A 1113480-nucleotide genomic window follows, 5' to 3' on the forward strand; every position below is an offset into this window, starting at 1 on the left:
AGTATTTCTTTTTTTTATTACTTTCAACAAAACAAAAAATAAACAAACAATTAAAATATAATTAATTTATATTTGATATTTTTTTATGTATACTTTTTCAGACAGTTGTAGTTGAATATTACATTATATTTCATTTATGAAATATTTTACTTTTTTTCTTATTATGTGATTAATTTTTCGTTCTTCTAATAATTAAGTTAAATTATTTTTAAAATATTAAAAAAATAATAAACACAAAAATACTAATATGACTAATGGGAATTTGATTTTGTTTTTTGTCAATTTTCTTAATACTTATTTACAATTGATTGGTTGATTATTATTTTTAGTGTAAAAATACAAAAAAGTATAATCTTGGCTATTCTTTTTGTTGTTTATAATATTTTATTTATTTAAAATATCATTTTTTTTCTTATATAAATAAAAAGAAAAAGTTGATACAAAAATTGTTTTACTTTTCTTGTATAAAATAGAAATAAGAAAATTGCGTTGTATATTGTGCTTAAGATAATAAGTTTATCCTTTAGTTTAAGGTTGATTTATGTTATTTAATTTTCTGTTTTTTTCTCTTTTACTTTATTTTACTTTTTATAAAATGCTGAAAAATATTTTACAGGGTACTTCATTCATTGATTCTTTTATTTTTTTATTAATATTTTACTACTACTATTTTGTTTTTATTTAAAATGTTAAATACTATATAGCAAGGTTATGATAGGTAAATCAGTTTTTGTTTTTATATTTTCTTTTTGTTTAAGCTCTGAACGGAAGCGGTTTTATTTTTACTAAAATAACTACAACCATAGAATTAAATAGATTTTAGTTTAATTTAATTGACAGCCGATATAGTTTAGAAAATTCAACTCTTAGTTTTAACTCATAAATGCATATTTTTGATGTTGAGGTCTGAAACGGGGAATAAATACTGACGATCAGTTTAGTTTTTGAAGTTTTGAGTAACATAAATACTCGAGTAGCAATGGCAAAGGATACATCTTATCTCCATGCAAAACTGAGATTGCATTTCTCAGTGGCAGTGGGTTTAGTAGAGGCTTCGAAAAAGCAACGAGGAATGTGCTAAATAGGAAAATGTAGACAAATGAGAAATACAACTCTAGAAACCAACACAATGGAGGTTATGAGTATGCATCATTTATAGCTTTGGAGGAACGCAGGCAATTAAAAGTTCTGATGACAATACTACTATGACTTCACTTGTGTGAAACGAATTCCAAAGCTCTAAACAAGTTTGAAAGCGGTCAAGAAAAAGATGGACCTCAGAGGACTGCTTATTTTGCTGCAGTGAGTCTATAACTGTACCAACAAGCGAGGTTAAGTCCACGGAACTTGACATTTCAATTTCCTTTTATAAATTGTTTTAAGCTACATAGAGTAACTTAAGAATACTTTTGTGGGCTTTCAGCACAAACAGATATAAGCTAGGATAAGGCAGTCGATTTCATCGACCAAACCGTTGATTAGGACGTAAAAGCGACGTCAAAATCTTTCCCAAGGGTGTCAACAAAAAATTCTGTAAACGCATTGACGGATACGATGACGATCGTACTCACTTTTGGGTTTTGACATTGACGTGTGCGTTCAATCACCTATTGGATAGGCTATTTGGGATACCTGTATCTTGAACTTATTTTTTAACAAGACAGATAGCTTTCCAAAGCAGCTACAAAAAAAGAAATATGTACATATGTAAATATTGAAAAGAGAAAATTGTTTCTTTTGAGCAAATAACTTTTTTTTTTACTGTTGCATAGTACTCGCACAATCGGTTTGACAAATCGATTCCAAATTTATTTTATTTTCAAGCTGAATAATCATCAGAAAAGCAATCAAAATAAAAAAAAACGGTTATACTTTTTATGAATACACTAACAGTTTTCACGAAGAAAAAAATGGTTGTGAACCAAGTGCCTACGTTCTGTAATTCTCAAATTAGCTGTGTTCTTTTGGGCTTCAGTATCTAATAAGGACTTCTGGTTGCATTGTACTAGGTTTCTTTTATAGAAAAAAAAAATGTCTTTAAATGCATTCAGAAGAACTAAAAAGTACATACATTGCAGTAGATACTGAATCTCAAAGGAACCAGCTATTGTGAAAAGTGTTCGAGAAACATAAGAACTGGAACGAAATATTTTTTTTATGAATACACTAAGCTTCCGATTTAAAATTTTTCTAGACCATTTTCCTCGATTTCAGAATGTAGATGTAGACACAGACCTATTTCATTTACATCAAAGTGACATGACAATAATTTAGCCAAGCTGCCTTGTCGAATATTAAAATACAGAATTTATATGTTATGTATATTGGAGAAAACCATCTTATTCAATATATATGAACATAGATCGCAGATACAATAACATAAGATAGAAGATATCTGCTTCTGCAGTTAACATCCAATTTTATTATTATTTCAATATTCGAATGTCACTTTCAATAAACAAAGTCAAGAACAACATTCTTATGAAAAACATATAAAAACTTGTGACAGACAAGTTGGATGTTAAATAACAAAAACAACACAAATCTAGAAAATGTACGATGATATGCTTCCAAAATGTGTGTCATTTCTTAAAGACAAAAAAAAAAAAAAAAACACATTTCTATACAATGTCCCATAATGTACGTATGCGTACAACCTTTAAAGTTCATGCTTGTCAAATTGTGTCAACCTTATATATCTTTTCCTTTTATTTTTCTAATAATTTTCCCAGAATTCCAACATCCAAATCGGAATAAAGGGAATAATCAATTAAAAACCAGAGACGACATTAATCTTGGGATTTATATAAATAATCCCCCTAAATGTTATCCTCCTATATTTCAATCAATTCATCTGCAAAGAGGGTGTTTTCCATAGACACACAGACTTTTCTCATTCTCTCCAATTTACTCGAAGAAAATCAAAAAAAAAAAAAATAACTGAAAAATGCATTAAATGCATTCGAAAAATGCTTGACTGAATGAATGATTGAAGGGGCTGAAAATTGTTAATTTTTTTGAATTTTTCGAAAATGGAAGAAAAAAAAAAAAGAAAAAAATTTCTGCACCAAATTTATACTGACAATGATTAGATATCAATTTGAAATAATTATTATTTGTGTGTCAATATGAAAACAAAAGAATTCTTACAGTTGGTATGCGGATGTGATTTTAAAAGTTTTAAAGATGGCTACGTTCGTCACCGTTTTAGACCTCAAATAGAATGTTACTATAATTTGTTTTATTAATTTGTGTTTGTTTTCTTTTTTTTTTTTTTGTGTCTTTTATGTTTTTTTTTCATTCTGGAAGACATAACAATATAAGACAATACAATAAATTAACAGCTTCCGTATCCTGTTTTTTTTTTTCTTCTCATTTTTTTTTTTTTGAATTTTTAGTTATAACTAAAAATAGAAAATGTAGGGGAAGAAAAAAAAGAAATATTTTACTAGACAAGAAAAAAATTAACCTAATGGCACTTTTAAAATTAATTGTATTAACCTCCTTTATGAGTTTATTGTTTATGTATAAATATTTGTTTTATACAAAAATATCTTCTACCATGTGATTAGTTTTTTTATTTGTTGTTGTTTTTGTTTTTAGTTTTAGAAAAAATCCATTGTGCGACTTGATGTGATTGTTCTCTGCGTTACATTTTTTTGTTTGTTTGTTTTTATAAAATCCAAGTATAAAATGTAGAAAATCGTTGTTGTTGTTTTTTGTTTTGTGTTAAAAGACTTCGGTAACTTATTAAATTTAATATTATTCGTCATAGGAATCTGAAATGAAAAGAAAAAAGGGAAGGAACATTAGTTAATGCAATCAAAAGTTTGATTCAGATAAAAAAAATAGAGAAGTTATTAAATTATTTTGGGGACAATAGAAATTGCAAATAACAAAAAACAAGATAAGAAACAAAAAATAAGAAAAATGGCTGAAATACTTTTTTATCACGATTATTAATTTTCATGATAACAAAAGGGGATGTCCCATTTGACACACATGCAATTGTCATAAAATTTATTAAATCCGCATTGATATCTACTATACAACTGAATTCGGCAGTTCCCTAGAACATGAATATAAATTGTGTTTTTCAAATTACTCATAGAATAATTTATCTGATTTGTCATTCATGATACTATTATTATAATAAATTTTATATATTTTTTTATAATTCTATTTTGTGGCAAATAACAATGAAATACATTTAAAGAAAAAAGATAAACACTATTTAGACACACGACGACCAAGCGATCGACAAACGATGGTGGACAGTGACAAGCGTTATCATTGTGTTATTTGTTCAACAAGTGCTGATAAGGAATAGAAGTTGATTTATATTGATTTGGGTTAGAAAATTATTATTTGATATTCAACTATTGGTTGTGTTATCTATGAGGGCAATGGACAAAAATGAAATAAACAATGTAAAGAAAAACGCAGAAAAATAAAGACGTTTTTTTTTAGGTAGGAAATAATAATTTTGAACTTTGTATTTTTAATATACAAAAAAAAACTATTCTTGGTTTAATAGTTTGACATGGTTCAATCGTTTTTTAATTATGTGTAACTCCCACATTATATCTTAGAACTTAGATGTTTGATTTATTCAAATTTTCTCGGAAATCACTTAAAAGATTTAGACCAAACTATAACTAGGTTCAAAGTTTTCCGGATTTTCGGCTCACGTTTGCCTGCACGCTACCGCAAGCAATTTAAATCAAATTGTGTTTTGTTTGAATTGGCATAGTTGAAATACGCTATCGGTGGTCAAAATTTAGATTAAATGCCAAATCCCCAAAGATAGAGTTGATTTTTTTTTAATTTCAACACAAATGATCTGCCATTTTATTTCTGTGTGATCTCTATTTTTGTACAAAAAAAAAAAAGATTTTCCTAATACAAAAATAACTGCTAACTCCACTTAAGCAAATTTTACAGGAGAAAGAAAAAACTTCTTAAAATTGTTCTTGACAATTCAAAAGAAAAATCTAAAATGCCTTTTCCTTTTTATTAGTACTCTTCATTTCTACATATATGTAAGCTGATTCAAAAATATGCGTAGTTTGGTATCTTTTTTGCATTTTTGTGAGTTAGCAGGTTTTCTTCGGTGAGTAATGCAAAAAAATATTGAATTTAGCAGGTTTTCATACAAAAATAAAAATTTTGTTATAAATTGTTTATAGATTTTTTGATTTTCTTGTAAATACAGGTTTATTCAGAAGGAATGAGCCAAGAAAATATTCGTATGGGGCAATTTTTTGAAAAATTGACTTAATTTGGAAAAAAAAATAAAATCAATGGTAACATAGAATAACGTGGTGTTCCTTTTTGTAAATCCAAAAATCTCGTCTATTTTCTTGTTAAAAGCTGTTTTATGAAATAGTTTTTGAAGAATTTATTTTCAAATTCAAAATTTCGATTAAAATTACAAAAAAAAAATCAAATTAGCTATTTTTTTAATTTAATGTTATTAAGTATCTACTTATTTATTTTTCAAAATTCAATGCGTTTTTTAACAAAAACTTGAAACTTGGCGCAAAAATGTTTAGTGGTTTTCTTGAATTAGTTTAGTTTAGGATTCTATGGAGATACAATTAAGTGACACAGAATTGGATTAACCCTGAATTAATACTTTCTTTCATTGTTAACGCCTGAAAACTGACCTGTGAATTTTTCTCACTAGCTATGTCTGGAGCGCTCGCTGCCGAAAGGCTCTAGCTCTAGCTGTTAGGGACTTAGGCAATTAAATCGCAATATTTTTTTAACAGCTTGAAACATTTCTTTTCTTACGTTAATTTTGGTGAAGAATAAAAATCCAGTTTAGCGAAAAATGTTTATTCCCTTTGGGTGAAACTAGGAATAGCTCTTATAATTCCGAAAATACAAAAATATTCCAGGTGGAAAATTGTCCAAATTAGGGCTGATTGACACCGAAAAAGAGTATAAAATAATAATGTGTGGTTCAACACATATCAGTATCAAAAACAGAATGCAACGGACTTATATATATAATGGAGATAGCTGTTTAACTCATCACGCAATTTGGTTTACTTATAAGTGAAATTGAACAAAAATTTTGATGTCAGACGATGCGCCTTCTTTAGACCTTTCAAACTGCATACGTAACTTAAATACGCCCAAAAGTGGAGTTAGCAGGTTTACACTCCAAGCCGACAATATATTAAATAATTAAGTCTTGCAATCCAACAAACTCGAATAGGCAAGAGCCAAGAGCTATATTTACCAGGAATCAAGGAGTTGCTTATTGACTCCCTTAATGGCGACTTAATTTTTAATAAGGTTGTAAAGGACTTTCATAAAGTTAAGGGTCAACTAAAAAGACGAGTAGACTGCAAGATTTAATTTTATTTTGGTTAAACCTTTAAGTCAAATGCAGTTTCCCATTTTATGTATTTTCGAAAATAAGTTGGGCCAAAAAAAATATTTATAAAAAATAAAAAGCAATCTTAGGGTCCATGTCAATAAAAAAGAAGTCTCATCATTTACCAGAGTAAATCAACAATAATTCTCAGAACCGCAGATGAATGTACATAATTCCAGTTCAGATTATCAAGAACAAAGTAATAAGTTTCATAAGAAACTAGTCGACCGAATCTTCTTTCCCCCGTCATAAAATCCGTAATAACAAAACAACTTGATTTATAAATCACATACCGTTAAGTTTCTTTTTTTTTTATTTTAATAAAAATTTCTATTATCTAATAGCACGTACCTATACCTGCCATTATCATTCTAATGTAATAAAATATAATTAACATACTCAATAATTGACACTATTAGATACACCATTCGTTTCCCCAGAGGGAGGCGATGCCATCTTAAAAATATATACGGAAATAGAGGATTGAAGGAGAAGAAAATAAATAACAAAAAAAAAGAACAACAAAATTAAAAATTCTCCAACGTTGTCGAAAACTTGACACAGAATTCGCTTGCTGCAAAACTGGTTGCAAAATATTCTCAGTCTCGCTGATCTCGCGGTCTTGACGACGACAACTACAACAACAATGATGATGACGACGAGGGCGAAACACTTTGGCAAGAACACGTTTCTATTGTCATAGCATTTGTTATTGTATTGTTCGTAAAGTTGGGTGCAATCGTGCAATTACTGCGATTGTTTGGAGCCGTTGAATGTATATTATCTATACAGTATTCACGTAGGTACTATAGATATACGTATTTATATCTTTACATAATGTGTTGTTGCAACGAGATGGTAGCAGTGTAATTAACATTGAGGCAACAAGCAAAACTAAAAAGAAGACAATAGTGGAGACAAAAAAATACTTAACTATCATTTTACCAAGAACCAGTTTATTCACCCTTATTTATCTGTAATCAATAGTTTTTTTTTACAGCTGGTAATTTTAAATATACAGGGTGTCCCAAAAGTAATGGGTTTGGTTTAAATGGCTTTCAGGAAAACAATTTAGACCACTAATTGATTTTTTGGGAATTGCAAGGACGGGCAGACCGCTTAGGATATCATTTTTTTTTTTTTTAATAGGTCAGAATCAGGAACATAGAAATAATTCATCGATTTATTAATGGAACCCGAAAGAAATTGTTTTTGGATTACCTTTAATTAAATATTTAAAGTATTTTATCTATACAGGGTGTCCCAAAAGTAATGGATCAAACGAAATATGCTGATAGGCCAACTTAAGGGCTCTCAGAATTTGGTAACTTGTTCATCCCAAATCTTTACGGTTTTCGATTTAATGCAGTTTTTGTGAAATTTCGATAAATCCCGACTTTGCAACAGTATTTTGCTTCCTCCGCTCATAATTGATTTTTGTTTTTTTACAATTTTTTCACTAAAACATTGCCTAATAATAAGAAATAATTAATTAATCAAAATATTTTTTATTTCATTCGCCATTTTGCTGCAAATGAATTAACAGTTCCATGTTTTATGAAAACTCAATTTCTCACTTTTATTTCAGAGCAACACCCTGAACAAATTTTGTATGGTGTGACCTTGGTTTATTATTTTGAAAACTTGCCGTGTTATTGCAGTTTTCAAAAATTTATAAAAATTTCCAAAGATGAAATTAGAAAGAAAGATATTACAATTTGAATGCAAAAAAACAGACGTTTTCAGAGCAAAATAACAAACAAAAATAGAGGCTTTTGTTCAAAGAGAAATAAACAAACAACAGTTCGAGAAAATGTGTTTATTTTTGTTTGTATTTTTGCTCTGAAAAACCCTGTTTTGTTGAATTAAAATTGTAATATTTTTCGATCTAACTACAACTTTGGAAACTTGAATACCTTTTTGAAAACTGCAATAACGGGATAAGTTTTTTAAGTAATAAACCAGTGTCACACCATACAAATTTTTTTCGGTGTGTTGCTTTGAAATAAATGTAAGAAATTAAATTTTGAGAAAACTTGGAACTGTTAATTAACTTGCAGCAAAATGGCGTATGAAATAAAAAATGTTTTGATTAATTAATTGTTTCTTATTATTGGACAATGTTTTAGTGAAAGAATAATAAAAAACAAAAATCAATTGGGGGCGGAGGAAGCAAAATACTGTTGCAAAGTAGGAATTTTTCGAAATTTCACAAAAAATGCAATAAATCGAAAACCGTAAGGATTTGGGATGAACAAGTTACCAAATTCTGAGAGCCCTTAAGTTGGTCTATCAGCATATTTCGTTTGATCCATTACTTTTGGGACACCCTGTATAGATAAAATACTTTAAATATTTAATTAAAGGTAATCCAAAAACAATTTCTTTCGGGTTCCATTAATAAATCGATGAATTATTTCTATGTTCCTGATTCTGACCTATTAAAAAAAAAAAAAAATGATATCCTAAGCGGTCTGCCCGTCCTTGCAATTCCCAAAAAATCAATTGGTGGTCTAAATTGTTTTCCTGAAAGCCATTTAAACCAAACCTAACCAAACCATACAGGCTTTATCTTTTTCTTCAAAATTGATATCTTAAGCGATTTACATAAGTGGTTACTTCTAAGTCCCCAGTTTGGGTGGGTTGAGTTTTTAATGGTAAAAAATGGTATATCTCGATTTCCGGCAAAACTACAAATCCTATAGAAAAAAGTTGTATACCAAAGTTGTAGGTAATAAAAAGATCTACAACTTTTGTATAAACAATAACAATTTTTTCACATAACCTCAAAATTTAGGTTAAAAATTAAAATAAAACGATTTTTTGGTTTTTTATTTTTATCTTTTTCAAAAAAAAAGTTTTTTTCTACGAAATTTGGTGACAACTAACTTTATTATGTCTCAAATACACTGTAATTTATTTGATTGGGCAGGTTCAAAAACGTTAGGGACTAAATATTTAGGTGATTTCTCGTTCTCTGATTGGTCAACTGTCAAAAAAAAAATCCTTCCAATTTAGGTAATTTTATTGGAAAGCTGACTGGAAAGTTAGGCAAAAAAATTTTCCCTAAACATTTAGGAAAGTTTTTTTTTTTGTCAACATGACAGCTGATTGTTTTGAATTACAGCAAAATTTAATTTATTTGTGTGAAAAGCGAGTAAAAAGTGCATTATCGGTCATAATTAATAATATTTATTTATTAAAGTGTGGTGAAATGAGGTGTCTGCCCCATTCGATTTTTAAAATTCTTAAATAAATTTCGAAATTTGACAATAACATCATATCCAAACTAATTTAGTCAATTTACTCAAATTTCCGTTCAGAAAATGACGTTGCCTAGATACCTAGTCCCTAATATTTCCTGAACGTGCCCATTTAAAATATTTATTTTTTCACCTTATTTTGGATTAATATCAAAAAACCACTCTAATTTTCAATCGAAAATTCACGTGTCAAAATATCAGCTTTTTCAAAAAGTCGGTGGGTATTTTGTTCGTTAAAATATCTATTTTCAGATGGTAAAAGAAAAAATTTACATTAGTACACTATGTAAAAAATGAAAAAATCTTGAATTCGAAATTTTTTTTTTCATCATTATTTAAAATTTTGACCTATTTATTAAAATTTACACTTTAACTACTGAAAAACCTCAAGATTTCATGTTGCATTTAAAAATCGTATGGTTTTTGAGTAATAAAGGTGTAAATTTTAATAAATAGGCCAAAATTTTAAATAATGATAAAAAAAATTTTCGAATTTAAGATTTTTTCATTTTTTGCATTTCCCGAACTCGAGCCGTCTGTAATTTATTTTTTCTTTAATTTTTTTTTTTTTTAGTTTTTAATGTTTTTGAAGGCTTCGGCACTGTTCTATATCACATTGTTGAAATTTTTTTTGATATGTTATTATCAATTTATCATATCAATTTTTCATTTGTTTCTCATTCCAAATTGTTGAAAAATATTAAATAAAAAACTCTTATTGTGTACTAATTTAAAGGCGGTTTGTGTTTTTTCGATGTAAAATGTATAATTTCTGATGTAAAATTTTTTTAGCTATTATAACAGTTTAAAAGTCAGATAACTTGTCAAAGGAATGCCTTTAACATGAGTAGACTAGAATGTTCCGAAAATGCTGGTTTCACGGAGCTAATGTTGGTATATTTGAGAGCAAAGAGTAGGTATATATTTTGTTTAATGAAGAGCTGTTAAAAAAAATTGCGAATCGAAAAGCTCACTTAAAAAAAAAGCTTAGTTACTATCGACTCTCAACCATTCTTGCAACATACCCCAGAAGGCTTTGTTAATATCAATACTTTTGAAAAAAAAAAATCAAGGTGCCCAGAACCGCCACCACCGCCATGACAGTTCTCAATACCCAACGAGGTACTTCTGGAGCATCTTTTATTCACAACTGATAACTTATTTACACAATTGTAAAACCGGCATATTCACAGCAATTTGTGTGTCCATTATGAGTCACCAAAAATATGTTAACGTATGGAAAAGGATTCCCAGGTTCAAACTTATTGTTTGTCTTCTAATATATTGTATTATTGTTTAACATGCTTTGATAAAGAAGTTTATCCAGAAATAATATATTTCCTATAACAAACACCTACATATGTCATCAAAGAATTTTATGTATGTACTAATATCTAATAAATATTGGTGGCGCCCAACGTGAGGCTAGCCAATAAATTTTACTGACATAACAGAACATAGACATTCTTTAACTTTGTTTTTTCCGAACCAAAAAAAAAAACACCTTTCATATTAAATTGAAATATTCATCTGATATAGGTACATTAAAACACACCCTTAAAGAACTCCCCATATGATTTGCTCTTTTTTTTTGTATTGAAAAATACTACAGTCATATGGGCGAATAAATATCCTTTCACATACACATGTGTAAAATGCACGGAGAGACCGGATCGATATATGACTCAGTAAACAAACCAAAGCAATTCAATCCCATTTCCTATAGTCAAATGGGCAAACATGCATATAGAATAAAAAAAAAACAGGAAAAAAAAAGAAGCTTAACTTCCGCTTCATCCCGCGCCAAACCCATTGTTTATAATGGAAATTTCATTCTATCCGAATATTATACAAAAATATGTATATAAAAAAAAATGAAAAATACAAAAAATCAAGGCAACATCGTGGCGTATCAAATGACAAAAAAGCAAAATAAACAGTTTCAATTTTTCATTGTTAGCAATGACGACAGCAATTCACATAGAAAATAATTGCAAACCATAAAACACTAATAGCTTGAAAATTCGCTAAAAAATGACAATGACAGTTTCATGTTCTTATTGTTGTTGTTCTTCATCTATTTCTAGCAGATTTTCAGCCCTTTAGGCAGACTTCAAAATCTCAGCATCTGACAGTTCTATGTATGAGAGAAGAAATCTCTATACGTCAAAGGCATCTCTGTAATTGAAATTGTTTACATAACCAACAATGATAGCACCACTTCCACTTCCAGCTCAACTCTCTTGACTTTTGACAGTTGACGTGTACATATTATACGCGTATCGTATTTATATCTTATACTGTCGCATTTCAATTTTTTCCTTGTTCATGAACTTAATTGATCAAAGATGATAAATTCATTCAATAAAGTCATCGCTTCTGCTGTCAGATTGCCATTTAGAGATGTTTATTTGAGTTCCTCTTTGGCACGATGTCCTGGATCAATGTTTTGCACTTATACATCACGTGAACTGGGTGAACGACGACTAGACGCGACGCCAAACAACGACATTGCCTTTGTCGTCGTTGTAATATGTATTTTATAGCTCCATCATCAGAATAAAACTTTGCAACTCTTCTGATTGAGAGGGAAGTGAAGAATTAACTCAGTTAATAGTTGTATAGTAACACTGCGGATTAGTTGATTGACATTTGACACTAATTCGTGTGTAAAAACCCAAAAGAAACCTTATCGAGTTTATTGCTTATCATAGCTGGTACGCAATTTTCGTATCTCAACATTCATGGACGGTATAACATCCGACAACAGCATTTTAACATTTCTGTGAATCCAAAGATTTAAAAAAAAAGTTTAAAATCTCCTGTCTCTTTAGGCTTTCTCTCTATCCCCATGAAGTGCAAGTGAGAGAGCAACGCTGAAATGTCAAAATGAGTCGGCGGATTTTCACGTCTCTGTTTTGCTTTCTCACTCCAAATTGATGGTGAGAAAGAGATGCTTCACTTCGCTATTACTTTCTTACCATGACGTGCGAGTGAGATAGCAACACAGAGATGTGAAAATGAGGCGGAAGCACCGTCCATGAATGTCCGAGAGTTCTGCTGATCGAAAGAAATTATGCCCTCAGAACTCCAATATTGCGTGCCCGATTCTTAAGAAAGGAGGCTGTCTGAACTGACCAACTACTCAGCTGTCAGTCTGATTAACATCGGTAAATCCTCTCTGTCGGATTATGTGAACGTCGGCAGTCCCTCGTCAACATTCTGAAAAGTCTGTAACAGTGTGGTTATAGATCAGAAAACTCCAATATCGACCAAATATTCACATACCGCAGAAACAAGAAACATCGAATCGACACCCATATCGTATTCATTGATTTGAAGGCCATATACATATGACAGGATCTACAGGAACGGGCAATGTTAAGGCAATGACTTATGTTAACATCACTGACAAGTTCGCCGAACTGTGTCTGTGCAGGATGACGATGGAGAATGCAGGTTAATCCGTCAAGGTCAATTCAGACCTTGCCGATGGTCTCTAGACAATGCAACGCATTTTCATGCGACATCTTTAACATCATTCTTGAAAGAATAATACGTCAACGTCAGGGGCATAATCTTTCTAAAGTCCGTTAAAACGGTTGCATATCGCGCATTTCCGTCATTTTTTATCATAAAAAAGGGCCTGGGGTTATGAGAGTTTTGTACACTTTTTGACAAAAGTTTTTTTTGCAAAAGTTAAGCTTCGTTGAAACATTCAGTAAGTGTGAATGAGATGCAATTATTTTTCTCTTCCGAACTTCGTTAACGTATGGTTGTATTATTTTCCCTTATTTTTCTATTAAATAGAGAAAGCAATAGTCAAAACGTGAGCCTTGATCCGACCCCTGAGTCATGAGTTAAAAAAAAAATCCCCTGATCCGAATTATGTGATTCAGAGTGTTTACACAAAAGCTAATGACGACAACGGTGGCGGCGTCTGACTTATGTACCCCTGTGTTCCATCGTTCTTTCACAGAGCGACAGTGGAGTAGGAGATTGAGGACAAAAATTACCGAGGCATGCCAGAGAAAATTATACTCCAGCAAAAAAGGCGTTGCCATCAGTCGTCAGTGCCATTGCCATTGCCTGTCCCTATTTTACGACACATCATAGGTAACCCAACCGGAGAGTGCATTAATGTTTTGAAAGAAAATGATGTCGGAAGAAATTATTTCCTCCAAACTATGTACATATCTATATTATGAGAAGTATATAAGTAATGACGTAGATAGTACATAATGCATGTTGCAGCAGTGGCAAAAGTTTTCTCTTCTTTAATGTAAATCGATATTCTATTGTTTTCGATCATTTTCATGCTTAACATTAGACTCGTAGGTATGATTTAAGGAAAAATGAAAGATGAATATAATTCGTATGGTCTGGCCGTCTATTGTCATATTGAATTGAATCTAACCACATGACCGTAATCTATTGGGAATGATGATGATGATTGTGGGTATGAAAATAAATGTTTTTATACTTTTTCTCGGGTATAGCTTCTATTGTTAGTAAATTTCTTTTCTTTTTTTTTCTTACTATCAAGATACTATTGTGTATTCGAGTGCGATGTGTAAATAAATGCTGATTTATCAGTTATGATGATGATGAATGGGAAATGGATGGAAGTTGATTTGTTGCTTCATTAAGTGAATTATTATTTTTAATTAATCAAATTTTATGTAAGATACTTTGAAAAGTTTGAAAAGCAAAGCAAATCGTAAACGTTATAGAACTCGTGCAGGGAAATTAAATTTAATCATAGAATTTTTGGGGCAGTTGGTGACACTTAAAACCCGCTAACTCTACTTTTGGGTGTATTTGAGTTAGGTATGCAGTTTGAAAGGTCTAAGGAAGGCGCATCGTCTGATATTGTTCAATTCCACTTATAAGTTAGCCAAACTGCGTGATGAGTAAAACAGCTAACTCCATTATTCCCAAAGAATTCCTGCTAACTCCATCAAAACTTCTTAAATCAACAGTTATTTCATTAACAAATAAGAAATAAGAGTACCTATTTTCATTACATGCAAGAACAACTGCATTCTTGACGGTTGACCTTCAAATTACCTGAAGTTAACATGAAGCTGAGAGAGGTGATGAAAAAAACCTAGTAAGAACCGTATTATGTACCCAGTTCCATGCTGTATTTGACACTGATACGTGTTAAATTGAACTACACATTATTATATTATACTCTTTTTGGTGTCAATCAGCCCTATTGTGGATTTTACATGGACAATTTTTCACACGGAATATTTTTGTTCTTTCGGAATTATAAAAGCTTTTTTATTTTTTTATCAAAATTTTGATTTTGAAAATTAATTTTTATAAAAAAACTTTACTAATTACTTTGTTCACGTTTCTAAGACTTCAAATAATTCCTTCTAATGGAAAATGTTTCTAAGGAATTCTTGTCATGTTTGTATTTAAACATTGAATTTTATTTGAGAGGGTTATGGCTTTCAACTTCAGCTAATCAACAATTCTGTTTTCTCTAACCTCAAAAAACTTATCACGACTTTGTTGATAACAAAAAAACAGCAGCCAATTGAAAGATTACTAAATCGGTAGAAAATGAGTAATACAATTATTTTATTATAGCTTGTCCTTGAAGCACCCATATAAATAATTGTATAATTGCAAACATTTTGCGGAAAAGCAGTATTTTTTTAAAATAAATATATTAAACTTGAATTATTATACATACATATACAGATACATAATACACATGAATGTTTATATATTTGTACATAAATAAATTCACCCAATTCTTATCGAAAGTATGTCAAACAATATTTATGTTCTTTGCAATTTTTGAGATAAGATATTTTAGTGGGACTGGCACAGAGATAAAAAAAAATAGTTCTTTTAACCAAGACATTGACATAAATACAGAGTTTGTGATAGAAAAGTAGCAATATTTGAGCTTTTCGGTGGGATCATTTATTTAACAGAACTTCCTTGTGAGTTTCCCTACAAAAGTTTTTACCGTAAATGATATACGCCTAATGGTTTTCGTTTGGCAAAAAAATCAATTAATTTTTTGATCTAAATCTGTCAAAAACAGATGAACAGATCAAAAATTGTTTTTTGACAGATTTAGATCAAAAAAAAAAATAGATTTTTTTACCAAACGAAAACACCATAACAAAATCTGTTGTGACATTTGCTATACAATTTTTACGAAGTGTTAAGTGTTCAACCCCTTTTGGAGATGGTAGTTTACTCATGAGTAGATAACTTAGTACATTTACCACTAGAACTACGCATGCTCTTCTGTCCGAGTAACTGGGAATCACATTAACTTCGTTCAAAGTGCGATCCATTGAAAATCGGTAGTAAACTACTAGCAGTATTTTACCACCTACCAAAGGGGCTAATGTGTGAATGAAGATGACCAAAACGTAGTATTTGCTAGTTATTTCTTTAAGAGTTTAGTACCCTCAAAGTTGGCAAACCTTTCATGGGTAGATAACAGCCGCATTCCATTAGAGGTGTCAAACTAATCACATCATCATCTAGTTCATTTACTAATAGAAATTCTTTTGCTAATGAAAATAATTCATCATGAAACGAGGCTAATGAAAACCACAATCAATAACAACAATTTTGTCCACTATTTGCGAACTGCGAAAAGTTTAGAATAGAAGTACTTTCTATCTCCAAACGAACTCTGCACGTTTTGCAAATTCTCCAAAAAAAAAAAAAATCAATATAATTTTTTAAAGTGAATTAGGTACTTTTTCAAATTACGCAACTTCCATACCTGCAAAGCATTATATAAACATTTTTCTAGAAAATGTTAATATTTTGATGAACTTAACTTTTTTTTTATAAATTAAGCTTTCGTATTCTTTAACATAAACAACAAAATATTTTTGTTGTTCTTGTTTTTATTATAACTTTTTCTAGGAAATCCCCAACAATTTTTTTGGCACACGCCACAGACAAATGAGTCAGTCAAAAAATTATGAACTAATTTTTGACCAACCAGCCATTCAGTCAGTTAGTGATTTAAGCATTTTAATGTTTTCTCTCTGGGTTGATGGACACATTGCTTTGTTTATTATGTCGCCTCCTCTTTTATACGAAATTATTTAAACTGTCATGACTAAGCGCCACCGCACCATACAAATGGCGAGGGTAAATCATAGAATTTGTCGCCCCGGTGAAAACAACAACAAAAATAAAATAAGTGGCCGCAATCGCCACACATCAGCAAATGGCAAACTGGCCATATGATGACAGTTCGCTTAGTCAGATTCATTATTATTGATCAGTGGAACGTGAATTAAAATAATTTATTAAACAAACACTGGAAACCGCTTGCTGCTGCTTTTTGCTTTGGGTGCGAATGACTCATGTACGTTATGAAACTTTCAATTGAAAATTATTTCACTAAGCTCATTGAGTGCGTATACTCAAGTGTTTTATTTTATTTTTGGTATGTCTGGAATTGAATTGATTACAAAAAATAATTTGAAACGTCAGCGCAAACATGAAACCTTTTGAGGTAAAATGTGTTAAATTGTGTGTGAAAAATAATCAAAAAAGGGGTTAAATCTGACCAAAAATATATAGCAGACAATCCACTAATATGGCTGCATTAAAAGTGACAATATCAAATGAATGATTCAACTGAACACTCAGGTGTATTTAACATTAAATTTTACTGGTAATTCAAAACCACACAAATGGTGCTTAACAAAGGAAAAATATATCGGTAGATGTTAAAAATAAGTCATATCAGTGATAAAAAAATAAGGTCAAATTACTCCGGCTAGATTATGTGAAAAGATCGAAGACATGATATTGCGTTTTTGGGTTCGCAATCATTAAACATCTGTAGTTTCATAGTATATTTAAGTTAAAAAAATGGTTTTGAGACACGAATTTAAAATTTATGAAAAAAACAATGTCGACATTTTTCTGATGAAAATTGGTCAAATATAAGCACTGTTGCATTGGAGGTGGTAATTTACTTTTTGGCGCTTTTTGCAATTTTTTTGGTTCCTTCATCTCTAAAAGAGCTTGAAACGATTTTTAGGTCGGTATTCTTCAACTGCTCTTAACATACGAGTAAGAGCGCTCTTTATTCACCATACTATTCATACAACTCGACTAGTTTAGTTTAGTTTTGTTTATTTGGCATACTAGAGCCATTTAAGTAAATTAATTATACAATATTTTACAATTTTAGTTTTTACATTATTCTTAATAAATAGATTATACAAGGATTTGTTAATTATACAAATGATAGAAATAAGAATTCGAATTACAAATTGAAATTAATATGTCAAAGTTATTTTGTTCAAATAATAACGTCTTTAGCATGAGTTGCAATCATTCTTTTAAATATGTTGATGTTGGTTGCATATTTTATATGTTGCGGAAGTTGGTTGAATGTTTGAAAGCCAGAATAAAATGTTGATTGCTGACCTCTTGTTGTTCTCATTCTTCGCACTACAATATCATCTCGGTTACGCAGGGGGTATATCACATTATTATTAGTTGGTGCACTTAAGTATTCAGGACACATGTTATTTTTAATTTTGTAAATGAACGTCATTGTCAAAATATAAAGTCTTTGGTTTATATTGAACCAGTTTAATGAATCGTGCATTTCTCTTATATGGGCATAGTTATCACGTTTTAGTATAATTCGCATTGCTTTATTTTGCAAAATCTGCATTCGACTTTTTTGGGACATATTAAAGAAGTACAGGACACTTGGACAATACTCGAAATGAGGTTTTATTATTACGTTATAGACTCTTATTGCACTGTTTCTTGATAAGCTATTTCTTATTTTTCGTAGCACTCCTAACTTTTTTGATACTTTTTTGCAAAGGTAGTCTGTATGTTCATTCCACGATAGTTTTTTATCTAATATCACACCAAGATACTTTATATGGGACACGATTTCAAGGGGACAGTTATCAACGTGAATGGACAATTGAGGCGGTAACATAGGGACATTAAGTAACATACACTTTGACTTTTCCATATTTAACAAGAGACGATTCATTTTTAGCCACTTATTTATTGCACCAAGATCTTCATTTAAATTATCCACACATGTTGAGACATCACGACCAGAAATACACAAAAGTCCATCGTCTGCAAAGAGTTTGAGCCAAGAATGCTTCAATACTTTTTCCATGTCATTGATATAAACGAGGAACAGTAAAACTCCAAGCAACGTTCCTTGGGGGATACCAATATTAACTGGTATTGGCGCCGAAGTTACTCCGTTCACTCTAGTTCGCTGAGATCTGCCTTCAAGAAAACTTCGGAACCAATTTAGTTCAGTTCCTCTTACACCAATTTTGGATAACTTTTGGAGCAAGATAGACGTGTTCACAGTTTCGAAGGCACGTTTGAGATCAAGGAACACTGCAATAACTATATTTTTATCGTCTATTTCGGACTTCCATTTGTTTATCACAAAGCTTAAGCTAGTTTCACAGGAATGCTTCTCTCGGAAACCGGACTGGTTTACACTTAAAATATTTTGACAATTGAGATGATCTTGAAATTGCATCATAACAATTTTCTCCAATATTTTTTCATAAATTGGTACCATGTTTATTGGGCGGTAGTCTTTGCAGAATTTAGCGTCAGGAGTTTTCTTAGTAGGAACAATCAATGATTCTTTCCATGTAGCTGGGAAAATTCCAGACGCTAGAGATGCATTGATAATTCGCAGCATTATAGGGCCTATTGTATCTATTGCGTCCTGGAACATTTTAGCCTTCATAAAGTTAAAGTCATTTTTTTGGCTAATTTGTTTTATTGCACTTAATGTTTGTTCAATGTTCACTTCAGAAAACTTAAAGTCTATATTGCACCGATCAACCATACATGAATACACAGGAAATGAGACTGAAGACGATAGACTAACTATACTTTGTACAAAAAATTTGTTTAGTTCTACACTTAATATTGCACTATCGTTTATTTTATTGCCATTTTCTAATTGCACTTCCATTATACTATCAGTCTTATTGTTATGTAAAACATACGTTTTTAATTGTTTCCACATATCTTTTTGAGATCGCGCATGATCTACTTTAGATCTTATAAAGTTTGATTTAGAGTCCGACAATTTAATTTTATATGCGTTTCTAAAACGTTTGTATTCACACCAATCACTATGATTATTTGTCAAAACTGCTCTGCGATACAAGTCTATTTTATGGTTTTTATCTTGTTGAAGTTCATAGTTAAACCACGCAGCATTCACAAATGGCACAGTTTTTTCGACTACTTTTAAATTACCTACGTATGTAATACACAAATCGTTTTCAATCAAATTTTCAACCCCCATTTGGAGTCGGTTTGTTAATCAAGAGCCCAAATGAGATAATTTCTTAAATTATTTCATTTCGAATGTCAAATCGTATAAGAATTTTTTTAAATTTGAAATTGGATTAGACCTAATTTGAGAAATTATCTCATTTAGGCTGAAGTGACAACAGGCTAAAAACTGGAAAAATCTTAGATTTCATGACGGTGTTCACATTGGACTCACTCCACCGAATGATTTTGACAATTCAGTGAGTCGAAAGATTTTAAATGAGTTTAAAATTTCCTGCCTCTTTTGGTCAAACTGGTCGACAATAACAGATTTATTTTATCACGTCCAGGTTTTGAGCTAAGCTCATCACTGTGAAAATTTTAGGTATTTCGTTTTATTAAAGATGTTATAAATTGAAATGTCACTTTCCTGGTCAAAAATTATATCGATGTTTTTTGTTATGTTAGCAATGAAGTTTGGAATTAATTATGTTGGTGGTGATGACCTTTTAGTATATGATATTATGTTATGAAACGGGCAAAGTTGAGCCTTCTGCATCGTCGTTTCAAATCCAGAAGGCCTTAAGCCTGGATTGCAGTGCAGTGAACATTCGGAGGCGACTGTTAGAGACTAATTTGTACGCTTGAAGTCCACGAAAAGTTCCGCGGAACATATTAAAAAGCGTATCCAGTTTGTAAAAACCACATAAACTGGTCAACGAAGTAATGGCGTAACATATTGTTTACTGATGAGAGCAAAGGACAATGGTAATTTTTGTATGGGAGCTGGCCCTGAGACCAATAACGATGAGTCATATGTCATTGGAAAGGTATTTTTGCGTAGATCAATTGTTTATATGGCGCCAAGACTCAATTCGCTGTGGGGAAAAAGTTATAGCCATAAATGTAGAACATAGTAAAAATAGGTAATAGACGGAGAGACGACCGCCGAATTACTGAGATCATACGGATAAGGGATAAAATTGGTGTCAAATGAAAGATAAGTTGATAGAGAAAATGAAAAAAATAGGGTTACCGCTTTTAAAATGGTAACTTCTACAGTTGTGTTCAAAATAATAGTAGTGTCTGCAACAAAATAACATTTTTTATATTTACGGTGCTTCTACGGTTAAAAATTTAATTTCTTTGATGTCAAAGTTTGTAACGGTCAATTACTAATAAATGTATCGTAGTTTTAAAATGAAAAAGAAGGTGCTAAATAATTTTTCATTGACCTTTGGTTGTTCTTTCTAATTTGGCCTGTTCAAAATAATAGTAGTTAAAGTTATTTTTGAAGAATTTAAAAGCGGTTTATGACTTAGAATATTTATTTTTGCTTTAAAAGTAAGTACTCATATAATTTGAACAATTTTTCAACAAAAAACGATTTGTTTCGGTTTTAATCTATTTAAAGTTCGAAGAGCAAAACACTGCAGTTCGGATAACGGAAACTTATACGAAAGCTGCTTGAAGAAGGGAAAACCTACTTGGAAATTCAAGGTTATATTAGGATTTTCCCCTACAATGGTAGCCAATGCAATAAACTCAACAAAAGACCCGAAACGCGCGGTAGAAAAAGATAAAAGACCGTCGTAGATGACAGGCGTATTGTCCAGATGAGCAAAGTTGAGACTTCTGCATCCCCGTTTCAAATCCAGAAGGCCTTAAGCCTGGATTGCAGAGCAGTGAACATTCGGAGGCAACTGTTAGGGACTAATTTGTGCGCTTGAAGTCCACGAAAAGTTCCGCGGAACATATTAAAAAGCGTATCCAGTTTGTAAAAGACCACATAAACTGGCCAACGAAGTAATGGCGTAACATATTGTTTACTGATGAGAGCAAATTTGTCCTCTTTGGTGGTACTGGATCTCCACAATACGTCCGACGTCCACCCAATACGGAATATGTTCCAAAGTATACGACGAAAACAGTTAAACATGGAGGGTCGAAAATTTTAGTATTTTAACATATTTCTTTGTTAACAGCGGAACTTTTCGTGGACTTCAAGCGTACAAATTAGTCTCTAACAGTCGCCTCCGAATGTTCACTGCACTGCAATCCAGGCTTAAGGTCTTCTGGATTTCAAACGGGGATGCAGGAGTCTCAACTTTGCTCATCTGGACAATACGCCTGTCATCTACGACGGTCTTTTATCTTTTTCTACCGCGCGTTTCGCGTCTTTTGTTGAGTTTATTACATTGGCTACCATTGTAGGGGAAAATCCTAATATAACCTTGAATTTCCAAGTAGGTTTTCCCTTCTTCAAGCAGCTTTCGTATAAGTTTCCGTTATCCGAACTGCAGTGTTTTGCTCTTCGAACTTTAAATAGATTAAAACCGAAACAAATCGTTTTTTGTTGAAAAATTGTTCAAATTATATGAGTACTTACTTTTAAAGCAAAAATAAATATTCTAAGTCATAAACCGCTTTTAAATTCTTCAAAAATAACTTTAACTACTATTATTTTGAACAGGCCAAATTAGAAAGAACAACCAAAGGTCAATGAAAAATTATTTAGCACCTTCTTTTTCATTTTAAAACTACGATACATTTATTAGTAATTGACCGTTACAAACTTTGACATCAAAGAAATTAAATTTTTAACCGTAGAAGCACCGTAAATATAAAAAATGTTATTTTGTTGCAGGCACTACTATTATTTTGAACACAGCTGTATGTGGCAACCCTATTTTAAAAGAAATAATGGTATATTACATATCTTTGTAGTATGATCAAATAAGAACATTTTTTAAATGCCAAACGAAAACTTAGATGGTGAAAAAATTAACAAAATAATATAAGAAATGTTGGCCTTCAAATATGGCAACCCTATTAACGTTAAAAAAAAAAAAAAAAAAAAAAACAAATCAAAAAATATTTTTTGAACAACAGATTACAATTTTGTATCCACTGAAAAGCTCAACTCTATACCAATCTTTAGCTGACAAAAAGACGAGCAACCTTACGCAAATGTTAAGAAACACAGAAAAACTATTACAAAAAGTATGGAATTTGAAAGAGTTGAAGGTAAGAAGATAACATATGATATCAAACATTTTGGCTGTAAAGTATTTCTTAGGATTTCCGTAAGGTTCCCGAGTACTTGATCGTCTTTTTGTCAGCTAAAGATTGGTATAGAGTTGAGCCTTTCAGTGGATACAAAATTGTAATCTGTTGTTCAAAAAATATTTTTTGATTTGTTTTTTTTTTTTTTTTTTTGTTTTTTTTTTAACGTTAATAGGGTTGCCATATTTGAAGGCCAACATTTCTTATATTATTTTGTTAATTTTTTCACCATCTAAGTTTTCGTTTGGCATTTAAAAAATGTTCTTATTTCATCATACTACAAAGATATGTAATATACCATTATTTCTTTTAAAATAGGGTTGCCACATAGAAGTTACCATTTTAAAAGCGGTAACCCTATTTTTTTCATTTTCTCTATCAACTTATCTTTCATTTGACACCAATTGTATCCCTTATCCGTATGATCTCAGTAATTCGGCGGTCGTTTCTCCGTCTATTACCTATTTTTACTATGTTCTACATTTATGGCTATAACTTTTTCCCCACAGCGAATTGAGTCTTAGCGCCATATAAACAATTGATCTACGCAAAAATACCTTCCCAATGACATATGACTCATCGTTATTGGTCTCAGGGCCAAAATTACCATTCTCCTTTGTCCTCTTTGGTGGTACTGGATCTCCACAATACGTCCGACGTCCACCCAATACGGAATATGTTCCAAAGTATACGAGGAAAACAGTTAAACATGGAGGGTCGAAAATTTTAGTATTTTAACATATTTCTTAGTTAACAACGGAACTTTTCGTGGACTTCAAGCGTACAAATTTATCTCCAACAGTCGCCTCCGAATGTTTACTGCACTGCAATCCAGGCTTAAAGCCTTCTGGATTTGAAACGACGATGCAGAAGGCTCAACTTTGCTCATCTGGACAATACGCCTGTCATCTACGACGGTCTTTTTTCTTTTTCTACCGCGCGTTTCGGGTCTTTTGTTGAGTTTATTGCATTGGCTACCATTGTAAAGGGACCATCCTAATATAACCTTGAATTTCCAAGTAGGTTTTCCCTTCTTCAAGCAGCTTTCGTATAAGTTTCCGTTATCCGAACTGCAGTGTTTTGCTCTTCGAACTTTAAATAGATTAAAACCGAAACAAATCGTTTTTTGTTGAAAAATTGTTCAAATTATATGAGTACTTACTTTTAAAGCAAAAATAAATATTCTAAGTTATAAACCCCTTTTAAATTCTTCAAAAATAACTTTAACTACTATTATTTTGAACAGGCCAAATTAGAAAGAACAACCAAAGGTCAATGAAAAATTATTTAGCACCTTCTTTTTCGTTTTAAAACTACGATACATTTATTAGTAATTGACCGTTACAAACTTTGACATCAAAGAAATTAAATTTTTAACCGTAGAAGCACCGTAAATATAAAAAATGTTATTTTGTTGCAGGTACATACATGTGCATCCACTGTCATTTTGTTTGACATTTGTCAGAACATTTGTTGCTGTTTTTTTTACAAGGATTTTTTTATATGAACAGATTTCGTACACAATTACAAAAACAAATTTTATCTTCCATTTTTCATCCTCCAATCCCCAATATGGAAGAACAAATGTCACATCCTCAATGTGAAAATAGAAAAAGACAGGTTGTACCTATCGTAATTGTTTGAGCGCCTAATGGGAATACCCTCTCTCTAAAAGCTGAGAAAGATATTTATTTCAACCTAGTTTCTGTTAAGTTCAAACAGAAAACAAATGAAATTGAACTACTCCCGAACTATTGACCCATAACAACTACAATGACCGAAAACCTTAAAAAAAATTATCATAACATTTTCAATGTTAAGAGTTAAGTGACAAAGTTCACTTTTCAATGTGCACTATTATGCAATTTCCTCATTACTTGACCCTGAAATTTTTATTTCTTGTTTATAATTTCAATTAGAGAAAAGAACACTTGTGGTGTGGGGCTGATGAGGTTGAGGAAAATATGTGAACCCAGTTTGTTGTTGTTTTTGATTTGTATATTATATGCCTTCTTCTACTGAAATGTATATTAACATAAAATCAGACCGAAAAAGAAGAAAAGTAAAAAAACAAACTTAAACAGAATTAATAAAAAAAAAATGTTTGAAGGGGAAAGGCAAAAGTCTTCGCAACTCATTCTTTTTATTTTTTTTTTTAATTAACTCGATTACATGATGGGGTTCTTGAGCTGTTGCTTATACAAACAGAGAACTCTTCCAGACTTCAAAATGAATGTAGGCGACTTTAAGCATGGCCGTAGTTTCGAGGGGTGTTTGCAATGTGTTTTGCTCCGAGGTTGATATATGAGATATGAATTTTGGGGTTCTATTCTCTAGCTGTCATGAAAATTAGATCTTAATTTAATAATAGAGATCAGGGATCCAACTAAAGAGTTATGAGTTCTGTGAAATCACATTTACATACAAACAAAATAAATAGTTCATGACTTTTACGTCTAGAGGGCAAAAAATTCAATTTGATTTGACGATATAATATATGTATATTCTATAATCAGCGGACGAGTAAGATGCATTCAACAATACCTCATTTGTCAAATTGCGAGACGTACTTTAGAAGTTTTGATGGAACATATGAGTAGGTATGTATACATACTCGTACATACTGGTCAAACACATATATTTCCTTTGGCTCTGTCGTAGTTGTATTGAACAAGAAGATTGATCTGCTTGCAGATACGAAGAGAGTAAGGTACTATAGCAAAGGCTTGAAAGAGTACTACAATTGTTCCCCTATTTGAATTGCTTACGTGGTGACATCTGTCACAAACATATATTTTGTGGTTTCCAATTCAAATTTAAAACACCCCCTACAGTTTTTTTTTTCTAGTAAACGCTCTTGTCTCTATAAATTCTTGCAGCAGATTAAAATTTTATGATTTTCACTGTAATTTTCCACCTCCTCCGCTTGGTTTTCTACTTTTCTTCATTTATTTTATTTTTTTTTTTTTTGTTTTTTTTTTCATATACACTCTATCTCTCTATCTCTGTTCTTTTTTCTCTCTAAACAAATTAATCACTTTGATGACTTGACTTGCATTGCATGCGATATTAAATTTTCTTTTGCTGTTGCTGTTTTGCCTTTAAATGGAGGGGCTATCCCAAGTGTACGAACAAGTATGTAGTGCACTATACACGAGTAGTGTGTCTCTCTAGCTTTGAATAGTGTGCCTTTTGAATAAAAAAAAAAAATGTTCACCGGCTTTTCATAGCGTGAGCCGTGAGGGTTTGCTTTATACGTTATAGAAATATCAGGACGAGAGTGATGACGACAACGTGTCGCGGGGTAATTTCATTAGATGGATTGTTTTGGTTGTTTTTTTTTTTTGTTTTTGTTTCTGGTTTTATTTTTTTTTTTCATTCTCTGTGTTCACATTTAAAATTATTGCTACCCTGTCATTGACATTTTTGAGTTAGTAAAAATGCTGCTATAGTACAGGCAGTGTATGTCATGGAATAGGATGACCAGACTTACACATTGATAACTGGGACAGAGCAAAATGTTTTGTGTTTGGTGCATCATCGTCACGTATACCTAGTCAATTCGGCAATATTATTGTTCATATTTTAAATAGGCTACCTCGTCTGGATTAATAGTAATAGATTGTACTCTTCGAAGGCATCTTACTTACTTACTTTATTAAGACATTTAAAAACAAAAAAGGAGATCGTCACGTACAGACAATCGAAGTCAACCACAAAATTGTATGGAGGAATTAACGTGTCAGCTAAACTATAAGACTTGTTATGATATGTGAAGAACTATTGTAAGCCTACACTTATGAGTTTAATACAAAAATAATATCGAAAATTTTAATTTCCACATAGCGATGTACAAAAGTATGCATACAGCTCCGTTAAGTCAGAACTAGGACCTCAAAATGTTTGAACCAAACTAGTCTAATTCGTTTGTACACCTTTTGTCCATGTTTTTCCGATCAAAATTTTCCTTTGTCCACCCTTCAACAATTTTAAAGCAAATTCATTTTTTTTCTAAGAAAAATGAAAAAATGCATAAAACGCACCAATTTTTAGATAGACGTATAATACTAATTCCAATCTTTTGTCCACTTCGAGTTCTTTATACGTACCAAAAAATTTTGAGATATTCAAACAAAATTTGCACTGAAAAATTCAAAGTACCCTAAAAAATTTTCAAATTATTGAAACACTCCAAAAATGATCGTGTGACCACCCTCCGTTTAGGAAATATTTAAAAAACATTTTTTTTGTGTCAACTTGCATACAAAATATCATTTTTTTCTAAAATCTCCAAAAAAATTATTTATCAGAGTTCCCTAAAATTCCAAAAAAATACTTTTTTTCAAAAACTCAAAATTGTGTCGTTTGTCCACTTTGAGTTCTTAACATATACCAAAAATCGTCATTTGTCCATCCTACGTTTAGAAGATATTCAAAAAACAAATTTTGTATTCAAAAAATACCAAGTCCTCAAAATTAAAAACAAAAATTTCTAAAAATTTTCCGACTTAAAATTCAGCCATACATTGTAAAAACAATAACACCTCTAAATTTCATGTACACAAAATAGAGACGAAATGATCGAAGCCAATTTTGCATGTTTTTAATTTTAATTTTTATGATTTAAAGTGTTTTTTTTTTGCGTATGAAAATAAAAAAAAACAAATTATGTAGCTCTGTGTAAGACCCACAGTCAATTTATTTAATTTTAATTATATGAATGTAAAAATAAAAATATTGCCGCTAAGATTGTTACATACACAAAAGTTACGCATACTCCACAGTGACTTTCTTTGTTTCCTCTAACTTAATCACAGACTGAATAATTAAACCAACTTTTTGAGAATTAACTAACTGAAAATTATACGGCTGTGGAGCTTACACATCTGGTCACCCTAAAATTTGTGTGCAGACTTTTTCATTGAATGCATTAAACCATGCGTTACAAAATACAAGTATACGAAGACCCTTGTACTTTTTTTTGTTTTTGTTTTGTCATTTGTTTTTTTTTTTTTTTTTTTGTTTCTACACAAAAATTTAATGAACTTATACATTTTATTGTTGTTTAACGCGATTGCGTGAGTCACCATTAACTTTAGAGATTCATTTAAGTCAAATTATAGCATGCAGGCTCTTTACAAATTAAAAAAATAGGTATGAATACGATAGTATTATATTTGTTAGGATACCATGGAAATAAGTACTCAAGTAATTTCAGTTATCAAACAGAAAAAAAAAACGAAAACGAATGAAAAAAAAAACCCACACAATAAGGGCGGGGAATGATAAATATGTCGTGCTGTTTTTTTCTATATGACTACATATGAGACTTTTTTTTATTGTAATTTTAATTTTAGCAAAATTTAATTGAGGCTCTTGTTTAGCCAGTTTAATAAATTTTTATTCACATTAATTTATTCAACATTCTCAGACTATTAAAAAATCTTTAACTTATTGACGTAGTATTGCAAAATTTTAATAACAACAACAAAAATTCAAGGTCATTAAATATTTAATCAACAAACGTTTCACTTTCTACATTTTTCTTTCTTTCGGCGATATTCTATTGTATTCCAATTTAATGCCTAATTCTCGGATTAACGAAAATATACATAGTTTGCATAAGTGAAATTTGAATAGTTTCACTATTTGGGTTGTTATTTAAAATGAATTAGGTATTGTCCATTTATCTACATACAAAAACTCAACAATGGAATATTTCATTTTTAGAAGTCGTAAAAAATAAATCTTTTCATGCCCATCATAGAAACAAGCTGACATAGATTTTTCTGTTGTACTTGTTTTGACCTATATTCACTATGATAAAACTACGAACAAATTATACAACCTTCCCTTCAACACACCTTTGTAAGCAAAGCAAATATCACCACTCCCGAACAAAATTGTCCTTTAAATGAATTTTTAGAAAGTTTCTGCCTTAATCTATGATTTGTTGGCCTAAAGCGTTATTTTTTAGGTAATCTGTGATTTAATAGTGTAATCTGTGACATTCTTGCTTAATTCGTTACTAGCTTATGTTGTCTTAGATTTAAAGGGGTAATGAAAAGGCAAGTGGAATTAATGCACTCGAACCTAGAGCTTTCTTAAGGACATGTGTAAGATATTGATTTCTGAATGAATTTCAGGAATATTCTTATTAGCATGGCCGAGACATTTCTTAGCTATCTGGAGTTTAGAACATTCACAAAAGGAAAAGTTAATGAACCTTATTCCATCTATTCGTCCCGACAAGTTCTGCAAAAGTCGGATGTTCTCACGCTTATTATGGTTGAGTTTTAGTTCGTTAGGATTCAAGTAAAAAGGGACAGTTAGGGGCAGCTTAAGTAAATAGTCTGTTTCATTTTATTAGGAACTGGGTAGGTAAAGGTAAATGTAAATATCGTTTGGATTTTGATACAATTCCGATGAGTACTTTCTTTTCTTGCTCAAGTAATACACGGTTCCTTTTATTGGCATGAGGTTGTCAATGTAGACATTAAGATTTATATTGGCCAATTGAGTAGTCATCATTTAAAAGTTTGGTTTAAACGACTTTTCAAGTTATTGATCCTGAAAAATTTCAAACTACAAACTAGCCGAACGCATGCGCCATCCCAAATTATAGACGCCCTAGCCTAGCCGAAAACCTCATATTCGTTTGCATCGCCTGCCTAATTTCTAAGTTCAGTCGCTTATCTCGCAAGTAGTGTTCCAGCAACTTCAAAACAACGATTGTAAAAAAAAAACTATTGTTAACATGAGCCCTTATTCTATTACTTCGACCAAATCTTTGGATTCAAATGAATTTTCTAAAAGTAGTTTTATAAGTGTTCATTCTTTTACGCGATTAGAGGGAACCACTTTTAGAGTTTAATATTATCAGAACTTCCTAGTTTATTAAAAAAATTCGGAGCTCGTTTTGCACCATCGACCTAGAGTTAAAAGCAAAGTGCGTAAAACATTACAATATTTTGCAATTTTCAGCGATTTTTAACTTATCATTTCACGAATTATCTCGCGATAACTTCCAAGATATGACCATTTATGATTTTATAATGCGGTTTATCTCAACAAGTCTATTGATGAATTAAAAAAAGGTTTCGGCGGTGAAGAAAAAGCAGTTCTGGCTTTTTAAAACCATTTTCAGTCATGTCCGAACTGGTCAAAGTACTTCCACAAAATGTTTTAGGGAATGCACAAGAGCATAGCTTTCAAAAACGAATATTTTGAAAATTATTTAGTCATTTCTGATCATAAATTTTCGTTTTGAATTACAATTTCTCGAAACTATCAAAACAGTCTATAAAATGCATGTTAGCCTACATTGAAAATATTAATGTTTACGAACAGAAAACAACTTAAGTTTTTCCGTGAAATGCACCTACAGCAGAAAACAAATGTTCATATAAATGATTATCTAAATAGGCCTGATATTTCAGCTTCTGTATGCCTTTCAATAATATAAAATAAAGAGTTCCCTCATAAATCTATTTTCTACATAATTTGACACGAAAACACCAACAACAACAAAATTCAATTGCTCATACCTAATGCCTCCCATCTGACTGACAAGACAAAAATCCTTGGTATTTCCGTTTTGCGGTATTACAACTTAATTCCTCAAATCTAAAATCACATAAAAAATAAAACATTCAAAACATACAAAACATACAAAACCCCCAAAGTAAAATAAACAACCAAATCACATACACATCATAGACCAGAGTGCGGAATTAATTATTCTCCAAAGAATCCCATAAAGGTTTTTCGTTCTAAAAACATGCAAAAAAAAAAAAATGTTCGTTTCGTTTTATTTTCTTGGGCTTCGGCTAGACTATGAAATTGTTTGAACAAACTGCTGGTATTAATCCAAGCGAATAACTCGGAGCTAGTGGAATTTTTAATAATAAAAAAAAACATACACACACACACATTTATTATCAATAGAAGTACTTGTATTCTAAGATTTATCGTGGTTTCTTGATATTAGCGATGAAAATAAAATAAAATCAAATATATTTTTTTCCGAGGAGTTTCAGGGATATGCATTTATTTTTAAAACACTCCCCAATCTGGTCATGTTGTGTATTACGAACAAAGACACTTTAATGATGGAAGAGCAGTCTCAACACTCCTCAGTCCTCACCAAACATGCAACTCTGAAGTATTAATGGAAAACAAAAAATGATTCCAGATAAACGAAATGAACCGAACAAAATAATATTTTTGTGGTTGTTGGTTGCTGGCTGGTTGGTTGGGGTTTTGCTGAGTTTTATTTTTATGGCACAACTAAAATATACGGTTTATTTGAAAATTTAATCTTCCAAACAGCCAGCTAGGAAAATAATAATGGAAACGATGAAAATTATCACTTCCTCACTTTTCTCACCCTTCTTCACCATGACGATGATGATGATGCTCACTGGGTGTTTTGTTTTTATATTTATTTTTCTTCTTCCTCTAAAAGACTAGACTATACGCGCGCGAAGCTTACTAAATTGATCTCATTAATTCTTCATTAGCTTGGAATCTCGTTGATGTCGAAGTGCAGCACAGCAGCAGCAAGAGCAACAGAGATACTCTTTTGTAAATTTGCATACACGATTAAAATTTTTAAAATACATGCATGATATCGACAAATGAATGAAGTCGAGAAAAGACGAAACGCATTTTGTAAATAAACAAAATTGAATTGTTATTATTGCAGTCAGTGTGGTCAGCGTTTAAAATTGAAGTTTGGAAAAAATATAGTTTTGATAAGTTGCATTTATCATACGCATTTACTTTAAAGTTACTTGCATCGTTCGTTTGAAAATCAAACTTTAAAAAATAACTTTGAAGACCATCAAATACCCGACAGTTTACATTTGAGCTATACATTAAAAAGAATTGAACATAAATAAATCTTGGCCTTTGAGGTTCTAAACGTAGGTAATTAACGCGCTAAACATCTAAACCTCTTCAGATCACTACTGGCATGCTTCTAGTTAAATGCATGATAAAACCTGTCTAATTGAAACCTGGAACCCTGTTCTAAAGGCGATAGCATACGATGTTACATTCAGTTGACCTTAGACAGGGAAAAATTCAAAACCGGAGGTCTGAAGAAGTTTCCTAAGGTCAATCTGGCAAACCCAACATGTGGAGCCATAGTGTGAAAAAGTAAAGTTGGAGAGTAATGATCCCATCCAAGATCATGATTATCATCGATAATGGAGAAAAAGAATAATGAGAATAGAAGAACACCTTCAACACATCTCTTCTCCAACTAGAAAACAAGATTATTGTCAACCCCAAGAAATGAAACCTTAGTTGAAATCTAAAGAAAAATACCCTACTTTATTTTCACATTATATGAGTCCTTGCTCGATGTGATCCAAAATCCATCATTTGATTATTGCACAGAAAGAAACTTTCCATCTGGTCTTTTAGTAGATTTGCAGTTTTTGGAATTTATTTTGCGGACCCTGCGGCCATCTTTTAAGTATGTAAGATTTAATGAGAGCAATATACACCATTGACCTTGCAATGAAAACACTACTATTTCGGGCATTCAGTTTGATTTTCAACAAACAACAGCTGAAAATTTCAAATTTTCAAAGATAAGCATCACAAATGGGTTTGTTGAGTTAGTTATAAGAAAAACACAAGGGTAAGCCTCTGTGGTTTAATTTTATCCTTCAAAGAATTTGCATGCTCCAATATACTTCGTTTTTAATATCAGGTCCAAAGTATTTGAACTTTTCACGCTTTGTTCCATTAACTAGGTGAAGAAAAAACTGATTCAATTAAAAGTCTGTCACCTTTACTTCAAGCAGAAATTCAAAGACCAAAGTCAAAAAGCATTGCACTCAAAACGCTTCTCTGTTAATTGGTGCACACCAACTTTGATTGAGAATTTTTCGGAGTCTCTTGACATACTTTAATATTCCTATGACAATCCGCACCTAGATTTTCAGGACTCCACTTCACATTAGGGCTATCCATATCAGTTCACGTGAACTTTTAAACTCTTTAACTTGTCTATTCGAATCGAAATGCTTTTCTTGGGGATTTTTCACTGTCACACAAACTTTATCATAATATCAGAAACTTTTTAGCAATTCGACTGTTAGAAACCATAGTGTGGGAAACTGTTCGTTCCAAAAACTTTCAAAATATTGCCGCCAACTAGAGAGATTTAATATGTAGGCATGTCTTCATCTATAAGAAATTGGCAAAAAAATTCCCGATCATTTCTCCTCCTTAAGTGGCAATTAAAAGAATAGTCCATCGTTTGTCGCAGTGGTAGGAGTTTGAAAAAAGAAGATAGACGAAAGAATTCCATCGTGCTACAGACAAGGTTTTTATAATGTAAAGGAACCTATTATGTAAGAAGCTTTAAATTTAGATACATGAAAACCGATATGAAACCACTCTCGTTTGATACTGGTTTGAAACCTAAGTGAAAATAAGTTGCAATTGCAAAAAGAATCGAATCAAATGCTGCGGGCATTGACCGATTTAAAACAAAAAACCTTGAAATTTTAACGAGGTCACCAAACACCTTTCCACCACTTTCTCAATTTCTTCAAAAGTTTAAATTTAAAATCACAACATTCAAATACATACATAGTACAGATTAGATGGTATCAAAAATTAACAAACTGCCTAGAGTCCAGAAATCTCCTCCATTCATATGTAAATTAATATTCACCACGGTGAGCGCCAAAGCAACTTAATCAACTTGTCTGGGTGAAAGTAGTGACCGTAGTTGCCTACTGAATCAAGCTTAGTTATCTAGTTTTTTTTGTTGTTGTTATTTGTGTTTTTACTTTCCTGTTCTTTAATTACTGGCATAATTTTTTCATTTATTTTTTTTTTGTTTTTCATTAAAAAAAAAGTAAAGAAAATTCACTTTTCAACAACAACAAAAAAAATAGTAAATAATTATAAATTGCATTTCCTTTGTTATGTTTTCAGTTTGCGTGCTTCATTAAAATCGCGAACACATTTTTCTTATTTTCTTTCTGAGGTTTCTTGTTCGCCACTGCCAGCGAGCAAGCCAACCATTTCCGGATCTTCTTCTTTGGCGGACTTGCGGACTTCCCAATTTGAACACTCTCAACTGAAACTAAAGGCATTGCTCCTTCATTGATTTATTTCATAAGTTTTTTTTTCAGTGAAGTAATCGCTTGACTTTGCGCGTCTGCGAGCTAGAAATGAAATGCATTTTCACTTTTTTATTTATTTATTTTATTTCGTTTTTTTAATATTCTCGTAAAATTTCTTTCATCTTTCTTCTTAGCCCAATGTCCATCCAATCCGGCAATGCTATGTCCACTTTGCGTGGTTGCTAATTGATATAACGAGCAAAAATAAAGAATTTAGCAAAAAATTATGAGTGTAGCTGGAAGCGGATGACGATGGCGTTGTTTTTTTTTATTTTAAATTAAATAAGTGCTCCAAGAGAGTTTAAAAGGAACGAACAAACATGTCCCGACGTGTTTCATCCTACGATTTGTCGTTGCCGACATTTTTCACTTTTAATTCAATTTACGCTCTTGAATGCACCTAATTATACGTGATAGGCAATGTCTAAACTGAATACGCCTACGTGGTTTCATTAGGGATAACAATTACTTCAACAAAAAAAGGAAGAACAAAAAAAAGAAAATACGGAGAAGAAAAATTGTTGAAAGACAATGACCGTGGTGCTATGCAATAGGAGTTTCGTCATGACGAAATTCATACAACAAAGAATCAAATTCTTTATTGACAGAATGAACCATCCAAGAGCCCACCCTTAAGAAAAATACTCCGAAGCAATTATTTCATTTTTGAAAATCAATTCGGAGGTAGTAAGGAATTTCCAACAAAGTAACATTACAAGTCTACTGCCGTCAAAGACTGGCTGCAGCAGGTAAGTCATTAATAAAAGACTCATCGTTTCTTAATTTAACACACTACTACTGTATCACTATGGTGATCCAATTAACAATGACGAAGGATTTTTTCGATTTTATTTTTTTGTTTATATCTTTTCACCAAGGATTACCACAGATTATAGTGAATGGATTGGATTGGCATTGTTATGAATGAGTTTACGGTGAAATTGAATTTTATTTAACAAACAATTCAAAGAGGAAAATTCTTTTCGAAGGCGTAGACGATGTTCTTTGTTAGAAAATTTTTTAAAAATATGAAAGACATTTTGTCTGACATATATGATGAAGAAAGGAGCAATGCAGAATGCACGTGCAATAAAGAATGGAATAAAAATAGATGAATTTTTATCCTTCAAAGATAATAAAACCCCATAGAATATTGTTTATCTACGTTTTGATCACGTTTCTTTATGTAGGACAGGACAAGACTTTATCTGTAATTCGGATAAGCAATTGCCTTTTTCTGAATTGAATTGAATTAAGACATGTATGTGCAATGTACATGTATGTACATGTGTATTTACATTGAAATTGTTCCGAAATGTTTTGGATTCATACATTTTTAAAACAAATTTCGATTTCCTTAAAAAAAATCGAATGTTTTCAATAAATTATGTTCGGCATATTGTTTTTCACAAAAAAAAATTTAAATTATTAAAATAAAAAAAAAGCGTGTTAAAAGATGTTTTAAAGAAAAATGTCCAAAAAGACCAAAAAACAGAACATTTTGAAAGTGTATATATTATATCCAATTCAAGCCGTATTCAATTTTTGTGACTTTCATGGTAAAAGATAAAATATATTCTTTTCTCCTTTTCAGCTACAATATCTATAAATGCTCAAATTAAAAAAATTAACTACCTATTTAATAAAAACATCAAAAATGGGTTTTTTCTCTTTGTTTGAATAGTTTTTCTTAATTTTTTACAACATTTTAAAATTAAAATATTTAAAAGCATTAATATCAATCGAAAATTTAATTATCTACTAAAAATTTTTAAATTCGGCTTTTAACAAAAAGAGTCAAAAATTTTGAGGGACCTTCAAAATTATTTTGTGTATCTGTTTACCCAAATAAATGCACCGTTATCTTTTTATGAATAAAAACACTCTTGTCCCCCTACTGTTAAAAGTACTTCGCCCTATCGTCAAAAGGCTCAATTGAACAGCAGATACTGATATGCGAGTTTTGTTCTCCTAAAACCAATAGAGGATATCTCCGAAAATACTTATGTTGTATTGAAAAAATTATTAGCCCACATCCAAAAATTTCAAATAAATTGAAATTAATTATTTTCACTTTTTGTCTTTGTTTATGTATGCATATAAAATTAAACTCCGGGATTTAAACTTAAATAATTGATTACAAATATTTAAAATTCCAAAAATGCAATACAAGAAATCCTTAATTAAAACATTTAAAATAAAATAAATGAACAAAATTGTTGGACTTGCAAGACTACAGTCGATTCAAAGACATGTGAAATGATTCAATTTTAAAGCCATTCACACTGCAAGTGTCTATCAAAGGGGACAAATTCTATTTTATAAAAAAAAACTCCACAAGTCTATATAAGCAAATGTATTAAAATATGGTAAAGCTGCATAAACTAATCGAACGTGTCTTGCATTCCTACGTGACAAACATATATTCGTTAAACTTATCCAATTCAAATTGAGTAGCAAACAAGTTGGGTCTCAGGTTGAAGTGTTTAAACTACATACATAATGCACCAAATCAATCAAGAATTTACAAAATTTCAATTAATATTATCTTTTTTATTTTCGGTTCCAAAAACAAAAACGAAAAACAAAAACGAAAAACAAAAAAAAAACAAAAAAAAAAACAATAGAAAACTTTTTCGGCTTCCGTTGTAATACATAAAGGGAAAAAACCCAGTACGTGACTTTGGCTAGAATATTGTATCGTCTTCTCTATGATTTCTTTCCAAATCATTTATTTTTGCAGCAAGTTTTACTTTTTTTTTTCTTCATGTTCACTCCAAGTGTTATGTTAAGGCTTAAGGAGCAGATGTCTTGAGTATTTTAAATTTAAATGAAAGACAGATAGATAAGATCGCTTCTCAGACAGAATGTAACATTGTTTATATAAGCAAGCCAACAAGCAAGAGAATTCAACCAAAGTCAGCAGACCTTATAAATCAAACGTGACTGACCATCATAATTTGTTGTTGGCGAGGGTGTATCATTGTACCAATATAAACATAAACATACACATAAATAAAAATGAAAACTTATTTATATCATGCGGCAATGATTTTCCACTGCACACAATATCTGACCTTGTGCTGGAAATTAACTTGATATTATTATGCACTCAAGAAGCGTAGTTGGGTTTCAAGAGTGACATTGAGTGCCGGTTAATGTACTCGGTGACTATGACGACCAATGAAGACGACAACCACGAAAGACGACGACGACGACGACAAAAAGGAGCCACGAACCAAAAAATAAACGAAAAAAAAAATGTGAAAAACCAAAAGAAACGTGGAGAAAGAAAGTTGATTGACCCCCTGGGATGTTTGTCTGCTTTCCCAATATTCGAAAGTGAGTACTTTTTTTCTGTAATTTAACATTCGACAGATGGAAGTTTTTTTTGTTGTATTTTGAGTGTTCAGTGTACAAAAATAGATAAATAGAAAGACGCTCGTAAAGAAAATGAATTACAGTTGGTTGGGGTGGTTCATTTTATCGATTTTAACTTGGTTTTGATGGTGGAATTCTTGACTGTCCAAAACATGATTTTATCTTAGAGTAACGATATCAGTGTGCCTCTATTGTTGCAATTGGAAATTAATGTTTCGAATTTAAAAGCTAGTTTAGATGAAATCCATTTATCAAGAATTTTGTATAGCTCTATCAATTCATCCGTTCATAAGTAAAAAGATTATATCTATAATCAAATAAAAAAAATTGAGTGCAGACTATTTGAGGTACACAACTACTAAAATTTTATACCTTACGCTTTTAATAAGTGGTAGGGTTTGTTTGGACACTAAGCAACTTTTAAGGTTAATTCTAATAATAAATTGGCCGCAAGTCAATTTTAAGTCAGTTTTCACATACCAACGTTTAAAAAGGGCGATTCGACAGCACTATCTGCTTGCACCTTTTATAATGATTTAGTTAAATGTTAGTTATTAATTCTGTTAGTTATTTTTATTTCGTACTGGTTAAAAAGTGTAAAATCTTCTAACACTAATATCTGATCATATTTAAATAGCAGATGTTTTCTCTAGATCTTCTCTCGAAAAGTTGAATTTTTTGAAATATTTTTATCTTAAACAAAAATAATAAATGTGTCGAAATATTTCTTCGAAATAAAAACAAACACAAATGCATAATTATTTGTTATTGTTAAGTTAGCAATATTAAGTGTTCTCACTCATTTGGAACGCAAAATATAAACTGGTGAGACTACTCATTATTTATTATTCACCTAGTTATTAGATAGAATAAATACATTGAGTACATATTTTGGAATAAACAAATAAACAAAAATATTTAAATGAATTATTCTCTTTTGTGGGATCAAACAATTTTAGGTAATAAACAATAAGTTCAAGAATTTACGAATATATATGTACCTATGTACTTTGAGAATTTAAACCAAACAAATGCATTATTGAATAACACCTTTGTTTTTCTTTGTGGTACTATTTTGCTATAAACATATTTATATAAGAATTTTGGGTAGCTTAAATTTTTTTGATTTATTATCTATAGCAGAGTTTTTTCTTAGTAACTATTACACAAAAACAAATCTAATGAATTCTTGGCTAGATCTAGTCCTAAGCTAGGATTCATGAATGGATGGGCTTCTGTATTAAGTACGCCCAAATGTATATTTAACATTTAACCTTGCCTATCACTCGTACGATGGTTTTCAAGTCCAAACCCAACCAAAAGTAACGAAAGTAACTCTATAGAGTAGGCTTGTAGACTGCAGTTTTTACGATGATTACACTGATACTAATCACTAAGTCAACAAATTCACCCTTCTCGGTGACTAGCAAGAAAGATAAAGGTTAAAAAAAAATTCAGAAGCCAGTTCTCCCATACTTTGACTTTATTGACCTTTATATCTTTTGGTAGTCATTTTAAGGTGGCGAACCTAAGATTTAAAATGACTAACAGAAATTTAAATCACTATATATTTGGAAAATTCACAATAGCAGAGCTGAAAAAAAAAACCGTAAAGATTTGGTAAGACCAAGTTAACAAATATTGAGTGCCCATAAGATTATTTTTTAACATTTTTTAGTTTTAAAATAGAAATGTTGTATCTGCAGGCAAAAGCTCTAAGATAATGATCGGTGGAAATAAAAAAAAAATGCGGTTCAGATCGTAGTAATGAACCGGTAGCAAAAAAGTTAAGAAGGTTCAATGATTATTGTTTTTTATTATACAGTAGACTCTCGCTAACTTGAACATACGATAACTTGAACAATCCAATAACTTGAACATGCTATTTTCTTCAACTTTTGTATTGCTGATTCTATAAGTTGAACAATTAAAATATTTGAAGATCTATAACTTGAACAAATGCAATTTTTTTCAACAGAAATTTGAATTTCCTCAATGTAGTAACTACGTTTGTGATTGCGTTTTGTGTCATTTACATTAATTTATAAAACAAATTGAATTCATACAAAAACGAAGACTTTTTTAAATGTTCCAGTTACTTGAACAATCCAATAACTTGAACAAGCCTGGTTTAGTACGTGTTCAAGTTAGCGAGATTCCACTGTAGTTATAGGAAGTTAACCCTTTGCTTCCTAGTGGTTTCAGCATGAAAGATGAAACCACCTATTAATTACTTTGTTAGTGTTTTTTTACTAAAAAATGGACTTCTCCTTTTGTACTCTCAGCTCAAAACATTCCTTATACAATGTTATTACTAGTACAATCATTGTTTTTTCATTTTAGTGTGTAATTAGAAAATATCAAAACTTTTTTCAAAATATTTGTATTTTTTTTCCGGGAACAAAGGGTTAAGACAAAGGAATCTTTTATATGGTGTCTTGAACAACAAAAATGAAAGGGAGATTAAAACTTGTTCTTTTTTTTAATGTTAAATAACTCAATAAGTGGGCAATTCCATGGTAACTCACGTTACATTCACACAAATTTCCAATACATAAATCATTTGTTTTTTTTTTTTGTCAAATTTTAATATAAATTGATACGAAATTACTATCCATGAATGGAGCATACATAACTATTACTTTCATAATTTACTAAAAAAATTTTCTTTATTTTAGCATTTGCTTGGGAAAAACAAAAGTTTGATGGTAACTCAGGTTACAAAAATCGGACACGAGTTTTAAGAGTCCGACAGTACCTATGAAGTTTTTCTGTGAAATTAAGAATCTTAATTTGTTTTTAATGAAGATTCCATACATAAAAAATTACAAGCTTTTAATATTAGTGACAAAACCAAACATTTGTTCAATATTTCGAGGAAAATTTTTAAAATATTAAGGTAACTCACGCTACATTATTTTGGTAACTCATGCTACCTCCGATTTGTGGTTGCAAGAGTAAAGAAAAGATGCATTTTCACAAAAGTTTTTATTAAATCGAATATTGTGTAACGAGGCTTGCTAAAATGTTAATTTGTTTTAGCAATTACTAGGGGATATTGCCATAGTCACTATTAAAATCATCTTGTTTTCTGTGGGCTTGTTTTTTCGTCATACAAGTGAAATTCTTCTGTAGCGGGCAAGCTTAAGCTTTAAAAAGGCTCTAAGATTATTTATACTCCCTCAGTCGTATTTATTAGATTTTTGTATACTTATACACTACATAACGTTTTTCAAATTGTTGGAAATATGCTTTATTTAATAAAAATAATAATCACATTATTCGCGGTTAAGACAATCTACTCTTTTGTATACGTTTGACAATTATAAGACAACAATAAACAAGGTTTTTGATCACATTTTCCAAATTTAAACAGTTGTATAAAGTTATACAAAGTTTATAAATAAGGGGGCCTGAATTTAATTTCTATCCATAAGGGAATACAACAAAAAAATCTTTTCTTGCAACTTGCATAAAGAGTTGCCGTCCGTCGTGTCCACTTTTTCATGGAATTACCCAAGTACTTAGGCATTATTATTCTTTCTTTTTTTATTTTTTATAATTTTTTGTAAACAACGATTTGCTCTTGCATAAGAAAACTATTTTGTTAATTTTAAATTTTAACTTTTTTCTTGTTTTTTTTTTTTTTTTTTTTTTCATATTTTATAACTGCTTATTTTAGGCAGTTCCAATCGCTAATCTTGTAATGATATTTGTATAGCTAAAAAATGAGTCAAGAAAAAGACCTAAGACCATTTAAAAGCTAAGTGCCCTGAACTAGTGTAATAACTTTCACTTTAAAAAGATTAATTAAGTTAAAAAAAAAAACCATCGACTTTCTTCTATGAGCGCTATATTCAAACTTTAAAATTAAAACTATAAACAAAGCTTCGAATAAGGAAAAGTAAATCCTAGCTTGCAAATATAAAAAGACAACTGTCATATCAAATGATACGATGATAACTTAATATTTTAACTTTAGTTTATTGATTTAATATAGCTTTTTACGGCCTTTAGTCTATACAAAATATTTGGCATTTCATCCCGGTGGAGCTCACTTGAACTCATCAGTTGACTTATCGTGAGACACATTGTCACTCATTTCTTCAAAAAGTTCATTAAAAACTATTCTCCAAGGAACAATTAGGAACTTCTGGTGACAAAATATTAAAACCAAAAAAAGCTACAGTTAAGCCCAAAACAAAAAATATTCAAAATTTAACTCAAAAAGCATTTAAAAAGTAGAAAATAATATTTATATAACTCACCATCGATCCTTTTGCTTCACAGTTCCTTCATTTAAAAGGAAATTGAAAGTGAAAAAAGAAGTATAACAATCATTAAAATCCGTTATGCGTTTTTGTTTTTTCCTTCTATTACATAAATCCATTTTATGTATTTTTAAATTGATATTTCGCCACTCAGCAGCACCCTGTATACAAAATTTGTTTTTTTTTTTTATATTTTTCTTTTCTTTTTTTGATTTTGTTTTGAATCAACTACAACTTAAAAACGAAAATGCACTTATTTTTTATCTCTCTCTATCTCTCTATCATAACTTAACACACCCGTCTCAAAACCTTTTTAGCCGCTTTAATATTTGGCACCAAAGCCCTCGACTCACAACAATCATCTAAAAATGGATGACTCAATAACTCATCAGCTGTCGCTCTCTTATCAACTTCCACCTGCAAACATCGATCAAGGAAATCTTGCAAATTCGGTGTCAATTTATCCCAACTCTTAACATCTGGCCGACCATTGGCAGCAATCAAATATAAAGCTCGCAGAGGTGTCTCATACAAATATGGTGGCTGACCTTCAATCATCTCGATGGCCATTATGCCAATCGACCAAATGTCAACCTTCTTTCCATACTTTTTGCGTGTCACCACCTCCGGAGCCATCCAATAGGGTGTCCCAACCATAGTCTGCCTTTTCTCATCACCCTCGATATTAGCACAGAAACCAAAATCAGTCACTTTGACTGCTCCATCCATTCCCAAGAGCACGTTGTCTGACTTAATATCCCGATGAATGATTCCTTTGGAATGAAGGAAACTAATGGCATGTAAGACCTCCCGACAAACACACGCAATCTGTCGCTCCTTCATCACAGTCTCAGTGACAACATCAGTCAATGGTCCACCATCCATATACTCCATTATCACCCACAACTGGTCTTCTGGCTCAAGCAGGTAGGCATCTAAAAAGTTAACTAAATTCCGATGATTAAAGTCTTTCAAGACACGAATTTCTGTAAGAATCAATTCCTTCGAGGACTGATTCTTCATGTCGATTGTCTTCACAGCCACTTGTTGGTCAGACATATTATCGGCAGCAATAAAAACCACCCCGGAAGCACCCTTGCCCACTTCCAAGGTCGTCTTGTATCGATCCCGTGGATTGTTTAAATTACAAATCAATCTAAGTTCAGCGTAGATCTCAGCGTCATTCTTCTGTTCGCGTTTTTCTTTTGATCGACGTAAAATACTCTCATCTACAGGCGCATCATCCAAATTGGCATTGGCTTCGGCAGCCTTGATAATAATCGTATCAGTGTTAATATGTGAATTGGCCAATCCGGATGAGATCATTCGCAAATCTTCAACTCCTTTTTGGAGTTTTTTATTGCTATGTGTGATTCTGGGCTTTGGCTTTATCTCTGGCTTCAGCGAAGGCAAAGTCATGCTCTTTTTAGCTGGCAACGGAGGTGGAGAGGACGGCGGAGATATTGGCAAACATTTGACTGGCGATTTGACGGGTGACCTCGTCTTAAGCTGTTCATTGAGCATTGAAGCATTGCTGCTTGTATTGCTACTGCCACTTTCTTCACTGCTCGTTTCAAAGGATTCTAGCGAATCACCTAAACTATCTTGTGATTTGTGGGCATTTTTAAAATTGACATAATTCTCGATTTCTTTAGATTCTTCGTGAATAGCTTGTTCGGTTATGAAAGGCTTAAAAACATCGGGTTGTTCTTTTTTCTTTATCGAGTAATTGTAGAATTTGACAGCTTGATAGGCAGCTTCAGGATCTTTCTTTTGTTCGTCCTGTGTGATTTGGTCGTTCATTAAGCGAAGCCATGGCGTTGGTAAGCCTTCCAAATCGCCGGTAAGTTTGTTAAGCGACACATGAACGTGACGTTGGAAATCAGTTGGAGCTCCAATTTGTGATATTTGCTCTTTGTTGGGTTTGAGCCAACGTTTAATGGAATGCATTTTGTTTAGTAGTTTGTGTGTGGACAGACGGAAAAAGTGCGCGAGTCACTTTAAAGGAATTTTTTGTTGTTATTTTGAGAGAAGAATAAATTTTAATTAAACGAGTGAATCATCGCAAAAATTGTATTTTCTCTCTTTCAACTTTGTGCGTTTGTGTGTTCGTTTGTGTGTTCGTTTGAGAAATGTCAAAATTTTAATGTATGTGTTGTGATCTCTTTTGCTCTTGTTTGGGGGAGGATCTTTTTTTACCGTCACTCGTGATTTATTTCATGGGAAATTTTTTTTGGAAATTTCTTGTTTTTTTTGAAATTTTTTTGTAAATTAAATAAAATTTATTTTTTTTTTTCTTAAAATCGAAAATTTCCACTTTCACTTTTTACTTTGACACATAAACTGGGTTTTTTGTATTTTTTTTTTTTGCAAAATTTATATCACAAAGATAAAGAACGGAGAAGAAAAATACACAAGGAGACAGAGAAAAATTTCGCTTGTTGTTTTTTTTTTACTTTTTTTTTATTTTATAGGAGTGGCACTTGATGTTTTTTGTTATCAAAAGAATTTTATGTTTTTTCGTTTTATTTGAAATAATTGATTGATTTTCAAAATGAAAATGCAATAATTATGAGGAAAAATTGTTATGCAAATTATAAATAATAATTTACATTAATACGACACGGATGGAAAACAAAAAAAATGTAATAAATGCGCGACGAGACAACGTCTACGGATAACTTACTCAAGGCGATTAATGGAAATTTAATTTTTTCAGAAATTTATTTGACGACGATATGAGATGGAGTGAATGGGTCAGCAGTATATTGTGAATTATATAGTTGGCCTTTGTTTGCTTGAAGAGTTTCGTTAAATTTTTTGACAAAGGAAATTAAAAATGGCTGCTGGAAATTTTTGTTGAGTTTTTTTTTGCTGGTAAGGTAGTGGGGGAGAGCGTTCGGGAATGTAATATATTTTGTGAAGAAATTGTTTTGGGTTTTCCATTGGGATTTGGGGCATTCCATGCAAAATGGTAACTTTTTATAATTAGGAAAAAGAGTAATAGATGGGATTTATTGCAATGAAAAACTTCTTTAGAGGCAGAAAACTCTTTACCAAGAGTTAACAAGTGTTTGCGAACTTAAATCCTAAATCGATATTCACCCAGCCAAACTTGTCATCAAGTTTTAAGCCTGGTACGCTGCTCGCGCTAAATTTTAGCTTCCATACAAATTATCGAAAATTTTTAGCCGAGATAAAATGGATCCCATACAAGTTATCGATAACTTGTATGGGAATTTTATCTCAGCTAAAATTTAGCGCGAGCAGCGTACCAGGCTTTAAGTTAAAATAAACGCTTAAACGTGGTTGACTTAATGTCGCATACGTTACGCAACGTATGTATCTAATTTCTGGTAACTATATTTGAGGCGATGAGAAACAAAACTCGCTATATCCATTTTTTTCAAAAATGAGATTTTGATGCACATTCATAGAGTACCTATAGGGGTATTCACGATCCGATGCAACTGGTCTTGTATCATTGCAAAAGTGCAAAAGTGTAAAATTTTACAACACTACAACAACAAAAAATTCGGATTAAAATTTTACAACAGTCTTGCACTTTTGCTATACCCTAGACCTATTGCAAAATAAAAATACAATAGAGTAAAATTATTTTTTACAGATGGCAGCTCACCGTCGCGTCGCCCATGATAAACAGTTTGTCTTTTTTATTCTGTTTATGATGGTTGTCGGCTTGTCGGTACTCATGTCCCGTAATTTAGTTTCTTTTGATGTAAAATAATTTGTGAAAATTAATTAACAAAGAATTAAATTATAAAAAATGGAAAAAAAAGAAGAAGCAACCGTGGAGGAACAACCCTGTTAAAAAAAAAACATCATGGATTTCATTCATGCTTCAATATTTACTATAGATAAGAAAAGGGGCGTTCACGATCTATTGTAAAAAAATAAAATTTTACATTTTTACTAGGCCTGTTGCACCAGATCGTGAATACCCCTTATGTATCATTGAAAAGTTTTGCAAACTAGTTTTGTAGAAAAATTATTCAAATCCCTTTCAAAATTCAAGTTAAATATCGGGCTTTACTACTAGCCCCATATAAAACTAGAAATGTTTTTTCGGTTTTTCTCAAAATTAATGATTATGGATATAGCGAGTTTTGTTTCTCATCGCCTCATTTGTTAAACTGCGACTTGTGGACGCTTCATTACATAGAAGGGATAATCTTAATCGATCTAAAAACTGTTACGGCACTTAACATCTATTTCAAACACCAAAAAACATGCAAAAATGTACGTTACAATGGAAAGCTCCATTTGAGGATTAAAAAAAAAAATTTTCGTTCCTAATGGTTTTAAAATGTTTTTTATTCGTGGATGTATTGCAGGGATGAGAATGCTAAGCCCGAAAAGTTGAGCATATTGCCCCAAAAAAAACGAAGTAAAATTAAACAATGTGTACCATATTATTTTTTAATTTGGGCTTTTATGATCTGTGAATTTTAAAAGCAATGAAAAGACTAATGGTGACTTTTCACGAGTCGATTTTAGCCGCACGATATGTCGCAAGGCTTAAGTGGACACGATTTTTCTATGGGGATTGTCACTTTAGCCACTTGCGGCTTACGTTCACACGAGTCGAAAAGCTTCTGAAAAAAACAAAATAAAAGTTAAAACAAAAAAATTGTAATTGTATTTAAGGTCTAGTAAAATTAAAACCCCTGAAGATGTTGGCAAAAATCAAACTTAACGTCGGGAAAATTAATGGATTAAGGTATATAAAAAGTCAAAAAGTGAAAATTTTCAAACCCATTTTGAGACAGATTTTCCGAACACAAAATTAAAAATAATGATGCAAAAAGCTTATTTTTTGGTTTAAAAAACATTTTTTGTTGTTTTTTCCAAGACCAATTAGCGCTAGAAAGAAATAAAAAAATTACTTTTGTAAATTTCCCACTTTTTTACTTTTTAGGTCATTGTAGTTTAAAAACTCACAGATCATAAATAATCCAGTCAAATAAGGGTTTAACCTCGGAATGAATGTTAGTAGAAATTTTTTTTGCTCAATATCTTCCTTTTGCCATTCTATAACATATCTCAAAAGTCTAGAAAAATCTCATGTCCGCTTGTCGCGATTTCAAGGTCAAATCGCGAAATGGAGATTTTCAAAATTAGCAAAAATAGGCTATGGTATTATATACACATATGATACATGATTTCAAGGTATTTTTTAATGCTTATTCCAAATTTAGCATGAAGATTTTAGAATCCATCATTATTAAAAATCAAAACAATCCATTACAAAAATTATATATACCTACGAAATAATGGTATTTTTTGATGGAGCGGCAAATTTTAGGATATGCACTAGAGAAGATTCTTGTTCATCTTAGGAAAAAGTGCTAATAGGCTAATTTTTTCATTTTAATCTTTGTTTGGATATTCTTTAACTACCCTCAAAAATCTAAACAAATCTCATGACCGCAAGTCCTAATTTTCTTGGTTTGAAAATAAGGTGCAGATTTTAAAAAATTAATAAGAAAAGTTTAAATTTTTATATGTATAACAACATAAGCGACATGATTTAAAGGTATTTTTTAACACTTATTCCAATAAAACTCACAAACAAGTCAACCTGACCATCCCTGAAAAGTAATGCACCTTATTCATGTTGATCTGACACAAATATCTGAAGTGTAGTTTTTCAATTTTTTAAAATCTGCACCTTATCTTCAAACCAAGAAAATTAGGACTTGCGGACATGAGATTTTTTTAGATTTTTGAGGGTAGTTAAAGAATATCCAAACAAAGATTAAAGTGAAAAAATTAGCCTATTAGCACTTATTCCTTAGATGAACAAGAATCTTCTTTAGTGCATATCCTAAATTTTGCCCCTCCATCAAAAAATACCATTATTTCGTAGGTATATATATTTTTCGTAATGGATTGTTTTGATTTTTAATAATGATGGATTCTAAAATCTTCATGCAAAATTTGGTTCATCTACCATAACTTTTAAGGGTTTTTCGGCAGTAAGTTTGCAACTGTTATAATAATATGAGTTGACAGATGAAAAACAGGTATAACTTTTTTCAGAGATGTTAGATTGTCTTTATTTTAGATTTTTTGGAATCAGCATTAAAAAATGCCTTGAAATCATGTATCATATGTGTATATAATACCATAGCCTATTTTTGCTAATTTTGAAAATCTCCATTTCGCGATTTGACCTTGAAATCGCGACAAGTGGACATGAGATTTTTCTAGACTTTTGAGATATGTTATAGAATGGCAAAAGGAAGATATTGAGCAAAAAAAATTTCTACTAACATTCATTCCGAGATTTACCCCTTTTTTCTCCTTATTACTGTATTAAAAAGCCCAAATTAAAAATACTCAATATTTATAGTTATTCTAACTTAATTAATAGGTGTGTTTCTTTTTTATCTATATAGATTTTGCACAAAAAAAACGACATCGGGATTTTTGAAATCCATGCAAACATTTGGACCCACTGTACATACAATTTGGCAGCTGTCTGTAAAAAATGTTGTTTTTTTGAAGTGAAAACTTCTTTAGTATCGTAGTGATTTGAAACAAGATAAAACGAAAACGCGACACGACTTCAACTTGTTATAACTTTTTTGTTTTAATAGATAGATGAATGAAATTTGTACTGTAGATAGGTAATTAAATAAATTATAATTGTACAAAATTTCAATTAATTTCATATTGAGACGGAGATAACGGTAAAAAGATGTTCTTTTCCAACACACGTTATATCTTTTGATCTAGTGCACATAGAAATTTGATTTAACTTTAATACGCATGCTGATAACATAACCTTTTATTTGATATATCACACATAACGTTAAGTGCTCTACAAGTTACACAATCTTAAATTGAAAAAATTTAAAAATACCTCAAAACACCTGTGGAGATCTGTTGGCGATGAACAGCTACCAGTGTAGGAAGTACCGTTATCTCAGGCTGGAAATTCGACATGGTTGACTTTAAAAAATTCGAACTTCTGTTGTAGACATCTTTGAAATAAGATTTATGCATTAATACAAGGTGAAACAATAAGCTTTCACATGGTATACATTTTTTATAGGTTGTCAAACAAAAAAATTGATTTAATTGCATGAGAACATAAAAATAAATGTTTTTTTGCTTTTTGGATGAAATTTCATCGAGTTTAAAAAATTCTAGCTCTTTTTGTAGATATCTCATAAACTTGATCGATATATATATTTTGAGCTAAGACAACAAGCTTTCAGTTGATATAAAATTTATATAGGTTGTCATATAAAAAACATGGATTTGGTGATAGAATAAAAATAGGTAGATTTTTTCTATTTTATTTTTTTTTTGCAAGAAAAATGATTTTTTAAGGTTTCACTTCTACCACGTGTTAATTCCACACATGATTTTTTTTAAATTTTAACTCCGTAGTGGTTGGCTACTATACCATGATGGATGCAAACAAATTTTTTCACAAAAAAAAAAAAACAAAAAATATTTGTAGAGCCATGGAATCCATTTTGGATTCAAAACATTTTTTTCACAAAAAAAAAAAAAAAAAAAAATCATATGTACATATATTCTTAGCTATATTTTAAGACCATAACCATTAACATTAGTTGCGTCGTTCTTGTGTTATAAGCGTTTGAAGGTAGCCATATTGATTTTTTTTCGATTTTTTTTAAATCACACGTGGAACTTTTTATTTCCAATTTTTTGACAAAAAAACTTTGGTAATTTTATATATATATTTGTTCGACAATCTTATCAGTATCCATTTAAGACTTTCATCTGAAAAGTGCATTGCGTATATCTCGAAATATTAACATTTCAGTGCAACCATGTCAAACAAATTTTGATCATTGTTTTCTATGAGACCTTTTTTCAAACCTCATTTTCTCCGCTTTTTGTTTGTTAATATTTTTAGATATTTCTGTATAAATTATGGACAACACAACAATTAAACTACCTTGGCACAACTGTTTTTATCGAGAGAAAGTGAAATCTGGATAATTATCTGGATTTTTCAAATATCTATACAGATATCCCGACTAACAATTTTGATTCTGTAAAGCTTTATACATGCTTCTTTTGCTTCTATAAAGCTTTATAGAAGCAAATTTGTTAGTTGGGATAGTTGGTTTGTTTTTAATACGTAAATTGTTTTGATTTCAAATATCTCGATGTCGTTTTTTGTGCAAATTCTATATAGATAAACAAAAAAACACACTTAATATTACAACTAAAAAATTTGTTCTAATTTTATTTTACATTCATATAAGATAATGAAAACATACATTGACTAGATAGGCTACTGACAATCACAGTAGGGGAGACCGGGACAAAAGTAACATTTCTTACTTTTGGGGTTCCTGCTCCTGTGATTGTTGGTAGAGGTGGTAGTTTACTCATGAGTAGATCTAGTACTAGAATTAACACCTGAATCTTCTACTCGAGGAGATAGGAATGTGTACACACAGGGAAAAAAAATAGTTATTTTTTGTAACTATTTTCATAGTCACTTTATAGAATTCAATGAAATTTGGCAAATAACTATTTTTTGACAAAAAAAAAGTTACAAAATAGTTAAAAATGACTTACAATAGTCAAAATCGATGTTTATAGTTAGAAATAACAATTCAAATAGTCACATGCCAAAGCAAAATAGTTAAAAGTAACTATTTTGTATAGTTACAGAAAAATATCTTATCGAAGCGTATCTACCAGTGCGAGTACAAGTTTCAAGTCGTGTGGGAACAAAAATGGAGACTTTTTAAACAAGAGTCTCTATTTTCGAGGAAAACCAGTCTCAAATCCTAATTTTTTTTTCAGAGTGTTGCGTCAAATAAAGATAAGAAATTATTATTATAATTATTTTATTAATTGTTCAAAATTATTATCTAATTTTTCAGTGAAAGAAAAATCAAGGAGAAAAAGCTACAAAATCCGCGAGCCCTTATTTTTGCCGCTCAGCATGTTATTTCATTTGCATCATTAATTTCGGAGCCACGCTGTATAAAAAAACGATTCTAAATAAAAAAAAAAAAAACAATTTAATATTTATTTTTTAATTTTTAGGTTAGGTTTTTTATATAATTTCCCCTCCCGGATAAGCGGGGAAAAAAGTGCATAGTATATAGTCCCATAGCCCCTCCCCCCATCTGACTATTTAAATAGTCACAAATAACTATTTTAAAAGTTAAAATTGAATATTTGATAGTTAGTTTGGAAAATACTTCGATTGACTATTAAAATAGTCAAAAATAACTATTTTTAACTATGAAAATAGTTAAAAAAATAGTTAAAAATAACTATTTTTTCTCTGTGTGTAAAATGTTGACGATTATTGAATAGTCAGCAATAATGAACTGGTGTAATTGTTTAGTCAGCTATAGATTTGTTTTAATTAATTTTTATGTGTCCTAACTGTGGGTCACTGTGGCGTATGTGTAACTTTTTTTTATATTCAAAAATCTTATTGGTTAATACAAATTGTAAAAATTGTAAAATATAGTAAATAATTTTTTTATTTATTAATTACACTTTTTAAGAACCTTTTTCATTTAAAAATACCAACAATAATTTTGATCACCTTTGTGGGTCAAACACCCCTATGTGCTGCGCCCAGTTTGTGGTATTTGTTCGTTTTGAAACAGACGAAAGTCAAAAATAAACAAATAATGAGGTCTTGTAGTATTTACTCAGCACTATCTGATGACATCCTTAATTTTAGAAAGCAAACTTCATATATGTACATTATAAATAATGTAGAACAAAATTTCAAATTGCGTTTTTCTCAGAATGGACTTGTGCTGTTTTCCCATGAAACCTTCATTTAATCTTTTAAGCGCTGCCTGTTTACCCTAATGGCCAGTGTTTGTGTGAAATGTTTTGCTATTTTTTGTAGCGATATGGTGCCAAAGACCGGCAACAAAAGCGGACTCATCCACAAATTCTAGCATACAAAGTACTAGCCTAGCTTCTGACAAAATAATTTGCTTAAAGTTGTCAGTCAGAGTAGTGAACAAATCACACCAGTTCTGGTATTAAGACCTGGGGTCGAATCACGGCACACGATTACGATCATACGTTAACGTTTTAACTATTTCTGTCTTTATTTAATTAGTAGAAAAAGATAGGGACACAAAGCAACCATACCTTAACGAACGTATGTCGTAATTCGACATAATTTCGAATTATTATATTCTGACCTTCCGTGGCTTCTAAAATTATCTTTTTTCCATTTGATCTTGATTAAGAGCTTCCAAGGAAGAAAAGGGTAAAAGAAAACTAATCGATCTAGTTTGAACAGTTAATAACTCCTTTTATGAAATTAATTTTTAAAATGGATTGTTATTTTGCAAATATAGAGGTAAAAAATGTATTCTTTGAAAATAAAAATTTTGTAACAGTTGAAAATATATTTTTTCACCTCAATAGTTACAAAAAGGTATCCTAGGCTAAATATATTTAGTTATTGATTTGCATTAGCATTACTAAATTTAGCGCGTGCACGTTTATTAAATGTGCCCTTAATTATGAAAGTGGACTAAGTCACTCCTAAAAATGGCATCAAATCTAGCCTAAAAATAATTATTATTAAGTTTATTTGAAAGCGAAATTGCAGCAAATAAACTTCTTTCTTGCTCCTCTAGTGATTTCATAAAAGAAATATAATTAAATCGTTATAAGAAAATTATTATGTAAGTTTTTCTTCAAACAATGCAAAAAGTGACTTAGTCCACTTTCATAATCATAGGCACAAATATATATTATTTATTTATTTATTTAAAAGTAAAAGTAAAATGAAGTAAATATTCACAAAGCAATAATGAACTACATCTATCATTGAAATGTTCCTCATAATTAAATCAAATCTAGGGACTTAAGTTTTTAATAAAAGGAAATAATCTCTGCTGCTTCATTAATTTGTTTTATATTTCTGTTCTTGTTCTTGTCTTTGGTGATTCCATACGAAAACAAAAATAATGTTCTTAAAAAGAACATGTGGGGTACAGTTCAGTTCATTGATCATATGTTAAGTATTAATCAGGCATCATAAATCATTTGAAATTTAAAAATAGAATCTCCTCCATAGGCGCTTTCTAATGAGTGCATTATGAGGAACTGGTTACTCTTGAACGTTATAATTGGCTCCAAATCTACCAAAAAGGGAAAATAACGATAAAGAAAGACAAATTGAAGGTTCTTTATAAGAATTCGATCACTTCTTACAGAGACACATTTTATTATTCTTTTGATCAGATCTGAATAAAGAGATTCGACATCACTAATGTTGAAAGGTTAAACAAATTTCATAATAAATTAGCTGATGAGAAATATAGTTACAAATCTGATTTGAATACAAAGCAAATAAGACCTCTTGGCAAAGGATGCCTGGGTCCAATGTTTCACGCAAATCAAATCCGGTCAAGATGTGAAACCCCTAAAGAAAATAGCAAGGGAACGCCCCTGTATTTGTTTATGATCCTTAACCTTCATCTCTTGAAGTAATATTATTTTATAAATTCATCACCCCAAAAATGTTCATAACATATGTAGTTATGTATTTTCAGCAAGCTCCAACTTTAACAACAAACCGCAAAGTACTTAAAGGGGTGAATCTGGCACTTATGATTTTTTTTTTCTTGTGTTATGTTAAGTGATAATTAATATTATGGGATTAATGTGCTTTGTTGAATGCATGGAAGAGATTAATTTCTTAAATTTACTTAGAATTGGTGGAAACCAAAATTTGTATTCTAAATTTCTTTTTTCTTTAAAGATTCATTTCTCATGGCACAATTTTTTTTTTGTTCATACAAAAAATTATCTGCTCTTATTCATGACAATGGGGAGGTTCAGAAGCTTGAGCTACTTAAAAGTAAGTCAAAAGTTCTCTGTAAAACAAATCCTTCCAATTTAGTCAATCTTATAAGAAAAAAATTTTAGTAAAAAAAAATCTCCTTAACTTGTTTTACTCGTTTAACTTAACTCCCGTTTAGAAGATTGTTAGTAGGGATGGGCCTATTGTGATTTCCTTTTTTTTAAAGTTCACGTAGAAATCCTGAGTTTAGAAAACTTAGTATGTTTTTGCGTAAACTAGCAGCGATGTTTTCCGCTTCGAATAATACCCTCCAAGGTATGTCGTCGACGTGTATTGATTAAGCAATTACAGTGACACAGTATGTGTTCTGCTGTTTCTTCGTAACATTCTGCAGGTATCGTCTTGTGTAATGCCCATGGTCTTGAGGTGTGTTTTTTTTACTGAGCAGTGTCCAGTAAGGAAGTCTGGTTATGCGAATCTGACTCCTAGTGAGTGTGAGGAGTTGTTTCGTTCTGGCGTGGGAGATGTTTGGTATAAATTGTTTGGCTTGTCTGTTACCTTCCGTATGCGTCCAGTAATGATAAGCCATATCTCTTAGCCATTTATTTATATAATACTTTTCAGTACTTGTTGGTATGCCACAGAATGGTCTTAGCATCATGAATGGAGATGCGGAACCTTTTCTGGCTAGTGTGTCTGCTATTTCATTTCCTACGTGACCGATTCCCGTTTAGAAAATAATATTGACTAAAAATCAGATCCTTAATAGTTCTTGAAAGTGGCTGTTAACACTCTTTCTCACAAAAATAAGTATCCCTGAAAAAAAGTCAAGGTGGGTATATTAAGGGGATTTTCAAACAGGGGCCTTTTTTTAACTTTTGTTTACATTTTCTTGTATTACCCGTTCAACATGCTGCAGAATGAGTTTAAATATCGCAGAGGTGACTGAGTGATGAATAACAACTACTGAATAATAACCAACGAATGGAGATCACCGGTGATGTGCAAAAAGCCAAGGTATTTAGAAAGAATTTCCAAATTTAAACATAGTTGTCTAAAGTTAGACAACGTTTATAAATGTGTGTTTATGTTCAAAAAATAAAGATGCCAGAATAAATCTTCATTTTTTCTAAACATAAGCGATCACGTAAAGACAACATTCAGTAAATTTTCGGTTAATTTTGATTATTTGTTTGTTTTTGGAAACATCTGGACATTATAAAACGAGCCCCTTTTTTCATCTACCATAGCATTATTTTCTTGAAGAACCGAATTTCAGTTTCATTTTTAAAGTGAACCAACAAAGACCTCAAAACTATTTAATCATTCAAAAACTCAAAGAAAAAAATGACGAGAACAATTTGGTTTCTAATTTTGCTTTCACTACTTGTCAAAGTATTTCCCTTGACTGTACCTGAAACAACAGAAGGTGAACCTTCTTTGGATGCTGAAACTACATTTTCATCACACTATCTCAATAGTTTAGATCATAAAATGGAAAATATGATAAAAACACTATCTGCCGTTGATACATCAATTAAACAACTTCAAGAGAAAGCACATACATGGGCAATATTTCACCATCACATCGATTCATGGAATGATCAAATGAAAACAATCGAACATAAAATCGACTTGATAAAGCGTACACAAGATGAAAATCAAATAATAAATCAAAAATTGGTGTCTCAAGAATTCACCTTAAATCATATTCTTTCAAAGTTAGTGTTTCTGAGTGACAGTTCATACAATCGTGGTGAAAACGAAAACATAATACTTCGAAATGGTGAAAATGGTTTTGGTGAAATTAAGAAACTTATCAACGGTGATCGGAAGATGCGCAATGAAATCGGCACTCGTCTGAGTAATATTCTACGTCATGTGCAAAATATTGAAAGGGATAGTTGCAGAGGTTGTTCAAAATCAAATAGCAACAATGGTAATGAACCAAAAATGGCAAAATTGATACATCCTATCATGACATGTAATGGTTCAAGATCCAATAACAAAGTTGACTTAAAAGACATCGACAAGAAACTTAACCAACTAATTGAAACTATTCCACAAAATGTTATTGCAAAAATAATTGAAAATGATCAGAAAAATACTGACAGGTGGTTGCTGACATCGCAGTATTTTGACAAACTCAATGATCGTTCTATTGAAATGAAAGAGGTGAATGCAGAACATTACTTGAAACTGTCAAATTTGTGTCAATCGATGTCAAATGAAATAACCACATTCACCGGAAGTTCAGATTTGTTATTGAAGAAATTTGAAAAATTAGTTATAGATGTTCAGAAAAAAGTTGATAAACTTGCTGAAAGAGAAGATATTGAGAAAAGAACCGATTCTGTTGGAACTGACACAGTAAAACCCAAAACAGATGAAGAAAATGACAGTAATGGGAGTGAGGAGAACTTCGATATTGATGGTGAAACTCAGAATGGGTCTAAGAAATCCACGGAAGATGTTGAAGAAATTGACAATAATAGCAGAGAATCGGAAGAGCCACAAGAAGAAATAAGTAAAGAGGACATCTTTCTTAATTAACAACTTTGCTTCTATAAAGCTTTACAGAATTATCTGTAAAGCTCTATACAAGCAAATAAAATTTCCTTTTTTTTTATTTTAGATTTTGTACAACCGTTAAAAAATGGCTGCCATGAACTCACCAAACGCGTAGATGGGATATATAAATTTTCAACTTCAAAAACTAACGCCGCCTTGCGGGATATGAACGAACAATATTGTGTTTTCTCAACAGACGGACCAGCATGGACTGTCATTCAGAACCGTGGCCCGTATGCTATTCAGGAAAATTTTAATCGTTCATGGAATGAGTATCGTGATGGATTTGGTAGTTTGGAGAAAGATTTCTGGATGGGAAATGAGTTTCTCCATCAACTTACTTATGCCGATAATTATGAATTGCGTATTGAACTTGAAGATTTTGAAGGCATAAAAGCATGGGTCGAGTATTCGACGTTCCGGATAAATGCAGAGAGATACAACTACAATTTGATTATAGACGGTTATCGGGGTGCAATTCCTGATGCATTGAGCTATCACAATGAGCATGATTTTAGCACATATGATTCGAGAAATGACAAGAGTGTTGATGCATGCTGTGCTTGTGCTACTGGTTATGCCAGTGGTTGGTGGTTTAATAAGTGGGTGTATTTATTTTTTATGTTTGTTTTTTTTTTTTTATGAAAAACGCATTAAATTTTTGTTTATTCTATAGCTGTGCTGAAGCAAACTTAAATGGAGTCTTTCATAATACGCCTCTGGGACATAATTATGTTGGTATAGTTTGGGATCAATGGCATGGCGATTATTCATTGAGAAGTTCTAAAATGATGTTGCGACCTAAAGTTTGGCCAAAGGAAAGAGAAGAAGAAACTTATAATGGGTCATCAGAAGATCCATGAGAAAGAAAACATGCATAGAAGTTGATTAATGTAAAGGAAAATTTAACGTTATTTCATGAGAATTTTATTTTTAACTGAAAACATTTTTCAATATCAAGTTTTTTGCAATAAAATCAAAATAAATTTAATTCGTACCAAAGAAGGCATATTTTCGTGAATTTTATAGTCAAAGTCAAATGGAGATTCCTTTTAACAAATCAACGCGATTTATTTAAATTAATATAGGTAATTCGACTACCTGTAAAGTAATCCGAGTTATGTCAATTTGAATTATCAATGAAAAATTACTGAGAAATTGAAATGGAAACAACAAAATTAGGTCTATCTAATTCATTCTAATTCATTCAAAACACTGTCAACTGCCTTTTTTATAGTCAGTAGTCGATGGGGTGGGACCAGCCTTATGGGGTTTGCCATGGGTAAAGGTATAACTACAGTGGCCACTTTTTGCAAAAAGTCAAAAAGTGAAAACTTTCAAACTCATTTTGTGACAGTTTTTCCGACCACAAAATTAAAAATAATGTTAAAGAAAGCTTATTTCTTTGGTTTAAAAAACAATTTTTGTAGTTTTTCCAAAAAAAAAAAACAGGGGAAATTTGTGATTTGACAAATTCAGATAAAAAAACTTGAATTTTTTACCCGTGGAAAACCCCATTAATTTGGATGTACTAAAAACAATAGGTGCGTCCCACAAAGAGTTATCCCTGAGGGCTCTGAGATTTTTTAAGTGAGAAAAAAAATATCAGATGAGCGGTTTCCTTTTTTTTTGGAGATTTCTGAGTTGAAAATTGTTTGGATTCATTTCTCAGTTGCTTTTTTCTTATTTTTTTTTGACGTTTGACAAAATAGTTGTTCGGTATATATTCAAATTGGTGGTGTGCAGAAATGAAACTGCTTTAAACATGAAACATTCAATGAAAACTTGCTTGCTTCACTAAATAATTAATTTTGAGATAATTTGTTAACAATTGAATGTTTGAAGAAGAGTTGCAGTTGTGTGGTGATATATTGAAGTATTGGACCTGGCCCCACAAAATGGTTTTGCTCTTTTTCAAAATGACATTGATCTCTCAGGGATTTTTTCTTTGTGGGACATGCCTAATCTGTTTCCTTATATTTCTCAAAAGAACAAAAGCAACAAGCAAGAATTTCATGCGGAGAAGCACAGTGTTTACACATAGCCATATTAATGACAACTTTTTATGCCAAATTTTCTCTGCCATTTATAAATAAATAAATATTGCCAGTATTGAAAGCGTTTATACGATGAAAGCCAAATATGGCTTCAATTTTTTGACAGATAAATTGGTATTTTGCCAGTCTTATAAATGAGGCATACGATAAACGATACTCGTCAAAATTTTTGCTTTCCGTCAAATTCCGAGCTCGTTTTCCAGGGCGGTGAACTCACTTTTATTGTTGGTGATGGCAAGGCGATGTAATCATTGACCGCCAATGAACCATGATGGTTTAAACACAATTTTCAGTCTGTTTTTTGTTGAGAAAATAAAAAAGTTTAGGTATAAATTGATTATAATTATGATGAAATTTATTACTTGATGGGAAGACTCTCACCAGACCAAATACATTTTTGTTGGTGTCCCTGGGGTTTACCATCTATCTGCACTCCGGACCTTTACCAATACATGTGCATATGGACACTCCACTAATAGAAAAAAGGCTTCACCAGGGTTCGAACCTCGGTCATGAAATGTTGGAGCAAATTTGAAAAAAAAGTGGAGCAAATGCAAAATTTTCGTAGTAGAATTGAAACAAAACAAAAATCTTTAATTTTCAGGAAATTTTTTTTAATAAAAGCTAATAAAGTCTTAAATTAAAGTCAATTTGATTCATAAAAAAGAATTATTTTAAGATAAATTCACCTTGGACCAATTTAATTGTTTTACAAACCTCATTAATGCAAGAGTGGTGGTTCAAAAATGTGTTTGCAATTCTAAAATAAAAACAATTTTTCTGTGTGGAAAAAGTAGAGTATATCGCTAAAAATCGGAGCGTTGGAGCAGATTGCTTTTGTTGTCTCAAAAGTGGAGCAAATTTTCTCCGATCGGAGCAAGGTTTGAACGCTGGGCTTCACTGATTTAAAATAACACCCATTCCTGTACTTTTTATTCAATGGATGAACTTCAATTTATTTTTATTTTTTTAATTTTTCGTGACTTCACTCACCAACTCTGTAAGTGTGATATACACTTATTCAATGACCAAAAGTCAAGATTTAACCAACATTTTTTATTTGATGTCTTCTCACAGTAAATTAAATATTTTTTGAATCTAAGTTGCTGAACTCTACCATTACGTTATTTTAAATAAACACCTACTCCCAGCAATGACACAAACCATTAAATTCTATTATTCCTAGAATTCACACAGATGTCGCTAAAAATATACACAAATTTCTCGAATACAAATTTTCTTTGAGGCAACTCAGGCAACTCTATGAACTGAAAAAGCGAATCTCTCAAAACAACCGTGTAACCTGACGGAGTAAAGTCTTTTCTACCCATCTTCCTACGGGAACTCCATTTAACCACCCCAATAAACAAAAAAAAAAATTCTTCTCCATTCTAAACATAACAACCGTCTTAACAGGTAATTTAAAAAACAAAACATTTTTATTTATAATTTTAATTGTGCATACAATTTTGCAATAAAATCGCTGCTATTCGTTCACCTAGACCTACTACTGTTCTGTCAACTCAAACTCGCCGTAGAAGGATGTTTTAAGATAGAAAATTTCATTGAATTCTCCTTATTTAGCTAAAAGATTTGAGAATATTTTGATTTGTTAATAAAGATTTGGGAAAAATTATTCTATTTATAGTCATTAATGTTGGTTGCAATTTCAAAGAGGGGCGACATCCAACAATAAATACAAGACTATTAGCACGTACCTTCCATAGGTACGTTGTTATAATGTGGGCTTGAATATCTTTGAATTGCTATCCACATTTGAATGAATCTTCTGAGTGATTTTGATTCAAAATCATATTCACTTCAATTTGGAAGGCATTTTATTCAGAAAATTTTTTTCAATTTTTGGATAAATTCTGACAAAAACACCACCTTCTCTGGTGGGCGCACTGATTTCACGTTCAGTGTCAGTTGCTTTTCGATTCTTTATCTTCTATTTTGACAGAAGTATAGTAACAAATATTTGAAGGAAAGTGTTGGACGCACAAACATTTAATTGAATCATTTTTACTTATTTTTCCAAAGAAAATGGTTAAATTATTTTGATTTTATTAAATAAAAATGAAAAACAAATTCGAGAAAGTAGATCGTTTGCAAGTAGCAAAAGTTATTTCTCAGATAAGAGTGTGCTCGAAGAGGCTATTCTCTTTGGCGTGTTGCACAAAGGTGAGTTGATGATCCTTCAATTCATCATTTTTTTTTTGTTTAATTGTTGTTTGGAATGTAAATACTTTCCTCAATTAACAAAATAAAATAATATTTCCATGTGGAGATGAAAAACTTTCTTGAATTTCAATGAAATTTTGTACTTTCTTGACTTGGTCAACATTTCATGTCAGCACATTAATTCTTTATCTGAAATCTTTTTATTGGTTTCAAATAGATTTAACTATTTGTTTGTAAAAAAAATATCTGCATTGTGTCATTCCATTCATTTAATTGCAATTTTACATAAATTTACAATAAATTTCATTTTCAGATCAACAAAATGCAAAGAAATCTTCTTAAAACTGTCGTTGAAATGTCAAGCAGTTGGTGGAGTCGTTCATACAAAATGGAAGACAACTTATGTTCTCATATCTGGGCAAAGGAGTATTGTATCCTTTAAAAGATTGAGACATTATATTTGGGTAAGCATAATTTTTAATTAATTATTATTTTGTATCATTTTTTTATATATTTAATGTCAATGGAGCTTTGCAATACGAGTGCCTTCGTTAGTTATTTATACTTGTAACACGAATACCTACAACAAGTAGGCTTTTTTTTTTTAGGGAGATCATGATTGGGAAAAAGCTATTTATCATTTTGATGTTTCTCCAATCATTGCTTTAAAAATTAGTCAAAACTTTTTTAATTTTCCTACTCGATTGCTTCTAAGGAAAATAAAAGTTAGTTTGCAAGATTATTTTACATTTCTAAGAATAATTTTACTTTTGTTTCCCAACCTTAGTTAGTGGGCGAATATGAAAGGCTTCTGTTTATTAAACTTATTTGCATCGGATAATATTTATTTGCTTCAATTAGGTATTTATTAGATCCTTGTTTTGAACAATGCTACACTATCAATCGTTTCCATATAAAATCTAATTAAATGCAGAAAGGTTCACATTTTGTTTGAGGAGACACAATCTTTGCGCAGAGGCGATATCGTAAGTTGAACATTTTTACCAATACTCCACCATGAGGACGTGAAATAAAAAAAAAATTATGTGGTTTGACACAAATACAATCCGATCGTCGAGTCATCTGCTTCTATTTTTTGGTAAAATTTAAGTTCTGGAGTGGAATCATCTTAGGTGATTAGTGATAGTTGACAGTCAAATTGCAGTTTTTTTGTGATATAGGGGTTGTAAAGCATATTCAAAAATTACAGGTTTCTTCCATCTATTACAAACCAAGCTAGGATGTATTTATTGGATTTAGATTTTCATGAAATTATTAATGAAAGGGCTACATTTTAAACTGTTCTTTTTGAATTCCTTTATAGGCTCTGAATGAAATGAATTATTCGTCAGTTGCGGGTGCAACAAAAACCGGCCATATATTTATTGCACCCACTGATGACTTATTTGTTTCACTCGAGTTCTTTAAACAAATTCAAAGAAAACAAGTTAAAATATATTCTTTTAAGTAACAATTTTATTTAAATGTTGTGTTGTACCTATTGTGTTTTTATAAATAAACTTCAAAACAGTAGAATTGTGCCAACGCACCTGCAATAATGGAATCGCCCCTTTTTCTATTCAGTCCTGTTACATAATTCGTCGATAAACTCTGAAATAAAAAAAAAATATTTCTAAATTTCAAAACCTTTTCATCTGATAAAAATTGAAATTGAAAACTATTTATTAAGTAAAAAAAAAAATAAGTTATTTAATTGGTTTTAAGATAAAGCAACTTGTTTTTTGGTTCTTGTACCGTTTTTTTAATAAAAATTGAAAAACACTTCATCGTAGTTCGAGTTTAAAGAAGTTTTAGACATTATTGGGATAGCAATACCCTTATACCCCAAACTTAGTCATATTATCGTCAAATCATTGGAAAAATTAAACTAAATTAACTTTATTTCTTCTTCTTCCTTTTACTTGGGTTTGCCAAGATGACCTCAGGAATCGGTGGCAAGCCTTGCGATTTTGTATTTTTCCATTTCTGATGCCAACTGAATGCTGTGTTTTTACATTTGCCTACCTTTCTTTTTACTTTTTATTGGAACGTTGGAACTAGACTAAATTTTATTTAAGCATTTCAATGAATGAAAAATCATTTACAAAAATAATCATCAATAATAATGATAAACAGTGTTGCTAGAGCCGGCTATTTATCGCCAAACAGGCTCCTTGAACTTTTAGTTCGCTCCTTAAGATTTTGATTTTCGATTTATCGGATTCTGGCTCTTTGAATTTTGAACTTGGCGATTTAGAGCTCCTTTAAAATCAAAGCATTTTACAGCAAAAATCCACAAAAAATGTGCATACATTTCTCATTTGATTTTCATTTAAAATTACATTTTACGCTAAATCAGCATGAAAACCAGAATATACATATCAACAAAATGAAAAAAATAATTATGCTTGAAATCTGATAAGCAAAAGTGATTTAAAAATAAAAAAAAAATTAAATTTCATGCCCCAAACATTTTTTGCGTTTTTTTTGGACCATTCTTGAAAGCGGCTATTTTTGGCTCCAAGATTTTTCAAAATCGGCTCCTTGCCTCGAAAATATTCTGGGAACACTGATGATAAATCTAATCTTTCGAAAACCATTAACTACTAAGCCCAAAAGGGCTTGGATTAATTTAAAAAAAAACTTCGACCTGGAGTTTCGTTTTTATTTAAGTTCTTTTTAAAACTTCAGCATCTCGATTTCCAAAAAAAAGTAATTTATTTGCAAGTATTCTATTTTGACAAACATTCAGAGAAACATTTTTTAATCAATTTAAAATAATCCTACCAAAAATTTAAAAAAATCGGATGTTCTCATAGCTTTACACAAGTTGCATTCAATAGTCGAAACATAGGATATTGATTTAGCGGTAACTAGCGGCAACTACCACAAGCCAAAAATCTTAAACAGAATCGACGAGGTTCCTTATTTTTTTTTTTTTTTTTTACAAGGTCAAATTCATAAATATGAAAAACTTCATAAAAAAAAAGTTTTGTGTACTCACTCAGTACACACGATAGAACTTATACTTTCCCAACAACGCACGACCCTAATGTCCTAATGTTTTGAAACACTTTTGGGATAAATACATTTTACTCGTACATGTGTAACTTCCCAAAAGAAACATAATTTAAAAAAAAAACTAAATTTAAGACACGACTGGGTCGCACGACTTTGCTCTTAGAATTCCAGTTGATACATTTTTTAAGACTTTTTATATACAAATTTGTTGAATGAAAATACATAAATGAAAAAAAAAAAAAAATAAAATTACCTAATTGGAAGGATTTTTTTTGACAGTTTACCAATCAGAGAACGAGAAATTACCTAAATATTTAGTCCCTAACGTTTCTGAACCTGCCGAATGTCCCGTTTTCAAAAATTTGATTTTTTTATTCATTCAAAATTTAATTTTTGTTTTATATAAATAATTTTATTTAAAAAAAAAATATCTTTGAAGTTGAATGGTATTTGGGAGAAAATCAGCTTAAAAATTCATTTAAGGAAACAATTTGTCTTGTTTTTGTACTATGTATGTATATCGTTATTTTTGGTCCAAAAAAAATAATTTATAATTACCTCGAAAAACCCATCCGAAGAGTCTACAAAAAAAGCTACACACTAAGCTTGATTTTAATCGGTCTAGCCGTTTGTTCTGTAGACTACTTGTAATTATTACCTGCATCCAGAAGGCTTCTGCAATTTTAAATTATACCAGTTTATTTGGAGAAGTCCACTCTCCACACCTCTCTTTCGAACATTTTTGAGAGAATTTTGTATAGGCTGTATTCAATATTCTATTATGAATGTCCTATTTTTCAATATTCGGCTTAGCTTCGGTTAGACCTTATTCCTAGAAGTAAACATTTTGTCTTATATTATATCTCATAGCCTTACTTAGAATCAGTTTTGAAATATTTAAATGCATCGTAAACCTAACTCGTTTAAAGTTTATCAGTAGGTACTTTTTCTCAAAAAATAAATAGTCTAAAAGACTGTTAAATGTTAACAATTATTACTTCTTTTCCTATAATATATATGAATAAAAACCATAACTTACATGGAATAACTATTAAATTTGATTTTATCTTTATTCCAGGTAGAAGTTCCAAACCTAGACGGAAAAAAATGTTCATTCTCCCGGCCGGGTCGTGAATTCTCGATAAAAAATGTTGCATTCCGTCGGTAACGAAAACTTCTTCGCTCGCGTCGGTAATAGTTCTGCAACATTTCAATAAACAAATCGAACAAACCTTTTTCGAATATAAGAACTTCGAATGATTAACGCCTCAATTAAGTGCGCGTGGTGTATTATGCTCTTGAAATTATTTGAATTTAACAAGAAAAAACCTACAAAAAATATCTTAAATTCCAATATAATTTGAGTTTAATAATTTTCAAAGTGTTGTGCTGTGGAAAAAGTACAGAAATGTGAAGAAAAACGTGGAAGTCTGCTGCCATTAAAACGATACTCGATTCGGTAATCAACTTCGATATTTCACACACCATAAAAAAAAAAAATACTACCTTACCCCCGCGTAGTGTAACCGAGTGAGATGGCTGTATACAGCCAAATAAAAGAGTAAACAGTACAGCTATACTAAACGCTAAAAAAAATCAGCCCAGCAGCCATGTTCCCCAAAAGAGTTCTATGTACAGCGGCCACTAGCCACTACGAAAAAATCCTACTATCTTGTCGGCCGCCATTGTTTTGTGCGTGAATATTGAAAAACGGAGCATTTTTTGTCGATTCTCTGTTCGAGGCGGAGATAATTTTTTCAAATTTTCAACCAATTCGAAAGCATTTATCGACTAGAATATGCATAGTAAATTGCTAAATGTGATTCCACAACCAAATAGTGAAATTATTTACCTGAAAATTTCAAATTAAAATCCAAAAAAAATATTCAAAAAAAAGAATAAAATTGTAACGAAAACAAGAGCAACACTACTCGCAGCGGAGTAGTGTCTAGCAAATTAGAATTTACAAAAATAGCATTTCCGTTTGGGCCAAGTGAAATTATATAAAATATAAACCGAAAAGGAAATCAATTGAAAACTCCATCTCAAAGAAAGTTGGTTAATTAATTGTGAAATAAAATTCTTCAACGAAATTTTAATTTTTTTTTCTTGCGCGATGTGAAGAAAAAGTATGTAATGAATTTTTTTTTATTATTGGAAAATTGTGTGAAAGAAAAAAAATATAACCCGAGAGAAAATTCAGAGCAAAAATTAGTAGAAGAAGGAAGAAGAAGAATAAGTGTAAGAGAAGTAGCAAGAAGAATTTGATGAAACAAGAAAAAGAGTGTCGCGCTAGTGCAGCAAAACAGTAGCAAGCAGTAGCAACGAGTGGAGTAGACATTTATTTGTATTGCGGTTTGATTAAAACATTTGGTGGATAAATTAACCCCGTTACGATTGGATTACAATTTTGGATAATTAAACGTAATTTCAAGTAAGTATTTGTTTTTTTTTTAAGAATTTCCTCAGTGGCAAAACAATTATTATTTTTTTTTTTTCAATATGAACTCGTCGTCCGACATTTGTTTAGTGTCTCGTTCTAGCGTGAATTACTCGCTATATGGGTGTGAAAGAGAAAGACTGCTTTGGGGTTAAGTTTAAAAGAAGCTTTGATGAGTTTTTTTTATTTTCCACAAATTTTCTTTTTTTTTTTCTTTTAATTCTTTTTTTTTTATGGAAAATTTGGGGAATTATTTTTAATTTTATTTTATTTTTGAAATTAAAAGTGAAGTGTTTTGGGGACATCTGAAAATTGTAGTTTTGGGCTATGAAATTTGTGGAATAGTTTTTTAATTGGGAAAAACATGAATTGTCGTGTTCGATTTTTTTAAATGGCGCGTAAAAAGATTTTGGTGGATAGTGTTGCCGTGGTGCAAGGAATGATGTTTGTTTTGTTTTTTTTTTTTTATTTAATTATTATTTATTAATAATTTCCAATAATCTAAATATTTTTGAGTTTTTTTTTTTTTAAATTAGAATGCACATTAATCAATGAAATACATCAGCAGAGATAATATAGATAGGTACTATTGGTACCAAACTGGTAGCGAATTTATTCAGTTAAGGATAAAGCTGGGTGTAAAGACGCAATGTCCAAACCAATATTTTATTTGAATGACAAATTAACCAATTTACACCCTTATCTGCGTAAATTCTAAACTATTGACCTAGAGATAGTCTGTATCATGCGGATTCCCTTTCAAATTCTACTTACAATTATTGTTCAAAAAAATGCATAAATTTTTATAATACATACAGATACAGTGATGGAAAAAATATTAGAAGCAACAATTCATATTTAACCCTCTATCGGCACACGGGTGCGAATTTGGCACGACAAAAATGAAAAAATTCCAATTTTTCAAAAAAGTTGGTGCAAAAAAGTCTCTTTATATTGGTGTAAATACATTTTTTTTTAATTGTGAAAACATTATTCGAATTCCTCGGAAAATTCTACATCAATTTCATATAAGTTTTCTCTATAAAATATGAGACATAAAAAAGTTCTAGCGACATGAAAAAGTAGAAGCCAAATTCGCACCCGAGTGCCTATCACGTCACAAAAAAGAGGTGTGCCTACAGAGGGTTACTGGTTGAACAGAATGCAAATTCGCTTGTAGCAAAGAAAAACGCCGTGGTACAAGATGTCAAATAAAATCGCTCAAAATGTAGAAAAGATGAACAGAATAATGTGGCGTACTAAAATGTCAAGTGCGTTTAAAAAAAAATAATTTTAACTGAGCAACCACATTAGAAATGTCAAAAGTCATTGGGCTTGTAGCTTGAAGTAAAAGTTGACTCGACTTGTACCACAGCGAATTTCCTTGCCACAGACACAGTTACGTATTCTGGCACCAATATACTAATTTCATAATTTTTAACTTTGACAGCGCCACAAGACACAGCCACAGCTACATCATTCTGGTCCACCAGTTAATGAAAACTTAAATAACTCCACTAACATCGGTAAAAAGCAAAGAAAAGTCGGGAGCACGAACTTTGTTACCCCCTGAATACAATGGTGTAGCTGTGACTGTAGCTTGTAGCGCAAGTTGAAGAATTCTCAACTTTTTGCTCAGCTGCCGCCAATTTTTTTAGGGTTTTGCCTCAGTAAAATTTTGACAGCACTACAAGCTACACCCACAGCTACATCATTGTACTCAGCCAGTTAGGTGATTTTAATTGACCTTAGCGTGCTGAATTCAAAACTTTTTATAAATGTATTCCATCACGTCTAGTGTTTTTAGCTATATTTGTCACTATTTTACCTATAAAGTCTCAAAAACTAATTTTCAATATAGTTCTTTTTGATGTTTAGCTTTTCCAAATCAGAGGTCAAAAACTGAAATTTGGTTCAAAAAACCATTATTTTTAAATATCTTTGAGAAAAAAAAATAATTTTGAAAAAAAGTAAATATGTCCTTAAGGACGTTTTAATATGGCGTTCTGAGATCGTATGAGTATTTTTGCAAAAAAAAATTTAACGGTGATGTAATTCGACATCAAACGTACTCAAAAGAACGAGTTTTTGACCTGCTTATGTACATATACTCAAGTAGGTACATATATACAAAAACGTGACGTACCAGTGAAATTTTGACTTCAGATTCGGACTCAGCACACAAAAATCTTAGAAAAGTAGGTTTTGGTTCAAGCTCTATTTTCCTTGCCGACCATTGTAACCTAAGGTTTTAATCGAAGAAGTTTTTATATTTCCAAGCTCTTTAATAGCACAACAAACTGGTAATAGTTAAGTATTTATATTCTGTTAACTTCTCTTGGTTAAATAAAACAATTTCAGGTAAAAGAATTACAGTGGCGACAAAATAAATAGCTCATGTACCCTAAAATCTCTAAAATGAAAGTTTTTCGCACTATTTCAACTTAAAAGAGCTGTTTTATTAATGAAGAAGTAAGAACACAGATATATTTGATTTATTAAAAAAGAAATTAAGTACATTGAATTCTTTAACAAAAAATAACAACAAAATCATTAATACAGCTTAAGTTTTTTAGGACAAAATTAATAGCACACTTCCTAAAAACAAAAACAAATTAACAAAAATTTTAACACAGTTAAAAGAAAATAACTAGTATTTGGTTGGGTAACCCTTATTATCTATCACAGCATAAAACCAGCGGTTAATAGACGTAACAAGACTCCAAAATCGTTCAAAAGGTACTGAGTACCAAGCTCGTCGAAATTCCTCCCAAAGTTTGTCCAAATTTGAGGTATCAGACCTGTTAATCGCTTTTCCCACGTCACTCTACAAGTCCTCAATAGGATTCAGATCTGGGGACTGGCTGGCAATTCCATAACACCGATTTTTTGGACGGATAGCAATTGTTTCACAGACTTAGTCTTATGTTTTGGATCGTTATCCTGTAGAAATGTCCACTTTAAAGGCATTTCCTTCTCAGTAAAAGGTAGAATAGTGTCCCTTAGGATTTCCTTGTACTTATGGTGGTCCATAATACCCTCTATCCGATGAAATGGCCCCACACCATGCCAAGAAAAACATCCTCAAACAAGAATACTAGCCCCACCATCCTTAACAGTCTATATTTTATACTGCGGGTCACATTTCAACTGCCCCACGCGGGGAATTTCCGCCTCTTATGCCCCAAAGGCCAAAGGGGGCATTTCCAAGTGCCCCATACGGAAATTCCCCGCGGTCAGAACTTAACGTCAGGTTTTCGAGATCCTATCTGACATTTTTTGAAAATATCTCAAAAACCTGACTTGATGGGGCAAAACAGACTTCGGATTCGGTTTAAGCGACCCAAAAACTATATGAAAAACCTATTCGCAACCCCAGGTCAGAACTTTAATTTTTTTTTGTGTGGCTGTGTAAGTAACTGTTCATTGAAAATTACGTCAATTGCTATGACAATTTTCTTTGAGACAGGATTCCATAATCGATAACCATTGGGAGTATATTCAACCATAACACACCTTAAAGATTTGGGTCAAGTTTTGTTCGAATATTAACATAAGCTACACTACCAAACACTCGTAAGTTTCTTAGGTTTGGTTGTCTACCGTACCGCAACTCTGACGGGGTAATATTCTTCTCTTCCCTTTTTTGAAAAACACTTGTAAAGCTTCGATTCGACAGGTACACGGACATCATCACAGCATCTCCTTATAAAGATTTATCGGCTTTCGAATGGAAAATTATAGTTCTAGCCTTTTCAGTCTTTCAGATACACCATTTTGCTCGGGTTTATATGGCACTTCAAGTCGAATCCCTTGCTGGATGCAAAACTTCTTAAAATTCTTTAAATTATACCTATTTACCTCCATTGTCGACACTTAAACGAGAAATTTTTCTTTCAAAGTGAGCTGTCACCCAAGCTGTATACTCAACGAATTTATTTAGTATATGTTTGCCTTCCATCAAGTAAGCCACAACGTCACTGTGAATGAGCTCTAACGGTCTTGATGATCTGTTTTCAGGAATACTTTTATATGGTCTTCGATGTTGTTTGCCGGGTTTACAAGATTCGCAAAAGTACTCCTTGTCATCATTTGCTAGAATATCTAAGCCATCTACCGTTCCAGCTCGCTTGAATTTCAGAATGTCGGTAATGTTCGAGTGTCCCATTCGTTGGTGCCATAAACCAATACTTTTTGCAGCACTTATTCCAGCAAACCTTGCTTCATGCATAGTTCATACAGCTTTCCATTGCTTACAGCTTCAGTTAAAAGCCTTCCAGATTTGTGCCTTTCCGTTTTCGAAAACTGTCTTAATGCCTTTTGATTCTAGTTTCCGAATCGAAAGCAAGTTACAAGACAATTCTTTTACGAATAAGACATCTTCAATCATGCCAGCACTTTTCTTCTCGTTTAAGGATAAGTTTCCTGAGATATGTATTTGATGAACATTAAATTACGTGAATCTGAATACATGAACATTAAATTACGTGAATCTGAATACATACAATACATATATATAACTAGCTGACCCGGCGGACTTCGTTCCCCCTTTTCCAAGTTTTATTTCGAATTTTTGATTTTGTAATGTGTTAACCTTTTCCCATTACACATAGGTACATACATACTGTTTAAAATATTAAACAAAGCAAATCATTTGTTTGACAGCTATTACAAATTTTTATCGGAATTTATTCAACCAATAAAGGTTATATAATTCACAAATATACAAAAACTGGCTCTGGTTTCACTTCTTATTTTTTTTTTTGCAAAAAGTGCCTAAATCGATGAATCCCGCCTGCCATTATAGGAAAATATGACTAATTCTCCCTTTCTTTTGTGAAACTGTTAATGATTTGTGTTTTGCACCAGAGGCCTGGAATTCCAACACCAAGAACGATCTTTTTACTTTTTTTTTGTTTAAACAACCTGTTTTCTTATGACGTTATCACGTAAAATTATCGTCCGTAAACCGACTATACAAACAACCATTGTTTTTGTTTTGTTGACTTTCGTTTTAACTTCCAAAATTTTTATTTGCGGAATGTAGCATCCACTTTCAACGCTCATTTTTAATCCACTTTAAAAATAGTATTCTCTCTCTTACATATTTTGGTTTCATTGAAGTTTGTATTTGTTCGTTTCTAAACCGTTACCGTGTGAGTAATGTTGGAGCCAGTAACCGAAACAATAGCAATAGGATAAAATCTTAAAAAAAAAACGATTAAAAATAAAAAGATTTCGTCTTAATTCTATTCATACATACGTCGAAATATTTCTTTAAAAAAAATAAATCATTTGATTTTTATGCGGAAATTGTATTAATGGTAGTTGAAACAACTTAAACAAATTTTAAGATGCAGTCATAAATTTAATTGAGATATACTGATAGTAAACAATTTTCTTTGCGGGACTAACATTTTAAAGAGTTAATTCATGTTTGTTTTTATTACCCTTGAATATGAGCGATTTTGAACCCCAAATATTGAATTTGCTTATAACTTGACAACATACCAGGTCCAACTATAAAACAAAACCTGTCGCGAACGAACCTTATCACACACACACACACAAAATTTCATAAAAATCTATATCTACTGTCATTCGGACTTCAAATATGGAATTTAACTATAACTTGACAACAGCGACACCTACTGGGTCCATACCACACACACAAAATTTCACAAAAATCTCCCCAGTCTGGTCAAAATATGCAATTTTTCTAAAACTCGACAACAGCGCCACCTACCGGGTCCAATTATAAAAAAAAACCTGTCTCGGACGGACCTTATCACATAAACAAAATTTCACAAAAAATCTGTTCAGTCGTTCGTTCAAAATATGAAATTTTTCTATTACTCGACATCAGCGCCACCTACCGGGTCCAATTATGAAACAAAACCTGTCTCGGATGGACCTAATCACATCCACCAAATTTCAGAAAAATCTCTCCAGGGGGCCAATTCTGGTTCTGTGAATAAGTGAAACGAAAAGCTTTTCACTTGTTCACTCATTTTATTCTCGTTCTGTGGAAAAATGAAAACAAACATCAAAAATATTCATATAAATATATATTTTTTTCACTAAATTATTTGTGATATCATAGGATGAGAATCGTTTTTCGTTTCAAATGAATCGAAAAAGTGAAAAGAGTGTTTGAAAGCTAAAATGAAAAAGTATTTTTTTTTATTCACGTTTTCACAGAACCAAATTGGCCCCCAGTCTGGTCAAAATATGAAATTTTCCTAACTCGACAACAGCGCCACCTACCGGGTCCAATTATAAAAAAACCTGTCTCGGACGGACCTTATCACATAAACAAAATTTCACAAAAATCTGTTCAGTCGTTCGTTCAAAATATGAAATTATCCTAAAACTCGACAACAGCGCCACCTACCGGGTCCAATTTTGAAACAAAACCCGTCTCGGATAGACTTTATCACATACACAACATTTCATAAAAATCTGCCCGGTCTTTCGTTCAAAATATGCAATTTTCCTAAAATTCGACAACAGCGCCACCTACCGGGTCCAATTATAAAAAAAAAACTGTCTCGGACGGACCTTATCACATAAACAAAATTTCACAAAAATCTGTTCAGTCGTTCGTTCAAAATATGAAATTATCCTAAAACTCGACAACAACACCACCTACCGGGTACAATTATAAAAAAAAACTTGTCTCGGACGTACCTTATCACATAAACAAAATTTCACAAAAATCTGTCCAGTCGTTCGTTCAAAATATACAATTTTCCTAAAACTCGACAACAGCGCCACCTACCGGGTCCAATTATAAAACAATCCTGTCTCGGATGGACTTTATCACATACACAAAATTTCACAAAAATCTGTCCAGTCGTTCGTTCAGAATATGCAATTTTCCTACAACTCGACAACAGCGCCACCTACCGAGTCCAATTATGAAACAAAACCTGTCTCTGATGGACCTTATCACACCCACCAAATTTCAGAAAAATCTGTCCAGTCGTTTAGAAGGAGTAGGCTCACAAACAAACACACAGGAGAATTATATATATAAGATATGTAGATGTGTAAGATATGTAAGAACATAAAAAAATCGACTTTTGGCTGGCTAAATTGGCGGTTTTGCCGTGTGTGGGACGTACAGATAAATTCTAAGCCTCCCAGACTAACGGACAGAATAACAAATATCACTTTTTTGGATTTCTCCCTCATCGTGATGTTGCAAGCAAATAAAAGAGCAAGCAAAAAATCCAAAATAGTAGAGCAATTAAATTTTTGTCATCTTTAGGTAAGTATATATCAACGGCTAAAAAATAATTTAAACAAAAAAAAATTAAAAACCAGTTTTTGAAAACGTTCATTAAAAATTGTTGTTAATTTTTTTGTTCTATTTTACCCTTTGCAAAACCTGTGTTGTCTGTTGTGTCTTGCCATGTTCAAATGATAAATCCTGAGAACTCCTTCAAAAAGGCAGAAATGGCCGCAGAAATAGAACAATACAAAACTGAGAGGCTTGTTGCCGATTTCTGAGGTCAACCCGGCAAACCCCATAGGCGGATCACTAGTGTGAAGCAGATCCGTCGACATCGAAAAGAGGAAGAAAAAAAAAAGACTAATACTAAGAGTAATGAAATCAGAACAATTTAAAGAGACCCAAGGATTTAGAAAGTTAGAAAACTTGAAACTCCTTAACTCTCTGTGCTCAGAGCTCAGACCATAAGATTATATCCAATGCAGTTTTTTTTATATTCGAAATATTGGTGGTGATGACCTCATATAACATTATATTATAACATAATATTCGAAATATTCTCTATATACATAAGTAAAGCTTAATTAGCTCAAGGCTTCGTAAGACGTTGGTCTAAAGAATTTATTTTGTCCATATGTTACCAAATCTCTTTTGTGACACTCTCGTGGACCGTACTCGAATACGCCTCCGAAGTCTGATCACCATACTATCAAGGCCAAATTGAATACAATACATACATACATTTTTACGATTTGGCCTACGAGCTCCAAAACTTATCTTCCAATACAAAAACTCGCTCGCTAATATCGTTTCCTTTTTTCTTTTTATCCTATCTTGACTGCAACGTAAAGGAAAAAAAATTCAACCCTTTTCACCACCAACATACGACGGATCGTTTGAAGTTATTACTTTATTTTGTATTCTAATCATCTTATCGCTGAACTCCGATTCAAAACTTTAACCGAGAACTTATCTTAAGCTCTCCATTGTTTACAAAATTAGTATTAAAACTAGTACTAAATGATACTGATATAATAATTCTTTTTGTATTTCATTAATTTGCCATAGTACTTTTTTTTATAGTTTTCTTATATAAACTGTCATTGGCAACACTTTAAATGCACAATATTAGTTCATCTCCATTAAATTTCCAGCAATTTATTATTTTTTCCATTTATGTTATCTCAGTCAATGTTGCTGTCGCGGTAGTGTCATGCGGGTTGTATGTTATTGCTTTCCCTATCGCTCCTATGCTAATCATTCTCTATTGTCTGCTACTATAAAATGATTTTAAAGTTTGATGACGATGAGTACGATGATAGAAAAGGTAAAAGAAGTAACACAAAAAAAACCCTTCGTTTGCTCTGAAAAAGGTATGTTCTCTTTTGATATGGTCTATGAAGTAAATCGAAACAATATTTGTTTGATGGTTGAACATTTTTTCGCAAATTGTGCAGCAGCAGGCAGGAAGCCAGGAAGCTTTATTTTCCGCTTCCTTTTGTGTTGTATTTTGTGTTTTCCATCTCTAAACCATGAAGTAGTAGACGATTTAGCTGCCAGTATAGAGGTAGAATCATTTATATTTATTTTGTGCGCAAGTCTCGTAATCATTTCTTGATTTTTTTTTCTCTCATTTTCGTCCCAAACAATGTGCCAAGGCTGTTGGCGCCAACAACACAAAATAATGAAGAAGAAAAAATACTCACAGTCGCAGCAAAGATTACACTAACAAAACAATATGGTATATATGCGTTTCTGGGTGCTTCAGTACTGGTGACGTGTTCGTTCTTGTTTGCATGAATTTCGCATTTCCATGCCGCCCCTTTTTTTTTGTATAGTTAGATTCGGTGTTATATAAACCTAAGAGAAAGATTTTTACTGTTGTGATTTGGTTGACCGAATAAAGGTTTTGGAATTTTCATTATTTGATGTTAGAGCCCCCGCACACTACAAACTTTCTATCGGCCGACAGTTTAGTCGGTCTCTTAATCAGTATGAAAATGTATGAAAGTGCGCACACTACAACGATTATGTATCGGCCGATCAAAAAGTTTGTTTGATCGAAAAAAAGTTTGTTTTGCTACACAATTGCCTTCATACTAAAATATTTCTTACCCAGCCGACTATTTAATCGCCTGTCTGTGCGCACACTAGGAGCCCAACCCGACTAAACTTTCGGCCGATAGAAAGTCTGTAGTGTGCGGGGGCTCTTAAAGTCAGAATTGTTTTTCCGGTATTTATCAACCAACCCAACTGACAGATTTGTTTTTATCTTTTAATCTTTTTTATCTTAAATGTTCATTGTTAAGATCATAAAACGGCAGAGGGATGTTTTGACATCGTACTTTATTTAATGTAATTCGAACACAGTTTAAGGCTCATTTAGAGCCGTCCCAAAAATGCTCGATATAGTTTAAGTCTGAGCTAGGCGCTGGTCAGTTCATCCTTGCAATTCCAACTTCCCTAAGGAATTAAGAAGTTCCCCGCACAGTGTGGCACCAAAAGTTTATCGTGCTTTAGAAAAAAATCTTGTCCAATAAACCGAGCATAAGGAACGAGGGGATCCACCAGAATATCGAAGAAGTAGCGATCCCAAATCAAATGTCCTTTACGATCACGACCATCACCAGATACAAAAATGAGCAAACTAGCATTAAACAAATCGCTCCCCATTTTATCTGTATACTCTGTAACTACACGATCGTTTCGACTCAGATTAATTTTGGAGTCATCCGTGAAATTAACTGGTATCTATTGGTGAACTTCGCAACCGTATTGTGATTAAGCAAACTGAGCACCGAGCTTTCCAGTGCAATGTAATAAATTTTGGCACCGCACCTGGACGTGGAGTAAGCCATATATTTGCTCGCTCGTGTGGTGGCTCTACGTCTTCTGAGTTATGTCAATGAAGACGTTAAAATGCCTAAATGAACTCTAGCACAGTTAGTGTAGAACTAAGGGGATGGAAAATTTAACAAGAAGCTGTACGGTATTCGCAGGGCTTTTTTCTGGACAAAAGCTGAACCGTAAAGAAATTACGTATATCCGTCGAATGCTTAATTCCTGACACAATAAGAGCAGATAGCGGCAATAGGTAGAAAAGGTATTTAATAAACCTACTGTACGTAAAACTGGATAGTCCGCTAGTTTCGTTTGTTTTGTGTTTTCTCTCAAGAAAGTATTAGAATCTTCATCAATTCACATATATGTATGTATATGTGCATATAAGTACGTTTACACTTTGCTGATACGCTATAGTAGTTGTTAAATGTTTAATTTTATTTGCGAATTGCTCGCACTCATAATATGTTCTTTAAACAAAATGCATATACTAGGTGCCCTTCTTTTGTACAAAAATAAATATTAACTTCTTTAGAAACCGTCAAATCATTGTACATACCTATATTTCTTGTATTGAAAAGGTCACGATTGTCATGAGTCTGTATGCATTTGGCATTTTTAAGTCGCGTGTTCATTCGAACCGGATAACTACCGTAGAGAATAACTTTATAGTCATATTTACTTATCAACAATAAATGTCATAAAAGACACAGCTCGCCGACTCACAAAACAAACAAAAAATGCGTCGCAGTACCTACCTACATACACACTTGCTCTTATCTATTTATTTTTAAATGTATAAAGTCCGACACAAAACAAAAATAAAATAGAACACTAAAGAATAAACCTTAAAAAATTATGATTCATTTTTTAATTATTATTAAAATAAGCAAACGTAACATCTTTTTGTATAAGAATTTTGCTTCTAGTATTGTTTTTTGTTTTGTTTTAGTAAAATGAAAATTTGTTTTTTTTTTGTTATTGAATTTCAGCTGTGTTTAGATTTAGTCAGAAAATTGTACTGAAATATTTTCATGTGCTTATCATCACCGTGGGGTGGATTAGAGTAAAAATTCTCATTAACAATTTGTTGTTTTACATGGAAAAAAACGTCAAGCATTAGTTTAGTATGAAGAAAACCTTTTTTATAAATGTAATTTTATGTTTGAGTTAAAAAAAATTTGGGGCATAGATTTTCATGTGTCCCAGGTACACATAACATTAAGATAACATATGGAGGGCTAAGACCTGAAACGAACCAAGTCTTTCATTAGTTTGATCCAAGAGTGTTTCGATGCAAGTTGTCATTTTGTCAAAAAAAAAATGTTCACCATAAGATTCAATGGAAACGTATTTACTTTAACTCGTTATACCTGCGAATTCACTTTTTGTGACTTGGTTCACTTCAGCTCTTAGCCCTCCATATATTGTCTTAATGTTATAATTTTAACGTGTATTTTAAGTGCAAAATATGATGCTCTGTAGTCTGAAGACCTTTATCTTGAATATCAAACCAATAAAACCTAAAATAAAAGCTTTTGAAAACAGCAATTTCGGTTGTATTTTGAGAGTTTTGTTGTTCAATTTTTTGTTACTTTGAATCACAGAAAACTCTCTAACAAAATTTTGAAGTTGCATATTAAAAACTTTTCCTTTGTTATAGTTCTTTAATTTGATACCAATTTTATTAATGGCCGCTTATTATTTTTGTTGTGCTGGTGTTATTTATCAAAACAAATGGATTGTAGAAATTATATGGACTGGCCTTCTACCAAATCTTGCTCAAATTTAAAAGCTGGTCTAGAAGTCAGTATGTGAACAAAAAGTTATTTTTAAATTTTATAGTTTTTTTGGTTCTTTTTAGGATAAAGTCCCAAATCTAAATTCGCCAACTTGATGTTTTAAAAGAAATTTAAATAATTTAAATAAATTTAAATACAATAGAATTGGAAAAATTCGAATTTGGCCACCAAATGTTGAGAAGTGAAAAATGATGGATCACCATCAACCGTAAATAACTCCTGTCTCCAGCATTTTATTTGCTAGCTATTTAGACAAACCAAAGGAAATTTTTTTCCAAATAAATTTCTAGTACGTTTTGATTCAGGCATCAGCGACTTGAAAATGAAATTTCCGGTATTAAATTTAATACTTTTTTTGAAAATACATACCTACTATATTTTTATCATAATAAGAAAATAATTTACAAGCAACAAAACAATTACATGATTGAAAGTCTTCCTTTTTTTGTTTGTTTAGATACAGCCTATGACAACCACAATATTTTGCCATGCTTTGTAATTGAAATTGCCAGACACTGTGACGACAAATAAGACAGTCATGTAAGCAAGTTACGCCTGCCGAAATGTAAAGTGGTGTAGAGCTTAGTATGTGCCAGAAACATTCAATGAGTTTTGATTACATCAATTAAAATCATGACTAAGAACGCTGGTGCATGCAATAAAAATTGATTCTAAGTTGAAGAAGAAAGTCTAGTTAATATACATAAACATACTTATTCTTTCAGAGAAATGTCGACTATGTAGCCGTGAGTTTGCTAAAACAAACAATTCCACAAAATCACATTCGTTAGGGGATTTATTTTAAAGATTCAACGATTCGATTTTTAATTTCATTCTTACTTAAGCTCATTTGATTTAGTTTTTTTTTTATAATATTTCCGATTGCATCTAAGATTTTAATCTACTAAAATGAATTTTATAAAGACTAGCATGATTCATCAAAAATTTAAAATAAAGTACATACATATGTAATTGATTTCAAGTTCTGTGTTATTTTTGTTTTTAAACAACTTTGGAAATATGTATAATGATTTTTTTTTTTTCAAAGTATTTTTATTTGATAAAATAAGTTAAACGGTTAACCATATAGTACCTATCTTTCTAATAAAAATTAATTTTCAAATCACGAACCGGTTAGGCAAAATACCAAATAAAATATAATCTTCCAATTCCATTTGTCACAACCTAGCCATAGCCAACCAGCTAGCACCAACACCTGGCTATAACGAAATAAATGTGTGTTGTAGATACCTTTTTTTAATAAAACTGTTCTTAAGCAAACAAAATAAATCGTCGCACAACGAGAGAAAGAGAACAAACAACGACAAAAATGACGACGAAAATCTACTACATTTCCTTATCACACTTTACTCGTTTATACTTCTTTTTTTTACAAAGACTAAACTGAAATAAATTTATTTTTAATGTAAGAAATATGAATACAAAATAAAATAAAAAGCAATTCAGGCCAGTGTAAAGAGAGACACCTCAGCGCGCTCTGGCTCATGCATGAAAGCAGACTATAACGACAAAAAAAGCCCGGCTATCCTATATTAAATAAATGCTTTTTTTTCTTCTTCCCTGTAAAAGCAAATAGAAAACGTGTTTTTGAAAAACACGCAAATGTCACAGTGGGGCAATATAAGGTGTTGTCAGCGTAAAAAAATTAAATACACAACTAAATTGCGACTTGTGACACAGGAAAAAAGAAACAATTACCGAAGAAGGCAGCCTGACACGTCACTATTAGTCATTTACAGTGGTTACTGGCTGAATACTGTGGTGTAGCTGTGGCTTGTAGTGCTGTCAAAATTTTATTGAGGGAAAACCAAAAAGTTGAAAATACTTCAATACTTATTTTAAATATAAAATATGATGCTCTGTCATTTTTCCTGAGCCTTAAGACATTAATCTTGAATATCCGACCAATAGAACTCATAATTTTCAAGCTAACAACTTCGATATTTAGTTCGAGATTTTTCAAACGATTCGAAGTAACAAAAAATTGAAAAACAAAACCCTTAAAATTGACTCGAAACTATTGTTTTAAAAAGCTTGTAGTTTGGGTTCTATTGGTTGGATATTCATGATAAAGGTCTTCAGGCTCAGGGAAAATGACAGAGCCTCATATTTTGCACTTAAAATACATATTAAAGTTACAACATTGAGACAATCTCCAAAAAGTGTTTAATGAAAAATGCATTTTATCCGTTTCTGAAAAACCTCACAAGAATTAAACTTCTGCTCAACATATTTTAGACTTAATTACATCATAAGATAACAAATTCATTCATGGCCGCGTAACGTCCACGTTCCATACAAATTTGCCCATTCTTCTTTGAACAATTTGACCTTGGAAACCTTTTTTAAAATTAATAATTTTTTTGAGCACTTTGTGTTTGTTGTTTTATTAAATATCACTTCAATTTATTCATATCGCTCTTTGGCTTGCACTTTTTTCAAAGTTTGATCCTCCAATAAAAGTAAAAGAATCTACTCACACTAGAATTTTCTAACCCACACAATTTCGGGACGGTTGCGTTAGTAATTTGTCTTTGCAACAGGTTTGCCGCACCAAGGCATGTGTTCAATACTGACCATGTTTTGAGTCAGATTTGTAAAATCCTGTAGTTGCTTTTAACAAACAAGTATTTTTTTGTTAATTCATTTGCGATTTAGTTTGAATTATTGCTACAACATTATGCACCAAGTTGCACTCACTAGAACTTGTTACGAAATTGCAACTGCGTTTAGCACATCATTTTTCGACATGCTTAAAAGACATACAACCCCACTGTAGAATGGAACGAAAACGAACTAAAAAAGTTAAAAGAAAAGACAGATATGATGTACTCCTTTATACACTCTTTATAATACAGATGCGAAGTGGGCTTCATTGTAGTCAGATTAGAGTGTTTGTGTTGTGATGTTGATGATTAAAACGTTTAAAAACGTAATATAAATATTTTACCGGCACCGAAAATGTTTAAATTAAAAATTTAAAAAAAATTAGTTTAAGAATAAGAATGAGAGACTAAAGATAACACAAAACGAAAATGTATTTTTTTATTTTATTGTTCAATACTTAAACAAAATACGATGTACGTATGTACATATTTGCGATTTCATCAGAATTTCAGAAAATTTCGATTTCAATGCAGGAGCTAGTTACATTACCCCCTTTGAAGGCTTATTATCATTTTTTCGTTCAATGTCATTCGGCGTCCTTGATGATTTGATTAAAATCTATGTATATTGACAAAGTGACGGTGTTGGTCGGTGTTGTTGTTTTGGTGTAAATTAAACAAATGTCCAATTGACTGAAACTTTTTGCCGGTGTTTTGTCTATGGCCGTGCCTCTTTTTATTTTTTTTTTATTTTTTTTCTTATTTTGTTTAAAAAAAGAGACAAAGAGACATTATACTATCTCTACGAATCCACGATGTCTTCTAAAAATAAACCCTTTTAGAATTATTTCGCGCTGAATGTTCCTTTCTTTTTTGTTTGTTAAATTTGATTTTATGGTTTCCTTAGGTCAATGGGATGGGGAAGTTAATTATTAAAGTTTACTATATTTGAAGGTAGATAAGTACGTTGAACTACTTGGTGTACCTTTCAACCTCTTAGGCAGTCATGATGGAAGTACAAATATGCAAAAGGATTGTGAAATTTATGCTGGCCTCTTCGAAAAGTATGATGCAATGTTGGAGTTGAAAGAGAATAGTAGTTCTTATCAGAGGATGCGCCAAAAGTTATGTTGCAAGGGTTGTTGGTTGTTAAATCTGTGGTAGGCAGTATACATTGGTGAAATAGTTTTCGTTCGATGTGGACTTTATTCAGTGGCGTTTCACGTAAAAAAATTAAATTATCCGTTTTTTAAATTAAATATCAGTTAATTTCGAGTGTTTAGTGGATGTAGTGAAGAACATCGTTATAAACCTTATACCTTAGTTTGTTTTAGTTTACTTAATAAAATATGGGCGACCTATTCCGAAATATCTAACAGCCTAATTAAGCCAAACGTTTGAATACGTTAAAATAATATAAAACCCACATTTTACGATCAGACAAAAATTTAAGCATTTTAAAATTACAAAAAATATATTTGTAATAGTTTAAACAGAAAAAAGTGATATAACAAAATTTTACAAACCAAATTAAATGAGTCATTAAAGTGAATTGAAAGTTTTAATCGAATCGTTAAGCAGAATAAGATGGTACATCAATATTTAGAAAATTACACTTTTATCTCAATGATTAAATCAAAGTTTAATTTTTGATCCAAAAGTCGGTTCTCGAATCTCAATGAAAGTTTCAAATTCTTTGAAAAAACATCTTATCTTTATTTATAAGAAATCGGTACTAAATCGAAGCACATAATATAGCAATTGTTTACAGCTGACTTAATTATGTTTGGCGATCACAATCCAGGATGGATCTCGGCCTCAAACAACAAGCCTCTCCTGCTAGGTTGAACTAACTATCTCCAGTTAATTCGTACGACGTACCTGGGCGAAACGCTTTATAAATTTTTGGAGTTGATGTCACTTGAACTTATAAATTGAATTATATTCAATCGCTCCACTTAAAATAAAAATAATTTTAATAATTTTTTAATATTTTTGTTATTTTTTTCTTCGTTATCTCCAGTTATGTATAATAAATTGGTTGAGGTTGTTCACCAACTGAGGGCCCCATCGGGGTTGGATACGAAAACTCGACGGTTTGGTTTTGGCTTTCTGACAAGGTCCATGTCGCTGTGAAGCTCGTACAGCTCGTGGGTGAGTTCATGCACACTGCACCGAACATAACCCGAAAAATATCCATGCCAAGAGCTTTGCAATATTAAAATTGAATTTCGAATCTCTAGTCGCTAAAATCTTCAATTCTAGTTAAGATTGTATATTAAAGTTATCCCGCACGATTTTACGTACAAAATTAAAGAAGGATAGAGCTGACGAAATCGGGCTGGTTTGACTTAGTACAGGTAAAATAGGCATTTATAAAAAAAAAATTGTTCCACTAATGAAACTTGGCAAAAAGTTTGCTTTTGGGATAAAAACCAAGTACAAAAAAAAGTCTACAAAAAAAAGTTGGGTGGAAGGGTGTTTTTTCGCGGACAACAGGGAGGGGGTGAAGGTCAAAAATATACTGAAAAAAATTGTTTGTTGAATATCATCATATGACACATGTTTTCAAGGTATTTTTTGATGCTGAATCTAATGACATAAAAATAAAGTCAATACGATTGCTCTAAGAAAAGTTATTTCCGATTAAAAACCAGGGTGCTTGTTTTTTGACCTCAACAAGTAAAATATAACCGAAACCAATGTGAAAAACATGCTACACTGACAAAATTTGTGATGAAGGTTTAAAATAAAACAGGGACAAAGGATACATAAAGTTTTTTTTAAATATTTTGGGTGAACATTGATTTTGGGATAGAAAGCAAGAATAAAGAGTTTTCATAAAAAAAAACTTTGGTGAAAGGGTGTTTTTTTCGAAGAGACAGCAAAATCTGCAATTGGTCCCAAAAAGCCAATGATTCGCGTAAAACGTGCAAGAACTTATTTATAAATGTTAAGGTAATTTGTCATCAAAACCATAAATAAAATGAATCACAGATTTTACTGTCTCTTCGAAAAAAACACCCTTTCACCAAAATTTTTTGTATGAAAACTCTTTATTCTTGCTTTCTATCCCAAAATCAATGTTTTTACCAAATTTCATTAGGGTGACCCATCATTTTTGTATTCACTCAAAAAAACACCCTTTTTACCATGATAATTTTATAGACACTTTAGATTCTTGTTTCTTATCTTAAAAGTAACATAATTGCTAAATTTCAATAGGGTACCACTAATATTACTCTAGTAATACACACTTTTTCAAATATACCTACCCATATTTTCTTTACTTCTAAAAAAAACACCTTTTCAATAAAAAAAAATGTATAGACTTATTGGGTGGGAAACATGAGTCGCTATGCTGTACAAAAAGGTTCCGCATTGTTGATCATTTGTCCTACACGACGCAGTCATCTCAGTTGTTGCACCTTGATTCGTTTGGCTAAATTGGTATTCTTGTCCAATTCGATGGTGTATCTTCTTTTCCAATATCTAGTCGGAACCAAATCAGCAAGATTTTTTTTTTCAAAAATATCTAAAGATTTCCAGTGAGGATGTTGATGAAAGGGTAAGAAGTTTATTTTTCGGTAAGAAGAATGTTTCAAATGCATACATGGTCAAGCTCAACAGTTGGTTCTCAAGTTTTCCAATATTCATAGGGTCATACTCGATGCTGAGAAGATTGAACCCTCTTAGCTAGCGCAATTTAGGGGTCTCTTTTCTTAATTGTAAATAGTGCTTTGATTTAACGAGGAAGTGCTGAAAACAAAGTTAGAACCACAGATTTGGAATAAACTCCTATTAATTATTTTATTAAAAACCGAACACTACAGAATTTCTTACCAATGTTATCTTTTTTTTTCAGGTAAATTTTCAAACTGGTTGCATAGTTTGAGATTATCAGCATTTAACCAAGCGGTGCGATATAAATTCGCCTCTAAAGTAAATGAATGGGCTTACGGACCACAAACAGAACTCCATTACTATCAATTACTCAGGATAATCTCTGCAGTGATAGTGAATTACCATCAACTTCGTTATCAGCAAGCGAACTTTTGAAATCAACAATATTTCTGCATCCCGATGCAGCAATTTCGGGCAAAATGGCACCAGCTCTCACTGAGCCGTTAAGCCCGACCAATAAATTATCTTCATCGGCGGCATCGGCATCTCCAAGACCAACTGCTGCAGGCAGTCCTCTTCAAACAAATACCAATAGCAACAACAACAACCCAAACAACAACACCAACAACAATAATAACAATACCCAAACAAATAATAACAATGAAAGCGTTGAATCTGTAGATGAGAATTCGAGTATACAAACGAATTCAAATCATAACATTAGTGGCAGTGACAAGGACAAAATTGTGGAAGGTAAATCAGTGCCAGTAATACCAGCAGTAACACCAGCAGCAGTTCAAGTTGCTGCACAACCTACAATCGCTCAGGCTAAAGGAGCTTTTCAGCTGGCATTCGAACAGAGTGTTGGCGTTCGAAAAACACCTACACCTACAGTGGTGAATGGTGGAGACGCTTTGTCTGCTAATTCTTCTCAAATGGGCCCCATGTGTGACTCAAAGTCATCGCAACCGCCGTCATTAGGAGCTAATTCTTCACCTTTGATCAAATCAAAGATAACCCATATAGACGCTGAGACAGCTGCGAAAATAATAACTTCACAATTCGAAGATTTTCCGAGTGACATTGAAGAGGCAATAACTGCAGAAATTTGTCTAAGACAAAAATTAAAGTCCAGTGAAGAACAAGAACAACAAGTAACAAAACCAGAAACCGCTCCACAAAGCGATTTACAATTGGGTGAGAATTTATTGGATGAATCTAAAAAGCCAATGGATGAAGCAATCATCAAAACATGTGATGGAACCCAACAAAAGCCAACTGAAGAGACCCCAAAGCAGCAGATTGCTGTCGAAACAAAAGAATCGAATTCTATAAATCTTGAAGCGAAGAGTGATGGGGCTGTCAAACCTCAAAAAATAAATATAATCTCGGTGCAGGAGCTGCCACCTATTAAAACAGACTCGACGGTAACAGCCTCAGAAGATGATAATATTGAAGGTAAGTTTTCAAAATTGATCATTAAGTCCCATAGTGTATCTACATAATTTTTGTTGACTCATTTCAGAACGCTTAAAACAGTTGGACAGTACAGATGATTGTCCGATGCCCATCAGCCAAGAAAGTGGTGACTTAACAGCTACACCCCCACGCAATTCTTGCGCACAAGCTATGACGTCACAGCTAACGCCGACAAATAGCGCTAACCTCCCGGCCACACCTTCTTTGTCCTCGTTAACACCTTTGAGCACAACATCAACCTTGTGCGGCAGTAGTGGCAATACAAAAGAATTCAAGGACAATAACAGTGAAATGGATCATGATATCGATGATGATTTGCTGCAGGTGTTGAAAGGTTTCGATCCCAATGCTGCTGGTACGGACATCTGCGATTTGGCTGGATTTCTCAGTGAGTATGGAATGAACTATGAAGATGTTAATCCACCAACAGCCAAGGAGAATCCAATCAAAGAAGTTCAGATGGAAATTGAAAAGAATCAACAAACAATGCAGCGAAAAATTGACTTTCTATCGAGGCGTTTGCGAAAATTGCAAGCACGTTATATGAGCAAACAAGCCAGTGAAGAAGTGGCTGGTTTGTTCGAGTGGTCAGCAAGAACCACAAAACGTAAAAATAGTAATGCTGATCACCAGCAATTGACGTATGCTGAAGAAAGGTATCATCCGGTTACAGCGACAACGATGCGGAGTGTTCTCAAGAAAATTGAGAATGCAGCAAGTAGTGCCCAGCAAGTGTCGCCAGGGAAAAAATTACAACAAGCCAATGTTAGTAAAACGGTTGAACCTTCTGTGCCAGTTGCAATGGATGTTGTAGTTCCAACGTTCGATGAAAAGGTAACGGAGGAGATTGCTCATGTGTCGGGACGTTTGCAGGCTGAAATGCGTGAAGTACAGAGTGCGATAGACTCGGATGCTACCGCATCTAGTTCTGGTGGAGAATCGGCAGATGAAATGGTACCCTACAACAATATCTCACAGGAAACAATGCCAATGTAAGATTTGGAATAAATTTAACTCACATTTTGTAACTACAATTGCTTTGTTTTCTATTTTAGAGCAAAACGTGCGGCATGGCGTTATTCACGCGATCGTGCAGCAATAGCATCTCGATGGTCATGGCTGATGTCTCAGATATCCGATTTGGAGTTCAAAATTCGACAGCACACTGAGCTTCATCAGCAACTGCGTCAACGCAAGGGCAAGGTTGTAATGCTAGAGGCATCAGAAGCTGGTAATCTTGCAACAGGGACTGGCGCCGGTCCGAATGGCTATCGTGGTGCGTTGCCAGGCGCAACGACGTCTAAGACATCTGGCGGATTTACCACAGGCGATGAAAACGAGCTTGAAGGAGTTGCCGATGAACCATCCCAAGGCGCTTGTCGAACACGAGCCTTCCAAAGTAATTTGTATCGGAAAAGGAAGCTCTTCCAAACGGCAAATGTACATACGATATCAAAAAGAGCCGCCAGGCCAAGGTTAGTTGTTGATATTTTTTAACAATGATAGGACATTTTTTTAACGTTTCTGATATTATTATTTTCAGCACAATAAAATGTGGTTGTCAGTGGCCACTGCATCCGTGCGCTTTATGCACTGGACGCTCTGACCCTACAGCACCACGAGACCTCCCAGATACCATGATGAAGTCTCAAAGAATTGCGTTACTCGATCCTGGCTTCCATCCAGTTCTCAGCTTTTCCGAAGGTTTGTTTGAATTTTATTTTAACGGTATAAGTCTCAGCATTTAAAATTCAATCGCATTCTTTTAGATATATCAAATTCGATTTTCTTTGAGAAAATAGCTCGGGAACCAGAATGGCAAAATCGTGTTGCACGTAGCACTGCAAAAACTGTTATCAAAGGTGCCCTCGCCGCCCAACGAGCTGCCGAAAAGGAGGAACAACGCGGGGTTCATGCCACAAGTGGACGAATAACACCAAGTACGCCACATAATGCGAATACATCGTCATCGTCAAGCTATGGCGGAACAACTGGCAAAAGAAAGTACACAAAACGAAACCATCAGGATGTCGGCGCAAGTCATTCGACAACGCCACTTGTGGCCAACAGTAAATTATTGTAAACAATAAAAATCTGATAAAAATTTTATTAACATAAAACAAAAACAATTTCGCCATCCTCTCTCTTTCTTTCTCTTTTTTTGCATTATGTGTGTGTGAATCTGGTTTCTTTCTGTGGTGTGCTGCTCCTAGAGGTGGGAAAAAAGTCAAAGAAACATTATCGACAACGGAATCGATCACCGGATTACGTTGCGTATCCACGAAAACCAACAAGCAACAACAACAGCCACAACACCAACAACCATCAGACGCTTTTATCTCACCAGTCTCTTCACCGAAATGCCGAGCAATCCAATCATCACCCAGCACCTTCATCATTGAATTACCAAAACTCAAAAAATAATAAAATACGAAAACTATCGTCAGCATCTCAAGCAGCAACAACAACAACAACACAAGCAACACTTAATCAAAGCGGAAGCCATTTATCCAGTAATAACATTCTAAACTCAAGCTACCAGCAACACCTTAATAATCAGCATCATAGTTATAACAACGAATTGAACTTCCTGCATTGTGACAGTCTTGACGGAGACTCGTCTACGAATGGTCTAATGATGGGCCCAGCAGGACGTAGTAGGACGTCGTCACCAACACACGCCAGTAGTCATCATAAGTATGAAAGGTGAGTTTGTGTTTTTCTTGTCCCCTAGAATTCTGTTGCAAGCTCTAACTTACTTCGATTGTTTGCAGATCTCTTGAAAGAAGGAGTCGTACTTCGTATGACATCGACAATATTGTCATTCCATATAGTGTGGCAGCGGCGACACGTGTTGAATTGCTACCCTACAAAGAAATTCCAACGCCAAAGTAAGAATAAAAATGTCATTAAATTTGAAACCTCTTATAATTCCATTAATTTAAATTAGATGGCGAATATTAGACTATGATGCTGAAGAAAAAGAAGAAGTTAGTAAAAATACAACCAATTCAGAAGGAGAAAAGAAATCTGAAAGAACTGAGCCAACAACTGGCCTAACAACCAGTCTAGATAAGGAGAGAACTTCCAAAGCATCGGAAGAGGTTAACAAAGAAAAAACAAATATATCTGCTGGAAGTTATTTGGATGATGACGAAGAAGGTGACGAAGATATATCTGATGAAGCGATGATATTGCGTCATGAGCGTGCCCTCACCGAAGAGCGTCGAAAATTCCAAACATTCTTGAAATTCCCATACAGTACGAGGTCAAGGGCTAATCGTCGCATTGATAGTCGAGCTGAATCGAGTGGGGCTAATACACCCGATCCAACATCGCCAGCTCCAAATACACCAAGTGTAGGAGGAGATCAAGAGGTAAAATAATGCTTGTTTTGTTATGATATTAGGATTGTTGTATATGTATTAGAAAATGTTGTTTTGTTTTTAGTCGATTCCATCACCGTTTGCCCCTTCAACACCATTGACTCCCCTTGAAAGTATTGCTGAAACCGGAGAAACTTCTAGTAGGTTTTGAAAGACGAATATTTTGTTCGGTTCTTTTTGGGCAGTTATGATAAATTCTTTATTATTATTATTTCTTTCCAAAAGGTAATCCATCGGCCTTAGATAATACTCCTTCGATTATGAGTCTTTTAAATTCCATAAGTAAGAAACAAGAACGTCGCCGAACGGTATCAACTAAAAAGGAAAAAGATGAACATCGTAGGAGCTCTACTCCAGATCTGAGAGATGTGAGTGTTTATAGATAGTTTTTGTTTGAATAACACTTTTTTCCGCGAAACAATAGACTATGAACAGATGCATTTTTTTTTTTTTTAATCACTGAATTTCAAAAATTTATCCAACAATAACACTAACATCTTGGTTTTAATTTTAAATTTGTTTATCCAAAACCCTCTAAATACTGGAGCACATCGCGCATTTTACTTAATATTGGTGCATGCTCTTTGACTAAATTATAAAACATTAGGATAGGTTAGAAAAGGGGAAATACTGTCACTCGAATCCATTGTGTTTTCCAAATCACTCCTGAAAGATGAAGTGATGAGAAAAATCATCTTGATACAAAATATTTATAGTGAACCATTGTGGAAAGAAGTACAGTAAAAATAAAATCGATCTTGGGATAAGTTCATTTAAGTGGTTGAACTTGAGATAAGATTCATTTAAATCTACAACCAAAATAAATGAGCGTGTTATTTTCTAATAAAACATAGACTTTTTTGGTCCGCCTCCGCAGTGTAGAAAGAAACCCTAAAATCGTATCTTCAGTAGTGTGATTTTTAACTTTAACTTAGTTTTGTAATGTAATGAAGATAATGATCCGTTCCTGTAAAGTAAAATTGTAAAATAAACTAGTGTTTAACCATCAATATCTCAGGAACCGCTGATTGCACAAAAAAATTAAGGAGTATTTTGAAATCTTGAATAAATTTCCCAAAAAATCAAGTATCAAGTATTTTTTGCATTAATTTGAAAAGTTAAGAAAAAAGGGGATTTTGGTGGCTTTAGGGATAATCATCGAAAAATTTGTAATATTAATTGTGCATTTTACAGTTGCCTACAAAACCCCTACAAACTTTCGATTCAATCTATTGATCGGTTTTTTTTTCAATCGAATTAAAAAAAAAAATAAAGGACAGCGATTATACCTTTTAATCATCAATATCTTTAAAAATAAAAATGGTTATAATGTATTCCAGCTAAATGCAGCTAATTTTTTTTTTTAACTTTTAGTGTTCGTATGGTTGATAAATATATCTGTTTGTAGAATATATAGAGGTAATTTTTTGTTGTAGTTTTATGATTGTACAATTCAATTGGAATATTTTAAAGCTGAAATTTTCAAACTTAAACATTCTATTAATTTTGATAAGGAAATCTGTTTTTAAACAAGCCCTGTTTGCGTGAGACTACAAAATTCAGTCAGTAAAAATTTTTTACTGAAATACATAAACATTCCAAAAAAAAAGCTTTGTATCAAAAGCTTTCATTACTTAAATTTTCACACAACTGTCGCTTATACGATATCTAATGTCGTTTTTGATTGGTTGTTAGGAATACTTCTGGATGCTTCTAAAAGTAAAAAGAACTGTGTTTGGTTGTTTTTTGTTTGCGTTCGGGATAGGAGAGCTCTTCCGGATTACCAATTGTAAACGACATAATGAAATTGCATTCTTGCTTATTGAATTGGGTTGGGCTGAGAAAATTAAAATGGCGTCTGCTTGAAATAATTAAACACATTGCAATTGGAATTAACAAATAAGAAAACATGTTTTATTTTAGATTAAAAGGAGTAGAAAATGAAGGTGGAGTTGAAACAATATGTATATAATATTGCAAATTTCTTTTTTATTTTTATTGTTTTTTTATCGTTCATAGAGTTTTTTTTTTAACCCCTTACCGCATGATTTTTTTGTTTTGCGTGAAAAAAATATATATGGTAGATTATGTTAGATAAAAAGACACGTGTTTCAGGAATTTTCAATTTTTTGAGTAAAAGTGGGTACATTTTGGGTTTTCCGGTTTGGATCATATTTGGCACATTGAGCAAAAAACGAACAAAAAAAAATTTAAATTAAATTAATTATACGTAAAAACTACGCGCTGGAACTCTATGAGTCTCAATAAAATAGATTAAAAGGCCTTTTAATCTATTTTAAATTAAATTTATACCATTCCGGACGTAAACGTAAAAAAAACGGGTATAGATAATAAGAAAAAAATGATATTAAGGGCCCTTATATTACTTAATTCGAAAAGTATAAACAAAACTAGATTTTTTTTTCAAACTTTAAAGTATTAATGCTTTTTATGGTTTGGCTCATATATAAGCCACTGTGCGGTAAAGGGTTAATTGTAGATAGTTTTGTTGGTGGTTATTTACATAAAAAGTTTCTATAATTTGATAAAATCCACAAAAAAAGGATTCTTTTTGTTAACAATTTTACTCAGGACGATACCTATTTACCTATCATCCAAGTACAATATTTCATGATGATAATCGAGTTACGGAAAGCAAAAAAAAAAACGCTATCGTCTGCGACTATAATGATTATTGATGTTATCGAAATCAAAGCATCGTCGATACGTCGTTTTTAGATGATCGAGTTACGGAATGACCTCCCAGGATGTTTCAAATTTACAAAAATAATAAGAAAAAGAGCATTGTTTTGGATTTAATTTCCAAAAAGCGAAATAGATTTTTCCAATTTTTTTGATATTCTCGAGGGAAATGAAACCGTAATAAAAAATCAAGTGAAATTGTTGCAAAAACTGACAAAAAACTGAATATTTGGCATTTTTTCGATTTTTTTGTGATTTATGCCGTTAAAGAGAAATTTTTGGAATAGACGATGGTCATCGTAAATAGCTTATAAAGTTTTCAATAATCGAGGCCGAAAAGCATCTCTGTTTCCAAGATATTTCTTTTCAAACAACTTCAATTTCTTTGAAATTCAAAATGTTTTAAATACTATTTCAAGTAGTGTAGTAGCCCAGTAATTTTAGGCATTTTTTACCCCAATCTGCGGAAAAATTCCTACTGGGCTCGATTTTGGTATAGACCTTCGTTACGGCGTTGTTATGAAGATGCGAAAAATCGACATTGATATCGCGTCCGCGTTAGAAGTTATAGAGATCAAAAGGTCACGAAAATCAGTTTTTCGCATATATCTCGTGACCTGTTGCTTGGAGGTCAATAGGGATCTATGGAAAATCTGTTCATCATAAAATTATCTACAAATATTGTCTTCTGCATTTTTCTGTAAATCCAACCGATTTCGGACTATATTATAACGTAGTCATTCAAACTACATAAATTTGTTCAAAGTTTCAATATGACTCTTAGAAGTACTCTAAGATTGATTTGGGGTGTTTTGACCCTTAAATGTTTTTACCCTGAGACCAAAATGTCTCAGGGTAGGTAATTTTGACCTGAGAGTCAAAATTAATTGCTAAGATTTTATTAAATAGTTAGTTAGTAGCTAAGTAACTTAGTTAGTTAGTTAGTAAGTTAGTTTGAATATCGATTACAAGTGAAACTTATAAAAACGTATTAATTAAAAGCAAAAGAGATTACACATGTATTTTTCAGTATTCAAATACTGAATTATTCACTCTTAAAAAAACAAACCTATTATTACGTATCATGTATTATGCCTACGCTTGAAACAGCTCTATTCCGAAAACGGTTGGATTTACAGAAAAATGCAGAAGGCAATATTTGTAGATAATTTTATGACGAACAGATTTTCCATAGACCCCTATTGACCTCAAGCAACAGGTTACGAGATATATGCGAAAAACTGATTTTTGTGACCTTTTGACCTCCATAACTTCTAACGCGGACGCGATATCAATGTCGTTTTTTCACATCTTCATAACAACGCCGTAACGAAGGTCTATACCAAAATCGAGCCCAGTAGGAATTTTTCCGCAGATAGAACCTAATATTACTGGACTATAGTTTGTGGGGAATTTTAGCTTAAAAGATGAATTCATAACAAGTTTTAAGAATTTGACGCAGTTGTATCACGATACAATTATAATAATAAATTAAAATAGAGACTCGATTTGAATAACATTTCGATTTCGTATTTTTATTTTAGCTGATTCCGCCCTACGAGCCAATCAAATTTCCTATTCCAAATGATCTCTTCGAATCAATGTTAAAAATGATGCCTGATGAGTATCCTCCACCACAAGAAGACTGCCCTCAATCAATAAAGAAACCATCTGCCACCACAGTAACAACCACAACAACGACAACAAATGGTTTTGGTGATACAAATAATTCCTCCGCCTCCCAGCTACCACCACCGGGTGTTGCTCAAAAAAATGTCTGTGATCAAAAACTAAATAATAACAAAAATATTTCCTTAACACTTAACAACCAAAAAAGCATTGAGCACATTACCGGCGAAGATGATAATGATGAAGAAGATGATGATAATGAAGAAGAAGAAGATGAAGGAGAACACCATCAGCAGTTGCACAATTATTATTCAGGGGCAGTTAATGGTGATGATAGTATTAAAGATCATAAAATGAGAGCTCCTCCACCACCACCTCCACCACCAGGATTTGAATTCCAACCCTCATTTATTTGTCGAAACAATTTACTTGGTTGCAGTGATACGGAATCTTTGGAATCTGAAAATGATGGCGACGATGATCCGAACGATCCCGAATGGAAGGAAGAAGAAAAACACAAATGAAGGATTGATGAGATTATCCACCACCACAGCATGATGGATTAGGATTTTATCTTTTTCTAAGTTTGTTAATTTTTACTTTCATTGAATAAGTAAGACTATAGACATGTTGTCTGTCTGTGTGATGGGTGTAGTGTGTGGTGTGTGAGTGTTACGTGGGTTCAAGATTTTCATTTTTTTTTTTTTAAATATAAACTTGTGACTTGATTTCTTTCCAAACTTAAATTCCACAAATTTTATTACTTCTCTCTTTGATTTATGTTTTATTTTGAATTTTTCAAATTTATTATTCTCTTAATATTTTAATAACTCGCTTAATATCGATGAAAAAATATAATTAAATAAAATGTAAAAAAAATATTTAAACAAAAATATGTACATTTTTGTTTTTCAAAAAAAAAAAAAAACAGAACAGAAGAAACCCAAGAAATGATTATGTGGGTTTGTGTGTGAAATGTTATCAATATTCTAATACAAAATAAGGACAATAACAAATAAATTGAAATATATTTATGCTCGTTATCAAACCATGTGTTAAGAAATCAGCCTTGACACTCTAATGTATTCTGCTTTTCTATTTTTTTTTTTTAATTAATAGAGAAAGAGATAATATAACAACACCTTTCGTCGAAATTAAAATTTTATTTGAAATGACATTTGTCGTCGAAATGATATTTATCGTTGAAACGACATTTTTCGTCGAAAAGACCGATTATATTAATATTTCATAGTATTTGATTCACCACATCGTTTTCATACACATAGTTTTGGTTCCAAATTCCGAAGCTTTGAATGAAGGACTTTTTTCATGCATAATTTTTTTTATTATGATAGCAGAATACTATCTAAAGAAAATATGGCTGTTAGTCGGTGTTTAAGAAAGGCATACAAGGACTCCTTAATAGTTTTTATTAAAAATTCTGTGTAAGGGAATTGCACTCGCAAAATAAATCTGTTAGTAAAGCTTTCTATGTGCTTTCTCAAATTACAATTATTATTACACCGAAAAGTTCTGATTCAAGTATTTATCCATGTTCTCATCAGGGGTTAAAAAAATGTCGGTTAGTACATACTCGTATTTGTTCTCAGTTAACGTTTCCAAACTTAGTCACAATAAACTATGTTTTATTATTAATAATTTTTTAAAAAAATATGCTTGCTGCTTAGTGTTGAAAGATTTTTGTTCGTAGTCATTTTTTATTTAAATCAATAATTTGTCTGTCTTAACAAAATAAAAATAAAAAAACAACAACAGTAAAAATAGAGAGCCTAGCTTTCTTAATTTTTTTTATTTAAAATATTTAATTTCAAGCAAAATAAAAGTTCTTTCGACTTTATTTGTTTATTTTGATTTTTTCTAAGACTAAGGTTTTCATAAAATCTTTAAAAAACAAACAAAAAAAAAAAAAAAAAACGTTAAATGTATAAAATAAAATGTAAAAAAAAAAAATAAAAATATAAACCATTTTAGCCATAAGAAGTTTTTGTAATCATATGTTGGTAGTATTTTTATATAAAAAAAATAATAGTTATTATTCTTACACACACATAGATTATGTGTTTCTTAAAGATTTTTTTTCACCGCAATGTAAATAATTAATATTTTTATTTTAGTTTTTATTTTGCTCAGCAATAAAAAAAGGAATAATTAAAAACAAAAAAATGTTGAAAGGAAATAAAAATCAAATGTAAAACTGAGAACATCGTTGCTCATATTGTTTTTGTTAATTTTTTTCTTTCTTTTAAACTTATGAATGTATAACTTAAAATATAAATATATTAAAAAAAAACAACTAAATGAATTATATTCATAAAAAAAAATAACAAAGAAAATTTTACTTTAAATTTAACAAATAAAACAGAAAAATCTTGTAATATAAATGAATTAGGTCTTAAAATAAAAAAAGAAAAATAATTAAAAATAAATAAAAAACATTTATATTAGATATAAACAAAAAAATACAGTTACAATATGTAATATAAAGTTTTAATGGTTCTGAATAATTAAGAATATAAATTATGGTTAAATGGAGGTCAACATTTAAAATATAAAAAAAAAAATTACAATAAGCTTTCAAAGGAAAAAAATAAAATATTATTAAAAACTGTAACAAATAATTTAAAAAAACATTGGAAAATCAGAATAAAAATATATTTAATTAACATTACGCAAAAAAGATAAAGAATACACTAAATATATAAAATAAAAAATTAAATTGATTTTTTTAACACATTTCTTCTTGCAACATAAAACTCAAGTAAAATGTACATTTACTGTGGACAAAAAAGCTTTTTAAATGCAACTATCAACTTCTGCAATAAGGAATACATACCCGAAGTTATATAAGCGAAACGTGGTGGCGGCCACAAATAAGGAATAATAAGGAATCGCAAATGACTCGTAAAAAATACGAAAAAAAAAAAATTTTAATCGTAATCGCGTTCGGATTTCTATAAAAAGAACCGAATAATTTATTCGTCGTTGGAGAAATTGCGAAAATATTAATCACAAAGACAAGCAAGAAACTGGGTAAGCTTTTTATTTATTAACAAATAATTTGTTTTCTTAAAATTTTAAAATGTGCGTTATGCGTTGGTCTCTAAAGGCTAGGTTGTATGTTCTTTCCCTGCTCTGGAAATTTTCAAAATTAACTGAACATTTAGCACCACTAAAAGGTTTTTGATGATCGCGATGGCCCAAGTGAAATAGCTATAACTCCAGCCTATGAAATTGGTGGTACAACATAAAAGTTGTTGTTGTTCATTCAAAACCTTCAATATAAATTGATTTCACAGGCAGCATCACTGTGCGTATGAAAAATCCATACACAAACCCCTTCTAGAATCAACAAGGTTATACATTTTATTAAAATCGAAAGCTGGTGGAATGTAAAAAAAAGTCGGGATTACGGGTGAAATATAGGTGGAACAAATTGATCCTTGTAGCAATTGAAAAAGGAAAAGAACGTTATTAACTTCGCTCCTGAAGATTGACGAAGGGCCAACAGTAGGAATTGTTTTTAAACACTTTCAATTTTGTTGACAGCAATAACATAATTAAGATACCACAAGCAGCGACAGTACTCCAAGATAGGATGGACAAGTGCACAGTATAAAGTCTTTGTTATATGTGGATCATTTAAATATCTTGTGCAAACCTTTTTATTTAGTAACTGGCAATGACGTCAATATGAGGATAATTTTTGCCGCAGTGCTGCAAAAATTTCAATTAAAAATAAACTATTACAGATACAAATAACTTTTATATGTAGTTTATTCGAAAGATAATAACCTAAAGCTTAATACATATGAAGGAAGAAATTCCGTCATTTAATAGGGTAAATAGAGGTAAAACTAATTTTTTTTTATGGTGAGTTTTTATTATTTTAAAATTTTTCGTAGCTTTCAAAAAATCTCAAACTTATAGAACATGTAGTCTATGACCATGTCCATACATTTGTATTTTAAAATGATTTTTGGATGAATAACGGGAAAAACAAGTTTTTTTACCGGTTTTAACCGTTTTTTATTTTTGTCTTTTTTTCTTCAACATATAAATGAATGAAATTTATACTGTAGATAGATAACAGGATTATATCTGTGCAAAATTTCAATACATTTTGTAGTCACAATTTTGAGATAACGGTAAAATAAAGTTCTATTTTTCCACAGCTTATATCTTTTGATCTAGAGCAGATACAAATTTGTTTTAACTTTATTGAGCATCCTGATGATATTACCTTTCATTTGATATATCACACATAACTGTACATTCGCTTCAAACTACACAATGTTAAATTAAAAAACTACCTCAAAACATCTTTGGAGATCTGTTGATCACGAACAGCCACCAGTGTGGGAAGTACCGTAATCTCAGTTTGGAACTTTGACATGGTTGGCTTTAAAAAATTCTTATTTCTAGGCATCGCAGACATAAGATTGAAACATCATATGAAAGGTGAAATAATGAGCTTTCACATGATATAAAATTTTTATAGGTTGTCATTGAAAAAAATTGATTCAATAGCGTGGGAAGATAAAATTATATGTTTTTTTTTTTTTGCTTTTTTTGATGAAAATTGATCGAGTTCAAAAAATTCTAGCTCTTTTTGTAGATGTCTAATAGACATGATCGATATTTATGTATATATTTTGAGCTGAAGCAATAAGCTCTCAATTTTTGGGTGATGGAAATGATTTTTTCACTTTTTTCATAAGAAACGATTGTTTTCAATAAATTATTTTAATACTTTTTGCGCGTTGTAAAAATTTAAAAATGGTTTTATTCTTAAGAAGAAACATTTGGCTTTTTAATGGTATAATATAATGAGAAAAGAAAAAAAGGTATTTTTTTTAGCTTTTTCTTGTAAATTATGATTGTTTGAAATAAATAAACTCTTCAATTGACTCATTTTAAACAAAAGCACACAACCTGTTTTTTACGACGTTATCACGTAAAATCATCGTTCGTAAACCGGCTTTACAGACAACCTCCTTTTGAGTATAAAATTTTCGTGATAACATTTATGAATAACAAAAACAGAAGGATCCAATATAACTACCTTGGGGAACTCAAGATAATACATTTATACTTTAAGACAAACAGTTTTTAGAATTAACATTTAGCAAGCTGTAATCTGTTTTTCAAATAAGATTTGATCCATTGAAGTAACCATTCCGAAAATCCATATTTTTCTAGTTTGAGAAAAAGTATCGTATGACTCACTCTATCAAAAGCTTTACCTAAAACTCAAGTTTCTTGTTGTCGAATTGTGCCGGAAAAATCCATGTTGCTTACAAATCATTTTTTCAAAAAGTTTCGGTATACATGATAATTTTGAAATTCCTCGATAACTTTCAGTTTTGTTTTTGTTTCCACATTAATGACTTCCACAAATCAGGGAAGACACCATATGACAGGCAACAATTAACTATATGTGTAACAGCAGAACAAATAAAAGACTGACGGAAAATTGTCAGGACCAGGTGAACAATCGGATTTTAAATCGTCAATATATTGAACAACATCTGCTTCAGTCAGTCTCAAAGGAGGTATATCACAGTTTAATCTGTAATAGTCGGAAAAAGTATTTTGACAAAATGAACATTTTTCTAATTGATGCGAATAATCTGTAATGGTTGGCGGTTATTTAATAAGTATATTATGGTGAATCTCATGATGGTCATATAGTTGGTATTATGCTTCGAGGCTGCATTTTTTGTATAAAAAGTGCTAATTTCTGAGGGAAAAAAGTATTTTGACAATCGTTCTTTTTCAACGTTGGTAAGGTAAGGTAATGCATTTTACGTGTTTCAAATACCAACTATATGACTGACATTGACCATCATGAGATTCACCATAATATACTTATTAAATAACCGACAACTTCCTTATTTCATATTTAACCATTACAGATTCGCATCAGTTAGAAAAATGTTCATTTTGTCAAAATACTTTTTCCGACTGTTGTAGTTGAAGTTGAATTATCACCGTAGTTTAGATTGCAAGAATTATATGGTTGTTGAAAAAAAACAGCAAATATGTTACTTATTTGTATAGTATATAACATTATACTATTATAATATTGCACGGTTTATGGAAAATTTTAGAATGGGCACGGAAATATTAGGGACTAGATATTTAGGCAACGTCATTTTCTGAACGGAAATTTAAGTAAATTGACTAAATAAGTTTGGATGTGATGCTATTGTCAAATTTCGAAATTTATTTCAGAATTTTACCGGTCGCATGGGTAAGACACCTAATTTCACTTAACTGTAATGAATAAATAAAATTAATTATAACCGATAATGCACTTTTTAGTTGTTTTTCACACAAATAAATTTAATTTTGCTAAATTAATTCTTTAAATAAAAACAATCTGCTGTCATGTTGACAAAAAAAACTTTCCTAAATTTTTAGGGAAAATTTTCTTGCCTAACTTTCCAGTCAGCTTTCCAATAAAATTACCTAAATTGGAAGGATTTTTTTTTACAGCTGACCAATCAGAGACCGAGAAATTACCTAAATATTTAGTCCCTAACGTTTCTGAACCTGCCCAATTTCTTTTAGAATTTATGAACTGCCAAAACGTCTTCAAAAATATTGAGGCACGACATGTCATACATGCGACACCCCTTAAAGGGGCAATGTCTAGTGACTTAACTCACAACCATTCTTTTGTGCGTGTAATTAACGGTTCAAGAATAAAAGTGACCTTCAGTTTACTGCCGAATTCAAACGGCTAAGCAGAGAGTACTCCTAAAAAAAAAACTAGTTTTCGGTGGTGGAGGTTGAAAATCTTACTCACGACCTCTGGCGCATTAGTCCATCGCGCCACGGAGCACTTTCAAAACATCTTAGGATTTTTTAATATACATATTGCACTCAATTAGATTAAGATAAAATCGGCCTTATCACGTATTCCATCGTATCGGAAAATTTCTACGATTCCCGATTAAAACAATCAAAATCCGATCATGGTGACAATTTGTATGAAATTTTCCATTACGGGCGGATTTCGTGATTATTTTTTCGGAAATCGTAGGAAATTTCCGATACTAATGGAATTCATAATAAGGCCGAATTTTTATAGTTGGTTTTTAGTAAATTATTAAAAAGTTTTCGGTAGAAGAAAGCTGATTATAATAATAGTTGATGACGTGTGATTTTTTCACATTTTAAAATAAACGTTTTTCAAGTTTCCCAACCCTCGTAAGTCCTTACTTAACCAATTTAAGTGAGAAAAGAGCTCTCGATTACTTCGCATACTACTTGAAAGTTCAAAATACGGGGAGTTTTCCGAAGGTGAACAACTTTTCGCCCGAAATTCACAATAAGGGAAACTCACAAGATATCTGCACTTGAAGATTTTCCAATACCTATAAGAGCTTAAAAATACAAAAGACAACAATTTGCAGTTTTTTTTAGCTTTTAATTTAATTTACTTTCTACAATCGATTTTGCTCCTAAACTTGAATCATCGAATTTTAGTATCGTTCTTTTTTTTTTAGATTATTTTTTTGTTTTGCAAAATAAAATCTAATAATGCACTAACTCAACCCTAGCGCTTCCACTCTGACCAGCTGCCTACTTCTTGCTGGAGAAAATCGCTCCTTTGGCACTATCAACTAAATCAGCAAATAGATCTTTCAACTCGGCTACGCTAGTCGGGAAGTTACTGATTGGCTCAACGCCAATCTCGTCTCCAGGCTTAATGCCTTTTACAAAATTATAAGCTATAACATAGCCTTTCCTCGTTTCGATCAACCCTTGTTGGGCGAATTTTTCGGCCTCTTTAGGATAGCACAATGATGCAATGCCACCGGCTCCGATGCCAGTGTAAATAATCTTCTTGAAGAATCCTCCTCGAACGGCCAGAATGAGACCAGCTACACCACCAATAGCAATAGCACCAACTCGTGGCATTGTATTGTCAGGTTCATTGAGGTAATCAATAGTTGCTAAAAGAAATAGGCTACATCAAAAAGAAAAAAAGTATGAGAAAGCTAAATTTTTGTTACATTGGGAATGAGCCACTCCGGTAGCAATTATTCCCTCGACATTCTTCTTCTGTTGGGCAACAGCTTTATAGGCCGATGTGACTTCAACACGAACAGCTCGAACGCCACTTTCTAAAGTTTCACGGACTTTGGAATCTTTTGGTGGATGTGCTGGAGGTTTTGGTCTGTAAGAATAGTTTTCCATTGACTAAAGCTTTTAGGAAATTATTCAAAATGTTACTTGTTCAATGAATGCAATGGAGCATAGACTGGCAACTCGGATGGCTTGCATTTGTAATAGGCCAAATCATTTTCTGTTGACGATGTTGGTTTTGGGGATTCAGCAGATTTGACTGCAACTGCTGCTAGCATTGGTGCTGCTGCTCCGTAGACTAATTTTGTGAACATGATTTGTTTGGAAAATGCAGTTAAACAGATTGTTGATCTAAAGACTACAAAACTGAAATGTATTTTAAGTTAATAGTTTTTAATTAATGTTTCTTTTTATTTAAAGTTTTAAAGAAAAATGTTTAAAGAGAAAAATTACCCTTGCCGATGACTGACATTGCATAACGTGTTGACAGTTTATTTTTTGACAGGTGCAAAACTAATTAAAAATCGTTCAGTGGGTGATTGAAATGAAAGCATTCAGGCAAACTAAATAAGGTGGACCACATACTTTTGGAAGAAAATCGATTAAGGAACCATACACACCAAAGCGGTATAAGCGTTCATGGTGATTCGCTTTGTCTCTTTACGCCATTTTTAGCAATACTAAAGCCTGGTACGCTGCTTGCGCTAAATTTTAGCTCCCATACAAATTATCGATAACTTGTATGGGAATTTTATCTCGGCTAAAATTTAGCGCGAGCAGCGTACCAGGCTTAACTCTTTTTTCAGTTTGTGGATTATAATAAAAAAGCAATTTTACCTATTGTTGTCCCAGAACATATTTTCATTAATTAAGTAAGATTTTAAGTAGAATTTCAAATAACGGTAAGTAATAATGGAAGTTAGTCCTTAAAGCCTGGTACGCTGCTCGCGCTAAATTTTAGCGCAGCTAAAATTCCCATACAAGTTATCGATAATTTGTATGGGAATAATTTTAGCTCAGCTAAAGTTTTTCGATAATTTGTATGGGAGCTAAAAATTAGCGTGATCTGCGTACCAGGTTTTAAGCGGTAGGTAAATAATATAGTTGAACACTCTGATAACGATATGTGACAAGCGGTATTGCTATACAATTTTTACAGGTACTCGTAACTCTGCCGTATAACATTCTGCTGTGTCTGCACCTTTAATGAACTCACAATTTGATGCCGTTATCCGTATACCGTTACCCTTTTCCCTTTTGGTGTGTTAGCTCTTTCAAGGAACTCTCATACCAGTAAGGTATACGGTAGCGGTATAAGAAATGGTAGAAAAGCATTTTTCATAATCCCACTTGATCCATAAATAGATCCTGATAAAAAGCAAAATCTCATGTTGTTGTTTTAATACGTGTTAATTAATGATCTATATGGATCAAGTAGGATAGTAAAAAACGGCTAAAAATTGTATGTATCGGCCACAATTTAGCGGACGATAAATAAGTCGAGAAAAATGGAGAAAAGAAATGTAACTAAAACTTAGCGCCATCTGCGTACTATAGCCTGTTTTCACTACAGCCCAATACAATTTGACATTCGAAATTAAATAATTTGCGAAATTATCTCATTTGGGCTCTAGCGAAAACAGCCTAATAGACTATATCGTCGCCTCAATAAAATAATGTCGTATGTTACATTCGGCTACTTTTGGGAAAACGCAATTAAAGTTCAGATTTTTTTTTCTCGAAAACTGTACGGTGAATTTTTTTAAAAATATCATGACATATACAGAAAATATTTGTCTATTGAATTATGTTAGAATTATTTCAATATTCCAATCCAGAAACAAATAATAGTCAATTTTCTCCAATATGCCGATGTCGTATGTTACGTTTTCACAGAAACTATTTGTTAGCCAAACACATACGACAAATTGATGACACATACGACAAAAATGAGCAAAGTTTTATTCGAAACTTGTTTACGACATACGACAAATAGATGTCAAATTCAATGCGAAAAACAAATAACTAACGTTAATTTATTAACTTTTTAAAATCAGATTGGCTCTTGGTAGTAACCCGAGTTTAGCAAAACTCGATTTTAACAAAAACATCAATGGTAAAATAACATACCTACATCTAACTTCTAAACAATTGGTTTAGATAGAAGCAGTTCACCTATTGGAAGTGAGATGTATGTTTTATTTTTTGTTAAAATCGAGGTTTCGCCTAATTCGGGTAGGTATATTACTATGGGTTATTGACTTCACAACAAAATTCTTTCCTAAAGCCTGGTACGCTGCTCGCGCTAAATTTTAGCTGAGATAAAATTCCCATACAAGTTATCGATAATTTGTATGGGATCCATTTTAGCTCAGATAAAAATTTTCGATAATTTGTATGGGAGCTAAAATTTAGCGCGAGCAGCGTACCAGGCTTAAAGATAAAATCACATAAATAGAAAAAAGAAATTATAGGTACATTATTTTTAAAGCAATTTTAGAATTAATGAGATCACAGTTTACGAAAATTAAGTTATGGGGACTTTTCACGAGTCGATTTTTGCGGTGCGGCGATGCTTTTCGACCCGTGTGAACGTAAGTCGCAGGCGACTAAAGTTACAATCCCCATAGAAAAATCCTAGTCTACCGACACATCGTGCGGCTAAAATCGACTCGTGAAAAGTGGGCATTACTATTCAGGTGAATTAAAATTATTAAAGTATTAAGATAGCACGATAAAAGCTTCATACAAATTTCGTAGGGTCAAGTTTTCATTGTCACTGGATGCGAAACATTGGGGGAACCTAAAGGATCGGCATCAAAGAATTCATCTTCCAATATTTCGTAACGTATGCTTAATTAATAAAATGATAAAACATGCATTTTGTATGCATAAAATAGAGCAAAAAGCTCCTCGGATAAACTTGGCGCAGGTCGACTCGTCCGACCTGCTCGACATCTTGATTGCAAGTTGCAACTGAAATTACACTAGTCAGTGTATTTCCTTATGGGACAAACGACAAACGTTTACTGAAATTCCAGTAAAATATTTTTGTATGTGTTGCAAAAACAGCACCTACGACAATTATTTACCGAACGAAGAAAAACACAGATTTGTATAAAAAAATTGTAGTATGTGGTAATTTTTGTCGTATGTGCACGTTTTCTGTGCACTTACGACAAAAAGCTACCGAAAATGTTTGTAAACCTACACATACGACAAAATGCATAGCGATTATCTCGGAAACGGATACAGATATCGAAAAACGGATTTCACAGAATGAAGGAGAAAAAATCAATTAGCAAAACTGCATTCAAATCTCAAAACCTCAATTTCGCACATACGACAATATTTTATTGAGGCGACGATATACATTATCTAGCAAATTGCATCAAAATCTTATTTTCAAAACAATTGGAGTTATACACTTTGCACGCGCCACCGACGATTTATGTGTATTTAAAGGACAAAAGAGTGAAGCTTTGAACTTGTAAAACCACTCATGGTGCTTTTTTTTGCACTAGCTGTAAATTGTTTGCTTTGGTTTAAGAAAACTTTCCTGGGGCCAAAGTACGGGACACGATTACTATCATACGATAACGTATTGACGATATATTTCTCTATACTTTTTATATTGATAAATTAGAGACAACAAATAGTCAAAACGTTAACGTGATCGTAAACTTAGCCGTATTTCGACCTCTGGTAATTAAAATATAAGGGGTATTCACGATCCGATGCAACTGGTCTTGTATCATTGCAAAAGTGCAAAAGTGTAAAATCTTGCAACACTACAACAACAAAATATATGGATTGAAATTTTACAATGGTCTTGCACTTTTGCTATACCCTAACCCTATTGCAAAATAACAATACAATGGTGTAAAATTTTTTTGACAGATGGCAGCTCGCCGTCGCGTGTCGCCCATGATGAACAGTTTATCTTTTTTATTCTTATTCTTTTTTATTTTGTTTCTTTCGATGCAATTTGTGAAAATAAATTAACCCGAACACAACAAAGAATGAAATTATAAAAAAATTGAAAAAAAGAAGAAGCATCGGTGGAAAGACAACTCCGTAAAAAAAAAGAGTGAAGCTGATATAATTCATATCATGGATTCCATTCAATATTTACTATAGATAAGAAGAGGTGCGTTCACGATCTATTGTAAAAAAATAAAATTTTACACTTTTACTAGACCTGTTGCACCAGATCGTGAATACCCCTATAATTATTAGAACTGTTCCTTTGGGAGGTGGCAAAGTAGTACTACTAGTAGTTTACTAGCGATGTTCAATGAATTTTGTATAAAAAACGTATTTATTGTTAAAGCCTGGTACGCTGCTCGCGCTAAATTTTAGCTGAGATAAAATTCCCATACAAGTTATCGATAACTTGTATGGGATCCATTTTATCTCGGCTAAAAATTTTCGATATTTTGTATGGGAGCTAAAATTTAGCGCGAGCAGCGTACCAGGCTTTAACAATAAATACGTTTTTTATACAAAATTCATTGAACAGGCTTAAGCCTGGCACGCTGCTCGCGCTAAATTTTAGCTCCCATACAAATTATCGAAAAATTTTATCTGAGCTAAAATGGATCCCAAACAAATTATCGATAACTTGTATGAGAATTTTATCTCAGCTAAAATTTAGCGCGAGCAGCGTACCAGGCTTTAGATTCTAAGAACTTGGCAGTAGTAAGGTAGATTATAACCAATCTCTGTAAATTGTTCAATAATTAATTTAAGAGAACTGTAATTTTGCTGCAAAAGCCTGGTACGCTGCTCGCGCTAAATTTTAGCTCCCATACAAATTATCGAAAATTTTTAGCCGAGATAAATTGGATCCCATACAAGTTATCGATAACTTGTATGGGAATTTTATCTCAGCTAAAATTTAGCGCGAGCAGCGTACCAGGCTAAAGAATTAAAAAAACAAAAAAAAGTAATTCAATACAAATCGTATCTACTCGCATGAGAAGTTGATAGTACTGGATTAACCAAAACATCTACTAGTTAGTAAACCTCCAATGGTACAGGGCTATTATAATTAAATTCCATCTTTAAAAAAAGTGTGTAGAACCAGGGATTATTCATTCCAAAATAACCTGAATGCGTTCGTTTGATGACAGCTAAACAAAAAAAAATTTGACAGTGAGTCAACACTTCACCAACGAACAGAACAGACAGATTCCTTGTTCCTTCTCTAATATCGTGTTTATTTTTCGCATTGTCCTAAAAAAGTCCTAATAATTTATTTAAATTAAATACAAAATTATAAATAAAACCAAAAATATCAGAATCAAATATTTACAATGTCTAAAACACATTCAACAAATGATGATAACGCTGCCAGTGATGATGAATTCCAAGATGCCGAATCGAGAACAAATGCAGAAATTGTCGATGAAATTGTATCCAAACAAAGTGAACTTTCGTTGCAGGACAACGACGAAGACAACAAAGACTTCAATCATCTCGATGTAATCGATAATGAGAATAAAAAATCCGCCAATGATATATTCTCCGACTGTCACGATGATCTCATCGACGAGGAGCATCTGAGAGAATTGGAGAAGGACCTTAGCGATGAACAAAAACTCAAGAACAAAGAAGAAGCAGACACACTCAAACAGAAGAGCAATGAACTCTTTAAATGTGAACAATACACCGAGTCGGTGGAGATGTACACGAATGCCCTCAAACTCTGCCCACTCGAATACACCAAAGAACGGTCTGTTTTGTATGCAAATCGGGCAGCAGCCAAGATTAAATTAGATTCCAAAAATGCAGCAATTGATGATTGTAGCAAAGCACTAGAATTGAATCCAGATTATGTTCGTGCTTGTTTAAGGTAAGTATTTATCAATAATCATAGTTGAATGATTATTTAAAATTTTACCTTTCAAGACGAGCGAAGCTGTTTGAAGACACTGGAAAGTTGGATGAATCTTTGGAAGACTATAAAAAAGTAATTGAATTGGATGAAGGGAACAAAGAAGCCAATGAAGCTTTAGTTCGATTACCTCCGCTAATTCAGGAACGCAATGAAAAACTTAAAGAAGAAATGCTTGGCAAACTGAAAGATCTGGGAAATATGATTTTGAAACCTTTCGGTTTGTCAACTAATAATTTTGAAATGAAACAGGATCCTTCTGGATCGTATTCATTTAATTTCAATCAAAATAAGTAGTGAAAATGATGAGAGGGAAGAATTTATCAAAAAATTAAAGTTAAAATTTAAAAGAAACTATACACGAAAAACGAGGTAATTAATTTCTATTTCGATTTCTAGACCATTATGCAGGCTTTAGCGTTATTATTATTATTGTACAATAAACTATAATTAATTTTCTATAACGAAGTTGCAAGGTGTTTTGTTTAATAATTGACTTAATATGGAAACTTTCTGAAGGAAATGAGCTTTTTTCTTGGCAGATTTTATTTCGACCGAAGAAAGAAATTTTTGCTGCTATTTTTCATAAAACACTGTTTATTAAATACACTTTAAATTGTTAACATTTTTATGAACAACGAAAATAAATAATTAATAAACAGTTTGCAAATTTAAGACAGGGAGTAAAAAGACTTTCTGTAATGCGCGGAAGTTCACAGGAAACTATCGTATGTAGGTAAGGTACTTCTCGGGTGTTTTTTTTTTTTTTTTTTTTTCAGAAATATGTATGTCCTTATGTTTCTTATTTTCTGCATACACAAATTACAATTAAGTACATTCAAAATGTATCTATTTTATTTTAATTCCGAGCTATAGAGAAGAGGTTTTCATAGACATTACAAAAAAAAATTTAATGAATCCAGATGTTTTGTGTTATTTGCTGGAATAATGGAAATAATTGAGCGATTCAAGGCTAGCCGAAAGGGAGATATCGAATCTTAAACGATCGACTTGGTATTCCATAATTTGGCCACCGATAGTAAATTTCCCATAGTATCGTTTTAATTTTGTTCCCTTTTCGTTTATGGAAGCTTTTTGATTAGGAGCATTCTACTCCAAAAAAGGAGAATGCCAAAAAAAAACCAGCACTGAGTAAAATGAGAGTAAGATTTATATGGCTCGAAAGGGCATCAATCGTAAATATGAACTTTTTTCTCATAAAATCATCCCCAAATGACGATTCTTAATTTCAAATTATAAAGTTTTTTTTTTCATGCAAAACTATTTTAAAGTGTATTGGTTTTAGTTCCATTAAACTATGAATTATGGACAGCATAAAATTGTATTTTCCCAAAACTAGGAACAAAAAATAAAATATAGCTTTTTTATGTTAATCTAATCAACAGTTGCTCAAGAAAATATTTCCATCAAAATTGACTGCAAAAGTCTTAAAACAAAAGATAATAAAGAATTTTCTGTAAACAAAAACATCTTGAGCATCATGTCGCTTGCGATAATTTGGCACAAAGAGCTCGAAATTCTTGCGGACCATCTATGTTTTAGTCATTAACTTTATCAAATATTATATACTCTGGCTGAAAAAGTAGTTTTTAGTGATTTTTAGCATTTACGTAGGGTTGCCGAGTACTTGTCCCTATTTTATAGGAGGTGTCACATAACATTTTTAAGATAAAAGAGAGTCTCAGCTGAAATATGAGTTATTAGTTACTTGATAATTTTTGCTTTAAAATAGAGTTGCCACATAGAATTTTCCATTTTAGAAGTGGAAATCCTATTTTTTTCATTTTCAATATCAACTTATCTTTCATTTGGCTTTAATTTTAACCTCTTACCTTGTGAGCTAAGTAACTCGATGTTTGTTCGATCTAGTCGTTCAATTTATTTTTCATCGAGCTTAATTTATTGGGCCAAATTAATTATCAAATATCGCAATTCCACCCCTTTTAGCTTACATTAATCGTTTAGGTTAATTTTCTCAAAACAATCAAGGTTTTTTGGTGAACTCTCTTCGAATACGAATAAATGATGTAGCAATAGACCATTACAAACAGGCTGTAATCGCGATAAATGCTCTTTAAACATAGGATAGAAAAACTTACGATAATCACATGATCAACATGCGTTAAATTTAAATCCGCTATAATCGTTTTATAGACGTGCGGTGGGTCACGCATTTATTGTGCTTCAAAATTGAATATGATGAGTTCAGTATATCGAATTAAGATATATAGGCAAAAATCAATTATGCCTTTATAAGAATTCAAATAAAAACTACATTGCGTGATTTTTTATTAAATTTTTTTTTATTTTATTTTATTCAATTTTATTAGAAACGGTGCGCTGGTGGGAACATGTTAATAAAGGTATTAAAATGCTTAATTGGGTGTATTTTTTTATTTTTTCTTAAAATCATAATAAGAAAAATTTAGCAAAAGAATTGGCTACAAAACTCATCCGATTTGATATCTTTCACGCATTTAACTTAGCAAAATTTGAAGTGAAAGAAACATTCGTCACAATTGTATTTGTATTTCCTTCCCTGAAAGCCAATACATTAATTAACAACGTTCTTAAGATTTCATTCTATTTCTAACCTAATTTCTATGCTCGCTTAGTGTATTCACCTATAATCTCTGTCTGTAAGAAGTTCGATTTTCTGTACTTAATTTTTTCTTCACTTATTGATTGATTTTCTATTATACAGCAAAATGAAGCCTTAGAAGTTCTAAGGCTTATTTCCGATGACAAATATGTCTCTACGAAATAGTTTAACTAATATCACAATTTTTAGTTGAGGTCTAGCTATTGAGCAGACCGGTCATTCTTGTTTTTTTTTTTTGTTAACTAATATAGTTTTCCAAATTTATTTAATTTAAGTAGAAAAAGAAAAAAAAAAACCAACGAACTCTATTATAAGGATGTAGACACTTTAAAATGAAATCCAAGCCCAAAAAACTATCTTCATCAAGTGGGTTTGGAAGTAACAAGTCTTCATTGAATGCACCAAACCATAAAAGTTTTTCGAAATCATTTTCGTCCACAAAAAATACCAATCGAAAGGAACCAACAATTAAGGAAAAAGACAAGACTAAACCAATAGTTGAGGACGATGATAAGGATTTAAATTCGGGCTTTGGAGATTATATTCGGTCGCCAGAGGGTGAGTTTTCTTTTAAACAGTTTAAAAAAAAGTAGCGTAAGTGATACAATTATTGACACTGCAAAATTTCAATATAGTTATTGACACCCTCTTCGTAAAGAACGTTTTATAGGAAAAAATCGCAACGAATTATATAAACCGTTTTTTTAATTTCTTCGCTCTTTCTTATTCTCTCACTCTTTGTTTTTTGTTGGGAGGTAGCTACTCAATTTTGTTTTAAATTTTGAAACGTAAACATCACTGTTACGAGAGTGTGTTTTTTTGGTAAAAAAGTGTCTATTTCGTTAAGGAGTCTTAACATGTAAGTCGATAATTATGTTGTACTTAGTAAAAGTATGATCATAAAAGTTTATAATATATGAAATTTAATGTCCTGGAGAAGGATTTAATGTATTTTTTTTGTTTTTTCTTATTGTATATTTAATAAAATGGGGTGTCAACTACTGTCTTAAGATTTTAACATTTTCTATAATTGACACCCCTGTGTCAATAACTGTCTTGTATTGGAGTACAAACGTTGACACTGTGTCTACAGTTGTACTTATAAAGAGTGTCAATAATTAGATAACTCTTTTAAATGACTACTAAGCTGGAAAAATGCCTAAATGTACTAGGAAATACACCAAAACGGACCTCGAAAAACGCTATTGTGTGTGAGGATACAAAAGATGTCCAAAAAGGCTGCAGCCAAACTTTTTAATATTCCTCGATCTACTCAACTAACACAACAGCTTCTGACAATTGAAATCTCGCAGGTACCACTTTTGTCACAGCTTGTATTGAGCTTGCTTCTATAAAGCTTCTATAAAGCTTTACAGGAGCTACATTAACACCTGTTAAGCTTTATAGGAGCAAATTTGTTAGTCGGGTAGTAAGTTGTTTGAATATTCCTAAAGAAACTTAACCGAAGAAAGCTTGTTTTTCGGATAAGCTTGGTTAGTCAATTTATAAACTATCTGTCAAATCTAAAAGCTTCGATAGAGCTTCGGTAAAGCTTCGTTTATAATTCTTTTAGACTTTATAAGTACATTGTTATAAAGGGTCTAACTTGTATACCGTTGCCCTTTTCCATGCCCAACAACCTAACTAAAGTTTAACAAAAGCTGAAATGTATCTTCGGTAATACCTTTATCGAAGCTGAAATGTTATTTGGGAGAGGATGTACTTCATGCCGTCAAGGGTTTTCTTGAAGAAGACAAAAAGGAAAATCCATTTGGGCCACAAAACAGGCGAACGGCTAGTTTAAGGCATTTTTGAGCCGACACCCTTCAAAGGATGCCACGTAAAGGTTTAAGAAAATGACTTAAATCAGCCTCAACAAAAAAATCGTAATTTGTATTTCCAACTGTCTGTTTGAAGATATGTCAATAATTGTATAAATATGTGGTGTCAATAATTGTACAAGTATGTCGATAATTGTATAAATATGTGATGTCAATAGCTGTACAAGATCACGAATCTCTTAACCGATTTTAATACAAATATAATGAAAAACAATTGAGTTAGGTATTTAAAAATGTACTAAGAGTTTCACATATCCATACCAATTATATTTGCCAGCTGTGTGAACTGAAAAATTCCTTATGGGTGTCAATAACTGTATCGCTTACGCTATATTTTATTTTTTCGTTAAACGTTGAACTTTTAAAGTGAATCGAATCATTTATTCAACCCATGTGAATTTATTTTATTTAAAAAAAAAATCATAACTTACATATCTGGAAAGAGTCTTATTATTTTCTTTTGAAAGTAAATTTAAATTAAATATTAGTTTTAACTAATTTAATTTCTTCAATCAAAAGAACACCTAAAATCTAGTACCCATATTCAAGTAAAATGAATATTATAAGAAATCGTAAGCGCATGAAAAAAGTGGATTTTAGCAAGCTTGATTGACCTTGTATTTACTTTCAAAGTGTTTTTGAATTGTTCTAGAATATTAAGATATTAACATTATTTCTTGCTTATTTTTACTTGCGATATAGGTACTATAGGGCAAGTTTAGGATTCGTAAAAAAAATCGAACTCGAGATAACAATTTTACATGACATTACGATGATGGAGAATGCCAAAAAAGTCGGTCCGGCAATTCTGTCTGTCTGTCCGTCTGTCTGTCTGTCTGTCTGTCTGTCTGTCTGTCTGTCTGTATGTACCTCGAGCTACAGCCTAAACTATTCGAGTGATTTTGTTCAAACTTGGTAGTTAACAGTTTTGGGTGATTCCCTAGAGGACAAATTCGAATTTTTTTTTAGGACCAAAACTAACGGTACCTGTCATATAACGGAAATAGAAAAGTTAATTTTTTTCAAAAACGGCTCTAACGATTTTGATTAAAATGTTTGAGTGAAGTATTACACATAAGAGCCAACTTTCGAAATAAAAAAAATATTTTTTTTACCTTTATTAACGGTACCTGTCATAGAACGGTTTTTTTGATTTATGAATATCTCGTTCAAGACCACCCCGATTTCGACAAAAATTTTTATACAAAAGCGTTTAGGTGAAGGTAATATTAAAATTTTAGAAAAATTTCAAAAAACTCATTTTTGGATTTTTAAAAAATATTTCAAAATTTTTTTTTGAAAAATCAATTTTTTGAAAATGGGTTTATGAAAAATTTTGAAATTTCGTTTTTATGCGTAAATAAATTATTTCTTCAAAATGGCATACCAACTTTTTTTTTGAAAAATGTTAGAAAATTTTTATATATAAAAAATTATTTTTTTAAAAAACGGCTCTAACGATTTTCGAAAATTTTTTTCTAAAAATTCCTTTTTATATAAGAAGTAAACATGCATACTTGGTTTTTTGTGAAAGGTCATTTAAAACGGTATTTAATTAATTATAAAAACAGATTTTATTTTTTTTAATTTCTTGAAAATATCAAATTTTTAATTTTCTTAATTTTCTTGAATAAAAAGCTTTAACATTAGAGTAACTTTAAGCATAAGAGCAAGTACGTGCGACCCCAGTCGTGCATTTTATTTAATAAACTTTCATTATTCTATTAAGAAGAATTGCCGGTTATTTCATGAGCACTTATACCTACAAATATAAATAGAAAGTTAAAGGTCCTTGTTCAATTATCTTTAGATAATTTGGAAGAACAAATAAATAGCGACGCTAGGTCACTTTAATCCCTTGCAAACATAACCGTAATTACTCAGAGATTGTGTTTTATGACACACATCTGTGAGCAATATGGCTGTAATAAAGGGATGTATCGTATCTTGCGTCGTTATCTATTTGTACACTTATTTTTAGTTTAGAATCCTAAGAAATCTAGTGATAAGATAATTTAAGTAGATGTAAATGTATTTGTAAAATAGAGATAAGATATAGTTATAGAGTAGAGTAGATTTATTTTGAATAAAGGAGAATACTTTTTACCACCAAGCTGTCCGGTTGTTTTTGCGTTTAATGCAGTTGTCGGTTTTTTCAGTCCTTGAGAGTAGTTGTTGAAATAATACTGTACACGTACACATCTGCGCTACCATTTATGATAAAAAAACTGCATTATACCAAAAAAACTCGGTGACAGTCCTTTTTTACTTGCAGTATAGGTACTATATATCAAGTTATGCATTCGAACAAAAAAAAAAAGTTGAGATAAAATTTTTCCATGACATTATGATGATAGACAATGCCAAAAAAAGTGGGTCCCGGAAGTCCGTCTGTCTTTCTGTCAGTCTGTCAGTCTGTCAGTCTGTCAGTCTGTCAGTCTGTCAGTCTGTCAGTCTGTCAGTCTGTCAGTCTGTCAGTCTGTCAGTCTGTCAGTCTGTCAGTCTGTCAGTCTGTCAGTCTGTCAGTCTGTCAGTCTGTCAGTCTGTCAGTCTGTCAGTCTGTCAGTCTGTCAGTCTGTCAGTCTGTCAGTCTGTCAGTCTGTCAGTCTGTCAGTCTGTCAGTCTGTCAGTCTGTCAGTCTGTCAGTCTGTCAGTCTGTCAGTCTGTCAGTCTGTCAGTCTGTCAGTCTGTCAGTCTGTCAGTCTGTCAGTCTGTCAGTCTGTCAGTCTGTCAGTCTGTCAGTCTGTCAGTCTGTCAGTCTGTCAGTCTGTCAGTCTGTCAGTCTGTCAGTCTGTCAGTCTGTCAGTCTGTCAGTCTGTCAGTCTGTCAGTCTGTCAGTCTGTCAGTCTGTCAGTCTGTTAGTCTGTCAGTCTGTCAGTCTGTCAGTCTGTCTGTCTGTCTGTATAAGGAACTAGAGCCCAAACGGATGGACCGATTGACTCCAAACTTGCTATGTAGCAGTTTTTGGAGACTCACCAGAGGGGTTTTTGGAATTAATTTTTTTGGACCAAAAATAACGGTACCTGTCATACAAAAATTTGGGAAAAGTTTAATTTCACGAAAACGGCTCCAACGATTTTGTTAAAAAAAATTCAAGTGTTAGTTTTTAAACAAGGTCTATCTTTTGAAGAAAAAATTTTTTTCTGAAAATCTATATTAACGGTACCTGCCATAGGATCGCGTTTTTCAAATCGGATTTTCTGCAAAACTACTTATTGTATTTCAACGAAATTTTTTATACAAAAGCATTTATATAATTTTCGAAAACGGAACATTGAATTTTTTTGAAATTTTGTTTTTAGATGTTGATTAGTTATTTCTACAAAATGGCATGACAATTTTATTTTTAAACTTTTTTTTCAAAAAATTATTTATAAAAAATTAGTTATTTAAAAATTTTTTTTGATTTCAGATATTGATTTATTTTTTTGAAAAATGAATTTTTTTGTTTTTTTTTTTTTTTTTTTGTTTTATATACCTACATTTCCCAAATTTCTATATGTATAAAAAGTCTTAAAAATTTAAGCAACTTGAACTCTAAGAGCAAGTTCGTGCGACCCAGTCGTGCATTTTATTTTAATTACAACACAGTTTTTTTTTTTTTTTTTAATTTTGTATCATTTAAGGCAAGAAGGTTAAGTGTATATGAGGACTGAAAAATAAAACAAAAAAATAATCAAAAATTTAACCGATTTCCGAAATTTTTTGAAAATATAACAAAAATGTTTTTGAAATTTTTAAAAAAATATTTAATTTTTTTTTTGAAATAAATTTTTTATAAACAGGTCCACGAACTTTCATGAAATTTTATTTTTAGGTACGTGTGGTCGTGTGGATTAATTTCTTCAGAACGATATTCTATTTTTTTTACTGTTCAAAAATTTGTAAACAAAAAATTATTTTAACAAAATGACTCCAGCGTTTAAACAAAAAATCCAAAAATCTTTTGTTAAATAAGAAATCTAATAAAAAAACTCAAATTATTTTTTAATGAATCTTTACATAAAAAGCCTTAACACTCTTACTGACTTACATATGCCATAACAGTTACTTAGTATTGAATTCTATTTCGCTTGTAATGTTAACTTCAGTGGTCCAAGATGTTTCACAACTTGTTTCATTATTTAGTCAGCAATTTAAAGATTTGAATTAATTTTTTTATCATTTAACTGAGAAGTTCACTGAGGTGTATGTGTAACTTTTTTCATACTTGAACAATCAGCAGTTTTGTTTTAAAATTAATACTACGGAAAAGTGTGAGTAAGAAAAAAATTTTATTGGAACGAGATGGATATGTCAAGCGACGAAATCCTCTCGAAAAATTCGAAATGCTTGTCCTGCAATCTATCTTTTATAGCCTGTTTTCACTATAGCCCAAATAAGAGAATTTGGCAAGTTATCTCATTTTGCATGTCAAATCGTATAGGTAATTTGCTTAATTATCTCATTTAGGCTGTAGTGAAAGGAGGATATTAAATAAGTTTTGAAAATATAGGTACACTTAGGACCAAAAAATGGAATCGACAATTGAGCAGGAAGTAATTGATATACATGAATGTTAATGGTACCATTGAAAAGCTTGAATCAAAAGCTTTAAGTCAATACTAAGAACTTAAAAATCCGTTCTCTTTATAACATAATTGAAGTACATATGTATGTAAGAAAAAAATATTTTATCCATTGCAATTTTTGTTTAATTAATTTGATTGCGTTTTTTTGCTCCTAAGTGAATTTTTATTTTAAATTTCTGAAACATAACAGCTGAAGGAAATACTCTATAATCTTGTTTTGAAAAATAACACAACATCGTTTTATAACCCTATTCCAAATGATTTTCTAATTTCAAAAACGGTTGAAGTGCTATGCTCTGTTTGGAATTCAACTGAAGCATTTTGATTTTTGATGAATAGATGTTACAAAACTTTGCTTTGAATGCATATTAAATTTAGAATATTTTTGCTTCCATAAAGTTTTCCAAACTACGTACCTATGTATATGTTTCTGTCTTATCTTTATGTACCAATTTTATTTTGGTAAAACTAAAACTTCTATTTTCTTATAAGGTACCTACATAAAGTTTTGATTAAAATTAGTTCAAATGGTATTTAAAATATTCAGAAATCAATCTATTCAGAGTTTTGGTGGGTAGTAATTTTGTTTCAAAATTAAAGCCTTGGTATAGGTTAAAAATCCGTCGTTTTAGTTATTTTTTTAAATTTTCATTTTTTACAAATATTATAAATTAAGGCCTAAATATATGCTAAGTTTTGTGTTTTCTCTGATCTTGTACATAATTTGTTTGATTATTTAATTTTTTGTATTTTTCTATAGCTGCCGAAATGATGAAATTGTTTGTTGTTGCCAATTCAGTTGTCATCATTTTAACTATGGCATGGCCAGGAATAAAGGAAATCTATAAAACATTTGAAGAATGGTGGTTCTACAAAAATTTAAATATCTAAATTAAAATAAAAAAAACAACATAAAATCAACATTACCACACAACAACAACGCAATCATGGTTGGACCATTTATGCAAGGTATGCTCCTGTTGGGAGTTATGTATTGGTATTCCAAAGGAATGATAAATATGATCAATGAATACTATCGATCTGAATTTCAAAAGCAATTGGTCGATACATCACCATCAGCTACTAAAAAACCAACTGGAGCTGATGAAATTGAATTATTATTAACGAAACAAGATATGCAAGAATCAATATTTGCAGATGAAGATAAATTTTTCGAATTTTGCAATATTGACCCTGTAACTGATGTGTGTTTAAATGACACAGAATTAGAGCGTTTTCTTAAAATAACCTTGAAGGTTTGTTTTGATAAATCGAATTCTAATTCATTAGGCCGTGTGTCGAAATTTTAAGCACTGGCTATAATTTTGATATTTGATTGTTGCAATACATATTTCTAATAATTTTGAAACTATCAAATGTCAATTAAGCTAAGCGCATATAGGCGGAGATTTCATACATACGTAAGTTCAAAAGTGACTTCTTTAAGTACTAAACCAACTATTACATCACATGAGATTTATTGAATATCTATGTGCACTCCAAAATCGCAAAACAAAGAGTCACAAGAAAATGTAACCACAACTCACCATCACCAAGTAGTTTGTTTTCCATTTAATTTCATCTCATCTGATCATCCTTTTCTTTGTCTCTTTTTTTGAAGCCCACGGCTCATGAGTAGGCTTGAGACAGTTTTAAAGGCGATATGTTTTTTTTGTGGGTCACTTTTGTAAGACGTACGTAAGTCGTAAGTAATTTTCGAATATATTGCCGGTCCCACATTGAATCATGTATTGACACACGGCCATATCAAACAAAAATGATCTTAAATGATTTACGACGTAGATAACATATTATACATACATTTTTATTTCCTTGAAATAATTCCCCGAATTGTGTTTTATCTATTTTTTTTTGGGGTCCTAAAGGTTTGTTCAGTCCCGTGGTTAGCGCCTATCATCAGTTTTCTTAAACAATAGTAGTTAACACTGGATTTGTTGATTAAGAAAACTGCCTCCATGGGAACTGAACTTACTTTGAGTGAAGCTTCTAAGTTTCGTCAACGGGAGTGATTGTGAAAAGGGTGATAGAATCTCTAATATTGGAAGTTATTTCAAGGAACTGACATAAACTAGAAGTAATTTTTTTTAAGGTTGGAAATATAAACATTTAAAAAATATAAAAGTTAGTAGAAATAAATTATTTAATGCATTAAAATACTATAAAGTCATTGAAAGATAATAGAACTATCTATAGACCAACAAATTATATATACATAAACTGCTTTTTAGAAAAAAAAAAAAAAAAATAAAAAACAAAAAAAAATAAAGCTTTAGTTCACACATATTTATGTATATCTCGTGACAAAAATCTTACGAGATAAAAAATTAAAAAAAACAAAAATTATATTATAAAAATTAAAAAAATATATTATACCTATATAAAAAAAAAAAACAATTTACCGCAATATTACGAATACTCAATCTAGGTATTTATATCACTTAATAATACAAAAATTTTAATATTATAAAATTTAATGTAAGAGTTCGATTCAGCAATATCAATTAATTATTATAATTATTATAATCAAAAGAAAAAAAAATATGTATGTTACAGCAAGCAAACTATTTTACACACAATGAAATCAAAAATTATTTTATTTTATATATAAGAAAACAAATTATGTTTATCAAAAGTTGTCTAGTAAACAATAAAATATATCGATGTTGCCCATAGTCCATGAATTGTTTAGAGTTTTTTTCATTTTTTACTTTCGATATAAATTACACTGTGTTACAAAAATGAGGTTTTAAAATATACGCGGGCGAAGACCTATCAGGTTTTGTAGAGCTAGTCGCACTGATTACGAAACGGTATTTAAAAAGCCCCTAACACCCCCAAAATCTGGAGTTAGGGGCAAAAAAACGTTTTTTTTTTACCTTCACCCATTGCAAAAATTCTAGCTTCGTCAAATTTTTTTATAGTTTCTGATAGAAGATACCTTTTCAACAATGTATAAAACATGTAATTCTGTTAAACCACCTTGAATTTATAAGGCGTCAAAGTTCAAAAATTCTATTTTTCGTCATTTGTTCAACTTCGACATCAATTTAAAGTATAAGTTTTCAAAACAACATGATGTTTTAAAAATATATTCTTAAATTATATTTATTTCCAAATGAAACGAGGTATTTTTTATGAAAATCAGTTCAAAACTGGCTTAGAAAAAAAAATTTACGATTTTAACCGAGATACAGAAATTCGAACATTTAAGCACCGAACAAAAATGTTATTTTGGCACGTAGTACGATAACTTGGGGGCCAGTATTTGATAACGGTTATTTGTAGAGGAGTTCAATACAATCATTTTTTACTATGGGAGGGGTGTCTATCTCCCCCCTTTAGGAGGGAGGGGTAATTTTCTAAAAAAATTTTATTAAATTAAAAAAATATTAAAAAACAACGGCAACACTTACAGTTATAAATGATACTATTTCCGAAAGGCAGAATTGTACATTTAATTCTAATTTTTAAATAAATATATTTCAACCAATTGTTTTTAAAATAATCGATTTCAAAGTTAAGGACGAACAAAAATTAAAAAAAAACTCATTAATTACTATTTTTGTCCAGACTGAATTTTAATAAAAAATTGACTCATGAAGAAAAATGTCTCAATTGATTCCTTATCGAATAGTGAAAACTATATGTTTCTATGCCTTCTAGGTTTTGAGAAAATTGAAAACTAATTTCATCAGATTTTTCAAATTTTTTTTTTTAATTTTCTTTCATTTTTCAATTTTTTTTAAAACCTAGAAGGCATAGAAACATATAGTTTTTACCGTTCGATAAGGAATCAATTGAGGCAGTGATTAAAAATTTGACGAAGCTAGAATTTTTTCAATAGGTGAAGGTCCAAAAAACCGTTTTTGCCCCTAACTCCAGATTTTGGGGGTGTTAGGGACTTTTTAAATACCGTTTCGTAAACAGTGCGTAGGTACTAAATAATGCATTCGTACAACAACAAAAAAAAGTTGAGATAATAATCAGATTTGACATTTCGATGATAGAGAATGCCGAAGTCAGTCTGTCTGTATACGGAGCTATAGCCGAAACGGATTGACCGATTATGATCAAACTTGGTAAGTATGTAGCGTTTTTGGCGACTGTCCAGATGGGTTTTAAAATTTTTTTTTTTTTGATAACGGTAGGTAGGTACATTTTATATACCGATTTTGAAAAGTTTTATTTTCTCAAAAACGACTCAAAAGATTTTTTTCGAAAGTCATTAATGTAAACCGTTTTTTAATCAGATTTTCTCCCAAACTAACAATTCGATTTCAACGAAATTTATTATACTAGATTATTATTTATATAATTTTAATATAGTTGCATTAGGGCCAATTTTTAAATAGTCAGTTAAACAATCATTTAGTACTTATTCCTAAGGTTAGAGAAAAAATCAATTTTTCAACAAGCAGATATAGCTTATTCCTTAGAATAAAACTATCTGCTTCTTTCAGAGACGAATAAAAATTATTCTAAGGAATAATCTCAACAAAAATATTGTGTCAGTTGTCAGAGCTGTTTTGAAAGAATTTTGAAAAAAATACAGTGGAACACAAGAAAACAAAAACAATCATGAATAAAAATGACGTTTAATTTTAAATATTTTTGAATTTGACAATTTTTGTTTGTTATTCTGTACAATAAATTATTCTTGATTGAAAAATTCAATGTTTTTATCTGATTGTTTATGAGCCTAATAACTTTATTCGTCGAACAGTTAACTGACTGTTTATTAGAAGATTGAAAAATTGGCTCTAAGTCAAAAATATTTTTTTTTTAATTTGTTTTTGTTTAAATCGAATATGCGAAAACGGGACTTAAAAATTGGGTTTGAGGTAGGTATTTATTATTTAAAAAAAATTTCAGAAAATTATTTATAAAGAGTTAATTAAAAAAAAAAATGATTTTGAACTTTTTTTTTCTAAAAATACATCTTAATAAGAGCCAATTTTTCAATCTTCTAATAAACAGTCAGTTAACTGTTCATAGAATAAAGTTATTAGGCTCATAAACAATCAGATAAAAACATTGAATTTTTCAAACAAGAATAATTTATTGTACAGAATAACAAAAAAAAATTGTCAAATTCAAAAATATTTAAAATTAAACGTCATTTTTATTCATGATTGTTTTTGTTTTCTTGTGTTTTACTGTATTTTTTTCAAAATTCTTTCAAAACAGCTCTGACAACTGACACAATATTTTTGTTGAGATTATTCCTTAGAATAATTTTTATTCGTCTCTGAAAGAAGCAGATAGTTTTATTCTAAGGAATAAGCTATATCTGTTTGTTGAAAAATTGATTTTTTCTCTAACCTTAGGAATAAGTACTAAATGATTGTTTAACTGACTATTGAAAAATTGGCCCTAAAAAAAATTAAAACGACTTACATTAATTGGAAAACTCGCGAATTTTAACCTCCTAAAAACCATATAAGGCTGCGATTTAAAGCTGCCAGACTTTTAAATTCGTTATAAGAACGCATAAGTCTATAAAACTACATACTAACATTTTGGTTATCACTGCACTCCCAAAATTTGCTGTAGGCTCACTATCTATGTTCGGAAAAGCAAAAAACTGAAAAGGGCGACTTTTTGTTTGCTTTTTTCTGGTGTTTGACCTATAGAAACTCATTACTTCGGCAGTTTTGCTCTAATCGACTTAAAATTATATATTCTTGAGATTATGATTGTGATTATGCATTTAGGTATATAAAAATAAAAATAGATAGGTACTGCATTTTTATGTTTTTCAAACTTATGGAATTTTTCAACTCCTGTAATTCCGATACCCAAAATATTTTGTTTCGTTTTTTTTTTCGACTAAGGAAATGTGTCTACCTCTTAAGATGCCATTTGCATCAAAAAGACAATTTTGATAAAAATTCCTTTTATTCTGTTCTGATGATTCAACTGATTTTGCAATAAATTTATATTAATGAACTCGGGGAAATTCAATTACATACGTTGCGTTTTCAAGATAATCCCGTTTGAAAATTCCTTTTCATGGTTGTGTTTCACGTGAGGTAATTTGTTTCAACTCTTGTTTTCAGTAAAAAATTATGTTAGAGAAAAAAATGTTACGTATACGCCACGTAGGCCGTTTAAGATCAAGCTTTCAAAATTGAAACAAAATTTGTTATTGTGATCTAATATCTTGTCGATTAATATGCAGTGTTGATTCAATAAATTTTCTATAGATAAATAATTTACACAAAAATCAAAGTATGTAGCCATATTGCAAAAATTTTTATTAACTTCAACTTCAAACCCATCTTCTAAATATTTGTTAAAGTATTGTCAAAATCGCATTCGGTCTCACTTTGAGATTCTCCTTCTTCGAGAACAACCTCGGCACTTCCTTCTTCCTCCTGCTTTGCTATTATCGATGGCTCCAAACTGTTTCCTTCCAAATCTGAAGAAGACATTTTCACTGAATCTAAATCACAAATTGATACTTCTGAATCATCAATTGGTAAAGGCACTGGATGTTGTGGTAAGAGAGAATAATCAAATGCTGTCATATTTTGAGAGACCCATATAGTTGGTTTAACATCTAGATCAACTTGGGAAATTTCTTCTCCTTCGCCATCTATGACTTTTTCTTCTTCATCATCATTCTCTTCATTATAGATTTCTTGAAGATTATTATCAAGCTTTTTCTCACAAGTTGTTACCTCTTTAGATTTAAACAAAGACTCAGATTTATAGTACCCATGAAGCATATGCTTATCATCAAAACTAAAAACTCCAGGTCCTTGAGGATATTTATAATCCCACCAGCCATGGAACATGAATTTTGGATATTGAACAACACACGGACCAACACGTATACCACCTTTCCATGTGCCTTCAAAATAAACACCCAAATCCTTCCATTTGTATATTCCAACTCCATGACGTTTGCCTTTATACCAAGCTCCAGAATATGTATCTCCATTGGCATAAGTGTAGGTTCCTTGTCCGTGTTTTTGATTTTTATTCCAATTACCTTCGTAGAAAGTACCATCCGGGTAAATGAATTTTCCAAAACCGTGCCTTATTCCTGTAATGTGAATATACTCCAGAATTCTTCGGATTAAACAAAGAGAATAATTGTCTCTTTCTTACCACATCGATAGTTACCAAGATATCGTGCTCCATTTTTGAACACATACAAACCATGTCCGTTTCTAATACCTTTTCGGTATGATCCATCATATTGATCTCCATTTGGAAGAATAGCCCAACCCTTTCCATGACGCTCACCTAGAGCATTACGTTCTCCTAAGTATTCCTAAAAAATATTCTTTTTGGAACTCAAAACTCTCTGAATTGGTTGATATTCAACCTACCCCAACACGTTCCGGTTCTAATTGAGGTTCATCCTCCAAACACTCATCGACATTTTCTTCAAAATCATTCATTCTTTTGCTAGAGAATATTGTTTGAAATTGATAATAAATATTTTATTCAATGACTTTAAACAAAAACGTAGTCTACAAAGCTTTGTTATACATAATGATACAGTACTACGACATATTGAACAAATTTTGGTTTTATCACTAATTTTAAAAGTTTGTAATTTTGTGGAATCTTCATTAAAAATAAATTAACATACTACAATTTACAGAAAACCCCCACAAGCTTTTCTTATTCTTCTTATTACCTCATAAAAAAGTCGGATTTCTTAAGAAAAAAAAATTTATCTCTGTTATTTATGGAATATTCCCAACAATGTTGTACCATTTTGAAAAGAGAATTGAACACACCAACTTTTAAGGCAACTTGCCGAAACATCGTAGTGCATTTTTTTTACACTACGGCTCATTGAATTAGAGTCATGTAAAATTTTTTAGTACTAAGTTGGGTAAAAAAGTAATATTTTCTTTAAAACTGATGCAGCTGAGTTAAAAATTTTGAATGCATTTGATAGCAGGGTTATTCAAGGTTCCGTAAAAAAAAATGAGAAAAATTAAGATTTGAAGTCACGGCACATGAAAAACCGTCACAGGGTGACAATTTTTTCGACTTTTTTTCAAATGCCTATAACTCCCAAAATATATGGCTGCGATTTTTTTTATTATTTTTCTGATAACTGTCACCATCTACCCTATCTACCGTTTTCGTTTCGACGTTAACTTTTGGGACACCCTGTATATTGTATTAACAATCCTATTAATTTGATCCTTTTATCATAAACTGCACAATCATCATAAATGCACATTTTTGATTCTCATAGAATGTGTAAAATGTGGTGACGAAAGTCCAAAAATTTTTAAATTAATTTTTTGGTGGGTTTTGTGTTTTTTGGCCATAACTTTCTTGTTAAGACAAATAAAAAAAAAACTAAAAATATCGCCCCTAGATTTTTATTTAACGGAGCGAATGGCGTTTATTTTATAAAAATGTGTCCATTATTACAGTGGTGACGAAAGTCCAAAAATTTTTAAATTAATTTTTTGGTGTTTTTTGCGTTTTTTTGGCCATAACTTTTTTGTTACGACAAATAAAAAAAAAACTAAAAAATATCGCCCCTAGATTTGTATTTAACGAAGCGAATGGCGTTTATTTTATAAAAATGTGTCCATTATTACAGTGGTGACGAAAGTCCAAAAATTTTTAAATTAATTTTTTGGTGGGTTTTGTGTTTTTTGGCCATAACTTTCTTGTTAAGACAAATAAGAAAAAACTAAAAAATATCGCCCCTAGATTTTTATTTAACGAAGCGAATGGCGTTTATTTTATAAAAATAGGTCCATTATTACAGTGGTGACGAAAGTCCAAAAATTTTTAAATTAATTTGTTGGTGTTTTTTTCGTTTTTTTGCCATAACTTTTTTGTTAAGACAAATAAAAAAAAAAAACTAAAAAATATCGCCCCTAGATTTTTATTTAACGAAGCGAATGCCGTTTAATTTTTCAAAATCAGACCAGTTTTGCGACTTTGGTGGCTGCCCAAACCTCAGCAGACAAATTGTCTGCAAACTTCAGGATCATAAATATTTTGTCTTTAAAGTCTCATGGTCTCATTTTAAAGCTTGAATTTCTTACTTTTAATTGTTGGGGATAATATAAAAATGCATACGATAGTATTAGCGCTATCTTCCAATAAATTGCACTTAATTTTTTTTTTAAAGTTAATTTTCCAGATACCTACTGTCTGTTTCAAATTGCAGTCTTTTTTTCCTTACGATAGTATTAGCGTTATCTGTCAATAAATTGCACTTCATTTTTTTAATGTTAAATTTTCCAGAGGAGGTACACTCTGTTTCAATTTCAGTCTTTTTTCCTAACATGATTCATTTATGTTGATTGGATCTTTATAAAGTGAACAGATTTTTAAGTTCATTTACTTGAAGCTTTTATTTCAAGCTTTTCAATGGTACCATTAACATTCATGTGTGTCAACTACATATCCTGATCAATTACCGTTTTTACAAAACCCAGTTTGATTCCATTTTTTTGCTCCTAAGTGTATGTAGATTTATCCCTTAATGCGCGCATATTTATATTATTAAATGAAGTTATTTAAATGAAGTTCAATTTCAAATTAACGGAGTTTAAACGGATTCCATTAATTTTTATAAGAATTTTTTTTTTTGAATGACTTTGAATGATTTTTTTAATAAAAAATACATATCTTTTAAAATGTCTTATTTTTCTTCGGTAAAATTCTCATACATTCGTTTTAAGACGATTTATGACTAAAATCTTGAAAAGTGTATACCTAGTATAGACATTCTTTCAGAAATGCAATAGGGAATTTAGTGTTTTAAGCATATTTATATTATCCTAGTTTGCATAATCAGAAATAAAACCCGTGAGCTCAATATAGTTCTCTTCTAAAAGGTATACATAGGTACACTAATCAACAGCCTATCATTTCGTGAGATATCAAACAAAATCTCACCCCTATCTCTACATTCACCTTTTGTTCTCCACTGTTTGCATACATCTAACCACCATACAAAACTAATTTAATCTCTCAAAACTGCATACAATATCAATTCTTTTGTAAAATTGCAAAAAAAATTAAATAATAGATTATGACTTCCCTCAAAGATGCACACACCCGTAGAACCGAGTCGAGACCTCCAAAGCATCGCACTTAATTCGATTTACATTCATTATCTACTCTATACATATTATCACAAGACTTTTATAAATCATACTTACTAGACTAGAGCAATAAATAAATAATAATAATATCATGATGATCATCCCCATTCACACTCAACTACAACAAAAACTCATTGAATATTATTATAATTGAAGTCAATCAAAAATCCTACTCAAATCCAAGGTCATTGGACCTCTCTTAAACTTATCGTGTAGTTCTGGGATTTTATTATCTAATGAATTAAAATAAGATTACAAAAGAATTCCTAAGTCTGTACACAATTTGTCATAATATATCGTAGAGGTATTATTGTGAATGAGTCACAAGATTTGTTCAATGAATGTATTGTATCCGTTTCACATACACAATTCATCCACTTCCATCATTGCAATTCACGATGATGATTTTTAAAAAATTCGTTAAAATTTTAAAACTCAAAAAATTATTTGAAATCAAATTTTTATTGAATTTTTATAAGATATGGCTGTGGGAATTATTTAGTCGAAATTAATTCAACACAGACAGGTAAGTAATATAATAATTCGACCCCTGGCAATCAATTTAAATCAATTAAACATTCTCTCTAAATCGACGCACACACCTCTTGTGACACTGCCCACTATCACTATATGTGATGTCGTTGTCGATCTCAATGTTGTATAATTATGCCGGTTATGGGTGAGATTGATAACAGCCCAGCTATGGAATATGCGCTTTTCAATCCAACACGCCAACCAACAATATACCTATATATTCACAGACAGACACCCAATTAGACTTTCCTCAAATGTATCCCCCTTCCCACCCGCCACTATCTATAAGCACTCTCTCTCTCTCTCTCATCGTCATCACCATCATACCAAAAAGAAATTCCATCGGATGATGATTGTTGATTCCCTCATGCCTGACACAACCTAGCCTAGCCATTCTTCATCCACATTATTCCAGCGGTATAACTTCCCTGTTTTTTTTATCCGACTGGTATAAAATCCACCACCCTACGCCATTTGAGGTTCATTCGATTGTCAAACCTCGTGCGGTGAGTGTCGTTTTCTCTTCTAATCATCATCAGAGATATTTATTCGAAGTTTATTCTTCCACTTTTTTTCGTGTGAAAAGCAAATTTTTAATTAAAAAAATTAATATAATGGCCGTCTGGGAAGGAAAGAAATACAAATTGGAAAACAGTGAAAACTTCGACGAATACATGAAGGAACTTGGTAAGTTTGCAATTTAATTTTGTAAATTTCATTTTTCCTCTCTGCAAAAAAAATGTGAATCTATAGCAAGAGAGCAAAAGAAAAAAAAAATCAATGAACCGGTGTGGTGCCGGCTTTTCTGTGAGAGCTTTTTCAATTAAACTTGTGTAAATTCGTTTAAATTTGTGTTAATTGGCGCTCTTTTAATATTAAATCTCTCCATAATGCCAGTATGGGGCTTGGGGCATGTTTTATAATGGTTGCTTTTAAGTACATATTGAATTGTAGAATAACAGTTAAGTGGCTTATTCTCTATTGTTGGATAGTAGATGATTTGAAAAGAAATGATTAAAAACCATCCACCACCCGGTCAACATCAATTATTCTTTAGTCTTTCTTCTCATATAAATTCGTTTTAATAGCGATGCAGTTGTTTGGTTCATTTTCATCTTCCAACAAATTCAAATGGAATGTACCCAACCCATATTACTTTTTTTTTTGCAAACAGGAAACAGCCGATGCCGGCCGGCATCATCTTTCTTAAGTGCACATGCTCCTTGCAAATGTAGTGGTTGTATATATGATTTGGCATATTACCGAAATTAGGTTTTCTGATAGTTAAGGTTAAGTAGGAACCGGTTGAGTCATCGTCATCATCAACATCAGCAGATAAAAAGCTTAAAAGCTTTTTCATATTTTGCTAAATTTTGCACCTTTATGCACAATACTATCACAAGTTCAAAATTTCACCCGAATAAGAGAAAAAAAAAACTAAAAAGTTAAGGTACAGGAACCCATTAAAATGTCCAATTGCCGCTAATAGGCACCATCGCAATTTTCTCTGTTCTTGCAATATTAAAAGATATTCTTGGAAGTAGGTAACTATTTTTAATGAAACGCGCGTTCATTAAAATAAATCCAAGTCCCATTTACCTACTCGGGAAGAAAAATAGTTGTAGATGCTTAAACAAGACTTGGTTTCTTTCTCATATTTTCAATACTTGGCCAACTTAAGCGCCGGAAAAATCCTTATTCTTATTTATTCATTAAAAAATCCCTTAATAAGTTTCCATGTATATCTGTGCGGAAAAATATTTTTAAATTCTGTTCCAAATTTTAAGTAAAAATATTCAAATTGCTGCATCTATATGCTGCGTTCTGTTAAAAAAACGTATTTTCGAAAACGAGTTAAAACTTTCAAAACCACTTTTACCATGTGCCCTTATCACATGTTATATCACTGGTTAAAAAAAGATTAAAAGTAATACCTATTTATATTATTTAAATAATTATTATAATTTATTATTATTATTATTAATCTTTATTTTTTCAAAGAAAAGATACAAACTTATAATTAAATAAAAGATATACAAGCATGGCTTATAAGCCGTCTGCCGGTTATTTCAATAAATAATTATTATAATTTAAGAGTTAAACTCCATTTGAAAGCGAAATCGCAGTAAACAGACTTTTTATTTACATACTACTTAAATTGTTTCAAGAAATAAAAAAATACAATTACATAGTAAAATAAAGTTATTAAATTAGTCCACTTTCATAATTTTGGACACATATAATTACATAAATATCTTTGCGTTTGAATAAAGCTATTCAATAGGGAGTTCGTTATTTAAGAATCAAGTTCCTAAGTGGAAAAACTTTTTCAAAATAATGGGTGCTTTCATAATTGCATGGTTGCTTTGTTTAAATGCGGTCATTTGCGATCAGACTAATGTCAGAAAAACTATTTGCGCATGTATTTTACTTTGAATTTATGAACACTTTTTCTGATTTGCGTCACTTGTCAAAATTTTTAAGTTGCAATTCAGCCTCTTCTCCAAAATTAACAATATATTATCTTAATTCCATTCTTTAAGAAAAAAAACTTTTTTTTAAACATTTCTGTCAATATTTACAAATTTATTATATTCAAGAAATTCGCGGCTATTTTATTTATTTTGACTTGAACTTTGAATTTCCAATTAATATTGTGACAGAATTGAGAAACAAAGAAAAGCTGTATCATCTTTTACTTCATGTTCCTTCTTTCTTTAAGTTTAAATTCATTGCGCATGAGAATTTTTTCATTTGCACATTTGCGCTGCAAATATTTGCGTTTTACATTTATGAACACCTGACATTTGTCATTTGTATTAATGAAAGCTTTGCATTCGTCAGACTTGCGCAACCATGCATTTATGAAAGCGCCCAATAATTTAAAAATCACCAAATTTTTGGCAGATTTTTATTTCAACGGTAAATGGCGCCCCAAGAGGGTCAAAGATTTTTCTCATTTGAAATAGGTATATGTTGACTTATGAGGCTATTTTTTTTAGATATAGGTAATAGCCTTAAAGTGAAAATGTTTGATGATGTTCTTGCCTACATTAAACATCGTTTTTAAAAAGGTATAAACCACATCCACTGCCACAGGTGAAAACTTTGGGTTAATGAGGTAATTCTAGGTCGAAAAACTTACAACGCATTTTTCTCGTTTGCGATTTGTTTTCGAGTTATAACGGTTGTTATGTTTGTCAAACTACAAAATTGTATTTTTATTTAAACACGTATTTTTAACTGCCCAAACTTGATACATAAACCTTTTTCTTTTTGTCTAATGATTCTCCAGAATTTTTTAATCAGGATTTTTTGTTAAAAAAATGATATCTAATATACAAAATACAATACACATTTTTAAACGTTTTAAAATTTAAGTTCAATTTTTGAACTCTTAAAAGTACAGCTACTCACTGGTAGTGTTGTATCTATTTTAAATAAAAAAATTAGTTTTTTGAATTTAACTCAAGATATTCCTTCTTTATAAAAAACAAATTCAAGTTAACGGTCCGCTTATGAAGCACATTCAGTCTATAACGCACTCATTTAATAAGTTCAATTATTGATAGATAATTTCTTTGTTGAACCAAAGATTTTCCACACCCTCTAAAGAAAGTATTTCCTATCTACAAAACGTCTATACACTCTTAGCGAATTTGTCCTTGACAAAATCGATACCTTGGTCTGGCACATGGCATAGCCTACTTATTAGTATGATTCATACCTCTAAATTAAGGGAAATAAATTTGGGTCAACATTTTTTCACCAGATCAGTGGTGGGATTTGCTAATTGGATTTGTGATGTATGACGGTACTAACAATCCTAAGTACAGGGTATTTATACTTAAGTATGCGATACATTATTTTTGTAGAATTATACTTCATTCGAATTAGAATCTTGACTTTGTTTGGAATCGTACTTACTTCCTATTAAATTTTGTCCTCAACGGATTTCAAAACCTAAGAGAGTCCCATCAAACCTCTGTACACTCAAATCATTCCCACAGATCTCTTAATACATTCCTAATAATAAAATAACAAAACTATTAAGTTTCTTCTTTTGTCAGCAATGTTTATTTCTAATTTTTCTATACCTACGAAATAAATATGTGTTTATATTTATTATTAGTGAAAACAGAATAGTCGAACTCAAAAATAAGCTTATTAATTTCATCAAAAATAATATCACGTGGTAAAAATACAAAAAATACAATTTATATGACAATTATGCAATCGTTTATTTTAAAGTTATATAACTAATAATCTTTGTTTCTTTCATTACTTAATCTAGGGCTAGGGATTTAAATAGAGCCCAATCTTCTGAAGATGGGTACTCTTGGCTTAAGCCAGGATGGTATGCAGAAACTCTATTATTATTATTATAATGACACAAACAAGTAAGAAAATAAACAATAAACTATGAATACCTATATTTATGTCTCTTGTTAGTAGTTGAATTCCTGTTTAAATAAACAAAAATAAGGCAAATAATAATTTGATTACCATACGAGTAAAATCTAATCAAATTTCATATAACTCAACTCCTTTCTTCAAGAAAAAAAAGCAATAATTATTTCCTAGGAATCACTTCTACTTCTGACATGATAAAACATTACTCGCATATATGTATATTTTTTTTTGGTTGATTGGTAATTTGTCAATATATCGAAACCATCATCGTTTTATGAGTATCTATTCTCAAAATTAATATTTTTGTCAACTAACGTTTCAATAATCCGATAATGTTCCAAACATGAAGAGGTTAAAGTCTGATTGTATATTAGATAACGTCATTAATGTATTTTATTTATTTTTTTTGCAATAAATTTTACCTATGCGAATTCGCGTTTTGGATAAATGCCAGTTTCAATTATGTGTTGAAAAAAATAAAACAAAAATTTGGAAAACTAAAGAACTTTGACCATTGGACATTCAAAAGTGTTTTTTTGTTTTTGTTTTATTGTTGTGTTTTATTTTCACGTTGTTTACGCTGGAACCGAGTTTTTTTTTTATTTTTAAATTTAATTAAATTATCGCACTAAAAGGATGCATTATAGAACGAATTTTGGTTCTATAAATCAAACAGGATTTGTGGGAGTTTTCTTACTTATACATTGGTGTCACAATGGAGACATAAAATACATTTTATAAAAAGATTTTGCATTCAGGATGTAAGAGCCAACAACAGAATTCAAATTATGGATAAATAGACCTGAATTATTCTAAACGCCTCATTTAAGTCTCTTCATTTGGTGAACTTAAATTGTGAACGTTCCAATATTGGGAAGAGGAAAACAAGATTGTTTTATGGAGAGATCATAATTATGCATTCAAGTAGAGCATTTAAAACAAGTAACCAGTTTCAAAGATAGATCCATAACAAAGTAGGTATGTTTGATTTTTTAAAACAAACAAAAAATAAAACCGACCATTGCACTTAATACATTAAATTTTCCATAAATTACAACAATCAGATGCAATATGAATTTATTTATTCCAAAGTACCTACCTACTTCATATGCAACTTAAAACGTGATACTTTCCAGAGCAAAGTACATATAAAACGGAAATTAAATAAAATTATTATTCAAAGTTTCACTTCGAGTGTTAATGTGCGATGAATGCTAATTAAGTAAAATAAAATTTAAAATGCCCATCTATAGGGTTTTTGTGTGGTTGTCGAAGAGACCTTGAGACAATTGGGATGATTGGGAATATCATTGGTGCGTGATAGTTTTAATCTTTAACAATATTTTTTTTATGATGGATGGATGGACCTTTATTTAATGAATAACTTGATGTCAAACAATATATTGATATGTACTTGCAATGTGACTTGACTAAATTTATATAATAATTCATTGCGTGATGAACCTCTATTTGATGGACCGAAACATTAGGTTCATTATATCTCGAGAAGTCTTGCTTTGTCAATGCTGAATTGAAACATTTAATTTCGCCATCGTTGGTAAAGAGAACAAAGTTCATATTCTTTTAAGTTCATTTCTTTTGTTTTTTTTTTCAAGAAACTTGTTTGAATTTTGAATGTAGGTGAGTTTTCGATTTTTACAAAGTTTTAAATATCGGAAACAATTTGGATCGTAGAGATAGTTTAAGGCCTCAAATCATATAAAATGTTACCAATTACAGAGCCGTTATTAACGTTTTTATCAAGAACTGATTTTCAAGAGCTAAAATGACAAAAAATTTAAATGGTGGAGACGTTAGTAGTGTACTTAGACCTCATGGGTCCCTTCGTTACCACAAGAACTAGGGAGTTGATTACTTTTGGCGGGTCTACCCATTAGGCAGTCTCTAGCTAGCTACCTCCAGTTGCGCACATCAAGTTGGTGGAGGTTGTTCTTTAACTAACCCAGCCACCGAAGACGATTTATTCTTCTGTCGTGTTGCCCAAAGGATATTTTATTGCAGACATATATAACAAAATTTTAAACGTTAGTACAAAATGCTGAAGCCATTTTAGCAAGTTACTTAATTAAAAAAACAGTAACTTGCTAAATTGGCTTTAGCATTTTACTAAACCGTTTAAAATTTTGCGCCAAGTTTTATCGTCTATATTTTTTTAAGAACTTCATAAATCAAAGAATGAAACTCCGTTTGTGGTTTGGGCCTGTCTATATTTGACAGTTTTCGTATTGCCATTGCTCCTGAAATAAAAATCCAATTCATCAACAAATCCGGTTTGTTTTACAAATTTGTTGTCGATTTTTAGCTTTTCAAACTCAAGCCAGTGGGACGATACCAATGCAAAATGTAATTTTGCTTCAATTCAGTTTCCGTGGGCACTTGTAAGTAAATTCAGTCTAATGGTGATGGCTAATGTTTAGTTATCCAGATGTGACGCTATTTTTTGCGAATTATTTTTGTGTGGCTCAGGTGCAGCCTTTTATTAAAGTCTCTTGAGAATCCATAGATCAATGGGGTCTCAGAGAACTGAAATTGTGAAGTTTACCAGTAACCAAACATTTTCCCAATTTGTACTTTAAGTTCAAATTTCACTTGACCCCCACCTAATCATGGTGAACAAATTTCTGGTAGCCAATTGAGGTCAAATCTGAATGCCCTGAGATTTATTTCAGCCAGATACTTCTCTGTGACTTTTTCCCTTCATGATTTTTTTTCATTTTGTTGCTGTTGCTTTGTTCGTCACTTAATTGAATCTCAGCTCTTCTTTATTGTTATATATTCATTTCTTCTTTGATCATAAATTAAATTCAATTAAGCAATGAAACCTTCGCCCTCTATTTCACTCATCTCGACAGAAAAAAATGATATTTTATTTAATATTCAACTACACCGAGGTAGTAGTGGGCATCGTTTTTTTTGTGAGAGAAAAGAAAAAATATTATTTAATTACTTTGGCGACGAGAATTCAAAAAAGAGATGGTGGGTTGAGAGGGGCGCGACAATCGACAATCATCACCCCGGATCTAGTCAATTGTATCTTTACAATTGTATATTGGCTGAGTAGGTGGCCTTTTGATATCGAAAATATTTTTTTCTTCCTTTTCGTTCATCTTACTTCGGAAATTTAATTGGTTTGTGCTGTAGCTCAATCAATTTAATTTAAGTTGGAATTCACAGAGGCATATTCTTCGAGTGTGTCTAATCAACTTAACCGCACTGTATGCAATTGTGTGCGATACTAAACCGGACACTCCCCTTTTCAACTAAATTGCATCAAAAATTATTACAAAAAAGGTAAATTATGATGATTTTCTTGCCCCTTAAAATGAAATGATAACGATGCATGCAATGACAATTTATTTTTGTTGAAAAGAATAATAAGTCTTATCATCGCTTAGCGGCGCGACGAAGGCGAATCAGGCTCAATTTATTATTCTTCATACTTTTTTTTTTGTGCAAGCTTATGCACAAACAATATTATAATCCGCAACACAATGAACTGACCGACGACACCTCATGATAAGTGTTGCTGCAGGCTTATAATTTTTATATCAGTTCTTATTGACTATATTGTAGCTACCATGACTCCTCTCATACAACACAAATAATGTTTTTTTTTACGTTTCATTTTATTCACTTAAGTGAAAATATATGTACAGTACATGTGTAGAAGCACGAACAATGTCCAAATCGATAAAAATAATGTCTTGCTGCGGATAGAATTGTATTAGTTTTTTTTTATTCTATCCAATGATGACTCGACTTGACTATGAGTAAAGCTTGCTGCTGGGTCTTTGGTAATCAATTTAATTGTTTTATAAAGCGGTTTATTGCATTTTCTTATATAAATTTATTGAGGGTTTCGTTTGATTAGATTAGTTCTAATTAAACAAGTAAATTAAGTTTGCGATGAATTGTATTGAAATTTAAGGAAGTTTAATTTGTATGAAATATTGCAATCTTTATGGGGGCTAGTAAAAAAATGTGTATGGCAAGTGTTTTTAAATATTTAATTTAATCTGCAAAGAATCTAATAATTGACATAGGCAAATGTAGTTTGAATTTAATGGCAGTTAATTCTCGGTGGAAATAGTCCTTATTTTTTAGCTAGTTATTTATCTAGGAATTATCAGCATTTAAAATCAGACTTATTAATAACTTTAAAAGCAACAAATTCTCTGTAAAATATCTTGGATAGTGGTGACTACAAGAATTTCAGTATGTGGAATTAAAGCGGGGTCTGAAATTATACATTAACATGTCACTTTGTCACGATATCTAATACAGGTGACCCATATTATCACCACTGCAGCTGAAAACCATATGTTTCTGGGATAATTTGGTGCGTCAAATCAACTATGCGACAGTCTATCTGGGATACCAGTATCTGGAACAGGTACACTTTTGAACGAAGCATATACAAATGAATACCTCCTATGTCGCGTTTTGTAAACTTTACAGGAGACACAAAAAAATCAATATTTCTTCAAGGTGCGAGTATGTTAGAAGGTATTTAAAAATGGCAATAACAGTAGTTTGGCAACTGCTAGAGACATATGCTTTCAGCGATGGTAATTTTTTAACAGAATTGCATTAAAAAGTTATTTCCCCAAAAAAATGCAACATAGGAGGTATTCATTCTTAACCATCGATATTCAGATATACCAAAGAAGCTACAAAATATAAAAAATAATAAAATAAATTGGATTTTAAGTGGGCTTGAGGTCTTTTTTATATTACTTTTTCCTTTTACTCTAACGAAGTTTCGAACGCTTAAAATTCTTTAAACTGAATTCTTAAAATTGAAAAATAAAATAGTCTTTACCTATGACGAAACATCGGAGTAAAAGCTAGAATTAATATAAACAAGGCCTCAAACCCACTTAGAATTGAATTTATTGACTCAAGAAATGTCACGAGGATAGAAATAATTAATTAATATTAGCTTTATCATTTTCTTTTGTGATAAACTATTTTATATAAAATATTACTAAAAATGAATTATTCTAACCAATTTCACGAAATTATTTTTTTTATTTTTTATATTTTTTAGCTGTTTTGGCAAATTAAAAAAAAATTGCAAAAAATCATAGGGCCGTTTCAAAATATTGATTTTCCAAAAAAGCTTAAAAAAAATCCAAACATGTTATGTTAGGTCTGTTCCAGAATTTTTGTGCACTAAATTAGGCAGTCTGTCATATTAATGAGAGTTGGGAGAGAATTCTCTCAGTAGGAAATAAAACTACGAAAGACTGCCAAAAAGTCTGGAACAAGTTGAACACCATTATACAACACAATTTCATATTTTATGCTTAATTCGATAAACATTAACACTTTTTTAATGCAAAAAACACGTAAACGCGATTCAATTTAAAAATCACTACAATTTCATTTGTTTTCTTCTTTTTTTTATTTGTTTGACATACGTCAACTTTTCATTTGACAGAACTCATATTTCTGCCGGAAGAAATTCTTTGGGCTAAGTTTGTCAGGGTGGGGAAATTTTTTACTCTCTCGTGAGCGCTCTCTTCTACACAATTTTTGAAGTTGGGAACAGACTCTCATTGTATATATATTTCTATAGTACTATCAATCCATGAAAATACTTTAGCGACATCTTTTGGTAGATCTGCACTTCAATTTTCTGCATAAGGTTCAAACATAAAATAAACTAGCGATCCCAGCGGTGGCGACGCAAAATAGAAAATTCTACTTCATAAGAGTACTATAAGAATATATATACAATGAGACTCTGACCAAAAATAACCAAATATTACTAAATTCGGCAGTTGCAAACTGAGTGTGGAACGGACCTATTGTAAAAAATATTACATTACATGGAATATTACATTACATTCTATAGGATCTTATCTAAATGTTGATCATGTATCGAAACAGGTTATGGATAAACATCAGTTGACACAAATAAAATAAGAATTTACTGTAATAAATTTAGTCTTGTAGATAAAGTGGTTTACCTGATGTCCAAACACACTAGCTGTGTTTTTTTGGCATTGCTATCCGTATCTGCAGTTGGCGTTTACAAGCATTACAAACCAACACGCAGCTGCCGATAGGAATAGAAGCTAAACCAAGCTTGGCATAGAATTTGACGATGTGTATAAGTTTACGTTTTCCTTTCTCTTGGTTCGTGCATATACATTTTTGTTCAGTGTTGATATTTGGGAAATCCTACTGCGGATAGCTTTGCCAAAAAAACACGCCTACTGCTTCATAATATGTATAATAAAAAAAAATACTATTCAAAATATTAATTAACTATGCATTAAACAAAATTTACTTGCTAACTTAATACCTGTAATTTTTGTTTGGTCATAAAGATATTATGATATTGTCATGGCAATTAACCATTAAGTGACACAAAGGTCCAAAATTTTATTTTAATTATTGTCATTAAAAGTGACAATATTTGTGTTAGAAGTATTAAATTTTTTAATAAAAACAAAACATATTACTTTGCACTACGACAAGGTTTTAGATGTCCTTTTACATTTAATCAACCAGAATAATCTTGTGTAAAGGCAATATATTTGCCGTTACTATATACTAAACCCTTCAAACCACACACTTCCTCAATATATGAATTGGCAGTCGAATTCATTGACTTCTCTTCAAATTACAAAATAAAGAAAGTATAAGAAAATATACATCCAGTATCATCAGTTTATACAAGTAGTTTGCATGATGTATCATAAAAAATACCAAAGACTATATTAAACCAGACAATAATCACACTGAAGTACATTACATGTACATATATGTGTATTGGTACACCAAAGAAGAATAAACAGTTAAACCCGCATATTATCATCTTTAACATTTTTTTGTTGCCACAAAAACTTCGCAATCAGGTACAAGTCTCGGTTTTTTTAAATAATTATAATTAAATATTTTGCAATACTGGTATGTACTACAATTTTTGTGAAAATGGTCTCGGGATCTTAAAAGCATACTAACTCATTTAATAGGAATTTTGTGGTATGTTTTAGTTCGTATTTTCAAATCCTGCTACATCCGGGTTCTACTGTACAAATGAGAAAACTCATGAATCAACAATTGGTTCTTCATCTTTAGTCTTCCTCATTATAATAATATTTTTAGTTTTCTGCCCTTCATGATTCCATCTTCATTTCAGAAAATATACATACACCTACTTGTGTCACCTTACAACCATCTATAGGACCTCTCTGTGCATAAACATTTTTTTGCATCTCATCTTTCTCAACGTCTTATAAGAAAAAAAAATGCATGAGGACTAACATATGTAGATGCATTTAAGTAGAAGCTGTGATCTTGAAGTTCATATCTTAAATTCTTTTAAGAAAAAAAAATAGATATTTTTATTATTACTTAATATGAATATCCGCTCTTGTGCGGAACTTAAAGAATATTTTTTTTTAGTGTAATATATTTAAAGGCAAACGATGCGATAAAAAATAGAGTAAAGTTGAGTGAGACGAAGGAAAAACACATTGATCGAATAGTAACTAGTAGGGTGCTTCTTAAAAATCAATTTTCGAAATTTTAATGGGACACCCTTTCATTTTGTTCTTCCTGCCTTAAATATAGATTGGGTAAAATTTGGTCCAGTTTAAACACGTTCTAGGGGTCGCTACCACAACTCAAAGTTTTGAAAAATACACCAAATTTTGTTTTTTTTTTCTCAGAAAATTTAAAAATTTGTAATCAGAATTAAGTACTTTATATTAAATCTTTAACTGTTTTGAAAGAAATTTTGATAAAAATACAGCGGAATAAAAATGAAGTTTAATTTTGAATATTTTTGAATTTGACATTTTTTTGTGTTATTCTGTAGAATATCTTAATTGAAAAATTCAATGATTTTATCTGATTGTTTATGAGCCTAATATCTTTATTCGACAGACAGTTAACTGACTGTTTATTAGAAGATTGAAAAATCGGGTCTTAAACGTACTTTGTATTGTAACAAAAAAAATTTTGTTGAAATTGATCTTTTTTTTACTTAAATCTTTAGTGAATGGTAGCGACCCCTAAATTTTAATATTAAAATCGGAAAAAAATACCATACACTATGCTTATATGGCAGGGGTGTCCCATTAAAAAATCGAAAAAAAGATTTTTTCGACCATATAAGTAAATAGGTATTCTAATTGTAATTGGAGAGTTATTTAAAAATTATTCCTAAAAATGTATTTAAGCCTGGTACGCTGCTCGCGCTAAATTTTAGCTCCCATACAAATTATCGAAAATTTTTAGCCGAGATAAAATGGATCCCATACAAGTTATCGATAACTTGTATGGGAATTTTATCTCAGCTAAAATTTAGTGCGAACAGCGTACCAGGCTTTAAGTGTTAGTTTTTTAATTTTAATTTTCTCTATACGGTCCAGAAATTACGGCTTTTAAAGTTTGTTGGACGTCAACAACCTCTTATTTAGAAGCATTCGTTTTGGCAAAAAATAATAAAGTGTTTGATGTTTTATGTCGATTAAAATAGTTCTTGATGCGATTTGCGTGTCGTAAAGAATGTGTCGAACATGATTTACTGTACATAAAATCGATTTTTTTTAAGATATTCGACATTAGTCCGTCAAACGTTCTCTTTCAAAAAAACAGCACAATTTTTAGAAGTGAGAACACTGGATTTGAAAAATTCGGAATAGGTATTCAAACCGTGTTTTAACTCAACCTGCCCTATAAAATAATTTGTATTTTCAATTTTTTTTTTCACCTTGATTAACTATGTATAAATTTAGCTTACATTTTAATATTTTTTTTTCTAATTTTAGGTGTTGGCATGGTCTACCGCAAGATGGGTAACAGTGTCTCACCAACCGTTGAATTGAAGAAGGATGGTGATAAATACACCTTCACCACCACCTCAACCTTCAAGACATCATCATTCTCCTTCGCATTGGGTGAAGATTTCGACTACGAAACCCTCGATGGACGCAAAGTAACCAGTGTTGTTACATTGGACGGCAATACTCTTACCCAGGTGGAAAAGGGAGACAAACCAACAACCATTATTCGTGAATTTTCACCAGAAAGTGTGGTTGCAACCATGACCATTGGTGACATCAAGTGCGTTCGAACCTACAAAGCTGTTTAAAATATCAAATTATAATTAAAGACCGTCCATCAAAAACAACAACAACATCAGCTACAGCAAACAATATAAAAATTGGACTAAAAATAAACAAAAATTAGAAAAAAAAAAAAAATAGTTAACACTTTAACTAACATCACTAAGCGTAGATCGTTAATTTCTTTAATTAAATTAATAATTATTATATTATTTACTTTATAAAACAAAAACAAAAAAATATATATTTTCTAAACAAAATGGAAATTGACTGAAAACATTTAAATAAATTATTTAAACACAAAAATACACTAACACACAAAACAACCAACAGAAGAAGAATGTCATGTGTTCAAAAAAATATAAAGAATAAAAAAGTAATTTACTATTTTACAGATTTCCACTTTTGATATTATATTTGCACAATCTTTAAATTCATTTAAAATATTTTGTAAAAATCTAAACATTTTCGTTAGTTTTGTTTTAATTTTTTAATTCAATGGTCAAACTTAAAAAAAAAACTGTTCAATTGCACAAAAAACTAACTTTGGACCTTTGACCAATATGATCTAAACTAAGAAAATGAACACAAAACGAACAAAAACAAATGTTAAAATATGCATTTATAGATAGAGAAAAGAAAATCTAATAAAATAAAGAGAAAAAAAACTCAAATCAAAGTGAAGAAATATTTTTATTATTTTTTAGTTTTTTGCTATGTGAGAAATAGTTTAGTGTAGTGATTGTTTAAAAATTGAATAAAAATGAAAATAAGAAAAAAGTATGTTTCCTTTGTTGGGCACAGTTTTTCAGTTGATTTATGTTTTGTTGGAATAATAGAACATTATGTACTATCAGCATTAGCATTGGAGACAAAAATTACGTATCAGGTTCAGGTATGAGTATATGCTTAAATCATAATATATAAATCTACATACATTATACACTTTAATTGAATTCAATGTTTTTGAAAAACTGGTCCTCAAAATCAGAATTTTGAAAACAACATTCAATACGAAAATTTTACTTGTTTCTACTTTTCAAAATTTTAAATAATGTCGTTTTCGATTGGAATCCCTCATTCTAAAATCCAATAAAACAGTTTGAATCGCTTCCACTCAATTCTGAAATTTTATATCTGTATTGGTGAATAATATAATTTTTTTTTTTGAGTCTTAAATGGATCCTGATAAGATTGTTGAACAGATATGTATATAAAATTACCAAAGTTTTTTCGAAAAATTAGAAATCTTCTTCTTCTCCATTATCGACGATAGTCATGATCTCGGATGGGGTCACAACTCTCCCACTCTACTGCTTCACACTACGGCTCCGCATGTGGGGTTCGCCGGGTTGACCTCAGGAAACGTCGGCAGGCTTCTCGATTTTGAATTGTTCCATGTCTAAGGCCAACTGAATGCAGTTGTCGTTGCATTTGTCTTCTCCATGAGTTCTTAGGCCTGCCTCTTCTTCGCGATTGCGTTGGAACGTCGTATGCGATCGCCTTTTGAACTGGGTTCTCAGCGTTTCTTCTTTGTACATGAGACATGACAGTACCAGCTTAAATGGTCATGCTGTATATTATCCAAGACGGTATTTTTGACGTGAAGTCTTCCTCGGATTTTCTTGCTTCTTATTCGATCAAGCTTTGTTACTCCTGCTGTCATACGAAGCATCTTCATCTCTGCTGCTGTCAGTTTACTCTCATACGTTTTGTACATTGTCCAACATTGTGAACCCTATGTAAGTGCTGGGCGAACAACTGCAGTATAGAGCTTTCCTTTTAGTTTAGAGGGCATTTTTCGGTCACAGAAGATGGCAGAGTTTTCGCGCCACTTCATCCACCCTACACTTATTCGGTGGTTGATGTCGTCATCACAAGAAGCTTGGTTGTTGATCATAGATCCAAGGTATTTGAACTTTTCGCACTTGGGAAGTATTGTGCCATTCAGGTAAATGTCCGGAATAGGGCCGTCTGGGTCAGAAAATGGACAGCAGAGATATTCTGTCTTTTTCGCGCTTATCCGGTACCCACTTCCCTCCAGAACATCCACCCATACATCAAGTGCTCGTGGCAGGGATGTTGGATCTTCACTTATGATGGCACCATCATCAGCAAAGAATAACTGACTCACTTTCGGATCCGTCACTTTTTCTTCAAGCAGAAAGTCGGTGACTCCTGCGGGGCATTTTACCTTCGTTTTTACTTCCTCGTACATGTCCTTGATCATCCGCACGTAGATTTCCGGGACCCCTCGCTGTCTCAGGGACACCCATATCAGATCTCGTGGTTGTCTATAGAATGCCTTTTCGAAATCAACCAGCACAATATGCAAATCCCTCGAGGAATCACGGTGTTTTTCCATTCGGATTCTTAAACTCTGTATGGCATCTGTGGTTGATTTACCCGAGACAAACCCGCACTGGTCATCAGACAGCCGTATTATTTTTCGTAGTCGGCCGTCCAAAATCCGCTCAACGATCTTCATGGTGTGTGACATCAGCTTAATCGATCGGTAGTTATCACAGTTTCGTGTGTCCCCCTTTCCTTTGTAGATTGGGAGAAGGAAACTTTCTCTCCACTGATTTGGCATTTGGTCACCGCTAATGAGTTTGGAGATGAGAATCGTGAGCCATTTACACCCAATGTCTCCCATCTTCTTCCAGAACTCAGAGGGTATTTCGTCTGGACCAATCGCCTTTCCAGGGGCGTACACTCCCTTGGGGCAAGCGGGGCGGTGCCCCGGGGCCCCCGACCGACCCCAGGGCCCCCACTGAAGACAATGCAGAGAAGGAAACTGTTAGCATAAATTGAGTTACGAAGTAACCAGGGAGACAAATTATGTCATTCAGTGTTATGTATAATGCATTGGTAGCCACACAATATATGTATATTGATTTAAAAAAAAGGTTACCCCAGGGGCCCCAAAAAATATAAACTGCTTTTTTAAAAGAAAAATTATAATTTTATCTTAGGGCCCCAAAAAATATTACTTGAAAAATCTTTGCCACCACAAATAATACATTAGGGGCCCCAAAAAAGCAAAAAAATATTATTTGAGGATCCTCAAAAGTAGTTCAAAACAATCAAATGGAAAATTAAATATAAATTCAGGGGCCCCAACATAAATACATCAGGGCCCAAAATAAAAACATTACGTTATTGGTGGCATTCCGAATATTACTTCAGAACAGAGGCCCCAATACCTATTAATTATTGGCTCCAAAAAAATTATATTATATTTTAGGGGCCTCTAAGCACTTAATTTTGAGGCTCTAAAAATAATTTTTCAGAGGCCCCAAAATAAAAAAAATTATGTCTCATAATGGAAAATAAAATATGTATTTATTACTTCAGAACAGAGGCCCCAAGAACTATCAATTCTTAGCTAAAAAATTTTTATTTTAGGGGTCTCTAAATATTTAATTTTGGGGGCCCCTAGTACAAGTGTTTACTACTTTTATGAGAGAAATTTTAAGTAAGTATAGCAAAGTGCATTACGAACATATTAAAACATTAAAATAAACCTAACAATAAGTAAGCCATACAAAAAAAAACGTATGGCGTATACGTAATTTTTTTTTGTAACTAAGGGGCCCCCAAATATCAAAGGGGCCCCAAAATTTAGTCTAACCCCGGGGCCCCGGCGACTCAACGTACGCCACTGCGCCTTTCCTTTCTTGGAGTTTTTCACCGCCACGCTAACTTCTTCGACTGTAAGGTCGGGTACTTCTTCTAAATTAGGTTCGGCTGTTGGAAAGTAAATCCTGGGAAATTGCTCATTTAGGAGTTCGTCACAATACTGTCGCCACCTGTGGAGAATTTTGTCGTCATTCACAAGTAGTAGGCCTTGAGCATCGTTAATGAACTTTGGTGAACGTATTTCCTGAGCATTCCTTCTCCTTTGAGCGGCAATTTTGAAGATAGCTGCACCCTTGTTCATCTCGGCTTTGTTTAATGAACATGGTATTCAACACTGCATATGCTTAGAATTTCTTCGCCAGGAGGGTTTCTAGCTCCGAATCCAAGGCCACCATGGCAGTCCTCATAGTCTTCGTTGCCGTTCCCTACATGTCCATTTAAATCTCCACCCACAAACAAAAGCTCTTCCTTTGGGATGTCTTTAATGAGGTTGTGGAAGTCTAGCCAGAATGCATCTTTTTCCACCTGCTCACATCCAATTTGGGGAGCATATGCACTGACTATATTCCACACCTTTCCTTCCATCACCAGTTTTAGAGACATCAATCGGTCACTGGACTTCGAAATAGCCAAAACGTTTCCAAGAAGCTTTTCCGCAAGGATGACACCGATTCCGTTTCTACCTTGCTCTGTTCCGTAGTAGAACATCTTGTATTGTTTTGTCTTGACGTCTAAGAAACGGGTTCTGTTTCCAGTGTTTCGCCACTTGGTTTCTTGGACGCACAAGATGTCCACTCGCCTCCTCTTCATCATCTCTTCTAATTCACAGCTTCGGCCGTTCATACTACCCACGTTCCAACTCGCGACTCTCAATTTTCTTCTAACCTCGTGCATTACTTTGCTAGCCCCCGGAATCCGTATAGCTCTGATCCGATTATTTCTAATCGGTCCAGGATCAGTACCGTGTGTAGCAGCGGTAATGCCTGGCGGGGTAGTGCTGTTCGTGTTAGCAAGTACTTCCATAATGCTCGAAATTTTTCGGAAAATTTCGCGAAACGTTTTTCGCAAATTGTCGACACTGGCATGCTCCTGTTTTTGTAATGTGATCGTCTTTTACTACGCCGGTGATCTCCAGTCGCCTAACCCAAGGAATTGCATGCACGCTTAATGGAAAGCTCTTAGATGTTGGTGTGTGTCGCTAGGCTCACCTTGATGTTATTTTGCCTAGATGTGATTTGCTCCTTATAGACCTGTGCTCTGAATATGTCGGAGTAGCTCATATAAGGGGTTCACCAAGTAGTTCGGCCTAACTGGAACTGGTGACGCTACCGTTGATTCTGTAAATGAATTCTTCCGCTACCGTCAATTGTTGGGAGTGCCTTGGTGGGAACACTCCTTCCTTTCGAAAAATTAGAAATAAAAATAAAAAAGTTTTCACATTTGATTTTTAAAAAATCGAAAAAAAATTCAATATGGCTACCTTCAAACGCTTATAACACAAGAACGACGCAACTAATGTTAATGGTCATGGTCTTAAAATGTAGCTAAGAATATACAGATAATTTTTGTTTTTTTGTGAAAAAACAATTTTTTTGAATCCAGCATGGATGCCATGGCCATATGAAAATTTTTGTTTGCATCCAACATGGATGTAATGGCCTTCCCACTTCGGAGTTAAAATAAAAAAAAAAACAAAAGCAACATTTTTGACAGACAGCTGCCAAAGTATATGTACAGTGGTGCCAAATGTTTGCATGGATTTCAAAAATCCCGATGTCGTTTTTTTGCACAAAATCTATATAGATAAACAAAAAAACACACCTAATAATGAAAACGAATTATGCTAAAAAAATATATATGTATTTTTTTATTTTCTTCATTTTTTTTAAACTTTTAATACACAAATTGATTAAGAATCATAAGAAATATCTATCTGTAAAGTTTAAATAAGATCGGTCCAGCATTCAACGAAATTACACGTAAATAACCAAAATGTCCATTTTCGAAAAAAGTGGCAACGCAGCTTCATGTATAGATGGACGCATAGACCGACGTACGTCATGAGAAAACCCACTTTTTTTAATTCTCCATCATCGCAATGTTATACCGACACGAGTCGATTTTAGCCGCACGGCTCAAGTCGACTAAAATTTTTCTATCAGGATTTTCACTTTAGTCACCTGCGGCTTACGTTCACACGAGTCGAAAAGCTTTGCCGCACGGCAAAAATCGGCGCGTGAAAAGTCGGCATTAGTTTTGATAAAAACCTCGAAATTTTTTTTGACACGAAGCTAATACTTTCACTTTAGAGCAAGTAAAAAAGGTTCTATTCATTAAAGTTAAAAAATAAAAAAATAATATATTTTAATTTTTTGATAAAAACCGTATTTTAGTATTAAAATATTTGGATTTCTTTAAAACTTTGACCTTCAAACATGTTGCGTAACCCAATTGAATTTAAGGTATTTGTAATTGCCAACGTATTAAAAACAATCGCGAAAATTGCACCTGGGTTCCTTAATTTACTACACTAATATAAAGAAATATATAGAAATATATATAAAGAAATGTTCAAACATTTCAAAAAAAAAAAAAAAAACTGGTATATGTATTTTTTTGAAAATTGTAAAAATGTTTATGTTACGGTTACTTAAACGCTTCTGTATATCAAAATATTCGTTAAAATCAACTTACTCGTTGGTACCGTACTTTCATAACGGCACAAATTACTGGCGCAAAATTTTAAGCGAGTAAGTATACTAAGGCCATTTGAAGTTGAAAAAAAAAAAACAAAAAACTTGCTTAAAAGGATTTACCAATTTACTTAATTTCGCGACATTGTTTTTATTATAATAGTACCTGCGTGCTGCGTACCTACGTCTTTAACAATTAGCTATTTTACAAAAAAAAGTTTTGATCCAAATCGTTGGAGCCGTTTACGAAAACAATAAGCTTCAGCGGTTTAGGCTCTATTTTTTTGCTCGTAACTGTATGTACCTATATCTCGCGTTATTAGAATCTCATCTCAAGTCATCCAAAGACTGCTTGGACTTTCACTTATTGAAAAAAATCTCGACTTTAGTAACGACTAAGAACTTCGCCCTAAAGTTCACATAAACGTAAACCGGAAGCCAGCAAAATATACGATTTGAATTTTTGTAAAATAGAAAATTTTTCAGCTGAGTTGAGAAAATACTTTGCATAACTTTAGGCATTCAATTTACACCCGATACACGATACACCACTAAGTTTTCATGGAAATGGGGTACAAACTTATATGAATAAGTCTATGACAAATGAAAGAAAACAGTAATTTTATCTATTTTTATCGTTAACTGCATGATAGCTATTTAAAAAGTAGAGTTTTATAACTTACACATTTGAATTTATTTAGTTTCCGATATAAAACTTCATCTTCCGGTCAATTGTCTAAACACCATAAAAATGAGTCAAGACAAAAATCAAAACATATCATAGCACATGCGTTGTACAAAAAAGCTCCTTTAAAAAAATCAAAAATCATTTGCATTTTGCCATAGTCACACTCTTCCCCATTGTAAAGTCCAAGTCACTGCAAACAAAAAAATTAGGGTTGAAAAAAATACACGAGGAAAGCCATGAAATTTTAGTCATTATTTTGCCGGTTTCAGTATAAGTTTAGATAGCGTGACTTGGTGTTGTTTTCTGTTTGTATTTTATTGATTAAAAAGGTTCAAAAGCCGGTGATGACTTACTACTTGTTTAGTTGAAAAGTTAAAAAAAGAATCATATTAACCTGGTTTCATTCCTAGAAATATCCGTCTAAAAAACATATTTTTCAAAAGTAGGTACATAGAGTCACAAAGGATAATTCTGTGAGTTCGTGCCGGTGAATCATCAAATCATTACTTGCTTCTAATTGAAGTGCGTGTTAAAGTGAGGACAGGAATATAAAATGCCTCATGTTTTTCAATGATTACAAACACAATCGTTTTCAACACGACTGAAAAAAAAAAAAAAATAATTCAAGCAGAATGAATATTATTAATTAAATGTGCCAAATCAAAGGTGAGTACATAGCACCACTTTACTTGCAGCCTTTCAAGTGCTCATTTATATTCAACAATTCAAAGTACCTACCCGAGAGTATAAATAAATGAAAAATTCATTTTATTGATTTATTTCATCGAAAAGTCCTTACAACGACCGACCGACGGGTTGCCTCAAAAGACAGGAAAGGTGACAAAGGCTTTTTTTAAAAAAAAGTGAAAGTTTTAAACCCTAATGTGGTTTTATTTTTATAGAAAATGGCAACGAACCCTTGTCGCTTATTGTATTCTTCCTGACAAACAATATAAATCTTTTGAAGGCAATCAAAGCACAAAAAGGAGACTTGAGCTGCTGATGTCATTTGAGATGTTTTGTACACAATTTTTTTCTTTCATGCGCTGTGATCAAAAGTGTGGGTGGGGGTGAACTCATGGGGAGAGGATTTACTAAACAAACACATCAGAGAATGGGAGGTTTATTGATTTTATCTGAAAATTACGGAGGTTACGTAAAAGGAAGTGCCATAGGTCATTTTAGAATTGACGGAAATGCAATGATAAAACAGGTGTTTTTTGTGCACTAAAATAACTGTGCAGGTTAGTTTTAACTGATTTTAAGATAGAAATCTACAAATGAATGAATGAAATTGTAAAATTTCATTCAAAAAAATTAAATCGTTATAGCAATAATGTCATATGGTTAGTACATATGTATATAAAAATCGAAAATAAATCTTAAGCGGTTTCTAAACGATTAAGGACGGAATTAATATTTGTTACCAATGTAAATGTTGGGATTTTTATAAAGCTATCTTTAGATATGAATTTGGCTACTTGAGCTACTATCCAAGGAATAAAATTCGATCTCGTTTCTGAGTAATTCCATTTTTATTTTTAAATTTACTAGTACTAGTCCAGCTTACTAGTCCAGCTTGGTACCCGGTCTAGCTAGACCCGGACCCGGTACTAGCACTGGTCCTCGGTCCTAAGGCAAAGTTTGGTTTTTTTCACATAATACATAATATACGGTGACTATATCTCTGGGAGCAAGACGCGGGACAAAAAAAAAGTTTTATAAAATCTTATATTAAACTAATATTAAATTAATAAAAAGAGAGACACAAAAAAAAAAATAGAAAATCTTAGAAGAAAAAAATATTTTGAATTAAATTTCCCCAGAAATTAAATATTCATTGGATTGTTTTGAAAATATTGTTATAAATTTTGATGATGTTTCTAATTTTGATATCGAGGTTTCTTAAACATTTTCGTTGAAATAGTAACTATTAAAAAAACTTTTTTAGGTAATCAAAATCATGAGAGCTGTTTTTTACATTTTCATTTTGAAATTGTGAAATCTTAAAATTTCATTTTACTTTTAACATGTCTTGTAATTTAGCTAATTTATCAAGCTGCATCTGAACGCTGCCTTAATAAAGAATTAAGACTTTGTCACACCGAAGGGTACATGCGGAAGCGGTACGGGTAATGTATGAAAAAAAAATTAGAAACTGGACCAACAAAATTCAGCTGTGGAAATTTTTTCATACAATTACCCGTACCGTTACCGCAAGTACCCTTCGGTGTGGCCAAGCCTTTAATATACTGGTTTAACTGTCATGCTGACGATATTTTAGTTTAGTTATAGTTTTTTTTTTACTACAATGCGACTCGCAATATTTTATTATGACTCAGGCAAGTGCGAGGTAGCGTAGGCTTCTTTTTTTCCAGATAAATGTAACTTCAGCAAATTTAAACCATTTGTACAATTTTTGTTTTGCCTCTTTGGTCGGCAAGAATTTGTTTATAGATTGATTGACGGAAGAACATTAGTGCCGCATTTCATGTGCAAACCTTCACATGACAAATCAAAAGATTACAGAAGAGTCAACAGAGTTGAATTTATCTCCATAATTACTCAGAAATTATAAGAGCTGAGTTCCTTTGGAAATATTTATCTAATGCTTAGTACTTAAAACTACTTTGAATTCCTTTTGCTATACTGAAGCTACATTTATCATTTATCGCAATACGGTGTTTCTATAACAAAACAAAAGTTACACATACGCCACAGTGAGCCTTTTAATATCTAGTATTTAATCGCTTACTAAATAGTGAAACAAGATGACTTTTGTTGACTATTTACTTGATGTAAATAATGTAGCCCTTTTATAAATAATGTACTTATCCTTGACCAAAGATGTCATTTTATTTTCGGGATTTGTTGAAATCCAAGAAAAAAATGAAATAAACAAGATTTTTGTTTCAAAAAGCAGGAATTCTTCATTTAATCCAATATAAGTTCAAGTGACCTCAACTCCAAAAATGTATAAAGCGTTTCGCCCAGGTACGACAGTGGGCTCATCAGTTAGATCTGTCGTACCCTTACTAAGACGCCTTATTTTGGTCGATGTTTACCGACACTATATAAAACTCACAGCATGAATATACTGTGAATTATAATATTCTAAGGGAATTTGTTTAAATTCAGACACTTAGAAAATGTATGCCCGTGGTCAGGCTTATATAATAACGAAGAAAAAAATAACAAAAATAATAAAAAATTATTAAAATTATTTTTATTTTAAGTGGAGTGATTGAATATAATCCAATATAAGTTCAAGTGACCTCAACTCCAAAAATGTATAAAGCGTTTCGCCCAGGTACGACAGTGGGCTCATCAGTTAGATCTGTCGTACCCTTACTAAGACGCCTTATTTTGGTCGAAACGCTTTATACATTTTTGGAGTTGAGGTCACTTGAACTTATATTGGATTATATTCAATCACTCCACTTAAAATAAAAATAATTTTAATAATTTTTTATTATTTTTGTTATTTTTTTCTTCGTTATTATATAAGCCTGACCACGGGCATACATTTTCTAAGTGTCTGAATTTAAACAAATTCCCTTAGAATATTATAATTCACAGTATATTCATGCTGTGAGTTTTATATAGTGTCGGTAAACATCGACCAAAATAAGGCGTCTTAGTAAGGGTACGACAGATCTAACTGATGAGCCCACTGTCGTACCTGGGCGAAACGCTTTATACATTTTTGGAGTTGAGGTCACTTGAACTTATATTGGATTATATTCAATCACTCCACTTAAAATAAAAATAATTTTAATAATTTTTTATTATTTTTGTTATTTTTTTCTTCGTTATTCTTCATTTAATTTAAATTTTTTAAATCAAGTAATTGTTTTTGAAGTTATTGTTTTCCAAGTCAAGATCTGGAAAAAAAATTTTGGAAATAAACATTGAATCCATTTTTTTTAGATAACAAACTTTAATATAAAATTAACTCAAAAACAAATTAATTCCAAAAACAACAACAAAAAAATAATGTGTGGAATCTTGACTATCAACAAAGGTACACTGAAAATAATAAATTTCGTAAAATTACGAAAATCTTTTCATACACTACATTTTCGTTGGCCCAACGAAACTTTCGTTGTCTCAACGAAAATATGTAATTTTTCGTAATATGAAAACCTTCATCAATTAATGAAAAGGTTTCATACACTTTTTCTCCCTTTTTAGTGCCAAAAAAATCCAACTTAATGAAAAGATTCATCACTAAACGAAAAATTTCATACTCATTTAAAGAATAAAAATAAGAATTTTTTTTCCTTACTTTATCAAAATTTTAATTAAGTAACGAAAAAATTCATTAACTTATGAAATTCAACATTAACTAACGAAAATCTTCATCACTTTATGAAAATAAAGAATTGGCCTATGAAAATTCTTCATAGACTAATGAAATATTACATCGGCTTATGAAAAAATACATCTGTTTATGAAAATAAATACTTACCAACGAAAAAAAATGTAGACTAACGAAAAAATGCAAACAGAGCGCGCTTTACTCTCGTTTCTTGTGTGCATTTCTCTGGTAGTCGAAGTCACATTTTAAAATCAAGTGCGAACATCGAAGACTTACCACGCGGAATAAATAAAAAAAAAATTGTGTAAGAAAATAAGAGGTGTTTTTATTAGGAATCGTTCAAAAAGCTCAGCAAGAGAAGTTAAAATAACTTTTTTTTTGAAATTGGGCCATTTACGCGAGCATTTTATAGGTAAGATATGTAAATTGCAAACTGACTCCTAATAGTTATCTTCTTCTTCCTTTTTTTTCTCGGCGCTGTTATGATCTCGATGTCGAGGGGATCATAACCTTCCCACGTTACTGCTTCACACTAGTGATCCGCCTGTGGGGTTCGCCGGGTTGACCTCAGAAATCGGCGGCAAGCCTCCCGGTTTTGTATTGTTCCGTTTCTGAGGCCAACTGAATGCTGGTGTTTTTGCATTTGCTTGTACCAGGAGTTTTTAGGCCTACCTTTCTTTTTATTTCTCCTAATAGTTATGATTCTGTTTTATCTTTTTAAAAATATTAAAAGGTGCACGTCAACGTTCTCAAAACAATGAAAAGCGGCACATTTACCTGCACTTCAACAACCGGAAGCAAAATTATTTTGGAATATGCCGAAAAAATGGAGGAAATCACTTATTGGACTTCAAAAACCAAATATCCTTCTACAGCTATTCAAAGTCCAACCACGAGCGTCACCATGACCAAGCTCTCCAAGAAAAGTGAATGAAGAGTGGATGAACGATGAGATAGAGGAAAGTAAGTACCATTCGATTATTGCTTCCTATGTTTTATAAAAAAAAATATTTTGTTTCTAAAAATATTATAATTTTATTTCTTTGTTTTTCTTTTTTTTCAGATTCCATAGATCTCATCCTAATCCTAATGGATGGGTTCTGTTCCAAACTATAACGGATACGATAAAGTTCACCATATACATATTATTCAAAATTTTCAGTGAATTTAATTTAATTTTTTTTATTCAATGTATTTAAATTTTTTTATTCGATGTTTATAATTTAGAATCCCATGATTAAAAATTCAAATTCAAAACAACAAATGTTTTTTCTTAAATGGTTAAAAATTTTCGCTGTGCTCCACTTTTTTCGAATTTCAGGTTTTCTGTTCCAAAATTTGGAGAAGAAAAATTAACGAAAAAATTCGTAGTCCTACGAAAAATTTCTTAGACTTACGAAAAAATTCATAGGCTTACGAAAATAAAGTAAGTATAATCTACTAAAAGAATAATTAATACAACGAAAAGTTTCGTTAGCTAACGAATATTTTTTCGTAATTTAATTAAAATATTCATAAAATTTACGAAAAAATTCGTTAGCTTACGGAATTTTACGTTAATTGATGAAAAAATTTCGTAAAGTGATGTAAAAATTCATTAATTCTCGATCAAAAATTTGTATGAAAAATTTCATTAAAATACGACAGTTTTCGTTAATTGATGAAGTTCTTCATTAACGTATGAAAGCCATTTCGTTCAGCCAATTAAATTTTTCATCGGCTGAAAATTAATTAAATTTTCGTTGGCTCAACGAATTTTTTCGTTGTATTTACGTAAGGATTTGGTTCAGTGTATACCTAAAATGATTTATATTTACAAAAAATTTAACTAGTTTTTAAATATTTTTTTTGTTGTTATAAATCATTTTTTTTATTGGTCCTTCTTCCTAAACGAGGATCGTTTCTTTTAGGTACTGCAGTAAATTGACAAAATTCACTTATTTTTTAAGTATTTTAATTTACAAAAGCAATAATTGAGTTTAAAACTCTACTCAACTGTTAGTACTAGAATTCTGACTGTACTAATGAAAGCAGTTAAATGGTTAAAATAATTAAAATTTTTATGTATTACAAAATTCTTTAAGAATTTCTTCGCTTTTTAAGTTTCACAAAATAATGATCAACTATCTCACCTTCTCCCTAACTACTACTTCGTTGCTCGGTAACACTTTTTTTCATTGGTCATGGTGTAAGTGTTTTAATATACGCAAAATGGTATAGCTGCTCACTCATTGTTCTCTGGATCTTAGAGCTTTCGCAAAAAAAGTCATGCTACCTACTTACTTATACTTAACAAAAACAAAAGTTCCTAACACATTTGCCCCAAGCACCAACCAAATCGTTAAAGCACTGTTTTGCACTGGACAGCTCAACATCGGTCCACCCGCGTATGTCTTGCACTACTCTATCCAGTAAATGATCGCTTCTGCTGGAGATTGAACCGTCTCTCGTACGTGCTGTTGTGTCGACCGACTCTGTGCTTTCGTTCGATCCCCCCAACAGTTGGAATTATTGGCTCCGCTTTCAATCCGCATTTTATGCTTTTTATTGTTTGAAGGTGTATCGTGGTCGTGGCACACCGGTATCATACGATTTTTTTCTCCTGTAAGCAATTTTTTGTTTTGTGTTTTTGTTTAATTGGAAAAAAAACTCCAATACTTTAAACTTTTGTTTTAAAAAACAAAATCAATGTTAAGTGAATATTTAATTGTTAAGAATTCACCAAGTGTTAAATGACGTCAATACTAAGAGTAGGGTAATGGAGGGGAAACGATACCTTTGTTTGTTTGCATGTTTATGTGCATAAAAGTTCATTTTCTGCTGAAGCAATTAAATTTTTGTTTCAAATCAACCAGCAATAGGCCGGCATTTGATTTGAATTGGTGATGATGGTGATGCATCATCAAGTGTGGGGTGGTGAAGGGCGGACAGCGGACATTGGTGTAGTGGTTTCACGATTTTGTTCGAAGTGGTTTGGTAGAGATTGCGAATCACATCACAACTTTGATGTGGTTCGACAAAATTTAGTGATACGACTCCTATCGCCATTTGCCACAAATTTTATTAATCGAACCACTAAATGGAAAAATATTATTTGTTTCAATTATTTTTTTAAGCTTATGTAATCAATGATTGGTAATGTTTATGTATAGACGCGATTAAGGTTGATAATCGTATTAATTTATTTGAAAATAAGAAGGTATCGCAAGTTTTTATTTCAAAACAAGATTGAAATTTTTGTATGTTTCTATGTCAAATTTAAATGCAAACAAGACGGTGATAATTTTAGTGGGATATATATGTATGTACATATATTGGGTATGGATACATTGTGTTTGACATAGTTTAAACAAAATAGAATAAAATAAACATAAAGCATTATAATGAATTATTGGTACCTACACTGAAAGAAATCTTTTTGATTAATTCTATGAAAGTTATAGATGTTTTATTCATATTAGCCAAAGAAAAAAATTAACACAAATGCATTGATTCAAGTTATAACTTTCATTTTCCAAAGAAGTTTTATCATACCATGCCATTTTCAAAGATTGGATAAAATTTAGATTTTTTGAATGTGCAGGGAATTAATTTTGATATTTTAGTTTCGTTTGTATCTGTGTTTTTTTTGTGCCAAAAAAGTCTATATACAAACGTATAAGATTAAATGAGATTAAATGAAACAAGTCCATTTAAAATTTGCAATTTCTGTATAAAAAAATTAAAAACAAACTATACCTACCTACAAACCATTTGTACTTTGAACGTGTCATACTTATTTGTGATTGATTTGAATATTTGAATTTTACTTTAGAAAAATGTTTGTTTCATTTTTACACAGTTCTATACATTTTCTATGCATTTTTATATGAAGAATATTTAATATTTTATTGAACACATGACAAGGTTATCATGACCCAACAATATGTGAATCTGAATATCCAAAAAACCTTTTTTTTTGCATTTTGGTGGAATATTAAAAAAAAAGTATGCAGTTTTACTATGTTCAACAAACCCTACAAAATCGATTTTGATGGTTTTCACTTAAGACGTCAGTATCTTGATTTGAAGATTTGTAGGTACTACTTGTGACTTTATATAAGTAGTAAAATATTTTAAATTTGAACTGGTCCGAAAAGGTACAGATTTGAATATGATAAGGAATATGATTATGATTAATAAAGCCTTTTTAACTACTTCTTAACCTATACATTTAAATTGAAAAATTTGACTTCATATAGTAGGAACACTTTAGCGTAAACATTAGGGTAACCATATTGCAAGCAATTCTATCTTATTTATTTATCTATAAAATTTTCAAAAATTAATTTATTTTTTTAAAATCAATTTAAATAGAAATAAATTGCACGGCTGGGGTCGCACGTACTTGCTCTTATGCTTAAAGTAACTATAATGTTAAAGCTTTTTATTCAAGAAATTTAAAATTTGATATTTTGAAGGAATTTCATAAGTACACCGAAAAAAAAAATTTGATAATAACAGCTATCAAATTAACATTTTTCAGTGACAAAAGTCGTCCAACAATTAAAATATCAATTTTGATATTTTATCATATCATTTTGACATTTTTTAATTTCAGGTGGGATAGTGAAAATTTCACTTTGACAATTAAAATATCATTTTGACATTTTTTTAAGTTTAAGTGGATAGTGAAAATTTCACTTTGACAATTAAAATATCAATGTTGACTAGATTTTACGTTTTAGTTTATTATAATGAAACCTATTTCTTTCCTTTTCATTTTTATTATTTTTATTATTTTAAGAATTTTCTTTCTTTTTTCAACACATTACTGAAAGGGAATATTTTTTACAAAATAATGGTGATATTATTTTTTCTCTTATAGGTGATATAATTGTTTTGTTATTTTCTCCCAAACTATGTGAAGTAAAATCTTAGTGCCGATCAAATTTTCTCAGTAAATCATACATTTTACTTCGAAAAAACACAAAGCGCCTTTAAATTAGTACACATTAAGAATTTTTTATTTAATACTTTTCAATAATTTGAAATGAGAAATTGATATGAAAAAATGATAATAAAATATCAAAAAAAATTCCAAAATGTGACATTTAAATATCATCCTGATAATAAAAATGTTGTTTTAACATTTTAAATATCATAAAACACATTTTATATAGCATTTTTGGCTGATATTTAAAAAATGTTAATTTGATAATTAAAAAATGTTAAATTGATATTGGTTTTTTTTTTTCGGTGTAGTATAAAAAAATTAAATCTGTTTTTATAATTAATTAAACTCCATTTTAAATTATCTTAAAAAAAAAAATATGCCATTTTATTTCTTGTATAAAAAGGTATTTTTAGAAAAAAAATTTCGAAAATTGTAGGAGCCGTTTTTTAAAAAAATAATTTTTTATGTATAAAAATTTTTTAACATTTTTCAAAAAAAAAGTTGGTATGCCATTTTGAAGAAATAATTAATTTACACATAAAAACTAAATTTCAAAATTTTTCATTGATCCGTTTTCAAAAAATTGATTTTTCAAAAAAAAATTTTGAAATATTTTTTAAAAATCCAAAAATGCGTTTTTTGAAAATTTTCTAAATTCTTAATATTATCTTTACTTACACACGTTTGTATAAAAAATTTCATTTAAATCGGGTTAATGTTGTACAAGATATTCAGAAACGAAAAAAACCGTTCTATGACAGGTACCATTAATAACGGTAAAAAAAATATTTTTTTTATTTTAAAAGTTGGCTCTTATGTGTAGTACTACACACAAAAATTTAAATCAAAATCGTTAGAGCCGTTTTTGAAAAAAATTAACTTTTCTATTTCCGTTATATGGCAAGTACCGTTAGTTTTGGTCATAAAAAAAAAATTTCAATTTCCCCTCTAGGGAATCACCAAAAACTGCTAACTACCAAGTTTGAAGAAAATCACTTCACTCGTTTAGGCTGCAGCTCCAGATAGAGACAGACAGACAGACAGACAGACAGACAGACAGACAGACAGACAGACAGATAGACAGAATTGCCGGACCCACTTTATTGGCATTCTCCATCATCGTAATGTCATGTAAAATTGCTATCTCGAGTTCGATTTTTTTTACGAATATAGTACCTACCTATATTGCAAGTAAAAAACAAGATATTGAATTTTTTGATACATCAATTTTAAATGTGAATCAAATTACTAAAATATGGCTTATGATTATTTTTTTAATACCAACGATTTTTTTTTAAATAATTCAAAAATATTTCAATATTTTCTATATCTTTTGAATGGCATATAAATTTAAACGGCTCTAGCAATTTCTGAAATATTTCTTCTAAAAATTAATTGCTTAACAAAATATTTAATTGCATACTTTGTTTTTAGATTTTAGGTCAAAACTTTTTACATAAAAAAGATGTTTTTATATTTTTAAAATAAAATTTTATAAAATTAAATTAGATATAAAATTACATTAAAGTTAATCTTTTATGAATTAAAAAAAAACAAGCTTTAACATTCTCAAAAACTTTTACCATTAGACCAAATACGTGCATTTTATTCTTAAGGAATTTCAAACAACACGTGAGGCTTGAAAATCACATTCAATCTCAGCTATGATGTTACTCTCTCTGATTAAAGAGTTATAATGCAGAATTTCATTAATCTGACGATAAACAAAATATTTTTTGGTTTATCTTTAAAAAAAATCCCATCGGTTTCACATAAAAATATTTCAATTTTGATCGTGAATTTTTTAGAAACAAATTGTATTCCTCAATATCCCAAATCACGATGAAAGGTATATTAAATAGAAATCCATTAATATTTTTTCCTTATCATCAGCAATTTCTTATCTTATAATTTAATCGAAAAATCGGTACAAATACGTGAACTAAAAATGCAATACTACTTTTTGGTACTATCAGTTAATGTTTGCAATAATATTGACCCAATTATATTTGATAATATGATTTTTGGTAGACGAAAGTCTAAATTCTAAACTCTAAAGTACAAGCAAATATTGTAAAAAATTGTTTGAGATTTATGTTGCCAGCGAGAATATTAATTGAAAAGTGAACAAAAACTATAAAAATTAAAAGTTTTCGATTGAAATTGTAATGATAAGTAATTTTTTTCGAATAAACTTGTCACTTACCTCCTATTATGTAAGATACACAAAAACGTATATGATCAGTCTTTTTATTTAAAGTCTATAGTTTGTTCAAGTTAAAAAAAAAACTAAACAAACAAAAACAACCTTTAAACTGTGAGAGTTTCTTTTTCGTATTTGCCTCAACAAATATTCTATAGGGTTGAAATAAATGAATACATAGACTTATGAATAAAAAAAATTATTTGTATTGTTTTATCTAAATCAAAGAAAACTTTTTATTTCCTTAAAATAATCTCTATAAATCAATTTGCACATCAAGTATTTCCTTTTGGATCTAAGACAAATTTAAACTACTGGCAAATTTTCACACACAGATATAATTAAAAATTCACTTGTAGGAGGCAAACTAGTGAGCAACGTAATATCTCATTGAAGCTATTAACGCAATAAATTGAGGAAAACATCTGTCAGGAGAAAAAAATAAATATAAATTGTGTGCAATAATTGCAATTTGTCTTCTTTTGTTTGCTTACATGTATAATGTTCTCAATAAAAAACAATAAATTTACAACAAATGAACTTTGATGAAAGTAAACAACAACAAGAGAAATTAAAAAGAAAGCTTTTTTTAAAACAAGACACTTTCGTAGCAGTGTAAACAAATATATTAAATAATTTTCTTTTAATATTCAAAGCGCATCCACGTTTTGTTGTTAATATTGACTGGATTATGGCCAAAGAAGAACGAATAAGGAAATTCCGACACTTAGCCCATTTTAAATAAAATGTTTTCTGTTTTGTTTTAATTTTGTATGTTTACACTTTTGCGCACGGAAATAAAATAAAATTCTATGTTTAGTATTGAAAGTAAATTACCTTGACTTAATTTTATGACCAGATTTATTTTAAGCTTACAATACAAAAGCACGGTTCGTCTAGACTCCAGAATATAATAATTGTTTAGACTGTTGCAAGTCTACGACAAATATTTTCCAAATATTCGAGTTCTATACATATACGTCTATGCCGACACATATTGTGTTTATATTTCCTTTTCCCATTTGCAATGCCACTTTATATTTGTATACCTTATTTATTCTCAATAATTGCAGAATGCTAAATTTTGTTAGCAAATCAAACGTCTGAATCAGAAAAATTATTGTTTATATTGGAATTGGTCTAATTTGTTAGTCTTTTATACTGGAGCACTTTAAATTTACCCCATTAACGGTAAAAGGCTCTTAATTCAATATAATTGAAGTTGTTTTAAAGTGCAAGATAATAATGTGATTTATGTTTGCACTATTTTCTATCAAATTTGTTTGTGCACTGTGGCGTATACGTACTTTTTTTTCTGAGTTTATCACTTGTATGCATTGTATTTCCGTTCCGTTCTGTGCTGTTCTGTTCTTATCTGTCCTGATGACAGCAATATTTTTATGAAAGTACGATAAAATAAAATGGGCAACAAACAAAATGAATATCAACTTTTCTTAACAGTTGTGGAACAGAGGAATAAACTGAAGCAAAACAAAAGTTTCCATAAATAAATTGCACGACTGGGGTCGCACGTACTTGCTCTTATGCTTAAAGTAACTATAATGTTAAAGCTTTCTATTCAAGAAATTTTAAATTTGATATTTTGAAGAAATTTCATAAGTAGTATAAAAAAATTAAATCTGTTTTTATAATTAATTAAAAGACCGTTTTAAATGATCTTAAAATAAAAAGAAATATGCCATTTTATTTCTTGTATAAAAAGGTATTTTTAGAAAAAATTTTAGAAAATTGTATTAGCATTTTCCAAAAAAAAAGTTGGTATGCCATTTTGAAGAAATAATTAATTTACACATTAAAACAAAATTTCAAAATTTTTCACTGATCCGTTTTCAAAAAATTGATTTTTCAAAAAAAAATTTTGAAATATTTTTTAAAAAACCAAAAATACGTTTTTTGAAAATTTTCTAAAAGTTTAATATTATCTTTACTTAAACACTTTTGTATAAAAATTTTTCATTTAAATCGGGTTAATGTTGTACGAGATATTCAGAAACGAACAAAACCGTTCTATGACAGGTACCGTTAATAACGGTACTGTAGCGAGAAAGAGATGGAGTGCGACTAAAAAAAACAAGGATGTATCGTTTTGCATCCCGATCAGAGAGTAGTGTTAAGTGTTAAGGTTATCGTAGTCGAGGTAACACAGAGAATAAATAAATATCATTTTTCATAATTAAATAAATATATATTGAGTTTTATTTAAAAAAAAGTTGGATAGAGTTATAGATCAGAAGTGGTATTAAGGATTAAATACGTGCCGTTGAGTTAAGTAAATGAATTGTAATTAATAAGTAATGAGTAGAAAGTAAAAAAAAAAAAGAAAAAAGATGAACAAAAGGCCATTTGTTCTATATGGTTGAATCCTGGCTCTACGATTTTGGTTCACAAAATAGTAGATTTCTTAAAATTTTGATCATCAAAAAAAAAAAAAAAATATATATTATTTGTTAAAAATGTGTATTTGCAAAAATGTAACGGAAAGTCTGTGGACGCTACCAATACTATAACACCTTGTATAAAGAGAAATGCGATTTGTTCGTGTTGCTATGGGAAGATGGATAAATAAAATGGAAAAGAAACAAGAGCTTTGAAGAAAGAGTAAAAAATAGTTGAAACGAAAATAAAAGAGAGGAAAAGCGAGTAAGAATGAAAATGATGAAGAGTTATTACATTTTGGTATACAAAATGTTAACTGATGTTGAAAGCTTTACGATTGAGTAAAGAAGAGGGAAGGAGATAAATACATATATTTAAAGAGCGGGATGAAGAAATTTAGTTGTTACGTTTTCGGTACACGAAAAAGTAACCTGAGTTGAATAAAGAAGATAGAAAGAGATGCGCACATAAAGGTTGAGAGTGGAACAAAAAAAAAAAAAAAAAAAAAGAAAGGGAAGTTTGGTAGCAACACAGCAATTTGAATCCTCGTAGTTATTTTTTTTTAAAAGGTGGCGTCTTAGACTTAAACGTTATTAAATTAAAGTATTGTGTCGACAAGTATTGTTGAGGTATACATTAAATAATGATATTTATGTTGTTTGATATGTAGCTAAGTTGCTTTCAATATTTACGAACAAGATAAATAAAAGAATTGACTTAGTTAAACGAGAAATACTGAATTATTAATATTCCTTACAGATTTAGATGGAAAAACTCAATCTAAAACAACTCCACAGCGAGTTGGCGAATAGGGGGTTGTCACAGAAGGGGACAAAAAGAATCCTAATCAATCGAATTTTGACACATGATAGAGAAAAAGGGGATCAAGAACCATTCAATCAGTCGAGCGAAGTAAATGAGATCCCATCTGAAGTTAGGCGTACTGATGTGGACGAATCCGAAGCTGTTTCACTGTCGGAATCGAGCATAGTGGATGATCGACTTTTAAGAGAAAGGGAATGGGACATCATAAGGCGAGAGAAAAATCTGTTGGAAAACGAGAGAAAACTGTTGAGAAAAGAACGAGAGATTGCTGAAAGCTTGAACCGACTAGAAAGACAGACATCATCAACAACAATACCATCAATTGCAAGGGCAGTCGGACCGAAGATCAACTGCAGCATTAAAGATATTGCTGATGCGCTTCCTATGTTTTCACCAGGGGATATATCATCCGTGTCAGCTGCTAACTGGGTGAATCGTGTAGAGACGCTGTGGAAGATCTATGACTGGGATGAGCGGGCGCTTTTAATGGCAGCATCGTCAAAGATGCAAGGACCCGCACGGTATTGGTGGGATACCACCCAGGAAATATCTGTGTCATGGGCACAATTGTCGGTGGGACTCAAGAAGAACTTCCCTGAGGAAATGAGTGAAATCCAAGTCCACCAACAGATGGCGAAGAAAACAAGACGGTCGAACGAGTCAATTGAAAGTTTCTGCTTTGAAATGAATATGCTGGGGAAAAGAATACAACTCAGCGATAACATGATTATCCAGTATATACTCACCGGTTTAAATAATCCGCAACTGAGCTCCATTTTGGCAGGAAGTGACTTCAATAACATAGCGGAACTCATTGCGAAGATAAAATGGTGCGAGAATATTCGGGACAATGTGCGAGGCAACGCATCTTCGGGCAGTGGACCATCAAGATTCGGAAACATCAACAGGCCACCAACTAGCGGGCTGACAAATTGGCATCATGCGCCAACCAAAAACGAACGACCAGGGTTGCACAGCCGAGTTGCTTTCCCCCAAAGAAATCAACTAATATGTTACAACTGCAACCAGGCCGGACATATTTCTCGAAATTGTTCTCAAAGTAGGAAACGATCGTGGCCAATAAGCAAGGAAAGCAGCAACAAAATTCCAAATAAAATTGAAAAACAAAACGAAAAGAATATTCGTATAAACGTCATCCAATATCAAGCAAAAAATGACTGCTATGATAAAGTAGTAACAGTAGCGGGCAGAGAATATTCAGCGGTACTTGATTCAGGCAGCGAGCAAACTATAGTTTCACAAACCATGGCAAATGACACTGGAATGCGAATTGAACCGTATTGTATAACATTACATGGATTCGGTGGTGGTAAATGTCAAGGATTGGGTCGTATCTCGTGCACCTTGGGTATAGATGATGCGCATTTTCCGATAAAAGCTGTTGTGGTTCCGGATCAAATTATACCCACACCAATTTTGATCGGAAAAGACGTTCTAAGCGATCCTACATGTGTTGTATTCAAAGAAAGAGATATTTTGACAATTAAAAGAAACATCAATAATAAGTATCCAGCAATCGTTGCAGCTGATCTCCACGTAAACGAAGATTTCGATTCCAATGATTTAGTTAAACTATTCAATAAGTTTCGCAAATGCGTTGCAAAGGAACAGAAAGAATTAGGACGAACAAGTTTAATAGAAATGGATATAGAGTTAACTAAGGGCGATCCTATCTCACAACATCCGTATAAAGTACCCTATGCTAAACGTGAGGTACTTTCATCGATGGTGAATACTTTGTTAAGCAGCGATATCATACAAGAATCTAAATCCGATTTTGCTGCACCTGTAGTCCTCGTCAAGAAAAAAAATGGCGATGATAGGATGTGCGTGGACTACCGACGCCTGAATAAGGTCACAAAAAAGGTAAACTTTCCAGCACCATTAATTGATGAAGAACTCAACAATCTGGTTGGGTTCGATTATTTCATCGTTCTCGATCTGGCATCAGGGTACTATCAAATACCCATTCGAAAAGAAGACATACCCTACACTGCATTCATTACACCGGATGGTCTGTTCGAATTTAAAGTAATGCCATTCGGACTCGTGAACGCTCCAGCGTACTTCAAGAAATTAATGAAAGTAATCAAACAAAAAATGTTACCTGATCGTATTGTAAGCTACATGGACGATTTCGTCATACCTGTTAAATCCCTGGATGACGGAATGAGAAAGTTAGAAAAATTTCTGAGTATTTTGGACGAAGCAAATTTGACGTTGAACTTAAAGAAATGCGAATTCTTTAAAAAAGAGATAGAGTTTCTAGGCCACATTGTCAAAGAAGGCCAATTGCGACCTGGGAAAGCCAAAACTCTCGCTGTAGAGGAGTTCGAAAAACCTACCAATGAGCACCAGGTGAGACAATTTATAGGATTAACAAGCTTTTTCAGAAAATTCATCAAAGAATATGCGTTAATTGCTTCACCTCTTACGAACTTGACCAAGAAAAACCAACAATTTGTGTGGGGAGATAAAGAACAGGCAGCCTTTGATCGATTGAAAGAGTTATTAGTAAGCCAACCAGTTCTCGTACTTTACAACCCAAATGCCGAACACGAACTACATACTGATGCTAGCTGCAAGGGCCTCGCTGGTGTTCTCTTGCAAAAAGAGAGTAAAAACCTTCATCCAGTTGCTTATTATAGCAGAAAAACCACTAAGGAAGAAACCATATACCACAGTTATGAGTTAGAGACACTTGCGGTGGTGGAAGCAACAGATCGGTTCCGGCAGTATTTGCTTGGAAAATATTTTGTAATCGTTACTGATTGCCAAGCTTTAAAGACGACGATGAAAAAAAAAGAGATGGTATCCAGAATAGCCCGTTGGTGGTTGCGAATGCAGGAATATTACTGTGATGTAATTCATAGGTCGGGCAAGCAAATGCTCCACGTAGATTCACTGTCCAGAAATCCATATGAACCTTCCCAATCCCCTGAAGTTGCCGATATGAACGTATTGAAAGTGACCATCGAAGAACCAGACTGGATATATTCACTCCAGTTACAAGATAAAGAGGTGTCTGACATTGTCACAATTCTAAAAAGTCCTCCGACCAACGAAACTGGTAAACAAATACACCATGATTACACCCTTCAGTCAGGACGACTCTATCGAAAAGTTGAAGGTGAGATTAGACTATTTATACCAAAAGGGGTGAGGAATAGAGTTTTGCACTACAGTCATGATTTGATGGGTCATTTTGCAGAGAAAAAGACCCTTATACACTTGAAAGCCCGGTACTGGTTCCCGAGGATGACCCAATTCGTTAAAAAATACCTTAAAGCATGCGTGGAATGCGCTTACAACAAGAAGGAAATACAACCTAGAGGGGAATTGTTTCCAATCCATAAGGGCAATGTACCGTACGACACTCTACACATAGATCACCTGGGTCCGTTCCAGAAGTCTACAAAAGGGAACTTATATCTTTTAGTAGTTGTAGATGCATTCACAAAGTTCATAAACTTAAAAGCCGTTCCCAACACCCAGACAAAACCAGTTCTGAACTTTCTTACGGATTTGTTCTTTACGTTTGGAACACCACGCCGAATGATATCGGATAGGGGAACTGCATTCACCTCACATGCATTTGAAGAGTTCATGAAGGGACATTCAATTCAACATGTACTTAATGCCACCAAAACACCTAGGGCAAACGGTCAAGTTGAGAGATACAACCGAACCATCTTAAATGCGCTTTTGGCGACCGTGGAAGAAGAAAACAGATGGGACCAGAAAATAAAACTCGTCCAGTGGGGAGTCAACAATACCTATAATGAAACCACAGGAAAAACTGCTCATCAGTTGTTGATGGGGTACATCCCACGAGATCCAATGAAAGATGCATTAGCTCAAACTGTAGAACTTAACCAAACACTCCCCAGCATTGAAAATCTTCGGAAGGATGCAATGGAATCCACCGAAAAAAAACAGCAATTACAGAAACATAGACACGATCAAAAACACCGTAAAGCAAAAACTTACAAAGAAGGTGACCTAGTGATGTCGGTAAACGACGGAGTTGCGGCTACAGGAACTTCACGAAAACTCGAACCGAGATATAGAGGACCCTACCAAGTAACTGCAGTTCTTCCACATGATCGATACCAAGTAGCTGATATGCCGTATGCTAGTAGAACCCAGAAACCCTACTCTGCGATTTGGTCAGCAGATCGGATGAAGCCGTGGATCGAGCTGGAATTAGACTTCGACGAGGGCGACGAAAATTGTCAGGATGGTCGAATCTGTAGCGAGAAAGAGATGGAGTGCGACTAAAAAAAACAAGGATGTATCGTTTTGCATCCCGATCAGAGAGTAGTGTTAAGTGTTAAGGTTATCGTAGTCGAGGTAACACAGAGAATAAATAAATATCATTTTTCATAATTAAATAAATATATATTGAGTTTTATTTAAAAAAAAGTTGGATAGAGTTATAGTACAAAAAATATTTTTTTTATTTCAAAAGTTGGCTCTTATGTGTAGTACTACACACAAAATTTTAATCAAAATCGTTAGAGCCGTTTTTGAAAAAAATTAACTTTTCTATTTCTGTTATATGGCAGGTACCGTTAGTTTTGGTCATAAAAAAAAATTTCAATTTCCCCTCTAGGGAATCACCAAAAACTGCTAACTACCAAGTTTGAAGAAAATCACTTCACTCGTTTAGGCTGCAGCTCCAGATAGAGACAGACACACAGACAGACAGACAGACAGACAGACAGACAGAATTGCCGGACCCACTTTTTTGGCATTCTCCATCATCGTAATGTCATGTAAAATTGTTATCTCAAGTTCGATTTTTTTTACGAATCCTAAACTTGCCCTATAGTCCCTATATCGCAAGTAAAAATTTATTTTCTAGCACACAAAAAGTGCATGTAATATTGTAAGTCTTCAAAAACGAAGACAAAAATTACGTTTTTATGTTATTTACTTTCTCTCGACTTATTGAGTTGTTCGGATACATATTTTTAGTTCGCATTATTTATTATAGTAATTTTTCCCTAACTCTGAGTTTTATCTATAGCCTCGTAATTTCGATTAATAGCGTAAAATGATTGCTATTTTTGGAAAAGGTTTTACAAGGTGTAGAATTTTTCAAGTCTTCATCGAAAACATTGGATTTGAATTAATTAATTAGGAACTTACATTTTTTTTATTGAAAGGAAACTTATTTTTTACTCGTCCTTCATTTCTAAATCTCACTATGCTAAAGATTGGACCTGTTAACATTTCTGTTTGTCACAAAAAATTTTTAGTACAAATGTTTTAAAACTAAATAATGGTAACTCTCTATATGCAAAATTGATACCCTTTAGCGATGATTTAAGAAAACGCTTACTTTGATGTGCCTTAATTCATGTTAATGTTAGATTTTCCATTAATACTCACAAAAATAAATTTTTAATTCTTACCCATTTTTGACTAGAGCAAAAAAAAAACACAATTTTTAAAGATTTTACCTGGTGCAGGTTTTCCTAAATATCATAAAATCTATGAGTTTTCTGGCAAACTTGTAAATTACTTTTTTGTTCATTATTGTTTTCTTCATAAGTATAAATTAATAAAACACTAAAAAATTATCATGGGTAAGAAAAAAAGAATGCCCATTAAAAATTAATATCTAAGCAATAAAAAAAGATCTTAACATTTTTTAAATGCAGTTAGTTTCTTCTAAAAATCAAGACATTAATGAAGTTTCTATCATAAGTATTAACGGAGAAACTAACATTAAAATGAGTAAAGCCATACCAAAGTAAGCGTTTTCTTAAATCATCGCTAAAGGGTATCAATTTTGCAGATACAGAGTTACTGTAGAATAATTTTGTTCTTATAATATACCCAATTACATATTTTTCAAAATTATCAAGAGAACACCATTCAAGAAATAAGAAAATCACTATAGAAACTCATTTGGCTAGATTTTTTGGTCAGCGTAAGAAATTTGTTTAGGTCTTTTTATATAGCACAAATGTTACGTATACGCCACAGTGACCCATAAAGCATTTGATTTATTGCTTGAATAAACTGTCTATGCAGGTTCCTAAAGACATACCTTAACTTAAAATGCAGTTTATCCAATGCTATTCGAGTTTTTCTTAAAAACAGTTTAAACAGTATTATTAAGACGCACCATTCAATTTAACGTAGGCTATTAATTCCTTTTTTTATTTAATTATTAATTATATACTTTTTTTAATCACTGCAGTAATTTCTTTATGTTTATAAAACCAATCATTGATTAATCTAAATTTAAATCTAATTCTAAACCTGAATCTAGCTAAATATTTCTTTATAGCAGAAAATAACTGTTGAACAGTAAACTTAAACACCCTGAATGCAAACTATATTTATGGTGGTGAATCATCTACCAGAACCATTTTCGCTAGGCTCTGTAGCCCTAAAATATACTCCTTCTTAGTCATTGTATGTTTATGTGATTTATGCAAATATAACTCAGCAGAGCTATATTTACTTTGTTAATCTTGATTAAAGATCAAATATAGTTAAAACAATTTATTCACGTTTTTGAGTTTATACAGCTGACATTTTGATAAACAAATATAATTGCACGTTTATGTTTATTAACTATAATAAATCCTTTTGTTTTACTAAAAAGATTTATAGATATGTATGTATTTGTCGTTCTTATCTATTGGTACGTCAACGAAAGTATCTGTTTGCTGCCAAAAGTATACATTCCAAATCAAATAAGCAAGATAAAAAATTAAGCTTAGTCACGAACTACTGATAAACAAAATACAAAACATAGAACAGAACTTATTAGTTCGAGAACAAAAGTATAACGTTTTAATTTTAATTTAAGATTTAAATCTATATGGAATTAGAATTTAACTGTCAATAAGATTAAAATTAAAAATCTTCAATTTTAAGTTACTTTAATCTAATAATATCTTTATATTTATTTCTTTTCAGACATTCCACTCCATATCAGCTCATATCTTTTCAAACAATCATATTTTTTGTAAATACTTTTGAAAACATTGCTCAACACAAAAATTTAAACAAATAATCGAAATGGATAAACGAAATTTTGTAAGTCCTTTTGGACAACGCCCATGGATGGTGAATTCAGGTGCTGCTGCACCTGCTGGACAAACCAAAGGCTTAAAGGGTATTGTAGCTGGTGGTATTACAGGAGGAATCGAAATTTGTATTACATTCCCAACGGAATATGTGAAAACACAATTGCAATTGGATGAGAAAGGTAAAAAAAAAGCATTTTGGCAATTGAAATATAGGTAATTTAAGATTTGACATGAAAAACGAATCGAATGAAGGATTTTTTTTTTCAGTGGGTTTAAATTCTTTTAGATCATAAAACCTAAATTGGTTAAATGACAACTATCACGGAAATAAGTCCCTGATGGGAACTTATTCCACTTTTAAAGCTTTAGTTCTAACTTAGTACGAACATAATCCACTTCAGTAAAGTGGACTTCTTCGGTCCCATGCATGGTGGGAATTGCTTTGTTGAATTTTCCACGTTTATAAATTATAGGTCATCAAGACCTGTTCAAACGTTCTAGTATTCCATAATAATGCAAATGAGTAAGCTTCTTTTTGGGAAAATGTTGGCTTTGGAGTTTCGTTTTATAAAAACCTCTTATGATTTATTTGGTTTAATGTTGAATAATATAGAAATCAGTCTTTGAAATGAACCTTTTTATCATAACTTTTAGCGTTTTCGCTTGGACTATAAAGAGATTTTAGAGAATAGAAGAAACGATGAATAAAGTAGTGAAAAATACCATACAACTTTAAGACTCCAAGACAAAAAAATTTACAAATATGCCTAAATCCTCTTTTAACTTATTTTTACTTAATTCAGTCATTTTGATCTTTATTTCAAGGTGGAAATAAACGCTACAACGGTATCGCCGATTGTGTTAAAAAGACAGTAAAAGAACGAGGTTTCTTTGGCCTTTACCGCGGGCTAAGTGTTCTTTTATATGGAAGTATACCCAAATCTGCAGCAAGGTAAGAAGTTACTTTTACTTATTTAGAAACAACATCTTATAACACATAAACATTATTTGTTTTTCAGATTTGGAGCTTTTGAATACTTCCGTGGAAACATGGTCGACAGTAGAGGTCAATTAAGTAATTGTGGAAAATTACTATGTGGTTTGGGAGCGGGTATATGCGAAGCTATTCTGGCTGTGACTCCAATGGAGACAATTAAAGTTAAGTTCATCAACGACCAACGAAGTGCCAACCCACAATACAAAGGATTTGCTCATGGTGTCAGAACCATTGTTAAAAATGAAGGTTAACTTTAAAATTTATCAATCTCTCAAATTCTATTTAACAAAATATTTTAATTTTAAGGTATTTCTGGAATCTACAAGGGTCTCACGCCAACCATTCTTAAACAGGGATCCAATCAAGCCATTCGATTCTTTGTCGTCGAAAGTCTCAAGGATCTGTATATGGGCGATGATCGAAGCAAGCCAGTTCCTAAACCAATTGTTGGTCTATTTGGTGCCATTGCTGGTGCTGCATCAGTATTCGGTAATACACCATTGGACGTGGTGAAAACTCGTATGCAAGGTCTCGAAGCATCCAAGTATAAAAACACTGTCGATTGTGCTGTACAAATTTGGAAGAAAGAAGGACCATTTGCATTCTACAAGGGCACAGTGCCCCGGCTGGGACGTGTGTGTCTCGATGTTGGTATTACATTCATGATTTACGACTCGTTTATGGACTTTTTCAACACAATATGGAAGTAAGGAGAGGCATAGGGGGTCATAGTGTGATATTTGGAGTTTGAGCTAAATTATGAGATACTTATAGATAAGTTTAAGGTCCTAGTCGTTGAATATAAATGAAAAACACCAACAAAAAAAGTCTACACACAATTAATCGACGAAAACTTAGCCATGATGCAGCATTTTGTTTATAATTTTTTAAGCAGAAACTAAAATAAAAATCAGAAAAAAAAAAACAATGAAAGCCAATAACTTATTTTTTTGAAACTATTTAAAAAAAACAACACTAAATTGTAAATTTTTAGAAAAAAAAATAATTTTTTTCTAACAGCACCTATAATATAAATTATGCTTTAATGTTGTCAAATCTTTTTAAAAGAACTGTCAAAGAAAAAAATGTTTAATTTTGTAAAAATCTAATACAAAGAATAATTTAATGGAAAATTAATTAAATATCTATACAAAAATAAATGCTTCAATGTTTATATACAAAAGCCAATTCAAATAATTTAATTTACTTAGTTTATTTTTATTAAAAAGGTTTTCTAAAACACGATTGATGATAAGAACATTTTTACATTTACGTTCTTCCACAAAAGCTCTTCAAACTTCTCGGGTTGAACATTTTTAAATTAAATTAACAACCTTCCCTATAAGCATATCCTCTCTCCCTCAACCATATGGTGATCAATTATAATCTTATTGTTACATCCAATTTGATGTTTTCAATTTGATATTTTGTTTTTGACCTGTAGTCCAAAATAATGCGTTTCACCCAAGCACAGGCTCATCAGTAAGATTCTGTTGTACCCTTCTTATACATCTTTCAAAATGTGCAATCGGTTAACCCTTAAACCCTACCCATTGCGGGAGAGACACTATTACTACCCTGGGGTTCAGGAGACCCCAAAAGGTTTTTGATCAAATTTTTTAAAAAAACAATTTGCCAAAAATTTTTATTTACTAATAAAATAGTTATATTAAACTATTTTAAAATATAAAATGTTCTAAAAATTTGAGTTCAGGCACATTTGACACACTGAGTGGCTATGTTCCGAACAGAGTGCACTTCAGGTCCTTTTCTCGTGGACAGATGACAAATCCTTTTTTTTGTGTTTAGAGTAGATGTTTACTGAGCTACTGGCCGCTTCTTTTTTGAAATTTCTCCAATAAGTACCTGGAGATTGGTTGGCAAAGTTGCCCATATAATTCTTGTGTTTTCCAACTAAAATCGAAAATCAAAACGAGAACACAGACATAATAACACTTGCATACAGCAATGATAATAAAAGAAATATTAGATACAGTGAAAAAACTCTTTAAAAGTAATGAAAACTTTAATAACCCATTAAATGAATTCAAAAACAATCCATCGAATTACTAAAATAAACTTTCACAATTACTACCCTGGGGTATACGGGACCCCAGACAGAGCTTAGAGCAAGCTACGATCTACAATCAGAGGCTCATCAAAAGTGCATGTGTTAGTGGTTAGTAAATAACACATGCACAAAAAATATATACTACGATACAATACTAACAATAAACATATATTACATTAAAAATTTCTACAGGCATAAAAAAACAATCACGAAAGTGATGCACTGGTCCGAAAACTTTTTCAATCCCACATTACTTATGTTAAAGTCGATATAAGACGTATTTAAGTTGAAAAGTTTACACATACGATTAAGAGGTTCATGTATGCCATAGTTTGTTCTATAAAAGTCAACGTGTAAAAGTTCAAATCTTCGAAGGTGGTGAGACCCTCCGCGATAATTAATCCCGATACAGGCTAACAAGATTGGAGCATCAATGTGTCCATTAAGAAGTTGATGGAGAAATATAAGATCATTATTTACTCGCCTTTGATATAGAGTTTGAATCTGAAGAAGTTGGATCCTTTGTTAATATGGAGGCAGTTTATAGGGATCAGAATAAATGAAATGAACGGAAATGAATAAATGACTAATTTTTAGATGGCTACTACGTTAATTAGAGAATTCTAAAAGTTTCGGCGGGGTCTATTACTTATTTTTTGTAAAATTCAAAAATATGTATGTTTGCAGTGTCGCTGGACCCCAGGGTAGGGTTTAAGGGTTAACTAGCTAAGTAGAACAAAATTGCAGCAGATAGAATGTTTTTGTTCTCGAATTCAGGTTTTTTTCTTTTAGTGACTACGGTATAGTATAACTGAATCGGCCATATACAAAATTTCATGTAGTGTGTTCGAAGGATATCGACTCAGGGTCAAAAATTTTTTTCTGACTTCGGATTCGAGATCAGCAACCAAAAACCTTCAGAAAAGTATATTTTGGTTCTTGTGCAGAAAAAAAGTTTAATTTTGCTGACCAGTATTATCATTGTAGCCAAACAACATATGGAATTGGTCAGGTTATATTATAACTAAAACAGTTTTGGCCGTGCAAGAAAACTTTAGGTATACTAAATGATGAACCTAAACCGAAAAAAAAATGTAAAACTAAAATTTTACACATCGTCAATAACATTTTATATACAGGGTGTCCCAAAAGTAATGGATCAAACGAAATATGCAGATAGGCCAACTTTAGGGCTCTCAGAATTTGGTAACTTGTTCATCCCAAATCCTTACGGTTTTCAATTTAATGCAGTTTTTGTGAATTATCGAAAAATCTCGACTTTGCAACAGTATTTTGCTTCCTCCGCTCATAATTGATTTTTGTTTTTTACAATTCTTTCACTAAAACATTGCCTAATAATAAGAAATAATTATTTAATCAAAATATTTTTTATTTCATACGCCATTTTGCTGCAAATTATGTAACAGTTCCATGTTTTATAAAAACTCAATTTCTTACTTTTATTTGAGAGGAACATCCCGAAAAAAAATTGTATGGTGTGATACTGGTTTATTATTTTAAAAACTTGCCGTGTTATTGCACTTTTCAAAAATGTATAAAAATTTCCAAAGTTCAAATTAGAACGAAAGATATTACAATTTTAATGCAAAAAAACAGGGGTTTTCCGAGCAAAATAACAAACAAAAATCGAGGCTTTTATTCAAAAAGAAATAAACAAACAACAGTCGAGGAAATGTGTTTATTTTTCTTTGTTATTTTTCTCTGAAAAGGCCTGTTTTGTTGCATTAAAATTGCAATATCTTTTGTTCTAACTTCAAGTTTGGAAACTTTTATACATTTTTGAAAAGTGCAATAACACGGCAAGTTTTTAAAATAATTAACCTGTGTCACACCATACAAATTTTTTGCAGTGTGTTGCTCTGAAAAAAAATTAAGTAATTGAGTTTTTATAAAACATGGAACTGTTAATTAATTTGCAGCAAAATGGCGTATGAAATAAAAAATATTTTGATTAAATAATTATTTATTCTTATTAACCAATGTTTTAGTGAAAGAATTGTAAAAAACAAAAATCAATTATGACCGGAGGAAGCAAAATACTGTTGCAAAGCCGAGATTTTTCGATAATTCACAAAAACTGCATTAAATTGAAAACCGTAAGGATTTGGGATGAACAAGTTACTAAATTCTGAGAGCCCTAAAGTTGGCCTATCTGCATATTTCGTTTGATCCATTACTTTTGGGACACCCTGTAGATACATTACAAAACAAATTATTTTAAAAAAATTAGAGAATACCTACGTTTTTCTACAAAACAAGATAAAAAATCCATTCTACGATAAACAGGAGCCGAGAAAATCACAAAAACGAATTTCTCAACATGGCGGTCAAACAATCCAACTATCGCTGGAATATAAACTCTTATAAGAAAAAAACTATTCAAAAAATAACTTATGGCCAGTGGTATTCCTGACATGCATAATCGATCCTAGAACAACGAAATAAATTTATATTTGATTTATTTGAGGCCGACTACCATAATATAATAATGCATCATTCAAATTGATACAATTTCTAGACCCCTGCAGTCGTTTTGAAGAGATTACCATGAGAAACTTTCGTCAAGCACTACTTTTGTTGTATGGCGGTAAATTGAAGAATACACTTTTTTTTTGCTCTCCCGTTTATGGTTTATCTTTATTAACCGATAAATGAATTTTCAACATAAAACAGAGTTGAGTTTTTATTGATTCGGGCCTCGCAATTTCCCAATTTCAATTCAATTTTGTTTTATTGAACATGCTACAAGTATTTACAATTGACTTTAGCTTAACTTATTTAAGATATGTATACATATCACAAAAAAAAAACATAAATGTAAAAAAATATCCAAATTCTCCTATGCTCAAAATATGCTGGCAGAAAAAGCACTGAGGCATAAAAGTCTCAGCCTTTTGATAGGATACTCAGTAACAGCCTTTTGATAGGATTTTGTTTCTTTTGTATCTTTCTCCAATTTGCCAGGTCCATTTGAGCAGTACACTTTGTCTTACGTCAATATGAGTTAAAGCTGAAACACAATCACGCTTCAGGGCGTCGCTTCGTTGCGTTACGTTGAGAAATCCTCAAAGCGCGCTTCTGTCACTTTGACTTTGAACAGCTGATTGCAACATAAAATCTGCTGTCAAATAAAAAAAAACACACTCACTCACAAAATTATTGGGCCAAGTCTTTATCTTGATTTAATTGTGGAAAAATGAAAAAGGATATTAATGTGTTTAAAAAATGCATAGAAATTTGTTTATTCTTTAATCCTATATTTATAAAAACAAAACCAATCAAAATATATTGTTTTTAACAATAAAACTCAGTCTAAAACATCATTAAATTTTTTTTGTTTTTAATACGTAAATTGTTTTGATTTAAAATATCTCGATGTCGTTTTTTTGTGCAAAATCTATATAGAGAAATTAAAAAACACACATAGCTTTGCAATAATTTTTTTTTTTATTCACATTTGGCGCAATAATAATGTGGGTGACTGTAACTATGTCTGTTAAATGTCAGAAAGCGAGCAAAAGTTCAGTCTGGTTGAACTTTTGCTCGCTTTCTTACGTTTCCTTACGTTTGTCAAAAAAAGCGTATGTAAGAAAAGCGTCATTGTGTGAGGATACACAGATTTCCTATAGTTGAACTTTTCGCAGTTGTCAAAATCGACGGCAAAGCGTGATTGTGTTTCAGCTTTTATTAATGTGCAAAATTTCTAGAAAACCAAGAAAAAGAGTAGATCCGAAAAGAAAGGAGGGAACTGGCAAAAACGTCAGTGGATAGTTTATGGTATGGGGATGTTTGCTTACTTCTGGTGTGGGTAACTTGGTCTTCATTGAGGAAACAATAGAGAATAGAACAACCCGCACTAAAGTGTCCAACAATTAGTCTAAGGCTATTCGCACACATGCGATTTTAGTCGCGCGATTATTCATTCGCAAAAATGGATCACAAGGATTTCACATGCTTCTCGCGATTAAAAATGTCTACAGTCATTGAAATTCTTGTCATCTAATTTGCGACAATCGCGCGATCAAAATCGCATGTGTGCGCCTAGCAGATGGATAGTTTATCTTCCATGCAGGTAACGACCCTAAACACAACTCTGTCTTTTTGAGTGAGTTTTTGCTGAACCGCTTTCAAAACCAGAACCAAATACCTCCCAGTCGCTCGATTTGGATACTTATGAGCACCTAAAGAACTATTCGGTGAGAAAAGTTAGGACGCAATCAAATGATTTGCTGAAATGAGTCTTAAATGAAGAGTGGATAAGATTCGGCCCAAATGTTTCAAAAACCTAGTAAAATAAATACCTTCAAGAAAGTTTGACTTCGCCAAAACTAGGGGGTACAATAAAAAGTATTAATTTCCAAAAAAATTTATTAATTTATACTTTTAACATCGATTTTCATAGTTTTTTTTTTCTTTTTATAATTACTTTTGTGATAAAAATTTTGTAGGTAGTATGTTTTAGTTTTTTGTTTTACATCTAGTAATTGTTAATTTGACTACTTTTTTATTGTAAATATGTAGGCTATGATTAATGAAATAAAAACTGTTAGATTTTTTATAACGGTCTTGGTAAGACAAAATTAGGGGCCTATACTTACTTTTGTGACTGAGTGTACCTATTTCAAATAACTTTAACTCTCGTGGTACGCCATCTAGCGTCCAAATAAAATTTTGCAAACATTTGGGGGTTTTTATTTTATTATTTTTAAATTGTTTTTCCACATGGAACTTGATTCTCAAAAACCCCTGTATAGTAATAGATATGCATCAATTTTTCATTTCACGAGAGGCGAGTTTGGTTAATCAAAATAAATTATTTAATTCAAGTCTAAGACCCGAGGAAATTTTGAAATTTGTTGAATTTGTTCTCCTTATTAAATTATCTTTGGTTGATCAATGGGATTTAAAAAGGAGGTAAATAATGTTGCCTTGGACACCAAGCTCATACATTTCTTAGAATCCTCAAGATTTGCAATGATATAACATTTTTGAGTCGTATGCCGTGCATTTCGATAGTTTTAAGACTATCTTGAGGCAAAGCTCACACCTTTGTTTCATATGCTTATTATTTTACCTTGGTTCATATAGGTGATTTACCTCTACCACTATCTTCCTACACTTTCATTAACTAGAAATAAAATCATTTATTATGCAAATCAACTTCAAAGATACTTTTTTTTTACGTAATCGAAAACATTCAAGCTAGACATAAACAAAAAGCGTGGTAACCATCGAGTACTAAGACATTTCAGTCAGCTTCACTTTTTTAATCTCCAAGCGGTAACGACCTGAAATGGATCTTCATGTGGTTCCCAGACACGGTACCGTGTCTCTTTAACTTGATGCTGAAATGAAGCAGAGAAAAACAAAATTCAATAAAATAAAAATAAACAGGTCTTTGATTTTGGTATACGTAGTGTGAGTGAGTGAGTGACCTTGACATTTTTTACCCGAATTACTTGTTTGAGATGCTAAAATAGTGGTAAGGTATGGAGTGGGGGAATCTTCACTTTTTTTAAAATCAGTACCGACCTGTGGTAAGCAATAAAAATTTTGTGATTTTTTACAAAATCTATATTTTGTTTGTGGCAAAAATAAATATGTATGACTGTAAATTCCATTTAACTTGAGGACAAATAGATAAGAAATGAACTAATAATGCAGGGCTTAGACGTTAAAATGAATTGGAACTACATTCGTGAGTCACATTTGAACCACAAGATCTTATTTCCAGACGGGATCCAAAAATCTCATAAGCTGACATTTAAAACAAAAGAAAAAGTGACATTCCTGTATGGTTACCATTTTTATCGTGTACCCTAACCAGCTTAACAAAACCTCTGAAGATGTTGCTGAAAACTGAAATTATTGCGGCTCCAGTTTTAAATCGACTAAAGGTTCGAGTTAAAATAATGTAGGCACCTGTGTCGCATGAGATTGCTCTAAAATGATAAAAAAAATCGTTGACATCAGTTGGCCTAGAAAACTTGACCAATTTAACCCCTAAACTAATATTTTGCAGTTTTTTATCGATAACAAAAAGTATTCCGTGTTATGCTTTGAAAGATTATGTTTTAACTAACTGCGACACAAGCGATAACGAATTTACCATTTTGCTTGTGTTAATTTAAATGCGACAAGAGAAAATATAAAAAAATGTTAAATAATATTGAAACTGTGAAATTCTAGGAAAAAAATCTAAATAAAAGTTAAACTAATTCAACTGATACTCACAAAATTAATTTAATGTAAGTATTGCATTTGGTTGGATGTACTTGCTTCGAAATATGTTCCCATCTTACAAAAGTATAAAATTTCAAAATATATTTTCCATTTTGTACGTATATTTTTGAAGTGAAAACTTCTTTAGTATCGTAGTGATTTGAAACAAGATGAAACGAAAACGCGACCTGACTTCAACTTGTTATAACTTTTTTTTTTAATAGATAGATGAATGAAATTTGTACTGTAGATAGGTAATTAAATAATTTATAATTGTACAAAATTTAAATTAATTTCATATTCAAAATTCGGAGATAACGGTAAAAAGATGTTCTTTTCCAACACACGTTATATCTTTTGATCTAGTGCACATACAAATTTGATTTAACTTTAATACGCATGCTGATAACATAACCTTTTATTTGATATATCACACTATTACGTGCTCTACAAGTTACACAATCTTAAATTGAAAAAAAAATTTAAAATACCTCAAAACACCTGTGGAGATCTGTTGGCGATGACCTACCAGTTTAGGAAGTACAGTAATCTCAGTCTGGAAATTCGACATGGTTGACTTTCAAAATTCTAACTTCTTTTGTAGGCATCTTTGAAATTTATATAGGTTGTCATATAAAAAACATGGATTTGAAGGTGATAGAATAAAAATAGGTAGATTTTTTCTATTTTTTTTTTTCAAGAAAAATGATTTTTTAAGGTTTCACTTCTACCACGTGTGAATTGCACACATGAGTTTTTTTATTAACACGTAGTGTCTAACTTGTCCTTAAACAATATTTTATAAACTAAACTATAAAGATTGCTAGAAACTATGACGAAAGGTTCCTGGAATACGAACAAACACAAATTTAAAACCAAAGACCAGCGCCACCTTTTAGATACAGATTTTGTAATTTTCTATTGTTAGCTCGCTGTGAAAAATTTGGAATACCTCATGAAAATACAATTTTTTTTAATTTCGTCATAATAAGAAAAAATATAACCTGTCTTTCAAATTTGATGTAATGGGTGTGAAGTTAAACAATGGATTCAGTCTGCTTCGGTGACTTTTAGAAGCCTTATTCTAGAATGAAAAGAAGTGGATATTGAATTCAATATGAAAGGATGTTTTATTTCCATTGAGGCCAAAGACAAAAACGCAAAGACGAGAGATATGTTTGATAAAAATTAGAATTTTATTAGCTTTTTTGACTATTGTGAACCTCAATTCGCTGTCAAGAATACATAACTCCTAAATCAGAGAAGAATTTATTGTAATTATAAGCTATAATAATGTCTTACTCAGTCAAAAACACATAGTTTTATATTTGTCAATATTCAACAAAAATCGGTTTGTATCGCACAATTCCCTAAATCTTTAAGAACCTTCTTGAAGTTATGAGCAGTCATTGAATTAATTAATAGTTTTGAAATTTTGAATATCATCGGAAGTTTAATCCCAGTAAATAATTCCATCTAAAAATGTATATAAGTTTTCTCAATGATATAACTTGAAAGTGTGTTTAAAATGCAAAACATGATGCTCATTTTCCCAGAATCTGAAGGCATTAATCTGTATTATTTGACCGATAGAACTCAAAATTTGAGGTTTTTTAAAATAATAATTGTAAAGTTTTTAATTGAAAAAAAAAATCTCGAAAAGTCTGGGACTTAATGTGTTCTTAAACTTTAATTGGCAATTTGAAATCAAGATGTTGGATTGAAATTATTTTTGTTCACTAATTTTAAACCTGCTTCATCCCATATGCTTTCTTTGTGATGATCAATGGCTTCAATATTATTAAATCAAAAATTAATTTAGGGTTAACTCGCCTGATCAATTACTCAAGAATTGAACAATTTCATACAAATATTTCAACAAAAAAAAGTTACACATACACCACAGTGACCCTTTTTTTGATCGCTAAAATGGTAAATGGTGACTTATGCTCTAAAGTGAGTCTAAATCTTACATGTGGATTTCACATAGCAAAAGACATAGCAAGGTAAATATGGCTAGAGTATGATGTCAGGACTGTTTATCATTTCATAACTGTAAAATTTTCTGAGCTCGCTATATTTTCAATTTTGGAATTTGATTAACATTTCGATTCCACCCCGAAGGAAAAAAAGGCAGCGTAGCCAAGGAATATCAGGACTCAAAAAGGTTTTTTTGAGTGTTAAAACGATAATTTAGCATTTATCTTTTCAGAAAGACTTTAAAGAAAAGTCAAGTTTGTTGGTATGTCATTAAAAAATAATTAATAACCATTAAATCATAACGGGGACCGATAGATTTGTATCCAATAAGTGATCAACTTTTATATAAACATTCATGCCATTAATAGTTTTCTTATTTTTAATGAATCCATAACATGCCCTTAAAGTATTCCTCCAAAACCAGAAAAAAAACACACTCACTGAAATATATTTTATTTTGCTTTAAATCTTGCAAAGATGATACCTAAGCTCAACAGGTGCCTTCAGTCGTAGTTCTGCATTCGTGAGTTTAACACTAACTCAACAACAAAACTAAAAAAAAACTTAATAGTTAGTCTCATTTTGGGTGAATTTTAACAAAACATCCGCCCGTAAAGTGTGAAACTATTTAAAAAGTTTTGAATAAATTTATAATTATAACAACATGACGAGGATTGTACTTAATTTTGGATTGTGTCTGGCACTTTGTGGAGCCTTAGGTTAGTATCTAAATAAGTTTGTTTTTTTGTTAAATAATTTTATTAGGAAAAATTAAACAAAACAAAAAGTTTGAGATGAAATTTTTGAATCTGTGTATAATATAACTTTTGCTCTCAAGTTGACATAACTTCGTTACACCTCTAGGTACATGGATGCAATTTAAGTGGGCATATTTATTATGAAGTGATTTGTTGGATAATGTTATTTGAAAAAAAATCTTAGCTTAACGTTTGATATTAATTAACACTGATTAATTGATGGGATATGGGTGCAGCACAATTTGATGGTGCTGTGATGATGTTGTGTGGCCTTGATGTTATTTTTATTTACATATTTGCGAAATAAGTGTTTATTTTTGCGAAATGTTTTTTTTTCTGCCGACATTTAGTTGTAAAACAAAATAAATTAACTTATGTGTGATGAAATGAACTCTGATTGAAAAAAATAAACTTTTAGTGAATATAATTGCAATGTGCCAAATACCTTTCAAAACTCTTTAAGTGCCACTTAAAAAATTTTATCTCATAATTTGAATAATTTTTATAAAAACATCGCCAAAATGCAAAATATGCATATTTCATGGTGCTAATCGTAATATTTAAATCTTTTAAAATAATACATACATATTTAATATTTGTTTTTTTTTTTTTTTTTTTTTTATTTTTGTCAAAATTAACAAATTTTTGATTTGGCAAAATTTGAAATATAAATATTCAATACTTGGAAGTTCTAATTTTGCCAGATTATTTAGTCTGCACCGATTGCTTTAACTGGAATTATTTTCCCTTCGCGTTAGTACCAAAAAAAAAGAGGCAGGAAATTTGAGCTTCAGCTCCAAGCAAATCAAAAATACATTAAATTATTTTTTTTTTCTAATATAATAAGCGTCCATCTGGAAATTTGTTTGGTTAAATTATTTTTTTATTCTATCTAAAAACACATTAAAAACAAATATTTATAGGCATTGCTTTTCTTATACTATTTCTTAGCCCAACTTCTAACATTGACGCAAAATTTTAAGCGATTTAGTAAAATGCTAAAGTCATTTTATAGTAATTTACTAAGTTAAAAATCAGTCTATTTTGACTTACTAAAATGACTAACATTTACTAAATCGTTTAAAATTTTGAACCATTCTTTCTTTAACTTTTCTTTCAACTACATAAATCATTTTGTCAAAGATAATAAACTGATTGAAGCATAAATAGACTTAACACACTGTTATTGTTAACACCTTATTCATAAATTAATTTATCAACTATTTATAAATATTAATAACAGGTTTTAGTAGAATTAAGTGTTTATATGAAAATCGCCATAAATGCTACACTATTATTTTTGAATTTCTAGTTTATGAATTTTAACTCCACATTTTAACTTCTATTTACCTATCTATAAACTAAAATTCAACTTCTTTGTGACACAAAGTTTTATGGCTTATTTTTTTCTTGGATTCATATCATTGACAAACAACTCCATATATGGTGCCGCCTCCAACCTAAACATTGCGGATACATTCATCTTGGATCATCTAATCTTAATGGCATGAAAGAAAAACATCTTTAAAGGTCGACAACTTTAATAAATAATAATGTTGAGCACGTCTGCTTTAGCGTTGACCTTTGCTTTGTAGTTTATTGTTTGACGTTAATCTTAGATTGACAGATGTAGGCAAGTGTTTTGTATGATATTTATACATGCGAGTTTATAAATTGCACAGATTTATCAATATTTGTGTCCGCAAAACCTGAAGACAGATAAATCGAATTAACTGGAGTTCTATCAGTTTTAAAATTCAAATTTGATCTTTAGATTTCACTGGTGTATCAAAATTATTTGACTATTGAATATTGATATTTTAACCATGCCTAAAATTCAAAAGTGATTGACACTTTTGTGCAGTTTCAGAAACGTTACGAAAGATATATCCTTCATTTCTTTTGTAGCGTTGTCGAATAATGTTTAAAATGATTTACATATTTCTACTGTACCGAACCATTGCAGTGTTGTGCGTTATATTTTATTAGATGATCTTTCTGAAATTTTCCTCAGAATTGATAGAACTTTCAGATTTCAAAAAAATCGAAAATTTTTTCCTAAAAACTGATAAGCTATTTTTGTTTATTACTTGTTTTTTTTGTGTTTGTATAAGTTACTTTTATTCTGTCAAGCTTATTTTGCAAAAACAAATTCCTTTAAAAACCGTGTATTATGCCATGAAGTCCATTATCCGAGAAAAATGATTAAATGCAGCAACTTTTTCCGAAATTAAATGCAATTGTCTATTCATGACGAATCGTCATTGACGATATTTTAGAAAAAAGTTACTTCATCACTTTTATTATTAAATTTCAATAGAAAAAGATACATTTTATGTTTCATCTTGTTGCAAGTTATTGTTGAAGAATTTAAAATTCATTCGAAAAAAGGATTGATCTCGAAGTTATCAGACATAACTTAGATTGCAAACCTATTACATATATAGGTTTGCAATCTAAGTTATGTCTGAATAATTAAAAAACAAAATTGAAACAAGTTTGCAAAAAATTAATATCATTCAAATAATAATGTGTTGTTTTAAAATTTATTTTTATACCTACATTACTGGTTCATGGTTTTTTTTTGTATTATTCATAGTTCTGGTTTAAGGTACCATACAGAGATTAGTACGGTGCCAACATTAAATATAATGATGATGATCAACCAGTCTTGTATAGATTCTTTATTAATAAGGTTAATATTGATTTCATATTAAATCAGATGGTAGAGGAATTGATAAAAAGTTATATGTCTTGCGTATCCGCATTAACTTTGTAGAAAACAGGGTGACACGAAATCCAAATGTTTCTTGCATTTCATTACAACATGTATTTTTCCAATTGATTCTGATTTTGGATTCTACATATTATATTAAATTGGTGCCTTAAATCGTTTCCAATTAGTCGAGAAAATGATAAAGCTAAGAAGCTGCCGGCCGCCAGAATTAAGGGCTATGCAAGCACGTTCAATTAGGTACATTTTCTAGCACTAACTTATGATGACGTTTTGGATTTGTTCCATTTTGGATTAAATAAAACTAATAGCATTCTGTAGTGTGACATTTAATATTAACTTAATAATACAGTCAAAAACCTCGGAATTAATGCTTATAGAAAATTGTTTTGCACAACATCTTTGTTATGCCATTCTATAACTAACCCAAAAGTCTTAATTTTGTTTCTGTACCATAACTTTTAAAGGGTTTTGGGTAGTAAGCTTGCAATCGTTATACGTAATATGGGTTGGCAGAATAAAAAGAAGTATTAACTTTCAGTGACGCCAGATTGGCTTGATTTTAGGTTTATTGGAATCAGCATTATCAAAGTATATTATACCATTGTCTATTATTGCTAATTTTGAAAATTCCTGGGTTTGACCTTGAAAATCGCGACTTTCGGACATGAGATTTTTCTACACTTTTGAAGTAAGTTATAGAATGCCAAAACAAAGATATTGAGAAAAAAATTTCCTAGGTTGAACCCTTATTTTTGACTTCGCTTTAAATAGGTACTTTATGAAAAGTACAATTTATAAAATTAAAATATTATGAACAGACACTCATAGCCCAGGGAATTTAGTAAATCAAATCGCATTTTTCGCGGGACAAATTTTTTTTCATGGAATGTGTTCGGGTGTATGTATGTACCTACATGTCCTCATCACAAAAGGCAATTTGTTGGGATGATAGGACGTCGGGAGCAGCCGCCATCTTGGAAAAGAGGTTGGTTCGGTTTTTATTTAATATTTCCATTTTTACTTAATTTAACCAAAAATGACGAAGGACATACTTATTCACAATTAAATCATGTACAAAATGATATACGAATGAATTTCGTGAGTTAAATTCAATTTTATAGTCGGTCAAAGTCCGGGTTTGCGTCTCAATATCGAATTCAAAGTCTCGCAAGGTTGGGGCAAAATGACATTTTTTCAAATATTTATAGCACTTTTAATCATCTATAAAATGAACACTGATTTTGTAACGTCGACATACACCTGAACACATTCCATAAAAAAAATGTTGTCCCACGAAAAATGCGATTTCATGACCATATTTTGACTAATTTTCCTGGGCTATCATGAAACTTTGCAAAAAGTTTGCTTTTGGAATGAGAACCAAGGATCAAAAAAGTTTATAAAAAAAGTTGGGTGGAAGGGTGTTTTTTCGTGGATAAGAGGGAGGGGGTGAAGGTCAAAAATATAGTGAAAAAATTGTTTGTGGAATAAGGTATTTTTTGATGCTGAAACTAATGAAATAAAAATAAAGTCAATGCTATTGCTTTAAGAAAAGTTATTGCCGATTTAAAACAACGGTGCTTGTTTTTTTTAATTTAACAGGAAAAATATTATCGCTACTGGGAAACACATGTTACACCAATGAAAATTGGTACAAATGTTTCATTTGTAACAGAAACCAAGAATCTAAGCGTTATATTTTATTATATTTTAAGTGAAAGGGTGTTTTTTTTTGGGAAATAAGGAAAATCCGTCCGAAAAAAGGTACTTCACGAAATTTATTTAAAATGTTGTCTTTCCCATGGGCATTACGAAAACAAAAATGATGGTCCACTCTAATGAAATCTGCTAAAAACGTTGAATTTGGGATAGAAAACAAGAATAAAAAGTTTTTTATGAACAAAAATTTAGGTGAAAGGGTATTTCTTCCGAAGACACTGTAATATGAGTAATTGGTCCCAAAAAGCCAATGATTTGCGTAAAACGTCTAAGAACTTAAGTATAAACGTTCAATTTGTCATCAAAACCAAAAATAAAAAAAGTTAAACCTTGCATGTGCAATTAATTCGTGACTCGTTTTGTGAGTTGATATAAACTTTTTGTTATCAATGTGCTAACAGTTCATCATTTTCATTTTGTGACTAACATACAAAAAAAAAAATTCTAGAGCATTTTAGGTAAGATAACCGTAGAGTATCTGTATTAACGTCAATATAATTTCTCTTTTACTTTCAGCTCAAGCCCTTTCTTCCGGCTGCTCTAGCACCAATAAGACCGAACGTTTTGCAGTTCCCGGACAATGCGACGCTTACATCGAATGCGTCCATGGTCAGCAAGTAGAGATGCTTTGCCCAGATGGTTTGCTTTTCAATGAAAAGAGCAGTGGTTATCCTTGCGGCTATCCAATTGATGTTCAATGTGAACAGAGAACTAAAACTCAAAATGCCCAACCAACCGACGATTGCCCACATCAATTTGGTTACTATCGTATTGGTGACAAAAGCAACTGTGGTACCTTTAAGAACTGTGCTTCCGGTGTTGCTCATGTTCTAGAATGCCCTGAAGGTTTGGCATGGAACGCAGAAACATACCAATGCGATTGGCCAGATCTAGTTGCTGATTGTGATGCAGAAGCTTATTTGGGTTTCAAGTGTCCCCAAATTGCCAAGTCAAACTTATTGGGTGACGAAGAATACCGTTTCTATATTTCACCAAGTGATTGCTCCAAATACTTCATCTGTATCAATGGACAACCAAGAATAAACAGCTGTGGAGAGGGTTACGGATTCAATCCCGAAATCAATGCTTGTGATGGTCTTGAGAATATCACTTGCAGTGGATCGGTCAGAAATGCTGTTAAGCCAGAGAAATTCAATGCTGAACCTCAAAGACCCCAAGCAAATAACTATCAATCAGGAAATAGTTATCAACAACCAGCTCAAGCTCAAAGACCTGCCTTCCAACAACAACCCCAGAGAGGCGGTGGTGCTTACAATCAAGGATCATACCAACAAAAACCATTCCAACAGCAATCTTTCCAGAACGCCGGACGTCCAAACAACTATGGATAGACTTTTGATGTCTTGAAGCTTTTTTTGAAGTTTTTGTTTTAAATTAATTTGTTGTTTATTGTAATTTTTAATTTCTGTGTGTGTTTTTATCTGTATCTAGTCTTTGGAAGCCATAATTCAATAAATACTTTTAATTTGCTTCGAATTCTTGTCTTTCTATTCTACCAAACCTCTCTTAAACCTTAAAGTGGAACAAATCTGAAGAAATACCAAGCCACTAATTGAGAACTTGAACACTTTCTTTTCAGCTGCCGCCGCCTTAGATTGCAAGGAAAAGAATGCTAAATACGCTTCGCCAGATCAATGTGACGCCTATATCGAATGTATAGATGGCGTTGCCGAAGAAAAACTCTGTCCCGATGGTTTGATCTTCAACCAACGCACCGAACATGAAGGTGACTGCACATATGCTCCATTCTCATCATGTGTCGAGCCAAGAACCCGACTTCAACCAGCTCAACCCAGTGACGAATGCCCTCGCCAATTCGGATTCTACCGAATCGGCGATGCCTCACAGTGTGGACAGTACAAAAATTGTGCCCATGGAGTTGCCACGGTGACAAAATGTCCCGAAGGATTGGCATTCAACTCTGATACTTATCAATGTGATTGGCCCGATCAGGTTGGAGATTGTGATGCTGAAGCATTTTTAGGCTTCACTTGTCCGGATGTGGTGAGGACTGATGAAGAAGTTGCAGCTGAATTTGAAGAGGTCTTACGTTCATACCGTAAACCAGAAACTTGCAGTCAGTACTTTGTTTGCGTCAAGAATCGTCCACGATTGTATACTTGTGGCAAGTATTTGGCTTTCAATGAAGAAACTGGAATGTGTGACTTCTATACCAAGGTATCGGAATGTTATAAGAATTTGAGAGACATTACAAAGGTTCCACAAGTTCAACAGATTACTAAAGGTCTTTTAGATCAAGCCTTGTAAATGTTGACAATGGATTGGATGTAGTTATAGTCATGATGCCGTTAATTTCAAAGTGTTCCTTGAGTTAAAAAAATAACTGTTTCCTTATTAATTAAAATTTCTTTCTGAAATAAAGTAATTCTTTTATTGAAATTTAAAGATTTTTACTTTCTGGGTTGAATTAAACTTTTTTGACTTCAGGCTTCAGAGTAAGTAAAAAATTTGTCGGGAGCATTTCGCCCTTGGTTTCATGTTGCTGTGGGACATGGCGCTAGAAAACTTGTCGCTAGGTGTCATGTCACTAGGGGATATGTCGCTTGGTGACATGTTGCTACGGAAATTCTGCTAGGGAACATGTCATTGGAGAGCTTTCACTAAGAGTAATGTCGCTGGGTGACATGTTTCAAGAGGACATGTCGCTTTGGAACTTGTACATGTTACTAATGAACATGTTGCTATGTGACTTGTTACTAGGGGAGATAACATAGTATTGTTAGACGTCGGTAGGGGACATGTTCCTAGGGGAAATGTTCCTAGGAACATTTTGCCAGATGACAAGTTGCTTCGGGATATGTAACTGTGAAACATGCTTAGAACTGTACCTATTTTTCTTTCCTCCTTTCCCTTGAGCATAAAATGGAAAGAATTTCAAGAAATACCAAATCAATAACTTACAACATTTCCAAAATTTTCATTTCAGTATGTACTGCTTTAGATTGCAAGGAAAAGGATGGCAAATATGCTTCTCCAGATCAATGTGATGCCTATATTCAATGCATTGATGGCGTTGCCGAAGAAAAACTCTGTCCCGATGGTTTGCTCTTCACTCAACTTTCCGAACACAAAGGTGACTGCACTTACAAGCCATTCTCATCATGTGTTGAGCCAAGAACCCGACTTCAACCAGCTAATGCCAGCGATGAGTGCCCTCGTCAGTTTGGATTTTTCAAGCTAGGTGATGCTGCACATTGTGATACCTACAAAAATTGTGCCCATGGTGTTGCTACATTGTCAAAATGCCAAGAGGGATTGGCATTCAATTCGGACACTTATCAATGCGGTTACCCTGATTTGGTAGATGACTGTGATGCTGAAGCATTTTTGGGCTTCACTTGTCCACCTGTGGAAAAGACTGAGGATGAAATTGAAGCTGGATTAGTAGAATTTGTGCGTTCATATCAAAGTCCAGAAAACTGTCGTAAATATTTTATTTGCACAAATGAAGTTCCAAGATTGTATTCGTGTCACAAGGGTATGGCTTTCAATGAAGAAACTGGATTGTGTGACTTCCGTGACCACGTACCAGGTTGTTAATACAATAATTATTGATTTAGTCATGATCTCGTTGATGATGTGTCTCTTAAAAAAAAAATATATATTATAATACTATTTTCTCATTTATTCAATTTGAAATAAAGCAATTCTTTTGTTGCATAGTGAAGTAGGATGTGTTTTATTATCTGAGGTCTGAGCCGAAAAGAATGTTTTTCGGGAATTTCTGGAGTAGAACATGTCGCTAGGGCAAATTCCGCAAGGGAACATAAAGTTTACAGACATGAAGCATAGTGGAATGTGCCTAGTCAAGTTCCTAAAGTATCTCGCAAGGAAATATGTAGGGAGAAATCGTTAACGGACTTGTCGTCAGAGGGCAAATCACCAGGGGAGGCTTGTTAGCGAACATGTCGTTACGGAGCAGTTTGCCGAAGGAAGTACAGGTAGGGTGCATGTCGCTTGTGAACTTGACACTCGGAAACATGTTGCTAAAGACAAGCATCTAAGGGACTTTTTGCTAAGGGACATGTTCATAGGGAACATGTTGCTAGAGATGAGTCGCTAGGGTACTTGTTGATAGGGAACATGTTGCTAGAAGGGAAGATCAGTGCCCTGCGTCGCGTCGTGCCTTTGATGAATTTGTAGGAAATGTGTCAAGGGGGTTACCTTTTGAATTTTTTTCGAAAATCAATACAAAGTAGTTTTGTAATGAAGGTTTTGAATGAACAACAACAATTTGTGTGTGTTATCAACAAATTTATAGGCCTAAGTTATAGCTATTTCACGGGGACCAACCCGATCATCAGACTGCTTTTTAGTAGTGCTAAATTAATTTTGAAAATTTCCCGAGCCATGCAATAATTGTTGTAATTATTGTACCTAAACGCATATGCATAAGTTCACTGTGAACTTATATTTTCAATTCGAGATATCAGGGGGAAAACAAAGATAACCCACCGCAGAACTCAGTCATTTTCTCAAATAAACATTATTTGTCAACAGCCGGCAGAGAAAGTAAAGTTTCCAATATCCGAACAAGATATCAATAGCTGAAATAGGGAACGCAAAGACCTTGTTCGGAATGTTGTCCAATATTCAGAGTAATAACATTTAACAACTTAATACTGTACATCCATAAGGCTGCGGAGTAGACTATGACGTAGAAAATAGAAGCTTATGTATTGAGTCGGTTTTTATGTAAGTATATGAGAATGTTATGTTCCATTATAACTTCAAAACCTCATATCATAATATGAAATGTGAGATGTCATTAGAATCTTCTTATTTGTCCGTTTGTTATAGGCTATGTAATTTTCTCTCATATGGCGCCATCTAGATAAAATGTATCTTGTTTCAATAAAACTCAAATAAATTTGCGTTTTCATGTGTGTTTATTTAATATATTTATGCATAATTTTAATTTTTTTGTTTTTTTTTTCATCCAAATTTTGTTGTATATAATACATAAATTACATAACGGTAATTTTTTTCTTATTTTTGTCAAATATATGCCAAAGGGTTTATGCCAAAGATTTACAATTGTTTTTTTTTTTTATTCCTTAAATTCTCATTTTTGGGTTTCTAATTTATAATTTTGTTTTAAAGAACTTAAATTTTCAAAATGTCGCAAAAGTTTTTTTTTTGTTGTTTTTGTTTTAAATTTTCAATTTGAATATCAATTTTTTGATGTTGTTGTTGTTATTGATATTCGATAAATATCATTAAATCAACGTGTTGTGTTGGTTTTTTATAATAATTATTTATCAATAATCACTGAATATTCTTTAAGCTCGAATTTTATTAATACAATAATAATAATAATTAATAAATAGATTAAAAATTAAATACTAAAAATACTAATATTCACTTAATATAATTTAAAAAAATATTTTTGGCTATAAAAAATAAGAATTACATTTTTAACTATATTTTTTATTATTTTTTATGATTTTTTTCATTTATTTTTTTTGTTTAATTGTCAGTATTTTTTTTCTTGTCATTACTAAGGCGATGCTTCTTTCCAATTATTTTGTGAAAAAAAGAGGAACATAGGGTTTAAGGTCTCGAATAATGGAAAAAACGGAATAACAGAATAAGAAACGCCCTATATTTTCCATTTTTTTGTTGGTGATTTTTTTTTTTGTTAATTTTTTTTTCTCTGGTATCAGGCAAAAGTGCTTTCCGGTTTCGTATATTTTTTAAAGATTTTTTTTTATTTACAAAGCGTCCCAATTTTTTCAATTTTTATTTAATAAAAATGATTAATAAATTAATATCAGTCTTTTATACTTGAAGTTATTTTTTTTTTTGTTGTGTGTTTTTCTTTTTCATTTTGTTTCAGGTTGAGAATATGAGCGATTTGAGAGAGAGATAGAAATACATCAGTAAATTTTGTTTGAAAATTTATAGCCAAAAATTTTTTGCCAAAAATATCATATACTTAATATGAAATTAATTTTTAGATAAATTTAGAAAATTTTGAAAAGTTTTTTTTTTTGTTTCCTTCTTAAATAAGTTTAATTATTACCATTTTTTTTTGTGTTTTTACAAAATACGAACTGAGTGCTTAAAATTAATTTTGTTTGTTTTTTGATAAACTTAAACATAATTTTGTTGTTTTATTTTTATTCAATTTTAATTTTCTTATACAATAATTGTGGTTTTATTTTTAATTATTTTATTTTTTAATTTTTTGTTTTATTATTATTTTTTTTTTTTTGTTATTAGTAAGTTGTAATGCACCAGTAGGAAAGTAAATGTTGATATTAAGTTTTAATAGTTCTGTTTAATTATTTTTTTTTTGTTTGTTTAATTATTATTATTTTTTTTTTGTATTTTATATTTATATTTAACTTTAAAAAGTTTCATTATGAATAATCATAAATATGACAATTTGAGGCACTAAAACAGTTTGAAAAATTAATTTATTTCCATTTTATTGTTACAGTAACGAAATGTTTTTAATTGTTCATAGAGAAAAGGTTTTTTAATTAGTTGAAGGTTTTATAAATAACAAAACTTAAAAAAAAAGTTTTATATTTAAAATTAAATTAAAACAAAAAAAAATGGAAAATGGAAAAGAAATTTTAAATAGAAAAAAGTTAAATAAAAAAAAATATATTTTCTATTGTTAAGTTTCTCTAAGGTTCACAAAATAATACGACTCTAGACACTCATTATTCAACTGGGTACCCTGTAAGTAATTTTATTTAAAATTTAGTCCAATCTGAATTGTGATTTTCTTCAAAAAGCTTCTTCATCAATTGAAGGGTCCAGGGGAAGAACAGCACAAGTCCATTCCAACTCATTTCGAGAAAAATGCATTTTTAAATTTTGCTGTCCATACATTTTAGTACTTAACGCACACAATTTATTTATTTTTTCAGTAAGGCTTAAATTTGTTTTATATAAGTAAGGATGCCATCAGATAGTGTTCAGTAAATACTACCAGACCCCATCATTAGTTTATTTTTGACAAAAAGTGGACATGTACCGTTTTTCCCCTGGACCCTTCAATTGTAATCGTGAGCAGCTCTTAAGTATTTTTAATTTGCGGTACTCCAACTGGGAAACTCTGCTGATACTCTTCAGATCTCAATCACAAACGAACTGGATAAGTACACATCCATATATTTTTTTTTTTGATTCGCCCGTTGATTTACCCGACCCACACGTGAAATTCTTGGGTTCATCCTTCGATTTATCAGGGTTTTTCCAGATTTTTCTGTAAATTGTACTAGTTACGTTCAGTAATTTCACATGATTGTTCGTTGATTTGTCAGTTTCTTCTGAAGATTTGCCAGGCTTTCAAGTAACATACAGGTTTATTGAATAAAATCTGCTTATTTAAGGGTTCACAGTGTTCACACCTTATTTTCAGTTGGTTTTTCTCAATTATTCTGTTAATTAATTTTCTGAATGGGCTCTTTATATACTGGATTCCTTGAACACATACGAAGATTTTCGGGATCTTTCCGTTTACTTTCCGAGTTCTCTCGTTTACCCCTTGTTTTTTCAGGTCTCCCCGTTTATTTCTCTATGTTCACTTGATGATTTCCAGGGTTTACACGTTAGTTTCCTGGTTGAATGATCTACTTCTTCTGATGACTCGCCAGGTTATCTTTAAATTTTCCAAATTCATTCATTAATTCCTCTAGCCGGCCCTATTTAGCTGAATCTGTCCTAGCGTTATTTGAGTCCGTCCGGTATTTCACGTTTCTGCCCATTGTACACTCAATGATTTCTAGAATCCACAATCAATTTCGGCTAAAATTTGTTGGATTCACCCATTAAGTGATCGGGTTATTGCGCTTGATTTCCTGGGTCTGCAGGTGATCTCCTGTGAAATTTTTTAAAAGCAACTCTTTCCAATAAAAATAAACGGATCAATGCTCAAAAACTCATCGATTTTCGTTACGTTAGTTAAACTTCAACAGCATTTTGCGATTAATTTTCCGTTCATTTCTAGGTTCTACCGGTTGATTTCTTGGGTCCGTCACTAAATTTTAACCTGTTGGTTCCCAGTTTCGTTTATGAATTTTTCGAATCCATCCCAAACGAATTCGGATCCAAATGTTCACGAAATTATAATTGGTTGATTGCTGTTAGCTTGTCTTCTTAGACTACAATGTGATTTTAATAAAGTTTTGCCAAACCTTTTAACCTTTTGTTGTTAAATTTAAATTAAAAAGTAAAAACAAACTACGAAAACATAACAAAAATTCTTTGTTAAAGAATAACTTAATAAAGTAATTAAATAAAACCCTCAACCATTTTTTTCCCTTTCTCCACTTTTTTTAGTATTTGGTCATAAACTTGTATTTTTGTTCTCTTGAAATTATAACTTTATAATCAAATTAAAGTTTAATATTTCATATTTTTTTTTGTTTTTCTTATTTATTATTAACATCCTTCAAACAAGTGCTAATAGAACCAATCGTTTTAAAAAATTGTCCAAAGTGGATTTTGAAAAATCAAGACTTTTTTAACTCAGGCCCTTTGAAGAAATCTGAACATTCTTTTGTGGACGTTTATTTATTTCGGTTTATTTTGTTTAGGAATATTTCATCATTGCAACTGTGTTGTAGAATTAAGTTGTTTTTAGGAGTATTTTTTTTTTCATCTTCTTTTTTTTTGTTAATTCATCTTTTAATTGTTTTTAATTTTTTTTTTAATTAATTTTACTATTCATTTATTTAAATATATAAAAAATACCATTTTTTCCACTGTTCAATGTTTTCTTATTTTGTATTGGGTGGGGCTATATATAATTTTTTTTATATAGATTGTTGTTTAATTAATATAAATCTATTTTTTTGTTTTTGTTTTGTCATCTGTTTTAGTACTGATTTTGTTTTTTTTAAAGAAATATTCGTTCAGTGAAAATTATAATAATTTAATACATTTTTTTGTTTTATTTTACATTTATATGGTAATTAAGGCAACTGTTGTCTTGTTCGGTAATTTAAAAATTAATAACTATTGTGAAGTTTCGTTTGGTTTATTTCCATATATGTGGTTTTGCGAGTTTTTTGTTTCTGGTTACTATTTTTTTGTTGTTTCTCATATAAGTATAACGATTTTTTTTGTGTTTTTTCTTCATTTTTTAAACTTATTTATTTATAATTCTTTATTGCATAATTTTACTCCTAAAAACAACAAAATATTTTTTTTTATTTTCATTTAGTTTTTATTGGTTTTGCTGATATTTGTTTGTTTTTTTTTTTTTTTTGTTTTATTAAAGTATTCAAGGCTTCTTTTTTCATTTTTGTATTTTTTGTGTGATTTGCTATTTTTTGTTTTCTTTATCTATTTGGTTGTGGTAGGAAATTAGAGAGAGAGAGGGGGAAATATATAGACTAAGTTGTATATATTAAAAAAAAAGTTACAAATAAAGATGCAATACAAATTAATTTTTTGTTTCTTAATTTTTAATTACCCAAAATTTGTATTATCAAAAATTTCATTTTTCTTTTTATTACAAACATTTTGTTTTTTGATTTCAAATTTTTTAACTTTGAGAAAGTGAAAACAAAATTTGTCAATTTAGTTTTAATAAATATTTTAAAATGGCCTCAACATTTTTAATTTTTTTTTAAGTTTTTAATTTTTGTTTGTTAATTTTGAGTTAAATTTTTAATTTTGTGGTTTCTTGATTTTTTTTTTTGTTAAATTTTCCTTAAAGAATAGTTTTAGTTCATTAATTTTAGATTTTTTTAATTTCATTTTTGTCTGAAGAATATGTTTTCTATTTTTGTATTTACACTTAAAGTATCAGAATAAGTTTATATAAATAATTAAAATAGGAACTGTAAAAAGTAAAATTAAATATTAAAAATAAAGTTAAGGAACGGTTTATTAACAAAACTTAATGTTAGGAAAAGAAATAATAAAATCAAATATTGGAGGAGCATTTCAAGAGCTGTTTTCACTGCACCTTTTTTTCCGAAACAAATGCATCATTACATCAATATAAATGTCTCTTCTATCCCCATCAATAGTTGAAAGCCAGTTGTTTTTTACGAGACTTTGTTGTGAATATTTTTCATCCGAAACATTTTTTTGTTGTCAATTTTTAGTTGACCTCCATTTGTGTTATAATGTTTGTTGTTTTTAAAAGCTTCATATGCTACGAAACAATCGGCTCTATCATCTTGGTATCCGCTCTGAAGAAATTATACTCCGAATCGTTCGAAAGTAATTACTAGAGATGCCGTGAATATTCGGCCGCTATTTGGTATTCGGAATACAATTAAGTTCAAACTTTTTGGACCACTGTGGCGTATGAGTAATTTTTTGTGTTCTAAGGTTGAATTCACAAGCTCATCAATGCTTTTGCGGCTAAACTCGAGTGATGCTATTTCTAGTGCAAACGTAATGCTTTTTAGGTAAAGTAGTGTTTGCATGCCATGCCATTAATTCTTTAGATACTAGTTGGACTTTATTGCCGTTCAACAATCAGCAGCTCAGAACCCGTTTCATACGAAAACCATTAGAGCACTGTGCTTTTTGAAGAAACTATAGCGATTACCAACTGAATGCTTGGATAACAGCTCCACCAGGAGATGTATGGATCGAGCTAAAATCTACGAACTACATGAAGACGAAGGACAAGTGTAATCACATCGATGCTTTGGGCCAAGAAGCAAAACATGTAGCTAACACGTGCGATAGCAGAACCTTCTAAGCTCAAAACTCTGGTGAAAAATATAGCTCGGATAATGAACAGTTCAATAGGTGAAATGAGCATTTTAACCGAGTTTTCGACAAAAAATGTGCAGCCAATACTTGCTGATCTGCCAGAACCAACAAATTCCCGATTGTTAACTTTGGTTTTGTTTGCTTTGCGGGACGAATTTGAACAAAATTTTTCATCAATTTTTCATTTATTTGTGATAAGCAAATTACTGCGCTAAGCCTGATAGGAAACGGAGAAGTTGTGGCCAACCGTTTTTTAAAACGGAAGAGAGATTATAACATTTTTAAATTGTAATCAAACTTTTTATATGTATGTTTTAACGTTTTCACTTAGATCTGAAAAACTTAGCAAGATACTTTGCTCCAAAAATAAAAAAAAATGGTTTCTAAAAAAAATAAAGAACAAAAAAAAAGAAAACACAAAGGTCTCATTGAACCATAAACCATGTTAAATAAATCAAATTATTTATTACAAAAATAGGAATAATTATAAAATAAGAATTTTTTTTAACATAAAAAATGTTAATAATCAAAATGCAAACTTAAAAATTACTAAAAAAATTCAAATAAACAATTTTTTTACTCAAAAAAAATTTAGAAACAACTAAAATAAACAATTCATTTAATTTTTTTGAGAAATAAAATCCAATGAAGATTAAAAAGAAAATATAAACAAATAAAATTTTTAATCCAAAATCGTTGTAAATGAATTTTTAAAGATATACACACATAACATATTACAAAGTAATATTTTAATATTTTTTTTTGTTTGTCTACATAAATCAACAAAATTTCAAAGAATAAATTAACAAAACATAAATATATGTAAATGTTTATATTGAGAAAAAAAAAATTAAAGCAAATTAGTTAATAATAATATAATTATAAAAAAAAGGATTAAAACAAATCGTTGTTAATTGCGAGAGTAAGGAGAAGAAAAACAAATTAATTTATAACAAAAACAAAATAAAATTATTTTTCTTTAAATATCTATTTGTGTTTCATTCAGACAGTATTTGTTGTTTTTTTTTTTTTCTTTGTGGAACGAACTGTTTTTTTTTTCTATAATTTTGTATTTCACAAACAGTTTAATTTTGTTTTTAATTTTGTTATTTTTTTTTAAATTTTGTTTAAAATTTTGTTTCAAAATTTTTCTTCTAAATTTAAATAATATCCTTTTTTGTTTTATGTTTGTTTCATTTTTTTTTCTTGTTTTTTTGAATATAATCATAAAAGGTATAACCAATTAATATCTTAAGACTAAAATATATATATTTTTGTTGGTTGTTTTTCTTTTGCAAACAAAATATAAACAAACGTTTTTGACAAAATTAATGAAGAGTTAAAAGAAATTTAAAGAAACGAAAAAAAAAATGTTTTTTAAACAATTTTTAATGGAATTTCCTTTTTTTACCACCACGTTTCTTGCCGGCCTTCTTCTTTCTTTTATTACTACCACCACCACTGGCTGATAATTTTGGATCACGACTTATTTCATTTAGAATATCGTCACCAATTGTACCTAAAAGAAATAAAATTGACAAATATTATAAATATTATAAAAAAAAGAACATAATTAATCCATTGGAGCAGTAATCATAGATTTGCATTTATTCAAATAGTAATTATTTCTCTTGAACTGATTTACGCAGTTTTAGGGTACTAAAGGGCTGAAATTTCTTATGCTTTGAATGAAAGGTAAACAAACTCAGAAATATATTTCTAGATACTACACTACTGGAAAAAATTAAGGGATCAAAAAAAAATTCCAAATTTTTGGGCAAATTTCAACAGGCCGTAACTTCGAAAGAAATGGTCGTACAAGAAATCGATAAAGAAGGAAATTGTAGCTCCAAGTGTCTAGTTTTTGGATTAGAACTTTAAAAATTTTTAACCTCTGCGGTTTTTGAGTAATCGTAGAAAAACCAGCAACAAAAAAATTTTCAAAGTTTTCTTAGTTTTTTTTTTTGGTCTACGGGCGAAAAAAAATAGTTTTTCCTAGTTTTTTCCACATTTTTGCTCCAGAAAAAGCTTAAATTTAAAACAAAACAAAATTCCAAAAAAAAAAAAAAATTTTCAAAAAATTAAATTTTTTTTCTCTTAAACTTTTCAGAGAAAAAAATTTAAAAAAATTTTATTTTTTGAAATTTTTTTTTTTTTTTTGGAATTTTGTTTTGTTTTAAATTTAAGCTTTTTCTGGAGCAAAAATGTGGAAAAAGCTAGGAAAAACAATTTTTTTTCTCATTACAAAATGAGAAAAGAAAATTGAGCTTTTCAGAGCAAAAAACGTGATCCTTTAATTTTTTCAAAAATTCGATCGAGTGAAACAAAAAAAACGGCTGGCTGGAATAATTTGATTTTTTGTAGGGTTTTTGTGGACATATTGAACTGTAAAAGGCACATTTAACATTAGTGGTTTCCTCAATATTTTCGATCTAGCCCTCGATTTTCCAAAGAACCACCAAAAGCCCTTTTTTTGTTGCATTTTCAAATTCATGTGAAAATGAGAAAACATTTTTTTTTGGAAAAGCAATGGCTAGCCGTTAAGGAGAATTCATTCAAGTTCTTGAAACCCACCTTTAACTTTCTGTGCGATCATTGGTTGCTGAGATATCGATAATCAAACACAAAGGATCCTTTTTCATTTGAAGACCGATATCTCGGCGAGAAGTGGACGTATCGAGGTGTTCAAAAAACCAAATTAAAGCTAAATGAACAAAGTATCCGATCCTTATAGTGGTTAAGCTAAACAAAATTTTTTCACGCCCGTAGACCAAAAAAAAAAAAACTAAAAAAATTTTGAAAATTTTTTTGTTGCTGGTTTTTCTACGATTACTCAAAAACCGCAGAGGTTAAAAATTTTTAAAGTTCTAATCCAAAAACTAAACACTTGGAGCTACAATTTCCTTCTTTATCGATTCTTGTACGACCATTTCTTTCGAAGTTACGGCCTGTTGAAATTTGCCCAAAAATTTGGAATTTTCTTTTGATCCCTTAATTTTTTCCAGTAGTGTATGTCAGATAATCTTTTAACATATTACGTACGTACTATTCAGTCAGTTCAGTCAGTCAGAAAATCTAGATTTTACAATGGATTTAAATGATTCTGGAATTAATACTATATCAACTTCTACTAATATTAATGAAGCAGTATTCAGTTTTTACAGCATGCTTAACACCTGCGCTGCATTGAAAACACTATCCTTTAACCCTATCAAAATTTCTAGAATATGAAAAAAAAAACAAAAAATATCCGCATCATAGACTTGGTCGGATTAAAACGTGATTATCGATAGGTAGAACTACATATGAATATTTGAACTGTAAGACCCCATGGTCCAATTGATTAGTAGAACTGTCACGCCAGAGGTTCTGGGTTCAAATTCAGTCTCCACCCCCTGACTTTTTTTTAGTGGATCTTCAGCTTGTGAGGAAATGAAAAAATATATCATCTGACTGGCCGCTACAATACCTTAAAAGCTATCTTGCTGATGAGATATAAAAACTCACAGTAAAAATAACTTGAAGAAAGAGCTACAGCCATTTATTAATGCGGTCACGCATTTTTTACAAGACTTTAATCTTCCCGGCACCCCTGTATGGGTCGAAGTCACAAGCATAGACAAGAGCGAATGGATGAAAGTGCTTTCCAGAAAGATTTCTTGAAGAATGCTCAGTGTACATCTCTGGAGAAGATTTGTCTGGTCCAGCTAAGATGTCTGGAGGAGGATGTGGAGCCGATCCTACGAGTCTTCGTGGAGCGCTGATGTGGAGATTAACCTCAACCAAAACCAATTTCATACAAACTGGCTGGAGGGTCTTGTTGCTTAAAAACAAGGTCCACTCGGAACTGTGAGTGTTGTCCATAAAAAAAAGTCTGACAGAGAAAAATCCAATCAACATATTGCAAAATTTGAGACATCGCTCGTATACCCCTCTTTTGTACGAAATACTGAAATCAATTGAGTATAGGGCATGAAACAAAAGACAAGGAAGTATTTAAAAAGTGAATAATAATCAAAAACTCCAACCAAGAGTCCGGAACTTTTTTTCTTTTGCTTCAAAGTAAGGCTCTCTTGCTAGTGAAATAACAGGGACTCCTATGGTTCTAAAAAAACAAGTTTTTGAGCTGAAATTAAAAAAATTCTAGAGAGCTTAAGTACACCACCTAAAATTGACAACAAAAAGACCTTCGACAGTACTGATTTCGAGTTTTTCCCAAAGAGATGTTAAGTGATTTGGTTTATGATGTGTAATTACTTCACATTAAACTTCAACAACTTATACTACTTTCAAGAACAACAAAAAGTAAACTCTTTCATATAATATTTTATACATGCTCCATTGGACTCTAAAAAAATCTTAAGTATAACAACATACCAAGTGTAGTGAGTTTTCTTTGCCGATGTTTTTCGGCTTTTGTTACAGGCAGACGTGTCAGATAAGCCTCTTCGTATTCCTGTTTTTCTTTTTGTGCTGTTGAAATTATTTGCTGGGCTCTAGAGCCGGACGAGATTTCAGTTGGTGCATCAAGGTACTCTTCTTTCAAATCTTGTAGCATTGAGGTTCTATAAAAAAAATAAATAAACAAAATAATTAAAATTGAAATTGTTATTTAAAACAAAAAAAGAAAAAACTTACGTCATAGCCCTTTTTTTAGCACGGTCAATTAATTTCCTATCCCGATCGGCAGGTTTTTCATCTCCATCATAATAGACCGGTTTTATTTTAGGCGGCACGTAAATACCACTTTTCGTCGTCGCTGTTAATGACTTTTTAGGTTTCACTGAAGCTTCATCAGCTTCATCCACTTCGTCATCATCTTCCGAATCTGATTGTGAATTAGACCCAGAATCATCTTCATCATAATTCGTCAGCATATTTTCTGGATTTGGCTAAGAATTTAAACAGAAAAATTTAATTTTTATTAAAAATATCGACATAAATAAAAATCAAAGATGTTTCCAAACAGGGAGGAACATAATGGAATAAAATTAAAGCAGGACGGTGTTTTCGGTAGGAACTGAAAAAAGCTTCTTAGGAAAATGAGGATAGAAAGGAAAATATCCTTAGGATATTCTTAGGATGGAAAAACTGAAAAAGAAGTTCGAGACGATTTGCCGGTATTTCATGTAGGGGAAGTGGGGGCAAGACGGTTTTCGTACTATGTTGTATGGAAAAAAAGTAAAATCGGCAACACTTGCAATAGAAAATAGGTGCCCTTTGGTACGATCGATCACGTCTGTAAGTTTTAGCAATTTCGGTTAAGACCCCGAAGAGTTACGGTAAATTTTGTGATTTTTCATCAAATTGTTATCGTTCATGTGAAAAGTCAATTGTATTTTTGACACTGAAATAATTAAAATTTTTAACTTTTCCTTTTTTTATAATAGAATGTGAATATTAAAAAGTATTTTCTGCGAAAGAAGGAGTCATAAAGGTAAATTAAAAAAAAAATAATAACGAACATCAAATATGATATCACTGGGGCAAGACCGCCCATGGGCGAAATTGGAACCTTTGGTAGCTTAAACAAAGTGAAAAAAGAAGTTCACCGTTAAATCTTCCAAAAAGCGAAGCAACAGGCGCCAAACAATACTGAATTGATGATTCTGATGAAGAGGACTTTGCAAATTGTATTTGTACCAATCCAAATTCTTGATCCAATCCAAAGTATTGTTGGATTAAGTGCAAAATGTGTACCAAATGGTACCAAAAAGCTTGTGCTGGAGTGAGAACTAATGAAAATATAGCAAAGTTGTGTTATTATTACAAATAGGCTGCATTTAAAACAAAAGAAACGGTCTTTGTGGGGGCAAGACGGTTGTTTGTTTGATGGTTTTTCAAAACGTATTATCTTTTGTTCAGTATTTTTTATTTTTTTTTTATAATAATGAGGGTTTCTGCAAAAAACATTAAACTTAAATGAATAAAAACTTTATTCTATTAAAAAGATGTTTTTTATTGGTTTTTAAGACAGTCAAACACTAAGTGGGCGGTCTTGCCCCCACTTCCCCTATAGTGGTCGAGCCCGAAGCAGCCTTTATGCTGACTGCAGGTTTTGAGTTCATGGAACTCTCCTTTTATATTGCTAGTGCCCTGAAGGTGGCTGCACTTACTAATAATATGGCACCTGAGTTGTTTGGCCCAAACGAGTATCCTCAGAAAGTTAACCTGTAGAATAGTCTTTGGGGAATACTCAAGTCCAGTACACTCAACTTTGATTGGTAATGGAGTCAGAGAGTCGGACAGATGAAGTGAATTTATTAACGGAAGTAGAAAGCTGGAGGCACACCGGCAACAAGTTTTCAGACGATGGAAGGTAAATACAACGATTTATGGTAATAGGAAACAGGAAACAGTTAATAAGAGGTCAAGTTAGTTGTTAAGTGAGACTACGACCCATCACCAACGAATCTAAATCCAACTCTTGGATAACTTAAATAGTGAGGCGGCTTAGCATTAAAATAGAGTTCAATCGTGCACTTTGTGATAAAAGCATGAAATTAACATCGTTGGTAGTACTCAATTTAAAAGTTATTTTGAGATATTGGGCCACCTTGTATTCCATTCGGAAGGGTAGATACAAGACTTTTTCTGTGTTGCACTCGATTTGTTGCATATCGTAGTATAGGCAATGAAATATTATATTAATATGATACATGATTTCGAGGTATTTTCTAACGCCCGATCGAATAAAATCAATACCAAAATGTCTCGACCATCATGTAAAAAGTTATTGGACTCTTTATGAATTGTCTTTTACTCAAAGAGCAAGAGTCAAAATATTATCAAGTACTCCTTGAAAAAAAGTGGTAGGTTGATAAAATTTCGTGTGGACGTTTCATATACCATAGAAAAAAATAATAAAATATGTTCATCAAAAAATTTCAGGTCAAAGGGTGTTTTTTTTAGCGAGAAAGAACACTTTTGAAATGGTACCATTGCAGCACATGGAAAATTTTTGCATTTTTTTGAACCGCATATATATTTTATACATCGTATGAGAATCAAAAATAATCAAAAAATGAATTATATTTACCATGGAATGTTGAATTTTCATGCAAAACTTAAATAGCTTGCTTTTATTTTTTATTGAATTTTCATACAAATTAATGTTTTGAAGGAGTGAGGTGCAAAAGTAAAAGTATGAAAAATAATTGTGCAGTTTGTGACAAAGGGATCAAATTAATAGGATTGTTAGTACAATATATAACCCTCATTTAAAGATATTGGGCCACTTAATATTTTACCTTTGAAAATGTTTATAACGATGCACAGAAAGCAATTTAAATGAAGTTTTGTGAAATTTGTGATTATTAGATGGCTTATGTACATCCTCATAGGTGAAATATTAAAAGGCCCAATATCTTAAAATGAGGGTTACATATTGTACTAACAATCCTATTAATTTGATCCTTTTATCACAAACTGCACAATTATTTTTCATACTTTTACTTTTGCACCTCACTCCTTCAAAACATTAATTTGTATGAAAATTCAATAAAAAATAAAAGCAAGCTATTTAAGTTTTGCATGAAAATTCAACATTCCATGGTAAATATAATTCATTTTTTGATTATTATTGATTCTCATACGATGTATAAAATATATTATGCGGTTCAAAAAAATGCAAAAATTTTCCATGTGCTGCAATGGTACCATTTCAAAAGTGTTCTTTCTCGCTAAAAAAAAACACCTTTTGACCTGAAATTTTTTGATGGACATATTTTATTATTTTTTTCTATGGTATTAGAAAAGTCCACACTAAATTTTATCAACCTGCCACTTTTTTTCAAGGAGTACTTGGTAATATTCTGAATCTTGCTGTTTGAGTAAAAGACAATTTATAAAAAGTGCAATAACTTTTTACATGACGGTCCAGGCATATTGCTATTGGTTTTATTCGATCGGGCGTTAAAAATTACCTCGAAATCATGTATTATATTAATAAAAAGGTTTCATCAGCTATACTATCATATGCAACAATGCGGGTGCAACACAGAAAATCTCTTGTATCTACGCTCCTGGATGGAATACAAAGTGGCCCAATATCTCAAAATAACTCTAATATTGAGTAATACCCATGATATAAATTTCATGCTTTTATCACAAACTGCACGATTTAGATGCTAAGCCGCCTCACTAAAACTAATTTTGAAAGGAATAAACTCTTATAAACTGGCTGACAAGGAAAGTTGCATAGTACGGGAAACAAGAACTTGGGGAGAAACAATTCTCAATAAACTTTTACTTTGATTCAAAGGAAGTTCGAATATTGGCGATCAGCCGTTAGACACTACTTGATGGTTGAGGTATGAAGGATCTTTTTTTTTAACATAGACCAATGCTCCTTTCAGGTCTCCCATAGTAGATTTTTCTGTTCAACTTGCTTCCTAGCTTTTATTTGGGTTTCACAAAAAGACGGAGATAGTTAAGCAGCTAGTCTATTATGTAGGACTTTTTAAAAATGGAAGGAAAAAATATCAACCGTCAGGATGTGATGAGTGTTATCTCACAGGAAAGACAAGGTTTGAACTCGCAAAATCAAGTTTCGCCGAGGAAAAACCAACAGAGTTACCATGGGCAGGCAGAACTTTGAGGAAGATAAGGGATGTGTCTACGTTAGTTCCGCTTTAAACTCAAATAATGACATTAGAATAGAAATGACACTAAATAGAAACTAAAATTAGAGCAGAAACTGAACATCGCTTCTAAACCGAATGTAAAGAAAAAGAGTATCGTTTTTGATATTGAACATGGTTGGTTCATGTATCGGGACAATAGAATGTTTGGAGCAACGTTTAAAGTAGCTTTGATTTAAGTATTTTCATTTAGACTTAGTTGTTTCCAAACCGAGGTGTTAGATGTTATCGGGTGAGGAAATTAAAAAAAAATATCTGAAAATTCAATAATATGAGGATTTTAAATAACATAATTCACTATTTCTACTCACTTTGTACAAAATTGGATCCGATGAATCCGAAACACCAGTTACAGCTGTTTTAACTAATTTATCAATTTGATAACGCAATTTATAATCAATCGGGCGGATTTTCTCCAACACTGTTCGAATTTCAATAAGTCTTTCGATGGATGGATTTCCTTCTATTGTTTCTCCTGTAAACGAAATGATGTAAAAAAATGTATTTAAATAATTTACTCAGATATTAATAAAAATCAAATTTATACCTGAACATTTTCTAAGAACAACATAGGTGAGATTAATTAAATAATCCAATAACATATGATATTTAACTTCAAGAAAACTTAAGCCATATTCTGTTGTTAGTTCACCACGTTTCACTCGCTGCAGCATACCCTCAACTAAATCTGTCACTTGCTTAACATTGCTATTCATTTCTCCAAGAAGCTGAATCGCTTGTGGTATGTCCGTTTGAACATCATATTCATCTAAAGCCTGAAAGTAGAAATAACAAAAGTGTTGTTAGTAAAAATAGTTTTTTGGAAACATTTTTAAAATCTAGAAATCAAAAAGTTTGGGTATCAGTTTTCCTAATCTTTTTATATTTTTGTAGGTTGGCTGACATAAAGCTTTTAATTCATATTCTGCAGGTTTTACTTAATAAGTCATTTTAATAACCTTATTATGGTTTCAAAGAAATATTATAAGATTTTTTAATATTTTCTTATCATAAACTCCGTTTTGTTTTAAACCCTAAAACTCAATTTGTTTTAAACCCTAAAATCTCAAGTAAATTATATATTAAAAATGGAGCTCTGAAGGTACTACGGGAATCTTCAGTTTAAATTCGATGTTTCGAAAATTTTAAGTTTAACCAAGCTTTAATATGAAAAGATATGAGAATTCGTTTAAAGTTTTATGAATTAAATTCTAGTCTTTTAAGCTTGACAGAAATTGTAACTTGTCCTTTAAACGATTTAATGAAAATTTTCGGAATTTTTAATCTTAGAAATCTGGTTTTGTCTTTGTTTTGTTAATATTACACTTAAATGCCCTTCAAAGATACAAGTTCGAATTATTGGCGATATTACAAAGAAACCACCGGACACACGAGATATAACAGAAGAAAAAAAACACAATGATAACTTTTAAACCCCTTTTTCAAGAACAGTTTGTCTGATATCTTCATCATCTCTACGTGCCAAAGTGACATACATCATACAATAAAGTAAGTAAACTAATTTTCTACACATCAGGGTCAAATAAAAGTCTCCAAGTCCATTTATCACATTTATGATGATGAGGATGACCAACTTCTCATCTCGTTTAAAACTCTGACTAATTGTTTTGTGTTATAGAAAACCCATAACAAGTTAACCTTTAAATTCTTTCGGAGAGTGCACATTACCTGCTAGAACCCCTAGACCATAGATTAGTTTCATTATCAAATTTCCGAAAGTTAGTCATTGTCCGTCCAGCAATGTTAGTGTAAGGTATGTCTAAGAGAGAGTCGATGCATTTTATACTTGAATTCATGGAATTAACACCTTTTGAAGTTTTTTGAAAAGACCAGCAAAAGCAAAAGAAGAAGACGAGAACTTTCCTTCTCAAAAATATGATCCACAACATATCATAAAAGTGTTAATTGTACAGACATAGATACGATAGTATCTCAGGAAAAACAAATTTCAACACACACTCCTCTTCAACCAGATCCGTTCTGAACCAACCTACTACCGTTATGCATGTCCTTAAGCAATTCCAAGCTTAATTCTTGCAAATACCATATTTGAAGAATATGTGTGTATATATGCTTCACGTCGTCATAGAGTTAGTTGGACAACGTATGGACGAGAAACACTACTACGTCACATCTTCTCGCTCATCTCTTCTCCATCTCTCTGCTGCATCTCTTCATCATCTCTCAGTTGGGCCAGATTACGCCTCAGCGTAACATATCAAAAGAAAACATCCTTTCAACAATCAACACACAGAAGCACACCATCATACAGAAAAGGGGAGCCACAAGGCAGAAGAGATGATGAAGATGGAATATACACTTTTAGGCATGAGGTACTCCTCCTTGTATAGTTGGAAAAATAGGGCCAGGAGCAGGAGTCATCCACCTCTAAGCATAACAACAACATCGACGACTACGCTTAGAAAATATTGTTTAGCAGCAGAAAATAAGCAGCAACACGACAGAATAACCATGAAAAATAGAAAAAAAAAAAAAAAATAGAAAAAAAGGACCAAGAAGAGACAAACGAAAAAAAAAATGGCAGAAAAAATATAAATCCAAGAAGAAGTAAAGGATCCCGTGATACTGGACTTTTTTAAAGCTTAAGCACATTCATGGTTTTTGAAGGAAGAATCGTCGTAGTCGTCGTCGTTGTCGTGTATCCAAATGGATATGGATTGCGAGCTACGAATTGGTACTACCTCAATCATCTGTGCTGTATCCTGATTTTTATCCTTTTTTTTTGTTGTTTCTTTGTTGTTGTTGTGTGTTCCTTCTTATTCATCTATTTTTTTCCATTATTTTTGCTCTGTTTTTCTATCCCGCTTGGGGATGAACATACATATGGGTGTGTGGTGGCGGTCGGATGGTATGGGAATGGGAAGAGTGTGCATGTTTAGCAGCATGGAGTATGGGCATTGAAGGGGATGTCTATTTTCTACCTTCGCAAATATCTCACTGACGGGCGAATGAACGGATGGATGGATGGATGGATGAAATAGAAACCTTTTTTTCCACGGCCGTCGCCACCGCCACCGTTTCAGGAATCTAAAAAAAAGGTAATGGTGAGGTGAGGTGATGGTTAGGAAAGAAAAGAGAGAGAGAGAGATAAAAAAAGAGTGAGGGATAGAAAGAGAGAGAGAATGGACTAGGGGGGATAGGGTTGGTGTGCTTATAGTTGTTATTTGGAATAGGAAGTTCAAGGGGGATTTTGCAGAGCGAGAGAGATATGATGGAAGAGCTAGTAGCAAACGATGTGGTGGCGACGGCGGTGGATCAGAATGATGATGATGATGATGGACACAGTGGGGTTGAAAGATGTACAAGTGGTCGGACTTAATTTTAAATCATTTTTCTACCCTTCTGGTCTTTTGTTGAGTGTGTGTGTATTCTTTTGATTTGACTAGATCAAAGAGTATTGGCACATCAGGATATATGTAAATTTGAAATTAAAGGAGCTTTGTTTTCTGGAAAAAATTTTTTGTGTTGATATGAATTTCCAGAATTATTGATTTACTATCAATGGGAAACATGTAAAATCTTTGACAACTTTTTAGGTAATTTTTTAGATACCAGCCATTTTTTTTTGTTATATCACAGCAATATTTTTGCAGACAACAATAGTTTGATTTCAGAATCTTTTATTGTATATTTTATTTCTAGAAACTTTTCAACTTCTTGATCCTGACCCGATTCCGCTTTTTTTTCTGTCAATATGTCGCTACCAGGAAATTTTGTTGTATGAATATTTAGTTCCAAAAACTTTTCTATCAAAAATTTCAGTTTCGCAAAATTGTAGATATTTTTTTTGACTGAAACATTTTTTCTGGGAGCAAACATTTATTTTAAACAACTCTTTGTTTTGGTATATTTTTTGCTGCCAACAACTTTTGTTTCCATTTCTTCTATTTATAAGAAATCAAGTCAACAAATTTGCAACTTTTGATTTATCAACATTTTTCGTAGGCATGATTCCATTTCTAAAAGAAGTTTCTTGTATTTGCTGCCATGAACTGTTTGGTCCATCACTTTTGTTGCTGAAAATTGTGTATGCGATTTTCGGTTGCTCGCAACATATTGTGAGGAATTTTGAATGGCTTGAAAGTTAATTTCTTATTATTCTATAACTATGCCAAAAAATAGGCAGGTAGCTTTTTCTTTCCCTCAACTTCTTGTTGCAAGAAAAGTTTGTTCTCAGAAACTTTTGCAACTTTTTTATGAAAGCAACTATCATTTGAAAGTAAATAGAACTGTTATTATGACATTACCTGATGGGGAACCTGCTCTGAAGACAAATCTTGAAGAATCTCCAGAATATGCCAGCACTTTTTTGTTTTTCGAAAACAAGTACCTACAATCTAATGTTACAAGAGACTCAAGTATTTGTGCGAGTTGCTTCCAGATGCAATGCACCTGTCACAATAAAAACTTATCCACACAAATGATTCTAACAATTTACTTATTTATGATGTTTAAAAATTTATTTGTTTTTCCAACAATTCCTAGCCTATTGTTTGGCAGGTATACACACCTACTTATATCCACTGCAGAATTCTTGAAAATAATTACATAAGTTCCTTTCTTTCTTCTATACGAGATTTTAATTCTCTGTTTTTTTATTTTTGTGTCGTCGTCCTGTTAAAAGAGTGTACTTCATATAATAAATGCAAATTGCAATACACCTTCTATGCATACGTTTGATGTAACAAAGGAATTATTACCTTTGCAACATTTGACTTGTGAAACAAGTCACGCAACCAGGATATGACTAACATTTTACTTTTTCGTTTTTTTTGTATACCTAACGTACTTTATGGACGGACGGACTTGCACTGCAAAAAAAACGGAAGCCCTGGTGCTGCAGCACGAAGGTCTTCAATCATTCTTTGAAAAGTGATTAAAATTCATTCTGAGGTTAGACTTATGTATATCAGCGTAATACATAAAGAAAAAAAATATAATTTTAAAATGTATTCAAACATGAAAACTTCCAACCAAATTGAAGGCGTAGTCCGTCCTTAAAATATTAAATTAGGGAAAATTAAAAAATCAATACAATAAAATTTTGCAATTATTTTTGGTAAAATTATATTAGTCATGTGAGAAAAAAATGGATCCTTTATAAAACGTTCAAAACAAATACAAGCACCCCAATACTATCTTCAAGACAATTCAAGCTAGCAAATTTTACTTAAATGCCTTCAAAAGCAATAACATTATCGGGAAATAATCATCAGCAACATTATTGAAGCAATACGGAAGAGTTGGCCATTTATACTTTAAACATCCCTTCCATATCGTTTTCAACCAGGTTCAGACTTGAGACATTAGTTGAGTTTTTTTTTTAGATAATTTATCGCCTTAAACAATTTCTTAACAATAAGTACTTCCCCTGAAGTGAAAAAAGCAAATTTACTTGCAAATAACTACTTCTTTTTCGACCGAAAGCTTTGTCTTTACTAAACAACATCAGGGAACTATTGAAAAAAGTGATACCGAGGATGCTTAAGATGTTCAGCAGTGAAAATGTTTGAAGAAAATAATTTTTCATTGTATTAGTGGAAGCATTTATCTAAATTTGAATATGGCGTATCTGGGCAGCATTGAATTTATTTTCGAACACTGTCAAAGGTAAAATTCAGAAAACTTCATGAGGTTGTTTGACTTGACGGAAAGTTGTACCATATTTGAATGTGGAAATGGATGCTTTTAAGACCAACTTTTTTTTGTACAGTATTCGAGTTTTTTTTTTTTTGTCTGTGTGCTGTGTGATTGTACTATTTCAGTATTTTGGCTTTTTTTAATTTTCGACAATGAAACTACATTTTGATGCTAAGTCACAAATTGGGTCGAATGCATTAAAATAGTAAATGCTTTTACTTGAAATATTGTATGAACCGTTTTTATCCACATTTTGTACATATCAAACCTAGTTTATACTTATTAATTTCATATTGCTAGTATTTACTATTTTTTATGCTGTTTCATCGTGAACTGGTGTTTACCCTATTCAAACAGATCGTAGAATATATGTAGGGGAGAGTGGGGCACATTTGAACACCTTTTGCTCTTGAAGCTGCTTGAACGAAATATGTTCGATTTCTTGATCTGTAAAGTTTACTAACATTAAACAGTAACATTAAACTTCGATTTCAAAGAACATTTGGTTAGTTAAACAAATTATTTATATTGAATTTTGATGTTTTAAAAATACAGGCTCTTATGTTCAAAAGTGCCCCATGTATGGGGCAGTTTTTAACATGAAAGGGGCACTTTTGAACAACAGTATTAGTTTCGTTGTAATGAATAAATAATAATTAACTTTTTATTAGTTTTTTAAAAAGAACATACAAAAACTCCAAAATGATTATTATATCATATCCAATTAACCAACAAATAATAAAAAATCAGAAAAAATAACATTAAAATGTATACTATAGTTATCAGTTTATCACATTTATAAGTTCAAAAGAAAAACAAAAACCAAGAAAAATTCATTTAAAATATATCTTAGAAAAATGGTATTCATACCATTTTTGCTTCTCAGAGTAAAATAGATTTATTTTGCGATCTAAATCGCATTTAGATTTAAATATTAAATCTAAATGTTAACAAAGCGGATGTTCTTCATGTACCAGGAGCATTAATTGGTGTAGGTAGCTTGACTTTAATTTCTATTACGCTTAAGCGGTATATAATCGAGTTCTCATCGAGAAAAGTCTAGCAGAACTTGAAGAATTCAGGCATTTTTTTAAATCTTCAATTATGTTGTACATATTCCCATTTTTCCTTTAATTTTGGCCACAAATGCTAGTTTCATTATTTTTTTTATAAGAACATTACGATTTATTAAATAAAACACATTAAAGTGTCCTTAAAATGTCTGATACAAACTGCTCGGGGCGGTTTTGAACATGTTCAGAAGTGCCCCAACATACTTGTTCAAAACTGCCCCAACTGTGTCAACGACATAAAATGTTGAATAAATATTTAACATTAATATATTCATTCAAAAATTCACCGTCAATTAGTTTAAAATTCATTAACCATTAACAAAAATTGTATTGCGTTTTGAAATCACCTACCAATTTTTTTTTAAACTCTTACAACTAATAAACTGAAATAATGCAAAACCACTATAAAAATCACCTTTCACCTATAAATCTGAAAGTCAGCCGAGATAACGATGGAAAGTCATTGACATTTATGGATATCGTGTTGACGGGTTCAAATATCGAAATACTTCTAAAAAAGATTGATATGCTAAAATTTTATATGCACAGTGTTCAAATGTGCCCCGTGTTCAAAAGTGCCCCACTCTCCCCTATAATTGTTGAATTTGAAAAAAAGTATCGTAATTGGAGTTTGTTAAATTTTTCTACGCAAGAGACCAAGGAAACGAAATAAAAAATCAGCAAGTCTTGTCAATTCTACAGTTTTTTCCATGTTAAATAGCTTTTTCAAAAAAAAGATGATAGAGGCCCAATTGACAGCCCTATCAGGGTGAAATTCAATTTTAACAGTGAAATATATTTGCACTGGTTCGACAAGACATTGCATGTTGTTTTTTTTTTTTTCAAAACTCAAGAAACGCCAAAAAAGCAAAAGTGAGTTATTGGTATTAAAGTTTTTGGTATAACCAGGCGCAGCGATATGACACAAAATTAGTGGAAATATTTTAAAAATCTACCATACCTGTCTTAGGCACTTTTCTAACTACCCATATCTTTACTCTGTAGACAAATAAACAAATAAAGAACCGTTGTCAATCTATTTCTAAGATACAAAATATTCACTAAATTAACTTGCGAATGATAGTCGTATCTCGTATGGCACGTTGCAAAAAAAAATTAGATTGATTTATTTGACTTTATGTGGTAAGCCTTTACTATTTTCCAAATTGTCTGCAAGTTCCTTAAAAGACTGAAAGTATTGTTAAACAAAATGAAGGCTTGAATCTAAAAAGCCGATTCTAAGTCTTCTTTGTTTTGGCGGGATTAAAAAAATGTGCCAGTCCTAGTTTCACAAACCATTAAAAATGAATACTTTGCTTCAGAAAAACTAAAGCAAGTGTGTCGAAGTGTATCTGAAGATCACTTTTTAAAAATTTAAGCTACAACTGGTAAATATTTGGCATCTTTCTATAGGTCTGACAGTCAATTGGAACTCTAAAATAAAACTGTTGAAAATCATTCCGATTCTGAGCCTTTGCAAAGGCAATTGATAAGCTTCGGACAAAAACAAATTGAGATAATTGATATTTGAAAGCTTCATTTAGTTTAAAAAATTTATATAAAAACCTTCAAAAAACGGTCTTGAAACACAAATAATTTCGGTACTGCAAGAAATGTCTGACCAAATCTGATTTTATATACAATTTGCAGAAGTACGATAGCATTCCCCTTTTCATATTGTGTATCTATGCAGACATTAAAGGGATTGAAATAAATCTTGATTAAAAATATGAAATAAACAAAAAAATAACATTATAAAAAAAAAAGAATTTAAATCAAAATGGTTGAATTTGTTTGAGTGGTATTGAAAAATCAACCAAAAAGAAACCAAAATCACAGACTAAGGCTGCTTTTTTCCATTTAGATATTCCTCGTACCTATAACATATGATTGATACATAATTTTTTTTTGTTTCTTCCTTTCAATTATTCTCGACTGCATAAAAATAAAATATACCTTTAACTCCTGTCAGAGAAGCGAGCGAACGACCACCGCGCACCGCTAACAATGTTGTCTATTTTTCTCAGAGGCTGCAGTGCAATTCTGCATAACGAAAAACCCCATCATTCATTTTAATTCCACCAAACATGCAACTGCGTCTATTTAACCTATTTTTGTGTCTTTTAAAGGTGTACCTACTGTGCTGCTGGTAGATGCCACTGCCATATAGTCTAAAAAGTCATAGACGACACACGGGGCAATATAAAATACAAAAAAAAAAAACAAAAAACAGAAGAGAACAGAATAACAAAAACAAAACAAGAACTATGTCAAAATAAAAATTCAATTGTTTTGGCCACTTTAGGTTTTTGGGTGTTCCACAGTTGTGTTGTTCTTTAGAGAGCTCCAGCATCAGCATCAGGAGCATAGAGAAGTAGTAGTAGCAGCAGCAGCAAAAGTATTTGTAGCATCATTCGAACCAGGACCAGGACCAGGACGACCGACGACGACTACGACTATGATGGTGGTGATGATGATGATGAGACGGGTGACGTACCAGGTCGGAGGTTGGGTGGTCCTTTTAGATTTAGGTTTAGAGCCGCATGATGACTATGGAATGAATGATCCTGGTATTCAATACGGTCACAGTGTGCGAGTGAGTGTGTGTGTTTGTGTAGTCATAGTCGTAGTATACCGTTAAACAACAACACAATTCCTCATATCTATGCACCACACCACCCATACCTTGATATAGTGTGATGGGGTGCGGTGAGGTGGACTGGTGATGAGTACTTGGGATAGAGGCAGCTCAATGGTTAACTCTGTACGACTACCAGCCTGATGACGGTTGGCTGACTATAATGTGGGGTACAGAGGAGCAACACATTGGCGGCGCTGCTGGCAGCTGAAGCGGCAGCGGGTAGATTCATGGAGTTATGGTGGGGTAGTAAACTTGTCCTTTATTTCTTTTTGATTTCATTTGCTGATTTTTTTTCCACCCTTTTTATCATATTTCTTTTTTTTTTTCGTCGTTGAATCCCAAATCCTCCCTCACACCTTGATGCTCTCACACTATTTTTACCGCCGCTTCTTCTCTTTCTCTTTGGTATACTTCCGCTTTACGTCAGTTGGCAGTTTGATTCTCGTCGTCGACGGTCGTCGTCGTTGTCCTGGTTGTCGTGGATTCATTTTTTTTTTTGGGCTTTTCCATCTATCCATTGGGCGGGAAGGGGCTTAATGGTGGTAGTAGCAGCACATTTTGTGGGTGGATGTGCGGATATATAAATTTTTTTTGAGAACCAAAAAAAAATCTTACCCTACACTCGCCGTTGGATGGTGGGTGAATATGATGGTGATGCTGGGTTATGATATGCTGTTTTTGGAGGGCAGTCAAAATGATGATTGCCCGCCGATACACAATACAGTCAAATCTCTCTTAATTTTTAGTTATTAATGGTGTAGGTGGAATAATTTTATATTTTTAACCTCATTTTTTTTCACGAGAAATAGGTTGCATTTACGTGTTCACTAGGAATGATGTACCATGATTTGGTTTTCGATCCTTTATGAAATGAAAATGAATACGTTCCACAAATTAACCCCCAGGGGGGGGGGGGGATAACCATTCATGGTTGATTTTATGTGAAATGGTGTAAAACCTAATACTCACAATGAAATTTCATACAAATTGAAAGCTAAATCATTTCTCATAAAATTTGAAAGCTAGATCATTGAGTCTTGCATTCCATTTGCAATCTAACCTCTTCACTTGCCTTTATGCTAAAAAAAATTAGAATTTGAATTATATTAAAGAATGAATACATTAAACAATATTCTCAGAGTTTTCTTTTAATATAAGCGGTGATGCTTCCTTTTTTTTGTCGTTCCAGTTAGATTTTTATTTCTTAATTGCTATATGAAAATAAATACGTTCCACATTTTGTTAAAAAATGAGGAGGAGAAGTTTCAAAGTTTTACAAATCTCTCAAGCTATTTTCCATTTGATAGATTTCTTTACAATTGGAAATACATAAAGTGTCTGTTGAAATGTGTGGAACGTGTTCATTTTGGATTCCACGAGTGGGTGCGAGGTTTGGATGAAATTTATGCATTCAACAATATTCACTAGACTTTTTATCAATTTAATTAAGTTTAAAATTGTGTTTTTTTTTTGCACATACACATTTTAAGGTTTAATAGAAAGTTCATACGTTCCACAGGTATATATTTTGTAAATAGAGTTGGTATGTGTTTTGTTAATATTCCACAAGTTTATACTCAAATAAGAAATAAAAGGAATGCGATCCACTATTTTGTACATGCAATTTTGTGAGATTGGTTAAAGAATGTGGATTGTTATTATTTTATTGTTTTTCATTTTTTCTGTTTAACATTTTGTATGATGTTCATTTGCCGTTTCTCTCATGTCAACTACTAGTAATTATTGTCGTTGAAAGTTTCAAATTCGTTTTTTTTTTATTTTTCAGTTAATGTGATTAAAGCTGTATACGTTCCACATTTTTTGACGGGATACTTTTTCACTAGAAATTATGGAGTGAAATCGGGTGAAATAGATAATGGAAACGAATGAAGTAAAATGTAAATGAATGAAGTGAATTGAAAGAAGTGGAAATGAATGGAGTGAAAGAGTTATGATGAAAGTGAAATGGGAATGAATTGAAATAAATGAAGTGAAATGTAAATGAAAAGAATTAAATGGCTATGAATGGAGTGAAACGGAATGAAGGCAGTGAAATGAAACTGAAAGGAGTGAAACGAAAATATATGGAACTGAATTGAATGAAATGGAAATTAATGGAGTGAAATGGAAATGAAAAGAAAAACTAGAAATCTTGCAAAAGTCTTGTTTTTCTGCTTAGAGAAGTTCTACTGTGTGTATATTGTACATGTATCTACTTCCATTATAAAGAGATATTTTTTATTCATCCAAACAAAAAATAAAGTATCCAAAATGAAATCGCAATCGCAAAAACAAAAAAATGATTCGAAATACGAAACCAAAATTTAACAAAAATGAAACAGAAAAATGCCCCAAAAACACATCACGAAAAACGAAATACTGTGCGATATATATTATTTTTGCTTTATTGACAGTTTTCGATTTTTTGTGATTTTTTTGGTTCGTAATTTTGCAAAGCTATATACACCTAGAAAAAGAGAGGTGATGTGGTGTGGCTGAACAGTGAACAGGGACATACAGGATACAGAACGACAACGATGAAAATGACATACCTGTGAACGGCGGCCGGTGCGGCTCGACGGGTATATATGCTGCATCCTTTAGAGCACAGCTCATCTCAGCGCCCAGTGCTTGGCAGTTGTTGTAGGTAGTTGTCAAGGCATCACACAGAGACTTTATAATTTTTTACGAATTGCATACATAAAGGGGTACACCCCTTTATTTTTTATAGTCGCGAATTCGATGTGTTTTTGTGTTTTATAATACATTTTTTTTTTGCAGCTGGGAGGTGGTGGTAGGGGATGTAGGAGGTTTTTCTGTGTACATTTTTATAATATTTTTGTTTTAATGCAACTTATTTTGTTTAATTGGATCGAGTTCGGTTTTTTATTGCGGCGGCGGGAGGCTGGGTCCGATTTTTTCGGGGCCACATACATAATAACACAGAAATAAGAACACAAAACGAGGGGGCAGTTGGTTCCCCTCATTTACTGCCATGCCAAAAATTATAATGGGGGATGTTTCGAAATATATATAAATGGGTATAATTTTTTTTTTTCATTTTGAGTACTCAACCAGGGGGTAGACAATTATTTTTTTATAATTAAGGGTTGTGCTTCGATACGTTGCCAATCAGCGAAAAAAAATTCATGTTGGTCCTTTTTATGGGAAATATAAAAAGGAGGGGGAGCGATCGATGGGGTAGATAAGTTGTATGTATGAATGTTATGGGTTTTTTTTTGTCGACGTCCATTCTGCCACTCTATTGTTGTTATTGCTTTGCTTTATGTGCGTATTTTTTCATCATTTTTCATTTTCATTTTTTGAAATTTTTGTTGAAGATTTTTTTTTTTTGCTTTGCTGTTGAGCTTGTTTGCTTGTCCTTTTAATGCAGCAAACAACCGTTGAACAGTGTTGTAGTTATGTGAAGCGGTGGGGGATTGCAAAATCAAAAGGACGAGAAAAAAAACAGGACAAGTGGAATGAGAGAGAGAGCGAGGCATAAGTATGAGCAATATCCCAGACCCAGTGTGCCAGTAGTGAGTAGGGAGTGTGGCCCGAAAATTTCCACGCGACGGACGGACATGCACGACAGACGGAGGGACGAATGAATGGACAAACGAACGATGAAAGAAGGAATAACTGAAACAACCTGCAGCTTTGCTCTCTATACAGCTGTAGTTGTAGTAAACAGCAGGCGAACGAACGAATGAACGAAATAATAAAAGCAGCAACGAAAATAAAAAAAACACAAAAAGAAGAAGAAAATAAAAAAAAAAACCAAAGCGAAAAAGAAATCGACAAAAAAAATTGTAATCTCCGGTTGTATGTTGAGAATGGCAGTGTCGAATTCAGGACAACGGAAGCAAAACAGAGAAAAAAAAACAGCAACAAAAAAAAAAAAGATGAAAGAACGAAAATAATGGAAAAAAAGAAAATGAATGAAAATAGTTTTGAGTCATAAGAAATCCAACATATAGGTTGGTTGGTTGGTTTGGCGAAATATGGGTGAAACGAGGTGGCTTCAAAAACCATATACTCATCATGTATCCTGAGCCCCGACGAGCTTCCATTCCATGTGGACGGTCAGCGCGAGGACGACCAGAGAGAGAGGGATATGGGGATGTGCTTGTTAAAAGGATTTTTTTCCATAGTCAAAAAAAAGAATTCGAAAAAAAAAAATTAAATATTTTTTCATTCGTTATTTTTTGGAAATCCGTTTAAAAATCGAGAAACTCTGAAACGGGACGATATGTAGGTACGTACACGAGTATGTAGGGAGATATATACAAAACAGGAAAAAATAATCAACATCGCGAAATAATAATGGCGAATATTTTATGTTTATTTTACTGTTTTTTTTTTGTTGATGATTTTTTACAAAAAAGGATATGGCGATTTTTGAGTAGGTAGATGATGGGTTAATATGTTCCCCTCACACAAAAAACAAAAAATGGGTATGTAGGTGGGTGAATGGTGACCAGATGGGTGGTTTTATATACATAAAAGTATGTATCACATTATGTACTGTATTTATATCAGTTGACGAACACCATTCGACATTTCTACCAGGTGGACCACCCAACCCATCCCAATATTTCATCAGGGACGATATTGAAAAAAGAATTTTAAACAGGAATTTTCAATTTAATTTTTTTGGATTAAAATAAAACACAAGGTAATTGAAATATTGCAGCCAATTCTACCTCATTCCAGAAGAAATTCAACGCCTTAAAATTGCATGAACAAGCAGTCACTCGACCGAACCATTTCACGAGATTATACAATTACCAAACTTCTTCATTATTTATTAAATCAAATGTTTAATCAAGTAAAAGGCACCATATTAATGAAACATTATCATTCATGTCAATTCCATTAAAATCTGTCCAAAAATAATCTTCAAACATTACCACAGAAAATTCTATGATTCTTAACATTACCATTATTTTCATCAACCAAAAATGCGACCCAATCACTTTCTCTGCAGGTCCAGATCATAAAACTTTCGGTTCTTCAATGATCAAGAAATTTGAGGTTCATTAATTTGGACTTTTAGTTGTTAAGGCGAATATCTTAACACAAAATTCAATACGTAATAATCTGATATTTTCGGTACAAATTTGAACCCCTGCGTTGTCTCAGTGTCGCAGAAACATGAAAGCCTGAATTATTTTTTTTGGCAACTTCTGGCTTTCTTAATTATTCTACAACTGTCTTGAACCATTTACTATTGTCAAAAACAGATCTTCATCAACTAGAAAAATACATCAATTACGTTAGCGAATCATTTATTCCAACCAACAGAAAACTTCTCGACTCAAAAACTAACACCAGTACTGAAAATTTAGAGGAACTTGTATCCTGGCACACTTGAAAAACGGAAGAAGCTGCTAAAAAGCATTCATCACACGGAGTTTTAAATAGCAATAATAAATGCCATGGGATGCTTAGTAACTTTAAGGCACCAAACTATATGCATCTAAGAAAATTTAAGCTTCGTCAACCACTTTAAAGGCCATTTTGAACCAAATCTAATAATAGACAAAGGATTCTTTAAGGATGGAAAATTTTCAAAATATTCGCTTATGCGAAGAAGGACAAGCACAATGACATCTCTGGATTAAGCCCGACTTCGTTTGCAACATCAGTCAAATTTTGGAAAAACTTTTTCTCCCAAGATTTCTTTAGCGAAAGCACCCCCTTCTAAAATCTTGCTTGATGTGAAGATATTTAGACTACACCAAATCCGGTAGAAGACACCAAATCCGGTAGAGAATTCAATATCGCTACATTCAACTTTATTATCGATTTGTAATTTTAACTAATGCTTTTTCGCATGAAATCAGAAGCGAACAAAGTCATCAAGTAAAGTCTATTCAAAATCGAACTTGGTATAATTTTATAGTAATCAAGAAATTTGTCACTTTTGTAGGCTCGGCAATTGTCATCAGTGCAGAAATCAAGCGCACGATAAGTCTTTCTAATCGCTGTTCCAATTGGCTGAGAATGCAATAAAGAAAGGAAGGAAAATATCTGGCGAAGAAGATACAATTCCGAACTGAACGAGTGAACGTTATTGTTAACGTTCGGAATTGCTGGCAGAAGTAGATCGAACGAGTATTAAAGTTTCACTACATAATGTCGCTTTCTATTAACTTTTGAGATTTTTGTGTGAAAATTTCAGATTTTCCACTTCAAATAGAATATGAAATCTAGTTTTGTAATTGTGTACGAAATCTGTGCGTATAAAAAAATAAAACAACAACAAATGTTCAGACAAATGTCAAACAGAGGAGTGTGTGTGAAAGTGCGTGTGTTTGTATGCGTGAATCTTGCTCAAAATCCAGATTCAGATTCTTGAATCTCAGATTCATTTTTTTGTCATTTTTTTGAATCTCAAGACGCAAATAGATCATTAAATCTAAGATTTGTCCACTATTTCCCCTCTTCACCCCCCTTTCAGCTGTCAGATTCACAAATCTCATTCTGAGGTTCGTCAATAGAAAACGACATAGACACTACGTAATATAATTTCTTAACTTTTATATTTTTGTCTAACTGAATTATATGGACTTTTAATTTCAAATTACTCATATTTGACCACTATATATGGTGGAAAAAGGTGGATTTTTAGGTGCAAGAAAAAAATTTGTTTTTTATCTACAGTGAATCTCTGGACGGGTTTTGTAAAAAAAAATAAAATGCACGACTGGGTCGCACGAACTTGCTCTTAGAGTTCAAGTTGCTTAAATTTTTAAGACTTTTTATATAGAAATTTGGGAAATTTAGGTACTATGTACATATATTGTACAATGTACATAAATGTATGTATGTATATTGTATATTTAGGTGCAAAAAAAAACAACACAAAATTCGTTTAAAAAAAAAATAAAACAAAATCTGAAATCAAATTGGCCTCCAAAACAAGTATGCAGTTTTGATTGATATATTAATAGTACGAGAGCTAGTGGCACATTTGACTAAGGTAGCTCTTGTAAGGCTGAAAATTCGTACAGTGGTAGTTTTTAGCATTCTAAGTAAGAAAATCTTGGTCTGGCAGGCCTCAGCGGTGCACATCATATACAGTCAAACTTCTTTATAACGAACTTCTTTATAACGTAATTCTCTCTATAGTGAATTTCATTTCGTTCCCCTTCCCCTTAAAAAATATCCCATACGAATTAGTTTCTTTATAACGAAGTTCCCTATAACGAAATTCTCTTTATAAGGAACTAATTTTTTTGACCCAAAAGCAAATTTGTTTCTTTATAACGAAATGTCAGTTTTCAAATTTGAAAACAAAGCTCACTTAGATTTTTATTCCGAGTTTTAAAAGGGAACTCCCCGTTTTGGAAAGAATTTTCTTAAAGTTATTGTATGGATGCATGAAAAAGGGTGCATGTGTAGTGTTGTAGGAATTGTACGCATATAGACAGATGAATCGTTCGTTTGAGTTTACATTTTAAGTCCGCGAATCACAAGGCTATTTCGCTATCAGAGAAATTGGCGATTATTATTGATAATGTTAAAAATGGAGAAAAGAAAAAAGAAGTGGCTGGTGTGTCGTTTAGTACACTATCAACAATTTTAAAGAATTAATTTAAAATTTTAAAGTTTTGATTCATCTTTCTAAATTGGAAGATTTTCATTTTAAAACAAAAACCGAAACTGTGCATGTTCAATTTCAAAATCGATATGTTTTTAACTAAAATATTAAAATGAATAAATTTCCTTAAGATGAGTTCGTTTTTGTACCATATTTTTTTAAATATGTATAAAAGAACACTTGCAGTGTTAAAAAAAAATAAATTTTCTGTATAACGAATTTTTTATAAAACTTCTTTATAACGAAGCAATTTTGTGTTCCCTTGAAGGTTCGTTATAAAGAAGTTTGACTGTATATATATGACCTTGAAAGTTTAATTTTCAACTTTTTTTGCCAAAAATTTGACTTTGAAATCCATTATTTCAAAAAGTATTGATTAAAATAACTTGATTTAAAAACTAATATTAAGTGTAATATTCTGCCTTTTGAAAAATGTATCAGTCATACCTGTAGGTGTTGCCGTCGTTTTTAAATAATTTTTTTTTTATTTTGAGTTACTTTTTTAGGAAATTGCCCCTCCCTCCTAAACGGGGGGAGATAGACCCCCCTTTCCATAGTAAAAAATGCTTGTATTTCACTCCTCTACAAGAATCCGTTACTAATTTTCTCCGCCTAAGAAAACCATTTTTGGTTCAGATTTTTATTTTTGAATTTATATTTTTTGAGGAATTTACGATAACTTAGGCGGGGAAAATTAGTAACGGATTCTTGTAGAGGAGTTAAATAGAAGCATTTTTTACTATGGAAAGGGGTGTCTATCTCCCCCCGTTTAGGAGGGAGGGGCAATTTTCTAAAAAAGTAACTCAAAATAAAAAAAAATTATTTAAAAACGACGGCAACACCTACAGGTATGACTGATACATTTTTCAAAAGGCAGAATATTACACTTAATATTAGTTTTTAAATCAAGTTATTTTAATCAATACTTTTTGAAATAATGGATTTCAAAGTCAAATTTTGGACAAAAAAAGTTGAAAATTAAACTTTCAAGGTCATATATATATATGATGTGCACCGCTGAGGCCTGCCAGACCAAGATTTTCTTACTTAGCATGCTAAAAACTACCACTGTACAAATTTTCAGCCTTACAAGAGCTACCTTAGTCAAATGTGCCACTAGCTCTTGGACTATAAGATGCATTTGTAGAAAAAAAAAAATGTTCAAATTAATTTTTTATGAATTATTTTTTGCAAAAAAAGTTTTAAAATAAAATTGGTGTGCCATTTTGTAGAAATCACTAATCAACATCTAAAAACTAAATTTCAAAAACATACAATGTCCCGTTTACGAAAATTTGATTTTCAAAAAAAAAAAAATAACTCAAAATTTGTTTAAAAATCCAAAAATTATTTTTTTCGAAATTTTATTTTTGGCTTATATTTGAGTTATATAAGTTAAAATTGAATAAGCCCTTTTGGAGAATATCTCACTTAAGAAAAAAAAAACGGTTCTATGGCAGGCAGGGTTGATTGATTTAAATCAATTGATTTAAATCATGATTTAAATCATGATTTAAATCAAATGATTTTTTTGAAAAAAATCATGATTTAAATCAAAATTGATTTTTATGAAAAAAATTGAAACAGAATCATTAAAAAGAAAAACTTTGTTAATCGCAACTTTTTATCATCAAATTATTTTATTAGGAACCTTAAGAAATCATACAAAAATGTAAATGCACTCTTCACAGCAAATTAAAATTAAGTATTCATTTTTTGTTCATTGTTATAATATTTAAAAAGAAACACCAATTTTGCTGCCTTTTCGTTTCCCAGCCTGTTTCGTAGCTTAGACTGGACTAAGCCAAAAGTTGAAAATATTCTTTCCACGGACGCAGAGGATGCCACAGCCGTAAACAATTGGTTAAAGATTGGCATAAGTTCGCCATGCTCATCATTTGAACCCAACTGAGACCTCCACCACTGTAGTGGTTTTACATTCCTTAAAACTTCCTCTGAAAATAACACTTTTTTGAATGGATCGGTCTTTGACTTGAATTTAATTATCAGAGGAAGGAGGCCTGTTCCCGCGTATTCGCTTTGGGCATATTCGAGGGCTGTGTTCTCTTCTTCAGATGTCAATGCGAAGCTTGTTTTTGTTGGATCCAGCATATAAGATAAAAAATGAGCAGGAGTTAAGGCCATTTTATATCTTTTTTTCAGCGCTGATATCTGGTTAAGATTGGCATCTTGTTCTTCAAACGTCAACTCCAGCTGCTTGAAGACTTCAACTGCATCTGATAACGAGGCATTCGTTCGTTGTAAGGAATCTAAAGCTACTGCAATTGGTTTGTAGATTTTCAACAGATCTTCGATCGACCTTTTAAGCATCATGTTTGTAACTTTTTGGTAAATGGCACTAGCTATAATATTTCTGTTTTCTTCACATACCTTCAAAATTGTTTGCCATTCAGACAAATATGTTTGAAAACAATCCGCTAGGGTGTTCCACCGTACTTCGTGTGGGATGATTAGGGATCTACCACCCTCTGCTTTATATTTTGCGGCCGCTTCATGGTTGTTGCGAAAATATTTAACGACTTGCACGACATGCTCTCGCACCTCTCTAATGTCCAAATCTTTTGACAGTAAATTTAGAATATGAGCAGCACAACCATATGTTAAAATGCCGTCATTGTCATCGTCAGATCTCAAATCCAATCGCATTCGGGTCATGGCGGAGGCGTTGTCGGTAACAAAACTTGCTACTCTACATTTATACTGCGTCTTGCATTTTAATATGAGATTTTTCGATATTTCCTGAAGATAATCAGCTGTGTGGGGTTTCCCGGACGTGTCGATGCTTTCCAGTAAGTACACCTCTCCAGTCTCAGTCGTTACACATCCGCAAATTATGGGTTCCATATGAACGTTAGACCAACCATCTATCGACAAATTAACCGTCTGGTCCTTCACGGAAGAAAAACATTTTTCCTTTTCTTCGTTATATATTTCTTCAAGCAGTGTGTTTCCCAAATCAAACCTTGACGGTGGCTGATAACCCGGTCGGAGCATTTCAATTGTTCTCTTCACCTGAGGATGCTCGACACATCGGAAACTGCTGTTTGTAGCATACACAGCTCTTGCAATTTGGTGATCTAATTGCTTCTTCAGATCTTCAGATGTTCTTACCAGAAAATTTGTCATCGGTTGTACTCTGCTTTTTTTGGCGATCGGAGGAGATAACAAATGTTCTGTCCCGCTTGCGCTGGTACTGGGTTCTGAAGAACTAGCTGCATGTGGAATCGAAAGATCAGCTGCTTGGTTGCCGGTGGTGGTAGCTGTAAAAAGGATTGAGGAACCAGGACCTAGAATATAAGAAAAGATATTATAGTTATGGAAAAAAATGTTGGTATTATTCTTTAATTAAATATTCAAAAATACTTACTCTGTACATGTGCACAACACGATTTAAAGTGTTCTTTCAATCGCTGCGGAATTCCTTGGATCTCCTTGTTGCATGCTTTGCAAACAGCTCTTGACCCTTTTTTATTCACATCATGAATCTCATTGTAGTGTGTCCAAATTGGATCTTTTTTGCGGCCAGTCATTTTATCAAAATTACAGAATTAAGAATGTTTTGTATTTAAAGTTTTCAGATGCGTTTCAACCAGCGAAAGATAACAAATTATGAATGCGGTGAATCCCAAATAATAAGTAAAAGAAACACCAAATTTTCAAATCCGGGCAAAAAATCATGGCATACTTGATTTGAATTTGAAAATTTAAATATTCGAGAATGCAATGCAGATACATATGTACATATATACATTCATGAAAAGAACAAAATTTCGATCAAATTTTTAAACCTGGGCATTAAATCAAGGCATACTTGATTTGATTTGAAAAGAAAATTGATATTTTTGTTAAAGATTGTTTGTCAAAACAAAAGTCTATCATTATGCTAAACGATATCTTAAGAATACAGAAAAAAAGTCGAAAAAAATCAATAAATCAAAAAAATAATCAAAAAAATCAAAAAAAAATCAAAAAAACCAAAAAAAATCAAAAAAAAATCAAAAAAACCAAAAAAAATCAAAAAAAATCAAAAAAATCATGATTTTTTTAAAAAAATCAAAAAAATCTGTCAGAAACAAAAAAATCATGATTTTTATCAACCCTGATGGCAGGTACCGTTAATAATGATTTTCAAAAAAAAAACTTTTTTATTAGAAGATAGACCTTGTCTTAAAACTAACATTTGAATTTTTTAAACAAAATCGTTGGAGCCGTTTTTGAGCAATTTCAACTTTACTAAAATTGGTATATGACAAGTACCGTTATTTTTGGTAAAAAAAAATAATTCCATAATTTGAAGTCAATCGGTCCATCCGTTTAGGCTGTAGCTCCTTGTACAGACAGACAGACTGACATACTGACAGACTATCAGACTGACATACAGACAGACAGACGGACTTCCGGGACCCATTTTTTTGGCATTCTCTACCATCGTAATATCATGGAAAAATGTTATCTCAACTTTTTTTTTTACGAATGCATTACTTGATATACATATAGATAGGTACTATCGCAAGTAAAAAGAAACACAGCATAACTCAAGCACTTTTAAAAATTTTTAATTCAATTTTTGTACAAATCTTTAAAACACTATTTCGAACTACCCCTGTTCATGATAACTTAATTTTCCAGTATGGGTATAATTTTTAACTCTCACTTAGCTTCCTTTTTGCCAAACTTTTGAACTTTTAGTTTCTGAAATTGTGCAATTGTGAGAGCTAAGTGGAAAGTTTTAAAGTTTTATCTATAAAATAAGTCTCAATTAATAACATTTATAACAGTTGATTACCACTTACGGCCATATTATTCACTAGTTTAAAAATACATCTGGATGTAGAGAATTGCCAAATTTCAAAAATAAATCTAACTCAATAATATTCACTACTTAAATCCAAATTTTTAAATCGTATCTCGTCAAATCCAAATAAATTGTATGTGCTCTCTGGACTTTATAAATCCAGATGTAAAATTCATTTTCACAGTGTTCTGTTGCTTTGTCAAGTATTTTAAGAAGGAAAAATAAAGGTAAATGCAAATTATATCAAAATTTATTGAATAATCACATAATTTTTTTTTTTTTTTTTGAGTGAATAATATGAACAAAAAATTAAATCCTTGGATTTATGAAATTCGGATTTGAGCGATTGGATTTAAAATTAACTTCAATCCAAACTAAATCCAGAGTCAATAATATGGCTGTTAAAGTATGTTGAACACTCTTCTTTTAATTTGACAAAATGAAGCATAAGACCATGTTCTTACTCTAAAACATGAATAATTTAAAAACTCATACAAAATGTTTCATCAACCCAGAGATGCAATTTTGCCGATGTAATTTTTTTGTATAACAGTTTAACAATATAATTATACGTACCTCTTTGTTTATTTCAAACAAAGTGAGATGGCGCTGTGAGCGGTACAGGACAGGCACATAGTCGTTAAGTCCTTAATGGACTCTTACTCTTAGGTCAAGAAATACCTACATATAGACCGGAACTAAAAACCTTTTCAAAATCGAAACTATGGCTTTGAGGAACTCTTACGAGACGACTGTACCAAAATATTTCTGTTATACACACACATTTTTTTATTTTTTTTTCATTATAAGTTGAGGAATATCGTTAGGTAGCCGGTCTCATAGCCATATGTTTTGAAACCCCTTCCTCAATCAACTTTATAAATTGTGATAAATATTTCAAATTTATTTTTTTAAGTTTTTTGTCTGCATTTTGTTATTTAAAAAAAAAATTACAAAAAATATGGTCACCATACTGGTAGGTACAAGTTTTTTTGCGGCATAAAAGCATTTGTATAGAAATTTTATTTTTAGTGCAGCAGAATTCAGGTTTAAGTTATTTTTTTTTGTTTCTATGTATTTGTTTGTTTGTTGTTTATTTGTTTATTATTTTTTGTGTTTTATTATGAAATGATGTGTTTTGGAAAATTTTTAATTTTTATTTCGCAACAAACTCAACCCCTTTTTTTTCTAAAATGATGCAATATTCAAATTTTGTGTTGTTGGTTGACAGTGGTGCTGGTGGTGGTTGTTATAGTGTAGTGTTGTTCTGAGTTCTGATGCGAATGATGATGAGGATGACGATGTGGATGATGGAGGATGATGATGATGATGATGATGGTGGGGGTGGAGGGGTGACATAAAGTGGGAGTGGGTACAGGCATCAGGTCAACAATTTGGAATGAGAATAGGTACCTCGTACCCCTACACCTATATTTTTGTATGTATCTATATATAGAATGAGTAGATGTCATGGGCTGTGGCTATATGGTTATATGCGGCTATGGCAATGAGAATTTCAATGAAAAGGGGGGAGAGAAAGGAAGTTGCATGCAGTAGTAGTATGTAGCATGTAGAGTAGATATAGAGAAACGACCAACAACCGACCGAGCGACCCTACCTGCATGGAAAATCGATAAAATACATTAATCCTCGTGCTGTATTCTCAGTTGGGGGTCGATATATAGGATGATAGAGGATATACCTAGGGATAGAAGTGAATATAGGGATGGATTGTATGTATGTTGTGTTGATATGGATTGGAACAACCAACTCTCTCTCTCTGTATGCTTTTGCTGTGTTGCTGCCCTAAGGGGGGCAGCAGTAGCAGCAGCATATCAGCAAAATGTATGTTGTAGTAGAGCAAAAGTATACATATCGTCGATGATGATTGGCGTTCATTTTTAAGGATAAACAATTTATAAATGCAAACGGAATTAACATTATTAAAATAATTCAAGCGCAAATGTATAAATTGTTATGATCGTCGCTAGCTACCGATGCCATGCGATAATTTTATTCGTTCTCGCAGGTTATTATATTTTTTTTCTATTTTTTGTTTGTTTTTTCTATCAATTTTATTTTATTTTCATTTGTTTGTTTACTTGTAGGAAAGCTAACTAATAAAGCAAATAAATATCTAATTTGAATTAATTTTAAAAATGTAATTTGATGATGAGTTGATATCGATTTGTTTTTCGATAGAAAATTGTATGTTGCTGTGAAGCTTTGAACGTAGAAGGGATATATTATTTTTTTGTGAGAGGAAATTCTGTTGCTTAACAACTTGGATTTTTTTCTTTTTTCAAAAAAGAGTTCTGAAAATTGAAGACTTTATTGTCTTTTTTTACTAAGATGACTTAAATTCTTACCAAGATAAATTTGTTCGTGTGCTAAGGTTGTAAGGTACTTTAAATTGATGTTTTTATTAGCCTTTCATATTTGCAATCAACTTCTTTTTAATTAAAAAAAAGACACAAAAGCAGGGTCAACTTGTTGACGAGAGGTTACAGACTGAAAACTATTGTTCTTTTAATAGTTTTCGAGGCAACTTTGAACCCTAGGTGTTTAGACCTGCATTTATCTCTTTTAGTGAAGCGCCTTGAATTATATTTATTTTTTTTCCAATGTCGATAAACTGTCATAACTGTTATAAATTGAAATATTTTTAGTCATAAACTTGGCAAAAACATTCAAACATTGCCGAAATTTTCTAGACAAGCAGCTTTGTCTTAACATGAAATTTTTCTATAAACTTGGTCGAAAGTGTTGATATTCAAGATAATAGGATCTGCTACGAAGAACACTATAACAAATACCATCGAAAAACTTTGTAACAATTTTCATTTTAATTTTAAGCATGTTTTTTTCTTTGTGGAACACAAAATGCAATCCGAATAGAAGGTCTTTAATTTCATGGGAAAAACATCAATTTCAAATTGTAAGTTCTGGATTAGAAAGTTCAAATGTGGTTGTTTTGGACAAAACCAGCAAAGAACATTAGAAATGTCCAGCAACATATTAAGACTAGGAATATTTACATTTTCGAGTTAAGATTCATGTTGAGAGTGGTTTTAAAATCTATTTTTTTTCACCCACGACGTATTTAGATAACCGGAAATAAATAAAAGGTTCTATAACAATTTAGGGTTATTAAATACAAGGTTTTTGGAATCTAAGCTAGTTTGCGTGGATTTTATTGCTTTGAATTTGATCAAAACTTTTGATTTAAATTCAAAAACCAAAAACATTGTATGTATGTCCTAGGATATTTTTTTTTGCGGAACACTGACCTTTATCAAGAAAATCAGCTTTGATCTAGCTTTCAAGTCGTACCAGAAAAGCTTTCAGCTGTTTTGTTCTTTATTTCGATAAAATCAATAGAAGATTCTACTACTTTACTAAAAGATACCACTACTTCTACTTTCTGATTTCCAGTTTTAGATAACGCAATACGTAATGCAACACCTTTTTAGATAACATTGTGTAGTCATTTAGAATCTACAATTACAATTTTCTAAAATATCATCAAGTATTCATTAATACCTAAAGAAAAGGAAGTATGCCAGGAATTGAAAACTAATAACAGACTCACACGTAAAAATAAAAAAAATTCTTTAAATTCAATTTAATATTTGATAAGTTTATTCCTAAACTCATAAAAAAAACCTATATACTCAAAGCAAAAGGAAGCAAGTATAAAGGAATTCCTTTTACTGCCAAATCATACTCAATCGTCATAAAATAAACCCAGCTGCAGCTGGGTCAAGGGTCTATAATTATAAAGACACTCTTATCTTCAATGATAATAATAATAATTCAAAATTTTCGAAAGAAAAAAAATCTATGTCTACACCTTTTTTTAATAACAATATACTCGTTCCTACGCTCCGACAAAAATTGAATATCAAAAAAATGTGTGTCGGTATCTGATTTCACAACTTTTTAGCATTCTTTTTTTGTTTGTTATCCAATCTACCTATGAAGGGGAACAAATACAAGAAAAAAAACACAACCTCCTTACGTACCGACTCGTTTTTTTTTTCTATTTATTTATTACGTTCCTTCAATTCAATATCTTTTTTTGTAAGTTTTTGCGATAAGAATACAATAAAGGTCAAGTAATGAACTCACAAAAAAATCGATTTTGAGATTTTAGTAAATTAGGAAAATGATGAAAAAATTCACAACTTTGTTCCTTAAGACAAGTATACAACTTGAATTTATTTGAGAGTCTTACTTTTTGTAAATAAATAATTTAATATTTGAGAAGTTTGAAATTTATATTTATAAAAGAAAAAAATAAATTAAATACATATTTTTACCATCTTCCGGTCTGTTGTTACACTATTCAAGGTTTATCTTCAAATTTAACATACCTGGAAAGACAAAAAAAAAAAAACAATATTCATTAGATAAGTGTTAAATATTTTTTTTTTAAATAACATATAAAAGTGTGCTAGTTAATTCCTAAAAAAAATGGCTGCTGTAAACAATTTATATGAGAAAAAACGGCTTGAAATACATCACCAAGACTGCACGAGAATATTGACAAATATAAAAAACTCTTAAAATTCAGGTTGGCCACCAGAATAACCGAAATTTATATAAATCAAAATTTATGTAAACAATTTAAACAAGTTTTTGATTATGAAGAGCAGAGATCCGTAATTTGTTTTGGCCTACTGTACAGTACTGAAATTATTTACTAATGGACATAGTACTAATTTTATTGTTCAGAGTCCATGTCTACACTTTTCTTCCATTGTTAATATGTAACATCGTGGCCGTGTGTTATGTGAAAAGTAAATTAGGATCACAAGATCCTTTTTATAGGCGTTTACCTCCCAAAAAAAAACATATACATCCTGTCTGCCTTTCACCATAATACGTAACTCAAATTGCTAATTCAAGTACTTGATATCTTGTTCTGCGATGGACTGTCACAGGTTCTCTTCCTTTTTGATTATTCTTTCGTTTCCTGTTCTTTATAAGAAATGACACGATCAACAATGAACATTAAATATTCCCCTTTTTAAATATTCTTTATCCTTTTGCAATGCTCTTAAAGGAATACATGTTTTAACGTGCAGAATGATGATATCGTCATCAGTCAGCACGTGTTAAATAGATTTATGAATGAATTTGATCTTACTTTGACGAATTGCGACACAAAAAAAGAACACAAAATCAAAGTCTTAAAAAAAAAAAATAATAAATTGCGTTGGGCGCCATTTGAAATTGTAGTTTTGGGCGCCCTTGAGAAACTAGTCATAAAGGTAATATTAATAGGAACACCATCGAAGAAGAAAGATAGACCTAAAAACACTTGGTACAGGAAAATGCAAAAACACCAATTCTCAATTAACCTCAGAAATGGAACAAGACAAAATAAGGAGGCTAAACTCCATTTTCTGAGGTCAAACCGGTGAACTCCACAGACCAGAGGTGTCACTAGTGTCAACCAGATACGTGTTATAATCTTCTCGATATCGAAATTATAACAGTGCCGAAAAAAAGTAAAAAGAAGCATATTAAAACATAAATAAGCAATTAAGAATCAATATAAAATCTTCACGTTGGGCGCCAGTTAAAAAAAATGTATTCAAATACGAATACAAACCATTCCAAATTTGACTAAAGTGAAAATCTTCGCGTTGGGAACCATTTCCAAAGCATTTCTTTTAAATAAATTTAAACGGTTATTGTTCTAAGTTGAAACAAATATACAAAATTATGTCATTTAAAAAAAAAAATTTGACAAAATCTTAAATTTAATTACCTACCCCGTACAAGTTCTGATTTCCTTAATACAAACATTTTATTACCTCGTTTGCTGAAAAAAAAACTTTAACTTTAACTTCTTCAAAAGAATATTTCGTTAAAAATCCACATTACTTGAAAATTCAGCTTTAAAACACAATCTTAACAAAAATTTCACCCCAACATACCAAAAACCGCTTGTTGGGCGCCACTTAAGAGCAAAAAAAAAAAAAACACTTTAAATACCTAAATCCTTTAAAATAACCCCAAATATAGAAAAATCGAAGAGAACACCCTAAAGCAAGAATATGCGACCCAATTTTGTGCATTTTCTTTCTACAGGTTTTCTTTCCTTCTTGGGAATTATTATTTTTTTATCGTTGCCTCTTTCTTCCTTACAAAACAAAAGACACAACGACAAAGCAGCAGCAGAACATGAATCAACAACGAACCATGAAAACACTGCCATCACTTCAGACTCACCAGAATTTAGTTTCCCCCTTGTTCAATATTCCTTAATCTTTCCATATATATACTTGTACTTGTACGTTGTACCTACAGGAATTACTATACACACCCCAGGAACACGTGCACACAATATCAAGAAGCAAAGAACCAAAGAAGCAAAATGAAGCATTCCAATACACACACTCAAGAGGCAAGAGAAGACATCACATATTGAGTTATGATTTTTTCTTGTTTTCATTAAATTTTTTTAGGGGATGAATATTCTACTACCTTATATGATAAGAGTAGATGGGGTACGACGACGAAGTATTTTGTGAAATAATCTGCCCTACATTGAAGGTCGGGTTAAATGAAGTGAAAAATATTTCCTTCACTCAAGAGATTAATTCAAGGTGATTTCACGTTTGATTTTCAGTTTTTTTTTTGTTTTCAGAGATTTAATACGATTATCCTAAATTATGTTGCATACGTTCTGGGCGTAGTTTATTTAGATTTTTTTTTATTTTAACTGACTAATTTTTGAACGTCGTCGTCATCACGCGGTAAGGTTTTAAAAATGTTAGCTTAAAAAAAATATGTCTAATGTACTTTAAGTTAATTATTGTTGACTGGCCTTGTTGTAAGGAATAACAAACAGTAGCAAGTCTCGGCCATTATTGGAGTCAATTAAGGCTATGGCAATATGTCATTATGTCAGAGCCAATATAAATTACTTAGTCCATCATCATGCGGTGGAATGGTATTTGCTATCAAATGGAATTATGTCGGTTTTCAATTTTTCCCCAAGTTGCTTTTTTGTTTTGTTATTTTTATTAAACAAGATGAAGAATGACTTAAAGAGGGGAAAAAATATAAGACACAACCGAGTCTGGAGTGATGCTTAATTCCATTGTGCTTGTACATGAGATTTTTTCTTTTCGTTGGATTCAATTTTTTGTATATACTTGTTGAACTTTGAGGACATTTTTTTGTTAAATTTTATTAAGTTGATTAGAGTTAAAACCTTATGGGAGTGTATTTGATTCATTAAATTAGTCTCACAGAAAAGATAATTTATCTTAATTATCTTTTTGTATTTTAATCTCTGTCTATCAACACTTCCCAAATCATTATAAAATTAAGTGTCCCTGCATTTTTTTGTAGAAAACTTAATTTTGCATGTCATGCTTTTCATGTTGTTCGAGGGGTAACTAAACCATTTAGAAAATCACAAAACTTGCTTGGTATACATAGCTGACATCTTAAACAAGAAATTAATGCCCTCGTTGTTACGGAATCCATAGAAAGAAGTAATAAGCGTAGCAATCCCATTTAATGGTGTTCCATAGACTGCACAATACAAAAAATTATACACCAACACAACACTTGGAAATAATATGTTTTTACTCATCATCAAAAGTAGGAATCTTTATGGGGACTGCTCCCATACTGACTTCTCACACGAGATTGTGATTTACTGATTTCCCCCTTGTATATATATATTTTTAGCTTTCTAAAGACTACCTACTTCACTTAAGTAACATCGTATTCCCATCATACAAAAAGCAACGGAGCCATATACATTGTTTCGATTACAAGGCTCATCTTCTTCACGGTCTTGAGTTTTAAGTGCATAAACTTTTTCGGTTGGTTGCGTTGCACATTTGCTATCGTGGAAGTTTTGTGACTTGAAAAAAAAAAAAAAAAAAAAAAAAATAATTTTAAAAATAAATCTTCACAATTTTACTTTATTTTGGGGGAAGAAATTCTCATAGAATTTAATTGTATGCGTGATTGCATTATGTGTGGTTATAATCTTCACGCATTTGCTTAATTTACCTTTCCCCATGTCACTTATTCATTCCCATGTTAGAATACTTAATTTGATGTTTTTAATTTTAACTTAGCTACCTACAACGAGTTGCTTCTTATCATCTTTAAACAACTTTGATAGTTATGCAAATAATTCAATACAGTCACATACAATTAGGGTGAAGTAGTATTGAGTAGGTATGAAATTTAGGTGTTGTTCAATTTTCTGAAAAGTTTAGTCTGTTGTGAACAGAGGGGCTGTATTGTTAGTTTTCTGATGACAATGCTTACTTTGGGCGTCATTTAAAAATAATCGAAGTTAAAGTATTTTGAAAGCAAATCAAATAAGATTCAATGTCAATGACTTCAAGGTTTACAGAGATTGGAACAAGAAAATGAAAACAGTCTAATTTTCACATTGTGTGCCATTTTTTTTTGCAATTATGGAATATTGGAAGCGATTGGGATAATAACTAATTGAAAAGAAAATCTTTAAACAAAAACTCAGATAATTCTCACGTTGGGCGCCATTTTTAGAATAGAAATCCAAATAGAAATTAATCAAAACTTCGTGAAGTGAAATAGTCAACGGACTTTGGCTTCAGAGTTCGCGAGTATGAACATTTTTGGGTTGGGCGCCATATTAACAGTTTTCTCAGAAAATTACGAAAAAATTGTAATATTGAGATAAGATCCATTAAGACCTAGCTTTTCGGAATTAAGTTTAATCAAAGCGAATCAAATTCTTTGAATAAAAAGACGAAAAACCTCACGTTGGGCGCCATTTTTGCACTAATTAACTATGAATAATAGGCATCAATTATTAAGAAAAAAAAAAAAAAATAAATAAATATCCCCGATCGGAAGAATCGGTACTTAAGGTTAGTGATGGGAACTATCGAATGATTTAAACTATCGATAGTTAGTAACTAAATGATTTGAACTATCGAATAGTTCAATCATTCATATAGTCATTTGAATAAGAACTATCGAATAAAACTATCGAATAAAAACTATCGAACAAACTATCGTATAAAAAAACTATTCAAATGAAAAAACTATCGTTTAAGAAAACTATTTGAATGAAAAAACTATCGTTTAAGAAAACTATTCAAATGAAAAAACTATCGTTTAAGAAAATTATTTGAATGAAAAAACTATCGTATAAAAAAACTATTCGAATGAAAATAGTAGCTAAACTATCGAATGAAAAAACTATTCGAATGAAAATAGTAACTAAACTATTCGAATGAAAATAGTAACTAAACTATCGAATGAAAATAGTAACTAAATGAATGAATGATTTAAAACTATCGAATGAATGAATATTTTACAACTATCGATAGTTTGATAGTTTTTATTCGATAGTTCCCATCACTACTTAAGGTTATCATAAGAATGAGCTTTTTTGATTTTTTAAATCAAACGTTCAAAAATAAAACATCTTTATTGCCAAAACATTATCTCTAATTATTTAGAAATGAAATAAGAAACTATTTGTGCAGAGTAAATCGAGCGTTAGGCGCCATTTAAGGAAACATTTCATATTTTGATAGTTGTATTGAACTATCAAAATAGCAAAAAAAGATACCTAACTTTTTTAGCAATTAAACTCACTTAAAATAATGAAACATTTTTTTTTTAAATATCATATTGAGCGCCAATTCGTTTTTTTTTTTAATTTTTATATACCTATGCCTGTAGAACCTAAGGCTATTTTAAATGCAATTTGTACTGCATTAGTTAGAAGGTATAGAAAGATGGGGAACTTCGCGTTTGGCGCCATTCTTCCAATGAAAGTTGTGATTGCAGATTATTATTTTATGATTTTTAGCTCAAATACCATCACTGAAAATAAACAAATTCTTGGGGCAACAAATCAAGATTTTACATTGGGCGCCATTTTCAATTTTTAAATAAGATTATATTTTAGAATCCTGTCTCTGAGAATATTTTTTTATCAGTTCATTTATTTTGTCTGCATATCTGATCAACTATTATCCATTATTTTTGAAAAGCATAACATTGCTAAAGAACTTATTTGGACTTGAGAGGTGTTTTGCAGAATCGCATATTTTCTAAATTTTGAAATGTACCACAACAATCTTTTTTAAAGGGTCTTCAAAACAAAAGGAAAATCTTTTTTAAAATAATAAGCCTCCGTTGGGCGCCATGAGATATCTTGAGACATCATCAATCTTTATCCTACGCTATTTATTTATGCTTTTCAATTTTAAGGCAAGTAAATGATGTAGCAATTTGAGAGAGTGAACATTTCAGACACGAACTTCATTAAAATCCTCTGAAAGTCTCGTTGTGTGCCATTTTCCTTACAATTTTATTTTTAATGAAAATGAATGATAAAGCAACTACGATAAGTTGAACGACGCCAGAAGATTTATTACACATCATTTGAACCCCCCAAGCCTGTCTGAAAATTTGAAAGAACTCACATTGAGCGCCATTTTCTTAGTACAGTCTTTTCTAGAAAGTGGTTAATGGTGTAGCAATTGAGGTAGAAGATAATAAATGACATCTCAAGACTATCTTATACACTACATCTCAAACATGTGATCAAAAATCTCACGTTGGGCGCCATTTTCTTATTAAAAAGCGAATGATTTAGCAACTTGCGATAAGATGAACGCTATTTGAAAAATTTCAACACATCATCACCTCTCTATCTATGACATGTTGCATTATGTATAAGTTTCTTAGATTTGTATCATCAAATGGTTCTATGGTATATGCCCCAAACACTGCTCTTCCTTTTCATTAAACACAGTGTGTCTCTCAATTTATTATTCTGTTTGTGTTTTCAAAAAAAAAAAAAAAAAAAAAACAAAAAAAAAATCTTTTCACAGTTTTAAATCACGTGATAGTTTATAACAAAAGAACATTTTGGTTTGCTAATGAGAATCATTTCAGCATGAAAGAACTCTTCACCCTCAGTCTATCCATAGAGAAAGGAAAAATAAAAAAAAAATACATATATGTATGTATAAACATGTCCTTATTGCTCCGCGGCGTTGTGTCGTGTCTTCTTCATCATATTCAAAGGCAAAACCATCATCATCATGATCAAACAAAAGCTAAAATAAAAACGCCATAGTCGTCGTCGTTTCCGTCGTCGCAGTTTTACCGACATCGTCAACGTGCGTCGTCATCATCATCGTCATACTCGTCGTCATCGTCGGAGGTCTTCGTCATCTTCCTCATCAGCCGGTTATAGTGTTCTGCTATTTTTCAATAAATTTTAAAACACAAGCCACAGAATGAAAACAACAACATCAAATACAAAAATAAAAAAAAAAACATAACAAAAAAGCAAACTCTTTAGTATTAAAAGACGATGATGCCTTTCATTCCTGAATCCCTTATTGGATACGGAACACATCAAGAGCTCCAAAAGGGAAAAGCCTGCCTCCTGGTCGTATGTATGTCACATTTTGTATGCAAAAACTCTGGAAAGACTTTTGTATATATACAACACAATACACTCGACTCCTCGGGGCCTACTGTCTCTCCCTATACGACGACGAGGACGAGTATGTGTGGTGCGTCAATGACTGCAATTTTGGTACCTATCATCTATAGACTATATGCAAAATGTTGCATGCTAAAGTCGTTTTAAAGGATTTTTAAAGCCCCACACATATTTGCCTGAGTTCTCTCTCTCCATTCATGACTTGGTTGGTTGTTGGTTGGTCGTCGTCGCCATCATCATCATCGTCGTCGTGTCGTTCTGCAGATGGAAAATGATGTATGGAATAGTGAGTGTTCCTCTAATATAAAGCTCTTTTCTTTTGTGTGTAAATAGGATTTTTTTTTGAGTTTAAATACTTATACCCCAAGCATAAACAATCTAAAAATGAAAAAAAAAAAAAAAATCCTTTGGATTATACCAAGAGCCAAAGAGTAAATAAACCCCCACAAAAACATACCCACACACACGTTAGCTCGCTCGTTCGCATAGCTAGGATAAAGAACTGCATTCATTCATGTGTCAATGATTAGGAAATGCCAAGGGTATAATACACAAATGCAAAAAAAAAATAAAAAAAAAAAAACATACACAAAAAGTATGCAATGCGTACAAATCTTTTGCAACAAAATACCTATGTAAACATTTTTAGCATGCATGGGGAGCTCTGTCTCAAAAACAGTTTTTTTTACTCTTGATGAGCGAGAGAGAGGGAGAGTGTGTGTTTTGTAGGCATACTCGTACTTACTATTTTAAAAGAATTTTTTTATGTTTTTTTTTTGTTATTATGTTTTTTTTTTTTGTTATTATGTTTTTTTTTTGTTATTATGTTTCTTTTTGTTTTAATAATTCTCTTTGCGTATTTTGTTATCAAAAGGAATTCGAAAAAAAAACTAATCCTTATGACAAGTTAAGCAAAAAAAATAAACAAAATCAACAAACATGCGTTCTTTTTTAAAGGAAATCTCAAGCACAACTCCCACTGTCGCATTAGATATACCTTTTTTTTCTTATTTGAAGATCACATTTTTGGATATGAGGCATGTGTTTTCTTATTTTTATTGCTTAAGGGGAGAGAAAAAGTTGCTGCTATAGAGTATTTGCAACAGAAGATGCATGTCAAGTGTTTCAATGCAAACATTATGCATCAAGATTTCCATCTTCATCTCTCTGTGTATATAGCCTGTTGATGTGTGTCAAAATAGAATTTTTTAGAGTTAAGTGGAGATGATGGAATGATGTGGAGATTGAGATCATAAGCAAAATTGAAGTTAAGGCACCTCCTTTATGGAAATGTATCGTAAGAAACTTTCGTTGGGCGCCATTTAAGATATTTTTTTAAAATCTTTTGAATAAAAAACGACTCAATAGCGCCATTTTCATTATAATTCTATACTTTCAAGAGTATTTTACAAAAATTGTGATGCAATAAATGAACTCTATAAATTAAAAGAAATCAACTCTTAGAAATCCAACAAAATACCTTTCGTTGTATACCATTTACTACGAAATTTTCAGGAACTTATTAAAGCGAATGATTGCTTAAGATCAAATACCTACATATACCAACCCGAAATCTGATAAAAACACACATTGGGCGCCATTTTTAGACGAAAAAATGAAGATGCGATAAGAACAAATCGTTTCTCAAAACTTTAGGACACCATCAGGGTATCCTTCTAGAAAAAAAACTCTTCAAAATCTTGTGTTGGACGCCATTTTGAAAATTTTTCTTATTAAGAATAAATGATAAAGATGAATTATGATTTTAGATTAAGAAGACCATATTATGATAGCATTTTTAAAACAAGGGTTAAGCCAGTTCTTAAAAGTTTTTCTTCACTTCTATTACTTAGATGGAAGGCGCACATCTTTGAATGATTGAAAACTAGAAGGATTAAGGATGGAAGGTAGTTTTTCTATAGAGGATTTCATTAGAGGATGTAAATAATGTTTTACTTAAAACAACTGCTAACAGAAAGTATTTGAACGTTCAAACTAAACAGATAATGGCCGCTATTATTTACCTATTATATTTAAAAACACAATAAGAAATCCTGAATCGAAACTTAAGCATTTAAGTTCTACATAAATCCTCATGTGACATATTACGCAGACCAAAAAGTAGGGAATAAGAGTTTACATATGTTTAACATAAATTATTTAAGTTTCGATTCAGCAAATGGCCCTAAATGCGGATCTCATTTTTAACGCTAGTTGTAAATTCAATGAAAAACGTAAATAAACAGATTAAGTTTAATATAAATTGATATTCTATACATTTGAACACCACAATAGAATTTTTTGTTGAGAGCCAGTTTTGGTCCAACGATGTTTAAATTATTGGTTTCTAAGAAAGCACGTTCTGATTTAAACTATAAGAATTACTATAGCAAGAGCATAAGTGGTAAAAATCACACATTACAGAAAGAAATCCTGTCGTGGGCGTCATTTTATTCCGACATTGTTTAATTCTTTTCACTACTTCTATTTCTTTTGTAGATATTATTGAAATAATATCAAAAAAAGAAACTCAAACTACGAAAAAATAAACAGATTACACAAAAAAATGATCTAGTTGGGCGCCATTTTTAAGACTATAATTTTTTGTTCTTTTCACTTGAACTACAGTTTGATGGCTGAAACAAAAAACTTTCTGTTGGGCGCCACTTTTAATATAACAAAGATAGCACCATGACATAGAACATTTTATAGGTAAAGTTAACTTAAGTCTCACGTTGGGCGCCATTTTCTACTTTTTTTTAAATACATACATTTAAATATATGTTGACAGAATAAAGTAATCAGAATCGAATTCATCAGGAAGTTCTCAAATACTCACATTGGGTGCCATTTTATATTTTTTTTAAAGACGATTTTAAAAGAGCCATATACATTTTCCAGTGGTTAAACAAATTTAAAACAACCACTTTAAATGCATGCATTTAAATGCACGTAACGCACTGATTTCATTTTCCCTCAATTCATGAATTACTTTAAAACACACACACACACACATATTGAAAAACATTTAATATTCATATCTTAAATAGCCAAAAATATGGTCCACCATCATCATCATCATCATCTACAGCATCATATGCACACGAAAACTTGACCTTGTACAACAAGAAATAAAAAGTGAAAAACACCACGACAACGATAACCAACAAACTTCGAGGACGAGAACAAGGACACGACAACTTCGAATGTAGACTACAACGAGACGATATGATGATGATGACGACGACTACGACGCCAACGACGACGATGACCATACACAATGTTTTTCTAAGGACTTAAAATTCCACAAAAACTTATATATACACTACACATATAAGTAAGTATATCTTTTCTATATATGCAAAGTATCTACATTTTATAAAACTTAAACTCAACCCATTTCTCACGAGACGATGATGATAATAATGATGATGATAATGATGATGCTGATGTGGGCCAATAACCCCTTTTGTGTGGTGATGGTGGTGCAAAAAAAAAAAGGAGAAGAATTAAAACCAAAAGCCAAACTAGACCAGGACCAGACACGTCTCCGCTTCTACCTTCTACAACACAACTTTTCTACATACAAACAGAGAGCCGTGAAGTCGTTCGTTTATTCACTATTTTCTCAAAAATGTTAAAAAGAAGATAAATACACACAGACACACAAAGATATACACACAAACACATACTCTCATCTACACAAAAGATAAAACGTTAGGATATACCTCCACTATTTTCCACTTAAAAATGGCACATCGCAGATACAAAATTACCCAAAAATTTTGTCGGGGCAAAAATCTCACAGAAAAACCTCTCAGAAAAGTAGGGAGTCCCACCAAGCAGCGGCGGTGGTGGGTAAAAGACCAAAAGCAAAAGTAGTACCAGCAGAAGCAGCAAAAGCAGCATCACATATAATAATAAAGTATGTCCACCATGTGCCTCATTCCATTCCAGAGCCAACAACCATCCAATCTGCATACAGAAAATATAACCAAGCAACGAGAACAAACCCATCAGCCATCACCATCACCTACATCTACTACACCACCACCCACACTCTTGGCGCATCCCAAAAATCTACACTCTCCATTGAGGAAAATCCTTTTCTTCCTTCTTCTTTGCCTTTTTTGCTTTTGCCTTTCATTTCTTCTTTCGTCCTTCGTTTTGTTCTTTCTTTCCTTTATTTTTTTTTTTTGTTCCATTCATTTCTATACTTCCTCCCAAGGAAAGGAAAGGAACTGGTGCAATAGGTTAACCTTGAACAAAGATGCAAGCGAGAACTTGTGAGTTCAGTGAGTTTCAAGGAGGAGGAGGAAGGAGCATGAAAATTTCGTCGAGACATCCTCGAACGTCGTTGCGACGTCGTCGTCGTCCTTATAACATCGTCGTCGTAGTCGTCGTCGTGGTATAGAAGAGAATGGTGTTGGTGGTAATGGTAATGTGGTGGTGGTCTTCCAACTATGCTGTGCAGCAGCAGGGGGATGGATGCTGCTTGCTGATGCTTCTGCTTGTGCTGATTCAGGTTAGGATAAGGATGTTTATGGTGCTTTTTCGGTCTGTCTCTCTCTTTTCTCTTGGTCTGGTCTGAGTATTATAAGGAGCACAAGAAGTTTGGGGGTGGTGGGGTTGGTTGGTTGGCTCGTTGGTTTTTATCATCATCATCATCATCATCATCATCATCTTCATCGTCATCATCATCATAATAAAAGGCGTACAACTCGTTGTGCGGTGTGTATCCTTCGTTTCTGTCTCTCCCCTCGTCCCCCTTCTTCTCTCATTCCTGTTTCAGCTCCTTAGTCCTGCTGATTCGGGGTTAATGTTTTCAAATGGAATATATTTATATAGAAAAGTAGTGGTGGTGGTGGCGGCGACTATGACGACGACGTCGACTTCGACTACGACGACGATGTTGAAGGTGGGTAATGATGGTGGTGGTGGGTTATAATATGGATAAAGTTGTAGTAGGGTGGTGGTTCCGTTTCTGATGATGGCCAGTACTATACACTCTGATGCCAAGCAAAAGCCAGAAGACTAGAAAGTTTCACTTGTTGAAAAGTAAAAGTTTAATTGAAAGTATTTGCCCGGCAAAAGGAGGAGCACTCGAAGGAGGAGCAACATAATCATCATCAACAGCATCATCATCATCAACAGTAAGAGGAGCGGTGTGATAGTTAAGGAAGCAAAACCAGCAGCAGAGTATAGTTTTTCAGAGAGACCATCATCATCTCTGGGGCATCTCCTCTTTATATTTTTCAATGGTAATGACGGTGCGCGGGGGCCAAGGTTTTTGAAAGGATTCCTATTATGATGACGACGATGTCGACGACGGAGACCGAGACCGAGACGATGATGACGACGACAACGGCTATACGAGACTATGACTACGATTACGACGACGACGATGGCCAAGTCGAGGACGAGAACGAAGGATGATGATGATAATGATAATAGAGATGGTGGTTTGGTGGGGGGTGGTTAGAGGGTTGGTTTCCGAGATGCAAAGAATGTACCAGGTCAGTTCGGTGTTATTTAGAAAAAGAAAACTGGGTAAGAGTAGGTGAACGCTCTCTGCAAAGTATTTGTCTGTGTCGACACACAATTCCATATATAAATGTAAAAGAAACAAAAAAACAACAAAAACAAAAAATGTATAAAATAAAAGGAAGAACAAGAAGGAAAAAACCTCCTTGACCTTGTGTGTGGAAATCTCTGAAGGCGATATTTAAATTTCACTGCGCTGCACATACATATACTCGTTATACTTATATCTATGTAAAACGTTTCTGTTCGTTTGGTTTTTTTGAACTTGAGAGTTTGTGTGTATGATGTTCTTTTTTCTGCGCTGGATTTTATAAGTTTGACCAAAGTTATATCGAGTTACACGAGAGATTGGCCGGCATCATCACACGGAAGCGTGTGTTTTTCTCTCATCGTCGTCGTCGTCGTTGAAAGTCCTTTGGGAAAAAGTATCTATATCTATATACATTTGCATACAGCAGACATTTTATTCTAGAGATATGTTTTTTTAACGTATAGAGGTATATACTTTACGTACAGCAGCATACATATGTTATGTTAACAAGCTTCCTTGACCTTGAGTGTATGTGATGTGTGTGATGGTGGTCATTTCCCTCTGTCTGGGTTTTCGCTCTCTCCGAAGGCGATATTTAAATTTTAAAGCAAATAAATTATTTTGTGTGGAGGTTTTATTTTATTTTTCTTTTGTCTTGAATTTTAAAGGAAATGAAATTTTGTTTTTGTGTTAGTGTTTGTGTGAGTATTCATTCATGGTGTGAATTTTTGTATTGAGGGGGGCAAGTGTGTGCCGGGTTAAAAGCATCACGTGGTCATGGACGTGTTTTCTTGACCTTTCGTTAGTTTAATTTTGTATGTCAACAGGATAAGTGAATTAAAGTGAAGTGAAGAAATTTATTGACTTGGGTGGTGTCTGGTCATGGTTTTGACCTGGATTAATGATGTTAAGGGGAGAAAAAAGGGGGATGAAATCAAATTCTTTATGGTCTCGCTTTGATGATGGTACTTTTGGGAATATTTTTGTGAGGTCGTTGAACCTTGAAATAAGATTTGTTTTTAAATGGCGCCAAATACAGGACTTTTTTTGTTTTAAAAAGTTCAGTTTGGATGTTTCAAAAGTTCTATTTGTAGTTGATGTGTAGATTTTACTTAAATTGTACTTAAATACAAACAAAAAAAACCAAATTAAATGTTGTCAGATCAAAAATGGCGCCCAACGGAGGATTTGTTGTGTCATATTTCATTTTTCTGAGTTCGATTTGAACTCAAGTATCTCTTTCATTGTGTGTAGTTATTTGTATTACTGATTTTTTTTTTTGCAAAGTTAAACTTAACTCAATTATTGAAAATAGCGCCCAACAAGGCATTTCTTTCATATTTTTTTTACCAACATCAGTCATTAACGTAAAATTATTTTTTTTTGTATTTTGTTTATTAAAATTAAACAACAAAATACAAACAAGAGGAATGGAATAAAATATTTTTACATTAAGAATGGCGCCCAACTGAAGATTGTATTCAAAGAATCTCATTTTTTCTTGTTAATAATAAAAAATTCGTCTTGCGAAACAGAAACAAAAAAATTTTATTCATTTTTTGGGATTAGGTACTACATATTATTTTCTTTTTTTTTTGTCGAAATTTTATTTTTCTGGAAGAAGCCAAATGCCTTCACATGAAATAAAAATGACAAAGGCAGAATTCTTGGAATGTAATTGTCGACAATTTGTATTGACATAGCAGATACATATTTTGAAATGCAAAAGGGCAAATTCAATATCTTTGCTATTTAGATTTATTATTGTATGTCAATTTACAGATATGTATTTTCATAATTAACAAAAGTTTAAAAAAAAAGTTACACATACACCACAGTGATCGTTGACCATTTTGATCATTTATTCAAAATTTGGTTTTAATATTATAATGAATTCGGTAATCAGTTTTGCGACAATATGAATGAAAAAAATAAGAATAAAAAATATTAACTAAATATTAAAAGTATTAAAAGAATCGTCTCAAGTGTTGTGACAAAAGACTTATGAATAGTGAATGAATAAAGTATTTAACACAATTAGATCACTAAACGTATAGCTAACAAATCTAGGACCTAAACCAAGATGTCGAACAGAAATATAAAACAATTTGGATTTGTCTGAAGGTAACTATAAAAAACTCCATTTAATGAAGTAATAGAAAATTTGAATTTGTTTGAAGAGGAAAGCCGTTTTTTTTTAATAAAAAAAAAACGGCTTGCTAACTATTTTTGTTTGAGATAAAAAGAATTCGAACGATTTTAGTATTTTTGGACCATTTTTTAATTAATTTAATTAAATTAATAAATTAATTTAATTAATAAATAAAAATAAAATAATATTTTTATTTTTATTTATTAATTAAATTAAATTGTTAAATCTTTTTTAAATATTTTTTTTTTTTTCAAAAAAAGTAAAAAAAAAACAAATTCTTCAAATAAAAATAGAATGGGATCTTCACGCGACTTGAAGTTCATTTTATAAACTTTATTAAAATAAAATAAAAAAAAATTCAGAAACTTAATTTTTTCAATTAAAAAATAAATAGTTAATTTGAGTCCCACAAAGATGCGGGATTCTTTAATAATGCGACAATACTTATTCATATTTCATTTCCATTTAATTTAGAACATACACGAGGCATTTAATTGAAGACTGCGCGATCGAATTTCCTGTTATCATTTGTTTTAATTCAAGTGCTCATTCAATTCGTCTTTTGGATCCAACATTCAGGGGTTACAACATTTTAACGACAGCTCTTCTGAAAAAATCTGTGATATTTGAGAAAACTCGTTTGGAAGTTTTGGAAATGATTAAAAAAATCGAAGGTCTTCCTGTATAACTTGATCAAAAAGAAAATTGAACTCCGCTTGACCTTGATTTAAGTCTTTTCTATGACAAACCAAAAATTGAAAATTGATAATCCTGAATTTTTGTATTTAAAATATATTTTTTTTTTTTCGTTTTTTTTTGGAGCAATGTCAGGTCGATGGCTGGTGCAATGTTATGATATTTAGAGCGAAGCGGGGTTATTTTGTGAAGGGACGAGACTATACTATGTTTGTTGAACTACTAAGCGCTCAATTACTTTAAATTGTTTGCTAACTCTGGTCAATTTGGTTTGTTTAACACTGCCCACGCGTCGACGTAGTCATAGTCATAGATGCTCATGATGATGATGGCGATGTCTTCTACATATAGCCTGCAGCATATACGAGGCAAGTATGTAGTACCTAAATGAATGAAGCTGCTGTAGATACTTGGAGAGATACATTTTTTGGAGCAACAGCAACAACGACAACGACACGAGAAGAGTATTTTCAATCCTTTGCATTAAAATTTAATGAACAAGTATTTACACTGTTCTGCTGTTGCTGCTGCTGCTGCTTCTAGTGCTGGTGGTGGTTGATTCTATTGCTGCGGAGTTGGGTTCAGCTGATGTACAAAATTGCCATCGGCAAACGGTGGAGACGACACATATCGTGAACCACTACGACGACGACAACGAAAACGACGATGACTTTGGCTTCCTTTCTGGGGTTTGTTGCATGCATGTTTATGCGAAGCTTGTAATGCACGAGCCAATTGAATTGGAGAGCGACAGCGACGACGACGTCGAGTGTGTGTCGTCGTCGTCGTAGTCGTCTAGATTGTGAAATATTATGCATAGCGTGTGTGTGTCTCTCTGTCTATATATGATGATGGTTATAGAGTTAATGGAGAGAATATATCTGAAGGAGTATCTTTTGTCCAGAGTCACCTCCGCACTCGGATGATGTTACAAATTGGTTAAGGGTTTTAATAAATTAGATTTATTCGCAGTTTCTGCTGGCTAGCTGGCTGGCTGGTTGATGCAATGAAACAAGCGCGGGCTGACTGCACTAGGCTAAGTTTCATTTCTACTTTAGGGCGGGGGGCAAGTTGCTAGCAAGGGTGGTTGATGTTAAAACCAACCGCCTTAATTCCATGCGTCCATCCATTTCTCTGCTTGCTCTGGCTGACCATGTGCGTTGTTTGAATGTTTTAGCAGGGATAAGTGTTGTTGCGGTTTGGGTTTTGTACTCTCGCTATATCTATCTGTATTTCTATCTCTATCATATGGAAGAGATCCACAATGATGATATGACATTTGTATATCTGCGAATAATGGAGTTTTCACTTGGAATTCAATTGACACGACGACGACGAAGTCGTTGACGATGGCGGCAGCGACTACGACAACAACTTAACTCTTGTTTTGTGTTTGTGAATGTTTGGAAAAACACATTTCTACGACGATGATGATGATGGCGATGACGCCATTTAGGAGCGGCATTATGGATCAATAAATTTGTTATTTTATAGTTTTGTTAAAGGAGAGGGTGGAAGTAGGGTTGGATACAAGGGGGGAATGGATGGATTGGTTTAGATATACATTTTGTGAGTAAAGGGCGGTAAAGGGGGATGGTGTTTTTGAAATACTAATGGTTCTGGATAAATAAAGTATACACATTGTAGCAGTTTATTGGGAAAAAGGGTGCGGGGCACACATTCGTGTTTATGTACATGGTATAGAATCGAATCGAACTCAATAAATAAAGGGAGTGGTTCTTATTCTGTTATTTTTCATCCTTTCTTAGCTTCAATTGGGGGTGGCTTTTAACAAGTTTTAATAAATAATAATCATTCACTCAATGTTTTCATTTTTTTTCTTCTTTCTATTTTACATTTTGAGTACCTATAACTGTTAACGACAACAATGCGAGTAGTTTTCTTGGGTATTTTTTTTTTTTATTTTTTGGATTTTAACGAGACAAAAACTGACAAACAAGAGATATTTGGACACTGCATTATTATCTTGTAATCTCTTGCCAAATGTTTTTAAAATGACATATGTAAGTATTAAGAACTTGTAGAGTACATAATGGGATTGATTCTTAGAGCTTCAGCGTTGAAAATCCAAGAAAAAAATCATTTAATTTTCAATTATAATTTGTGCTTAGTTCTTTTAAATTTTTTTTTTCATTTTTCTTCATTCTTTAATTTTTTTTTATTTTCCCTCCATTCTTTTTTTTTTTAAATTTTTTTCCTTTTTTTATTTCTCTTTTTCCTTTTTTTTTGTTTTCTTTTTTTAATTTTTCTTCCCATTTTGTTTTTTTCTTTTCTATTTTTTTTTTCTTAATTTTTCTATCATCTATTTCTTTTTTTTTTATTTTTCATGTATTTTTGTTTTACAAAATTACATGAACTGTTCTTTGAATTTATTAAAATAACGAATTGAAGCTAAATAGATAAACAAGTTATTATTTCTATACAACAATTAAACAGGAAATTGTATTCCACGTGAATAGAAAAAAATCCATAGTTTGTGCGATCTAAATCACTTTTTTTCAATTTAATTTTTTTTTAATTATTTATTTTTTGTAATTTTATTTTAATTTTAGTTTTTACTATACTTCTATGTATTGTGTACACTATTTTATTTTTTTTGTTTAATGTTTTTCATTTTATTTTTTTTTTTTTATATGTTTTTTTATTTCATTTTTTTTTTTTCATTTTATTTTTTTTTTTATCATATACAGTAGTCCCTCGATAATGTGAATTACCGATAATGCGAATTTCTCTAAAATGTGAATTGCAAAAAAATTTCATTGTCATTTCTGTAATGTGAACTTCAAAAATTTTTAGACTCTATAATGTGAATTTTCTTTGCAAAAGCTTGCATGTTTTTCTCGTTCGTGCACGCAATCTTTGTAAAGGTCTGAAAAGTGGATAGCTATTATTTGTCTAGACATTTCTTAAGATATTGAATGCAGCTGCAGGCTGGAGATTTTTGTGCTAACATTTTACATCTGTTTATATGAAGTTTTTTTTACGTTTTTTTTTTTTTGAAGAATTGATTTTAAAGATTCTTATGGTTTTTTTTTTCAGTTTTTGAAATGGAGTGTACTCCTTATTACTTGTATTTTATTTATTTTTTTATTAATTCAATTAAACTGAGCTAGAAATAACTGTGATATTCATTGGTTTTAAGAATGTTTTAATCAGTTAAATGACATTTGGAAAAAGTTCCAGTAATGTGAATCCCTCTAAAATCCGAAAACGCCTTGTTTTAATTGGTTCACATTATCGAGGGACTACTGTATTTATTTTATTTTTTTTTTTATTTTTTTTTTTATTTTATTTTTTTTTTAGTTTTTTTTTTTTTTTTATTTAGGTACCTATATTTTTTCTATTAAGAGTGTACTTAAATCTTATAAATATTTTAGCAAAAAAAAAAAAACAGGTGACATACAAAGCTGAAAATTGGTATCCAGAACACCTAACGTTGCTTGAATTCTACGCTAGTTGAGAAAGGATAATATTCAATATCTGATGTATTTGAAAAGTATTTATTTTTGAGAATACCGAAAATCTTTTAGATCTTGAAAGTTTAAAATTTTTAATTCAATTTCTAAAATCAGCTTGCTTAGGAGTTTCCTATTTTCGTCCAATTCATTCCACTTAAAAAAAATATGACGATAAGATGTCCTTTAAAAAATCTATAAATAGAAAACATCTGCCCTCATACTTCCTTTATGGCACACAGAAGTAACAAACCACTTTAAAATCTAAAAACATTGCATTTGTTTGGTTTTGTATCGATAAGGAAACGAAACAGAAAAAAAAATCTAAAGCAAAAACACGTTTAATTTATCTTTGGAAACCAAATTTGATGAACAACTACTTCAATTTTAAAATAAATATCCATATACACTTACTAGTTAGGTAGGTATACTTTGTATCTTCTTCTTCTTCTTCTATAAATATCTTTAGATACGACAAATGTATGTACCTCAACTCGTAGATGGATAGATTTTAAATGAGAAAATGACACCTGCAGCATTTTAGTTGTCCTGCATCGATTACGTAGGATAACTAATATAATTGTCTTTGGCCTTTGTCGTCTTTTGAAAATTGTCTGCGTGTGTGGTTATGTGTTTGTGTGTGTGGTTTTATTCACGTTTTAAACAAGGTTGTCATCTCCTTCTCTATTATACTCGAATATGCAGAAATACTATACAACAGATTCCAAGAGAGAAGATCCTTCTTCAATACCACTTCTTGCCATCATTACCATTTGTGTCTTAATAGTTCATTCCACTTGTTTTATTATACAAGGAATTATCCTTTCAAAAGAACCAGGATATAGAATTTTACGAGTATAAATACATGTATAAGAGAAGAGATATAAGATACATCATCTTATAAGTACCTACCTTACATGTTAGGTACCATTCAAAAGTTTTTGATATTTATCTAACAATGCAGTAGATGAGCAAAATGTTGTATATAGGTTGGTGTTATGTACATACATATATATACAAAGATACATACATACAAGTTACATAATAGATCTACTTCTCTTTTGGATGGTAACGGTTGGTAGGTACCTACTTATAGTTCAAATTTCTAAATGTTCTGTAATGTTTCCATTTCAAAGCATTTCTATAACAATTGTATATAGAATAATATATTAAAGAAAATGGTGCTGTAGTTATGGATATATTTATTTATCCATAAAGTGCTGTGCTAATGTTTAACGAAAATACAATAATTGTTTATTTGAAAACTAGGATTTAACGTATTGCAAATAATTATTTATAGTATTTTTTTTATACCAAGTTGAAACCAAGCTGACATTCGTGTGGTGCGACTGAAGAAATAATATCTCAAATGTACAAAATATAAGTTTATAATATTCATTTTGTAAATAGATCGAAACATCAACTACGACTTCAAATATTTATAAGACAGATGAAACTTAAAGCACTTTGTTTAATTTTTCTATTTTTTCATATCACTCGTGTTCCTCTGGCTTTTTCTGAAAAATTCGACGAAAAACGGAAAAACTGTTCTTTTGCATTACAAAATAAGAACTTTAGCTTAGTTTTTCCATGTGTCGAATGCTTCTCTTTATATTGCTTTTTTTTTTATTTTGAACAAAATACTATTTTTACAATCTTCTTCTATCATTTCTTTTTCTGCTAATTCTTCTTCATAGTCGACATCAGGAAGATGAATTTTCAGATACAAAATTCTCAAGAGCAGGCATCTAGTTTCGAAGTAAAAAAAATTTTAATTCATTTTATTTTCTTCAGCTAATTGTCGTTTGAAAAACGAAAAAAATGAAGACCGTTTCTATTCTGAGACAGAGTCAAAATTCAAATTATAACTATTCTCCTTACCGAAACAGTCATAAGCCAGAACAATTATATTCACATTTCGTACAATTCAGAGAAATATTAACTTGGAATCCTGTCTGGAAATGTATATCCGAAGAAGTCTTAAAACTCGTAGTAAAAAAAACTCATCTCAGCCTTATTGTGTGCTTTAAATTGAATAATTAATCTTTGCTAAATATCATATTTGGAGCAAGTGTAAAAAATGTTTACTCTTTTTCTTAATAAGTCATTTTTCTTATTTAATTATTTAAAAAAATTATAGTTTTGAAAAGGTTCTTAATAAATAGCATCATCCTCTATAGCTTACAAAAAAAATGTTTTTATTTAAAAGCATTCCAAGAGATATTTTATCAGGGATAAGCCTTATTCCATTAGGGTAATATTTACTGTATTTGATGATTTCTTCAGATTTCCTTTGCAGATAGTAGTGTACACGGAGAAAAAAGTGTCACCTTAAAATAAGATGATGCGCACATTAAATTTCACCACCTTAAAATAAGGTGATTCCACTTAAACTCAGTTACTTAATCTTATTTTAATGTGAATGTTCATCTTAAAAAAACCAACCAAAAATAAAAATTTTAAAATTAAGTCACACTTTAGCTTTACTTGCAGTTTATCATAATCATTTCCAACAGTGAGATAGCACAATGGTAAGATACTGGCCTAGTAACCCAACAGTTGTAGGTTCGATCGCCGGTGGCTGTCAGTTTTTTTTTTTTTTTTAATTTGAGCATTCAAGAAATTAATGTGACTTGTCACCTTAATTTAAAGTGATGTCACCTTAATTTAAGGTGAAAGCCATCTTAGCAAAAAACTATACCTACAGAAATCCGCTTAAATTAAGGTGCGATCCGCTTAAGTCTATGTGGTCTGTTTTCTCCGTGTAGCTCCTGCAAAGCTGTATACAAGCAATTTTGCTTGTATAAAGCTTTACAACTGGTGTTGTAGCTCCTGTAAAGCTATATAGAAGGAATTCTGCTCGAATAAAGTACTTTTCAATGCGAGATGTAAAAAGAATTCAAAACCTTAATATTGGTAACAATTTTATAGAAAAAAAAACTTCCCACAACACTGTTTTCCCTATGTTTGCAAATATTTTTATATTATAATGATTAGCAAACAAAGTGACGATGTTTTGTAATCGAAGGCAACAGTTTCAAATGAATTTTCTTATACAACAATGTGGTACATCCTCGAACTTGTCTTGTGTGTAACTATAAAGGAACATACATATCTATTAACATTCATTTATTATATAATTTTAAGCTGTCCCAATTTTCCAAGAAAACCATCATACACATGAAAATTCATGTAAGGTAGGCTGAGTATTAGATATGTACTCTTCAAACATACATATTTTATATATAGTATAAACTTAAAGTAACGGTGTGGAGCTTTCTTGGGGAAACACCCTTCAAAACATAAAGGATTTGTATAATATTTGTATACATGTAAATATGTATGTAGTTAGCTTTATATATATGTCTGTTGCTGAGTAAAATAAGACAATTCTTCGAATGTTAGAAGATAACAAAGATGATGATTTAGGTGCAAAATTATATAGGCTCCACCCTTTTCAAACAAAAATATGCCTATAAGCATCCTATAAGCATTTATATATTTGTAAGTAAGTACATTTTTGACTTGAATACAAATTCTTGTACCACCTCTTCTTTCAAGTGAGAGAAGATCAACCTACTAACCCTTAAGTGGCATAGCATTTCTGACATAGTAACGAAATATGAAAGAAGAAGATTAGGTTCCACCTTCTTGCGTTTTTGTTGTTTTGCGGCTATGATGGAATATATTTCATCAAACATAACCATAAATGTTTGACTTATATGTGTTTTTGTGTCAATAGGATGGTATTGTTAGAAGTAAGAATTTTTGGACAAGAATCTGCGGCAAACCACTTTAGCAATGGAAACAAATAAAAACGTCTTGTTTTCATGGTCAAGCTACCTTTCACTTATATAGATCAAATCTTCAACGTCACTACGTTGTTGTTTATAACAAGTTGGTCGTACAAATCATATACACCTCCTTCTCCATTACTAGAAGACCTAGCAGCTTTTTCTTTAAACGCCCATATGAGAAAAATGCAAAAACAAAGTTTTGGAAAATGTTCTCCTAGTTTCTTCGATAGAGGTGTTTCTAACCTAGTTTTCAATTACTTTCAAAACATCATCGTCTAGGAAGAATTTTGAAATTTTGTCTTGTTCTTTCTTTAATTACAAAATACGTATTACCATTTTATGCAATTTTAAAATTCATGGCTTGATATTTTACCATCTTTAGTTGGTATTATTTAAGTCCCCATGTAAAGTCAGAGGTTCTGAGTTCAAATCTAGCCTCCACCACTCAAAATATTTTTTCCAGAGGAATTTGACCTTTGCGAGGAGTTGACAAATACCCCAAAAATATCATTGGCATACAAAATTCATCTCTGTCAATAAGTAAGGCGTTTGGACTCGGTACAAAATTGAGTCGTCGGGCGATCATGCCAAAAATATATTTATTTAAATTTTTTTTGCATTTTTGAAAGTTCCAGAACGGAACCTGATAATGAGAGTGTCCGAGAAGGTTAAAACCAGTTTCTTTAAGATTTGAACAATTTACCCACTGTCGTTTATGTACTCCAAGAATGTTTATCGAGAAAAAAGCTGATAAGTTGAACCTTCGAACCGCTGAAGAAAGAAAAATGTTAATACTGTTCCCACCACCTATAGTTTTCTCACAAACTTGATGAGCACTCATCGTCCTGCTGGCGTGACTACCCACTGAGGGATGTCTACTATCTTATTGATTCGATTACAATTAATTGCACCAGCACGCACATTTTGTCCTAATTCATTGTATTTTCATTTTATATATTTTTTTTAAATCCATTTTGTTAATTAAGTATTTCAATTAATTTTCTTTTTCACTGCAATGACAGAAAAAAAAAGTTTTGAAATGGATTCATGATAAGTGCAGCTTCTAAAACCCAAACTTTAAAATACTAAATTTGATACTTGGGTTTAAGTTAATTTTTACAGAAACGTGTACATATGACTAAATGAATCCAATTATTTAAACTTCTGTCTAACAACAAGCTTGGAAAAACTTTTGAGAAGTATTCGCGAATCAGTATTTAACCAGTTTTTTTTATATATTTACGTGAGCATGTTTGTTCTCCCATAACATCTAAACTGCTTGTCGTAATTTGACAAATGAAGTATCGTAAGAACCATCTTGATTGTCCACTGGTTACAGTCTATACGACGTTCCCTAATATGGCACCCTCTAGAAGCAAACTCCATAAATTAAAAAGTTTATTGATAACACAACACCGTCTCCGACTGACAGAAATTTATATGGATATCGACATCGACCTTACAAAGGCTTTTGGGAAGATCAAAATAGTATACATATAGAAAAGGAAAAAGACGAAGCTTTAATTTTGAAAACGCAAAACTATAATGTATAACAACGACAATACTGTTCGGATTGAAGAGAGTGGGGTCTCCTACACAGCGAACTTGCCGCCGAATATACATGGCGGTTGAAGTTTAAGCAGTTTAAAGAAGTAATATGATTGGTCAAAGAAGCCTTCTGATAATTTAAATGAAAAGTCTCGAAGTTGAATTCGTAGCCTCCAAGAAAGCATGTTTCGAGAGCTGGAGAATTTGTTTCCAATGCTCTTGATACTTTTACGACAAAGCACGAATAAGAACGCATTCAACTTAAAAAAAAAGTCACTCAAGAAAGGAGAATTGCTTCTTGTGGAAGACGACGAAATTCTTCACACATGGCGAAAATATTCTGGCGGACTTTTAAATGAACTGTTTTCCCGGCGGGAAACCCTAAGTTTCCCCGGCGATACTTTAAAATAGTTTCACCTTAATAAGGGGAACGGAAGCAGTCAAAGAATTAAGTTAGAAATACGGTCAGAACAAGATGGAAGGCATTTTCAGGTGGCTCATGATTCGTTCTTCCTAAAATTCTAAAAAAGTAGCTACAACTGATTTATCAGGTAATAGATTTGTATGACAGTAAAATTGGCGATAAGAACAATATTCACCACAAAGTAAAACAAATAAAACAATCGTTCAAGTTTATTTACAATAAGTCACAGGTTATAATTTCTTGATTTGTTATATCTTTTTATCTTATCACTTAACTAATTTGTCTCTTTAAATTGACAGCAATTTTTTGCTGTTCTTGTTGTTTTATTTTAGTTTTTATGACAAAACCTAATTCGTTTTAATTTGTTCGAGGTGCATTTTTAAATTTTAACACGTTAGCTGCATTCTAAGCATATTATTACTTGCACGACAGCAAAAATTTTCTTTTTAACTTCACTTAGGACAAAACGAAGCAAATAATAACAAAAAAGAAAAAAAAAGAACATAAAACCATCACCTTATGGCTACTCCTGTCATGACATTCTACAATTTTCTTTCATATTGTCTCTATGTTGACATATATAGGGGACTTCAACTATAGGACAACGGAAGGACATCGAGGGTATATGACGACGAACGACGACAATATGACAATAACGATAACCAACCCTAATGACCCTCTTGGAATTCATTGCGCCTTTTATTCATAAGCAAAGCATATAAAGATTTTTATCAAATTGCTTTTTACAGGTGAAGTTATTTAAAAAGACACAACACGTACATATATGAAAAATCTGATAATATTTGGTGATAATTGAATAAATACGTCTTTTAATATTTTATCATAAATAGATGATCAAAATTACACTTTAAGGTGAACGAGTGGTGTTAGAGTATATTGGAAGACGACAACGACGACGATTGTATAGTATCGAAGGGGTGTAATTACCTGGGGTATAAGGGTTGTTCCAGTATATCACCAGGGTAACGATAATGTTCAAAACGAAGGAGTTCGTTATTTATTCTACAGAAGAATTCTATAAGAACACTTATCATTAATTGTGGCAAAATACAACAAGGTTCTGACAGGCAATCAATCAACTATAACTTTTTTATGGATTAAGAATTTATTCGGGTCGGTTGGGTATGTACACAAAGAAGAAAGGACAACGACGACGCCCGACGAAGACAAAATATCGAAGGAACAACTTTGGATTGTCATTCTCTATTAATAGGGTTTTTATTATTAATCACACATCATTACAAATCGATTTTACTACCACCATAATCATCATCGTCGTCGTTCGTCTTCGTTGTCGTGCACATGATAAAGGAAAATTGCTTTTGGAAAATTGAATGTCTTATACTCAAATGGGACATATAATAATAAGGACTTCATGGGGTTATACACATTCATAGAAAGTTTCGTCGGAAGAAAGATCTGTATTTTATGCAGAGCCATTTTGGGGACCAACTCAGGCCCCAATTAGATTTCTATTTTGCAGGGCCCCTTAGTAACCTTAAAATCATATGAATTTTAAAATTTAGAACTAAATTATTTCTTAAAAACTTTTTTAAATACCTAGTTAAACGTTTTAAAAATAAGAAATATTTAAAAGTAACTAAAGTTGTCTTTTGAATACTAAATTAAATTAGTACTAAATTTATATATGTACATTAGGGTGGTTCATGTAGTTGGTCAGCCGCCATCCCGTTGGAAATGTTGAGAAACAATTTCCTCTCTCGGATTTGACGTACAATTCTCATGTCATACATTTCTTTTGATTTTTATAGGTAATTTTATAAGGGTTATGCCATAACACTTTCGAATTGTACCAGGTTGAAAAAAAAAATCCGTAAGAAATAGAGATTTTTTTTTAGTATTAAGAACTAATTGATGCAGATCCACCGTGAAATTTCGGAAAAACACAATATAAGAACCACCTTAATGTATATATTTATTAGCAATGATAATTATCAATTGTTAAGTAGATTTCTTACAGTACAAATATCGGCAGTGCTTTTAGAACATTTAGAACTTGTAATTCAAAGAATTTGCAACAACTGAAACACTATGTGTAACTAATTATTTAATAGTAATGTACGTTCTTTTGAAACAACAATAGTTATTTTTAGAACCAAATACCTACTTGTTAATATAAATTGATATTAAAAGAATGAAATTCGTTTTCTAAATGGATGGATTTTTAGTACTAAACAGCTATAGTTCTATGTATTCAATTATTAAATATTTATGAATGTTGGTCTCAAACGAAAATAAATAGTTCTAGTACCAAATATGAAAGTAAGATTGAAATCAAAGTTGATAAGAGTTGAGTAAGGCTGTGTTTTCTTAAAGTAACATTCATGTCAACAAGACTATTTTACTAATTGAAGAAAAATTAGTTTGAACAAGATATTTTAGTAAGAAAACATTTTGTATTACAGGAATATTTTTATGGGCTGTCACAATCACACTATTCGGAGTTGGTCTTTGTACTAAAACAATAGTTACTAAGAAGGCTCTTGTGCCGGTGCTGCAGACTTGCTGCAGGATAAAAAAAAATGGAAAAAACGTCTTGAAGAAACTGGTTGCAGCTCCTATCAAGGTAGGAGCCTCTGTAGAAGGCATTGCTTATGCTAAAAAAATGAAGGACATAGAATATTATTTTATAAATTAAAGAGTCTTATCGAGGGAAAGAGACATGTTGTCAGAAATTGATAACGAAGAAACTCTGAAAAACAAAAATGTTTGCAGTTATTTTAGTACTTTTTTTTGAAATGACATTTTCCAACACAATCATAATGAAAAAATTCCGCTCCTGTCTATAGATCAATAAATTTATTTACTCAATATTTAAGTAATAGGGTTGGTTGTTCTTTCTAAGATTCCCGTCGTCATCAGCATCATCATCGTCATCATCATCTTTTCATAAGATTTGAAAGCTCTTTTATATATAATATGGAGGGTTTAATACTCTTCCATATTTTATATTACTCAAACAATGAATATTAATTTAACTTGAATACATTAAAATTAATGTAGATGTCAGGAAGGGATAATTCTTTGGGATTCCAAAATGGGACATCTTGCTTTTATCTCAGAATATCTTATAATATAAGGGACACACTACTAGGATTTGTGTGCTGAGAGTTGAATCAACAATAAAAGCAAAGTAATGAAGATTTAAACTCCTAAGAAGACAAACAACGTCAATTATTTTTGAAGAAACGACAACGACCCAAATAACTAAAGGATAAAATGTATAAAGTATATAATAGTGAAGAGTAGGTTTTATATATAGAAATATGCTTGTGTTTGAGATTTAAATTGAAGGCTTTATATTACAAGATATAATCAAAGATACATCTATTTGTAGGTATATACATTAGCGTTGAAGGTTTTCATTAAGAACATAAAATTAGAGAAAATAACAACTAGCTTGAGGGTAAAGTTCATTCAACCATATACTTCAATACAAAAAGGAGGTTTTCAAACCAGCACGCGAATTATGTATATACAAATATATAATATACATTCCCGTTTGGGACAGCAAATCATTTAAGGCAAGATATATTAGATACACAGGGTGGTTGATGAATATACATATAGTCAGGAAATCATATTTTTCTGCCATTCAAGGCACTATAATTTTGAAGAGGGTGGTGTTTTGGTCCCAGTTTATAACAGTTATAACAGTTTTTTTTTCTGAATCCCTAACGAAAGGCCCTGTAATCTGAAAAGTCACATCCTAAACATAAATTGACAAAATATCAGGTAGTCTGCGGTTTTCTTTTGCACATAAAAAAGCGGTCGTTTGAATATTTGCGATAAAATATCGAACGAGTCTGGTGTGTCTATAAAACTCCACCATTTTATGGATAAAGTTTTCTTCTTGCACACTGAAGCTTTTCCAATCGTTTATAGTCGTTTTGTGATTAAAACTTACTTTGTTACGAACTTGGATTTCGTGACAAAAATAAATATATTAAAGGAATCAGAATTAACGGCTCAATACATTTTCATGTCCTACCTCGAATTGCAAATACAAAACGATAAACTTTTAAACATTCCATACCAATCAGGATACAAGACTGCTGCAGTGAACCTTGGTTAAATTTAAAGTGTGTGGGGCACACTTAAAAAAAAAAAACATGAAAGAAATCTCATACAGTTCAACTATAGGAGTTCAAGCAAGTGCCTTATTCTACCTGTATACACCTTTCTTTACTACACTTCTGGCTAAGCATGACTCAAAGGCTATTAATATACGTCACGTGCTACAAAAACTTCCCGTCACAGCGGAACTTGAAGTTTTTAAGTATATAAAAACTAACTTTTCTACCACAGGTCTTTACGACAACGTCGTGTATTTTTAGTGGTTGATGGTGTTTTTTTTTCTTCGTGTTGTTTTTTTCTAGATGATTATCTTTGAAAAGTTGTTGTTTTTTTTAACCTAACTCTAACGGTGATTTTGTTTATTTCCCCTAAAAAGGATACAAACAAAAAAATAAAACATAGGTTTCGCTGCTTATTACACACCCTTATTTATCCTTAAAATTAATTTTTTTTTTGTTTTGTGTAGGGACAAACTTGAGTCATTATTCGTTTTAAATGTTTGCTTGAAAAATAAAACTAAAAAAACTGATTGTCAAACACTACTACTTACCAATCAAATAAATTGTTTACTTACGAATGAATTAAAAGTGAATATGGGGTTAACTACTTCAAGTTGACATTGCTTACCTGGAAATAAAATTTAAAAAAAACAGAAAAATAATTATCAATTAATTTGAATAAAATATAGTCTTTTGTAGGAGGACAAATTTATCTATTTATTTATGGAAATTTTAAGGTTTTAGATTATTATTGAGGCTATTTGTAGTTGAAAGGCTTTAGGTACATTGGACAAACTCAACCGAATTATTTTGACATAAGGGCAAGTTTTTTTTTTGTTCAGAAGCTTAACGGGTGCGTCCCACGCAATAAGGAATCTCTGAATTTCATGCTCCAACAAATAGCTCAATGGCAAATGAGTAACATACAAATTTTGTCATCGAATCCTCCAGAGCTTAGGAGAGATTTTTCGTCAAACTTACGTATCTGCTTTAGTTTCTCAAATTTGGCTTAAGTCACTAACTTTGGAGAAAATAGGAAAAAATTATGGGATACAAAAACCCATTCGTTTCTTAGCCATCAAGATTGGAAACGCATACATAGTTTTATATGAATATTTCAGGGACATCAAGACCTATTTAAAATACGCAAACAAGGCTGTGATATGTATGTAAGAAACGATGGGAGATACTGAGAACAGCTTACTGTTAGAAAAACAAAAGCTTTGGGGTTCTTGTATTGTAAATTATTTTGCTAAAAACCCACCTATAACCTTTGAACTTATCGGTTCCGATGAAAAAAAAAAAAACTGCTACTTCTACTCTTAAACCTAAACAAGGTCCAATTTTATTCCGTTTTTGCGTTTACAGCTCCTGAAGCAATGTGTGTATTTACAACTTCTACTTAATTAGGTCATACAATTATTGAGCACTATTGCAGTCTTCAGTTATTGTTTTGTATTGTTTCTCTATAGACTCTACCAGCAATTTCCTTTGTGTTTCGTCGATAATGCGTTGTTTCAAAGAATTTGAAATTAGAACTTAATGTTTTTGAGATTAGGAGTTTTAAGTTCAGAAAGCCACAGGATGGCTCACATCAATGCTGTGAATTTTTTGTCTATCTCCTACATTTTTCCATTGCATTTGCACCTTTAAGCATTTGTTCCCAGATGACATCTGTCATTACTAAAAACTAACGAATAAGCTAGATAACTAACGAATGCATTTGAAATTAGAGTTGCCAACTTGGTTGTTTTTTAACAATCAAAAAGAATTTGTTATTCTATTTTCTAACAAAAAAAAACTTATGTTAGAATTAGTTGCAATAAGTTTATAGCAAGCTATTTTTACTCTGGATAGGTTAAAGAATGATTAAACTTGGCCAACGCCCATTCGATAGATTGATGAAAATTATTTCGCTTGAAAGTATACAACTTTTGTCCAATCCTGCAGACTGTACCTCTGCATTTTTTCCACAATCCCGAAATTTCCTTTTATGGGCATACAATTTTTTCAACTCTTTTTTCGTTTTTTTTTTTATTTTAATTATCTGTTAACTTTTATATATTATTTTTTCATTCTGTGTTATTTTTGGTAAATAAATTGTATTTAAAATGCATTTCCTTAAATTTTTTATTTTTATTTTCGTTTCCGAATTTTTTCATTTCCGTGGTGCATATCATCATTTTTTGTTTTCTTTTTTTGGTTTAATTTTAATGCACTCATTGGATTTACGTTTTCTGTCAATTTTTTTACTTTTTAATTTTATAATTAACAAAAAAAAATTTAAAAAAAATACTTTTATCCATAAATTCGCCAATGGCCACAACCGAACATATATGTATATAACATATTAACATGTCATATAAAAGGCTATAACTTTATATATACAAAAATTTTATTGCATATAGGAAATATAAAAATGTTCACTTATGTACTTATTTGTACTTTTTATTTACCTTTATGTACATACATACACCATATAGGGTATTATTACAGTTTTTTTCGATTTTTTTTACTTTAATTCCTCCTTTATATTAATGCAACCCTTTTTTCACTCATCCTGCTTGCCCCAACGCCAATTGCAATTTTCGCAACATGAGCATAATAATGAATCCCCAAAAAAATGTAAAAAAAAATCAACATCGGGACACCACACATACATTCCGCATCATATGAAAAAAATATAAAAAACAAAAAAAAAAGTAAAAACAAAGTGTAAAACACATTTTTAAATTAAGCACCACCCCCCGAAAAAAAAAGGATTTTTTCGGTGTTTGCAGGACACACTTGGTTCATTTTTTTCGTTCTCATTTTTTTGTTTTTTTGAATGAAATTTTGTCTATTTTTTGTTCTGTGTTGGCTGCATGGTGATGGTGAATGCAATTCCAACAACTGAGATGGAGAACTCAGCCCAATGCCACCTTCATCAACCACCATGTGTGATGGCACCACAAGTGCTGCATAATTTTTTTTTTTTTTGTTTAATTTTTTTCAGTTTTAATTTTTATTTGAGTCATCTTATTTTCTTTAATGAAATTCAGCGCACACAAAACAAGCAGATAGATATATTGACAATATCAACCCAGCCCACAATTTCTCGCATGTGTTGCTGCTGCACCATGTGGCAGCAGCAGGGAGCAACCCAACACAGCCCAGTCGACCGACCCGGATCGGATGAAAATTGTTGGGGGTAGAGTGTGGCAGCAAAGTATATCTGTCTCCCCCAAATGCATCAGAAGTCCAATCAACCAAAAAAATAAAAAGTCTCCAAAAAAAGTGGAGAACACAGAAAATCGGTTCGGTAATAAGAGAAAAAATAATTCTTTTTTCAAAAAAAAAAAAAATAAAACATATTAACGATGAGCACCGTCATCCCCATTTCTACCAACACCATCATCACCACCACTATTACCAACCCCATCACTGCGCTGAGTAGCAGCAATCATTTTACGTACCCTATCCCACATTGGAAGAGAGAGGCATCATTTTTTTCGGGACAACCTGAAACGAAAATATCGGGTGGTAGTTTGGGGGATATGGTGGATAATTGAAGGGGAGTTGATGATGATGATGGCGATGGCGCCCGGCGTGAGGTTTGAGGGTGGATGGAAAATTTTGGGTACAAAAGTATCGACCTTCCCAGTTCACAGTTTTTCGAGTCAAGAGGTCCAACCCCTCGTCTCGTTAAAAAAAAACCCCACCGCGAACTCGGCCATCAAAAACGATATAAACAAACAAAAACCAAAAAAAAGGAAAACAAAAAAAATTGCAGAAAAATAAACCGAAACACAGTGATTGAATAAAGCTGGACATTCAGGTATGGTGTGGAGAGATACCAACAAAAATATATATACACACAGACACACCACCACCGCATCGAACCATTGTTATGGCTCGGCTTTTTGGTATACCTACCTACTACCTACTCAATGCAATGGTAATATAAGTGCTGTAGTTATTGAGGTACCTCTCCTGGATGCATACATATATGAACGACATACAAAAATGAATATAAGGCCAGAAGAATTGTTTCATGTCAATTTTTGTTTCGATTTTTTTGTTTTTTTTTTTGGTTATTTTTTATTTTTTGAAAACAGAAATATGGCCCAGGAGGAGTGTGCGGTCTTCAGTCCAGGAGTCCAGGTTAAATGCACGAGGCAGAGAACAGTAGCATCAGCAGTGTATGGAGTGTATCGAGTATCGAACGAACGAAAAAAAAGGGATGGCAGCAGCTGATATGGGGGTTTATGTGTTGTGTATAGGGGGAAATCCACATTCATTGGCTTAATTTGGGCCGAAAAAATAAAATAAACGGAACGAAAAATAAAATTTAACATCAACGCACTGTTTAATTCACCAATGAACCAATTGTCAAGCTCCAATCATATACTTAGAGTTAATGTAACCAACCAACCATCCAATACCAACCAACCAACACCACCGCCCCAAGCTGCAATGTACCTCTGAAAAAAACCCATTTCGATTAATATTTTTTTTTGTATGCAGTCAAAAAAAAACGAAAACAAAATAATCCACAGGCCAATCGACCAATAAACCAGAACTGGGAAAAAAAGATAGGCGGCATGTGGCGGTGGACCGAAAAACTACCAATAAAGAGGTTTTTTTTGTTGTTTTTAAACATCTATGAGGTTTCATTATTAAAAAGCTGCCAGTTTCAGCAAGTCGTTTCATGATAGATTTTTCTATGAAAATTTACTTAATTTGAACAAGCTTTAGGCAAGTTGATCTAAAAGAATGTATCTTTAAATCCAAACATGGAAGCAGAAATAACGAACAAAATGAAATTCAATTCTGACGATAAAATTCAAAAGGAATTATTTTTCTATTCAGAAGCAACCTCTTTGACTTTTATGCTTAATCCATGTTTGGAAACTTACACTTTGTCTACATAAAAGAAGTTTGGGTGAACTTTTGCCTGAAGAAAGCCAAAAACCGAGCGTATGTTCTTTAACAAACGGTAAAAAGACTTCCTACTCTATCAGTTTTGAGACCATGACTGATATGAAAACAGGCATGTTCCTTGATCTCAAGAAATTTTAATTTCATGTGGAGCCTAATTTCAAAGTAAAAATAACTGAAACTATGTATTTCAGTTTTGAGACCCTAGTTGTGATATTAAACCTGCTTAACATGAGAGGGAGATCCTTGGCTGAGTATAAATCTTGGCTGAATATAAACCTAATAGCTGACGATAACAAGAATTCAGACCCTACCAGAATTGAGACGATGATACACATAACAAGCATTCTAAACCATAATTTTAAGACCCTAGTATTGTTTTGACATTAGATCTATTTTTCAAATGCCTGATCTCTGTACAAAAACTTCTATACAAAGATCACATGAAGATCCAAGTCTAAATACAAACTTTAACAGAATTGAGACCCTGGAAGTTATTGTTTTTAATTGAATCTCTTTTTTATATACCCATGTGATCTTCATATAATGACCTCCATTCCATATTATCAAAACCAAGAGATTCAAAACTGAGTAAATAGTTATAATAAAATAAAATAAGTATTCAGACCCCAGGAGTCAATAGTATTTTTAAAGCACTAGTATATCGCTTAACTTCAAGTCTCATTTTCTCAACGAGTTTAAAAGAACTGGATATTCTAAATCAATTGTAATAAGGCTTGGGAAATCAGGAAGATAATACTCACTTCCTGTGTCACTGTCCAGCACGCTGCCGCACTAGAAAAACATTTTTCGGGAACTACTTCTTTAATGAATTAGAAGAACTATCAGAACTGTCAGGCAATAGCCTACTGAACTTTGTCAAGTCAAACCATAGGATTCATAGGATTACACTTTTTTAATGAGGTTATAAATACTTCAGGGTATCACAAGGGATCTACATTGATCTAAGTGTGACGGTAACAACATCAACTGTCAGCCCATTTAACCTAACCTAACCTAAGGCCCATTTGCTGAATCGAAAATTAAATAATTTATGTTGAACATAAACTCTTATTCTTAGGAGCTTGGGACCCCCGGAATGTGTACCCAGATTTTTTAATAGCTTTCGTAGTGTCCTCCCATTGTCAATCGGTCTAACTGGGAAATTTAAGCTTAAATCTATCCTGAATATCTTTCCGCAAATTCAGGCTTATCTAATTTTCAAGTCTTCAAGCAAAACAAAATATGACTTCGAAGTTCGTACACAAGCCAGAAATTCTTTCAAAAATGTCTACTGCAAAAAAATTAAAGGAAGTTACAATGAACATTATAATAACGTCGTCGACTGGTTGGCGGAGACATCGTCGCTGTTGCAGTTCTTGTTATATTTAATTGAAATCTGCTAAAATTACTTTCAAAGAATAAATAATTTGAGATGTAGTCTTCTGGGTTAGGAGAGTTGATTGAAAAATTAGTCACCCGTTGTTTTTGTCGTCATCTTCTTCGTTATCTTCAAAATGATTACTTTAATGGTAATCAAGTGCAAAATTATTGCATACAAACGATGTTCATATAAAATCCACATGCCGTAGAACATTTATCTTAATCTGCGAAGATGCATTTATGCAATTTATATTGAGAAAATGTTGTATGTTGGTTGACCTACATTGAAATAAAAACAAACATGCTATTTGAATAGGGTGCTATTTTGAGCGATTTTGAAAATGTTGTAATAAAAAAATCTACATTTTTTTAAACTACTACAACTTTGTATTAATTCAAGATTAAGTACTCGACATTATACTCATTTTAAAGGAAATTAAAATCTTCTAGAGAATTGTCCAAGCAAGTTATCAAATAGAAAATGACGCAAAAAACAAAAACCTGATATATACTTATGTTCGTATAATAACTTCATATAGATCTATTTCTGTAACCAAACCATGTTTAAAAAAATATTATTAAACATTTTTATTAGATTCAAACATTCTTATTTCATTCAACTTAAAAACAGCTTGAAATAAGTTTAAACTTGTATAACATTAAGCCAGTTAACGATGAAGTAATGAATATGGTACTCATTTTATGTACTGATATTGATGTTCCGCCTATTTTTTACCAAGATTTACTTCTCAAATCAAAAGTAGAGAAAAAACAGACGCAGATAAATAAAAGTTTTAAATAACTGTTGAGTGGTACTTTTTTTATTTTACCAAACTAAACATAATTTATATTAAAAAAAAAAAATCAAATGACAAGTTTCACAAATCAGCTTCAAATTTTGGAAAACTTTCTATAACTATTTGTTCATTGAAGATAAAATATTCAATATGGTATTCTTTTTAAAGGAAATTTAATACTCTAAAAATGTTTCTGTGAGACTCTTGTCCTCAACTAAAAAGCATAGAAGATATGACAAAACAAAGATACATCTTTATCTTCTTACAAATTGCTGACTTGTAAATTGTCTGTCTTTATGGCTCCTTAGTTGTCTCCTACACACTATTAAGTTCATCCTCTTTGTCTTTTGCTGATGCAACTGATACAGGTTCATACTAAGACACCAAAAGCACTTCAATTAAAAAAATATGTCTATTAAGCTTTTCATAAGGATAAGACCCATATTTCTTTTCCAAAAACACAAAAGAATGAAATTTTCCTTGAACTAAAGAAAGCAAAAAATAGAAATCATTTCGTTATTATTATTTTCATGAGTCTTTCGGCAAATATCCTTTTCTTCTTTTTAAAAGAGAGACATACACAAAAACACTGTTTGCATCGAACTTTTTATTGTTCTCGGTTCTCGCTTATCTTTGTTCAAATTGTTGATTATATTTTGAAAGTCGCACAAAATACTGCTTGGTTCGGTTCGGTTCTATTCTATTTTCTATCTAGAAAAATGAATAGAAAAGATAGAAAATAAAACCCATAGAAAACTTAAGGATTTCAATATAAGTTCTTTCTTTTTGTTCAAACTCCCAAATAGACAAATACTTATAAGAGACACAAAAAAAAAAAAAGAAGAAGAGACTTGAATTTAATAAGTTTCGCCGAGGGAACAATATTACATAATACACCCTATAAATTCACTGCACCGCCATCTCTTCGCCATCGTTTCCATTTTATAAGAGAGACACTGCTACCACCACCTACTTTACTTGCTTTTATCCGCATCTTATAAATTGAAAAATTGCTTACAAATGCCGCGCACAAAAGAATAAGTGGATGAAAACTTGTCGCTTTAAGCTGGAAAGCCATCGAAATAATAAAAAAAAACGGAAAAAAAACTTTTATAATAATAAAACTGCTTCATCAGCAATAATTTCAATTGAGTTACGAAAAAAATGAATAAAAAATGTGAAAAAAGTGATAAGGGTCCCTACTATACTAACAGTTGTGTCCTTTTTTTCTTCTTTGTAATTTATATACAAGGACAGATACTTTTCACTTTGAATCAAGCAAACTACAAAAGATACAAGCCCTCTTGGGGACATCCGATGAATATAAAGATTCATCCCTGGAAAGTTCAATTTTATGGTGGAGACAAAAATTATGGAGTATAGTATAGGACGGCTCAAGTGGGAGGACAATCTTGAGAGCTTGACTTGACTGAAGTGGGAAAATATTGGTTTGGAATTTTTTAAGTTATCTTCTATAGAATATTAAATTTGTTTTGAATTTTATTAAAAAGGAGTACCATACCGGAGGCGTAAGGACTGCCAATTTTGTTTATGCTTTTGTAGGTACTTCAGAACATTCATTTATTTCTACAAGTTTATCTGCAAACAACATTTAATTATGTTTTTCGGAGAACTCTCTAAGAGGTGTAGTTTCTTAGTTTTTTAACCTTTAAAAACGTATTCCCTTTTTGATTTTCTCTTAGTCTTTTCCAGTTCTTGAGCATCTTGGAAGTTGTTTTGTAAGTTTAATCTTTAATTTATAATTTCTAGTTATTGGAGTTTTTTTTTAACTTTTTTGTTACTTTGGAGACTCAGTTTAGTAAGTTTATTTTTATTATTTTTAAGATTCAAAATCGTTTTGTGAAGATAATTTTGTGTCATATTACTATTTGGAGACTTTTTTTTAATTAAATTGAACATAAAAAAAAGTTTGACTTAGTTAACTTACTTACTACTAAGAGCTGCTGCTTGCTACTAAACTTCAGCAGGCGGATCATAACTACTCACGCATTGATAAAATTAGTGGGATCTTTATTTGTTACATAAATCGAAAAGCAGAGTTTCCCTAATTCGCAGCTGCAAATCACTCAGTTGGTGTCTCATATTTAAGATACATTTTTATTTTATAAAATTTGTGTTGTTCAGGCCTTCTAAAGGCTTTGGCAGACTTTGAATGCTTTGCTTTAGCTACTTCAGCAAATTGGAGACTTGCTTTGTTTACTTTCTTAAGCATTTTTTACTATTTAAGTCAATTTTTTTTACTGTAAGGAATTTTGGTTTATTATTTTTGTACATTTTGGAGACTTTTCTTCATTAAGTTTAATCTTTATTAATCACGAGCCATATTATGCTAGTTCTACCCGCATTCGAAAGTTGTTAACAGTTGCTTGCTTGCAAAAGTTAAACATGTCTAAAGCCTAGTACATACAAGTCGTGAAGTGAATTCATACAATTTTTTTTTGTTTTCAATTTTTCAAATTAATTTTGTTAAAAAAAAAATATATAGGGGGACTATGTTCACGAGTGAAACACGAAAATAACTTGTTGTCAGAACTTTTTGAAGACATTTTTGGTGATGTCAGAGGCAAAGTTTGATGGGCACGTTGATAGCAACTACTCAACTGACAACCAGAAATATATGAATCGTGCTTATGTTGCGTTACATAACACAGCGGCCTTTTTATATTGATTTTTAAGTTTCTTAACCTTGTTGTATTATTTAAAGATTTTTTGAGAACTTTAAATCTTTCTTCATCATTCAGTAGTGTGGAGACTTTTGAATTTTTTAAAATACCTATGTTTTTTCATTTTTATCTTTTATTGCTACTTTTAAGTCTTTTTTTGCAGTTTAGTTTGATTTTTGGAAATATTAATTATATCTCCTCTCTGTAATATGTTGGAGACTTTGAGTTTTATAATTTTTTGTTCCCATTCTTTAACCTTTTACTTTTTTTTAAATCTTTTAAATTGGAGAGTTTTCATAAGTAGCTATTTTTTTTATTTATTAACTTATTTTTGTTACTCTAATTTTTTGGAGACTTTTCTCCTGTTTACTTTTACTTCGAATAACTTAATGTATTTTTGTTTTTCTTTTTTTTTAACTTTATTATTTTAAATGTCTCCAAAACATTTGTTTCTTTAAAAATTCAAATCAAATAAGATTTCCCTCGACATAAAGAAAACAAATTTGTAAGCAGCTACTGTAGACAGCCAAACTATGTAAAATAAAACCAAAACTTCTTAAGAGTGTGTTTGTGATGCTTTTAAGTTTTCTTTTGTTCCATCATCTTAAGAAAATACATCTTGAAGCTTTTTGTACGTTTGTATGTATAATACTTTCTTTGCGGTTAAAGCTTTGAAAACTTATATATATGTTTTTAAAGCAAAAAGCAAATAGACATATACAAACTATGTTCGATTTTTATAGCTTAGTTGGTTTAAATTAAGTTTTGTACATTTTTCCCTCCGATTTAATAAACATAAAATACAAAACTGTTCCAGGTCACATTGCATGTCAAGTCTCAACGTCAGTAATTTCAGAAAAAACTTTCCCAGCACGACATGAAACCCAAGTTGACAGGGGTTGGTTGTTTTTTTTTTTTGGTAGCTCCTCGCATTATGGTACAGAAATAGCGCGGAGCTTTATATACACTGAGAAAAAAAATGTCTTAGCAAACAGAGGACTGGATCACGTTTTCTAGAAAAAAAAAATGACAAGTGAGATTGCAAAAATTAAGACAGTTGCCAGTTGTCAATTTAAAGTTTTACGATTTTTCTCAAAAACATAAAACTTCAGTCATTTTCTATTAAACAAACTGTCATATTGCAACTGTCAATGTCATTTTGACGCACAGTCTGAGATAGCACGTAACTAGTTGTGTTCAACGAGAATATGTTTAGAGCCGAGCAGAAAAAGAGTTCACAGAACAGCTTTGTGAGATACTTCAAAACAAAAAACACATACACATTTGACAGTTCTCATGAATCTGTTCTAACCTTCTCTCAAAGGCAAAGTCAAGAAAAGAAAATATTATTCCAAAATGTTCCAAACAACGTCATTGGACAGCAAATTAGAACAGTTTGGACAAGAAAAACTCCATTGTACAGTAAAAATCTGTATTTTTCTGTTCGGCACACTACAAAACAACGTCATTGAACACCTTTTCTGACATTTCGAGCGAACTTCATTATAACAAATCGATTTTGACAATACCGACTGACATTTATTCCCTTTTCTGCTTTTAAGGTAGGTTCACATTACGGTTCTGTTATATTTCGTTTTCATGTCAATTATATTGTTACTAGAAATGAATTGATGCCAGACTTCTAGATGAGCATTATTTTTCAGCAAATAGAATTGTGTGCTGTATTTTAAGTATTTTAGTGGATGTTAAATGTAACAGATGATAGCAAATAACATAACTGGACAAATGAAAAGAATTTGTTTTTTTCAGTGCATAAAACGTTTATGCAATGTACATAGCCATAAAATGATTAACTGAGCTGACACGGCGGCAGTAGTAGAAGTAGCAGCAGTATAGCGTTGGTATCAGCATTATAATAGTACCAGTCACCGTAATAGAGGTACGTACCTAAACGTACATGGCACAATTTTTTAAGTTTTTTTTTTCTTTTTTCTTTTTTTTTTTTTAATTTCATCCCATTCCTCACTTAATTAGCTGAAACTTCATAAACTTTTCAAATACCATCATCATCATAGCTCGCCTGCCACTATTCCTATAGTAGCTCAGTTGATGTGACGTCCTTTAATGAAGTTGAACTGACACTTTTGTAGAACTCAAATGAAGAGAAGTGAAAAAAGAAAAATTGAAAAATCTTCAATTTCACTTAAAAAAAAAAACTTGTGTGTGTGTCTGCGTCCTGCGTGCAAGGGCTTGAAAACTTGAAAAAAAAAACAACATCTAGAAACTTCAAAATGAACTTAAAAATACATCTCTTCCTACACCTCCTCCCTCGGTTCTTCTTTTCAATATAATGTTTCCGAAAATGTAGGAGTGCAAAAGACTGTTGCATAAGTTTTGCCTCCTTCTGAAGGCTTCTAACACGGGGCCAACCATCATCATACTCACTTGTATAGTGCCCCTCGACAAATTCGCTTTGACTGAAATTGAACAAAAACTTAATTTACTTTTGCGATAAAAGCAGGTTCAGAACTTCGGGTGGGAGGAGGAGGCGAAGAAGAAGAAGCCGGAATCGGGTCGGTGTTCTTGAAGCCATCAGGCAACAGCCAGCAACAAATCCAAGTTATATCTTCAACAATCGGAACCAAACGAAGAAAACGGAAGTTGGTATAGCTTCTAATAAATCTTGCGGTTGTTGAGTGGGTTTGGTTTGGTTGCGGTAGCTTGTGATGGTTTGCGGGTGAAGGGTTCATGTCAGTTCCTTGTTTCTCACAAAAGGCATTCGAGGCACTCCTTCTGATTGTCTGTGTTAAGTTTTCAAATGAGTTCGAAGGGTGGTCGAGTAGATTGGGGGGCTAAGCAAGGCAAGCCAAGGCAAGGCGTATAGCGAATACTATACAACCTCTGCGTCTTTTCAAAGGTATTATGAAACAGCAAAGCTCTAATGCCAGCATGTACCTACATACCTATCTATAACCTACAACAAACTTTCAAAGAGGGGGCCATCATCAACTTGTATTTCTACGTACATACATATAGTTCAAGAAGGAATATTCTAAGGGTATTTTGTGTAAACTTCAGTATTTCTCTTAAGATGTTTTGAACCCGGATATTATGTGTACATAGCCTCGCATGTATCTGTCATTTTCTTAATGCACAACTTGTACCTACATTTAAGATGGAAATATTCTTCTCTATACAGGGTGTCCCACAGTTACCGCCCCAAATGAAAACCATAGATTCCTGAGGTAATTTTAAGTCGAAAAACTTAAGAGGCAATTTTCTCGTTTTCGTCCCGTTTTCGAGTTACCACGGTTTTTATGATTTTTGCTCTCTTGTCCTTTAACTGGCCTTATCTTTGCCAAACTACGTTTGATTTGAAAGATTTTTTTTACAACCAATCAAGAATTCATTACAGTTTAAGTTTGTCTCATAACTTTTTTTTCTGCGGATAACCGTTTCTCCGCCATTTTGCATCAAACACAATTTTCTTCGTTTTTTAAGTTGTTGTTTACACTTTCATATCAATTAAGTTAAAAAAACACGTTAATAAGCATTAATTTTTTGTGCTTTTTATTAAAGCCCAGTTTATTTCCATAAAAAAAAATAAGTTTCATTTCATAAAAAAGGCTACTGAAAGTAATTAAAAAAAAATAAACAAACTGAGTGAATAAAAAAAAAATAATTTTTAAATAAAAAATTAATTTAAATGAATTAAAAACTTTTTCTGAGCTATTGTGGTTAAGAAAAGAACAAATAGACAAAGCTCAGAAAAAGTTTTAATTCATTTAAATTATTTTTTTATTTAAAAATAATTTTTTTTTATTCACTCAGTTTGTTTATTTTTTTTTTTTATGACTTTCAGTAGCCTTTTTTATGAAATAAAACTTATTTTTTTTATGGAAATAAACTGGGCTTTAATAAAAAGCACAAAAAATTAATACTTATTAACGTGTTTTTTTTACTTAATTGATATGAAAGTGTAAACAACAACTTAAAAAACGAAGAAAATTGTGTTTGGTGCAAAATGGCGGAGAAACGGTTATCCGCAGAAAAAAAAGTTTTGAGACAAACTTAAACTGTTATGAATTCTTGATTGGTTGTAAAAAAAATCTTTCAAATCAAACGTAGTTTGGCAAAGATAAGGCCAGTTAAAGGACAAGAGAGCAAAAATCATAAAAACCGTGGTAACTCGAAAACGGGACGAAAACGAGAAAATTGCCTCTTAAGTTTTTCGACTTAAAATGACCTCAGGAATCTATGGTTTTCATTTGGGGCGGTGACTGTGGGACACCCTGTATACAATCTATATATTTGTATTAAATATACAACATCCCTATATATATATGCTCATATTTTGCAATCAGGGCAAAATGATGGGGCTGTTTCCAGGGGCTGTGGTGTTTTGAGATAGATGTAGCCTATTTGCATGTTTATGCAAATGCGTAATATATATGTATATATGTGTGTATGTACTTTTGTACAGCAATCATCAATAGCAGCAGCTGGTTTATAGTTAGATTAAGTGCCTGCAGAGGGCGAGGAAGTATGAATATAGGGTTAAATGGGCGTATAAGTGGGTTGATGCATACCCCTACGTACATATATGTACGTAGTTTATGGTGGTTAGAGCTGATTGTTGTGTAGGCTCTATAAGGTGGGGCCTAGAAAATTTAATATTCTATGGAGAAATTAAAAAAATACAAATACTAAAATCAATATTTTGCCACTTCAGTCAAGTTCCAAGATCTACGTACTTCCTTCCATCTCGGGAAACAACACAAACAAACAAAAAAATAAGACAAATTTTGAACTTTGAAGATGAAATATCATGTTCCATCTGCTTATAGTTGAAAATATCCCACAAGTCTAGAATAGTTCCGCTTTAAATTTTGTTGGCACCTTCCCTAACTTTTTCATCGGTTTGCCACATGACTTAGTTATTACCACAATTTTTGGTTGTATTTCATAACCATGGTTGAAGGTTTTTTATGGTTCACATATTGAAACTGTGGAGTCATTTTCTTATGTTCACTAAGTTTAATAGTTTTGGATAGATTTGTAATTTTTTTTTTAAGACTTTCTAATTTTTCTTTACTTTTGTTCTTTTTCATTTCAATAAATCTTGTTCTTTTTTTTTAATAATTTTGTATTTTCATTAGATGTCATTTCATTTTTAGGAAGCTTTTGATTTATAGATATGTATCTCCCTGTTTTGGAGACTTAATATTCTTTAAAATTTGTTGTCTGTTGATAAACACAGATACAAAAAATGATAAGAAGCTTTTAGTATTTTAAGGCTATTAATTCTTCTGAGAACTTGAGATATAAATTCCGATTTAGTGTCAAAATCGTTTTTTTTTTTTTTACTTTTGGACACTTATTTGTAGTTTCGAAATCTTAATTTTTATGAGTTTGGAAACTTATGTAAACAATTTCAGAATTTTGAAATCTTTTTTATTATTATAAATTGTTGAGTCTCCTGGAACGGAACAGTTTTTCATTCAGTAATACAAGTTTATTTTAGCTTTTATTGAATCTTTTAATTTTTTGGAGCTGAAATTTTTTTTACGCTGTTTGAGAAATTTCAGTTTCACTTAATTTGCACACACTAAGTATTTTGGAGACTTTCGAAATATTTTCGCATATAAAAGACTTTTCCTTCGTATTACAGGTAACCAATTTTTGTGATATTATTTTTCTGTTTGCAGTTTTTTTTTTTTTTTGTTTTGGAGACGTCTGAAAATTTTTAGAAAGATTTATGAAGATATTGTTTGGAAACCAGTTCCAATTATTTCAGTTTTGAACTTTCTCGACAATATTTAAGGTACATACATATAAATGAATGAATTGTCAATTTTATTTAAAAGGTACTGCATTATTTACCTAACAATGCATTTTTTGGAGACTAATAACTCTTTACAAACTGTTCTGCTTTTAGTATGTGAAAGCTTTTCTTCCTTCTTTTTTTAAACAATTCAAGATTATTTTCATTCACAAATTTGTGAAAAACATTTTGTAGAGAATCCTTTAATTGCCTTGCATTTGATGTCTTTTAATACAATTTAGAAACTTAAGTAAATTTTTGTGTAGTTATGATCATAATCATTATATGTTTTCTCAAGCCCTAAACAATTTGTTTGGAGACTTGAAGATTTTTAAAAATAATTTTTACTATTAAACATTTAACGATAATATTTTGGAGACTCGACATATTTAAAAGCTATTTATATTAGAGTTTAAAAAACCTATATTTGTCATCATTGTACATTCTAATTTTGTGTACGAAGTACATAATTGAGTTTCGCTGTTTTTTTATAAGAATATTTTCAATTTTCTTTAAGAAAACTTTAGATTTTTTGAGACTTGGTAACTTTCAAATCAGATGAAAAACTGATTTTAACCCCATGCTTGTTTAAGTTAATAAACCTCTTTTTTCTGCATATTTTCGTAAGAAAAAAAAACACTTTTTTCGAACAGGGATCTTTTTTTAAAATACTTAAAGTCTCCAATTTGAAAATGAAATAAAATGTTTTGATACACAGTTTATGCATTTACACCTTTAGCAAAAGTAAACAAAACTGCAAGCAACGAGTATAAATTCTCGATATTTCAAAAAGCAAAAAATTCTCCAACGAACTTAACTCTCCAATATAAACAAAGAATTAAAATATAAGATTGTAAAAATCTCATCCTCACCTGCTCTTACACATTTTCCACTTCAATAAATTTTTTTAAATAAAATTCTTCTTTGTAGTTGCATTCGCTTCTATAGCTAATTAACCATAATCCCATTTAAGACGAACCTTAAGCCCACAAACTAATCTAAGCAACACCATTCCTTAAAAACTGATTTTTTTTAAGGTTTTATTTTTTAATCCTATGTGTGTATAGATATACATAATACATAGGCTTTAATAGTAGTTTGCCAAAGTCGACATATGGAGGATAGAAAATCTGTTTTTTTTTTCATCAAATTTTATTTTGCGTCCACGTGACTACGAAGATTAGTTAGGTATCCTATTTTGTAGGTATATAGGGGTGGATGAACAAACTACATATTTTTTTACCGCAAACATTTCACACGCATCCATCTAACGAATCCAGAATATTCCAATGTGGGACGTTTATATAAATGAAAAATGAAAAAAAAAAACAATGAAAGTCGTTACGACCGACCAAAGCAACGCTACGTAACTTGACGCATCAGGATGGAAAAAGTAACACAAAAGCACGTCTCTATCTCTGTCCATTTGAAAAAGGTCCCCTTCTTTAGTGTCCCGTTTGGGAACTAGAATTTTATAAGCAGGTAATTTTTCGTTGTCTGTTAAGGTTTTTATTATCGACTTGCGTACATATGTGAGTGAATAGTGTATTTATAACACCCCATCGAATTGCTTTCTATTTGGACAATTTGCTTTGTTTTTCCCCCTCTTCCCTTCTCACTTTCATTTCGAAACAACACCAAAGGCTATCATTTATACACTTTCTATGCTAAGGGATGAATTAGTTCTGTTTTGCTTGATTTATCCACTGACTTTCGATTCAACTGCAACGCAAAGCAGTGCAAGTTTCAAATTACCAAAAAAAAAACCGTGCATTCGTTTTATAAAAATTAAAAGCCATGTGCAAAACTAACCTTATACATCCTATATAGCTATAAGCAATAAATTTATATATTCTTATGGATGCAATAGGTTAAGGGTAGTGCTAAGACTTTTTTTTGTTTTTGCTTTCTTTTTCTGGGTTAAGAGTGGTAATTGTCTTTTGATTTTTCATTTTTCTACTTGGGTTTCGATTAATTACCAAAGGATTATTGTCTTTCATGGCCAACTGACTTTGTATATATCTTTCCAACAAGCCATGAAAACAGACCTTTTTGTGGTCACTTAAGAAACACACCTGTCTCGTATGTGGAGGAAGAAATGAACCGAAACGAAAGAAAAAAATAAAACTGCCGCTTTGCAAGTGTACATCTTGATAACAAACATAAAATTGATGGGAACAAAGGAAGCACCTGTTGATGTTGTCGTTCTTCTACATAAAAAAAAAAGAAGGAACCTTTTAAGACAAATGGCAATGAGGTTTCCTTTGTGTTTTTTGTTAAGAATAGGAAACCTCCTTTTCTGTTGTTGAATATAAAAAACTTTTTTTTTTAATTTGTTCTATGCAAGGAATTCAGTTTAACCTAAGATTATCAAATAGTCTGCAATTTGAAGAGGGAAACAGGTGATAATGTATTTATCTTTCTTTTTTTTTTGTATTAGGAAATACTTTATTTACATCAACAAAATTAAAGGAAACCAAAGAATTAGATTAACTGCATCTGTTTCACGTCTTTTTATTGAGAAGGTTGAAAGCAGCTTTAACAATGTGCATGGAAATACGTTAACTAAGTAATTTCAAACGTCATACACCTGTTTTGAGAGGAACACGAGCCAAACGGAGGATCATTGGATCGACAGAGTTATAGTATGTAGTTGTGAATATATAACAACAAAAAATTGGACAATGTGTTAATTTTCCTGTCCAAATCCAAAGTGAAGCATTGTGGGTGGATAACTTTATCCGTTTGATACTGAGACATCTCGCAATACATTTAATTTTTCGTATTGAGACAACCCAGTGCTCTTAGTGATTGACAGGTTGTGAACTCAAATTAAATCATTTGGCTTTTAAAAGATGTGACTTGTCAGGCAGCATTCTGGTTGAACAATCTAGAAGATTTAAAATTTCAGTATAAATTTAAGGCAAAGTATGTAAAGATGTTTTTCGAGACAGTTCAACTTAAATCAAATTATCTCAAAACTCACCTCAAATTCCTTGCGAAATAAGAAAAGATTCCTCGAAAGGAGTTGAGTGTCAACCCAACTTAGGACACCTTTTTATTTGGAAACTCATTTTAACTCCGGAGGTTCAGACTCCTTGATTTACGCTGCTCTGAATGGTCTCGGAATTGGCAATCAAGGATTACGTTATGCAATTATTAAAACAAACCCAGGGTTTGCGCTTACTCTCATCACATGTTACCTACTCAATACAAATCGAGGAACAACAATGTGTCTTTATGCTTCCTTTAAACTATATAAAAAGTTTAAAACATTTTTAAAAGTAGATTGTATCAGCTATTTTATATCTGATTCTATTATACTTTTTATTATATAAATCTTTGAGCTAAATTTTTTAAACACAGTTTTTGAAACCTGTTTCTATGCTAATATTCTTTAGTTTTTGGATGTTTAACTAGTATGCCAGCATATAAGCTCATTGCTCACTGGGATATAATCAGTTACATCTTTCGCTTTATTGAAACACTTACAATTCCAATTTCCAAGTTCCCCACTCATTATCTACTCAAGGAATTGAATGTCTATCCGTTTCTCGTTCGTAACATTTTCTTGACCTCTCCTAATACTCGCATAGTCACTTCGAAATAGAATTCGATTATAATGAAACAGATAAGAAGAATGTAAAGAACCTGTAGAAGCATAAACTACTCCCCGTTAGGTTTGTTGATTGGTTTTCACTACTCCCTCAGTTATTCTCGATAAGATAAGACCGATATAAGGGTGCAGTCCTGTTCAATATATTTTTTCAGAAGCCAATTTCTTAAATTGAATTTCATTTATTTATTATTAACTCAGCAACAAAACGATCCAATTTACAAATTGATTTCTTAATCTATTCGCATATTTGATGGGAAAAAATAATAAAAACAAGCAGAAGAAAAAAAACATACAAAAACCAAAGTAACGAGAGTTCATAAAAAAAATAAAAACACAAAAATAAAAATAAAAACTTAAGTACCAACCAGACACACCAGAAGAGAGAGAAGAGCTATATAAAAAAATCATTTGAGTTCATAGATTTTTGTTTTTATATTTCAAAGCTTTTAACATTTAACACCCCGCATATATAAGTCGTGAGCTGCGTTGTAAATAGCGCGAGCTATCATTAAAATAGCAAATAAAAAAAATAATAAACAACCAAGTCTATGGTATGAACAGAAAAAAAAAAAAAAAATAATAAAGGACATTTTATTGCTGCACACTTAATGCACACAAAACAACGCAGTCATTTTTGTAGCTATGAACTTTTCTTGATCTACGAGAGTCGGCGAAAACAATACACCAACACATCATCGCCCCAGTCGGTCGGCAGCACCACCATCACCATGGAGAATTTGTATGAAGGATAAAATATGTTTGCTTGGATATTGTGAGTGTGTAGTCTGTGCACATTTTTTTCCTGTTTGGATTTTCCTTCTTTATTGTTGCTTTATGAGAATTATTAGATTGAGTTGTATGTACACACAATTTTTATTTTTTCTTGTTTATCTTAAACAATATCCACTTCGTCGTTTTGACGAGGGAAGCCATCGAATTCAATTGATTGTCAGGAAGGATGCACATTTTGTGCATTTACATTTTTCTTCCTTTAAATTTGAATAGTATGAAAAAGCCATTTAAAACCCTCTTTAAGTGAATTGTTTCTCCAGCAAAGTTCATTACTTCCGAGGACTACCTAATAGAATTGTTCAGATTATTTGAGATTTAAATCATAACAACTAGTTTCACCATGACCGGATATAACCTTAAAATTTAAGACCCTTGCAAAAAGTGTTTATAATCTATTAACGATCATGCTTCAAAATATTTATGATTAAGCCTTTGATACTTAGTGTGAAAAATATTAGTTTTTTTTTCATACCAAAAAGGGAATAAGTTCACAAAAGCGGAATTTCATATGTCAGGCGACTTATTTATTAGAATAACAAGTTTTGTTCTAGTCTCAAAGAGTCCTACACAAGCTTAAATGGACCATTCTCAAAACATCGATGTCATTCTTGATGGGTTTTGCATTGAGAGCGCATTTCTTGAAGTTTTCTATCCATTCTGATTTGCTCCTGAATTGAGTTTGGAAATTTTTCTTAAAACTGTATCTATGCCTTGATAGACAACCAAAAGATGATGAAATTGATTTCCAGAATAATCCCCAAGTCTAAATCTAAAAATTTCGAATTGTTTGGTTTAAGAAGAAAGTCAGTTGCATTCTATGTGTATTTCTTTGGGCAGTATCTATATTTATACATGAATAGCATAGCACTATGCCCGAAGCCATATTTTAAGTTTTCATTAGTTCTACATTATAGAGACAAAATTACACACAAAAGGGATATTGTACATTATGTTAAAATAAGTGCAGTTGTAAGGTTTCTAGGTTCCATCAATTTTGAACGAAACAATAACAATGAGAGTCCGCTACCACAAAGTTAATATGCTTGAGTTATACTTGCATATAATTGTCACTTACATTCAAGTAGATATCTCCTGACCAAGGTAACAAAAATGTTTGCTACCAAAAACTAATACAAATTATACAAATTTCATTTAGGTATTTACTTGCAGTTGCATTGCAATTCAAAGTGCGTTGAAGACATGAACTTTAATTTTGTAATTTGATCTCTAAATGTATGGTAGATGTCCTAATGTAGTTTCAGGAAATCCAACACGAGCTCGATAATATTTCCGGTACGTATTCCATTGAAATGTGACAACAGAAGAACATATGTACATGAAATTACCAAACAGAGAAAAAAAACAACGCCAACAACAACAACAAAACAAAGTCTTAGCGGTAATACTGGTATTATTTTTTAAAGTAAGTACTCAATTCAGTATGCACTCAATTCTTTATAGAACTACTAAGTCCTTTTGTTAGATATGTTTTTTTTTATAACTGTGCGTATTTTTAGTAGGAATTTACTTGTATTTCAAAAACAACAAGAAGCTGTCGATAAGAATAGAAGCTACATCCAATCGCGGATAGAATACCGGCCAAGTATATTATGGTTCTTTTTTTTTTCTTTATCTTGGTAGGTGGCGATAAATCTGTGTTCAAAGTTGATATTTGGAAACCTAACTGCAGATAGAATAGCTTTACCAAAAAATATTAACTTATTATTAAATCAATGAGATCAATTATTTTGCTTCTATATTTTTTTTATTTCTTAACCTTATTTTAATAGCAATCAGCTAGGTTCCACATTTTATTTTGTTTTTGATGATTGGATATGAATTTGATTTTTGTTTTGCTTTATGAATGAAAACCCTTTAAGACAATCAAGCTAAGGAGGATACCAAATATCTGGAAGTTTAAAATTTTTTTTTATCTGAACTTCAGGTACATTTCTTCCCAGACCCTATATAAACAGTCTTTACAAGACGGAGCTGTTAAGAAAGCTGCAGATCAAAAAGGATGTTAAAATAGAAGCAGTTTCTGAGGACGTATTATATGTATAATAATATGGATGGAATGTGATTTAATAGTATTGAACAATCGACTTACGGGAGGCTTCATCAAAATTTTAGTACTAAGTACTAATTTTTATTTTTTCATAACTCACGTGACAATACATTTTGATTTTTAATATTTCAAATTGCTTAAAATTTTTTTAAATGGATCCGAAAATTGTACGTCATAAATGTTATCACATCTTTTACCCTTTTTTGTCGAATTCTAAATCACCTTCAGTGGCACCAAACAACTACCACCAAACAAATACCTTCTTAAAGTTGAACCTACTTTAATTTTTACTTATCCTTACCCTTTAATTTTAATTATGTTGGTTTTTGTTAATGCTACGGTTAGTTGCTTTTACTGGGAATACCTGGATTCTTCAATTCATTCTTTTGTTTCGTCTGACTGAAGAAGATTATAGTCAAATATAAGGTTATTGTAATATTTTTCCCTTTGTTTTTTCTGTGTTCTGATCACAGTCAAATCTCAGGGAAGCTTCTTAGTTTTGTTGGTCAAAACCGATACGTCTCATAGAAGCGCTAAACCTAACAAAAATCTCAGCATAACTTAGTAAATCTGAGACGAAATTATAACATTTCAGTCGTAACTTGTGCATTTTATTTGAACGTGGTTAATCTCAGGCGAAAACCTTTTAACTATAAATTCCAAATAGTATTAGAAATCTTTTCGGTTGGTAAGGTCAGTTTTATAAATGTTGACATAGGACTTGGGTTTAGATTTCGATGTAAAATTTAAACTGATTCGGTACAAGTAAATGCAAAAAAACTTAAGCATTCAGCTAGCCTCAGAAATGGAACACTGCAAAACCCTGAGGCTTGATCACAGGCGGATCACTAATGTGAAGTAGTAACATGGGAGAATAATGATACCCTCGACTTTATGGTCATAACAGAGCCCAATAAAGCAAGAAGAACATATGGGAATCTGTTTAGCCAAACTGGTCATAGCTTTAAGACCTTAAAAATGCTTAGGGACTTCTTATGTGATGAGGACTGAGACTAAGTTTCGTTATGGGTGCTTGTGTTAACGTAGTGGGAATTCACTGCCTTTTTCGACCTGTCCGCTAAGCAAAATTTCTAAGGTCCACTATAGCCTCTTGGGGAAAAGGTCGTTAGTATGGGATGAAGGGTATTATTTGTTTACAATATTTTTGTTTCAGATCTTTAATCTAACATTCGAGTTTCAATTTAAAAGTTTGAAAATAAATCTAGATTTTCTATCTATTTCTTTCTATTTGGGAAATAACTACAAAATCTGGGGCCTCTAAAATAAGCTGAATAGTTCTGTTAATCGATTTATAAAATAAAAGGGCCAAATTGGGCAAAATGCTGATGAAGGCGTTGGTTTGGTTCATGCTTTAGATTTCGTGATAGCAAATTTAGTTCGATTTATTGGTCACTTTTAAAGCTACAAGTATATGAAATCTGTATTTTTGTTATATCCTTCCATGAAAGATTATCAATAAAAAGATGAAATACATTAAGGCATGTGTTCCATAGTTCTTGAACTCAACTGTCAAGTTACACAAATTACAACGTATTCTCAAGCTTAGTGCATAGAGTTTCTTGGTGTTCCCCAATAAGCAGGTACCAACTATAAGTGATTGACTCATAATGATATCATCGTTCGAAAGCTTTTTGCTACTGGCAAATTTTCTAGACAAGACGCAACGTTTAGAAGGAAATGAATTTTCATTGGCCCGCGAGAATCCCAGCGAACGCGTCTAACTGAAGATGCGGGTGTTTACACAAAAGAAAATTGTAACCTATAGAGTGGGGGATTGATAACCACACCTCTAAGCTAAGTAAGTTTAGTAGCAGTCAAGACTCAAGAGTAATGCATCGCTACCGACAATATCGACTTGCAAGACGAATGTGGAGGTTGTAAACTACCTACGTTCTACGTGCTTGTATACGAATACGAAATCAAAATAAGAAAAACAAACTTCATCTTGTTTTTGTTGTAAATAATGATGATATTCTCTTTTGCTTTTCTTCTTCTTTCAAGACTTTTGTGTCTGTTTTTTCTTGCTATTTCTTGCGTCGAGTTCATACAACTCAAAGTGAATACTAAGATATACACAGTTCCACAAAATAATAACAAAAAAGAGAAGAAAAATTCTAGTTAAGTTATTTCATTTCAGTGGAATCTTTTGCAAGCGAGTTTATATTTCATCAATTTTTTCGAAAGAAAGAAAAAAAAACCGAATAGATGAGACCAATAAAATAGTATGCCAAAAGGCACAAGAATATAGAAAAAAAAAACTTTTTTTTATGACTAAATAATAAAAACAAACAAAACAAATGAAAAATAAATAAAAAACAAATTGACCCTTTACACAAAGTGTAGGTTTCTTGTTTTTTTGTTTTTTTTTTGTATGAAAGAAAGAACGAAAAAAATAGTAAAAAAAAATTATAAATAAAAACACAAACAACAACAATAAAATAAACTTTGGCACAAATTCATTGCGCAGGCAAGCGACTATAATACTTTTTTTTTATATATATATTGTGTTGCTCTCTAAGAACGGGACAGGACCCATGTAAAAATAATAAATAGAAAAAAAAAACATAGTAGTAAGTAGAAATCCCCCTCAATCCTCTCTTTCTGTTTCACCCTAAACTCAACCCACTCGTCCACCCACTCGACAGGAAATTTTTGAAAAAAATACAGAAATTTTTATATATAAGTGACTAAGTGGTTTTCTAGCCAGGGAGAGAACCAACGGTATATAAATTTATATCAAAAAAAAAAATCGTTATAACAACGAGGACATCAAAAAAAAAAAAAAAAAAAAAAACATCCATCCAAACAGCTCTGCAGAGCCAAAGCCAGAAAACTCACAGCACGACGACTATACGACTACGACGACTATGGAGGGTGGTTTTTCTGGGTTCTTTGCCATTTTTTTCGGGCTTGCTGCTGCTGCTCTGGGGGGGACACAACAGCCAAAAAAAAAATTAACAAAAAAAAAAGGATTCGTGCGGGACAGCAAAGCACACAGCAATAGAGAGAAGGAATAGAAGGAAAAAATACAAAAAAAAAAAAAAAGAAAGGAGGAATGGAATAAAAAAATACTAACGAAAACCGTTAGGAGAAGAGTCACACAAAAACAAAGGCCAATAGAGAAACAATATGACAAACACAAAATCGATAATACACACAATTCCTCGTCGTCGTTGTCGTTCTTCTCGTCCTCGCTGCTCATCGTTGTCGAATAGGTATAGTCGTCGGCGCTAGTCGTTGTCGTCATATATATATACCTACTATCTAGCTTGTTTCTATTTTCCACATTTTTCTATTCGCTTCTCTTCCAGGTTTTTGTGTGTTATTCCTCCTCGATATTCAACTTTCTACATTCAACAACGAAAAAACGACACAACCACGTCGTCGTCGATGGCTCAAATAAAGCTAGATAGAGAGAATAGTAGTAGTACCTTCTTTCTACCTTACCTATAGTATCTACCTATGCCACCAAAAAGCACAGGAAACTCTGTAAAATGGGAAATGGAAACGGTTTTCCGCGTAACAGGCCTACTGCCATTGCTACTCCTGCTACCTACTTCCTAACCCAATCCATATAGAAAATATCCCACCAACAGTGCCAGTTCAGTAGTTACCATGGAATGGCAATAGCGAAAAAAAAAGAAAAATATAAAGAAGAACAAGAAGAAGAAGAAAAAAACTGCCATGGTGTATCCTGAATGAGAATATATCATCCCGATTTGGAGAGAGAGCGCGCTACCATCCCACCTATTCCACAATTTCCACCTTCTATTCTATCACATTTTTATGTTTACACACTCTTCGGCAGAGGAGGCAGAAAGGGGCGCTAAGGCATACAGAAACCGAATCGAGAATATCTACCTACCTACTTCTTTTCTGATTTTGTTTCTGCTTTTGGATGCTTGGTTTTCAGCTTTTTTTTCTCCCCCTGCCTCTTTAGCGATGTTACTCGCTTACTACTGCTGCTGCCTGTTCCGCCGCATAGCCCTCTATTGTATCCCACATCGTTTATTTATGAAAAACGCAATAAATCCTAGATAAAAAAAAAAAAACTTACTTATATAGAAGAAGAAAGAAGTAGTACTAAACATTTTATCCCATCAGCGAGCGAGTCGAGCCAAGCAAGCAAGCGAATGGCATATGCTGTGACGGGATGGTGAGAAGAGGGTTAGAGGCAAAGAGACCCAAAACCCAACAATCCAACAACCAAACCAAACCAAAACCGTCCCATAACGAGATGACTGCTACTACCAAACCAACTCTGCTACACAATTGTGTATGAGAAAAAGGTTAAGGGTTGGAAGGGGGCGACCAGGCGGCAGTGAACGTTCAACGGTGATGTAGCAAAGCAGCAGCTAACCTAACTCGCTTTTGAATGATGATGAGGATGGTGGTGGCAATGGTGGTGGCAATGTTGTCGGGTGGGATTGGAATATAGCAAAAGTAAAAGATTTTCACTTTTTGGGACGATTCCGTTCTGGGACAGTGCGAATTAAATAGGAAAATTGCGTACCGTACTGCTGCCGGGGACTGCCGGATCAGAGTAGGGTGAGATAAGGTTTGTCAGCTTCACAAAAAAGGGGTTGTTTGCTTTATCTAACAGCCACTGGGGTTCCTTTTACTTATATTATGTACAAGCCTAGACGCTAACTTTTTTTTGCCTTTTTTTGTATTAAATAGACACAAAAAAATATATAATTTTTTGATTTTAATTATAATTTGGTTTCAGGAAGCGAAAAACATAGAAAAATCTGGAAAAAATCATCAAACTCACCTGCACCATTGTGAGATTGTTTCTATGTTGCGATGCACTTTTTCAAAATAATGAAAAGTCGTTCGTTTGTCTTCGACTCCTTTTTTTTTTGTCTTGTCGATGCAGATCTTGGAGAAAAATATAAAAAAAAACGGTCAACACACACACGTGCGTTATTACCGTCTTTGTAAAATTCTTCAAACTAACAACAAAAGATCCAAAAAATTAATCACAAACATTTATAGATCCAAATCCAAACAAACAATTCGAATCCTTGCTTTCTTGCACTTTGAAGAATCTCGCAACGAAAATATAAAAGAAAATCAAGAAAAACAGAGAAATTCCAATGGATAAACAGCAGCAAACAGTTTAGAAATTAAGAAACAACACAAAACCCGTTTAAGTGTTGCAGCAAGTTGCAAAAAGTGACGACGACGATGATCAAAACGACGACGAGAAAATAAAGAAAAACTATGTTATTTTATTTTCCATCTAAAACAAAAATAAACAAAAAGTCGAAGAAAATAAATTCACACTTGAACTTCTTTTTTTTATATTATATTTATTCACTACACGTGCTTTTTAAAATTTAATTTGAATGATTATGACGAAGAGAGATGATATAAATGATTTCATTGCTTTTTCTTTTCTGCTTATTTTCTTTTGTGTGTGTGTGTTGGTGTGTGATTGAAACTTTTAAAACTTTGTTGTTATATATTTTGAAACGTGGTGTTTTTATTTGAAAACTTTGTCGTTTATAAAATATTTTTTTTTTTATTTTATTTTGTTTAATTCATTTTGTTGATTATATTTATTTTATTAAATATTTTAATAATTTATTTTAAATAGGGTAGCGCGCGAGAGAGAAGTTTTTTATGGTGTTCGCACGACGACGTGCAACCTCGTTTTGACAGCAACAACAAATGACACAAGTGATTTTTAAAAAATTGAGAAAGTCGTCGTCTCTGGTGAAATGATGATGGCTGCCGTTTTTTGCGGTAAATTTGTATATATGTATATGGATGTGGTATTTGTAGTGGTGCTATGTTGAGTAATTATATTCACCACTAGAAAAAAATGTGGGCAAAAAATGTTGTTTTGTAGGGCAGGGATGTTTGTGAGGAAAAAAAGAAAAATTTTATTTTGCAAAAATATTTAAAAAAAATTTACTATTGACCAAATAAAAATGTTGAATTTTAAGTGTCGAGTTAGCAGGATCATAACTTTTTCTAGAGCGACAAGAATATCGAATGGACAGAATCTCGAAAGTGAAAAATAAAAATCACGAATGGAGAAATCTAGAATGGCCAAAATCTCGAACGTACAAAAATCTCAAAAACATCAAATTTCGAAATATTCCATAATATATATATATATTTGCTGCATGAAATTTATATTATGTGTGTTTTTTGTTTGTCTATATGGTGTTTTTGCACAAAAATGTCCAAATGTTTGGCAGCTGTACATTGGCAGCTGGTCTGTCAAAAATGTTGCTATTGATTTTAAAACACTTATATCTGAAAATTGCATCGCGTAGATCTTAAAGTATTAACATTTCAATGAAGCTCAAATGAGATAATTTCACAAATTATCTCATTTCAAACTTCAAGTCGGCCCAGAATAACAAGGTTCTAAGCGCCATTTTTATCGGTTTATCGGGTATCGGTTGAGTCGTATTTTCAAGCGCTATCGAATGAGCGTACTGGCATGTACCATAATTTATCCTATAAAGCCTTAAAAAATTAGGTTCTATCAACCAAAATGTAGATATTTTCAGAATTATAAGGTTCTATGTAGCAAAATTGGCTGATAGAAATTTGTTATTATCTTTTTAAGCCTGGTACAGTGCTAAAGCGAAAAGAAATTTTCCATACATTTCGTTAACGAAATCCTGAACGGAAAATTTCGTTTTGCTTTTCGTTTTTCAGTACGCAGCTCTAACGAAAAATTGGAGAGTTTTCACTCATTTGTCACTTACTTTTTAAAGTCCTGTGCATTTTTCTTGATTCCAAGAGCAGTGTTGCCCTTTTTTCACTTGCGTTTAAAATTATTTACTGCGGTTTTTTTTTCTTGATTTTGAATTCATTTGAGTTTATTTTATTTTGACTTTGACAGAATACTCGATGATATTTTTATTTTCTTGTTAGCATTTTCGCTGTCCAATTTTTAGACTTTCACATTTTTCGCAGCGTACTAGGCTCAAGGGTTCAACTACATTGGCCATTTTTTGCAAATGTACAAAAGTGAAACTAATTTTTTGTTCTCAATAGAGCAGTAACTGCGTTTTATTTTTATGACTAAAGCCATAATTACAATGGCCTAAAAAGTGAAAAAGTGGGAAATTTACATAAGTAATTTTTTTTTTATTTCTTTATAGCGCTTATGAGGCTCGCTTCGGGGCACTTTTGCAATGGGGGCACAGTTCTACGTTGATTTTGGGGAGTTATATATTAACGGCCATATTATTCACTAGTTTAAAAAATACATCTGGATGTAAAATTGTCAAATGTCAAAAATAAATCCAAATCCAAAATAGTTATCCCAATTTTAACTATGAAAATAGTTTAAAAATAGTTAAAAATTGCCATTTTTTTCTCTGTGAGATAGTGAATATTATGGATTTGGATTTATTTTTGACATTTCAATTTCTTTACATCCAGATGTATTTTTTAAACTAGTTAATAATATGGCCGTAAATAAATTATTTAAAAATAAATCGACATCGATTAATTTTGATTTACCTAGATTTAAATGGGCGGATTTTTTGAAATATTTTATGAATTTTTTGTATGTATTTATGTATTCTTTTCGTTATATTGTTTAGTAAATTGTTTAAAACCATAACTTTTTTTTGTAATCAAACATTTTGTCAAAAGTGCCTCATTCCCGGGGAACTTTTGACAAAATGTCTTTTTTTAGAAAACATTTTTTTTTAAATGTTGAATTATGTTTAAAAAAAAAAAAAAATACTGTTAGTACAATCTTGTGTAGTCAATAAATCAAATACAAAACAAAACATTGGAATACATTAACAGTTTTCGAAAATATAGACTTTTAAAAAATAAATGTCAAATGTACCCCCTTCTCCCCTACTTTATCTACATCTACTTGAAATTGGAACTAATTTTTGGTTCAATGAAAATAATCCCGATTGAGAGCATCCAGGACCACGTGTTGTTCTTGTTTTAAGCCTTGTACGCAGCTGACGCGGAACGAAAAATGTTTAAGTCTCCAAAGTCAACAGCGAAAATGTTAACGAAAAAACACCATATTTGTGCTATTTTTGTATAGAAAATTTCTTTTCGATTCAGCTACGTACTAGGCTTTACGTGTGTAAAATTGATCCTGATCCTGATCCACACGAATAAAGGCTTGGCCACACTGGAGGGTATGCGGTAGCGGTACAGGTAGCGGTGAGGGTACTTGTATGAAAAAAATTCCAAACTGACACATCAACGTTCAGGTGTGGAATTTTTTTAGTACAAATATCGTTACCGCTATACCGCATACCCTCCGGTGTGGCCAAGCCTTAATGCTTTCTGCATCATTTTTTTTAAGTTTTCTAGCCTGAAAACTATATAAAAAAAATTTAAAGTTTCCACATATACATTTAAGGCTTGGCCACACCGGAGGGTATGCGGTATAGCGGTAACGATATTTGTACTAAAAAAATTCCACACCTGAACGTTGATGTGTCAGTTTGGAATTTTTTTCATACAAGTACCCTCACCGCTACCCGTACCGCTACCGCATACCCTCCAGTGTGGCCAAGCCTTTATATACTTTTTTATTTTTTGGGCCAGGTTTGGAATTTTTTCCAAAATATAATAATTGTATTTTTGAAAAAATTCCAGGCCCAAAAAAATTAATTATCATTTTTAACGCGATTGGTATACCGCCTTACATCTTCCGTGTCATCCTACCATCACTCACTACAAAGCTACAAAAGAACAAAACTACATAATCTGAAATTCACCACACCAAAAACTCACCAAAATAACACAGTTTGAGAGCTATAGTAAACAAAATAATTTGACATGTGTCATTCTCATTGTGGCTGGAAAAATACAATTTTCACAAAATATTTATTAAATTTTAATAAACGTTTGTAAACAATTTAAAAACAAAAAATATGTCTGGTAACGAGTATGAAGCTTTTGAAATAACCGACTATGATTTATCAAATGAATTCAATCCAAATCGACCGCGAAGAAAGCTGACAAAAAATCAACAAATTTATGGTAAATCAAATGCCAACAAAAATAACTTTAATTTTTGTCTAAAATAAACAAATAAACTTTTTAGGAATATGGGCGGATAGTGACAGTGATGCCGATAGCGATGTTGAATTGAAAGGACGACGCACTGGAAAAACTCGCTCCTCTGGTCCCGTCAATTTTGTCCAAGGCGGCATCCAACAATCCGGCAGTTTCAAGAAAAACGACTCAAACAATGATGACGACAATCAAATCACCGACGAAGGTAATTATCACTCACTCTCTATGAGATTTGTAGCTATGAATATCCTTTCTGTAGATGATGAAGGCCCATCAAACCGTCGAGCAGTTCAGGGCAAAGATCCCCAAGAAAGTGTATCGAATTCATCTTCCGAAGAAGACACAGGTCAATCAACACGCGTGGGTTTCGGAATGAAACAGCGACAACCGGCTTCGAGTTCGAAGCCTGTTGGAGCATGGGAACAGCACACAAAAGGAATCGGAGCTAAATTGTTGCTTCAAATGGGTTACAAACCGGGAATGGGTTTGGGCAAGGATCTGCAGGGTATCGCCCAACCTGTTCAAGCGACTCTGCGCAAAGGACGTGGAGCTATCGGCGCCTATGGCCCCGAAACTCCACAAACTATCGGCGATCCTGGACAAAGCAAACAAATCGATGCTGGGGACGAACCCAGGGAATATAAAGAAAAGAACGACAAGTGGAAGCGAGGTGATGGCGAGGGCAAGAAGGATTCGCGGAAGAATCGCTACCAATACCGCAGCGTCGAGGAAGTCATCGAGAAGGGGAAGAAACAATCGGGCATTCTGCCGGACAAGCTGAGTAAGAAACTCGGCAATGTTCCAGTTATTGACATGACAGGTCCAGAGAAACGAGTCCTAAGTGGCTACCATGCTTTGGGACAGACCAAGATGATCGATGAGGATCTCTACGATCATCAACCCGCGAAGAAGGCAGCCGGATTCGCCCTGCCCGAGTTGATGCACAATCTCAATTTGATTGTGAATCTCTGCGAACAGGATATTATTGCATTGGACACAGGAGCTAGGGAAGCCAGTGATAGATATCAATCACTCGAGCATGAGAAGAAAAATTTGGAGAAAATAGTTCGCTTGGAGGAGGATCATATAGGAACTCTGGAAAGAGCCATGACTTTGGTGGAAGAACTGACCGCAGAGTCAGGAGATTTGACTCTTGCTAGAGCAGAGAAGATCTTCATCGAACTGCAACGGGATTTCGCTGCTGAATACAAGGAATTTGCATTGGGAGATCTGGCAGCTGGCATAATTGCTCCATTGGTCAATAATGAACTAAAGAATTGGAATCCTCTTGAGGATCCGATGAAATTCATTGACACCATCAAGAAATGGCGGACTATTCTTGACATGCATCCGTCAGGACAGAGGAATAATGTTTTCGATCCCTACTCTTCTTTAGTCTGGGCTGGAGTTATTCCAAGTTTCCGAGCATCGGTGAATCAGTGGAATCCCAAAGAGCACCAAAAAATGGCAGCTCTGCTTGACTCTTGGGCACCTCTATTTCCAACTTGGGTGTTGGACAATGTCCTTGAGCAGTTGATTTTGCCGCAATTAGTTGCTGGTGTCAATGAATGGGATCCATTGACAGATACAATTCCAATTCACAGTTGGATTCTTCCCTGGAACTCGATTTTGGGACATAAAATGGAGGAGCACATATTCCCCACTATTCGAGACAAGTTGGCATTTGCTTTGCAGGCTTGGATTCCACAAGATAGATCGGCTCGTGCTATGATCACACCTTGGAAGGGTGCTTTTGAAGAAGGCGAGATGCAGGCGTTTTTGGTGAAGCATATTATTCCGAAGCTGCAGATGTCTCTGAATGATTTGGTTATAAATCCATTGCAACAGGATTTGGGTAAGATTTTGATTCCACTTCCATTTAAAGAAACTAAATTAATATTTTTTAAATTTTTGTAGAACTGTGGAATCAAGTTTGGGAATGGAATGAACTAATACCACCTCTTTTAATGGGACAGATGTTGGATAAATTCTTCTTCCCCAAATGGATGCAAGTTCTTGTACTTTGGCTCAATCAATCACCAGATTTTGATCAAATCTCTCGATGGTACACTGGGTGGAAGTCAGTTCTGGGTGAAGAGTTGTTAAAATTGCCAATGATCAAGGAACATTTGCGACGTGCATTGGAAATGATGCACAGAGCCACAGAAACAATGGCCACACCACAGCCAGTGCCAACTCCAGTGGCACCACCACAATCAACGACTTCATCTTCATCATCGTCGGCAACAGCAAGTTCTGCTTCAAATATCAATCCACCGGCATTGATGGATCTTCAGATAACGCCTCCTGTACAAATGGAATTCAAGGAATTAGTTTCACAGAAATGTGCGGAACGCGGGGTGATTTTTGCTCCAATGCCAGGGCGAAGGGAATTTGGCAAACAGGTTTGTATAGAGTTTTTAGACTTGGATACATTTCTTATGAATTTGTTTCTTTGCAGGTTTATCGTGTTGGAAAATTGTTTTGCTATATTGATCGGAATGTGGTTATGTTGAGTGACGGAAGTTTAAAAAATTGGACTCCAACATCCCTAGGCCTGACAATAGAAAGAGCTTTATCTGGATAAGGATATAGATTTATGGACAATTGCTTGAATTTATTTGTATTTTGTTTAGTTTCAATAAAAATAAAATGTGTATGTGGCTAATGGAAGGTTTTTCATTTTTATGTGAACAAATTCCATTTTAAGTTTTTAAAGATTTGAAGACGTCACTCGAAGACAGCAATTTATTTGATCTCAGCCGTCTATCCTTTATATGAAAATTAAGACCACTTTTTCAGTTCGAGATCACAGCGGATAGCTTTGCGACAAAAACCTGCCTATTAAAATGATTGTTCTAATTCCCATCATATTTTGTTCTAAATTCACTTTTTATTTAAGGAAAGTGCGTACTTGTATAGGAATTTAAGGGTCCAGGACATATGTCCACTTTTTGTCAAAAATAAACTAATGATGAGTTCTTGTAGTATTTACTGAGCACTATCTAATGGGATCCTTACTTTTATAAAACAAATTTACGCCTTGCTGAAAAAATAAATACAATTTGTGCTTTTAGTACTAAGTTGTATGGAGAACAAAATTTTAAAATGCGTTTTTCTCGAAATGAGTTGGAATATTGACTTATGCTGTTTTTCCCCTGGACCCTTCAATTGTTCTGTGTTCAATTTTGGGTTTTTAGTTTTAAAAAATATTTAAAAATAGAATGCACCTACTATACTAATGAGGTAAACTTGTATGGTTTATTCAAGAGAAAAGAACAAACTTTATGAAAAACATAACTTGAATGGCGAACGAGCAGAAAAATGTCGCTTTAAACCAATTTGAAACTTAAAAATCGTCCCATGTAAAATTTGCTTTTTGTGACAATTTAGCTTAACGCCGACGAAATGATAAGAGAATTGGAGAATAAAACTGGTTGGAGTCAAATTTTTTTAAATTTAAATTTAACTTTGCAAAACTGTTTTTTTTTATATAAAAAATAAATAAAAGGTCCTCCTCGCGCGTCGGTTGGGAGGGGAAAGTGGGCGGGGCATAATATAGCGAATAGACAAAAAAGATAAAAACTCAAAGAAAGGAACAAATTGTAACATGCTGATTTTTGGTAGGTATGCAGGTTGATATTGAGGTGTTTCAGAATCTTTGAAGTAGTTTAGACAACAAATATGTTCTACTCTTTGAAGTGTTGTCATTTATAACTTAAATTTCAAAAAAATTCTTCTTCGAAAAATTTTATATTTAAATAATCATTTTTATCAAAAAAACAAAACCGACTTCTATGGATCAAAACTGGGTTTTTTGGTTTTTTCTCATATATAGCCATAACTGGATGAAATTACAATGGGACCACACTGCAGGCACCAACTTTCCAATACAAAAAGAATTATAAAAATTGATTCACTTTTAGTCCAAATTCATGAGGTAACAAACATAAAAAAAAACTTAAAAAAAAATACAGACGAATTGAATACCTCCTCCTTTAAGGAAGTCGGTAAAAATGTATTTCTTCGAAATTTTATTTTTGATTTGTATTAAAGCTATATAAATCGTCGGCTAGATTTGTTCTAAAAGCCATTTTTAACGGAATTGAGTTAGGAATTTAGTCTTCATAATTTTGGGATGCTCTTTCGTTTGGTGCAAACCATTTCATTCTATGTCTTTTAGTTTTCAAGTTACAGATAACATAGGACACTTTTACAACGGTTTTTTTGTCATATTTGTTCAATACATTGTATTACATTGAACAATGGGAATTATATCTCTTAATTTCTATCTTGTCCAAATTCCTCAATCCAAAACGACTTCCTCTTTGATTTTAATTTATAACAAAATCAAAATAGTAGAAACAAAAGTTCTGTTTCATGTTTTAAAAACAAAATTATCAAGGCTTCCAGCAAAAAATCAAAACAAATCAAAAACTTTCTGATATACTTATATATATATAACAAAAATTTTCAATCTGAAATTTAAAAATCAATTTCCCAACATTTTGAAAAATACACATTGAACAAGATAGCATCCAGCTGACAAAATTATTTTGTACCGATCCGTCATTTTCAAATGTTTTAATTTGGTTTTGCCGCTCATTATTGCCACTTAGTCACTCATACGCTCAGCCGCACTCAGGACGTGGCCGTACCATTACACGGTGTTACAAAAATGAGGTTTTAAAATATACGCGGGCGGAGACCTATCACGTTTTGTAGAGCTAGTCGCACTTATTACGAAACGGTATTTAAAAAGTCCCTAACACCCTCAAAATCTGGAGTTAGGGGCAAAAAACGGTTTTTTTGACCTTTACCCATTGAAAAAAATCTAGCTTCGTCAAATTTTTACCCATTTTCGATTTACAGTTTCTAATAGGAGATAAATATATACCTTTTCAACAATGTATAAAACATGTAACTCGGTTAAACCACCTAGAATTTATGAGCTGTCAAAATTCAAAAATTCCATTTTTTTCGTCATTTATCCAACTTCGACATCAAATTAAAGTATATATTTTCACAACAGCATGCTGTTTTTAAAATATATTCTAAAATAATATTTATTTCCAAATCAAACGAGGTATTTTTTATGAAAATCAGTTTAAAATTGGCTTAGAAAAAAAAATTTTTCGATTTCAACCCAGATACAGAAATTCGAACTTTTAGGTATAGAACAACAATGTTGTTTGGATAAATGACGAAAACAATGGAATTTTTGAACTTTGACAGCTTATAAATTCTAGGTGGTTTAACCGAGTTAAATGTTTTATACATTGTTGAAAAGGTATATTTATCTCCTAGAAACTGTAAACAAACTGAAAATGGGTAAAAATTTGACGAAGCTAGATTTTTTTCAATGTGTGAAGGTCAAAAAAACCGTTTTTTGCCCCTAACTCCAGATTTTGGGGGTGTTAGGGACTTTTTAAAAACGGTTCGTAATCAGTGCGACTAGCTCTACAAAACGTGATAGGTCTCCTTTGGGCAAACTTATCATTCATTTTAAACAAAGTTTTTATTTACAGAAAACTAAATTGTAATCTCCAAAATACCAATGACATGCTAAATTGTGTTAAAGTTCGAAGCCATGTATTTTCTCATTAGTGCATGTAAAATATTTTCAAACGTCGCGTCGCCCCTGACTCAGATGATGATTGATGTTTCGTAATTTGCAATGTTTTGTTTTTGTATGTTAATGACGAAAGTTTGATGAAATTAAATTTATCAAATATCCCTTTCATTTGAGGTTAGAGGCGTGTGTCGTTTGTGCTGATGAATTACTAAAATTCAATGCCAAAGTAGTATCGACAAGGTCATGTTAGATCTGTTAATAATTGGCATCTGATGCTTTGACAAATAAAAAACCATATAACATCGAATTGTTTTTTTTTTTTAGGTCTATTACTTATACAAATAGATAAATAGTAGATACAAATTACAGAATGATGGATTTTAATCAACCTTGTTCTAGCTATCAATCTGTCTGATAGCCAAGATTGCATTTATGTATATGTTCTATAAGTTATAAAATCTTCTTATAAACATAAACACAATTCAACAAAATACAGGGTGTTATTGGTTTAACTCAAGTTTACAAAATTAGAAGAAGAAATAAAAACAGTTAATCTTCTTCTTCCTTTTTCTCGGCGCTGTTATGATCTCGATGTCGAGGGGATCATAACTATCCCACGTAACTGCTTCACACTAGTGATCCGCCTGTGGGGTTCGCCGGGTTGACCTCAGAAATCGGCGGCAAGCCTCCCGGTTTTGTATTGTTCCATTTCTAAGGCCAACTGAATGCTGGTGGTTTTGCATTTGCTTGTACCAGGAGTTTTTAGGCCTACCTTTCTTTCTATTTCGTAAAATAATAAAAACAGTTAATAAGCTTTTGAAACAGTTTCACCTCTCATTGAACTTAAATATTGCATGGTTCCATTCGACATCACAGTAATCATCGAATAAGAAAAAAGTAATGATATCCCATGCCATTTTTGACACCTCATTTACCAAATAAAAATTCATTCTAAGTCTGAAACCATAAATTTGAAGACTAGTTTCATACGATCATCTTAACATCGTAGTAATAAGACCAATTTTTGTATCTCTAAAAAGTATTTACATTAAACATGAATCACCCTATATAGTAAAAATCTTAAAACAAAACGAGAAACAATGAAACTTTAATATCTATTAACATTATTTACAGTTAATGCCTTAATAACTGTGTTGAGATATTAAATCGTTGGTCAGCAAACAATTTACGGCAGCATATTCTGCGAGATGTTCATTAATTCCATAATTATTATTATTTTGAAAACAGATACAACTCGATAATGAGGATGAATATGATTCTTTTAGAAAATCATACAGAACATAGTACATCTAATGATTCTACAGCTATATCAATATTATTATAAGCGTTATGAAATTTTTTGTGACATTGAGACGAAAAATTGTAGGTATTCAAAGTCAAGAGAAAAAAAATTCAGACACTATTTTTTTTTTGGTAATGCATGTATTTAATCGTTTTGTATATGAAGTATTAATAATAATCATGGGTCAAGCCCATTTGAAATGTGTGCATTATTTTGAACTTTGAGAAGCTTTTTTCTCAGAAAATAAAAGAACTGTCTGTGCTCTATATCTCCAGAATTTCTTTCTTTCATTCTATTTGATATAAAACAAAACCCTTAATTTTTAATACCTTAAAACATCCAACCTATAGAGAAGTGGACTTGACTCATATGTTAGTAGATTATAACATCTGTCTTTACATAAATTTAAAAAAAATAATAAAATGCACGACTGGACCTTAGGTTAAAACTAAAGGGTAATTCCATGAGAACATATAGGTATAATTTTGTATGTTTTTCGCTCCTATTTATTTAACTATTCACATTATTACATGAATACTTATATATTAGTAAAATTGTTTCATTAGGGCTGTTTAATGAAAAAAATCTAGGACAGAACAGAGCAGCACAAGTTTGTAAATACTGTCAGAACAAGAAAAAAACAGAAAATTTCAACTTTGTATTTAACAAGATTTACAGTTGTCTATATCAGTTGAAAAATTTTAAATTAAAAATTAATTTCTTGAAATTAATTTTTACTAAGAGCCGATTTTTCTTCTAATAAACAGTCAGTTAACTGTTCGACGAATAAAGTTATTAGGCTCATAAACAATCAGATAAAAACATTGAAGTTTTCAATCAAGAATAATTTATTCTACAGAATTACAAAAAAAAAATTGTCAAATTCAAAAATATTTAAAATTAAACGTCATTTTTATTCATGATTGTTTTTGTTTTCTTGTGTTCCACTGTATTTTTTTCAAAATTCTTTCAAAACAGCTTTGATAACTGACACAATATTTTTTTTGAGATTATTCCTTAGAATAATTTTTATTCGTCTCTGAAAGAAGCAGATAGTTTTATTCTTAGGAATAAGCTAGGTATATCTGCCTGTTGAAAAATTGATTTTTTCTCTATCCTTAGGAATAAGTACTAACTGACTTTTTAACTGACTATTGAAAAATTGGCCCTAAAATAAATTATTTCCTAGCATTTTTAATATTCCCGTAATTTTTTTTTTTTTTTTTTTGTTATTAATCAAAAATTCTTAAGAAATTCACTTTTTAAAATCTTATTTTTATCACAATCAAACAAACAGATGAAAATTGACACTTTTCACTCACTTGTTTTACCCCTATTGTGCTGTCTGAGAATATTTTCAAATAAGATGTAACACGTGTGACTTTCTAACGTAACACTAACGGTGCAGGGAACTAAGTCCACGGGAACTAAGTCCACTGAGGGACTTCGTTCTCATTGAGTGGGAACGAAATCCACTTTAGAGAAGTGGTTTTCTTTCCCATTCAAGGTGGGATTGAATTCCACTCTCTAATGGGAACCTAGTACACACTCAAAAAAATCAAAAGAGAATTTATTTTCAACAACGATTTTTTAACGAAAAACGAAAGTAATCAAATAAGCGTGATTTTTCGTAAAAGTACTTTTTAGTAAAAAAATCGAGCAGGGGCATAAGTCCCGATTTTTTTTTTCGGAATTTATGTCCCACTTTACTAGAATCCAATTCGGGTCTTAGGTATGTCCCTCACTACTGAGAAATAAGTCCCAAAAGAAGAATTTCGGAACTCATTTCCCACATGTATTTTTTTTTTATTTTTGCGTATAAATACCTGAAGAGACAAGTTAATATGACCACTGCTGATGCAATAGTAGAACCGGTCTTGATTTATTTTTGTCGGTAGTACCTAGTCCAATGCAAAGCACAATTATAAGATTTTGAAAAACAAAAAAGAAGTTGGCAAACTTAATGGTTAGTCGAAATAGCATTGTGACAAAATAAGATCATGGAAAGTGAAAGTCTTTTCGAAAATATTTTTGATATGTATTCTTTTTAAGTTGATAACACGGTGAATTGGAAAAACTTTTGCTCACATGAGAATCTATTTAATTTGTACAAGCCAAACGCGAAGCGGAAAAAAATTTTGCCCAGGGGAGAATCAATTTTGAGGTGTGAAAATAAAAATTCGCGCGAATTTTTATTTTCACACCTCAAAATTGATTCTCCCCTTGGGCAAAATTAAGTGTTACAGTTATGAACGATACTTTTTTCAAAAGCTAAAATTATACACTTAATTTAAATTTTTAAGTTAAGTTATTTAAACCGACTATTTCGAAATAAACGATTTCAAAGTCAAAATTTTAGAAAAAAAAGTTTAAAAAACACGTTGATTACTATTTTAAGAATGACTTTGGGTTTCAATACGAAGTTTATCCATAAAGTAAACAGCCTCAATTGATTTCTTATCAAAAACTGAAAATCATTATGTTCCTATGCCTTCTTGTTTTCCTTAAAAAATTAAAAAATGCAAAAACTACTTTCTTTACCAGGCTCATTCATTTATTTTGAAAACAATTGATTTAAATAACTTAACTTAAAAATTTAAATTAAGTGTATAATTTTAGCTTTTGAAAAAAGTATCGTTCATAACTGTAAGTGTTACCGTTGTTTTTTAATAAATTTTTTTGATTTTAAGTATTTTTCTTTTTTTTAATAACCCCTTCCGCCTAAACGGGGGAAGATAGACACCCCCTCCCATAGTAAAAAATGATTGTATTTAACCCTTCTACAAAAAACCGCTATCAATTCTTGGTTGCTAAGTTATAGTACTTTCCCCTCAAATTTTTCTTTTTTACTTGAGAAAAACTGAATCTGCGAAAAAAAGATAGGTTCAAATGGCCATATTTTGGTTAATTTTCAATGAAAAAATTTGATGAGACCAGCATTTCAAAGAAAATTTACTCTTCTATGTTTTATTAGAGCAATGTTAATGTCTATCTCAGCCCAAATAAGAGACACAACCAAAAAAGTAAAAAAACGAAAAAAATAGATTTTGTTTGATTTTTTTTTGTTTGTTTTGACTGTTTTGGTAAGGAAATTTTTTTTATAAATTTTAAAAAAACATTATTATTATAGGAAATTTTATTCTCTACAAAATTTATTAAGAACAATATCTCAAAATTATGCTTTGTTTACGAGATATATTGAAAAAACCAAAAAGGGGGCTTTTGCACCCCTATCTCCAGTTCCCACCCTCTCATTTAATAGCACTCCGCGGTTTTATATTTTTTATAACCCATTGAACGATTCCTGCAATAAAACCCGTGAACATCTTACTTCCTTTCTGAAAGACATAATTAATAGCCGTAATTTTGGCGTTGGTGAAAAAATAGAAGGTTTGGTAATTTTCAGTTTTCTCGAAAAGTAAAAGAGATTTTGACTTTTAGTTTTCGGTGTTTGACTCAAAATATATAAGAAAAATTAAAACAAAAAAAAAATAATACTTGATTGGGTAAATTTTATGAAAAAAAAAACTGTTTGAACTTTTTTTGATTTTTTTTTCAAAATTTTGTGTTTGAAATTTTTTGTTTCAAAAACTATTCATCAAAAAACATTTATATAAAAACCAAAAAGTAGTATAACTTTTTACCTTTAAAAAATGGTATCGTTTAGTTTTGTAAGTGTTGCCGTTCTCTTTAAATATTTTTTTTTTGATTTAAGGTCGAGTTCTTAATTTAAAATTTTTTTCACATTCAAGTGCTTGGCAGACCGTTTTTGCCACGTCTCACGAGACTTTTTTTTTTGCAGTAACATGCCTGGGGATGTCCTTAAACATATTTCATAGGGGTGAATACTAAGCAATTACCTGCAAACTTTAGGTCGCTGGCTCTCGGTCTAAAACGTAGTATCCCATTCTTGTATAACAAAGAATTTAAAAAAGAAATTGTTTTTTGTTGTATAGGTACATACATATATTTAAATATATACAAACAAAAAAAAATTTCTTAAATTTCTTAACATATGTACATTTTGGTAAAATTGGTCTTTCTACGAACATCAAAAGTCATCACATTGGTACAAGTCAAGCTCATTTCACTTTCTGCTTTAATCTTAAATAGAAAAAAGAATCTTAAGTGTCTATAAGAATATCATGGTTAAAAGAGTGTTTATCTTTTTTTTTTTTGAGTGAAACAAAATTTGATGGGCCACCCGGATGATATTTGGTAAAAACGTTGCATTTGGGATATAAGCAAAAATAAAGAGTTTTTAATAAACAAATTTTGGTTGAAAGGGTGTTTTTTTTTTCGAAGAGACAGTAAAATCTGTAATTGGTCCAAAAAAAGCCAATGATACCAAACCTTTTGTTAAAGTGCTGAAAACAAAAACAATTTTTAAAATTTGTGAAAAGTTTTGTTCACATTCTTAGACGAGCATTTCAATATAGTGAGAAGTTATAACGTTAGCGTATGTCCAACATGCGGTTATCTCTTTAAAGTCGTTTAAGTTGATAAAAAATTTCTGTGAATTAAGAATTAATCAATATTTACTACAAAAACCGTATACGTATTTTATAGTTTGCTGATACTCAATAAAAGCTGTCTAAATATATCAACACTTGAATAAATGCAGACACAGTTTATACCTGCTTAGTTCTTAACTTTATTATTATTGCTTACTTTTTCTATTACAATGTTAATGCTTGGTGCATTTTTTCTTTGCATTTAATATATAGATAAGAAAACTACTATTGTAGTTTCTCAAAAGATTGATATTGAAGGCGACAGATGTTTTCAAATAATTTTTGAGAAAAATTGAACTTGTGCAAATACAGTGCAGTCTTCTTCGTATTTACTGACATAATATTACTTATAATGCGGAAGAAAGGGACTGCATTTCGTCACTCAGTATTTGAGTAAAGCGTTTGTATTACCTACTCGTCAAAAGTTAGGTTACTCATTTATCTATTCAAATTAACGTGACAAATTTGTTCTTAATACATACAATTTTAGCTACGTATATGTATGCCTGTAAGACCCTTAAGTCCTTTTAATGCAACTGCTAGAAAAAGCACGGCTAAAATAAAATATTCACAGCATACGTTCAAGTAACACCATTACCATTGCGATATGTATAACCTACTCAACCTGTAAATTATTACTGAACAGTTAGACATTCTACTTGAAATTAAATATAGGTAATAACAATTAATAAAAGGAAATATCTTGACCGTGTTATTGATAGAACAATATTTACTATTGTAACTGACCAGTTGAAAATTAAATAAAAAAAAAATTTGCAATTCTTTGAAAAAAATCTTTATCTTTTCACTTTCTAATTCGAACAACTACAAAATTCTTATCTCATTGCGCCATGCACTTCATATTGTGTAAAGGAAACTTAAATTGATTGTTACCACGGTCAGAACTAAACTCAATTGTCAATTTTCTGACTATTTGCTATCCATCTCTTAAAGAAAAACTCTAATAATTCATTTCTGTTTTTTTTTTTTTATCACATCATTTCCGGTATATCGAAAAATGAAGGGAAAAAAAAGAGATTTTCGTTAGTTAATTTGCAAATAAAGTTCAATTCTGTAATGCTCAAATGGAGTGGGGGATTGAAGTTTATGTATACCTATCTTGCTATAAATAAGTTTGTCGGATTAGTATTAAAAAATGTTTATATTGGGTTTTGGGTTACACCCCACAGGAAAAGTCGAAATTTTTGAACGACCAAAATTAACGGAACTCTTGTCTTATGACCACATAGAAAATGATCATGTTATTAAAGGTACCTGCCGTATAACCGTTATACTTTTTCATACACGATTTTATCGATTTCAGCAAATAAAAATGTAAGAAAATGTTAAGTTATTATTAATTTTAAAATTAACCATTTATTTATAACCATTTAATATATTTTTATATTTTATCAGTTTTTTTCAAAACGAGTTCACGAGTTTTCTTGAAATTTTTTTTTTATGTGTACGGATGATTAAATCTTAAGAACCACATATATCATTGCACTGCATTTTGAAAAATGTTTGAAAAATTTGATATACAAAATATTAAAAAAAATTCCTTCAACGATTTAAAAAAATACAAAAATTATTTGTTATACAAAAAGTCTTATGCAACACTTCGTTTGGAGTTCAAAATGATTTTAAAAGGTTTAATTCGTAATTTAAAAAAAAAGAGTGTGTGTACACGCGACTTAAGTTATACTTCTCACTCAGTATATTATATGAATTTCATTTGATATTTTTATTATTTTTGTTTTATATTATATTATTAAAATATTTTCTCTTGAAAACGTTTGGGACGACAGTTAGTACATTTGAAAAAGTAGCCTACTTTGAATTAAGTATACAATTTTGCAGACATTTTTCTAAAATGGCTTAAGTCGACATAAGAACACAAATGGTTCACTCGACCACAAGTTGAAAATAGCTAATGTTGAGCTAAGCGATGAATATATTTGAATTCAAATTGTCATAAAACCTTATGTCACGACTTAAGCTAATTTTTTTTTTAATTAAACGGTCTATACTTTGCTTAGAGAAATGAGACCCAGAATAAAACAAAGCTGAACAAAAAATCTTTATAATTGGAAGTTAAGAATCTTCATACCAATTTCCGGGGCTAAATTGTTGAGAAAAAAAAATTTAATTTTATCTACGATTGATGGTCTTTATATCAATACAAGTTTAGTTTAAGTCTATGTTGTTTTCTTTTCCTTTTATTTTTGCAACTTGCCAAATGCAACTTGCCACATTCAACTTGCCACATGCAACTTGCTATATGAAACTTGCCACATGCAACTTACCACACGCAACTTGCCACATGCAACTTGACACATGCAACTTGCCACATGCAACTTGCCACATGCAACTTCCCACATGCAACTTGCCACATGCAACTTCCCACATAAATTTTTCCACATGCAACTTGCGACATGAAACATGCAACTTGCCACGTGTTGTGTGATTTTTTTACCGTACTGCGGCGTTCTGCATTTTTTAATACTAAAGTACTACCAATACCAACTCTAAAAGTGAAACGACAGCCCTGCTGCCCAATTGTCTCGGAGATGGCGATCACCTCATAATCCCTTTGACATTCTTGTCAAAAAACAAATTTTCATACCCACCGTCCCATAAGAAGTATAACTTCAAAAACAAACCTAAAAAAAATGTATATTATGTACAGTGAAAGCTCTCTAGACGGACAATCCCTTTGAGCGGACAATTTCTCACGACCGTGGATCTTAAATTGAAATTTCATACATTTTATGTTCATTTTATTGACACTCCGTTACACGGACGCGGACAGCCATATCAGCCGCAATTTGGTAAAATGTATTATCTTAGGCGGACAAAAAACTTTTGCACCGCAAGTTTGCAAGTTTAGGATTCGTAAAAAAAATCGAACTCGAGATAACAATTTTACATGACATTACGATGATGGAGAATGCCAAAAAAGTGGGTCCGGCAATTCTGTCTGTCTGCCCGTCTGTCTGTCTGTCTGTCTGTGTGTACCTCGAGCTACCACCTAAACTAATGGAGCGATTTCCTTCAAACTTGGAAGTTAACAGTTTTGGGTGACTCCCTAGAGGACAAATTGAAATTTTTTTTTAGGACCAAAACTAACGGTACCTTTCATATAACGGAAATAGAAAAGTTAATTTTTTTCAAAAACGGCTCTAACGATTTTGACTAAAAGTTTTGTGTGTAGTGTAAGTGTAACACATAAAAGCTTCCTTTGGAAATAAAAAAAATATTTTTTGAACCGTTATTAACGGTACCTGCCATAGAATGGTTTTTTTGATTTATGAATTTCTCGTAAACGACAAAATATATTTCGACCAAAATTTTTGTAAAAAACTTTTAAACTATCGTTATTTAAAAAAATTTAAAATTTTTCAAAAAACACATTTTTGAATTTTTAAAAAATATTTTGAAATTTTTTTTTGAAAAATCAATTTTTTGGAAACGGGTTGGTAAAAAATTTTGAAATTCCGTTTTTATGTGTAAATTATTTATTTCTTCAAAATGGCATACCAACTTTTTTTTTGAAAAATGTTAGACAATTTTTATATATAAAAAATTATTTTTTTAAAAAACGGCTCTAACGGTTTTCGAAAAATTTTTTCTAAAAATTCCTTTTTATACAATAAATAAAATGTCATACTTAGTTTTTTGTAAAAGATCATTTAAAACGGTATTTCATTATTTATAAAAAAAGATTTTATTTTTTTTTTTTTCACTTATGAAATTCCGTGAAAATATCATATACCTTATTTTGTTCAATGAAAAGCTTTAACATTAGAGTAACTTTTACCATAAGAGCAAGTACGTGCGACCCCAGTCGTGCTTAGCTTTCGAAAATACAATTGAATGTTGTCCAATTCAAAATCTAACTTGGTGCTTAGGATTATTTGGCGGGAAGGGGTCGATACGTCTGCAGCTGTGGTCTGTAGTTTATTCGGACAACTCCCTTAGCCGGATAAAAGTGCTGCGACCGTCGCTGTCCGCCTAAGGAGTTTTCACTGTAGAAACAAAAAAAATAAAATTCGTTCTTTCAAAGAACGTTATTATATTTCTTCTATAAAGATTGGTTTTTAGAAAACAAAAATTAACTATCGTTATGGCAATTAATAAATACGTAAAATTTTAATAAAATTTCCAAATAAAAAAAAAACTTTCTATGGGCACGTTCAGGAAATATTAGGGACTAGATATTTAGGCTACGTTATTTTCTGAACGAAAATAAAGGTAAATTGACTAAATTTGTTTTGATGTCAAATATCGAAACTTACCTAAGATTTTTACAGATCGCATGGGGCAGACACCAAATTTCACTATTCTTTAATAAATAAATAATATAAATTATAACCGATAAAGCACTTTTTACTCGTTTTTCAAACAAATACATTTAATTTTGCTAACGTAATTCATTAATTAAAAACAATCATCTGTCATGTTGACAAAAAAAACTTTCCTAAATTTTTAGGAAAAATTTTCTTGCCTAACTTTCCAGTCAGCTTTCCAATAAAATTACCTAAATTGGAAGAATTTTTTTTGACAGTTTACCAATCAGAGAGCGAGAAATTACCTAAATATTTAGGCCCTAACGTTTCTGAACCTGCCCTATGAAAAAAAATTTCATTCAGTTCAGAAAATTACAGATATTTTTTTTTTATCAAATTCATAATGCATAATTTGGCATTTAGTAATTAAAAATAAATTTTTTCGCCATCTATCGCAGCGTCATCAAACTTACAAGCAACACTGTATTGCAAAACCATAGAAGAAAAACTGATATCTCATTTTTATTGTGTGCGCGGTGTTATTGGTTGGTGCCGGTGTGCTCGCCCCCCAAGATCCGTGGTATAAATGTTTACATTTTTTGAGGTCTCGTGCTGGATGATTGTTCACATCAAGCTTCGCAGGGCTTTTTCTGTGGTAACGATTATCAGTATGTACGAAAACACGAGCTGTGCAGTGTGTGACACCTTTGTAATTATTGCACTCCGATCATCACCATCTATCCATAAACAATGCGAAAAAGTAGTAATAATTTAAAAAGTATTTTAGCGATAATATTGTTCCTCTCATTGTTTGGTGTTTTAGTATTAAATTCGGGAAATAACAGCGAACAAAATAATAATAATAATAATTATGTGATCGATGTGACAGAGGATGTATATTTTAATGAAATGTCAAACAAATCTAAGAAACTTAAATTAATTTTAAGATGCATTGATAGGCCATTTAAATTGGAAAAAATTCAAGATGGATCTTTTTGGATTCTCAAGAATTATATTCGAGCTGATCATGCTGAATTGAATTGTGCCGAAAGTATTACCTATACAACACATGGTGATTTAACGTTTTTGGATAATTTAAAAACGTTGATGCCAAGGTTAGTAGTTCCACTAAAGTGTTTGAAATATTAAATTTGTTGTAAGCTCAGAAAAACATAAAAAATGAAAGAAACATGTTTTCAAGTGATTTAATCAAATTTAAAATGTTTTAGTTATCAAATTATTGATCACCTCTTGTCATCGGTTATTTTATACGATTCCTGAAAGGTTTCACAAATCTAAACCAACTTTGAAAATTAATTTTTCCTTAATTTAGCCGCAATTAATGAAGTTCTTGAAGTTTGCACTTTCTTGATAAACAAATTAGTTTGAGTGCTTTAAAAGTTATAACTGATAACATAATAGATTATAATCGTTTTTTAAATAGACACATTATGTTGTATAAGAGCCCCTGCACACTACAAACTTTCTATCGGCCGATAGTTTAGTAGGGTTGGGCTTCTAGTGTGCGCACAGGCAGCCGACTAAACAGTAAATAATTAGTTAAATATATTAGTTTGAAGGCAATTGTGTAGCAAAACAAACTTTTTTTTTCGATCAAACAAACTTTTTGATCGGCCGATACTTAATCGTTGTAGTGTGCGCACTTTCATACATTTTCATACTGATTAAGAGACCGACTAAACTGTCGGCCGATAGAAAGTTCGTAGTGTGCGGGGGCTCTAAGGAATATTTTCTTTTCAGTCTTAAATATTATGTGCATGTTGGATGTCGGAACTTATTTAAAATGATAAACAATAAAAAAAAATCGTAATCAGTTTTTTGTTACCTCTTGAAATCGTCAAACAACATTATCTTTTCTATTTTATTTTTCCAAAATAAATACGAAAGAGAAATTAATTCTCACTAGCAATTTTGAAGTGATTTTGTTTAATCTGAGAAAGAAAACAAAAATTTGAAATTAGAAAAATAATGTATACAAAAATTCACGGTTGTCTAAAAATACATGTTTTTGCTATTTTTTCAATTAAACAGGAAAGTAGTCATTAGTGTTGCCGTTTGTTTATTTTTTTTTTTTTATTATAAAAAAAAAAGTAAAAAAATGTTTATTTTTTGTGTCTTTTTTGTAGTTGCGTCTGATTGACCTAGAAATACAAAGTATGACTTTTAAAATGTGATTCAGTCAAAATATGTAGATATTTACAATCCAGAACCCTTTTCGATTCTTTAAACGTAAAGGAAATCCGTGCATGAGATATCCGCTAGTTTTGTTTTTGGTTGAGTTGTTTTTACTAATGATGTGTATAATAATACCCTATCCTGTCGGCCTCGAGTATAGTATAGTTACTATAGTGTTATTTTCGTATTTCATTGGGTACCAAAAATTTTTTGAAAAAAAAAAATGTATTTGAAATTTGGAAAAAATATAATTTATGCGTCGTTTCTTGTAGGCTGAAGACATTTAGTTCAAAAACCAGTTCAATATATTGCCAAAGGAAGCCAATAGAACAAACATTTTGAATGATTAGAAGCTTAGGTAGGCAAAATTATCACAACCAAAAAAGATATAAAACCTACATCCATATGACCAGGAAATGCAAAATGAACTATAAACAGTACTCTTGAAGTGTTAACTGTGTGTACAATGTACATATTACTTACATACTTTATTTAAATTCTGAATGCTGTTATAAACATGCAAAGGTTTTAATATCATCAAAGATTTTTGACAAAAATGTTTGAATCCAACCATTGAATAATTATATATAGAAGTGACACCGGAAAAAACGTCCGCTATGTTTGAGGGGTGGAGCCACAATCGTTTGAGGGGTGGCGCCACAATCGTTTTAGGATTGTGTATTCGATGGCCGAAAAATCCCTGAAAAGGACTTTTGGTTACTAAGTAACCACATTTACAATATTATTTATATTTGGTGTATTTGTATTAGTTTTGTTTTGTGCTAGTAGTGTGTTTGTTTATTTTTGTTTCTGTAATATTGAAATTGAATTTATTTTAAATTTTTGTATTATTTTGAATTGAATATTTATTTTTGAATGTTTGATTCTTATGTATGTTTGGAAGGATTTTGTTTTTTGTTTTTATTAACGAAAAGAAGAAGATTTTCTTCAGTTATAGAAGTGTTTATTTAATTTTGATTAGGGTGCTTTTTGTAATAATATCTAGGCCAAAGTTGTAGTTCACATTGTTTGAATGTTTTCCACATGCACTGTGGCATATACTTACTATTTTCTTAAACCGCATAATGCAAGAGTAGGTAGGGATCAAGTTCATACAATATGGCCATATTTCACATTATTTTAAAGTATTTTAATACAATACGAAACAACCTCGTTTATTTGCTTAAACTGATTTATGTTTGCGAACAAGGACTCTGGATATACGGCTTTGTTCAAATTTGCAACTGCAAATAAAAATTAAAAGTTTTTATAAAATATTAAATTTTGAAAAAAAAATCTTTTCGTACCATTTTTGTATACTTTTCTTTATTTTTAATTAAAACATTTTTGTTATCTAAAATTTAAACGATATTTATAAATAAAATGTTAAAATAAACTCAAAAGGTAAAAGGGCATATTTTGATCGCAAATGCAAGAAAATGTGGTTTTGGGATAGTTCCAATGATTTTTCTATTTCACCATTTGAAATAAAATACATATTTGGTTCTAAGATTCTAAAACTAGAAGAATGTAGCTTTTACATGCTTTTTATTTTGTCATGATATAGTCAAGCTATGCATTCGTACAAAAAAAAAGTTGAGATAACAATCAGACATGGGATTACTATAGCCCTGTTCCACTGGAGGTGGTAGTCTGCTAATAGTAGATTTTTTGTTTAATCTAGTACTATCATCTACCTACTCATGCTCTTCTTCCCGAGTGGATACGATTTGTATTGAATTCGTTGAAAGTGCGTTCCATTGAAAATCGCTAGTTAACTATTAGTAGTACTTTGCCACCTCCCAAAGGAACAGCTAAATGGATCTACCGAGTAACATCAAACTTGGTATGTAGCATTTTTTTGCAGAATCTCCATAGGGGTTTTTAGAACTAATTTTTTTTATCAAAAATAACGATACCTAACATAAACCAATTTAGGAAATGTTTAATTTTCTCGAAAACGGTACCAGTGATTTTGTTTAAAAAAATTATATAATAGTTTTTGGGCAATCATGGACATTTCTTAAAATTATTATTAACCTACCGTAGAACCGTGCCAAACTACCAATTTAATTTCAACGAATTTTTTATACAAAAGCATTTATATAGTTTAGATATAAAACAGAAAGAAAATTTGGGAAAATAATAGTTTTTGGATTAGTAATTTCTACAAAATTGCATACCAATTTTATTTTTGAGTTTTTTTTTTTTAATTTATAAGGTTCCAACGATTTTGAAATTTTTTTTTTCTAAAAATCTATCTTAGTAGAAAAAATCAAATCGAATTGGTACTTGTTTTGGAGCTATCACGAATTTTCCTTTGTTCCTTAAACTTTTTGGGCTAGTGTATAAAAACAACTCAGGTTAAAAGCTAATGCTCGGTTAAATTTTATGGTTATGAAACTCAAGTATTAAATTTAGCCGAGCTTTAGCCTTTAATCTGAGTATTAAATTGTTTATATTGGTTGAGAGAAATATGTATAATTCAGTTAAATATTTAAGTGAACCTTTAATTTGATTAAACTGGTCTGCAAAATTTAACTATTTTTTTCTCCTTCAAATAACTTTTTGATATTATGAAAGATTAGATTTTCTTAAATCTAAATCTGGTTTCAGAAAAATTCTATCAGGTAGGTACCATTTTTGTAAAAATGATTTTTGAAAAATGTGGGTAGTTTCTAAAAAATCATCCTTTTAGATTCATTTGAACTTGTATAAAATTAAAACTACTTGTCGCATTGAGCTCAAATTTGAAGTACTTATTCCTCATAATATGGCAGGACAAAAATTAAAGAATTACGATTTTTCAAAAAAGTAGTCACAAAAAAGTTTCTTTATAAGGGTGAAAATATTTTTTTTTCGGAAATGTGAATACAATATTCGAATTCCTCGGAATATTCTACATTAATTTCATGCTTGATTCTCTATAAAATATTGTGACCGAAAAAAGTTCTAGCGACATGAAAAAGCATAAACCAAATTGGCACCCGTGTGCCTATCACGTCAAAAAAAAAGAGGTGTGCCTACAGAGGGATATGTAAAGAAAACCATAATAAAATACATTAAACAAAATTTTTACGTGTTTTGTAATTTTATATACTATTTTTCTAATTATAAATATCTTATTCACTAAACCGCCTTGTAATGCTTTTTTTTCTCCTAGAAACAAAAGTATACTTGTCTTATAGTATTTGATGTGATGAGTTAGAATCCGAAGTCAAAAAAAATTCTATCACGTCAGGATTCTGAGATATTCGCATTAAAGTATTTTGAAAATCTCAAAAAAAACTACTATATCTTAAAAATCAGTTGTATAGATCTCGCCAAACTAACTAATTTAAGGTGTGCGTCTAATCATGTGAACCGAAAAAAGCTGCCCTTTTTCTTACATCAAGGACAAGAAGGACTAAAAAGTACCGTTAACTTCCACTCACCCACTAATTCTTTTTGTTTTTCTATTAAGAACTAAATAACCATTCTAATAAATACAATTTTTTTGGTTATTCTTGCACACACACAAAAAAAAATGAAATTTATGTAAACGAAAATTGGTGCGTCTAACCAAGTGAACCGCACTGTACATATAAGCGTGGTCGAATGTTCGGTATTCGACCGAATCATTATTTGCAGCATCTCTAGTTGGTGCCGTTAAAAAATTTCAAATTTCCCTCCTTGGAATCAAAAATAAACAAAAAGTTTGAGCCAAAACGACTTATTGGTTTGAGCTCTTACCTCATTTAAATTATTACATTGAGTTTTTCTTAACGTTTTTCTTTTTTTCTTTAAGGGCCATTAGCTGAAACGAACCTTAAATAATTCATGTTGAACATAAATTTTAAGGCTCTATTTTGACTTCGGCGTAAACTGTCACATAAGGATTTATGTTGTAATTAAATGCTTAAGTTTCGATTCAGCAAAAAAAGACTCTAATTGTTACGCATTTCATAATATTCCAAAACAAAATATAATATAAAAAAAATAGCAATCTCTGTGGGGATACGAACTCAGAAAGCAAAATTAAACAGCAATCACCTTGTCACCTACGCTAATAGGACTATTGAAACAAGGGTAACTTTCATGCCCTATAAGCTATAACGTGCCTAGGATATACAACAATAATATTTAATTTTGTTCAAATTCTCGTCGTTAATACAAAATTTCTTGTTTTTAGTTTCGAGTTACTATGGATACATTTATAATGTCAACTAACTTTTCAATATTTTTGTTTGATATTTGTGTAATTTTGTATGTATGAGTAAAATTTCCTTATTTTATTTTTTCATTTATAGGATGTCGATGTGTCGATACGATTTATTTTTGTTTGATATTTGTTTTATGTTTTATGTGTGAGTAAAATTTCCTTATTTTTTTTTCTACTATAGGATGTCGACGTGTTGATACAATTTATTTTTATTTGATATTTGTTTTGTTACGTTTGTATTTGTGAAATTTCCTTTTTTAAAAACAAATTTTTGGAAAAATAATTTTCTAAGACAAGCCCCATTCTCTCTGGGGATTTTTTAGTACATCTGATTGCCGAAAAAAATAAAATTCTGTAGCGCTAGAAACTATCGGTGTCACTTCTATATATAATTATTCAATGATCCAACATAGAGTGAAACTGAACTATCTTAATTTTTCTTACGTTTGAGTATGTTTTTTTAATGGGATTAAGGAAGGGACCTGATAAATGTAAACGAGGCACAAGGAGAGAAACTCGACATCAACCCAGAAGATTCCATGATCAAGAAATACAGCTTCAAGAAAAATGCAAGAAGTAGTGTGGAAGATGCAATGTAGGCCAAGCTACAAATTAAATTTTCAAAAGCATACAGGTAAAATATTGAAAAAAAAAAACAATACAGTATAAAAAAATTGTTAGCCACATGAAATTTGGCAAATAGATTTCACTTGCAATAGGGATTAAAAGAGTCTAAAAAAATCATTGGGTGGATTCGTGTTTTTTTTTTCGCGGAAGAGATGGAGAACAAACAAATGTTTGAGCATTTTTTTTTATTGGTGAAAAACATAGTTTCGTCTACGTCTAAATAGTGTTTAATAAAAATCGATTTCAAAACCATTGCAATAAAACAAAAATGATATCCTTATTACAATAATTGGAAAAAAAATTGGAAAAAAAAGTAATCTTATTCGATATTAAATGCCTCATAGACATTGATGCTTCCAACAAAACCACTTTGCTTTATGTTAAAAAAAAACAGCCACAAGAAAAAAAGTTCTGACCTGGGGTTGCGACTATGATTTTCATATAGATTTGGGTCGCTGAATCCAGATTCGAAGTCAATTTTCCCCTATCACCAGGTTTCCGAGATATCCTCAAAAAAATGTCAAAACCAAAAAAACAAAAGTTCTTATCTGGGGGTGTGAATATGTTAGTCGTATGTTTTTTGGGTCGCTAAAACCGATTCCAAAGTCTTTTTCGCTTCAGGTTTTTAAAATATTTTCAAAAAATGTCAAAACCAAAAAAAAAACATTTTTTGAGGTCTGACGTGATAGGGCAAAACGGACCTTGGATTCTGGTTCAGCGACCCAAAAACTATATGAAAATCATAGTCGCAACCCCAGGTCAGAACTTTTTTTTTGTGTGGCTGTGAAATTCATATTGCTTTTTCAAATGAAAAATGAATTTTTCCTATGCCAGCTCATGGCACTACTTCTCTCAACCAATCTTTTGCTAGCAGACACATTTATGACCTAAAAATAATCCACTTTTTTTTAAAGAAAACAAGCAGAATTGGAAGTTTGTATCGCAATATTTCTTATGTGAGCAATTTACGCGTCTGAAGAAAAAAAAAATGTAATTAAATTTAAATCAATAAAATAAAAATTTAATTCATTTGAATAAAATAAAAAAAATTGATTATATTTTGAAAGTGTGACTTGCTGTCATATCAAAATCAAGAAGTTTCAACTATCGAGTGTTATAGTATCTACGCGTATATTCCAGGAACAATTAACTTAACAGGCGATCAACTGATAATGCTTTTTTTTTTGGGAAACGAATTGATTTTATGATGAAACAAAAAGATAATACAGTCATTTACTTATCAATTTTGCCACTTTGTTAAGCCACAAGGAAATTAAGCTTTTTTTTAATTTCGTGTCAATGATTTTTAAATCTAATCTTTTATTAGATATAAATTTTATAATATTACAAATTATAAATATCGTTTAATAACCCACATTGAATTTTTCATCAAATTTTTTGCTCTTTTGCTTCTTTATGCCTAAAGCCTTTATTGTTTCAACATAAAATGCAAATAAGGTTCTTATGCCTTTAAGTTCTGAGCACTCTAGTTTTCTGTTAATCCAAGTTTCATTTCAAACTAGATTCAGATACACATATTTAGCTTTTTATTACGTATACGCCCGAGTGTCTTATATGTTTTTGCTCTTTTACTCGTAATATCGTAGATATTAAAATATTTTGGTTTTAATTTGTAATATTGAGGCGTTAGAAGGTGATAAGATATTTTTCTATGTTTATGTTTTGAATATTTTTTTTAGGCGAATTTTGAATTTATTTTGAATTTTGCAAGATTTTGTTTACTTGTAGTTTTTACACATAGGTAGGCTATTGATTATGTAGTTTAGAAAGGAACTAAGACGTTCACGGGTTTTTATTGCAGGAATCGTTCAATGGGTTATAAAAGAAGATAAAACCGCGGAGTGCTATTAAATGAGAGGGTGGAAGCTGAAGATAGGGGTGCAAAAGCCCCCTTCTTGGTTTTTTCAATATACCTCGTAAGCGAAGCAAAATTTTGATATATTTCACATAAAACTTTTTGTAGAGAATTAAATTTCCTATTGGAATAATGTTTTTTAAAAATTGAAAAAAAATATTTTCATACCAAAATAGTCGAAACAATCATAAAAAAAATATCAAAAAAATCGATTTTTTGAGTTTTTTTGCTTTTTTAGTTGTACATTTTTTTTGGGTTGAGATAGACATAAACATTGCTCCAAAGAAAAAAATAAGATTAAATTTCCTTCAAAATGCTGTGTTCACTAAATTTTTTCATTGAAAATTAACCGAAGTATGGCCATTTTAATCTATCTTTTTTTAGCATTTTTAGTTTTACTCAAGTAAAACAAAAACATTTGAGGGGAAAGTACGATAACTTAAGTTTTGATTGATACTTTTTTCAAAAGCTAGAATTATAAAGTTAATATTAATTTTAAAATGAAGTTATTTTAATCAATTGTTTTTGAAATACCCGATTTCAAAGTCAAAACTTGTGAAAAAAAAGTTTAAAAAACACATTGAGTACAACTTTCACAAAGACTGTGGACTTCAATACGAAATTGATCGACAAAGTAAACTGCCTTAATTGATTTCTTATCAAATCATGAAAATCATAATGTTCCTATGCCTTCTACTTTCTGAGAAAATTGAAAAATAGACAAAATACTTTCTTTATCGGAATCACTCGTTTATTTAAAAAACAATTGATTATAATAACTTCATTTTAGAATTAATATGAAGTTTATAATTCTAGCTTTTGAAAAAAGTATCAATCAAAACTGTAAGTGTTGCCGTTGTTTTTTAATAATTTTTTTTTATTTTAAGTATTTTTTTTAGACAATCGCCCCTCCCGCCAAAACGGGGGGTCATTGACCCCTCCTCCTATAGTAAACAATGATTGTATTTAACCCCTCTACAAAATCTCATTATCAGTTCTTGCTGCTTAAGTTATCGTACTTTCCCCTCAAATGTTTCTGTTTTACTTGAGTAAAACTAAAAATGCTAAAAAAAGATAGATTAAAATGGCCATACTTCGGTTAATTTTCAATGAAAAAATTTAGCGAATACAGAATTTTGAAGAAAATTTAATCTTCTTTTTTTCTTTGGAGCAATGTTTATGTCTATCTCAACCCAAAAAAATGTACAACTAAAAAAGCAAAAAAAACTCAAAAAATCGAGTTTTTTGATATTTTTTTTATGATTGTTTCGACTATTTTGGTATGAAAATATTTTTTTTCAATTTAAAAAAAACATTATTCCAATAGGAAATTTAATTCTCTACAAAAAGTTTTATGTGAAATATATCAAAATTTTGCTTCGCTTACGAGGTATATTGGAAAAACCAAGAAGGGGGCTTTCAGTTTCCACCCTCTCATTTAATAGCACTCCGCGGTTTTATCTTCTTTTATAACCCATTGAACGGTTCCTGCAATAAAAACCCATGAACGTCTTAATTCCTTATTACCCTGTTTTTTTTTCGACATAATCAATAGCCTAACACTCGAAATTATAAAGTAAACACAATACGAAATTGTTTGTTTGCTTCAAAAATAAGAACGTGTTTAATTGTTTTTTATCAGCAAATACAAATTATTAACGGAAATACAATAAGAAACAATTAAGTTTTTTTCACTTCAGATTCTTTGATATAGTAAGCTTAAAACAAACTAAGCTATTAATGAATTGATTCTGTACGTGATATCTATCTTTGTTTGACTTATTAAAAGTTATTTAGTTAAATATTTGAAAATAAAAAATAGAAATCAGCATTTTTAATAAAAATGATTTTTTTTTTCCTTGCAGATGGAGTGCCCCAGTGAGTTTCGCACTTTACGCACCAGGAACCGATTTCAATAAAACACTCGAATCTATACAATATGTTCGGAATTGCTTGAAAGAAAGTGACCTCATACAATACTATGTGACATTTCATATATATTTCCCCAAAGAACACATGCCAAAAATTGTCCCTTTGACTGAAACAGATGCTTTAAACTGGCCATACGATTGTAATTTGCCACCACCCTATGAGAATATAAACCGAACTACCATGTACAAACAAAGTCATAATCTTTCCTATCCAATCAATGTGGGTAGAAATATCGCCCGCAAAGCTTCTCTAACACACTTTATATTGGCAAGTGATATTGAGCTTTATCCAAACCCTGGATTTGTAGATTCATTTCTGGAAATGGTTGTGAGGAATTCAAGCGTACTATCTGGTGACAAACCAAGGTATTATCTTGATCTATGTATTAAAAAGATTGAATATAAAGTTTTCTTATTTATTTTTTTGAATAGGGTTTTTCCCTTAGCAACTTTTGAAATTGATAAGAGAGCAATAATGCCTGAAACCAAGACGCAGCTTCAAGAGTTATTACGCAATAAAACCGCTATTCCATTTCATAAGAAAGTTTGCAGTACGTGTCATAATATTCCAAATATGACTGATTGGATGTCAGCCAGTGAAACAGATCAGTTGAATGTTTTCATAGTCGGACAAAGAAGATCAAAGCAAGTTATTTGGGAGCCATTTTACGTGAGCGATAATTACGAGCCGTTCTTTGACGAACGAGTCACATGGGAAGGCCAAAAGAATAAAAGGATACAGGTAAGATTTTTCTATTTCAATAGAGGATTTTTCTATATTATTTACTTTTTAGGGATATGCAATGTGTTTACTGGACTATGAGTATCATGTGCTAAATAATGCTTTTCTAATACATAGCCCGGGCATTAAAGTATTCAAACGGGATTTGGTTCGAGAAAAGCATGTTGCTGTAATGAATGCTCTAATAAGAAAAGAAATTATACCTCAATACAAAATATTGTATGGAAATCGTAAGGGTTGTAATCCATAAATAGCTTTTTGTTAATGATTAAAAAAAGGTGAATGTGATAGATTTTGTTTATGTTTCTCAATAAAATGTGTATTTATTTATTTTTTGTTTAATTATTTATATTTTTGTGAGACTTGTTATTATTTTAAAATTTCCAGGTAAAATTGAGCCATAATTTCCAAATAAAATTGTTCTTGTATTTTATATGGGAAACCGACGAAATTATGAATACCAGAGCTATTAGCAACAAAGCTATGCGCGTCAAAGTTACGAAAAACCGAAGTTATGAAAGACCGAAGTAATGAAAAATTAGAGTTACCATAGCTATGGTTTTTAATAATTTTATTCCAAATTAAGTCAATTTTTTAGAAAATTGCCCCTTTTTTTCTTGTCTTAACTCAGCCTACTGTAGGCTTGAAAAAAATTGTATGGGACGGGAGTGTCTATTCCCTCCCGTTTAGCGGGGAGGGGCAATTTTCTAAAAAAATGACTTAATTTGGAAAAAAAATTATTAAAAATCAACAACAACGACCTGTGTCTTTTGAATATTTTTTTTATTTATTTCCAACCGTATGAGCCCCTGGGAGCTTACAAATTCGAACTTGTTGAAAATTACGACTATCCTAAGCGTACACGCTCTAGCTCTCTCTTAATGATTGCCAACTCATTCAAACCACATTTCTTAGCTTTGGTGTTCATAGCTCTGGTTTTTAATAACTTCGGTTTTTAATATAATTTAGTTTTTCATAACTTAGGTCTTTCATAACTTTGACGCGCATAACTCAGATTTCTATTTCATGTTATATGCACTTAAACTAAATTTCATTATTTTCGTTAAGAATGGCCATGCGAAGGCAACCGGGGCTTCAGCCCTGGGTCTCCGCAAAACAGGGGGCCCCCACAATTCTATCAACAAAATTCTAATTCATACAAGTAAACACCAAACAAAAAAAAAATCTAAACTAAATCGCCTGCATCATTCGTTGAACTATAAATAATAAACAGAGCTACACCACCGTGACGGTCCGAAATAGTTAAACCGAATTTTATACAAAAAAAATTAAACACCATGAAAAATGAATCATTGCATCTTGGAGAGATTTAATGCTTAAGACAAGATGTTGCAACTCGCAAGATCTGAGAGTTATTCTTTAATAAATTGTAGCAAGTTACATGATACTGGTTTGATGAGTTGCCCTTGCCACTTTATTGCTAAGCTATGGTACTATGGAGGTTCTTCAGAGGCTTGATGACAGCGTACTAGGCTAAAAAATAATTACAAAACACAAAATCTAACTAGCCATGCCATCGAAACGGTGTACCACCTCGACGGCGAACACTCAACTTTAAATACATAATATAAAAAAAAATAATAAAAATCAGTAAGAAGTACGATCCAAATGTTCTGTAGGTCAATTCTAAATTCTAATTGGATTACATTTGAATAAATTTAGTATCAAAATTGCTTTACCAAATACACGAACCTCAATTTGATATTTTTCGAAATAAAAGCTACCTCTAAAGTCTAAAGTATTCAACGAAATAAGATTTTACAAAAACATACATTTTTTAAAGCATACTCTCAAGCTGAAATTATTTGAAATTAATTCGAAATTTAGTTTTTTTTATATTGAAATCAAGATATCTAATTTCGAATTCATATTTTACACACACAGACATCCTTTGTACGATTAGTTTGTTTCCAATCCAATCAACTAAAATTTCAATACATAAATACTTTAGGTATTAAAGAAAAAGAAGAAGAAATTAGAAATTAAAACAACATTTTAAAAATTGTTTTCTTAATTTTGTTTTAGATGAATTATTTGAAGTATGAAATTTTTTTTGCGCCACTGATTTGTCCAATTAATGTGATCCAAAGTTTTTTTTGTGACCTTCAATATTACCGAGTGACAACATTGGTTCACGAACACGAACCTCAATTTGATATTTTTCGAAATAAAAGCTACCTCTAAAGTCTAAAGTATTCAACGAAATAAGATTTTACAAAAACATACATTTTTTAAAGCATACTCTCAAGCTGAAATTATTTGAAATTAATTCGAAATTTAGTTTTTTTTATATTGAAATCAAGATATCTAATTTCGAATTCATATTTTACACACACAGACATCCTTTGTACGATTAGTTTGTTTCCAATCCAATCAACTAAAATTTCAATACATAAATACTTTAGGTATTAAAGAAAAAGAAGAAGAAATTAGAAATTAAAACAACATTTTAAAAATTGTTTTCTTAATTTTGTTTTAGATGAATTATTTGAAGTATGAAATTTTTTTTGCGCCACTGATTTGTCCAATTAATGTGATCCAAAGTTTTTTTTGTGACCTTCAATATTACCGAGTGACAACATTGGTTCAGCTTTATTTTCTTAAAGTTGAGGTGCTGGGAGCGTCGAACGCCAGCTGGTATATTGTTTTCAGTTGCAGCGCAGACTTGAATCCATTCGATGCACATCAAATCAAACCACGGTTTTGCACTGCAGAAACATTGGTAGCCGACCCAGCTGTATAGTTTTCATCATGATTCTCACGATCGTTGATAAAAGCTTGGGTGTAAAATCTTTAAGTGTGGATATTTTATCCATTTTTTGACTCAGTCAATGGTTTACCTTTACCGCCACTCATTTTAAATTAATTTGAAAAATTTCCGTTTAATTGATTAAATTAAACAGACTAAACAACCATTAATTGATATATTAACTGCGTTCCTTTGGGGGCATTTATCTACTTCTCAGTACTTTAAGAGCCATTTTCTTCACTATTGCTCAACTTGAAGCAAACTCGAGAGTTGGCGAACTTGAGAGTTGACCTCAACTCAAAGGTTGAAACAAAAGTTGAACATTTGGTTTTCTTCACTTTTAAAATACAGAAGTTGGCCAACTTCCAGTTTAAAAATATCCCTGGGATATTTGTGACAGTTTATACTAATACTGTCAGTTTCAAATTTAAACAGCAATCGAGTATGTCATTTAAATTGAAGTTCTTTATATTTGGTGCAATTTTTTTTGTCAAAATGTCAAATTAATTTTTTAAATGCATTTTGGTTTGTTTTCTTTTTTGTAAAATGAATTTCAAAGGAATCATTTTTTTTGTGTAATAGTGTGTGTGTGCGCGCAGGAGCGATGTTGACGGGATGTAAAAAAAAATCGGTGGAAAATGTTTTTTTTAATGAATTATAATATTCTGCGATTGGAAAATATGTTTCCATAAGTTTAATTTTCAATTTTTCCATGAAAACAGAAATAAAAGAGTTTTTGCCAAGATTGAGCATAAAAAAAAAGAAAAAAATATGACATTTCACAGAAAACTCTCAAGTTTGCTCCCTCAACTTCTGCTATTTTCGGAAGTTGAGCAAACCAGAAGTTGACCAACTGGAGAGTTGAGAATCAAAAGTTGAAACTGTCAACTTTGAGTGAAGAAAAACAAAATCACAAGTTGAGAATAAAAATCCTCAAGTTGACTTCAACTTTTGGTGAAGAAAACGGCTCTAAGTTGCTTTCAACTTGTTGGGGCGTAGGCGTACCTTTTTTTTGTTTCTTCTTTTTCCGTTTTGTTTTTAATAAAAAGAGTTTCGTTTTCTTCTGTTTTTCTTTACTTTAACTTTATTTTGAATTATTTTACGTTGACTATTAATATTTATAAGTTGTTATAATTTTCCTTTAGTTTTAAGTTTTCCCTTTTTTTTTGTTGAAGTATGTAGGCAGTGTTGCCAATAGTGCAGATTTATCTGCATTTTGCAGATTTTCAACACATTCCCAGACTTTTGAGATCCATAAATCTGCAGTGCAGATTTTATCTGCAACTGAAATTTAACGTTTCAATAACAAAAATAGATTTCATTTCAAAAAATCCAGTAAAATGGTATAATTATTTAACTTTAGTTTTCAAATCAGCTGGAATTTGTTCATAACGTTCTATATTTTTCCTTCTTGACTTCTTGATTTCATTTTCTAAAATTCAAATTGTAAAAAAACTCAGTATGACTTTGATTTTATAGAGGAAAAAGCCTAACGATATAATTATTTATAAACACTTCCCGGGTTCCAGGGAAGAAGCTATTGATACAAATTTAACAATTTCAGTGAGAAAAATTGAGGCGCTCAGAACTAAAACGGCCTAACCCATTTGTAACAAATGTTACAAATTTTTATTTATAACAAATGTAGTTTCGGAATAAAAAAAAATATCAGACCTTAGCCCAAAAGTATAGCCAACACTCCTAACTAAAAAAAATTACAAACTAAGAATTAAATAATATTTTTTTATAACTTTTACAAGCCAACAAAAAGAAACCCTGAAAATATGATTTTCTTTAAACTCGTTTTTCTCAAAACGAAATTTTTGGGGTTAGGCCGTTTTGGCGCTGAGCGCCTCAATTATTCTCGAAATTAATTTTAGCTGACACCTGTTCGCAATTTTTTTCAAATCATGTCTCCGTTTTGGCGTTGAGCTAAGAATTAAATAATATTTTTTTATAACTTTTACAAGCCAACGAAAAGAAACCCTGAAAATATGATTTTCTTTAAACTCGTTTTTCTCAAAACGAAATTTTTGGGGTTAGGCCGTTTTGGCGCTGAGCGCCTCAATTATTCTCGAAATTAATTTTAGCTGACACCTGTTCGCAATTTTTTTCAAATCATGTCTCCCAAATTTTAAGAAATCTGCATTGCAGATTTTTTTTCATCGTTTCTGCAGATTTTTCAAAATATTTTAATGGCAACACTGTATGTAGGTACTACTTCGCAAGTTGTGTGGTGTGGTGGTGGCTGGTTGACGTTGAATGAATGAACAATGAATGAATGACAACTTTGAATTGAATAGATGCGAAAATGAATGTGATTGAATGGTTTTTTGTGGTTTAAGGTTGGGTGCAATGTCAATTTTTAATTCGGACCGGGAGGAAACGAAACGTGGGCGTGTTCGAGAATAGGGAGAATTTGCGTTCCGCAATTTTCCGTAAAACGGAGTACGCAATTCTCCCTTAAAACGGAGTACGCTTTTCACGTAATCGTTTGTGGTTCCCCCCGGTAGAAAGTTCTGAATTGAACATTACCGCCCGCCTTGCAACCTTGCAACTATAAAATTAGCTAAAACAAAACACCAACACACCAGAACAAATGATGAAGAGTTAAAATATTTACTTTTATGACTTAATTCAATTTTAATAAAGAAATTAGTAAATTTGGAATGATACAAAGAATTTTATTTTTCAAAATTAAAAGTACGAGATACAAATTTTATCCCTGTGCTTGAAATTTCAGCAGGCAATTATTAAAATTTATAATAAATGTATATATAGATACGAAAATTCAAGCTTCTTACCATACTTTCCCTATATAAACTCTTTTTTTTTTATATGAATGGTAAGCAATTTTCCTTTGTTTTTTACGAATTTGTTTTAATTATACTCAAATTCATCTATATTAAAGAAAAAATCGTTTTTTTTTCACTTTACTTTTGAGGTAGAAGGATGCAAATTTTGGCAATTGAGCGAGTAATTATTCCCTTTTCGGTTCGAATTTCCGCGACGCGAATTTTCTTATCATGTCCGGCGTGCACGTTGATGACTCTCCCAAGGCGCCACTCGTTTGGAGGAAAATTTTCGTTTCGTATAATGACGAGATCGTCAATTTGAACATTTCTTTCTGGATACTTCCATTTATACCGCTTATGGAGTTCCTTTAAATATTCCTCTTTCCACCGAGCGCTTAGTTGATGATGAAGTATTTGCAACTTTCTCCACCGATTTATGATACTTAACGATTGATCTGAATATGACGGTTCGGGCAAACCATTTAACACTCCTCCAGTGAGGAAATGACCAGGGGTCAGTGGGACGATATCTGACACATCTTCAGACATCGGTGACAAGGGTCGCGAGTTCAAAGTGCATTCAATTCGGGTAAGCAAGGTAGTAAATTCTTCGAATGTGAATTTTTCATTACCTGCTACCTTCCTGAAATGCCCTTTGAAACTCTTGACCCCCGCTTCCCACAATCCACCCATGTGGGGTGACCCTGGAGGGATAAAATTTCATTTTAATTTGTGAGCAACTGCACTAGGGCAAGGTAAAAGTGATTTGTGGAAATCAGATAAAAGAACTTTGGGTGCACCCACGAAGTTCGTGCAGTGATCTGAGAACATTTGTTCTGGAGTTCCCCGTCGAGAAATGAAACGAGTAAATGATGCAAGAAATGCTTGAGTCGTTAGCTCACTAACAAGTTCTAAGTGTATGGCACGCGTTGCAAAACATACAAAGATACAAACGTACCCTTTGTCTAAACGACATTTTCGACCATAATACGTCTTAATGAGAAACGGACCCGCAAAATCCACTCCAGTATTCGTAAAAGGGCGACCTAAAACCGTTCTTTCTTTAGGTAACGCACCCATCAATTGGGTTTGAACATGTTTTTTGTACCGAGTACAAACTGTACACTTTATAATACACTTTTTACCAGATTTTTAACCTGCGGAATCCAATATTCCGATCTTATCATGCGCATCATGATTTGAATTTCACCATGTAGTGAAAGCTCGTGAATGTATTGTATATAAAGTTGAACAAAAAGACATTTTACGGGAAGAAGCATGGGGAATTTTTCGTTATACAGTACATAACGCTTATAAGAAACTCAAAAATTGCACAATATTTGATTCTTATAACCGAGTGTTTCTTATATTCTTAGAACGGATATAGGAAACAAGTTTCTTATACAAATCTACCTACCCAGTAGTGCCACCAACTTATCATCGCCTAAATATTCAATCCAATTATATAACTACATATTATGTAGCTATTTTATATTTTTCACATATTTCTTTTCTATTTTTTCCCGATTTAATTTTTTCAAGGATTATGTATCAATTTAGTTTTAAGTGAAATATTATCTGTGTTCCTTTGGCCTGAAGTATCTACTGCTAAGAAGTTCTGGTTGTATTCAACTCCATTTCTTCAATAGAAAAAATGTCTTTGAATGGATTCAGATGTACTAAAAAGTACTTTGTTGAGCAACATTTTTAGCAAAGGTAAGCACAGCAGTGATATAAAGAAAACAAACACGACAAATAACAAATTAAACACTGAACTGAAATTAATTTCAGAGAATTCTCTTCAACTAATGTCAAACTCAAATGACATTTGCACAGGTTGCTTTGAATTTTTCTCTAGGGTTCATGTTTTTTAGTTTCGTAATTTTTTTGAAAGTTTCTTAAATCCAACCAACTTTATGTGTGTGCAAGAAAGTTCGTGGTTTAAAAAATGGTTCTTTTATCAGTGTTTTTCTTATAGTCGTGTTTCTTATAAACACATAATTCAACATTAAAATATATGGTAAAGTACACGGTGCTTTTGTTCGAGTTTCTTTTAAGCGAGGTTTTCTTATAAGCGTGTTTCTTATAAGCGATAAATACTGTACGATAAAGTTGACAAAGCTAATCTCCCATTTGCACGCATGACACCCTTGTCATCAATAAAGGGATTGAACTTTCCTAACCAACTTTTCGACTCTTAATGTTTTCCCTGTATAAAATCACCATATTCTTTTTTGAAATATTTTTGTTGTGTAAATACAATTAACGTTTGTTTGGCTAAATTAAATTCTTGATATGAAAGTTCCGGAGAAGAATATTTTGTACCTCCATTCCTTTTAAAAGAGTGATGAAACCGCTCCATATAAGCAAATACGCACACAGCCTTAGGCCAGTTCGAAAATTTAGCTAAATCTTCCTCCTGTACGACTACGACCTGTTGTTTAAACGACTTTACCTTTTTCACTTCTAGATTTGACTCATCAACTGGTTCAAGCTTGGTTTGTGGCCACATTGATTGAGGTTTCAATAACCAGTGGGGACCATTCCACCACAAAGAGCTTTCTCTTAAATCCACAGGGGATACTCCTCTCGTGGCTAGATCAGCTGGGTTTTCACCCGAAACTACATGCGACCAATCCGTCACCGCCGTATTTTTCAAAATTTCTGCTGTTCGGTTTGCCACAAACGTTTGCCATGAACATGGTTGTTTTTGAAGCCAGGCTAAGACTATAGTAGAATCCGTCCACAACTTAACTAATGAAACATTTTGAATTTGAAGAGCTGTTGACAATAAACTGATCATTTTAGATAGAAGAACTGCCCCTCGCAACTCTAGCCTTGGTAACGAGATAGTATTTACTGGCGCTACCTTTGATTTCGCCCACAAGAGATGGGAGGTAATTTTATCTTGTTGTTGCACTCGTAAATAAATACATGCCGCATAAGCCTTTTCGGACGCGTCACAAAATCCGTGAATCTTTGAAACAGCATGCGGAGTGCATTCCACCCATCGTGGTATACTTACATTTGCAACCTCGGGCAAACTTGCCACAAATACTTTCCAACTCTGTTCGATGGTGGGAAGAAGACAACTATCCCATTCAGTTTTATCCTTCCAAATTTGTTGCATCAGTATTTTTGCTGTGATCACAATAGGGGCCAACCACCCTATAGGATCATACAATTTTGCAATGACGGATAGAAATGAATGTTTTGAGAAAGAGTTAGATTGTGGTATTGATTGTACCGAAAACGAAAATGTATCTAAAGTAGCTTTCCATTTTATGCCAAGCATTTTTACAGAACTTTTATCATCAATAGTTAGGAAATCTTCGTTAAGAAGTGAACCTTTAGGCAGAGGACTCAATAACTCCTTCGCGTTCGATGTCCACTTTCTTAAATTGAAACCGGCAGACTGTAATACCTCAATTAATTCGAATTGAGCTTCTTCCGCAGTGGAAATGTCATGAGCCCCTGAAAGAACGTCATCTACAAACAACTCGCTTAAGAGAATTTTTGATGCTAAAGGATGAGACCGATTTACTTCCTTAGCCAACTGGTGCAAAGAACGAATTGCTAAATATGGGGAGCAGGAAACACCAAATGTTAGTGTTAACATTTCAAAAACGCTTAGATCATCTTTCGGGTTCTCACGAAACAAAATTTTTTGAAAAGGCGTTTGATCGGGATATATTTTTATCTGTCGATACATTTTTTCGACATCACTGTTGAACACGTACTTATAAAGCCGCCAATTTAACATCAAGAGTGTTATATCCGTTTGAAGTGCCGGGCCTGGATACAACAAATCGTTTAAACTCTTCCCGTTTGAAGAGGAACATGATGCGTTGAAAACAACGCGAACTTTTGTTGTTAGGCTTTCCGGTTTAATCACTGCATGATGTGGCATAACATATGATGTGCCGTTTTCGCAAACCTTATCCGCGGAATCACTTGGTTTCATATGCCCTAAATCAATATATTCCGAGAGCACCGAATCGTACTCATTTTTAAATATGGGACTATATAAAAGACGCTTTTCATTTCGTAGAAATTGACGTTTTGCAATTTCATACGAATTTCCTAACCCTGGACTTTGAAAGTAATCGTCTTTAAACGGTAGCCTTACAACAAACCGACCCGTTTTATCTCGGTACGTTGTTTTTTTCGAAAAGATTTTCGCAGAATTGTTCTGCGGCCGTTAAAAATAAGATTTGTGGAAGCTCCTCAAGTTTCCAAAATCTTTGGATTTCTTCATCCATGGTTACCTCATTAAAAAAAGACAGCGATCGAGTATATTCGATATTATTTTGAGAAATGGGTGGTTCCAAAGGACCCATCAATACCCATCCGAAAACTGTGTTCTGAGCCATATTTCTTTGAAAAACATTAAATTTTAATCCATCGCGAATAATTAGTGGGTATAAATCTGCACCGATCAGTAAATCAATCTTTCCACTTTGATTGAAACAAGGGTCCGCTAAAGGAAAGTCAAACAAATTTTGAGTATTTCCAATATCAATTGATATGGAAGGCAAACTGTCCGAAACCGTTTTAAGGACAAGTGCCCGAGCGGAAAGTGAAAATTGTTTATCGAATTTCGATCTGAGAGTGAATGAGCACATTTTGTTTGAAGTTGCCGTTACCGAGGAATTAACGCCTGCAACCGTTGCCATAACCGATTGAACGGGCAATTTTAACTTTCTTTGAACTTCTTCGGAAATAAATGAGATTTCCGAACCCGGATCAATAAGCGCCCTCCACTCAAAATCAGTGTGATGGTGATGAATCCGAATCATCGCAGTAGCTAAAAGAGTTGTGCGTTAGTTTTGGCAAAAAATGCGTTTGCCGAAACATTGGGGCTTTCTTCCGTATTTGAAAGCTTGAAATTTGAACTGTCCCTTGGTACAGTATGTTGTTGGGCATTTTGACTTGCAGCTGAAGCTGAATGAGTGGACTGTATTTGTGGAGTAAAGCTCCCCGAAGTTTTGGAAAGCTATAAGAAATGTATTTGTTCCAGCTTCTAAATAAAAGGACTTATTTGTTTGAAGATTGTAGCAAGAATAAAAAATGAAAATTTTATTTTACAAACATATAAATATTAAGTTGCTTGAACAATATAAATAAACAATAAAGTAGATTCTTTAAACAAGTACAATTTCAACACCCCCACTAGAATCTAATTTATTAGACCCATTAATTTTGAACAATAGGTTGACTTTTCAGTCGGAAGACTCTTTGTCAAACTATCTGCAATCATTTGTGAGGTTTTCAAATATTGAATCTTGACGAGTTGATCGTTGATTACATTTCGGATGAAATGGTGTCTAACATCTATATGCTTAGTCCTAGCATGATAGACCGTAGTCGATGATAGACATATAGCACCCTGATTGTCGCAAAACAGAATTATATTTTGTTTATCATCCGGTAGAAGTTCATTTTGAAGACCATTGAGCCATAATACTTCTTGTATTGCCATACTCATGGCCATATATTCAGCCTCGGTTGTCGATAAGGCTACCGTTGGCTGCTTACGGGAACACCAAGAAATTGCTCCACCTTGCATTTTAAATATATAACCTGTGATCGACTTTCGTTCATCAACATCACCAGCATAATCGGCATCACAGTACCCAGTGATTAAACTTTCGCTTGTTTCTTCTCTTGAATAACACATCTTTAAGTTTGCAGTTCCCTTCAGATAACGCAATACTCTCTTTGCTGCTACCCAATGTGCTTTCCCAGGATTTTGGTTAAAACGGCTTAAATAGTTAACCGCATAACTGATGTCCGGTCGAGAAACTTGTGCGGTGAACAAAAGACTACCTATTAATTCTTGGTATGGTATATTACACATTTCTTGACGTTCGGATTCTGTTTGAGGTGACATCTTCTTCGTTAATTTTTGATTAATGTCCATTGGTGTTGAACATTCGTTGGAATTGCTTAATCCAAACTTATCGATCATTTTCAAAATATATTTTTCTTGATCAATCCAGATTAAACCTTTCTTTTTATCTCTTGTTAACTTTAACCCCAAAAATGAATTCGAAGGTCCAATATCCTTCATATGAAAATTATTCATTAAATTCTCTTTCAATTGATGTTTTAGCTTGGGATGGTTATCCAGAATGAGGAAATCATCAACATAAACAGCAACTATTAAAATTTTCCCATCAACATGTTGAAAATAAATGCATGGATCAAGTTCTGACTGCTTCATTCCAAATTCTTTAAGCACTTTATCCAACTTAAGGTTCCATATTCGAGAAGACTGCTTCAGTCCATAGATTGATTTCTTTAATCGAAGCACTTTCTCTCCCTTCTCGAAACCTTCCGGTTGTTTTATATAAATTTCATCACTTAAGTCGCCTTGTAAGAATGCAGTTATTGCATCCATCTGTTCTATTTCTAAATCTTTTCGAGCTGCCAAAGCAAGTAAGAATCGGATGGACTCATATCTTACAACAGGAGAAAATGTTTCTTCGTAATCTATGCCGTACCGTTGATTACAACCTCTTGCCACAAGTCGAGCTTTGTACCGAATGACTTTCCCATCGACATCTGACTTCGTTTTGAAAACCCATTTGGTACTCAGTATCTTCTTGTCTGGAGGTAAATCAGCTAACTCCCAAGTTTCATTCGCCAATAAAGAAGCATATTCACTATTGATTGCTTCTTTCCAGTTATCTGCTTCTTTGCTTGAAATTGCATCTTTGTAAGTAAGAGGGTCGTTATTACTTTCGTCATTTGCTAGGTATGTAACGCAATCATAAAATTTTGTTGGCTTCCTAACTCTTTCTGATTTTCTAACAGACTTCGACGAAGTTGCAATTTCAGTCAAATCTTCTTGATTAGATTCAAAAACTTCCTCTTCAATTTGGGCAGGTCCGGTTTGTTCTTCCTCTCTATTTTCAGTTTCGGCATTGATATTCAAAAATTCATCGTTGTTGTCGTTTGCTTCTTCTATAGAACTATGATTTTCGCTACCTTCAATAGCCCCCACTGAAGAGTCTTCGAAAGACAAAACAAAATTATTAATATTGTTTTCAGAAATTACCTGTCCAAATGGTTGATCTTCCAAGAAAATAACATCGCAACATTTTATGAGCTTCCTCTTCTTAGGATCATACACCCGATAGGCTTTTGAGTCTTCACAGTAACCAGTCATAATACATTTGATAGATTTGACATCAAGCTTTTTCCTCTTTTCTTTAGGGACATGCACCATAACTGTTGACCCAAATACACGCAAATGAGACACATCTGGTTTTTTGCCTGACCAGATCTCTTCAGGTGTTTTGAAATCTTCAAGGACTCTACTTGGTATTCGGTTTATCAAGTAAGCCGCATACAACAACGCCTCGCCCCAAAACGTTTTTTCGACACCAGCATCAGAAATCATGCACCGAGCTTTTTCAATGAGAGTGCGATTCATTCTTTCGGCTTTGCCATTCTGCTGAGGCGTATAGGCAACTGTTGTTTGATGTCTTATCCCGCATTTGCTTAAAAAACTGTCAAATGCACGATTACAGAACTCGCCTCCATTGTCGGTTCGAAATGTTTTGATCTTCTTGTTGGTTTGGTTTTCAACCAAACTTTTGAACGAAACAAACGTTTCCATGACATCTGACTTAGATTTCAATACATAGATAAAAACTTTGTGTGAAAAATCATCCAAAAATGTCAGAAGATAATAAGCCCCACCAAGTGACTTCTGTTCCATGGGTCCACAGATATCAGAATGAACAAGTTCCAGAACTTCACTTGTTTTCGATTCTGATGAAGGAAAAGATTTTCTCGAGTGCTTACCTTCGATACATTTGACACATTTTTCATTTTTCACATCTATGAAATCTAAGCCATTCACAGATCCCTTCTTCATCTTGTTCATAGTTTCATGACTCACGTGCCCCAGTCTTCGATGCCATAACTCGTAAGAAATTTTCTTCTCAGCAAACATGTTAATCGCATTTTCCACTTGCCTTGGAACATCTAGCCTGAAGAGCTTACCGTTAATTCTATTTCCAGTTGCAACCAGTGTTCTTTTGCTCGAAATTGTGCATTTATCATCTTTAAACTCAACGATCAGACCATTTTTTGTCATTTGGCTGACGGATAAAAGGTTTGCACATAATTTCGGGATATATAGAATATCTTTCACGGTAACTGTCTTCAACTTGCCTTCGACTAAAATTTCTAGATCAACATCTCCTTTTGCTTCTACGTCCAAGTTATAAGCATCCGCAACTGTCACTTCTTCTTTCTTGACTTTGGTTAAATTTCTTAACCAATCTTTTCTATTCGTCATGTGTTCAGAAGCTCCCGAGTCAATAAACCATTCATGACTATTCTCACGACTACCACTTGCCATGAGCGATGTGAAAAGCACCTGTCTTCCGTGGCTTTCTGTAGCCTTACGTTTGTTCGGACAATTTTTAGCATAATGTCCTTTCTGTTTGCATTCAAAACATTTGAATTCAGTCGCTCGACGTTGATTATTCTTGCATGATGATTTCTTTCTTGAATTCTTTCCAAAGAAAGCGATTGGATCATCACTAGATTCGCAAGCATCATCTTTAACGTCTTGTAAGAGTTTTGTTTTAATTGAGTCTCCTGTTATTGGGACCCCAGAACTTTCCAAACCCATAATCATCGGCCTGTACTCGTCACCCAGTCCGGCCAATAACAATGACCCTATCCATTCCTCGGATACTTCCATTCCAAGTGAATTTAATTTGTGGGCTGTTGTGATAACTTTATTCACATACGAATCAACTGAATCACAAGTCTTCAACTTCGTATTCAACAAAGTCCTCAATAAACCAACTCTTCGTGTAAGACCTTTGTCGGCAAAAGCAGCTTCTAAACGATCCCAAACCAGTTTTGCAGTAGTTGCCGTCTTAACATGAACGAAATTTATTGGATCGATCAGTAAAATTATCTTTGTTTTCGCTTTTGAAATTTTCTTAGCATCTTTTTCTGTTCCGAGAACGCTTTCCCACAGATCTTCATGCTCCAGAAAATTCTGTACTGCGAATTTCCAATCTTCGAAATTCTCACGTCCTTTTAATTTTTCAATAGCTGGAATCGACGACATGATTCCTTTGAACAAATTATTTTCTTTTAATATGCAATTATATTGTCCAGCGATCCTGGGCCCATAACCTTTTGGAAAGCTATAAGAAATGTATTTGTTCCAGCTTCTAAATAAAAGGACTTATTTGTTTGAAGATTGTAGCAAGAATAAAAAATGAAAATTTTATTTTACAAACATATAAATATTAAGTTGCTTGAACAATATAAATAAACAATAAAGTAGATTCTTTAAACAAGTACAATTTCAACACGAAGGAGATTTGTCAAAATGAAGCAATGAGTGATGTTTTCCCTTACAGTGAAAACATGTACTTTCAGTCTGGCAGGCGGTTACCAAGTGACTGAATGCTAGACAATTATAGCAATACTTAAATTTTCTAATAGTGTTTTTCCTTTGAGAAACGCTCATTTTCAAAAAATCTGGGCATACACGAAGTGCATGAGTCCCCTTACAAACCTTGCATTGCGAACTAACTTGTGCGTGATGTGTTCGAACACGTGGAAAAGAACTTGAAGATTGCTGTTTCGAACACGAATTTTCCAAAACTTTATTTTCTTTGTTCATGTCTGAAACGTTATCTAGAACCCGGTACCTATTTGTGATAAAAATGTTCATTTTTTCCCATGATTGAATATCCTTTGGATTCGCAAGTGATTCTTCCCAAAGGGATAAAGTCTGTGGTGGAAGACGAGACGCACAAACGTATGTAACCAACGCATCCCACTTTTTCACCTAAATACCATACGACTCTAAAGCTATAATAGCTTCATTAATATTGCTCTGCAATTATTTTAATGCATCTGCCGATTCAACACTTATGCGCACCTGACCAAGCAAAATACTAAGATGATTATTCACTAAAACCCTTGTATTTTCGTAGTGTTCTTTGAGAGCTGCCCAAGCAGCCTCGAAATTATCATCTGTTATCTCAAATTTAGAGACTATGCTTTTAAGGCATGATCTTTAGTCCGAGCACGCAAGTGAAAAAGTTTTTGAACGGGACTTAACCTTGCGTGTCGAATGTAAAGTGCCGTAAACATGTCTCTAAATGCTGGCCATTTAAGAAATTGCCACTAAATATTTCCGTTTCACACGGCGGAAGATGCATATGATGCTTTAATTCGACATTATCACTCTTTTCGTTATTCGATTTTAAACTAACCTCTTGGGGCCGCGTCGCCTCCAAAATATCAATGAGAAATTCAATATATGTGTCCGAAGAGTTTCTATATTTTGCCTTAACCTCAGGGAGTGACGCAATGAGAACGTCATCAGCGGCCGCAGCACTAATATATTCACTGTATGCTTTCTTAACATCAAGCCAAAGTGCTTGAAGTTCAACCCGATAAGCTTCAAAAGCCGATTTTTTTAGCTCTCTAGCAGATTTTCCTTTAAATGACACATGTAAATCAACGAGCTCATCGCATGCCAAAATTAAAGCCTCCAAACTCATTTCAAATGAAAAAGTAAAAACCGCGTGATAATCTACTCAACAAAGCAAAATGCTTACCACCCAAGCGTATCAATTTTACCGCTTCTTACTGTATTTAAAACGTACCAATTTTTACCGTTTGTAATTACCCCACCCAGTATATATAGGTATATATGTATATAACGTACCAATATCCCTTTTACCGTATTAATAAGCGCACTGAATTTTCGCACAAAATACTTTCAATGAAATTTATTTTATAATATAAAAAATCTCAAGCATATGGTAAAATATTGTAAATGTACTTGTACAAACTCAAATGTATGATGGCTGCAACTGATGACTTTGATGAATACTTTGATGACGATTTTGATGAGGACTCTGATGATGACGAAGAAGCTGATGACGACGAAGATGATGATGATGATGACGCAGATGCTGAGGCAGGACGATGAAGAAGAGGCTGATTGAATGGCAATCGGGAGTCAATTTGAGGTGAGACTCGCCCAAAAACGTGCACTCTTGGCTAGTGCACACTGCAAGTGTGAAGAGTCGCCGTGTACATGCACTGCTGATCGAATTAATGGCCACAATTCGATGTGATTTTTTCACAATAATTCGACGGCAAAGTGTAAACCCAAAACCAGGATAATTTTGACCAATATGGCGCTATCCTGTCAATTCTTTGGGTTTGAAGTGTCGAGCACCACACACGAGGTTCGCCTTTAAATATGGCTATCCGGCTCGAAGGACCAAATGTTGGGGCGTAGGCGTACCTTTTTTTGGTTTTTTTTTTTTGTTTCTTCTTTTTCCGTTTTGTTTTTAATAAAAAGAGTTTCGTTTTCTTCTGTTTTTCTTTACTTTAACTTTATTTTGAATTATTTTACGTTGACTATTAATATTTATAAGTTGTTATAATTTTCCTTTAGTTTTAAGTTTTCCCTTTTTTTTGTTGAAGTATGTAGGTACTACTTCGCAAGTTGTGTGGTGTGGTGGTGGCTGGTTGACGTTGAATGAATGAATGAATGACAACTTTGAATTGAATGGATGCGAGAATGAATGTGATTGAATGGTTTTTTGTGGTTTAAGGTTGGCTGCAATGTCAATTTTTAATTCGGACCGGGAGGAAACGAAACGTGGGCGTGTTCGAGAATAGGGAGAATTTGCGTTCCGAAATTTTCCGTAAAACGGAGTACGCAATTCTCCCTTAAAACGGAGTACGCTTTTCACGTAATCGTTTGTGGTTCCCCCCGGTAGAAAGTTCTGAATTGAACACAACTACTATTACTCTATTGAAAAAGTAGCTCAAAACTTGCGGTACTAAGCAGCAGATAAATGTTTCCAAAGGAACGCAGCTAATGTACGTCTCTTGTTGTTGTATATAAATAACTAAAAATATAAATATGTACATATCGCTCATTTACTTGAGCACTGCGGGTGATATGCATACAAAATAGCAAATGCTTTTACTTGAAAAATTGTAAAGAAAGAACTTTTTATCCACTTTTTGGACATATAAAACTTAGTTTATACATATGTATGTATAAATTTCATATTGCTAGAATTTACTATTTTCTACGCATACTGGAATTACTTAAAAAAAAAAAACTGTTTTTTTTTCAGAAAACGAGTTTGTTGTTGTATGTAAAAAAAACTAGTGCTCATTCTCCGTAGGGTTTTAAAGCTAAGAAATGACTTTCAGCAGGATTAAAGATTACTTTATTTCAATATAACTTCTGCATTAATAACTCCAATTCGTGATAAATGAGCGATATGTGCACATATATAGAAGCACTGGTTACTGCGGCGTATACATACTTTTTTTCATTGCTGACTTTCGCGTAAAAATGTTACTTTTCCATGTTACTTGACATGGGAATACCATTAATGATTAATGGAGCAAATAACATTTCAATTGAAAAAATCAATAATTGTCATCTTATTCGTTAAATCGAGCTCTGGATCCGAACCTCTAAAACAAAATTATTAATAATTGTTAAAAATATCTAAAACTCATACTTTTGACAAGGTGTTCAGATGCACTTGTATGAACTGTCAATAATATTCGTATGGATATTAAATCCATATTTTTTTCTACTTGGTTGATTAATTTAAGTATAGTATACACAATTTGTTTTTACAGAAATCTTAGTTTTAAAACGGTTTCTTAGAATTTCAAATGCTTTGTTTTAAATCTAAAAACATTGTTATTGGTAAATCAGCATTCTCTAAGCAACGATCCATTGGCTACTTTTTTTTAGTAAAATTGTAATTTAAATGATAACAAACTAACATTTCTAATCTTAACTCTTAATAAAGATGTTTTCCGTTAATATTCATAAAGAAATAAAAAGACTTCAATATATCAAAAGCTGCCAGCAAACGCTTATCGTAGGTATATTTTCTATATAGCTCCGAGCTCTAATAAAATCTGATAACTCTTTTTTTAAAAGATAAACTTTTATATAAACTCAGCGCAAGCCGCAAACACATTTTAAATGGATAATCATCATCACGACAAAATAAAATCGAAATGTTTTAAAATTATTTTCATCATCAGTTTGGCTTGATCTGTCAACAGAAGCAGGCGTTAAACTCGATCTAAAGTGACTAAGGCAAACGAATAAATTAGATAATTTTCTCAAACTGCTTCCAGGGTTAAATTACTAATTCGTGTGCATTACAATGGAACCCTTAAAAAATGCTATTGGATTATTTATTTGTTTGATATCATTTTCGTTTCCATCGGTTCGGTCGGATCTGTTTCCATTGTCAATCATTCACATAAATGATTTTCATGCAAGGTAAAGTTCTAAAATAAAAAAAAAAATGTTTATCATTTTTTGCATAAGGGTAGTTAAAAAAGGAATACAATTATTCAATTAAATTCTTTCTGTTTTTAGTTTACTATCGAGTTCGCTTAATTATCTGAAAGTGAAATTCGAATAACTGATAACACTCAATCAGATTTTATGTTAGTAAAAAAATTATTTAATGTTTGCATCATAAACGTAAAATATTTGTGAAGTATTACAGTATCCGTCGTTCGCTTTCCGTAAATCTGTGTAAATTTTGCAGACTGAACTTAAAATCTGAAAATTCTTTTCGGCGGATTAAAAGGAAAAAGGATAAGAAATCAACGGAAGCCCTAACCCTAATAAAAATGTCCAGTTATAATAAGGAAAACTATACATACTGAAGATATACTACTAATTTATGTAACTAGTTCTGATTCAGTATCAATCAATAAGTTTCTTCTCTTAATTACTATTTCAGTTAACCGGGATATTAAGTAGTTAAGTTAAGTTAAATTATTTTAAAAGCAAATTATTTCTTTATGACTGTGAAGTTAATCCAAACGTGACAAAAGTGTACCAGTGTGTAAAATTCAGGTATTATTATATATTAATTCTAAAGGGCTAACCATTAAATTGTTGTTGGTTTATAAATACTGAAATTTGTTGTTTCAGAACCTAATTTATGGGTTTACTGGTCAGCTTTTTAATGGAAATTTCAATTACATGTAAATTAATAACCGAAAGAATCATTCTCTATTTTCAAAACTTAAAGTTAATAGGATATCGAAATTAAATTTTTAGTTTGTTTTTTATAGTTTGTTGTGATGAGTTTTATAAATTTTCTATACAATAGGTACCTAGTAATAAAACTTTTGGTCACAAATGATAACTGATTGCTGCCAATAAATCAACATATTATGAATCTTTTAACTCAACGATAAAAAAAAAACATAACACGACACCCAGAAATTTAGGTTGCTCGGTTAAGATATTCTGAATTCATTATTCTTGATGAACTCCCAAAATCGTACTTCTTCGTGATAAGTAGATCAGTCCAATATTCCAACGCATATTAAACACCAGGGAATCTTAATTCAGTATAATAGGTATGCTCAGTTTCTCTTACAGCCTAGTTTAGAGACAAACCCAAAAATTTCATATAAAACCAGCACAACGAAAATTTTCCTTTTCGTTGCACATTACGCAGCCTTACCAACGAAATTCTTACCTGGGTGCCCCGTATTTTGTAATCATTTGTCATTCACATTTAACTGTCCAGGTAATTTTTCTGATTCAAAAGAGTTTTTTAACTTTGGAGACTTAGAACATTTTTTGTTTCGGTTCAGCAGCGTAATAGGCCTAGTGCTTTTGTCAGAAAAATTAAAAAAAATTTTAATTTCCAACCACTGTTTTACTTATTTTTCGTACAAAGTTTTTAAAATTTTGAATAAAAAAAATCAGAAAATGTGCAAAAACGGGACAATCAAGGTACAAATTACAAAATACGGGACACTTATAAGTCCCGGGTTTCTTAAATAAAAACCTGGGACAGTCTGTAGAAATACGGGGCAGTCCCGGGTATACCGGGACGGATGGTCACCGTATCTATAGTGCACAAATTTTAAATGGACTTGACCCATACATATTATTATTATTATAACGTCTCAATTGTTTATTATTTGTTATTATATCCATAAATGAAAAATTGAAAGTAGGTACTATGACGAGAAAACCGTTCCTGGTATGCTGACTCACGTTCAGGCGTACCATGAACATCACTGGCATCATGTCAAATTATCATGAAGTATAGATGTTGAACTGAAAGCTAAATTATAAGGGTAATGTTCAGTAAAATAAAATTGATTTTATGTGAAGATAAACTTATCGATACAGGCAAACTGGTTTAGTACTCATATATTTATATACAAAATAGATTATATATTAAAGAAGTTGATTAAAATATTTTCGAAACATTTTTTTGCGTCATGACACGTGCTCTCTTAAAAGAATTTACCGGTAATATTTAAGAAGTTACCCCAAAACTTGCTATCGCATCGTGACTTTTTGAAGAGTTTACAATAAACATTTGATTGAGTAAGCGATTAAAAAACTGCCATATTTTGGTTCACAAAAAATTTTGTTCGAAAAAACTGGAAATTAGCACTCAAAAAGGTGCTACTCGACTTAACCCTTAATCATATAGATCCAAGATATTTGAACTTTTCGCACTTGGGAAGCACTGTTGAAGTTAATGTTAAATATAGGCCCGCCTGGATCAGAAAATGGCTAGCGAAGATATATACATTTGGTAAAACAAAATGAATTATCAAACCAACACAACACATTTTATTCATCTGAAGACTTTTAAGGTTTAAGTCCTTCATGTATCTTTATTTAACACATTCCACTCATGTTTTGTCGATTTAATGTCCATTTGTAAAAGTACCTACACTTGAAATAATTAAATAAACACGTTGTAAGGGATTAAACATTATTATTGGCCTTATCTACAAAGTAATTAAATTGATTGGCAAGGTCATAAATAATTAAGTTAAAATTTAAAGTACCTCCTGCTAAGATTAGAAACTTATCTAAGTCACTGTTATCAACTTAAAAACATCAACTTTAATTGATACAGAAGTAGAAGTTTTAATTGCTAAATAAATTTCTACTGACGATTATGAGAAAAAGAACAGGTTCAATGTCCAGTAAAGAACATTCTTTTAAAGACTGATTAAAAAGCGTATCAAGACCTTTATATCGCAAAAATAAAATGAACTACCAATTAACATATTTAGTTTTTGAAAAAAAAACCACTGTGCGGAATAATAACAATCGTTCTGAAGAGGCGATTTGAAAATTTATTCGAGCGAGCAGTTAAACAAGTCTTCGTAACGTTTAAAAGTAAGAAAGTAAATAGGTGCACTGATCTACTCTCTGAAACTTTTAATACACTCAACTGTTTCTATTAGTTTACTGCTGGAATTAAATCGTTTTTGAAATGATCGATTCAATTAAATTTAGGTTTTTGATCTTGTTCTGTATTCTGGCAGATTTGAACCCACTGACACATTCGGTGGTACTTGCGATGATGGTGAGGAATGCATCGGTGGCTATGCACGCACTGTTCACACAGTTCGGAGGCTACTCGAGGAACAAAAAGAGTTGAACCCAATTTATTTAAACGCTGGAGATAGCTTCCAAGGAACTCTTTGGTACAATATTGGTCGTTGGAATGTAACTAGCCAGTTTCTAAATATGCTTCCAGCTGATGCTATGGTTTGTAACCATCAATTGAATTTTTCAAAAAAATATATTTACCTAATAAATGTTTTTTTTTTTAAACAGACCATTGGAAACCATGAATTTGATCATAAAATCGAGGGTTTAGTTCCTTTCCTTGAAACCATAAATTCGCCAATGCTAGCAGCAAATATCGATGATTCAGAAGAACCAACAATGCAAGGTTTATATGAAAAATCCATGATAATTGAACGAAATGGAAGAAAAATTGGTATAATTGGAGTTGTATTGGCTACATTTTATGTGAGTTGATGATGAAAATAAAAGAAATGATACACATTTTATTATTTCATTTTCTAAAGGATCTCGCTGATACAGGAAAGCTCAAGTTTCTTAATGAAAGTGATGTCATTATTGAAGAAGCACAGAAGTTGAAGCAACAAGGTGCAAATATTATAATTGCACTAACACACTGTGGCTATGATGTTGATCAAATTATTGCTGAACACGCTGGAGCTGAAATCGATCTAATTGTGGGATCTCATTCACATACATTCCTTTATACTGGCGATGTTATGCCAGGACCCGATACGGCTAGAGGAAATTATCCAACAGAAGTAATTCATAAGGCCAGTGGTCATAGAGTACTGATTGTTCAGGCAGCTGCTTACGCCAAGTATGTGGGGAATATAACACTTTTCTTTGATGACAATGGAGATGTCGTTTCTTACGAGGGAGCTCCAATTTATATGAGCAAGAATGTGAAAGAAGGTAAATTGTTGAATATTTTAATTTTTTGTATGTTCAACATTGAATCGAAAAGTTAAAAAAGTGGCTTCCGATAAATTTTAAAGAATTTTTCACAATTTTGTTACTTATTGTAAGAGCCGGTTGCTTGAAACTTAAGAATTGAGTTGAACATAAGCCCATATGTGAAAGTTAACAAAGACGGAAAAATAAAATGCACAACTGGGTCGCACGAACTTGCTCTTAGAGTTCAAGTTGCTTAAATTTTTAAGACTTTTTATATTGAAATTTGGGGAATGTAGGTACTGTGTATATTGTATATACACACACTCTTTTTCATCAGAATAGGTACACAACTTTTCAAATTTTCAGTATTCGTTTTTTCCTTACAGTATAGGAAAAATAATAATTTTTTGATGTCAAGTCATTGTTTAAGATGTTAGCAGAATCAGCAAAAAAAAAATAATTCAAAACGTGTGGTTATTTTTCTTGTTTCTCTATGGCAATTGGCAAAGCATTTCACATGGAAAAACTGAGTTATTTTTCCAAACATTTTCAACAAGGTTCAGGGTTGTTTTCTATGGCAGATACTGAAGTACTTCCTAAATTTGCACTTCCTCCTAATATTTTACAGAGCATTTTTTGTGGTAGGAGGCGTGGTCCTGTTAAAAAATTCAGTATACTGGTTTACAAGGTTAAGGTTTCTTGAATATTCATTTACAAATAATTGTGACCATTCTTCACGTTTGAAATTTAATATTTGTACTATCGTAGTAGATTACTTTCTTCCATGCCTTAACACTTCTTTTTTAGCAATGAAGTTGGTCTCAAAATGGTTTCTCCTTTCGCAGAATGTTAAACTGATAATTTAACTCACCAAGGACATCAAAGTTAAATGTTCGTTGATCCAAAAATAACAAGAAATACCACTAAACTTTTCATGTGGTAAGGGTTTTCAAAAACCTTAAACGCATAGTTTAGTTCTTAGTTTAGTGATGGTGTCTTTTCAAAATTCAGCCATTTTAAAAGATTGACCATTCTATTTACTGTCCTAAAATTACAAATAACAACTGTTTTTCACTTTTATTCTTGTCGTTAATCCACCAAAACTGGTATAGCACATGTAAAAATTTACTGGTGTAAGAGTGTTTTTTTGCATTTTTTTTTTACCACCATTAATTTTTTTTACCCCCAGAATGTTTGTTTCTGAAGTCTGGATAGAGCATTCGTAACTTTTTTTTAACCATACCAGTACTGGTGGATCCTTCATTGTTTGTTTTATTTCTTAAGGTGCTTTCGCCAAAATTTAACGATTTTAATCCACTAATGTTTTTCAAAATGGGGTTATTATTAAATTACACTTAGGTAAGTCCAGTTATTTGTTTTAATGGTAAATTTGCTCGAAAACCACAAAAACATTAAAGATATAACAAGGGTGTACCTATTCTGATGAAGAAAAAAAATAAGTTAATTTTTCCTCAAAAAATACTTTACAAGAAAAACAATGGGAAAGTTATGGTCCATTTTGAAATAATTTTAGCCGTTGCTTTTCCTATTATCTTAAACTATCAAAAAACAATAAAACCTTGTTAGGTCACGCACCACTATTGGGGACAAACGATTAATGAGCATTTGAAAAGTTGTGTACCTATTCTGATGAAAAGGAGTGTATGTACTATGTACTATATTATACCAAGTTATGCATTCGTAAAAAAAATGTTAAGGTAACAATCAGACATGACATGGCCAGGGCTGCCACCTTACTCCTTTAGCAGTAGATCTACTGCGTTTTAGCAAAAAATAAAAACCTACTGCGCAGCAAAACGAATCTACACCCCTTTTAAAAATTTTAATAGTACCTATTGTTGTCCATTTCAAAATTTTAAATACTGAGCCACGTTAACTCACTCTAAATGTATTCACTGAAAAATTCAAATGCAGCCCTATCGTGAGTTTTACGTGAACAAAACTCCAAACGAAAAATTCAACTTCACTTGTTACTTCTGAGTTGCGGGCGAAAAGTTGTTTATGTTCTGGAACTCTTTTTCAGGTAATTCGAGAAGTTACAGACATCTTTTAGCTCAGTTTTATTTTGGCTACTGGTGAAAAGTGAAACTTGCATTACCTGTTAAGATTTCGGGCGAAAAAAATGATGTGAAATGACGTGGAACCGAAGATAGGCCTGTTTTGTTTTTTTTTTTTACTATTGAGCTAATTGTTTGATATGTGTTGTAGTAAATATATATTTCTGTGATTTGAATGTTGTTTGTATATTTAAAAATCTACTGCGGTATATTGCAATCTACTGCGCTTTTTCATGAAATAACTGCGCTCAATTATCTTTGGGGTGGCAGCGCTGACATGGCTACAACGATTTTGTTAAAAAAAATTCAAAACAAGGTCCATCCTTTACTGAAAAAACTTTTTTTCGAAAATCATTTATTAACGGTATCTGTCATTGAACCTTTTTTTAATTTGATTTCCCCCCCAAACTACTAATTTGAGTTTAACGATTTTTTTATGCAAAAGCATTTTTTATATTATTTTAATATCAATTAAGAATAAAATTTCTAAAAAAAATAATTTTTGGATTTTTAAAAAAAGGTTGAATTTTTTTTTTTTGAAAAATCAAATTTTTGGTAATGGAATATTGAATTTTCTTGAAATTTAAGTTTTAGATGTTGTTTAAAATTGCTACAAAATGGGATTCCAGTTTTAAATAGAACTTTTTTTAAATTGTTTCAAAAAATTAGTTTGAAAAAAAAACCTGTGAACCTACTAAGCTTCAAAAGGAATGTTCGCATGAGTACATACATTTTACACCTCTTCACATAGTCTTACCCTTTAAATGCGGTTTTATTATAATCGATAGATGGAAATAATCTTGAGGTCAACATTGTTTTAATTAAAAAAAAATGCTTGGAAATCAAATTTGAGATTAAATGCAAAAATTAAGTTTTATGTCCATGTTCTTCTTTCTATCAAAGTAAAAAGAATTTAATTCAAAATCATATATTATTTTCATTAAATTTCTGCTTCATTTGCAGATTTAAATGGATTTTATAACAATTCAAAAATGTTTATCGCTAGTTATAAAGTTACAGAACGTTATATACCTACTGAATAAAGTTTCTACTATAAAAATTGATAAAGGAAATTGTGCGAACGTTGATCAGATATCAACTAAGCCCTTTGCATATTACGAAAGCCTCAATTTCATTGCCCTGAAAAGTTAGAGTTTTCATACTTTTTTTTCTGATGGTTTCCCAGTAAGTTTAACCTGAAGAGTAATATAAATAATGTCCACTTAAAGTATTCACTCTATTGTTCTTTGTTCTTTGGTGAATACGTTTATGAGCCTCAAGCATGAGCGCTGGGAGAAGAAGAATAAATTCTTAAACAAGAAGTGATAATTATAGTAACCTTTAAAACAGTATCTAGCTCAACATTATCTATCTGTTTATCACATACTTGTACGTACAGAAAATTCAAGTTTAAGGATATTTTTCTACTCATTTACAATTTACATATATAATCTTTATTTTCAGATCAGGAGGTACTCCAAGCAATAGCTCCATGGAAAGAAATTGTTGACGAAAAAGGAAATGTTATTGTTGGAACATCAAGAGTAGCCTTAGAAAAATGGTCCTGTGAATCCGGAGAGTGCAATCTTGGAAACTTTTTTGCCGATGCAATGGTACATGCCTTTGTCAATGCTTCAACATTTGATCAACCGAACAGATGGACAAATGTATCAATCGCACTTGTTAATGCGGGAGCCTTAAGAGTGCCTCTCAACAAAGGAAGTCAGAAAATTATTGTTGTTTTTTTGTTAATTCTTACTAAGTTGCTGCATTTTATTTCAGACCTTACATACGCGCACGTTGTGACTATGTCTCCTTTTGAAAATGCATTAATAGCATTTAACTTAAAAGGACAACACTTGATAGATACTTTAGAATATAGTGTAAATCTGGTAGAGGCCGAAAATGGAATTTATAGTTCTAGAAATATGCTTCAAGTTTCCGGACTAAGAATAACATATAATTACAAAAATACTCCTGGGAAACGTGTTCAAGATGTACAAGTTAAATGCGCAGACTGTGATATACCTAGGTATCTACCTTTGGATAAAAATAAGGAATACCGAATTGTAACAGCAGATTTCCTTGCAAACGGAGGAGATGGATTTACAATGTTAGCTTCTAATGCAAAGGATCAAGAGTAAGTTAACTCTTTAAATTATGCTTTTAGGTGAACTTGAATAATTTGTATCTTTTTAAAGGAAATTAAAAACGGATATTGAAGCTTTAGTTGATTATATGAATGTAGCTTCACCTATTACTACTGGCCTCGAGGGAAGGATAAAAGTTATTTCTTAGACAATGTTGTTCATTTAAGTATTTTATTTACGTTTAAGTAAATTTTGTTTATTTTATTTATAAAAATGAGTTTTATTTCACAAAGGATTTAATAGATGTACAATATTTCGGATTGTTTTGAACCCTAAAAAAAGTCTAAATGTCTTGATATTTATTTCTCCCGTAGTAAAGCATTTTTGTTTTTCTTATGTTTTTAGATTTAAATGTCTTAAAAGCTCTTGAACCATGGAAACAGCTCATAAACGAAGGTGGGCAAAGGGTTATTGGAGAAACAAGGGTTAGACATGAGAAATTCAAGTGTTCATCGGGCGAATGTAACTTGGGGAATTTTTTTACGGATGCAATGGTTTACGCGGTATGATTTTAAAGAAGCACGATCTTTAACACATAATTTATAATTGGATCAAAAACAAAATTTAAAAATTTAAAAGCTAAATCTCATACAGAAAAACCCCAAATTATACATTTTTTTATTTAATTTTCAATTAAGTTCATCAAAAAAACACCCTATAACTTCACTTTTTGGTCGAATGTAACTATTGCATTGACAACGCAGGGTAATTTCCGAGTGCCTCTTGAAAAAGGAGGTAAGTATGGGAAATGTTTTCATCAAATACGTTTCTACTTTTTAAAGATCTTTTCAGTTCTTACATACTCCCATTTAGTAACTATGTGTCCCTTCGAAAACAATTTTGTTGCTTTAAACTTGTTTGGCAAACACCTTGTGGAAGTTCTTGAAGCTCAAGTCGAATGTTGCAAGTCTCAGGACTAAGTGTTACATATAACATAACACGACCTATTGGTGAAAGAGTAATCGATGTTAAAGTGAAATGTCAGGACTGTGAATTTCCAAAGTTTGAAGAACTTTCAAAAGAAGCCATTTATAGAATTGTTGTTGCTGACTATCTAGCAAAAGGAAGTAATGGATTTGGTGTTATCAGAGATAATGCTTTTGATATGGAGTAAGTTTAAGTACTTTAACTTCTGTTATACATATTTCTGAGATTTTTTACGAAATAACGTCAAATCCTGTTCATTTCTTTGTAAGGTCTGGAAAGGATTTGACCAAAGTTTGTTAGAATTCAGTCTTTCAGAAATGAATACCTCGTCACGAATAATAATTTAATTTTTTTCTGTAGAAAATTCATGCCTTTTCTTTCATTTACTGGCAGGATTGGACCTAATAATTTGGAAGCCCTAATTGAGTTTATTGAAGTAAATAATCCTATTGTAGCAGCTGAAGAGGGGAGGATAAAGGTTTTGATTTAGAATAAATGTTTTTAATGTAAAATAAATTGTAGATGTTTTGATTCTAAAAAAAATTAACACACACACGGTTAAAAATTCTGGAGTATTTTCTAATACATTTTAGGTTACATATAGGTCTACACCAGAAATGTATTAAAATTTAACACATGACAAATATTAAAATAAATTGTTTAGTTAAAACAAAATGTATTAAAATTTATTATAGTTGTATTAAAAAATAATACAGTTTATATTAGAATTTAATACGAAATGTATTAAATTTCAAGTACCTATTGCATATTAAAATTAAATCTTTTTATATTAATACAAAAAAGATTAAAAATAGTTTTAATTTTTTGGTAGTATTAAAATGTAATATATTTTGTATTGAAAATTGCTTTAATACAAGAGCTGTACCTATTAAAAAATAGTCCAAAATTTTTAACCGTGCGGCAGTCTGGGATGTAATTTTGTTTTCTGTTGTAGGTACAACGGCATTTGCGCTGAATTGTTGGAAGCTTTAAAGACCGGCTCAGCTCAATCAAAGAAAATCTTTAAAAACCGTCAAGAAATCTTTTTTTTTGCTAAAGTCTAGCATGCAGATCGAGAAAAATATTAGTTCCTTTACGCATTTTTTTTCCCAAAATTTAGCCATACTAAAATTTATTCAACAAATTCAGCCTACACTCAGGGAAAAAAAATAGTTATTTTGTAACTAATTGCATAGTCACTTTATAGAATTCAATGAAATTTGGCGAATAACTATTTTTTGACAGCAAATAGTTACAAAATAGTTAAAAATGACTATTATAATAGTCACATGCAAAAACAAAATAGTTAAAAATAACTATTAAAATAGTGAAAATTGACTATACCGGAATAATTACGTAACTATTAAAATAGTAATTTTTAACTATTTTGTTTTTAGTTAGAAATAACTATTATGATAGTCAAATGTCAAAGCAAAATAGTTGAAAGTAATTTTTTTGTATAGTTACGGAAAACTATCTTGCCAAAGCTCGCCAGTTCGAGTACAAGTTTCAAGAGATTTTCCATTCTCTAAAAAAAATTTACAAAAAAAGGTAATTTCGTAAATCCAACTCTTATTTCCTAGTGTACACGCGTCTTCAAGAAATCCAATAACGTAATGTCGTTTTCTATTGACTTTTGAGATTTTTGTGTATAATTCTCAGATTTTCAACTGCAAATAGAATATGAAATCTAGTTTTGTAATTGTGTGCGAAATCTGTGCGTATAAAAAAAATAAAACAACAACAAATGTTCAGACAAATGTCAAACAGAGGAGTGTCTGTGAAAGTGCGTGTGTTTGTATGCGTGAATCTTGATAAAAATCCAGAATCAGATTCTTGAATCTCAGATTCATTTTTTTGTCATTTTTTTGAATCTCAAGACGCAAATAGATCATGAAATCTGAGATTTGTCCACTATTTCAGCTCTTCACCCCCCCTTTCAGCTGTCAAATTCACAAATCTCATTAGGGGGGTTCACATTGACCAACTTACCGGACAGACCAATTGTCATTTGGCCTGATGGCTGAATTATATTTTTCGTTCACACTCACCAGACAATTTTCATCAAAACCCATTTTTCATCTTATTTTTAATGTATCTTTCACCTATTCTGCTCTCAAATTCAAGAGAATGGATTATCACTGTCTGCCGGACAGACATGTCGTTCAATTGACTAACATGTCCGTCCGACCACCAAAAAATCAAAATTTTTTGAAAACCATCCGGCAAACCGGACAGGTCGTCGGATGGGTGTTCACACTATCAAAACAGCATCAGATCAGACCAAACGGCGGCTGGTCTGTCCGGTAAGTTAGTCAATGTGAACCCCCCTATTCTGAGATTTGTCAATAGAAAACGACATAAGTATATACACGAACCGTTTGTTGTGTCATTCTACATTACCGACACTATACGATCTAAAAAGCTGACTTTACAAATGTCAAAATTTCATGGCGATTTTTTTTTTGGTTGGAAAAAGAGTGTGAAATAAAATAATTCATAAATATTTTGTTTGCATTTTATCATTTTGTGAATTATTTTGTGTTAAAAAATTATTGACACAAAAGCTTTATTGTATATTTAATTAGTTTGATTCAGAAAATCAAAAGAAACCATGAATTTTCTAAGACAAACATTGAATGTTACGAAACAAATGACATGCCAGGGTAAGTTGCCGCACAAATTCTATTTAATATCATTTTACTTCGGAATAATAATAAAAATTCATTATCAATTCCATTGGACATAAATACAAAAGCATTCTGGAGTCAAATGCGTTTTCCACGCGATGAGACTTCCAAGTGCTTCTGAGACGTCCAAGTGCTCCATCGAAGTTTACTATCAAATAGTTCGGTGTTCTTTTTGCCGCCGCGCCACACCGGTTGTCTATTGGTCAAGTTGGTTGGGTCATATAAAAACAAAAACCACTGCTAAATATTTTAGAATCAATTGAAAAAGTCAACATCCAAATAAAAAACAAAGTTGAAAGAAAGAAAGCCGAAAGATGCTCCAAAAAAGGCTTTTAATTCTATTGAAAGATTGGAGCTCTTCATTGAATTAAAGTTTGCTTTATATCAATTTGATTTATTTCACATCACACAAAAATTAGATTCTCTTTGAAATCAATTGTTTTGTCATTTTCGTTTTGTTGTCTGAAGCTTTCCCCTTTCTGAATGATTCTAATAGTGTTGTTTTGGCACTTTTTAAATCTAGACGAACAGAAAATTGTTTAAGAATTCAAAGCTTAGAGTTGCCAAGCTCAATATGTTCAGTTCTGAGGATAGCTAAATAAGAACGCTAAAAAAAAGTCAAATATTTCATAGCATTAAAATTTTTATATTTCGTCTTTTTATGCATTCTTCGGACCATGTTTGGCAAATAAGTTGGTGCATACTCCCAACCTTCTTCCTTCACTTTGCCCTGGTCGGAGGACTGAAATGTTGGTATTCATCGTCGACATTGAATGGTGTGGTCTGTCTTTGGGCGGAGTTTGTTTCGTCATCGCCATTGTAGAGATTGCAGAAATGATTTCTCTTAATTCTCAGCATTGCTTCTGACTCTACTACAATGGTTCCTTGTTCGTACTTCAAAAACGGATAAAATGCATTTTTGCATTTAAGACTTTTTATTGATTGTCTGAATGTCCTTTTTAAGAAAACAATTACGAGACTCTTCTTTTCTTAAAGTTTGGATTTTCAATTCTTTGCTAGTTTTAATCGCTTGAAAACTCTCGAACAAAATCTAGAAGTTGATGGCTTAAAAAGATTGTACCTATTATGAGTTCTATTGGTCGTATTGGTGGTATTCAAAATGTATATCTTCATGCTCAGTGAAAATAACATAACATCATATTTCATATTCAAAATAAAAATTTAATTCAATATGTCCTTCACACATTGCAAAATGCATTAACAATACTAATATTGCAATATCTTACATTCTCAATACAATGCAGTGAAAAGTTCATAGTAAAACTTTTTCTAAGATATATTTTTTCAATTGATACCAATTTCATTTATAACCGCCAAAGGTCCAACTCAGAATTATCTGTATTTAATATCCATATTTTAATAAGAAAGAACATTTTGAAAGATGCAATTCCACTCGAGTGACCGCGAACAACTGACTGACAGTAAATCATCTAATAAAAGTGAGAAACAACATTTTACTTAGTTCTTTTTTCCAGCGTTGAATGTAAAAACAAATTAATGTCAAGTACTTAATGTGTTTTAGCACTCATTTTCCAAAAAGTCAGAAGAGAAATGTTGTTTTAGCACTTTATGCGTATTTTAAGCTCGATATTTTACATTATTCTAATATCAAATCATGTTGGTTTTGCTCACAACGCTAGTTTTCAAAAACAAGAATTGTTGGTTGTTTTTTTTGTAAAGAATCGAATATTGAAAGTCACTAGAGGTCTGTTGTCTGTAATACGTATAAGGCAACAGGAAACGTCCTCATGAAGACATCCTGAGCATGTGCAAGACATACGGTCATATCACATTTAAAAAAAAAAGAAAAAACTGCCACAAAATACTAATCTTCAAAATAGCTGATGCTATTTAGCTTCATTATGTAAAAAAAATGGTGATTCCTTGCATATCGCGTAGGTTGTTTGATAAAAAAAAAAAAAACATGCGATCAACATTCACGAGATCTGATATGCTGGGGCCCTTGGCCATTAAAGAATTTGGAGCCCTATTGGAAAGTAAAAAAAAGCGAATTAAAATAACATTATTTTTACTAAGTATGACCATTTATTATAAGTAATCAAATACAGTATAGTCCAGTAATTTTAGGTTTTATCTGCGGAAAAATTCCTACTGGACTCGATTTTGGTATAGACCTTCGTTACGACGTTGTTATGAAGATGTTAAAAATGGAAAAAAATGAAAATCTACATAACAACGCCGCAACGAAGGTCTATACCAAAATCGAGCCCAGTAGGAATTTTTCCGCAGATTGGGGTAAAAAATGCCTAAAATTACTGGGCTAGTATGATATAATATAATATGATATTAGAATGGTAATGGGTTTTAGGTTACGATTAGGATAACGGTTCCTTTCGGGATTTCTGTTGAGCAGAATCTTCTATTATATCCTTTAAATTCAATTTTTTGAAAGATACCATCGTTCTTGTAACATTGTTGTTCGCAATTCATTTTATTTTCTTAAGCTGCGAAAATGACCGCTCTCAACTACAATCGGTTGCCATAAGGCAAAGGAAAATTCTTGTAGCATTTTCTATGTTTGGAAAAGTTTTTTTTCCAATAGGTATATCTGATTTTATTAGGTTAAGAAAGGTTAGATATACAGGGTGTCCCAAAAGTTAACGTCGAAACGAAAACGGTAGATAGAGTAGGTGGTGACAGTTATCAGAAAAATAATAAAAAAAATCGCAGCCATATATTTTGGGAGTTATGGGCATTTGAAAAAAAGTTTAAAAAATGGTCACCCTGTGACGGTTTTTCATGTGCCGTGACTACAAATCTTAATTTTTCTCATTTTTTTCTTTTGTTACGGAACCTTGAATAACCCTGCTATCAAATGCATTCAAAAATTTTAACTCAGCTGCATCAGTTTTAAAGAAAATATTACTTTTTTACCCAACTTAGTACTTAAAAATTTTACATGACTCTAATTCAATGAGCCGTAGTGTAAAAAAAATGCACTACCATGTTTCGGCAAGTTGCCTTAAAAGTTGGTGTGTTCAATTCTCTTTTCAAAATGGTATAACATTGTTGGGAATATTTCATAAATAACCGTGATAAATTTTTTTTTCTTAAGAAATCCGACTTTTTTATGAGGTAAATTTTCCATATTATTCAAGTTTTGTACCCTTTCAGAACCTTTCAGAATAAAAAAACTTAAATAATATGGAAAAATTACCTAAAAAAAAGTCGGATTTCTTAAGAAAAAAAATTTTATCTCGGTTATTTATGAAATATTCCCAACAATGTTATACCATTTTGAAAAGAGAATTGAACACACCAACTTTTAAGGCAACTTGATGAAACATCGTAGTGCATTTTTTTTTACACTACGGCTCATTGAATTAGAGTCATGTAAAATTTTTTAGTACTAAGTTGGGTAAAAAAGTAATATTCTCTTTAAAACTGATGCAGCTGAGTTAAAATTTTTGAATGCATTTGATAGCAGGGTTATTCAAGGTTCCGTAACAAAAGAAAAAAATGAGAAAAATTAAGATTTGTAGTCACGGCACATAAAAAACCGTCACAGGGTGACCATTTTTTCGACTTTTTTTCAAATGCCCATAACTCCCAAAATATACATATGGCTGCGATTTTTTTTTATTATTTTTCTGATAACTGTCACCACCTACCCTATCTACCGTTTTCGTTTCGACGTTAACTTTTGGGACACCCTGTATAAATCCGCCTGATTCGATGGTTTGTTAACTGACAAAGAAAACTTAATCGACTATCAATTTCTTGGTATGCTTCCGAACATTTGTTAAATGTGTATTTAATGTGTCAATTATGGGAATGAAAATATCTACACGAAACTTTTTTTGGCTCTCAACTGTGCAGTCTGTGATGATCCCTCAAAAAAAGTGATGCGTGTGCTGCGAAATCTTTTTCTTTCAAATGTATGAATTTTTTTCTTAAGCAGCCGTTTCGTACTGATCAAAATTATTGCGTGTGGTATTGACTTAACTGATCACAGACTCGTAAAGTTTTCTAACATGATCATAGTGCTATTCTGTAACTCCCAGAAGATTATTACTTATTTCCGTTAGAAGAATGGCTTTAGGTTGATCGATGTTACTTTCGATTGAAGACAATGCTTCAGAAATATTTAAATAGGAATTATTATTTAAATTACCATTTTGCAAATTAATAGAATTAATAGCATTGGTGCGTGCAGACAATCTTGTTTCCGAAAGAAACTCAGAGCTCTTTCTGCTATTTTCATGTAGTTAATCAAACAAATATTCAAGAAAAATTAAAATGTAAAAAACTATCAGGTTGTTCTAAAATGGTAAAAGTTTTGAAATGTTTATTCGATTTCGAATTTTAAATCATTTAAAATTACTTAGCTGCTACTCCGCACCTTTTTGACTTTGAGTGTTGATGTTGATCGATTTTTAATATCGACAATACTTCTTACGAGTTTTCAACGAAATAGTCAATGTTAACTCATTGTATATATATTCAATATAAATACAATGGTTAACTGTTAAATGTTATGAGTATAATGTTTACAGTATTATGTTAACAGTTTAATATTAGTAACATACGTTATCGCATTTAAATTAGCTGTGAACAACATCTTTGTATGACAATATAACAAAAACTTGCTGTTTTATTGATACTGTTATACTTTGCTACACTAGGTTGATGTATTTGATATTAAATTTTTATATCTGTTTCAGTAACTAGATGTCGCTGTAAATTTAGCTAAATTTATTTTTTTTTTCTTAAGAATAGGTGTGTTTTTTTGGCATTGCTATCCGTATCCGCAGTTGGCGTTTACATGCACTACAAAAACAACACGCAGCTGCCGATACGAATACAAGCTAAACCAAGCTGCGGATAGAATTTTGAAGAAGTGTATAAGTTTACGTTTTCCTAACCGCATATGAAGTTCACCGAAAGATTTGGAAAGAGTTGGCAATCTTACGTTTTTTTACTATACCATTTCTGGGGCCAACTGAAGCTGCTTTTTTTGAAATTGCTTCTATCAGGAGGAGCCTACTTTTTGCTTAAATTAAAAATGTATGAAAATTAAATTAAAATTTAATTTGAAAATAAAAGAAAAAAACGATAAATTCAAAATTTTAAAATTATTCTAACTGCCTCTTCTATTTATACTTAGGGCCAATCAATAATCAGATAAACTTCAGATAGAGCTTATTCCTAGGAATTAATTTTTTGTTTTTAATATTCTGATAGTCTAACTGACAATTTAAAAATCAGGGCTTAATGTAGAAAATGTAGGTCTAATTTAATATTGGGTATAACTTTCTGGAATTAACAAAAAGATCTTGATGTATAGACGTTATTTGTCTACATTAAGTTCCAAGCCTATGTAGTAACGTCTTAAAGTAGGTAGTCAAAGGGCAGATGTATTTTATCCGAAAGAAAAAAATGTATGTCCTTTCGAAAACTGTTTTATCGGAACCCTTTGACATTTTTAATCCTGCGACCACGTGCTAGTAACCCATTGCCAATGATCATTATCGAAAATTTAAACATTTCATGATATTTTTGACATTTTGCAAAAAAAAAATGTAGGTATTCCAAATTATTCGCTGGCACGCTCAAGGCACGAGAAATGAATTTTATCCGTTTTCGAAGAAATGATCGGTGTTAATCTCTTAATATGACCTGCATAATTCACATACATACACATGATATGGTATATAAAGAAGATCGTTTTTTGTCATTCCTTGATAAGTTTAATTCTTTTTGTTCATAAACTATAACTCCATCGAATTTATAAAGCCATAAGCAAAATTATAAAAGAAAGAACACAAGTGACGTGTTATGACGAATCTATTATCATCTTTTTTGTCTGTCTTATTTGCTTTCTTATTGTAAAGATAAAAAAGAAGACATTACATACTTGTTCGTATAAAAAGAAAATAACAATGCAAAATGTATCCAAAAACATTGTTCTTTGAAGGCAATTATCTATTGTCAAATGTAAAGGTTTTTGTTTTGTATGGTTGCATACAATGGTGAAGGTACAAGGAAAATGCCTTAAACAAGCAAATTATCTCCAACTGACCAAAGGACATTTTGATTGATTGCAAAGATTCTTTTGATGGAATTGAAAAGATTTCGTTGGAAAAAATGTGTTTTAATTCGAATGAAATATGATTTATAACACACAAAGGAAATGGGTTTAGTTTGCAAAAAAATATAGGTATGATCAATTTTGAAGAAGAGTTTAAAAAACATATGCATTCAATATGTTTCAAAATTAGAGTTCTATAAAAATTGTAAGGTATTTTCCTCATAACAAGTGCGACAAAGTTACTTCAGTTTTTGTTCCTGGTTTGTGTACTGTTCACTTATAAAGATATTCATTAGGTTTAACACCTATGTAATGTTATATAGGTATTTAGTTCTTAATATATTTTTTATTAGGTACATTTTGTTAACTTGTCTTTCAACATCACAAAAGTTAGTTAGAAAATCGATTGTGTCTGCTTTGATGACTTTTAGAAGCCATATTGTAACATCAAATTTAAAATATTAAAGCACTATTCACTATTCAATAATCATAAACTGTTATTCCCTTTCATACAAAAATACATTTTTTATAAACGTTTATAAAGTTTCAAATTTCTTTGAGATTCGTTAAAATGCAATTAATACAAAAAATTCAAGAATATTAATTTTTAACACAGTAAATTGGCAATTATAAAGATTATTTCGTTTTCGCTGTCATTATTAGTTTACTGTCTCAGAATTTTCAGATAATGTTTAACGATTTTGAAGATTTATGTAATATCTTCCTTTGACAAACATAAAAAAAAAAACGTCTCTAATACTTTCTTCATTTCCAAAAAATTATATATTCTCTGCTTATTCAAACAAAACACGCCCTTAAAACATCCTCTTTTGCAAGAATTTGTATTTCTCAGGTTCAGATACCAACATATGTACATATGTATGTAGGAAGTATTTGTCTACCTGAGACATTAACAAAAGTCAATTTTATATCTTGACCAGCCTTTTGGTCTTAGCTACCGGATTAACTGCGTATGCAATTTTACAACTTTTAAATTTTTATTAGGTACACCTAAAATATGTCTATTGCATATAAAATATTCTATAGGTTTTTAATAACTTGTCAGAAATTCGCGGACCTGGATTAGTAAGGAAAAACAAATATTGCAGAACCACACAATAGCTAGTTCATAAAAACCAGTTGCTTCGTCTATTTTTATTCTGGGAATTTATGATTTATCTAAGAATAAGTTTTGAATATGTATATGATTTTTTACCTACTTTATGAACAGATTTTTAAAATTGTATGTTTTACTTGCTTCAGGCTCCTAATTACCCAGGTGATTGTGTGTGTTTTGGATAATAAACTTTGTCGTTGAACAATAACAAATATAAACGTAATATTTTACAAACTAGATAAATATGCATACACAAGTCCATGTATGTATGTATGTATTTTAAAAACACTGGAAATTATATATATTTGGGACACATTTTCAGTAACCATGGAAATCAAACAAAACGATTTATTAATATTTTATTTGTAATAGTATAGTAATTTTTAATTATTAGATAGAACCCATTTAAACTTTGGTAAACGGAAGCGATTATTAAGTACTTTTATTATTTTTTTATCTTTGGCTGTGTTCCTTTGGGCTCAGCAAAGCACTTTTTAGTACTTCTGAACCTATTCTATAGAAGAAATGGAGTTGAATACAACCAGAAGTACTTAGCAGTAGATACTTAAGGCCAAAGGAACACAGCTTTTATTTGTAGGTATGTTGATCAATCAAATACTGATTAATATTCCTGCAATTGTGTTAAGGGCCAATCAACAAAATTTTTTCTCTTTGATTCTGAAAGTTCCTTAAGGAGAATTTTGATAAATACATTGTAATGTAATGTATTGTATTCTCGATGACACAAGGGAGAGGGAATTGCCCTTCAGATTTTAACCTCTTGTAGCCTCATGTGACACTTATGTAACAAACCAAAAAAGATCGCAAAAAGCTGTAAAAAAAACATATTTTTATTCTTTTGAAGCTTCTTACATAATCTTTAAGTATTGCTTTATCGAAATAATGCGCCATATTTCTAATTAATAGCACCAATAGTTTTTAATTGGCATTGGCATTTAATGTTGAAAGTTCGATTTTTTTTAAATAAGCAAATTTGTGTAAAAACTACGAAATCCAGAAAAAATATTTTTCCTGGATAAAGTAACGGGGTTATATTTTTGGACTTTTGGAATGTGCCTAAAAATAAATATTAGATAGTTTTTTGTCTGAATTTTTGCATTTGTATTTAAAAATAAATTACTTAAACTTATTTTTTTACTCCCTAAATATAGAAATAACTAAGTAAATAATCAATTTATGGAATTTTTAAAAAATACGTGTTTTATTATAGGTAAAGACCAGTCGATTGACATTATTAATTTTAAAATTTACGATGTTGGGTTACAAGGGGTTAACTGTTACGTCAGAAGGCCTTATACCACACTGCCCTCCTCACCAGGTGTTTTAAAATTGAAATCATCTCTTGCATAACTAACTCCATTGTTATTTATAAGTCCAAACAATTGTGAAAAAGAGTACCACAGAGAAAAATAGATTGAATCTCGAAAGTAAAGTACAACAGCCTAATACTAGTGAAATTATTTCCCACCTTCCACGCGTAATAACTTCGCACAAAAGTGAATTTCTTCCTCACAAAAAAGTGCAATTGGTTCTCACATTCAGTTGAAATAAGCTTCGCCAGAAAAAGTGAAATTATTTTCCACTGTAAGTGTAGTTTTTTCCCACGTTCTTTTTGTAGTAGTGAAAATGCTTAAACACACGTAGGCAGTGCGTTTTCTAAAATTTTCAAAAAGTGGCTTGGTGTACGATGAGCTCGAGCATTAATCCTATAGAACACGGTTGAAGATCTGCTGTGGAAAACATATTAGTAAAAGTATTTTATTCGAAAACTAGAACATGCACTTGCACACCTCCCTTAGATTAAAAAGCTGGCTAACCCATTTTTGGCATGCCAACAAAAATAGTGGCGAAGAAATTTCCCGTATTTTTTTAATGTTTGATTCCAAAATGCTAAGATCAAAAAGGTAGTAATCAGTGGTTAACTTCTTAAACGTAATAAATGTAATACAACACAAATCAATGGGTTTTTTTTTATGTATGTATATGTATCTACTGAATGAGAAGTGATGAGAACAAAAAAAAAGAGCAACGCGATAGAAAAAAAAATCACAGGTGTTTAAATAAACGTTATTATCCCACACTTTACAAAGTATGAGTCATAGGTATTTGCAATGACCAAGTTTCTTTCACCTCACACCCTGTGCAAGTGTTGGCATTTGATTTAAATCCTTGCCACAACGAATCATATAAAAGCATTTTCCTGATCCTGCTGAATGCTCATACCATGGAAAAAGCAAAAACAACAAAAAGCAATTTAAATACGCAAATTGGTCCAGCCCGGAATTCAGAGAACCCATTCAAAAAAAGAGAGGGAGAGTTATTTTTGTTATTATAATATTCGTTTGCTGGACAGAAAGGTCCAAGTTAATCCTTGAAATTGAAAAGATCATATTTGTCTTTTTTTTTGTTACATTTTTGTGACACCTGACAATAATGAATACACTTGGTGGTCATTTTATTGAATCGCGTGAAACTCAAAAGGGATTAAAGGACAGTATCTTTTATATTAAATATGAGCATGATGGGTGGTTTGTATTGTAAATAGAAAGTGATATTTTTTAAGATTAATGTAACTTAAATTTGGAAAATCGCTATTCTTAATATGGAATTATTGACTACATAGATTTTAAGTTCGATTTGCTGCTCGCTGGTCCCTGGTAACTCCTTAATATGTCCTGCAGTCAACCAAAAAACCAAAAAAAAAATCCATCGACTTCCAACTATTTGGATGGAGTTTAATATCCATTTTTCTTATCAAAAGTGCGTACATTCGTTATCGTAGATCCTCTATCCAGTGGATTAGAATTTAGAAACTACCTTTCATACCTGTTAAATGCTGGAGTGCCGTAATGGTAGGGGGAAGTGGTCACCCTTCGTACACGGTCACCCTTTGTACAGTGAGCATAAAACAAAAACTAAACGGTATTCAAACACGTGCTTAATAGTGTACATAGACATAGTAGGCGCCGAGTTGCTAGATAAATTTTGAATCCTAAGTAAAACGGATTCGGTCGCCACAAGACTTTTAGTGTTTTTTAGTGCTCTGAGTAATTTTTTTATGTACATTTGATGTCATGTTGTGTTTAAGTTAAGTATGTTTTTGGCTAAACAGTAATGAAGAATTGTTGATTAAAGTGTTAAATTTGTGTTTTAATTATAAATATTGCAAAATCTCAGTACATTTTTTCAAAAATCGATTTTTCTGCATTATGTACAGCTTGGGGAGCATTCGTACAGTTAAACATGGGGCACATTCGTACGCATACGTATGCCCGCCAGTAAATTTTCTTGAGCAGATAACAATCAAAACACGGAGTTACAGTTTTATTGAAATGAAATTTAAACCTCTATAATAAGTTTTTCGCATTCTATAGTAAATTAAGGTTGGTATTTTTATATATGTAAATAATAATTTGTTTCAGAATCATCGAATCGCGAAAAATTAAGTTTTTTATTTGTTTTTGTTTTTTTCTGAGTCAAGTTCAATTAATTAATAAATTAATAAGTAATTAAATGTTTTAAAACTCATATTTGGCATTTGACAAATCAAAAGATAGTCAAATTAACGTTTTATATATCCTGTACGAATGTACCCCATGTGCTGTACGAAGGTACCCCACGGGTGGGGAGGATTCGTACAAAAATCTAATCCCAGTAAAATGGATATAACTATTTAAGCCTTTGACTTAGAAGTGTCAAATTTTTTTGTAAAGTGTAATAATATACATATTACAAATAAAGTCCATTTTCTCGAAGCTGGAGTGAGTAAATAAATAACTTAAAAAAAAAATAAGTAAAAACTGTACGAAGGGTGACCACTTCCCCCTATGCTTTGTCTCCGACTATCTTTCTCATATTCATTTACGATCTTCTATCTGCAACTTTTTATTTATGCAGGGTGTCCCGGAATAAGATTATGAAAATTTAAGGGGTGACTTGGTTATATTCTAAAAAAAAACAATTGTTCTACAGTAAAGCTCTGTCTGCAAAGTTGATATCATTTAGCGATGATTTAAAATAACTCTTACTTTAGTATGCTTTTACCTATGTTAGTAATAATGGTAGAATCTTGGTAAAGGTATTTATTTTTAGAAGAAACGTCCTTCTTTGAAAATATGTGTAAACATTCTTAATATCTTATTTGGTTGCTCGGATAAGAATTTTTAAAGCTGATAATTTTTCCTAGACACTGTGTAAGAAGCTTCTAAGAAAGACTGGAGTTTATCCTATTCAAATAACATTGGATAAGCCCCAGTCTAATATAAACTGGGGTCTAAAAATGAAAAAGCTATAATAAAAAAAAAGTCATTCACAAGTTTCCCAAAAAAACTCATACATTTTATGATATTTGGGAATCATTCACCAGGTTTAAATTTAAAAAAAATGTGTTTGTTTTTTTTTTTTGCTTTGGTCTTAAAAGAACAAGAATAAAAAACTTATGTTTGTTGTTTAAGTTAATTTTTATTTGAAACATATTTACTACAAATATTTGAAGGATCTTCCTTGATTTTCTATGCATGCAAAATGATTTTCTAGATCCAATCCCAGGATGTTTATACGATTGAATGGCAGTTTTTGTATTATTGGTTTTTTTTTTCACAAGAATCAATTTACAAACCACTAAAGCCCAAGCGGCGAACTTTTAAAATGGGATCACCTATGTGGAAACCATATTAAAAAAAAATATCAAAAATTAATACTGTCATATCGTTGTTTTTTTTGTCATGCCAAACAAAAGCCTATATAGTAAACAAAATTAATAAAATAATATAAGGAATGTAATCCTTTAAATATGGAAACCCTATTCAAATGAAAATAAATAACGCTTCAAAAAATTTTGTTTGAACAAAACAACTGTATATACTCTAAAAGGCTAAAAATACAACAAACTTTGGCTGACACTCTCTGACAAGTACTCGGCAACCCTATGCAAATGCAAGAAATCAATAAAAACTAAAGTCTAGACATCAGATTTTATAGGTTGCTCCCGACATTTTTCACATTGAAGAAAGTCTCAGCTAAAAACTAATGTATGTTTTTTGTCTCTATAATATATTATGTACTTTGGCTAAAAAAGTTGTGTTTCTAGTGATTTTTTGCATTTGCGTAGAATTGTCGAGTACTTGTCTGTATATTAGAGGTGGCACTCGACATTTTTAAGATAGAAGAGAATCTCAGCTAAAGTTTGGTGTATAGTTTAGGCTTTTAGAGCATAAAAAGTTGTACAGTTTCGTTCAATTTTTTTTGCAGTGTTATTTTCATTTGAATAGGGTTGCCATGTTCGTAGGACTACATTCCTTATATTATTATATTAATTATGTCCACTATATAGTCTTGTGTTTGGCATTTCACAAATGTTCTTACCTGACCAAACAACAAAGATATGACAGTATTAGTTGTGTGACAATTTTTCCTTTTAAATAGGGTTTCAACATAGAAGTTCTATTTTCAAAGTGGCAACCCTATTTTTTAATTTTCAGTGTCAACTTATCTTTCATTTGACGCCAATTTTAACTTGTAACCTAATGAGCTATGTAACTCGACTGTCGCCTCTCCTACTATAAGAATATATAACCAAGAATAAACTCTTAAATTTTCCCAATTTTATTCCAGGACACCCTATAAAATTTCTTCGCAAATATCGGCTCCCGCTTCTTTAACGTAATTTTTTTTAAATCTGATCTTGACACCATTGTCCAATGGGGAGCCACAAACCACGTTGAAGACCGAATTATAGAAATACTCTATGCTACTTAATTTTCCTTTAGTTGCGATAACCTTACCAAAACCGATTTGTATTTTTATCTCTTATTTGGTGACTTCTAAACTTGTAAAGGAAAATCTAGGATTTTCTCCAATTTTTCTTGAAATCGTTAAAATATTGGAAAAAATATTACAAAAACACGAATCGGTATTTCCTGAATATAAACTGAAAAATAATTCGAATAGCTCTACTTGACATATACTTGTGTTTTATAACTTCAAGCTGAATTTTACCATAATTTATATTTCGAAAAGAATTATTTTGATCAAAATCTCAAATTCATCTGAATATTTTTTTCTTGCAACTTCTCTATTTTTATTTCCTTCCAACTTAGAGAATTAAAAAGATATTTCATGACGGTAATCATTTTTGCAAATAAAAGATAAACACTCGAAATTATAACTTAAATCCTTTTAATCCTTTTGATATTTTTGAAAATCCAAAAGGTTTTTGTTTCCTTCGAACACAACACAAGAAAACATAAAAAAGGATAAGATATCTTTCAAAGAAGATGATAGTCTTATGATGATATCCTGACCATATGCGGACAAAGAAGGAAATACTATAATTTAGCATAATTTTGTTCCAAGACAAAAAAAAAGATACTTGAAATGTTCATACATCGCCATTTTATCGGAAACTATATTATTTGGGTGAAAAAATACCATTTTCATATTTCCAAGGGTTGAACGAAGCGGACAGATGCCAACCCATTCTCAACCCCAGAAAATGGGCAATACAGAGAAATGTATTGTTTTTTTTTATCCTTTTCTATTGTGGCAATTGTAATCTGTAGAAAATCTTTCTGTTATGGTCAGCCCATACAAATATGGTTTAATAATGTGCGAGGAAATAAGGAAATGACAACGGCCAAACGGGTTGCCTATTATTATTATTATTATTTTTTGTGTGTTGCAAACTCTTGGCCGATGCTTGAAATGATATTCCCATTGACGGAACTGAGGTGATTCATATTTTTTTCCACATTGAATTATTGTGGGAAAGCAAAATCAATTTTGGACAATTCTGGATCCATAGAAAGGATTCATAGATTGAACCTATCAGTAACATGCTATTGTTTGCATATTTTGATGCAAAAAAAATAATGACAAAATAGCCGACATGTGGGAGAAAGTGAAGAGGAATTTCAAAATGCTTTTGAAAATATATGAAACTGTACTTGAAAAAATGATGAAGGTTAATTATAACAATGACATGGTGTAAAAATGTATTATAATTTTTTTTTTTTTTAATAAATTTTATACAAAAACTTTAAGTACTTCTGTTCCATAACTATTATGTATCGAAATGTAGACCAACTGATTAGATGACTATCTGATATTTGATTGACATATTTGAAGAATAACTTGCACCTTTTCGAATTTTATCACAGCTTCATGTTCAAACCTTATGTTTTTATTCTTAGAGGAATTCCTTAAAACCTTTGAAACGCTTCACAAACCTACTTTAATGTGACCTTTTTGTCATTTTTCGCAAGTCGAAGCTCAAATGAAACCTAGTTATTTTATCTGAACTTAAATACTATGAATCTAGGATTTGATTCAGAAGATAAGTAAAACAAAGGACTTTTTCTTACTGAGGTATAAAGATTCAAAGCAGTTAAGTGGAGACCGTTCAGCATTGGTCAGTTAAGTGGGACTATTTTATTTCCAAATGGTAAGTGCAACAGGTAATCACGCCAGAGATTGTGAGTTCAAATCCGGCCTCAACCCCTTAACATTTTGTCATGGCTAAACTGTTTCTTGTGAGGAATCAACAAAGTCTCCAAGAGTATAATTGCAATTAATTTGGGATTTTGTGTTGCCATTAAAAATACATCTGATTAGTAGTTGCAAATTGTTAAGAGCCCTGCCCCCTAGTCACTAGGCCTTGTGCTTAGTCACGAAGTCTTCCTGCAAAAAAATGTTTTTTTTTATTTAGAAACAATATAACAGAAAAAAGACAAACTTTTTAACTTACTTCTTAGAATAAAAAATATTAAACAAAATAATAAAGTTCGCTGCTCAGCTCTTTTGTTTAAAAGAAACCAATCATTCGTGGGCGTGCGTGTCGCCGCACCGGCATTTAATTAACAATTGTTAATAACAATTTTATTAACAATTCTTAGTAAAAATTTGATTAACAATTGTTAATAAATTATTTTTTTTTTTATTTTAATATAATAAATTAATTAAAAATTGTTGATTAAATTATTTGTTTTTATTTTGATATAATAAATTGACCCTGAAGTAGACAGCAACAGTTTTGAGCATTTATTTAATTAACGCGGAAAAAACATGGAACATGGAAAATTGGAAGTGAAAAATCGCAGGAAAACATAAAAAATAAAAAAAAATCCAAATCGATACCTTAATCCTTTTAAACAACTTAACTGTTAAATTGTCTTCTGATATTGTGCAAGAATTATTGGTTGACAACCCTTAAAGGCCATATTTATTTTTGGTGGTAGCTCCGCTGTACCACAGAAAATCACCCGGATCAAATGAGATTTGAATAACTTTTGAAGTAAAATAAGTTTAACGAAAAAACGTTTGAGTCCTTTACGTAGAGCATTAAATTTTCCATGTGAAAATGCTAAAAAAACATGCATGCCCTAGTCCTAAAAAAATAGTTTATACCTTTTTGAAAATGGCGTTTACTTTAAACAGGAACCTCATCAAAAAAATTTAATTTTAGGCTATATATAAAAAAAATAGGTCAACATATACCTATGTATTTCAAATGAGAAAAAACTTTAACCCTTTTGTGGCACCATCTACACAGAGAAAAATAGACCACATAAAATAGAACAAAAACAATAAGATTTCTCTATGGTTTTCATCCAAGAAGGAAACCTTATTAAAACAATCGGGTTTTTCTTATTGTTTTAAAATCTGCAAAAAAATAAAAAAAAACGATGACCAGGCTGGGAATCGAACTGGAGACTTCAAATCATTAGTCGCCCACCTTACCACCTGAACCAACCTGCCATGAAAATATTGATCGCGATTTTTGTTCTAGTGCTAAGTTGCAAAAAAAATCAACTTTTCAGTCAAATTTTAATAAGATTTTCTCTATAAAAATAATAAGAAATCTCCTTAAAAAAACCTTATTAATCGTTGATTTTAATAAGATTTCCTTATGAAATGTATGGACGGTAAAACAATATGGCAATCTGTTAGTTTTTAGCGGGTCATATTTTTCTCTGTGTAGCGTCGAATAAAAATCTGAAAAAATTAGGGGTTTTTTTTATTATTTAGAAACAGTTTTTCACTTAGGGACTTGATTCTCGAAAAAACCTAAATAACGAACCCCTAGTGGGACACCCTGTATACAATAATATAATATACAGGGGCGTACACTCCCTTGGGGCAAGCGGGGCGACGCCCCGGGGCCCCCGACCGACCTCAGGGCCCCCACTGAAGACAATGCAGAGAAGGAAACTGTTAGCATAAATTGAGTTACGAAGTAAATTAAAATGAGTTTGAATCACTTCGGATACAAGGGAGACAAATTATGTCATTCAGTGTAATGTATAATGTAGCCACATAATATATATTGATTTGATAAAAAGGTTACCCCAGGGGCTCCAAAAGGAAATAAACTGCTTTTTTAAAAGAAAAATTATAATTTTATCTTAGGGCCCCAAAAAATATTACTTGAAAAATCTTTGCAAGCACAAATAATACATTAGGGGCCCCAAAAAAGCAAAAAACAACTTCAAGCCAGGGCCCTGCAGGGACCCCAAATGCCTTTACTTCAGTACTTAAAAAAAAATTAAGTTAAAAAACATTGTTTTTTTTTGCCCCAACATAAATACATCAGGGCACAAAACTAAATGCACAAACGGAATGCCACCAAATATTACATCAGATTAGAGGCTTCACCTATTAATTCTTGGCTCCAAAAAAATTATATTATATTAGGGGCCTCTAAGCAAAGGTATAGATCATTTTTCTAGGACCAGGGGTTTAGTCAGGGCATGCATGGCTTTGTTGGATTTTATTTTATTTTTCATGCTACTCATTTGCTTGTTTAAATAAAACATAAAACATACAAAAAAGCCATGCATGCCCTGACTAAACCCCTGGTCCTAGAAAAAGGATATATACCTTTTTGAAAACGTTGTTTAACGTAGACAAGGACCTCATCAAATTGAAGTCTATATCTAAAAAAATACCTATACCATACCTATTTCAAATGTTAAAAAACTTTAACCCTCTTGGGGCGCCATCTAGTGTCAAAATAAAAATCTGAAAAAATTAGAGGATTTTTTTTTTATTTTTTAGAAACAGTTTTTCCACTTAGGAACTTGATTCCCGAAAAAAACCTAAATAACGAACGCCCTAATGTACATATTACTTCAGAACAGAGGCCCCAAGAACTATCAATTCTAAGCTAAAAAAAAATTATTATAGGGGTCTCTAAATCATTTTAGGCAAAGTGCATTACGAACATATTAAAACATTGAAATAAACCTAAAAATGTATAAGCCATACAAAAAAATGTATGGCGTATACGTACTTTTTTTTGTATCAAACGGGCCCCCAAATATGAAAGGGGCCCCAAAATTTAGTCTTGTCCCGGGGCCCCGACGACTCAACGTACGCCACTGATAATATAATTATTTTCATTTTTTAATTATACTTAAAGAGTTTTGAATTTAAATATTTATTTTGTTTTTTTTTTTATAGTGTTTAACACAACTCTTTCAACAATGCGTGAAATGGCATCCCTCAACCAAATGCATCGCCGTGGACCTCACATCAAAACCCGCCCACCACGTCAACCCCTCGATGGCAAACCTTTTGCCAAAGGTGTTATCCTGAAAACGCTCATCAAAAAACCAAAGAAACCTAATTCAGCCAATAGAAAGTGTGTCCTTGTGCGATTGTCAACCGGCAAAGAAATGGTCGCATATATCCCCGGTATTGGACACAATCTACAAGAGCACAATATCGTCCTTTGTCGTGTAGGTCGATTACAAGACGTGCCCGGTGTCAAACTGAAGTGTGTTCGAGGTGTTTACGATCTCCCTCATGTAATCAAAAAACAATAAAAAAAAAGTAACAATAAAGTTTCCCTAAAAATCAGAGGCAATTTGTATCTTCTATTTGTTATATAATTTCTGACAGATTGACAATCTACAAGGAGATTAAAATATCTTCAAATCAGGACATCATCTTAACATCATCTTAAGCCAAAAGAAAAATAGTTTTTGAAACCTGAGGATGCATTCTATGCCTATCGAAATGCAACAAAGAAAAGAATTACGAAATTTTACGGTGTTGCTTCTTCAACTGTGTATTGTTGGATCTTTTTTGGGTAGATCCTGAACGATCACAATACCTTAACTGCACAACGGATTTCTTTACTAAGAAGTCCTTTTTAAGGATCATAAATGAGTTGTAAATATAAGAGAAAAAAATATTTAAATGCAATAATGCGACAACCAAAGAAGTCATTTTGTGGTCATTCCATGTCCATTGTTGTTCTTTCGGGATAATACAGGCAACAAGAATCTCTAACGGGAATATAATGTCCTGGTGTGTTTTCTATGGACCAACGATTAGCATAAACTGATCATTTTTCATTTATTTTCTTCGCAAAATATGAAAATAAATAATTGTTCGGTCAGAAATTAAAGAAAAGGATTGGCGTAGGAAGAGATTCTTTTTTTTTCTTAGCCACAAAAGTAAATAATTTGCCGCTTTTTTTTTAAGATCTTATGTGTTTATGTACATGATTCTTTACTGCTAATGCTTGTAAACGGAAAAGAAATTCGGAGTTTTTGTCAGATGTCATGCAATGCAATGTGGTAAATTATTTTTCAAAAGGTTGCAGCACCCACATTTTCTTGGAACAAGAACAAGAAAAGACAAAAAAATAATCATGTATTCGTGTATTTAGTATCACAACAAAAACATTACTGTTAAAAAAAGAGCCAAGTTCTCCTATGTTGAAATTATCCTGGCACAAAAAGTACTGAAATGTAAAAGTGTACCAAGTTTTAAAGCTTGGCTTTAAATTTGTATAAATGAAATGCTTATTTTTTGCTTGGCAATTTTTCAATTAGCTTTAAAAATCGGTAATATTAAGAAAAATTGTCAAGAGAACAATCAACATATTATTTATACAAATTTAAAGCCAAGCTTTAGAACTTGGTACACTTTACATTTCAGTACTTTTTGTGCCAGCATAATTTCAACATAGGAGAACTTGGCTCTTTTTTTAACAGTAATGTTTTTGTTGTGATTTCACTACTTTTTGCAAGGTATTGTTGTAGAACTTAAAATCTCTATAATTTATGAACAGTCAGAGAAAATGGGCGGTTACCACGCCCCTTGTCTAAAATTCTCAAATTTTAAATTTTTTCTTTTGTTTAAACTACCAGGTCTACCATTCTACTAAATTTTAAGGTTCTACGACAGTTAGAAATGCTTTATAATATTTGATGAAAGTTCAGCAGAAATGGGCACACCCCCTATCCAAAATTCTCAAATTTTAAATTTTGTATTTGGTATAACTTGCTAGCTTTACCATTCTACCAAATTTCAAGATTCTACGATAATCAGAAGTGCTTTATAATATTTGATAAAAATTCAGCGGAAATGGGCGGTTGCCACGCCCCCTGGTTGAAATTCTCAGATTTTAAATTTGTTCCTTTACATAAACTACCAGCTCTAACATTCTACCAAAGGAGAATGGGCAATTTTGTATGGAACTTGGACGTTCCGAGGCCAAGAATGATTTTGTTATTTTTTGATGTAGTTAAGTCTTACATACATTGTGCAGAAGTTTTATCCTTCTAACGTACTTCACAAACGGATAAAATGCATTTTTGCATTAAACAGTTAATGCAGATTGTCTCAATGTTTAAAATTGAACGTGTATTTTAAGTGCAAAATATGATGTTCTGTCATTTTCCCTGAGCCTGAAGACCTTTATCTTGGATATCCAACCAATAGAACCCAAATTATTTGCTTTTTAAAACATCAATTTCGAGTCTATTTTAAGACTTTTTTCTTCAATTTTTGTTTGTATTTCATTTTGAAAATTCAAAAACAAAATCTTGAAGTGGTTGGCTTGAAAAGCTTATATTTCGAGTTTCATTGGTCAGATATTCAAGATTGAGGTTTTCAAACATAGAAAAAATCACAGAAAATCATATTTCATAATTAAATTAAAATAGTAATTCAATCTGTCCTTCGCATATTATTCGATGCATTTACAACACTAATATTGCAATACCTTCCATTCTAAATACAATACAACGAAACGGCCATAGTAAAAATTTTTCCTACGTTATAGTTCTTTCTTTGATACCAATTTCATTACTGGCCGCCAAACGTCCAAAATGCCCATTCTCCTTTCAAGATTGTACGATAGTCAGAAGTGATCTATAATAATTGATTAAAATTCGGCGAAAATGGGCGGTTACCACGCCCCCTAAATTGGAAATCTCAAATTTTCGATTTTTTCCTTTGTATACACCACAAGTCCTATCACCATGTAAAATTTCAAGTTTCTACGATAGCGGGAAGTTCTCCATAATTTTGATGATCTGTCAGTAAGTCAGTTACGGTTTTCGCGATTTTTGAAGTCCTATATCTCAGAAACCACTCTTCTTAAGAAGCTGAAATTTTGTGAGGAATTTGGGTTCGGCCAGCTCAACAAATGTAGCGATATTCTGGCATCTTTGGTGTGAAAGTTAGAGGGGGGTCGAAAATGGCCTGAGTTGTTTCCTGTAAATAAGGGTGTAGTGCCAAAGTTGCTAGAGAACTTGTCTGGGCACTACCGTGCCCCTTGATACACAAATACATAATTTATTCATAAATATTCATATTCAATAGTGAACCGGTTTCAACTTGAATTTGATCTAGATAAATAAATCACAACAAAAAGATAACTATTAAAAAAGAGCCAAGTTCTTATATGTTAAAATTATGCTGGCACAAAAAGTATTGAGATTTTAAAGTGTACCAAGTTCTAAAGTTTGGTTTTAAATTTGTATTAATAAAATTTTGATTTGATTTCACTGTACTTTTAGCAAGGTTTTGCTGTAAAAAAAATCTATATTATTTGGTTATTCTAGCACATTTCCTTAGAAAATCCCAAATTGGGCGGTTAATACGCCCCCTGGCTAAGTTTTCAAATTTTAATTTGGCTCCTTTGTATAAACTACCAGCTCTACCATTCTACCAAGTTTCAAGATTCTGCGATAGTCAGAAGTGCTCTTTAATATTCGATGAAAATTCAGCGAAAATGGGCGTTTATCACGCCCCCTCCCCCACAGCTTAAATTTTAAAGTTACTAGAGAACTAGGCTGGGCACTACCGTGCCCCTTGATTTGGGGAATTGTTTTAACAATTCAAGGGCCAAGCTAATTACGAAGATCGCGACTAATTTAAGCTCCCAGTTTTTATTTGTTGCTCGTTATTAATTTTTTTTGGTAGTTTTTGAATAAATTTAAGTTTGGAAAAATTTTTTAGAGAATTTTGTATGTAAGCTAAAACTTAGCTTAATCTGCATTCTTATCTTCATTTTAACAAAAATATATTCAAAGGCAGTTGGGCAACTTAATACTTGACTTATGTAGTTTGAAAAAGAAAAAAATTCATAATGAACAATTTTTTCGTAAGCCCAATAACTATTTCTTTTTTTTTCAAAAAAAGGTGGTTTTAGGAATAGCTGTTGAAAAAAATGTTTTCAATTTCAAAATTTTTTTTAAATGTTATTTCAAAATTCAATGACCTCGTTAGTTGTTAGTAAAAAACTAAAAACTAGATGCTAATATGTTTTTACATTCTCGAGAATTTAAAAATGAATCAATTTCGGAAATAATTTTTTTTTTCAAAAAGTATTCCGTAAAAAAACTTTATTTGTAAAACAAATTAAAAACAAAAGATATTGGCTTAACAAAAAGGTATAGAACTTCGTCAAGTTTTCAAGAATTTGTTTCAAAATGGCCCACGAGATAAAAAATGGTTTGGTAAATAAACTAGTTTTCCCCAACTTTTAGCCAATGTCTTATTTAAAAAATTGTAAAAAACAAAAATCAATTATGTACAGTAGTAGGCAAATTAGTAAATTAAATCGCTTTTTTTCGTGGGACAACATTTTTTTCATGGAATGATAAAAATGATAAACAAAACAATTCCGTGAGTTGGTTAAATAAAATTTTATAGTTGGTCAAAGTGAGGGTTTGTCTCGCAAGGTTGGGGCAAAATGACATTTTTTCATATATCTGACGAACTTTTGATTTGTTTGGGTAATTCTTCAAGAATGAATTATAGTACCTACTATATTCATCTATAAAATGAGCCCAAAATCGTTTCAAAGCATTATCTACCGAAAATATTGTTGGAAATGACAAAAAAAAAATACTGTAAAAGTTTCAGCCCTTAATATTAACATTAAGTGCCGCCGCATCGCAAATTTCTATTTCCCATATGATTTACATGGGAAAGATTGTGTTTTTGAGTTTGGAATTTTATAACTTTTTAATGGTTTAATGGTTAATGAAACGCTCTACAAAATTGCATTTATAAAATTAATTAAAATAATTTTTAGTTGAACAAATGAATAATTCGAATTTATTGAAGAAATCTAATATGATAGTATTAGGGGTTTGAGAGTTATTATAAAAGGATCTGTGAAACCAAAACACAACATAGAATACAAATATTCGAAAATTTTGCCAAATATTTTGAATAGCAAGTTTTTTGCTATTAGGCCGAACAAATTTTGGGAGTAGAGGTATGTATAACCAAAATATTATAATTAAGCAGTTTTGCAGCCATATACGTCTTAATATCAAATTTAGTGCTTTATACGGTAATTGTGAATGGGTTAAATAATTAATACTTTTTCAAATTATACGGTACGGATTTATACGGTAATTGTGAATGGGTTAAATTAATACTTTTTCAAATTATAAATTTAAAAAAACTAAATCTGAACACCCCAATCTTGAGAATGTGACCAATAGAACTCAAGATATAAGGTGTTTATGCGACTATGTTTTAGAGACTTTTGTGTTTAAAATTTGTGTTTGTTTTTTATTTGAATTGAAAACCGCGATATGGTTAGTTAAAAAAAGCTTATCAGACTTTTATGATAAGGACAACCATCCGAACGCATTACATGAAAAAAATTTGTCCCGCGAAAAATGCGATTTCATGCCCATATTTTGCCTGAGCTACTAGGAAAGCAAAAGACTAAAGAAGGGGTTTTTAGAAATTTAGCAAGAACTGCATTTAACCGAAAACCGTTAAGATTTGGGATGAACAAGTTACCATATTCGTAGAGCCCTTGAGTTGGTTTGGAACATTTCTTTTGCGACACACATATTCTTTTGTGGCACGTGTATGGCTCGCTTTTTTCAATATCGACATTTTCTTTTAAATGGCAGAAAGTTTCAGCTTAAATTGTATGTGAATTTAAGCCAATGATGCAACTTTCTTTTAAGTTTTGGTATACCGGTTAATTTCAACAATGATTAAAAAAAAAACAAGAATAATAATTGTAGATCTGTTCTCTATTATTATTAAGACACAAAAGCAATATGAGAAGGCCCAAATGTTAATTTCTATAGATATAGATAGTTAACAATTGAAGACATTGAAAAATGAACCTAAACATTGGAAATTGTTTACCATTGACAAATTATTCTCTTAATTGATAGATGCAATTCTAGCTCTCAATTCTAAACATTTCATTTTGTTTTAACTTACATATATTTGCATGACCATTAGTAGTGAACTGTCTTGGTCACACATTGCACCACATTATCTTTTTTGGTTAACATATTCAGCGGCCTTCCAAATCAATTAGGACATCTCAATCTTTTTCATTTAAATGCAATGGATGTGGGGTGTGTGTGAGTAAAGATACAATGGTACATTACGCATGCATTTTAAATGACGTTCTCATATGTCCAGAAGTCCAAACAATTAATCACAATTCACAGTGTTGGTTAATTCTTTAGGACCATTCCGAATAAGAAACAATACAAGGATCATAAAACCGGAAAGAAAAATCATTAGGGACTGTTCATATAGTCAAAATCCCTAAGAATAACAACCGCATGTGCCAAAGAAATATAAAAGGATTTTATTTCTTTCTGCCAACTCGTAGTCGTTGTCGTCTACCACCAAGGCAATGAATGTCTCAAGTTGTGGTCAAGGATAGTAACATAACAGCAGCTGTATGTATGTCTAATGAATTTCACATGTGTGAGCCTCAAGTCAAATAAAAAAATAAACAAATATTACATTCAAATTTCGGGGAATTTCAGAAATAAAGTCACAGAAAATAAATATTAAATAATACAGGACCCATACCCATATAAGGAAAGATACAAATCCAAACATTCACAAAAACTCAATATCTCCTGGCATGAGAAAATATAAGACGTTTTTGTTAGTTTTCCATGGAAAATTTAATCAAATGGGCACGTGAACAAAAAATAACACGACCCAGAAGCGAGGATCCTCAATCAAAAACGAAAGGATTCCCTTTCAACAATAATAGAAAGATTGCCCACGAGATTTGAAGAGAGAATGCGCCAAGGTATACCTACTTGAGTTTATTAGGAAAAGGGTTCAACAACAACAAACTAAACATCAACATCAGTTTCATATTTTCGTTTCCAATTTCTATCATTAGAACATTACCATTGAAATGATCTGATATATTTTTGATATTTAAAAGTTTGGTTTAATCTGCTGAAAAATAATTTGTTTGAAATTTTTGTATCTGGCCAATACCTAATTCTTCTGTCAAGATAAAATAAGATCATGATATGTGTGTATATGTGTTAAATTCAATCTACCGTTGAATTTAACTTGTCATAAGAAAAAAAGTACAATTAGTGAAAAAATAGAATTTTATTTACAAATATGTACTACAAAATATAATATAACCCAAATTTCGTTTGAATTGTTCGCAAGTCACGTAAACAAGTAACGCAGTTGTCTTTCACATAAAATATGCTTTCCCAGTGCTATATAGTGTATACTGATATAAAGTATAGACGAAATTTCTAGTATTGTCATTCTTATACATGAGTTTTTATGCTAATAATTTTGACAGTTACCAACATGTTTGCTCTTAATTTTTCAATAGAGCTCATATTGACGATATATGGAATTAGATATTTACAACCACGTTACTTCGTTACCATAAAGAATAATTTAGTAAAACAGTTATTTTAGATCTATTTTTTACCGACTTTCAAAAAGAAGGAGGTATTCAATTCGTCTGTATTTTTTTTAAGTTTGTTACCTCATAACTTTGGAATAAGTGAGCCAATTTTCATAATTCTTTTTGTATTGGAAAGCTGGTGAGTGCACTGTGGTCCCATTTCAATTTCGTCCAGTTATTGCTGTAGAAACTATGAGAAAAAACATAAAACCCAGTTTAGATCCATGGAAGTCGGTTTTGTTTTTTTTTTTTTTGATAAAAATGATTATAGTTATAAAATTTTATATAAAATAATTCAATAATTCTTACTGTAGAATGTTACTATACCTACAACCAACATAAAAACTCATTTAATATGAACAATTGCTTTACATATTTATGTGAAGTCACCTTACTTTATCTTAGTTCGTCTTTGAAATCCAACAAATGATGTGCAATATAGATAAACTAGAGTCAACTCTTTCGGATGAAATACAAAATAATTAATTGATTTTTTTATTGATACATTAAGTTTTGTTAATTTAAGTTTCATTTTTCGAAGGTTGCCCTACTAGCAGTTAGGCTGCTGTTTTCCTAACAAAATAAATAAATAAAATAAAAACAATAAATTAAATATTTAAAAAATGGTTATTTTAATAACTCAGTCTAATTTTATCACACAACTTAGGATTAGGATTCGTAAAAAAAATCGAACTCGAGATAACAATTTTACATGACATTACGATGATGGAGAATGCCAAAAAAGTGGGTCCGGCAATTCTGTCTGTCTGTCTGTCTGTGTGTCTGTCTCTATCTGGAGCTGCAGCCTAAACGAGTGAAGTGATTTTCTTCAAACTTGGTAGTTAGCAGTTTTTGGTGATTCCCTAGAGGGGAAATTGAAATTTTTTTTTTATGACCAAAACTAACGGTACCTGCCATATAACGGAAATAGAAAAGGTAATTTTTTTCAAAAACGGCTCTAACGATTTTGATTAAAATTTTTGTGTGTAGTACTACACAAAAGGGCCAACTTTTTAAATAAAAAAAATATTTTTTGTACCGTTATTAACGGTACCTGTCATAGAACGGTTTTTTTCGTTTCTGAATATCTCGTACAAAATTAACCCGATTTAAATGAAAATTTTTATACAAAAGTGTGTAAGTAAAGATAATATTAAAATTTTAGAAAATTTTCAAAAAACGCATTTTTGGTTTTTTAAAAAATATTTCAAAATTTTTTTTTGAAAAATCAATTTTTTGAAAACGGATCAATGAAAAATTTTGAAATTTAGTTTTTATGTGTAAATTAATTATTTCTTCAAAATGGCATACCAACTTTTTTTTTGAAAAATGTTAAAAAAAATTTTATATATAAAAAATTATTTTTTTAAAAAACGGCTCCTACAATTTTCAAAATTTTTTTTCTAAAAATACATTTTTATACGAGAAATAAAATGGCATATTTGTTTTTTTTTTTTTAAGATATTTTAAAACGGAGTTTTATTAATTATAAAAACAGATTTAATTTTTTTATACTACTTATGAAATTTCTTCAAAATATCAAATTTTAAATTTCTTGAATAAAAAGCTTTAACATTATAGTTACTTTAAGCATAAGAGCAAGTACGTGCGACCCCAGTCGTGCAATTTATTTATAAATATGGCAACGCATTTCGGAATTAACATTACATCTTCGGGCTCTTGAACTGAATTTCAAAATAACCATTTTTTAAATATTTAATTTATTGTTTTTATTTTATTTATTCAAACAACGCAACTGGAGACGAAAACCCAACAATATGTATGCTGTTTTCCGTCAATTCCACTATAATTTTTGCACAACAACAACATCTTGATGCTACCACCAAGTATTTATGGTCAGAGTTACAGTTCTGTTTCACGGATGCCAATCCGATCATCAGACTCCTGACGGAAAAAGATTTTCAAATAAAAATGAAAAATTACTAGAATAAGTACCACATACAAAATAGAATAAAGGAATCTGATGATCGGATTGGCATCCGTGAAACAGCGCTGTAACTCTAGCCATAAACACTTATTGGTAGCACATTCAAGATGTTGTTGTTGTTGTTGTTGAAAGATTATAATATTTAAATTATTTTTGGCTACGAAAAGTTTTTTCCAATCTAGTAGTATCAATCAACTTAGTACACTAGATACTAATTTTTTATAGCAGTTCTGATACTGTCTGAGCTTCTGATTACTTGAAAATGTGTTTAATTTGTAAAAGTAAAGTAACGCAGTTATTTATTTTTTAGATCTCTTATATTATTACATATATTAAAGATTTAACAATTAATATTCAATGTATATCAAATTAGAAAAGTGAAAAAAAAAATCACTGACCTAGTTAGACATCAAAGAATATTTTGACCCATAAGCCAAGAAAGATCTATCTGCTGGCAGCTCTTTTCTTCCTTATTCTAAAAAAAAATGCATTCTTAATGTACTTTATTTTGGAATTACTCCACTTGGGTCGGCGGGAATGTCACATCTTACATAAATACATTCAAATCAAAGTCTTACCCAAGACCCCAATCAATTTATGTCATCACCCATGATGCTCGATCATATGGAAATGGTTTTAAAGTGCAGCTTCATTCAGAACCTCGTTATTTGAAGTTAAAAACGGGTTAAAAAAGATCAATTTGTTGAAGTTATTACTCAATTTTTTTTTTTTTTTTTTGACGGGAGGAAATCTTCAAAAGACACTTGGCAGTATTCGACACCAAGTAGTGTGGGACTCTTAACCACTAAAACCACCTCTTTATCAGGACCAATCTTGAGAGATCGACATCAGATTTTTCTTTCTTAACTTTGTAAAATCACTTTGGGGGAAGTTTAAACTTTTAATACTTTCCCATGTTTTTTTAGACCATAAGCTCATGAGGCTTGGTTCTTCTTAATCTCCGAACATGGTTTCTGGTATTCAAGACGGACACCATTTTAGAATTGGTATGACATTGCAGTCTCTGATTATGGGATACAGCGTATTTTTTAACAACTTCTGTAACCGACAGTCACGATGTAGATCGCTATTTCTTATGTACCAAGGTGAATTAACTATTCCACGAAGGACTTTGTTTTGGAATTTTTGGATGATTTCGGTATTTGTTTTCTTTGTACAGCGTACAGCCCTATAATTAGATACCATAGGTCCAAACAGGCTTTAGTACTTGATTATACAGCATTATTTTGTTTTGGGTTGATACTCAATGATAGAATAACTTGCATTAACCGTTAAGATTTAAAACAAAACAAAAATATTACTCATACACCACAGTGACCGATGCTAAATTAAGAAACAAGTAGACAAATGTTGATTACTGAATGCTAAAATTATAAATTTTTTTAGTCAAAATTTTGCATGAGGTATGTTTTAAGATCTAGGAGCCCAGAAGTAACTAAAGTATCGCATTAAAAATATAGGCGAAAGTGAGCAGAATTTTTTTTTACTAACTTAATTGATTATATAACTTAAAGATTATGCTTAGTTTTCAATTTTGGACTTTGGAAAAAATAATGTTTCTTGTTAGTATGTAATCTCCTCAGCCAGTGTTTCAAAAGCCCTCGTTTTATATGATCAAGAAAAGCTAAGATTAAGGCATGAATTATTTTTTCTCCATGTCAAAGTCTCTAACTTCTCGGTTTACATGATTTTATGTTAAATCTTATATCTTTCCAAATGACCACATGTCCATCAAATTAAGTGGTCAACTCCCTCCCTCACCAGCACAGACACCTTTCCTACGCAAATTCAAAAGAAACAATTCAAGCAACGATTCTCATCCTAAAAATACTAAATTCGTCTCAATATTACAAGACCGCAACAAACATCTGTCATTTACACACTGTCACCGTTATCACTCTCACTTGAGTCACTTCAATTGCTAGACTATTCAATATTTTCCAAACCCTTTGCCGTAAAATAATCAAATATTGAATGGATCCCGTTAGAATCGCAAGTACCTTAAATATACAACCCAACAATATGAAGCAATGCGGAAGGGGTTACGATTTGCGAACTATACGACAACTGACGTCGACGATAAAATTGAGAAGGGTTGTCTTGCTGATCAATTAAGTCACGCACCCCCGCATGATGACTTTGCACATATCCAACAGTTCTGCTATACAGTACCAGGATTTACTCAAACTTCACCAAATGAATGCGGAAGAAAGAAGAAATTCTGATGGTTTTTCCCGCAAAAGAATCGACTTTCATGATAGATGTGCATGATGGGATATGGGAAATGGATTTGATTACTTGCCATCGAACAAAAGGTTAATGTCCGCCATTCAACCCTTCTTTTGTCAAAATCGAGAGTTTGTCAGAAAATCAAATGGGGACACAAAGATTGAGTTTTCCCTGCAATGAATTTATAGGATTATTATATACATTTTGGTAGTGAAAATGACCATAGGGCACATTAATGAAGCTGAGTCCGGAATATTGCATTTTTATTTTGTGAGACAGTAATCTTAGGTACATTTTGCTCACAGCTGGGTGTTTATTTTTTTTTTTTTTTCTATTACATATTCTTGTACTTCATTTAGGGGTGGAAATGTGATGAAGACTGTGATTGGTAGCGATGCAATAGGAAATTATGCCACCATATCGATTTGAAGAATCGAACACAAGGGGGAATTCAAGCAACCCTCGTAATTTGGATGGTTTTGTCTTTAAAATGGCGTATAGAAAAAAAAATGGTAGAAATCGGTAAATTCAAGCATTTCAATTAAATTATTTTGTTTAGTTTTGTACTCTTAGCACTGATTTTTCAATCGTCAGTTAGACTATCAAAAGAATAAATGTCAATATAAAAAAAACTTTTATTCCTAGGAATAAGCTCTATCTGAGGTTTATCTGACTATTGAAAAATTGGCCCTTAGTTATTAAAAAGTACTCTAATTTTTTTTTTTCTATCGGTAATATTTCAAAAACGGGAGCTGATAATTTTTTTGTGAGTTCAGCACACCGAAAACCTTCGGCAACAAAAATGTTTAGTTTTTTAAACCAGTGTAATAAAAAAAAAAAAAACAGAAATAGAGTTCTATTTAGGAAGCCACTCTTTGCGTCTTTAATTTGCATTGGACAAATGTGTGTCTTTACTTAGGGAAAAGGACTGCATATTCAGTTAAAAAAAAACCCGAAAGTTTGTTGAATTTCTTTTCGAAAAATCACTCCTCATTTAGCACCCACAATAAATAAATTCACAAAGCTAAAAATAATTAAAGCTATACCTAAAACCTTCATCATTTTAAAAATCCACAGTTTTGTAACAATCACTGCTTAAAATTCAAAATTGTCTACCACATTTAAATACCGAAATGAGGTTTAGGGAAGTTACAATGCCCCTTATCTAAAGTTGTGACAAGTGGTAACGTGAAATAACGCCTAACGAAATGAGGCCCCATTTGAAATACGGCTTTATTTCAATGAAAAAAAAACTGAAATAACTCACGACGGGTCTTACTTCAATTGCAATATAGAAAAATAAGCCCTCATTCTAGATAGAAATAAGGCCGCATTTTTGAAAGAAGAAACAAAGAGTGGGATTTAGGGAGTACATTTAATTAACTTCACATAATAGGAAATAACTTCACTTAAAGTGGGAAATAATTTCACTTTTTTCTGGTGAAGTTAATTCCCACTGAATGTGAAAACTAAAAACCAGCTTTACTGTTTTTGGAAAGAAAATTCACTTTTTGACGCTGAAAAAAAATTTCTTTTTAATACTGTTATAGGCTGTTGTGATGTATTTTCACATACTTATCTTAAAAAAATTTAGTTGCAATAACGTTCAAAAATCTTTTTTTGAGGAAGTGTCTGGCAAAATGCAAAATCACTGCTCTTCACAAAGTTTTTGCAACCCGTTTTAATATTTTTATTAATTTTTTTTTAAGAAATAAGTAAGAACAAGAATATGTTTTTTAAGTTCAAGATAAATCGAGTTAAGTAATAATATTACTTAACTCGAATTATCTTGATTATCTACATTAGTAGATTCTATTTAATCCCGAAGTTCAAATGCTTAGCGCAAAAAAAAATTTTTCCCACGGTAGAATCAATTTTGAAGTGTTAACATAAAAAATGAGTTAAACTTTTTTCCGCTTTTCATTTGAACTTTGAGAATAAATTTTTTTCCGCTTCGCATTTGAACTTCGGGATTAAATTTTTTTCGGCTGCGCATTTGAGCTTCGGGATTTATTTTCAACCAGGGCCGCATTTAAAGCTGTGGGGGCTCCGGGGCTGCAAAAAAGTGGGGCCCCCCTCTCAGCTAACTTATTTTCAAAATAAAATTAAGATTATTTTTGATAGTTTTAAATTTATAGGGAATAGAAGATAAATACCATAAAATTATATGATTTTGTGACTCAAAGATGGTTTTGTACCAGCACTGTTTTTTTACCTTCAATTCCATTTTACCAATAATTTTACTTAAACATGGAATTTCTTTAAATGTGGAATTGTGCTGGGATGTTTTTCCAATCATTTCTTTGGAAACAGAATTAATATAAAATGACGAAATTCAAAATAGTTTATATTAAGCGATTAAGGGCCAGTTTGTTCACAGTCGATTATCTTTTAATCAAGGATTATTCCATATAAAAATCCTTGATTAAAAGATAATCGAGTGTGAACAAACCGGCCCTAAGTCAGGGATCCAAAAATGCTTTACCTTATTCTTTGGAGAAATTAATTACAAATCTCATATTGACTGGATATCTTACATATTTCGAGTTATACTTTGTGACAAAGTTTGGAGGCTTCCAGTTAAAAAAGGGAATTTCTGAAATATAAATATAGTTTTTTGAATTGCTAATACTTTCAGAATAAACTCTTATACTAGGTTTTTTTCTTTATGTGTTTATGTACGTTGAAGTGAGCTTTCTAAGAAGATTTTAAATTTTTGGATTGGAAATACATTATATAATTTTCGTAATCTGAAATTTATACTATTTGCTTTTTTTTGAAATCTTGGTTTTCGGAATTGATTGAAAATTACAATATTGTAAAGAAAATTTGTTTTTATTCGTGGACTGTTAACTAAAATTTTGCGTATTATAAAAGAGTACCACATCATCTGACTGATGATCCCAACTGTTGTTCAGTGGCGTATTGAGGGGGGGGGGCTCAGGGGGCTCAAGCCCCCCCCCAAGCCTTCCAGATCATGTTATATTTTACCTAATTTCATTGTAATACATATGCTTGACTGAAACTTGTTCGTAAATCTTATAGATTTAGAGGCAGCTCAGATGCTCGAGCCCCCTCCAAATTCTGAAACGGCTAGGAAATAGAAATATTTGATATCTCAAAATCTTAGTGGTCATCATATGTAACTAATGGTTTCTTTCAGCAAATGCCAGTTTGGACTTCGAATTAAAAAAGCAACATATTACGAAAAAATATATATTTCGAATTAAACATCTAAAATAATTTAATGGAAAATTAGTTTCTAGACTTTCACTTTCTGCATTTTTCATTTAGATTTTCTGATCGAATTCAATTCACATTATTTCGATTTGTAAATTTGGTGCCTTTTTCAATGAATCTATAATTTTTGGACAAAATATTATCATAACTCATTTGTGTCTCCTTATTTTTTCTTTTGAATTCTTCTTTTTTTCCATTAAAATTGCCGATAAAATGGCATCCAGCAGTAATAATTTAACTTCAGAAACAAAATTAAAAAGGATGATCCTTCAGCTATGACAGTTCAAAGCAATTTCGAAGTTTTTGAAATTGATCCAAATGAAGAATATGATATTTTATTTCACGTGAAATTTAAAAGTGATTTCAATTCACTTTCGGTCGAATTGCGGAATATGGGCGTTTATATCTAAAATGGTGTTTGTCACACAAGAACTTTGAAATCAGGAGACAGTAGTACGAAGCTGTCGACGTCGAGAGCAGTTAAATGCTACTATACCACTTTCAGTACCGCAGCACAGAGCTTCACTCTCGATCAAAGGTGAATATATTAGAGAGAAAAATTTTTCGTACCCCTCTAAAAAATGTTTTTAAAATTTTCTAGCCCCCTCCAAATTTTTTTCTGGATACGCCACTGCTGTTGTTCCTTAGCGAAGCGCATTATTATGAAGTACAAACCAATAAAATTGAATTTATTTCAAACTGTCCACAAAATAAAAATATATTTTTTTGCAACATTCTTTTTTGGTGGTAAAATTCACTAAAGATGTTGGTTCTTGCCTTTGAAGAACGAGTTTAACATTTTTTCTCATAGTTTTACATTAAACAAATATTTATTAAAACTTTGAGCAACCCAGTCATACATTTTATTTTTTATGACGACAATAGCTGCGTTCCTTTGGGAATATTTATCTACTGCTTGGTACTTAAAGCTGCTTTGAACTACTTTTCAATATAGCAAAAGTAGTTGAAAGTAGTTTTAAGTACTAGGCAGTAGATAAATGCTCCCAAAGGAATGCAGCTAGTGATGCAGGTTCTTTGTTTTTTTTTTGTTTTTTTTTTATTTCGTGGGGGCCCCGCCATAATTAAATTTTAGTTCTTCGAATAATTCGATTGTAGAAGGAAATATCTTGACATACTTTTGGATAATCTAATTTCTCACCTTAAGTACCCACCGATTTCGAGTGGGTGCGAGGTAGCGACTCAATCAAATTCTACGTAAAATTAATTTTCTTTTTATGTATATGGTAATCAGTCGGGATAATTCTTGGCGATGATATGTGAGATGCGATTTTCTTAATGCCCACTTACATTGCTTTGCCCTTTGAGTCCTGTCATGGTCCTTGGCAAAAATAAGGAAAATCATTTTCTTAGACCCAGAAAAAATTAAGCGAAAGTTCTTACAAAAAAAAAGCTGAGATTGTTTGGTGTTAGGAAATAAAAAGTTAAAATTTTGTATCTAGGTCTGTATCAAAAGCAATTACAAATGCAAGTACTCTATAAAATCAGAAATGTCAACCGAAACTATTTGGCCCGATAAATATGGTAGGTTAGTAAAATATTTTAAGTAGCAGAACTTCTAAATTCATGAAGCCTTTAGCAACTAAATAAAATCCACGCATTCTTAACTGTAACAACTTTCCCAAGGAATAATAAGTACCAACAATATTTTTTCAAAAGGTTTTTCAACTACCAATAACCTCCGGGTGTTGATTGTCTTCCATGTAGATTAACTGTTATCTATCAAATCCATCATTATGTTTGTCACACAAAATTCCTTACTGTATTTTGTATGCCTTTTCATCCTCCACATCTCAATTCTCAAAACAATTGAAGATCTCTCCAGATTCCTAGATAGATGTCAATCAGTGAGAGTAAATAAAATAAAATTGACACTTTGCACCTTTCAACGGTTTATCGTCACTCTAATTCTTACAGTTAAGAGCATAATTCAAAACCACACACAAGACACAAATCCCTATATATACCCTTTCAACCCTTACATTATACGGACATCCTTATTTTACGGGACATTGCAGGAAGTTTTTATTCAGAAAGAAAAAAAGGTGTGACAATCTGCAATGAGATGAGCATGCAAAATTTTCTTTTTTTGCACAAATCTCTGGATTAGAACATCTAATCGGGTTTGTGAGAAACGATTGCATTTTTCAAATTCTACAGGAGAGATAAAGAGTAGTTCATTTAGTTTTGAAAAAGTACTTTATCCTACAGGACTATGATCTAGGTGAAGGAGTGTATTGTTTTGACACAAAAAAATGGTAAAATTGTCATAAATCCGGAAGGGTTGATTGTGTGTTCCTAACAGTAAAGAATAAAGGATGAACGAAATGAAGATCTTTTTGTTTTCTTCCTTTGCAATAGAAGAAATTTCTTCATAATTTGTTCTCGCAAATGAAGGTATTACAATCAATTTGTTTTGTAGGGAGGATCGATAAACATTTGCTCAATATTTGCATTTTTAAAGGGGAAAAATCAAATTTGTATAAATACAAAACATTTATTTGTGTAGTTGTTGCAAGATTCAGTTTCGTTTACAAAAATTGCAGACATCATCCTATTTTTTGAGCATTAAAACAAATAAGACAACTCTTTTTCGGCACGAGATGCAACAAAAAACTTAAATTAGAATCCCTATTTGTCGTTGTTAGCATCTCTTTAGTGAGCGGACCATAGCTTACTCATTTTTTTATATGCCAAACGTCCCATAAGACCAAATATTACGAAATAATATTTTTTTATACTCAGAATAAAACACTCTTCGAAATTTCATCCAAATTTAGCTAACGTCCCTTTATTTGAATTCTCATTGATTTTACATTGCTTTTTTGAATAGGTTTTACTGTGATACGAACTAAGTAACTAAATGCGCATGTTTAAGTTATTTTTTTGTGAAAGTGACTTTATAGATTTTGTATGACTTCGGTTTCAAATCTATAGCTTATTAAAATAGTTCAGTAAAGTATACTAATTCAAATAATTTTTTCTTTTTTCCAGGAATTTTTTTTTTACAAGTTGAGGATCGAAAATCAACAATGAAGAGCATTAGAGCTGAAGTTGCCCAAGGATCAAAATTTGGCCCCTTTTCCCAAAACATACTGACGTCAGACCAACATGGTCTGCAAGTGAATACGAGAACCTGCTTTACGCCGACAATTCAATCAGTCGATAACTGCTAGCAAAGTTAGACGAACAGGAGGATGTAACAGTTGTTCGGCTGGAAAGTGTAGGAGCATCACACTGACATGACGCTAGCAGTAGAACTAAATTGACTGCCAAACAAACTGCCAAGTATTTAGGATTGAACTTAAACGAGCTTTTGAGATTCAACCTACACTGTCTTCAAAAAAACAAGCCAAGCTTTCCATGACCGCCCTAATAAAGAGAAGCAACGGATTAAGTCAATCAAGAAAACAACATACTTTTCCGAAATGCCTACAGCTTTCCGGTATGGTGTACCCATTTCTAAGACAGTGTAGTTTGTCAGGTTTCTGCAGAGCAGAAACTTGTTTGAATATTTAATTTTCCGCCGAACCCTTTCTGTCCGACTTTAAATTGTAATGTATTCCAATTTCTGTTAAGCATTTTATGACCTCTCTAACCATTTTTAAAACTGCAATAACTTTCCTGTGTGATGCACGTTATAGTAACGGAGTTATGAATACCAGAGTTATGCCCGACAGAGTTATGCTCGTCATAGGTATGAAAAACCGAAGTTATGAAAAACCATACCTATGAATACCAAAGCTATAAAACGTGGTTTTTGGGTTGGTATCCCATTGAGAGGGGGTACACGATATTCGTGTTGATTCAGGAGGAGTGTACCAAAAAGCTAGAGGGGGTAGGTTGAGGTAGGGGGATCTATTCCCCTCGTTTAGACGGAAGGGGCGATTTTCTAAAAAAAAAAATAGGCTTAATTTGGAAAAAAAATTATTAAAAATCAACGTTTACAACAATAATAACTTGCTGTACCTTTTTGTAACTAACTCTGGTGTTCATAACTGCGTTACTATTTCGGTATGTAAAATAATTGTAAAGTGTGTACATACATCTATCATCTTCCGTTAAAAAATACTTTGAAAAAAAACTTTGTGAAGTCCAATGTCAATATCGTCATGTTGTCCAGTTATTTCTAATATGACAAACAATTAACAAAATTGTCTTTAACAGTCAGGTACATTTCAGGTCACTGTACAAACAAAAGTGACGCCAATGTTCGAATGCGCCTCCACAAAACATCATTATTTATTCTTCTTCCATGCAAAGAAAAGAATCCCTTTTTTATTTGCCGTCTCTTCTGAATAAGTAAGACCTCTCACCAGAACAACATCCTTATAACAACGAACACGCGCCTATCAAAACCAAAACGTTTTTCTCATTCCCTTCATCTCACCGAGCAGGTGTGTTGTGTGGATAAAACATTGTTGTAAAAAGGAAACAAATATATCTACGTACATTAAATGGAGTTCTGAAATAGCAATCTATACCTTCTATCTGTAAATATCATTCTGCCACTGAATTTTGCGTCCTTTTATACATTTTCTGGTTTTATATACATTTTAATAAAAGGACACAAAATATCAAATGATTTTTCTATCTGGGAACCGTTATCTGAAAATCCTTTTCCGCAAAACGGTTCACACGATTTTTGTCGGTCCGTTTAAATATTTGTGTGTGTGGACTTTCAAGGATTTGATTTCGTTTGTATTTTAACAATTGTTGGATAGAATAGGTAAAAATACTATATTGACCGTTATTCAAAGATAAAAATGACAGTCCATCAAAACGAATGAGCCGGCTCGAATTTTTATTTCCTTATGTCTATTTAAAAAAAAATTGCAATTTGCCTTCAGGAAGCAAATTGCATGGATATCAAAAATGAGAAAAAATAATATTTCCTAAGATTGTCAGTAATCTCGAAATTGTTACGACCGGAATCGTTGGATAAAGCTAGGATTTTAAACAATGGCATGCAATAGTATTGAATATACATTTTTGGAACTCACTTTTGGTCTGGTAATGAAAATAGATCAGAATGATCTCGAAGATTCCTTCTTATTTTTCTCAAGTTCAGAGATCCATTACCATCATAACTTTTTTCACTATCACTTAAGAACAACGTTAAATATCCTCGCAACATTTTTAATTATGAGAAACGTCAGTGAATATGCTTTCGTTTTTTTTCTTTCGCACACGCGAACAATTTATTTTCGCCTTTCAAGTTACATGAACCAAATCGTTCGCACAAACGAAAACGTTTGTTCGCATTCGTCATACAGAATGTAGGTATCATGCGCATAATTATTTGCAATTGAAAATTAAAGATAGTGCTGCAAAGCTTCAAATTTTGCCTAACGTAACAATTTTCAACCAGCACTTTAATAAAGTTCAACTTGGTATAGTGAAGTTATCTTAATATAAATGTACAAGCAAAATGCGTAACCACATGACTACAACAGGTAGTTTTCATGTATGAAAATGAAAAGGGAAGCGTGTCGTCGATCTTTTGTTTTAAGAATCACCAGCTTTGACGATTAGCCTATTTTTGTCATAAATTGGTTCTTAACTTCTTTTCCTTAAGAACGTAAATATCATTCTACCTGCGACTAGAGACTTGCATTTATTGCATTCGTTTGCGCAGCAACAAAGAAGAAAAAAATATTTTGCATATTTATTGTTTTGAAAAGAAACTGTCAGCTTCTGTTAACTGACAAATGGGCAAAGGTAAATCTGCGAATTAAGAATTTTATTGCTAAAATGAGCCTATAATGTATAATACATAGAATACTCTACTCAGGTCTATTAAAATTTTGTCCTATTAAAGGATTTTTATGAACAAAACATCGAAAAAAAGGGTAGTGGCTATTTTTGCGAAATTACCTATTTTCACATAAGAATGGGAAAGGATTTGAAAGATTTCTTGCCATTGAATGTGTAACAAAAATATTAATGGGGAACCCTTATTAGTACAACCAAGGTGTTTCTTGAACCTTCTGGGAACTTGTCTTTTTTTGGATTACCTGTGCGTTGAGGACATACACACACATGGATAAATATAGATATTTCTGAAAACTAAGCATACATATGAAGAGAGGCCACGATAAAATACGCTTAAGTCCACTTTTTGTCAAAATTTAAGTAATGGAATGAGATCTATAGTACCTATATAGTACTCCTTTCAGATGGTATTTCTCCTTTTTGAAAATCAATTTAATCCTTTTCTTTAAATAACTTTTGTCTTAAGCTGTTTGAAAACTTGCCAAGTTAAGCAATCAAACTGGAACTGGGAGCTTTTTGTTCCAGACTTAATGCCAACATAGGCGAACTGGGCTCCTTTGTTTAACAGTCATAATTTCGTTCAAATTTAAATACTTATTACAAAGCTTTGCTGCCAAATTTTAAATCCATATATGATGCTTTTAAGTCAAAGTTAACTTTTTGTGGGAAATTAAAAAAAACTATTTCAAAGTAATTAATTTATTTCACTGATATTTTAAATTGACATGATATTAAAAAATGTGCATCTTTTTAATCAAGTTTTAGTTAAGTTTATTTCTTCGATATGCTATACACCTTAAGAATTATAAGATACAATATCTTATTTTTAGTTTTTAAAAAAATATTAGTAACTTCTGATATTTTTTAAAGTTTCAATTATACTTTCTATTTAGATACCTTAAGTCTTAAGATTTGACTGACTGCACACATTCGTTACACTGGACAAAATCTTTATTTACATTTTTCCATATTGAGATATTAGTTCAAAAACATTGCAGGTTTTGGCCCTACTCCAAAAACCTGGAGTCAAGGTCAGATACAGGTTTTGTATCAACATTTTGTATTAGCTATATCGCTTTGAAGATACATATTGCATATTGCATTTAAAACAAGGTTAAATTATCCTAAATATCATTTTTGAACTACAGTAAAACCCGGATAAGTGCCTCTCGCTTAAGTGCCTAACCCGCATAAGTACCTTTGATTTTTAGAACCAAAATTTTAAGGATTTTTTCATATAAAATTCATCTTTTAAGTACCTTTCACTTAACTGCCTTCCCCGCTTAATTGCCTGGCTTTTCAAATACTTATAGTTGAATTTACTTGCAAAAAATTCTTTTAAGTACACATTTGAAACAAGTTTGAACTGTAAGAAAAACTTCGTTTCCTAAACCGCTTTAAATTCAAAAATTCTACTAAAGGTAGAAATTAACTAGTTAGCTATTTTGAACTTTCAAAGTAATTTTGTTTTGTGAAGATTATGTTTTTAGTAATCAAACATATTTTTTTTTTTATTATTTAATAAATATAGAGATAAGTGCCTATGAGCACTTAACCGGGTTCTTGTAAGTACCTTACCCGCTTTAGTGCCTGTCAAAATAGTGCATTTAAGGTGAGGTACTTATCCGGGTTTTACTGTATTACACTGGCTTGCCAAATGAAAGATTCATTTGCTCCTTTAATTTGTTTAGCTGTAGTTTTTTACTAAAAGAATAACGAAGAAAATAAATACCAGCTGGAATTCAACGGGATCTACTTAAAAAGTCTTCCAGAAAATCTTTTTTATTTTATAATTGAATATTTACGTTCTGAAGTTACATTATATTTCTTTGGGGATAATCCCAGTTAATGAAAATGGTTTTCTTAAAGCTGACCCAAAAAACAAATCGAATTTAAACCTTCTTTAATAAATAATTAAGAATATGCCAAAACTAATATTGCAGCTAGATTTCTCATCCCCGCTAGATTTCTATTATGTACGTTTATCAAAAAATCCGAACGCAAGGAGGATACAACGTGTAAGCGGTATCAGGGAAAAGTATTTACAAAATAACTTGGAAAATATCGATCATATAGAAAAAAATTATAAATAATACTTGCAGGAAATATTATTTTCTACAAGTTTTGCCCAATCATTTTTGTCAAAAATCAAAAAGCACCAACAAGTTATTAGGTTAGGTTAGGTTAACGTGGCTTTCAGCAGGAGAGCTGATACACTTAGACCATTATTGGTCCGTTGTGATACCACAATGAATCTTTGAGATTTTTTCTCTTCCTATTCGTTGAACCATTTGGAGCTTCTAATAAAGCGAGCGAGACTACCTATGTCTATATTTGCTAGCCCACTAGGGTTGTTATAGTAGAATTCTCCCAAATGGAATTTACGTCTTTGAGATAACGCAGGACATTCACATAGAAGGTGTGGAATCGATTCCACCTCCTCCTCATCCATGCAGCTTCTGCAGAAATCATTGGAATAGATTCCGAGGCGTGTTGCGTGCTTGGTTATTATACAGTGTCCTGTTATGACACCTATTACGGAGCTGCTTAGAGATATTAAACAATTAGAGCGCTTCAGATCCAGTATTGGCCAGATCTGTTTAGTCGCTATATGTACATGTGGTAATATTATTCCACCTAAGGTTTGTTTAATTTGTAGCATCTTGTTTGAGCATTAGTTTACACGTAGCGATGTGAATACCTATGTTGACCTTATTTGGTAATAAAGGTATCAGTGTTCCACTTTTGGCAAGTTTATCAGCTCTGCAATTTCCTGAAGTATCGGCGGCCAGCAAAGGTGAATGTTAAACTCTGTGCCATCTCCATCAGATATGATCGACAGTTAAAAGCAGTTATTGAATTGGTACAGACAGAATCAAGAGATTTAATGGCTGCCTGGCTGTCCGAGAAGATACGAATATCTTTGTTTGATACAACGTTTTCTTTAAGCCAACACAGGACTTCTTTTATTGCCAAAAGTTCCGCCTGAAACACGCTACAGTGATTAGGAAGACGAAAGGAGAGACTTAAATTTAGTCTATCTGAGTATACACCTCCACCAACTCCATCTTCAGTTTCTGATCCGTCCGTGTAAAAATAGATCGAATCATCTTACAGGAATTCCCTATCCTCCAAGATCTAGAGGGGATGGTTACAACAAGTTATTCACTAAAACTAGTTTTCGTTCAATCCAAGATGGCGCTTTTGGTTTAAGCTCAATTTTCCCGAAAAGCTTCAGTGACCTCTACCGTTCTATGCGAAAAATTTTACGAGTTTTTACATTTCAGATTATTTTTTGTACATACCAACTGGCCTACAAGAACAGTCGAATTATCTTGGTTTTGGTGTCTTTGGAGCATTCATTTTTTCATTTAGAAATATTGACGACTCTTCACTCAACAATGACTTCAATTTACCTGTTTGAACGTTTAGTGGAAATCCGCAACTAACACACTCGTAGTGAATTCCTTTCAGAAGTAGATTTCCCTTGGAAGGCAATAGGATTTACTGAGGTTTATGCAAATATGAAAATAGATTCAATATATTTAATCCCTTTTGCTATTGATCTACATTGGTTTCCTTCATTTAAATAATTTTTAAAGTTCCTGCACTCAATATTGTCTTCAGGTATACCGCCTTATGATTATAATTACTTAAGGATTTGAAAAAATAACATTAATTTTTTAGCCATACCTGTTTCTTTAAGTCCATTCTTTATGTACATATTCTTTTTCCGCTTCCTTTTCGGAAATGGTAATTGAGATCGAATGAAAAATGTTAACGCACGATCGCACATCCTAATACAGTTCCGTAATTTGAATGTTGCACACTTATATTTTTGAGGGATTCAAAAGGAGCTGTCTTATAATTGCTGTGGAATATAAGAGAACAGAATTCATTCATAAAAATCTTGAAAGAAAAAAAGATAAAAACTGATGATATTACGCATGATTACTAGACCGAAAGAAATGTCTAGATAAACATTTACTTTTCGTATCTTTCTTCAAAAGATGGTCAATTAGTGGTCAAAGGAAGTTGATATTTTTCAGTTTTTGAAATAATTGGGTTTTAAAATCCTTTGATTGAGGTTTGTTTTTTCTTCTTCTGAGATTGTTTTGTCAACCAACAGAAAGAAATATCTGTGTCATATCTGTTTTGAAATATTAATTTCTTGGTTTGCAAAGTAGGTAAATATTGTGACTAAATATTGTTGAACCTTAGCCTTTTATGGATTGATGGTCACTTTTAAACCGGATGTTAGAATCTTTCATTAATACACTATTATTTGAGATGAATTATGCAATGGATCCATTTTAATCATAAATTTAACTGTTTACTTATATGACTGAGTATATTGATAGACAAGTTACAAAACGTGGGAAGCGGCAACTGATGATGTTCGAACAAAATATTAATATTAACTTTCTTATCTGTACACATTGAATATGGTCCTATTTTTGATAACTTTGAAGTGATTTTGAATTTCCGACTTATTCCATAATTATCTTCAAAAATGAATTCCCAGCCAAGCAGTCTGGGAATTTATTTGCTGTTATTCATTCGGTTTCAATTGTTAACGTTTAATCATTAAATAAATTTCATTAAATATTGTTCTTTGTATAATAGTTCTGTGTCGTTTCTCGTATCAAAAAGTTGTCGTGGAATCTCTTGTAGAAAATACTTTTTTTTTTTTCATTTTAATAGACGCTATTATTTGTTTTCGACAGCTATACTATTTACGATAAAAAAGCAAAAACAAAAACTTTTTCGACTGCACTAGAGTTCAGCATATTGATAACCCTTTGGAAAAGTATAGTTTTCAGGATACTGAAAATCTTTGGAAAAGTATAGGTGTGTAGTTTAGTCTCGGTTTAATTTTGTAAACCAGTGTTATTTTTAGAGGTGCTAGGATTTTTGTCTTTTTTATGCAATGTTGAAAAAGTTCTAATTTTCCCTCATTCGGTAATGTAGCCTTTTCCATTGTAGCCTTTATGATTAAAGACTTCTTTTACAGTGCAGAATAAACTCAGAGTTAGTTAATCCTGAAAAATGAATTTGGCTCAAGGAAATTTTCAGTGAAATGGAAGATGTAAAACCCTTCAAAACTTAATGAGCAGACCATTAAATACATTTTATTTACATCATCCAGAGTTAAATCGAGAATAAAATTGAGTTAACTCAGGTTTAACTTTAACCTTGCACTGAAAAACAGGGCCTGAGGAAGTTTTTTTTACAAAGAAAAAACGTGATAATAAATATTTATTTCCCCATCTTCTTGGACTATTAAATCCACAGCACTTTAGTATTCATCAATGTTGGGCGCCAGGCAGCGTGGCCACAAAGTGTCCGAAAGTATAATCAAAAGGGTTTTCTTTAAAGTCTAAAAAGTTTGACCAAGTCGCACCAAATTCCCAAAACGATTTTCTTACATTTTACTAAAATGTTGCTCGATTATAATCGATAAAAAGATAATTATCTTAAGAAGATTATAAAATTTAGCAAGTGTTCCAAGAGTTTCAACCTTTTTTTTCGAGAGGTTATCTTTTTAAGTTATGTTCAATCGCTTAGCTGAACTCTATAACAAACTAAGTCCCAGTAGCTACTATTATTTTTTCAATTTATAAAAAAATAAAAATAATTAAAAATAAAAAACACGATCTAAATAGGAAATGGAATGCTAAACGATATTGACACTATTGTTTTAAATTAATACTGGAAGCTTTCACAATAAATAATATCAAGTGCTTATCTATAGCTATTTTACTGTATTTTACAAAGATTGTGTATTTTTATAAATAAACTAGCTAAATAGAAAACACACTTCAACATATAACAAAAACGAATATTTTCACTCCACGTAAATAGCACAAGCATAACGAATTGGCGCCCGCCCTTCCGCATTATAGGAGTACTGTCCCGTCCCTCAACACACACTTTAAAATAGGTATAAATCTAGGCATATGGTCTAGTGTATCTGTATTATCCGGTAACCTTGACACGTTAGAATATTCTCTCATCATAACAACTCTTTCCTTATTAACATCTTTTTGTTTGTTTTACGCCTTTCCTTTCCGTTAGCCGTTAGGTATTTTCAAAATTGCATCCTGGTCAATATTTACTGTCCACTTCTTCAAATTTCCATTTCGCATTCAATGTATATATAAGTAGATGCAAACATAACTGTTTTCCTCATTGACCTTCCTTTTACACAAGATTTCTGCCGAAAACAGTTTCCAAAACAATAAGTACGTTAAATCCTTTTCTGGATGTCCATTGAGAAAGGGAATTTGTTGACATAAATGCTCGAACCTATTGTTTTTTGATATTTTTAATCCCAGTAGAGAGACAGGGTATTCTATCTTTGTCTTAATGCATCAGAGGAACAAGGATATCGAATGCACATTGTCTTCATTTTCGCTTATTACATTTTTCAGTCAATTCCAAAAAAATATTGCAACATTTTTGACAAAGGACAAGAGATACATGAAGGCAACAGAAAACATTGTGCTTGCGAATATTTCTTCTTTTGATTAGGAACGTTCCAAAATTTTCTAAGAACTGAGGTTCTAACAGATTTTTATGATACGCAATAGTTTAAGCCTATCTTTAGCAAAAGGGTTGACTAAAATACAAGGTTTTGACTTAGTCTAACCCTTACTGATAATTTGACTATCAATATGCATAAGCTACATACCTGAATATTAAAAAAAGAAAGCAATTAAGGTGTTATGACATTTTCCAGAGAGTCGGTTCCTTTGAGAATTTTTTTTTAGACTTATACAACCCTTTAAGAATAAAAAACGAAGACACTGTTACATTGAACAAAAAAGAATAAAAAACAGAAAAATTGAGATCTTTTAACCTTTTTGCCCAAATATTTTTTAAAAAACCAAAGGGTTTTTTTTATTACACAATTCCTTCCAAGAATAGCAAGTATTAGGAGTTTATGTTTATATTGAGGTAACACATCCGAAAGTAAAACGAAAAAACTACCTAACCAATACATCATAGTAGCCGCGAAGATACCTCTTAAAAGTGAAAACTTTAATTACGTTAATGGTTTTAGCATTTTTAGATTTTTGTTCAATTAATGAATGACATTTGGAGTTTCTGCTAAGTTAGTATTCATAAGTTTTAAAAATACCATTAAAGAAAGTAAAACCCAATTTAAATAATTTTACATAAGAAATTGTCATCTAGAACTCATTAGAGAATGAAAAACATTCTGCAATTTTTGATTTGCACATTAAGTCGTAATATGTACTTTCTCTTAATGAAGTAAGACCTTTAGTTTGGAATGTCGATTTTGTAATGCGGTTTCCAAAAAATTTACTCACACTTTTCAATAAATCACTGCTTAATAAAAATTGTGTGATATTTTAAACCAAAATGTACCTAAATAAACTCGAGTTATAAAGTTAAGGCACAAGTTAGGTTAGGCATCAGTTGAGCACTTGTTGTTGACATATAATTTGGGGGTAAAAATGGGCTCCAATTGTTGAGAAAAATTTTAAATTTTTACTCTAAAAAAAGTTATGCAGCTTGTTTATTTTTCTGGAATGTTTGCAGTAAAAATGTCCTCATACTACTGAAAACTCTTTCAAGAGGAGGGGTTGAAAATTGTTGTATTTCTTCAGCTCTGAATGCTGAGGCTTTCTATAGAATAATATATTTTTAACAAAAAACAAAACCGATTTCTTTCCTGTGGATGCCAATGTCAGGGCTTCGTCGAATTGAAATGGGACCACACCAGCTTTCAAATAAAAAAGAATCATCAAAATCAAGAACAAAAAAAAAACACAAGAGACATAAAAGAAAACAGTCGAAAACAGTCAAGTATTTTCAGGCCCATATAGAAGTGGAAAGTTCCGGTATAATTGTTTTTGGTAACTACTATTACGGTCTTTTTTGGGTTGCTGAATACGAATTAATTTTGTTCTATTTTACAATTATTTATGATTTCCACTCAATACGTACAAATGAAATTTTTTTAACCATAAAAAAAAAACCATGATTACCTACTGATCGTTTTGGTTATGAGAGACTGTTGGTCTGAACATTCCCTGGTCAGATACTTACGTGATACTGAAGTGTAATGATGTGTTTAATTTCAGGAAGATTGCTTAGTGTTTTGGCTTCCTCTGGTACAGCAGTCTTCCGTGTAACGGTCTATCACACCGACCGACTACCGCTTTTCTAAGCTCCGACTCCCATCCAACAACGCAGAGCCCAAAGCCGAGTTGCTGGAAAAAGTTCCTTTTAATATCGATTAAAGTAATTGGACATATTGCTAGAATCGACTTTGCGTGTAGAATTTTATCCATCGTCTGTGGCAGGCAGCCGTCTACGTGACAGACCGCTATCTTAGGATTCATTTCCAATTCAGCATTCCAGAACCTGAAGGGAGTTCGTTCAGCAGTTGTTTCAAATTAAATTTAAACATGTTTTATCTTAGTTTTTTTTAACATTAAAAATCACCGTTTACCATATTGGGGAATATTCATATTTGTTGTCTAACTTAAAGTGAGCTTTATCGAATGCAATTCAAATGAGATAAACTCGAGTTTTTCTTAAAAGCTCCGTTACATTTAAAGTTGCGCCCTCAGTATACAATACTTCTTTTTGATTTCATGTTTTTGAGCATTTTTCGTTGCAAATAACGACTACGGCCAGAAATGGAGTATTGGACTCCATTTCCGACTTAAACATTTTCAAAAATAGTTTCCGCATAATTTTCATATTTTTGAAAACAGAAATACGAAAACTAAGTTTTGAATATCTGAGAATTGTTCTAGCTGAGGCATTAATTCGGAAAAGCTTCGAAAACTAGAAAACATTTTCTGCAAATTCTTTTGTTCCGAATATTTATTTTAATAAAAAATCAGGAAAACGACTGACACACTTAGACCACTTATTCGTCCGTTGTGATGATTTTTTATGACAAGCTTAACATAAGCGAAATTTATTAAAAGTGAAACTATTAAATAAGCGGTTGAAATTACATTAAAAAACAAAAATAGTTTTTCTTAAATATTAAGGTATAAAACAGACGCTTTGCCTTCGAAAGATAGAGGCGTTTCAAAACCAATTTGATAAGATTATAGTAGTGATTCTTTCGATTCACGTGAATCGAATACCAGAATAGGGTGGTATATTTTAATGATTTTAATGATTTCATGTCTTACATGAAACAAAGAACTTTTTTCAACGCATTATTTACGTTCTGAAAAAATATTTATTTGTTTGTTGTTGTTTCGAGAAGAATTTTTGTTGTTTTTGAGGAAGTTTCATGTTAATTTTAATAACTTTTAAAAGCATTAATATTTGTTATATTCAAATCTCTAGGTAATCTTTAAATCTAATCTTACGTCTTCGGTTTCCATTGGTATATTTTTTTATTTAAACTTTGAATTCAAATTTTTAAACTAGATACTTTTCCGCGCCTTTTTGTAGCCAACAATTTGTTAAAAAGTGTATTACCTACAGATGTTTTAACCTTGATTACCAAAAATATATTTCAAACCCTTTCAAAAACAGTCTCCATAATATAATTTTCCAAGCAAAATACCTCTTTCAAAAACACCGAAAACACGGTCTTTTACATTTTTCATTAGAATACTCCGATTATTCATACCTCTATTCATAACTTCTTTCGTTTTTTAAGAACTCTCATATTACCTAAGAGAGTGTAATAAAAACATTTCTTTTTTGTCTTAACTAAAAACCTAAAAACCCTTTCGTCAAAACACCTATTTTTTTATTCATCATGGTAATAAAACGAAAGAGTTTCTGCAACATTTTTTTAAAGTTCATTTATTGGTTAACCAACCCTTTTTTAAGTTGCATTTTGGTTAAAAATTTTTACAACACCCGCACACCCATCATAAAACAATATTTTTGAATAAAAAGAAAAAATACCAACCATTCTTTCAAAAACTCAAAAACATAATGAAACAATAGCGCGCAATAAAAATATATAGAAAAAGTCTACCTAAAAATTCGGATGCGCGCATGTAACAGCGGAACCACAAAAAGATGCAAAATTTGTTCGGTTGTTTTTTTTTTTTTTGGGAATCTGCAATAATCCGCATTAATGGCCTGTCCTCGAACCAGGAACTGGTGGTAAGTCTAGACAGGTCAAGAAAAATACGCACACACAACCCGAAACCTCCCTCTACAAAATAAAATACAAAAGAAACTCTTTCTGGTTTCTCTACCCTTTCTACTTTGTGTCCAAAAATCAGTTTTTGTCTCGTTTCTTTGCATGGGTTTTCGAGAATAGAGATAAGAATTGCAAAAATACACTCTCATTCACCCTCTGTCACACACTTGTCACACGTATTTGGCTAGGTAACCGTTGTAACTCACCCCTAAGGGTACTATATAAGGTCGGTTGAGAATATATTTCTCGTTAGTTTTGAAACGACAGCGATAGCAATAGCACGAAAACGCATTTAGGAAATACCTACTTCGGCACTTCTTTTCTACTACTCAAACGTTTTTGAGCTGATAAAATTTAAATTTGATAATTTCTTTGAAAGAAATAATAAAAAAAAAACACACATCATGATGCTTCACGATAAAATTGTACCTGGACAGTTCTTGTTGGATATGAAAAACGGTGAGTGTTCTAATCAAGGTTTTTTCAACAAAAAAAGAAATTTTGAAAAAAAGTAGATTTTTGCTTGCGTTTTTGAATATATTGAACCTTAACTAATAATTTTTTTTTTTTTTTTTCAATTCAGATTGTACCAATAACCTTCTTCATGGAAGTCAACCAGGATCCAAATTGGATATCTACAACACCTACAACTACCATCACTATCAACGAGAGCGGTTTACCCCGGATTCCCAAGTATTGGACCTGTCCCGTCGCTGTGATTCAGTCGAGACCCGAAAAACCCCTTCACCGTATAATTCAAGTTTTGGCACAGCATCGCCCAGTACACATTGCGGATCTCCACCAACATCAGTGGCACAACCAGCAACAAATCTTGCACAAAATAAAGTTGTCTTCTCCCAGTCAAGACCGCCTCCATTAGCTCAAGGAATAGCTTCCCTGTATCCATTGTACTATCCACATATTAAGCAAGAAACTGCCTCACCACCTCCAGCAGTGTCGTCAATAACTTCAAATTCGTCACCACTATTCCCACAACATCCAGCAGTAAATATTCAAAAGACAAGAATTCCCAGCATTCCCCAACAAAGTAGCCCAAGACCGGAAATCAATACCAGCCTTCCATCGCTTCCAGCTGATACTGGTATTTTGTTCCCGAGCATTCTTAATGCTGCTACAACTGGAGCTGTTAGTGCTAGCAAATCAACAAGACCTTTTAATGCCTTCCCAAGGGATCCTCTGATGGTGGCTGCCCATTTTGCTGCTTCCGATGTGCTTTTTGATAAAACAACCATGGAACGTTATAGTACGTATCGCAAAAGAGCTCTTGATGATCTTCGAGATTCAAATGGAGGTCATAGAATCGTGACAAATCCTAAAATGCGACGAACAAATCACCGTAGTAACGGCCCAAACAGTGAATGTGATGAAAAAGCAATGGAATCAAGTGATAATGATTCGTCGAATGGAAATGGTTCAAGTGCTGAATACGGATCTCATAAAAACGATGGCAACAACAACGATAGTATTAATTCTAATGGTGATGTGAAAGATGAAGCTTACTATGAGAGAAGACGAAAAAATAATGCAGCAGCTAAGAAATCTCGAGACCGTCGTCGCATTAAAGAAGACGAGATTGCTATTCGAGCAGCTTATCTTGAACGACAAAATATCGAACTCCTTTGCCAAATTGACGCTTTAAAGAAACAACTGGAAGCTTTTACAAAGGTCTAAAGAGTGTAGAACAACATACAAAAAGAGTGAGAGGGAAAGAGTCTTTCAAAGCGTTGAACGTTAAAATTGTAAAGTGTATAAATTATATAAATTCAAAACAAAAAATTATGTATTGTATATAAGGAAATTTTTATTTAATAAATGGGGGGAAATAAATATATCCAGTTTAAAAAAAATAATATTTGAATTCTTTTATTATTTGTTGAAAACATTCTTGTTGCTGTTCTGTAATTCTTGTGAAATTGCACGAAGTTCAGTTTATTCCTTTTTTTTCTTGGTCGTTGAGATTCATTTTCTCAAAAGAAGATTGCATTCATTTTCAATTTTTTATTTTTAACCGGTAACTGACCTATGTAAATATTTTTTTACATTTTTAGAAAAAGTTTTACAAATTTCGAAAAATTTCAATTTTTAATTTTTGTTCACCAAAAAGGAACAAATTTTAGACAAACAACATCTTCAGTCTCAGTCGACAAATTAAAATCGCAAAATTAATGTTGTAAAAAAACCATTGGCCGATATTATCAAATTATTTTTTACAAAAATCAACAATAAAGGACATGGGGCAAATTTATATGGGACTTAGCCCTCAGCCTAATTTTGATGCTTATTATTCATTAATGTACGCTCATGGCCCATCTGCTTTGCACTACTTATTTAGGGAGGTATTTATTTTTCGGAGTTTTTTCGATCATAACTTAAGAGTGCTGGATACCACTCATAAGTTGTATGAATAGTATAGTGAAAATTTGTATGAGCACATAAATACCTAGTTATTGTTTATTCACCACCATGAATAAATGATCATACATTTTACCAACTTCGTGTTGTGGTGTTGGTATTTACTACAATTTTTGAACATAGCTATGTCTTCAATCAAGTTGCATAGTTTTAGGAGTTAATGAAATTGTTTTAAGGGTGCTGAACACAATTCTCATGTCGAACTCCTTTCAACAAAAGAATCGAATTTTTGTCAGCAAAATAATGTTCAGCAAATTGTTTATTACAGCAAAATCGCCTTAAGATCGATTTTATTTCGATATTTTTTTAAAGGAATTCAACACAAAATTTTACCAAAATATATCTAGTTTTTTTTTTTTGTGCAAAAATGTAAAATTTGTTTTACGAAAAAAAGTACAGATTTCAACTAAAACGCCATATTCACAAAAAATGATATATATATGAAAAACTTTAAAGCAGGCTACAGGTCAGTTTTAAAGTTATTCATATATACTATTTAAAGAGGTCACTACAAAATTCCTATAACAACAAATTATCAGCCCTATTCTGCTATTCGATTCACGTGAATCGAAAGATTTCCTTCTTTAATCACGTCAAACTGGCTTTGAAAAACTTCTTACTTTGGAAAGCAAAGCGTTGTTTCCGCCTGATTTAGAAGTTCTAAAGAAAAAAAAAATAGCTTAAGTTTAATTTTAACCCCCATTTAAACGCTTCTTATTTAAGACTTTCACGTGAATCGAATAGCAGAATAGGGCCGTATATCTCTATACTTTTTTGGCAATTTCCCATAGTTGTCGTGAAAAATTTGTCACGCAAAATTCGTGTTCAGCTCCCCCATCATCATCTTTAATAAACAGCAAACAAAGTATGCTCATTAAGTTTTTGACAGTTGTCACTGTCAAATAAACAAAATTAAAAAAATTACCAAAAGAATTTCATTCAGAGCTTCTCATCTGAACTCGAAATCAGAAGCACTCAAGAATTCATACTTTTTAAACGTCAAGTTCGACAATAATGTCATTTTTTGTTTGCTTTTTGATGCGATTGTTTTCCTACAATCATAAACGGTTTGCTATTACTATTACCCTCTTCAAGTAATGAACATGATATTGTTGCACTTAATTTTTTTATTAAGTGAGATTGTGAAAAAAAAATAAATACAAGGAAATGAAACTTCAAACTGAAAAGAACTGTGTTTGGCTCTTTTTTTGACGTTCGGGATCGGAGAGCTCTTCCGGATTACAAATCAAAAACAACATAGGCATACCTTGTTTTTTGTGCTTTATGTAATCTGTTATATGTCACCTGCCATCTGAAACTGTCATATCTCCTTTGTCACCTGCAATATCGGAACAAGCCAAAACCGCGAATCCGCATTCCGCATTTTTTGACATTTTCATCTTATTCACTGCGTCGACCAGGGGGTCTATTACGTAATACGAAACGAGCGGCAAGTCAACGATACTGAAGTAAACGATAGTCACGAAGAAGAGCGATTATGTAAAACGAGAAAGTCGTTTGGCCAAACTAAACAAAAAAAAATATTTTTTTAGGCTCACATGAATTCTACTAGCAAACGTAATAATATTATGACAGCTAAACGAAAAGGAAAGTTAAACGATAGGTAAATGGCAGTCGTCAAGATTAACGAGTATCGTTGAAGTAAAACGATTATCGTAATACGTAGTCGCATTTCAACGAAAACGAAGTAGTTTCAACGATAATCGTTTTACAAAATAGGGCCCCAGTGTCCTCCATCTGTTGCCTAAAAGCCTAAACTATCAATTTCCGTTGCACGAGTTTCCATAAGATTGCATGGGCTTCCAAAACTTTGAAGCCGTTTTTCTCAAAACTACAGTTTTGCAGATTCGTGGTTTTGGCGTTGAGCCCACGATATGTCGCCTGTTACGTTATGTCGCCTGTTTCTGAAAGTCAACAATCAACTAGCAATTAAGACTGCACTCCTGATTAGTTATCCATATCTATCTAGTCTATTCATTTCAAACAATAAGAACAAGTCAAAGCATACATATTTTAATGTTTTTTTTTGTTGTTTTATTATTATTTTTGTTCGTACTCGTTTTTTTCTTATTCTTCGAAAAAAAAAACTTTTTTAAATTTACCATTTTTATATTCTTACATAGAAAAAAAAATAAGAAAAAATTAAAATAAAATGAAAGTTTACAAAATTCTTGCAGTTGATATAAATATTTTCATACAAATATTATTTTTTTTCCTTAAAATTTGGACAGTAAATATAGAATAAATGTTTCATTTTTAAACTTAAGAGCTAAAGAAAAAAATTTTCAACATTAAATTTGATTTTTTTTTTTGTATCTTATATTATTTATTATGTACACCTGTTATTCTTTTTGATAGAAATTAATTGAATTATTATTAAAAGATAAAATTATTATAGATAAACTAAATACAAAGAAAAAATGTCTTTCAATATCTCTTGATTTTGTTGTTTTTTTATTTTTTTAATATTTATTTTTAAAATGAATTACTGAGTAACTTGGTAATCTGTCTAAACTCTAAGAAAACATTTTTTTTTGTTTAAGAATTTGTTTTTTTTTAAATTTTTTTATTATTATTTTTAAGTTTCGTTTAACCACATCATATTATTTATTTTTCTTATGTAAAAAGTGTTCAATCTACATATATTTTGTTTGTTTTTGTTGTTTTCAAAATATTATAAATATTTGTTCACAAATCTTCATACATTATATATCGGTATACATTTAAAACGCTTTCTTTACAATAATTATAATTTTTTTTTTGTTTGCGTGCAATTGCTTTATATCCAAGAGAAATTCAAACACATACTTTGTTATCTTTGTTTTAACTTTTATTTAATTTAATTTAAGTATATATATTTATATATAATATATAAGTTGTATCACAAAATAATAAACTTAGCAGTAAGGACAGACATTTTTTTTTGTTTTCTCTATTCATTTACATACATAGTTTTGTTTTTTTGGAAAATATAAATCAAGAAAAATATGTTTGCCACATATTTGTCATATAATGGTATGATTTTTTTTTTGTTGTTGTTTTCATTCTTTTTTGCTAAATTAATTTCCCCTGGCTTCTTCTTTTAATCATTCATAGCAATAGTATAAAAATTGTTTATAGTAGTATTTGTTTTATATTTTACACAGAAAAAGAAACTTATTATGCTTTAATACCTATGAATATAATAATTTATTTATATATTGTTTTTTTTTTTTTTAATTTTATTTTATTTTAATACAATACGATTCGTATTCTCTAGTAGTTATTTTAATGTATGCTACATAACTTTTTGTTGTTGTTGTTTTTTGTTTAAAAAAATACAACTGCAAAACAAACAGAAACTATCCACTACTTTTGTTTAAGGAAAAGTCGCCAGTACTATCGGTTTTTGTTTTTTTTTTTTTAACTTTAAAGTGGATTTCAAAGTTTACTTTTTATCTATACAAAACAATGAATTTATAAATATATTTATAATTTTTTTTTTAGATTTTTTGTCCGTTTCAACTACGCATTTTGTTATTTAAAAAAATGGAGAGACCCCTGTCGGTGGTTTACTTTATTAAAATGTTCTTCTTCTTGTTATAGTAGTTCAGATCTTCAAAAGTAAAAATTTAATTTTTTTTTGTTTCTGTAGTTTTTCTTTGCCTGGAAAATAGTAAAAAGATTGTGTGTCTGCTTTTGTTTTCTTTTTTTCTTTAAATAATTTATCGCCATTTTCTTATTATTACATAATATTATTTTTTCTCTTTTATATAACAAAAATACAACAATAAATATCTATTTTGAAATAGATAAGTCCATTTAAAAAAACAATTATAATATTTATATAATTATTTATCAGTAAAATAAAATTAATATGTATCTAATAAAGTTTGTGGTTCAATAATTATTGGTATGTGTTAGTTGTGTGTGTTTTTCGCAAATTTAATAAACAATGTGTTGATTTGTTAAGATAGATTAGATTGTGTATGTGTGTGTGTGTTTTTTTTTAAAGAAGTTTATGCATTGTATCGGTTCTAGGAGATATAACTTAAACTAATTAAAGCGACTCTTCAAATGCTGCCATCAAATCACTCTGCATGTTCATATCTATTTGACCCGCCAGCTGAAAATTAAAAAGAATTTTTTTTTAAATTAGCAAATTATTTTATTATAATTATTTAGTTGGGACAGATATTTTTATATAATCGAGGAACTAGCTTAAGATACTTCATAAGGTTATGCGTTTCCACTTACGAGTAGTAAAAAAATAAACATTTCAAAACCACTTTCGCTAACTTCAAACACACTTGGCTTTTTTTCGTGAAAAACTTTCCACTCTGCATCCGGTTCTGAATATTCATCAAGACTTTACCTATGCCTCCAACCAACACAAGTCATCGTCGCATGCTTAATGTTGGGGTGGGGCTTATTTATAACTTCAACATACTAGGCTTCACTTCAGCATTAATATAACATTTTAATTTATTTCTCCCAGAAACTTCTTCGTGCTACTTCAGATCCACAAAGTTAAATTAAAGTTATGTGTTTTAGAGCTGGAGTTGCTCAAGCCTCTAAGCTTTAACAATTTTTCTACAATTAATATCCTGATCTCCGACTAACCGACTGCAATTATATGCGACAACCTGCTCTCTACTTATATCTAACGATATGTGTGCAAAAAATCCAGACCCACAAACTCTTAACCCCCTGAATACAATGGTGTAGCTATGGATGTAGCTTGTAGCGCATGTTGAAGAATTCTCAACTTTTTGCTCAGCTGCCGCCAACTTTTGTTGTTGTTTCCCTCAGTAAAATTTTGACAGTACTACAAGCTTAAGACACAGCTACACCATTGTATTCAGCCAGTAATACTCGCGTTTTTATTGTGACTTTTACGGAGGAGGCAGTCGTACGGCCTGAAACAAAATACCAAATGCAAACTAGCATCAAAGTAATTCATCGGTTCGTGACAAATTGGAACTTCAGGCGCTAAGTTAGCATCATAGAACCTTAAATGATCAATCTCTTTGCGAGAAGCATAGTAATAGAACTTTGATTTTTACTTGCGATATATGTATACAGAGTGTCCCAAAAGTTAACACCGAAACGAAAACGGTAGATAGGGTAGGTGGTGACAGTTATCAGAAAAATTATTAAAAAAATCGCAGCCATATATTTTGTGAGTTATGGGCATTTGAAAAAAAAGTCGAAAAAATGGTCACCCTGTGACGGTTTTTCATGTGCCGTGACTACAAATCTTAATTTTTCTCATTTTTTTCTTTTGTTACGGAACCTTGAATAACCAAATGCATTCAAAATATTTAACTCAGCTAACCGAGATAAAATTTTTTTTCTTAAGAAATCCGTCTTTTTTATTAGGTAATTTTTCCATATTATTAAAGTTTTTGTATTCTGAAGGATTCTGAAAGGGTACAAAACTTAAATAATATGAAAAAATTACCTAATAAAAAAGACGGATTTCTTAAGAAAAAAAATTTTATCTCGGTTATTTGTGGAATATTCTCAACAATGTTATACCATTTTGAAAAGAGAATTGAGCACACCAACTTTTTAGGTAACTTGCCGAAACATCGTAGTGCATTTTTTCTACACTACGGTCCATTGAATTAGAGTCATGTAAAATTTTTTAGTACTTAGTTGGGCAAAAAAGTATTATTTGCTTTAAAACTGATGCAGCTGAGTTAAATATTTTGAATGCATTTGGTAGCAGGGTTATTCAAGGTTACGTAACAAAAGAAAAAAATGAGAAAAATTAAGATTTGTAGTCACGGCACATAAAAACCCGTCACAGGGTGACCATTTTTCCGACTTTTTTTCAAATGCCCATAACTCACAAAATATATGGCTGCGATTTTTATTATAATTTTTCTGATAACTGTCACCACCTACCCTATCTACCGTTTTCGTTTCGACGATAACTTTTGGGACACCCTGTATAGGTAATATATATCAAGTTTTTGTGAAGAAGTACTTATATAACTCAAATATAAGCCAAAAATAAAATTTTGAAAAAAATTATTTTTGGATTTAAAAAAAAAATTTGAATTTTTTTTTGAAAAATAAAATTTTCGAAAACGGGACATTGTATTTTTTTTTTTTTTTTAATTTTGTTTTTAGATGTTGATTAGTGATTTCTACAAAATGGCATACCAAACTTTAAAACTTTTTCCAAAAAATTATTTATAGGTAAAGAATTAGTTTTTTAAAAAACGGCTCTAACGATTTTGAAGTTTTTTTTTTAATGCATCTTAATATATCAATCAACACTGCATACTTGTTTTGGAGGGCAATTTGATTTCAGATTTTGTTTTATTTTTTTGTTTAAACGAATTTTATGTTACATATTATGTACATTAGACTGATTCAAAAAAAAAAATTTTTTGTTCAAAGCATTACAAGTACTTAGGAATCAACTTTAACGAGCTCCTCAGATTCAACAATCACTCCCGTTTGGTCCTCAAAAAAGCCAACTTTGCTCTCCATCGCCTTCACCCTCTGATGAAAAGAAGAACAGGATTGAGTCAACCAACGAAACTCTTGATCTACAAGAAGCTTCTGCGACCAGTCATTGCCTACAGCTTTCCAGTATGGTACACCATCTCCAAGACAGCCATGAAGGAACTACAAATGTTCGAGAGAAAAATACTGAGGATTTGCACTGGACTCATCTTTGACCGACAGCGGCAGAAATACTATAGCAACAAGCGACTCTACGAGGAAGCAAAAATCATACCACTGGACAAGTATCTACTGCAATCGGCGAAGGTACTGGTAGGAAATATCGCCAACCATCCCAATCAACTGATGAGAAGAATGACAGCCCAACAACGACATCCGGAACCTAGGTACCTTTGCGCTTTGGATATACTGGCTGAGAACATCATTTCAATGGACAACAAAGAAGTTAACTTTTACGCCGACACCCAGTCGGCTTACTACCGTGGCTAACGCCAACCAAACCAACCCAACTCAACCAACCCCACAACTGGACATCCGGGTCTGAACACCCCGAGGACAACCTAGTCAGCAGACTTTAAATTAAGTTTATCCATGTATAATATTTATTTATATTTTATAACTTAGTCATTGTATAAGGTTAGGCCCCCTCTGTGCCAGCAAAATTTTGTATCTATCAATGAATCTTAGACATAAGTTAATTTTAAGTCAATTGTAAATAACAAGTTCAATAAAAACAACAATGGAACTATATAATATAAAGACCTATTGTAGGACATGGAAACACATTTATTGATATTTAAATTAAGATCATTCAGGTTACACCATCTACAAAATTCATTTAGGTCATTTTGAAAAAGCAAGCAATCATTGATACTAGAAAAATTATGGCTTCTTTTCCTGTGAATATTTCCATCAAGACAGTATATATTGTATGGTATATCCACTCACGCATTCTGGTCTATTGTCAAGTCTCCCGTCTATATTGGTATACGAGTTAACTTACCTATCAGCATCAGCTCTATTCTGCTATTCGATTCACGTGAATTGGAAGATTTAATTCATTTATCACGTCAAACTAGTTTAGAAAAACCTCCAACTTTTGAAAACAAAGCGTTGTTTTCCGTATGATTTCAAAATTCTAAAGAAAAATCGGGGTTTTTATTCCCGTGAATTTATATGTGGTCGGATGCCCATACTTTTGTCGTATTTAGGACTATCGCTTAGGTCTTAATTAACATCAATTCCCATTCTACAATCCATGCCGAATCAGGGTAATGTAATGAAAAACAGACTTTTGGTAGTATTTTAGAGTATCTAGCATTATTCCATTTTCAAGCTCAAATATCTTTGAAACCGTTAAAGGCAGGGAGCGATCCCATAAAGAATTTTTGTGAGGGTTGTGAACGTCACCATATTAAAATTTAAACAAATTTGGCTTAAACCACTTTATCTCTTTTACAACTATGGGTTCCCTTTGTTTGAAAAAATAAGGTTCCAAAAAATTTGTTTTTTATAGTTTTGACTCCCGCGCTACGATTGGTTGAAAATAAATAAATAAATAAAATATAAAAAAAACTTACCGCTTCTCGCCTTCGCCGATCTTGTTCCATTCTTCTTAGCTCGGCACGACGAATTGCCGCTCTATCCTGTGGTGATTGCTGTGAACCAGGTGACCCACAACCTTGTGGGGATGCTTTTATGTCCTCCAATCGTGCTGCTGGAGGTGGTGGTGGTTGTGGTTCATGTGTACTTTTCCTAAATAATAACAAATAAAACAAAGCTTTGTTTATAAATACTTTAAAAATAAAAATAAATGTTAAACTACCTTCCACTATCCACATCTCCTTTTTGCTTATGCTGTTGTTCCTGCTGTCGCTTTTGTTCCTTTTCAGCAGCTTCCTTCTGACTTCGTTTCAACTCTTGTTGTTCTAGCAATTTTAATCGATCTGCCTTTTCTTTCGCTTTGTTACGGAACTGCTGGAACGAGTCCATGGCGGGTTTCACTTTCGATGTTGGTGTGTTTTGTGGTGAATTTGCCGAAGCCAATGACGACCATGAACTAGCATTCTTTAAATTTTGCTCATGTGCTGATTTGAAAGCTTGCGCAAAGTTTGTACCAGTATTTGGGCCACCACCACCCTTCGAATCAGCAGTTGGTGATTGCTGTGTAGGCTGCTGTTGCTGATTCATTTTTTTCTCTGGCGGACTAGGCATCATCGACTCGATTGGCTTTGGCGTAATCAACATTGCTGGCTTGCCACTATCATCTTTTTTGGTTGTTGCAAGATTGGGATGACTTCCCCCAACTCCTCCACCACCACCGCCACCCATCATCATGGCTGCAGCAGCCGCCGATATACTGCCACCCATATTTGGAGGCAAATCAAAAATCGATCCCATGTTCATGGCTGCAGAAACAGGTGGTGCAGCGGGTGGAGGGTGATGCATTCCACCCATGCCGCCACCACCCATGTGCATTCCATTACCAGCGGCTGAGCTATCCAACATAGTTCCAGTACCTGCGCCTCCATCAGCTACACTCACATAACCATTATTGTGATGCATGCCATGTGCTGCTGCAACTGCTGCCGCTGCTGCCATCGAAAGATGATTGTTGTATTCTAGGCCGAGATGTTGCATCAATGGAAAATGGTTGCCATTCATTCCAGATTCCGTCTTTGCCAGGAGTTCTGACACCATCTCCATATGGTGTTGTTGCTGCTGTTGTGCGGAGTTCATATGATGTTGACCCATCGCTGCCAGCATTGGCTGTTCAAGACAAGCAAGAGACTGTTCAACTGGGTCATCAAACTGTGGGATTTGTTTGAGACCCGCAGAGAGTCCAAGCATTGGTACAGATTGCGTGGTTGGCGGTGGTGGCTGCGGCAATGGACCCAAATGTGGATGATGTGTAAGGTGACCCAGCGAGAGATCACTCACTAAATTGTCACCAACACCACCACCCATTGGAATCGACTGCTGTTGCTGGTGTGGATGCTGTTGATGTTGAAATGTTGATGAGGATGCAGAAGTCTGTTGCGTGTTTGCCATCAAACTGGATTGTTGTGTTAGTTTATGCAGATTGCTCGCAACTCTGATGCCACCACCCCCACCACTGCTCATAATCATATTTGGTTGTTGTTGTTGTTGATGGGTGGAATTTATTTGTGATGTTGATGTAGACATGAAGGAAGATTGGGATTGGGAGGAGGATAATGCCAATGCCGTCGACGAAGATGGTGTCTGCTGCATTTGCTGTTGCACTGAAGTTGTTGATGTCGTTGGAGTCACAGTGACAAGCGACGAAGATGTCGATTTTGTCAAATCATTTGGTCCATTGCTATTACTACTACCACTGCCCCCACTGCTGCTGCTGCTGCTGCTACTACTATTACTATTATTATTGCTTATCATTTGCGAAGATGACCCCACAAACATTTGTTGCATCGGATTGACACCACTATTTAACAATGGTGTAATCGGGGTATTCACCAAATTATTGTTAGTATTTTGGGCTGTTGTCGATGCTGTTGATGTTTTATGCAACGTTGGTGATGGATTTGGTAATGAAATTGTTGTTGTAAGACTACTACTATTGCTATTGTTAGTTGAAAAATTTCCTAATTTATTGTTTATGTTACTATTGTTGTTGTTATTATTGTTGTTGTTTGGATTATTTAAACTGTTCATATTGATATTATTATTTTGAGTTGTTGTTGTAGTGGATGCGGGTGGTAGAATGATTGGTGATATCGTAGAAGTTGTTGTTGTGGCGGACGTTGATGATATTATTGGCGGAAGTACAGGCACTTTGTTTTGTTATTACAACATAAAATAGAAATAATGGAAGAAATATACAAATTTTGTATGTTAATTTGACTCTCGACAAATACAAAATGTGAGTTAAATTTTTTTTATTTACTTTGTGTATTCTGTGATGTCGCTGCTGTTATTATTGTTGGTGTCTGTTGGAGTTGTGAAGCCAGCATTGATGCTGCTGTTGTTGTGGTCGTCGTTGTAGGGGGCATTAGCTACAATAAGATAGAAAAAAAGACAAAACACATAAGAAAACGAATGGAATATGTAGTTTTGGTTGGATAACAAAAATCATGCTTAATTAATAATAATATTGTTGTACATTGTCTTAAGTACTCAAATACATAAACATCATAAACCTCTCAGTTTAAATTTAAAAAAATGATTGACTTCATATTTGGTATAATGCTTTTTAAACAATTCAAACTCAATGTTTGAATAAATTATATTTGCAAGACGAAGTTTTTTTGGTTCGTGGGATATAGCAATTTTACATCTTAACAAAAAACGGAGAACATTTGCTTTTGAATTATGAATAAGGAATAAGTGTAACATATAAAATTAACTAGCTGTGTCAAATGAAAATGAATTTTAAGTATAAGCAATAGTTAACCCTTTCGGACCCAACGTTACTCTCAGTAACCTTTTTTTAAAAATCCGTAAAAAATATTAAATTAAACAATTTTTTAGGTCACGATGGCTTAATTGAAAGATAATAATGCCTAGTTACTGGATTATTACAAAAAGTTAGTCAAATATCATACCTTTAATTTTTTTTTTATCGAGAAAGGGACTGAAATTCACATTTTTTGTTTTTTTTTTTTGCAATAAAAATTTTTTTTATGGTCATAATTTTGAAAAAAAAAAAGATATAAAAAATGTTAATGCAGAAAGTGTTTTGTTTTTTTGCTTTGAAGAAGTAGCATACATTATAGTTTCATAAAAATTTATTTTCTCAGTTCTCCGACTTTTTTTGGTGGTCATAGGCAGTGCATGTTACTTACATATAACATGAGAAAAACACATTAGTTTTGCTACTTATTATTTTGGAAAATAACCTTTTGCTATTCATATTTCTTAGTTGTGATGTTTATGACCCGATAATACCGAAAAAACATTTTTTAATATTGATTTTCATAGCTTGGGTTCGAAAGGGTTAAATTAGCTTGTGAGAAGTCTCGTTAAATTTTATCTTTCTTTTTATAGAGGGAATTAAATTCGAGCTTTTTCCTGTGTCAATTGAATTAAATGGTATTTTTTAAAACAATAATTTCCCATTCGTTTTTATTACTTTTGTTTTGATACAGCTATGGACAAAGAAATAGCACACTTTTGATTTTTCTTACAAAAACTGGATTTATTTGGGACCTTTTAACTTATATATTATAATTTTTACATCAGGGCATGCATTAGCTTATGGGAATTCATAAAATTAATAATTATAAATTATTTTATTTCAATTCAATTTTTAAAAATATAATTTCTAGAGAATACCCTTTTTTCTTGTGGACAAAGAAATAGCCCACATTCCGAAAATCATAAAAATAATCATTTCTAAGCAAAAATTCTTACTAACTAACTAACTTGTTAGTAGACCACAGTTTTTCAAAGTTCTTTCGCACCTCTTTGGTAAACTTTCAACTAACGTCTGGTATCCACTTTGTGGAGTACGGCACCACGCTTCTTTGATTCTGGCCCAAAGATCGTTTGAATTTTTGAATTTCCTTTTCCCACGCTTAACCTTGACATCAATTTATAAGTTTTCTATGGGGTTAAGATTGTGAATTTGAGATGGCTAGGTGCAAACATCGATTTTTTCGTCCGAAAACCTATCTTGTACTATTTCTGATGCATGTTTGGGTGATTGTCATGTATGAATATCTAATTAACTGGCGAGAAATATGGTTCCTCGGTATTCTAATGTAATATTAAGACAAAAGAATTTATCAATTTTGCCATCCACCTAACCAATGGGTCCTTACCATGCCAGGAAAATGCGCCCCAGACCATCAAATCCTATCCTCTTAGTTTCATCGTCTTGAGATAATACTTTGGCTTGTCCTTTTAACATTTTAGGCGATGGACAAATGTTTTGTCATCGGTTCCAATGCGGTTAACCTTTATTTCATCACTCCAAAAGACTCTCATTCAAAACAGCATGTTTTTATTCAGATGTTTTATAGCTAATGTTAGGTGATCTTTCATGTGTCTTTTTATATCATTGGATTTTTCTTGCTTACCTGTCTATACAATTCAGCATCATTAAGTATCCTTCTTAAAAGTCTGCTTGACACTTTTTTCGCCGAATTCTATATTTACTTCGGGCAAAATCGTGCGAGATGACTTAAAAGGCCCACATTTGCGTTTCTTTGTGATCGCTCTATCCACTCGTATGGAAGTTTTGCGGGGAAGAAGTTAACGCAATTTAATTTCAGAGTTTAAATTTCTATTTGCTCTTTCCAAATAAATGGCTTTATCCATCATTTATTCGAAAAATTTAGAGTTTAAGCTAATTAAGAAGGATTTTTCCCTTGACTATGAGGCTCGAAAGTAATTCTCCCTTTTTCGCAGTTTAATGATGTTTTCTGCCTATTTTTTTCAAAAATACTTGTTAATTAAATAGTAGCAATAAAATGAATGCATTTTCGTCTACAACTTTTGAACGCGGAATAAAAACTTAAGGGTTAAACAAATGTGTGCTATTTCTGTGTCCACTAGCGAAAGAGACAGAAAAAGCATTATATTGCTAGTGCAAATAAATATAGAAAATAACGGTACTTTTAAGATATTTTTGTCTCCATCACTTTATTTCGATAATATACCAAAAGAAAAAAATTTATAAAAAGCATTCCTAATATCTAAAATTCGATTCGCATGATTTTTCTCAATAGTGTGCTATTTCTCTGTCCATGGCTGTATATCAAATATACATAATATCATCATATATCATAATACATTAACTCACATAAATATTGGGCCAAATGAAAAAACAAACATTTACAATAATTATACTTCTGTGTTGGTTTAATGGCGCTGACATTTAGGCTTTACATTCACACTTTTTCTGTTATTTTTACATGTAATTTTATTGTACTATAAGGATACAATAAATATTTTTGCACGCAAAACCAGGTTGTATCTTTAATGTCGGCTTCAGGATGTCCTACGGCAAAAAATAAAGCAATTAATTGTTCGTTACAACATTTTCTATCGATTTAGTGCACATTCTTTTTGTTGAAACAAATAAAAAATAAATAATTTTAAGTCGAATTCGTTTTTTTGTTTAGCAAATTCTTGCCTTATTATTTTTCAAACGGTGCAAGTATTGGCTATTAAAATAAAATACTTTTGTAGTCCTTTAAATTGTCTACAATTTAAAAACAAATTAGCATTCTACGACTAACGGAAGCTATAAAATATTGTAGATTTAACCATAATATAAGCTTTTTTCGAAATAAAAACGAAAATGTGTTTTTTGACAACTAGAATTTGACTTTAACTGGCTGCCATTTTGTAGTAACTCACTTTAATACAATGAAATTACATACAACGATAGAAAATATTATAAGGAAGAGAATGTATGTTTTTTTTTTGGTCTACGACAAACTGGAGCAAAGATATTAGCTTAGAAGTAAAATATCCCAAAAAATGAATTTTTGTGATTAACTCCGCTAAAAAGAATGATCAGGTGGTGAGGAATTGGGTTTAAGCATTTTAAATATACCCCTATCGATCAATGAAATAAAAACTGACAGTGCCTCTGTGCGCAAGGTCAAATGACGCTTTGACTGGAGTAATTGAGAAAGTATCAAAATAATTAACATCAATGTCTACATTAGCTGTGTTTTATTTTCCTCGTGATCCGGATCAGATCATTAATTTATTTGCGAAACAATAACAAAACAAAATCCTGCTTTTGTTGTAAAGCTAACAAAAACAATGATCTGATCTGGATCACGAGGAAAATAAAACACAGCTATTTTGTAGAAAATGAAATTCGTCGATTGGAAAACATAAAGAAGTTTGTGTAACTAATTATTAATTTATTGATTTCTTTTTATAACTACTGTCGGGGTAAACAATTTAAATAAAGTTGATGAACACATTTTTTAAGAACTTTTTTTAAATTTGAATATATTTTATCTTTACATATGAAGCATAATAAGGGATCGTTGATAAGTTTTACTTTTGGTATATTTTTCACTATGCTTCTGATCAGTTTTTTTTCAGCCTAATTGACACACACCCTTAGTTTGATCATATTATTTGTAAAATAAAAATATTCAAAAAAAAAAAAAAGAAAAAAATAGCATTTTTGTATCTGGCACAGAATTTTTTTTATTGATGAAGAACACTTTATTCGGTTGTCAATTTGATTTTGGAAAAATTGTTTAAAAGTAAAGAATTTACGAAAATAATGAAAAAAAATAAATCTCGCGGAATATAATATAATAGAAAATATATTCATAATGGTTGCTTTTGTTAATAACAAAAGAACTTCAAAGAAACCCTTTTCGCATTTTCCACTTTTCAAACCAAATTTTAAAATGTCAAACTTCAAATTCATAAGTGTGTGTGCAAATCGGTGTAAATCTGACTAAAAATGTGGAGTAAATCCGCAGTACTCCGTAGTACTAAAATTACTCCGGAGTATTTTTTTTTTTACACTTTTTTTGGCGCGAAGGAACACAAAACCTTCAAAAGTGCAAAAATAAGTACTAAAAGGGTACTCTTATTCGAGTGAAGGAAAACGACATAAGATGACTGAAAATGGTTTAATATAAAAGAGTTATTTGACAAAATACTGAATTATAAGTAAAACTGAAACTTAAGCAATCAAACTCGATTTTTATGTTTTGCCGTAATAATTTAAGATGTGAAATGATGAGATGAAAGAATATATTTTGTTAATTATAACTAACAAATTAATATGCACATTGAATTAATTCTATTTTTTGTTCGGCATTCAAATGAAGACAAAGACCCAATAATTTGTGATTGACTGTACAAAACAATAAAACCATATTGAGTAAAAAAAAAAAAATAGACTGCTGAATAATAAAATGTGTATCTTTCCCTCACTCACTCTTGCATGTTGAAAGCAATTTGTCCATGGGATCAGTAAATTTAAACCACATTTTAATGCAATTGACACATTTTAATGCAACCCACATTTTAATGCAACTGACACAGGATCTATAAGCAACATAATCGTATCAATTTCTTCTACGTTGGTTGGTTAAGCTTGGTACACGAATAAAAACAGAACATTGAAAAAGAATTCTAAGAATATACTAAAAAACAATTAAAAAACAAAAAGAATCAATCAGACAAAATTAAGAAGATATCAATGGTTTTGAATTGTAATTCAAGCAATTTTAAAACTTTGTGATCATTTTAAACCTAACGACAATGAAAGAGTATCGCATCAATTTTCGAAGACTTTTTGCTTTGAAAAATTATGTATTTTAAATTTGAAATCGAGTGCAGCTTCTATGCACAGCAGACACAATCTTCTAACTTAGTATGTAATAGTTTAGATTGTTAGTTGAAAATCATTTATTCGCTCCAGTGGTGTTACTATACATATTCCACCAATATAACAATACTGTTTTTACGAAACACCTTAAATATAGTGTTACCTTTTGACAAATTCGAGATTTTTGATCGTACTAAATGAAAGAGATGTTGATAAAAAAAAGACCCGTTTAGGGTGCTACACGAAATTTCTAGTCACCTTTCTTATTGTTCCTTTAAAATAAAAAATTTGTGAGATAAAATATAAGTTTAGAAAGTAAAAGTTAAACATAGGTATAGGTAATTTAAAGAAGACTCATTGTTTCATTTTACCATAAAATAATCATTTTTATCAAAAAACAAAACCGACTTCCATGGATCCATGGTTTTTTTTAATTATTCCTGAAAGAAATTGGAATGGGACCACATTGCAGCCACAGTGAAAGTGCATTTTGATTGTAAACTGCTAGTCTAGACTGATGCCAGCCCTCAGTTAATTTTATTCTTACTATACAAAAATTAATTTCTCCATGCCTTTTCTCTGCGAATTCTCGGCACAAAACGGGTCCGTGTAAAGTTTTTAAAGTATTTAAAATTTAAATCTATTGAGTGAGTCTAATGTGAACTTTGTTAAAAACTTCTTTAGCGCTCACAACACAAAACTTCCAGAAATTTAACTATAAAAAAACATCAACATCAGAGCAATTTTTTTAAAGTTAGATTTGCTTATAATATTATTGACTTAAGTCATTGTTATTCAAACAAAGTATAGTTGTAAAAATAATTATTTTTTTGTATACATATGTATAACTTCAGTACCACTTAAGCGAATAAATAATCAAATATGTTAATAAAATTACTTTATGTTTCATACTCACAGAGTTTATTGATATTATGGCGTCCTTTGATTTTTTCTTTCTGGGTGGTCGACCGGCTTCACCTGTATTACAAAAAAAAAATATAAATTTTTAATACGAAATATTTGTCAAAGTAACATTTGAATAAAATTAAAAACAAATAAATACCTTTCTAAGTATACAATTTGTTTTATCTTAAACCTGTAAAAGAGAACAATCATGAAGCAATTTAATTTAAACAAACAAACTTCCACAGAAACTTTGTTAGTTTATCAAAAATTAAGAAACCCTTCGAAGGAGCAGCCAAGCCCATTATCATAGATATATTATATTATCTTGAGTATTTTTTTTTTATTCTTTAAATGTAAGTATGTATAATACAAAGCACGTCATCATCATCAAAAAAAAAAATATATAAACGAAGTAAAATTATAACGAAATAACAAAAAAACATTATTTTTGTTTTAATATCTTAAACTTTTATTTTTCCTTTCCATAAATGTTTAGAAGATTTTTCTTGTTGTTTATAGATAAATGTGGGATTTTCTATTTTTTCCACTTGTTTTTTTTTTTTGTATTTTTTATAACTTAAACATATATTTTATATACTTTTAAGTTTTATTATTTTTGTTTTTACTTAAAAGTAAATGTTTTTTTTATATAACATATTTTTACTTTATATGCACTTAAATTTATTTTTTTATATCAGCAAATATTTGTAATAATAAAAACTCATAAAAAAAATATAGAACTTCTTAGCCACTAGAAAACTTAAGAATTATGTGTTTTTTTGTTATTAAATTAAGTTTTATTAATTTTAATAATGATAAAAACCTATTTATACTTTTCGATTTGAATGTATGAATTTTTTTGTTATATTTATAGTTTTCATTGCAATTAAAGTTGTTTGTTTGAAAAAAAAAACGAGGTTTTAGCTTAAATATTTTTTTTTTTATAGGTTTTTATGTATATTTAGCTAATTTTTTTTTGTATCAAACATACATTATTAGTTTTTTTTTTGTTTTCGTCAAGTTTATAAGAAAATTTTATTTTTTTTATTCATTTTTATTCAATTTATTTACCTAGTTATTTATAAGAAATGTTTTTTTTATATATATAATTTATAAACTCATAGTCAAACAAAAAATAATAATAATAATTAATAATCGAGTCCTATGGCTTTCATTTTTGTTGATTTAATTTTTTTTTATAAATTTAATTTTCTTTAAATGGTGTATCACTCATTCGGGATTGACTAATGAAATAAAAATAAATAAAATGCTAAGGCTATGAGGAAAATTGTGCATTTTACTCAGGAAATATGAGTGAAAATGCATTAAAAAAAAATGCTTCGCCATCGTGAAGCTACTATATAAAAAAATGTATTGCAGACCTGGTGGCAGTTAAAAGCGTGCCTATAATGGGGACATAGACGCATTATTGCATTGACAATTAGTTGATTTTTTAAGTGTAGTTTCTATCAATTTACACACCTTAGTTCATTAAGGACAAATAAACCACTGGAGATATAGCACTCTTTTAATTTGTTGGAGCAAAAAGAGGTTGCTATTTTATTGAAGATCTCAAAATGTGCAAAAAATATTAATGTTTTTTGTTTTAATTTTCTGTACTGTGAACTATAAAATGTAGTTCATTATTTTGTAACAAGATAAAATAAAATATTCACTTCTTCCTACACATTTATGTACATACTGTTAGATATTGTATCATATTTTTCAATACTTATAATTTATTATGTATTTTGTTTCTATCCGTGTTTGATGTAAGGAAATAAAACTTTACAAACTATTCATGTTTAATTTTTTTTTATTTCTTATTCTTTTATGTGGAAAAACGTGCAAACAATGTGTAAAGGGGAAAGCCGACAGCCGAGTTACTCTTCTTTTTTTTTATATATAGTTTTTACATTTTTTTTATTATCCGTTTATTGAATTAAAAAAAAATCCGATTGCATTCTGTTTTATTAGTGCTTTATTTATTTATTTTTCATTCATAAATAACTTCATTTTAAATGAGTTTTCTTTAATTTTCTATGTTTGTTTAAATTAATTAGGAAAAGCAACAACAAAAAAGCAAATAAAAATCTCTCTTGAATATTGAAAATAAAAAAAAAAAAAAAAACAAATTATTAATTAAACGACACATCAACTCGTATTACACTTTTAACCTTAAGCTCTTTAAAGTTAAAATTTTAATCTTGCATTTACTTTAGCATTTAACATTTATTATATTTTTTTAAGATGTTTATTTTTCACTTTTTACACATTGTCTGCAAGTGTAGTATTGAATTTAGAGAGTCCTGTCTTTATGAGTTTATTTATCTACTTTTATTTTAAATTTAGGCAATCTACGTTACAAAAATTGTATTCTTATGTATTTTTGTACTTTCTATATTTTTATCATTATGGATAGGGTAATTTTGTAAAAAAAAAAAAATATAACAAAAAAATTAGGGAAAAACGATGAAATTTATTTATTTTTTGTCAAACAAAATCTTTGATGACAAAAATGAAAACTTTTATTAATTTTTTTTTTTATTTTTATTTTTTTTTTATCATTTAATGGCTAAGAAGTTTTTTTTTGTTATGTGCATCTCCCAAATAAAACTTTGAAAGAATTCATTTTTCGTTTACATTGTTTTTGTGCTATTTCAGTATCATTAAAAAGTCAACAATGAAAAAATAAAACGGATTACAAAATTAATTTTAAATGTAAGACAAACTCATGGAAAAAATGCTGTAATACGAACCAATTTCATATTGTTGAATGATAGAATACGGAAATGTACAAAAAAAGAATATCGAAAAAGGAAGAAAATGGGATGTTTATTTTTTTATTTTATGTTCTTTTTCATTTTTCTTCGAAATTATTTTAATTTAACAAAAAAAAATTGATAAGATAATGACGATGTATTTGTTTTTTTTTTTTTAATTTTAATTTGTTTCATTTTTATTAGTTTTTCTTTTAATTTTTCAATTATTTTTTAACTCTGTTTTCTACATTTTATTTAACTATTGGCTGCCCCCAATACACAATTGCTTCACGATTTTTCTCTTCATGATTTGATTTTTTTTTTCTTTCTCTCTTTTTTTCTGTTTTGTATTTATGTCTTTAACATTTTGTTAACACTATTTTTTTTTCTTTAATAACATAATCCCCAATGTCCATCATAAATACTTTACATACAATTTGTATTAAAAAAATTATTTTTCAACCTTTTTTTTTTGTTCAAATCATCCTACCAGTTTTTTTTTTTTTTTGCTATTTTAGGAAAAAAAATTGTCACACAAAACAAAACATATTTTATTTATTTATACAATTTGTGAGTTTTTTTTAAATGTAGTTTAAAAAACAATAAAAAAAAAAATAATAATAATTTTAATAAAAATTGGAAAATGTCAAATTGTTTTACAATAATTGGAGACATTTTTAGGGTGGTATGTGGAAACAAATAATATTACACTCTAGTTAAATTAAATAAGAAAAAAAAACATAACTTTAGAAGGAACAGAAATACTGATTAATTTAGGATGTATGTAGATTAGAAAGAAGAGAACTTATTCTAGTCATGGTGTTTAAGAACATTTATACCTGGGCTACACTTTTAGGTATTAGATGTGGTAAAAGAGCATTTTTGTGAAGGGAAAATGTGTGTTCTGAAAAGCTGTGACATGAATATTGATTTAAATTGTTGCCTGACATTATTTCACTAGCTGTGGTGTTTGAAAAAAAAACATGATAACTCTATGCAAAAAAAACTTCTTTTATGATACTTTTTACCTATTGTCACGTTTTTTTTTTTTCTACCACATAAGCTGTACCAGCATCAGAGGTGAATGTAAGTATGTAATTGTTTTATAACGTTTTTGATTGAAAAACATGAATTTTTGAAAAGTTAACATGTTTTTACCAAACACCCGCCACAGATACATAGGTTAAAGAAATTTGTGAAAACATTTTATTTGTCTAGTTCTAAGTGTTTATAACAATCTTTATTAAAATGAAAAATCTTGAAGTAAGAGTTCCTGGTTAAGAGATGGCAAGTGAGGATTTTCATGAAACACTTGAATATTATTTGGAAACATTTTTTCCAAAAATAAATGAGATTGGCACTTTGGCCAAGTGACAAAAGAAATTTCTTATTTTGGATTATCAAAAAGGAACATATAACGAACAATGATGTAAAAATGAATAACGCAATGGCTAATAATTGTCCACACTTTTCCATCATAAGTACTTAAATTTAGTTGATGTTTCTGTCCAAGTGACGCAAATAAAACAGTGTTATATACGAAGTTATTAGCCATACAGTTCCTATTTTCGGTTTCTGGTTTGTACAATATTGTTTGCAACGGATTCATCTTTTAAAATCTAAAACAAAAGATTTGTTTAGTTGTTTTACCAAAGTGTCAAACGCCTGTATCTTAAGCAAAATATGTGATTCCATTTTAGTGTCGCGCAGTTTATAAAGACACCGAACTCAGAAATGGTTTTATAAAGGTATTTGCAAGGATTTATTAGCTTAAAAAAGACGAACATTTTTTTGTGGATGATAGTAATTCGAGTTATATAAGCTCAGTGTTTATACAAATGGATGATTATATAATTGAGAAGATGAGAAGCAGGACTCTCTATATGTACATATCTATTTTTTCTGGAAATTGATATTTTGATGCAAATTTATTATTGTAGAAAAATTATTCAAATCCCTTAAAAAAATGTAAGTTGCAGATATATAGAGTTTAGATTCTCATTTACTCAATTTCAATTGATTTTTTTTTGTTGTTTGATTTGAGACAAAAGATTGTATGCGTAAACAACTTATTTAATTTTAAAGACGTGACATTGATGTTAACATTAACTTTCATATTTGAATAACTGCAATGACAATTTTCTTTATTTCATAAGGGTTTACCAAAAATCTAATGATTTTCACTTTTATGATTTGTTGTTCGCATTCGGAAAACTCCCCGTGTTTTAAACTTTCTTTTCTGACTTAAATTTTTGTGGCAAGCAGGAAAATAGTTTAGCGGAAAAGAATTAATTGCCTTCGGAGGAAGTTATAATAGGTATTAAAATTTTCCTAGTGATCGCGGAATTTTTACATTTTAATGCATTTACATTTGTAATATTGAAGATCTTTCATGACATTTGACTCTGCCAAGCTTTTTAGTGCCCTTATATTTCATATTAAGTGTCGTTCAAAAGTGGTCGCCAGAGATTTAATTTCAGATTTGCAGTTTGTATTGAACTCATATCAGAACGCAGATCCTTAACATTTTATTACTCAAAGCACTATGTTTTTGTTTCATACGATAAACTTTTTCGTTTATTAGCTGTGTTTTATTTTTCTCGTGATCCAGATCAGATCATTGTTTTTATTAGCTTTACAACAAAAGCAGGATTTTGTTTTGTTATTGTTTCGCAAATAAATACAATGATCTGATCTGGATCACAGGAATAATAAAACACAGCTATTATTAAAAGTATCTGCACAATAAACGAATTTCATTAAACACCGTTTATTAAAGTGTCCTTAGGTTCGCTATCATTATTAATGAAATGAATGTTAAATTGCACTAGCTTTTTCTTTACAAATTTAAGGTCTTCTTAAACTAAATTTTATTTCATAAAACTTCTATTCGGTCTAACATTAAATACCTATCAATGTTGTAAACAAAAGTGTCAACTAATTCTACATTTATTTACTATGCTTCAATTCCATTCCATTTAACGTCTTTTTACTTTATAAAATTGTATTACTTTATTACTTCATAAAGTCTATGAAGTCTTTTTTCTGTTTGATTTTTTTTGAGCCATTTCTTTAATAATTGCCGAATAGACCTTAAATCAGAAAAAAGAAGACTACAAATGCCAAAAAAGAATTTAAGCAGTCAAAGATTTCATAAAGTAAAAAGATTTCCTAAAGTTAGAAGACTTCAATAAAGCAATAAAACAAAAAGACTTCTAACTTCAAGGAATACAAATTAGTTTTAAGATATTTTTCATGGATTGATTTCAATGCAATAAACACTAAACACATTGTGGTTAAGAATGCTTTAAAAAAAAGGACCCGATCCATAGAAACCAATCAAATTGTTCACACAAAGTCAGATAAACTTATTGCCAAGAAAACTCTCAGTGCACAAAACCGCTGAAAATATGTGTGTCTATGTTGTGTTAACACTGAACTGAAGAAAGTTCGATCATATCTGCTTCATAATTGTATTTTAATTTCTTTATATTATGCTCCTACCGCTATATCTGTGCACCATTATTAAATAATTTGCATTATATAACCTATATCCCGATAACGAAAGATCGTTTTTGTCGAAGTCACATTCAACGGTATTTACGACATGTTGTATTCTATCGAAAACGGAGATAACCTTTGACATTTTTAGAGAAAAAAGAACTGCCAAAGAAATTCGATCTCATTTGCGTTGATCGGAGTTGAAGATTGTCAAGACCATAGAGGAAGACATCGCTTTCAACATCTGCACATCAAATGCAACAAAGGGAAGACCACCTTATACCCAGTGCCCAACTTGAGGACCGGACTGAATATAAATGTCTTGGGGTTAACCTTTAAGTCCAAGAGACGATCTTTCTCATTGATCGAGTGATTACTTTTCCGAAAACTGAAATTTTTTCTCGACAGTTTCCCATAGTAGTTTATGTATCGTTTGAATAAATGTGAAATCGTTCACATAATGCGCTCAACACATTGGCAGTGTATTTTAATAAATTTAAACATAAATAATAAATATGCGGTCAATATATTATAGATATAGAGATTTTCCAGAAGAGTAGAATAAAAAACTAAAGCAACTAAAGAAAAACGTCAACAATTAGGTTAAAAAAAATAATAATAAAACGAATGACATACACAAAATCACTTTTTAACAAGCAAAAATGCACAAAATTTAAAGCAATCAACCAAAAAAAAAATAACTATCTAAATATTTTGAAAATTAAAAATGTGAAGAGATAAAAGTTATACGTGTGTGTGTTTATAGCTTTATGTATTCCAGTGATTTCTCAACAAAACTTAATAAAAAAAATATGTATTTATGTGTGTTTTTTTCTTGGGAAATAATATAAAAAAAAAGATTCTTATATTTACTATGTTTTATAGTAGATTAACTGAGCTGTCTACAACTACTACTATGTATTTTAATTACCCAACGTAATTATTTTAAATAAAACAACTTAAACAAAATTAGTAACAATTTGTTGGATAATAATAAAAAATGTTAATAGTAATAATGACTACGTTTAAAAAAATTCACACTTAATTATATGGACAAAATATTTATATAAATTTATATATATATCATAATTCTCTCACTTTCGCTCAGTTCTTATAACAAGAAAATAATACAGGTTGAAAAAAGTATAAAAGTAAATATTGTTTTTTTTTTTTTGTTTTTTTTATGTTTCCTTTGCACTCATTGATTGAACTGTTTTTTTTTTTTTATAATTATTTAAGAAAACGGTTTGACATGAGTAAAATAAGTTTAATTTTTTGTTTTGTGTCACTTTTGAACTTATTGCGAAGAATAAAACTTTACTATACTTTTAGGATTTTTTTTTTCGTCTTAATTTATACAGTTTTATGTATAAAATGTCTTGCTGTTAGATACGTAATATATATTTTTTTGAAATAAACAAATATTTTTTATCATAACTTTACAACCCAACAATAATGGGCATGGAAAATAATCCATTATAAGTTTTGAAAAAAAAAAAAGAACAGTCAATCAATTTGTTCTTTCCTTCTTTTTGTTTAGTTAAAAATGGTTATGTATAGTGAAATAATAAAAATGAACAGCGGCCTAACCTGCTTCGCTATCACTTGAATCGCTAGAACTGCTGTCGCTCGAACTGGACGACGATGAATCACTAGAGCTAGAACTTGATGACAGGCGATTTGGTTGTACAACATCGACTTTATTCGATGATTCGTCTAAAATTAAAAGAATACAAAAATTGTTTTATCAGAAAAATTTAAATTTTAATGTGAATGTTTAATTTTTTCTATTGAATGATTTAAATAATTTCTTGCGCTTAAAATTGTGCGCCAGTGGGGAAAAAGTAATATGTTGTATGTACATTAGGGTGGTTCTTATCCGGGACATGCATTTGAATAGCCGCCCGCCATCCGCTTGGAAATGTTGAGAAACACTTTCCCTAATTTTTGTTTAGACTTTTATTTGACTTCCTCTTTCTCTCCCGGATTTAATGAAAATGTATAAGGTCTGTTCCATACTCGGTCGAAGACAATTTCAGTCATGTACAAAGGCGAGCAAAGTGGGATACCTGTTTGTAATTTCACAAAGACTATCTCCACCGTGTTTTATTGTCTTTTTTACTTTGTGTTTTGAATTTATTTGTAGGAATTCATGTCATTTGGTCAGGCTAAAATATAAGACATATTCTTTCAGCCTGTTGGAAAGGAGAACTTAATGTAAGCTGGAATTATCAACAGTATAATGATTCTAAGCACTAATTGAAATTGATGAGTGCTTTTCTGCCGGATCATCAAATTTCTGTGATTCCTTGTCGCGATTGAGAATTTGTGGGCGGATTTGAAAAAGTATTTGTCCAAAAAGCGAAATGCCATCTCGGTAAGAAGGTTCCCCACACTTGTCGATTTTATACGCGGTATGAAAATCTAATCTGACTATTAAAATAACAACGCTTTAGCTAGGATTATACGGTCAACAAAATCGAAATCGGTCAACGCGTTGGCTATCTGACGTTACCAATAACATTATTATTTATACTGTCATAGCATTGCCAATGTCAAAACCCAAAATTTTAAATATCGTACCCGTTGCAAAAAGAAAAAATGGTGGGAAACACCGCACATAATTGTTTTGGATTGGATTTTTGAGCAACGATGACCCCATCTTTTTGTACATATACATTATTTACAGGATTGAAAAAACTCTTAATGTAAAAAAAAAAAATATATTTTTTCAAAATTTTTAATTTTAAAAGTTATTTTTTCTAATATAATCGTTGTTTGATAATTTTTTGTTCAATTTATAAAATTACGCAAGCCATGTGATGGTATGAGCCTATACGAGGTTGAGTCAATATCAATTTGTTTAAAGGATCTTTTCATATGTACATTAGGGTGTCCGTTATTTCCCAAAGTGATGTTTTCGGAGGAGACACCCCCCAGATCGAAAGTTTGGGGCCTAAATAAGGGGAATTTAGCACAAAAAAAATTGTTGGAGGTCATTAACCCGTGCCTCTAAGGTCATACTTTCCCCATACAAATTTGTATGGGAAATTTTTAACTCATACATAAAATTTTTTTTCTCTCGAGTTAAATCATCTATTTTTAAAATGTTTGTTGATTCTGGTTGGAAAATAGTTCCTTTAAAAGATTACATTCAAAATTTCCCGTTAAAATTTTTTTTTATATTTTCTTTCGGTTTTTGAAATTATTAGCTGTTTTCGTAGTTTTTGCTTTCACCTATCATGTTTAAATGCAGTTTTATTGGTTTTTAATTCTTTTCAAATATTGCATTCAAAAATTTGTGTATAAATCAAAAATTTTAATTTTTTGAAATTTTTTTTTGAAATTTTTGCCGTTTTTATACGTTTAAATTTATTTTTCTCGAACTACAAAAGATATGTTTACAATATTTTTATTGAATTTTGTTTAAAAATTATTCACCTAAAAAATGACATCAAAAAAGTTGCAAATAAGAAAGGGTAAAGTATTTAATAATATTTATTTATTATAAAAACGGCAAAAATTTCAAAATTTCCCCTTATTTAGGCTCTAAACTTTCGATCTGGGGGGTGTCTCCCCCGAAAACATCACTTTGGGAAATAACGGACACCCTAATGTACATATGCATGCGCTAATGCATTGTCTCTTTTCAAATACAAACTAATGCGTAATTAAATAAATTTCATTGATTAATATCAAAACTACTCACCTTTTTTGGCTGCTTTCTTAGCCGTGCCCAGTTGTCCAGTTACATCTTGTAACCTTTTTTCTAATTCTTGTTTTTTCTCTGCCATTTGTTCGTCTTTAGATTTTCCAGAAATTTTCTTGTCTATAAATGATTGAAAAAAAATAATAGAAATTTTTAAATAAATGTTTAATGTACATATTCGCGCACATATTATCTGCGTTAAACATTTTACAACGCAATCAGCTGTATTATACGAAATGGCAAGTTTTTTTTCTAGATGTTAATATATTTACTTAAGTTAAATAATTATTTATGTAATAGTGAGTAACTAAAAGCTTAATGAAATGGAAGAACCACATCCGAATTTAAGAAATAGTTTATAAAATTTATTTAATGTGCACAAAATATACATAGATCGAGTACATAATGTAAGTATAATTATCATAGCTACAGTCACTGTTTAAAAGAATTTCTTTAATAAACAAACATTAAAAAATAGTTTTGTAAAAATTTGTTAGATGGAAAGGCATGCATAATGGTGAGTTAAATGTAAAGATTTGAAAAAAGCACACAATTTTTTTTTTAAAGCGATATTCCGATGAATCTGCAAGTAATGACTTCAGTGTTCGAATTCACCTGTGTTTTGTAAAACAAGGAAAAAAAACAAACAAATCAGTAGTACTCTGCTAGGCGTTCATATTTTAAAACATAATTGAATGTCTTATATCGTCATCGACTTCACAAATCAGTGGGTGCTAACACATAGGTGTTTTGGCTATTCTATGCTGATGTTATATTTTCATTCATGGTTTTTTTTGGTGGAGAGAAAATGCAAAATTTGAGCTTCTGAGGGTTATAGCGATCAGGATGAACCAGGAAAATGTCATATATGTAGATATTTTGTGGTGTTTCAATTTGAAACACAAATCGATTATAAACGACTCCGAGTTTTTATTGATATTTTTTTTTTCAATCGAACTTTTATTTTTTGCTAAGAATCTGTTCTAAATCCATTTTCCTGCCAACTATTTGACAAAATAAAACAAAGCGTTTCCCTGATTTGAGATTTAATCTTGTCCTGTTCTTTGCATTTCTATCACGAAACACAAATAGACTTTTTGTCTTGCCCACTGAAATAATTTTCGTGATCCTCTCAAGGAAAAATAGGTGAAAAAAACTTATTATGGTTCTATGTATGACCACATTTACATCTTTTCTGTTTTAATATGCTGATTAAGTCTAAAAAGATCGATTGCTACTTGTCTATATATGTACATAAAAAGTTAAAAAAGACAATAAAAATTAAATTTTTAAACACTATGCGGCTTTTGTAAAATTAGAGAAAACAAATATGAGTCCGTAGAAAAACAAACGATCAATGCGACATTCGTATTTTAAAACTTCGCAACATTATTATCATCTCATGAAAGTATGGTTTTGGGTAATTTACTCAATCTTCTAAATGGTTTAAATTAATTGAAATGTATTTATTCTGCGGGGAAAATCTTTGATGAATTTTTTTTTAGATAACGATACAAAATGAAAGTGTTTTGATAAATAAATTACTAATAAGAATAAGTACCAACACCAAATTTGAGCTATTAATTTAATTACTAAAAGTATATGTAGACTGAAACAACAAAGAAATGCAAAATATCAATCAAACCAAAAATAATGAGATTAATATTCATTTGTTATAATAAATTAAAACTAAAATCGCAACAACTACCATGCCAAAAAATATGTTGTGCTTAGTTCATCCAATTAACACAGACACTACTATCATCTATGCATGACTCGTTTTAATTTCATTTCGGAAATTTATTTTTCATTTTATTTCTTTAATTATTGTATTTTTTTTTCTATGCCAATGTAATAAAAATAAATATTATATAACATGAACATGATGCTCTTTCACTTCTGCAAGTTGCTTTAAATCAACACTTAATTAAAAATATGATGAAATCTCTTGCTAGTTTATTTAAATCTATTTTTTGGATTTATTTTATTGAAACTTCGATTCAAATTATATTTAACATGAACAACAAAACGCAAACAATTAGTTAAAAGACGGGTTTTTTAGTCACTAGAAAATATTTAAAAAAAAAATTATTAAACTATTTTGAATCTATAAAAAAAAGGAGAAAGTCGGTGTCAAAAAAATATTTTAATTCTTATATCCATTGGATGATTTATTGTATAATTATTGCTCATTAACTCAATTAATTAGCCGTGTTACTTGAAGTTATCAAGTACCAAAACGATATTTGATAATTACGGATAAAATTGAAAAATCTTTATGATAGTCCTTCTTTTAATCATCATATTCTTGACAGAACAAAATATCAAGGTTAAAGGTGATAGAACTTTGATAGTAGTCATCACATACTCACTTTTTAGAGCTTAAATAACCACAAATACCATGCTGATGTTATATCACAACTTATTCTGACTCAAAAGCAAGTACAGAGAATCTTCCTTTTGAATAGTGTCCTGGAACAGCAATATGAATTATTTGCAACATACAATTCCTTATGAAACATCAAAAAGTAGTATTTATTTTCGTTATGTACAACGTCAGTGACCATGAAACTAAAACAACAAGGGTTTTATTTTATTGTCCAAAATAAGAGTGAATGAATTGATTTATCGAAGCATTCAATAAATCTGCGTTGTATAGAACGATCGAATCTAAAAGTTCTGAAAATAGATATCTCTTAATCTTTTTCGATCAATAGTTTTCGATTACAATTTAAAGAAGAGGTTTCAATTAGATGTCCAATATTTTTGACACCGACTTAAAACTGTTTATGTTCAATGTAAAAAATAATGAAAATGCTTAACTGGTAAGGAAATAGTGAAAAGAGCTCTTGAAACAAAATTATAATTAACAAAAAATTTACAATCTTTTCCTTTTCTCTGTTCATTACTTGTGTTCGCGTTTTTAACTTTTTTTGAAAAACATTTGTTCTCGCTAGTAGTGTGTGTTTCATTGGGATAAACTTACAGTAAGGCTTACGAGTTTTTTTACGAAGGCATGATGCCACATAGCTTTCCAGCTCGCGTAGAGTTGATGGCTTAAGGGTTTCGAAATCGATTTCAATTTCATCTGGATTTGAGTCCCTCAGCGATGGTTCTCGGTTCTGAATGATGTGGACTACCCGACCAAGTTTGTCGCCTAAAATTCAAAAAACAAGAAGAAGCAAAAATACCACAATAGAAAAAAATTGTTTCATTTATATTATAATTTTGATTAGTTGGCTTATTTATTCTACCTGGCAACTTATTTATGTCCAGTGATAGCTGTCGTTTCTCATCATAAGACATCGGCTTGGCGGTGTCCTCTTCCTCAGAGTCAAAGTTCATCACTTGGCTTGGTTTCTTTTTGTTGGCGCCTCGCGGAGCTCCTCCTGGAGTTGCATTTGCCTTGCCACGTTTGTTTGGCTGTCCACTGGCACCGGGTCCACCAGCTCCAGCTCCTCCTGCCTTTGGACCACGTTGGCCCTTAACCTTAGCACCTTTAGTGTTGGCCGCACCAGCAGCACCGCCGCCCGTCGCGTTAGCTCCAGCCATGCCAGCGGCTCCAGCCAGCGCCGCATTGAGTGCCCCGGCGGCACCAGGTCCGCTCATTCCACCTTTACCCTGGTTACCGTGAGCAGTCACCAGTGCATGACCATGATGCAATTCACCGGGAACTTTTCCTAGGTCAACACCACCTGGGGCGCCAGCCATACCGCTCGTCATACCTACACCAATGCCACCCACGCCAGAAGGTCCTCCACTGTTGCCTCCACCCTTTTTCTTCTCCTTGATCTTTTTCTTTGCCTTTTTCTTATTCGATGCTTCTTCCATGAGCCGCCGCATCTCTTCTTGAAGTTCAAGCAGCTTTGCTTCGAGCGTTTTCAACTTTGCGTTTCTTTCCTCATCCGAGTTAGACTCGTTTTCGGTGTCGCTCGACTCGTCCGAAGAGGAATCTGTTTCATTTTTAGAGAATCCATGCGTGTGTGCATTCGCAACTGGCTCATCGGGTATATTCGCATATCGCATTTCAAAGACATCTTGCAGTTTGCGACCCATTGCAACGACATCATGATCTGGTGGGTTGTACTTGTAACAGTTGGTGAATATAAGTCGTACATCAGCGGCAAACTCGGGCGCACTCTTGTACTCGCGATTGTCCATTTTTCGCTTCACCGTTCCCAGATCCATTGGCTTTTTGATAATGTCATGATAGTCGTGCAAGCCAAGCAGCTCAGCATCAACCGGCTTATAGAAGGGCCAGGCGTATCCAGAGTGCTTTTTGGAAAAGAGCTCTTTTAAAATTTCATTGCATGACTTTAGAGCATCCGAAAGCTTCTCTTTATTTTTCGGAACCGAACCAGGTGTACCGCTCAGTGGGGACATTGGATACGTTGATGACTGGAACGATGTTAGTTCCTAAATAGAATTGAAAATGTTTGTATAACTTAAAAAAAATTTAAGCAATAGGAAATTGAAAAAAAATACCATGGAGACCGCGGCATTAATAAATTAGGGGTTACAATACCCTACCTACCTTTAGAGTAGGCGGCAATTGAAACAATGTTTAGGGATTGAAGTTTTGACTGGTTGATAAAAAATATCGTTTTAATATTTTGAAAACTATTAAATTCAACATCATTTTAAGGCAAGGCTTTAACATAAAAATAAATCAGTGATTGACAAAGAATTGACCTTGACGTACTTTGCTCACTTAACCCATAAACACTGCCAATTTGCAAATTACCCAATTTTATTTACCTGTCTGGATGATTCGCGACGCGTCGCAATTTTAGCGCTTTTCGAGTCGATCGACGGGTACGGCGATTCGAAAGCATTAGCAGTCGGCGTAGTTGTGTCTGCCTTTCGTTTCACACCTTTCTTCATTTTGGCTGGCTGCTGAGGTGGTATCACTGTATCGAGAGCGCCTGGTTGAGTACTATTTACATGGTAGGCGGCTGCAGCAGCCGCATGTGCAGCTGCTGCTGCGGCAGCCGAGTTCTCCATTAAGTTGGAATTCACCAGACTACTGCCAGTTGATGCCGGTGGTGCTCCAGTTGCTAAGCCACCACCCAGGGAATTGTGCGATGCATTTGCTCCAGAGGCTGCTCCTGCCGGTAATACATTCGAAGCAGCTCCACCAACAGCTGCTGATGTTGCGCCTACCGCCGAAGGTACCGCTCCACTTCCGGCAACACCGGTCGGCAACGTCGAACCTGCAACTCCAGTAACAGTTGAGTTTTTTGTATTCCCAGAGGAATGATGTGGCACCCTACCAACTGGCGGAACACTTGGAACTGTTGTCGCACCCAACGGTGTTACAGCTCCACCAGCAGTCGATGATACAGCCATTCCACCGCCCAAAGCCGACAAGGGTCGTCCTCGTCCAGCGCTACTCGGAGTTGGCAGCAAACCACTGCCTGGAGTCGCGGGTACTTTACCTGGAGCACGAGGTTTTTTCTTAGCACCCTTCGGTGTTACCGGCTCTAACTCAACTTCGGGCTTTTGCATTGCCTCGATTTTAGTGAGAAAAAGCTTCTCTAGCGTCTGAGCCATCACAACGACATCTTCACCCGGCTTATTGTACACATAACAGTTGGTGAACATAGTATTGAAGTCCTGAATGCATTCATTCGACGTCCAATAGTAATTGTTTTCCAGACGCTTCTTAATTGTGCCAAGATCCATGGGCTGTTTAATAATCTTATGATAGTCGGGCAGGTTAAGTTTTTTCGCATCGACTGGTTGTTGGAATGGCCATGAGAATTGGTGTTTCCAAATTGATTTCATCACTGTCTTTATGATGTATTGCAGCTGATTAGTATTGCGACCAGGTCGATCTGGTGGTGGTACCGTTGGAGGTTGTACAATTCCGTTGATTGGATCAACGTACGGTTCATTGCGTGGTGGTGGCTCTTTGCTGCCACAGCCACCACCTGTGCCGCCACCTGTTGCGGCTACGCCGCTACTGCTATTTGTGTCCATGTTCGGGAAGTAATTTTATTTATTCTTATTGTGTTGTCGGGGGAAAAAGTGGATAGACAAATAGACTTTTTATAAGTTTTTGAATTGGAGAGCAAAAAAAAGAATATTTTTTTTTTAATTTCTTCTTTTTTAATTGATTTTTTTTTTTTTAATTGTTATGTCTGCTCGCCTATAGTTGTACTTTTCTGTAAATTATTCTACTTCTTGTTTGGGGAAAGATTTTTGCTTTTTTTTTTTTTGTTGGGTGTTGTTTTTAAATTACCCTTTGATGAGAATTTGTTTTAAAGAAAATTAGAGAATATGGCGCTTTACTCTCTGTGCTGGAGGCAGTTCGTCTTCTCAAAAAATACTGCATTTTAATTTTTTAAGCTGAAAAATTTTAAGTTTTTGCGATGAACAAAACAAAATTAGATTTAAATATTTCATTCCAGTATTTCTTACCAACATAAACTTTACTATGAAAGTTATCAGTCAACTTTTCGGCAACATTGAAGTATGAATCCTTGGGGAATCTGCAAGATTAAAAAAAAACATTAACAATCAACAAAAAAAAGTTAAACAAAATTTATTTTGAAATTTTAATTCAAATTTAAAATTAAACTTTACAAAATTATTTTGGATTGTTCGAAAAGAAAGTCACAAAAATGCCATTCTTTCATGTTTTTCATTAAAAAACATTCTATTTTCAAGAACTCATATCTCGATCAAATAAAAACACCAAACATTAAATGATAAATAACGTTAACTGCTGGTATCCATACTTTGATAAACACAGAGAAAAATATGACCATCTAAAAACTAACAGATTGCCTTATTGTTTTGTTGCCTATATGTTTTATAGGGTAATCTTATTCAAATCAACGACTATGAAGACTTTTTTTAAGGCGATTTCTTATTAATTTTATAGAGAAAATCTTCTTAAAACTTGAGTGAAAAGTTCATTTTTTTTTTCAACTTGGCACTTAAACAAAAATCGCGATCAATATTTGTATAGCAGGTTAGTTCAGGTGGTAAGGTGTGGGACTAAGGATTTAAAGTCTTCAGTTCGATTTCCGACCTGGTCGTCGTTTTTTTTTTTTTCTCGGCAAAACACTACAAGTGCAGACAATAAGGAAAACCTGATTGTTTTAATAATGTTTCCTTCTTGGATGAAAACCATAGAGAAATGTTATTGTTTTAGTTCTATTTTATGTGGTCTTTCATGGCTCGATTGGATTTTGCGAAAACTCACCTAAGGAATAATGTTAAATTTTGGAAAAGAGTTGTATAGACCCGACTCTGCGTATGTGTATGAACCTGACAGAAAAACGTTTGCGCAAAGCTTTAGAGGCCAAACCTACAATTCAAAGTAGGCTTTGGATTGCCAATGAAAATATTGACGTTTCGACTTGTCTGGCGCAAAGTCCAGATCTTAATCTAGCCGATTTTTTTAGATTTTTGACATAAGTTATAGAATATCCAAACAAAGATAGAAACAAAAAAAACTAGCCTATTAGCACTATTTCCAAGATTGTACCAGGATGTTTTTTAGTGCATATCCTAAAATTCCCCCCTTTCCAATACCATTTTTCATAGATATATATGTTTTTTCCATTGCATTGTTTTAATTCTTAATGCTAATGAATATGAATACCTTCATGCAAAATTTGGTTCCTCTACCATAACTTTAAAGGGTTTTTCGGTAGTAAGCTTGCAACTGTTACAATAATATGGTTGACAGATGAAAAATTGAAATCATGTATCATGTGTGTATATAATACCATTGTCTATTATTGATAATTTTGAATATCTCCATTTTGCGCTTTGACCTTGAAAACATGCGGACATGTGATTTTTCTAGACTTTTGAGATGTGTTATAGAATGCCAAAACGAAAATATTGAGCAAACAAAAATTCTATTAGCATTCATTCCGAGGTTAAGCATTTATTTGACTGGGCTAAAAATACACCTGGAATAAAAGCAAGCAAAATAATAGCAGTGCTTTTCGTTTTCTATTAAATTTAAATAAAGCAAAAGCCCAAGGGTTCAATTTAACTGTATTTTATTTTAGAAAAACTATTTAGTATTGAATGCCATGACCATTATTTATAATTACAGCTTTGCAGCGACCTTTCATGAATTCGACAAGTCCGTTATTTTTATATCTGCACAAAGATTTTAGAAAGAATTGAGGTCAGGAGAATAAGCCAAACTTCTCAATGACCTTAATCTTAATGTTTTGAAACCATTGCTTGTATGCTCTACTGATGTGTTTTAGGTAATTATCCTGTTTCAGGGACGTATTGCAGCATAATGTTCTGCCTGATATCAAGGTACGAGTGCTGGTTATTTATAGTTTTGATCCAATATATTGGCCCAACTCCACAGTAGTTTAAGTATCCCCAAACCTTTATACTGGGTCCCCTATATTTTCTAGAATTTTCTCTGGACTGATGAGAGCAAATTTGTTCTTTATGGTGGTAAGGGGTCTCTGTAGTTTGTAAGACGACCACCGAACACTTAATATAACCCTAGTTATGGGATACTTCTTGCTTTACGATGCCATAAAATATAAAAAATATACCTGCGCTACTCCTTTACTTTTAAATTATCCCCTAAGTTCAATGTTTCATGTTTCGGTTATACTTTTGATACAACGGAATTAATTTCGTGGCATTTTTAATCATAACCAAACTAAGGTCAAGATCTACATGTCCACCTTCAGAAGACAAAATAATATCAGAATAACCAAAAGAGTTGAATACCTAAGCTCCTACTTTGTGGTTATTTATTATCTGAAGCGAAATCCATCAACTGATATTTTGTTTGCAGCCAGTAAAGAAAAAAAATCTTAATAGTGCATATAGCAGCATTTTATTTAATATGAATAATTTTGAAAAAGTACCTATCTGCAACGTCATATTGTCTTTTTTTTTTATTAAAATCTATAATAAACTCTATTGTAGGAATTTTTTTTTCTTGATATTATAATATAGGTGTCATGCTTTTCACCAGATACATTATAAAAATGCATCGATTTTGTAACCCATTTCCGAAAAATAGACTTGTTGATAATACCTAATAAGAATCCATTACGCGCAAATTAAAACCTACCAGCTATATAGGTGTCTTCCTAAATCTACATACCTTTATATACTATACACATTTTTGTTTTATTTTTTTCAAATTTGTTTTTATTGCCATCCTTTTTTGTGTGTTTTTGTTTGCACATCCAAATCCAATATCAGGTGCATTGTAAGAACGAATGAGAAAACATTTGTGGGCCTACTTTTCTAGTTATATTTGCTTGGTCTAACAACGTTGTCTTTTGCATATGACTCAGGTTGACTCTCACACAAATGCAATGGGGGAGAATCAGAAGATTATATGTGCGCAGCATCATAAAAGCAGCAAAGCAAAAAAAAGAAAGAAAGAAAGAAAACAGACATCAACGCCAAAGCAGTGTGTGATGAAGCGAGGACGACCTAGAAAAAATATTTATTTTTTTTTTGTAGATACATACACATTTTTTTAAGTCTTCTTTGATACTCTAATTCGTCGTCGGTTTTCTGTATACTAACGAGAACAACGACGAGAATGATGACGAAACCTACGTCATCTGAACGAAATTGTGAAATCAAATGGAGAAGGCGAATGACGAGCATGTGTGCTGGGGATTCCCTGTATTCGGATAGTAAATATGGTGATGTTAAAGAGCGGCAGCAACAAGACACTGATGCAGTATTATTTAGAAAATTTAAATTCATATGTACCTATCTATAATCTTTGGTTGAGTTAAGTTTATACGGCAATTTTATTATGTAAGATGTTAAAAAAATTAACATTTACATAAATAAGTATAAAATTGTTCTTAAAAACAAATCAAATGTAAAAGCATCCTGAAATTCTTTAAAATACAAGCTTTGTCATTTAAAATAGTTTGTCTGTATTTAGTTGTAGGTATTTTTATTAACTCCCATAGGTTAAGGGTCAACTGCGCTGAAAAAACTTGGTACATTGTTTTCTTGTTAAGACATTTTCTTTGCATTTTTGTATGACATACAGTGGTGGTCATATTTTTAAGGACAGTATTAGTTTTTCAGTATCATCGTAGTTTTATGAAAGTGCTTTTTTTCTAGAAATCAGTTTATTTAAATTGGCTCTTAGTTAAGAAAAGTTAAATTAGTTATGGAAAATAAGTAATTTATCTCACAATAAACGTTAATTTTATTTAGAAATCTAGTTACATTGGCCTTAAAATGAGGAAATCATTTTTTTAGGTTGCAGAAGGTCCATTTTTTTTTTTTTATAAAAGATACAATGGCTTCAAAATTTTAAGTCGTGGCATATGACGGAGTATATTGTTGCCGTATGCCAAGAATAATATCCCTTTTAGATGGATTTTACCAAACGCCGGCCTCATAAGGAATCCTAGTAACTCCCAAATTCAAAAGAGAAAGAGTAGAGAAACAACAGAGTAGTTGGGAGTTAAGTGCTGTGCAAAATTTGAATTTAAGTGTACTTAATAGTTTTCGAAATGACTTTAAATTTTCTGGGTTGCTCCGCTGCCATATCTGTTAGAAAATGGCATTCAAAAGTCATTTTCGAAAAAAAGGTGGTGTCGAGGTTTCGTTATGAGGCCGACGAAAAGGATAATGATCCTTACCTTCATGCTTAACTAAAACACCAATTATGTATTTATTTTACAAATCTGTTTTAAAAAAACTGACTTAGACGAAACAGAAATAAACATATTCTTTTAATTGAAGATGAATGAACAACAATATAAATTAATTACACAAGCAGCTGCCCTGCAAGTATGAAAGCTATACACAAACATATTCTTTTAATTTAAATGAGAATTTATCTTTGGCAATTGGACGAATACCCACTTTTATTATGTTTACTACCCAAAGGAGGGTGATTAGTAGTGACTGATTGCTAACTATGTTGCATGGAATCGATGTCGAACCTTGTTGACTTTTTTTCTGTCCCAAAAATGTCAAGGTTGAACTTATGATATAATAGGTAGGTGCTGACCTTATTGCCACTTTTTACACAAATTGGTAATTTTAATTTGTCGCAATTTAGGTGCGGAAAGAACATGCAAGCAATCTATTGACAATAATCCCTTTGGTCAGAGATTTAAAATTTCGCCAGCGCCAAAGTTTTAAATTAAATAGCAGAAATAAAACTAATCAAAACATTAAAACCACTAAAGATAAATCATCAGTATAATTACATGTTTTTTTAAATCAGTTTAATTTTTTTTTTCATTATCTAACTCAAAGATACTTATTCAACTTAATATCATCAAACATTTGAAAGCAATAAAGTTAAACAATTTGACAATCTTTATCGTCTTCCTCAAGGTCTTTTTTTTTTAGATAGATTTATTTCCTTCTTCTAACAGGTTATTCAATTTAGGTAAGAAGGTCGCATCCATAATTTAACCAATTTCAATATCTTTAAAAAAAAATGCGCCTAGATGACTAAGGATCTTTTTCTGTCGGTATAATCTAATACTATATCGTTAGCGTCGTTTATAATTGAAATGTTCGTCCGATATGAGTTTAAATTCAAGACCAGCTCGCAGTGCAAGAAATCTCAAAAGAACACGATACAAATAGCCGGTGTTGATGTTGAATCAACTCCTTATTTAGGGACCTATTTCTTTCTCATCGGACTATGCTCCCTTAACGTCTAGTGTAAATCATTAAGATTGACGTTTTTGTCAAATCTAAGAACATCAATCTTAATTATAGTTGTGTTTCATGAAACTGTAAGTACGCACAGAAAAGATCCTAAAATTTCAGGTTTGTGTGTTCCATGAGGAAAAGCTTTTGACGCAAACTGTTCAGCAATCTGTGATTTTATGTTAAATGAATTTGTCCAGCGCAGCTTAGTTGCGGTTTTTATTCTTCTACTTTTGATAAAGAGTAAACAAGTGATAAGTGTCAAAAACTGCAACTGATTTGTTATATTCAGACAAAACAAATGGACATTTTTCAAGAACCTTGATTAATAGTGAAGAAGAAAAATCTCATAAATGTGTTCAAATAGGTATGCTAATTTACTAACTTATCAAAATGAAAAATCATTCAAAATTATTTTTGTTTTCAGTTTTAAGTTCCAAAACTGATAGGCCCAATAAAATACGTCATTTTTAGTAGATCTTGTTTCTTTTGAAAGTTTTAGCATATGTAGGTATTTTTTCTGTTCTGCTGATTTCTGTTCCCATTTAACAAATCTTATATTATTCAGATTATCTATCCCATATTTGTGTGAATTTTCTCTCAGCTCAAATATTTTGACACTTCATTAAATTAAAGTAGTAATTTGAAACAAATCTTTAAATATAATGAAGGTTGAATAATTGATTCTAAGTTAAATTGGGGTGAATTTATATGGACATATTAATAGTTATAAATTGAGGTATGTTTTTTACTTTTATACAATATCGCATCACCTAAGATGCTGTCAATTAAGAAAACTGTTCTCAAAGGAGTTTGATAAAAAAAAAAATAGTTGGGTAGGTATAAACTATTGAGGACCTTCTATCAAAAGGCCCGCCTTTTAAGCCTAAGCAGTTCCAAAATTTAAAAAAATCACAGTAATTAAGTACCTACTAATATTTTTTGTTCATTTAACCCAAAACTTAATTTAAAAAATGTAAAAACTGCACATTTTTTAAATAGCATGTCATTTTAAGACATTCGTAAGATGCCTAATTAATTTTACATTTTTTTTTTTTTTAATTTCCTTTTTGATGCAATGTCCTCAATTACTTAACATGAAACAAGATCTCATTGAAATAATAGCCGTGTTTGAGTACTGAGTACCAATAAAACACGGCTAATGAAACCTAGCACTTACAAAAAATACATCTGGATGTAAAGAAATTTAAATGTCAAAAATAAATCCATATCCATAACATTCACTATCAAACATAGAATATGTATAGGTAAAGAATATGAAGGAAGTGATTGCATTTATCCTTGATATCATTATTAACAATCCATATATTCAAAATGTATGTTCATTTTTTATCTGAAAACATCAAAAACCTTTGAACTCTCTTACTCAGATTAATAATTGCGCACTAGGTACTAATCCAAAAAATTATGTTTCTTTTTTTAATTATGAACAAACTTTCTCCTCGGAGCGAAGACACAGGTACCAAAAAAACAAACAAAAAAAAGTTGTATAAAGCTGCAACAAACATATACACACTGACTTCAGTAGCACCCACCCAGAAGCCAGAACTCGCCCATCAAAGTCATAATAAAGACAGCGATGCTTTTTTCCACTCATTTTATAAAAGAAAGTTAATAGATTTTAAGTTTCTTTTCATTTATTGTTAATGCAATAAAATCCTAATAATTTATCCCGCCAAAAACAGAAAAAAAGAAATAATAAATGTTTAAACAAAAAAAAATTACAACAAATAAGGTCAGATTGATATTGGCAAAGCCAACAAATACATCTACGACCAAAACTCACTTTCGAAACTCAGAAAATAAAATTTTGCGCGCGAAATTATTCTGCCATAACCGGAATTTTTCATTTTGTGCCACTCAAACTTTTTTTTTTTATTTATTTGTTTCAACTATTTATTTATAATAAGCCGGTGAAAATATTCCTTTTGCAGTTTATTTTATATATTAGGTATACATTTATGTTATTTGCAAAATATCAATGGTACAAGGCAGACACAAAAAAACAGGAAAACTTTTTTTCTTTAATGCGAACACTAAATTATATCTAGTTCTCCACCAACGAACGACAATGCCAAGAAATCAAAAAGAGAAAAAATATATAATCTATGAGGCAGAAAGAGATGAAATGTGTTTTTTTTTTGTATTTAATCACCAAATCAAGGGGCAAGCAAGACAAAAGTGTTTCACCAAATGCGACGTTGACAGTTTTCTTTTCAACACACATTCCATTGATTGGGAGGATAGATATGGAAATGCAAAATACATACAAAAATGTTGTTCTGCAATTAAGGGAGGGGAAGTTAAAAGAAACAATTATTAATTTTTGTTTGAAATTTGACGAAAATTTATTTGAAAAAAAAACTAAAAATGGTACAAATATAAATTAGAAAAAAAACTCGTGCTAATTTAAAACGGAAGAGATACCCACCAGCTGAAAATCATTCTGGAAAAACAAGATGCACAGCGGAGCACCTCCTCGTTCATTCGTTCGTGGTATTCGTCGTCGCGGTCGCAGTCACACACAAAACACTTTTCGCCTCTTTTTAATAAACGGCATAAACCAACACCACTTCACACGTGTATTACCCTTATGCCTTGTTTCCTTGTCATTTGCATTTGATATTGACGTCTCGTCTCTGTCTGGCACACAGCAGTAAACACAAAATGCACATACAAAATCAAGAAATGGTGGAGCGAGTAGAGATTAAAGGATAGAGAGTACAGTAATCAAGAAATGACTGAAGAAAATTTTCATCTTTTCCTCGCACACTTTTTTCCAAAGACTTTTAGCACACAAAACAAAACAAATCTCCCCAATTTCATGCAAAACACTTTCTACAGCGTCTTAAATTTAATTTTTTGCCAAATTGTACACTATTTTTGAGCTAGAAATTGGTTTATTTTTAATTTGAAAATGCGCTAAAGTAAGAGAGATTTTTTGCTTTCCGATCAACTTTGACGATGGATGATTTTTCTTCCCTTTTTCCTTTCGTTCAACAACCCAAATATGGCGGTCAATTTGACGAAACTTTTATGTGAGCCAGAACAGGATGACTACAACAAACTGCTGTAAAATTACAGTAATTACTATATCTGTCTCTGTTGTCTCACCGTAGCCATGGCCATCAACCAACATCAAAAAAATAACGATGGATGGATGACGGTGGTAGAAGGTAGACGAAATTATTGACAAACGCGGCGAGAAAAACAAAAAAGGAAATGCATTCAAAATATAATTGATTTTTCCATTACCTCTAGCCTGGATGTATTTGTGTGTATTCTCGATATCGTCAATAAATCCAAAGTCAAATTAATGCGGCTCTATTTCCACCGGCTTATTTACTCCTTTTTCTTCACCACTTCACGTTTAAAATACAAACAACAGCAAAAGAAACACAATTTTTCATATTTCCCTCTCAACCACACCAATGGATATTGTATGTTTTCGCTCTTTTCAACTTGTCTTTCGCGGCGAAGAAAGCGAGATTTCAACGAAAGGGAACGAGAGTGAACAGCGGCGAAAAAAAAAACGATTGGAAGAGAGGGGCACACAATTTTTTCTTTTCGTTTCCTTTTTCTTTCTGCAAACGATTTTCAATTGTATTTTTCGTGCTTTAATCACACACAAAACTTTTGAACTTTATCAAATTTTCACTCTTCAAACACTTAACTTTAAGTTTTTCATAGATTTATTAATAATTTCGCGTTTTTTACCGAAAAAATTAAGCAAAATCTAGAGGTAACGTGAAGAGACGCGCGTATCCCGTGAACTAGCAAGCCGTCAAATACATCCGCGCACACAATGGCACATCAAATCACACTCATGTCATGAAACCCAGCGCGATAAAATGTATATGAAAATGCGTTAGAGCGACAAGGACAGAGTTAATAGTCGTCGACTCTTTTTTCTTTTTTTTTTTTATTCACACTCAAGTCGCGACCAGTCTGTGTGGAGGTGGTGACAAAATGGCTGATTTTTCAGAAGTTTTCCGATCGAGCAAGGTGTGTGATTTGCCAACAAAATTGCGGATGAAAATTTTCCTAATGGAAAATCCTGCAAAATAATTTTAATCAAATGTTTTCTACTGAAATTCATTTATAAATGAAACAATAAATTGTATCTGTGGTGCTAAAAATTCAAAAAAAAAAAAAGAATTTATTTAGGAAAATGCCAGCATACATTTCAAGGCTTCCACCATATTGGATTGGAATAATGGGACCGATACAATATTTTTCATCTGCGTATACATAGCTTGCTTACTGCTTTTCTCATGAGGTGCACATTTTATTTTTTTCTATTATTTTAGTTTTTCTGTCGAAATTAAATTAAGTTTTCAACTTTCACACGTTGTGTGAGACTTTATTTTTATATTTTAATATTTATTTGGTTTTATTTTGTTTCTCTTGCGTGTTAAATTGTTTTCACCATAATTTTTTTCGAACAGAAAACGTTTACTTTTCCACAAAAAATCTTTTCGCTGGAGTAGTAAATGTATTGGTGGGCACGTAACAGAAAGTGGTGTGGCTGTAGATAGCGACAATGACGGCGAAAAAAGGGGATATGGATGCGATGATACGCGTTGCATAAAAGAAACTTGGGGGAGTGTTCAGAGAATAGGTCGACTTTGAATAGTCATGGGATAAAGTTATCGATAATCGATAGGAAGAGAAAGTTCATACTCACGAACATGTCAAGCATGATTTGAAAAATCTAGCCTAGTTCGCAGATCGGGAAAAATTTTATTTCTCATACAAATTTTTTCTCGGGACAAATTTTGTCTTGAATATTTTTCCAAGCAGTACGCAGTTCACGCGCATATTTTAAATATTTGGAACCGCTGTAAAAAAAAGTCTCCACTTAATTTTGCGCGGACAAATAATGTTCGAAGCCTTAAGCCTGGTACGCTGCTCGCGCTAAATTTTAGCTCCCATACAAATTATCGAAAATTTTTAGCCGAGATAAAATGGATCCCATGCAAGTTATCGATAACTTGTATGGGAATTTTATCTCAGCTAAAATTTAGCGCGAGCAGCGTACCAGGCTTTTTACTTAAAATAGCTGTTAACATACAAAAACTACCAAATCCTTATTTTACTACACATAAAATTAATAATTTACGTTATTGTCTTATTTATTAAGTAAAAAAAAGCGTTTACACATTTTGTTAACAGTCTTTTAAAATACCGACTAAAAATAATTATTATGAATACAAAATAGCTTAAAAAGGATTAGGTATATTATGTAAATATGTGTTATTTTAAAATGAATTCGTATTATTATGAAAATACCAACATAAACATAAAAAATATGATAAAATATAAATATTGTCAACTTAATAATGAAATTAATTTAAAAGAAAATGATGGATTCATAAAAAAAAAAGCAAACAAAATACGATATACCTACTTATACACTAAAATTATTTATCAAAAAATCATAAAGCTATGTACAGCTAAATATGAAAGACAAGTAGCTAAAATTGCAAATTAAAATGTACAATGTACATAAGAGCGACCAACGAATGATCAAATGAACGAACAAATGAAATTGTACATATTTTTAGAACAAATTTCTTAACAAAAAACTGGAGTTTAAATTTTTCAAAAAACCAAAAAAAAATACATTTTATTTTCTTAAATAAGAAACAATTCAGAGAACAAATTGTTTGCAAGACAAATTTTATTTCGAAGCCATGACATTATTTTAAGCTAACCTAGTACGCTGCTGAAGCGAAACGAAAATGTTTCTAAGCCTCCAAAGTCAGCAACGAAAGTCAAAATTAAATAATGTCAATAAATTAAAACTCGAAAATAATTTTGAAGAAATTAAAATTCACAAGGTGCAAAATTCTTTTGGACCAAGGAATTTTACTTGAAGAAACATTAGTGAAACATTATTAAAAACTTTCCAAGTATTCAAGTACAGGGGTCAAATTACGGCTTACGTTCGGTAACGTATGGTCACTATATGTCCCTATCTTTTTTTACTGAATAAATAGAGACAGCAATAGTCAAATCGTTAACGTATGATCGTAATCGTGTACCGTGGTTCGACCCCAGGTAATAATATCGTTTGTCAATCTCGTGTGCTGTGAAACGAAAAACATAACAAAATTTTTCGTTCTGCTGTTTTTTTATACAAATTTCCGTTTCCCTTTAGAAATTGAAATATATATTTTTTTTTTAATTTAAACTTTAGTTAGATTCTTACTTTATTATCCAGATTTTGTTAGAAAATACATAAGCATAAAAAATTACATCAGTTCGTTCATTCGTTGATCTGACAGTGCTTTACTCTTAAAAAAACCTTAAAAATTAATTGTTTTTACTCACTCTTTCTTTATTTTTTTGGTCAATCTGCCTTACGTTATGTATTCAGTAGTTATATTCTTGGTTTAAACTACCCCATGACACTTTAAGCTAGCCAAATAACACCAATCCTCCCCTTTACAGATAGGAAAAAATAAAAAAAATAAATAAAAAAATACTACCTAAAGGGTTAAATTTATAAAGATGGTGCTCTAAAAAACGGGGTCGGATTCGGTCGGATCCAAATGTTTTAAAATATTACACACAAACTATTAAGCTTTCATTCTAGACTACTAAGAGAGCGGGCATATGTAAGCATTTTTTTAAAAGCATTTTCAAAGTTGAAGAGAAATTTTCAAAAAGGGTTATAGAAAAACGTGTTTTAGAATTATTTAGAAATATAATTTAAGGATTTTTTTCTTAAATATATATTTTAGATATCAGTATCTTATCAACAAAATTTATTTCAAGAAGATATCTTAAAAAATGAGCCAGATATAAGAGTATGAAAATGTCTAAGAAAAACATCTTTTTTTTTTCTTGTGAAATAGTCCCCACTTGATACTCTGTATCTTGGAAACCAAAACATTTTGATGAAAATAACTTGTGGATTATGAAAGAAGGGACAATTTTCTATGATTAACAAACAAAAAATATTTACAAGAATGAAAAAAAAAATTTCACCCAATGTCCGGAATTTTGTACTAGACGTTCCACTGTGCGACGCTTCAGTCAATTATATTTCTGGCTCTATGTCGATTTCAGCCGCACGATATGTCGACTAGGATTTTTCTATGAGCACTGTCTAGGGATGCAACATCGTTAAAAAAAACATCTGTGGGACCAGGTTTTCGTCCTTGATGTTTGTGGGTGTGACTACACACTATTGTGTAGTATCAGTTCTCAAATTATCTGTCACAAATCTAGAAATCGCAGCTTTGTTTATTTATTCTGAGGCGTTTGTACTGTCCGAAGACCGCAGTAAAGCCTGGTACGCTGCTCGCGCTAAATTTTAGCGGAGATAAAACTCCCATACAAGTTATCGATAGTTTGTATGGGATCCATTTTAGCTCGGCTAAAAATTTTCGATAATTTGTATGAGAGCTAAAATTTAGCGCGAGCAGCGTACCAGGCTTAAACGTTGAACAGATAAACGAACAAAGGTATTAAACAAAAGAAAATTGAATCAACAACAAATATAAATGAAATGACGTTTTGTTGTATTTTCAAATATATATGATTTTTTGAAATAATTTTAAATCAATGAAATATATGATTAAAAACATAAATTATTTTAAAGTGATTAAACATGAAGTATTAATTTAGAATATTGAACATTGAAATGAGAATTATAGGAATTAACAGTAAATGGGTGTCTTATACATCGATGTTAAAAATACATCGGTTCTATCTTCGATACATCGATATTTTCCCGATGTTTTTGTTGTTGGGCATAAATACGATCTACTGTATTTAAAGCCTGGTACGCTGCTGATGCGAAACGAAAAATTTTCAAGTCTCCAAAGTCGACAACGAAAATGCTAACAAAAAATATCCCATACAAGTTATCGATAATTTGTATGGGATCCATTTTAGCTCAGATAAAATTTTTCGATAATTTGTATGGGAGCTAAAATTTAGCGCGAGCAGCGTACCAGACTTTAAGGGAGCCACAATTTAGCTCGATCTGCGTACTGGGCTTAAGCAAATCACGCAGATTGAGCTAAATTTTAGCTCCCATACAAATTATAGAAAAAAATTAGCCGACCTAAAATTTATCTGACCATCTTATCGATAATTTGTATGGGAGATTAAATTTAGCTCAGATCTGCGTACCAGACTTTTATCTCTGAATTCATCCATCTACTTAGTTCAGTGCCCATAAATTAACATATATGTTCAATGAATTCTGAACGCATTCATTTTCGAAATTCGACTTCGTATTCTGAACTTTTCGCCATTTTCTAGTTTTGTACACGTTCGAAATATATCTAACACACATTTTTCTGTCGAAACTTGCAAATTCTTTTTCTTTTTCGGCTTATTATTTCCAAAATATATGCTTCAATTTCTACAAAAAATCCTCAAAAATAAACTTAAATCAAGAACGCACCCAAAACGCTCACTAAAATAAGCTTTACTCCTCTAACTACCACAAATAAAACAAAATGCCCAAAGGTAAATATGTAAATCACAAAGGACGTAGCCGTCACTTCACCAGTCCCGAAGAACTGCAACGTGCCGAAGAAGAAGGTTCCGAAAAGAGCGAAGAAGAATCTGAAAACGAATCCGGTTCAGGCTCTGAAGAAGAAACCTCTTCCGAAGATGAAAATGCCAAAGGCAAGGGTGTATCCAAGCTTATCGAAATCGAAAATCCAAATCGAGTACGAAAGAAGGCAATTGTCAAGGTCACTACAGTTGAAGAAGCTGCAAAACCCGAATTGACACGTCGCGAGCGTGAAGAGCTTCAAAAGCAAAAAAACCGCGCCCACTACCAGAAAATGCACGAGCAGGGTAAAACAGCTCAGGCCCGTGCCGATCTTGCACGATTAGCAATTATCCGTCAACAGCGTGCCGATGCCGCTGCTAAACGGGGTACTCCACCAAAAAAGGCTGATGACCAAAGCCAGCCGGGCACCAGTAAATCGGACAACTAGTGTCCGATCAACAAGCGAGAGGAGTTCGTGTAGCTATAGAATTGTGTGTGGCTGACGAGGACAAGCGACAGCAACAAACGACGACGACCAAGCAGGATTAAATCAACTGAATTCTGGGATTTCCTCCAGCTTGAAATAAATCTAATTAAACTAATTGTTATAATTGCTAGAGATAATTTTAGTAAGTTTTAATTCTCTCAAGAAATTTTTGTATTTCCTTTGCAATATTGAAGCAAAAATGATTAAAAAAAAAAAGAAATGATCAAGTAAACAAACTCAGTGTGTGACACTTAAGTTTCAAATCATTGATGTTTTATTTCATATTTGCAGATTCAGATTCAAGATCTCGATGGTATAATCTATAAGATACATAAATGCAACTTTAGTTTTGACGCCGCTTACAGTCCGGAGTCAACCACATTATACTTAATTCACTTGTCAGGGTAAACTTAGGTAAGATCTCTCCATTTCTCAGTGCGCCTTCGTGTTCTGATTGACTGCATGTGGCGAAGTTACAGTGCAACCTATAAGGTGCCCTTAATTTGGTTGCACTGTCTCCAAGTTTATACCTTTGAGATATTTGATTATTTGGAGTATTTGCATTATTATTTCGGAAAAGTGTCGATGGTTTAATCTATTAGATAAAAAAATATAACTTTAGTTATGGTCCGGAGTGGACCATTTATACTTCACTTGTAAGGGTTAACTTAGGTAAGATTTCTTCATTTCTCACTGTGCCTTGGGGCAATGAAGTTGAACTGCTGTCTATAAGGTTTTGTAGTTCCAAGTTACGCTTTACTGTGTCCAAGTTTATACCTTTTAGGTATTCCAAGAGATAGTTCTTTTAATAAAACCTGGTGGTGTACCATTTCGTTGATGCATTTGTGCTTCGCAGTTACACAGTGTTCTGGTGTTTCTTCGTGTTTGTTTATTGAGCTTCATTGAGTTCCTTTTAAGTTGAATAGCGCTTTAATTGTCACAAAAAAGATTCATTCCTCTGGAACAATGTAATAACTATTTGGTCTCTAAACGCTTGAGCCATACTAATTTTGTATATCAGCAACCATAGCCATAAATTCAGATTCAGTTGTTGGAAGTACAGCAACTGTCCGTTGTCGCTTTGAAAACCAATAAATTGCAGCTCCTTGCATCATAAAAACTTAACCAATTGTTACCAGCTAACACTGGTCACTTGCCCAGTCGGCATCGCAAAATCCTTGAACTTTTGTAAGTTTGTTTATGGTAGTTAAGATTTTTTTTTTTGTGCCTTTCAAGTACCGAAAAATTCACTTTATATATTGTCCAATATGATTTCCCTGGGTTAGTGTTATACCTGCTTAACAAATAGACAGCATATCTTATGTCTGGTTTGTGTTATTTGAGCTGCGAAAAGCAAGTACAAAACGGTTTCCATGTATGGTGCTTTAGACATCGGTTGCATTCCTTCCAAGAGTGTTTCAATAAATGATAAGCATATTTAAAAAGTTAAAAACCTTGGATATGATAACTCAGGTCCCGCCCAATGCAAAATATAATTTTAAACTTTTTTGCAAAGCAGCATTTTAAAAATATTTAACTTTTTATGAAAATTGTGTAAGCATTGCTACTTTCGTGTTCACAGCTGTATCTTCTGATTCAAATCCAAAGCTGTTGACACGGAAATACAATCAAGCCTTCCAAACCATTTTAATTTAAAGTTTTTCAAATTAAATGAAAAATAACTAGACTAAGCACCACATACAAATTTAATAAAGAAGTCTGATGATCGGATTGGCATCCGTGAAACAGTGCTGTAACTCTAGCCATAAGCACTTGGTGGTAGCACCTTCAAGATGTTGTTGTTGTTCTAAGATTATTAACTCGTTAGAACTTTTTGAATTCCGGATGAACAAAAATATTTCGTGTTGAAAAATTTCATCTTGAAAATCACAATGGGGCTGAATATCTAGCGACAGTCGAAAAGGCTTCTCGATAGTCAATTCCTTGTATTTTAAAAATTTCACTAAACTTATATACTAGCAAAATTGGTACATAGCTTTGTACTCCAGATTATACCTTCTGGTGTTAATTTCTGAACACAAAATACTTTAGGAGAAGCCAGCTAAAATGGGACTCAAACACTTAGATCTGTATTGATAAGGGATTTAAATATAAAATTCCCAGAATATCGTTCCTTTTCCGTTTTAATTTTGTTTCCTCTTTGCAAAAATCAATTTAAGCTTTTGGATTGGAAGCCTTTTCCTCCAACACATATTCCCGAGAATTTTCATATTGGGAATAGGGCTGAAAATCTTAAAAAATCGAAAAAAGTCTTGATTTTTCACATGACTTTGTTTTCTCACCTGCTCTCAGAGTACAATTTTTAAGGCTTATTTATAACAATAAAATAATTTAAACTACATAATTCTTGTTAGACCTTAGGTCTTTCTATAGAATAGAAAGATTGAAACGAATTTTTTGTTGGTACAGTGAATTGAGAATAAAATGATATCTCATATGATCCCATTGGTGGCGTGCAATTGAAGCTGGGCGATAAAAAGAAGAATGCTGCCTAAGGTGGGGCTCGATCCCACACCTCCAGGTTAGCAGTCAAGTACTACATCCGCTCACTAAACTGAAGCTAGTTAAATTGAGCAATAAGGTTTGAAGAACATACTTAGATTGAACAAGTAAACATTGATTTAATTTACTTCTGAAAGTAAATTAGACCTCGCAACACAGAGAGCGTATTTTTTAAACTTTTTGGTATGGTTATTTACCACCGAGTTGTAGCGTTACTCATTGGTATGGATTATTTGTTTAAGCTTTTCAAACCAATGGTTAGTACCTACGTTGTGCCAAGAAAAAAAAAACAAAACAAATAGTATACAAATCTCAACCCGGAGTTATGAACGCTCTCTGTGTGGCGTTGGCTTTCAGTTTTCCTTAAGAAACATACATAGAATAAATGAAAGAAAACATTTCGATAGTTAAAAATTTATTTACAAAACACCCCAAACTTCTTCGAATGCACTGCAGAGCTTTGAACAAGCAATCGCAGCAGATAGAGGATAGTTACTTATAGAAAATAGTCCCTCTGTATAGTCAGACTTCAAACTTCCATGAGCAAATGCTCCAATCACCAAAACAATGGGTTCATCTTCTTCCTTCGGTACCAACTCCTTACACGAACTAACTAATTTCCCAGAAAATGACATTGCCAACTTTTTGCAACCCACTGGCAGATGATCTGTGACTGGATTTTTAATAACTTTCATCAGTTTCACAGATGTGTCATTGGCACGAACAGAGAACTTATGAAGTAGCTGTACCATGAGACCGGCAAAACGTTTAAACGTTCTTGGTATTCTGGTTTGGGGATTTATTTCGATGAGAACATTGCGTTCTGTTTTCATATACACTTGAAGCAGACCTGCACGATTGAGCGGGGAGTCAAAAAGCATAAGTAAACATTGGTGAACAATGTCTGGTCGACAAGAACCCGGATCCCGGTTGTTTTTTCTCATTATTCCTGCATGGTCATCGCAATTAAGTAACTCGAATGCATTTCCCATCTGAAATATAGTTAAGTAAATAAATTAAGATGGTATATAATAAGAAACAACAAGTAATTTAAACTACTTTAACAGTCTCTAGTTGTGCGCCTTCGAGAACGATAATTAAGCGTTTTTCCATCGATCGAATGTGGCTAGTCACCAAATGCTTTTTTGTGAAGTTGAATTCGTTGTCATCATTTGGCTGTGCTTTACGTTTTTGGGCCCTATCTTTACCTTTACCTCCCATGTTTAAATTTAAGTGAATTAATTTAAAATTATTTTATTTCAAAAACGAAGAAGACGAAACCAAAATATCTAATATCACTTTTTGTTTTGATTTGACGTACAGCTTCGAAAAATAAATTCGAAGAAACACACGTGCGACAGATTATTCGAAAAAGTGAGTTCAAACATGCGATTTTAGATAATAACGTTAAGCTGTAAACACAACAAACAAATAATTGGGCCTATTCTGCCAAATCTTTTATTCTGCTATCATAGCCGTATTTAGGGGGGGGGGGGGGGTGTTATGGGGTTTAACCCCCCCCCCCCAAAATTTTTTTTTCAGAAAATCAAAAGACGTATTATAAACAAATACAAGTCTAATATGTGCAGCACTAAATGGTTTGTTTTTGTATTTTAGTGATTTGATTACCTATCTGAAAATCTTCTTTAAAGTCTCTACCAATATTAGCTGCGTTCCTTTGGAAATATTTATCTACTTTTTAGTACTTAAAGCTGCTTTGAACTACTTTTTCAGTATAGCAAAGTAGATCAAAGTAGTTTTAAGTACTAAAAAGTAGATAAATATTTCCAAAGGAACGCAGCTATTGTATCGTTAAAGAAGCTGTCTATGAAGTTTTTATAAATGAAAACAACAATTTTTCAGTCCATTATGACGTTTGGTGAGGGATTTTTCAAAAAACGAGTTTTTGCCTCTTTGACCATTTCCTTAAGCACCGTGTTAACTAACACCTTAAAATGCTCTTTTAAGAACCTTTTAAATACCACAAGTATTTATGCAAGGTTTTTGGTGCCGAGACTAAACTATACTTTTAAAGGGTTTCGGTGTGCCGAACTCGAATCCAAAGACAGACTTATTCGATCAAATCTCGTTTTTGAAATATTACCGTTAAATCTATTTACACCTTTCCGACATCTTTTCCACTGTCCGAGATACCTTCAGTTGCTTGTTACCCACTTTTGTTCTATGTTAAGCTTTAATCCAGTATATAAGCGAAAATAAATGTATCCATTTATTCAGAGAGTGTTGCACCTATGAACAACATTTCGTTATTTTTTTGTTTGAAATTATAAAATTAAACAATTTCAGTTTATTGTTAAATTTAAAAGTCAAACAACTTGGATTATTTAAAATTTTTGCTTTTAAGTATTGCCAATTTCATTTTGAACTCAATAGATAGAATGTATCTATCAATTTTCTGCTACAAAATTTCAGTGCGAGAAAAAGTCCATTTTTCAATGTTTTATAAATTAAATTGTACGAAATAATTTTTTTTGTATAAAGCCTAAGAATGGTTAAAATTTGTTTCTTCAAAAAAAAATTTTCTTGCTCGCTAACGCTCGCAATTTATATCAACCAACTTATCACTCTTTGTGCCATTTTAAACTAGAGATGCCGCTGAATATTCGGCCATTTTTAAATTCTTTTAAGGTAAGCACAGCAGAGCTATTTTAAACTTTTAACTACGAATTCCTCTCCTAAAAAATACTTTAAAAGGATATTGGCAAATTTTTCGCTTCGACACAGTTCTAATGACCATTTGCTTTGCTTTTCAGTTACATAAAGTTGATACAAAGTATTGTGATTCCTAAAAAAAATTTTGGTTGGTCTGTGCTACCAAATTACTTGTTCGTAAATTGTTTAGAATTTGTTTAAAAACATTAAAACTGATGTTTGGAATGACAATTATTATTTTAAATATTTATTTAATAGTTAGTTAAACTTTTTTTTCAAAAACACACAAGAAAACCCAAAAGCGAAAACTCTATATTCCCTGCAAACTAAACCTCAGTAGTTTAGGGGAAAATACAACCACCAACAAAGTCTACTTTGAGGATGTATGTGTTTGCTTATTTACCAAAATCTCTCCCCTGTTTCTCCTGAAAAAATAAACTCTTCTTTGGCAAATGGGAGAAAAAGAGCGCGATGTATGCAATGCACAAAGTTTTGCCTCTTTTGTAATGGCGGCTCGCGTTTGATTTGACTTTTCCTGCATTTTATATATTCTAGTGAAACCAGTTAAACCTTGATAGCCAAAGCAACATATTGGCTCTGTGTTCCTTTGGGCTCAGCAAAGTAATTTTTAGTACTTCTGAATCCATTTAAAGACATTTTTTCTAAAGAAGAAATGGAGTTGAATACAACCAGAAGTACTTAGCAGTAGATACTTAAGCCCAAAGGAACACAGCTATTAAGGCTTGGCCCCACCGAAGGGTACATGCGGTAGCGGTACGGGTAATTGTATTTGAAACTGGAACATCAAAATTCAGCTGTAGAAATTTTTTCATACAATTAAAGGCTTGGCCACACCGGAGGGTATGCGGTAGCGGTATGGGTAGAGGTAACGGTACTTGTATGAAAAAAATTTCAAACTGACATATCAACGTTCAGATGTATAATTGTTTTCATACAAATATCGTTACCGCTACCCGTACCACTACCGCATACCGGTATGCGGTATAGCGGTAACGATATTTGTATGAAAAAAAATCCACATCTGAACGTTGATATGTCAGTTTGGAATTTTTTTCATACAAGTACCGTTACCTCTACCCGTACCGCTACCGCATACCCTCCGGTGTGGCCAAGCCTTTAAAGGCTTGGCCACACCGGAGGGTATGCGGTAGCGGTAAGGGTAGAGGTAACGGTACTTGTATGGAACAAATTTCAAACTGACATATCAACGTTCAGATGTTGAATTTTTTTCATACAAATATCGTTACCTCTACCCGTACCGCTACCGCATACCCTCCGGTGTGGCCAAGCCTTAAGGCTTGGCCACACCGGAGGGTATGCGGTATAGCGGTAACGATATTTGTACTAAAAAAATTCCACACCTGAACGTTGATGTGTCAGTTTGGAATTTTTTTTATACAAGTACCCTCACCGCTACCCGTACCGCTACCGCATACCCTCCAGTGTGGCCAAGCCTTTAAGGCTTGGTAACGATATTTGTATGAAAAAAATTCCACATCTGAACGTTGATATGTCAGTTTGGAATTTTTTTCATACAAGTACCGTACCGCTACCGCTACCGCATACCCTCCGGTGTGGCCAAGCCTTTAAGCAAAAAGAAAATTTCTGTGCTCCATTTGGAGAATAAAAATGAAAAATAAAACAATTTAATTTAAAAAATAAATAATCTTCCCAGTGTTATTTGTAAAAACTATTTTCTCTAAACAATCTACCACACAAATTCTTCGGCACTCCACAAAAGTTGATTGTGGAAATCAACTTTTGTGGTGGACATCAAAATGCGTTGTTAATTATTTTGCTGTTTTCTCGGAAAAGGTTGACACCACTTCACAAATTCAGCCTTGTGCATTTAGAAAAAAAAAAAAAAAAAAAAATCAAAAAAAGATACAAAAACCACCACCAAAGTGCAGAGTATTTTTTTCTTTTTCACTCTTCTTAACTGGCCTGGCCACAGAAGCGCACCCAGGGATTTTTTTAATTTATATATTTTGTTATCAAAAAAAAAAAACTATTTTCTGTTTTTCCAATAAATATAATAGGTGTGTTTTTTTGTTTATCTATATAGATTTTGTGCAAAAAAACGACATCGGGATTTTTGAAATCCATGCAAACACTTGGCACCACTGTACATATACTTTGGCAGTTGTCTGTCAAAAATGTTGCTTTTGTTTTTTTTTTTTATTTTAACTCCGATGTGGGAAGGCCATTACATCCATGTTGGATGCAAACAAAAATTTTCATATGGCCATGGCATCCATGTTGGATTCAAAAAAATTGTTTTTTTCACAAAAAACCAAAAATTATCTGTATATTAGGTGTGTTTTTTATTACCACCGGTCTTAACTGGACGCAGTCGGGGCTAAGCAATTTACATGTTAAATGCAACAACACTTTAGCCCCTTGGGCTTAGTTGTTTAGCCCGAAGAATTCTCTGGGCTTAACTTTTTCAACAGATTTAAATCTGTGCTACCAAATTAATTTGTTCGTAAATTGTTTAGAATTTGTTTAAAAACATCAAAACTGATGTTTGGAATGACAATTATTATTTCAAATATTTATTTAATAGTTAGTTAAACTTTTTATTTTTCCAAAACATACTAGAAAACCCAAAAGCGAAAAATATGACAACTCTATTTTTTTTTTTGTGTCAGCTGATTTCGGAACATTTAATATGCAGTGCTGCCAATTTTTCTCGGTAAGCCCCGAGGCGTTTTTTTTATCCACTTAAGACCAGTGGTAATAAAAAACACACCTATTCTTAGCTACATTTTAAGACCATGACCATTAACATTAGTTGCGTCGTTCTTGTGTTATAAGCGTTGGAAGGTAGTTTTTCGATTTTTAAAAAATCAAATGTGAAAACTTTTTTATTTTTATTTCTGATTTTTCGAAAAAACTTTGGTAATTTTATATACATATCTGTTCAACAATCTTATCAGGATCCATTTAAGACTTTTATCTGAAAAGTGCATTGCGTATATCTCGAGATATTAACATTTCAATGCAACAATGTCAAACAAATTTTTGATTATTTTTTTCTATGAGAGTTTTTTTCAAACCTCGTTTTCTCCGCTTTTTTTTTTGTTAATATTTTTAGATATTTTTGTATGAACACAACAAATAAAGTACCTTGGCACTACTGTTTTTATCGAGAGAAAGTAAAATCTGGATAATTATCTGGATTTTTCAAAAATCTATACAGATAAAGTTTTTGTTGTTTTTAACACGTAAATTGTTTTGATTTCAAAAATCTCGATGTCGTTTTTTTGCACAAAATCTATATAGATAAACAAAAAAAAACACACCTAATGGTTGTTTAAAAGAATTGTTTGTTTGTTTTGAAGATTATTTTCAGATGAGATTAAAATATGAGGGGTATTCACGATTCGATGCAAATGGTCTTGTATCGTTGTAAAAGTGCAAAAGTGTAACATTTTCTTTAAATAAAACAACCAAATATACAGACTACAATTTTTTTACACTTTTACACTTTTGCTATACCCCAACCCTATTGCAAAAATAAAATACAATGGTGCAAAATTTGTCTATTGTAGTTGTAGCAGTAGAAAACAAAATTTTGCATTTTTACACTTTTTTGTTACACCGGATCGTGAATACCCCTATGGATTTTAGCAGTACGGATATAAACCGGTGAAATAGTACCTACTTCATATAAGTACTTTTAAAGAACAATTTTCAGTGGTTTTTCTGTAGTTAAAAAAGTACTGGTAAATATTCATCAAAAGCACTTCCAGATGTGCTTCGCTGATGTACTTTTAAAGAACATTTGTCTGTACTTTTAGGTAATGGAGGGGAAATTTATTTCATCTTGCATGCAAGAAAGAGATAGCTGCTTCACGTATTCTTATATACAGAAAGTATATAACTGAGTTTTTTCCTGAGCTCCTATCTTTTTTCAGTGGAAAAGAAGTACTTCTTTTACGTACGTATTTCCTCGGTTTTTTTTTTTGTAGTTCTACGTTTGCTGGGTTTTTTGTGTCAGCTGATTTCGGAACATTTAATATGCAGTGCTGCCAATTTTTCTCGGTAAGCCCCGAAGCGTTTTTTTTATCCATTTAAGACCGGTGGTAATAAAAAACACACCTAATATTAGTTTATTAATTATAAAAAATTATATCAAATTATAAACAATAGGTGTCTTTTTTTGTTTATCTATATAGATTTTGTGCAAAAAAACGACATCGGGATTTTTGAAATCCATGCAAACATTTGGCACCACTGTACATATACTTTGGCAGCTGTCTGTCAAAAATGTTGCTTTTGTTTTTTTTTTTATTTTAACTCCGAAGTGGGAAGGCCATTACATCCATGTTGGATGCAAACAAAAATTTTCATATGGCCATGGCATCCATGTTGGATTAAAAAAAAATTGTTTTTTCACAAAAAACCAAAAATTATCTGTATATTCTTAGCTACATTTTAAGACCATGACCATTAACATTAGTTGCGTCGTTCTTGTGTTATAAGCGTTTGAAGGTAGCCATATTCAATTTTTTTTCGATTTTTTAAAAATCAAATGTGAAAACTTTTTTATTTTTATTTCTAATTTTTCGAAAAAACTTTGGTAATTTTATATACATATCTGTTCAACAATCTTATCAGGATCCATTTAAGACTTTTATCTGCATTGCGTATATCTCGAGATATTAACATTTTAATTCAACCATGTCAAACAAATTTTTGATTATTTTTTTCTATGAGAGTTTTTTTCAAACCTCGTTTTCTCCGCTTTTTTTTTTGTTAATATTTTCAGATATTTCTGTATGAACACAACAATTAAACTACCTTGGCACTACTGTTTTCTATCGAGAGAAAAGGTGTGTTTTTTTGTTTATCTATATAGATTTTGTGCAAAAAAACGACATCGAGATTTTTTAAATCCGTGCAACCCTTTGGCAGCACTGAACATTAATTAGACAGCTGTCTGTCAAAAAGTTTGCTTTTGCTTTTTTATTTTAAAAATTAAAATTTAATAAAACAAAGAGAAAGAAACAAACAAAAAAATTCGTAGAATTGTTCCTGGTTTGTCGATTGTCATGTTCCTCTAGCTGTGTTAGGTTCCATTCCAAACTACCACCAGGAATTCTACCACATGGTTTGCCCATTGTAAAGGAAGTTGCATCAGCCATAACACCACTTGAACACAAAAAAGAAGGGCTCTACCTGAGAATGTCGACATCTACACAGACTACATTGGAGGTGGTGATAATGAAGAGTCAAACGATGGGAGGACAAATGCTAGGTTGTCGTTGAATCGAGCTTTCTATGAAGACCCATAGTCTAAGAATCGATGCATCACTTCAATGGATTGGTCAACACATTTTCCTGAACTGGTTGTTGCTTCATATCACAAAAATGAGGTTTGCATTTGTATTGTATCGTACGATTCTACCTAAAACCCATTAAATAACTTCCCTAGGAGAGTCCCAATGAACCAGATGGTGTTGTGGTGTTGTAATGGTCTGGAACACAAAATATAAAAAACAAGCACCCGAAGATGTATTCCATTGTCAGAGTGCCGTTATGTCAACATGCTTTACTAAATTCAATTCAATGAAATCTTATACTCGGTGGAACGTATTCCGGTCAGATTGTGCTTTGGGATAATCGAGTGCAAAAGCGCACCCCCATCCAGAGGACACCACAAGATACGAACCCAGTGTACTGTTTGCAAATGGTTGGCACACACAATGTGATATCGATCTCATCCGATGGCAAGCTTTGCTCTTGGAGTTTGGATATGTTGTCGATGCCGCAAGATACACTGGAATTGCAGCAACGGCAATCGAAGCCAATTGCTATCACTTGCATGTTCTTTTCATCGAATGAGATTAACAATCTAGCAATGGCAATGTTTATTCTGGTAAGAGTTTGTTGTGATTTACCATTTGCTTAAAACAAATTGTTGTTTCTAAAAGCTTATCGACATGGAATACGTTCGGGTGTGTCTGAAGTCTATGAGAAGCATTTTGCGTCCAGTGACGGGAATATCAACTCATCTTAATCAATCTACACCAGATTTTGGTGATTTGTTCCTTACATCGTCCATTGATTGGACAATTAAGTTATGGAATCTTAAGGTGAATTATGTTCAGTAAGCTCAAAAATCATATTGGTTAAAATGCAAAGCGCTCCTTTTTATTGTTTTCACAAGGTGAATGAGTGCCAAAGTGGATTTTTGTTACTTTTTTGTATACCAACTATCTAAATACGTAATATTAAACATCCAAAACTTGTTGATTCTTTCCAGAACCAAGCCACTCGAAGTAGGCTTACTTCATCCCACAACAGCTCCCTGGCCCTGTATAAACAAAAACATTTTCCAGTCATCAAGACGTTTATTTAAGATAAGATGGAGGTTTATGTCTATTAATCCATCTACTTCTGCTTTGCTGCATTATGTTTAATTGGATAAAAAAGCTACTATTGAAATCGACAATCTGGAGAATCGAAGTCAAATCAATTCAGGTATCTAAGTCGCGAACTTTTTGTATTTTCGAATGGTTTAAAATGTTTTTTTTTATTATTTAAACTTTCAGGAATGCTGTGATTAATAACCAGGCTAATCATAATTTGCATAATGAAGAACTCTTGTCTAGAGGAGCTATACGCATGTGGCACAATGAGTTGAATGAGATAAAATTTATTAATTTTGTTTTGTTTTTAATTGAACCAATATTGTTTTAACTTTTTGATTGTATATTAAATATTTATGCAAAGTGAAACGAATTTGTTTAACAACAGTTGGAATATAAAGTAAAATTTGTTCAATTGTACTTAATCTATTGAATCATCTCTCATATAGACTCAATTTACTTATTATGTTTTAACAGTAATTTTTTTCAATCAAGCCTTACACCCAAACTTATAATCCCTAAAAAGAATAAAAACTTAAATTACTTAGGCCCATTTGCTCATACTAGTCATAAATTCTAACCTTAGTTAGGTCAAACATATCTCTTATGTTTTACTTAGTTTATTCTACGTTGCTAAAAAATATTTATTTTCAACCTAGCAATGATTTACTTTCATGCGAGAAATCGCTGAGAACTTCAAATAAATTTGTCAAATCGATAAAAACGTCAGTTAGTTTTATTTGTTTTTTGAGAAAATTTATCAAAAATATCGTGAAAAATGCCTTTAAATTAATAGAATATGGTGAAATTAGTGAAAGTCTAATAAAATTGGTGTTAAGTTTAATAAATGGCTTAATTTTAGTGAATGTGTAGGTATGTGTTTTGTGAATGTATGTGTGCGTCAAAACTAAAATTGAGAATAAAACAAAAAAAGGGTTAACATTCCCTTAAAATTTTGTTCAGTGAATTTTTGCATTTGCAGATGGTCACTATTTATAAAAGTAAGTTAACTGATATTATTTTATTTAATTTTTCTCAAGTTTTGTACCATGGCATCATTTATTGAGCTGGATTCTCCCTTTTTTACCAAATAAATATGCTTAAGTAGAACGTAAACTACTTATGTTCTACTATTTCTTCCCCCTAAGTTATGTTAAACTTAGAGGAATTTATGACTCAATTTGAAGTTCGTGCAAACGGCTGTGTAGAACTTAAGAGTTTATGTTTCACATAAATATTTAAGTTTCGTTTCAGCAAATGGGCCTTAGGCCCATTTGCTGAAACGGAACTTAAATCTTTATGTGAAACATAAACCCTAAAGTTCTACATAATCGTTTGCACGAACTTTAACTCGTGTCATAAATTCTTCTAAGTTTAACATAACTTAGGGGCAAGAAATAGTACAACATAAGGGTTTTATGATCTACATAAGAAATTTTTATTGAGCAAAAAGCCATAACATCCCTTAAAAATGATGTTGTCTATAAAATTAACATCAGTAATTGATTAAAGAATGGTCAACTCACTTTTATACGTTAACCATGATACAATTGTTCGCATAAATGTTTACAGAAGTATTTGTCAATTTTTTTTTTCATATATTTGTCAATTTTCTGTCACTTAATTGTGACGCACAAACACATTTGTAAAAAATTTCCATCACATGAATAATTTTTTTTATCAAATCAAACACACATTTTTTATCAGTTTCACTATATTTAATTAATTTTTGCAATAAAAAACCACAAAATAACAAAATTATTAAGAAATTTCAGCTTAATTGCTCAAAAAAAAAATAAAATTAACTGACGTTTGTATCGATTTGACATTCGAATTTGAAGTTCTCAGCGATTTCTCGCATGAAAGTAAAACATTGCTAGGTTAAACATACATTTTTTTTAACAACTTAGAATAAACTAAGTAAAACACAAGGACTATGTTCGACCTAGCTATGAATCAAATTTATGATCCGTATGAGCAAATGGGCCTTAGTGATCACATGAAATGATTTTCTATCTTAATTGTGGCGAATGATAAAAAAAAATTAGCATTAGCTTTTAGTTTCATAAACTGGACGGCGGGAGGTGATTGAGACTTTGGTAGGAGCAGTGGTTGTGGTGGTTGATGTGACTGTGACTGGGATTGTGATGTGGTTACAATTTTATTCTGCTCCGTGTCGCTTTTCTTCTTCTTTCTTGTTGATTTTTCCTCGGCATTAGCTTCATCTAAGGGCGTAGATTTCTTTCCAGATTTAAAGTAGTAGGAAGGCATATCATCCCCTTTCTGCGTTAACCACGTTTATCAGCAAAGCAGTTTTTTTCATCTCTTAAAATGAACCAAACATAAGGAATTAACTAGCGAAACTAGAATTATATTTCAAACATATTAATCAGATATTAATTGAGTCATTTTCAACAAAACACTTTCGTATCTAGTTTTATTGAAAGTTTTCCAGCTCTCTTTAGAAGAACACAAAATATTAAATAAACTTTAACCTATTGCAGAAATTCGTAAAATCTTGTATTCACTCGCCAGAGTGAATATTTGAGTTCTGCTTCAACTTGGAGTTGGTTATGAGACTTTTGTTGTATACCTAGCAAGCAACAAAACAAACAAAAAAGAAACAGTTCTGAGATTATGCAGTGACGCGCGCACAAATTTGTTTATTTAATTTTCATATCGGATTGGAAACTGGTCAAATAAATCTTAATGAGAAAAAGCAAAACGGATTACGTTTCGGGGAAGAAAATATAAAACAAAATCTCCCGCCTTTGTAAGGACTCCCACAGCTGGATCAAGAATGCTAGCTTGCAAATATGTTTTTTTGTTTATCCATGTGTATTGGAATTCAATTTTGGTTTATTGAACTTGCTATTTACAATTGACTTAAAATAACTTATTTCTAAGATACATTGATAGTTACAAAATTTTGTTGGCACAAAGGGAGCCTAACGTTAAATAATGAACAAAGTTATAAAATATAATACATGGATTAACTTAATCTAAAAAGTCGGCTGTATAGGTTGTGCTCGGGGGTGTTCAGACCCATTATGTCCAGTTGTAGGGTTGGTTGAGTTGGGTTGGGAATCCATGTGTATTGCCTTAATTCCTTCCTAGCTGTTAAGGAGGGGAAAGTAATTGCGAAGAAAATTCATGCAGATATCATTTTCTCGGGATCTCGATGGAGGCCTTAGAGCCATTTGTAGAAGACATTTCGTACAGAAACAGGACGACATCAATGCAGGCAGAGTACATCTGAAGAAGGAATAAGGAATATATCGAACCAATAAAGGAGAATAAATAAAAAAATTACCTGTAACCAATTGGGGACCTAAATGATGCCCTCAAACAATTACCATAACGTTCTTTAAAATATTTCTTATACATCAACTTTCAAGATGCCATTGTTTCTACACTTCACTTTACATGCACATGTCGACACCATCATTTGCACAGGCAGTGAAGTGATCTTCTTCTAAGATGGCTTTTCTCATCAACGGGTCTTGGTTCTGATACCATTTACATAAAGTGAGGGAGATTTTAGGGAGTTGAAGGATTTGGGTATTGAATGAGCTGCAATGCAATGTTAGGATTGTCTTGCTTGTTGCTGTCTGCTGTTTGGGATGAAAAGTATTTCCTGAAGGAATATTTTTCGGGAGGTATGTTTGTATTTGCTTTTCTTCGCAGCTTAACTTAAAAAGTTATAAGTTTTTGTGGTGGGCATAATGAGGCGATTGATTAACAAGAGCTTTGTTATCATTTAACCATGTTTATCGTCAAAGAATAGATGTTTTCGCAAACGAGCTGGCATTCCGAGAGCATTTACATTACATTTGGCTGTAAGGTTTGAAGGTACCGACATGTATAAGAAACAAGCGCACAGTACACAGAATTCTTCTTTTGTGAAATAATTCCTAGAAAAAAGATAAATATGCTATCTCATTGTAAGAATAAATTGATATACTTTCCATCTGCTTTTCAGGTTTTTTCTTTGGTTTTGTGGAAGATATCGCACTCTTGCAAATACGTGAATCCTAAAATAATTAAATTAAATTTAAAAAACAAAGTTTATGGTACAATTTTTATCTTTTTCCAAATATATGCTTGTACCTACTTACATTGATTTGTGTTGTTTGTTATTCCTAATTGAATTCAATTTTAAATATTATATTTTTTTGTCATATATCTGTCACCTGCAGCTGTCGTTTAATGGAATCTGACATTTAATAAGTGTAATGCACCTTGGCAGTACTGTTTTCTATCGAGAGAAAGTAAAATCTGGATAATTATCTGGATTTTTCAAAAATCTATACAGATAAAGTTTTTGTTGTTTTTAACACGTAAATTGTTTTGTTTTCAAAAATCTCGATGTCGTTTTTTTGCACAAAATCTATATAGATAAACAAAAAAACACACCTAAAGTAAAATCTGGATAATTATCTGGATTTTTCAAAAATCTATATAGATAAAGTTTTTGTTGTTTTTAACACGTAAATTGTTTCGATTTCAAAAATCTCGATGTCGTTTTTTTGCACAAAATCTATATAGATAAACAAAAAAACACACCTAATATGGAAAACAAAAAAGGTATGTTGTATATATCAAAGTGTTTGTTTAAAGTCATGGTATAAAAAGACAAGGTATGATCATTAGAGCCGCCATCTTACAAAATGAGGTAATAAAGTTTTGACGTTTGGCATTTGCAAAGTCAAAAGCAACAACAATTTCCAAGACAATTTTGTTTACAACAACAATTTCAATGGGCTGGGCTGTCAAAACCTTAAGTAGCCATAAGTTTTGACAGTTCTCGATACTGAGTTTTTTCTAATGATCATACCTTCTCTTTTTATACCATGGTTTAAAGTGATGTTTCTGCTGGTGTTGTAGATGTAATCTCTAATGATGAAGAAAAAGGCAAAAGATGAAACATGCGATTGGGTATCTAAAGAAACCCAACAACAGCAGCAGCAACAAATGAAATAAAACGAAAAAAATGTATTGTATTTATTGTGAAAATTTTGTTTGCAAAATAAAATTAAAAAAAAAAACAATTTCAGCAAAAAAAAAATAGATCGTATTTTTTTTTTGTTGGAAATGCCACTAATTTTCGATCAAAATGCCAAACGTCATTCATTCCGAAATGGAGATTTTCACCACACCAAAACATATGCAATCGGCCCGCGGTGATTATAATTTCCATACTTATTTGAGCAGCCGTGGAACACGTTTCGTAGTCGAGCTCGGACTCACTTCGGAGCCGATTCGGACCGTTGGAAGGTAACCACAAAATGCATTTTGAAAACATCTCATGTAGATGCGATGTTAAAAATTATTATTTAGTTCTGGCATCACTTTTTATTCAAATAAACTCAAACTCTCCATTCTAGATAAAACATCCACAATTCATTCTACAATACATCCCATCACAAATGTCACCGACCACGATTTGAGTTGAAAAAGGAAAAGAAATTTATCCCACAAGTCCAAAAAAATCGACCCATTCAGTGAATTCGCGATTAGTGCGGATTTGCGGATTTCCAATAAGAAAATATAATTATTTTTTGTTTCTATATCCTCAAATCGATTGCGCGTGTGTGCTTAATTAGCCAAAATATATAGATTTACACAAAGAACAAACGAAAATTCTTTGAAAAAAAAAATATATTTCTTCATCTTATAACAAATGCAGTTCATAAAAAGTAAATAAATCACACATAAAAACGTATACCATTTCGATGTAAAATCAAAACGAGAAACACCTCGTTCTGCACAAGGCGGCGACGCAACGAAAAAAAAATTTGACCTTCGAATCGAATCTGGTGTGTTTCTGCTGCACATAGGTCGAATGTTATTCTTTTTCATTTGTGAACAACTTCTAAAACAGCTGCTGGAATCGAGAAATCTTAACTTCTGAAAAGACTCAAAGCTCCTTTGCAGTTTTTTTCAGCGTGTAGACTTCAATTTTAAGAAAATACATATATAAATGCTATTTTAAGTGCTTAATTTGTTTTCCTTTTTTTATAGTGATTTGGTAGAAAAACGTGGCGCTTGACCACCCACGAAATCAGAATCGCTGCAAAAAAACAAGAACATGAAGCCAATTTGAAGAACATTAAGGAAATTACAATTTATTTGTTGTTTTCCCCGATTAGTTGCGCTTTCAATTAAGATTGCTTCAAACTTAGATATATCCACTTCTTGAATAGCTACTTATCATTTTTATTTACTTATTTGTCTTATGTACTCGCTCCCAGCACCACTGTCACAAAAAAATTTATTAAGACGCTGTTCTTATCCAAGGTGGAAGGAATATCGGCCAGCGAGCGTTGTTGATGTTATAAATAGAAATCGTCGTTTGCTCCCTCAATGTTATTATTGTTATTTTCTAGATAGAAAGACAAAAAAGATAGACGAATAGGCAGATTGGCAATAATATCTGTTCATGCATTTATTGTTGTTTTTCATTTTTATATTAAAGAAAGTCAGCAGCAGAACAAGATTATATTTTGTTTAAATTGATTTTTGTTGTTTCTGTTTCGGTTTGAGTTTCAGTTTTTATACTGCTAAAATTATTATCGACAACGAGTGCAGCTCGGTCAATTGTGTGGAAAATTATCAATTTCCTTTTTTTCTTTTTGTTTTGATTAGTTTTTTTTTTTTTTTTTATAGAAAGATAGAATACTAAATTACACTAATTTTTCCGAGAGAAGTGTAACCAAAAAATTCAGAAGGAAATTAATTTTATTCACTTAAAAAAAAATTCATTGCAAAAAGTTGTATTTGCAAAAGAAAAACTAGCCTTCAAAATGCGTGTCGTAGCAATGGTTAGTGGCGGCAAAGATAGCTGCTATAACATGATGCAGTGTGTTGCCGAAGGACATGAAATTGTTGCATTGGCAAATCTTCATCCAAAGGATAGAGGTAAGTGTTAATTATATTATTGAAATTAATTTATTTATTCCTCCATAGCTGCAATCCGACATTTCGTCGGCGTAAAGCAAAATTGTTTTAAATCCACTTTTTACCGAAAATGAGATAATGATGTAGGTAGTTTTACTAATTTGAGGGTGCTCTTTCCGAATTTGAAAAGGGTTTTTGTCCAAAAAATTTCTTTTCAGCAGATAATAGGTACCTATAATTTAATGGGACATAGAACAATAAACACAGTAGCCTTCTGAAAATGAGACCCGAGTATTCTTGATTGTTCTAAGTCCCATCATATTTTTTTCTAAGTCCACTTTTTATTTAAGGAAATTGCGTACTTGTATAGGAATTGTTCTATGTCCAATTTTGGATTTTTAGTTTAAAAAAAAATATTTAAAAATAGTATGCACCTACTAAAAGAACAAACTTTATAAAAAACATAACCTGAATGGCGAACGAGCAGAAAAATGTCGCTTTAAACCAATTTGAAACTTAAAAATCGTCCCCTGTAAAATTTGCTTTTTGTGACTTAGAAAAATTTTGCTTTACGCCGACGATTTGTACATAAATATCTTAAAATTATGTAGCTTTATAGCTTACTAATTTCATTTTGATGAAGCTAATCTACTCGCGCGATAGTTTGGTGCGAAACCTATTCTGCCTTCTAGTTTAATGCGTACATGAATCCTGAAAGACCTTAACATACATACATCCGCTGTATCCTTCCCGTTGTTCTGAAGAGGTGTTCTTCCACGCTGGCAAAACCACTGCGTAAGCTTTTTCATCTGTCCTACTTAAGAACAATATGTCTCTTCCCTTGTGGCATTTGCATTTGCCTAGGCTGTCCCTAATAAGGCAAATATTTTACGCTCTCACCAAACAGTGGAACAAATCTTTACATCGTTTGAAAGAAAGTAAAATTATTGCGCTTGATGTTTCAAAAGCATTTGCATGCATTTAATATGGATAATTAACTTTTTGTTGGATTATAATTTATCTTTGAACCGTTCTATACGTGAATTCAAGTCCGAAATCCATAGTATAAACACTGGCGTACCCCAGGGCTTGGTTTTATATCAGACTCTCTTCCTCATTTTTATTAATGATCTACTTACGGATCCACCTTATTGTTTTGTTGGTAGTAGTAACCTCAGATTTTCATATTCGTTTGAGGAATGACACCAATATTCTTGGGATTTGGAACTGCAATGGTAAAATATGATAAGCTCATTAAATTCTGAGCTCGAATGTAGAATAAAAAACCGCGTAGAATTTCAAGCTTTAAAACACAATGCTGTTAATTATAGTTAAAACAAAAATTCCCCTTTTGCCACTATCCATGAGTGGTACTTATAGCCAGGAAACTGAACGGCTTTTAATTCTAGGTATTTCATTACAAACCACTTTCTGTGGAATGAGCACATATTTGATTTCGCTTTAAACGCTGCGAAATGCTTAGGCTTTCTCCAAAGATGTAAGAAATTTGTCGCCCCCTCTGATTAAGCCGTAATTTATAAGCATATATTCGTCCAAAGCTCGAGTTTAATTTTCATATCGGGTAGGTACTCGAAAGATTCACTTGAGTTATTTACTAATAATCCATCTTTTCAGTATTAAATTTTACTTGAGCATTATACCCAAAGTCTCTTTAGTGCGGACATTAGAAAAAAAAAAGTTATTTGATGTACATTATTACATTATTTACTTACATATTTATCGTAATTAAACCTAATTATTCTTTAATTAGCTAGAAAGATCGCTGTAAATTCGGAGTTAAACCATACTAAACTAAAATTTAATTTCCCTTTAGGTAATACGGTCCTTCTCCCTAACTACCTGCCTCTAACTATATACACCAACAAGAAGCAGCTATTATTTTACAGTGAACCAGCAATCATATTGGCAACACTAATCTTCTAAATAGGATCATATTCTTCCTGTATCCGAGTAGACATATCCTCAAGATTCGTTTGTGAGCACCGTAACACCCCCCCACATGATTGAATAGTTTTCATCTACACTGATGATGGCTCAAAAAGCAGTGAAGTTGTATAAAATGAAATATTTCCAGAATAAAAAACTGGATCGGTCTCTTCTCTTGCCTATCAGACCATTGCCGTGTTATCCATTACGGAAATTTTTATTTTACTTCCTTCCTCTCCCTCCTTAAAGTGTGTAATCGAATCTAGTGCTGGTTAATTGACCGTGATTTTCTGTAGACGAAAAATGTTTACAGAAAATATTGATGAGAGAAAACAGTGGTCCCTTGATATTTTTACCATTCGTCTCTAGTATTAGCTGCGGATAATCAGCAAGAGTTTCCTGGTTAATTTGTATGTACTATTTCCGACCTTCATTTTATGCTTGAAAATGCGTATGTCGACTTTAGGTACAAGCAGGTTGTGATCAGATTCTGTGTTGGCTCTAGAATACTAAAGAAATCCCAGGTGTCAAGTGTCAATAAGATTAATTTGGTTGAGTTTTTCGTTCATATTTTTTCCTCGTTGTACAAAATGAGTTGTAGTATTTTATGTACTTGTTAAATGGTTCAAGTTTGTAAAGCGCCATTGGTTTCTATGGATCGTTATAGTGGAAAACCTTATGCTCATTATCAGAGCGAAATCGATAATTCCAAATCCGATACCTCTAGGCGAATCCAGATTCCGCCCACAACCTGCCAAAATACTTTCTGATGAGATTCTTCAATAAAAGCAGAATTAAACCTTTAGTTAATTAAAACAGAAACGGTTACACAACTCGAACAAAGATTTATTTTAAAAAAATGATGAAAAAATAATAAAATGAAAAATTGAAAAGCAATGAATATTAGATTGATTGTAGAGTTGAAATATACAAGTAATGAAAAGTAAAGTGTTTTAAGTTGTTTCTTCCAACACTTTCCTTTCCCAAGGTCGCTTTGAAGTCCCGACCAATCTCAAAAGCATTCTACCTATACAATTACATTTACTTGTAATTACTTATACTTGGTTTACCTTCATTTTTATAAAATAAACACTGGATTGGCCCAATATCAAATCAAATATTTGTACACTTCTGTCATCTCATCATCAAAGACATAAACAAACTTTCTCAAAAGAATATACAATGACGAGATTCAAATTTACATTTAAGATAATTTTTCACAAAAAAGTTTGCTGATTAAGTATTTGAATTTTTAGTAAATTTAAAATAAGCCTATACAATTTTTTTCTACCCTCAGATGAGCTCGATAGTTTTATGTACCAAACTGTAGGTCACATGGGTATCGAGATACTTGCCAAAGCTATGGGACTACCTCTGTATCGACGCGAAACAAAAGGCAAGAGTACACAAACCGGCAAATACTATGTACCCACCGACGATGATGAGGTTGAAGATCTCTACACTTTATTGGAGGAGACGAAGGTAAGGGGATGATCTTAATTATGAAAATAGTATGCTATGAAACTGAAAAGCAATTTTATTCAGTACGTGGTTGGTTTTTAAAATGAGATTAAAATAAGAACAAATACTGCCAACCGATTTGAACATTAAGCAGAAGCATGAGGTATTATGATTGTGTTGTGTTGTTATTGATCAAACAAATTGTTTTAAATTTTATTGGTTAAATTTTTATTTCCTTATGCATGCGACTTTTTGTTGTGATGAGATAAACTATGATGATAAAAAGTCAATATTCACAAGAGCGATTACTGGCTTCTGAGTTCTTTTTTACCATATACATACATTTTTTATTTTTTTGTTCTATGATCACATAAAACAAAATGAATTACTTTATTATGTCTTTTAAAATGCTGTGATTTGGTGAAAGGATTTTCAATAAAAAAAAAGCAATTATTACAAATATAATTAAAAATATAGACCACTAGGTGCCACGAACTTGATGAAATACAAAATTATAAGCATTTAGTACAATATCTCGTAGAGTTCCATGATACAATATTGTTTGTGCCGTCAGAACCGTGCTGTGTCATATTTCTGCAGCAACCAAGGGGTCAAAGGCTAATGGTACCAATCAATAGAATGTAGATTAAATTCAACACAATCTTAATTTTCACTTATCTGTGTCTCACTTTATGCGTAAGCAGCTGGCCTTTTTTTACAGTATAAATGTATACATAACAGAAGTTCGATCTAAGCCCGCGAATGTTGGCATAATCTATCCTGAATTTAGATACCATTTTAAAAACACAATACACACCATTATGCAAATGCATTTTCGAACTAAACACGTTATATCTACATATATCATAACTTTAAAAAGTATTTTAAAAGCAAAATGTAATGCTCTGATTCTGAAGACCTTATTCTTGAAAATTGAATTAAAAAAATCAACAACTAAGCTTAAACAAAAAAAAATGGACTCTATTTTAAGAATTTTTTTTTATATATTTTATATTAGTTTGAATCATGTTTAAACTATCACACCAAATTTCAAAGGAGAATGCGGTAAAACAATACTGAGATCTTTTTAGGAGATTTCTGTAACATAAACTTTTTCTTTAAATATGACTTTCAAGTTGTATGGGCTTAAATCTATATCTTGTTTATAAATATTTTTCGTTTTTGTAAACTAGTATTATTATGAAAAAAATACTGTATTGGTATTTCACTTTTGCGTAGAGAGGTAACGTGGGATTGGCGTTTCGTAAGAATTCCTTTCTTCTTTCTAAAGTACTACAAATACCTGAAATTAAGCTGTTATATAAATATCTTTTCTCGTCTATAAAGTCAAGTACCTGAAGTTAAGCTGTGATATATGTACATAAATGCCTTTTTTCGATTAGTTTAATAATTTCGTTTTGCTTGTTTTATTTTATATTATATTTGTTAATTATTTTAAATTTGTGTCAGTGAGGAGGATGCAATACGGAGTAGTAACAAATATAGTGTGATTTAGTACAAATAATGAACAAAGAACAAAAATCCCCTGAAGAAGTAAGGAATTCTTTCGAAACGTTGGGTAAAGAATGGAAAAGACCAAAAGAGCCTAAAATAACATAAAAAATAAGAATTTGAAACAACAAAATTTTGTTTTTTGAAATTAAAAAAAAGCGAGCACCTGCTCACGCAATTTAAATAATAATGCATTTCTGTGGTTTTCACTAACAACTTCACTTCACTGACCTAGAAAACTTATGCGAAATAAAAATTACGATAGGCTAGTAGTAGCACGTGGAATAATGGTTTGTACGACGGATTGTCACGTCCTGGGATAAAATTCAGCCTCCACCATCTTGACATTTTTTTTACCATATTGACAAAAACCGAATTATCATGAAAAAACGTATTTTAGCACAAAATTGTATTGTTTTTTTTTTTTTAAATTGTGTTTATATGTCTAACATTAGCTATTTTTTATATTATTATAGAAAGAGCTGAATGTTGAAGCAGTTGCCGTAGGAGCTATTTTATCTGATTACCAACGTGTACGAGTGGAAAATGTATGCAGCCGCTTGAATCTTGTGTCGTTAGCTTATTTGTGGAGGAGAGACCAGACTGAACTTTTACAAGAAATGATTGACTGTCATGTTCATGCAATTATAATAAAGGTTTGTTTACAATTAAGTCTTAAAGTTTTAGATCTATTACATACAATAATCTTTAACCTTTTTGTATTGTTTTTTTAACTGGTATTTCTTTTTTTTTTAATATTTGATGTGTTTCGTGATGACGAAGTGAGAAAGCTCATCATCAACTGTCATTCCCACCGAAACTTATATTTAGTTTCAGTACCGTTTTTCTTTTGTTTTATTTCATTTAAACAAATTCTCAAAATATGTATTGTATCTTTTTTCTATTAGGTAGCAGCATTAGGTTTAGTACCCGATCGTCATTTGGGAAAATCACTACGGGAAATTCAACCTCATTTAATTAAAATGCGGGATAAATACGGACTAAATGTGTGTGGTGAAGGTGGAGAATATGAAACCTTTACTCTGGACTGCCCACTTTTTAAGCAAAAGATTTTTGTGTAAGTTTAAAATTTTGATTTCCCTTGTAATTGATTTGTTTCTATTTTATACCTTTGAAGTGAGGATGTTCAAACGATAATCAGTTCTAATGATCCTGTTTGCCCAGTGGGGTATATTAATTTTACCAAATTGCGACTGCATCCAAAAGAACAAATTCATTCGTGTGATATGCTTGTGAAAAAATCCCTCGACTATATAAGTGACTTAAATGAATCAACTTATAGTGACCTTAGTGATCCAGATTTAAGTGAAACGGAACTCGAATTGATCGAAAAGGAGAACCGTTTGCGTGAATCGCTCAGTCAAAATGAGCTGATATCACGAAGTAATTCATTTGGGCGTAAAATTGCCTCCTCATCACCAATTCCCATTTTGACAAAAAGTGCAAGTGTTGAGGAGCCAACAATTGGTTCAATTACTTTAGCGACTAGTGTCCCAATGACTCAACCACCGAGTCCAATGATCTATGAACGGGAATTCCGTCCTCTTACTAACAGTCCAGTGGTTGCAATAAACCGAAAGGGCTGGATGTGGGTAGCTGGTATTCAGGGATGCGCTCCGACCCTCGAAGAAGGCATGACCAATGCCATGAATCAACTAAGAACAATGGCGACAGAGAACGGCTATGAGATGAGTGACTATTGTTTTGTGACTGTCTATGTTCGATCTATTGCCGAGTACCTGATCCAGAATCGTATATATGCCAATGCAATGCATTTCCAAAATCCCCCAACTCGAGTGTGCGTGGAATGTCCGCTACCGGAAGATTGTCATGTTGTGATGGAGGCCGTTGCTTTTCGACCGGAACAAAACGAGGGTAATTCTTAGCCTAAGTCTAAATTCTATTGCATAAGAACTAATTTAGGTATAGTTATATCTCGGTGATGTCAGTTTTATTTTACAATTTTAAATATTGTTTGTTGTGTTACCGTTTGTTTTATTATGTCCATATAAATATATATGTATGTATGTGTGTTGCGAACAAAAAGCTCTAAACGAGACTTTTAGGACGGCCAAAAGAGAACAACATCAAAGCGAAGAGGCATACAATGCACGTCCAAGGAATCTCACACTGGGCACCGGCCAATATTGGGCCCTACAGTCAATCGACAAAGGTAAATAATTTTTTCATACAATCATTAATCATTCAAATATTCAATAATTTTTATATTTACAAGATCGATGAGATAACGTATATATCTGGCCAAGTGGCCCTAGTACCTGGTAGCATGACAATCATCGATGGAGGTATCCGTCCACAGTGCAAACTTGCCTTAAGACATATTAGTCGGATAGCTAAAGCTATGAATGCTCAGGGACAACTACGCGATGTAGTGCAAGGCATTTGCTTTGTTACCCACCCAGCATTTATTTCAGAAGCTAGAAGGCAATGGGAGCGACGCACAACGAATGCCATTATGGATTACATTGTAGTGCCGGCACTGCCTAGAAATGCTTTGGTTGAATGGCAAGTCTGGGCACACACCCATAATGATAGCTTTGATTGTAAGTTAATCGATCAAAAATATTTTATTTTTTCTTTCTAAATTATTTGAGAAAATATATACTGTAGATGAAGAGACTGGTTGCTCAGTACGAGAATACACTATTTCTATTCGACGGCGCTGGAATTACGAAAATAATTGCGCCGCTATTATTTGTTACGTGTCAACAGGTAAGCAAAAAAAGGCAAGCTGTGTAAAACAGTATTATCTTCCAATTACTCTTTTGTTCTAGGACTTGCTTCTTCTACAACTCAGTTGACACAACTAAGTGATGACATCATTACCAATCACCGTCAAGTCGCACAAAATCTCACAACGGAGAGCTTTGATGAAATACTCACTTATGTTCTTAATCGATTACTGAAGGATTATCCAGCATTGAAACGTCTTGATTCACTCAGTCTTCAACAAACTGAAGAACCCATAACTAACGATGAACCTGCAGCAGCAATCACAACAACAACAACTAACAATCACATGCCAAAGAACGTACATATTCCAGCGATTCACCTTAAAGTCTTCTACCAAGTGACCGCAACACCGTCCGTTGAACTACTCCTAAACACTCTACAAGATTTTAGGAACAAAGTAGCCGACACCGCCAAAATTGCCTACACTGTTCTTCCTGCTTGCAGTTTGCATAATTTTAGTACATTTTTATCGATATGCGGTATACGACACGAGTGAAGAAATTTTGTTTTTGGACCATTTTATAATTATATATACTTAACCCTTTTTCTTTTTGTTAAAAAGTAATTCTAGAGCATAAGACAAAAGAAACAAAATCAGCCGATTGTTATTTGTTTGAAATAACTTTTTGCATTATTAAAATTATTATTATTATTGTTGTACAAGAAAAACCAATGAAAACTGTTTTGGATGCAAAATAAATACAACTATGCAACAAGCGAAAAGTAATGCGAAAGAATTAAAAAAAATATTAAATATTTATCCATTGTTACGGTCACTAAAAATATATTATGTATGCATGTATAAGTTGAACATTTTTTTCGTAAGCTTTTTAATAAACAAAAAATATGTTAAATATTATATTTAAAAAATAAACAAATTTCTTGTTCTTTTTTTCAATTTCACCACCAAATAATAAAATTGGTAGTTGGAAAAACGAGGAAATAACTTCTTTTCAAAAATTCACTTTTCTACGGTTCGAAAATGCCAAAAAAAATTACAGTAAGCCAAGAATATTTACATGTTGGTAATTTAATAATAGTCAACACAGGTTAATTGCTTTCATTATTCATTACATTCAGTGACAGAAAATGTTTAATTAATCGTCACTTTTTTAATAGACAAACATGTTAAACATTCGCCGCAGTGTCCTCAAGCGTTCAAAAATTATGTTAAGTTGTATATCGTTGCCAAATAATGAAACTTGGAATTGGAATGAAAAGGATCGAAATTATATACAAGCATACATATATTCCAGATTTAAAAAATTGTAAGACTTACAAATTCTTACAAAAATTTGAATTATGAAGTTTTGAAGATGTAAAAAACTCAGATATCGAATTAGAAAATCTGGCAACTGCTATTCGGATTACATATAGTTTCAAGGGGGACAAGGAAGTGATTTTTTCCAGTAAATTGAACGAGAATAGATGCACGTTAACTTAATATAATTGTAAGAACTAATATTCTGTTATTTTCTTTGGCTCTGAAGACTTTCGTGTTAAAGAAATCTAGCTTTATAAAAGAACTATATGGTTTTTTTTTTGAAGGGCTTCCACATCAAATAAACAAACTGGAAATAAAATAGAAAAGTCTCCACATTTTGAAGCTTATTGCAGAGATAAGAAATATGTGTCGTTCCATATTCCAAGTAATGTGTGTCGTTCCATACAAAGTTAAAATAAAGAAGTATTAAAGCAAAACGTTCATGGACCCATCCTCGAAATTTATTATCTGTTCATGTAGCGATTATCGTTTTCCTTGGTTATCATTTTTGTTCCTTTGGTTCCGAAACTCGTAATACGGGCACAGAGTTGGTTATCATTTTTGTTCCTTTGGTTCCGAAACTCGTAATACGGGCTCAGAGTTAGGAGAGTTTCTATGATACAAGTGTCAACAGTAGAATATGGGCAAAGCTGCTTACCAAGAATTTATATTCGTACCAATAATAAGAGATGTGTAGGAACTAATTTCTTCACTTTGTATCGCTGAAAGAAGTGGATTTCTATTTGAAACACGGGTTTTTGTATCAGATCCACAGATCTCACTAAGCAAATAGATTTATATTCGTAGATGTGTGTAAGCAATTTTTCCATATAAATACAATTGGTCAAGAAATTACAAAAACAAAATTACAAAATGCTACCAAAATCTGTTTCAAATGGAAATCGACATGAGATATCGGTATTTTTTTTATTTTCGGACGAAAACAAATGATGCAAATAGAAATCCACATAAGGCGTCAAAGTTGATTTGACAATTATTTCTTTTGTACGCTAGAACTACAACGAAACACAAAGGCAAAAAAATAAATTGCACGACTGGGGTCGCACGTACTTGCTCTTATGCTTAAAGTAACTATAATGTTAAAGCTTTTTATTCAAGAAATTTAAAATTTGATATTTTGAAGAAATTTCATAAGTAGTATAAAAAAATTAAATCTGTTTTTATAATTATTAATAAAACTCCGTTTTAAAATAAAAAATTTAAAAAAAAAACAAGTATGCCATTTTATTTCTCGTATAAAAAGGTATTTTTAGAAAAAAAATTTTGAAAATTGTAGGAGCCGTTTTTTAAAAAAATAATTTTTTATATATAAAATTTTTTTAACATTTTTCAAAAAAAAAGTTGGTATGCCATTTTGAAGAAATAATTAATTTACACATAAAAACTAAATTTCAAAATTTTTCATTGATCCGTTTTCAAAAAATTGATTTTTCAAAAAAAAAATTTTGAAATATTTTTTAAAAAACCAAAAATGCGTTTTTTGAAAATTTTCTAAAATTTTAATATTATCTTTACTTACACACTTTTGTATAAAAATTTTCATTTAAATCGGGTTAATTTTGTACGAGATATTCAGAAACGAAAAAAACCGTTCTATGACAGGTACCGTTAATAACGGTACAAAAAATATTTTTTTTATTTAAAAAGTTGGCCCTTATGTGTAGTACTACACACAAAAATTTTAATCAAAATCGTTAGAGCCGTTTTTGAAAAAAATTACCTTTTCTATTTCCGTTATATGGCAGGTACCGTTAGTTTTGGTCATAAAAGATAAAAACTGCTAACTACCAAGTTTGAAGAAAATCACTTCACTCGTTTAGGCTGCAGCTCCAGATAGAGACAGACAGACAGACAGAATTGCCGGACCCACTTTTTTGGCATTCTCCATCATCGTAATGTCATGTAAAATTGTTATCTCGAGTTCGATTTTTTTACGAATCCTAAACTTGCCCTATAGTACCTACATATATCGCAAGTAAAAGTATAAAAAGTAAACAAAGACCGTGGCTACACAGTGTTGTGCCCAATCACGTTCCAATTTACATTTTTTAAGAACAAACGTCAAAAAGGGGAAAATCCTCACCCCTCTTGCCAACAACCTGACTGGTTAGGCGATAGAAAAATCACCGGTAGCCCGGCACAAAAGTACTTTGTACTTTGTGTTTCTATGTACATAGTTCAGGCTTAAACCTTAGGAAATAAAAAACATACGAACGAATTAAAAATAAAAAAAACTTTTTAGGTTTTTGCAAATATTATCCTTTTTATTTTGTTTTTTATTTTATGCTTACATAGTACGATTTATGAGTAATAAAATATAATTGCTCATCGTTCATTATTTCCTCATTATTGCATTTGATTCGATTACTTCTTAATGTATGTTCTTTTTATTTATATAATTTATTATATATTATTTTTATACAAAACCATATAAATTATTTTTCACTAATTCTATTACATACTTAGTTTAAAAAAAAATGTTTAACTAAATTATATTTATTTAAAAAAAAGAATATCTAACTTGTTTACCAAATATCACATTTTAACACAAAAAAAAAGAGAAGAAAAAATATTACACAGCAAATATATATATTAATATTTATATTAATATTTATAGATACAGATTAGAGAAAAATGTGTGTTTGATATTTTATTTATATATTTATTTATAAAATATGAATATATACATAAACATATTTGTTTAACATTTAAAGTGCACTTTTATTAAAATATTACCAAAAGGAATCATTATAATGAGGTATATGCAACACTCTCTTTTTAAAAAAAGAAATAAGTACAAAATTTTAGGAAAATTGCAAAATGTGTTCCGATACCTATCCAAGTATACTATTATTTTAAATTTAAAACTTATTTGAGTAGAAATTAATAAATTGATGGGGAACAAATAATGACTGGAATGTGTTCAAAAATAAGATAGAAAGCAAATATTTTTCATCTTTCACTTAATTTAATCAAAGAATAATAATGTTCACATAACATAACTCCTTACTACTCTAAATAGTTAAATACCTGAAAGGTATAAACCTAGATACCTGCTGTAATAACATATTTATAGCATTATTTATAGACATAATAGACCAGTACAACTTTCCCACATCCATTTTAAACAACTCCCTTGCAGCATTGATAAATAAATATAATAAGGTTTTGGCACAATAAGTACTTTGAAAACCAAGGCCTAGCTGAAACGGACTTTGTCAATCCGTCGTTTCTTTATCATTTATTTCCTCTTATTTCCTTTGCTTTTCTTTTTTCCTTTTATTCTAGAGTAGAGATTTGTTTTTCAAGTCCTGAAATTGTTTCTTCGGCTTGTTTATTAACACTTTCTGCCTCTTGCTGATTTACCTTATATTTGGCTCGTGTTTTGTTAAGGTTTTTTATTTCTTTTTTGATAACATTGAAAGATATAAAACTAATATTCCATATATTTGAGTAAACAATTTATTTTACCATCAAATCGGCGGAAGCGTACCCGCATGAAAAACCTATCAGTATCGAACTTTTACCATAAATAGCGCCTAAACCAAATTTAAAATTAATTAGTGACAATTTATACGAGATATTTTGAAGGTGGACTTTCCTATAATTATTCACGTTAGTATTTGTCATTTGAAAGAGTTTTTTCATGTTTTATCAATATTCTGTAAAATAGAGCTGGTTTTATGCATTTAAAAATGATGTAATATCTTAAGTTAAGTCAGAAATAATAAACTGTTTTTTGTGTATTATTTGTGAGAGTGTGGCACATACAGCATTTTATGTTCCGTGTTTTATATGATATTAGTGCAGTTATCTCCTTAATTTATTACCTAATAATTCTTAATATAGTAAAAAAAATATTAAAAACTCGTACAAAATATTACCTAACTGAAGCTCTTTAGATTGTTCTCTACTTTACTGAACAAAATAATAAAATTAAGAAACATAAGTTTCTTTTTCAACAATTCCTACAGTTCACTTCATTTGAGAAGTTTTATTTACTAAACAAAAAATGCATAATCTTAAGAGAAAAACTTAATTCTACCACTGGTTGAGATTTTATTTTAGTTTGCGCCATGATTATTATCTATACATATACATCGTCTAAAGACTCTTTGCGTCATTTTACACCAACCTGAAACCATACCCTACTCTGCTTCGTGTCGCCCAAGTTTTACGCATTCGGGTAAGTAGGCAGTTTCACCGTTTCAACCTTGTCCACTACTTTGAATGATGGAAACAGACCCATTTGGTTGGTTCGTTTGTTCTTTCCCTTCGAAAAGCCATTCCAATGATTACCAGCAACACCAGCCAGATCCCCTGGTCGCATATGAATTTCATCGTGATTCTTTGGACTGTGCGCAATTACAGCCTCACGGTCATGGGGATTCTGTCCGCCATAGTAATAGATATCATCTAACGACTTAAATCGATGCGCTGCATCAGGATATAAAGTCTGCATAATTTCGTATGCCACTCGGCACACTTGTGAGCTGAACGTGCAGACTAGATAGTCACACAACGATAACATGTGTATATCGAGAATGATTCCATTGAGGGATGAATCGGTGTACCGTGTGGAAACAGCAGCCATTCTTGCAACATCAGGGTCGCCCACAATGTCATAGTTAGGGTATTTCTTTTTTGCCTCTTCAATTACACGAGCATCATCCGATGCAAGGAATATACGTCGATCAACTTTGGTGCCGTTAGTTTCCATGGTCAAATAGTAATCCTCGACATGAGTCATGTACTCTTCTAGGCTATGAAATGCGGCTTCGGTACCTACTTTATCAGTTCGTCGAACATGAACTCTACATTGTTCAAAAACGTCAGTCAAAAGAGAAACTATTTAAGATTTAATGACTTACCCTACGATAGGTTTTTTCCATCCAAGCTTGTCCATACCATTCTCCAACATTTCTTTGATGGAGTGCTTAGGTTTGAGAAGATATTTTAAAAACTGTCCTACCCACCAGACGATAGGATCTCCGTGCAATCTCTTTAATCGAGGAGCTAGATCTTCTGGTATTGAAAGTGGCAAATACGGCGGTCTTGGAATAAGAGAGTCTATTATGGGCAACACAAGTACTTGTGTGTCATGTTGTCCAGGCCAATTGTTAGCATGTACAGCCTCCACGTCTGTACATGTATCAGATATAGGTTGGAAAACTTCTTCCCATCCGCCTTTATGATACCGCCATCCTTTGGATTTTAAAATCATTGTCCGCTCTGTAGCATAGGCAACTATAAAGCAATAGACTACATGATGTAGCTGACATCCATACCCGCAGCCCTATCAAAAGAAAAAAATATACAATTTCCTTGTTTCAATTCAGGAAACAAAATTATAACCATTATGAACTTACTTTGTTTAGCTTGCAAACTAGTTTTCGTGCATTTTTACAGTCTTTTGGATTTTGAAGGTAGTATAGCCGTTTTTGGACTAAGTTACTGAGATTTGTAGCTTCTTGATGGCGCCAACTTTCATATCCATCTACTGATGTCATTCTATCAATGTCATAAATAAGAGATCTTTTGTTCTCAGCGCCCATTTGTAAAATATTTTGTATATCATCAGCAAGATCGGGCATTTCAGTAAGTACACGTTTTCGAATTTTGCCCAACGAATCGCTGAAGTAATTCCAAAGCTCTTGTGTATTGGAACGTATGCGACGATGAAGTTGTTCATACTCCAAACTTGGTTCCAATGTGTGGGCATTTTGAACGCCAACGCCATCAGCGACGCGTTGTAATTTCGATTCCAGATTATCCATGAGTTTCTGAGCGGATTGTTTGTCAACTTGGTCACTGGATACAAGAATTACTTATATTAGTTAAAAAGTTTGATTTTTTTGTAAGATTCTAATGTTAATTGTATAGGTAATTACTACTTAGTAATAATTCTTTTGATAATTTCTACCAAATAGCGAAAAATGGGTCTTTAAAATGTGATATCCAACTAAATTTAGGTTCAAAAAAGGTATGTGAAAAAAGAGTTTTATTGAAACCGATTTCTGAAGAAACAGAAATAAAACTAGGATAGTCTTTTTTATAATCTACATTTCATATGTTTTATCACAGTACGAGCGTTAGGATGACAGAGAAGGGTTTAAAAGGAGATGCCGATGCAGATTGGCTTTGATGTTTTGAACATCAAAACCGGAGGGAAAACTGAGGCACGTAATGCATTCCACATTTTGGTAGTACGACTTAAGGAAGAATTTCATTTGAGCATTTTTTGAAAAAGAAGTTGTATTTGTATTTGACCTAACCAACTATAATTTTAAAAGCTCTATTTTGGATTCTTTCTAAATAGCTCAAGTTGGAAATTAAATTTGCTTACATCTTCTGAGAAAACTCAAGTATTTCGCAGAGTTTTTGGCCACATCGAATATGTGCTCATTTCACGGAGGTTTGTAATGAAAATGCTTAAGATCGAAAGCTGTTCAGTTTCCTTGCTGTAAGTGCCACTCATGGATAGGGAAGGTTTCGTTTTTATGATAGAAAGCAGCATTGTGTTTTGGAAGCATCTAATTCTACGCGGTTTCCTAATCCCTATTGGACAATGCATTCGAAATCAGATTTTAATGAGCTTTGAATTCTCAAGCGAATATATGGAAAACTGAGGGTCAAGGCCAGAGTCGTATACAAAACGGAGACTTCGGGCACATCAACGTTTATCCTATGGATTTCAGATTTGAGTCCAAACAATACGACCTGTATTGAACGGTTCGAAAAGTAAATTCTAATTTAACGAAGAAGAGTATCATCGATACCAAATGCATGCATTATCAATAAGACAGGGTTGATGCCAGACTCTATCAAAAGCCTTTAAAAGCTTCCGTTGTTGAAGATATTTCTTTAACTGGAAATTAATCAGCGTTTCCATGACCTTGAAAAGAAGGGACGGGATCGGATGACATTCAATTTAATTCATCGGTTGTAAAAGAAGATTGGGTATGTGAATCTATGAACTAATCTTTTAAAGAAAACAATATCATATGGTATACAGACGGGTGGAGAACAGCGGTAGGTCTTTGAACCTAGTACCAAACTTTCAACTTTACAAATTGGTCAATTCCCAAGTATATGTATTTCAGGCCGAAGTGAATGCCATTGTAAAAAGCGCAGAAATTATTTCACTTAAACAAAAAGATTCCTATTATGTATGATAGTCAAGCTGCCCTAAAAGCCCTTAAATCCTACGAAATCAACCCCAAGCTAGTATTGGAGTGTATAGGAAAATTTTAGAACTTGGCAAGATAATGGGACTTTAATGGGACCCGAACCACTATCAAAAGCTTTTCAAATCCTGCATAAGTAGGAGCAACCTCAGGATAATCACTGGGTTCTTCAATGGCCACTGTAAAGTAAGAATGCCTTTAATATTTTGTGCCTAGTTAGTAGTGCCATAGATTCAAACACCTGTGTTACTACCAGATGGAAAAGGAACAATTACACTCTTTGAAAATACCCCAATTACACAATTTCCTGAAAGGAATTAATATTAATATATTTTTAATATGGAGAACTAAGTCAGCCAGCTTAAAAGGGGGCAAAATAGATCTTATATGTCTCAGTGCATCTTAAATCCCCAATATCAATCAATCAAAATTCATCGGTTTTTTATTCATCATAACCGACTGTTAGCCTAGTGTTAACAGAAAAATTCGATTGGATGCCGTCAGTCGCCAAGTATTTATCACCTGTTCATCATTTGGTAGCAGGCACCGGATATATGTGAATTGTTTTTGTAATCAGGCAGCAGCGAATAAGCGATGGGTGTCACACAGTTGTAACCCATGCTTTAAAACCAAATTACATACTTCGAAAATGCCCCTCCCATGTTCAAACGGTCGTTCACCTACAAATGGATACATTTCACTTTCAGGCCTTGTCTGTGACTTTTTATATATTATATAAATATATTAGTAAAACATGAACATAAGCATTTTTTCTGAACATATCACAACTTTTTTACATCGTTGTAATAAAAACTAATAATCCTAATCAAAATTCAAATTGCTAGCAAGAGATTCATCCATAATCATAAAAATGATAAGAATTTAATCTATAGCTAAACCGATTCAAAAGAAAGTGACATCTATATTAATTTATATAAATTTGATTACGTAGCACCTAAACATGCCTTTTATAAAATCCTCTTCAAAGTAAACAAAGACAAAATAAGTGGGCGTTTAAGTTTTACAGCAACAAAAAATTAATACTTTTGTTGTAATCATTCATTTAAAGACCAATTTCTACCATAAACCACCCCCTTCTTTATTTAACTCACCTCATAAAGTCGGAAATCATTTGCCTCAATTCATCGTTTCTCTGTTTCGAGTGCTCCAACATCTGTAGTGCTTGATTCATTCTTTTCACAGTGCTATCTTGCTCGACATTTGCTGGCTGCGTGCTCAGCTTCGAGACGAATATGTACACCAAAAATCCCCATGCAACAACGAAAATCATTAATGCACGCACCCATGAGCTAGATCCCAGAAATTGTCTCAAAACCGACATGACGACGACAGGTTAACCAAATCACAAGGGACAAAAATAAGTTGTTATATAGTTAAACCTATCAGGAATTTATTCCTTTGTCGATGATCTTTTATGATTGCACGTTGCACCCGGCTTTTATGTGGCGTGGTGCCCCTTCGTCAACAGGGTGGCATCAAGAGTTAAAAATCTCTTGAGATGGTTATTGTTCTTGAGATTGATTTTTGCTTAGACACAAAATAATGAGTACACACTGATTTATAAAGAGTTTCTATTTTACAATGTGATTGATTTAATTTCGTGGCTGTGGCACCAACACAGCTGCTACGGGTGTGTTGTTGTTATGTAGACTGCTCCGATGTCGTCGCAAAGAACACAATCGCATCCCTTGAGTTGTTTGCTTATTGGCTTTCTAATTTGTGCGTTTGGGTGTTTTTTTTTTGTATTAACATAAAATTATGCTTGATGTGTAGATGAAAATTTATATAAATGGTGAAGCAAAAGTTACTGAATTTATTGCTTTTGCGAAGCAATCAAAAAAAGAACTCCACCCGTCAGCGGATAATCAGAAAAAGTGAAAAATGTGCGGACGAGAAATGGATGAGAAGAAATCTGGGGCTGATTTTTTTTTTACTAGTTTCAATGTCAAAAATTGTATGGAAAATGACAAGTAGAAAAAGTGATGCCAAAACTCATGTGACAATAAAAAAAAGAGAAACAAGTTTTAAAGAGATTTTTGTTACTGAACGGACTTAGGGGTAATAGGGTGGCATAGTAAATATTTTACAATCTATTTGAAAATATTTTTTTAGTAGCCTGTAAAGCCTAGTACGCAGCTGAAGCGAAACAAAAATTCCCATACAAAATTTCGTTAACCAAGAAATTAAATTTGCGTTGTTTTTGCTTTTGAACTTAGTTTATGAAGATTTTATTGATTTTTTTATATACCCGAAGGTATTTTTATGTCAACATGTTCTCTGTTTACTTTGGAGACTTCAAAATTTTTTGTTTTGCTTCAGCAGCGTACTAGGCTTAACCCCTGTAACTTTATCACTGACGATAAACATATTTTAATGTCTAAAAACTTTATTTTCTTCCATAAATAAAGAAAATTTCTTTCAAATCATAAAATCATGAAGGTTTTGAATGAACAACAACAAATTGTGTGTATTACCACCAAGTTCATAAGCTGGGGTTATAGCTATTTCACGGGGACCAACCTGATCATCAGACTCCTTTTAGTGGTGATAAGTCGCTTATGTTCAATTAATTTTGAAGCTTGAACTCACGACCTAGCGGTTGAGAGGCCGACGAATTTCACTTTCCCCTATTGTTAGTTCCGGGCGAAAAGTTGTTCATGTTCGGATATCTCACTTTATTTTCAATTTTTTTTGCGAGTAATTTGCGAGGTCTGTCGAATAGGTACCTCTTCTCACACTTAAATTTTGGTGCCGAACAAGAAACTAGTTTAGCTCAAAATGTAAATTCCCTTCGGGTGAAACTCATGATAGCTTTTAAAAATCCGGGCGAACAAAAATATTCCGGGCTAAAAAAATTCCACGTGAAACTCACAATAGGGCTGAATGAAGATATTGAAATTAAAAAAAAAATACGTGTTTTATTGTAGTCAAAGGCAAGTCGTTTAAAATTATTAATTTTAAAATTTACGATCTTGGGTTACAAGGGGAGAAAATGGATTATATAGTCATTCAAATATTTTATCGCCAGTTATAAAAGATACAGAACACTGGCACTTTTTCGACTAAGAGACTTAGAAAAAAAAAAAAAAATAACGAAGAAAAAATAACAAAAATTATAAAAAATTATTAAAATTATTTTAATTTTAAGTGGAGCGATTGAATATAATTCAATTTTAAAGTTCAAGTGACCTCAACTCCAAAGAAAAAAAAGTTTATTTTACTGCACAATTGCCTTTAGGCAAGTACGTTAGAACCTTAGATTGGTTAAGTAAATAAATAACTAAAGGCCTCTTTTTGCAAAAAGTGGGAAATTTACAAAAGTAAACTTTTTTCTTTCTAGTGCGATTTCTTTTTGAAAAAAAACTACAAAAAATGATTTTTAAACCAAAAAATAAGCTTTCTGCATCAATTGCTTTAATTTTGTGGTCGGAAAAACAAAAAAAACAATAAATTTCGTTCAAGATTTCGTTATGCTATTTTTGTATGCAAAATTTTGTAACGGACTTTTTTTTAATTTTTGCCCACTGGTCAACGCATGAATGAATGATACCCAGTATTCCAACTATGAACTAAATTTAAGTGCCGATATGACAAGCTACCGTAAGTGCCATCATACACGGTGTAAATGGACCCCAGAGTGTGCGGTATCTGGGAGAAAGAGGCGTGGGACAATTTAATTTAAATTCACCTCTATTGTAGATTATGATTGAATTAAATCATTTTTGGTAGGTAATAATGTAAATTAATGTATTTTTGTATTTTATCGCATGTTTTTTTTTTCTATAAACCAGATCCTAGGTCATACAATATATACAAAAAGGTAAAATAAAAATTTCTTTTCCATATACTTTTTTTTTTAATGGAGGATTGGATATTTTTTTTTTTTAATTTTCTATCAGCACATTTACTGCAAATATTTATAATGCGCTCCGGATATATGATTTTTCCAACTCTACTCTACGCACATACTCTTTGTTTATATTACGCACTGTCACTGTATGTTTATGTATTTATTCATTTTTGTTAAGAGCAAAAGCGAAGTGATCTGCTTTTGTGATGTGCACTTGACCGGATAATTATTAAATGGAATGGAAGTGTCTATTCATCAGATTCTGTTTTAATGATAGAAGCGTGCTAGTTTAATAATTACACTTTCCGATATTTAAAAAAAAGCTACAATTTGGAACTTCAGTATCTACTCATTTTTTAAGTAATTTGAAGCGTTTAGAAGATGAAGGTACCAGTCAGACTTTCAAGTTGTTTTCTTCTATATATAAAGTCTATGTAACCAATCAACTTCATGTTAAGATCAAATAGAATCTAATCTAGAATCAACTTAAAAAAAATTTTAAGTTCAAGTGACCTCAACTACAAACCATCTTACTGATGAGCCCTCTGTCGTAACTGGGCGAAACGCTTTGGAGTTAAGGTCAAATCAACTTTAAAATTGAATTATATTCAATCACTCTACTTAAAATTAAAATAATTTTATTTTTTTTGTTTTCGCTACTTATAAAGTTAATGAATTATCACTACTTTACTTTTTAAATATTAGCTGTGTTTTATTTTCCTCGTGATCCAGATCAGATAATTGATATATTTGCGAAACAATAACAAAACAAAATCCTGCTTTTGTTGTAAAGTTAATTAAAACAATGATCTGATCCGGATCTCGTGAAACATAAAACACAGCTATTATTTAGGCTATTTGATTGTATGTAGCTTTAAGTTATGTATGTATAAAGCGGCCCATACACACCACACTTGTGTGCAGACCGGAGCGACAAAATCAAAACTTTTTGATTTTTTTGTGTCGGTGTCATGATCGGTGTGCCGTCTGTGGTGCGGTGTACACACAAATATGCGCACAAGTGTGTACACAAGTGTCTTGTCTATGGGCCGCTTACGAGAATAAATAAAATGAAAGTGAAGAAAAGAAGTTGTAATTGACATAGAGGTTTCGTTTCTGATAAAAAAGTAAAATTTCAAAAAAGTCACATAGGACCAGTTTATTAAATCAACAATTTTAACGGTTTTTTTATATCGAGGTTGTACGAAGATTATGTTGAATTGCTTTACCCCATCCTATAGGTTGGTTGGACCACAGAAAATCACTAACATAGGTGCGACATACAATTCATTAAAATCTCTCTCTCTATTTATAATTAGGAATTTTCTCCCAATAAGGAAAAACAAAATCGAACTAACTTTAATAGTAAACAAAATTGGTAACATTTAACTATTTCGTGGTTCAATCCACCAGAATATAAGCGAATTTTCATATTCAACGACTCTCTCTTCTGTGCATTTGTCGTCAATCTGATCAAGAAAATGAAACTGTCCCGCAGAACTTGCTATTATTGGTCTATTTGGATGAAAGCTAACCCCATTACAAGAGTCACCATGAACTCGGAACTGAAATCAAAATAAAATTAAGATTTTACATTAAAATTCACTCTTAAATATTACCGAACGTTTTTCTTCAATATTGTTTAGATTCCACATCCTTATCAAACCTTCCGAGTCTCCACTAAGCAACCATTCGTTTTGAGGACTCAAATCAAAGTATATCCTTTGGTTGCTCGATACACTCCTACTTAGCACTGCCATAGGTTTAGAAAAATCTCTCATATCCCATAAACAAAGTCCATTGTCTTTTCTAGCGCCACTAAACAATACGTTTCCATCATTTGAATATTTCAGAAATGTTATGCCACCATTATGACCAAACAGAGAATGCAAGCTTCCCATGTTTGGCATTCGTTTGTCGAACAGACTGATTACACCGTTCCACGAACCAGTGGTTATAATGTCTTTAGTTTGTGACGTCAGTGCAAAAGCGGATATGGCTTGCTTGGTCACTAACTTTGTACAACTTCTTCCTGGACTGAAAGATACTTTTAAAATTGTCTGGCTTCGATTATAGATTTCAACTCACATATCGGTGTCGAATATGCGAATACACTTCTTGTATCCTCCGAGCACATGCTCACCATCGGGAGAGAATATCACAGATATGGCGGCTTCTATTTCATCTACGTCGTCATAACCACGGTATGAGGCTCTAAGGTCACCGTTGAAGGCATCCCACATTTGAATAGGTTCGTGTTGTCTCGAAGCCAACCAGCTAATAATGGAAAAAGTATAAAAACCGAATAAACCCAGAGCCCACCGCAAATTTTGGGTGTGGAAGTATAACCAAAATGTGATTATGCAGTTTTATGGCTTATGCGTTCGTATAACGAAAGTAAATCACGGCTTTATATGGTTTTCGGAGAGTTAAACAACGCTAGTTTTCCAATTAATGTGAGAAGGCTAAGTTAATACAAATTCACATTCTGAATATAAAGACTGATGCTCTATCATTTTCCCTAAGTCTGAATATCGCAACTGTAGGGTCGCCTATATTACAATAGAAAACAAAAAAAAAAATATAAAAAAAAAAAAAAAACACTTTGCATCAAAACAACTTAGCTGGTCAATAACGAAAAAATTGAGTAGATCAGAAAACAATATTTGAGTTGTCAAGGCAACAAAAAAATATATTTGAAAATTTCGTTTGAAAATTTTCCATTCGAGTTTGAAATTTTAAACTGAAAAGACTTTTGCTAAAAAAAAAAATAATAATAAATTTTTGGAAAGTTCTAGAGCATTTTGTGATTTTGAAAACGTAAAATAAAAAAAAAAACATTCCTGAAAAATACTTTTAATCCTAATATAATCTACCAAGTCATATTAATGGTGAATCAGATATTGGAGTTAAACAAAAAAGGAATTAAAAAAATATATAAGAGTGAGATTCATTCTATCCAAATAGTGCTGTGCATCTAAGATACATCTTTTAAAGATGCCATTCAATCTCTTATAAAGTTTTGCTAATTGCGACAAAATATAATAATAAGAATCCTATCTCGATTCAGACAGATTTCAATATTTTAAAAAGCAAAAGCCGAAACTATTAAGCTTTGAAAAATTTATCGTTTCTTAATCCAGTGCGAATCCTATCTCGATCCAGACGGATTTCAATATTTTAAAAAGCAAAAGCCGAAACTATTAAGCTTTGAAAAATTATCGTTTCTTAATCCAGTGCGAATCTTAAAGTCAAGAATTGAAATAAGTTTCGAGGAAAAAATATCAATTCAAGAAATTTTCAAGAAATTTTAAAAATTGTGGCGTTACTTTTTTGCTGTTCTTAATAATTTTTTTTTTCATTCATGTTATTTCGATTATTCTAATTGCGTATATATGTTAAATTGTGTTCGTTTTTATATTTTCATTAGTTTTAATCTTTTTTTTTTAAATAAGTTGTTTTATTCTCTGATTCGTGGAAGCTTGTGCAGGGATTTCACTCAAATTTGGGTGATTTTCTTAATTTTCTCAATTTTTCAGGTATTTGAATCCAAACAGCTTGTGCGCACAATCTAAAAGGATACAGGTATGTGATTTTTGTTTTGTTAATTTTTTTTTTATTATTTTTATAATTGTAATTACATTGAGTTTGAGTGAATTTTCTTTTATAATCTCCTTTTTAAATATATATTAGATTTAACTTGATCTATACGATTGGCTAAATTAAAATACATAGCTAGTAATTGAGTAATTAAATTTCATTAATTTTAATTTTCTCTCAATAAACAATCCTATTTTTATGAATAATTATTACATAATTAATAGTAATAAATTAATCTTAATTCTTTTGAAAATGAAATGAGCAAGTTTTCGTTATTTTTATTTTGGTTCAGAAAAAATATTAGTATGAAATACTAAACTTCATGAGGAGCGACTGGTGACGGATGGGACATAAGAGTCCAAAAATTAACTGAGTCTCCGTAGGTGAGGCTTGAGGTCTTATTTTAGGGGCTGTTGCATTTTTTTGTTTATGAGCGCGCGACAGCCAAGGTGTTTAACTCAGTTATGAGTTAAATAAAGGGGAGGGTGCTCAAGGGTACCAATTACACCATGGTGCCCGTGTATTAAAATAACTAGTAGGTTAATTGGAAAGCAGAGATTCTTCGTTTACCTCCGGCATAATTAATGAATTTTTTTTATTTTTCTATAACGTAGCTTAATTTTAATGTCCGTTTTGTCAGTCTGTTCAAGTATAGTTTTTCAGTCCTAGATTATTTTAATTTTGAGATTTTTGGTATTTAGAATGTTAATTATTGATAAACCAGGCATGATAACAATGCGGTAGTCCAGGTAAGCGGGTCAAAAAGAACCCCCCCACATCCGGCGAGCTAAGCAAAGCAAAAAAACATGTCTGACCTGGCTCTGCTTCCTGGACACCCTTCCATCCATAATTTTGTGTAGGATCTGTACCTACAGGATGGAAGGGTTGACTACATTCTCACCTTCATTGGTTTATTTATTTATTTATTTATTTTCATCAATCAGAGATATAAACTCTTACAGACTAATATATACATATTAACAAATATTTTAGTAGGTGGGCTATAAAAAAAAAAATTAATAATGCTATACTTTATTTAACAATTATAACAGTTTTTTGTAACAAGCAAAACAAAAAAGGAACATAGGAATTTATACAAATTAAAATTGAATATACATAAATAACAAAGTAAAACAGGTAAGAAATATAAATAACATTAAATAAGAGATATCACAATTGATTTAAAAGTATCTCTTGTACAAATCATAAAAAAATCTACTCTTGAGCATATAGTATTAGCCTCTCTGATGCAACGGGAAATAGGTTCATTGCGCCCATAGTTCCTGCGATGATACTGTTCATATATTACAAAACGTTCACGTGTTAATCTAGATGGTGCATTTCCTTCAAAAAATAGGTTTTTTAAAGGAGGGCATTGTATATGACCGGTTAAAATATCTCTAACAAACATGACTGAAAAATATTTCCGTCTTATTTCCAGAGTTTTTATTCCAAATAATAAGCATCTGGTTTCGTAAGAAGGTTTAGGAATTCTCCAATTTAACTTAAAAAAAAGCAAACCTCGTAAAATGTCTTTGAACTCTTTCGATTCTTACCGAAGAATTAGAATAATATGGATTCCAAACTGTACAGCAGTACTCAAGCACAGATCTCACTAATGAATTGAATAAAGTTACCAATGTAAAAGTATCATTGAATTCCCTAGTGTTTCTTTTAAGAAAACCTAGCATTTGGTTTGCCTTATTAACCATATAGTCATAATGCGGATTAAATGACAAACTTACATCAAAGATAACTCCTAGATCTTTTTTCTGCATTACTCTTTCTAGCTCAGTGTTATTAACATTATATTCAAAAGTAATTGGACTACGATTTCTGTAACATGATAAAACTTGACATTTGGCCACATTGAGATCAAGGCAATTTGTCTTGCACCACTTGACCAAACATTCCAAGTCAGCTAACAAAAGATTACAATCATCTTTGTTTGAAATTCTACGATAAAGTTTCAGATCATCGGCAAAAAGAAGACACTGCGAACTAAGAAAAAAATTGGGGATATCATTAATGAAAATAAGGAAAAGCAATGGTCCCAAGTGACTTCCTTGTGGAACGCCAGATGGAACATATATATTATCAGATTGGTAATTTAAAATTTTAACAACTTGCACTCGTTCAGTGAGATAAGACTCTAACCACATTAACAAAGATGAGTGAATGCCAAAGCATTTGAGTTTAAACAGAAGAATTTTATGATTTACCCTGTCAAAGGCTTTAGCAAAATCTGTAAAGATAATATCTGTTTGAAAACCTTTTTCCATATTTGTTAATATGGCATTCGTCATAATCGTTAAATTCGTTGCAGTTGATTTGCCCACAACAAAACCATGCTGGTAAACTGATATTTTTTCTTGAATTGTTCCCGATATTCTTTTATAAACTATTTTTTCAAATATTTTTGGTATAGCTGAGATTTTACAAATTGGTCTATAGTTAGTTATGTCTTGCTTAGATCCAGACTTAAAGATCGGAGACAAGAAAGACATTTTCCACGCATCTAAAAAAATTCCTTTTGACAAAGATAAATTGAATATCATTGTTAGTGGTTGAGCTATCGCCACAGCACATTTTTTTAAAAGAATAGGAGGAATGTTATGTTAAGATCTAGACTTAATAAAGCTTCTTCTACTTCATCTTTGCTAAATATAAGTGATCCAATATCAACACATTGACTAACCCTAGGCAAATCTTGATTTGTCAGCGATTCTGAAGAATACACTGATTGAAAATATTTCGCAAACAAATTGCAAATATCCGATACTTCACTAGATGTAGTGCTTAAGTACTTCATACAACTAGGTAATCCATATGATTTTCGTTTAAGATTAATAAAACTCCAGAAACGCTTACTGTTAGTTTTAAGATCACTTTCAACTGAAAGTATATAGTTTTGATACAAAAATTTATTCAAGTAATTAAAATTACGTTGGCAGTTCAAATAAATTGCACGAAGACTTAGATTTTCTTTATTTTTTTTGTAAGCTTTATATGCTTTGTTTTTTTTGGTTCTTCAAATTACTTAACCTTCTATTAAACCAGATAGGATTAGAATTCTTTTTAACATTTTTTTTTTGGAACATATTTTTCAATCGCGGTTTTTAAAATTGATATAAAGATAGCGTAATCATTTTTTAAATCAGAAACGGTTAAAACATTTTGCCATGAAATACATGACAGATAATCTACCATTGCATCAAAGTTAGCATTTTTATAATTATTGTATTCAGTTATATCACTAGTATTTTTGATTTTTAAATATTTATAAAACAATAACTCTCCTTCAATTGCAAAATGATGAACCGAATTATTTACTACAGGAAATTCAGATTTTTCTATACAAAAATGAAATTCTTTATCCACAAATATTAAATCAAGAATGCGACTTAAATCATTTTTTAGAGAGTTAATTTGTATTAAATCGTATTGACTCAAGAAATCAACAATAGATGATTCAATTTCGGTTGTAACATCAAAAGGAATTAAATATTTTTCCTCGGAGTCTAAAATCCATTTAACATTTCCAATATTAAAATCACCAGCGAAAACAATGTGCTGGGAGTTATTTAAATTATCTAAAATTATTTTAGAATTGAGCAAATGTAAATTATAAAACTCTAATGAGCTCTTAGGCGGTATATAGCTTGCTAGAACATAAAGTTCAGATTCATTTAAATTTACACAAATAATTAGTTGATCAATATCTTGGCTAGGAGAAGAGGAATATGATTCTAATTTTATTTCTTTGCATGACAAAGAATTTCGAATCGCAACCAACACTCCTCCCCCCCTTTCCATTCCTGTTTTTATTTTGCATCTATCTTTTCTGAATACAGTATAGTTATTAGAAAATAATTCTGATGTTAAATAATCTTGGGACAACCAAGTCTCAGTAAGAACAATTATATCATAACTGGATTCAGAAAATGAAAGAAATACTTGATCTAGCCTAGTTCTCAACCCACCTACATTTTGATAGTAAAAAGATAAGTTTTTTTTCTCAAAATGTAAAGATGTTGTTTGGTTTGATGAATTTGAGGACGGCATTCGTGAAATATTTAATCGTTTTTTGGAATGTAAACAAAAGGGCGTATTGTAACCCCACTTGGCCAAAATTGTGCATCATAAACAAAGTTTGTGTACTCTATTGGAACGCAGATTTTAAAGTTTATGGACCTTTGCTTATGTTCCTTTTTTTGGTTAATCAAAAAACAAGACAAACCGGAAGGATTTGTATGCATACGTAAATTAGAAGCAATGTAATCAATAATTGCGCCGGCGGCGGTTGTATTTGGATGAAAACCAGATAAATGAAAACATTTTACTTTGCGTATTACCTTGAGGTTTTCGCATTGCCCCTTACTGCCGTAAAGTCCTTGAGGTCTACGTTTTGGTTGTTTTGAATCATGCATTTGTGTTCTAGTGTTTAATGCAGCAAGAGCATCAGCATCTGCAGCATTTGTAGCCGAAGCAGAGACATTAGCAACATCAATTAATTCGGCAACATCTTTAGCAGCAACATCAACATCAGCAACATTACGATCTTTAAGAGCAACATCACCAACATCATCAGCAACAACAAGAGCTCCAGCACCAGCAACATCAACAATGGCAACTCCATCATTAGCAACATTAACAGAATCATCAATAACAATTTCTTTTTCTTCTATATTCTCCCTTACATCAACATCACCCATAATTTTTTTTTCATTCACGTCATCTGAGCTTCGTAAATCGTGTGAGCCAAAAATTAAACTTTCATCAGTTCCATGAGGACCAGCGGACGGATATGATGCGGAATCTTTAGTAGCAGACGATAGATCAACAGCAGCACTTATCCCTTTCGATGTCGAAGCTTTCAAATTGCAAGCAGCATTATTAGCAATATCGTCGCTCTGCTTAGAAGAGCTCGATTTGCTTGTTGTAGTTGCTCCACGCTTTGACGACGAAACCGGTTTTTTTCTGAGATTTATTTGTGCCATTGTTTAGAGCAGGAGATGATGTGGGGGAGTTTCTGGATAGAGGAGAACAAATTTGCCGCACTCGAGGAGAAGATGAGAGAAGAGCTTTCTCTTTAAACAGTTGTAACTGTTTGTTGTTGTTGTTGTTTTTTCTCTCCGTACCCGTTGATGAAACTTTGGAGCGAGTTACTCGAGAGGGCTTTAAAAGATTGAGAACATTGAATGTCCATAGTGAAAAACAATAGCAATTTGTGTATAGACTTTTTGTGATGAGAACAAGACTGTATGTAATGAGAGCAGAACTAACACTGGTGGGAAAAGGTCTAAACCGTTACACAGCCTCGGCGATGCGACAATTAGAGCTCAAGATATACAGTCCTATTCTGCTATTCGATTCACGTGAATCGGAGGATTCCTTTTCTTAATCATGTCAAATTGGTTTTGAAAAACTTCTAACTTTCGATAGCAAAGTGTTGTTCCCGTCTGTTTTAAAAATTCTAAAGAAAAAAAATTGTTTAGATTTAATTTTAACCACCTTTTAAACACTTCTTATTTTAGACTTTCACGTGAATCGAATAGTAGAATAGGGCTGATAAGCTTTCTTAACTAACCATATAGGCTATATTCTTGGAGAGTTTTGAAATCAAATAAAACACAAAAGTCTCCAAAACATAGCGGCGTAATATGCTTATATATTCAGTTATATTAATGGAATCGTCAAGATTAATATCTGCAGGGTTAGGGGAAATGACAAAGGATCAGTTCCTGTATAAAGAATATAAAATAGTGTTAATTTAGCCTACTTATATGATTTGGAAAACTTACGTTTTTTAACCCCCCGAGAACAATTCGTTATTAGAACGCATAAGCCTATAAAACTGCATACTCACAATTTGGTTATACCTTCACTCCCAAAATTTGCTGTGGGTTCTTAGACTATAAGTATTTACACTTACCAACATGTTTCTGGATATTGGCTATTCATAAATGGATACCATGAACAATCGTAGACTGTGCCGCCTTCTTTAACGTGCACAGCGCTCGATAGTTTGGTAATACCTCTGTTGGGAGAAACTTTTCCTTGGTAGAGATCCGACGGCAGTTCAATAAGATGCATTCCTAAATTTAGTTAATAAGCATAGCTATTTATAATACTTCCGATATCACTTACCATCTAAATGAACAGGCACTAAACAACATGTACCATCTGGCGACCAAAGGCACCCTTTAGTATAACACTGTTTTTCGTGATTTGTTTCCCACATGTAACGACCAAGTTCTAATAAATTTTTTTTGAAGAAAAAGTTCTCATCAGATTCTTCAATTGCTGTTGGATTTGTTCCATTTTGACTTGGGTCTTCTAATAGAGCAGTCGATGTGTCCATGGATACACTAACGTCTTCTTCGATTATACTATCGATTTGGCTAGTGTATTGTGTTTTATCGTCGAGTGATGTTTCTTCGGAAACGGCACTCACATCAAATGTAATTGCTATTTGCGATTCTTCGACCGAATGGAAGTTATCCGGTTCCATGGACAGATCTGGTACCTCTACAACGGTGCTGTTCGTTTGGTCAACTTTCGTTTGTTCGATATATGAGGAATTTGATGATGTATCCATGATTAAATGATTTCAATTAAATTCAGTATGAATAAAGTATATTTTTTTCTCTTAAATTAAGTTAGTATTCTTTTTGAAAACTTTCTATTTTAAATAAAAATAACAATTTTAACCTTTAAAAAGCCGGTATGGATAAACGATAAACTAAAAACGGAAAACGTCAAAATTGACTGTCAAAAATGTCAGTTCGATAAATTTTCGGACTCCTAAAAATTATCCGAAAACGTTTTCTTTAAGGTGGAAACAAATTGGTGTCGGATAGTTCCATTTCATGGTCTTGCTGGATCTGCACACAACTCGAATGAAATGTTTGAATAAATTGTATAACTTGTTTTTACCGCAGAACCAAAGAGATAATTTCACACATTATATCCTTTCAAATATCAAATTGGTCTTTTAAGCAATCTGTCTTTGTCTTTTTCCTTTCTATCATAACTGTTTATTAAAGAAGTACAAGAAAAAACCAACCAATCAAATTAAATCAATTCTGAGGAAAACATGCAAATTCTATACACTTTTCCTCAAAATTGAAATGTCAAAAGTTTTTTTTTCTAGTTTTTTTTTTTCTTCGACACTGACGTTTGGCTTAAAAGCCCAATCGTATATAAATATTTCATTTTACATTAGAAGTGAGATACCTAATTTTGCAAAATGATCTCATTTCGAATGTCAAATGAAATAATTTAACATTCGAGATTCAAAATGAAATAATTTGCGAAATTATTTCATTTAGCGCCAATTGTACAAATTTTTGTCCGTCGTACATTAACTTTTATCTTCTGTAATTGGTGATAAAGCTTAGGTGTAGCACTGGTTTAAGGTCCATTATGTTAAAATAGCCAAATCCTTGCTTGAACCAAAGTTGAACCCCAACTAATTCGACCAATATCAGTGAGTTATATTCCTGAACCAAGGCTGAACCACGTTTGTGCAACCTTTCCTAAGGTTTTAATGAGAATTGCCTATAAATCTACGTCCATATTCTGTCGATCAAAATAAGAGATGGAGTATGAATTGGATAATAAATGAATATGAGCGAAAAAGAGATGAATATACAAATCTACATCCATATCTTATTGATCCAGATCGTAATCATGATATATATGGCCCAACTAACATTTCAGCTTCGGTTAAGGTATTACAAAAGCTACATTTCAGCTTCTTTTAAACTTTAGTAAGGTTGTTGGGCATGGGAAAAGGAGAACGTTATACAAGTTTGACTGTATATAAGGATCTTAAACGAAGCTTTACCGAAGCTTTGAGATTTGACAGATAGCTTCGGAAGAGCTTGTATAATTCTTTAATACATGTCTTATCGAAATTAAAAGAATTCTTTTTTAACTGGTTTTAAATCATGAATTTTATCTTTTGAAGCCTGGTACGCTGCTCGCGCTAAATTTTAGCTCCCATACAAATTATCGAAAATTTTTAGCCGAGATAAAATGGATCCCATACAAGTAATCGATAACTTGTATGGGAAAATTATCTCAGCTAAAATTTAGCGCGAGCAGCGTACCAGGCTTGATCTGATAATCTATGTAACATTCCGTTAGTTTTTATTAATAATAATTTTTAAAGTATATAATTTTTTTACCACACCCAGGAATCGAACTTCGTATCTGCTTGGTGGTAGTCCACCACTCTACCCACTCGGCCATCCTAGTATATTCATTAATGAAGTCAAAAACTTAATCAGTTCAAATAGCAACAAAAATGTCCGAGCTAAATTATTCAATGTCAAAACCAAAAAGTGTCCGAGCTAGATTATTTAATATCAAAAAAAAAATCGAACACAAAACTTGGTAATTTCTGTAAAGCTTCTATAAATTCATTAAACAGGCTTATAAGAAAAACAAGCTTCCTTCGTTTAAGTTTCTTTAATAGTATTTAAACAACTTATTAGAAGTTGTTAAACAAGTCCGAACTTCTATAAGCACTTAAATTCTGAAGCAAGCTCAATACAAGCTGTATAAAAAGTAGAACCTGCTAGATTTCAATTTACAGAAGCTGTTGTGCTAGTTGGGGGATCATTGGTCATAATTACACGCAGATAATTTTGGGCCATAGTGGAAAAAAATTAAAAGTTACAAAGATAAGAAAAATAACATCGAAATTCTGCCTACGACTCACAGGGAACAAAAAAAGAATCCCTGCAAACCAAACCTCAGTAGTTTAGGGGAAATTACAACCACCAACAAAGTCTTTACTTTGTAGATGTATGTGTTTCCTTATTTACCAAAACCTCTCCCCTCAAAATATTGTAGTTTTGTTTCTCCTGAAAAAAATAAATTCTTTGGTAAATGGGAGGAAAAGAGTGCGATGTATGCAATGCTCAAGGTTTTCTCTCTTTTGTAATGGCGGCTCGCCATTTTCCTGCATTTCTAGTGAAACCTTGATAGCCACAGCAACATTAGCTAAGCAAAAAAAAACATTTCTGTGCTCCAAAATAAAACAATTTAATTTGAAAAAATAAATATCGTCTTAATCAGTGTTATTTGTGAGAATTATTTTCAATACACAATGTGTAGTAGCACAAATTCTTCGGCACGCCACAAAAATTCCACCACCATTTCTTTCCATCATCAAAATGCACAACCTCAGCCTTGTGCATTCAGAAAAATTAAAATAAAAAAAAATTATACAAAAACCACCACCCATGGATTTGGAAAATATAGGTATGCTTATTTTAAAATAAATAAATTATATAATTGTTGATTTTTCTGTCTTCTAGTGGAGATCAATTCCAGACATCAATGACTGAGTTTACAGTTCGAAATTTTCCTCCACGCCATCCAGAACGAGTGAAACGAATCTTATGTTTAGTAGAGGCTACAATACCTGAGTGTGATCCACAGACTTGTAGTGTAAGTCAAAGAGATTCCCTTCTGCTCTTTATGAAGCTGATGGTACTATTTTTTTTCTCAGGTCTGCACCCTCCGACCACTTGTTGATGTGTTCGCTCTAATCCAAACAACATTCAACAATTCTATGTCGAGTATAAAAATGACGTCAGAGACTCCTTGCCCGCCACACTATTGGATGAAGTCCGTTCGAGTGGCAATCAAGATGTGCAAGTTCGTATTACAAATAAATTGCGAGGAAAGCATTTTGTTCCCCTCAACAGTTGTGTGCATGAAGCGACTCTCCTTCGTTTAGTGACAAAGAATTTCCAAAATTCCTGACGTAGATGTAAGATTTAAGAGAAATTCAACGCCAACATTCCTCATAGAAGTCTGAAGTAAAGTGTCACACAAGACGTTCATGTTTTGATATACAATTCGACTGAATAAATCTAAATCTCTAACCAAAGTTTTAACTTCAGAGTTTATTTGTAATTTCATTTGTAGTTTCAAAAGGTTTAGATTTACTAGGAACAAACTACTTCTTTTATGTACAAATTTCCCCACTTAATTACGTACTTCTAGATATGGAGTTTCAGTGGTTTTTCTGTAGCTAAAAAAGTACTGGAAGATGTACATCAGAAGCACTTCCAGATGTGCTTCGCTGATGTAGTTTTGAAGTACATTTGTCTGTACTTTTAATGGAGGGGAAATTCATTTCATCTTGCATGTAAGAAAGAGATAGATGCTTCACGTATTCTTATATACAGAAAGTATATAACTGAGTTTTTTCCCGAGCTCCTATCTTTTTTCAGTGGAAAAGAAGTACTTCTTTTACGTACATATTTCGCCGGTTTTTTCTGTAGTTCTACGTTTGCTGGGTTATGTACAAATTTCCCCACTTAATTACGTACTTCTAGATATGGAGTTTCAGTGGTTTTTCTGTAGCTAAAAAAGTACTGGAAGATGTACATCAGAAGCACTTCCAGATGTGCTTCGCTGATGTAGTTTTGAAGTACATTTGTCTGTACTTTTAATGGAGGGGAAATTCATTTCATCTTGCATGTAAGAAAGAGATAGATGCTTCACGTATTCTTATATACAGAAAGTATATAACTGAGTTTTTTCCCGAGCTCCTATCTTTTTTCAGTGGAAAAGAAGTACTTCTTTTACGTACATATTTCGCCGGTTTTTTCTGTAGTTCTACGTTTGCTGGGATAATACCCAAGCAAGTTCTCAGCATCAAATGGAAAACGAAAAAAAAACCAATCACAATGAATAGCCTCTTGAACATTTCTGCCCAAAATGAACAACCGAATATGAATATCAAAGTAAAATGTCAAAAATAGTTCATCGCACACACCGGCTGTTTTTTTCTCAAAAATTTTGTCTTGCTAGCAGTCTTGTTCTGGGGGGTTGTCGATTTCCAAAAAAGTATTCTAATTTTTCTTGTCAATTTTCACTAATTCGAAAAAAAAAGATAAGAAAATCTATTCTCAACAATGGTTCTACAAGTTTTGAAGAGCTCATGGACATTACGTTCGGTGCAGCAGTTGAATAGAATCAACTGGGCAACAACGTTTGTTCGGTCGATGGTGAGTTAATAAATTCTTTTACTATTATGTAATTTTGTTCTTCACATTTTTGTTTCGCAATTAATTAAATAATGATTGAGCCATATGAATTATAAAATGTTATGTCTCAATAAAAAGTTTGTGATAAAAAAGCTCCCTTTGTTGCACTGATAGACTTTATTCATTCATTCTTATAAGACCAACTAAATTAGTAAACACGAGTTTCACTAACAACCACGGACTGGTTCTGCGGTCAGTTATGTTCGCGTACTCATACTGCCTGCGTATAGTGAGAGAAGAACCAGTTGTTATGGAGCTAATACTAAACTAATCCATTGATATTAAAAAAGAACTTAGAACAGTGTATCAGTAGACTTGAAAGTCGTAACCTCGTAAGACATGGAAAGTGAAAAAAATACAATAAACGGATCAGAAACGGTATGTGTTTTTATTAAAACAAGTCTATACAACATTTAAAATAAGAATGAAGGGATAAGAAAAAAAAATGTAGGTATGCCTTGAAAAAACTCCTGCATACCTACCTACAGTTTATTCAATAGAAATAGAACAAATGATTAATATTGTTTGCTTTAAATATTTTCGGTAGGAAAAATGCAAAAATACCTGACAATATACACTGGGTTATTTATAGATAATTTAAAAAGCCTTATTGGGGAGAATAGATATAATATTATCCTTATAGACGAGGCATTTTGAAAATTTTGTTGAAATTATCTTGGTCATTATTTTGAAAAAAAAGGTATAAAACATGTTAATCCAGAAAGTGTTTTGTGTTTTGGCTTAGAAGAAGTAGGTAGCAAACATTAATGTTTTATAAAAAGTTATTTTCGCAGTTGTCCGACTTTTTTTTTTGGTGGTCATAGGCAGTGTATGTTACTTACATGTAACATGAGAATAACACATTAGTTTTGCTATTTATTATTTTGGAACATAACTTTTTGCTATTCATATTTCTTAGTTGTGATGTTTTTGACACGATAATACTGAAAAAAACATTTTTTAATATTGACTTTCATAGCTTGGGGTCGAATGGGTTAACTTCATTCTGGGGGTTGATTTTCTAACTTGAAGATTGTCATTGAGGTTTTTACCTTATTTTATTACCTGAACAATATACCACAGGAACAGGCTGTAAAAGTTTGATTTTTTATTAAATTTTCTTAAAAAAAGATCTTTTTTTAAATGTTAAAAAACGACTTATGGATTATTGAGATTTATTTGGGTTTTTTGTAAATTTGGTTCATTAAACATTTTTATGACTAGACATAAAAAACCTAAAAATTGTAGACCAGTGCTCCTGTTCTGTAACTTTTATCACTGGCGATACAATTTTTGACCTTAAAATCCATTTTATTTCATCAAAATAAAAGAAATTTTGTTCAAAATCATGTTTTCTTAACTCATAAATTTTGAATTTGAAAAAAAAATTGCTTTATTTACGAAAGAAAATGGATTTTAGAGACGTTCAAAATTGGTTATCGCTAGTGATAAAGTTACAGAACAGGGGCACTGGACATTTAAAATTCTTCAGCTATTCATAAAACAGCTTGTTTCAAATGGGAAAATTTACTTTGATATCTGGATCTAGATTAAGTATTTCAGCAGGATAAAGAACCTAAGCAAAACAAGTAATCGAATATGAAGCAGACTTGTTGGACTAAAAATCCAAATAAAAATATTTTGCTGCTTATTTTGGCTCTATACATACATGTTGCTTATTACTTATTTTTGTTCTACAAAAGAGATGGGATCAAACTTTTGACCTAAAGTGTACATATTTGAGACACACAGAAATTATCTTATCTCAACATAAAAAAAAACTTAACCCAAATATAATTTGCTTGTAATGTTCATTCTTACTTTTTAAACGGATTTTGTAGAAATTAATTTTTGTTTGGCTTTCTTTCTCATAACCTCAGGCTTAGACATGAGAATATAACTTGTAGTACCTATGTACACATAAATTAATGGCACAAGTTGCTAAACAAAAAATTCTAATAAAAAACAAATATAAATATTTATCATTTATCATTTTGTTGAATGTAATTAATGAATGTTTGAATAGTCACTCATTGTGCATTTTATCGATCAGTATGGTATTTTATGTTATCTGAGCTTGGCAACGATAAAACTTAAATTAATCTAAAAAATAATTGAAACAAAAGTGATCAAATGTTTGCAAAAGAATTGAAATATTGAACCATTGTAAGGCATGAGTCATGCTAAACTGGTTAGGAGCATAATTAATTACAAATAAGACTAAATGGATGTTACTTTTCTGAAATTTAACTTAATGGGCATGTTATACCTTATTAGTCTTTCGTAATGAATTTAGGCTTTGTATTCAATGAAACTTTAATCTGGAATGATCAAGTTAATAAAACCACCATTTTTGGTTGCCTCATTCGTTATAGTTTCATTTCTTACACTGCAAATGCTAGTTATGTTTATTTGCACAAATTATATCGGCTCTAAATATTACTCGTATTTTGATATTTAAATTCAATGCAATAGCTGTTGTAAGCCATATGCAAATTGATTGGGGAGATACTTTATTTCAAAGCATTTTCTGCAAAGAAAATACAAAAAATGTGTGCTCTCATCATCAAAAATATTTTTCTTTTATCATTTACAGAATTTTGAAATCCAGAATTTTTTATTTACAGAATTTTAAAATACAGAATTTTGGAATCCGAATTTTTGCACATACAAAATTTTGACTCCAACCCGTTTTGGAAATTTGGAAATTGTTAAAATGTTATCTTTCTAACATTAATAAATTTATTCTTTAATTTTAAAGCAAAAAAAAAAAAATATTCAGCCAAGGCAAAAATGTATTCCAATTCCCACAGCTAAATGTCACCTATACTTATCAAAAACTTGTACTCGGCTAAATATTTAACCCAATTCACACACTGCTCTGATGCCATCAGTCGCTGAAAATTTATCAGCAGGCCGCAAGTCTGCGGCCCAATTCACACACTGCTCTAATGCCATCAGTCGGTGAAAATTTATCAGCAGGCCGCAAGTCTGCGGCTACTTACAAGTGGTAGTGGCAGATTTGTGTAACCTATGCTTAAAAGGCAAAACTATTTACAAACTAAAACTACTAGCAAAGTTTTTATAAATATACTAGGGGACAAAATTGTGGGATCCAAAAAAAATTGCTTTTCAGGTTTTTTTAAGAGACTGATAAAATTTCAGTGCGACCATTTTTAAGGGAAATAAAGTAACTTGAAAACCCCCAAGAAATTTTTAATATTTCTTTGGTCCCTTATTTTTTTCCGCTAGGTTGGTACAACTATTTCTAATCATCTTGGAGAAATGCATATTTTTGGCCGTCCTTCAAAATATTCAATGCATTGAGCTGTTTGGGGTAGTTCGTAGTTCTGTAAGTTTCACAATTCCAAATTTCTGTATGCCATAATTCTGTATTTTAAAATTCTGTAAATCCAAATTCGGTTTTCCAAATTCTTGATTTAAAAATTCTGTAACTGGAAAAATAATTGTTTTTTTTTTTATAAAAATAATTTTTATTTTCCATTACCATAATGATAAATTTTGAAAAGCAGAAGAATTTTTAAAAGCATGATTATGGATTTTCAGAATTTTGAAATACAGAATTTTGACACGCAGAATTCTAAATTAAAGGAATTTTGAAATTTAGAATAATAGAAAAGCAGAGTAATGGAATATAGATTTATGTTAATGCAGAATTTTTTATGTATACGCATAATTTTGGTCATACAGAATATTGTAATACAGAATAACAGTTTAAATAAAAAAAAAAATAAAAAAAGTTCCTTAGATATAGGATTATGCCATTAATGTTGCATAAATAAAGCTCGAAAAATTTAGTCCATATCAAAATATCAAAAATAAAACTCGAAAAATTTAGTCCGTATCAATCAATATTCTAGTTTCGATATTCACTTTTCCAAATTCGGATTTTTAGAAGAAAATTCTAGTTTTCATTTTTCTTCTTCGTTTCTATTCCATTAAAAAAAAATTTATCTGGAAATCGATATCAGACAGTAAAATAAATCATTTTATTCTGTCTTTTTTTATGTTGCTTCGCAGCCCTATAGTAATGACCATGAAATATCTTTATCATTAAATATTGTAAAAATGATAATAATTAATTTATTATTAATTATAATTAGCCCAGGGAAATTAGTAATTTAAATCGCATTTTTCGCGGGACAAAATTTTTTTCATGGAATGTGTTCGGGTGGTTGTCCTTATCTTAAAAGTCAATTTGTTGGCATAATTGGAGGTTGGGAACAGCCGCCATCTTGGAAAAGAGATTGGTATCGTTTTTATTGAATAGCTCCATTGTTATTAATCTTAACAAAAAATAACAAAGGTAAGACTTATTAACAATAAAAATATCTAAGAAATGATATACAAAACAATTCCGTGAGTTGATTAAATAAAATTTTATAGTTGGTCAAAGTGCGGCTTTGTATCGCAAGGTTGGGACAAAATGACATTTTTTCATATTCTGACGAACTTTCGATTTGTTTGGATAATTCTTCATGAATGAATTGTAGTACTTATAATTACCTATAAAATGAGCCCACAATCGTTATTGTCACCATCGTATTGTAGAAGTAATCTAACTCCGAATCTCTCCATGTACTAGTCAAAAGTAAGAAAAAGCTGTTTTTTTGCTAGTAGGTCGAGAAAATTTTGGGAGTAGAGGTTTATAACCAAAATATAAGTACGCAGTTTTGCAGCCATTTGCGTGTTAATGTCGATTTCAACAACTCTAATTTTGTGCTTTATACGGTTTTTGGGGGGTTAAATAACGTAAGTTTTCCAGTTAATGTGAATGGGCTAAATTTATACTATTTGAAATTATAAATATACAAGCTGATGCTCTATTATTTTTCCTAAATCTGAACATCCCAATCTTGAGGATGTGACCAATAGAACTATATATAAGCCGTTTATACGATTATGTTTTAGAAGCTTTTTTTGTTTAGATTTTTGTTTGTTTATTTGAATTGAAAAGCCTGATATGGTTAGTTAAAAAAGCTTATATCGTGAGTTCTATAAACCCCATAGCCGAGATTGAGGTGTCCAGATTTAGGAAAAATAATAGAGCATCAGCTTGTATATTTATAATTTCAAATAATATACATTTAGCCCATTCACATTAACTGGAAAACTTACGTTATTTAACCCCCCAAAAACCGTATAAAACACAAAATTAGAGTTGTCAGACCTTCGAAATCGACATTAACACGCGTATGGCTGCAAAACTGCGTACTTATATTTTGGTTATACCTCTACTCCCAAAATTTTCTCGGCCTAATTTTATAGGTAATTATAAGTTCTACAATTCATTCTTGAAGAATTATCCAAACAAATCGAAAGTTCTTCAGATATATGAAAAAATGTCATTTTGTCCCAACCTTGCGATACAAAGCCGCACTTTGACCAACTATAAAATTTTATTTAATCAACTCACGGAATTGTTTTGTATATCATTTCTTAGATAATTTTATTGTTAATAAGTCTTACCTTTGTCATTTTTTGTTAAAATGAATAACAATGGAGCTATTCAATAAAAACGATACCAATCTCTTTTCCAAGATGGCGGCTGTTCCCAACCTCCAATTATGCCAACAAATTGACTTTTATGATAAGGACAACCACCCGAACACATTTCATGAAAAAAATTTTGTCCCGCGAAAAATGCGATTTCATGCCCATATTTTGACTAATTTCCCTGAGCTAAATTATCTTTAAACTCTGTTGACCACGAAAATGTAATCGACCGATAAGTGAGAAGATTATTTTCAAAAGTCTTGCAAAACAAAAAAATGGCTTTTAAGCATAATTTTGTAAAAATTATTTCAATACCAAGAGAAAATTGGATCCATCCACAAAAAATCAAAATTAAATTTTAAAAAAATAAAAGAAATCAAATAGCATATTTTCTCTGGAGATCAATTTTGAAAAAAGAATGTTATGCTTCTTTATTTGTTAACATATATTTATGTACGTATGTTTATATGTATATGCATTTACCAACTTTGTAAATAAAAAAATAAAAATTTTAATATCTTGAACTCTAAGAGCAAGTTCGTGCGACCTAGTCGTGTATTTAATTTAAGCTAAATTAACAGTTAATTGTCATTGTGCTTGTTTTACATATTAAATCTGTTGCCAGCTTCTTGTCTCGGGAAGTTCAGGTCCGGTTGTCAAAAGACAAGCGCCTTTATGTCAAATAATCCTGTACCTATAAAAGACATTGGTTCATTTTTTAAACAAGCTTTTTTATGATAAACATAAAGTTTAAAAACAATTAATGTTTGGACTTTAAAATTATAAAGAGTTTGTTTTAATTAATTTACTTTTAAAAAGGATTAATACAATAATTATAGGAAACTGTTATCACAAACGCATTTTGGACTACAGATTATAAAAACATTTTAAATGGAAACTGTTATCATTCTTTATTTATCTTTTTACTTTATAAATATTATTCGTGAAAATGAAGAAAAAGGATACTTTTGAACCCTAGCATTTTCGTTTATGATTAAATTATCATTTGCGGTTTATTCTATTTTATGGTTATAGTCTGGTTTTTCTGATTATAATAGGAAATGAGGTTTTATACATACATTTTCCATTCGTGCAGTGTTTTTACTGCATAATAAACAAATGCCTTAGTTTATGTTTAAATATTAAAAAAAAACAGGAGAGTTCGAGTCAAAATCTAGATTAGATAATTCAAATGATCTTGCATTCAATTTCAATTTGAGTATTAATATAAAATAAAAACCTGATTTGATATATGTACATATCTAGGTCTTGTTTAGCAAAACATTTAGATTCATTAATCAAAATTACGTAACCTTATCAAAAAAAAAAGTAAATAAAACAAAACTTTTTTCCATTTTCTGAATTTAAATAAACCCTCCTTGAATATACAACCTTAGATATTTGTTTCACACACTTGTCTGATTGTGCTAATGATTCTATCAAGAAAAGTGTAATCAAAGCGACAGCGAATATACATCTGTTCAATTCAATTAGCGCCTAATATAAGTGTTTCGAATCAGATAGGCGCTATGTATCTGTGTTGTACTTGTTGCAACAATCTGCGGAAGGTACATTTATAAAGATAAGAAGCATATATTTTATAAACAAAAATAGACAATAAATGAGACTTATCTCCAAGCTCACTTTAATCAGTTTTTTTCGTTAGTTTATCATATGACTGTGACGCTCTGGAAGGAAACGTTTAGTAGCTCTTGATAGTTGTTTTTATTTTCTTATTATTTTGCTACTGAAAACATGGAAAGTTTTTTTTAGATTTGATTCTGTGGAAAGGAATAATATAAATGTTTTTTTTTTTTTTTCTTGACAGGCATCGGATAAGAGCTTCCGAATTGAGTCGGATACATTTGGTGAATTGAAAGTGCCTTCTGACAAGTACTATGGCGCACAGACAATGCGATCGATGATCAATTTTCCAATCGGTGGCAGAACCGAGAGAATGCCAGTAAGTATGTTACACAATGTTCAAAGTCAAATTCAATGTCATAAATATTTTGCAGAAACCCGTTATCCAAGCAATGGGAGTTCTAAAGAAGGCTGCTGCTGAGGTTAACAAGGAATTCGGTTTAAAGCCAGAAATCGCTGATGCTATATCGAAAGCTGCTGATGATGTTATTTCTGGGGAACTTTACGAAGAGCACTTCCCTTTGGTAATTTGGCAAACTGGATCTGGTACTCAGTCAAACATGAATGTCAACGAGGTAAAAAGTGATTAAATGTTCTTAAATGGTCAGAATTCTTGATTGCCCTTTAGGTCATCAGCAATCGTGCCATTAAACTGCTGGGTGGTGAACTTGGATCAAAGAATCCCGTCCACCCCAACGATCATGTCAATAAATCGCAAAGTTCCAACGATACCTTCCCTACTGCCATACACATTTCCATTGCCTTGCAACTTTGTAATAATTTAAAACCAGCACTGCAGATTCTTCATGACGGTTTGCAAGCAAAGTCTAACGAATTCAAAGATATTATCAAAATCGGTCGCACACACACCATGGACGCTGTTCCACTGACTCTGGGTCAAGAATTTAGCGGATACGCCCAGCAAATGAAAAATGCCATTGAAAGGATTGATTCTGTGATGCCACACATTTTGCAGTTGGCTTTGGGTGGTACTGCTGTCGGAACCGGTCTAAATACTCGAATTGGATTTGCTGAAAAGTGCGCCGCAAAAATCTCTCAACTTACTGGCCTTCCTTTTGTGACTGCACCCAATAAATTTGAAGCTCTAGCTGCCCGTGATGCTACTGTTGAAGTGTCAGGAGCTTTGAATACCATTGCTGTGAGTCTGATGAAAATCGGAAATGATATCCGCTTCCTTGGATCAGGGCCACGTTGTGGACTTGGAGAACTTATGTTGCCTGAAAATGAGCCTGGAAGCTCAATTATGCCAGGAAAAGTCAATCCCACCCAATGTGAAGCTCTTACAATGTTGGCTGCTCAGGTGATGGGCAATCATGTTGCCGTGACCATTGGAGGAGCCAATGGCCACTTTGAACTGAACGTGTTTAAGCCTTTGATTGTGTCTAATACTCTTAGGTCCATTAGGCTGTTAGGTGAGTTTCTATATTGAAAATATTAATTCCTTATTTGAATTTTTATTCCCATAGCTGATGGAGCTAGAACGTTTAACTCGAATTGTGTAAGTGGTATTGTGGCCAACCGTGACCGCATTGGCAAGATTATGAATGAGTCTCTTATGCTTGTAACTGCCCTTAACCCACACATTGGCTATGACAAGGCTGCTAAAATTGCCAAGACAGCGCATAAGAACGGAACAACGTTGAAGGAGGAAGCCATTAACCTAGGTTATTTAACTGAAGAGCAATTTGCTGAATGGGTTAAACCAAGTGACATGTTGGGACCTAAGTAAATAAATACAAAACTATTTTAAGATTTTCTATTCGATCGAGGCAACATTCAGTTTAAAAAAGAAGAACACAGAAATAAATATTTAATAATTCGAAAATATTTTTTTACTATAATGTATTTTTTTTTTCAAGTTTTTTCTAAAGACGAATAAATAACCTTGTCATATCCAAACATATCGTTGGGTAAGTATCATGGCTGAATGCAAATGAGAAGTCCTTGTTTTGAAAAAATCGACATGTTTTTTATGTTATCTTACAAGGTTGATAAACTATCCAAGGGTTGCTTTCGCTTTGAAGACTCATAATAGTTAGAAATATAATAAAATAGCTGAATACGTTGCACTTGATTTCTCTTTAAGTTCAAGTTGACTAGATAGTTAGAAAATTTTTTTATTTTCGAAATGTTAATTAGAATTTGAGCTGTAAAAAGAATGCAGCACTTGCATTTATCTATTGCTATAAAATAAAAATTGTTTTGAAATTTTTTTTAGTAGTAGTTATAGATAACTTATATTCTGATGCTTTTCTTGATTTCAAAATAATTTTGAATTTTTTTATGTTTTCGGAGGCGGAAATTTTTCATTTCGCTTCAGCTGTGTACTAGACTTTAAGCCTGCTTACCTAACGCAGCTGAAGCGAAACGAAATTTTCCGTACAAAAATAGGATAAAGGAGTCTTGAACTATAAATTTCGTAATGCTTTTCGTTCTACAGTACGCTGTTCGACACAACCTACTACTCTGCTGAAGCAAAACGAAAATTTTTCAAAGTGTGCAAAGTTAAAAACTCTTGGACCAAGCAAAATGGCTGTTCCCCTGTTCTGTAACTTTATCATTGGCGATAAACCTTTTTGAATGTCTGAAAAATCCATTTACTTCTATTAAAAAAGCAAAATTTTATTAATTAAGAAAATATGATTTGAAACGAAATTTCTTTTGGATATAATAGATATTGGATATAATAGATTTTATAGTCATTCAAAAATTGTACCGCCAGTCATAAAAGTTACAGAACAGGGGCACTGGACAGTGTTATAGCCTATTTTCACTACAGCCCAAATGAGATAATTTTGCAAATTAGGTCAGTTCAAATTCCAAATTAAATTTTTTTCTATACGATTTGACATTCGAAATGAGATAATTTGAGAGATTAGCTCATTTGGGCTATAGTTAAAACAGGCTATTAAATTTGAGAGGCAAATAATTAAAAACTCTTCAGTAAGTGACAAATGAATGAAAACTCTCCCATTTTTACCTAACGCTGCGTACTGAAAAACGAAATTTTTCGTTACAGATTTCGTTGTGCTGTTTTTGTATGGAAAATTTTGTTTTGTTTCAGCTGCGTACTAGATAGGAAAACCCGAACGAAATATACTACTTTATTTATTTGCACGACACCACTGTGTAATCCTCCTGAAAATATGCAACAAACTTATGGCGCTGTCACTTGTTATTTTTGACAGCTAACAAGAAGTGTCAAAACAGCAATAAAAGTTTTGGTGGTTTTTGTGTTTTTTCTCAACTCAAACGTATTTTGTATAAAATTTCTAATAAATAAATAAAATCAAAAACCATGGAAAAATCACAGAAAATGCCCAAAGTAGCAAAGGTATACTATAATAAATTAAACCTTACCAGCTCTTTAAAATATTAATCTTCTTTTCCTAGGTAAAAAACAAAGCGCCAGCCGAAGTACAAATCACCGCAGAACAACTGCTCCGCGAAGCCAAGGAACGTGACTTGGAAATCCTTCCACCTCCACCAAAGCAGAAAATCTCCGATCCAGCTGAATTAGCTGATTATCAACAACGAAAACGAAAAGGCTTCGAAGATGCTCTCCGCAAAAATCGCATGGTTGTCAGTCACTGGATTAAATACGCACAATGGGAGGAATCACAGAAAGAAATCCAAAGAGCTCGTTCGATCTGGGAACGTGCTCTTGACAATGACCACCGTAACATCACCATATGGCTTAAATACGCCGAAATGGAAATGAAGAACAAACAAGTCAACCATGCAAGAAATTTATGGGATCGTGCTGTCGTCATTATGCCAAGGGTCAATCAGTTTTGGTACAAGTACACGTATATGGAAGAAATGTTAGAAAATGTAGCTGGAGCACGTGCAGTCTTCGAACGTTGGATGGAATGGCAGCCAGAAGAGCAGGCCTGGCAAACTTATGTTAACTTTGAATTGCGCTACAAAGAAATCGATAGAGCTCGAACTATTTACGAACGATTCGTCTATGTCCACCCTGATGTGAAGAACTGGATTAAGTTTGCTCGGTTCGAAGAGAACCACGGATACATTCGAGGTGCACGTTCTGTATACGAACGTGGAGTAGAGTTCTTTGGTGACGAGTACATTGACGAGAAGCTTTTCATTGCTTTCGCCAAGTTCGAAGAGAATCAAAAGGAGCACGATAGAGCAAGGGTAATCTATAAGTACGCTCTAGACCATTTGCCGAAAGAACGCACTAAAGAGCTTTACAAGGCGTATACAATTCATGAGAAGAAATACGGTGACCGAGCAGGCATCGAGGATGTCATTGTTTCGAAAAGAAAGTTTCAATACGAACAAGAAGTGGCGGAAAACCCTCAAAACTACGATGCATGGTTCGATTACTTGCGACTGATTGAAGGCGAGGGTGACTTTGCAAATATTCGAGAGACTTATGAACGTGCGATAGCCAATGTGCCGCCGGGAAAGGAAAAGAACTTATGGAGACGATACATCTATCTTTGGATAAATTATGCTTTGTTTGAGGAACTGGAAGCTGATGATGAGACACGGACTCGACAAATTTATCGAACGTGTTTGGAATTGATTCCGCACAAGATCTTCACCTTTAGCAAGGTGTGGTTGCTATATGCACAGTTTGAAATTCGGTGCAAGCAATTGCAGCAAGCCCGAAAAACTTTGGGTATGTCGATTGGAATGTGCCCTCGAGACAAACTCTTTCGGGGATATATTGAGTTGGAAATTCAATTGCGTGAATTCGATCGATGTCGGATTTTGTACGAGAAATTCCTTGAATTCGGTCCAGAGAACTGTGTGACTTGGATGAAATTTGCCGAACTGGAGAATCTTCTTGGTGATACAGACAGGGCTAGGGGTATATTTGAATTAGCGGTGCAACAGCCAAGGTTGGATATGCCAGAATTACTTTGGAAGGCATATATTGATTTTGAAGTGGCTCAGGGAGAGACAGAACTTGCAAGGCAGTTATATGAACGACTTTTGGAGCGAACGCATCATGTCAAAGTGTGGATGTCGTATGCAAAGTTTGAACTGTCGTCGAATGAGGGCAGTGAGGACGGCGATGAGGATATGAATGTGAGACTTGCCAGGCGAGTTTATGAGCGAGCAAACGACACCTTACGACAAACAGGTGATAAGGAGTCAAGAGTTCTATTGTTGGAAGCATGGCGTGACTTTGAAAAAGAAAGCGGTAATGTAGAGACTTTGGATAAGGTGATGGAGAAGATGCCACGAAGAGTTAAGAAGCGCCAGAAGATTGTTTCGGATACAGGTGCCGAGGAAGGCTGGGAAGAGATTTTCGATTATATCTTCCCCGAAGATGAAATGTCCAGACCGAATCTTAAACTTTTGGCAGCAGCGAAAATGTGGAAAAAGCAAAAAGAAGTTCTTCCAGAGGTGCCAGCGAATGAAGAACAAACTGAAAAAAATGATAACACAGGTGCAAATGCAGATGAAGATGAAAAAAGTGACGATGAGAGTGTGTCATCAGTCAGCGATAGTGAAGATGAAGAAATGCGAGATATTTTGGAGGAAAATAAAGGTGAATAAAACAATATATATTTTTTTTTAACTTTTCTTTCAATAAAAAACCAATAAATAATATTAAAAAATGGATTTTATTTAAAATAACAGACAAAAGTAGTGCTTATGACAATTTATTTTACCAGTCTCCGTCGATAATTCTTACAACTGACACTAACTCATTTATGTAAATATATTAAATTATGAAAGTTATTTTAGCATATGTAGTTTTTATAACATTTAGAGCCGTTTGCTGAATCGAAACTTAAGCATTTGTGTTCTACATAAATTCTTATGTGACAGTTAACGCAGAGGAAAAAGTAGAGAATAACAGATTCAGCAAATGACCCTTAGAGTTTGTGAAGGTGTTTTAGGGTTATCAATTTTAACTAGGTACTATTCTTAGCCATTTACTCATTAAAGTCCAGGAAAGATAGGAAATCTTGTAGGTACCGAGAAGGTCAGACAAACTTATTTATGAATTTTTATGATTGAAAAGAGTGTAAAACGAAAGTTAGTCTTAAAAACTCCGAAAAAAACCTACCTACATGATAATGCAAAAACAACATCATACAGTTTGCCTCGGATGTGCAGATACAAATTTTTTTGAATCCAAAAACTTATTTTTTCAATTCCTTTTTTTTCTACCTAATTTTGTGTTGAATGGATAACTTGATATGCATAAAACTAGTACTATCGAAAGTAAATTTTCCCATTTCTTCAATTATCTACAAAATGAATCCTTTAAACTAAACCAATTTTTCAAGTTATTACCTTTCGTTACACATCTCAATATACATAATTTTTGAATTTATTTTTAAAACATGCTTAAAGCATTTCGAAAATTAGTAAATGACGAAAAATATTGATTTTATTTAAATAATTCAGCATATACAGACTAAGCTGTTTTACCAAATCACATGTTTTATACATTTTTATCAAATTGATAAAAATTTGACGAAGCTACTTAAAAAAATGTTCAAATGTTCAAGTCTACTATGTATTGTAATTTATTTCAATATTGCATACATTATGTGCTTAGTTTTTACTATTCATAATTCTTAATTAGCAAAGTTTGTCAATTTCCTTAATTCGGCAAGTGTAATCTAAAAAAGAAGAAAAAAGAATATGTTGAAATATTTTTTCAAAATAACAAAAAGACAAAAATAATAAAAAAAATACATTTCACACTTACACATATTTCATAGAAAAATACAAATCCTTGCTTCTTGCAAAACCAACGAATATTAAGAACATAATTAGGAGAGACATACGAAGAGTTAGTAAATTATACAATTTTAAATAAATATTTTGTTATGTTTGGATATTATTTTGTTTTTCTGATTCTTTAGTTTTTTTAAATGTTAGAAACTCAAGACAACAATTATAGGAAAAAACAACTAAAAATTAAATTCAATATCAGTCAACATCCTCAAGTCGTACTGGATGCGTGAATGGTATGACAGATTTCTTTTCCACGTCTCGCGACAGAGCCTTCCGCATATCTGGAAGATACAAATCATGAAGAGGAATTTCTAGAAGTTAGTGTAATGAAAATTGCCTACCGTAAGCATCTTCGTCTCGATCTCCTGAATAATATTCCAGGACAGTTCGATAAATTATATAGCCCAGATTTGTGTACATATTTATAGCAACTTTGTTGCTCACTCGGACGAATAAATCAACAAAATAAGCACGTTTTCTAGAAGAGATAGGATAAATTTAAATTCCAGTGCCCTTAACTTGTTTGAGATAAACAAAAAACTAACTTCTCAGAAACATCTTCAAGGAAGTTCATCAAAAGAGCAGCTAGACCCAAACGTCGGTAATCAGGGGAGACGGTCAAACAGGTTACATGTCCATGCCAGTTTTCTCTTAGTCCTTCCGTCTTTCCCATTACTATTAAAACGTTTTGATACAAAAGACCGAAATAGTAGAGTATATTGATTTAAACTTACTATAACCCATTATTTCTCCACTTGGTGATTCAGCGACTTGGAAGTATTCTGGCCAGCGGGCCAGATATTGCGTATAGAAAGTTAAACCATAAGTTTCAGTCAATGGATCAAAATTCCTAAAACAAAAAAAGAGGAAGACAATTTCAATAAAAATAGATTTTGTTGAAGAACACCGGCAGGTGTAGTTTATCTTTTTGAAGAGACGTACACGTTGTTGAATTTAAACATGTCGTCACAAGTGAATGGGCGAAGAGTTGTCATTGTTGTTTTAATTCGATTAGATGGATCGATGGAAATTTTTAGTTTTTTTTTAAATTTATCAAATTAATTTGTTCAAGACAAAATCCTGAAAAAAAATTGAAAAGAAAATAGTAATTTTTTCACGAAGGATGAATTTGACACTGACAGATAAGAAGAGTTGCCGTGGTAATGCGACCCAGATCCAAGAACCCAGAACAGCTACGTTCGGTCTGGGTTTACATTAAACGATTTTCAACCAGGGTTGTAAAAATATCCCCTTCAAGCAAGAAAACTGAGTTCAACAAAGAAACTCCGACCTCAGCCCGCGAAAATCGGGCTTGCACTCACACACTTGCAACTTTTTGTGTATGAACACAAAAGTCAAACGAGAATCGTGGTGAAAAAGTGCGAAAAGGAAAATTGACGAAGGAAAGACAAAGGGAACAGAAAAACAAAGCGTCAACTTCATTTTATTTTTTTTCTTGCAGTGTTTGTGGCGTGTCGTGTCTCACCTTGTTTAATATTAAATTATATATATTAAATATATATTATGGGATCATTTTAAGCAAAAAAAAAAAAAGAATTCATCCATAAAATTAATATGGGTGAGTGTGCTCGCGCAGTGATTTTTTAAATAATAAACTAATCATTTTGTGTTTTTCTTAGGAAATGTTCTTCGGCAACCTGACGCCACACCAGCACCCACATACATTCAACATCCACAATTTGTCGAAATACATCGAGTTCTCCTGCCGCTGGCCTTCACCAGAAAATAATAATAAAAATTGTGTTTGTGAAAATAAAATAAAGAAAAGAAAAAAAAAAAGAAAACAGTTTCAGTGAAAAAAAAAAAATCTAGTTCTTTTTTTGGTCGCAAATGCGAAACGTCATCCCTTTTTTATTCCTCTTTCTGGTAGGTTTTCGCTGCTCCGACTCAGGTCCGCCTTCAGCTCCGTTTTCTCGGAATGGAGATTTTCACCACACCAATACATATGCAATCGACTTCGCGGTGATTATAATTTCCATACTAATTTGAGCCGCCTTCGGACCAGTTTCTGATCCGAAGTCGGACTCGGCTCCGCCTCAGGCGGAGCGGATTCGGACCGAGGTCGGACCTGTTTGCTTGAAGGGTCAATTTAAAAAAAAAATATTTATTGGGCCTTACCAATAATGAATCGCTAAACACACGTTTAAGTAACGTCGGGTTAAATTTTACCGTAGCGTTAAATTGGGTGTATACTAATAATCAAAATAAACGCGCGTTTAACTAACTGTGCTTCTATTACCAGATCTATTACATTTGTTGTCAAAATGACATCATTGAAGTGACATTTTTTGCATGTAATGTAATAATGAACAAAAACATAACTACAAAATACCTACATACCTTCATATATTTTTATTTTGGTTGTAAAAGTTAAAAAAAATGGAGCCCAAGCAAGGAGGCCAAAAGTGCATACAAAAAAAGTTCATCTATCGTGAAGTACGACGATGAAAATTTGCAGATCTATTTCTTTTTAAGTTTTCTTTTTCAGCCTTTTCTGAAAGTAATGAATATTTATTAATAAAAATGATAAATATTTATAAGCAAATACATTTTTCCATTTACTTACATATTTAATAATTTGCCGCCAATATTATTAATTTTTCGCAATAACTGGTTGACTTGACAAATGTTTTTTTTTTTTTGCTGTCAAATGACAGTGCAAATCGTGCGTTTTAATTTAACCGTGCGTTTATAGTTCAGTTTTCCAGCTATACAATTAACGTGGCGTTAACCCTTAACCTGCCTATTAAATTGGTTATTGGTATGGAGAAATATTTAAAGCTCAGTTAAATATTTAACTGAGCTTTAAATTTGATTATTAAGCCTTAACTACATTGGCTCAAAAAGTGAAAAAGTACAAAAGTGAAAATTTTCAAACCTATTTTTGTATAGTTTTTCAGGCTGGAAAATTAAAACAAATCATGCAGAAAGCTTATTTTTTGGTCTTAAAAAAAATTTGTATACTCTTTTTCACAAAAAATTTGCGCTAGCTAGAAAAAAAATATTTTCACTTTTGTACTTTTTCAAAAAGTGGTGTATGTAGTTAAGCCTTTAGTAAGGCCCATTGTAAATAAAAATAGTTGTGGTACATTCAAATTTGCGAAAAATAGTTGTGTTTCTTTGGACTTAAGTATCTACTGCTAAGTACTTCTGGTTGTATTTCTAAGTAACAATTTAACTTGCATAAGGTCCATTTTGTTCGATTCGACAAGCTATAGTTTGTATACGTTTAGTTTAAGGCTTACTTACGCAAGTCATCTATTTGGAAAGAAAGGAGGTCTCCTTAAGGCTATCTAGAAGTGTTAAGAAGAAGCCTTGTAAATATTAGTTAAAGAAGACCTTTATAAGACCTGTTTGAACCGAAAGAAGCCTTGTATATTCAAGTGACAGAAGGCTTCTATAAGACCTGTTCCAAGAGGTTCTTGTAAGTATGCAATGTTTTCACCTGTAAGTATGCAAAGTTTTTATCCTGCAGATATGCAATGTTTGTAACGCATTTAAAAAAAAACATTGCATTTCAATGTGAGGCTTCAATTAGCTCCCAATTTTCCACTCATCTTTAATATTCGAGCATGGTCTACTGGTAAGGTGCTGGCTTGGTATGCAGAGGTACACGGAGAAAAAATAAGGTATGAACCACCTTATTTCTGGTAAATTTAACTTTAATGTAAAGTTTAAATAGGGATGACTCCCCAATAAAATGGAATTTACCTTACTTTTCTAGTAAATTTATAGCTTATGATTAACTTTACAGTAAAGCCTTTTTTTGTATGAATTTCTAATAGAAATTACTAGAAAGTTAGGTACTTATTTTACCTTACTATAAGGCTGAAAATACTGATTTTTAAAGTAAATTGAACTTCTCTATGGAAGGTATATAATTTAGTTACAGATTGGATCAAATAAAGTCAATTTCATTTTTATTGATGACATTTTTCTAAATAAAATTGTATGCATTTATCTTACAAAAATTAAAACAAAAAAAGTAATTTTTGTAATTATTGAAAAGCATAACTAGGTAACACGAACTTAATCCTCAAAGCTATTTAGAAGTAAGTAACGTATGACCCTGTTATGTTTTTCAATAATTACATAAATTACCTAGTTTATTATAATTTTTGTAAGATGCAAACAAACAATTTTATTTAGGAAAATATCATCAAAAAAAATGAAATTGACTTTATTTGATCTAATTTTTTTCTAATTCTTCATGAATTAATTGGATTGAATGATGTTAATGCATATGGATACTCCTATATAATTCTAACACAAGAAACAAATTTGCTATCCGTAATTACGGAGCCAATAATAACGTATAAAAGAACACAAAAAGTAATGAAAACATTTCACTTATAAAAGAAAAACACAAATTTGAAAAGAAATTTTTACATTTTATTTCTTTATTAATTATTCCGCACCCGGACACCTAAAAGCTTTGACAAAAAAAAATATCCAAAACAAATGGAAAACAAAATGGCAGACTTTTCAATGACAGCAATTAAGATATGGGGAAAATTCCTAGAATTAGGTAATATTATCCCTTAGTGTAAGATAAAACTTATTCATAGAATAGTTAAATTTGTAAAATATGTTTTACTAGAATCTTAAAGTGAAAAGAGTCGTACACTTTTTTGGATGAAGGTTTATTTTACTCTACGTAAAGAAATTATTGCTACTCGTAAGGTATATACTACTTTATTTTGTTCACCATAATTGTCTTGTAAAAATTACTTTACGGAGCCAAGAAATGTTCAATACGTAAGGTAAATTTTACTTTAAATCTAGGGCTCTTTACTTTAATTTCCTTACTAGTCATATGGAGTATAAAATACTAGAATAATTTTTCTCCGTGTACGTGGGATCAATTCCTGGCCGGGCCATGTGATGAAAATAAAAAAATGTGTTCTTTTTCAATTAAAATAATATTCTCATCATTTCAGAACAACAGAAAAAGCAGTGGAATTTCCAAAAAAGGAAAAGAAACAAAATAGAAAAAAATTAAAATAAATAAAATAATATGTAGAAAATGCAAAACTGAAAAAATCAAAAGAAAATAAAAAAATTAAATAAAATTCAATAAATTATTTTTTTTTTTATGCAGAAATTCAACATTTTCTACAACACCTTCAACAACTTCTATAAGGCCTTATTATAACATCCTATGCAAGTAATCCCTCTGCAGGAAGACCTCCGTAAGGCCATTTTAAGCTGTTTGTCACAAGCTATTAGCTATTACTTTTTGACTTTTTGCAAAAAGTGGCCTTTGTAGTTATACCTTTAGGGCCAGTTGTACAAATATTTAATCCGTGGATCAGCAACTTTTATCTTCTGAAATCAGTGGTAAGGTTCCGGTTTAGCACTGGTGCAATGTCCACATATGTACACGTAGAAAAATGAATCTATAGGTCGTTTCAAATCAAAAGTCCCATGGAAAATTGAGCAAAAATAAAAAAAACTCATTCGCTTACTGGAAGGAAGCATTTATGAGGCAGCTGAACTTTTTCTAAAATTACGATAAAATAATGAAGAACAGTTCTTGATATCCCTATTTTAATTAATTGATCCGACTGTTAGATTCACTGGGTTAGCCTCAGAAAGCGGAGGCAAGTCTCCCGGGCTTGCATCACTCGATATCCGCGGACAATACAAAAAAAACATACAATTATTTAATTATTTATCATTTGAAGGCAGTTGGGATAACATTGCCGAAGATATTATTATAGGACTAGGTGAAGATGGACCAGAAATGTCCATTTTATATAATAGCAATTCATAACTTAAAATTCTATTCACATCTTTTCATTTATATAATTGGGCAGTAAATATCTTATTTTTATTTTTCAATTATTTTGGAGTCGTCACCATAGAAATCATTAATAAACAAATTCAGTTTTTCGTTTGTTTATTTTTTTCTCTCGAATTTCTTTCATTCAAACAAGCATGATTTGTTGTTATTTTTGAGTTGATTTGTCGCAATGAGCCAATAAAATTGAGTTTTTTGTTTATTTGTTCTCAATTTTATTGGAAGGGAGAAAATAAACTCTGAGTCAGGACTTTTGATTTGAAACGACCTATAGTATTTTATACTCCATATGACTAGTAGGGAAATTAAAGTAAAAAGCCCTAGATTTTAAGTAAAATTTACCTTACGTATTGAACATTTCTTGGCTCCGTAAAGTAATTTTTGCAAGACAACTATGGCGAACAAAATAAAGTAGTATGTACCTTACGAGTAGCAATATTTTCTTTACGTAGAGTAAAGTAAACCTTCATCCAAAAAAGTGTATGACTCTTTTCACTTTAAGATTCTAGTAAAACATATTTTACAAATCTAACTATTCTATGAATAAGTTTTACCTTACACTAAGGTAATAATATTACCTAATTCTAGGAATTTGCCCCTATACATAGTAATAACTCTTAATTGCTGTCATGAAAAGTCTGCCATTTTGTCTTCCATGTGTTTTGGAAATTTTTTTTGTCAAAGCTTTTAGGTGTCCGGGTGCGGAATAATTAATAAAAAAATAAAATCTAAAAAATTCTTTTCTCATTTGTGTTTTTCTTTTGGAAGTGAAATGTTTTCATTACTTTTTGTTTTCTTTTATGTGTTGTTATTGGCTCCGTAATTACGGATAGCAAATTTTTTTCTTGTGTTAGAATATATGTATCCATATATGCATTAACATCATTCAATCTAATTAATTCATGAAGAATTAGAAAAAAAATTGGATCAAATAAAGTCAATTCCATTTTTATTGATGATTTTCCTAAATAAAATTGTTTGTTTGCACCTTACAAAAATTATAATAAACTAGGTAATTAACATTGACCTACTATATATGGACTGCTAGTCGTTTGACTTTTCCATACAAAAATTGAAAAAAAATGATTCCACATCTTTCTAGCTCTACTAGCGGTATAACCTTAGACGGCGAAAAGAGGAAACTTTTAGTGAATGACATCCTTTCGCACTTCGTCAAAAATGTTGCACTTATTCTCCGCTTTTTTTTAGGGCGCTAGTATCGCGAAGAAACAAGTGGAACCAACCTGAATATGCTTCTAGCAGTCCATATATATTAAGTCAATGGTAATTAATGTAATTATTAAAAAACATAACAGGGTTATACGTTACGTACTTCTAAATAGCTTTGAGGATTAAGTACGTGTTATATAGTTATGCTTTTCAATAATTACACTTTTTTTATTTTAATTTTTGTAAGATAAATGCATACAATTTTATTTAGAAAAATGTCATCAATAAAAATGAAATTGACTTTATTTGATCCAATCTGTAACTAAATTATATACCTTTCTTAGAGAAGTTCAATTTACTTTAAAAATCAGTATTTTCAGCCTTATATTAAGGTAAAATAGGTACCTAACTTTCTAGTGATTTCTATTAGAAATTCATACAAAAAAAGGCTTTAAAGGCTTGGCCACACCGGAGGGTATGCGGTAGCGGTACGGGTAGAGGTAACGGTACTTGTATGAAAAAAATTCCAAACTGACATATCAACGTTCAGATGTGGAATTTTTTTCATACAAATATCGTTACCGCTACCCGTACCTCTACCGCATACCCTCCGGTGTGGCCAAGCCTTAAGGCTTGGCCACACCGAAGGGTACATACGGTAGCGGTACGGGTAATTGTATGAAAAAAATTCCACATCTGAACGTTGATGTGTCAGTTTTGAATTTTTTTCATACAAGTACCCGTACCGCTACCGCATGTACCCTTCGGTGTGGCCAAGCCTTTACTGTAAAGTTAAGGCTTGGCCACACTGGAGGGTATGCGGTAGCGGTACGGGTAGCGGTGAGGGTACTTGTATGAAAAAAATTCCAAACTGACACATCAACGTTCAGGTGTGGAATTTTTTTAGTACAAATATCGTTACCGCTATACCGCATACCCTCCGGTGTGGCCAAGCCTTTAATCATAAGCTATAAATTTACTAGAAAAGTAAGGTAAATTCCATTTTATTGGGGAGTCATCCCTATTTAAACTTTACATTAAAGTTAAATATACAAGAAATAATTTTTTCTCCGTGTACAAATAGCCACATCCATGCTTGAACCGAAGTTGACCCGCAGCTAATCCGCCGAAATCGGTGGGTTAAATTCTTGATCCGAGGCTGAACCACGTTTGTACAACTGGTCCTTAGGGCCAGTTGTACAAATATTTAATCCGTGGTTCAGCAACTTTTATTTTCTGAAATCGGTGGTAAGGTTCCGGTTTAGCACTGGTGCAAGGTCCATATATATGTAAAGTAGCCACATCCATGCTTGAACCGAAGTTGACCCGCAGATAATCCGCCGAAATCGGTGGGTTAAATTCCTGATCCGAGGCTGAACCACGTTTGTACAACTGGCCCTTAAGCCTGGTACGCTGCTCGCGCTAAATTTTAGCTCCCATACAAATTATCGAAAAATTTTATCTGAGCTAAAATGGATCCTATACAAATTATCGATAACTTGTATGGGAATTTTATCTCGGCTAAAATTTAGCGCGAGCAGCGTACCAGGCTTTAAGGTATAACTACAACGGCCACTTTTAGCAAAAAGTCAAAAAGTGAAAATTTTCAAACTCATTTTGTGATAGTTTTTCTGGACACAAAATTAAAAATAATGATGCAGAAAGCTTATTTTTTGGTTTAAAAAACATTTTTTGTAGTTTTTTCCAAAAACAAATAGCGCTAGAAAGAAATAAAAAATTTTTACTTTTGTAAATTTCCCACTTTTTCACTTTTTAGGTCATTGTAGTTATGGCTTAAAGATAACACCGGCACACAAAAAAAAAAAGTGTCATGTACCAGGAACCAGACCTATCTTTCTATATGTTTTTGGACCCGCTGAATCCGAATTTCAAGTCGGTTTGGCCCTGTCACCCTCCAGTTTTGAGTAATATGCAAAAAACTCAAAAAAAGGAAGTTTTTTTTGACTTTTTTGGGGTCTTTTTTACACTTTTCTCAAAACTGGAGGGTGACCGGGCAAAACGGACTTGAAATTCGGATTCAGCGGTCCCAAAAACATATAGAAAGATAGGTCTGGTTCCTGGTTCATACAACTTTTTTTTTGTGTGCTAGCGCTGTCACGACATGTCGCTGTCATCCCCGGCACACAAAAAAAAAAAGTTTCATGTACCAGGAAGCAGACCTATCTTTCTATATGTTTTTGGGCACGCTGAATTCGAATTTCAAGTCCGTTTTGCCCGGTCACCCTTCAGTTTTGAGAAAAATGCAAAAAACTCCAAAAAAGTCATAAAAATTCAAACAAAATGCACTCACAGCTCAAAACTGGAGGGTGATGGGGCCAAACGGACTTCAAATTCGGATTCAGCGTGCCCAAAAACATATAGAAAGATAGGTCTGGGTCTTGGTACATGACACTTTTTTTTTTTTGTGTGCCGGTGTAATCAGCCATATTTATTAGATTTGCTTAAATTGGCTCTCAAAGGTTGTTTAGTTAAGGTTGCTTAAATATTTAATTCGTCTTTAAGCAACGTTGCTTAAATTTGTATTTATAATCGAATTCCCACAGACGATTTACTAAACGATAGTTGTGTCAAAAAATGGGAAGAAATTAACTAATCTAGTACAAAATACTACTACATATTAGAAACATCACGTGGTTTTTGACATTTTGTAAGTATGTATTTAATATTATATTCTTAAATTTGACTGCAAACAAAAACACTGATTAGGTCGTTGAAGATGATTTTGCTTACGTCGGGTTCCTAATAAAAATGCGCAGATCAAGGCCAGAAGAGGGAGTTGATTTTTACTAACCATTTTAATTTTTTTGTATTAATATTCTTCAATTCTTTAATTTCTATTTAAAATTCAAGCTCCTTTTAGGGAATAATTTCATTTCAAAACAAAATGACGTCTTCACATCAAAACCCTAGATAAATTAATAGCATGATACTGAGCTCACGATCTTAGTAATAATTCATATGTGGTCAAATCATTCTTAAAATGGCTCTAAGCAAGCTCTAAACGTGGTGAACGGCGTTTAAGTTAAGCAATCGTTAAGCAACGTTGCTTAAATGTGTAAATAAAATTCTTTATAAATACACATTTTGTACTTAAGAGCAATTAAGAGGTGGTATAAAGTTAAACAACCTTTAAGATTCTTTTATAAATATGGCTGAATAAGTTTATCGGGAAGTGCGTACTTGGCTTTTAGAACTCTTCAACCTGTGATTTCTACTCAGACTCACTCACCTTTAAATAATAATCTACTACATTTCAAAATCTATTCCCAGTGGCGCTAAGATCGTCAAAGAGTTATCAGCCATCTTCCAAACTAGCCGCTGTACACTATATGCCTACACTATTTATCTCACTCCCTCATTCACAACTTCAAATAGCGCCTACTCACTCAAATTGCTCAATTGCTTTTCAAAAATGGCGTACAAAACAAGCCTTTCGTCCGCCGGGTAGTTTTTTTTTCTTCTGAGTGGAAAAGTTTTCTCTTCAAGTTTTTTTCTTTTTAATTTTTTCAATATGATTCTTCCGTGCAACGTCTAATTAAATGTGAAAAAAACTAAAATTATTTAATACTTTAAGTGACAAATTGTGAATGTTTTAATAATAATCACAGGAAGGAAATTCTTTCAAAGCAACAAAAAAAACATTACGAATTGAAAAAAAGTAAAGAAAAATTCCCCACGAATTCAAATTTTTTTTTATTATTTCATTTGTGTCGTTCGTTCTCCTTCTCGTTCGCTGTGTGGTGGCTCGCTCAAAGTGGGGCACAGCAGCAGTACAAGCTTCTCACCAGCGCGAACTTAAAATAGAAAACGTCACACTCAATTTTATGAGGTTCATTTTTTTGAATATAATAAAAAAAATAAATCAAATTGTATTTATGAAACAGAAATCACAAATCGTGTCGGGAAAATAACAAACTTAATGCTGAATATCGTGTCTTTATTTCCACCAGCAAATACGGCAGCTGGCTGAATTTTTGAGTTTTTGAAAAAGGCTCAACCTGAAGGAACAAAAAGAAATTCCATCCGTTTTGTGGTTAGGTTATTGCATAAAATATTTGTTATCGTTGTTGTGTGAGTGCAGGAAAAGATCCTGGAATATTGTTGCGACAACATTTTGGATCTGAAATCGCGGGTAAGTTTGTGGATAATTTCTCAAGTTTTTTTTTCAACAAATCCGTATTTAAATTGATATACATATCTCCCTCCCCGGATGGCTGGCTGACAATCGCACGAAATCGAGAACATGGTCGTTGGCTCATTCTCGTTGGTTTTTTTTTTTTGATTGTATGTACCTCGCGCAAACAAGGAATTTGCCCGCAACGAGTTTTCTTTCCATTGAAATTCTCGTGTCTGTGCGAGACTCTAAAGGATGAGGATTTTGTTGGGCTTCGAAAAAATGTTGTATTCTTTAGTTTTGAGATTGAAAAATTGTTAGTTTTTGTGGGTATTCTTTAGAGAATTTGCATTTTCTTTTTTATTGCAAATGGCTGATGTTAAAATATACAGACACTTGGAACGACCGACGACAACGGGATAGAAAGAGAAAAACATTGTGTTTGTGTATGGCTTTGTGCCTACTATGATGGAAGACAGAACAAACCCACTACTGAGTCAAATGTGTTATATTTTTTTATTTTAATTTTATGTAGGTACCCACATATATGTAATATTGTACATGCCAGGCAATCATAAAAAAAAAAATAAATATTATATACTTGGTTGAGTTATTATATTTTTATTTTAATCAACACGTAAGACGTAACTAAAAAAAGTGTACATAGTATTGACCAGATGCTAACAGATAAGCAGCAGCAGCTAACAATCTGGTACTCATTTGATATTTCCCGCCTCTTCAGTAATCGTCATGAATTGTGTGAAGTTTGTTCTCACTGCATTTACTTTTACTGGAATCTCTCAACAAACATGAAATTATCTCCCAATCGTTTGCCATCGCTTTGCTCTGTACTCAACTCATCCACTGTTTATCTTCTGAAAATATAAATAAAATGTTTTGAAAAAAGCAAAAAAAAAAAAAAAAAAGTATGTGTAGATATTTACGCGCGCAACGAATTTGTAAAAGAAAATGTTTTTAATCGTATACTGGGCTCGGGCTGGCTGATGAGAGTTTGTCTCCTGCCAGCGAGTTCATTACACATTTGTCTTTGAATACGAATACAACATGACGAGCGCCAGAAGCGACGGCTCTTCTCTTTACACACATGGCACATGCTTCTAAATTCGTCGTCCGTCGTCGGTCGTCTTCGTGTAGGTATACAACATAATATTTTATTTCTCCGGAGCTCTGACTGATTTTTTTGTTGTTATTTCTTTTTGACTGAACTGAATCAATAAATAAAAAAAAGCAATGTGTTGCCTTATAAATGAAATAAAATTGAAAATAACATTATAGGGAATTTAATGTAAAGTGTAATTCTATTTTAGTGCAAACAGAAAAATAAGGTATTGACAAGGTGTATTTTGCTTTTAATTCCACCCGAAAACCTAGCAGTTCACTTTTTTTCCAGGCGATTATTTGTTTCGTTCGAATGAGACCTTTTATATTAATTAATTAATTTAAACATGAAACTAGCAACAATTTTTTTTTTCAAAATCGAGGCGGGCAATACAAACTATTTGCAGTGTAAACTATATTCTGGAATCTCATAATAGGGGTAATTCTGAAAGAACTTCAATCTTTGAAGTTTTTAATCTTAATGATTCGATTAAATAACTCGAGGTATGAATAAATGATTGCCAACTTGATTGAGTCTATCGTTATCATATCTTTAGTTCAAACAATCGTTTTGTCAAAATTTACCAAAATATGTACATAGGTCTCTAGGTTTGGAAGAAATATAAGCATTATCAACATTTAGGGACCCTGAAAACCATGTGAACTGTGAAGTCGCAAATTCGATGTTGGCAATCCAAATTGGGTACATTTTGTTAGAAATGTAAAAGAGCTCTTTTTTCATGAGGCTTATGCTATCGTTTCGGGTGCTGTATTTGTACACATATGTAAATTGCTATTTCTTACTTACATTTAAGTGCTTTTAGTTTAGTTGGTTGTTTTTTATTAAATTATAAGTTTATTTTTTTATCCAATTTATTAAAAAAATATGGAAATGGCTTTTTCCATCTTGAACTAATACGTTATTTTCATTAAAATTAACATAATATTATAGAATTAACAAATCTATGAATTCAAATTTTCAAATTTTAAAGGTAACCCAGCATTTAAAAACAAAATTTCATTGTATTAAAAACATAACATATTAGCTGCGTTCATTTGGGGATATTTGTCTTCTGCTTAGTAGTTAAAGTTGCTTTCAACTAGGTACTATTTCTCTATTGAAAAAGTATTTCAAAGCAGTTTTAAGTACTAAGATGTAGATAAATGCTCCCAAAGGAGCGTAGCTAAAAATAAGTCTCAATAATAAATCTAATAAAACGTAAAAAAGTATTTAATTTTAAATTTCATATGTTTCCATCTTTCAATCTTGTTTCCTGTAATAAAGACAAGTTCTGGTTTTTTTGAAATTACACAATTAACAAAGGCACGGTAAATCCTCTCTGTGCGGAACATAATTTAGGCTCAAAGGTTCTCCTCTCAACCTTATCATCATGGATAATTTCTTGTATACTGTTGTTGTCAGTAAAATAGTTTTTATCTGCAAAATTATGATTTAAACGGATGTTAATAGATCTGAAAATTGACGATTCAGATTCTTGTCTTTATTTTGAGGCATAGAGTTAATTTACATAGAGTTAATTTACATTTACATTCAGCCTATACATCATGCTCTTCCAATTTGCTTTATTTTTAATACTCAAGTCAATTTCCATGCTACACGGCAGAGCCAGATCCAACCATTCTGCTTGCGTACCAACTTGTTGTATCTTGAACATTTTTTAAAACTTCTTCGTCGCTCATTTAGCATGTTCATCACTCTCAACAAGATATAGTCCGCCTTCAATTTTAGAATTCAATGAACAAAGGTGAAAGACCAATTTCCAACATAAGCAAGTAGTTTGCACATTAGAAGCAATGTGAAATATGCGCTTCATATAAAACCTTAGAAGTTCCTCAATCTCCTTGTACTGTTTATGTGCCCATACCTGACTAGCTTAAAACATCAATGACTGCTACTGCATTTCCTTTCTATGTTGCATTGATTGCATTCTTAAGCTTTGCTAATTTTTGTTTAAGATGCTTTTGCAAGTTAAAGCCTTGTGTAAGCAAAACATCTTCCAGTTCTACATTATTATAGTATCACCTATCTTTTCCACTGCGCCTTCCTCCACCTTTCATACATTATTTTGGATTTTGCCGAGTTAACGCTTTTATTCTAGAGATTGTACATTGTAGTCATGAAGTCAGTTAGTCATTAACTGCAAGGATGATGTCGAACTGGACAGCCCGTTGCGTAGTTTCTTTGAGAATTAATGAGAATAAGGCCCATTAAAAGGCGTCAGGAATTATGTCTCACTATTCTCACTTATTTTTGTCACTGGTTCATATTTATTCAACAGTTACTTTTGTTTTATCGGGTTTCCGTTGTCAATTTTTGCCGTTTTTTTTTTTTTGCAAATGGGGCATTTCACGTGAAACCAGCAGCTAAAAATGTGGTGGGTCGTCAAATTTGTTCATATTTGGTATATGTATTCCTTAATCGAATTAAAAAATACATCTGGAAGGATTTTGAATTTTAAGCCTTGATAGCGGAGTTATGGGCTTCTAAAGTTTTGGAAAACTCTGGGAAGAGTTTATTTGAAAAATTTATATAAATTAAACGAAGGGGTAACAAAATTATTTTAATGATGGATTATACGCAAAATTAGACGTGCTTTTCAAATATGAAATCTAAACCGGAAATAGATTTATTTTTTCGACAGAAAACCGGAAGTTGGCACTTCAAATCCAAATTTAAGAAACTTCGACCATTTTGATATTTTTTTAAATAGTCTTAAAATAAAGCTTATACAATTTAGAAACTACATGCCAAGTTTCAGAGTGGGATATCAAGCCGTTTAGAAGATACATAGGTTTTAGTGAGGGGTCTTCGTGCATGTAAAACCGGAAGTACCCAGTTTTCTCTGCTCTGACCCAGCAGTTTGTACCACCCCCAAATTTTTTTTGCCCATTCGATAGAGCATTGGCTGAATATCATTATCCTGATTTTTCGCACTCGCGAAATTCACCTTTCAGCCGCCATCTTGGATTTTAGTTTTTGTTGAATATCTCGATTTCTATTTATCCTACATAAAAGTTGTGTATGCAAGAAACGTAGGAAATTCAATTTCGCGTCTTTATGTTAAGAGAACTTTTTCGATATTCCTAATATTAAAAAAGTTGCAAGCCAAAAAAGAAAAAAAAAAACGAAAAAAATGACAATTTTAAAGTTTTGAGCACTTTTTATCAAAATTATGAAAAAACCTTCCGAGGAAAGATTATTCCTTAAAATTCTCTACAACTCTCCTATACAACTTTTTTTTGTAACGCTATAAACACAAACGTTATTAAACTTTTTTTGTTAAAAAATGCTCTTTTTTGTTTGTGTTTTTATCTTTACTTTTTTCTTATTTTTTTTTTTTAACAAATATTGAATTTTAAATGATTAGTAAGTATTTAAGAGATTTATGTTACAAGAGAAAATTCAGGACCTTTTTTCATAATTTTGATAAAAAGTGCTCAAAACTTTAAAATTGTCATTTTTTTCGTTTTTTTTTTCTTTTTTGGCTTGCAACTTTTTTAATATTAGGAATATCGAAAAAGTTCTCTTAACATAAAGACGCGAAATTGAATTTCCTACGTTTCTTGCATACACAACTTTTATGTAGGATAAATAGAAATCGAGATATTCAACAAAAACTAAAATCCAAGATGGCGGCTGAAAGGTGAATTTCGCGAGTGCGAAAAATCAGGATAATGATATTCAGCCAATGCTCTATCGAATGGGCAAAAAAAATTTGGGGGTGGTACAAACTGCTGGGTCAGAGCAGAGAAAACTGGGTACTTCCGGTTTTACATGCACGAAGACCCCTCACTAAAACCTATGTATCTTCTAAACGGCTTGATATCCCACTCTGAAACTTGGCATGTAGTTTCTAAATTGTATAAGCTTTATTTTAAGACTATTTAAAAAAATATCAAAATGGTCGAAGTTTCTTAAATTTGGATTTGAAGTGCCAACTTCCGGTTTTCTGTCGAAAAAATAAATCTATTTCCGGTTTAGATTTCATATTTGAAAAGCACGTCTAATTTTGCGTATAATCCATCATTAAAATAATTTTGTTACCCCTTCGTTTAATTTATATAAATTTTTCAAATAAACTCTTCCCAGAGTTTTCCAAAACTTTAGAAGCCCATAACTCCGCTATCAAGGCTTAAAATTCAAAATCCTTCCAGATGTATTTTTTAATTCGATTGAGGAATACATATACCAAATATGAACAAATTTGACGACCCACCACATTTTTCGCTGCTGGTTTCACGTGAAATGCCCCAAATGTTGATCACGCAACAAGAAAATTTCATAAGAAAATTTTTTTTGCAGAACATAATTTTTATCTTAACTTTTTTAAAATAAAAAAAAATGTGACCTTTGACCCCTCATGCGGGCCTATCGGACGGAGGAGTGAATTTACATACAATGGTCGGAAAAAGTATTTTGACAAAATGAACATTTTTCTGACTGATGAAAATAATCTGTAACGGTTAAACATAAAATAAGGAAGTTGACGGTTATATATTAAGTATATTATGGTGAATCTCATGATGATCAATGTCAGTCATATAGTTGGTATTATGCTTCGAGGCTGCATTTTTTGTATAATTTTTGAGGGAAAAAAATATTTTGACAAACATTCTTTTTCAACGTTGGTAAGGTAAGGTAATGCATTTTACGTGTTTCAAGCACGTATAAAACTGACAGACTTATTAAAGCCCCGATTTGTAAAAAATTGGGCAAAACGGCGAAACTTAACATTGAAATTAGTGCATCTTCTGTTGCAAGTCATAATTTCGGTGTGTCTGTTGAAAAATCTGTGGAGAACTGAATTAATCACGGGAAACTAAAAATTACCAAATATGAAAACACAAAAATATAATTATACAATTATTATACTATTCAAAATTTACCATAAACGGACAAACGGACAAAAAATCAAAAAAATGCACTAAAAAAATAGACGCATTTTGAAGAATTCACTTTAACTGTTGTATCTTAAATAGACCCAATACCAACCTGTATACAATTTTTTTATTTATTTAATTTTTTTTTATCTATTCTTACGGCCATATTATTTACTAGTTTAAAAAATACATCTGGATGTAAAGGAATTGAAATGTCAAAAATTAATCCAAATCCATAATATTCACTATCACACAGAGAACTATTTTTTAACTATTTTCATAGTTAAAATCGGGATAACTAATTTGGATTTGGATTTATCTTTGACATTTGACAATTTTGCATCCAGATGTATTTTTTAAACTAGTGAACAGTATGGCCGTTAGAAGGTTAAAGTTTAAATTTGCACAATTCAATGCCGTCGATGAAGCAAGTCACTTCAAAACTTAGGTACAATCAAACTACTGGAGCTGACTGAAGCGGAGTATGCATGAATTCATCTGCCGAATATGGTTGGCAGAATGGAACCCCAGCATTGTCTGTTCGATCCTTCAGAAAGAAGACCCTCTGAACTGCGCCATTAGATACAAGTAAACTGCACAGTTCCCCATATATGTAGCTCCGAAAATAATTGTCTGGTTTTGAGAGTAAGTAGTATAGTTTTCTCCAAGTATAGACATGATAACTCCATTAAAAAAACTTCTTTAATATACTTTTTGCCTATATTTTCATTTGTTTTGCATGGAAATTTGAAAGCTTAAAATGAAAATACCCATTTTAGAAATTATCGTGCTTACACCAAGCGCCAGATATATGTTTTTCCTCCAAAGCCAAAATTTGAAACAATAAATAAAATCTTTGATGAATAGTTGCTCCTATGTGCAAGCAAGTCGTATGAGGCAGCCCACCCAATATGTTTCCCAAACTATTAGGTTTGAGACGACAAGAGAGGGTTCAAAGTCCAAGCTATAGCGGAAAGTTTAAAATTTTCTGTGTAGAAAGCTCCGTTTACAAATTGTTTCAAATGTTTAAAACCAATCCAGTTTTGTTACGTCCTTAAAAAGTAATTTTTCTAATTTTAAATTTTATTTAACCTCTGACTACAAGCGACTCATACAAGCAATTTTGTTAAATAGCGATTTGCGCGCGAGACAGAACTTGTGCAGCACCACTGCTGTTGTTCCTATTTGCGCTCCGCCAATGTGGTTGATAACGGAGTTGGTGCTGGTGGTAGTTTCCGTTGTATTCCTTGTTTTTACTTATGTACAACAGTGTAGATTCTTCTGAAAACAGAACGTAAATAACTACCCTTATTGAGAGAGAGAATTATGTTTTCTTTTGGTGTCGTTATTGTTGTCTGTGAGCATAAAAATACGGGTTTAGTTTGGGGAAGGTTGAATCATTTTTCAATGGCTGCTTGCTACCTTCTATATATGTAGGTGTTTATTTATTTTTGTTAACTGACTGTATTATTGATTTGGTTTTATATTTTTTAGTTGAAATTATTTCAGAATTTATACTAAAGGCAACTGAATTGCAACCGAATTTTAATTGCTACCCTTCTGACTAGAATAGGTACATGCGTTTGACTGATGAGAAAAACTTTTTGTTCTATTGAATTGCGTTTGTTAAAGAACAAACTTAAATCGATACTTTTATGTTTAATTAAGATACAACTTAAAGTAAATACATGTATGTATACAAACAGACGTGTACATGGATGTATTGAAGAAGCAATTAGAGTCCCTATAAAAGGTAATACATACCAATAAATGCTTTCTGAAAATGTTCATCTTTCTTCAATTTAACTTAGTAACAGATGTTAAAACTGCTGCTTTATAGCCGTATATTAATTTCTTTGAATTAAATTTTTTTTCAACACATGCTGTCTTTTCAAAGTTTTTCAATTTTAAACGTTTGTCTATTGGAATGCGAAGTGTTCATAATAAAAAGACATCCATGCTTCAGGGCCTTTAGTGGCACATTTAAAATATTGCTAAATATTCAAAAAAATGTCTAGTTTCGTTTGGCAAAAGGCAATAAGGAAATTTCTTCTTTCCAACCGTAAATTATACAACATAGACTTAAAGCATTGAATAATTACAAATAGAAGTAGACACCCAGGGAAACTTCCGCTGTTTTCTCATAGTCTCTAGTATCGTTTTCAGGTTTGTGCATTCAAAAAATTAAGAAAAGCAAATCCAACAATCCAAAAGCAAACCCAACAATCCAAAAGCAAATCCAGCAACCCAAAATCAAATCCTAAACAGCTTATATAGATAAAAGTTTTCATATTTCATATTTGGAGATAGCCTAGAGGATAAGGTGAATGTCTGTTAAGTTTACCTGCCTAAGTTCGAATCTGAATGGAAATTGAGTTGTTTTTTTTTTTTTTACATTACTAGAATAAAAGTTAATTAAATTTGTCAAAAAAAGTCTCCTAAAAAAAAAAAAACATTTTCAATTTTTACCGGTATTCGAACCTAGGCCGGTAGGAGTAAAAGGCATCGACCTTGTTCGCTAGACTAATATGACTTTTCAATATACGAAAACTTATATCAATATAAGCTCTTTAAAATATATAAAAATAATTATTAATTTTTTATGAAGGTTTAAAAAAATAATTAGTTTAGACGCAACTCGAAAATACATGATAGTTGAGGCGCAGCCCTATGTAGTTCATCTATCTTCCGATACTCCTATAGTTGCATGAGTAATCTGCGGTGTCACTTCTATTTGTAATTATCCAATGCTTAAAGCTTACAGTCCCTGGTGATTTGTAAATTTCGGAACATTCGTTTCATTTAAACACAGTGCACTAGTGAAATAGCAAGATGCATTCCATTCCTAAAAATCGCCTTATATATCGATGTACTCTCAAGCCAAACTTGAGAAAATAAATTTCCGCGATAAAAATCTACAGGCTCACGATACTACAGCGAAAACAACACTTGGCTGCCCCAGAAATGGAACAACTGAGATGCTTGTTGCTGCTTTCTGAGCTCCATAGAATTCCAAACGTAGTTTTATTTGTTATTATTCGAATGACATTTGTTCGTGCTAAAATTGTTAAGTTCATATACGAATTTCAACTACGCCGAGAAACACCAAAACGTTTTTCTCATAAAATTTAGTTATACAAGCAAACTTTTCTCAAAAATTGTTTGACCTATATAAGCTAATTTTGACTTTTTCTAATGGAAATTATAACTTGCTGCGATGAAGCTGTACCAAAATAAAACTGTTTAAGAAAATGTTCTGATGGAAACACTTAACAGCTTTTCAACTAAAATCATAAATAATTCTAATATCTAACGACCATAAAAGACTACCGTGCTCGCGTTGCTTTGCATGTTTTAAAAATTCTTTTAATAACAGTTTATTTATCAAACAAAATATAGGTTCCTTTAACTCCACCAAGCTTACATTAAAGCCGAGTCAGAAGATTCCTTATTAGGAAGTGCCTCGTTAGTGAATTTAGGTGTGACATTATATTTGTAAAATATTAAGATCCAATGAATTTTAAATTATTTTATATATTATTTGAAAAGGCGTGTTAAGCCTTGTAGTTTGACGTAAGGAAAAAGTTGTTTAGTAATTTACTCAAATCACCAAAAGTTGAAGTTTGGTCACCACCACACATTAGATATACAAATTTTTAAAATGTTTTTTTCGAACAAAGTTAGGTAATGTTATGTTTTATGAATTCAGATGGTTATTCTGAAATGAGTCTAAGTTCCTAATTAAAATACAATTAATAAAAAGAACATTCGCTTCAAATGAAAATAAAGCCATATGCACATGTTAACTGAGAATAATTCTTTTTTGTTGTGTGGAAAGTGTTAAATGTGATTTTAAACCAAACCACTTTGAAAATAACCGACTCATTTAAGTCATAAATAATTTAGAAGAACGCAGGCAGCCCATCAATCAATCTGAGTTTAACCTATATTAACCTGGACAAAGCTAATAACTACTACAACAACAAAGGGCTCGTCATGTACTTTTCGTTGCACGTTGGGGTATGTATTCGAAGAAGCTGCTCCTAGCAAATACACTTAAATCGATGTACCTACCTACATATCTACCACCCCTTAATAAAACATTCTTTGTAAGAATATTATTTTCTTTTAAATCTTCAAATACAAAGAGAAATTTACCTTATTCGTCATCTACATGATGGCTATTGTATGCTCCCCATTGTGACCCCAAATTCTTTCTTAATGGTAATGGTATTTATATATTATGTACAACATTGCGCGGTACTCCAGTGCAAGAGCTCTCCAAAGAAGCTACCTGTTTTGCCTTTTTATTACATAGTTACATGTGTATATGATATGATACAAAAAAAAAGAAATGAAAACAAACAAAAAAGAAATGGAAAATCGGGAACAGTTAAAAATTTCATAAATAAAATTTCGTTTATTTTTTTGCTCTTCCTCCCTATAAATTCTTTTTTGACATTTTCGACTCTCGCGCACAGAAACACGATCTCTCTCTACAACACAACGATAACTCGACGTTCTACTGCAACTGAATGAGCAAATTGCTGGCCAACGACAAGTAATGTGGAAAAGCATATCTCAAACAAAACACGTACCTACGATTGAAATTGATTTTGTTTCTTGTCTGTTGCTTTGGCGGAAGACAAGCAAAGAATGCATCTAATGCTTGAAATGCAAATCCATAAGTAACAGTTCTGTAGTTCATTTTGGATTCCCATCAACATGTGATTATTTTTAGAGATCAGAAATAAATTCCCACCTCATATTGGTCCCCGTATTGCGTTTTCTGGTCTTTTTTTTTCTCTACTTCTCTCACCAAAAACTTACCAACACTATTAAATTCAGACCAGCAGAAAGTACATATTAATCACACGGTGTGGTGAGTTTCAATTTTCATATATATGGTTTCGGTGTGGCTGGCACAAGGGGAGCAGTTTTATTATTTCGTCAGTTTTGAGCGTTTGGCCTTGTGTGCGCGGCGCAATGGCTTGTGTTGGTGTGTTGGTGTGTTGTTGTTGTTGTTTGTGTATTTAGATTTCATGAACTAAAATACTCAAAAACGAGCTGCCTGAAACTCATCAGAATTCAGATTTGTGTATTGAATTGAAAAATACACAACACAACAACACGACGACGGTCGACGACTGCCTGTTGGTATTTCATGTTAGCGACTACAAATTTTGTTTAATTTTTGTCTGCTTTTATTGCTGTGAATGGTATTGGTGGGTTTAAATCGAAAATATTTTCATAAATACACTTACGATTGTATAAAACATGACATTGTTTAAACAAAGTTCTCAGAGATTTTACTTTGTATTATTGTAGGTAACTATTATGGGAAACGTATGAGCTGGTTTTCACAATCAAAAATCTGTCGAATCTATAAGTCCCAAAACATAAATCGCTTAATATTAAAAATCAATGAAAGGTATAACTGATTTTGAAGACTCGAAGAACACTCCGAACATTGCAGAAGTGCAGAGCTGCAGGTCATATCTCTTTCAATGATATTGTGCAGTGATAATTTGGTTTACATCTCCACTCGACATTTTATTTTGGATGAACGAAAACAACAAATAATATCAAACCGCATTCGTATGGAAATTGTTTTTATCACCAAAAAATAAAGGAAGACCCGAAGTCTTGAGTATAGATAATACAGGGTGTCCCAAAAGTAATGGATCAAACGAAATATGCTGATAGGCCAACCTTAGGGCTCTCAGAATTTGGTAACTTGTTCATACCAAATCCTTACGGTTTTCGATTTAATGCAGTTTTTGTGAAATTTCGAATAATCCCGACTTTGAAACAGTATTTTGCTTCCTCCGCTCATAATTGATTTTTGTTTTTTACAATTCTTTTACTAAAACATTGCCTAATAATAAGTTATAATTAATTAATCAAAATATTTTTCATTTCATAGGCCATTTTGCTGCAAATTAATTAACAGTTCCATGTTTTATAAAAACTCAATTTCTTTCTTTTATTTCAGAGCAACACCCTGTAAAAAATTTGTATGGTGTGGCACTGGTTTAAGTATAAAAGTTTCCAAAGTTGAAGTTAGAACTGAAGATATTACAATTTAAAAGCAACAAAACAGGGCTTTTCAGAGAAAAATAACAAAGAAAAATAAACACATTTTCTCTACTGTTGTTTGTTTATTTCTTTTTGAACAAAAGCCTCGATTTTTGTTTGTTATTTTGCGCTGAAAACGTCTGTTTTTTTTTGCATTCAATTTGTAATATCTTTCGTTCTAATTTCAACTTTGGAAATTTTTATACATTTTTGAAAACTGCAATAACACGACAAGTTTTCAAAATAATAAACCAGTGTCACACCATACAAATTTTTTTCAGGGTGTTGCTCTGAAATAAAAGAAAGAAATTGAGTTTTTATAAAACATGGAACTGTTAATTAATTTGCAGCAAAATGGCGTATGAAATGAAAAATATTTTGATTAATTAATTATAACTTATTATTAGGCAATGTTTTAGTGAAAGAATTGTAAAAAACAGAAATCAATTATGAGCGGAGGAAGCAAAATACTGTTTCAAAGTCGGGATTTTTCGAAATTTCACAAAAACTGCATTAAATCGAAAACCGTAAGGATTTGGGATGAACAAGTTACCAAATTCTGAAAGCCCTACAGTTGGCCTATCAGCATATTTCGTTTGATCCATTACTTTTGGGACACCCTGTATATGTGTACTTTGTGTTGAGTCTTTAACTCTTATGCATAAATGTTTTCAAAAAATTATAAGGGTGAATGACTGTTTTGTAGTATTATCTCCGACTGAATGCTGTCTATCTCCAAAGGAATGTTCAATGTGTACATATAGTTTTAAGAAGTTTATATTTATCACGGCGCACATGTTACATTATTAAGTTTGTTTAAAGGTTTCAACCTACACCTTTTGGTAAATTTATCAAAAAAAAGTTAAGAATTTTTCATTATTCCGACATTCTTCTTTAAGAAGGATATTAGTTCATATTAAGGTGCAAGTCGACATTCCTATAGAAGGAACACCAACGAAATTCCATTATTCTTAAATTCTTTATCTCTCTTTAAATAGGTATTAGATTTGCTTTGCGCTTAGATTTGCTAACTGCTTTCAAAACTTATTGAATTTTTTTAATTTTTGAAACAAGACGCTTAGAACTTAACATGAAATGTTATTAAATGCAAGATTCATTAAATGAACAACTTACTTTGCTTTTTCTACTTTATTCGATTTTATTCTTTGCATCATTTTTCACTAAAAATAAATTAACGAAATTTAGATAATCTCATTTTTGAAAAAAAAAAAAAAAAAATGGATATAGCGAATTTTCTTATCGCCTCATTTAGATTACAAACTGCTTTTGAACAGTTCGGTCCGTAGGTCATCCGCACCATCAGCTTAATGCGATTTGAGTATTAAGATCGCTGTTTTCACATCTTATAGGTCGAGTGGACGGATATTTTACCAGTCATCATCGTTCAAGGTGAATGCCATTTTTAGCAGTTCACCTGGTCAGCCCTTTGAATGAGGTTCGAAAGATGGTTCCTCATAAGTTGTAAGTTAGAAGGCAGTCTTGATAAAATACCCACAGTTTATTATTCAGTTATTGTTGTGTGGGGGGGCTCCTGGCTCCATAATCATCTTCCAGAAATGGAAATTGGTGATGTCATCGATGGCTTTTTCACAATGAATTGTGGCTCCAAACGCATGAAAGGACACATATATTTTTGCTTTTTGAAATGAAAGATTTTTGTACGGTTAAAATTTTCTTATCAGCAAAATAAATTTATGTGTGACCGAGTAACGATAAAATTTCTAAGCTATGAATGAAACAACTTACCTTATAAAAACTATTAACCCGAACATTAATAAGACAAGTTGTTTGAGAAGTCGTCTTGTCAATTACCTTCATTCCGATTTGACACCTCTTTCTCTTTATAAATTCCTGATAAGGTAATAATAATGTACCCGTTGGATGTCAATATTCAATTAGTAGTAAAACTTCAGTTCTGTAGTTCATAATTCAATTAGTCATTTATGTGTAATGCTTATCACTCATGGTTTCAAAGTTGGCTTAAAGCAATCGCTTATTAGTGTGCCCTATTTGTTGAAAAAATTGTGGTTTTACAAAAACAATTCATCAAAACCTCAAAATGTTGAACAAAAACTACAAAGAAACCGGAACAAAAAGAGGAAAATTTGATTTATTCAAGGTAGAAAAATAATTTTAGATTCTTTTGTTTCGTAAACGAAAATCATTTTTTTTTTAAATATTAATCACATTAACACATTAGTATGAAAAAATAACAAAGTAAATTTAATAAAATTAGACAATTGGTAATTACTTTTCTATATGAAATACTCGTAGGCCTAAAACAATACATACATAATTACTTCGCAATACCCCTATTAACCTGTAAAAAGCTCATTCCAATTCTGCTGTTAAGTCTTCAACTCATTTTTTCCATTTCAACTTTACATGAGTTCTCATGTCATTTTCATCTAAATTTGAAAAAGTCCCCAGCGAGCTCCACCGATTCTGATTCACCACCATTCTGAATTGGTTTTGTGAAGTTTTTTTGTTCTCTACATAGGTAGTCTCTTATACCACAAAAAAAAATAAAGTCACAACTTTACAATAACTCACCATAGGGTCAAAGAAACGTATTATTTGCCAGCTTGCTCCGTTTTTATTAACATTTCTTTTCTTTGCTATTCGTCAGTCATCACTTGACTTAACTTGTTATTATTTTTTATTAATATTAATGCTTTTGTGTTCTCCATTTACACTTTGGCCTGCATTGTGTGTCATGTCGTCATGTGGCTCTCTTTGCAAAGTTTTTCCTACGACTTCAGTCAGTATGTTGAAAGATAGGGGGTTCGGGATTCGGTGGGGGAAGGAGAAAACTTGCAACGCAAGTGTACTTTCAAGTTTCAAGTAAATTTGCTTTTTTGTTTTTTGTTTTTTCGTATCTGCTCCGCTCTGAGTATCATGAGTTTATTTTATGGATTTCTCTCTCTCTCTCTCTGTCTCTGTCTCTCTCTTTATCTGTTATTATTTGGTATCCCCTTTTCTGACAGTCGAGACTAGAAACAACGACAACGGTTGGATACTGGTTTGCTTGACGTCTTAACGACGTCGAACGATAGCGTACGTACTCGTTTCTATAGACTAACAATTCATAATCGCGTGTATTTATATTCTATACATAAATAATTGATAAGTTGAAGCAAAAAATAAAATAGATACCGTATGTGAGCGAAAAAGTGCGTGTAATTTTTCATTAATCGGTGGAGGTCGGTTGGTTGGATATAGAGAAATCTCTGGGCTTGTCGCGGTGACATGAAAGGGGAGTGCAGCCCTGCCAATTTCACTTGCTTCAATCTGTTCCGACCATACGAACAAGGCACTATCAATAAAAAAAAAACACACTTAAATGGTGCAATGAACAACGTAAAATGAAGTAAAGGAACATAACGTGTGGTGAGTTTGTCTCTTAGGTGTCTGCTGAGAGACTGAGAGGAGGCAAGGGGTGGGTTGAAATGACTTTCGGATTTTGCTTTCCGTTCATGAAGTTACACATATTTTTGTCTACCCATACGATTTAAATTTTATTGAAATAAAATTCATTAATTACCCAAAAGGGTTTTACACTCAACTTAAATTTAATGAAAACATTTTACCTATTTGTTTTGATTTGTGAACGATGTGTGGTGAGTTGTAATTTACCATTTTTTTTTTGTGTAAGTGCCATCAAGTGAATAAAAAGTAATTTTCTCCATTCATATCGTTTGCTCGCTGAGCCGAGCTTAGTTTTAGTGGTTTCAGTTTTTTTGTTTATGTAATTAGCCTTCCCGCCTTCTTTCATTTTTTTTTTTAGTTGTTGTTTGCAATTAGAGACTTAATTGAGTTGCATTAATATTTTTTTTTGTAACAATAATTGTTTTTTTTTTTTCTTGTAAAAAACACGAACAAAAGCAAATGCCACCAAGGTCGTTTTTAATAGTCGGGTTAAGTAGAGTTTGCATTTTATTTACTTAGAGTTTGGTAGCTTATTTACCTATCAAGTGTATATAAACTGTGTACTGTACCTACATATATTTTTTTTGGTACCTATGCCATTGTAATGTATTTTCGTAGATATATTGTTTTTTTAATAATCAATTTAAAGTATCTACTACGGCTGAAATAACTATCTTTCGATGTACATTTAAAAGCGTTTTTATATTACAAGTAGTGTACATGTATTGATTTCAAAATCTTTATAAATATCTTTTTTTGTATTTTAAGTGCTTAGAAAATTTAACGCCAAGAGCTTGTTTTTCAAAATGAGATTAGAAACTCAATAGCAGCCGATTCTCAAAAAAAACATTAAAGATTAGTATTTTGGACTACAGGTCAAAAACAAAATATCAAATTGAATTTATTTCATAAAGTCCATAAAACAAAAACAAATTCTTGTTTACGTTTTCTTCTTCTTCTGATTAGTATTTTGTGTAATCGGTTTTGTTTTAAGTGCCTGGGCCAAGCAAAGAAAATTTTTTTCTTAAAAATTGGTTATTAAAATAATAAAAATATATTAAAGGAAGCTTAAGAAAAGATTCCATATAGATAATATGTTTTATGTTTTTTTTTTGAATAAATAAGACATTAGTTGTGTTTTTTGTTGACATACAAAACCGTAGTTTTCGATAAGAATGGAAGCTTAATGCTAAATCTAACTGCAAATTCTTTTATCTTGGTTTTATTTTGTTCAATGTTGATGTTTGGGAAAACCTACTGCAGAAAGCTTTGCTAAAACAAAATTCACAAATTGAGTGCAAAAGTGTTGTCCCTCATTCGATTTTTGCTGGTTTTTCTGCACTATCACTGCACAACTTACAACTTACATCCATATCTTCTTGAATCAATATATTTTACATATTCCACCTACTCTTCTTAATTGTCTTAAAAGGACAATTAACTAACACACTAAGACCCTTATGGGTCCATTGTGATACCACTAAAGACTAGCAAGTTAGGAACTCACCAGTTGAATAATGTAATTCATCAAAAAGTAGAACGATAAAGGTGGAAAATTTATGTTCATGCAATCTGGCCATATGACATATTATTACTTCAAGTAATCTTTGAATGCTGAATAGAATTTGTTCAACAATTTTTTTTTTTAAATAATCAGGCCAATTATAAAATTCGAGTCCTATCGTATAAATACAGTACAGGTGTTTTCTTCAAGAAGAAGGCAGTTTTTTAACTACACATTTGTAAAAACATATCGGGAAATTGGAACATACATAGTATCGAAACACATTGTGAATAAAATCTAAAATTCAATGAAAGTGCTGAATTTGGTTGTGATAACCAAAAACCAAAAGAATTGTTTTACAACTTAAATCTTAAAACTCTGAATATAAATAACACTGGCCAACAATTTTCAACTTTGTAAAATTTTCCAGAAAGATTTATATCAAATTTTATAGATTTGGGTTCAGTTAGCTCAAAAATAATAATTGGTTTCTCATATTTTTCATATTTGGGGAAATATTCATACTAATTTTTAAGTTTTTCTTACTTTGAGCTTTTATTAAAATTTTCCAGAAAATTTATATTAAACTCAATGGGCCTTACTTATAATCAAATTTAAAGCTCTCTTTAATTTTTACCTTAATTCTACATATTTCACAATACCAAAAACCAATTTAATAACTCAAGCCTGGTACGCTGTTCGAGCTAAATTTTAGCGGAGATAAAATTCTCATACAAGTTATCGATAATTTGTATGGGACTCATTTTAGCTCGGCTAAAAATTTTCAATAATTTGTATCGGAGCTCCAGGTTAAATGCTAACTCTAGGTTAAATTTTATAGTTGAGTTTCCCAACTATAAATTTTAATCGAGCATTAGCCTTTAACTTGTCAGTTAACCTAAAAATCACATTAATTTTTTTTGTAGGAGCTTTATTTTTTGAAATATTTTAGTTTTCCACATTTTGGGGGTTAATTCGTACTTATTTTAAAGTTATGCTTATTTTAACTGCTTGTTAACATTGTCCAGAATTTTTCTTATTGAACCTAATGCATTTTGGTTCAATAAGCCTAAAAATCGCATTGGTTGCTTCCTAGAAGCACTATTTTTGTTTAGATATTTTAATTTTTCACATTTGTGGGGTAATTTCATATTATTTTTTTTAGATGTTATTATTACAAGCGTTCTTAAAGTTTTGTTGGAAAAATTTGTTTCTAATGTAATGTTAATGTATTTCGGTTCAATTAGCAAAATAAAAATACAAAAAAAAATTGTAAATAAAAAAAAATTTAACAAAAAGAAAGTTGTATGCATTTCTATGCCTTTTCATGTATGAATAATTTAAAAACTAGAGCTGCTAGAAAAAAAAAAAAAACTAATGATAATTTTGGAATCAGCACTCTAAAGTTAGTAAGAATTGATAAACAACGGTCTGGAAAATTTTTGTGTGTTGGGCAGTGTAATCAAAGAGATGCTTTTGTATTATTCAAAAATACAAAAACTACACTTTAATTATTTAATTATGCACAGCATCGTTTTTAGTGTTTGTGTTTGAAATTCACCTAAAAAATATATTTCTTTCAATCATGTTGCTAAACATACATAAAGGGTTGTATGCAAAAAAAAATGAGCCAAACTCTCTTCTAACTTTTCAGGATAATAATTATTTGAAATCGATCCCAAGAAAATGTACTGAAAAGTGTGGAACAGTTTAAAGAGAGCATAGTCTAAATAGTTCCGCGGGCATATTTTTGGGAACATTCTCGGTAAAAAAAAAATGAACAACCCGTATGAGTTCTGGCGCGCGCTATTATATTGGAGAGTTATTAACACAGTTAAAAAACAAAAACATATACATCTAAAATAATTAGTTTAAATAAAAAATTACAACGTACACAAGGTAAATGTCAAAATATACTATTTAACAACTCCACAAACAAAGATTTACGGAAAAACACACAAAAGTTTCTTCACATAACAAAAATAAAAAAAAAACTATTCTTTCTATTTCTTTTTCATCAATGTTCTTATGTTATTCCAATTCGTACGAAATAATTCAAACCTCGAACTCTTATTCTCAGTAACATTACCTACCCCAAACAAAACAATATCAACCAACCACGAGCGACAAAAGACACAACAGCACACTAAAGATATTTCATCGATGTCATCTATGCCCATGATGACGAAAGCACTGGCCGAACACCCGACCGAACGACCGACGAACGCAACTTTGTAATCAACAAACTCTAGTCGGGGGATTCCTTTCACCGCCTGCCTTAGATGAATGCCAGACTAGTAGCGCAAGCTCACTAATCAGCAGCAGAAGCAATAACGGTGCTGCTAGCTTGATATTGTTAGTGTGTTACCTTCCGCATCAAAGAGCTACTCACAAATGTCGACCGGATTGCCGCTACAGAGTGCGAATGCAGGCGCAGATTAAAATTATTCCAAAATTGAAAAAGGAGAGCCAGCTAGAGTTTGGGCGCGCGAGAGAGACGACCCGGCAACTAAGCGAGTGAGAATGACATATCATTTGTATATTTTGCCTTCGTCTTTGTAAAGTGGAGTGAACGATTTCACCCCCGCTCCCCGTAAATATCTTTACTATATTTAATCTGTTGCACATCTATTGTACTAATAATAGATCGGTCTTTTATCTTTGACCTTGACCTCTGAACATCAATTCCCTGCACTAAGGGAGTTTGACCTTTTCTATTTGGTTTCGTCAAGAATTTTAAGAATTTTTTCTTGTGGAATTCAGATCTAAATTAAAGACCATCAGCTTTCCTGGTTCAGTTGCTATACATAGAGGAGCATAATGTGGCACATGTGTTGGCATTCGATAGTGGACCTCAACTTAAAAGCGGCCGAGTAGCGGTAGACCGGTTTTCATATTTTGCATTTGCATCGATGAATTTTCTGTTTGTCTCGTCTACATTTTTTTTTTCTTTTCTTTTAAGAGAGAAGTAAAAAAGTGTTCTGAAGCAGTATAATGTTGGCGACTGCCAACAGGCGGCAGCACATTTTGTTTTGGTTAGATGTCATTGAACTTTTAGTTTTACTTGCCGTTGCCGGTACTTTTTTGCGGGGTGTGAGCGAACGCCATTGATAGAGGAGAGAGTAGAACCACCCGTGACAAGGAAAAGAGTGTGGTTGATAACAAACAATAGCAGCTGTAGCGGCGGAAATGACAGACTCAAAAAGATTGTGTAGTGTTTGGTACGACGAGTTTGTTTACTGGGTACTGGCAAGGTGATAGATTGGTTTAAGGGTTTTTTTTGTTTAGATGATGATAGGTTTTTGCTTTACTTTCAATTTCCATGTGTCTTTTTTTCATGGAGTTGAAGCTTTCGCTTAATTTTGAGGTAATACGTTTTTTCGTCGTGAATTTGCCTGGTTGGTTTTTAATTGTTTGGTATACATGTTTATTCTATTTTAATAAATACAGAAATTAGAAAGGGGTAGGTTATTTTTCATGTACCAATTCTAATCAATCTCTCCTGCGATATGTTTTAAAGTGTTTTGTTTTAAAAAAATATTAAATAAATATGATTTAATTGGATGTTTTGTTTTTGACCTTTAGTCCACAATAATGCGTTTCGCCCAGGCACAACAGTTGGGCTCATCAGTAAGATGCTGTTGTACCCTTCTTATACGTAAAATTTTTAGTTGATGATTACCAACATTTATATATTTTACAGTGAAAACTCACTGTAAACTATATTATTTTAGGGGAATTTGATTAAATTCGTGCACCTAAAAAGAATATTGCCCGTTGTCTGGCTAATATTAAGAAGAAGAAAAAAAACAAATTCTTGTTTACGTTTTCTTCTTCTTCTTAAATATGATTTAAGTATTGCTGATAAATGGAATTAACAAAAAAAATCTAAAACACCTAACAACATTCAAATGAAAAGTTGAAAACTTTGTATTCAAATTTAAAGTACATATTTCTTTAAGTTTTTTAGCTGATTTTTATAGTTAACTACATAATTGCAAACCAAATAAATATGTCAGATGTACTCACTTTGAAATTAACAATAGCGTATTTAAACAGTTCCTACGTTCAGTACGTCTATTATAATTGGCCATTATTGTTGTTGTTTTTTATCGGTTGACTTTTGTATGGCTTGGCAAGTTTTTAGTTTAGGATAGTTTTAAATATTTGAAAAAACGGACGCGCTGACGAAATTGGAAGATTATTTAAAATATAGGTTCCGTTAATACTTTTTTTTTTTTTAAATTTCACATTTTTAACGAACATTTTTAGAAAAGTTGTGTTTTGTTTTTGTTCTCGAAATGCTGTAATTTTTAAACTGCTTTATATTCTCAGCTTCGAAAACCTTTAAGGAAATAAAGCATAGCGAAAAAAGTTGCAACAAATATGTAAATTTTAAAGCTTACAAGCAGATTCAAAACCACCAGAATTCAGTTGGCCTCAAAAATGGAACTATAGAACCGAAAGGCTTGCCGCCGTTTTCTGAATTTAACCCGGCGAACCCTTATGTAGCTTATGTTACTCCTTCACTAAGGAATAACGGATGTACTTTTGGGTCCGTCATTTAATCTTCAAGCTGGTAATCAAAGACTGTTATACATGTACATCTACTGTGATTTCGAATTCTTTAGTACTCCAGCTGGAAGTTTTATTATAGTAATATCAGATCTCGTAGTTGTCGATGCTTATTCACTTATCTATAGGTATTTCTACAGCAATAACGTGCATGTATTTTTTGTAAACAGCTTCACCATGATTTCGATAGAAATTGTCAGTCAGAGAAAGTAGGAATAATTGAAATAAATAAACTTAATGATTGTTTGTAGTTTCAATACATTAATAGTTTTTCTTTTAATTTTCCTTACAGAAACGATCAAAATGATCTCTGATTACCAATTGTACCCTCACCTGTGAATTCAGATGTGTATACTTGACAAGGTCTAATAAGGAGTGCTGAAATAAGTTATATCCCAAATCAATACCAGTCGTGTTAGTATCGAAGCAAAAACATTCAACAAGAGTTTATACAACAAAGCAATGAATGATAAAAATAACTTAACATTGCATCAACATCAGCAGCTTAATTCACACGATGACAATGAGGAACCATTAGTTTCATCAACATCAAATGATACGACACCCCCATCGACAACGGTTGCCGTAGTAGTTACGTCTCCAACCAGCTCTAGTAATAGCAGTACAAGCAGTAGCAATAATCATCCCGATAAAACGCCACCAACATCATCATCACCAGCCAGAACCTGTGTGACCTCGAGTACGGGAAATAATAGTAATGATTCGCTGATAATAATTTCAACAAATCATAATCCGCCGAATGCTGAGCAGTGTCATCGGAATAATGACAGACTTTTGACAGAAGTATTAAACGATGAACCCAGTTGCAGTAATAAGAGAAGCACTAATACTTACCATGAAGAGGCAGCAACTTCGTCTGCTACATCAGGCAGAAAAGTTCCGGTGCCATCAATAGGATGCAATAAGAGTATTAATAATTTCAATAAGAATAACGTAAATTTAGATAAATCGCCCGTAGAAGAGGCGAGAGGAATGGTTGCTCTACGAAAAGCGACCAGCGAGATGGTCGCAGTTGCTTCAACAAGTGGTAGCAGTGCTATTACAAATGAAGGCAATGAGACAAATTCCACCAAGATTGATGAAGGTGGTGGCAATGGTGGAGACGATGGCGGAGGGGGAGGCAAGAAGTTCACCAATAACAGTGAATCTCAGAAAGAGGAGCGCAAAGTGGAACCACTGAAGATCAACCTTATCCGACATGAAGCGGTAATACCGAAGATAACGATTAAACCTATAATTAAACCAGTTGAATCGGCGGGGTCCTCTCATGATTCCGGAGGCAATGTAGAGGTATGTGCTCGAAATTCTCCAATACCAAAGTTGACCATAAAGTCGATGGTAGTCAATAGTGGAGGATCGGGAACAGGAGATTCCATTCCCAACGAGCCACATATTGTGCCCAAACTGACAATACGTGCTAACGATTCGAATGACTCTTCAGCAACTTCGTCAAGTACCTCATTGCATACGGTTGTTCCAAAGTTGACGATAAAAATGGACAGCGGTGGAATCAATTGTATAAACAACGAAACGAAATCTCACTACATAGAGCTCTCATCTTCGTCATCGTCTTCTTGTTCATCCCCATCGCCGCCGTCTAATGTTGACATACAACCGCCTTTGCCGAAGCTGACAATAAAGACGACGGTAGACGGTAGCAGTGAGGCGACGATATCGAATATCCCGCCATCTCCATCGCAATGTAACTTTGTTGGCTCCACGTCGACGGCTAATTGTTCGTCGTCAACAGTTCCAAAAATTACGATCAAAAGTATTCCAAAACCGGTGGCGGAGCCATTGGATACCGAAGAGGAGGCAAAGGTGCCCAAGTTGACTATAAAAACCAGTCAGGAACATGCCGTGATCATTCAACACCAATCGATTCCAAAGATGACAATTAAGACGAAGTCTTTAGAAATTCACGAATCAGAACCGATAGAGAAAATTCCGAAGATCACAATTAAAACAACAAGCAATAGTAATGATAGCTTCACGATTAAAACTATTCCGGAGAATAATTGTTCGTCGGTGGCTTCAAGTAGTTCTTCGATTCCAAAACTAACAATATCGACTAACGAAACAAGCACCACATGTACGGTTATTGAACAGTCACCGGATCGTGTACCAAAGTTAATGATATCGCGTCAAGAAGACCACTCCATAGTGGATTCTGAAAAAGTGCCTAAACCGGAGAAGATCCCAAAGCTGACTATAAAGTCAATTCCAGCTTCGACAACTGACAGCGAAAAATCACCATCCGAAAAACAAGTTATTCCGAAATTGACTATTAAAACTAATGCCAACACGAGTAGTGTAATTACCGGCGGTGAAGAGGTACAAGAAAAGATTCCAAAATTTACAATACGCGCCTCAGACAACAGTGGGGACAACATGAAACTCACAGTTGTATCTGATCCACTTCCACCAGCTGATCTGCTTACAGAAACCACTGGTGAGGAAATACCCAAAGTCGTCCCCAAGTTGACGATAAAAAACTTATCATCTCCAAAACTAAAAATAAAAGCAATTCCAGCAGCAGCAGTAGCCGACGCAGCTCCCGCCGCTGCCGAAGAAAAACTAAAGGAAAACGAAGTCAGCGAAGATAATAATTCATCATCAGCATCCGTAGTTTTGGAGAAAAAAATAATAAATGAAATGATGAATCAATGCATTGATGACGTGGAGTCTGTACTGCCAAAGGTGATTCTACAGAACCACCACTCAACAGCTACGAATAATATTTGTGCGTCAGTGACGGCATCGGTGACGGAGCCTTCTTCGTCATCAGTGGATGCTGTCGATCTAGAACGTAAAAATTCCTCAGACATGGAAATTGATAAAACCCTAAATCATGATCCACAAACGTTCAACAATGCAAGCTTAAGATTCTCACAAGGCATTCCGGTAATAAAAGTTGTCCAGAGCTTTGACACGGTTGATCTAACGTCATCTCCTTCGCCCGGTTCATCGCCTGTACGAATTTTCGATGAAGTTACGAAGAACGTTAGCAACCATGGATCAGTAAACTTGCTGATGGAAAGACTACAGCGAATAGATGGACTTATAAAAAAGCAACAAGCCTCAAATGCACCAACGTCGGTATTGGTTTCTTCTCCTTCACAACCATACGAGTCAATACCAAATGGACAGCATGAACAAAAAAGTTTACCATCCTCAGAATCACTAATGGAATCGATAGAAATTCTTGATTCTCCCGAAGAAAGTCAATCTTCGATGCACGATTCAAGTGTGAGAATGGGAGTGGTAGTTACGAAACCAGTAACAATGACAATAGACCCTACAACTATTCCAGTCATTACGAAACAGCAACCTTCGCCGAAGGAAAACAATCGCATTATTGTAAATAACATCATAAATCATTCAAGTAAGTCCCACCACTCGCTAAATAATAATAAAGAAGAGCAATTACAAGTGCGCGTAAACAACCTTAAAAGGCACGCACCTATCAGTGAGATATATTCCCCCGATGGTCACAAGATGCCAAAGCTTCTTAGTTATGTAGAAAAGAAAACCTTCCCGCTTCCAACGTTGAACCACATCGATTTGCCTGTAAACAATCACGTTCTTGTGCCTAAGAAGCTTGCTGCTGATCCTCTAGCTTTAGAATTGGATCCCATAACAAATAAGTTGGAGACAGAGGAAACAAAGTCAACGACTACGATGGTGTGTACAGTACCTGAAGTGCCTGTGGCACCTCCTGATAAAAGAAAACGTGGCCGGCCCAGGAAGTCTGAGAAGTTAGTCACAACTCCTGTTGCCGCCCCGACTTCTGTTGTCACTCCAACTATCCAACCGAATGCGAATGAAGAAACAGTTCCAGATGATGTGGCAGTAAAAGCAAAGCGTGTTCTTCTGCTGAAAAAGCGTTTAGCTATTGACTTTGTTGGATCTGAGCCATTAGAAGATGGTTCACTAAATGACAAACGTTCCCAGCGGACACCTTTGCGAAACTCTAGACGCAGTGGTACTCCGGTGCTGGTTAAAACGCCTTCAGAAACAAACTCGGTTAATGATAGATTACAGCCTCCTGCCAAACACAACAAACATTCTTCTTCGTCTTTGTCATCATCACAGTCATCGCAAGATCAACCGATGAATCATAATAGTGTATATCCAATCGGTACTTCATCGTCGTCTTCTTCAATTTCATCTGCTTCAATTTCGGCTCAGCTATTAGAATCACAAACGACCGACTTACTAGAATCACAAACAAACCAAGTAGAAGAAAACAAGATGGATGAAGATAGCGATTTGATGATTGTAGATGGTATGAAGACGCCTCCACCGAAAGAAAGCTCTGCATTTCCAGATGAGTTGTTCATGACTCCCAAGACTGAGGACAGGAGACGAACGGATTCCCTAGACGGATCGAGTGGTAAATCTTAACTGCTTAAAGTTATTTTGTGTTGTATTCGCTAATCTTCATTTAATTTTGTTTTGTAGAAGATATGAATGCCCCTCAAACGCCGTCTCGAGGACGTGGACGAGGACGCGGTAGAGGTCGAGGCCGGGGTCGTGGAGTCGGGCGAGGTAGAGGCAGAGGCCGGGGAACTCCCCGACCTAGGTGTATTGGAGGACTTAAGCACACACCCGATCCAGAGCGACTGAAAGGAGTAAACTTTTTAAGTCCGGTAAGTTAAGCTTGTCTTGGTTTAATTTTATCTCATCATGTTAAAATCTAATTCCAATCTGAAAATCACATATGGAATGATTCTAACAAAGACTGTAACTTTAGAGATTCATTTTTGTCTGTCAAACTTTAGCCAGGGGAAGTAAAAAATGTATTTGAATGATATAATGAGAGGGGTTGCACCACATTTTTTGTAGATAAGTCACTAGAAAGTCTAATGATATCAGTCATTGATTAGTTCGAAAAAAAAAATAAATAATGCGAAATAAGACAGGCACTAGAAAATGTAGGTATTAAACATTCTGACAAGAATGAATGCGAAGACTCATTCAAAGGCTGTTCTTTAAATTTCTAAATATTGGCCTTATTATGCTGCCCGCCCTACGGAATGGTTTAAATAAATGCCAAAGCAAACTAACAAAAAAAAAAACAATAGTATCCCTTCAGTATAAAAAAAGTAGTGGCAGCACTCAACACCCAAAATAAAAGGTGTCTTAAAGGAAATTATAATCGGTTGCTACAATAGTGAAGCCATGAAATATTTACATGACATTTATTCTTCAAAACAGTTAAATTTGTTAAAATATGTATAATTTGCTTCTTTGTTTTGCAAAAAAAAAACGTGTGATATCTTCTTATGTTTATGCGAACTAAACACGTTTAACCATTATCTCCTTACATTTATATGTCAAAAAAAAAATACCAAAAACCAGAGATAATTAAAACAACTTTTCTTCAATAGTGTCTAGTGCCTCTCTTTCTCTTGAGAGAGTATGTAATTGTGCACCCGAACTCACCACGGTGACTGCTTCTTCTTCTGTCCTACATTTAGCTGGCGGCAGTTTTCCCCTCTTTTTACAAACACTACCAACAATTGCTACCACCGACACAAATATCGTAAAAAATCCACTACATAAATGGATTTATATGGCTCCATAACACACACATAAACGTGTCGTTTTCATATAGACTCTTTATTTTCGCTATTCTTCTTTGGTTGCCCTTCCCAATAAAAACAAAATAAAATAAAAACGAACAGAAAAATGGCCCCACGGCCCCAACAAAAGATGACGACGATGATCATCAAACAATGTGTCCTGATTCGTACTCGACTCGTATTATCATTTTGTAATGCAATAGATTCACTTGCTTGGTTGTTGTGTTGAGCATCTGAATTTTGGCATTCACCCTCGTTGGGGTGGCATTCCTACAAATTCTTAATTAAACTTTGTAGCAATATTGTTGCTCATGATGGGGTGAGAAAATGAGAAAAATTCCGTCAACATATACCTATGAGTATTTATCTATACTAAAATGCACATATCGTTGTATCTGAAATAGTGGAGTTAGTTTAGTAGATAGTACAATATGTTTATTTTTTTTATTGCGTAATACATATTAGTTATTTTCGGTTTTGTTTAAAATCTTTTTCTCAATTTGACAATAAGAATTTTTGTTGGTTTTAAATATTTTTTTTATTTACTTGAAGTATTTTATAGTACTTGAAGTGAAGTACAGATTTGGGATAGTCATGTTTTTTCCCCTTGACAAGCCTAGGAGAAGAATTGAATCAAAAATTAGGACAAAAGAGATGACATACACCTGTTGCGAAAAAAAGAATGAGCTTGTGCGTTAGTGGGATAGCAAACCAAAAGTATACACAAATTAACACAGGATTAGATGCAGTTTGATCAGATGATTCAGACTAGGTATCTATTAAAATGTATGGATTTGATAGTATATACTATTAGGAACAATTTGTTGTATCTTCTTCTCTTATCGTCTTATTAGTAAGACCATCAAGAACGGCTAGAAGCGATTTACTGATCTTTGATTTGTTGGATTCGTCTTCCTTTATAATAGAGCAAGATCCCAGGGCCGCCAGACATTACTTATTTTCTCAAGAAAAAAATGTATGGAATTACGTAGTGCTAGGACATACTATTAGTGTATGGATACTGGCTATCTTGTGCCGACGGCCATTTTACCGGTAACAGGTGCTAAAGGTACGAAAAATACGTACTTACTTTTCTTATTTTCTCAAGGCTGATTTTTATATAAGATACTCAGGGAACTAAATCAATAATTTTTGTAAGCTGCCAGACCCATCGGATGGGCTTAACACCTTGCCAGACACGCATAATAGGAATCAGGAAAGTTAGATTTTATTATATGGGGGTCTGGGAAAAAAATTTATAAAATATTTTGACTTCAGGACTCGAAAGAGTATCAAGACACGCGTCGAAAACCACATTTTGCACAATGGCATCTAGAGTCATTTGGCCGCCATTTTGTTTTTTTAATAAAAATTGCAATTTTTCACATAACTCACGTATTTTTGTATCTACAGAAAAAAATGTATTGCAAACTTGAAGGTAATTTAATTTACTACCATATATGTTAAACTACTTTTTTCGATTATACCTTCGGTTTAAGAGTTAGGGTGGTTTTTTTTTGAAACCATATTTTCGTCATATCTCTTTTATTTGAGCTTTTTTGAAAATTAATCTGAAGTAAAAGTTGTAGATCTTTTTATTACCTTCATTTATTACATTAACGGTTTTTCGATTTGACAGACCGTTTTTGATGTGTAGGAAAAAAACTTCAAAAAGGTTGCAATTTTTTAATATAGGAAAAAGGTTCTAGTACAGGGTAATTTGCATCAGATGTAACAAGAACCTAGGCGTGTAGGTTGCACTCAGACAAGAAAAAAATCGTATAACTAACACTGCCAGACCAATTCCGACAGCCATTTTTTTGCCAGACATCTTAAAGCTTTGAAAAAAATAGTTTAACTTTACTTATTTTCTCAAGCTTCATTTTTATACATGATACCCAGGGAATACAGCAATTATTCTTCAGAGGATCTTAATTAGAAATAATATAGGTAAACACATTTACACATGTTATGCAAATTATTAAATATATGAAAATAAAATATGAAAGTTTTGCTGTTCAATTAGCCTTTTGCTGTTCAACTATGTTTTTCTGTTGCAAACTACTATGGTTTGCTATTCCTTATTAGTGAGCAGGTTAGTGAGGATTCGTAAAAATTATGAAACGAGTTCTCAGAAAACTATTCTGTCCCGTCCTGTTATGAATTCGGTATTCCCTCGTTGAACACACTAAAAAAAAAAACTTTTATGTTAAGAGGATGGAGAAAGTTCTAGGATATTCGAAATTGATTGAGGTGCGGACTTCGATGTTAGAAACATCAGTCTAAGCCAATTGTAAAAAGAGAGTCAAAGTTCATGATCGAAGTGACTAAGGTGAAATGACAGGGGACAAAGTACATCGACAGATGCCACTTCTGCGGATAACACATGTATACACCAGTTGATGGCCATTCAGATTCATTGAAAACATTGTGAAGAAAGGGGTATCATAGCACGTTAGAATCCATTTTCAAAGACAATTCTTGATTCATATTTCAGTGATAAATGGTACCCAAATTTCACCCCATTGATGTTTGACAATGTATTTTGTAGGTGAACAAACAGAAGTGGGAAGACATAATAGAAGGAATTCATTGCGTTGATTGCATTAAAAATAAACTATGCAGCAAGAAGGTTGGAATTTGTTGTATTTTTATTACTTTATTTGGTTTACTTTGGTTTCTTTCGCGAAATGTACACAAATTCCGCTGGAGTTTGCTTGGCATATTTATTAGATGTTCTTCATTAAACACACGATTGCATATTTCTGTTACTTGAAGAGCGATTATATTCAGCATACTGTTATCAACAAGCATAGATATGTAACTTAACCAAGAACATTTGTCTTATTTTATGTCCTCAGGAGCGAAAAAAATACCTTGAAGCTTGTGCCAACAGAACACCGTCGGAAGTTCAAATTTACGAAGAAGACACTCTAATGAGTGCCGATTTCGTCGATACACCCCGGTAAGTACATTTTGAATGTACAACTAGTTTCTACTCGAATACTAAACAGAAAATAAACAATTTTGCTTAACTTTCTATACAGCCCAACAGAATACTTTAACAACGATGATACACAAAGTTCCATGATAAGTAATACAAGCATTTTGGATACCAGTGCAGTTGTTCGTAAAGTTAAAAGGAAGAAATTCGAAACTGTTGCAACGGAGAAGTAAGTTTTTTTTTTCATTTCAAATTGTTCTTGTAATATAAAATATTTTTATTTTTGCTTTCTTTCATAATTCTTAGTGCGGAGTATACTGTTGACCTTATTGCTGAATACGATTGGCCACCACCTAAGGGCTGTTGTCCAGCAAAGAATCGTGATACATTTATGATTCAAGAACAAATAGCCTTGTATCTGGGTATTAAGAGTTTCAAACGAAAGTATCCAGATTTGCCGCGACGACAAGTCGATATGGAAGAGCGCAATTGGTTGCAGGAAAAAGGACTAGTTGCAGAGAAGATGTGTGATCTCGGTATAACAGCGGTGTGGGCTTCTGACGTACTGGATATTATGTATACGGATTTTTATGAAAAATACGAAGAATATAAAAATTTTGTACGCCAGAAGCATATACGAGAACTCGAGGCTAAAGCGAAGGTAGGAATGAACTTGAACGTGTCTTTTCGGGGAATGGCAACACGTGATAGAGCATTGCACGCGACTTCAAATTGGAACGCACATTTTAATAAATCGTAGGTTTTCATTTATAGTTATTTTTTTTTTTTATTATTTTATAAAATACCCATGTCTTTATAGTCGTAAAGAGGAACGTAGATCTTGCTTGGACCTCCAAACTTTGGTCGTGAATGTCCCGCTTCCGGCGAAATTAGTCAACCGTCCATCACCGGTTACGGTAAAACCTATGGAACCATCGTGCAGCTATGCAATGGCACTAGTACCAGGGCAGTTTTGTGAGAATTATCGTCATTATACACCCCAGGAACTAAGGTATGAAATTACCCCAAACCATACATTTTTTATATAAACAGGAAAGTGTTTATTTTTTAAAAATGTGTTTTAATTTTCTTAGATCATATCCAATTAACACTGTTCTTGAAGACCCAATGACGTGGAAAAACAGATTCAGTTCAACGAAAACTGAAACTGCTGATGCCTCGGATGTTGAAACATCTTCATCGTGCGAAGAAGACAAAGAGGATGATGATGCTAGCTCGAGTAGCAGTAGTTCATCGGATTCAAGTTCGGATGATTCGGTAAGTTTTTTTTGTTTCGAACTCTTTGAGAAATATGGCAACCTTATATTTTGGTTGGCAACAACTTAGATCTTTTTTTTTTTGGGTTTATTGATGAATAAACAGAGTTTTTTTTTCACCTCATTGCACTAATTCAGACAAATATTGTTTCGCTCGATTGATTCGCTTTCTACATTTTAGAATCCAGAATGTCTTTTTAAATGAATCTTTTAATAAATTATTTTCAGGACTCTGATTCGTGTCAATCATCAGATGAAGAGAAACCTCCGGATGGTCTGCAATGTAGTGTTTGCCACCTGCCACAGAATAAAAATCAAAAAGGACAACCTGAAGTATTTATTCGATGTTATACCTGCCGCAGAAGAAGTACGTACATTTGAATTAACTATCTCAAATGCTTGTACTAATTGTTGTATATTTTTTTTCATTTCAGCACATCCTAGTTGCATAGAAATGCCAAATCGTATGGTAGGCCGAGCTAGAAATTACAATTGGCAGTGCGCCGACTGCAAATGCTGTATTAAGTGCAAAAGAAAACAAGATCCAACAAAGATGTTGTTCTGTGAACAATGTGATCGTGGTTATCATATCTACTGCCTTGGTGTTAAATCTGTACCCGAAGGTAAACCAACAACATAAATATTATTTTAATTTGTAATGTTTTTCATATCTCCTCTTCTCTGTATTAGGTCGATGGCACTGCGAACGTTGCCTTGTATGTATGCGGTGTGGTTCCACTAAGCCAGAGGGTCATGTCCAACCGTTACTATCTCCAACAGATTCACCTGCTATAGTTAAAACTAACAAACACAAAAAAGCGAAATGGGTCAATGAATATCGCATTGATCACATAACCAAATTGCGCGAGCATAGTTCGATGCTGTGCGTTCCTTGTGCAAGACACAAGGCTAATTCTCGTCGTACTTGCAACAACAATAACAACAACAACTCCTCAACGACGGCACCACACAGTGGCAGTGCACATTCCCATAACAATCAGCAAATGTCACCGCCACCACCACCTCCACCAGTTGCGACTATAGTTACACCTGCGCCCCAAAACCTTAACACAGTGCTATCACCGACGGCGGTGCCACAAAGGCCAAAAGCATCTAAAAAATCAACAAAACCATCAACAACGACTCCGTCGGTGTAAGTAAATTATATTTTATTTTTAATAAAAAAGAAAATAAGTAAATCATTGATTTTATTAAACAAAATTAAAACCAATACAAAAAGTATGACTAAAGTTAAATGCGAAAACCGTTATGAGAAGAGACTAATTAAATTAAACACTTATTCACATACACAAACACACAAAACACAAATAATAAACCCCACGCTATACTGCAGTTAACGAACTCTTATTTATAATGTTAATATTTAAAATTACCTTTATTTTGTTAATTTATTAAACAAAGCACCATTGAGATAAATAATTTTTTTTATATAAACGGTTTAGTTTTTGTTTTTAATTTTAAGTTTCTTACTTTCTAAGATGAACAAAAAAATTGTACATACTACATTATAAGCGGTAACAAACTGGCATATTCCTATAATTTAGAATCGCAAACTTGTATTTTTTTTATTTATTGAGTTTATGAAACTGGTTCATTGTTTTTACAATACATGATTTTAAACTTTTAAAAATAAAAAAAACTTAAACACTGTTTCGTGATTTTAAATTGTATGTTTGTGCTAGTAAATAATATAACGATCCATTTTATGTATTCTTGTTTTAAATAATACGGGTTTTTTTTCTGATTTTAACAAAAGTTTACTATGAGAGGTACATGAGTTGAGTTAGGCATTAAATCTCTGAACAAAATTAAAAATAACCCATATTGAATAAAAAATTACCTGCACTTAAAAAAACATTCGCATTCGTAAACTTGTTCTTTATTCCACCAAGAATTACACAATACACATGCACATCTTTTGTTTTCCATCATGTTAAATTTATAAATTCCCCTGCAATTTGTATGGTAAATTTTCTTAAGTGCTCAAAATAAAGTTTTACAGAAAAAGTTAAATTGTATATTAAGAATCTGCAATTAGTATGTGACGTTTCCGAAAAGTAGAAAATTATCATGAAAATGCATAGAAATATTAATTTTCGACAACAAGTTACGCATTTTATTTAACCCAGTATTTCAGTGCATTATCCTGTTTTCATAATTTGTCCCGAATTATCTCCTGCAACATATTTTTATTCTCAAGGTTAATTAAGTGATTATACCCTGTATAAAATGAAGACAAATTCTTGACAACTGGGTCCGCAAAATCTAAGTTCTTAAAACAACATTTATATTTTACATACTTTGGGAGACTAGCTCCTTTTGGCGGCGCTACAATCTATAGTGAATTTGGGTCTCATCTAATATGCTTCTACAGACAGCTCTATACTTAGTCAGTTGCTTCCAGCTCTGCAAGGAAAGTTGATTAAGGGCCCCTTCCATTTGTGCTATTTACACCCGGCATATTATTTCTTGAGCATCTTCTAATAATATAATAAAAACCGAAACAGTATACTTTGTAACTCATCCGTAGACAATTAGAACGTTGTCAAAATAATATTGGAAATAAACAAAAAAAAATATTGCGACCGCTGAAACGTTCAATTTAAATAATAGTTCGTTACTGCTTAAACTTGGTATACAGCTTGTTAACTGTACCACTACCACGCGTACAGGAGAATTATACGTTTTCATTGCAAGTTCGCGTTAAGTACGAATTTCAGAACCTTAATTTTCATAACATTCTTAAATAATTTCTTCACCGTTTGAAATCCTGTATTAAATAGAGCTTTTTGCATTACAAAATAGAAACATCTTTATATTTTGTGTCCCAAATAGGTATTTAATTTAAGGGACGTAAAAAAAATTATATGAACTTTTTAAAATTGTTTATTTTCCTTGGTAACACCTCATCAGTTTGAAAAAAAGAACACTTTGATAACCGTTATTTGAGACGTTAAAAAAACTAGCTTAAGTGTGCATGTCAAGAAAAAATTACGAATGTTATAATCCATGGATTATAACCAATAACCATGGATTCTATGAATTCATCAAATTTACATGTTGCATTACCTTCAAAAATTCGTTTCGCATTCCCTCCTTTTTTCATTTCTTTTTAATTGGTTCATACTTTGATTGTACACTTTCTTTGTATTCCAACTGCCTTTAAAACTAAATTTTTTGCTTGTAGTTTTTCTATCTCTTTTTTTCGATGCTGTTCATATTATTTGTATGAATTTATTCTACAACAAAAAAAAAAAAAGGATTTTATTTTTAAATTAATTTAAGTTAGGAAATAGTAAAAGGTCCTGTTAATAAAAAAATAAACTCAAATCTCATATCTCTCATTATCTTATTCTAATTTTTTATTAAGTTCCAAGATTTTTTTGTTGTGTTTTAATACAAATACATACATGCTATGCAGTGATAGAATTTAAGAATGAAATCAACTTTAGTTTTGAAAAATCACCTAATAACATATAAATATACAATATACATACATATATAAATATATATTTTTTTACGAGACAAAGTATATTTAAAACTCATTTAATAAATAAATAAACTTTTTAAAGCACTTTAAAATAAATGTGTAAATGGCTTCAGTTTAGTTTTAAAGATTCTCGAAATAGAAATAAAAAATAAATAAACAAAAAAAAAAAAAACGTTTAAAATAATTTAAAAAAATCATTTTGTACAGGAAAATAAAAATAAATGAAAGAAAAAACAGAAAAAAAGAACATTTAATTATAGTAAATTAGCTATTAAGACTAACAATAGTTAAAATATTTTGTGTACAACAACATTTGCTATGTGTATATTATTAGAAAAAAAAAGAAACAAAAACAAATCATTGATAATATTAATGAAAATACAAATAAAAAAAAAATATATTTAATTGTTTTAGATTTTCAAAAAAATAAAAAAGAAAAGAAATTAATTGTATGTTTAATTTTTCTCATTTAAGTTTGCCGTAATTATATGTAAAAGTTGTATATTTTTATATTTTAAAAAAACAAATTAAATGGATGAAAGCTATAATATAAAAATTATAAATAGGGATTGAACGAAAAAAATAATGTTTATTCAGTTAAACGAAAAACTTACATACACGATAAAAAATAAAAAAAAAAAAAAACAAATGGAGATGATACTACGACTAAGAGTAAATTCAATAAAAGTAAATATATATTTCAAAAGAAGTTTTTGTGCTAACTTTTAATTTATATGGAGTAGGATTTATCGTTTTATTCCAAGAAAATAAATTGGTTTCTTTTTTCAAACTTACGATGATTGTATTCATCATATCAACAAAATCGATATATTGTGTTTCTTGGGGCTTCTAACAGTTTCGTACTAATTTGAGGTTATTGATTTCGAAACTACGATCAATATAAATCTGCAGCAGCTCGTTTATTTGAGTTTCAAAAATCTCAATCATGTAAAACTCCTGTTTTTTTGTATCATTTACTTTGAAATGAAAATAGGAGTATTCAAAAGAAAAAACAGGTTGGTTGAATTTTTTGAGTTCAGGCCAATACATAAAAAATCAAATTAATAATACAAATACAGGGTGCAGCATGAGTAAAGTTATGATTTTTTTTTGATGATAATCAATTTTCCATCTGATTTTATTTAACCTTCGCATTTATTTAAAATAAGGTTATTGTTTTGAATTATGTATAAAAGGTTAATATCACTTAATTGGTGCTCTTTCAAAAAATTTCAAATCTCAGAGCTCTCAATCCATGTCGGATAAATGACTTAAGATATGGTGGATGGTTGCTGCTTTATTGACAGAAAACTTGATTTTCAGGTAGTCTCAAAGAAAAAAAATCTGGAGCAGTATAGGACGAATGGGTTAGGCAGTTCAAATTAGAAAAATGCAATTTTATGCGATATCCAAACATTTTTTTTTTTTCAGGACAGTGAACCAAATGAATATAATACAGAAAATTGTTTATTTTCCGAAAAGTTCTTTGCAAAGACCTCCTAAACATGTGTATTTCCATCATAAAGTTCCCGTTCGACCCCATCTTGAGTACGCTTCTCAAGTATGGAGTCCTTTTTATGAAGTTCATAAAAACCGAATCGAATCTATTCAACACAATTTTGTACGCTTCGCTCTAAAAGGTCTTCCTTGGACCGACCCTTTCAACTTGCCACCTTATGAACATCGCATTCAACTTCTTCAGATACAAACTTTAGCACAGAGACGTGTAAATAATGATTTAATCTTTCTTCATCAGCTTATTAATTCCCAAATTGACGCCCCTGATCTATTAGCTTGTATTGGTATAAATTATCCGGGTGGATCTCACCTCCTACGAAGATTTGAACCTTTGCATATCGACTTTCATAGAACAAACTATGGTATTAATGAGCCTCTTAGTCGCATGAGTAAACTTTTTAACTTGAACCATTCATCCTTAGACTTTAATTTGACGAAAATGGGTTTAAAAACATTGTTTCGAACCAGTGCTCCACAATCGTGACTGTTAATCAATGTTTTAAATAAATGTTGGATTTTTTGTACTTATAATTTTATAACTTGTAAATTTGTTTGTAATTATTTTGTTTTTATATTGTGCATGTGGGAGGTTGTATTTTTTGTCTACTAACCACTAACATGCACTTATGATGAGCCTCTGATTGTAGTTAAAAGCTTGTTCTAAGCTTACTACATCAAAGAATCTGAAGTGAAAAAAAAAAAGTTTCTTAGTTATTTCTTAAAAAAAAATTTAGTTACAAATCTATATGAAATTCAAAGTGAAATTTAAAAAAAAAAATGGCTGAATGCAATCGGAAGTTCTATTGCTTGCATGCTTCTGTTAGTCATACAACTATCGTTTCTTATTTATTCGGCCCTATCGAGGTATCGGTCTGAGCGCAAATTTGTCCGATTCATACAAATCGTAGAGTTTTTACTTGCCGAAAGCACACAACAAATTATGATTCGTATAAAATCGGAGAATTTTCTGCTGTGACGGATACCTCGATAGGGCCGATTATGTTTGCATTGGTCTTGTTTTTTTTTTTGTTTGAAAAGGAAAAAATACAGCAGAATTCGGTTATAACAACCACTCACGGGTGATAAATTGTCCGTCTTTATAAGCGGATGTCGTTATACCTATGCGAAGTCACTATTAACGAAATCAACTGTATAAAAAAAAGTCATGACAAATTTCAATAGATCCATTGTTTTAATTTATTATCGGTGTATGCCATGTATGACACCATCATAACCAAACGAGTATAGGTCGATTCACTAAGAGGCTAAGTCATGTGAAACGCTCGGAAACAAAGCTACATTGCTGGAGCACGCAAGTAAAAAGAGACTTCCATAAACTTGGCGTGCGAAACAGGACGCAGCTGGATCAGGATTGAGCTGGCTGGAGACCCAAATTCACAATGGATTGTCAACCTAAGTAAGTATCCGTCGACGATAGTATTATTTTTTCGTATTATTGGTTTCGTAATGTTTAATACCATCCAGACACTGTTGAAAATTAATAAAACAAACAAAATACTTTTAACCACTATTGAATATTTATTTTTGTTAAATCACTATAATCTTAATCCTATAATAGCATAAAGAATGATTTTATAAAATAAATAAGATGAACTAAATTGTTGTTGTGGAATACTTTTTCCTTATCACATCCTCGCTTCTTAAAAGGCGATAGAACTTGACATCTTTCCAATTCTAACCCAATGATTTATTTTTGGTGGGTTTTGAAACCGAATCCACATATTTTAAATTTGTATGCATAATAATAATGGCTATATTTTTGGAAATCTAGAAAAAAAAAACACATAAACCGAAATCAAGTTGATTTTTGGGAAAGAGTTCAGAAAACAAGAAGCTATAGTGATTGAAATTTGCCAAAGATGTTTTGAGTCTATAGCTCGTAGGTGTTTTGCAAAATCGCGCTGATATGACTAAATACAAAACACATAGAGTACGTTACAAATATAAACATTATCTTTTCCTTGAAACTCTCCAGAAAGATTTTTGGAATTATTTTTTTTTTTTTTTTTCAGAACAAAAAGTAACGATTCATATCATACCGATTTTGAAAAAAACAAAATTATTTTCATTTAAGTTACTTTGAATGTTTTAAAACCGATGTTAAAAAAATAAATGCTGGTGTGTCCAATTAACTCTAATAGACATTTGGTAACGTAATTTTCTATTGGACCTTTAATTCATTTAATTCATTTATTCATTGAAATTAAATTACAAAAGTTTTTTTGTTTTTGCTTTGAAGAAAGAATTTTATGTTTTTGTTTTTCACTTGTTTCTTCCTTCCCTTTTCTAGTGTGAAGACACAACGTGCAAGATGCCGATTTGCAAGATTTACTTGAGATATAAACGAATATGTTTTTACAGAGTTTTTTTTTTTAAATGGTGACTCCAATGAATGGACCAAATCATTATGTGCTTTAATTTGGTAAGTAAATAATTGTTATTAACTTGTTTTGGTCTTTTTTTATAATAAGCGCGCATTAAACGGAATGGTGAACACAGTACGAGAATTAGGAAAATAGGGAGAGGTTTGAAAGGAGATACTGATGATTTTTTTTAAAGAATAACAAATTTATATCCACGACTTTCATAGGTATACCCTTTTAATATTATACACGCGCATACATATGTAAGAAAATAATTATTTTCGCTTGTTTCACCCAAAGTCTTGCAACGATTATAAAATCAAAACTTTTTAAAATTGGATCTTGCATAAATATACCGTTTTACTATTTTCTGAAATTTGTTTCTTATTGAAAACCAAGAAAAAAAGAAAAAATCAATTAAAGGCCAATGTCAAAATAAACAGGTGCTCATTTCGAATTCGATTCCCATCGAAATGTGAACTGTTTTCATGCATAACTTTTCCAATCTCATTAAAAAATTGTCAAACTTTTCAAAGAACAACGCCTATTTTCGCAATTTACATAACAAAGAGACCTTAAGCGTCGTGTTATAATATAAAAGTCGTGGCAAGTGTTAACACCACTAGCAGAGTAAAAATGGTTTTACCTCAAATACACACTAACGACGCATTCCACTATCATTGGATGGTTTGGAAACTGACTGGTATCAAAGCCCCAAATGGATTTCCGCAACTGCCTTACACGATTTACGCTATTTCAATAAATTTATTCGTGACAATTCTGTTCCCACTTACTCTCATCATGAATCTTTTTTACACCGATGGACTACAAGAGGTCTGTGAGAATCTCACAATAACCATTACAGATACCATAGCGAATTTGAAGTTTCTTAACGTGTTCTTTGTCCGTTCAAAATTGCTGTCCATCAAAGATATTGTGGACAAGCTAGATATTCGAGCACAAAATGAACCTGGTCAACGAAAGGTTCTTCAACAATCGGTGCAAACTGCGCGGGCTACTTTTAAGATGTTTTGGGGTCTTTATAGCTTTGGAACATTCTTAAGTTTGTGCAAAATTGCAATTGCTAACGATAGAAGTCTTCTCTATCCAGCTTGGTTTCCATTAGATTGGAGAAACTCAATGGGACAATATACAATTGTTTTGGGATACCAGCTTTTTGGTCTGATTGTGCAGGCTATTCAAGATGTGGCCAATGACTCGTATCCAGCAGCTTATTTGTGTATCCTCACAGGACATCTTCGTGCCCTTGGTTTGAGAGTAAGAAAGATAGGAAAGAATAGTAACAATTTGGAAGCAAATTATTCAAAATTAATTGCTTGCATTAAAGATCATCAAATTATTTTGGAGTAAGTTCTCTTTAGTGTTTAATTTAAGAATATAGTATTTTTAAGTGTATGTCTTCAGACTCCATGTGATTATTCAAGGAATTATATCTACAGCCTGTTTGGCTCAATTCATTTGCTCTGGATTGGTTCAGTGCACAGTTGGAATCTACGTTCTTTTCATAATGGGAAAGAATGAAATATCAGCATTGATATTATCGGGGATATTTTTTTTGGCAGTTACTTTGGAAAGTTTTTTGATTTGTTATTTTGGCCACAATTTGAAACAGGAAAGTGAAGACCTAACCAATGCTATATACGATTGCAATTGGACGAATCAGTTACCAAAGTTTAAAAGGACTCTTGTGTTTTTTATGATGCGTACTCATCGACATAATGTCATATTGGCTGGGAACTATATCCCTGTGGATTTTCCAACATTTTTATTGGTAAAAGAAGGTTTGTCTTTTGTCGAATTCCTTTCCGAAAAAAACTGACTAATTCTGTTGAAAGCGTGAATGTTTTAAGAAATAAATTTGGTTTGGAAGAAAACCGACTTTTTTTCTGAAGAGAATTGATTTTTATTGGCCGGAAGGAAACCGACATTAAAGTGCATTCAAACATTAGAAACATAATAAACTGATTTTTTTTTTTCAGATTATGAAATATTCTTATTCAGTTTTCACATTGCTTGTTCGATTGAAATAAAAGCCTGAAATTACCGCTGTGTGTTTGACCTTCAGAAGTGTGATACATTTTGTTCTGCTTATACCTACCTTATTATTTATTGTACATAAATAATAGTTTAAATTAAAAAAAAATATATAAATTCTTGATTTTTATTTTTCTTTAATTAAACACGATGTGTGTATCGATAAAATGTAAATTTTCGGTAAGGTAATTTGGTAGGTCTTTGAAAAATGATTATTAGGTTTAGCTTGAATCGATTTTGATAAAATTGAGAAAGTATAAAGCAATTGAGTGAAGTGAGTGAAACATAAAAGATTGCGCAACTGCCACTGGCATAGATTTTCGTGTATGTGCTTATAATTTAAAGGCTGTTATATATTTTTTTTAATGAGATGCAATAGAAAATAAAATGCACGACTGGGTCGTACCTACTTGATCTAATGGTAAAAACAGCTCTTTTCTTTAAAATTATAATAAGCAATGTAAAAAATATATAAAATCTGTTTTTTAAATTAATGAGACACCGTTTTGTGATTTTCATCACAAAATAGAGTAATTCCTGTATGAAAAGGAATTTTTAGAAAAAAATATTTTAAAATCCTTAGAGCCGCTTTTAAAAAATAATTTTTTATAAATAACATTTTTACAAACAAAATTGGTATGCCATTTTATTTTTTGTTGAAATCGGGTTAGTACGAGATAAATATTCAGAAACCAAAAACAGCGTTCTAGTGCAGGTACCGTTCAACACGATTCAAACATTTTTTTAAATTTAAAAGTTGGGCCTTATTTGTGACATTACACACAAAAATTTTAATCAAAATCGTTAGAGCCCTTTATCCAAAATTAAGTTTTCTATTTCCGTTATATGGCGTTAGTTTTGGCTCTAAACAAAATTTCAATGTGCCCACTAGGGAATCACCCAAAACTGATAACTACCAAGTTCGAAGTAATCGCTTGGCTGTAGCTCGAGGTACACAGGGTGATTTAGGAGGAATGTGCTAAAAAGCTAAAGCGTATAGGTTGGATCGAAGAAAGAAAAAAATCATATGAGAGGGGAGGTCTATTTCTCCTAGTTAAGCCGGGAGGGGCAATTTAAAAAAAATGATTTAATTTGGAAAAATAAAATATTAAAAACCGACGGTTACGCCTACGATAACGTTCTTGTAAAGCCTAACCCCCCATTTTATAAATATTCTAAATTAAGTAATTTTTTGCATGGTTTTTGAAAAATCAATTTTCATCAAAATATTGAAAAAAAAATTTCGAACAATTTTTTTTAAATTTATCTACTAATTTTGTTTTAGAATTCGATTCTCTTATTTGTTTTTCAACAAAACTAGAAAACCGTTTCCAAAAATATATTGTTATTTTCGAGAAATTAACAAAACCAAAACTCCTTTTTTCTAAGAAACATCTTTATTTTTTGTTTTTAAGTGGCTGGATTTGTTGATAAATTTATGTATGAAACATTAACCTTTCGTCTATTAGCTTTTAAACATTCAGACTGGAGTGAAGATACAACAAAATGACACAGTATTGGATTAAGCCTGAAACCTGAAATGAGGCTGCGAGAGAGAAAAAATTGACACATTTTTACTGACAAAATCTTTGTGTCAAATAACAACAAAACGAATAATACAAACATACAGCACCACAGCACATATCTGGATCACACTTCCTAACAGTAAAAAAACATTTGTTTTCTCCAGGTTTACATAACAAAGGGTCTAATTTTCAAAAGTTAAATAAACAATAAAGTAAATCCCAGTATTTAATATAAACAATGTTGAACTTCTGATGAGTGTTGCATGCCTTTAAAATCGGTCATAGACCCTTATACTTGCCTTCGGATGGAATTTCTTGTATACGAAATTCTTTAAATTAAGTAGAGTTGTTAACGCTCGCTTCGGGGCAATGCTATAAAAATGAGTCTGGTGTGATGAATAATTAGGAATCTGTTATTCACACTTGATACACCAGAGGGAAACTACTATTAGTGGTGCGGACAGGATCGGATTTATCTCATAACCCATTCATTGCAGTGGTAAAATAAAATTCACTCCATCGGAATTTTTTAATAGGTAATTATGTTTAATTCATTTTCGGTAGATGTTAACTTATAATTTGTGGTAACAAACATGTTGCTCGAGAATTCTGTATTCTTTAAGCGTAAGGTAGTACATATTTAGGTATTTTCTTGCGAAATAAATACATTTTAAAATTTGTTGTATTCATAATGTGCATTAACTACAGTTACAAAAAGTTTACATTCATTAGGAATACTTAAGAAATCCAGAGAGCCTTTTAAATGTATCTATTGTGGTGTGGATACAATGCGCCCCTGAGCAAAGAATGCATTAGCAATAATAATCATACGGTTATATGTATGTGGTAAAACACACTTCATCCAGCATCAGTGAATCAGTTAGAGACTTTACGAAATCAATAAACAAACAAATGTGCGTTAATAAATAGAACCTTATTAATAAGTTTGATATGCGCAATCGATTGTAGATAAATTGAATTCTCATTTAAAGAGTTCATATTAAAAAATTGATACATTTTTTTAAATTAAAGGCCGAACCATAACTATACGAAAACGAACTCTGAACAAATTGCTTTTCGAAATACGGAATGAACTTAAATGATGAGTCTGTGGTTAAAGATTGATTTAAGTTCTACATAAAACCTTATTTGACAGTTTACGCAGAGGGAATACAAGTAGGGAATACAATTTTATATTCTACTTAAATAGTTAAGTTTCCTTTCAGAAAATTGCCCTAAAGAAATAAGTGTATTTTTCAAAACAGACCAAGAGCTGGGAGCATATTTTTTGCGTTAGAGGTAAGCGATTCATATTAATGTCTGCCAGTATGTATTGGCGGCTTTGCACAGAAAAAGTGCATCAAAACCACAATTATTCTTAAAATTGATTTAGTGAGAGTAACCACTTAAAATTAGTTGGATCCTGGCGCCCTCGTCTCCCTGATTATAAAAACATCCATGACAGTTTTCACGTTTTAACCGCGCCCAAACACGCGACAGACGACCCCAAAAACGCGTTGATGATTGCAAAAATACCCATGACAGACATTTTATCCGCGCCCAAATACCCGATAGAAGAGTCCAAAAACGCGATCTTTTTCGGGAAAGCACGGGCTCCCGGGCTTGGGATAACCATTTGAAATTGGTCTCATCCTGTTGTATAGGACCCTGATTGCAAAAATACCCATGATAGTTGTTTTACCTGCACCCAAACACCCAGCAGAGAGTCCTAAATAGCAAAACATTGGGCATTAATAAATGGAAAAAAAGTTCTCTGATTTTACACTAGTTTACAAAAAAAAAAAATTAAAATATGAGCACCAAGTGCTGTCAAATTTTTCGTATTTAAACCCCAAACACTCGAAAATCTTATCTAAAAAAATTTGTATGGGTAGGTTTTTGAGATATGATTTATCAAAGTTTTTTGTATTCGGGATATAGAAACCGTCACATAGACACGTCACGGCCGTGGTAAAAATGTAAGGATATTAAAACTTTTGCTGCTTACTTAGTACAGTGCATTTATATCTAATGTTCATATATGTAGTAGTAGTTTGTACCACCCGCATATTTTTACTGCTCATACGATAGAGAATGGGTGAATATCAAAACCCTGATGTTTCGCACTCGTAAAATTCACCTTTTGGGCGCCATCTTGGATTTTAGTTTTTATTAAATATCTCGACTTCTGTTCACCCTAGGTAAAAGTTTGTTACACAAAAAACCTAGACAATCAAATTTCGCGTCTTATGTTAAGTTTTTCGTTTTAGTTACAAGCCAAAAAAGTAAAAAAAAAAAACGAAAAAAAGACAATTTTAAAATCAGGGTTATGATTATTCACCCAATTCTCTACGAATAAGCAAAAAAAAATTTGGGGGTGTTACAAACTGGTGGGTCTGTTGTAGATATTGGAGGTTGGGAGCATTTTGTTTGGTGTATATAAAATGGAATAGCTCGAATAACTTACTTTTTGGCCGCATACAAAACCAAACATACAAAATCATTTGACATTCATATGACTTCTTTTAAAAAATTCACAAATACCTACTTTTTTTTCCTTGTACCTACTGAAAAATCAGTTCAGTTCAGTTTTGTTGTCTATATGTTTAGTTCAACTCAGTGCCGCAGTGGGGTAAAACGTTCGAAGGTTGGCCGAAGCTATCTCATTTGCGCACTTATTTGTTTCTCCATGATAATATTATGGATCTATAAATATCTATACATATTATGTATTCATAGATTTACCTATTTTATGTTCATTTTAAAATAAAAAAAACCTACTTCAAACGTCTAAACCGTTGCTAATTGGTTTCCCCTCTTTGAAACACCCTTCTTCGTGATTCCATTAAAAATGGGACCGTAACATATCTCATCCCCAACACTCTATTATGATAATCGTTGTTACCATTTCATATTCTATCAACGAACTTAAAATCTCTCACAACCACACCCTCGTTAAGATATTGAAGTCCATCTGACACGCCACTGCCATGATAATAAGATTCAAATTCGATTCCCAATCCATCGCATAAACATAACATGAGTCAGAGTCAGCTCAGTGTTCAGTCAGCGGAATCCACATGAATCTCTTACAAAATATATTTATTATTAATTTGTTTATAACGTCTTGTCTTTCCAGAGTAAAAGAGAATAAAGAAGGCCCGCATTGAATCTCTCTTAATAAACAAAGCATAGTTTTAGCTTCTTGTATCGTCCATGTTCCATGATTCCACTGTTCTGATGTCATTCTATTCGATTCGTTCCGTTTTGTTTCGATCTCGCTGAAAATACTCGGCGGAGCAACCGGCTTCTGCTTCGGAAACACCACGCACCAGTCAATGGCTTTAGTTTTACATGTTTCGTGCGGTCAGATAGAGAACGTAGACGTGGACTTTTAATACGAAACTGCTTGTGGTATTGTCCGCCTTCGGAATACCTAATTGTTTATCTTGGCTACTGAACTAAAATGATCATTGGTCGACAACAAAATCCAATTTATAGGAAATAAAGAAGGAGAAATACTTCAATCCAATACTTCCTGTATCTGTCTAATCTCTTGAAATGAAAGATACAAATAATAGATACTATTTGTTCGATAATATCGCTAAGCATTCGTGATCGTGCGCAAAGTATAATTTCCTCCATCGTCATCGACTTTGACTTGATCGTGCGTTTGTCCGGCAGGCGAGATCGAGACAAGTGCAATTATCCGTGCTAAAATAAAATAAAAAAATAAACAATCTTATGATACAACAAAAATGGAAGCAAACTTTCTTGTTCCTTTTGATGAAAGCTAATTAGAGATGTGTTTGTGAAGAAATTCAAAAGAAGGTAAATAAACAAGAGGTGTGTGTATATCTCTCTTGTTCAAATATACTTACTATCGGGTCGGGTATTACGAATTTGTGTCCAAGTTTTTGATACACTACCTTTTTTCCATAGTCTGCAAAAAGTTCGTTTTTATGATCATCGGTCGTAGATGTTTTGATTTTTGATCTTAAATCTTAAAAAAAATCTATCTGTACATACTTGTGTTGCATAAAAGATATCTTATCTCTTCTTTAAAATGCGTGTGACAAAATTGTAAGATTCTTTTTCTGTTTAGATTGTGTATACTGTGACTAATTTGTGTGTAAAGAAAAATATTGAACAAACTAAGAAAGATTCTACAGGAAGATATTTCAGCTTTACTACCTACACTGTACGAAAGTGGGACACACAGGCAAAACAAAAAGAACAGTGTGCAATTTTGCGATCTTGTCAGCTTGAAATGATTAAAAGTATTTTGGTTAATAAACAAATATTAAATTGGTTTATTCATGGATGGAGTGGAGTAAAACAAGCAAACTTGGTGAAAATGTATAAGATCTATTGTGAACACTTCCAAACAAAATTTGCGCAGTACATCCATAAAAAAATGCAGTAGTTTAAAAAAATTCGCAGTAGATTTTATTTAACAAGCAAAATACCCGTATGTTGAACTAAAAGTCAGAATACTTTTCTTATTACAACCAAACTCATGTACAGAATTTAAATTAAGCATTTGCACTTCCTTTTAGATTTTCTTTTTTTCACAAATCCAGGCTCTATCTGTTGGGCCAAAAACACTTTAACCTATTAACCAAGCTATGAAAATCAATATTAAAAAATGTTTTTTCGGTATTATCGGGTCAAAAACATCACAACTAAGAAATATGAATAGCAAAAAGTTATTTTCCAAAATAAGAAATAGCAAAACTAATGTGTTTTTCTCATGTTACATGTAAGTAACATGCACTGCCTATGACCACCAAAAAAAGTCGGAGAACTGAGAAAATAACTTTTTATGAAACTATAATGTATGCTACTTCTTCTAAGCAAAAAAACAAAACACTTTCTGCATTAACATTTTTTATATCTTTTTTTTCAAAATTATGGCCATATATAAAAAATTTTTTTTTTTGCAAAAAAAAAAAAATGTGAATTTCAGTCCCTTTCTCAATTAAAAACAAATTAAAGGTATGATATTTGACTAACTTTTTGTAATAATCCAGTAACTAGGCATTATTATCTTTCAATTAAGCCATCGTAACCTAAAAAATTGTTTAATTTAATATTTTTTACAATGTTACATACACTTCGCGTCACTTGAATAGAAACAACAATTTTTCTTTAGAAAATACCGATTGGCGCTTCGGTGAGGTAACTTAGTAGGATTTTGGTTTTGCATTTTCAAAGAGGAACTTTTAACAAACAATGTTGTAAAAACAAAAAACTCAAAACAGAAACCGTATGGCTACTAGTTGCGTTTTTTCGCATTACTTCACAAAAAACAGTGTTTTTTTTGCGTCACTTGAATAGAAACAAGCTCTTAAATTAGATAAAAATGATGAAAAATCATGGACAACACTGATTTTAGTAAAGCAGTCTTAAACTTTGACATTATTTGCACATTATAACCAATTATGGGCTACGAGCTACCATTAGGCATCACAGAAAATGCATAAATAGCAGCTAACACTGGAAATGCACTTGCACTATGCAAAATCGCGAAAGATATTGGAAAATTTGCCAAATTTGTATGATAATATTTTTGAAATATCGTAAACTAGTGATTGAATAAAAAAATAAGACAGGTGAGACCCAAATCAAGAGCAGAGAAAAAAATAATTTAAAAACTAGCAGCAATTTCCTTCAATTTGCCGCTAAAATCGGTCAAAAACGTGGTGTTAGTGCGATGGTAATGTGTTGGTTTGTTCCATCATGGAAGTTATAAAAGGTGCACAACATTAAAAAAGCCTCAAAATGCAAAATAACAACATTTTAAGTTCTACCAAGATTACAAAAAAGTTAACTATTTTATAGTTGCATTCGAACTGAAAAGAAGTGAGGTAAAGAGTGGTTTTTTAAAGGAAACATACCAACTCAGATGGACCACGTTAATATTAGTCCTATTTCATTGGTTTATGAAAGAATAACTTTTATCGCATCGCCAATAAAGGGCAATAAAATGTGTTATAGTAATACGCTTTGTTTTTATGATGTGCAATAGGAAAATTGAAGCTTCACGCTTCGAAAAAAGACGCAAACTTTTACAAAGAAATAATGGAAGAAGCTCTTGGGAAGTTTAGGAACGTTTAAAAACAACCCTCTTAGAGATTGCACAAGGAGAGTTCCAGAAAAAAACAACGCAATAGAAACAAAACAGATGCATTGCGGATGAAAACGAAAGTTTATTTCACTTATTCAAACCTTAAATTCTAGAAAATGTCATTTTCTTAATTTGTAAGAAGTTACCAAACACTATAGTCACTTTCTCCAATTAGGTCCACGATTGTGTACAGTACAAGTGCATTTTCAATGTTTAATTCTATTTATGCATTTTCTGTGATGCATAATGGTAGCTCGTAGCCCATAATTGGTTATAATGTGCAAATAATGTCAAAGTTTAAGACTGCTTTACAAAAATTAGTATTGTCCATGATTTTTCATCATTTTTATCTAATTTAAGAGCTTGTTTCTATTCAAGTGACGCAAAAAAAACACTGTTTTTTGTGAAGTAATGCGAAAAAACGCAACTAGTAGCCATACGGTTTCTGTTTTGGGTTTTTTGTTTTTACAACATTGTTTATTAAAAATTCCTCTTTGAAAATGCAAAACCAAAAATCTACTAAGTTACCTCACCGAAGCGCCAATCGGTATTTTCTAAAAAAAAATTGTTGTTTCTATTCAAGTGACGTGAAGTGTATTTTAAAATGTTACATGAGAGTAACGCTGGGTCCGAAAGGGTTAAACAGTATTAATCTTGGTGTTTTGCAGCTTTTTTAGAGCTGGTTTTGAGTTAAGAGCAGATTTTGTACATTTCAATACTATATATTACAAAGGAATTGGTTTATTATTTCCTTAAAACGGTTGCAATTTTATTTGAAGAAGTGCAGTAGATTTGATTAATATCTTAAGATGCAACTATTATTGACAGAAGCTTAGTCAAAATCGAACGAATTGCTTCGTCATGTTTATGAAAAAATGAGGAGTAACCATAATGAATACGTGCGCGCACAACTTTGTGTCATAATTTACATTCTTATTTTCCATTATTCGTGTAAAATAAAAAAACACGTTCGGTTACACAAAAACTTTTCTAAAATAATTTTTCTTTTTTGTCTGTACTAATAACGTAGCAAACTCAGAGAAAAAGCCCTCCTAAAATTAAGAGGATTTTTGCGTGTTTTTTTGCCAAGAAGACTATCGTCTTAAATTAAGCGAAAATAGACTTCACTTAAGATGAAAATCATTATTTTTATGATAATAAGAAGATTTTTCATCTAAAATTAAGTGGATTTTCGCTTAACTTAAGGCGGAAGTTATCGTGCCAAAAAACCATCCAGAGATCCGCTTAATTTTAGGTGGTGTTTTTTTCCGTGTAGGTGGACGAAGATCTTTACTGGTTTTGCCCTCTTGGACCGTTAAACTCATTTTTGGCGTCTAAAGCCATACTGTTAAGGATCTATCAAATTGATGACGATGGGCTTCAAACTTTCACATGATACAACGGAGAAGATCTTATAGGCGATGTAAAGGAGACTGATTTCTTTGTATTTGACGTAGTTAAAATGGTCTCCTTCCGACTATATTCAGCAGATGAGTTGATGCATACTCCTAACTAGATCATCGCCTCTTGCTTTAATAGATCGGCAGTGAGTCCATGAGCTTCAGCAGCTTTATTTGATATAAGCTTGGATATGACTTCCTTAACTTCGCCAAAATTGGGGGGACGGAAATTTTGGCTTTCATCGTCAACTTTGAATGGTGCAATATGCCTTTCGACGGAGTTTGTTTCATTATCGTCATTATAGAGATAGCAGAAGTGATTTCTCCAAATTCTCAGCATCTGTTGCGCCAGCTCTATTCAATTATTTTGATTTTGTTAATTAATAAATACATTTTTTCCCATCTAGATTCATAAAATTGCACACTGTTATACCGTGTAATGTGGATATTTTTACTCTTTACCGGTCTTTATTTTTAAACAAATGCAAACAAATATCCCATACTCATTGCAAGTGAAATTTTAATTATATTTCAGTTTCCGATATTAAAAGCTAATGAACGAAATTGTATAATAAAATGTTTTCCGTTAGTTAAAAGGAAAAAATATTTTGAAAATAATATGCATAACTAAAGTGTATCTTTCTGTTATTCATAAAAAAATTCACTTGAGTGTTTTTTTTACTGTGTCTGCATCCCTATTATAGAAAATGGCATACAATGTGTAAATAACACCATAAAACATCTTAATTCTTCTGTGTTTTCGTTTTTTTTTATACCTTGAATAATATAATCAACTCCAACTGGAAAATATAATAATCGTACTTGAAAAGAAAAGATAGAAATAATTAAAGAGGAAGTACCTACAACAACAATAAAAAAAGAAAACAAAAGATGTAATTGTTTACCCTGCACGTCATAATAATAATAAAAAAAAAAACAAGTTGTATTAAAAAAAGAGGCAATAGTATCTGTAACACGATTCTTGATAATGAGTGATTCTATGAATTAAAAAGGAAAAAAAAAAAAAATATAATAATCATATAAAATCCATTATTTCTTTTTTTTATTTAAATTCATCATACAGTGATAAAAAATGCTAAGGGAAATTTTTATTCAACTTCGTCATTTTTTGTGTTCCAGTTTGCTCAAGGTGAAAATTGTTTTGAAAAAGTGATGACTATTAGCTGATTGTGTTGTTTTGGAATGTTGCCAATATTTTTATTTTGTGCAACAGTAAATGTTTGTAAATAATAAAAAAAAAAATACAATTCAATAAATATTTAGAATTGTAACGTGTGTGTGGGTGGTTTATAGAAAAAGCAAGCGAATAAGTTGGAGAAAGTGAAATAATTTAATAGTTGACAGTGACAACACACCCATCAAAACTAAATTGGATATTAAAGCTATACACAAATTTTTGGTAAGCAATTTAAAACTTTATATTTGTATTGTGTAGATGTAGATAATTCAACTAGATTATGATATTATAAGTACGTATAATGAAAAAAAAAAAAAATGCGTACAAAAAGCTTTTCAGTCTTTATACTTCTTCAAAAATACTTTTTTTTATAAGCAGACTTTCGAACATTTATTTATTAAGTTTTTTTTTCATTTATAATGAGTATGGACCTCAATTTTTGATATGACCTCTATTAAACGGTTTGGAATTAAATCACAAATATTTTTTTAAATAGTCAAGTGAAATCTCATCCTTGGCATCACGGATAGGTTCAATTAGAAATTGCCTACTGCCTTCATAAACTTTTCTAGATTGCTATGACCATACGTTTTCCATTATGCTCAAGTTCGGTGAAAAAGGAATTTTGAAAATTTGTTTTTTTAATATCTCCTAAACGTAGGGTGGACTAACGATGATTTTTGGTTTGTATCCATTTCTCGAGGTGGACAAACGATGATGGCCGTTTAAATATTTGAAAAAAAAAAAAAAAATATTTTTTGGCGATTTTAGAAAAAATTATATTTTGTATGGGAGTTCCTATACAAAAATTCTTTTTGGAATACGTAAAGAACTCTAGGTGGACAAACGACAGCAGTTTGAATTTTTTAAAATTTGTGGGGATTTTAGGGGAATTTCAATTTTTCAGAGCAAAATTTGTTTTTTGAATTACTTCTAAAGTAAAGGAGGGTGGAAAAACGATAATATTTGGTATTTATATAGAACTCGAGGTTTACAAACGATTGCAGTTGGTTTTATACGTCTATCTCAAAATTTGAGCGTTTTAGACGATTTGTCAGGCTTCTTATAAAAAAAAGAATGTGCTCTAAAATTTTTCTTGAAGGCGGGACAAACGAAAATTTTGGGTAGACAAACATGGACATTAGGGTGGGTCAAAAAAATCGAAATTTTTTTTTTTGATTTGGTACTCCGAAAAATCAATTGCTAGACCCCTCTAGAATATACACACCAAATATGAGCTCTTTATATTAATGGGAAGGTCCTCCGCTTTGCAATTTTCCATTTTTACATTAAGCTTCTACTAAAAAAAAAGAATTTTTTTATTAATTGACTTTTTAGCAAATTTCTTTTCATATTCTTGTAGGAAATTGAACGCTCTACAAAAAAGGCCTTATACACTTTTTTCGTTTATCTAACCGTTGAATAGATATTTGAGGGCCAAAAATCGAGAAAATCTTTAAAAATTCGTTTTTTGTTCTTAATTTTGTAACAAATTGAAAAATTATAATGATCAAACACGCAAGACATATTCTTGTTGGAAATTGATTGTTCCACAAAAAAGGTCTTAATAACTTTTTTCATTAATCTAACCATTCTAAAGATATTCGAGGTCAAAGTTAAAAAAAAATATAAAAACATTTTATATTTTTAAAAAATTTCAAATTCACTGAAACTTCATTGTTTTCAAATTAGCAAGATATATTCTTGTAGGGGATTAAACGTTCTACAAAAAATTCCTTGGAATGAAATTGATTGCTTTAACCGTTTAGAAGATATTCGTATCCAAATCGCAATGCATACGGGTCATAAGAAAACTATTGAAATCAGTGAGCATTGGTTTGGATACGAATATCTTCTAAACGGTAAAAGCAATCAATTTCATTCCAAGGAATTTTTTGTAGAACGTTTAATCCCCTACAAGAATATATCTTGCTAATTTGAAAACAATGAAGTTTCAGTGAATTTGAAATTTTTTAAAAATATAAAATGTTTTTATATTTTTTTTTAACTTTGACCTCGAATATCTTTAGAATGGTTAGATTAATGAAAAAAGTTATTAAGACCTTTTTTGTGGAGCAATCAATTTCCAACAAGAATATGTCTTGCGCGTTTGATCATTATAATTTTTCAATTTGTTACAAAATTAAGAACAAAAAACGAATTTTTAAAGATTTTCTCGATTTTTGGCCCTCAAATATCTATTCAACGGTTAGATAAACGAAAAAAGTGTATAAGGCCTTTTTTGTAGAGCGTTCAATTTCCTACAAGAATATGAAAAGAAATTTGCTAAAAAGTCAATTAATAAAAAAATTCTTCTTTTTTAGTAGAAGCTTAATGTAAAAATGGAAAACTGCAAAGCGGAGGACCTTCCCATTAATATAAAGAGCTCATATTTGGTGTGTATATTCTAGAGGGGTCTAGCAATCGATTTTTCGGAGTACCAAATCAAAAAAAAAATTTTCGATTTTTTTGACCCACCCTAATGGACATACGGTGGACAAACGAATTAGACAAGTTTGGTTCAAACATTTTGAGGTCGGATTTCTGGCTTCACGGAGATTGGTGAAAAGGGCGGCCATGGCAAAAGCCTTACGTTCTCTGAAAAAAACCAGCTTTTGACCCATTAATAGTGGATGGAACATTGTTTTGTTGCAAAATCCGAGGCAGAGGTCTAAAAATATTTTTTATCTTTGGAAACTCCAACTCGATTTTGCTATAGTAGATGATAGCTCCCCACACCATGACACCTGATGTACGGCTGTGATGTCTTCCAAAAATTAGTTCCTCTTTTCTTAAATCATGGAAATAAAAGTTGTTACCATCGGGGCCGTCAAGGTTAAACTTTTTTCATCCGAAAAGACGTTTTCATTCACTGCTATAAGCGACACGTTCTGTTGCAAAGTTCATTCGCAGTTCCCTGTGTACAGTCCCTTAGAACAGTTTTTATTTTTTTTTTAGTTTTCTTCTCTGGGGATAGTACCATCTTTTTTATTATCCTTCGGACTGTCGAAATACTAGCTGATACTCAGCTTTTGAATCTTATATTAGTAGCTGGTTGAGTGGAATTTGAAGCAATACGTAAAATTAACTGCTTTTCTCGGGATGTTGTTGCGTGGGCTATGCGTCATTTTTGTTTTTTTTTTTTCCATAGTTTTGAGGATCAGCAAGATAGTTGTCTACAAGTGTCTTACTTCTGTTCAGTCTCCTTGCTTTTTTCTCGCTTGAAAGTCCTTTATCCTTGAAAGCACCTATTTGTCTTCTTTCTGCCATAGTCAACGTTTTTCCGGAACCCATTTGTGATTGAAATTAGTTGAAAAGAGTTATTTATAAAACTTTCGTAAATATTGCAACCAAAATATTGAAAAAAATCGCTGATGTGAACACCTACAACGAAATTTTCACAACGGCCTCATCAAAGTGACGCAGTTTTTGTATATCCTTTTCAAGTAGCTCATTTATTGATGTAGGGAAACTTGCAATTTACCGTTTTCAATATCTCGCAAGATGCATTACTCCTAAAGCAAAAATCTTCTGTGGTGGTCGATGCTGGGATACGAACCCAAGTCTCTGGCTAAAAGAATTGTTCGAATTTTTCTTTTCGTTCTAATCAAAAAATGGTTCGTTGTATGTTATATAAATTAAGTTTGACAACAAAGGGAAGAGTAAGGAAGTAGACCATAAATGCTGTGTGTGCAGAATAAATCAGGGGGTACATTCTATAAAAAACGAAACGAAAACGATCGTTCGTTTTTGAAAAACGAAAGAAAACTTGCGACAGATACAGAACATATTCTTTCGTTTTTCAAGTTGTATGAATCAAACCTTTCGCACACACGAAAACGTTTGTTCGTTTTCGCCATACAGAATCTCACCCCAGAAGCAAATAAAATTATCTGGGGGGTCATTCCGTAATTTTAAAAACGATAATCGAATCGATGATAATCGTTTTACAGTTTGAGAATCTTTAAAGCTATTTTAAGTCAATTCTGATTCAATATTTCCTAAATAGTTTATATAAATAAAAGTTTTCTTATCCTCAGAAGTCGTATTAGTCTAGGTGATTTAGTAGTTGCCTCTTACTCGGGTGTCCAAGGTTCGATTCCAGAAATTGAAATTGTTTTTTTTTTTTTTTTATTTTCTCAATAATCGTCAATAATCGTCAATAAATTAACGATAGCTAAATAGGTCTCGTTTTTGGAGAATTTATTCGTTTTTGGATGCAATATTTGATTTTTTTAAAGTGTTTATTGATTTATTCCAATCACCGATTAATTTGCAAACTCCACAACCAAAAAAAATATTAATCATTAATTTCTACAAATAACCATAATGTTAGAGTAAATTATTTTAATATGTGTAACATATGTATGTAAGTTTTGACTTTTGGGTCATTAAAAAAATTCATATTGATCCAGCTATAGCAAAATTTTTCGACGTTTAAACGAACTAATTTTGGAAAATGAAAATTTTCAAAAATCATATAGGTACGATACGATTAAGAAGGCAACTTAGAGACAAATCAAATCCTTTGTCTCTTCCAACGCATATATAAGTGTACATGACCATTTTGATAATAATTCTCACAGATTTTTTCAAAACTTTCGCCTATCCAAAGAAGCGTTCGTTTTAGTATAAGAAACTTTTAATTTAAACAACGGCCGCCGTTCAACATACATTCCGCCTATATCTTGTATTAAAAAACGAATAGTTTTTCGATGCACATATTAAAATAATTATTTACTCTAACATTATGGTTATTTGTAGAAATTAATGATTAATATTTTTTTTGGTTGTGGAGTTTGCAAATTAATCGGTGATTGGAATAAATCAATAAACACTTTAAAAAAATCAAATATTGCATCCAAAAACGAATAAATTCTCCAAAAACGAGACCTATTTAGCTATCGTTTATTTATTGACGATTATTGAGAAAATAAAAAAATAAAAAACAATTTCAATTTCTGGAATCGAACCTTGGACACCCGAGTAAGAGGCAACTACTAAATCACCTAGACTAATACGACTTCTGAGGATAAGAAAACTTTTATTTATATAAACTATTTAGGAAATATTGAATCAGAATTGACTTAAAATAGCTTTAAAGATTCTCAAACTGTAAAACGATTATCATCGATTCGATTATCGTTTTTAAAATTACGGAATGACCCCCCTGTATTTTCTTTGCTTTTGTTTTCCCATTTCCCATTCTTTTTAAATTTGTATGAGCTTTTTTAACCATTCATATCGGCATTACTTTTGGAGAGTTTTCAATTCAAAAGAAACAAGAAATTAAGCAGAAAGTTCTTCAAAACAAAGCCGGCTTAACAAACAGCTTAAATCTTGAATTCGCATCTTTAACATTGAGGTCCTCAGGCTTAAGCTTCTAAATTCCGAAACAGAGTGAACGTTTTCTTCAAAATGACTGTTGGAAAGCTAGTACATATTTCAGTGCAGCTTTGATGGCTTGCACAGTTTCTAGTAGAGGTAAGCCATATTTATAGGCTCTGGTGGTATCATTGGAGTGCAGTCTTCCAAAGTTGAAATTGTTTACCAAAGTTGTGATGTTTGCATTTAAAGATTTCTTCTGTAGGCGTTTTTTGGGAGTCTATGTTAGCTTGAGTATTCTTTCCTCAGTCTGGATATTGTTGAAAACTTTTGATAACTGCATTTCTCTTTTGAATGTATTTCCTGATTGTTCGACTCAAAAAACTCCTTCAAAAGTTGCTATTGTTTAATTCAATTGGGATAGATTTCCGATTTGTTTTGTGTTTCAGATTATGTACCTATGTAAATAGCAACAAACCGTTGAGTTCTATTTTAAAATTGAATAAAAAACCCATACCAGTCAATGTTGCTATTGTAAAACAATAAATTAAAATTAATTTCCCTTTACTCATGTCGATGAACTAGACGTGGCAACAATGTGTTTCCTTTCTGACACGGCACGCGAGAAACGCTAATCAAAAATCCATTCTGATTAATTTAACTGTATTCGATCGGAGACGGAGATTCCCTTTTTCCCCCATATATGCTATCTATAAGGGGTGTGTAAGATAGTCTTCCTAAAAATTCAAAACCCGCATTAAGCATTTCGTCATCGTTGTCGCATGCATAATAAATAGGTTTCTTCAACTTTAACCCCGAACTGGGGGGGTTGATGATATTTAAAACACCAAATACATCGTCAACGACATGGTATCGACGAGTACAGTGACGACAACGACGACGACGACGTGTGGCGTCTACATCTGCCATCATTGTCTGAAGGCTTCACACTTACAAAAGACCCAAAAACTCAAAGACTAGGCAAATATTCTTAGTGCTGCTTGCTGCATTCCCGTCCCACTGATGGATGGCAATCGAAATCCGTGTTTCGATTTCATTTTTCACTGGAAGCAGCCCGCAAAAATATTTATTAAAAAACGCAACACCCGCTGCATATCAATTTACAGTGAAATGTCTGAACGTCTGAGCTCACATTCAATTCTCCTGGTGTATAATACTGTTCTGATGTTGTGTTTTTATTATGACTACACTACCTTATGTTGTAGGATTATTTTGCCGGCTCGGTGGCGGTAGAATTAGCATTCAATTGATTTCAATTGCGTTGCATGAGGTTGCCGTTTGCCGTTGCTGGTTGGCGAAGCAGAGCGGGGAAAGTGATTGCAGCACAAAAAATGTGTAGTAACATAAATATACCACATGTGACAGAGATACGCACTGTCAACTAATTTCAGTCGTTTCTTGACAAATAAATTACAAAGAAAATAATTAAATTCCAATTAAGTGTGAGATGGACGTGATGTATCATATGAGTTGCATATATCTGAACTGAGACTCTCGGGCTTGTATGGAGCCTTTAACAAGTTGAAAGACATAATTAGACATAATTACGGAAGAGGAGTATTAGTGTGTTTGTCGTATGTTGATTAGATAATGAGAAATTTTCTAGTCTTTTTGCATAAATACAAGTCAATTTTTGAAAGTAGGTTAACTCTTTGACTTTTTTCACACAAGTCCTTGGGAACTTGAGAAAATTGTAAATTCGTTATTAATAGATTTCCTGAGACGATTATCTAGTTAGACAGTGGGTCTAAATAATTTTCAGAAGTTGAAGACTGTTCGAAATAAATACTTACAGTTAGGTAACTTTTAAATTATTAAATATATTATACAGGGTGTCCCAAAAGTTAACGTCGAAACGAAAACGGTAGATAGGGTCATGTAAAATCCGACTTTTTTTTAGGTAATTTTTCCATATTATTTGAGTTTTTGTATTCTGAAAGGTTCTGAAAGGGTACAAAACTTGAATAATATGGAAAAATTACCTCATAAAAAAGTCGGATTTCTTAAGAAAAAAAATTTATCTCGGTTATTTATGGAATATTCCCAACAATGTTGTACCATTTTGAAAAGAGAATTGAACACACCAACTTTTAAGGCAACTTGCCGAAATATCGTAGTGTATTTTGTTTACACTACGGCTCATTGAATTAGAGTCATGTAAAATTTTTTAGTACTTAGTTGGGTAAAAAAGTAATATTTTCTTTAAAACTGATACAGCTGAGTTAAAATTTTTGAATGCATTTGATAGCAGGGTTATTCAAGGTTCCGTAACAAAAGAAAAAAATGAGAAAAATTAAGATTTGTAGTCACGGCGCATGAAAAACCGTCACAGGGTGACCATTTTTTCGACTTTTTTTCAAATGCCCATAACTCCCAAAATATATGGCTGCGATTTTTTTTATTATTTTTCTGATAACTGTCACCACCTACCCTATCTACCGTTTTCGTTTCGACGTTAACTTTTGGGACACCCTGTATAATATGTAGATACTTCATTACGCTTTTTATAATGCAGAGATCATTATCATTGAAAAAAAGCTTATAGTCTAATAGGTTTTGATTGTTTCAGTGTTTGGTATGTTGGTGTTCGGGTTCATCGGATTTCGGAACACCAAAATGTGCTGAAATCTAGTGCAAGGTGACATAATATTTTTCCCCATACAATTCCATAATAGAGGTATTGGTGTACGAGCCATATTCTATTTCTTCAGATTTAGTTCTGTTCATGTATGTGCTTATGGAATCTCATGAGTTCTAATGCTTGCCATACGAGATCCCTCACGCCTCAATTTTTAACCATCTAGCCCATTCTGAAGAGAAAATCATTTGTTCTGAACTTATTATAGGTGGGCCAGATTTTCATGAATGAATGTGAATGTTTTAGTCTTGATATAGAGATTTTTTCGTCCTTTTGTCTTCTTTTACAAAGGGGTGATGATAACGAAGCATTGTCGCCACAAAAGTTTGGCTTGGATGGTGTATTATCAGTTCTTAAAATATCTTGATGAAAGCGGACGAAAGTTTAGACATGTGATTGCGACAAAAGTGGATGTAGTTTTAATATAGATACGGGTTATTTCGTGATTATAACGATTTATTGTTATAAAAATTGAAATAAAAATATAAAAACTTAAAGAAAAATAACAAATGAGTAAAAATAACGAATTTAATGCAATGAAGGAATACTGAATACATACTAACATTAAAATGAATCATATTGCAATCATATTTATGATTCAGACATGATTAAGAAAATAATCATTTAAATGAATAGTAGTAGTAGTAAGTGTGATTTTTATTTACATTTATAAGAAGTAATTACATAGTTTGGTATAAAATTTTTCACAAAAGAGCATTGGCATGTGCCGTCAGCCGAAAAAGAGAGCTTTTAAAATTTCTTAATAAAAAGTATGAATTGGTTTTAAGTAAAGTTTACATTAATAACAAGTAAATAAACTAATACAAAAATAAAAAAAAAGGAATTATATGAATATAAAATTAAAGGCAGGATCAAAAAGCTTCACTTATGATTTGATTTCGATATTTATAGGCAGTTTTGATGTAGCAGTAAAGAAGTGTCTAGTTATCGCCATTTAGTATACCCTGAATTTCATCTCCAGTAAGAGTATTTTTTCTCCAGATTGATCTTCTGATTGAGTTGAAGATAGGACAGATGCCTATGAAATGACATATGTCTTCTCTAGTTCTCATATTGCACAAGGTACATTCCGTATTTTGTTCCCTTATGTAGGGTATGTAGTTTAGTCTGAGGAGTTCGCCTCTCGCTTTAAAGATAGTACTGATAACATCTAGACTATTCTGGTCATTAAAGTAGTTGTTTTCTCCCAGGAAATGGTTTAAAACCTTATAGAAGCTTCTTGTTTGACTTTGTTGACATTGTTCGATGAAAGCATTTCTAGCTGAATTTTCAATTTTACTTAAAAGAATTTGCAGGTTTATTCTTAAATAAACTTCATTTTCTAGCTTGAGTTGTACATCATGCTCGAGGCTCAGTCTACTCCATTCCGAAAAAAATTGTTCATTTCTGTTTTTAAGATGCAAAGCGATTTTATTTGTGAGGCGATGATTAGGGTGATTTAAAGTCTTTATTATGTATGAGAAGTGTAACTCAAGAGTGTACATATACAGTGGTGGTAGACCAGTTTCAAGGTGCAACATGTACGTTGTTTAAATGAATATATAGATCCTTATATACATTAATATAATGTTTGCTGGGTCACGTTATTTACATATACCACCCTACGTTTAGGAAATCTTCAAAAAAGAAATTTTGTACTGAAAATTCAAAAATAAAATTACGCATACACCACAGTGAATGTACTGAAAATTTCAAAATTAGTTTTTTTTTTTTATTAAAAATGACAATCCTTTGCTCACCTCGAGAAATAGATACAAACCAGAAATCATCGTTTGTCCACCCTATGTTTAGGAGATATATTCAAAACCAACAGGTCTGGGGCTTGCAAGCTCTGCTGTAACTGACAGCAAGGTTGGATTTATGTTCACTTCTGAGGCAACCTGGAAAATAAGTACCCTGAGCTAGAGATATTGGCCAGGATTCCTCAGGGTTTTAAATGAAAGAGGGATAATGTTTTGCTTAACCTGGCAGAATCTTATATTGCATCATCTATAAAATAGCAGTATTTCTCGCAGCTTTACTTTTTTGATGATGCTATGGTACATAATTATATAGACTCTTAAGCAGTCTTTATAGTGTTGATAGAATTTTTTCTGTTTGTGGTAGATGTTGAAGATTTTTATAGTCGTTTTCTTCAGATTAGACAAGTCTTCGTTCCACCAAAAGGAAGAAAGGTCTTGCTACTATGTCTTTCCGGGCTAGAGGCTTTAACGACAGTACTATGTCTTCTTATTTAATAGTTATTACTTATATACTACCTATTCAGTATCGAGATTCTTTATTTTTCGTACTGGAATTCTTCTAAAGCATTGTGTTTGTGTTACTAGTTAATAATTGAATTCACTACATTTCCTAAAACCAACAGAATTTCCGAGCAACTTTGGACTTTTTGTTAAAGTACCAAAACTTATTACAAAACTTGCCTTTGCACTACCTACTTTATATTGTTTAAGTATTCCACACATGTGCTTTCAAAGAGATATGAGAATAATAAATCGATTGCAAACCATCAATAAAACCTTACTCAAAATAACCCAACGTTTTAGATGTCAAAATTCTCACCACGTTTTCATAATTTGCTTTGAAATAAAAACTCATATTTAGAAAACGAATTAATTAAGACTGCAAATAAGGAAGGAAAATAAATTCCACAAAAATACTTAACCCGTTAAACGTAAAAGTACAAGACAGGTTTTTCACTTACTCAGGAGCAATATTGCATTTCTGCCCATGCCCAGTGCCAGTCTAATGACACTTCACCATTATGTGCCAATTCAGCTAAATAAGAGAAGAAAAAAAAAAACCAAGTGAGTTACTGACCACTTGAATAGAGGACAGACAAGCAGACATTCAGACGAAACGGATGCGTCCAAGAAACCACTTGCCAAGACAATAATATTTCAGTGTGTCTGTGCTGGATTAGTCGGTCGAATATGTTCCGTTCCGTTTGAGCGTAGGTACTCCATTCGATCGAATACGCACTTTTATTGTTGTTGTTGTCGTTTTATTTTGCACTATTCCTTGTTCTTGCCCCTGGGATGGGGATGGGTTCTTAAAACTCTTTAGGGGGAATTTCTGGACATAATGATAATATCCCACGTATTTAATTTATCTGGCGAATTTGTTTATACATTCTTCTTTTGTTTTATTCACTTGTGACTTGGAAAGGCTTCCCATAGACAAACAAGAGTGAGTTGATGATGATGATAATGATGATGATGGTGGTGGCCAGTGGAGCGACTACTTTGGGTCTTTGGTTTTCCAATCCATGCCTTCGTCGGTCGGTCGGCCGCGGCCTCGTTCGTCGTGCGTTGTTTGGTCGTATATCTACGAATAGGGTGCAATGACTCTAAAGAGTTGACTCAATTGATGGGAAAATGAGTTTATGTAAGCGTTCAAGTTGAAAGTTTGGTTTTTCTTTATTTTTTTTCCTGAGTTTTTAAATTAAATAAAACAAAGATAATTTTGATTTTATTTTGCTTCTATTTATTTTTTTTCTCGATTTCTGTGATTTCAATGGGTTATAACGTTAAAAGGGGAATTAAAATTTATTGCCAAATTTACATTAAAAGAGAATTTCTTAAAGTGAATCATGCTGACACTCAACACAAAGAAGCTTGCTATTTTACTACTTATTTTCGTGTATTAAATCAGACAACATGAATGACAAGGTTGTTGTTTGTCTTTTTGAAAACCAGACACGCGAATATGTTGACATAAAACGAATTAAAAAAAAAACACACAAATAAAAAAATAATGTTTTGAGTTGGAACCTCCGAAAATGCTGTCGAGATATTTTTTTTATCTTTATTAGCTGAGGAAATGGTCAGAGCGGAAGCCGCTGTGAATAACAATAGGTACTTGAAGTAAAGTAAAAAAAAAAAAATACCTTATATAAGACTTTGAATAGCAACAAAGAAATAAAAAAAAAACAAATTAAAAATAGTTGTGTGAAATTAGAAAAACAGTACCTACCTTTGATCTTCTATTACCTAATTAAGAAAGAAGTTAGTTATAATAACTGTTCCACGTGGTTAATTGAAGTAGATCGACATAATTTATGTATTTTCAATTTTAGTAATTCGAATTCTATAATTCTACTGGAATTACTGCGTAATTATTATTTGTACTCCAGCTTTTTTAACGAGGACCTGGTCAGATTTCTGACATTTCAGTCTCAAAACTTACCAGTACTTATTTATTCATTTCGTTTTCCAGCCGAGTCTGTATAAAACCGAAATTTAAGCAGCTTGAAATTTTAATTACATACATACATATGTGGTCATTTCTTTTTTATCAAATAAAAGGGACAAAGAATGGCAATTTAAGTTAGTAGGTTAGTCAGGAGTAACAATAAAGGTAAAAAACATTGTTTAAGAATCAGCTCCGATTTTGAAGATTTTATTTTCTTAAAGGCTTGGCCACATCGGAGGGTATGCGGTAGCGGTACGGGTAGAGGTAACGGTACTTGTATGAAAAAAATTCCAAACTGACATATCAACGTTCAGATGTGGAATTTTTTTCATACAAATATCGTTAACGCTACCCGTACCGCTACCGCATACCCTCCGGTGTAGCCAAGCCTTAATATCAATGAAAAAAAATAAATGATACCAAACATTTTTCATGGTTGACAAAGTAAAAATCTTTAAAGGTAGAAATCTATGTATTTAATGACGTTTTGGTGTGTTAGAATTTACTGACGACAAGAAGATAAAGAGTTTGTTTAATTTTGATTAGGATTTGTTAGCTTAAAGATTAAAGTTTTAATTCAAATTATCCACATTCACTGTGGCGTATACGTGCTCTCTTTTGTATTGCCTTTTTGACGTGATATAGTCTTATAAAACGATGAGCCCCGTGTGTGTAGCAAACGAAAAAGTATAAAAGCAAGTCGAAATTTCAAACTGAGATTACCGTACTTCTAGACTGGTGGCTGGTCATCGGCAACAGATCTTCACAGGTGTTTTGAGGTATTTTTCAAGTTTTTCCATTAAAGGTTATATAACTTGTAGAGCACGTACCATTATGTGTGATCAAAAGATATAACGTGTTTAGAAAAAGAACATCTTTTCACCGTTATCTCAGAATTTTGAATATGAAATTAATTGAAATTGTGCACAGTTATAAGTTACCTATCTACTGTATAAATTTCATTCATCTATCTATTGAAACAATTTTTTATGATCAATTTTCATGTCGCTTTTTCGTTTCATCTTGTTTAAAATCAGTACGATACTAAAGAAGTTTTCACTTCAAAAGTATATATTAAGTAAAGTAGTAATCTTTTAAAACGAAACAAAAAATAAACTTAAATCAATGATCAAAGTAATACTGGGGCGGAATCGGCTAACGCTGTAGTCGATAGTTGATAGCAAAAAAACGATAATTTTGCTCCATAAATCGTTGATTTGACTATCTATTATAGACTTTCGCGTTAGCCGATTTCACCCCTGTTTTCATAATGTAAGTACACTGTCGGCTATATACGAAGCAAAAAACAGTTTTACTTATTTTTGCTCTATTTCTCATGATTTTTTTTTTATTAAACTTAATGAATTTTTTTTTGTTAAATATACATAATTGATTAGGATTTTTAATATGCGGGAATTTAGAAGACGGGATTTAAAAAAAATGTTTTAGAAGACGAGGTTTTAAATTTTTTTCGGGAATTTTATTGATATAATGCAAAAAATACACCTGTTCAAACATTGTAAGGTAAAAAAAAAAAACGCAGCAATATTCAACTTCGACAGAATTGCCATTTTTTTTTTCAAAGTCCCAAAATCAGGTTAAAAAGTGGTTAACTTCTTAAACCACCCACAATTTGATGTTATTTTACGTACATCTAGAATTTTACCTATTTTGCTAAAACGCAGAAAAAAATAACATTTTTAAAATACCTTTCAAATTCAAAATAAAGGATAGTTTCAAGTTTTTTTATATTTTTTGTATACTGCATGAGTCTGGTTCATACAACATATTATGTTTAAGTCTCTTGTTACAAAGTCGAACAAAAAATGAATTCTGAGATATGATGTCAACATCTGCATGACCTCAAGAACAATTTTCATTGTTAATTAAATTTATGAATGTGGGTTTAACATAAAGTAAGTCGAAAGTATGTTTTTTCATTTAAATTTCCAGCTACATTATAAACAATATCTCATTCATTACTTATTTGCATTATTTATGTATGCTACTTCTTATTTCGCAATGTTTTAAACTGATAATAGTTGATGTCTAAGTGAATTAAGACAAATGAACTTATCCTTGTATTGCTTCATGAAAAAAAACACACCCACCCAACAGAAGTGATCCATCGTCTACTCAAGATGAAAAGATACATATGTATTCCTTTCTGATGATGCAGTGAAATGCAATGACAAATGAGCTTAATGAATTAACTGCAATTGCTGCTTTCACTGCTAGCAGAAATATTTCTACTCCCATTCGTCTTGTAAATACATCAAGTAGAATATTATTATTCCAACACAAACATACGCATACGCACCCAATGTCAATTTATACTCTTAATATGATGAGGGTTCATACAAAATAAGAAAAAAAGAAAAAAATGCTGGCATCGAAATTCATAATCGTGACGCACCCTTTTTTGGGAAATCCCCTCTAATTCAAGACAGTCTGAATCGAATTCCTATTTCAACTGATGCTGTGGGAAATTATTTCCTGGATCATCATGAATAAAATTCTATTGAAAAGTGGTTTTAAATACTTTTTGTCATAGTGCTGGATTATCTCTATATTCCTGATGATCAGTTTCAGTTCTATCATGAAGTTGATCAATAGTAACGGAATCACTTTAATAAATGAAATATTCTAGAGACTCATCAGCTTTATTTTTGTGGCAACAAATTTCGGTTTCGGTACAAAATGATAAGTCCGGTCCTGAACGGACATTGCAAAAGATATGATTCACAGTTTTGATCAAGATACAAGTTACAAATTGTATGCATTATTGTTATAGTTCTATTTTTTATTTGTTAAAAATAACGTAAGGCACGTGCAACTTGAAGTAAGAGCCGAGCAAACTTGCCTCTGAAAAGGCGATCTAGATGCATATTCCATATACATCCATACGTGTTGAACGCAAATTTGTGGTTCAGATTAAATTAACCAATTCATTGTATCTTTATACTTTTGTCGGCAAGTTATTTAATTTTAAAAGAAACCACAAAAACATCCATCATTTATTCCGCTTCCAGAAGTGAATAAACTGAATTATAAATAATTTTCTCGTTAATTGGTCTTTTATGATCCAATAAATATATATTTTTTTTGTGGAGACTGGATTATTGGGTATCTTTGTTTGTGAGCGGTTATGGATGCGGTTTTATAAATTGATAATGTATTTCATCTAATCTCTATGTATAGCTGTATTTTTTTATTTGAAATTTTACTTACTGTTAAAGAAACATTCTTGCGGTATAAAAATATATATCTCATGTTTGTGGAATTGTCATGGTATTTTTAGGGTGTGAATTATTGACCAAAGCTTATGCAAATGATCTGAAAATAAAAAAACGAAAATATATTTCTTTAAGCTTTGTTTTTGTTGTCATTTAAATAAATAACAACTTATGTATGTATATTTATTAGTTTTCTAGAAAGCTAAGTGATTTGACTTGACAGTTGTTAAACTATTAAGCTATGATTACACGGTCAACGAAATCGGTCAACGCGTTGACTCTCTGACGTCAAGAAAAAATCCATATTCTCTCTGTCATCTCACCGTCAACGTTCACAGTGTCAATGCATAAAACATTGACTATCACACGATTGACACTATTGCGTCATTGTTGTGCTAATTTACGTTGACCCGCAGGTGTGTCAACGTGACGTTTACTTAGCAGTGTCAATGCGTTGGCTCACAAAACTTTGTTGATCACACGGTTTGACACAAAGCAAAAATTTAAATTTTCCAAAAATATTTTGTAAACAAAAAAAGCGGAGAAAATGAGATTTGAAAAAAGCTTTCATAGAAAAATTCAACGAAAATTTGTTTGACATGGTCGCATTGAAATTGAAATATTTCGAGATATACGCAATGCATTTTTAAGATAAAAGTCTTAAATGAATTCTAATAAGATTGTTGAACAAATATAAATGTAAAATTACCAAAGTTTTGTCTAAAAATTAGAAAAAAAAATAAAAAAGTTTCGACATTTGATTTTAAAAAAATCGAAAAAAAATCAATACGGCCACCTTCAAACGCTTATAGCATAGGAACGCGGCACCCAATATTAATGGTTATGGTCTTAAAATGTAGCTTAGAATATACAAATGGTTTTTGGTTTTTTTTGTAAAAAAAATTTTTTGCATCCAACATGGATGCCATGGACATACGGAAAAGTTTTTTTTGTAAAAAAAAAAAAACAAAAAGGTGAAATGATGACATGAGAACCCCCTCCCTCTAAAACGGTACATCATTCAAAAAATCGCCCTACAAAAAATGTTTCCAATCCAACTTTCATCACATTTCTATACAAAAAAACAATGTCATTCTGAAACGATGACACGGTATTAAATTCTGCCCCGTCAACGCTGGGACAGGGTCATTGCGATTAGTGATGGGAACTATCGAATGATTTGAACTATCGATAGTTAGTAACTGAATGATTTAAACTATCGAATAGTTCATTCATTCATTCATTCATTCATTCATTCGAATAAAAACTATCGAATAAAACTATCGAATAAAAACTATCGAATAAACTATCGAACAAACTATCGACTAAAAACTATCGAATAAACTATTGAATAAAAACTATCGAATAAACTATCGAATAAAAACTATCAAATATTCAGTTATTTTGTACTCACAATTTTTTCATCCGATTTATTTTTTTCCAGTTTTTACTAATATATTGACCTTGTAAAGGAAAAGGACATACTTTATTTCACTGTTTGCAGTTTTTTAACTAGAATTTAAATACTTTTTCTCAACTGAGGTTACATTAAATAATAAATTACAAGTACTGAATCAGAAAGGAAGATGGTTGTTGCTAAATTTTTTCTATGTTGCGAAAAGATAGCTCAATTTTTGCTAAAATATGATATGATTTAAATTAAAACGAATACAGTGGAAAACCCACACTGAGGCAAAACATTTGCGCACAAAAAGAAACAAAATTTTAATATGTCTCGTATAACCAAAAGAACACAAAATTTTCATTTTAATACATAAGAACTGCATATATATATTTAAGGAAAAATAACAAAAATATTAAATAGTAAAAAAGAACAAGAAATTTTTATAAACTTTGGAACTATAAAAACTAAAAAAACAAAAATTAATAAGAAAAAACATATTAATTAAAATGAATATCAATTAATGTATCGAACAAAAAAAACTTTTAGATATCAAAATTGCTATTTAAAAATAATATTTTATCAAGTTTTTCACTTTTTATCCGATTTCATCTTAAAGAAGCATCCATCATACATTGAAGTACATAATATAAAAAACGTAAAAAAAAAAATAGTCGAGAAATGACCACTGGAAAGGATTTGTTTCCTTTTCTTACACATTCTATTTTTGCTCGTCCACATGCAAAATTGCAAGTATCAAAAGTATATACCTACCTACAATAATCCAAACCAACCACACAGTTGCATCATATTGTTGTCTAACCCATTAACAACCCTTTACAAAATCCACTTGTTGACACATATACCTGCTGTTTGTGCGTGCGCGAATGTTTTGCTTCTTCCGGCGCCATGTCTCGTCAAGTGATTGAAAAGATGGGTTTTCCCAATAATTAGGATCATAAACTATACACTGGCTGAACAATGAACATGTTCCGCTTTCCAGGTCAAAGAGTTATTTTTTTCTCTTTTGTCACTTTTTTATGACACCGCACGGACCGACAGATAACTTCTATTCTTTTCATGCACCGTGCTGCCTTTCTTTTTCTTTACCGCCTTTGTTTTGAAAATTTGGGCACTCCAACATAAAACACATAAATTCAGTCCTGAAAAACTTTCAAGATATCATTTGGAAGATCACACAATATGTGTATCATCATTCATCTTCCTTCAGTCCTTTCTTCAAATGCAGATAAAATCATTTACAATTAAATTGTGAAATCAAGAGAAAAAGCAAATAGTAGAAAAATAAAATTATGACTGAATAAAAAAAAAAAAAAAACAATCTAATAGTCTGAAAGAAAACAGTAACTGAATATAAAAAAATTCAAATGAAAAAACTATCGTTTGAAAAAAAACTATTCGAATGAAAAAACTATCGAATAAAAAACTATCGTTTGAAAAAACTATTCGAATGAAAAAACTATCGAATGAAAAAACTATTCGAACGAAAAAACTATCGAATAAAAAACTATCGAACGAAAAAACTATTCGAATGAATGATTTTAAACTATCGAATGAATGAATATTTTACAACTATCGATAGTTTGATAGTTTTTATTCGATAGTTCCCATCACTAATTGCGATGACACCCAGTCCTAAAATCCTGTCAACGCGTCCCAATAGCATTGACAGAGAGATTACACGGTCATCGAAAATAGTCAATGCGATGACCCAAAAATGTGTGTCAACGCGAGAGTCATCGTACCAGTCAACGCAATGACAGGAGTTTGATGACAGATTGTGACGTCATTTTTACGTCAGAGAGTCAACGCGTTGACCGATTTCGTTGACCGTGTAATCATAGCTTTAGAATTTGTGAAAATCTATGTAGTTATTCAATATTATAAAAGTAAAAATCCCTGAGAAGCATCTTAAAATTTCCATAACTTTTTGGTTAATAAGTTTGACTGCGTTGCTAATACACTAAACTAAGGGTGCAGTGCAATAACACCCGCGGCAATAACGCCTGCAGGTGTTATTACCTAAACGAAAGGGAAATATCCCCTGCAGGCTTAATTTCCTTTTAAAAGTGGCAATAACACCTACATCGAAAAGGCATTAAGCCCCACAGTTGTTTTTTTCATTCTGAATGTTAATAATAAGCACTTTCACTTGTCATAAGGCATTTAAAATTTGACGAAGGTATCGGGGGGCATGCTGTCCCCCTGCAACCCCCCTGCAACCCCCCTGCTTGGGCTCACTATAGGATTTGGAGTGGGGACAAGGTTGGGTATGTAAACATTTGTTTTGGGATTCCAAGAAAATTTGCTTACACCCAACCTCGCACCCACCTAAAATCCTATAGTGTGCCCAAGCAGGGGGGCAGCATGCCCCCCATACCTTCCTCAAGGTATATGGCATGTAGCATTGCAATTTTTTTTTTATAAAGTGAGTCAGTTAAAACTGAAGAAAATAAGAAAAGACTATAACACCTACGGGTGTAGTTGCCATATTAAAAAGGAAATAAAGCCTGCAGGGGATATTTCCTTTTCGTTTGGGTAATAACACCTGCAGGCGTTATTGCCACGGGTGTTATTGCACTGCACTAAACTAAGGCCAATGTTGTAATTCACATTATTTACACGTTGTCACGTGCACTGTGGTGTATACGTACTCTATTTAGTTTTTATTTATTTGATTTTTATACTCAAAAATGCATTTTGTTACGTTCCTTTTTTGTATTTGGTCTTTCTTTTAATAAAGGAGAGATGCATAGAGAACAAGCAATACTTATTCTTTATCGTGATCAGTGTGGTTCGTTCATTTATTCAAAATGTTTCTTTTGTTTTTGGGTTTAATGAACTTCTGGTTTTAGTATTGCAATAAACGATATATGCTTGTAATTTATTTTTGTTTTATTATGAGATTCAGTTGAAAATTATGTTCTTATGTTATGTATTTCGTATTGTTTATAATTAAATTTAAATCAAACTATTCATTTTTCTCAAAAGAACACCATTTGAACTGAGTAATTATCCCATTATAAAATGCTTTGGTTCCGAATTCTCTCACTTCTAAAATTTGTTCAGATTAAAAAAAAGATTGGTATGATTGGTATTAGGAAATTTGTATTCGACCACACATAAAAAAAAAATTCATGAACCCAATTTCGAAAAATTTTATTTTTTTAAAATCCAATAATGGGGTTAACGAAAATTTAGAACTCAATATTACTGCTTCTTAATCCCTTAAAATCGGTTAATTCATTTACGAAAAAGAGAGAGCGGTTTTATGACAAGTGCCGTTTATAACTTATAAACCAAATTAAAAAAAAAAACTTTTTTTTACCAGGTACATTTTATAGGGCTTATTGTAAAATGACATAGTTTTTATTTGCAACTTTTGGGTATAAAATAGCCAGGCATTGTAAAAATTCTAGCATCGTGATGCGTCGTCATCCAAATTCAGTGTTTTTATGTGATTAGAAGATATTGATATTGATATAATATGTATACCAACGATGTTCAAAAACGTGGTTTAGATAAAGATAAAATCTATTTCATGAGCTCAAGACTGTCCAAAATGCTGTTTTTTCTATTTTTTCCAATTTGACATCTATTAATACACATAATTGCACTAAAACATGTAACTTCTAAACTTCTTAACAATGATAATTATTTCCAAATCGGTATTGGTATTTATTATGAAAATCGGTTGAGTATCGATTGAGAAAAAATATGTAAATCCACTAAATCGGTTGAAAATTGACGTAGCTAAAATTTTTTCAATGGCCCTTTTATTCAGATTTTGGAGACCTAGTGAAATTTGTACATACTCTATTATTTCTTTCCTTAAAAAAAAAACTTTAGAGAAAAAAATTTAAAAAAAAATTGGAAGTACCAAATATGTACTCCCAAAGGTAAAATTTAAAAATTACACTGGAATAGCTAAGCCTGAAAATTATTTCCATTTGAATAGAAACACGGAATGCTGATTTTCGCCCATCAGAATAACCCAGCAATATAACTTAAGATGATGGTTTTGCTATTGATGCAATTTTTTTTTTAATAAATTTAGAATCACTTAATACTTTGCATCTACTTCTCTGATAATTCTTTTTACATATATTTGATTTTAGTGTCAACAAAAAATTATTTTCAAAAATAGTAATTTAATTTGATTCGTTAGATTTTTTTTTTGTAAAATAAGCAAAAATTTGGTAAATATTTATTAAGTTCAATTAAAATAGTATGGATTCAAATAAAAACCATTTAATTATTTTAAATGCAAAAAAAGTTTAACAAATATTTAAAAGGTAAATAAATAGTTTATTTACATACATATGTACATACATCTCTTTTATTAATGAAACAAAATCATTTGTACGCACATGGCGCATGTAATGTAGGTACATAAATACAGATTAAATGTGTTAAAATGTTATAACAGAATTATTTTATTTAAAACTGATTGTTTATATATATATTTTTTTTTGTTTTGTTTCAGAAGGAGTTTCTATCTTCAATTTTCCTGCAAACCGAGAAAAACAACAAATTTTTCCAAGCCTGAAAGTATGCAACTATAACAATGACATCAGACGAAGTGATTTTGCGGTAAGTCTTTAATTTCCTTCACGAATATTTCGCCAAAAAACAATTTTGTATGGAAATCTCAAAAAACCATTTTCCGTTCAATTGAATTTATTTCGAATCAAAAACAAAAATCAAACAAAAAAAGCAAAACAACATGAACATAGCAAATCCACATATTAATTCCTTCTGTGCGAACGATAAGCTCTCGAATGCATCACTAGTTTCTCATCCAATTCTCTCTTCTTTCGCTTGCCAATGCTGGACACCGTTCCGAGTTGTAATAGAAGTGGATTACTGGCTAGAGCTGCTGCTATACCTAAAACTGCAGCACTTGCTAGTGGGATTAAGAAACTCTTAGCCAGAAGCGCCTTGTCGTAGCCATGTTTTCCATTTGAATGTCCAACGGCAACGTGTCCCCCATCCACTACACCTCCATGATGACCAGGGTTTACTGCATAGGTGGCATACTCACCGGCATGTCCATAGCCTCCGTATCCTCTGTTGTACAATTCTACTGGAATTCCTTCAGATCCTTCGTTAAAGCCATGGCTATTGCCAGTCGGAGCATAATATTCGTATTCAATAGCTTTTGGTGGTCCATAAGGATGTGCACCTGAAGCTCCTCCATAGCCATGATTTGCCCCTTCTCCATAACCCGAATGACCGGTAGCACCCGACCCCGTTCCGTAATGTTCTACAAAAGAAATTACAGTCACAAATTTGGTGTTCTTAAACATGGAGCAACCCCATTTCTTAGCTTACCTACACTAACCCTGTCATGCTGCCCTTTGCGTTCTTGCTGGCCACTACTGGACCAACCCCCACTGCTGCCACCCCTGAATCCATAATTCTCTTGCGGGAATGCAACTGGTCGGGATGAATATTCCGCAACGGCACTGTCTCTGTTGGCATTGTAAGTGGAAGATGGGCTCGAGGATGATGCAGGTCCCCTAAAAAAGTAATCATTGTGGGATTATTTCAAAATTATCCTTATACCGTTCGCTGAGTTTTGATTACAATCGTCAGAAGGAAAAAAAAAAGGGACAGGTACTTCTTGTATTAGGATAAAGGATTATCATTCCCAGAAGAGGATAAAAGAACATAAATTGATAACCCACATGGATTCGCAAATATTTTTACTGCCACCTCATCATTGCTTTGCTCATGAGTCCTGACTCTAGTGAGCACCCATTTTGTATGAGGAAAATTGCATGATTGTGTGTTGCTCATATAATAAAATTTGTTATGTGTTTTTTGTCCTTTTGGATGGTTTTTTTTTGTACTATCATCGTCGTAGTCGTAGCGTTCTTGTGCGTCGTTGTTGTCATCCTACCGTATGTCAGTATGTGTTCTCGGCTCACCACCCAACTTAATGGGTATTAAGGTGAATTTGTTCGTTGGATTAGGACATTTTTTTCTTGTTGTTGATGTCCTTTGGAATGGACATTCCAATGCTAAAAATGGACATTTTTCTTTTGGCCTTTCGTTGTTCAATTTTTTTTTGTTCTTGGGAGACAATTTTTTTGGATTATTTTTCATGCGGAATGGAATGTAAATTGATGTGTGGATAAGTGTGGGTTTTGTGACTTCTATTATTATAGTCCTGCAATAGAATAAAGGCGAATGGGTTTGGTGTCGTGAATTAAGTTTTTGGGTTTGTTTGGGGATTAAGTATTCTGAGCGTATTCTCAAAGTTAGTTCTGGTTGAATTACTTTGACTTTTTAGTCAAGTCTTCTTTGATTTTTATTTACGCTTGGAATTTTTTAAATGTGCTAGGTGACTCTAGGTGCTAGAGAGAATGCATTTTTAGGATTTTTAATATTTGAAAGAAACTTAATTGAAAGAAACTTATGGTGTTTTCGTTTGGTAAAAAAATTAATTTATTTTTTGATCTAAATCTGTCAAAAAACTGTACTTTATTGTAGTTTACTTACAATTTTTTTTAAATTTTGTTTATATAGAGGTTACTTGAAAAAAAAATGAAATAGAATTTAAAACAATTTATTGTTTTGATTTACACGAAAACTTCTAATTCAAAATTATGTTTGTACTCTTAACTTTTTATTTAGTGTATTGTCTATTTATAATTTCTCTTTGAAGTGCATCAGTTATCAGCTTCAGCATATATTCGCTTCTTATTTCGAGTGTTTAAATTGAACTTTATCTTGGAAAATGTATCAAGTGAGAAAATAAACAAATTGTGGGACACTAGGGTGTATAAGTAACATTTGTATCTTCTCTAGCAATTAATCATGGGCCAAACAATTTAAATGATCATTCAAAATTGTACATTTAACACTTTCGGACCCAGCGTTACTCTCATGTAACATTTTTTTAAAAATTCGTAAAAATATTAAATTAAACAATTTTTTAGGTTTCCATGGCTTAATTGAAAGATAATAATGCCTAGTGTGTAAGATCAGAGAGCCAGACTTGAATTAGTGTATTTATTGTTTTGTGAATTGTGTAGAGAATTGTTCTTTTCTACCAAAACTCATTTAAAGTTTGCTATCGTCTTGCAAAAGTCTGCATTAATATTGCATTTTGTTTGTTTAGTTATGCAAAATAAAATTCTTGTAGATGTCATTCCTAACTGTGCTTACATAAAATTTTTTAGGTTTTATTAAAATCGCAGATTTGACATTTTCAAGACTTGTTTAAAGCAGTTTTCCGAAATATAACCGAGTTTTTAAAAATCATCGTAATTTTATTATTTTTATATGAATACATAGAGGATAAATTTGTTTTTCAGAATCGTCATATTAGAAAATCTGAAAAAATTATTTAATTTAATTTTTTGTCTCTCCAAAATGGTAATTTTTGAAAATTAGAAAAATAAAATGTTTTTAGACAAAAAAATAAATATTTTTAGGCAAAAAAAAATATTTTTAGGCAAAAAAAAAATATTTTTAGACAAAAAAAAATCTTTTTCTTTAGTAAATAAAAAATTAAAATATTTGTACAATTTCATGGAGAATTTGGTACAAAATGTTTATGAAATGAGTTTTTTTTATAAAATATTTTAAGCTTGTGTTAAGAGCATATTGAACTTCAAAGAATGATATCGATAGCTTAATTTTTTTTTCCATTTTTCTAGAACGGTAAATATTATTGATAGCTCAGGGCAATTAGTCAAAATATGGGCATGAAATCGCATTTTTCGCGGGACAAAATTTTTTTCATGGAATGTGTTCGGGTGGTTGTCCTTATCATAAAAGTCAATTTGTTGGGAAAATTGGAGGTTGGGAACAGCCGCCATCTTGGAAAAGAGATTGGTAGCGTTTTTATTGAATAGCTCCATTGTTATTCATTTTAACAGAAAATGACAAAGGTAGGACTTATTAACAATAAAATTATCTAAACAATTATATACAAAACAATTCCGTGAGTTGATTAAATAAAATTTTATAGTTAGTCAAAGTGCGGGTTTGTATCGCAAGGTTGGGACAAAATGACATTTTTTCATATATCTGACGAACTTTTGATTTGTTTGGATAATTCTTCAAGAATGAATTATAGTACTTATAATTACCTATAAAATGAGCCCACAATCGTTATTGTAACCATCGTATTGTAGAAGTAATCTAACTCCGAAACTCTCCATGTACTAGTCAAAAGTGAGAAAAAAGCTAGTTTTTTGCTAGTAGGCCGAGAAAATTTTGGGAGTAGAGGTATAACCAAAATATAAGTACGCAGTTTTGCTGCCATACTCGTGTTAATGTCGATTTCAAAGGTCTGACAACTCTAATTTTGGGCTTTATACGGTTTTTGGGGGGTTTAATAACGTAAGTTTTCCAGTTAACGTGAATGGGCTAAATTTATACTATTTGAAATTATAAATATACAAGCTGATTCCCTATTATTTTTCCTAAATCTAGACACCCCAATCTTGAGGATGTGACCAATAGAACTCAAGATATAAGCCGTTTATACGATTATGTTTTAGAGGCTTTTTTGTTTCGATTTTTGTTTGTTTATTTGAATTGAAAAGCCTGATATGGTTAGTTAAAAAAGCTTATATCGTGAGTTCTATTAACCCCATAGCCGAGATTAAGGTGTCCAGATTTAGGAAAAATAATAGAGCATCAGCTTGTATATTTATAATTTCAAATAGTACAAATTTAGCCCATTCACGTTAACTGGAAAATTTAAGTTATTTAACCCCCCAAAAACCGTATAAAGCCCAAAATTAGAGTTGTCAGACCTTTGAAATCGACATTAACACGAGTATGGCAGCAAAACTGCGTACTTATATTTTGGTTATACCTCTACTCCCAAAATTTTCTCGGCCTACTAGCAAAAAACTAGCTTTTTTCTCACTTTTGACTAGTACATGGAGAGTTTCGGAGTTAGATTACTTCTACAATACGATGGTTACAATAACGATTGTGGGCTCATTTTATAGGTAATTATAAGTACTATAATTCATTCTTGAAGAATTATCCAAACAAATCAAAAGTTCGTCAGATATATGAAAAAATGTCATTTTGTCCCAACCTTGCGATACAAACCCGCACTTTGACTAACTATAAAATTTTATTTAATCAACTCACGGAATTGTTTTGTATATCATTGTTTAGATAATTTTATTGTTAATAAGTCCTACCTTTGTCATTTTCTGTTAAAATGAATAACAATGGAGCTATTCAATAAAAACGCTACCAATCTCTTTTCCAAGATGGCGGCTGTTCCCAACCTCCAATTTTCCCAACAAATTGACTTTTATGATAAGGACAACCACCCGAACACATTCCATGAAAAAAATTTTGTCCCGCGAAAAATGCGATTTAAATTACTAATTTCCCTGGGCTATGATAAAAAAACCTTTTTTTATCAATATCGACCCTTTTTCGAAACGCAATGTTTTCTAAGCAAAAGCTTGTATGAACTTCGGAAAACATTTTGTAAAAAAAGAAAGCCAGAACCAAATAAAACCACATTACAAAACTCTCATTTTTCAAAAGCCTTTTTGACTTTTTACCAAGTGTTTTTTTTACACACAAAATGATTTGCTAGCACTCAGAAGTGAATTTCTTTAGAAAAATATTTTGTTATCACTCATTATATTTTAATTTAACCAATAAGAGCCTGTTAAAATATATTAGGAAAGGTGATAAATTACACAAAGCTACGAACAAATTAAACACAACACAAAGTTCGAAACAGCCAAACTTTAAAGTCTTATAAAAGGATATTAGGAATTGGAATAGTCCTTAACTTTTTGTTACTTTCACTTTTTCACATTTAAGCTACCTGTAATACTCCGGTGGAGGATCATAGCTTTTCCTAGACAAATTTTCCACTGATATTCCTCTTTTGGTTAATCCATCTTTGGTTGTATTTTTAGAATATCCTTGTATTGAAATTGAATTCGGTGACACTGTACTAAGCTCTGAGCCTGAGCAAATGCTTAAATAGAAAATCACAATAACTCCCACATATCGAAACATTTTGTCGCGCGTATATGTTTAACGTTTATTCACCGAATTGAAACTGATTTTCCACAAGTTACGTTAGATAGTTTTATTAAAAATGGAAAGTCAAGAAGGAAAAAAAATCATCTCTTCAATGGGTAATTTCACATTTCGATGGTTAGCAATATTTATTTGTGCTCATTTTTTTTTCTTTTAAACTAGATACTAAGTCAAACTTAATACATATGTGTTTTTGCGCCTTCATGTGCCTTCTGCTGCTTCTTTGACTATGATGTTTGTAATGCGAAGTAATTTTAAAATTGTCAATTAGTGTCTTCAACTGAGCATCAGATTTGAAATTCTTGTCTTTGCGTTTCACTTTTTAACTAAAGATAAGTAAATGAATCAAAAGGGTAAGTTAAAAAATCACAGAAAATGAACTCCTGATTTTTGATTTAATTAAAAGACTTTTAGTACTTTAGGTATCTTTTCAAGAATTTTGTTCAAATAAATTTGAAAAGTTGAAAATTTTTATGTTTTTATCTCCTAACTGCAAGTCACCATTTTTTTCTTAATTCTTAAGCCACAATGTTACACAAGACACAACTGACTTTAACAACAGAAACATACGACCCTGTTGGATATTTTATTTTCATCAATTCAAAAAAATAATTTTTTGGAATTTGTATATAATAGAAATAAATTTATTGTCAAATTGGTGTCGATGTTCGCTCTTAATTTATTGGTGACGATGATGACAAATTTCGTAATAACGTAACTACCAAGCGAAACTATTTTATTGTCTTGGAATTGTTAAGTAATACGAATAAAATGATTTAATGGAATTTATGGCTATGATTATGATGTAAGTACATTTTTGAGAAATGATTTTGTTAGCATTAAATAATTGCTTATTTTTTTTTGTTGATGATATCCTCAAATCTCAAAATTATATCAAATTTACCTAAAAACTTAGGACGTTGGGGTTCAATGCCAATCTACATCGGTTATAATTGTATGACCTTCAGGTTAAGGGCCATCAAATAAGTATTTTTTGAGACAGTGAATGTTTTATTTATTAATTTTTATCAAGGGTTTAGAAAAGTGAGATTTCAACGTCTAACCAATTTTAAAAATGGAGATGTTATTATTAAAAAGCACCCCAATCATTTTTAACTATGAAGGCAGGTATTTATCTGTTTGTTTATAAAGTTTTGAGAAAGGAATGTTCACTAGTTTAGGAAACAATCAGGAAACTCGAGGTTTCTTCATTGTCTGTTGCAGTATTTTTTCCGTTCTTAAATCAGTGGAAATGATTCTCGATTTAAGGATCTTACCCGTCTCTAAAGCTTAAAGTTTAAGGTCTGATTTTAGCACTGACCAGGCTTCCAAGGTAACTTACATGACCAAATCGAGGTCGAGTTTCTCGGATGATTGATTTCGGTTTCGTGACATCGGGTTTCAGGTCTCCCAACAGTTCATTGATAAGGATACAAAATCCTAGCAGGTATTCTTAAAAGCTTCCCAGTTTCCCTGTTTTAGATCTCTGATATACAGGATTGAATAAGATAGAGTTGCTGGGCTACACTTATCGCGTCAGTAATGTGAAAACTCTTACATTCGTGGTACTTTTAACAGCACACCGATTGACAAAAAGAAAAAGAAAATACGGATACAACTATCCGAAACCTTTAAAGCGCATAGATGCACCTAGAGGTCTTAAAATTCAAAATCCTTCTAGATATGTGTTTAGAATCTATGGAAGTACCAAATATACCAAATATGAACAAATTTGAAAAACCACGACTTTTTCCATTGTCTTCTTCACGTAACATGCCCTATCAATTGTTTGGACCTATCATTGAAAACATGGAGTTTTTTGTCCTTCCTGTAATGAGACAGGAGAGTCAAGTAAGTCCTCGAAGTATATCGGTACTTTAAAGAGAATAATGCATTTTTAATTACTTAAATTTTATTGAATTAAAAAACAAAAAGGTAAAGTAAAAAGTTATTTATTTACTTTTAGATGTGATAGGGAGGGCTACGAGCTGAAGTGAACCAAGTCACAAAAAGTGGATTCAGAGATATAACGAGCTAAAGTAAATACGGTACCATTGAACCTTATGGGGAAAATTTCTCTTGAGCAAATGACAATTTGAAACAAAACACTTTTTGACCCAACTAATGACAGATCTTAATAGAGTTTTGGTACTAGATTTGAATTTTTCATTTTTTGAGTTCGTCCGTTTCAGCTTTGAGACCTCCATATCATCTTAATTTCATAAAACTCAATATCCTCACAAGCATAGTTCAAAACTAGATTGACTTGATGTTAAATTGCATTTTAAGTAGAAATTTGTATCTCTCCTCTCACGCAAGAAATCTGCTCCAAGGTCTTATTTCAACTTGAGAGCTCAATATCAACATACGAGTACAAACCATTTTAAAAAGTATTTAAAAACAATTTATTTCAGCCGCAGTTATCTTTTTTTTTAAATAATTCAATGAAGTTTTTGATTTTGTTAAATGTTTACATTTTCTCTTGCGCATACATTCATATATTACAAAAATATATTGAACAATGCAAGCTGAACAAAATTAATACCCTAGATACATCAATCTGTCAGCATTATGTCAATGGTGTCCCCTTCGAATCCCATAAAACAGCTGTAATTGAAAACAATCCTTAAGCAACACGCCCATCTACTTACTTGGTTTGAACGCACATTGCTTACCGCATTGTCATCAGCCATACAAATTGCTGCAATTTGCAAATCTTATTTCGTACATCAACGACAAGAATCAAAGTCCTCACATTTCCACCAACAATTTCGAAAAGAAAAGGATACGAAAACTTAAAACTATACAATAAACAGACAAAGGCACACAATAAGATTCCACCGAAACGCAAATGCAAGAATAAATCCTGCAGTCTGGAATCTAGATACTGGTGGAGGATGTGATAGGATGTTGCCCCAAACCAGCAAAACAAAAACATTCGAACATTATGGATCCTTCCTTCCTGTTGGAATTGTTCGTGCGGCTTTGGTGGTAAATTTGCTTCGATTTGTTTCATCGTGATGTGGATACTGAGTAGCAAGGAGCTTGAACTTCACAACGGGGGCAATCAATATAGAATATCGACGGACGATTTAAAAGAACAAAAGAATTCTCTAATACCTATACCAGCAGCACAGGATAAATCCTTTGCTAGGATGTATATGAGCTGAGCATTTATTTGACAAGAGCAACAAAAAAATCAGACCGACACACAACGACGAGAACAAAAAAAAAAACGAAAAAGATAGGAATTGATTAGTTTCTCCCTGCATCCATGGGGTTGGAAAATGAAGATACACGATACATGCGAGATAATCACTCCATTTAGCACTCAGGGTACACAGCAGTTGATGTCCTTCACAGGATCCACCCAGTTCATATGTGTGTGAATGACAATGCGACGCATAGTTTTGTTGAAAGAGAGAATCACTTGCAAATTGCTTGGCAATTATTCAAGGAAATTGAATGAAAACAATTTGGAGGATGTAATCACACATCAAATGATTATAATGATAATGATGATGATGATTGTTGGTTTTATTATTTTGGAGTTGAGTTTCCTGTTAGTTTTTTGTATGGCGAGAGAAATGGGATTATTGACTGTTTTTGTTTTTTTTTTCGGAATGATCCGTGATTTCCCGCTCAATAATAACGGGCTAGTGTTTCACAGACTTGTCTTCCGCTTAAAGTGATGCCCACAACTGAAGCTATTTTTTTAGTCTAAGCTTATAATAGCCAATTTATTGATAAAATGGTGAGATTGCATTCTTAAGAAAGCACGTCCTGGTGACATTCGCCTAGCACAGTTGCCTTGGGTTGCTCTTTTTGGCGTTGTTTGATTTTGCTTCTGCTTTAACCCTTTGGAATTGGTATTTTAGAATTGGCATCCATCAGTAACTAATCATTAGCAATTTAATCTAACTTCTTCTCAGTGTTCTTTCTAAAAAGTTTTATAATTTTTTTTCATATCCTTGAACTTTCTCATTTCGATAACGATGTTTTGCAAATTACCACTTGACAATTAAAAAATACATGTTTAGTTTGTTTAGTTTATACAATCACTTTTTTTCAACTTTAACACAATTTTCTTGCTGACAGTAAACTTATTCAAAAAGTTCCTACTTTAGAAACCTAACCAAAAATATGTTTTATCCGACCCCAAAACTAACATCAAGTTGAACTTATAAGCAAAGATAAAACATGTCCTCGACATGACGTCCACACAAAAACTCTCGACAAAAGTCTTTAATTAACTTTTATTTTGCCAAACTTGCGGTAGCAATAAATCCTTGCTAGTGCCTAAATTCTCATTCTCTATTTCACAATGATGCTCCCGTAGCCAAAAACTATCTCGACAACTGACAACAACTCTAATTCGACCCCAGGAACTCATAAAGAATTTTAACGAGCCAAGCTCTTTATACCTACCCTACATACATTCATATATAGAAACAACAAACATTGTGTATAAAAACAATTTTGCCATTAGGATCTCTTCCTCTCTGAGTATCTTTTATCTCTCGGCCGCCACCAAAAACTCATTATGGTCACATTTATCCTGAACCATCAAAATGTAGTATGGGCAGTAAAATAAAACAACGACAAAATTCCACAAGTGTCCGTTTGTTTTTGGAATGAGATTTGAGATCTAACCTAAATGAAAAAATCCTTGAGAATCAAAGAAAAAAGAAAATAAAGCTCAACCCTCCTTTGATGATGTCCTTTTTCATTTGGCAAATCTTTTTGGTGATTTTTTTCCAAACAAGGCAACAAAAACTAGAACATATTTGCTTTTTTATTTTTTCTTCTTCTACAAACCAAAGATTTTTAAATTAAAAAGGACGAACGAACATCAGCTCTATCGTTGACGTCGTTGTCGTCGTTGTCGACAGTCGTCGAAGAAAATTGAGGGCAACTCGACTTGCGAAATTATGATATACTGCAAGTTTCTTGAACTGGACGTTGCCCGAAGCCTGCAGAACAACAATAAGGACATTCTTTTTCATTGCAATTGTTCTCGTTTTCTTTTTCGTTTTATTTTTATATTTATTTCTGCTGGACTTTTATCCTCATTTCATTTCTGTTTATTGGTTTCCGGATTTCATTCCGTGGGGCATGGTTTCGTATAATGATTAAAATTTGACCGTCTGTGATGATACAGTAGAACAAGTTTATGTCCATAGTATCAATATCCTGAAGAATGATTGGATTTCCGTTTCCGCTTTTTGAAATCGGTTTAAGGACTAATTTTTGTTATTCGTTTTATCTTTACAGTCGCCAGAGGTCAACAGATGAGAATGGCTGTGAAACAATTGAACCACCTCCGCCACCGAGATTGCGTGGTCAGAGCACCTACTTAGCGGTAAGTCTAGACAACAATATTCTTTTGATTTTGTTTTTATTTTTTTTTTTGGTTGAAATTTGTGAAGGGAGGGGTTAAAAGACTATTATACACTTTTTTCCTCACCATTTTATGCGGAGGATAAAAGCAATTTTCAAACAAAGTCATCTCATTTCATGATAGAGGGAGAGGGGTAGTATTTTAGACAATTATGGTCCTTATTACTTCTTAACCTTGTGATTTGCATTGTCTTGAAAGAAACGCGGACGCAAGGAAAACGACTTTATGGTAAATTTTCCGCTTGATGTTAAGTATTCAGCTTTTTTATTGACGAAAAATGGAGGAAAAACACCAAAATTCTATTCGCGTTTAATAAGTATTGTTTCGAGACCATGATGCTTTAAGCAAATTCTATTATCCTGGCAACAATGAAAGGGTTGAATTCACAATAAAATTACAAAAGTATCTCACTTCATAGTTTCCAAATTGAAAAATTTGTTATTATAATAGAGAATTAAAATGTTGGGTTAAGTGATGGTATTTTTAAACGGTTTATAGTATTTAAAACAATTTCAAAAACGAATGGAATTTTTTGCCTCATTTAAATTTAAATCAACTATAAAAATGCAAACGAAGATACGTAGTGGTAATTACACTAATATAATTATTATTTTAAAGAATATTTTTCTTACGAATTAAGGCTTCCTAAAGATTTACAAAAATTACCAATACATCGATTGAGGTTATTTATCGAAAATACATAACATAAAATTAGTTAAAACGAAGCAGCGTTTTGCACAAATTGACATTGATTCTTTTTATAGAAAAAAAGTGAAAAAGGGTGAACTTTTCCATGTATGAATAATGAATATTTCTTTCCGAGTACCTATTCAATTTATTTGGTTTTATGAGAATTTTTTTTTTAATATAGTGTGCGTTGTAGTTTTTAAGGAATTGTATAAGATGGGAATCTTATTTCCGTACCATATTTGCTCAACTAATTTCTTTAAAACTTATTTATTTGTGAATAAAACAGTTTTTAGTGACTTGTGAAAAATTTTGACTGTCTGACTTCTGACATAAAACCTTTTAGTAAAATTACATACTAAAACGCTGTATAAAAATTGTTGAGTATTGAAAAACATATTTTCTTTTAAGTTGTCTGTAATTAAAAATAAACATAAGTTTTGTTCAAAAGTAGAATGCCCAAAAAATATACATAGAGAAAAAACCCAAAAGCAATGAAAATTACATACAGTAAAACCCGGATAAGTGCCTCTCGCTTAAGTGCCTAACCCGCATAAGTGCGGGTTAGGCACTTAAGCTAAAGCGCTTGCTAAAGCGCTTTAAGATTCAAAAATTCTACTTAAAGTAGAAACTAAGTAGTTAGTTATTTTAAACTTTCAAAGTTATTTTGTTTGTGAAGATTCTGTTTTTAATAACACTGGTCGGCAACGAAAATAGAGCAGGAAGCAAACCCTACTTTTCTAAAGGATTTTTGTGTGATGAGTACGAATCTGAAGTCAAAATTTCACTAGCACGTCACGTTTTCGAAATACTTGAATACTAACAGGTCAAAAACGCGTTTTTTGAGTACATTTGACGTCAAATTACATTACCGTTAAGTTATTTTTTTCCAAAACTACTTATGCAATCTCGAAACGCCATATTAAAACGTCCTTAAGTTACTAATTTTTTTTTCAAAATTATTTTTTTTTTCGAAGATATTGAAAAAAGAAATTTATGATAAATATCTCCAAATCTTGCTTGTTTTTTCCAAAGTAATGAATGGTTTTTGAACCAAATTCCAGTTTGCGTCTTCTGTTTTTTACTTAAAAAAAGCAACATATTACGGGAAAATATATATATTTTTGACTAAGCATCAAAAAGAACTAAATTGAAAATTAGTTTTTGGGAGTTTATAGCGATAATAGTGATGAGTGTAGCTCAAAAACTAGACGTGATAGAATAAATCTGTACAGTTTTGAATTCAGCACACTAAAGTTAATTAAAATCAACTTACAAAGTTCTTGCCATGTCGCCATGTCACCTTGTCAACATGTCGCCTTGTCGCCTTGTCGCCATGTCGCCTTGTCGCCATGTCGCCTTGTCGCCTTAACGCCATGTCGCCATGTCACCTTGTCGCCTTGTCGCCATGTCGCCATGTCGCCTTGTCGCAATGTCGCTATGTCGCCTTGTCGCCTTGTCGCCATGTCGCCTTGTCGCCTTGTCGCCATGTCGCCTTGTTGCCTTGTCGCCTTGTTGCCATGTCACCATGTCACCATGTCGCCCTTACGCCATGCCGCCCTGTCGCCTTGTCGCCATGTCGCCATGCCGCCCTGTCGCCTTGTCGCCATGTCGCCTTGTCGCCAAATCGCCTTGTCGCCTTGTCGCCATGTCGCCTTGTCGCCATGTCGCCTTGACGCCCTGTCGCCATGTCGCCATGCCCCCCTGTCGCCATGTCGCCTTGTCGCAAAGATAGAGCCGTTTTTTAAAAAACTAATTTTTTATAAATAATTTTTTGGAAAAAAATTTTTAAAATAAAATTGGTATGCCATTTTGTAGAAATCATTAATCTACATCTAAAAACAAAATTTCAAAAAAATTCAATGTCCCGTTTTCGAAAACTTGATTTTTCAAAAAAAAAATTTTTTTTTAAATCCAAAAATTATTTTTTTTCAAATTTTTTTTTGGTTTATATTTAAATTATACACTCCTGCTCAAAATTAACGCACACTTTTTTCTTCTTTAGTCATACCCCTACATCTTATTTAAAATGGCTTTTAAATTATTTCTTGTATTTTTTTGTGTTTGGTTATTATTAAGCAAGTCAGAAAAATGCTAAACTGCAACAGTATTATCAACCAAAAAAAAGATGAACCAAATTTAGCAATTTAAGGTCTGAAAACTGATATTAAAATAATTTTTGTTTTTTAAGAAAAAAAATTTTTAAAAATGGAAGCACGTGACAGTTCTTTCCACTAATTTTATTCAATACTTGGCATTGTCTCCTCTAGCGCTTATGACAACTTGGAGTCATCTATTCATTCCACGAATTAACATTTGAAGGTTTTATTGTAACTTTTCTTTCACTCCAATTTTCTGTGGATCAAGAATGCTTGGAGGTGGATTTCGGCCGCAAATGCACTTTTTTCAACATTTCCTAGACATGTTCTATTGAATTCAAATCCGAATATCTGTGTGGTCAATTCAAGGGTGGCATATTTTAATCTTGAAGATATTTTCAAACCACTCTAGCATGCATTATCGTGCATCAGACTGAACTGTGGACCAAATCTAGGGGTGATTGGAACCGCATGGTGTTCGAGGATATCAGTCAAGTATTTTTGGGTATTTAAAGTAGGTCTAGGAGAGCTCACTAACTCCGTAGGTGTTGTAAAGCAGAGTTTACTTCATGAAAATTTATGACTCATCTCTAAAAGGTTAGCGGGTTGACAGATAGACTTCAGCATATCTCTCCAAATCTTCCCCACAAACATTTTACTCCATACCTTCAATTTAAGATCACTCCTGTCTTATTTGAGAAAATAACCACGATACTGTGAGACAAAGTAATAGTAGGAATTTTCTGTAAAATAAATATGATGTGCGTTAAATTTGAGCAGGAGTGTATAAGTGCTTCTTCACAAAAAGTTTCGTTGAAATCGAATAAGCAGCTTCCGAAATAATCGGATTTGAAAAAAAAACGGTTCTATGGCAGGTACCGTTAATAATGATTTTCAAAAAAAAAATTTTTTATTGGAAGATAGACCGTAGCTTAAAACTAACATTTGAATTTTTTAAACAAAATCGTTGGAGCCGTTTTTGAGATATTTCAATTTTACTAAAATCGGTATATGACAAGTACCGTTATTTTTTGTCCAAAAAAATTAATTCCAAAAACTCCTCTGGAGAGTCGCCAAATAACGCTACATACCAAGTTTGACATTAATCGGTCCATCCGTTTAGGCTGTAGCTCCTTATACAGACAGACAGACAGACAGACAGACAGACAGACAGACAGACAGACATACAGACAGACAGACAGACAGACAGACAGACAGACAGACAGACAGACTGACAGACTGACAGACTGACAGACTGACAGACTGACAGACTGACAGACTGACAGACTGACAGACTGACAGACTGACAGACTTACAGACTGACAGACTGACAGACTGACAGACTGACAGACTGACAGACTGACAGACAGACAGACTGACAGACTGACAGACTGACAGACTGACAGACTGACAGACTGACAGACTGACAGACTGACAGACTGACAGACTGACAGACTGACAGACTGACAGACTGACAGACTGACAGACTGACAGACTGACAGACTGACAGACTGACAGACTGACAGACTGACAGACTGACAGACTGACAGACTGACAGACTGACAGACTGACAGACTGACAGACTGACAGACTGACAGACTGACAGACTGACAGACTGACAGACTGACAGACTGACAGACTGACAGACTGACAGACTGACAGACTGACAGACTGACAGACGGACTTCCGGGACCCACTTTTTTGGCATTGTCTACCATCGTAATGTCATGGAAAAATGTTATCTCAACTTTTTTTTTTGTACGAATGCATAACTTGATATACAGGGTGTCCCAAAAGTAATAGATCAAACGAAATATGCTGATAGGCCAACTTAAGGGCTCTCAGAATTTGGTAACTTGTTCATCCCAAATCTTTACGGTTTTCGATTTAATGCAGTTTTTGTGAAATTTCGAAAATTCCCGACTTTGCATCAGTATTTTGCTTCCTCCGCTCATAATTGATTTTTTTTTTTTTACAATTCTTCCACTTAAACATTGCCTAATAATAGGAAATAATTAATTAATCAAAATATTTTTTATTTCATACGCCATTTTGCTGCAAATTAATTAACAGTTCCATGTTTTATAAAAAACTCAATTTCTTACTTTTATTTCAGAGCAGCATCCCGAAAAAAATTTGTATGGTGTGATACTGGTTTATTATTTTAAAAACTTGCCGTGTTATTGCAGTTTTCAAAAATGTATAAAAATTTCAAAAGTTGAAATTAGAACGAAAGATATTACAATTTAAATGCAACAAAACAGGGCTTTTCAGAGAAAAATAACAAACAAAAATCGAGACTTTTATTCAAAAAGAATGAAATAAAAAATATTTTGATTAATTAATTATTTCCTATTATTAGGCAATGTTTAAGTGGAAGAATTGTAAAAAAAAAATCAATTATGAGCGGAGGAAGCAAAATACTGATGCAAAGTCGGGAATTTTCGAAATTTCACAAAAACTGCATTAAATCGAAAACCGTAAAGATTTGGGATGAACAAGTTACCAAATTCTGAGAGCCCTTAAGTTGGCCTATCAGCATATTTCGTTTGATCCATTACTTATGGGACACCCTGTATAGTACCTATATCGCAAGTAAAAAAAATTAAAATTTTTTTATTATGTTATTAATTAAGTTAAACATAGCGATTTTATTACACAGTTTTTTAATAATTTTTTTTTATCAATTTCAAATACAAAAAATTAAAATTTATAAAATTAAAATTTAATCAAAAGTATTGAAAACTAGAAATTAAAACAAATTCCTTTGCAAATTGTAAATTATAACTTTATCTGGTAAAGGATTCAAATAAAATACTCGTCTTCTTTTTTTTAATACAAGAACATCAAATTTTAGTCAAACTGTATTAAAAAGGTAATTGAAAATGGAAGCCATTTTAAAAGAGATTAATGGTTATCGCTACCTGAAAAAGTGCCTATATAAAACAATTTGGTTCAGAAAAATGCATTTGTTAAGCTTTTTTCTGATAAGAAATAAAAAAAAAAAAAATATATGAATTTGCACTATTTCCAATTCTAAGACGTTTTATGTTTTTTTCGAAGTAAAATGTATCACTGAAAAAAATTTATAGGCAATAAGATTTCACTTCACATAGTTTGTGACAAAAAAATAAAAAAACTAATAATGGCACCATTATTATTTTTATATTGAGTAGGTAATCAGTTTTAAAAAACTTATTGTTTCATTTTAAAGAAGTAAGAAAGAAAATACTTAAAATAATAAAAATAATAAAAAAGAAAGAAACTGAAAGAAACTGAATCTTTCAATTGCGGAATACGTCCTTGATTTTTAATATAAAAATATTTAAAATTCAGTAAATTTTGTAGGTAGGTATTAGACTCAAAAATGTATGCAATCAAAGTATTAAATTTAAATAAAATTTTGTTGTTGTCTCACATGCAACCAAAATTTTCGTAGAATCTACAACAACATTTTTAACCGTGTATGCAGTCTCCAAATTTTGTTTATAAATTCAACAACCTTTGATTTTCATGATGCTCCATATTGTAGAATAGCATAGGTATAACCTGGGTTATTTCTTAATGTTCATAAGTACATATTTGGTATCAAAAGCATGAATTAAGAGCAATTTTCATACACTTTCTTACTATTTTTACAAACTATGTTATGTACCTACATATGTACATAATTCTTTTTAAATAAAAGTCTTTTCAAATAAAAGTCTGCATTTTTGTACCACACGACTTTAAATTTGTACTCGCACTGGCACACTTCTACAAGATAATTTCAGTATACAAAATACATACTTTTAACTATTTTGCTGTGACATTAGACTACATACATATTTCTAACTATAAGCGCAAAAGTGAAAAATTACTATTTTAATAGTTACGTAATTACTAAGGCATAGTCAATTTTAACTATTTTAATAGTTATTTTCAATTATTTTGTTTTCTCATGTGACTATTATAATAGTCATTTTCAACTATTTTGTAACTATTTTTTGTTCAAAAATAGTTATTCGCAAAATTTCATTGATTTCTATCAAGTGACTATGCAAATACACAGTAACAAAATAAGTATTTTTTTCTGCGAGTGCAGCCTAAACGGTTAGACGTTGGTACTTTGTTCAAATTCGGTTATAGAATTCTGAAAATTGGTTTTTTGATTGTGTTATCCTTTTATTTAACTGTCAAACTCGTGATAATAGGTATTAACTTAGAATTTTCAATAAATTCGAATTATTCATTTTTCCAACTAAAAATTATTTTTATTAATTTTTCGCGTCGGTTTTTTAAAAATTTTATAAGTGCATTTTTGTAGAGCGTTCAATTTTATACAAGAAAACTTTTAACTCCAGCCTTATTTTTTATGAACCATTAAAAACTTATAAGATTCCAAAAACACAATCTTTCTCATGTAAATCATATGGGAAATAGAAATTTGCGATGCGGCAGTACTTAATATTAATATTAAATGCTTAACTTTTACAGTACCTATTTATTTTTTCGTCATTTCCAATAATATTTTCGATATAACTATGAACAAAAAAAAAAAAATTTTTTTTAATCAGTCTAATGTAGAGTCAGTACTCATAATCTACAAGTCAATTAACATAAAAGTGTTTTGAACTGCAAGAGCAAGTACGTGCGACCCAGGCGTGCATTTTAATTTTATTTGGTGTCGTTTCCGACTTATGTATAAAGTACCTTCATATATATTTATTTTTCAATACTAAAATTTTAAGTTAACATATTTTTATTGCTTACAGCCAAAGCCTCTCGGTGATAAGCGCACTTTAGGAGCCTTTAGTTTTCAGATGAACATCTCGCACGTTTAATGGCAAAAAATATATATAAATTTACAATTTGGCACATCTCTAGGCACAATCTTAAGTAAACCTTAACATTTCAACTTTCAAGGTCCTTTTGGTAATATAAAACTTAAATGTTTAAATTTAACATTAACGCTTATGAACATACACATAAGCTTTAATGTTTTCCCTGCTTATAGTCCACATCTTATGATCAACTAAAATCCGTAAACCTTAATGTTGCTTCATTAATTTTGTTTCTAGATTTTTGAATTTAAAGTCTCTTTAGCCAAACACTTTCTTTTAATTCCTCTCTAAAGAATATTATTAAGAAAAAGTATACTGAATGAGGGTCTTATCCTGGGAGTTTTTTTTTTATTTTTTTTCCTTCTCAGTAATTATTTAACAGTCCTGTGTTCACAAGGACGTACATATTACTTTTTGTAGCTATTTTTTCTCTGCTAATATAAGTTCTGGAGGAAAGTAAAAACCCCATCATACTTTTTATGATGTACTACCAGCGCAGGAAGCTCTTAATGCGTTTTCACTTAAAGAATACGTCCAAACCTGTACTCTGGTATTTTTCTAGGGATGGCTTTTATCCACTTTTCTATGAAATTTTTTTTGCTTGTCTTTTTAACAGAAAACATAATAAAACTTTCCCACAGGAGCTTGAATTCAGAACCAAGCGAACACAGGTGGTTCTGATGGGTGATGATGTTTGGTCTTGGCCTCCTGGCCCAGGTGAATGTGGATAGAATTATGGAATGAGTGGAAGCCCAAGTAAATTGCAATCCATTTGATAGGTAGGGTTGTTGTGTCTTAAATACTCTCTGACTGCTACAGCAGACGAAAGTCCATTTCAATGGATTATCATAAACTCAGATGGAGCTGAGTGTTTCATACTTTAACTATGGAGCTATCCTCGCCTCCTATACCAAATACCCATCCCCAAAACGAAAATGCAACATCATTATTGAGATTACGTTGATGTACTTTGATGAGTTCATACTTAATGCGTGTGCCAGACGATTAGTTGCGATTAAGCAGGTGCTTTCAATGATGTTTCCGCAGGATTAGTTGTCCTGGGGTGAGTTTCGAGACACGAAACAAGAGAACATCGCTTTAAAACGATTTCCATGCTTGTTGGGGATGACGCGTTTTATGTCCTTATTACATATAAAATGGCTGTGAATTAAAATTTTAAAAGCTCTAAAAAGGTGAAAGGAGGGTCTTTTTTCTTTAAGTGACATGGTGTCTGTACGAGAAGAAACACGTCTTTATTGTGGAAAGTTTAACAATGCGAGAAGGGAGATGGGAAATTAGCGACGGAGGTTTTAGTTAAGTAATGAAAATGTTAGGAAAACGCTTGGGGTAAAATGGCAGCTTTGTGGAATGGGGAGAATTATGACTAAAGAATTGAAAGATTTTAATATAAAAGGAATCACTCATTATTGTGCAGCAAATTATGTTTCTTTTATGGTGAATGTAGGTACACTTTTACCACTTTTACTTGTTTGTCTTCAAAGAGCATAATGAGATAGAAATTCAGCTTCATTTTGAAGTTTGAGCCTCGTATTCGAGTATGTATGTTCTGAAAGTCGCCTGTTAACATTAAAGCACTTGTTTTTACTGCCACTTTTTTTTAAATTGTTAAAGTTAACTCACAAAACACCTTTTGTCACAGCTTAATAAAGATTCGACAAAAAGTAAATACATCCAATCCGGTTGGTTGGCCATCAGCCATCAGTGCCTATTTTACATACTCTCTAAAGTAGCTGTTGTGAAATGTATCACATTTTTGGATTAGCATACTTTTTTCATAACACTTCACTGACCAAATATTTATAAAATGAAGCCAACATCCTTATTCTCCTGATTCATATAACAATATGCTTTACCAGCACTTAATTTACAAAATTGTTAAACCATAACCTCCCTTGGACATTTGAATTCATCACCGAACCTTAATGAAAAATAAAATTCAAATCTGCTCGAAGTAGTGGAAATCAACAAACGAACGTGGCAAAACTTATTCATCCAATAATTTACTATATAGCAATGAGCGTTCCTTGAATTGTTGGTTGCAGGGGAAGAGTTCAACATTTAAAATTTGCAATAAATTTCCAGTATATTCTTGTAAATAATTTTATTATTTTATCTCAAATTTCTTATTTTTTCAGTTTTTCAAAAATTTTTATTTAGTGAAATCCGAGTCCTTTTCCAAGTGCTCCATCATAACACATCATCAAATACATGACATTTTCCTTTTCTTTTTTTATTCAATTTCATTGGCAATTAGCTTTTATACGGTTGAAAGCCCACGTCTTTTTAAATTATCAGAATTTAGTTTCTAACTAACGGTGTTATACATATATGTGTGAGTTACTCTACATTATATTTTTATAAAAAATCCCTTAAATTGTTGTGCTTGATTAAAAATATTACATGTTTTGAAAAGCATAGAAAACGATTCAAATGTTTACTTCAAATAAATAAATCTTTTTTTGTTTAGTTTTTTTTTCGAATAACAGAAATGGGTTAGTCAGACGATTACGAATTCGCGTATTTTTCGAAATAAAATTTTAATTTTTTTTAAACAAAATTGATCGAAAAGTCGATATTTTTTGTTGAAAAATCGATATTGTTGTTTCCAAATTGATAATTTATCCCTTTTTCTTCAAAGCGGTTAAAAAAATCGATAATTTGAGTTGAGAAAATCGATAAATTCCAACCTAAACAGTTTTCTTTTGCAAGTGTTTGGAATATTCAATATCGTTTCTCTCCAGACCGTTCCTTTGCTGAAAAACATGAGCTGTTAAATCTACCAGTTGCTATTTTAAAACTTTAGTGGATCGAAAAGCTGAAAAAGTGGACATCGGGCGGGCTATAATTTTTGAATTAATGGACGGATTTGAAAGGCATGAATAATAATTACATATTTATGTCTGTCATAGGGTTGCCAACCGTACTCTATTTCACGTATGTGTACTCTATAATCTATAACTCTGATAGAGTACGTCAAAATACTCTTTTTTTTTTACTTAAGGCTGAGTGTACCACCACATAAACATAAGCATCTTAACATTTACAAATTGGTGGATAACTTTCATATTTCTAAAGATAGAATTGAATGAAAAAAAACGAGGCTTAAAATATTCCACCTTATAATTTCCAAATTTGAACAATTGTAATTTAGAGAGTACAAAACACTTTAATTTTATTCGTTGTTTTAATACGACCTATTTGTTTTGAGTTTAGTCAAACTTAAAATTTAATTTTTTTACTAAAATTTTAATTTTTTCACTGAGAGAGTATTTTCGGTCTTGAATATGAAATGGCGAGAGGAGAGGAATAGGGCTTTGATCAAAAATGAGCTCTTAATGTATATGAATTTTGAATTTGAACGTTTAGTGATACACGATACACATATTTTAAAAAACAACAAAAAATTGTTATGTACTGTAAGAACCAAAAAAAATACATTTTCAGGACTTGAAATAAATGGTACTCTTCTTTTTTCAAATGTACTCTTTTTTTCGTCTCTGAAATCAAATATACTCTAGTCTGTCAACAATTTCAACCACTGAAAATGCTGTTGAATCTCTTAATCAAAGTTGCTGCATTCGCATTTCAGTTCAATTATGTAAGAATAAGTCAATAGAAAAAAACCTAAACAGTAGTTTATGTAAAATTTTTATCACTGACCAATTAATCCAACAAATTGATCTTTTGTATACTTTGTTCTGAAAGATTAAAAGATGTTAAATTTTCACACGAAAATTGGTTCGAGTTGGAACTAAATTCGACTTAGAAGAAATTAATATACATAATCTTTTTGCTCAAAACATTTTGAATAAAAATGGTGAAAATGTTCGAGTTAAAGGGAAATTTGACTCAAGCTTAGTAGACTTGAGTGAAATAGGGTGATACTGTAATAATAGTCGTAGGACCATTAGCGGTATTAGCGCTGTGAGGCTCTTTGGAGATATTGGCTGTTAGTTTTCTTTTTTTTTAGTCTTGTGAACTCCAATTTTGATGATTTTTTTTTTTCTAAACTTTTAAAGTTGTTTCATTTTTTGAATATCTTAGGTAGTGTTAGTTTTGTTTTTCTCAAAACTAAACATACAATTTTTTTCATCCAACGTACATGTTGCGCCTTTGACTTTTTCTATCAATACTCTATGCAAAACCTATTCCACACAATCATATGCCTAATGTTCTTCAAGTAAATAATTATTTTTCCACCCTGAAAAGTTTCTGATTTTAATCCTCATCTTTCATTACTTGTTGCTGTCATGATCTCGATGTCGAGGGGATCATGCTTCTGAATTAAATAATCATAAGAATATAATTTTTTTTTCCAAATTGGAGCTGCTTGTGAAGAAGGAAGGAAAAGCATTTATTGAATTTACTAACTCCCCTATGATATTTTGACACCCAAAATTATTGTTTTTAGAAAAGAGTAAGTTCAAAGTAAATTTAAAAAAATACCTACTTTTGAACTTGTTTTAATGTTTACCTCAACGAAATGATGCACGCCACGTTTGTCACGATAATCTTTGAAAAAAAAAACACAACGATTCAATGTACTCAGCTTTGAATAATTATAATTAGATATCATTATCCTTTTAAAGACAATTTGCTGTTGTTTAGAATCTCCGTCGGATATCCATACTGTCACATTGAATTCAATTTTTCGTGGCTTTTTGCAACAAATTTTTAGATTTTTTTTACAATTTAGGAAGATTTTTTTTCTTACCTACTACATACCTCGTATATGGCCTCTTTACGCTTTTCTGGTTTTTTGTTTACTATCAGAATCGTGGTCTTCTTCTCCTTATTTCGTTCACCTAGTTCCAATTGAGGGGTGAAATGCCTCCTTCACTACTTTCTTGAGTACGCATTTGTCATTTCCATTTCCATTAATAGGGTGAACCCAAAAATAAAATTTGAAAAAAAAAATTCAACCAATTTCCACTCGAATCGCATATTCAAATCTACTCCTAAAAATATGCTTTCAAATTTCCACTTCTCTCCACACGTCTTCCTCATCAATTTGGCATGGTATTTTAGGCGATGAACGATTGTACCAGCAAATTATTTACACACCAAAAACTATGCAGAATAATTTGAAAGCACTGCGTTCTTTTTTTGTGTGTTGATTTTCTTTTTTTCGAGAAGGGTGATTTTAGGAGAACAACCAACGCACGGAATTTGTAAAAGTTCTAAAAAGAGGATTAAAAATGGGTAGCCGCCTGGCTAACTACACCCATTTCTTTATTCATGCACAAAAAAATAAAACCGTCAACTTGTGTGTAAAGAAGAGTGTACATGTACATTCACCGGAAGGCGTTAGGAAATGAAAATTCAAACAAATGACGACGAGAACGGGTGGCGATACCATGCCATTGCCTGAATGTCCTGATGTTGGTTTTAGTTCTTAGGTTTGGGATAGAATTGTGGTTCGGCATCAGAAGAGAGACTATATTGCTTTGAATGTCAGGATATGTGATTTTGCGAGTTCCTGGTGGTTTTTACCTTCTTTTTTTTTTTTTTTGTGCTGCTTGAAAGGAACATGTAATCTAAATGCACAATAGACGTTGATTTTAGCTTGGCTACTACTACCACATTTGAGAGTTGTTGTTAAGGGGCGTGCTGTATACTTTTTTGCTGCGTCTTTAGTCGAGAGTAAAAAAGGTTAAAAACCTCAAACCATTCAACCGGAAGTGCAACGGTTCAGACTTTTCAAACTTTTGGTACCTTCACATACCTAGGTATGTGACTTTATGTGTGTTTTTGCATGATTTCTAATTACTGATCACTTCAATGGAAAAGAGGGATGAAACAATAGAAGAACCCTGACAGGAAATTGACCTTTTGTTCTTTAAACAATGAATAATGATGAATGGTGTTAGGGTTAGGTATTGGAAATTAGCAAATGTGCTTTCTTTCTTTCCCTTTTTTTAGAAGATTGCGGTTTTTTAAACGAGTATTGTTGACATGGAGTTTAGAAGAACCCAGACCCAGATTCTGGTTTGTAAATTTTCTTTTGATCGTAGAAGGGAAAAATTAAATCCTCATTACGATTTTGCAGATGAAGGTTACTTACTATCTGAAAAATATATGTATGTATTTATTAATTTATTTTAGAAGGAAAAGTGTTCTATTAATATAAATGTACGACAAGGTACAAAAAACAAGAAAAACAATTGACATCTTAGAAATTATAAAAAATAGCAAATTGGAAATGTGAATCATTTTTGAATCGAAAACCTACTTTTTAGGATACTATTCTAAAACTGTGGGGCTTTTAGGATATGAGTATGGACATTTCTGTAAAATATTTATATCAACAAAAATGTATTTAAATATTTTGTCCGAGTAAATTTCTAACTGCACTAAAACGAAAGGGGATGGGTATCCTTTTTTTATAAATATGTTTTTTACAAAATTGAAATTTTATAGTTAGGAAGGACCAAAACCATACAACCAAAATGAAAATCTTATTTTTCTCAAAATTAAAATAGAACTTTTGAAATGAAAACAGAAAACAAATATTTTTTAACTCTTGTTATCGTCATAGAATCGTTTTATTGATTTCTGACTTACTCGTAAACGAGTAAAATGATTTCATAGAATTTTTGTTTATGATAAAAAGAACGTTTAATCGACCTTAGTGTTAAAACTAAAAAATATAAAAAAAAAAACAAAAAAAAAATGTTTGAAATCGAAAAAACGAGTCTTTTTTTAAACTTTTCTATGTGTCGATGATTATAATCATGAAATAATTATTTTATTTTTGATTGCATCTTCCTATCGAAAAAAGTTAAACACAAAAGTTGTAGATAGTACAAATAATAGTAAATAATTTTTTACTTGCGATATATGTATGTATACATAGGTAGTACATACAAGGCAAGTTTAGGATTCGTAAAAAAAATCGAACTCGAGATAACAATTTTACATGACATTACGATGATGGAGAATGCCATAAAAGTGGATCCGGCAAATTCTGTCTGTCTGTTTACCTGTCTGTCTGTCTGAAAGTACCTCGAGCTACAGCCTAAACTACTGGAGCGATTTGCTTCAAACTTAGTAATAAATAGTTTTTGGTGATTTCCTAGAGGACAAATTGAATTTTGGACCAAAACTAACGGAAGCTGTCATATAACGGAAATAGAAAAGTTAATTTGTTTCAAAAACAGCTCTAACGATTTTGATTAAAATTTAAATGTTAAAACCACATTTTTGGATTTTTCAAAAATATTTTTTTTTTTTTTTGAAAAATCAATTTTTTTAAAACGGGTTAATGAATTTTATTGAAACTTATGCGTTGTATAATATTTTCTTCAAAATGGCTTACGGCTCCGACGGATACCTCGCTAAAACCGTGTCTCTAAAAATAATAAAAACTCCGGCTTTTCTTAACAAGTCAAGACAGAACTTATTAAAGAACTATGATATTTTATATTTTTAAAGGTCTCCTCTTCATTAAATTGTGTGCATGACCGAAAAAATTATACTACTTCCCTTACCCGAAAGTATGTCATCCTCGTAAAATAAAAAAAAAAAAAAAATCTCTGATAGCTTGTAACTAACGATATACGAGTAACTCTATATACGATGCTAATCTTCCATTAAAGTCTCATTTAAATGCAAATTTAATTAAAATTTCCACTCAACTAGCGTGTGATCGCTTACCAGTTTATTCGCACAATAACATTAATCTTCTTCGTGAAATCAAGGTAGATATACTCGGTCAACAGCAGCAGCATGGCGTTTGACCATCAGAGAAAGGATTTCTTGTATGGGTTATAGCTGCAGTATATAATTTAACCCTGAATCTCATGCTGTGATTGGTCGACTTATTTAATTCACAAATAAAATTTAAATAAATTATAAGTAGGTAACTAAATTTTATTGCATCAACTTTATTTAAATAGATCGTACAACTTGATCGCCAACGCAAAGGAAATTCCACTCCAAACACGAGAATAAATTAAGTGTCCGAGTGAGTCGAATGGAATTGTTTTTAGATTTCAGAAAGTTGTCTAAAGGCTTTGAATAAATAAGTACATATAATAAAAAATCTTACTGAAAACTCTAATCTAAGATCCATAAACCATTTGTTTATAAAATTAGGTTAAAGTTAAAACATAAATAAAAATATTTTTCATCTTCCAGAAGATCAAACATTTTTATGAATTTCTTTACTCGGACATAATTTGTTTTAACAAATCCATGACTTACCTTTTACATTTGCGAACTATATCACAAGGAAAAAGTAAAAAAAAATAAAAACCATATCACCGCCGCACAGTGTGGGAATTCGCGAATTTAGCGGAATAAAATTAATAACGCTTGCATTTTAAATTTTGTTGTAGTTTTTTTTGTGATTAGTTCATTGAATATGTGTATACAATCAAATGTAATTCACATTTTGCTGATATTTTATTTAAGTTTTTGTAAAATGAGCTTTGAAGTGACATGTTATTTTCACCAAAAAGTACTTTTTTTTTGAAAATCATAATTTACAAAAAAAACTTTAGAGGAATGATTTATTGTTTAATTTTATGACAAATATGAATAAAATAAAGAAAAAAGTTAATTATTGTCAGAATTGACTAGGTTTTTTGCAAACCGATATGTCAATGACGTTGTTTATGAACTAAAGAAACTATTCTCTAAAATGCTACTAAAACGTACAAGATACTATTTGAAAGGATGTTTTAAATTATGTAGCTTTATTTATGCACAATCAATGTTTTTTTTTTAAATTGGTAAGTGTTCTGTCACGAAATTTTTCTGCCATACATCATCAAGGATATCAATTTAAAAGAACCGTAAACTTCCTGTCGAAAAAAAAAATTTGTTTAACTGGAATAGACAATTTGTTTTTACCAATCGTGTTATTCTTGTAAAATAAAAAGCCAATTTGAATTTATTTAATTGTTTTTACTATATGTTTTGTTTTTAATGTAAACAATTTCACCCTTACTAATTCCTTTTTCCACTTTTTCGCAAACTAATTTCATATGCAGTTGAAATTTCTTCAAAGCTAAATGAGTCTAAGAGGCCTTGTACTTTCTTCTCCTTCATTTTTTCACAGCACTCATTAAATGATTTTCTAGATCTACCCACACTTGCAGAATTCGAAGGGGAAGGAATTTCGTAAAATATTTGCTGTGGTATTACTAAATAGCCACTGAGCCAGGAAGCATTTTTGCATTCAAAGCTTTCACGGTTCCTGTTATTTGACCATAACTGATCTAACTTAAAACAAGTTGTCCTCACAGACGAATTAATGATTTAACTGCTCCTTCAGAAAACGTTATGTTACCAAAAACATTTAAAACAAATGACATAACTGCCTCAAAGCGCTTAATTTTTATTTTTGAGACCCAAACATCAAATATGTCCTTCTTTGTTATTTGGAAAGACATTCTTTAAATTATATAATACTGAAATATTTTGTTAAATTAAAAGGATAGTTTGCTAATTATTCAAATAACATACCACATTATAAAAAGACGAAAATTAATTCTCCACAGTACATATACAGTATACACACAATAACAAAACACAGCACTTATAACAAGTAAAATTAATTTTAATACCGATTTTCAAAGTATCAAATATCAAATTTTGTGAAAATACGCGTTAATTGTTTTTTTTTTTTAATTAATTTATTTTTATTATTATAATTGGAACACCCTTTATCAGATGTAATACTTTTTTTTTTTATTAATTGATAGTTTTCGTTTTTAATTTTTAAAATAACTTAATTCTTATTTTTCTTACTGTTAACATTGAATTTGAACACCCTGTATTTTTATTGGAACTATTTTAAAATCAAATTCACAAATTTTTTGAACACCCTGTGAAATAAAAAAAGTTTCTAATTCTATAACATTCTTCTTCTAACAAAATACTAAAAAGTTATTCGATTTTTACGGTATGCCATCATTTTTTTTTTTTTTTGATGGTCATTTAGAAAAAAAAAAAAATATATATATCATAACAAAATTGGGGTGTCAAATTTTAGTGATTCTTGATAGATAATAAATCAAGCTTTGCATTGAATATTGTCTCTAAGCGGAATAACGCGGAATAACTAAAGTTTTGCTCTAACAAAGGTACAAAAATCGAAAAAAAACACATTTTTTTAACTTCAATCACCAAAACAAAAATGTAAAACACCCTGTGAAATAAAAAATTACTTAAAAAATTATACCTTGATATTTAGAAAATATAAAAAAAATAAAACTTTTATTAAAACGCTCACCAAACGCACGAGAAAAAATTAAGAGCAAAGTAATCTCTTTCACCAAATAAACAGAAAAAAAATCGCCAACTGCAACTTCGAAGCTATTTATTTTTGTTTACATGATTCCCACCTATCAATGCTTTTGTTATCACTTTCTACAATCTATTAGCTTTAAGAAAAACCGGTTTTGGCATCAAACAAGACAAGTCATTTTTCGAATTAAATTCCGCTAAATTCGCGAAATCCCACACTGTGCGCCGCTGTGCAACGAAGGAACGAACAATATTGAGACGCGGACCCACGCCCCAATATCATTTCTATATACCGAAGAAATCTTGTAATCCAAACCTTTCGCTTTTGGCGATTCGGGGCTTTTTTTTTAAGGCAGCCTCTGCTGCAGCTATATTCTCCTCCATTATGCGATCGTTTACCGGACGATCTTCAGCGCGGATGCCTTTTATTATTGTACTGTGACTGTGATCATAGTGATTTTGGGGGATAGTTTGCGATGATTGTTGGGCCAGGGAGTGTAATGGAACGATTTGTTTACTAGATACTCTCAGATGAGGTAATCATTTTGAAATATCACACGCCTTGAGATAGGACTTAGATTTGAGTCTCTTGTACCACTACTATCACCGCTGCCATCGTTCGTCAATAGAGGGAGCAGTCATATCGTTACTAATGGCGTATCTGATGTCTGCTTGAAGCAGCAGATACCATCGATGGAGCCCCCGCGAATAGATTTGTTGATGTGTGCTTCGAATTTTTGTTTTTTTTTCTGTCTTGTCTTGAGTCGATGGGCGATTCTGGTATTTAGATGTCAGAAATGAAATGGTTATTCAAATAGCCTCTGGTAAGGATGTAAATTACTTCAAATTTACATAAGTTAGGAGAGTGAATGGTTTTGCAGCGGAGATGGTCATTTTTAAGTATCTATTATTGTGAATAACTGAGTACCTATCTAGTTCGAACTTCGAAGACGAGTTATTGCAAATTGAATTTTTCATTTAATTTATTTTTATCCCGATTTTGTTTTAAATTGGTTATTGTCTTTGTCTTCAAGAATTAATCATATATTTTATACAGGCCGTAATTTATGAAACCAGAATATTTTTTTTATAATAACTTAATATAGAGCTTAAATTTAAAGTGCGACCCATTCGTGTATTTTATTAAGTACATATCCAAGGCCGAACTTTGTAATCCAATAACTTCTTTCTAAAATTTTTCATCATTGAATCACCAAGTATCGCGTTGCTAGTCATTTTCAGCTCCAAGCTGAAAAGTGAAAATCATTAACTCATTAAATTCGCATCACCATTGATTTACAAAAAGGTAATTTTATTTTTTCCATGTTTATAGATTCATGCGGAAAAAGTAGTTAGTGTACGTGTGGCGGCATAAATAAACACATAACATTATGTTGAGATGGTTTATAAAAGAGTTATTCTACCGATCGTTTGATATATTATATGAATACTAAATAAAATGCAAAGAATTTCGTTAAAAGAATATTAACTTTAACAAGACTAAAAAAAATGAGAATTTTTGTGTGGGCACCAACCTACTAGAAATAATTTATTATTCTTCACTGCATCTTAGACAAGTTATTTTTTTTTTATTTATTTTTCTCGGAGTTCTAATAATAGTGTGTAATCCTTATACAAGTGGAACACATAATTGAATGCAGTTCAGAGTTTCATAACTAGATCAATATGTCAAATAGAACATCAGTACTAATAAGAACGGATTAGGCCGATAAGTTGACTGTTTATACGGGCTTTGTTTAGTTGGCACCCCCAAATGCTATTTTTTTTTTTTGTTCAAACCTGCCTGGTTCGCTGCCCAAGGTTAGCCCAACTTTTTTTTTGTTTATCCCACAATTTTTTTTTCAAAAGCTCAACAAAAAACTTTTTTTCATATCAGAAACCGAAAAAATTGTGATTTTTTTCCTGTGGAAAAATCGTTAGTTTAAAACCGTGGTTTGCTTGCCCAAGGTTAGCCCAGAATAGCCCAACTTTTATTTTAGATATCCTACGCTTAGTTTAAAAATATGTTAGTTTAAAAATATATTAGTTTTTATTCACCTCACAATAAAAAAAAATAGTACACATACACCACAGTGAGCTTTTTAATATATAATTTAGGAAAAGTAAATCCACTGGTGTGGGCATTTCGCCTCAAATGTTATTTATTCAAGAATTTTAACTTGATTGAATGTAGTCCATATAACAATCCTGTTAAAAAGCTTAGGTTGATTTGTTTGATTTCAACTTAAAAACCACAAAATACAAATATTTTTTCTTTGATTTTTTTGGTTTGCCATATAAGCACTAATTGTCCTTTCAACACTTTTTTTCAATTAACCATGGTAATTCCAACAAATAACATCACTTTTTTTTGTAAGCCCACGCTTAGTTAAAAAATTATGACAAAAAAAAAACTTTTTTCCAAATTACCAACATCTTAAAAATCAAAATTTGTTTTTTTTTTTCATTGTAAAAATTGTCCTTTCTACACTTTTTCTCAATTAACCATGGTAATCTGAACAAATTACATCACTTTTTTTCGTTAAAAAATTATGACAAAAAAAAAACTTTTTTCCAAATTACCAACCTCTTAAAAATCAAAATTTGTTTTTTTCAGTGTAAAAAGTTGTCCTTTCTACACTTATTCTCAATTAACCATGGTAATTTGAACAAATTACATCACTTTTTTTCGTTAGCCCACGCTTAGGTATAAAATTATGACAGAAAAAAACTTTTTTTCTTATTACCAACCTCTTAAAAATAAAAATTTGTTTTTTTTTTTCAATGTAAAAATTGTCCTTTTTACACTTTTTCTCTATTAACCATAGAATTTTAATTAAGAAGTATGACGTGAAATCTAGGGTTAACAAAAAGGGTAGTAAATGATGTATAAATAAAGGCTAATCAAACACATTAATGAGAAATTTGGAAAAAATCATATTTTCGGCGGTAGTACACAATGCCCACATACTTTTCATAACCTATAGTCGTCAAAACCCATGTTTCGTTAAAAGAACTTTTTTGAATGGTCATCTTTTAGATTTTATATTTTTTTTTAATTTGACACTTTTTATACCAAGTTAACACAACTTTCTTCAAATATACTCACTTTGTTAAAAAGATATGCAAGCTATTTGACTAGAAATTAAATGTTTCTCGCAACTCTTTTGAGGTGCAATTGAACCAGCTATAGAATTCCCATTAAAAAATATCTAGAAAACTATAATGTTTCTCCTCATTTAAAGTGCAAGATCATTGACACTCTTGTTGTTAACGTCACCATGAGCTTGGTGTTTTTTTATTTATTTTTATTTTATGATCGATCCTCTTGCATCTCAAATCTAAGGCCAACAAATTCAAAGGAATTTGCCTTTTTCGTTGTTTCTCTATGGTACCCATCCCATGTCATAATATTTTCCAAGTCTATTATTATTTTTATTAAATTGCTTGCGATGACGTCACATTTAATGAAGGCCACCACTTCACCACGCACATTGCTTGTTGATTGCAATTGAAGAAAAATGCCTCCGGGAAGATCACGCAATAATTGCAAACGATGCTGAATGAGTGTCCAACTTGCAGATGGCTCTATTTTAGAGTTGCCATCAGTTTATTTATTTTTTGTGGAAAAAACTGGATTAACATTTTTGCAGAAATGAAAATTAACAATTTTATTCTGCCATTCGATTCATGTGAGTTTTTACTTTTGAAAAACTTTTTCTTTCGATGGCAAGGCGTTTTTTGTTTTTTTAAATTTAATTTTTTGTTTTAACTATAAAAAAGCACTGTGCGACCGGATTGGCAATTTAAAATAAATGAAAAACACACAAACATTCAGCATATAAACATTAACATGAGAACCTCCAATGATACGCAAAGTGTCTTCGTTCTTTTGCGTGGACTAGTAGGCCATCACTACGATTTGAATTTATGTAATAGGCAATGGAATTTAAACTGAAAAAGTTCACTTACAGAGGATCTTTGTGGAGCAAGTATAATAGGCCTTTGCTTGTTCTAGATTATTAAATATCAAGGCGTCACTGCGTCGCACACTGGGGATTTTGCGGAAAAAAGTCCAAAATTTAAAGTTCCTCGGAGAATATTTCAATAGTATTTCTAAATTCTAGAATAAAATCTGAATCAAAATCAGAAAGAATTACTAAAATCGGACTTGTAGTTTACTTTTTAGAGCTTTGTAAAGGGACAAGTTATTGAAAGTATAAAAAACGAAGTGAAAATACCCTCAAATTAAAGCTGTGTAATTTTTTTTAGCTTGAGCCGACTCATACACTTTTATTTTTCCGTAAAGAAGCCATCGTTTGTCTATTGTAAATCGAAGAAATTATTAATTTTAAAGATGTTAATTATTTTATATAATTATTTAAAGAAAAGAGAAAAAAATGGCTTGATTTTTTCATATTTTTGTATATATTATTTTAGCTACACTTGCCTACAGTTAGAGACTATTAAAAACTTTTTCCTTATAAAATTCCCTTTCGATGAAGGCCAAATTTGGGTGCCACCAGGTGCCACTGCGTTTTTTATTGGCAATTGAAAACTTCATTTGGTCGCAAAAATCATTTTCTTAAAAATTACTTAAAATAACAAAAAAAATATTAAAAATCAATGGTAACACTTACAGCTATAAATGATACTTTTTTTAAAAGCCAACATATTAGGCTTAATTTAAGCTTTTAAATCAAGATCTTTAAGTGAATTGTTTTTGAAATAATCGATTTCAAAATCAAAATTTTGAAAAAAAAAAATAAAAAAAACATATCCAATACTATTTTTGACAAGGCTGGGGATTTGAATTCAATTTGAATGATAAAGAACACTGCCTTAATTAATTCCTTACCAAACACTGAAAACCATATGTTTCTATGCCTTCTAGTTTTCGAGAAAATTGAAAAGTAAAAAATCTCCTTTTTGTCAGATTTTTGTTTTTTTGGCTGCAAGCTTGAAATTCTTATCCGAAAGACAAATAGAGAAAATAAAATTAATTCGTAACACATTTTTTTAACAAATCTACTACAGTAAAATTACATTTAATTTTTTGAACTTGGCTCAGAAAAATTAATTTTCGTTATATGTAACTGAAATGTATGTATATATTGAAAACTATTCAACTATTCAAAAAACGAGTGAAAAGGGATTATGCGTCTTTTTATTATACATTTTATTAATATTGGAAATTTTAAGCATTTCATGCGAAGATCCAAGCAGAAATTGAAATTATTATTGAAAAATACAGATCATCTGACCCCTTCCTTTATTAAGAAGAATCAGAGTCATTTAATTGAGGAAAAAATGGCTCTCTTAAAAGAATAAACTTTTGAAAAATTTGTATAAAAAATGAAAAAAGTGTTTTTTTTTAAATAATTTTTAACTATAATTTGTTTTTTTTATTTTGCGTGGACGTGGACCTCGACAACAGTACCTACTATGAGTTATTCTTTTCCATTTAATGTATTTAAAATCAGTGAGGTGGTTCCAATAATACAAAAAAATTTAAAAAAAAATGCTATAAGTAGGTACAAGTGAATTGAGAATCGGAATTCTTTATTACTCTCACAAATTTTTTTAAAAGGGAGTGGCAGTGGGCGGAAATGAATAATAATAATTTCTTACGACAAAAACTGTCATCCCTGAAAATTTCATCCAAATCTATTCAGTGGTTCAGTTTTTATTTAATTTTTTCCGCACTCCCATACAAATTTCCCCAGTGTGCGTCGTCGTCGTCAAATTGTCGCATGTTTTCTGTCATCGTAATTTGACACGATAACGGCAAACTCGATTAAATTCTCAATTTCCAATTTTAAATGATAAATTTAAAGTAATTAACAATATGTAAGTTAGTAATATCAGACAACGTGTGAAGTCATAATGCCATTTAATTCAAAATGTCAACGGAGGAGGCTTGAGATTTCAGACCAATAAGCCTTACCTTATTCCTTTTGAGGCAGAACTATATAGTGTCACCCACTACAATGGAAATATTAAAATTACATATAGGTAAGTCTTTCAACGAATTGTGGAGTTAGGTCCCACAGAGGTGGATCTAACAAGTCCATTATGGATTTATATCCTCTGGAGATTTTTCCCTGTATCAACATCGCATATGGTGTGTATGGAAATTTGTTGCAGACATTGAGCCTATTAATCTACAACTCTGAGCTGTTTCTTTGTAGATACATGTGAAATGAAATTATCGATGTGTGTTTTTTGAGTTATCATCGATTCGATTCTAAACTACTATAGGTATCGAGAATCGGTATGTCTTGGACAGCTGAATATACTTCCTATCAGTAGATTGGGATGGTTTTCTAGATTCTGGAGATATATTTCGCCGGATCGAAGAAGATATTTATCAATCGGTAGAATTTTTGGTTCATCTTAAAGCTTCTTTTCATCCGCTTGATCTTTCTCGTAGAAGATTGCCAGCTTTTTCAATCCATTTTTACGCAGTGTTCATAAAAATTGAGGAAGTAAAGGTGATGATGAGTTTTATAAATTGCTTGTTAAATAACATTCATCAGCCTGGGTCCGTTCCTTCTCTCCGCATTAACGGGTGGAATCGTTTTGACTACGCGAAGCTTTGAAAATATCGATTTTAGGTAAACAGGGTTATTTTCAATAGATCCGGATTTTTTTTACAATATAAGTGCGTCATAACCTCAAAATCTAGGCTACGAGGAAGTCGATTTACCGTGAAAATATTTCGTATAGACCATTGCATATAGGACACCATGTATAAAGCTCATGCCAGGTTTTACATTTAGCGAGAACTCAGATAGGTAGGGTACCTTTTTATGACGAAGTCTTCTTAAAAAGGTGACGTTTAATCAAACACTTAGAAGATCTTCAGGGAACACAAATGTATCAAAGCTATTTTTGGCCTCAATATCATATTGAACAGCAAACGTATACATCAGACCTTTCGTCAAATCCGTATCGTATTGCTATCGTTTTTTTTTTTTTTGTAATAATGACCTAAAAAACGTTCTTAGTTTTCGGACACGAGTGTCGAAAGCAACATTGTCAAAAATAAAAAAAATCTAAAAATACCCATATTTATAAGTTTTTGTAGATTTTACTCTTAAGAGTTAAGTTTTGCAAAAATAGTCCGTAATTGGAGTCTAAAATAATTTTTATGGTATTAATGGTTTCCAAAATATTGTACTTTGGTAATTGTACCATAATGGTGGATCGAACACTATATTAATTTAAAAATGCAATTATTTGAAAATTTATTAGCTTTTAGGTTCATTTTATTGCCAAAAATGAACGAAAAATTCGGGTAATTTTTTGATAATTTATTGCATTTTTGACATTGTTGCGTTCGTCACTTAGGACGTTCCACGTTCGTTCGACTAACAGATTTGATGCACGATCTTCTCTTACAAAATCGACAAGGGTACAATGCCAATAAAAATCGTGTTTTATTGGTAACTAAGTACTCAGCTCAGTAGTGTGACGGAAACAATACCAACTGCTTTCTTCCCATAAACATAACCTAATTTATTGAAAATCAAATCTTTCATTTACTGCCGCCAATAAATGTCATTTGGGAAGAAATTAAGTTTAAAGTTCAACGAGTCTTTGTTTTCGAATCACAAAACTGTTTCAACAATTTGTCTTGTATAGTAATTGCGGCTTTTAAAGAATAACAATTTAAATCTGTGACAATTACTTAGCAACATTATCAATCTACTACTTCTTCAGTCTACTTCTATATCCCTTGATTTAATGCACATTTAGGAAAGTCTAAACCCACCTATATGGCTTCTTAGCGAACCCATAAAAGTTAAATACTAATGTTTTGTACTTTTCATTTGGCCACAATGAGTTTGTTTTCTTCTTTTTTTTCAAAGTTAACCAACAGCAGCAATTGTGCTGTGTTGGTGGGGGATATATTTGCATTCGAAACACATTAAAAGAGTCAAAAAATCAAATTCTGAATATTCGTTGGAATCGTGGTTTAATCCCTGCAAATGAACCTCGTAATTAAGCTCAGTTACCGTAGGAAGAAGGCATAAGAACGGTTTTTTTTTTTTTATTTTCACTTTAAGTTGTCACTTTCAGAAAAAAAAGGAGAACACCTACCCAACTACCATCAGACTACCACCCATGCAAGTCCGGGTTTTGGTTTGGGTTATCCCTTTTCGGTGCTTGCAGTCTTCTCTTTGGGATGGCATGAATTGCACATTCAAACAGTCCCAATGGTGGTGGTGTCACATGTTACATGATGTGACACTTTGCCACAAGATCTCCATTTCGGGTGGAGGAACACAGTTGGTCGTCGACACAATCAACCGCAGTAATTAGAGATTTTCAAATTGAATTCTTATCGTTGCGCTTAATCGACGACCTTTCTCTCTTATTACTTCTGTGTGTTTCAGTTGCTGTTTGTTGGAAGGCTTAAATGCGCTAAAGTGCGGTATAGTGCCTTCATTCATTCCAACTCATGGACATGAGAATTTCCAATTTTGAGTTTCTTCAACTTCAATTTGCATAAAACATAATTTTCATATTAACCTCTGAACAACACAACTGGCTGTGGTTGGAGGCGCTGGCTGCTGCTTGGTAAAGGTACACGCGTCCAAACTCCTATTCCGAGAGGCTTGAATGAGTTCTGTGCAGCAATTGCACTTTGCTGATGCTGTTCGAAGTAGTTAAGATTGTAAAGATTGGCGCAATCCATATTGTGGGAAAAATATTTAATGGAGTTTCTCTCTATAGGCTTCCATCACCAGTGTATAGCATTGTTGTACGTACGAAGCCAGAAGGTACAAGTGAACTTTATAGAAGTATCTGTTATTCAATTTGTTGATTCAAGCTATGGCAGAGGTATAGTGCCTACCTGACTATTGAAGAATGTTTTGTTCTTTGTTTGTTTATTTAAAATAGTGACCAAGGTTGGGTGGAGTCGTGGAGTTATGTTGAGTCATTCTCTGGCAATAGGTATGCTTATTATCACACCGAAAAGGTTGGATTGATATCTATTGATTTTGCGAATTTTGAATTCAAAAAGCAAACTTTGTTTCGATTTTTCAAAAATTTGGAAATTTCTTGATTTCTAATTTCGAAAACAAGTCGACAAGGCTCCAGAGACGTGTGGTGGGGAATAAGTACCTATCAGCAGTTTTGACTAAAAATTTTCATCCCTTGATATCAGTTACCTTTAGGCTATACCTACTTTTGAATCCTGGCGCTGACGTGACGAATTGATGTAAATATATTTTAGCCTTTGTAAATTTCTTTGCATGACCCACTATCACAATAATGCTTCTTAATTTTACAACTCAACATGAATACAAAACCATGACAAAGTGGTTAGATCTAATTCACTTCCAGTTTTGTGATGCAAATACGACTTCCCATACCAACGCAATTAAGTACCCTGACATTCTTAATATGACTCCGTTTTGACAAGAAAATCTAGTTTCAAGAGTCGACATCGGAGGCCGGCTTAAACATCATTCTGAATCTTAACTAGAGAGAATCTCGTCAAACCCTCAAAAGAGGTAGGTATAGATAATTTAACTAGGCGATGGCGCTTTCCTGTCAGCCAAGTTGGATCACGCGTTAACCATATAATCTGAGCCATAAATATATGTATGTAAGCACGTATTGTGTGCATATATGCTATATAAGATGAGAACCTAGAGATCATCAAGATTCAGATAGAGTCTGTGTTATGGAAAAAAGATGCGAATACATGATGCATTATGCATCACACCTCTTGTTCGTCTTTTAACCGAGTTTGAAATAAAGCCAGCACTTCAGCCCACGTTTACGCAGAAATCCTCATTTCGTATGCATTTCATTAATCAGCCATCGAACCTTATGCTACGCGCTGGAGCCGTCGTCACTATACCACCACCACCGCCGACATATCGTATTGGCGCGGTGTGGCTGTTGTGCCCATGCGCAGCGCAGCGCACTTATTTTATTCATTTTTGGAAATTACCATCACCAACATCACCGACACAATCAACCAACGTGAATAACACAGTGGAGGCTGCCAAGAATATGAAATCTACAGTTGAATTATAAGGTTCGGGGTATCTAGGCGGATAGGGAAAACCCTTAAGAGCTATGTCAAACAATTAGAAGAAGCTTTTGAAGAGTACAAATTTGAAACCAAGTTGTATTGGCTTTCTGCCCACCTATTTAATAAAAAGCACTAAACTCTTATGGGTCCACGCCCAATGGGGTTTATGTTCCTCACTCCGGCCCTTATATTCCATCGCTAACTTTACAAGACGTTGTTGTCCTTTATTTTCTGTTTGTTGAGGAGGAGATGTTGTATCTATCTTCTTCTTTTTTGTTTTTTTTTTCGACATCTGCAATAAGATTTCTCTATCCGGTTTACCTACGTGTTTTTTTGGGACGCGGCCGCCCGCCCTTTCTGTATCGCTACCACCAAATGCAACTGCATGCATCAGCCTTTCGTTTATCTTGCATCTGCATTGAACTGAGAAAATCAATCTGATTTTCACCTCTTGGCCAAAGATATCTTTGATTTTGATCATCATGACGGGTTTTCTAGCAATTAGGACTTTTTTGCGCTTGTTTGCTGTTAGATTGCTGCCGCTTTGCGCTCCACTGGGTATTTAAGTCAATCTGTAGCTGGCTGCGATCTTGCATACAATGAATTGAGATGACATTTAACGATGTTTTCCTGGAATCGCAAGGATTAATTTATAAATGTTTACGATCAATTAAAGCGTCATAATTGGATTGAGATTATATAGAAAATGGATGCAAAAAAAAAACTAATGTTAAATGAAAAACGGTGTTATAGAAGAGGGAGATGTTATGAGATGCAAAGAGATACCGGAAGATCGTGATTTTGCATAGCCTAATGACTAAATTAAAGTGAGCTTAGTGTGGCAGTCATTAAAAATGCAGCGATCTGATGATTATATCGCTGAGAAAGGATGACGTGTAGGAGATAGGTTTTATTTGACTCGTGAATTGTTTTATGAGGGTAACTATGCATTTATTATTGCATGTTTTGTATCAACTCATAAAATATGTGGTAGGTATGGTAAATACTTTTGTATTTAATGTCTGGGTCAGGATTATTTGAGAAATATTTTTTGACTTGTTGAATTTATCATTTTTCCTCACAAGAACTCAGATGCTTCGTAAAAATTACTGTTTCAACAGACTTTCCTCTGAAATCCCAATTTAGGTATGTTAATTATTGAACTTTTGATACCCTACCTCTTGATTACCGTGATCGACTATCAAAATTTTTGGTAAACTCGGTTTTATAGATGTCATAAATTTTGCTACTTATCAAATTTTCCATCAACTGCAAATTTCTTACCGATAGATTTTTCTCATCATATTTTTTTTTACTTAAAACCCTAAATCAAGACTATTGTGGCCCTAAATCAAGAAAATATTTGTTAACAAATTAAACAAACCTAACTAAACAAATTGCTTACATTTTTTTTGGAATAACGATCCGCAAGTAAAAAAACCAAGGCCAACAACGACGAAATAAATTAATGTGAAATGAAACGTCAAAAAATAATCATTTTTATCGAAAAAAAAAACAAAACCGACTTCCATGGATCAAAACTGGGTTTTATGGTTTTTCTGATAGTTTCATTAACCAGAACTGAACGAAATTGAATTGGGACCACACTGCAAGCACCAGCTTTCCAATATAAAAAGAATTATCAAAATACAATGCAAACGAATTGAATACCTCCTTCTTTTTGGAAGTCGGTAAAAAATAGCACCTATTCACAATTGTTTTTTGGGCACGGTAGTGCCCAGCCAAGTTCTCTAGCAACTTTGGCACTACACCCTTATTTACAGGAAACAACTCAGGCCATTTTCGACCCCCCTCTAACTTCCACACCAAAGATGCTAGAAATTTCAAACTACAAAATTTCGCTACATTTGTTGAGCTGGTCAAAACCAAACACCTCACAAAATTTCAGCCTCCTACGAGGAGCAGTTTCTGAGATATAGGGCTTCAAAAATCGCAAAAACCGTAACTGACTCACTGATTCACTGACTCACCGACAGATCATCAAAATTATGGAGAACTTCCCGATATCGTAGAAACTTGAAATTTTACACGGTGATAGGACTTGTGGTGTATACAAAGGAAAAAATCGAAAATTTGAGATTTTCAATTCAGGGGGCGTGGTAACCGCCCATTTTCGCCGAATTTTCATCAATTATTATAGAGCACTTCTGACTATCGTAGAATCTTGAAATTTGGTAGAATGGTAGAGCTGGTAGGTAATACAAAGAAAAAAAATTTAAAATCTGATAATTTCATCCAGAGGGCGTGGCAACCGCCCATTTCCGCTGAATTTTCATTAAATATTATAGAGCACTTCTGATTATCGTAGAATCTTGAAATTTGGTAGAATGGTAAGGCTGGTAGGTTATACAAAGAAAAAAATTTAAAATCTGATAATTTCATCCAGGGGGCGTGGCAACCGCCCATTTTCACTGAATTTTCATCAAATATAGAGATTTTCAATTCTACAGCCATACCTTGCAAAAAGTATTGAAATCACAACAAAAACATTACTGTTAAAAAAAAGCCAAGTTCTCCTATGTTGAAATTATGCTGGCACAAAAAGTATTGAGATGTAAAAGTGTACCAAGTTCTAAAGTTTGGGTTCAAATTCGTATCAATAAAATTTTGATTGTTTACTTGGCAATTTTTGAAATAACTTTAAAAATCGGTAATTAAAAGAAAAATTGTCAAGAGAACAATCAAAATTTTATTGATACGAATTTGAACCCAAACTTTAGAACTTGGTACACTTTTACATCTCAATACTTTTTGTGCCAGCATAATTTCAACATAGGAGAACTTGGCTCTTTTTTTAACAGTAATTTTTTTGTTGTGATTAAGATTAAACCCAAAGTTCTTAGTTTAAGGTTTTATATTCCACCACATTAAGATGAAGCTTTAAGAAGAAAGGAGATACTTTACAAAAGTCAGTTTTTAAAACCTACACTGAACCAAATCCTTACGTAAATACAACGAAAAAATTCGTTGAGCCAACGAAAATTTAATTAATTTTCAGCCGATGAAAAATTTAATTGGCTCAACGAAATGGCTTTCATACGTTAATGAAGAACTTCATCAATCAACGAAAACTGTAGTATTTTAATGAAATTTTTCATAAAAATTTTTGATCGAGAGTTAATGAATTTTTACATCACTTTACGAAATTTTTCATCGATTAACGTAAAATTTAATTAACCACGGTGATATTTTTCGTTAGTCAATGTATTTTTTGATTAATTTATGAAAGAACTTTCGTTAGCTAACGAATTTTTTCGTAAATTTAATAAACATTTTAATTAAATTACGAAAAAATATTTGTTAGCTAACGAAACTTTTCGTTGTATTAATTGTATTTTTTTATTGGACTTGTTAAATTATTAATTTAATATATAGTCCAAAACCAAAAATTGGCGTTTCGACCCGGTGGAGCTCACTTAAGTCAACTGATGAGCAGGGATGGGACTTTTTGAAAAAAATGTAGAAGTAGATTTGAACAAAAAACGCAGTAGATTCATTTTTATCGCAGTAGATTTTTATATTTTTAGAATTTCATAAAAAATAACAAAAACTAAACATTCATTTCTTTTTAGAAAATATAACAAAAACGGACCAAAACAAAAATTTATGCATTTTTGTATTAATTATACGTAAAAACACACGTTACGTATTAGAATGAGATTGACTGCATTCAGAATAACGATCAAACAAATAAAATAAATAATATGCTGATAGTATTTTTACATGAGATTCACGTGGAAATTTTCCACACGAAACATTTTTGTTCGCATGCAATTTTAATAACGGCAAAACTAGTTTTTTGTTCGCCACTAAATTTTAACCTCGCAGAGTGTTGCCAGAATATTTAAGAAGCAAGGAGTCGATTTTGAAAAATCTTGGAGCCAAAAATAGCCTTTTATATGGCATACAAAACGCATATAGTTTTGTTTTGCTATGAGATTTTTGATTTTTTTTTTAATTTTCAGAAAAATTTTGGATATCAGACCTCAAGTACAATTTTTTTTTCATACCTATTTGATACCTATTTGTATATTCTGGTTTTTATGCTCATTGACGGGCATGAAATTAAATTAGTAGTAGTTAATAATGAAAAGTGTATGCAAATTGGTTATCTCTGTTCACATCTTTAATGGATTTTTGTTGTAAAATGCTTTGATTTCAAAGGAGCCTTAAGTCGCCAAGTTTAAAATTAAAAGGGCCAAATTCCGATAAATCGGAAATAAAAATTTTAAGTAGCGGGTGAAATGTTCAAGGAGCTTGTTTGGCGATAAATAGACGGCTCTGGCAACACTGCCTCGCACATTACCTGAACGAAATACGAGGAGTTTTCTGAACGTCAACAACTTTCCTCATGGAACTCATAATAGAAATAAAAGTAATATTCCATTTTTTCGGGTGAAATCCTGTTCACATGAAACTCATAATAGGCTGATAATTTCTTTTTTGTAAAACAAAAAGTGCAGTAGATTTTATTTAAAGGCAGTAGATTTGTTTCTTGAAGAAAATGCAGTAGATCTACTGCAATTGCAGCAAAGTCCCATCCCTGCTGATGAGTCCGACTTCTCGTGAGACACCTTGTCAATACGCAAATATTTTTTATATTCAGCTCAACTTACATAGATTTTTAAACAAAAACCTAATGTGAACTATATAAAGCAAGATTCAATTTTTAATCATTAAAACAGAAATACACCCAAGTCTACGTTTTGTTTTTGTAAGGCAACGATTTTTTTCGTTAACTGATGTATTTTTTCATAAGCCAATGTAATATTTCATTAGTATATGAAGAATTTTCATAAGCTTATGAAGATTTTCGTTAGTTAATGTTGAATTTCATAAGTTAATGAATTTTTTCGTTACTTAATTAAAACTTTAATAAAGTAAGGAAAAAATTCTTATTTTTATTCTTTAAAATGAGTATGAAATTTTTCGTTATTTGATGAATCTTTTCATTGAATTGGATTTTTTGGCACTAAAAAGGGAGAAAAAGTGTATGAAACGTTTTCATTAATTTATGAAGGTTTTCATATTACGAAAAATTACATATTTTCGTTGAGCCAACGAAAGTTTCGTTGGGCCAACGAAAATGTAGTGTATGAAACGATTTTCGTAATTTTACGAAATTTATTATTTTCAGTGTATTTCGGTGTAATCAATAATAGTAATCATTTGCATTTTGCAATAAGTATCTAAGCTAAATTTTTGTGTCTGTATTTTTGTTTTTCTTTTTAACCTTTTTCCCAAATATCACGACTCTTGTTAATTTGAATCTAACGGAATCTATAGTACCAAGTAACTACCCGATTAGTCAAATTACACGCAATAAATTTTTAACATTGCATTAGCTTGATAATTCAAGTGAACATTATTTTAGCCTTAAAGTCGTGAGTATCTCATTTATAAATAGGTAACCAAAAACCTAACCAATGTTTGTTAATATTTTGTGCAGAAGCTTTTTTAATACAAGAAATTAAGAAATCCGAATAATTTTCAAGACAAATTGAGTATTTAAACCTTTAAACGATTGCTGCTATCATCTTTACATTTTTACCTAGTATAAATTTTAAAACACATTAATTTAAAAATATTTTGCAAAAGGCTTTAACAATCCAACCGTTTTAAATAAAACTGAGTAAGAATTCAAAAGGTTGATGATGTAGGTAGTCTTTATTTTTAGAATTATGAAAATTTTAGTCAGCAAAAATTCCCTTTTTTAAATAATTAAAGCATTAATTATTTCTAAGTGGTTGTGGTTCTTTGATAAAAAACTCTTAGTCAGACAGATGATGCATCCACAAAAAAATAATAATAAAGGAATTAACGAAATACATATATTTACTTCTATCTTTACTTTACATAGGATAATCAACTCAGCCGACACACCGTATGAGTCGTTTTTCGATCCCGAGCATTCCTCTGAATACCAACTATCTCTCAGATGCTACCACCGTAAAAAATATAAAACCTTAGTTTTTTATCTTCAGCAAAAGCACACGTGAATTTAGAAAACAAAATCCTGAATCCACCAAAGTCCGGTAGGTAGAGTTTCATAATTGATTAAAGAGATTTTTTTTCTTGACTTGCATATCCCCAAAATCAAGTGCAAAAGAGTTAGATAGATATTCTAAACCCGTGCGTCCCTTCACGGGACAATAAAAGAATATGTATCAATGAAAGTTATTAAGAAAACAGAAGTCAATCATTTTAAATAAGAGCATTATGTACAAAACCTTTTAAAATGAAGAAGTCTTGTCATTAACCTATTATATTTTAATAGTTTAACTGTCAGAAAACAGTAAAAATATTGCGAGTATCAGTCCAGCTTTTCTATGACTTTTATTGTAGGTTCCTTTTTACTCACAAATGGAAACCCACCTTAAATAAAATAAAATTCTTCATTTAAAGTTCCAACTGTTCATTTTGTACTATTATAGTGCTCAACTTAAAAAAAGTGTTGCAGTTCGCTTGAGAGTCCTCCTCATTTTTAAAAGTTGCATAATTTTAATGGATGTTTGAGCAGTCGTTGGTTGTTGGAGACATGTCTATGTACCAGGTACCTACCTATGTATGTATTTTTTCATATTTTTTTTTTTAGTTAAAAACCAATGTATACTTCCTTTTGTGGTGACACTTTTGCGTTGATAAATTATGAGTAGAAAAAAAAAATGCACACTATGAAGGGTATAAGAGTACGATGACGTTATAGAGGCTTTTACGCTCTTCACACAACTATGACGTTCATGGTGCATTATGGTTGTTAAAATGAGGAATCACGGTAGCAGAGCGTCTGTTGCATCTGTGATATTTTGATGACTGGGTTTGAAGTGTGGGAATGAGATAACTACTTGGTATCAGTTCGTTGCAGATGGAAATGAGTTATTTTATTTCTGCTTTCATTTGTGTGTGATAAATTTTAGAGTTAGAATTTGTAGAATTTTTTACTTCTCAGATTTTCTCTGTTAATAGTAGTTGTTTGTTGGCGAAATGATAAATTTTAGAAATTTGAAATTGTCAAGACAAACTAGCCAAAACTTTTTTATTTCTTAGGCCTTAACAAAGACAGTTGCTTTTTGAACTTCACTACAAAATAAAATCAACTCCCTTTTGAAGGAAAACGAGTGCCAGTTTTGTTTACATCTTTCCAAGCCCTCGTAAAACTTTAAACCTAACCACACCCTGGTAACAAGGTTCTTCCATTATCATAATCTACTTGATTTTATTCCATCATCACTTTTACTGCTTTCTATACCCAACCATATACCCATGCATATAAAAATATATATAGACCTCTCGGTCAAGGCTTACAAGAAAGATTTGTGGTTATCTTAGTTAAGCAGTTGGGGTATTAACATGAAATACTTTACGATCCATTGTAATGTGATCACAATTTATTCAATTTGCAGCCACGCTAATGTGCACACAAATTGTCCAGACCTCCTTCATATCTATAGTTCCAACTCTATCTTCGTTTTACTTATATATGCAGTGAATATTTTCCATAATTATCAGGTGTCTGCTCGGTGATCTTCATAACCAAGCTAATTATCCTGATGTCACGACATTTCATCCGACCACGACAACTTGAAAACTCGAAACAACAACAAAAACGGGAGAATGAATAAAAAGAAGCTAAAAGAAACGTGTTCATATCTATCGCTAGCCACAGCCCATAAGGAGACACAAGAACTATACCATTATTGTCTGGCTCTGGATGGAAATAGGGTGCATCTTTGTGTGTCCAAATGCGGGACATAACGAACGAACGACACAAAAGCACAAGAACACATCTCTTGCGATATGATCTGTGTGCATGCAATGTTCCTGCTTGCACCTTAAAATGTTGCATGTCTTATGATATAGCCCTGCTAGCTGGTTGGATGAAGCTGAAGATGTATAGAGTACCATGTGCTAATTTTCAGCGCAACCATGTTCTTTTATAGTTTTCACCTTCTTTGGAACGGAAAGTAAAAGGCATCCTATTGGTATAAAAAAAATGCTCTTTGTGGATCCTTTTGATCCATCATCAGTCCAATTCGGGTTTTGTTTATTTTAGCGCCGACTTTTGTGCTATACTATACAGCTGACGGTACACAGTGGCATTGCTAAAGCTAGACGTTCTCCACATAAAAAAATACTTACATTACTTTGGCAAATGCAAGGATAGGGTTGCCACATACATATAAATTGACAGTTAAAAACAAGGTTCCAAATTCAATCCCATTGCGTAATATTTAGTTCGATGATCGATGGACCAGGACGATAGAGGTCTGGGTTTGTATCCCAGGTATCACCACATAAAATTATTACAAGGGAGCTGCCTCTTGCGAGTAATTGGCAAAGCCTCCAAAATTATTATTGTCATAAAAAAGTGCATTTCTAATTCGCCATTCGGCCCTTCCATTGTGCAAATTTATTACAGGCACTCAAGAATAGTGGAGAGTTATTAGTCACTGCGACTTACTTCTATGTACTACTTGGGATGTCGTGCCAATTTGTTGAAGAGCACCTTCAAACTGATCGCTCTGTTGGAGACTAGGTCTTCTCTGTCACTGACTTGGCGTTTAAAGCTTACGGGATGGAAAGTCATTGTTTACTCCTTCTACTTGTCTTTTTCACCAATGAGTCGTCATTGAATATCTCGTAGAGTTCGCTGTTTTATTTTCATACGTAGGATCTTTTTTCATCTGCCTGCGAGGGTTGTAGTGCAGGAGTTCTCTACCGACTTTCATCCTAATTTTCGCATTAACATCTCCCAGCCCCTTCGTTCTCATGTCATTCCACTTAAATGAAGACCCTATGGTTTTGTTCCGAAAGAGCATACGATTAAATTTACAACGGTCAAATTACCGAATTTGATCTTGGTGTAAATTCTTGTAATTCTTTAACTGACATTTGCGAACGCTGAAACTTCCAAGGACCACATCCAAAGATCTGAAACTTTCCCATCGAATTGTCACTTTTCCTTATCTTATTGTTCTTCTTCTTAAATACCTACCAACTTGGGGCTTAGTGAAGTCCTTAGTGACCTGCGTAAGGCATGAAAATTAGTCGAGAATATTTTCTCATTTCTCTAACAACTTGGCAACCCTTTTTTGTCGATTTTTTTGTGAATCCTTGTTGCTGCAAAATTTCGCTTTTCTATTCCATTTTTGGGGTGTGCACGACAATAAATGACAGAGTAACCTACGCGACTTGGTTCTCAGAGATTCTTTAGTGAGACTGCCGCAGCCGGGACTACTGTATTCGTTCGTATTTCTTTGTTTTTTTTTTTTTTATTTGCAAAGAAAAGAAGAACCACAGAAGGCCATCATCGTTGCAAACTAGGCAACTATCCAAGCGCGATGCCGCTCTACTGATTAAGGAAACTCCAGACCAAGTAAGAGCAAAAACCAACTCGCCATCATAGAATCTAAACGAAGCAAGGTGAAGGCTATTTATAGAAGCTGTTGCGCGCCTTAACTAGAATCAAGAATCAAGAATCGCACGGATTGTTGCAATCGAGAGTGACAAAGGAGTTTAGCTGCTGCTGTGCTGTAGCTGCTGCTCCAAACTACGACAACGACGACAACAAGAGCGAGTAGAGTAGTGCCCATACCCAGAGATAGATATGAGGTTCAGGTTCATTGGCGATATAAGGAAGGAAGAAGCGATGATGAAGATGGCGGCAGAGATGACGATGCTAGCCGATGGCAGTGTCTCCATTGCATCGTCGTTCTCGTCGTCGTCATCATCGGCATCGGTGGGAGTTTGACAGTTTTAATTGTTGTTGTTTTCCTAAGCATAGGTTCTTTGCAGGCGATCCTCTCTCGCGTGACACAAGACGAGACTATTTTGTGATCGTGTTATTCCAAAGGTGCAGCACTCGCAAATATTATGTCGCGCCATCCAGTTTGCAAAAGCAACAACCAAAAGAAAAAAAAAACTTTCTATTTTTATCCCACAGGAACAGGAACATTATAACACATACAAGAATCGAGCGAGGTGATGTCGCTGATGAGGCGTCACGGAAAAATTACACCGGCTATTAATTTAGCTCGTAATGACAGTTTTTGGCATTATGTGTGCCCGTGCGCAATATTTTGTGTGTGAAGGCAGGTCGGGATCGCGACTGGAAGCTTGATCATCGTTGACTCAGAAACATATCTTCTTGGAAAATAAGGATGATCACCATTAAACAAAATTTATAATGACTGAATGGTGCCCTTTTGAAGGTGTTCGCAAGGTAATGAGACATGAAGTTCACGAAGGCAGAAAAGATTTAATAGGTATATTTTTGTTGCTGTGCCAACACAGTGTGATAGGAATTTTAATTTTCATTTTCGCAAAAAGAGGTATTTGGTATTTTTTGAAAATATTTATAGCGCATGTATTTGACGTATTTCAAAGATGGTGGGATTATTTCTTTGTTCTATGAGCTCTTTAATTAAACGCATTAAGAAAACTGATATATATTTTATTAGTTTTTTTTTTTAAACTGATGCCTGTTTGCAAAGGCGCCTTCATATCAACAAAAGTTGAAATTCTTAAGGCCGTGTGCGAATTGCGTTAAAATGTTGGTTAAAATATGACGTTTGGTTAAAATTTGACACTAGCATGGTGAATAAAATGGGTTAAGAAAATTTTTAAAAAATTTTTGATAAGGTAAATGTACTACAAATTTGTCTCTTTTTTTATTCATCTTTGATCGAGAGAAAAGCGCTGTGCTGCGGTATTGAAAGTCGTATAGTAGCATTTTACTGCTCCCGACAACTTCGTACTACTGTCTCCTCCTTTCACATTCGAAGTAGCTTTTTTTCCAAGTTCTTGTATCCCAAACATTTTACACAAACAGCAATGTGTTTAGTAGTCTTTAAAAAAAAAAAAAACATTTTTTCGTTCGAACTTTTTCATGTGCTGAATTCAAAACTGTTTACAGATTTATTCCTACCACGTCTAGATTTTGAGCTAAACTCATCACTTTTTTCGGTATAAATGCCTATATTTCCGCAATTCGACCGAAAGTAAACTGGCATCACTTTTCAATTTCACGTGAAATTGATCTTCGATCGATTTCGAAAACTTCGAAAATGCTTCGAACTGTCAAAACTAAAGGATTATCCATTTTTATTTTGTTTCTAAAGTTTCTAAAGCTATTTGAAGAATTCTGAATTGGACTATAATCCTAAAAAATCCCAAACCTCAACGTCAACTAAGGCACTTACTCAAACAAACACAAACAACCATTTTAGAATTTGGAGGGGGCTCGATCATTTGAGCTGCATCTAAATCTCTACGATTTACGAAGAAGTTTCAGTTAATCATGTAGATTATGATGAAATCAGCTAAATAGTAACATGATTTTGGAGGCTTGGGGGGGGGGGGGCTTGAGCCCCCTGAGCCCCCCCCTCTCAATACGCCACTGCCACTGTGATAACTAAGGCGCTTAACTGAAAGGGATTATTCATTTGATAACATCTATCAAAATGGCTGCTCTTACTTGTATACTTATTAAAGAGATATGTAAGTTCGCTGGCTCGCTCCGCATTGTTGAATTTCAGTGTTGCAGTTCCATTTGGGGGTGTAATTGTTATGTTTCTATATTTTTTGGCCAAAAATATAGAAACACCACAATTGTTGCAGATCTCGTTCGTTTTGCACGTTCCCTAGCAGTCAATTTGTCTGAGAGCAGGATGTTGTACAGAAATGGTCTATTTTTGAATCTTCAGCAGCTGAATATTTCTGATTGCCATTCAGCAATGCAGTACCCAAAGCCGAGTTCGTCCTTCAGGGGACCCAGTAAACAAGCCTTTTGCTCGAAAGGGTACCTGTGCAAGTTGCTCACTTTTGGCCTTGACATGAATGGACGCTATTGTATACATCATCCAAGGAAGCTGCTTTCTACTTACAACAAAATTTAAAAATTGCATTTTGAATTTTTTTTGTATTAACCATTTTAACAGGGTTTTGGCCAAAAGGGTCAGAAATACGCTTTGGACTAACGTCCAAAATTTTGATTTTCTGTCGGCGCCTGAACGTATTTAAAAAAAGAACGGCTCATTTGTAGATACGGTGTCAGTATCTGTCTAAACTTCAGAGGGTAAATTTTTTGCAAAGTTCAGGGACATAAAAATTGAGTGGGTAGCGCGAGAAGAGGGAATACTCCTATTTGTATCTTTGTATCTTTGTAACTTTGACCTCAACGAACAGTTAAACCTCCCCTTCGAATTTTGGAAACTGGGATAACATATAAATGACAATGATTTGATATGAATTACAACGATAACACCGGCACACAAAAAAAAAAGTGTCATGAACCAGAAACCAGACCTATCTTTCTATATGTTTTTGGACCCGCTGAATCCGAATTTCAAGTCCGTTTGGCCCTGTCACCCTCCAGTTTTGAGTAATATGCAAAAAACTCAAAAAAAGGTAGTTTTTGGGGTCTTTTTTACGCTTTTCTCAAAACTGGAGGGTGACCGGGCAAAACGGACTTGAAATTCGGATTCAGCGGTCCCAAAAACATATAGAAAGATAGGTCTGGTTTCTGGTTCATACAACTTTTTTTTTTGTGTGCTAGCACTGTCGCGACATGTCGCTGTCATACCCGGCACACAAAAAAAAAAGTTTCATGTACCAGGAAGCAGACCTATCTTTCTATATGTTTTTGGGACCGCTGAATCCGATTTTCAAGTCCGTTTTGCCCGGTCACCCTTCAGTTTTGAGAAAAATGCAAAAAACTCCAAAAAAGTCATAAAAATTCAAACAAAATGCACTCACAGCTCAAAACTGGAGGGTGATGGGGCCAAACGGACTTCAAATTCGGATTCAGCGGGTCCAAAAACATATAGAAAGATAGGTCTGGTTTCTGGTTCATGACACTTTTTTTTTTTTGTGTGCCGGTGTAGTTAAGTCTCTGACCATACAGGTGTGACAGTTTTATGAAATTTAAAAAGAGTTATCTTAAACCTTAAACGTCAGGAAATAAGACATTTATATGGAAAGTAATATTTATCCTTACCTATTGAAAGAATTTTTTATATGTATTAATTATAATTATACATCAATGAGCTTGCATACCCGGAAGAAACTGTATCTCACGTACATACCTATATTTTTTTTTCGTATGCGTGTCTCCACTTCAATAATAAATAACAAATAATTTTGCACTCTGTTTAAGGATGTCAAGAAACATAATCGAAAATTACTTTTAAACCACAAACAAGTTATTCGCTCTTGTATTCACTTCAAAATACAATTTCTTTCACCATCATCGTCCATTGCTTCGGTCGTCTTCACATTATACTTCACACGATCACCTTCACACACAAAGCCGATCATGCACATCATTGGAACGAGAACAAGCCATTGACAAATGACCATAGCCTCATTGAAATATTTTAATTCTATGCAACATCTAATGGAAATGGAAACAGTAAGGGCCAAAGCATAGAACCCACAGTGAATCATCTCAAAACAGCGGGAACACGAAAAAAGCAATTCATGTCCAATGTCGGAACACGACGACCATCTGTCAAATGGTGCTAATGCGATCGTTTGTTCCACCTTTTATTTGTGGTTTTTTATCTTCCTCAACCGCAGTGACGACGACGACCAGACAGAGAGACAGAGAGTCACGCAGGAACGTGCACTAGCCTAGAGGCTTGTTTGTCCATATACTCTACTCTGACTGTGCCTGGATCTGTTCACTAAAGGAAGTCATCGCTAAATTGTGATGGAGTGAAGGCATTTGCATTGCTATTTATTAGAACAACCATGTCGCGCTAGTGCTCTGGCTAGTCGAAGCTTCAAGTCATCTGATCTCTTTTGGATCGCGAGCGTGGAGCGAGAGTAGGTACATACGTATTTATTGGTGCTATGACTGGCGATAAGCTTCTTAGCACACAAGTGCAACTGGAAATGGATACTACTTTGAACGGAACAACAAATGGCCATTGGACAAAACGGTGTACAACATGCGTGAGGAGATTATGCAAATTAATTGTTGCAAGGCTGCCAATTTCTGGTTCTGGCATAGATCATGATCTGTGAGAGAGGATCACATGGGGATCACATGAGTTCGAGGATTATCGACTGCCGGCCACATATTGCTGGCAGGCTGATAGTCTTAGTCCTCGCTGCCATCAATCATGGGCTTGTTGTGGTTTTGCTGAATGACATCGCCAGGTGGCGGTAGTGTCGGGTTTAGTGATAGAGAGATCTCGATGGCATGGAACCGCTTAAGGTCACATTTGGCGATAGATTGAACCGAACATACTCGACGACGACGTTGGATGTTGGACGTTGAACGGTGACGACGACTCGACTAGACGCTTCGGTATCGGTAATGCAATGGAAACAGTTTTGAATTATGAAGTTGTTTGTGGCATCGTTCGCTAAGTAGTGGTAGACTGGCACACTTTGCCAGTGTCCGGTGCTAAGCTAGAGAGCGGTATATACGACGACGGTTGATCGGTGTGAATATCATTTGACTGCATCTGTGCACGCTGCTGGGCCCCAGAAAAAGTGGTAATTTATGAAGTATGCAACGGATTTATGGCTCGTGGTGTTTTATTGTTTTCGCAGTTAGTTTGGTTATCGAAATTTTTCGATCACTTCTGACCAGGTTAAGAGTGCTGTGGCCTTAGAAAAATTCGAAAGGAGGAAACCACCAACACCTTGGTCTACGATCCGCATCAATGTACCTATAATAAGCTGGGGCCGCTGCTGCTGCCGACACGTAAAATATACCAACTATATATTAGGTGGGTATATACAGACATTTTGTTGTTGTTGTCTGTGTCGAATTTGGAATATGAGTTCGGCGCGCAGGTGAGAGATGTCGCATAATAAATCAAATAGTGTGTCATATTAGACTCCAGAGTGGTGCTTTAATGGTCTGTTAATGGGATTTCGGTAGTTGTCAGAGTTGTATCGTACATTTATTAGAAGGGGATTAGTCGAATCTATGGAAAAAAAACTTGATACTGGTTTGTAAAATACTAAAACCAAACTGCTTATATTCATGTAAACTTCCAGATAAAACATTCAAATGCGGGTTATTAACTCTTCCAATCCAAACAGAAACTTTTGGGTTTGAGAAATGAAAAATGAAAGATTTTTCTTATTTTTCTTTTAAGATGGCCATTATATCGCAGTGTTTAAAGAAAATACAGTGGTTAGGTTATAAACGAAATTCCAAAGTGATTTTATTTACGTTAACGTTAGGAAATAAGATTTTATGTTGTACTTAAATATTTAAGTTTCGTTTCAGCAAATGGGTCTTAATAAACCGGCACAAGAACAGGATATTAAGTATACTGATGCCTCTGTAGTTGGTGCAGTTTAGAGTGTCTTCTTTATGGATTCTTCATTGCCATTGTACAACTTGCAGAAATACTTTTTCCAAATCATAGTTTTTGAAGTTGTTCAATGTCATCCATGATGGCATCTTGGCTGTGTTACCACTGGTTTTCTATACTCACAGCTGTCGGCGGCGTGGGACTTCTTAATTGATTTGTAAGAGGCATGATCGGAAAGAATATCACTTGCAATTGTAGAAGTTTCTTGCATCAAATCGGTCGCAATATGTTCAATCTGGTTGAAAATAGATTGATCCGGAGATTTCTATGACCTTTTTTGAATTTTGAGATGCGGGAATCGCTTTCTACCTATGAACAAATTTTGTTCCGCAGAAAAAAAGTTTGGTATAAAAATCAACCACGCCAATTTTATAGGTCGTACAGCCAGGAATTTCCTCGCAGGTTTTTTCGAGAACCTCGTAGAAACTGTATTTGGTGTCATGGTTCTTCTCCACCATGGAGGATCGTGGTAAGGCGCTCATTAACGCATAAGAAACTCCGTTTTTTTACATTCTGCCTGACTCTAACGATAAATCTACATCAAAAAATGCTTTTTTGATGGTAGCAGTCGCCGAAGCAGATGTCATGGTTTTTCAGCCTTTTTCCGATCGTACATGGACGGCAATTATGTGCTTTATACCTAACAGTTAAAATGCTCCGCTTGTATTTTGACTTCACGTGGTCTATTTAATAACCTAACTGCCCACATGGATACCCGAAACTAAGTTTACTTATTTCAAAACTTTATCAGCACTATTGTTCTGCATTAATATTCTTTACCGTACGGTACTAACTTATTTTCCGTCATCAATCTTGTTGTATTGATGTTGACATCAATCCTTGTTGTTAAACCTTTTAAATTTTGGAAATCTGCAAGTACATTTACCAATAAAACACAGTTAAAGTTATTCTAAAGCCTTCTCCAATATTTGTCTACTTCAAGTTGGGCGCCACTTTTTCTATTTCATTATTGCAACATCAAGTTTTCTACCCCTTGGACCTTTCCAATAACTGAATCGTAACTACATACATATGTCATAAAACCGGCATTAAGGTTCCCAAATTAAATTCCATAATCTTTTTTTCTTTAACACAAACATAACTTCGTCGATAACTTTTTGAACAATTCTTTCCAACTTTAATCTAAGCCCACATATTAGAATATGCCGCCTGCCAGCCTGCCTACATCTATATGCAAGTGCATGTGCATTGAACCGTAAATAACCCAAAATGAATACAAAAAAAAAAGTCTACCTATAAAGTGCAATTCTGAGCAACACAACCTACCCAGAGTACCACCAGTACCCAGCTATGGAACTCTCCATTTCCATGTCAAATCTGAAATCCACAAGCTGATTGCATGCAGTTGCAGTTTTGCATGCAAAATTTAGTTAAGTATCGTAAAGTAAAGTATCTACTCGCTCTCTATACTCTGTGTAGATGTGTATGCAATAATTCCTATGAATAAAAAGTCTCCACTCTCTAGTCTCTACGACTCCATATAAATTCTAAGCCCACAGAGCCACAGATACAAAAAAATGCACCCAATGTCTGTTGGTATTGGTTTTTAATTTATATGACGAGACGATGATGATAAGAAAAATGAAAAAAAAAAACAGTAAATAGCAAACAAAAAGAAACAAAAAAAAAAAAAAATAAAACAACAAACACCGGCTTTTATTGTTTGCAGATTGTTGTGTGTGGTTGTGGATAGTCATGGAGTCGGAGTGTTGCCTTTGCCTGCTTTATGCCTGGTGCCTTTGCGAGTTCTGCTTTAGTATGACTGCTGCACGCTAGGGTTCGACAACAACCAACGACCAACGAAACGACGACGAAGAGGAACGAGGTTGGTTTTCTCTGTATGACGGTTAAGTTTGCTTTTGCTTGATTGACTCGATCGTAGACAACACAAACAGCAACAACAACAACACCGACCGAGTACGAGAAGTCTACAACTTTAGGCTGCTATTCGTTGGTTCCATGGCGGCCGCGGCAGCATGGCAATGCGTTATTATGAATTTTATATTGCCGCAGTCTTAAAGTTGCTTTTCAACGAATTTGTTGATGTAACCGAATCGCATCGCGCGCAATTTCGCGAAATTCAAATCTGAACCAGAGAGAGGATTGTTCTTTGCAAAATTCAACAACAGTGACCGAATCGACTTTTTGTATCTTCGAAGTTTTTTTTGTTTTTATTATTTTTATTTCGGTTTAATTTTAGTTCCTTTATTTTTTGTTCTGTTGTTTTGCTGCAGATACGCGAATTGAATTTCCTTATTGGTTTGGTTTGGTTGTGCTGCTGTGGCACAGAGTTCTGCAATTCCTCGTGCGTTTTTTTCTCGATTTTTTGTTGAGTGTGCTGTTGTCTTCGGTCGCTGTCGCGGCGATCTTTTGCGGGTTGTATGCTAGTATCGTACACCGTACAGTGTGGTGCGCGCCGCTGTTCTTATGGTTAACTAGCAACGAAGAGAATTCAAATTCTTGGTTTGCCGGTTGTGCTATCCATTTCGATAGTTTGTTTTTGATCAGAGTAAAATTTAAAAAAAAAAAATTATTCTCATCGGAATACAACTAAAACAAATTTTATTGTGAAGTTCAAGGTTTTTGTGTTTCGGTAGAGCAGCAGTGCATTTTCTAAATGAAAAAGTGTCTACCTGTTTAAAGTATCACGGAAATAAGAAGTGTCCATGTCTTTTTAAACAGAGTGATCTCTTCTCTAGACATCACGATCAAAGATTTGTGTGTCTCGATCGATACGCGAGAGTGTTACGTCATAATCACCACTTTTGGATATACCTAGGGTAGATACCTAATACCTTTAGTTTGAACCAGAAGCAGATTGGTCGACGTGTATTAGACAGAAGACAGAGATACAAATGGACAAAGGATTAAGTCACCATCACCGCATGGATACCTATTTATCTAATGGATACATCGATTGTGTTCTTTGTGTAATTTTTTGTTTGTTTCTAAAAACTAAATTTGTGTTTCCTCTTCTTCTTTTTCGGTTTTTGTCTGTGATTATGTTCTTCTTTTTCGTTTTGTTTTAACTGAAGACGACGATTTTTTCGTGTGTTTAGATCATTTTGTATTATATTGACCGTGACCCCTTGCCAATAATACAATTTGATTGACTAATGGTTGTTTAGTATATTTCGGGACATAATTGATTTTATTTTGTATGATTTATGGAATGAATTCTTGAGAATAATTTAAATGGTTATACTTATTAAATGATTTATATTTATTTGAACAAAATAAGTCGTTTACGCAGTTAAGTGTTCTGTAATGACAACTGATCACGGTGTATGGTTTCAATAAATATTGTTGTTAACCATTTTTGGAAGATAAAGGCATTCAATCCACTTGCACTTTGAGAAAAAAGAACTGCTTTATTAGTAGTACATATTTTAGTTACAAATAACTTTGAGATGTTGAAATGGTAGAGTTTGTTTGTATTGTTAATCAATTTTCAATTTAAAGTACACGTTATGAAATATCCTTACACATATTTGGCCATGATTTACAGCTATTTTTTTTCCGATTTTCATTTAAATGTATTGAGTATGTCAAGTTCTAGTATCCGGCCACTCTTTTTGGGCAAAAGATGGCCATGGCCGGTATTTAGAATAAGCAGCACCATAAAATGGCCACTTTAATAACTGTATATGAATTCATAATGCCTCAAGATCCCAAGAATAAGAATCACAAGATCTTTCGTTACACTCCACGATCACGTTCAATCTGCCGTCACGTTCAGACAAAACTGCCTCATTACTGTTAAAATGTTAAACTAAACAGTAATACCTATAGGTTGTATTTATTTCATCTTCGAAAAACGGAAAAAACTTTAGCTCCTTACTAATACTTACTTAAGCGATTTAAACAAAACGTCACGTACGGACAGACAAAACTAATTAGGAATTCGAATGGAAGTTGAAGAGTTAATGTCTATGCAAATCCATCAAACTTGGTGCTATGGTGTCTGGAAAACTAAACTATGGTGTCTGAAGCCTAAACGTATAAAACATTTTCTTAATTACACAAAAAACTTGCGTTTTAAAAAAAAATTAATATATGAGCTTTAAAAAGGTGGCTTCGAAATATAATGTAGGTACCAAGGATTACTTTTCCAGCCAAAGTTAGTAAGGTCCGTCAAGATAGCACCCACACCCCCAAATTTCCAAAATCTGAGTATGCAGTAATTTGTTGCTAATTTGTTGCTAATTAGTTGCTCTAATCTCGAATTTGTTGCTCCACTCCTTCCCCCTCAAAATTGATGGAAAGGGTGTGGGTGCTATCTTGACGTCAAGATCTGCTAAGATAAATGTAAACAAATATCGAAAGTTGAAAATCCCACTTCAGATTATTCATGTAAAAAGTACTTTATCACCTGAAAGCGATGTCAGTTTAATTTAAACTACCTTTTAATGATTTACAGCTTATATTGTAATAAAATTTAACTCTCCTGATTATTTTGACCCCATAATTCTCTTTTAATCTTTAATAAATAAACAAAAAAGATTTCAAAAGTTAAATCCTCCGATTAACCAATGTGTCACTTCCTTTCGGAATTCTTAAGTTTTTTTTTAACAAACATTGCAGCGCCACACTCAATATCACAATATTATTTTATTCTGGGCGTGTCGATTAAAAACTTTGCGCCTCATTAAGATTCCATTCAACCTTGCTGTCAATGTTTTGTTAATCCCTTGTTGCACCGTGTTGTCAGCGCTGCGCTTTCGGTGGTATCGGCAGGCGCAGCGGTGTCGTTGTATGCACCAGTATTTGAGGTTAGTTTTTTTTAATGTCCACTGTCACCGCGAACAAAAGTCATTAAAACAACATTTTTCATTTAATTTATCACCTGAACTTCGTTTCGGTTGGTTCAATTAACTTGCTAAGTAATTTGCAAGGCGATTTATTTTTTGTAGTGAGTTTCCTTAAATCGGGTCAACAGATCTGGTGGTGGTCGTGTGGTCGGTCACACTTTTTATCTGTCTGTTTTAATTGGAAGACAGAGAGAAATTGGGCCTTGATGCAGGAATAAAAGATTAACAAGCAATGATTAACTTGCTCCATGACAGGTGGGAGTGTTTTTGTGGTCAAAAAGAAAGTTCGAGATCTCTATATCAAAAGTATAGTAGATCACCGATAGATCGTTTGGTTTTGACTAATCGATCGATGAAAGGAAAATAAGCCAAATAAATTTGAAGTCGAAAAAAAAACTAAAAGTTAAGTGATCGGCAAACATCAGCGAACTCAATAAAGCAATTCCAAGAAATCCCAGATCACCAGTAACCAAAATAAATATAACCGACCATTCCAGTTTCGACTCTCGATGCTGAAGCTATGATGTATGAACGATCGATCGTTTATGCAAATTTCTTTTGTATTTTCGATTCGATCATTGATTTCGGAAAAAAAGTAAAAGATTATTGTTTCGACGATCATTAGGTTGGGAGACTGTGCGACTTCCATTAAACCGTAGTGTAGGCGTTTATTGCCCTGTCGCTTACTAAACTCCACTCTGAACGGTTTCCTTTTTTTTTATATTTTTGAATAAATTTACACGAATTGTGAGAAATTTGATATGCAACGCTGGTTATGGTGATCGAGTTGTCATTGATCTGCTATCCCAGGGTTTTTAGTTAAACAAAAGTCTGTTTATTTTGGTCTAAAGTACGCCATACAGTTACACATGAAATTCCGTGATTTGTTCCGCCATTCTTTGTATCTTTCTGTCATGACAAGTGTAGTACTGTGTTGTGACATAACCTGATGACTAAAAAAAAAGTTGTTGGCTTTGGTATTGATCATGGATACTTTTTAGAGACTCATATATACTGAAACATACACATGTTTTTTTGTTTGTTTAGTTAAATAAAAAAAAAACATGCAAATCTTGTTTAGTTTAGTTCGGCTTTTGTAGTTTTTTTTTTACTTCTTCCATTTATAGGTCGAATTAACAATATTGTAAAATAGTTGTGGTAAATTGTGGTGTGAATCGGCGCAACAAAAATGGAAATGAAAAGTGTTTGTGTTGAATGTGGTTTTGTTGCCACTACCAATCAGCGTGTTAAATCTAGCATATCTAATGAGAAATGTGTCAGTTAAGATTGTATTTTTATTTAAATTTAAATTGGAGATGTTGTTATTATTTATTATTCAAGAGATAAACGTCATATTGTCGGTAGATTTAATCAGTTTTATGGCATTCAAAACTGGTATAGGGAAATAGAAAGTGTTTTATTGTGCATACCACCCACTAATGTTTTTTTTAAAGTTTTTCTTTTGTTTCGATGATGAGGTTAAAATTTGGAATGAAGTATCAAATAGCTTTTAGTTTACTGATCTAACTGCTGATCTACACTGATAATATGACCTAATTTGAACTAAGTAAGTGGCGTAAATTTTAATGATTGTATATCTGATTAAATATATATTCCGGTAAGGTATTTTCTCTTCACTGGTGGTCCGTTCAGGTTGAAATTTCTAATTAAGGAACTGATACCCGTTTTATAAAAGTTGTATTGTTTGGTTAAAAACGTTAACACATTTCTTGAAATGTCGTCATTCTTTTATTTAAAGGGTTTTTTTGGTGGATTAACGTAGCCTTCAAAATTTTTAAGTTCCTGACTTCACAGCGCTCAGATAGTCAAATTTGTCATAGATCGCTTTTTCTAAAATAAAAATCAAAAATTAACAGCCTATTTATTAGAGTTCACTAAAAAGCTCTAAACGGTCGAATAGTTATACAATGCATAAAGTTTTATGTAATGTAGCCTTTATGCAACGTTACATAAATTTCTATTTATAAAACATTTTCTTAGCCATTATAGTTATGCTAGGTTTGTGTCCAAATAAGTACCAAAAATGGAAAATTAGTATTTTTAATCAGGACAAACAACTCCATCTGTCGATAAAATAAACAACAAAAAAAAAAAACACATTTCATTTGTTTTACTTGATAAAAAATTGATCGGGAAAAAAATCTCCAAATTCTAATTCTTTGTTTTAGTTGATTTTAAATTGTTCACTTATCTGCAAATGTAATCCAAAAAATAAATTCTTCAATGAAAAAAAAAATGCTTTGTTTTCTCTTTCTGAAAACTATGTAATGTTCAAATGACATTTAAGCAAAATTTATTGTTATTCAGGCTTTAAACAACCTAAAAACTCGTTTAGCTTATACAACCTCTATGCAACGTTGCATAAATTTTATAAATAACAATTTTCTGTTTAAAGACATTATAAAGAGTAATGTCCGTCAAGTAAGCATTACCATTTTCGAATTTCGAAAATGTCGTAAATTTATCTTAAATTTGTCGTGAAAGAAAAAAATTTGTCGCGCGCCTTTTTTTTTTAAACAACCCCTGGTAGTGCTAACTTGACATTCAAGTTAACATTACCAGGGGTTACATTTAAAAAAAACGCGCGCGAAAAATTTTTTTCTTTCTCGACAAATTCAGGACAATCAACTGCATCATTAGATTTTCGAAAATGGTAATGCTAACTTGACGGACATTAAAGAGTACATAATGCTATGCACTGTCTATAATAAGTTTATAAATAGGGCTGTAAGTGTTTACCGAGGGTACCTTCAAAGAGTATTTAAAGATACATCTTCAAAAATCAACTCAACTTAACTCAACTTCAAGGATAAACTTAAAAGAAATGTTATTTTAGGTAAAATCACGCTATTTAGCTATTGCTCAATAATTTTTCCTAGCCATAAAGACCTTAATCTTGACTATTCGATTATACTAGAACTCAAGATATTAGCACTTAAAATGGTTGCGTTTCGGATACTTATTTAATTACTTGTTTTTTGTTTTTTATTTAATTGAAATCTCTATTCCCGCCACTCAAAAATTCAATTCACAGTTTCTTTTTCGAGACCGAACGAATCAAGTATCAGATTTGACGCTCCCCTAGTTAGGGGTTTGTTAGGCAGTTATATAAATCTCATCTGTTTAGGGAAATGAAATAGTATTGTGTATGTCTATTATGATGAGTAGGTATGTTAGAAAGTAACAGACGTTTAAATATGTACGGAATGTAGTAAATTTGGTATTAAATTGAGTGTCCAAATTTAATGGTGCGATTTAGATAGCTGCGATCCCATTTCCCCCCAAACTGCATGATTAAAGATTGATTGTCCAAATCACAGATTAAAAAACAAAAATTTTCAGATTAGAATTTCTTTGAAAATATTTTTTTTTTATTTTTTCTGTTATTTTTATCTAGAGCTGGAATAGATGATTATGGTAGGTACCATTCAGTTTAGCATGGAAGAGTATTTAAATGAGTTTGAATTTTTTGTAAAAAAAAATTAAATTCATTTTAGAAATTGGTAGATGCCCTAATTGACATGGTTGAAATCATTTTTGACTTTTAAGACTTTGGTTGCGAAAATAATTTAAGATTTATCGATTCCACCTTTGGAAGGATTTCAATTCAATTAAACAAACAAGAAACTTTATAAACAAGTATCTAAAACGCAGCCGCTAAAAGTGCTTATATCTTATTTTGGATATGAATGAATGAATGAATATTTTTTTCCATACTAGCAACTACGTCCAAGTTCAATTCACTGTTATGGTTAGAATCAAATGGTTAATCGTTTTCACCGCTTTAAAATGTTCTTTTTAGATCTATAACTTATCTCTTATCTTACTTATGAATGCATTATCAAATCTTCAATAAAGTACCAACAGGAAAGAAGGTTTTCATTTTTTAACTGAATACGAACAATATTGGTGTGTTCTATTTTTTTTTTTTTTTTGAATACAAATAAATGCAATTTTCCGAGAAATTGAATTTCAATGAAAGTATTTCATCAACTTCAGCCACCAATAACAATAAACAAAGGAAATTGGAGCTATGCGTTGTCAAATACCAAAAGTAGCTACATTAAGAATTAAATAGAAAATAATTAGTAATCGAAATGTAATATTTTGCTGAGTATGTACACCAATGCACCTATAATCTAGCTTCAACCTTGTGCGACATCAAAAAGTACTACATTATTCATTGTTTTCCATGAATATACTCAACTGATATACCTCTTCACTATAACCTCTCTGATAACATTGTACCTATTGTTATCAGGGTTATTTTTTTGTTCGCTCAATAAACCTACCTCAATTTAAAAAATGTTTACTTTAGTTCCTTCTGATGCACTGATAAGAGGATTCATTCACTTATAAAAATACACATATTTACAATCAAGTCAGCGGGTATAAAACCGCCTTGTAAAATTGAAGACAAAAAAGTTAAAGAAAAACTGAAGTTAAGATGATAAATGTCGGTCTTGAGTAAATATGAGAATGATAAGAAATAATAAGGAGGATTCGTTAATACAAACACAGCACCCGCACCACAGCACATATGTTACTGTACTGGGTATTTGTTGTTAATTTTTTTATTCTTGTTATCACAATCACAAGTTCGGTTTATGGTTGATGGTCGGACGATGACGCATTTATGATGGCCATTGCTGTCGTAAGTGCAATTATTTTACTACTATTTTGCTTCTTAGATTAAACATTTACTTCTGTGCGTGTGTTGGGATTTATTTTGTGATTTTAAGGAATGAAAGAAATAAACCTAAAATCAATATCACCTTAAAGGGTGTCTGTTGTTCAATTTGTAGATAATGAAAGGTTAAATTCAAATTTTGAGCAATAAAGTAGAGAGCGGAAATTTGCGATTTGCGAAGTGTTGAAAAATTCTTTGTGTCTTTGTGATCAATCGATCCAATTCTCTCAAAACTAAATTTTATAATTTTTTGTATATAGCGGAGGGGGGATCAAATTATGGCCATCAATATCTGCCGAAGCGTCTTTCAAGATGAGTTTGGATAGTACCCTGTCTAGTATGGTCGATTCCTTGGCGAACAATCTTATTCAATAACAGTACTTTTGAATGATCTTCACTAACAGAAATCATCTGGTTTTTACAGAACCATTTCTATCAGCATGTAAAGATGGTTGTCCAAGCTCAAGTTTCTTGATGAAATTTATCCCAATAGTCTATTTTCGAGTGAAAAAGAAACTGAATTTTTCAGCATGTCCCTAACGCGATACATGAATGTATGAATGTCTTCTTTAGTATCTTTTCTCAATACTCTCTCCAACTTTTTAAATTATATTTATGAAGAAACAAGCAACTTAACTCCTGTAGAAGGTCTTCCGCATATAAAAACACAACGAAATAAAATATTATAATATTTAAACTCCTGACTTGTACGTCTTCGTGTTTCATAAGAATTTGTAAAAAGTATGATCATTCAAGAACATTTATGTCTCCTTTTCAAATGCAACAGAAATACACCTACCATAAAAGCAAAAATTTACAATCTCCTTCTTCTATAAACTGTCTACTCTCAGCTCATCTAACATTCCATTGTCTAGTTTTTTCAAATAGCTCGTCGAAAATCTAGCTAATTCTAAAAATGTCAAACTTCATTCTCTTGCTTAATCTCAACTCACCTCTATCCGCAACATTGAACCACCATTCTTATTCTATTAAAGAAAAAAAAAACAACTTAAAACTAAAAAAGATTGCCATTTCCTTTCACCAGCTTGGTAGTTGAACAATTCTATTCTCTATCAAGCCAAAGGCAATCTGTAGCCAAGCTATTTTTATCTTTACATTTCAAGAATGGCAGTGCCAGCAAATAAATAAAAGCAAAAATAATTAAAAAAATAAAAAGACAGAATGCGAGTCCTCCTATTCCATGCGTTCGCTTGTCCGTTCGTTCCATAGAAATAGAAGACCAAAAGACGAGACGCAAGAGGTTCTCTTCTCACAAAACCAGTAGCTTTGACGGAAATTTTTTATCAAAAAGTGAAACCCTTTTTATTTCTTTTCGGTTCTTGTGTAGTGTAGCTACGATCGACGACGAGGTCCACCATTGTGTCTGACAAAGTGAAATATAAATAAACCTTTGATGATGATCGTCTTTGCTCCAGCTTTGCGGATCAAAAGAAGAAAAAAAAAGCAATTGATGGTTGTTTGATTAAAACTGGAGAGAGTCAGATGAAGGGGGATAATCATTTCAAAACTTTGCGGCAAATTTAATTAACAAAAAATGATAAGATTATTTCAAGAGGTTGAATAGAGAAAAAAAACAGCACGTTTAAATTTCAATTATCCTTAAACTGTGATGAAGAAAAGGAACTCAATTAAAGAAAGACTCCCTATTTTGAACAGCGCAGATATTAACTTCAATAGAAAACATTGTGATAGAATCGGAGCCCTCTTTAATTCTGAAGGCTATCTGTTCCAATGCCTATTCTATTTTTGTCCTCAAATTCAGCAATTACTAAGTTTTCATAAAAAACATCATTTTATTTTTAATATATTTGCTCTCTATGACAAATTTAAATAAAATATTTTTTGCAAACAAAAACATTTTTATTGCATCTGAAAAATATTTGCATTGAAAAAAAAATTTTTATTACAAATAATTTTTTGCATTGAAAAAAAAATTGTTGCAAAAATAAAATTTTCTGCATTGAAAAAAAAATTCAATGCAAAATGAGTGAATGTGCATTAAATATTGTTTTAATAGTCGTCGAATTTCCTACAAATTTGACTTTTTGACCTTACATTATCTTCAATATTATAGTTGAAGCAAATAGCCAAAATTGTAAGATATTGAATTCTTTTTTTTTTCAATGCAGAAAAATTTTTATTTGCATTGCAAAATATTTTTGTTTGCAATAAATATAATATTTTTTCTTTTCAATGCAAATATTTTTCAGTTGCAATAAAAAATTTTTCAGTTGCAACAAATATTTGTTTTTTCAATGCAATTTTTTTTAATTTCAAATGCATTTTTTTTAAATTGATATTTTTACTTAATACGAGTTAGGAAAAATTGATTTTCATCGATGTTGGCATATAACAAAATTTAGATTTGCTTAATGTAGGTACTCGTGTGAAGAAATATTTTTTTGAAAATGAAGATTCATATCTTCACAGTGAAATTCTTGAAATTCATTATTTTTTACTAATGTTCAATAGCTTCTCAGTAAAATCTTCAAGTTAGCTATGAACCGTAGTCTCAAGATCTTCAGTGTTCAAAATCATGCCAAAGACTGGACCATTCTTCAAATTTAGAATTAGAAAATAATACAAGGAGGCTTGAAACATTAACTGAATGATTAGCATTACAAATAAGAGTGAATGAAACAATATCATTTGACAAGTAAGGTTTTTTTTCTTTTCTGTTTCAAAACAAACGTTAATTCAGTTTTCTATTCATTCGTTTTTTTTTTATTAATCCTTACCAAACCCTTTATGAATTGCATACATTTATTTATATCTGAAGATCGATAGAATCGATGACGACGATTCTGTATTAGCCAAAGCCAATGAGAGTAAATATTTAAATTTTTTAATTTGCATATCGATGACAGGGAAACAACGTCTGACCAGACTGTTAGCACTCATTTTTTTACTTTTGTTTTGCCTTTCGATATAGAGTCCATTGTGCCAGTTATACATTCATAAAAAAAAAATCTTAGACCACATTGTAATTAAATATGACACAAGAATCATGGAAGGAAAAATCTCGAGAAGTTCTTTATATTTCTTAGCAACCACTGAACAGATTTTTTTTCTAGAAGTATTCTCCTTCAATAAGCTTTGTTTCTGCAATATCAAGAACATGCGTCTTCGACGTATACTTTATTTCCTAACTCTATCGACGTTTATGCTTGCAGATCACGACGATGATAGATGACTTTAGGAGCGGGAGACGACAGTCAGACTACAACCGACAACAACTGTCATTTTGTGGAAGAAAATGTTGTAGAATTGCAAAAAAAAAAAATCAACATCAGAGAAGTGATTCCGTGTTGGTGTTGCGCTGATTTATGATGATTTACTTTGTTGATTAAATTAATTTCATTGCTTATCAATTAATCAGCATGTATCAAATTGTGGAATGTGAGGATAAAGGGTTGTTGTAATCAAACAATCATTGTTTTAAAATTAGTTTCTATGAATAATACAATACAAGAGTTGTTGCGTACGACAGACACTTCTGTCATATAAATGTAATGTATTTATCATCAGTCGGAAGGAAACCGACAAAAGTAAAAAAAAAAAAAACTAATTATATTCAAGAAATGTAAAAAATTTGGCATATTTAATAAGATTACCAGTATTTTATTTCTACCTTATTTAATCAATCATGATTTTGTATTTAATCATTAAAATGTTAAGCATGTTCCACCTACATCTTAGCACTTTCCTTTCAAAAGTTGATGTTTCTTCAACTTTCTTGTAGATTTATTTATTTATACCACACTTAGAAGCCTAAGTGCTGATGCCGTTTTATGCTCCTTGTAGAATTTTTCTTTCCTTGATGAATGGTTAAATCTAGCGTCTCGAATAACTTGAAAGTGCCTCAATCTTATATTATAGATTCATTTCCCAGTTTCAATAAAAAAAACATGTTTTTTTTTTTTAAATTATTAATAAAAAGACTGGATTATTCTAAAGCAGAAAATTTCTACTTGAGTTTCTAAGTTTGTTACATAGTCCCGTCAAACAATGGTGATTTTGCTGCTATTTGACGTCAAAAATTCAAAATTTCATGACGAAAAGTAATGAAATTTAGTACACTGGAGAATATTAGTATGCTTTCTTCAAAATGGTGGCTCCAAGATGTCGAATAGAAGAAGCATTTAAATATGTTTTACTTTTTCATATGTACATACATATAATTATTATTTTTTTTAATAGAAAAGAATATTAAGAATTATGTCATTTTGCATTACGTTCCCCTTAGTTTACATTTACTCCTGTAAGGATTTTAAGGTATTAAAGCACGTTTTCTGATTACAGAAGGTTGGTATACCAGTTAAGTTAAGAAGAGATTCTGTGACCCAATAGAGAATCAAAATCCTTCTTTAGAGAGACTAGAACCATTTCTTACCAAGCCGGGAACTGTCCAATCGGCCCGTTTATTCTTTTTCGCACATAAGAATATGTAGCACACGTATAGACGGTTTCCGGCTTCGTGTGAAATGGGCTTTATAATTCATATAGAAATATAATTTCGACACAAGGCCCCACTTGATAAACCTGTTATAGTCTGATAATTTTATTTTGGGAATTCAATAATATGTTCTGGCTTTTCAATATAATATTGTGAAAATACAACAATTTTATGAAATGGGGCCCAGGTAGTCCTCTTTATTCTTAGTGAGCATTTAATAAATCATTAAAAAAAATAAAATTATTTTAAAGAATGAAACTCTTAACTCTCCAAATATTATGACATGAACAAAACATATCATTGACATATTTGTGCATATTTATGTCATTATGCTGTCATCACTTAAAATCTGATTTCTCAAATTTAAAACCCAACCTTTTTGTCTGCCATATGAAATAATAATAAAATGCACATTTTTGTGGATGACCATCACTTTTTTTTTGGTACGGTGTACCCGACTACTCTTCACTTATTCCCACTTATTATGCAGTCCGCATAATTAAATCGCAGACTTCCTTTTGCGTAAAATTTCAGTAATTTTTCGTATGCTAACCCGCCGCGCCGGCCGACAGACTCTCACAACTGCTTCACTCTCAGTCAACATTCTTAATGTTGATTTTGGTCAAAAGTGTGTTTAGATTGAGACCGTATCTCAGTCAATAGAAAAAATACTCCAAGTGATAAGGATAAACGTACTCTAAATAAAATCCTCTTAGCAAACTATTTTCCGCTTTTTTTCACTTAATTTACTTTACCATCATAGTTATCATTACGAGAAATATTTACTTAAGCCACTGTAGATAGCGTTAGCCTCTTTTTTTTTTTCTTTTAAACAATTAAGATTACACGCCGCAACAGCACCGCATGGCAGATTAATCGCGCAGAGGTCCCGAATAAGGGCAACACGAATTAAAATTCATAAAAAAGAAATAAAAAATAAATAAAAGAAAAAAAAAGGAAGAAGTAGGAAGGAAAATAAATACAAAAGGAGCAAATAAAGTTGCGCGATAACGTTGTCAGCCTCAGCACGTAAAAGGTATCTTTTTTTGGTCGCGGCTCAGACTCAAACTCACGGATGGGCTGTCGAAATGTAAACGTCTCCTTAGGATTGTTTGTTGTCTGTCGACAGCTTCGACATCGACGACGACAACGACGTCGTCGTTGTTGTCTTATTGTCCTCTGGCCGTTCGTTGTCTGCCAATACTTTTTTTTTGGGACAAATTTGGCAATCTTGGCACATATTTTTTTCTGTTTTATATTTTTTTGTTTGCTTATATTTGGGGATTTCCTTCCTTGATCGTGAACGCGTGGTCCCGTTCCGTTCGTCGAACTGAACTCACAAATCTCGGATGCACAGCGCAACAACATACGACTGGAATGTTATCTCCATGTACATCGTTGAATGTTAAAGTTTGTTCGACTGTTTCTTGTCGAATTTCAATTAGATACGAAAAACATTGAGGAAAGAAATGCGAATGTCGATAGTTCTTCGACCTAGGCTGGACGGCCATACACCGTTCATGTTGTGGAGGAGGGACAGATGGATTTTGGTGTAAGGGAACCGATCGAAATTCAATCTTTTTGGCCGAATGTCAAGGTGGAAATTTGTGAACAATAAATATTTGGTGGACATTTGAATGGAGAATGCGATCAACTTGGGATATCTTTTTTTGGAGAGCAAACAGAACAAATTTACATAACACAACATTAAGTGACTTTGAAATACGGAAGGCAATTTCTTTGATAAATGTTTTTTTTTCTTTCTTCTTTGGGATGGATTACTTATTTTTTTATAATAAATTAGGGGCATTTCATGCATAAGGATTGCTAACCGAAAATGTAGCAAGTGCAAATGTAAAACTGAAGTAGGGTCTTCCGTGTTTAGATTTATCTCGAAGAAAATTGTGTGTTTTGAGGCCGAAAACTGATCTTAAAGCTTTAGATTTCTTGTTTTTACCTGTGTTTTTTTATGCCAATGGATTTTACAGGAATCATGCACAAATGCGTGGTGATGTTCTTGAAGTGTCGCAGTGATGGTCTTGAAGTGTCGCGGTGCTTGCAAGTCTTTTTTCTTCCTGCGTTACTGCAGCGTCTACGCAAGACCAGTGTTTGACAATAAGACCAGTGTTTGAGAATAAAATGGAGTAAAAAAAACGCATGTGTGCTCCAAGTCTTATAGACAATTTTTCTGGTTTCTCAACTTTGAATAAATAAGAGTAAGCTATTTGGTTCTTACTCGAAGATGATTGATTAATATGCTTTAAAAAGTCCGGTGCGTGTTTTTTTTTTTCAAAAAATGAACTCCGCTGCGTCTTAAGTTTAGCGGAATAACACTTAAATCAAGATGAAAATCTTCCTATTTTTATGATAGTAGAAAAATTGTTTTTGCATGGGTCGAAATTGTTGATAATATTGACGACAAATTTCTAGCTACCATCTGTTAGCTGAATTATTCAATTGAATCTTTTTTGAAGACAGACAAATTACTTCCTTGGACCAAACAATTTATTTAGGAATAACTGACTTGTTAGCGATTTCCTAGTAAAAAGTGAAAATTACTTTTTAAAGATCAATTTTTCAATTTATTCAACCGGAAAAGGCCAAACAATTCCATATTTTAATTTTTAACCTTAAATTGCCACATTTTCAAATCATTATAAGAACTTTAACTATATAAAGAAGCTTTATGGTTTATTAAGCACATTACTTCTCCTTCAAATTCACTTAAATTTATTTTACTTTACTTTCCAAGCTATACAAAACTGCAAAGTGTAAAAAAGCAACACTTTTCAAAACTTCAAAAAATTGTCTCTGTGGATTTCTGCCACTCCGACAATTCCATGGGATGAATGCACTAACAATAGGTATACTTTGCAACCACAATCCGTGGCTGATGAAAAATGGAAAAACAAAAATAAACACAAAATTCTTTGTGATAAAAGTTTTTCCTGCAGTTATTTGTATTATGTGTATATAGGAATGAAGTACGTATACGTGTAGATACAACAGGAAGACAATAAAAGCGGAAATACACTATATTTCTCTTCTTGTTGTATTCTATATAAAAAGGAAAAACAATAATATCTCTTAAGTAATGAATGAGTGCTGCCAGTGGCGTATTGAGGGGGGGGCTCAGGGGGCTCAAGCCCCCCCCAAGCCTTCAAGATCATGTTATTATTTAGCTGATTTCAACATAATGAACATGATTTACTGAAACTTTTTCGTAAATCTTAAAGATTTAGAGGCAGCTCAGATGCTCGAGCGCCCTCCAAAATCTAAAACGGATGTTTTTGTTTGTTTGAGTAAGAGCCTCAGCTGACGTTGAGGGTTGGCGTAATTTTTTTTCGGATTTTAGTTCGATTTGGAATTCTTCAGATAATTTTTTTTTTGGTACTTTGACGTCGAATTACATCACCGTTAAATTTTGCAAAACTTCTTATGCAAAATGCAATCTCAAAACGCCGTCTTTTAAAGATATTAGAAATAGAAATTTTTGATATCTCAAAATCTTAGCGGCCAACATAACTAATGGTTTCTCTTAGCAAATTCCATTTTGCGCTTTTGATTTGGATTAAAAAAGCAACATATTACGAAAAAATAATATGTATTTTGGATTTAACATCAAAAAGAACTTCATTGAAAATTAATATTTGAGACTTTCACATTCTGCATTTAACTTTTGGGGCATTCACTTGCCGAAAGTGAAATTAGGTGTTCTGCATTTTTTCACTCATTCAGATTTTCTCATCGAATTCAGTTTACTTTGAATTTAGTGCCTTTTTCAATGAATTTGCAATTTTGGACAAAATATTATCAAAACTTATATTTTTATTGTTTTGTATAGTTTATTTGTTGTTGATTTAATACAAAATACATAATGCCTCATGGCATGAAATATTATAATTTATCACTGCCTCTGTGTTTGCAGTGCGTAATTCTCAGGTACCCTAGGGAATTGCGCACTCCTTCTGTGTTAGCAACCTCATTCGCTTTACACTAATTCATTTTTGTTTTAAAATTTGCAATAATACTGCCCATGTTTTGCATTTCACTTACATATTTGATTTGTCTCACAAAATGTGTCTTCTTCATTTTTCTTTTAAATTCTGCTTTTTCCATTAAAATTGCGGATAAAATTGCATCCATGTCCAAAGCAGTAGTAATTTCACTTTAGAAACAAAATAAAAATGAATGATCCTTCAGTTTTGACAGTTTGAAGCAATTTTGAAGTTTTCGAAATCGATCGAAATAAAGAATATGATATTTCATTTCACGTGAAATTGAAAAGTGATTTCAATTCACTTTCGGTCAAATTGCGGAACAAGAGCATTTATATCGAAAATAATAATGAGCCTATAGCTAAATAACTATAAACGTGATAGGAATAAATCTGTTAACAGTTTTGAATTCAGTACATGACAAAGTTCGAACGAAATAAAGTGTTTTTTTTATGGATGACTGAACTCCTTGCTCATTGTGTAAAATGTTTGCAGAATAACAACTTTGAAAAAACACTACTTATTATGAAAGGAGGAGACAGAGTACGAAGCTGTCGAGTAGTAGCAGTAAAATGCTAATTTACCACTTTCAGTACCGCACCACAGCTCTTCACTTTCGATCAAAGATGGATAAAAAAGAGAAACAAATTTTTTCGTACATTTTCCCTCTAAAAAAAATTTTGAAAAATTTTCTAGCCCCCCCCAAATTTTTTTCTGGATACGCCACTGAGTGCTGCATATTGTTTTCCTTTTTTGTTTCAGTTCATTGACTGTGTATGAATTCTTTTCCATGCAAAAATACTGTGAAAATCAATTTTGTCCCGATAATTTAAGGCATTTCCATAATATTAATTTGTTTTCTGTTCTTGTAGTGAAAAAAAGTGATATGTTTACGAGTACATAAACAAATTTAGAAAAAAAATCCTAATTTTATAAATCAATGTTAAAAGTGAAAAGAATATTCAAATTAATACTTAAGTAAAATTATTGAAATAAAATTAAAAACAACAACAACAAATGCTGAAACAATATAAACGGATTACAACAAAATGGTCAACGCTGTTATGGATGCCATTGCGGTAAGTTCTTTAATTAAAATTTCAAAAATAAAATTCAATAAGAATTGTTTGTATTGCTTTTATAACTCAAAAACAGGGTATGAAAATATCAATTGAAAAAAAATTCATTTTAAATTAAAAAAAAATATTTGTTGCAAATAAATAAAAAACTGATAATATTTGCATTAAAAAATATTTATTGCAAATAAAAACATTTTGCATTAAAAAAAATTGTTATTGCAATACAAAATATTTGTATTGAAAATGAATTTTTTATTGCAAATAAAAATATTTTCCATTAAAAAAAATTATTGTAATATAAATAAAAAATTTTCTGTATTGAAAAAATAAATCAATGCAAAATGTGTGCATTAATTTTTTTTAATTTTTTTTGTCGAATTTCTACAATTTTGGCTTTTTTATGTATGTTGTAAAAAAGGTAAGAACTCTAAATAGCATATGTACAAAATAGAGACAACATCATCCAAGGTAATTTTGTATATTTATAATTGTTATGATTTAAGGTGCTTTTCCTTTTTTGCGTATGAAAAAGAAATCAAATTATACAACTCTGTGTAACACAGTCAAAATTTTGACTGTACAATCTTGTAATTTTCAGTAAGTAAAAGGTCAAAAAAATTCAGATGGTTTTTACTATTCAGTCAGTGATTAAATTAGAGGAATACAAGAAAGTCACTGTGGTGGAGCGTAACTTTTGTGTATGTTAAAATCTTAACTCAAATATTATTAATTTATTTGGTTGTAATTGTAATTGGGCAAACGATACAATCGTTTTTATACGTCTATCTCCAAATTTCAGCGTTTTAGACTTTCAACAGTTGTAGCTAAATGATTTATCATTTAAACCAAATTCAAAACTTTTTTCAAAATTGAAAATAAAACAAAATTTTAACTGAGCCAAACTTTTAACTTATAAACTGATTTGACAAAAAGAGAATTACATTTTAAAGCTTCATCTCGTGAAAACAATTATAAACATCTAAAGAATGAATTTATATTAAGGCCTTGGTTAATGAATTCCCTTAAGCTTTTGTAACAAAGTTAATTGTTTAACCTCTTCAAAACCCATTAGAAAATCTGATTAATTGTAAAATTTTACTAATTATCAAAAGATTCCAATTAAAATACTCAAACAACATTGACTGCAATCTTCTATGACAACCATGCACAATTCAAAACAAGCTTCATTACAACGCCATTAATTGACTTGTAGCCTCATTCCACACAATCGCCACCACACAAGAGAGGTCAAACATCTAAATAAAAAAAAAAAACGAAATTCCTCCAAGTCACTACATCCGAAATCCATGTAAGCACCTGAACAAGACATTCACGTGGTGGTTGGTGGACGTTGGAGTGTTAATGCATAGTAGCAACAGAAAATACAATAATTTCGTATATTCGCCAGTTGACAAGGCCAAGTCTGGCATCATACGGCACAATCACACCGTCCTAAAGAGGCGACTAAATTGTTTTCAATCTCTTCGGATATTAAAGATTAAGCGTTGGTTTTTGGTATCCGTAACTGATGGCACTACCAAGATGAAGTTTATGTGTGTGCATTAATGCGTTCATTGTCAAATTCACTAGACTCTATCACTCAAGTTCTTCCCTTCATGAAAGAAACGACAATTCCAAGAAGAAAAAGGTGTTTTTAGGTAGGCGTGAACCGAAACTTTGAAACACAACAACTGTCACTTGACAAATGTCAATTAATTCTGAAAACTTTGTCTCCAAAAAGAGTGGGAACTTTTTGTTAAAAAAAAAAACTTTTATGAGTTTTAAAAACCATTAGTCTTCTAGAACCGAACCTATCAGCACTTTCTTTAATGATGGGTTTGTTAGTTATTGAATTTAAACGTCTCTAGGTTTTTAAAATTTTTGTTCATAAAAAAAAACCACCCTTTAAAAAATAAAACACCCTTTTTAAGGATTTATACAGCCAGATTGACAAACTAAGCAGAATACATTTTTGCGGTTGTTTCCATTTGACAAATGAATGAAAAAACATGTCAGTTTAAATGATTGAATAAAATTATATCCCACTTCTGACATTCTTACTGAAAGTTAAATACTTATATTACAAACTACCATAGCCATTCTTTTATAGTTTGTAATATCTCATGGAAATTGCTGTTTGTGAGTAACAAATTTTAAAGTTGTAGAAACAAAAAGTCATTAAGGTCCATTTTCTTCACTCGGAGTTGAACAAAACTTGAGAATTTTTATATTAAAAATTCTCAAGTTATGTTCAACTCCGAGTGAAGAAAATGGACCTTAATGAACAAAACAAAACTAAAAAAACATTGATATCAATGACATTGAAGTGTCAGATGAATTATTACTAGAAATAGGAGACTATTTTATTTCTTGTTGTCATGGTTCGTCCGATTATAATGGCAGTTTTCCCATCATCATGTCTATAAAACTGGAGATATTCATGAATCGATTAATTGTGTGTTTTGTTGTGAGAAATAATAATAATAATAATAATTGCATGCTGCCATGGAAAGTGTTAATAACAGAGAGGTTAGATGTGTGAGTGAACTTTAAGATAAAAGTTTCTTTACATTGAACAACAAGTCACATGGAAAGGAGAAGAAGTCGTGAGATAGAACATACAAATGCATTCATTGAGTTGATTTTTTTGTTAAAGATAACTACATTGGAGTTAGAGCTTAGTTCGTTGGGTTCATATCATGGTGGTGTATTTTAATATTAAGGATTAATTCTTAGTAGTTAGTAAGCTTTTAAAGTCGAAAAAACCTGGATTGTCTTATTATAATTTCGCGGGCTAGCTTAGATAAAGGAAGGAATAAGACAAACTAAACGGGTTTTAAGTATTTTTCAACATTCCATGGACTTTATTATTGGGTACAGACAATTCATAAAGATTTATGGACATTTTGGGTTGTCCTTTATCCTAAAAGTCGGGAAAACAACAAAGCAGATGTGTGCAACCGTTTAAGCTATTTAAATGGGTAAATCCATTACGGATTTTTGGCCTATGGACTTAATTTTCCGTAAATTTGCATTTGTACCTATCTTTTAGATTATTTTTTGTTTTTAATTGGTTCTCTTTAAATTTTACACAAAAACAATTATTTCAAAATATCATAATCTAATTTTAATGTTGAAAAAAAAAAAAATACAAAACAATTTGTAAGGTTTACTTCTTTAAACATATTGTCTAGTAAACGCACCCAATAAATTTTATCAATTATCACGTCAACCCATATCCAAGCCTAGACAAGACTGTCGGGCATGAATTAGTTTTTTTTTCTGCCTAGAGAAACAAAATTAAGGTAACTTCTCAAGTGGCAATCAAATTAAAATTCGGCTACATAAAGTACGATAACACAATGAGACAACTACACAACGTGTATATACAAGTCTTTTGAATTGAATTGATGTTGTATCTTGGATTAACTGAATTGAGCTGAATAAATATTTTATGATAATAATAAAAAAAAACTGAACTATAAATATTTTATAGTAAATTCATGGGAATAATTTGATTTTAAGTGAATGTGGTGTGTTCAAACAAATATTTTATTGGGTGTGTAGAGTGTGTTAAAAAGAATAACAACGTAATCATTAATCAAGATGTAGTGCGGTAAGGTTGTTTGCCAATAACTATATCTACTTACCTAATACAATAAAAGCAATCGTGCATCGTGGTTTGAAATCTTGATATAAAGGTCATACAGTCATTGCCGTATAGAGTGAAAAATACAAATTTATTAAGTTTGAAATCTTTTTTGAAAGCGTGAACTCCAATCAAGCATAATAGATAAATGTATTTTTGGTATTAGGTTGATTGTACATGATAGGTTGAAATTTAAGAAGCTTGTATACCTACCTTGCAAATGACTAATGACTCAATTTTATAGTTTTTGTTCCAAAAATTATTAAGAAATTTATATTTTCGGAGTGGATAACAACGTAAGTCCAAATATTTTGGTACTTCTATAAAAAAATAACTGCATACTTGTTTTGAAAGGCAAGTATGCAGTTTTTTTTATATTTTTTTATATTTATGTACATATTAAGATGTATTTTTAGAAAAAAAAATTTCAAAATCGTTAGAGCCGGCTTTTTATAAAACTAATTTTATATAAATATTTTTTTGGTTTAAAATTAAATTGGTATGCCATTTTTGATTGGCTCTTTGGAAGCGTCTGGAATCATTCAGAAGCCTTCTGAAAGTGTTTTATTCGCTCGAGTTTGACAGGCAGAACGCTTCTCAGAATAAAAATTCTCTTCTTGATTTCAAAACAGAATTCAAATCAGAATTCACTCAAATGTCAAAATAAAAACACTCAATCAGTGTTTTTTTATTTTTCATTCAACAATTTATTGTTTTTTGAAATTTAAATTAATTACAAATCAAAAATGGATACATAAATGGATAAATTCCCATTTTCTTCGAATAATAATTCGTAATTATCCAATCTAACACCATAACTTTGGTTTGCAAGAAAAAAAAATTATGCAAATATTTGACAATTGAAATTTAAGACAAATAAAAAAAATAGAATTGAGTGGAAGCGATTTGACCTGTTCCATTCGATTTCAGAATGAGTCAATTCTTGAGTGAAACCAATCGAAAACGACATAACATCTAAAACCAGAATTTAACAAAAATTCAATGTCGCGTTTTAGAAAATTTGATTTTTCAATTTTTTTTTTAACCCCTTACCGCATGATTTTTTTGTTTTGCGTGAAAAAAATATATATGGTAGATAATGTTAAATAAAAAGACACGTTTTTCAGGAATTTTCAAATTTTTGAGTAAAAGTCGGAAAATTTTGGGTTTTCCGGTTTGGATCATATTTGGCACATTGAGCAGAAAACGAACAAAAAAAAAAAATTTAAATTAAATTAATTATACGTAAAAACTACGCGCTGCAGCTGTATGAGTCTCAATAAAATAGATTAAAAGGCCTTTTAATCTATTTTAAATTAAATTTATACCATTCCGCACGTAAACGTAAAAAAAAAACGGGTATAGATAATAAGAAAAAAAGAAAATTTGTTCCCTTGTTGCATGATGGCTCATATATGGACCAACAGGAGAGGAACATTTCTGCACGGTGGCTCATTTATGATCCATTCACTTAATGCCACTTTCAAATGACTTAAACTTGATAAATGTAAAAAAAAATATATTAGCAATAATAATCACATTATATCCTTTATTGACTTATTTTTTTAAAAGTTCTTACTCATTGTTTTATATTTTTTATTCAATTTTCAATTTTTCAAATATGCTCCGTCCTGCCTATCACCAGTTTGGCCACTTTAGCGGATAATTATGCTCGCCCAAATCATTATAGATGGTGTTTTATAATGATATTTAGGGGCCTTATATTACTTAATTCGAATAGTATAAACAAAACTAGATTTTTTTTTCAAACTTTAAAGTATTAATGTTTTTTATGGTTTGGCTCATATATGAGCCACTGTGCGGTAAAGGGTTAAATCCAATCTTCTAAAAAATTCGCTTGATTTGAAAAAAATGTATTGTTATTAAAATCAATGGTTACTGTTACAATAACATGCTATACTATTTTGTAAAGGCCAATCTAGTCTTTTATGTTATTTTAAAATAAAACTGATTTATGGAAAAGTTTTTGAAGAATTAATTTTCAAAATAAAAAATCCAACTATTTTTTTCAAAATATTATTTATGCAACTAAGAGGAAATTTAGTTTTTAAAATTCAATGCTCTTATTTGTTTTTAAACAAAAGTAGAAAACTGGATGCAAAAATGTAGTGTCGTTTTCGAGAAATAAAAAAAAACTTGTTTTGAACGTGCAGAACCTTAAAACTTGCAAAAAAAAAACATTTTAAAGAGCATATTTAAAGTTTTTAGCAATTTTATAGCTTCCCAAGCAATACAAAATTTTGCGATTATATACAAGTAAGTGTCCTTTCGACTTAAATACATTTTTGGATAGGTATCAAAAAAGAAGCAAATTCTTCACTGAAAACCTGTTTCTTAGTGAATACAAAATTGACCCATAAAAGTTAAAACTCTCTCGATAGATTTGTTGTGTAGATATTAAACTATTGTACCTACCTATTTTATAGGTAAAGGTTAGTACTCCATCAATTGCATACATTTTTGAATCGACAGAAAAAAACCTCATCTCTCATTGGAATATTTTGAAACTTCAAAAAATACATGCAGCAAATATTTTTGAAAACCACACTTATTTTCCGTTGACATTCGCAAATATTCGTATCTATTTCATGAAATCCGATAAATATTTCAAACAAAAGCAAAAACTCTCTATATAGCAATAAAAAAAAACGAGAGAACAAAATAAATGATTTCAAAAAAATATGCAAATGACGGTAAAATTAATTAACCCAAGAATTGCATGTGCAACCCAGCCAGCGGTCTCTACGAAGCTACCGAAGCATGAAATTCGATAACTTGGGAGTTGACTGCAGCAGAAGCGCCTATGACAGCGACCAACATGAGACGATGAAAATGAAATGAAAACGGTTTTTTATTTCTTTCTGCGCCTCTGTATGCTTGTGTTCTATCGCCACTGACTACATTGACTATAGTGAGTTAGTGACTATGGTGTGTCATTAAAATTGTTGCGGTATTATGTTATGCCTAGCGGTAGGCAAATACATGAACTTCAACGTCAAATCTCGCAGCAGCAGCAGCAGCGCCGCCAACGGCAGCGTAACTTTGTGTTGTGTTGTCTCGTGTCAATTTGATGAGGTTTTCAATTGCGCACAGTTGAATTGCATGATGTAGATAGAAGTTGATGACCACAAACGACACAACCACTAACTTTGGTTTGAGTTAAACAAAACAAAAAAAAAAGAAAATCACAGAAAAATAAAATCATTTCACTGTGTATGTTGATTGATTGGAAATCAGGTTCTACCACATAAATGTTTTGACAGATGCGGGTAGGTACTTCTGCATAGTACCTAACTTATATGTCAAAATCAGCGGGTTAACGATGCAAATTGGATTTTGTTGTTTATTTTTTTTTTCATTTCATTTTGTTTGTGGGTAGGTTTTATGGTTTTGATTTGAGTCGTGCCAAATTCAAGTTCGGGGAATGAAAGTGACATTACATAAGATTACTCATGCTGTGCTTCAAAAATATTTGACTGGGACAGACTGACTGTGCGGTGTATTAAACTTAAGTTTAGCATAGCTGAAGGCATTTTTTTTTTTTGAATTTAATCATATAGTATAAGTACGGTGGCCATATTTCTGGAAGCGAAACCCGGGACAGATAAAAAATTCGTTGGATCGTTTTGAAAATATTGATTTTTCAATAAAAAATTAATTTTTATTAAATGAGTTTTCATAATTGTTTAATTATTTTGATATCAAGATTTCCTAAACGATTTTATGGGAGCGTTTTTGTTGAAATCATTTAAGTCGAAATCAGAAATAAAAAAATGGTTTTATAATAATGTCTGTTAATAACTTCTAAGAAAATATTATTTTAACCAAAATCGGGAGAGCTTTTTTTAACATTTTAATTTTATTTTAAATGATTTTGAAATTGTATGATTTTTAACACAACTTTTAACATTTCCTTAAAAGTTTTGAAACTAATCTGGGTTCTTTACTCTTCCATATGTTGTTCTTTATTCGAAAACATTTAACCTGGTGTAGCAACCTGACAAACAGACGCTGGAACTAAATAATTGACGAACACTTAAAAAAAACTAATACCTAGTCTAGAGGCGAAACGAAAATTTTCGTACAAAACCAGCACAACGAAATCGCAAACGAAAATTTTGCTTTTCGTTGCACAATACGCAGCTTAGGTAACGAAATTCTTATCTGTGCTGGAATATATGGAGATTTTTCAATCGTTTGTCACTCCCATTTATTTGTCCAGGCAATTTTTCTTGCAGCAAAAGTTTTTTGACTTTGGAGACTTAGAAAAATTTTCGTTTTGCTTCAGCAGCGTATTTAATTTTAATTTCCAGCCACTGTTTTCTTTTTTCCGTACAAAGTATTTAAAATATTGAATACAAAAATCAGAGAATGTTCAAATACGGGACAATCACGGGACATTTTACAAAATACGGGACACTTATACGTCCCGGGTTTCTTAAATAAAAACCCGGGTCAAGCTGTAGAAATACGGGACAGTCCCGGGTAAACCGGGACGGATGGTCACCGTAAGTATAAGTCAATTAAGTAAAGTTGGTAGAGTTGAGGTGTGGATTCGAGATTTTTTCTATTATACCTTATACGCTACATTCCTCAACTGGACAGTTTTATAAATTAGGTAGATACTTATTTAAAATAACCCACATACACTATTAAATAAATTAATTGAAATATATACGAGTAAGACCTTGAATTTTTTAATTCAACTTGCATTTTGCATAGTTGAAAGTATACAACGTTGAGAAGGGAAAAACCCATACCCTTACACTAAAATATCAGTCCTCAATTAGATCTTCCCTTCCTGTCCGTTATTATTAACTTCGCTAAAACCAGTTAATTTTTTCATTCATAATTTTGAAAGTGCTTAACACAAAAACTGTGTTCTGCCTGATTCAGAATATTGCGGATAAAATTGATACCCAGTTTTCGATGTTTGGCCAAATAATTTCTTTCTTTTCACACATTCTTCTATATCCTGTCAAAAATAACACTGTTCAACAAGGTTTTTGACAAAAGAACAAAAATATAGGGTAGAGTTGCCTATTTTCGGCCGTCTCCAGTTTCCGGCCACCTTTCGGAAAATCGTCATAACTAGGGATTTCATAGGGTTTATTCCAAAATTTTGCTCTTATGCTGTTCTCTTATTTGTTAGAACAGCATACGAGCAAAATTTTGGAATAAACCCTATGAAATCCCTAGTTATAACGAATTTCCCAAAGGTGGCCGGAAACTGGAGACGGTCGAAAATAGGCAATTCTACCCTACTTTTCTATAGGTTTTTGATGTGCTGAACCCGAATCTGAAGTCAGAAAATTTGTATTGGCCTCCGTTTTTGAAATATTACCGTTAGAAAATGCAAAAAACGTCATTTTGGCTGTTTTCAAGGCTATATTTTTATGTGGGGTAATTCTTTATGAATAAATTTGTAACGGTGGGTGCCTTTAAGGCCTAGTTGTATTTTTCTAAAAAATGTTTAAATCTTTCCGATATCTCTTTTACTGCCCGAGATATTTTAAATTTAAGTAACGGTCTTTGACTCAGAAACAGCACTGGCCAACAAAATTAAACTTTTTTTTGCCACGAGAACTAAAATATATGTACCTTTCTAGAGGTTTTTGGGTTGCTGAACTCGAATCCGCAAGCAAAATAAATTTTATAACGCTTATATTTCAAGAACGAAGGCTAATAGAATTTTTCTGATTGCGGATTCGAGTTCAGCAACCTAAAAACCTTTAGAAATTTATATTTTAGTTCTAGTGGCAAAAATTCTGTGACTTAAACTTTAGATTAATTTTAGTTTCCCTTTGGCTTATTAACTGAAACTTAAGACATCTCGAGCAATAAAAAATATGTCTGAAAAATTTAAACAGTTTTTTAAAGAAGAATATCTGTTCTTATAATACCCTTTACAAATTTGTTTATAATGAATTACCCCACATAAGAATAGAACCTCGAAAACAGAGAAAATGACGTTTTTTTAGCATATTATAACGGTAATATTTCAAAAACGGAGGCCAATCAAATTTTTCTGACTTCAGATTCTAGTTCAGCATATCAAAAACCTCTTGAAAAGTTGACCATTTTGTTGACCAGTGTAATCCATTACCCAAAACAAATCGTAAAATTACCGAATGGCTTACAATTTAAATAACTAAGAAAAAAACTCGTCTCGCAATAGGTGTTGTAAATCAGGCATTCATTCGACAATTTAATGAAGGTTCTAAGACCCTAAAAATATGTAGGAAAAAATGGGTCGTCTCCCAACACGTTAAATAACTTAACCCTGTCCATGCTGTCAAGTGCGAACACAATATTGTTTTAATGAGTATTTTTGAAAATTTTGTATCTCTTTGTGAATTGCTATGAGGTTTTAATTAGAACATTCTAATATACATTTTGTAAAGAATTCACATATTTACAAAGCCAAATATTGTATTGTAAATATTGTATGAAAATTTAATGCAATTTTTAGATAAATATTGAAACTAAATCAAGTCCTTTTGAACATAAATTGGCGCTTCTAAATTTTCCTTTGCATCGTCTATATTCCTCTCGCCACGTATTCCTCTCGCCACGTATTCCTCTCGCCACGTATTCCTCTTTTCACGAAAACTTTCTTATTATTTAATTCAATCTTCCCAATCTGAGCATTGTTTTTGGCAGCCCCGTCAAAATAAAATACTTCACCACTTGAAAGAAGTTAATAGCTTGAAATTCAAAAATTACGGCATATGCTGTCATTGATTTAAGCTGTTTTAACGAATGTTACCAGTAAGCAACTGATACTTGTTCTGTATTTAAAGTAGCACGAAAACATCAAGAAAAATATTCATCGAAACTTCTGTCAAATTCAAAACAAAAATTAAATTCAAATGAAAAAAAGAAAACGAAAAACAAATTGTGAAATAATTTCAAAAACAAAAAATATTAAAACAAAAAAAAAAAGCAATCATCAACAAAATTGTTGGTTTTTTGCTCAAGAATAATGGGCCTGAGGCGCTAAATTGAGTAAGATAATTGTGTTGAAACTTCGTAAATTAAATCTTTGTTAATTAGTTCGCAGTATTGTTGTTGTATTGAATGTTTCGACTTGTGGCAGCAACATAGAAGCCTATAAAATATCAATTCAGAAAATTAATGATTAAAGTGTTACAACAGAAGACTGTTATTTAAAATATGGTTACTAATCCAGCGAATTGTGTTAAACTATGATAAACATCTTTCCTGATTCAATAGAATGTACATATGTGGAAAAGTTCCAAATGGTATGGTCATCCCATATACTTCTGATGTTCCAACAAGATCAATAAGTCCTTGCAATCATATAATTGCTCATCAGTTGATGACCAACCTTCTTCAAACATTTCCTCGGACTTCAGAATGACTCAAAGCATACAAACCCAAAAACAACTGAGAAAAACAATCAAATCAGCTGTCACAGAAAACTTCGTTGGCAATTTACAATACGCAGATAAATTTAACTGAAGTGAAAAGACACAGGTAATGCGGGAATTTTATGTAGTTTGGAACCGGTGCGGGGTATTGAATATAAATTTCATTCTGTAATACCTCATATTTCCGTTTATATCCATCCCTTCACTTTGTGCTCCCGTGTACTTCTACAATCCGTGAAAATCTTTATCCTTTTCTTCTTTTCTATTGTTTCACCTCAACGTTTAAACAAATGCATTAAAAAAAAGTTTTCAAAACATTCGCTCTAAGTATTTAAGAGCCTTAGAAAACCTCAAACAAAGATATTTTATTAATAAGAATAGGCTAGATTTAATTTCTTCTTCCTTTACTTAGCAACTACAGTGATGAAGGTTGACAACAAAACTTTCAATAAACTCAAGCCCTTGCCTGCGCTTGCATTTAGTATTAGAATTCAAACATTGCCCCGACAACCAAATGCGTCTCGTTGCTTTTTCTCCCACCATAAATAACCGTATCCTTTTTCGGTCTATCCTTTTATACTGTGTTTTTGTGGAGCGGGTAGCATCTGCCACCGCGAACTACCTATCTCTAGGTACATAGCCCCATACAGTAGAGCATACGCGAAGCAACATCTCATCCAATAAACGCGATCATAACTCACGTAATAATCTTGAATAAATGTTATTGTGGTTTCGGTTGCCGTGGAAAAGGAATTTCAAGTATCCTTTTAGTCCTGCTGCAAAAGCACCAAAGGGGGATGCAAAAAGGGGAAAAAGTCGTCTCTATAATCCCCAAAAGTGTTTTGGAATCCTAGACCACCGCCGCCGCCACATCATTCCTCAAGATGAAACGTTGTTGCTTAGAAACTAACACTCTTTGCCTTGTGTCTTCAAAGTTTTTTTTTCTTCACTTCTTTTCTTTATTTTTTTGTTTTGTATATTATTACTTGAGACATGATTCAAGTTGTATAAGGAGCATGGAGCAACTATACAACCCTTCTCCACAGGGAGTAAGGAATAAGGATATTCCATTTCTTTATATATTCTGGTCCCTTTGGAACCATTTTAGATGGGTACTTTAAAGTGCAGTCAAAGCTGAACATCAATTTCATTATTATTAACAACCCAAAGAAAAAAAAAAAATGAAAAATGAAAAAGAAAGAAAGTTTGCAATTTGGTTATTTATTTCTTCATTTGAATTCGGATTGTTTCTTTTTTTTTTACGTTTTTTAGAATTGAATACGTTTGTCTGAAAAAAGCAGCTAGTGACCTGACAAATGAGAAAAGTTAAATTAAATTTAAAATTTTGATAGCATTCAAAATAAAATGAAAACAAGGTACAAAGAAGACAGTCTCAAGACTTTAGTTTCGCATAAGCAATGATTCCCCAAAATGTACAGTTCTTCAGAATTGTCAAAATCTAACTGCAGAATGAATACGATGTACTTTTGAGAAATGTTTGAATAATATCAAAAAATGTCTGCCCTTGGAATTGCTTCTTACTTAAATTAAGTCTAAGTGGTCCAGTGTCTTCTTCTGCAGTAAACTCTTTAGATAACTTTGCTATCCACTGCCGGGAACCATCCAAGCATTATTAATTACCCCTATCATATTAAAACCGCTTTTAAATCATTTTAAACCAAACTGCATCAACATTACATCATGATGTATAATTATTGCCACATATCCGTTTTACTGAATAAAGAACACCTATACCCTCCATTAAAACACTTTTCCGGTGGTAAGAAAATACATGTTGCCTTAGCCTAATTTAAGTCTAAACTAATTACCATTATTCCTCCCAAATGTAAGATGCAAGACATAAACCTCCTCGAGACATCGTTGTTTAACCTCGTTTAGCTACAAATTTGAAAGAAACAAAATACGCGTTTTGTGTGTTCGAAGACTTAGGTATAGGTAGTTGTTGTAAGCTACTGCACCTGGGAATGCTAACAGCTTCATGCTAAACAAAAAATAAGAAAAATAACACTTTTGTAGGTGGTTCTGTGTGCCACCCACTTTCCTTAATCCTAAAGCAATTAATACAGTGATGTGCAAACAAAATTGTTCATACCAAATTTGTTTAAGAATGAGATTGAGATTGAGAGATGAGCCAAAAGAGCCAAAACAAATTTTCAAACTTAGACAAGACTCTTATAAGGCTACAAATAAATTGGATTCATATGTACAAAGTTCAAAATGAATTGCAAAAAATGCTTATCCAATTCGAGATATTATTATGGGCCAAAATCATGGAGGTGGAAAATTCATTTGTAAAAAGCGTACCTACATCAATTAACCGTCATTCCATGAACGTTTGTTTCGAAATAAATAAAGATTAAAATTTTATATAAAAGATGCCACTACAATATAAAATTAAAAATTCATATTTTCTTTTACACCGTGAGATGAAAATAAAAAAAAAACTACGGCCAAAACGTCTTTTAGGAACGTCTTTTCCGGAATAGTCTTAGGACTCTGACTAAATAATTTAGGATTAAGGACATTATTCTAATTGTTTTTAGGATTTTTAATGAGAATCTTATCCAAGTGTGGCTAGAATTTCAATTTTTATAAAACAAAAATAAATAAAAATCCCTTATGGCATTTATTTTATATAAATTGGTCCTTGGCTATATTGCATCATTGAAACTGATATCAAAGAGAACAGTAATGCATTGCCAAGTTCGCTATTAACTTTGGCGATAATTTTAATGTTTTTTTTTTTTATTGTATCCCAGGTAGAGCACTTCTGATGACACTGGTTGACAACAAAAAATAAGTTGGGGCAACAACTTTTTATGTGATTATAATTGACTTAAGTTTTCTGCATTCAAACCAGATTTATTCAACCACGTCCAATTTTTCTAGCTATAAATTCCCAAAAACTATTTTTCCGTAATGTGTTGCTTTTTTTTAATTCAGAAGTCGTAAATTGGATTTTTTCTCAAAAAACCATTCATTATTTTATATTAGGTACCTACTACTTAAATTTTGAGATATCATAAATTTCTTTTTCCAATATCTTTGAGTGAAATTTTGACATAAAAATCCTTCAGAAAAGTATGATTTCGTGCAAGCTCTATTTTGTTGGTGACCAGTGTTATCGTAGAATTTTAGAAGTTTTTTTTTTGCACTCAGTGGTATAAGCATTTATGGAAGCCATTAAAAATCCTTAAATTCCAAGTTTGAAGCTTATCCCTAGAGGTATTCGGGTTGTAACTCAAGAGATTTTTTAGCATTTTCTAAAAAATAAAAAAAACGTACAAATTCAGGCGTACACAACACTAGTTATTAACCAGACTTTCTAGATTTGAAAAGATCAAAATAAGGTTGGTCGGAGAGTAAAGGTGTGTAGGCAACAATAATACTGCTTTAAACATTTTATGTCTTAAGAGGCTTCCATAAAAGATACAGGTCTATCGTTTGTAAAATTAAGAAGTCGGGCCTAAAACGTTTAAAATTTTAAGCTAAGTATTCCTCACTCTGCGACTCACAAAAATTTAAATCATTTAGAAAAGGGTGAAAAGGGTAATGCCAAGAGACCTTCAATCTATTAAATATTTTAATCGTTACAGCATTGCATTTAAAGTTAAATGTTTGAGTTACATCGTTTGTGCTAAAACTTAAAAAAAAACTCGTGAGGTTCACTGTGGTGTATGAGTAACATTTTTTCTTTTTGAATAATATTGCAAAAAAATAAGTCAACTTAAAAATGGGCTGAACATTTTTTTTTCACGGGTAAAACTCGTGTTTGCTCTCCAAGAAATTTTTCGGTTAAATTTAAAAAAGGCCATAAATTCAATAACTATTACATTATTTGATAAAAAAAATCTTGAACACCTCTGTTGACTTCATATTCACAACTCTTTAACACTTACCAAACCTTTTGCTAGCTTACAAAAAAGCTTTGCAGTTAAACATCAACTCAGCAGCTGTCAGTTAAAGGAGGAGAACTCCCTTAATTAATATTGGAAAGCAATTAACACTTAAAACAGAAAAATTAAAAAATAAAACTGGAGTCATCAACAAATTAATCCAAGCCCTGCGGATAATCTGCGTTTCAGGTCTAGAAGTTTCCACCTGTTTTACTTATTTATTGCTAATCCTAATGTTGATTGGAATGGCGAAATTACCAGCATTTGAGTCGGTCGTTCATATAACTTGTTGCTAAACTCTGGGAAATTGTAAAATTTTATTGAGTCGTTAGTTTTTGCTTTGCCAAGCTCTGATCTTGATTCGCACACCGACCGCGTCGCCATTGGAAAATTATGATTACTCTCGATCTCGAACTGAGGAGTGAAAATCGTGCCTGCGCCCCAGCTGGAGACCCATCAGCAATCGTGACTCTGTCACTGTGACATTAGATGACAGAATCTTGTTTCAATGCACTTTATGTGTATGTGTACTCTTTTCAATGGAGTCAACATAGGTTCATTGTATAGTTGCATGTATGACTCTGATTGTTGGACCCAAATAGACAGGGACTTCATGGCCCCCGACGCGACGCGACGGACTGACTCCCAGTGGTTGGTCATGATTCAGTGCTTCGGCAACAAAATGTGTGCGATAATGCTAATGCTAATCTTTTGTACAAGTAGTATAATAATAGCAAAACGTGGTGGAACATGTAATTTGTTTCGTTTGGTTGTCCGCCACCCGATGCTCCCGCTCCGAAATCAGTTTTAGTGCGACGGAATACTTTTTTATGGAAAAAGTGTATTGGGTGGAAGAGTTCTGCGGAACTGCAAACAGACAGAAACACTTGTTTAACAATGAACTCTGCAGAGAACGATGCCGCAGCCACAATCGACGTCAAATGTGATAGTCCAATGCGGCTTTATCGCTGAAACTAAAAGCTTAGCTGGGCATTGTTGACGGTAGTCATCCTGAGAATCATGATAAAACGAGATAGTTGGAAGAGTATTGTTGCATAGTGGGTTCATATTCATCTGTTATCAGACGGAATTTAAAAAAATGTGTAAATTTGCAACAGTAACTCTCTGACTATTGAAACTATTTGAAATTACACTTCCACCTTTGCCTTTTGTGTTTGTCATTTAAAGATTTTATTTTATTTTTTTCTTTGAAGAAGGAAAAAGTATTGAAAGAGCCTTTGTAAGGCTTGAATGTCCACCATGTTGCTGATGTTGACAGACAATAATGAAGTTTTGTTCTTCTATCCAATTTTAAATCTTTAGTTTTTCAGGGACCCCTGCCTATAATAAAATTGTTACCAGATAAAATATGATAGGTGATTTTTTACATTTAGCTTGAAGATTGATCTTATCCTTTGACAGACAAAACTGTTTAAACTATTTTTATCATTTTTCTGATTTTTTGTTTTCTCTTTTTTTTTTGCAGCTCCTCAGCTCACTGGCCACCGACTTGGATATAATGCTTAATGACCTTCGGTCATCCCCAAGTTCTCGCCTCCTGTCACCAGCATCACGTTCGCCAAACTCATCTTCGCCAGCCACAGTAGGCGGTGGCGGAGGTGGTGGTGGTGTTGGCAGTGATAGCACTGCCAGTTCCGCATACCTCCGAAGCAATCAGTCTGTACAAATAATTCCATCGCAAACGGTGTCGACGACAACAACTGTGGTAACAAGAGTGGCGTCTCCTGTGCCAGAACACCGCTATCACCATTACTACTATCAGCACCAGCAGCAGCAGCAATATTCAACTCACAATTTGCAGCAGCAGTCTCATCGTCTCAATCAAGACTTCTACTACCATCGATTCCAGAACTCAAACCATCATCATCGTTCAAATGGATTGCGGTCAGGTAATGCACATGCAACAGCAGCACAATCATCCTCCTGCCAAAACACTAGCCGAACAGCATTCCAATCAATAGTGACTACCATTGCCACCGCAGCAACCACAGCGGGCTCCAGCTCTAGCTCAAGCAGCTGCTGTCCCAGCTCCCACCAACATCAGACATCAGCAGGAGCAACATCAACAGCGACAACGACGACAACACTACTGGGGTGAGTCTTATGTGTGTCCTTTGTGTAATATTTATGTCTCAGATATATGTATGTTCTTTTTCCTCTCACAAAACCTATACCCACATTCTGACCGTGACCATCGTACAGCTACCTGTGCTGTCGACCCCTTTTGAATCTTTTATATGAGCAACCAGCAATGTTTGTGGTCAGCAATTACTTTTAAGCGAGCTAAGGATGAACCTGAACGAACATCCTTAAACTTCAACTTTTATGGTATTTCTATTGGTTTGAGGCGTGTGCCATTTTATATGTAGTAATGGCGGGTAGGTGAATAAATGGACATGGACTGGACAATGAACATTTTAATTTCGATTCTTGTGCATTATTGATAGCGAATCGACCATATGATAGTTTTTGTCCTTGTTTTATTTTTGAGTAGATAAAAATGCTCTTATAGGGTCCAGCGAGAAAAAAAAAACATGTTAAATCGAGAAGGATAGGTACATACAATACATTTTTTTGTTTGAATTTATTCTTTTGAATTAAGAGTATGAAAGACTTTTTAGAAGAAGTTCAAGTCTGCTTAAATATTCACTTGAGAAAATATGAGGTATAAGCCTAACCCTTGTCATTGCATTTTCTTTAATTCGTTATTTCTTGAATATTTCAAAAAATCCATTTAATTTAATAAGAAAATCAGTTTATTTTTTGTGATGATATTTTATTTAAAGGGGATTTTCTATATAAAATAATTTTAAGGCACCTAAATACAATACGTTTGCTGATTGAATTTACTTAAATCACTTTTGTCGTTTCTTTTTCAGACTCCTGAAAGGTAAATTAAACCGTAGATATTTCGATACAAATGAAAGTGATCATTAAGTTTCAGATATGTTACTTTTATGGCAACATTTCGTCAGTTTTCTTCTTAAGAAGACTATACAAAATGAGGCTTTTTATTATACGACAATTAAGTTTAATTTTTGTATTTTTGCTGAAAGATTTTGGGGGCAAATTCATAGTCAGTTTTAGACCCCAGTTTATCTTAGACTAAGATAAATGTTATTTGAATAAGATAAACTCCAGTCTTTCTTAGAAGTGGCTTAGACAGTGTCTATGAATTGAATAAGGCCCTTTATGTTTCTTAGCCTAAGCCTAAAATATAAAATAATACTACTTTACAAAAAATCAATAAATTTTAAGTTTTTGTTGCATCACTTTCAAAAACTTTCCATCTGGCAAAAAAAAAAAAGGAAAAAATTAAGTTTTAAGAACAGATTATCAAATTAATTTTAAATTATTTAATAGTATAACTTTAGAGACATCAACTTTAGAGACATCAAACGGTCATTGGACTTCGAAATAGCCAAAACGTTTCCATGTAGCTTTTTTTGGAAGGTTGACAACGATTCAGTTTCTACCTTGCTCTGTTCATCTAACTAATTTCAATGCCAAAAACTTCCGTTAATTCAATATCCCTTTTTTTACAGCCTTTATTTAAAAACCTTCCCAAAACTCGATTTAAGAACAAAATTGCATTTCCTGACACTTAAATGTCAAAACAATTAAAACCTGCCAACCTTATCGCTTAAAATGCCAACCACACCCGTCTAAAAAAAAAGTGACTTATGCCACCACAACTACAACTTAAATCCATAAAAAAATGTGTCAAATAAATTAAGAAACCGTTAAATTAACTTTTTTCACTTGCTAGCTTACGCAATGATCCTTCAAAAAGCAATTTGTTTGCAGAGATAACGCTCAATAAAAACAAAAAAAAAATAAAACGTAGACAAGATCACATCAAGCCTCTAGCCATTCAAGTAAAGTAATGTCTTTCCAACAAAAAACCAGTGCTTTCTAGATTATTTAAAAAAAAAAAGGTCAAACAGCCAAACAAATCTCATCTATCTGCGTATCTTTGCCGCACGAATTCGTAAATCACCACTTACACAGCTACGTACAACTAAGTGCCATAACATTTTTTTTTGTTTTTGCTACCAAGTCAAGTGTTATTTCGGGCACACGTCAAAAACACTTGTCAATTACTTCTCGCCCGCTGCTTCTCTGCCAACTCTCCACCCTCACTGCTAGCCAATTAAATTCAAATGAAAACAATTATATGATCCGTGACTGAGCTTAAATCAAATCTGCTTAATAATCGCACATCGAATAGTTGTCAAAAAAAAAAAAAAACAAAAAAAAAAGCGAAAGTGCGCGGTGCTGTAGCTGGAACGAATCATAAGCTGCCCGCGTATAAACCAATTCCAGACCAGGTCGCGCATACTTTGATTGTATCTTGTATCCACGACGACTGCGAGAACTTTACATGGTAATGCTCTAAGTGTTCAAGCTTGTCTCCGACCAGCATACTGGCGGAAAATATAGACATGTACGTCGAGCTCAGACGCGACGGTTGAGCGGGCAGTGTGCGGTAGTTTGGTCGAAACCGCGTCGCTAACGTCGGACGGCCGCGACGACCGGCGACTACTGTCGGCTACTACCTCTATAACGAATGCCAATCTGTCAATTAGTGTCAAATGTGGTAGAAATTTGTTTTCCCCACAGGTAATAGTGGAGTGAGTAACTTAACAGGTATACGAGCATATACTACACCACATAGTAAGTTGTGGCGGCACGGCGACATACTATGTCCGCGACACTACGAGGAACTCACAGCTTATAGGCTCGCTTACAACATATACATTGATAGAGGTCTTCAAAGTGGCGCATGCAACATTTTCGATTACACCTATGGAATCCGATCTTTTTGATTGTTGACTTATGCAAATTAGAGTTTATGAGAAGCTTGTTTTCAACGGTGTTGATCGGTTGTAATTTTAAATTGTTTTTGAGTTTTTATAGATATTATAGGTCGTGTTTTTTTGGTTTGGTATCTCTTGAGAAAGGCAAAGGATTATGTGAAATGATCGAGAGATAAACACATACCAATGAGAAATTTTATTGAATGGGCTTTAAGTCTGTTTTTTTTGTTTTTGCTTTTAATTTAATTGATAGGTCGGATATGAGTAGATATACCGTTGTAGTAAGTGTATCACTTTACGAGATTTGACTACATTACTTCTAGCTGCAATCAAAGAGATATTTTACAATTATTTGAAGTCGAAATGATAGTGAAACAAGAGATTAGAGGCGAGGCCGTTTAATGTATAGCATTAAGGAATTCCATAAATTATTTTTGGTATTTTTTTGGTGAAAAAATGAGGAAATTACACAATGTGTTATCATAAGACCGAAATCTCACTTTTGGACCAGTTATTTTTAACATACCGAAGTGAGATAAGTTTTCATCCCAATTTTTGAAAAGACGTACATGCACTTCTTATAAAAAAAGACATGGATAGAATTAAGATCAAGCAAGACCTTTGGAAACCCCTGTGCTAAAATTATTAGTGCAATGGACTACGTAGATTCTTAGTTCATATCAAATCAGCGATACTGACTAAGTTCAATAAACTTCCCATGTTATTACTGTCTTGCAGAAGATCAGATTAGAAAGAAAAGTGTGGTTCGCTTCATTCTTGCAAACTAGACACAGGAATGGTTGAATGGAGCTCTTCGCGCCAAAAGTCTATTTAGGTATTTGTTGTATGAGTTTTTTTTGGATTTTTTTTTATTAGACAAAGTTGTCTTTTTTTATTTCTGCTGCCCCTGATGTCGTTTCCCGAGTTGTCCCCAGTAAAACAAAGGACTCTGCACAACATGTACAATTTGAGTTCCAAGTTTTCCTGCTTTTCCCGGTCAAGATTGATTTTAGGGTCAAGGTGCGGAAGTGAAGAGTTCTCTTTTCTGTTCGAAGATTCCGTTAAAACCCCTTTCAGTTTTTGAATTTTAACAATGGCATCCTATTAACTGGTAAGCTTTTCAGCTTTTTTTTGTTTAACCAAATAATGAGGGTTTAATAGTTTGGAAACCAAAACAGCGATTCAAAAAGCAGAATTGTTCTAATAATAAGCGTTTTTATATTTTATTACTTAGGCCAGTCATTATATACATTTGGAAATGCAAAATGACCGAGAAAGCTAAATTTTGGATATGTTGTAGAGGATGCTTAAAAAAGCTTAACTTGAAGTTTTCGACCAAGATTTCCTATGAGCTTTTTCCGCCATTTTGAAAAAAAGGATAAAATTGGTTTTTTGACAATAACTCGGCTATCTGACGAGATGCGAACATTTTACAAGAAGCTTTTCTGTAGCTTTTAACGAGTTCTACAATTCACACATACACATTTTTTGTGTATCATGAACCGTTTTCGAGATATCGATTAAAAAAGTCAAAAATTTAGGACATGCCATTTGTTTTTTGACATAATCTATTTTTGGGTGATGAATATCGAAAAAATTATTAAGATATAATTTGTAGACCACGTTCAGACCTACAATGTCGTATTTTTATATTTTTTTTTTGGACAAAAATTACGACTTCCAGCCGGCCGCAAAGTCGTTTAGTCCGCACCCACCGCCAAGCAAGCCGCCCGCCAGTTTGGTTGTAAAAAAAAACAATCATTCATGTTTTTTTTAATGTTTATATTATTATATCAGTAACACATACATACAAATGTATGTACTTATTTAATAAATAATAAGAAGAAGATGGTAATGGTTTTTTTGTAACTCCCAATTTTGTAAATACAGTATACCGGCTTTTTGTGTTGATTGGGCATTTTGTAATTTGCTTCAATCATTATATTATTTAATATAAGTTCAAGTGACCTCAACTCCAAAAATTTATAAAGCGTTTCGCCCAGGTACGACAGTGGGCTCATCAGTTAGATCTGTCGTACCCTTACTAAGACGCCTTATTTTGGAGTTGAGGTCACTTGAACTTATATTGAATTATATTCAATCACTCCACTTAAAATAAAAATAATTTTAATAATTTTTTATTATTTTTGTTATTTTTTTCTTCGTTTTTATATTATTTAGTTCATCAAAATTGCAATTAGATCAGTGACAATAATTTTTCAATGAAAAGCAATTTATTTTTCCGCTTTCATACACCATTTATCCTTAATTTTCCAACCACCAATATGCTGCTAATAATTTTTTTTATTTTCAAAAATTATTGGCACTGATCTAATTGCAATTTTGATGAACTAAATAATATAAAGATTGAAGCAAATTACAAAATGCCCAATCAACACAAAAAGCCGGTATACTGTATTTACAAAATTGGGGGTTACAAAAAAACCATTACCATCTTCTTCTTATTATTTATTAAATAAGTACATACATTTGTATGTATGTGTTACTGATATAATAATATAAACATTAAAAAAAACATGAATGATTGTTTTTTTTACAACCAAACGGGCGGCTTGCTTGGCGGTGGGTGCGGACTAAACGACTTTGCGGCCGGCTAGTAGTCGTAATTTTTGTCCAAAAAAAAATATAAAAATACGACATTGTAGGTCTGAACGTGGTCTACAAATTATATCTTAATAATTTTTTCGATATTCATCACCCAAAAATAGATTATGTCAAAAAACAAATGGCATGTCCTAAATTTTTGACTTTTTTAATCAATATCTCGAAAACGGTTCATGATACACAAAAAATGTGTATGTATGAATTGTAGAACTCGTTAAAAGCTACAAAAAAGCTTCTTGTAAAATTTTCGCATCTCGTCAGATAGCCGAGTTATTGTCAAAAAACCAATTTTATCCTTTTTTTCAAAATGGCGGAAAAAGCTCATAGGAAATCTTGGTCGAAAACTTCAAGTTAAGCTTTTTTAAGCATCCTCTACAACATATCCAAAATTTAGCTTTCTCGGTCATTTTGCATTTCTAAGCCGTTTTTTCCGACATAATGACTGGCCTAACTCTTTTTGCACGCTATTTTACTTCAAACCCTCCATTCTCTCCGTGAAAAAAAAAAAAAAAATAAATCCATCATCAATTAGTCACGTCCGAAGTTATAAAAGTGTTCAAATTCAAACATCAACAAACTCTTTTATCAAGACCGACTAAAAGATTGATTTTTCCTGTTCTTCCAATTTTGTATTCCTCAATCCACAGACCATAAATCTCCCAAATTCAAATTTCCTGTAGAATCTGTTTTATGCGAAATTGAAAAAAAAAAACATTTAAGCAAACATCATCAATTCACATTAAACAATTTACACTTCATTATACCGAAGCGCGAGGAAGAAGGAACCATCATCATCATCAGCATAAGCTGATGGTGTCTGTTTCACTTCTCAAATGATTTCCATAGCAAAACGGAATCACCATCTACGTTATATTACTTGATCCATCATTATTCACTTACAAGTGTTTTTCGGTCGTATAAACGTCAAAGAAAATTATACTTTAAATCGACATTAATTCTGTTGGTCAACCGGATGCCAGTCTTTAATCATGTAGCGCGACTCACCCAGTTATTGAAAGTAGGTTATAAATCGTTAGCGACACTCTCGTTAGTCTCAATAGAATTTTGTTGCATTTCTTGATGGTGACATAGTTGAAGTTGTTTTCTGTCAAAGTTGCATGCATATGTATATTCAAAGTGAGGATGTCAAAATGCATACTGGAATACTGTCATTGATCTTAATCAAATGATTAGCAAAACAGAAATTAATTAATCGAATTCTTAAATCCTGTGCTAGATACGTTAATTATTTTCTTGAGACTGAAACAACCGGAACACATCAATAATTTAATAAGCTTAAAAACTTTATGGCCGGCTATTTAAACCAACAACATAATTATTGATCGTTAAAATAATTGGCATTTAATTTTTATAATTTATGAGCTTTTTTTACACACGCTAGACGCTACTTCATTAAACAATTATTATTATTTGTGTAAAAGGAAGGAATGGTTGGTTGCCAGAAACAAAAGCTTTTAAAAGTTGAAAAAAAAAAACGATTTTCATGAGAGTCTTGAGCGTTTTGATTTACTAATAATATTTAAAAGATTGTCACGAACCAACTATGAATTTTGAAATAAAATACTGAATTCGTCTATGTATATGATATATTTTGCATTAGGTATATCATTTTACTTACCTTCATTTTTCATTATTTACTCAAGGTAAGAAAATTGTCAAACAACCCTTTCTTGATGCTCCCTCTTGATATGTATGTCCCCAACACATAAATACAACAAGTCTCAACCCCAAATAATTTCATCTAATCCAAGATAAGTACCTACAAACATCAAATTATTGAAATAAATATGATCCCTTGAGTGGAACTGTCAAAATCTCAATTAATCCACTCAACCAACATCTAATCACCTTCACATAAAGCTCACCCCACAGCCATATGCTAATGCTGAAGGATGATTTCATTAATTGCCTCACGTAACATTTGTAAATGGGCCAACGAACAGGACGAAAACGACACGACGACGACGACATCAAACATTAGGTACATCTCATAAAGGACTCACTCCATATAGGCAACAAGGAGCGGATTAACACATAAGAAGAAAAAACACATTGCTTCAGGCGCCAAATAAGTTTAGTCGAAATAGCCAACAAAACCTAAGCAAAACTCGCAATTGTTTCAAAATTTTAACACAACAATTTTAGATGAAAATATTTTCTTGTTTCATAATTTTTGAGCGTGGCTTTTGTAGCTGTTGGGTTTAAGTTTTTGATATATACAGATGCAGAATATAGTAATATTCGGAGCTAGTACCGAAACACCCTTTGAATTGCATAAAATATCTTTACTATAAAATTCGGTTAAATTATACCAAGAATGTATCATTGTGTATTTATCGTTCATAAGAAATCGATGTAAAATAAACGATTCTTTCAAGGCAATTACATTTTTTAAATTACGGAAAGGCGAAAAATACGTGTATTCTGGCTCATGTAAAAGTAAAACGTTCTGGTTTTAACGCTTTTATTGTGTATTTTTTTTTTGAGTACGGAACAAAAATCTGAATTTGTCTCCTACAGAAATTTTCACGACGACTTATGAGAAACCACCAAAAAAGTGAAACAAAAATGTATAGTTTTGTGTTATTGGAGTCGTATTTGAAAAAATTTAATCAAACAAATTGTGTTTATAAAAAAAGACAATTACTAAAAATGTATGTTGTATCCATTTTTGATTATACGACTTGGCTTCCTCTCTCAAGGGCGTTAGTTCTTTTTGAACAAAAAACTTAAAGTTCGCCATTTAAAGCAATTGTCGATTGTGATCACGGCTACTGCAAATGGTCATCAGCTTGAAACCTTCAAAATACATACATGTTATAAGCTTAAGTTTTTTATAGTTGCAACACTATCCAAAGCAGAAGGTGTACAAAATTAGTTCAATTGTCACGACAAGGAATTGTTTTATAGACTTGATTTCCTAACGATGCACCTAGGGGTATTCAACTCCAAAACCCGCTCATATAACTTTTTTGCAAAATGGGGGGTTGAGAAGTGATTTTTTGTTTGGCTATTCTTAAATACCCACGGAATAATGTCCCATAATTTTTTTTTTGTTTTTATGCATGCACTTAGCCACAGCATCAGTTGAAAGTCATTGATTGTAATCCTTTAATGTGGTTCAGTTATTTTGTGTGAAAAATAACATCGGCAATAATTAAATTTTTGTTTCTATTGTTTTACATAAAATTTTTGTTTTGGAAGTTTCAGTTGCAGGTGTGTACTTTATTTAAAAAAATATATTTGTTGTACTTGAAGCTTTAATTTATTGTTAAATTAATTTATTTTAAATGTAAGTAAAAAGACAGTTATTTTTTTAATTTCTGCTTTTTCAATGGACCTTTTGTTATATCATTCGGTGTTATTCGGTAACATTTTTGGTATCATATTAAAGAGGAAGATGTCAAAAAGCAAAAACAAAAAAAAAAACGTCTGCCTGCTTTTGCCCATCTAGCTTTTATCGCCTTTTATGTGAACCTAGTTTTGTGAAAACTACTGTTTTAATTTAAAAAAAAAAATTTTTTTGACGAATTGATATTTTATTATCAATTAAACAAATATAACCGTGACATTTTAACTATCGAATATTTATTGATATTGAAAAATATCAGAATTCACTTTTTTTTTTTTCAGTGTATCCAAATTTTTTTTTTATACCTAAATTCATTAGAAAAAAGCTCTATTACTGTTAATTAGTGGTTTTAGTCAAGTACAATTTCATTAAGCAAAAAAATTCTCATGAGCGGTTTTTGAAGGTAAATACCCCTATGTGCGATGTACCGAAAAAAAAACCAATATCAATTTAACATTTTTTAAATATCAAATTAACATTTTTTTAATGATATTTTAAATGTTAAAACAATATTTTTATTATCAGGAGGATATTTAAATGTCACATTTTGGAAATTTTTTTTGATATTTTATTATCATTTTTTCATATCAATTTCTCATTCCAAATTATTGAAAATATTAAATAAAAAATTTTAATGTGTACTAATTTAAAGGAGCTTTGTGTTTTTCGAAGTAAAATGTATGATTTACTGAGAAAATTTGATCGGCAATAAGATTTTACTTCACATAGTTTGGGAGAAAATAACAAAACAACTATATCACCTATAATAGTAAACATTGATATTTTAATTGTCAAAGTTAAATTTTCACTATCCACCTAAAATTAAAAAATGTCAAAATGATATGATAAAATATCAAAATTGATATTTTAATTGTTGGACGACTTTTGTCACTCAAAAATGTTAGTTGATAGCTGTTACACTATCAAATTGCGTTTGATAGCACAATCTTATATAAACAACTTATTTTATTCTCACTAAGAATTCACTACTACCCCGTCGCATGGACTATATTGCTACCGGTCTGTGCTCGAATCCCAGCCTCCATCACCTAAACAACATTAATTTTAGGCGTACTGCCCCTTGCGTGGAATTGACAAAGCCTCTTGAAAGGATGCATCTCTGCTTAGCTGTTTGGATTCGGCGATACATTGTAGGCCCTTCTATTCTTGTGAATTAATTACACGCACACAAGAATAGTCACTAGGACTTGTTCTAAATGTATTAATTTTTCTTAAGAATTTGTGAAGTTGATTTTTTTCGAAAGCGCTTACTTTCAAGCAAAATTGTTTGACTTCAATATATTACAAAATTAATCAGCCCCTTTTGTTCAAATTCACTTTTAGTATTTCAGTACCTACTACTAATCCGTCCCTGGAAATAAACTGCTAGTTAAATCATTCTCCACCCTGTGTCTGTTGTTGGAGTAGTCGCGCATTACAACACACATTTAAAAGTGCTTGTTGACAATGTTTTGTAATTTCCTCCATCACTCCTCCCACCGCACTGTCGCCGCCGGCCAACGCACGACGACGACCGACGCCGCCGCTATTCACCAACACTCCAACTATTTATGCCATCAGGATATTACTTTGCAGATTGTTCGTACGTACTAAAAGTATAATGTAATAAATTTACTACGAGTTGAAAAACCCTTTTTTGGGCAATCGTGCGTCATGCTTTTGTCCTAGCTTCGGGCTTCGTAAAAGGATACAAGAAGTGGAAATTAAACTTCTCTCACACATAAAATAAAAAAACAAAAAAAAATTAGAAACTAAAAGACATCAACCGAAAAACCATGAAAGAAGATGTTTTGGAGCTTTTCTAAACCGTGTGCCTTACAACTTCAAGGACATACTCATTCGATCATTAGAATTACAGCGAATATGGCTGCGAAGCACTTTATGAAAACTTATACTTTTATTTGTCCTGTTTTTGGCATGAACAAACAAAAGGATATGTGGTGTGTGTGTGTGTGTTTTTGAGAAAAAGACATGGGGTTTAAGTTTTTTGGTCTTTGACATGAAATGTCTCTATTGTATATGGGTAACCGTAGAGGAAAATCTTTGAAACTTTATGGATAATTCCCTCGAGGATGTGCTTTTTTTTTTTTTTGTTTACTTGGAAAGTTGGGGAGGAAGGAACATCAAACTTGGTAAATTATCGTATCGTTGTAAGAGGATATTATTAGATTTTAGATATTAGAAAATATTTCAAATGAGCTGGGGATATATCCATGATGAAGCAAGCGAGGTAGGAATATAAAATTGATTCGATTTTCTGATTAGGTTAAAGGGTGCTTTTGCTTATGGTTTTATTGCTCAACATCAAGTTTCATAATTATTAACAAGGGTATAAGAAATAATTGGGTTACAGATATTTTCGAAGATAATAATAGTTTCAATGTTCAGGAATTCAGTGTTTATTTTGTAGAGGAAGACCGTGCTTTAAATCTGGTAGTTCCGATTTTTTTGTACAGTTGCTTATAGTTATTGCCAAATGAACTAGGTTTTCGCTCACGAAAAAAAATGTCGAAAAATCTCCAAATTTTGTCAGTCTTTGTAAATTTTAGGACATATTTCTGGCAAAAATGATTCGTCACTCGTCAAAATCATCTTTGAAGGACCAATGGTTGCCAAGATATTATTTTTCAAAAATGAATGTGCATTTCATCAAATACCTCTCTAAGAGTACAATTTACAACAAAAATATTTTGACATCATTTCAGCACCTATAACCTTTTACCAACCTATACTTCAGTTCTTTATTGTATCTTCGGCCGGGAGTATGAAAATAGTTGAACGAACTTTTGAAAGATTCTGCCCTCTGATCAAGTTGTTCAGACGCTCATATAACTCAGCAGAGAAACTTATATATAATATAATAGCGATAGCTCGACAGAAAGGCTGTCAGCTTTATTGCACTTATGTTGCGATTTGACTTCCTTCATATCATTTCGTCCCAGATCGAGGACGAAATTGTTGGCCTTCAACATCTCAACTGAATGTTAAATATCGTCGTAATCCCTTAGCTATCTTTTGCTTTTTAAACTCCTGGATAACTGTCTGTAGCTTTAATACGTCAATATTTAATTTCTGCAGGCGTGAGGCGTCAGAAGCTGACCTACAAATTGAAGGCCTACACGTTTGGGATGTGATTATGTTAACATCAAATTGTGACCCAAAGTTAATTCCCAAATTAGCGAGAATTCTGTTTAGCCGTGCAGTACCAACTATTTATAGAACATGCAGGAAATGCTATAAAATGCAGACAGTACCTACCTACACCGATATCCATACACGAAATTTGAGTTTTCCATGAAAACTGTTTAAAGGCCCATTTCACACATCGCCGAGAACCGGATAAACGGCCCGGATACACGGTTGCTAGGATACACAATCTTATGGGCGCCTTCACACGTAGAAACCGAAACCGAAACCGTGTACACGGTTCGGCTGCCGAAATGAAACCAAATGCGCTTACTACAACCAGAGACAGAAGAAATATATATTTCTCTTGTCTTTGCTTCAACTTAGCTGCCGTTCTGGTTTCCTTCTCATGTGCTGTAGTCAAGAAAGGGGTTGTTTTGTTTTTTTTTTTATATTTTGATGTCAGTTCGTATTGTGAGGTAAGATAGGGTTGTTTTGTGTTTTTATATTGTGAGGTAAGGAAGGGGTTGTTTTTTTTCTATTTAGGTATATCAACATCAAGTCGAAGTGAAACCTACAAGAAAAATTCTTGTTTCTTCTGCAGCTGCAACCGACCGGCTGCCGGGTGTGTGTGAAAGGATACTCATTTTTTGACAAAACCGTGTATCCGGGCCGGATAGACGGTTCTCGGCGATGTGTGAAATGGGCCTTTCAGATGAAATAATAACAGAAGCTTCACCTTGAAACTCTTGATCTTACACGCAGAAAAATGATCGGTTAAAAACAACGTAAAACTGGTAAAATTAACAGAGAAGATTGTTAATATAGCACCTGCAAACTAACCCCGTTTAAAATTACACTAGTCGAATCGGTTATTCAAAATTGTTTAATCTTACCCACTTTCTCGGTTAAATTTTACTAAAATCTCAAATTTTAACCGAGTTTCTTGATCAATATAAACAAGTTGATCGGTTAAAATAACCTTCTAATTTGATAATTTTAAACAAATTAACTTAACCCGACTCAGTTGATTTTAGCAATGAGATTTAGCAACGAGAACTAAGTAATTTTTATCCAAGACTACGTTATTAATAGATTTGCGTCAGGTTTCAAGTCAACAATTAAAGTTGCAAAAAACTTTGATGCTTCTTTAATTTGCATAACCGTCAGAAAGGTAATACAAAAAAATCAAAATAAGAGCAGAGAGATATGAAAACAAAGCTTAGTCTTACTCGCTTAAAAGGGGCTTCAATGCTTGCACTTAAGAAACACCTACTCGTTCCTACGTATTCAAAGAACTTTCAAAAACCTCTAACATAAATAACAAGTCTTCTTCCGCATAAAAGACTCCCTAGTTCCTGTCACCATATACTCACATATACAACATACTTCATAAACTGAAATAGAACCATGATGATGGTCATCGCATTTACACTTGAGCTTCAGAACGCACTCTACGCCCTTTTCTGTCCAAAATTTAATTTACAGTGATTTGTTAAATTTACCTTGAATTGAAACAACAAATTCCCCTTCAACAATCCACATGGTAAAAAAAAAGGAACAAACAAACCAATAGCTGGTATTCTGCAAACATTAATAGAATAAGGATTTCTAGATGAAAAAAGAACACTGAACAGACTGTATATAGAGAAACCAAAAGAACAAAAAATCAGTTTTGATTTATGGCTAGCAATTAATTTTCAGGACAACAGTAGCGGCATGTGGAGTATCCTTCATTGTTTTTTTTTTTCTTCGTTTTGTCGTTTTGTTTGACAGTCCTGTGGGTGGCAAAACGGTATAATATGGCTTCGATGACAGTTCCATTATGCGTGTTCTGTTGAATGCAGTTTGGGTTTTTTGGTATGCTTTTTATGATTTATATCGGTTTCATTAAATGTTTTTATCAGAAGACCCCACTTTAGGGGTCTACGAGTTTATGTATGAGGAAGGGACTGTATACACAAGGAATGTCTGATATGTGAGAGTGGAGTTTCTGAGGGAATTCAAGGGTTCTGCGCTCCATGGGGAGGCTTATGGCTTCTGAACTGACATTTTAACTATACACTTACCCGTATAGAATGCTGATAGGTCCTTGTGTGGTAAGACACTAAACCATTTGCAAATGCACATAAATTTATAGGTCCAGTGGACATAAAAATAATTAGCAGGGGGTATGGGGGGGTGTGAAAAATATTGTATTCGTATAAGAATGAATGAATTTGTCGTGTGGATGTTTCAAGGATTTTAGGATAAGGTTTGGCGATTAGGATGAGAATAAATGGTATTTTGACAACAATTTAGAATCCACATTAAATTGTAGAAGACCGAATAAGTAGGGATCTAGAATTTATTTTTAAGGTGGTTTAGCATTTTCTGGGAAATTAATTTAAATTTGATTTAGTAAGCAATCCACAAAATTTAACACGACATTTATGTTTTTGAGAAAACAACAAGTTTCTAATATACTGGCATTTCTATTTCCGGTGAAAAGATACTTACTGCGCCATTTTTGATTGCTAAGGGAATATATTATTCATACTTTTTATTTTATTGACGAAAATCACAGTACACATAAAAAGGTAATATATTCCGAACTGAAATTGGTCGCCAGATTGTCAAAACATGACACTTTGGCGACCAATGTCAGCTACCGAATTCTTAATTGTTTAAAATACCGACGAAAAACGCACAAAAACCGATAAACCACGCACACCACTTATTTTTAAACAATTATTTACCATTTTCCGTGATGAAACACGAAGAAAATTTGTTATTTTTCAATTTATAATATTTTTAAATGACATTTTATAAATGGAAACAAAAACAAATTTCCTGTTTACTGCGATTGAAATATAAAAATTAAAGGCCGACCTGACAGATTGGTGCCCATTTTTGACAAACAAATTTTGACAACGTTCGGAATATATAACCTTATTATGTGTACTGTGGACGAAAATAGATTCGATTTAAAGTCTAAATTAAAGTTTTTTGACCTTAGGGGTTGGTTATTATTCTTCGCTTTCTGTTTTAACACTTGAATGCCCGTTTTATTTATTTTTTTAAATTTACCACCAAAAATTGTAAATTTTTTAAATTTTTTTCTAAAAGAAGAGCACTGAAATTATCACCATTCTCACTATTAAATTTTGACAAACAATTTAATACCAACTTTACAATATTCCGGACATATTCTAAACGTCTGCTACTTTCTCAGACATACAGAATATAATTTATCTACATAACTGCCTAACAGATCCAAAACGGGACGACCTACCGTCAAATCTGATGGATGTGGAAAAAATGGTTTTCATTTGAAGGTTTTATTTAGACTCAAACTATCGGGGGATGAATTTCATGGGAAATCTCTTTAGTTTTGTCTCGAAATTAAAATGGATTGTGTCTTGGGTGCTTTCTTAATAAAAGCGCTTGTGTGTAACAGATAGACAACTTGAAGATATAATTGATAGGCAGACCTAAAAAGTTGACATATTTTACAACAAGCTGTCAAATTTGATTAATCAAATAAAGGCTTCAGAAATTGTCAAATAGGTTGACAAATATCACAAATTTTAATTGTTAACCACAGCAAGAACGTGTAAGACCGCGAAATACTGCGGAAATATCGTTAACCACAGCGAAAAAATAGTGGAACTCCGCGAATAATCGCGGAAAACACGATGGACCATTGAACCACCGTGAATAACCACGAAAAAAAACATGGACCAGCTGGAATAACCACGGAAAAAATCTTAGAACGCGAAAATCATGAAAAACACTGTAGATTATCGACAATTACCGTGGAAAAAAACAGTGGACGACCGCGGATTCTTTACATATTTGTGTGGTATAGCCCGGAAAATTCCAGCTAACTTTGGCATTTCAACCTTAATCTTTTGGCTGCATGTTTGTTTCATTTGCTTTTATATATTTTTTTTTTTTGAAAAAAAAAAACAGTTGTTTGTCACGAAGCTTGATAGCCCAGTAATTTTAGGCATTTTTTACCCCAATCTGCGGAAAAATTCCTACTGGGCTCGATTTTGGTATAGACCTTCGTTACGGCGTTGTAATGAAGATGTATAATATAAATGTATAAATGTATATAAATGTATAATGAAAATGGACATTGATATCGCGTCCGCGTTAGAAGTTATAGAGGTCAAAAGGTCACGAAAATCAGAAAAATGCATAAGGCAATATTTGTAGATAATTTTATGACGAACAGATTTTCCATAGACCCCTATTGACCTCCGAGCAACAGGTCACGAGATGATTTTAGTGACTTTTTGACCTCTATAACTTCTAACGCGGACGCGATATCAATGTCGATTTTGCACATCTTCATTACAACGCCGCACAATGGGCCCAAAGGACCATTTGCGTCTCAAAAATGGTTTTTATGAAATTTTAATTTTTGGTAATTTCTTTACGGAAATGAATCAAGGGAAAGTCAATCTGTATGTTTTCATTGAAAATTGATTTTTAAAATGAGTTTCTCTATTACAAAATTGTATCTGAAGTCTTAACTTGAAAATACTTTGTTTGAGTAACAAACTAAATCAAATCTTCACAATACGTTTTCAAAACTATATTTGAATAAATTATATAAGTGTTGTATGTCGTTGGAAAGCTTATTTTAACTGCTATTTATATTGCTGAAATAAAAATTTTTAAAAATATTTTCATTTTCATTTCATTTCATTTATTTTATTAAATCAACTTAATTTTAAGATTTACATCTTATTTATAATTAAGTGCTAATTAAGGAAAATTACAAAAGGCATCTTCAATTAAATTTAAAAAAAAAAATATAAATAAAAGTTAAAAAAAAAAAAATAATAGAGCAGTTTATAATATTTACATCCCCTAAAAATTACATGAATAAAGTTAATAGCAAAAGAAAACAAGTTAACAGAACAGCAGCAACATCAACAGCAATCATTAAACTGGGGCCCCATCTAGGACATAGAGTAATATAAAAATAAGTTTTTCTTAAATTTCCGTACTGTGTCCACATTCCTAACATGTGTTGGAAGGGAATTCCACAAACGAGCTGCATTAACAAGAAACTGTCGCTCGGACGTAAGGCATGAGAAGCGAGGAATAATGATTTGATTTGATCGTCTTGAAAGCGAGAACTGGAATGTATCATAAAGGTATGAAGGCTGGCGCGTACAGATAATTTTAAAGACCGTGACAAGAGTTCGAAATCTAAGTAGGTTGTCAAAGGAAATTCCATATATACTTCTAGAAAACTCGGAGATGTGATCGTAGCGTCTAAGACCAAAAATGTAGCGTGCGATATTATTAAAAATTACATTCATTTTCCTCTGACTGACACTGTCAAGCTTACAAAAAATTTCACAACCGAATGTCAGAATGGGTACGACAAGTGTCTTTGCTATCATTTTTCTAGTGTTCAACGGTATGAAATTTCTTGTTGGCCACAATAATCGAAGAGCTCCATAAGCTTTACCAACAATTTGATTGATGTGGTCGTTCCAACTCAAGGTTCTATTAAAGCAAATGCCAAGATTTTTAGCCGTATCCACAAATTCGATTTTTGAGTCACCCAGTTGAATATCTGGGAAACTACTTAAATCGAGAGGCCTCCTAGAGATTACAAGGCATTTGCTTTTTAGCGGATTTAAGGTAAGCCCACATTTAACTGATCATTGTCTAACTGATGACAGATCCACGTTAATTGCATCCACACAATCGCTGACCATGTCGATATGGCAACTTTTCATTAGCTGGATGTCATCAGCAAAAAGATGTTCTTCGCAGTGGCGTAAGAGTTTAGGTACTTCATTCACATAAATAGAGAAGAGTGATGGACCTAAAATGGAGCCTTGCGGTACTCCACTAGATATTGGTAAGAGATTAGAAGATTTATTCCCCAGAACAACAGCTTGGCGTCTTCCCGAAAGATAGGAAGACACAAGATTAACTGCATCTGGAGAGAAATTGTAGATCTTCAAAAGTTTTTCGCATAGGATGTTGTGATTTATGGTGTCAAATGCCTTGGAATAGTCAAGGAGAACCAAAAAAGAAACCTTTTTAGCATCTAATGCTTTTCTTACCCGTTCTACAACCTCCAAAATAGCTGTTGTACTGCTATGGTCTGGGCGAAAGCCGGATTGTTTTGATGTAAGAAGACCGTTTTGTATGAGAAAGCCGGCAAGTTGCTTCTGCATTATTTTTTCCAAGACTTTGGACAGAAATGGAAGGATAGCTATTGGGCGAAACTCCGTGTTAGCACTATTTTTAGGGATGGGAATTATTTTAGCGTCTTTCCATTTGGAAGGAAAGATACCTTTAGTAAGAATTGTGTTGTAGATATATGTGAGATACGGTAAGATTATTGGTAAAATGGCTTTCAAAAACGTGGGGTGGAGGTTGTCAAGGCCAACAGCATTTGATTTCAAAGAAATAAAGCTTTCAACTACATCTTCATTGCAAATACATGAGAAACCAAATGCTGTTCCAGTAAAGCCCGGCGAGAACTCTTCAGGACGAAATCTTTGCATTGGATTTATAAGTGGCTGAGGGATTGATGTAATAAAAGAGTTATTAATTTCATTACAATCTATCTCATCTGTACTAAAGTTATTTGTTACGGTTGCAATTTCCTTAAGGTTTTTCCAGAGCTTTCGTCCACTTATAATTTATATATGTTTTTAATTAATATTATTTTTTTCACACCATATGCTTTTATTTGCAGTTTTTTAATTTCGATTTGAGTTTTAAATGTTTCCGCTGTCTTCCGCTGTTCTTTGTATTATGTACTAAAAGATACAAAAAGAATTGGCTGCTTTTATCTGCTTTTCTTTGATAGAGAACGATATATCTGTCGAAGGACATAGTACAAAAAAACGTATTTTGGTGCATCCTGACCTGTTTCAATACATATCTTGAGTTCTATTGATCGCACTGTCAAGACTGATGTCTTTAAGCTTTGGGGGAATGACAGAGCATCAGTCCTTATATTCAGAATGTGATTTTGTGTTAATTTAGCCTACTTACATTAATTGGAAAACTCGCGATATTTAACCCCTCGGAAACCATATAAAGCCGCGATTTAAAGCTGCCAGACTTTTGAATTCGTTATTAAAACGCATAAGGCTATAAAACTGCATACTCACATTTTAGTTATACCTCCACTCCCAAAATTTGCTGTGGGCTCTTAGACTTAGTATATGCACTCGAAATTGAAGATATTTGTACTATTAGAAAAAGTCTAAGGTAGCAGAAAAATGATAGAATTTTATATTGTAATTGTTGAAAAAATTTCATCTATGGAAAAAATTACATAGAGATTTTATTTACTGATTTTGATTTTACTCGAAGATTTTCAAAAGAGCCGTTTGAAGGATTTAATTAAGAAGAATTTTCGTGAAAATTGACAACCAGTTTTTTTTTGTCTTTTTTTGCTTTTTTCTCAAAAGCGTAGTTTTTTGACTATTTTAATTTGCCTTACAAACGACTTTATTTAAAATGAGTATAATCAATATTTTTCTTATAATTTTTCAATAAAATAGCTTTAATTTCAAATAACGTAACACAAACAAACTACATTGAAATGTAGTTTTTCTTCATTTTATACTCATAAAAATAATTAAGTAATTTTAAGACACGAAAGGAAGGCCTTTATAAAATTAAGTAACCAGTTTTATCTTATTTTGCAAAATTTGAGAAAATAATCTTTTAAGGTACAAAAGTTACAGATTTTTGAGACGTTCTAGCCTAGTCAAAATCGTATTTTTTTAGCTTTGAATAAACGTTTAATACTTAAATAAAAATACTAGTTAAAAAAAAGTGTGTCAAATAATTTATTAAACATTTCAGGTAATATGTTCCTAATTTGAGTTAATTATTTTCAGACTCGAAGAAATGACAGATTTTTGGAACGCCATAGTCGAGCCAAAATTGTACTTTTTGAACTTTGCCTAACTTTTCAAAGCTCAAAAATAATTTGCATTTAAAAAAAACTACGCTCAATGATTTCTGATACATTAAAGATTATATGTTCCAAATTTGGTTAAATTATTTCAGGAGACAAAAAAGTTACAGACATTTTTAAATACCCAAACCAAGCGAAAATCCTACTTTTTGAACTTTGACTAATTTTTAAAAGCTTAAAAACAATTTTAATTTAAAAAAAAAGTAATTTGAATGATTATATATCAAAGGCATTATATTCCAAATTTGAAGCAATTATCACAAAAGACAACAAAGTTACAGATTTTTGAGACGCCTAAGGCCATATGGGCCCACTGTGCGCCGTAACGAAGGTCTATACAAAAATCGAGCCCAGTAGGAATTTTTCCGCAGATAATACCTAAAATTACTGGACTAGAGATATTTTTGTTTGTCACGAAGCTTGATAGCCCAGTAATTTTATGCATTTTTTACCCCAATCTGCGGAATTTTGGTATAGACCTTCGTTACGGCGTTGTAATGAAGATGTGAAAAATGGACATTGATATCGCGTCCGCGTTAGAAGTTATAGAGGTCAAAAGGTCACGAAAATCAGAAAAATGCATAAGGCAATATTTGTAGATAATTTTATGACGAACAGATTTTCCATAGACCCCTATTGACCTCCGAGCAACAGGTCACGAGATATATGCCTTTTGACCTCTATAACTTCTAACGCGGACGCGATATCAATGTCGATTTTTCACATCTTCATTACAACGCCGTAACGAAGGTCTATACCAAAATCGAGCCCAGTAGGAATTTTTCCGCAGATAAAACCTAAAATTACTGGACTAGAGATATTTTTGTAGTTTTTTTTTTTTTAACAAGAGTTATTATTTAGGATTGATACGAAATTTAAAAACAAACTATGTTGATTTTTCTTAAATTCTTAAATGCTTGCTGAGTAGTAGTAGATTAATTAATTTATTGAATTAGTTATCGAGCTCTTATAAAACTCAGGGATAAGTGTGATATCTAAAAGATTAAATTTGATTTAATTTTTAAGTTTGTTCGGCTCTTTTGAAAAGATCAAGATTATTATGTTAAAAACAAAAAAGATGAAACTTGTCCGAAAAAATATCTTTCTTTCTCTTCTCTAATTTGACCAATTTATATTCTTAATTGATAGATTGAAAGCTATTTGAATTTTTATTTGTTTTATGTGATTAAGATTGGAATTTAATTTTAATTTCATCAAAAGCTGCCGAAAATTCAAAAACCACCTCTTTCACCTAATAAATCAAGATGCAATCTCTTGTTGTCACTTGCGATTTGTCACACTATATCCGCATTCCTTCATTCAACACCATAATTCGTGCATTGACTTCTTTGCACCATTACTCTTCCACATAAAGGTATATGTGATACCCACATTAGATGCTAATCAGCTGCGTTAAATGTCACTTCGGCGGAACCCACCCGGTGCGCGGTACCATATCATTGACGTCAAAGTTGTGCGCATCACAAAACGCTTGACATTCGTCAGAACCAAAGCACATAGTGCGCGTCCCGACAATTACCCACAATCCGTATTCAAATTACGTTCGGGGTTTTGTCCTCTGTTCGTTTCAGCATCATTTAAACATGTGGTGAACAGCACCGCTCGTCGTGTGAATTAGACATTTTTATTAGTCAACCACGTCGTCGGTCGTTGTCGCTCTCGCTATCGTTGTCTGTGCTGTACGATCAACATTAGGCTGTGCTGTGCAGTGTGCAGCCCACTCCAGCGTTGAAACCACACACGCAAATCGGTGCAAGATCTCAACGTGATCTTCATACCAACGAATCAGTCAGTCAGATCCGAATCCGAGTGCAAATCCAAATCTAAATCCGCACCGAAGTCCTCGATAGCCAAAAAGCCAGTTGCCGAGGCAGTTCGACTGTCTGTCTGCTGGTCTGTCGTATCTGTCTATTTGTCCGTCCTGGTTTAATAAACTCGTATCCGCGGGTGTATTATTGCAAACAACCAACTTTCGTGTCAAATTGGGTTCCCATTTGGGAAGAGTGCGCACACACTCTCGGATTCGGAGTAGAGTTCGTGTGGAGTTGTTGCACCTTGTTTGTGCTACCGCCATCGGCCGTCTGCTGCCAGGCAAAGCGTTCATTCATCTGCAACCGGAAACAATCAGTTAAGTCACTTACTTGTGCAATGGGTTGGTCGATGCAATGAAAAATCGGCCCTGGGGGTCAACATCAGCACTCCAGCAGCGCGTTATGCAATTTTGCAGTGAAAAATCCAGCTTCTAGGCTTTTTCGTGTCCCAAAACTAATTTTAGAACTTTCTCTGGGATGAAAGTGACACCTAACAAGGTGCAGCAGGTTTCTTGCAACAAGCGCGTTTGCAGACGTGAATTGCACTTTTAGGCGTGGAAGTATACGAAATCACGTGGGAAATTTGTCAGCTGATATGTCCACACGATAGGGCGAGCAAGATATCAAAACTGGACTCTATACTCGACACATGGGTGGTTGAAATTTTCCAGTGTAGGCCGAAGACAAAAATTGCATATGAATACCGAAAATATGGGACACTTTTGGATTAGCTGCGTTCGTATATTGGAAAAAGATTAAGATTTTCATAAAAGATTTGCTGAAAAAATAAGTGCAAATAATAATTATATACATTCGCTTTTAAGTGGTGAATGCCCAACCCAACTAAGCTGGTTTTGCGTTATGTTGATAAAGATGTGGAGTATATTGATGGAGGGAGATGTTTTTCTATGTGACTTTTATGATAATGCATAATCTGGTGTCAATGACGAGATCACAACCCTCACCTTGTTCTTATCAGTGATCTATCAATCAATTAGTGAGGTTTAATATTTGATGAATTTACAGTATATATTCAAATAGAAATTGATTAAGTTATTAGAAATATATGTGATTCCCTGACAGAAAAGAAAAATTACTTCCGTGTTACCTAGTGAGCTTTTAAGTGACGTTGATTGTATGCTATAAAAATCACTTCCCGAATGCTTTGGAAACGATGTTTGAACTTTTTATTTTATGGAATAAAGAGCTTGTAGTGTAGAGATTCATTAAGGATATCAGAGTCAGATTTGGACATTTTATGTTCATTACAAGCGAAATTAAGTATGTTTCGAACTTATTCAATTTTTAAATACAAAATACCGTCGAGTCCGAGTCGAGGCCGAGATCCACTTTTTCATGACTATGATTAAAATGTTTTTTAATTCGTCGCAATAGGTAGTATATACCCCTGAAAAAAATCTTTTATTTTTGGTAGTGGAGGCTAGGAATCGAACCCAGACCTCGTGAACGATTTGTCTTTGCATCCGATGGCTTGGGTTGCAGTCCTAAGACAGCCCTATATACTTTTTTTATTTTTAAAAAAATATTTTTTTTTTGCTTAAAAATAATTTTTAAATAATTGTTTTGAACGCCGGCCCAAGCGTAGGTTGTGACTTGAAATAATGCCAAGTGAAATAACACCAAATTTCAAATTTGGGCTTATTTCGGTTTTCAAAACGAAATAAGACCAATTTGGCTTTATTTCGATTTAAAAAAGAAATAAGACCAAAAAAATAATGGAAATAACCCCAAATATTTTTGATTTGTGTTGTATGGCATAGTTCAGAGTTAAAAATCGTACTGGAAGGATAAAATACAAATTAAGATTTCAATTTAATAAAAGGTTAAGCTGTACGAAGAAGGTAAAATGATAAAAAAAAAATTGTTTTTTTTTTGCACGAAATTTCATACATGCCAAATCCCATGAAAGAGCAAGGCCTAGTGTAAATAATTTGTAAGAATGGAAAGGAATTACAATTTACCGCCTAGTCCATACAACTAAACAGAGATGCAATTTTTCATGACAATGAAATTTTATAGGATTTGTCAATTCCCCGCAAAAGTACAGATGGTGGGAACTGGGAATCGAACCCAGAACTCTGGCGTCAAACACCCAAGCACTAACCATTGCCCCATGAGGTAGTACCTAGAATAAATAGATATATATGTAAACTAAAACGAAATCCAAGTTGACGATCAGATATGGAGATTCCCCAAATTGACCCCTTCGTAATGCCTTAAAATTTTTGTTCAGTCTCCATATCTGATCGTCAACTTGGATTTCGTTTTAGTTTACATATATCTATTTATTGTACCACCTCATGGGGCAATGGTTAGTACTTGGGACTTTGACGCCAAAGGGTGGGTTCGATTTCCAGTTCCCAACAGGGGCGTACACTCCCTTGGGGCAAGCGGGGCGACGCCCCGGGGCCCCCGACCGACCTCAGGGCCCCCACTGGAGACAATGCAGAGAAGGAAACTGTTAGCATAAATTGAGTTACGAAGTAAATTGAAATGTATTTGAATCACTTCGGATACAAGGGAGACAAATTATGTCGTTCAGTGTAATGTATAATGCATTGGTAGCCACACAATATACATATGTATATTGATCTGATAAAAAATTATAATTTTATCTAAGGGCCCCAAAAAATATTACTTGAAAAATCTTTGCAAACATTAAGGGCCCCAAAAAAGCAAAAAACAACTTCAAGTCAGAGCCCAGCAGGGGCCCCAAATGCTTTTACTTCAGGACTTGAAAAAAAAATTAAATAAAAAAAAATTTTTTTTTAATTAAATTACATTTGTTGATGGATTACTAAATATGACTTTATAAGGCCCCAAAAAGTATGACTTCGGGGATCCAAAAATATTATATGAAAAATAATTTTTCAGGAACCCTTTAGTTGAGAGGCAATCAAATATTAATTTGGGGGCCATAAAATCTTTTAGATACTAAGGAGAACAAAAATATTCATCAAATTTTCTGATGACATCACAAATATTATTTGAGGATCCTCAAAAGCTATTACTTCAGTGGTTCAAAACAACCAAATGGAAAATTAAATATCAATTTAGGGGCCTCTAAGCACTTAATTTTGAGGCGCCAAAAACAATTTCTCAGGGGCCCCAAAAGAAATAAACTATGTTTGATGATGGAAAATCAAATGTGAACACATTACTTCAGAACAGAGGCCCCAAGAACTATCAATTCTAAGCTTCAAAAATTTTTATTTTAGGGGCCGCTAAATATTTAATTTTGGGGGCCCCTAGAACAAGTTTTTACTACTTTTATGATAGAAATTTTAAGTAAGTATAGCAAAGTGCGTTACGAACATATTAATACATTAAAATAAACCTTAAAAATAAATAAGCCATACAAAAAAAATGTATGGCGTATACGTACTTTTTTTGTATCTAAGGGGCCCCCAAATATCAAAGGGGCCCCAAAATTAAGTCTTGTCCCGGGGCCCCCACAACTCAACGTACGCCACTGGTTCCCAACATCTAAAATCGACAACTTGGATTTCGTTTTAGTTTACAAACATCCTATAATTACCGAATTAAGACTCTGAACTACCATGGAACTATTTCATTTTCTAAAACGAAATAAACCCAAATTGAGAATTTGGTCTTATTTCGTTTTAAAAACGAAATAATGCCAATTTTTTGGAATTTGGCTTTTATTGATGCTTCAGTAGGTTTTTAAATTTTTAAAAACAACACCTTACATTTGACATTTTATTTAAGACAACCAAACTCAATTTTAAGGAATACATAAGTGCAAATTTTCAAACATGTAAACCCTACTGTAAATCTACTTTAAAAAAGAGGTCGGATCTAAAAACAAAAATTGAAACGGGAGTCTACTCTTTGATATTTTCAAACGAATTAAGGCATACTTTATCGTTTAACAGGTCGTCTAACTTTAAAAGCAGCAAAACGCTTGTTTATTTTTTTAAAGTATGCTTTTATTTGTTGATGTTTGTCAATAAAAAGCATTAAAAGTAAAGAAAATTGGTTTTAGAAGTGAAAAATATTCTTTTAAATAAATTCTTCTCATATTTGAACACCACATGATTGAACAAAATATTCAATTCAATTAAAATTATGCTTCAGATCAACTTCACATAATTCATCCAATATGCGATTGGTCATTTGAAGCTAAGGCCAGTGTTTTCTTTTTCAAGTACCTAATAATTTTAATTTTGTTTTAGTACCTAATACAAAAAATAAAAATCACTTGAACTTTCTTTTGAATTTTTTTGCAAATTGTTTATTTTGTTTGTTTTTTTTTTTTATAAAGGTTTGTTTGACTTCGTTATCTGTCAATTTTAGACGTGTTCAAATAAAAATTTGCCTATGTTACGTTACGTATCCACTCTAGTTAGAAGAGTTGTTTGAAGTGTTTGAAAATCAGAAAAAGTTAGACGAGCATTTAGAACTAAACGAGTGCTCTTACTAGAGTAGGCTTTAGAGCTTAAACGAGCGCTGACTGACTGCGCTTTAATAATTAAAACTAGCTCATGTAAATATATTTCGGTCCATTTTTCAAATGAAAAAAAAACTTAAATCGATTGTACATATTAAGTATTCCGAAATCTTAAGCTATATGTTTATGTAGGTAAGGTACATAAAGTTCGACTGACAAAACAAATGTTTGGCCCCTCACTTCATGCTTAAATCATTTTAAATTAAATTAAATCCTCTAGCTTCAATGTTCAAACTTTTGTTCGCAAGACCATAAAGCAAAACATTTTGTTAAGTTATAAAATAAAAAAAAATGTAGATACGAGATTACAATATAAAATTCATTGTATCCAACTTGGCCATTAAATTCTTCTTTTGAGCACAAAAATGCTTATGAAAACGTGCACCTCCAAAAGAATATATAAAAATCCACAAAAAAATACCGACCCCCGCATCACACGAAGGTCCTTTCAAGCAACAACCTGCGCGCATGCAAAGACATATTTATGTCCGTTTTGCACATAATTTTGTTCCGTCCTGTGTGCGTGGGTGTATAGCAGGTATATGTACCTCGCACAAAGAATGCTTCCAAAGAGATAACACCTTACTGAAAAGGGCATACCCACCATCATATTATACAAGTGCACCACATACTCTGTTCTTCGTTGTCCTTCTGTCGCCGGATGGCCATTTAAATTAATAGCCAAAATTAATATATGGGCTTCATAAATTATTCCTAATTGCAATTTAGTTTGTCACAGGCATAACACATTCCCGAAGAAGAAGTAGCAAATGCAAAGGCTCGAGAAGGGTGGGCTCGAATAATTCTCCCAACTCCCCAAACCAAAAGTCCATTTTATCACATGTCGCGTCACTATGTATATCTACGTCCGTCCGGTTCGTGCGTCGTAAACAATTACTATCTATATAAACCTACTCTGTGGCCAGAAAATGTAAACGCGCCAAAATAAACTTCAGCAGCCAGATGCAAATTTTATCGATCGATTAATTACAATTTATTTACACAAAAATTACCCATAAAAGTGTCAAGATGAATTGATTCTGAGTCGATTCACGCCTCCGGGATTTCATGTTTCCTCAATAGAGAGCAAGAGAAAGAGACTCGATATTTTGTGTTGCACATACATAGGTACAGTATAGTGTAGAAAATTCACTCATATATCAGTTATTGTGCTTGTTTGATTGTGTGCAGCGATTAATACCATGTGATCGAGCTGTGTGATAAGTTATTTTTGTTGCTGTTGTTGTTTTAGATGTTAATGTTGTTGGCGTGTTGCAGGAGCTGTGGAAACATAGCTCAAGAAAATGAGTGCAAACAACCTGCAGCATTAATGCGGTAGATACATAATCAGGGGTGAGCAATCTTTGATTGAAGCGGCTTATGGCTGGTAGAGATTCAAAAGTTAATTATTTCTTAATTCACATAGAGCGAGAGGCTTGTTTTTTTTTTCTTTAACGAAAGCAATAAAATGAGGGACACTTGTTGAAGAAATAGATTCCAATACGCTCTCAAACCGTTTGTCTGAGATCGAATTAAATAGACACCATTTTGTTACATAGTCGCTTTTTGGGGAGAATTATTATTAATTATTAATTATACGTAAAAATTTTTTACTAAAAACGAAATTTTATGAAAGTTTTTGTTTTTCGATTGCGTGTTAAAAAAACACGTTTTTTATAATTAGTTATTTAATCGTTATTATTCAGTTTTTAAAGATTTTTTTGTTTTCGAGATAAATAAATACTATGGTATTTTTAATGCAGTAAGAATATGAGATGGTAAAGAATTAAGCTACGCATTTCTATTGTGTTCATATCGTGAAATTGTTTTGTGTATAAAATTAAAATAAATCCACTAGAAACTGTGTTTTACTGATCAGGAATAGTGATTTAGGTTACAAAAATAATTTAAGCCATGTTTTGGACACAAAACCAACCACTCGCAACGAATTTGAAGCAAAAAACTGTTAACTTAAGTGTATGTCAGACTTATGTTCATAATACTTAAAATCAAGTCCCTAACTCAAAGAGTAAAAAAGTTACCAAAACCTTTTTTTTCTTAGAAAAGGTTTCAAAACTGCAGACTAATATTCTTTCCTAACCTCTAAACCTCTTGACTAATTTTTCTACAACAAAACCACCAATATCTTTAAGTTTACATTCCTACTCCTGTAATTTTTCTTGTCTCTAAAGTTTTAACAACTCAATGAAATTTGATCCCGTAAATGCAAACGAAATGAGGTTTGCCACCGCTGGTTAGTTTTTTACACAATCATTCTGCAACATTGCCCCCAGTGCGTTCAATCACACTTAATTGAACCTGGCATCGTACACAAAATTCATTGCGCAATGTGCACTCTGGCCACCTTAACCACACCACACATAGTCCAGACCACAGAGATCGACACCAATTTCTATAAACCATAAGAAATTGGTATACGAGTACACTCTGTGAGTCTCAGTAGTATTATAGAGTATAGACCACAACCCGTGCCATATCCTTTGAAGCAAAACATTTCTTTGAGTAGCTGAGCTCGCTGCATATACTTATAGGTCCATGAACAGTAGGAAAATTTATTAAAATGAATTTTATGAGACTGTTATTAGGCCCGAAAGCCGGAAAGTCTATATGTACTCCAACCACTTCGCGGTCGTGTTGGTCGTTACTGCACACACAATCGCTCTGGATTAATCAAATTAAGTGGCAAATACAAATTTTTGATTTCGGGGGAGATTTCGTTCGTCCGGTCAATTTTGCCAATTGGAAGATCGATCGATCGATGGAAGGACTCTTGCAGCGATATTGCAGGTTCCGCATGTTCCGAGCTCTTGTTGGTTTATCCACACTCGTAGTTTTGTTACAACTTATGCTTATAGATATTTGATTTAGTGTCTTGACACGTCGACCAATGGAAATTGATAAATTAGTGTTTATATGAACTGTCGCATGATAACCGTTAATTTATTATCCTTTATCTCGGACACATTGCCTCAAACGATCGTAATTAAGTAATTGAGCGAGAGCCTAGAAGGTGGTGGTGGCATATTTTTGGAAAAAGATCGGTTCATGGACTAACAACACAAACAGAACCAGATTTTCTGCAAGTATACTACTCGAAGTGGTCCATATATTAATGGAGCGATCATATTTCGTAAGACGAGGTGATCAATTTGCCTCGACATCATTTATCTGCGTGAGTAATTTGTTCGACAATGATTGAGAGAGATAAATTCATATTAACGGGTTGTTGAGGCACTTAAATTTTTGGACACTCGCGACTCGATTTAATTCGGGCTGGTGGCAGCAGCCGGCACGGCAGTTCGACACACAGGCACCCAGGGTGAAATAAATTACATAGTTGGCATGACATTGGGTGACAGTTTGACGTATTTTGCGTTTATAGTTGTTTTTAGTTTTCAACATTTCCTCGAATGTGTTTTGTGTGCGTTTGAGTGTTGCATAAGAAAATGTTCACACTTTCCAAATTATTTATATTTATTTGAGGATAAGTTAAAGATGGGAATTTAGTTTAGATGTAATGGATCTTGTTAAAAGAAATTCAATTTACTTACGTTACGTACATTGGCTAAAATGATCATATATCATGTTTCTTAGTGTCACTGCAATTTACTTGCAAAGCTATAGAGCGATGTTAAACCATGCACGCGATTCATAGATTTGAAAATATGAGAACACAATTAACATTTGCGTATTTTATCATTCGTGTAAAAAATCACATTGTACGTACATATGTTACCTATAATAATGCTATATTTTTTTAAACCTGTCTGGTTCCATTGCCCAAAGTTAGCCCAGGAGAGCCCAACTTTTTGCTCTGTATTCCATTATTCTTTCAAAAGATAATTTTTTTCATATCAGAAACCGACAAAAATTGTGATTTTTTTCCTGTGAAAAAATCGTTAGCTTATAACCGTGGGCCAAGGTTAGCCCAGGATAGCCCAACTTTTATTTTTGCTATCCTACACTTAGTTTAAAAATTATAGAAACATAAGGTTTTTATTCACTACATAGAAAAAAAAATAGTACTCATACACCACAGTGACCTTTTTAATTTATAATTAAGAAAAAGTTAATCCACTGATAGATGTGGGCATTGCGCCTCAAATGTTATTTATTTTACTTATAATTCTTACTTGATTGAATGTAGTCCATATAACATTCCTGTTAAGATGCCTAAGTTGATTTGTTTCATTTCACCTTAAAAACTACAACATACAAAAGGTAATTGCAAGAAATTATATCAGTTTTTTTCGTTAGTTACAAAATTATGACAAAAAAAAAATACCAACCTCTTAAAAGTAAAAATTTGTTTTTTTCCAGAGTAAAAAATGCTTGTATTTGACTTCTATACAAGAATTCATTTATAATTTTGACCGCATAATTAATCGTATTATCCTTCTGTCAAATATATTCTAAGCGATTTCTCTTAGGAAAAAAGTGTCATGATTATTTTCTAGGGACTTCAAAAAACTTTTAACGCTCGTTTTGATGACTGCCAGCGCTAAAGAGTTATGTATATTATAGATAACCGATATTTTCTACATTTCACCTTTCATAAAACTTGTCTTAGATAAAAGTCATAAAATTCATGGGGACTTTTCGCAAACCATTTTGAACGATGAATCAAAGATCTGTACCTTTTTTTTTGTCCGGTGCGAATTTGGTCCAGGTTTGCACTTTTTTAGGCTATTTTGACTGGACTGCCATGAAAATTTAGATTGCCTATCGCACATTTTGGACTCTTCACATCGTGTTTGATTGGAAAAAGTGCACGTCCATAAACTTTCCCACATAAATATACACAGTTTTTTTTGGGTGTTCTATTGGTCAATATATCCTAGTCCTTTTTTGATAACTAATTCAAACAAACTCTACCCCATTCGTTTAAGTCTTTTTCTGCTTCTTGATACTTTTACTAAATTGAGTTCATCTCGGCTTAAAATACAAAATTTAATATTCATAAAAATAATCAACTCTTCCAAAATGATTCTCAGGTGCTCTGTTTACCCATTTTCAAGTTTCTCGAAACCATCACTTAAACTCTTCACCTCTAAGAAAATTTATATCCTCCTGGGCGCAGGTGTTCTTTTCCCGCTAAGACGCAGAAATCATAATAAGAGTATCTGTTTTGAAGATATAACTTAGACAAGACTATTTTGTTGTCATTTGGTATACTTTCCAAAGTCAAAGTCTGGTTAAACGCATTTCATATTCATTACTCTTAAAATCTACCAGCAAGAAATTTCTCCCAACAAAAAAAGAAAAAAAAGCAACAAAATTATCAGAAGCGGCCTCCGTTTAATGTCTTTTTATAGAAACAACTCGTCGTAAATTTCCCTCGAGGAGCATAAACTATGAAAACAAAAAGTTTTTTCTTCAAGTTGTTGTTTCTGTTATACTGTTGAACTTTCGACTGGCAAATGGAAAAAGTTTTCCTTACCCCAAAAAAATGGAATGAGATTTCAATTTACTTTAAGTTAATTTTTGAACCTTTTCTCTAGTGCACTACACAAATATCATACTTTAGAACCTTTGTTGTGAAAGAAATTCCCCAAAGGTTACGTTTGGGGATTTGAGACTTGGAGGTTGAATGTCTATTTGCATAAAAATATGTTTGCTTTTGTAAACAAAATCACAAATAAATGGGTAATTTCCTTATATTTTTTTTTTTTTTGAGTTTGTGGTTCTGATTTCGTGACATATTCATACGTTTGTTGAAATATTGCGTTGAAAGCTTGATATTGAGTAACTAAATGAAAGGTGTTCGCTTATTTGAGAAATAAATGCGCTTAGTCAGGACAAGCCATCAGAAATGATCTCATTTTTAATACTTTCATTTTTGCAGAAAATGCGTTCTAAGAATTAATTTGACCACTTCCCACATCTTTATTCTTGCGAAATCATTGGAATCCATGATAAAACTTTCAATAACTAATAAATTAGTGATATTTGAATCTTAAATGACAACTTACTCATCTAGAATTGCCCACATAGTTTTGACTTTCCATTAAAGAAAAAAATAAATAAACCTATCGGATTTAAAATTACTGTGGGTTGTAGTGACGAACCGATGACAAATATCTCAAGAATTACTATAAGACTGTGTATACCTACATTTAGGCGTGAAAAAGATATTCATCATTGAAGTCGAGATGTTTGGCGTCGAAATATCAATAAAACTGTCGGTTGTAATATCTCATCAACTGTTTGTGTAAATAAGAAACAAAGATATTAAAATCTGTGTTTATGTGATTTGTTTATTGGGAGAGCAAATAGAATTTCGCAGATGTGAGTTTAAATGTTAATTTCCTTTGTTGTGTTTTCATACCTATACTTAGTAGAGAAATTCGAAGAATTTCATAAAAAAAAAATCTTAATAAGGGGTTTTATTTTCTTTTTTGAAATGTGTATAAATGTGAGAAAATCTTTAATGCTGTTACAATTAATATTGTTTTTAATTGTATTAAAACATTAAAAGTTTGAGTACGAAGTAAAACTAATGTTTTCGTACTAAAATAATTGATTTATTTTAACACACACAAGATCAAAAATGTAATAAAATGTACCTACACAGGGGCACCCTAATGTAGATATTTGAGATGAACCTAGTTAATTTACTCAAAATGGACATTTATTTTGTTGAAACTAATGTGTCTCATTGCTTTTTCTATCAAAAAATAACAAATCAGAATTGTATCCATTTATTTAGTTTTCACAAAAAAAACATTAAAACTGTTATTTTTTGATAACAGTTACATATGTATTTACTTTGTTACTATTCCAAATAGATATAACTCATAACAAAAACTCAAAAAATAGAAGGAGCTAAATGATAATCGTAGTTTTTTTAATTGGTACACCATGGTGTATACTTACTCTTTTTCCTTTCCTCTTTCTTTTTTTCCAATGCTGTCCCCCAGAAAACTTTGAAATACCTATGGCTTTCGAATTGATCTTTCATCAAGTGATAATTCTTTCATTCGCAGTCCACATCTTTTTTGAACGTAGAACTCGTGTTTTTGCATGTTGACCAGAAAAATATGATGAATAAATGTGCAGCGAGCAAGGATATAAAAATGTGTTTTGGGCCCCATTTTCTATGTGGACATATTTACCTTTCATTGGAATATTTTGAATGTTTTGGATAGTGATCAATATTTCTGTAATATTACAATATTTCTGTAAATATACAAATTGGAGCTGTGAAAACAGCTGGCAATTGTTGATTGCTTGGCAAATGATGATTCGAGAGCCCATTATTGTTATTGTGAATAACCATAATTGGAATTGGTGATTTCTGTTTGTTGTTAATTTCTAATTCAACAGCCGATTGTGGTTGTTGTTGTTGTTAATAGTTAAAGTGCCCATTTGAGTATTTTGACATTTTGCGCCATACAAATTTGACAAAATTTGATATTAATTCAGTTTCCTCCTATTTCACTTATTGAGCTACTGTTGAAAATGCTTACTGAGTATTGCGAGTGCCCCAGATCTTAAATTATTATATCTCCTGGTTAAGCTCTCGTGTCTTTCTGTCGAAATTTGATTATTGAAGTTCTCTCGCATTAACTCCTTGAAAAAGTTTCTTGAAGACAAAATATCAAACTCGTAAAGTATCAAGAAAAAAAACACAAGTTTTGTGGAAGTGGCATTATTAGTGTTTCAATAAATTACAAGTAATCAGTTCTTAGAATTCTTCTAAGTTTGAAGGAAACTGCTTTTTTTCGAATAAAAAGTCTCAGGATTAAAAAAATATTTTGTAACTTAATTAAAAATAAAAGCAAGCCGTATTGAACACTATAAGCCTCCAATAAAACGTTAAACGTTACATAACATAAGAAAAACATTTTTTTTAATCTATTAATCATCCTTAAGTGGTTTGGAGATATTTTAAATATATCAAAATGTGTCTTCCCGAACGTTCCATTTATTATTCTTTGAGCAAGTCTCAAAAGAGTTATCCCTTTTTCTACTTTAAACTATTTGTTTACCAAAATAAAATGTTACTTAGAATACAAACAAACATTTTTATTCTTTATTTTTTATTATTTTAGCTCCACCAACCGAACAGCATCAGCAGCCCACAATGAACGAGACGCTTTCTGGTAAGTCAGACATCCTTTAATATCCCTTACTAAATTATTCACAACACAGACAAACTTAAAAACGTGCATAAGAACATCCTTTTTTTTCAATTTAACTTTCCCACTCCGAACTTGTGTCACATAGGCTACCGGCAGCGTCATTCTTGTAGCCCCCAAAAAGAAAAAAAGTGTCCAAGTATATTACAATTTAATTTTTCACTTCCATTCAATGGCTTTCGTAGATAAAAATCAAGAATTTCCTGTCATTCATTCTAAGCTGTAATCCCACACTTGGTTGATAGTAAATTTACTAAGGTATTGGTCGTGAAGAAAGGATTCAATGAATTAGAACAGGTCGACGACAAAAGGTGTCTGATGTGCACCAGCACTGCTACCTACCACTGTCACCCCAACAACGATTGAACTAAATCAATTTGTACCTAGAACACGGCCTAAATTGATTTTACGGTATAGCACGAAAGAGTGCGACTCCATTGTCCTGGACTAGTTCTTTTATCTCCTTAAAGGATAAGAAAATCCACCTCGTGCTTTGGCAATTTGTTTTTTTTTTCCGGTTCACAAAGTTCGCCTTTTCTTTTCCCATTCATTCCACCCTTCTTTTTTTTTACGGATACTTGTGGATTGTATCTCGACGTAAATTATGGGTTTTCGATAATCCTTTTCATCCTTGCGGACTTCTTGTGGTTGAGGGACACACTCTTACCTGTTGGTTATTGGTTTTGTTGTAAACATGGTTTTTATGTGACTCTCTTGTGGCTCAATAAAAAAATATCGGCCGAGCATGTTTTAGTCGTTAAATTTTATTTTCTAACCTAAAGTTCAAAATTTGTTTCGCTTTAACCATAAAGAACAAAACTCTTATGCGAAAGGATACAACTTAAACACAATTCTTATAAGTGAGCTTCTTTACTTTTAACTTTTATGAGTTGGTGGTTCAAGTGAATAAATTTTATCACTCCACGCGAATTTGTGGATGGTGATGGTGCCAACAACGACACAGCCGAAGACCGCGTCGACGTTAACATCAAAATTTTGAGTCATAAATTATATCCTTTATGTGGCAAAGGACACGGGTTTTGTTGGAAAGTATGATGGAAATTCATAATAATAAGAAGCGAAAGTGCGAAAAAAAAAGAAACCGGAAGAGTAAAATTGCGTGGAAAAAAGCAAAGAAGTAGCAAGCAGCTTTTATTTCTTTCTTTTTTTAAGTTTTTTTTTCTGTCAGGACTTTTTTAGAGTAGTGGCAAAAATATGAATGTGTATAATGTTTGTGTTGTTAATGGTGACGATGATGTTGTTAGACTGTGAGGGGCCAACTCTGAAGTATATAGTAGGTACATTATTATGTAACTTTGATAAAGTTTGGCAAAGCACTTGGGCTTGTAATTTATGTTGGTGTTTATATTGTTGCGTCGAGAAAGACAAACTCATGAAGTGAAATTGAAAGATTTGAAGAACCGACTCATGGCAGTCTAAGATTTTTGGTTTGAAAATGATTTATTTTCCGAAAAATTTTAAAGTCGGTCTTACACGCTTGGTACATTTTTTTTTTAAGAAAATATGATTTTGTTTGCTTATTTATATGGTCTTAAATGTTGAAATAATCTTTAAATAAAATAAAAGTGGCGGCAAGGCTGCCGGTTTTGTTTTGACCACCTATTATAAAAAGCAGATTTTTGCATGTTCTTTTTGCTAAGATGACTTTCGTCTTAAATTTAGCTGGATTCTACTTAATCTAAGATATACATTTTCTTACTATCTTACTATCTTCTTCATCTTGGCAAAAACTTTGCAGAAATCCACTTAATTTTAGGTGATCTTTTTCTCTGTGAACATACTGACAAACAATAAGGTGCGGTCAACCTGTTTCCAAATATACATACAATTGCAACCAAAGTCCGACATAGAATTTTTTAAAGTCGATTCAGTAGATCTTTTCAGTTGGGCCAAAAGCTGACCTGAACCATTTCACAGACAGAAAATAATTATACAGGGTGCCCCAAAAGGGTTGGGGTCGAAATTCTGTATGTTGCAAAATTCTGTATTCAAAATACTGTATGCCAAAATACTGTATGTCAAATTTCTGTATGTGCAAAATGCTGTACGAACAAAATTCTGAAAGTCAAAATTCTGTATAGCATAATTCTGGTTGGTCAAAATACTGTATTTCAAAATTCTGTACATCAAAATTCTGTATATCAATATTCTGTAAATTGCGCGCGCACTTTTTTACATTATCAAAACGATATTTTTTACAGCATTTTTACAGAATTTTGAAATACAGATATATTTAAAAGAGGGTTTACTATGAATTTCTAAGAGATCAACTTAATAAAGAGGCAAGCTTCTAATGCTGATTAATCTAGGTACTTTATTAGGAGCTACGGAAAAAAGAGAGAGAAAACAAAACTACACTTATTTAAAAAAACAATCTGAATTACCACGTTGCATACCTAAAACGGATTGAAAAAAAAATTAAATTTATATTGATTTTGACATTTTTTTTGTAAAATATATTTTGTATGTTTAAGAAAAGTTTGATTTGTGTTCCTAGAATTGATTTACTTTTTTACTTTAATAATTATGTTTGTATAAAATTACAACTTTACTGTCAATAATTATATTTAAAGCTACTGTTTCGTGTTTTTCTTTATCAAAGGAAATTTCCTTAAAAATACTGTATGAAAATACAGTATTTTGCCGTACAGAATTTTGCAAGTCAGTATTTTGTTCATACAGTATTTTGACGTACAGAATTTTGTATTTACAGTATAATGACGTACAGAATTATGGTCTTACAGTATTTTGACCCTACAGAATTTTGACAAGCAGAATTATGACCCACTCCCGTCCCAAAAGTAATGGATCAAACGAAATATGCTGAACTTAAGGGCTCTCAGAATTTGGTAACTTGTTCATCCCAAATCATTAGGGTTTTCGATTTAATGCAATTCTTGTGAAATTTCGAAAAATCCGTACTTTGCAACAGTATTTTTCTTGCTGCACCCATTATTGATTATTGATTTTTATTTTTTTAAATTCTTTTACAAAAACATTGCCAAATAACTACGAACAATTAATTAATCAAAATATTTTTTATTCCTTACGCCATTTCGCTGTTAATTAACAAGAAAACAGGGGTTTTCAGAACAAAAACAACCAAAAATAAACACATTTTCTCGAACTGTTATTTATTTTTCTTTGAACAAAAGCCTCTATATTTGTTTGTATTTTTGCTCTGAAAAACCTTGAAACTGTTAGTTAATTTGCAGCGAAATGGCGTATGGAATACAAAATATTTTGATTAATTATAACTGTTCCTAATTATTTGGCAATGTTTTTGTAAAAGAATTTTAAAAAACAAAAATTAATAATGGGCGCAGGAAGCAAAATACTGTAGCAAAGTACGGATTTTTCGAAATTTCACAAGAATTGAATTAAATCAAAAAACGTAAGGATTTGAGATGAACAAGTTACCAAATTCTGAAAGCCCTTAAGTCCCCCAATCAGCATATTTCGTTTGATCCATTACTTTTGGGACACCCTGTATAAGAGAAATGGTTTAATTTTCTTGAAAAAAGATATACAATTCTTTTCTAGACAATAACAGTATTTGTTTCACGCTCTTATATCTCCCACAGAGATTTTCGTCGAATTAACCCATTCGACATTTCTTCCGGCTTTGGATTGTTCCATGTCCGAAGTCAACTGAATGTAAATTTCGTTGCATTTGTTTTTCTTCCCAGAAGTTTTAAGGGTTGTCTTTTTTTCGAGATTTTGTTGCAGCAATGGTGTTTCCCATATGCTTTGGATTCGAGCTGTCAGGTTTGTAATTGACAGTATCAGCTTTAAACGCAGATCCTTTCTCGATTTTTTGGTTGGTTAATTTTCGCTCGAGTTTTAAGATTCGGTCTTCATCTTGGGTACCGCCATTTAACTCTCAGTTTCTGAATAGAATACCTTGCAACAATTTCCGGTCTTCGAAAAGATATTCAGTTTGTCCACCAGTCAAGCATGGAAGACTCTTTTTCGAGCAATCTGTACCTATTGACAGTTATTATAGTAAAAACAGTTATTTACTCCACAAGAACTTTAAGCTCAACACATTATTTTTTTTAGAACTTATTTCAGAGTACTGGAATAATGTTTCAGCTTTCTAATATAACTTCTTTAATTTCATTAAAACATTATTGTTAGCTCCTCTACAACTTCATAATATTGTAATTTAAGCTAAAACTTCTTTACTTCAAATATAAAACCTATATCAGATCTGATTTGTTTACAAAACATAACCATAAAACAATTCCAAACTTAGTAATTTCTTAACCAATATCCTAACACCTCACACCAATGTAAAATTCTATTAAAGTAAGGTTCCAAATATCTCACCCTTTTCCCCTGTTCCATTACTACCCAATATCCTTTTCCCCAAAAAAATATACTCACATACAGAACTTCTGTTCCCCAAATAAATATCAAAATAGAAACACAACCCATTCCCATATATCTGTCTCTTAGATACTCCATGTAAGACAATATCTTTTCCTCCTCAACTGAATCCAATATCCTAAGTGTCTGTACCCTATTTTTTAGAGAAACAGTTTTTAGTAAATGAAATTTTGAATTTTCCTGTCACGTACTAGCCATGTCCAATCTTAACAATAAATATAAACCCATACTCTATATTTTGTTCTCCTTTTATAAATTTAACATATTTAACACGAATCCGGTTTGTTTCAACAGACTCTGGATGCCATCTGCACCTGAATCCCAGGTAAATTTTGATGTTTCACGCGAACGAAATAAGAAAAATCAATTTTCACTCTTGGAAAAACTGAGAACTTTCCCATTCCACATGGACACGTTTTGGGATATTTTAAATTCGTCGTATCTTATAGCATAGCAACCCTTAGCGGCAGCGGCAATGAATCCCCTCTCATGAATTATTCAAAAATATCCTTCTATCTGCAATAATTCTTTCTTGTTCCTTCTCTTTTTTTTTTTTGCATAAATTTAAGGACGATTACCTAAATCATTTAGCTACCAAAATGGGGAATATTTTGTATGTTTTTTCATTTTTGTTTGAGGTTTGGAAGAGTATTTTATCCACAAATGAATCATTCGACGGCTAAAGTTTAATCCTTACCACAAGAATATGCGCCTAGTGCGTGTTTCCCACCAAAAATACATACTTTGAAATACTTGTTCTTGTAAAACAGCACAAAATTCCGCATTCTCTATAGGAAAACGCACATCCCTAAAGGTCTTGTGTGGTGCACAGTTTAGCAAGCTAAAATAAGGATAATGTAAAATGCGTCCTTTAAAGTTTCAAATAGGATGCGGTTTCGTGGTTGTAGAAGAAATTCCATTTGGGTGAATTTTATAGAGCTCTTTGGTAGCTAAAGTGGCTTGGTAGATTTCTAGGAGGATGTAGTACTATACTCTGGGTAGTGGTGAAAAGGATATTTAATCATTCTCGGAAAGAATTTAACTGTTTCTGTGTCGAAAAAGTTAGAAGAAGATTAAAACAAACTTTGGTGAATAAATGTATCTTTACTACACAGATAGTGTGGATACTCTGGTAGAAAACTCAAGTGTGAAATGTTTGTTAACTAACGTAAATTTTCCAAATAATGTGAGCAAGTTACATTTTTACTATTCATCTTTGGGACTATGTATTTGGCTTTTTGGGACCAATTACAGATTTTACTGTTTCTTCAAAAAAAACACCCTTTTACCTAATTTTTTTTATAAAAACTCTTTATTCTTGCTTTCTATCCCAAATTCAACGTTTTCACCAAATTTCATTAGGGTGATCCATCAGTTTTGTTTTCACTCAAAAAAACACCCTTTTAACCATGAAATTTTTATAGACACTTAAAATTCTTGTTTCTTATCTCAAAAGTAACATAGTTCCTGAATTTCAATAGGCTACCACTTATATTACTCTAGTAATACACATTTTATCAAATATACTCATATTTTCTCTGAACCTAAAAAAACACCCTTTCACATGAAAAAAATTTATTGATTTCTTTTATTCGTAATCTCCATGAAAAAGAGAACATATTTATTGATCGTGAGTTTACCTTTTATACCATTGATTTTATTGGACTTATCTCGAATTTTCCCTATTTTCCCAAAAAAAAAAACACCCTTTAACCTAAAATATTTTATAGACTTTTTGGGTTCTTGGTTTCTGTTGTAAATGAAAGATTTTTGCCAATTTTTATTGGTGTAACAATTTTTTCCCAGTTTTTGTGGTACTAGTTCCGAATTACATCATTTCTTAAAAAAAACACCCTTTCACTCAAAAATTTTTTGTAAATTTTATAGATTCTCAATTCTTATACCAACCAAAACTTTTTCACCAAGTTTTAAAAATAAATAAAATTTAAGTCAGCTGTTATGATACCTTCCTCACACTCAACTTAACCCATCAAAAAAACACCCTTTCACCAGAAATAATTTTAAGAACTTTATGAATCCTTTGTCCCTGCTTTATCTAAAACCTTCATCCTGAATTTTATCAGTGTAGCATGTTTTTCACATGCGTTTCGGTTATATTTTACCTGTTGAAGTCAAAAAACAAACACCCTTGTTTTTAATCGGCAATAACTTTTCTTACAGCAATCGTACTGACTCTATTTTACTGTCATTACATTCAGCATCAAAAAATACCTTGAAAACATGTGTCATATGATGATATTCGACAAACAATTTTTTTCAGTATATTTTTGACCTTCACCCCTCCCTCTTGTCCGCGAAAAAACACCCTTCCACCCAACTTTTTTTTATAGACTTTTTTGTACTTGGTTCCCATCCCAAAAGGAAACTTTTTGCCAAGTTTCATGAGTGTAACAATTTTTTTTTTATTTATTGATTTTATGTATGTACTATTTTACCTGTACTATTATCGCTGCAAAACTGCATGCGTCCATATTCAAAAATTTGGCTCCAGCTAAGAAAAAAAAAATCCAAAAAATACATGGTGTCAAAAAAATATAAAAAAAATATTTTCAAACAAATATAATTCTAACACACTCGTAAATCATAAAATTTTTATCAAAATCTTTAAAATACTAAGAAATTTTAGCAACCAAGGCGTGCTTTTTTAACGGCTTTAACGCATTTAAAAAAATAAGTAACATATAGTTCGTTTTGAGTTCAGACCTTTTAAATGTTTCCTTAAGAATTTTTAAAACTAATTTGATTTACAGCTTATTTTATTTTTCTTTAAAATTATTCTTTGACAATTTTTTTTTAATAAGAACCTATTATTTTTAAAGATGCCTTTTTTCAAAAGGGGTTCCTAAAACTTAAAATTGAGGACGTTCAACTATGATTTTAATAATTTCTTCTTCGACGCAAAAGTATTCCGATAAATAGTTGAATATTTGTTTCAAGTTGTTTTTTTTTCCCGGTTTTTGTCTATTTCTTCAATCAGTGTTTAAATAAAAAATATGGCGGCAAAGTTGTTTTAATAAAACCGAATTTGCGAATTGTTTTAATAAAACCTTGATTTCTTTTGCTTTAATTTTTCAAGATAAAAAAAACGAAAACCTATTTTTCCTTTCTTTTTAAAATTCAAAAAATAGGAAAATATGCAAAAGTTTCCTATCAAAGAAAGAAGATCTTAAAACTAGAAAGCTTAAACTTAAAATTGTTTTTCTTTTTTAAGTCCATTGCCAATATTTTTAAAAGATAAATTGCTAAAAATGGATTTCTTTTGAATCCATTAATAGATAGATAGATAAAATTCTTTATTTCATAAAGTATTCATTTCATAATAAAGTAAAAAAAAATATATTAAAAATATTGGAATAATTATGACAATTGGCTAATGAACAAAATTCAGTAGCATAAAAATAACTTATTAAATAGCGAAAAATTTAACAGTAAGTTGAAAATATTAATGCTATCCAGCAGTAAATAGTTAGTGGAAGTGGTCTCTAGCCAGTCCGCACGTTGTACCTACAATCTCGAGTCGGGAAAAAATTTGCACGATTGTTATGCTACCGACAAAAATATAAAAAGACTTGTGTCACTCGAGGACTGCCGCGGTAAAGCTATTGCATTGCATTTTTTATCGACTTATGCAATTATAATTATTTATTTACCTACACTACACAAAACCAATGATTATGTTTTTTTTATCTACCTATCAATTCATATACAACAACAAGGTCACATTTGAAAACATGCATACACACAATCTCATGTCGTAAACTTCTCCAGACAAAAAAAAAAATAAGAAATCACAAGAATACTTTTTCTCTTCTGATTTAATATCGCAAGCGCAATGCAACGCTTTACTCGTTCACAAATCACAAGAAGTTGAACAAGAAACAGAAGAATGGGAAGAGAAAAGAAAAGAAAATACAGATAATTTTTTTGCTTCTGATTTATTCTGCAGACACAGCATTTATGGTCGTCTTCCTTACTCCTCTCTTTGTTGTCTAACACAATTTATATAATCCTCTCTGGCTGAACCAAAACCATTCACACATCCATGCAAGCTTCGGACAATCGTATCATATGCATATACACACATACCATCATAAATGTACTAATTTTTCGTTACGTTTTTTCTTGGTTAGCTCCCCATGCCAGGCCTGCGATAAAATCTATGCAATAGCTTAAAAAAATAATTGAAAGGTGCTCATGCAAAATAAATAAATTCAAGCGATATTTTGTGAATACGAAATTTCAAATGCTAGTTTTGACATCGCAACTCAACAACTCAATAAATTTGTGACTCATGGATATCAGTTTAAATAGATACATGTAAGTCCAGACGTTAACCCATCTACATGATACATTTAAACCACTTTTTTAACCACAAGTATTTTTTGGACATGTGCCTATAACATATTCCAAAAACAACCACACGCTATCGAGATGAGACCAATATACCACAGTGTTTCAAGTCTGAGCATCTAAATCATCTTTGTCGCTATTCAATCCTTCGTCATGTATTCTTAAACCACATCCATTGTGTGGTTAAAATATTCAAGTCCTGTTTCGACATCATAGAACACAAAATATCACAAACACTCTTACTACTGCCTGCCACGTATAAGCTCACAGGTGCAAGTAACACTCCCCCTTAACAAAACGTTGGCGCGCGGTTAAACCAACTGGAGGGCACACAAAAAAAAAATACAAAATAAAACAACAAACATCCTGATGCTGATCCTAGAAAGTAAATAGGCATCACCTCATCCCCAATTCCATAATGTAAACAATGGGAGCCCCTGCTTAGAAGAGAGTGTGTCATAAATTTTTTCCCTCACGAGCGCAAAGGCCCAAACCAAACATCGCAGTACAATACCCCCAACCCCAAGTACTATATCATTCATTCGTTACTTCAGTCGTAAAAAGACGCACAATCCACCTGAGAAGCATGAGTAACTGTGAAATCCAGTCTTAGTCTGCGACAAGAGTTGGGAAATGGAAACAAGTGAAGAAAAGTTCATTTGTGGTTTGAGGAAGGAGAAGTTAAAAGTTGTCAAGTAAAAAGAAATCTAAAGTGCGCCCAAGAATATGCAAAGTAACAAAGAAAAACACAAAGTTATTCATCGAGCAAAGTGAATATTTTCGTTTTCTATTCGACGGCGACAAGCACGATGACGATGATGATGCCAGCGACGATACGTCACAAAATATTATTATTAATAAAAGATCTCTTGGCAGGTGGCAAAGCTGACAAAAGGGTCGATGTTGCTTTTATTCGGTTCGAGTGGGCTGGCACTTTTACATTTTAATGGTACATTACAGGTGATTGAAGGTGTTAAAGAAGTTGATGACAATGTTGAGAGTATTTTAGGAGTTTTATAAGAAATATGAAAAGAGGTTTCAAAAAAAAAAAATAAAGGTTTCTTGTTATAAGTTCAATGCCTCGTATGAAATATGTAAGTAAACATTGTACATTATATTGCTTTAGGATTTTAAAACAATGGAATATAGATGTAGATTGATTCACACCAAACCAGGCATTTGTTTTCCATTTTAAAAGGGTTTGAGTAAAGTTTTAATCATATGTTATGGCACAATAGATTTTTACCTAAAATTTTCGTTAACGAAAACAGCTCCAAAGCTATTTTACTTAAATATATCAGGTATTGAACTTGTAATTTTCACACATGGATTTAGAAAGAACGGTTAAACAAATATGTATAAAGCTTCAAAACATTGATGTAATTAATATTACATGAAAGAACCTTATTTTTAAACAAACAAAAGACTGACATTGATTAACTCAATAAAAAGTAATACGAGTCACTATGGTGTATGTGTAACTTTTTTTTGAAGGTTTTGAATGAACAACAACAACCTGTGTGTGTTACCACCAAGTTCATAGGGTGGAGTTATAGCTATTTCACGGGTCAACCCGATCATCAGACTCCTTTCAGTGGTGCTAAGTCACTTATGTTCAATTGATTTTGAAAATTGCCCGAGCTGGGCTTGAACTCACGACCTAGCGGTTGGGAGGCCGACGCACTACGCTTCGCACCACCGCTGTCACTTGTGAATTCATAACCCCGAACAGGTTTTCCAATTATCAAGTTCACTTGAACCGACTAGCGTTTTTATTAACTCAGACAAGTCTGTTATTACACAATTACACAATTGTGTAATAACACAAGCAGCTAATAATAATGAATTACAAATTTGACCAGTGGTCAACTTCTTTCCGCTCATCTCCCTCCTTGTATACGAACAACGAATTGTTGTCATACGAATAGAGTTGGAGAAAAAGTGAAAGAAACCGAATGAACAATAACAGACTTGTCTGAGTTAATAAAAATGCTAGTCGGTTCAAGTGAACTTGATAATTGGAAAACCTGTTCGGGGTTATGAATTCACAAGTGGCAGCGGTGGTGCGAAGCGTAGTGCGTCGGCCTCCCAACCGCTAGGTCGTGAGTTCAAGCCCAGCTCGGGCAATTTTCAAAATCAATTGAACATAAGCGACTTAGCACCACTGAAAGGAGTCTGATGATCGGGTTGGTCCCCGTGAAATAGCTATAACTCCAGCCTATGAACTTGGTGGTAACACACACAGGTAGTTGTTGTTCATTCAAAACCTTCAATATAAATTGATTACACAAGCAGCTGCCTGCAAGTATGAAAATACACAAACCTCTTCTAGTAACTTTTTTTATTTGTTTAAAATTAAATTGTTATAAAACTTAAACTTATTGGAATTTCTTGAAAACTTTACTATTATTTTGCTTTGATTTCTTTTATTTGTCAAGTATGAAGCACTCGATTCTTTGAACTCGATAATTTGATCATTATTTCAATGTATCTAATATTTACAACGCCACAGAATGAGCTATGAATAATTCCATATGAAAACGTCCAATTGGAGTTGCGGCCTCATTTTATATTTTGCTCAAACTTTGTGAGCATGTTCTCTTGAACTGTGAAGAAGTAAATACATGGTGATTTAATTTTAAGTTGCGTCGTTTCCCCAAACTTTTTGAAATCGTCATATTTATTTTCTTAAAGTTTTGCTTCTTAAAACTTTTCTATCGATATCGTTTTGTTTGAAACGGCATTTTACAGCTTAAAAATATTAGTATTTGATCAACTCATGGATATACTCCTTATGCAAAAATTTAAATGTAAAAGTCTTGAGTTTTTGAAAAAAAAAACATTTTTATAGTGTGTGAACTCCCACGATTTGACTTAAGATATATAATGAAACTGACAGTGTGTTAAGTTGGCCCTAAGTCCTGAGAATAAAAGTTGTGTTATTTTCATATCTTCTAAGTCTACCGCTTTTTTGAAAAACGATAAAAAGCCAAAATAATCTCTATTTAAGGCTATGTTGGGCTATTTTGTATTAAGTTCTCAGCTATAGATTCTAAAATTTTCGTAACGTTGTTCACATATCTTCTAAATCTTTATCTTGTTTGAAAAATAACTAAAACACGAAAAACCCCGTTTTTGATGATTACATGGATATCAATCAAATGTAGATATTCATAAAAACAATGGCGCAGAATTTTAAACGATTAAGTAAATTGATAAAGCCATTTTAGTAAGTTACTAGGCCAAAAAGCATTCGGGTTTTTAACTTAGCAATTTACTAAATCATTTAAAATTTTGCTTAGTTTGTTTACATTCTGCAACAGTAAAAACTTTATACAGGGTGTCCCAAAATTAATGGATCAAACGAAATATGCTGATAGGCCAACGTTAGGGCTCTCAGAATTTGGTAACTTGTTCATCCCAAATCCTTACGGTTTTCGATTTAATGCAGTTTTTGTGAAATTTCGAAAAATCCCGACTTTGCAACAGTATTTTGCCTCCTCCGCTCATAATTGATTTTTGTTTTTTACAATTCTTTCACTAAAACATTGCCTAATAATAATAAATAATTAATTAATCAAAATATTTTTTTTTTCATATGCCATTTTTCTGCAAATAAATTAACAGTTCCATGTTTTATAAAAACTCAATTTCTTACTTTTATTTCAGAGCAACATCCTGAAAAAAATTTGTATGGTGTGACAATGGTTGATTATTTTGAAAACCAACCGTGTTATTGCAGTTTTCAAAAATGCATAAAAGTTTCCAAAGTTGTAATTAAAACGACAGATATTACAATTTTAATGCAAAAAACAGAGGTTTTCAGAGCAAAATAAGAAACAAAAATCGGGGCTTTTATTCAAAAAGAAATAAACAAACAACAGTCGAGAAAATGTGTTTATTTTTCTTTGTTATTTTTCTCTAAAAAGCCCTGTTTTGTTGCTTTTAAATTGTAATATCTTTAGTTCTAACTTTAACTTTGGAAACTTTTATGCATTTTTGAAAACTGCAATAACACGGCAAGTTTTCAAAATAATAAACCATTGTCACACCATACAAATTTTTTTCAGGATGTTGCTCTGAAATAAAAGTAAGAAATTGAGTTTTTATAAAACATGGAACTGTTAATTTATTTGCAGCAAAACGGCATATGAAATAAAAAATATTTTGATTAATTAATTATTTCTTATTATTAGGCAATGTTTTAGTGAAAGAATTGTAAAAAACAAAAATCAATTATGAGCAAAGGAGGCAAAATACTGTTGCAAAGTCGAGATTTTTCGAAATTTCACAAAAACTGCATTAAATCGAAAACCGTAAGGATTTGGGATGAACAAGTTACCAAACTCTGAGAGCCCTAACGTTGGCCTATCAGCATATTTCGTTTGATCCATTACTTTTGGGACACCCTGTATAAGCTTTTTTTATTATAAATCTGTTTTTTATTCTTGCTCGAGGACAAAAGACAAAACTTAGAATTATGAATAAAATATTTTTTTCTAATGATTTTTTTTTAATATTTATATGAAAAGGTGATATAAAACGTTTATAATAAAAAGAATTTTTTTTTTATCATTATTTACAATTTTGGCTTATTTATTAAAATTTACAATTTAAATTTAAAATAATTTAAGTGTAAATTTTAATAAATAAACCAAAATTGTAAATAATGATAAAAAAAAATTCGAATTTAAGCTTTTTTCATTTTTTTAATTTTCCGAGGACATGTACTATGTCATACTAGTGTAAATTTTTGTTTACACCATTAGAAAGTAGAGATTTCAACGAACAAAATACACACCGAGTTTTTGAAAAAAGCTGATAATTTGATACGTGAATTTTCGATTAAAAAATTATGGTGTTTGTTTGATATTAAGTCAAAATAAGGTGAAAACAAAATAGTTTAAATCAAATAAATTATAAATCGATAAGTATCGACCCTGGGCTATTTTAAATACATATGTAGTTTAAAAAAACTTTTATAAAATTCTATACAAAATGTATTTACTTAAAATATTTTCTTTCACTTTTAGGACACAAAACTATTTTAATGCTTCACTTCAAATTTATTCATACATTTTCCACTCCAATCCTTGAAAAAGCTTAAACAGCTTAACAAACACCATTCATCCTTTCCATTTGCATTTCTGAGATTTGAATCACCATAATCTGTAACAAGAATCAAAATCATATTTCTTTTATGATAAATAAATACAAAAAGATAAAAAAAAATTATGCTAAATGGATTCAATCTCATAAGAACCAAAAGAATGCAATGTTGCGCATAAAAAATAACAACTGCCATTTACTGAAAACAGATCCTTTATACTTTTTTGTCATAGCTATATTGGTCGTTGGGTTTGAGTTAAAAGAAAAACATGAACCCATCAAACGAACACAAATACAAAATACAAACAAAGCTAGGAAAAAAAAGGACGAATTTAATTCAACCAAAGCACTGTCATTATCATTTACATAATATTGCATTCACTCCCACTCATCTCAAACACCAGCTATACAAAAAAAAGTCTCCAAGGGAGAGAAAGAGAATTTTGCTATTTTCAAAAGCCATTGAATCAAAATCACATTGTTGTCGTCGGTTGGCAACCCCTCTACAGACAAAAACATTTTTGTTAATAAGCCCAAAAGTATGCAAAATATTGAGTGTCGAGAGCTGCAATAACTCGCACCCATGAATGACATTGCCATCTTTTGGGAGAATTTTTTTTTGAAATTATTATCCCTCCTTTTTTCAGTTGGCAAAAGATTTCGATTGTCATAACGTCCATTTATATTTTTTCTTCTTAAGAATTTTTTTGGAAAGAAAAAAAAGGAAAATGGTCATCATCTTGGATTATGAATGTTGGCAATTTCTATGAATCGTGTGGAGAGAAAGAAAAAATATCCTGCCAAGTGCGAATCGTTTGACCTGCTAAAACGTTTACCATTCCTCCATTCAACTGTGATCCGTTTAATAAATATTTAAATAACATAGTTTGTCGTCCTTCTATTCTGTTGGAGAATATTGGTGATTCTTGGTAAGTGACGTCGGTTGTCTTCTTCTTGAAAGTTGATTCAACTTAATTAAGTAATTGCTAGACTGGTCATCTTTGCCTATTTGAGAAAATGAATTTCTGTCCTACATCCGGTTTGGAGGTCGAAGTGTGTAGTTGAGGAAACCTGTGAGTCATAAATACAAGTTTAGTTTTTATAGGTGATGTGTTGTGTGCTTTGCAGGCAGACGATGCTGTCAGAAAGCGAATCATGTTAATTGGAAACTTTTCCAATTCCACTTGATTCGATCCAATTAAGGACGAGGAAAAAGTTGGTTTTCGATTTCTTTTTCCATTTTGCCATATGAAACATATACACTACACATACATGTAGGCTCAAGTTTGTGAAGTTTTCCATAAGTTTTGTACTGTTTTATATCCCTATACGTAATATGGATATAAAGATGAGGCATTGCTTCTATTAAAGACTAATGGATCGTATCAATGACTAGCAGAGACTTTTATACTTAAGAACTTAAGGATTCATTGGGGAAAATGAGGCGCATAAACGTTAAATATCTTAAGTTCTTTTTAAAGGTTTAGAAATGAAAAAAGAAATGTGGCTACTACACTGAACAAAGAAAATTGTTTAATTACCCATGAAAGGGTTAAAGGCTTAACTAGAAACAATTCAAATGAAAAAGGAGATTTTTTTTAATTTACAACTGTAAAAATGACTTCAAATGAAATAAAAATAAACTAACCGACTACTGTGAATTGCGTTGTTTTTAGTTCCTGATGAATCAAAAATATTACAAAATTTTGAAGTGGTTCTTGAAAGACTTTTTCTCAAACGAATAAAGTCGACAATATTCGCTATGAGATAATACCAATCTTAAAAAGTTGACATCATTTTTTACTGTGGTTACAAACCAGCTTATGTTTCGGCAATAAATTGTCGCACAAAATTTGTATTTAAAAGACAAGAGAGTTACTCTTCAATGACGTAATGTAAACTTTGATTACAAATTTTTACCCATATTATTATTATTAGGCGTGTTTTTTCTACAACTCAGTAGCTACTCATTTTTTTATTTTATTCGAAAAACAACAAAAACAAATACTTAGGTACTTGTGTAATTTTTATTATTGTTTTGCGAATAAAATGAAAAATGAGTAGCTACTGAGTATTAGAAAAAACACGCCTATTATTTCCTATCCTTTTTTTTGGAATAGATGATATACATACATACCAATAGCTTTCTTAAGTTGGACTTGGCATCATATGACTGGCCTTTCAGATGAAATTGCAATCTATAGCACACTGCTAACAGGGTCAGGTAAAACTTCAGCATATGAGTCATACTTATCGTGCATACAGCCATCGTCATCGATCGAACCGTTTCAACCACTAAATTAACCAAGGCACTACTGATCAAACAGATATAATTTTTCTTAGGTGCTAAAAGCTCTTAGGAACGCACTTGATCAAATATCATACACATATAGTCCAGTAATTTTAGGTTTTATCTGCGGAAAAATTCCTCCTGGGGTCGATTTTGGTATAGACCTTCGTTACGGCCTTGTTATGAAGATGTGACAAATCGACATTGATATCGCGTCCGCGTTAGAAGTTATAGAGGTCAAAAGGTCACGGAAATCAGTTTTTCGCATATATCTCGTGACATGTTGCTCGGAGGTCAATAGGGGTTTATAGAAAATCTGTTCGTCATAAGATTATCTACAAATATTGCCTTATGCATTTTTCTATAAATCCAACCGTTTTCGGAATAGAGCTGTTTCAAGCGTAGGGTAAAGTCGGGGGATATGGAACCCATTTTCGTTTTTCGTTATTACATGAGAAATAAAGAAGATATCTATTTCAAACAAAAGCAGATTTATATTAAAACTATTTCTTAAATACAAAATAGGTACATAAGTGTAATTCGAAGATAATTTCTTGTTATTTTTTGCAAAAATAAAAAACATTAAAAAAAACATGACTGAAAAAATGGAGGGTGATATGGCACCTAATCGAGGGTGATATGGCACCATATATCTTCTTGATATTTTTTTGTGACACTTGTTGCATGTGTTGTTGAAAGACGTACACGAATCATGAGACCCAAAGTGACATTGTGATTACTGCCTTATTCCGCACTTTTCAGCCAATCTGAAAGCTATTTGGCAAACTTTTAGGTTCTGGTCATTTAAGAAGCCTTTTTAATGTAGTAGGTCCTGTTTTTTTTGATCTGGGTTTAAGTCCACTTGGCCTGGTTTGCTGAAGTTTTTTGTAATAACAATTGTCAGTTGAAAAATAAATAGGTTAAAAAGTAGATGCGGGGGAAATGGCACCGGTGCCATAAATCCCGAGGTTTTTGGGTGCCATATCCCCCATTTTACTACACTTTTGTTTTCTTCAAATGACACGAATAATCACGTTTGCTTAGTTATTGCAATGAGCAAACACAAAAATACAATCGTTACCGTTCTTTATGTCTTAATATGAACCCCCGGCGTCAAATACTTTTGGAACCACACGTACAACAATTTTACACAAAAAAACTTTTCGCTCAAATTGAACTCACTTTTTTGTTTGTCTATTTTTTAAATTTAAGTGGCAATGGTTACTGCGGATCCGAATGCATCCACTGAAAGCTTACGTCAGACTGAATTCTATTTTGCTCTTTTTGCTTTGAAAAGAAATCATTAAATGGGAGATATTGAAAGGGTGCCATATCACCCGTGGTGCCATATCACCCGACTTTACCCTATGCAATTATGCATAATACATGATACGTAATAATAGGTTTGTTTTATTTAAGAATGAATAATTCAGTATTTGAATACTGAAAAACACATGTGTAATCTCTTTGGCTTTTAATTATTACGTTTTTATAAGTTTCACTTGTAATCGATATTTAAACTAACTTACTAACTAACTAACTAAGTTACTTAGCTACTAACTAACTATTTAATAAAATCTTAGCAATTAATTTTGACCCTCAGGTCAAAATTACATACCCTGAGACGTTTTGGTCTCAGGGTAAAAACATTTGGGGGTCAAAACACCCCAAATCAATCTAGACCCCTATTGACCTCCGAGCAACATGTCACGAGATATATGCGAAAAACTGATTTCCGTGACCTTTCGACCTCTATAACTTCTAACGCGGACGCTATATCAATGTGGATTTTTCACATCTTCATAACAACGCCGTAACGAAGGTCTATACCAAAATCGAGCTCAGTAGGAATTTTTCCGCAGATTGGGGTAAAAAATGCTTAAAATTACTGGGCTAATATTAAAACAAAACAGATACTGGCGTTAATGGGGTAGTGCATATCTGCTTCAGAGCTCACTACCACAGTATTATTATTAATTTAATAAAGAAGAAGAAGATTGGTTTATAATACAAATTCTATATACTACTGGAATCAGTAAAGTAGAAGAATAAGCACTATATTTAATTGGACTTGTTAAATTATTGATTTAATATAGCTTTTTATGGCCTTTGGTCCAAACAAAAATTTTGGCGTTTCGTCCCGGTGGACGGTGGCTTTATTCACTAGCCAGGCCACGGGCAAAACCTTTGTTCCAGTTTTAATGATTAAAATCTTAATCTTGCTGGATATAGTTCACATTAAGTTTTCGTTAAGAAATCTATGTAAGTTGAACTGAATAAAAACAAAATTTGCGTATTGACAAGGTGTCTCACGATAAGTCAACTGATGAGTCCAAGTGAGCTTCACCGGGACGAAACGCCAAAATTTTTGTTTGGACTAAAGGCCATAAAAAGCTATATTAAATCATTATTAATTTAAGTTTGGAAAAGAAAATTAAGTTCAAAAAAATTTTTTTTCAAACAATTTGATTTTCCAAAAGAAAACAATATTTTTATCAATAACTTTTTTAAGCTTTTGCTTTAAGACCATGTGAAAAAAATGGTCTAGAAATGTTCGCTGAAATAAGATTAGTCATTTAAGTATTTAAGAAAACTGATGGGTCACCTCGCATAGTTTTGCAGAAGCAGTGCTGGTTTATGTGTTAAAAATAACGTAGTCTTGGTTAGAAACTCGTAGTTCTTGTTGCTTACATCAGCGTAGTCGCCTCGGTTGAGTTAAATTGTTTAAAATTACCATTTTAGAAGGTTATTTTAACCAATCAACTTGTTGATATTGATCAAGAAACTCGGCTAAAATTTTAACCGAAAAAGTGGGTAAGATTAAAAAAATTTAAATAACCGCGTGTCGACTCATGCAATTTTAACCGGGTTAGTTTGCAGGTGCTTTATTAACAATCTCCCGCGTGAAGGCTCTCTTTGTCTTTATATCCACTTTTCTTACTTTGTCAAGGGCCCCTCTATATTTACTGTTATTTCTTAGAAGGACAATCTTGGTTCAATTAATTGGACCTCCATTGCTTTAATTTTCTTTTATGATAGATTTTCAAATTTTCCTCCAATGTGTGTTGACTAAAACTAAGGCGCCCATATTTTGGTTCCTATGTGTTTTGGTACTGATTTTTATACATATTTGATAATGGCTGGACCTTGTGCTATTAGTCATGTTTGTAGCCGTTTTTTTTTTTTTTATATAGAAAAGCATTTTCAAAACAGGTTGAAAGAGACAGTTCTATTTTGTCCGAATACAAATACCCATATAGTATTTCAAAAACATTTCTGACAGTGTCCGAAAATGCTAAAATTGGCCTCTTAATTTGGTCGAAAAAATTTGAAAATCATTTTATATTTATCCTACTCATTGGCAACAAAATCAAGCGAAGGTCATTTAACTGCAAAAAAACTGTTCCAAATTAAACAAAAAACGATTTGCTTTACTAAACGTAAATTTTATTCCACATATAGGTATAATCTAATACCAATTTAGGTAATCCTACTTATATAATTCTTCACATTTATTTTTTTTTCTTTCAAAATTTCTTAATTAAGATCTGGCCAGAAAAGTCCCCTATCCTATATATAACAAATTCAACTATTTCAAAAGACCATAAAACACAACCAAAATATCTAAGAATAAGGAATCTTGGAAGAAACTTTATTTTATTTCGTCAATATTTTGCCTTATTTTCATAAAATGTTAAGTTCAGCTCATACTACACACAAACTTCATTTAAAACTTTTCCTCTTCAAAATTATTATTATCATGATGAGGATGACTCATCATGAGCAATGAAAAAGTAAAGCAAACGATTATAATTTCTCTCAAGTGACCTGGAAAAACGTTATTTGCAAAGTGTTGTTTTTGCTTCTTAAAAGAGAAAAAGTTAAACACTCAAAGTAGGTATACGTTAGGTACTTCTAGAATAATTACAAGAAATTCTGTCTAACTAAATGGGTGAAAAATATAAAAAAAAAAAAAGTAAATGAAATGGGTATAAAAACCTTAATGCCAACCTTCTTTCATATCATGTAGTTGTATGTATGTAGATATGTTGGTTTAGTTTATAAAATGTGTACCTATAAGTAAAAAAATATAATTAACTAACTGATAACAGAAAATAACCAAGTAATAGTTTTGGTTATTTTTTTTTAGGGTCGTAGAAAAATTATTAGTTTCAAAAAATAAAATTCAATTAATGCATGCAACTGGATGGAATGCATACATTGGATTTTATTAAATCAAATGGCAACCATTATAAAACTATGTTATGAATGTAAATTGCACATAATAATTGCGAAACTTTTTATTTTAATTTTAAAAAGTTCAAAACAGGATTGTGAGGAAACAAGAAAAAAAAACTGTCTGTCTGTGAGTTTTCAACTCATTTGCAATTCATATATTTTTGTCGTTGAAAGTTTAATTTTTTTTTAACAAAACCAAATCAAATTCTGCTGAAAGAGTTCATATACTCCTCACTATGTAAATATCAGTGGTGCACAAAATATGAATTTTATACATTTTTAGTATAGATGTTAAAAGTTTCAGAACTAAAATAAATAAATAAATACAGACAAAAAATATGTTTGAAATATGAACCGTTATGAATGTATTGTATATTTTGTAATTAAAAACATTTTTCTGTCTGACAGCCATTTAATTTGGTTCATTTTATTCGATTCCCTTAATGATTAACACAATTTAGCAGAAGCAAAAAATCAAAAAAATTTACAAAGAAAAGTATGAATTTGCTTTTAATAGGTCATTAAAAAAAACTTACAAATCACACTGTAAAAATTTAAAATAAAAGAAAGCACCCACATTTTTGAGGACGTTCACTAAAAATTCCGGTTTGGCCCTTAAAGGCTGGATTTGGAAATTAAATTCCGTTAAAATAAAACGCACGAATGGGTCGCACGTACTTGCTCTATTCTGTCCATAATCTCGTAAAGGCTCTAACTACAATTTTCTTACTTCTGAGTTATAGAGGGAAACACTAAATCTAATATCGCAATTTGCATATAAAAATGAAAAAAATCAAAAGTACATTTTGAATTTTCTGACTTATTTGAAGACCTAGGCTAAAAAAATAAATAAGGATAAATCAGAGACAACGCCCTAATACCAATTATGCAAAAAAATCAAAATCGAAAATTTTGTAGTTAGGGCCTTTACGAGATTATGGGCAGTATTGGTAAAAGTTGTTTGGTTACATTTTGTTTAAAAACCTGATCATATTTCAAATCAGGAAGAAATTAATGGAATAATTTGTTACGTTAACTTCTTATGCTGATTAAATAGCAGCTATTAATAGCTGTTTTTTGTATGCTGCTCACTGCTATCACTGCTCTTTTAAAATCGCTCTTTAGCACACCCCTAGTTTAAGGTCCTCTTTCTGGAAAAAATGCTTTTTGTTCAGAATCGGCCATTAAATAATTACGTTGTAAGAGTTGTTGAAATGTATAAGGGTTCTCCAAATACATATTTACACTATTCCCTCTACTTCAGTTCAATTCTGATAATTGTTATTTTCCTACTCTCGATACCGTCCATTTGATTCGCGTATAAATTTTATTAGTTGATTATTCATAAAAATAAATACAAACAACGATGAAACAACCACATTGTCTCATCGTTTATGTATTTATATTTACAAAATGAAAGCAAGAAATCGTAGAGAAATAAAAAAAAGCTATCTGCTCCATTCGAATACAATTTAGCACCCATGTTTGCGTTCTTCTCCGTTGGTCTTCCATGCGAAAAACAGTGCTCTCCTCAATTGAAATCCCAGTTTCAAGTGGTAATGGCGAATTCAGCCCCATAGAGCCCCATATTTGTTTGTGTGAGTTTTAAAGGTCCATGCCCAGAAGGGATGCTGTGCAATAAGTGCTGTGCCATGTACAGACTTCTTCCCCGTTCCACTACGAAATTGTAACGCAACTTAAATACATTTTAATCGGGAACTTGTTGGTGCGAGTGGATGATGGTGGTGTAGTTAATCTAAGATTGATGTGAACGGGCCACATCTGTGTTCAATAATCGAAATGCCCGCTAGCTGTATGCTGAGTACCGATAAAACTCGTCCCTTCACAAGGACCCCGAACGGAACGGACAAAACACAACAGAATGAAAATTGGACAGAAATGAGTATAAGAGCAAATAGAAAAAGAAATTCCATTGGTAGGCGCTGTTGTTGTCGTCCTTTCGCTGCTATACAGCTACAGATTGTGGAAAATTTTAATATTGGAAACCATAAATATCAAGAGAGAAAGGAAAGGATATGCAATATAGCAATTGTCCCAGCTATGCAGACTGCCATGGAATGGGGTCGTCTATATAAATATAAATTTAACAACAACATACTTTGTTTCGAGAGAGAGAAGGACCATAAAGAAGCTTAAGTAGACGAAGGAATCTTAAGCCTGAGGCAGGTTTCTAATTTATATTGAATATTAACCTCAGCATTGGCCTATATAAAAGAAGGACTTTCATGCGGGATTATGAATTCTTGTTTAAATTCTTTAATTAAACTAATCTCATAGATATTTCTGCTCTCAAATGTGCTTTTAGAGTTCACAAAGAATGTTATTTTATCTAATTGAGATGTTTTATGAAATCCTCTACAACTTTCATATGGATCTAAAGCCTGCAATTTCCATTCTTAACTTCTTGTACATTTTTCTTCATATAAACTATTCCAACCTCATCATCCTACCACATCACCTGTCACCTATCAAGCATTGCAACCAACTCAGATCAAATTATCTTAACTCGAGATTAGTTCTAGCTGCAAATTGTACATGCCTCCGAAGCAAGCACGGTAACAAAAGTCCATAGATACACGTTCTACAACACTTCTTAATAATAAACAGCAGCATCAAACTTCAATAACAATGCAAAAACCAAAGCCATATCTGGATCAAATATCAGATCGTAAATCGTCGTCACGTTGAATTAAAATGGAAACATAAAATCTAACGTAACCCACGAATCGATTTGATCCGTTCATCCGTAGAAGCGAGTATCTATCAAAACTCTGAATGCACAGCTTCATTTCTTCACGACTTGTTAAACTGCATTTTACTCGCAGGAAAATGTGAAAATCTCGCATCAGTAATTTTCTCGTGCCAATGCCACAAAGCCACAGAGTGATGGTAGTCTAGTGTAGCTAAACAGTGCAATTCTAGGCTTTACTTTCTAGCTTCTAATAACGAAGCACCCGTTCGTTGGATGGTTGGTTCTTTCGTTCGTTCGTGTGATCTCGTCTCGTTGATCATGTTGACCCAATTCCTGGCTCAGCAGTCCGATAAATCGCTTAACTGGGTTTATAAGGCACACGGCACGTTCTTTTTCTTCCTCATTTGTAAATAATCTTTGTAGTTCAAACGCATCTTTTGTATAAAATGGAAGCTATGTTGATGGATGATTATAAGTCACTGGTTGATGATCATCAACATGCATTCGTGAATGTCTGTACGTTCATCATATCCAAGGTGAAAATTAACACTAATGATCTCCAATTGAATTGTATATTATTTTTTTTTTTTTTTTGTGATGCTGTGCATTTCATTTGGTATTCATGTAAGGATTTTATCAAGCAGTTTGAGGAGAAATTAACAACCCTATAAACAGTAGAGTGCTTCGATTCTAGAGTTAATGTAGAAATTTCTTACAAAAGTGATTGATATACCAAATAATACTGCAAAAAAGTCATGAACAAAGTAATAATTACAGAGTCCACGGAATTATTTTTTTTTTCACCTCAAACATCACAAGAAATATTTTTTTTTATTCAGTGTAAAAATTGTTGGTTATGCACTGTGGTTCCTTTGCCCAACGTTAGCCCAGGATACCCCAATTTTTTTTTTTTTTTTTTTTTTTTTTGTTAGGTACACTATTTTTTCAAAAGATACAACAACAAAACTTTTTTTCATACCAAAAACAAAAAATTGGGATTTTTTTTCCTGTGAAAAAATCGTTAGTTTAAAACCGTGGTTTGTTTGCCCAGGATAGCCCAACTTTTATTTTGGCTATCCTTCTCTTAGTTTAAAATTTTTGGAAGAATTAGTTTTTATCCACCACAAAAAAAGTACGCATACACCACAGTGACCTTTTTAAAAATTTATAATTTAGAAACATTAAATCCACTGGTGTTTGCATTGCGCCTCAAATGTTATTTATTTGACTTAGATTTTTTACTTGATCTAATGTAGTCCATATAACATTCCTGTTAAGAAACTCAAGTTGATTTGTTTCATTTCACCATATAACATTCCTGTTAAGAAACTCAAGTTGATTTGTTTCATTTCACCTTAAAAACCACAACATGCTGATATTTTATTCAAATTTAAGAATCATTAATTTTTTTGGTTTGCCATATAAGCACCTAGAAAAGGTACATGCTAAGTAAAATCTATCCAAACAGTTTTCAAAAGTAACAATAAATATAAAATGGTGTGAGTTGATTTCTTTTTTGTGATTTCTTTTACTACTATGTATGTATTTTGAAATTAGTTTTTAAGTTAATTTTTGAACTAATTATAAACAAAAACAGTAAAGGAATTTTCTTGAAACAACCACTGTAAATTCAAGAAGTGCGTAAAAAGGATAATTTTTACTTTGAATTTTTTTTTATTATTAAGAGGTTGATAATTTGAAAAAATATGTTTGTTATAATTTTTGAACTAAGAGTGGGCAAGCGAAAAACGTGATGTTATATGTTGGAATTAATATTTCACACCATTTAATATTTATTGTTACTTTTGAAAACTTTTTGGATAGATTTTACTTTTCTAGGTATGGCAAACCAAAAAAATTAATGATTCTTACACTTGAAAAAATATTTGTATGTTGTGGTTTTTAAGGTGAAATGAAACAAACCAACTTAAGCTTCTTAACAGGAATGCTATAAGGAATACATTCAATCCAGTAAGAAATCTAAGTCAAATAAATAACATTTGATGCGCAGTGCAAACACCATTGGATTTAATGGGTTGGTGATGAATGACTAAAACCCATAATCCCAAAGAGAAAATCCCCAAAGCCAAAATCCCCAAGACAGACCTGGGTAATAGACAAAATCTCCAGGAAAAAATCTCCAAAAAAAAAATCTCCGAGCGAAAATCCCAAAATTTCAGATGCGCAAATTGTGTATCAAGCAATCAAATCGCGCGCGCGAAAATCCCCAAAGCCAAAATCCCCAAGACAGACCTGGGTATAGACAAAATCTCCAGGAAAAAATCTCCAAAAAAAAAAATCTCCGAGCGAAAATCCCAAAATTTCAAGATACACAACTTGCGCATCTTCATTTTGGAAAGACCTATTTTTACTCATATTAAATTGTAAGCTGTGATAACTTGCCTCAAAAGATTATGCTTAGTTCAACTTGCTGTATCCTTCCAGTATTTTAGAATCATTGTTAAGGCACACGAATGGTAGTTCCAACAACGAAGGTTCAAGTGACGGTTGTTTACATAATTTATTTTTTGTGTTCCGTTTTAAAAGAGGAACCTTTATCATTTTAAAATTGTCGTGTTTAGACCTGATTTTACTTTGCCTTACAGTGTTTTTTTATCATTCTATTACGTTTTTGTTTTTGCTATTTGGAGATTTTTGGGGATTTGGAGAAAATGGGAGAAAAAATTATTTATTGGAGATTTTGTCCATTGGATCCCTTTCCCTATGGAGATTTTGTCCATGGGGTCAAAAATTTTCTGGAGATTTTATCCGATTGAGATTTTTTTTTTTGGAGATAGTGTAGGTTTCCCGGATTTAATTTGTCTTAATTATAAATTTAAAAAAACGGTCACTGTGGTGTATGTGTACATTTTTGTGTGATGAATAAAAAGTTCTAATATTTTTAAATAAAAAAAAAATTTATAAAATTTAACGTAGGATAACCAAAATAAAAGTTGGGCTTTCCTGGGCTAACCTTGGGCAAACAAACCACGGTTGTTTGTTGTATCTTTTGAAAAAATAGTGAAATGAAGAAAAAAAAAGTTAATCTATCCTGGACTAACGTTGGGCAAACAAACCACAGTGCAAAACCAACAATTTTTATACTGAGTTAAAAAAAAAAATATTGTGATTTTTGAGGTGAAAAAAAGAACTCCGTTATAATTTTAGAACTAAGGATGAGCTAACGAAAAAAAGTCTTGGGCTATCCTGGGCTAACCTTGGGCAATCGAACCATTCAGGTTTGAAAAATTGGGGGTGCCAACTTCACATAGCCTATGTCAATTATTGGGTTTATCAGTTTTATTTGATTTCTAGTGATTTTCAACAGTTTGCATGGTTGTTGTCTCTTATTTAACTTGCTTCACTCAGCCATTGCTAATTTTGAGAGAAAATACAATACATTGATACAACATAGAGATTAATAACACAGACAACGCTATTAAACAGCTAAAACTATCGACAACAAACAAAAAATTTGTTCTTTGTTGTGTACTAGGTACCCGCACAGTGCACATATTAAAACATTCCATAGCTCCTTTGAACCTGTTCATGATGATTCATACAAAAAAAATTATTAAACGCAAACTACCATCACCTTCACCTGCCCTTTAGTTTAACATTGAAATTACACCATGCGTCATTCCAACACGCCACCATGTTATAAGATACCAATCACAGCTGGGTCAAATAATTGCCAAATAGCAGCGCAAAAAATAAGGAACTTGATTCTTACTTCTAATTAAAAATTGCACTACTCATCCACTCTTCTGTGTTTATATTCCTCCTACGGAAATTAAATTCCAGTCACATATTGAAATGTCCTTTTTTCTTGCTATTTCTGTAGCCTTCCCTCGTCAAGCTGGCTCTTCAAATATTCGGTTAGGCGATTAATTTTTTCCGGAAGGACATGTTTCCATCCAATCAAACCCCATGCAAAGACTATGACGACGTGCCACGTTCAGAAAAAAAAAAACGACAAAAAAACTCCAACCGAATTCAGAGTAACTCGATGGAACATATGTCAAATAAGACACACCATTAGAATCAACCCAGACGAACACAAATATCCGTTGCTTGTCCGAGTATTAAATCAAGCAAACAGAGTTAAATTCCATTGCAGTATTTAACGAGTAGAGTAGAGACCGAGTAAATGGTACCAACCTACTCTGTGAATGTCCTTTTATTTCTCGAAGGACAAAAATGACAAATCAGGGTCGAGTGGTGCAGACAAAAAGTGTTAAATTTAATTAGATCCATTCTCAAAAAAATAAAAAGGTTTTATTTACCAACCGAATTTTTGCGGTTCATTGGGAGAAAGTGTTGCAAGGATTAGTTGGCAGTTTCACAGACGGAGCAATATGTATAATATACTTTTGGATATTTGTCTTTCAGGCGAATCGGTGTCGGCCTTTTTTGGGGGAAAACAAAATATTTTTAAATTTTAATCTTTCAAAAGGATTTTCCTATTTCGTTTGGAGGTAGAAGTCTTGTGTTATTTACATTACATTACATATTAATCTAATCAGAAGATAAATCTTCCGGACTAGACACACTGCAGCTTCGGAAACTAAGTCCATTTGGCTGATACAGCACAAGACATTAATACAACAAAGAAAGACAAAGAGAGAAAGAACAACAGAAACACATATAACACATAACTACGTGGCACAGAGGGGAGACATCGTTGACAATTGTCTCATGTTATCGCACAGGTGGCCTCAGTTAAGCTGGCGATTTTAGAAAAAACTTCTGAGCCGACCGTTGGGTTCGAACCCACGATGTCTGGCTCTGAAGTCATCTACCCATTCCTCTGTGCCATGGCCACCTGTATTTTTGCTTTGAAAAACCCTGTTTTGTTGAATTCAAATTGTAATATTTTGCGATCTAACTGCAACTTTGGAAACTTTAATGCATTTTTGAAAACTACAATAACAGGGCAACTTTTTAAAATAATAAACCATTCTCACACGGTAGAAATTTTTTTTACAGTGTTGCTTTCAAATAAAAGTTAAAAATTGATTTTTTATAAAACTTGAAACTGTTAGTTAATTTGCAGCGACATGGCGTTTGGACTAAAAAATATTTTGATTAATTAATTGTTCCTAAATATTTGGCAATGTTTAAGTTAAAGAATTGTAAAAAACAAAAATCAATAATGGGCGCAGGAAGCAAAATACTGTTGCAAAGTAGGGATTTTTCGAAATTTCACAAGAATTGCATTAAATCGAAAACCGTAAGGATTTGGGATGAACAAGTTACCAAATTCTGAGAGCCCTTAAGATCCCCTATCTGCATACTTCATTTGATCCATTACTTTTGGGACACCCTGTATATCAAGTTATGCATTCGTACAAAAAAAAAGTTGAGATAACATTTTTCCATGACATTAAGATGGTAGAGAATGCCAAAAAAGTGGGTCCCGGAAGTCCGTCTGTCTGTCAGTCTGTCAGTCTGTCAGTCTGTCAGTCTGTCAGTCTGTCAGTCTGTCAGTCTGTCAGTCTGTCAGTCTGTCAGTCTGTCAGTCTGTCAGTCTGTCAGTCTGTCAGTCTGTCAGTCTGTCAGTCTGTCAGTCTGTCAGTCTGTCAGTCTGTCAGTCTGTCAGTCTGTCAGTCTGTCAGTCTGTCAGTCTGTCAGTCTGTCAGTCTGTCAGTCTGTCAGTCTGTCAGTCTGTCAGTCTGTCAGTCTGTCAGTCTGTCAGTCTGTCAGTCTGTCAGTCTGTCAGTCTGTCAGTCTGTCAGTCTGTCAGTCTGTCAGTCTGTCAGTCTGTCAGTCTGTCAGTCTGTCAGTCTGTCAGTCTGTCAGTCTGTCAGTCTGTCAGTCTGTCAGTCTGTCAGTCTGTCAGTCTGTCAGTCTGTCAGTCTGTCAGTCTGTCAGTCTGTCAGTCTGTCAGTCTGTCAGTCTGTCAGTCTGTCAGTCTGTCAGTCTGTCAGTCTGTCAGTCTGTCAGTCTGTCAGTCTGTCAGTCTGTCAGTCTGTCAGTCTGTCAGTCTGTCAGTCTGTCAGTCTGTCAGTCTGTCAGTCTGTCAGTCTGTCAGTCTGTCAGTCTGTCAGTCTGTCAGTCTGTCAGTCTGTCAGTCTGTCAGTCTGTCAGTCTGTCAGTCTGTCAGTCTGTCAGTCTGTCAGTCTGTCAGTCTGTCAGTCTGTCAGTCTGTCAGTCTGTCAGTCTGTCAGTCTGTCAGTCTGTCAGTCTGACAGTCTGTCAGTCTGTCAGTCTGTTAGTCTGTCAGTCTGTCAGTCTGTCAGTCTGTCAGTCTGTCAGTCTGTCAGTCTGTCAGTCTGTCAGTCTGTCAGTCTGTCAGTCTGTCAGTCTGTCAGTCTGTCAGTCTGTCAGTCAGTCAGTCTGTCAGTCTGACAGACACGAACGCAAGTTCGTGCGACCCAGTCGTGCATTTTGTTTTATTACAAATGTAATCGGTAAGATCGTAACAATTCAGTGAACTTAGGAAAAAACCTAAAAAAGGTCTGACATCAGTATTGGCTAGTTCCTTTTTAGTATAAATTGTTTTGTCTTGTAGAACGTCCTCCATTTAAAAAAAAAAACCTTAAGTCTTAATTTCTCCAAAATAATTTATCTTTCTTTCTCTTGTACATCATTTTCCTATTAGTTGTACTTTTTAAGAATTATAACGTCGCAAAGTTTCGCATTTTTAATCTTACGTCTTACGATTATTAAAAACATTAAAAAGTTCACAATTTGCGGAGTATATATAGATTGTAGATAACTCTGATAGTACAACTTCCACAATAAAATGATGTATCGAAGAAAGAAAAATTACTATTATTCCAGTCAGAATAGTGCTGGCGAATTTGCTGTGCGACAAGACGTTTTCAAGATAATAAGGTTTACCCATTTAGGTACATTTATCTTAAATATTCCTTCTCCGTTTCCAAATAAATTGTTTTTTTTAACAACACATTTTTTTTGTCACAAATTTACACTTAAAGTAGAGATTTTTGTCTTCTTGTACCTATTAGGTGCCCTATTCTAGAATTTAATGTCTTCTTCGCTAAGTGATATACCCGAATAATCGAAGACGATAAAAGTTGCGACTGTCTGTTTATATTCCCCTCTGACACTATTACCATTATGAAGATTTCTACATCAAAACATGTTTGCCATAAGCGCCACAACATGGAAATTTTCTTTAATTAATTATGGCCAAATACAAACAAAAACGTTCATTTAAATGAAATGACATTTTTTTTATTTAGTCCACACTTTTTCGCTCTATGTACAAACCTAAATGGTATAAGAATAACCTAACAAAATAGTAAAACAAAAAGTTCTTCGTTTTGGGATCTCACGTAATTGCTTCAAATTAAAATCCATTATCTCTCTATACACTCTACGCTCTAGGTAAGACAAAGACTCAAGGTTCAAAGAAACTTCTTTATTAAACCTCCCTCATTTTTCTTTTTCGAATCAAAGTCAAGCTTCTTGACTTCTGTCAAAAAAAAAGAAAAACTAACAGAAAGACCTCGAAGAATGTTGCGTTGCTTCCCATTCACCCAAAATTCACTTGGCATATATCCACAAGACTCTTACCCTGCCATCAGTACCAGAGCTTATCTTCCAATTTCGTGGGCTTCACTGCCAATTGGGGGACTCCTTCTCGCGGTCTTCACCACACAGATTCACCACTCGCACTCCAAAGTCCAAATCATTTACCGGCACGATCGTTTTTGTATGGTTGCATTGAGCATTCCATCGTTGCGAAGCGACTTGTCGTGTTCGTGGTGCTCGATCGAAAAAAAGGCTAAATCCGTCAGTCGTTCTTTAACATTCACTGGGAACGCGTCTCGGAATGTGTTTACATATCGTGTATAGCCTGTACTTGTAGGTGAATCACTTGCAAAAATAAAAATTATCATTTGTTCATTTTTTTTTTGCTCTGCCGAACTTGAGATATCGATATCAACTTGTATTGTTGTTGTTGCTTTTTTCATGAATTAGCTCTGTTTCATGCGGTTAGTTTTGCGTCGAAATTGATAAACAACTTGGAAGTGACTTATTTATCTAATCTGGCCCCTTGCTCCCTTGTGTTTGCGACCCGATTATGTGAAGCAGCTGTTTCTCCAATTTCGCTGAGTTTATCTCGAAAGTATTTTCGTATATTTTCTTCCAGCCAGCGTTTTGAGAATAATTGAAAAGTTTTTCGTTTTACAAAATTAAGTCACGCGCCGTATTGGTGCATATTTGGTGCACATTTTCTACCTATATACACCATCGCCATCTCTGATTAAAGATGCATCGAGTGTAATTCGGTTTCCGAAGTGATTCAGTGCGCATTTCTAATGAAAGTGCCGGCGGCCGGCATATGAACGAAAAATATGCCTCTCAACAAAAAATACCTATATCCGGACTAAGTTTGCTAGCTAAGCAAATAATTTTAAATGGTTTCTAGTTATTTTTAGTGAACTCAAATTAAGTTTTTCAGCATTTTGTCCAAGTTTGGAAGAATATTTTTTTTTTTTTTTTGGTGGCGGGTGTTTGGTGCCATATTGCTGCCGTATTTGGTTGAACACTTTATGGATTTTCTGCGCTAACATCTGGTTTGGAAAAACGATGACCACCTCTACCACGTCCAACATAGGACGGAGTCTCTTTGAAAAAATTTTAAATTTGGCAAACTTGAGGTGAGTGTTACTGTTGGATGGTTTCTTTTAATAATGGTTAAATGAAAGTAATAAAAAAACAGTTTCTTTGTTTGGCATAAGGATAAACTGTTATGTTGAGCGTTTGTGCAGTGAGTCATAGCAAGTTCAGTGGACTATGACTTGCGATGGAATTTTTCTCGAGAAATTAAAGAATTGTCATCACATCATGATATTTTGTTGGAAAAGTTCTTAACCCGTTGGTGTGTGGGAAATTCTTTGTTTACGTTGGTTTGGTTGAAATTAATAGACAGACAATAACTGAACTAATTTATCGTTTTGAGTGTTTACTTTTTTTTTTAAATTGTGAGCACTTTGAAAGGGGAACTTAATTTTTATTCACTCTTTGGATTTTCAGAAGTTGTTTATATATGGAATTATAACAAATGATGAATGAAAATTTACTGTAAGCAATTTAAAAGTTAGTACATACATTTTTTATTTTTGTAAATATTTACACTCGGTGTTTTTTGATTAGGTAGGTTTTGCATTACTTTGCAGCTTAGAAGCTTAGATAAAATAGTCCACAAGACAAGGTACTTAATTTGATAAAAAATATTTGCCAATGCAGACGAAATCTGGAAAGTAGTAGGTAGCCTTGAAACAAATATTTTAAATGATGATAACCTGCTAAACCTATGTTCAGATGAGAATGAGGCCACCAACCAACTCAGTGGTTGGCAGGAGAATTTTGCTTCAGTTTTGAACCACGTTTTTGACGAAAATGTACAGCAACACTTGTTGACCTTGCCGGAGCAACAAATTCCGGATTGTGCACCACATGCTACATAAGAGATCGATCATACGTTAACGTATTGCCGCTGTATTTCTCTACATTTTTCTACTGATATGATAGAGACTGCAATCGCCAAAACGTTAACGTATGGTCGTAATCGTAAGCCATAATTGGGCCCCAGATCTGTATCGCGATCTGACGGCATTCCCGCAAAACTGTTTCAAGTAGCGCCAATGACATGCAGGAAATAACCTCCTGGGCCGATTTCGTTAAGCTTAAAAAAAGAAAGACCTGAGGAAGTGTGAAAACTTGAAAGGGACATGATAATATCAAAATATATTCTGGAAAGCATAAGAGAACACCTCGTGTTTTTGTTCGCACTTTGTCAGGTTCTTATTGATACTGAACAAGCAGGATCACTATGACTATTTTAACTGCTGTTCATGGAGTTCGAGAAGTATTTCAGCATTTTACGGTGAAAATTAACAGTAGATAGATACATATGGGTACCGCCTTTGTAACGGGTGTGACACAGTTATTTTTTGTTCCTGGTTTGTGTACTATTCACTAAATTAAATTAATAGATTCACACATAATGTATTAAGTTGTTCATATATTTTTTAAAATAACATTTTGCTAACCTGTTTTTAAACGTCAGAAACTCTTAAGATAATATGTAAGGGGTGTGTAAATTCAAATTTCAAATATTTAAGTGTAGTATAAAGTGTGTCTAAATACTAAATAGGCACTGAAATTTATTTATTAGGGTCAGAATCTGAGTATGCACCAAAATAATAGACTCGAGGTATTTTAATTTTTTTTTTTCCAAGTTTTGAAAAAATGAGTGTCCACCGGCAAAACAGTTTAATCTACCGTTTTTAAATAATGCTTGCTTTGAAAACTTTTAAAGTATTAATATTTCGCCTCTTTTTTTAGGTATATGTATAAACAAAATTAAACTTTTTTTAGGTATATAAACAAAATTAAACTAATATGAAATTATTAAAGTACATTCCCTTCAACTTCAACTTGCATGTAATTATGCATACGCATACTTGCCATGAAAACAAAATGAAAAAATCTTACTTTTCTTAAAAACGGCTCTAACAATTTTGATTAAATTTGTTTGGACCGTTAGGAACGGTACCTGTCAGTGAACTGTTTCGAAGTCAGAGATTCATGCAATCATTAAATTCAACATTAAAAAAAAGTTTATTACTAACCTTCTTTGGGTAAGCATACGCAATGTTTTACGGTCGCTATTTCCGGGCAAAAGACCGAAAATATAGGTTTTTCTACTATTATTACTATTTCCATTAAAATTACTAAACGCAAAAAAAAAAGTTCTTATCTGACATCTTTTGAGAATATCTCAAAAACCTGACGTGATACGGCAAAATAGACTTCGGATTCGGTTTAAGCAACCCAAAAACTATATGAAAACCCTAGTCGCAACACCAGATAAGAAATTTTGTTTTTTTGGTTTTGACATTTTTTTGAAGATATCTCAGAAACCTGATGTGATAGAGCGAAATTGACTTCAAATCTGGACTCAGCGATTTAAAAACTATATGATTAACATATTCGCACATTCAGATCAGAGAAAAAAATATTTTTTTTTCGTGAAATTTTTTGAGGTTATCTCAAAAACCTGACGTGATGGGGCAAAACGGACTCCGGATTCGGCTTCAGCAACCCAAAAACTATATGAAAAACCTAGTCGCAACCCCAGGTCAGAAGTTTTATTTTTTTTTTGTGTGGCTGTGTTATTTTTCTAGTAACTGTCACCACCTACGCTATCTACCGTTTTCGTTTCGACGTTAAATTTTGGGACACGCTGTATAAATGTTCACATAGAATTCTTAACCCTGTACTGTACATAACTGTTACCTACTATTTTGCTTTTGCAATGATTCTACATCAAGTATCTTTTGTTTTTTGACCCATTTTTCTTACAGCCGAAAATAGAAATAAGTTGTTTATTATTTAAACGAAACAAAACAAAGTATTTACTTTTTTGAGTTAAATGCACATTTTTATGGCTTAATAGAAGCCTTAAAATGTACTATTTTGTAAAACCTTCAAATATACAAAAGTAAAAGTGAATATATGAAATAGATGTTAATAGGTACGTTTGAAAGAGTTGAAAACTATTCATTTTTGATTTAAGTGTGGTTTAAATAATAATAAGAAATGCATTAACGTATTACTACATTCAAATTGTATTCGGCTTACATGAGAACAAAAGTGTAAAGTATGTTTTAAATATCTGCTCAATTCTATATTCTCGTATGTCCTTTATTTTTTTATTTATATCTTTGAAAATAATTTTGTTTTTTCATTCTTTTTCAAATCTTAGTTTTTTTGTTTTGTGAGATTGGATATCAAATTGTGTTGGAAGTTGGAACAAAAAAGAAAAATGTTGTAAGTTGAATGCAAGAATCTGTCTTTATTTGTAAGTAATTAAATACCTTTCTTTACAATTCTCAAGTTTCAGCATTTTAAATATTCAAATATTTTGAGCGAGTTGTAAAAAAAATAATCAGGATTAAGAGCCTGATTTTGGTTGAAAAATTATATTTTGTGTGAAGGTAGAACAATAAATTATTCTGGAAATCATTTATGTGTTGAAATTTTATAATTTTATGTTTGTGAAATAATAAAAAAAATTTTTAGACGAAATTAAGTTTTTGACAGTACAAACAAATTTAAGTCATCTAATAAAGTGAGACCCAGAATTTTTTTTATCAAAGTCGTTAAGATTTTTCTTGAATTGTAATATGGGAAGAAACGATTAAATGTGGTTTAACGTTTAACCGGCAGGCGGACATGCCAAGTGATATGTGATATACTTAATACCATTTCGTTTGCATTTTTAATTGTTAAAAGCTTTGATTGTGCTTCTTATTTGAAACAAAGTTCAATCTCAGTAGAGACGTAATTTCTTCTTTCACATTATCAGAAGCTTATCTGAACTATTCCTTTCAGTTGTTTCTTCATATAAAAAAGAGTCTCCATTGTTTCTTTCCTTTGTTGTTTTTTTATTTAATCAATTTACATAATAATTTTATGTCTTCGTAACCATGATCTAAATTCTTTGTGTGCCAAGACTGCCAAGACCCATGTTTCAAGTAAGTCTCCGTCTCTGTATCTCATCTAAGTCGATTAAAACTAATGGAAATTTTTATTCCAATGAGCAACTGGCCTGACATTCCAAATGCCTCTCGATCCCATTTCTCTAAATAATGCTTTGATTCTAGAATCATCATCATCAACAACCAATGCATATAGACTTTGCGTTGCGCTCTTGGCATGTGCTCCTCTCAAATGCATGCGAGATGCAACTAATAGCTCCTTTGTCAACAAAACCCAGCAGCCAGCCCCAAGATCATTTGTATTCCGTATCACTTTGTGTAGATGTATAGTTTTATTTTTTGTTTGCCTCCATAGATGCAACATACAACAAAGAAAAGAAAAAAAAAATGGTACAAAATGCACCACCATTCCAACACAAATGACCGCCATTGTGAAAATTTGAATGCAATCCGCGACTTAAAACTATAATTACGGTTTTTGTTGTATTTTAAGTTTTCCTTTCTCTCTCTCATCTATCGAAGCACTCACTCTTCTTTACTCAACTCATGTTGCATTATGTAGTTGCACATTGTGCCTCCCAGAGTGCATTGTATGTTCGACAATCGTGGAAAATGGGTTGCTGTTAGTTTTGTCTTTTACTTTGAATGAATTGACATAATTACAGAAACACGAAAGTAATTATTGTTGTTTTTTGTTTTCAACACAAGGAAAATTTCCACGACGACCATGCAAACGATTTGTCTGCCACTTCATCGATCACCATTATAGTGGATCAAACAGGCCTGTCGAAATGTCTCAGCAAACAAATAGATAGACAAAGTCCAAGTCAACTTAAAATGCAACACTTTTTGGAAAATGACTTCCTTGAAAAGCAAGAAACACATCCCACAGCGAAGAAAAATAATGATATACAGTGGGACATTTGCTCAAAAAAGCTAAACATAAATAAAATATTAGGTAATGCGATCTATTTATTTAGTTTAGATACTTAAGAGAAAATGATTTCCTCAGGACTTATTTTTTAGGAATCTTCGTTGTCTTCAAAAGACTCCATCCACCAGTTGTGGACCAATGGATCCCAAAAGTTTTTTTTTGTATGCGAGTTCTTGCAAGCAATTTCTATCAAATATCCCTATGTCCGTTCACGACGATCGCGACGCAACGTGGTGGTTGCAGTACAAGAATTCAAAACGCTCGCTATTAATAAGTCAACTTAAAACCTAAGCTCGCCCAAGATTATTTTGCATGATGGAAGGAAGCCAGAAATTCAGTAAAACAAAATGCGTGGATCTTAAAGGAAATTCCAAACGTAGGCTGAGTTGGCAGAATTTCATTTTTCCTGATCTCTGCCAGTGACATAATGAGTAGCTGGCTAGTATCAGCCACCATCCTGTACTTGTTCAGCTCCAAAGTGGATATGTCTGGCCTCTGCTGATGATAATGATGATGATGATGGTTGTGGTGGTGTGCGCAATGCTCTTTTTAGACGTTAAGTGCGTTGACCAGAATATTAGATTGGCACATGTGAATATTAAGAGAACGGCGAACGATCCATCTCCATCCCCGAAGAGGTTTACCGAGTGCAAAATATATAAAACACATACAAGTTGGCTGTGCGCTCTGCCCACCATCAACAGTCAGTCTAGTAAAGTAAGATCGATAGATACTTATCGATCTTTATCTAAATTTTTGCCGACACGCGACAGGTTTTCGCTGACTGCGGGATGACTCAACTCTCTCGTGAAAGAAATTTTGTAGGAAATGTTGGATTTATTTTTGATATTTTTTTTTTGTTTTGAAATATTTGTTGAAATTGTTTTTGGCAGGCGAGGAACAGCAGCGATGAGAGTTTTTTTTAAACTGAGTAATTGGTGGGGTTGTTTTGAAAAAAAAAAAAAAAAACTGTATAGGAGTGGTCAAATTTATTAACGAAATGATGTCTTTGTAAAATTAAATAAATATAATTAATTTTTTTTTTACAAAACGGGTACTTGGCAGCAAGTTAAACACTTAGACTCGTTGACCAGTGAAGAGAAAGTTCAGTCTGAGCTCTAGATAATGGCCTCGTATTTCGAGTTGCACAAATCAAGATGGTAAATGTCCTTCATAGGTTGTGCAAACGATCTTTCGTTATTTTTTCTTTTGATTCTTTGACTAAATGCATTGGCCATTATTGCGAAGAATGGCTTCTAGATACATATTTAAAAATATTTAAAACATTTTCTTTTTTCAGTAATTTAAGAAAAGCTTCGATGAGCTCTAAACAGCTTTCAACGTAACAAATCAGCATTACCAGAAAATATAATACCTATGGAACAGTAAAAGATGGATGACTTCATTTTACTAAATCGGTCATAAGAGCACTTTCACCCCTATTACCATTTAAAGTGAAATTCAGTTTTGTCTTTTTAATGAGTAGCGAACTAATTTTGAGAGCCAGTAGTTGTGGCAATGTCAAGATCAAACTTTTCAATTTTACAAACCAGCTCGAAGCAAAAACACTCTATTTCAAAAAGTCACGTTAAACATATAAAGTTCGAAAATCCTCCCATCCTACCCGTATTTTATGTAGTTGTTGGTTTTAAGTCCCTAAAGCCATTTATCCAACACAAATCATCATAACCATCAGTAGCCTGCCATTACAATAGAATAGAGGGTTGAAAACTTTTATCTCTTTACAGTCTAAAGGCATAAACAAAACTTTTTAATCTACTTTCTCTTTTCAAATGAATATTACTCTCACACCCGCAAAACTCAACCTGCCGGTATACTTTTATAAGATAAAAAACAAGTAGCAAACAAATAATAATTCTATTTATGAGTTTTGAGTAATTTGCAAGAATCACATAAAACTAAGCACCGTCAAGGGTTTTTTTTTATTTCTCTCCTATTTTTAAGGATCTTTTCAGCTGTCGAATATCCTTTACAGAGTAGCGGATAATTAGTAGCGAATACTTTTCTATTCGGGCGTAAAAAAAACCACAGGCGAAAGAAAAAAAAAAAACAAATTCACCTCCTCCATGCTCCAGACTCCCATGATATTTCTCAGCTCGTTAGACCGTTTTGCATGAACAAAAGGTCGACCTGACATGACATGTATAACTGTAAATGAAAGCTAGCGTAATAACCCTGATGTTTTTGGCTTAATGAAATAAATCTCTAGGCGGAGGATAGTGTACTTGCCGGCGAGGTAAAACAACACGATGTAGGTGAATGAGGAGGGATTGAAGGGGAGCCCTTGGGCTTGTTTTGGGAAAACAATCCGAAATAATAAACATTACACAGACGGATAACTGCTTTGTGAGGTCCCATCAGGATGCTGTGTGCCATCTCCTTTCTAAGGAGCGCTTCCGGTTTTGTGTAATTAAATATTTTTTGAAGACAATCGAGTTGAATTAGAGTAACGAGTTTGTTGCTGGGTGTATTGCTGTTGTTGGTTTGAAATTTTGCTCGTCGTCGTCAAGTTGGTTGGTTTCGTAGCTTTTATAGCTCCCGGAGGTAAAATTACTAAATTTATTTGAATTTTCTTTCATTGTTTATTATGTCGTTTTAAACAAAAATGAAGGAAAAAAGTATGAACGATATAGATGGAAACCAACTTTTCAGTTTCAAAAGGATCCAGACATTTCAAATTAATTTAAATTTAATGGCCTTTAATGGCGAAACAGATACCGACACAGTTAAAGAGTGTCATTTATAACTTTCTTCAGAAGTAAGTTTGATTATACACCGAGAGTGTTGATATCACTAACATTTTACAACTCAGTTTTTTGGCTATGTATGTGTTCTAATATCGAATTCAAAATTCGGCCATACTCGTCAAAAAACGTTAGGTATAGTTTTCCCTATTTATATGAGAAGAACAAATACATTATTTTACACTCTTTACGATACTCTGTTATTTACCCTAAGTCTAAGTCTGCGGACCTCATTGAAATTTTTCCAAAAGTAGAGTATTTCCGCTAAATCAAAGTGAAAATCAAAGTGAAGAAAATGACAAATAAATATTGAAGACCACAGGAAAAGCGGGGGAAACCGTTGAAGACCATTAAAAAACAGTGGGAGATCAAGGTAAAAACAACGAAGAATCACGGGCTAACGCTTAAAAAAAAAACGTTCAGAAATTTCATCTATTCACCTATTCTTATTTTTTAAGCCTCAATGAACCCAAAATAAGTATACGGGAAATTTGTGAAGATTGTTGAACAAGATTTGCATAAATTCACGTCATGAAATCGCAAATATAACGAAACTAGAGAATTATGTGTACACTATTCTTTTATGACAGTTTACCATAAACAAATAAGATATTATTTGTTAATACACCGGTTATACATTTTTTCAATATCAAATGCATGGCCTTTACCTCTTAATCTCAAAAGTGTATTTATGGATTGAAATTATGGCGAATGAAAGTTACAAATGCATTTGCACTAAAAATCAAGTTTAAACCATCCAAAAGTGCAAAATGATGTTCTTCACACCAAATCGGAGTCAAATTGGGAACTTGAATAAATTCAAAAATCTTTCTCCAACAAATTCCAGTACACAAACATTGCATTTTCATTAATCACTCGATGTTCATTTTTATGTCTTAACTGCCGGCTGGCATGTTCAATCTTCCATTACTGCCATTAATCATCATTATTATTTTTATTTTTGTTTTTATCTTACAAACTACCTAAATCCATTTAAATTGCTAAAACCAATTAAACTTATACATATAAATTGCGTTCTAGATAAAAAAAAATACGCATCTCTGGTAGATAAAAAAGATAGTTAATTAAAAAATTTCACGCAAACCGCGTTCGACACCTTTGAGCTGGTCTATCTGCGATATGGAAAGCTCGATTCTGATAGATCTAACCGAGAGTATTTTTTTTTTCTTTAATAAAATTCAAACAAAAAATATCAAACTTAATGTCGTCGCACCGCTGTAACCAGAGATAGCTAAGGTTGAGTGAATGATTGACATTAAACTGATTGAATAACGTCAGAATGTGCCTGGACTGGACGGTGTTCGAGCGCGTTCTCTCCATGCTTCAACTAATTGAAACAAATTTGAATCACATTTGATTGGAAAATTAAACGAGACAACTAAATTGTTGCGAATTGCGACAACACATCACTATTTGAAGCTGATATAATATTGGAAGATAATAATTTTCAAGATCAATAGTGTTAGTGTCGATAAATTGATGATGTGTGACCTTTCTGATAAAATAATTTTTCAAGGCAACATTTTGAGAAATATTTTTAAGGTACAGTGGGGTGTCAATTATTTTGTTTAACAATTATTTGAAATTGTAGTACCTATATAACATACTTTGATTAGATTCTTATAAACTGTCAAATTGTTCCTTTAAAAACATAAATATTTATGTTTTCCTGGGAAACTGCTTACCTTACTCCATTTGAAGGTTTTAAATTATTTTTTTTTTACACATCCCGAAAAAAATCATTTCAATTTTTTTTTAACATAAATCAAAAACATTATTTTTTAAAACTAAAAATTTACAAAAAAAAAAAAAAACAAAAATATCAGCAAAAATATCTAGCCTTAATAAATTTCATATTTGACCAACTTATCCACTCCCTAACAGAAATCATTTTATTTAATTTCTGCATTTCTGCATAATAATATATCATTAAACTAAATTTTCTTGCATAGTGCCTACGAATGAATAGCAATTCAATTTAAAATTTCAAAAACTTTCCCAGCAGTCACTTAAAATTCCGTGGCAATATTAATAATTTTGCATTCAGCCATAGGCCCAGACCCGTCCGAACTTACACTCGACTCGTGTGTTATGTAAAATCCATTCTGTCTGCGACTTTGAGTATTCCACACAACTAAGATACAAAAAGAGCCCTTTAATAATGTTGCTGATGGTTAAACACGACACATGCTGGCTAATAAATGAAATTCCTGATATTTTCCCGCCAAATAACAATAAAAAATCCATATGGTATCACCTGCCAATTCTCTACCAACTACAACACTCTGCAATATTGCAATCCTCATAAATGCCCTGTATATACTATATCTTCTGTGGAACTGAATTGACGACAACGAACGACACCAACGAGTCGATGCGACGCGACACGAGGCTTTTGGTGCGATAAAGATCGCAATGTGCATGCAAAGCTAGCTGATGCAACACAGACAGCACCATCTGTTGTCAGCAAATTATACATGTTTTCGAAAAATAGATTCCAGTAAGAGCCAGAGAAAATATTGTAGGTGGAGGATGGGTGGTGTTAGCCTGACCATCAGACCCATTCAACGTCCTAAATATTGAGTGTGTCCCTATCGTGTGATAATTTATTGTCGTCGATTAAAATTCCAATGCAGTTTGCATTCTTAAATAACAATGTATCTGTGTGTTGTTTTATGTAAACTTTTTGCATAGAAGTATTGATAAATTTCTTAAGCATAGAAATATATGCAAGGTGGATCCTTCCACATTTTACTTGTCTATTTCATGTGGGGGTAAAAGATAATGAGTCTAATTTATGCGACTTTAATCATAGTTTTGGTGTAAGTGCGAGTAAAAATGTATGTAACAGATTAATACTGTTCAAAGGTTTTAAGAAAAATACGTTTGTAGTAAAACTAATGCAAAATTCATTTGAGAGTTTACCAAGTATGTTTCGACAGTTTAAATTTAATTCTGTTGAAAATTTGTTCCCAATTTCACGAGATAATATTATATTCACGAATCTAACAGTTCTTCGTTGCCTAAACAATTTAAGAGGAAGATAGTCTTTCGCAGAGAGAGTTGTGAAAGGTTTTTACATGCAATTATCTGCTAACTTTGTTACGAGGTTACACTGCTAAATGCGATTTTTTTTCCAAACCAGCCTGGTTCAATTGCCCAATGTTAGCTCAGGATAGCCCAAGATTTTTTTTTTCGCTAGCCCACCCTTAGTTCTAAAATTATAATGTCACCTAAAAAATCACAAAAAAAAATTTTTTTATTTAGTGTTAGTCCAGGATAGCCCATTTTTTTCTTTATTCCACTATTTTTTTAAAAGATACAACAAAAATTGGTTTTCCTATCAGAAACCGAAAAAATTGTGATTTTTTTTTTCTGTGAAAAAATCGTTACTCTGAAACCGTGGTTTAATTGCTTAATAATAGCCCAATTTTCATTTTCGCTATTCCAAGCTCAGTTTAAAAAATATAGAAGAATTAGTTTTTATTTAACAAAAATTACGTATACACCACAGTGACCTTTTTTTAAATTTATAATCTAGAAACATTAAATCCAATGGTGTTTGCATTGCGCGATTGCGCCTCAAATGTTATTTATTTGACTTAGAATTTTTACTTTATTGAATGTAGTCCATATAACATTCATGTTAAGAAGCCTAAGTTGATTTGTTTCATTTCACCTCAAAAACAACATACAAATATTTTTTCAAGTATAAAAATCATTGATTTTTTGGTTTGCCATATAAGCACCTAGAAAAGCATTATGCTTAGTAAAATCTATCCAAATATTTTTCAAAAGTAACAATAAATATAAAACGGTGTGAAGTGATTTCTTTTTCAGAACTTTTTAGACCTTTCTGAACTAACCTTGGTTATTCCAATTAACCATGCTTATTCCAAAAAATTACATCACTTTTTTTTGTTAGTCCACTCCAGCTTCCACTTGCAGAAAAAAAATCGAAGTAGATTTGAAGAAAAAATGGAAGTAGATTGAAAAAAATCAAAGTAGATTTCAAAATATCCTTTTCTTTATAAAAAATCTATATTAAAAAAATAATTCTATTAAATGTATTTAAGTTAAAAAACTTAATTAGTAAAAACAACTAAAACCAAAAAATTTTATTCTTTCAAACTACATATTTTCGTCATAAATATATTTTTATATGTACATTGTCTTATAACAATTTTTAGTCAAATATTTGGTTTTCTGAAAATAAGAAGTAGATTTGGCTTATATTTTGATAACTTGAAATAGATTGGAACAGAGATTTATAAATGAAGTAGATTTCGATATTTTTGTGATGGTGCGAAGTAGGAAGTAGATTTAATTTTTTTTTTGAAAAAAAGAAGTAGATCTACTTCAATTGAAGTAAAGTGGTACCACTGGTCCACTCTTAGTTCATTTTTTTTTTTTTCAAATAACCAACCTCTTAAAAATCAAAAACCATTGTTACAAACTATTTTTTTATTCTTTAAAAAAATAGAAAGTAGTTTTCTTTGCGTATCTAAAAATGAGTGATAGTTATTTTGTATCCAATACCAATATTGATAGACTTCCGATTTAGTTTGCTCTAAATCTCAGTCAACCTATAAACTTTTACCACATGTGTCCCTGAACAAAATCTTAAGTCAATATTTGTAGAGAGTTATCTTTTTTACGAAATATTTTAAGGATACGTTATGAGTTTCGAAAGAAAATCAATCAACAGTTATTCTTTTACTGCTTATAAAACGTAAAATGATATATCTAATAAAATCACTGATTTAAATAATTTTTAGCACCTAACTAAATTCAATTAACCACAAAGAGTTGTAAGTTCCTGATTTATTCAGTACTCAACATATATTAGAATACATTTTTTGTAAGCAAGTCGCTGCGACTAGGTTGTGTTATTTATTTTATTTGCACATCTTCACCAACAGACAGAAATAAATAAAATAAAACTAAAAAATAAAACAACTTGAAAAATTGTTCAAAGTGATAAATGGTTGTGTGGTTCTCAAGAATTTGTTCAAAAAGCTAAAAGAGAAAAAAAAAACTTAAACACCGGAAGTGATTCAGTTCAACGTACGATGAAGTTTTCCCTACCCCAACCTGATTTCATTCACAGTAAATAGCTTACTTATTTGCGTGTCCAATGGAATTTTATGTGAGCAACCCAATAACCCCACCAGCCTCGATGCGAAAGGTAAATTGACTCCCTTACCATTTACAACTGAGGTACACTTATCTGATAAGGATCAAACAGTTAATTTACAGCTCGGTATTCTAAACGAAGGGAAAGGGCGACACAACACGATAAAATTGTTTCATTTTTATTTTTATTGACTGCTTGTTTGTTTATGTTCTATTTTTTTGCTGGAAAAGTCATTTTAACGACTTGAGGCATGCTGCTTGGTTAATTATCGTTCGATAAGTGTTTCTTGTAATAACAAGTCGTGATAATAATTTTGTCTGTTTTAATATTTAATTATATTGATTTTAAAAATTTATTTGTTAATGATGACAATTTTTTTCTTTTTCTTTCAGGTGAGTGAAATAATTACATACTTTTACTTAATTAAAGTTGTTATATGTTAAGAACTCTCAAAAAGGTGAGTTTTTGTACGAAAGTTCTGTTGGATTGAAACTGTGCGATTTATGCAATAGACTTACCTGCATAGTCCTTTAATCAAGTCTATTTCTGTAAATCAAGCCATAATTAATATTTTTTGGTAAAAAAGGACACAACATAACAAAAATGTTCTTTTCAAATTAAATGTAATCGCTGATTGCTAAAAAGGAGCATTGTCTCGGAATCGTTTTACTGTAGTCCGATTTTGATGATTTTGTATTATACTGCTCCTCGAGTTAAAACATAGTTAAAGGTTATCCAATATTAATTTGACGCTTGTCGTAGTTTTTGACGTGAAGTGAAAAGTGACTAATTTTTAAACGCGACGTTGTAGAAACTTGATTTTTTTTTATCGATTGATAAATTTATTGTTAGGCTGACAATGAATTGAAAAAATTCTAGAAAATTTCAAAACCAAGTTATGAACGGTTTTTTAAACTAAAACACGTGGTAGACCTTTGACAAAGCCTGGCCCCGGCACTTCTTGACTCTGGAATTGTTTTTATTGTAAAACTGAATTATACTTTCATTTATAGTCAATTCTTATCCTCTGTTTGCACACAAATGTAATTGGGTCAACTACATATTGGAATTTGCAAATTACATACCAGAGTTCCTCATCACCCGACACCCCTTAATTTGTTTCCTTCTCCACTTCTTTGTTTCCCGAAAGCAACACCTCCGTCAAAAACTACTTTATGCCAACTCAAGACAGCGGAAATCTACAATCACACGACATAAAGTTAATTGATTCCGTGTCTGTGGGGCATTCTTCTTTTCAGAGCGCTGCGCTCCAAAGAAATCTTCCCCTAAAACAAACAAACATACAAACGAAACAAGCCTTCACAGCTTGTACACAAACATTCCAATAAATAGCTTCTATTGTGTTGTCTTTATTTTTGCGCGTTTAACAATCTCAAGTGAGTCCACAGTTAATTTTAAGCAAATGTTTATTACCTCAAACTGCCTGCTTGCTGTGTCGACCACTACTACACTATAATACGCCAAAGGGTGTTTTCGGGTGTTATGCTCACCGGACATGCCATACGCCGATATAAAATAATTTCCCAAAGTTATCGTAAACTTGCCTGAAGGTCGTTCTACTATTGAAGTGAATAATGCTTACACATGGAAAGCTAACAAAAATGTCACAATATTAGAGCAGAGAGTCCTTATAAGGACATTTTGATTAAAATAAGGATAATTTATTGATTGTTATTATTATTGTTCGGAGCACACAATTCTATTCAATTCGACTTTCACATTCTCATCACAATTCAATGAAATAAATTAATGACAATGATTATGGTATTAATTCGCGGCATACAAAAGGTTCTATGAGAAAAAAAAATCAAAAGTAGGAGGGAGTCATGTGTGACAATAATTTAAGTCTAGAGTTGTGTTTCGTTGTGTTGTAGTTTTAGGCGCATAATTGTGTAGACAGTTTATCATTCTAAATGGAATTAGACTCCACGTATAGCTATAAAGAGAATATTTAGTGCAAAAATTAATTAAATTTGCGGTTGGTTGTGTGGATTATGACGATGCTGATGGCAGGAAGATCGATACATAATGGCTACCGACGACGCTGATGGCAGGCTTCTATTTTATGGGTTTTATAGTGGGTGGGTTTAGGGTGTCCCATTCAAGCTGTGTGATGCATATTTAATCCTAATGTTGACAGAATGTATTTTTGTGTTTTTCCGGAAACAACATTTGGATACCTATATTATTCGTGGTCGTGCGGTAAAATGTGCTTCATTTTTGTTGCAGTAGTTGTGGTTGGTATTTATTTTATCCATTTTGAACATTTTCAATTCAAGGATTATTAAAGTTTTTGATTAAAGTGCAAACAAAACATAAACGCCAACTTTTGTTATGGTTACCAAAATCAGTAATGTCGATATCGCATAAGCTATAAGCACAGATAATATACTCATAATTTATTATCTGTGCTATAAGCAGATTTAAATGTTCCACATAAATAATTTCTGATGACGTAATAGTGCTTTATTGTTCATGAATATTAAATTTACTAACTAAGGTGTTGTCCAAAACCGTAGTTACTTCAAATTGTAATTCCTAAGAAAAATAGAAATACAATGTAAGTACATGTGTACTATAATTCAAAATAAATCATAAAAAAGTGGTCCATTAAAGTTATTTTCTATATAGGTAGAGGTCTTAGACTTTAAGAGATTACTACTCATTGAAAGTGCAACTGGTTTTTGGAACTATTAGTTGTTAAACAAAATTCCTCTAATGCGCATCCCTCTGAGTTGCAGTCCTTTCGCCAGGACCAAAAATGTTGTCCATGGTACACTGAGCCAAAAAACAACGTAAAATCAATCGAAACCACTTTGAATCAATGGAAAATCACTACATTTTTAGCCTAAAGTGGAAAATGATTGAATCAAAGTAGCACACTTTAAATCTAAGTTGTTCACACATTAAAAAAAAATAAAATAAAGTAAAACTGGCATCCGCTGGGGATCGAACCAGCTATACCTGGGTTGACAAGCTTGTGCTTTACCACTGTGCCATCTCACTTATAAAAATTGATGTGACAAACTGTAAGTTAAGCATAGAACGATTTTTAGAAAATTAATGAATATATTTTTCACCATTGATTCAATGTAGAACGGATTAAAAATTACTATGCGTTTTTTCTCTGGGTGTATAAAAAATTTCTCAATCAAATCAATCACCGCGAATAACTCCGGAAAACCGTGGGACCCGCCGAAAAATCCGTGGAAAATCGGGATTTTTCGCGATCCCCCACGGTTTTTCCTGCAGTTATTCACGATGGTCCATTGTTTTTTTCGCGGTTATTCGCGAATTTCCGCGGTCATTGGCGGCTGGCCACAGTTTTTTTTGCAGTGGTCAACGGTATTTCAGCGCTCCCTTCGTTAAGGGTCTGTTAGGCAATTAAATAAATCTCATCTGTTTATTGAAATGAAATTATTGTATTATTTATTTCTGTTATTGTACCAGACGTTTAGAATAATAGCCTGTTTTCACTACAGCAGGGGCGTATACAGGTTTGCTTCTTGGGGGGGGTCATGCCAATTTTTTTTTTATCAAAAGTTTTGATAGCAGGCATAAACCTGAAAATGGGCTTTTTGAATTATTAAACATTAAAATTTGTGCGTCTTGCATTTCGAATCGAAAAGTTCCGAATGTATAGTTCTAAAAATAACCAAACAAAAACGGTATGAGATTCGTTTAAGTTTAGCGTTAAACCTTAAAGCCTAGAACGCTGCTGATGTGAAACGAAATTTTTCGTCGGTCTCCACGAGGACAACGAAATGCTTGCGAAATCTTAACCGAAAAATACTCAAAAATTGCAAAACATAAATGAAAAAAAAGCAAACACGCATCGCAGAAAGACATGCAATGACAAAATGAACAACAAAAACAAACAAAATAAAATGCACGACTGGGGTCGCACGTACTTGCTCTTGTAGTTTAAAACACTTTTATGTTGGTTTACTTGTAGATTTTAAAAGCTGCCTCTATATAAAATTAAAGAAATTTTGTTGACGTTGGGGAAGAGCCGACTTTTAGGGCAAAATTTTGTTAAATGAAAAAAAAAATGTTTTTTTTATTTGACTTTAAAAAAAAAAAAAAAAAAAATAGAGATGCAGTTTTATTGCAATTGCTTTGAATATTACGTTTGCAAAGTTTAATCAAAATCGTTAGAGCCGTTTTCGAGTTATTTGGTACAATTTGAAAAACTTGTGTGGGAGGTACACTTTTTTGACTTTTTTGAGAAAAACTAAAAAAACAGTTTTATTGCAATTGCTTTGAATATTACGTATGCAAAGTTTAATCAAAATCGTTAGAGCCGTTTTCGAGTTATTTGGTTTGAATTGAAAAATTTGTATGGGAGGTACACTTTCTAAGGGAGATACAAAAAAACAAAAAAAAACCAACTTTCAGAATTTCATAAAAATCATCTGTACAAATTTGAAAAAAAACCGTCCACCCGTTTAGGCTGTGGAAATGTGTACAGATGGACGCACAACCGCACGGACGCACAGACGCACAGACGTACAGAAGCACGGACGGAATTGCGAGACCCACTTTTTTGGAATTCTCCATCATCGTAATGTTGGTTTTGATTAAAACCTCAAATTTTTTTTTCGACACGAAACCAATACTTGCCCTATAGAGCAAGTAAAAACTCAAAATGTCATTTTTCCACACACAATGAATGTCCCCGGCAATTGTTTGTGTGCGAAAAAGAAGTTTAGACTTTCAATTTCGTTGTGCCGAACAGCGTACTACAGAACGAAAAGTTGAACGAAATTTTCGGTTTACCATTTCGTTGTTTCATTTTTGTATGGGATTTTTCGTTTCTTATCAGCAGCGCACTAGGCTTTAATTTTGACCAATTGAGGCTATCCTCTCCTAAAAATAAAATGTACTGTACGAGTACTTCGATTGAATAATTTGCCTTAAAACAACTGTTCATTGTTTTCCGCTAGCCCAAAAAGTTAAAATAAAAATCGTTTTTACTTAATAACTTTTGAATTAAGTCTTCCTAACCTCAGGCAAACGAATAGCAAAGTTTTGTAAAAAAAATTTTTTTTAAATTTTGTTTTAAAATTGTATGGGAATTTAAAATACCTATATTAAAATAGTAAAGACAAAAAAAATAATTTTGGCGATATTTTGAAATTCAACCGTTTTCAGGTATTAATCAGCGGCTTACAATATAAAAAACATTCAGTTGTATTTATTAGATTAAGCCCTGCTTTTTCAATCGTCAGATAGACTATCAGAAGAATAAAGGTCACTATAAAAAAAAACTTTTACTCGTAGGAATAAGCTCTAACTTAGGTTTATCTAACTATTCAAAAAATTAGCCCTAAGTGATATTTAATAATAATATTTAAATTGCCTTAGATAAGGTTGCTTACATTGCTTCTATAATTGGCTGGCCATTGATGATTAACAAATCGATAGTTGTTTCAAAAAATGCAACAGATGTAGCAAATTAAGTATGTACAAAATACTGTTATATTCTGTAAGCAAACAAAATTCACCAAATTTTATCAGACGAATGTATTGAACTGGAACATTGCAAAAAACTAAAAAGATTTGAGAAATGATATCCTTCTTTAACATTTTGACGATGACGAATTTTATCAACAGAATTGACCTCCACACAGCAAGGCCACAGAAAGCTTCCCTATTTAAAACATATTTTATTTACTTCATCATATAAAAAAATAGAAGATATGGCTGCTTCTTTTATTTGCTGGTAAGCAGTGTCTTGCCCTTAAGATATTATTTTTGTGTACCTACTAGGTACCTACTAGATTCAATTTCTTTTAAAAAGCTTTGAATATAATACTTATCCGGATTTTGTTTCCATACAAAACTCTACAGCTCAACTAATATTATCGAACGAATCAAAATAATCCTAATCCAGCATAGCGTTCGCTAAAAATATGACCACATCCCCAAAATATGGTAAAATAGTTTGTTTGAATACCAAAGAGATTTCAGTATCACATAACAAATTCTTTTTTAAGTTCTGAGTTCTTGGGGGGGGTCATGACCCCGTGACCCCCCCCCCCCCTTGTATACGCCGTTGCACTACAGCCGAATTGAACTAAATTCACACATTCTCATTTCGAATGTCAAATCGTAGGTAACGTTAGGTGGTATAAGAGTGCGCATTTTAAACAAAACACCAAATAAAACAATAACAAAAAGAATTTAACTACTTTTTTTATATATAGTTTTTAGTTTATAATCAAAGCAACCAAAAAAACTTAAAACTGGCAACAAAAATGTATTAATTCAATAGTTATAAACAAAATACCACATTAGGTCATTTGCGCACTCTTTACTCTTATACACACTATTGTGTAAGAGTGCGCGGCTTAGTTTGTAAGAGTGCGCAGCTGCGTACAGTTGTAAGTTTGCACAAAAGTCGCAAATAAAACTGCCTATCTTTAAATAAACAGAGTATTTTTCAACCCATCACTCCTTGCATGAGGAACAATCAATTTAGTCTTCGATTAATGGTTTCGAGAAAATTTCAATATTTCCTAGTTACTCTCATTCGCTTGTTTTTTGTAAAACTTGTATTTGGTTTCTTTTTGGTTGGAATTGCTTTTTCTAGCTGCTGTTTGGTGGTATATGGACAAATGCCAGTTATTTTGAAGCCTTGGATAGTATTTACTGCTCTTATAACCCGCGGACTCTTATACATCATCATGGTGCGCACTCTTACACTTTCAGACATGTAATCGAGGAATATATAAGTATTTCACAATGCACTTTATGACCAATCGTATGTGTTCCTCAAATGTTTCTTTTTGTCGACTTTTCAATGTTCCATACTATGCTTATTGTTATTTTTTGTTGTTAAGCGGAAAATTTAATTTGTTTGGCAAGAAAAATTGGAAAAAAAGTGCTAAAAAACTTAAACTTATCTAGCACCTCTGTTTACAAGCACATTTGCAAGAAATTTTGACAGCAGATCAAACTCTTAGATCTTTCCAAAATAAGTGCATTCAGTCTTATATTCCCTTTCAAACCGTAGAAAATCGCTTTGCGCACTCTTATCAACCGCGCACTCTTATACCATCCTACCCTATAGAAAAAAAAATTTAATTTGGAATTTGAACTGACCTAATTTGCGAAATTATCTCATTTGGGCTCTAGTTCAAACAGGCTATAAGTCCGGATTATAGTAAATTCGGCATTAAACTGTGTGTCAAAATTTAATGGTGAGATTTAGATAGCTGCGATCTCATTTTTCTGCAAATCTGCATGATTGAAGATTGTTTGTTCAAATCTCAAATTAAAAAATCAAGTTTTTTTAGATTTTAAATTTCTTGAAAATATGTACCTATTTTTTTATGTTTTCCGTCACTATTTTCTTAAGCTTGAGACGAACATATGAATATGGTCCCATGCAGGTTATCTATCTACACAAAAAATTTTTACGTCATTTCTTAATAATGAGTAGGTACGTACTCGTAGGTACTCCCTTTTTAAATGCAGAAAAAAACACTTAAAGCAATCGTTTTATAATTGAAATGTACCTACCTACAAGTAAAATTTCAAATTGAAACCGTTTCCAAATGTTTCATCTCTGCTTTTTCATACTTTTTCGATTCAACATGAACCAAAAAAAAAACGCTCAAGCCAGAGGCGTGCGTTGAGTTGCCGTGGCCCCAAGGCAAAACTAAATTTTGGGTCTCCTTTGATATTTGGGGGTCCCTTTGATATAGAAAAGAGCAAATAAAAAAGTACGTACACCAATACTTTTTTTTGGGTCCCTGATGTATCATTTGTTAGTTGCTAAGATTATTCAAGTAAGATTTTTTGGGGCCCCAAGACAATACATAATTTTTCTTTCAATAAGCCGATTTATTTTATGACAAAATATTTTATTTTTTGAGATGAAATATTATGTGGCTGGCTACCAATTCATTATGCATTACACTGAAGAATATAATTTGTCTCTTTTGTGGCCAAAGTGATTCATGTCAAATATCTAATCTTTTTGCTTCGTTACTTGTAATAAGTTGCATTCTGTGCATTGTCACCCATCGGGGCCCTGACGTGTTGGGGGCCCCGGGGCACCGCCCCTCTTGCCCCAATGGTGTGTACGCCACCAGCGTTACCACCACTTGCAGAAAAAAAGTGGAAGTAGATTTGAAGAAAAAATGGAAGTAGATTGAGAAAAATCGAAGTAGATTTCAAAATATCCTTTTCGTTATAAAAAACCTATATCAAAAAAAAAATTATTCTAATTAATTTACTTAAGTTAAATAATTTAATTACTAAAAACAACTAAAAACTAAAAACAAAAAATTGAATTCTTTCAAACTACATGTTTTCGGTGTAAATGTATTTTTATACATTGTCTTATAACAATTTTTAGTAAAATTTTTGATTTTCTGAAAAAAAGAAATAGATTTGGCTTATATTTTGATAACTTTAAGTAGATTGGAACAGAGATTTTAAAATGAAGTAGATTTCGATATTTTTGTAATGGTGCGAAGTAGGAAGTAGATTTTAACTTTTTTTTTGAAAAAAAGAAGTAATTCTACTTCAATTGAAGTAAAGTGGTACCACTGTACGCCACTGACTCAAGCAACACGTAAATAAAAAAAATGTGTACAAAGCTTTTGAGTAAAATCAAAAAGCTTTTGTGGAACGTATCTTTGTTTTTATTTTGTTTCCAATTTTTTTTTCGCTAAATTTTTGTTTGCATTCCACTCTTTTGTGAATTAATGTGTAACAAGACTCTCCTAAAAAAATAAACCGGCAAAATAAAAACCAAAATAAAGAAAAAGAACAAACAAAAAAAAAAAAAAACAACAGAACTGAATTTAAATTCGAACTGCTTAGCTGGCTGGCTGCTCGTTAAAGTGAATACTGCGAAAAACAGCCTGATGATATTTGATTTTGATTGGAATTTTATATTAGGGCACCGCCGCGCCGGAAGTTTGCTTTGGGTTCTTTTGTTCCTCAATGCCTACCTCAACTTTCATTAGAGCCATGCCATTTTTGAAATGAATAATTTATTAATCTCGGCAGATATTGTATCTATACAAACATTCGATACTCCTACATGGCATTTATCGAATGGGTTTAGTAAGGTACCTACCTTATTTGGTAAATAGATTTTGTTCATCCTGCAGCTGCACAATGACCATCATCTTGTTAATTAACAATTTCGTTGAGATAATTGAGTGTCACACCCACTTCCAATCAACATTTTTAATTGGGAAGGTTTATTCAACATTATAACTTCTCAAAAGTGGAAGGTCACTTAACTTTATAAAGAGTGTAGATATTTTTGTTTGCTGTCAACTCATGTTTGTCTGGGATTAAGTTTCACTTAACTTTAGTGACTAATTGTGACAGTATGACGTATTAATATTTCTGCGAATCTATGACGGATTTATCAGTCAAACGAATACGATTTGTGATGGTTTTTTGTTACACATGTGTTTTTAAAAAAACTGAAGTAATTAGGTGCAAACTCTGGCTGATCTATTAATAGCAAATTTTCGAAGTGCATTAAGTCGTTTGTATATTTTTTTTTCTTTAAATCAAATCTCACATGCTCTACAATTCACGTTCTTCATGCTGTAGACATGATTTTGCCTCTCGTTCATGCTCTTTTTTTTCCTCACAGATACAGAATGATTTTGTAGATACTTTTTATTTTCATAAAAAAAATGTGGATGCAGTGAATGTAGAGATGACGAATGTATTTCATTAACTTGCTGATAAACTTAACGCTACCGACCGGCATAGGCTTGTTTTTGTTGTTATTATTTATGAGAATGAGAAATGAATCTGAGAAAAAACAGAAATGAATTAAGTGTACAAAATAAATTGTAGAAAAAGCTCGTGTGGATGAACTTTTTGTATGATGTTAATGAACATTTATTCCGATTATGGATATTTTTAAGTCTCATGAGAGTTTCTACTTGATTGTATGTATTTTCAAATGAGTTAATTTAAACTTTAATATTAATGTTCACAGCAAGTGTCCTGTTCACCAGGTCCTGAGGGATTTTTTTTGCTGTTGTATTTTTCTATGAGAAAATTATGTCAGTTGCTGTCTAATCTAAGTTTGGTCATTAATGATGCAATTTTTATATTGTTATATTATTCAATGATTTGTCTTGGGATTGGGAGGATACGTTTGGAAAATAAATTAATGAACTAACGAGATATTTTGATGTTTCTGTCCTAACTACTTATAGATAGGGATAATGTATAGGATACTAACGGGTGACCCATGGAGAATTGTTTTTTTTTATCGGAACAAATTTAATTTGTTAGTTTGTTGCCTAGAACAAACTTTTTAGTTCATTTGAAAAGTCAAACTTTAGCTCATCATCCGTTCTTATAGGAAATATGAGTGTGGTTGAGTCAATAATTGGCATATTTTCAGCGGAGAGTGAGAAAACTTAGTTATGTACTACATTTTTGCATGTCTTACAAATATATTGAAAAATTATCGAATTCGGTTAAATGCTTTTCATTTCAACGACGTTTCGACAACCTGTTTCCAAGACGATTTATATTTAGAAAATACACCATAATATGTTTTGAAGCTTTTAACCCTTATTTTTAGCAAAAACTGTGGGGTACTGTGTGCTTTAATTGAAAAATAATGAACGATTTTTTGTTTTTGTTCTGTCATCTTCTTTCTTATTGCAATAAGCGTCACTATGTTCGGGTTCGGGACCCATCGTTTTTTGTTGTTGTTGTTAAAATAATCGCTGGATATTTTCAAACATTTTTATTCCATTTGAGATGGGACAACGTTTATCCAAACCGGGCGGGCACTGTGTTACAAAAAGAAGTTTTCAAAATATACGTGGGCTGAGATCTATCACGTTTTGCAGAGCTAGTCGCACTGATTACGAAACGGTATTTAAAAAGTCCCTAACAGCCGAAAATCTGGAGTTAGGGGCAAAAAACGGTTTTTTGAACCTTCACCCATTGAAAAAATTTAGCTTCGTCAAATTTGAACTCATTTAAATTTCTTTACAGTTTTTACAGTTTAGAAAACATTTAGACATTATATCAACAATGTATAAAACATGTGGTTTGGTTAAACCACCTAGCCTAGAATTTATAAGCTGACAAAGTTCAAAAATTCAATTTTTTTTCGTCATTTGCCCAACTTCTACATCAATTTAAAGTATATGTTTTAAAAACAACATGCTGTTTTAAAAATATATTCTTAAATTATATTTGTTTCCAAATAAAACGAGATATTTTTTATGCAAATCAGTTCAAAATTGGCTTAGAAAAAAAGAAGTTACGATTTAAACCCGTTCAACGTTTAGGCACCGAACAAAAATGTTATTTTGGAACATAGTATGATAACTTGGGCGCCAGGTTTTGATAACGGTTTTTTGTAGAGGAGTTCAATTCAATCATTTTTTACTATGGGAGGGGGTCTATCTCCCCCCCTTTAGGAAGGAGGGGCAATTTACTAAAAAAATTATTAAAAAACAACGGCAACACTTACAGTTATAAGTGATACCATTTCCGAAAGGCAGAATTTTACATTTAATTTAATTTTTAATTCAATATATTTCAACCAATTGTTTTTGAAATAATCGATTTCAAAGTTAAAAATAGGCGAAATTATTACTATTTTAGTCCAGACTGTGCAGTGTGCATTTTAATAAAAATTGACTCATGCAGAAAACTGCCTAATTGATTCCTTATCGAACAGTGAAAACTATATGTTTCTATGCCTTCTAGGTTTTGAGAAAATTGAAAAATAATTTTATCAGAATTTTCTTTTTTCAAATTATTTTTTTTTTCATTTTTCAATTTTCTCAAAACCTAGAAAGCAAAGGTACAGGTTTACCTATCCCTGCCCAGAGCAATATCTATATGTCTATTCAAATTAAGATACTGATGTACAGGGTGGTATAGTGGGTTCGAACCTCGGTCATGGAATTTTGGAGCAAATTTGATAAAAAAGTGGAGCAAATGCAAAATTTCCTGAGTAGATTTGAAACAAAAAAAAAAAATTGTTACTTTTCAGGAAATATTTTTTAATAAAAAATAATTAAGTCTTAAAATCAATTCAATTTATAAAAAAGAATTATTTTGTGATAAATTCACCTTGGACCAATTTATATTGTTTTATAAATCTCATTAATGCAAGTGGTGGTTAAAAAATGTTTTTGCAATTATAAAATAAATATCAATTTGAATTTTAGACATTCCAATCTGGTTAGTTAGATTAGTTTAGGTAAACAATTTTTCTGTGTGGAAAAATTGGAGTAAATCTCAACAATCGGAGATTTGTTTTTTCCCTCAAAAGTGGAGTAAATATCCTCCGATCGGAGCAAGGTTCGAGCCCTGCAGCCAGATGCCATGGTCCTTAACTACACTTGTACTAGAAAGTGGATATCCTTGTGTTCACCAGGATTCACCAGTTATTTAACTTATCTCTTGATTTCCTAGCCAAAACAGTCGAAAAAGCAATGTTTCTGATTTCCAGTCATCACAATATCGCTGAATCTTGATACGCAATGGTCTAAGTTGGACTTCCATTCAGTTAGCGGGTGTACAAACTAAAGAGAAGTTCATAGCTCCCTGTTGAAGAACATTTTTAATATTAAAAACTGTAGTAGAAGTAACATTGCATGTCAAGTGGTTACCTCTTACTAAGTCTGGTTAGCTTTAGATTGAGACCTTCTTACCATATATTTAGGTTTTTTCCATTGGATATCAGACATGAGCTTAAACGCGGGAGGAATGGTCTTATGTCGGAGTACAATATTGCATATACCATCGAAGAATTCATCTAAATAACCAAGGATAAGTGTTTTCGTCACCGAAAAAGATACACGCCTTGGGTCTAATCTCTAATCGAATAACGATTGTTCATTTATTTATTTTGCGTTAGCCATTCTCTACATCTCATATAAATATCCTTCTCGTAGCCAAGTTAATTTCCATTCTTTAATGAAAAACATCTAATTAGCCTTATAAATTAATGTTCTTAACCACCCACAACACCTGCTCCTCAAAAGCTTACCCCTCACTGTTGCCTCATCATCTCTCACTCAACCCCTTTTTTTGTATAGAAAACTTGCCTGAGTGTGCTTTATCCATCTATCATGCAATTTTTCTATCTAGATACCTCTTTATCGTTCATTTATGTCATTCACATTTCATTCGTGGCCGGCGCAACATCCATGTTCACTTTATTCTTCATTCCTCAGTTGAACTTTAGATTCCACAGAGTTTGGTCGTGTTTTTCTCAGAGGTATACGGTTACACGAGAATTGCGTTCAGTTTTTTTCCTTTTTTTCCTCCCTTCCCATATGTGAGTGAGAAGGGATTTCCCAATCAAAACGATTTTTTTCCTCGTGAATTGGAACTCCTTCTGTCTGTCACACAGCAAAAATAATATATCGTGTGTGGTGTGTGTCTTGCATGCATGTGACAGATGGTGCGTATTTTTCGTAACGTGTCGCTTTGAATGCAATAAATTTGGTTCCGGTTAGTTGCATTCAATGTTAAATATTGAAAATTTTTTAATATACTTTGTAGTTTTTCAATTTTTTGATAGTGTATAGGTGTGCGTCGTGTCTGTGTGTGTGTATGTGTGTTTGTCTGGTGAAGGTGGATGGACCACTTTCGATTGTAATTTTTCATTCAAATTGATGCTGCGGTTTTCATTTTCTTTCATCATGTTTACTTGTTTTTCTTGTTTTATTAAATAAAAAAAAAATACAAATAAATATAATTCAAAAAAATAATAACTGAAAGACGGGCAAGTTGATATTTAACTCACAGTGCCAAGTGCTTTCGCGAAAAAATGAAAAAAATTGCAAAAACAAAATAAAAATAAACAAACTGTTTGTGGAAAAAAAACTACTTTTTTTGTTTGTATTCATCTTGTCGAACGTTTCGGTCCAAGTGGTTCTGCCTTTGACTACATCCAGTATCTCTGTATAGATACAAGATACAACTACTGTTTATGCATTAATAAATAGTGTGCTGTCCGTTGGATGTGCTGCAGTAAAGAGATACTTTGATATAGACTGAGCGAGCACTGACCTCACAACACAACCATCTGACTTGACTATGCCAATTGTATCTCTACGTATCTATCTTTTATCTCTCTGCGATTGTCAGTGGATAGACTGGACATAACGTTATTTCATTTTTATTTTTTTATTTCTTTATAAACGAACGCAATGCATGTTGAAGTTTAAATTAAAAAATACATCAAACTGTGTTAATGTGAAAATGAAAATATCATTTAATTGGATACACCACACGAGCCATTTTCTAAAATACATATATAAAAAAAGTCATCATAAAAATTATATTTTGCAGTGTTTATCGAATAATAAAACAAAAAATGTAATAAAAATTAACTTTCAGATTATCTTCTTCGATTTGTGTGCGGTTTTGTGAAAATAGATATTTATTCGAGTTTTTTACAAACTTATTTCGTCGATATTAAAAAAACAACTTTGCAGACTATGAATGCCTACCTATCTACCTTGAAAAATATCGTTTGTATACCATTATGTGGTTTTTTTTTGTATTTTTATTCCTTATTTAAAATTGTTTTGGTCAATATTTAGAATTGAAATGGAAATTGAGTCTGTTAAGTCATAAATAAAGTTTTGTTTATAATTTAAAAATATACCTGCAAGGCTACAACAGTGCCTCAGTGAATACTAAAGATAGGCATAATCAAAAGATTCTGTATGAATGTTGCTATTTTCATCTCATTCAACGAACAAACAATTTTAGCTAATTTCTAATTCAAAAATGTTTTCTCAATTCAAAACAATTGTTTACTCAATTGATTGAGTAGGTACATATTCTGGAATTGGAGTCATTTTTCTTAACTTCAGCTTAACTTAGCCTGTAATTCAAATAGGATAAACTACAACTGTTTTACATAGAAACATCTTTATGTGTCTATGAAACAGATTTTTTTATAAATGAACTTAACTCTTAACCTAAACCAGCAAAACTATTTATCCTAAAAAATAAAGGCTATTGTTAGTTGAAATCAAGTAAAAAAATATTGACATCTTCTACCGTTTTGCGAAAAACTAATTAAACGTAGCTATCCGAATTATTTACAAAAAATTTAGAATAAACCACCCAAAACCGAATAGATTCTCCGAAAACGAGAACTATTTACCTACCGTTTATTTATTGACGATTATTGACTTACAGAAAAAAAAACAATTTCATTTTCGGGAGGAGAACCTCTGCCACTCGATTAAGAGGCAACTTCTAGCTCACCTAGACTAATACGACTTCTAAGGATGTAAAAACTTTTATTTATAGGTAATAAACTGTTTTGAAAATATTGAATCAGGTATGATTTAAAATAGCTTTGATGATTCTCAAACTGTGAAACGATTATCGTCTGTTCGATTATCATTTTCAAAATTACTGAATGACCCATTGTTGCCATTAATTAAAGTCTGTGATAATAGCTCTAAGTTTTTGTTGTAGTGTTTTGTTTAGTTTTTATGTTAATTTATTAAATCCACTAATGTAAAATTTAAAATTCAACAAAAACTCAAAGGAACTCGGAGGAGGTGTCTTAGTAGCGGTTCGAAATAAATTTGTTTCTTCTTCCATATCATTCCCGTTTAAGCTCTCAATTGACTTAATCTGCGTTAAAATTTCTTCAATGACTAAATCAATTTATATTCTAAATGTATATATCCCTCCAAAAAGTACATCATCCTCTTATACAGAGCTTTCGATGGCTTTAGATTACGTACTTGACCTGTCTTGCTCCAATAGCAACATATTACTTTTAGGAGACTTCAATTTACCTCACATTGATTGGGTCCCTTCCGATGATGAAACATATCAAGAAGCTTCACTAACATCTTCACAAAATGAGCTTGCTTTATTAGACAAAATTTTGTATACTGACTTACAGCAGATAAGCTGTATTAAAAACTATAAAAATCGAATTCTCGATTTAGTATTTTCCTCTGACGCTATTAGTACTCTTGTTCTAGAGTCTAGAACTGGTATCACTAATATAGACGGTTACCATCCACCTTTGGATATCTTCTTTGACTGGAGCAATCATATTACTGAAAACAGTAACGATTTTGATTGCTCTTACACTCTTGATTTTAAAAAAGCAAATTTCGAATTGCTTTCTGAAAACATATCTAGTTCAGGGATAGAAAATATACTTACATTATCTAATATTGATGAAGCAGTTACAAATTTTTATAACATCCTTAACAGCTGTCTTGTAAATTCCCTTTCCATGAAAAAATCAAATAATAATAATAATTTTAGTCACCCTTGGTACACAAAAGACCTAAAAATACTTAGAAATAAACGAAATAAAGCATGGAAACTTTTTTTAAGAACCCTTTCACCAGTTGATCACGCTTCTTACGTTGAACTATTTGAAGAATTCAAAACTCATTCAAAAAATTTGTACACCGACTACATGATTGAGAAAGGAAATTCCCTAAGAAAAGATCCAAAGTCATTTTGGAACCTTGTTAACTCAAAGAAAAACTCAGATGGATATCCAGCAAATTTCACTCATGAAGATATTACATTACATCAAACATTTGACATTTGCAATGCTTTCGCCAGTAACTTTCGTAATTCATTTGTTAATAAGACTGTTGATGTTGACGAAGTCTATTTCAAAAATTTACATTCATATTCCGAAACGAGCTGTACGAACATCCCTGTACTGCAAAGTACTGTGTTAGACCTTCTTTCATCCTTAAATGATGATTGTTCTGCTGGCCCAGATGGTGTGCCACCAATAGTATTAAAAAACTGTAGAAACTCCCTAGTTCAGCCTCTAACATTTTTATTCAAACTTTCCATCAAGTCAGGAAAATTTCCCTCCATCTGGAAAAAGTCATTCCTCACTCCTGTTTTCAAGAAGGGTGATAAGACAGATATAAAGAATTATAGGCCTATTTCGAAACTATCCTGCATTCCAAAGGTTTTTGAGCAAGTTGTTTGTGATAGTCTAGCATTTTATAGTAAAAATCTGATAAGTGAAAAGCAACATGGCTTTGTAAGAAAAAGATCTACTACAACTAATCTTCTTAGCTTCTTAAATAAATGTTCAAATGCATTAGAAAAGGGTAATGAAGTTGACTGCGTTTACACTGACTTTTCAAAGGCATTTGATCAACTTAGTCATAAAATAATAATCTTCAAATTAAAAGCTTTTGGTTTTCCACGTATTTTTATTGCCTGGGTTGAATCTTATCTTAACCAAAGATCCTATCAGGTCAAATTTAGAAACTGTCTTTCAGATATTTTCATAGCCAACTCTGGAGTCCCTCAGGGAAGTCACCTAGGCCCATTTTTATTCATTTTAGCTATAAACGACGTAATCTCGTGCATAACTTCAAGTGATATTCTAATATTTGCTGATGATATGAAGATTTTTAAAGAAATTAAGTCTGACAATGATCGTATACTTCTACAAAGCGATATTAACAGTTTTAATGTTTGGTGTGGTAAAAATGGCCTTTCACTTAACCCAGCTAAATGCCAAACAATTACATTCTCGAGAAAACGAGTCATTAATACTTTTGATTACTACATCTTGCAACATAAACTTTGTCGAGTATTTAGTTTCAAAGACTTGGGTGTCCAATTTAGTTCAAATTTAGGATTTACTGAACACATCAATTTTATAGTAAATAAAGCGAGCTCAATGCTTGGTTTTATTAAACGTTGGGCAAAGGAATTTGATGATCCATTTGTTACTCTATCTTTGTACAACTGCTACGTTCGACCCCATCTTGAGTACGCTTCTCAAGTATGGAGTCCTTTTTATGAAGTTCATAAAAACCGAATTGAATCTATTCAACACAATTTTGTACGCTTCGCTCTAAAAGGTCTTCCTTGGACCGATCCTTTCAACTTGCCACCTTATGAACATCGTATTCAACTTCTTCAGATGCAAACTTTAGCACAGAGACGTGTAAATAATGATTTAATCTTTCTTCATCAGCTAATTAATTCCCAAATTGACGCTCCTGATCTATTAGCTTGTATTGGTATAAATTATCCGGGTGGATCTCACCTTTTACGAAGATTTGAACCTTTGCATATCGACTTTCATAGAACAAACTATGGTATTAATGAGCCTCTTAGTCGCATGAGTAAACTTTTTAACTTGAACCATTCATCCTTAGACTTTAATTTGACGAAAATGGGTTTAAAAACATTGTTTCGAACCAGTGCTCCACAATCGTGACTGTTAATCAATGTTTTAAATAAATTATATAATGTTGGATTTTTTGTACTTATAATTGTATAACTTGTAAATTTGTTCGTAATTATTTTGTTTTATATTGTGCATGTGGGAGGTTGTATTTTTTGTTTACTAACCACTAACATGCACTTATGATGAGCCTCTGATCGTAGATAAAAGCTTGTTCTAAGCTTACTACATCAAAGAATCTGAAGTGAAAAAAAAAACCATAAAAAATGTACGTACTAAATTTTCATTTTCACCACTAAATCTAATTTAAAAAAAAACCCCCGAAGAAGCTGGAAAGAAACCGGTGAAACGTAAGGTAACAAAAAGATGAATTAATGTTCCACTCATTGCATCCAAAAATAAAGATCATCAAAGCCCAAATAAAACATAAAACTTTAAAGATTTTGTTTTAGAATACCTCGTTATTCTGCAATGAATTGAAATGTATGAGTTAGTTTATATATTCCTTAAACTAATGCAACAAAAATTGGTTGCTCTCTAGAGAATTGAGGGTCAATTAGTTTTTCACTTTCTTATAGAAAATAGGCCGTACTTTATGCAATTTTTGTATTCTTCAATTAAATTTACTGATGTTATTAGTGTTATTTTAGGTGATCTTAATTAAGGTTTGGGTAGAAATAAAAGAAACTGAGAATAACGTTTTATGTATGGGGCACAAAATTTGAGCAAAATATAGACGACAGGGGGAAGTAGGCAATTAATCAAATTTGTGAGTTTTTGATGAAAAAATATAAATAACAAAAACTAAGTTTGTATTGCATTTTCTTGTAGGAATATTCATTTTAAACAGAAATAATAACAAAAACCACGAAAAATAATAATGGCCAGGTTTTTGAGGAAAATACTCCTTCTATAAACAACAACTAAAAAATTGTGTTGCTCCAGAAAACTTTTTAGGCAGGCAGTTAAAGTAGAGAATAATAAATACAACTCATTTTAAAATTTATTGTAAATGATATTAACCCGTATTGCGATTGTCAACTATCAATTTATAGTTGATAAACACTTAAATTTGGTGTTTTAAAATTTAATTTATGGGAAAAGTGGTCAATTTTGTAATGGAATTTTTCAATTACATTTCAATTATTAATAACGAAGGACATCTTTAGTTATACACTCTTCATTCATTCCAATTAAATTTTTGTTTGAATGCATTTTGTAAAATTTTCCGTTAAACGAATACATATCGAAAAAATAGTTGATTAATTTAAGTCTCTCTGAATTAAGTTCTGAGAGTTTGGAGGATTCTTTTCAGTACGTAGTCGTCTTGTGTAATACTCCCCGTATAACGCAAAGGTTTTTGAAATAGTCTCTGTCACGCCAGAAGTTCTGAGACTATTTTTCAATAATACTGCCTCTTGCGAGAAATTTGTCAAAGTATCCAAAAGTAGCATTATCAAGAATATGTGCATCTCAAGTCTCATTTTATTATTCGTTTGGCCTGGTGGAAAATAGTAGTTTCCCACCACATGCACAAACGAATTTTTGATAGTTGAAATTCACTAGGTATTGCCTATTCATCATGTCACAAATTTGCCTACCAGTACACTGAGGGAAAAACAACTTAGAATCAACGAAAAATTATCTGAAAGATATAAATACTGGAAATAATTACAACTTATGAAAAAAAAAACACCCTTTATAATTCAGATAATGTACATATTTACTTTCAAGATCACGGGTTTTTTAAATGCAAAGCTTCAACTTGAATCCAGTGCAAGCTTCGTTCATATCTTCTCGAATGAAGATCCGCATCAAAAATCGAATTTGTTCAATACCTATGTATACTATTTACTGACAAACATCAATCCCCAGACGAACTTGAATTTATTTTAAACTTAAAAGAAAAACTATAAAGTTATAAATATCGAAATAAGTATTAACTTAATGCATTAATACAATGGAGATGCGAATCAATATCATATTCTTTTCTCCATTGACATTCTCAAGGACAGTTTCAACCACAAGTCAATAGCATAAAAATGATTCTTATTAAAATCTCCCCGTCAGTGAATACCAACACTAAAAGTAAACGTATACCACCTTTATTTTTATGTATACAATATCTCAGGAACTAGTTTGTTGTAAACCTCAATCAAGTCAAAGTATACTTATTTCATATCTATAATATGCAATGGATGGAAACAAAACGCCTTTGCAATCTTTAATGCTCTCGTTTAAAAACCCGTCTAACAAATTGACCACGACCAGCACGATCCGATCATCTCCAGCCTACTCAAAATGTAATATAAATGAATTTCCATAGCTTTTCCTCTCTAGGTATCCCTTCATTTTATTTTATTATAATAAACTTGCAATGTAGGTATAAGGTAAGGTACCCATATTTTGTGTTAGGGCTTGGTATGAGATTGTTAAAAAAAAATTGTTTAAGCAAGCCAAAGTTTATCATGAGATAATGAAAGAACTCAACAGATTCAAATTTTCTTAGTTTTCAAAAAGACAATTTCTTTGAAATTTCTAATTTAACAGAGTTTTTGACCATTATTGCCAGTTTTTGACCTCGATAACTGTCAAAAATCGGAAACAAAATCAAAAAAATTAAAATTTGTTTTCTAAAACCTAGTTTTAACATTATTTCAACCAACCAATATAACCATTTCTCTAAGAGCAATTTCAAGCGACTTAAATATGCATTTTTTTCTGAATGTATGTAGGTATTTTGCATTATAGTATTTTATTGTGGAGGCGCTGTTAACCCGTTTTATTTTATTTATTAAACATTCACTCACGTTTAAATCTACCTAAATTATACTTTTTTTCTATTTTTAATTTTAGATATCTAGATTGATATACCTTTTACCTACCTACATTTTTTTAAACACGATATCGTCGTCAGTGTTACTTAACAAACATGTACAGGTACACCTACTGCATTATTTCGATAACTGAAAATATAACTCGTTTTTAATCAAATCGTTATTTTTGTTGTACATTGACTTCTATAGAGCAATCATAAATGAAATATCAATGTAATCACTTTGTATATTTTGAAAGTTAGAGTTTATAATTGTAGTTTTCCTTTCAATTTCAACAAAATTTTCACAGCTACTGATAAAAATAAAACAAAAATAAAAATGTGCATTTATGTTTTACAATGCAATAAAGATAAAGCGTAGGTTTGTAGTTTTTTTTGTTTGTTTGAGGTTGACATGCCTATGTGGTTCCAAGTTACAAAACTATATAAAAAGAGTGAAATTATAGATATCGATTGTAGATGTTTATGTGAACACTCTATTGTGGTTGATGACAGCTTAAACATGACAAGAGGGCCCAATTTCATGAAACTATGATTCCAATAATTTAGTAGCGAATTTACTAATATTTTCAAGTTTTTAAAAAGAATATTGAGAAAGTATTATTTAATTCGCTAATATGTTATTACTAGACAAATAGTTTTATTAAAAGGGGTCCAGGTAAAGTTATGTCAAAATAATAACAAATAATTGAATTGGCCTTTTGAACTTCTCTTCTAAAGATTTTTGTTAATATTGCCAAATCAAAGATTGAAAGATCAAAATACAGATAAAAGAGGTATAGAAACATTGGCGATTACAATTCATAAAAACATTAAGAGTAACCTTTGTTTTACCATACAATTAAACTATTGTTTAGGAATTTGTTTCAAGTTTTCTGCTTCATCCAACTGTGATAGTCAGCCACAGTCAAACATATTTTTTTTTTGGTAAAACTTCTTAAAACACTTTATAGTCACTTTAAACAATAGTCTAGCGTCTTCTATAAGAAAAATATTTCCGCTGTTTTTAAAGGGGATAAGGGGATAGTATTAAAACTTTTAAGTGTATTCGTTAAAAAATAAAATGCACGACTGGGTCGCATGAACTTGCTCTTAGACTTCAAGTTGAACTTATGCTGGCACAAAAAGTACTGAGATATGAAAGTGTACCAAGTTCTAAAGTTTGGTTTCAAATTTGTATCAATAAATTTTGATTGTTCTCTTGACAATTTTTCTTTTAATTGCCGATTTTAAAAGTTATTTCGTTTTCAAGCAATTTCAACTTTACTAAAATCGGTACATTACAACTCCAAAAAATGATACATACTAAATTTGAAGTCAATCGGTCCATCCGTTTTGGGCTGTAGCTCCTTATACAGACAGACAGACGGACTTCCGGGACCCACTTTTTTGGCATTCTCTATCATCGTAATGTCATGGAAAAATGTTATCTCAACTTTTTTTTTGTACGAATGTATAACTTGATATACCTATATCGCAAGTAAAAACTTCCAAGTAAATTATTTCAGAAAAAACTGAAAAAGTAAGTACCTTACATACAAATAACTTCTTATCGTCTTGATTATTGATTTTTTAGGAGAAGCATCCAGTTACATAAAATAGAATTTAGTCTTATAGTCCGGTCAAATTAGACATTTGAGGTTACATAAATTCCCAGCAAGCTGAAAATTGGTAGGATTGTTGGAAATACCATCATAAATAAAATTTAAAAAGTCCTCATCGATCCGAGTTGTGGAAAAAAATGTACGGGGGGTCAAAGGTCAAAAAAATGGGTTTTTCACGATTTTTAGCAAAACGAAAAGTCTTATCAAAAAATTTTTAATGCGAAAATTGTAGACCAGCTTATTATCTATAAAAAGTGGCATGACACTTTTTTTCCTCAGACCCACCGTTTTTGAGATATAACGATTCAAAAAGTTGAAGTTGAGTTGTAATCGTCATAATCAGGCATATTTTGAATAAAAAACTCCCAACAGAAAAGTTCCTGAAATTTTACTATCTTTTAGCTTGAATTTCGTTCTTCAATGGTTAAGAATATGGAGAAAGCAAAAAAAAAGGAAATTTTCTCCATTTTTCCGATTGAGAGCCATTCTCCCGAAACAATTTCCCTGGGAATTTTTGTTTAGAATAGGTCTGAATATAAACAGGGTGTCCGATAGGGAATGGACAACCCTAAAATGGCTGATAGCTACACTTATGACTGTTCCAAAAACAGATATAAAAAAGTGCTATCGCAACCAGTTCATAAAGTATTGATTTTTTTTCGTTCAGTGTATTTTAAATTTTATCATCTTGTGTTTTCGTTCACTACAACCACAAATGAATGAATTTTATTTATTTCTTTTTTTATAATTTTTTACAATAATTGGCTGAGTACATATTAAGTTTAAAAACTTCATAGCTATTGCACATTTTTCTTAAAAAAAATTTGAAATCTGTTTTTCGAGCAAAATGAAAAAAAGTATTTTATGAAAAATTTTAAACTACTGTGGTACAAAATAAATCAAAGGAACCTAGGTGGCCACCTTTTTTAAAAATACTCTCAACTAAGAGGAATTTCAAAATGGTAAAAGGTTTGTCATACCTAGAGTTATAAGGAAGTTATCGGTACCATGAGTCTGGTCAAATAAGACTCAAAAAAAGGGGTGAGGTTACAAAAATTCCCAGCAAGCTAAAATTTGGTAGGATTGTTGGAAACACCATCATAAATAAAACCTAAAAAGTCCTCATCGATCCGAGACCTGGAAAAAAAATTACTCGGGGTCAAAGGTCAAAAAACGATTTTTTCTCGATTTTCACCATAACGGTAAGTGTTATCAAAAAATTTTCAATGCGAAAATTGTAGACCAGCTTATTATCTATAAAAAGTGTCATGACACTTTTTTTCCTCAGACCCACCGTTTTTGAGATATAACGATTCAAAAATTTTGAGTTGTAATCGTCATAATCAGGTCTATTCTAAACAAGAATCCGGGGGATATGTTTTCTGGAGAAGGGATCCCAACTGAAAACTTCCCGAGATCTCAGTCTCTTTGAGCTTGAATTTTGTTCCCCCATGGTTAAGATTGGGAGCCCTTCTTCCGAAACTATTTCCCCGGGAATTTTTGTTTAGAATAGAAATGTAAATGTAGTTGCATCACGGTTTTACACCACTGAAGATGTAAGAGAAGTAAAAATACACTAAGACCCCACATACGCGATTAGGCTCATACGCGATTAGGCTTATTCGCGATTAGGCTAATTCGCGATTAGGCTTATACGCGATTTAGTTTTTACGAACTTTCCTCCAAAAACAACATCTTTTTCGGGTATATTACCAAGTTTAGGTGTGGCTTGGTTATCAGCTAGACCCAAAAGACTGGGGTTGGAAGTTGGTCAACAATGCACCAGAACCTGTTCCAACATTATTCCCACCTGCACCGGAAAAACTGCTGAACACAATTTTTTGCAACTGTAAAAAGGGATGTAGTGCTAAATGTGGTTGCAAAAAAGTTGGACTGTTTTGTTCTGTAGCATGCACAAATTGTCAAGACCGGTCGTGCTCCAATGTTGAATCACCAACAATTGAGGATTCATTTGACACCAACGAGGAGACAAGCGATGTGTCATTATTAACTTGCATCCAGGACCAAGAACAAGAAGAAGTTGAAGAGGAAGAGAACTATGACACAGATGGATAAATCTACCTATTTTTTTTTTTTGTATGAACCCCAATAAATCCGTGGAATAAGCCTACCGGGGAAACCACATTAAAAAAAAACGCGCTAGGTACACTACCTCAAAGGTGGCGTGGAAACGTGTGCATAATTATGACGATTACAACTCAACTTCAACTTTTTGAATCGTTATATCTCAAAAACGGTGGGTCTGAGGAAAAAAAGTGTCATGACACTTTTTATAGATAATAAGCTGGTCTACAATTTTCGCATTGAAAATTTTTTGATAAGACTTTTCGTTTTGCTAAAAATCGTGAAAAACCCATTTTTTGACCTTTGACCCCCCGTAAATTTTTTTCCACAACTCGGATCGATGAGGACTTTTTAAATTTTATTTATGATGGTATTTCCAACAATCCTACCAATTTTCAGCTTGCTGGGAATTTATGTAACCTCACCCCCTTATTTTAGTCTAATTTGACCGGACTATTAGGACTTCTGTAGCTAAAACACGGGCCCCTGCACGTAACATGATACAATCGATTGTGATCGATACAATCGAGTATCGACAGCATCTAATTTGGTTCAATCGAAGGCTTTTAAAAGAAAATACTCGATCGATCCAAAATAGGTTTTGCCACTGCTCGATTGTTTCGAGTTAACTCGATTTTACAAAGTTGCACCTAGTTTTTTAAGCATGCTGCCCGTAAAAAGATTACTGTACGCATATAACATATAGACAGCTGATAAAAAAAATCTTTACGTTAAGTGCTTTATAAATACTTTCACAATATCATTCAACTTTTTGTAAATACGATATTTTCGCACCTCTTCTTCTTCAAGACATTTTCAAAGTCTAATTGCTAGATCACCATTGAACCACCAACCTTAAACCAAACGAAAATAAAACCACCCAACTATAAGAATACATCACATCTAAACAAAAATGTGGTATTAGTTGTCTATAAATTGACCCAATTCACACTTGGATACAAATTAATAGTAATTTTGTTTATCTATCCATGAAGTAACAGAAAAAAAAAACACACCAAACCAAATAGAAAAGCTCAATGCATCCATTAATTTGAATTGGGGTTGACTGCAATTCATATCCATTTATATGCAGACACGCGGGCCGACTCTTCTTTTTTTTCATTTAAATTTTGTTTAGACTTTCTTGAGTAAGAAAAAAAAAAAGAAATAGAAACAACCGATGGTCTTGTACTAGCCCCAATAGCTTATACAGCAGCCACCAATTGATAGACATGATGTTTATTTTCTTTTATTTCATTAATTTCACTTTTATAGATACATCCGAGACGGAGATGTACTGGGTGGAAAGAAAAACGCGTTTCTATTATTAGTTGCTGCTGCCACACGGAAACTTATTGAAGAAGCTCTGTATTTTCGATTGACCAAAAAATGTGTCAAAAGGAATTTTCGTCTTGTCGCTCGAGACAAGTCGAACTCAAAATTAAAAAAAAAAACACTTCACAAAATAAAAATAAAACTCATCATGTTAAAAGGTTATTCATTCTTCATTCAAAGAAGACAAAACAAAAAATATCTCGAAAAGATGCTGCGTCAGAATTTTCTATACAAATTTGTGCTTGTTGTTGTTTTGTTTTCTATAGTTCTTACTCTGCGACTGACCTTTGTGCGATTTTTTTTTTATTAAAAACAAAAAACGTGTAGGGGTTTTTTTCTTGTTAAGGCTTCTACCTTGATCTAGTTTCTATTTTGAACCAAAGTAGGCATGCTTATGTGTGACTGGTAAAAAAAAACTCCATCCGTCCGTCATCGCCTTTGGTCTAGCTGCGAGAATCAATTTTCAATTGAAAATTAAAATGATTAGTAATCAAATTGAAAATACTTTAACAGACTAAAGAGTTCTTTTAAGATGTCTGTTTCCGTTGAAGTATTTGATCTTAATTAATTACAATTTAGGGTGTGATATTCTTTCGAACAAGTGAAATACATTAAGGGATAGAAGGAAATGAATTAGAGACTTCCATGTGGGGATCTTTTTTCCCCAAAAAAAAGTATCTTTTATCTATGAGTGGCAGATACAAATTAAGTAAACTTCTTATTAGTTTCTGGCGTAGACTGACAAGACTAGAGCAAGCCATTTATAGCTCGCAACCATTTTTGTCTTGAATTGAATCTGTTATAATATTGTTCTATCGAAGTTCGAAATTTGTATTATAAGCTAAATTATATAAAGCTTAAAATGCTAAAATCTATAATACAATTAATCCCTTATTCTGATAAATTAAATACTGAAAACAACATTTGAAAATCAAAGCCACGGTAGGCGCTGACACTTCAGTGAAGTCTTTTATATATCCATCTTTCAACTGATCGATATCTACACTCTTTGTACATACATACAGTGGTGGAAAAATAATAATTAGAAACACGCTCTTTCTTTTCAAAATATTTGTATGTTCTTAATATTAATAAAAAATATTAGAAATATTTTTTAACAGAAGTATTTGAAGAGCTTGATGTTTTACTAAGGATCTCCTCTTTATTGCACCTTCTTTTTCTAAAATATAAGGGGTTGGTGTGTCAGGAATATTGTTAAGGACGTTTTATTATTTTTTTGGAGCATGTATTTTTCGAGGACTGCAACCACATTAACCAACTAATAGAAATTAGTTGGTGATAGTCCTTTTTATTAATTGTACGTTTAATTAATTGACCAAGTTTGGCAAATGTAAATGCTAAAAATCAAAAACAGGATATTTCTTAGTAATTTTTCCTCAGTGTTTCTAATTATATTTCCACACAAAATTGGACTATATTTTAGATTTTTTGCAATATTTTTCTTTTGTTTAATTAATTCTAAAATTTTTTTCTTAAAATGTTACAAGGATTATATCATCACTTGTGTTTGCTAAAAATTTGTTAAATATTTTGTATTTATAGTAAGAAAAAAATAACATTTTGTAAACAAGGAGGATGTTTCTAATTATTTTGCCACCACTGTAGGTGATATTTTAAAAATTTATATTTGTACATTTCAAAAATTCTTTTAGTAAAAAATCGATGTTTGCATTATAATTTAAGAATCTGCTTCTTTTAGACTGTCGAATTTATATTGAAATTCTATATTGCTAGTAACAACGGATCATATTCTGCTTGTTGTCAACTGCAAATTTAGGTAGTGGCTAGACCTAAAAAATTTGCATCCTTGTATTAATCGCCAACCGAAGAAGTAAAACACGATCAACTTTTGGTAGAACATAGGTATCGACTATACCAGCAGACAAAGTTTAAGATGTTGTACTTTTTGACAGCCAACAAAGTTTCTAACAGATGGTAACGTTGATGGCATTATGGGGCTCCCTTTAATTTCCAGATAGCTTTAGAAACCGCCTTGAATGTGATAGAAAGCGAAAAAGCTTTTAAATATGTATAATGGATGTTTACTAGATGATTTATTTTGTTCTAACAGAATCATTTAGTTAGAATAAAAACCCTTATTGTAGACGTAAATATAAATTTTATTAGATGAAATGTTTGAAGATACTTTCTTTGACTGATATGAATAATTCTGATCGATATTTTACATCTTTTTTTTAAGGGTTAATAGACATTCTTTACTGCTTTACTAATAACGCTTCATTATTTTTAAAAAAATCCGCCTCCCTATAGCTTTTTTCTTCTACTTTCTTCTACTCCAGACGAACTCATAAATACTCGTAGCTTCTACTTCCAGATTTTTTTCCTTTCAACTCATTACCCAACTAGATGTCTGTCTCGTTTCATAAAATCCCCGCACAGTATAATGCGATTTAAAGTAGAACCCCATTTAAGGCGTTAAAATATTGCAATAAAATCATTCTCACCGAGTTACTCAACGACCACATCCCTTAAATTCTCAAAAATGACTTCATGTAGCTCGCCATTTTTCTGCTTGTTCCTCCTATGCAATGTTCCTCTGTACAATAAATAGGAATTTTGTTACACCCTATTACATTTTATTAACTAATTTTGAGGTTTTAGTCATAAGACTGTACCACTGTATTACTTTATTAGAAATCTATGAACGTTGAACTTCATGGGGAAATTCAATGCGATACTGATGAAGTCTCTTTTTCGTGATAACCATTAAAGGAGTGTTGATAGGATTTTACTTTTTTTTTGTTTAAAGAAGTCAACTTGGTTTTTATCTGTCATTGGCAATAAAGTCAATCGGATAGAGCCCATAACACGTGCCACGTGACTTGAAATTAGTGTGACAGCGACTTGAAATGATATCGACCCCACATCGAGAGAAGAAGTGTGCCTTGAGATTAGAGATAATTTTATCTTTGGTTGACAAAACGATAAATTTTCGATTTTTAAAGGTTCAACTGATGTCAGAGGAAAATTCTTGGTAACGAATTGTGAAAAAATCGTTTGAATTGAGTGTCAATGGTTTTTTGGTTACTAGAAGATGGTAATAACAACTATCTAATGGGTATGCAAATAGCATTGAAAATTTGATTCCCAAAAATGTTTAATTAAAAACAAAGTTTTTTTTAAGTCGTCTTTTAAAATATAAGAACATATCTACATTATATCTTACAGCAAGAAAAACAAGTGATTCGTCACAACTAAAAACCAGACTCCTTAATAACTTCTTGAATGACCCTGGACGACATATGACCTATTCCTATTTTAGGTATCTACGTTAAATGAATGTGACATTCTTACGACATATTCACTTACATGGATAACTTTTCCATAACCAAATATATAATAATACCCGACCGACCGACACGTCGCGAATTGTTTCGTCGTCATCGTCTTTCTATTTGACGTTTAATGTAAATTTTACACTCAAATGTCAGAACAGCAGCGCCATTTCGACAGCTTGATATGTCCTCGTATGGTGCAACATCATTGTGTGCTTAAATTCTGCCAAACATACTATTACCATCGCAACCCATGTTGTTACTTTATGGATTTGTTTTTCTTTTTTTTTATTGCAAATTTTTGTATTCCTTGAAAAGATTTTTTTGTTTTGTATCTATTCGCATTTAGTTTTAGTTCTTGGGTTGTGTGCTAGGAAAATACTAAACGAATTAAACTTTTTTCTGATGTTTAAAAGGGTGTTTCGTTGTTGAACGGATAAAAAAGAAAAACGCTTACATTTTTTTTGTTTTTTTTTTTTTAATTTTAGTAGATGCTGTTTTTTTAATCCTGAAAGCCACAAGTTTTCGGAATCTTCCTTGTCAATAAACTTTTTGGGAAATTTGATTAGTTCGTTGAATCAAAATTAAAATAAATATATTTTAAGGCTTTAACGCAGCTCTACCTTTAGAATATTTTTTTAAATAGGTTTCTATATTTTAAGGAAATAAATACTTTTTTCTCATAAAGATACTGAGACACCCTGTAAATGTGAATGCAAACATTAAGTTTTTTTAATACCCACATAAGTTTAAGTTGCATAAATTTTCGATTTTCTTGTGGGTCTTTAATAGTTTCCATATGGGTGCTGAATTCAATTATGTAAATAGAAAGAAAAAAAAATAATTTAAAGAAAAACGAAAACACTCAAAAGGCCGGCATTATACTTATACATACCTGACTATAAGGTGGAATAATAAATCGAATAAAAATACAAATTAAGTGGTTTGAAAGTGTTATGAAGAAAAAAAAGATACAAAGCTAAATGCTGACTTGGGAAAAGGCCAAATTTAAATTATTTTGACCCAAAAAATAATAAGCTGACTTTGGTGTTCTGGAAATCGAATGCATTTTTTTCCTTTGTACGACGAGAATGTCTATGTAGTTCTGTGTTTGTGCGTTTTTTTACCGAAACTTGACCTAGCTTTCACTGGGAACAAATAAATACATTTCAACCTGATTGAAATGGCCTGTAAAACTTTGTCTGAGTTAAAAAGTCCCAAAATATTACAATCCAGTAATTAGTAGTTCCAAAGAATCAGTTTCATACACATATGAGCAAAAATAAAATAAAATAAAATAAAATAAAATAAAATAAAATAAAATAAAATAAAATAAAATAAAATAAAATAAAATAAAATAAAATAAAATAAAGTAAAATAAAATAAAATAAAATAAAATAAAATAAAATAAAATAAAATAAAATGAAATGAAATGAAATGAAATGAAATAAAATAAAATAAAATAAAATAAAATAAAATAAAATAAAATAAAATAAAATAAAATAAAATAAAATAAAATAAAATAAAATAAAATAAAATAAAATAAAATAAAATAAAATAAAATAAAATAAAATAAAATAAAATAAAATAAAATAAAATAAAATAAAATAAAATAAAATAAAATAAAATAAAATAAAATATAAGCAAACCACAAAACAACGTCTGTTTCACTTGAAATGTATTCCTTTTTTGATTTTTATCAAAAACTAACAATTCGAATTACGTTAGTTCTTCTTTAAAAACTCATTCGATAAATATTCTTGATTTTGTTAAATTATTGGAGTTCCATCAGATATCATTTGTATATTATATTCCTCCTTAATTTCGGCAAAATAATGACATTCATAGATCATGGATGATTCTGTTTTTTTTTTTTTTTTCTTTATCATTATAAGAATACCTAGTTATTTAAAGGTTTTCATAAGATAAAAACCAATCTATTTGATTGTTTAACATTAGATTGCTTCAATATTGACTGCATCTGCATCAACAAAAAATAAAATCAATTTCATTGACATTCCTGTTATAACAAAAGTAGCTATTTAAGTATCATATCCATATCTATCATGATACACAAATTACATTTTCATGTACCTACAAAGTACTTCAGACTTTGTACATAGCAACGACCGATGACGATACCATAATCAAATAGTTAAGTAAAAATCTCGAGAAATTGATCGTAATACTACAAAAGATCAATGAACAATATGAATATGCCATCTCTGAGAAAAACAGAAACAAACAACAAACCACAATGTTTGGTGAAAGTTGTCGTTGGAAAAACTAATTTTCTTTCATGAATATAATAATAGTATACAAATCTGGTGATACACACACTCACAGAAAAACTTTGATATCTAACATGCATAAAATAAAATTGGACTTGATAGTATCTTTATTTAAAGTTGGAAAGAAAATTAAAAAAAAAATCTTTGAACAGGTGCTCGGTTGTGGTCCATAGCCGCACACACAACACAAAATAAAATGAACAGGTTGGTCGGCATCGTTAGGTATGTAGGTATATTTTAGTTTATAAGTTGTGTGAAATTGTATCTGCACAAACTTTATGGTTTGTGTATCTTTTTCGTGCTCTAAAGCAAATTCTTATTCATTCTACATCACTTTGACATAGCATGTTTCTCTTTTTTCTTACTGAGGCTCCTATAATATAAAGTAGGCCTGCACTCATGGCTAAACGATTTCAAGTGATGGCTTTTTGCTCTACACTGAGAGAAAAGTCGAATGCAAATTTGTGAATTTCATTCAATAATTTTGAAACTTTGTCAAAAAGTCGATGATTTTTATGAATACAAATCTTCCGTGCCCATTTATTCATAATGTTGATTGAACTTTGTAAAAAAATTTCAATCAGTTCGTTATAATGTTTTGATATTTCACTTGCTAAAACCAACTAACTGCAGTACTTTTTAAATAGTTTTAGTTTTCAATGTCACCTCCAGTTTCATTTTTAAGTACCTAAATGAGTCTATTGACTGCAGTAAGTCATGGAACTTATCTACTTTTGATTATAAAATTGCAGTAAAAAGACTTTAAAACATTAAGAACTATTGAGTAATTGACTGCATCTAAAATTTCAAAAGTTTCTGTTAAATAAGACAACAGAAAAACAGATCTTAAGATTAAGATAAGTCAATAAGTTCTTCAGTTATAGCTAAGCTCAAGTTAAGTTGTCAGTTAAAATACCTTTTTTTAGTTAAAACTAACTTCAAACTGTTTTAAAGCCTACTTAACATTTCAAAAGCAGAACTTTATAGCTTTCACATATACCAGACTTTTTTTCTCTAAGTGTATAAAAACTCAGAGAATTGCTCTGCTTCTTTGGTACACAAAGTATACATGACTGGAGCCACCAGATGATATCGGGAATGGAAATGGCTAAATGATTTTCATATCCTTCCATCTCCATCGTCGCGTCTTAGTTTTTTTCTTTTTGTTTTGTTTTTATACTTTATTTTTTTTTTTTCATTTCATATTGTTTGAGTATTGTTATTGCGTTTTATGCCAAAGTGCAGTGTACGGTTACAAAATGTACTATATCCATCAGCATACTGCATATGCTATACCTATGCACTTACAATAGCTCCATCTATTGCATTTTATACCTTGTTGTTGGGATCTCATTTTTTTTTTCTCATCTTGAGTTCGATTGCTCTTACTCTTTATACAAAGTTTATGAAAGGTATGTAATGTAGGTTTATATATGTATTACGTGTAACGTGTATAGTCTAGAACGATGATGGTGGCAGGCGTCGTGTATCTTTTGGTTGAATGTGAAGGCAGTGGAGTAGGTAGTTGCACCATAAAAGTTGCTGGTCGCAGTGTTTATGTTTTTTTTTTCATTTTTTTTGGGGAGAATGCTGTAAGAATTACGTGAAGGCGAAACATGGCTTCAGCGATCATATTAAGCGGAACGAAAAAGTGGAAACAAACGTCCGGTAGCTGTTTGATATTTAGACGAAGAAAGAACAATTATAAACTTTACCGTATAGGTGCTGCTGAAACAAGTGAAGCATTTAATTCGAAAGATTTTTGAATAGAAACAAAATAAGTCGTGAGAGATTTTTTACTTGTAAGCTGCCCTTAGTATAAAAAGGTTATTTTGCAAAATAAATTTTGGTGATGCAATTTTGTTAGCAAATTTATTACTTTACTGAACTCCTTCTGACATAAATATTAGAATATTTCATTTTATTAATAACACGGTGGGACACTCCAAAAAATTACGCGGGCAGACACCTTTCAAGTTTCGTAGAGCTGGTTGCACTGATTAAAAAAAAGTGTGTAAAACTTCTTTTTTTTGAAATTGTTCAGCTTGCACAGTCTAAGATGATTAACAAAATAACAATTAACTACGTTGTTGAAAAGGTATAAATGTCTTCCCAAAACAGTTAACAAAATCTTAAATTTGACGAATTTAGATTTTGTTCAATGGATGAAGGTTCAAAAATACGTTTTTTTGGTCCTAAGTCCGGATTTGGGAATGTTACGGAATTTTTGCATACCGTTTTGTTATCAATGCAATAAGTTCTAGAAAAAATGATAGATCTATGCCTGAGTATATTTTTGTACCCTTTTTTTAACACAGTGACATATCTTATAAATTACATACCAATTTTCTTCATATGTTAGAAATTTGTTAAAAATGTTTTTTTATATTTTTTTTACTAATTCAATGAAGTTTTCTGTTGAGTTCCAATCCAAGAAGCAAACCTACCTACATTTTATTTTAAAGTTATGCAAACAGCATCATGCAAACATAATATTTCTTCTTAAACTACCTATTCAATGAAGCACAACGCCAAAAAACAACATCAATTTTAACGATCGCATGCATAAAAGTAAACCTCATTTACAATACCTTACATTGTTATGAAACTTAATTTACATAAGAGTCACAATTATATTGTTTTATTAAAAATGAAAATGGAAAAAAAAATGCAATTTTAATTATAAAAAAAAAACAAACAATATCGAAACTCCTCTCTAATTTATTTAAAAAGATATATATGTATTCACCTATCTAGATACATTTTGTTCATCTTCAACACACGGCTAGGTTTACACATAGGTATATAGATAGTAACTATAAACAAGAGTAAATCGTGAAAAAGCAAATTACAAAACTTCAATCCTCAATTATTACAAATTTGTTTAAAACAAGTGAAGCATTTTATCAGAAATTTTATTAAATAATTTTGTTTTTATTTTTATATGAAGCCAAATTTCGCATTCAAATATTGCGTAGACAATTTCGTCATTAATATAACGGAAGAAATTAATGAATAATTTACTTTCAAGCTCTTAAATATTTAACAAACTAGAAAAAAAGAAAGAATATAAAAAAAAAAACAATATTTATCAGTAAGTATTGCGGACATTTTGAAACTTGGCCAAGAATTTCAATCACATTCCTTTTTTTTCGTCTTCTTTATGGCTTGTTCACAGTATTATTATTTATTTTGAAAGAAAAAAAACAAATAAACATAAAAATTCGTTGAGCACTCAAATTGTGATTGTGACTTATGAGTCACCCACACGCCACACATATCTCGTGTAGAAATTATTGAGAAATAAACACGATGCCATAGAGGCTGGCTAAATGTTTTATGTTTTTATTTTTTGTTGATTAAATTGTTGCTTGATTCTTTTTCTTTTATTGTTTGTAAGCTGATTAACCAAGTTAACTGTCAGTATTTTATGGATTACATATACAAATCAATGTGACACTAGTTCATTAATGTTTACCTTCAATACACTCTTTACCCACTAATTTGACCTTTTTTGTCTTGCCAAATTCCACTCAAAGTTGTTAATATGAACACAAACCTCTTTGCTATCTCTTTTTAATGTGGTATTCTTAGTAGTTCAGTTGTGTGTCATTGCATGTTGACGTTGAGTGAGCCCGGTTTAAACTTTAACGTTCTCCTTGTGCTGCTGGACTGGGTTTCATTCAGTGACGGACTTAAGTGGAAGAGTTATTTAATATTCATGAGCAAAAAGGCTCCATTTTTACGAATTGCACAACTCATTTGGCTTTGTAATAGATTCTAAAAATAATCCTAAATCTTTTGGTTAATTGTTGCAGGCATGCAAAGTAAGTTTCCATGAAAATTAAGCTAGCTTACTTGTTCAACTTCATCTTGTTAGTGAAGGTGAAATCAAGTCACTGCCATATCCTTCAACTATCATCAACTAGTGACACGTGGATATATTAAACAAGAAAGGTCCTAGCCGCGATCTCTGTGGAACTCCTGTCCTGTTTGTCTTCTTTGCTTCTTCTTCTCTTTATCTTTTCTTAGGAGTAAATTGTCCAAAACTTTGGAAAACCCATGCAATAAGCCACCGTGATTGGCCTGTATCCTTCCATGTTGATTTTTTCATTAAAGTCGGGACCCAAGACATTTAAGTCCGGCATTGGTTAAATTAATCATTTTTCTTAATGTTTTCTTCATCATCAACAACAACTGTTTGGAGCAGTAATGGCTTAAAGGAAAACCGGTATAATTGCGGTGTTTTCTCTTTTTGGTTTTCATTCTTTTTTGTTGTTACTTTTTTATTTTTGTTGCTTTTTTAGTTATCCATTGTTCAGCTTGCGCTTGCCCGATTTATTTATTTTTATTTTTTTTTTTTTTTGTGTTCGAATTCACATCAACAACTGTCACACGGGCCAAGGTGACAAGAGGGAACAATAACAAAGCATATTCATATGGCGGCGAAGCATTAATTTTTCGATATAATAAGCATTCAGCTCATAAAAGTCTCATGTCTAGATATACCTTCATTTCATATAAAACTTAATACAACCGCCATGCCATGTGTTGTTTGTTTGCTTTTTTTTTATTCCTGTGGGGAGAAGGTGTTACTGACCTGATAAACTGAGTTTTTGATTGGTAATCAGTTTATTTTATTTATTAGGTATACCATACCAATATACATATATTTTTGAAGCAAATAAAATTTAATATGTAGATAAATAATGCGCTTTCATTAGTTTTAAACTGATTTGAAGACTATTTGGGGAAAAATATTTATTTAATCCAAAAAAAAAAAAAACTAATCAGGTGAAGTGATTAAAGAATGTTTGGATTTTCGGTTTTTAGGAGGTATTTGGAAGATTTTTTTGGGCATTTTGGAAATGAAAACTGATGAAGATGGATGATATTTTTTTTCTGTTATAAATCTCGGGTCGCCAGCTAGTCGATAAAGAAGAAGTATTTAATAATACAATTTTTGATTGTTGGATTTCATGAACCTCGCTTTGCTGTTGAAAAGTTTACTTTCAAGTCTTACCCAAATTTTAGAATTTATTTTGTTCAAGGAGTTCCATTTCGTTTATAGTGGCATGAAAACTTGCTCAACAAGGATTCCTTTTTTAAAAAGAATCCAACCGCAAATCAAATTATTACCAACAATTTCGACGAAAATTTCGACAGTTGTGATTTCTGCTAAGATTTAATTATTTTTAAAACCTCATTGAGTTCTTTTTGTTCTTTCTGGTAATAAATTAATGCTCCAAGGCCGTCACGTCAAAATAGTCTTAACTCGGTACAAAGAGCGTTCTCTCTTTGGTTTAGCGTATAGCCTTTAATCTCTGTAAATAAGTTTACATTAGACATGTGTGCACTCAAAAGATTGTTTTTTGAGTATGTTTAATTCCTTCCGTTGAAAAATACCCCTTCGCTCAATTCTGGTTCGCAATATTCGATATGCGAATCAGCTGCCATTGACTTTTAAAAACACCCACTTACCATCACTTCAATCCTTGTGTATAAGCCTTTTTTAAGCTCCAAACGCATCACAAATTTCTCTGTCAAAAACTCTAATCTCCTATACAAAATCTAATAGCGGCTGTCAATATTACGCTGGTTCTGCCTCTGTCGAAAACTTGACAGCAAATTTGTTTGTCCCCAGTAAATATATGCCTATGCCTACAGTTTCTATAGATCTCCCTATATTTCCTGTCAAGCAAGTATATTTAATAATCCGATCGGATTTTTTTCTGTCCATAAGTCCTTTTACTTCGGCATCATGTGGCACTTTTCCTTCATCATTATCATATCGAATGTAGAAACATGTTTGGAAATGCGTTGTTTAAAAAAAAGGATACCCAACAACAAAACAATCCACACTCCTCATCGTCATCATCATCATCCCTCGATTTATGGGTTCTTCAACTTTTTTTTTGTCTGAGTTGATGGATTTAAATTCCAAGAACACATCCTGGTGGTAAATCCGGTTAGACGAGAGGGCTGCTGGTAAAAAATTGCCACACGCCAAATGGGAAATGTCGTTGGATAACAAAACAAAAAAAAAGACTTCCAACCCCCCGAAATCGGAATAATGAACACGCGTGTGAGGTCAGTGACTTGAGGCTCAGAGTGGTATATCCTTCCGGCTTTTCAACTTGTGTGATGTCGAGGACAAAAAAAGGGACAAGCCGACCTTGATTTTTGATACTTTTTTTTGGGATAATGAGAGAATATTTTTAGACCAATGAATGTAACATGTGTGATAGAGTATTGGGTATTTTGTGTCCTTTATTTCGATTGGCAATTTGTGGGACCTATTGGTAATCCTGAAGTGGAAAATCAATTACCTAGTATTTCTTTATTTCACAAGCACTTATCGCAAAGAAAAAAATAGAATCCCATTTATATGACAATAATGAATGCAAAGCGATTTTTATTGATTTTTTTCATGTTTCCTTAGCAAGAGGGTTGGTTGGTTGGCTTTGTGTACCGTTCATAACTCAATTTACCTCATTTCTTCGTTTCATTTCATAACCACGAACTCCATGCCAACAAGGAAACCAAATATAGAGTAATAATATAAAATTGTAGAGTTGGTTTGAAAGCAATGATATGGTTATTGATTTTCTACCACCCCTCTCTTTCTCCCTCTGTCGAGTTTGGATAAGACAGGGTTGGAATTGGGATTCGTATATATTTATTCGAGTACGTCCTTCCAAACGACAACACCGACCGACGATGACGTCGACCCACATTCAACCTTCGATAGAGTACACATCTTCACTTTGCATGTCTCATGCGATTTCAACATCCATCGTGCTACTTAAGCGCACTTTCACTTTCATCTTTTTACGATTTGATTTTTTTTTTGTTCCCACTTGAGGGTTGCTTGCAACAACCCTAACGTAGCCCTTTTTTATCAATTTCTTTTATTTTTTTCTCATTGCGAGTTGGAAATTATGATTTCTTCCTTAGAGAGGAGGATCAATGGCATACAATTGCATCTGTGTAATTGAGTTCACAAGGATGATGGGTTTCCCACGTCGTCAAATGCACTTGGCATCATATCGTCGTTTTTCCAAGGGTGGTTGTTATAGGTAAGCTTGTAGTGCTTCTGGTTTCTGCTTTGTAAAAGAGGGTTGCATTTGCATTTTGATGAAAGATGGGAGAAAAAAATATTTTTGTTTCATTAGCAGAATTTGTGTGAATCCACGAGGGAAGTAGCGGTAGTTCTATTTTTGTTGTTTCAAGCCAGATAAGTGTACTTAAATCGATGATTAACGAATGCAGTGTAAGGGTGATTTATCAATAACTTAAATAAAAAGTAAAAAAAAAAGAAAAAGAAAAAAAATATGAGAAGGTACTTTTAAATAAATTGTCATTAAAAGAATTGCCAACGTGTCAACGATAAATTAACGCTAGTTTTAATAGCTTGGTCAAGGTGAACAAATTCAACTGGTACTAATTGATACTTAATCTGATGAAACTAAACAAGCTAAAAAACCGAATTAATTAGAGCCTAATAAAAGGTAATAACGTCTTCTTTCAAAATGCAAAGGCTTAAAGGGTCAAAGTTTCTAGTTTTGTTATCCAACCTATTTAAAGGTTCTAAGTGATAATTATGAGGATTGGTTAGAAGTACATAAGAGATTGATTTTGCTACAAAATAGATAAAACTGGGAGTTTTGGAGGATGCCTTATTTTTATTTTCAAATTCAGTTGGCCTCATACATTCGAATCCCGAAAAAAAATCTTGTCAAATTGTTGTTGAATATTTAAGGTACCTTATCGGTGCCAACTTCCACATCGGAACTAACGTTTTCAAAATGAAAATAGTATTTTATAAGTGAATTCAAATTATTTGTTTTTACTTACTACTCCAAAACTACATTCGTTTCCGAAGAAGTCAACAATATGATTGATGCCTAAAAACATGTCTTAAATAATATGGGTATACTTTTAACCCTTCAATCTCTTAAGTTCATTCAATGTCTAACAAAATTATCGTTCATCAAATTTCGACCTTTGTTCTTTTTTATTAGAAATTTATCAAATAGAAAATGAATAATGCGTAACAACTATTAAAATGACGAATGGTCGCTATATCAAAGCTTTTACAAAAACCTTGAACGTTTCTTCTTAAAAAAAAAACATTATTAAACTTTTTTATCAAGCAAAAACAAAAACTTCTAATATAATTAATTCAGATGATTGGGCCCCATTTTAACAACGCAACATTTTCCTTATCAAATCGCACGGCTTTTTCCTCTGAACTTTTATAGAAACCCCTCGGTCGTTCGTAAAAGTCTACCGATAAAATAAAACAAAAAAAAAACTATTTCCACATAAACTAAACAAAAGCTACGAATACAAAATATGAAATAAATCTTTTTTTTCCTGAAATATGTATTTACAAATAAAATCCCACAAAATGCAACCAATCTACATTTCTCATCAGTTTTATTTTATTTTATTCAATATATTTTTGTTTTTTTTTTTTGTATTTTGTCGAATTCGAAATTTTCGATAGAGATAGAGAATTTTTATTGAAATTTCAATAAAAACGCATCGCATGCCATTCACAAACAAACAAGACAGTGTTCCGCTCCAATGCACACTTAAAATTAGAAAATAGTTTTTCAGAGCCATCTGATAGTTTGTTTTTGTTACCTCTCTGTTCCGACTTTGGGGATATATGGAGAAGTTTTTTTCCGTTCGTACACCAAACATTCTATAACCTATAAATAGCTCCCAAATAGTGGGCATTTGATTTGATTCTGTTGTTTTTGTTTTTTAGGGTTGGGCCCATGGCTAAGCTTAACTATTGTCAATTCAGTTTGTCTGCAGAGTATCAATGAATTCAATTGATTTTTTGTTTTTGTATTAGTTTCAATACATTATTTGTTTTTTTTTTGTGTTTTTTGTGGATGAATGCGAGACTCGGGCATGTGGAACATGCTTCACTGTTTGTCGTTGATTTGCATGATTTTGTTGGTTTTAATGAAGCATTTTTGTAAATTGTTACAACACACTGAAAAAAATGTCTACCAAATTAAAGTCAATAATCCTAAATTCGATTCATTTGGCCTTAAAGGTTTTTTTGCAAGTAAAATCATTTAAACCTAAAATCAACTTCAGTTAAAGCTCCAAGCTCTGGTTTCTCTATTTGTTCTTTATAAGCATCTATCTTATATGTTTCTTTTTTTGCTACATCGTCGGCCTCATAAGGAAACCTCGTAGCTCCACCTTTTTTCGAAAATGACTTTTGAATGCCATATTTTAGAAAATATGTCAGCGGAACAACCCAGAAAATTTGAAGTCATTCCGAAAACTCTTAATAGACTTAAATTCAAATTTTGCACAGCATTTAACTCTCAACTACTCTGTTCTTTCTTCTACTGTTTTCATAACATCCTTTGATTCAGTACCACATTAAATTTCATTTAAATACAGATTTAAAAGTAAAACCAAGAACTCATCATGTTAAATTAAAATGATTACCTTGTCAATTTTAACATTTTTGTTTTTAAGTACATAGGTATCATTTAAAAAATTTGTCAGTGTACTATGTACTTGATACTCTAGGCTCTAGCTGCCTAACTGAACAGAAATGTAAAAAAAAGGAGTGGAGCTCAGTAACATTAAAACTTAATGAACGAAAATTTTGCGTTTTCCTACAAGTTTTTTTTTAGTTTTGAATATAATTAGAAAATCATGATGCTGTCTGTAATTGTTGTAGTTGTATGTGTTACTTTTACATAGAATAAATTCAAATGAAAATTATATCGATCGTTAGGCAGCGGCTGGTCGTAGCTTATCGAAAAATCGAATGAGTTGTTTCGTACTTCATGATTAAATCTACAACCGTATGGGAATTTAATTGCTTCAATTAAAAAATAGTCTGCTATAGCTGTGTGTGTTTTATAGTTCACTAATGAATCTAAGTAATGATCTCTTTTTTGCGGAAATTTATTAATAATTTTTTTATAATGAATAGGTTTGCAGAAAGTGATCAGATATCGTGTTCATATATGATCATGAAACAGGGCGTGAGAAGAAAAAACGTTCCTTTTTTAGATTCTTCGCTGAAATTCAGTGAACTTAATCGTTGTAGTGATCTGTGATCTTATTGAAGGAATAGAAATGCGCAATAAGTGATGAACAGGTAGTTTTTATTTATTATTTATTATTTATTTCTATTTGCTTGAGTTTCTTTGTAAAAGAGGTTTGCATTTGCAGGCGTTGTCTATTTTAGGTATGACATTTGATAGTTACTTTACCCTTTAAGTATAATTCTGTCAGTTCTATTGAGCATAAAGAATTTTTCCATTGCTTTTGTGTGTACCAATGGCAAGTGAAAGATTCGTAAAAAAATATTTTCTTTCAGTAAAAATTAATTTACAAATGTAATCAGTATTATTAATAGTCCAAACAAACAGTAATTTATGACTCAGTTTTCATTTTTCAAACATTTTGTTAATTTATATATTGATCCATGTAATTTGAACCTCTTAAGAAGTTTTCTACAATGTTCTTTGTCAAACAAAGGCCCGAACTGTATATTCGGACTTAAGATCTGGGGTGGAATCACGTCATACGTTCGTTAACGTGTGGTCGCTATGTGTTCCTATCTTATTCTACTGATTAAATAGAGACAGCATTAGTAAAAACGATAACTTATGATCGTAATAGTGTGCCGTAAATCGACCCCTAGATGGTAGATATTTTTATTTATTGTTCTTCATGCTTTCAATTTGCATTTGGAACCTTTAAAAAATTGGATTTTGTAAACTTTCTCGTTTACACAAGAGAGACTTAAAGGCATTATTTTGCATCAAATACCTGAAGGCTCATTTTCACAACGTCTGATAGCGCACGTGTGGTGTTCGCGGAGTATTGAGTTGCCTTTATTATTTTTAGTTGGCTATGAAATGAAGGTGAAGTTGGCATGGTTTCGCCAAGTTTCAGTTCTAAAAACACGTCTCCCACAGATTTTATATTTTGTTTTGTTTATTTAAACAAAGCCTCTTCTTACATCAATTCAACCTATAAAAGAGCAGTCTGATGCAACCTATTCATAAACCTTATATGTATACCTACCTACAAATAAAATAAAAAAGCATCAGTACCCAACATACCATGTTATGTCTCATACAGGTACAACATTATCTTAAGTCCAACTCAAAGTCAATTCGCCCACATAAATTAACATATTAACAAAGTTTCGTCTTGTTAATGCCCGAGAGCTCATACGAACAAATAAATTATATCGTGAGAATGTGTTTTTAAAATTTATTGAATTAACTGGTTTTTGTGTTCATAATTTATGACTGTGACGTAAAAAAATATTGCTGGAGTATAACATTCCTATCATGAGTCATGCTGATTTGTAATTAACTATTCAATAACTGACATTATGATTGACCAGAGATTATAACAACTTGGTATTAAGATTTAATTACATATTCATAATAAAATGGCCGATAAGTGTTTAATGTTTTAATTATTAAAAACCGCAATTTTCTTTGAACAAAAAAAAGTGTTAAGGTAATAGGAAAAATGCAAGAATAGATTTTGTTCTCATGGTATGTAAAAAAATTAATTAATCTTACCTCCTAGTTAACAAATGGTTATTCTCTTCTTTTTCAATAAAAATGCTATGTGTCCCGAACGTGTATTAAATTCTAAATTTTTCAACTTAGAGTAAAAATAAAAAAGTCCTAAAAAATACCTAACTTTCAGTAACAATTTTATCACAATATCCCACTACTATCTACTTTTTATGAGTACTCGTTTATGGTTCATTTTTAAGAGACAGTGTATCTAATAATAATCCCCAATACAATCTCATAGAAACCACATAAAAGCTTTGAAATAAAATAGGTACTTGAGATATTCCATTAAAAAAGAATGTAACCCAATATGACTGAGTTTTCCCAAAATAATAAACAAAAATAAAAAAAAAAAAGATGAAACGACAAATCCAATTTGATAACATTTGCTTCAGATAATACACGTACACGTACAGTTCATTCAATAATAGAAATATAATATCAGGTTTTGTTGTGATTGTCAATATATGTATATCTATTTTTTTATGAACTGTTCACGATTTTTATTAAAATTTTGTATTTTTATGACAGACAGAATAGATCGATGTTATATTTACGATGCATTTTTTTTTTTTTTTTTTTTTTTTTGAAATCAATACCCAAGCTTCAGGGTTGTTTGAAAAATAATATTTGGTATTCTTCAAACAAAAATAAAATCAATTAGATTATTTTCAAAGTGACGTTATTGACATCTGTCACAGTTGAAATTAGAAAGCATAATGCACTTTACACTGTAACAACTGAATGCAATATGGAGTATTTTAAATAGGTATATTAAAATTGAAGGCTTTGGGGAAAAGATTTCTTGATTTCTTCCAAATTTTTTTTTAATTTTACCTGTGAAAAAATTCAAAAATATAACCCGACTTCTCTCAATATTTGTAACCAAAAAGTATTGAAGGAGAAATTATTCTTCTAACAACAAAAAACATCTTTCACCCAAAATCTTCATTTTATTTTTAGTTCCTATGATAAATTAAAAGTATAAACGTTAAAAAGTTTATGCTTAGAATGATTGACTTTTTGCGATTTATTACAGAACTGTGTCCCACTTTAGAAAAAAACACCTTCATCCTAAAGTATCTTATAAAGTTTTTTTATTTTTAGTTTTAATCCCAAATGTAACTACGTTACCAAATTTGATTTGGGTAACCCATCAATTTTTTCTAATAAAAAAACACCTTTTTAACCCCTTGATATTCGCATAGAAACTCTTTAATAAGCTTCTTCTGTAACAAATTCTCCTATTTTTATTTTGATTAGTCCATAACAACTTTGGTTAACATAATTTGTTTGAACTTTTATGTAAAAGAATTGTGAGAATAGCTCAGATACTTCTTTGAATGAAAAACAAATTCAACGAAAATGACATTAGGTGTATTTAATCCATACAAACAGTAAACAAAATGTATAAAAAAATAAAATGAATTGAATTCCGCACCCATTCTCTTCATTTTATTTCAAAAATTAAAGATTTCAATTCTAAATTTCGACCAAAACAAACAATACTATCCCACTTTTCAGAGCGCCAACCAATAAGAGAGACAAAAATAAAAACAATTTTATAAAAATGTCATAAATAAATTATTAAAAACTTAAAAAAAAACCTAACTATTTGTGAAAGTGTTAACAAAAAAAAAGTTCATACAAAAAAAAATCAACAAATATGGAGTCACCGATTGATAACAATCAAAACGACAATACCAAAGTCGAAGTAATTGTTTTATCAACAAAACCCGTAAACACTTTGAAGAACAACATTGATGCCAAAGATGAATCAACACGCAAGCGCACATCACTCATAATCGTTCCACATCGTAACTCAACCATGATGATGAGCACCGGCGAGGAAGAGGAGGAGAACAGCAATTTAGATCAGTTAAACGATAACCATAACGATAACGATGATGATACCGATACTGATGATCTTAAAAAGCAGAAGAACCAGGAAATTTCCGATTTAACACCCGAACAACAATCGGCGATGATTTCTTCGGTCGAAGACAATCTTTCCGACGATGACCTCAAAAATAAAAACAAAATCAGCAATAGTAATCGGAATTCAATAGCTAGCGTTGACAGTTGTGTATCAACTTCACCATCTTCTTCGGCAACAACAACTACAACATCATCGACGTCAGGCGATGATGTTGCAATTATTGCCGATTATCGAGATTTGGAGGAGAATGGCAATATGATCGACGATGATTTGGGTGTGGAAGAAGAGGAGGACGATAGTGTGGAAGTTCGTCGAATGTCAAATTCATCATCGGGAGTCGACGATTATTCGCTACGTGAGAAATTGCAAAATTTCGTTAATGAATCGTCGTCATTAGTTGATGATTGTTGTAGCCGTAGAGGAGGAGGAGGAGGAGGAAATAACGACAACAACGATAATGGTGGAAAGCATTTTCAAGAGGTAACGGATGAAAAGAAACAACAAAGCATAATGGGATGTGATGCTTTATTGAGTCCCCAGGAGGTACCAATGGGAAGACGATATGCTGAAGTGGCTCAGTTCAAGCACCCCAAATGGTAAGTGAAATTTTTGTTCAAAGAAATGAAATTAAGTGTACCTATAATTTAAAGGCGATTTTATTTAATGTGGATTTATTTCTGAGAAGAAAAGATTCAAACTCAGTTTACCATAATCCATGAATAGGTTAAAGTAAGCATAAATAGAAAAAATAAACCAGAAGTATAGACAGCGCCCTGATTGTAATGTCAATCATTGAAATGTCTTTAACGGGGATAATCTTATTCCTTATTGTTACTTGTTAAATTCTAATTTGAAATTATATATTTTTTTCCGTGGATGTGTTGAAAGCTTCAAACTTCAAACTACTGCAAACGCATTCTCATAAAATCTTACCGCACTAAGATCACCTCCTTTTACCGATTTCAACTAAGTTTTTTAAGAACGTATTTAACAAATGTACTTATTAGTTCGTTTTAATAAGCATTTTCTATGTTTTCGCAATGTATTTATTTCTATGTAAACCGTGGAAAATAATAATAACTGCACAGAACGTTTGATCATCCAAAACCGGATAGAAGAATACCAAATGATTCTGAAAGCTCAGGTTCGGTACTGGATAAAACATCTGAGTAGACTAAAAATTGATGCGGGATTTAAAGTCAGAAATAAAACTACTGGATATGCATACACTAAATTTTAAGGTTTTTTTTCCAATTTTTGACTCATATTGCAAAAGCGTTTTTACGTAGAAACCAGTAACAGAGAAAGTGTGATTAGAGTTTGATCAATTGTTTCTTTAAACAAAAATTTGGTCCAACGTTTTTTTTTTCCGCTTGCCGATTTATCCCAAATTATTATACTTGAACCTCAAAAACAATTGATAAAATTAAGGATGTTTTGTCTGCCTTGTCATTTCGTTAGAAATTATTTTGGCAACACAAACTATGTATTACAAAAATATTAATTTGTTTCGCGAATTCCCGCTGACAACGTTATCATTTTACCAAAATGTTTTTGCAATTTTTTGCTTTTCTAAAATTTATTTTATGACTACTACAAGACACTTTGTAAAATAACACTTCTCCAAGTTTTTAAGTTCTATTCTTATAATACATTTTATTCCTTATTTTGCATTGCTTTGCAATAGGAATCTTTAAGATTGTGCATAGTAACTAAGGAGCAAAATACCTTTGTACAAAAAATTCACAAATCTCTAAACTGCGATATGTAAGTTGCCAAGTAATTATTTTTCAAGGCGGTAATATATCAAATAAAAATGAATAAGCAAAACTGCGAAGCAAATTCATGCAAAGCATTCATGAAATAAAATTGCAAAAAAAAATTCCGCCAAATGCCATCTTTTGTTGCCAGATAAAATTAGCTACGTTTAAATTTCTAAAAACACATATTTTTGGTATGAGGAAATAAAATCAATCCATTGCTTTCCTAACAATTGGTATCTCTTTTTTTTCTCATAGAGTGAACAGATCTGTTAGTAATCATACTCTTAATAAATATAAACTTTTCAGAATGGATAATACAGATTATAAATCTATAAAGTACTAACCATTTTAAAAAACGTTTTATCCTCGTATTACTAATTAAAATAAATTATTTTCAAATCCATAACCCGCATATTTTTGGGCGCCATCAGGATTCTTGACATCATCATTACGCCACTTTACAAACATTTTTTTTTTTTTTTAATAAAAAATTTCTCAACCATCAAAATAGCTCTATCAACACAAACACACTAACATTAATTTAAATATTTTACATCAAAAACATTTTGCTAATAATATTTAGGCCACTTCGAGTGATGATGTTTCGTTTGTCACTTGCTGCTCCGCGCTCGTTTTTTGTCTACACCACCATCAGGGAGACATAAAAAAAAAAAAACTTTTTTTATTGCTCTACCCATAATATAATGTTTGGGCTTCTTATAAAATATCACAAGCAACTTGTCTCAAGTCTATCATTATAGTAACGATATAGAGTCGCAATATTGATATAGCAATGAAACCATCGCTCATATACACACCACCATACTATTGAAATAATGGAAGTTATTTTAGATCTCTTCGGAGAATTAAAAAGAATAGTATTTCATTTGAAATCAGAATTAGGAATGAACATTTATTTTTATAAAATCTAAAAACTCAAAACGAAATGAAAGCTATATTAATTTTAACAAAGTAATTTATAACAAGTAAATTTCAACACTCCCACTAAAATTAATGCTTGCCAAGACCTACAGCTTCTAAAAATTTGTTTAAACTGTCTTTAGTGACGGCTTTTGTGAGAGCATCTGCTTTCATTTCTTGTGATGAAACATGAAGTAATTTAATTGATTGGTCTTCAATATGTTGACGAATGAAATGATGTCGAACATCTATGTGCTTGGTTCTAGCATGAAAAGTGTTTGCAGATGCTAGACTGAGAGCACTTTTGTTATCGCAATATAAAATTATAGGGGATAGCACTTTTTCGTCAAGTTCCTCCTTCAGTTGCTTGAACCACAGAGCTTCTTGAGTTCCATTACTAAGCGACATATATTCGGCTTCGGTCGTAGAAAGAGCAACAGTAGGTTGTCTTCTTGTGGCCCAAGTTATAGCACCACTTTGGTCTAAAAACAGATTGCCACTTACTGAACGTCTGTCATTCACATCTGAAGCCCAATCTGCATCGCAAAACCCTTGAATAGTTGATTTTAAATCTTGCTTGTAAATCAGTTTGAAATCCATTGTGCCTTTCAGATATCGAAATATCCGTTTAACTGCTTCCCAATGTGATTTCGTCGGGTTATTGCAAAATAGACTAACATTGTTGATTGCAAAGGATATATCGGGTCTTGAGACTTGTGATATATATAACAAACTGCCTACGGCTTCTCGATAAGGAACGTTTGTCAACTGCTCATCGTTTGTATCACATTTAACAAGCTTCTGACCAGGATCCATAGGAGTAGAGACGGCATTGCAATCCACCATGTTGAATTTTGTAAGCATATCATGGATGTGCTGTTCTTGGTCAAGTGTGACTTTTCCTTTTTCTTGTGTTATACGCATACCTAAGACAAACTTTGCCTTACCAATATCTTTCATGTGAAATTTTTCTAAAAGAGCTGTTCTTAAAGCAGTTTCCAATTTCTTATCATTACTAAAAATGATCAAGTCATCCACATAGATTGCAACGTATATTCTTCTTGATTCATCAATCTTGTAGTATACACATTGATCCACTTCAGATCTCTTTAGTCCAATTTCTTTAAGTCCCTTGTCAAGCTTTTGATTCCATATACGGCTAGCTTGTTTTAGTCCGTATAAAGATTTTTTCAATTTACAAACTTTATTTCCCTTTGCAAAACCTTCTGGTTGGATCATATAAATTTCATCTTTTAAATCGCCTTGCAAAAAAGCTGTAACTGCATCCATCTGTGTTATTTCCAGGTCATATTTTGCTGCCAAACTGAGAAGATATCGTATCGTGCCATACCGCACTACTGGAGAAAAAGTTTCTTCATAATCTATTCCCAGTTTCTGAGAACAGCCTTTTATGACAAGTCGAGCCTTGTAACGTTCAATATCACCTTTGACATTTCTCTTCGACTTAAACACCCACTTGCAATTCAATGCCTTTTTATTATCTGGGAGATCGCATAAGATCCAAGTTTTGTTGTTGATTAGGGCATTATACTCTTCTTTCATTGCTTGTTTCCAAACCTCAGCATCAGATCTTTCTTCAAGTTCACGAACACTATTCGGATCATCGAAAGATTGTGCATCTGCTGACATGTAGGTAACGGGGTTCGGATAAAAAACAGTTTCTTTTCTAACACGTGTAGATCTTCGAACTTCATCTGACGGACCTTCAAAAGAATCGGAGCAATCTTCGAAAGAATCGGAGGTATTTAAGTTCATTTCTTGATCTTCGTTAGTAGAATCGGAGGTATTCAAGTTCATATCTTCATTAGTACTTTCCAGGGGAAATTCGGGAAAACCAAAAAACATTTCACTCCCTGAAGATAACTCTTCAATGTTTTTTTCTGATTCATTACCTTCTTCTGTTGTTAAAACTTCCGGATCTGGGAGCAAAACAATATGTTGGTTAGTTAGATATTTACCTTGACGTTCTTTTCTATTTTCAATAAAGATGACATCTCGAGACTTAACGATCGTTTTGGTGCCCATTCGAAGTAACCTGTAACCCTTCGTATCTTCACAATATCCCACAAAAACTAGTTCTTCACTCTTCGAATCAAACTTCTTTCTTTTTTCTTTTGGAATATGTGTCATTGCTTGAGAACCAAATACTCTAATATGGCTCATATCTGGTTTAGCACCTGACCACAATTCAAAAGGAGTCTTGTTTGGAAGGCTTCGATTGGGAGATCTATTTATCAGATAAACAGATGTTGAAACGGCTTCGGCCCACAATGCTTTTGGCAATGACGCATCGAACAATAAGCACCTAGCACGCTCTACAATTGTTCGATTCATCCGTTCAGCGACGCCATTCTGTTCCGGTGTGTAAGGGGTTGTCGTTTGATGTCTTATCCCTTTGCTTTCCAAACATTTTCTCATTTCTTTGTTGCAAAATTCACGGCCATTGTCTGTTCGCAGAATTTTTATTGTCTTTCCTGTTTGATTCTCCACAAAAGCCATGAAGTTCTTAAATTTTTCGAAAACTTCATCTTTTGACTTGAGGAAATAAACAAAGACATACTTGGACAGGTCATCTACGAACGTGAGGAAATATCTTGCACCTCCGAGAGAGTTTGTTGACATAGGCCCACATAAATCTGAATGGATGATATTCAGGACAGTTGTTGAACGGTTTATAGAAGTTTTAAATGGATGTCTTGATTGTTTGCCCTTGATACACACAATGCATTTTTGTTCCACCTTATCAGAAAATTCTATTCCGCTCGCCAGGTCTCGTAATCTTTTCAGACTGTCTTCGTTTATGTGTCCCATACGACGATGCCACAAGTCAAAACTATTTTCGGTTGATGACATAAAGCTGGCTTCTTCAGGTTGAAGGTTAAGCCGGTACATATTACCTTCTCGGTTTGCTCTTCCTATGACATCACCTCTGTTGTTAAAGATATCACAACCATCGGAACTAAACTTTACTGTGTTGCCGTTTGATATCATCTGACTTACAGACAACAAGTTAGTACAAAGTTCTGGAACAAACAACACGTCTTTGACAACAACTGTTCGAATTTGCTTTCCAATGACCAGGTTCATTGATAAATCGCCCATTGCTTTGACTTCAAGATGAGTGTTATTGGCAATTATAACTTGATTTCTTGACGGAGCCCTAACGTTTTCAAGATCTTCGCCATTTGAAGTCATATGTGACGACGCACCAGAATCGATGTACCACTCATTTCGATTAAAGCTTTTGGCAGCAAATGAAGTGCACAAAACCGAATTTGAATGGCATTTTCCTTTAGGACAATCTCTAGAGTAGTGACCAAATTTGTTGCAAGAAAAACAACGAACGGATTTGGTACTACGCTTCAATTTTGAGTTCTTGTTTTTCGTCCCACCAAACAAAGCTGAATTGGCATCATTCGAAATTTTGTCATATTCAACGTCTTGAAGTAATTTCGTCTTCACAGAATCTCCAGTTATTTCTAAACCAGAACTTTCTAATCCCATTATCATTGGAGTAAACTTTTCTGGTAAGCCTGCCAGTAAAAGAGTTCCAACCCAAAGTTCGGAAATATCCATTCCAATTCCCCGAAGTTTGTGAGCTGTAGAGACTATTTTGTCGACATACTCCTCCACAGATGCAGATTTCTCTAACGTTGTTGTAATTAACGTTCTTAACAGTCCAACCTTTCGACTTAGACCAGAGTCCAAAAATGCTTTTTCCAAAGCATCCCAGACTTCTTTTGCAGTTTTTGCACTCCTGATGTGCACATAATTTATTGGATCCACCAATAAAATAATTTTTGCTTTCGCCTTGTTAAGTTTCTTGGCGTCGGTTTCAGTACCAAGAATGCAATCCCAAAGCTCTTCATGCTCCAGATAAGTTTTAACTGCAAAGCTCCAGTTATCATAATTCTCTCTTCCTCTTAATTTTTCTACCAATGGAATCGGTACTCCGGCGGCCATTTCTTAATAACCGTTGAAAAATTTTTCAAATTCAGAATTTTCAAATAAAACAAAAATCTTTTTTAATTCTTATCCAAAATGCAATTAGGTGGCCTGGGCCCATAACCTATTGAAATAATGGAAGTTATTTTAGATCTCTTCGGAGAATTAAAAAGAATAGTATTTCATTTGAAATCAGAATTAGGAATGAACATTTATTTTTATAAAATCTAAAAACTCAAAACGAAATGAAAGCTATATTAATTTTAACAAAGTAATTTATAACAAGTAAATTTCAACACATACGCACTCTTGTCTTCAGCAGCTGAATCCAGTGCACAATAAACAATTTACATTAATTAACAACTTCTGTTTGACTGTGTGTTCTGTATAAGATACATCAAGGCGCACTGATGCTCATCTGTCTCTGATGGAAGAAGAAGGTCTCTTCGTCTTTGAATGTGTCATCCGACGTCAATTTCGAAACAACCAACGGAATGTTTTGCAATAAATTAGCTGCGCCTCCACCGCGAAGGGATATGAAGATTTTGTTTTTGATTCCGATCCTACATCGGTCAATATTGTTTTAGGTGATTAGGGCGAAATTTTAAAGGGGGCAATATATTTACTAGGTCGTTTTTTCGTCGATTATATAGAGTAATTAAAGAAAGTTGACATTTATGACATTGAAACCTTCAGGTACTGTTGCGTAATGCCAAGACTTTGTCATGCCTACAAAAAATTAAAGGTAATATTGAAGGATAAGAATGTAACTCTATCGATCACCACTTTATATTTCAAACCCGATTCAACCCAATCCGATTCCACTTGGGACAACTCATACCAGAAATTTCAAATCAATTCCACTTCAAGTTAAAGCTTTCTGCCTGGACTCAAAATTTCGAATCGTGGCGTGGAGCATTTGAGATATTGATGGTTGAGTTGTGCTGGGTTAGATAAGTTGTTCGAAGTTCAGTACCCAATTTCTTCAAACTGCCAATTTATTGTCCGTTATGTAGAACGCGATAATTGGATTTTTAAAATAAACTCAGTAAGGCGAAACAACGGACCTGGCAACTAGAGAATTGACAAATCCGCCCCTGATGACAAAGACGAAATGAGAAAGAAGAACAAACTACTTCAGTTTCAGATACATATTTATACGCAAACAAACAAACATTGGGTCTTTTAATAAGCAACCATCTTGTGTTGCTCCACTGAAACTTGTGATGAAGCGAATTATCATGTGGGTGGCATGCGGTAAGCAATCGTAGTGAAAACACAATCTGTTGCATGTGGTCATGTCACGAATATTTGACCCTTTTAACAAATACATAAATACCATTACCAAACTATAATTGTCAGAAAAAAAAAGAATAAAAACCCTATTCAACCTTCTTATAGAATAATGGTAGGAAGAAACTTCTTGAACTATCGACAGGTAGTTGGCCTGAACATAATAAAAATAAAATAAATGAAAACCTCCGTCTCGGCGTCTAAGGTGCGCAGATTTTCTATGTGCACCTCTTCAAGTGACTTTTCAAAAGCAATTAGTTTCTGGAGAACCTAAAGAATCTGACTTTAGTTGCACTCTGCCTGGGTAGAACGAACTTTTACTCAGTCTTCACACAAAAGCTAAAAAAACTGTTGAAAACCTCGGAAAACCATTCAAAAATAAGAAGCAGAAAAAAAACAAAGTCACCCACCTTTCTTATAAAATATTTCTACAACATCTTCTCGAAACTAAGTTCCGCTTCGTTGATCTTGAAATAATGCAGAAATGTATTTCCAAGACTGTGAATATATACAAATATGGCTTCGTGTATGCCTTGGGTGTATCTACTCAACCCACCCTCGCTGTATTGAGTTTTAAATTCTAAAAAAAAAAAATTAAATTTCTTTGTCTGTTCTTTGAAAATGAGAGAAGACAAAAAACGATGTTTTGCATTTTTTTTTTTTTATTCCCCATTCTCGTCTTTTGAAAGTGAAGGACTACAAAACACCTTTTGACAGGGAATATCCTTTTAAATTAATTTTATGAATTTTGAAGGAGTTTTTGTAGATGATAAAGTTTCTCTCTTGACTGGCAGGAATCGAATTTTATTCAATTATCATTTTAAATCGATTTTACAAGGAAAACTCAAGTCCTTATCAATGACGACCGACGTTAAGGATTGTCAGGGAGAGTGGAAGGGAAACTATAACAACAATAATAAACGGATGATTTTGTTGTTGGAGGGAAATATCTTTCTCCTATAAGTTTTGGCAGGCTAATTGAATTGAAAGTCAATGAACGCAAGTGGATATTATGTAGTAAGAAGGGATGTTTTGTTATGATTATTTTTATTTTCGTTATGAAGTTAATGCTTTTTCAAAGAGAAGGAATTGTGCTTTCATTATTAATCAGGGATAAAGACTTTGTAAATTTTCTGAACTTGTTTTGATTAATTTGAAACGAAAAGTTCTGTCTTATAAATGAATTTCGGTTCTTGACAACAAGCTTATAAGTTGAAGTAGGTATAAAAAATAATTATGGATTGTTATAAGACCAGAGAACTTATTTATTATTAAAAAATAAAACAGCAACATGGAAATTCTATAGCAAACAATTTATTGAAATTGACGGAAAATAGCAGCCTAACTGCTAGTATAGAAACATACGAAAAATGGAACTTATTGTTAAAGATGCATAAAAAGAATAAATATTAGCTCAGTTTTCCCTAGAACTCAGTAGCTATTAATTTTTTTTAAAATTTTGATCGCAAAACAAAAATAATCAAGAAATATTTACTTGTTCAGCTCTTCTTTTTGTTTTTAATTTAAATTGTCAAATGTGTAACTTCTGACTTATAAACACGGTTGTTATTATATTTTATAAAAAGTTAGTTTTTGTTACCCGCATCTGTTTTGCAATCCCATTTTAAAACTCATAATTTCTAAACTAATGTTAATCCCTATTTTCCTACTTATGTACATTATGTTCATCATATTAAGTGTAGATAAAGGCCTTGAGTACGTGAATATTGTAAATAGAAATGAATTATGAAAGAAATTTTTGTTTGCAACAAATAACTTTTTTAAACATGTTTACAGTGCAAAAAAACACGTAAATACTCAAAAATTAAATAAATACTAAATTTCGTTTTCATATTAAAACATAAATGTTATATGGCAATTTTTTTTTAGGTGTGAAAGAATCTCTCGGGAATTTATTGACAAAGTAATCTAACTCTTCAATAATTTCCTCCTTATGTAGTCAATATTCTTTAACTTTTTATTCCATTATGTTATACATGTATCAATTTCACGACAAAACATTTTATATTAATTCCTTTCAACGATAAAACCGCATATTTGAATAATTAAATTCCATCGTAAAATATTTCCCTCTGTCATACGCTTCATGTTCTCATTTTTAGAGGAAGAAAATTATTTAATATCACATCAAAAAAAAAAAACTTCCCGTCATTATTCCACGAAATAACATGACGAACAAAAATGAAAAACAACACCGACAATGTTTTTATTTCAAATAAAATAGGTAACTCGAGAGAAAAAATCGTTAAGGAGAAGAATAATTTTCATCCCCTCGAGCCTTTATGCGGGTAAATTGAATTTTTAACATTTTTTTTATTTCCTTTGTCAGTGTTTACCTTAAATTGTTTATCCAGCTTTAAAAAAAATGTCAAGAAAAGAAAAATAAAAACATAAAATCGATTCCACCTGTCTTTATACTAAATACGAGCTCACAATTCAACTTCCTAAGAAATAAATACCCAAAATCCAACCACCACCACAACCACCCTAAATACCTTTTCAAAACAAAAAAGAAACTAAACAAAAAAAAAATAACATCACAAACACGACCCCAACCCTCTGAAAAAAAAATACAGTATTTGAGTTCAAAGTCATTGTGTAGTCTTCTCAATTAATTATTTAGTAAATAAATTTGTACCAATTTCATAGCAAGGACTAAAATGGGGATGAAGATGGGGATGGTGATGGCGACACGGAACACACTTTGAATAGCCTAATTAATGGTTTTTTTCGTGTTCTTAACTTTGGTCTTGAAGTTCATTCATTATGAAAAAATAGTAGGAATGCGAATAGACTGGAATAATGGAAGAGAAAACGCAACAAGTGATTAGGGCTATTTTTTTGAGAGGGCCTCTATTTTGTAACAAAACAATAAATCTAACATCAATTTTCTTAAATCTATTAATTCAAAGATTTGAAATTTTTAAACCAAAAGTGACGTTTTAAGTTATTTTGACAAAATGCTAAGTAAAAGTTCTGCTTCACTAATATAAGTTCAAGAGATCCTTTATAAATGGGGCCCATACAAGATTTAATCAGCAACTGAGAACATAAATTTATAAGAATAATTGAGGTGAACTGTTGAAGGTTGTGACAAATTTACCATTACTTGTCGACGTTTATAGATGATTATTTTAGGGCAACAGTTGTCCATCTGGATGGACCTTAGTAACCCTCATTGATGTAAGAAACAAACAATAACAAAAGTTCATTTCATTTCTTTAACTTGCCAAAACAAAATGTCAAAAGAAAGTTCCAAAAAAAAAGCTTTGCCCTGACATTTTCTCATGCGATACGTGTGTCATAAAGTTTTGACAGATCATATTAAGTGGAATAATTTTTTTTTCGTAGAGTTTCTTCTTTCTCAAAATATAAATTATTATGTAAGAAGGAAGGGAGTTGAAAAACTTATAAAGTACAAACATGATGGATTGGTTCATAGTCTCGAACGTGTGTAAAGAGTGGTAGAAAAAGTTAAGTTAACTGTTTAAGATTTCAGGTGGCGCATGTGAAATTTTTTAGGGTTGAATGAACGATTTAGTTTTTTTTTTTTTTTTTCGGGGGAGTGAAAAGTTTTGACAGCGTTTTGAGGGTTTGTATATTTTTTTGTTTGCTTGTTTTTCGAAGTTTACCGCACTATTTGCTGCAGAACATAATGGATTAGATTTGGATCAGTGCCGATTAGTTTGAGAAAGTTGTATTTTTTTTTGTTCTATACGTTAAAATCGAATGAAGAATTTTACAGGGAATTATGATGGATATACTTTGAGGATTTAATAGCTTAGGGAATACAGACTTAGAAACTAGAAAAGGATCTGATTTATTTTTATCGATACAATTTGAAATATTACTTTATTAGTTAAGATTGATTGATATTTATTTAGTTCAAACAAAATTCAGAGTAGTGTTAGTTATTTTGAAATCAGTATAACGTTTCCGGTGACGGAACAAGACAATAAAAACTGAAACAAATTTTACAAAGTCTTTCTCAGAAAGTTTAAAAAAAGGTTTGGATATTTTTTCTTATTCAAGCCATTAAGAAACTACTAACACGTCGATAACTCTTGCAAAGTGAATACTGTCTAAATGATACGACGAAGCCATGCAACCATGAGATAATTTTTTTATTTTTGAAAAATGTTTAATTCAAATTTTAAATGACTAAAAAAATTTCGATATCATTTTGTCCATGTTTTTTTTTACCAACATGAAACAAATTTAACAAAATCCATCAGGTATCTACAGTTGCTTAATAACACTAGTCTGCAAAAAATAAATAAAAATAGGGAACGTTTATGAGCTGTAGTTTAGTTTACGAGCTGTACTCATCACTATTTGATATAAAGTCTGAAAAACTAGTTTTTTAGTAAAATTCTTTATGATTGATCCAAAAAATATACTTTTCCGATAAAATTTATTCTTTGCATCTAAATCAGAAGTCACAATTTGGTATTTTCTTCAAAAAAAAACATTAGTTACGTTTACCACTAAGATTATCATAAATTTTTATTTCCAATATCTTCCCTATTGTTGAAGGTTGGATATCAGATTTCTCATTCGTAAATCTGGAGTTTTAACTGTCACATCCGTAACGTAACTAAATTTGGTATAAAAGTAGACAAAATATGTTTAACATTTAATCATAAAGAGCGTTATACATTTTGTCTATTACACAAGGTTATTTTTGTTAACATTGAATAAAATGGTCGCGCCCGTAACAATAAAATCACCCATTAGTTACTCTATATAGCACTCAAAAATAGTATGGCGGAGACCCTTCACGTTTTGTACGGCTTTTCACATTGATAACGAAATGGTATTAAACATTTCTTTGCACTTCCAAAGTCTGAATTTTCAAAAACTCAGTTTTTTTTACTAAAACTGTTAACTTTTTGTTATAATTTTCAAACGATATTGATATATGAAGTTTTTGAAGTGAAAACTTCTTTAGTATCGTAGTGATTTGAAACAAGATGAAACGAAAAAGCGGCACAAAGAATCAATTGATTATAACTTTTTTGTTTTAATAGATAGATGAATGGAATTTATACTGTAGATAGGTAATACAATAAACTATAATTGGACAAAATTTCAATCATATTCATATTGAAAATCCTGAGATAACGGTGAAAATATAATCTTTTTCTAAGCACGTTATATCTTTTGTTCAAGAGAACAAACAAATTTGATTTAACGTTAATGCGCATGCCGATAATATTACCTTTTATTTGATATATCACACATAAAGATACGTGGTCTACAAGTTACACAATCTTAAATTAAAAAAATTGAAAAATACCTCAAAACACCTGTGATATATCACACATAACGGTACATGATCTACAAGTTACAAAATCTTTAATTTAAAAACGTGAAAATACCTCAAAACACGTGTGGAGATCTATTGCCGATGACGAGCTATTAGTCAGTGCATGAAGTACCGTAATCTCAATTTTAAATTTCTAGATGGTTGGCTTTAAAAAATTCTTATTTTTTTTGTAGGCATGGTAGAAACATGATAAAAGGTGAAATAAAAAGCTTTCAGATGATTTAAAATTTATTATTATTTAAGTTATTTGGTTGTCAAATTCAATCCTAAGTGGGCTTTAGGTCTGGTTTATAATTTTTTTCTATTTTGTCTCCGACGTTTCGACCGTGTTTACAGTCTTCTTCAGGGCTAATTATTTTTAAAAAATAAAAAAAATTATAATAAATGCTAAAAATCTATTATCTATACTTACAGATTATTCTATCTTCTAATTTTAAGAATTTAATCTTAAAAATTTTTAAAGGTTTTGTTTGTTTTGTTTTTATTTTTAAATATTTTAAAATTCAAAAAATTCGAAGTCTTGAAAAAGACGTTTCAAATCATCGAAATTTCAAAATATAAAAAAATTTAATTATTTGATAAGAAATTCAAACCTTCTTATCAAATCTAGCCTACAGAATCAAGTTGAACATAAATTCAACCTAAAATATTTCTTTGAAGAAACTGACTATAAATATTGCTGAGCCCTTCACAATCTGTTCTTCTATTAACAGTATTGTCTGTATCTAATATATGCAACATTTCTATTAACATTCTTTTACTGTAATGTTTTTCTATCTGTAAAATATCTACGTCAATAAAATCTGGTCTATGCCCCTCATCAATACAATGCAAAGCTAAAGCTGTTTTTTGTGAATGTCCGCTATTTATATCGGACCTATGACCAGCTATACGATTTTTTAGTTTTTGCATCGAAGTTCCTACGTAAACTGAAGGACAATGGTTTGTCCCATCTCCTAAACATTTTATTTTATAGACTATGTTTGATTTCTCAATTTTAGAAAGTTTACCCTTCAAATTCGAAAACAATGAAGTTCTTAATATATTTGCGGACTGAAAAGCAATACGAATATTTTCTTTATTCCTAATAGGAGCATTTAAAATTCTATTTGAAAGATAGGGAATATATATAATGCTTCTATAAGAAACTTGTGTAACATTTGCTACTAAATTTGTCTGAATCAATGGGTTGAAATATTGATTCAATAATGTTATTATTATATTCAAAGGAAAGGAATTTGAAAGTAACGTATCCGTAATTATTTTAATGTTTTTTTGACGAAAGACAATGTCACTGATATCCAATACTCTTTTAATAAAATTTCTTGCTGTATTAGTTATAACATGCTTAGGCTGTTTGGAATTGTAATTAATGAGACGACCAGAAGATGTAGGTTTTTTATACCAATCAAAAATTAATCGATTATTTTTTCTTATTACCAGCACATCTAAGTATGGAAGTTGACCATTATTTTCAAACTCTACTGTAAATTGAATTTTCGGATGAAAAGAATTTAAAGCATTTAGAGTTGAATCAACATGACTAGATTTGAGAATCATAAAAATATCTGACATTATTAGGGTTTTCGGATTAACCGCGTTTTATATACATAAATATAAAGTGAGTTCAATTCAGTACTCACCCCGAACGTTTCGCTTCAAATTACAATGAGCGTGGTCACCGGGAAACTGCCAGCGAGATGTTATATGCGATTTTGGCTACGCAAGTTGTAACGGGGCGTAGGGGGTTCCGTGTTTTGTTGTAGTTGGGAGCAAACAAAGGGAAAAGTCTGCCATATGTGAGCATATACTGGATCATCCAGATGAACACCACTGGATCCATTTCGATCAAGCTAAGGTTCTAGCAAAAGAGGCTCATTATATACCGCGCCTGGTTCGTGAAGCGATCGAAATAAAACGACACCAAAATTTCAACCGTGACGACAGTTTTAAGCTATCTCGTACGTGGGACCCCTTAATAAACTCGTCACGATCTATCCAATTGCCGCTTCACACCAACAGTGATATAGTGAGTACGGTTTGCTCCCAACTACAACAAAACACGGAACCCCCTACGCCCCGTTACAACTTGCGTAGCCAAAATCGCATATAACATCTCGCTGGCAGTTTCCCGGTGACCACGCTCATTGTAATTTGAAGCGAAACGTTCGGGGTGAGTACTGAATTGAACTCACTTTATATTTATGTATATAAAACGCGGTTAATCCGAAAACCCTAATAATGTCATGTATAAACAACCGCGAAAGCCTTAAAAGTTACATAAAAATATCATCAACATACTTTGTAATTATTTTTGGTTTATTTGGACTTTTATCGAAAACATTATCTAATAAAGCTTCCATTACAATGTCTGCTAATAATGGAGAAGCGGGGCTTCCCATAGGAACTCCTTGTTTTTGTTGATAAAATACATTATTATATATATTATATCATTCAAAATCATACAAGAATTCCTAAGTTGAAATTCCTAGAAATATTACGTTTTTGTGTAATAGATAATAATTATTTAGAATATAATAATGTATTTTATCAACAAAAACAAGGAGTTCCTATGGAAAGCCCTGCTTCTCCATTATTAGCAGACATTGTAATGGAAGCTTTATTAGATAATGTTTTCGATAAAAGTCCAAATAAACCAAAAATAATTACAAAGTATGTTGATGATATTTTTATGATTCTCAAATCTAGTCATGTTGATTCAACTCTAAATGCTTTAAATTCTTTTCATCCGAAAATTCAATTTACAGTAGAGTTTGAAAATAATGGTCAACTTCCATACTTAGATGTGCTGGTAATAAGAAAAAATAATCGATTAATTTTTGATTGGTATAAAAAACCTACATCTTCTGGTCGTCTCATTAATTACAATTCCAAACAGCCTAAGCATGTTATAACTAATACAGCAAGAAATTTTATTAAAAGAGTATTGGATATCAGTGACATTGTCTTTCGTCAAAAAAACATTAAAATAATTACGGATACGTTACTTTCAAATTCCTTTCCTTTGAATATAATAATAACATTATTGAATCAATATTTCAACCCATTGATTCAGACAAATTTAGTAGCAAATGTTACACAAGTTTCTTATAGAAGCATTATATATATTCCCTATCTTTCAAATAGAATTTTAAATGCTCCTATTAGGAATAAAGAAAATATTCGTATTGCTTTTCAGTCCGCAAATATATTAAGAACTTCATTGTTTTCGAATTTGAAGGGTAAACTTTCTAAAATTGAGAAATCAAACATAGTCTATAAAATAAAATGTTTAGGAGATGGGACAAACCATTGTCCTTCAGTTTACGTAGGAACTTCGATGCAAAAACTAAAAAATCGTATAGCTGGTCATAGGTCCGATATAAATAGCGGACATTCACAAAAAACAGCTTTAGCTTTGCATTGTATTGATGAGGGGCATAGACCAGATTTTATTGACGTAGATATTTTACAGATAGAAAAACATTACAGTAAAAGAATGTTAATAGAAATGTTGCATATATTAGATACAGACAATACTGTTAATAGAAGAACAGATTGTGAAGGCTTAGCAATATTTATAGTCAGTTTCTTCAAAGAAATATTTTAGGTTGAATTTATGTTCAACTTGATTCTGTAGGCTAGATTTGATAAGAAAGTTTGAATTTCTTATCAAATAATTAAATTTTTTTATATTTTGAAATTTCGATGATTTGAAACGTCTTTTTCAAGACTTCGAATTTTTTGAATTTTAAAATATTTAAAAATAAAAACAAAACAAACAAAACCTTTAAAAATTTTTAAGATTAAATTCTTAAAATTAGAAGATAGAATAATCTGTAAGTATAGATAATAGATTTTTAGCATTTATTATAATTTTTTTTATTTTTTAAAAATAATTAGCCCTGAAGAAGACTGTAAACACGGTCGAAACGTCGGAGACAAAATAGGAAAAAAATTATAAACCAGACCTAAAGCCCACTTAGGATTGAATTTGTTTTCAAAAATAAGGTCACGAAGATAGGAATTATTGTTATTTGGTTGTCATATAAAAGATATGGATTTAAAGATGATGGAATAAAAATAAGTTTAATTTTTTCGATTTTTATTTTTAGCAAGAAAAATAATTTTTAAGGTTTCACTTCTACCACGTGTGAATTGCACACATGATTTTTTTTTCTATAATAATCTTCCAAAATGTTGTTGTTTAAATCTTCAATTCGTTTAATTTTTTTTTTCTAAGTCAATTTTCAAAAATTTAAAGTCGAGGTACCCTCCAGTTTATTATAGTTTCTATGTGTTTTTTGGCTTTAAAAGTTTAAACAAACTAATTCAGGAATGAAACAAAATTTCAAAGCCCATTGCCACTTTACACTTTTTGTATAAAAAAGCAATACTTTTTTAGTCGAATTAAATTTCTCAAGATTAAGTTCCTTCTTAAAGAACACTTTAGTTCTTCATTTGGAAAAATAATTGTGTCTTTGATAATTTGTTAAAAAATTATCAAGCGTATTATTACAACCCCCGTGACACAATCTTTATAATATAAATCTAGGTCAGGATTAACGTATTTTAACCCGCAACATAATTCAAATGAGGTTAAAAAGATTATCTTAAGCACAAGAAATGCCATGTAAGAAGAACTCTCATTTGAACTTAAGCGCACATGTGTGTGCACAAGTGATTATATTCCATTCTTAAAATAGCTTCCCTACGTACAAAATCCCATGAGACTCATTTTCCTTCTTTTTAAAAAAAAGTCTGTGATTTTTTTTTTTTTTTTGAGTAAAGATATAAAACACCCACAATTTTAATGAGTCTTATTGCCAGAACTAAAACTCGACGACGGTGGCGGTAGTGACGATGGTTTACTCTAGCATCAATCAGTGTTTTTTTTTTTTTTCTTTTGAAAAAAAAGAGCACTGGAAGTCATCAAAAGCAAAGTACAAAATTACATGGGCGCCCAACTCTTTTAGCATCAATTCACATGCAATTTAACAGTAGAGGACTGTTAAATCTTTTGGCGGATTATTACAAACGTAAAAAAAAATTAAAACACCACTACCACACGGAGAGAAAATGTATGTATGAACACTGAACACTTATTTCACAACATTTTAAGAAATCAAGATTTAGGCCAAACGAGGCTCGTTAAACGTTCAAATGAATTCTTGTGTAATTGGTGCAGTGGTTTTTCCCTTTTGGTAGATGAAAAGGATGTGCCGTCAATAAATTGCTTTGGATTTCTAAAATAAAAAGAAATGAGTGAAACCATCTGGTGCGAACCAGAAGGGAGAGTGAGTTTTAAACACTTAGTCTTTAAAATCAAATTAATCTTCTGTCGATTGTAAATCATTCGATTTCTTGTGTTTTTTTTTTTTTTTTTGTCGTCCTCAAAAACAAAATGTTTTGAGTTCGTCGATAAATCAACGTGAAATTCCCTTCAATCTTATGAAAGCATGATTGAAGAAAATATCATCGTTAATGCATATAAACTTTTCAGATATTCAACGAAAATACTGCGGAAACAATAACACCTTGGAGGCATGGTGACCATACTTACTTTTTCTTAGATTAAATCAGTTTTCTTTTTTGCACTTCAAAATTCTGGACCACCAATCACAATTAATTCTTGCCTTCACAATTAAACAGTACTTTCGTTAAAAATAGGTTATAGATTCTTTAAGACTTCTTTAAAACTTCTTTCTGAAGCGATTTTTGCATAGAAAATAATTGATTCCTATTTCCGTGACCTTTTGCTTACCTAATGTTTTAAAAAGTTTAACAAATACCTACTTATTGACCGTTATCATTTATGTGCCGTTTTTCACTAATAGTGGTTAACCTTTTTCGTTCCCTTTAGAATTTTAGAAAAGTTTTCCTTTTATAATTTAAAATATTTGTTTCTTTTGAAAACAAATATGGTCACCTTAAAATATCAGTCTTTTTTTCAGTTGAGAAAAAATCAAAGAATAAATCAAACAGTCTTGTGTCATAGTCAAAAAGAAAGAATGAAAAAAAAAACTGAACATCCATAAATTCAATGCAGCAAAGCATTAGCACAACATAATGTCACTTCAGTTAATCTAGATAAAGAATCCCAGCAGTTCCTGGTCCTTTCTTTTTTATGCCCCTAATACATACACATATTTATTTTTTTCTGTCCCAAAATTTATGATGCAGACATCTTTCAATTTCAAGTTGAATGTTTGAGAATTTTATAGTCGCTATATAATGTTTAATATAAAAACTCATGTTAATGCAGCATTTATTGCGGCATCAAAAAAAAAAAGTATGCGTGGGCGAAGAATAAGGCAAGTTCGAGAGAATTGGTTTCCTGACCAAATTTGGGGAGTTCAAGTTTTTTTTTTTTCGTAGAAGTATTAACGCACAATGAAAATATCCATAAAATGTATTTGATTGCAAAATAATTGCTTAAAGAAGACGTGTTTACGAAGATTTTTGATGGCTTAGATGGTTAAAAAAAAGATTTGTAGTTGATAAAAGAGGAAATTCTTTATTTAATAACCATTTTAAAATAAATCAAATTATTTTTAGAAGCTTCCTTCTACTTTCACTTTTTATTTAGGTTTTTCGGAAGAGTAAATTATTTTTTTTTTTCTTAGGTTAGGGTAGTTTTGTTAAGAATACTAATGAATAAGAAAAATAGATTTAGAGGTGAAACATTTTATCTTTTAATTTCATAATGTTTCATTTAAAGTGTCCGATGGCACTGACCGCGGTAAAACCTGCTTTTTGGCAAAGAAGCTTATTAAAATTGTTTTTTTGAATGTTAAAGCTTCTTGAAATGTATAATTAATGATTGATTAAATTTGGGAAATTGAAACTAAGAAAGTCAAAAATTAAAACTCTAGATTTATGGCAGGTATATCATTTCTTTAACTCAATAATTTGTATACAAACTCTAGATCTCCGCTGTGTTAAACTTTACTGATTAGAAAAGTCTCAAGAACAGATTAAGTAACCGTTGATATTCTTCACAAAAAAAAAGTTACACATACGTCACAGTGACCCATACCTTGAAACGCAAACAAATAATACAAAATTTGGCATTAATAATCAAGTAAAATCGAAAATTGAAGTTTATGCTTTCGTCTTATAAAATAACTAATTTTCTATACTCCAAAATGTCAATGTCATCAATGATTTTACTCGCTTCAACTGTCATGTGTTTGCTTTTAAACCCAAATTGATGCACAGGTATTAGACCTTTTACTTCTTTTATTCACCTTTAATGTGATTTGCAACTATCAATTGATAGATAATTAAAGTTTAAATTTCCATATCTTATTTCTAAATCCTCCCACATCTCTTTTCAAAATAAAATAACTTATAATCCCACACCTTCCGCTTTATAAATTTATTTTCAAAACTCGTTAAGAAAATAGAATTAGCAATTAGAAGGCAAAACAAACCCATCTCTGAGGTGCCCTTTGATAGCCGACAAAAAAAAATATAAATAAAAACCCACGCTCCCTAAACTCATAATTTCATTTGATGTTTTTAAACCATTTTTGTTAAAAACTTTCACCTTGAAACTTGAAATATAAATGTGCTTAACTCATAATAGTATATCTCTCTATGGAATAAAGTTTACAAAGCCTACTTCATGGACAAGAAATATGTACTCTACAAACAACCCACCTACACAAACACACAGCCACACACATCATCATCATCATCATCTCTTGCCTCTAGAGTCCCTATTAAGTTCATTTTAGCGAACCTTTTTATTATCTCTCTGGGAAAAAGGGAGGAGGTTCAAGGCCAGAAAAGAATCCCAATGGAAGGAAATGTTGATATGTTTAGGATTATTCGCTTTAAATTTTCATTTTATTCCTTTAGAAAAAAATAGAAGGATTAAAGCATAAAACAACAAAAAGAAGAAAATAAAAAGAAGGAAAAAGTCTACAATGCAAATTGCAACCAGTAGTGCCAGACACTAATGAAACTTCATTGCAAGAGACAGACGGAAATAATTGGATGATGCTTGTGTGCAAAAGAACCAGCATGTTCCTTAAAAATTACTCCTAACTATATCTCAATTTGTTTAGTTTCTGTTTTAGAAGTAAAAAAAGAAGCAAACAAGAAGCAAAAAAAGAGGCATTGTAGCTATTAAATTCACTGTCAGAAGCAGGCATTTATACAATGTTGAATTTTTTGTAGGGGTTTTTTAAGTGCACTTACTTGGTTACTGGTATAGGATTTAAAGAGTCTTTAAAAAGATAATAAAAATTTCAGCAAAACTCAACACTTTTAAAAGCGTAAACTCAAACGGACGAAGAAGATGATCAATATCTTCATTCTAGGTTAGTAACTAAAAATTGCCTCCCTCGAATAGTCTTGACTATTTTTATTCCATTGCCAATATACATTGAATCACTGACCTCTACCACATTCCTACCAACATCTGTATTATCGCCACCACTTTGGAGCCATCACATCAGTGCTGGATAAAAACATCTTCCATGTGGGTTCGGCGCATATCTTCAAAACACTCTATTGCACACCCAGCGAGCTCTTGGTCTGGAATTAATGCCATAAGGCACTTCTGTCTCATCATCGGTATCTCTGGACGTTTTTTTTTTTCTTCCTCTTTTTTTGCAGCCGTTTTTCTTTATTCCCGTGAACGATGGAAATACCTATATAGTGGGGAATCTCGTTCTGTTTATGTTGACTTTGCGGAGATTTTAATCACAATCACGAGAAAAAAAAACAGAGAACCACAAAAGGAGCACAGAAGGCTTTAGGTTTAGATGCTGAGTCACTATGGAAAGATTATGACTTCATCCAGGAAAACAACGATTAACTTCTGCCACACAAAACTGAGATGGAGATTACACGCGGAGTAGAACGTCCTCTTTGAAATACAAAAGTAAACACACATACACAAGCAATCATTTGAGGAACGATAAGGAAAAAGCTTTATTGTGTACTCGGTCTGATGGGTACCGCATGCCGCTGGCTTCTTAGCTGTCGCACGGGGTTAAAGTGTACTGCATTATTATTTACCTTATTATTACGGCTCCACTACTTGGAAGTAATTAGATTTGCTGTGCAAAAGAAAATTGACAGGACTTATAGCTACTTGGCCTTGCTAAACGCACTAACAAGAAACCGGGGTATGTAGAATGATGGAAGCTATAGGTAAAGGTTGTCGTATGGCTTCCTATAGTTTCTCAGTTAGTCTTGAGAAAGATATGCATGCAGAAAGGTAATTAAGGCGATGTGATGATGGGATTTTGTAAGTTTAATAGGCAAAGTTTTTCCATTTCTTGGTTAAGCAATACTGTTTGCAAAAGTAATTAAGTAAAAAAAACATTTGATTTTCTAAACGCAAAGTCTGAAAGTGCTTTTGGTTTTATTTTTTAATTGACGAAAACAACTTAAAGACGAAATTTACTGCGCCATCGTTTACCGTTAAGTATTTGTCTTAATATCAAAATATCAGCTGCTAAATTTCCGAAGTGAGACAAAAAAAAAAAAAAAAAAAGCCTTCATTATCATCAGAAAAAAGAAGAATCAGTTGAAGTTTTGGATTTCAAGTGACGAATAGCCCCATTTTTAAAGTTGTAATCCCATTTGAGATCATCAATGGACGATAAAAAGAAGAAGAAGAAGATTCAAATGACAATCGAAACATTATTTGCTTTTTTTTTACCTAGGTGTCAATATTTTTGTAATACACCGTTCCTTGGCTCTTTAAACTCATCGAGGTATAAATTTTAGGTTCCAGGATTTTTTTAATTCGTAACAACATTTACACAAATAAATGTTTTTTCTCACTTAGCGGTTATAATAGTGTGTTTGCATCTAAAAAAATTTATTTGTTTTTGTTAAAAAAGTCTTCATTTCAATTTCATTAAAAAAAAGCGTTTCTGGAAAAACTTCCAATAACTCAAAACCAGATGATCAAAGGCGTTTCTGTTTCGCATCTGCACAGTTTTTTTCAAGAAATTCTGAAATTCACACCGATTTAAAATAGGTTCACAATGGTCAGCTGGTCTCTTAATTAAAAAAAAAATTCTTCCTAAATAACAAATTGTTTTTCCAAAAAAATGTTCCACATACGCCACAGTGACCGGTTAAGATTAAACTTAATTGATTTTCTGCTGCGCTGTAACAAAAACATAACAAAACATTTTGACTCTGTAGAATACCTATTTATTGACCACCGTGGCTAAATAAACCAAACTAATACCTATTTGAAAGTATACATTTGTATTTCTTGAATGAAGAAAGATTTTGGGGAGTAGAAAAACAGGAATGACTTTTTTCAGCGCAATGTTTGAACTATAACTATGTGACATGCATAATTGATTTTTTTAAATCTCGAAGCTTAAGGTATCATAAGAATAGTTCGATTTAACTGGTACAGTACATGTGTGCATAACCTCTAAATGTTCCTATTTCGTTGCCAACAATTAAATCAACAAAAAAAATTGAAGCTAATTAACTTTCTTTTTTTTTTTAATGTGCTTGAACGAGAAACTGCAATCTCATTTTCATTTCTTAATTCAACGTATAGTAATGTGAATTACTCACTACTAATTGATTACTTGAAATCGAACTTATTTCCCATGTGATTGGTATTTGAAAAAAAAATTTCAAAAGCCAGGCTTTCTGAAAAAAATTATTCTCTTGAAATTTCATTCATCGCAAATCAAAAAACGGAAAACTTTTTCAACCTAATTATGCATTGGGGAATATAAATTCAATTGCTTTTAATAATATTTGCTTTGTATTTTTTCTCTTATTCAATTCATTGTTAAGACATACAATAAAATGAAAAAACCGAATTCAAATAACCTTACCTACTGCATAAAAACTTTCAACAAAAGTCCTTAACAAGGACCTGCGTTCGTTCTCTATTCATAAAAGCGTTGCAAACTATAAAATGAAGACTCTTACTGAGCAGTAGCGGAGCTATAAATGAAGAATGGAAATCTGCATAAGGCCTCAGAACATTAGAAGAACATTTAATGTATTTTTTGGGGCTTTTAGAATTTAGACCTCGCAGGAAATAAGGCTTCAAACGAAAGCCAAGAGAGGTCCTAAAAAATGGTATTTTACCCTTATTTGATTTTATTGTGAAATCAGTGCTAAAAAATATCCTAAATGATTTAATTAACATAGAAATTTGAGGAAAAAATATAGTTTCAATGTCTTTTAAAAATTTCTCCTGTTTTTATGGTCTTAGTATTGTTTCCAAGAGAAATTCTAACAAAGAAAAACTGTTAACTGCCTTCAGACTCTGATACATCTTAGTCTGGCCTTGTCCATATATGAGAAAAACGAACAAAAAAGTATAATTGAATGAACAAAAAGTTTAATTTCACACACAAAAAAAAAAACAACCATGTAATGAAAATAAAATCTTCAACTTTTTAACGAAAAAAAAAATAAATAAAATACATGAGAAAAATTTCTATTAAGCAGCTTTTCAAGAGGTTACCTCGATTTTCAATGAAACTTTCATCAAAAGAGCTTAAATAAAAGCCATATACAGTCAGAGTATAGGTAAGAGGTTGATTCAAACGAAAATATAAAAAAAAATGTATTTTTAATATGAAAAGCGAAGGAGTGCTGCCGCATTCAATTCATGGATCTCGTTCACTTACAACCTCTCTCTCTCTCTTTCCCTTTTTTTTCTCATCTCGGTTCATTGGGTTTTCCATGCATTCATCTACACAAAAGTTAAATTATGTTAAGTTGAAGGCATACCTTGGATTTCCAAGTTGAAATACCTCAATCTCATGCCATGATGTGTGGAACTAATAATAATAAAAGAAGTAGCAGCAGCAGTAGCACCATCACCAGGGCACCAGACCCAGTCAGAGTTTGCTATAATGCTTCTGCTACTTTTACAAGGAAGCTAGACCTGGATTGAATGTTTGTTGGACCGTGAGTATGTAGAGCACACCGGAAAGATTCCATATTTTATTTACTTTATAAACTTTTTTTTATTTTTGGCTATAAGAGGCTTTGAATTGAAGACTCTGGCTGGCTGCTGGCATGCAATTTTGCGATAGAGTGTCTATTCTTATATTTTTTATGGAAAAATTTTAATCCGATTTTGCAGATGATGGAGCGTGCACCACTGGTGAAGGGTGTTGAATTCTTTGTTCAAAATGAGGGGTACGTTTAGAATCACACCAGTTTTGAAGTTTTGTCTGGTACGAAGATTTATAAATAAAAATCTGCAGATATCAAAATTGATGTTTTGTGTGTGTGGAAGTTATGGGATAACAAAGATTTCAAGTTTTTTTTAACATGATATTCTAATTTAAAATGTAAGCTCTTAAATATGAATGAAAACTAGAGAAAGCAAGAAATAAGAAGTTTTATACTTACAAACCAACTTAAAACTCATGTAGGGTCCTATTGGGGTACCTACACTATGCCCCCTGAGTGCGAAACTGTGCATTATTTCTAATTTTCGAAATGTTGCGGCAACTGAAAAGGCTTAATGTGTATATAAAAGAAACAATTAAAGAAAAAGGTAAAGGGCTTTTCCATAAAATCAAACGTGAAAGCCTAATTTATTGTATAAAATCTTTATCATAAGTTCTAGGTAAATGAACATTTGAATTATATGCACATATATTTAAATAGTTTTATTTTTGATTTCAGGTCCTCCGAAACAAATCAAACATCCCATCATCAGAATCAAATTAAATCAAGCCATCGACGTATACCATTTTGTGGATTAGATTCCGTTAAAGGAAATGACAATAATGGTTTACTGAATGGCACCGGTAACAATCTGATAATCAACAACAACAATAATAATAATATCAACAACATCCATAACAACAACAACAACAATAATAATGGTGGCGGTGTTGGAATTGGAAATGGTGCTGGTGCTGGCAACAATATTAATACAAATGGTGGCAGTGGCAATACGAATAATAGTACTTTTGGAAATGGTGGCAGCATTACCAATCCACCGCTATCCGGCTACAATATGAGCTCTAGCGAGCAATTCCATTCACTCGAAGGTAATGATAGCAGTTACTGTGGTGATGGCCAATTCGAGGATGACTTACAGGCGCTCCTGCCGAATTGTCGGCAGCTTTCAAGGGATGAAATCAGTCAGGTGAGTCATTTTAATTTAATGTATGAAATTTTACCCAGGAATGATGTGCTGTGATACACTTTATTAAATAGAAATGAGAAAATCCTTTTTTTGTCAAAGCAGACATAGAAATTTCTTTTGATCCTATTTTTTTTTTTTTTGTGTGTAAAGGGCATTTTCACACTCGCAAATGTATGTCTCCTTATTTAAAATGATATTCAAGAGCTTCTTTTGAATATTTATAGGAAATAATATTTTTTTTTTACAAAAAGGTAAATATTGATACACAAGGACTTTTGAATCACTTATTGTGAATCCCAAATTAATTAAACGGAAGCCACAGAATCTGTCCACAATGATCTCTACGATATGCATACCGGTGAACATCTTCAATTTAACTAAACAAACATCAAACGCAAATAAAACAACCCCAACATCATTAGAATGATATGGTATTTTGTGGATTGTATCCAAAAAAATTTAAAGGGGTTGTCTTTTATCCTAAAAGGATCCATTTCTCATTCTTTCTTATATTTAAACACCAAAATAAGAAGAATAAATAAACAAAAATGAAAACTTCCTTTCAGTTTTCGGGAGGTGAATTCGATTCGCTTTTGTTTCAATTTGTAACCGTGTCTTGTTAAAACTTTTATAGTGGGGTGAAAAAATGTCAGCAAGATAGAAGAAGGGTTATGTGTTTGTTGTTTTTTTTTTTTTAAGTTCATATCTTCCATCATAATTTCTAAAATACTTATCGTAGTTTGACAAATGAGGTATTGTTGAAAGCGTCTTGTTCGTCCGCTTGTTATAAAGTATGTGACGTCACACTCAGTTGACTGTGGTGCTCTCGTAAGGTTAAAGTCATAAACAGTTTTGAAAAGTTGTCGGAAATGGATCAAAATGACTCCACAACATATACTGTTGTTAAAGATGTTACTTAGAAGACGCAAAAATAAAATTTTACAAAGCTAATAGAATAAGCAAAAGCGTGGAAAAGCACGTAATGTTTTCACTTGCAGTCCCAAGGTGACAACGAAAGCTAAAGCTTGACTTGCAAAACACTTTGCACCAGTCTTTTTTATGAAATCACATGTCGTGGGGGAAACTTTAGCATCCTTTGATTTTTCCATTACGATAAGCCCTATGTTCTATTGAATCTTTGCAAACTTCACATCCGTTTATAATAGCCTGAATTAGGATTAATAATGGGAAAAGTGTTTTTCCAAATGATTTTCCACAGCAGTGTTAAGTATAGAAGATTGTCTCAAATAAGGGTGCGCGCCAATACAGACATTCTATGTAAATCCCCTCAAGGGATGCATTTTGTCGAAAATTACCTTGTCGAAAGCACACACTCTGCCGTACTCTTTTATTCTGTGACAAACAAAAACAAAAAAAAAATTTGTATTAAGTAGCTTCTCTTTTATACCGGGCGTTCTTATAAGGAATATTGTCTTTCACCGGGGATGTATATCACAGTGTTATGGAGCGACGAACATGGCTTCAGGGTGCTGCTCTTGACAAAGCAACAAATAAAAATAATGGGATGGAAAATGCAAAATAGATACATCTACATAAATACTACGAAACAGAGATTTTTTAGAGAAAGGATATTCTACGATACTCGTTGCAAAAGCAGTAAATCTCTTCCGAGTTCCGTTCCAACTTTTTTTTTATTTTATTTTTGTTCCTCGATAGACTTAGATTTCCCCAAAAAATTGTAAATACGAAAAAAAAAACAACAACAACAATTGACAGACAGTTGAGACTTTGTTGAGTGTATGTATCTTTTGTATGTCTGTTGGCGATGTGCATAACTTTTTTGGTTCTACTTTTTTTGTCTACTTTCTTAAACTGAAAATGCTAAATAGATGTGATGCATTTTTTGGTAAGTGTGAGAAAGGCAATAAAATAGACGGGTGTTGAGATGCCTAGAGACATCTAAATGTGCAATAAAAATTGGTTGCCGCCGTAATGTGGTCTATTGAGATTCTTTTGTCAGAAGTGTCGTATGGAGAATTTGGTTTGTAATATTGAAAATTTAGAGGAATTTTCAATGGATTGATGATTTTGAATTTCTTTCATAAATAAGAAGGGATTATGCGGCGAAAGTGGTGTTTTTTTTAAATAATTTCAGAAAAATGGTGTATTATTATTGATTCGATCAGGGACACAAGAGCCGTCCCCAACGTATATTGTCCGTGGGCAGCGAACTGACTCGGGGGTTTCACAATACCTCGCGGTACTTATAAGCTGAGTCACCTTTGATAGTTTATTGAAAACTTCAATTGGATTTCCATTTTTACTAACTTTTGCATTTTATGGTCGCACAACAACAAATTAACGAAATTTTTTGTCTTCTAAGTTATCTTTGCCACAGTAGAAAAAGGCACCGTTTTAACAAGGTGATTTAAACGCCGCCAACAAAGCCGCAACATTGCCGAAAGTAAGAAAACAAATCTCTCAAGTGTTGCAAAATCTCTCCACCGTTTATGGAAAGATCCGATTAATTTAGTGCGATTTGTAAGGATGAACGAGACTTGGATCCTTCACTATGCGCCAAAACAACAGTCAAAACAGTGAATAGAATTCTTTGGTTCCACTCCAAAAAGAGCAAATCCGATCGTCCGTCTGCCGGAAAGTTCAGCTATTTTTGGGATGCGAAAAGGATTCTGCTGGTCGTCTGGTCGATTAACTTGAGAACTGTTGTACTACTCCAATTTTCTTAAAAAGCTGGACGCCAAAATTCATGAGGAGAGGCCTGGTTTCAAGAAAAAAATCACTTTGCAACTGTTCACAAAAGTTCTTTGACTTTAGGAAACCTTTGGGATTTAAGAAACGATGAATTTGCCCATTCTTCTAATCTCCCGACTCACCTTCAGACTTTCATCTGAAAGAAAATAGTTCTTAAAGAAACCGATACGATTTATGTTTAAAAAATGTTCGTATTATAAAAGAATAACGTACAAAGTACCAAAAAAATCGTTTTTTTGCATTTTCAAAAGATAATATCTCAAAAACGGGAGCTGACTTCGGATTCGCGTTCAGGACATCGAACATTTTCAGAAAAGTATATTTTTGTTTCGGCAACAAAACATTTTTAAACTTGTGTAATGGTTTTCACGCCAAAAAAAACATCCCTTAAATTGTGTTTTCTGTGTAGGCCAGTCATTATGTCGGAAAAAACGGCTTAGAAATGCAAAATGACCGAGAAAGCTAAATTTTGGATATGTTGTAGAGGATGCTTAAAAAAGCTTAACTTGAAGTTTTCGACCAAGATTTCCTATGAGCTTTTTCCGCCATCTTGAAAAAAAGGATAAAATTGGTTTTTTGACAATAACTCGGCTATCTAACGAGATGCGAAAATTTTACAAGAAGCTTTTTTGTAGCTTTTAACGAGTTCTACAATTCATGCATACACATTTTTTGTGTATCATGAACCGTTTTCGAGATATCGATTAGAAAAGTCAAAAATTTAGGACATGCCATTTGTTTTTTGACATAATCTATTTTTGGGTGATGAATATCGAAAAAATTATTAAAATCAAATTTGTAGACCACATTCAGACCTACAATGTCGTATTTTTATATTTTTTTTTGGACAAAAATTACGACTTCCAGACGGCCGCAAAGTCGTTTAGTCCGCGCCCACCTCCAAGCAAGCCACCCGTTCGGTTGTAAAAAAATCAATCATTCATGTTTTTTTTTAATGTTTATATATTATATCAGTATCACATACATACAAATGTATGTATTTATTTAATAAATAATGAGAAGAAGATGGTAATGGTTTTTTGTAACCCCAATTTTATTAACCCAAATTTTGTAAATACAGTATACCGGCTTTTTGTGTTGATTGTGCATTATGTAATTTGCTTCAATCTCTATATTATTTAGTCCATCAAAATTGCAATTAGATCAGTGCCAATAATTTTTGAAAATAAAAAAATTATTAGCAGCATATGGGTGGTTGGAAAATTTAGTATAAAATGGTATATGAAAGGGGAAAAATAAATTGCCCACAAACTAATTGGTGGAAAAGGGTGGGTAGAATGTAGAACTCGTTAAAAGCTACAAAAAAGCTTCTTGTAAAATTTTCGCATCTCGTTAGATAGCCGAGTTATTGTCAAAAAACCAATTTTATCCTTTTTTTCAAGATGGCGGAAAAAGCTCATAGGAAATCTTGGTCGAAAACTTCAAGTTAAGCTTTTTTAAGCATCCTCTACAACATATCCAAAATTTAGCTTTCTCGGTCATTTTGCATTTCCAAATGTATATAATGACTGGCCTAGTGGCTAAATGGTTTTTTGGACTGATACGTTTTTAAATCGATCTAGGTTTCAATAGAATATACAAACTGTCAAGTGTATCTTAACACAGCTGTTTGGACTTCCCAAAATTTTGTACGTCCCCTCAATTCTTGCAATTTTACAACACGCAAATAGCAATTGTTTAGTGTTGAAGTCCTTTAACCTTGGATTTTTGAAACTGCGTTCAATAGTGCTTACCTATATCACCTAATTTGTTCCAATAAAAATACTCGCTAGCTTTAAGTTGTTTAATCACAAGTGAAAAGAATTCGTCAATCCATGCAGTATCCCAATAAACAATTGGTCTAAATGTATCGATCCGGCACTAACCTACAACCATAACACCTAACCCAAAAGTATTTTTGTCATCATAACAATATCAAAACCAAACTACTCTTAATTTAATTAAATTGACATCCATTGTCATTCAACTTCTTCAAACTTTTTCCTATAGATAAGGTATATCGATTAACCCCTTAGCGTTGGAAGTTTCAAATTTCCTTCTAATTAACTCGAATCCGTTTTAATCGTTAACAAACAGAAGCAATTTATTTGACAAACCCCTTTTTTTCTGGGATCGATAAATCTTTTTCCTATATTTTTCTATTAGGAACTAACCTACACACATTTAAAAAGGCCTCTTTGTGCATTTATCGAAGCATACATCTCTCAGCAATTAATCACTGATGATGGCAACGAGGAATATACATACATCCTAAGGATGTAATGCACCCGTTTACAATTGACAAATCAATTTACCATAATTAGATATTCAAACAAAATGTTGAATTGCAGAGCATTTGCATTGTAAAACCCGGCATTAAGTCGTTTTTGAGGTTCTCTTTCTTCCTTTTGGTAGTAGAGTATCATCGCTTGTCTGACGATGATGGTATATAGACCGTCAGTTGTTGTTGCTGTTGGCTCCCCATTTCGCCAGTTTCTCCTAGAAAATTTGAATACGTAATTTCTGTGTACTGTGCCAGAAGGGTTGAAATCGTGCAGTGATATGGTAATGATGGTTACCATGGCTACGTTATGCCCGAAACATGCCGGCAAAACATTCCAAAAACGTTCCTCGAGGTTAGCCTGTAAATTAAGAAATTATTGGACTCTCTCTATACACACATACACGAATACATGAACATTTTCTCTCGGTTGATTAAGAAGAACTTACAATTTAGAAGACATGAAGAGATGAAGAGTTCACGAAAAGTTCATCAGTAGTTAATTAAAAAAACTGTTTAGGTATTCATTGCGGCATAGCGATAGACAGAGTATATTTTCAATCTTCCAGCTCCAACACAATTTTGTGTGTTTTTCGTTTTGTTCTCAATTCATCGCTGTTTGAAATATGAAACTTGGAAAAACATTGAATTTCATTTAAGCAAAAAGGATCCCTTTTTGACGTTTTTTGGTTCTGACATTTAAATTTCGTGGGTAACCAAAAACCCTGGCTCCCAAATGAATATCAATAGCACCCTCTGTTTCTCTCGTTTAAACAGCAACCCTCCGACTCCAGAAATTTTATTGAAATCGATGTGAGCATCAGCTGGCTTGGTTGGGACGTGGTGGTGGTATTGATTTTCTTTCTTTTTGTCATCCATTGGATCAATGTTTTGCATAGACAATGAGTGATACCTACGCCAACACTCGAGGACTCTTAATTTACATTGTTTTGGGTACATGAACCTCCATATTATACACCACTCCCATCATCCTTCTTCCTTACATGTCTACATGGTTCACTCTTGTCAGGAGTCATCATTTCTCACCCTCTTGTCTCTGTGTGTGCCACAATATTTATGCCATTTTGGGTTGGATAGGATACGATGCTCCATCGGAAACGAAGCAACCACTCATATCTCAAACCCCTTAATATTTTGCAAGGCTGCTCTTTAGCACTTAGTGAAGGCATTCTTATCGCCTATGTCTTCTAAGAGATTGCCTCGATTTCGTTCTATATCACTTGTGACACAAGTGGTGCGGTTTGACGATGCGACAACGTGACGGACAGAAAAGGGTGTGACACTTGGTATAAAAAGTGTCCTGTTGCCATGTCTGGACGTTTGAATTGGTTGTATTGGGAGATGTTTGGTGTTGATTCTGGGACTGTATTCTGTATATGATAGCATCTGGTTGTAGAGAGTGGATGGATGTTCTTTTGGAAGCCATAAAAAGAAGCTGTTTGGTGAAACATAAATGAGGAAAATTGTTGCCAGAGTGAATTAATTTTTGCAAAAAAAAAAATAATAATACTATAAAACATAATGGTTTAATTTGACGGTCAACTAAATTTTTCAGCACGTTGACTCTCATGTACATTCAATTCAATTAGTTTAAATCACAATTTAAGCATGACTCTGGCAGTAACAGTTGGCACCTTTAACATTTCATTCATTTAATACCGCCGAGTTGACTAAGAATGCCCATCATTGATCGATAAGTGACTAGGTGGATAACTTACCTTTTTTAATCTTTTTTTATGGTCTTTTTAGTAATCTTTTTCGATTGGTCGCAACTATAAAGCATTGTTAACTGAGTTACTTTATATAACTAAGCTGAAATCATACAGCAACTCATATCGGTCATTGTAAAGTATTGCGTTGATCTTACAAATAAATTGTTTATTTTAATCTGGCAACACCATTTAGTGAAGAAAAAAAAAGAATTAAAAAAATATCACCCCAAAGCATTCATGACTCACGAGGGAGTTTCGGCGAATTCCGCCATAACACACTCTTCTTCCGCCAACTTTAAAACATACATACCTCACGTAGTGAATAATATACTAGGTACATTGGGGTATCAATTTACCTCCGTGTCGCTTGTTGTTTTAGAGTTTTGCAAAATTTATCGTACACACAACAGAATGGGTGACTGGTTTTGTTTCCGCGTACCGCAAAACACATTGCAGTATGTTCGCCCGCATTGTTCATGGTGTCTCGATGTCTCCTGTTTTCCAATTCTCCGCCGATAATGGTCCACTAAATAATCCAGGCACGACAAGTTTTTCTCCTGTCGGACAAGTTTTTAGGTTTTTCTTTTTTTTAATATTTTTTTTCTCAATTTCATTGTCTATACTCTCACCTTTCGCCTTTGAACTTGACACTTGCGCCAAAAATCCTTCTAGCCCAAGAATAACAAACAACAAATTCTAAAGTCTAGCCACGACCCTGAACTATCGAACCACAAGTTTTGTTCGAAAGAAGGAGGAGGTGTCAAGGTGCTTAGCTCATCCTTATGTGCGAGGTTCCATTTCCCGAGAGTGTACTGATGTTTTCCTGCGGTACAAATATTTACCCGCAGCCGCAGCCAAAAATGTTGTCCCCCACCGGAGATGAGTTTATTTTTGTTTTATCATCACACATGCTCTCCCCATACCAGGATCTGTATATGCTCTTTGGATGTATATCCTGTTTTTTGGATAGAAAAAAATGTTGCGCGTTAATATTTAATGTTGCATGGTATCCGTTTGCCGACATCGTGGTTAGTAAATCATGTCCGTTCTGTTGTATGGTGGAATGTAGAATCGTTTTAAATATTTGATGGTCGTCGTCGTCATTGAACAGGATCGGCAAATAGGTATAGTTCCGTGTGTGTGCTTGTTGTTGTGGTCCAGAATTGTGCATTGGGTAAAGTGTTTTGCGACACTTTTTTTCGGCAATAGTTTTTTTTTCAGTAATAAATTGTCTGTCTTCCTTTCTGCTTCTGATATGAATGGTTCTTTTTTTTTTTTTGTGTCCCGATGACTGCAAGTGAAATTTTGATTGATGGCATGGTGTTGAGTTTATATTTCCTTTTTGTTGGGTTATCCAAAACATTATTTTGCTTTTAGTATTAAAATCGAAACTATGCGGAAAGAAGAAAGGGATGGACTATACAGATACATTTATCTATGATTTTAATGTATGGGATTATTTCGATAAAGCTCTTGTGTGATGTGACAGAGCATTGTTCGTGGTGATTTGATAACTGGATAAAAAAGTAAGCAAATGCCAAGCTTTTATATTTCTAACAGCGGAGAAATACTCTGTAGTATGCAACAAAAATCATGGTAACAAAATAAAATGTATAATTTCAAATAAATAAATAAAAACCATGTAAAAATCTAGGGTAGCGGTTGATATTGGGGACTGGAATTAAATAAGAAAGCATTTTGATAACAATTTTAAAATACCAACTTTTTAGTAATGATGATAGCAATTCGCCGTGTTCACGCAGCGTGCTTGGCTGAAGGAATATAGGTAATGTAACAATTGAAGTATTTACGGGGTGTGGGCTGGAGTTCATTCGCTGTACGCTTCAGCAACATACTGGAACATTCTAGGGCCTTATTCTTGAATTGCTTTCTCAGTCAATAGAAATAGCAACTAACAAAACCTATCATACGCATTATTTCTGCCCTGATGTCATTTAACAAGTTTACACTTTACAGCTGTATTGAAATAGCTACAGGTCGTAATAGTGCATCACTCTATCGCAGTCCGCTGGTCGTTTAAAATGTTTCGGTTGAGTCTCTTCCCAAATTGTTGAAGCAGCGAACGTTCTCCATCGTTATTCTGATAAGACATATCAGTTTGCCAGGGATACTAAAACAAGTATCGCACGATGCCTCTCGACTCACTTTACACTGTCATTGCATCTTTGAAATTAATAAAAAGATGGTGTGTAATTATGTTCAATTCTTAGATTTTATTCAGGTTTTGGACTGAATATCTCTTTAATGGTGTATTTTACAGATTGGAAGCCATACTGCAAATCATCAGTAAACGGCTTGAGACGTTCTCTAAAAAAAAGCCTTATAGTATCTTCTTGCAAGTCATGGACATGATGATGTTTCACAGATGAGTTGATGAACGCTTTGTTAAATGCAAAGTTAGTTTACTGATCCAGGAAAGGATTTTTTTTGCGAAATAAGTCAATCGATTTTGTTGTGTTCAACAGTATCATTGCATCTATTTGTATTAAATGGTAAAAACTCAGTAAATTAATAGTGAAAATGTAAACGAATGCTTGAACAAACAAACTGACATTCATAATATCAAAAAATAACAAAAACACATTCCATTCCAAAGAAATATTCTCTTTTTCTTTTTTTCGAAAAAAAACTCCCTTCCATATGGTGACAAAAAAAAAAAAAAAACTAAACGACTTTGTTGAAATTTCTACGAAAATTGATAACAGATGACGTTAGAAAGTTACATTATTATATTCAACGTGTGTGTAGAACTTTTTAGCTTCTGGTTCTTCAAATGCTTTTACTTTAATCTAATTTCATCTGATAGACCAACCAAACTGGCAAAACTCAGAATTCAGGACAGAAGACACTGAGACTATGGAAGAAAGATGTCCATTCGTATCGTTCATGGAAACACTTGGCAACGACTGCTGATGTAGGTATATGGTATAGAATATATACTTGTATAAAGGATAGAAATGTAAGACAAATTATCATCGCTGTCACAAGTGTGTCCGAAAATGTGTGAGACACCAGTTGGAAGAGATGAATTTTAGACATTTTTTATTTTTTGTTCTGAGAGAAAAAAATGTTGTCTGATACGTAATTTGTTTAATGGAGTCAGTAATATTTGAGTTAAGTTTATGAAAAGATGAGACAAGTAAACAAATTAGACAAGTGACGTTGGTCATATCATAATAAAAAAGACAGTTTAGAAATGAATTTAATTTTCTTTTGTACTAACCTTGGAACTATTACGTTAAGCTTTAAATTCTTTAACATTAAAAATGTTAAGGTGTCAATTGTCCGAACTCTGAATGCCAATTTCTCGCCAAATTCATTTAAAAAAAAAAAAAAAACAGAGTATCCCGGTTTTTTTCAAAAAATGTTTTAATTCGTTAACTTTTTACAACTTTTTCGTGATTTTAATCAAATAAACACTTCAATATTGACTAGAAGGACTTTCCTGAAAAAAGACAGATGAAGGCGAGAACATCCGGCTGTGTCAATTAAACGCGCTTTCACTCGTATTCTATCTCTACACACACAAAAAAGGACATCACTCTGCTTAGACCAAGAAGTATCCAAACGTCCTCAACTGAAGTTTTATTGATTTTTCTCGTCCCAGAAAATATACAGAAATGTCGCTCATAAAATATCAAAAAATACTTTAAAATTTAAAATGAAAAGAAAAAAAAATCAAAGAAAAGTCTCCACTTTTTATAAGCTCCTTTTCAGATTGGGGCGAGAGATTTTTCATTATGAACCCTTAGCGTCTACTCTAAAAAAAAACCCTTAGAAGCATACCATACAAATACTTGGACCATTTAAAAGGGATTCAAATCTTCATGCATTAGGTAGCAGCAGCCGTGCGCGTTGTTAGGAGTAACAGTCTCTCATGATGATTAAAAAAAAAAGAATATTTTCAAAATGGGGTTGAACCTGCTGTTCGAGCCATGAGCTTCCTTCGATTTATCCGCGCGTCTGGTGTTCTGTCTCATCATTGAGGTTTTAGCATCATCCATCCCAGGACAACTCTTGAATAAATAATGATGAGGGGTGTAAGTTATGTGGTAGATGGTACGTTTGTCAGAGAGAGAATGAATATCAAACAAAAGTCAAAAAGCCCACAACCATCGCTCAACTCAACTTCATCAGAAAACCAAGCAAACTGAACAATAAGAGTCTAAACAAGGTTTTGTGTCGTGTTGATTGAAAAAATTATTTAGCATGTTTGTCACATTTGGAGTATTGGACGTTTTTTAGTTGTGCAGAAAAAAAAACGGCAAAAAGGTGAGCTAAAATGATAAAAGCTCAAGCAGTCGTCATCACCTTGTGTCACCGCAGTAAATATTATGACAACTGAAGCGTGAACCGATACACACAACACACACAGAATTGACGGGAGAAGCTGCTTAGTTGCTGGCAACCGGTGACAGGAGCTGGAACAGCATGTTTTGAAATACTCATAGCTAATCTTTCAAAAGACCTGTAAATGCCATTAGGTTGTGGTTTGGGGAGAGAATATCAATATACAAAACGATACAGACATGAATTTAAGACTGGGGATACAATGGGGTGGCTTTAAAAATTTTTTTTTAACAGCGATTGATAGACTGAAAGCCTCAAATGATATGACGGCTCTGGTAACAAAGAGTTTCTATTTCGATTAAAATACTCGTTGTTATGGTTGCTGATGTATTTGTTTTTATGAAAAATAGAGTGTTTTGAAGAAATTTGATATTGAAAAATAAAAAAATTGGTACTGTTAAAAATGAATAATGAATTTCTGCCTTTGAAAGGGTTCTTAAGTGTTCTTCTCTTCTCTGTATTCTACTTACAAAATTCCGTTTCTCTAAGGTGTTAAATTTGTCCCAAAAAACATTTGAAATACCACTTGATTGTATAACTCACATTTGTAATCACACTCCTCTTGGTTGATTTACGCCTCAAAATGCTGCTTATTAATTGTAAGAGAACCTAATCCGTTTGACACTATCCATTGCAAAATTAGTGTTTTTGGTTTTTTTTAGCATTTGAGTTGTCGAGCATGTTGAAATAATGATACCCGAAAGTTTTTTGTTGAATAAACACAACTGTATATTTTTCTAAATTATTCAAAGTGATTCGAATTTCTCATTTTTCATCAATATCCTTTCGGCAGTAAATTTTTATTAACCTTCATATGCCTGCTAATAATTTTAATGTCTTCAACATTTTGTAGTTATAACCCCCACTTAACATTATTGGGCTTCTTTACATCTTATTTCTCTATGATATAGCAGTCTTCAATAAACCAGAAGTGCTCGTAAAAAAATTGCATAATTTCTTCCTGATGTCTCTCTCTCTAGGTACCTATATAAATTTATGTATACATATTTACATATATTCTTTATTGTAAAGCTGGGATTTAGCTACATTAAATTGAAGACTATACAAATCCCTTTGAAAGCTTCCTTTGGATTACCTGTAATGTAGATCTTTGAATATCTCAATGATACCTTTCTGTATCACACTCACAAATCAAAATCAATCGTCCTTGATGTTGGCTCTGTGGGAACACATAAAAACATATACATCCCATAAACAGCGAGCTATAAAAATCCTTTAAAAGGGATTTTTAGCTTTTCATGGTACTCCGATGTACCTTTATTTTCTACTACCTCTCAAAATGGTTGAACTTTACGTACCTTTACCTTTATATAAAAGTATAATGAATTCAGTGAAGGAGGATGACATTTCCAAGGGATTCCTCTCAAGTTTAAGGATTCTACCAACAATAGTCCTAATAATCTCATGTTATTTTGAATATCAAAGGAAAATGGATTCAAACATAACAAACAAGTACAAAAATGTAAAAATAGCTCCGCGGAAAGGTCACAATACCGAAAACCCACAAAAGTCCTCTAAAAAAAAGTACAAAAAGTCCTTCAACTTTGCATGCTGTGCTACTAATTGAGTTATCCTTGCTTCGCTGGTCAAAATTAGGTAGCATCAAGATTGCACCTTGTTGTTATATCAGATACTCACAAAAAAAAAAAAAAAACGTTTTATGGATCTTGGAGGAAAATTAGACCTTTGAGATAATCAAATTGAAAATTATCGCAACCCATCGAAGGAGGCTTTATTTTTATCCTGTAATTTGCATCGCCAACTTCCTTCAGATAAAAATATACCTACCCACCTAAATATATAAATACATCAACAGAAATGTAGGTTTCATTTTAATTGGGGGTTAAAATTTAATTTGACTAAGGAAGTTAGGTATTTTTTTGATAGCAAAGAAAATGTTGTTATGATGAACTTTTTTTTTGTACCCTAGGGTAGAATTATATTCTATAAATAAGAAAATAATTTACGTCACAGGGACAGGGCTTTAAAAATAATTCGACTTTATTTTTTTTTTTGTGGAATACAGACAGCAAAGTTGTATAGGTAGATGGATAGGTAAGATAAATAGAGAAAAAGAGATGGACCAAATTTATATGTTCAAGAATTCTTTTTGATATTTCACTTTCATTTATCATCGTCAGCCATGTGAGAGAAGGCATCACAGGGATGTTTGCCCTTAAGGTAGACTGTCACACTGGATTGAATGGCAAATGACATTTGAATGTACTTAAAGATTAAGTATACACACTTAAGAGTTCTCCCCTTATTCGAGGTAAAATGATTCATTTTATTGTGAAAGTGATGCACAAAAAAGTGGTTGTTTTTAGCTAGAGGCTATGTTAAACGAAATGTGCATTCAAATAATTTTTAAAATTTAAGATAAAATACTTTTGAGAGACAATAAGACACAAACAATGAGGCAAAATTAAAGCCGTTTCGCGGAGATCAACTTTTTGACGACAAATAAAAAAAGAATTCTATTTATAAGTTATTCGTTAATAAAAAAAGAAAATGGTCAAATTAATTCAAATACAAGTTAGTCCCACTGCTCGGTTAGACTAGTTAAGGTTCTTGAAGAACCTTGTTTTTGAAGGGCACTTTTTTGCAAAAAAAATTCACAAAACGATGAACTTGTGCAGAACTCTACAATCATCAATGTAAGTCAGGACCTCGTTAGATAACTCGTCCTGAAGCGACTGCTCTAACCTTAATCCCCTACAAAAGTAATTTTAAAGAAATTCACAGAGACCCGCTTTTGAAAGACTTGCAAGAACTGCTTTAAAGCTCTTTGATGCTAAATTTGAGTGAACTTCTCGCCTGCCAAATTATTATAATGACTATTGATAACTTATTCGCTGGTTAAATCTGCCTGTAGCGGGTTATTGCTAAGACATAACATAAGCCCAGGAAGGAGAACAGTCGAGGCTTATTTTCTGTGACTGCACTGTTCGCACTGACTGCAATGTGTGCGCGGTCAGTCCTATAATTTACCTATCAACCTCAGCGACTCCATTACCACTAGATAATCTACAAAAACAGGGCTCCACTTTTCTTGGCCAGATCCTGAGGTAAATATTCCTTAAACAATTTGGGTCATAAGAGACATGGTATTAAAACCGTGCTCACCAGCGCTAATTGGGCTTCTATTCTACATCAGTGCTTCAAAGCCTCCATTTACATACATAGCTTAGCTGTAAATCATGCACTGAATCCATTGTCACTTAGGTTTTATAAATTTTCCACTGATATCGTAGTACAATGGACTGTCACGACAGAAATTTAGAGGTCCAACCCAGCCTCCATCATCTTTAATTTTTGTTGATAAAAAAAATCATGTACCTAGTTGAAAGTAGCTCTTACACCCAATATCCTTTTTCGAAGTCCTGAATTCCTAAACATACATTGTAATATCTCAAAAAATAAAACATAAAATTCATCGAAAATAATTTTCAAATCAAACGGGAACAGTAAGTTTTAAGGGTGATTTCGTTTGAAAGAAACAAAAAATGCTTATATCATCAAAGTTAAATTATAGTCTTCCGTATATCATCGGTAAATTAAACTTGCATTTGTTCCAACCACTTGATCAGGTAAAAATCCTCTTTCTTACCAACTCACCTCCCCCTCAATATTATTACGAACCCTCATTTTCAAAAGTCACTCAATTGTTGTAAGTTAAACAATTTACACAAAATATTCCAAATGATTTCATATATTACTCATCCTCCAACATACTTATACGAATGATGTCGTCCTCTCAAAAAAAAACCATATGATGATGACAAGGATAAAATTGAAATCAAATTCTCTTAAGGATCACTCCCTTATAACAAATCTTCATTTTGCTGATGTATTTCCTGTTACTTTTCTTATGGAGAGATGGACCTCTAATAGCTTTACAATTCCCATTTCAAATTGATATTTTCCAATGAATGTCGAATTGGAAAACGATTGTCATGGTCCTTGGAGAGAAAAAGCACCAAAAACATGACGCATTCACAAATAGCAAATATAGGTATACTTACACACAAAAAGAAAAAAAAAAACATATTCACTTTAAAAGTTAAGGTCCTTTGTTACATCTTACTCATACAATATTCCTCAAAGATACATTTTCATTTCATTGTATATTTCTTTTCTATTTTTCAGTCACGTGCATCCCTTGTGTCGAGCTCTGATGGTGGTGTCTTGGCCGAAGGTGAGACATCTAGTGAAGCATCAGAAAATTCTGATGGTCCTCCGTGTGATTTGGGATTAGTGGAGCGATTGTTGCGTACTCATCCTGTTTGGTTCTTGCCAGGAATACAGCGTTCTGGAGCAGTGCACTTTTTGCAGGGCAAAGAGGAAGGGGTAAGTTTTCTTATTTCTTTTTTTTCATTTTAGAATCCTATCCTAAAGGTATAGACTAACTTTTTTGTGGAAGAACACAAAACAGGAGGAGTAGCTATACAAAAAAAAATAGAAAAAAACACACTTTATCAATCCTTTTTCCACTTCAAAGGTTTTTGATTTTGTTTGGTTTTCATGTGTTTGATGGCAGTCTGGCATGTGGTATGTTTGAAAAAATCCTTTGACAGAAAGTTATTTTTGAAAAATGTCACCAACAGAAGGACTTTTTTAAATATTTGCTAGTAATTATCAATCAAAAGGCGGAAATTGCTTTTGTTATCCTTGTTGTTTGTAAATTCCTCTTTACCTAAAGTTTACCAGTTTGTGAGTGTGTGGGGCATGCCAGTGTTTTGTTACAGCTTTGGAACATTGTGTTAAACATTCACTTTATTTGCATTCCCTCTCGAGTATAAACCATTAAAGTTCTTTGCACTCCTACTCAAATAAATTTTACATTACAGAGTCCTCTTAGGTCCTTTTATCTTCACACAGGGTGTTTCGTTTCTTTTTAATTTTTTTTCAAACTATGTAAACATTGAATATATGAATTTCAGTCACACTTGCATAGAGAAAATCCATCCTTAAAGCTACTAAAAAATTTTGAAAACATTCTTTTCATTTAAATATTTTGTTTAATTGTCAATAGTCTCTCTCGACTGTATCATATTTCTAAGCATACATTTTTCACTTACTCAAATTTAGAACTGAAAACACCCTATTGTTGACAGGTCCCCGTCCTTCAATAGCTTTCTGCATGGTGTTTGCTGATAAAGTTCTTCTGCCTATATTGTCCAGCTGCCTAAAAAGGATTCACTTGTTTGTATAGTTTTGTTTATTTCTTGTTCTCTGGCTATAGAATGACATCTTTTTGCAATTCAAATTGGTTTTAATTCAAAGGACAATGACTTTAGAGATACATTATGCATTTTGTTTGTATAAAGTTTTATAAGAGAAAATGTAGTGTCCGGTTTAGGGAAATGGGAGTACAGAAGAATATTGTATTTGGGCAACGACGATTTAATGATGTTTAAATAAAAAGTCCTTAAAAATAAAAAAAAAAAAACACAAATATTTACGAAGTTAAATTTTCTTTAGATTAGGAGTTGCATACATTTTTAATAAATAGGAGTAATTTTGTGGAATATTTTTGGTTTTTTTTTTCACAAATAAGCTAAGTACTCAATGATCACATTGACTGAGCCAAAATCATTTTGTGGAACTATTTTTTCAGTTGAATGCTATGTATTTTTATAAAAAATTGTGTGGGAAAATACACCGTACTAATTTTTGTTTTCTTCAAATATTTCATTGTGAATGTTAAAAAAGTGGAAAAGAAACATAATTATAAATTCGTTAAATGAGGTTTATTTTTTAAGTTCTTTTTTCTTTTTTAAAACGTTTTTTTTTTTGAAAATAACTTCTTTTTTCGGTAAAAGTTTATTTTCACAGTTGTGCGTTTTTTTTTTCTTCCATTCCAAATTCCATTTGTTTCAAACATTTGTTCTATATCGAACAAGTTTTAGATTTTTTTTTAAATTGTGCCCCTTTTTTTAATAAAAACATTTTGATATTAAAACAAAATTTCAAGAAAATTCATAAATCCGTTTTAAGAAAGTAAAAGTTATTTAAAAAATGAATTTTGTTTGAAACTTTGTTTTTATGTTGGGTTTTATTTTGTTATCAAATAGATTAGGTACTAAATTATGTACTATTTGTTAAACAGCTAGCGACTCCAACCATTTAAATTTTTTTTTAAAGAATTATTTCTTATCAATTTATTAAATTGCTTTTGCTTATGTACTTTAATAACAAATTTCTATGGTATATTTAGTATTATTGAATTTTACATAAAAAACCGTTAATCATCATATTGCATTTCAAAAACAAAACTCTATTTATGTTTATACAGATTAATAAATTAATTAATGAAATATAGGTACCTCTTATAGCAAATTAGCATGAACAAACATTGCTAGCAAAAATTCGTTTTCCGACTAAAATACAATCTCATTAAAGTGGTGTACCGCAACCGCATTAAATTTTCCACTTTTTTTCCCTGTATCAACCCTAAAGAATCAGCTCTAGCCAATTCTCCAATTGAAATACCACATTTGTCCAATTATACCATCCAAACTGTGTGATTAAATTAAAAATATCATTATTCGAAAATACATACCTACCAAACCATAATTTTGTACAAAAATAAAACTCGAATACCAATTCATAATTAAAAGTAAAATTTTACATTCTTTTATGAATTTTTGCTTAATTAAATGAAATTATATTTTTTTATATATATTTTGTAGGAATATATGCATGTCGAATTTTATTTAATAAAGGATAAAATGTACATTCCAAATAACATGCCAATACACACATGTTTTAATGAATAGGTTCTGTTTCTTTTTTACAAAAATATTTGGCATAATTGTCTTTGTAAAACTGATATCTGATAAGTTCATTTTTGGATATTGACAAAATCATTTTGGGACTGGGACGCAAGAAGATTTCTAGAAAACGTTGAAAAAGACTGTTTATTTTATATGTTACAATTTCGTTTCGTCTGATATTCAAGTGTTAAACTCCGAACTTTTTTTAAAATAATGCGAAAGCATTTTTGAGAATATTGTCAAAACAATGATTTTCCAAGTCTGGAATATAGTAGATAACCAAAAGTATGACCACGTAACTTTGTACTTTTTTATAGTTTGGAGTTCATTAAAAAAAAAAAAACTGTACATATTCAATGAAAGGCGAGTGTATGTACCTATCTTTAGGGAACTTCCCAACTAAGTGTATTTATATACAAATTGCAATCAATTAACATAACAAACAATGGGATCGTTGCGATATCGAATTTTAGGAAGCATCAATGGAATGCGTATACCAACCTTTATGTAGGTATAAATCCTCTCCCTACAGATACACATGTTGGGGGAATTTGTGTATCACTGCAGCATGTGGCATGTGGTGTAGTGTATCCTCTTCAAAAAAATAAATAATCGAAGCTGGAGGAAAATTCCATAATCTACCATCAAAACAGGACTCTCTGGATACATATTCTATATGTATTGGAGTTTGAGGTATGTTTCTATTGTGTTCGTTATTTATTTGCAAAGCTTTACAAAATGATACTTGGATTCAGGGTCGTCATCGTTTTGTATCATCAAAACCTCACACCCATTTGGTTAGGGTATGTATTTGTATTGTTTTTGTCCGATACCAATAATGGATGGTCAGGTGTGAGGGAAAAAATTCCCGATACGGGAGAGAAAAACAAAGTAAAAAAAAATATCCTCTCTGGTAGGATATCAGCAAAATTCCTAATGAATGTTGACGGAACGTAAAAGCCTGGAAATTTGCCGGCACATTTCAGCACTGATCGGTGTTAAATAAACTTTTTATTATTCGGTTTGGAGGAGGGTCACTTCGAAGCATTAATCAATAAGGCAAAACTCTCTTATATCTTCCAATATGGCGGGTGATATGGGGATAAATAAAATGTTAAAACTGCAGAATTAAAAACCAATCACTGCTGGAAAAGTATTTAATTGATTTTTTTTTCTGTGCCGACAAAACTGAAAGCCAGAAGGGCAGCATATGTCTGATGGGTTTTTATCAATCATGTGGGGGCCGCTAACACAATAGGCGATGTAAACGATGATGATGGCTGGCGGAAACAGAAGGTTCGAAATGAAAAAAAAAATCATAGTCGACCAACTTCAATTGAAGTATTCACAATAATTAGCGGCAGATGTGGTCTGGGTGGTCATTAGTGATACATATCATGCTTGCAAGCTTGATAGGGTGATTTTATTTTTATCTTAATAGGTATGTCTGCTCTGTCTAGTCTTTCATACTCTATCCATAAATTTGAGCCATGGTAAAATAATCTTTTTTTCAGGCTTAATTTAAATTATTCCGTTAAAAAGTTTTTTGAAGAGCGAAAAGTTTTTGGTTTTATATTTTTGCATATATTAAATTGTGAAATAAAGATTGTATTTTTAAACAAAAATTTGAAGCAGGTTCAATTTCAAAGTAGTCCATGAAGATAAAGTTGAAAAATTGTTTTCTACAAATTCATTTAACACTGTCAGTTTATAAGCAATTTAACATTCTCAAAAAGGTGATTTTCTAATACCTGGGCTTAGGCATCAAAGGTTTGATTTATATTTTTGAAATGCAGCAGATATCGGCCGATTTTTAATTAAATATATTCTACTTTATTTTTACACATGCTAAATTTTTATTTATTTAATCGATCACTAATTGTAGCAAAATTATTTCAATTTTATTTTTTGGTCCAAGAGTTGCATACCTCGCGAAATTACATATTACCGAATTACAGAATTTTCATAACGTTCACTTGACTATGAATACCTACTTGAATTTAATTCTGACAAAATTGTATATTTTCATCTGTCCTATAAAAAATATTACTACAAGTTGTCGGAAAATTCGTGCGTATTCTCACAAAAAATGACTGACAATTGCTTTAGGATGAATTTTTACAGATTTGTATTTATTTATTTAATTCACCCGTCGTGCTTGCAAATGTGTTTGAAATAAAGTCCTGATGTCACAAATTTCAAATCAAATTCATATTAACAAAATTCTAAAAACGAAATTAGTAAAAACATGGTCTCAATAGAAAGAATGTATCACAACAAAATGAGTAAAATCTTAAGATTTCAATAGAAAAAAAAATGTTTTTTTGTTTGAATTGAAAGTGCCTGATAAAAGCCAAATTTTTAAGCCTTTTTTTTTATAATACCTTTTTGTATTTGTAATATTATTACTATTAATTCCTACAGTAACTCTCCTGTACTGTACTGTAAATTGTTTTGTCTTTAAACAAAAACACACAAATCAAGATGCAAGTTTATTTAACTATGCAAAAAAAGGTATAAGATTTTGTAAAAAGTTGTTAATACACATGTAATACATAAAAGATGCCTGTCAAATGTAGAAGAAATTTGAAACTTTGGTGTACACTGGGAAAAAAAACTTTTTTTTTTTGAAAATCATGGATATACACATAAAAAAACTGGCAATCATTGGGAATCGATCTTAAATTTGTTGGGTTTCTGGTCGAGTACTTTATTATCAGGCCAACTCACTGCTGAAAACTTATATTATGAGCTGCACTTAAGTTGAAATCTGATTACAATAATTACTTAATTATTATTATTTGTCAAATATGTTTAATTTAAGAATGTACTAGAATTATGAAAGGTTTTTACCGACTTCCAAAAAGGAGAAGGTATTCAATTCGTCTGTATTTTTTTTTTTTTTTATGTTTGTTATCGCATAACTTTGGACTGAGTGACTCAATTTTGATAATTCTTTTTGTATTGGATAGCTGGTGGCTGCAGTGTGGTCCCATATCAATTTCGTCCACTTTTTGCCATCGGAACTTTTTTAAAACCATAAAACCCAGTTTTGATCCATGGAAGTCGGTTTTGTTTTTTTGCTAAAAATGATTATTTTATGCAAATATTATATTTCAATCCCTGTGATTTATCCTTTCTAATAGGCCAAAAAACGTGAAAGAGTCGCACATTAGAGAAGGGACATGACATGTTGACTGCGATAAAACTGACTTTTCTAAAACATTTGAGCGACTTAGTCAATATTAATAATTCATTCAAATTTAAAACACTCATTGAAGTTTGGGTAGAGAAATACCTTAAAAATGCTCATATCAGGTCATATAGAGAAACAATCTTCCAAAGTTTCTTATTGGTTATTCAGAAATCTTTCAGAAAAGTCACCTATAATTTCATAATTTATGCATAACTTCAATTTAAATTCTTATATTTGCTGATGATTTTTTTTTTTACAAAATCTGTTTGTTTAAGTGCTTGAAGTGGTAAAAATTGCCTCTTCCCTACTCCAGCTAAAGTAACTAACGAACTTAATTCACAGTATACAAACTTTTGTATGTATACATATGTATATCGAACAAGAAAACTTTTCAGCTTAAACCATCTTTCTCCATTTTTACAACCATTTTATGCTTTCACAACCCTTAAAACGATAAGTTCGTTCTTCAATATTTCCTGAAGCTAATTGCATTTAAATAAATCAACTTATCTGTTTAACAAAAATCTTTTTAAAACCACAAAGGGACTCTAAATACGTCAATTTAACCTAACCACTTTGATTAATGTTCCAAGGGCTTGTTTTCCACACTTGACACCCCATTTCGTGTTTCAATTTTTGAAATAAAGTCTCGCGATATCTCCCACAGGGAACGTTTCTTTTCGCCTCATACTCTTTGATTGGTTCTAGAAATACTCGTTAGTTTTTATATAATCTTCAGACTGTGTCGTCCCTTATATGAAATACCTCCTCACATATAGACACATTTTTAAAGATCCTTTTGGGGGGTGTATCATCTCTGTGTTGTGTGACATAATTAACTTCTCGCATTCGGCCGGCTGAGACCAATTTTCGCACATAATACCTTTCATTTCACAGGTATACGTTTATATATGCAGCCGGTTTTAAGGACACTTTTAGTATTCAGTGTGTCCTTTATTTCTCGTTTTATTACCCTTTTTATGTAAAGAAGCTTATAATAAAACCATAATGCAATACATATTCAATTCACACTCAGTTGTTGCCTCTTTTTTTTCATATGGCAGCATACATAATAATGTACACACTTAAGAGACATCATATAAATACCTACCCTTTCTTAGGGCCATTAAGATTGAAAGCTTTCAATTATTTTTGTGTTAATATTTCATTAGCGAAACATCACATAAAAAGGATGTGAATGGGAGCCTCACATCCTGGATCCTGATTCCTGCTAAATGTATAGAATGTGGAATGGAGTGAATCAATGTTTGTCGTTGTTGTGGTTATTTCCCTTTCCTTAGAAAATGATATGCATGGAAAAAAAGACGTGTGTGTATAGGAAAGAAGGACAAAAAGTCACTTCCCCCCTTAATGATGATATCCAATCGTTAGGAAAAATTGCAATAACCTCTGTCACATAAATCTCTGTAACATAGCGTTCTCTCTTGTTGCTTTCTGGTTGTCTCTTGGTGAGTTTTGTAAATCTGTTGTGTGTATGGCCATATAGTCTAGACCAGGCCAACAGGAACTATTGTCTGTTAGAATTTTTTTGTCAATGGGTGCTATACAGGGGCGGCTTAAAGGATCTACTTCCCTGTCATCAAACTGTTTTTTTTTTTATAAAAAAAAGTTCTGACTTTCAGAAATCAAAATACTGTCCCAGAACCATAGCAACTCCTTTCCTGTTAACTCAAATGTTACTCGATAGAAAAATAGCCCCCAACAAATGGCCATCCTATTGAATACATTGATGAGGTTTATTGATTTTTGTGGCCACCGCTGCTGCTTTCAGTGCTCCAGGATAGATAGATGGGCAAACTCATCGCTCGTCATCCCTCAACTTATTTATGATTTTACTTTTTGTTCCTTGCCATAGCCAAGTTTAGATTATTGCTCCTGGAAACGGTCCCGTAATGAACAACGACCCAGAGTTAGTCAAAAGGACAATAAGTTTGCTGAATATCGGTTCGTCCTGCTGCTGCAGTTCAGGTGATAAGCCCATTATAGGGGAAGTCAAAATTGCATGCTGCAGAGTGAGTCTTTAGCATTGTTCATTTTGGACAATAAGAGTGCGTTTGATTTTTCATTTTCATCTATCCCCAATTTATTAGACTATTTTACTTTTTTTTTTTTCTGTGACTGCTAGGGATTACGATGGTTGTTTGGATTTTTAATTAGAATCTTTTCAATGCGGGCTTGATTTCTTTATTAAAAATGGGGCTTCTGATGCTGTTCATCATCATGATAAAAATATGTAGACCAAATCGGATTTCAATGGGATTTATAGACTCGGTGGTTATTATGATTTTTTTTATCATTCTTTCAATTTTTCCGTATTCAACTGGAATTATTATTTTTCTTTTTCACTGCAATGGTTGATGGTAATTAAAGAGAATTAAAGAAAAAAATGGGAAAAATCAGATAGTCTTCAGTTCTTTTGGATGAGAATTGTATCTGTGCAAATTATAAACTTCCGCTGCTTCTGCATTAATTTAATTAAAAATGTACTCCGCCCATTCAAAAAAGGGGGGTAAAGTATAATAGTCGGGGAAAGACTGCAGGAACTGATTGTTTTTTGTTTTGCTCTCATAAAACTATCGCATGCAATAATATATACTTCATCAGACATATTGACAAGAAGCAAACACAGAGAAGAGGAAAAGATGAAAAATCTCAATTTAGGTCGTAGAGTCAATGAATGGCCCTACAGCTTTGTGAAAAAAGGGGTAGAAATGCAATATACATTTTACTTCTCTCTCCATTGATAGTGGAAAGAATTTTTTTTGTTTTCGATTGCTAGTGCATGGGAAGTGGTTTATGATGGTATGATGCTTTTAGGGCGATTTTTAATATTTTGCGAAGCATAAATTCCTAATTGCACCTTTCAATTCGCAAAGGCAACTTTAGAGCCTATAGTTTTCAAAAAGCGTACAGACTTTTTCAAATTTTAAAAATGTTTCTTTGTAGGGAACTAGGAAGCGAATACGCATTGAGAGTCCAGGATATTTTAAAAAAAGATTGCTGGTGGTGTTTCACACTGTAAAATTCCTATTAGTGCCCGTGCCTTTGAAACTAAAAACCAGGGTTTTTTTTATTAAAAGGCAATTTAAGTTTCCATAGGCTTTATATGGTACAATTGCATTCACCCGAAGTTGTGTTTTTTTTTTTCTGATAAAGTTGGTCCGAAGGCAGACATTTTAACAATTGTTAAAGTTGAAACATAATGTTTTTTTGAGAAAATGGCCAACACCTTAACGATAAGTTTTTTATGTGATGCTTTTAAATGAGCCTAAGGTAGATTTTTCGTGTACAGTGTTGATAACATTCATACACCTATCTATGATCTCTTACCTAAGTACTTGTACAATTTTACGTGTTGAAGACTTTAAAATGTGCACAAAAGAAGAGCGAATATTTCCTAGAACGAGCTGATCATAAAAAGAAACAAGGAAAATCTGAAGTATACTTTACTTTACAAACTATCCCACAGTGTCTTGTCCGCGGTACTTCCGCCTGTCCTTGAAAAAAAAACTTAAGTGGATTACGGAAGGCAGCGACTTAATTAAATAATACACACAATAAATTTAGGTAATAAACTGCGAGGGTTTTTATAAAAAACGGGTTTCAGTGATCATTGTCAATTTTGATTTGTAAGGCTGCCATATTTGACCAAAGTGGACATAATATGTCCATCTTGTTTTTTGCTTTTGAAAAATTAAATGTCGGAAGATAACACCTTTTTATGTGTACTGTGGCTAAAGTCTCCTTCCTTTGGGGTTCATGTCTGATAAGCTCTTGCCTAGCTCTTGCTAGGATACTCTTTGATGAAGTGAAGCCAAGAATTAATAGGTTTGGTAACGCTCCTGTCCCTTACAGAAACTCCTGTCAGTTAAAGACAGGGAAGTGACGGAAATAATCTATTAAGAATCCATCTCGAAAGGTATAGTAGGTCCACGAGAAGCCTCAACTTGGTTGTAGACACACTTTGAAGAAGATGGTCTCCATTCGGTTCTATCTGTACACAATGTACTCAGCAGTGTGCTTCTGATAAGAGAGATAAAATAATCTCTTTTATAACTCGTTCCCACTCCAAGTACTTACCCTTGATTAATGATAAGAAGCAGAAACTTAAACTGCAACAATTTTTCGCTTCCCCATTTATGATGTTTTGTTTGCAAGACTCAAATTCCAATGTTGTTGCAGATTGCAGTTCTGTGCTTTGCTAGTTTTGGTGCACTTTGTACCACTATAAATTGCTGCATACTTTTAGGCATTGGGAAATGAGTTTCAATTTAAATTCAATAATTTGAGCTAAACAATAAAATAAGATAATATTCGTTTAGGCAATTCCATGGTACAAGGCTGAACAAAAAGTTAGCGGAATGAAGGGGTGGGAGAGCCTTTGGATTAAGTTTTTTCCTCATATTATTTGGACATTCATTAGAGAAAACAGAAAACTATACCACGTTTAATTTTTTACCAATGTTAAAAATGGATTAGGCTTAAGAAATTTGCTAGATTTCCTCCTCCTTCTGCGATCACGTTACGTCTGTTGGTTTCTAAAAAGAATTTTGCTTTCCTTAACTCGTAAGCTTTAATAAGACGATCACTTGAAATCATATCTTAAATTTTGTTAAAAAAATTCGTTCGTCGCTAAAGCTAAAAAGCTCTTATTTTTATAACAGCTTATTGGCCTGTCTTGAAGTCACTCAATGACAGTAAATTTTTTGAATAACAGTTTTGTGCCTAGGCTCCGGAATTGCCTGCGGAGGACCACGGTAAATTCTTGAAGTTCAAAAAACAAGTTGAAAAGTCTTTTTATCATACTATAGAACCAACGAGGAAGAAACTAAAGTTTAACCCCCGCAGATAAAAAATAAATTCCTTATAGAAACCCGACATCAAAAAATCCTTCAAACGCCTTCCCAAATCCAAACTAATTATATCCAACGTTTATTGTGATCTCATACACAACACAGAACCGGAAACTTCCCTCCCGACAAAATTTCATTAAAAAGTTATTGTGAATCACACTTTGCTCAAAGCGTATAATATTAAAAAGAAAGAGTCTTTCCTTTTTTTTTCTACTCGCATCTAATGATAGACCATTTAACTGGCAAGTGGGTTTTTCGTTTAATAACATCAATGTACACGACCATTCAAGACCTTACCGACCGACCGACCGACCGACACGGCAAAATCTTAACCTATCATTAAAAATGAAATTACGTTTCAGCTAAAATAGTCAACGGTTGTGTGTGATGCGCGACATCAGAGACCGATATCTATGATGCGACTTTAGCCTTGCGGCAATTTTCATTTCCACTTTAATGCAAAAACCAGTGAAAATAAACTTAGTAGGTACTTGAGTTTTATGGTGACTGTTTGTCTGTCGCCAGGGTAAGTAAACATCATCTATCTATGCAATGTGTGTGATTTTGATTTAAATAAACTCAAGAAAGTATGGTAGTATCGTCTTCATCTTGATTCCAAGCAAGAACTATCAAGTTTGATGTTTACGTATGCATTACATCAACCGAATATATGCAGGGGCACATTACCAACTTAAAGGCATTTATGATTTGGTTCATATTTGGAATTCAAATCTTCTTTTAAATCGACTCAAGTGTATATATGTATTGTAATGTACATATGTTAAAAAGGGATACAAATAGATGGAATTCCAAGGACTCCAAAGAGGAAATGTTAAACTTAAACTTGAAACAGCTTGCGAAAAGGAAACGTTTCTGGTGATTATATGATGGAGTGGCAGTGAATGCCAAGTGTTCGTCCCTTTACGCCTTTGATTGTTGAAATAATGGATACAGTCATTCACATGAGAATAGATACAGCAATAATTTTAGAATGTTACTTTAAAATAATGTACGATTCTGAGCGATAATTCTATCAAATATTCACAATTAACCTGTAAATATAGTTTTGTAATACGATTATACGTAGTTCACAATAGTGCAGAAAAATTGATGTTGAGGAAACTGGAGGACATTTTTACTACTTTCTCGCTCCATTGGTAGAGTTATTAAGCAACATTTTGTGACCTTTTCAGCGCTATACCCTTTTCGTAACACTCTCGATAGCTTTTTAGGGTTGCCAATGACATACAAGTTTCCAATGTTCAAGTAGCAACCCTATTTTCTGAATTTTCAGTATCATTTTGGTTTTGATTTGAAACAAAATTACGCTTAAGGACATAGCAGTCCTCTATTATATTCTTAAATTTGTTTAGAAATCTTATTTCTTTATTTTATTAAAATGTCTCTATTTAAACGACTAAGACTGTAAATCACAAATGCAATGGAACGTCTTTCACAGAACTGAGCAAATGCCCCAAAGGTTGGAATTTCTAGGGGTTGAATCTCGGCAGAAGCCTATATCCATTTACCCTACCCCTCCTGGTTGACTTCCCCACCAAACAAAAAACACATATCCGGCGTGACAGAGCAATACCCAGAACCAAATGCAATTTTGCGGTTTCGCAATGAATTTCCAATTGATTGAACAGAAAACTAAATTTGTACGATTCCGGTCCTGTGGTTTATGTCCCGCAAGAGAGGTGGCAGGACCTTTCCTGGGATTGCTACCCATCATTTGCATATATGTATAGTTTATGTCTCTGTTGTCTACTACATCCAGAGCAGATCAATCAATTTCAATCATTTTCGACGGCGACGGACGGCAAGCTGTGCACGCGCAGGAAGCTCAATTAGTGCATGCCTCACAGACGCAAGTGATGTTTAAAATTTCGAAATGAAAGTCCTTTAAAACAAACATGGAAATATGGAAGAAATACTAGTTTAAAGAGTGAAAGGCATATATTCCCTCGGATAATTTTGTTGTATGGTAAAATTTTTGATAGCTTTTTGTATGTAAACAACTCGTCCTCAGGCCAGCTTATCGTTGCTGAATCCATTTGGATGATAGCCAAGTCGCATATAATTTTGCTTACTTTATCTCTGGATATCCATTGCTTGTCTGTCGCATAATTATTACTCTGTTAACAGCCAACAGTTGGGTGGTCCAATGCAGATTTGCGGGTTCAGGCTTTCATTAATTTTTATGTGACATTTGAAGTTGAGAAAGAGAGAGAGATACAGCGTTTGGGATATTGCCAGAAATTGCGAATAAAGTTCATCTCTTCTTTTTCAAAAGCTAACTTAATTTCGTCAATTTCAAGGCGCCCTTTTCATGATGCACGTACGTACAGTGAAAGTCAATTTCTACGATATGGACATCACTCTTGGAGAGAAATTTTTATCTATAACCTAACACGTTCCGGGTCCATTATCTGCTTTAGTCAGTTTGTGTCCAAAAAGTCACATTCAATATGACAAACCAGGACGTTGTTGGTTGTGGGCGAGATAGAAGTTTTCCATCAGCTCCACTGTTTCGGTGTGAGGATGTGACTTGCTAAATTATGATTATGTTAATTATTATTATTTGCCTTTGTTGTGTGCCGTTCTGGACGCACATGGACAATTGAATAATTCAAAGTGTAATCTTGTTTGAGAATCTCTTCAGTATGGTGTCGTATATTGTATAATGTGGACTGTATGCGAATGGCTATTCCAGAACAATAAGCAAATGTTTCATTATTTGGAGAGCGGTATACGAAACTGGCAGAGTGAATGGTGATGATGTACATTGGCAGTTTAATCGAAGCAATTGTGTCCTGAGAGCGAGGAGTTATGCCAGAATGAATAAATTTAATTTGATGGGGATTTTAATTGGAATTGGATTTTTTATTATATTAACAAGAAATTGTTGCTGCACGGATGAACTGCAGACTAATTATGAGTACAGGTGGTTATTAATTTTGATATTTTTGACATTTATTGAATTTGCTTAACAAATAGATTGGTATGGTTTGTTTGTCAAAGAAGATTTAATGATCCTGATTGCAAATACCTGGATAATCTTGTGCTGTTGTTGAATGTTAAGCAAGAAGCTTATGAGCCATACAACTATTTAAACCTTTGACTTAACTTCTTTTTTTTAGAGTAAAGGTTTTAATTGTGGTTTGTGAAATATTTCATAAATTTATTGATTGTACTACAATCTAATCCACAGATTAGATTTATTTGACCGCTGAACCAAAGCCTTCTGAGGAGGGATCAAAAGATAAATGAGCTATACGACCACCATTTTATTAAAAGGAAGTGGTTTCATTGTTCTGAACATTGTTTTTAAGTTCGATCCAATAAGTCAAATAGAAAAATTTAAAAATGCAATTTGGTTGTCCAACCGCATTCATATTTTACAACAATCGTATTTTAAATTACATATTTCATAAATTTAAAAGGATTTTCTGCCACATTTTTGTCTACATTTTTCCAATTCTAACTTAAGTTTTAAGCATTTTCTCCTTTTTCCCATTGATAGAAAATTAATTAATTACATTTTTCTTTCCAATGTTTGGTAATAAATCTCAATGAGCTATCGCGGCTTTCGGTATTTCCCAATTAATTTTCTCCTTAACGTTATCCTTTCCATGGATGAAAACTAAAGTGCACTTTTCGCTTTTTGTTTTCGATCCAAAATAAAAATGGAAACCTTTTTCTTATCGAATTTATTTCCAGCACAAATTGCATCGCAATCTTCTTATATCCAATGTTGCAAGAAAAAAGGACTTCCTTTTTTCTCTTCAATTTGAGAATTCAATAAAAGAATTTTCAACTCCGTAAACTCGAGACCCGCCCAAGGCAACTCCTAGATTTTTATTCGGGTAATTTTAACACAAAACTTTTTTCTCTTTATTCTTTTTAAAAATGGTTTAACTTAACATGTCCAAGTCCAGTCAGACATGGTAACAGGATATAAGGATCGCTCAAGGGCATAAGTCCAGACCCAAACTACATACATACATATACACTGGACTAGTTATGCCTAAAAATACTTCCAATATCTAACGAAATAATCGACTGTAGTTGTTGCTTTTTTTTTGTCTGGACTGAAGTAAGATATCGAGAGTGAACAAATAAAGTAATATAAGACAGATGAATGGGTAGGGGGGTGTTATTGGCAAAACATAAATTCTACACAGGATCAGGACCAGGGCTATTGTATAAGGAAGTCAAAAAAAAAAGAAAGAACGAAAAAAACAACATATCCTCTGCTAAGGAAGTTTGGTTTTGTTTGGGTATTTTTCAACACAACTTGATTTACAGTGTGTGCAAGGATATAATAGAATTTATTTTTGTGGTCTTCAAAGGCTGAATGAGTCCCAACAACCAACAACAAGGACAACATTTCGGAAGTCGTCGAAGCAAGAATATTATAGCAGCAAGAAGATGAAAGAGAAATCGGTGTCCATTTCAGCTTTAAAGATTAATTTAAACTCGGTTACATTCTGATAATTTTGGGGAAAGAAAATCTTTTTTATTTGTTTATTTTTAAAAGAAGAAAGAATCTTTTTTGTAAAGCATAAAAAGTCGTGTGATGGTAAAGAGACTTTGGTTCAAGATTTCGAAATTCGATTTAACGCTATTTTGAGCAATTTAAGGATAGATAAAAAAAAATACAGAACAGTAAGTGAACGTGTAGTCGTATGAAGAAGTCGTCTTGTAAGAACAAAAAGGGTTTTTTTATTGGAATCGTTGAAATGCATTCGGGGATGAAATATACATTGAGCTGTGAATATGATTTACCTATGTCGAATTAAAATGGAAAGAGAAACCGCATATAAAAAATGAATTCTACACAAATTTATATATTTTTAAGAGATTTTCGATAGAATATGATTCTATATGAAAATAGAGGAAACGATTCTTGCAAAATGTTTGCGTAGTGGTAAAAACGACGAATTTTGAAACTCCTTCTAATATCATAATTCGGTGATTCTCAGCTAAGCTTGAATTAAACTCTATATTCCAACACTTTCTTTTTGAGTTTCCTTTCAGTCCAAAAACCTACAGCATTTCCATGGTAAAACTTCAGTTTTTTTGTAACTGCAGTTTAATGCCATAATTGACTTACTTTCTTAAAAAACTTAAACTACTTTGGTATAACTCCTCAAAAAAAGGTCAATGGTCTAAATATTTATTAACTGCATTAACTTGAGTCTAGTTTAAGTCATTTACTCAGTTTTGACACCAGTGTAGTTTAACTTTTAGTCAGTGAGGATTTTGATTTCAAGAATCCATACAATATTTAAGACAAAAGTCTTAAGTTAACCCAATTTATTATAACAAAAGCCTTTCAACTGATCAGAGCCTCAAACGCAGTCAGAAAGCACTGCAGTAGCTTAAAACTTTCAAAACGTTTTCGAAGAAATAAAATTGATTGAAAGACAGAACGCTTAAATCAATTTAACTCGATTTTTAATTTCGATTTCACTCGACTTCTGGAACATAGCTGCAAATTTTTAAAAAGAACTCCTCAATTCATAGAAGTTCAGCCCTATCGAGGTATTCGTTCGGAGAGAGTTCCGAAACGATAGCCCATTCCGATCGGAACTTACATTTCTTTCAAGCTATCCACTTCTGAACAAAAAAATAAAGTATACAATCGCATTCATTTGACACATGTATCAGCGTGATTTATTCAATAAACAAAAATCCGTGTGATGCTCAAGTTTTCTTAATTTCAACCAACCTCTCTTGCTGAGGCTTTGTCGCTGTTTTTTTATTAATTCACACTAAAAAATCAAAATTATGTTTATGTTTTTATATTTTTTTTTTGTTTCTGTGAAATTCAACAACTACTGAAATTCCACAACTATTTTGTGTCGGAGAATTTCCGATGAAATTCAAAGCACAACTGTCAAAAAGACTTTGCTGAACACACTTCATCGCAATGCGTTGATGGGAGCCATGTTTCATCGGAATATTCTCCGATATGTCAAACGGAACAGATACCTCGATAGAAAATTCTCCGATTTCGAACAAATCGGAAAAAAAATTTCTCCGAACGGACACCTCGATAGGACTGATTTATTCGAAAACTTTATCGAATTTTCGGTCGCAGTTATTATTTCCGTGTGATTAATCATTTCCTTCTGAACGCCACTCTTGGTTGTTTAAAAAAATTGGGAATCTTTTAGCACACATTTTGGGCAAATTCTTAAAAAGGCTTTTTACCCTTAAAAGATCATATTTACTCATGAACTAATGAGGCAAGTGTAATCTTGTTAAACGGCTTGTTAGTTTCTTGCATACAACTTCGCGTCACTTGAATAGAAACAACAATTTTTCTTTAGAAAATACCGATTGGCGCTTCGGTGAGGTAACTTAGTAGATTTTTGGTTTTGCATTTTCAAAGAGGAACTTTTAATAAACAATGTTGTAAAAACAAAAAACCCAAAACAGAAACCGTATGGCTACTAGTTGCGTTTTTTCGCATTACTTCACAAAAAACAGTGTTTTTTTTGCGTCACTTGAATAGAAACAAGTTCTTAAATTAGATAAAAATGATGAAAAATCATGGACAACACTAATTTTAGTAAAGCAGTCTTAAACTTTGACATTATTTGCACATTATAACCAATTATGGGCTACGAGCTACCATTAGGCATCACAGAAAATGCATAAATAGCAGCTAGCATTGCAAATGCACTTGCACTATGCAAAATCGCGAAAGATATTGAAAAAATTGCCAAATTTGTATGAGAATATTTTTGAAAAATCGTAAACTAGTGATTGAATAAAAAAATAAGACAGGTGAGACCCAAATCAAGTGCAGAGAAAAAAAAATTTTAAAAACTAGCGGCAATTTCCTTCACCTTGCCGCTAAAATCGGTCAAAAACGTGGTGTTAGTGCGATGGTAATGTGTTGGTTTGTTCCATCATGGAAGTTATAAAAGGTGCACAACATTTAAAAAGCCTCAAAATGCAAAATAACAACATTTTAAGTTCTACTAAGATTACAAAAAAGTTAACTATTTTATAGTTGCATTCGAACTGAAAAGAAGTGAGGTAAAGAGCAAACTTTTACAAAGAAATAATGGAAGAAGCTCTTGGGAAGTTTAGGAACGTGGAAAAACAACCCTCTTAGAGATTGCACAAGGAGAGTTCCAGAAAAAAACAACGCAATAGAAACAAAACAGATGCATTCCGGATGAAAACGAAAGTTTATTTCACTTATTCAAACCTTAAATTGTAGAAAATGTCATTTTGTTAATTTGTAAGAAGTTACCAAACACTATAGTGACTTTCTCCAATTAGGTCCACGATTGTGTACAGTACAAGTGCATTTTCAATGTTTAATTATATTTATGCATTTTCTCTGATGCCTAATGGTAGCTCGTAGCCCATAATTGGTTATAATGTGCAAATAATGTCAAAGTTTAAGACTGCTTTACTAAAATTAGTGTTGTCCATGATTTTTCATCATTTTTATCTAATTTAAGAACTTGTTTCTATTCAAGTGACGCAAAAAAAAAACACTGTTTTTTGTGAAGTAATGCGAAAAAACGCAACTAGTAGCCATACGGTTTCTGTTTTGGGTTTTTTGTTTTTACAACATTGTTTATTAAAAGTTCCTCTTTGAAAATGCAAAACCAAAAATCTACTAAGTTACCTCACCGAAGCGCCAATCGGTATTTTCTAAAGAAAAATTGTTGTTTCTATTCAAGTGACGCGAAGTGTATGTCGCCAAAAATATAAGCCCTCGTAGTTATCGTATGAACCAATCGTGTACGTAAACCAAACATAAGTTTATAGCGTCCTTCAAATCTCCGAAATAAGTTTAGAAAAATGTGTTCTTCAAATTCTATTAAGCCTTTAAATTATGCAAATCTACTTCAAAATCATTTTTGTGGCCATTTCTTGACGAATTTAATAAGTTTTATAAAAAACTTAAATGCCCTTTATGAACTTTATGAAATAAATAACATCATTTTATATTGCTTTTTATCACTTTCGTGATTGAGCTCATCTTAAGCCTTACTATCTTGAATTAATGTAGCTTAACCATCTTGACCAACTTCTGAATATCATTAGCCTTTTCCCTTTCAAGTTCCAGTTTATAATTTCTCCTATTACAAAGTCAATACAAATTCTTGACACAACTGCAGAATCCATTTGTAAAAACTAATTTTAAACTATTCGTTCCCATTTTCGAATTGCAATAAGTACCTACCTACCTTCTTCTTGCACCAGTTTTTAATGATTCAATGATCACACTTTAATCACACACCTCTTCTTCTACTACCACCCTGTACTTAGTCATAAGCTGTTAGCACCATTTCCCTGTCATTAACACTCATCTCATTACACATTCCAGTAGTGTCGTTGCTTTTTCTGTGTCTCTTCACTGTATGCTTACAAAGCTCAATTTAATTTCCCGGCAATTGCGCTGCTCCCAAAAACAATTCATAATTAAAAATTATTCTCCGTAATTATTTTTCACTCCCATCGCCATCACCAGCTTGAACAAAGAAAAAAGCACTCTTCTGCTCCAGACGACACCCTGTTTCGGCTCATCCCTTAATGATGACAACTTTTCCTTTTTACACAAAACGGTGAACAATACGAAAAAATTATCAACTCCATCCCCCGCGAAAAACGTGACTTATTGCTCACGCATTCATGAATACGTATAGAAAGCCTCTAACGGCAACTCAAAAACGCTGGCAACGACGACGACAACGAGTGAAAGTGATTGTCGTGTTGGAGCTCCTTCTCCATTCACAACAAAAATTACTACAACTGGCCAATTGTTATCAAGAATTGTTTTATCCCTTCGATTTTTCCCCCATAAGAGTGTCCCCCTATTTAAGTCGATTATCTGCTCTGTACTGTCTGCAAAGTTTTGGGTTATTGTATCCTTCAGTTTGCAAACGAAAAAAAAAAATTGGTATTGGAAATCATTTATCATTGTTATGCGATAAAAAGCTGACTTTTAACGGACCATTTAACTCCTCCTATCCTTGTTTTTATTCACAATCTACAACAAAAATTGCTATGACTTCCTTAAACAGCCCAAACTTATTGCTTTCGCATTTTTTTTTTATCTCTTTTGCAGAACTTCATCGTTCGCAGTTCCAGTCAACCGAGCACGATGGCCGTATCGGTGCGGCTTCCTCCCGATACAGGACCATACATTGAACACTACCTGATTCAATCGAATGGCGGCGTGCTTAGTTTGGAAAGCTCACGCTTCAAATTCGATTCTATTCCTGCATTGATTGCTCACTACGCCCAATGTTGCGATGAACTGCCAGTTCAACTTATCTTGCCGCGAGCTCTTCGAGAGGCTAACAATCGCCAACAGTTGTCGTCGCTAGCTCTGTTGGGTCAAGAGTTCTGGAGGTATCCCATGTCAAGCTCCAATCCCAATGAAGCCAAGTCGCCGAACTCACTCACGGACACTTCTGGCATAGGGATGACAGTGTTTAGCTCAGCGTCCAATACACATAATCAGCAACTGAGTACAGCAAAGCTTTTCAGTCCAACAAATCAATTGGCTGGATTGTTTAGTCCATTGGGCACTCCATCTGATACCGCCTCAAGCATGAGCAGCTTTACAACAAGTGGAGGTCAGAATATGCAGCTGATGAGTCCTGAATCTGTGGACAGTGTTATTCTGACGATGTCGCCAGTTGATGCTGGTAACAATCGTGCTTTGGGAGTAGGCGGAGTTTGTGGTGATACGAAATTGTCGACTTTCAAATCAACGTCACAACAAAAACTATCGAGCATGGACAATGGAATCAGGCCACAGCGTCCAACACCACCAAACACGCTAAACTTGGCACCGCGTAAGCCCCCAGCCCCTCCTGTACGATGGTCAAAGCCACTCACTCCCAATAGCCCAGTTCCTCCAATTGATCATTTTGCAGTCACAACACCAACCACCTACTGCGTGGACATCAAGAATCAGCAACAATTCGTTGAGCTCATATCACCCCCTAGCCAAAACAATGCAACTTTTCAAACCTTCTCCAAGCGTCTGTCACCTGAGGGCGAATGTAAGGACACACTTTCTTCTCAGGGCTCATCGAATAACCGCTGGAACTCACAAAGTAGCAAGGACTCAAACCAGAGCCAGAAGAAAATTCTCTCGCCCAGTTCGACGACAGGAAGCAGCAGCAATGGAAAGCAGAGAAAACTCAAGCAACGCAAGGAATCCAAGCATTACCAGGAATGCGATATTTTAGAAAGTCAGCAAATCTATTGTCGCAGTGCGTTGGGTGATAAAATCAGTGATTATGAGGACCTGTGGTCACAGGATCCAAGTGAAAGGGCTGGATTATTGTCAACTTTCCGCCCGCCGGATGGAACGCATGGCAAGAGGCCAGATTTATTAGCTGAAACTCGTAAGTTCAAATGGCATATTCTTTTCAAAAACTTATTCTAATTCATTTCTTTTTGTTTTTGCAGCTACAATTACATCCCTGAATTGCAACATTCTCTCGCCTGCGAACTCAGTAAGCTCTTCAGCTAGCCCGCCCTCAGAACCCCTACAGACTCCCACTGCTTGCCCAACGACGACGATAACAACCACAGTCTCGGAAACGACAACTGATTTGCTTAGTCCGCTCGATGCCAATAAGAATTTTATCCAGGTTCAAGCTGAAACTCATTCACGAAGTAGATCTGGTCTAGCACTTCCACTGACCAATGAAGATGCTCTTAAAGCATCCGAATCGGATACAACACCAACAGCTCAAACGCCTGTTAGCTCCCGCAGCAAACAAGGCAGTCCGTTCTACGCTGAGCCCGCAGATGCGTTGCGAGCAGCTGGATTGACAGCCAGCATCCTTCGTCGTTCACAGCGTGGTGCTCTTTTGCCTGCGAATCATCGGCACTCTGAGCCTCCGAAAGGTGGAATCGCTCGAACACCAGTCTGTCCCGTGCTAGTGCCCTCTGAAATCGAAAAAATTGCAGGAAGCCTCGATGAGCTAAAGAAAAAGCAACAACAGCACCCGTCAAAGCGACCACGTGGACGAAACGATCACTGGCAAATCGACAGCAGCTGGGAGTTCATGGGAAAGAACGATGAAAATGAACCCGAATACGGGGATTACGACTCTGAGGAGCAATGGAGTGGAGTTCCAGTACAGAAAAACCCTAGTCAGTTAAACGGTGAGAACAAAGAGAACAAGGACCGACCCATCACAGTTCATCAGATCATTGCTAAACGTTTGCCAGATTTAAATCTTCCCGAATTGGTTCGATGTTCGACGCCACAACAACAGCAAATTAAAGAAAACAAGATTGACAATCAAAATGGCGGTTTCCGACTTTCGTCGTATGATAATGTAGAAAAGAGTTTTCCATTTTCATACTTCAATGGAATGGATTCTGGACAGTCAGATGATGGGACAGTGTTTTCAGAACCATGGGATAGCACTCAATGGGATTCGTTTCTTCCGCCAGATGGTAAGTGATTGTAGTAAATTGTTTTTAGGGATTTTTTTACGTTTGTTGTTTCTTTTTTTTATTTAATTTTTAAGAATCAATCACCTCGGAATCAATTCATCTATCTAAGTGTCGACCAACGCTTATGTCTGAAGATGAATCTACAATTGTTGAGGATATTAGCACCAAAGATAGTCAAGGCACATTAAAAGCACATAGGCCAAGGTATCAAGCAACTAATCAAAAAGTTGCCACCATATTACGGAATCCCAGTATGAGGGACAGGGAGATTTTGTGTAAGTAATAGATCATTAGACTTAATAGTTAATCGTAGTTTACAATCAAGTAAGCCTTCCCATAAGGAACTTGTTCAAGAAAGTAGGATTTCACTTTCTTCCTAAGTGAATGATGTTGCGTTCGACTTTCAAATCCGAAAATTTAGGATTGTCAAATTTATAAAGAAATATGCCAAAAATCAGAACTACGAGATTTGACGCAATGTCTGGACTATATATTGATTTCGAAATTAAATAAAAAAACAAAATAAAATAAATTCAAAAATAGAACAATAATGTTTTTATTAGCTTTACAACAAAAGCAGAATTTTGTTTTGTTATTGTTTCGCAAATAAATTAATGATCTGATCCGGATCAGGAGGAAAATAAAACACAGCTATTAGTTGTGTTTTTCTTCCTCGTGATCCAGATTAGATAATTGTATTTATTTGCAAAACAATAACAAAAAAAATCCTGCTGTTGTTGTAAAACTAATAAAAACAATTATCTGATCTGGATCAAGAGGAAAATAAAACACAGCTTTTATTGGGATTTTCATTTGTATGTCTTTTGATTCCAGAAACCTAGTTGTTATAATAAGATCAAACAACTTATAAAATTTTGCGACCTGATAGATTTTTTGGGTTGCACCAATGTCTTTCACTTGTTTTTTTAACTAAAATGCTGATTATGAACCATCCCTAAATTTTATCAGCTGATTTTTTAACTGAACGAAAAGTTTCACTCGTGTAAAAGACGACAATATGAGAGATGTTATACTCGAACCCTTATTTTATTTTTGTATTGTGTACCTATACTTTTTATTCGTGTTTTGCCAAAGTACAAAAGTAAGCAATTAAGCTTCATGACGGGGTGGTATCATAAGTTTTTCGGCTCTAAATGAGTACCAAAAACCAAATAGTCCTAAAAGTTCGTCCACTCACTGTTTCGAAACTCTGAATCATCAGATAAGGATGACCAATCTAAAATTCTGTAATATTTTTTTTTTTTTGAAATGGAAATAATTTTTAAAAAATGCATTTTACCGTTCATATTTGTTTTTATTTATTTTCAATCTCCAATTATGTTTCTATTTCATGTCGAATCATTTTTTTAATTGTCACTTTCCAATGTCCCGTCAAAAGTCGTATTTTTATAGTTATTTTCGTTTAGAGTCGCTTTTAAAATTTATCTGGAGGAAAATCGCATTTTAGTTTATTGACTTGTTTATTGGCATTTTAAAACCTTAATTGGTTGGTGCAACCGATAAATGCAATTTTAAAATTTAACCAATCAATAAATATTTAAAAGCGTTTGGTCCAACTGGCCATTAGAATATTTAAAATCACAGTACAGTACCTTGCCATATTATTAGGCCCAAGCGCAAAAAAAAAATACAATTTTTTGCTTCATGTTGCTGAATTTTTAAAGTTTTTTTCGAAATATCTTAAATTTTGTTTTGTCTCATTTACTAACACTTATCATGTAGATACGGATTGACTTAAAAAAAGTTAAATAATTCAAAAATTTTGATAAAAAGTAAAATGCAAAAAGGAATAAGCTCCAAAAGAAGTTTTTTTTTGGAATGCATGACCGGAATATTTCCAGACGGGTCCAATACTTAAATTTTTGTATCGAGGGATAACGTGACATTCTTAGCTTTATGACAAAAGCCCCATCTTGCATAAATTGTGAAGCTCTGATCGTCTGGTTATTACGTAAGGTTCTTAGATTTTTGGCAGTTTTTTTCTTTCGTAGAAGACCAGACGAGCAAAGCTTCACAGTATGTTAGTCGAACTTTTTTTAAGTCAATCCGTATCTACATGATAAGTATAAGTAAATGAGACAAAAAAAAATAAAAATTAAAGAGTGTTTTGTTTTATTTTTTATGATTTGAAGAACTAAATCAAAGTTGACTGGAATGTGACAAAGAACGGATCTTTGAACATTTAGTTCTGAAATTATCGAACATTTGAAACAATAGCAAGAAAAGGTGAGTAGCTATGCATCCGATCTAGCTTTCGGAAGGAAATGGGCCTACGCTACTGATAGTTCTATGATTAGCTATGACCTTGGCTCTTTTAAGAAAAACTCGGGTTTATCTTTTCATAGATAGTTTAGACCCACTTCTAAACCAATTTTCTATGGAAAAGAGATGCTTCTAACCTGTTTTATAACTTTAGACTCCATTCTAAGTTAGACCTGGTTTTAGGAATGACAGGAATCAGCATTTTTTTCAGATGTTGCATTCTGGGTTCAAATCATGAAAAATTGTTTTAAGTATATCTGGCACTTCCGGTAATTTAATGAATTGGGGGTTATATATTCAATATTTACATATAGAAGTGACACCGCAGATTACTTATTCCTTCAAATAATAAACGTTTAATAAAAAATAGACAACTCTTATTTTCTAAATACTAAAGAAATTGCATCATTAGTTCAAAGCCGACCAAAGTTCATTTGATATAGAAAGAATAACAAACAATTCAAGACGTTTCCTATAAAATCTACTTGAACTCAATTTCGTAGAATTAACTTCAAGAGCGGACCAAATTATTTAGAGCCTAAACTAGGTTTGAGGTTTTGGGGGATTCACATTTTTACATAAGGATATATTATTCTAAATCCATTATTTACCATAAACCATTCCTGTCAATGTGCTGAATACCAGAATACATCCCTGGAAATGGCTTAATAGCGACCTCTTATGTTGGAGGGGAATTCTCCTCCTGAAAAGGAAACTACTAGAAATGGAGGGGAATTCTGCTGCTGGAAAGGCAACTGCTAGAAAGCAAAGACAAGAACCTTTTTGAACAATCTTAATGAAGTGTGTAAAAGGGTGTACCGTTCTTTGTAATGAAATAAAAGCATAGTGTTAATTTTATGAGTTCTCATTTTGAATGAGCACGGTTTTTTTAACTACAAGAAAATCAGAGGCCTTGTTAATGAAGACTCTTAATTCTCATAAAAAAACGATACTGAGAAATTTAAATTTTGGATTTCTAAGCTGCCCCCTAGAATAGAAAAGTAAATCAACAATAAAAGAAATTCCCAGCAAATGATATCTGTGATAGACTGGGCGACAAACAAACAAAAAATAGAAATAAAAGTTACGCTGAAACTGATTAGAATGAAAACACTGTACTTTACGTTTTAAAATTGTAGTTAAACAAAATATTCCCAATGCACTTGTATACTTACATAGACACAATGCATAAATATTGGTTTTTGAAATGATTCAAAAAATTAATCAAATGCGTATATTTTCTAATCACCCAGCAGTCTGGACATGGATTGAATTTGATAATATTCCTTACACAGTTATGTCAATATTTAACTATCACATGAGAAGTGTGTTACTGTTGATTAATATTGAATGACGTTCCAGCTTTGAAGATTGATAAAAGGGCTATTAATACTTTTCGGGTGAGGACCAGTATGAGCAGGATTTACTATCTGTTACTGGTTTAATAAGGTCTTATGTTGGCTTATGATTAGAAGAGATTCTTCTTCAATGAATTTTAAAATAGTTTGGATTGAGTTATTTTGTAGGGATGAAATTGTAGTTCATAGTCTCATAGAACCCCTGACAATCTCTAACATATTTTTGCCCTGATACTTCAGCTTCATGATTACTTATGGAGAATGTGCAATTTCAAATCAGACAAACTATCTAACAATACTATGTTAAAGTTTTTTTTTATGAAATCTGATTGTCTGAAAACGATTGAACAACTTTGACGGCTGGAATGCTCTGAACTCTTTTCCGCTTTTTGATAACTTGGCATGGACGGCCAGAAAGCTTTAGTTTCTGTTCTTGTTTTTTTCTTTTAAATAAAAGCAACTCCATCAGTTGGCAGGATTAATTTCAAATCAATTTCCTCTGTCTCACTCTGTGCCTAAAATCTTTACTTATTTAGATTGAAAAATATGTTTGCACCAGTCCACCTTTTCAAAAATCTTTCTTATCTATATTCAAGTCAAATTATTACTTATTAGATATAATTTCAAACTATGTTTCAACTCTTTCAAGGCTATTTCTTCATTTTTGCTATTTACTGTTAAGAGCTAATTTTTTGTTAGAAAGTAATGTCTAGAAGGATTTAAAGATTTTTAAAAGTTTTCAGAATTTTTTTTTAAGCGTGGTAGTTTGTAGAGGTAGTCTTTTGACTTTAAAGTGGAATAGGTACCCATTTTAATGAGGGAGTTGGTAGGTTTCCTCCGGGCAAAGAAAAAATACTGCCATTTGGATACTTTTGTCAATTTTAATCTCTTTTTTAGAATACTTGAAATTATGACCTCAAAAAAGGGAATTGAGCAGCCCTGTTTGTCGAAAGTCTCTAGTAAGTTATTATATTGATAAGCTGGTATGGACCAGAGCCAAAAGAGAGTAAGGGCCCTTCTTATTCACCTATAACCTATGTCAGAAGATAATAGAAGATAGAAGTTGTTAAGTTACCAAAAAAAAACGCATATGTGTCAAAATAATACCCTATGATTTTTTTAAATTTTAAAAATTGCTAATTTGTTGATACTATTTTAGTACTAGTAGTGGTTTAATGATTAAAAAAGGTATTTTTTTAATAGATAAAATATAAAATATTGCATTCAATTCCGTCTCTCTGACAATAACAAGCAATTTTTATAATAACAAGCTAATTTTTGTTATTTATTTATAAATCTGAACAAAACATGTGCGTTAAGGTTATCTATGTACATAATTTATGTTTCACACAAAATTTATTTCTTATTATAAATAATAACTAAAACAGACATTGACCCGGACTTTATACGGATTCTATTTCCAAAAAAAAAACAAAATAGAAAAAAGCTTAATCGCATCAATGGCACATGTCCATTAAATCGAGATGATTCCGGTACCTTTGTTTATGTTTACAATAATTTTTATTACATTCAATCCGTGGAACATAATCTTAATTATTTATAATTAAAAATGATGACACTCAGTCTATTGGAAATAAGTGTGTCAGCTGTTCAGAACTTTGACGAATTACTCAGTCTCAAAGACCTTGACTAGACACAATAGAAAACCACAAACAATGACAAAGACAAGTAAATATTAAGAAAGTATTGTTTTTTAAATGAATTTAATTGATAATAGGCATAAAATATTGTTTGTAAAATTTAATTGATTGCACGATTTTCTCTTATCAATTGAAAATATTGCTCGTGTGGGCAAAGTATACAAATATAATTTTCCGACTTAGATGATGACTTAAAAAGATTGCGTTTATTTTAAGTATTAGGACACTTTTTGCTTGCTTGATAATGTCTCACTCTCCTTGGCCTAATTTTTGCACATTTAATTTTACATAAAAATTTTATTGCATAATTTCAAAAGGAACAATATTATTGAAAAAAACGTTCAAATACGTGCCATACTACCTCATTCGTGATGACATCGAAATATATATGATGCATGAGAATGCAATAAAATAATAACAAAACAATTTTACTAAGAATAACACGATGCACTCGAAACTAATTAGTGTAAATATTTTCAAATTTTCATCACTTATTTTCGTTCGTTCATATTCCTTAATTGATTAATCAGTTTGTTACAAATCGTTACGTTCGGTTATATTTGTGTATTTCTTATAAACAGATTTCGATCAGACTATGAAAACTTTACTAACATGAACTACAGTGGAAATGGCGACAATATTTTGTAGTAACTTCTTTTTCGTGCAAAATTGACAATCCTTTTTTTACTTTAAACTTGGATCTATTTTAACATTTTTATAAATTCGATACAGTAAAAATTACTGTAACTTCTTGTCAAACGCATAGGAATAGCTTATTTTGAAAAATTTCACTCCTCCGATTTCTGCAAAAATTACAACTGAAAACTCGATCAATCTCGAGAATGTCATTTCCATATCATATTTAGTTTCTACCTTTCGCACGCAATCGCAAATGAATTTCAACGGAACGATTCCAAATAAAAGTCTATTAGATAAGAGATTCCAAATTTATTTTAGTTTGTGGTGTTGCATAAAATAATAGTTGTAGATTCGCTTAATTTTTAAAAATTTAATAAAACTTTTTTATTTATTATTTTGTTTTTCAACATAATTACTGTGCTCGTAAACCTGACTTTTTTACTTTGAGTAATAAACAAAAGTCTGAAATAATACCATAATAAATACACATTAAATATTTTTTTTTTTTACAAAAATTGTCCGATATTTTTAATAAAGAATATCGGTGTATTTTTGACATGGTTTGCTATTGCTATCTTAACTAAGTCATCCGAATGGAATCAATTAATTTTTGTGAAAAGTTCATTTTGCGTGACGAAAATCCCAGTAGTAAATACATTATTAATCCTGTCGAAAATTATTAATCCTGTCGAAAATTAATTATTATTAGTAGAGTAGTAATTAAAGCAAATTATTATGAAACCCAACTTCAATTTTCATGATTGTTTTTTAATGTTAGTAATTTAAAATACTTAAAAATCTATAGGTAGGTTAAAAATTGCCGTTCTCAATGTGTTTTCTTTTTTAATTAAATTAAGATTTTTGTGAACAAAAACAAATATTTTTACAAATATTTCTTCAAATTTTGTGAAGTAAATAAAAAAAGATTAACTAGAATTTTAAAAGAAAATAACCGTCCATAAGAAGTGGACAACTGAATCATTTAGGTGGTAGATGCTATTTCCCCAAAAAAAATAGAAAAAAAATTATTGATAAATGTGGCCAAAACATTTTGAAAAATAAATTTATATTTTATTACGAAAAATTTTGAAAAAAGACAGGTTAATTTGTTTTTAATTAAATTATTCTTCCGTTTGAAGTCAATTCAAATGATGGAAAATTGTCCCTTACTCCTATATAGATTTTTTCTTATAAATATCAATAATTTGATAAATTTAAACAAAATTTTTGAAAAAAAAAAAACAATATCGGCACAACATTAAACAAAAGTAGAGTGCCGAAGGTCAGTACCGTGAACATTTGCTCTCTATGGGGGTTAACAAAATTTTGGATATATTCTGTTTATTTCAATATTAACTTTCATACTGAACTTAAAGATTCTTTTGTCACAACAAACGGAACCGGTCATTTTTAACGAATAATTTAAATACGCACGAACTTTATATTAATTCGAAAACGCAATTGCAAATAATTGTGAAATGACTCAACTCTATTATTTAATTGCATCATTCAAATTTGCTTGTTATAATTTTGAACGATATCACAAAAGACGAATGCAATTCGTTTCCCTTCATTATTTCTAATCAAAAACAACAGCAGTAACAGCAGCAAAAAAGTCACTTCAAAACCAAGTTCTAAATCCATTGTCTAATGTTATACATAGTTGATAAAAATCAATCACAACAAATCATGACACATTTATTATTTGTCATTAAAATGGGATATTTTAGCAAACAGAGAAGATGAAATAAAGAAAACTATAACTCTAATGATGCCAAGGATGTTGTTCTTCATGATAAAGCCTTTGGTATGTGTCGTCTGGCTCCGTTCATTGATAAAATTAATGCAGAGACCAATAATATTATTATAGACAATAGTATGTATGACAATAGAAGAAAAAATACGAATATTATCACCGCTTGGCGCCATTCAAAGTTCGCACGCTTCTTATGAAACGCGTGCGGTGCATACCCAGACTTTTATTGTTTTTTTTTTTTTTCTTTTAATGAAAATATTTACACATTTTTCTTGCAAGTACTCATTAAGATTATCCTGCTTATCGGTTGATTTCTTGGAGTATTTTATTTAATATTTGTTAGGTATATTCTTTTTTATTTTGTCTAATCTAAAAGAAGGAAGGAAGTTCTCACGAATTGAACCTTCAGGTTATCAAATAATGTCAATAAATTTGTTAATTTAACAACTTCACTGTCCAATGAATCATTTATGATTCATGAATTGTATTTTTCCCATGTTTCCTACGTTCATGAATCATATATGATTCAACATTATTACTAAAAGAATATTATTCTACGTCCCTATATAAACTTGTAGAAAAACATCTCTACGTTCTTGCTTGGAAAAAAACATCAATATCACGTCCTTTTGAACATAAATTATTTTGTGTACGGCGTTTACAGCGTCCATGAAGCATATGTGATTCATGAACATGTATTTTTAAAAACGGATATATTTGAGAAATAATTTTAATATCCTTTTGTAGGTTTATACAGCCCCTAAATATGACTGCAGTCAAAATTGAAATATATTTAAGAAAACGCATTTTTCCTCAATAAGATTTTTTTGTATATACGAAAATTTCTCTCACACATTAAAGGCTTAACTACATACACCACTTTTTGAGCCAAAAGTGAAAATATTTTTTTTCTGCTTAGCTTAGCGAAATTGTTTTGTGAAAAAGAGTATACAATTTGTTTTTTACACCAAAAAATAAGCTTTCTGCATCATTTGTTTTAATTTTCTAGCCCGAAAAACTATACAAAAATGCGTTTGAAAATTTTCACTTTTGTACTTTTTCACTTTTTGAGCCAATGTAGTTAAGGCTTAATTCTCAAAACATTTTTGTCGGGCAGACCATCTACCAAAAAATTTTAGTTTTTATATGTCAACCAAACAAAGCACATTATCTTCAAACCAGGAAAATTAGGACTTGAGGACATGAGATTTTTTAGATTTTTGACATAAGTTATAGAATATCCAAATAAAGATAGAAACCAAGAAAGTTGCGGACATGAGATTTTTCTAGACTTTTGAGGTATGTTATAGAATGCCAAAACGTAGGTATTGAGCAAACAAAATTTCTATTAGCATTGATTCCTAGGTTAAACCCTTATTTGACTGGATTAATAGACGACCTGATCATTTCAATCTAATCTAAATTGAGTATTTTGATTACATGTTCTTAAAGTGTATAATCATTTTTAATGAGACCAACTATAACAATCATCTTATATCGTTTTTGGTCAATAATCATATTTTATTCATAGGACGTGTTCATATGATATGAACACTAACTACGTCCATGAATCATATGTAAACACAAAGTAAAACTTTTTTTTAACAAAGCAACAAAATTACTAATGGTAAAAAAAAAACATTTTGCCTCATATCTGAGTCAGTCGCAATATTGTCTACCACAAAAAAAGTTTGCACGTAGAGAAGATTTTGAATCAATTTATGTAGGGACGTAGAATATTTTTCATATTTATGATCATATATGATTCATGGACAATGGAAATACGGTGCAGAAAACTTCTATGTATCAAATGTTATTCATGGGACGTAAAGAAAATGCCTGTTTTTCTGATACAAAATTATGAACGTAGCTACTTTATTTTACCAGTTTGTATAGGGACAGTGAAGTTTTTAATATTACAGTTTTATTTCTTCTGTTTTTTTTTTTGTGTTTCTAGAATATAAGTTTAAATTAAAACAGGGAATACGTTCGTTAAAGTATGGTCGCTATATATCCCTATCATTTTCTACTGATTAAATAGAGACAGCAATAGTCAAAAAGTTAACTTATGATCGAAATCGTGTGCCGTGATTCGACCCCAGCTTTTATTTCTTCCCGAAATATAATTTATCTATAGGATTTTAAAACTTAGAAAATAGTTAAATAGTTAAATAGTTAAATAATGTCAAAACTAAAATTTTTTGTAATACAAAATTAGAAAATTTCGCGACGGTCATGGGTAAAATCTGGTTTTTCTGAATTTTAGCATAGTTTTAGTTGGTTAAAACTATGTCCAAAAACATGAGTTTTCGGACACAAATGTCTAACGCAACATTTTCAAAAATAAGAAAAATGCAAAAAAAACCCGAATTTTTCAGTCCTTATTGATGTCAGCTCCTAAGACTAATTTTGATAAGAAACTATGATTCGCAAACAATTATTGGATCCTAAAATCCTCTAGAAAATTACCAATTTTGTCGAAATCGAAAACAACGTTTTAGTTTTTGAAACAGAACTCCTTTAACCATTATTATACTGAATATCTCATACAGGGTGTCCTAAAGAACAATAACCTTTACTGAAAATGGTGAAAACTATTTTGAATTATAACGGTTTTTGATTGAATGTTCACCTTTTTCCTGCATCTTTTGATGTTTTGAAAAAGAGTACCATCCCAGAAGCAACAATTGCATCTGTAAAGCTTTATAGAACCAAAATTGTTTGTCGGGATTTCTAACTTCAAATTAAAATAAATGGTAATTTATTATTTTTACAACATTTTTAAGGTTAAAATTAGATTTTAAGATATAACAATATTATTTAAAGTCAAACAATAGGGTTCTGCAAAACAAAAAATAAAATAAAAATAAAGTGTTTTGCTCAGAATCAAGATAAACAAACAACAAAATATCTGTTAGTTGTTTAATTTTTACTCTACAGACTTCTGCTTCTTTGAATTTTTATTGTAATTATCTTTCTATTTTAAGTTTATTTTGTTTTAATGTGTATACCATTTTGAAAACACAAACAAAATCATGTCGTTCTAAAATATATAAAAATGTATAAATGTAACCAGAAAGAAAAAACGCTAATTTCCAAACCCAACATCTTTTTATCTTAATCACTTCATGTTTCCATTTTTGGACTCCCAATTGTTCAAGCTGTAACCTTTTTTTTCATCAAAGAAATTAAATGTTACTCTGCCGACATTTTCTGAAGGTAATAGATGCAGAACAAAAGCACAATGCGTTGAATGTTTCGGTTCAGTAGAACATATTTGACTAGCCTTTAGATGAAGTAACAATCATACACATAACATACAATACACAGTTTGAAGTAGACAATTAATTATTTCATTCTTCCAGAAGGTCAATGTTTATGGTTTGACACGTGTTGGTGAAAATCGTCTACACATATGTAACTAATATTTTAAGCTGTGAACATGTTTTTCCCAAAAAAAGGTTGCTCTTTTATTTATTAAATTATGGAATTAATTATTTTACAACAACTCCCATAAATAAAGTTGTTTTTTATCTAATAAAATCAAAATCGCTTAAGATTTGCTAAAGATGAATAATAGTTTATAAATTCAATAAACAATGATCTAAACACTTGCGTTACAAGAAATAGTTTAAACCATTTGATAGAAATTCCAAGACGCAATTAAACTGAAAAACAAATCAATATAAACATTTTGGTTAAAGGCATTTTCTTTAAGCAGGTATTTAAATTCAATTATTGAAAAGAATTATCATTCTCTTAAACTATAGGTGTGTCAAATTTTACAATTGAGAATGTTGCTTTAAAATCAAATCGAAATTATTACTACTCAAACATTAAGTGAAATATTACTGAAACATGGCGAGAATATTGCATCAGACATTGGAAATGTGTTTTAAAAAATTTCCAAACTGCAAAATTTTATGGAGTCATAAATGCCGTACCTACCTTTTTCTAAAACAGTTAGAAATATTTGAATATAAAGTACCTAAATACATTCACTGTTTTATTACAGCGCGTGTCCTAGTAAAAGGTGCTGACAAAGATTAACAAAAAAAAAAAATAGAGGATAAAAGGAAATTTAAGGATTATCACGTGGGTAAATCGTGGTGCTGTATATAAGTTTAAAGTTGCGGGTAGACTACCTGAATCTTGTATTTAGATAATCCTTTCTTCTGCTGAAATAAAAATGTTGCAAACAATGGTGTTTAGTCTTTTGTTGTTTACTTAAACCATTCACTTTTAGTGTCCGTCAGGTATTCAAAATTGTACTCTATTGGCTGTATTGGCTGTATAATTCTAATAGTTAAATATCCTTCAGTAAGGACGAATTTTACCAAAATGGCAACCGGACTTGAACTGTGAATCAATGTAAGAAGGTAAAATTTTCAGTTGATACTTAAATTATTTAAAAAGAACAAGTTTCATTGCTTGGATATAAACAAGCAATAATAGACGTGTTATTTTGTTAAAGCTATCCGCAGTAGGATTCCCAGATATTAACATTGAACAAAAATGTATATGCAGGCACCAAGAGAAAGGAAAACGTAAACTTATACACTCCGTCATAATTCTATCCGCATAATACCTACACAATGGGCAGTATAATATTCTAAAAGTCTCTGCTTCCTTTTTCGTCGAAGAAGATGTTTACACTTTAGGTACACATCAATAATTTTTTTCTGCGCAGTATCGATTATAATTAAACACAACCAAAATATCTTAATTTTTCTTAAAATTTTATATCAGCATTCACCTCATGATTCATAAGCATAACGCCAACATAAAATTAAGTAAACAATTATATTATAATAAACTTTCAGTTATCACCCCTTACATACTCGTTCCAGTTTTTATATCAGAGTTATTGCTGGAAAGAACACAAAAACTGCATGTAAATCCCTTAATTAAAGAAATTCCATACATTTTTTTTTCTTAAAAAAAAACAACATTACTGTTGTTTATTATGAAGGGCTATAAATAGAAACTACGACATTATGATTGGGAACGCACACGTTTTTGCACTTATAATTCAAAGTTCAAACTCAAGGTTTTAAGTGGTTTGAATAATTTAAATGAAAATGATTTCAAAAAGTTTTCAAAAGCTATGTGTGTTTTTGTTTATTTTTTTATTTTTAAATTTGCTGATAGTTATTTTAAAATCTATTAACTAGTATCTAAATTTCTATATCGTCTTAAAATGGGAAATTTGTATATGATTTTAAGGGCCTAGACTGAAGTGTAAGAGCTAGATGAAACATTTGAAGAAGGGATCGTATTAAGGGGTTGAGTACAGACAAAGAAAAAAATTATGCGGATAGGAGGATATATTCATGAAATCGGCCATATTTAGAACCACAGATCGGTTTTGGTTAACGAATTTTTTGTTTAACTCTTGTGTTTCGGCTATGTGATTGATGTGTTGTATGGCATCATATTTAATACCTTACATCTAAAATGATTTGAAAATACGTATTAAGAAGCAGTCATACAAAGATACTTGTTAAGTTCATCTAAAAAAATAAAGACAACACCATCAAAAGGCGATACAAAAGAATCCCATAGAATTTCGTTTTTTTATTCCATAATCATAAAATTTAATGTCATACATGATAAAATATATCATGCTTCATTCTTTTCGAGTCCATAGATTTTATTTATTGTGTTTTTTATCTTCTGTTAAAAAAAATGTCAATATTGATCCTATTGAGATATACAGATAAGAAAAGAATTAATGTAATTGACCTGTCTGTCTTTTACGATTAAATCAACAAATGCATACAACTTTTTATCTTAAATTATTTAAAAAGTGAATTTTTTTTTTAACGATAGAATACAACTGGCGAGCTCCATCAAACAATATCATTAAATCGAGTTGTGCATTTCCGCAACCACTGAAGGAAACTACCTAATTGTAGGTACAACATTATGTAGGTATAATTTTTGTTGTACCTACCTATTCCTACATACATACATATGTATATAATGAATATTAGACGTTAGTGTTGTCCATTTTTTGTAGATTGGTCTGTTTACATGTTGTATGTTACATGTATAGCCTGGTGAGTTGTGTTGCAAATTATATGAAGGTATTTTAAATTAAAAAATTTATGACAAAATGCTTCCACTTTCTAATATAAAAAAAGAAAATTTCATTAATAATGCATATACACAAATTAAATAATACATAAACAAATTAAATAATTAATTAAATTAATTAAATTTTTTTCTATACTGGCATTAGAATAACTATAGCTCAAAATGTGACACTGTCCCAGAACCTTGAATTCATTCAATTTTATGAATTTCTTTCAATTTTATAATTTTGTTGCTAACCAGTCTGTATGCATTAGGTATATTCCTCATTTTTTTTTTATAAATTAAACTTTACAAAAAATCCGATCTTCCCTTACTTTTTCTTATCTATTACAATTTCTTCATGCAAAAATGTGAAGTATCACGGCTTTGTGATACTGTGAGAGTTTTTTTTCAGCGTAGATATGTATATACCTACTACACTTTTACTTCCTTTAATCAAAATTAAATTCCGCCTAACGAATTGGTAAAATTTTTAGTTCAAAGAGATTTTGTGTAGCAACCGAAATGGGCCCTTTTCTGTCAATATCATTTTCATTTGGTATAGGTATCGTCAAAAATCATAATTTGCCCCGCTCTCCTCTAATAGATAAAAGGTATAAAAATATATGGTCATGACTTCGAAAAATAATATCAATTCATGTGTTCAATTGTAGGGCCCGAAACAATGGAACTTTCCAAATGGAACCAAAATTCCACCAAAACTCTGCATTTGAAACTTTCGATTGAATGAACTATATCAACTGAAACTGTGACCAAATATTCTAAAGTCTTTCCGAAGTTGTAACTGACAATTATTTAATTGATATAACCTACCCTTAGGTTTCGTCGTTGCATGTTTCCGAAATCGATATCATCAAAAAAAATTTGTTCATAGGTAGCTAAAATAACCTCTATCCTTTGTTGAATTAGGTTGAAAATGCATTAAACTTCATCCCCCCTTTTGCTCATTTTCAGTCACAGCTGTCAAATTTTTATATGCGAGGGCGATTCAGATAGTATATTTGTTCATGCTTGACGAACTGCATATGGTCACTCACTCTTATGGATTTGTGTGTTTTTACTAACACATACTTCACTATTATAGTTTGGAATTAAGGGTGGTAAAAGATCTACACACCTTTTTCTGTCTTAACATAATGTTCAATTTCTTTGTTTTACCTTCTATATTGGTGCATTTTTGAGAAGATAAATTGAGCAAGTTTCTAAACAAGGAAACATAAGTTTGAAAGAATATTAAATTACAAGGTTTTGTTTAAATTTCGAATCACTTCCGATGTAACACATCATTACTGCGAAACATTTTTACCTCCTAGACTATTGTCAGGTACCAAACACTAGCGTTCGTCATTCATAGCATAGACTTGTACGTATATCACTCAACGCTCTGCCTAGAAGAACCTCATGTAGATCATTGTTGTTATCTTCAAAACTAAATATTTACACTATCCCTCTATAAACTATTTTTCTTCGTCTCGCATTGAAGTATACCCTCGCGAGAGAGCTAGCAGCCAGTTCAGAAGTAGATGTGCTCTAGACGCGATAAGTAAAACACGAATTCGATCAGTGTGGTTTTTGTTGCGGAAAACTCACCACAGTCGTCCGTTTGTTCGTTGTCGCTTGTTATTATTTTAATTTTTTTTTTTATGTTATTTTTCATCAACATCCGAACTTTAATATCCGAATGTGTGAAAAAACCCCGCAAAAAGTTCACTGATACTATCGCCCATAGTTATCATAGCAAAGACTCAGCTCTGTGCGCTGCAAGTGCCGATGAGAAACTTTCGATTTCGAACATTTGTGCTATCGGGCAAAAATCGTTTCCATATAAATCATGAGCTGGTTCAGAAAGTTGTCAAAGGCAAAGCGCGCGAACCCAAATAGCCGTTGCAACGATGGATCTTGTGATCGCAAGCATTGTTGTTCGCACAACCAACAGTCGACTGACACTGACCGAGACAGTCCGACAATGTTGGCGTCGTTGTGTACCAGCAAACTCGAACTTGTTGATCCGGAAGATTTTTTCCATGATCCCGATCATGTTCGACACTACAAAGAGGAAGAGTACTTTCTCCAAATGATGTCCGAGTGGGAGATCGTTGAACATCCCCAACGCATCACCGATAATTTCTTTTCGGCAGATTTCGAAGAGGAATTGATTCATTCGAAAACACAACCGTTATTGTGTGCAAATGAAAATGAGGAAAAGAGTGATGATAGAGAGTCTGAGCCGGAGATGACTCAAGATCAGCTGATTGCAGCAGTTGCATTGGAACAACAGTGCGTTCGACGACAGCGGCGATTTAGCGGAATATTTTTTGGAGCGAGAATCGAGACTGGTATTTGCATACCAAAAGTTAATAGTGATTGTAAGCCTACGCGAAGAAAAAAAAAGAAAAAACCCATAGCAGATGGGATATTGAAATCAGGGACTTCGGGTGCCCATCAAAAAGACTGTCAGGTTGCTCGGGCTTTATACAAGACCGAAGCTATCTCCCACTCGATAATGGGTGCATTAGAACAACAATGTGCTAACATAAGTCGTGACATTGAAGTGATAAATGATGAGACGACATCCACTATGATGACAATTGATGCTTATGATATTAAGCAGTTTTTTCGTCTTGACGAATGTGGAAACATCGTTTTGTGTATAAAACATATAGTTGAAGTTCAAGGCTATGAAGTGAAATATAGTAAAAAGTATTGTTCGAAATATGTTGTGGCCGAGTGCGCAGAAGAGGATTACGGGCAACAAAGGAGATGGTTGGTGATCTTGAAGAAGATCTTGCAGTTTCTGTGGAATATAATTTCTGGTAAGAATATAGTCGAGAGGGAATTACATATGCAAATGCAAGTAGATAAGTTATCTTTATCTTTGTTTGTTGTAAGAAAATATTTGCAATTTGAACAGAAAATTTATATTCTTGCGCGATATTTATTTGTTACTGTTTATGTGTGAAGTAACTATGTACTTAATGCATTTAAATATTTGGATTAGAATATTTACAGAAAAGAAATAGAAAACCTTGTTCTATTTATCTTGTTTGATGGAGTTTTCATTATCAATGCAACAATCATTTTATTTGTCTTGTTTATCACGATTCTTTAGACTTTTCCTGAATTGTATTTTTAAGAAATAGCAAGGCCCTAAATTTATTTCAGAACTAGGAACAAACATTCTTAAATGCCATTTAGTTTGAATTTGCCTTAAACAAATAAGCAATAAGAACTACTTTTAAAATGAAGACAATTATTATTATTTGTATGTTTTATTATTACTATTACCTATTATTTTTTTTTTTTTTTGAAAAATGTACACTATAGTTTTCAGTCGAAAGTATCATTAAAAAAAATTTAAATTTGTAATTTTTTTTGTGGTTATTACCTATAATAACATAGTAGGTATTGATATGATTCAAAATCTTTGGATAAGTTATAAATAAATGGTCGTTTCTAAAAAGACAAATACTTTCAACTCTTTTTGTGACTTTTCGACATTTTGTGTAGGTACAACTTGAAAAGCAACCTGAATATGAAAATTTAATTTGAGTAGAACAAAAAGTTATTTAAAATGTGTAAGCAGTCGTTACAAATGATGATAAAAAAGAAAGTGGGCCCTGGTAATAGACCCGAATTTAGTGAAAACTCCATTTTAACAAAAAATAAAACGTACATCTAACTTCCAAATTAAAAAAGTTCTTTAATTTTAAAATCGATTTAGTTATAGGTGAACTGCTTCTAAGCTAATTTTAAGTTTAGAAGTTAGATGTTTAGTTTAGGTATTACTATTTATTTATTTTTTTATCGAGTTTTGCTAAATTATGGTCTTTTTCTGCGTCATTATTTGTTAACTTAAAATGTACCTATCTGATTTTTATAGAGAAGGGTTGTTAAAGGCATAACCAAACATTGTTATAAAAACATCAATTACAAAAATGCATTTGAAATTAAAAAAAAATATATTTATTTATTGCAAATAAAAAAAAAATGATTGCAAGCACAATTTTTTTTTTAAATGTCATAGCAAACGAAAAACATTTGCAGTAAAAATAATTTCTAAATTGAAAACAGAAATCAATGCAAAGTGTGTGCATTTAATACTGTTTTTTTTTAATAATCGTCGAATTTCTTACAATTTTGACTGTTTATAGTTCATGAAATGTATGGTCAAATAGTCAGTACCTATTGTAAGGAATTCAACGAATATAAAAAAAAATCAAATTTAGGTAATGCATATGCATTGAATTCTTTTTTCAATGCAGAATTTTTTTTAATTTGCAATGACATTTTTTTTATGCAAAATATTTTTTTTGCAATAATTATTTATTTTTATGGATTTCTTTTAGTTGCAATAAATTTTTTTTTTTTAATTTGTAATGGAAAACAAATTTATAAAAAAGAAAATGATTTTTTACAACGCTGCGCTGTAGCCAAACATAAATTTTTTGTTACGAATCTTATTTATGTAAAAGCTTCGGATGACATAATAATGTCATAATCCTTTAATTACAGGCGCAGGGACATAAGTCCCGAATTTTTTTTTCGGGACTAATGTCCCACTTTACTGGGTCATAAGTCCCGAATCCAATTCGGGAATTATGTCCCACCCTACTGAGACATTAGTCCCGAAAAAAATTTTCGGGACTTATGTCCCACGTATTTTTTGTTTGCATAAATATATCTAAAGAGACTATTTAAGACTATAGCTGACGAAATAATAGAGCCGATATTGTTCTTAGGATATTTTTTTCGTAGTACCTACTAACTCCAATGTAAGGTACGGTTACAAGCTGTTGGAAAACAAAAGAAAAGTTTGCAAATTTATTGGTTAGATAGTCGAAATTGCATCGTGACAAAATATAAACAAATGTATAAAGTGAAAGTTTAATAATTGAAATTTGTGATATGATAACCGATATGAGTTCTTACCAGGGTGAAGCGGAAAAAAATTTCTCAGATTCGAATCTCTTTAATTTGCACAACCCAAACGCGAATTTTTATTTCCACACCTCAAAATGGATTCTCCCGTGGGCAAAATTTTTTTCCGCTTCGCGTTTGGGTTGTGCAAATTAAAGAGATTCGAATCTGAGAAATTTTTTTCCGCTTCGCGTTTATCGAGTTATAACACAAGCATATCTTTGCAACAAACATTAAACTGGCAAAATATTCTCTTTAAAGTTTGAGTTCTATTTTTTTCCTTATCAAACTGAAGTAAGACAAATAATAAATAAAACTTATTCTTTGAAAAGTTGGAATGATATAAAAATCATATTAGTATTATTTCGCTTTAATAAACCGCAACGAGGCACATTCGTTTTTTTTTCTGAAAATATATTGACGTGAAAAAGAAATAAAGCCAAATGTTGAAAAATGGCTTCATTTCTCTTTTGAAAATTAAAATTATGCAAATTTACGAAAGACTTCCTTATTACATTTGGGCGTCCTATTTCATGGCACCAAAAAATAATCTTATGAATTACTTAGTACCTGTATAAGCATTTATAGTAAAAATATGTATGTAAAATAGTTTTTACTCTATTCGGGACTTATGTCCCATTTTCAACTAAAAAATTCAGGACTTTTGTCTCAGTAGGGTGGGACATAATTCCCGAATTGGATTCGGGACTTATGACCCAGTAAAGTGGGACATTGATCCTGAAAAAAAAATTCGGGACTTGTGTCCCGGGGACTTATGTCCCTGCGCCTTAATTACACTGGTCAACAAGGTTTTTGCCAGAAGAACCAAAATATACTTTTCTATAGGTTTTTGATGTGCTGAACTTGAATCTGAAGTCAGAAAATTTGTATTGGCCTTCGTTTTTGAAATATTACCGTTAGAAAATGCAAAAATACGTCATTTTGGCTGTTTTCGAGGTTATGTTTTTATGTGGGGTAATTCAATTTGAATACATTTGTAACGGTGTCTATAAGAACTGGTTTGATACTTCCAAAAAATGTTTAAATCTTTCCGATGTCTCTTTTACTGCCCGAGATATTAAAAATTTATGTAGCGGTCTTTGACTCAGAAAGAGCACTGGCCTACCAAATTGAACTTTTTTTGCCACAAGAACTAAAATAAACTTTTCTAGAGGTTTTTGGGTTGCTGAACTCGAATCTGCAAAATTCTATTAGCCGCCGTTCTTAAAATATTACCGTTATAAAATGCAAAAAATAGGTTTTTTTTATAACGGTTATATTTCAAGAACGGAGGCTAATAGAATTTTTCTGATTGCAGATTCGAGTTCAGCAACCCAAAAACCTCTAGATAAGTATATTTTGGTTCTTGTGGCAAACATTTTATGACCAGTGACTTAAACTTTAAGTTAAATTTAGTTTCTCCTTGGCTTATTAACTGAAACTTAAGATATCTCGAGCAATAAAAGAGATATCGGGAAAATTTATCTGTTCATATAATCACCGTTACAAATTTGTTTATAGTGAATTACCCCACATAAAAACAGTAGCTCGAAAACAGCCAAAATGACGTTTTTTAGCATTTTATAACGGTAATATCTCAAAAACAGAGGCCAATCAAATTTTTCTGACTTAAGATTCGAGTTCAGCACATCAAAAACCCCTAGAAAAGTATATCTGCGTTCTTGTGGCAAAAAAAAAGTTCAATTTTGTTGACCAGTGTTATCCAAATATCTAAGTTGTTTTTTCACTCGTATGACGAAGGAAATTTTATTTATTTTTATGTTTTAATCATAAATTTAGTTTATAGTTTACACAAATCATTCAAATTTCATTATTATTTGTGAGTTTGACCACACCCAGGTGTTTCAATTGCGGAACGAAAAAGTCATTTAGAATTTTGGCTTACGTGGTGATTTTGGAAACCTACTTCATTAGTTTTTTTTTACATTCATCATTATCTTTGTTGGAGTTGAGGTCACTTGAAATCTAAAATTGTATTATATTCAATCGCTCCACTTAAAATAAAAATTATTTTTATTATTTTTTCATACCTCGAAATATATTGGCAAATTAAAAATAAATGGCGTTTTTATTTGAATATTAAAGGAAGCAATACAACCACAAAATATTAATATTAAGAATCACTTTTATTTGAAAAATATGTATCAAAGTTAACTTGAACTTAACTCCGATACCATTAAGTTTGCTTAAAGGTATACGTATAAGTTGCTTAAAAGAATTCTCATCTTGAAACATCAATAACACTTAAATAATTGTAAGAAACTGACCCTAAAAATAACAAACACGACTCTATTCAAATTTCTTAAAAGAACTAAGAAATAACTATTGGAGCCCATAGAAATGTTGGGGGAGGGTGGAAAATTAAAAAATTGACGTAATATATAAAACTTCGTAAAAACACTATGTATATGATAGTATTGAAAGAACATATTTCTTCAAAGCAATTACATACTTCAGTTTTGTTGTTATATTGCATTTAATTACATTCAGTTTCACTTGAATAGCAACGCGTAGATATTTTAAATTTAAACATATTTTTTAACTTACATACCTATTCGCTAATCTTGGAAAACCATTTTAAATTATGAAAGGGTCCGCTTTTTAGATCCTAATCCATTTCTTTTCTTTTTTATTTTTGCAATCCTTATTACAAGTAGGTACAATTATTTTGCCCAGAATTGCGTTCATCAGCAACCTCAAAAATCAGTATTTGAGTTCAATTGAACCCTAGGAAAGAAATGTTATGGTCTTAATTAAATAGTGTAAATGTTTTAAAAAACGATTCGAAAATTCCAATTGGATATAATAATGATAAAAATTGTTGATATAGCTTGCATAATTGATGAAGTATCCTTTAAAACAGCCGTCTAGTTCGTCCAAGTTTAACTTTATTTCGTCAGAAAATACTTCTCCATCCGATGTGATATTATCTTGACCTAAAGTCTTCTTACCTAACACAAATCATGTGGAACAGAGTGTATTTTCTAGCTAAGTTTATTGTCTTGTAACTAATATTTGTCACCTACACTCGATTAAGCCAAAGACAAACTATCCACTAGAACGTGGCTTCCCAGTGTACTTATGTGGGTACATATTTGGTTCGATATAATCTAATCAGAGCAAAGCTATTAATACTTACATAATGCACATGTTTGATGTTTCATATGATTGAAGCACTCATGCGTGAGAAAGGCACCGAATGGTGTATTATTTTCTATATGAAGCTATCAAATGTTTTATATTCACCATGTTGAAGTCTTGAGCATGGGATTATTGATATACTAAATCGTTTTCAGGGTACAATAGTAGAAATAAAAAAAAATTAAAGAATAGAGTACACTGAACTTGTACTATTGGGAAAAGCCAAATAGAAAACTAAATCGAAAGAGCTGGTTAATTCTGGTGCCTTAAAAGGTTAAGAATTGCGTAAAAATCGTACTTTCAGTCTTGTTTTATACTTGTTTTCCGGATCTTAAACAAAAAAACATTCATATTCTTGTTCAATTAAACAACAAAAGAATAAATGGAAACCAAAATATTCTAACAAATCTTCTAGTAGAGGATTTAAATAAAAAAAAGTCCAACAATGATTAATGATTTTTTCTTTGAATGTAACTTATTATCACAAAAAAAAAAATACCTATCTTTACAAAATTAAAATCTAATCGTTTTTCTATTTCTTTAAAGGTCATCCACGAAACAAAGTCAACCCAGTTGGTGGACCTGGTGATTCGGTCCGTTGCTATACCCTTCAATTAGCCAGTGATAATAAATCAACATTTGCTCAAAACATCGAGAACTTCATCTCATGCACAAAAGAATCTCGCGAGGCAGCTCCACAAGTTGTGATGCGAAATATGCGTCAATTTATGAACGGAATGAAGAACTACCTTGTTAAACATGGCGAGGGTAAATTCCATCAAGAGGTCGAAAGTGCTAGGTCACGTCTCAAGTCCGATGAGTTTCTCAATTTGGACGCCATACTCGAAACTGTGATGCATCAATTGGTTGTGTTGCCATTGCGTGAACACCTCTATGGTATGTTTGTCGATTACTACACACGCACAGAGGATATTCAACTGTTGGCGCAGAATGTTAAATACGCCTGCGGCCGTAGTGCAACTGATTTTGGTATAAGGCAAGCTGTGGCACCACCCACATCATCTGCCTTGCACCAAATCTCAAATCTTTTACTTCGCCTCCAAGAGGCTGAACTGCCACTAGAAAAGTTAGACTTGTTCTTGTGTATTATATCGTCGATTTTCGATGCAACAGGTTGTCCACGGGGACAACAATTGGGAGCCGATGATTTCTTGCCAATTCTAGTATTTGTTGTGGCCAAATGTGGCTTTGTGGGAGCCGAAATCGAAGCGGAATTTATGTGGGGATTACTGCAACCAGCTTTGTTAAATGGAGAAGCCGGATATTATCTGACTGCTTTATGCAGTGCTGTTCATGTTTTGAAGAGTTTTATGGCCTCAGATAACGAGGGAACTGGATCCTTGGACGTAAGTTTAATAAAAGATTAATGTTTGAAATTCGGGTCTTAATTTTGTTTTCTTTTTTTTTTATACAGTGGCGTTCATCATCATTACCAGCTTGTTCGTCAGTCCTCCGTGTGATTATCCCAGATGAATGCAACGGCTCTCTTCAAACACGAACTCTTCCCGTACGACCTCATACAACAACTCGAGAAGTTTGCCGCATTATTGCACACAAAGCCCGCATTACCAATCCCCAAGATTATGCCCTCTTTAAGTTGGTCGACGGTGAGGAGACCCTACTCACTGATGTTGAGTGTCCCCAGGACATTCGTCTAGCTGCCAAGGGAAAACACTGCATGTTGGCATACAAGAGAATTGACGCCAAAATCGCATGGCCTACAGCTGCCCAACCATCGTACGCTTGAAGTTCACAACCAATCCGCAAGGACAAACACTGGCAATCCTTAGAATGTAGTACTTTTATTCATTGTGTATAGTTTTAAGTGTTTTGTTTTATTTTTTTTTTATTTTAAATATATATTTTTCCATTCAATCTATTTTCATCATCGATTTCCATGACTAACATTAAATACTTTTACTTCTTTCTCTTGTAATCACTATCTTCATACTTAACGTAAACCTAAGGATATAAACTTATTCTTAAAGGATATTTTTTCGTACTAATAAATCAGTATTTAAAAAAAATCAACAATACAAACTAAAAGGACATTTAAAAGAATATTTTTTGGAGATTTGCTCGATTATATTAAGTAAATATATACAAGTTACAAAATAAATATATACAAAATATATCCTTAAATTGCATACACACTCATTCATTTAAAACACATACACACAAACTCATAAATATTTAATCATACGTTCTTAATTAATAATATATTATTAAAATATTTATGCATAACGACAGACCAACAACAACAACAAAATAAATGTAAAAAAAAACTTTACTCAAATTTACATGTAAACAAACATAATCTTTAATTAAAATTAAAAACAAAAGAAAATAAAACAATCATCTAACAATAAAGTTTATGATATAAAATTGAAATTTGTATAATCTATAATATAAACTATTAATTCACTTAATAAAGTCTTATTTTAATTGTATTATGTACAAAAACAAAGAAGGTATTGGTGTTGTTTCAATTTTATTGATTTTTTTTGTCTATTAACAAACAAGTTTTTCAAAATGCTCTGTACCGAATTCAATGCTAGTTTGAAATTTTTACAATTGTTTTCTTTGATTGGTCAGCTGCATTTTTGACTGCTGATGTGGCCAATTAGGGATTTTGAAATGGTTGATTAAATGCATTGAATTCGGACAATCAAATTCCCAAAGGGTTTTTGTTATAGTTTTACTTTCTTCTTTTTACCTATTTTGTATTTTGTTTTTCTTCTGTTTTGTAAAATGTGCACCTTGTAATTATTTTTCATTTCATTTATATAAATTCTTATTTTATAATATAATATATATTTTTTATTAAATTCATTTTTAAGTTAAAACTGTTTTAGTATTTTATAAACTGAGTAAATGCAAAAAAAAAACACTTATTACAAACATATACGATTTTTTTATTTATTTTATTTTAATGATAAATCTATTTTAATAACAGTGTAATGTGTAAATAATTTTTAGAAGTCTCAAGTAACAAAGTCTACTGATCAATATCATGTAGAACCGTGGGTCAAAGTAAGTTTCAAATTATGCGGTTTAAGTTGGATCTAAAACTAAAGGCACTGAAATTGCGTATATGAAAACAGAATACACACATCACACATATTATATATAGGTAGTGGATTAAGCTAAAAATAGCTACAATTTTGATAGTCTTTTGTTTCAAAGGTATGTATCTAAAAATACTTTGACCTCTTTGGCCGCTGTTTCTGCTTTGTTTTTTAAAATAAAATTTTTGTGAACAAAAACAATTTTTGTCAAAAATTTTGTTTAAATTTCATAAACTTAATGATATCAAAATATTGCCCTAATTATTTAAAAAACAAATATGAGAGCGAGGTAGAACTTTAAGTGGTAGAAACAATTTTCTCAAAAATTGACTTCATATGTATGTATATTACAGAAAAAATTCGCATGGTTTGACACTGGTTTATTATTATAAAACCTTGCCCTGTTATTGTTGTTAAAAAAAAATATAAACGTTTCCACAGGGTAGAAGAAAAATTGTTGCAAATTGAATGTAAAAGAACGGGTTTTCAGAGAAAAAAAATGTTTATCATCCATAGTTACTTGGCCTCGTTTAAACAAAAGAGCTGAGCAGCGAACTTTATATTAGAAAATAATGAAATTATTTAGAAAACTCACAATAAGTCGCTGTCACTTCAGAGGGTAATACTCGTAGAATCGCCATGGGTTTTAAAAACAAGTATTGATTGAAGTGTTTAGTGAAAAATAAAATAATAAATCAACCTTCGACTTTTGCAACTGTTAAAAATTAATAGTTTCGAATTGTTATTTTTGATTTTGCAACTGTTAAAAATTAATAGTTTCGAATTGTTATTTTTGATTAATTTTACTTCTTTTCAAATGTATATAAGTAGAAACATATTTTTTCAAAAAAAAAATTTTTTTTATTTTTTTCCTCATACATAGTGTCTTTATTTGCGTAATTGGCAGAAGGCACGAGAAATATTAATGCGAAAGGCGATACTGACGCTCTAGGCTCTAGCGAAGCAGTTTATATCAAAAAAAATATTCTTATAAATCCTAGTAATGCAAAAAAAGGCAAAAATATCCAAGCAAAGCAAAAATATAAAAGCAGTCGTCAAATGCGTTTGTGAACTGGAACGCCTTGTCTTGCTGAAATAGATCCACTTTTGTTCACTTTCCTATTTTTTTCAAGTTACGCAAAATTTGTGTGTAATATCGACACCCTATTCTTCGTATGCAATAAAAGTGAGCAAGCTCTTATCCATTTTTCAGTACATTTTCTTGAAATCTATCTTATTTTCTTGAGATAGTCTTAAGTTATCAATAGATATAGAGTTATAACTACAACGGCCGCTTTTTTCATTAAGTGAAAACTCATTTTGTGACAGTTCTTTCTACCGCAATATTTAAAACAAAAGCTTATTTTTTGGTTTGAAAAACAATAATTGTTTTTAGTTTTTTCCAAAAACAAATTGCGCTAGAAAAAGAAAAAACAACTTGCTGGCTTTTGTAAATTTCCCTTTCTTGCAAAAAGTGGCCATTGTAGTTATACCTTAACTCTGTTTTACAAAATTCCCACGCTTTTTTATTTTTGCAGAATTTTGTAAAATCATTCTCGCGAATGATTAAAATATTCATTTTTATTGACATATCCATAAATTTAAAAATATGTACATACATAGGTATTAAGAAAGAGTTAAATATTTTCGAAAAGTAGTTAAAAATGTATTAAAAAAATTATAAATTTATAAAAATTTATTATTTTTTAAATAAAAATTAATATTGAAAAAAAAAATAAATAAGAAAAGGAATGTTTTGAATCACAGAACATCGTTTCTAGTTAGTTGTAAATGACATATAAATGATGTGAGTTGTAAGACAGTTAGTTTATGTATTTTGAAAAAAAAAAAGTTAGGAAAGATGGTGCAACTTGTCCCTTTGACATTTTGGTACCAAAAGTAAATTTTCATTCCCCAACGCCTCAAAAGAAGTAAAACTTAAAAAAAATTGAATAAGCAGAATTTTTTTGTTCAAACATGCTGGCAGAATTTTTGAACATCAGATTTTAAAAAATCAGAATTTTGAAAGACAGAATAGAAAAAACAGTATTTTAAAAACCAGAATTTTGACCCGCTCCCGATTAACAAAAAGAACAAAACTTAAGCTTAACTTAATTGGCCAATTTTTGCAAAACAGCAAAATTGAAAATAATTTTTACTCCCGCGAGCCTAATTTGTTCGCAAAAAAAGTATACAAATTGATTTTGTGACCAAAAAATAAGCTTTCTGAATCATTTGCGTTAATTTTTCAGCCCGAAAAACTATACCTACAAAAATGCGTTTGAATATTTTCACTTTCGTACTTTTTCACTTTCACAAAAATCGCTTAGGTATTTATAAACCTGTTCCTTTAGAAGTTAGCAAAGTACTCCTAGTAGTTTACGAGCTATATTCAATGGAACCCACTTTCAACGAATTCAATACAAATCGTATCTACTCGGCAAGAAGAGCATGAGTAGATGATAGTACTAGACTAACCAAAACATCTACTATTAAGGCTTGGTCACACCGAAGGGCAAATCCGGTAGCGGTACGGTTAATTGTATGAAAAAAACTCCACATCTGAACGTTGATTTGTCAGTTTGGAATTTTGTTCATAGAAGTACCCGTACCGCTACCGCATATACCCTTCGATGTGGCCAAGCCTTTAAGCCAGAACTATAATTGGCGGATGGAGTCGGAAGCTACTGTCAATTGTTGTTGTTTTCTTTGTATTTTCGATAAGTTTTCATCCGTCGAGTGCGGTTGCGAGCGCTGTTCCCCTCCGTTTGCATCCCACGATCCGACAATTATAGTTCTGGCTTTAGTAGACTAATGGAACAGGGCTTATATATAATTTTCATATAGTGAGAAGTATGTCCTCTACCTTAGAATTTAGAATGTGGATACGTACTAAATGTATTTTAGCGACATCTATCAACATTTTATTTAGTCTAGGCTCAAACCTATTATTCTCTAGTTAATCGAGTCTCGTTTCTACTGACAGGTGAAAGTCGATTTTTTGACGTTTTATTTTACTTCTATTTTCCATTTCCTTGTTGTTTTGAAAGTTTTTTTTTAAGCCACAAGTCATGCAGCGAGTAAGCTAGATATTACAGAAAAAATCACCACTTTCTCTTTAAAAAAAAAGTTACGACAACTCACTCACACTGCCACAAAACACATAAAATCCCACCTGAATTGAACTCGCCGAATTGCTGTCAGCCGCTCTCCAACCTAAATAATCCATAAATCTATCACTGAATTTGATTTGTAATTTCTCATATTAGCTATATCGCGGAGAAATGTGTTTTACGGAACCTCTTTTGTAATTAACACTTACTACTTACGATCTCTATTTATTTATATTATCCTCCTCTTTTATCTACTTTGTACATACATATAAACCCTCTTTCTTCTTCCTCCCACCAAATACCAAAACACAACTTTAAGCCAAAGACTAAATCCAAAAAATAAATTACTATTTCACTCTGACACACAAAAACGCACACCATGGTCGTTCAGTGTTTAAGCTGCTGCACGAGACTGAGATTGAGTCGTCGTCTTTTGATCACGTCACCACTCTCCCTCCGTTCTGGTCTCACAACTTCCACAGCAACGACGACGACAACAGCAAGACATTTCAGCAGCACTCTTAACAAATTATTAGGAAACGGACGCACTCGATTTTTCACACTAAAACGACCAACAACACAATCTAGAGATTACATGGCTGTCCGACGGCGAAGAACGGAATTGCCGCAGGAAAAGGACCATTTGGGAGGGACTCGCAGCAAGTCGGACGCGAGTCAACAAAATGCAACAAAAGAAGCCACACCACCGAAAGTTAAACTCAAGAAACGGGACGTAGGTCGCTTGTTTGCTTTAGCAAAGTCTGAAAAGCTTGTCTTAACCGGTGAGTATTTGCTTATATTTTTTACTTGGTCAAAAGAACAAGGAATCCTTACAGCTGCCGTTGGTTGTCTTGTGGTGTCTTCGGCAATCACAATGAGTGTACCTTTTGCCTTGGGCAAGATATTGGACATAATTTTTACACGCGATGAGGCTGGACATCTCGAGACCATGGATCGATTGAGACATTTCTGCTTTATTCTTAGTGGAGTGTTTGTTATTGGTGGATTGGCTAATTTTGGGCGAGTTTACTTATTCAACAGCGCTTGTAAGTTAAGGGGGAATCTCAACGGTTTGTGTGATGAATCATTCTTTTTTTTTTTTTTTCACAATTTAGCTATTCGAATTGTTAAGGAACTACGATCGAAGCTATATCGTACAATGCTCAATCAGGAAACGGGTTGGTTTGATACTAAGGGAACAGGAGAGTTGGTTAATCGATTGTCGACAGACACATTTCTCGTGGGCAATTCCCTCAGTCAGAATATGTCCGATGGCCTTCGGTCAACGGTGATGATAGTTGCTGGAACTTCAATGATGGTAAGACATTTTCCGTTTATCTATGCTACGTGAGGTTTTGGTCGATTGAAAGATAAGAAAATAGAGATTAAACTATCATTAGTTTTGGAGTATTTTTAACAACGACGGAGGGGATTAAGGATAGTAAAATTAATGTTGTAGTTGGTAAATAAAAGTTTAATGAGTATGTTCTGTACTAGATAGAACAGAAAACAATAGGCAAATTCCATGGTAACTCACGTTACATTCAGAAAAATACATAAATAGATGTGTTTTGTCTATTTTAATATAAATTGATACAAAAATACTGTCCATGAATGTAGCATTCCTATTACTTTTATAATAAAGTAAAACAATTTTTTTGTTTTAGCCATTAAGTAAGAAAAAATAAAAGTATGTTTGGTAACACATGTTACATTAATCGGGCACGAGTTTTAAGAGTCCTACAGCATGAAGTTCTTCTGTAAAATTTAGAATCTTAATTTATTTTTAATGACGTTTCGGGGGTGTTTATCCCCTTCTTCAGGGGACTTAACTGTCCCCATAGAACCTTATTATAAAACCTTATACGTCCAGCATTATTCTCATCTCATCGACTCTACGTCCCATGAAGCACATTGGATTCATGTAATTTATTTTTTCTCTGGCCGCTAGAGTCCCATGAATCATATATGATACATACGCATTATTTTCATAAAATAGAATTTACTGTCCCCATACAAACTCCTTCAAAATCATCTCTACGTCCAGTACTTTTTTTTCAAAAATAAGAATTACTATTTACATTATTGTTCCTATCTTCGTGACCTTTTTTTAAGATTAAATAAATTTCTTCTGAGCAGGCTTTAGGTCTTAGTTTGATGATTATATCTATTTTGGTCGACGTTTCGCGTGTGTTTACACGCTTTTTCAAGACTATAATAATTAAATAATTAAAAAATGCTATTAAATAACAACTAAATACTTATCTTAAACTTTTTCAATCTTAAGAGGTTTCTTATGATTCTCAAACTAAGACCTATAGCCTGCTCAGAAGAAATTTATTACTATTTACAAATAATGCAATTAGAATTGGTTTCTTATCTGAGTAATTAGTAAGTATTGTTAAAAAAAGCGTTTAGTTTTGTGCTCATACATATATGACTAATGGACGTATGATATTTGATTTTCTGCAATATATGTCTAACATTTCTCTGTTAAATCAACTGTTTCGGGTTTAGAGCGCAGAGAAGGTTAACTAGATTGCACTCAAATACGAAGAAACACATCTTTTTCGTTTATTTTGCTCAATTTTTGAGGTTTTTATCGAAGCTGCTTTTATTTTTTTGTCTCATTTTCTTATGATTATTACATTACATTACATATTAATCTAATCCGAAGTTAAATCTACGGACTAGACACACTTACAGCTTCGGAAACTTAGTCCATTTGGCTGATACAGCACAAGACATTTATACAACAGAGAGAGACAAAAAATAGAAAGAACAACAGAAACACATATAACACATAACTACGTGGCACAGAGGGGGAGACATCGTTGGCTATTGTCTTATGTTATCGCACAGGTGGTTTCAGTTAAGCTGGCGATTTAGAAAAAACTTCTGAGCCGACCGCTGCGTTTGAACCCACGATGTCTGGCTCTGAAGTCATCTATTCATCTGTGCCATGGCTACCTGCAATCTTATGATTATTATTTTTATACGGTTTGACAAAAAAGAAGTGCAAAAATGTACACATTGAGATAAAAAATAATAAACAAAAGGGAAACAAAATTTGTTTGGAAATTGTGAAAAATGAAAAGAACGTATTATTTGGGTCCCTTATTAAAAAAGTATTCATTCTATAGGAAAATTGTTAATTTAAAAAAGAAAGATAATTATATTTACTGTCAAAAACGTCCTTGCAAAATTTTCTGTAAAATGAGTCGTTTTAGCGTTATTGATCAAAACGTATTTTTCAAAACGGCCGAGGAAAGCCATACAAGACAAAACACATAATGAAGTCGTCTGTGCATTGCACTAATTAACTTTTGAAGGTTTTATTGCAACACTTCTTTCGGGAAGGGTATAGCCCGACTCAGGTCGAGTTCTTACCTGAGTCGAGTTGCGATGAGTCGGGTTATCTTGAGTCGGGCTATGGGTTGAATCGGGCTGTCGTGAGTCGGGATGCACAAAGTCGTGTTGTCCTGAGTTGGGCTCTCTAAACACTCTTCTTTTACTGCAGTTTTCAATTATTGATGAAAACTGTTCGGAAGTGGATTTCGGTCGCGAATGCATCATTTTAATATTTCCTAAACATGTTCTATTGAATTCAAATCCGGATTTCTTTGTGGTCAATCCAAAGCCGGCATATTGAAATCTTGGAGATAATCTCAAAGCACTCTAGCATGCATTATCGTGCATCAGACTAAACTGTGGACCAAATCTAAGGGTGATTGGGACCGGATGCTGTTCGAGGACATCAGTCAAGTATATTTGGGTACTTAACGTAGGTCTATAAAATTAATATTTATTTTGAATTTGTTTGCATATATTTAAAATTTTTTTAAATGTTCAAAATTTCATTATAATCAAATAATATAATAATAGTATAATAATGGCTGTGTTCCTTTGGGCTCAGCAAAGTACTTTTTAGTACTTCTGAATCCATTCAAAGACATTTTTTCTATAGAAGAAATGTAGTTGAATAGAAACAGAAGTACTTAACAGTAGATACTTCAGACCAAAGGCACACCGCTTATAATAACGGAGGGGATTAAGGATAGTAAAATTAATGTTTTAGTTGGTAAATAATAGTTTAATGAGTCTGTAATGTACTGGATAAAACAGAAAAGTACAATAAAATTGACACATTCATCAGATTACCATTCAACTTGAATTTTTAAAAGTTTTTGCGTTTAACTTATCACAATGCCAAAACAGGAAGGCTATTCCAAGTTTATTCTAATTAAAAAAAATGATTATAAGACATTGGGTGTACAAATCAATTTATCAGTCAAATCTATCAAAATTTTGTTTTAGTTTCATGCAATACAAAAATAGGGATGCATAACTTTATTCATTAATTAAATATGTTAAGCTAGGCAATGCATTTTGACGTAAAAACGTCTTTAAGAGCTTTTTTCGCTGTTTCAAAGCATGTCTTTTCCTAACTATAAATCAGAAAGAAGTAATTGAAAAACTATTGTAACGGTAAATGTATATCCTGTTTTGGAATGTTTCTAAAAAAAACGGCCTATTTTAATCGGTCAATAGAATAGGTTCACCCACTTTAAAGTAAGCGGGTTTTTTGGTGGAGTAAAAGTAGGTTTATTTAAATATGTTTTAATGAAAAATCAAACAGGCCTTGGTTTCGAAGAAAAAATAAAAATCAAGTTGTAGATCGAACAAAATTAAGGTGTGTGTGTAAAATCGAGAAAAAAATAAAAATCGTGGAACCTACATAGTTAGCAGTTCTTTAAAAAATAAAGACAACTACAAAAAAACTATAATAAAAATATGATACGAAGGGAAAAGATCCTAAAAATGAAAAGAAAAGCGCACTATCCTTTGGTTGGTATTCGATTCTTCCGTATTTAAATCTTAAATTAAATCTTCCCCTGCAAGTACTCTTAGTCTTCGAACTGTAGAAAGATTGATGAGAATTTAAAGCATTTAAAACAAATAGGAAACTCCATTAAAATCTCAAAGAATCGAAAATAGGTTGAATTTTGAAAAGTGTCACATAAGTAAAAAAAGAGATTTGCAGCGTGTGTGTTCTTTCCGAAGAATTAAATAAAATTTGTGCGTCCTGGAAGGTTTAAATCATTTCTAATTTGATTTAGGAAGCGGCGAACTGCTTTTGCAGCGACATTATAGCCATTGGGTCGAAGTAAGGGTTATAGTCGATATTCCATAAATTTTGATATGAATGGCCTTGATTTTCCGTCGTCTTGTTTCACTGAAAATTCATGCAAGCTTATTCTCAAAATGACTTTTTCAAAATTTAATGATTTGTTCGGACCTTTTATTTATTTATTTATTTATTTAGCTTATTGCAAGCGGATAACTTAAATTCTATTTACAAACTAAATTTTTACAAATTATTATTTTTAAACAAAAACAGAAAAAAAGATAAATACACTGCCGGTCATCTGAATACGTCCACATTTTAGTTCATCTTATTTTTAGCCTGGCTTGGTATTTATTGCAATGGTACATCTTTTTTACATACGTAACGAGAGAACATCTTTATGCGCTTAGCTTAGGAGAAAAAAAATTGTCTTGGGACCTACCGTTCTTCTCACACGGTAGCTAGACAAAATCTATTCATAGAAACAAGTATATTTTTTGACTCATCTGAATAGACTCAAAAGCAAAAATGTTAATAAATGATGAGTTGCATGGGTCGGTTGGACTCAAAATTGTGTCTGACAATAAATCTGATTGTCTATAACCTGTAAGGACGAAAACGGGTCGGAAAAAATCATTAGGCGCGGAAAAAATGGCGAAAATAAAAGAAGTCTTTGAATTAGGCCGAAATCAACGATGCATTGGGACAAAAATTAACACAAGTTAAAATTTAGTATGCAGTTATTCGCGCAATATCCAAGGGTATAGAAACAACATTTACAATCGAAGTTGCTTAGCCACAACATTGGCCGATAGATGTGCAATGATCTGAACAGCATGACTTCGCGCTAAAAATTAAGCTGAAAACCGGTATGAAATGCAGTTTAACGACGGCAAAACGGGTTGTCAGAAGTGGTAAACATTTGAGAAGAACAAATCTTCGCAAAAACTACCACTTTACAAACCACGAAAAGAAACTCGCCTCCAATAGTAAAAAAAACTGTGTTAGAAATTGCAGATCGAAAGTTTTGTAGAAAAAAATAGCTTGCACTTAATGACACTCCCTTCACAGTTATGCAGACAACTTAAAATAATCCTTCTCTCTACGAAGGTCATACAAATAGGAATTTAGACCTAAGGGTCAACTTAATTCATTTTTTTCCTTTGTAAAATCACCGGTTGGAAATTCGACTTTCACGACATGTTTTTTTTTTTACTATTGGAGGCGAGTTTCTTTTCGTGGTTTGTAAAGTAGTAGTTTTTGCGAAGATTTTTTCTTCTCAAACGTTTACCACTTCTGACAACCCGTTTTGCCGTCGTTAAACTGCATTTCATACCGGTTTTCAGCTTAATTTTTAGCGCGAAGTCATGCTGTTCAGATCATTGCACATCTATCGGCCAATGTTGTGGCTAAGCAACTTCGATTGTAAATGTTGTTTCTATACCCTTGGATATTGCGCGAATAACTGCATACTAAATTTTAACTTGTGTTAATTTTTGTCCCAATGCATCGTTGATTTCGGCCTAATTCAAAGACTTCTTTTATTTTCGCCATTTTTTCCGCGCCTAATGATTTTTTCCGACCCGTTTTCGTCCTTACAGGTTATAGACAATCAGATTTATTGTCAGACACAATTTTGAGTCCAACCGACCCATGCAACTCATCATTTATTAACATTTTTGCTTTTGAGTCTATTCAGATGAGTCAAAAAATATACTTGTTTCTATGAATAGATTTTGTCTAGCTACCGTGTGAGAAGAACGGTAGGTCCCAAGACAATTTTTTTTCTCCTAAGCTAAGCGCATAAAGATGTTCTCTCGTTACGTATGTAAAAAAGATGTACCATTGCAATAAATACCAAGCTAGGCTAAAAATAAGATGAACTAAAATGTGGACGTATTCAAGTGACCGGCAGTGTATATAAGAAATATGTACAATGTACATATTTGAATAAGTATATACAAAAAATATACTCGCTAGTTGAAAATTAATTAATTATATAGATTGATGAATGGGAGGTAAATTGTATAGTCTTCTCCTGAGGGAAGGAGAGCTAAGGGAAAATATCTTGTACTGTATTGGCTAGCCGAAGCATTCTGCTCATTGGATTAAAATGGCCGTAGTTGGTGCGGTGAATAGGGAGGCGGAAAAATGGGACAGCTCTAAGGTTTCGTGGGTTGGTATTAATATTAATAAATTCAAGCAACGCCGGAGAATCTATCGCTCCAATGATAAGCTGATATACGAAGATAATGTCAGCGATACGTAGACGTTGAGAAAGTGGGTACAAGCTAATAAGTTGCAAACGGTCTTCATAAGGGCGTAAAGAAAAGGCGTCTTACCAAGGTAAATTACGCAAAGCGAACCTGAGGAATCTCCTCTGCACAGCTTCAATTCTAAGGGATTGAGTGATTTGGAAGGGAGACCAAACCTGGCTAGCGTATTCGAGGATAGGTCTGACGTACGTGGTATAAAGAGATTTGGTAACATGGGTGTTAGAAAATTCTTTAGACCATCGTTTGATAAATCCGAGGTAGGGACAGGTATATTACGGAAGTGATAGATTCGAGGATTAGAAGGTGAGCGTTTACGGGAAAAGGTCATAGATTGGCATTTATTAACATTAAGTTCAAGAAAGTTTTTGCTACACCAGGTAAGAAAAGAATTTAGATCTAGTTGAAGCAGTGAAGAATTATGAGATGATGTGATTACTTTTATAATTTTAATGTCGTCTGCGTAAATAGAAAGATCTGAGAACGAAAAGATTCTACTGACGTCGTTTATGGCCAATACAAATAGAAGTAGACCGAGATGGCTACCCTGGGGAACACCAAATGAGGCGAGGATCGGATTAGACTCTTCGTTTCTGAAAGCAACCTTGGTTCTTTAGGTAAGATTTGATCCACTTGATGAACGATGGTGGAAAACCGTAGGCTTGTAACTTTGTGTAGATAATTTTGTGACTGATCTTGTCGAAGGCTTTACTGAAATCAGTAGTTATAACATCAACATCGTAACCTTTTTCCATTGCCATGAGTGTCGTGGAGACGAACTGAGTAAGATTAGTCGTGGTGGATCTTCCCTTTAAAAAGCCGTGTTGAAGTGGAGAAACAATTGATTCGGAGTGGAAATAAAGGGAGTCATAAACTATACATTCAAAAAACTTTGGGATAGCGGAGAGTTTTGCAATCGGTCTATAATTTGAGATTTGGTTCTTACAACCCTTTTTAAAAATTGGAAAAATAAAGGATTCTTTCCAAAGAAAAGGAAAGACAAACTGAGAAAGCGAGAGTTGAAAAATATTAGTGAGAGGTTCGCAGAGTGCAACAGCGCATTTTTTAAGTAATGTTGATGGAATGCCAGGAGAAAATTCATCATTCAGTGAGTTTAACTTTTCATGGACGGTCAGGGGACAAATGTTAACGGAAGACAGAGACGTGTGAGGACTATCTGAAAGAAATTTTTGAGATAGGTTTGTTAAAGAGATTGGCAAAGAACGGAAAAGTTAGAGGAAGCTTGTTGGTAGTAAAAATAGTTCAAAGGTGTTTGGAATTTTAGGTAAGTTTTCCATAACTTGTTTCTAATATTACGGATATGTCGCAACTCTTTTGTGTACCAGGGAGGGGAAGATATGCAAGATTTTTTAACTGTATGAGGGACACATTGAAAGATACAAGCAAAGATAGCGTTATAAAAAAAAGAAAGCGCTATATCGATCAGTGCAAAAGGAGAGATCAAATTGTCTACCTAAATTGTTACAGACATCGATTATTTGGAAAAGCCACGACTGAAGTAAATTTTCTGTAAAAGGAAATTCTTTTTCTGAAGAGGGATTAGAGGGCACAAAGCACGATTCATCTTCTGATGAAATCCATTTCAGATCAGGTAGATTAAAGTCGCCTATTATAATAAAATCAATATTGGAATCTGCTCCCTCGACTAAGGAACTAAGAGAATCAACAAATTGTTGATAGAAAGAGCTGGATTGAGAGGGACGAATATAACAACAGAGGAGATAGAAACAACGTTTAGAGGCACATAATTTTATACATACAAATTCAAATAGAGGTGACCTGGAAGTATCGATAAGTGATGGGTTAAGAAGATTGTGGACGGCAACAAAACACCACGCCCATTGGATGCAGTGTCATTAGTGAGACCATCCGCACGAAAAACAGAAAAGTCTAATGTAAATAATTCGCTATCGAAAAAATCAGGGCATAGATTTGTTTCTATAAGGCTACGGCCACGTCCTGAGCGGCTGAGCGTCTGAGCGGCTGAGCGTCAATCCTGAGCGACGAGGTGGCCACGTCCTGAGCGGCGATCCTGAGCGGCAATTTCAAAACCCTACAAGTGCAAAACATTCGATGAGTATTCGGCTCGCACGCGGGAGTCCCAGGTTCGATCCCTAGAAGTGCCTATTTTTTTTTTTTTTTTTAATTCTAAATTAAATAAAGTTGGTATGCCATATTGTAGTAAATATAGATCAACACCTAAAACCCAAATTTCAAAAGAATTCAATGACCTGTTTTGGAAAATTTGATTTTTCAAAAAAAAAAAATTCAACATTTTTTAAAAAATCCAAAAATGTATTTCTTTGAAATTTTATTTTTGATTTATACTAAGACTATATAAATGCTTTTGTATAAAAAAATTTTAATAAAATTTAATAAGTCGTTTGAGAGAAATTGAGAGTTTAAAAAAACGGTTCTATGACAGGTACCGTTAATAATGACTTTCGAAAAAATCTTTTTTTGTTAAAAGATAGGTCTTGTCCAAAAACCCACACTCATTTTTTTTTTTTTTTTTTTGTTTTAATCGTTAAAAGAGTATTTGAGAAAATTATACTTTTGTAGAATAGGTGCATCACAGGTATAATTAGATAAAGTTCTAAAAAAATTAATTCCATTGAATTCCTGCACAATCTCCAAAAACTGCTACATACCAAGTTTGAAGAGAATTGATCCATTCGTTTAGGCTATAGCTGCTTAAACAGACAACGATTCGAGTCCCAGGTTCGATTCCTGTCGGAGCCTTTTTATTTTTTTTTTTTTTTATTTTAACGAACAAAATTAATATTTTTTAAGTATTTTTCTTCAAAAGAAACCATAATTTTCACCATTTACTAAAATGTTCGTGGTAATTTAGTATATAATGTAGTTCGTCGATCAGGATAAAAAAAAAAAATAGAACAGAGCTGAGCGACGTCGCTCAGTCGCTCAGGATTGACGCTCGGCCGCTCAGGATTACCGCTCAGGGTGTATGTGGCCACGGTTGGATTTACAGAAAAATGCATAAGGCAATATTTGTAGATAATTTTATGACAAACAAATTTTCCATAGACTCCTATTGACCTCCGAGCAACAGGTCACGACATATATGCCTCTATAACTGACCTTGACGTGACCTTTTGACCTCTATAACTTCTAACGCGGACGCGATATCAATGTCGATTTTTCACATCTTCATAACAACGCCGTAACGAAGGTCTATACCAAAATCGAGCCCAGCAGGAATTTTTCCGCAGATAAAACCTAAAATTACTGGACTATTATGAATTAATTCGTCTAATGGGCACTTAAATTGTTTTTAATTGTTTTGAGCAAAACTCCACAGTTGAATGTGTTGGTGCCATTTAAAATGCACGGGAAAACTACCACATATAAGCACTGTGGAGTTTTTCCTCTCATTGCAGCTTGTAGGGTGGAAGAGAAAAACCAACCGAAGTCGCGTCTCTAGGTATTCCTTTCTCTATGGTTTGATCTGAGATAAAATTTCCCAGATATCGATTTTTAACAAGATTTACACATATTTGCACACGCACTTTCACACACACCACTGTATTTGACAATTTTGTGAACATTTGTTTTTGTAAATTCTTGATTAGGTTTATTTAAATAAAAAAATTGTTCACACACAGCTACAAATAAAATTAAATCAATCAAAAATCTCTGTTTCCAATGGAAATCGACATTATATATACCAGTATTTCCTAGTATTTTTTGGTCTCGGATAACAAATAATTGATCTTTCATGGCTTATGGAAATGCACATGAGATAATCGTTGGTGTGAAAAAAGTATTAAACTCCTGTTTAATTCAGCATTAAAAGGAGAATGGGCATTTTGGACGAAAAAAAATGTACTAGGGGCGTTTTGTTGTATTAAATTTAGAATGGAAGATATTGCAATATTAGTGTTGTTTATGCATCGTGCAATATGCGAAGGCAAAATTGAATTATATTTTTATTTAAAGTATGAAATATGATGCTGTGTCATTTTTTCTAAGTCTGAACACCTCAATCTTGAATATGCGACCAAAAGAGCTCAAAATATTTATCTTTTTAAGCCAACAACTTCGAGGTTTTTTTGACAGTTTTCAAATGATTCAAACTAACAAAAACTTGAAGAAAAAACTATCAAAATAGGCTCGAAATTGTTGTTTTTAAAATTCAATACTTTTTGTTCTATTGTTTGGATATCCAAGATCTTTCATACTCAAGGAAAATGACATAGCTGTTGGAAACTAATAGTTACGTTCAATACATATTACTTTACATTTATTTACTTGTTGTTATACTTTAGATTAATTTACTTATTGATTTATAAATCAAGTTTGTTTTGTTATCATTTTCATTCTAAAATTATTTTTCTCTAAATAAAGCTTGTTAAATATTTGTTCTTTAAAATAAAGATACTTTTATTTTGGTTGTACCTGCGGTACGGAATTAAAGATTTTTCAATAGATTATGAGACTTAATTGTACAACCGGAATAATTTAAAGAATATAATATTTAATTTTGAAATTGAGAAAATATTTTTACGAATCCAAAAATGTCTGATGTCATGAAAACCACCATTATGAAGCTAAATAATTCCAACTATGCTAATTGGAAGTTTAAAATGGAATTACTCTTACGAAAACAAAATTTATGGAAAAGAGTAATTTTGGAATCGAAGCCAAGTCCAATTGTTGCAAACGAAGTGGTTACCAACCAAGAACAAATTGATGTTTGGGAAGCTCTTGATGACGAAGCTAGAGGGACTATTGGTTTAAGCGTTGAAGATGATCAACTTGCTCTTATCAGAACAGAGACGACTGCAAAATCAACATGGAATGCTTTGAGAGCTTACCATGAAAGAAATACTCTAACAAATCAGGTATTTCTAATGAGGTCAATTTGCTCTCTCAAACTAGAAGAAGGTGCTGATGCTAGAGCTCACATTAATAAAATGCAAGACTATTTTACAAAGTTAAGTGATATTGGGGAAGAAAGGCTTTCCGACAAATGGAGTGCTGCAATGTTGCTAAGTAGCTTACCTTTAAGTTACGATACTTTAATTACATCACTCGAATCAAGAAAAGAGGAAGATATAACTTTTGCCTTAGTACAACAAAGAGTTATTGCAGAATACGAACGACGTGTTTCTAAAAATGACAATTCAGCTGATACAGTTTTAAAAACTGTATCTAATGTCGTCGTATGTTATTTCTGTGGGAAGAAAGGCCATTTGAAGAAAAACTGTCTTAAATACAAGGAATGGCTTTCTAAGCAAAATTCAAGAACTGTACATAAAGTTAACACTGTTGAAGAATTCACCGAAACAGAAACCAATAAAGATGATAAAAGTCAAGATTTTTTATTCAATTTGGGTCGAACACAAAAATCTGGATGGATCATAGATTCAGGGGCAACTCGACATGTTGCAAATCATGAAAATTTTTTCACTGAAATAGACAAGACTTACAAGAGTACAGTGGAACTTGCGAATGGTGATTCTACAGAAGTTCAAGGCATTGGGTCAGGATACTTTACACTTTTGAACGAAGATGGTAAAGTTTGTCAAGTAAGAGCGAAAGAAGTTTTATATGCACCTACTCTTACCGGAAACATGTTGTCTGTTAAGCAATTGACAAAAGAAGGCTTACGAGTTGAATTTGACGACAAGATATGCGAAATCAAGTATTCAGGTAAACAAATTGGGGTTGCAGATGCAACTGGTTCTTTATATGTTTTAAGACAACATAATAAAATTTGTGCTGTGCTTGAACACAATGAAAATTGTATTCATCAGTTGCACAGAAGAATGGGTCACAGAAATCATGACGCCATTCGTAAAATGTTTAATAATGGGTCTATTAATGGACTTAGTATTGTTGATTGCAATATAAAAGAAGTATGTGAAGTTTGTTTGAAGGGAAAAATGACTCGCCTTCCATTTCCGAAAGAATCTAAAACCAAATCGGTAAGATGTTTAGATTTAATTCACACAGACGTTTGTGGTCCAATGCAAACGGCCACTCAAGGTGGAAAGCGATACATGGTCACATTCATTGATGATTATTCAGCTTTCACCATTGTTCGTTTGATTAAATATAAAGATGAGGTTGAAGAAACCATCAAACATTTTATCGAATTTTGCAAAACGAAGTTTTCTTATAAACCAAAGGTAATAAGATCTGATCGAGGGGGTGAGTACACTGGAACAAATCTATCCAAGTATTTGAAGTCAGAAGGCATTCAACAACAGTTAACTGCAGCTTACAGTCCAGAACAAAATGGTAAAGCCGAGAGAAAGAACAGGACATTGGTAGAAATGGCACGTTGTATGTTGATTGATGCTGCTTTACCGAATACTTTTTGGGGAGAAGCGATATCAACTGCAAACTATATCCAAAACAGAGTCATAACAAAAACATCTGATAAGACACCATTTGAAATATGGAATGGCATTAAACCAGGTATTGATAGTTTTCAAATTTTTGGTTCTAAATGCTATGTTCATGTACCAGATGTCAAAAGACGAAAATTAGACAATAAAAGTAGCGAAGCGATATTTTTAGGCTATGATGATAGAACGAAAGCTTATAGATGTTATGATAAGGAAACACAAAAAGTTGTTATAAGTCGAGATGTTATATTTTGCTCACCTAAATTTAAACCTAACAACAATGAAGTTTTAATCGATCTTTCAAGATTAAATCCAGACAAGTCCATCAATCAAGAAGATGTTACAATTCAGGAGGAGCTAGATCCTATCGAACAAGACGAACCAGATGAAAATATTGAAACGACAACTAACACTGAAGAAGACAATCAGATTCAAAGACGTATTTCTAGTCGATCAAACAAAGGGGTGAAACCAAAACGTTTAATCGAAGAAATCAACACAACCAAAGAAGTTATTGAACCAAGTACTTACACAGAAGCAATAGAATCCGAAGAAAAAGAACAATGGCTTGCTGCAATGCAAGAAGAATTAGAATCTCATGAAGAAAATGGCACTTGGGAATTAGTTGATTTGCCAACTGGCAAAAAGGCAATTGGTGGAAAATGGGTTTTCAAGCTTAAGACAGGACTTGATGGTAAAATTCAAAGATATAAAGCCAGGTATGTTGCACAAGGGTTTTCACAAAAGTATGGTGAAGACTACGATGAAGTTTTTGCACCTGTCGTAATGCATACAACATTTAGAATTTTACTATCGGTCGCAGCCAAACAAAAATTGATTGTTCACCATCTAGATGCCAAAACTGCCTTTCTCAATGGAAAGTTAGAAGAAACAATCTACATGAGACCACCTCCCGGGTTTGAAAATGGTTCTAAGGTTTGTTTGCTAAGAAGAAGTATTTATGGATTAAAACAAGCAGCTAGATCTTGGAATCATACCTTACATAAAGTACTAGAATATGACAAATTTCAACAAAGCTATAATGATCCATGCTTATACATGAAGAAAATTGATGATCAGCTTTGTTATCTAATTGTATATGTTGACGATCTAATTGTAGCATGTGAATCTATAGAACAAATGAAACAAATCGAAGAAAATTTGCAAAAACATTTCAAAATTCAAAATTTGGGGCCTATTAAACATTACCTAGGAATGGAAATTTCAAAAGACTCAAGTGGAAATTTTTCGTTATGTCAGTCTAATTACATAAAGAAGATAGCTACAGACTTTGGAATGAAAGATGCAAAACCGGCCAGAACACCAATGGATACAAACTATTTCAAAACAGAATCTAATGATACATTTGAAGATAATACTCAATATAGACGTTTAATTGGAAGATTACTATACTTATCAATAAATACCAGACCGGACATATCAGCAAGTATTTGTATTTTGGCTCAGAAAGTTTCAAGTCCAAGAACTCAAGATTGGAATCAACTCAAGCGTGTAGTAAAATACTTGAAAGCGACAAGTGACATGAAATTACTTGTGAGTAAACTCGATGCAGAAAATCAATCGCTTTATGGTTATGCTGATGCGACTTGGGCAGATGACAAAACTGAAAGAAAATCAAATAATGGAAGAATATTTTTCTTAAATGGCGGGACAATAAGCTGGACATGTAATAAACAAAACTTAGTAGCATCTTCCACATGCGAAGCTGAATTTATTGCAATATCAGAAGCTGCAAAAGAAGCGAAATGGATTAGACAACTATTAGAAGAAATGCATGAACCAATTCAAGAACCTACACTGATTTACGAAGATAATCAAAGTTGTATAGAATTAGTTCGAGACCATAAATTTTCATACAGAACTAAACACATAGACACAAAATACAAAACAGTTCGAGATTTAGTTAGAAATAAAATTATTATTTGTGAATATTGTTCAACAGAAGATATGGTAGCAGATCTTTTAACAAAACCCTTGCCAGTAACTAAACACAATTATTTAAGAAACAAATGTAATATTAATTGAACGAGGAGGAGTGTTGGAAACTAATAGTTACGTTCAATACATATTACTTTACATTTATTTACTTGTTGTTATACTTTAGATTAATTTACTTATTGATTTATAAATCAAGTTTGTTTTGTTATCATTTTCATTCTAAAATTATTTTTCTCTAAATAAAGCTTGTTAAATATTTGTTCTTTAAAATAAAGATACTTTTATTTTGGTTGTACCTGCGGTACGGAATTAAAGATTTTTCAATAATAGCATCATATTTTTCACTTAAAATACACTTTAAAGTGTTAAATTGAAAAATGCATGCGTTTGTGAAGTACTTCAGAAGGACAAAACTCCTGCACAATGTATGTAAGACTTAATTGCATCAAAAAATAACAAAATTATTCCTGGCCGCAGAACATCCACATTCCATAAAAATTTGCCCATTCTCCTTTAATTTCAGATTTGTCTGTTATAGATGTTGTTGTTACTGAGTGATATTTGTTACCTAAATCATAACAAAATTGGAACACTCAAATTTTGAAGTCTCAAGTCTAAAACTGTCGAGCTTTTTTTTCCATAGATTTACACGTCTCCTAAATTGGCCCTTATAAGTACCTGTGTGGTTCCTTGCATAGCTGGAGTTGCAGTAATTTATGGAAGATACGTCCGAACTATAACTAAAGGTTACCTTGACAAACATGCTCAGATCTCAAAAGCGTCCGAAGAACGTCTAGGCAACATAAAGACTGTAAAATCTTTTTGCCGGGAAAATGCAGAAGCACAGACATACGATAATCTTCTTACTGACGCAATGAAAATAGCCTATGACGAAGTTATGGCAAAGTCGATGTTCTTTGGGTTTGTAAGTACTTGTATAAATTGAACCATTTTATTTGATAATTATAAACTTTCTTTTTTTTTACACTTATTTCATCAGAGTGGCTTTTCGGGAAATGTTATAATTATTTCGGTTCTCTATTATGGTGGCAGTCTGGTTGTTAGTGACCAATTAACCATTGGTGCTCTTACATCGTTTATTCTATATGCGGCGTATTCGGCAATTTCTATAAATGGCTTAAGTAATTTCTACACCGAACTAAACAAGGGTGTTGGTTCGGGTCAACGTATATGGGAGATTCTGGATAGAAAATATGAAATTGCTCTAGATTCTGGAATCGTTCCAACAGTTAAGCCAAAAGGTCAAGTTGCTTTTTCGAATGTTGTTTTCAGTTTTCCTGCTCGACCTGAGAACCCAGTTTTGAATAATCTTACACTGACACTTTCGCCGGGACAAACTACTGCAATTGTAGGCCGAAGTGGTTCAGGAAAGAGCACAATCGCTTCATTGTTGCTTAGATTGTATGATCCACAGAACGGACAAGTAACTCTTGATGGGATGAATCTAAAAGAATTAAGCCCCTATTGGTTGAGAGAAAACATTGGTGCTGTGAGTCAAGAACCTGTCTTGTTTAGTGGCACAATTAGAGAGAATATTCTCTATGGACTGAACCCAGGAACAAAAGTCACAGAGGATGAGTTCCAAACAATAGTGCAAAATGCTCATATAGATGAATTTTCAAACACCCTACCAGATGGACTAGAAACGATGGTTGGTCAACGTGGAATGATGCTTAGCGGTGGGCAAAAACAACGTGTTGCTATTGCTAGAGCTTTAATAAAGGTAAACTCCCTTCAATTTCTTTTACTCTATGATTTTGGATTTTCACTTTCAATATTTTATATAGAATCCCACTATCTTAATCCTTGATGAGGCTACCAGTGCCCTAGATTCAGCTTCAGAGGAATTAGTACAAAATGCTCTCGAAAAACTCTCGAAGGGGAGGACAGTTTTAACAATTGCCCATCGTCTTAGTACAATTCGCAATGCAGACAAGATTGCTGTACTCGATAACGGTATAGTATCAGAGGAAGGAAGTTATGATGAGCTTATTTCACGCGAAACTGGAATTTTCAAAGATTTGGTCAAGAAGCAGGCATTTCTGATCGATTCTTAAATCATTGTTTCAACGGTGACGGGATATTATTATTACTAAGTTTAAAAAAATGTTATAGAAAAAGTATTTCTGTTCTTAATTTTTTCTTTTTATAAATTAGCTTCAAGCAACGAACAACAAAACGGTTCTCCTGTAGTTTTTAGTCTTTAGTTTTTTTTATTATATAAAATATACATACATCATTTTTAATATTATTTTATATATACATATATTTATACAAAACATTTGTCATGTTTCCGTTCATACATTTTGTAAGAAATAAAGTTTTATCGGAAAAAAACTTCAACCCTATTTGAATGAGTTTTTTATTTAATTTTTTACTTGTGATATATGAAGAGGTGTATGTGCTTTAGGACAAGTTTAGGTTTCGTAAAATCAATCGGGCTCCAGAAAACAATCACACATAGCATAACGATGACAGAGAAAGCCAAAAAAGTCGCTACAGCCTAAACTTGGTAGTTAAAAGTTTTGAGTGATTCCTTTATGGGGATGGTCAAAATCATTTAAAACTGTGTTATGTTTATTTTTTACGTTTCTTATGAAATTCCTTAAATAATCAAATTATAAATATTATTTAATTAATTTTTTTACTTACGATAGGTACTATGTTATGAAGTTATGCATTCGTAAAAAAAATGAGATAACATTTTTCCATGACATTACGATGATATAGAATGCCAAATAAGTGGGTCCCGGAAATCCGTAAATCCGTAAACGGATGGACCGATTTATGTCAAACTTGGTATGTAGCGTTATTTGGCGATGGGTTTTTGTCAGACAACGGTTTTAGTAAAGTTGAAATTTCTCGAAAACGGCTACAACGAGTTTGTTAAAAAAATTCAAATGTAAGTTTTAAAACAAGGTCTATCTATCAGTGAAAAAAATTTTTTGAAAATCATAAAATAACCGAGATAAAATTTTTTTCTTAAGAAATCCGACTTTTTTAGGTAATTTTTCCATATTATTTAAGTTTTTGTATTCTGAAAGGTTCTGAAAGGGTACAAAACTTGAATAATATGGAAAATTTACCTCATAAAAAAGTCGGATTTCTTAAGAAAAAAAAATTTATCTCGGTTATTTATGAAATATTCCCAACAATGTTATACCATTTTGAAAAGAGAATTGAACACACCAACTCTTAAGGCAACTTGCCGAAACATCGTAGTGCATTTTTTTTACACTACGGCTCATTGAATTAGAGTCATGTAAAATTTTTAAGTACTAAGTTGGGTAAAAAAGTAATATTTTCTTTAAAACTGATGCAGCTGAGTTAAAATTGAATGCATTTGATAGCAGGGTTATTCAAGGTTCCGTAACAAAAGAAAAAAATGAGAAAAATTAAGATTTGTAGTCACGGCACATGAAAAACCGTCACAGGGTGAACATTTTTTCGACTTTTTTTCAAATGCCCATAACTCCCAAAATATATGGCTGCGATTTTTTTTATTATTTTTCTGATAACTGTCACCACCTACTCTATCTACCGTTTTCGTTTCGACGTTAACTTTTGGGACACCCTGTATATATTATTATATATTGGTACCTAACCTACAATAATTAGAATTACATTTACTAATTTCCTTATTAAATTTTAGCAGCTTGAACCCTAAGAGCAAGTGAGTGCGACCCAGTCGTGCATTTTATTTATAAAAAGCTTTAACATTAGAGCTGATTGACCCAAAGAACTGGTGCATTTTACTTAACTTGTTTCGGCTTGTCGATAATGATTTTGACATTTTAGTGTCAGCTTTTATAATTTCCTGTAACGCACTACTAGTATGGATGGTATTAGGTTAAACCAAATGTGTGTCAGAAATACCATGATATACTCTGTCCAACAAAAATTGTCAGCCTTATGGGAAAGCTTTTTTCAAATCAGTGGTACGAAACTAGTCCAGTAATTTTAGGTTTTATCTGCGGAAAAATTCCTACTGGGCTCGATTTTGGTATAGACCTTCGTTACGGCGTTGTAATGAAGATGTGAAAAATCGACATTGATATCATGCCGGCGTTAGAAGTTATAGAGGTCAAAAGGTCACGAAAGTCCAAAAACGGTTGATGTTACAGAAAAATGCATAAGGCAATATTTAATTTAGATAATTTAATGATGAACAATTTTTCTACAGGTCTTTATTGACCTCCGAGCAACAGGTCGCGAGATATTTCGTGACCTTTTGACCTCTATAACTTCTAACACCGCACACTGGGGCCTACTATATGAGAGGGATACCCAAAAGTCCATTTCTTAAATTATAACTTTTAAGTTTTTTTTTGGTTTTATTTCATGAGTATACGTTCTTCCCTATCTATTTCTAAGGTTTATATCATCAATTAAGCTTAACAGGTGAAAAAGTGAAGCATGGAAATGCGCAAGGTTCTTTTAAAACTATTGCCTGCTTATAATGCATGGGGATATACTCTTAACATAAAACTAAACTCAAAAGTAAAAGCCCGCTAGGCATTTCCATGAAAATCGATAATTTCTCGAAAAAACCCCTCCTACTTTAACCTCAAATATCTCTGATATTTTAAAATGTATAATTCTAAAAAACACTTCAGTGAACTCTACTTACCTTGGCCCATAGCTGATAATTTTTAGTTATTTTTATTTTCACTTAATACAAAGAAAAAAACTATATCCATGATTAACTACTAAAACTGGATGAAATCAGTGGTATCAAACTTTGCACTTTGATGCTTCACTTTTTCACCTGTTAAGCTTAATTGATGATATAAACCTTAGAAATAGATAGGAAAGAACGTATACTCATGAAATAAAACAAAAAAAAACTTAAAAGTTATAATTTAAGAAATGGACTTTTGGGTATCCCTCCCATATAGTAGGCCCCAGTGTGCGCCGGCGCGATATCAATGTCGATTTTTCACATCTTCATAAGAACGCCGTAACGAAGGTCTATACCAAAATCGAGCCCAGTAGGCATTTTTCCGCAGATTGGGGTAAAAAATGCCTAAAATTACTGGGCTAAACGATTTAAAAAAATTTGCACACTAAAAAATATACACCTGAAATACTTAATAAAACCACAGACGTGCCCTGGTATTGTTGTTTTAATTTCTTTATCAAGCGACGTACATCCATTAAGACATGTGCAATAAAATTTCTTCTTAAACTAGTTTTCCATTTTTTTCAATTTTCTCAATTATTAGACGGCCTGCATAGGAACATATAGTTCTTTTTTTTTTCAAATTTTAACTTTGAAATCAGTTATTTCAAAAACTATTTATTGAAATAACTTGATTTGAGATGTTAATGTTAAAAAAATGTGTAAAATTCTGACATTTGAAAAAGTATCACTCATAACTGTAGTTGTTGCCGTCTTTTTTAAATACTTTTTTTTCTTATTTTGAGTCATTTGTTAGAAAATTGACCCTCCCTCCTAAACGGGTGAGTCTATGCGTTTTTACCACTTTTAATGCAACTCCATTGCACTTTTGTCCAAACTAACCACACACTTTAGTGTTCAGCTGATGTGAACATTTTTCAAAGAAAGTGCATTGAATGCATTTTCACCACTTTCCATGCAACACTATTGCACTTTAGTCCAAAATTAACTACACACTTTGGTTCCGTAACAAAAGAAAAAAATGAGAAAAATTAAGATTTGTAGTCACGGCACATGAAAAACCGTCACAGGGTGAACATTTTTTCGACTTTTTTTCAAATGCCCATAACTCCCAAAATATATGGCTGCGATTTTTTTTATTATTTTTCTGATAACTGTCACCACCTACTCTATCTACCGTTTTCGTTTCGACGTTAACTTTTGGGACACCCTGTATATATTATTATATATTGGTACCTAACCTACAATAATTAGAATTACATTTACTAATTTCCTTATTAAATTTTAGCAGCTTGAACCCTAAGAGCAAGTGAGTGCGACCCAGTCGTGCATTTTATTTATAAAAAGCTTTAACATTAGAGCTGATTGACCCAAAGAACTGGTGCATTTTACTTAACTTGTTTCGGCTTGTCGATAATGATTTTGACATTTTAGTGTCAGCTTTTATAATTTCCTGTAACGCACTACTAGTATGGATGGTATTAGGTTAAACCAAATGTGTGTCAGAAATACCATGATATACTCTGTCCAACAAAAATTGTCAGCCTTATGGGAAAGCTTTTTTCAAATCAGTGGTACGAAACTAGTCCAGTAATTTTAGGTTTTATCTGCGGAAAAATTCCTACTGGGCTCGATTTTGGTATAGACCTTCGTTACGGCGTTGTAATGAAGATGTGAAAAATCGACATTGATATCATGCCGGCGTTAGAAGTTATAGAGGTCAAAAGGTCACGAAAGTCCAAAAACGGTTGATGTTACAGAAAAATGCATAAGGCAATATTTAATTTAGATAATTTAATGATGAACAATTTTTCTACAGGTCTTTATTGACCTCCGAGCAACAGGTCGCGAGATATTTCGTGACCTTTTGACCTCTATAACTTCTAACACCGCACACTGGGGCCTACTATATGAGAGGGATACCCAAAAGTCCATTTCTTAAATTATAACTTTTAAGTTTTTTTTTGGTTTTATTTCATGAGTATACGTTCTTCCCTATCTATTTCTAAGGTTTATATCATCAATTAAGCTTAACAGGTGAAAAAGTGAAGCATGGAAATGCGCAAGGTTCTTTTAAAACTATTGCCTGCTTATAATGCATGGGGATATACTCTTAACATAAAACTAAACTCAAAAGTAAAAGCCCGCTAGGCATTTCCATGAAAATCGATAATTTCTCGAAAAAACCCCTCCTACTTTAACCTCAAATATCTCTGATATTTTAAAATGTATAATTCTAAAAAACACTTCAGTGAACTCTACTTACCTTGGCCCATAGCTGATAATTTTTAGTTATTTTTATTTTCACTTAATACAAAGAAAAAAACTATATCCATGATTAACTACTAAAACTGGATGAAATCAGTGGTATCAAACTTTGCACTTTGATGCTTCACTTTTTCACCTGTTAAGCTTAATTGATGATATAAACCTTAGAAATAGATAGGAAAGAACGTATACTCATGAAATAAAACAAAAAAAAACTTAAAAGTTATAATTTAAGAAATGGACTTTTGGGTATCCCTCCCATATAGTAGGCCCCAGTGTGCGCCGGCGCGATATCAATGTCGATTTTTCACATCTTCATAAGAACGCCGTAACGAAGGTCTATACCAAAATCGAGCCCAGTAGGCATTTTTCCGCAGATTGGGGTAAAAAATGCCTAAAATTACTGGGCTAAACGATTTAAAAAAATTTGCACACTAAAAAATATACACCTGAAATACTTAATAAAACCACAGACGTGCCCTGGTATTGTTGTTTTAATTTCTTTATCAAGCGACGTACATCCATTAAGACATGTGCAATAAAATTTCTTCTTAAACTAGTTTTCCATTTTTTTCAATTTTCTCAATTATTAGACGGCCTGCATAGGAACATATAGTTCTTTTTTTTTTCAAATTTTAACTTTGAAATCAGTTATTTCAAAAACTATTTATTGAAATAACTTGATTTGAGATGTTAATGTTAAAAAAATGTGTAAAATTCTGACATTTGAAAAAGTATCACTCATAACTGTAGTTGTTGCCGTCTTTTTTAAATACTTTTTTTTCTTATTTTGAGTCATTTGTTAGAAAATTGACCCTCCCTCCTAAACGGGTGAGTCTATGCGTTTTTACCACTTTTAATGCAACTCCATTGCACTTTTGTCCAAACTAACCACACACTTTAGTGTTCAGCTGATGTGAACATTTTTCAAAGAAAGTGCATTGAATGCATTTTCACCACTTTCCATGCAACACTATTGCACTTTAGTCCAAAATTAACTACACACTTTGGTGTACAACTGTTTTGCACATTTTTGGAAAAAAAAGTGCATTGTATGCATTTTTACATTATTGCTCTTTTGTTCAACTTAACCAAAGATTTTGGTGTTGAATTTTGACCCCATTAAATGACCTAAGTCAATGCAATTTGGATTAAAAAATTGAACTAGACTTTGGTGATGAAAAAAGTAATCTCGTAGTGCACTTGCTAAATCCTTGGATCAAGTTATAAATGTGATTTCCTTTACAAACCAAACTTCGTTTAAGTTTTACAATTCACAGACACTTATTGCCAAAAGTAGTGCAAAATATTTGTAGGCAAAATTTCATCGTCAGATTGAAATATCTGAAATTAAAAAAAATATTTATCGAGAACAAAATCACAACAAAAACATTACTGTTAAAAAAGGAGCCAAGTTCTCCTATGTTGAAATTATGCTGGCACAAAAAGTACTGAGATGTAAAAGTGTACCAAGTTCTAAAGTTTGGGTTCAAATTCGTATCAATAAAATTTTGATTGTTCTCTTGACAATTTTTCTTAACCATCGATTTTTAAAGTTATTTCAAAAATTGCCAAGTAAACAATCAAAATTTTATTGATACGAATTTGAACCCAAACTTTAGAACTTGGTACACTTTTACATCTCAGTACTTTTTGTGCCAGCATAATTTCAACATAGGATAACTTGGCTCTTTTTTTAACAGTAATGTTTTTGTTGTGATTTCACTACTTTTTGCAAGGTATGGAAAATAAAATCTCTTTATTTGATGAAAATTCAGTGAAAATGGGTGGTTGCCACGCCCCCTGCCTGAAATTCTCAAACTTTAAATTTTTTCCTTTGTGTAAACTACCAGCTCCACCATTCTACCAAATTTCAAGATTCTACGACATACAGAAGTGCTCTATAATATTTGATGAAAATTCAGCGGGAATGGGCGGTTGCCACGCCCCCTGGCTGAAATTCTCAAATTTTAAATTTTTTCCTATGTGTAAACTACCAGCTCCACCATTCTACCAAATTTCAAGATTCTACGACATACAGAAGTGCTCAATTCTCAAATTTTAAATTTTTTCCTTTGTGTTAACTACCAGCACCACCATTCTACCAAATTTCAAGATTCTACGACAATCAGAAGTGCTCTATAATAATTTATGAAAATTCAGCCGAAATGGGCGGTTGCCACGCCCCCTGGCTTAAATTCTCAAGTTTTAAATTTTTTCCTTTGTATAAACTACCAGCTCTACTATTCTACCAAATTTCAAGATTCTACGATAATCAGAAGTGCTCTATAATATATGATGAAAATTCAGCGGAAATGGGCGGATGCCACGCCCCCTGAATTGAAAATCTCAAATTTTCGATTTTTTCCTTTGTATACACCACAAGCCCTATCACCGTGTAAAATTTCAAGTTTCTACGTTAACGGGAAGTTCTCCATAATTTTGATGATCTGTCAGTGAGTGAGTGAGTGAGTCAGTCAGTCAGTCAGTTACGGTTTTTGCGATTTTGGAAGCCCTATGTCTCAGAAACTACTAATCGTAAAAGGCTGAAATTTCGTGAGGAGTTTGGTTTTGACAAGCTCAATAAATGTAGCGAGTTTGAAATAAGCATCTTTGGTGTGGAAGTTAGAGGGGGGTCAAAAATGGCCTGAGTTGTTTCCTGTAAATAAGGGTGTAGTGCCAAAGTTGCTAGAGAACTTGGCTGGGCACTACCGTGCCCCTTGATAGAAGAAATTTGAAGAATGGATAATTTTATGGATAGAAGCTTTTTTAGAAATGTAGGTATGATAAATGTAATGTTTTATTTTACCATAGTTTTACATATTTTTATTTTGTCTTATTGAGTGCTTTGATTATTATTATTTTTTTTTTTTTTAAACTAATATGATTTTACACTGACTACAGTGCAAAATCTGGAGATTAAAGAGAAAAATAAAGAAAAATGTGAATCCCAGTTGCGTGGTTTTTTGTGTGGTTTGTTTTCTAATCGGTTTTGCTTTATAATTTAATAATTTATAATATTTTATCAATTTTATTTTTATTTATTTAACAGGTTTTATTAAATTAAAATTAATTCTTTTTATCTTTATTTAGCACAAAAAATTGTTGTTTCATTTTCCATGGATATTTTGTATGATTTTTTTTTTCAGATTAAGAGATAAAACACAATAACACTGATAGTACATTATATGTATGTGTTTATGCATTAATTAGATTACTTTGTTCCACAATTTATACTCCAGTCAAAGCGTCATTTGACCTTGCGATGAGAGGCACTGTCTGTTTTTATTTCATGGATCGATGGGAATATATTTAAAAGGCTTAAACCCAATTTCTCACCACCTGATCATTCTTTTTAGCGGAGTTATTCACAAAAATGCATTTTTTGGGATATTTTACTTCTAAGCTAATATCTTTGCTCCAGGTTATCGTAGACCAAAAAATAAACATACATTCTCTTTCTTATAATATTTTCTATCGTTGTATGTAATTTCATTGTATTTGAGTGAGTAAATATAAAATGGCAACCATTTAAAGTCAAATTCTTGTTGTTAAAAAACACATTTTTGTCATTATTTCGAAAAAAGCTTATATCATGATTGACATTTTTCCAACCTATTTTGTAGCCCTGTTCATGTCCTGCATTTTACAGAAAAAATCAGCTCTTTATCACCAAAGATGGCCGAGCTATTGATAAATGAACGCATGCAAAACCGGTGCGAAAACACCCAAAAATATCGTTTTTTGGGAATAACTCGACTTCAGAATGTCCTACGGCAAAAAATTAAGCAATGAATTGTTCGTTACAACATTTTCTATCAATTTAGTGCACAATCTTTTTGTTGAAACAAATAAAAAATAAGTAATATTAAGTCAAAGTCGTTTTTTTGTTTAGCAAACTCTTGCCTTATTATTTTGCAAACGGTGAGAGTATTGGCTAAGAAAATAAAATATTATTGTAGTCCTTTAAATTATCTACAATTTAAAAAAAAATTTAGCTTTCTACGACCCACGGGAGCCGAGCTATTATAATTTTAAGAAAGCATTAATCCGTACGAAAATTCAAAAAAATTTCCCTTGTTTATGATTCGAATACTAGTTCTCAGTGAGAGGGGTTGTTTTCATTGTTTCTTGTTATAAGAGAATTTGTCTTATGTTTTTTCGTTGGTCATTTGGACCTTTTTTGAAAAATTAATTACTCGGCTCGTGTGGGTCATAGAGAGCTAATTTTTTTTTTTTAATTGTAGATAATTTAAAGGACTACAATAATATTTTATTTTCTTAGCCAATACTCTCACCGTTTGCAAAATAATAAGGCGAGAGTTTGCTAAACAAAAAAACGACTTTGACTTAATATTACTTATTTTTTATTTGTTTCAACAAAAAGATTGTGCACTAAATTGATAGAAAATGTTGTAATGAACAATTCATTGCTTTATTTTTTGCCGTAGGACATTCTGAAGTCGAGTTATTCCCAAAAAACGATATTTTTGGGTGTTTTCGCACCGGTTTTGCATGCGTTCATTTATCAATAGCTCGGCCATCTTTGGTGATATATGCTTTTTTCGAAATAATGACAAAAATGTGTTTTTTAACAACAAGAATTTGACTTTAAATGGTTGCCATTTTATATTTACTCACTCAAATACAATGAAATTACATACAACGATACAAAATATTATAAGGAAGAGAATGTATGTTTATTTTTTGGTCTACGATAATCTGGAGCAAAGATATTAGCTCAGAAGTAAAATATCCCAAAAAATGCATTTTTGTGAATAACTCCGCTAAAAAGAATGATCAGGTGGTGAGAAATTGGGTTTAAGCCTTTTAAATATACCCCTATCGATCCATGAAATAAAAACTGACAGTGCCTCTCATCGCAAGGTGAGGCCCTTTTTTCCGACGCTTTGACTGGAGTATTATGTTTTTAGCTGATATTAACGCAAACACATTAACACACTTTACATTTTAGTGGAAAATGTATAAGCCGTAGATTTTTTTTACCGAACAACTTCATTTAAAACTGCCAGACTTTTGAATTAGTTTTTAGAACACATAGGGCTATAAAGCTTCATACTTTGATGGGTCTATGATTGACACACTTTCAATCCATATGCCTCATTTTAATAAATACTAAGTTAAGGTTTTCTCCCATAAATTGGCCATTTTCCTTTGTATTCAAAAAAGTAAGCAATTTTAACAGCAAATTCGTACGACCCAGTCGTATATTTTGTTCATATTACCTCCTATGTTTAACCGTATTGGCTTGTGATAAAAAATGTCTTTTTCAAGATTTCTATTATTGAATTTAAAAATACATATTATACAAAAAATTGTATCTTGAAAAAGATACGAAACGTCTTTTACAAGACCTATTATTGAATTTTAAATTATTATACCATAAAAAAGAGACACGCAGTTTAACAATCGTTATTGTTGAGATACTTTAAGAGGTTAAAAAGTTTTTTTTTTTAATGTTAGTCTAGAACTAAGAAATAGAAAATACAAGAAAGACCTATAGCCTAATAGCATATAGCCCACGAAATATTAAAATTCATTTGCTTCTATTTTCACCAACATTTTTTCCTGATTTGTATTGAAAGATCTACCCCAGAAGTTTTGGGCGCTTATCCATCTCGTAATGGCCCAAATAGCGGCATGTAAAAACGTCTAGAAAAATATAAAAGACAAAGAATTGTTGTTTTTTCATCATTTTTAATGTTTGTTCTAAAACTCATATACAGAACATTGATAATAACTACTGTTATATAATTAAATAAAATTGTTTTATTTTACTTTTTGTTTAATAGTATGGTAATTAAAAATAATCATATGTATGCATAATAAGAATAATAATAAAAGTTATACAATAATAATAATAATAATAATAATAATTACATATTTTATTTCTTGAAATGTCGTGTTGTTTCTAAATATTTTTGTTTTTGTTAATTTCAACAGAACTAAGTCTTCCATTATAAATGATACGATGAATAAAAATTAAATTTGTCTTAAGATTACTATCTTCCAGCGTTACTATTAAGTAATTTTTTTTGTTTCATTTTATTTTGTATATTTTTTTACAAGTTTTTTTTTTATTTTCTTTAAAAGGCATTTCTCAATAAGAACTACTTGAGGGTGATTATTTTTTTTTTTGTTTTGTTTTGGTTTGTAATCTCCATAACTTTGCTGTAATGCAATAATTAAATTTATGTATTTTTTAACTGTATTTCTTATAAACTATATTTCTTATATAAAAATATATATATATTTAATATATCTTCTGCGTAATAGGTATGTACTCGTATGTATATATAAATATTTTAACAAAATTTGTTATAGATATATCTAACAATTTTTTAAACATTTTTTTCCTCGAGGATTTAAAATTAAATATTGATTCAAATTGGGAAGAATAAAATATATATTATTTTATTTATTTTTTTTTTTTTAATTCAACAAATTCGTCCAAATATAACAATACAATTATTTCTTTTTGTATTTTTTGTTTAAATATAATTTTTTTGTTTTCTTGTTAGAAAAATCTTCTTTTTTTTTAATTAATTTTTTAATAACTTATAATAAATATATTTTCAATAGTATTTAGGTATGTGTGGTGTGTGTAATATAAAACTGATTAAACAAAAGCTTGAAAGAAAAAAAATCAAAAGTGTAATATAAGTTTAAGATTGTGTAATCATAAATCTATATATTATACATGTATCAAATACATATATTTACGATTTTCTTACTATAATTAAGAAGAATTCTCATTAAGGTACAAATTTTTTTTAAATTGGAAATTTGTTTGGTCAATTATTTACATTAAATGGAAAACGAGTTTCTTGGAGAAAGAGTACACTATGAACTTTTGGAGGATACAAACATAACAAAATATTAAGAACTCGATTACTTGAAGGTAAAATTGTGTATTATTGATTTATATAAAATTCGATTCCATTACTGGCTCAAACGAGATTAGAGCTGGATTTATTCGTAATTCCATTTTTAAGCAACTTAACAAAAACTTGTATTCGTTTTCCCAGACCAGTTTATAACTTTTTTCGAAATTAATTGATATTCGTAAAATCACACTTAGAGTTTCTAGATATTCTATCTGAATACATTTAATTCGGACACATCGAAAATCTCTGACAGAGGAATTCTACGTAAACAAGACCATTCTCCTATAATGTATGAAAAGATTTCGAAAACATTTTAAAAAAAAATCCTATAGTGAGTGAGTACAAAGAGATTTCAAATTTGGAATCAAGAACGTATACAGACCTTTCTGCATTAAACGTCCAGGAAAAGGTTTCTTTTTTCGTTAAAAGGCACCCAAAAAAATTAAGTTTTTGCTTTTCATGGTCAAGGAAAGAAAATCTTACAACTTTCCGATTAGGAGTCCCTTCCCCTTAAACATTAAACCATACGAATCAGTTATACAACTGAATGAAACAAGACCACTGTTGCACTGACTTTATCTTTTGGTAAAAGAGCTTTCGAATTTTTGCATACAAAACTCAATTTCTGTTTTATTTTTCTGATTTTTAAGTGTGTAAAAAATGACTAGGCCAATAAATTCATCAAGTTTGTCCGAACCTGGGAGAAGTTCATATAGGTGATGTGAAATTTTTTCGAAATCGGACAAGTTTCGATCTAGATATCCATTCCTATTCGGAGAAACGCAACCCCCATAACTGCAATGCAAAGTAATAATTTAACTTTTTTTTAAATGTCTTCTCAAATATTTCGACAAGAAAAAGTTGCGGATCTTTTTTACGAAAATGAAAACGATTAAATGCTGATTTTGTTTGTTCTGCAACCGCTAACTTCGCGATTCGAGCACAGATCGAACATAATTTTCGTTTTAGAAAGTTTTTCCGAATGAATTTCTCTACAGACTTCTAGTCCAGTCAAATAGGATTCAACCCCGGAATGGATGCTAATAAATTAAAAGTTTTGTAAAAATTTTTATTTTCAATTGCCACCTGCATAACCTTGCGATTCGGTATAATCTCAACAATAGAAATAGAAAGTGATACTTTATGAAAGTTTATGTCTTTTTTTGATCGTTTTGGAATTTAATTGTTTTGGATTGAAAATGGGTTCAGTATTGAAAATCTCGATACAAAACTGAAATTCTTAATGAGTCTAACAACTGCAGCACATTTGTATCGGTTCGAAATGCGCATGTTGTAATCAACAAAAAGTTTGTAAAACAAATGCGAGCAAGCTACGGTTTAGTTTTAATGTAGAAAGTGCTGGAAAACTGAGTTATGTACATGGCAAGAAAAATTCGAGTTGAAACTAATCTTACAACTCGCCAATCTTCTAAGATTTGATAAGTTTCCTCAGTGTCGAATTGACGAGACTTGAGATGTTTTAATGGTATGATAAAGTTTCGCTTGCAACAGAATATATCTGATGAATTTTGGCAACACTGTTATGTGGGTACTTCTTTCTCCAGAATCGTAAAAAAGATTAAAAATTATTCACCTGTTTTTTTTTCCCACACACTTTTGCTTAGTCCTATTTTCTTTTTTTGTTATTTTGTGTGTATAGGCACTAATAATTAATTTTTTTTTTCAAATTCATTCTTTTGATTTTGTGATACTTCCGCCAGATATATTATGTCCAGTTTGTGGATGTGCTGGCATTAGTTTATGTTGCGGTATAACCGTTAACGATTTCGGTATTTTAGACATCAGGCTATTGTCCAACAATAGCGATTGCTGTTTCATTGCTGTGAATGTTGCTTGTGGTCCCTTCGAGGTTGATGTTGTTGTTGCTGTTGATTTTCCATTAATCAGCATTTGATTTGGGTCGGGGAAGTTGTTCCACAACCAGGAATTTGTAGGAACTCCAGTTAGTGTGGCCGTATTGCTGGGTTTTAAAAGTGGCAGAGCTTGTCCCGTTAAACTTTGATGAAGCGATAAATTAGTTGGTGGAGTGGAGGAGAGTAAACTTATTGGCTTCACACTGACGCCTGTGGGTTTTACAAGCGATTGAGATTGTGTTTGTGATGTGATCGTAGCACTCGCCAATGCGGTTGTTGTGGTTGAAGTTTGTATGGGTTTAGGGGCGATGGGGGCGTAAACTGTTGTCGATTTGCCTAACAGAAGGCGTTGTTTTTTTGCTGCATTTTCAGCTGCAGTCACAGCTTGCATTGTCTTGTTGAACGACATCAAGGCAGGATTTGATTCTGGTTGTTTTCCGATATTGGTATTCGGCGGACAAGTTGCCGGCGGAAAGATGGGTCCCTTGAGTTTGCCTTTACTTCCTTTGAGCATTTGATCACGCATTAGTTTCTCTCTTCGCAAAATGCACATTCGATTGTAGTCATGAATCGAAATTAAGAAAGGTCTTCCGCCAGATTGCACTTGTACGAGGGCAGGCAAACGCCTTCCATCTGCAGTCTGATAAAGCGGACCCTGCTGGTTGTTTATATGATGTGAAGTTGTGACAGGCAAGAGTGTTGGTCGCCAACTTTTGCTTTCGAGTCTCTCCTGAGCTGTAAGAGTCTCTGGTAGAACCACCACATTTGGTGGAAGCGGTTTCATTGGTTTTGGCAGCAGTGGTCGCTTCATTTGTTGTTGTAAGCTGGAAGCAGGAGGTGCAGGTCGCTTATTTAAGCTTATTAACTCTGGTGGAGTTGTGTTAAACGATGGCTTTTTGTGAGTGGGAGAAGCATCACGTTTGTTACTCATTAGTTTGTTGGCAGCTGCCAGAATCTTTTGCTGCTTTGTCAACATAGTTCCTTCGTTCGGTGTGGTTGAGCCCGACCGATTAGGTGATTGAGGTGAATTGGATTGGGAGCTTGGTGTGGAATTCAATGAAACAATCTCAATAGAACTGTTTCCTTTTGGTACACCTAGATTTGCCTTAAGAATACTTCGACTGTTCGGTACAGATGAGGCAGAAACAGTTAAAGGAGCACTGGGGTTTGAATCCTTTTGTTTGGCTATTTCAGGTTCCTTCGGTTGATCCTTTGGGCGGGCAATGATAGTTACCGAGTTCGAGCTAAGTTGCCTTTGAATTTTATCAACTGACAAACTTCGCGGTCGACTTTCATGTTCTTTTGCTGATGATGGAGAACTACTGCGACTATCGAATGAGGTTAGACGATTTCGTACCGTTTGAGTGTATACGGTTGCATTGGAGCTAGCATTTGATGATAAAATCAAATCACCATTGCGATAATATTTCTCCAGAAGAATAAGATGCCGCAAAAAACTTGACTGATTGCCATAGGGTTTTTGCAGATCTTCCCACAGGCGTCGAGTTGGCTCATCGTATTGCAGGAATGTGTTGATACGTGTCCAACCTTCAGGTGTCCTCTGTGAGGATCTTCCCCCAAAGGGTGCTTTGAATTGTAGACCGAGGTCTTCCTCTCCGGGGAACAGTTCTCGCATTGATATGTTTGGATTAGAGCGCAGGGCAGTTGAGATGTCATTTCTGTCTTCCAACGATGTCCCAACGCTTTGCAAAATAGCCTTGAGCTTAGATTGTTGGTCTTTAGCTTGCTTGCTGCTTTTCTGTGGCGAAGGAGATGTCGAATTTGAGGATCCAGTTGAGGATGTATCTGATATCATTGGTACATCATAGTCTACTAAGACATCATTATCCAATACCATTTGATTGCTAGCTGAATTTGATGCCGAAGCAGAAGGTTTTTTTGCTGTTGAACTTTCATCGCCACTAAAAAGACCTCCATCGCTTATCATTTCTACTGATGAACCTGTTGAATGTGTTGGTGATGGAGGCAACTCGATTGTTTCTATTGGTTCCTCTTGATTTACAGCCGTCGAGCAGGTTTTTTGTTTCTTCGCTGATTTCTCTTTATCTGTGTCTTTGTCTTCATCTTGCGAAGTGTCCTTTTTATCGTGAATGTTGTAGAATTGGAGAAGTCTGTAAAAATAATGATGGTTTGAAAATATTTCCGATGGGCGGTTGAAATAATTGCAAATACCTTTTACGATAGTTTTTAACAAACTCGATCTTTTGAACCTTTCCGTGTTCAGGTGGTTTCATTAACAAGTTTGCAAAGTATCGGCATAATTTACAGACAGCTGTACATTGACCCATTGTCACTGGTATTCCCATGTCTGCAAGGGCTTTTTCAAGTCGATCAGTGTCCTTAAATTGAAAAAAAAATTTACGTAACTTAATATTAAGAGCAATAAGAGTTCCTAAAATTTAGAGTTTACTCGTATCACTTCATGACAAGAAAATGTGGAAGAAAGCTTTAAAAAGACACTTACCGTTGTTATGTGATACATATTATTCTTGCCCAGACGACGTTTGCATAACACACATCCAGTGCTTTGCATAACAGCTTCATAGTGCTTATCACATAAGTATAAGTAAGTTCCGGTCGCCGACATATCGAAGTTCAATAAAGATTTTTTTATGCTCTTCCTTATACTCTTACGACGCAGCGAGTGAGCCGCTTTCTTCCCACAATCAGGTACCGCACAAACGTGTGCAGCAGAGCAGTTTGATGGCAGCTGCTGAGCTTTCGCTTGCTCTGGAGGATTGTCTGTCATAGGTGCAGCAGAACTGGTAGTTGTCGCTGCGCTAGTTGTTGATGATGTTGATGGTGTGGTCTCAATGCGTCCTGGTACCGATAGACGCTTCTTATACGAAGGAACATTTGCGCGACGATCTACGTGACGGAAACAAGCGTCGCAAAGGCAGTTGTCCACTGTAAGCTTTTCTTCATCTATTCATCAAAAGGAAAACATACAAGTTCTATGATATTTTTTCTGATTATTTTGAATGATCAAACTACTTACTGGAAAGAATTTTCTGTTGCCGCTCCACCGATTTAATTTGTCCAACATGGCAAGGAGTATCGTAAAGTCCAAACTTGCCACTGCAATAATAGCACTGATCTTGGCACAGCCGCCCTGGATGAAACTTGAAAGAAGAGGCTTTTTCCGGAATGAGAATCTCTTCTTTTTCATCCTTTTTGCTTGTTGTTGGATTTTCTTGGTGGTCGGTTTGTGGCGTTGGATCTACATATACAAAATTAGTGAACAAAATTCATAGATATATCTTCAACCAAACCTCACCAGTTGTATTCAATGTGTTTGACCTATTGTATGACTTCCTTCCTTGATTCGATGTAGCTGGTACAGCAGCTGGGTTTTCATTGGCAGGTGGTGGTGCTGCTGCTGCGGTTGATGTTGTTGCCCCTCCAGCCTTAAATTATACAAAAATTAAAGGATCCTACTTTATGGTTTGGATTCGAATTTATCTTACCTCGTTTTGAATTGTATAATATGACTCCTCTCCGGATGTGTTAGATGGATTTTCTCCACATTTCTCTGTGTTCGCAGGTCGACCACGCCCCTTTTGGAATGTCATTTTTAAAGATTGACGACGATTATTATACCCCGATGTACTAGCCTTATTCGAGTTAGAATCACCATTTTTACCCTTCTTCGGTTCACTGACACTACCATTGCCACCACCTGATTGACGGTTAATTTTAATTATTGTCTTGAGTGTGCCCGTGTACTCTTGAGAGGATTTGTTTTGACCGTTACCTGCCGTCGAGTTGCCTGAGTTGGATGAGGCATTTACTGCATTCTTCCTCGAGCTACTATTGTTGCTTAGATTGTGAAGAAATTTGCGTCGTTTTTGCTTGGCCATAATTGCTTCATCGGCAGCCTTGTGGGTTAATAGACCAAGGGTTTTTAAATGCCGTTCTTTTTGTCGAAGTTTTTCATCATTCTCTGGTGTACGTGGAACACCCGATGATTTGGATGATTGTGGTGATGTAGTCGAAGATGTTGTGGCTTCTCCAGAGGATTCAACTAATTCGGTTTTTGTTGGGGATGAATTTTTTGAAGAATCCGAAGGAGATTCTTCTTGTTCTTCTGGCGAACTTTCGTTTTCAACTACCATTTTGGTTGAATCTTCCTGGCATTCTTCTGGTTTAACAGCTTCACCTAACAACTCCATGTTTTCTTTATTTTCTTCTTGGTAAATTGGAATTTTGGTTTCTTCGTTCTCGTTTAAATCACTTTTAGGTTCATTTACTTCAACATTTTTAAGTTCATCAACTTCAACATTTTTAAGTTCATCAACTTCGACATTTTTAAGTTCCTCAACTTCCATTTTTTCATCAAGTTTTTGCTCCTGCTTTGGAAGTTCTGGTTTACTTTCATCAACTGTTATTTTAACTTCTATCGATTTTTCATCTTTTATTATATCACTCTTATCACATATTTTGGTCTTTTCTTCTTCCACAGCCATACTGCATAGGGGCTCTACTTGAGACTTCGAGATATTTTCAGTTTCAATATCTTTAGTTTCCGTCTCCACACAGTCCATATCCTTAGCTTTACATTCTAAAGTTTTAATGTCCTGAGAACCTGTATCTTCAGCATTTAATACTTCAGGTAACTTGTCCTCGGAAATTATTACCTTAGCTTCGATTTCTGCAGGTGCAATCTCTTCTGAATTTGATTCTTTCATTTTGATTTCTTCAACTTCGGTCTCTTCAATTTTTGATTTTTCAGGTTCTAAAGTTTGTTTATCTTCTTCTTCAGGTAAAACGTCTTCAGACACAGATGTTTCCTCAAAGTTTTCTTCTCCATTAAGAAAAGTTTGTTCTTCATTTTCTTCCTCCTCCTCTTCGACAAGCAGAGGAGAAATAAAACCAGTGCTAACGCTATTTGCATCATCGTCTTCTTCATGATCATTTTTTATCGTTCCAATGCTCTCAACTTCTTCGTCTTCATCTTCGAACACAAGTTCGCCTTCTTTAATGGAATCATTGGATAAACTTCTTTGATCAACGGTTTCGTCCATTCGTTCGGCTACATTTTGAACAATTTCCCCCAACTTTGGGTCATCTTCAATGCCCAGATTATTTTCCAAAAATTCGGGCTTTTTGTAAAACTGTTTTACACTGATTTCGCAGACACCTTCGCTCACCATTTCAGGACTAAGAGAAGCCGATTTGTCAGAGGAATTTGATTGCTCTGAAGTTCCAGCGCCAGTACTTGTGCTAGGTATCTCTTCTTTTTGTGTTTCTGTGGTGTCCACACTAAGTGGAATATCAATTTGTTCTGCAGAGTTTAATAGAGATTGTGAAGCGTTTGATTCAGTGGCGTTATCTTCTGTACCAGTTGATTGTGTTTCTTCCACATTTTGGTCCGAACTAGTGGGTTCATTGCTATCTGTTTGCATTTCTGTAGTTTTAGCATCATCCACCGCGGCAGGTATTTGGTTGGAAGTGTTCAGTAATATATCGGTTAGATTTTCTGTGCCATTTGCTACCGCATCTGTTTTTGAAGAAAGAGAACTTATGTCTCCAATACTACTTGTAGCCTCGGTGGCATCATCTTCGATAGTCGAGGACGCCATAGAATCTTTGCTGTCTTCATCTGGGCGAACCCGACTTTGTCTTTTCTTCCTGGTATCTGTTTTGTCTTTTCGGGTAACTCTGGTTGTTGGGGAATAGCACATGGTAGTTTTTCTCGCCCGAAGCGAGATCCTTGTTGAAGGTTCTGCTGGAAACATGTCCGTAATGTCAGAAGCAACATCCGAAGTCATCTCTTCGCTGCTCTCCAAAAACTCTTGCTTAATAGTTATTGAATCTAAATCAAATTCTGGAACTTCTGTTTTAATTATCTTGGCTTCTGGTTCCTCAGAGTGGTTTTTCGGAGAAATAGAACGCTTTCTCTTGGCAGCCGGCTCAACTTGTTGTTTTTTACTAACGTTCTTTTTTCTGGGAGGTGTTTCTGGTCTTGGTGTTATTCCAGCACTTACTCGTCTGGCCCGAGTTAATCTGGTATTTGCTGCCCAGTCTTTCATCGCTGACTTTCTTGTCAACCTATTTGTTGGGGCTATTGATGGGCTTGACGATTTACTTGGTCGCCCACGTGATGTGATAGGTTTATCTTTTTTTTCCTTCGTTGCTTCATCTGGTTCATTTTTAATGGATTCAGTTGCTGAATCTTGTTCCTGTGAGTCACTGGGGTTCTTTTTGAAGGGCGATGCAGTTTGAACAGTTGGAGAATTACGAGTAACTCTCTTTACTTCATCGACATCTGGTTTTTCTTGTTTAATTACTATTTCTTTCATTTCACATTTTATATCAATTTCTGATTTTCCACCATTTTCTGTGGTAGAAGTTTTTACTTTTGTTTCGGCATCCAAAGGAGTATCTGTAGTTGACTGTTCCTTTTCAGAGGATTCTGTTGTAATAGACGATTCCATCCTTGCCAATGGTTTTCGAGCGGACATTTCCTTAATGCTTACTCACAGGTTGTCGTTGCTTCATGAACAGATTTATTTTTTAAATATCTGTAAACAAAACAAAAATCAAAATTTCAAATTGTGTTATGGTTTAAACATTAAATTATAGAATTAATAATGTTGAAAATAATCGGTAAGACAAAGAATGTTGGCAATTTCTTTTATTTTACACAAACCGTTTTTGTAAAACAAAACCAATTTATCAAGTATTACATCAAAAAGGATGAAAAATATGTTATTTACGATGTCTATAAGAAAGTAAACTTTAAAGTTATGCACTTCACACTCTTATCACAGTTTCTGAGGATCAATATGAAAACGGGACCGACGAATTTTTATATTTGAAGATCAGAGATCTGATCGGTTTTCCCAAAGCGACCAATAGTGGTCAGCAATGGTGAGATGTTTATAAAAAGTGAAACAACCTACAGGTCATGAGGGTTATGATATCGGAACGCAACCCAATTGGGTCGACAAGCTGGGTCGTTCGCGACTCAAGCATCTCAAAGGGATAGTTTTTTTAGTGCTCAAGCTTAGTAATTTCTTCAAATGAATTTGACCCCAGTTTTTCAGTAGAAAATGAAAACATAGATAGATAAATTGATAAAATAGCTTCCTGAAATACAATTTTTGTAAACTATTGGTTGATATTTTTTTTATATATGCAAGGTATATTCGAAATTATCAAAAATATTAGGCAAAATTATTAAAAAGGTGTGCTGCAAACGTCTATAATATTGGAATTGAAGGATCAATGATGTCAATTAAAAACAATAAGGTCTTCTTTCAAAACTTAGAGGTCTGTCCGATTAAAGCTTGGCAATTCGCCCCCAAAGCTTGTAGGAACGTTAGAATTGATGAACGCTCCTTAAAATAGGCATCATGAAAAATTTTCCAATTTTAAACTCGAAAGACTTCTGGTTTTCAAAAGTACACGTTTCATTCCTTCATTTATTTCAAAAAATGATAATACAACTTACAACGGAACATTAAGACAAATTTCTCGGAGAAAACAAACAAATTTAAAAAAAAGACAAGATTAAAATTTTGTAGTTATTGGAAAAAAATGTAAAAAATAATAATACATACATAATTTTCTCTTAAAAGCGATAGGTGCGGTAGTTTTAGTCCTATTTGAGACTGGTCAAAATTCAAATTTTCATTAAATTATCCAGCGCATCTATAATGGACTATACTATGAAGTTTTAAAAGTATCCTGAATGACCTGAATCTCAAGTAATCACCAAAACCCATTCAAAAAAAATGTGTCGTAGATGTGAAACACAAGAGAACCTTGAAACCGAGTTAATAAAACGACAATCGTTCAGAGCAACATTGAGCTTACCTTGCACTCAGAGGAAGATCGCAAAATTCTAGTCCAGAATATATCGTATACCTAAATAATCCTGAACGTGCACATATGTACATTGATGCTCTGACAATTATTTAAAAGTAATGGACATGTTAGAAACGTTTGGGACTAAATATTTAGGTGAATTTCGCGTCTCTGATTGGTTTGCTGTCAAAAAAAATCTTTCCAATTTAGGCAATTTCATTGGAAAGTTGACTGGGAAGTTAGGCAAGAAATATTTTCCTAACTCAATTTACTAGTCTACAAACTTAACTTTTTGCTTTCTTTTTGGCGTTCGGGCTCGGAGAGCTCTTCCGGATTACCAATTGAAAATGACATCTGGCTATCTTCCGTCTTCACTACTCACTCGATAGGCGTGAGCCGTTAACCACGTACTTGGGGACTAAAAGTAAGTAAAGTGTCTGATTGTCAAAAAAATATCTTCCAATTTGTGCAACTTTGTTATAAAGTTTTTTGGATTCATATGCTTAAAACTAGTGAAGCTTTTTTCTTACATTTACAATGACGTGCCTTTGGTAAGGTTAATAGTTTTTTCTCTTCTATTATTTTTAAATAAAGCCATGTGTGCGTGATTCTCGTTTTGATTCTGCCTCAAAATTCGGAATCGATTTTCTCTTCTTTTCAGAATTAGAGCTGTCATTGAGTGCCAAACGAAAAGTTTCAGAATCAGAGGCGTACACACCATTGGGGCAAGCGGGGCGATGCCCCGGGCCCCCCGACACGCCAGGGCCCCGTCTAGAGACAGTGCAGAGAAGGCAACTTTTTATAAAAGTAACAAATCAAAAAGATAGGATATTTGACATGAATCACTTCGGACACAAGAGAGACAAAGTATACTCTTCATTGTAACGCATAATGAATTGGTATTTGGTAGCCAGCCACATCTTAAAAAAACATAGTACACACCTACCTCAGGAGCCCAAAAAAAGAATAAATTGAGAAAAAAAAAAAAAAATATATGTAGGTACCTATATATTATTTTAAGGCCCCAAAAAATGTTACTTGAAAAATCTTAGCGACCAATAAATGGTACATCAGGGGCCCCAAAAACGAAGTAGGGCGTATACTTTCTTTTTTATTTGTTCTTATTTTCTATATGAAAGGGGCCCCAAGTATCAAAGAATCCCCAAACATTTAGACTTGCCCCGGGGCCCCGGCAACTCCGCGTACGCCTCTGTTCAGAATCGTTCGAATGAATTCCGGACAGTCCCATACGATCAAACGAAAACGCTATAAGTTTTTCTTTAAACAATGCAAAAAGTGACTTAGACCACTTTCATAATTATGGGCACAAATGATCCTTTAGGGGAAACTCTGGCTGTCTGATAACATGATGTTGCGGTTTTTGTTCCTCTGTTCAAAAAAATTATTCCAAAACTTTTCATTTATTACGAAATATTTGTCCTTGTTCCTAAACTTGCAGGACTTAAACAAAGTTATTAAGATAAAATAACATTTTCTACAAATTTGACTAGGTTTTATTGAAAAATATAAGCAGGTACTTATAACCTCTAATGTAGCTTTGCATAGTTTAAGAGATAATAAATTTGATTTAACTTTAGAATAAAACTAACTTAGATAAAAATTCTATTTCTATCATTTGAATGCTTCTCAAAAAGGATAAAGAAAAAAAAAAAATATCGCAAACAAATAGTGAAATAGCGCAACAGTCTGACAAAAACGCCATTACGAAAAGTCTCAAAGCAAAAATACATCATAAAAGAAGAAGTGCATAGCATACAAAAAAATTCCTCTTTAACCAGCTGTCTGTATACTCTCATTGTCACATTCTGTTTTCCATCCATCCAAAACAAAACTCAGTAACTCACCAAAAAAGAAAATTGCAAACAAAAAGAAAAGCACTCCCACCCAAAAAAAAAAATTGCCCAAGCCAAATTGTTTTCCAAATACCACCCCAAATAACCAAAATAAAATAATACACCAACTAGGTATATTATAAAGTTGACAGCCCTATCTCAACTTTAACACCCACTCAAAATCAATACGATATCCTTTCCTTTGAAAGAAGCAGAATAGGCTGAAAATAGACAAACAACCACCACCCACCACCTAACACTACATCAACATGCAACTATCATGAAAGCAACAGAAACGTCATTTACTCACCATTTGTTGATTATGTTCATTCCGCAGGATTTTCACCACCTTTGCCATTAAGCAGATCAATCCGAAACCGAATTCATTCAATTCAGACAGATATTTCTTTTTTTATTTTATCAGTAGTTCCTCTTTAGTGATGAAATGTACGAAAGGAAAGAAAAAAGAAAGAAAATCCCACTACAAGAAACAAGAATACGAAAGAGAATGCAAAATCAGTTTAGGAAAACTTTTTCTATATTCCTTTTGCCTTTCTTTCTTCTTGTTCGTTTTTCGTTTTTACTTCGTCTTCATCGCAACCTTTTTTTTATTACAACTTTTCTGTCTGTTTCTCAATACAAAAAGAACAAACAATTTATTATTATAAATAATTATAAATTTGATTCCAAATAAACAAAATACCTCCAAGGATACGCGATGTCCTTTTTGTCTTGTATTAAAGTTTTATTTTTCACTTTGAGATATTAAACAAAATTCTATTTTGTTTTGTTTGTTGCACGAAAAAACTTAAGCAAATCAATTGAATGAATAATAATGGTCGTCGTCGTAGTCGTTTGTGGATGAAGGCAAAGGCACACACCAAAAGAGGAGCAATAACATACAAGCGAATTTAATATCAAAGCAAAAACAACAAAATGGCCATTGAATTTGTGAAAATGTACCACAAATCGTCAATCGAGCCAATAAATTAGTTATTTTATAGTAAATATATAATTTAGCCAAAAGACACGAGATAATCTTTATGGTCGATCGTTAACAGGACCCGCTCCATGAGGGGTAGAAAATAAAACTAAACGCGAGTGCGGAAAAATGTCACCACACACGCAATCCGGTCTGTTTTTTGTCGGCAGATTGTGTTCTCTTTAAATTGCTTTTTCCCCATCTGATGTTCTCTTCTTCACACGTATTTAAATAATTTTATATATTTACGATGTACGAATACAATATCAAAGCAAAAGAGCGAGAGTTGCTTACAGCTGATGCAATGGTGTGTGTTTGAGTGCGGTGGGTTTTTGGTTATTTTTTTGGAAATAAAATGGCCGCGGTAGCAGAGCACAAGTTAGAAAATTAAATCAAAAAGGAATAGAAGATAAGAGATACAGAAGACAAGAAAAATTATTTCTCTTTAAATGTGAAGTAAAGTAATGAAAAAAAAAAAAATAAAAAATATGAAACGAGTCGTAATGGCTTTTCATTTTTTTTTTCTTCAATTTTCGCTTTTTGCACCTTTTCAACTACCTACTCCAGTTTTAGAGGATGTTTTCCTTTTTAGGGGTTTAAGAACATACTAACAGAGATGTTATTTTGTTTTCTGAAATTATTAAATTTAAATGTGGCAACAAATTATTACATCACAACCACATTTTACGTTTCATATCAGCTAGTAAATTTGTAGGTGAAATTCGTAGAAAACAGAAAAGTATAATGAGAGATGGAGAGTAATGTAGGGCGACTTCATACATAACTCCCTTGTGAATAGCACTTTCCATAGACTCAATTAGCTGCCAGTTTTTTCATACGTGCAAGGACTTTTTTAAGTAAGTAGGTATGTATGGGTACCTACTATCTATACATAAATAGCTCTAAAAAAAAGATAGGCAAACGGATATTAGGTAGGTACCTTCCTACTGCAATTAACTAATTTCTAGGCAAATTGGTAGGCAGCAACTTACCTAGGTAGATAGAATTGGTAGGAAAGTTTACAATTTAAGAAGTTCGAGTTTTCATTTTTGGGAGGTAGCTAAGGTACCTACCTAACCTAGTAAGAAGATAGGTATATTTTCAGGATATTCCCTTATTATGGTTACCTAGGTAATTTAAAAGCAGGTAGGTATTTTAATTTTTTCCAACCAAAAAAAAGCATAGGTAGGTACCTATTTCTTTTTTTTAAAGGTTAATTAGGTACTAGGAAGGTGTCTATAACCTATATTGTGTGTAGCTAGGTTAACTAGGTAGGTACAATTCACGGCTAGGTCTTTTGAAGGTATACAATAAAAGGATACAAAAAGCCTGCCTTAGTATACTTTTAATTAATAAAGAAACTTTAACGAATAGTTATATATCGTCGCTTTCAAGGCAAAGTGGCATAAGTCGAATTTTGTCATTTTTGAGTTAAGAGCACAGAACTGATTAAAAAAAACGCAATTGTTCTGTGTAATCAGCGCTTTTCTACTTCTTCTAGTTCCCACGTTATGAAAAAGTGCCGCCGTTAATTTTTATCCCTGTCATTTTCTATACATTAATGGCATTTCTTTATTTATGCCGTTATCGTAGATAGGATTGATTTTGTGTTTTCGAAGAAAACGGCACAACTAAGAAAATGTCACATAAAAAAGAGTAACCCGGTAAGATTTTTGCATCATTTCGACATTTTTGTCGTAGGTATTAAACTGTTCGTTAGTCCGGTTCTGTAACTGAGTTAAAAAGATGAATTTAAATAAGTTTTTGTTTATGTTTTTCGTAGGTATATGCTAGAAAAATCACATTTTTTGTATCTTTTTCAGTAAATAAATAAAATTGACTTTAAATAATATAATATTTTTATATTTTAAGTTTAGTCTTTTAATAACGCGCATAACGGCACTTTTTCCATAGAGTCAGAAAAAAACAATTTCGAAAATAGTTCTATTTGTTCGAAAAACGGCATAACTCTCAACAATTTTTTTTTATAGGTATTGCGTTTTCTATAAAACTTAGTAGGTACATCATCTCATAGTAAAAAAAAAAATGCAATTTTTCAGCGTATACACCTTTTGAGTTTTGTTTTTTATTGACAACGAAAATCATTTTTTAATGATTCAAAAGAATTTGAATGTCTCTCCTGAAAATTAGGAAATTCCCACTTATGCCACTTTGAGTTGAAAGCGACGATATGATTCATGCGGTTTTTCTAAGAATTTTGGGGTTTTGATTTCAAGTCGGAATGGAAGTGAGAAATTAAAACATTTACATACTTATTTTAACTTGTGAATTGTGATACACAAGTAGGTAGATAAATAGGTACATATACAAATACATACATACCTATACATAGAAGATCCCGTCTTTGGAGCTAGGACTATCTACCCTCATGGCTATTTACTAGTTGAGAGTTCTGTTAAGTAAAAGCATTGTACAAATATTCATACATCTATGAAATTTAATTTTTTATTTTTTATTACATCATATAGGTAGGTACACAAGGTTGTAAAAATATCAATCACAAAAAATGCATTTGGAAAAAAAATTATTTTAAATAAAAAAATGTACCTATAGGCATTTTAAATAAAAAAAAATGTCCATTAAAAAATGTTCTGCATTAAAAAAAATCAATGCAAAATGTGTGCATCAAATATTTTATTTAACACTCGTCAACATTACAATTTTTACTATTTGACCTTATGATAGCTTCAATATAGCTAATGTGGGTATGTTCAAATTACCAAAATTGTTACAAATTCGACGAGTGTTAAAAAAAATCTAATTTTGCACTGAATTTTTTTTTCAATGCACAATTTTTACTTGCGATATAGGTACTATAGGGCAAGTTTAGGATTCGTAAAAAAAATCGAACTCGAGATAACAATTTTACATGACATTACGATGATGGAGAATGCCAAAAAAGTGGGTCCGACAATTCTGTCTGTCTGTCTGTCTGTGTGTCTGTCTCTATCTGGAGCTGCAGCCTAAACGAGTGAAGTGATTTTCTTCAAACTTGGTAGTTAGCAGTTTTTGGTGATTCCCTAGAGGGGAAATTGAAATTTTTTTTTTATGACCAAAACTAACGGTACCTGCCATATAACGGAAATAGAAAAGGTAATTTTTTTCAAAAACAGCTCTAACGATTTTGATTAAAATTTTTGTGTGTAGTACTACACATAAGGGCCAACTTTTTAAATAAAAAAAATATTTTTTGCACCGTTATTAACGGTACCTGTCATAGAACGGTTTTTTTCGTTTCTGAATATCTCGTACAAAATTAACCCGTTTTAAATGAAAATTTTTATACAAAAGTGTGTAAGTAAAGATAATATTAAAATTTTAGAAAATTTTCAAAAAACGCATTTTTGGTTTTTTAAAAAATATTTCAAAATTTTTTTTTGAAAAATCAATTTTTTGAAAACGGATCAATGAAAAATTTTGAAATTTAGTTTTTATGTGTAAATTAATTATTTCTTCAAAATGGCGTACCAACTTTTTTTTTGAAAAATGTTAAAAAAATTTTATATATAAAAAATTTTTTTTTAAAAAACGGCTCCTACAATTTTCAAAATTTTTTTTCTAAAAATACCTTTTTATACGAGAAATAAAATGGCATATTTGTTTTTTTTTTTTTAAGATATTTTAAAACGGAGTTTTATTAATTATAAAAACAGATTTAATTTTTTATACTACTTATGAAATTTCTTCAAAATATCAAAGGAGATGGCACATTTTTCTATGGAGCTTGGGCCCAGTGTGTTCACTAACGAAATTGGTATCAAATGAAAGGTGACGGTAAGCACATTACGTGGGTAAAATATTTTCAAATTCGTTAGTGGGGTTTTGGAGATATTTGAGTTTGAAGTTTCGGATTTCACAATCAAGATTTCAGCTAATTTTTCGAACAATTAATCGTAGAATGCGTAATAATGGGTGTACAGAAATAATATTGGTATCAAATAAAAGGTATTTCTCTTGTCTATAAATCTGTATCAAAAGTTTTTTTCTTTGTTAAAAAAAATAATACATATAAGGTATTTACTTCTCAAAATGTGATTTTTTTAAGCGAGGCATTTGGCACATCGAAATATCAAAATATTCAGTGGTGACATGAATTTTTTTTTTGTAATTTTTCGATAGCTTAATGTGTTACCTTTAATTCTATATATAAAATAGTTCTATAAAACATACAAAAACCTTATAATAAGCAAAATACACAAAAACGCGCTGAAATATGCCTATTAAATAATAAGAATAGAAACTATAGTTCAGTCAATGGGGAAAAATCTGGAAAAAGCTATGACGTGAGCTAAGTTTGAATGCAGTATTGAAGAGGGGTTTATCCCAAGTACAAATCTCAGATTGCGTATTGTTTGGTCTTGTGGGGCGACCGCCATTTTGAAAAACGCATTTGTCTCAATATCTCGAGAACGACTGGTCGGACAGAAAACTAGAGAGGACTTTTTAGATTGGAAATTAGTTAATCTTTCTTTTTCTAGTACATCATTTTTCTCTAGGAGTTATAATTTCAGAGTTACACTACCGAAAATTGTGTGTTTTTTGATATTTTAAATATTTTAAACAACCCTTAGAGTTAAGTTCGGAATTACTGAGAATGAGATACTTTGCGGTTCTGTTACTCTGAAAGTATAACTCCTAGAGAAAAATGATGTACTAGAAAAAGAAAGATTAACTAATTTCCAATCTAAAAAGTCCTTTCTACGCATTCTACGATTAATTGATCGCAAAAATAGCTGAAATCTTGATTTTGAAATCCGAAACTTCAAACTCAAATATCTCCAAAACCCCACTAACGAATTTGAAAATATTTTACCCACGTAATGTGCTTACCGTCACCTTTCATTTGATACCCATTTCGTAAGTGAACACACTGGGCCCAAAAATGTGCCATCTCCTTTTAAATTTCTTGAATAAAAAGCTTTAACATTATAGTTACTTTAAGCATAAGAGCAAGTACGTGCGACCCCAGTCGTGCAATTTATTTTGTTTGCAATAAAAATTTTTTTTAATGCAAAATATTTGTATTTGCAATAAAAAATTTACTTTCAATGCAATTTTTTTTAATTTGCAATACAATTTTTTTAATGCAAATATTTTCCAGTTGCAATTAAAATTTTTGTAGGTATACAAATATTTTTCAGTTGCAATAAATATGTTTTGCACATTTTTTTTATTTGCAATGTTTTTGATTAATTTTTAATGGAAAGCAAATGCATTAAGAATACAATGATTTCATACAACCCTGTTTGTACCTAATCCTACCTATGTTTTTGAAGAATTAGGAATGTAGGTAAGTAGGTAACCCCCTGAATACAATAGTGTAGCTGTGGCTGTAGCTTGTAGCGCAAGTTGAAAAATTCTCAACTTTTTGCTCAGCTGCCGCCAACTTTTGTTGTTGTTTCCCTCAGTAAAATTTTGATAGCACTACAAGCTACAGCCACAGCTACACAATTGTATTCAGCCAGTAAAAGTTTAGAAATTTTTTTTCTGTTATACGACAAACGAATACATACATAGCTACTTTTGTTTATTAACAATCGTTTGTGGTTGGTTATATGAATTTGTTAAGTTTTGTAGTTAAAAAATTAACTCAACAATTAACATGACGTTTACTGCCATATTATTCACTAGTTTAAAAAATACATCTGGATGTAAAGAAATTGAAATGTCAAAAATAAATCTAAATCTATGATATTCACTATCACACAGAGAAAAAAATAATCATTTTTAACTATTTTTTAACTATTTTCATAGTTAAAATCGGGTTAACTATTTTGGATTTGGATTTATTTTTGATATTTGACAATTTTACATCTAGATGTATTTTTTAAAGTAATGAATAATATGGCCGTTAGAGTTTTTAGGTACATTTAACTGAAATTTTGCCTGTCGTTTAAATACGTATACATGATGGTGGTCATTATTAAAAAAACATTAATTTGTATGCTCCCAAAGGTTTATACGTTTGGAAATTAATAGAAATAAATATTCCACAAGTTTCAAGTCCCTAACTTAATTCTAACCCGTGCCATATGAAGTTTCATATAGGAAGATAACATTAGAGTTTGGACCTTGTCCGATCGATTTTAAATTTCAGCCAAATCGCATTTTTTCCAAAAATTTGAAACTTTACAGGCTTATATAAAATTAGTTGAAGCTAACATCTACATTTTTTTCAGAATTTAAAGTGTTATAATTTCGGAGATTCTACTTGGTAAAGAAAACGATGTTATTTTTTTTTTTCGTTTATACCTACCTACCTAGTGTGCTGCAATGGCTTATTTTGATGAAAAACCATCAAAATATAAATAAAAAGAAAACTGGTAAACAATAAATAGTTTTGACAATGAAGCTTATACAGAGTGATTCAGGAGGAATGTCCCAAAAACCTAGAGAGACAAGAAACAATTCGTATGGGAGAGAGGGTATATTCCCTTCATGTCAGTAGCGCACACTAGGGATTTTGCGAAAAAAATCAAAAATTCAAAGTTCCTCGGAGAACATTTTCAATAGTATTTCTGAATTCTAGAACAAAATCTGAATCAAAATCAAAAAGGATTACTAAAATTGGGCTTTTAGTTTACTTCTTAGAGCTTTGTGAAGGGACAAGTTGTTGAAAGTATAAAAAACGAAGTGTAAATTTTGTATGCTTGAGCCGACTTATACTTTTTTATTTTACCGTAAAGAAGCCATCTTTTGTCTATTGTATATCGAAGAAATAATTAATTTTAAAGATGTTAATTATTTTATATAATTATTTAAAGAAAAGAGAAAAAAATAGGTTCATTTTTTCATATTTTTGTTTATATAATTTTAGCTACACTTGCCTACAGTTAGAGACTATTAAAAACTATTATGAAATTTCTTTTCGATAGAGGCCAAATTTGGGTGCCACCAGGTGTCACTGCGTTTTTTATTGGCAATTGAAAACTTCATTTGGCCCCTAAATTAATTTTCTTAAAAATTACTAAAAATAAAAAAAAAATTAACAACCAACGGCAACACTTACAGTTATAAGTGATACCTTTTTCAAAAGCTAGAGTTATATGCTCAATTCTAATTTTTTAATTATATTCTTTAAATTAATGGTTTTATAAATAAATGATATCAAAATTTGTGAAAAAAGATTAAAAAACACATATAATACTTCTTTATGTTAAGACCATGGATTTCAATACAAAATTGACAGATAAAGAAGACTGCCTTAAACAATTTCTTATCAAAGAATGAAAACCACATGCCTCTGTGTATTCTAGTTTTTGAGAAATTTGAAAAGAAGAAAAAGTACCTACTTCTTCATCAGATTTTTATTTTTTTGGCTTCAATCTTGAAATCCTTATCCGAAAAACAAATAAAGAAATAAAAATTAATTCGCAACACGTTTTTTACAAATCTACTACGATAAAATTACATTTGGTATTCTGACCTTGGTTCAGAAAAATTAATTTTCGTTATTATGTAGCTCAAATGTAGGTATGTAAGTATGTACGGGAACCCGTCAAAAGTGTGAAAACAAAAAGTATTCACGACTTTTAGTATTAGGTAGGAAAGTATGAAACAATAAATGTATTCAAGGAAAAAAGTATGCGCGACAAAAGTTCGAAAAATGGAAAACTATTATTTTGACCGGGTTTTGAGCTGGCAACAATTACAAAGAGAAAAGAGAATTTGCGAAAACAAAATTGGCGGTGGACAATTCTGATTGGTCAAGAAGGAAGAAATAGACGAATTTATTGTTAGATAGGGCTGGGGTCTCAGAAAAAAAGAGAGTATACAGAAATATTTATTCATAAGAATAGGAGGTCTAAATTTAATTTTCAGTCTCGCAGGTCGCAGCTGCGATGAGCAAGGCAAGAACAAAAGTGTGAATAAATAGACGAATTTATTGTTAGATAGGGCTGGGGTCTCAGAAAAAAAGAGAGTATACCTACAGAAATATTTATTCATAAGGATAGGAGGTCTAAATTTAATTTTCAGTCTCGCAGGTCGCAGCTGCGATGAGCGAGGCAAGAACAAAAGTGTGAATAAATAGATGAATTTATTGTTAGATAGGGCTGGGGTCTCAGAAAAAAAGAGAGTATACCTACAGAAATATTTATTCATAAGGATAGGAGGTCTAAATTTAATTTTCAGTCTCGCAGCTGCGATGAGCGAGGCAAGAACCAAAGTGTGAATAAATAGATGAATTTATTGTTAGATAGGGCTGGGGTCTGAGAAAAAAAGAGAGTATACCTACAGAAATATTTATTCCTAAGGATAGGAGGTATAAATTTAATTTTCAGTCTCGCAGCTGCGATGAGCGAGGCAAGAACAAAAGTGTGAAAACAAAAAGTATTCTGGACTTTTATAAGGTAGGAAAGTATGAACAGATAAAAGTATTCAATTAAAAAAGTATGCGCGACAAAAGTTCGAAAATTGAAAATTATTATTTTGACTGGCAAAAGTTAAAAAGAGAAATGAGAATTTGCGAAAACAAATGTGGCGATGGACAATTCTGATTGGTCAAGAAAGAATAAATAGACGAATTTATTGTTAAATAGGGCTGGGGTCTCAGAAAAAAAGAGAGTATACAAAAATATTTATTCATTTAATTTTCAGTCCCGCAGCTGCGATGAGGGAGGCAAGATTAAGAGTGCGCTCGATTATTTTTTTTTAATTAGGGAGAGTGGAGTTTTTGTATGGAAGGTGGACGTCCCGCGGCCAATATATTGTTATAGGCCAGTCATTATGTCGTAAAAAACGGCTTAGAAATGCAAAATGACCGAGAAAGCTAAATTTTGGATATGTTGTAGTGGATGCTTAAAAAAGCTTAACTTGAAGTTTTCGACCAAGATTTCCTATGAGCTTTTTCCGCCACTTTGAAAAAAAGGATAAAATTGGTTTTTTGACAATAACTCGGCTATCCGACGAGATACGAAAATTTTACAATAAGCTTTTTTGTAGCTTTTACCATGTTCTACAATTCATGGATACATATTTTTTGCGTATCATGAACCGTTTTCGAGATATCGATTAAAAAAGTCAAAAATTTGGGACATGCTATTTGTTTTTTTGACATTATCTATTTTTGTGTGATGAATATCGAAAAAATTATTAACATAAAATTTGTAGACCATACTCAGACCTACAATTTTGTATTTTTAGTTTTTTTTTTGGACAAAAATTACGACTTCCAGCTGGCCGCAAGGTCGTTAAGTCCGCGCCCACCGCCAAGAAAGCCGCTCGTTCGGTTGTAAAAAAAACAATCATTCATGTTTTTTTTAATGTTTATATTATTATATCATTAACACATGCATACATATGTATGTATTTATTTAATAAATAATGAGAAGAAAATAGTAATGGTTTCTTTTAACCCCAATTTTATTAACCCAAATTTTGTAAGTACATATACCGGCTTTTTGTGTTGAGTGTGCATTTTGTAATTTGTTTCAATCTCTATATTATTTAGTTTATCAAAATTGCAATTAGATCAGTGTCAATAACTTTTGAAAATAAAAAAATTATTAGCAGCATATGGCTGGTTGGAAAATTTAGGATAAATGGATAAATGAAAGGGAAAAAATAAATTGCCCACAAACTAGTTGGTAGAAAGGGGTATCTTCGTATCTCGTCAGATAGCCGAGTTATTGTCAAAAAACCAATTTTATCCTTTTTTTCAAAGTGGCGGAAAAAGCTCATAGGAAATCTTGGTCGAAAACTTCAAGTTAAGCTTTTTTAAGCATCCCCTACAACATATCCAAAATTTAGCTTTCTCGGTCATTTTGCATTTATAAGCCGTTTTTTACGACATAATGACTGGCCTATAACAATATATTGGCCGCGGGACGTCCACCTTCCATACAAATACTCCACTCTCCCTAATTAAAAAAAAATAATCGAGCGCACTCTTAATCTTGCCTCCCTCATCGCAGCTGCGGGACTGAAAATTAAATGAATAAATATTTTTGTATACTCTCTTTTTTTCTGAGACCCCAGCCCTATTTAACAATAAATTCGTCTATTTATTCTTTCTTGACCAATCAGAATTGTCCATCGCCACATTTGTTTTCGCAAATTCTCATTTCTCTTTGTAACTTTTGCCAGTCAAAATAATAATTTTCAATTTTCGAACTTTTGTCGCGCATACTTTTTTCCTTGAATACTTTTATCTGTTCATACTTTCCTACCTTATAAAAGTCCAGAATACTTTTTGTTTTCACACTTTTGTTCTTGCCTCGCTCATCGCAGCTGCGACCTGCGAGACTGAAAATTAAATTTATACCTCCTATCCTTATGAATAAATATTTCTGTAGGTATACTCTCTTTTTTTCTGAGACCCCAGCCCTATCTAACAATAAATTCATCTATTTATTCACACTTTGGTTCTTGCCTCGCTCATCGCAGCTGCGAGACTGAAAATTAAATTTAGACCTCCTATCCTTATGAATAAATATTTCTGTAGGTATACTCTCTTTTTTTCTGAGACCCCAGCCCTATCTTACAATAAATTCATCTATTTATTCACACTTTTGTTCTTGCCTCGCTCATCGCAGCTGCGACCTGCGAGACTGAAAATTAAATTTAGACCTCCTATCCTTATGAATAAATATTTCTGTAGGTATACTCTCTTTTTTTCTGAGACCCCAGCCCTATCTAACAATAAATTCGTCTATTTATTCACACTTTTGTTCTTGCCTTGCTCATCGCAGCTGCGACCTGCGAGACTGAAAATTAAATTTAGACCTCCTATCCTTATGAATAAATATTTCTGTATACTCTCTTTTTTTCTGAGACCCCAGCCCTATCTAACAATAAATTCGTCTATTTCTTCCTTCTTGACCAATCAGAATTGTCCACCGCCAATTTTGTTTTCGCAAATTCTCTTTTCTCTTTGTAATTGTTGCCAGCTCAAAACCCGGTCAAAATAATAGTTTTCCATTTTTCGAACTTTTGTCGCGCATACTTTTTTCCTTGAATACATTTATTGTTTCATACTTTCCTACCTAATACTAAAAGTCGTGAATACTTTTTGTTTTCACACTTTTGTTACGGATTCCCTACAATGAGTTATTCTTTCCCATTTATTGTAGTTAAAATCGGTAAGGTGGTTCCAATAATTATAAAAAATTTAAAAAATGCTATAAGTACAAGTAAATTGTAAATCGGAATTCTTTATTACTCTCACAATTTTTTTTTTAAATGGCGTGGCAGTGGGCGGAAAAGAATAATAATTATTTCTTACTACGTAAACTGTCATCCCCGTGATCCAGATCAGATCATTGTTTTTATTAGCTTTACAACAAAAGCCGGTTTTTGTTTTGTTATTGTTTCGCAAATAATTACAATGATCTGATTTGGATTACAAGAACAATAAAACGCAGCTTTTGGTGAAAATTACATATTATATTGTTAATTTCCCATAAGGACTACAAATGTCACCGACAAAGTTCAATACAAAAAATTGCCCTTGAAAAAGTTGGAAAATAATAAACGAAACGTCAGGAAAAATTTTATAAATGGATTAGTTTGTTGTTATTTATTGAATATAAAATAACAGATCAAAAAGCCCAATTAACATACCCACTCTTTTTAGAAATTTTTTAGCAAGGATGTTAGACCCATGAATGCTGACGTCTCTTATGTCAAGGACGACTCAGTCCTTGTTGATAGTTTTTTCATAAAGAAACACAATTAGCCTTACTCTGAGACAATTGCAAAGATAAGAAGACATGATATCACGTGACTATCATCTGTCATACTGATATTAATATTCTAAATAATTTTTAGCAAGTGATGCTCGGATCGAATTTTGTTGTTCTGAATTATTAAAATTTCAACTTTATTTCAAGCTGATTTAAGGCCAAAGTAAAGTGTTTACTTTTTTATGACTGAGGGTCGATTCCCGTTTCAATCAAGAAGTATGTATGTGTGTTGTGATATTGCAGCCTTGTGTATTGTAGATAAAAAAACAAAATATAAAAAATAAATAAATTATAAAACTTGGAAATAGAAAATATACGTAGGTACTTTTATTTGTCACTCACTTGTGTAAAAGATTTGCCAATTTCCAATAATTTTTGCTATCATCTTGTTTCGCTATTAAGTGACAGCTTAGTGGGTCACTGTGGTGTATGTGAAATATTTTTCTTACTAGATTTTGGTGTTGGCGTTTCATTTCATTTCATTTTTTCTCACTTCACTATAAAACAATATTCAACTTTGGACAAGTGATATCGACCATGTATATAAATTTCTATTTTGCGGTTCGTTCATTCATAAAATTAAACGGATTTAAATGTGTATATTCTCTTTACTTGCGATATAATTATGTACACTCAGTCACAAAAGTAAGTATACACCCCTAACTTTGTTTAACCAAGACCTCAAAAAAAAGAATCCAACACATTTTCGAAAAAAATTTAAATGTGGTTTTATTTCATTAATCATTGCCTACATATTTACAAAAAAAAATTTGTCAAATAATCAATTCTAAATGAAAAAGTGACAAAAAATTAAACACAGTACAAAATTTCGCATTACAAAAGTAAGTATGCAGAGAAGAAAAAACTATGAAAATCGATGTTAAAAGTATAAATATCTTAATTTTTTTGGGAATTAATATATTTTAGGCTACCCCCTAGACTTGACGAGGTCAAACTCACTTGAAGGCATTGATTTTACTAGATTTTTTGCAACTTTTGGGCCGAATCTTTTCCACTCTTCCTAAAAGACTCGTTTCAGCTAATCCTTTGAATGCTTCCTTACTTTTCTCACCAAATGATCCAACAGATGCTAAATAGTATCCAAATCGAGTGACTGGGGGACGTTTGGATCTGGTTTTGAAAGTTTTTGATCAAAAATTCACTCAAAAATACCGAGTTTTGCTTAGGGCCGTTACCTTTATTGAAGATAATCAATCCATCTTAGCCTAATTATTCGACACTCTGGTGCAGGTTTGTCTATAAAATATCTAAAAAACAATACCCATCCATTGTTTCCTCAAGGAGACCAAATAACCCACACCAAAAGCTATAAGCAAAAACCCCCATACCATTAACGAATCACTGCCGTTTTTACCAGTACCAGCTTTTTGATGGGATTTTGTTACTTTTGTATCTTTCTCCAAATTTTACCAGGTCCATCTGAGCAGTACACTTCGTCTTACGTGTATATGAGTTATGGATGTGGGAATATTTCTAGAAAACCGATAAAAGAAGTAGATCCGAAAAGAAAGGAAGGTACTGGTAAAAACGGCAGTGATTCGTTAATGGTATGGGGGTTTTTGCTTATAGCTTTTGGTGTGGGTTATTTGGTCTCCTTGAGGAAACAATGGATGGGTATTGTTTTTTAGATATTTTATAGACAAACCTGCACCAGAGTGTCGAATAATTAGGCTAAGATGGATTGATTATCTTCAATAAAGGTAACGGCCCTAAGCAAAACTCGGTATTTTTGAGTGAATTTTTGATCAAAAACTTTCAAAACCAGATCCAAACGTCCCCCAGCAGTGGCGTACGTTGAGTCGTCGGGGCCCCGGGGCAAGACTAAATTTTGGGGTCCCTTTCATATTTGGGGGCCCTTTAGATACAAAAAAAAGTATGTATACGCCATACATTTTTTTTTGTATGGCTTATATATTTTTAGGTTTATTTTAATGTTTTAATATGTTCGTAATGCACTTTGCCTAAAATGATATATTTAGAGACCCCTATAATAATTTTTTTTTAGCTTAGAATTGATAGTTCTTGGGGCCCCTGTTCTGAAGTAATATGTACATGTACATATTTGATTTTCCATCATCAAACATAATTTTTTTTATTGTTGGGCCCCTGAAAAATTCATTTTGGGGCCCTCAAAATTAAATATTTAGCGGCCCCTAATATAAAAATTTTTGAAGCTTAGAATTGATAGTTCTTGGAGCCTCTGTTCTGAAGTAATAAATACATATTTGAGTTTCCATCATCAGACATATTTTTTTTTATTTTGGGGCCCCGGAAAAACTAAAATTAAATATTAAGAGACCCCTAAAATAAAATTTTTTTAGCTTAGAATTGATAGTTCTTGGGGTCTCTGTTCTAAAGTAATGTGTACACATTTGATTTTCCATCATCAAACATAGTTTATTTCTTTTGGGGCCCCTGAAAAATAATTTTTGGGGTCTCAAAATTATCAAAATTAAGTGCTTAGAGGCCCCTAAAATATAATATAATTTTTTTGGAGCCAAGAATTAATAGGTATTGAAGCCTCTGTTCTGATGTAATATTCGGAATGCCACCAATAACGTAATGTTTTTAGTTTGTGCCCTGATGTATTTATGTTGGGGCAAAAAAAACAATTTTTTTTTAACTTAATTTTTTTTAAGTACTGAAGTAAAGGCATTTGGGGTCCCTGCAGGGCCCTGGCTTGAAGTTGTTTTTTGCTTTTTTGGGGCCCCTAATGTATTATTTGTGGTTGCAAAGATTTTTCAAGTAATATTTTTTGGGGCCCTAAGATAAAATTGTAATTTTTCTTTTAAAAAAGCAGTTTATTTCCTTTTGGAGCCCCTGGGGTAACCTTTTTATCAAATCAATATATATTATGTGGCTACATTATACATTACACTGAATGACATAATTTGTCTCCCTTGTATCCGAAGTGATTCAAACTTATTTTAATTTACTTCGTAACTCAATTTATGCTAACAGTTTCCTTCTCTGCATTGTCTTCAGTGGGGGCCCTGAGGTCGGTCGGGGGCCCCGGGGTGTTGCCCCGCTTGTCCCAAGGGAGTGTACGCCCCTGTCCCCCAGTCACTCGATTTGGATACTATTTAGCATCTGTTGGACCATTTGGTGAGAAAAGTAAGGAAGCATTCAAAGGATTACCTGAACGAGTCTTTTAGGAAGAGTGGAAAAGATTCGGCCCAAAAGTTGCAAAAAATCTAGTAAAATCAATGCCTTCAAGTGAGTTTGACCTCGTCAAGTCTAGGGGGTAGCCTAAAATATATTAATTCCCAAAAAAATTAAGATATTTATACTTTTAACATCGATTTTCATAGTTTTTTCTTCTCTGTATACTTACTTTTGTAATGCGAAATTTTGTACTGTGTTTAATTTTTTGTCACTTTTTCATTTAGAATTGATTATTTGACAAATTTTTTTTTGTAAATATGTAGGCAATGATTAATGAAATAAAACCACATTTAAATTTTTTTCGAAAATGTGTTAGATTCTTTTTTTTGAGGTCTTGGTTAAACAAAGTTAGGGGTATACTTACTTTAGTGACTGAGTGTAGGTAAACAACAATGAGAAATGACGATAGCAGAGAATGCAAAACAAAATTATCCCTAAGTTTTGTGTGCCTGTCAGAGTCTGTCTGTCCATATCTATTTTAAAAACATCCTAAGCTATTGAAGCGAATTTTCTCTTGGCAGTTTTATAAGTTTTGAGATTCCCTAGAGGCAAAATTGAATTTTTAAAATAAATATGACCCTGAAATTAGCAGACAAGAGACAAAAAAATCTTTGGCAGCGAATATCTTAGAAACAAGAACAATAAATGGATTTCTTTAAATGGAGATTTGTTGTCATTTTGATTTTGAATATGTGTCAATTGAAAAAAAATGTCGGTAATGTGTCAAATTTTACAGTAAAAATAAAACTTTGGCAAGCTCTCCTGGACATACTTACTTTAAAAAACTCTAAATGTGCTATCTCCTAGTTTTTCGATTTTTTGCTTTGAACTTTTGGCAGCTTTTAACTTCCTCAAAAATGAAAAAAATTATATGTATATAGTATTTTGAATAATCTACATGAGCTATTTCTTAGACTTTTTTAATTTTGTATTGGGTAATTTTAAGAGCCGGTTGCTGAATCGAAACTGAAGCATTTATGTTCAACATAAATCTTTATGTGACAGTTTACGCAGAGGAAAAAGTAGATAATAAGAGTTTATGTTCTGCATTAATTTTTAAGTTTCGATGGCCCTAAAGCCTAGTACGCTGCTGATGCGAAACGAAAAATGTTCAAGTCTCCAAAGTCGACAACGAAAATGCTTATGAAAAAATATCAGTATTCTGTCAAAGTCAAAATAAAAAAATTCAAAATAATTTAAAATCAAGAAAAATGAACAGGAAATAATTTTTAAAGCAAGAAATAAATAAATTAAAGTGAAAAACCGTCAACACTGCCCTTGGAGTCAAGAAATATGCACAGGACAGTAAAAAGTAATTGATAAATGAGTGAAAACTCTCCAACTTTTCGCTAGAGCTGCGTACTGAAAAACGAAAAGCAAAACGAAATTTTTCGTTCAAGATTTCGTTAGCGAAATTTTGTATGGAAAATTTCGTTTCGCTTCAGCTGCGTTCTAGGCTTAAATTTGAAAAAAAAAACTAATTTTGACAATTTTGGCCGCGGATATAAAAGCAGTATTATTTTAAAAAATAAAAAAATATGCATGTATGTATTTGTTTTCTCAAAACCTACATCCTACATGTGTTTTTTTTAGATTTTAAAATTTTGTATTTTATAATTTTAAATGTCAAAAAAACTAATTTTGAAAATTTTGCGCCAGTTTTATTTTAAAAAATTACAAAAATATGCATGTATTTTTTGCTACTTTTCAGATTTTAAAATTTTGTATTTTAGGTATAATTTTAAATTTCAAAAAACTAATTTTAAAAATTTATTTTTTCGGATATACAAAAGTATATGTAAAAGCCTATACCTATATGGCTTAAAAAATTTAAAAAAAAATATGCATAGGTACCTTTGTTTTTTAATCTCCATGTGCTATTTTTGTAATTTTTTTATTTTGTGTTAGCTAATTTTAAATTTCAAAAAACTTATTTTGAAAATATTATTTAAAAAACAATAATATACGAGGGCTGTTTGAAAAGTTCTCGGCCTAACATAGATGGCGTTGTTTAACCAAATTAATTTTAACTACACAAATAGCCTAATATATATTATAATTGTATGTTAAGTTTCATTAAAATTGGACACGTATTTTTATCAGTGCAATTTTTTGCTTGAACTTATCTTTTGCTAACAACGAAAATTAAAAAAAAAAATTATTAATGTCGTTATTAAAATTTGGCCAAAAAGAATATGACGCCAAATTAAATTAAAGAAGACTTCTTGTAGACATTGGGGGAATCTGCCCCTTCATATTCCACGGTCAAAAAGTTGCCAGCCTTATTTAAACATGGCAGACAGAGCGTCAAAGATGACTCCAGAAGCGGAAGGCAAAACTTCCATCTCTTCAGAAAACGTCGATAAAGTCCATAAAATGGTTTTAGACCACCGAAGATTTAAATTGCGAAAAATAAGCAAGACCATGAGGATCTCTTCTGAGCGGGTTTACCAAGTTTTGGCCGAAGAATTGATGTTGAAAAAACATTCCGCAAGGTGGCTGTCGCGTTTGCTTAAAAAAGAACAAAAATTCAATAGAGTTGAAATCTCTAGAGAGAATCTAAACTCCATGAACTTCGATTTGGAGTACTGAACCACCCCCTTATTTAGCTGATTTGGCACCATCAGACTACTAACCCTTTCCAAATAAAAAAAAAATTGACTGGACGCTAATTCTTCACCAACGAGGGGGTGATTGCTGAGTCGGAGCGTTTTCTTGAAGAGTTGGAGGAATCGGCCTATAAAAAGGGAATAGAAGCTACAGAAAACAGATGAAATTAGTGTATTGACATAAGAAGAGAATTTGTAGAAAGGGATTAAAAAAATGCTTTAAAATTTAATTGCGTTTTATTGGTCAGGCCGAGAACTTTTCAAACTGACCTCGTACATGTATTTATTTTTTCAGAATTAGTAAATTTGCATTTCTTAGATCAATTTTTTTTTTTAATTTGGTAATTGTACAAATTAATAAAGTACTAATCGGTCTAATACCTTTCACGAAAAGTCAGAAATTCTTAAAATCATTAAATTCAACAACATTATAGCATAATAGACCTTTACAAAAATCTTTACTACGAGCGTACTTTGGGTACGCGTGGTTTAACGGTTGCCATTTCCGGTCAAAAGACCGAAAAACGTAAGCCTCTCTTAAACCCTCGAGTCTTAGGTATTACCAAAAGTTTCATGAGGGTAACAATTTTTTTAGTTGCAACGGCATTTTGTCTATTCGAAAAGGACACATCTGCTATAGAACACTGAACTTTTCTTTTAATCACACCAATTTTATAAGAGTTGTTTTTTTCGAACATGTCGATTATTAAATCGTTCTTTTTCTTGAAATTGCATACCTATTTAATTTTCAGGTGACGATGTTTATCCTGACTCTATGTTTTCTTACTGCTCAATAGAAATAAACAAAACAGGTACCTACGGAAACCTTAAAATATCCCATCAAATGACTCATGAAAGTTACATGGTACCTATATTCTACATGTTATTTTGAAATTTTTCTTTTTCCCAAACTCCTTTCCTTCGCTATAAGTTTTCGTTCGATATTCGATTGTTTATTTGTTCATGAAACGTGGTCTTCAAATAGAAGCAACCAGAGAATAACAACAAAAGCAAAATAAACAATAATTGCTTGATGAATTCTAATTGTTTAGCCTGCTATGAAAAAAGCTTTCATATTCTTTAGGTAGTTAGGTACCTATGCAATGAAAATTCATGAAACCTACTTAACCTATCAGAAATTTGGATGGATACCTAGTACTAGTACCTACCTATAAAAGAATCATGATTTTGCAATCCTAGCATTTTTCTCCCATAATGAAAAAGCAAGTAGGTTCCCTCTCTCTCCTCTACGAATTCACGCAAATGTCATTGCATCTCTATCACCATCTGCGTCATCAATAACAAAATTTCTATAATCTTCCACTTCTCAACTTCATCTGCTTTTCTACTAAAAACTGTAGTTGTCTTCATCCCTTTCCTCGGCAGTTTTCCCATGCCTTTATTTTTATCAGTTTGAATATTGGCTTTGGGATGAGAAACATGCAATATTATGGATACATGACACGCCAAGCCAATGTCCCAATCCCAGAACAAAAAAGAAGTTATGCCACATAGCATAGGTATTTAGGTAGGTATACTGTACCTTACCTACACGTAAACGTAAATAAGAGGCCAACTTAAACTTAAAGAAGTTATATCAACTTGAGCAGAGCCTCAATCCCAAGTCTCACTTCGCTATAAAACAATATTTAATTTAAAATATGAAACAGAGAAGCAGCAGGCAGACATCTTGGACTTTGGTTTCCCTCATTTTCTCTTTCGTACTTATTTTTCTTCATTTCCTTGTCTTCTACTTCTTCTTGTATATTTATATATTTGGGTTTGTCTTTTTTCTTTTTGTGTATTTTGAACGATTTTATTATTATGACGCAGATTTATTTTATGAAATCGATCGTAGGGGGTGTAAAAATGAACTAATTGCGACGTAGACGATTGAATAAAATTCAATAATTGAAGTATAGGTAAAACGTAAAAGATGAAATTAAATAAATAGGAAAATACCTGTTTCGTATTTCTATGTAGGTATGTACAGAAAATACATACATGCATACCTACATAATTCGTATGTACTCTCGTCATCTATTCTAAGTTTATGTGTGTACTACATAATGTAGATATAATATCTAGATATGTAGTTAGGTAGATTATGAACCTGTTTTATGTTTATTATGATGGTTCTTAGAATTTAAAGGACATGAGTTGCTAAAAAGGATTTCGATGGCTAGTGACAAGCAAAATTAAACAATTTTGGTTTAGGTAGGTAGGTAGGTAGGTGCCATCACTTTAAATAATTAAGAATTCAAGCCCAAATGTATCGTATATCAATTTGGAAAAACCCAGTTATCATAGTGATACCTACCTAGGTATGCAAATTACCTCCAACATCAGATGATTGAAATTCTTAGTTAAGGCTTAAGGCTGGCTTTTACTTTTGGAATTTTAAGCCTTGAGGCTTCGACAAACCAACGATAAAAAAAAATTCAATTTGAAAAAAAAAAAGAAAAACGCAGAAAAATTTTGTCGCGGTTTCAAGTTTAAATCTATTACCTATCGCGATAGAGTTAAATTTTAGTTCCCATAAATTCCCCAAAATTTAACCGTACTCAAAATTAATTTAAAATGTATTCAAACACTTCAGCCAAGTTGTGCGTAGCTAAAAATTTAAATTACATTTTCGTTTCCAAATGTAGGTACCTACATACATATTTAAGTAGTCCAGTTCATTTATAATTTGACCCAGCAGTTTGTACCACCCCCAAATTTTTTTTGCTCATTCTATAGAGCATTGGCTGAATATCATTACCCTGATTTTTCGCACTCGCGAAATTCACCTTTCGGTCGCCATCTTGGATTTTAGTTTTTGTTGAATATCTCGATTTCTATTTATCCTACATAAAAGTTGTGTATATAAAAAACGTAGGAAATTAAATTTCGCGTCTTTTATGTTAAGAACACTTTTTCGATATTCTAAATATTAAAAAAGTTATAAGCCAAAAAAGTAAAAAAAAAACCGAAAAAAATGACAATTTTAAAGTTTTGAGCACTTTTTATCAAAATTGTGAAGGTTAGGTTGAACGGGGTGATAATCCGACAAGTCGAGTTATCCCACTCGGATCTCGATGGATCCATTGTGATCAAAATTGTGAAAAAACCTTCCGAGATAAGATTATCACAACAAAAACATTACTGTTAAAAAAAGAGCCAAGTTCTCTTATATTGAAATTATGCTGGCACAAAAAGTATTGAGATATAAAAGTGTACCAAGTTCTAAAGTTTGGGTTCAAATTCGTATCAATAAAATTTTGATTGTTCTCTTGACAATTTTTCTTAATTATCGATTTTTAAAGTTATTTCAAAAATTGCCAAGTAAACAATCAAAATTTTATTGATACGAATTTGAACCCAAACTTTAGAACTTGGTACACTTTTATATCTCAATACTTTTTGTGCCAGCATAATTTCAATATAAGAGAACTTGGCTCTTTTTTTAACAGTAATGTTTTTGTTGTGATTTCACTACTTTTTGCAAGGTATGGCTGTAGAATATAAAATCTCTATATTTGATGAAAATTCAGTGAAAATGGGTGGTTGCCACGCCCCCTGCCTGAAATTCTCAAACTTTAAATTTTTTCCTTTGTGTAAACTACCAGCTCCACCATTCTACCAAATTTCAAGATTCTACGACAATCAGAAGTGCTCTATAATATTTGATGAAAATTCAGCGGGAATGCCGGTTGCCACGCCCCCTGGCTGAAATTCTCAAATTTAAAATTTTTTCCTTTGTATAAACTACCAGCTCTACCATTCTACCAAATTTCAAGATTCTACGACAATCAGAAGTGCTCTATAATAATTTATGAAAACTCAGCGGAAATGGGCGGTTGCCACGCCCCCTGGCTGAAATTCTCAAGTTTTAAATTTTTTCCTTTGTATGAACTACCAGCTCTACTATTCTACCAAATTTCAAGATTCTACGACAATCAGAAGTGCTCTATAATAATTTATGAAAATTCAGCGGAAATGGGCAGTTGCCACGCCCCCTGGCTGAAATTCTCAAATTTTAAATTTATTCCTTTGTATAAACTACCAGCTCTACTATTCTACCAAATTTCAAGATTCTACGACAATCAGAAGTGCTCTATAATAATTTATGAAAATTCAGCGGAAATGGGCGGTTGCCACGCCCCCTGGCTGAAATTCTCAAATTTTAAATTTTTTCCTTTGTAAAAACTACCAGCTCTACCATTCTACCAAATTTCAAGATTCTACGACAATCAGAAGTGCTCTGTAATAATCTATGAAAATTCAGCGGAAATGGGCGGTTGCCACGCCCCCTGGCTGAAATTCTCAAGTTTTAAATTTTTTCCTTTGTATAAACTACTAGCTCTACTATTCTACCAAATTTCAAGATTCTACGACATTCAGAAGTGCTCTATAATAATTTATGAAAATTCAGCGGAAATGGGCGGTTGCCACGCCCCCTGGCTGAAATTCTCAAGTTTTAAATTTTTTCCTTTGTATTAACTACCAGCTCTACTATTCTACCAAATTTCAAGATTCTACGATAATCAGAAGTGCTCTATAATATATGATGAAAATTCAGCGGAAATGGGCGGATGCCACGCCCCCTGAATTGAAAATCTCAAATTTTCAATTTTTTCCTTTGTATACACCACAAGTCCTATCACCGTGTAAAATTTCAAGTTTCTACGATATCGGGAAGTTCTCCATAATTTTGATGATCCGTCAGTGAGTCAGTGAGTCAGTGAGTCAGTTACGGTTTTTGCGATTTTTGAAGCCCTATATCTCAGAAACTACTCATCGTAGGAGGCTGAAATTTTGTGAGGAGTTTGGTTTTTACGAGCTCAACAAATGTAGTGAGTTTGAAATTTCTAGCATCTTTGGTGTGGAAGTTAGAGGGGGGTCGAAAATGGCCTGAGTTGTTTCCTGTAAATAAGGGTGTAGTGCCAAAGTTGCTAGAGAACTTGGCTGGGCACTACCGTGCCCCTTGATTCCTCTTAAAATTCTCTACAACTCTGCTATACAACTTTTTTTTCTATCGCTAAAAATACAGAAGTTATTAATACTTTTTTTGTTAAAAATGCTCTTTTTTGTTTGTGTTTTTTATCTTTACTTTTTTCTTAAATTTTTTTTTATCAAATCTTGAATTTTAAATGATTAGTGATTTATTTTATAGCCTATATAGATTAGTATTTTATAGCCTTATGTTACAAGCGAAAATTAAGGACCTGCAATTTTTTTATATTTAAGTCTCTTCATTTCGTAAAAAACGGGTATTTTTTAACAAAAAAAGTTTTAATAACTTTATTAATTATAGCGATACAAAAAAAGTTGTATAGCAGAGTTGTAGAGAATTTTAAGGGGAATAATCTTATCTCGGAAGGTTTTTTCACAATTTTGATAAAAAGTGCTCAAAACTTTAAAATTGTCATTTTTTTCGTTTTTTTTTTTACTTTTTTGGCTTATAACTTAGTGTTCTTAACATAAAAGACGCGAAATTTAATTGCCTACGTTTCTGGTATACACAACTTTTATGTAGGATCAATAGAAATCGAGATATTCAACAAAAACTAAAATCCAAGATGGCGGCCGAAAGGTGAATTTCGCGAGTGCGAAAAATTAGGTAATGATATTCAGTCGATGTTCTATCGAATGAGAAAAAAAAATTTGAGGTGGTACAAACTGCTGAGTCGCCCATATATGAACATCATAAATGCACTGGACTTAAGGTAGTGATCTGGAAATGGCGTCAGAAAGAAACAATTACAGTAAGGTACATATAATTGAATATTTTTACTAATGGTCGTTTGTAGGGATCAGGAAGACACACAATCTACCATCTACTCTGACTAAATTAGCGTACAAAATTAAGGGATCAGCAAAATATTCAATTTTTTTTAATGGTCACACTGGAATTTTAAAAAGAGTGTCTTAATGCTCGGACTTTCTAGTTTTGAGAAATAACAATGAAAAATGTTTTCAAGCTACGTGTTCGACTCAATCCTAGTATCCTAACCTATATAAAAAAAAATAAATTAATTAATAAACAAATAAAAAAACTAGTTAGTTAGATTGTTGTCTAAATTTTGACATCTAAGAGCTAGAGCATATTTATCACAGAGCTTGTTCAATCTTGTAGTGATAAGTTCTATGTTGGCTCTGTTGTGAAGCTCGGTTGTTGAGAAATGCCAAGGAAGTTTGAGTATGGGGTTTAAAAGGTTTTTTTTTTTTTTTTTTGAGATTTTTTCCTGGGGATTTTGTCTTGACAAAGGTCTGTTTTGGGGATTTCGTCTTTGGGGATTTTCTTTTTGGGATTATGGGTTTTGGTAAAAAAAAATATATTAAAAATCAACGGTTACACCTACAATTATTTGCTACACCTTTTAGTAAAGCCAAAAAGCTAGTCTCTTACAAAAATTTTAAATTTCAAGGCCATTTTATGGCACAGTTTTTGAAAAATGGATTTTCAAAATCAAAATTTTGAAAAAAAATGGGAAACAAAATTTCAAAATAATTTTTTTCAAAACTGTATGTAATTACCTAAGTAGGTACTAATTAAGTTTTTAAAATTCGATGTCTTATTTGTTTTTAAACAAAAACAGAAAACCGGATCCAAAAATATCTTGTCATTTTCGAGAAATAAACAAAAAACTTAGTGAATACGAAACATAAAAAATAGAAAAGATTGGTTAAGAAATTTAACCAAAATCAAGAAAGAAGAAGTGACAGTTGCGGAAGCTTATAACTAACATATAAATAAAAGGATGTTGATCTAGAAATTTTAGTCGAAGACAAGTAGAAGACTGTAAGCGTGAAGAATATTATATGTAGAATATCGCGAAATTATGTGCAAACCTTTTATTCGTCAGACAAATAACAAAAAATGGTCTGATCGTTGAACTTAAAGATGATAAATGCACGATTTCAAGCAAAAGAACACTGGTTGCAACTGCGCGGAGAAAAAAGACCTTGTAAGCACCTAAAAAAGCTACATGCTTAGGAAAATCCATCCAAACATTTTTCAAACTATAAAATGGTGTGAAGCGATTTCCTTTTCAGTACACGAATAGAACTTTTTGGACCTTTCTGTAATGTTATTTGGACCAAAATACTATTTAATGCCTAAAAAGTTGTCCCTTTGGACAGTAAATTTTGAAAAAAAAAATATGGATATTTTTATCAATAGATTTTCATATATTTTAGTTGACATAGAATGGTTATACTTTAATGTATTATAAAATAACATTAGCACCTACATATGTATATGTTTGGAATGATATTTCTATATTTATGACAGTTTAAACAGAAAGTGATCAAAATCAAACAACTGCGTTGTTTTACTGGAAATTTCAGTTTTATTTGTAATATCATATAATGAAGCTCTCTGATATTCCTATTTGAAAGTATAGGAACAACGTAATTCTGATATGAAGTTAAATCACATAAAAATTAATTTCAATTAAATATTCTTAATAGTTTATTACCAAAAATCAGCTTTAAAACTTTAATACCACTGCGTTGCCAAGATAAACCACAATGTTACCGTGATTTGTAAACAATTCGATCCAAATTTGGGTTTCAAACTTGTAAAAGTAAATAATGTTAATTTTATAACTCAATACCTATAGATTTTCAACTAATTTGTACTTTTTCTTCAAGAAAAATGAAATTCAAAAAAAGGGACATTTTTTTAGGCACTAAATAGTATTTTGGGCCATTTGTTGCAATTACCATGGTTAATTGGTAGATAGTGTAAAAAGGACAATTTATACACTGAAACCAAAAACAAATTTTGATTTAAAAAAAAAAGTTTTTTTTCATAATTTTTGAAATAAGGGTGGGAGTGGACAATTTTTATACTGAATAAAAAAACGAATTTTGATTTTTAAGAGTTTGGTAATTTGAAAAAAAGTTTTTCTGTCATAATTTTCGAACCAAGGGTGGGCTAACGAAAAAAAGTGATGTAATTCGTTGCAATTACCAAGGTTAGTTCAGAAAGGTTCAAAAAGTTCTATTCGTGTACTGAAAAAGACATCACGTCTCACCATTTTCTATATGTTGTTACTTTTGAACAATGTTTTGATAGATTTTACTAAACATGTAGCTTTTCTAGGTGCTTACATGACAAACCAAAAAAACAATGATTTCAACACTTGAAAAAAATATTTGTACATTTAATCAAGTAAAAATTCTAAGTCAAATAAATAACATTTGAGGGGCAATGCCCACACCAGTGTATTTAATTTTTCTAAATTATAAATTAAAAAGGTCACTGTGGTGTATGCGTACTTTTTTATGCGTACTTAAAGTCGTCTTATTCAAGAGAAAAACAAGCGAAAGTTTATTCATAGTACAGGTAAAATAGTCATTTAAAAAATATTGTAACACTCATGAAACTTGGTAAAAAGTTTGCTTTTGGGATAAGAACAAAGGATAAAAAAGTCTATACAAAAGGGTGTATTGCCGCGGGAGGGGGTGAAGGTCAAAAATATACCTAGAGAAAAAAAATTGTGGAATATCATCATATATCATAATGTCATATTATGACACATGGTTTAAAATAAAGTCCAAAACAATTGCTCTAAGAAAAGCTATTGCCGATTGAAAACAAGGGTGCTTGTTTTTTTTACTTTAACAGGCAAAATATAATCGAAACACATAATGAAAAACATGATACACTGATGAAATATAAAAGGTACGTTTACCTAAATTATTAAAAATGTTGTCTTTCCATTGGGAATTACGAATAAAATAAGTCTATAGATTTTTGTATGTAACAGAATGTTTTTTTTAGGTGTAGACAAAATGTGGTTATATTGGAAAGAGTAAGTACTTAATAATAGTGGTACCCTATTTAAATTCAGCAATTTTTTGAGTGAAAACAAAAATGATGGTCCAAATCCAAAAGTAATAAGACAACTTAACTTTGAGGATAAAAGAGACTTGTTGATTGATTTTCCCTCACTGGTTTTACATCTTTGAGTGTGGAACTTAATTCTTAAAAACTTTAAAGTATATTTTTGTGTCAAGTTGGACTTAATCTCCGATTTAGAATCTTCATTAATTATTTATAATTTTCAGCTTTGTTAAAAAATTTATCAATGCATATTTAAAACAAAATCTTACAACTTGGTTCTTTCTAATTAATCTTAACCCTCTGTCGGCACACGGGTGCGAAATTGGCAGGACAAAAATAAAAAATTACGATTTTAAAAAAAAAGTGGTCACAAAAAAGTTCCTTAATAAGAGTGAAAATATTTTTTTTTCCGAATTGTAAATACAATATTCGAATTCCTCGGATAATTATACATCAATTGCGTACCATAAAATACGTGTGCTTACAGAGGGTTAATGTTAATAATAGGTAACATTTTTAAGCTATTTGTTTGTTTAGTTAACTATTTCAGTGGGATTGCAGTCTTTTATTGTGATTATCTATCACTGCTCAGCAATTTGTTCTTAACAATAAGAGCGTTTTTTTTTTTCAATTTTGTAATACTAACTATCAATACTAAATGACGGATAACAAAATTATAGTATCTTAGTGAAATAAAATAATAAAAATTTCGAAATAAAATCGAAATAAAATAATAAACATTTTAGCTCCCGGCTATCCATATATCATAGGATATTAGTTTTGTAGTTGCGAAAAATATTTTTCCGCTTAAAAGTATTTATGTACTGTACTCAATACTCATTTCATAAATCAATTTAAAAGTGTTGGGGCTAAATATATTTCACTGCTATTGTTTTGTATTCATATTATCTGTCACCATTCTTAAATTTAAACAATCAACTTCGAATTTTGAATAAATTTAAATTTCCTTTCAGAATATACATAAAATCTAGGTATGTATGTATGTAAGTTTTGAATAATTTCCGTCAGCGCTCACTGGAAACATTTTTTTAAGTGATGAAAAGTGTTTAAAATATTTTGATTGATCTGTTGGTTACATTGTTGAACTTTAAATAAATATAAATATCCTCGTTAAGTGTTGAGAAAGCAACTTTATTTCAAAACATTCCTCAAACAAAAAAAAAATAGATAATTTTATTACAAGATCAAGCAGTTAATAAGCATCTTAATAGAAACACTCGTCTCATTTCAATGACATAATCAATTTGCGATCGTACCTATATGATATTTTGCTCGAATAAAAATAAGGTTACGTCATTTCAGATTGAAGAAAATAAAAATGTGGCTAAACTGAAATAGTGCTTAGAAAAAATATTATTGTATAAAGTGTGTGAGCGAGAGCAGTGGCGTATCCAGAAAAAAATTTGGAGGGGGCTAGAAAATTTTTCAAACATTTTTTAGAGGGGTACGAATAATATATTCACCTTTGATCGAGAGTGAAGCTCTGTGCTGCGGTACTGAAAGTGGTATAGTAGCATTTAACTGCTCTCGACGTCGACAGCTTCGTACTACTGTCTCCTGTCTCCTGTTTTCAAAGTTCTTGTGTGACAAACACCATTTTCGATATAAACGCCCATGTTCCGCAATTCGACCGAAAGTGAATTGAAATCACTTTTAAACTTCACGTGAAATAAAATATCATATTCTTCATTTGGATCAATTTCAAAAACTTCGAAATTGCTTCGAACTGTCATAGCTGAAGGATCATCCTTTTTAATTTTGTTTCTGAAGTTAAATTATTACTGCTGGATGCCATTTTATCGGCAATTTTAATGGAAAAAAAAGAAGAATTCAAAAGAAAAAATTAGGAGACACAAATAAGTTATGATAATATTTTGTCCAAAAATTATAGATTCATTGAAAAAGACACCAAATTTACAAACCGAAATAATGTGAATTGAATTCGATCAGAAAATTTAAATGAGTGAAAAATGCAGAAAGTGAAAGTCTAGAAACTAATTTTCCATTAAATTATTTATTTATTTATTGAGATTGCATAAGAACTTTTGCAAAACTAAACGGTGATGTTATTCGACGTACGTATTATACTAAAAAGTGATCTGAAGAATTTCGAATTGGACTTAAACCCGAAAAAAAAACCACCCAACCCCCAGCTACAGCTAAGGCTCTTACTCAAACAAACACAAATAGCCGTTTCAGAATTTGGAGGGGGCTCGAGCATCTGAGCTGCCTCTAAATCTATAAGATTTACGAACAAGTTTCAGTCAAGCATATATATATCACTGAAATTAGGTAAAAAATAACATGATCTGGAAGGCTTGGGGGGGGGCTTGAGCCCCCTGAGCCCCCCCCTCAATACGCCACTGAGCGAGAGCTGACTATGAGACGACATGGCTATCACCGGATACACAGTAGGGTGGAGGGTGCAGCGTAAAAGAAAAACAAAGTTATTTTAGTTATCAGATACCAATATCAAGAGAAACATAGTTTAATATTAAATATATTAGGTATAGACTTTTAAAAACAAAATTGCTTTTACAAAGAATAATTTCACATACTTTGAAATAGTTGTATAATCATTTCTGAAATTGGTTACCTATACGTTCATTTAAATAAATAGATAAACATAGAATAGTATAATGCAAGGATTAAGTACCCAATAAAGATCGTCAATTTTATCAATACGGCATATCGTATGTATAATGTATGTATATGACCGTTGAAAAAAAAAATAAATGAACCGAGCCCTTTTCACAAATTAATCGTACCAAAAAGTAGTGAAATGCAAATGTTTAGTTGTAATTTCTCCAATATAGAGAACGAAGGGAAATTTTATCAACAGCTGCTCAAGAAAGAAAGAAGAAAGATGTGTATTTTTTGGAACTCTGAATGTTTTGGATACTTTTTCTAGCCTATTTCTAAACTAAAGAATTGTATTCACAAAACTTTCTAATTCTTTTCGATTCTACGATTTCTAGCCTGGGAGCCATTTTACCTTGGATGGCCATTTAGGCCAATTTCTCCTGTACTTTTTTTTGTGTTTAAATAAACTTATATAATATTTTTTTAACCAATGTAGGAAGAAATATGTATATGTATAACAGGGTGTGTCAAAGTGCTCAACTATAAAATTTTCAAATGTAATACCTTTTAAAAAGTACATTGCTTGTAAAAATTAAATACTTCGTTTACAATTTTCATTTTAATTAATATCTTTGGCTCGCTCAAAATATAAGAAATCAAGAAATTTTGATTTTTAGAGATTTTTGAAACATATGTTGATTTTAATTGCGCCGCGCCGTTTGGATACAAAAAAAATATATTAAATAGTTTTAGGCTTTCACGTGAAAAATAATTCCAAGAAATTTTTGTTAAGCTTATATTTGTTGAAATTGAACACACAGAGTAAAGAAGCTGTAGAATAATAAGCGAAGAAAAAAAAAATATTTTTTCATATAAAATCTTTTTGTTTAACAAAAAAACAAAAACACAAACAAATCCTACAATATCATGAACATGATATTATATCTTTTTGTAAAGTTATTTCATCAACTATTTTTGGAAAAATTAAACTCAAAATTAAAAAAAAAAATTCAAACCAAAACCAAAAGCTGAAAAACAGATGATTTTTGAACTAATACCTTTGAAGATATAAATAAATATCTTTAAAAAAAAATTCAGTTTAAAGGAGAAAAAAGAATTAACTAGCTCTTCTTATCACACTGGTCAACAAAATTAAATTTATTGTGCTACAGAAACCAACGTGTTGAGCGGCATAAACGGTTTTTTAAAACAAAAAATCAGAAATACCTTCGACAAAGTAGTGTTATGGGTAGCAGATTTTTTTTGCCCAATGTTTTTTGACCGTTTTCAAACAGTTTTTGATATCTGTTTTTATTTTGAAAGATTCTTAGTATGCAGTAAATAGATAAAAAGACATTTTTACATTCAGAATTTTAATTCGAAAAATGCGATATCAATCAATGCTAGTGAGTCAAATGTTTTTTTAAATATCTTTATTTGTAAAAACTTGTGACCGCATGTCCTATAGGATGTTTTAAATCGCCTATGATTCATTTTTCAGAGTTCAGTTACTTTTTGTGAAAAATTTGTAAATTGTCCTAGACAAAGTCCTGTAAGTTTCAAACTTGTTATATATTAAAAAAAAAAACAATGAAATACCAAATAAAATTTTTTTTTTTAAATACATAGTACAATTCGCATTAAAAAAAAAGTTCCACGTACACCGTAGTGACCCATTTAATTATTATTATAATTAAAATGATATTTGTAGTGTGTAGATTTTAAGATCACGGAACCCTTTATTATCAATATCGCAAGAAAGAAATCCAACTTTTGTTTTTAGAATTTTTGGAGACAATTTTGATATGAATGTTTTCTTAAACAATTGTAGATTAGATTAACAAAAAAAAAGTTACATCTTTCGTCCTTAGTGTTGGCATATTTTTGCAGGCCATTTTTATTTCAATATCCAAGCAAGAACGTATTTGGCAGCGCTTAACACAATTGCAGCTGTCATGGTTTATAGGCTTACTGCAGTGGACTACTATGCGATTAATTTTGAAGAATGAGTTGGATGACTCTGATGCAGTTTACATAAAATGCTAAATGCTTAAAAATCATTTGATATTTATAAATTCTAGTTATGTCTATTTATGAAATTTTAAATAAAGGTTGGAATACTTACATTAAAAACTGTAGTAAATTTAGAAGAATATGATTTTAAAAAAATAGGTGCAGTTGAAGGTTCCGTTGGTAAAGCCATTGTAAAAGTATATGAAAATATTTTGTATAAAACTGAAGTTTAAAAAAATTTCTTGTCAAATCCCGATCTTAAAAAATGAAGAATCCAATTATATTGACTGAAGTTGAACGGTCCTTTTCCGCGTTCAAAGGTTTTTTCGGGCCTAAACAGGCAGAATTTTATCTTTTGAAAATTTCAAATAATTTATATGTAAGGTTTTTTTTTGTTTTATTCTGAAAGATTTCATGTTTTTTATGTTGTTTTGTTATTTTGTTTTTAACAAAACACTGAACTCTGTTTATTTTTCTTTGTATTTTATATACATTAGACTGGGCCAAAAAAATAAAATATTTTTTTTTTTGAAAGTTACTTCGAAAATCTTGTTCAGGATGATGAAAAAAAAATTTGGTGAAAATTTGAGCCGTTAAAAAAAATTTTAAGAGGTCTATCATCGGTGTTTTTTATTTTTATACATGATATGATGTTTTACAACAGAACTGCTAGACGATCAAAGTAAAAAAAATTTCTGTTCATTTTTTCTTTTATAAAATTAAATTTCCTACAAAAAAGATCCAATTGAAAATTTTCGTCAGACGAGCCGTATTCGAGTAATTAAGCTTTTTAAATCGAAGTGTTTTTTCAATTTGACTGTTTCACTTTGGAATATTGTGATGAGCAAATAAGTGAATAGAAAAATAAAACCACCACAGATTCTTATAGGAAATTTACAAAAAAGCAATTAATTTGCTGCCAAGGAACTTTTTATAGAACGTTTAAGTCCCTACAAGAAAACATCTTGCTAATTTGAAAATATTGAATTTTCAGTGAATTAGAAAATTTTGAAATTGAAAATTGATTTTTTAATTTTTTTCTCGATTTAAATCGTGAATAACTTCTTCAGAACTCAATTTAGGGAAAATTACTAGGAGACCTTTTTTGTAGAGAATTAAATTTCCTATAAGAATCTGTGGTGGTTTTATTTTTCTATTCACTTATTTGCTCATCACAAAATTCCAAAGTGAAACAGTCAAATTGAAAAAACACTTCGATTTAAAAAGCTTAATTACTCGAATACGGCTCGTCTGACGAAAATTTTCAATTGGATCTTTTTTGTAGGAAATTTAATTTTATATAAGAAAAAATGAACAGAAATTTTTTTTACTTTGATCGTCTAGCAGTTCTGTTGTAAAACATCATATCATGTATAAAAATAAAAAACACCGATGATAGACCTCTTAAAATTTTTTTTAACGGCTCAAATTTTCACCAAATTTTTTTTTCATCATCTTGAACAAGATTTTCGAAGTAACTTTCAAAAAAAAAAATATTTTATTTTTTTGGCCCAGTCTATATACATTAGGGTGGGTCAAAAAAATCGAATTTTTTTTTTTTGATTTGGTACTCCGAAAAATCGATTGCTAGACCCCTCTAGAATATACACACCAAATATGAGCTCTTTATATTAATGGGAAGGTCCTCCGCTTTGTAATTTTCCATTTTTACGTTAAGCTTCTACTAAAAAAAAATAATTTTTTTATTAATTGACTTTTTAGCAAATTTCTTTTCATATTCTTGTAGGAAATTGAACGCTCTAAAAAAAAGGTCTTATACACTTTTTTCGTTTATCTAACCGTTGAATAGATATTTGAGGTCCAAAGATCGAGAAAATCTTTAAAAATTCGTTTTTTGTTCTTAATTTTGTAACAAATTGAAAAATTATAAAGATCAAACGCGCAAGACATATTCTTGTTGAAAATTGATTGCTCCACAAAAAAGGTCTTATTAACTTTTTTCATTAATCTAACCATTCTAAAGATATTCGAGGTCAAAGTTAAAAAAAAATATAAAAACATTTTTTATTTTTAAAAAATTTCTAATTCACTGAAACTTCATTATTTTCAAATTAGCAAGATATATTCTTTTAGGGGCTTAAACGTTCTACAAAAAATTCCTTGGAATGAAATTGATTGCTTTAACCGTTTAGAAGATATTCGTATCCAAATCGCAATGCATACGGGTCATAAGAAAACTATTGAAATCAGTGAGCATTGGTTTGGATACGAATATCTTCTAAACGGTTAAAGCAATCAATTTCATTCCAAAGAATTTTTTGTAGAACGTTTAAGCCCCTACAAGAATATATCTTGCTAATTTGAAAATAATGAAGTTTCAGTGAATTAGAAATTTTTTAAAAATAAAAAATGTTTTTATATTTTTTTTTAACTTTGACCTCGAATATCTTTAGAATGGTTAGATTAATGAAAAAAGTTAATAAGACCTTTTTTGTGGAGCAATCAATTTTCAACAAGAATATGTCTTGCGCGTTTGATCTTTATAATTTTTCAATTTGTTACAAAATTAAGAACAAAAAACGAATTTTTAAAGATTTTCTCGATTTTTGGACCTCAAATATCTATTCAACGGTTAGATAAACGAAAAAAGTGTATAAGACCTTTTTTTTAGAGCGTTCAATTTCCTACAAGAATATGAAAAGAAATTTGCTAAAAAGTCAATTAATAAAAAAATTATTTTTTTTTAGTAGAAGCTTAATGTAAAAATGGAAAATTACAAAGCGGAGGACCTTCCCATTAATATAAAGAGCTCATATTTGGTGTGTATATTCTAGAGGGGTCTAGCAATCGATTTTTCGGAGTACCAAATCAAAAAAAAAATTTTCGATTTTTTTGACCCACCCTAATATACATACCTATATATTTATACTTTTTTATACCTAGCTATATTTTAAGCCCATATTTTAAGATTTAAGGAGCATATTTATGCAAATATTTTGGATTTTGAGCGCATAAAAATTATTGCCCTTTTAATGAAATTAGGAGGAGAACCTATTAGGCTTTCGTAAAATATGTCGAAATATGGATTAATGTTTAGTTTCCAAAACCTGAAGGTAATGTGCACAAAATTTTGATAAGCAACTGTAAGATTGATAAGAAACTTATAACTGTCACTAACGATGAACTCTGGGTTGATACTCAAAAAAAGCCAACCACGCCTTCCATCGCCTTCACCCCCTGATGAAAGAAGGAACGGACTAGGCCACCTAACGTTACTCCTGATCTACAAGCAGCTTTCCCGACCTGTCAACGCCTACGGCTCACAGTGATGCCATTGGTCGTTTTTGGCGTCAAAATTCATTTGCACGACCATTTCTGGACGAAAAGTTATGAAATTTGGTGAACTGAATGATAATAGTATGGAGAATAAGAAAAAGCTGCCAAATTTTTTTTTATTCAAAATGGCGGCTCCAAAATGGCGGAAAGAATGGGCTTTAAAATAGAATTTTCATTTTCAAAACAGCAATATTTCCAATTTTCACCACTGTGGGGCTTCCCGGTATGACTATTCGAGAAAGCAAATATAATGACTTTGGACAAGTATGTAGACTAAAAAAATCAACATCTTTTTTACATATTTTAAATATCTAATTAACATTTTTCAAACATCAGCAAAAAAATGCAGGAAAAATGTGTTTTATGATAATTAAAATATCAAAACAATTTTTACTATAAGGATTTATGTAAATATCAAGTTTTTGGAAATTTATTTTTGGTAGGTATATTTTTATCAATTTATAAAATATTCCTTCTCACTTGACCTTTTAAGTAAAATTAATTCTACTAGATTTTGTGGGCTATATAGGTCTTTTCTTAAGTTAGAGCCATTTGCTGAATCGAAACTTAAGCATTTATGTTCAACATAAATCCTTATGTGACAGTTTACGCAGAGGAAATAGTAGTGATTAAGAGTTTATGTTCAACATAAATCATTTAAGTTCCGATTCAGTCTCTGATTAGTAAACTGTCAAAATAAGGTAATTTTCCAATTAAGGTAATTTTATTGGAAAGCTAACTGGAAAGTTAGGCAAGAAATTTTTGCCTAAACATTCAGGAAAGTTTTTTTTTTGTCAACATGACAGCTGATTGTTTTTAATTATAGAATTTCGTTAACAGAATTAAATTTATTTGTGTGAAAAACGAGTAAAATGTGCATTATCGGTTATAACTAATGTTATTTATTTATTAAAATGAAGTGAAATTTGGTGTCTGTCCCATGCGATCTATAAATTGTTTAGTAGATTTCGAAATTTGACAATAGCATCACATCCAAACGAATTTAGGGAATTTACTTAAATTTCCGTTCAGAAAATGACGTTGCCTAAACATCTAGTCCCTAATATTTCCTGAACGTGCCCAATCAAATTAAAAAATTTCTATTTGATAAGAAATTCAAAAAATTGATAAGAAAACAAAAATAAATCCTATCTAAAAATTCAAGTTCAAAATGTAGATAAAATCTAATCTAACATATTTCTTTGGACAAACTGACTATAAATATTGCTGAGTCCCTCACAATCTGATCTTCTATTAACAGTATTATCAGTAGGTATCTAAATTCATATGTAACATTTCTAGCAACATTCTTTTACTATAATAGTGTTTCTCTGTTTGCAAAATGTCTACGTTATTAAAAATCTGGCCTATGGCCTTCATCTACATAATGTAAGGCTACAGCTGTTTTTTGAGAATGTCCACTATGTATATCTGATCTATGACCATTGACCACTGACCAGCAATTCTATACTTAAGTTTCTGCAGTTTTTGACAAACCGCACTTTTAGGAAACCTTAAGAGGTTAAAAAGTTTTTTATATTGTAAGTATAGATATTTTATATTGATATTTAAATTGTCAAAGTGAAATTTTTTATTTCAACCTAGAATAAAAAAATGTCACAATGATATGATAACACTGGTCAACAAGGTTTTTGCCACAACAACCAAATACCAAAATATACTTTTCTAGTACTTTTTGATGTGAAGAACTCGAATCTCAAGTCAGACAATTGTTACTGGCCTCCGCTTTTTAAATATTAGTTAGAAAATGTAAAAAACGTCTTTTTGGCTGCTTTCGAAGTTATGTTTTTATGTGGGGTAATTCATTATGAATAAATTTGTAACGATGCTATAAGAACTGGTTTTATTCTTTCGAAATATATTTAAATCTTTCCGATATCTCTTTTACTGCCCGAGATATTTAAAATTTAAGCAGCGGTCTTTGAATCAGAAACAACACTGACAAACCAAATTAAACTTTTTTTGCCACAAGAACCAAAATATACTTTTCTGAAGGGTTTCGGGTTGCTGAGTTGAAACTTAAGATATCTCGAGCAATAAAAGAGATATCGGGAAAATTTAAACAGTTTTTAAAAGAAGAATATCTGTTCTTATAATCACCGTTACAAATTTGTTTATAATGAATTACTTCACATAAAAACAGAACCTCGAAAACAGCCAAAATGACGTTTTTTAGCATTTTATAACGGTAATATTTTAAAAACGGAGGCCAATCAAATTTTTCTGACTTTAGATTCAGAATCAGCACTTCAAAAACTACTAGAAAAGTATATTTTGGTTCTTGTGGCAAAAAAAAGTTAAATTTTTTGACCAGTGTAATCATACCAAAATTGATATTTTAATTGTTGGACGACTTTTGTCACCCAAAAAAGTTAATTTGATACATAGCTGTTATTATCAATTTTGAATTATCAGTATTGAAAAAGAAACTTGTCAGAAGTATCGCCAACCACCCCAATCAACTGGCGAGAAGGATAATATAATAATCCAATTAGGTACGACATCAAAGTGGTGCCATTCTCCGTTTTTGGCGACAAAATTCATTTGCACGGCCATTCCTGGATGAAAAGTCATGAAATTTGGTACACTGAATGATTATAGTATGGAGAATACGAAAAGGCTGCCAACTTTTTTTTATTCAAAATGGCGGCTCCAAAATGGCGGAAAGAATGAGCGTTAAAATAGAATTCTCATTTTCAAAACAGTATATAAGCAAGAAATTGGGCTAAATTCATGTCAAAAAGGTGTTAGATTTAAGATTTAGGACTCATAGATTAATATTCATTACAAAAAAAATCAAAAAATTTGAAAACAAAGTACAAAAAATGCCAATTTAGTAAAACACGCTTTAAGACCTCTAATTACGCTATTTCATGCATTTTTTTTTAATTTATCACAATTTTGAGATCTCTTCTATTTATGTTTCATAAGAAAATTGAAAATATTGGGGTTATATGGTTGCCAACTATGTTTTTAAGTAAATATAAGAAAACATGATATAATGAAAAGTTTCAATGTTCAATAAAACTGAGAATTTATTTTTTCCGTAAACCAAAATATACTTTTCTAATAGATTTTAGCGTTTTAAATTCAAATCCGTTTTAATTTCATCCAGAAATGGCCGTGCAAATGAATTTTGTCGCCAAAAACGAAGAATGGCACCACTGTGCGACATCCCGAACCTAAGAAGGTACCTACTTTTGCGTTTTGCATATCCTGGATAAGCATATAATTCAAACCGACAACAAGGACGTAGTTTACTCTCACGCCGACACAACTGGACAACCGGGAAGGAAACCCCCGAGGACAACCTAATCAGCAGATCAGATTTCAAAATGAAGCTTATTAATATTTATTTATATTTAATATACCTATTTGTGGTAAGGCCTCATATGTGATTTTGTTACAATCAATTGAGCTTATACAAAATAATTTAAGCTAAAGTCAATTGTAAATAGCACGTTCAATAGAACAAAATTAAACTAAGGTGAATCCACCCTGGATAGAAAAATTGATCAATGAAATAAGATTTTATCATTTTACCAATCAAAAGATAAATTTTTATTCAAAAATACAACATAATCACAAATTACTATTTCTATACAAAAGCACTCAGCACAAATTGAAGTTAAAAGAAGGAATTAGAGCAACTATTGACGGTTCGATTCACACCCATGCCCAAAGGGCATGAACCTGTATTTTTTGTCTGTATTTTAATCTGTATTTTCTTGAGTCTTCTCTGTCTCACCCTCAGAGATTTCTGAATTGAAACTTTCCATTAAATGACTCCTTCGCTAATATTAATAAAAATAATCGCAAAAATATTTTATTTATATAGACGTACATAAGTAAAGTACATTATGAGATAAACAACAATCTATTTGAGTTTTAATTTTTGTTTTTCGTTGTAAAAGGTGAAAGTTTAATAAAAATGAAGTTGGAAAAGAAATCAGCGTTTGTTTTTATGAAATTGGCTAACTTTAGATAGATACATACACACCTACATTATGCATGTAGGTAGTAGGTTTGTATATATATTTTAAAAGAAAATCAACAACAAAACAGAATTAACAAAAAAAATTCAAATGAAAATTAAAATTCATATTTGTTGGTTGAGTTTATTCGTATGAAAGTATGTACCTACTTAGAAATAGTCACAAACAACTAGCTTGTGTAATAGAAAAGTCAACGTGTCGACCGAGTCGGCTGGCGGTGCTGGGTGGTGCTTGCCACTTGGCAGGCAATTGGTACTCAGTATGTAATTTTACCATAAAACTTTATTACTAAAACTAAGAGCCTTAGGTTTCAACGAAAATTTTTTAATGTGGGTTGCATCTTATTTAGAAAATAGAAGTTATGCCGTTATTTTCCGTAGTGAATGTTCCAAACAATTTTATGTTAATTCTGGTGTTCCACAAGGAAGCCACTTAGGTCCCTTATTGTTCACTTTATATATAAACGATGTGACCACAATTATTAAAAATTCTTCTCTTCTTATATATGCAGACGATATAAAAATATTTAAAGAAATATCTTCAGTTAGTGACTGTCTACAACTTCAAGAAGATCTACAAAACTTCAGGGAATGGTGCATTACAAACACCCAGAGAAAAAACGCATAGTAATTTTTAATCCGTTCTACATTGAATCAATGGTGAAAAATATATTCATTAATTTTCTAAAAAGTCGTCCTATGCTTAACTTACAGTTTGTCACATCAATTTTTATAAGTGAGATGGCACAGTGGTAAAGCACAAGCTTGTCAACCCAGGTATAGCAGGTTCGATCCCCAGCGGATGCCAGTTTTACTTTTTTTATTTTTTTAATGTGTGAACAACTTTGATTTAATGTGTGAACAACTTTGATTTAATGTGTGAACAACTTTGATTTAAAGTGTGCTACTTTGATTCAATCATTTTCCACTTTAGGCTAAAAATGTAGTGATTTTCCATTGATTCAAAGTGGTTTAGATTGATTTTACGTTGTTTTTTGGCTCAGTGAACCGCTTATTTTTAAATGTTGACAAGTGTAAAACAATGAGTTTTACACGCAAAAAGAATTTAGTCTTGTATAATTACATGTTTGACTCTTGCCCATTAACTAGACCGTCCGTTTTTTCTGACTTGGGGATTATACTTGACCCAAAACTAACATTCACTTATCACTATGATTATATTATTAATAAGGCTAATCGAATTCTAGGATTCGTCAAACGGTTCTCTCGTGATTTTCATGATCCATACGTTTTAAAACTATTATATGTGTCATTTGTTCGGCCTATACTCGAATATGGATGTGTTGTATGGTCACCATACTATTCAATACGTATTGACAGAATAGAAGGTATTCAGAGAAGATTTATGCGATTTTCTCTCCGTTTTCTACCATGGTCCCCCGAAATCTCACTACCTCACTACAATCAAAGAGTTATGCTACTAAATCTCCCTCTACTCTCAAAGCATAGAGAATACTTACAGCTTTGTTACATCATTAAAATAATAAACGGTTCTATAACATCGCCATCAACTTTGGATCGTTTACATTTCAGTTTTAGCCAAGCTAACATAAGAAGACAAATACCTTTATGTCCATCTTTCAGTAGAGTAAAATATGGATTATATAGTCCTCTTAATCAGTTGATTTCAGTATTCAATAAATATTACTTTATGATCTCTTCTGTTAATGATAATTTTAAAAGTATAAAATTCAAACAAATCTTTTTTAATACGAGAATGTAATGTAAATTTAAAATATACTAGTTTTAAGATATATAATAAGTGTTTAACATTAGTCCTTAACGCATTAAATAAATAAATGTATGCTATTCATTGCTAAAACAACCAGAAAGCACACAGAAGTCCCTTTATGAATTGAATTGCTTGTAAAACAATATTTCTAAATATAATGTTATCATCTATAATATATTGAAAAAAAAAAAAAAATTAATAAAATGGATATTTCTTTTGTAATATTTCTCATTTGACTTAGGGCCAGTTGTACAAATATTTAATCCGTGGTTCAGCAACTTTTATCTTTTTGTTAAAGGTGCACTTAAGCACTGGTTCAAGGTCCATTTATGTTAAAATAGCTAAAGTCATGCTTGAACCAAACTTTATCCACAGCTAATCCGCCGATATCGGAGAGTTAAATTCCTGAACCGAGGCTGACCAACGCTTGTACAACTAGCCCTTATAGAAAGGACAGTTAGCACTCAAAAATCGAGGCGATAGATTATTGAATTACAAAACATTCATATGTTTGGGAAGATTGTGTATGTGTATACTCTTTGGTCTTTTTATAACTAATCATTTATCTAATAAATGCCAATATCAAGGTTTGTTGCAATTAATTGTTAATCATTTCAATTTACAGTGTTGGAAAAAATAATAGAAACATAGGTTTACAAAGCTTTCAATTATCAACTTCACACAAAAACTTTATAACCCAATCTATCTTTAATAATTTCAATGAACCAAATGTTTCTTAAAAATGGTCCAACGATTTGCTGTTATAAATTTTTTGTTTCGACTTTACGGTCAAAAATGCAAAAAAAAAATGATTGTTTGGCCTGGAAAAAATAAAACCAGGTTACTTTGCTTATGATTCTGACGTTGTTTTAGTTTTTTTTTTTTTTCTTTAAAAATAATAGGCATTTGTTAGTTTGTGAAAAGATATAGAGTTTTTAGAAGAAAAAAATTGGACATTAATTCAAAATTTTATAAAAATGAGTCGTGGAGTACATTGTACTTACATATGTTGAACTTAAGAATTTATGGAAAAACAATGTTAGAAATTGCACAGGCTTTAAGGTGTTCAAAAAAGAAAGTCTTCACAGCAATCTATTCAACTTCCAAGACAGGGGAAAACTTCACTGCATTTTGATAAACGTTTTTAGTGCGACTGTATAAAAAAAAACCATTTGCATCATCAAATGATCTTAAATATGAATTGAATGCAACCGTTAGAAGTCGCACAGTACGTAACCGTTTAGAGTAGTAAAGTTGCCCGGAAGAAGTCCTAGAAAGGTTCCATACCTTAGTAAATAAATATTCAAACAAGGATAATTTTTGGATTGGACAGGATTAAAAAAACTTACTTCCAAAATAATCAAAAAAAATGGTCAAGTGCTCAAAATATATACTAAATTTTAGCTAACATACAAAATTCTATCCAAATTCTTAGACCAAATGTATTTTCGAGAGGATTTTGTTTCGGAGCTTAAATTAAGCTAATTTTTGACAATACATTTTTCTAGAAAAAAATTTTCAGCTGTCAAATATTTACCCTGCTCTGGGAGCCGGTCAAACTTTTGTCTTCAGAGTATAAATTGTTTGCAGAAGAATTAATGTATTTTTTTAATTTATTGTCAAAAACTGAAAATAAAGAAAGAAAATTGGGAAAGTAATGTCGAATTTTCACGAGTCGATATTAGCCGCACGATAGCTTACAATATAATCAGGATTTTGTTTTGTTAGTGTTTCGCAAATAAATACAATGATCTGATCTGGTTCAAGAGAAAAATAAAACACAGCTTTTATTGATGATGAAAAAAAATTTAAGTGAATGTACATGAATAAAACGCAAAAATAAAATTCACAGGTCAACGCTTGGTGGAAGTTTGTAAACTGTTAATATTTATAAATGTTTTATAAACCATTAATGTACCTATCCCAATTCTCACAGCTAAATAAAGCCCAAGATAAATTCTTTATTCAATAGTTATAGAAACAAATGTCAAAAACTTATCCTCGGCTAAAAATTTAACCAAATTCACACACAGCCTAAAACTACAATGGTCGGAAAAAGTATTTTGACAAAATGAACGTTTTTCTAACTGATGACAATAATCTGTAACGGTTAAACATAAAATAAGGAAGTTGACGGTTATTTATTAAGTATATTATGGTGAATCTCATTATGGTCAATGCCAGTCATATAGTTGGTATTATGCTTCGAGGCTGCATTTTTTGTATAAAAAGTACTAATTTTTGAGGGAAAAAAATATTTTGACAAACGTTCTCTTTCAACTTTGGTAAGGTAAGGTAATGCATTTTACGTGTTTCAAGCACGTTTAAAACTGACAGACTTGTTAAGGCCCCGATTTGTAAAAAAATGGGCAAAACATTGAAATTAGTGCATCTTCTGTTGCATGTCATAATTTCGGTGTGTCTGTTAAAAAATCTATGGAGAACTGAATTTTTCACGGGAAACTACAAATTACCAAATATGAAAACACAAAAATATAATTATACAATATTATACTATTCAAAATTCATCATTTTGAAGAATTCACTTTAAATCGGGGATTGACTCCAAAAAGTCTGAATTTGGAAATGCCATTTTTTCATCAAAAACTTTGATAGCAAAAGTTCCCTTTGCATTGAGCTCGAAGAAGACGATTTTGCCATATTTTTTGAATTTCTTATCAAATAAAAAAGATTTTATGTTTTGAAATTTCCTTTTCAAGACATTTTTTATTGAATTTTAAAATATTTAAACAACAGCAAAAACAAACATTAGGATAAAGATAAGTATAAAATTTAAATATACATATAAGCAAATTTTAGAACATTTTTTCTTAGAGTCCTGAGGAAGATTGGAAGCACAATCGAAACGTCGACAGAAAAAAAAAAGTAAAATCAAAATACCTCTCGCCAACGAAGAAGATAATATTCATTAAATAAAGAAAGGACACGTAATAAGGAAAAATTTATATTTTTCTTAATATGATATGATTAAAAACCAATATATGTTTTTATTTTTTTCATATCTACAATGTATTCTCTATTCAGCTTAATGCATTTTTAACATTGGTATAGAAAAGTTTATAAATAACATGCCAAATTTTTTTTGTCAAGCTCTTCAAGAAAGGAAGAAATTTCCGATTTCTGCGGTAATTTTTTTTTTCTTTGAAGATCCTTTTTACAGTCTTGGGAATAAAATACGTATAATCAGAAGGGACAATTCCGTGTTTTGAGGTGAGTGAATCGATGTATCGAACCCATATGTCTGTAAGGCAGTCGTCACAAAAGGGTTATTGAGGATTAAAACTTGTCCTGAAAAAACTAGATCCCCTTTTGTCCACTTTTTTCTTCTTTTTTCTTTAATGACCTCTTTTCTTCTTATGCAGAAATGATTGTATAGTGTTCACCGGTTATACATATTCTTTATAATCGATTCCGTATCACATGATTTTTCAGGAGAGAATCATCTTACATTGACTATCTACCTTATTTAAACTGACAATGCTTTTTATACAGACCACCATTGTTAAGGTAAGAATCTGCCAGGTTTTTCCTTGTCTAGTCAAGATCATAATCATATAGCTAGCAAATTAATTTTATCCATTGATTAATTTTATCTCGCCGATTCACTGCTAACTTACGCTAACTTAACGAAAGCTCAATAACAAACTAGTCTTTTTGAACCAAACTTTGTATAATTTTCTTTAATTAATGTCCAAACAATAATATAAGGTACCCAAATTTTCTCCATGGCTTCTCAAACCCCTTCATTGTGCAAAAATCTTTCTAGGACCAGGTGTTCAGTCAGGATATGCAAGTTTCTTTTGGGTTTTATTAAAACAAACTACAAAAGTATGAAACATAAAATAAAACCCAAAAAAGCATGCATTTCGTGACAGAACCTCTGGTCCTAAAAAAATATTCATACCTTTTTGAGAACGGTATCTAATGCAGACAAGAACCTCATCAAACTTGTATCCTTTAAAGCTATATCCAAAAAATAACCTAACTAACAGAATACCTTATTGAACTGTTTAATAAGGATATCATATTGAAATCAACAGATTTTTTATTATTTTTATAGAAGAAATCTTCTTAAAATTTAAGTGAATGCTCAATTTTTTTGTCAACTTAGCACTAGAACAAAAATCGCTATCAATATTTGTATAGGTGGTTGGTTCAGGAGGTAAGTTGTGCGACTAAATCGTCACCTCAGAAGCAAATTGTCATATCTCAAAATCTAGAGTTTGAAATATTTTTATTTTCAAAAAAAAAAATAATTTCTGTGTAGAGTTAATGCGACGTTTTATTCCCTTAAGGGCCAATTTTTCAATAGTCAGTTAAACAGTCAGTTAGTACTTATTCCTAAGGATAGAGAAAATATCAATTTTTCAACAGGCAGATATAGCTTATTCCTAAGAATAAAACTATCTGCTTCTTTCAGAGACGAATAAAAATTATTCTAAAGAATAATCTCAACAAAAATATTGTGTCCGTTGTCAAAGCTGTTTTGAAAGAATTTTGAAAAAAAAAATACAGTGGAACACAAGAAAACAAAAACAATCAAGAATAAAAATGACGTTTAATTTTAAATATTTTTGAATTTGACAATTTTTTTTTTGTTATTCTGTAGAATAAATTATTCTTGATTGAAAAATTCAATGTTTTTATCTGATTGTTTATGAGCTAAATAACTTTATTCGTCGAACAGTTAACTGACTGTTTATTAGAAGATTGAAAAATTGGCTCTAAGAAAGAAGTTTTCTTATTTTTCAATTTTCTCAAAAACTAAAAGGCATTGGAACATATAGTTTTAAGTGTTTGATCAGGAATTTATTGAAGCAATTTACTTCATCGATCCATTACGTATTGAAATCCAAATGTTTTTTTAATCGATTACTTCGAAAACGATTGATAGAAATAACTCGATTTAAAAATTTAAACTAACGGCCATATTATTCACTAGTTTAAAAAATACATCCGGATGTAAACAATGTCAAATGTCAAAAATAAATCCAATTCCATATTATTCACTACGTAAATCCAATCCAATTTAATGGATTGGATTTAAAATTAACTTTAATCCAAACTAAATCCAGAGTGAATAATATGGCCGTAAGCGTTCAGCTTTCGAAAAAGGTATCATTGTTAACTGTAAGTCTTGCCGTTTTTTAATATTTTTTTTGTGATTTTCAGTATTTTTTTTTTTAGAAAATTACCCTCCCGCCTAAACGGGGGAGATAGATCCCCCCTCCCAAAACAAAAAATTGTTATATTAAACGCCTCTACAAAAAAACCGTTATCCAATCTCGGCGCTTAAATTATCGTACCCGTGCCTTGCGTTGATATGAAATGTTCACTAAAAAAAACACGTTTACCTACGGGGATATCTCGAAAAAAAAATCAAATCCGATTTTAGTAATAAAAACGAATTATTATTGCTGACACCTTCAGGAACAAAACCTCATTTTTATTTTTTGTCGTCATTTTAGGCCAACCTTAAATTTGTTCAGGATCACTGTATATGTATGATTTTACTTTAATTTTAAAGTTCAAGTGACCTTAACTCCAAAGCGTTTCGCCCAGGTTATTATATCAGCCTGACCACGGGCACACATTTTGTATTTTTGAATTTGTACATTTTTTACTTGCGATATAGGTACTATATATCAAGTTATGCATTCGTACAAAAAAAAAAAGTTGAGATAACATTTTTCCATGACATTACGATGGTAGACAATGCCAAAAAAGTGGGTCCCGGAAGTCCGTCTGTCTGTCTGTCTGTCTGTCTGTCTGTCTGTCTGTCTGTCAGTCTGTCAGTCTGTCAGTCTGTCTGTCAGTCTGTCTGTCTGTCTGTATAAGGAGCTACAGCCTAAACGGATGGACCGATTAATGTCAAACTTGGTATGTAGCGTTATTCTGCGACTCTCCAGAGTGGTTTTTTGAATTAATTTTTTTGGACCAAAAATAACGGTACTTGTCATATACCGATTTTAGTAAAATTGAAATATCTCAAAAACGGCTCTAACGATTTTGTTTAAAAAATTCAAATGTTAGTTTTAAGCTAAGGTCTATCTTTTAATGAAAAAATTTTTTTTTGAAAATCATTATTAACGGTACCTGCCATAGAACCGTTTTTTTCAAATCCGATTATCTCCGAAACTACTTATTCGATTTCAACGAAACTTTTTGTGGAGAAGCATTTATATAATTTAAATATAAACCAAAAATAAAATTTTGAAAAAAATAATTTTTGGATTTTTAAAAAAATTTTGAAAATTTTTTTTTGAAAAATCAAATTTTCGAAAACGGGACATTGAACTTTTTTGAAATTTTGTTTTTAGATGTTAATTAGTGATTTCTACCAAATGGCATACCAATTTTATTTTAAAACTTTTTTTCCAAAAAAATATTTATAAAAAATTAGTTTTTTAAAAAACGGCTCTAACGATTTTGAAAATTTTTTTTCTAAAAATGCATGTTAATATATCAATCAAAACTGCATACTTGTTTTGGAGGGCAATTTAATTTCAGATTTTATTTTATTTTAAAAAAAAACGAATTTTGTTTTTTTTTTCCAAATTTCTATATAAAAAGTCTTAAAAATTTAAGCAACTTTAACTCTAAGAGCAAGTTCGTGCGACCCAGTCGTGCATTTTATTCTTATATAAAATTAAATTTCCTACAAAAAAGATCTGAGTGAAAATTTTCGTCAGACGAGCCGTATTCGAGTAATTAAGCTTTTTAAATCGAAGTGTTTTTTCAATTTGACTGTTTCAATTTGGAATTTTGTGATGAGCAAATAAGTGAATAGAAAAATAAAACCACCACAGATTCTTATAGAAAATTTAATTCTCTACAAAAAAGGTCTCTTAGTAATTTTCCCTAAATTGAGTTCTGAAGAAGTTATTCACGATTTTTTTTTTACTCAATTTTTATTAACTTTACGGAATATTTATTATTATTTTAACAATATTATGCAAAAATATCAATTTTACCAATATACCTGCATATAAGCTCACTCAATTGATATTTTCTCACAAAAAAAAGTATTTTTACCGTCTCCAAGGAATTTTGTAGTAAAAAATGAGTCAGTTCTACAATTATAAATTATTTAATTGCATTGTTTCATAGATTTACAAATTATTAATTATCATCATTATTTATGATATATTTACAAATTATTAATTACTATTATTAATTATCCAGTAATCGTGTTCTCTCTTTTTTTTTCATAATTGCATTGAAACTGGACTGCACGAAAAAGACCTTGAATATTTATTTTCTATTGCAGTTACGCATTACAGTTTCCCACTTACCGTTCACCTGCTTTTAGAACAAAGCCCTTAGGCTTACTCCTACTCTTCCCACTCTCTACTCATAACTCATTATAAAAATAATAAATAATTTATAATTGTAGAACTGACTCATTTTTTACTACAAAATTCCTTGGAGACGGTAAAAATACTTTTTTTTTTGTTAGAAAATATCAATTGAGTGAGCTTATATGCAGGTATATTGGTAAAATTTGATATTTTTGCATAATATTGTTAAAATAATAATAAATATTCCATAAAGTTAAAAAAAATTGAGTAAAAAAAAAAATGATTTTTTAATTTTTTTCTCGATTTAAATCGTGAATAACTTCTTCAGAACTCAATTTAGGGAAAATTACTACAAGACCTTTTTTGTAGAGAATTAAATTTCCTATAAGAATCTGTCGTGGTTTTATTTTTCTATTTACTTATTTGCTCATCACAAAATTCCAAAGTGAAACAGTCAAATTGAAAAAACACTTCGATTTAAAAAGATTAATTACTCGAATACGGCTCGTCTGACGAAAATTTTCAATCAGATCTTTTTTGTAGGAAATTTAATTTTATATAAGAAAAAATGAACAGAAATTTTTTTTACTTTGATCGTCTAGCAGTTCTGTTGTAACACATAATATCATGTATAAAAATAAAAACACCGATGATAGACCTCTTAAAATTATTTTTAACAGCTCAAATTCTCACCAAATTTTTTTTTTTCATCATCCTGAACAAGATTTTCGAAGTAACTTTAAAAAAAAAAAATATTTTATTTTTTTGGCCCAGTCTAATATTCATGCTGTGAGTTTTTTAAGTTGTCGGTAAACATCGACCAAAATAAGGCGTCTTAGTAAGGGTACCACAGATCTAACTGATGAGCCCACTCCCACTGTCGTACCTTGGCGAAACCATTTGGAGTTGAGGTCACTTGAACTTTAAAATTGAATTATATATTCAATCGCTCCACTTTAATTAATTTTATTATTTTTATTATTTTTTCTTCGTTATGATTTTACTTTACATAGTTTGCGAAACAAATTATATAACCATCATAATATTTACTCGTATGATGAAGAATCACATTCAGTAATGTTTTGTTTCATTTTTAAGAAGTAATAATATAATAATAAAAAAGAAAAAATACTATTACAATAAACTAAAACCAAAAATCATATAACAAGTACCTACTTGTTATAAGAGTTTTGGTAAAACATTACATTAATTATATGAATAAAACAACAAAGTATCTGTTATTCCAGTAAATGTTTCTATTTTTGTTTGGGTTTTTCTCTAAAAAATCATGTTTTGTTGAATTCAAATTATAACATCTTTCGTTCTAATAGCTCAGGGAAATTAGTCAAAATATGGGCATGAAATCGCATTTTTCGCGGGACAAAAGCTGTTTTTTTGCTAGTAGGCCGAGAAAATTTTGGGAGTAGAGGTATAACCAAAATATAAGTACGCAGTTTTGCAGCCATACGCGTGTTAATGTCGATTTTGAAGGTCTGACAACTCTAATTTTGTGCTTTATACGGTTTTTGGGGGGTTAAATAACGTAAGTTTTCCAGTTAATGTGAATATGCTAAATTTATATTATTTGAAATTATAAATATACAAGCTGATGCTCTATTATTTTTCCTAAATCTGGACACCTCAATCTCGGCTATGGGGTTAATAGAACTCACGATATAAGCTTTTTTAACTAACCATATCAGGCTTTTCAATTCAAATAAACAAACAAAAATCTAAACAAAAAAGCTTCTAAAACATAATCGTATAAACGGCTTATATATAGTTCTATTGGTCACATCCTCAAGATTGGGGTGTTCAGATTTAGGAAAAATAATAGTATAAATTTAGCCCATTCACATTAACTGGAAAACTTACGTTATTTAACCCCCCAAAAACCGTATAAAGCACAAAATTAGAGTTGTCAGACCTTCGAAATCGACATTAACACGCGTATGGCTGCAAAACTGCGTACTTATATTTTGGTTATACCTCTACTCCCAAAATTTTCTCGGCCTACTAGCAAAAAAACAGCTTTTTTCTTACTTTTGACTAGTACATGGAGAGTTTCGGAGTTAGATTACTTCTACAATACGATGGTGACAATAACGATTGTGGGCTCATTTTATAGGTAATTATAAGTACTACAATTCATTCTTGAAGAATTATCCAAACAAATCAAAAGTTCGTCAGATATATGAACAAATGTCATTTTGCCCCAACCTTGCGATACAAACACGCACTTTGACCAACTATAAAATTTTATTTAATCAACTCACGGAATTGTTTTGTATATGGTTTTTTAGATAATTTTATTGTTAATAAGTCTTACCTTTGTCAGTTTTTGTTAAAATGAATAACAATGGAGCTATTCAATAAAAACGATACCAATCTCTTTTCCAAGATGGCGGCTGTTCCCAACCTCCAATTATCCCAACAAATTGACTTTTATGATAAGGACAACCACCCGAACACATTCCATGAAAAAAATTTTGTCCCGCGAAAAATGCGATTTAAATTACTAATTTCCCTGGGCTATAAGTACAAGTTTGAAAAATTTTAAAATAATAAAGCAGTGTAATACCATACAAATTTTTTTTGAAGGTGCTGTTGTAAAATAAAAGTTGGAAATTTAGTTAACTTTAAACCTCGAAGCTCGAACCCTCGAACTGTTAATGGCATACGAGATAAAAATAATTTGTTAAATAATTGTACCGAAAATTAGTTAAAGTTAAATCAATTATGAACGAGGGAAGCAAAATAATGGTTTAAAGTATGTATGGGTTTTTAGAAATTTCACAAGAACTACATTAAATCGAAAACCATAAGGATTTTGGATTTAAGAAAATTACCAAATTCTGATTCCTCTAAGATGGTATTTTAGCATATTTCATTTTGAACATTGCTTTTGTTATATCCTGTACTAAACTATGTGGGCACAATTCGAATTTATGTATTGAAAAATTTTATGAATACCTATAGGTATTTAGCTAATGAATTAAATTAATGAGAACCGAGGTAGTATTCAAGATTATGTAAAAACACATAGTTATATGTCATAGTTAGTAATATAAAATTCTATAGAACTTCAATTTATAAATCATTGTATTCCAAAACAAAATATCATCTTTATTTTGAACTTGCATTTTTATCTCTATTCTTAATCATTTTTAATACATTTATGTGCAGTACAAGATAAATTTCTTCATGTCTGTCATTATACCAACCTCCCAAGGAATTCGAATTAAAACGCAAAAAGAACGTCTAGAGGTGAATGTCTCATTGGCAGCGAAGACGATGAAAAACAATTTTGAAGAAAAAGAGCCAAAGAAAATGTAAGTATGTATAAAAATAAAATCAAGAACAAATCAAATGAATATAAAAACATTCGACGATAATAAACTGATAATGATGATATCATCAGAAAGGAGTGTTTTGACAAAATACAACGATCAATTTGTATGAAAAACAATGTGAAATCATTGAAGAATAAATTATGTCAAAGCTGTATAGATTTGCTTTGATTTTTCATGGTTTGAATATAAAACCTTAAAGAAACTGTGCGATGAAACAGCTATGTTGTTTTGACATACCTACAAGTTTTTTTCTGAAACAATATTTAAGTAAATATAAAATTGAGATCAAATCGGCTATTGAAAGAATAATTGGTATAAATATTTTGAAATGAGTTTTAAATTAAAAAAAAATTGTCACCCTTATGAAACTTGGCAAAAAGATTGCTTTTGTAATAAGAACCAAGGATCAAAAAAGTGAGTAGAAGAGGAAGTTACTGTAGATTAAAAACAATAGTGCTTGTTTTTTTACTTCAACAGCCGAAACCCATGTGAAAAATCTGATACACTGATGAAAATCGGAACGAAGGTTTAAGATAAGGAAGGGACAAAGTATAGGTACATAAAGTTCTTAAAAATGTTTTTGGTGCAAAGGTGTTTTTTTTAGGGACGAGTTATGTGTGTGAATGGTATCATTTGTTAATTTTTTAAACTTAGTGAAAGAGTTTTGTTTGTTATAAGAACTATGAATCTACAGAGTCAACAAAATTATCTTGAGGGTGTTTTTTTTAAGGAAATTATGAAATTCGGAATAACAAAACAAAAAAATTGAAACAAAAATGTTACCCCAATGCAAATTGGTACAAATGTTTCATTTTTAAAACAGAAATTGAGAATCTTAGCAGTCCATACAAATATTTTAAGTAAGAGTGTTTTTTTTTTTTTTTGGGAAATACACTGGTCAACAAGGTTTTTGCCACAAGAACCAAAATATACTTTTCTAGTAGTTTTTAGGGTGCTGAATCCGAATCTGAAGTCAGAAAAATTTGATTGGCCTTCGTTTTTGAAATATTACCGTTAGAAAATGTCAAAAAACGTAATTTTGGCTGTTTTCGAGGTTATGTTTTTATGTGGAGTAATTAATTGTGAATAAATTTGTAATGGTGCCTATAAGAGCTAGTTTTATTCTTTCAAAAAATGTTTAAATCTTTCTGATATCTCTTTTATTTCCCGAGATAATTAAAATTTAAGTAGCGGTCTTTGAATCAGAAACAACACTGGCCAACCAAATTACACTTTTTTTGCCACAAGAATCAAAATATACTTTTATGAAGGTTTTTGGGTTGCTGAACTCGAATCCACAATCAGAAAAATTCTATTAGCCTTCGTTCTTAAAATATTACCGTTATAAAATGCAAAAAAAGGTTTTTTTATAACGGTTATATTTCAAGAACGAAGGCTAATAGAATTTTTCTGATTGTGGATTCGAGTTCAGCAACCCAAAAACCTTCAGAAAAGTATATTTTGATTCTTGTGACAAAAATTCTGTGACCAGTGACTTAAACTTTAGATTAAGTTTAGTTTCTCTTTGACTTATTAAATGAAACTTAAGATATCTCGAGCAATAAAAGAGATATCGGGAAAATTTAAAAAGTTTTTGAAAAAAGAATATCTGTTCTTATAATAACCGTTACAAATTAGTTTATAATGAATTACCCCACATAAAAACAGAACCTCGAAAACAGCCAAAATTACGTTTTTTGACATTTTCTAACGGTAATATTTCAAAAACAAAGGCCAATCAAATTTTTCTGACTTCAGATTCGGATTCAGCACCCTAAAAACTACTAGAAAAGTATATTTTGGTTTTTGTGGCAAAAAAAAAGTTAAATTTTGTTGACCAGTAGTATTTTATTAAAAATGTTGTCTTTCCCATTGGAATTACGAATAATAAAATAATTCTATACATTTTTTTTATGTGAAAGGATGTTTTGTGTGTAGGTAGGTATATTGGAAAAACTAAGTACCTACATAATAATAGTGGTACCCTATTGAAATTCAGCAATTATGTTGCTTTTGAGTTTAGAAACAAGTTTCTAAAATGTCTAATAAATTATATAAATATGTATCATGGTAAAAAGGATATTTTTTTTAAGTGAAAACCAAATTCAATTAAGTGATTCAATTATTTTTTTGTTTCGATGACAAATTGAAAGTTACTTCAGGGGGGAAATACCTCTGGAATTTTTTATTTTTGAATTATTTTTTTTTTTGTCTAATAAAATCATTTATCAACCGAAGAAACTATTTTCAGTGGTCTTAGCCTTAAATGAAGCCTCAAAAGTCCCTAGATAGTCCCGAATCCCATGCGCTCCAAACCTACCACAGTACGAAAATGTAAACTTTAAACGCATTTTTTTCGAAACGCGTTTTTTTCCGCGCCGTGCAACGTAACTCAAAAACTAATGAAACTATCGACTTGAAATAAAAGGCAAATTACTCGTTAATTGGCCGTTGCACGAACCTAAAAGTTCAATAAAATAATTACAATAAATATTTTTTTTAACAATTTCTTTATAAAAAAAAACATAGTGTTTTTTCGTTTTTTTGGTCTCTAATTTTTATTTTAGATTTGTTTTTACTAAATTAAGGTTCATGCAATGCGTATAAATATATTTTATTGGAAAAAAATTTCTTTTTTGATCATAAATAGTTTTCTGGACCAAGGCATTGCACGACGCAAACGCGAGGCGTCAACTTCAAAGAGCTGTAGAGCCCCCATTTTGTTTTTTGTTTACTTCAAAAAAATTGTATCAATACTTCATAGTGTCAATAATATCATATACTTTTCCAAATTTCAACAAATGCTTTCGGTTTTCCAAAAAAAAAATTTTTGAAAAAGCTGTCTTCCAGAGGGATTTCCCCCCTTAAATTCTTAGACGTTATATACCTGTTACTGTTACCTGTTGCAGTAAAAAAATAAGCACCCATGTTTTTAATCGACTTATAACAATCTTACTACAATAGTGATTCTGCAACCATCAGTAATAGTTTGCTTTCTTTTTTTCAAACTGTTTATAAGAAACCCCTGACTTGTGATATAAACTTTTTAAAAAACCTGTGATAACTCTTGTGATGGAAACTGTGATAACTGAGATAAAATCGAAACTTATATAAAGACCATAGTAAGTTTTCCCAAATTTGACGTAGCTGAACCAATAGCAGAAAAAAACTTAAGGTATATCGTCGCTGTTTTGGAAAACTGGCATAACTCAAAAATCTTAGTTCTTCAGAAAAGCTGTTTTAAATTTCCAAGTTTGTCAATTTTCTATACTATTTTCGTAAATTGAAGATAGGATGCAAATCCTTTAAATATATGTATACTGAAATTACAAAAATTAAAAATGTATTGTTTCCAGTAAATTGGCATTAATAACTCAAAAATCAGGATTTTTTAGTTATGCCGGTTACCACGCCCGTCGATATGAATAAAGATATAATTATTTAATCTCAATCACACAATCACACTTTTTTTAAATCGGTCACCAATTGTTTGTTATTTTTTTTAATTTACTTAATAAAAGCAGGAACCATTTTACTCCAAAAATCAAACAAAAATTTTTTCATGAAGACGTTACGTTTTGATCATGTGAGTATGTGCGTGCTTCTGTTATCGATTGAGTCTTCCAATCCGATTGCGTTTTCAAAATCAGAAGTCAGTTAAGTTAAATCCAGAATTTACCGGACTTTTCCGGATTTTTCCGGACAATCAAACGAAAACGCTATTTAAAAAGCCTCTAGAATAAAAGCATTATCTACATTTTCTTAAAAAAAAGGAGCCCTTAATAAGTCTTGTACCGAGGCCCCGGCAGCTCAACGTACCCCTCTGGCCCTAATATGTATACCTTACTAATCCAGCCCAAAAGAGATCAAAGCTCAGAACTATGAATGTTGTAACGGGAAAAATTGTATACAGAAAAAGCTTAATTTATCAAAGAAATTTATAGAGATCGGGTAGAGTTGCCTAATTCCGACCGTCACCAGTAGCCAGCCACCTCTCTGAAAAATCGTTATAACTAGTGATTTCGTAAGATGTATTCCAATTTTTTGCTCTTTTAAATGTCTCTCCTAAAGTTACAATATTCTTTTTATTCTTGTTAGTCTTTTTCGAAAAAATAACTTTTTGTGCCGTGATCCAACGGTTACCCGTTATTTCATAATTTTACTGTGGAAACCTACTATCGTTATTAGTGTTTTGTGTAAACAATTTCAAAATTAATGTTTGGAAATGTTTTTCTTTTTAAATATGTATTAATCTTCAATTAAAATAGAAAAAAGATGTAAATTTTGTTTATTTTGAGTGGGCCGGAGATAAAACACCAGAAAAAAGCTTTGAAATTCAAGGGTTTCCTGTCTTCGTCGGTCCCCTTTTGAAAAGTTTAAAAAATGGAAAAAAAAAATAAATGCATTTTTGAATTATTTGATGTTATTACTTATTAATATTCAAAAATTGTTTCTATATTCTTAAATAACAAAAATTTAAATAAAAATTTATTTCAGCTTGACCTAATAAAGTTAGTGGCTGTAGATGGGAAACTAGATGGCCGAAAATAGGAAACAAACAAAGGCCGGATTAAGGAGAATCGGACTTTTTTTTACAAAAAACTTAAATAAATTATTTTTGGGAACAATCATTAACTTTTTTTTAATTTCACCAACAAAAAAAAGATGAAGCACATTTTACTTCAAGAATCATTCGAAAATGTTGATATTTGACGTTTGTGTGCTTCATTTTATGAGAAAAAATACTTAAGGAGCCGGCTACTAGCAACTCTACCTTAGGTAATAAACTGGTTCGTGTTTTCAAAAATTCTGTCATCTCTCTAATTCAGTGTTGCCAGGACCGGCTATTTATAGCCAAAAAGGCTCCTTCAAGTTTTCTCCGGCTCCTTTAAATTCTGATTTATCAAAATTTGGCTCCTTAAGTTTTCAATTTGGCGATTTTTGGCTCCTTCCAAATTAAAAACTTTTATAATAAAAGAACTTGATTATTATGATCACGCCCTAAAAGTCTTCGAAGTAGCACTAAACTTCTTCGAAATAGAATCTGACGTCTTGCTGAAAAGCGTAATTGTGAATGTACCTACTTCCATTTTCATTCATATATGAGGCGTCCAGAATTATAATGGGTCAAGTCCACTTCTCTTTAGGTTGGATGTTTTAAGGTCTTAAAAATTAAGGGTTTCGTTTTATATCAAATAAAATAAAAGAAAGACATTTTGTAGATATAGAACTATCGATCTGTGAAACATTTATTTCAAAAATTCCTTTAGAGAAAAAGCTTCCCGAAGTTCAGAATAATGCACAAATTTCAAATCGACTTGACCCATTGTTATTCTGAACGCCTCATATTTTGTTTCCACTTTTCCACAATGTATATTTTATTTGTTTTGTTATTTATTACTAAAATAAAAATTAAAGAATCTAACTTGAAGTCTGATAAATTTAATACAGAGTATTATTTCTTTTTTATTTTTTTTTAATTTATTGTTTATAGCTGCGTTCCTTTGGGAACATTTATCTACTGCTAAGTACTTAAAACTACTTTGAATTACTTTTGCTGTATTGAAAATGTAGTTCAAAGCAGATTTAAGTACTTAGCAGTAGATAAATATTTCCAAAGGAACGCGGCTTATGTTATCATATATCTAAGTTAATTTGAAGTTGGAAAAAAAAATGATGAAAAAAAAATTAAACAAAAAAATGGTACAAAATACATTATTATGAGTTTTTATGAACAATTTTTGAAATTAGCAACACTGCTCTCTATTACTAGTTTGAACATTTTCGGTTCCTTTAAACAAGTATAGGTACTTGATCAGTTTTGAGCTCAATAGTTGTGCGAATCCGTCGGGACACGGTTGTGTTAAGTTTGGTGTCTAAAACCTAGGTGGGAATTTGTACCAAGATTACCTATATATGTATATAGTGTTTGTTGAATTATTTTTTTATTTTTTTATTTTTTTATTATGTTATATTTTAGTCAAATAAACTTAATAAAATATGAAAAAATATTATTTACTATTGTTTTGAGGGAGCAATAAATAGGACACACAAACAACCACTGTTGCCTTTTTTCGGCCACCCTGCCGGACGGAGATGGGGAACTTTACTATTTTTTTTTTTTTTTTTTTTTTTGGAAAAGGCACAAAATGAATGATTAATAATAATAGCTGTGTTTTATTTTCCTCGTGATCCAGATCAGGTCATTGTTTATATTAGCTTTACAACAAAAGCAGGATTTTGTTTTGTTTTTGTTTCGCAAATAAATACAATGATCTGATCTGGATCACAAGGAAAATAAAACACAGCTAATAACATAAGGCTCTCTGAGCAAACAAAATTGTGTTTTACAGTAAAGTTTCAGTATTCGGCCAGCTGTTTTCAATGTAAAAACAAGGAGGCCCAAATCATCTTAGGAAGGACACAGACAACCTACACTGAAAATGATTTATCTGAAGCTCTTTTTGAGAAACGTGAGATTATTGAGATACGTGAGAATAAGGTAACCTTGTAAGAGGTTTTTGGTACCTTAAAGCACTCTTCAGGATCGTATTCACGGCAAAGCATTGGACACAACCGGAAAGAAATGTCCAGAAATTGTCATTTTATTTGAAGAAGAAAATAAGCTTTCAAACTGGCTTATCACTCTCGCAAAGTGTGGTTTTCCTCAAAGATCGGAGCTCGGAGGATCTTCTTACGACAGTTCGAAAAATTTTAAACGAAGATAAACGAAGATAAACGAAGAACTTCCTTAAAAAAAAAACAAAGCTGGAAGAAAATGGTATTATGCATTTTAAAGACGCCAGCTGCGGTAACCGAGCAGGGAATTAGAAAGTGGTTCCGAGAGCTCGAAGAGTATTTAGAGAAAAAAAAACCGTGAAGATATCCTTCTTGACTCGACTAGAATTTTAAACAGCAATGAAACTTGTTTCATCCTTGCTCCAAAAACTGGAAGCGTCCTGGCCCCAAAGGGGTATAAGAACGTTTGCCAGAATAAATCAGTAAATGAAAAAGAGACGCTGACACTGCTGGCAGTAATGTTGACTTTTTCAGCATGTGGAAAAACGCTACCACCCATGGTTATATTCCCTTATAACAGATGTCCTGCATGGGTAAAAACAAAACCAATTCCGTTTATGGAAAAACTGAGAGTGGTTGGATGCGCCACGAAAAATTTCTCGAATATGTTAAGCAGGGACTCCATAGTTGGTTAGAAAACAACAACAACTAACGCCCAGTAAGTATTATTTTTAGTTGAAGGGCATAAATAACATAATTTCCATGGAACTAAGCGATTTCTGCAGATCCAACTAGATAATACTACCTTAAAGTTTCATGAGCTATAATAGTAGAGAAACCAATAACAAACACTGTTTAACACGAAAAGTTAGCAAAACCCTGTTCGGAACTATTCCAAACAGTTATGAACAGCAAACTAGAAGAGTTAAGAACAGAAAACCCTCATTGTGTTAGAGCTTGTGATTCTGATAATTTATTAACATTTGTACTTGCTGTTTTTAATACTGTGCTAATTTATAACAATCGATTTATTGTTCATTTATATGTTTGTTTGTAAAACAAATTATTTTTATTCCTTAATATATATTCAATCGCATCACATTGGAAAAGCCTTTTTATAAAGTCTTTTAGGTTATTGGCCCAAGACATTTTGAATAAATAACGTTTTTATTCACTTATCTTTGAAAAATGAATGATTCATCTTCATTGATTACAAAAACGGGTATTCCACTTTTCGATGGAACAAATTTTAATAACTGGCGTTTTCGCATCGAAATCGTTCTGGGAATCTACATTGAAGAAAATCTGGAAGAGCTAATTGAGGCTGGAAAGGATGAAGCTGAAAAAACAAGAATTCGACACGAAGAAAAGAGCTGCAAAAGTTGGTATAATTGTGCAAAGCGTTCATAGGCAATGGAAAACATCGAGGGGAAATCTTCAGCAAAAGAGATGGTTGATGGATTGGCAACTACATTCTACGTCTTATCGTGAAGGTGACGATATGAAGGATCATATCTTGTGTTTCGATAGATTGATCCGTGACCTCAAGTGCTCCGGAAAAGAGATGGAAGACATTGATATAGCGATTTCGCTGATGCTAACTTTGCCAAAATCCTACGATATACCTTGCTTGTAGCTACCGAGACCATTGAGCAGGCAAATTTAACATTAGACTTTGTGAAATGTCGATTGTTGGATGAGTATGAGTACAACAAACGCAATTCAGAGTCTTCTGGTGTCACTGTGTCAGATCAACATCAGTTGCAATGAATGCAAATATTCTTTGCTATGGTTGTGGTCAAGCGGCCACATCAAATCACAATGCAACAACAAGACGAAAAAGAAGTTCAAGAAGAATTTCTAGAAAGAAGCACCGAATAAGGGTAGTGCGAATGCAACATCATCAAATGAACCAGTAGTTTCATTTTTGTTTTTTGAATTTAATCAATGTAATAATGTTAATTTCAATTAAGGGGCGGTGTTAGAGTTTGTGATTCTGATCATTTAATAACATTTATACTTGCTGTTTTTACTACTGTGCTAATTTATAATAATCTATTTATTGTTCATTTATATGTTTGTTTGTAAAACAAATTATTTTTATTCCTAAATTCAATCTCATCACATTGGAAAAGCCTTTTTATAAAGTTTTTTTACATTGAACTGCAAAAATCTGTTATTTCTGCTCGTACAGTCCAGAGCATCACCAAAAAGTCTCTAGAGAAGGTAGGTAACCCAGATAGTCTAGCAAAAATCCTGTTGATTAAAACGAAAAATTTAGGCACTTGATTTTCTGCTATGATTGGAAACATGTACATTTTTGCGTAATTTCTACGAAAATTTGGGTTACACAAAAATTTTATTTAAATTTAATACTTTGAATGTACATGTACCTATTCATTTCGAAGTCTAATACAAGGTTTATTGAAATTTAATATATTTTTATTAAAAATCAAGGACGTTTTCCTAAATTTTAAGTTTTAGTTTATTCATCAGGTATATGTTTTATTTATGAACATGTTTTATTACGCTTATGTTTTCAGAAATATGTATGTTGTCAAAGCGAAGCCCAAAAGAACATTGAATTTCTCCAAGGCTGAAGAAAAAAAAACTATTTCCATTTGTACATATTGCAGAAAAAATACATTGTGGAGAAAGGATGCTTAGAAGTCCTACAATTTGAATAAATATTTAATAATTACTTTATGTGGCAGCCAAAGAATTGTTTGTTTTTTGTTTAATAGGAAACTTCATGCTAACGTCAGTTCGTTGTTGTTTTGCGTGTGTGTAAATCAAGTATGAACAAACTTAGACCGAGAGCTGGCAGCAGATTTCTTGCGCGATAGGTAACCGATCTATATTAATAGAGCAAGGAGGTCCATTTTTAGCGATAATAAACATTTAAGTCTGCCGCCTTGTATCGGTGCCGATTCTGAGAAAAAGTGTAATATAGTCCGGTCAATTTAGACATCCGAGGTTACATTATTTCCCAGCAAGCTAAAAATTGGTAGGATTGTTGGAAACACCATCATAAATTAAATCTAAAAAGTCCTTATCGATCCGAGGTCTGGAAAAAAATTTACGGGGGGTCAAAGGTCACAGCAAAACGGTAAGTCTTATCAAAAATTTTCAATGCGAGAATTGTAGACCAGATTATTATATATAGAAAGTGTCATCTGTCATGACACTTTTTTTCCTAAGACCCACCGTTTCTTAGGTATAACGATTCAAAAAGTTGAAGTTGAGTTGTAATCGTCATAATCAGGCCTATTCTGAAAAAAAACTCCTAACTGAAAAGTTCCTGAAATTTCATTATTTTTTAAGCTTGAATTTCGTTCTTCAATGGTTAAGAATATGGGAAAGCAAAAAAAAAATTTTCGCCATTTTTCCGATTGGGGCCCTTTTCCCGAACCCATTTCCCTGGGAATTTTTGTTTAGAATATGTCTGAATGTATACAGGGTGTGCAATAGAGAATGGATAACCCTAAAACGGCTGATAGCTACACTTATGACTGTTCTAAAAACAGATAGAAAAAAGTTCTATCGCAAACAGTTCATAAAATATTGGCTTTTTTTCGTTCAGTGCAGTGCCGGTTTAAGCACTACCGGCGCCCCTGGGCAAAATTGCAAGTGGCGCCTTCTAAAAAAAAATTCATTTAAAAAAAAAATTTTTAAATCACGAAAAAAAGAAAAAAAGCAATAGCAGATTATGTCTTACTTCTCTAATGCATTTATTAACAATGTGCAGTTTATTAGAGTACATAAGGTTAACTTAAAAAAAATTAAATTTTTATGTCATTTAGGCTCAATCAGTGTTGCCGAAAGTACTCCCATAGGAGTATTGTGCTACTTTCAGAACCTCCGTACTCCCGTACTCCTCCTTTCACATTCGTACTCCTATTTTTTTTAATGACATAAAATATTTTACACTTGTAGCAAAGTGTAATGTCAGCCTTAATAAATTTAATTTACTTTAAATTTAATGCAAATTTGGCAAATCAAATCGGATGTGTTAAGCGACGAGTTTCTCTCCAATCCGAATTTTTCTGAAATTTATTTAAAAAATATTAACTCTGTATACGTTGGGGCTAAAGCTGAACTTTTTATTAAAACAAACAAAATTGAAATAAATGAAATAATTGAGTTTAAAGGTGTTTGCCGAGAATATTATAAGACCCTGTGTGCTCAAATTTCACAGCGAATCGATTTTGATGACGAAATTCTGAAACATATTCAAGGCATTGACCCTTTAAATTTAGCAGAAAGTGCAACTTCAATAATTTCTTCCATTCCCGACTTGATTAGCGAAAATGAAATTGAAAACCTCGACATTTAATGGCGAACACTACTTAGCCAAACTATGGTTTCGAATTCATTAGAAATAGAAGAATTTTGGTCAGAAATATTTAAAAAAAAAATGCTCTTAATTAAACACTTTTCCATCTGACAAAGGATTTTGTTAGTGCTTTATTAAGTCTAGCAGCGCAGCGGCAGAACGAGTTTTTTCCCAACTCTTTATCATCAGAGATAAAAAACGAAACAGATTGGAAGTAAATACAATAAATGCAATTATGAGTTGCAAGGAATTGTTAAATAGAATTGATTGCCACAAATGGAATCCTTCAAAACAACTTTTAAAAGCGTATAAAAAATAATATCATTTTATACTTAGGTACCATATAATCAAAATACCTTAATTTTTGCAAAACCACTTCTATTTAATGTATTTAATACATATCTTGTGATTACAATATCTAAGTTCCTAATTTTTATTCTAAAAAAATAATATTAATATAGATTAAGCTATCTACCATAAGACATATATTTTATTACTTTTGTTATTTGAATTAATAATTTATTTATTTATGTTTTGTTTTTTATGTTTAACTTAGCCCTGATTTTTCAATCGTCAGTTAGACTATCAGAAGAATAAATGTCAATATAAAAAAAACTTTTATTCCTAGGAATAAGCTCTAACTGAGGTTTATCTGACTATTGAAAAATTGGCCCTTAATATATTTTATTAAAAATAAAACTAAAAAAAAGTTTCAAGACAAAAAAATGGCTGTACTCCATTTTGTTCAAAATACTCCCCTTTTTTTTCTGCCGTACTACCTTCTAATATTTCTCTCCGGCAACACTGGGCTCAATTGACAAGTTTACCTTTATCTCTGACTTTTTTGTTTAAACACATTTAAAGAGTAGGTACTGTTGGTTTTATTTGAACAATATTTTTTCAAAAACTTTTTCAACTAAGTACATTAATGTCGTTTTCGATTGGAATCACTCAATGATTCACTCATTTTGAAATCCAATACAAAAATTCGATTCGCTTCCACCCAATTCAGAAATTTAATAAATGTATTGGTGAAAAATAAAATAATTTTTTGCTTTTTCACTAGGAGAATAAAAAACTTGCAGCAGGCTTCTGAATGATTCCGGACGCCAATCGAAAACGACACCTTTATAAGTATTAGGTTTGTTCGTTGTGAGCTCTAGGGCACTCTGGGTCGCTCCGAATTCGTTGTCAAGCGTTTTTTGTAGCTCCTTTTTCAACCAAAGTTATTTCCTCTCTGTTCGATGTTCGCTGAAGAAACTAACGCTCTGAGGTGTTCGATGTAAAATGAAAACCCGAGAAACTCTGATTTTTTTGACAGTTAATTGACATGACTTAGAGTGCCCTGGAGGGGGGGACAACGAACAGACCTATTTTTTTATTCTCACACACAAACGTAGTTTTTATAATGGAGAAGTTGTCAATTTTTGACTAGGTTTTAGGTTTTCGGGATTTTGGTTTTTCGGGATTTTGGGGTTTCGGGTTTTCGGAATTTAGGGTTTTTTGGAAATTACCAGCTATGATTTAGTGATTTATATATAGGGGCGCCTTTGCAAAAATTATATTGGTTGGTGGAATATTAGGATTGCTTTAGTCTTTCAAAAGAAATTGGGGCGCCTTGTTCTTCAAAGATGAACGAAGATTTTCTACACCATTGTCCTTCCGGAAGCCAAACAAACTAACCCAAAATTGGGGGGCGCCTTCATTCTTCAAAAAGTTTAGGACAAACAATACGAGCGCCGTTGAAAATGTAAAATAGAAAAAAATTGGGACGCCTTGTGAAAGTAAAAATAAATAAAACATCGATTGGAAAGACTTCGTTAGTTCGGGGCGCCTGCGGCGCCCCCCAATTCTTGCGCCCCTGGGCGAAGGCCCAGGCTGCCCCCCCCCCCCCTAAAACCGGCCCTGGTTCAGTGTATCTTAAATTTTATCATCTTGTGTTTTCGTTCACTACAACCACGAATGAATGATTTTTACTTATTTATTTTTTTTATCATTTTCTACAATAATTGTATGAGTACATAAACGATTTAAAAACTGCATAGCTATTGCACATTTTCTATACAAAATAGAATACAAAACCGGGAGGCTTGCCGCCGATTTCTGAAGTCAACCCGTCGAACCCCACAAGCGGATCACTAGTGTGAAGCAGTAACGTGGGATAGTTATGATCCCCTCGACATCGAGATCATAACAGCGCCGAGAAAAGAAGATAGCTATTGCACATTTTCGTAAAAAAAAATTTGAAATGTGTTTTTTGATGCAAAATGTAAAAAAAGTATTTTATGAAAAATTTTAAACACGTGTGGTATAAAATAAATCTATAGAAACCTAGGTGGCCAACTTTCTTAAAAACATTCCCCTTAGACGAGAATATATATACTATATGTACCTACCTACCCAAGTAACTTTAACAACAGTTTTAAAAGAAAGGCCTTTTAAACTTATTTACTGAAATTAATTGAGTAGGTATTGCATTTAAAGTTATCACACAACAATCCAGACGTTTCTTTTTACCGTTTTAGCCCTGTTCCTTTAGGAGGTGGCAACTGGCAAAGCACTACTAACTACTAGCGATTTTCAATGGAACGCACTATTAACGAATCAATGCAATTCCCATCTACTGGGCAGAAGAGCTTGAGTAGTAAAATGTACCTACTAGATTATCTACTCAAGAGTAAACTACCTACCACCTCCAAAGGAACGGGGCTGTTATTAAAAGAATCTTTTTAAAAGAAAGTACCTACATACCTAGTATGTATAAAGATTCATAACCTAACATTTGCCGCAATTTATTTTAACAAAAGAAACGAAAGATTCATTTTCGACGACACACAAGTTAAAGAAGGAAGGTAGACAATTGGCATCTACATACCTACATAAAAGAAAAAATATACCTATAACAAAAATCATATCAACCCCCTCTAGCCAGATGCCACATTAGTTTGTTCCTTACACCACTTAAAGTTGTATCTACCTACCTACATTTGCACTTACCTATGTATTTACAGAAAACCTGAAAAACTCACATCATTCTTTGTGGTTTCATCTTCATTGCATCTGCTCGACATGGCTTATAGTTATTGTTTAAGCTCCAGGCACTGTTAACAAGAATTAAAAAAGAAAAAAAATTTGTATATGCATATGTACAGGTTCACCTGTATGCAAACGTATCTTCTTATAGGAACCAAGAAACCCAAAAAAAAAAAGCATCGTGATTTTGATTCCCTCCTACATTTTGTAGGTACCTATACCTACCTATACCTATGTACATATATTAACTAGGGACAAATCTACACACTTATGTATCTACATAAATATGTAATTACTAAAGCTCAAACATAGGTAGGTCTAGGTACTTAACTTACCTAAGTTAAGTAGGTAGGTATTAACCAAGGAAAACTTGGAATCATGGATGAATCACCACAGCTAGGCAAAAATCCTTATTAGAAATCTACCCACCCTCTTTTATTAGGTTACTAAAACGTTAATAAATATTCGAAAAATATACCTTAGGTAAATTATAAAAAAAAAAACTTACCTGAAATCCTTGTGTTCAAGGAATAACACGAGCAAAAAAGCGCACAAGGCAAAAAAAAACACTAAAGATACCAACAATAACCTAACCACTCTCACAAGGCAAGCAAGAACCAACTAACTAAACACTGCAAGCTAAAGCGAGAAAGAAATACACTTACTCACGTTTTAACGACGCGTCGTCGTCGTCGCTCGTGTGGAGGAAGATGACGATAAAAATAAATCAAACATATACCTACGACCACGACGACCGACCGACACGGCCTCGTTCCAATTGCCTCTTCTCGTTCGTACCTCAAAGCCGTCCGTCGTCCATCCCCCTATCTAAAACCGAACTGCTTTGCTTGCAGAAATAGCTAGAAAAGGCCAAAATCAGAACCTAATATGGAAATAGATGAAGCAATTGTATGTAGAAAGTTGAACACCATTTTATGATTCTTTGTTTAAAGTTAAATCAACTTATGACCCCTAGAAAATAGGTATACCTACCTAATTCTGAGTGTGCTTTAATCAATTTCACCTTTTTAAACATTCTTCCTACCCTTTAGCAGAACATGAAGGAAATACATACCTACATAATCTACAAATGTACATACAAATTCCAAGTTTATCTACCTATAAATTGATCCCCTAAATGCAAGGTTTTCCTCTCCCATTTCATATTTTTTATTTGCAATGATTTGCAATCTGCGCTTTAAATGCGTTTATGGTGTTGGTGTCCTAAGAAAACAATAATTGCTAGCTGTCCCTGGCAAGCCTACGACAATCCATAAATTATTCAACATAAATTTCCGAGAAATAAAAAATAAACATGGCGGAAGGTTAGATTAAGATATATGTAGGTATGTCGTACGTGACAAAAGTCAGGACGCCAAACACCTTTTTATCTCTTTTAAACTTGATATTAAAGTTTAGGATACATTTTTTGACAAAAAAAATACGATTTCATATTCATTCATCTTTCCTTTATAAAAAACGGAATTATAATTAAAATTTTCCTTTTTTTTCATTCTGAGAATACCTACTTGCCATAGATATAAAATTACGTATTAGATTTGTATTTTTTTTTTTGTTTGTTTCTTTTCACACGCTTCTTCTTAATGTGGTGTTCTCGTCTCGTCTTCGCACACCATCTCACAAATACAACATCCGCAAAATAAACTCTTTAATTATATTTATATTCCGTTAACATTTTCTCTTTCAGAAATACCTATAAATTTTCCAAATTTTTGAATTAAAATTACCCTATGAAATATTTTGTTTGTCTGACGGAATTTTAACAAAACAGACAATTTAAATGTTAGAATTTTGGTTTTTCTAATTTTTTTCTGGTTTTTATGAAGATTTTTCTGAAAGTTTTCTGTATGAAAATTGGCAATTTTGGAAAGTGTTGTATGACGTGTTTTTTTTTCTTGCTTTCCTATGATAAGAGATTGCTCTGAAGAGAAGAGTTCTGTGCATGTGTTTTAATATCTTCTCTTTGTTGAAGGGGAAGAAATATGGATATGAAATGGAAAATTAAGAGATTTTTTTATGTGTGCTGAAGAATCTTCTCAATTTTCAAATGTCAAATCTTTCTCAAAGCTAAACAAAAAACAGCATGGGAAAATAAACTAAATTGGTTGCACCGTGTGGCCATAGTTGTTGAATAGAACACCAAACCGATTTATTGAAATCAATTATGTATGTATGTACATTCTCTTCAAATAAACAAGTTAATAATTGTGCCTTTAATTATTATGAAAGTAAAAAAACGATTAAAACTAGCATAAAACTTATTATATTTTTAAGGTGTAAACTTCATTTAAAAGCGAAATCGCAGTAAATAGACTTATTTATTATTCTTTTAATCGTTTCAAAAAAGAAATACATAGGTACCATTAAATTGTTTAGATAAAATTAAATTAGTTATTCTAGAAACTGTTGTATAAGTGACTAAGTCCATTTTGATAATTGTGGGCAAAATAACATATTGGTTGTAATCTGTTGCCCAAGTTAAACCTCCAACTCTTTTAACTTCTACTTTTGTAAAGGTTTCAGCATTTACATAGATCACTATGTAAAATTCAATTTAAAGAATAGCAGCTTTCTGCTGCTTGCCTTGTATGCCAGCGCTCTTATTTTAAGTACATTAATTCGTCGGTTATAACCAGCTCACCTGGTTAGTGTACCTAACTAGCTGAGGCGTAAGAACACTTAACGCAGATGGTCGTGTGCGACAAATGATTTAAAGTCGCTAGCTGCTAGCTGTCCCTGGAAAGCCTACGACAATCCATAAATTATTCAACATAAATTTCCGAGAAATAAAAAACAAACATGGCGGAAGGTTAGATTAAGGTATACGTAGGTACATCGTACGGGACAAAAGTCAGGACGCCAAGCACCCTTTTAACAATTTAAAATTGATATTAAAGTTTAGGACACATTTTTTGAAAAAAAAAAACCATTTCATATTCATTCATCTTTCCTTAACTGATTTTGTTCGATCCCCGGCATGATCATCTTTTTTTTTTCTTGACAAAACCCTGCAAATGCAGATATTAAAACAATAAGGAAAACCTGATTATTTTAACCCTTTCTTTCGAACCCAAGCTATGAAAATCAATATTAAAAAATATTTTTTCAGCATTATCGTGTCAAAAACATCACAACTAAGAAATATGAATATCAAAAAGCTATTTTCCAAAATAATAAATAGCAAAACTAATGTGTTACTCTCATGTTGCATGTAAGTAACATGCACTTCCTATGATCACCAAAAAAAGTCGGACAACTGCGAAAATAACTTTTTATGAAACTATAATGTATGCTATATCTTCTAAGCCAAAAAAACAAAACACTTTTCACATTAACATTTTTTATATCTATTTTTCAAAATTATGATCATAAACCTATACAAAAAAATTTGAATTTCAGTCCCTTTTTTGATAAAAAAAATTAAAGGTATGATATTTGACTAACTTTTTCTAATAATCCAGTAACTAGGCATTATTATCTTTCAATTAAGCCATCGAAACCTAAAAAAATATTTAATGGAATATTTTTTACGAGTTTTTAAAAATATGTTACATGAGAGTAACGCTGGGTCCGAAAGGGTTATTAAGATTACTTCCTTGTTTTTGTTCTATTTTAAGTGGTTTATTTTTCTCTGAAACTTTTTTTGTATTCTTTAAACTGAAATCCATCTTGTAAGACGTCATGAAGTTTTACTTACAAAAATCTTTTGTAATAGAAAAGATTTTAAACTAGGTATATTTGAAGTGTTACCTAAAAGGCTAGAACTGATTTCATTAAATAATTTTTTTTATAAAAAAACTTTGATTTTAGATTTAATTTTTACTGAATTTATAAGCTTAAAAAGTTACAAAATAATCGGAAATGATACCCAAACCCAAGCATTGAGTTTTTTTTAACTTCCACTTTTTTTTCTATCAAAATAGCCATCCATTCCTATATGTGAATGAAAATTTGAAATCTTTTTTGAGTTTCAAAGTTATCCTATTTATAAAATAAATGCAAAATATCAAATGTTCTTTTTTGTATAACGTTTTTCATTTTTCAAAAAGATTTTATGAATTGACTTGGAATAAATCCCACTTATAAACTTGGAATTAAAATACTTAAGTTATTTAATTATTTAAAACTTCAAAATGGATTTATTTTGTTTTACTAAGAAGTTGCTTGAGTCATTAACAAATTGTCATTAACTTTGCGCGCAAGGCATTACATATGTCTATTTTATGGATCGATAGGGGCTTATGTAAAAAGCTTAAAAACAAATTTGCAGCGCCTGACTGATTTTATTAGCGGGCCTATAAGTATACACAAAAATTCTATTTTCGGGATTTCTTGGTTTTAAGCGGATATTTACATTCTAATGAGTCATACAGCAAAGAATGAAAATGCAATGTCCACAAATCCAATATACATAAGGATATGAATTATTTGTACATTTTCTATCAATTTGGTACAAATTTATTTTGTTGAAACAAATAAAAAATAAATAACAGATAGTCGAATGTAGCTTTTTGTGTAGCAAACTCTCACCTTATTAGTTGGCAAAGCTATACAAAAAAAACGATGGAAGTTCTTTAAATTCTGTACAATTATAATAATAAATAAAATTGCTATTAAATAGGTTCCAGGAAACAATGAAAACCAAATTGATGAAAAATGATTAAATTTTTTAGCAATTTTTTTTTTAATTAATCCTAAAATGATGGCCAAAAAATATACTGGATCAATGAATTTGCTTTTTCTTAACCATACCATATTTCAAGAACAAGATCATACTCGGGAACCCGCGTGTATTATTATTATAAGAAAACAAAAATTGAAATAAGTATATTGCATTTAATGAATAAATATTTACTAAAATGAAATTTTGACGGTTTCACAGACCTCGCGCGGGTATAGGAAGGTTAATATAAATTGAGAGAATTTTCAAAAGTTAATTTTGAATAACAGAATTTTTTTCACACAGATTACTTTGTAGATTTATCAACTTCATAAAAAATTCACCAATTCAATTTTTCATTTTAAGATGCTGCTTTTTCAAGGAATGTAACTGGCTTAAAGTTCAAGTGACCTCAACTCCAAAGCGTATCGCCCAGGTACGAAAGTAGGCTCATCACGGGCATACATTTTCTAAGTGTCTGGATTTAAACAAATTCCCTTAGAATATTAAAATTTACAGTATATTCATGCTGTGAGTTTTATATAGTGTCGGTAAACATCGACCAAAATAAGGAGTCTTAATAAGGGTACGACAGATCTAACTGATGAGCCCACTGTCGAAATGCTTTGGAGTTGAGGTCATATTCAATCGCTCAACTTAAAATTAAAATAGTTTTAATAATTTTTTATTATTTTTATTTTTTCTTCGTTATTGTAACTGGCTTAGAATTATCTTTTCACATTATGCTGAGTTTTGAATCAAATAAGGCCAAAATCAAGACCATATTGAATTTCAAAGTAAACTTTTAATACTTCTAACAATGGTACAGTTATAAAATTGAAACCTGTTGATTCTCGATTCCTGTTACAAATGAAAAATTTTATACAATTCCATATCGGTATTTGGTCTCCTCTTTAATTTTTTCAAAGTTTCGTTATGAAAAAAAAAAACTTATACATCTTCTATTTGCTTTTTTCTTGTAAACGGTAACACTTATAAACCTTCAAAATTGCTGCATTAAAAGAGAAAGATTAATTAATTATTTCTCTTTTATAAATACGTTTCAGAATAAACCAAACCAACACCTAATAATTTCTGTTGCTGGTAGTAGTAAGTTAAATTGGTGTTGGTTAGAGATATTGATCGATTTAAATTCAAAGAGAACGATCGAGTGTGGGTTAAAGCATAGTTCACTTGTCACTTTCTGATATGGCCAGCGAAAACAAGAAAGAGAAGACAAAAGGAATTGCTGAAAAAATGTATCGCTTTTTTGTCAATATGTAATAAATTGTTATCTTGTCCATCCTCACATTCCAATGAATGTTTTGTTGCTATGTTTATGTAAATCCTTTCAAAAAGTGATTCATTTTGTGTCTTAAAGAATCCTAGGTATGGTAGGTACCTAGGTAAGGTACTAACTGATTTTGTTAATCATCTTCATTGCCTATGCTACCTACCTTCTACCTAGCTTACCAACCTAATCCATTTACGCACAGGAATTTCAATGTAAGCACCTAAGAGCTTTATCTTTTGGTATGGGAATGGGTATTGGGTATGCAATGCATATAATGTATTTCTAGTGCTTGGTATAAGAAGATAAATTATAGGTAGATCTAGATATAATGTAGGTAAATAAAAGCATTCCTACTAAATAGATATATAGGTACCTTTGAGCTGTACCTATGTATATACTTACTTATAATTAACATTTTAAATTTTAGTAAATTTATTTTGTTTAACATGGCTATAGGTAGGATTTTCTAAAAATTAACTAAAATTGTAAAACAAAAAATATTAAAAATCAACGGTAACACTAACAGCGATGTGCTATCCCTTTTTGTAGGTACAGTAGCGAGCAAAATAAGGTTTAAAGTGTTTTAAACCAGAACTTAGTTATTTTACATCTTAATACTACCAAATTTGGCATTAAATATTGAAACTGTTTTATTTTCATTAAACAGAGTCGATTTGTGGAATATCTTACTCCAAGACAATTATTTAGTCAAAAGTTTACCTAAATTTATGCGTTTTTAGCCGAGCAAAAAAATGCAATTAGAAACTAATAATGTGTAATGCTTTATTCATATGTTTTGTTTATATTTTTAGTTTTTTGGTTCATATTTTGTTAATTTAAACTTATACTTTGTTGGGAACCCTTTATTAGAAACAACGGCGCGTAATCTTTTTGATATTGAGTCTATTAAAGACTCTGATAAATTCGAATTCCATAACATCGACATTGACATTTCTAAAAAGCTTTTTACTAATCAGCTGGTGTTTTTGGGGTCGTTATCATGTGGAAATAATATGGAAACACAAAGGTGTTTTTTTATAAAGCGGATTTCCTATGTGTTTTTTTTGTTGCCTTTAAATATAAAGGCATTTACTTTATTTAAAACATAATTTTTTTTCAATCAAGTTTCTCTTTTTAATTTTGATCATTTAAGGTGAGAGTTCAAATTGTTTTTAACTAAAGCTAAAAAAAGAAAATGAACAAAGAAGTAATAATAATAGCCCTTGGTGTTGATACCTAAAAACTTAGTGCTACATAATTTTTGGAGTATTTTTTCCAATCAAGTAAGAAAATAAAAAGTTCCGCGAACTTCCACAATTTTGTTTTATGATTTGTTTTCTGCATGGGTTAGTGGTTAAAAAATAGTTAACCCATTTCGGTTATCGGTTAATGGCTTTGAAATCTTAGCATTTTATATGTAAAATTTTGACATTTATTGAACTGGTGTGATTTTTAAGTCAGCTAGAAGTTTGTTTTAATTATTTTGTTTGAGTCCTAACTACGGGTCACTATGGTGTATGTGTAACTTTTTTTATATTGAAAAATCTTATTTTAATACAAATTGTAAAATATGGTAAGTAAATTTTGTATTTATTAATATATATGTATAAATAGCAAAATCCAAGCTTGACCAAAAGTTGAACCACAGCTAAAACTATCACTATGGGCAGATTCATAAAATTTAGGAACTAAATATTTAGTCAGGTCGCGATTTAGAGCTCGTCTTTTGGGTGTTTGGGCGCAGGTAAAACGTCTGTCTTGGATATTTTTGCTATCAAGGAGTCATGGACTCAAGGACAACAGGATGAAACTAATTTCAATTGGTTAACCCAAGCCCTTGCTTTCTGCTTTCACGAAATAGATCGCGATTTAGGACTCGTCTCTTGGGTGTTTGGTTGCGGATAAAACGTGTGTCATGGGATTTTTGCAATCAAGGAGTCAAGGGAAACAGGATCCAATTGCTTTTAGGTGGTTACCCGAATCCCTCAAAACGCGTAAAAATGCCCGTTTTTGGGCTCGTCTGTCGGGTGTTTGGGCACTGTTAAAATGTCTGTCATTGATGTTTTTATAATCAAGGCGACGAGGCCGTCAGGATACAATTGTTTCCAGGTGGTTACCCCAATCCCTAAAAACGCGTAGAAATACGCGTTTTCAGGCTCGTCTGCCGGGTGTTTGGGCGCAGTTAAAACGTCTGTCATGGGTGTTTTTGTAATCAGGAAGATGAGGGTGTCAGGATCCAACAAATTTTAAGTAGTTCACTAAATAAATCTTCAGACAAATTGAACTTTTGACGCACTTTTTCTCTGCAAAGGCTCTCTCTATAAGTATTTATCCCAATTAACAAACCGCCTTAAATTATTCTGTACCATCTTTACTGAATCTACCGCCGAGTTCGAGTTCAGAGATACACTTTTTCCATTACAATGTTACTCTTGGAGACTTTCGGCCATATTCTTCTATTTGATTCACGTGAATCTAAAATAAGAAGCGTTGAAATGGGCGTTAAAATTAAACAACATTTTTTTTTCTTAAAATTTTCTAAAACAACGTTTTGCTTTCGAAATTAAGAGTTTTTCAAAGCCATGTTCACGAGGTAAAGGAAGGAAATCGATTCATGTGAATCGAATAGCAGAATACGGGTGTTTGTCAACTCCTCGCAAGAGGCAGTGCATCTGAACAATTTTTTTTCACGATCGCATAGTAAAATCTGGAGAAAAAATAGTATTATCCTATAGCATATATAGCACTCATTATTTCGAAAGTCTTGGAAAAAAAATTGTTCTGCAACTGTTGCTTAATCTAGTAAATTATAAATATTCCGAAATAAATATTTATTTTTAAAGTAAGTTCCCCGTTGGATGCACCATGCACTCATAACATTCATTTGAAAACTATAAAAGTTGTAAGTCGAAAAGAAAAAACTTACCAAAATATTGTGCCCTTCTCCTTAAAGGTTCATTCTAATTTGTGGACGGTAGCCATTATAATTATCCTTCTAGGTACCTATATCGGTAACTTTAAATTATACGATGTCACCAATGTGGTAGATTAAAATATGACCAAGGCTGGCACATTATATTGGGCGGAACTCTTTATCTTTTAAATAATTTGTCTTGATAATTTTATTTGAATGTTTTGATAACCAAATAATTTAAGTTTTGAATTTTAATTCAGTTTTCTCATTAACTGACTCAAAAAACAGATACATATGTACATAGATGATCATACTAATCATGTTCGTGCTTCCGACCTTTAAAAACACTAAAAATGCAATTGCTTTGAATATTCGTGTGCAAAGTTTAATCAAAATATATGTGAGTTTTTTATCATATGATTGAAGTTTTATAATCTTTATTTTTGGATGAATGAAACACTAACAAAAAGATTTGTTATCTTACGTTTCGTTGGTTTTTTCGCAGCTTCCTTAATTTTATTTTATTTGATTTTAGTGGTGAAAATGAAATGAAAATTTAGTACCTACATTTTTTATTATTTTTGTTGAATTACACTGGTCAACAAGGTTTTTGCCACAAGAACCAAAATATACTTTTCTAGTAGTTTTCGGGGTGCTGAATCCGAATCTGAAGTCAGAAAAATTTGATTGGCCTTCGTTTTTGAAATTTTACCGTTAGAAAATGTCAAAAAACGTAATTTTGGCTGTTTTCGAGGTTATGTTTTTATGTGGAGTAATTAATTTTGAATAAATTTGTAACGGTGCCTATAAGAGCTAGTTTTATTCTTTCAAAAAATGTTTAAATCTTTCCGATATCTCTTTTATTGCCCGAGATATTTAAAATGTAAGCAGCGGTCTTTGAATCAGAAACAACACTGGCCAACCAAATTAAACTTTGTTTGCCACAAGAATCAAAATATACTTTTCTGAAGGTTTTTGGAATCCGCAATCAGAAAAATTCTATTAGCCTTCGTTCTTAAAATATTACCGTTATAAAATGCAAAAAAGGTTTTTTTTTTTTATAACGGTTATATTTCAAGAACGGAGGCTAATAGAATTTTTCCGATTGCGGATTTGAGTTCAGCAACTCGAAAACTTTGAGAAAAGTATGTATTGGTTCTTGTGGCAAAAATTCTGTGACCAGTGACTTAAACTTCAGATTAAGTTTAGTTTCTCTTTGACTTATTAAATGAAACTTAAGATATCTCGAGCAATAAAAGAGATATCGGGAAAATTTAAACAGTTTTTGAAAGAAGAATATCTGTTCTTATAATAACCGTTACAAATTTGTTTATAATGAATTACCCCACATAAAAACAGAACCTCGAAAACAGCCAAAATGACGTTTTTTGGCATTTTATAACGGTAATATTTCAAAAACACAGGCCAATCAAATTTTTCTGACTTCAGATTCGGATTCAGCACCCCAAAAACTACTAGAAAAGTATATTTGGTTCTTGTGGCAAAAAAAAAAAGTTAAATTTTGTTGACCAGTGTTATTAAGTTTAAAATGAGTGTTACAAAACACTATACACTATTTGCTATAACTTGGAAGTTTTGTATGGGAGGTACACTTTCTAAGCTATAAATAAAAAAAAACAGCTTTCAGAATTCCATAAAAATCATCTGTACCAAATTTGATGAAAATCCGTCTACCCGTTTAGGCTGTAGAAATGTGTACACATAAAATGAAAAATTATCTCTTCAAAATTTCTTTATTTAAGGCTGTTTTCCCCACTTTTGGAAAGATTATTTTCTTGTTTTCGCGTAAGGATGCAAAAATGAAATTTTAAATATACCTACAGACTCATCGCCAAAATGTTTTCCATTCCGAAACTTTTCGAAGGTTGATTTATGAATCTGTATATTTCCATTGTAAAGGGCGCAACCCATAGAAGATATGAAAAAGTCAAAACGGGGTAGGTACGGTGCGGCGATCAATTGGCTATAATATTGATATGTAATCTTTAGCGTGTAAGACATGTTGGAAAACCCCCCAAAAACAACCTGGAACTGTAATTTAATGGTAGAAGCAAGGCTTCAGAATATGCGTACTTGGTCAGAGCTAAAACAGCTTGCTGTGCTGTGCTCCAGAGTCCAGATGCAATTGAAGTGCTACTCAAGTAGCCAGAAACCATATACAATATACATATTTTTATAAACAACCCCACCTAAAATCAGAACTGCCGCATTTGATACTCGAAGTGAGTGTTATTTGGTATAAGGTACTCAGTATCAGTATTATGGAAATGTGCTTCATATAGCATTAATAAATTGACGACCTTGCATCAAAAGGGATGTAGCTCCTTTTTTTCATAAATTTAAGCAGATCCAAACCTTAAAAAATCGCAGTACATTTTCTGTATAGTGGCGTTTTTATTCATAAAAAAAAAAAAACAAAACTGTCCAGGAATTGCATTGTTAAATCTCAGAATATCTTTCAAGGATCAGGGTTGTTTTCTATGGCAGATACTGAAGTACATACTTCCTAAATTTGCACTTCCCTTCCTCCCAATATTTTACAGAGCATTTTTTGTGGTAGCAAGCGTGGTCCTGTTGTATTCAGTATACTGCTTCACAAATACTAGAGAATTAAGGAAAAATTTCTTGAATATTCATTTACAAATAATTGTGACCATTCTTCACGTTTGAAATTCATTATTTGTATTATCGTAATAGATTACTTTCTTCCATGCCTTAACACTTCTTTTTTAATGGTCTAAAAATGGTTTCTCCTTTCGCAGAATGTTAAACTGGTAGTTTAACTCACCAAGGACGTCAAAATTAAATGTTCCTTGATCCGAAAATAACAAGAAATACCACTCAACTTTTCATGTGGTAAGGGATTCGTAATTTTTTTAACCATACCAGTACTGGTGGATCCTTCATTGTTTGTATTATTTCTTAAGGTGTTTTGGCCCAAATTTAGCGATTTTAATCCACCCATGTTTTTCAAAATGGTAATATGATTATTAAATACTTACACTTAGGAAAGTCCAGTTATTTATTGTAATGGCAAATTTGCTCGAAATCCACAAAAACATTAAAGATAACAACCCAACTAACATTTCAGCTTCAGTTAAGGTATTACAAAAGCTACATTTTAGCTTCTTTTAAACTTTAGTAAGGTTGTTGGGCATGGAAAAAGGAGAACGTTATACAAGTTTCACCCTCTATAAGAAGTTTAAACGAAGCTTTACCGAAGCTCTACAGAAGCTTTGAGATTTGACAGATAGCTTCGGAAGAGCTTGTATAGCTCTTTAATACATGTCTTATCGAAATAAAAAAAACTACTACAAAAACAAAAAATAATTCTTTTTTAAATGGTTTTTATTTGATTTTAAATCATGAATTTTATATGAAAAAATATAAATTTAAATTTAAAAACAAGATAATTATTATTTTATTTTTAATTTTATTTTTATTTTTAGTTTAAAACTTAATATTTACAACATTTTTTGTTAAATTTTAAATAAATTGCGACGCGTTTCGGATTTAATCCATCATCGGGCAGAGGTGTAGTTGACGTTTGGTGTATTTTGTTTTTTGCCAATTCTATTGTGGGTGTTGTATTGTGTAATATGTGTTTATCTCCTTCTTCCTTCCTCATATTTTATTGCTGTGTCATATAGTGCGTTTTGTTTAATTGTTAATTTGTCATTAAGTATTTTGTCTTGGTTTGTCTTATTAGCTTTGTAGATTTCGTATTCTTCTAAAGCGTCCATCGTTGTCCCTTTTTTACAAAAGTGTAATGGTCTGAGGTTAGTTTCAAAATTTGTGTAATTGTGGTTATTGTCAATTAGATGTTGTGCGAAGTTTGATTTTGTGTTTGGTTTTGGTTTGTGTTCGATGAACCTGTCGTAGAAAGTTCTACCTGTTTGCCCAATGTAATACATTTGGCAATCGTCACAATTGATTTTGTATACTCCGGAACTATTTTTTATTTCGTTTGTTGGTTTTTGTTGTAATATTTTTTGTATGTTATTTTTTGTTTTAAATGATACGTTTATGTTTAGTTTTTTGAATTCATATTTTATTGCTTGTGGTATTATATTAGTGTAGTCTATTGAAATGTATTTGTTGTTTGGTGTGATATGATCAATCGTTAAGTTTTTGTTTTTGTTTTCTAGTTTCTTTTTATTTTTGGTAATTATTTTGTCTATCATATCTGTTTTGTATCCGTTTGTTAATGCTATGTGTTTTATTGTATTTATTTCATCTTCATAATCTTCTTTACTCATAGGTACATTTAAAAGTCTATTGACAAATGCATTATATGCAGATATTTTTTGTGTGAATGGGTGGTGGGAGTTGTTGTTTATTGTGATATCTGTTGTTGTTGGTTTGCGGTATATTTTATATTTTAATTTGTTGTTGTTTTTGGAGATTGTAAGGTCGAGGAAGTTAATCGCGTTGTTATTTTCAGTTTCTGTTTAGGCCAGTCATTATGTCGGAAAAAACGGCTTAGAAATGCAAAATGACCGAGAAAGCTAAATTTTGGATATGTTGTAGAGGATGCTTAAAAAAGCTTAACTTGAAGTTTTCGACCAAGATTTCCTATGAGCTTTTTCCGCCATTTTGAAAAAAAGGATAAAATTGGTTTTTTGACAATAACTCGGCTATCTGACGAGATGCGAAAATTTTACAAGGAGCTTTTTTGTAGCTTTTAACGAGTTCTACAATTCATGCATACACATTTTTTGTGTATCATGAACCGTTTTCGAGATATCGATTAAAAAATTCAAAAATTTCGGACATGCAATTTGTTTTTTGACATAATCTATTTTTGGGTGATGAATATCGAAAAAATTATTAACATAAAAATTGTAGCCCACATTCAGACCTACTATGTCGTATTTTTATATTTTTTTTTTGGACAAAAATTACGACTTCCAGCCGGCCGCAAAGTCGTTTAGTCCGCTCCCACCGCCAAGCAAGCCGCCCGTTCGGTTGTAAAAAAAACAATCATTCATGTTTTTTTTTTAATGTTTATATCATTATATCAGTAACACATACATACAAATGTATGTATTTATTTAATAAATAATGAGTAGAAGATGGTAATGGTTTTTTTGTTACCTCAATTTTATTAACCCAAATTTTGTAAATACAGTATACCGGCTTTTTGTGCATTTTGTAATTTGCTTCAATTTCAATATTATTTAGTTCATCAAAATTGCAATTAGATCAGTGCCAATAATTTTTGAAAATAAAAAAATTATTAGCAGCATTTTGGATAAATGGTATATGAAAGCGGAAAAATAAATTGCCCACAAACTAATTGGTGGAAAGGGGGCGGGTGAATGCCTTGTTCGATTTCACTAGTCAAAAAGTTTTTTTTTATAGAAATCAAAGTATACATAACAAAAATAGTGTTTTGAACGTTCAAAATTCAATATCTCAACAACTTTGCACGTTAGAGCTATTCTAATGCTAGATTGAATTTAAGAAGGTCAAAGGCCATTAGAAATGTATAATTTGGTTTCTATCTTAAATCGATCTTAAAAATCGTTTTTTTTTTCAATTTTTCTCAATATTTTCTAAATCAAAAGTATAGTTTTTCCATACAATCTTAAATAAAAGGTTTTAATATAAGTAACTACATTCCAAGCTTTTCAAAAATCAAAAACTTTTTCGATTGACAAATAGGCTATTTTATCAAATTAAATTCGTCAAAAATCAAAAAATTAACTTTTTGCTCAAAAAACATTTAAAATACATAGAAAACATAACAAAGTAATTTTTAACCAAGATTTGTTACAATCAAACCATTTTTGTAAAAGATAAAAATAAAAAATAAAAAAATCGTATTTTTTGCATTTTTTCAATATTTTTGAGATTATATAAATAAAATGGTTTTAGTAAAAGTTATGACACTTTTATTACCCACAACGTTTGCATTTAACTTTTGTTGATAGGAGGTCTACTTTTGACAGAAATCGTAAAAAACCAAGATTTTCGACACCAACACTTTTTCGCCCACCCACCCTTTTCCACCAATTAGTTTGTGGGCAATTATTTTTCCGCTTTCATATACCATTTATCCTAAATTTTCCAACCACCCATATGCTGCTAATAATTTTTTTATTTTCAAAAATTATTGGCACTGATCTAATTGCAATTTTGATGAACTAAATAATATTGAGATTGAAGCAAATTACAAAATGCACAAAAAGCCGGTATACTGTATTTACAAAATTTGGGTTAATAAAATTGAGGTAACAAAAAAACCATTACCATCTTCTACTCATTATTTATTAAATAAATACATACATTTGTATGTATGTGTTACTGATATAATGATATAAACATTAAAAAAAAAACATGAATGATTGTTTTTTTTACAACCGAACGGGCGGCTTGCTTGGCGGTGGGAGCGGACTAAACGACTTTGCGGCCGGCTGGAAGTCGTAATTTTTGTCCAAAAAAAAATATAAAAATACGACATAGTAGGTCTGAATGTGGGCTACAATTTTTATGTTAATAATTTTTTCGATATTCATCACCCAAAAATAGATTATGTCAAAAAACAAATTGCATGTCCGAAATTTTTGAATTTTTTAATCGATATCTCGAAAACGGTTCATGATACACAAAAAATGTGTATGCATGAATTGTAGAACTCGTTAAAAGCTACAAAAAAGCTCCTTGTAAAATTTTCGCATCTCGTCAGATAGCCGAGTTATTGTCAAAAAACCAATTTTATCCTTTTTTTCAAAATGGCGGAAAAAGCTCATAGGAAATCTTGGTCGAAAACTTCAAGTTAAGCTTTTTTAAGCATCCTCTACAACATATCCAAAATTTAGCTTTCTCGGTCATTTTGCATTTCCAAATGTATATAATGACTGGCCTAGTTGTGAATTTGATTTTATTGTTGATATTGTTGAGGTATTTGCTAAGCATGTCGATTTGTCTATTCGTTCCATCAAATATAATAAATGTGTCATCTACATATCGTGCATAGAATATGATTTTTTGTTGTTGTTTGTTGAGTTGTGATAGTATGTATTTGTTTTCATAGAAATTTAAATATATTTCAGCTAAGAGTCCACTTAATGGGGATCCCATTGCTAGTCCTTCCTCTTGAGTATAAAAAATATTGTTAAAAGTGAAATAATTTTGTTTAATTGTTATTTCAAGTAATGTTATTAGTTCTTCTATTTCTTGGTGGTTTAGTTTTGCGGTGTTTGTTAAGTTATCTTTTAATATGTTTATTGTTTCATCTATTGGTATGTTTGTGTACATGTTGGTTATATCTAGTGATATTAATTTGTATTGTGGTGTTATGTTTATTGTTTTTGTTTTTTCGATGAACTCAGTGTAATTTTTGTTGCTTTTGTTGTTTTGTAAATTTATGTTATTTTTGATGATTTTTTGTAGTTCTTTTGCGACTTTGTATGATGGTGCTGTTTTGTAATTGATTAAAGGTCGTATCGGTGTTCCAGTTTTATGTATTTTAGGTAAACCTGTGAAGTTTGGTGCTTGAGCGTTCGGTTGTTTGAGTTTAAGTTTATTTATGTTGGAAAAGATGTGACTGCATTTGTTTATGGTTTTGTTTATATTTTTAACGTATGATTTTGTTGGGTCATTTTGTAATGTTTTTATATTGTTGTTATTGAAAAAAGTTAAGGTTTTATCAATATATTCTTGTTTATTCATTATGACAGTAGTATTTCCTTTGTCTGCTTTAGTAACTATTGCATTATTGTCTTTTAGTTTTAATTTTATGTTTTTTAGGTTGGATTGATCTTCTTTATATTTGTTCTTGAGTTTATTTTGCGTGTTGTTATTTGTTTTTATGATTTGTTTTAGTTTTTTGTTGATGGTGATTCTTGTTTCGTTTTGTATGTCTTGTGTAGGTATTGTTTTGATTGCTGCTTCTGCGTTTATAATTTCTTGGTTGATGTTGTTTTTGTTGATTTTAGGTATGTTGTATTTTAAACCTTTATTTAGTGTTTCTATTTCTGATTTTGTAAGTTGGATATTTGTATTATTTATAAGTCTGGGGTAAAATGTGTGTTTGGTTTTTGGGATTATTGTGTTTTCTTTATTGCATAATTTTCGTATTTTGATTTGTTGTTTTATAGATATCTCTTTGGCGATTGTTTTAATTTCTTGGTTTATTTTGTGTGTGTAAAGTTCGGCAGCAATAAAATTTAATTCTTTGTATAATTGAAGGTGGATTTTGTAGAGTGTGTAATTTAAGTTAGTTTTTTTGCTGTATAAGTATTTTATTTCTTCTTTTATACGTATTGTTTGTGCTATTTTTTGTGTTTTAATGGCGGCTATTGATGTGGTTTTTATTTTTATTTGTGCGTATTTTGGAACTATATGTTTTTTGAGGCATTGTTTATTAAATTTTAAGTTTAAATTGGCTTTCATCAACTTGGTTTTCGTGTTCATATATTTATAGACGATTTTTGCTTTTTCAGCTTCTAATATAATTTGTGGTGTTGTCTCCATGTTGTATAGTGTATATGAAAAAATATAAATTTAAATTTAAAAACAAGATAATTATTATTTTATTTTTAATTTTATTTTTATTTTTAGTTTAAAACTTAATATTTACAACATTTTTTGTTAAATTTTAAATAAATTGCGACGCGTTTCGGATTTAATCCATCATCGGGCAGAGGTGTAGTTGACGTTTGGTGTATTTTGTTTTTTGCCAATTCTATTGTGGGTGTTGTATTGTGTAATATGTGTTTATCTCCTTCTTCCTTCCTCATATTTTATTGCTGTGTCATATAGTGCGTTTTGTTTAATTGTTAATTTGTCATTAAGTATTTTGTCTTGGTTTGTCTTATTAGCTTTGTAGATTTCGTATTCTTCTACAAAAAAAAATAGAAATAGAAGAACTAATAACATTACTTGAAATAACAATTAAACAAAATTATTTCACTTTTAACAATATTTTTTATACTCAAGAGGAAGGACTAGCAATGGGATCCCCATTAAGTGGACTCTTAGCTGAAATATATTTAAATTTCTATGAAAACAAATACATACTATCACAACTCAACAAACAACAACAAAAAATCATATTCTATGCACGATATGTAGATGACACATTTATTATATTTGATGGAACGAATAGACAAATCGACATGCTTAGCAAATACCTCAACAATATCAACAATAAAATCAAATTCACAACAGAAACTGAAAATAACAACGCGATTAACTTCCTCGACCTTACAATCTCCAAAAACAACAACAAATTAAAATATAAAATATACCGCAAACCAACAACAACAGATATCACAATAAACAACAACTCCCACCACCCATTCACACAAAAAATATCTGCATATAATGCATTTGTCAATAGACTTTTAAATGTACCTATGAGTAAAGAAGATTATGAAGATGAAATAAATACAATAAAACACATAGCATTAACAAACGGATACAAAACAGATATGATAGACAAAATAATTACCAAAAATAAAAAGAAACTAGAAAACAAAAACAAAAACTTAACGATTGATCATATCACACCAAACAACAAATACATTTCAATAGACTACACTAATATAATACCACAAGCAATAAAATATGAATTCAAAAAACTAAACATAAACGTATCATTTAAAACAAAAAATAACATACAAAAAATATTACAACAAAAACCAACAAACGAAATAAAAAATAGTTCCGGAGTATACAAAATCAATTGTGACGATTGCCAAATGTATTACATTGGGCAAACAGGTAGAACTTTCTACGACAGGTTCATCGAACACAAACCAAAACCAAACACAAAATCAAACTTCGCACAACATCTAATTGACAATAACCACAATTACACAAATTTTGAAACTAACCTCAGACCATTACACTTTTGTAAAAAAGGGACAACGATGGACGCTTTAGAAGAATACGAAATCTACAAAGCTAATAAGACAAACCAAGACAAAATACTTAATGACAAATTAACAATTAAACAAAACGCACTATATGACACAGCAATAAAATATGAGGAAGGAAGAAGGAGATAAACACATATTACACAATACAACACCCACAATAGAATTGGCAAAAAACAAAATACACCAAACGTCAACTACACCTCTGCCCGATGATGGATTAAATCCGAAACGCGTCGCAATTTATTTAAAATTTAACAAAAAATGTTGTAAATATTAAGTTTTAAACTAAAAATAAAAATAAAATTAAAAATAAAATAATAATTATCTTGTTTTTAAATTTAAATTTATATTTTTTCATATACACTATACAACATGGAGACAACACCACAAATTATATGAATTTTATCTTTTAATCTGAAATTATAATATTATTATTCCATTAGTTTTTAGTATATCTATTAATAATAATTTTAAAAGTATATAATTTTTTTACCACACCCAGGAATCGAACTTCGTATCTGCTTGGTGGCAGTCCACCACTCTACGCACTCGGCCATCCTCGTATATTAATTAATGAAATCAAAAACTTAATCAGTTCAAATAGCAGAAATGTAAAAAAAAATGTCTGAGCTAAATTATTCAATGTCAAAACCAAAAAGTGTCCCAGCTAGATTATTCAATATCAAAACCAAAAACCAAATACTAAACTTGGTAATTTCTGTAAATCTTCTATAAATTCATTAAGCAGGCTTTTCCGAAAACAAGCTTTTTTCGTTTAAGTTTCTTTAACAATATTTAAACAACTTATTAGAAGTTGTTAAACAAGTTCAAACTTCTATAAGAAATTAAATTCTGAAGCAAGCTCAATACAAGCTGTATAAAAAGTAGATCCTGCGAGATCTCAATTTATAGAGGCTGTTGTGCTAGTTGGGAAGGGTGTACCTATTCTGATGAAGAAAAAAATAAGCTAATTTTTCCTCAAAAAATTCTTTACAAGAAAAACAATGGGAAAGTTATGGTCCATTTTGAAATAATTTTAGCCCTTGCTTTTCCTAACATCTTAAACTATCAAAAAACAATAAAACTTTGTAAGGTCACGCACCACTATTGGGGACAAACGATTAATGAACATTTGAAAAGTTGTGTACCTAGTACCTACCTACCAATTCTGATGAAAAGGAGTGTATCTTCATTTTTACTATTTTTAATAAAAAAAGACTAAAGACAGATTTATTAACAACAAAATTACGTATCTAAATTATATTCAATTTTATAGTTGGTCAAAGTATCGCAAGATTTAAACAAAATGTCAGATCCCATTTTAACAATAATAGCTGTGTTTTTTTGGCACTGCTTTCTGTATCCGCTATCCGCATCCGCAGTTGGAACTTGGAAGTTCCAACTGCGTGTTGAAAACAACACGCAGCTGCTGCCTGCTGATAGGAATAGAAGCTTAATCGATTTGCAGATAGAATTTGGACAAAGAATATACATAACATAACTAGTTTCTTTTTTCTTTTATCTTGGTGCGTGTATATAAAGCTTTGTAGTCCAGTAATTTTAGGTTTTATCTGCGGAAAAATTCCTACTGGGCTGAATTTTGGTATACAGCTTAATGACGGCATTGTTATGAAGATGTGAAAAATCGACATTGATATCGTGTCCGCGTTAAGAGTTATAGGGGTCAAAAGGTCACAAAAACTGGTTTTTCACGATTTTCAGCAAAACGGTAAGTCTTATCAAAAAATTTTCAATGCAAGAATTGTAGACCAGATTATTATATATAAAAAGTGTCATGACACTTTTTTTCCTAAGACCCACCGTTTCTTAGGTATAACGATTCAAAAAGTTGAAGTTTAGTTGTAATCGTCATAATCCTATTCCTGAAAAAAAAACTCCTAACTGAAAAGTTCCTGAAATGTCATTATTTTTTTAGCTTGAATTTCGTTCCTCAACTGTTAAGAATATGGGGAAACCCGATTGGGGCCCTTCTCCCGAAACCATTTCCCTGGAAATTTTGTTTAGAATATGTCTGAAAATATACAGGGTGTGCAATAGAGAATGGACAACCCTAAAACGGCTTATAGCTACACTTATGATTGTTCTAAAAAAAGATAGAAAAAAGTTCTATCGCAACCAGTTCATAAAATATGGACTTTTTTTCGTTCAGTGTATTTTAAATTTTATCATCTTATGTTTTCGTTCACTACAACCACGAATGAATGAATTTTATTTATTTCTTTTTTTTATAATTTTCTACAATAATTGGATGAGTACATAAACACTTTAAAAATTTCATAGCTATTGCACATTTTCGTAAAAAAATGTTGAAATCTGTTTTTTGATGCAAAATGTAAAAAAAAGTATTTTATGAAAAATTTTAAACACCTGTGGTATAAAATAAATCTATAGAAACCTAGGTGGCCATCTTTCTTAAAAATATTCTCCTTATACCAGAATATTTTTAAGAAAAAACGAAAAAAAGTCCATATTTTATGAACTGGTTGCGATAGAACTTTTTTCTATCTGTTTTTAGAACAATCATAAGTGTAGCTATAAGCCGTTTTAGGGTTGTCCATTCTCTATTACACACCCTTGTGACCTTTTGACCCCTATAACTCTTAACGCGGACACGATATCAATGTCGATTTTTCACATCTTCTTAACAAAGCCGTCATTAAGCTGTATACCAAAATTCAGCCCAGTAGGAATTTTTCCGCAGATTGGGCTTAAAAATGACTAAAATGACTGAGCTATTGTTCAATGTTGATATTTGGAAAATCCTACTGTGGATGCGGATAGCTTTGCCTAAAAAAAAACCACAGCTAATTTGTAAAGCTGTCTACCCTGGTTGTTGGATGGTCGCTAGAAGCACTATATCGTCTGCGTTTGCTGTATGTACTTTCAAAAAGAGGGTACAAAACGGAGGTCTGAGAACACATCCTTAATCCTTATCCTTGTTTAACACCTTTATTTATGGTGAAGTATCCGCTGGTATGTACCTACTTTTCTCGTTCCACACACCTGCTTTACAAAAAATCTCCAGGTTAACATCATTTGGACTTAGTGACAGGTGTAAGCTTATAAGCCTAGTATCTCTATTGTTTTGTTTACTTTCCCTAAAATTATTCATTGCTGAGTGCTTAGACACCAAATCTGAAAAGTACCCACCAATCTTTTTTGGAAGTTTTCTTCTCTAGCTACCTAATTGTAGATACAGATTACCTATAAAATGCATATTTCCTTGTGATTGTGTTTTTGCTTTCTGGGGGATGAAAAAACAAAAAAAGACCTAATTCCGAATGAATCGCTGCTCAAGATACATAATTTTACTTCTACCTACATTATGTATGTTTGTACATCTAGGTACTATCTACCTATTCCTACTTACCTACATACATTATAATGTAAACCATTTGGAGAGTTATGTATGTATGTACCTACTTTTTCTTACTAATTTGCCCCCAAATAAGTTTGCGAACGCACACAGGAAATCATAATCCACCACCATTCAATGTTGCTGGATTTGCATCATTTATCTATAAAAATTCAAAATGTCTACATTTTTAAACAACGCATGTTGGCCTCATCTTAAATAAAATGCATTATTCATTAAATAATGCAACAGGGCATTTATCTAAAATATACATTTTCGTTTTTTGTTCTCGATGAAAAAAGAGAACTCTTTTTGTTTTATAGTTGTTTAAGAGAAGAGAATTTGCAGATTGAAAGAAATAGTTGAAATCCGTGTGCCGTGGCTGGTCAGTGTGAGTATGAGTGTAATTTCCCCTCTGGTTTTAACCTACACAATGTGAATGAATCAAAGGAAACGAAGATGGAACCATAATAAAACAACACAAAAATTGACAGCAAGTGTCATATGTTTTTTTGATTGCATCCGAACACCTGCCCAGTGTTGCCATTAAAATATTTTGAAAAATCTGCAGAAACGATGAAAAAAAATCTGCAATGAAGAAAATTGCGAACAGGTGTCAGCTAAAATTAATTTCGAGAATAATCTTTCTCGCTGAAATTGTTAAATTTGTATTATAGCTTCTTCCCTGGAACCCTGGAAGTGTTTATAAATAATTATATCGTTAGGCTTTTTCCTCTAGGTATAAAATCAAAATCGTACTGAGTTTTGTTACAATTTGAATTTTAGAAAATGAAATCAAGAAGGAAAAATATAGAACGTTATGAACAAATTCCAGCTGATTTGAAAACTAAAGTTAATACCATTTTACTAGATTTTTTGAAATGAAATCTATTTTTGTTATTGAAACGTTAAGTTTCAGTTGCAGATAAAATCTGCACTGCAGATTTATGGTTCTCAAAAGTCTGGAAATGTGTTGAAAATCTGCAAAATGCAGATAAATCTGCACTATTGGCAACACTGCACCTGCCATATAAAGGGATGTGTTCGTAAGATTATTTCTTTTGCAGCCATAAACTTCTGTAGTAGGTAGACATTTTTATATTCTGTATCCTGTATGTATTATATTTTAATTTTCTGGGGAAGCAGGGAGTTGAAAATGAGTCATCTGAGAATTTTTGTATTTGAATTTGATATTTCATATAAATTAGTACGGGAAAGTTAGACTTTTTCTGGGATGACACGAGTCGAAAACCACATTTTGCACAATCGCACCTAGTCATTTAGCCGCCAATTTGTTTTTTTTTTTAATAAAAATTTTACTTTTTCACATAACTCGCGTATTTTTGAACCTACGGAAAAATAATGTATCACAAACTTGAATATAATTTAATTTCCTACAATATATGTTAAATAACTTTTTTCAATTATCATTTCGGTTTAAGAGTTAGGGTGGTTTTTTTGAAACACGTCAAAGGGTGATTTTCTTATTTTTGTCATATCTCTTATTTGAGCTTTGTTTGAAAATAAGTTTGTAGTAAAAGTTGTAGATCATTTTATTACCTTCATTTGTTACATTAACGGTTTTTCGATTCGTCAGACCGTTTTCGATCTGTAGGCAAAAAACTTCAAAAAAATGCAATTTGCAATTTTTAAGAAATTTAAGCAAATTGGACTCTAAATATTTGGTAAGAAAATCAGTTTATTTTTTGATCTAATAGCCTGTTTGCACGACAGCCAAAAAAGGGGTAATTTCGTAAATTAGGTCAGTTCAAATTGATATTTGTTCTATATTACGACATTCGAAATGAGATAATTTGTGAAGTTTGCTGTAATAAAAATAATAGGCTCTTTGTACATATTATATAGAACATATAGTACTCTCATTCTCATGTCTCATAGCGACTCGACTCGCTTGGTATTCTTAATAAAATTTTAGCTTGGCTAATTTGTTGAAGTTGTTTTTGCGGCGGGGTTGGAAAATGAAAATTTACTAGGGGTATTCATGAAACCGCGTAAACGTGGTGAATGGTAAATTTACCACATAAGTTGTCAAAATGTTGTATTTAAAAACTTTACCAAAAGTTTGGTAAACTTTCCCGTCCAATTTTGTGTGGTAAAGTTTACCACCTGAACTTTGAATAACTTTGACGATAAAATAAACTAAAACGAATGCAAGAATATTTACAAGAAATATAATAAAATGGAACTAAAATTTAAATACTTTTAGCCGTATTTATTAGATTTGCTTAAATTGGTTCTCAATGGTTGTTTAATTAAGCTTGCTTAAATATTTAATTCGCCTTTAAGCAACGTTGCTTAAATTTGGATTTATAATTGATTTCCCACAGATGATAAACTAAACTATAGTAGTGTCAAAAAATGAGGGGAAATTAACTAATCTAGTACAAAATACTACTACATTTTAGAAACATCACGTGGTTTTTGACATTTTGTAAGTATGTATTTGTAAACAAATACCTATTCGTAAATTTGACTGCAAATAAAAACACTGATTACTTCGTTGACGATGATTTTGCTTACGTCGTCGGATTCCTCAATAAAATACGCAGATCAAAGCCAAAAGAGGGAGTTGATTTTTACTAACCATTTTAATTCTTTTTTATTAATATTTTTCAATTCTTTAATTTCAATTTAAAATACAAGCTCCTTTTAGGGAATAATTTAATTTCAAAACAAAATGTAGTCTTCACATCAAAACCCTAGATAAATTAATAGCATGATACTGAGCTCACGATCTTAATAATAATTCATATGCGGTCAAATCATTCTTAAAATGGCTCTAAGCAAGCTCTAAACGTGGTGAATGGCGTTTAAGTTAAGCAATCGTTAAGCAACGTTGCTTAAATGTGTAAATTCTTTATAAATACACATTTTGTACTTAAGACCTATTTAGAGGTGGTTTAAAGTTAAACAACCTTTAAGATTCTTTTATAAATATGGCTGTTTTTGTTTAAGTTTCTACCACCAAATAGACCACAAATTAATTACCATCAACCACATTTACGCATTTCGATTTTAGGGGTGTTAATGAAACGTGTAGGTATGGTAAAATTTTCCATTTTACGATGTGGTAAAGTTTACACTGTTTCATGAATATCTTTACTTTTTGAAACCGCACTTTTTTTGAATGTCAAAGAAATTAAAAAGAAGCACCAACTAGTGCTCATAATTCTGTGGCAACAAGAAATAACAACATAATTCAACTTATGTCGAAATTGAGATTTTTACAAAATCTGATGCACAATAACGATTCTATCTACCATATTTTTTTCGGCTTAGGCCTAGTACGCAGCTGAAGCGAAACTTAAAATTTTGAGGCCTCCAAAGTCAACAGCGGACGAAAAAAATACCATCGGGTATTATAGCAAAGTAAAAATAATAAAAATACAAATTAAAAAATTCAAGAAAAAACATCAGAAAATAAGTTTTAAAGCAAAGACAAAACAAATTTAATTTCGTTCAAGATTTCGTTAGCGAAATTTTGTATGGAAAATTTCGTTTCGCTTCAGCTGAAAAATGACACTAGCATTGGACTTGTAATGGGAAGCCAAACTTTCAAAATGCTCTCGTTAAAAGTTATAAAAACTGACTTAAGGTAGGTGGAAACATAGTAAATATTGCATTCCAAGACAAAAAAATATATTGTTGAATCCCAAAAAAAAAATCGAAAAGGAAATTCATTTTTTATTTCCTAATACATTTATTACACTTTTTTCTAGATTTATCAAAAATGGGTCGACCAATTTCTTGCAAATTTCGTCAACACGTTTATTTATGTAATATTTAAATAATGTTGCATACCTACTAAAAATTATCATAAGTGTTTTAATTTCCTTGTAACAAAAATCAAAAAACTATATGGGTATTCACGATTCGATGCAAATGGTCTTGCATTGTTGCTAAGGTGCAAAAGTGTAACATTTTCATACAATAAAACAAACAAAGGTCGTAGTTTACTCGTGAGTAGAAATCTAGTACAACAACTACACATTCCTATCTCCACGAGTAGAGATCATGTGTTAATTCTAGTTTCTAGTACTAGATCTACTCATGAGTAAACTACCACCACCAATGGAACAGTTCTAATATCGCTCAGGGTGTATTTTGACCAAACAAACCAACTATACCTTATTAGTTTATCATTCTACTGTGAATTGGCCACATGTAGTAGTTGTCAAAATCGATTACGTCTTTTTGACATTAAAAAAAAAAAATAATCACAACCATGGCTGGTGTAACTTGCAGATTGCCTTCAGTATTTTCCCAATTTATTAGAAATTCACAAATTATTTCAACATCAAAACATGCTAAACATGTAAGTAAACATTTAAACTTAATTTCCAAAAACCATTTGTAAAGAATCAATATAAATCAAACCCAAAAATATATAAAATTATTTCTAACCTAATTCATTTTCTTCCCACCAGTTAATTGCTCCAGCCAGCACAACCCATATCCCTCATCGCAATTCTAGTTTCAGATCATCCAACCCAGTAGCTGATATATCTGAATATCCCGAAGTTGAGGTTATTAAAAACCCTCCAGAGTGGAAATTTGTCGAGAGACTACTTCCAAGTCCAACCGTACCAAAACCTGTCGCCAAGAAAGAATATCCATCCGGATGGAAGCCACCACAACCAATTAATACAAAATGTGATTATTTCGTTGCTCGTTCTAGGAATTTTATGGTTCCCGTCTATTTACATACCAAATACCGTGGACTTCGACGCATAACTGTCGTTCGATACATTCAAGGAAATATCTGGAATCTTGAACGTGAGCTGCATAAACTTGTCGAGGATTCGAAAGGTGGGAAATTGGTTGCAAGTCGTGTCAATGAACTCAGTGGACAAATTCATTTTCATGGCGATTACGTAAAAATTATTACAGATTTTCTTGTTGCAAAGGGATTTTAGAAATCAGAAATAAAAGTCGGTTCTAAGCTGAATTGAAAAACTATCATCATTGCATTTTTATTATCTTAGTTTGCACTATATCGTTTTGTTACTTTTTCTTTAAATTCTCTCTTAAAATCTACTAAAACTGATAGAACAGCCGCTGCGGGTTGATCCTTCTGATAAGAGGCCTTATGATAAGCATTAGGTCACCATCACGTTGATGTGGCGGTTCTTTTAAGTGATTTTCGGATAGCCTTCCAGTCCTCTATTATATCTTCATCTTGAAGCATGTACACAATATATGGGCCAGTGACTGTGACTGCCTTTTTGCGACCCGGACCACGTACTTTACTGGTTCTCTTGTCAGTTCCCCAATCTGCCCATGAAATGTCCACATTGTGTCTGTCTTCCTCGAGTCGGCGTATTTTTTCCATCAATTCTTCGTACATTTGATCCATTGCTAGTTGTTTTTCGCTCTAAAAGAGATTATATTTTAATTTTAGTATTGAATGGTTTGCGATTAGGATTTATACATCAATAGCGCTTAACAAAATATAAAATTCCTTTAGAATTTATAATTCTCCGAAACTTAAGTTCATTTCTTTAAACAAAAGACAATTATACTCCTCTGATATAGACGGGTTGAGTGTTTACGAAGTTGGCAGTTGCAAATACAATTCGTAGACTTTTGCGAAGCTAATTGTTTAGCAATCGGTGCAACAGTTTTCGAACAAAGAAAATATTTCTGGATGTTGGAAGCAATCTCCAACGCCATTGGTGGTAAACTACTTTGAGAATTCGCACAGGCGCTGTGCATGAATCTCGAGGAATGTAATATTTTGATGGCGGCAAGTACCAAGGGAACTGTTACAAAGAAATTCAGTGGACCCTGATATCTAAGGATCGGATTTCCATGCAAGTTCATATTTTTTTTAGGAACACTTTAGAAGCATGGCAACAAATAATGTATACAAATCAGTAGACTTCCTAAAATGCCTTTCAATTGTTAGTGCATATTTTTGCATATTTTACTATTTATGCATATTTTGCATTTTGCAACCTCAATAATTCCAAAAATTTACATCTTTGAACTCGGAAATGGTGTCATATATAAATTTTTTTCAAAGTAACGCAAAATGTTTTTATACATAGTTTTTAAGAAATATTGATATCTTATAAAATTATGTGGTTTTAAATGCAATTTTTAAGTGCATATATATTTTATTTTTTTAAGAGCATATTTTTCATTTTTAAGTGCATGAAATCCTATCCCCACTGATATCCCAGATAAAACATATGCACTACTTGTTTCTGACTCTGATAAAATGTATTACATCGCGAAAGTTTCAAACCTCATAGATGCCTTTACATGTTTAAAAACCACGCAATGTGAAACAAACACAATTCTCGAGAAAATAATAAAGATTTCGTTCGTTAACATCACCAAAAGTTGAAAAAAACGGCGGGGTTGTACAAGGGTATTAAGATAGCGAAACGAGTGTGCGGCGAGTCAGATGGTTTTCGACAATGCACCAGAGTAACAGAACCTTGTTTTAGGAGTTCCATGCAATTCGAAAAGCATGTCAACCAACGTGGAATATGCAACGGTAGGCTGCATTCTACGGTTTTCATATATATATCAGGTATGAGTGTAACTTTACTCGTAAAGGCCTCCAGCACTGTCGGGCCTTGAGAAATGGAAATGCAGAACGTCTATTCACCATCTTTCTTGACTTGGTTTTCACTTTTAGAAAGATCGAACAAAGTCGATATACTTTTTTGGTACTTCTCATCAAGAAGTCTTCTTTTGTCCATTCTTTCCGTTCCAACATTGTACTTGTCATTTCAGGTACTTTTGGTAAATTTTTAAAAATCGTTCAAACCACAAAAAAAGCACTTGTCCAAGCCAAACAACACCCAAGAAATTAATACATTTTGCAGATTTTTCTTTAAAAGATTGAAATCCATTGTTTTTATTCAAGTACTACCGATTTTGAGGTCCTAAATATTATGGAGTCCTAAATAATACTTGGTACCAATTTGACAGTCCTATAGCTTAGTACTTTTGTGAAGAAATCACTTGGTACCGATTTGAGTACTAACGATTGGTATAATAACCGGATACTAGCCGATTTTGAGGAGCTAGCTAGGGCCAAGTAATAACTAGTACTCGGTCCTAAATTGACAGTTTTAGGACCCAGTACTTGGGTGAAGAAATGAGTTGGTAATGATTTGAGTACTAACTTTAGGACTAGGAACGGTATTAGCGCTAGGTAAGCAAATGGAAATTCTAGCGCACTTGGTCTAGACGACTGGAGGCAAGACGCTAGGGATTGTTAGCGAAATTTATTTAGTAAAGTTAGTGTACTAGGCAGGGATCTTTAATGAATCAGAAGAGCGTTTAGTAGGACAGTCTATCAGTTACTTTTATACATATTGTTTACTTTTCGATCACTCTTTTAGACTGTTTTAATGCTAGCAATTCATTGGTTGCAAAGGAATATCTGATATTGAATTGTATTATTAATAGTTTACCTCAAAATTTTGTCGGGCAGCTTGTTCTTCAGAGAGAAACTTGTGCTCTATGTTGTCGATACGGTAGCGTCTCAGAATGTCTGCCACTTCCATTCGATTACGATAGTTTTTATCCAATTGCTTCAAGGGTTGAAGATACTCGTCGGATCGATTATTCCGAACCTCGGAGAGCTGAAATTCAATTTGATTATACCTCTCGCGGTAATATTGTTCCCGCAGAATGGTAAATTGTGTTTCTAGTTGTGCTGTGTGTGTTTAAAATAATTTTTTAGACAGAATCCTTATTACTCATAATTTTGGAATTACTAACCTAAATTTTCGATATATTCACTGCGTCTTCTATCAATTTCAGCCACATCCATTTCAGATGAATCATCGGATTCGATCTCATCAGCTTCTTCTGCACTAGTCTCATGACCCTGGCTGGAATTTGAGTGTTCGGATTCGGCTCCAGAAACATCGCCCTCAGCATCAGTTTCACCATCGTTTTTTACAGGCATTGTGGGAGTGAGGTTGTTTTCTAACTTCAATTTGCAAACACCAATAAATTTGGTGATTAGATTTCTATTATTTTAAGTTTGTTTGAGGAAAGGGAAGCAAATAAATATATTTTTTTATATTTTTAATAACTTTCTACAAACTTTTCACTCCAAAGCCAAATAAACAATAGTTTTTTTTTCGTTAAATGTCAAAAATGACAGGAGTGTATGGATTTGTCTCTTTCTTTGCTTTTGTGTAGTAGATTTTATTCAGCAAAATAAAGAACTGGTACAAAATAAAGGTTGTTGCATGCACTAAACACTACAAACAGCTCACAGATGGAACTAGTTTTGAGTACTAAAAATGTTTTATGATTTAACCCTCTACTGCATGAATTAATATTAGCGGACGAAAAAATTAAAAAATGCTTTACATGGGTTCTTTGGGTTGTTTCAAAACGGTTTTCATTAAAAAATTTTTTTTTAATTAATTTGTTTAAAAAATTTGTTTATAAGCCAAATTTGGCTTCGTATGCATTAAGGGGTAAGAAATTTTACTAATTTTATTTATTCAGATTATGTAAAGAATACATTTAAAAATATCAATAGATAAATATTTATCATTTAAAAACAAAATAATGTAAAATAAATACATTGCATTACAAAAAGTTAAGAATTAATTCAAATTTGGCTCATTTTAAGCCATGGAACCGAGAAAAGCAATTTGTTTTTTCCGTTAAATATATTTTTTTCTGGTTCACATTCTTTCCACTGTCGAAGTAAGTCTTGCTCCAACATTTTCACCCACTCCCAGATCTTACAAAAGCTAAGAAGTAATAAAATTATTGAAAAATATTATAGGTGAGCCCCCCTTTCCCTTAAATTTGTGTGGTTACGCCGCCGGAAATGGGGTTAACATGTGAAAAATGTCTCTAAAAGCGAAGGGACTCCATTTCTGAATAAAACATAGCTTCCAAGCAAAATAACAATGTAAAGGAACAAAATTTTCCAACAAAAAAGTTTTACATATTGTGTAGATTTACAACCCTTGAATGCATACGAAGCCAAATATGGCTTCCCTACTTTTTGCCCTCCCAAGACCAGGCCAATAACTTTTTTTCAATAAAAATTGGTTCATAACATACACAATTAGACAATCGATCCTAAATAAATTTTTAATTCCACTTTACTTTCCAAAGAAACGCAGTAATTAACACTTAAAGTATGAATATATTCTACACTTTCGATTTCAATGTAAACGACTGATCGACTCACCTGTGATCATAAAATACACCTATATTTTGTGTCGGACACACGAAAAAACTATCTCTATGGGTTCTCAGAAACACAAAGAAGAGGATTGTATTGAATCTTTACCATTTTTTTGTGACAGAGAAGAGAAAAGTGCTTTCAAACTGACAAAACCATATTTGGCTTCGTATGCAGTAGAGGGTTAAGTTTTCGCATAGGGTGTTCTTTATTTCATGGCGTTTTCATTAGACTTGGAATTAGGTCGTATGTCAGCTATTACATGAAGCCTCAAGAGGCGCGCCTCTTTTCAAAACTAATGAGTGCAAAAGAGAAAGAAGATAAAACGAAAAATTATCCGACCGGAGAGTCGTGGGCCAAAATTCTGAGACTCTTTTTTGACGTTTCTTTTTCCACTCTTTCTTTTTTCAACATTCCCTTTCATTTCTTTTTGCTTCTTGTGGAATACAACAACAACAATACTTAAATCAAAAGAGAAATGTCAAATTTGAGTCTTTGACTCCAGAGGCATCGTGTAATAGTACGCGCCTCACAGAATGATTATCAAAAGAAAATTCGAAAAAAGAGTCAAGCCTCTTGAGGCTTCATGTAATAGGTGACTATGTGAATTGAGTTTAATATCTGAGACGTTCAGAATAATAATGGGTCAAGTCCACTTCTCTACAAGTTGAGGTCTTAAAAATTTTGGATGAAATTCTTAAATAAATTTTAGGTCGGCTAAATTTTTGAGATCATTTTGTATGGGACTTAAAATTTAGCTCGATCTGCGTACTAGGCTTCAGCTAGAAAATCACGCATTCTTTTTTAAACTATACATTTTTATGGTTGAAATTTAACTTTTATTCACATTTTTTTCTTACCCATAGAAGAAACGATTTTCAATTCAAACGGGAAATCATTTTTTTTCATGTAGGATAAAAACTTAAACATGTCATTTGAAAACGATACCATTACAAATCGAATTGAAAACATATAAAAGGTTAAAAATCGTTATTTTAATAACATCAATTTTTCCTCAAAAATAAGCCTCATATTGATCTTATCATCCATAGATAAATCGTCGCCCTAGTATTGGAGTGCCGTATACACCAAATTGCATTTTTTGAACTAGGTATGCAGTCGTTTGTTTTCGAAGTTGCTCTTTTCAAATCTGCTATCCGTTTTTTTCTATCTTTTTTCGTTGCCGAGATATTCACTATTGTTTTGACAAAAACAAGAAATGTTGGCATTTACGTCATGCAATGCAAGAAAATTTTGAGAATTGTTTTGACGTACGTTATGTTTTTTTTGACGTACGTGTATATGAATAAAAGAAACTTCTGATTTTCATGGCGTATACAGCAAACTCAATTTGAACAAAAATTTAAATATTTGGAAAACTATACGAATTGCAGATGTCCAATAACATGTATATAAAAGACACATTTTAATTATATATCATACTAAAATATCAAAATATACCAGCGGTTAATTCTTTCGCAATTATCTTCCGAACATTTAAATGCGATTTCCCAAAAATGGCGTATACGGTAGGCTTGTGCAGTTCGCGAACGAACTAGTTCAATGAACTAGTTCACTTTGCTGAACTAGTGAACTTAGTTCACCTACTTAGTTCAATTTAGTTCACAAATTTTTGTTCGATAAACTTAACATAAACAGACGAATAATTGAAGTTCACACTCCTGGAACTAGATTCAAATTCTTCAAATAAGAATTTTACATCTTTTCAACCCAACCTTATTTCAACATTGCATATAACATTATGAAGGTAGAGTATCTTTATTTTCTAGGATATGGCATTTGAAACTTCTAACCATTGAAAGTATTTGTTTCGGATCTCTAGTTGTTGATCATTTCGTGTTGTTGTTGACTTTTACCTAAATCAAATAGATTGTTTTTGTTTACCTTTTGAAGTTTGTTTATTACTTCTTTTGTTTAAGTTTTCTATATTTTATAATATATTTTGTTTAAATTCATGCATAAAAAGACAGTGACATAGTTAATAAGTTGAGAAACAGACAGACAATTGTGAAATGTGATTGTAATTAAATTAAAAAATTTTTTTTAGAAATTTTTGAGGGTGATAAAAACAAATAAGCCTAAAAAGTTTAAAAATGCCAAAAGATATAAGAAAACACAGCACAATATGGGATCATTTTTAGAAAATTAATCGAAATGATTTCCAACTGCCCAGGCTACAAATTGCCATATAGAAAAAAACTTACCACAAGCTTAATCCCAGATGAATACCAAAAATTGGTAAGTGACATAAAAATTAAATTACAAATGGCACCAGCCGTGTGTGTAACTACCGATTGCTGGACATCGAGTACGAATATGTCTTACATCGGTGTAACAGCACACTTCATCGATGATTCCACTAACTTGTGTTCAGCCTTGATAGCTTGCAATAGCTATGCAGATAGCCATGATGCTAAAAATTTATGTAAACTACTTGAAAGCATCTTGAATGAATGGGAAATCTCAAATAAAATTACTGCTGTGGTGAGCTACAATGCTGCGAACATCCTAGCAGCTGTAAGATTGGGTGGATGGCAATCAATTGGTTGTTTTGCCCACTCTTTAAACTTGGTGGTTCAAAAATCAACCACCAAAATTGCTAATACTCTCATAAAAGTAAAGGCTATAGTTGAATACTTCAAAAGAAGTGCGCAAGGTCTCCAGAAATTGAAAGCCGTCCAAAAACAGATGAACATGCCCGAGCTAAAACTTAAACAAGACGTTCCAACGCGCTGGAATTCAACTTTTGACATGTTGGAGCGCATTGTTAAAATTAAGGATGCTGTTATTACCGTGATTGCCTTCAACCGGATCGACTTATCTCTAGATAAAGAAGACTGGATGATTATAGAGGAGACTTTGCCACTTCTTAAGCCGTTTTACGAAGTAACTAATGAAATAAGCGCAGAGAAAAATGTCACTTTGTCAAAAATAATAATTTTTAACAACTTGCTTCAAAAGTTTTTATCAACATATAGTTCAAAGCTTAATGAGGTAAGGTACTTAAGAATAATTTTAATCTGAAACTCATTATAACGACCGCCACAAAGGATGTTGCCGCGTGTCGAAAATTATAAATTTCAAAATCATAAATTTCGTTTTTATTATAAAGGCTTGACCACACCGGAAGGTATGCGGTAGCGGTTCGGGTGCTGTACGGGAAATTGTATGAACAAAATTCCACACCTGAATATTGATATTTCAGTTTGGAATTTTTTTTCACACAATTACTCGTACCGCTACCGCATAACTTTCCGGTGTGGTCAAGCCTTAAGGCTTTTCGTTAATGCAAAAAGACCTCCTTCTAGACTTCCCGACGCAATCAGAGAGTTCAACAGGTATATGAACGAGGAGTACTTAAATCGAGAAATGAATCCTCTTAAGTAGTGGCAAGAACGGCGAACGACTTATCCACATGTCTATAATTATGTTTCAATTTTCAATTTAGTTTATTGAACTTGTTATTTACAATTGACTTAAAATTAACTTATTTCTAAGATACATTGGTTAATATAAAATTTTGTTGGCACAGAAGGGGCCTAACCTTAAACAATGACTAAGTTATAAAATATAGATAAATATTATACATGGATAAACTTAATTTAAAAAGTCTGCTGACTAGGTTGTCCTCGGGGTGTTCAGACCCGGATGTCCAGTTGTGGGGTTGGTTGAGTTGGGTTGGTTTGATTGGCGTTTAGCCACGATAGTATGCCGACTGGGTGTCGGCGTAAAAGTTAACTGTTTCTTCGTTGTCCATTGAAATTATGTTCTCGTCCAGTATATCCAAAGCGCAAAGGTACCTAGTTTCCGGATGTCGTTGTTGGGCTATCATTCTTCTCATCAGCTGATTGGGGTGGTTGGCGATATTTCCTACAAGTATCTTCGCCGATCGCAGTAGATACTTGTCCAGTGGTATGATTTTTGCTTCCTCGTAGAGTCGCTTGTTGCTGTAGTATTTTTGTCGCTGTCGATCGAAGTAATCTATAATTATGTTATAAAAATTTTTTGCACTCAAGCTACCTCTGTTCCTTGCGAGCGTATTTTTTCAGCTACTGGGCAAATAATAAATGACAGACGAACATTGCTTAGCCCAGAACATGTCAAAAACTTAGTTTTTCTACATTCAAATTTGTAGGTTATTCAAAGTAATTACATATTCAAATAAGACATAATAACCTTACATTACTATCTGTAAATATGAACTAAAAGTGAACTGATATATTTTTTTATAATAATTATGATATTTGTTTTTATTAGCTATAGTTTTTTTTTTATAGTCTTGTTTATTTTTATAATAATGAAGTATATTGGAACAAAAGAAATGTGAATAGACTGAATAAACTAAGATTTTTTTTAACACATAAAATATTTATTTTATTAACTTATGTTAATATAAAACAAGACCTTATATTACTATCTGTGAATACAAACTACAAAAGTGAACTGATATATATATTTTTTTTAATAATATGGATTTTATTTTTATTAGCTATAATTTTATTTCGTTTATGTTATGAATAATTAATAATATAATAAAATATTAATTTTTTTAACATGATGTTTTTTTTATATGTAGAATTCTTCAATTTGACGTAAATTTGGATACAGTTTGAATTTTTTTTTTTTATTTTGATTAAAATAATTGAACTAAAATGAACTAGTTCTGAACTAGTTCAGTAGCGTAAATTGAACTAAAAAGAGCGCTCACTCAAGTGAACTAAAGTGCCCAACTCTAGTATACGGCACTTCAATACTAGGGTGACGAAATAGCGGTAAGAATTGTAAAATAAAACCTTAGAAGACCAATTTTTATAGCTTTTATTGATCTCTTCACATCTTCACAATCTAAGAAAAAATAGGTTGTCTGTAAAGCCAGTTTACAGACGATGATTTTACGTGATAACGTCGTAAGAAAAGAGGTTGTGTGCTTTTGTTTAAAATGAGTCAATTGAAGCGTTTATTTATTTCAAACAATCATAATTGACAAGAAAAAGCTAAACAAAAATTAACTTTTTTCTTTTCTCATTATATTAATTCTTTTAAAAGCTTAGGTACAAAAAAATTATACTATTAAAAAGCCAAATATTTCTTCTAAAGAATAAAACCATTTTTAAATTTTTACAATGCGCAGCGCAAAAAGTATTAAAATAATTAAAAAAAAAAAATAATTTCTTATTAAAAATGTGAAAAAATCACTCCCATCACCCAAAAATCCATTTTTTGATATAACAACCTATAATAAATTTTATACCACCTGAAAGCTTATTGCTTCAGCTCAAAATATATATACATATCGACCATGTCTACTAGACATCTACAAAAAGAGCTAGAATTTTTCAACTTAAGAACTTAATTTTACCGTTATCTCAAAATTGTGACTACACACAGATATAGCCCTGTCTATTATCTATCTACAATATAAGTTTCATTCATTTATCTGTTGAAAAAAAAAAGATGAAAATAAAAAACGTTTAAAAACGGTCAAAAATCATTTTAAACTACAAATTTGCACATGTATGCGCACGGTTATAGACTACATGTTCTATAAGTTTGAGATTTTTTGAAAGGTACGAAAAATAGGTAGGTGTTTTTCAAGAATTCATATTTCGAAACGCAGAGACTTAAGAAAAATTCGTATTAGAGCCTTAACTTTTTTTTTATTATCTTTCGAATGGCGTTTTTCAAATTGTCAAAAAAATTTTCCCTACCTATAATCACTGCTTCGTCAAAGGTCTACCTCATGTTTTAGTTTTAGAAAACCATTTATTACTTGGTTTTGAAATTAAAAAAAATTTGTTTTCAATACCATTGTCATTGCAATGAATTTATCTAGACTTCCCGACGCAATCAGAGAGTTCAACAGGTATATGAACGAGGAGTACTTAAATCGAGAAATGAATCCTCTTAAGTAGTGGCAAGAACGGAGAACGACTTATCCACATGTCTATAATTATGTTATAAAAATTTTTTGCACTCAAGCTACCTCTGTTCCTTGCGAGCGTATTTTTTCAGCTACTGGGCAAATAATAAATGACAGACGAACATTGCTTAGCCCAGAACATGTCAAAAACTTAGTTTTTCTACATTCAAATTTGTAGGTTATTCAAAGTAATTACATATTCAAATAAGACATAATAACCTTACATTACTATCTGTAAATATGAACTAAAAGTGAACTGATATATTTTTTTATAATAATTATGATATTTGTTTTTATTAGCTATAGTTTTTTTTTTATAGTCTTGTTTATTTTTATAATAATGAAGTATATTGGAACAAAAGAAATGTGAATAGACTGAATAAACTAAGATTTTTTTTAACACATAAAATATTTATTTTATTAACTTATGTTAATATAAAACAAGACCTTATATTACTATCTGTGAATACAAACTACAAAAGTGAACTGATATATATATTTTTTTTAATAATATGGATTTTATTTTTATTAGCTATAATTTTATTTCGTTTATGTTATGAATAATTAATAATATAATAAAATATTAATTTTTTTAACATGATGTTTTTTTTATATGTAGAATTCTTCAATTTGACGTAAATTTGGATACAGTTTGAATTTTTTTTTTTTATTTTGATTAAAATAATTGAACTAAAATGAACTAGTTCTGAACTAGTTCAGTAGCGTAAATTGAACTAAAAAGAGCGCTCACTCAAGTGAACTAAAGTGCCCAACTCTAGTATACGGCACTTCAATACTAGGGTGACGAAATAGCGGTAAGAATTGTAAAATAAAACCTTAGAAGACCAATTTTTATAGCTTTTATTGATCTCTTCACATCTTCACAATCTAAGAAAAAATAGGTTGTCTGTAAAGCCAGTTTACAGACGATGATTTTACGTGATAACGTCGTAAGAAAAGAGGTTGTGTGCTTTTGTTTAAAATGAGTCAATTGAAGCGTTTATTTATTTCAAACAATCATAATTGACAAGAAAAAGCTAAACAAAAATTAACTTTTTTCTTTTCTCATTATATTAATTCTTTTAAAAGCTTAGGTACAAAAAAATTATACTATTAAAAAGCCAAATATTTCTTCTAAAGAATAAAACCATTTTTAAATTTTTACAATGCGCAGCGCAAAAAATATTAAAATAATTAAAAAAAAAAAAAATAATTTCTTATTAAAAATGTGAAAAAATCACTCCCATCACCCAAAAATCCATTTTTTGATATAACAACCTATAATAAATTTTATACCACCTGAAAGCTTATTGCTTCAGCTCAAAATATATATACATATCGACCATGTCTACTAGACATCTACAAAAAGAGCTAGAATTTTTCAACTTAAGAACTTAATTTTACCGTTATCTCAAAATTGTGACTACACACAGATATAGCCCTGTCTATTATCTATCTACAATATAAGTTTCATTCATTTATCTGTTGAAAAAAAAAGATGAAAATAAAAAACGTTTAAAAACGGTCAAAAATCATTTTAAACTACAAATTTGCACATGTATGCGCACGGTTATAGACTACATGTTCTATAAGTTTGAGATTTTTTGAAAGGTACGAAAAATAGGTAGGTGTTTTTCAAGAATTCATATTTCGAAACGCAGAGACTTAAGAAAAATTCGTATTAGAGCCTTAACTTTTTTTTTATTATCTTTCGAATGGCGTTTTTCAAATTGTCAAAAAAATTTTCCCTACCTATAATCACTGCTTCGTCAAAGGTCTACCTCATGTTTTAGTTTTAGAAAACCATTTATTACTTGGTTTTGAAATTAAAAAAAATTTGTTTTCAATACCATTGTCATTGCAATGAATTTATCCATTTATTAAAAAAATTCAACTCTTTACATTGTCGCGTTTAGAAAATAGCCAATTTTTTGCAATTTTGTTTTGCCCCTATTTACCCTATTAAATGACGGAATTTTTAAAAATCCTTCATATGTATTAAGCTTTAAGTTTTTATCTTTCAAATAAGCTATAAAAGATATTTTTGTATCTCTAATAGTTTATTTTTAATTTTTAATTGACATTTTTGCGGCACTGCAAAAAATTTCAAGTGGAACGGGAGAAAATGGCGTCACTTTTTTGTGGTGGCTGCCATGGTTCATCGATTTATAAGAACGTTATCACGTCAAAAAAACAATCTAACAAGTAGACTTTATTTATATTTTCGGACGTACCGTCAAGTATAGAGATTCTTTCTTTAGCCGTACTACAAGAATGTGGAATGCATTACCCGCCTCAGTTTTTCCCTCCCATTTTAATGTTCAGAACGCGCAAATTATAAAAAAAAGATTTCTTTGTTCTATAGAATTAGGTAAATGGAGATTTTGAATGTATCCTTAAAGTTTCTTTTGAGTGATCTTGTATAGGTAAATGATGAACGTTAAGGTCAACAATATGGTTTTTGTTTTGATGACTGATATTGCAAAAAAAAACGGTGGAATAAGCAAACAAAAAGAAATTTGCAACAAAACAACCATTCCGCCTAAATGGTGGAGCTATAAACTGCGAAAGCTAGCAAGTAAAATTTGTGTAAAGACAATTAGATCTAGCTATTCTTTACCTTTCGTCTTATATATAAATTTAGAGATTTATTCTAAATCTACCTACTTAAATCTCGGATTTGGGTTCACCTTCATCTACGCTCAATCCGAGATTTTGAATAAATCTCAAAATTTGTTCTAAATCTACTTAGCTAAATCTCGGATTTAGGGTAGGTGGAAACATAGTATTAATGGTAGGCAGCACCGATAAACTATTAATTAGGTACATATACGAAAATTTGTCGAAGGTTCATCAATTTAATTTACTGGCATCACAAGTAAATTTTTTTTTAGAAAGAGTGTGACTGTTGTTGAAAAAACACGAAACCATCTGAGAACAAATTCTTTTTAATAACCCGAAGTTTATACAAAAAATATTAAATAGTATAGCTGCTTACACATTATGTATGTGTAGATAGAATTTATTAACCAGGCGATTAAGACATAACCCGAATTCTTCTTATAGATTAGCCAATTTGTTTTGTCTAATTGAATAATTTTATATATTTAAGGAAAATCAACACAATGGTGCTAAATGATTGAGCACTTAGTTTTTTTTTTTTTTTTTTGAAAATGTTGAAATGATCACTTTGTTGGTGAAAACAATTGTAAGACCTCACTCTAGCAATACCCACTCAATCAAAGCGTAATAATAGGTTGTGGCTTTTCCCTTTACATCAATTACCTACCGATACATTTTCTTTTCAAATCACATATAAAAGAATCATGCGAGCAAATATGCAACATTTTAAGTTGTTTCTGTAAGCTGAATGTCTTACCGCGTTTTGAATAAAGTGAAAAGTGACCAAAAATGTCGTTTCTTCTAAAACTGATCTTGAAAATTGGTACTTTTGCCTTGCTTGTGGATTATGCGATGGCAGGAGTAAGTACATAGCTAATTTTTAAAAATGTTTTTAAACGGCTAATTCAGTGCAGCAGGTTTCTGAGATCTAAGCAATCTCGGTAACTTAAACAGGACAACATACATAATTCACCATAAACTTGACTTTTAGTTATTAAAAAAAAAATAGTTAAGTGTGAGAATTATTTTTTAATTTTTTGAGAATTTGGGGTCCGATATTTTTGACCTACAAAAGTGACTGTTATTTCGCAGATGAAAGTGATTTCACGATCGTGCGGTATTAAAAAAAAAAAAAACTATTTAGGGACCTTTTTTCTTTCTTTATTTAATCTGAAAGTTCTCATTTTTGATAACCTGGCGCAATGCGCATTATATTACCATGTCTTCACTTATACGTTATACCACGAGTGCGATGTACTATCAAGCCAGAGGTTTTGAGTTCCAATCCAAACTCCACCTACCTGGACAATTTTGTTCAGTGTTACTCTGCCTCTTAAGGAATTGACAAAGCCTCCAAAAGTATCACAGCCATGAAAAAGTGCATCTCTACTTATCCGTTCGGAATCGACAGAAAATAGTACCTAGTTCCCTTCCATCCTTGCAAACTAATGGCAAAATAATTCATAAATAACATTCTGAAGCCCTCATAAAAAAAATAAATCGGTGTAAAATTTCATTCCACCCCAAATTCTGTATTTGGGGGCAATAAAAAGAATCTATTAATTTATATACTATACCTTCGTCAGTTTTCGACCGATTTTAAATTTTAAGATCTTTCCAACAATATATGAAACATGTTGTTAGATATTGTTATTTTTCATTGTTATTTTAAAACTATTTTATTTCAAAATCCAACAAGATATTTTTCAGTAATTCAGAAATTTCATGTAAAATTAAGCAAGTTTCTTTATTTAATTTTGATCATTTAAGGCTTGGCCACACCGGAGGGTACGCGGTAGCGGTACGGGTAGCGGCAACGATATTTGTATTACAAAAATTCCACACCCGAACGTTGATGTGTCAGTTTGGAATTTTTTCCATACAAATACCCGTACCGTTACCTGTACCTCTACCGCGTTCCCTCCGGTGTGGCCAAACCTTTAAGGTGATATTTCAAAGTGTTTTTTTCATGTGTTTTCAGCTCGGCTAAAATTTTCGATAATTTGTAGGGGAGCAAAAATTAAGCGTGAGCTGCGTACCAGGCTTAAGAAAATAAAAAGTTTCGCCAACTCCCGACATTTTGTTTTATGATTTGTTTTCTGTATGAGTTAGTGGATAAAAAATACTTTACCCATTTTCGCTTGTGATACTTACTTAATGGCTCGGAAATCTTTGCATTCCATATGTAAAACTTTAACATTGTTCTAAATTCACTTTTTACCGAAAATGAGATAATGATGCAGTTTTACTAATTTGAGGGTTTTTGTCTAAAAAAATTCTTTTCAGCAGATAATATAATTTAATGGGACATAGAACAATAAACATAGGTAAGTAGCCTTCTGAAAATGAAACCCGAGTATTCTTGATTGTTCTTAGTCCCATCATATTTTGTTCAAGTTCACTTTTTATTTAAGGAAGTACTTATATAGGAATTGTTCTATGTCCAATTTTGGGTTTTTAGTTTAAAAAAATATTTAACCATAGTATCCGCCTACTAATGAGGTAAACTTGTATGGTTTATTCAACAGAAAAGAACAGAATTTATAAAAAACATAACTTGAATGGCGAACGAGCATTTCGTCCCTGTAAAATTTGCTTTTTGTGACTTAGAACAATTTTGCTTTATGCCGACGATTTATTGAATGGTCAACAAAGGTGAACTGATTTAATTGTTTAGTCAGCTATAAATTAGTATCAATTATTTTGTTTGCGTCCTAACTGCGGGTCACTGTGGTGTATGTGTAACTATTTGATATTAAAATATCTTATGGGTTAATACAAAAACGTTCTATCCTTGATCACTCAGACCAGTTTAACTTTGTTGTTGATGGATAACATCACCCTAGTATTGGAGCGACCATATACCATAACAAAAAGTTTCATTTAAATATACCAACAAATAATTTTGATCATCTTTTCGGGTCAAATACAACGTTTGTTTTTTTGTGTATAATTAGGTAATGTTGAATTTTTGTATCACAAACTTTGAAGTGAAAAAGTGATATTTTCGATAATTTTCGTTTTTGAAATAACTGTTGGTAACGTAAGAAGGAATAGTTAACTGAAGGTACATATCTTCTAAAGAATCGTTCGGATGAAAAAAAAATCAAAGCATCTTTCTTAAAAGAATAATTGTACCTATGATCTACGAGCTTATGACGCTATCACCTTTCTCTTATGGGCTTTTGCGTATTTAATTCCTATGGCTAACTTTATAAAGTGATAAATGAAAAAAAAACGCATTTTATCCGTTTGTGAAGTCCATTAGAAGGATAAAACTTCTGCACCAATCAAGACTTAATTATATAAAAAAATAACAAATTCATTCATCGCCTCCCATATAAATTTGCCCATTCTCCTTTGAGTTTTTTTTTTGAAAATTATTTATGTTCTTATCATATTTTTCTAGGCTACAGAAGAACAAATGATGTCAGCTGGAAAGTTGATGAGGGATGTCTGCTTACCAAAGTTTTCTAAGGTTTCGGCAGGTAAAAAAAATCTTTTAGGCACTATAAATTGTGTAAATAACTTCAACTTAAGGGAAAAATAAAAAGTTTTCTTTATGATTTTTGGATTATTACGAATTGGAAACCTATTGATTCGAAAATGTGGTATAAAAATACAATAAAAAAATTTTCTTATCTTACAGAAGTGGCTGACAACATTGGAAAAGGAATAATGCCGGATGAAAAAGATGTCAAATGTTACATCAACTGTATTTTAGAAATGATGCAAACGGTAATATGGCCCTTAGCGCATTTGTTTTAAGAAAAAACGCAACTAAGCTGCCAAAAGTTTAACGATTAGTAATAGTACAACGTACATATTTACCAATAAAATGCTGCTATTGTGGCATGATTTTTATTTTGACGTGATGTATAAGTTTCTTATATTGTTAGAAACATCTAGAAACTTTTACCTTCCTAAAAACTTCTTATTCATCTTCTATTGAGCGTTAATTTTTTTTTCTATTCACAGATAAAAAAGGGAAAATTTTTGTATGAGTCATCTCTAAAACAAGTTGATATTTTAATGCCTGATCATTATAAAGAGGAATATTTTAATGGTCTAGCTAAGTGTAAAGATGCTGGTAATTTTTACAAATTTGTCAATTATTATCTATTTGCTTAAACTCTTTTTCCAATTATTATTACAGCAAATGGTATCAAAAATAACTGCGATTCCGCCTACGCCTTGCTGAAATGTTTGCACGCTGCAATACCTAGATTTATGTTTCCTTAATGGGAAAAGAAATTATTATTTAGTTTACAGAGTGGGAAAGTAAAATAAATTAATTATGTAATTTAAATGGAAATAAACAATTTTAAGCTATTTTTAAAATTATAATAGAACTCCTAACTCATCGATGAAGTAGTTGTCAACTAATTGCATTCGTTGATAGCATAGTTATGAAAGATGTATTTATTTTTTTCTTAATGATACAATCAGATATCGAAGTAAGACACGCCATGCAATTATAGGTAATGAAATGTTTAATAAATTAAAGGGAGTGAAAAAATGCAATGCATGTAAGTATCAATTGATCGTTGATAGTTCATTAAATGGATGAGAGTCGATGTAAAATAATCTTTGCTTCAAAGGTGGTTTAAAATATGTAGAAGAAAACGCCTAACTTACCTTAGAAGCTGCTTACAATACAAAGAGGATCACGATATCAACAGGAAATTCCTATTTAAAAGAGGCTTTTATTGTTTAAATGTCTTTCCAATCCAAAAAATTATCGGTTGGTAAGAATGCTTTTTCATATCTGGTCATTGGACTGATATTAATTGGTCTAATAAACAAAACGTCAGACTACATTGAAGTTATATCTGTTCATCGTGCCCTTTGCCCCGCATTGTATTGGATGTTGGGTCTCTGTTCTTTGGTAAAAGTTCGTGTCACACAAAATATTCCGAAAAAGTGGTTTTTATAAGTTCGTCCGTGCGTCGCACAGTGTGTCGAGCCCATACAAAAGTTTATCATAAATACTTGCAGCTAAGTTTTTGGAGTTTTAATATCTTTTTTTGTGTTTTTATGGCAGGAATAGAAAAAAAATTACAAGTTAACAAATTAAACAACCTATTACTTTTTTTTTTAGTATAATTTATGAAATTATCATTTATTGAAGAAGCCACTTGTGAGCAAAATTAATTTTTTTTTTATATATAAACAAAAATATACTTTTCGTAAGGTTTTTGGTGTGCTGATCTCGAATCCGAACTCAGAAAAATTCTATCATATCACGTTTTTGAAATATTCCCGTTAGAAAATCTGAAATGTCGTTTTTTAACAGTTTTTGGGGTTATGTTCTTGAACGTGGTGATTTATTTTAAATAAATTTGTGACAGTTTCTAAAAGAACTAAATGTTTTCTTTTAAAGCCCGTTTAAATCTTTTCAATATCTTTTTTCTACTTTGAGAAATCTTAAGTTGAAGTCAACTTGTTTTGTTTATCTTCTTTATACAAAAAAAATCGTATGTTTATTTGCGTTTCATAGCAAATCTCGAATAGTTTTTTGTCAATCGCTTTCAAATTTTGAAATAACGTTTTATTAGCATTTTCGTAAATACTTATATCGGCGAGGTTGGTAAATACGCTATAATACACAGTAGAGCGTGGCCGGGTCAAGTAATTATATTAAAAATCTAGTATGCAGAAAAATATAATTTTTTTCTTGTTGAAAACAATATTTAAAATATTTTTAATTACATAAACAGCTTTTTGTTACTTGTGTATGGCTAAAAATTATTAAAAATATCGATTTTTTCATTTTTGTGATCCCCTTGAAGATGTTTCTCAAAAAATGAATTATTTTGAGTACTTGACTCGTAGCACATAAATGTGAATATCTCTGGTAATCGCAAACAGAAGCAGACCAAACTTTGCCAATATTAAGCATAAGCCTATGGCAAAATAATATAAAAAAATTATCGATATGATTTAATAAGTATTTTTTTAAATTAAGTTTAAAAATTAAATTTTTTTTTTTTTGGCCATTTATCAAAGAAATTTTAATAACTCATATATAATTTTATAAATTTAATTTTTTTTTGTTATACGTTTTACAACAACACTCAAATAAACAAAATAACATTAACAAAATTTTTCAAACAATTACCAAACGTGAAATATATACTCTCAAAGATTCCCATAAATTCCTCAAAATATTTTCAATTTCCGAGGTACTCATGTTTCGGAGCTTATTTTGAATACATAACCTGGGTTATTTTGTAAGATAAATATGTTTTCATATGAGTTGACACTTCTAAATTATATTTTAATAGCAAAAATATTAATTTTTAACAAAAAAAAAAGTGATTTATCATAAGGGGACGACACACTGTGCGTCGGTAAGTCTGTGCGTCCATTTCCATAGCCTTACAGCCTGTTTTCACTAGAGCCAAAATAGCCCTATCGAGGTATACGTTCGGAAAATTTTTTTCCGATTTGTTCGAAATCCGAGAATTTTCTATCGAGGTATCCGTTCCGATTGACATATCAGAGAATCTTCCGATGAAACATGGCGCCCATCAACGCATTGCGATGAAGTCTTTTCAGCAAAGACTTTTTGACAGTTGTGCTTTGAATTGGAACAAAATAGTTGCGGAATATTTTCAGAAAAGTTGAATTTCACAGAAAAAAATAAAAAAAAAATGTAGATATAATTTTTATTTTTCAGTGTAGATTAATAAAAACAGAGACAAAGCCTCAGCAAGAGAAGTTGGTTGAAATTAAGAAGACTTGAGCATCACAAGGATATTTATTTATTGAATAAATCACGCTGACACATGTGTCAAATGAATGCGATTGAATACTTTATTTTTTTTTTGTTCAGAAGTGGATACCTTGAAAAAAATGTCCGATGGACGGGCTATCGGAACTTTCTCCGAACGGATACCTCGATAGGGCTGTATATCGCAAATGATCTCATTTTGAATGTCAAATGGTATAGGGAATTATTTCATTTGACATTCAAAATAAGATAATTAACGAAATTGGGCAGGTTCAGAAACGTTAGGGACTAAATATTTAGGTAATTTCTCGGTCTCTGATTGGTCAGCTGTCAAAAAAAATCCTTCCAATTTAGGTAATTTTACTGGAAAGTTAGGCAAGAAAATTTTCCCTAAAAATTTAGGAAATTTTTTTTTGTCAACATGACAGCAGATTGTTTTTAATTAAGGAATTAATTTAGAAAAATTAAATTTAATTGTGTGAAAAACAACTAAAAAGTGCATTATCGGTTATTATTAATTTTATTTATTCATTACAGTTAAGTGAAATTTGGTGTCTTACCCATGCGACCGGTAAAATTCTTAAATAAATTTCGAAATTTGACAATAGCATCACATCCAAACTAATTTAGTCAATTTACTCAAATTTCCGTTCAGAAAATTACGTTGCCTAAATATCTAGTCCCTAATATTTCCTGAACGTGCCCATTGTCTCATTTAAGCAATAGTTTTTCTCAAAAAAGTCAAACAACATATTAAATGGAATTTTCATTAAAAATTGCAAAATCGAATGCAACCATACAACCACCCTGAAAATTTAAAATCCTTTTTATGAAGAAATTAATATATCTTCAATCCAACTTATTGTATGTATGAGATACAAAATGACATGGTACTCGTACAGTTCTATTTTATAATGATGCAAAATGGAAAACAAATCAAAGTTAATCATGAAACTTATTACTTTTTAACACAACACGGAAGTGATCATTTATTGACCAATATAATTAGATATCTTATCGATCTTGTTAAATTTTGATAAAGTAAAAAGAGCATCCACTAAATGTGACATTCAAACTGAGTAAATGCACTTTTCCGAACAAACTTATCAGATTCAACATCAAAACCAGAGTTAGGGGCTTGTTAATTGCATCTGCATGTGACAATAACATGTTTTCATTTTCATCCAAACAAAAATATGACAGAAATTCTAGTTGGTAATTAATTGTTACTGGGGAAATGACGGTTACGGTATGAATTATTATTATGTTTTTATTTAATCTTTTAGGTTTAGATTCATGAAATTGATAATTTCATGAACTAATTTTAAAATGAAGTGAGTATAAATAGAAAGTGGTTCACTGTCAAATGATTAGTTGACAAACAAGACTTTTTGACAGTTGTGCTTTGAATTGGAACAAAATAGTTGCGGAATATTTTCAGAAAAGTTGAATTTCACAGAAAAAAATAAAAAAAAAATGTAGATATAATTTTTATTTTTCAGTGTAGATTAATAAAAACAGAGACAAAGCCTCAGCAAGAGAAGTTGGTTGAAATTAAGAAGACTTGAGCATCACAAGGATATTTATTTATTGAATAAATCACGCTGACACATGTGTCAAATGAATGCGATTGAATACTTTATTTTTTTTTTGTTCAGAAGTGGATACCTTGAAAAAAATGTCCGATGGACGGGCTATCGGAACTTTCTCCGAACGGATACCTCGATAGGGCTGTATATCGCAAATGATCTCATTTTGAATGTCAAATGGTATAGGGAATTATTTCATTTGACATTCAAAATAAGATAATTAACGAAATTGGGCAGGTTCAGAAACGTTAGGGACTAAATATTTAGGTAATTTCTCGGTCTCTGATTGGTCAGCTGTCAAAAAAAATCCTTCCAATTTAGGTAATTTTACTGGAAAGTTAGGCAAGAAAATTTTCCCTAAAAATTTAGGAAATTTTTTTTTGTCAACATGACAGCAGATTGTTTTTAATTAAGGAATTAATTTAGAAAAATTAAATTTAATTGTGTGAAAAACAACTAAAAAGTGCATTATCGGTTATTATTAATTTTATTTATTCATTACAGTTAAGTGAAATTTGGTGTCTTACCCATGCGACCGGTAAAATTCTTAAATAAATTTCGAAATTTGACAATAGCATCACATCCAAACTAATTTAGTCAATTTACTCAAATTTCCGTTCAGAAAATTACGTTGCCTAAATATCTAGTCCCTAATATTTCCTGAACGTGCCCATTGTCTCATTTAAGCAATAGTTTTTCTCAAAAAAGTCAAACAACATATTAAATGGAATTTTCATTAAAAATTGCAAAATCGAATGCAACCATACAACCACCCTGAAAATTTAAAATCCTTTTTATGAAGAAATTAATATATCTTCAATCCAACTTATTGTATGTATGAGATACAAAATGACATGGTACTCGTACAGTTCTATTTTATAATGATGCAAAATGGAAAACAAATCAAAGTTAATCATGAAACTTATTACTTTTTAACACAACACGGAAGTGATCATTTATTGACCAATATAATTAGATATCTTATCGATCTTGTTAAATTTTGATAAAGTAAAAAGAGCATCCACTAAATGTGACATTCAAACTGAGTAAATGCACTTTTCCGAACAAACTTATCAGATTCAACATCAAAACCAGAGTTAGGGGCTTGTTAATTGCATCTGCATGTGACAATAACATGTTTTCATTTTCATCCAAACAAAAATATGACAGAAATTCTAGTTGGTAATTAATTGTTACTGGGGAAATGACGGTTACGGTATGAATTATTATTATGTTTTTATTTAATCTTTTAGGTTTAGATTCATGAAATTGATAATTTCATGAACTAATTTTAAAATGAAGTGAGTATAAATAGAAAGTGGTTCACTGTCAAATGATTAGTTGACAAACAAGTTGGTGTTTAATTATGAAGAATATAGTTTCCTTACTTATTGCTTTAGGTAGCTGGCAATTCATAGAGGTGAGATACATTATTTGGAAATGATAGTCAGTGTGAAATTTAAAATTGAAATGGTTTTAGGCCATGACCGAGTCTGAAGCTATCGGTGCACTGGAGGGTTTTGGTGATAAATGTGAGCCCAAACCGAATGAGGGTAAGTGGCAAAACAATTTTCTATTCACAAACAAAGGAAATTTGCAAGCTTTAAAATTAAATTTTATATAGCTTTTGCAATGCTTGCATAAAAATACCGCACGTTGAGATAATAACCTCACAACTCAAAAATTACAACCTTAGTATGAAATAAGGACAAACTTTTCGACAAAGCTTTTGCCGAATTTTTTTAAATTTAGTAATCTTGTTAATAGTGCCCACAAAAATATTTTATTTTCATTATAACATGTGATATACCGGGTTTCCCAATCCGATAAGCGCTTAAAATTAAGTTCTCGAATCATGTCGGTACCTTTTTTTGAAATCCCAACCAAATCCCAATAAGATGCTCCAGTAGGGAGCACGTACTTTATGGAAAAAGTTGCTTAAAAATTTGGGTATTTTAAAAATTCATAAGAGATAGTTTTAAATTAATTTCATAAGGTACTTAAAAAATAATTACAAAATGGTTTTAAAACTACAAAAGCATATTTTTAAACGAAGTATATTCATGTTGTTGTGCACCGTAAACCGTACACTGGTTTACTATTTTAAACATTTTCTCTGTTATTACAATTTTCAAAAAGACGTCATATGTTTTCAAATTGAGCTTGGGACACCCTGTATATAAATCTTTTTCATAATGACATTACAAACTCCCAATTTGAGTGAAGTAAATCCAAATTTGTTTTATGTGGTGATACAAGAAAAAAAACACTCATACGCCAGAGTGACCCTGTATTCTGTTTTGCTCTACTCTGTATACCGAAAAGGAGAATCCAATGCCTTTTTTACTTCATTTATACCCACATACTTTGGCTATTTGCCAAATATTTTTGGCAACCCAACAACCAAAATCGCAGAATTAAGCGCGATGAGGTTTTTTTAAAAACCGAAACGCGTCGCAAAATAAATAAAATGTTGTGAAAAATTAAATTTTTTAAATTAAGGGCCAATTTTTCAATAGTCAGTTAAACAGTCAGTTAGTACTTATTCCTAAGGATAGAGAAAAAATAAGAAAAAAGAATAAAACTATCTGCTTCTTTCAGAGACGAATAAAAATTATTCTAAGGAATAATCTCAATAAAAATATTGTGTCAGTTGTCAAAGCTGTTTTGAAAGAATTTTGAAAAAAATACAGTGGAACACAAGAAAACAAAAACAATCATGAATAAAAATGACGTTTAATTTTAAATATTTTTGAGTTTGACAATTTTGTTTTGTTATTCTGTAGAATAAATTATTCTTGATTGAAAAATTCAATGTTTTTATCTGATTGTTTATGAGCCTAATAAGTTTATTCGTCGAACAGTTAACTGACTGTTTATTAGAAGATTGAAAAATTGGCTCTAAATAAAATTAAAATATACAAACAATTAAAAATGTTTAATATATTTTTATTTATATTTACATATATACGTTCATACACACAACATGGATACTACACCACAAAGAAATCTCAAACTGAGTTTTGGACGAACCTAATGTTGTTCCTTTCCTTTATTTGTTATTTTGTTACGAAAAAAATGATTAGTGGCCCATAATTGACCCCTTTGGTCGTAATAAAATACTGTATCTATAACTTTTTTTTTCTAGAAATCAATCGCATACTATTATTTAAGTTCAAAATAAATAAAAAGTTGGTCAAGTTCTCTTAATGACATAGAAAATATTAGGTTTTTATTACAATGCATTAAATGATTTAATTAATTTTTTTTGAAGATGATTACAAAAATATTGTAAGAAACACGGAGGATGTTCCACAGTCCACCAAATGCTTCCGTCTCTGTTTAATGGAGCAAATGGATTTGGTAAAGTTTTCCAGCCTTTACAATTTGTATTCACAACTAGCAATTCTATTTTTCTTTCTCAAATTAAATGTTTATCAGATAGTAGATAATTGTAAACTAGATGGTGAAAAACTTACAGACCTTCTAACTATGGCTTTCGATGGAAAAGAAGAAGAAACTGCTGAGATAGCGAATCATTGTAATCTTAAAGTAGGATGCACGGATAAGTAAGTGAATAAACAACTTTTTCAAAACAAATTATTTAACGGAGCCTATTTGAGTTTTAGGTGTGACGCTGCCCATGCTCATTCAATGTGTATTTTGAATCAAATGAAGATAAAAAAATGGCCATTACCTGAGTTGGAGGAAGACAGTAAACAATAAGACGCTATCGATAAAAGAAAGATGGATAAGGAAAATCAACGACATGCATAGCTATTTTCACTGGCCTACTCTTCTGACGACAATTAATTACTGTTTTATTAATTATGTATAATGTTATTTTTTTAAAGCGACCTAAGTGCAAAATAAAAGAATCATCAAGTTCCTCAAAGTGGAAAGAACATTTTTTATTAAAGTTGTAACCTGGGTGACCAGATCATTTTCTCAGTGAGTAGAGGAAGAGCGCACTATAAGAATTTTAAACAGAAGCAAAAAAAGTATTACACGATTATTTTACGTGATAGCGTTATAAGAGAACAGGGGTCGTATAACGAAATACGATAACGATTACGATCATATGTTAACGTTTTGACTATTACTGTCTCTATTTTATCAGTAGAAAAAGAAAGAAACATATAGCGTCAGCAAGTTAAATTGTCGTTTAGGATAGGTCAGAAATCAAAAAAACTATTCTTTTACAACTTTTTATGCGACAAGACAAATATTTTTTTTATCAAAATCGTAAGAGCTTTTGTGAGATAAACAAGCTATTCCATTTGGTCGTATGGCAGGTACCGTTAATTGTGGTGTTAAAAAAATTGTATTTCCCCTCTAGATTCCTACCAAAACACAGTGCCGGATTAACCATGTCATGGGCCCCAAGGCACAGTAATTTGGGCCCTTTTCCGATGGTTTTTCAATATCATAAGCTCTTTTTAAGTTAAGTTAGGAATTTGTGTAGGTAACTTACTAAAGACTAATCGGCTATAATCTGTGTCCTATCAAGTCATTTTATAAACGTAAACTAAAAGTTTTGTAATAACTATAATAAATATTGCAGCGATATTTCAACATTAAAGCAACTTGATGCTTCACAGATAACTTCGATTAACGATAAGTTATTAGAAAATATTAATATGCCGACTTTTCACGAGTCGGTTTTAGCCACATGATACATATGTCTCACGGCTAAAGTCGACTAGGACTCTAGTATGGGGATTATCACTTTAGTCGCGTGCGGCTTACTTTCACACGACTTGACTGACGCCGAAAAGCTTCGCCGCACAGCGAAAATCGACTCGTGATAAGTCGGCATTACGGTTTCATTATAAAACTGGAGCGAGAAATCATACCAAAAAGTTTTAATTTTGATTCAATTATTATAGCCCAGGCAAATTAGTCAAAATATGGGCATGAAATCAGATTTTTTCACGTTACTATATTTTTTTCATGCGAAACACAGGTTGTCCTTATCATAAAAGTTAATTTGTTTGGATGATAGGAGGTCGGGAGCAGCCGCCATCTTGGAAAAGAGATTGGTATCGTTTTTATTGAATAGCTACATTGTTGTTCAAATAAACAAAAAATGACAAAGGTAAGATTTATTAACAATAAAGTTATCTAAAAAATGATATACAAACCAATTCCGTGATTTGATTAAATCTAATATCAATTTGAGTAACTTCTCTGCGTGCACAATCTCACATTTTCTGACGTATCTGATTGCAACATGAAGATCTTGAATGGCACCATCTCGTTACTAAACTGTGGTTCGATGCCGTTGGAATTATATTCGAATACACAAGTAATATTAATATTTTTTTTTTTTAAGAAGAGATTTACAGTTTAAATATTAAGGTTGGAGCACATGGGAAGAAGTATTTTTTTTTAATTTGTTATATAAATATGATGAATTTTGATTTTGTAAAAAGAACTTTTTTATTAAAACGTGATATATTTTGAGCTGACTGTATTCCCATTTTCTGGGTTGATTTTTCCGTTTTCCCTAATCAAAAATCCCGAAAAAAACGGGAAAAAATCCCTCAATCTGGCATCGCTGGGTTGGGCTCTTCAGGATGGGATGGAGTCATAATTCATTATAAACACATGCATACATATATACAATAGCCCTGTTATATTGAAGGTGGTAGTTTACTCGTGAGTAGAAATCTAGTTCAACAACTACACATTCCTATCTCCGCGAGTAGAAGATTGTGTTATTTATAGTAGGTACTAGATCTACTCATGACTAACCACCTCCAATGGAACGGGGCTAATGTTTTTATGATTTGCAAAAGTTTTTTTATTCTTCTTTTTTTTTGTTGTTCTTTTTTCTTATTTTTTTCAAATACAATGTAATGCTGTTTTTTATTGAAGATACTTTTCCAAGAAATTTTGTTTGTTCGTTGTCAGGGTGAGGGGCCCCTAGCTGAAGTGGGGCCCCTAGGCAGCTGCCTAGTTTGCCTTGAGGCTAATCCGGCACTGCCAAAACATATTCCAACCAAGCTTGGACTAAATCCCTTCAATGGTAGTAGATGTAGCTCGATAGAGACACAACCACACGCACACAGACAGACAGAATTGCCAGAGCTACTTTCTTCGCATTCTTTATTATCGTTATGTCTTGTCTGATCTCGAATTTGAGTAAAAATAAAGCTAGAAGGTCAAACATCTTAAGAGTACAAGAAAATTTAAAAAAAACTGTAGAATTATGGATACTGAACCTTGTGACTTACACATAAACAAAAAATACCAAGACTGGAAACTCGGCAGTCAACTGACGTTTGCCTACAAGCTGCGAGGAGTGGTGAATGTCGTGAAAATATCGTTGTGTTCGTGTCCGATGAGTGGTGAATGTCGTGAATCTATAAATGTGTGCGTGTTAACGTCATTTACCAACGTGGTAGCTTTCACATCTATTCACAGACAACACTGTACACAACAGGGTTTTGGGGGGAAAGACGTACGAAAGTTTCCAGTCTTGGTATTTTTTGTTTATGGACTTACACTCTCCAATGCCCAATATTTGTTGTAATGGCTACGAATTTTGGGGAAAACAATACTTTCAAATTGAAAATTAAAAAAAAATGCTCAATTCAGTTCAAAATTACGAGTAAAATAAATGTATTTGATAACAAATAAGAAATAACACCTTACATTTTTTATTTTCTACCATTACTTTGCTGCTGCAACTTTCTTTTCAAACTCTTCACCAGCATACTGTTTTCAATCAACTTCTTTGGCCGCTTTGACTCCGTTTCATCCTCCACAACTGGGTTCTTCTTGTTGTCTCCATGTCCATGCCTTCTCTTCAGTTTTTCATGAATAATTTGTTCCATACCCTTGGTCTTCTTAAAGTGTGAATCTGTAGGGTCGATATTGAAGTGATGCGAAGAGAATATAGCCTTGAAACGATCATCTTCCACATTGACTTCAAAATTATCATCAACTTCCTTCTTGGCCGAGTTAATTTCTCCTTTCGATTTTTTCAGTTGCTTCTTCCTTTTTTTCTTCGATTTAGTTTCGTTTTCGGTTTTGATTATTTTTTCCAAACTAAAGTGTTGTTTGTCATCTTCTTCATCATCATCCATTAGCAGTTGTAATTCCTTTGCTTTTTGTTCTTCTTCTTCATTATCAGATTCGGTTTTCTTGGTTTTTTTCTTATTTTTATCTTTCTTCTTTGATTTAGGTGCTTCAAAGTCTCCATTCGCAAATTCTTCAGCAAAATAAGGATCATTCATATCAATACCATCTGGATAGTCATCCGATTGATCGCTATCAATTGCACCATCATCGTCATCGCTTCCGTTGGCTTGCTTCTTTTTCTTCTTTCGCTCCTCCTTGCGTCTCTTGTTCTTTTCGCTGCGCTTTTGAAGGACCTTTTCAATAGGCGTTAAAGCCGGTTTGGCTTTTTCTTCTGGTTTTTCTGTAGACTTCTCTTCGGCTGCCACATCCCAAGAGTATTCCATTTCGAATTTATTTTTCTTAGCTTTTTCTTCCTTTTCAGTGATTTCTTGAAGAAGAGCTTTATACTTCGAAATTGGGTCTTCTTTCTTTTTCTTTTTTCCTTCGGCTGGTGGAGGTTTAGTTTCATTTGATGATTTTTCTTCCACCTCATCAGCTTGCTCTTTTGTCTTCTTTTCATTCTTATCTCTGGCATTGTTGTCTTCCTTTTCCTCGTCATCTTCCCCTTCATCTTCTTCTTCACTGCTGTAAGCTACAAATTTCCTCAAGTCAGCATCGCTAACCTCATTCATTTTACCCGATAGTAGTTTATCTCCGACTTCCCGTCTTTCTAAACTTGTCTCGTCCCAAGTCAAGTCTACCGTTGCTTGTTGCAAGGCAGTTGTGGTAAAGTTCCGAGGTTTATATTGGCCTACTTCTGGAAGAGTTGTGCAAACATCGCGGGGCTCATCATCATCGAAAGAGGTATCATCAGGAATAAAGCGAAGGTCAATCTTCGTGGCTGAGCTTTCATACTCGATGCCATCGCACTCTTGATAGATCTTATCAGCAGTTTCGACACTATCACAAACAATGACAGCGTAATAGTACTTAAGTCGATTCAATTGGTATTGTCGCAACTTCTCCATGTGATAGTCATCGCCTTCTTCTGCATCACTGTCTTGCTCTTTGACCAGTTCCTCATCAGAATCCGAGTTTTCTTCCTCGTTGTTTTTCTTTACCAGCTCGGGAGGTCCATACTTTTCCTCTTCAGCCATTCGTTGTTTGCCAAACTCAGACGGATAAATCGACACACTGAGGATGCTTCCACCTGGAGGTAAGAATGAACTACATACCACCATTATGTCAGAAGCTCGAATTCTGTCCCAATCCATGTTGCAAACTGCTAGTCGTTTGCTCGATTCTTCGGTGGTTTCGGCATCTCTATCCAGCTCACCCCAAACATGCTCGATGAAGAGTTCTTCATCGTCGTCCTCTGAGGATTCATCGTCAGAGGAACTGTCGGATATGAGACGACCTTCTCCTCGTGCATAGTCGACACTTGGATCTAACAAGCGCTCTTTTAAAGTAGCTGGTACCTCCTCTCCATCACTTTGTAAGACATCGTTTTCGTCAACTTCTGGTTCGTCGTCGTCTTTTACAATTTGTTTCTCTTCTTTTTGCTTTTCCTTTGCTTCTTCTTCCCCGTCGTCTGAGGAACCGATGTCGTAGTATTTCTTCAAGTCCTCTGACGATGTTTTATTAATTTTTCTACCGTATTTATCTACTGTATACTTAACTTTAAACTTTTTATCATTGAACATGGATTCGAAACGTTTGTCGATCTTGACTTTACGTTCGGATTTTGGAAGGTTCTTGAAGCGTGGATCACTAACTAGATGGGAAAATCTAGGATCCGACCAGATTTCGTTTTTTTCTTCCTGTTCGGAAGGGTTTTCTTTAGGTTTAACCATTTTTTAGTAGTTTTTTTAAACAAAAATAAAAAAGAAATAATTTTTGGCTACAATTTGTTTTTTTCAGAGTTTGTTATGTGACAGTTGTGCAGATGACACACGTGCAGAAAATTGAAAAGTAGTAGAGATTTAATTGGTGAACTACTACATTATATATTAGCTGTGTTCAATTTTGGTGAAAGTATCCATAAGAAAATGAAAACGATAAACTAGTTCTAGCCCTGTTCCTTTGGGAGGTGGTAAAGTACTACTAGTAGTTTACTAGCAATTTTTAATGGAACGCACTTTCAACAAATTCAATACAAATCGTGCTTACTCGGGAAGAAGAGCATGAGTAGAGTATAGTACTAGCCCTGTTCCATTGGAGGTGGTAGTTTACTCATGAGTAGATCTAGTACTACAATTAACACATAATCTTCTACTCGAGGAGATACGAATGTGTAGCTGTTGTACTAGATTTCTACTCACGAGTAAACTATAATTTTTAAAATATCGATAATTTGTATGTGATCCATTTTAGCTCAGATAAAATTTTTCGATAATTTGTATGGGAGCTAAAATTTAGCGAGCTGCGTACCAGGCTTATGCTAGTAAAATTGTTACTTGGGCGATTAACTTATCATGAGTAAAATACCACCACTAAAGGAACGGGGCTTTTGGTGACCACATAACAGCAGTGTCCATGTCCATTATTTCTGAAAAAGTTCACAAACAAATGTTTTTATTCGTACTAGTTTCATTGGTGATTTAATAATTTTTTTAATTTTTCAAACAGCTGATATTTGACATTTCTAGTCTGTCATTTGAAAATAAAAAAAAAAATATGTCATAACCTCAAACTTATGATATGAGGCGGAAAACTTTTGGACTTGGACTAAATTTGTAAATAAAATTGCTGAGAATACCTGATTAATCATGAACAACATTCTGCGGCATGGATTTCAACATGTTGCCCTAAAATATTTCAATAATATAAACTCCCATGCTGGAAGTCTAGTTAGGCAGATATCACTTGGAAGTATTCATCGCCAACAACAAAAAGGTACCATGAACTTCGTTACGATGTTTTGTTCAAAATTTCATTTTAAATTACCCCTTTCGAATAGAAAAAATTCATACTTTCGATGAATTTGTAAATGGAAAACGTTGCCAAGCTTCGCGCAGTATTGTTGTTCAGGTTAGTTCAGAAAAATCCTTCCCAGAACTCTATACGTACTGTGCTGACTTTGGTACAATTATCGATGCACAACACTATCGAATGTATCACGAAGAAGTCCATTATATCTTGATAGAGTTCTCCACCGAAGAAGAAGCAATGCATGCTATAGATTCATCGGCGTACAACGAGGATTTGTCAGGCGTTCCGGTGCGTTCGCCATTTCTATGGTTTAAAGCATCCGGAAAGAAAAACAAAACTCAACAATGTAAAAGACCACTTGTAGTTGTGGAAGGCACAAGACAATTTCAAAATGAAGAACTAAGTGATCTACTGCGGGTGGCAGAGAACTTAGACAAGCAAATCGAGATTTTGCATCAATCGACAAAATTAAACGATTTAGGTGTACGTTTGAGGTTTTTAGCAGCATTACAAATTGAATCGTCGATCTCTGGAATGTTTCCGGCTGCAAATGCCCAACCATTTGGATCCACAGTTAATGGGTTTGGAAAGACTGGCTGTGATCTGGATTTGATTTTAAGATTAGATTTCGATGGTAGGCAGGAAAACAAGGATTCCCGACTGGTGTATCATACGAAAGAGAATTTAACTAATGGACGATCGCAAATACAACGGCAAATGGAAAGTATTGGCGATATGATGCATCTGTTTCTACCTGGAGTGTGCCACGTGCGAAAGATTCTACAAGCTAGGGTGCCAATTTTGAAATATCATCATGAACATCTTAACCTGGAAGTGGATTTGTCCATGAATAATTTGTAAGTATGATACTGCTTGTTGTTTATTAATTGATAAATTAAGCTCCGTGAAGCCAGAACCAAACAAGTGTTATTCGTTTTTCCACATTTTTTTCATGTCCACTCAAAATTATTGTTTGTCCACCCTTCAAAAAGATTTTAGAGCAAATTTTTTTTTATAGGAAGTCTGAAAAATCGTCTTTATACTCTCAAATTCTGAGATAGATGTATAAACCAAATACCAAATATTATTTTTTTTTCATTCTCTTTATTCAAATTCAAAAAAAATTTTGCACTGAAAAATTGAAAATCCCCAAAAATTAATTTTGTTTCAAAAATTCAAACTTCTGTCGTTTGTCAACCTTCAGTCCACCGTTTGTATACATTCCGTTTAGGTACCGTAATTTGTACCGGTACCTAAAAGAATTAGTTTTATTCTTTCAAAAAATATTTCCGATATCTCTTTTACTGCCCGAGATATTAAAAATTTATGTAGCGGTCTTTGACTCAGAAACAGCACTGGCCAACCAAATTAAACTTTTTTTTGCGACAAGAACCAAAATATACTTTTCTGAAGGTTTTTGGGTTGTTGAACTCGAATCCGCAATCAGAAAAAATCTATTAGCCTTCGTTCTTGAAATATTACCGTTATTAAATGCAAAAAAAGGCTTTTTTTCAACGGTTATATTTAAAGAACGGAGGCTAATAGAATTTTTCTGATTGCGGATTCGAGTTCAACAACCCCAAAAACCTTCAGAAAAGTATATTTTGGTTCTTGTGGCAAAAATTCTGTGACAAGTGACTTAAACTTTAGATTAAGTTAAGTTTCTCTTTGGCTTTTTAACTGAAACTTAAGGGGTTATATCCAGTTGTAAGTGCGAAAAAACGTTCTTTTTTGCGGATTTTTTGTGAAGAGGCATTTCATTATACAAACATAAAGAATACATGTACATATAGCAAATTTAATGTATAAAAATAATTCGCTGTGTATTTAGAAAAATATTGGGTTCCGTTATTTTTGTAGTAGATCTCCTAAACGACCTCCAAAAAAAGCTGTCTGGCGGTGAGCAAGATATCTCTGATACAAATCACCCAAAATTGAAAAATCCAAAATATTCATTTCCAGGATAGACAAATGCAGGTAATGAACGAAGGAATAGTCAAAATTTTGATTTTTGACAAAATGGCGGCTTCTCAAAGACAAAAATCGTTTTTTTCACGAAAATTTACACTTTAAAATGGCATAAAAAATCCAATTATTGTCAAAAACCTTTTTCCTTCGTTCATTACCTGACAAAAGTATCAAAGAAAATTCAGTAAAAATTTCAAGCCGATCGGTCCAGCCGTTCCGACTCATTCTCCCTTTCTTTTGTGAAACTGTTTATGATTTGTGTTTTGCACCAGAGGCCTGGAATTCCAACACCAAGAACGATCTTTTTACTTTTTTTTTGTTTAAACAACCTGTTTTCTTATGACGTAATCACGTAAAATTATCGTCCGTAAACCGACTATACAAACAACCATTGTTTTTGTTTTGTTGACTTTCGTTTTAACTTCCAAAATATTTATTTGCGGAATGTAGCATCCACTTTCAACGCTCATTTTTAATCCACTTTAAAAGCTGAAACACAATCACGCTTTGCCGTCGATTTTGACAACTGCGAAAAGTTCAACTATAGGAAATCTGTGTATCCTCACACAATGACGCTTTTCTTACGTACGCTTTTTTTGACAAACGTAAGGAAACGTAACAAAGCGAGCAAAAGTTAAACCAGACTGAACTTTTGCTCGCTTTCTGACATTTAACAGACATAGTTACAGTCACCCACATTATTATTGCGCCAAATGTGAATAAAAAAAAATAAATTATTGCAAAACTATGTGTGTTTTTTAATTTCTCTATATAGATTTTGCACAAAAAAAACGACATCGAGATATTTTAAATCAAAACAATTTACGTATTAAAGACAAAAAAAATTTAATGATGTTTTAGACTGAGTTTTATTGTTAAAAACAATATATTTTGATTGGTTTTGTTTTTATAACTATAGGATTAAAGAATAAACAAATTTCTATGCATTTTTTAAACACATTAATATCCTTTTTCATTTTTCCACAATTAAATTAAGATAAAGACTTGGCCCAATAATTTTGTGAGTGACTGTTTTTTTTTATTTGACAGCAGATTTTATGTTGCAATCAGCTGTTCAAAGTCAAAGTGACAGAAGCGCGCTTTGAGGATTTCTCAACGTAACGCAACGAAGCGACGCCCTGAAGCGTGATTGTGTTTCAGCTTTAAAAATAGTATTCTCTCTCTTACATATTCTGCCCTAGCGAGCAGAGATGGCAGAGTAGATTACGTCAGGTAATCTACTCGGTTAACTACGCGTAGTTAATCGAATAAACTACTCGCTTGATTTGTTTCATGTACTACCTACATTTGCTACGTGCAATAACTACATAAAAAACGTTATATTTCAAAAATATTAAAAAATAAATAGCTGTGTTTTCGTGAGAATTTGGTTTCGTAAAGTAAAACCTTTTCAAAGAAACCACCCCAAGTCCATCTGGTTTCAAATATTCTATTCAAATTTACACTATCACAGCTATGTATTTCGATTTGAATAAGACTTTGACAATTTGGTGGTAAAATTGGCATTTCAAACTACATTTTGATCTAGCGCTACGTCTGCTACATTTAATTATGTAACTACATTAAACTACGTTAACTACCTCATTTATGTAGTAGACGTAACAAATGTAGGAAATCAAAAAAAATCCAATTTTTGCCATCTCTGCTAGCGAGGTATTCCGTCGGAGCGGAGATTTTCCGCAACGGAAAAAATATTAGACAAATTCTACTACGCACCGCATCGCAATAATTTAACATGCGTCAGATTCAAGATTTTAATAGTGATGTGCAAAATATACCGATATATCGATAAGTTGGTATATCTTTCGATATTTTTATTTAAAAACACCTAAATACATTTAAATTGTCATATAACTATAAAGAGAGTTTCATTTCATAGTTTCTCATAAGTAAGAATGTCAATGTACGGTAAATTACACCCTTGCGTTAATTTGAAAATGAATCGATATTTCGATATTTCTATTCAACAAAATATCGAATCGAAAAATATTGATAATTTTTTTTGAGAAGGCCATCTCTATAATTATCACAGATGACAGAAAAAAACAACAGATGAAAAAAAAAAAACAATTCAAAGAATAACAAACGAGTTGAAGTTATTTCATTGAAGAAAATTTTAGTGTCCATGGCAAGTGTCGCGTTATTTTTGAAAGCCGAGTCCAAACAAATAAGGGTAAAAAAAAACTCAAGAATAAAAGGAATATTTTAAAAAGTGAATGAAAATTTATTTGTGAAAGACTTTTGCCTGTAAGGCCCCCCGCCCGCCAGTGCCCGCGATTTCTTGTCTGTTTTCGATAGTTTTATTTTATGTTGGACTTATGAATAGTCAAGAACATCCTTTTTTCCAATCACCAATATCCCTTTGACGTGGTCCAATTCAATTCAACTGATTGGGCAGATCTTCCCAATTTATCCACAATTTTTGGTGATCTTTTTGTATATACTTATGTTTTTTCGTTTTGCCTAAACACAAAAATCCTAAATAAATAAAAAAAATTTACTAAAATACTTTGTTTTCTTTATTACTTACATTTTAATTATTTATTCCGCAACAAAAACTTGTCGGAGGGCTTCGGAAAAAAAATGATTTGTATCTGTCAAGAATACAACAATTAGAAGTACTTCATCGCATGCAATGACATGCGTTGAAATTTGTCGGAGAAAATTTCCGATCAGCCGATCGGAGAAATACCTCGAAGCAAAAAGACTCCGATTCGTAGAAAATCGGAAAAAATACGCTCCGACGGAATACCTCGCTAGGGCCGATTTTGGTTTCATTGTAGTTTGTATTTGTTCGTTTCTTAACCGTTACCGTGTGAGTAATGTTGGAGCCAGTAACCGAAACAATAGCAATAGGATAAAATCTTAAAAAGAAAACGATTAAAAATGAAAAGATTTCGTCTTAATTCTATTCATACATACGTCGAAATATTTCTTTAAAAAAAAATAAATCATTTGATTTTTATGCGGAAATTGTATTAATGGTAGTTGAAACAACTTAAACAAATTTTAAGATGCAGTCATAAATTTAATTGAGATATACTGATGGTAAACAATTTTCTTTGCGGGACTAACATTTTAAAGAGTTAATTCATGTTTGTTTTTATTACCCTTGAATATGAGCGATTTTGAACCCCAAATATTGAATTTGCTTATAACTTGACAACATACCAGGTCCAACTATAAAACAAAACCTGTCTCGAACGAACCTTATCACACACACACACAAAATTTCATAAAAATCTATATCTACTGTCATTCGGACTTCAAATATAGAATTTAACTATAACTTGACAGCGACACCTACTGGGTCCATATCACACACACAAAATTTCACAAAAATCTCTCCAGTCTGGTCAAAATATTCAATTTTTCTAAAACTCGATAACAGCGCCACCTACCGGGTCCAATTATAAAAAAAAACCTGTCTCGGACGGACCTTATCACATAAACAAAATTTCACAAAAATCTGTTCAGTCGTTCGTTCAAAATATGAAATTTTTCTATAACTCGACATCAGCGCCAACTACCGGGTCCAATTATGAAACAAAACCTGTCTCGGATGGACCTTATCACATCCACCAAATTTCAGAAAAATCTCTCCAGGGGGCCAATTCTGGTTCTGTGAATAAGTGAAACGAAAAGCTTTTCACTTGTTCACTCATTTTATTCTCGTTCTGTGAAAAAATGAAAACAAACATCAAAAATATATATATAAATATATATTTTTTTCACTAAATTATTTGTGATATCATAGGATGAGAATCGTTTTTCGTTTCAAATGAATCGAAAAAGTGAAAAGAGTGTTTGAAAGCTAAAATGAAAAAGTTTTTTTTTTCGATTCACGTTTTCACAGAACCAGAATTGGCCCCCAGTCTGGTCAAAATATGAAATTTTCCTAACTCGACAACAGCGCCACCTACGGGGTCCAATTATAAAAAAACCTGTCCCGGACGGACCTTATCACATAAACAAATTTTCACAAAAATCTGTTCAATCGTTCGTTCAAAATATGAAATTTTCCTAAAACTAGACAACAGCGCCACCTACCGGGTCCAATTATAAAAAAAACCTGTCTCGGACGGACCTTATCACATAAACAAAATTTCACAAAAATCTGTTCAGTCGTTCGTTCAAAATATGAAATTATCCTAAAACTCGACAACAGCGCCACCTACCGGGTCCAATTATAAAACAATCCTGTCTCGGATGGACTTTATCACATACACAAAATTTCACAAAAATCTGTCCATTCGTTCGTTCAGAATATGCAATTTTCCTACAACTCGACAACAGCGCATGTAAAAGGTTCATTCTTCTTTTTTATTGAATATTTTATTTAAAATGGTGAAATAGAATAATCATATATCATAAGAACTATCTCAAAATTAACATTTTACAATTTTGATAATTCTTTTTGTATTGGAAAGCTGATGCCTACAGTTTGTTCCCATTTCAATTTCGTCCAGTTCTGGCTATAGAATCTACGAAAGTAGATTGTAGAAAGTTTGGGATTTTTTCCATACATACAAAATATAAAAATAAAAAAAAGGTCAGAATTTTTTTCTAACAACTCCTTTTTATACAAGAAATCAAATGGTATACTTCGTTTTGAGGTAAAAATAATTTAAACGCTGTTTAAGTAATTATGAAAGTAAATTTAATATTTTTATGCATTTCTTGTGAAATTCCTTAAATCAAATTAAGTACATATAATTATTTCTATATTTATTTTTTCATAAAAAGCTTCAAAATGAAAGGAACTTTTGCCATAGAATTTTTGCGAATTTTATTAATCACTAATAATTGTGATGTGAAAACAAAAGTTTTAAGGGTTAAGAGGTTTTACAGAAAGGTCATCTCTGAGGGGCGTTTTCTGTTACAGCGTGTTTTATTTTTTCTTTACCATATTGAAGTAAGGTTTCAAAAGAAAAAAAAAAATGTATTAATTTTTTGGAAAAACATAAATTGTTTCTGTTTATGTTGAATCGTGCTTTTTTGGTCACTTCCTTCTATATGCAATAAAAATCTTTATTTCATACTTTTTCTCTACGTTTCGTCGTAATTTCTCGACTTCTTCAGGGGTATTTTATTAAATCTGTTAAATATTACCTATATTGAAAACTTTGTACACTATTACAAAAATTGTTTAAACTTACATACAAATATTATTTTGTTACATTTATTAATTGACAGATGATTAATAATTAAAAACTTTTGAATTTTCTAAAATAAAAATATAAATTATTGACATTTAATAAACAAAAGTTAAATAAAAAATAAAAACATACTGCACAGCACTTTAGAAAAAGTAAAGCCTGAACTACATCAAAACACAAAGTCAAAAAAGTACAAAAAAGTAAAAAAAAGCTCAAAATATAAAAATCACATATATATTTACCTGACATCTATTGGAAAAAAATTAATTAAAAAAGCTCTTTTGTTTTTGAAGTTTTAAATTTCAAATAAAAAAAAAATGAAAAATAAACAAATTACAGTCAACTCCATCTTAGTCGAATCGTCACAGGACACCAAAATTGGTTCGAGTTAGAGGGAAATTCGACTAAGAGGAATCTTTTTAATCTTTCTGCTGCAGTCGGTTTCATTTAAACTTTAAAAAAATTTGAGTTAGAGAAAAATTTGACCTAAAGGAAGTACGACTTATAAGGAATCGACTGTATTTGAAATTTCAATTGTTTGTCAAAAGAGCTTTTTTTCGCAAAATGACAGGAACTATGTGATCGACGAGCTACCTTACGGAAAGGATATAAAATATAGTTTGAGTGTATTTGTTTTTAAAAATTTGTGAAAATTGAAAGCTTGGTCTTGTTCAAGCTTTTTGAATCGAATACTTTTTTAAAATGAAAGGGAGATATACAAACAAGCTACTAGGGGGAACAAGAAAAAACATCGTGTTTACTTTTTTGACTTTGTGTTTTGATGTAGTTCAGGCTTAAATGAAAAACAATTTAAATTTAAATTTGAATTATAACAGAAAATTACACCGCTCTTATGGCGTTTTTAATTGGCAACCCGGAATTGTTCTTCGATTCGGAATCCCAATTGAACAGTTTTTTTTATTCCGAAGAATCTGAATTTTGGTGCGAATGTGTTGGTTGACTTTGAAATGTGTCACATATATGTGTATTGGCGCCAAATTTCATTTGTTTTTGTTTTTTGGTCAAGTGTGACATCTCACATTTAAATCTATGAATGTGTGAGTGATTCTGCTTCTGATTCTGTTTTTAAAACCAGAAGAGAAATTCTCTTTTTTTCAGAATCAGAACTGTCAGTTTTGCCCAATTGAACGTTTTCAGATTGCTTTTTTTTGCTTCCAGATTGCCAATTATAAAACGCCATTAATGCCAAAGAATAACTTGCTATTTTATTGTCTCTATCTTCTTAAGTATTCATTGTTTTCTCTATATTTTGTTGTATACGTAGACTTTCAAGTGTGTATCTATTATTTGTTCTCTTTTCCTTGTCCATTATTGTTGTATTATCGAAGTCTGCAGAGTGGCCAGTTGTTTCATCAACTGCTTTGATTGCCCTTTTGTTTATCTTTTGTAAGTTGAATTAAGAAAAGTAAAGGCTTCCATTTATTTCTACGGGGTTGGAACCTAGAACTTCTGGTGTGACAGGCTATTGCACTGACCACAGGCTATGTGTAAATAAAAAAAACACAACGAAACACTAGAGAAATTTCACTGGGAATAGATTTTCTGTTTCGGGAATCATTCTCCTCATCGGGAATCTCCATCGGGATTTTGTTTTAAAAAGCAAATAGTCATCTTGATTTTTATTCATCAAGTTTTTTTTAAAGGTCAGAAGTCAGATACTACCACGTTTTCTTTGTCGGTTTTCATTTTGCCTTTTTGAGCGCGAAGGCAACCCAAATCTCCGAGAGTTGAAAAAACGTTCTACAGATTGAGCCATTCTATATAACGTCGGTCTCATAAGAAAACCTCGTAACTCCACTTTTTTTCAAAAATGACTTTTGAATGTCATAGTTTAGAAAATATGTCAGCGGAGCAACCCAGAAAATTTGGGGTCATTCCGAAAACTCTAAATAGACTTAAATTGAACAGCGCGTTTCTTTCCAACTACTCTGTTGTTTGTTTACTCTTTCGTCTCTCCTGTAAAATTTTGATTTTGGGAGTTACGAGGTTTTCTCATGAGACCGACGATAAGTTGATTTATTGATTCGTGCAAAAAAGCAAATTTATACTCTCGGAAGTAACATACTTTTTTAAAGGTTTTCCTTTTTAAAAATATGTACCTAGGTATGTTCCTTTTTATATTTTATTTTATTTAATACTTTTAAGCACACGATCCACAGTTTTCCAAAACCTGCTTACTTCATCCTTGCTTTTCTTGCAATCAGTAGCAATTTCTTCATTTTTCTTCATCAAATCAATCAAAGTTTACACTTTTATTTAGTAATATTTTAAACACCACGCAGTGATAGGTTTTGTGGTGCACCTAAAGGATAACATCTTCATGGAACTTAAGATTTATCGTAAAATCTTAAATCTTGAAACTTGGTCGAATAGAAGAACTGGTAGTTTCTAAAAAATAAACAAAATTCAAATCTCTAGAATACAAGCTTCTCCATTAAAGTTATATTTTTGGGATTGAAACCTTTTTAAACACTGCTTACTGACTTGAATCACCCCATTTTCATGCTAAAAGTCATGTAAAAATTTTCAAGATTGCAATCTAATATCGGTCGGAAAAATTTAAATCTTCTAAAAGGTGTCATTGGCACTAAAATGAAAGATAGAACGGTATCCAGAAGAGAAACCAGTATTTCAAAATTTCAAATCAGAATCCACTCAAAAGAACTAATGAAAAAAAAACAAACACAAACATAATACAAAATTTCAGAATTGAGTGGAAGAAATTTAAACATCATTGAATTTCAGGATGAGTGAACCCTAGAGTGAAACCAATCGAAAACGACATATGAGTCAGTGACGCGCGCAAAGTGTGCAATTTAAATTTTTTCAAAAATAAGATTTTGATGCAATCTGTTAAATTTTAGTGAATTCTACAATCGCTCAAACCAGAAATATCCATTATATTCTTCAAATTACCCATGATTAGAATTTGAAAAGAGTAACATGACTTATAGCGTTTTCGTCTACCGTCCGGAACTACCCAATTCGGAATGCCAAACATACACATTTTAATACTTTTTTTGATTCTGAAGTTTCTGAGTCGCTGTATTTGTAATAGAAAAACATTACCACCACCTATCACACTACTGTCCAATTATCTTCTTTTAAATTCCAATTTTACAATTCTCTTATTAAGCAAAAAACAATAGAGACCTATATAAACAGTCCAATTAATGACAAATTCCACCTGGTAATAATGACGCCATATTTTTCATAGAAATAAGAACAGAACTGAGTCATGTTTTAAGATTTTACACAAATATTTTATTGCGGTTCATCTTAAAAAAAATATTTATTTTAATTTACAAAATAGAAAAAAAAAACACTATTCGCTAAAATGCTTTAAAAATGTTACTTATTTATATGTATCTGTATGCACTGTGTATAACTTTATGAAATTTAAGCGTTCTTATCGGAGGAAAAAGTTTCACTGTAGTTGTACGTCTATTTAAAAGAATAAAAATATGGATTAAAATAATGAATGCGATCCACAACTGCTTAGCGACGATATGCTCTGGCTTCGTCCTCTTCTTTCTTTACTGCTTGAATGAGTATCAAACTCATGACTCCACACACCACATTAAGCATTCCCAAAGCCATAGCCAGGCCAACAATCCAAGAAGACTTGCCACCAAGGAACCATGTAAGGGAATCCACACAACCAGAGAAGAATGCATTTCCTGTTACTGTATCCCTGCAAGATGATGGCAGAGGTTGCCTTAGGTCTAAGTAATCCCATGGTCCGTCGGCTCCACAACAGCCAATGTTCTCTTGAATCATTGTTAGCACGTACGACGAATATGAGTATTCCGAGGTCATGACGAATCGCTTAAGGCTAACGCGGAGCAATGGCTGCAAACTAGAATGCATTGTACTGTAAGTTAGCAAGAAAGCTGATCCTAATATTGTCAGCAAGAATCCAAAGATTTGTGTTCCAATGAAAACTGTCAACGCAAGGATGTTTTCCATGAGGGCACTAAGACATCCTAAGAAAGCAACTGCCATCATAATCACACTAAGTGCAATCAACACGTAGATTCCGATGTAAAAACTTTCTGCTTCCAAAATACTGAGCCATTCACTAAATCCAGGTTCTGCCCTTATCCAGATTGTAAGCGCGAACAATGACGTCGCTATTAGCCATGCGACAACATTGAAACAGAAAAGAGTGTACTTCACACATCCTATTTGTTTCTCCAATTGATTCTCCTGTCTACCGTGTCCCATTTTACCTTATTTCAAGGATTTCTCGTTTTCGTAATTCGATTTATTAAAAAAAAATATTTTCCCTCTCGCCAGTTAAACCTTTACTAAAAAGTAAACCACACCTGTCGTAGAATGTCTGAATTTTCATAGCACGAAATTGTTGAAGTTATGATAAGATAAGAAGTGCTGAGCATGATAAAGAGGTATTGTCACCTTAATCATGTTGTTATCTTTGAAATTTTATGTTTGTATTTGGGTGTTTGTATTTTAATTCTTGTAACAGAGGGCGATCCAATGCCTAGCTGTAGATAATGGGTTTCAGTTGTATGGGACAAGTGAATTGCCAAACTGAGTCATAACTATGTGATTCGATAAGGATTCCTAAAGCAAACAAATTAATCTATTTTCACAACTCCAGTTGAGCAAGGTGTTTTCTTGGAAATCGGAAGTGAGTCTCTTTAGGGTAAAGCTTTTGTGAAGTTAACAAATACAAACGAATAGTTGTTAAGCTTTGCAAAAACTTTTTTGATCAAAGCTACAGCCGAACAGTCGAAACCTAGTAAATGCTTTTGGGAATCATAAGAAGTGTTAGTCATAATGACCATTGTTTAGTAGAAATCTTTAAATCAATAAAATAAAATAAAAATGTTGAAGTTTTATAGATTGATTTTTTAATAATTTATAAGCATAAGTAATCCAGTCAAATAAGGGTTTAACCTCGGAATGAATGTTAGTAGAAATTTTCTTTGCTCAATATCTTCCTTTTGCCATTCTATAACATATCTCAAAAGTCTAGAAAAATCTCATGTCCGCTTGTCGCGATTTCAAGGTCAAATCGCGAAATGGAGATTTTCAAAATTAGCAAAAATAGGCTATGGTATATAAACATATGATGATGGAGGGGCAAATTTTAGGATATGCACTAAAGAAGATTCTTGTTCATCTTAGGAATAAGTGCTAATAGGCTAATTTTTTCATTTTAATCTTTGTTTGGATATTCTTTAACTACCCTCAAAAATCTAAAAAAATCTCATGTCCGCAAGTCCTAATTTTCTTGGTTTGAAAATAAGGTGCAGATTTTAAAAAATTAATAAGAAAAGTTTAAATTTTTATATGTATACCAACATAAGCGACATGATTTGAAGGTATTTTTTAACACTTATTCCAACAAAACTCACAAACAAGTCAACCTGACCATCCCTGAAAAGTAATGCACCTTATTCATGTTGATCTAACACAAATATCTGAAGAGTAGTTTTTCAATTTTTTTCAAATCTGCACCTTATATTCAAACCAAGAAAATTAGGACTTGCGGACATGAGATTTTCTTAGATTTTTGAGGGTAGTTAAAGAATATCCAAACAAAGATTAAAATGAAAAAATTAGCCTATTAGCACTTATTCCTAAGATGAACAAGAATCTTTTTTAGTGCATATCCTAAAATTTGCCCCTCCATCAAAAAATACCATTATTTCGTAGGTATATATATTTTTTGTAATGGATTGTTTTGATTTTCAATAATGATGGATTCTAAAATCTTCATTCAAAATTTGGTTCATCTACCATAACTTTTAAGGGTTTTTCGGGAGTAAGTTTGCAACTGTTATAATAATATGAGTTGACAGATGAAAAACAGGTATAACTTTTTCCAGAGACGTCAGATTGTCTTGATTTTAGATTTTTTGGAAACAGCATTAAAAAATACCTTGAAATCATGTATCATATGTGTATATAATACCATAGCCTATTTTTGCTAATTTTGAAAATCTCCATTTCGCGATTTGACCTTGAAATCGCGACAAGCGGACATGAGATTTTTCTAGACTTTTGAGATATGTTATAGAATGGCAAAAGGAAGATATTGAGCAAAAAAAATTTCTACTAACATTCATTCCGAGATTTACCCCTTTTTTCTCCTTATTTGACTGTATTAAAGAGTAAATAACTAAGGTCCATTTTCTTCACTCGGAGTTGAACATAACTTGAGAAGTTTTAATATAAAAATTCTCAAGTTTTGTTCAACTCCGAGTGAAGAAAATGGACCTAATTTGTTCAGACAAATGTTCTGAATAGAGTAGTCAACAATTATAAGCTTTTAAGACCTAGAAAATGATTACTTATTTCTGTTTTACTCCCAAGATCGGGAGAAAAGATACCACCCTCTTAAAGTCATTCAGGACGATTAATTGAACGTCTTTTAGAGAAGCATTTCAAAATTTTGCCGATAACCTCAAAAATTTATTTGCTTTTCCTTTTCATCCTTTTCCTTTTTAGCTTTTGTTTCTATTCTCTATGAAACATTACTTTGGCTCTGTAACATGTATTTAAACTCGTAAATGATTAGATTGGGGTGGTACCGTGTGTGCGCTGTCAACTCACCTTTGATTTATTTTTTGATATTATACAAATTTTTTTTAACAAACTACCAAATAATGGATAAAAATGAGAAAAATTGTTTGACAGTTAGTGAAATCGTAAGTGAATCGCATGGTTTATGTGCTTTCTTTCGATATTGGTAACGATATCGGTACAACGCAAATCGTGTGCGATGATTGTATCGTGTATTCCATGCTTAACTCGTTGTTTTGTTACATGATGCATGCATTGACTTAATATATATGGACTGCTAGAAGCATATTCAGGTAGGTTCCACTTGTTTCTTCGCGATACTAGCGCCCTAAAAAAAAGCGGCGAATAAGTGCAACATTTTTGACGAAGTGCGAAAGGAACAAATATAGAAAAACAGAGAAAGCACTACCTTTTAACGACAGATGTCATTCACTAAAAGTTTCCTCTTTTCGCCGTCTAAGGTTATACCGCTAGTAGAGCTAGAAAGATGTGGAATCAATTTTTTTTTCAATTTTTCTATGGAAAATTCAAACGACTAGCAGTCCATATATAGTAGATCAATGGATGCATGTTTTTGTGACCAAATTACCAAATTTGAGTAAATAATAATTTAAATCCATAAATCTGAATTATTTTGCTTTTTTTTTTTAGAAAAAGTAATTTATATGTACATATATACGAATCAATTTGTTTCCAATTGTGTGTGTATGTGTGTAAGTGTTTTGGAGCACTATAATTTGGAATTATCTGCAGTTGGAAAATATCCAAAAGTTAATAGAAAATGCAAAAATCAGTAATTTGTGTAAACGAAAGTGAAAATGGATTAATATACTAGGTAAAAATTTGTCTTTTGATAGTTGTGAAATCTTCTTTAAAAGACCCATTTTATTCACTATCCTTCAATCCAATTATCTATTAATAAATATTATTCGGAAAATTATGGCTCAGTTTTGGTTTTTTTTTCTCCATAAACAAAACAAAAAACGTGATATTTTCATCCAAAATCTCAAGTTTTTCTTGCTCAACTTCTACAATTTCCGGAAGTTGAGAAAAAGTTTATAAACTCTCGAGTTGAAAAAGTTTTTTTTTTCAGGAAATGGCTTAACCCACTTAGGTGGCATAATACCTGTTTATTAACTCATTCATTTATTTTTACCATCCATTATTTGGATTCAAAGAAAAAAAAAAAACAATTTCTTCATATGGAAAAAATAATTATTTAAAACCTTATCTACAATGATATTAATTAATTTATTCGCTTTTACTCAAACTCACCAGCATACAAAAAAGGTATAACCCGACCCCACCAGATTCAAAGCTATCCGCAGTAGCATTTCCCAAATATTAACACTGAACAAAAAATTTAAATGCAGGCACCAAGAGAAAGGAAAACGTAAATTTATACACTTCGTCAAAATTTTATTCGCAACTCGGCAGCAGCTTGTTGTTTTTGTAATATATATACAGAAAAACTCACTCGTGCCGAATTGGGCCACTGGACGTTTACGGTTCAAACGGACTTCGTATTCATCGAAAAACATAACACTAATTAGGTCTAGTTCGCTATACACCCCACCTTTTTGTTTTGTTTGCCGGTGTTATTTTTCCTTTTACCCCTTGATAATAAATATGTTTGCCATATTCGTATAAAAATTAATTGAATTCTAGAGTAAAAATAATAAATCAATATGTAAAACTTTTTTTCTTTTTTTAGATCCGGTTTCTATATGTCCGAACTGCTATACATGTTTGGTGAAATGGATGATCGAGTTCGCCCGTTAACATTCTGCATTCGAAAATGGGCCCAATCATGTGGTTTAACTAATCCCTCACCGGGACGATGGATATCAAATTTTTCGCTAACCTGTCTGGTAATATTTTTCCTGCAACAAATGAAGAATCCTCTCCTGCCATCCATAAATCTGTTAATGAAATCTGCCAGACCAGAAGATATGCGAATAACAGAAGACGGTATTAACTGCACGTTCCGGCGAGACTGGAGAGAACTGCCGTTCAAGACTAAAAACACATCCCGAACTAGTGAATTACTATTGCAATTCTTTGAATTCTACTCCCAATTCGATTTTGCAAATCGAGGGATCTCTCTAAATGAAGGAAAAGCCGTATCCAAACCAGATCATGCGGCATTGTATATAATTAACCCACTAGAACAGTTACTAAATGTTAGTAAGAATGTGAGCCTTGAAGAGTGTGAGCGAATACGAATAGAGGTTCGTAATGCAGCTTGGGTGCTGGAGTCTGAATTAGAAAATCAAACACTGCCTGAGAATGATCATTTGAAAACAGAATGGGGAGTATTGAATTTGTTTAAAACTCCGGAGCATGCCATAATCCGGCCGAATATGTTCTTCAAACAGCGAATGGTTGAGGTGAGAGAATTGTTTAATGATTCTGAGGCACGGACAGTACCTATGCCAAATATGGAATTCAAAAATAATTCTGTCAAACAACACGTACAAAGTGTGAAGCTCAAGGGCAAAGGTGATATAAAACAAATGCGATTGAATTTCGATAATGAGAGTTCAAAAAGAAGAAGAAGATGAAAATAGTGACAAATTTGTTATTTAAACAAAATGTAAAAACAGTTTTTGAAATAAATTACTTCCTTAAGATAATTGTTTTATTTTTATTATTTATTCGATTCCATCAAATCTATGCAGTTTGAAAAATTAACTTTAGTGCAATTTACAGGAATCCATCACCCACATATGCCTGATTCACAATATTGCGAAACGACGAGACGAGAGCGTTGCGAGAGTAAAATTGATATCTAGTTTTCGATGCTTGGCAAAATAATATTCTTCTTTTTACAAAAATTCTTCTATTTCCTGTAAAACATAGACAATCACCCAAAAAAAACTTTAACATTACCAAATGGCTTACGATTTAAATGACCAAGAAAAAAATCTCGTCTCGCTCTCGCCTCGTCGTCTCGCAATATTGTAAATAAGGCATTAATCCTGGGGTGGAATCGGCTAAGGTGATTGTTGATCATCACAATAAGTACTTTTGTTCCACGTAAGGTGATTATCAAAGTGACGATCACCTTCTTGTTATAGATTGTGGGTGACAGTTATTTATGTGTCACTTTCACTTTCTATTTTTATAGCAATCCTTTACGTCGAACTTCATTATATTAAAAAATAATACGAAAATTTTAGTTCTTCCCCGTGCGAGTCGAATACTCATCGAAATCTCTGCACTTGTAGGATTTTGGTGATCTAATCACTTTACTCAAAGTAAAGATAGGTGATGGTCAAAAGCGGCAATCAAAAAGGTGACAATCAACTATCACCTTAACCGATTCGATCCATGTATCAAAAACCAAGGTTCAGCCTATTTAAATGATTTGACAAGAAATTTTAAAACTATTTTCTAACACGGTGTTTGTGAGGTTGTATTCGAGAAAATAGATTTTAAAATAAAAATGTGTAACCACAGATTTCGAAAGCATGACACTAAAAGATAAAATAGCGGTTTACTTATTTAAAAGAGCTGTTGTAAGCAAGAAAAAAGTGAAAAAAGCTCAATTTGTATAAGCTGTTTGATTAATAAATCAAACAGGTAAACTTCCGTATTTGACATTTGTTTCAGCGTTTTTTGTTTAACAAGGATTTTTCATTATCCTCTTGAGAGCATGAACCAAAAAGCCAGAAAAAATTGTTTAACGATTTTTTTTATAGCTGGGTGTAAATTGAAATTATTTTTATAGTAGGGTGTAAATTGAAATTTTTTTTATTGTTGGACCCAATTTTCGACTACTCGGTCACTAAGCTAATATATTCCAATTCGGATCAAAAACGCAGACTTTTCACAGGAAAGTGACAATCTTTATCGTCGACGAAAAAATATTGCACAATAACTGCAATCAAATATTTATTTTCTGCGGATGAAGTGCTTATACATGAAGCACTTTTATGGACCAATAACGCATATTTTGCTTAAGGACAAATAGTGGATTAACTAATGGCAATATTAGGTAACCCGGCCAAACAGCTCCGATTTTGATAATTATAAATACTTTAACCTCTATAGGTTAAAAATTGCCGCTGTTTCCGTGTTTTTTTTTTTTTTATTTAATTAAAGATTTTTGTAAACAAAAACAGTTTGATTTCGAAAATTTTGCTTAAATTTAAAAAAATCAAATGATATCAAAAGTTTGTCTAGGTAATTTAAGAAACATAAAAATTATGGGAATGATGGATAATCTTCCATGGTTTAAGCGATAGATGCGAAATTCTCACAAAAAAAAAGAAAAGTATTAAACACAGTGGCAACACCTACAATATAAAATTAAATGAGGTGTTTTTGAAAAAAAAAACTGGTCCTCAGACTCAAAATTTCGAAAAAAATGTATTGATACCAAAAATCAAAAATGACCAAGTTATTTACTAAAACTTATTTTTTCTTAAATCCAAGATGGTGGGTATTGAAATTGTTACCAAAAATCAAAAATTGTCGAGTAATTCACTTAAACTTATTTTTCTTTAAATCAAAGATGGCGGCATTGGCTCAAGCTCGATTTTTTCGAAAACTGGTTTTACGCTCCCAGAAACTTCTAGCGGTGTATGAAAAAAATTTCATGATTTAATTTTTTTCCATTTGAAATATTTATTCCGACTGGGCTATTATTGATAACAACACCAAAGGATCAGATACCAAACAAAAAACTTATGTTTTTTTTTTCTCATTTTATTGTTGTTCAATTGTTTCTTGTGTTCATTTTTTGTTTGTTATATTTTACAGAAATTACGCTTACGAATAATGAAATTTTAAAATGTATTACTTGTTAAGGTCACATAAACTAATATTTTTTTTAATTTGTTTTATTTTTTATATTATTTTTGTTTATTTATTTTAGGTTTTTCTCTCTCCTCTCAACCCGAACTTATTATAAAATAACACAAAATTAAGAGAACCAAAATATGAAGATATTTATTATATTTATATATAAAAACGAAATTACTCTATTTGCGTATAAATAAAAATTTTCTTTTTAATATAGTTTATGTATAAATATAATGTATGTGTAGTGTATTCATCATTCAAAAATGATTATGTATAATATAACATTTTTGTTAGTTTTTAATTTGCTTAGATTTGTTTCTCGCATTTTTTTTTTCATTTTTTCTTCTTAAGTTTGTTTGCTTTGCTTTTGTTTTACATAATTTATTAAAAAAATTCAGTTAGAATTAGTAAACAGAAAAGAACAAAAAAGTTTGCTAATGTACAGAAAAATAATAAAACAAGTTCTGGTTTAGATTCACAATCTTCCACAACTTTCGTAGGTATGTATTATAAAACTTTGGTAGAGATATACAGAGACGGAAACTTAAATTATTCAAAATAAAATATAGTTTTTAGAGAAAAGCATATTAATTATATAAGGAGTCCATTTAACAGTATAATTATTTATTTTTATACACAAAAATATTTACGAACATTTTTTTTAATTTTTATTTTTTTGTTCAGTGGCAATTGCATTATTCTCAAGTAAAATTATGTATGTATGTGTTTATGTATTTCAAATATACAATTAATTTGAAGAACAACAAATTTTTTAAGCCGCCCTCCCTCTCTCTCTCTCTGTTGGTTGTTGTTTTTTTTGTTGTTTATAAATATGCATAATAAAACACTTATGAACAAGACCCCATGCAGTATTAAATTTGGTTATTTTTAAAATATTGAAAAAAATAAGCCAAATGGCTTAGATAAAGAAAGCAAAAGCCTGTTTCAATTCTTTTTTTATTTTTTTAACTTAAATATTAAAATCAGAGAGACAAACGCACACGTTACAAAAAAAAAAACCAAGCTAAGAAAGCTTTTTTCGGTACAAAAAAAAGTTATTATTTTTCAAAACACCAATATAATGTCAATTTGAGAGCCTTTGAATAATTTGAACAGCTTTTTTTCCACCCTCATCCTCAGTCGTGCATTGCTGGCTTTTCCTGTTTTTTTTTTTTTTCAAAAATTAAGTTTCCTTGTTCATGTATCTGTTTATTGCTCGTCTAGGATTTTCAATTTAAGTTTTGTTACAATGTTTTGGCCTAAATACAATCTCATCTGAACCAGAGTTTAAGTCGAAGGGCGTCTACACCGTTCAAATAGTATCGAAATAGTCTTTTGTCACGGACAAAACCTAGATTTTCGTAGAGACGCAGTGCGGGTATGTTGCGCATCTCGGTTTCGAGAACAACCTCGTCGGCGTTGTCTGCCAGCATTGCCTAAAATAAGACCATAAACAAAACAAAAATGTGAGAAATATAAGTTTAACTGTAGTTGCAGTTGACAAAATCAAAACTGATCTAAAAGTCTTTGGTAACAAAAAGTAGTTTTTTTCAACTTTTTTTTTCTAATTCTATGTGACCTTAAAATTGAAGAAGGTAGCTACTATACTTAATACAATTCTACTCATTGATTAATTATTATCAACATTGTTTTTGTTTTCTTTAAATGTACAAACATAAACATCGGTCTACAGCGTTGTGGAAGTTGCTAATGTGCCTGAGTTATTAATTATTATCATTTTCATCTTATCGTCTTAAGTGCACCAAAAAACCATTTTCCGATGGTGGTGCCTTGGACTGATTGATACTTAAACATCCTTTAAAAGATTTCCAATGAAAAATCAATATATTATTCATTTAAACTTCTGTGGTAATATTGGACTGATGAAGAGCTTCACAGTAGATTTAGTTAACATTCTGATAACTGTCTGTACCAAACTTCAGTCTAAGCCCTGTTTTTGAATGCCTAAGATTTTGTCAAATGCTTTGGTCAATTTGAAAATTAATATATTTGTTCACCATTTAAATTGAAATAAAAACTACTGTTGCCGATTAACTGTTCAAAATAAAAAAAATAACTTACCTCTATGGCTTTTTGTACGAGTGTTGTACCGATTTTCAATTTTCTATATTCCCGTCGAACCGCCAGCATTGCAATGTAGCCCCTCTTTACATTCATGTGCATGTCCAATTTGCAAACAATAGCTCCAACGTACTCGTTGCCATGAGCGGCCAAGAAGCACAGCTTCGGCCAATTGTAAATGAAGTACCGATAAGTGTAAATCGAGTAAGGCTCCGAGAGTTCAGCCTGTATAAGACGCATTATGTCCTGTATCAGAAAAAAAAAATAGTTAAAGAAGGATTAATTTATGCTTGTTTTAATTAAATTTCTAAATATTGTATTTATTAATGAGAATAATATATTTATCTTCCCAATGCAATAAAATGAATTTCAATTTATTGAATTTGAGTTACATAAAAAAAACCCGATGTTGCCAATTGAATTTGCGCAAAAGTCCCCACCAAAACAGGAAAACTCACTTTGATTCTAAATCTTCTTAGACTTTCGATATGCGACATTCCATTATTTAAATAATAAAACAACACTTGAACCTTGTTGAATGTTTTGGCAGATCTTAAAAACAATGTTGAGAAATGAAAGAAAACTTTATGTTGCGAACTTTTTCATTTATGAACACTCTGCGCCGCCTCAGAGCCAATAGTCCTCGCAGCTAGGCTCTTTACACTATCTACTGGCTATTTACTTTTGAGTACTTGTTAATAGCTGCGTTCCTTTGGAAATATTTATCTACTTTTTAGTACTTAAAGCTGCTTTGAACTACTTTTTCAGTATATCAAAAGTAGTTCAAAGTAGTTTTAAGTACTAAAAAGTAGATAAATATTTGCAAAGGAACGCAGCTAATAAATAAATAATAAATGAAGAAATCATTCAATCAAAAAGTTCTATTTATAATTTAGCCCACGCCCCTTCCTCTTCCTAATATCGGCAACTTCACGACGTTTTTCTATAGATTGCAAGTTTATAAGTTGTAATCATTCTTGGTATAGAGGCAAGTTAAAATTGTCAACGCATTGAATGTATTTAGTGATGAAAGGATCACACTTGGCTAGCGTATTCTGGAAGGAGTCGTACAAACTTTTTATAAAGAGAGTTCGTGAAGTAAGCATCAGAAAATTCCTTAGTTCAGCGTTTGAAAAAAAAAACCCAAAGCCGAATTAGTCCTGGCTCAATGTCGCAAATAATTCACGAATGTTAGTCACTCTGGATACAATTTGTTCATTGATATAATAGTGCCGTGGTGGGGAACGAAATCATAAATAAAAGAATTTGTAAATGCTTTCAATAAGCAATTTCTAAGTAAAGAACTAAGTACAACGTATCTATAAAAAACGGGATTGTTCATTCGGTAATACAACCGCAGATAAAATCGTTCTGTTAAATTGGCAAAGCTTTTTCGCTTTGCTATTGGTTCATAAATGATTCAAATCATTTTCTATGAGTTATGTGTATTAAAATGCGAAAAAGCTTAAACTTTGAACTTTTTCTGAAAAATCAAGTTTTTTGAGACTGTACGTTTTTTAAGTAAACGAGTGAAATAATAATTAAACTTTTTCATGTTATTATAACTATTTTCGATTTCGATTTTGGTAGGGAATATGAAATTGACGTAGAATTTTCCGAAGAATTCGATTATTGACAACTCCTTAAAAATATATTGTCACCATTATAATTTTAAAATTTTTGTCCTGCCAAATTGGCACCCGTGTGCCGACAGAGGGTAAAGTATGAATACAAAAGAGTAGAGTAAAAATATAGTACATAATTTACTTCACGGCTTTTTTTTAAATAAATTTTGCAATACCCAAATGTTTTTTCTTGGAATGCAGCTAATACTGCACACTATCTATCGTTTTAAGTTATACTTTACGATTTAAATTATTTCTTTCTGTAGATTTTATATAGAATCAAATAAACTTGGTTGAGTTCAAATTCGAAGTTTTATTTAAGGTTAAGTGCGCTCTCGCACAATCAAATATTATGTACAATATGTAAAAAACGACTAAACATTAAAGGAAAAAATTTAACGTCATGTTAAAAATAGGATCTATCTCCAGTCAAAGCGTTATTAGACCTTGCGCGCGAAGCACTGACAGTTTTTATTTCATGGATCGACAATAGTATTTTATTTTGATAGCCATTACTTGTACCGCACCGTTTGCAAAATAATAAAGCAAGAGTTTGCTAAACAAAAAAACAATTTCGACTACGTATTATTTATTTTTTATTTGTTTAAATGTTAAGGATAATTAATTTTTTTATTTTTTGCCGTAAGACATCCTGAAGTCGAGAGGGCTACAAAATAGGTTAGAAAAATGTTAATCATAACATAAGCTTTTTTCGAAATAACGAAAATGGTTTTTTTTTCAACTAGAATTTGACTTTAACTGGCTGCCATTTTGTATCTACAACATACTGGAGCTAATCTGCCGTACTAAGCAAAAAGGGCGCATGAGCCAAAAATCCAAAATTAAGTTAAAGGCATATTTGACATCCTGAAACAATGCCTCATTTATATGTAAACTAAAAACAGCGCATTTCCAATTCCAAGTGGCTCAAAATTGTCAATGAAGATGAGCTCAACAATAATACTCCGCTGTATTCCTCAATAGAAAAATGCATTTATTACTAACTTGAACAATACATAATTATTGTGCAAACTAAAAATTATAATTTTCATACTACAAGTTGCTTAAAATCATTTTTGAAATTGAGCGCACTTACAATTCTCAACCTTTTCCCTTGTCAGTAAAATGTATTTATCTCAAAAATGGATTTGCGCCCTTTTTGCTTAGCACGGCAGTAATAGTATTGAGCCCAGTAAGGGATTTCGCGCGTTACTCGAGTGCGTCAGAAAATCATATGGGAGACATTTAAATATAAAGTCATTTTTTCTTCATTCAACAGCCCTTATTGTTGAAAGTTAAATATCAAAAGTTTAAAGTTCTAATTTGCCAAAGTCTTTGAGAAAATCAATTATTTCAATGCAAAAATTCAGTTTTTATCAAAAAAAAAATCCCATGAAACTGAAGTAATTTTTATTTTTTTTTTTAACTGTAATATGTATATTACCTTTTTCTCTTCGGAATTCAACTGAAAATATTTATAGCCAAAAATTAAAAAAAAAAAATAAATTCATATTTTACTACAAAAAAGTTTGAAAAAAAGTAATTTAAAATTTTTTAATTACATTTTTTTTCCAAAATTCTGAGTTGAGGACCATACTTTCAAAAACTCTTGATTAAATTTTGTGGATTTAAATTTTACATCCCTAAATTACCTAGAGAATTTTTTGGTATCATTTATTTTATGAAACTTACGCAAAAAAAAAAAATGGTTTTGTTCAAAAAATTTAATTTTAATTTTAAAAAACAATACGGCAACATCGGCAATGTTTAACCTTTTCTCAACTTCCGGAAATTGTAGAAGTTGAGCAAGAAAAACTTGAGATTTTGGATGAAAATATCACGTTTTTTGTTTTGTTTATGGAGAAAAAAAAAAACCAAAACTGAGCCATAATTTTCCGAATAATATTTATTAATAGATAATTGGATTGAAGGATAGTGAATAAAATGGGTCTTTTAAAGAAGATTTCACAACTATCAAAAGACAAATTTTTACCTAGTATATTAATCCATTTTCACTTTCGTTTACACAAATTACTGATTTTTGCATTTTCTATTAACTTTTGGATATTTTCCAACTGCAGATAATTCCAAATTATAGTGCTCCAAAACACTTACACACATACACACACAATTGGAAACAAATTGATTCGTATATATGTACATATAATTACTTTTTCTAAAAAAAAAAGCAAAATAATTCAGATTTATGGATTTAAATTATTATTTACTCAAATTTGGTAATTTGGTCACAAAAACATGCATCATGTAACAAAACAACGAGTTAAGCATGGAATACACGATACAATCATCGCACACGATTTGCGTTGTACCGATATCGTTACCAATATCGAAAGAAAGCACATAAACCATGCGATTCACTTACGATTTCACTAACTGTCAAACAATTTTTCTCATTTTTATCCATTATTTGGTAGTTTGTTAAAAAAAATTTGTATAATATCAAAAAATAAATCAAAGGTGAGTTGACAGCGCACACACGGTACCACCCCAATCTAATCATTTACGAGTTTAAATACATGTTACAGAGCCAAAGTAATGTTTCATAGAGAATAGAAACAAAAGCTAAAAAGGAAAAGTATGAAAAGGAAAAGCAAATAAATTTTTGAGGTTATCGGCAAAATTTTGAAATGCTTCTCTAAAAGACGTTCAATTAATCGTCCTGAATGACTTTAAGAGGGTGGTATCTTTTCTCCCGATCTTGGGAGTAAAACAGAAAACAACAGACTTTAAAGTATTTTCAATTACCGACGTTTGAAAAAAAAGATCATCAAAATCAGAGCTTTTCGGTCTGGTTCCCTAATAATTAGCTTTATTTACTGCACTATTAATAGAATGATCAGGTGGTGAGAAATTGGGTTTAAGCCTTTTATATATACCCCTATCGATCCATCAAATAGAAACTGACAGTACCTCTGCGAGCAAGATTAGGCCCTTTTTTCCTACGCTTTGACTAAGTTTAACCTTACAAAAATACCTATAAGCAGTGCATTATAAGAGATGTTACACTACCAGCATTTGATCAAAAAAATAATTTGAATTGTTATGCTTTTTTCTTAAACAAAATATTTTTCTTTTTTTTAATAAGTACCTACTTTAGTATACTTACATGCATCTGTAGCTCGGACTCGTATTCTTTATATTCGATTTGGATATTTTCTAAGTTGATGGCAGGTTGTGCGATGACTGGTGATAGTTGTTGTTGTTGGTCATTGTTCTCCTTGGATTCACCATCATCCTGAACAGCTTGTGGCTGTGGTGATGGAGTTCTTCTACTATTAGGATGAATGTTGCCATTGCTCAAACCAGTGGCATTGGCCTGTGCCCCTTCCTCCACCTCTTGTTGCTTTACCACATCATTGTGAGGTTCATTCTGTCCATTACTGTGACAGCTATTGCTTTCCTTAGGATTTCTACTATTTTTACTAATATTGCAATCACCATTCAATCTGGGCTCATCATGGCCATTTTCGGAGGATGGTCCTCCATTGGTTAAGGATTCTGATTCACTCTGCTGCTGGTGGTGGGGGCTATCAGTGCCATTGTGTTGCTCTTTAATGCTGCTCCCTTTTCCAGCAGAGGTGATATGAAGATTTTGCTTTAGTTTATCGGTAAGTGTGTCTGTCTGCTGGGATTCAGATGCATGGCCGTTGCCAGTTCCATTCTCGACGCATCGCTTCCGTTTGTTTTTCGTCTTTTTCTTTGATGGCTTTGTTGAGCAATTTTCTTGAACCGAATTCATGGTTTTTTTTTCTTGGAAAATTTGGATTTTCCGACTATTCACTTGGTCGTCTGAGGGTCGTCACACGAAATTCTCGATGCTGAATGAAAAGTTGGAGGAAAGGAAAAAATCTTTTTTTTCAGCAATATGTCAAAAATTTATGTGCACATACACAAAATTCTGTCTGTCTGTATATTTTCGTCGTACTTTGTGTTTTGGTATGTATGAGTGTATTCAAGGAAATCGCTCTGTCGTAAGAGGGTTTTAAATTTATTCGTATTGGAGATTTTCACTTTTCAAATAGAGAAGGTTGATTTGGATTTTGAAATATTTAGTAAATTCATAAACACTATGAAATAATTTTCTAATTTATTTTAAAAATATAAATGAAAAAGAAATAATTTCCGTCCTCTGTCTTTGCCTCTGTTTCGTTCTAATCTGTTTTTTTTTTTTTTTTTTTTAGCGAGAGCTCGTTTTTTTGGTCACTGTTTAATAATGGACTTTGACAAATGACAGGAGGTTTTTTTTGAAGAGTATTGGCAGCACTGTGAGTATAATGTTATGTTCACATTTAATTTATTAACGGGTGCGTTACAATTGTGCTTTTTTACTTCTTACCAAAAAAGCTTATGTTAATATTAGGTGTGTTTTTTTTATTACCACCGCACAGTGGTACCGGTTTCAAAGAAGGGCGGCCATAGGGGATTATGGTTAGGATAGCAACAAAACATACATGAATTTGTGTGAGAATGTATTTTTTTAGCATAAAAAGAATAATTCAAATGAAAAACAATTGATTTATAAAGAAAATTTGTATATATTTAATAACAAAATGTAAAAAGAAGCCTTGAATCAACATACAAACAAGTGACGAGTTATTTTTTTAAATTATTTATTTGTTTTTTTTTTTTTTTCAATTTCAGTCATAATTTTTACTTGCTCAATTGGTTTCGTGTAAAAAACAAAATTCGAGGTTTTAATCAAAACTAACATTACGATGATGGAGAAGTCCGAAAAAGTGGTTTTCGTCATGACGTCCGTCGGTCTGTGCGTCGGTGCGTCGGTGCGTCGTCACAAAAAGCTGTACATGAAGCTGCAGCCTAAACGGGTTGAGGGATTTTCTTGAAATTTGGTACAGATGATTTTTTTGTAATTTCCAAGGTTGGTTTTTTTTTGTTTTTTAATATCTCGCTTTAAACGTATACCTCCCATACAAAGTTTTGGAGTGATTGCAACTTTCTCGAAAACGGCTCTAACGATTTTGATTAAATTTAATATACGTAATGCTGTTTGCAGTTCTAACATAACTGCGTTTTTAGTTTTTCTCAAAAAATGCGGATAGTGAAAATATGACTTTAACTCTTTTTTAAATCGCGGATGTCGGCTCTTCCCGTACATCTAAATGGAGTTATTGCAATTCTCGTAAATGACTCTAACGATTTCGATTAAATTTTACACAAGTAATATTATACGTAAATCTAACGTAACTGCATTTTTAATTTTTCTCAAAAAATACGGATAATGGAAATATGACTTTACATTTTTTTTTAATCTTTGATATCGGCTCTTCCCGTACACCGTTAATGAGTTATTACAATTTTCTAGACTAAATTTGACATACATAATGCTTTAAGTGATTTTAATATATGTAGCTAATTGCGTTTTTTATTTTTTTCAAAAAAAAAAAACGAGTAACAAAAATATGGCGAAAGAAAAATTAAAAAAAAATAATTTCGTATTTTAGCATTTCTTATGAAATTCCTTAAAAAAATCAAATTTTAACTAATTCAAAATATTTTTTTTTTAAATCTTTGACATAAAAGCTACTTTTATCATAAGAGCAAGTACGTGCGGCCCCAGTCGTGCATTTTATTATATTACATTTTAGATTTAAAGCTTGCTTAATATCATATATTTTTATAAAAATATGTAGGTACAAAAACTTAAAGAAAACATAAAAACAAATTCAATCCTAAGTGGGCTTTAGGTCTGGTTTATAATTTTTTTCTATTTTGTCTCCGACGTTTCGGACGTGTTTACAGTCTTCTTCAGGGCTAATTATTTAAAAAAAATAAAAATTTATAATAAATGCTAAAAATCTATTATCTATACTTACAGAGTATTCTATCTTCTAATTTTAAGAATTCAATCTTAAAAATTTTAAAGGTTTTGTTTGTTTTGGTTTGTTTTTATTTTTAAATATTTTAAAATTCAAAAAAATTCGAAGTCTTGAAAAAGACGTTTCAAATCATCGAAATTTCAAAATATAAAAAATTTTTAATTATTTGATAAGAAATTCAAAATTTCTTATCAAATATAGCCTATAGAATCAAGTTGAACATAAATTACACCTAAAATATTTCTTTGAAGAAATTGATGAGGGGCATAGACCTGATTTTATTGACGTAGATATTTTACAGATAGAAAAACATTACCGTTAAAGAATGTTAATAGAAATGTTGCATATATTAGATACAGACAATACAAGGTGTGTTTTTTATTACCACCGGGCTTAACTGGACAAATAAAACGCAGTCGGGGCTAAGCATTTTACATGTTAAATACAACAACACCTTAGCCCCGTGGGCTTACTTGCTTAGCCCGGAGATTTGTCTGGGCTTAACTTTTTGAACAGTTTTAAATCTGTGCTACCAAACAATTTTTTTCAAAAATTGTTTAGAATTTGTTTAAAAACGTGAAAACTCACTTTTGGAATGACAAAATGTATTTAACTAGTTTTGGTAGCATACATTTTTGTGTCTCTTTGCAAAACATACAAGAAAAATACAAGAAAAACCCGAAAGCGAAAATATGACAACTCTAAATTTTTGTTGCATCTGCTGTTTTCGGAACATTCAATATGCAGTGCTGCCAAGATTTCAGGTTAAGCCCCGAGGCGTTTTTTTTGTCCAGTTAAGACCGGTGGTAATAAAAAACACACCTACTGTTAATAGAAGAACAGATTGTGAAGGGCTCAGCAATATTTATAGTCAGTTTCTTCAAAGAAATATTTTAGGTTGAATTTATGTTCAACTTGATTCTATAGGCTAGATTTGATAAGAATTTGAATTTCTTATCAAATAATTAAATAATTTTAATATTTTGAAATTTCGATGATTTTCAAGACTTCGGATTTTTTGAATTTTAAAATATTTAAAAATAAAAACAAACCAAAACAAACAAAACCTTTAAAAAAAAAATTTAAGATATCTGCAAAAGTTTTAAATATGAGAAATATGAGTAAAATTGAAGCAGTGGGTGTGAAAGAGTCAGTCGTAGCCCGTCGCACTTATTCGCAGACAGATTCAATTGTTTAGGAAACTACATATGCTAGTGAAAATTTATGTATGTAAATCATGTATTTATATTGATGACAACGTAGTTAAAAGTTTCGTTAAAGTGAGAAGAAAAACAAAAGTATGGAATTTGAGCCTGTCCTTTTCTAGTCTGTTTTTTAGTTGCAAATTTTAAATAAAATAGAATTGTAAACTCTTTAAATATAGTAGGTACATACCTTCAACTTTAAGTTCCATAACAAAAAAAAAACTTTGAAAATAATTTTAACCGAAAAATACACTTAAAAGTTTAAGTTGATTCGGGACCAAAAATAAAGCATTGAAACCAGTCTTTTATTCGACAACTTTTCATGGTCGATATGAAAAGTTCCGTTATTTTCTCAAAACGTCTGTTATGCCATCTTAAACAATAGGCTTTTTATAAAAAATATAGCAAAAAATAACGTCATTATATTGACATCGGTACTTCGGCCTATGGCCTACTACGGAACCACTGTGCACCGGTCTTAACTGGACAAACAAAAACACAGTCGGGGCTAAGAAATTTACATGTTAAATACAACAACACTTTAGCCCCTTGGGCTAAGTTGTTAAGCCCAGAGAATTCTCTGGGCTTAACTTTTTCAACAGTTTTAAATCTGTGCTACCAAATCAACTTGTTTGTAATTTTTTTAGAATTTGTTTAAAAACATCAAAACTAATGTTTGGAATGACAATTATTATTTTAAATATTTATTTAATAGTAAGTTAAACTTTTTTTTTCAAAAACACACAAGAAAACCCAAAAAAAGCGAAAAATATAACAACTTTATATTTTTTTTTGTGTCAGCTGATTTCGGAACATTTAATATGCAGTGCTGCCAATTTTTCTCGCTAAGCCCCGAGTCGTTTTTTTTTTCAATAGCTGCGTTCCTTTGGAAATATTTATCTACTTTTTAGTACTTAAAACTACTTTTGCTATATTGAAAAAGTAGTTCAAAGCAGCTTTAAGTACTAAAAAGTAGCTAAATATTTCCAAAGGAACGCAGCTAATATTAAAAGTGTTTGTTTATCTTTAAGCCTAGTACGCAGCTGTCAAAGTCAAAACAAAAAAATTCCAAATTAATATAAAATCAAGAAAAATCAACAGAAAATAATTTTTGAAGCAAGAAATAAATGAATTAAAAGTGAAAAACCGTCAACACTGCTCTTGGAGTCAAGAAAAATGCACAGGACAGTAAAAAGTATATGACAAATGAGTGAAAACTCTCCAATTTTTCAACAGCGAACATGTTAACGAAAAAATGCCATCGGGTATTATAGCAAATTAAAAATAATAAAAATTCAAATCAAAAAATTCAAGAAAATAAGTTTTAAAGCAAAAACAAAACAAATTAATAATACAAATTTATAATAGCTGCGTTCCATTGACTTAATATATATGGACTGCTAGAAGCATATTCAGGTTGGTTCCACTTGTTTCTTCGCGATACTAGCGCCCTAAAAAAAAGCGGAGAATAAGTGCAACATTTTTGACGTATGCGAAAGGAACAAATATAGAAAAACAGAGAAAGCACTACCTTTTAACGACAGATGTCATTAACTAAAAGTTTCCTCTTTTCGCCGTCTAAGGTTATACCGCTAGTAGAGCTAGAAAGATGTGGAATCATTTTTTTTTCAATTTTTGTATGGAAAAGTCAAACGACTAGCAGTCCATATATAGTAGGTCAATGCTGCGTTCCTTTGGAAATATTTATCTACTTTTTAGTACTTAAAACTACTTTGATCTACTTTGTTATACTGAAAAAGTAGTTCAAAGCAGCTTTAAGTACTAAAAAGTAGATAAATATTTCCAAAGGACGCAGCTAATAAAAATTACTTACTTTTATTCGGAGCAACACCCTGAAAAAATAATGATATGATTTGACACTGGCTTTCCTCGAAAATAGAGATTTTTGATTAAAAAGAATTAAGCGAACAACAGGTTTAATTAATAATTTAATTTAATAAAACAAAAGTCTCCATTTTTGTACCACACGACTTGAAACTTGTACTCGCATTGGCACGCAAGATAGTTTTAATCAAAACATCTACTATCAGTAGACTACCATCTCCATGGAACAGGGCTATCTTAAAACGCATAGGTACGCTTATAATGAATACTTATTTTGTGACGAGTTTAAGGGCAATTAACCACCCAACCGACGAGCTACATTGGTACAGCTACAAGCATATCAGCATCGACGATAAGCAAAACAATTCGTCTCGTTACAAAAATGGCTTTTATTTCATGCACGGTTAAAAATTCTGGAGTATTTTTTAATACTTTTTGGGTTACATATAGGTATAGGTATACACCAGAAATGTATTAAAATTTAATACAAGACAAATCGCTGCCTCAAAACTATAATGTTCTATGTTTCAAAAAAATGTTTCGAGAAAATCGACTACAAAATTTGGAGTATCAGAATTTCACCCTTTATTTATGTATTTTTGCATGAAAATAGAAAATTAACTACCGTAGCTGGATAATCTATCAATTCAAATGCTAAAATTTCTTTTTTGATGCTGGAAATCTGTTTAATTAACGTTTTTCTGTTTTGACATAGAACATTAATTTTTTATTTAATAAAAAATGTATTAAAATGTAATTAGTTGTATTAAAAAATATTATATTATATTTAATACCAAATGTATTAAATTTCAATTATTGCATAAAATTTAATCTTTTCATATTAATTTCTAATAAGAATTTTATTAAAAGATAATACAAAAATATTTCAATTCAATACCAAATGTATTTAAAGTTAATAATATGTATTCTTTTCCTAAATTCATTACTGAAAATAGATAATAATCATAAATAACATAATAATGGTGATATTATTGTCAAACACAAAACTGTGGCATGTAAAATCTTATTTTTTCTTATTATTATTACATTTACTTATTATTATTACTTATTATTCTTACAAATTGACAAATATTAATTAATTTTTTTTTAGAAAAGGTACCTCAAACTATGGATTTTTAAAATTTTTTTTTTCCAAACTGACATTGGTCACCAAATTGTCAAAACATGACAATTTGGCGACCAATGTCAGCTACCGTTAATCTTATTTCTTTTATTTACCGACAAAAAACGCACAAAAACCGAAAAACCACGCACACCACTTATTTGTTAACAATTATTCACCATTTTCCGCGAAGAAACACAAGGAAATTTGTTATTTTTTAATTTATAATTTTTTCAAATGACATTTTATAAATTAAAACAAAACCAAATTTCCTGTTTACTGCGATTGAAATTTAATAATTAAAGGCCGACCTGACAGATTGGTGCCCATTTTTGACAAACAAATTTGGACAACGTTCGGATTATATTATTATGTGTACCTACTGTGCCTGCTGACGTTTGATTAAAATTTAATATTCTCGTATAACAATTTAATACTTTTTATATTAGTTTTTAATAAATTTGTATTATATTAAAATGTAATACAGCGGTATTAAAATTCAATAAAAGATTAGAATTTAACCCACGGAGATTATTATCCAATAATTTTTGTATTACAAGTAGTGAACTTAATACTTAAATATTGAAATTTAATACAAAAAAGATTAAAAATAATTTTAATATTTTGGAGGTATTAAAATGTAATATTTTTTGTATTGAAAATTGCTTTAATACAAGAGCTGTATTAAAAATACTTCAAAATTTTTAACCGTGTGGTATTTATTTAAAGCTTAAAGATTAAAGTAAAATTAATCAAAATATGTAATTTAATTTAATCACAACCTTAAAGATAAAGATCATCTTCATTTATAATAAAATACAGAAACAAAATAAACATAAATTAAGTCCACCTTCAGGCATTTAAGATATAAATTAAACAAAAGTTATCACATTCATTATCGAAGTCTTTTATGCTTCGCGGATCCGAATTGAGAAAATTCATATCTTATGGAGCCAAAGACATCAATCTATACATCGAAAGCCAATACAAAATCGCAGGCTTTAGATTATATTTTTCAATATTATTCAAAATTTCAATTATGTTTCATAACATTTTCCATAAAAGGGTCAAATTTAAAACGTTTCAATCGTAATACATAGATATTGATTAGATCTAGATTCAGATGCGGATTTAGGTATGTAATTTTTGCCAGGGGCCATTTTGTAAGCGAAAGTAAGTGAATGTTTCAGAATGCTGTGACCTAAAATTACTAGTTCAATGGCATTGGTACGACATTCAGATAATGAAATGAGTATTAGAATAAGTTGTAAATTATATAATTTTTCTTTCTTAAGCCTGGTAAGCAGCTGAAGCGAAAAGAAATTTTCCATACTAACTAAACGAAAAATTTCGTTTTGCTTTTCGTTTTTCAGTACGCAGCTCTAGTGAAAAATTGGAGAGTTTTCACTCATTTGTCACTTACTTTTCTGTCCTGTGTATTTTTCTTGACTCCAAGAGCAGTGTTGACGGTTTTTTCACTTCTAATTCATTTATTTCTTGATGTTATAATAAATCAAGGTTTGCACGATGATTTATTTTTATTTATGCTAAAGTAAACTAAAGTATACATAGATGTTTTGATAGAATAAGGCTGCAAAATTTTCGGCGATGAGTAAAAAAATCAAGAATTTTATTCACCGCCCACCAGGGGTTGACCTAATAGTGAATTTGTCTAATGTGTAAAAGTGTTTGACAAAAAAATCTTAACCCCAAGCCGGAAGCAAAATTAAGTATAATGAATTTAAAAAAATAATAATTCCAAATATACAAACTCATTCTTGAAGGCTCCTTATAATACATATTAGTAAATTTGATTAAAAAATCCATTTTCAAGGTTTCCTGTGTGACGTGCAGTTTTTTGTGCTTTTACACTATCACAAATATCAACTAGTATTTTTTAGATTCTAATAAATGTTAGAGAGTCTGGTCTAAGACGCCAGATATCTGGGTTTGAATCCCAGCCTTCTTCACCTCGAGGAATTGGAAGGCCAAGAGTTTGATTGTCATGAAAAAGTGCATCCCCTCTTATAGCCGTTTGCACTCAGCGATAAAATGGAGGTCCCTTCCATTCTAGCAATATAATTATACACACAATGGTGGAGAGTTGTTAGTCACTGAAGCCTTGCTCCTTTTCACGGCTTTGCCATGAAATAATAATTATTAATAAATATTGGAATGCCCATTTTTACAATCTTGGGCCTAGGCCAACAATTCTTTTCGTCCAGCTGTTAACTTTTCAACTGATTCCCAGACTTAACGCACTCCCATACAGAAGCTAACGTCATTTCGTGATACTCTAGCATTTTAATAGGTTCATATCTATCACAAACCATCGGCAGCTGTCCGCAGCGTGACCATAGTAACCAATCTTCGTCTTCCGTTTGTTGCTTGCGATTTATGCAATTTCCCCCAAATCTGTTTCGCTTCGTTTTTTGAATCCAGATTCGGAGCAAGAGAGTTTGCTCTTCGGAGTTAGATAACTAAAACACAAGCTCCTCGTATCGTTGTCGCGTCGCGTCAATCGTCTAGATAGATTGCAGGAAGGATCAGCAATCACCGTTGTTTTTTGCAAATTTTATTTACCCAACTAAATCTGAAGCAATAGGTTAGTGGTAGCAATGAAGCATACATTCATCAGCACCAGCAGTATTTGTAGTCCAGAGACTTCCGTCATTCAAGTTATAAAATATTACATCCTTGATGTGCATGTCTCACTATATAAACTCAGATGCGGATAAAAACGATTTAATTATATTGAAATTATCCTACGTTGTACATATTTATCGATAGTGGTAGCTGAAGCCGACCACAACCGCACGCTGCCGCGTCTTTGATTCGTTTGGTTGGTTATCAGCCATTAAATTCAATGTGTGATTTAATCAACCGAATATGTTATTATTGCAACACAACACTTTTAATAACGCTCAGTAGCCACTATACATAAAGGTGTAATCCATTTTAGCTGATAAATACATTAAAACCGTTAGATAACTTATTTATGGATTTTTTCAAAGAAATTATTATTTTCAGGTTTTAACTACTCTGGGTGATTGAGTTAGCTGAGTGGTTTGAAAAGGGTCAATTATAGGGCTTTCATGTTAACCAATTATAGGATTAATAATAATTCAGGTTAAGATTAAGCAAGAAAAACCACTTTCGCTGAAAGTCTTTTGTAGATGAACAACAAAAATCCTACCTTGTCCAGACCTTGAACTCCAACACCAGCTACTTCTTCCTACTATGGACACAAAGCGATGCAATGTAAAAAAAGAAAACATGGCTGAGCAGCATTTAACGCACACAGTACGCAGCCGTTGCGATTCGTGTATTCTTCAACATTTAATTGATGCGAATACATCAACTAAATCGAGGAAAATATGATATAAAATCAGTTTCTTTTTCTTCGTTTTATTTTCAAAGTCAAGTCTTTCAAAACAAGTTAAGCTGTTGTAATAGAAGCAATAATAATTGTGATGGTAATAAAATTTTTGAATTTAGAGGTACATAGTTGTTTGTAGATATACCCAGTTTATGAGTTATGAAGATGAATGTCAGTGAATATGTTGAGTTCATCGTACTGACTTTGGTAGTGTTATGAATGACTTATGAGTAATGAGTATATACACATTATGTAATAGAGAGGTTCTGATGTTGATAGAACTCTTAAGAATTTTTCAAACTATTAATTTAAAATACTGAGCAATAAGATAAAGAAACAGATTCATGGAACTTAAAAAATAAGGAATTTAAATTTTTAAACAAAAAAACTGAGATTTAAGACACTAATTTTTGTTACCTAAATATAATATGTGCCCAAAAGGAAATATTCTCTAAGGGTATTCCAATAGCTAATTCTTGACTCTATAAAATAAAATGCATGCTAGATATCAAAAACATGATTTATTGTTTCAATCTTATAGTGGCAAATGTTTGCTTTTGTTTCACAATTATTGTTTTTTACGCAAGAATTCTGCTACCAGGCATTATTTTGACTATTCACTTCAAAATTCGTACATATTTTAAACCAAAAACATTCGTTTTTATGTGTTTCTAAAAAAATTATTAAAATTTGTTTCTGCTACTCTGTTAATGTCTTTTCTGTAACCCATTTTCTAATCCATGAAAATCATTTTTAAATTGTTGAGTAAACAATTTGAAGGTAAGAATACATTTTGTATAAACAAATAAGAAAACGAGATTTAAGAATCGTCAAAAATGCTTTTTATTTGTACCAACAAATGCATAACTTAAAGAAAATTTTAAACATATATCTACCTCATTTTAAAATATGAAGAACATTGAATACACAACTGGGTTCCACGTACTTTTTTTAAATTTTTTTTTTTTTTTTTTATATTAAAAAGTTTAATTTTTTTCGAAATATCAATTTTTTAGAAAATGAAGTGATGATTTTTATTTTTGAAATTTTGATTTAAGATAATTTTTTTTAAGTTTGAAAATCTTACAATAATCAAAATGGCGTAGGTACCTACTTCGTTTGGAGGTAAAAATTATTTTAATTTTAAAAACAAGTTTTATTATTTTTTTATTTGTTGTTAAATTTCTAATAATAACGAAGGTAAAACAATTTCATGTGAATTTTTACAATAAAGCTTTAATATTTTGAGTTATAAATACAGATTACAGTTAGAAAGACCAAGTCTAGCGTTTTATTTCCGTCAAAATGGCTGGTTAAAATTTTTCTCTATTTTGACATATTTTAGATCGTGACAATGCTGCTGTTGCACAGTAATTTTTTTTTTTCTTTGGGGAATATCATCCGCATCTCAGTAAAAGTCTCAGTTACTGGATTTGACACATGGTCTGTTGTATAAGTTATAAGGGTTATTACGGTTCTGTCGAAAAAAATAAATGCATTTTAAGTCATAGTCATCAAATAAAAAAGAATCAGTTTATGTAAATGAAAAAAAAAATAATTGAAATTTATACTTAACAAAAAAGTACGTATACGCCCTAGTGATCCCCAACAGAGACTTTTTTCTGAAACACCAGCACTTTTATACAGTTAAAGCGATTTCATAGATTAATGTGGGGTTGTATTTGAAGACGAGCATTGTTTATAATTTTCTAATCTTTAACGTTTTATTTGGTTTCTTGGGGAATAAGATGCAATTTTTTCGTTGATTTTTATTTAACAACTGTTCTTCCAAAGATAAAATAACTGGTCTTGGATTTGTTTGCGTTAAAATAATAAGATTACTTAAAAAGATCCTGTATATACTTTAATTGTTTGCGTGAGCTCATTCTGAAGTTATGAACTTTATTATGGAATAATGAAATAATCTTCTACGAAGATTTGAACTTTTGCATATCGACTTTCATAGAACAAACTATGGTATTAATGAGCCTCTTAGTCGCATGAGTAAACTTTTTAACTTGAACCATTCATCCTTAGACTTTAATTTGACGAAAATGGGTTTAAAAACATTGTTTCGAACCAGTGCTCCACAATCGTGACTGTTAATCAATGTTTTAAATAAATTATACATGTTGGATTTTTTGTACTCATAATTTTATAACTTGTAAATTTGTTCGTAATTATTTTGTTTTATATTGTGCATGTGGGAGGTTGTATTTTTTGTCTACTAACCACTAACATGCACTTATGATGAGCCTCTGATTGTAGTTAAAAGCTTGTTCTAAGCTTACTACATCAAAGAATCTGAAGTGAAAAAAAAGACTATAAGGAACAATTATCTCACCACGAACTTCACTAACACTTTTATTTTGATTCACTAATTCTAAAACCAATGTTCGCACCAATTTTTCAGTTAACAGTAATGGGGGGAAAGAAAATTACTGCTTTTTACTATTTGACTATGCATTATTTAAAAAGATCTTTAGATGAATGATACACCAAACGAAAGTTAAAAGTGTTTTTTTAATTTTTTTTCTATGAAAATGAGGAATTTAAAATTTAATAAGTGCGTTATTTTTGTGTCCATTGCATCTAGGTACAAAATTTCGATAATATAGTTGAGTAAAGATATCCTTCTTTTTACGTATTTTAACTAGCTAATGCTTAACCAAACGGAATAATATTAAAACTTGAATTGTTTGGCTTATGTTCAAGCTATCAAAATATACTTTTCACTAATTGGCTAAGAGTTATATATATATAACTGCAACATTATTGGTATATACAAATTAAAATTTGTTTGTCGGAAAAATTGTTCAAGCTTAAATGATAATCTAGATCGAAAACGTGTTATGTGATGCTACACCAATATTAAAAGTATATTGCTATGTCGTACAAACATGCTTTGATTGAGGTTAATAAAAAAAATATTCAAAGAAAACTTTGTGGAATTACAATATTCGATACAAAAATATCAGCAAAGAACTAATACATTATGTTACTCTCATGTTTCTTTTAAAATACTCAGTAGCTATTTTTGTTTTCATTTTAAATGCATAGTTCAGTCGAATTGTCATTTGAGCTTGATGTATGTTATTATTTTTTAAATAAATTGGGCTTTTTTCATTTGAGGACAATATCTTGCTCTTGTTATTATTATTCTTAAAAACTTGGCGCAAAAACTAAAAAAAAAAAATAAAATTCGTCAAAAAAAAATCCGACTCAAAAATCAGGAAAATATGACCATTCCAGAATTTCCACCTACTGTCCCGGCTGAAACTACAGGCCCTGCCAGACTTTTCGGTTTTTTTTAAATGTATATGTTTTGTATACCTACAGTATATTATACTTACCCGAAAATAACGAAGAGAAAAAATAACAAAAATAATAAAATATTATTAAAATTATTTTTATTTTAAGTGGAGCGATTGAATATACATAATTCAATTTTAAAGTTCAAGTGACCTCAACGTACCTGGGCGAAACGCTTTATAAATTTGGAGTTGAGATCACTTGAACTTTAAAATTGTCTTACCCCAAAATGTTTAAATTTCATAAAAAATGATACTATTAGACTCAATTATTTAAAGATTAAATCCAAAAAGGAGTGGGAAACCAACAACTAAAGCCAGAAGAGAAAAGGTTCTATGTATATTAGTTTAAATATTTTTTCATATACCTACATTATATTGATTTTGAGAACCATTTTTCTAAGAATTTCTTTTAATTAACTTGATCTTTAACAATAAAAATAAATAAAAGGTCCTTAGAGCTCTGAGTATTGCCGTTGCGTTGAAATATTTGTTTTAATATTTGAAGTTAATTTACTCAAGAAAATCGCTCCGTACTTTTGTCACATATGTCTGCACTGCTATTTTCAAATATGCAGATCATAAAAAGCTAAAAATATTCCTTTTGGCAAATGAATGTTTTATAAATAAATCAAACCAATACTTACGATGTAGTACAAGTACAAATGTGCTTAAATTTGTAACACACTTGTTTCTTGTATATATTTCTCAATTTGCGAAAAACTATCTAAATCAGAATTTGGCAAACTAACAACCGCTATACTTCGATTGAGACACAAATTATCATATTTCTTCGCCTGTCATAAATATTATGAATTATGTCTCGCCGCAGTGTCAAACGTTTATTGATTAGCTTTAATCGAAGATCTCTTCAACTTCCACTTCCAACAATGGTAACAAAAAAGCTTAGTTTTTTTTATCAATCCATCAAAAGCATCGCAACACTTTTACACCGACTTTCTTCCTTTTGTCTTTGAGAAGATCTCACACACTTAAATGACGACTGCACCATTTCTTGTGTCTGTGCCAAAATGACAGATATAATAGATCAATTCCAGTGCAAAGTCATCACATAATAGCCAAGCTAGACTCAGCTGAATGCGCGTTGCACTTAAAGTCTAAAAGCAACAAAAAGAGGCTTTTCTTTTCACTTGCAAAATTACCTTGTACTTCATCGATATCTCCTTCTATCTCTTGGATATCTGCCGAAAGCCAAACAAGACATCTATGTGTATCTATCTAATGCCTATGCGTTTTTTTTTTCTGTATGTCTTTTTTATTGTTCCACCGGTTTTAAGACTACGTAACCAAAACATCAAGAGAAGCACACACCGTCTCCTATGATGGTCTGACTTTCATAAAAAAATAACTGATACATGGTCTTTACCAGGAGTTACCCGAACAACCTAATAGCAAGCCAAAAGTGGGGTCGGTAGGTATAAATCGAATCTAGTATCCTAATTCAAATACATTCGGTGGCAATTCGTATTCAAGAGTACACGAACCGTAGAGCACAGCTAACCGCCATCGCCATCGTCAGTTAAGAAAACAAAAAAAAAAAAGAGAAATTTCCCGTGACGTCAGTGTAGTATTAATCATGTTTAAATTAATCGTAAGTCAAGGAAGTGGCTCATTAATCAAACTGGATTTTCGTTTAAAAAAAATTTAAATATTTCCATTTGAATGCATTTTTGTTTTTAGCTTCTTTGTTCTGTGATCGGTTTGGCTGTGGGTCTCAAGATTCATGAACACGAATACGAGCCTGAGGAGTACGAACACGCTCATTACAATGAACCATCAATTGAGGAAACTGAACACCATCAAGAGGTCGACCATAAGCACTCAGCTACATCACATCAAAGTGTGAAATTCCATCATTTCCATGCAGTTCCGGTGTACATCAAGAAGGAAGACCAGCATCTGTTGAAGAATCCTATTGAAATCGGAGGCAGCAAGCAGAAGCTGAAGATTCTCCACCCAGAAACGGAAAAGAATCATAATCATGGTTTAGTGTTGGAGAATCACAGCGAATCACATGTGGAAGAACATGGACATGAACATGCGCATTACGAAGAGGAACCACATTTGGAACACTACGAGCATTACCACCATGAGTAAAATTAGGAAAGATGAAAAAGCTAAAGTGTGACAAGGAACCAAATTTTCTTTAAGAATTTAGCATTAAGAGTGTGTTGCCGAGTGCAGTTTTCTCCAACTACTATAGAAATTAAGTGATGATAAATTTTTAAATAAATAATAAAATCGATGGAAATAAAGAATTAAAGGTGATTCTGATAATCAAGATTTCATATACGAGTAATAGGTCAATGACAAACCTATCATTTATTTTAAAGCAAAAAATAAAAATAACGATAAGGACCAGTTGAATATTTTGATGGCTTATGGAAATAGTGTATATAGTTTTGAAAGGGGATTTTAAAAATACACAGCTGAGATCGATTTCAAATTAATATCCGGATGAGTAACAGACTTGAAAAAAAAAACTTTTTCTAAAGCTATTGTATTCTAGACTAGGATTAAATTTTCAAAAATATACTTAATAGTCTAAAATCCATCTACGCTCATTAGTGTGGTCCAAAAGATATTTTTTTCGATTTTCGGTCGGGCCACCCTCTTAATTTGTTTCACTTATCTACAACATTAACGTTGTGAAACTTAAATTCGCTATTTCAACCGCAAGAGGGTGCTAGTAATAGTTCAATTTTTAGGTTTTGTACATAGGGAATCTTGATTTTTTTTCCTCATTTTTTTTTTTGAAAAGAAAATATTTTATTTAAGTTTCAGTTGTCTTTAATATTTGTTTTTCAAAAAAAAAGTGAGAAATAATTAATAATAATAAATAAAAAGCAAAATGTGCAAATAAAAAGTCTGTGTACCACCTGTTGATGAAATTTACTAGGAAGTGGCCCCAAAAATTATTATTTCGATATTTTTTTCAGAATAAGTGTAACAACCACAACTTTTAAGCAATTTTAAACTTAAAATTAAAAAAAAAAAAAATATTTTGTTTTACTTTTTTCCATAAAAATACAAATTTTTAATTTTTTTGTATTATTTATCAGCCCTCTTGTGAGTTTCACGATGACAATTTTTCGCCCCAAATATTTTGTTGGTCTAAATCAGATTCGTGTTCAGCACTCCAAAAGACATGAAGACAACCATTGAGTGAAGATTGGGTTCAGGAAGCCCCTCCCTTTAACAGGTAGGGGCATTTTTCTAAAAACTTCACTTTGCTTTAATAAAAAAAAATATTAAAAATGAACGATTACACCTACAATGATGTACCTACTTTTTTGTTTCTAAATAAAGCTATTTTAAGGAATTGTTTGTTTTTGAAAAACCTATTTTCAATCTCAAAATTTGCAAAAAAAAGTTAAACTACATTTATAATTTTTTTCAAAATTAAATTAGTATACTTAGATACTAGCTTTGTTTTTAAACTTATATGCTTTCATTAGTTTTTAGTCAAAAACAAAATACCAATACCATTTTATCGTATCCTCATTCAACTCTGAATGTTTAAAAATTAAGAGAAGAGTGGTTAATATTTTTAGGCCAGTCATTATGTCGGAAAAAACGGCTTAGAAATGCAAAATGACCGAGAAAGCTAAATTTTGGATATGTTGTAGGGGATGCTTAAAAAAGCTTATCTTAAAGTAATTTTTTCGATATTAATCACCCAAAAATAGATAATGTCAAAAAACAAATGGCATGTCCTAAATTTTTTACTTTTTTAATCAATATCTCAAAAACGGTTCATGTAGGCATGAATTGTAGAACTCTTTAAAAGCTACAAAAAAGCATTTTGTAAAATTTTTGTATCTCATCACATAGCCGAGTTATTGTCAAAAAAAACAATTTTATCCTTTTTTCAAAATGGCGGAAAAAGCTCATAGGAAATCTTGGTCGAAAACTTCAAGATAAGCTTTTTTAAGCATCTCCTATATTATATCCAAAATTAAGCTTTCTCGGCCATTTTGCATTTCCAAATGAATATAATGACTGGCCTATTTTGAATTAATTGAATTGAATTAATTTACCAAGAATAACCACGTAAAAACAAAAAAAAGGTTTCTAAGAAAAAAGTAGTTTTATTTTTTTGAACATTTTTTATTTTGGGTTCCACTCTCAGCTAAAATAAAAAGTTTTTTTTTAAGCTTAAATAAAAAGTTTTTTTTTAGGCTGGCTGTTGCGAGGAATTGTCAAAGCCTCCAAGAGTATCATTGTTTTGAGAAAGTGCATCTCTGATTCGGACCTGGCGGTAAATTGGAGACCTCTTTTATTCTTGCAAATTAATTGCACGCTTTGCATTTGCTCCTTAAAATTTTGAATTTCGATTTATCGGAATTTATGCCTTTTAATTTTAAACTTAATTTTAAACAGATTTCAAGAAGCTTTATTTTAGTATGCTTTTTGTATTTTAAGCTTACTACATTAAAGAATCAAAAGTGAAAAAGAAAAAAAAAATATTTAGAGGAATTATTTTTGACAGAAGGAGTTTTACTTTTTTTAATAAATGTTCAAGAACTGGTAATAAAGAAAGAAAGGAACACAACATTATGAGTATTTTTTAGAGGTAAGTTAATACTTATTTAGATAAAAATAGAGATAAATTTTAT

The 1113480-nt window shown here is 31.9% G+C and overlaps 46 protein-coding genes and 6 long non-coding RNA genes across 80 annotated transcripts; 31 read left to right on the forward strand and 21 right to left on the reverse strand.

Moving 5' to 3' along the window:
• Positions 1–2600: 2600 nt before the first annotated feature.
• Positions 2601–44532, reverse strand: LOC129918425 (serine/threonine-protein kinase PAK 2). Its single transcript, XM_055998947.1, has 2 exons — positions 41822–44532; positions 2601–3779 (listed from the first exon to the last, which is right to left on the reverse strand). The coding sequence occupies exon 1, from the start codon at positions 43772–43774 to the stop codon at positions 42113–42115; it is 1662 nt and encodes a 553-aa protein (XP_055854922.1). The 5' UTR covers positions 43775–44532; the 3' UTR covers positions 2601–3779; positions 41822–42112.
• A 10296-nt stretch (positions 44533–54828) lies between these two features.
• LOC129918422 (angiopoietin-2) lies at positions 54829–57204 on the forward strand. The gene is made up of 3 exons (XM_055998944.1): positions 54829–56169; positions 56278–56815; positions 56890–57204. The coding sequence occupies exons 1-3, from the start codon at positions 54990–54992 to the stop codon at positions 57074–57076; spliced, it is 1905 nt and encodes a 634-aa protein (XP_055854919.1). The 5' UTR covers positions 54829–54989; the 3' UTR covers positions 57077–57204.
• A 2342-nt stretch (positions 57205–59546) lies between these two features.
• Positions 59547–94184, forward strand: LOC129918419 (uncharacterized). Of its 2 annotated transcripts, XM_055998938.1 has the most exons (14): positions 59547–59686; positions 60768–60918; positions 64554–65909; positions 84288–85504; positions 85572–86517; positions 86581–87000; positions 87069–87229; positions 87295–87594; positions 87739–88231; positions 88300–88416; positions 88476–88902; positions 88976–89051; positions 89137–89279; positions 93159–94184. In XM_055998938.1, exons 4-14 carry the CDS (start codon positions 84373–84375, stop codon positions 93765–93767), a joined length of 4824 nt encoding a protein of 1607 aa, XP_055854913.1. In that variant the 5' UTR covers positions 59547–59686; positions 60768–60918; positions 64554–65909; positions 84288–84372; the 3' UTR covers positions 93768–94184. The 2 variants fall into 2 exon arrangements, with proteins under 2 accessions (XP_055854913.1, XP_055854914.1); XM_055998939.1 differs by lacking the exons at positions 88976–89051; positions 89137–89279.
• On the reverse strand, positions 61923–64629 carry LOC129918431 (uncharacterized). The gene is made up of 3 exons (XR_008772953.1): positions 64515–64629; positions 64134–64307; positions 61923–62065 (listed from the first exon to the last, which is right to left on the reverse strand). It is a non-coding gene; the product is annotated as an uncharacterized LOC129918431 (long non-coding RNA).
• Positions 94185–100760: 6576 nt separating the features above from the next.
• On the reverse strand, positions 100761–101941 carry LOC129919625 (MICOS complex subunit MIC27). Of its 2 annotated transcripts, none has more exons than XM_056000571.1 (4): positions 101815–101941; positions 101509–101727; positions 101289–101452; positions 100761–101228 (listed from the first exon to the last, which is right to left on the reverse strand). In XM_056000571.1, the coding sequence occupies exons 2-4, from the start codon at positions 101673–101675 to the stop codon at positions 100855–100857; spliced, it is 705 nt and encodes a 234-aa protein (XP_055856546.1). In that variant the 5' UTR covers positions 101676–101727; positions 101815–101941; the 3' UTR covers positions 100761–100854. The 2 variants fall into 2 exon arrangements, with proteins under 2 accessions (XP_055856546.1, XP_055856547.1); XM_056000572.1 differs by having other exon boundaries at positions 101509–101736; positions 101815–101857.
• Positions 101942–106516: 4575 nt separating this feature from the next.
• On the forward strand, positions 106517–107728 carry LOC129918394 (tetratricopeptide repeat protein 1). The gene is made up of 2 exons (XM_055998890.1): positions 106517–107218; positions 107275–107728. The coding sequence occupies exons 1-2, from the start codon at positions 106680–106682 to the stop codon at positions 107555–107557; spliced, it is 822 nt and encodes a 273-aa protein (XP_055854865.1). The 5' UTR covers positions 106517–106679; the 3' UTR covers positions 107558–107728.
• Positions 107729–110061: 2333 nt separating this feature from the next.
• On the forward strand, positions 110062–117328 carry LOC129919027 (uncharacterized). The gene is made up of 2 exons (XM_055999831.1): positions 110062–110441; positions 117056–117328. Exons 1-2 carry the CDS (start codon positions 110216–110218, stop codon positions 117184–117186), a joined length of 357 nt encoding a protein of 118 aa, XP_055855806.1. The 5' UTR covers positions 110062–110215; the 3' UTR covers positions 117187–117328.
• Positions 117329–122542: 5214 nt separating this feature from the next.
• On the reverse strand, positions 122543–123809 carry LOC129919061 (radial spoke head 1 homolog). The gene is made up of 3 exons (XM_055999881.1): positions 123657–123809; positions 123433–123598; positions 122543–123367 (listed from the first exon to the last, which is right to left on the reverse strand). Exons 1-3 carry the CDS (start codon positions 123726–123728, stop codon positions 122601–122603), a joined length of 1005 nt encoding a protein of 334 aa, XP_055855856.1. The 5' UTR covers positions 123729–123809; the 3' UTR covers positions 122543–122600.
• Positions 123810–127429: 3620 nt separating this feature from the next.
• Positions 127430–140645, forward strand: LOC129918362 (probable fatty acid-binding protein). The gene is made up of 2 exons (XM_055998842.1): positions 127430–127643; positions 140180–140645. The coding sequence occupies exons 1-2, from the start codon at positions 127571–127573 to the stop codon at positions 140500–140502; spliced, it is 396 nt and encodes a 131-aa protein (XP_055854817.1). The 5' UTR covers positions 127430–127570; the 3' UTR covers positions 140503–140645.
• A 7121-nt stretch (positions 140646–147766) lies between these two features.
• On the forward strand, positions 147767–171456 carry LOC129917973 (putative tricarboxylate transport protein, mitochondrial). 2 transcript variants are annotated; one of them, XM_055998242.1, is made up of 5 exons: positions 147767–148165; positions 169145–169436; positions 170083–170209; positions 170277–170500; positions 170561–171456. In XM_055998242.1, the coding sequence occupies exons 2-5, from the start codon at positions 169247–169249 to the stop codon at positions 170962–170964; spliced, it is 945 nt and encodes a 314-aa protein (XP_055854217.1). In that variant the 5' UTR covers positions 147767–148165; positions 169145–169246; the 3' UTR covers positions 170965–171456. The 2 variants fall into 2 exon arrangements, with proteins under 2 accessions (XP_055854217.1, XP_055854216.1); XM_055998241.1 differs by lacking the exon at positions 147767–148165 and adding an exon at positions 154168–154424.
• A 9576-nt stretch (positions 171457–181032) lies between these two features.
• On the forward strand, positions 181033–188183 carry LOC129919525 (protein obstructor-E-like). Of its 2 annotated transcripts, none has more exons than XM_056000432.1 (2): positions 181033–181267; positions 187363–188183. In XM_056000432.1, exons 1-2 carry the CDS (start codon positions 181213–181215, stop codon positions 188049–188051), a joined length of 744 nt encoding a protein of 247 aa, XP_055856407.1. In that variant the 5' UTR covers positions 181033–181212; the 3' UTR covers positions 188052–188183. The 2 variants fall into 2 exon arrangements, with proteins under 2 accessions (XP_055856407.1, XP_055856406.1); XM_056000431.1 differs by lacking the exon at positions 187363–188183 and adding an exon at positions 186279–187320 and having other exon boundaries at positions 181034–181267.
• Positions 188184–188666: 483 nt separating this feature from the next.
• Positions 188667–189344, forward strand: LOC129918211 (protein obstructor-E-like). The gene has a single exon (XM_055998611.1). The coding sequence runs from the start codon at positions 188667–188669 to the stop codon at positions 189342–189344; it is 678 nt and encodes a 225-aa protein (XP_055854586.1).
• Positions 189345–197234: 7890 nt separating this feature from the next.
• Positions 197235–287996, reverse strand: LOC129919957 (neuroguidin). Of its 3 annotated transcripts, none has more exons than XM_056001088.1 (6): positions 287101–287996; positions 205692–205920; positions 205456–205619; positions 201141–201394; positions 200880–201067; positions 197235–198021 (listed from the first exon to the last, which is right to left on the reverse strand). In XM_056001088.1, exons 1-6 carry the CDS (start codon positions 287107–287109, stop codon positions 197891–197893), a joined length of 975 nt encoding a protein of 324 aa, XP_055857063.1. In that variant the 5' UTR covers positions 287110–287996; the 3' UTR covers positions 197235–197890. The 3 variants fall into 3 exon arrangements, with proteins under 3 accessions (XP_055857063.1, XP_055857064.1, XP_055857062.1); XM_056001089.1 differs by lacking the exon at positions 287101–287996 and adding an exon at positions 231288–231307; XM_056001087.1 differs by lacking the exon at positions 287101–287996 and adding an exon at positions 217093–217152.
• Positions 223659–226126, reverse strand: LOC129919956 (uncharacterized). The gene is made up of 2 exons (XM_056001086.1): positions 225538–226126; positions 223659–225457 (listed from the first exon to the last, which is right to left on the reverse strand). Exons 1-2 carry the CDS (start codon positions 225698–225700, stop codon positions 223851–223853), a joined length of 1770 nt encoding a protein of 589 aa, XP_055857061.1. The 5' UTR covers positions 225701–226126; the 3' UTR covers positions 223659–223850.
• Positions 287997–291121: 3125 nt separating the features above from the next.
• On the forward strand, positions 291122–294024 carry LOC129919032 (septin-interacting protein 1). The gene is made up of 5 exons (XM_055999836.1): positions 291122–291320; positions 291385–291561; positions 291616–293211; positions 293274–293761; positions 293818–294024. The coding sequence occupies exons 1-5, from the start codon at positions 291212–291214 to the stop codon at positions 293941–293943; spliced, it is 2496 nt and encodes an 831-aa protein (XP_055855811.1). The 5' UTR covers positions 291122–291211; the 3' UTR covers positions 293944–294024.
• A 13481-nt stretch (positions 294025–307505) lies between these two features.
• Positions 307506–318934, forward strand: LOC129917679 (beta-1,4-glucuronyltransferase 1-like). The gene is made up of 4 exons (XM_055997724.1): positions 307506–308152; positions 317803–318234; positions 318301–318610; positions 318663–318934. Exons 1-4 carry the CDS (start codon positions 307788–307790, stop codon positions 318858–318860), a joined length of 1305 nt encoding a protein of 434 aa, XP_055853699.1. The 5' UTR covers positions 307506–307787; the 3' UTR covers positions 318861–318934.
• Positions 318935–328320: 9386 nt separating this feature from the next.
• Positions 328321–329034, reverse strand: LOC129918213 (uncharacterized). Its single transcript, XM_055998615.1, has one exon. The coding sequence runs from the start codon at positions 328972–328974 to the stop codon at positions 328321–328323; it is 654 nt and encodes a 217-aa protein (XP_055854590.1). The 5' UTR covers positions 328975–329034.
• Positions 329035–337246: 8212 nt separating this feature from the next.
• On the forward strand, positions 337247–345946 carry LOC129917678 (apyrase-like). The gene is made up of 7 exons (XM_055997723.1): positions 337247–337514; positions 340562–340787; positions 340857–341054; positions 341114–341522; positions 345047–345304; positions 345365–345722; positions 345784–345946. The coding sequence occupies exons 1-7, from the start codon at positions 337396–337398 to the stop codon at positions 345878–345880; spliced, it is 1665 nt and encodes a 554-aa protein (XP_055853698.1). The 5' UTR covers positions 337247–337395; the 3' UTR covers positions 345881–345946.
• Positions 345947–346623: 677 nt separating this feature from the next.
• LOC129917681 (apyrase-like) lies at positions 346624–347175 on the forward strand. Its single transcript, XM_055997726.1, has 2 exons — positions 346624–346842; positions 347053–347175. Exons 1-2 carry the CDS (start codon positions 346631–346633, stop codon positions 347147–347149), a joined length of 309 nt encoding a protein of 102 aa, XP_055853701.1. The 5' UTR covers positions 346624–346630; the 3' UTR covers positions 347150–347175.
• A 1927-nt stretch (positions 347176–349102) lies between these two features.
• On the forward strand, positions 349103–367417 carry LOC129917680 (40S ribosomal protein S12, mitochondrial). Its single transcript, XM_055997725.1, has 2 exons — positions 349103–349325; positions 367019–367417. The coding sequence occupies exons 1-2, from the start codon at positions 349274–349276 to the stop codon at positions 367381–367383; spliced, it is 417 nt and encodes a 138-aa protein (XP_055853700.1). The 5' UTR covers positions 349103–349273; the 3' UTR covers positions 367384–367417.
• A 23497-nt stretch (positions 367418–390914) lies between these two features.
• On the reverse strand, positions 390915–391966 carry LOC129917682 (uncharacterized). Its single transcript, XR_008772841.1, has 4 exons — positions 391708–391966; positions 391456–391633; positions 391068–391398; positions 390915–391014 (listed from the first exon to the last, which is right to left on the reverse strand). It is a non-coding gene; the product is annotated as an uncharacterized LOC129917682 (long non-coding RNA).
• A 6214-nt stretch (positions 391967–398180) lies between these two features.
• Positions 398181–399797, forward strand: LOC129920103 (protein giant). The gene is made up of 2 exons (XM_056001301.1): positions 398181–398383; positions 398508–399797. Exons 1-2 carry the CDS (start codon positions 398329–398331, stop codon positions 399614–399616), a joined length of 1164 nt encoding a protein of 387 aa, XP_055857276.1. The 5' UTR covers positions 398181–398328; the 3' UTR covers positions 399617–399797.
• Positions 399798–403729: 3932 nt separating this feature from the next.
• Positions 403730–443196, reverse strand: LOC129920102 (homeotic protein female sterile-like). 5 transcript variants are annotated; one of them, XM_056001296.1, is made up of 13 exons: positions 442876–443196; positions 441948–442749; positions 433437–433507; positions 431772–433364; positions 430268–431429; positions 430000–430170; positions 427014–427133; positions 424895–425020; positions 417052–417113; positions 410763–410871; positions 408666–410649; positions 408421–408595; positions 403730–404483 (listed from the first exon to the last, which is right to left on the reverse strand). In XM_056001296.1, exons 4-13 carry the CDS (start codon positions 432993–432995, stop codon positions 404418–404420), a joined length of 5199 nt encoding a protein of 1732 aa, XP_055857271.1. In that variant the 5' UTR covers positions 432996–433364; positions 433437–433507; positions 441948–442749; positions 442876–443196; the 3' UTR covers positions 403730–404417. The 5 variants fall into 5 exon arrangements, with proteins under 5 accessions (XP_055857271.1, XP_055857274.1, XP_055857275.1 ...); XM_056001299.1 differs by lacking the exon at positions 441948–442749; XM_056001300.1 differs by having other exon boundaries at positions 430012–430170; positions 441948–443196.
• A 3755-nt stretch (positions 443197–446951) lies between these two features.
• LOC129918778 (28 kDa heat- and acid-stable phosphoprotein) lies at positions 446952–447963 on the forward strand. Its single transcript, XM_055999500.1, has one exon. It carries the CDS (start codon positions 447173–447175, stop codon positions 447659–447661), a length of 489 nt encoding a protein of 162 aa, XP_055855475.1. The 5' UTR covers positions 446952–447172; the 3' UTR covers positions 447662–447963.
• A 2658-nt stretch (positions 447964–450621) lies between these two features.
• Positions 450622–451553, reverse strand: LOC129918777 (ribosomal RNA small subunit methyltransferase NEP1). Its single transcript, XM_055999499.1, has 2 exons — positions 451283–451553; positions 450622–451215 (listed from the first exon to the last, which is right to left on the reverse strand). Exons 1-2 carry the CDS (start codon positions 451442–451444, stop codon positions 450643–450645), a joined length of 735 nt encoding a protein of 244 aa, XP_055855474.1. The 5' UTR covers positions 451445–451553; the 3' UTR covers positions 450622–450642.
• A 6633-nt stretch (positions 451554–458186) lies between these two features.
• On the forward strand, positions 458187–458938 carry LOC129919662 (uncharacterized). Its single transcript, XR_008773099.1, has 3 exons — positions 458187–458298; positions 458358–458801; positions 458857–458938. It is a non-coding gene; the product is annotated as an uncharacterized LOC129919662 (long non-coding RNA).
• A 3315-nt stretch (positions 458939–462253) lies between these two features.
• LOC129918850 (uncharacterized) lies at positions 462254–462973 on the reverse strand. The gene is made up of 2 exons (XR_008773010.1): positions 462608–462973; positions 462254–462549 (listed from the first exon to the last, which is right to left on the reverse strand). It is a non-coding gene; the product is annotated as an uncharacterized LOC129918850 (long non-coding RNA).
• Positions 462974–464720: 1747 nt separating this feature from the next.
• Positions 464721–474725, forward strand: LOC129918313 (uncharacterized). Its single transcript, XM_055998783.1, has 10 exons — positions 464721–464993; positions 465964–466215; positions 469439–469623; positions 471591–471770; positions 472023–472192; positions 472253–473010; positions 473202–473308; positions 473372–473699; positions 473767–473868; positions 473931–474725. Exons 2-10 carry the CDS (start codon positions 466101–466103, stop codon positions 474383–474385), a joined length of 2400 nt encoding a protein of 799 aa, XP_055854758.1. The 5' UTR covers positions 464721–464993; positions 465964–466100; the 3' UTR covers positions 474386–474725.
• Positions 474726–479196: 4471 nt separating this feature from the next.
• LOC129918563 (alpha-(1,6)-fucosyltransferase) lies at positions 479197–484324 on the reverse strand. Its single transcript, XM_055999173.1, has 4 exons — positions 483474–484324; positions 480544–480985; positions 480046–480470; positions 479197–479988 (listed from the first exon to the last, which is right to left on the reverse strand). The coding sequence occupies exons 1-4, from the start codon at positions 483701–483703 to the stop codon at positions 479349–479351; spliced, it is 1737 nt and encodes a 578-aa protein (XP_055855148.1). The 5' UTR covers positions 483704–484324; the 3' UTR covers positions 479197–479348.
• A 3041-nt stretch (positions 484325–487365) lies between these two features.
• LOC129918626 (telomerase Cajal body protein 1 homolog) lies at positions 487366–496580 on the reverse strand. The gene is made up of 5 exons (XM_055999250.1): positions 495983–496580; positions 495768–495930; positions 488321–488509; positions 487852–488269; positions 487366–487797 (listed from the first exon to the last, which is right to left on the reverse strand). Exons 1-5 carry the CDS (start codon positions 496431–496433, stop codon positions 487618–487620), a joined length of 1401 nt encoding a protein of 466 aa, XP_055855225.1. The 5' UTR covers positions 496434–496580; the 3' UTR covers positions 487366–487617.
• Positions 496581–498590: 2010 nt separating this feature from the next.
• Positions 498591–499742, forward strand: LOC129918959 (uncharacterized). The gene is made up of 3 exons (XM_055999728.1): positions 498591–499108; positions 499165–499297; positions 499359–499742. Exons 1-3 carry the CDS (start codon positions 498954–498956, stop codon positions 499587–499589), a joined length of 519 nt encoding a protein of 172 aa, XP_055855703.1. The 5' UTR covers positions 498591–498953; the 3' UTR covers positions 499590–499742.
• Positions 499743–500648: 906 nt separating this feature from the next.
• LOC129918603 (fumarate hydratase, mitochondrial-like) lies at positions 500649–509914 on the forward strand. 2 transcript variants are annotated; one of them, XM_055999225.1, is made up of 5 exons: positions 500649–500868; positions 508253–508387; positions 508443–508643; positions 508697–509501; positions 509556–509914. In XM_055999225.1, exons 1-5 carry the CDS (start codon positions 500776–500778, stop codon positions 509816–509818), a joined length of 1497 nt encoding a protein of 498 aa, XP_055855200.1. In that variant the 5' UTR covers positions 500649–500775; the 3' UTR covers positions 509819–509914. The 2 variants fall into 2 exon arrangements, with proteins under 2 accessions (XP_055855200.1, XP_055855201.1); XM_055999226.1 differs by lacking the exon at positions 500649–500868 and adding an exon at positions 501135–501285.
• Positions 509915–511285: 1371 nt separating this feature from the next.
• On the forward strand, positions 511286–513673 carry LOC129918924 (protein crooked neck). Its single transcript, XM_055999693.1, has 2 exons — positions 511286–511423; positions 511483–513673. The coding sequence occupies exons 1-2, from the start codon at positions 511388–511390 to the stop codon at positions 513622–513624; spliced, it is 2178 nt and encodes a 725-aa protein (XP_055855668.1). The 5' UTR covers positions 511286–511387; the 3' UTR covers positions 513625–513673.
• A 910-nt stretch (positions 513674–514583) lies between these two features.
• LOC129918485 (N-alpha-acetyltransferase 20) lies at positions 514584–515979 on the reverse strand. Of its 3 annotated transcripts, XM_055999069.1 has the most exons (7): positions 515962–515979; positions 515764–515901; positions 515556–515671; positions 515367–515496; positions 515163–515299; positions 515041–515102; positions 514584–514703 (listed from the first exon to the last, which is right to left on the reverse strand). In XM_055999069.1, exons 2-7 carry the CDS (start codon positions 515814–515816, stop codon positions 514659–514661), a joined length of 543 nt encoding a protein of 180 aa, XP_055855044.1. In that variant the 5' UTR covers positions 515817–515901; positions 515962–515979; the 3' UTR covers positions 514584–514658. The 3 variants fall into 3 exon arrangements, 2 of the variants coding, with proteins under 2 accessions (XP_055855044.1, XP_055855043.1); XR_008772965.1 differs by lacking the exon at positions 515962–515979 and having other exon boundaries at positions 514793–515102; positions 515764–515955; XM_055999068.1 differs by lacking the exon at positions 515962–515979 and having other exon boundaries at positions 515764–515955.
• Positions 515980–525255: 9276 nt separating this feature from the next.
• LOC129918049 (supporter of activation of yellow protein) lies at positions 525256–564867 on the forward strand. 4 transcript variants are annotated; one of them, XM_055998371.1, is made up of 12 exons: positions 525256–525968; positions 547871–551995; positions 552064–552251; positions 556049–556152; positions 556235–556360; positions 556438–556887; positions 556952–557143; positions 557226–557409; positions 557637–557775; positions 557843–558031; positions 558099–558561; positions 564749–564867. In XM_055998371.1, exons 2-12 carry the CDS (start codon positions 548041–548043, stop codon positions 564792–564794), a joined length of 6036 nt encoding a protein of 2011 aa, XP_055854346.1. In that variant the 5' UTR covers positions 525256–525968; positions 547871–548040; the 3' UTR covers positions 564795–564867. The 4 variants fall into 4 exon arrangements, with proteins under 4 accessions (XP_055854346.1, XP_055854345.1, XP_055854343.1 ...); XM_055998370.1 differs by lacking the exon at positions 564749–564867 and adding an exon at positions 561127–561568; XM_055998368.1 differs by lacking the exon at positions 564749–564867 and adding an exon at positions 560617–561003.
• LOC129918053 (uncharacterized) lies at positions 526503–545383 on the reverse strand. The gene is made up of 3 exons (XR_008772913.1): positions 545097–545383; positions 526895–527176; positions 526503–526825 (listed from the first exon to the last, which is right to left on the reverse strand). It is a non-coding gene; the product is annotated as an uncharacterized LOC129918053 (long non-coding RNA).
• Positions 564868–564908: 41 nt separating the features above from the next.
• On the forward strand, positions 564909–566935 carry LOC129918051 (odorant receptor 2a). Its single transcript, XM_055998378.1, has 3 exons — positions 564909–566188; positions 566247–566613; positions 566822–566935. The coding sequence occupies exons 1-3, from the start codon at positions 565458–565460 to the stop codon at positions 566870–566872; spliced, it is 1149 nt and encodes a 382-aa protein (XP_055854353.1). The 5' UTR covers positions 564909–565457; the 3' UTR covers positions 566873–566935.
• Positions 566936–576478: 9543 nt separating this feature from the next.
• LOC129918052 (uncharacterized) lies at positions 576479–772745 on the forward strand. Of its 3 annotated transcripts, none has more exons than XM_055998379.1 (6): positions 576479–577352; positions 598475–598581; positions 609310–609397; positions 688301–688929; positions 723160–723210; positions 768116–772745. In XM_055998379.1, the coding sequence occupies exons 2-6, from the start codon at positions 598556–598558 to the stop codon at positions 768117–768119; spliced, it is 798 nt and encodes a 265-aa protein (XP_055854354.1). In that variant the 5' UTR covers positions 576479–577352; positions 598475–598555; the 3' UTR covers positions 768120–772745. The 3 variants fall into 3 exon arrangements, with proteins under 3 accessions (XP_055854354.1, XP_055854356.1, XP_055854355.1); XM_055998381.1 differs by lacking the exon at positions 768116–772745 and adding an exon at positions 737840–738709; XM_055998380.1 differs by lacking the exon at positions 768116–772745 and adding an exon at positions 727954–728740.
• Positions 754856–900585, forward strand: LOC129918050 (protein sprint). 5 transcript variants are annotated; one of them, XM_055998374.1, is made up of 8 exons: positions 754856–755017; positions 838892–839360; positions 854649–854849; positions 874455–875748; positions 875813–876814; positions 876889–877089; positions 899236–900056; positions 900125–900585. In XM_055998374.1, exons 1-8 carry the CDS (start codon positions 754947–754949, stop codon positions 900455–900457), a joined length of 4392 nt encoding a protein of 1463 aa, XP_055854349.1. In that variant the 5' UTR covers positions 754856–754946; the 3' UTR covers positions 900458–900585. The 5 variants fall into 5 exon arrangements, with proteins under 5 accessions (XP_055854349.1, XP_055854350.1, XP_055854348.1 ...); XM_055998372.1 differs by lacking the exon at positions 754856–755017 and adding an exon at positions 812630–813540; XM_055998375.1 differs by lacking the exons at positions 754856–755017; positions 899236–900056; positions 900125–900585 and adding exons at positions 812625–813540; positions 877144–881597.
• A 4235-nt stretch (positions 900586–904820) lies between these two features.
• On the forward strand, positions 904821–923018 carry LOC129918055 (ATP-binding cassette sub-family B member 10, mitochondrial). Of its 2 annotated transcripts, XM_055998385.1 has the most exons (7): positions 904821–905085; positions 905283–905673; positions 905728–905937; positions 906007–906209; positions 921293–921574; positions 921650–922393; positions 922458–923018. In XM_055998385.1, the coding sequence occupies exons 2-7, from the start codon at positions 905487–905489 to the stop codon at positions 922725–922727; spliced, it is 1896 nt and encodes a 631-aa protein (XP_055854360.1). In that variant the 5' UTR covers positions 904821–905085; positions 905283–905486; the 3' UTR covers positions 922728–923018. The 2 variants fall into 2 exon arrangements, with proteins under 2 accessions (XP_055854360.1, XP_055854358.1); XM_055998383.1 differs by having other exon boundaries at positions 904821–905673.
• Positions 923019–936069: 13051 nt separating this feature from the next.
• On the reverse strand, positions 936070–978413 carry LOC129920317 (uncharacterized). 3 transcript variants are annotated; one of them, XM_056001655.1, is made up of 8 exons: positions 946752–947127; positions 946359–946674; positions 939851–942907; positions 939661–939790; positions 939382–939603; positions 938848–939308; positions 938556–938722; positions 936070–938494 (listed from the first exon to the last, which is right to left on the reverse strand). In XM_056001655.1, exons 3-8 carry the CDS (start codon positions 942845–942847, stop codon positions 936178–936180), a joined length of 6294 nt encoding a protein of 2097 aa, XP_055857630.1. In that variant the 5' UTR covers positions 942848–942907; positions 946359–946674; positions 946752–947127; the 3' UTR covers positions 936070–936177. The 3 variants fall into 3 exon arrangements, with proteins under 3 accessions (XP_055857630.1, XP_055857631.1, XP_055857632.1); XM_056001656.1 differs by having other exon boundaries at positions 946359–946680; XM_056001657.1 differs by lacking the exons at positions 946359–946674; positions 946752–947127 and adding an exon at positions 978099–978413.
• A 59569-nt stretch (positions 978414–1037982) lies between these two features.
• LOC129919115 (probable 39S ribosomal protein L49, mitochondrial) lies at positions 1037983–1038773 on the forward strand. Its single transcript, XM_055999962.1, has 2 exons — positions 1037983–1038126; positions 1038239–1038773. Exons 1-2 carry the CDS (start codon positions 1038037–1038039, stop codon positions 1038725–1038727), a joined length of 579 nt encoding a protein of 192 aa, XP_055855937.1. The 5' UTR covers positions 1037983–1038036; the 3' UTR covers positions 1038728–1038773.
• On the reverse strand, positions 1038748–1041943 carry LOC129919114 (breast cancer metastasis-suppressor 1-like protein). Of its 2 annotated transcripts, XM_055999961.1 has the most exons (4): positions 1041886–1041943; positions 1041555–1041808; positions 1041245–1041489; positions 1038748–1039185 (listed from the first exon to the last, which is right to left on the reverse strand). In XM_055999961.1, exons 2-4 carry the CDS (start codon positions 1041742–1041744, stop codon positions 1038922–1038924), a joined length of 699 nt encoding a protein of 232 aa, XP_055855936.1. In that variant the 5' UTR covers positions 1041745–1041808; positions 1041886–1041943; the 3' UTR covers positions 1038748–1038921. The 2 variants fall into 2 exon arrangements, with proteins under 2 accessions (XP_055855936.1, XP_055855935.1); XM_055999960.1 differs by having other exon boundaries at positions 1041555–1041925.
• A 3221-nt stretch (positions 1041944–1045164) lies between these two features.
• LOC129918214 (E3 SUMO-protein ligase ZBED1-like) lies at positions 1045165–1049372 on the forward strand. The gene is made up of 2 exons (XM_055998616.1): positions 1045165–1045899; positions 1048926–1049372. The coding sequence occupies exons 1-2, from the start codon at positions 1045168–1045170 to the stop codon at positions 1049109–1049111; spliced, it is 918 nt and encodes a 305-aa protein (XP_055854591.1). The 5' UTR covers positions 1045165–1045167; the 3' UTR covers positions 1049112–1049372.
• Positions 1049373–1052279: 2907 nt separating this feature from the next.
• On the forward strand, positions 1052280–1055896 carry LOC129919862 (general odorant-binding protein 19a). Its single transcript, XM_056000948.1, has 5 exons — positions 1052280–1052416; positions 1054965–1055043; positions 1055205–1055293; positions 1055534–1055645; positions 1055712–1055896. Exons 1-5 carry the CDS (start codon positions 1052345–1052347, stop codon positions 1055795–1055797), a joined length of 438 nt encoding a protein of 145 aa, XP_055856923.1. The 5' UTR covers positions 1052280–1052344; the 3' UTR covers positions 1055798–1055896.
• Positions 1055897–1061185: 5289 nt separating this feature from the next.
• On the forward strand, positions 1061186–1063818 carry LOC129919039 (uncharacterized). Its single transcript, XM_055999846.1, has 5 exons — positions 1061186–1061300; positions 1061361–1061433; positions 1063155–1063243; positions 1063322–1063449; positions 1063510–1063818. Exons 1-5 carry the CDS (start codon positions 1061247–1061249, stop codon positions 1063604–1063606), a joined length of 441 nt encoding a protein of 146 aa, XP_055855821.1. The 5' UTR covers positions 1061186–1061246; the 3' UTR covers positions 1063607–1063818.
• Positions 1063819–1066478: 2660 nt separating this feature from the next.
• LOC129917962 (ESF1 homolog) lies at positions 1066479–1068897 on the reverse strand. Its single transcript, XM_055998226.1, has one exon. The coding sequence runs from the start codon at positions 1068799–1068801 to the stop codon at positions 1066546–1066548; it is 2256 nt and encodes a 751-aa protein (XP_055854201.1). The 5' UTR covers positions 1068802–1068897; the 3' UTR covers positions 1066479–1066545.
• Positions 1068898–1069596: 699 nt separating this feature from the next.
• LOC129917963 (poly(A) RNA polymerase, mitochondrial) lies at positions 1069597–1086239 on the forward strand. 2 transcript variants are annotated; one of them, XM_055998228.1, is made up of 3 exons: positions 1069597–1069843; positions 1069908–1070736; positions 1085318–1086239. In XM_055998228.1, the coding sequence occupies exons 1-3, from the start codon at positions 1069717–1069719 to the stop codon at positions 1086165–1086167; spliced, it is 1806 nt and encodes a 601-aa protein (XP_055854203.1). In that variant the 5' UTR covers positions 1069597–1069716; the 3' UTR covers positions 1086168–1086239. The 2 variants fall into 2 exon arrangements, with proteins under 2 accessions (XP_055854203.1, XP_055854204.1); XM_055998229.1 differs by lacking the exons at positions 1069597–1069843; positions 1069908–1070736 and adding an exon at positions 1078341–1078434.
• Positions 1074061–1075844, reverse strand: LOC129917965 (uncharacterized). The gene is made up of 2 exons (XR_008772903.1): positions 1074399–1075844; positions 1074061–1074331 (listed from the first exon to the last, which is right to left on the reverse strand). It is a non-coding gene; the product is annotated as an uncharacterized LOC129917965 (long non-coding RNA).
• Positions 1080285–1081544, reverse strand: LOC129917964 (tetraspanin-2A). Its single transcript, XM_055998230.1, has one exon. It carries the CDS (start codon positions 1081273–1081275, stop codon positions 1080547–1080549), a length of 729 nt encoding a protein of 242 aa, XP_055854205.1. The 5' UTR covers positions 1081276–1081544; the 3' UTR covers positions 1080285–1080546.
• A 2978-nt stretch (positions 1086240–1089217) lies between the features above and the next one.
• LOC129918573 (N-alpha-acetyltransferase 30A) lies at positions 1089218–1096295 on the reverse strand. Of its 2 annotated transcripts, none has more exons than XM_055999183.1 (4): positions 1096066–1096295; positions 1095247–1095958; positions 1090495–1090740; positions 1089218–1089848 (listed from the first exon to the last, which is right to left on the reverse strand). In XM_055999183.1, exons 2-4 carry the CDS (start codon positions 1095877–1095879, stop codon positions 1089684–1089686), a joined length of 1044 nt encoding a protein of 347 aa, XP_055855158.1. In that variant the 5' UTR covers positions 1095880–1095958; positions 1096066–1096295; the 3' UTR covers positions 1089218–1089683. The 2 variants fall into 2 exon arrangements, with proteins under 2 accessions (XP_055855158.1, XP_055855157.1); XM_055999182.1 differs by having other exon boundaries at positions 1096031–1096295.
• A 14142-nt stretch (positions 1096296–1110437) lies between these two features.
• On the forward strand, positions 1110438–1111068 carry LOC129918215 (histidine-rich glycoprotein). Its single transcript, XM_055998617.1, has 2 exons — positions 1110438–1110452; positions 1110542–1111068. Exons 1-2 carry the CDS (start codon positions 1110438–1110440, stop codon positions 1110956–1110958), a joined length of 432 nt encoding a protein of 143 aa, XP_055854592.1. The 3' UTR covers positions 1110959–1111068.
• Positions 1111069–1113480: the final 2412 nt, after the last annotated feature.

Source organism: Episyrphus balteatus, chromosome 4 (assembly GCF_945859705.1).
Source record: "Episyrphus balteatus chromosome 4, idEpiBalt1.1, whole genome shotgun sequence".
Classification (NCBI taxonomy): domain Eukaryota; kingdom Metazoa; phylum Arthropoda; class Insecta; order Diptera; family Syrphidae; genus Episyrphus; species Episyrphus balteatus.

Bases quoted from the DNA above. Each gene is read 5' to 3' on its own strand.
- LOC129918425 (XM_055998947.1), bottom strand. From the start codon at position 43,774: ATGCATTCCATTAAACGTTGGCTCAAACCCAACAAAGAGCAAATATCA.
- LOC129918422 (XM_055998944.1), top strand. From the start codon at position 54,990: ATGACGAGAACAATTTGGTTTCTAATTTTGCTTTCACTACTTGTCAAA. The intron at 56,170-56,277 runs GTAAAGAGGACA...TTTTTATTTTAG, and splicing joins AGAGCCACAAGAAGAAATAA to ATTTTGTACAACCGTTAAAA. The intron at 56,816-56,889 runs GTGGGTGTATTT...TTTATTCTATAG, and splicing joins AGTGGTTGGTGGTTTAATAA to CTGTGCTGAAGCAAACTTAA.
- LOC129918419 (XM_055998938.1), top strand. From the start codon at position 84,373: ATGGGCTTACGGACCACAAACAGAACTCCATTACTATCAATTACTCAG. The intron at 86,518-86,580 runs GTAAGATTTGGA...TTTCTATTTTAG, and splicing joins TCACAGGAAACAATGCCAAT to AGCAAAACGTGCGGCATGGC. The intron at 89,280-93,158 runs GTGAGTGTTTAT...TTTTTATTTTAG, and splicing joins CTACTCCAGATCTGAGAGAT to CTGATTCCGCCCTACGAGCC.
- LOC129919625 (XM_056000571.1), bottom strand. From the start codon at position 101,675: ATGTTCACAAAATTAGTCTACGGAGCAGCAGCACCAATGCTAGCAGCA. The intron at 101,453-101,508 runs GTAACATTTTGA...CTATTCTTACAG, and splicing joins CCATTGCATTCATTGAACAA to ACCAAAACCTCCAGCACATC. The intron at 101,229-101,288 runs GTAACAAAAATT...TATTTCTTTTAG, and splicing joins CGGAGTGGCTCATTCCCAAT to CAACTATTGATTACCTCAAT.
- LOC129918394 (XM_055998890.1), top strand. From the start codon at position 106,680: ATGTCTAAAACACATTCAACAAATGATGATAACGCTGCCAGTGATGAT. The intron at 107,219-107,274 runs GTAAGTATTTAT...TTACCTTTCAAG, and splicing joins TATGTTCGTGCTTGTTTAAG to ACGAGCGAAGCTGTTTGAAG.
- LOC129919027 (XM_055999831.1), top strand. From the start codon at position 110,216: ATGAAATCCAAGCCCAAAAAACTATCTTCATCAAGTGGGTTTGGAAGT. The intron at 110,442-117,055 runs GTGAGTTTTCTT...ATTTTTCTATAG, and splicing joins TTATATTCGGTCGCCAGAGG to CTGCCGAAATGATGAAATTG.
- LOC129919061 (XM_055999881.1), bottom strand. From the start codon at position 123,728: ATGAATGATTTTGAAGAAAATGTCGATGAGTGTTTGGAGGATGAACCT. The intron at 123,599-123,656 runs GTAGGTTGAATA...AATATTTTTTAG, and splicing joins TAGAACCGGAACGTGTTGGG to GAATACTTAGGAGAACGTAA. The intron at 123,368-123,432 runs GTAAGAAAGAGA...TTCACATTACAG, and splicing joins TCTTGGTAACTATCGATGTG to GAATAAGGCACGGTTTTGGA.
- LOC129918362 (XM_055998842.1), top strand. From the start codon at position 127,571: ATGGCCGTCTGGGAAGGAAAGAAATACAAATTGGAAAACAGTGAAAAC. The intron at 127,644-140,179 runs GTAAGTTTGCAA...TTCTAATTTTAG, and splicing joins CGAATACATGAAGGAACTTG to GTGTTGGCATGGTCTACCGC.
- LOC129917973 (XM_055998242.1), top strand. From the start codon at position 169,247: ATGGATAAACGAAATTTTGTAAGTCCTTTTGGACAACGCCCATGGATG. The intron at 170,210-170,276 runs GTAAGAAGTTAC...TTTGTTTTTCAG, and splicing joins ATACCCAAATCTGCAGCAAG to ATTTGGAGCTTTTGAATACT. The intron at 170,501-170,560 runs GTTAACTTTAAA...TTTAATTTTAAG, and splicing joins AACCATTGTTAAAAATGAAG to GTATTTCTGGAATCTACAAG.
- LOC129919525 (XM_056000431.1), top strand. From the start codon at position 181,213: ATGACGAGGATTGTACTTAATTTTGGATTGTGTCTGGCACTTTGTGGA. The intron at 181,268-186,278 runs GTTAGTATCTAA...TTTTACTTTCAG, and splicing joins GGCACTTTGTGGAGCCTTAG to CTCAAGCCCTTTCTTCCGGC.
- LOC129918211 (XM_055998611.1), top strand. From the start codon at position 188,667: ATGGAAAGAATTTCAAGAAATACCAAATCAATAACTTACAACATTTCC.
- LOC129919957 (XM_056001087.1), bottom strand. From the start codon at position 217,137: ATGCAGCATATATACCCGTCGAGCCGCACCGGCCGCCGTTCACAG. The intron at 205,620-205,691 runs GTATAAATTTGA...TTTCGTTTACAG, and splicing joins TGTTCTTAGAAAATGTTCAG to GAGAAACAATAGAAGGAAAT. The intron at 201,068-201,140 runs GTAAGTTTTTTC...TTTTTTTTATAG, and splicing joins GCTAAAAAAAGGGCTATGAC to AACCTCAATGCTACAAGATT.
- LOC129919956 (XM_056001086.1), bottom strand. From the start codon at position 225,700: ATGACTGGCCGCAAAAAAGATCCAATTTGGACACACTACAATGAGATT. The intron at 225,458-225,537 runs GTAAGTATTTTT...CTTATATTCTAG, and splicing joins GTGTTGTGCACATGTACAGA to GTCCTGGTTCCTCAATCCTT.
- LOC129919032 (XM_055999836.1), top strand. From the start codon at position 291,212: ATGTCTGGTAACGAGTATGAAGCTTTTGAAATAACCGACTATGATTTA. The intron at 291,321-291,384 runs GTAAATCAAATG...TAAACTTTTTAG, and splicing joins AAAAAATCAACAAATTTATG to GAATATGGGCGGATAGTGAC. The intron at 293,212-293,273 runs GTAAGATTTTGA...AAATTTTTGTAG, and splicing joins TCCATTGCAACAGGATTTGG to AACTGTGGAATCAAGTTTGG.
- LOC129917679 (XM_055997724.1), top strand. From the start codon at position 307,788: ATGCGAAAAAGTAGTAATAATTTAAAAAGTATTTTAGCGATAATATTG. The intron at 308,153-317,802 runs GTTAGTAGTTCC...TTTTCCTTGCAG, and splicing joins TTAAAAACGTTGATGCCAAG to ATGGAGTGCCCCAGTGAGTT. The intron at 318,611-318,662 runs GTAAGATTTTTC...TTTACTTTTTAG, and splicing joins AAAAGAATAAAAGGATACAG to GGATATGCAATGTGTTTACT.
- LOC129918213 (XM_055998615.1), bottom strand. From the start codon at position 328,974: ATGATTCGGATTCATCACCATCACACTGATTTTGAGTGGAGGGCGCTT.
- LOC129917678 (XM_055997723.1), top strand. From the start codon at position 337,396: ATGGAACCCTTAAAAAATGCTATTGGATTATTTATTTGTTTGATATCA. The intron at 337,515-340,561 runs GTAAAGTTCTAA...GTATTCTGGCAG, and splicing joins ATAAATGATTTTCATGCAAG to ATTTGAACCCACTGACACAT. The intron at 345,723-345,783 runs GTAAGTTAACTC...ATCTTTTTAAAG, and splicing joins TCTAATGCAAAGGATCAAGA to GAAATTAAAAACGGATATTG.
- LOC129917681 (XM_055997726.1), top strand. From the start codon at position 346,631: ATGTTGCAAGTCTCAGGACTAAGTGTTACATATAACATAACACGACCT. The intron at 346,843-347,052 runs GTAAGTTTAAGT...ATTTACTGGCAG, and splicing joins GATAATGCTTTTGATATGGA to GATTGGACCTAATAATTTGG.
- LOC129917680 (XM_055997725.1), top strand. From the start codon at position 349,274: ATGAATTTTCTAAGACAAACATTGAATGTTACGAAACAAATGACATGC. The intron at 349,326-367,018 runs GTAAGTTGCCGC...TTTTTTTTATAG, and splicing joins GAAACAAATGACATGCCAGG to TGTTTAACACAACTCTTTCA.
- LOC129920103 (XM_056001301.1), top strand. From the start codon at position 398,329: ATGATGCTTCACGATAAAATTGTACCTGGACAGTTCTTGTTGGATATG. The intron at 398,384-398,507 runs GTGAGTGTTCTA...TTTTCAATTCAG, and splicing joins CTTGTTGGATATGAAAAACG to ATTGTACCAATAACCTTCTT.
- LOC129920102 (XM_056001299.1), bottom strand. From the start codon at position 432,995: ATGGACACAAATAGCAGTAGCGGCGTAGCCGCAACAGGTGGCGGCACA. The intron at 427,134-429,999 runs GTAAGTTTATCC...AATCATTTATAG, and splicing joins AAAAACTCGTAAGCCTTACT to ACAAGAAAATTTCTGGAAAA. The intron at 425,021-427,013 runs GTGAGTAGTTTT...TTTTAATTTTAG, and splicing joins TAAGAAAGCAGCCAAAAAAG to ACGAATCATCGAATAAAGTC.
- LOC129918778 (XM_055999500.1), top strand. From the start codon at position 447,173: ATGCCCAAAGGTAAATATGTAAATCACAAAGGACGTAGCCGTCACTTC.
- LOC129918777 (XM_055999499.1), bottom strand. From the start codon at position 451,444: ATGGGAGGTAAAGGTAAAGATAGGGCCCAAAAACGTAAAGCACAGCCA. The intron at 451,216-451,282 runs GTAGTTTAAATT...ACTATATTTCAG, and splicing joins CACAACTAGAGACTGTTAAA to ATGGGAAATGCATTCGAGTT.
- LOC129918313 (XM_055998783.1), top strand. From the start codon at position 466,101: ATGCGTGTCGTAGCAATGGTTAGTGGCGGCAAAGATAGCTGCTATAAC. The intron at 469,624-471,590 runs GTAAGGGGATGA...ATATTATTATAG, and splicing joins CTTTATTGGAGGAGACGAAG to AAAGAGCTGAATGTTGAAGC. The intron at 473,700-473,766 runs GTAAGTTAATCG...TATATACTGTAG, and splicing joins CCATAATGATAGCTTTGATT to ATGAAGAGACTGGTTGCTCA.
- LOC129918563 (XM_055999173.1), bottom strand. From the start codon at position 483,703: ATGTCGGTTTTGAGACAATTTCTGGGATCTAGCTCATGGGTGCGTGCA. The intron at 480,986-483,473 runs GTGAGTTAAATA...TCTTGTATCCAG, and splicing joins ATGATTTCCGACTTTATGAG to TGACCAAGTTGACAAACAAT. The intron at 480,471-480,543 runs GTAAGTTCATAA...TTCTTTTGATAG, and splicing joins TAGTTTGCAAGCTAAACAAA to GGCTGCGGGTATGGATGTCA.
- LOC129918626 (XM_055999250.1), bottom strand. From the start codon at position 496,433: ATGGATACATCATCAAATTCCTCATATATCGAACAAACGAAAGTTGAC. The intron at 495,931-495,982 runs GTAAGTGATATC...AACTAAATTTAG, and splicing joins AGTGCCTGTTCATTTAGATG to GAATGCATCTTATTGAACTG. The intron at 488,510-495,767 runs GTAAGTGTAAAT...TTCCATTATTAG, and splicing joins CAATATCCAGAAACATGTTG to CTGGTTGGCTTCGAGACAAC.
- LOC129918959 (XM_055999728.1), top strand. From the start codon at position 498,954: ATGTGTAGTAGCACAAATTCTTCGGCACGCCACAAAAATTCCACCACC. The intron at 499,109-499,164 runs GTATGCTTATTT...TCTGTCTTCTAG, and splicing joins CATGGATTTGGAAAATATAG to TGGAGATCAATTCCAGACAT. The intron at 499,298-499,358 runs GTAAGTCAAAGA...TTTTTTTCTCAG, and splicing joins GTGATCCACAGACTTGTAGT to GTCTGCACCCTCCGACCACT.
- LOC129918603 (XM_055999225.1), top strand. From the start codon at position 500,776: ATGGTTCTACAAGTTTTGAAGAGCTCATGGACATTACGTTCGGTGCAG. The intron at 500,869-508,252 runs GTGAGTTAATAA...TTTTCTTGACAG, and splicing joins CAACGTTTGTTCGGTCGATG to GCATCGGATAAGAGCTTCCG. The intron at 508,644-508,696 runs GTAAAAAGTGAT...ATTGCCCTTTAG, and splicing joins CAAACATGAATGTCAACGAG to GTCATCAGCAATCGTGCCAT.
- LOC129918924 (XM_055999693.1), top strand. From the start codon at position 511,388: ATGGAAAAATCACAGAAAATGCCCAAAGTAGCAAAG. The intron at 511,424-511,482 runs GTATACTATAAT...TTCTTTTCCTAG, and splicing joins AAATGCCCAAAGTAGCAAAG to GTAAAAAACAAAGCGCCAGC.
- LOC129918485 (XM_055999069.1), bottom strand. From the start codon at position 515,816: ATGACAACTCTTCGCCCATTCACTTGTGACGACATGTTTAAATTCAAC. The intron at 515,672-515,763 runs GTACGTCTCTTC...TTTTTGTTTTAG, and splicing joins ATGTTTAAATTCAACAACGT to GAATTTTGATCCATTGACTG. The intron at 515,103-515,162 runs GTAGGCAATTTT...TGTATCTTCCAG, and splicing joins TCGAGACGAAGATGCTTACG to ATATGCGGAAGGCTCTGTCG.
- LOC129918049 (XM_055998368.1), top strand. From the start codon at position 548,041: ATGAATGATAAAAATAACTTAACATTGCATCAACATCAGCAGCTTAAT. The intron at 551,996-552,063 runs GTAAATCTTAAC...TTTGTTTTGTAG, and splicing joins TTCCCTAGACGGATCGAGTG to AAGATATGAATGCCCCTCAA. The intron at 556,153-556,234 runs GTAAGTACATTT...CTTTCTATACAG, and splicing joins GATTTCGTCGATACACCCCG to CCCAACAGAATACTTTAACA.
- LOC129918051 (XM_055998378.1), top strand. From the start codon at position 565,458: ATGGTTTTACCTCAAATACACACTAACGACGCATTCCACTATCATTGG. The intron at 566,189-566,246 runs GTAAGTTCTCTT...GTATGTCTTCAG, and splicing joins GATCATCAAATTATTTTGGA to ACTCCATGTGATTATTCAAG. The intron at 566,614-566,821 runs GTAAAAGAAGGT...TTTTTTTTTCAG, and splicing joins ATTTTCCAACATTTTTATTG to ATTATGAAATATTCTTATTC.
- LOC129918052 (XM_055998379.1), top strand. From the start codon at position 598,556: ATGACATCAGACGAAGTGATTTTGCG. The intron at 598,582-609,309 runs GTAAGTCTTTAA...TTATCTTTACAG, and splicing joins TCAGACGAAGTGATTTTGCG to TCGCCAGAGGTCAACAGATG. The intron at 609,398-688,300 runs GTAAGTCTAGAC...TTTTTTTTGCAG, and splicing joins GTCAGAGCACCTACTTAGCG to CTCCTCAGCTCACTGGCCAC.
- LOC129918050 (XM_055998372.1), top strand. From the start codon at position 812,672: ATGGAGTCACCGATTGATAACAATCAAAACGACAATACCAAAGTCGAA. The intron at 875,749-875,812 runs GTAAGTTCAAAT...TTGTTTTTGCAG, and splicing joins AGATTTATTAGCTGAAACTC to CTACAATTACATCCCTGAAT. The intron at 877,090-899,235 runs GTAAGTAATAGA...ATTTCTTTAAAG, and splicing joins GAGGGACAGGGAGATTTTGT to GTCATCCACGAAACAAAGTC.
- LOC129918055 (XM_055998383.1), top strand. From the start codon at position 905,271: ATGGTCGTTCAGTGTTTAAGCTGCTGCACGAGACTGAGATTGAGTCGT. The intron at 905,674-905,727 runs GTGAGTATTTGC...GAATCCTTACAG, and splicing joins TGAAAAGCTTGTCTTAACCG to CTGCCGTTGGTTGTCTTGTG. The intron at 905,938-906,006 runs GTAAGTTAAGGG...TTCACAATTTAG, and splicing joins TTACTTATTCAACAGCGCTT to CTATTCGAATTGTTAAGGAA.
- LOC129920317 (XM_056001657.1), bottom strand. From the start codon at position 942,847: ATGTCCGCTCGAAAACCATTGGCAAGGATGGAATCGTCTATTACAACA. The intron at 939,604-939,660 runs GTGAGGTTTGGT...TTGTATATGTAG, and splicing joins AAACACATTGAATACAACTG to ATCCAACGCCACAAACCGAC. The intron at 939,309-939,381 runs GTAAGTAGTTTG...TTTGATGAATAG, and splicing joins GCAACAGAAAATTCTTTCCA to ATGAAGAAAAGCTTACAGTG.
- LOC129919115 (XM_055999962.1), top strand. From the start codon at position 1,038,037: ATGGCTGGTGTAACTTGCAGATTGCCTTCAGTATTTTCCCAATTTATT. The intron at 1,038,127-1,038,238 runs GTAAGTAAACAT...TCTTCCCACCAG, and splicing joins CATCAAAACATGCTAAACAT to TTAATTGCTCCAGCCAGCAC.
- LOC129919114 (XM_055999961.1), bottom strand. From the start codon at position 1,041,744: ATGCCTGTAAAAAACGATGGTGAAACTGATGCTGAGGGCGATGTTTCT. The intron at 1,041,490-1,041,554 runs GTTAGTAATTCC...AAACACACACAG, and splicing joins TGAATATATCGAAAATTTAG to CACAACTAGAAACACAATTT. The intron at 1,039,186-1,041,244 runs GTAAACTATTAA...AATCTCTTTTAG, and splicing joins CTGCCCGACAAAATTTTGAG to AGCGAAAAACAACTAGCAAT.
- LOC129918214 (XM_055998616.1), top strand. From the start codon at position 1,045,168: ATGATTTCCAACTGCCCAGGCTACAAATTGCCATATAGAAAAAAACTT. The intron at 1,045,900-1,048,925 runs GTAACTAATGAA...CCTCTTAAGTAG, and splicing joins TTCTTAAGCCGTTTTACGAA to TGGCAAGAACGGAGAACGAC.
- LOC129919862 (XM_056000948.1), top strand. From the start codon at position 1,052,345: ATGTCGTTTCTTCTAAAACTGATCTTGAAAATTGGTACTTTTGCCTTG. The intron at 1,052,417-1,054,964 runs GTAAGTACATAG...ATATTTTTCTAG, and splicing joins TGGATTATGCGATGGCAGGA to GCTACAGAAGAACAAATGAT. The intron at 1,055,294-1,055,533 runs GTAATATGGCCC...TTCTATTCACAG, and splicing joins TTTTAGAAATGATGCAAACG to ATAAAAAAGGGAAAATTTTT.
- LOC129919039 (XM_055999846.1), top strand. From the start codon at position 1,061,247: ATGAAGAATATAGTTTCCTTACTTATTGCTTTAGGTAGCTGGCAATTC. The intron at 1,061,301-1,061,360 runs GTGAGATACATT...AAATGGTTTTAG, and splicing joins GTAGCTGGCAATTCATAGAG to GCCATGACCGAGTCTGAAGC. The intron at 1,061,434-1,063,154 runs GTAAGTGGCAAA...TTTTTTTTGAAG, and splicing joins TGAGCCCAAACCGAATGAGG to ATGATTACAAAAATATTGTA.
- LOC129917962 (XM_055998226.1), bottom strand. From the start codon at position 1,068,801: ATGGTTAAACCTAAAGAAAACCCTTCCGAACAGGAAGAAAAAAACGAA.
- LOC129917963 (XM_055998228.1), top strand. From the start codon at position 1,069,717: ATGAACAACATTCTGCGGCATGGATTTCAACATGTTGCCCTAAAATAT. The intron at 1,069,844-1,069,907 runs GTACCATGAACT...CCTTTCGAATAG, and splicing joins TCATCGCCAACAACAAAAAG to AAAAAATTCATACTTTCGAT. The intron at 1,070,737-1,085,317 runs GTAAGTATGATA...TTCTTTTTTTAG, and splicing joins GATTTGTCCATGAATAATTT to ATCCGGTTTCTATATGTCCG.
- LOC129917964 (XM_055998230.1), bottom strand. From the start codon at position 1,081,275: ATGGGACACGGTAGACAGGAGAATCAATTGGAGAAACAAATAGGATGT.
- LOC129918573 (XM_055999183.1), bottom strand. From the start codon at position 1,095,879: ATGAATTCGGTTCAAGAAAATTGCTCAACAAAGCCATCAAAGAAAAAG. The intron at 1,090,741-1,095,246 runs GTAAGTATACTA...TTTCTGATACAG, and splicing joins AGTCCGAGCTACAGATGCAT to GACATAATGCGTCTTATACA. The intron at 1,089,849-1,090,494 runs GTAAGTTATTTT...GTCTTATTTTAG, and splicing joins TCGTACAAAAAGCCATAGAG to GCAATGCTGGCAGACAACGC.